Below are 1,153,433 nucleotides of genomic sequence, written 5' to 3' on the forward strand. Positions count from 1 at the left end.
GAGTGACCTGGACTTTTTGGGTGGACTTTGGAAACCCAATTTCCATTATATTTAGTGGGACCTGGAGTCCAGGTTCCCTGGGTGGCTTTGAAAAGGTCTGCCCGTTTGCTTTTCTAATGACCTGTCCTGCACAAAGTCACCCATGCTGCCACAAACAACTGTTAGGAAAGAGTATCCCTGCAGCCTCCTACAAGGGCTTTAGCCCCCCCCCCCCCCCCCCCTTCCCCTTGCAAAATTCAAGCACTGGACCATGGGTTTTGTCCATCTCTGGATATTTGTATTTTAATAGAACCTCTGCCAGAGCTCTGTTCTCCAGAGAAACCTACCTCTCCAAATTCTAATCCAAATGATTAATAAAGTCCATTGCGCCTGGGTATAATCTGGCTCCGAGTCACCCCGAGGGAAGAATCTTTGGCTTCAGAGGGCTAAATGGATTCTGATAACCCGCATACCGCTCAGGACAATAGGACTACTGCTTCTTCACAGGCAGGTCCCCAACCCTCTCCTCCCCAACCAGAGAGCCAAAAACAACTGATGCATGTAGCAGGTCACAGGACAGCTCACAGGAGTTGGTTCTTTGTCAGAAGGGGAACACGAAAGGCATTGAGGTGAAGGAGTCTGCAATGCTGGATTTCTAATTAGTCCTGAGGCAAGGAAGCCCCTTGAGTTGGCAAGAGCAGCTCTTTTAAGGGACTGCCTTATTTTCCTCCCTCTTTTAAGTTTTGGTTGTGTCCTGCAATGCTCAGGGATTCAAACACAAGAACTCACAGTACGGGGAGCAGTGGTGACAATTCAGATATTTCTTGGACAGGGCAAATTCCAGTCCCTGCCCTCCCAGCATGGACCACCCCCATCCCTACAGGCACCTCAGGTCAACCTTGGCCATGGAGTCTCCCTTCTTTCTACCCACACAGCGCATGAGCTGGTACCATCAGGAGTTGAGTTCTTGGTGTACAGGAACAGACTCCCCGTGCACCAGCTGGACGGAGGGGCAGCCAGGCCGCACTTGACTGGCTATGTGCCACTAGCTGAAATCTGGCTGGCTTGTAAACTCCCTCACTTGAATATTCAGAGAAAGTGAAGCAGATACCAAGACGAAGGGTGCTGAGAAGACCCGAAACACGCACATGCACATGAAGAAGTATAGGCAGCACGGCCACCTGCCTAGGAGACTGGGCTGAGATGCACTACACAGTGTGATATGCCAGTGTTCTCTGCCCATCATCTTGCTTACTGCTAAACATCAACTCAGAGAAACACACAGAGACAGGCCACGGACAGATGAACCGGGAGCGCAGCAGAGAACAATCAGACAGGCACAGGAAAGTGACAGCTGCTTGACAGACTAGAGGAAATGGCGGAGGCTGGCAGCGGCTCTGGCTTGCTTGATTTCTGAGACAATTCTGCCCTCTGCTGGTCCATGGCATTAGCTGGCGTGGAGGGCAGAGATACAGCTGTGGGGCTTTCCTCTGGGCATGTTACCTGCTGTAACTCTGCCAGGTTCCGTGCCTGGGGTCTAGATGGTATGCCACGAGCAGATGCTGTGATGCTACATAGAATGCTCATAGGTTCTGAGGCCAGAAAAGGACCCCTGTGATCATCGAGTTTGACCTGCTGCCTAACCCAGGCCAAAGAACTTTGCCTGAATTATTCCTTTTTGAACTATAGTTTCCTCCCTCAGTGTCTGGGGGGGTGGGCAGCTGCTTCAGTTGTTCTGTCTCTGCAGCGTCTGGACCACAACTCGGGTGAGTTTTCAGAGGAAAGGGGTATGCGTTTCTGCCTCGTGAAGCAAGGAATACTGGAGTATACTGCTGGGGAGCAGTCAGCCAGCTCTGAATGTTAACATGGGCATTTTAAAGGAAAGAGAGAGAGAGAGACTTGGAACATTTTCACATTTCAGGTTTGCACAGCGATTTGAAAGTGTCCGGTATCATTGGGCTGGATGCTGCAGTCCTTGATCAGACAAAACCTCCCCCTGAAGTCATGAAGTGATATTATACATGCTATTAACTAGGCAAATGAGGCACAAGATAGACATGCTGCCAAACAAGAACTGCCATGAAATTATTTTGTGCTCCTGGGTTTTAAATAACCCCTCTTCTAGTCTCTTTATCTTGATACCATTAGGGCTACTGGGAATTTACCATGTCTGGGTTCCTTTCATATAACTTTTCTCCTACTTCTCTCTCCAACACAGTCCCCATCCCCACCCTCATCCCCAGTTTCACCAGCTCAAACATAATATTAAGTGATGCCAGGGTACATGGCACTATTCTAATCCGGTCTTTCTGCCCCCTTTATGCTGGAGAGATTGTGCCCTTTGATATTTCCAAGACACCTCTGAGCTTCATAGCTGAGCTCACGTTGCAATGCTGAGCACTTTTTATTTTAGATTTCCAAGTGCCTTTACAACCGAGGAAAATGACGCAACTAGAGGTTAAGTGACTTGCTGAAGATTAGAGTGTGAGCCAATGGCAGAGCTAGGAACAGAAGCCAGGGCTCCGACTTCCTTAATCATATGCCCTGGCTACTGAAAGACAGCTGCCTTCGTAATGCTTTGTATTCTCCAAAGAGGGAAGATGAATTTGCTTCCAGTACGCTAACACTAATCTGGGGTTTATTAGTCATAAACTGTCAGTTAAACAGCACAGGAAGATGACTCAAGTTTCCTCTCACTTAATTTTTTACTTCACATGTTACAAGATCTCGCTCAATTTACAGGGAACAGCTCCCAGCAGAGGAAGTGAAATGTTATTCAGAGGAACAGAACCTTTAAAAATCAACAGGATGCCAGTTAACCATTGACTGCTGGCATTTTCCAAGGATGTATGTCTGTGTATATTTCCAAGCGTCTACTTGCAAGGTTGTCTTTCCCCACTGAGCTCCTGATAAGACTGTGCTTCATAGCGATAAGGAAACTATGTAAAACGGTTAGGAAGACAGCTTCCTTGTCTGCCTCTTAAAGCAACAATCTGCAGATGACTGGGTTGAAGTTGCTAGTGGGCACAGATCTCAGGGCTGACTCTACAGACAACCCCCACTTGTGCTGACTTGGTCTCAATTGTTAACCAAGGGTGAAGTAAAGGTTAATTCTCTTTTGTTCTTTGTGCCTCTGAAAAAAATAATTAAAAACAGTGTGATTTTATGGATGAAGGGTTATACACAGAAGAGTCGTGAAAGTCAAAGTTACCCACAGCAACTATACTCAGGCCCCTTGCACGGTGTTTTCTAAAGTTATATATAGTAAGGAATAAAAGTTGGGTGCAGTGTGGCAAAGTTACAGTTACTGTAGGAACCATAACCAGTGTGTAAAAATTCTATACCAATTGTTTGCATCAAAACAGTCTCTTGCATTTAAAACAACAGTAGTGAATGACCATCCACCAAAACTAATGCACTCCAGGCCTCACCCTGCAAGGGGCTGATTTGCCTAAGGCCACACCAGAAGTCAGTGGCAGAGCTGGGAGTTGAACCCAGGAAACAGATTTCACTAGCCCTATGTTTTAACCACTAAGACATGCTTAAGAACATAAAAATGGCCATACCTGGTCAGGCCAATGGTCCATCTAGCCTAGTATCCTATCTTCCAGTAGTGGCCAATGCCAGGTGCTTCAGAGGAAATGGACAGAACAGGACAATTTCAAGTGATCCATCCCCTGTTGACAGTTTCTGGCAGTGAGATTCCAGAACACCCAGAGCATGGGATTGGGTCCCTGACAATCTTGGCTAATAGTCATAGATGGACCTATCATCTGTAAACTTATCTAATTCTTTTTTGAACCCAGTTATAATTCTGGCCTTCAAACATCCCCTGGCAATGAGTTCCACAGATTGACTGTGTGCTGTGTGAAGAAGTACTTCCCGTTGTTTGTTTCAGAACTGCTGCCTACTGATTTCATTGGGTGACCCCTAGTCCTGTGTTGTGTGAAGACCCTGGTTCCTGTGTTATGGGAAGTTGAGAGTCTCTTCATTTTCCACCGAAATCAGAAGTTTTCTAGGTGCAGAAAAGCAGCCAAATATTTTTTAAAGCATGAATGAAATCACCCTTTCCCTCTGCATACTCCCTCCCCCACAAAACACTGAGAACTCAGCCTCCCCCCTCCCCCTTGCTGATCTACCTGGGGAAAATATTTTCTTTGGGTTTAGATTAAGCAAGAAAAAAATCCAGCCTGAAGATTAATCTTTGTGGATACTTATAAAAAAAGGGGACAATGCCTCCTTAGGTTTGCCAACTTTGTCTGAAAACAGGACCCCTCTGCCCCGCCTTCTCCCTCAAGGCCCCACCCCTACTCTGCCTGTACCTGCCCAGCCCCTACCCCTGCTTCACCTCTACCACCCCAGGCTCCTCCCCCCAACTTGCTCTTCTCCCTCTCTCCCCGTCAGGTTGTGTTGTGTCGCTGGTGATGCTCTCTCCTCTCAACTGCAGCAAGCGTGAGCAGCCCCAAGGGACTAAACCCCAGTTCCAGCAGACCACCTGGGACTGGGGTGCAGGTCAGAAAGAGCATTGCAACTGCACGGGAGCAGTCAAGCAGCCCTGCTGGCGAGCTAGGACGTAGGCAGCCTTCCTGCACGACAGCTTTCTGCCTCCATCTGTGCTGCCTGCCCAGCAGCTCCCTTCTCTGCCCACGCGCCCTCCCCACCCCGGAGCTGCTTGAGAGCGCAGCTGGGGGCAGTGCTGGCTGGCAGGGCAGCTGGTGTTCCTTCCCTCCAGGGGAACATTCCATGCATGCTGGAAGCCCCGTACCCCGCGTGCCATGGGCCCCCGCACTCTGTCCTCGGCCACAGCCTTGCAAACCATGCTCCTCAAAGTGGCTCCCCGGGCCAGTGATGCACACATGCTGCCACGCTAGCCAACGCTTCAGGGCCGGGCAAGTGCCACTTCCCCCCGCTGCCCGTGGTGACAGGACACGGCCAGGTCCCCTTTTCGATCCTTTTCAACCACAACTCTCTGGCTCTTCCCCCTTTACTAGGGCTCCACTTGTAGACTCAGGAGTGGACTGAGCCCAGAGAGAGAAATAAAGAAGCAAAGAAACTGAATGAGATCCTGGGCAGCATCCAGCAGTCGGTATTGTAACATATACAAACTGATTCCAGCTTTGTCTAAAGAGTCTCCTCCCTGCACGAAATATTTGGAGCTCACTGCAACAGATGGCAATTTCCAGAAATATCCTGGACAAACCTCACTGAGTCAAGTTAAAGTGTTTTGGGGGCCATTGTATTAAAAATGCAATTGTTTACGTGTTACGGGGAGACTGCAGGCTACTTCTTTAGGAGGAGGGGGGAAATGAAATTCCTCCCATTATCAGCTCTTTGAAGCTTCGCCCTGCAGAATGGGCCCATTGTCTGGCTGATTACCTATTCAAGGTCTCTTCAAAGGTTCAAATTGGATTCTCTAGAGACTAGCAGACAAAGAAAGGATGTTGGGATAAAGAACCTAGGTGGTGAATTGATGCAGAGCTTTTGTTCTTATCTAGCCAGCGGACAGACTCTCTGGTCCGCAGGGAGGGCCCCAATCTTTAGAGAAGGATTAAGACTTTAGCCTACTAACGCCCCATAAAACAGGGTTCTCTTGTTTTGAGCAGAGTGTGAGGAACTTGAAACCACAGGGAAACCCCCGGGGGGGCTTTTGAAGGGCTGCTCCTACCTGAGCCCTTGTTGGAGAGGATATGCTTACTAGCAGGCATGTAGGTTCTTTTATTGTTTTCAATATGTCTTCTTTGTAGTGCTTTTACCTCAAGAATAAAACAGGCTTGGGGCAATTATACTGTGTACTGTCTCTGAAGAGAGAAGCGAAGAAGGGCTGCTTAGGCAGACTGTCTTTTGCTGGGAATTACACAGTGAAGGCAAGGACCCGTTCAGCCCAGAAATACCTTGGTCAGAAGGGAGAGAGACACAGGCCTCTACTCAAGAGAGGTGAAGACTGGGGAGCCGGAAGCCTAGAGTGGGTGCCCTTAAGAACATAAGAAGGGCCATACTGTGTCAGACCAATGGTCCATCTAGCATGGTACCCCGTCTTCCGATACTGGGCCCTTTGCTGGACTTCTATGGGGAAATAAAGGTGCAGTTGCCCTGAACTGACACACTCAGTGTTTAAAAAACAAAAACAAGTCAATTTCCATTTGTTCCTCCAGGCAGAGGATAACATCATCAAACAATCCACACTATTTTTATCAAACTGGATCAATAAAGCAATTACATTTGGCGACTACTCTAGGCTGGAAATTCCCTTCCAATCCCTGTCCTTCCAGAAGTCTTAAGTCTTTAAATGTCTCTTCTAGAAAGAAGATCTTTCAGCATCTACAACTAAGACAAAATGAGAGATGAACCTCAGCCAACATCCCAGCTCCAGAGGCAAACTTTGAAGCTGGAGCTTTGCAATAAAATTTGCAGTTTATCGCTATAAACGGAACGAAAATCTTGTATATATATAAAAAAAGGCAAACTTTCTGAAAGTTCAGAACTGTATGCGAACTTGATGGCCTTTCTCCAAGAGAGAAAAAACTAAGAAATGTAATAAATAAAAACTGGGACACCATTTTGAAGCTGCTTGAATTCATATTCACAGTTGCTGAAGACTGAAGTTCAGCGTTATCTTGATACACATTCACTCTCTCAGATACTAAAATCACGTCTACATTGCTGGGCAAAGGGGATGAAGTTCAAGATGGTTAGCAACGGTTCGGTAGTGCAGTGTGGAGAGGCCTAAACTGTACATTAAGATACATTTCTAATCCATGATGCATCCCTAACACCATAGCTTCTACAGCAGAGGCAGAGCCTAAATGTGCAGACAAGGTGAAATGAATACAGAGCAGAGAGCTATTCGTTGATTTGGAGGTATCAGTGGAGTTACCCCAGTAACTTCCTATTGGCCCACTGTATGGTATACTGTATTCTTTGTCCAGCTACGTGTCACGGTGAGGGCTATTACGACTTGATGCAGTTTGGGGGAATACAAAAAAAGGGTGTAAAACGAGAAAGACGTGTCTTTGGGAGTCTAATGGAAGAGGAGAGACTGAGATCTAAATTCAATATGATTTCAGTTTCAGTATTTTGAGCCAGGGACTGGCTACAGTCTCTGTGTCTGCTTTCTCAAAAAAACTAGGACTTGAATACCTTGCATACCAAATCCACACTTAAGTCCCTGAAAGAAAAAACCTAATCGTGGGCCCTGCAGCCATCTATGGATGTGTTTGGTTTAATGTTTGACTGCTAATGCTGGCTCCATTTCAATAAGGAAAAACACAGACAGGCTTGTAGAGCTGTGGCTGGAGAAACGTGCACTGCACACCCCTGAAAAATACAGCTCTGACTCTCCCACGCCCATTGCAATAACAGTCTGCAGCTTATGGTTACAGAATCTGAACATTTCCAGGGCATCGGTATTTTTATATAGCATGGGATTCATTCAGAGAGGACGTGGAGAAAGTGAAACTCCCTTAGTAGGGAAGTAGAATGAAAGTCTTCATTTGCCAGGGCACTGCAACATACTAATTGCTACCCTGTTTCTGATGCTCCTCTGCTTACAATGAAGTTACTTTGGCTTTGCAATGCGGGTGAAATTCACTCCTGTGCAGAAGGTGAAACCAAGTTTTGTGCATGACCTGTCCAAGGCCCTATTTTGAGCGATTCCCAGGCCTAAATTGTGTTTGCCCTTTGCATAGGCATGAATTTCACCCTATATGAAGTCCCACTGTATCTGGTCAGGGATTTCTGAAATGCTCGTTACCGTGGGATCTGAGTGCTCTGTTACCATGTGTGTGGAAGGCAAAAATACTTATAAAGATGGTCAACCTCAAACCGCAACAAAGAGAATTATGCTAGTGACAAAGCAAGACACACTGATCTAGGATTAACTAAGCCCGTCTCTAATGTTTATGTAGGAAACCGTAGTCTGGTATATCCATGGGGAACACACACCAGGATCGGATGTATTTGTTATTATGGTAGCACCTAGAGGCCTTATCAAGATTGGGGTCTGATTGTGGGAGACACTGGACAAACACACAGAAGATGCCAACATCCCTTGATTGCTAATTAACTCAAGGGAGCTATTGCCTCTGTAAAAGCTAGTCAAGATGCTTCCAAAATGTTTGTTCCAGGCTACAAATGTTTGTGGTTTACTCTAGAGATCAGCCTATCCCAAAGAACTTACAGTCCAAACAGATAAGACAGACAAAGGTTGTGAGACATACCCAAGGTCTCGCACATAGCTCGCTAGTCGCTGGCCTGATTTTTTCTTTTAATAGTTTTCTGTGCCATTTTCATTCCTATCAAAGGTGCTGGGTTAAACAACAGCCCCTTCCAGCCCATCCCCTACTTGGATTTGAAACTTGCAGAGAAGTTTCAAGATTGGCCTGTGACCTCCCAGCAATTGCTACACCAGCAGAGCGGTGTCACAGCCACTGAGCTTATTGCACACCATTGGGCTGGAGGAGAAACTGGGCTGTCAGAGGGAACTGTCTGATTCAAACCTGGGTGAGAAATGCCCAGACTGCTGGCAGAGAAAATCCCTTTTTGTAGAACGGCTCTTCACTTCCAAAGTCTGAAAGTCCCATCGATCTCTGATAAAGCAATAACCATTTCAACTGCTGGTTGTCTCTGTGACCCCCATCACCAATTCCTCAGCTTCTGGGCAGTATATTTTGGCAAACTCCGACCCAGATTAAATTAATTATTTAACTTCCATGCTTTTTCCTTTTTGCCTGCCCTTGGATCCCTGCTCTTACTCTTAAAAAGCACAAGCCTTGATGCTATTTAAGATGCCATATGCTTTCTTAATGTTTCCTCTTGCACATCTGCACTACATACTTATGTTGGTAGAACGATGTCACTCGGGGGTGTGGAAAATCCACACTCCTGAACAACAAACCAAACCCTAACCCCCAATGTAGACAGCGCTATGTTGATGGACGGGCTTCTCCCATCTACAGCTACTGCCTCTTGGGAAGGTGGAGTACCTTCACTGAGGAGGAGAAGCTCTGCTGTCGGCATAGGTAGAGTCTTCAGTAAGTGCTAAGCCGTGCAAGTTGTACAGGGCAGCTGCACCACTGCACCACTGGAAGGGTAGACAAGCCCTACGTGTTTATCCATCTAGCTGTAACCCTGTTTTTTAACAGCCCTCTTGATTTTCCTGTCCCCCCCCCCCCGTCTTTTATACTTTGGAAACACACAACCCGAGCCCTGCTTCACTCCCTGCTGAACATCATGTTGGCTGCTGGGGTTATTTTGACGCATTTGTTTTATTGGCTCTTCTCTATTCCCAGAGTCACTCCCATTTTTCCACAGAGAACTGTCCAGGGTCCAAACAAAACAAGACTCTTTTCCAATCTCATTTTCTTGCATCCATTTTGAATTCCTGTGACACAGAGAAATAAACACTGAAACTAAAGTTTCTTTGCTGCAAAAAGCAGCTCTCTAAGACTGCGTTATCCATCGGCATGGCGAGTAAAAAAAACAAGTCAAGCCCCTGAACTGTGACTCTGGGCAAATGTCCTTCTAGTTTGTCAAGCATTCCAGTCTGACTTGGGGTGAAGAGGATGCCGGCATGTTTCTAATTCCCTGTCCTGTGCTTTCACAGCTAAACCATGGTCCTTCTCAGACAGCTCTGTCCTGCGTGGTGTCAAGCTCTCCAAATTCCCACTGAGCTCAAGGACTGGGGCTAGACACAACCACCACTGGAATAACTGGGGGGGAGGAGGGGAGGATTTAGGATTCAGCACTGAGATGATTTCACAGTGGTGATCAGCGAGGCACAAAAACCTAATGTGTCTCTGCACTGCACCAGGGACTGAGCCTCCAAGCCTGGGTCCACAGACCCATGCTAGTGGGACTCACACCAGTGCACTAAAAAGAGCTGTGCAGACAGTGCTTTGACGTTCCAGCTCCGGTTCTGAAGCCCAGCCCCCCAAGCCGCTGGAACGTCTACACAGCTGTTTCTAGCACACTAGTGCAAGCCTGTGAAGCCAGGGTGAGAGGTTTGGTCCCAGATGCAGTGTACATGTACCCCTTGAGACCTACAGGTGGACAAACCGCATGTCCACATCAGGAATTTCTGGGCCTGTACATAGCTGTGTTTGCACCAGCAGCTTCTGCAGAACACTGCAACATCACTGTCGCACTCTGCCAACTAAGCCTTGGCTCAGCTCCCCGCTCTCAAACGCAAAGCTCCCCACGTGCGTCAATAAGGAAGAGGGCTGGTGAGAGCGTATACAGAGAGTGAAACGAACAGGGTCAGAGATGGATGGGGGAGCAGGAGCGCTCTCGACTACCCAGTCACATACCACCCTCTGATGTAATTCTATCAGACTCTTACATGGGGATGAAACCAACAGGGTTGTACAGAAACTACTCTGTTAAACCCAGAGTGTTTAATAGCGACTTCCTTCCCCTAGGCGTTTTGGAACCATCCTGCTGAATTCTGTAGCAGGGGTGTGATTCTCTACTCCCTCCGATAGGATGGTTCAACCAGCCATCAGGAAGGCTGCCATTCCCTGCTAAGTGCTCTAGGAGCTTTCTTTAGGCAATTCCCCAGCCTCAGCGCACTCACTATCCCGTCCCACACTCCACCTACGGCTCCCCACGAGGACTGTAATTCACAAGAGAACAAATCATTACACCGAGGCGACAGGGTTTATCTTGTGGAAAACAAACCGGCAGCCGCACAAAGCTGGCTTCTCCTCTGCTGACTGCCAGAGCCACTCTCATGCTGGGTCTTTGTCAAACACTCACAGGCCTTAGCTGCAGGAAGCACCTTGGGCATACAGCACCACTCCCAACCCATTTGGAGGTTAGTGGTACCTTTACATTTGGGGGAACTGTGTTCTCTGAGCGCTGATGAGCAGGGCCTTCATAGTGCTGCGGAGTTTTAACCTTCGTAAGTGTACTATTTGTAACCCGGAGAATCCGAGGAAGACCCCTGGCTCCAGGTACCCGGGTTCAGGGTGGAAGGAAGTAGCCCATGGGCAGCCGACTACAGTTTGGCTGAACTTGTGGTCACACCAGTGTCAACATGTTGCGGTCGGAGCCCTGCTGATCCAGTGGCAGAACCCCTCGCCTCTGGTAAGGCCCTGGGCTGGGACGCAGTGGAGACGGGTGAGCCTCCATCCCTCTCCCCCCTTCCCTAGCCACCACGGGAGTGCTCGTCTCCTCTGGGCCTGCCGCTGCAGAGGATATGGAGCATTGTGTTTACAGACTCCTTACCAGCCCTGCCCTGCCTGGGGGCTAAAGACTCTTGCAACCTACTAACTTTCCCCTTGGATTTCTGGCCAAAGACCTTCCCGCACTCCAGACATGCATTTGGCACCTCCCCTTTGTGGATTCTCTGCTGCTTCCCCAAAGATCTCTCCTGGGGAGCAGATTTACCCTGTCTCTTCCCTGCAGGCTTTTGTGGCTGCTTTTCTGAGCTCTGCTGACTCTGGGAAATGTTTGATTTGGATCTTCTTGATGATGTCCCATGAGGCTCCACTTTTTCAGTCTCTTCTGGCTGAGGACTGTCCTCCTTGCTCTCACTTGCAATCCTATCATCTGCTGTGTGGGTGACTTTTGAGAGTTTCCGTTCCCTGAAGTCCTGGAAACCTGGGACCCACAGATTTTGCCATTTGGATGATCACAGCAGAGTCAGCACTTACGCTCCGGTCACTCGCGGGGGGAGCCCCTTGGAGTAAGGCACTGTGGCCTTCCTCGGAGCCTGGGCCCAAGGAAGAGCCACGCCGCCCCTGTTGGGTGGATTTGCCAGCCTACAGTAAGTTTTATCTAGGGAGGAAACATCAAACACTGTTGATATAGGAAATGCCATGCTCTAAAAGGAGACCAGTCTCTACAAAATCCTCCCGACACGCTCAGTGGAATTCTCTCCACGTGCAACCACTTGGAGTGTTCTTTCTTGTAAGTGTGGGGTTTGTTTTTTTTTGTTAAGGCCAGGGGACCAGATTTAACATTTTCCTCACAGCAAAAATCATACAACAGCCTTGATACTTGCATGGTCCTGCCGCTAAGAATGTCCCACTTCCATTTAATACATCGTGGAATAAGGAAAGGAACCTGCTGCAAAAGCAAAGATGAAACAGAAAAGAGCCCCCTTTTCCCCAAGAAAGGATTAATCAAAGGGTCCTGTTAAAACTGGCACTTCCCTTAGCCCTTTGAAAGGTTTCCAGGATAAATCCGGTGTGAGCAGATCATTAAGCCAGGGCCATGGGGCTGGTGTGACATCAGGTCACTATCACAAGCATTGTAACAAAGGAGGCTACCTCACCTAAGGTGTCTGACTGAGCACTTAGGAAGCCTTTTACTTATTAGGAAGGAATGAACATCCAGGAGATTTGGGGGCCTTCAGCTCCTACAGAAATGACCAGGAACCCAGTTCTCAATGACTCCATTCCTGGGAGGCAGAAGATGGGGGGTTAACATAGCTTTAAACCACCATTTCTGCCCCACATTTGGAGCTTTATGGCTGCTTTAATTTATGCTCTGCTTCCGCCTGGTCCTGGGAAACATGCAATAAATAGCCCTAGTGCAGTGTACTCTGAGCCAGCCCTAGACTGGGGGCAGAGGGCAGCCAAGGAACCTTCATACCAGCCAGGAGGCGGTCAGGAGCTTGTTACCACTCTGAGGTTCCATCGATGCTGCCAGAATAGTGTAAGAGGGCCTCAGTGGAATGCTTCATTAGACCTCAGATTTCTAATAACGTTCTTGTGTTGACAAGCCAGACACACACGACAGAGCTCCCTAAGTGACAACGGTAGCTTGGTACAGACATGGTGGCGGGGGAGCAGAGGGGAGCTCTGTGCACAGATCTCCTACCCATTGCGATAAGACTTCTCCTCAAATTTCACTGGTGCCCGTGATGGATGAGACCCTCTTTCCCTTTCATCCTTGAAGGCCAGCTTCAAAGCCCAGCATTAGCTTTGCAGACCTGTGCACAACGCTCCCCCAGTTTCCGGCAGGCCTTTATTGCCCTCTATGGCTTTATGTTAATAGTAACATCTGATAACAGCGGTTGCCCAAACAAAACTCCCCTGAATCTTTCAACCTTAGTTCAAGGCTGAGCTGTGGTTTTGTTGGTAGTTTAGTTACCTTCAGGCTCCTCATTCTGACAGGAGGGGAGGACTGAATTCCCCTGCACTGGGCCCATTCTAGGAGCAGGGACTCAAAGCACAGGTTGGAATGATCAGAGCCAAATGTCACTGAAAGACGATGTGCGAGATGTCCCCATTCAGGGACCCATGCCCAGGGGAAAGCAAAGCTGTGGATCGCTCTCCATGAGAAACAGGACCGAGAGCAGCAAATTCATTGCACATGGGCCATCACCTGCCACTGGCTTTCTATCCCTCCACTCAGACCAAAGGGGAGAGGCTCTGCAGCCACATCCACTGCCCTGAACCACCTACTTCCCTGCTATCAGACTGCAGTTTCTCATTACAAACCCACCAATCCAGCTATAGTCCCAACAGTCTCATACAAAGAAATCTCTTCTGACTGTGCCCAATCCCATCACGCTGTTCTGCTGCCAACCCTTGTACCCCCATAATGTGAACTGCATCCTTAATTTAGACATTGACTTAATTCTCTACGTAGTTACATTAAAAATGTATTGCTCCCTGTCAGATAAACAGGAGCTTGCCCTCTCCTCATCCACCCACGGCTCTCCATTCATTTTTATCCTCAGCTGGAGAGTTTCCTGGAGAAAATCATGTGGACAAGCTTTTAAAGCTAGTCACGTGATCATTTGCCCAGTACTGAACACAACCACTTCCCGGCTTTGTCTTTTAGCTCAGCCGCAGGAGATATTGACAGGGCACTAGACAGCCCTGCTAACTGCTCCAAAGGTTCTGCCTAAGCAAGAAGAACCCCCTCGCGCCCCCCCCCCCCCAACCCTTCGATACTGGCATTCAACCCCGACCGATGCTCATTCTGAACACCACTCTTAGGAATTCAAAGGCACCATCACAACATTGTGTTCTCGCAGGCTCGTTTATTGGCAGATCTGCCCCATATGTTTGTCCACTGCTATCAGGATTGCTACTCTGCCCTCCTCCCCCCTAACTAAACAGCAGGGTAATCTTAAATGGTTAAAGCAGCTGCCAACTGAGATAAGGCCATGCAAAAGGCCCGTGGAGCCCTCAGACGGGTCCCAGTATCGCTGGGAATTATACAGATAAACCCTGTGAGGCAAATGGCTCTACAACTTTACAAACGTGGGTCTAGCCCTGCAGTCCTTACTAAGCAGACGATTTCAATGGGCGCACCAAGTGGGTGAGGACTGCAGGATCAGACTACGTCCATTACACTGCAGCAGTGCATGGCACATCACGGAGCATGCAATCGCACTTACAAAACGGTTGCATGGAACACATCAGCTGAGATGCTAAATTGACACCAGGTGAGGTGTATGGTCTCTGTTACGCACATCTTGGAATTCTTCCATCAGACTGTTCCTTATAAAATCCCTATATGTTCAGCGTCTACTTACACGCTCAGTCCCATGAGAAATGCAGCACAGCTTAGGGCAGGTGTCAAGCCTGGATAAACCTTATACACTGAGTGCATCTGACAGCCAACTTTACACCTACATTTGAATGGGGCTTCTTGAAGGCACACAATATCCCCCAGGAAATTAGTATGGACATTATAGACATTAGACATAGACATTACATCTGTCCCAGGCATTGCTGTCTGCCAAGGTTTTAGCTCCTCTCTTGGTTATAGAATCAGTTCAGGTACTCAGATTTCTTCCCCTACCAATCAGTTTTTTCCCATTTGCTAGGCATTGCTTTCCTTGGGTTTCTAATGGAGCTGAAATTAATATGCCTGGCTTTACTTCCCCCCCGTTTGCGTCATCAGAACAGTCCGAGAAATGCGTGGCTGAAACCTACAGCCACACTCACGCAGCAGGAGGGTCCACATCTCGGCTTCGGGAACACAGTGGTGTCACCACACGATTCTAGGTGCTGTCTATATAATCTCTGGTTTTTTAACCACAAATTCCCCTTTGCTGCTGAGGGAGAGGGAAAACAGCAGCAATGAACAGATATTCTGAAGCTGGAGGCCTTTTCCTGCCAGATGCACGTTCTACAGAAGGTCAAAATGTAAAGCTTTATTGCTCTACACCCTAAACTCCCATTGGTACCAGTGGGTGCTGACACTGCTCAGCACCACACAGGCCTGTGGTTATGTCTACACTACAAGTGAGGGTTGTGATTTGAGCAGGGATTTGGACTAGAAGGTCTCCTGAGGTCCCTTCCAACTCTAATCTTCTATGATTCTGATTCAATGATTCCCAGCTTATCAGCCATACTCAAGCTAGTTCACGTTGAGCTCGCCTGATAAGAGTCGTGTAGCCACTCCAGGCACAAGCTAGCTATGCCGAGTACAAACCTGCCTGAACCCCACGGCTAGCCCACGCCCCCACTACCACGCCTATACTACTGTTTTTAGCGCGCTAGCATGATATGAGTTAGCCTGTCTATGCGAGCTGGGAATTACGCCCCTTGCGCCAAGCGTAGACATAACTGGACAGTCATCCTGCTACTTGGTTTTCCTGCGTCTGAGGAGATTCACATAGTAAAACAGAATTAACCACAGCCACATCCTAGCCTTATGGAGCGGGAGGTGGGGGAATTCTCTCTCCAGCAGGCACAGCACAGAATACACAGCCCAGGGAGTGGTGGGGCAAAGGGGTCTTCATGCCACCCTGGTGTCTTCCTGATTCGGGGCCGCAGTGGGGGCTGATGAGGCCCGTGGCATAAACTGGAGAGCCACATGCTACTCTAATCTGCAGCAGCCTTCCAAGGGTTGCTCCATAGTTTAGGGCAGCACAGAAGCTCCTTAGCACTCAACACTATGGAGACTCCCCTGGCACTCTGCCCTCCTCCTTTCTCCCTTCACAGCTTGAGGAAGGGGTGAAGAGGCAGCGTGGGGATGACTCAGCACCAAGGAAAATCTCCCCTCCAGCTGTCCGGCTTTTACGGTCCTTGTATGGCGCTGGAATGGGACACACAAGCTACAATGGAGGGGAGAACCTCTCCAAATCTCTCTGGGGAAATACCACTTGGCTCTGAGAGCATGATGTTTGCCATTCAAGTCATTGCTGAAGTTTGCAACATGGGGTTTTGTAAGTGTTTCATTACTTCCCTGCCAACTGAGAAACCAGTCCACAGCCCCGAACATGACATCGCACTAACAAAGGCAGCCTCAACAGCTACCCCCTTTCAGCCCATTTCTGCTCTGACTGTATCCAGCAATGTGCCTCTAGTGATCTTAGCTGGGACTCTAGTGGCCTTTTGCCCACATGCTACTCTATGGGGGGAGTAGGAGGAAGCCTGCACAGCAGACGTCTACGGTATGTTTGGTGCTGAGCCTGCATTACGTTACCAGCCTCTCATAGCCACAAATATTAAACACCAGTTAAATTCACCAGGGTAAAAAAAGAATTGCCAAGAAGATGGATGAAAACATCCAAAATGTTATTTTTAAAAAGCCAGGTTGACTGATCCTACCCACCCCACCGCCCTACAGGAATTAAGAAGCCAGGGATCATCAAGAGGCCCTCATTACGATTTTTTAAATGAGATGAGACTCTGAGCCTTTTTCAACTTGGCAGCAATTTGCTAGTGATTGGAAAAATTGACAAGTGATGAAGTCAGACTTCATTTATTTTTTTTAAAAAGCTTGGAAACTATAGCTTCCTTTTGTTTAACCCTTCCTTTTTCCATTCCTTTTGAATTCCATTCCTTTTTCCATTCCCAATTCTGGTTTCCCACTGGCGTATCTACACAGGCGGGATCAGAATCAGACCCTCCGTGTCTAGTGTGGCCACTAGGTATTAACCTTTCACTTGCAGGTGACAAGTTTACTGCGGTGGCGAAGTATTTATCAGGAACTGTATCCAGGACCTCAGCTAGCAGAAAGAAGGGGAGAGGGCAGGCAATAGCAGAGGTCAACAACAGCAGAACATCTGGGAGACAGCAACAGGAAAAGACAAGAACACCTATGGAGGGCTGGAGAGAGTCAGGAGACAGAAGGCGAGATCCATGCCTGCTGATACCATTATTCATTTTCCTTCCAGGGGTAAGAAATAAGGTAAGATCATGAGGCCATGCATGGTGGAAGCATCTGAGGAGCAGAGCAACAGGTAAAAGTTACCAATACCATCTAAAGGCCTGTGAAAGGGTTATTACAGCCCATAAAATGTTCACCAGCCTAGCAGGAGTGCTGGAAGGCCAATTCTTATTTAGTGATAGCAATTAAAGTAAGATTCAGACAATCAAACACTAGAGTATTTCTAAAAACATACATTTCCTTTGGGTACAGCCCACACACCTCTGGCATCGCAAGCAACCGTCATTCTTTGCAGCGGCGTCTATCAGAACAGATCATTAAACCTACATCAATCATTTGGTATAAACAAAGTCAGTAGACTAGAACATCACGGCATGAGCAGTGCCGGCACCTTGCCAACACAGCTCTCTGCTTTGTTTTAACACACAATTGGTGGGAAGAAACCCTTTTCCCTGAGACAAATATCTTCACCCCAGCCCTATTCTCTTAATGAGTTCTGGGCTGTGATTGCATCACATGTCTACAGACTGCCTGAGCTGAATTAGAGGCCGGTGATGGGGTCAAGCGGCCTGTCCCTAAAAGCAAACACCCAGACTCAGATGGATTGATGCTCGGACGTGGCTGGTCTCTGTTTCGTGGCTTTCTATTTGAAACCCAATTGCTGATATCTGGTGACCGCTTCATCCGGGAGCAAGTTCAGCACACAAGCACATAGACAGGTAAGAGAGAGAACTAAGAAACCCTTCCCCACACACTGCCCCTCCTGCTGTTACCACAGAACAGGATGCTGTTAAAGCATTTCTTTCCTCAGCAGTAGCGTGGCAGTTCAGTAAAAGTGCATGCATGGTGCAGCTGCATCATCAATGATCGGGACTTCCTACGCATGCTGTAGGACTGCAGTGATGCAGAGCCCTTCAGCTGGCTCTGTACAGGCCCAGGGATAATTTCTTCCTGAAACAAGGAAGGGCCTTTAACACTTGTTACCAAGCGTCCCTCCCTCTCCTAGACCTGCTCTTTGCCTGACCTGTCTTGGCCAATTCACCAGTCACCTGCTCCAGTCTCCATGCATCAGCCTGTCATTGCTTATATTCCAGCTGTGCAACATCATGCTCAGTCTAACCTACTAGGGGCCAAATTCAGACTTGGCATAAGCGGGCACCGGTGCACTCAGATCAAGGGGGCAGGGCCTGCACACAGCAGCTCTGAGTTTAGCCTGGAGTGTTTGGTAAACCCCAGGCACTCCCGGAAGCGCTGCCCCCATAGCACACAACAGCACTGAGACAACACAACAGGGGCAGCGGTTTTTACTCCACCTCTTCCTTCACCAAAACACAAAATTCGTATTAAATATTAAATATATTATTTTTATAAAAGTATTAATAAAAAGCGACCGAAGGACACGGCCGACAAAGTGAACAAGGATGTCTTCGGATCGCTGTGTGTGTGTGTGTGTGTGTGTGTGTGTGTGTGTGTGTGTGTGTGTGTGTGTGTGTGTGTGTGTGTGTGTGTGTGTGTGTGTGTGTGTGTGTGTGTGTGTGTGTGTGTGTGTGTGTGTGTGTGTGTGTCCCAGTGATGAACAGCTGGCTTGTGTATCCTGGATTCTTGCAATACAACAAATTTGGAAGGGGATGAGTAGAAAAAAATAGATTTAATTTTATCTTCTTGGGGTGGGAGATTAAGAGCAGGCTGGTGGGAGGCTTTGAACATTTTTGGTAATCCCTCCCCCCCGTCCCCAATTTCCAATTGCTTTTAGTCTTTCAGCAGATTTTCTGGCTTGGGGTAACCAAAGAGTACAAAATCAGCCTCGTAAAGTTTGTAGAGCTGCTGCCTCCAGGCAAGTGGGATTTTGGCAAACCAGTCCTCCTCCCAGCTGCTAGCAGTCCTGTTTCGGTAGCTGGGGGGGAAGTGGAGGAGCCTGTCCACCTTGAGAAGCTGCAGCAGACGAGCTGCATCTTCGTTGAGAGTCTCCAGTTTCCCGACAAAGTCATAGTCTATCTGGCACGGGTGGCACAAGCGGTAAACCTGCCTCCAGTGCTCATTGAAAGGGACCATCTTCTCTGTCCGGGGGTCCAGTAAGTACTGGATGAAGTCAGGGAAGGAGACTTTGAGGCCTGCCCTGAAGGCTTCGCTGACAGAGGTGGGGAGGCTGGTGTGGTTGGAATAGAGCTTCAGCATGGGTATGGCAAACCGCCGGTAGAACTCCTCATTCTCCAGCTCAAACTTGCTGCGGAAGGCAGAGATGAGGCGCACAAAGGGGTCGCGCACAAAGAGGAACTTGGTGTATTTCTTCAGCTTGATCTTCATGAGGTGGCGGGAGAACTTCCCATAGCGGCGCCAGAACTTGTTGAAAGTCAGGTGGGTGCTGGAGTTATGGACGTGCTCGCGGGGAATGTCCAGGGGGTCCCGGTAGGGGACCCCCTGATCCAGCAGGCTCTCGCTCAGCACGATCATCACCCGCTTCCAGTTGGTGCAGGCCACCTTGGGGACATAGCAGTAAATGATGCCGTGGCGGTCGTCGACGATCAGATGGTTCAGCTCATAGTTGGGGATGTCGTCGAAGGAACGTTCTTTGGTGGGGAAGGAAAAGCTGGAATTGGCACAGAACTCCCGCAGCGTCCTCCGCCGCTCAGCCTGCAGCTTCTCCTGGTCCAGGCTCAGTCCGGCGATGCGGGTGGACCAGTCATAGCCTCTCACATTCTCCTCCAGGTTGCCCAAGACAGGCCTGCTGGAGCCCTGCAGGGAAGCCTGCTCCACCTTTCTGTTCAAGGGACCCTTCTGCCTCAGGCTAGAACTCAGCAGCCTCTCTAAAAACTCATCCACATCCGACAAGTCTTCGTGGTCTTCTTCCTGAGCAACAGTGGGCAGGGTGTCCAGGTGATGAGGCCTGGAAAAGGATGTATGCAGGTAGAAGTGAGCCGTTCCCACGTTGTCCCAGTACACAATGATCAGCAGGATCATGAAGACGGAACCCAGCACCACTGAGAGGCGGAACAGCCGTGCTTTGGTCATCCTGGCTGTTGCCGTGGTAGCCACTTCCGCCTGAGAGTTCACCTCAGCCTCACACAGTGGTGCTTGGGATACCCCATTGTGCGGCTGACAAGGAGCCTGGAAGAGCATGAAAAACAAAGTTAGTTAGTCTCTTGAGCAATCTGATGCAGAGTGACTTTGCAAGGCAATGGCTTCCATGTGGCCATATGTACTCCTGACCCTAAAGTTTTGTACAACAGATGCTGTATGAAACATCCTGTTCCCACCCAACTACACACAGATCACTGGCCCTCATGGGGTTAAATGCCAGCCTTTCCCCTTGACGTGGCCCAGCATCAGACATACAAGTCGATAGCATAACTGGTTGCTCCTACCCCACTTGCTGGGTTGCAGGTGGCTCGGGATCAGAAACGGAAAGTAACCAGGTTCTTAGGCATGGTGCTGCATGTAGCCAGGCCGATTGGGACAGGCACTACCACAGGAGGGCTCTGGCCACATCAGAGGATTGTTGGATTCAAAATCAGTTATCACCTGCAATTTTATAGTGAGTGTTGCAACAGCTGGTGTTTTTCTTAGGGCTCCAGCTCCTGGAGTCATGTGACTATGTGAGAATCTCCACTTTCATTACAAAAAAATAAAACCAAGATTCCAGCCTTCATGGTCACGGAGAGAACTTGAAAACATGAGCCCAGAAGTCTCAAAAAGCAAAAAAGAAAGCAAAAACTAGCCAGAATTTTTTTAAAAAAATCTAATGATTTTTAAACCAATATTATTAATTTGGGGGGCCTGACTCATGATTTTTGAATACTTGAAATTAGCGATACTACAATGTCATCTCACCTCTTTCATTCAGATGCCCCTAATCTGATGAAAACAGATTCTATCAACTGAAAGGGCATAAAGGTTGTCATTACTGGAGAGATCAGAGGTCAAAATCCACTAACTCCATGGACTGCAAGTTGGCCCAAATGCTGTACTTTATCTAATCTCTGTTTGAATGTATCCCACTGATGATACCTCAATGACCTCCCTTGGTTGCCCTTCCGTTGTCTATTTGCTTTTGCCACAAGGAGTTTTTCCTATGATTTAATCCAAACTTGCCTCTAATTTATGAAGGGACCTGTCCCAGATAAAAATAATATATTTAACTTTTGTCTAGGTTTTACATTGGCTGCGTGACCACTGGGGACATGCAGCTTCAAATCCGCTCCTGCAAATCTACTTTTCTCTAGCCAAGAGAAACCTCTTCTGCTTTTTTGGACTGTGTTGAGTGGGGCCCTCTCATCTGGTCCAATATATTTTGCATTTCTGTAGCACCTTCTATAGCACAAATATCCAAGCCTCTGAGGGCGCGGCCTCTGAGGGCAGCAACAATTCCACATAGTAAAAGGAGAGGAATTAGAAATAAAGAGCATTGGCCAAATCTGAGCAGGGCTTGCCAACAGCAAATCTGATTTAAAATACAACAGTTTAAGCATACTGGGATTCATGGGATAGCCATGAGGGAGTTCTTCATGGAACCTGAAGTTCAGCCCCCCACCCATGGACACGGAGACTGGGGTTAGGGCAAAGTCTGAAATCATCTGTAGCGAATCTTCTCTGCATATAGGAAACTGCAGGCACAGGAAGAATCTATACAAGCCGATAGCGAGGCCAGGGGATTGTTGACGTGCAGAGTTAGCATCTGCTTTGGGACACTGCTCTCCACCCAAATTAACCTGGATAAACAAAACACAGCAATCAAACGCTCCCCAGTTTATAAACAAAACAAAAAAATGGTGCAGAGGGAAAACTCCACAACAAGGTTCAGTATCGCAGCTCTGGGTACATGTGCCGGGGAGATGAGCACACTCCCCTCTTTCCCATATGTAAGCCAAAGCATCAGCTCAGGTTTCTATACCCACAAATGCATTGCAATGCAGACAGGCGACGGACCAGGTCCTCTGCTGCGGCACCGGCCAAGTCGCTTAGTGCCACACCGCTGGCAGACTCTGACTGTAAAGCTGGAGGATGCATACCCAAAGGGAATCCTCTGCTTAGAGACAGAGATGAGGCAGAGCTGAAATGCCCAAGTCGGAACAACCCCAAGCTGTGGGGAAGTTCAGATCCAGGTTCAAATAGGCCTCCGACATCTTTAAGGGCCCAAACTGGCCGCTCAAACACCCACAAACTTGTACCTGCTCTCTGAACTTTGCAGTAATCATCCTAATGATCACTTCTACACCTCCTCCACCCACAGCTCTCACAGTGCTTCTCAAACTAACCAACCCCTCTTTGGGTAGACAAGTGGTACCATTTTAAAGATAGGAAAGAAAAGACACACACAGAACCTGAGCACCTGGATTTTCAGAGAGGTTGAGCACCCGCCGTTCTCACTGACTTTGAGTGGGGTGGTAGGTGCTCAGCACCTCTGAAGTACACACAGGCCAAGGTGGCACAGTGAGTCAGTGATGGGAATGGGATTAGAACGAAGGAATCTCATCATCCAGCCCCTGGATCTAACCGCTAGGGTACCTCACATTAGGACTGGGCTAAATAGTTGCTAATAAACAGAAGAGCAGCGGAAATTTACAGCTTAGTATCAGCGGATTAGCTCAGTTGGTCCCAAAACACTTAAAATGCACAATTTTGGACAGGGTTTTTTTTAATGCATTTGTTTGCACTGACGAGGAATGACAGAGCCAAAAACCAGTAGTGGGTGGTGATCTAACAATCCCTTTGAACTGCAGCACCGAGCACTGAGACAGAAGTATTGGATTCAGCCCCTTATTCTGCAGGCCAGCATGGGTTGGAAGAGCTGCAGATATAAAACACTCTGAAGAGTAAGTAGGCAGATATTACTCAGCAATAATTCTGTAGGCTAGGTCAGGTAAGACATAGGACTGACTGGACCTAAGAGATGCCTAGGAAGATACAAACCGGGGGGGGAGCTAAAGGAAGGGTAAATTGTAGTGTGTGTATATGCAGGTCTCGCAGTCTCAGCCCATTAATGGAAGATTTGGTTCTAATGCTGCTGCTTGGCAAACTACTTTTTTGTTTGTCTGTATTCATCAGCCTGTCTTGTCTGTTCGATTGTAAATTCTTTACAGCAGGGACTGCTTTCTATTCGGTGTATGCACTGTGCCCAGCACAGTGGGTTCCCCCAACCCCAGCTGAGAGATTTAGGCACTACTGGGATACAGTTAAATAATAATAATGTTTCAAATTTGCAAAGAGAATTATCCACTTGCAATCACTACACCAATCTGTCTCCACAACATGATGCAGCTACAGCAGCCTGCCAGCAATGCTGTGAAATCTCCTACTCCAAGGTGTCCTCTCTAGTTACCAGTTACGGAAGTGTCAGCCTTAACAAAAGGCAGTGTGTAGCGTTGTAACAAACACTCACATCCCTCTGGATCACTGGAAGGATGTTTACTTTGAAAGCCACTGAGTTCATGCAGCTTTACCCAGCCCACCCCAAGGGCTCAAGAATACTTTCCAGGATACAGCACACACCTGCCAGCACACAGGCTGATTTTCCAAAAGACATGGCAGTCATCAGCAGAGGATCCAACCAACTCCTCTGCCATTAACTCTACCAGTGCCATAGTCACTGATGGGATTTCTACCAGAGAACAATAATGTGACTTAGTTAAACTAAGCTGACTAATGCAGAAAAAACAATTGCTCTATCAATTATTATTTTCTCTCTTTTCAATGTTAATGTGATTTTAGGACTAATAAAAGATGCCAGGCTGAAAGCATTGGAGACTAAACGTCTCTAAACATATGCACAGAGAACAGGGGTCTGGGACAGGTGCCTGAGCCATACCCTGAAGGGACAAGCTGTACAGATGAGTAGGCAGTTCACACTACATGGCCCATGCAAGCCTTGGTCTCAAAGCTGAGAATGCCAGCGGGAATGCCCTCCAAGGCTAATTAAAGTGGTGGTATCTGTGTCAGGGATGCCTTCCAACTGGGAACTGGGCTGAGAACCAAACTCATTTCATACAGGCTAGTTAACAGCCATCGGATGGTAACTTTTAGCTACGGGCCTGGATTGGAACCAGTGACAGCTCTCCCTCTCATTAATAAGCCTGATTATTTGTCACAGGTAAGAACAGTCACAGATGTGACAGTAACCACTACTAGAGACAGTGGCTCTTAAACCACCCCTGTTGTATGCCAGAGGTTATCATAAGGGTCAGTGTCTACTGACTCCAGTGGTTATTTTGGAATAGATTCCATGACTCCCTCTTTCCCACCCATAAGACTCCTCGGACTTCTTGCAACACTTTCCCCTCCAGAGAAGCTGAAGATGCAGACCAGACCCTCAGCAAGAGGACTTAAGAGCTGTTGCTATGACCCCTTCTCTTCTGTTCCTGGTCCTTTAACATTTGGGGGGTGGGGGAGGGAAACGTGTGTGCACGATATAAACAACAGGACATGGAACTTTAGAAAAATTATGACTTGCAGTTTTTGCCAAGGCTTGTCTCATCTTTCCCCCATGACTGCCAATGAACACTGCTGTCTGTCATCTGAGCCATCCAGCCCCCGACTCATAAATCACATCACCTCTAGTGGGATACGTTTAGTCAAATGCATTTCAGGTTTTTATTTCAATATACGGTATAAAAAAGTTTGAGACCAACTCAGCTCCTATGAAGAGAAACCAGAGGATCTGCTCTCTCTAAAAGGGGAAACTCAGCAGATCCCCTGACATCAGAATCAGACCAGGAGTCTGCAGATTTAGCCATAACAAAGAAAGAGTTTTGCTTATTTTGCCAACATCCAAAATAAACTGCTTCTCCCCCATGCTGCAAAAATCTAAGGGCTTGTCTAGACCAGGAAAATTTATATCAGTGTAACTATATCAGTGTAGTCACACTGATATAAACACTCCATTATAGCCACAAAACAGGGCTTACACTAGTGCATCTTATGCCAGTGCAGGACACATACACTGGGGGTTTGCACCAGCATAGCATCATCAGTGTAGCTACACCAGTGCATTAGACAGAACCTTAGGTCTGCACATCAATAACCAACTAAAGTTAAATCCATTTTCCTTCAAATTCATTCAGGCTTTCCCCCCCTCCCCCCTCCACTTCACTATAACAAAGTCCAATGCATATGGGTTTAGCGGCACCACCCTCCCTTTCTCTAATTATTCACTCTGAAGTGTTAACTCAATAATCAAACATTTCTAGGACTTGTTCTACAAGGGGTTCCCAGAGTACAACAGGTTTTATTTATACATTACATTTGCTGCAAGGCCTAACACTTACCCATCAATTCTGGTCCTTTCAAATACCGTATAGTCTGAGCAAGTCTCAGTTCCCAAAGCGCTAGCCAACAAAAATCTGGAATGTTTCTGTTACATCAACCACCTTTGCTCTCTGGACCAATTCTATATCAGAATGCTGTCATTCATACTGCCTGAGTTTACACTAGAAACCCCTTTTGAGAGGCCAATTTTTAAGTGTTTATAACTTTAATATGTATAGTTCACAGCTGTGATATTTTACTCTGTGCTGAAACTGTCTATTGGGTTTCAGTGGAATTAATAAATTGCTTTATAGATTAGTATTCGAGTGGGCTAGCAAAAGGCAACTTCTGCTAGTCAACACTAACTTGCTACAGTCCACATATTTATCAAACAAAGATTTCCCAGTAGACTGGTAATTTACCAGTTTTCTTTCTTCAGCATCTGAGCAAAGCCTGCTGTTCTCTGATCCTTAGACCCCAGAAGAGGGGGCACAGACCTCAGGCTATTTAATACCCTGTCCCAACTCAAGAGTGAAAACTTTTTAAAATGTCAGATGGGCTATTTAGAAAAAGAAAAGCATAAAAACACCAGAAAAGGCACCTTCCTAATCCATTCACCACACCACAAACCCATGAAGTTAGCACAGACCAACTAGGGACTGCCAGTTTCCAAAGCCCTAGGAATGACCTGGGCTAATATAGGAAACACATGACTGAGTTACAAAACCCATTACACAACGTATTGAAACACACACGTTATTAGACTGTAGCTGAAAGAGCGCCTTTCAACACATCTAAGCCAACCAGGGCTAGGAATATGGAGGAAGATGACGGCATCATTCAAGTATCCTCTAGGAGTTAGCCACAGAACAGCATTACCACAGAACAGCATTACAACTTCAAATGGATATCTCAGCCCGTTTAGGCATAGCATACCTGCTGCTGACCCATTGGTGAAGGGATGGGCTACATAAAGCTCTCATCATCCAGTGCCTAGATGCATGAAAAGAGGGCACATGCCCTCCTGCTAATAGCGGTTGATACAAATTATCTTTTAGCTCAAGTGGGGTAGCTGCGATTTTCAGATAAACAGGCTGTGAATTTTAATTTCCACGCTAAATCCATGCAGTTATCTAAAGACCCGAATATTACAGATCTGCTGTCCCAACGTAGCCAGAACTTGCAAACGTTTCACTTCATCAGCCTGATATAGGGTAGTGAGGCACTGAGATAATCCTTTGATGGTTGCAGTACAAATACAGAGTCCCGTCACACCGGTTTTGAACCAGAGTAACCAGTTGGGTCACCTGATTTACAACAGTCTGAGTGGAGAATCAGGCCCAAGGATTAGACTGGGTTAGAATCAGGTCCATAGATTCCCACGTCATAAGAGTAGGGCCTTTCCCATCAAAGACAAAACAGAAAACTCTTATCTCCACTTCCACTCCTCGCCAGCTATTATTCTGCAGTCTCGCTTCTATTTCTATCTTCCACTGATTTCAGTTCAGATCCAGCAAAAGAAGGAAAAAGGCAAACAGACGAATACACCAGGGGCGGGTGGGGAATAGAGCAGGTACAAACTGATGAAGTACAGCTGGACTACATAAAGGGAGCAATCACCCACCTCACCCCCCTTAGCTGTATCAAGCGAAGTCCTGTCACAAAAGTAAAATTCACTTTAAATGCCTCCAAGTTCTAACACCTGGGTTTGGTAGCGCTCAACAGGGACACCCCTGCCCCAGTCGTATTCGACAGGGAGCCCTGCACACCGTTCTTGGGGCAGCGGGACTCAGGACTTTCAACGTGCCCACCCGCCACCCGGACCCATGTCCTCATCTAGACATGCATGGCAATGGCGCTCTCCCCCTTCTTGACAGCCAGCTGCTTCCAGCACCCTCCCTGTCCACAACACCATCGCCCTCCCGGCTCCCTGTCAGGTAGTAACAGGAACCCTGGCTGCACCCAGTCTTGGATGCTGCCCACCCTGCCGCCCTGGGACTGGGGGCACATTCACGTGAATGGCTCGTAGCCAACTCTCTGCTTTTCCAGGGTCAGCCCGGGTTATGCAGCGTCCTCCGCAAGCCTCAACCACAGCGCCGGGGTGTCTGTCCGGAGTGGGGCTGCAGGCACTGCTCAGCCTGAGCCATCCCTCTGCACACCGGCGGGCCACCAGGATCAGTGACAGGAAGCCGGGCAGCTGGAGGAAGAACCGGTACGTCGGCGCTGCCCCGGCAGCCACATGAACAAAACCAACCCGGCATCGAACGCGTACCGCTAAACCTGGGCTCAGCAGCACCGCTGGCCAGCTGTGCCCGGAAGGAGGGGCCGCTGCACCCCGAGGAGCGAGGGAAACCCAGCACCGCTGGCCAGCTGTGTCCGTAGGGAGGGGGCGCTGCACCCCGAGGAGCGAGGCAAACCCAGCACCGCTGGCCAGCTGTGTCCGTAGGGAGGGGCCGCTGCACCCCGAGGAGCGAGGCAAACCCAGCACCGCTAGCCAGCTGTGCCCGGAGGGAGGGGCCGCTGCACCCTGAGGAGCGAGGCAAACCCAGCACAGCTCGCCAGCGGTGCCCGGAGGGGAGGGGGCGCTGCACCCCGGGGGGGACCCAGTCGCGGCAGACCCCCGGCTAGGGTCACCGCTCCATCCCAGCGCCCGGCCGGAGCCCCCGCCCCCGCTCTCACCTCCGCCCGGAGCCGCTCGCTAGCGGAGCGCAGCCTCCAGCGAGCCCCGCCTCCTCCCTCCTGAGCAGCGGCGCCACCCGCCGCCTCTCGCGAGAAGCCTGCCCGGCTGGGGGGCGGAGGAGTCCGGCCAGCGGGGCCGCAGCGCAGGCGCCGACGCGCGGCTCAGTCCAGCAGCAGCTCTGCAGAGCCCCGCCCCGCCCGCCTAGCTCCTCCCCCCTCGCGGAGACTCGGCCCCCCCCGGAGTCTTTGCCTTGCAGACAGCCCCGCCCTGCTTGGCTCCCCCCCGCCTCCCCCTCGTGCATTATCGGCGGTACAGCACGGCTGGGGGCGAGGCTCAGCGCACGCCGCACGGATAAACTCTTCCACGGCCGGGCAGCATTAGTCGCTCTCCGCGGCCCATCGGCGCGGGAGGCCCGTCTCCACCCACGGAGTTGACGCTCCGGGCCCGGCTCGGGTCAAGTAAAAGTTCTGTGGTTGTGGGGAAGGGGCAGCAGAACTACAGCCTTGCAGTGACTGGACCGCGTGGGGATTCAGTCCATGGGAAGCAGCACCCGCTATAATGATTGTGAGGGCTGGAGTGGCTTCTATTCGGCACTCTGCCACTGAGGTGCACTCCATCCTTGGTCAAGTTGCTTAATTTTTATGTCTCAGTTTCCCTAGCTGTAAGATGTGGGCAATACCAGCCCCTATAAAGCACTTCGTTGCTCATGTGAAAGGCATGCTATGAATGAAGAGTATCAATCCAGGCAGAAGGGCCCAGAGTATTTAGAGTCCATCCATCCAGGCTGAACAGCCTCTCTGTTCAGTCTCATTCACTGACTGATCTATTCATACCTCTGCCCATTCCCTTGCCCATGCATAGCCTACTGGGATAGTACTGCTTCCTTCTCTGGGATATTTCCATGTCTCTTTCAGGGTGGAAATATTTCCTAACAGGACTAACTTGTTTATCCTTGTAGGTGATGCTTTCCTTCACACTCATTTGCATCCTATTAGCAAACAAAACTTCCCCATCTGCACTGGATGGGGGTCAACAGGAGAGTTTGTACCATCTGAACTGAAAGGCTGTCTGTCAGTCAAGCAGCAATGGCAAACCTACAAAAAATGCTACACAGCTTCCCCTCCTCTGTAAACCAGGCCACAGACTGAAGGATTATAGTTGGCATCAGATTAGAAGGCACTTTCCATGAATATGATCTGTTGTGTGTGGCCCAGCTGCCAATAGAAACAGGTACTCAATCTGTGGGAAATCGGAATCAAAGGATTGCTCATATTCTCCCCTCAACCAGACGGAGCTACATTTAAACACATGTAGAAGAATAGGGGTATAAACTTATAAAAATAATTTTAGCTCTCTTAAAAGATTTATGGGAAATCCACTGCATTGTAAAACTATATTCCAATCAGTTACTGGTAGTAGGATAACTAGTTAGTAGTTATATTAACCTAAAAATCATTGTTGAACTGGTTATTGATTTTGTAAAAAAACAGCTCCATCCTGCAGGAGAAAAAAATATTTTTGGCAAGTGTATTTTGTGCAGCTATTTAGTTTTGTGCCAGTCCTGGAATGCAGGGTCCCTGGAGGTGAACTGACAGCAATACCAGTCATGCTACAGAGCCTGTTTCTGTGGCAAGCTGTTGCTTTGGTTCTGTGCATTGAAGAAAGAAGTCCACAACAGCAACACAGAGTTACTGATTCCAAATGTCTGAGATTTTCTCTCTTAAATCTCTACATTCATACTTTTTTAACTTGTGGATTTTAAATTTCAGAAAAGAATTAAAAAAGATTTAAGGGGGGTGGTTGCATACAATGGCTCCAATTCATCTTCATCTCTGTGGTATTCCTGGAAAATTATAGTCAGCCTCCATTTGTTTCCAAATGTGCAACCTCCAGTCTGAGTTACATCCACAAACCAGTGCATTAGTTTCAGAATTCAAAGTATCAGTCCGTGAATAGAATAGGATCCAGCTTCTGAACACTGACTTTTCAGAGTGAATCAGCACCAAGCTATTTAGCAAAGATGTATACATTGGAACATTCATGGGATTCCATCACCCTCAGTCTCTTGCTCCCACCTGGTTCACATGGTGTCCTGTAAATGCAAGACTGGTTCAAGGCCGGCTGGAAAGGGTTTATTTTCACATTGTCTGTGCTTATTTTGTCTAGGGGTGCTTTTTATTTCTTTGCTTATGTGGAGAACAAGTTCTCCTGGCTCCTCGTCTGCAATGTGACTCATCAGACTTTCTGCTGTTTAACAGAGAACTCAGAGGAGTGTCCATCAGACCTTATAGTATACTGAAATAGTGAATAATAATTCATAATACATACTTTGCACATGTATGGCATTCCATTCCAGGATCTCAAAGCACTTTACAAACACCAATCAATTAAGCCTCCCAGCCCAAGGTGAAATAGTGGATTATTGCTATCTCTACTTGACAGATGTAGAAACAGAGGCCCTGAATGGTTAAGGGGCATACCCAAGGTTGCACAGTAAGTTAGTGGCAGAACCAGGAACAGCATCTAGGCATCCTGACTCCATTGTCCTGTGCTTTAGCCACACAAAGATCCTTCATAATTTACCTCCCCTTTGAAACTGCATGAAGCCATAAAGATGACATTTCCTTAGATGCTAGTGCTGAATGCCCTGCAGGTGGCACAGCAGGTGGGGAGAGAAGCTACTATACTCACATTTGGGAAATGAAGGCAACATTTATTCAGCGGACTGGCCTCTGTCATTTTATTTGCAATGTGAAGAAAACAACAGGGACAAGAAAGGAAAAAACCACTAACTGTAAGTCTAGTACTGATTTACAAAACGCATGTCCCTCCAAGAAACCAGGGGGAGAACTGCTGGAAAGACGGGCTTCTTTTTTAAGAAGAAAAACACATGGTCTTTGTTTACTTCCAACCCTGCTCATAACAAAGTCTCTGCCAGCCGCCAAACCTTTTTCAAGCGCCTCAGATCTGAACTGCTCTGCACGTGGCCAAGTGCTGAGAACACCTCTGGCTGCTTCTACTGCCAAACATCTGCTCAACTGAGCAGCATTCCAGACATGCTTCACCTTTTCCAGCTCCAAAGCAACGTGTATAAACCACAGAAAAGAGGGCAAGGACAACTTCAAAAGAGTCTGCAATTTCCTTTAATAATTAAATAGCCCCCCACATGTATGGGTGGTTTCTACATATAAGAGAGGATGTGCCAAGTGCGGAATCCCAGATGGGAGACTCCATGATGCAGTCTCCTGGACTAAGAATGCTGATGGACGTATGGGGTTTCCTTTTCTTTTGCATGTTATTAACAAAAGAGCACAGTGCAGAAAAAAACCTGTAGGGATGATGTGGGGGAAAGCACCAAGCAGTGTGCACAGCCTCCCCTTCTGCTTCCCGGCCTCAGAGCACACTGGCTAAAATGGATCTTAAGAAAAACCCTCCTTCCTTTCCAATACCCCTGTAGTCCTGGTCCCTTTAAAATAGACAGAACCTTGCGCTCCCTGGTGATTTTATTTTGATCTCGGCAGGTGCCTCAAGTTTGTGATTGGCTGTTTCTTCGGCTGGCTGCTGGTACCATCTGCAGGCCCTAAGTGCGAAGGAAGATTGAGATCTTTTTTTTATCAAATTCTCATATTACAGAAGTGTGTTTGGCACCAGGCACGCTCAGCATTGGTCAGAGCTGGAAAGAGATGTAGGGAGTTCTGGGGCCAGATGGAAAGCCAGCTTTTCATTCATTTCCTGAAGCGCTTGAGAGAATCTTAGTGCAATGCATTGAACAGCAGGAGGACATTGTCACACAGCTAGTTCATATTACAGTTGTACTTCCTATACGGATTAGACTGGGATTATGATCACATCTGAAAATGTTCTCTCCTCCTAAGGAGTTAGTTTTGGCCAAAAGAGAGGTGGAATGTAACCAACGTGTTTGGAATGTTGTGAGTCACCTGTTGAAGCGTGTGGCTTAAAGTTTGGCTATAAGAAACATACCCACAGAATCTCTTCTCCAAGCAAGCAGCTTGTGTGGCATCTACAACTCATTCAATTAGGACGACTACAGAGCAAGCGCCGTAAGAAAGAATTTAACAGCAGAACATTGACGTTTTCCATACTGACCTTTGACCCGCTTTCGTAGGACCTGCCCTCTGGTCTGATCTGCGTTGCTCTGCTGAATGATGCATGGAGGGGTGTTGCGTATCTCCAGCACCTGTAATGGATTTTCTTCTTGAGAGTGAGAGAGAGAGAGAGACAGAGACCTTTACTGTAAACAGTGGGAAAGGAATACAGCTTATGTAGCAAGCAAAGACAATTCAGTATAGGATTCACTAATGGACCAGCTGAACTAAATGGAAGGGCTGCAAATGAAATGTTACCAGTATCTATCTTTGGAAAACTAACTTAAAAAGGAAAGAATTTAGCACTGGTGGAAGGAACCAGAATGAGGAGTGAGACTTTGAAAGTCTCATAAGGGATCTAACTGATTCCAGTTCGAATTTAATGGGAATTGGGCATCCAGTTCCCCTAACCAGTTTTGAAAATCCCACCCCAAAGTCCTTTGTGATCAGGCACAGATCAGGTGTTGAGCCAACCCAGTGGTAGTCCGAGCACAACGTGCCTCAATCTTGAGCTGGAGTGACTGGCCCTAGGGCTGCGAGGTGGTTATGCACCCCGTTCATTCCGTCCTTGGCCTCTTTACTGAGCCGGAAATGAAGGCCAGCCAGTTCTAGTTGTGGACATCTGTCTGCTGGGCACTGGAAAGAAATCAATAACTTGTTTCATAAATGACACTGAACAGAAGTGAGATGATAACTTGTGGTCACTACAGTATGGGGACATATTTGAGCCAGCGACTTCAAGAGGAAATGCTTCGGAAATCCCATTACGAGCCATCAAGTCTACCTGAAACACAATTTTTGTGCTCCTTAAATACGTTCATTTTCAGCGTAAAGCTCTGCTGTGGCTTGTTTCTCAAAGACTAAACCACATGTTGCAGCCATACAGATATGGAGTCCCATCAGGAACTTTGGGTCCTACCTGAATGGTGACTGATGGGGAATTTGAGCTTTGTGGCAGCAGGAGTGGCATGGGATAGGTTGCTCATGACCTTCAATGGCTGGAAGAGGTTAGCTCGGGGCAGCTGGTCCTCAGAAACATTGTCCATATCGTGGCTGGAGGGAGACCGAGGCTTTGCTTTCGAGAGCTGAAAGACACCATCAAGGATGCTGTTGATGTAAACCTCACCGTTCATGAGGCTCCATTCTCTGACCGTGAGTCACGTTACACCAAAACAGGTTCCCTCACTCCCTTGTCAGTCTCTGGCTCAGGCAGCCCTTTGGGAAGGGTAGATATGGTGTGGGGGATGTGTGACCTGTCGGTGCGAGTCATTCAAAACATTAGCTGTGTTACAGCTCAGTGCTCTCTCCATCCATGAGCATTGCCTTACCCTCTGGCACAACTGTATGCAGCCTGTTTCCCCACCCACCTATGTCAGCTGCTGCACCCATCCCCATTGGCTTCCTTTCACTGCTGCCCTCACAACCACCCCAGCTAAGTACTCCACCTGGTCCCCACCTGTTGACCTACCAGAAGGAAACATACAAAGACTCTACCCTTTGGGAGGCTGGTTCAAGGGAGCGAGATCTTTTCTTCCTGGCTTTCCTCTCTGCTGACTTCTCTCGCTCTCCTTCCTTCTTCAGTTCTCTCCTGGCTATGTCGTGCAGCTGCTCCTTTCTCTGGGGTGCTGCTGGGAGGTTCTCGATACTCACGGTGTCTTTCACATTTGGCTCTGGAGTGAAGGTGGACTGCAGACATTTCGGCTCCAACGCATCGTCCTCAAAGAAATATCCTGAGGTGAGCCCGCTCCCATGGTCTCTGTGTTGGGCTCTGGAACGCCGGCTGGCTGCAATGCGGGCGATCCTTTTGGTGCTAACAGCAATCTCCGTCAAAGCTTCCAGGCTCAGTGGGGTAACAGAGATCTCTGCAGCTGACTTTCTCCTATTTAAGTCCAGGGAGGTGGGGGAATATAGCTTGGAGGTCATCTTTCTTACAGCAGCACCAGCCAGTTTCTGCTAGAAATCACAGCAGTGGAATCAGACAACTCAGGATTTACTTTTTACTTAAAACTTAAGGTGTTTTTCATCTTCCAAGCATGTTGCAAACAATCAATCAATCATGACAACACTCCAAAGAAGTTGGTAGATGTCACTATATCCATTTTTGCCGATGGGGAAACTGAGGTAGAGTGTGTAAGGGAATTTCCCAAGGTTACAAAAAGAGTCAGCTTTCGGATTGGTCCTGTGCTCAGGCATTAGACCATATCATAGTCTCTCCCAAGTGTCCACAAATTAGCCCCAAAGGAATCGTGTGATTAGATTCTTAAAAGCATTTTACAAGGCCCCATTAAATGAGATGGCTCCAGAAAGTACCAAACTATCCAGCTTCAGTCTCTCTGGGAAACAACCAACATTCGTGGTCTAAGCATTGCAATGTCAACACAAATGTCAGAGGAGCTTGACATCAGGGCGAGAGTCACTTCACCATCTTCCTCCCTCCAGATAGACACATTTAGAAATGTTACTCTGTGCCTTCGATGCGCTGAGTAGAAAATACATTGGTCCAGGGGAACTGGCTTTTGCTCTAGAGGTAAGTGGCATACCACTTCCCTGTTCCATAATTTATATTCTATCTGTCAAGGTATTCATATGACTCACCTCACAACAGTACCCAGGCATCTCACAAACATTCATTTATCCTTCCCACCCGTGTGCTTGGAATTACTACTATCCCTGTTGTACAGATGGACAACTGGGGCCTGTAAAGATCAGGTGATTTGCCTACGTCTATGGTAGAAGTGGGAGTAGAACCCATGGCTCTTGAGTCCCAGACTATGCCTTATTCCTCTGGGAATGGAATGTATTGCACATGGATATTTATCTTCCTCATCTAGAAAACTAGTCTCAGACTCCTCACTACATCATACAACTTGCAGCCATGATGGGTCTGACTGGTACATGCACCCTGTTCTTGCCGGAGGAAAGTGTTCTCTGTGGCGGCTAGACCTTGAACTCTGTGCCTACCAGTACTGACCTGATGCAGTGGGGTTCTTGGCAAGCGAAAGAAAGTAGGGCTGAGATGGCTATCTGGATTCCTCAGTTTCCTAGCAGGTGTTGTTTTAGATGATCTGTAGCTGTCACTGTGAGAAACAAAGAGAGGCATGAATAGATTGAACTTCATGCATAAGAGAGAGGCACTTGGTCATTTAGAGAGAGGGAAAGTGAAAAGCCAGTCAGTCCTTCTGGAATGTTTGGAGACACCTGTTTGGATTAACCTCTCCAAAATGTAGGGGAAACCAGGACTGATTTAAAAGCAGGAGTGGTGGGGGGGAAAATCCAAGGTGAAAGGAGAACTTCAGAACTCAGGGAAACAGAGGGGATCCCCGATTCCTCTTAAAAAGAGCTTCGTTAATATACATTGGTTAAATTCCTGCACACTGATTAGTTCAGAACAGAATCCCCTCCTCCACTGCACCCATTCACTCCTTAGAGAAGGTTCCTACTTCACAGAGCTACCTGGCAATTGCATAATACAGCAGGGGCCTTCGTTCCTATCGGCTCCCTTTTCTGGGAGTTCCTCTCTGGGAACACGGTCACTCATTTGGGGATCTGGTTTCTAGGAACCTAGTCTGGGTTGGGTCTCAGGTTGGAGAGACTTTTATGGGGCCTCTGCATGGTTAGGTGATGTTTGCCTTAGTATGTATGTTGCTGCAACGGTTCAGTTTCCCTTTTCCTCTCCTCTGCCCAGTCCCCATAGAAAGTTCAATGCAGTCAGCCAGCTGTTTGTACCGTCTGTGGAGTTGCCTCTCATTCCTGTTTTATTCTGTCACTGGTTTGATCTCCACACAATAAATTGCAATTTTATATTTTCCGTGTCAGATGATGCCTCCTTGGGCCTCATCCCGCTCATCCTGAAATCAATAGAGAATTTGCCACTGACTTCATTGGGATCAGGATCAGGCCCTCGTGTAACATCTGTGTTCTTGAACCAATAAAGAACTGAATTGGGTGGGGTGGAGGCAGAGGTCTGCTAAAGGCCCACAAGATTTTTCACCGGTATGCTTAGCAATCTGCATGTTTTGAAAGTCCAGGGCGAGGGCAGGACATGAAAAGGTTGCAGAGTTCAAACCGATACAGAACTGTTGTGGCACAGGAGATTCGCATACCTAAACATGTGGCAGATTGATACCTCTTTCAACCCACCGATAACAGCGGAACGTTGCCGCTTTGGCCACATTCAGAATGAAACCCCAGTCTCTCCACAAACCAACTCAGAAAAGATAAGGGGCAAGTTATAGGGTATAAAATGAAAGTATCAACAGCCCCCTAGCCACAGCAGCACAGATAATTAGCTGCTGAGCTGCAAGGCCCGGGAGAATGGGGCTGAGGATGGACACGTGGACAGAACCCCAAGGAAGGATGGAAAAGTATTCATGTTACCTGTCTGACTCCAAGACGATGGACGGAAGCTCAAACTTTGCTCCATAAGGAAGACCCTTCCTGTTGCCAGATAGCTCTTTCCTGTCCTCTTCTTTGTTTAGGTCCAGCTGCGGAGCTACATTCAAAGCAGAGCCACCCTGGGGTCACAGGAAAAAGGGAGGTTGGTGGGATTGTAGGCAGACACAGCACCGACTTTTTCAGTACAACCCCCCCTCTCTACTCAGTCAGCTTCTTTAAACACAGATCTCCTAATGCAATAGAGCCACCTGCCCTCTCTCCTGAATCCCTCATTACCTCCTGTATTTTGTTTTCAGTTGGAGACACAGCTTTGGTCTGGCACTAAAGGAACAAAGAGAAAAATGTGAAAGCGAGGGGCACACAAGAGGATTTCCCCACTTCACCTGCTTTTGTAAACCCTCCAGCCCACAAACATAAAGGGCTTTGGTTTGGTTGGTTTCCCACAGCTTCCCAACACACACAGAGTTACTGATGGAGCCTTTGCAGAACAGCTAGCCTCCTAATCACGTGCAGAGAAGTTGGCTGAGGAAACGTGTAGTTTCCTTCTCCAGGATTCAAATCCGCAACCTGCCATCGCCCATCAACATTACTGAGAGTGTCTGGAATAATTCTGGTTCCTGTATATCACTGTGCCTGACAGCTACTTTATTATTCAGAGTGAAAACTAATTCTGTGTCAGGGTTATTAATGACGAATCATAATAAATGAGAGGAGCTGCCGCTGGGGATTCCCACCTGTTATTACAAGACATTCAGAAGTTGGCAATAAAATACCGTCCTCAGAAAAAATACTCACAAAATCTGCAAAATGAACAGAGACTGGCAATGTATTCTCTTTCCCTCTGACCAGGAGTTCCCAGTGTCTGCAATGCTGGCTCTGCTTTAGGCTACCAGGAAGCCTTCAGAGACAATGAACACTTTCGGCTATCAAGAGAAGTGGGTTTACCCACAGTGACTCTGGGTCTCCAAAGGTATTGTCGTCACAGAGCTCCCTTGTAGGAGTTGCGTGCTTGGACGCAGAATCTTCTTAGCTGTAGTTGTTAGTCTGGGGGCATACACATCCCTTAAACCCAACACGATAGAGACCGAGGGGAAAACTTGCCCCTTCCAACCATCCCCTTGGTTCCTCTCTACCTCCAGAAGCCCAAGGCCTTAAGCTCTGAGTCAAACAAGGGTCTCTCCACAAAACAAGACTATCTTCACCTAAATAACACCCGAAGAGGGGCTGAACAGGGCCATCTGCTGAAGGATGACTGACCTATTATCCTCCCCAAATCAGCAGGTGACGTGGTATTGAGACCCCAATCCAGAAAAGCACTTCAGCAAGGCACTGAATGGAATTTGCTGCGAGTGTGATGGGTTCAGCTCTGCCTTACCCTCAGCGAGCTGGACATCACAGAGTGAAGCTGGAGCAGGCGGGTCAGGGTCCCCTCCTCTAGCTCACGGAAGTACAGTTGATACAGCGTCCCCAGCGTCTCTGGGACGGGGATGTTATGGCCTGGAGTGGGGGATGGGAAGGGAGAACGTTGGGGATCACTGCAAAAGGAACAGCTGGCCTGATTTTTCAAAGATGCTGAGCACCCACAGCTTATGTCAAAGACGAGGGAGGACAGTACAGAATTTGGCCCAGGATGCCTGAGCAGGAAGGGCTCTAGATGGAATTATTTTGGACGTCCTCCATTTGGCAGAAGAGGAGCAGGGCTGGAATTTTACCTTTTATCAGCATTTGCTGCTGCTGAATGATTTCCTCACAGAGCAGCCTGTGCTGCTGGTGCCGCTGGATGACAAAATCCTTCTGGCACAGGAGGTTCTCCTTGTCCAAGACATTCGCCTGCAACTCCGTGTTCCCCACCTCCAGCTCGTGAGCCTGGCAGAGCAGCCTCAGCACCTCTCGCTGGTCCTCACTGGTGATTTGTTTGGGCAACAGCTTCTCCATCTGGGAGGCTTTTTTCTTGGCATTTGCTAAGCGCTGCTCCAGCTCGGACTGAAAAGGAAAATGAGGGTTTGCATGCGCCAGCAGGTCTATACTGAGTTTTGGTAATGTTTGTTTATTAAAGGCTCGAGATACAGCTCAGCTATCTGATCAGGGGCAGCTATCTGCAACAAGAGATTATACTTCCATCTTCCTGGGGAATGTGCGCAGTTTGTTTAGCAATGATCATTCGTATTCTGGTAGTGCCCACGATGTGGCTAGGCAGTGCCCAAACACCCAAGAGGAGACAGCCTCTGGCCTGAAGAACTTAGAAATGTGAAATGCTATCTAAGCATAAAGAATTACTGGAATGCCATGCAAATACTGGCTAATCAATCCACATAGCCCCCCTGTGGAGGAGGTACAGAAATATTATTATCCTGGGGAAAAGGAGATAGAGAGAGTTTGTGACTTGCCGAAGTAAGAAGAAATCAGTGGCAGAAGCAGGATTAGAACTCAGGAGTTCCTAGCACCTAGCCCCCTGGCTGCATATTTAAGTTCCAGTAAACACCCCTGCATGACCATCTCAACTACTGGTGTGATAGTTTCCCAAAGCAACACTCTTCAGTGACTCAACAAATATCCCTCTGCCTGCCAGGGGGAAATCCAGGTACAGTCTCTTCCCCTTGCTTTTATCACAGTAAGTGCAGCAGCATCCCAAAAGCCTGTGTTATGACAGAGCTATCTGTACCGACACCATATTGTCACCCTCTTAGCCTCAACCTGCAGACAGGACTGCCAACATCCATCAGTAGGGTTATATGCTGAGTGGCCAAAGGAAACCTCTGCACAGAACTGACAGCTCGTGTGCATTTTCCATGTCCTCTTTCAGGTCCTCTAGTGTCTAAAGTGCTGGCTCTCCCTCCATGGGATGCCCCACTACTGCTGACTGCTGCTGCTGACATCACACCTACCCTGGGACTCTGGCTGGAGCATGAAATTAGGCTATGGAGTGGTCAGATAAGTGCTTTATACTCATTCTCACCTTTAAAGTTGCTGTTTTTTGCTGCTCTGTCAACAGCATGTTGATTTCCTCTCTTGCTACGGTGACTTCATGAGGTTCAGGGGAATCTGCCCCCTCCACTTCTCTGTCAGCCTCTTCCATGTTTTCATCTTCCTTCCTGTTCACCAGCCTGTCATGACACTTCTGAGCACGTTGAGTCTTCTCGCGTTCCCAGCTGCCAGCAAAAATACAAGAGTGAAAATCATTAACCTCCTGGGACCCAGCAACAGTTACTCAAACACTAGTTAGCCAGTGACCTCTGCCATATTTGCCCAGTCTTTTGGGACTTTCCCCATTTCTTCTTGCATGGGAACAGCAGAACTAACTACGCTAATCCTGACAGCAAAGTGGTCGAGCACATCACCTATAGCAGCCTGCAAACAACTTCCTAATTTCTGGGTGGATACAGAGTCTCCAGGGAGATGTTTAAACTGCAAGGGAGCACTGCCTCTTCCATCACTACAAGTTGCTGCAGCAGCAGCTATAGAGAGAGAGATTTATTGGACATATGTAAATAATGGAGGTTGTTTTATCTGAAACTTACCTGAATTTTATAGTGCTAATCAAATTGACAGAGATAACAAATAAGCACTGTACTCAGAATTTACCACGGCTCACAGTTTGTGCATTAGCAAAGATTGGTTTAGCTCTATTTACAATGGGAATGTGTACAGTATGCAGTACTGAGAGTGGAGGAAACACAGCTTAAGCACAAGGCGAGGTACCCCAGCGTTGAGGATGTTAAGGCCGACAATTAAAATTCATGTCCAGGGTAGAGATCAGACACCAGCTTTTCTTGTGGGGTGCCTACCAGTTGTGGCTCTAAACTTTATGCTGGAGAAAACTGGCAGACCCGTCTGCTCAAGGCAGTATCATTACTTGGTATCGATGTTTTGATCACATGCAGCCTCTATGAATGAAAAACAATTCTAACTCCTTGCTTACATTTCACAAGGGTGGTTAAAAGCCACAGAGCTTCCCATTCTGGAGATCCAGTGCCTCTGGAAAGACACCACGTTAAGTTTCTATATATTAATGTTGCAACTGTAACTGGTAACTGCAGTGTGTTGAAACTTGACCTCAACAGTGCTATTTCACTCCCAGCAGAAGCACTAGGAACGATCTGGTACTAGCCTTCTGATGGCAGGATGCCCGCGCTGTCAGAGGGCAGCACCTCCAATTAAATCACTATGCCCCTATTAGATTATTCTGCCCAGCAGTATGAGGCTCTCCTGCCTCGAGACCATGTTGAACTACCTTGGATGTTTTCTGCATTTTAGAAAAATCTTGCTTTCAAAGAAACTCAGATACAGATTTATATATTTTTAAAGGAGACTCTTCCCCCTGAAGAACCCTGAAATGTCATAGCCACCAAATTATTGCCCCGCTGCACCCCGCCACAAACACCTTGGGGAATGAACATATGCAGGATACGCAGGGAACAGCTGACTTCTTGCTTGATAGGGGACACTGCTTACAGGCTCCATCTTCTACTGTACCAACCCCGTGCTGCAGTAGGAATTGAGGGCACTTTGCTGGAGATGCTTATGTCCGGGCATAATCAGGCTCAAAGGTTGCTTTCTCCTTGTTGGTCCAATCTCTCTTGTGCACAGACTTATTCTAACCACTAGAACAGCTGCCAAAGGGACAGTTATGTGAGCTGTTCTGTATTCACATGTATGAGACTAGTATGTGACATGTAGTGAACCAAGAAACCAGATCTGAAACCCTCCATTTCTTACTGAAAACTTAGGATATGTCTACACTGCAGCTGGGAGGCAGGACTGCAGCATGCATAGACATCCCTGAGCTAGCTTTGATCCAGCTAGCATGCTAAAAATAGCAACGTAGCTGTGGTGGCACAGGTGACGGCACAGGCCCCCTGCCTGAGTATGTACCCAGGGACCCAGGCAGGATTGTACTCGGGTGGCTAACTCATACCGCCGACAGTACACTGCTGTTTTTAACAAGCTAGATTGATCAAAGCTAGTTCGGGTAAGCCTGCAGGTGCTGCCGTCACCCCTCCCCACTGCTGTGTAGACACATCCTAAGTGCCTTCGGCAGGGAGCTGCAGCTCCATGACATTAGGGTTCCTCAGAGCGATGGCAGGGGTCTGCATATTAATTAACTTCTGCTCATCAGTAAGTGCCCAGCTCTGCAGTGGTTGTACTCACTCTCCAATCGTTAGCAAATGCCTGGAGGTATCAATGTGTAGTTCAGTGTTCGTGTTCTCCAGCTCCATGAGGCTGCGTCGCATCTCCAATTGTTCCTTGAAAGCCCTGATCAGCTGCTCCCGTAGCTTGTTCATCTCTTGCCGGCTGTCTGCTTCCGAATCCTGATGGGTCTCCACTGTGGGAGAAAACAATAGCTCTCCTGTTTCCAATCTCCAGCATCTCAGAGTATCCCCATGGGACTGATAAGCCCAGAAGAGATCCCTTGGGGGTAGTCACCCATTCCATATTTGATGAGACATTCTTGAGATGAACCTTTGTTACTCTGCAATCCATTGGATCAGTGGTCGTGTTGTACTTTGAAGCCAATGGAACTACTATTTTTAAGCATGTACTTAAGTGATATGTTGTATCATAGCCAGTCAGCACTAAATAGTTTTCATCAGTGCTGCTTGGGAGGGAGTGGTAAGAAAGCTGCATTGCAGGGGCAAATTTACCTAACTCTCAGGAAGGGAAAATCAGAATCTGCTGCATTGCTTTCCCCTTTCTTGCTACCAGAAAGCTGTTTTCTCTGAAAATGGGCCAAGGTATTTGTGGCTGAGATCCACTGGTCTTTGGGGAAGGCTTGTCTATCAGACACCTTTACTATTTTCTGTTGTTGGAAGGAACATTCCCCACGGCGAGATCAATTGAAAAGTTATTCTGGAAACCAATTACTGCAGGAATTGAAACAAAGCTCTCTGGCCTGACACAGCTAGTATCAGAGTCTGGAAATGCATAGGCAGCAAAATAATAATAATTACACAATAATCATTTGCCCTTATATACAGACTGTCCAGACTGTCATCACAGGACCTCAAAGCATTTTTCAAAGACACACAAACCTCATTTCACAGTTCAGGAAACTGAGACACAAAGAGGTTAAATGTCTGCCCAGCAAGTTAGTTGTAAAGCAAGTTGGTAGTAAAAATTGTAATGGAATCCAGGTTTCCTGACTCCTAGTTCTCTGCTCTGACCACTAGACACTGCTGCCTCTTCTAGCTTTTTAAAAGCACCACATGTCAGCTTTGTAAATGTAAAGAAGAGACAAGGGAAAAGACTTGAAGAAGCCTCTGAAAAGGAGACAAATGTATTTGTCTCCAACTCAGATGTGATAAAGGGAGACTAGAGGGAGAGTATGATAAACCCATAGTAACGTAACTGTATAAAAATGGTTTGCTACAAATATATGATCAGCAGCTGGAGAAGCTAGAGCCCATCTACAGAAAGCCTTTAAAGGACACGTGAAAGGGACACTATGGAGGGTGTCTGATAATCAGTCTGATAAACAAGATGATTACAAAGAGGCCCAATAGACAGAAATGGAACCTTGATGAGAGCAGCATCTGCTCCCAGCTCTACCTGGTACATCTCCGATGTCAGAGCTGCTTGCATTCTTCTCCTTATCCTGACTTTCAATCTTTGCCTTCAGACCCTCAATCTCCCTGCGGAGATCGGAAATGATGCTGGTGTACTGTGCAATGTGATAGGAGACATTCCGCAGGTTGCGTTTTACCTGGTGGGTGAGAACACACACCGTCATAACCTCACGACCCACCTTGTCGCTTTGTAGCACAATGGCTGTAAAATGAAACACCTTCCTACGAGAGGAGCCCTAGATCACAGAAAGGGATCCAGTTACCCTCAGTCTATGGGATAATTGTTTGAAGATCACTGTCTAGTTACCTTCACTCTGCAGGCCTTTCCTTCTGCCACACTTCCATTTTCACTGTCTCCATTGACTCCTTTCTGCTTGTTCATTGCCATCCTGCCCTACGCTCACTTCTTTCTGCTATCCTCTTTGCCATTATGGTATGTACCCACTGCTCCTTGACATACCCATTGCTGTCTTCCTTCCATCACACCCTGTATGTTGCCCTCTCCCTTTCCATTATGCCTACTTCCCTATCCTTTCAGCCACCATGTTACTAACTCCATGCCTCACCGTTACGCCCTCTACCCACTGCTTTCTTCTGTGTTCTTCACCTTCTCTTTTTCATCATGACCTTTCAGCCAGTCTGCCTTTCTTCTCTCCCATCAAGCCCTTTCAACACGCACGCTGAGCACACCACTTGCCCTTTCTTTCCCCTATCGTTCACTTTGTATCCTCCTTTTCCCCCCATCATATCTTCCTTTTCCCTGGCACGCTTTTAGTCTACAAAATTTAGCTCTTGGGTTGCCTGCTTGCTTACCCTCGTCTTGATGTTTTTCGCTCGATAAGCATAGATCAAGGTTGTTCGAGATTCTTCAAAGTAGATGCTGGCAGGACTGATGTGGGCAATCATAACTGTCCTGCTGTTCCCGTCGAGTGAGTCCTTGAGGAATGGAACATTTCCATTGCTTAGTTTTAAAAAAATAGAGGCATGGCATGTTTGAAAGATACAGGAAAGACACACTAAGTGAAAACATGCAGATCTTAAAGAAATACTGACTAAAATGTTCTTTTAGATTCCAAAGGAGGATACTGACTAAGGGCTATAGGTAGAACTGGTCAAAAAATTGTCACTGAAACTTTTTTCCCAACAAAAAGCAGCTTTTTTGACTAATTGGGAATTTTTGCTGGAAAATTTCTGTTTCCATCAAAATACCAAAAATGTTCGACATTTTTTATTTAAAAAGTCTATTCAGTTTTTTAAATGAAAATTTTTGTTTGTTTGATTTTTCAGCATTTTGGTTGAAAAATATATTTAAATACACACACATTTGTAGCACTAGGGTCGACACCAAGTCCTTGGGCTGAGGTTCACACCCAAAGTAATGAAAGCACACTGGGATCCACAAACAAATACAACAAATGGCCATGGGTACTCATGACATCTTTGAAGTTCCCCATCTTGCCAATAACAGTGCACTAGAGCTGCCATCTCAGTTTCGTCCTGTTTAGCACAGTCCAGTATTTCCAAGCCTTGACCTTAGTTTTTGTGGCAATGTGTTCCCAATAAATTACTGAGTGGGTTTGAAATCCCACACAAGATCCTGGAGTGATTTCCTAAACTTGGGAAGGATAAATGGGTGAAGACATGAAGATCAGCTCTCAAGTGCCACCTGATTTATGCACCAATACAAGCCAGCAACGTGTCGATTCCCTTCCTAACCAGTTGCATACTGTACCTTCAACAAGCGTGTGAGTTTGCTGTCTCGGAAGTTGACATACTGGGTCCGACTTCCCCCCTTCTCACTCAAGGCACTGATGCAGTTCCCCAGAGCTAGCAGTGAACGGTTGATATGGGCTCCCTCCTTCATTCTCTTGCCCCGGTTCTGAGTCTGCTTGGAGAGGGAGAAATGGATTCACCCATGCAACATTAACATCAGGATTTGCATTTCAGAGCGTTAGCTTCTCTCACAAATCTATGTGGAAAGGAGGACCAGTCAGCTCTGACATAAGTGAGCTCAGCATCCATTGAAATCCCACAACAGAACTGAATTTGGACCAGGGGCTCCATTAGATGTTTCGGAGAAAACTAAAAATCACCCTCTCATGACTTGTTTTGTGCAAATGGAGTTGCAGAACATAGATCTAACATCTTTCTGTGGAAATGTCTTTCCAACCATTTATTCCAAAATTGGTCTCCTCAACTGGCAATCATTTCTGTGTATCTCTGCTGACATATAATAAAAATGCCTAGCTCTCATTTAATATTTTTCATCAGTAGATCTCAAAGCACTTTACAGCAGAGGTCAGCATCACAATACCCATTTTTCAGACGCAGAAACTAAAGCACAGAGAGGTGAAGTGACTTGCCCAAGGTCACCCAGCAGCCCAGTGGGTGAGCCAGGAATAGAACTAAGGTATCCTGAGTCCAAGTCTAGTGCTCTGATGCTATTCAGCCATCTGCTTCTCCCACCCTTCTTGTCATCAACCCTCCCACTGATTTGTCAATTCTTCCTCCAGCCAGGAGGAGTCCAAGCCATGACCTGATTACTGCACATAGTCCCTGGAGTCTTAAGACAGAATCAGTGCATGACCAGCCTCATCGAACATTTGCAGGGTGAAGACAAAACTAACCATTTGTAGATTTTTACTGCTGATTAATTCAAAGATTTATATTAATCTTTCAGGAAGTTGCAGGCAAATGCCATGGTGTGTCATGTGTTTTGTATATCCTGCCAATTGCACGGCTTGTTATAGGTGTAGTTATTTTCTATTTCAAAATGTCATGTGCATTTATATGTATGTTTAAGGAATTCCTTGGGCTCCTGGCAAATTGTCACGGTGGCCTTTAGTACTGCAAAGTATCAGTACTTTGCTCTTGCCACTGATCTAGTCATCTCTCCTTCCATATCTCCTTCCATCCATCTAAATATCACTTATCCCCATCAAGTGGTAATGAAGAGTTCCAAGACGTGGCGGTCTAAGCCTTCAGTTCTCCTGCCTACTTATCCAGCTGTTTCCCATAAAGTCCCCTATTCAATCAATACATTTTTACTTTCCCTTTTGACATCCATCTACCCTTTCTGAACCCTTTGCCTCAAAGTCCATCCATCCTTTCAGACAGACAGCACACCAGTCTTGTGTATCCATCGTTTCAGTCTGCTAGCATCTGTCCAGCTATGCAGAACTCAACAGGTCTATCCTTACAATAATTCATTGTCTTCTATCCTCTTTTCTATCTTCTCTTCCTTCCTGCAATCCAGTGATCCATGTATCTTCTATTCATTCTGGCTTCCACCTATCCAACCTTCCATCCCTTTGTCCTTCCAGCTACTCTTTTCCATACTCTCTTCATCAATGACATTAATCTACCATTCCTCCTCTTTCCAAACAGCTGCCACTTTCTTATCATTTTCAGATTCTCAAGTTTTGCAGTGAATCATGCACTAAGATGAAACATTCTGGCTCTGATCTCTTGCATTTCTTATCTGTATTTCCTCTATGTCATCCATGAAAAAATATTCCCAACTGTCTTCATAAGGGCCTACAACTTCAACAACACACAAAGAGACAAAGTTTAAACACACTTAGCTAACTCCTGCACTAAAAAATACATGGCCCACATCAACTGAATTGAAATGTTGGATCCTCAATGTTTTTAGAATGTCCAACACTCATGCAGTAATGTTTTCCAGGACAGTAAAACACACTCTCACGCACAGTGTGTGTTAGCTCTTTCATATCATAACTTTCATTTCATTTCACGACATGCCAAAGGATTACAAATTGTCTTGTGAATGGCTGCTGACTACAAGTTGTACCTGAGCTGCTCTTTCAGACCCGGCCAAGTCAACCATGAAAAGCTTTCCAACTCGCACTTCCTCATTAATGTCCTTCACCCGACTCTTCTGTTTCACTGTCACCTGCAGGACTGCATGCGAGCGGGAAGATGTCTTGTTGGCAGCGGTGGGTTCCTGTGTGCGTTCTTTGTTTCCTTTTGTTAACAGCTGCATGATCTAAATAATGCAGAAAAATATGCAGCTGTGTAAATATCTGCTCAGGTAACAGTACAGTGCTCTCCTTCAATGACAGCCTTCTAGAGGCGTGACGATGAATAAGCAAATAAGATAAATCTTCCTACATTGCCAGCATTGGACCATGTTCTGGGTGTTGATGGAAGTTTTGCTTTTGACCTCATTGGGATCACGATCTGGCCCATTGATTAATAATTGTATAATTATTGGGGCTCAACTTTAGTTGGCTTTACAATGGGCTGGCATACATTCTCCTGGATGTATTGTGCCTTGGCAAGTTATCCCACGTCCAATGCAAAACAACATTGCAATAAAGTACAACAACATGATGTTTCCTACCCTGGTAGAATGGCATAACCTTAGCAAAACTGCAAATCAAAAGGCTAAGGCCCAGCATTACTTGCCTTCCAGTACACATCAATGCATTACAAAGCACGTTTCCATTATCTCCTTGTTATCTACAAACAATTTTGTGGAGAGTGCTTGTGAACTAAAGTCCTGGCATTCCTATCCTTCCCAAAAACTGGCAGTCACTTACAGTATGTTGACACAGCAACTGGACACCCGTGGCTGGCCTGTGACAGCTGACTCAGGTTCATGCGGCTTGGGCTGCAGAGCTGTTGCATTGCAGTGTAGACTTCTGGGCTGGGGCTGGAGCCTGGGCTCTAAGACCCTGTGGAGTGGGAGGGTCCCAGAGTTTGGGCACCATTCCGAGTCCAGAAGTCTACTCACCAATGAAACAGCCCCACAGCCCAAGCCCCATGAGCCTGAGTTGGCTGGCACGAGCCAGCCGTGGGTTTTTTTTTTTCCTGTACTTTTAGCCTACTACTGACCCATATAGCTGATCTTTACTGCTTAGCTATGGATTTCATCCTGGTTTCTACTATTCTTGTGCCTGCCTGATTAATCCTGTCCAAACAACTCACTTCATTAAGTAAGTCCCAATAGGATCCTATTACATGAGATGTCTTACACCGAAGAAGGCTGTGAGAGGTGAGAGCCTCTTAAAACATCACTATTCTAATCACCGAATACCTCCCTCCCCATGGAATCTCCCTCAGATTTACCTCCTGCGCATTTGTAGTGCAGACTTCAGTAATTCCTGCTATCTGGATGCTACCCCTAGCATCCTCTCTGAGGTCTAGGAATCCAGAGGGTGGATTCAGAAGGTCACGGATCACTTCATTATAAATCTGAAGGTGGAAGAGAAAGGCAAAGGAAATGTGTGTGTTATTATTGACCTAAGGACAAAGCAGTATAAAGCAGTGTTTCTCAACCTTTTAAGTAGCAAGTACCCCCTAACTTCTGAACATTTTAATAAGTACCCCAACACTCAATTTTCCATGGGATTTTATATTTACAGACTAATGTGAGCCATATGTTGGAAGAAGGGCGGAGTATATAAGGCCGTGATATGACAGATGTCAGATCTAGTGTGGGTAGGGTTATCACCTTTACACCAGGGGTGCACAACTCAAGTATGTACCTGGGCTAGAGGTGATGTTGGCCAAAGCTAGGAGGCTCTGAGCGGCATGCCAATGCTGGGGAATATAAAGCGCGGGGTCAAATATTTTGCCATAGATTTGAGAGGAGAAAGGGGTGAGAGAGAGACCGGGAAGGACGAGAGAGAGATAGACAGGAAAAGAGTTTCCCAGCTGGGAGCTGTGACCAGGCGGGAAGCGGGCAGCTGCCATGCTCCTTCCCAAAAAGCCGGCAGCTACTGCCTGCCTCCCAGCTGGGACCGGGCGGGAAGCGGGGGGCTGCAGCCTGGCTTCCCGGGACTGTAGCAGCTGCCACCTGCCTCCCAGCTGGGAGCTGTGACAGGGTGGGAAGCGGGCAGCTGCAGCTTGGCTTTCTGGAACTATAACAGCTGCCGCCTGCCTCCCAGCTGGGAGTTGTGACTGGTCGGGAAAGCAGGGGGCTGCTGCCCACCTTCCCCAGAAGCCGAGGGCTGCCACATGCCTCCCAGCTGGGAGGCGGGCTGGGTGGGAAGCGGGCTGGCTTTCCCAGAAGTCGGCAGCTGCCGCTCACCTCCCCTTCACTCTATTTTTCCCCGGGTACCCCCTGCCTGTGTCTCACGTACCCCCAGGGGTACGCATACCACAGGTTGAGAAACTATGGTATAAAGGACGGTGTGTTATTTAAAATATATTGCGCACTGCATTGGCTTGGTAATTTTTGTATTTCTGAGGAGAGGAGAGGCTAGCTGAGCCCCACTCCAGTGCATGGGTGATACAGGAGAAAAGAGAGATGACATGAATGGATGATTCAGTAAGCCACTCAAATGCCTGTTACCACTGAGAGGTGTCACAGAAACAACCGCAGATATACCACTTTTGCTTTATACTTTTGTTACAGGGAGTATGACCCAAAAAGCCCGGCCTTCTTTATCACCTCCTTTATGCTATTTTAAATTATACACATGGTGAGTGCATTGAAAACGCATTTGTCGCTGTCCCCAACATGAGTCAGCAGCAGGGAATGAGCCTGGGATTATCAGCACAGGCCTTTTAGCACTTGAGCTAAAGGCGTAACTATTAGCTGGTAAAAGTAGTAGGTTCTTATCCTTTATGTGAACCAGCCTCTCCAGGGAGAAATGTCACATTCAGCCACATACCCAAAAAAAAAAAAAAAGGAGCAAGAATTCGAGACCCAACGTAAGAGTCACCATATGGCAATGATGCAGGAACACTGGGTGTAGACTCCCAGGTTCTAAGGTGATAGCTTCTCCCAGCAGGCATGTCTTAGTCTCTAAGTTTTCCTTTTAAAGCATCTTCTACACAGAATTTGTCCATCTGACAAAACAAAGACACCTCACCTCTAGGTACGACATAGAGACAGTGTAATCCATGTTGTCACTGGTTGCCTCAAGGGCCCCGAAGAGGTCATTTAGGGTGCGGATGTAGATCCCAGGCTCACAGTCCGTCCCTAGCATAGTGTAGGTTTTCCCTGCCCCTGTTAAAGATACAGGGAAGAGCAGCACAGATCAATTTCCAGAGAAAAATTATCTTCTATTATTATCCATGACAGACTCCATCTGCAGCTGGATCTGGCTTTCTGTGATCATCACAAGAATCAGCTTTGCACAGAGAGGCCCTTCTTTCTCCCACCCTTTTTAAAGGACAGCTTTCTCTCCAACGAACTGCACACTAGTTAAGTCTATTTTCAAAGTTAGTACACCTTTGTTGTTGCTTTAACTTTTAAACTAAAGATTCACATCTCACAGCCAGAATGGCATTTTTACTACTTTGGTCTTGGCTCTAAAATGATCAGTGAATTGGACTTGCTACTTCAGATCAAGCCCCTGTAGTTGTAGTTCCCCCACCCTGGCTCCAAATCCCCTCCCTGAAATTGTAGTGCCCCCTGTGGTAAAATATTTTATTCGTGTTACCTGTTGGGCCATATGCAAAAACAGTTGCATTGTATCCAGAAATGACTCCTTCTACCAAGTTTTTAGTTGTGGACACGTACACCTCCTCCTAGTCACAGTCAGAAACAGCATAGGTTTTAGGTCAGGCGTAACAATATTTCCCAGCCAACACAAATACCCAGTATCTAAACTTATCGCAACATTCCTCTCTTGTTCTCCATGGTTTACTCAGCACGTTCATTTTCTCTTTACAAATTCAGTGGGCTCCAAAACCATTTCTGGCTTCACGGCACAAAAAGAATTTTGCCAAATCATCAAAACCACTAACAAGGTAGAGGGACTGCTGAACTACCTAAAGATGCATGTGACACATCAGGGTCCAAAAATAAACTAACTCGAATTTGATTATTTTCTTAGATTTTGAATTGGGAACATTTCATCTGGAGTCTTTGCAGCAGTTGAACAAAGACGAAAATACTGTTTGTGATCATGTCCTCGCTGTTGCCGTCCATGCTTCAGTGGACTCTGTTATGTTCATGGCATTCACACAGAGAAGTTAGATAAAAACATAAATATTCTTGCTGGAATGTTGTAATGTAACCCTACTTTATTTCTTAGAATTCAGAACACACAAGAAGTTGACAGCATTAACATTACCACAGATGTTACATACCACAGAATAGAGGACACACACACACACACACACACACACACACTGCATTCTCTCTCTCACACATACACATATATGCATAAATATAAAAATTAAAATATCATATAAAGGAATATTCTGTGGGGAAGTATAAAGGGTCTGTCACCATTTATCTGAGATGGTTGCATTACTCAAAAGAAGTGAGGCCATGTATCACACCATCACGAATGTGCCAAATACGACATGACACACTGTTATGTACATGTTAAATATGTTAAGGGAAAATTATTTATAAAAATGTACTGAAGCTATTTCTTGTATCCCTCTGCCTGTAAAGCCAGGCATCTCAGCAGGAATTGGCCGTGCAAGACTCAGAAAGAGATAAATGTAAAATCCTCAAAAAATGACCTAACATCGTTTTGCTTTACCTAAATATTGCTGCTTTAAAGTCCAATACCTCAGGCTCTTCCAGGGCTAGAAGCAGGGGCTATGTCCAACTGGAAAGCTGGAATTTCCCCCTCCCAATGTTATAAAGCTCCCATTCTCTCATTTCTCTCCCCACGGGATGGTGAGCCAGTGGAATTTAATGCAGTGACAACTTTAGTTTAAAGCTGCTTCTGGCCAAGGACTGAATCTTGTCCATCCTGGACTTCAGACAGAGGTAATATCCCACATGCAGGGGAAATCCTTCTCTGGCAGGTTGTTCTAAAAGGAACGAAGATGGACTCCAACAGAGCCAGGACTGTTTATACCAGCTGTGGATCTCCCCGGAAGTGTCTGTTTGAAGCTGCTAACGGGTTTGGAATGTTAAAATAAGTCCCAGGGAGATGGGTGGACAGGCATTGCAGTCATAGACCTGTGATACATTGCACCAGGCATGTCACCTCACACACACATGTAGTATTCTCAAGGGGCTGTCAGTCTGGAATGAGCTATCCGAAGATAGACAAGTAAGCCAGACCCTGCAGTCTTCAGAACATGCTGTGACCAAAGCCTTCCAAGGCATATCATGTGCCAAGGACACACTAACTGGGGCGGGATTAAAGAAATACTCTAGAAGACTTCCTAGAACATCCACTGTGCAGTCAATTCTGGACAACATATTATGGAGCTTAAATACTTGTTGGTTGCTTAGCAGATATGATGATAACAGACACTACAGTAAATCCATAGATAAATAAATTGTGATGTCTTGATGTCACTGCGATAGACATGTTAGACATTTGCAGACAGGCAGGACAAATAACTTCCCTAGAGTGAACTATTTCATACATTAATCAGTTTCTCAGATCATCTGATCCCTTCTACTGCAGCACCAGCTGTGTGCATCAGTCCTGCCTAACTGAAGGAACAAGCCTCTTTTACAGAGGCTTGTCCATAAAACACAAGAGAGAATGATGAGAGAAGCACACACAATAGAAGGACCCAAACTAAGGTAATGATGACCTCATTCACCAGAGGTCCCAGGAGTCCTGGCTCTCAGCTCCAGAACTTTGCTCAGTTGAGTTGCAGAGCTGGGTGATGCTGTCCCTAGGGAGGGAGAGATAAAGAGCAGGTTGTATGCTGCAGATCACAGTACAGAGAAGAGAGACTTTGCAGCCTGACTCTCCTTAGCGCTACCGCCTTTTCACTGGACACCAAGTGGATTCTGGGATGTGCAGTATTATGGTCAAACCAAACATCCATGGAAAGGAAAGATTCCTACTCGTAAACCACACCACAAACCTATCGGAAAGGGAGGGAATGTTACCTGGGTTGCTTTGTGATCAAAAACTACATCAAATATGAATGTCTTCTCTCGAGATCGATTGGCTCGCAATATGTCATCTGGATCTTCACTGGGGTCCATCAAAACAACCACCTGTTACAAAATAAAGATGGAGAGAAAATCTTTACATCCTTAATTGCATCTGTAACGTAAACCAAATGGAAGCTGCAATCAAGAAAAGCCAGTGGTTCTAACAGCTATCTTAGGATCTTTCTATAGTGTCAATCACTAGTATTTATAAACCACCAGAGGAGAGATGCATTATGTGAAAAAACACACACACATGCCTAATACCAAGTCTGAGATGTTTTGGGACTAATTTAGTCACACTGAAGTGGGGTGACCAGACAGCCCAATAAAATTGGGACTGTCCCGATATTTAACCCTTTGTCCCACGTCCCAATTGATGTACGATCGGGATGCTGTTTGTCCTGATATTCAGGTAAAAATTCAGTTCCTAGCTGCTGCAGGGGGACCTAGACCTCCCAGCCACGGGCAGCCCCACAGCTCTGAGCCCCCACAGCGGCAGGGAGTTCCAGATTCCCCCCTGCGGTGGCTGGGAGCTCCGGTCCCCACCCCCACGTATCCTGATATTTTACTGTTGCAATCTGGTCACCCTACACTGAAGCCCTACAGGTTATTTGATCACCAGCTGAGGTCACATGGGTAACTAGCCATTATTGCAGAAGACCACCCCCTAGTGTGAATAAGAGGAGAATTGGCCCCTTCCATTTTTATTTTTAGGCAACAGGCTGGGAATTGTAACATTCCCAACTGACAAGGGAACCAGAAAATAAACAAATTAAGTTCACTGGGAGCAAAAATGCATGAGAAAATCCCCCAAAACCTTTCCTATGTAGGGATCAGTGGAAGTACCACCTCTGCTCAAGTCCAGAAACTTGCTCCTTTTGTGACTTTTGTTAAAAAAAAAAAAAAAAAAAAGAGGGTGGGGGGAAAGGAGAGAGAAAAGAAATATTTTATGGCAGGTTAGAAAACAGGTTTTGTTTCTCCTGACTCCCTTGGGCCAATTTTGCTCACTGATACAAATACATAATTACGGTGGAAAAGAACATATTCTTTCCCCTCTGCCGGAACACTCATAAGGAGGCGTTCTGGCCTCAAAGGGGATTACATACTTAAGGGAAGGGGAGACGGGAAATCATGCACCGTATCCTCCAGAGAAGCTTTTGCCGTCTCTCAGATAAATACATAATTAGGTAAGTGTTTACAGTGCAGATCACTAACCACCTGATCTACAAAATAGTTACAGCATTTAGATGCTAATCTGTAGTACAATCATGTAACTAGATAAGAAAGATGTAGGGCAAATCCCCAGTAGCTGGTCTGGAAACTTCAAGATCTCGGCTGGGTTTTCTATTTATCCGCACCCTGCTATAAAATTCCAAAAGGGTTCAGTTACAGTAAACATCCCAAGCTAATTACAGTCAAGATTTCACCGGCTAGAGAAAAATCATTTTTTCTGAGCTATGCAGATGAAAAAGAATTGAAAATGATAAATATATAGGGGGAAATGCCCCAAAGAACCTCCTGATTTGTGCCCACAATCTGTATCTGTAAATCCAAAGTGGATACATGCATAAGTGTCCACCCATGCAACTGAATTCACTTTGGGTATTTTCTTTGGAAATGTGGGCTGTAAAACTTTTAGGCCCTGATCTTACTGATTTCATGTGGGTGGGGTTGGGATCAGTGCATCAGTGGGACCTTATATTCCACATCACTTTACTATTTTATTTTTAATTAGATAGCAAAAACAAAGTTAGTTTCATTCCTCCAGGGTTAATGCCTTGTTTGATTGTCAGGCATTGTGCAAACATACACAACATTATAAACCATTCACTAGTGGACTGAACTGCTGCTGCTGCAGCATAAGACTGTCAAGTTTCATTTTAGGCATCAGTGAATGAGTGGAAATTGCTCCAAGTAAACTATGCTTTGGGTCTGAATAGTAACGTAACTAAGAAACCACCAAGGAACCCAAGAAGATACTCAAATGCCAGAGAATCTGTGTTCACTTCATTTATTACAGTCATTTTCATGGCTAAGAGAAACACATTCTCCAGGGTAAAAATTATTCTTAAACCAATGCAATATCTGTATCCTTTCCAGGTTTCCACTGGAGGAAAATAGTTCTCAGGGCTGGTGAGTGCTCTCAAAATAAGCTCTACAAAAATAAAGTTTGTGATCTAGCCATCTTGATGGCCATTAAAGAATGATGTTCCACAAATAACTCAGTAAATGGAAACCAGACTTGTAAAATGATCTGTACAGGGAAAAATAGGTTTGTGCCCTTTTCACTTCTTTATGATGTAAAAGGCAGCCTGAATGTTTCATATCAGTTCATCATTCCCATATGAGACAGAGGCTGTCTACTCATCTGGAATACTGTGTGTAGTACTGGTCACCCCATTTCAGCAAAGGGATTGCAGAATTAGAGGGGGTTCAGAGAAAGCTGATGAAACTGATTAGGGACCTGGAGAAAATCTCATATGAAGAGAGTTTGAAAAGAATGGTACTGTTTGCCTTAGAAAGCTGATGAATAAGAGGGGACACGATGAAAATCTATATAATAACAAATAATCCAGAGAAGGTAGATGGGGAGCTTCTGTTCTCCCTCTCTCATAACACATGAACAATGGGGCATTCCATGAAATTAAAAGGCAGCAAATTGAAAACGGATAAAAGGAAATATTTTTTCATGCAACATGTACTGAAGCTATGAAACTCATTGCCACAGGATGTTGTTGAGGCAAAGAATTTAACAAGATTCAGAAAGATTTCTATGGGTATCAAGAACATCCAGGGTTATAATAGTTAATGCTAACATACATTTTAGAAGGAATATTAAAGCGCATGCTTCATGGTTTAAACCAATCTCTAATTACTAGGGATTGGGAGACCTGATGCAGGAGGGAGATTATCCCTCATCTGCCTAATGTGAGGTTTCTTGTATCTTTTTCTGACCATTGATGGAAACTAAATTGATCTTGGGTCTGATCCAATCTGCTAATTCCTACATTCATAAAGTTTCTAAAAGTTGTCTTTAGACGCAGCGTCTTTCAAGCAGCCCTGATGAATCCTCCATGGTTTAGTTCCTGGGTAATTTCATGAACCTAGCCCTGCAGTCCAGTTCACAGACTGAGAATGAACCAGTTCCTGTAGGAGCATTCTCAAGGGTAACACCCTCTTCTTCCCTCCCAAACAAACCCAGGGAGAGATTCCCTATTCACTAGATAGGGTCAAAAGAATTTGGCCAGCATTTTTTTCCCTTGAAATTTTCAGCTAAAACAATTCTATTTGATGAAATCTTCAATTTTTGCAACCAAAAGATTTGAAACAAAAATGCGTTTCATTTCTAATTGAAATTTTCATTTTATTTTGGTTTTAAAAAAACCAAAAGGAAAAGGTTTGTTCTGAATTTTTTCATTAAAAGAAAAATCTAAGAATTTTCCGTGAAAACCAAGTTTTGAACAAAATAGTGTTGTTGAAAAATTTTCACTGAAAAACAATTAGATTTTTCTACCAGCTTGAGCTACTATGGACTTTAAATGTCATGAAAGCAGCTCAGTCTCCTGTCTACCTTCCTCCTGGTTCCCAGCCCTGGGAATCTGGGGATGTCTATGGGGTCTGTACATTTTTAGCTGCCCTAACAACCATTGCCCAGGCTTACAGAACTTTTAACACCTCATAACCCTGTCCATGTTCTAGTGGGTCACTGTATTTGTTCTTCATCATGACAGGGGAACCAGCACTAAAGCCCCCTGGTTCTCCTTCCAAGAAGTCAACTACCAGCTCAGCTGTAAACTCACCCTGCTGCTCTGCTCCAACCTTACCTGGTTACCCACTCTGTGGGCTATGAGAGCAGCATTTTCTTCCAGCTCAGCTTCATTGATTGGACGAATTCGAAGAGCCACCTGCATACAGACACAGGAGTTGGGCAGGTTATAAATACTCCTCCAGCCAGCTGAGTTCACATCATTTTCTCTGTTCAAGTGACATGATCACCAACTATTTCTTAGAATAACTTTATATTGATTTTTTTATTCTCCAGGATTTTTAAACACAATTAAAACATTTAATTCCCCAATGATTTCTATTTTTTCATTTGACAAATGCTAATTCCCTATTATCCCTTCTGTTTCTAATGGAACAAAACCCAAGATGGTTCCATTTTGCTTACTTCTCTGCCCACAAACACCACTGCTGATGTCAGTAGGAAAGTTCACAAATATGGGAGTGTTACTAGATGCTGCAGAGCTGTTAGATGCATTGTTTCTATATGTTGTTTACTTCCTGGTGACAGAGTAGGGGAATTTAAAGTTGAGTGAGCACTCATATTAGAACATTTTGGTCTTAGAATCTGAACATAATGAAAGAATTCTCATTGCCTTATATATTTAAAAGGGCTAAAACAAATATTAGCTGAAGAAACTAAAGAGGAGTCTTCAAATCTCTTATTTGCTTAATTTCACTACTGTGTGAAATTAGCCATTTTGCAGGAGCTACAAAATCACAATAGTTTGTGCTCTTTCGCGTTCTCATCTGGAGTTATAAAGAGCAATAGGCTTACAAATCCTTTTCCTAGAACACTACTGGTAACATCATGATGCTGCCACACAAAACAGCAGCAGCCACACTCATTTTAACTATCCAAAGCTCAGGGAGAAGAAAATCAAAGAACAAAGAAGACACACTTAGGAAAGATATTTTGTTTTCAAACTGCTGGAGAAAGCGCTACCCAACATGCGATTGACACAACATCTGTGACACAGCAAACATTTGACAAAGTTTAAGTTTACGTCATGTTGTGCTTGGTGCCACGTAAAGAGATGGGGCAAAACCAAAATCCCAGATCTAAGCACACCTGAACTTCAGAAATATTCTAGATCTGAACTCCGCAGAGTAGGTCTGTAGTGAAGTGTTAATGCCCATAAAATAGGGTGTATAATTATAGTATGAAAGAGCACTAGAGCTCTGTATATGTAAACAGTTCATAGATAAGGTACCAAAAGACAGTGTCTAATAATGTGTAAAATAATTCTTGGATTTTGTAAGTCTCATTGGTTTGTTGTTGTGGTCTGCAAATGGCTTCCTATGTGCAGCTCTTTACACCAGCTCTTAAACTGTATTGCACAAAATATATTTATTGTACCAAGTTTACTCCCAGAACACAATACCCAGTTGCTTATCCCTGCATAACAATCACTATGACCCTGATCCTAGGTTGAGCTCAGTGTAGGTTGACCCCTAATCTGTACAGAACCCCACTGGAGCCAATGGGGTTCCACCCATATGTGGAGTTCAGGATTGGAGCCATTATGAAGTGCCAGTTACATGCATGTTCTTCTAATCTAGCCATAAGTACTTCAGGCAACCAGAAATAGGTAACTAACTACATTTTCAAATGTAGACATTATAATAAATATGGGTAATAAAAATATGTAAAGGGACAGGAATCCTTTCAGTTACAACATCTATTACTCCTGATAGCACACCGTTGACTGTAGTTCATTGCACTGGAATTTTTGAATTTACAGTAATAGAGTATTTAAAGTATTAGAGAAGCAATATGGCACAGTGGGTCAGGCATGAGCCTGGAAAACAGAAACAACGAAGTTCTCTTCTATTCTACATTAGGCCCAGCTCTGCCACCAACTCACCGTGGAACCTCCAGCCCAATTAGCCCAACGTTTTCAAATGTGGAGGGTTCCTCAATTTTTGGGCAGCCAACCTGACACCTGAGAACTAGTAGTTCCCAGTGATTTCAGCTGGAGTTGTGAGTGAGCATTCAGTATGTCTAAAAGCCAGTCCTTTGTTATCTAAAGATGGACAGCCAACTTCAGAGGACACTTAAGTGTTGGCCTTAACAGCTATGTGTACATTTCCCATCAGTAAAATGGAATAATAATATGTTTAACGGCTGAGAGGATACATTAGTTAATGCGAGTGAAACACTATATAAAATACTTGGCTAACTTGTCATATCTGAAGGGTGACCAATTTTTAAAACAGTCTTGCTATAAGGCCTCAGTAGGTCACATCTAGTTTCCATAGAAACCAAATCTATTTCTACAATAACAAGTCTAGTCAAGTGTTGATTTAATGAGTTTCCAGAGTCAGCTCCAGGTACCATCCAGAATCATCTGGTACACAACACATTAAACTCTAGCAACAAGAAAGTACGGCTGACTTTTGGAGGAGTATTAACAAGATACAGGGAGTAGCTTGTGGGATCTTTAATATTTATAAGGGGCCTGGAATAGATTGTTGCTTTATCATCAAGTCTAAAAGACTTTGGGTGAAATGTTAGGTGCTCCTATGTGACTTTGGAGCTTAAGTCTCATGGGACTGAGGTACTTTTGAAAATGTTACCCTATCTATAGCAGTCCCTCTCCATGCAGAGCAGGCAATGGTGTAAGACTGACAAGCCTCTCTTGCATGTCTGTAACTGCTGACATCCCAAAGCAAGTGAATTAAAAGAATTTTTTGTAGCCACCGAGGGAAGCCAAGAAAGCATGCGGCAAAGGATCAGACTCAGTATTAAGGATTTACTGGCATTATAAGGGAACTCAAAATATTTTATATGCTATTAGACATTATTATAAGAGAGCTCTTTTATGTTCAATAGTTACTATGGGGTTTAGAGCTCAAAACAGAGATTTCTGCAGATGCAGTCTTGTTTCTGATACAAGGTCATGCCCAAAAATTAGTGAGAGAGATTTTTTTAAATAATAAAAAACAACCACAGGAATCTTGGGAGAGGGATTAATTAAAGAACTGTGTGCAAAATCATTACTGAAACTCCCCACCCCCCAGCAAATTCCCATGATGGACACAGAGAAACGCCAAAATCTTGGGACTCAATAGCTTCTGATGGGGAAGGACTTTGATGAGTGAAACCTACCTGCTTTCTAATCAGCGAGTATTAATCACGACATACAATTACAATTCAGATCGAAAAGCTGAGACACTCAGTTGCCTTGGAAAAGCCTTATCCCAGAAGCATAACCTGCCAGCGTTATGTTTCTTGTTATCCCACCCTCTGCCGCTCCAGGCCCGGCCCCTGCAGGATGTTGTTTTCTTTGTCATGTCCAGTCCTGCTTTCAGTCCCCCCTTGTGGACAGGCAGCAGGGCTGGAGTTTGTTCCGCAGCGGGGCGGCACGGAAGGGGACGGGGTCCGCGGGTGCCGCGGAGGGTTCGCCGAGTGGGCTGGACGGGCACCGTGCCTCGCTCGACCCAAAGCAGCCCGAGGGCCCCCGGCTGGCCGGACTCACCGTGATCTGCTGCTCCACGCTCGGATCCGGATCCTTCGTTGCCGAGCTCGGGCTCGCAGCCAGGCCTGCTGTCCACCTCTGCCCCGCGCCGGGCGAGCTGCTCGGGGGGGAGCCCATGGGGCTGGGCTGCAGGAGACGGGCAGAGCGGCGGGCAGCGACAGCCCCGGGGCCGGGAGAGCGGCGGTCCCCAGCGGGCAGGTGACATCAGCGCGCTGCAGCAGCGGCAGCGCCCCCGGGGGGACCCAGCGGTGGGGGGCAGGACGCGGAGAGGGGCGAGCTGCACCAGCCGCCAGGGAGCCGGCGAGCGGGGCAGAGGCGCTGACTGCTCCGGGCGGCGGAGGGTGCACGGCTCCCGCACGCACCGTCGAGGCCCTCCCCTGGCGAGGCAGGGTAGGGACCGAACCGCGCCAGAGGCTCAGCACGTGGGAGCGGCCCGCCCGCCTGCGGGCTCCGGCGCCTCCGGGGTGCAGCAGGGAGGGCGGGGGGAGCCTGCGGCTCCAGCGCCGCCTGCTTTGAGCGCCGTCCCACCAGCACACAACCCCCCGGCCGCCTCCGGCAGCGCAAGCAAGGCCGGCCGGCCGCTCCTCCCCGCGCCCCAGCCCCCGGAGCACAGCGGGACCCCGCAGCTGCCCCGTCCCCAGCGCGCCCTGCTGGCCCCTGCGATCAGGCGAGGTGCAGTTCATGGCCCTGGAGGAGGGAAAATAAACCCAGGCGCTAGCAGCACGTGTCCTTCAGCACGAGGGAGCCTTACCCAACGTGGTTGAAGATGTCTGTTCTCCCACGCCGCCACCCCCATCCCCGCCTTAAGCACCAATCCCTCACCTCTAACCCTTTTCTCCTAGGGGGAGGTGTCGCTCTTGGATTTCCCTCGCCCCTGCAGTTTAGGTGAAACGTGGAAAACAAGGCCTGTGTGTTCTATTTTAATGAGGGTAGTAGTGGATTGGTCTTAGAAAGGCTGAAGCTTGACAGCAATTAACAGAAAATTATACCAAGCAAGGCTCAACTGGAGAAAACCCTAGACCCCAGCTTTAGTTCATAAGCTAGAGGGCTCAAATCTATGCCTAGGGGGAAGAGGACAAGTGACGTTCATGTACAAATCAACAAAACTTAGTCCCACTACTTCTATTCATGACAGAGAGAAGTTTCTGGAGACATTTGTCCCCTGAAAGAAAACATTTCAGGAGAAATTTTTTTAAAAAATAAATAGAATGACTAACACTTATTAGAGCTAAACAAAGAACTGCCCCTGTTCAGGTTGTTCATCTTATTTTAATGGTGAGGACAGTGAAGGTATTCAGAAGTCAGAAATAAACTATTGATAGTGGTTGAGGCATACACACTTCAAACACAAAACAAGATATTGCCTAGTAGTTGCACTAGGAGATATTATCAGAAGTTTCAAAGAAAAGGAAATACAGAAAAAGACATCTCCTTCCAAGTACAACTACTCCAGTAGTCTAGTTCACTGTCACATGTGCAGTAAATCCCCTAATACTTTCCATTAAGCCCACTGGACCAGACCACTCCTGAAAGACAGGCAGGAACTATGGAAACGTAGATAAGTTTCCCTAAAACACAAAGTTTTGTAAACACGTTAGCATCACTGTTCTGAGTAAAAAGCTTAGAATTTGCTGTAGTCAAGTCACGGTGCTCTACCACATTGCTGAACAGCTGCATATCAGGGGCAGGTAGAGAGATTCCTATACCAGACAGTGCTACAGAAAAAGAAACTCATCTAGAGCAGCACCCTGAATCACATATTAGTAGTCAATAGTTGAGGTTAAAAAAAATATAGATGCACAACTAGTTGTGTTGAAAGAGTAGTGATTGGACTTCCAAAGCGCCTCATACAACATGAGCATAAGTAACAGATTTAGTACTTACAAAAAAGCATTTAAAAAAATTCACTGGTGAGAAACGTCTTGGAGAGATAAGGAGTTTATTAATATCCTACAGCATGAAGGAGCCCAACTTTCTTCACAGCTTATACAAGCTGTTGTACATAAAGGACTTACTTCATGAATCAGTTGTGTGTCGCATTGCTATGCTCTGAGAAGGACAAGGAGTAAAGCATAATAAATCTATTTAAAACTAGAGAGGAAAGACAATAAGCAAGATTTCTTGGCTTGGGATAGCAAATGGGATTTTAAGCTACAAAATGACATTTGATATTAATGATTTGTATTACTCCAGTGCCCAGGATCTTATGAAGTGAAATTAAATGATTCAGGTTCAGCAGAAGTGGAATCCTCTCCAGACAGAAAGAACTTTTTACCCCCTCCTCCCTCAGGTTTTCAAGTAGTTCCTCTGTTTAGTTTTGGGAGAGGAGCTTAGTCTACAAGACAGATGAGATCCATATTTTAAATAAAAAATATTGTATTTATTATTCTAGGTTTTGGTAATTGGCAGTAACTGAACTGGGTTGTAACTAAGCATAATGCTGCCTAGAAAACAATTTTTATAAGGTCTTTCTTTGATAAAAGTGTAATGTTTCAAGGCAGGGGAAAACACCTATAGTACAACCACCATTGAATAGATCCTTAGAGCTAGGAAGAGAATTATTAGGCAAAAATATCTGCCCCCCCCTCCAAACACACAAAAGCATGACCAGGATCATGATGCTTAAGAACATAAGAATGGCCATAGTGGGTCAAACCAATGGTCCATCAAGCCTAGTATCCTGTCTTTCAACAGTGGCCTTTGCCAGGTGCTTCAGAGGGAATGAACAAAACATGTCATCATCAAGTGATCCATCCCCCATCACCCATTCCCAGCTTCTGGCAAACAGCAATCACTGCCCATCTGGCTAATAGCCATTGATAGACCTATCCTCCATGAATTTAATCTAGTTCTTTTTTGAACCCTGGCTTTCATAACATCCTCTGGCAAGGAGGAGTTCCACAGGTTGAGACTGCATTGTGTGAAGAAATACTTCCTTTTTTTGTTTTAAACTTGCTGCCTATTAATTTCATTTGGTGACCCCTTGTTCTTGTGTTATGAGTAAATAGCACTTATTTTCTCCACACCAGTCATGATTTTATAGAACTCTATCATATTCTCGCCCCCCGCCCCCCCTACCATTTCTTTTCCAAGCTAAAAAGTCCCAATCTTATTAATCTCTCCTCACATAGCAGCTTTTCCATACCCCTAATTATTTTAGTTGCCCTTTTCTGTATGCAGCATTCAAGATGTGGGCATACCATGGATCTATAAAGTGGCAATATGATATTTTTGGTCTTTCCTAACCTTTCCTAACAATTCCCAACATTCTGTTAGCTTTTTTTTTTTTTTTTTTAAACTGCTGCTGCACACTTGGATGTTTTTGGAGAACTATCCACAATGACTCCAAGATCTCTTTCTTGAGTGGTACCAGCTGATTTAGATCAGATCATGCTTAAGTGACTATATCCAAACAAACATACATTTATCCAGTGGGTCTTGCTCTCTAGTAGTTTAACTAGCCATTACTCCAAAGAAGTATAGGGTATCCAGTTCCAAAAGGCACATGGGCCCTTGATCACCTATAAGACATAGTGGACAAGATTAAGCTTATTCTCCAAACCCCAACAATCAAGTAGGAATTTGAATCATGTTATGAATATTTCCCTCTTCAGAAACAGTTAGAAAATATGACTAACACTCATCTAGCTTTCAAAAATGGTAGACAGTTTGACTTTTAGCATTAATGCACCTCACAAGCTGAGTGCTGGGACTGTTGATAGGTAGAGGACAGATCACCACCATATATAAGTAAGTCTAATAGTAAATCCTATACACTAACCATGAACATACACTTATTGGTAACTGATCTTTGGACTTCCTACAAGACTGTTCTTCACAACTGAAGTGATATTAAAACTACTTCCCTTATTTAAAAAGATTACAGTATTCCTCAGTAATGATTCAAAGTTATATTTTCAGCAGTGATTCTGCAATATTTTGGGAGATTATAAAAAGTTTTTTTTAAAATAAGGCTAAGGGGTAAATGAGTAATGGATTATCTAGAAAATTTTAATTAACTACATTCAGTGTGGGTATCCGGAATTCCGCTTACCTCACCCATATAAATATTAATTTCATATTTTTCTGAAGAAAAGAAGTTGGTGGCATAAGAAATTGACACTATTGACTTGTATTTTCACCATAAAACATGCTCATTTAAGAGCTCTTGTCTGCAGAAGAACTAGATTCTTGAGGATTTTTTGTTTTGCTGCTGGTGCTGCAGGAAAGTTTGCTCAAGAGGAGTTGCTCCAGTTAAGTACTTGTACTTTCTTCCCCACAAAGCATGGGGCTCCAGGCATCAGAATATAGGCTCCCTTGTATATCCAAAAGGCACGTGAAGAGTGTTCCTTTGAACAGATTTTCAGCCAAAGCTTGCAAATAAAACCCATGAAATTTCCAATAATCCTGCTGTTGCTAGTAGCTACACCTTGTAAGGAGGTCTCAGAAATTCATCCACTGATCTTCAAATCATTCCACTATAGTTATTAAACACGTGTGCTGGTCTGCCACCTAATGGATTACACCATGGACTAAATAAAAATCAATGCAGCCATGAAGGAACTGGGATAAAAAAATCAAATGCCATTGCAAATTTCGAACCTTGAGACTCATTCAGATAATGCTCAACTCTGGCCATTCAAGGGAAGATTTCTACAGATAAACACACGGACAGCTATTTTTTAGTATAGGTCTGCTTTTATTTCCATGTTCAACTTGTTGAATCCTGTCACAATCTGAATGGAGGAGGGTACAGCCCACTGTAGTGCTGCTTCAGCACACTAACATACATCATATGAAAAATGGTTTTCCTGTTGATCTTTCCCCGTACAAAACAAACACCTGTCCATGCACTTAGGACAGAAAAAGAGTCCTCAGCAAACAGAAGCATCATGAGTGTGCAAGACTCTGAAAGGTGCCCTGATGATGCTCACTTAAGGGCAACAGTTGAAAATTGCCAACTGGTAAGCACTGCACAGGAGTCAGACAGCAAATACTGGTCGTGGACTTAAAAAGAAAAACAACCCGCCCCAAAAAATGGATAAAAATTTAAAAGCAGTGCCTTTCCAATATCCCCACTGCTGACAGTAGGTTTAAAGGCACTACAATATGTCAGAATGGAGAGAACCTGGTGCATTCACTGTCCAGAGTGAGAGAATATGGATTAAAAATTCCAAAGATGGTGTAGGCTTTCTGAAAATAAATGAACCCCTTTTCAGTACAAGGTATGGAGGAGCTGCAAAGAAGGGAAAAAAGGAAAGTCAGTACTGTGCCTCTCACAAAAACTCAGAACTCTCATCTGCTAACAAAGGAAAGGCAGTTCTACAACTGAATTCCACTTACCATTTGCTGTTGTGCTTCCCAAGTAACTCATTAGCTGAAGCCTATTTAATCCAGAAGACTGCTTCTCCCCCTCTCTTACCTCCACTCTCACACATCTCCCAGATATTGGCAAGAGGATATCCCTGGTCACTGGAGCTAAACACATTTTTAGAGGGTTTAAGTCCCATTTGTGAATTTTTAGATGGGTGAGTTTTTAGTGTTATCCCTTACACTCATGAGGTTGCTGGGTGCAAAATTGCTGCTGCTGTCTTAAATCAGTCACTAAGAGGGTAAGTGACTTGCCCATGGTCACACAGAAGTCTGAGGTGGTACAGGGAATTGAATCTAGATCCCTGGAGTCCTAGGCTACTGCCCTAACCACTGAACAATACTTCCTCTCTAACACAATACACATTTCTCAGATCCAACAGCTAGGACTATTCTCTTGTGATGACTTTGGGAATCTGTGAGATTATGAACTCTGTATCTTTATCAATCTGTAAACTCCATTCTGAATGGGCTGCCCTTTGACTTCTGTCATCTTTTTATTACCTCCATGCTGGGCTGAAATTCCAAGATATCGTGGCCCAGGTCTAACAATACTGACAGTCCTCTATTAAAAAACCCAGCATCTTGAGACAAAAGGCTGGCTCCTACCCAGGAGAACTGGGTTGCTGGGGGAGATGTCGCCTGGCAACAAAGTGCAGGGGTCTGTGATCACCTGAGGCAGCTGATCAGAGGTCACTTGACAGAGGAGACTAAAAAGTTAGAGGGCAGGAGCTGCTATATTCAGGGACTTTGACCATTTTCACCAGCTCAAACTGAGGAAAGCTGTCGCAGAAGCCAAATGAGGCAAGAGTGAAATCTGCCTACCTGAACACAGATGGCCCTCAAGGTAAGGGTACTGCGAAGGGTACTGCATTCAGGGTGTTATCTTCTAAGTGATCTGTGCTTTTTCGCTGAAGTAAAAAGCAGCTGTGTTTTTGACTCATGTGCAAAGTCTATATGTTATGTGCTACACCTCCTGATCCCCTGAAGAGTTAACCTGCAAAATTAGAGCACCCACTATGGCTGGAATTCAGGGAGAGGTGCGTTTAAGTTACAGGGAAGCCTGAAAGGTCAGCATTGGTCCCCAGGGCTAGGCTCTCAGGAGGGGGTGCTCAAAAGAGGAACTGCATCCTGACAATGTGCCTAGAGACACCAAGCCAGACATAGAGTCTGAACAGAGCACTGGATGCTTACAGTGCGAGTCAGAGTTTATATCCCCTTCACAGTAGTCTGGCAAGTGTCCAAGAGGGAAAGTTCAACTAGATCTGCAACACCTATTGCCAATATTTGGGGGATATATGAGTATGCAGCAAAGCAAACAGCCTTCTAGATTAAACAGGCTTCAAACAGTGCTTGTTCATTATAAGAATTTTCAGTAACACTAAGTACAAGTGTGTTACGTATTGAAATTTAGTGGCATTTCTCAGAAGAGGTAGCAGAGTGCATGGGGACCTTTGGTCTATTAAAGAGTTAAAAGTAATAAGTGACTTGAGAGTATGCAACAAATGTGTTCAGTAATTAAACCTCCTTACACAGTGCATCAGAACATTGTTTACATCAGTTCAAGGTTACAGTTCTTCCAGTAAACAGAACATAAAATTTACCTTTCCACTAGCATACCTATAAACATTTTTCATGCTGCATAGGCAGTTTTATCAAGTGCCTGCAATGCACCATGTTCAAGATTGGCTCAGATTCTCAGTCTTTGACAGGATCACGCTGGCAAAAAAGAGAAGGACATAATACTCTGCAAAGTGTTAGATTCACAAGCTGACCTAACCATTCACTTTGAAGAAAGCCCTTGTCTGTCATTTCTGGCCACTGGCACCGTAAGTGGCCATTCAGATTTCGACTGACAGCAAAGTACAAAAACCAAGTCAAAGAAATTGAAACATTCATTTTTGCACTCTATAAGCCTTTAGCTTTCCCAGAAAGTGCTTTTAGGAGGGTTGGAGATGTGCTATCTGCAACAGCTGATAGGAAAGATATTTCTCCACTGAAAAGCAGATTGTCTTACCCCGGCTTTATTGGACTACTCTGGTTCTGCAATGGTAATAATTTCTTCATTGATAAAAAATTCAATTGTCTCCTCTTCCCAGTCATCTACATTGCTATCCAGCTCATCTGTATCCACCCCTGGAGAAAGAGAGGAGGCGTTAGTCATGAATATCTACCTACACCAAGGAGACAAAAATGCCTAATGTATATATTAACAAGGAAAATACTCAGTAGAGAAGCATCTTTAAAATAAAAAGGCATTTTAGCGTCATCACTGGCTTCCAGCACAGTACATACAAAGCAGTACGACTACACTGGGCAGCAAGTGTAGCCTTCTCCCTATTCACCACCTCAAGATAACAGATAGAAAAAAAAACAGAGGATGGGAGAGAAAATAGATGGGGAGCGAGCAAACCTGTCAGGACATGGGTCAAGTATTATTTTTGGCAGAAGGGAATAAACGTTGAACAGGGACCCCAACCCATCACAAAGAGGAGGTCTTCAATTCCCAAACACTGAAACACTACCAAAGACTGCTTCTATAGCCTGAGTGATGTTTAGTTGGTGCTTTAAAATTTACTGATAAAGCCACATCTTTGCAAAGGTTTACCTCCTCTCAGTTCTAGACGCTCATTCTTCTGTTCCATATATAGTTCTTGTGCCATCTTGCGGTATTTCTTGAACTCCTCCATCATTGTACGTCTTCTTTCTACGAGCTCCTACAGAAACAAACAAACAAAAAAAAGGTTAATAAACCCATCAATGCAGTAAGTCCTTGTGGAATGCATTTGGAAGTGTTCTAGGACTTTCCTCTTATGAGTGCAGCTTCTGCCAGATAGTCAGTGTTTGAGACTTTTCTCCAGTGTGACAAGCTACGTTTGTGGTTTCTGTGAAATTTTTATACTAAAACTGGCTGCCACCAGGAACCCACCACATGTATCAGCCTAGATTACCCAAGTATCTTTGCTTAACTCAACAAAAGTTCTTCCTGATTCCTCCTCCAATATATACCAGTACCACTATGTCTCAGTTCTGCAAGTGAAGAATCTGCCTTACTGCCTTCCCTACATATATACTTATGCTTGAGTTCATAATGTTCCTGGCTAGGTCATCTGGGGACTGAACCTAGGACACCTGGATCGAAAACACAATGATCTCGAGCAGAAGAGACATGGTCTATTAACTTGGAGGCAACAGCAGACTCAAAACTCTATATGGCCCAGTCAGTAAAGTGAGACAAAGACATGCAAAGATAGCATGGGTTACAAGTTCATCAGCTGCCTTTCACCGATTCATTGTGTCTCAGAAGCTTCTTACCTTTGAGGCTTTGGATTGGCTTAGACGATCCTTCTGTTCAAAAATCTTGGAGTATCTCTTCAGGTCCTTCTTAATTTGCTGTAACAGAGAATGTGTGTCAACCAGGACTAGAGACCACTATATTGTACAAGAAGGTGCCACTTCAGGCAAGCCTAGGCATACACAGCATTTTTGCAAGTTTACTTATGTCTATAAAAAAAAAATCCCCTTTCCCCTGTCATTTATATAGTTTTTCTTCCTTGCTTAGATCTATAGATACCTTCCGTTTTTTCTGTACCTAGACAGCCAATAGAGTTTGGATAGCCAAATTCTGCTCATTACCCAAATTTTCGACAGTCCTCACTGCTCCTATTAACTTTCCTTCTAGTTTCCTCAGAGATACCTCTACCAAAACCAAGTTTGTGATGGGAATAGTGACAACTCAAACTGCCAGCATTGTTAATACACAGAACCATTTCAACATACAGATTCCCCCAATGAATTTGTGAACAGCTCTCAGATTGCCTTGCCACTATGCAGAGAGACAACTTCACAACAGTTTTCCATTCCCCAGTTTCCAAGTCACACCCTCATGACTAGACCACTCGAAGTCTCTACGCTAATGCCCAAACCAGAAGAGTTAAACGGAGATACAATACCTTTATCTGGTCCTGGCTGAGCAGGGTTGGAGGTCGTGGTCTCCACAGCAGCTGGCAGAACCGGTCTTTATTGTTTTTCTGGAGAAGACGACCTTGGAAGGTCCACAGCCAGTAGGCATTGTCCACCTGGAAAACAGTAAGTGAGAAATCTAACTCATGTCGATCTAAGAGCTTTGCAGTACTATGCCACTGCCATAGATCTGAATGCATTCCATAGAAAAATCAATAGCAACAGGAAAGTCCCTAGTGGGACAGTCTCTGGAACATCTATCTTTTCAGGGTGAACACTCTGCTTGGGGTAGGTGTGAGTTTTAAAATTATTTTAACGTTAAGCTGAAGAAACTTTCCTCAAAAAAAGAAAAAGCCACACTACTTCAAATTGAAAGCACCAATAATGTATCTATAGCAGAGGTATCCCATAGCCCCATGAACATGGAACCAAGACATCCACCAGCCCCTCCAAGATATCTGAACTGCAGCAACAAAGCTCCTGAACTAATCCCAAAGACTAAAACGCTTATATTTTTCCCAGAGAATAGAGAGTACACTGATTGGAACTACATGGAAGTAGTTCACTGACAAAGGAGAGCAATGAGTTGGTATGTGAAATAGGCATGTAAGAGATTACACCAGCAGCTATGACCCACTGATAGATTTAAGCAATGCTATGTATCTTTATTTTGTAGTTAACGTAGGAAAAGTCAGATTGACCCTCTTAAATACAGACAACACTTTAGAAACTTTAGTACCTTGTGGCTCCACCAGGATACAGATGTCACAACATATCTGCCTGTAGGATCCCACTCTACATCTGAGGCTGTATAGTGTTCAGCAATATTCATCATGGTGCAGTCTGATGTATCAACAAATGTTAAGGCACCGTTCATACTGCAAAGACAAACAAACAAGGAAAAGTAATTCCTGTCCATGGACACTTCCCTCTTTAGTCTTTCCACCCCTCTTCCCCTCCAAAGATCATTCTAGAGGTGACATTCTTTATGAGCTCACCCCACAAAAGCCCATCTATTCTAACAAGGTAACCCATTTCAAAACAATGAAAAAAAAGTTAATCAAGGGTTTTTAATCACACCTGTTTCTTCATATTTTTGTGGACAAATAATGGAGAATAGTTTTAACCCTTGTATCCCTCTAGGCTTAAAAAGTTCCTTAACATGTTTTTTTCCTTCAAAGTCATAAAGAACCAAGTTATGCATGCACTTGGGGTACAGCCAAATTTCACAATCATGGTGTAAACATGGTAATTTCTGTAGCAAAGACAAAAAAAATAGATTTTTGAATGAGAAGCAGGGCTTTTCCATTAATGTGTAAAGCTCAGTAGTACTCAGAAAGTCTGAGTACTCAAGCCCTGCTTCTCATTCAAAAATCTATTTTTTGTCTTTGCTACGGAAATTACCATGTTTACACCATGATTGTGAAATCTGGCTGTACCCCAAGTGCATGCATAACTTGGTGCCAGCAGCAGCACAGAAGCAAGGGTGGCATGGTATAGCATGGCCACCCTTCTGCACCACCGCCAGCAGCTGCAGAGACGTAAGGGTGGCAATACCATACCATGCCATCCCCACTTCTGTGCTGCTGCTGGCAGCAATGCTGCCTTCAGAGCGGGGCTCCCGCTCTCCAGCTGCCCTGCTCTGAAGACAGCGCAGAACAGTGGCAATACCATGACCCCCGCCCCCGCACACAATACCCTTTCAACCCCCTTTTGGGTCAGGATCCCAATGTTGAGAAACACTGACTTAAGGGTTTAACATTTATATTTTGAAATACATATTCATAGAGCCGTATGCAGATACAACATTTGTATTTGCAGTCCATCCACAAAATTTGTCCGCGCTACCCGCAGATATGGATATCTGCAGATTTGCAGTGGTCTACTACAGGTCACCATCACCACATGTCACCAGGCACCAGTGGGCTGTGCCAAGCCACTGACCCCCAACTGCCTCACACTTCTCCTGAGACCCCTCTGGCTCTGCTGCCCGCTCCACCCCCACTCTGGGCAGGGAGGCTACATCCTGGGCCCTCATGTGCAGTGCCATTCTCCCAGTGGGGAGCTCAAACACCCCATATAGCCACAGCGGCTCTAAGGCACACAGATCCGGCTGGAAGAGACAGCGGTGACAACTACTCTGCTCACTGTGCCTGCTGTTGCCACTTGCTAATTTAAAATAAAGATGCCTCTTTCAAAATGATGCTTGGCTTACTGCACAGGAACACACAGGCGCACTTCCCTTCTACGAGTTGTCCATCAGAGCAAGCTGTGGACTACAACTCCCAGAATGCACAGTGGGCTATTGCCACATATCCCAGCCCACTGCCCAGTGATTCAGAGGCAGAGCTGGAGCCTCAGGGCTGGGTAACAGCCCCTCCCCATTCAGGTGAGTACGTACTGCACAGCCCTACACAGATACAAAAATGTGTATCTGAACCCAAGCCGTGATCCACAAAAATGGTCCGTGGATATCTGAGGATTTGCAGGGCTCTACATATTCATGATTTGTGACAACACTATGAAATTTAAGATTTAAATATCTAACTGTGAAATTCAAGATTTTTAAAATGCTATGACCATGACATTTAACAAACTGAACTATGAATTTGGTAGTGAATTTACTTAAGCCAGAAAAAGCCCCCAGTTATGATTTTACCTGAGATTATGGAAATTCTTGTATTGCTGCCTGGGGGAGAAATCTTAAGGGTTCCCTTGATAAATACATCTTTATATTTAGACTAAGGAAGTAAACAGATAAAATGCATTCTAAACTTAGCCAAGAGAACAACATGGTTGGCGAGATTAGAATAGCCTCATTCCTCATCTGATTGATGGCAGAAGAGATAGCCAATATAAACACATTAATAGTTTTTACAGACACTGTAAAAGTTGGACTTTCTTCTAGCCACAGAACAAGAGGTGTTATCTCCTGAACTGAATACCTTTGCTATAAGGAGACTGGCTACTTCAGGAAATTAAATTTAAGGCAGAAGAGGGCAAGATGCATATGAAAATGCACAGAAGTTACAAACTGAGTTTTTCTTGAAGAGAAATTTACCTATCATTTGCAAACAAATTAAAATCCGTGTAGACCTTGGAGAGGCCAATTGGCAGAGATATTCTTCCAAACAAACAAAGATAATCCTCTTAATACAAGCAGGTTTTCTACCAGAGAATTGACAGATGGATAAGATTTGGGCTATCTGTCTTACAGATGTCTTTACATAGTAAGGTGTGATATAGACCTTTTTTAAAGCTCTTTGAGAGCATTACACTGACTTAAAATGAGTTATCACAGATTGACAAGCAGTGATACCCACCTTCTCAGGCCAGCCAACACTACAAACTGCCCTTGGGGACTCCAGAATATCGTGTTTGCCTGCTGCTTGTCAAACATTTCTGAAAAGAAAGAACTTGCATTTATGCCAATATAAAAGTGATACAAGTCTCCACTCGATAGCATCAAGAAGCTTAGCAGCAATCAATCACACTGACACATTCCACAGAGTCCTCAAAAAGGCACCTCTGAGCTCTGCAACTGACAAGTAACGAGTCTACTATAATAGTATTTTCAGAATGAAACCTAATTTGGATCTACTTTCACTGATCAAACTGAAGACAATGGGATGATCAGAATATTCAAAAAGGTGTATGTGCCGGCAGGAGGAATCAGGAATCCCCAAAGCCTTATCAACACACAAGTTGCACCAATTTAACTAAAATCTGTTTAGAAACACACGTGGTTAAATTGGTGCAACCCCTTGTGTGGATTCTTCTTTTGGCATGAGTGCCTTTTAACAATTCTGTTTAAACTGATTCCTTACTGACTTAAGTTAAAAATCAATAGAAGGTGCTCTTCTACTAAAATGGGGGATGGAGAGAGGGAGAATGCCCAACTGGAGAAAGAGGAAATCCCTAGTGTTGAGCTCAAAGTGTACAAAAGGTGAATTAATGGAGCGAGGAAAGGAAGTTTCAAAAATGTTCTTTTTGCCTTTTCACAGTAATGCTTACTCTACTTTAAATGTGGTATTTAACTTTGCCTGCAAAAGGGGCATGTTCTGCAGTCAGGCAATGCCACAAGATTAATATCTTGCCAATGAACCTTTCATTCCCAATCCACAGAGAGTAAAAGGGTAAAATAGCCCTCACTACAGAATGAGTTGGCACCCCCTCTCTAGGGGCTGGTTCTCCCAACCCAAGACAGCTGGAGTGCAGCATGTTTCAGACATGTTCCCTCCTGTGCCCTCTGCCAGGGCCGAGAAGCGACCTACACTGTCTTCTATGAAAAAGCAACTGTAAAACATCTATGGGGTAAACAAGTTGCTGCCACCACGTAGAGTGCTTAATGCCTAGATTACTACATTTGTACTCCTGCTGTCAACTCCACTTACTGATGAGCTCTATTTTCCCATTGCTTTTGACATGATAAAAGGAAACAGAAATTCGGGGAGGTTCTCCATGCAACACAGCAAACTTGCTTCCATTTGGTTCCCAGGCAAAAGCTATGATACTTTCTGCAACAGATGTAAAGAAATGTCAAAACCCAATAACATTGTACAAAGACAAAATTCTTGACTTAAGTCAGTCACTCTCTACAGTTTCAATTCCAAGCAGTTACTGTATACAGGACTGAAGAAATCTTGGATGCTAAAGAGAACATCCATTATGATGAGCAATTTGGTATCAAGATTTCTACTGCTGCTTTGCTTCTAGTGAGCTAACCAGACAAATGCAGAGGATAAATACTTATGGGGTGATCACAATCACCTACCCCAGCTTTTCTCCAGCCTGGTACAGAATCTCCTCAGACAGAAAGGTAAACATCAAACTTAATCATCAGTCTCCCACTAAGGAAGCTTCTCTTTTGTTGTTAAGCTACAGCACCTGAAGCAGAAAACAGTCTGCCAGACAATCTTTTTAGATTCAGAAATAGCTGGGCCAAGAGAAAAAAAAAGACGAGTCCTTCATCTGTTAAGAGCCATTAGTTGTAGCATTTTACACTAAAGTATTTTGTCAGTTTATTCACTGATAAATACTGTATGTATAAATACACAACATCAGCAAAATAGCTAACACATTTATCTCTAGGGAAGGACATGACACCCCAAAATGCTTCCATAGTGATTGAAATAAGGTATCTAAAAAACTCAGCTACAAGCTTAAAAAGTATCTGAAAAGACAAGACACTAGTTTTCCATGAGAAAAAAAATCCCCACCCAAGTTCCCATTTAAAAAAAAAAGCAAGAACAACCCACTAGGCTAGCATATTTAGAGCCTAGTAAGTGCTGGGCACATAGCACAAGGATGTAAGAAAAACCACTGAAAACGGCCTGTACTGCCAAGTCAGGGACATGTGAAAAGTTGGATTTACCTTTCATTTCTACCACGTCCACAGGGACCTGCTTCTCTCTCATTCGGAAGATCTCAAAGTTGGTCACCACACCCTGTGAAAGTCAACATAGGTCAAGTACTTAGTATAGTAATTGCAGAGCAAGTCACTTTAATATAGGACTATGGGGATGACTATACAACTGGCCTGGTTTAGTACTTTAATATAAGCACCAGAGTATAGATGATCATTTCTTAGAGAGTGGAAGGTAGCATGGACAGAGCACTACTTTTTTCTCATTTCTAAACAGCACCTTTATTAAAATAGGATCTGTTTCAGCAAGTTGTGCGTTAACAAAAAAGGCTTTTTGCAATGCAGAAATTGAGAGCATTTCAACAGGGCAAACATCTGGTAGTTCATGCAGCATGATTTGTGGAACCAAAACCAGCTATAACCATTAAATACAACAAATGTGGAAAGAAGGGGGTCTGTCCCCAGGTGCTTCAGAAATAAGACAAACAGACATACTTTTACCCATCTTGCAGAACCCTGAGGGATATTGATGTCAAGTCCAAGGCTCATTAAATGACCATAGCAGCTCATATATTGCTCTTAAAAACTAACTGGAAAAATGAGAGGGAACCTGGTTTTGACACCAATTCATTTACATATTTCTATCAGTCCATTTTGAAATGCTAAAAGCAAAGCAGGCACAGTTTTATGAACAAATCTAGGAAGCACATACCTGTGTACCTTTAGGAGTCCTGTCTACCTTCACACACAAGTAATCTCCATTTTTTTGCCAATGCAGCTTACAATCCACCACATTGAATAGGTTCCGCACACGGATTTCCTGTCTGGAGGGGAGTTGCATCAGTGTCACTCTGGCTGGGATGTCTTTGTCTTCAGGCACCCAAAACGCAATTATGTTACCACCTGGAGACCATGAGAAATCCCTACAGGATTGAAGAAAAGGACATAGGATGTCATAAAAAGTCCAATTTAGTAGTCAGTGAAATACATGTTGCAAGCAACAAAAGGAACAGTGTTCTGCATTTGATATGTTAGGGTGAATCAATCAATCAGTTACCAGGTAGCTTGATACTGAAGCTAGGGTACAGACAGGAATTCCAATCCTAAATTCAAAGTGCTATGAGAACGATTAAATAACTCTTTACCAGGACCAGTTTGGTGACCCTGAAGTTAATATCCTACACCATACAGAAAACCCAAGTTTTATTTGCCACTCCTAGGTGGACAGGGAGCGATGCAGAAGGAATACACTCACATCTAGGAAAAGGAGAAAGAGTACCTCATCTCATACAGAAGAATCCCAGTGATTTGGGAGATAGGTTGATAATTCGGGCCCAACAAAATTCATGATCCACTTCGGTTAATTTCATGGTCATAGGCTTTTAAAAAAATCGCCAATTTCATGGTTTCAGATATTTAGCATCTGCAATTTCAGGGTGTTATACCATGAGGGTTCCAACCCAAAAAAAGGTTGTGAGAGGGGTTGCAGTATTGCCACCCTTATTTCTGTGCTCTGGTGATGGAGGCGCTGCCTTCAGAGCTGGGCAGCTGGAGAGCAGTAGGCAGTATAAACATGAGGGTAACATGGTATGGCAGGGAGTGTCATCACTTTTTTTTTGGGGGGGGGGGGGGGAGGAGAGGAATAAGGAGGAGGAAGAGGAGAGAGAGAAGGGAAGACAAGGGCCAGCTTTCCGGGTGGGTGACCGCCCATGGCCAGTTGGTATTCCCCAACACACACACAGCCAGCTAAAGTCCTCTTTAACCTCCAAGCACTTGGACTGGAGCCCAAGAGAGGCAGGGCTGGGGGAAAGGATGCCAGTACCTTCATAAAAGTGGAAGGCTGGATCCAGGGGAGTGGCCTCTGCAGGACCAGAGGAAATCCTGCCCCCTTATCAGTTCTGCCAAGACTAGCAGCTGGAGCCCAGCACACTATAGGAGCCCTAGCTGGGGCACCTCCAGCCCTCCCCTCCCCAGTAGATTTCATGGGGGAGATCAGATTTCACGGTTTGTGACTCATTTTTCACAGCTGTGAATTTAGTAGGACCCTACTGATAATATGAGTTACAAAAAGGCAAGCCGTTAAAAGTACAATTCTCTCCTACAATCTGTCACACTTAGATTTCTGGCTCTCTAGTTAAGGAAGGTACTTCAGAGAGATCCCTATTCTCTGAGAAGCCTTTGGAACCTGGAAAGGTGAAAAAGGTCAGTTTTTTTAGGAATCATGACGAGAATCATATAGAAGCATATAGTAAGCCTAGCTACCTCAGTGCCAGCAGGTAATGCATAATGCACTTTTGTGTAAGACTGTTCAAGGCCCAATATAAAACAAAATATCACTGCAAAGTTCACAAACTGTCACCTATAGATCAGTGTACAGAAAGAGAGAAATAGTTACGAAGATGTCTATTTCTTCCCCTATAGGTAGTTTTCTCCACAGCTGCAGAACACACAACAGCATCATCATCAAGCATAAAAATTAAGAAAAACATGCTATCATATTGAAATTTTAAAGTATTAGTTCTATTACTGTACCAAAAGCTTAAGTGTTGAAGAGTAAAATATTCTAGTTGACTGACAGCCAATTAACACTGACACAGGTATCTTCCCCAGTGAAAAACAAGATAACTACTCTTACTGCTGACCACCAATATAGAAAGCAGGTGGTTCTGGATTAGATAGTGATTCTTCATTGTGTAATCACTACACAAATGCAAAGTTTTCAGTCCAAATAGGCTGAAAGGATGATCCATGACTTAAGAAAACAGGATGTTCTGAGAAACAGGATTTAACACTCTCCACCCAAAACTACATCTTATAGTGAGAAAAGCAGATTGAGCTCTTTCAGTCTATCTTTGAGAAACAAGTTGATTACACTATATCTTCATGGGGAGAAAATACTGGGTCCCAACAGGTTTTTTTAATCTAGTGAAGAAGTGCCTAACGAACCCATGGCCTGAAGCTAAAGTCAGAAAGTTTATACTAGAAATAAGGGACATGTGTATGGTTTATTTTAAAGACGGAGAGGATGATTAACTACCGGAACAAACTATCAAGGGAAGTGGATTCTTTTGATGTCTTCAAGTCAAGACTACATGCCTTTCTGGATATGCTTTAGTCAGACCCAAGTTGTTGGCCTCAATACAGGAGTAACTAGGTGAAATGCAATGGCTTGTAATATACAAGAGGTCAGATTAGATGATCTAATGGACTCTTCTGGCCTTAAACTCTACAATACTAGAATCTTAACACAGAACAATATCTCACAAATATAACAAAAGGAAGCAGAGTTTTTTTAAAAAGTGAATAAACTCACTTTATCCCGGTGATTTTCAAACTTTTCTTGTCCAGCAGACCCATAGACTACAAAGAGAAAAATCATGAATTTGTACATTAGAAATATTACATAGATAAGTACTGCTATGCCCTCCTACACCTCCCTCATCTTAAAGCACCAACAAAACACATTTAAATTAACATCCTTAAGGAGGTACAGAAATATCCCCATTTCACCACAACCTGGATGTATAGCACAAAACACTTGCCATCCATCCCCATAATCCTAATTCTGGCATTACCCACCCAGTCACTATAACCCTACAAATGAAAAAATATGCATTAGGATGAAGAGGCATACTGGAAAATAGAGCAGGCTATAAGCAACAGTGTTACAATGATGGATTTAGGAAGGGGGATTTTTGGCACTGATCTGCTGACAAGAGTTGGGAAGTATTAAGCAACTGTTATACTGTAAGGCTGCATTTTCCAGGCTCTTTAAAGAATTTAAATTGCTCTCCTCACCTGCAATTCTTTCTAAGAAAGAAAAAAACTGAACACGGATGTTGGGAGCCCAAGAAAAGAGCAAGACAAGATAGAGTGGGTTTCTTGTCTTTTTTGGCAAATTTTAGCAGTTTAAAAAAACAAATCACTAAAGGTACAGCTGACAATGCACGTTTTATGAAAAAAGCACTTACAGGTGTTTCATAGATGCTGAGGGTATCTGATGTCATTCGGGCAAAAAATTTACCATCATGACTCCACCTGAACAAATAAGAGTCATTAGATCCATCATTTTATTTCTCTAGTAAGAAGAAGCTAGTCATTAGTGTAATCTGTCCTCTATTATTGTTATCCAACTTACTTAAAAATGGGCCAATGGGCAGAACTTTCACAGTGGAACCCTCGCTTCTTCTGTCCAGTTAGGATATCCCAGATTATTATGGCCTGAGGGTCATCTTGTGTGTCCATTAAAGGGCTGAAGGTCACTAAGTACCTACAAAAAAAGAGAGGGAAAATGACTAGCTTCACTTTTCACATGATGTAATCTATCATTTCAACACAAATATGCTTTTATCTAATTTTGATAAGAAGCAGCTAAGCAAAGCTCAAGAGGCATGCATTGAAAAAAGGACACACTGCCAGAATTGGGGAAGGGGTAGAGTACAACCTCCTTTCTCCAACCTACTCCTACACAACCTAGTGAGGGAATGGGCTTGAGTATCAGATATCCACTTGTACACCCCTTAGTAACAGACAGTAGGTTCTCTGGGAGTAGAGTAGTGGAGAGCCTTATTCACCCATCTCATGATCCAGCAGTTCTACTGTGGTACTGACAGCTCCACATCCCCATAGTAACTGAGTGCCTGGAAGTACTAGGACAGAGCCCCTTCTCTTTCAACAGCTAGAGGGGATGAAGTTTTTCAGCATTTGGATAGACTGTCTAATTACATCAGTGTCCCCAAGCAGGAGACAGCACCTTTCCAGTACCTAGACTGATCAGAGGTGGCGTTGGCCATTCAAATTATGGTATTGCCTCTGGATTAATCTGGCCAAAAAGCCACCCAACCCAATTAAGAAACCTACCACACGTGGGTGTTGTAAAGGAGAAACATCATCATTGCTATATGACAACTAATGAGGGATACACAGTATAAAACACAATGGCCTAGAGACAAGACTATCAGATGGGAGCTCCTTTCAGGCAGGAACATTAGACGAATTTACTGCCATATTTTCCTATTAAGAGCCCAAGCACATATCTCAACTACAATAAAAAGCTAAAACCAAATTACTCCCAACAAGTCAGTCTTTCCATTCATAAAAACCAAGACAGAAGCTTAAGCTTCACAAGACATAAAAGTAGGTGAAGCTTTCACAAGACCGTGTGCCTGACAATCTCCATGGATGCTGTCATAAAACAAAAAGCATAAAGAGTTATTCATCTAAAAATTACAACCCTTGAAGATGCAGATAAACTGAATACTCTGTTGAAAGACCATAACCCAATGCGTAGGCATTACTTATTGAGTTCAAAGATACCATCTGTGTACGCGTTAAGGTGCTTGTACCGGACAGACTGCCTTTTAAGTTAATCGGGAAGATTATTAAATAGTCTGGAGTAATGGTCCTACAGTATGTTCTTTAAATACTTTTTCCTACTTAAAAAGCAGCATGCCTTGTCAAATAGAATTAGGATTATATATAAACATTCTAAAAACATGAAATGCAAAAAGGCACCAATTCCAAAGAGCAGAGAAATGAAGACTGAAAACCCATGATACCTAAGCAAAGTAGGTAAGGCAGAACCAACACGCTTCATACTTCTGTTCCCTACGGCATGATCTCAAACTGCTTTTATACCATACCTTTCACATGGTGAGAAGTCGATAAGCTGTACACCCTGGTGACTGAACCTCTGAATCTGTTTGAACTTCTCTCCTCCCCATAGAGCAATGCCTCTCTGATGGAATGTAGCCAGGTAAGTACCTTTCGGGGACCAGCGTACATAGGTTTCTGTCCACCGCTGCAGGAAAAATGTACAGCACACATCAGATCTGAATTCCTGAGAGTCTTCTGAATGTATATGTAATTTACAGCTTCAGACTCTCTGCAAGTCCATTTAAAAACTGAACATTTTAGAATGATAATGGTAAAAGTAATCCAGCAGCCACACACACATGCACTTCAATCATGTTTAAGCTTGTGTAATTCTTATTTCCTTAGTCTGAATGTCTCCTGGAAAATGCCTTGATTGAAACTTCAAATTTCACTCACTAATCAGAAGAATAAAACTAATGAGCCAGAGGCAGATGGTGGTGGTAAGCCTTCAGCAATGCCCAATGCTAGTGAGAAGCTCAGCATGCCACTTGTTCTCTGACTACTGGGAAGGGCGTGTTCTAATCTTCCTAACAAGACATTGCTCCTGAATTTCACCTAGGGTGAGGGGAAAGGGCATCTTCTATATGAACCTTGGCTAATAAGCATCTGGTTATTTGGAATGTTGTTCCTCACCCGCAAATCAATTTTTCTCTATTCCTTGCCTTCCCCTAACTACAACAGATAAGCTCCTTGGCACCAGAAAATCTTGTGACTGTCTCCTTCCCCAGGCTCTACAGCAGATAACACATTGAGCTGCTGGTGATGGATTACCCGCAGCACTGAGCCTACCACAAATCTTCAGTGCTCTTTCTCTCAGCAGAGACACATTAAAGAGGAGCTTGGAAGGAGCATGCACTGGACAGCAGTAAACTCCCACTCACCACTGAGGAGTGGAGAACTCTCAAACTCTGATTTTGCACTTACAGGTCTTTCTATCCAAACAGCTCAGTCTGGGTATTATTCCTAATTTACAGATTGGGAGGCTAATTGAAATCACAGCAAGATAGGAAAGCCAATAGACCAACTCAGATCACATTCAACTTTATTTCCTTTCCTAAACAGCCAACTCTGCCTCTAAATGAATGACATTATCTCTGGTAAAAGGTTAAACAAAAAAAAAAAAGTGCTCTGAACAGCAGAAAATGGAGAAGTTGTTTTCATTAAAGAGAGTGAGTGTTACAACTCTATTCTGCCCCACAGCCTTGCACACAATAACTGAGCAAGATCTTCATCTCATTACTGCCTGTTTCCTGAGTTCACCATTTTTTCTGAGCCTTAATAACCATATTGCATTTGGAATATATATATAGAGCAGTTCTTTCAGGGACACTCACTGGTCTTTCTTCAATTGAGACTGGTTCCTTTGCATCATTCCAATAGATGCAAGTGCGATCTCCTGACTCAAAAATCACACTGTATTGATCCCTACAGTCTGGGTCCTCCAACCAGTAGCGAAGATTCCCCTAAAAGAAAGTCAGGAGTTAAGGAAGCCAATTTCCAGAAATAGGATATTCATGCTCCAGAAGGACAATTCAACTTTATGAGCACATGCAAAAAAGCCAAAGATAACTACAAGCCACAAGTTATTTAACTATAGCTTTCAGAAATTTAATTCTCTAGTTATTTTGTCTTCAACTTTGGAAAAAACACATTCACAAATTTGAAATATCAGGACCCCATTTCCCTTTGCTCAAGAACTATGGCAAGTTCTTTAGATGAACTGTACCTCTTCATGAGGGGAAGATGCCAATTCTTAAATACAGTAAACCCTCACAATAACGAATCCCTGGAGATCCAAACTATTTATTCAGTATAGCCAGGGGTTTGTTATTGTGAGGGGGGCCTTGCGGCCCTAGAGCCAGAGGACCACTCTGCCCCACCTGGCCTTGCAGCTCCAGGGCCAGAAGTGGGATACAGGGACCACGTTCACTATAGCCCGAGGATTGCTATTGCAAAGGGCATTATAGCAGTAGTAGCAGTAGTCATTCTGAAAGCAAAATAGCTTTGTTCTGTATGAATGCCACAGCAATAAGGAGTTTTAGAATAGCAATGTGGAGTATATAAATTCAAAGCTTCACAGAACATATCCCTTTCATTTTTCAAAAACAAAACAAAAAACCCAAAAACAAAACCAAAACAAAAAAACCACACACACACGACATACTTACCAAGTCTTTAAATGGCTGTTTCTCTGGGATGTCCCATTCTTCACTGATTGTCATGTATCTAGAAGAATGATTTGATCAGTTACACATATTGCAGATGCATTTGATCAGAAGTAGACTACAACATGGTCTTTAAGAATAAAGGAGAGAACATGATGGCTGCACTCACTTGTCAAAGTCTGTAAAAAGGTTGACTCTGAAAGTGTGCTGCTTGTCCAACTTGTATCCATCTGCATTTTTCACAGCATCTGCTGCATGTGCTGGGGACATGTACTCCAGGAAAATATACCTAAGATAAATGAGATAAATGTAGTTACCTAACAGGCACCTGTAGTCAGCATCAGCCACACAGTGGGTGAATGAAATGAAAGGCTGGTACTCAGTCCAGAAGTCAAGATTGAAGAAGTGGCCATTTCCACCACTGAATCAGGTACAGGAGAAGGCAATTAATCTTCACTTTGCTCATATAAGTACTTTTCTTAGCCAACCGTACATTACTTGGGTCAAATTTTTCTCTGCCTTCTTGAAACTGGGTGGAACAGATTATGGAGATATAATCTCACAGAGCAGAACTGCAATAAGAGCTACTGTCAGGTGAAGGGTAAGCAGCTCTTCCCAACAGAATGGCACGACATGTCTGAAAAGTGAGCAAACTCAGCATGCTACACAAAAGTTTTCATTCATAGGTTCTGGGCCCTCAAAACACTACCTACTACTCTCCATTTAAATCAGACTCCTCCCCTCCAAGTGGAGTCCAGACCATAACACAGAAGAAGCCTGAATTCATGATACAGAGGACACGAATTCTACTACTATCTCACAAAGTGATTTTCAAGGTACCTGGATTTGTTTCGTAAAGTTGATCCTGACTAAATTGAAGGCCCTCCAGTCAAGGAAATTATTCCACTCTTACAACTACAGGAAGCATATACTGAACAATTTGACAATAAATTATTTGGTCTCTACATTCTCTAATCCCTGCCCACAAAGAGAAATATGCTACTCCCCAGCCACTTTAACAGTCTCATGCATCAGATAACCGGGATAGTGATAATCAGAAGAGAAAAAATAGAAAGTAACTCAGGACTGGGGAAAAAACAAAAACACACACCAAAGCCTGTAATTTCCTTCCTCTAAACCCAAGACGTTTGTTACCCATTTATTCAACATGACAACAACTATTCTTCTGTATAACTGTAGTCTAGGAAACCATTACGCCCTTCAGCGGCCTGAGGATTTTCTGTCTATATCACTGAGATAGCATGCCAGAGTGGCTCTATGTATATCACCCCCTTCTGTTACATTCTGTTATGTCAGCGTCAGAATTTTAGCCCACAAATGTCTATTAGCATTCCAAGATTAACCTGAGCAATGTCTCAATCCCATTTCTAGCAGGAGTTCTCTTTACTCACCCCTTTGTCTTCCCATCTGCTTCTGGGTAAAATTCATTAGTAATTTTCCCAAACTTGGAAAAGATTTTGTGGATAACATTCTTCAGTTTCTCAAGACGGTCTGGTCCAACCTGGGGAACATTATCCACTACAATTACTGAATCAATTCCATCTGCCTCCTGTGGCTGGTCTTTTAGCACATCACCAAGTAATTCTGCAAAGAGAAAGAAGGAAAAAACTCAGCACCAATCTCCGCAGTGAATGGGGAAGGGAGGAAAGAAGAGAATTCAATAGCTAGTTACCCACACCCTTTTCAAACATTTTTAAAAAGTTTGGGAGTAAGTGAAAGCTATGTGGAACACTGAGTTTGACTGACTTTACTAAAATGTGACCCCCCTCCACCCCCATTTTATTACACTGTTGCCATCTACTAGAATTTGCTTGCTATAGGGCACAATTTCCTGAAGATCACAGATGCTAGCTTGACATGAGACACCATGTTCCATTGTCTATTTCCCTAGGAAAGATGTCTTTAAATATAAAGTGTTGACATTTGAAATCGCAGCAGGCTACTACTAGGGGAGTGGAAATTTGGCATACAAAGTCCTCTAAATTGCTCATGAATCAGAGCACTACAAGAATTACCCATGCCCTTGGACGCTTAGTTCAATGTGGGTTTGGTGACAGTATTCAATATCTGCTGACGTCAACAAAGAATTTTAACACCAACCTCTCTCCCACATCAAAGAAGCCTTAGCATGATTCTCCATTGGAAGCTCTATATGTTGTAGCATCACTATAATTATGGTTGGGAAGCCATGCTCTTTCTAAGCCTCTAATTGAACAACTTCACTTTTTGGAAGTGAGGAAGATTTGTTAAGCCATTTTAAGCATGTGGCAACTGAATGTTTCCCCTCAACCCTCTTCACATTCTGACAAGTCATCCATATCTTGCAAGCCCTCCTACCCCCTCACCTACAACACCCTTTATATTGTCTCAGAAAGAACTTAGTTGGTAGGATAATATGATGAGTCTGTGCTTCAAGTTTCTATTTGGAAGAGCAAGTTAAAAGCAAAATAATCTTACTATAATATTATGGTTGAGGTTTCGCATACACACAACTCAGGAAATTCAGGAGTATGGTTCCTCCAGAATTATGGCTTGGACACTACAAATTTAGTTTTCACTAGGTAGACAGTAGTAGTTCAAGCTATAACGGACTTCAATTCCAATCCTCCATTTTCTCACATACATACATATTAAAAGGCATAAACACTATGCATGTGCAACGTACCAGAGCTACAATTCCTCTGGGAGCCATAACTTTTATATGCATATCTCAGAGCCTCAACAACATTGCAATTATGTAAATTTCCATTTCAAATAACCCAGGAATCTGACCTGCATATCTCCAACTCAAGGAGTGTCTAGTAAAAGTCTCCCAATATGAGAAATTGACAGACTTCAAACTAGGCCCCACAGTCAGTACTAAAACATGCATGGACATCAGATCCATTAATTGAAATGACATCACCTGGATATGTGAAGAAACAAGAACTAGAGTGCCAACCTGATATCTGCTGTACCTAGCAAAGCCCCTAGGATTTACAATCAGTGCATCCCATTACCTCTCGTTATACTGTAAGACTGAAACATACCTGCATCAGAAACAGGGGGTGGATCTGCCTGAGTTTTACCAAGGCTTCTTGTTTAGGGTACATGCTAACTGACTGACTGGAACAGAAAATCTATTGATAAAGAGACTAAATAGGGGTAGGAAAAGGAGATCTGGAGACACCAGCAAAGCAGAAATAATTCCGACAGTCCTGGTCCCTTCAGATACTCAGAAGATTATCTGAATTCAATCAATTTATGCCTGTAATTTCCAAAAGAAAAAGAATGGATGAATCATTGCAAAAACACAAATAAAAAAATATAGCTGATACAGAAGAGAGACAGATGTCACTTCACTTTTGAAATGTAATTTAAATACAAAGGCTGGAGTCAGATTGTGTAGACAGCGTTCACAGATCAGGAAGATTTATTAAGCACTATGAAAACACTTAAATACCAGAAAATGTTACCAGGTGATGGAAGTGCTTATACCTTTAATCACCAGTTTTTGCCAGCTGTCTAGTAACTGATGTGATCAGAATTTTCTAATTCTTTACCCAGAGGTTGAAACTGGGAAAGAAAAGAGGACAGCGTTGGAAAATACCTGTCATTGATAAATGCTTACTCAATGTCAACCCATCAGAAAACAGAAAATTAGGTCTTGTGTTATTTTTAACTCAGTGAATATAAAATAAAGTTGTTTATTAACCCTATTAAGTTTACTCCAAACTGTTCAGGTTTATGCATAACATTACCAAGATCACACAGAACTGACAGTTACTATACAGTTTTTGGCATACTGTTTGAGCACCACAGTATTACTACAATGGTTAGATAAATGCAAGTTATTTTTTTGCTTCCTTATGATGCAAGAAGTCTATAGACTCAGATTCCAAGGCCAGAAGAGACCATTGATCGTCTAGTCTGACCTCCTGTATAATACAGGACACAGACCTTCCTCAAACTAATTCCTAGAGCATATATTTTAGAAAAACATCCAATTTGGATTAAAAAATTGTCAGTGATGGAGAATACACCATGATCCTTGGCTACAACATGGTCTTTAAGAATAAAGAAAAGAGAACATGATTAAATTGTTCCAATGGTAAATTACCCTGTCAAAATTTTACATTCTATTTTCATTCTGAATGTATCTAGCTTCAATTTACAATCACTGGATGCTGTTATACCTTTCTCTGTTAAATTGAAGAGCCCATTATTAAATATTTGTTCCACATCTAGATACGTATAGACTAACCAAGTCACCTCTTAACCTTCCCTTTGTAAGGCTAAATAGACTGAACTCCTTGAGTCTATCACTATAAGACATGTTTTCTAACCCTTTAATTATTCTAATGGCTCTTCTCAGAACCCTTGCCAGTTTATTAATCCCCTTTTTGAATTGTGGACACCAGAACTGGACAGTATCCCTGCAGCCATCACACCAGTGACCAATGCAGAGGTAAAATAACCTCTTTACTCCTGCTTGATATTCCAGTTCATGCATCGCAGGATCACATTAACTTTTGGCCATAGTGTCACATTGACAGCTCATGTTCAGTTGATTATCCCAATGGCCCTCAAATCCTTTTCAGAGTCACTGCTTCCCAGGACACAGTCCCCCATTCTGTAAGGATGGCTTATATTCTTTGTTCCTAGCTGTCTACCATTTACATGTAGCTGTATTAAAACATGTATTGTTTGCTTGCCCCCAGCCTACCAAGTGATCCAGATCGCTCTGAATCAGGTGACCTGTCCTCTTCATTATTTACTATTCCCCAATTTGTGAGTATTCTGCACACCTGATCAGTGACGATTTTGTATTTTCTTTCACATCATTGAGAAAAATGTTAAATAGCTCAATGCCAAAACCGATCCCTGTGGGACCCCACTGGAAGCACACCCACTCGATCAGGGCTCAACAAACCCCGGGCGCCAGGTTGCCATGGCGCCTAGGAATTTAATTCTGGCGCCTAGTATTTCTCCCAGTGAAAGACTGGGTCCCCGGGGGAGCAGCTGCTACGCTCTGGCCAGGGCGCTACTGTGTCCATGTGGCGGGGCCGGGAGGGGGGAGCACTGTGGCTACCGCACCCCAGCCAGGGTGCCCCACTGCTGGGCCCACGTTGTGGGAGAGGGGCGGGAAGCTGCCACAGCCGGCCCACCAGTCCTTGAATGAATACTGGAGAATTATCCTTGAAACTAGATGGGTAGACAATTATGAAAATGCAAAAAGTTTCAAGTGTCTGAGTTTCAGAATCCAGGAAAATGGGGAAATGGAAGATAAAATTAGAGATAGGATAATAAACTGCCCGATGGCCAAATTCACCCACGCTTTCTCCTCCCTGACACAAAACAATACAAATATGAATTGAGAGTTTCACGTAGAAGTTATCAAGCAACAATTCAGCGATAACGCATTCCAATTACTACTCATCTCTGGCAGGGCATCTGAGTGCCGAATTCTTTGTTTAGTGATCATTTGCGATCGTGTGTATCGCAGTGTATGGTTGGTGGACATTTTGTTGGCACATAGCACAAAGCAAGTAGCACAGTGATTGGCTTGTGTGCTCATCCGTGTTGAACGCACAATAGACGGGGAACGAACGACGCTTTGTAGTCTCGTGGTGCATACAGGTGTATACACGTGTGTCTCGTCCATAACTTGTTTACCATTCAATACTGGAACGTGACTTTTTTTTGGTAGTCGTTAAAACATAAAACCCTGAAAGATGAAAAATTCATCTGGCTCCTTAATTTTTGGGCTGGCTCCTAGATACAAAGCAAATCTGTCGAGCCCTGCACTCGATGGTGATTCCCCATTTTCAATAACATTTTGAGACCTACCAGTCAGTTTTAAATCCATTTAATGTGTGCCATGGTAATTTTATATCATTCTAGTTTTTTAAAAACCAAAAATGTTTCATGGTAACAAGTGAAATCCCTCACAGAAGTTTAAGTACTTTACATTAACACTATTACCTTTACCTACCAACCAACCAACCGTGGGGAGGGAAAGATGTGTTCTCAGGTCTTCCCTCTCCTCCCAATCAAAAATCCATGTATTGTCTTAACTGGAAAACTATGCTATTTGACAGCTGGAAAAGAGGGGACATCACAAGATGTAATAGAATAAAAGTTTGGTAGCTGATTCCTTATCAACACTGGGTTGCCCTGATTATAGCTACCAGTGGAAGATGAGAGATGAATGAAATTCAGTTCCAGCTGAATTTTTTTTAAACAACTAATTTTGGATAAAGAGAGCACTTGGTTAGACAGCTATGATCCCTTCAATTAAGATGTTTGAGCACAAACAACCCTGAGACCCTGCAGAGGTCCTCCAGTGGAACCTGGGCAGATCTACTATACAAGTAACTAGATAAGTGAGGAACGGTTAAAGAGAAAATCCCCACTCCCCATTTTCATTTTGTTGACCTTGCACACTTGACAGCAGTACTATTTCACTGTTTCTGCTGCATAATCAGTCTCTCCTATTTGTGTTGGTATTTTAAAAACAGAGGAAAGAAACATTCAAAATACATATGTGACTGTAAAACCACAAACTGTCAGGAGGAATCACAGCATAGATTAAATAAATTAAAATTACTTCTAAATAATTGTTGAAGCCAACTACAATCAAGTTAATAGTACCTGTTTAAAAATACTAAGACCAAATTTTCCAAATTTCATGATCTATCAAACCTGTGTACTACCCATACTGCTATGCAGGTCAGAAACCTGGATCCTCCTACAAGCAGACTTTTAGCAGAAAGCAGCATTCTATATGTGCTGTCAGCACCAAATCCTGAGTAAAAAGGGGTTTGATTATATGGAAAATGCCACAATCTCACAAAAATCCAGCCTCCCTTCAGTCGCTCTTCATATCCAAAAGTGGTGTTGCATACTCTTCAGCCATGCTGCCAGGATGGACAAAAGCACCCCAGCAGACTGCTCTTAAATTTCCACTGACATGCAAAGGGGTGCACCCTCTGACCTATCTGGCATCACCTGCAGGGCCACCCCAAAGACAACGGTCCTTAGTACGCTGTGGGTTGTGTCAGTCTGAATGACCATGAGTGATGGCATCATACCAGGCCATTGGGTAGAAATGTTCCCAAATCTCTCTCAATCCTACAAATCCATGAATCTCTGCGGCAGCATGTAAGAGGAAAGGACAAGTGAACATGAGGCTAATAAGACCTGTGAAGTCGTTGCTCTTCTTACTACATGGTAGATCCTTAGGATCTTTTAATTTCACTTGATCTTCACTCAGTAAGTTATTTATATGGGCTGTCTTGCTTATAGCCAACAGCTGACACAGAAGCATGTTTAGCAGTTAACTCCACCTCACAGAGGCCTGGAGCAGTGACCATCTTTTTGTTGTGTTTGTGCAATGCATAGCACAGTGGGTTCCTGATCCATCACTAGTGCTCCTAACTGCCGCCACCACCAGTTTGGATACTACTTCCTTTTAAAGTAGCATCTACATTAAGAAAATGACCTTCTGTATTGCTGACAATGGCTATCAACAACAGGTCCCCTATGAGGTGCCTATTGCCAAAACTGGTTTAATTTCTATTAAGTGCAATCAAGACCATCATCCACTGACTCTCAATCACATTTTCTGCAATGGCATTGAAAATAATCCACTTAGTTTACATTACTTGGTCAGTGGTTCAGGAAAACTGATGAAGATGACTAATGTCAGAAAAATTAATTTCTTGGTGAATACAGGACTCTCAGGATGCACATCCAGAGTCCGCAACACCATTCCCCTAGTAGCCAAGATAGCAAAATATATTAAAGACTTGGATGTGTAATCACTCATCTGGGATTTAGGTGTTGATAGTTTAATTTGTATATGCAATAGACACTTCAGGCCCCAAAGAAAGAATTTTGAAATCTCTGGAGGGACTGGACACCTAACCAGATAGGATGCATTTTAATCAAACACCACTGTTTTTAAATATTAATATTTAAAAGTATTTTTCCTTACCCTAGCAAGAATTAAAAAGATTTGCATATAATAGATTGAAATGAATGCATTCCCCAACAAGAAGTGACAGACGAAAGGCTGAAGAGAGAAGAGAAATTCTGTTGAGAAGAAATGCAAGACATGTTTAAGGTCAGATAGAACCACTGACTGCACGAGGGTAACTCTCAGTTAAGATTCTTGAAGGTCTTAAAGTCTTTTGACTTTTTAACTAATTTTTAACTTTTGACTAATTAATTTCCCAGACATCTAGACAGACTGAGTAATGCAAATGTAAACTTGTTTTCTGTAGGTTCTCCCTGTTGTATCATATATACATGAACACAACTTACTTTATCTGCACTGAATTAAGGTTGTACTGCAGGAAAGACATACTAGACCAGGTTCTCCTTGGCCTGCTCCCCTCCCCTTATGCTGCTCCTAGCAGCCAATAGCTCTGGAATGGGGGAGTCCCATGACAGCATATATACTCCACCTTCAAATGCAGAGGATCATGTCCGGGGCCAGGAGGGGTGTGGCCAGAGCAGGCTCTGCTCCTGGTATCTTCAACTAGCAAATGTTCCTTTGGGAAACATTACCAGCTGATCTGAACTAGGAAGAGCATCCAGAGTGCAGACATTAGGAAGCCATAACTGGTTCTTCCCCCTCCCCCAGATACTTGACATAGCAGAGGATTTGGTCCACTGCAAAGTAAAAGGAAGTAACTTAACTCACCAGCACAGTCAATCAATGAAGGGTCAGTGGATCACAGTGGGCAGGAAAGGCACTAAAGATGTTATAGAAAAAAAACTAACCTTTCCAATGGCTATCCACAAGTACAAGATTAGTCTTAGTTCAATGACAGATGGACATATTACTTCCTTTTTCCTTTAAAAACAAGTTCTCAAGAGAAAGGGAGAACAGTTCAAGAAGCAGTGAGCAAAAATGAAAAAGACTAGCTGGCCAACCAGCAATAATGATTAGATTAAAAACCTGTTATGAGGTCACATATGACATCTAAACCTAAACACTAGAAAAAATTTAACCCTTAACAATGAAATGGGACAGGAGAGCCTGCCTGGTTCTGGAATGAAGATAAAAATTCACACAGTAAATTCCAAATTCAGCATATAGACACAAAGGGTACATATACTCTGCAATTAAAAACCCACAGCTGGCCCATACTAGCTAAGTGGGGCTCATGGAGGCTTGGGCTAAGGGGCTGTTTAACTACCTCACAGGCTCCTCCCCAAGCCTGAATGACTACACCCCAATTAAAAAAGCCCTTTAGCTTGAGTCAGCTGGCATACACCAGCCAAGGGTGTAGTGTGGACATCACAGTGGTAGACATACTCAGTGGGCCTCTCCTAAAATGGGGGAAAAAATCTGACCCAGCAGCTTTAAATTTAGGAAAAAATACATACAAATAAGTTGCTTAGCCTAAAGCAATTTTTGTAAAGTTTAAGAGTTTAATTGTTCTAACATAGTAAAGGTAGAAGAAGAAAACTACTGGAAGAGACATCTCCCTGCCCTGCCCTGCCCTGCCCCTCCCCGTGTACATGTATAATTTACCAGTGGAAATAACTGATTTTATTAAATTAATATGCAAATCAGGTTTTAAAATCAGTGGATTTTTTCAGTTCTGACACTGTACTTAGACATTACAGCAGCCTATGATTACTGTCTGTGTCAATATAGAAAATATTAGTACAGCACAACATCGCTTACAATGACCATGATTCCACTGTGTACACGCTTAACTGGTTTAACAAGGTCTCACTAAATTAAAGAAATGGTTTTTTAGTTGTTTCTCAACACCCCAAACACAAATTATATGCAACTCTAGATAATTACATATAGTGATAGCATTCAGCTATATTTTTCACATAGCCTCACACCTCTGATTCACTAGTAGTAAATAAAACTCTTCAGCTATTGCATTCTGAAGATCACATCATAAATTCAATCCTATCCACTCACTGATACAATGACCGTTCCTACACCCCTATTGTTTCTCTGTGGGCCTTGAGAAGAGCTCCACCAATCACTGGTGTTTGACAGGCTAGTCTAAAATTCCCTGTGCTAGATAATCCCAAAGAGCTACAAGATGAGATCCGGGAACTATCAAGTGAACTACTTCATTGTCTTAGGCTAGGCAAATATGTAGATACTTACAAATGTTAGTAGGTTTAATAATAAAAAGCAATTAAGTCTGCCAAGTATTTTATGATGTATTAATATGAAAGGTACTTATAAGGTCTGGTTTTATATTATAATCAAAACACTGCTCTTAACATACATAACATATAAATCAAGTGCACTTGGAATATGTGAATACAGAAGAGGGATTTCCACTGCTCACACATGTACACCTGCTAACATTGTGAGCCCTTCAGGCAGAGGCTCTCTCCCCACTGTGCATTTGTATGATGTGTAACAAAGTGGAGGCCCTATCCTGAAGGAGACTCTGAATATGCTGCTGTAGTAGAAACAGCCCCACATACTAACAGCCTGACTGGCATGTGCTGGATGTAAGAGAGGCCTGCTCTGGGACGGACCCGTGATACGAATGCCAAGTAACACTACACTACACACCGCGCAGCGGGTCATGGTGGCGTGTACCCGAGATGTACAGCTTCCCCCGATGCAATCGGACCGGCTGCGGCGCTGCGGGGTGGCACCGCCTAACAGGAGGCTAGGCGAGGACATGAGCCTCCCCGCACCCCGGCGGCTCACCAGCTATTCCGCAAGAGGACCAGGATACACGGCCCCCATGGACCCGCTTCGGTGTTGTGCTACCCTTGCTCCTCTCGGCAAACGGGAGTCTCCGGGCCCGGCCAGCTCCGTCAGGCCGCCCACGAGAGACACCGGGCGCTCGCTTCCCTCACCCGGGAGAGGAGAGGCCGGGAGTGCAGGGGCCAACGTAGCGCGGCCTAGTCGGGCCTAAACCACGGACTCTACGCCCCCCGCACCACGAGGCCCAGGCGGGCACTCCAGGCTCCGGTCTCTGACGGCTCCACAGGCCCATGCGCCCTGCAGTTCGCCCCCTCCTGCCCGCCAAGCTCCGCGCTGCCTCTCGCTCGTCCGTCCCCCCACCCCCGCCTGGCGGCCCGGTCTGACCAGGCCTAGGCCCCCGGCGGCCCCGCCACGCCGCCCCGGCCCGGCCTCCGCACCTTCCTCGCTGATGTCGTCCACGAAGTCCTCGGGGTCGCTGAAGGAGAGGTCGTCCTCGGGCTCCTCCACGGGCTCGGTTTCCTCCCGCTCCTCGGCCCCCTCCTTCTCTTCGGGGCTCTGCCGGCCGGGCGGCTCCTCCGGGCTGACAGCCTCCTCGGCAACGGCCGGCGCCTCCTCCTCCTGCGAGACGGGCGATGGCGGCGCCTCCTGCGAGACGGGCGATGGCGGCGCCTCCTCCTCCTCCGAACCGGGCGATGGCGGCGCCGCCTCCTCCTCCGAACCGGGCGATGGCGGCGCCGCCTCCTCCTCCTCCGAACCGGGCGATGGCGGCGCCTCCTCCTCCTCCTGGGGACCGGGCGGCGGCGGCGAAGACTCTTCCTCCCGCTGGGGCGGCCCGTCCGGCTGTTCGGGCTCGGGCTCGTCCCCGGACGCCTCGGCACTGGCCGCCACCGCGGCGGCCTGGCTCTCCTCCGTCTCAATCATGGGAAGGGGGTCGCGCCGCGGCTGGGCCGAGCGGCCAAGCTCAGTCAGACTCTCCGGGGAAAGGCCAGGCGGGGGGGGAGGGGAGTCTCCTACTGCCGGGCCATGTGCGCGAGTCCCGGCGGGCATGGCGAAGCAGAACACACCAATTCCTAGTGGGGGGAGGGAATAATGTTTCACCCAGTACCTTTCTCTCTCTAGACGCTCTAAAATCACTGGCCTGACCCGGGCCTTCTCTCCCTGCCGCTCCGTACAGAGCCGATAGCGACTTCAGTCCTTAACCCTGACTCCCCTCACGATCAATTCTCCCTATTTCACACACCCACTTGGTTTAGTCCAACATGGCAGCCCTCTTCAGCGGCTCTAGGCGAGGTCTGACTGAACCATCTTGGAAAGGTGGAGATATCAATACACTTCTCTGTATAGATTAAAAATAAAATGCACCCTGGGCATCTGATCCCGCAGTGTATTTAAATACAGGGGTGTAAAGTGAGAAAGTACAATAATAGGCTAATCTATCCCTGGTACCCCTACAAATGTACTGCAATGGACTTGGCTGCACCTTGGACGCTACCAACTTCACTCGAAGGGAGGATAACACCTGAGGATCTACCGCAGAGAGATACACAGCGAACACTAGGAAGTAAGAAAGGGTCACTTTCAGGATGGTACGGTCCAACCAGGGCCGCCACATCAGCGCTATCTCATCCCTCCTGCACGTGGTAGGAAGAGCCCCTCCTCCTAGTAAGGCGCCAGGCGGAGGGGACAGGGTCCTGCGACCGCCATGACACTAGAGGCAAAGCACGAGCCTGAAGTGACGCTAGTGTAGTAGGGTGCCGATGAGACGTTTTCTGTCTGGGTCAGGGGGGATGGGAAAAGGGGTGCCGATGCGGAGCCGCTCACCTCTAGGGAGCCCTCGTCCCAGTGTAGCACTGAAAGGGGTTAGGGCGTGGGATACAGAGCAATTAAGGTTCAGGGCACCAGCTCCAATCTGGACATAGCCTAAAGGGGTTAAGGTAAAGGATGATGAGTCATTCACAAATGGTGCGGCCCTTGTCTCCAGTAGAGCTCGAAGTGGATGGGCCTGAATACTGGAGAAGGGGCATGAGGAGTCACTGGCAATAGAAAAGGGACACAGAACTGTTTGTCTCTCAGTTACCGGTGCCTGGATAAGGGGAGGCTGAAAGGTACCATTTGCTGATGCACTGAGAGATAATGAGCACCTCAAAACTGTTTATTTATTTAAAAGCACACCATCCACTTGAAATCTAGTCATTTTGTTAATACGAGTTATTTCCAGTGACTGCATCTGACGCGCTGCCAATATTTTGTGATTTTATAATCAATCACATTTTCCCCCTTTTAAAAATGTTTCAGTCTCCCCCACCAACAAGGAAACTCCCGGATGAAATGACTATTCAGGAGAAACACTGAAACTGATTCTATGTAAAATGCAGTCAGAGTCATAAAGTAAAACTGGAAAACTAAAGAGAATGGTTTTTTAAGCTCTTTCCATGCTCTTTAAATATTACTTGTAACAATATTAGATTTTAAATTTCAGTGTGTTGTCCCTTTAATTCCCATGCTTCCTACAAAGATGATCCGCAAATGATTTTCTGAGCAAGCCCATGTATAATTTATGGGTACATTACCTGCCAAGAAGCCATGTAAATTGTGGTAGGAACACTCAGACCTAAGGTCAAAGGAAAAACGTGTGAAGTACCATGTTAAGTTTGTGACAGAATCTGAGTATGATGTATTCAGAGCAGTATATATAAGGCAGGATATGAAGGTGGGTCTTAGAGTTGATTATGGGTATTTTTTCCATTTTAAAATGACATTTAGGAGAAGAAAGATAAGGGAAAAAAGCCGGGAAAATCAAATTTGTTATTTTGCAAACTAGTCACAAGATGTCACTCTAACTCCTCTCAAATCTAGCTGACTCAGTGTATTTATCTGGCAGTTACATATTCTTCTGGACTCAGATCTTCAATGGTATTTAGGCACCTAAATAACTTTGAGGATTTAGGCCCTGCAGCTGGTAAAGAAGGAAATTTAGAATGGTCTTTTTTGTGCATTTGGAAATCCAATAACAGATTTTTTTCAGTTAAATTATTGTACTTGATTTGCATATCAGGTTCTTGATTTTAGTTTGCAGCAATGTTAAATGTAGGTGCTGGAGATGGAGCAGAGCAACCTTCATACTAACCCGTCTTCCTTTTGTTACCATTCAGTTTAAACACAGGACCTTTCCCCCCTTGTTTGCCTCTGCAGCTGGCTCTCTGTAGTCCCCCTTCATTTGCAATAATTGTGATTCCAGGCTAAGACTGGGAGTGAGTTGGAGTCACCCTACAGTAAACGAAGGCTGGTAAGAGCCAAGGTATGGTTGACTGGCTGCAGCACACACAGAGACATAGCTGGGAGGAACTTATATGCTGGAAGCTGTTTCTGAGCAGTCCAAACTGGAGGCTACAGCAGCAAAGCAATGTAAAAGGCACTCCAGGTTAGAAGGCAGGGGTGACACAGCTACTCAGTAGTCTGGATTGTATCCTGTTATGCCATAGTGGGGCAGTTTCTAGTGCCCAAGTACTGACAGTTGGGGCTGATTTTGTAAACTCTCTACATACAGAACAATGTAGGTAAACAGTCATGATGTTGGCAGCACTAAGCTCACCGACCCTTGCCATCTCCTTGGTGCAAATGACCCAAATGTTTTTTTCTCTTTTTCGTAATCATTATTATTTGTATTACACTGGTGCCTAGAGGTGTCTTATCCACCAGACCATGTTGCCTCTTCCTGTGTTTATAGTAAAAATGAACAGTTGCAATAGCTTATGCTAAAAAAGATCTTTTAGACCTGTTGACCCTAGTCAAATACCATTTCTGCAGTTGGATTAAGTTGTTCCACAATATTTTTCTGCATGACTGGAGACCTGTAGTGTGCAAGAGCAATTCTAAATGAAGAATGTCATATTTGTATTAGAGTATAACAACACCTTACAAGCATCAGTACAGTCCAATCCAAGACTTATGGCTAAATGAGGACATGTAGATTCCACTGTACATTTTGTTTACAAATCATATATCTATACAGAAAAGAACACCCGGCCTGATTAATAGAAGGCCTGAGCACTCACAACTCCCTGTTCCCCTCCTCTCTACAAACATAGTACAAATGTCCAAGCAGCTCAGATATCCCCATCCCATTCTTATCACCCTTTACAGAAAAGGGCTGATCAGCTTTAAGATGCTTCATCTTCTTAACAAACTGATAGGACTATTTGTGCTGTATTCTTTTAATGGAATAGTCAGTTTTACTCTGATTCCTATTCTTTTATGGGGAGCACAGAATAAGAACTGCTAGGACGAGAAGGAAAAGGAGAATCTTTTGGTCATTCAGATCTTTGTGGATGGGGAAGCAGCATGAAAAAATTCAGGGGAGAATGACATGCTCATGATTACCAAGGTCTACAAGTTTCATTTTGTAAAGTTCCTTTCTATGTCTCAGTTTCCCTATGTTACAATGGGGATACTAATTACTTATCTTGCAAGGGTAAAATGAAGATTAATTAGTGAATGTATGTATAGTGCTTTGTAAATTAAAAGTGCTAAGTATTACTGTAGGTCAGTAGCACTGTAATCAGTAGATTAAGAATTCATAAACATGTTAAATTTTACATTCCCTCTGCTTTCTTGGCTGTGTTTTTAGAAAGACCATTATGCAACATGTCTTATTTATTTATTTATTTATGCTAGAATCAGTCCTGTAGTTAGAGCCCTGCATGGATACAGAATTTGTATATGCAACTGATCTGTGATCCACAGAAATGGTCTGTGGATATATGTGGTTTTGTACATATAGTTCCAGATTAAGAAAGGTTTATTGGTAAAATAAAATGGGAGTTATATGTGTCTGAAATTCTCATCTGATGTACTTTTAGAAAATACATCTGTATGACAAGTTCTCTTATTTTTTTATGCTTTATGATGCATAAAGGAAACAGCATTGGTTCCTACTGTATTTATATCTCATGCCTCCTTTTGAACGTAAATTATAAATATCGACACAATATTTTTTCCAGTACCTTTGGAAAAGTCTTTAGATACTGATTTCAGTTTGTTGTTTATAGTGATGTTGCATAGAAATTGACACACATCATAGCTCTATATTGTCTAGAAATCAAAATATTTGACTGAAAACGTTGAATTTTAGGGACATTGAGGAACTTTCTGATTGTGTTATCAGATAGCAACAAAACCTCTGTGCCATTAACAAAAATTTAGATTCTGCAACAACAAAAACCAAAAGTTTTTCTGCAGTCTCTCAGAGAGCAGGGCTATTGAGATAAGAAATGTAACCCCTCTTCTATCAATTACAGGTACCTATAGCATTGAAGGGCCTGAACTTTTCAATTCATTATCGATACCATCTTCTTTGACTGCTTATTTTGTTTTTCATAGTATGTGCCATGATATCTACAAGGAAGTTTACATCTGCAGTAGCCGTTCTGGAGCGACCACTTTAAAGAACTCCCTTCCAGTTTCTAGTACAATTTTGGTTCTACCTTCAAGCAAAGGCTGTCTCTGTCAGGTCCTTGGATTGCTCACTTATGTAATGTTTTTCTACATTTTATGATGTCTTAGTTATTTATTATGAATCAGTATTACAATTTAACTGCTTTTGCAGTGCTCTAAGAACCTCAATCAGCAGGCAGAGGACCACCTGTTCAAGTATTTCTGAATTTAACAGGGTTGAGTGAGAAACCTGATGGGTCCTAATCCTCAGGTCATGGAACATAAATATGTGTTTAAGTGCCTTGCTAAATCAGGGCCATTGTCAGGAGGTGATGTTGCGATATGATGGCATTCAGATGGGATACAATGGTATCTAATGTGATGTACTCTAGCTGGAACATCACAATGTTGTGTTGTGGCATGACCACTCAGCATGATGGTAGTGCATCAGAATGCTGCGGTATCAACACTGGATCAGAACCGTCCATAGCAGTGAAACGGCACAATAGGGTGGGCATCGGAACGTCCCTGTGCCTTGTTGGAGTGCGACGGTGACGTGCAACACCCTGTCACTCACAGGGGATGTCGTGAAGTCCCCTAAGCGGGGGAGCACGGAAGGTAACCTCCCTGGAGTACAGCAAATACAATGACTGTGGTGGTGATGGAAAGAAAATGGCCATGAATGCTAACCTTAAAGCGACCCCCTTCACCTCCCTCATGTCCCCCATCTCTTCCTATAAGGCCCAGCCCCGGAGGGCTCCACTCCCTCAGCCCGCCCCATGGCAGGCGGACTCTCTCCAGCCCGGCGCGGCTACGGGCCGACTCTGCCCGCCCCGTCCCGCCCCCTTTGAGAGGCGGGCGCTGGGGATGGGTCGGAGAGGCAGGAAGGGGAGGGAGCGGGAGGCCGCTGGGGTCCCGGGCTCACATGACCCTGGCCGCTGCCGAGATGGACGGGGAGGTGCCCGCAGGCGCTGGGGGAGCTGGCACAGGTACGGCAGAGGGGGTGAGGGCTGCTTTGCCCCGGGAGCCGGGCGCAAGAGGAGAGGGTGTCGGGGCTGTCTCTCTCTCTCCCCCCCCCCCCAAGGGAGCCGGGGGCAGGAGGAGGGGGTCTTGGGGGTGTCTCCCCCGGAGGGAGTGTGGGGGCTGTCTCTTCCTTCTCTACCCCAGCTGGGAGATGAACATAGGAGGAGGTGGGTTTCAGAGCTGTCTCTTTCCCTTCCAGTTGAACTGGGGGTGTCAGGGATGCCTTGCTCTTCTTTGCCTCCCCAAATGAGTGAGGCAGGGGAGGGTGTTTATCAGGGCTGTCTTCTCCCCTGCCCTCACCCCCCCCCCCAAAAAAAAAAAAGCTGAGAAGGGGGCATATTAGAGCTGCCTTTCCCTCAGGAGAGTTGGGCAGGGTGTGTGTGCAGGTGTGTACCAGGGCTATCCGCTCCCCCTGTTTCCAAAGAGTTGGTCTAGATCTGCAGAGATGCCCCAGCCAGTCCCAGTCCCCAGAGGGACTTGGGCCGAGGGGTAGCAATGTGTCTTCCCCATATCTTGGGGATGACCAAGCCACAGAGAGGCAAACTGACTTGCCCAGTGATTCTGTTGATCCTGGGCTCTATTTATACTAGGCTTACTAGCCTAGTCTTTCCAAGGTTTGATCTCAGGCATGAGTTGAGTCTGTTCTCATCCTGTGCCTAGCCTGCCTTCTTGAGTAGGGAGAGAGCTGGTAGTGAACTCATGTATCTTGGGAGATCATGGTGCCTGCCTGCCAGAGAAGCCCTATTACCGCTGGAGGGTAAAGAGGGCTAATGAATTGAGAAGTCAAGTGGTTTTATCCTGGATGAAATGTGAACAAGACCACAGTATGTTCAGGGCCCCATTTGTATTTGTTAAAGACGTGGATATATATACACACACACACACATATAATTATTTTTTTTAATGGTCCCCTTCTTCATAATTTAACATGAAAACTGAATAGTCCAGCAAACTGTGAAGCACTCTTAATGGGAGTTATATAGCTGGACACTATCACAGCTGCTAGAATGACTTTAGTTGAGTTTGTTTTGTTTTACTGTAGCTATCTAAGTGGATTCAGTGACACTTTAAACACATGGGGAAATTTATGATGTTGTTTGCTATGTATTGTCATCATAGACAGCCTGGACAGACTGTCCAGGATGTGGAACACTTCTCCTTTCCCAATAAACACAAGCCAAAAATAAATCCCAGCTTGAAAAAGACATTCAGCTGCATTCTCTTATAACTTCAGCATTGGGAGCTGCTCTCAAGATTGTGATGTTGGGTGAAACTTACGGCATGTTCTGCCAATGGTGGTTATGCAACGAGAAAGGAAGGGAGCTTCTGATGTCGCTTATTTTTTTATTTGTTTTTAGTATGTTTTTTAATTCACTATACTTTTGGTAGTTAAAGAGGGGAGGAGGGAGGGACAGCTGTATTACCACCTCTAGCCTTCTGCAAGGCATGATACAGCCCCCAGAAAGATGATCTATTGGATATTAATCAGATATCAAGCGCAGAAGGACACTATTTTTTTTGCCAATTTTCTTGTTGAGGGAGGAGAGAGGGATTCCGTTCACTAGAGCAGCTTCAGACAGCTGATCGCTATTGTTCTGTGGATAGTGTTTTGTGTCTGCTTGGAAACACAGAAAAGTAGAGTTAACAAAAAGTAAGCAGGTTTTATGCATGAAAGAAATAAGAAGTTTGGTAGGATTGCTTCCAGCATCAGGTATGTGCGTCCTTTTGTTAATTCTACAGAAACAGGATTACTGCATTTCCCCCCCCTTGGTCATGTTTGTAAAATAAATCTGGGATGTTGCTACCCAGGACCAGTGTAAGAGCTTGGAACAAGTGTCTTTGTGTCCTGTAGTGCCAGAGAGAGGCTTGCTTAGGTGTCTGTTATGAAAAGTTGTGATCCAGCTACTTTAGGAGGCTTATAATGATGAAACCGTGATGGTGTCTTGGCATAGGCTGCCCGCCTGCTTCTAATCTGATTTTCTGTCATGCGAACTTCTGTAACTGACTGACCTGCTCATCTTCATTTGGCTTCCTTTGACAAATATTGTATTGTAAACAGTGGGAGTGAATCTGTACTGGGTTTTAGTGAAGGAAGCTTTGGCTGTGGAAGGGAGGATAGATTGCACCATTATTTTTCTCTCTAGCATCGTGGCGTGGGTTTGATGGTCCCAATTTAGTCTGGCCTGTGATGGTTAAGCTCCTCTTATGTAAACTACCATAGTTTGGTTATGTATGCTCTAGGAAGGCCAAAGACCTTTCCTCTTCTCTGCAATAGTGAGGCTTCAGCGAGGCTGTTGATGGATTTTACTGTGAAGGGACAGGGAAACTACTAATCCATGTGCCTTTCTTTGTCTATAAAATGAAAGGTACTTTTTAACAGAATCTAGTTATAGAAGTTTAAAAAGTAACTTATGTTACTGGTGCAAGCCACTCTTTCAGAAGATATCTGGCACTGGTAAGTTAATTTTGTTGTTGTTTTTGCCTGTATTGTAGTTTGTGCGGAACTGATGATTTATTATGGCTGGTCCTGAAAGTCAAATGCACTGCTAAATTCAGATGTTTGTTTCTCTAGTGGTTAATCTTCAACTGTGGAGAGAATTGTACCAGTGGCAGGCAAGTGGAATTTGCACAGAATCCCCCCCCCGCCCCTTCTGAAGCTTTTCAGTTCTAGAATCTGGTCTACACACAGTGGCTGGGAACCCTACTCTTCAATAATATTTGGAATGGGGGGTGAGAGATTGTTTTAATTGGTATTGTCTCCAAACTGGTCTTTTGCCAATGCACTTATTTTACTGCATGATAAAGCTATAGTTAAAATACTTTGCCCTTAGTCTTCCCCTTAGATAACTGCTGCATGTGCAAGGGAAGAAGAAATGATAGCGGAGCAGGATAGTTGCTTCCTTTGGATGGGGTTCTCCTGGCCTGAGTAAAGGGGTGAGGGTACTGCGGAAGCTTGACAGTTTCTTTAGTTACAATCCATGAGAAGTTCTAAAGGCAGTTTCATATTGCTGGGGGATTCTAGCAAAGCTGCTGTGGCTGGTGACTTCCTGAAAGCCATCTTCAAACAGGGAAGTCTCTTGGACAGCAGTTACGTGCCTAGTCATTAAAATCAGGTTATCTTGTTGAGTTTAGGGGGCTAATCTTTGTTTCAGTTCCTCTTTGTGTGCTTTTTACCTTCTGTCATATCCATATGTTAGGAGCAATGGTTTACTGATCTTGAATTGAGGACCGAAGTCTGCACTGGCCAGGACTTTGCTCTTAATGGATTTTCTACTGTAATCCTATTATTTCTCCAATTTGTAGCTGTATCTCACTTAATTATTATTTATTTGTATTCTTGTAGCTGCAAATTGAGACTGGGATCTTCTGCCTTGCTTCTGGGTGGAATGTGCTCTGTATACAGTATAAGGACTCCTTATTTTATCCAGATTTGGAAAATCACTTCATCACTAAGAGAACTAGCAGCATGGTGGTTGAGCAGAGAGGGCACAGGGCTGGGACTCAGAAGACTTGGGATCAATTCCTTGTTCTGACCCAGAATCACTGTGTGACGTTGGACAAGTGATTTAATTTGGCCATAGGTTTCCCTTCTGTAAAACGCTTCTTTGTAAAGCATTTTGAGATCTGTGATGGGAAGATGTTTTAGAAATGCAAAGTGTCATTTTATTAAACAGTGCTCAGGTAACATAGTACCCAAATGTTTTGAGTGGTGCCATCAACTAACTCCCTGCCCGATCCACAGAATCAGAAATGGAGGCTGGAGCAGCCCCTTGCAAGGGCTGAAGTTCTAGGACACATGTTTGAGACTGAAAAGGCTTCACCAGAAACGCTCAGGTTGGAGAGTAATGAAAAGTGATGATCAAGATCGTGCTAATCCCCATGTCGTAATTCTTTGTGAATTATCTATTGTGGAATTGAATAGGTAGCCTTTTGGGGTGTGTGTGGTGGATGGGGTGACAGTTGCATGCAGCTGTGTGTTGGAGAGAAGGGAGTAGCAAAGATATATAATTCACAAGCCCTCAGCTAACAGAAGTTACAGCTGAAGGGAAACCTAATGGATAGTTCTTTGAACCTGGTCAGAAGAATGCCTTTTCTTCCATGTTGAACTCAGACCTGCATAGCAAATAGGAGATTCTACTGGACAAAGTGGACTGGGTTCTCCTGGGTCTCTCCCTGCTAGATCAGATGAGTTTATAGGAGACCTAAAAACAAGAATAACTTATGACAGTTGAGTGTCAAAAGCATGCCAGGCCCCTTGATGGGGAAAGGCTTCCTTACAACATGTTTTTTGAGTTGCTGTTTTCTCTTTGAGATTTCATATTTCAAGTCTAAGTAAGACTTTTCAACATAAAATAAATGAGGGAAAACACATCGAACTTTCAGCTGAGAGATATGGCAGGTTCAAGGAAGGTTGGTGTGGACAATGGGGAATTAAAAGGGAGGGGAGAGAGAGTTTAACTGACAGTGTAAGTAGATTGGTATGTTTTATCTGTAACTCTTGTGGCTTTTGTGGAAATGCAGAAGGGGAAGGGGAAATGCTGATGAATGATGCTTATATTATTGTTTCAATTCTCCTGGCTCAAAAGTGTGAGTGAAACAACTGTGTTTGCCAAGGGGAAATCTGAAGTCTCCACGTGCATAAATGTACAGTTCTGGCTTCCCTCTGTTGAGATGAGAAGCCACCTCTTCTCCCTGAGGCTGTGACCTGTGATAATGATGAGGAAATTTCAGCTTCTCTTCTTGAAGGGTTTGCTGTGTTGCTTCCAGAACATTTTTTTCTCTTCTTGTAAGAAAGCTGCAGTTGCTAATATAATAAGTGCTTCTGTGACACCTTCCACTTGAGGATGCCTGATCCATTTAAAAACATGAATTAATTCATCCTCAAAACACCCTACTGATGTAAGGAGCTGTTAGTTTACCCATCTGTAAAATGGGAATAACAAAGTTTGGAGAGTTTGACTTGACAGAGCTTGCCCAGGAGTAAAACCCCTAACCCTTGATTCTGCATCCAGAGATTTAACCTCCAGACCATAGTTTCTCAATCTGTGGTATGTGTAGCCCTGGGGGTATTCGAGACACAGGCAGGGGGTATGCGGCGAGAAACCCAGTGAAGGGAGCTGGCCGGCAGCCCGTGGCTTCTGGTGGCTGCCGGGCGGCAGCTGCTGGCTTCCACCCAGTCACAGCTCCCAGGTGGGAGCCCGGCAGCACCTCCTGCGTCTTGTGAGCTGGGCTCGCAGCTGGGTGGCTGCCACCCATGCCCCAGCTCTGAGGTGAGAGACAGCCTCCTGCATCCTGCCTTGAAGGTGGGCAGTAGTTGCCTGCCGCCTGCCCACATCCCCAGGTCCCAGCCTGCGTGGAAGCCTCCTCCACCCCAGCTCGGATTGGGTGGCAGTTGCCCACCTCCCGGGCTGACAGCCAGGTGGCAGCTGCCTGCAACTTGCCCAGGTGGCAGCTCTCCTCCCCGGCTCTAAGCCCGGTGCCCAGGAAGCCAGGCAGAGAGCCCAGCAGCTTGCCCAGTCCTGGAGCTGGGCTCTACCCACAGGTTTACTTGTCAATTTCACTGCTGTAGCTGGGCAGTGAAATTGACAACTATGACAGCCCCAGATTTTACCAGTATAAAAATCTGGAGGGGCCCACACAGTGTGATTTGCCCCAGGCCCGCACCTCCCTAGGGATGGCCATGGGGAGCGCTGCTATCCACTCTGGTGGGCCGCTAGTGCCTGCTCATAGCTCACAAGTTCCCACTTGTGTGAGGAGAACACCACATGACCCTGCCCTCAGGCCACAGTGATTGGCTGGCATTGATCTTTGCTCCTATATGGAGGAAGGGGAGGAAGAAGGAGGGGAGAAACAGCAGGGGATTTTGTGATCTGCCATCGCCACACAGCATTGCAGAACCCAGAACTCTCCTGCTTTATGAGAAATACAGTCGTCCAGCAGTAAAGGGGAGAAAGATTGTATTTCTCAGAGTGGAAAATTGAGTGTTGGGGTACTTATTAAAATTTTCAGAAGTTAGGGAGTACTTGCTACTTAAAGGTTGAGAAACACTGGACTAGACCACTACTTTTTTAAAGTAAATTGCATTCATGCATACAGAACTGGTGTAGTATAGCAAAGAGACCTGTATTTGCCAGTGGAATCTGCACAATATGGACTTGCAAGATCTTGTGATCCTAGGGATGACCAATGGCAGAGAGTGCAAATTGGGAGTCTTCCTTTCTTGTTGTACTAGGTGCATGCACACAGAAATGTATCAGTGAGCTGCCATTACTGCAAGCGAAGGATGGTATCAGTGACTACTTTTGCCCAGATTTGTGTACGCTGACATAAGGGTGCAAAAAGAGCAGTTTCCTTTGTGTTATTCTCTAGGTAAAGAGATGGGTTGCAGAAGGCAGCTAAATTCCTTGTTTGTTACTGACACTCTCTTATGCTGTCATGGAGCACTTCATATTTGATATCTCTGGCATGTATATGTTCGTGTATATGTAAACCTTACTATATGGTCTGGTGAAATCAAAGGGAATGTTTCCACAGGTGTAGGTATGCAATTCTTTACAGGGCATGGATGACAAGAAGGGTTCAATATTTTATTACTTCAATGGGGGGGGATGTGCTTTTAACTTTCATCAGTTGGCTGAATGCAGCTACTCATACCAATGAATTCACACAATTATCCACTACTCCTGGCCAAGAATCTTGGGTCTGTTCCTGGTTTCTTTGACAGTAGAGTGAAAAATGGGCTGCAGAACAGCTTTAGAGTATGTTGTTCTGTGGGGTTAATATTAATTCCCTGTTTTTTCCCAAAATACTGACAGCTGTTCTGCAGTCCTCCTGTTATGTTCTCTGACTGTTGGTCTGCAAACACAGCCAATACAAGTGCAAGCTTAACCTGCTTGGTCACCCAGGTTGTATTACGCACACTGATGGTTTTAACAATTATTGTTAATACACATTGACGTTTGTGGAATCATAATTTACATGGTGCTTCACATGCATAGACAGTCTTGCAATTTAAATAAACTACAAAACATTTCAGGAGAGATTGGGTATCACTAATGAGAAGAAGGGATTCATTGAAGAGGTGGATGTGAGGCAGAGGACTAGGAGAATAAGGGGGTGCTTGATAATAGATGAGGACAGAAAGAGTATTGCAGGTTTTAGGAGTAGCATGATTCAAATTGTGATGGGCAAAGCATGTCTTGCAGAAATCGTCAAGATGGGGTTTCATTCTGCATTTGCTTCCCAGTGCGAGGTCTAAACCCCATGAGGAATCTAGGTGCCAGCCACATTATTAACCATTTGGAGGCTGAATACTTTTCTAGGGTTGCTCTGAACCTGAATTGGGCTGGATTTATGTCAGCGTTCCAAGGGTTACAGACCAAACATCAGAAGAGTCAGGATTTCTCCTGCAGGTTCTTTCCCCCGTGGTCCTCCTCAAATGTTGGATGCCCATCTTTCCCCTCCTGTCTGTTTTTAAGGATTGCCATTTCTTGCTGAAGCTCTGGTTTGGAGAACAGTGCAAGTGTCTTGTTGTGGAATTCCTACTTTATTTTATACGTCGACAAGCAGGATGATGAAGAGGTGAATACTGGCATGGAGGGGGGTTGTACATTAGTGTTGGTTGACCCTGTGCTCCCAGGAAATGGATGGGTCACATTTTATCCAGTCCCTGTTTAGAAGATTGTTTTCCTGTCATTCTTCCTCTGAACATGAGTTACTCACATGACATCACAGAAAACCATGGAGTTCTGTTTGTGTGAGACGCTCAGATAGCGATGAGTCTATGCATGAAATAAGTCCTTAAATAACCGTAAGGTGGGAAAGGGTGCTTTCAGCGAATTGGGTTCAGGCGTGGGGTGGGGATGAGATAAGCCCTCTCTACAATGGTATATTCAATTGTACGGTTTATAGATTCTTAAGGACCATTAGATCATCTAGTTTGATCTCCTATGTATCACAGGTCACCCAGTTATCCATGTCTTAACAAACTTGTGTTTGCCTGAAGGATATCTTCTAGAAAGGCATGCAGTCTTCCATCAAGAAATGGAGAATCCACTTAGCATTTCAACCCCTGCCCTGGAGTGTATTCTGGATCTGGAGGCAGGTTACCTGAAAGCATACCATGTGCACCAGGCCTCTTTAATCTGCAATTTGGAACAATCACTGGGGTATTTGTTGTTTAGATGGTGCTGTTTGTGTACACGGCACTGGGAGAACTGTGCCAAATAGAAAACAAGTCCCTGTCCCAATGAGCTAAAGGCATGAGAGGGTACAGATCAAGAGAACAAATTCAAGCTGTCTTAGTGTGGTCACTATTGCTAGAATGCTTCATGGGAATAGGTGGGTATTAAGAAGCTTTTTAAGGGGGAGGGTGGAGTTTGATATGCTTCAGAAGGCTGCCCCAGATGTATGAGGCAGCATAGAAAAAGGCCTGAAGTCAGAAATGGGTGAAGTTGCTGAGGAATGATTAGGAGAGAAACTTAGATGGCTCATAGGACCTGTGGGGTTGGAAAGAGATGAAATAGAGGTGGAAAAAAATGGATAAGAGCTTCTGAAGCTGATCTAACTAGTAATTAATCTCCTTGATGAGACAGCAACCCTGAAAGAAGCTGTGGCCCCAAACTGTACACCTTCTAAAAAGGCAACCAAGTAATTAAAAAACCCTCTTGGTGTTGGATTAGGAAAGCAGGAATCGTCTCTTACAGGGGCTTTTCTGGTTGTAGGAATGTGAATTAATTCTGTGGATTGATTTTAATATTATGGGATGATTTGTGTCTGAGTATTGTTGACTGAAGGCATTTAATGTCACTGCCAAGCTGAAGGGGTACTGCCTTTGATAAAAGATTTACTTATCGAAGTGAAATATCAAGTGCTGCCCTATCAAAGATGAAACGGGGGAGGATTCTTCCACTGCATTAGAGAACCCGCCTCTTACCTCACTACCTTTATCCTGACTTCACTGTCTTCCACCTCTCCTTTCCTATTTCCTAGTCCCTAGAAACCTTTGCAGCATCTATCTCATGGCTGGAAGGACAGATATATTGCAGTGTCATCCAGCAGTAAACCACATTAACAGTGAATCAGGCTATACTGATCTCTTGCAAGTTATTGGCACGTAAATCTTTTAGAAGCTATTATATAGGTGGTTGCCAGGTGATTTGTTATCCTGTGCAATGCTGAGGTTTCAAGGCTTCCTTCTTTGAGTCACATTAGCAGGAATCTGAAGACTAACTAGACTTGTGGGATAAGGTCACTTGTCCTGGATTTTGTTTGCTTTACTTAAAAAAAGTCCAATATCTGAGGAAAACAGAACAAACTTCCTGATCTCAATGTCTTGACGTAGTGTGTCGGTGGACTTGCAGATGGACTAGTTTTCTCCTTTATCAGGACTTACAGCAAACAGGATGTTAAACCTTATCATAAGGACAGGGATTTCGAGTCCAGAAAAAGAGCCTTTTATTCTGCCTTCTGTGAATTAATTTCCATTTCCATACCCCAGTGTTCTACAGTTACCTGCTGTTGAGCCGTTGCTTGAAGCCCCTTTGTTAAGTCACTGGAGGACGTTAACACTTTTTAATCCTAAAGCAGCCAGATATTTTCTGCTCACAGATGTTTAGCCCAGTTGAGCAAGGTGGTTCAGCTCCTGCCTCCTTGGAAAGGGAGCATGGTTACAGCTTCCCTTTGCAGCGGGATTGGAAACAGGAAAATCTTTATTTCCCACAACCCATGAAGCACTTATATGAATTTATCTGTTGCATATTATGTGTAATTATGCAGTAAAGTCAAGCTGTGTAGCTGAGCTGCAGTATGTCATCTAGTAAGGGAGCACCCCAGATTATCACCCCCTTTGTATTTCAGAGCCACTCTTAGTTCACTGATGATGTGTTGCTTAGAATTATTGGGGACCTGTCAGTCCAAGCTGCCCAGCTGAGGTGCTTGACTTCATTGTAAAAAGCTGCGCTGTCTCGGATGTATGACCCTTGGCGTGTGAAGTTGGAATCTTATCCAGAACTTGCTGAGAGTGAAAATTTGCCCAGTTAGCTGCCCTAATCAAGAAGCCTCTTGTCTGGAGTGTTAGTGTACTGCGATGCTAAAATTGTTAATTGGGCTAATTAATTCCCACATACCACAATATGCTATCATAGAGATTAATTAAGTTCTGTCAGGTGAAGTGTCTCCTTTCTTTCTAATGACATGTGAAAGTAATAGCTTAATTCCTACTCTGCTGTTTAAAATAAGTTTCCTTCCTTCCACAAGTTGTTCTAGGCAGGATCTCAGAGTGCTGAGTTAGGTATTCACTTAGTTTGGCAGATTCTGCGGTGGTGGGAGCTGCACAGACAGGAAATGCAGGCCTCATAGCTGGTTCACAGAACAAATCTGGCCTTTAACAGAGAAGCAGCGCTGGCTTCATGACTAGGTATAATTGGTGATTGCTCATGGGTGCTGTGGAGAGGGAGGTACTGAATGTGTTAAGAGTGGAGGAGGTAGTTAAATGAGCACAGCCTCTTGTGGAAGGAGTGGCTTGGTTGCTCTTCTGACTGGTGTTGAGGTGCTGTGAGAGGACATAGCAGAGGAACAGGATATTTTAAGGCTCCTTCTTTCCACTCAGTTTTTCCTCTCAAAAACTGCGATTTTTCTCTTCCTTCTTCAGACTTGGCAAAGTCTCCAGTAAGTGAGCCGAGCGAACAGGAACAGCTGCTAATGCAGACGCCCCAGGGAAACCCGCTGCTGCTCTCCCACACCCTACAAGAGCTGTTGAGCAAGGACACGGTGCAGGTGGAGCTTATACCTGAGAAGAAGGGCCTTTTTCTGAAACATGTGGAGTATGAAGTTTCCAGCAAGGTAACATGGGAGAACACGGGTCTGTGGGAAAATGTGTTCTCTAGTCTCAGGAGCTTCCATACGATTGTTTAACTTGTATTCAAAAGCCAGATAATTGTTTTTAATCTGTTTGATGTATTCGTGATGGTGGTTTGAGTCAGGCATTCATATAGGTGTCTTTTGCACAATTTCATCCCTGCAGCTTAATCCTAATCTCTGCCTTTCTAATACTGGGCATCTCCAAAGCTGGGACTGACAAATACTGTTGTCATTTAGTAAGGTGAATGGACATCCTCTGAGGACTAGCGCATAACTACCAAGCTCACTTGAAGGCTAGACTGTACATGGATGCAGGTGTCTAGAGCTGGAAGTCTGGTATAACAACTAATAGTCTGCATCAGTCTGGTATTTCCAATTTGCTAGTTCATGAAGTTGACAGCACTTGACTCTGAAGTCCTGTCCTTTATATGTGGAACTGATATGGCATAGCCAGCAGCAGTGCTGCAAGTTCTCCCACACCACTCCCAAGTCACTTATCCAATCCTGACTGTAAGGACAACCTTTGGAGTGAGAGGGGAGCTCAGTTTCTATGTCCCATTCAATTTTTGTCCCCTTTGTGAGATTGCTCATTAGTGTCTTCTGTGATGGTTTGTCCCATTCTATCTGTCCCCTAAGAACTGGCCCAAGAGTACCAACTCACTCCACACAGGTCACTAAAGAAGCAATTGTCCGACGGCAGTTGTAGCAATTTTCAGTCATTACTGTCCTTAGCTAGCATCACCTTCAAGACACAGGTTTGACAGGCTTCTTATCCCATTACCAATTCCCTGAGCCATCGTTCTTCCCACAGTTCTCTTTCTGCGTAATGAGATTCTTCATAAAAAGGCAGTAGCTGTGCCTTGGGCACCAGCTGAAATCTGCAAGAACAAATCAGACTGCTGATTGCAGAGCAGATACGAGGAGGCCTTAAGAGCTGTTTCCATTGTGCTCCAGTTATTTGTCTCGTTGGGTTATTTCTGAAATTGCACAGCCCTGCAATAAGAACTAGCAGCATATGATGCAAATGTAATGTGGATGGATGTGATGACAGTTAGTCTTTTCAACTTGCCATTCCATCAGCCAAATGTGGTTTTTAAATTACTTGCCAACGTGCTTCTTAAGTGTCCCTCTTTATGTGCTGCATCACTCATTTTGGACCCAAATTAATCTCCAAACCCTGGGTTTTCACGTTGTTCATTCCTGCAACCTGGCATCAGAAATGCAAAAATCCTGAAACTAAGGTTATAAGGAACTTTAACACGGTCTTAGGGATCCCACAGCAATTCCCACTTGCTCCTCATTCTGCTGCATGACTCACTAAAATAGGTCAAACAGCTGGGTTTTGGAGCTGAGAACTATGCTTGCTTAAAGCTATTTTGCTGGGTTGGTGGCTGCTACCGGGAACTGGAATTGTGATTTAAGGAGCATTTTGATGCTGGTGTATTCTATAGTGTTAGGGTGCTCATTGCATTGTTACTTTGTGTGGAGGAATTATGTGGAATCACAGCAAGGTTAGGGACTTCTATTACTTCCTTCTAGTGACCCAGAGAAAACACTTCTCTGTATGGAATTTGAAATGTGCTTTTTGCTGAAACTCTTGTTCCCAAAGGGACCTACCCCACCAGTAAGCTATCCAATTACACACTCGAATGGCTTAATATAAATGGAGAGGTGGCTGGAGGGTTCTGAGAGACTTTTTTTTTTCCTGTTTGCTTAAAGAAGTGGTCCCCAAACTCTTTTAGTCTACGCCCCCTGTTATCTGGTCTGCGCCTCCCCGGGAGCAGGGCTGCAGCTGGGGCCAGAGGCTGGGGGCCAAGACTGGGGGTGGGGTGGGGCTGAAGTGGAGCTGGGGGCAGAGCGGGGCTAGATGGTGCTCCCTCTCCGCCCCCCATGGGGGCTGGCCTGGGCCCTGCCATACCCCTTGAACATTCTTCCGTGCCCACCTAGGGGGGGTGCACCCCATAGTTTAGGGACCACTGGCTTAAAACAAATTCAAGAAACGTACCAGTCATTCTCTTGAAGTCCTACATGTGGCTTTAGCACAACCTGGTTGCAAGGAAATCACTGAAATGCTGCTGTTGTCCTCCCTGAGTGATGTGTGGTTTCTCTTTCTGTTTCAGCGCTTCAAGTGCTCTGTGTACAGGCGATACAATGACTTTGTGGTGTTCCATGAGATGCTCCTTCAGAAGTTCCCTTATCGCATGGTGCCTGCGCTTCCACCAAAGAGAATGCTGGGAGGTAAATTTGGGTCTTCCTAGTGACTGGATGGACTCTGGTGCGAGTGCGCTCATGAGAATACAGTTGAGAATGCACGTGTCTCAAGAGTCCATAGCATTTGTTTTTCTCTGGTTCAAAAAGCAGTGTTGTCATTGTAGTGCAGACCTTGTGGGAGGCACAGTACTGCACTGCTAGAAGTCCTTTTCAGATGAGATTAATTTAAAGTTCCACTGGTGACTCTTCAGGTGCAAGTTGACATTCCTGTGGCATTCATGAAAAGAGTAAGGCTAGTCCTAGATAAAGGATAGGCCTAGGAGTAGGATAGAGTTTCAGCTATTTCTTCCTCAGTAAAGTAGGTTATAATGTCCCTCGTCCTGATGCACATTGGCGAGTGTAGAATGACTACTGTACCATTAAGCAGTTGCAGTATGTGCTATAGCGCATCACTTTGAAGTGCCCTGAGTACAAAAGATGCTCTGGACATCCCATCTCTTCTCCGTGGTGGGAGAACCATAGAGATGGAAAGTGGGGAAGGGGAATCCTTTGCATATTAAAAGGTTTAAACACTCCCTTTAGTGAGTGTGGCTTACTCCCACTTTTCTTTGTTCAAGCTTATGGCCTTTCATTTACAAGCAGAGTATTTAGCGTCTCTGGGCAGTGTCATCTCCCATGAAAATCTTTCTATACCAATACTGATCACATGAATTAAGTAGCTGTCTATATATAAAAGGTATCTTCCTATCAGAGACATCTTTGTTCTTCTCTAAGGGAAGATCAGCCTGTCAATTCCTTCATGTTACAATGTACTTGTGGATAGTGAAATAATACTCCAAGCCAGACTACACATCAAAGCTACTTTGGATATATTTTTCTCTAGTCTGAAATCTTGACATTGTTTTCAAATTTTATTTTTATTATTTAATATGTGACATCAGTCTCTTATACAGATTTGTTTTGTTTCTGGTTTATCTGCTAAAGAACAAGCCTTTTACTGTCTTGTCTTCTGCCCATATTGCCAAGTTTAACATTTCACAATAAATTATTCATTTAATTTAAGGAGTCCACATTATGCCCTAGCAAAGAAGAATCCAAAATCGGTGAAGTGTTCTGGAGCAGGGTTTAAAGTGAACCAGAACAGGCCAGAATGATATTCTGGAGCTACTCTGGTAGTGTTGTCAACTTCTGTAGAATGTTAGGGGTGTGGGGTTTTTTTGTTTTTAAGTCTAGCTCTTGAGGTTTCAAGGATTAATGCTTGAATGTGACCTGATTCAGAGTGGTCTGTGAGAATTTGCAGCCTGAAACAATACCTGTGAGAGGAGTGACGTGCTCCTGTTAATATTGGTGGAGAGTTAACTCTTAAACCTAACAATAACCCATGGCAACAATACTGAATGTCAACACTATTTCACTGCTGATCATTTTATTGAAGATCAGTCAGATCAGATATCATGGAAATTAGAGATGCAAAACATCTATTAGGTTATCTTTTTTCATCCCCATATTAGTACTGGATTATTCTCTACTATATATCTTACACACAGAATAAAGCAGTGGATCTAAATGGTCCAAATGTTGGAGCTTCTATCACTCCCCATGGGCCTCAATTCTGTAGTCCAACAGATCTCACATTTAGGAAGTTATTTGCCTGCTAATTTTTTTTCCATCTTAAATTTTCCTTTTTAAAAATTTCTTGTTGCTAGTTCTAGCCAGGGTTGTGAATGACCCATAAAGAAAGGAGGTGACAACAATCACTAGATGAAGAGTGTGTAGCAATTGGAATGGAGCAGAGTTTCACCACTCTCTTCTACCCTTCCATGCACTTTGACTTGAGTTTGTCTTTCCTCCATTGGAGAGTGGATGGTAGTGAGTACTGGTGACCTAGAAAACTTTACAAGAAACAAACAAACAAACAAAACCCACAAAAAACCCACAAAATGTACAGATAAAATTCTTCCTGGTAATTGCTATTTCACTTCATGTTATCGTGGGTCGATGTCTAGTTAGATTAATAAAACAGGGAAGCAGAATTGCAGAGCACAAGGTTTTAGGGAGTCTGAGTGAACTTGTGACTCGAGCAAATCACTTGGTGGGTGAGGATCATTTTGGGACCTGTGGAGGCCAACCAACTCTCAAGTTAAAGGTCAACTGGGAATCAAAAAGATACGATGCCCCTCACTGCCCCCTTACAATGTGAAAACGTTGTCAGGGACCCTTCTAATAAGTGGGGCAATGGGTCACTAGGCTATTTGTGTGCTTAGAAGGCTGCATCATTTTCCTTGCAATCCTTTCGCCTTCCTTTAAAAAACAAAAACAAAAAAAGTGGTTGGTGGTTTTTGTTTAACTTTATAAATATAAGATCTAGACTTTGGCATGATGTTTGAATTACGTGCATAGGGACATGACAGTAGTCCAAGGGTTCTCAAACTGGAGGCTGGGACCCCTGAAGGGGTCACAGGGTTATTATGGGGGGGTCACGAACTGTCAGCCCCCACGCATGTCGGGGCTGCGTCTGTCAGCCCTGTGCACGGCTGACAGCCAGAGCCCTTCAGAGCTGGGTGGCCAGAGAACAGCAGCTGCTGACTGGGTGCTCTGAGGCAGTACCACCCCCAGCAGCAGTGCAGAAGTAAGAGTAACATGACATTGAGGGGGGGGTGGTATGGCATAGGGGGGCTGCTGCTTTTTTCAGTGTGGGTCATCACAGCCTGAAATTTTCAAAGGGGGTCCCAGCAAAAAAAGTTTGAGAACCCCTGCAGAAATCTGACCCCCTCCCATTTCAGGGAGGATGGGTTGCTGAACTTGTAACTTGACAATTAGGAGCTAGGGGAGCTGCACTTTAGGGTTTAGTTTGTTTAGAATTGCCTTCCAGATCCTCCAAAGGTCTCACCACTGTCTTCCATGAAAAGAGGAATACCAGTCTTAACAAAACAAATTAACAACAACAAAACACACCACAGCTAACAAAAATTCCAACCCAAACAAGAACGTCTGAGGAAAATATTTTGAAGCCATATTTCCACAATGGAAAGGAGCTAAAAAGGGCACAGATGATAATTATGCTTCCTAGATCATCTTTTTAAGATATGGGATGGTTCACTTTGTAGTTGGGATGGTGTTTGCAGCTGCTACTTATAATCATCTGGTTTGCAGTAATCTCCAGAGGCCCCCCGCAGGATAAGGGTCCCGTTGTTCCAGATGCAGCATAATCATAACGGAAGAGAAACTCCCTGTACCCAAGAGCTTGCAATCTAAGGCTCCAATCCTGCAAATTGACACATGCTTAATTTGGCTCACCTGATTAGTCCTGTTGAGGTCAACAGGTGCTGAAGTGTTTGCAGAGCTGGAGCATTAGCTAAGACTTGCTGTAACAGGCCCTTTGAGGGGATTTACAGTGTTCTGATAGTTAATGGCTAGACCAGTGAACCCAGCAGATCTTTGCATGGAGTTGACTGAAGGCGCACCGATGGTGCAGTGGTTTTGCTGCAGATGTCAGTGCAAAGGAGCAGTTGGACGTGGTGCTGCCTTTCCCTCTTTCTGAACCTGCTGCAATGTCTAATTCATTAAAGCTAATATAGTGTTCCCTCCTGTAGCTGACCGCGAATTTATAGAGTCTAGGCGACGGGCTCTGAAGCGTTTCATTAATCTGATGGCTCGGCATCCCCCGTTCTCGGAAGATGTGCTCCTGAAGCTCTTTCTCTCCTTCAGTGGGTCGGTGAGTACTTATTAGTGATGCCAAGGATTTGCGCAACTTCCTGTGCACTGGGAAACAGTTACCAAGTTTATAGCTGCTTATTGCTTGCATGTTTGTCATCCCCCCAATTATATCCTGGCTACAAGGGGCGAGTGGAGCATTTCCTCTGCACAAGATATCTCTGCCACTGGCCAGTGGGATGTGTTGTCATCTCTGCAATGCTGTAGGCATGATCTTTTGAAAATAATGCTCTTTCCTGTGGCAATATGTCGGACCATTCCTTATCTCTGATACTCCCCAGAAATATATTTGACCAGGGGAGAGCTAAGAAACAATGTTTGTTTTTTCAGTCTCTTAATTCAGGCTTCTTAGCACAGAACTTCCTCCTCAGATGAATGTGGCATTTGAGGAGGACGGTTAACATTCGCATGTCGAAATTTTAGGGGAAGGAGGTGATACGGGAGTTGGAAATTCATAGAGAGAAGTGAGTCGGGGGCCTATAAATGCGATCAGTACGTGGAATCACTTTTTTCAGTGCCTCTTTGGCATAAAAGGTTGGGTTTTTGTTTTTAGTTTTTTTTTGTTTTTCTCCCCCCTGCAAGGAGGAAGAGTTAAATGCCACAACATGGCGGACCCTTTTAGAATGTAATAAAAGCAACCGTTTGTGGTTTGTTGCTTTAGTGCATGAAGAGGCCCAAGCTTTAAGGGGATTGAAATGGCCGTTTGTTGTCACTGTGTGACTTGCCTGATGGGTTTAATTTATTGGCTGGTTGGTGGTGGTTTCTTTTGTTTTTCCAGGATGTGCAGCACAAGCTGAGGGAGTTGGTCCAAGGAGTTGGAGACGAGTTCATGACTTGCCCACTAGCCCCCCGGGCCAAGGTATTTTTCTTTATGATGCATAATTGCAATCTTAATACCCGTTGCCCATGTGCACAAGGTCTTGTATCTGTTGGGTAAAAGAGAGGGGCTGTATTTGAAGAAGAAAGGAGAAATTTCCACAGAGTTGTAAGGGACCCTCTTTTGACTTGATCTTCTGTCTTCTTCATAACAAAGCATATATAGTTAGTTATTTCTAGACCCAGTATGCCCAACCTGGGCCTAGCAATGGTGGTAGTAAAATAGCACAGAAATAGTGTGAGAGAATTCTTTGTCCAAATGCACATTCTTTCATTAACTATAAATAACCTGCACACTTGGAAAGTTCAGCCTGTAGGTTGCTGTTCTATTGTGTCATTAACCTTCTCTGTCAATGAGAGATGCTATGAATTTCACCATTTTTAGTTTAGTTTTTGTTTGTTTGGGTAAGGCTGCTGTAACCTGATTGCATCTCTTTCTTGCTGAACCTGACATCATTTCTCCCAGGAGTTGCTTGCTTTTGCAGAAGTTCAGCCTGGGGTAAGGGGAAAATAAAGCAACCAGTGAAGGGTTAAATGTTGCATAGGGGTTTTTTAAAAAAAATGTATACCGCACCTACCATAATGGGGCTCTGGTCCATGACTGGGGCTCCTAGGTGCTATTGCAATACCATCATCATTATTTATTTGCACCTTTATTACTCAGCAGTCCTGCCTCCTATGTGTGTATTATTCACAGTGCTTGACACTAGGGACTATTCAAACTTTTACTGATGTGAGCTCAGCAGAGCAAACGGCTATGGGAGACTGAGATGGATCCTATTGTGGCCCGTGCATCACCAATGGAATTGTTAACTAAGCTCTGGCCGCACAATCTTCTGCTGATGAGGCACAAGCCAGAAGCAGCTCAACTGAGCATTTAATACCTGCTGGAGTTTGCAGGGCTGCAGTTAGAATTCTGACCTGGAACCACTGATAGGCCTGGAACACCATAATGCCATTTTTAATGGCTCCTCTCAGAACATAACTATTTTAGATATCACCAGGCTAATACTCCTAACCTCTCTATTCGTGACTTATTGTGTAACTGAGTCTATTACTGAGCTCTCTTTTGCTGCCTCAGGACTTCCTCCCAGCCGACATCCAGGTCCAGTTTGCTGCCAGTAGAGAGCTTATCCGAAACATCTACAATAGCTTCTACAAACTGCGGGATCGTGCGGAAAGAATAGCTTCCCGAGCCATTGATAATGCCTCAGATCTTCTCATATTTGGAAAGGAACTAAGGTAGGTTAGGGTGTGAGGACGAGAGCACATTTCTTTGAACAGCCTTGAGCAAAGAGAGCAGTAGGTGTACCCAGTGTCTGTGGGGATAAGGCATGTATGTCTGAAGACACATGGCACAAACCAGGATCACTTTTTCCTGTTGCAGAGAGAAGAAAACCTAGTTGGTGTGTTCCTCATGATGAGGGAGGGAAAATGGCAATACATTGATTGATATTCTGGATCTAATTTACACTTGCATGAAATGGTACAGTCCCCAAGTACATGGGCGTGTGGTTGTGCATATTCCTAGACCCTTCTACATGCTGTATTTGTTCACACACTCCTCATTTTTGTTTTAAATTGAAAACACTAACATGTGCTTGGCAGTGCACAGTTCCCTTCATTCTCTTTCTCGTGTGTGCATACACTCACCCACATACCAAACTGCTATCACTGCACTTTGCTGCTAACTTGACTCTTCCCGGAGAATAGATATAAACTTATTGCAGCCTGATTCCTAGGGGATTCTATTTACCTAGAGCCCCCTAGTGATTTTTGAGAGGGAATTTCCAATAGCTGCTGGGAGGGGTAAATCGTCAGACAAACCTAGCTGCTTACTGGGATCTGACTCTGCTTCTTCTTTCCTCTCCCAGTGCTTTGGGCTCAGACACTACACCACTTCCCTCCTGGGCTGCTCTGAACAATAGCACGTGGGGGACTCTGAAACAGGCCTTGAAAGGCCTGTCTGTCGAATTTGCGCTCCTGGCTGATAAGGCTGCACAGCAGGTCAGTTCCTCTGCTATTTGCTTCTCCTGTATAATTGCAGTTGATACACTGAGAGGTATGTTTTGTCTTGTCACCTCTTGATTCAAAAGCCTTCTAAGCATGGGTGCCCCACAAATTACTCCCCCTTTCTTTGCAGCTATACAGGCTTTAGTCCAAAGCCATGTCCAGCTGGTCAGGTATACTACTGGGCACCTTGTTCTGACTGATGGAATTAACAAACTCATGCAGGGAAAGCATAATACGGAGGGGAAAAGGGGAAACCTTTTAAAAGGTTTAAAGAATAAAGAAAATAGTGACTGTCCCAAATGGTCCAAGAATTCTGCATTCCGCCTGATTAAGATCATGTGATGGATATAGTCCAGCAGGACCTGTTTCTGTGTTAAGTTTTGACCTTTGCCACTTGTTAAACACTACATGAAACTCATTCAGACAGAACACGAGGTCTTGCTGCTGTAGAAACAGTACATTGTGGTGTTGACCATTGGAATAATATGAGCATATGACAGTCCAGAAAGGTGAGTGATAGTTTCCCTTCACTACAACCATCATTCCATGGTGCTAAAGATGTTCTGGGTGCTTTATAGATAAATAAGACCAGGTTCCTGCACCAATGAGCCTACATAACACAGACACAGGAAGGGAGATGGGACACAAGAAGCAAGTGCTGAAGTTTAGCTCCTGTCTAGTCAGCTCTGCTTTTTGTTTCGTTAAGTCTTTTAAGGGGGCAGTGTTGGTGTTTATAGGTCACCTGGAATAGGTGTGTCTTAAAGAGGGAAGATGGTGGGTTCTGTGAGTGCAGGGGTTCCAGACAGAACTGCATGGAAAACCTCACAGGACTCATGATGCCAGCCTCTTGTTGCAGTGACCAGGCAATCAGAATGCTTGTTTGTGCTCCAGTTAGTTCTGTGTTCATCCTGGTTTCCAAGGCTAAAGTTTCAAGCCCCATTGTGAGAACTGCTTGATGTAGCTATGTGTAATAGCTTGTGCACCTGGGGGAATATGGTGGAGAGTAAACAGACTGGGTGGGTTTGAAGAGCTGTGTTGTGAGCTTGTGCCAGGCTTATATGAAATGTACTTGTCTCTTGTTTTCTAGGGAAAACAGGAAGAGAGTGATGTGGTGGAGAAGCTGAACCTTTTCCTGGATTTACTCCAGTCCTATAAAGTGAGTGTTGCTGTTTCTCTGCCAGTGAGAAAGTTGTTTAGAACGGTTCTATGCTTTTTCGAGGGTGTAACACCAAGTGAATGGAAAATTGGCTGGAAAGTCAGTTCAGAGGCAAACTGGCATCATGTAGAATGAGGGGAGTGGTTCTTACCCTTGGTGAGCTCTGAAGTGTTACTGATCTGCTCTTGGCTCCTAAAAAATCTTGCTGGACACCAGAACTTGCAAGGAGCTGAAGATACCCATCTGCTTCACTTGTAGGAATCAGCTAATCTTTTTCATAAGTAAGCTATTTGGGGGACAGGGGAAGAGAATGAATTAATGGGCCAGCCCTTTGCATGTGAAGACCTGAGTTCAGTTACAAGTGAAATGAATTTTACAATCTCAGCCTACTCCTTCAGGGACACTGTGCAAAAAAGTATCTAAATACAGTTTAACGCAGTTGGCGGCAGCCTTCCTGAAGAGGCTCCCAGTCCAGGACTGGAATAGCAGGGCGCTGCAAGCTAACACTGATGTTAATTAGCAATGTTTTATATTGAAAAGGGATACACAGATAGGAAGCTTGGTGTTGATAAAGTTCAAGGTACATTGGCAGAGATGCAGCTTCAGATCACCTGCTGTACCTCCTTTTTTGGCTCTGAGCAGTTCAGTTTCTCATTTAAAAAAAAAAAAGACTTTGATATGTCACATGCAATTTCTAAACTGTGGACTCTTACATGCCCTCAGCTGTGTACCTCCCAGACGTATACAGTCTCTCCTGCACGAGGCCCCACCATCCCCCATGGCTCCTTGCCTTACATCTAAATTCGGGTGTGCGGTGAATATCAATTGTTTCCTTTCTTCCTGAAGGATCTGTGTGAGAGGCATGAGAAGGGAGTACTGCACAAACACCAGCGAGCTTTGCACAAGTACAGCATGATGAAGAAGCAGATGATGAGTGCCACTGTGCAGAACAAGGAGCCAGAGTCCATGGAACAGCTGGAGTCACGAATTGTGGAGGTAGGGCAGCGGTTTCTCTGTGTGTGGGATGGAAACCTCTTCTTAATATTGCCATAATGTGGCTTATCAGTGTTTTTGGAACAGGCAGAAAGGTTCACTCACAGACTTCAGTTTTATTCAAATTAACTGCTGTGCAGCAAGGAAAGTGCATTTGTTCTGCAGAACACTTACTGCTGGTGTTTGGTGTCAAAAACAAGGAGGTCCTATATAGCTGCCATTAGAAGGTGCAGAAATGCACAGTCTGTATGGTGGAAAGTGCTTGCTTTATGATCTCACCAGTTGCTGCAAAATGGGCATTTTGATAAGTGCTTGAGTTACAGGGATAGAGAGAACTCCTTGCACTCTGGTGGTATGAGTGGACACTGAGGAATGATGCATTCCGGCCCACCCCCTTGGCACTTCCCTCCTGGACAATGAGGTTAACTGGGTTTTTCATATCTCAGCAGGAGAATGCTATCCTGACCATGGAGTTGCGGAATTACTTTTCTCTCTACTGCCTGCACCAGGAGACACAGCTGATCCATATCTACCTGCCTCTCACTTCCCACATCTTGGGGGCTTTTGTCAATTCCCAGATCCAGGGGCATAAAGAGGTAAGTTCTTAATTTTGTCTCCCTTCCCCCAAATGAAAACACGTATTTGCATTTTGTTTTGCTCTTTCTCAAATTGGGGCTGTCCTTTTGAAGATAGCGCAGATAAACTCAGGGTGTGCCTGCACGCGTTCATTCATTTTAGTCCCCTCACCCCCATTCCCCAATGTGACTTTTGCTTTGGAGCTGGCTGACAGTCACATGTGGAACGCTGGTTATTGAGTTGTGGATGCTGTGTATTTGCTAGCTGGATCTGCTTTTTGTTTCGTATTAAACAGCAATTATATAGAAATAAAAAGAACCTAACAGGCTGCCTTGTTTATGTTTAAATAAATCATTCAGCATTTCCTAGGTTCAGACTTCTTTCCATTCATTGCTTTATGAAAGCGTTTGTTAGGGGAGACAATCTCAGTGGAGGGCTCTGATCAAGCCTTTGAAACTCTCTTCCCTCCCTGTGTATTTTGGTAAGGATGACAGGATCTTCAGAGAGCTGCACCAGTTTGATGGAAGGGTGCTCTGGACTCACTGGTTTTCCATGTAACATTTCTGCAAATGCATTGGCTTTTGACCAACTTCCAACACAGCTTAGCGCTGCTGGGTGATGAGGTGATGACCCATCAAGCTGTTTTGCTTTCTCTCCTCCAGATGAGTAAAGTTTGGAATGAACTGAAGCCAAAGTTGAACTGCCTCTTTGTGGGACCCAACAACATGCCAACACCATCGTTGTCACCCCCGGAGGGCAACTTCTTTTCCAATTAAATGCTTTGATATCTGACACTGACCAAGTCGAACTGCAGTCAAGAGAGGGGTGTGACCTCTATCTCCAGTTATTAAAATGAATCCTCCAAACAGCTATTTTTATACTGCTGCTTTGAGCTGCTCTCTGACTTATGGACAGACTGGAAACAGGGCAGCACATACAGAAAGACAATCTCTTAATTTTTGTTCTTTATTTTGAAGTGCCATGGGGCATGACTGAGATTCATTGCCCCCGTGGCCCTCTTGCCTAAGGACTGAAAGTGGCCTGGGGCATCAAGTTTCGCAGTTCAGCTGTTGCTGAAGCCCCATGCTGCTCATGCTAACTGCACATAACAAGCTATTTACACGCATCTATCTGCACACGTACCGGCCAAGGTCTAAAGTGCAGAGACGCACAGGATGTCTGAAGCATTCCTTGCTATTTAAGCTTGGGGCCTAACCTAGACCCATATGTGAGTAAGGAGAGCTGAAGGCTAGCCTCCCTTTCCCCCCAGGCCAACTGGTAGGTGTTTAATTTCTTATTGCTAGATCCACGTGCAAAACAGGTGAAAACTCCTGATTGGCTGTCTAGTCCTGCTAGGTGGGTCAGTGCTGGGTGTGATGATGTTTTCCCAGTGTGAGAGTTGAACTCATGTGTTGCGGGGGAGCGCAGGGCAATACTTGCTCATGTGTAGTAATGTGTGACCAAAGATGAACTTGCTGAATAGCATTTCTTAAGGGAGTCTGCCTGCCCCATGAGTAGAAAATAGTTGGTTGGAACTATGTCACACTCCTTATAATGGGATAACTTTTCATACTGTTGAAGCAGGACAGCTGTGGGGTGATTAACTTTCCTGGGAAGGGCTGGAATCTCCATTCATGAGGGCCTGTGTTACACATTGGGATCCTCAGAGGACTGCTGCCCATAAGAACCCAAATTGGCTCAGGCTGATCTGATCTGCTATCAATTGTTACATAACCAGGCCAGGCCCCAAAGGTGGTTTAGTTTATCAGCAAGAGTCAGTATTTATCACAGTGGTGGTGCCACTCTTTTCTGGCACCCTATATATTGAAGACTAAGGCAAATGCCTTGAGGCAAAAGAGGCAATAAGTTTCAAGTGGGTAAAAAGGAAACAAAATAACTAGAAAAAATGTGTCAAATTTGGAGGATAATTATTTCCCTATGCCAGGTAGCTTCCCCATTAAGATGTATATTCAACTTCTCTAATTTAAGAATTCTGATTCTTACTATATAGTATTTTTGTGCTTCAAGACGAGCTATGATTGAAATAACCAAAGTTACGTGACCTATGTCAACAAGCTAATCAGTGTTCTGGTGTCTGGGCCAGCCAGGGCCCTTCCATCTTTGAGAAACCACCATTGTGGGACAGGGTCTAAATGAGATTATCCTACATAAAACACTGTGGGTGTCTACACTGCAATCATGAGATGTGACTACAGCAGGTGTAGACATATCCAAGCTTGCTTTTCTCTAGCTAATTCAGATATTGGTAGCAGTGAAGCTAGCGCAGCACATAGTTCAGCGCTGGCTGTACAAATGTGTCCTGACCCCTGGGTTAATTACGTGGGGGGGGCTAGCCCATGCTGTTCTTGCTTCACTCCTACTCACAAGCAAGATAGACATACCTGAGCTAGTTTAATCTAGTTATCTACACGGTGATTTCAGTGTAGACGTACCCTGTGTGTGTCAATTTCTTGGGGCTGGGGCCCTAGAGAGCTGTGACTCTTGAAATTCTAAAAGGGATGAGTGTAAAAACAGGTCTTACACAGAAAGCACTGCTTACTATGCTGTGTGTTCGCAGCTTAGGTGCTATCTCTTTCTAACGCTTCCTCAAAATGGTTCCCTTGCAACTAATCTATCTTGCCACGCAAGTGCCTGAGACAAGTGCTGGGAACTCTTCGGAAGAAAATACAAAGCAATACAGGAGAGATTCTATTCACAAACCAGAACAACTTGCTGAGACCATGGATCCATACCTGTATGTACAGTATAATAATGAACCACCCTCTCGAGAGGTAGCCATGGAACGTTTCTCCATTTGAGCTTGTTTAGACTTGGAAGATAAGTTGTTTTAAAAACATGTTAGCTTACCCCTTTTAATGTTCTTAAACACTAGTGCAGACAGGCTCAATGCTTTTAAAAATATGTTGACTGGTTGTGGTCAACCCCAGCTCCCTTGGTGGCCTCTCTCTCCCCCCCTCCCCCCCCGTCTTTTTATTTGGTAATCAGAGTAGTTTGCCTACTGTTAAATTAAACAATCAAACTAAGAAAATACTGCACAGTGTCTTGAAAAAGCTTGGATCTCCCATATAGTCAAATGGGGAGATGCATTGCTCGTATCAGTTGTCTGACGGAGGCGGATTATCAGCAAAGCAAAGAGTTGGCTCTAATAGAAAGAAACACTGCCCTTTTCAGTGTCATAAAAACCCTGAAAATGTAACAGCTATTTCTAAAAACTCTTACGCTCATATTAAATATTTAGATAATATTTAGCGGTCCAAAGGATAACTGCTCATTGCTGTTCTTTAAACAGAGCCCTTACAGGCTCTGCATGTGGAATTCAGTAGGATAATCAGATTTATACAGTGACATATCTTAAAGAAATGTTTAATTGGAGTGGCTCTGAGTGAGAATACATCAAGTCATGCACAGGTGCCTTGTCCTAGCCCCTGAATCCCTGTATGAAGATAGGGATGAGAACACAGTGCTTCATTGAGGGCTGCAGTTCAATAACATCTACTAGGTTTTGAGCGAATGAAGGCCTAGTGTTGATATACCTGATACAGGCCTGGGGGACTGCCCTGGTTACTGCTCTCTATGGAACACCTTCCCCTCACACTGTGGTTCATACAAGCATTAACTTGAAACCTTATTGTTATAGACTTAGCCATTCTGGTCTGAAGTCCAAAGGGTGATGGCCTGGCTACTTCCAACAGCAGAGTAGGGACTTCTGCACCTGTATTCTCCTTAGTTTAGGGGTCAATGCAGTTTGCAGAGACAGCGTCTATTATAACTTCTCCGCTGTGGAAGAGTGCAGGGTAGAAAAGTCAAACTGACTTCACTTCTCTGTGTGCCCCATACACAATGCTATAATCAGACTAAGAAACTAAAGCAGTGAAAACAAAACAAAACATAATGCATTAAATAAGCAATTCCTAACACCAGAGCCGATGGGGGAGCAGCTTGCCAAATTTTTCTCCAATGGACTGGAATTAGTTTCAATTAATATTAAGTACAACAGGAAATGAGTTCAACAAGGTGTGCCAGTTAGAACTAACAGCAGTAGTAGGTCTTGGCTATCACCAAAGAGTTAATGTGCCTTACTGAATGGAAGCTTTCTCTGCACATATTGACTCTATGGGGGCTTCCATCCATTTGTGGTGTGACTTTAGCATTCAGGCTTATCATTTTCAGTGCCAGTGTCTGCACCAGAATGTCTTGAAGAAGCCAGGTCTGTAGATAAGCATAAACCTGACTCTTCAGTACAGAAATTGGTCTCCTTTTCCCCCAAAACTGCCACATAGCAATGCCATTCCTATGGTCACTTCTGCTTCGAATGGGGAAGGGACAACAGGTGGTGACCACTCTGACCACATTCACAGAAGGGCTTATAGATGGGGAAACTTACCAAAATATCAGACTTGAAACAGCTATTTGTATCTTTCTCTCTCCCACCCCTCCTCCTGTGACTTATTGATGAGATAATTATGTTTAAACAGTGCCTTGCTCGCCTCTTGTTCATCTGCTTTTGCTCTTTGATCACCCAGGAAAGTCACTGCTGAATTTGTAACAGGCTAGCTGCACAAGTTCAGGACTGTGACTTTACTGAAAGATGAAACAGCAGCTCAGGTGAGGACAGAATTCAAAATATTGGTCTCTGCAATAGAAGCAGAGGCAAAAGAGAGCCAAGGAATATTGGCTGACTAAATTGCTTTTTGTATAAAAGTTAAGAGGTGTAAATTCAGTGCTGGGAAAGGTACCGATGTGAGAGGACTGTAGTTCACACGACAAAGATGGCAGCGACAGCAGCAGTAGCGCAAGTTTCCTCCACGGCCCTGAGTTGGGGAGGAGAACTAAGATGATAATTCCATCTCCATGACTGTTCAGTCTTTGGCCTCCTTGATGAGAATGGCATGGATAATGATCCACCAGAATCTCCACTGAAACCATTAAGCAGCCATCATCTGGTTAATACCTTAATGTCACTACTCATCCAGTTCACGATGGCAATAGCAAATGGTTTTAGATCCTGTTATCAAGCTGCTGAGCTGTTCAGTTCTCGTGTGCAAGCCTATTTCTTTTTACTTACCCTCAAGCCGCTCTCTGTGGAGACAGCCACAGACCTCTGCATGTGTAAGAAGCTGAGCTTGGTGTTCTAAGACTCCATATATAACTCAGTGTTGTAATACAGAATGAATGGCAGGGGTACAAAGCATTTACTTTTTATCTTTTGCCTTCAAGCCATGGCTTGCCACGTGGATGAGGAAGGACTAGTACAGACCATTCAGAGCAGCTGGAGGGAGATAGAAAGAGGCAGGCTTGCTTGGAGGATGTGAATTTTGCCTGCCTGGGAAAATCCTGTATCTTTGCTTTGCTGAAATAGTCGTATGTATGAAGCACTTTATCAAACTGCAGGAATTAGAGAACTATTACTACAGCTGATAAACTGGAAATGTTTACAGATTATATTACATTCCAAGATTCTATCTCCACCTGTGTTTAAAAATATGTATTTGTAAGACAAAAAAAACTTGTATAAGAAGTTAAGAGTGGCTTTATTATTTCTGGTATGGACTGATTAAACTCCATGCCCTGTGTGCTGCGTGGGAAGCAGACCCAAGCACTGTACAGCTCATCTGCACCTTTTCTGAGGGAAAACCTATTAGGAAGCACCTGCTGAAGGTTCTGAGCGTTATAGCACATTTTCACTTGTCAGCATGAAAAGCGAGATGGATAATTAATAACCATTTAAACAGCAAATTAATAGTTCACGTTCACAGCAGGAGCTCCCAAGAGAAATGAGGGCCTACGCAATGCTATACAACCACCCTGCTTTATTTTACCAATTGCTACAACCTCCTCCTACTTTGAGAGGAAAACTAGAGCCAGGCATGGTTCCATGTCCAGCCTCCCCAAAATGCTGCAGCAGCACTGATAAGCCTCAGCTGGCCCTGAATAAGAGGAAGCTACACTCTGTCCCAGTCTGGGGGGAATAACCTCTGGCACAGATGCGTGGGGAAGAGAAGTATAGGGAGCACTAGTTCCCGGGCTGTTGGCTGTGAAGCAAGTTAACTATTGCGCTCCATTCTCTGTGCTGCTTGTGGGCAGGTCTCCTGCTTCTGGCCTATTTTTAAGGGCCTTTCAGAGATCATCTTGTCTCTTCCCTGGAACATGAAACAGACCATGACATATTCATTTTAGTAGTTTTAATGTAAAAAACAGAAGGAACAGAGTGTTGAGCTGTTAGCGGAGAAGGGATGCCCTTGAATTATTGAAGTTGTTACTAAGCCATAAGTGAAACACACCACATGTTGGGACTGCACCAGCACCAGAAATGCTGTAGTTTGTTCTCCCTCAAGAAAAAAAAACATTGTTTTCTCCTCCACCCATCCAGTAGATAAGTTTTCTCTGCTGAGAAAGGAGAACATTGCAAAAAGTGGCCACACCTATGGCAGGTTCATACTTAATAGATGGGTCCTTGCCCAATATGGGGAGTGATTTATTCCATTGGGTGATGGTGGAATGCTGCTGTTCCCTATACCTCCTCCACCTGTCTCAGTGTGTACTCCAGGATAGTATCTAGCCCCTGGAACTTAAAATAGCCACGGAACAATTTCTTTTGGAGCAGTAGGGGAAACCAGTAGACATCATCGGGCCACATATGACTGAAAGGCACCTGATCCAGCTGAAACCACTGTGGCTGCATTTCTAAAATAGGAAGAATAAAGAGGTTTGAATAAACTTATTTCACTGCTGTCATGTTTCAATTCTGGGTGTCCTAGGAGAGAAGGGAAGCACCTCCAATAACTCTGATCCATAGGTCAGCATAGTTAGCTATTTTCCTTACAGGGTGATTGAAGGGGAAAATTGTCCAGAGGAAGAAGCCGGACACAGGGAGGCAATGGGCTGATGAGGTTGCTCAGACAACATATTCCTATGCAGCCACTACTCCCTTTCTAGTAAACACAGGCAGGAAGCTCCTTCTGAGGGCTGAGAGTCCAAAACTAATAATGAGAGAGTGGGGAAGACGACAAATTCAATGTGCATCAGAAAGGTCCATATAAGCATAGGACCAGCATCACCCTTTCTCAACATATGCTTTTAAGTAGTAGGAAACGGGCAAACAAATCCTCTGTGCTGCCACTTGATCTCTGCACTTACCATCACTTTCTGTGGGCTCTCCATAAAAGCTGTCTGTGCGGAAAATGTGGACTTCCATGAGTTCAGAGTTACCTACAAACTCAAAGGTGATCTGACCCATCTTCTGTAAGTTATCTACTGTCAGTCCGCTCTCTTCCAGCAGCTCCCTGCAAGAGGGACAGATATCTTGGTATGAGAATGAGCAGTGGGAAAAGCACAAACTCAACAGTCAAAGTTTGCATGCACACCACTCTGGGGTGAAGGCAGAGAGACAGCCTGCATCTTTTGCACCAACATGGACAGAGAAATGGGGGGGGGGGGGGGAGTTGACAACTAGGAAAGGAGGAAACTTTAAAGCAGGAATGCCTAAAACTTCCTCAGCTTAGGGTCAAATGGGCAACTTGTCAGGAGTGTGGGCGCTGTACCTGCCAGTGTAAGAACAGAGCAGAGTGCACAGATCCCCACAAGTAATGCTCCAGCTTGATCCAAAGTGCTAGCTTACTTGGACTGAGATGGCCTACAGCATGCTGGAACCTGCAATCTGCTGGGGCCATGCATCTGTGTTAGATGAGAATGATTACAAATGGCTCGTTAGCCCTTGCTCTAAATGATGCATCATGAAATGCACAAAGCAGGGAATTGTTAAAATATTCTGTTCTTGATTTTCGCTGTTTTGAAAATGATGGCATATTCCAGAAACTACAAGGAAGAAAATGGCATCCTGTGAGTAGAAAACAGTGGATATAAGACAAGCCTAATGCCTATTGCCAGAAGCAGGCTTATTACAAAAGTCATATATACTTTCTATAGGAAAAATTCAAGTTATGATAAAAACTGGCCTGGGAGACATTCTGGAGAAAGGAGTTAGCAAAAGATTAGGTTTAGCCTTTTACAGTTGCTGTTGAATTCTGTACTTTTGTACTAAATCAAATTATTCAGACATATGGATTAGCTACTCATCTTGCAATGGGCAGATTTAAGATACGCTAGAGCTGGGTGAAAACTCTCACCACCTCTCACCTCAGTCTCACTTTTAATTCTTAGTGGCTCAATGGGCTCCTTCACCAAGGCAGCTCAAAGTGCTTTGCAAGCATCCATTTAGTTAAGCCTTGTGACGTTTTGGTGAGGAACGTGGGAGACATAGGGATGTCTGCATTTACCAGTGAAATTCAGCTACTGCTGAGGCTAAATGAAACTGTTGTTTAATGGCACAACACACTAGGTCAGTGTTTCTCAATTAAATTTGGCCGCGGAACCCTTTTTAACTTCTGCGGGGCCATGCGATACCCTCCGCTGAAAAATCCGGGACATCTTCCCCTTTTCGGCGGCGTGTGCTGTCGGCTGTTTTCGGCAGCGCGATTTCAATTTTTCACAGAACCCTGAAATTGGGTTCCACGGAACACCAATTGAGAAACACTGCACTAGGTAATGTTTCAAGACAGGAAATCAAAACCATATCCAGCTGAAATGTAGGGAGGATTTTGGAAGATAGGATATAATGATCAAAACTGAAATTTGTCCAGAACTGTTGGGTTAGTACATCTATTGTTATGAAAAGTATCAAGTTCTCCTCTGATGAGCACAAATAACCAGGACCTTAGGTTTACATCTCACCTGAAAACACCGTGCTGGGACCCATGGCAATGACCCAGAGAAGAGAGTGTTACTAATTTGACTTGCCATCACTGCTTCCAATGCACACCTAGGTGCCACAAAAGGTCTCCCATTTAAGTATTGATCTGGCTCACCCTTTAATTCAGATAGTATGAAACTTCAGCAGTATTTTACTGGTCAAATAAGTAACCGCTTTCATTTGTAGATCTGGAGTGCTATTACAAAAACCTGTATCAAACTATGTTCAGAGGAAGGAACTGGTGGGCTTCGTTCCAATACTGATGCAGGATATCATCACAATCCATCTGAGATCAAATATTTTATCTCTTATTTGGACCTGTGTAAATAATATGTCAGCCCTTATGAAAAAGCAGTGACTAAAGTGAACTTTCTGTGTACGCACTAAGTGAAAGCTTACTTAGCATATGAGAGACTAGAGGATACACTTAAAATCCTATGTCTTCTCTGAAGTTGCCAGCCAGCCAGTTCCCCACTTCATCACACAGGGCTTGGGCCACTTGGAAAAATAAATAGATCAACTACTTTATTTACATGAATGCACTTTGGGCAATTTTTTGCCTGTCCCTAGCAGACTGGGTATGGGGTGGAACTGTGAGATTAGTGCATGGCTCTTCCAATGTACAGCAATAACTAATATTTTGAAAGCCAGTATATATTCAGATGTGGTATTTAATTAAAGTTAGTCCTGGCTTTAAAATGAATGTGCAGTTGGATTTTTTAAAATTTTTAAACATTTTTTGGGAGGGCAGTAACTCTGCAGTTAAATCTAATGGAAGCCCTCTGTAAGGGATCAATCACTCTCTGGCATCAATGTGATCGATCCCATTTTTTAGAGTTACACACTGATTTAGTGGTTTGACTAATTTTAGTTCATCTTCCTGGAATACATGGTGTTACCTAAAATAGATATTTTCTCAGCAATAGATCTTAAAGCTTTATTTTAAGAGGCTGTGATAAAAAGACAGCTGGGTGTGACACTGCTGTGGTTTTCTAAGCAGTTTGATACATCTCTGTATGGTCCAGTTCCCTACACAGTGGCTGGAAACATAATAGGTAATAAATTAAATTAGAAATAATGAACCAGTTGAATGTTCCCTTAATAAAATGATGTGACATGGTGAACAACGGTGGGCATTTGGATGCTCTAGGGCAGGAGTTTTCAAACTTTTTAGGCTGCGTACCCCTTTCCAAATAATGTAGTGTACCACATAGCCGGATCTGAGATAGGGTCATAATATACCTATGAGAACAGTCGAAAAAGGTCTGTACGGGATAACACAATGCCTTGGCTGCCATTACAGGATTTTTCTCACGTACCCCCGGGGGAAAGCTTGTGTACCACAGTTTGAAAACCTCAGCTCTAGGGGATTCTGTGTATCCAGTGAGTTACAGAAACTCTTCTGTTGAAGCAAGAAACATAATTTGATACATGTCTCAGATTAACATTTAGTCATTATGTATGCTAAGCCCTACCCAGGAATGGATGCCATCACAATCCCAGGGGAGAGAGCCAGATCCAACAGGCTACTGCAATTGGTGGCTGAGGTAGTTCCCCAGTGATGCTGCTGTCGGCTCTGATGAGCTGCCGCAAGAGGGCTCCAGCTCCAACTGCTACACACACAATCCAGGGTATTTCTATACTGATGGCGGCAAAGCCGCTGCCGCCAGATTGATCTTTCTGGATTGATTGAGTGGTCAGTGTAGACCCGCTCAATCGATCATGAAGTCGACTGAGTAAAACCACCCCCTCAAGTAATGTAGCGCTGTGTTGATGTGAACGCGGTTCCCCTCGGCGCAGTGCAGTGAAGACAGCACGCAGAAGAGAAGCACAGCAGTCGACGGGAGTTACGCAAGCTACTCTGCGTAGTTTGCATAACTCCCGTCGACTGCCGCCGAATTGCCAGGTAAGTGTAGACCAGGGCCCAGACTCCAGAGCAACATCCCTTGTGAGTGTGCTGACCACACTGCCTCAGGTAGCTGAAACATTGCAAATATGGCTAAAAACTCTTACATGTTAAAGCAACAGCTTCTAAGGCTATGTCTACACTACCACTTATGTCAGTATAGTTTCTCTCACTCAAGGGTGTGAATAAGCGACCCCTTGAGTGACATAAGTCACACTGACATAAGCGCCAGTGTAGACAGCGCTATGTTGGTGCGGCTTCTCCCGCCAACATAGCTACCGCTGCTCATGGAGGTAGTTTTATTATGCCGCCAGCATAGAGCATCTTCACTAGATGTGCTGCATCAGTGCAGCTGCAGTGCTGTATGTGTAGACGAGCCCTGCAAGATGGTGCCAGTGTACACCTGTGAAATACCATGTGTTGTTCCAGTAACTTTAGAACCTCAATGCTGGTGTGCGGCTTAGTGCGTGCAGTGCTTTGAGAACTTTACAAGTACTTCTTTATAAATGCTAAACTATTCAAAGCATCACATCTACCCTATTTTCAGCCACAGCAAGAGCCTAACAAACCAAGAGCAGACTCAAGAAAGGAGGCTCATCTCCCTCCCTCCATACACAGGCAGTAACTTATCTGAAAGGCTATTCCATAAAACGCAGCCAACATAATGCTGTGAGGGGCCAGTTCTCTGCAAAGTAAACTACTCTGTGCAGAAGGGACCTTTGGCTTACCCAGAAATAAGCAGAGGTAGCCAATGTGACAGAGCCAGAGATTTACTGTAGCAATGCTGAACTCCCTGGCATTCTGAAGGGAAATTCAGGCAGTTGGGAAAGGGCCTGGAGGCCTGGTCGTATGTCAGCAGAACTCGTATATGAAATTATTGCGTATGAAATTACTGATTTTAGGGGTGATCTGCCATGTGATTTTCTGCCGCAGTCCCAACAGATCTCATAAAATAAATAGGAGGGGGCTGGTTCAATCAATAATTGGACATAGTCTCAAGCGCCGCAGGAAGGCAGTACTGGTGACTCAGGAGCTGGTACTCTTCCTTTGAGCCCTTACTGAACACAATCACCCAGCACAGCCCAAGGCAGCTCCTGCCTCCCACACCCCCAGAGCTCTGGCCATGCAGCCCCCGCCCCTCTCACCTGCGGGCCGCTTCCTCGATGGTCTCCCCCGCCTGCACTTTGCCTCCGAAGCCGTTCCACCGCCCAGCCCCGAATCCACGTTTCTTCATGCCCAGCAGCACCCGCTGGGGCTGCAGCACCAGCACCAGCGTGAAGAGCTTGCAGGTGAACATCGCTCCGGTCTGGGCACAGGGGAGACAGGCGGGTCTGAACCAGGCACCCCTGGGCGGGCGGGCTCAGACACCGCGGGGCACGCAGAGTGAGGGGAAGGGGCTCCAGCCGCTAGGCTGTGCTGCTCCGCTCGGCTTAGCCCCAGAGGCTGCTGATTAAAGCCAACCCACCCCCACCTTCAGCACGGCCCCGCTTCCCCTCACTGACCTCGCAGCGCCCGGCCCGGCCCCCCTCCCATCACTAACCTGGGCCGGCCAGGCTCCGCCCTTCCCCCATCACTAACCTGGCCCCCCTCGCTGACCCGAGCCGGCCTGGCCAATCCTTCCCCCCATCAGTAACCTGGCCTCGGCCCGACGGCCCCATCGTTGAGCCGGCCGGGCCTGGCCCGCTCCCCCCCTTATCACTCACCTGGGCCGGCCCGCTTCGCCCCCACTCGCTAATCCGGCTCGCCCCGCCCCGCCCCGCCCCGCCCCGCACTAACCAGCCCCGGCCGGCTCCGAGACCTCCCCCATCACTAACCCGGCCCCGGCCGCACGGGGAGAGGGCGCGGGCTGCCCAGCACCGCCGGTTGCTTCAGTGAAAACGGCCCGACTGGGAAACAGGAGTCGCCGCCTGGCGGGAGCCCGGGCCCAGCTCACGAGAGAGGCGGCGGCGCCCTGGCAGAGCTGGAAAGCCGCGTTCCCCCCCTAGTCCCCGCTCCGCTCCCCCGTCTCCGCCCGGCCGGGCCTCGCCTCCCCAGCGCTGTCCCAGGGCGGCCGCGGAAGTCGCGGCGCCGAGCGTGTTTCTGGGCCGGGAGAGCTCGGAGAGCAGAGAGCGGGAGCTGGCCGGGGCCATGATCCGGTGAGGAGCGGTCCGGCTACATCTGCTAGTGGGAAATGGGGCTTTAGACGGAGCAATGCCACCTAACCTTCTTTCTTTGGGGATTTAGTGCTGTATGTGTAGACGAGCCCCCCCCCCCCCCCCCCCCCCCAAATAACTGATTTGATTTTAAGCTATTAATAAATAGTTTTTTAAATAAAAATAAAAAATGATATATAAAAATTTGTTTTCATAGGCCCTGAAAGTTTCGTAGGCCCTAGGCACTGCGCCCGTTGTGCCTAATGGATAATACGGCCCTGGGGGTGAGGGTCCTTGATGACAGCTGTGGTGACTGAATGCCTCTCTTTATCCAAGCAACAGCTCCAGTATAGTGTCCCTGCATGATGTGTGAAGAATTACTTGAAGGCGAGAAAGGGCCATCCAGACTCATTTGTTCCTTAGTGCCTTCGACACTAGCAACAAAGGTGCCCAGTAGTACTAACAGTGATGGGGTGTGTTGCAAAGTAGACACCTATTCCCTAGAAACTGGACCGAGAAGCACCATGGAGCTTCACATAGGCTATCAGATTGCTGTGAGATGGTCGTGGTGTTCAATATCTATCTTGCAGAGTTGTTCTGAGGATTGGATAATGTTGATAAACTATTCTTAGCATACGAAAATCTCACTATAAATGCTGAGTTCTTTTGGGGGCCGGGACCATCCTTTTGTTCTGTGTTTGTACAGTGCCATCACAGAATAGGATCCTGATCCATAATTGGGACTCCTGGGTGCTACCACAATACAAACAACAAAGAGTTATAATTATCAACTTCAGGTGCCCAGTAGTCTCTAAAATGAGACAGTAAATTTCAGGAGTCCCATCTGGAGAAGAGGCTAGTGATTGATTGGAAGGAAAGAGGTTACAATTGGAGTCTGTTACTTTAGAGACCTATCGTTGTCAAGTGCACAGTGGTTATGCAGAAACAGATTACCTTACCTTGCTTTTTTATAGTTATCAGAGGTTGGTGAGCACTTCACTTCAGTGCCAAAGGATCCACACTGCAGCAGGATGTCTGAAGAGCAAAACAGGGGCAGAGCACCTCTGGCTGGAGCGGCATCTGAAGGATCCATTTGTGAAGGCAAGAAAACAGCATAATTATCGTTGCCGGAGCGCCTTCAAACTGCTGGAGATAGATGACAAACATCAGGTTCTTCGTCCAGGGCTCTCTGTGATAGACTGTGGAGCAGCTCCTGGAGCTTGGAGTCAAGTTGCTGTACAGCGAGTCAATGCTTTGGATGTGGGTGAGTTCATATGCTTATCCAGAAGAAGAACTAGACAGTGCTGACTCAGTCGGAAATCTGTGGGGAGTCTCCTCTACTAATAGATTTAAGGAAAGCTGAACTTTGATGTGTGCTTACATTCAGCACAATCATTAATAACTGTATAAAGCTTAAAGCATGTAGGATTTTTTGTAGCCATCATGGTAATAAAGAGGAGCAGTTCCTATGGGGTGGAGAAGCCATCTTTAGGGAGTACCTAGAAGGAGATAGCTGATGTATTGCAGAAGTGGCTAAAGCACTTACATTGAACTACTCTATGGGGTATTATATAAAGGCTAAAGAAAAGGGATGGGTGTGGGGGAAGAGGGGTCTGTCCCATCTCTGCCACTACCTTAGGATATGTCTACACATAGAAACAAGCTGTAGTGTAGATACTTAATAAAGCGATGGAAGGGGTTGTTCGATCGCTGTAATAAATCCACTTCTCCCAGAGCAGCCCCTTAATGGGTAAGAAACAACTTCTGAGGCAAGAAACAACTTCTCTGTATCTCAGTTTGCCTTTCTGAAAAATTGTGGTAGCATTGACCTCCTAGGGGTTTTGTGTTTTAATTAATTAATGTTTGTAAGGTGCTATATAATAGGGCAACGTATTGTTGTTATAGGTTGACTCCAGCACAGCCCTACTGTTGATACACTGGGTAGAGATGGATGAAGAGGCTTTCTGGAATATCGATCTTTAAAGAAAGCTTTGCTTTAAAAAAAAAAAAAAAAAAATTTGCTTGTTCCAAGCTTGCTAAAAATAACTAAGTTGAGATGAGCATAACAGATGAGCATTCTGATTATAGGAAGGTTAGACAGCACTTTTGTCGATGTGTGATGTAGGTTTGTGTATTGAACTCTGGGGAAACTCATGAATATGACTCGAATTGTTAGCTGCTCTTGTAATAAGAATGATTAATTTGGAGGAGGGAGGTGTCTTGCATTAACTCTTTGTTTCCTTTAGATCCCAATGCCCCTGTTGGTTTTGTCCTTGGAGTTGACCTTCTTCAAATTTCCCCTCTGGAAGGAGCAGTCTTCCTGGCCAATACTGATATTACAGATCCAGTCACGCTTAAGAAGATCCAGGAGCTACTCCCTACAGAGAAGGCAGATGTTATTTTGAGCGACATGGCACCTAATGCCACAGGGATCCGAGAGCTAGATCATCAGAAGCTGATTAACTTGTGCTTGTCTCTTTTGGAACTGTCCCAAAGTATCTTGCGGCCAAGGGGAACCATCCTCTGTAAATTCTGGAATGGGCGGGAAGCCAGTCTCCTCAAAAACAGACTAATGGAGCACTTCCAGGATGTGAGAACTATAAAGCCTCAGTCCAGCCGGAAAGAGTCTGCGGAGACTTATTTCTTGGCAAAACTGTACAGGGTGGAGTGAAATATCAGAAACATTGATAATTGTGTCTGTCCATATTGCAGGAGTTGTCAGTCACTGACTAGATACCTTGATTTGGGTATACTTTAAAAAAAAAAAAAAAAAAAAAAAAGTCCCACCATTGAGACTCTGAAATTGAATTGCTTTATTGTTAAGCCTAATTTGGTGAAATCCGTCATTTATATAACATGATAGGTGTTCCTCATGCTTTACAGATACAAAATAAAACAAGGTTGCTGCCCCACTGAGTTTACAATCTAATTATGCAAGTAAGGACATCCCGTCTAACTCCCCACCTGGGGAAGAAGCTGTTGGGAATGGTATAAAACCTGTCTGTGGGTGATGGTTACAAAAATAAAACACTAGTTATAGATTAGTTTACATGTGTATGTTTATTTAAAATTGCAATGTGATCTCTGTAGTCATACTTTGAAGAAAACAAAGGCGGTTGTCATAATGAGAGTGAAGAAAAGAGAACTAAAAGTCAGTTTTATTTCTTCTGCATTTTTCCTAAAAGATTGTTGCAATTTATTAGTGCACTCTTTGCCTGATAATCAGTTGGGCTGAAATTTTCCATGCGAGCTGTCTGCCTCAGGCTGAAGTTTTCCAGAAAACTTGAGCCAAAATGGTCAAGCTGTTTTTAAGAAAGAGTCTAGGAAAAATACACATTTTGCCTCTATTAAAAACTTCAGGTGCCTTATTCATTGAGAAGGTCTGTTGCCCCTCCTGTTTGGAGCAGGGCCTTGAAATGTGGAAGAGGAGTGGCCTTTTTGACAGGGATGTGCCTTTTTTGTCCTCAGGAAAATCCAACCACATTTGACCAAGTTTCAAACCTCTGAAAAATCAGTTTGCATATGCTCAAGTTGAGTCCTGTTAGAGCTTAGTTAGTAGCTAAATACCCCAAAGAGTGTGTTTTCTCTTGGCATGCTGCAGCCCTGCCCTGAGCAGGTCTTTCCCTGCAATTACAATTCTAGACTGCTGAGCCCCAAGGTCACTTGAGCTCATGGAAAGCAGAGTGCTTGGGGCATTTTCATGCAGCCTCAAGAAAGAGCTGGTCAGAGTCACTTGTGGGCATAGTGGAAGCATAGCTGGAATCCCAAATTAGCAACATAAGAAGGTTTACACAGTACACACTTACTATGATTTATCTTGGATTTCTGTTTAAACATTTGGTTTGATTAAACTGCACCCTCTTCCTCTACAATAGGATAAGGGTGTGAATGGCTGAAGCTAACAGTGAGCATCCTTAGTGCTGCTGCTGAAGAGAGAAGATTGGAGTGTGAATTGCTGAGTTTCCAAGCCTTGTATCCATCAGTTCTAGACAGAGGAGGGCAAAGATGCAATTGCATACCATAAAAGAGTGAGGAAGGAAAGTGGGAGTGAAAATTCAATAATTCTTTATCTACTTGCTGAGGGACAACAACAGGATCTTAAAAAGGGACATGGCTCTTCATTCCCCTTGGGTCTCTTCATTTTCCAGTGCCCACAGTGCACCTGGGGAATATTCTCCTACTCCTGCCAACACCAAGGCTGCTCACTGATATGAGTGCAAATCCAGTGCATGCACAGTTATATTGCTACTAGAGTCATTGCCCAAGTTAGAACTTTGCTAATTTTCTAAGATCATCTCTTTTAGGAAGGTAGCAAATAAAAAGTGCTCAGCAGAGGACAGAATCCGATCAGGTCTAGTTGCCCCTAGGTGGGCTCTGGTCTGTATCTTCCTAGGAGCCCTCCTGATGCTTCTGTCTGTGAAGAAGTGGCAGGCAAAGGATCCTTGCAGGTGTCCTCATCCAATCCGGTGGCAGATCTGCAAGATTCAAAGGATGGAATCTAGGCGTTGTCACTGTGGTCAGAAGTTGTGAAGATGTGGGTAGACCGGGTGGGTTACGTGCTCTCCCTGCAGCATGTTAGAGGTGCAATTCCTGTTGTGTGGTGCCTCCTTAGTTGGAGGAGGGGTGATCATTTGTGGTGGGGCCTCATGCCTTTTCTGTAAAGCAGGGTGTTTTCTAGTAGATTAACTATTATTGCTAAACATCGGTACTGCAGCAGAGCTCAGAGGCCCTAAAAGAAGTCCAGGTCCCGTTGTGGTAGTATACCCTGTAGGTATACATAGTGAGTGAGAGACACTCTAAATAGACAAGACAGACAAAGGAAGGGAGAAAGGAAATATACTGAAGCACAGAGGGAGCAAGGTCATACAGGAAATCTGGCAGAGCTAAGACTGGAACCCAGGGTCCTGAGTCCCGGTCCAGGGTCTGGATCACAAAAGTGTCCTTCCTCTCCGCAAAAAAGTGGTAGATCTCCGCTCTTTACAACGGTGCCAGGACGCTGACTGGTCTACTATACCGCTGTAGAGAAATAAGTGTTTCACGCCTGCTCCCACTATTGCGGTAATAGGAGAGCGGAGCTACAGTTAGGGTGCAGGTATAATCCCAGCATTACGGTAAGGGGAGCTGGTCTCGCGGGAGCTGGGCACGAGTTCTCGTGAGATCTCCGCACTGGGTGGGGACTAGGAGGAGGGAGATCCAAGCAGGCAGGAGCAGCGAGTGAGCCGGCAGCGGCGGGTGAGTGTGAGAGGCGCGCCGCGCCCCCCACCCCCGCCCCCAGAGTGGTCGAGCCCTTGCGCCCCGCAGCCCGGGGCCCCGCCTCCCCCAACTGAACCCCCGAGGCAGCAGCAGAGGGCCCCGCTCCCCGACACCAACGTACCTCCTCGGGGGCAGTCATACGGGGCCCCGCCTCCCCCAACTGAACCCCCGAGGCAGCAGCAGAGGGCCCCGCTCCTCGACACCAACGTACCTCCTCGGGGGCAGTCACACGGGGGCCCCGCCCCCCCAACTGAACCCCCCCCGGGGGGGGTAACATGAGGCCCTGCCCCCTTAACTGTATCGCGGGGGGTGGAAACATAGGGCCCTGCTCCCCGTAACTCAAGCCCCCCAGGGCAGTAGTACAGGGCCCTGACACTGACCTTCCCCCCCCCCCAGCCTGTAGCACAAGGCCCTGTTCCTGAACCCTCTTTCCCCCCGCTGGGGCAGTAGCACAGGGATCCACCCCCTGGCACTGAAGCCCTCCCTGCCTTGCCTCTCCCCCGGGGCAGTACTCAGGGCCCCGTCCCTGCCCTTTAACTCCTGGGGCAGTAACACAGGCCCTGCCCCTCACCCCATAACCACTGGGACAGTAGCACAGGGCCCCACTATGGATGTGCCCGTCCCCCTGGGGCAGCAGCATGGGGGCTCTGACTTCTCCCACTTTTACATAGTTCTCTCCCATACGAGTCCTTGCAGTCATGGGAATGAGGCTTATGCACAAGTGTGTGGGGACTGCAGCCACCGTAGAGCCTGCTACTCCCATGGAGTGAGCCCTGGAAAGCCTGGAGCAGGTAGAAGTTCTGTAGGAGTTAAGGGCCAGCACTGGTTTAATTTCACTCTGGACATTATCAGAATCTCAGCAACATTAATGATCTATCCTTATGTCCCTGCTTCTTTCCCATCTGGGATGTGCTCAGGGTCTATGGCCTCACCTGTACCTCAGTGCATTCCTTTCTCTGCTTAAATGGGGTATGTCAGGTGCTGCCCAAGGAATGAGAGCTGTGGGACTTTGGAAAACTGGTAAACTTGAGTATTTTTTACATGGGGTGGGATCTTAAAAAGTGCTCCACTCTCACCTAACTCCATTCCCATAGAAATCATTGGACTCCCATTGGCTTTAGTGGGTGCAGAACTAGGGCAATGCTGAATGCTTTGGAAACTACAGTGCCACCCAGAGTTGTTTTGTGCAGGGTTCAGGCCTGAGTAGTGACACCTGTGCTAGAGGCCATCTGCCTAATGGCCAGTAAAATAATCCCATCAAGAGATCATCCCTGTTATCTGCACTTCATTGTTTTGCTACCCCCACCCCTATTATAGTGAGCTGCTGGCCTTCTGGTGCCTATGATTAACTAGTTTCATTTTACCTTCTTTGGGTTGTAAGTACAAAGCATTTGCTAAAAGTTGAGGAAGCTGAAGAAGTTTGTATTCTGTTTGTGTTTTGTGGGTGAGTTTGTTTTTATTTTATAGGGCAATAAAATCAAGAGCGTGAAATATATTTTGTCTGGGTTGTTTATATTGTTGTTTTCTCTATTTGTTGAAACCTTATTGTCTTTTGGAAATGTGCTCAGTTGAATTTATTTTTATGCAGTGTGTGTGGCACTTTAAAAGAAATGTAGCATGTTTACTCTGGATTTTGCTGATTTGTAGCTGACACATTTTTTCTCTTATCTCTTTGCCCCTGCCTGTCCCGCCACATAAAATATTTTTTAAAATATAAGGAATGACAGTTGTGTTCAACTAAAATTAGCCCAAACTGGAACCTCTAATACAAATCCTTTTGAATTTTTAGGTTGGTGGGTGACATCAAGGAAGAGGACTTGGATTAAAATTGGTAGTTCTGAACCTACTTCTGAAGTTCTGGGTCTGTGTTAGGCACATGTCCCAAAGAGGGTCATTTTCTGGATCTACTCTGGACTCTGCTGAAGTCTTGTGAGAACAGCTGGCAAGATTTGGGCACTTTGGAACTCCATCCCTGATCTGCTTTTGAACACTTAACCTTACCCTAGAACTAGAGTAAAATTTTCAAGATTGCCTAAGTGATTTAGGATCCCAAATCCATTTACAAAAGTGACTTGAGAGCCTATCTAGATGAGTCAATGAGAGTTAGGCTCCTAAATCCCTTCTGAAAATGGGACTTGGTCTTCTAAGTAATTTAGGTGATTAATTTTACCACTAATCTGGATCCAAATCATACGCTTCCTCTTTGCTCTGTCTGTAGTTAAAATATGTGAGAGGAAGAGTCAGAACACTTTCTGTTTGCCTAAGTTCCATACTGCAAGTTTCCTTGTCACCTGACCTCCAGAAACTAATTCCTGTCCTAATTCCTTGTTGTGTAGGTTGAATATTTGTGTAAATAGATGCTGTGATTGATCAGCAGGTCACCTCAAGTGAAGGGAAAGGTGAAGGTACACAAATGAAGACCCTTAACTCAGTACTGATTAAATAAAAGGAGAGTTTTGAATCTCGCAGAGCTTGTGGCAACCTTGAATAATACTGGGTTGAGATTCTGAGGAAAGACATTGAAGTAAAGCTTACAAACTCAGGCTGAGAACTAAGATGTGGAGGGAGATGTTTTTGCAGTGGTGCCTGAGCTGAAGTTGCAGGGCTGTGACCTTTCTCCCTGTAGTGCTTTCAGAGTCATCAAGGATTCTGGCAGTGACTATCAGCTGCAGCTGACAGTTTTGGTTTTGCATGCTGTATGTGGGAAGAACTTGGACTCCAGAGTGACTCCAAGAAAGGGATATGCTTTTCCTGAGCTACGGCAGTAAATAGGCTGTAAGATGCCCTGGATGTTTCACTTTTGGCTTTGTGTGTGTATATGTTTACAGCAGAGAGCTCACCATGGAGGGCCTGGAGGATAATACAACTGTGATCTCCACCCTGAGATCGCTCAACAACTTCATTTCGCAGCATGTGGAGGGGTCATTTGGTCCAGCTACACCAGGATCATCTCAGAATACTTTGCATATGCAGTACCAGCAGAGGGTGCAGGTGAGACATCCCTGGCTCATGGACAGCTGCAGTATCCAGTACAGTCAAGGGTTTAGATTTCATTTGATTTTAGGCATGGGAATTTGTTCAGTTAGGAGATGTGGGCTGTCTCTTCTGACATTGCTATCCCTCCACTGTCGATGGCGATAATTTGCACCTAAAATAACTCTTAAATCCTTTCTTTAAAAAAAAAAAAAAAAAAAAAAAGTTATGGACCTGACTCTTTGTCCCTGGTTAATATTCGGGGCTCCCTTGTATTCTCCCCCTTTAACTTATCTGAAAGCCAACTCATGCAGCTGTATTGTGATTTCCTTTCATCCTGCCCCACCACTGAGCTTAATTGATGGTTTACTTGGGGTGATGGACAATTTTTCCTGTCTTGCCTCATTCTCTCTTGAAAACATACGGTCAACTGGGCTAAACTCTCTGTGGTGTGTTTATGATATTGACTCTGTCTCTGAGGACTGAATTGAGATCACCAAACTCATTCCATTGAGGACCTCGATCTGGACCAGAATTGTAGCCTTGGAAATGTAAATGTTTAATTTACTAAACTGCTCTTCATGGATACTATGGTGATAGGCACGTCAGCAGTACCTAAGATATCTTAGACAACTCTCCCTTAAAGTTCTTGTGTTCTGTAGCTTTATTATATATCTATAATATATTAATTATTATAATTATTTATTATATTATTATGTCTGAGTGTAAAGTAAGGGTTTGCCGTCTTTATTTTAATTTCCATTGCATGGAGGAAATATTCAATATATTCATATTCAATTTCATAAAGACAAAGTGCTTTGTTAGTTCCGTCAGTGCTGCTACGTTGCACAGGAGTCCTGGCAGTAGTTTTACACAAAAAATGCATTCATATATAAAAATTAGGTTGTACCAGGTATGTCTAATTGCAGTGGAAAAACCTGCTACTTCATTCAGCACTTAGTTTCCGAAATGTAGGCATAGGGCCTGATCTCTGATCCTTGGTTAGGTTCTGTTTCTTCTTTGAGAAGGCCAAAGAAATCTGTAATTGGAATCTTTTTAGTTTTGTGTGTGGCAAATGTATTCTAGAAGAGAGCTTCTCTAATGATTGGTGTGGGAAATTTGGAGTCAAGACACCAAAATTCACGCATACTCCCATTTCCAGCTATCATTGACTCACTGTGTGACCTTGTGACGGTAACTTTTGTTCCTCAGTTTCCCCATCTGCTAAATGGGTATGATGATGATATTTAACCCATGTAAGACCCATGTAAGATTTAACCCATGTAAGAGGTTAAATATATCAAGGTTTGTAAAGTAATTTGAAAGCCAAAGTTGGAGGGCATTGTAGAAAGGCAAAATATTGCTGTTCTGCTGATTGTGTGTTTTTATGTCACTCTTCCCATGGAAACCAATCAGCTGGTGGAACAAGCTGGGCAGATCCGATCCAAGTCTCAGCTCCTGCAAATGGAACGTGAGAAGATGCAGATGGAACTGAGCCACAAAAGAGCTCGCATTGAACTGGAGAAGGCAGCTAATACTAATGCCAGGAGCTACGAGGTAGGTATAGCATTCGTGCTGTTTGACAGCCAAAGATCCAGTCAGAGCATTTGAGATCATTAAAACTTTGTTGCATGGTTGATAAATAGTCTGATACTGATCTGACCACTGGATAGTCTATACATTTATTTATTTAGCACTCTGTTGCTCATCAGCATATAACAAAAGGAGATTCAGGTCTGCCATGTTAAACCTTGTTTCTTCCAGAAGTATTTAAACTTCTTTTGGCACAATTGCAACCATTTAGTATGTTTGACTGTAAATGAACTGGAATGATAACAACACCAGTCATGCGACTGCCATACAAGAGAAGCTGCACCGATAAGACGCTGAGCTCTAGTCAGTGACTAATAGCTTTCGTTGCCTTCTGGTTGTATGCCCAAATGTGTTTGCTTAGCTATGTCGCTGAAAGAAGCAGCAGAATTAGTGGGCTTTTTCATCCTATAAAGCTCTTAGCATCTCTTCAAAGTTCAGCTGCTAAAAAGAAAAAAAATCAATCTGGCAAAATATCATAAGGATGCTGGGAGACAGATTTACTCTGTAGCTGTGAAATGGTGGGTCACTGAGTAAATTTCTAGTTCTGCCTCAAGTCAGGTGATCTTGGGATTAAGCCAAAAACAGTTCAAACCTGAATCTAGCTGAGTCAGTCACAGAAACTCCATAAAATACTGGTACAAAAAGGGAACAGTACTAATCCAGCAGTGTGGTAATTACCCTGCTTAAATTTGGTGTTGCATGAGTCATGTGGATAAAGGTTTCAGGAATCTTGTGCAGCTTTGCATAATCCTTGCTTAGAATGTAAATCTGTGGCCTGATTTACTTTGATTAGCAGAGCAATTTGCTTTACATTTTTCAATAAGTGCTAATCAATTTGAGTTAGAAATGAACTTGAAATGTTATGTGAAGTGCTGTCAGAGTGCCAATAAAATAAAGAATCTGGCTGAAAAAAACTAAATCTGCCCCCTCCTTGTTGGTGGTTTTGTTGCACAGGTTTATGCTGTGTGTTTAAAGTTGACTTATTTATGATTAAAATATTTTAGACTTAAAATGCTCTCATGCAAATAGAAATTTCAAAGAATCTTGTTTCTCCAGATATTAAGGTCCCAGGCTCAGTGAAATAAACTTGTTGTGCATGGGTAATTGGTGTATCCAAGGTTTTCACGTTTGAGCTGATGTAAATTATGCTGTGCAAACCTTGAAGCCAACTCTGTGTTCTAACATCAGTTCACGATCTGCTTGGAATCTGTCCAGTAATTCTCTGGCTCTATTTCCCTATTTTTCATTTCCCTGCCATTGAGCAATTGCCGGTAAGATACTAGCTTTGCCAGTGAGAGGGAGTAAAGAGCTTGGCTCTGAAAAGATTGGTTGATGGAGATGCTTGTGGGACCATAGAGAGGATGGGGGTGAGGAGGAAAGGACAGTGTCTTCATAAGAAGAAAGAACCAGAATGGTGAAGTCCCTTTGCATTTTCCCTTCTCTAGCGAGAGGCTGACCGTAATCAGGAGCTCCTCACACGCATAAAGCACTATCAGGAAAAGGAAGTGGAGGCCGAGGCTAAGCTGAAGGAACAAATGGAGATGAATAAAACCTATAAGAAGAGCATGGAGACTGTGAGCAAGAAGCTGCAGGAGAAGGAGAGCAAACTGACTGAAGCTAATGAAGTAAGAGCAGAGCATTTCTTATTTCACCCAGTGCTCTAGGTGACTTGAGGATCATCTGGAATCAGAGCAATGAACTCTTGTTACAACAATTAGAACCACAGTGTATACTGTGATTAACAAACATAGATGAGATATGTCCTCTATCCCAAAGAGTTTACAGTGCAAACAGGACAGGAGACAGGATAACAGTTCTGGAAAGGCGGATGTTGGGATTAATAATCAGATGACATTGCTTGGAGAGGTGGATTTGGAGGAGAAAGACAGTTGGAAGGCAAGGGCAGGAGAGTGTTCTGAGCATGGGGGAAATCAGGATAGAAGACATGAAGTGGAGAGTGGAGAAAAGCAATGAAGGGAGTAGTAGGGTGAGAAGGAGCCTAGTGCGTGAAGAAAATGAGCAGGAGAGTTGGAGGAGCTGAGATGTAGGTGGGAACAAAACTACCTGGAGGGGAGCTCTTCCAAATATATTTTAAATGGAAACTTCCTTTACTAACATTTGTTAGTTAAGCACCCAAAAGGCCAAGGATTTAAGAACCAGGAGGAGAGCTTCAAGTGAGTAGATTTAACTTACCAATTGGAATTTGTGGCAATAAAAGTAGGAAAACTTCGTTGGAGGTTGGATAAAAACTAAACCAATAATTTGGAGTCCCTACAACTGACCTATTTCTATGCCACTTTTATTACCACATCTCTCAAATTTGGGGCAGGGATCTTGTCTCTTTAAAGCACCTAACACATTTTGGGTGCTATATGATGAGTTTCAGAATGCTAAAGGTGGGTGTGAGGCATGAGGGTCCGGTAAATAATGGTTATTCCAACCGATGTGGCTTGTTCTTCAAACTTAAGTCCCTTCCTCTGCTTTGCTTGCTATATTTGCTATAAGAGATTTGTCAGTCAACTAGTTTATTTCAGACTTGGCAGTACTAATGTTTGTCCTTCTGTTTGTGTATCCTGAGTGAGTCTGGGAGAGTGAGAGCTGAGCTAATAGCTTAGTAAAGGTGTAATGACAAATGCTGCTGTGGTGTTGATATTGTCTTAGCCACATCTGTTCCTTGTGCCAATCACCATGGTAGCTACACCTCTACTGAGGATTTGTCTCTGCTATTGCCTGATTGAAAATTTTTGGGTCTCTATTTTGAAACCCCACTGGTTAGGAATGTGCGGATGGTGGGATAATTGTCAACTGTAAGACAGATCCTCTTGTGAGCATAGGTTTTGGCTTTGAAGCTTTCTTTTTGCATTCCATTTTGAGGTCACACAATGGATAATGGAAATGACAATTTCAGGGGAAGATGAAAGCAAGCAAAAAATTTTCTTTGCCTTTGTTCTGAGGTGGGTTTGCAGGTTTTATTGTAGATTATTTCTAGATTCACTATTTCACATTCATCAGTTATTTGATTTCAGCAGTGTGCATTCCATAATGTTCAGCTTGGAGGGCCATTGGTCTATTCGTGTGTTGTTTATTCTTTCCCTTCTTTCTGTGGCTCCAGATGATCAGCGTATTGAAGGGAAAAATATCTGAGTTGCAGTGGAGTTTAATGAATCAGGAGATGCAAATGACAAGCCAGGAATCTCAGAAACAGGAGCTGATGGAACAGCTGGATGTGCAACGCAAGTGAGTAAGGGATCAGCCACTGCCAGGAAAACACAAACCTTCAGTCTTCTGCAGCTGCTGTCATTCAGAAAATTTAACAGCTTTTTATTTTTGCTGTTCAAAGTGCTTCTTTGATCTGGATGTGCAGGTTATAAAATTTGCTGGAAACTAGCTCTGAGCAGCAATTTAATTCTACTTTAGAAAAGAAACACTTAAACCTCCCTTACTTCTCATATTCATGTTGATAACTTGATTTTGTACTATGTGTAGTTGAGGGGTGACTAGAAGATCTGACGAGGTGTGTGTGTCTGCCTGCTACATTCTCCTCTTTCAGCTCCATGCTCTAACACTCCTTTTTAGGACCAAGGTTTAAATGACTCTTTATGTAAAACACTCATGTATTTGTTGGTGTGGGCTTGGGGATAACTTGATCACGAGTGTCTCTATGAATATAAGGAATCAGTATTTTTTTATAAGAAAAATATTCCTGCTTTCCTAAATAGAGGTAATCTGTCTCCACACTGGATATCCCAGTTGCCCCAGAACCGAGGTCCTGGGTGCAGTTCTACAGCACAACAGTTTGTGGTCATGGTGGTTACCGATGCTTGACTAAATCTGTGCCTCTAATATACCTCTGTGTAGATTGTTCCCATTAAGCGATTCTTGTATGTAAATTAATCTCTTGTGTCTGCATAAAATAGAAAATGTCAGGAGGCCAGCCAGCAAATCCAGTTGCTGCAAGGAAGCCAGTCCCTGCTGGCAGAACAAGAGCAGAAGATTAAGGTGAGAGAGTTTGTGACCCATGCTGAGGGTCTGCTTTTCATTTTTACATGGAAAAACATCTGAAAAAGATATCCTTACAGAAACAGAGAGCCATTCTGTCATATAAGTGGCTTGCCTGTTAGCTGGGTAGAGATGAAGTTGGCTAAATTCAGATTTCAAGGCATGGAAATTAGAAGAGTGGATTATACAGTTTATAATATTCAGCACTTACCTAACGCTCTTCATTTTTCTGTATCAGAGAGTCCAACTGGTCAGAAGCTGTACAGATCCCTTCTGTGTAGATAACTGCTTTATACCCTTATAGAGCAGACTATTTGGATGTAAGCTTCGCCTGGGCTTGTCTGGTCACTCAGGGATCTGGCACAATGCTAATAGACATGTTTGTTTTTTCATAGCAGCTGGTGAGCCTTACAACTCTGAGCTCAGTTCCTGCTCCTGGGGAAATCCTTTCACTGGAGTCAGAGTATTATTTTTAATATGTAGATGAAGTACAGTTAGCTGCAATACTTTTGCTTGCCGGTTGACTTGTTAGGGGAAGTATGGAGATGCCCTCTGTCCTGGCAAATTAACTTGTAGGCCACTTAGGAGTGATTCTCTTCTGTGGAGATGGGCAGGAGAGAAAAAACCAGATGGAGAAAATTAAACTTGCCTTTGAGGGACTGCTGATTGTGGAATTTCCTGTGGTTGGCACTGAGTCGAATGAGACTGTAGGGCAGCAGCATTACCAGTTGTGCTGGGATGCATCAAAATAAACTTCTACAGCAGACAGAGTGACTGGAAGGAGAGATGGGGAAAGAGGAAAACAAACTGCAGTACTGCTCTAAATAAATTCTTAGCTTGCTGGAAAAAACAATGGGGTTGGGGGTATGCCAACATGAAGAAAGCGTGGGCTGCTTGTTGCTCTCTGTCTCCATTGTGTGTCGTTTCTGTCCACTCCTAATAAGTCCATCAGAGTACTAATTTCTCATATATCTTACCTTATGGTGGGTGAGAAGAGCCGACCTTTGGCTTATTACTCCTTGGCTAATAGGGAATTCATGTGTAAGATGGAGGGCAGATGTCCTTTTAAATGTAACAGAGCCAATTTCTGATATATGTTGGAGTTAATGTAAGGGTGGAGAGAGTGCTAGAAGAGGCTTTGGACAGGCTTAGCAGTCCAGTGTAGAGGTAACTCAGAGCCTTCCTGAGCTAAACTCAATTGTCTTCTTGTGTCATCACTTGCCTTCCAGGATCTGGAACAGAAGCTCTCCCTGCAAGAGCAAGATGCTGCAATTGTGAAGAACATGAAAGCAGAGCTGGCCCGATTCCCAAAGATGGAGCAGGAGCTGCTGCAGCTCAGGGAGGATAATGCCTACTTCAGGTGAGAAGGAAAGATCTGCCTTCAATACAGGGGCATATGTCAAGAATGGCTATCTTCTGCTCCAGTCCATCCCCCAATGGCTATCATTTTCTGTCCCTGGTTCTTTGCAGCATAGTGTGTTATACAGAATGGAAATTTCCAGATAGGATGCTGTGGAAGGAAGTTTAAAGGTCTTCTGTATCTACTGTGTATGAGATTGAGCCAGTGTTGTAATGGTTACTAGTTATTGTGATTTGGAGGGTTCTGGATAATCTCCTTTTGCACAAAGTAAGGACATCATGAAATGATGATTTGTCATGGAAAGATGAGACATATTTACCTTCTAGCTTGGATCAAAGGGAAGGTTGTGGATAGTAAAGAGGAGATAGTAGAGGGATCTGATACTAAACATACTTGCTGATAATAAATCCTTTTTGTATGGATTTGTGATGGGCTATCTCTTCAATCTCAAGACATTTCTAACATGCCTATCCCTGTAATATCTTGGCAAGGCTTTTAAATTCTTATTTTGTGATCAGCCAGTCAGCATTTCCATTAATGTAAAGGGTTTTTGTGCCAATATATCATTTTGAAAGGTTGGCTGCTGAAGTTTATGAACTGCTCTGGTGCTGCCTCTTTTGGAATTTGCTTTATGGGTTTCCAAAGTGGTTTTTTTGAAACTCTCTGTTGTCCTGTGCTATGGTGTAACCTTGCACAAAAGTAATTTTCATATGCTGTAATCAGGAGAGAGTTTAATTTCAATCTCTATGTAAACAAACAAAAAGTCTGAAGTACATGAGCATCTGATCTTGCCAACTTCCCATTACCCCAATTTAGAAGACTAGAGTCTAAGCAGTCTCCTTTATCTTTGCTCTTGATGTATGTGGACCACCTCCATTCAATGACCATTTGTCATGGAAACTCTCCAAGTGCCGCCATGCACTCCTCTTTGCAACTGGAAATGTATCGTAATTGAGTGGAAACAGAAACACGTTGAAAGATTAGCTGTCTTATTTTTGACACAATTGGGCTGACTAATGCACCTCCACAAAACTTATAGTAAGATAAACTCAGGGCTGAAGAAATCTTACTATCTGAAAATGGATAAGAGCACGAACTCTTGCCAGTTTCCCTACTTGCTGCATCCTAGACCTGCATTATATTGACTTTGGATCATAATGTCAAGGCTGTTGTGTTACTTTAAATTCTATTTTTGTGCAATCGGTGAAGGTGGTATGAAACTTTAATATGTTTGGACACAACTCAGGGAATTTTGGAGTGGAAAAACTCAGTCTAGTGAACACTGCCTCTTCATAGACTCTAAGGTCAGAAGGGACCAATAAGATCATCTAGTCTGACCTCCTGCACAATGCAGGCCACAGAACCTCACCCATCCACTCCTGTAATAGACCCCTGACCTATGACTGAGTTATTAAAGTCCTCAAATCATGGTTTAAAGACTTTAAGGTACAGAGAATCCACCACCAAGTGAGCTGTGCCCCATGCTACAGAGGAAGGTGAAAAACCCTCAGAGCCTTTCCCTGGGGAAAATTCCTTCCCAAACCCAAATATGGTGATCAGTTAAACCCTGAGCATGTGGACAAGACTCACCAGCCAGACACCCAAGAAAGAATTCTCTGTAATAATTCAGAACCCACCACATCTAACATCCCTTCACAGGCAATTGGCATATGTACCACCAGTAGTCAAAGATCAGTCAACTGCCCAATTAGACTGTCCCATCGTACCATCCCCTCCATAAATTTATCAAGCTTAGTTTTGAAGCCAGCTAGGTTTTTTGCCCCCACAGCACCCCTTGGAAGGCTATTCCAGAACATCACTCCTCTGATGGTTAGAAGCCTGCATCTAATTTCAAGTCTAAACTTCCTGATGGCCACTTTATATCCATTAGTTCTTGTGTGCACATTGGCGCTGAACTTAAATAATTCCTCTCCCTTCCTGGTATTTATCACTCTGATGTTTTTATAGAGAGCAATCATATCTCCACTCAACCTTCTTTTGGTTAGACTAAACAAGTCAAGCTCTTTGAGTCTCATCTCATAAAGCAGGTTTTCCATTCCTCGGATCATCCTAGTAGTCCTTCGCTGCACCTATTCCAGTTTGGGTTAATCTTTCTTAAACTTGGGGGACAGAACTGCACACAATTTTTCAGATGAGGTCTCACCAGCGCATTGTATAACAGAACTAACACCTCCCTATCTCTACTGGAAATACCTCATCTGATACATCCAAGGACTGCATTACCTTTTTTCACGGTCACATCACATTGGTGACTCATAGTCATCCTATGATCAACCAATACGCCAAGGTCCTTCTCCTCCTCTGTCACTTCCAACTGATGCATCGCCAGCTTATAGCAGAAATTCTTATTAGTCCCTAAATGCATGACTTTGCACTTTCCACTATTAAATTTCATCCTATTTCTATTACTCCAGTTTACAAGGTCATCCAGATCTTCCTGTATGATATTCCGATCCTTCTCTGTATTGGCAATACTTTCAAAATTTGTGTCATCTGCAAACTTTATTAGCTCGTTCCCTCTTTTTGTGCCAAGGTCAGTAATAAAAAGGTTAAATAGGATCGGTCCCAAGACCTATCACTGAGGAACTCCATTAGTAACCTCACTCCAGCCTGACAGTTCACCTTTCAGTATCACCCTGTTGTAGTCTCCCTTTCAACCAGTTCCTTATCCACCTTTCAATTTTCATATTAATCCCCATCTTTTCCAATTTAACTAATAATTCCCCATGTGAAACCGTATCAAATTCCTTACTGAAATATGGGTAAATTAGATCCACTGCATTCCCTTTGTCTAAAAAGTCTGTTATCTTCTCAAAAAAGGAGATCAGGTTGATCTGGCATGATCTACCTTTTGTAAAGCCATGTTGTATTTTATCCCAATTACTGTTAACCTCTATGTCCTTAACTACTTTCTCTCTCAAAATTTTTCCAAGACTGCATGCTACTAAGGTCAAACTAACAGGCCTCTAGTTACCCAGAGCACTTTTTTCCCTTTCTTAAAAATAGGAACTATGTTAGCAATTCTCCAGTTATACAGATTAATTAAAAATCCTTGCTAATGGGCTTGCAATTTCATGTGCTAGTTCCTTTAATATTCTTGGATGGAGATTATCTGGTCCCCCCGATTTAGTCCCATTAAACTATTCGAGTTTGGCTTCTACTTTGGATGTGGTAACTTCTGCCTCCATATCTTCATTCCTATTAGCCACCCTACCACTAACCCCAAGCTCATCATTAACCACATTAAAAATGGAGGCAAAGTATTTGTTTAGATATTTGGCCATGCCTAGATTATCCTTAACCTCCACCCCATCCTCAGTGCTTAGTGGTCCCACTACTTCTTTCTTTGCTTTCTTCCTATTTATATGGCTTTAGAACCTTTTACTATTGGTTTCTATTCCCTTTGCAAGGTCCAACTCTACTTGGCTTTTGTCCTTTCTCACTTTATCTCTATATGTTCTGACCTACAAGACGTAGCTTTCCTTGCTGACCCCCCCCAGTTCCCCAATCTTCCACTCCTTGTTGCCTTTCTGCTTTCTCTTAATCACCTGTCTGCGATACTTACTCATCCAGTTTTGTCTACAACTCTTGCCTATGAATTTTTTCCCCTTCCTTGGGATGCAGGCTTCAGATAGCACTATCCCAGGGGAAGCTCTTGTAGCTTTCTTCCACAATGTGATTTTCGCCCAGACGGATTCTGTCTTATCAATTCCATCACTTCTAATTTCTTTACAGTCTATCTCATCATGGATATACAATGCTACTCTATCACCTTTGCCTTTATATCTGTCTTTCCTAAACAGCACATACACTTCAATGCTTGTACACCAGTCATGACTACTATTCCACCATGTTTCTGTTATCCCTATAATATCTGGTTTCACTTCCTCTACCAGTTGCTCTAGTTCCTCCATTTTGTTACCTCAGGCTCCTTGCATTGGTATACAAACATCTTAATTTTTGCTGTTTGGCTTTGCTGACGTTTTTCACCTGATTTGGCACAATCATTCTACTGCCAATATCGTCTATTAGACTGGTATCTACACTACCCTTCCTCTTAATGTCCATTCTGCTCCCCATTTTTGTGTCCTTTCTTACTTCATTTTCCTCCCTCTCAATGCTAAAATCAGGTGTGGAGATTATCGGGGCATCTCCCAACCATCTCCCCCAGCTCCCTAGTTTTAAAGCTCCTTAATCAGTTTTGCCAGCCTCCATCTTAGAAGTGTATTTCCCTCCCTACTCAGGTGAAGTCCATCCCAAGAGAACAGTCCTCTGTCCATGAATGCATCCCAGTGACCATACATCCCAAAGCCCTCCTTATAGCACCATTGCCTGAGCCATCTGTTGATCATCAGAATCTTGTCACACCTTTGTTGTCCTCCTCTAGGGACAGGCAGAATCCCACTGAAGATCACCTGAGCCTCGATTTCCTTAAGAGTCTTCCCCAGCCTGGCATGGTCTCTTTTGATACGTTCCAGCAAGAATCTAGCTATATCATTTGTACCCACATGAAGGACAATCAGTGGATTCTTTTCCACTCCCCTTAGGATCCTCTTCAGCCTCAAGTCCACATCCTGTATCATAGCACCTGGCAGACAGCACACTCTTCTGTTCTCTGGATCAGCTCTGGTTACAGGCCTGTCTGTTCTCCTTGGTAGGGAGTCCCCAATCACATAGACCTGCCTTTTCCTGGTAACAGTGCGATTCTCCGGCCTATCCTTTTCTTTCTGGCTGCAAGTTCTCTCATCTACTATTCTCCTCCTCAACCGTTCCTGTATCCTCCTGGGGCTCTTATTTGGTGGTATCTCCATTGGCTCATGCACTTTTTGTATAGGACTAGCTGCTCTTATCTTCTTCCTTGCCTTCCCACCTTCAGCAAGCACCTGCTGTGCCCCGTCCTCATTTTCGAACTCCACAGACCTTTCTGAGCTCTATTTCTCCTTCTTTAGCCTGTCTTTTCCTCTGCTGGGTTCTCACAGCCACATGCTTCCATTGGCCACTTTCCTCACCCAGCATTCTCCATTCAGGCTGCATTGGTCCTGCTTCCATCTGCAGATCTGGGGTTTTCCCTTCAGCCTCCTCATTCCTTTGCTCCATCATCTGCTTGAACCCCCTTCTATATTCAACTAGAGTTTTGACCTGCATCTCCAACTCTTGAATCTTATTTTCCATTTGCTCTATGAGGTGGCACTTCATACAAATGAAGCTCTTCTGAGGTACTCCCTCCAGGATGATGTACATCCCGCAGCTTCCACATCCAGTCATCTTCATGGTCTTTTCCACTGTTTGGGTGAATACCACTACCGCCTCTGTGTCTGTCATAGCCTTTCCTCCTAGTTCCCATCAGTGAGAGACACAAAAACAAAAAACCCACCAAAACAACCCCCAACGAGCACCTCAACAATACCAGAACATCCCACACCCCTTCCTCAAACTCCCCTTGCAAACTCTTCTGTTTTCAGCTCTGTTTGCTGGCTCCTGTGCCGCTGCAGCTGTGCTGCTGCCTGCTTGTGTGGCTGCCTTTATAGGGCCCCTAATTAGGGTCAGCTGATCTCAGTACACCACCCAGTACCAGCTCCTGCATACTGCAGGGGAAGAAAACAACAGCCAAAAACAAACCGAAACAAACACACACAACTCCACAAAACTCACCCACTGCCCATAAAGGCAACTCAAACTCCCCTATCAAAGATTATAGAAAGTTACCAGTTTGGCACAGTGTCATAATGGCTTGTTCAATGTATTATGCTTCCCTGTAATTGTGTGTATATCCAGGAGTTTGCACAAGGGTTTTGAGTTATTGTGTGGCTTTTTAATGGCTTTGCCCTTTTTGTTTTTCTCAGGGAAATGAAGGAAAACAATGGGTTACTCAGAGAGGAGGTGGAAGGTCTCCAGAAAAAGCTGGAGCGTTGTGAGAAGGTTCAGGCAGAGGTAGTGACCCTCGAATTGGAGAATGAGGTGAGGAGCCAAGAACTCTTGCTGTACAAGTGGAGTTGGGTCTACTGCTCTTGCTTGTGTGGGCTTTTAGGGATCTTTAGTTCCTCTAGACAGAATAAGGGTGTCGACAGTGACTGCTGTGGTTCCTGGGTACAAACTGGTCAAACCCCAAGATATATCCTAAGATGTAGAGTACCAATGTGAGGGGAATGTTCATAATGAGAGAAACACAAAACTCTATCTTAAAGACTTCTTTAAGAAACAGCCCCTCTTCATTGTGGCATCTTCTTTTCACCTTCCCCCACCCATGAATGTCCTTTTGGTTCCTAAGTGCTTCCCAGAGGTGATAGTATATGACAGACACATAATGGGAGCCTGTGTCATACCCTCAGATCACAGCTGCTGGTAGAAGGGGCCGCACACAGTCTTGTATCAATACAATTGATTTCTTTGTCTTGCTGTTGTCAGCAGCATCCCTTCCAATCCACCCTCAATCAAAGGTAAAGTGATTTTTCAAGATAATTATGTGGTCATGAAAAATTTTGGGGTGCAGAGCTAGTGTAAGGGCTAGATCTGACTTGGGAGATCCTGTCTGATACTGGAATTGAAAGCATAGAGAGTTGTGATGCTTATCCCTTTGGGAGGAGAAGTGAGCACAGCAGCTGGTATGGAATTGAGATGTTTGGAATACCGCTTTAATTTCTTTGGTCTCTATAGTAACAGAGTACAGTGGAGGTTAATTCACAAGGATAGATAATGGATGGCACAGAAATGGTGCATGGATGAAATGTGCATTGGTGCAATGTAACTGTGGTGGTTGGGAGGATTAATGTTCCAGTTAATAGTGTCTTGGGGACACACAATGATGCTCCAACAGTGGTGGGCCATGCATACATGATAAAGTCAATAGGAAGAAAGTGGGAAAGGCTGAGTTGGAAGGAATGGAAAATGCAGCCATAGGAGTTGAGATGTAAGAACGCTCATTTGGGTTTCTTTAATGACTTCTTTTGGCCTCCTCCCTAGAAACTTTTGGGAAAGTTGAAAAGCTGGGAAAAACTGGACCAGAGCACTGGCTTAAATATCAGGTAGGTGCCGAGAGCTGATGGAGTTTAACCATCTGTTCCACTTGCTTTACTACTTAGTGATCTTGATGGCGTACGCTTGTCAGGCTGTCTACCTTATCTGTGCTCCCATAGCAAATTTGTATGTTGGCTCTCCTCTCTCTCACTGTTATAAAGTATATATGATTATACCTTAGTAAATACAAACAGTTATACAGTACCTTTGTTGGGATTAATTTGTGAACTGGTGACTAACAGCCTGACCCAATCCCTTTGAGATATATGCAGGCGGCGAGCTGGTTCGGCCCTTAGTTCTCTAAACTTCTTGCATATAACTACATTCATATTTGGAATGAATTGACTTAGTGTGACCATATTAAGCTTATAGAGTTCTGTGAGATATATGGCAAGTCATTTATATGAGCCTGTGATGCATTATTGTAAATATTCCTGTAATGAAATCTCAGGAATACTGAATTAGGTTGGCTTGACATGTTATTTTCTAAAGTCGTAACTTAACTTAACAGCCCTTTCTCTTACTATCTTGTGTTTTATATGCTGGTAGAGGTGCAATAAACATTTTCTGGTGCAGTGACAATGTCTTTAGTGACAGTGAAATGATTGTAGCACTAGTTAAAGAGAGGGCTGATGTGTAACACTGTAGATACAGAGATCGACATCTTTTAGCATCGAACTAGATCACAGTTCTGGCTCTTCTAATTTATATGTGACATAACCAAAGAGTGGGACATGCTGCATCTTCTTCCCAGGAATAGCTGTTTCTTTGCAAGAAGGGTCCTCTGTGAAATTAGGGCCATACTTATGTGTCACTCTTGCAAGGAATGTAGTTCTCTAAATGTTTCAGGTCTGATTGTGCTTATTGGTGGGAAGAGGGGTTTTGCCCAAAATAACTGCTTTCCTGTCAGCATCCTTGTATGGAGATCTAAGCTTTGTACAAGAATTAGGCTTGACCTGCAACTTTTACCCCAGATCCAAACTTCCCCTACCAGGCCCTTGCTTTGATCCCATCAATTGCATCTGCACAACAAACAAAAACAGTGAAAGTTGTGCATGCAAAATTGTGGGATAATTTGGGCCTAGGCGTGTTTGGATTTGGGATTCTATATTGGGTACACTGCTATTTTAGGTAAAAGTGTCTCCAACAAAAATGTCCCCTTGGTTTTCTTATAATTCTCTGTGGTGGTGTTCAGTATGTGTGATTGATCAGTTACCTGTTCCTTAATGTACATAGGTAGATAGCACTGCTGAGACTCTCTCCTGCCTCTGCTCAGGATGCATATGTTCAGATTTGCATCATGTCTCCAGTGGCAGGAGAGTGAAGTACTGAGTTCTTCCCACCAAACTTTCTCTCTGTCAGGCAATGGCATTGAAGCTTTTACTTACATCAAGCTGTTAAAGGTTTAATGAGGTAATTTCACAGTACGAAGGAAATGGAACCAAGTGACTCTTCCTGCTGAAGTCTGATAACCTCTCCATTTGAAATCAGAATATTTGATGCAAAGTGTTAGTGAGGATTTTGATTGTGCCGCATTGTTTAGTACTATTAAGGGTGTTTCTTTGTACAGAAGAACAAATGGCTCTCAAGAAAATCACCTTTTGCATGTGATTGTATCCAGTGAAATTGGGGCAAGATTTTTATCCAAGATTCTTTCAGGATGAATTATGTTCATTTTCAGCCAGGAATACGAGAACAAGTATAAAGGGAGATCATTGTCCCTGTCATATTCCTGGAGCGTACCTCTTGTGAAAGCTTGAGGAGAGTTAATTGCTAGACAGTGAGTAGGAGAGAATGGGAACAGCTGGATGGTTATCCCAAAGAGCAATGCAATGTGCTTGTCTGTCTGCTAATAACTATATAAGCAGGAAGAAAGGGAATGCATTATGTCCCTGTATCTCTTCTTATTACTTCCTCCATTTATACATGGAATGCAGGGGAAGAGTGCACAGCCTCTGGCTTTCTGGGGGAGGATGGTTTCTCATTTCCTCCAGCTGTCCTAAAGGGCTTCTGTTCTATGTCTGCTTGCAATTACTTCTGTTCACTGATTGTCTGGTCCCCACAGGTTACCTGTCTTATTAGTTTATGAGCGGGACTTTTGGTGTGTAATTTTATCTAATAATATTTGGAAGGGAGGGGGCATGAGTGTTAAGCCAAACATCTCTGTGCCTATCTTTTTTGGGGAGTTTTTGGGAGATTTGGGGGTTATCTTCCAGTCCTTCCCCTTTAGGGGAAATACCGTATTTCCCCATGTATAAGATGCACCTTTTTTCGAAAAATTTGGGGTCTAAAAACTGGGTGCGTCTTATACAGTGGCACTTACCCCAGGGCCGGGTGGTACGCGCGCCGCCGCCGAATGGGCCCTTCCTCCCACCCCTGCGAAGCTTTGCCGGTGATGTACCGTAATACATTTTTTTTTCAAATTTTGGGCCTCAAAATTAAGGTGCATCTTATACATGGGGAAATACGGGTAAACTATAAAGTGCAAAAACTAGATACCTTACTCAAAGGTAGCTTTCCCTATACTGTAGTCCATGACCACGAGTTCCGAATTGTTGCCATCTCAAACAGGTGATTGGAGTCAGTTCCGTTCTTTTTGAAACCTGTGATTTCCTCCTCGCCTAAGCATTAGAAATTATAGAAGACTGGCTGATATTGTCTCTAGCTCTAAATTGTTTTGTGTTGTCCTTCCACTGTTCCTTTTCATCTGTTTCTTAAGAGTAGTGTAGTTTGAGTTTGCAGGAAATCCCTCAGTATTTTGTTTGTTCCCTTTTATTTACATTGCCATGGACGGCCAGGGACTCTTAAGCTAAGCCTTCAGTTATCCCAAATCTACAGTTCTGCAACATCAGTTTTCATCTGCAGAAGGCAAAGTGTTTTAAAATTTGAAAGCTGAAATCTGCTTGCTCTGTATGAGAGAGCCTCTTTATTTGCTTTACAGGTTGCTCTCTTCAGAAGGGGCACTGCTGGCTGATACAAACTATTGTAACTCTTCATTGCTAGGAATGAGCTTGTGATTCTGTTGTTCTGTGTTAAACTGTGTTTGTCTTATTCTGTATCTCTCTCTTTCTCTCCCTGGTGCATTGATGACAGTATATTTTTACAGAACACTGGGGATTGGGTGACCAGGTGGTTGGTTATTTTCAGAGAAGGACTTAGAGAGGGGCACCAGTACAAAACTTTCATACACTTCAATGAACTTTTGCTTCACCAGTGGGCATTATAGCCTTAGAGACACCTTCTAAAATCTTTGCAAATGTCAGGCAAGAAATTATTTTAGTTGAACAATAGTGTTTCTAGAAGGGTGTGGGCTTTCTGGGTGTGTAAAAAGAAATGCAGTTAATTTTGATGTCAGTGTGAGGCTGCCCACTAGATGGCAAACTTTCTCTTGTATCAGAAGAAAATAGATTTCACTCCATTCTGGCCTGCTTTGACTCCTCCTGTACAAACATCAGTTGGGCACCTTAAAAAGGTCAGGCATTAGTCTAATTAAAGTTGTTGTCTTGTTAAAATTAAATGTTTTAAAATCTGTTTTAAAACCACACTAATGTGATCATTCTCTGTGTGTGTGTCTAGCAAGTTCCTGTTGGTTGCAGCTATTTTGAACGTGATCAGAGATTCACACAGTCTTTCCAGTGACAGAGTGCAGTACACACCTCAGTTTCTCACCTGTCTCAGCAGCCCTCATTTTTCTCCCTGACTCCCTGTCCTTTGTCTCTTACCAGACTTGTTCAAAGTCTAGTTCTCTTCTTCTTCACTGTTAAGCTCCCAGAATCATCCTTAAGAGGGAAATGGTTTTTTAAATCTAATCATCCCCCCATTCTTTCCTTCCCATTGCTCTTTGTTTATATAATGCTCAAAGCATACGCAGCACTTGACAGATGCACAGACAAGGTCTCTGCCCTGTAAATCTACTAATCTAAATAAGTTTATAGCTCATCTGGCAGCTCACTCTGGCACTAGCCTCTTGTCTGTGTTCAGCTGCTGTTGTCTTCAGCTACCTGTAACCACTCACAGCTTAGTGCTTTCCACTGCCAGCTCCATCCCAGAATGTTGGTTGCAATTGCTCGGCACTAGCATAAGGGTGATGTGCTTTAGGTGGCTTGTTTTAAAAAGCAGGTACATCCCAAGACAGGCTGGCTACAAAACTGTTCCCATCTGTTTGTTGCTTGTACGGTTAGTGAAGTGACCTCATGTCTGTTCTCAAAGACAGGAGACTACACTGTCTGGAAAAACTGCTGGAAGTTTATGCACATTCCTACAGTCAGATGGGGGAACACAAATGAGAAGCCACAGGAAGTCTGGGGTTCTGCTCACTCCAGAAATCTCTCTCTTTGAAGAGAACTGGTGCAGGGAGGGAAGAGCAGGCAGTTGTGTTCTCTCTTATTTCTGAATCTGAGCACCACAAGTAGGATAATTCTACAGATCTGTGTCTGTGCAGTAGAATGAATCTCTTAAAGCTGTGGAAGATTATGACACTGAAGGACTGACTGGAGCGATGAAGTGGGGACAGCTTAGGCTTATCCAAACTTCTCTCTAGTTAACTAGCTTTCAGAGCTGTGGGTGACCCAGCTCTCGGCACTGCCAAGTGGTTTGTTGGTTCCTCCTTTCATGGGCTTCGCTGTCCGATGAAAGAAGTCTGCCTGCTTAGCCCTGGAATCGGAGGGCAATGGAGTGTTTTGCATTGCTCTCCAGGATTCTTTTCCTTCTTTCTGTTCCCATGCCTACCTGACCCTGGAGAGAGCAGTGTCCATCTTTCTTCATAGGAGAAAAGGTCGTAGCCTGTTTGTGTAGTCAAGTGGGGGTGAGAGAGAAACTGTGGGAACGGAAGTCTGAGGGAAGCCTATATAGTTATATCAAATGAGAAGTGTTGTGTTATTTAATATACTTAGTACTTAGACGTTCCTATCAGGGTTTGGGCCCCATTGATCTAGGTCCTGTACAAACATACAGGAAGGCAGGTCTTTGCTGAAAATATTTACAGTATAAGACAAGTATCACATGAAGGGTGGCAGGGAGAGGAATGCAAGTGAGTTGAAGAACTAATTTTTAAAAACTGTTTCAGTACTAAAAATTGAAAGCCAGGAAGAAGAGGAGGAGGCGGCGGCCTGCTCAATCAACATCAGATCATGATGTTCCATGAGTTCTAGGGATTGATTATCCCCATCACTTCTAATCTTTACATTTGCTTAGGGCTGAAGCTATCTCATCTCGGTGCCCAGAGTTTAATTCAGCAGCGATACTCTCTGCAAGAGACATTTAGGATTGGAATGTCCCTTTCTGTGGGGATGGACCCTGTGAGTGTGCTGAGGGTGCCCTCTGAGCTAAATGAAATGGGTGCCAGTGGACCTGTTCTTGTACTGAAGGGATTCTGAGATTAACTGAGTAAATGAGGTAATTCGAAATGATCCAGTGATCTTTAAATCAGAGGACTAAGGTTGGCAAGCTTCAGCAGTGATAGCGCATTATGGCTGGTGTAGCTGCTTTGCCTGCTTGGTGTCCAAGTGTATAAAGAGAAGTGCAGATTTGACAGGAATTCAGGCCAGCGCTTAAGGAGCATTTTCACTTTCTGTGGAGCCTGCCAGCAGCAGACACCAAACTGCTGACCTGTCACCTAGAGCCAAAGAAGTGAAGCGATTAGACCTGACCTGGTTTTCTTTCCGAAACATCTGTGTGCTGGCTGGCTGACAAGTCTTGGGGTCTAGTTTTCTACAATGTCTGAAACCAATTAAGGAAAGGAGCAAGTGGGTGGGTGTGTGCATTTTCCTCTAAGAAAGGATCTAATTAAGTGGCAGGCATCTCTATTTAGTATGCTGGTTAGCACAGTTGTAATTTGTAATTACACAGGTGCAGTACTCAGTACAGGAATTCCTTCTAGCCAGGTTCCCCTTTTGGAACTGGGGGAAATAGAAAATAAAATCTCTTGATTTCTGCATTTAATTGTGGATTAGAGTTTCTTTTGCAGTGTAGGGAAGGGAGGAGACCATTGGAGTCCTGGATCTTTCACTTTAAATGCTGGTAATTACATACTAAATGTTCTTCCGTCCAAAGCTCTGAATGTGCTTTGCAACCACGAATGAAGTCTCATAATCTCCTCCTCTCCCACAAAGTAGTAATCTACCTTTCTATGAACGTCCATCTAAAATAAGTGTCTGCCGATAAAAATAAACACATTTCTGTATAATTATGCTCATTTGATGCCCTTGTTAAAGCTGAACGCCATCATGTTCTGCCTAGCAGATCAAGATTGTAGCAGCTGCCACCAGAGCTACAGAGGCTAGGGTAACTCAGAGCATGGGGTTGCATCTCTGACTATTTAGGGATAATCAAGATAAAAAGATAGAGGAATTCCACACAGACCTAATAAAGCTAGAACAAGAGGAAGTTCAGTGAAACTGAAGCACTAAATTGACAATTGATAAGCGGAAATGTGTAATTATCCTGTGAAACTCATTGCCACAAAATATTGAGACCCAGAGTTTTGCATGATTCAAAATAATTAGATGTTTATGTGGAGAATGAGACCACCTGCAGTTTAGTTAGCCAAACTAACAAAAGTGCTATAATCTCTCATGTTTAATCCAACCCTAACTGCTTGGCATTAGGAAGAAACTTGCCCTCTGAGCTGATCATTCCATAATTATGCATTTAGGGGTTAACGCACTTCTCTCTGAAACATCTGATGCTGGCCACAGTCAGACAGTAGACCACTGCTTTGATCTTGAATGGCAATGTCTGTGTTGCTTTGACCTCTTTCTTTGGCTGGGGTCATCATGACCACTCTGTTTTAGAGCTAAGTGGCTCTAATTGGGGAAGAAGATGGGTTACTACCATTCTGGCATGTGGAAACTTCATATAATGCATGTAATATTTCTGTAATTAATTGTAATTTACGATCTGTGAACATATTGTGACTTGCCTGGCTGCTGTTGACAAGGCTCCCCATGTACAACAAGCTGTTTTATCACAGTGGGAATTCCCTGGGTACAGAAAGGAAAAACAAATACAGAATGTATGGGAACAATTAAAAAACTATCACTATTATTTGTAAGTTACCTCTTCACATTTTGAAAGTCTCAGCTGAAAACCCATGGAATGAGCATTTTTTGCTCTCTCCTCCCTTGAACACATACTTTTGGTCAACTATGAAATATGCTGGTGGGATGAAGTACCTGCACTTAAAAAATCAGGACTGCACCCTGCTCTTAAGCAGCTTGGGGTCAGGAGGAGACTGACGAGTTGGAGTTGAACTGGAGGAGCTGAAAATCTGTTTGAGACAGAAGTGTTTGGACAGCTCTAAGGTAGAGCGTTATCTCTAGATCTATCACACAGAATTAATTCCCTCCTGAAACTTGTGGGTTTTTTGCTGTGGTTTTGCTCTTTTTACTGAGGCCACCATTCTACATACGGAGAGATCTTGGAGGTAGCCATTGTGCGCAGGATGTGACATGTTGCATCTGCTGAGGGTTGCTCCAAGCCTTTTTCATCTTAGCCAGCCTGTCATCTCATGCTACAAGTCACGTCATTCTTCTCTTTGTCACTGTTAGCCTGGACTTTAGCTCTTCTTTGTGGGATGCCTTCAGCTTTTGGAGAAAAAATTGTTACTCGGGCAGCTCAGTGCATAAAGTCTCTTGTTTTCATAGTGGTCAGAATGCAATTTTGGAAAGCATTAGGCCAAAGGGGGATTTAGGTGGCTTAGTGGATTCATTCATTAGCAATTCACCTCTGGAGGTCTGGCTTCCCATTTTTGCTGTAGTACACAAATGATATAGTTTGGTCTCATTCTAGTCCCTAATGGGTATTGGTCCACAGTATAAAATGTATCACAGTTTGACCCCAGTGAATGTTGTAGATCAGGTCTGAAGAACTTTTGCAGTTCCTTATTCAGGTGTTGGATAAACTTTTTCTCTGTTTAGAACAGAAACGTGTGCGCATGTTGTCTCTTTTATAGCAGATCCTCTGTGAGTAGCCACAATCCCCATTTTCCACCCGTGGAGGGAACCACTGCATCAGATACATCCTTGCCCATTGCTGCTGTATTTCTTGAAAGTGGTGTTGAGAGGCTGTAGAAAAGCAGTTGGGTGAAAGTAGCTTTTTCTCTTTTGAGTGTGTTGTGACCCTTGTATTATGTAAATGGCTTGAACTCTGGCGCTAACTCTGCTGTGACGGGAAAGATTTCCAAGGCGCAGACCTTTTTATAAAGAGCCACTTCAACGCAAACAGGACTGGCTTAATGTAACTAAAGTGAAATTATCATTTAAATAGCAGAGGCTAATCAGCAAGGGGATGGTGTGCTGCTGTCAGAAGGCTCAAATGCTCACATTTTATTTTTATGCAGCCTTTCATTGTGACATTTCCACAAACACAATAACTGCTAAAATCACTAGCTCATGTATAATTTTAACTTTCTATTTCCATGTAAGTGTGTCTTAATATTTCACTTTTGAACATACTACATACACTGCCCATGTGCTTTCCCCTCCCCGTGCTATAATGTGCAGCACATTAACCCCTTTCTACACTAAAAGTTTTCTTCATGATAGAGAACTGTTTTTAACATAGGTGTAAAAAATGGCTCCTGCAAATGCAGGTTGGACCTGGTTTTATGCTGGATGGAGTTGGTGGGACATAACATAATCCATTCTTTGAACCCACTCACAAGATAGAAATGTGAACATGTTTTAAAAACCACCCATTAATTAATTTATATTTCATCAAAAAATGTGCCACCACCTTTCAGAGTCTATAGGCATAGTTTCTGCCCCAAAGACCTTGTTATCTATCTTTTAATCATGATCTGATTAAAGAACAATTTACAAAGGATTGTGGTGGATTCTCCATCACTGACAATTTGACAGAGATTTGATATCTTTCTAAAATATGCGCTTTAGGAATTATTTTGGGTAAATTCTATGGCATGTATTGTACAGGACTAGATTATCACAATGGTCCCTTCATAGATTTCATAGATTCCAAGGCCAGAAGGAGTATATGGGTAACACACAGTATGGAAGGGAATGGGCAGGACAAGGGTTGCAGTAATAAGATCATGTAATAATGATATTTAAACATATGCACTTCTTGATGGCTAATTAAATGTGATTTAAAAAAAGAAAACCACTTATACCCCCGTGATACCATCTGGCATAAACATGACCAGCTTGAATGCAGAATGCATTTTATACCAAGGCTTAAAAATGTTTCCCTAACATGGGAGAGGGCGGGAGAGAGTCTTTAGTGGAGGAGAGAGTATCTTAGACTCCTGGCTAGCAGAACTCTATTACTGTAGCTGCAGTTAACACTTTCTCTGCCCACTGTGGACAGGGACTTTCACCGTGAGAGCTGTTAAAGCCTTGATCATGCTATGAAATGTGCCTGTTGCTGCAAGTCAGTTTAGCTAACTTACTGTTGAAAAGAGTTTAGTGCAAGTGTACACAAGGCCATACCATGCTCCACATTTCAGCAACCTTGATAAGAGCCTACTTGGAGTAGACCATCTTGCTGATGTGGTGTTGAAAACATCTCAGACCTGATTAATGCTTAAACCTTGTCAGTGCTGGTATAGTGGCATTTGTTGCTGACAATGGGTAGGGCAGTGCTATTTTCCCTAATCATCCTTGGTCAATCATCAGTATAGGTCCAATGGTGGGAGCGTTATACTGAATCAATCATTGGTGTTTTAACAACCTGTTTTAACTGTTCCCAGTACAGTGTCTCAGTATAGCTTCTGGAAGGGGAAACAGCAGTTAGAAAGACTATAAACATAAATAAAAAAACTTACAACCATCTCAGTTTTTCAGAATATGTAAAAGGCTATATGAATTTACTCCAAAGTGGGTTGTCTGTATTTTAAGTGTGGTAGACTGACAGAGCTAACCTAAGTGCTATGTGATATTAGTTAAGCTCTTTGTTTAACAACTGAAATTTTTCCTCCTGGAGCCCCCTTATCTGTGAATATTTTTGAATTAAGCTCATATGTTTGAGAGAGATCCCCTTCCACCAAACCTCCCCTCCCACCAACCCAAATTATAAAAAGGTGTGTGTGCACAGTTTCTTTTTGGGAAGAAATGAGTATTTCCTTTAGTAGGAAAGACATGATACTTTCAAATATATCTTTAAAGACACATAGTGGACTTGAAAACTTAAGTCAATTTAAAAATTTTTAGAATGAGCACAAATTAATTTGATTTCTGTCCAAGAACCCCCTGCCAGTTTCTGTGATTATACAATTGCGTTTTCCTGTTTTGAAAGAAGTAGAACATAGGAATTACCATACTGGGTCAGACCAATAGTCCATCTGTTCCAGTATTCAGTCTCTGATACTGGCTGTATGACGTGCTTCTGAGCATCATGCAAGAAATCTGTAGTAGACAATTATTATGGAAGTTTGTTCCTAACTCCTTTCAGGATGGTTTATGTTGTGGAGCATGAAAGCTGCTTAAATTCTTTTCTCTTTTTCCTCTCTCCTGTGCTGTGTGGGTCACCCAGGCAAATGGGAAACTGATTATACACTAGGTACTGTTAGATGCACAAAATTAACAAACGGAATAGAGAGAAATACTTTCACTTCTCTAATCTTTCAGTTCTTTGACTATTTGTCTGTTTGTATTCCACTTCTGGCATGCAAGTGCTCCATGTGCTCGTTATAGGACTCTTCTGACCAGCAGTGTAGGTTGAACTGCATCTGTGTCCTGGATATTCTTGTGCCCTCACGTCCCATTCAAGGGCATGAAGGGTAGAATGAGGCCAACTGACCCTCAGCTCCTTCTTCCTTTTTCTGTGTGATAGCACTGTGTCCCTGTGTCTTGCACTTATGATTTAGTTATGGATTTTGTATAAAGTTACCTTTAGTGTAGTTAGATGGGTTCTTAGTTAGTATTTGGGGTAACTATTATAAGCTGTAGTATGGGTGAATGTCTTTTTCATCACCTGTTATTGGCTTGTCAGCTTTAATTACCGACCAGAAATCCTGTGGGTTTAAGTAGTATTCGTTATGTGAGGCAATTACTTCTCTAAATGACAAAACATTCCAAAAGCTTTTGTCTTTGTAAGGGACATGCCACCAAGAAATGTTTATTTGGTCATTCGTTCTCCAAACAAACTCCAAAAGTGACTTGTTTAACAGAAAATGAGACCTTTCTCAGACCCAGGGAAACAGGATCTGACTGGTTCAGAAAAAGAGCTCTGTATGACTTGAAAGCTTGTCTCTTTCACCAGCTGTAATTGGTCCAATAAAAGATATTACCTCACCTACCTTGATTCTGAAAAGTCATCTTCTAAAACACTGCAGCAGGAACTACTTCTTCCTCAACCTCCAAAGCTCCAGCATCCTCATTGAAGCAATCCTCTGCTGCTCTGTCGCCCTAGCCTTGTTTCTTGTCAGAAAGGGGTAGGTCACAGTACTGTTCTTCTAAGAAGCACAAATTTGAGTCTGTGTCCCGAAGAACTTCTAAAAGAGTGAGGGATAAATCCCCTCTCGACTTCTAAAAAGCATAGCACAAGGCCTCATCTGGATCCCTCTGGCACCTGGAGAAACCTTGATACTAAAACTTCGGTACCATCTAAACCTGAGTCTTAATTTGACTTTGGTGTGGAGTCCATGGTTCCATCCAATGAGCTTCCAGTACCAACAATTGGAGTTTTCTGCCCCAGTGCCAACATTTCAGGTACCAGAAACCTCGAGCCTACTGCTCTTGGTACAGATGACTCTGACACTGAGGTTTGCACTGCTGGTGGATTTGACTGTCTTGGCAGAGCCCCGGCTGTGATCTTCTTTGATGGGTAATACCCCCCACCGTAGCCACCTGCTCATTACCCTTATGGTTCTAATTCCTGGCCACACTGGCAGCCTGGAACATGCATCATGACAGAAAACCGGGCTCTTCTATACCATCTATAGTTAGGTTGCCCTCCCCACAGGAATCCTTGAGGTTTCACCAGCAACAACCTGCTCAGCTCTCCTGTGCAGAAACGTCTCAGTTGCAAATTTCAGAAGAGGAACACAGGCAAACTTCTGATGTAATCTCTGCACACATTTCTTCCTTGGTGCTGGACAAGGCCATTGCACCAACAGACTTTCTTCTTCTAGTGACTACAGAGTTTTCCAAGACCATCTGTGCAGGATGGCTGAGGTATTGGAAATTCCTGTACATCTTCACCTGAAGAACTTGCTGTGCTGATAAATGATGGACTTTTAGAACCTGCACAATTGCGGTGGCAAATGTCAGCATCAATCTCACCAACTTTGAAAAAAGCAGATAAGAGATACTGACGCCTCTCTGGGATTTGAGTATTTTCACTCTCACTAGACTTCTATTAATAGTTACTGCTGATCAAGAAAGAATGAGGCAGCAGACTTCAAAATCTACTTTAAAGGAAAAGGAGCTGAAAAGTTTTGGAAGAAAAAGCTATTTCTCAGCTAGTTTACAACTTAGAATAAGCAATTATCAGTCTCTTTTTTCCAGGTACAAGGATCTCAATTGGCATAAGAGGTCAGATTTTTGTGGACAGTGTTCCACAAGATACCAAAGAAGACCTTAAGGTGGTTGTCACAGAAGGTTAGTTCACTGCATGGACCTCTTTAGAAGCTGCTATTGATGAGTCGTGCACCATGGCTAGATCTATGGCACCAGCATTAACTGGGTGCTGGTCCTGGCTTCCACCTTCTGGGATTCCTAGAGAAGTCCAAAACACCATTGAAACATCTTTCTTTGAAGAGGAATGAACTTTTTCAATACCAAGACTAACTTTGCACTACATTCTTTAAAGGATTCTCAGACTATTGTTAGATTTCTGCGCACTTAGATCACATCTTAAATTTCTCCTTGAAGGTTGTATTGGATTTTAATTTAACTAATACTTATTTTTCCCCAAAGCCACATTCTTCCGAAGGAGAAGCTGCACTCCATACTTGAGATATTCTTAGAGCCCTATCTTTTTATTTTTATAGAACAAAACCATTTAGGGTCTCCCCAAGGCTATTTGTTACCTTTGCTGAAAGATCAAAGGGTCAAGCATTGTCAACCCGAAGATTATCCAGATGGGTTGCAGACTGAATCAAACTTTGGTATAAGATAGATATCTTAGATCCACCTGGTCAAGATGGGGCTCATTGCACCAGAGCACAAGCAACTTCTGTGGCTTCTTTTGCAAGTGTCTTATAGTTGACATGTAAGGCAGCTACTTGGAAAACTATACATACATACTTTTACTAGTCTTTATTCTTTAGTAGAGACATGATCTGATGCATGATTTGGCAGAGCTGTTTTACAGGTCTTAATTAGATTCTCTCTATCAGGTTTCTGTTTGCGAGCTACCAGAAGTAAATTACACAATATAGACAAGCCCTCAAAAGAAGAAAGTTTCTTATCTTTGCAGTGGAGTTCTTTGAAACGTGTTGTCTATGTATTCCATGACCCATCCTCCTTCCCTGCTATTATGGAGACTTACAATACCTGGACTCTGTATTGGTGGAGGAACTGAGCATCAATTGGCCTTGCTTTGTCCTTTATGCTCTCAGGGAGTGTAAGGGCATGCAGGGTGCACATGTGGCTCAACGGATGCTGCTGACCAAATAATTCCAATCTCGTACATGTGGTGCACCAGAAGTGGAATACGTAGACACAACCTACCTTAAAAAACTTCAGTTAAAGTACAGGTAAGTAACTTCCTTTATAAATAATCTTTACTTGTAACAATAATAGTAGGGTTGTTGAATTTGAGCAACGGTCTCAAATTGCAGTGGGGTAGGTCTAGGTTGGACATTAGGAAACAGTTTTTCACTAGTAGGGTTTTGAAGCACTGGAATGGGTTACCTAGGGAGGTAGTGGAATCTCCATCTTTGGAGGTTTTTAAGCTGCGGCTTGACAAAGCCCTGGCTGGGATTATTTAGCTGAGGTTAGTCCTGCTTTGAGGAGGGGTTGGACTAGATGACCTCCTGAGGTCCCTTCCAACTCTATGATTCTATGATGGTATCTCTTTAAATTAAGCCTTTTCTTCTTGCACTTTTAGTTGAAGAGACAAAATAGAACACACAAACCTGGTTCTAAACTTGTGATCTGATTTCTTTCTTGCTGCTTTCCCATCCCTTTCCCTTGCTTTTTGATGCTTCATTTGATATGCTGTTAAGTACAATATTGTGAGTTTGCTGGCTTACATATCTGTTCTCCCAGAACTGATGGGGAAGAATTGCAGACTAGAAAGAACTGCCTGAAACGAGCAGGCTGAATGAAAGCAGAACACTGAACTGGATCATCCAGGGAATTGTGCCTGTGAAATTTGCAAAGATTTATGTTTTGAAAGCAAAGATGGGAGGTGATGATGAGGCCCCAGTGAATGTGTGTTTAGAAAACACCTGAAATCAATTAGTTTCTGATGGTAATTTTGAAAGCGCTGACCTGGACTGTTGAAATGAAATGTTCAGGGCTCCTGTTTTAAATGAGGATTTCAGAGGGACTAGAATGTTAAGTGTGTAGAAAATGGAGCCCAGCCTTCTCAGCAGGAGGCAAATAAAACCTGCCCAGAAGTCAGTGCAGACTAATCAGTTATCATAGGAGGAAAGGGCAGGAATACCTGCTGTTTCTTATGCAGTCAGGGATCTAGGGAGCATACTGAGAAACTTTTTTTTGCAAGTTTAGTGGTTTTTGCCTAATGGCTGCTGATGTACTGAAACACGTTTTGCAAACTTTCCTGGTATAGTCATTTGACAGTGCAACAGTCTCATAATTAAGTCATGTTCTATACAGAGCAGCTTTGCTATAAGACACTCACGAGCTATGGAATGGCAGGTTGCAAACGGTCTAACATTGAAACAGTTCTACATTTTTATTATTCCTTGTTATAAAGGGAGTTTGAAGCTATAGAGTTGACTGTGAGAACCTTCCAGTGTATGTGCCGTTTTGGCCTTTCCAGAAATGTCTTCATTGTTCTTGAATCTATCTTCTCTCCTTTTCTGGATCCTGCCTCATTCTTGGTTCTCATCCGTCCCCATCCTTACCCTGTCCTAAAGTCTGCTGACGTCAGCCTGGCTTACAAAAGTGCTGTGTCTTCTGATCAGTGTAATGGTTTTCATGATTATTGCCTAACTTAAGGGATCCTTGCTGGAGTTTGTAGGCTGCCGCTGGAGTTGAACTCTGTTTACCAATTCATTTCTATTCCAGAAAACCTGTTCATATCAGTGATGTTACGTGTGAGAGGTCAGGATCCCTGGGAGAGTGAAGGTAGCAGGAAAGACTTTCCTCCATGACAATGGAATATTTGGGGTAGGGAGACATCTGAAATTCCAGATTCTCTTTCAAGACATATCCTGCTGAGAGGAGAGCTGGACGGTTTCTCCTGCAATGAGATCTTTTCAGCCATTTTTCTGTCATAGACGAAAAGTTGTTAAGGGAGATCTTGGTATCCTGATGGCTTCTCTTTGGGAGGGCAAGTGCAGGGCATCTTGCTCACTATCTTCGATTAGAGGTGTTAGTACTTCATGAAGATGTCCTGAGATGGGTCTGCTGGTCTTTTCATCTATTGACTTGTGTAGTTTCCTGTGATTCCTCACAGATCTGCTATTGATTCGAGTTGGAAGCCAATAGTTTACTCCAGTTATGAGTTCCCTTTTCCATTTTGGCCAGTGCATGTCCAATTGGCCAAATTACATTTTGCAGTTGGTCACTGATTTCTATGTGCCATTTGTATTCCCAGACTCAATACTTTGTGGCAGCTCATGGTTGCCTGCAAATTTAGCACCCACAGAGTTCAGGTCAGTGCTGATGACATGAAGCTTTGCTGGTGACTAGGATCTCATTTAGTCCGAATGATTTCCAGTGGGATTTTGGCAAGAACTCCCCTGCCTTCTGCAGAGCTGGACCATTTGTCTTGGTGACCGAGTACCTATCATTTTGTCTGTTTAGAAGTGTCTGGCACTAGGAAATGCAGTTGGTAGTGCCCACAACTGGTATATCTTAAAATTTGTTAGTAGGAATAGTTACTTGGAAAATGGTCTAACATGGTATTGTATTTCCACATCTTACCACAGTGGTGGAGGTGATAGGATTGGGGGCCGCGTGTACTCTTGTCCCTCTCATATACCTTATAATAATCTTTAATGATATAACACCACTCTATTTCTCAACCAACACATTATAGCATAATCCAATTTTTCTTTAACCATAGATGTGAAATAGCATATTGTGATATATTGACATTCTTTTATATACTCACTGTTTTAATTGCAGGGGTCCAATATATTCTTACAAATTTATATTCTTCCATAAATTCTCTTCTCTCTAAGATATGTATCTTAATTTTTGTTCCCATGTTCTGTACGTTTTTTTTTAGCCATGATGCAGCCTTACTGAAGCAGAATTCAGGGGATGTGGCAGTTACTTGTGAAGCTAATGTAGCTGCAAAATAGATGGCTTATGGATGACATGCTTTCCTTATAATTTTACATTGTTGTACTTAATCTAGAGCAGTGTTTCTCAATTAAATTTGGCCACTGAACCCTTTTGAACTTGATAAATAATTGCGGAACCCCCCCAAACTCTTAACAGTATTTTTACATATGGGGCAAAAAAAAAGACAAAATAAGCAAATTATATAACAAATTTCAAACAACTGGGTCAGCATTTCTCACTTACATTTTCCTTACACTCGATACTCTCCGCCAAAAAATCCAGGACATCATCCCTTTTTCGGCGGCGCGGAGAACAGCTGATCGGCGGCGCGGAGAACAGCTGCTGGCGGAACCCTAATGGTGTTCCCGCGGAACCCTGGGGTTCCGCGGAACACCAATTGAGAAACACTGATCTAGAGTATATGTTGTGTAAACGCTTATCATAGATGATGTTAATTGACTGTCCCCAACATAGAGTACGCTTTAATATAAAGTGCCATATATGTGTATCTAAGGCTGTAAAAAAATATGATATGTTTGAGAAATTGTATGGTCTCATAAGTAAACCGTTTTTAGGCCCTGAATCAGGGAACTATTCCTACTTAAGAAGGGAACTTCAGCACATACCCTAAGCATATGCTTAAATCCCATTTAAAGTTAAGCATGTGTTTAAATGTCTTGCTGAATCAGGACCTTACTGTGCACATTGTATGGGCAGAGCTAAGGTTGTGCACTCAACCTTAACTTTGCAATTTATTGACTTTTGGGAGCTTAACCATGCAACTTTAATATTTTCTTAAGGTATTTTTATGTGGATTTGTAGAGCACTGCAATTTTGTGATAATTTGCAAGAAAAAGAAAAGATCCTCGCACTAAAGAGCTTATACGAACATGACAGGAGATAAAAGTAAGGTAAATGAGATATGAAGAGATTATTGGTGACAAGAAAGGAAGTTGCTGATTAAGAAATGAGTCTGAAGGGGAGAAAGAAAGTGATTGGTGGATTGGAACTCTTTTGTTTCAAGGGGAAGGAGCATTATGAAAAGAGGGATAGACCTGAAAGGGGGAGAAGTAGGAGAAGGAACAGGGAATAGAGAGGAAGAGGAAATGAGTAGAAATGTGTTAGCGATTGTATAGCATTTTGACTTCTGCTGGTATCTTCCCTGCCTCTAAACAATGTTCATGTTTCTTTACAAAATGGAAAACTTCTGGCAGCTGATGGGTGCGTATTAGATTTGCATGTTTACATTCCTCCTACTAATTGTGCAAAGTCCACTTGTCTCTCTAACTGGGTTGGGCAGGGGAGGATGGTCTACATTTGATGTCAGGTTGGGATTTAGACATGTTGTATGGAGCTAAATTCATCTTCCATTGACTTTGATGTAATTACACCTGGTATGAATTTTGCCCGTGATCTCTTAAAAACATCTGTATTTTTCTTTCCCTAGGAAGAGGCCCCTGCAGTCAGATTTTCTCAACGTTCTCAACATTTTCTCTTTATGATCGTTTGAATTTCTTGCATCTGTGTGTGGTGTTGCTTGCATTTTTCATTTCTTGCTCTCTCCTGAGTTTAAGGGCTTAGTTGAAGAAGGTATGAAACACTGACCCTCTTTGTCGCTTGTTTCTCTTCTGTACCCTGCTGCATTTGTCAGCGGCAGCTTGAGAGCCTAGGTCATCTTGCTGTTGTAGAAGAGCTGCAGTTCCCTTCTGTCTGAACAATAAGCTTTGTGTCTGTTTGTACAGTAATGAACTGCTTTTGTTTCCTTCAGAAACGTGCTCTGCTGACTGGAGTGTTTCCATTTACAGGCAACCCTTGCCAAATTAATTTTATTTAATTATCTCCCAGGGCTAAGCTTGAATACATTTTGTGTTACGTTTGCCATTTCTCCCTCTTCTGAACGAAATGGACCTAATATCCTTGTTAAAATCTGATTAAAACTAAAATTGAGTTTTTTGAAGTCTGATTATCCCATGAAATGGAATTTTTAAACCTAATTACGAATGGATTTGCATACATTTCTCAGCACCATTGAAAAGAAAGTTGAAATAAATTTATTAATGAAATCCTCTTCAGACGTCTCCTTGGGGCATGACATGATTACAGGCGAGTGAGGGTGTGAAGGGGGAAGGAGGAGGAGAAAACCCCTCCTTCATCTGAAAATTCTCTTTTCCCCAAGAAATTAGTTCCAGAGCACCCTGACCCAATCTCATTTTTATTCCTCTTTCTGTCACACAACCAATTTGGGTAATTGATGGCTTTTCTGAGGGTGACTACACAGCTGAGCTGTTTTCATGTATTCAAAGCTTTTATGCTTTTTGAGGGGAGGACATAAGAGGGAGGGGGACTTGACTCATGTTCTCCTCACCCTCTTCTCTGAAGTAGCCCTGATGTGAAATCAATAAGCAGCTCCTTCTTTTTCTCTGTGGGTAGCTGTATATTTAAACTTTTCCTTTTAAATTGGATAAACTAGATGGCTTTACACAAGTGCTGATAAATGTGCACGTGGGATTTCTGATTCTTTACATACTGGCCAGGATTGGAAGATGGAGCTTCCCTTAAGGAAGTATTTGAATCGCTTGTGGCACTGGTCATGCTTGCTGTCCTAGGAGTTAGAGCACGGTCCCCGCAGTGCTAGTGGAGAACACATCTGGTTCTAACCTTCAAGCATAGCTGTAGTTGGGAGACAAATATACAGGATAATGTTGGTTTTATTTTAGAGACTAATACTGCTAGCCTCTTCCATATTCTTTTTATTCCTTGGAGGGATTGTCCTCTTAGATGAGAGAGAGAACCCCAGAAAAGACTTGACATCTTCTTGGTCAATTTCCTTTGTTCTGAGAGACAGATCCAGTCCTAGGAATGATATCTGTGATTAGGTCTTTTATAACTCATGCTAATCCAGTGCAAAGAGAGGGCATTGTCTCTCTTCAGTATGCTGTAGATTTTATTCATCAGTGGTATGATGAGTCTCTTAAGGATAATTCGTTATCTGAGTCCAATAATCCTGGATATGTTACATGACTGTCCACTGAATAAAGCACTAACACTTATGCAAAGTGACTCTTGAGCAAAGGAACTTGGCTTTCTTATGCCTTTGGTTTTTTATCCTGTTGTTGGCAGTTCTGTTAATTATGAAAGATAATGGGGATGTAAATTGCAACAGGAAATATGCAGTTCTGGTATTTCCATTCCTGAGAGAGAGTGCTGAAATCAGTGGGTTTCATGAGGGAAAGCATAGTTCAGCGGAAGAGGGATGACTGAGTGGAGACTGGAGTGGGCCTTTCCACTAACAGAGGATCAAGTTGGAATCCCAGCGCTGCTGTGGTGGTTTGAAACTCTTAGTAAAATAACAAAGCTTGGGATCCAAAGGAAGGGAGGAAGCCAAAGAAAGCAGCTGTGTACTGGTGACTCAAATCAGCCTACTGGTTTCATGGCTGCCTTATTTATTCATTTGTATGTGTTCTCTGCACCCATCCTAGGGTCTACATCTGTTACAACGTTTTTGGTCTATATCCCAAAATACAGATGATCTACAATATCTTACTGTAGTGAGTTTGCTCAGGGTGCCATCCCCCACCGCTGGTGCGTTGCAGGAGCTGCTGCTGCGTGCTGGCCTGCAGGCTTTTCTGCTCTTCTGCCTGCCAGGTGAGCAAGGCCTGTCTCTCTGCCTGATGAGCATCTGCTCCTGCTGCTTCATGAGCCATTGCAGGGTCTCTTGCATCCCCGAGCTGCCAACCTTGTTCTAGATCCCAGACAAGCCCCCACGTGTAACGGATTTACACACAGCCCTCCTGTCATTTGGGTCAGTGTGCTCACAATCCAGTCAGAGACCTTGGCGTGGTGCACCGACCAGTGATGTTTATTTACAGTTTACTTCTATCTACAGACAGTTCAGCTTAACAGCCTCAAGGGCCTCACGGTCTCCGCCACCTGCAGAGAAGAGCTCGCCCTCACTCTGTGGCTTCTCCCTTTCTTTCTCCCCCCCTTCACTTCCTTTCTGTAAGCCTTTTGTAGCCCCTGGCTGACAAGGCCGACAGCTGCTCCTTGTGTGCCCCTTAAGTACAGGCTTATTCAGCCGGCTCCAATTCTCCTTCCTTAATTGGGGCTCATGTGACAGAGGGCTGGCTCAGCTTTCCTTCGCCTAGCACCCTGTCACACTTACCAACCTCAGACAACCTCTCCCAACCGTGACCTGCCTCAGCTGGACTCTGAGGACCTGGGCATCCCTGATGCAGCGTGGCTTCACTCATGAAGGTCTTTTATACGCCGTTGGTAGCCACGCTACCAATTTGTAGGAGCAGCAAGCCCCAAGTCTGAGGAAGGGCTTGGTCTCTGTGAGTAGGAAACGGACAGCTAGCTGAAGTTCAGAGTCTGAGGCTCAAAATCTCTTCATTGTTGAAGCTACAGTGGCTGGCTCAGGAATGGCCTAACTGCTCCCCCAAAAAAGAATAGCAGATTATAGGTCCCTTTTTTCTGTGTGACTTACAGTACGCAGAAATCAAATGTGAATGCAGAACTTGTGCGTCTAGAAAGGAAGAGCAGAGAAGCAGCAATATAAAATATAAAGCAGGACAGTGATTTCTCTTCCTCTACTGGGGAGAATGTGCAACTCTTCTCCATTCCATAACTACATTTCAAATTTTATAGGCTGTAGATCTGTTAAGTTTATTAGTGCCTCCCATAGTAGCTTCAGGCACTGAAAGTGACTGAAACTTAAAGCAGTAAGCCAAGATGGTGTCAGAGTGCTCGTGACACCAATCCAACCCTTATCTTAATCCCAGTCACAGAAGCCTGTGGCAGAGACGCAGGAAAGTTGTAATTGCTTTTGGCTGATCTGAACCCTGCGCTTGATGCAGGCAGCTGAGCTGACATACCGGTTTGTTGGAGAGTGAGCTGGCACAAGGAGAACAGTTATTGCTGAAATGCTGCTGTTTACATCTTTAATGCGATTACACTCCAGCAGTTGCACTTTCTATGAATGAGTCTTTAAGTCTGTTTGTTTCCTTCTGAAATGAAATATTCATTATTTATGGATGATGGTGATGGGGGTTTGGCTTCCACCGGAGGATTTATTATATCCACTTAGCACTGAATACCGTTGGCACACTCCAGGACTCAGTTAGTTCCTCATCATCTGTACTTATGCCCATCACTCTTTTTGATGGCGAAACTTTCAGAGTACATAATACAAACTTTTTTATTTTTTGGGAACAGAACGCTGGTGTGTGTTTTTGCTTGTTCTGTAGTGCTAGGCATAAAATGATGCAAGGATTTCATTTAAACTGATGCATGCTGATGAGATGGGGTAAAGTCTCTATTGACATGTTGGGTCAGAGGATTTGGCACCATGAGGCTTGGAATTGGGGTTCTGTGGAAGCGCAATTTTGGGGTTGCCATTTAGTGGTTGCTCTGGAGATAAGGCAGAGGTTTCAAACTAGATGGGTCTCCTGCCAATAGGGCGGGTGAGATTTTTGTGATTTGTAACACTGGATTGGGAATTGCTCCTGCCTTGTCCTGCGGGTCATGCTGGGTGTTCCAGCACCGCTATTAAAACTGATGCTTCTCTGGTTCTGTTTTCTTGTCTAGTGATTTGACCCAGCTTGGTATTACTGGAACTCCTAAATTAGGTCTTGCTGAGTCATTTCACATTCACTGGTGGATTTGTACTGTTGATGTACTAGTGGGCTTGCATAAAACTTTTGGTTTGAGCCATTATTTGTCCTTCACTTTGAATATTCAATATTTTGTAAACTTTCCAAAAAAAAAAAGAGAAAAAAGTCAAGCGAGAGAATTACTTCATTTGTTTAAAATTCTGAAAGCTTTTTTTTAGCTAAACAGTTCAAAGAACGCATCTTACTAATCAGAGGAATGTTCTTACATCCCTGGGGTGGTCACACTGCTTTAATTGGAACGCAGGCTTCTTTGAAGTCCTTTTAATCCTGCCTGAGCTGGGGGAGAAGGTTTGAAGGCAGCTACTGTAAATCTGAAATTTCTTCATTTTATTTACATGTGTCTGGGGATGTGTGTAATTCATTTTCCTGAAATTGTTCAGCTGAGTTGCCGGCTTGTGGACAGCTGAGTGAGAAAGGTACTTTAATTAAGTAAGAGGCCTGAGACTGATGGTGGGGGGCTGTTCATTGTGAGAGATTGCGCGTACTGTGTTTATTAAAATCAGTACCTGACTAATGGGCTGCGCATGGCAAATGAACAGAGTGGGGAGCAGTAGGGAAACCATGTAATAGTTGAACAGGAGGTTAAGGGTATGCAAAAATTTCCAAGGGGATAGGGGGAAACATAAATCCATTCTTACAATAGAGTTTAATAGTCAGATTTGCACTCACGTAAGCTAGGAATGTGTGTTGATGTCTGACTGAGTCTCTGTCAATGGGGGCTCGGTTAAAAAAGGGGAATAGTTTGACTGCAACACTCAGCACTGTGGAGTTGGCTGACGGAAGGATAGAATAAAGATAACTGTCTTTGGAAGTCTATTCTCTCCTGGTGTACGAGTTTCAAGTTGAGGCAGGCTAAAACGGTAGACACCCGAATGCATTTGAAGGGAGGATCTTGTGGTTAAGGCACTGGTCTGAGACGTCAGAGACTTGAGTTCAGTTTATGGATTCTGACACAGGCTTCTAGAGTGATCTTTGGAAAGTCACATAATCTCTCTCTGCCTTAGAGGGTCCCCAGCTGTAAAATAATAAGTAGGGCTGTCAAACGATTAAAAAAAATGCAATTAATAACGAGATTAAAACAAACGGTCACAATTAATCACTGTTTTAATCACACTATTAAACAATAATAGAATACCAATTTAAATTTATTATATATTTTTGGATGTTTTTCTGCATTTCCAAATAAATTTGAATTACAACACAGAATACACAGTGTACACTGCTCACGTTATATTATTTTTTATTACAAATATTTGCACTATTAAAAAGATAAAAGAAATGGTATTTTTCAGTTCACCTCATACAAGTACTGTAGTGCACTCTCTTTATTGTGAAAGTCAACTTACAAATGTAGAATTTTTTTTTTTACTTAACAGTACTCAAAACCAAAACAATGTAAAACTTCATGCTTCAACTTGATGGCTCTAAAGGAGTATATCTGGCACATAAATACCTTGCAAAGCTGGCTACAATAGTGCCAGATATTGTAAATAAAAAGTGGGCAGCATTATCTCCTGTAAATGTAAACAAACTTGTTTGTCTTAGCGATTGACTGACCAAGCAGTAGGACTGAGTGGACTAGTATGAGGTGAAAAATACTATTTATAATAAATTTAAATTGGTATTCTATTATTGTTTAACAGTGCAATGAAAACTGCAATTAATCGTGACTATTTTTTAAAATCTAGTTAATTTGTTTTGCATTAATTGCATGCATTAACTGAGATTGACAGCTCTAATAATGACTTCCTTCTCCCACCCTTTCTCTGTCTTGTCTATTTAGATGGTAAATTCTTTAGGTGTGGGGCAGTCTTAACTAGATGTGTGTGTTGTACCTAGTATATGGGACCCCAATCTCAGCTGGAGCTTCTAGGTCACTGGTTCTCAATCTATTTACCCTTGTGATATTCTGTGTCTGAAATCAACCCCCAGGACCCTCATATTCACCAAAGTCTTATGATATCTTCTATACAAAGTATGCCTTGTGAGGTATCATTTAAAAAGTCTTAATCTGCTAAACATTAATATCCTATTGAATTGTATATGCTATTGTAGTATGTGAAGATACAAAATATTGCTGTATATGTTACTAGAGCATGTTTTGAGGTGGGAAACACCCAAACCAGCTTTTCAGGTAAAACAGTGAAGTAGCCATATGTGCTGATGGGCCGTTAAGGAGAATCTGCTCTCCCATCCCACATCCCTTGAGATTTCATCTAGGAAGCACATACACAATGGGATAATGCTTGACCAGTGTAGGACGGCCCCCACGTCACATGCATGGACCTTTAACTATAAAAGGCAGGGAGTGACATCACTTGTCTTCACTCCCCCCTAACTCAACACCTGAAGGAATGCTTGGAAGACACAAGGATTTTTGAACGGGGAAAGGGAAGACAGGCTGCAAAGCAGATGTAACCTGTGCATCAAGAATCTGTAAGCCTGTTTGTATCATCAGTCAAGGTGAGACATGGCTGATGCAAATCTTGTTAGTGTATAAGAACTTAGATTGCAAAGTTATTTTTATTTCTTTGGTGACTATCTTTGATCTTTTAATCACTTCAAATCTATCTTTCTGTAGTTAATAAATCTGTTTTATAATTTTACCTAAAACAGTGTGTCTTGAATTGAAGTGTTTGAGAAGTCTTAGCTCAGTTAACAAGAGCTGATATGTCCTCCCCAAATTTGGGGTGGGTGGGTGTGGGGGCTAGATAATAAACTTATTCTGGTCAGGCTTTTGACGAGGGCAGGACAGGGCAACTTCAGGGTGCAAAGCAGGGAGTTGGAGTGAACTGGCTGGTGCCTTTCTATCCATTGCTGGTTTGTTGAATGGCTGGAAAGCAGCCAGGTAACTCAGATGTGTGGCTCCACCTGTTGTCATGTTGAGCGATGATAGGATCCGGACTGGCTTGCTGTTTGTCACCAACAGGGCATTGTGGAAGACCAACCAAGCTGGATAATTAAGGGGGGCATAACAGTTCCACAGCTTCCAGGCTGCACCCTGGGAATGCATCCCCTAACCACCACTGTGGGCTACACATGCATCTCTCTATGTGTTATGTTGGCCGTATCCACACAATATATATACTACCTGTATGGCCCTGAGGATGTCACATGGGCTGCAGCTGTGTACTGATTGGCTCGCAAGTTGAGACCCACTGCTCTAGGTGTTACCATAATAAAAATAACTTTGCAACAAATTTGCTACTGACCTATGCCAACAACTCCCTTAACTGTTGTCTATTTGTTATTTTGTTCCTCTGTTGATAAATAACAAACATTGGCACTTTCAACTCATTGATTCTTCACATTCCAGTGAAGAGTCTTATGTCTGTGTTTGCATGATTTACTTTCTGCCTCTGCCAGTGGTGAGACATCTGTTGTTACAATCCTTGAAGTAGTCTTTGCTTGAGTTGAGACAGCTTTTAATTCATAGAATCAGTGGACTTAGCCCTACCTAAAAATAGGCTAGCACCCCATTTAAACCCATCTAAACACTGTTCTCATTCTAATTTCACCTGTGACTAAAATAATCATTGGGTGAGTTAGAAATTTTTTTCCAAGTTAATGTAGCTTTAACTGAAACTGTAGCTTCAACTCCAGTTGAAAATGGCAGTTCTAGCTGTGAGACAGAAGAGGTGTGTGATTATAATCAAGTGTAAATAAAATAATAAGGGGGATGCCAAATAATTTCGTATGAAATGACTAAAAATATAGTGTAGACCAGGGGTTCCCAACCCGTGGCCTGTGGGCCAAAAGTGGCCCATGGGGTCTTACAAAGTGGCCTGCCGCTCCCCTCCTGCTGGCTGCAGAAGGGAGCTGCTGCCTAAGGACCCAGGCGGAGCACGTTACCACGGGGCTACAAGACCAGTGCAGGCCCCTTGCCGCAGCCAAGGGGATGGGAGATCAGTGCTCCCCTCCTCCATGCTGTAGCAGAGAGCAAAGTGCTCCACCTGGGTCCCTAAGCTCTGGAGTTCCTGCTGGAGCCAGAGGGAGGGGAGTACTAGTCTCCCCTCCCCCTGGCTGCATAAGGGAGCCACTGCCTAGGGACCCAAGTGGAGCGCATGGGGCTACAGGATGCATGCGGTTTCTCTGCTGCAGCCAGAGGGTCTGGAGATCAGCGAGGAGTTCCATCTGGTGGGGGGCGGGGGGAATGGGCGGGAGCTGCTGGTGGAGATTGGCGGCCCTTCAGGGTTGTAAAAATTATCTGTGGCCATCGAGCCAAAAAGGTTGAGAACCATTGGTGTAGACTCTCACAAGGACTTGCAGATAGTCATTAATAATAGTTCTTTGTGCTCAATATCAGGGATTTTGTGCTACTGTTTGCTAATATACAGGTCTGATAGGAATCTAGGAAAACATTGTGATCAATAAAAACAATGAGAAGAATGAAAAATTTAAGTAAATGAGTTTATTCTACAAGGATTGTCTCAGGCAAATATTAGCAAAACCAAATAATAAATTCTGTGAAATCCATAAAGTGGACAATCAAATACATGTTGCATGTCAGTTCCTGGTTTTAGTTACAGTAGTTAACTCCCTTTGCTATCGGAGAGCAGCTCTTAGAAGAATTATACCCTGGTAATCTATAAAATGAGGTCTTTCTGCTGTGATAATTTTCTATGGGGAAAAGTTGTGGTAGAAAGATGTATGTCTGATACTTGAGTTTTATCTTAGAGCAAATAGGATTCTTTTTATCTTGCCCTTCTGAGTTGGTCCAAATAGCAAGGTCTTATCGATGGTATTCTGGAATTTAACAAAAGTCAGGTCCTAATGCACTAATACTTGATCTTTAGGCCTTCCCCAGAAAATTCCGGTTGCTTCTTGAACAATAGTTTCTATGTGAACTAACTGATGTTAAATTCCAACAATATCTCGTGCACCTGTCAGATCACTCAGATGATCTACTTTCAAGGATAAGTTGTCCTTCTGTATCGTAAGAGGCAAGTATTGCTAAATGTCTTGGAAAGTAGCTTAGCACAATAGCACCATCAGAGGTTCCATAGAGTTGATTGAGGAGCTTTAAGAGAATCTAGTTCATTGGAGCTGTTTGTTGTTGTCTTTCCTTTGGTTAATTTGGAAGTCGATGAGTTAAATTTCCCATCATAAATCCCTCCACAGAATCTTGTAATCCCATAACGGTCCTCAGGCTAGTGGGAGTAGGGTCTGTTTTACTGACTTCTGTCCATTGGCTTGGGGTCTAGAGAGAGTGACTTTCATGAATGATTCCAATTCAGCAGCATAACCTGATTGATGGTTTTGAAGAATCACTGATTCACCATATTCTCACTGTCAGGAGGTTTTCCTGGGTTTCTCATTTAAGACCAGTTCGTGGCCAAGGATCTTCCTCAGGTGTTCTAATAAACCGCCTGTTCTCTGAATGGCTGGACTCCTTTGCATATGTATGCTCAGAATTCACTTCCAACTGACATCTTCAAATTCATTTGAGTTTGGGATTTTCATATGTTTTTTGCTCACAATTATCCAAATGTCCTTTGCCAGGCTCTCAATGTGGGTAGTTTTAATAGTTCTGCTGATTCTAGGTCTATTTTTTAGATTTTTCTTATGGAGCTCTCTCTAATAATTCTTTAGGATTTACCTCTGGCATATCTCTGAATTGTCACAAAGATTGTTCTGAGCCCACAATTTAAAATTTAGAATTGTATGAGTAACTTCCATAGTAACTTCACCATAAAATAATATACACGAGAGACTGGACACTCTTTTTCTTTGGCTGTTTCTTTTAATAAATGAACAAAATCTGAGCTCACATAAAAGATATGAAGTGGTATTGACTGCTGCTACAATACATTTTAAAAAGAAATATAATTGAATTCAACAATAGAGCATTGCATTATTAATAATGTTTACATTTCACGTTGGAATCTTAAGGACAATAGGTGGAAGATCCCACAGTACAAGAATATCCTTTCAGCATCAACATTAATATATAATTAGGTTTGCTAAATTAAATTGCAAGTTCAGGAAAACATTTACTCCTTTTATTGTAAAACTTTGATAATATCTCTTACTCCATGAGTGGCAGTGACCACTCTAGATAATATTGTATGATGTTTGTCACTCTAATCCCCTGGAATCAGGCACTAATAACTTGTTGAAACTTCTAGATTTTGATCTGAAAATTTCCACACGTGATTTATAACAGGAAATTTGAACAAAAATAATTGTCACCCACAGAGTTCATTATAAAGCTTTTGGAAACAATATAGGCCAAAGCTTATAGTTTCAAACTTACTAAGACCTAGGATTGTCCTTAATACTGAAAGATCCCCTCTGGACCTTGCTATAGATTTTTTTCATACAAAACAAAGTTGTGATATATCCTGGTCAGCGACAAATGGAAAAAACTGATAGTACCAACAGGCATCATTGTTTTATATCTGCCGGTGGGAGGAGTTCTGCTATATATGCTATGGGAATGCTCTGTGGTTAAAGGTGTATCCCAGGATTTCCTTCACCCTTCCACACCCATCAGAGCTGTTCATACTGAGAACATTTCCAAGGATTTTGGCTCACATTGGACCCCCAAATACACTAGTTTCTTCCTGCTTCTCTAATAGTTAAATTAAAAAAGCTGTAGAGATATAAGGCCTCAAACATCCTTATGCAGAAAATAGTGGAATTAAGAATTGTTTGATCTGGCAGATTCAGAAAAGATGGCATATAAAAGACTTGAACTGTTTGAAAACATAAAATAATCTTTATTCCTTAACATGATTGATCAGTGAACCATTGTTTACACTATGAACCATGTATCTATCACATTTGCACTTTATAGGACTGATCCATAGACCATTGTCTATTGAAGTCAGGTTCTTTTGCATCACAGTCTGTTGTGTGATTGGCTTAATACAAAGTCCTATTTAAATCCATAATGTAACTCTCTTATTTGTGTGTCTGGAACAAAGAGTGATATTACATCCTGCCACCAGGAATCATTGTCAGATGTTTCATGATATTTTAAAATTCCAATCTTCTTTTGATGGTTTGAGGGGTAGGAGAGGGAAGCATCAGGAATCTAGGAAACTATATTTCTGGATGCTTTATAAATACCAGGGAGAAGATGCCAAGGATTTAGATTCAGTAGTATTTTTTTGAATTATTTATGTAACATCATTAGCTTCTGTGCTGAAAATCAAAACCCGTTCAGCTAAACAGAGAGCAAAGAAAGGTTGCCCCCTGTCACACTTACTAGTCAACCCTGTGCTGGAACCCTTGGTAATGTGAAATAGCAGAGCAATTAAAGGGCACTTCTGTGGGTTTACAGTACTACAAATTGAGCCTGCATGTGGATGTGCTTGTCATTAAAAGCTGGAGTCTATTTCTTGCTTCCAGCAAACTTATCTGCGTAGTGACTTACTATACAGATTTTATTCCAGTTGATTTAATTGGAATAAATCTAATCTTCTGAACATTTCCATAAAGTTGGATAAGCGACCTGTTCACACATTCTCATCTCAGAAGATACAGAAAACATACCATTTTTCTGGGTTTAAAGCTTCAAGTTAGCTTTGATTGTTACTAAAGTCCAGTCTTGATATTACTAAAGAACATCCTTATAAGAGACAAATATCAATGACTCTCTTTTCTCTAAAGTTGAGAGTGACAATGCATATAGCCTCTGGCATTATGTAGCTCCTGGGAATTCTTCTTGAACTTGAAAGTAGACTTCCCAGGAGGTACATAATGCCCGAGGCAATATTCACTACTTAGCAGAGAAAGGACAATGGATATCTGGCAAAATAGGCAATTTTAGACCTTTCAGCAAGTTCTTAAGAGCCAGGCTTACAGTTCTTATGGGTCTCCTGGATTTGTGCTTGTATCATCTGCCATGTTCTCTCTGCTATCTGTCTGGATGATTCCAGCTATTAGAATACATCACTCCCAGTTTGGCTGCAGAGAGATCTAGAAGCCCATAGTGATCATTTGGCTGGGCTACATCTCCTTTGAAGGATAAACCTCTTAGTCATTGCTGCCTGAAGAGAATTGTCATCCTGCCTAAATGTTTTCGAATCAAACTACAGCAGCTTTGCTTTTGTTTTCCTGCGAGGCATCTCAAAACTGAAGATTAGATGTCATGTTATGTGGAGTGCTGAGACTTCTGTGGTGAAGGCAACTACCATTAACTTCATTATTCTTGAGAATAAACAGAAAACTTTGCCATCTTATCAGTTATGTTCTGTAGTACACAACAAAATATAGCATTGTCCCTCCTTGAGGACTCTAAAGCGTTTCACTTGTAGGGTATGTTGAAGTATACAATGTGTATTCTAGCTGAGAACACAAATGACCAAAAAATAGGATGCTACAATAAAATGCAAATAGCGTGTAGCTTCAGATTTTTTCTTCAGACGTTTTCCAAAATAAAAGACTAAGTAGATCCTGTTGAACCCTTAAGTGTATGTTTAAGGCAGGACTGAAACACAGGAGATGAATTGTTGGGATGCCCATACTGATCTAACTTGTGGGATGTGAGGAAAAACTAAAATATCTGATGTTGAGTGGAATCTATTTTAGCCACTTGTCTCACCCTTGTTCTCTTATTATGCATATTTAGATTCACTGGTGAATGAATTCATTGGTCCAGCAGAAAGTTAGCAGTTAATTGCCCTTATGTTTTCCAAGAGTCCAGCTAAAACACTTGCATATAAGTGAGATCCTTTCCTGCTCCAAATGGTCAGCCAGACTTTCAAATGCTGGATTTATAGGTGAATTCATGATTCACTTTTGCCAGAAGGAACTGAACTTGCTCATCCTGTTGTCCAAATACGGAGACCATTTCCTAGAAGTTGAGATTGCTTAGTGCTCCCTCTTTCTTTCAGACACTAGTACTACTCTATTCATTGCTCTGTTCTCCTCTCCCCCATTTTTTTAAAATACAGAAATATTAAGCATGTGAAGCATGGCCATCTTTGATTGTGGTGGAGGACCAGTAGGAGGTATACATTTAGTTTTTTTGAGAGTTCTTAAAAGCTTAGATTTGAATGCGTGAAGTTTTCCCATATTCAAAATGTAATTAGTCAACCATTAGAAGCTAAACAGGTGTTAAAAAGCACCAGAATAGGTGTTAAATCACACACGCAAAAAAAGTTTTAAACAGACTGATTAAAAATCCCTTCCTAGCTCAATTTCCAGTTCACTCTTCTTATTAGATCGCCATGTTACTGTTGTTGTTCAGACATCATAGACCTGGTCTACACTTAGACATTTTGGAATGTTGATCTACACTTAAAAGTTAGATTGACCTAGCTACTACCTAGCTAGTTACTCAGGGCTGTGAAAATTTCCATGCCCAGAGCACCATAGGTAGGTCGACCACACCCCTCTCCTCTCCCCCAGTATAGACACAGCTAGGTCGACTGAAGGATTCTTCTGACAGCCTAGCTACTGTCATTCAGAGAAGCAGATTAATACACTGACAGAAAAAAAGTTCTATCTGTGTAGGGCACATACACTATGGTGCTGCAGTGGCATAGCTTCGGCGTGCAGATGTGTATAGTGTAGATATGGTCATCATTTTTCAGCCTGGGAAGAACCTGTATTTCTAATCTAAAATCAAAAGAGAAAACTTTTTTTGAGAGGGTTGGAAATCCTTTCATGCTGCATTCACATCCAAAAGAAGCAGAAAAGGGCACAAGTCAAACCTTTTTCTTTCGCAAGTGTCTTTAAGGAGTAAGAGCGTTAGCAGGGTTTGGGGATTTGGCAAAGAGAAGCAGTAGTGGCTGGTTGTCTGTTTCCAACATTTTGATTTTTGTTAACAAGCGTTCAGGGACTATCTTTGTTAGAAACTGTGCTTCAGCCTGTTGAATAGTTACTGTTTTATACTGTCTTATGCAACTGGTTTCTTGAATTTAAAAAAAAAAGTTTTGTGTGAAAAATTTGAGCATGCCTTGCTTTTCAATTGAACATGACTTTTAATTAGCTAAGTTGCAGAACCCAGAGTGTCTGTCTTTCTATTCCTGCAGAGTTAAAGCTATGTAGAAATGGTGCAGAAAGAGACTTCAAAATGGTTATACATGAGCAAAAATAACTCCTGAGGGCATGTTAGTATTACGCAAATATAAATACCTGGGTAGCTTCAATACAGTTTATTTCAAAGATGAAAAATCTGAAAGGTCTCAGTCCTCAAAACACAGTAGCCCAAATTCTTTTTTTTAAATACAATTTTTTTTGTTTTGCACATCCATAGCTAAGAAGTAACTTCAAAGATCTAACGCAAATAAAATCTTTTCCTTTTGTTGTATGACTTTGAAACACTTTATATAAGCAATAAGATGTTTATGTTCTAATAAATTATAAATAAACTTTATCCAATTTTTACTTTTTTTTTTTAATACCAAAAATAAAGTTAGTGTCTAGGCTGTTTACTGAGTCTCAGCTCGGTGCTTTTAAAAACAGCTAGTTCTAAATGCCAAAGTACTGGAGTTTATAATGGAAATGCTAATTTAGCCTCTTAACTGAGACAGCACAACAGAGAAACTTTCTGGCAATTTTCTACAAAATTCCAGTTGAATGGATAAAGAAAATCTTGGCATTAAAGTTTGCCAATGGAAGCCTGAAAGATCATTGACTAAAGCAGAGTTACTTGGATGGGCATCCCATTAAGTTAATTTTTCACTTCATTTGAGCAGTTGTGGATTTTTTATCATTATTGAATTGCTCCTTTTCAAATTATCTGTACTTCAAAGAAAATCGGCTAGCTTTGGTAAAGAGTTATTTTGTCTCTTGACTGCCTTACTCCAGCTCTTAAGTCTTTCTGGACTAATTTGTTTCTAAATTGATATCTGATGCTCCTAACTGTTTTGGTTATTGCTTCCCAGATACTGGAAAGGAGGGTTTTGCTTTAAGGTTTATTGTGGAAGGAGATTAGATCTCCGAGGAGGGAAAGCAGCTTCTAGATCTTTGTATTTTGCTCAGGAGAGGCAGATGGGAGTTGAATGACTGGAATCCAAGTACAGAAGCTGGTTGGTGTCTTTTCATTTGCCCTTCTGTCCATTCTTTATAGTACTTGAGTGGATGAGTAAGTACTAATAACCTTTCACCCCAAAATCGGGTTACTAAGTCTGTGTGTATAGTTGTATAATTCAATCAAACTTGCATTGTGGAAACACAGACCTGTGTTCTCCCTTATACTGTGAAAAATTCTTGTCCATGAGTTTGCACTAGGTACATGTTGCACAATGTGAGGAATGGCCTGTTCCATAGGGGATCTGGTTTTGCACACCTGGGGAACATTGGGGATAAGGTGGAGAGAGACACTAGATGCTTTAACTTCTTTGAAGTAGCACTGGGTGCTGGGAAGACATGGATATGAGGTTGGTTGCTAGTTTTATGAGGCAGATCCTTTCACAATGAACTGGTTGATAATCATTGGTATGAACTGTGTTATAGTTACTGGGTAGTGGAATGTTCACTGAGGCTGATGGAAAGGCTTGAGGCAAGCCAGTGCACAAGACTTCATTGTTTACTGGGATGCTGACAAGTAGTTATTATCTTTTCATTCATCACTGTTTCCATAAACTTCTGAAGAGAGAGGACCATTTATACCAGTGAAGGTCTGTTGCTATTAGCGTGAAATGTGGGATCTGACCTGCTGTGTTCAGTACCAAAGCTGGGCTGGCTTAGTTTACCTGTCTGTAATGTTTAAAAAGTAAAGTGGGAGGAATTTGACTTTGATGACCTAGAAGGCATCTTATGTGACATGGGTGGGATTTTGATATGAATAGTTTTTTGGAATCTGTAAAAAAGATGTGACACAGAGGAGTTCTTGCAAGAGACTGGTTTTCTTTCCTGGACCCAGTCATATAGTTTATAGAAAGCTAATACATGTTACATGGCAGAAGGTAATATCTGTTACTTCACTGTCTGTTACATCTGCACAGTCCTTCTTTTAAATCAAATGCAGGTAAAACATGTCAACAAAAAATAACCACAAACCTCAAAGGAGCCAATTAATAAAACTAGGTTGGAGATTAGATTGTTGACCTGAACCCCAGAACAGAGGAGGATGATTTTGCCTTTTATTGGAAATCTGTTGGCAGCTGCTATCTCTGAACATCATTGTTTTTCTGATCACTTTCCATTATAAGACTCTGTTTTTCAGATGCTTATAAGTTTACCAAACTTCAACTAAAATTTTCCATGCTGGGAGTCTGCCTCCAGCTGAATGTTTTTAAGTTTCAGCAAAAATATTTCAGCCATTTTTTCAGAATGAAATTAGAGAACTTCTGATTTGTTCACGTTAAAAAATTCTTACAACTGTTTCATTGAGAAGTTCTAGTGATTCGCAGCAGGGACTCAAAATTTGGAAGCAGTGGTCACTCTGGTGTCAGGGATTTGCCTTTTGCCATTCTTGTGAAAATCTGTCTAAATTTGAATGAGTTATAGGCCTCTGAGAATTGCAGTTCACACATACCACAGACACCTGTTAGCATTTGTCAGCTAAATTCTCTAAAGATTCTGCCTGCACTGAGAGTGATCCATCCACCTACAGCTCTGAGTTGACCAGACTGAGCATGCACCTTCCTTCAGAGCATGCTCCATCCCAGGACTGAGCAGAATTTTCCCTACAATTGCTCCTTTTAGCTGTTGGGGGCTGCTCTAATGCAGGGGAACCAGAACTAAGAGCCAGGAGATGATCTCTGCTATTCTTTCAGTGCTCCTTCTGCTGGAACCAAGGCAGCACAGAAAAAGATGCAGCCTGACTGAAATGCTGAAGGGTGAGGAGCTGGTGGGGTGACTGAGGCAGGAGCTGTGCTATAGATCTAAAGGTTTCAGTGTTTCTGTGCTTGATACAGGAGTAACTGGATGAAATTCTATGCCCCGTGTTATACAGGAGGTTAGATTATAGGATCTAATGGTCCCTCCTTGCCTTAAAATCTATGAATGAATAAATCCTGCTGATGACCCATGTGGGAGAGGAGGGGTCAGTATGGCTCCACATGATAAAATTTCTGATTTTCAATTAGCTTTTTAAAAAACAGTAAATTACAACACACACACACATTGATTGTCTATAATTACTTGATCACAAACTATCTATTTTTCACATAGTTTTTTTATGTAACACAACAAATCATTTAGCCTCTAATTATTCCATCTTTTTAATTGTTTAAATTTGAATGTCTTCACTTTAATACAAAGATCCATAATGATCAGTAATCTCACTTTACACCTGGTTGCTTGAAACTGTGCCTTTCCCAGGTGACATTTTTGCATGTTTTATATCTTTCCTGTTTATTTCCACCTCAGCCCAGGACTTTTCAGGTAGGCAGTGGGGAAAGAGAATCAGCATTTCTTGTGAGTTAAATCGGAGTCCCAGAGGCTGAAGCCTGGTTTCTGCAGATGGGAAATTAGGGAGCTGAATTGCAGATGAACCCATCAAGCTAGAGGAATAGTAGCCTTTGCTATTAAATCTGGTTTCCTTCAGATTATCTGAGCAAGTGAAGCTGGCTGTCCACCATTTACTCACATCTGTCGCCCTGTGACTCTCCTGTATTCAGCACTGGAAATAGGTGTGAAGCCTTTAACTCCAAAAACAATAGCTTACTTGATGTGTTAAACTATGGTCTCTCTTCTGTTCAAACTCAGCTACATGAGCTCGCCTGACATGTTCCATCCAGGAGAGGGCAATGCCGCTCAGCGTATCAAAACCTTCTGGGTGTGCAGGCTCAAAGATTCATTTTCTGTCTCCTGTAGTCAGGAATTGAAATTCATTTACTTTCCTGAGTTCTAAAAAGTAACCCAAGTAGAATCTGCAGCCTTTAGCTATCTTGAATGTTTAGTCAGTTTGGCAACACTATAAAGCAAATTCTGGATGTTAAGACTATTTCTGGTATAAAATCACTGTACACCATCTACTTCCACTGAACTATAAGAAGACCCTCTTTACAGCATGCACTTTCCTATACCATACATGCTCACTGGCCATCTAAACGGAAGGAGCTCTGTCTTTAGGATCCGTTTTGTGACATTTGGTACTGGCAGAGATCATTGCAATGTGCTTTTTGGCAAATGCTCTTCTCAAGCAGGGAAACTTGATTAGCTTAGGATAGGAAATGTGGTTTCACAGACCCTAAGGCGTGATTCTGTGTGAAGTGATGGGACAGGTTGGAGTGCAGCTAGGGCTTGATGTCCTAATGAATACAACTGGCGGTGTGTGCTTGACAATACTGAAACCTGTGATAGTTCAGCTGTTGTAATGGACTGTGGCAGCCTTAGCAACAGCAACAGTTTTGTCTGCCCCTCTGTGTGATCCTTTTTATACAGTCATATTTGGGACTTAATTGTTCAGCCACTGGCATATCTATGTTCGTTAACTGTTTCCATTTTTGTTTTAATTGTTTAGGACTCCTGATGATCTCTCGAGGCAGATTGTTGCTCTGCAACAGAGGGAGCTTGTGCTGACAGAGCAGAACTCTACCATCACAAACAGGTAGGTGCTGCCAACAAAGAATGTTGTGTTGCAGGAATTTGTTACTTTGAATACAAGTAAATAGAAAATGAAAGGCTGCAGTCCAAGCGCCAAGAAATTTTCTGTATCATCATCACCTCTACTATGCTAATGGTGAAGGTTACATTTGTGACACTGACTTTTAGGAAGAAAGGAACACCAAGGATTGTGGAAGGTTCTTGGGGATTGGAGATACAGAAATGTATGTAGCACTTTATCTATGCTTGCTTCCTACGCTGAAATGCTTTCAGGGTGCAAATGGAATGTGAACTGCTTTCCCAATCCTGCTCACCTTTAAAAGGGATATTAAAGCTAAACAGACAAAGCAGTCACCTGGATGTAGAAGAGGATTAAGAATCCTTTTGTCCATGTGACTGTGATTAGGCTCGTATAAAAGACCATTTCAAAGACTTTAAAATGTGTCTTGACAGGTGATGGGAGAAGACACTGAATTTCTGGCTTCAGCTAGTGGCATTCTGAAACGACTCTAAGACATTTGAAGGAGCAGTATGCCTGGGTTACTGCAGCTTTGGCCCTTTTCCTGAATTTGGGGTTGGGAGTGTTTTTTGCAAGCTGGTTTGTTGCCATGCTGGTATAAAATTATCCAAACTTTGCCATCATAACTGGACTGTCTGGGCACTGAAGTATTTTACACTGGTGCAGGAGCCAGGGAGATATAGTCAGTGCGTCTGTTGAATTCTGTATCAAGTTGCCTTGCATACTAATCATGGTTAGGCCCCAGGTTTGAGTTTGGTTCAGTCCAGTTCTGAGTGACAGAGTTCAGATGTTGGCATCACACCTTGAGCTATAGAGCTCCTGAAGATCCAACACTAGTACGTTGGACTGGTTTGAGAGGAACATGTCAGTTCTCCTTCTTGGTTACTGAGTCTGGTCGAACCAGGCTGCCCGGCAGACCAGTATCCTGGGATTTCTGCAGGAAATACTTAAAGATCTGTTTCCTTGAAGTAACTCTCAATTTGACTCCCTAGCTGGACAGACCATTACATCAAAAGATACGAATTGTATGTTTTGCTTCTGACATCCTGAGAAGGTAGAGGCTGTGGTTTTTGTTTTGTTTAACCCGTCCTAGAGATACAACATGAAGGGAAAGGATTTGTTTTAACTTTGGCATTATAGAAGATGTTGTCTTGATCCTGGCATCCCATGCAGACCTAACCAGTGAGAAATATATCCGTAGCGGGCCTGGGATGACTTCTTATCATTGATTGATCTTTTCCATTGGGATTATTACTTATTTTGTAAGGAGTCACAGTCATTGACCAGGACCCAATTGTTCTCGACACTGTAAAAACACAGAATAAAAAGACAATCCATTTTCCCAAGAACTTACCAATGGATTGAGTCCTTTGTTTTTGGACCCTCTCCAGAGACCTGCTGAATATACCTTTACGCTAACAGCTAAGAGTAAAAAAGTATTTTTTCATTAAATACAACCATTAATGTTACTATACCTAGGTATTTCATAAGGGGACAGGGTTTGTCAGCCATAGTGTATCCCAGTGCATCCTAGGCTGAGATGATTACAGGTGGCAATATTTTTAAACATGGCTGTTCATTGTGAAAGGAAATGTGATTCTGCTGTAGAGTGTGCTCCCACCCTCCCTCAACCCACGTGCTCTCTCTCTCCTGTTAGCCAAACCATTTTGTTTCCTTGAATCCATATGTCTGTTCTTGTTAGAAACAATATCACAACATACATCAAAAAGGCTTTTGGGTTTGTGGCTTTTTTTGTTGACAGGTTGTTAGCTGACATGTCCAAGCAACAGCAAAGTATAGAATTTCCACTTTCAGCATAAATACACACAAAGCAGTCAAATATTCTGAAGATCAGCAGTGGTTAAACACCCTCTGTTCATCTCAGGCTGCTTTCACTAACATGCCTCCTGAGGTGTGTGGTATATTCTGGTTCCAGGGGATGATCATTGTCTTTCTTTGCCCTCCCTTGCTAATGACCAGCAGGATTCAAACAGGGCAATAAAAATTTAGCATAAATACTGCATCTGTTTAGCCACTAGTTAAAATTGTTAGCCAAGGATAAAAAATATCCCCCCCCCCCCCCCCCGGATGTAGCCAGCTAAATTGGTTCATGGTTTGTTGTCAAGAGGCTTAAAGGGGAAAAACAGTTTATCTTTTAAAAAAACAAATGATCAAATGACCAAAGTAAAAATAAGAGTGGTGGCAGTATTTAACAGTTATTGATTTTGGAGGCTGCTGCTCTCAGACTGTCAGAGAAAATGATTTTGTCTAATTTATTAATGGCCAGGAGGAATCTTTTTGTTGAGAAAACAGCCCTTTGGAAGTGTCTGTTCGGGCTGGTAACAATTGCATCAATTTAACTTAAAAACAAAAACATGAACAAAATTACTTCTTGGTTTTCAAAGATGCCTTCAAATGAAACAGGCAGTAAAAACTGACTCAAATTAAAACTTTTAAAATCTTCTAAGATACAGTCCTGTGTGTTCAGTTTCTAAAACTGTGACAAGTTCTCTTTTCATCTGTCTAATATTTTATTCTGTTTTAAAATAGAGGCAATCAGGTACTTTCTAAAACCTTCCATTACAGATTACTTGGAAGTTCACAGGAGAGGTTCTTGAGCCTCTGACAATAAAGTACTTTTTAAGAAAGCAAATCTGATTTTTCTCTTTCCTTGAGCCATATCCAGAATATGCTGATGATCTGTTTTTATTATTTATTTCCTGTAATGTCCAAAATGTGCCGATGTAATGCAATGGCCTAGTGTGTGTGATCATGATTCCCTCTAGTGGTTGGTCTCAACAATTATACAGTCTTTTACTATCTCACCACTAAAGGAGTTTCCTCCTTTAGCTTTAGAGCTAGGGTCCTGGGTGTTTGGTACTGAAAGTCTTAGGCTCGATACTACTGATGAATGTGGTACCTGCATATGTATGGGCCTATTCACTGTACAAACATAAAGGAAGGCAGGGTCCCTGCGCCAAAGAGCTTAGATGAGTTTTCTCAGTAGTTGCTAAGAGAATGATTTTAGGATCTTGGCTACTTGGATACTTAGGAAAATCATGACAAGAAGTCAGCATCATAATCTCTTTTGGGTAGTGGAGCAGGAAATCACTTATAAACCCAATTTACTTATTGTTATGGTGAGAGACCTGATAGCTAACAGAAGAGGGTTGAGTGTGAGGTGTGGTTAGTGATGCTATTACATACTCATGGATTTATTTCTTATTAGTGTGTCTAACTTATGCTTCTTAGTACCAGTCATATAAGAAAGGGCTTTAATAGCTAAATGATCAGCAACATCCCACTTGTAATATGGTAGCACTCTAAAAACATCGTTTACTCATTGGTCATGTGACTCCCTGTTTACGTATTCATCGTATGCATTGTGTCTGGATGTGTTTGATGAAGATGTTATTGGCGGTGGTTGAGTTTTATCGAATGGTGGAGGGATGCAGGGAATGGCTTGTATGAACTTTTACAATATTAATAACATTTTCATGATCCTCATACTTGTATAATTTATAGTAATATTTTATTTTGATTTGGGGGAACCGCCTCCCACCTTCCCGGTATACTGATTTTTTTATAGACATTTTTCTATCTGCTATTCATCCTGCAGCCTGATGAACAGCCCCCCGCTTCCTTTTAATGTGTAGGATCTGATTGCTAATGTAGCAGAGTATGAGCAGGACTGGGCTTCAGAAAACAAACCAGGCATGGCAATGATGGCCCGGGGGTCAATTTGCTACATATGAGGATATATTTCCTGCAAAGCTGGAGAGCAGTTTTAGCTCTGTATGGAGCCTGTTTCTGTTCAGTTTGCCCTAGGTGATCTACGAAGAGGAGTGTGGAGAGGAGGAGAGAAGACATGGGTAAAATGTGTATACAACAATATATTGCATCACTGAGGAATAAACAGACAAAACTGATTTCATTTAGCACTTCCCTTGAATTTCTATTCCTCTAGTTCTATAGTGCTCTTGCAGTGCCAGTAGTTCCATTCTTAAAAATATAAAAGAAAAGAAAAAATAAAAGGTCATTGTACCATAAATCACATTGTAGTAACATTATAGCTCTGGCTTAGTGTTGATTTGTCTGGCTTTTGGGAGTGTAAGCACAACCTGTGCTGTGTATAACCTGTTGTATGTCAGTATTTTAGGGAACTGCAGAGAACATGTGATGATGCAAAACATATGTACTACAGTGCTTAAGCAAATTGGGGCAGTTTAGATACACAGAACGATAGGCCAGAATTTCCTGATCTGTGGGTTTGTCAGTTTCTTTGTTACCATAAGAGTGGGTTGTTTTTTTTGTTTGTTTGGGTTATATGGAGCCTCTCTCAGAGGTTGCTAACATTTGCTAGGTAGGAGAGGATAATTCCTTCTGTAGTGCTGGTGAGGAGGGGAGGGTCGTTGCCACTCTTCCATTGGGCACATTAACTGCAGCAAAAAAATGACTTCAGCATTGCTGAGAAATGTAGCAGAAAGTGCCATTAATAGTGCATGATGAAATCTCACCGCTGTTTTGGAGTGTGTTGCTCTGAGTTGTGTAAATAGAGTAAATTATACTTTCGGCGGCAGCGGCAGGAGATATTGTGGAGCCTGGGTTACTGTAGAATGAAGATAACAATCCAAAGGCTTAGAGGAACAGAGGATAATGAAGACTGTTTTGGGATCACTTTGCTAGCATGATGCAATGTAGCCTATGAGAAATCGGCCTTACTTAGGCAGAGCACTGTAAAGGTAATGAAAGAAACAAGTTTAATTACCAGGCCAATTTAGCTACTGTGATTTGCTCCTTCATGCCTTCTGAGTACAAGTTAATGTCCTATAAATGTGTCAGCCATGTCTGCCTTCCGCCATAAGTGTGTGCTGTGATGACCTCCCATGCAAGTCATCTTCAGGAAACAAAGGAGATGCAGGGGGAGAGTTTTTCTAAAATCCAGTTCTTAGACTTAATTCTTCCTTCTGTTTGTACCTTACTCTTCTCTTTGTGAGTTCAGCTATCTCTTAAACCTTTTCCATTCTGCTCTTCCCCAACCATATTTTTATAAACTCAATTGGTTGCTCAGATGCTATGGTGATGAGTGCCAGAGAAGTGCCTATAAATCCCCTCTTCATATATTGTACAGCAATCTTGTGTCTTTGTAAACAAATGCCAGGGCACATGTTGCTGCAAGCTGGGCACAAAGAAAGAACTAGAAAGGAAGGTAGCTTCCAAGTAAGTGCTATGGAGGTGAGTTGCTTTGGAGAAAAGGTCAGTACTCAAAAACTCTGGACATAAAGATTTGTAGACTGAATTGTCCTCTTTGAATAGATCTCTGGTCATTGGCATGTCTTAAGCCACAGTCTCCAAACATTTTGCTGCAGGTTTGCCTCAGTCTTTTCTTTTCCTAGAACTGAAGGGATCAGCAAGGCATGCTGGTATTGAGATTAGAGAAACCTTCCATTAAGAGGTAGGTCTAACTCTCGTCCTGTTTTGAGACCTACTTCTTGATGAAATGACTTCTGCATATCTTTGCTATAAGAGACTCATGAAGTACTTTGAGGTCTGGGAACAATTCTAAAACAGTTCAGTCAGAAGGATCTATGTGAACACTGACAAATGCGTCAAATGTTTTTCTTTGAGTAGAAGCAGCTGTGTATTCCATGTAGGTGTGTGCACGTCCAGTGCACCGAAGCAAGAGAACTTTGCCTAGCACTACATGTAGGGGCAATGCTTGCCCCTTACCAGGCCATATAAGGGAAATGTCATCCTGACCCCTTCAGTTCCTTCTCTCCGGCTGTAGATAGAGTCAGAGCTCTGTGTTGTGTCTTCACCTCACATTTTTGGTCTGAGTTTTCTGAGAATTTTTCTTCTCTGTAGTAGTAGTAGTACTTTAGGTTTGGTTTAGTGTTAGTTTAATGTTAGAGTAGTTTGCTGCCCTATGTGATGCACTCATCAGGGTTCAAGCATTGTCTGTCGTGGAAGGGGACTGTCCCCAATGGTGACCTCCCCACATGAGATGTTTGCTGTGTCTTGGCAAGGGACACATTAAAGAGCAGTGCTCCATCAGCAAGTCGTTCACAAAGGAGGCTCAGGAGGTGAGAAACGTGTGGTTAAAGCAGCACCGTCTAGAGCAGGCCACGAGACCCGTTTTGGCATTGAGGCCTTTGTCGGATCTGTAATCATCTTTGGATCCGGTAAGTTAACCTGTTCCATACTTGCGCTTTGGCATTTCCCCCAAGATGAAGAGGGGTTGTTCCCTTCCTGGTCTGGTGACAAAAAGGTCTCATAAAATGAGTCGGTACATTCCAGGGCTCAGAGAGACTCCTCATCTTCTGAGAGAAGTGCTGACTCGCATAATATTCCCTCCAACGTGTGGGATGGTGCGCATCTGTCCTACTAGTCCATGTTACCGTGCTGAGACCAGTGAGAGCCCATACCATTGACTTCAGTTCCTGCCATGGGGCATCTGTTGAATCCGATACTGATGACATCGGCACTGGCACCAGCACCAACCATCTCCATGCCAACAATTACTACCTGTAACTGTTGTTTTTTGAGATGTGATACAGATGTGTATTCTACCACCTACCCTCTGTCCCTTCTGCATCAGTCTGTACTTCTGACATTCGATGGGAAGAAACTAAGGAGGGTAGGGTGGCGCCACCCTTTTATGGCCAGGAGAGGGGCTAGGGCCTCAGGGCGTGAGTGTCACCCCTCTGGGTACTGCTAGGCAAAGTTCTCTGGCTCTAGTGCCCTGGGTGCACACACATCTACATGGAATACATGTCTGCATTACATCTCGAAGAACAAGGGTTAGAGGTGGGTAACCTTGTTTTCCAACTTTGACTATAAAAGCTCACCACCCTAAGTAATTGTCCTCAGTTATTTTTTTTTCCATTGGTGCAAGAGGTCTTAGAACTATTCCTTGGTCTTTGGTTTTGTAGTTAATTTGTTTAGCTACATTTTCTATAGTTTGTTCTGCCTGTGCGTGTAGATTAAGGTTAAGAGCAAGTCACTATCAGAAGAGTGCGAGATTAGGGCTTTTGCTGTTGTGGAAATGTCATAAATATCACGCCACCCCGCAGCTGACATTGCTTTACTAGCAAAAGTTTCTGGTGTAGACCTGTCCTTAATGTACTAATTGGACACAGCAGATCCAAAGAAGGTTTTGGCTTTTCGGTGCTGTATCTGCTGTGAGCATGGGCTACAGATTTGTAAAATGTTTGGTGATCCCCAGAATGGGTCCAAGTCCCGCCCCCATATCTGTCTTGTAAGCCCGGGGGCGGGCGGAAAGCGTGTCAGCCAGGCCCATGTGGGAGGGGTGAGGCTGGGAGGCGGGGGCGGCCACCGCACTGCTTGGGGCAGGAACAGCTCCTGGCCAGGATGCTGGGCCCATGTAGGAAAGTGGTGGGGGGGAAGTTGGCAGGGCCGGGAGAGGGGAGCGGCTTTCGTGCTCCTGGCCAGCTGCTGTCAGTGTGTCCGTGTGGTGGAGGGGGACAGAACGGCCAGGCTGCCTTGGGCGCTGGGGGCCATTGCGCTGTGCTCCTACATGGCCGAGCGCCACTGGAGGCTCCACGGCCAGTCCCCCACCAGCACAGAGATATTGGTGGAGCTGGGCCCATGTTCCTGAATATTGGTGGAGCACGGGCACCAAGGACCCATATAACTTGCTACCTATGATTGTGAGAACAAAAAAGTTCCTTATCAACCAGCACATTAGATGCTAAAAAGGTTTAAGAGAAAAGAATTCCTTTAGGAAAGGTGTCTGATTTGTACATCTTTTATTTTTAAGGCAAGAAATGTGTGGAAATACACCTTGCAGTCCTCTTGGAGGACAGTGCCTGCTTTTTCTGTATCTAGGCACGTAGAATCTTCATATCCATTTCCAAAGAAAGAAGAAAACACAGGAAAGTTCAGATCACTGGAATTCTTGGTAAATCTAAAGGGAAGCACTACTCAAAAGCAGAAGTCTTAGAAGTCCTTCATAACAGTGTTGGAAGTCCTTCATAACAAGATGGGCCTAGCCAGCCAGCTGTGTTACAGAGTGTCTCGGAAAGAGGAAAGCGTAAACACACATGGATTCAGAGCACTACAGTTAAACAAGGAGATTGGAGGACAGGTGCAAAGGGAACAAACTCTCCAGGCATGGTGTTCAATCCTCACTGGGCTGAGGAAACAGGCCAGCAGCCCTACAGACTCTGAGCCATTGACTGTAGAAACCCATTGTTACAGATTGAATTCAGTTCAATAACAAGAGATGTCAAATAGCTAGGCTTATGAACTTTATGAATTCTAGTTTATTAGGCAAAGATTAGAGCAGCATACCAGAGAAAAGCAGATCAGTAGATCACCACCCATCTGAGAGATAGTAGTACAGCTGGCCAACTCACTCAGAATCTGAGCTGAACTCTACCCCTCTGTTGTAACCCTAGGGTTGAGGGTTTTCACTGTTTCTGAGCATTACTTCTTATCTATTATCTTTGACATGTTTTTGAAGACTCTTTTCTTGGCTTTCACAGACCTTCAGTAACATGACAAAGTTTGTAACTAGCTGATTATCTTGTTTGGACTATTCCAGAAGTCACCAAAACCTTAGAGACCTATTTCACCAGCTATAGCGTGGTGCAAGAGGCATGGTAGCTATATGTCAACAAAATCTTGTCTTGTCGTTGTTCTGTGGAATGTGTCTGTACCTAACATTGAGATTATAGTACTTCATATCTCCCCGTCATTAAACAGCTTAACGTCAGTAAAAAGCATGTGAGGAAAAGCTGAACATGAATAAAATTCGTAGTTACAGAAAAACATGTGATATTATATATAATATGTATATGATATTGACTAACACTGTAAACCTTACAGAATTCCGCTTACTTGGCTCCATACATACTGGCAGTAGCAGAATATCTAAAGGCTGGTGGGTTGAGTGTATTTCTCAAAATTGTTGTATTTTCTTGCTCTGTCCAGAGCAATCATCACATAGAGGTTACAGCACCTAACTGTAGTATAGTTTCAGAGTTACATAATTCAGCATTCTAAATATAATATACTATACTTATTCACCATTGGCTACTTTTTTATACTGGTCACATAACTTTTCATTTTTAATCACACTTATAGCTACAACAGCAAACCAATTCCATGATTTGATTGATACATTTTGCTTGTGAGCTGAATGCCTCTATTTTCTATTAGTTAGCAAAAAGCAATTTACATTCGTGGTTAATAATTCTGTCTGTGAGAGCTATTTTCCTAATACATTCTGTTTACAAGAGCCAGCTCCACAAACCTTGATAAAGCCCATTCCTTACCCATTCCATTACCCCTTACAGCATTTAGCAATGTATGTAACTAAACGTTTGCAAGTTGGTTTTTTTTTTCTATTTTGCTTTTGGCCTGGCTGCCAACACCATGGTGCCTTGGCTTAGTTCAGTCAACACAGGTGTGACTGTCTGGAAGAGTTCAGATATGACTTTTTAAGCATGGCTAGAGCCTTAGGTCTCTGCCTCACTCCTCCTCCAGGTGAAGCCCAGACTCTTCACACGATGGATTTTTCTTCTTGGCTCATGCTTTCCATTGTGTTGGTTCTTTCATCTCTTCTCCTGGAAGTTCCCAGCAACATCAGGAACAGAAATATCAAGCAAGGGACCCTGTTACAGCCCATTAAATCCATATGGTGGTTCTGGTTTCATTTTAAACTTCCTTAGGACGAAGGAACGTCAGAAGGAAGAATTGCTATATTATTTAGTATATAGACATCCTAAATCTGAAGTTGAGAGACCATCACATTCTGGAAGTTCATCTTAGCTAGTCCACTTAAGACAGATCTTGGATTCAGAAGAGGAACAGGATTCTTTTTTTTCAACATTTGTGTCACTTGAAGATTCCATCTTTGACTCTTCATCTTCTTTCTGGTTTCAGTGAGGACTTCCAAGAGATAGTGATGTATTTAGCTCAGGCCTTGGACTTTCTAGGTCCTGCATTCCAGGAAAAGCTTCACAAACTCTTGTCATCTTGGAGACATGGTATGGACCCTGCAATAGATATGTATGTTTTTTTTGTTTTATTTTTTATTTTAATTTCCAGCATCCTACCCTGATATCTTTGGTCTTTGCTCAGGCAGCCAAATCTATGGGTAGAAGATCTCTTAAAACAAATTTTTGGACAAAGTATCCAAGAATCTGAAATGCTGGGGAAGGTCTTTCTTCCCATCTGTTCTTTCCTGTGGGAATTGCCAGTTGGTCCAGCAGTGAAAGCATGACACAACTTACATTTTTGGAATGGAATTTTACATTTTCTCTATTGTGGATTTTCACTCTGATCCTTACAGACATGCTATGAAAGTGGACTTTTAGGGATCTTTAGTCAGACACACATGGCATGCAGACTACAATACCTCTGAAGCAACAGTGTGTGTATTGTCTCTGCTCTTCTGATCAGGAAGCATTCTTAACTTGGAACCTTCAGGATGTCTCAAAAGAACCAAAGTAAGGTGCTAAGAAGTCCATCAGTCAGAATGATGATAACTTGAGCTGATAGAAACCAGAACCAGTTTTTGTGTGGAAAAGTAGGATGTCTTTTGTTTCATATATTTCCTGTTCTTCTCTCGCCTTTTTTTTTTCCCTCCCAAAGAACAAATCAAATAGTGATTTTATTTCAAGAAATCTGTTTTAAATGGAAAGTTCCTTTTAGGGTCATTGAGCAAAGGATCCCTACATGCTTAAACATACAGCTTCCTGGGAGGAAGATGATTCTGAAAATATGGCTGATTAACTGTTTTCCTTCCTAGAGTGCTTAGGAGATTTCTGTTAGCTCTATGGCATCACATTTCTTTGTCCTTCACGGGCTCCATTGTGTAAATCAAAACGTGTAATGCCTTCCCATTGATCCCTATTAGAAAATAAGGAGGCAAAAAAGAACTGTTAAGTCCAATATAAAACCACTAATCTCCTTCCACCTCAGTGGGTTTCCTCTGTCCTAGAATCACAGACAACAGCCCCAGACCGTGGCTTCTTCCTTATCGTCCCCCGCTCCCATTCGAGCTTGGTGAAGAGAATGTTTAGAAATCCTAAAGAAAACAGCAGGAGTGGTGTGATAATAGGGCCTTTAAATTTACCTTAATGGTGAGTTTAAGTGTAAGAAGTTAGTGAAAGTTCATAAAATGTCACAATAACTTATAACGACACATGTTGAAGGGAAAAGGTATGAAAGAGAGACAGACAGAATTAGTCCAAACAGAAAGGCCTACTGATATAATGCAAGGACTGTATTAAGATCATGTCTCGTTAACAAGAACTGTGTGAGCCTGAAAAATCAATGAATCATAATTGGTGTGTCGGAAATTAGGTCTAACTAGTGGACAAAATAATGAGGGGATTGCCCATCACTCCCTTTTGAGAAAGAGACTTTGGGAAGAAAAATTGGCTACTGGAGTGAATTTCACCATCATGGCTGCCACCCCGCACCGTCTTCTGGACCTCAGGACTACTTCAACCTGAGAGATGTTCTGACTAGACTGGGCCAGAAAGAGGGATCCAGATCACCTTCATCATCTCTACTAACTTCAGCTGAATCCCAAACATCACCCCGTATGTGAGAGTTTGTCTCCTCTGCTGCCTCTTTTTCCTTTTCCTACCTTATTTCTTCTCTTTCCAATTTCACTCCTTATTTTGTTCACTAATTTTGGTCCATTAATTTCTGCTCTCAGGCTTCTCTTGTTAACTAGACATGATGTTAACACTGTTCTTGACTTATATCAGTAAGCCTTTTTGTTTGGACTAATTCAGTCTTTGTCTCCTTTTGCACCTTTTCCCATCAATGTTTGTCATCATAGTTTATTGTGACATTTTATGAACTTTCACTCACTTTCCACAATGGAGCTTACGGTAGAGTAAATTTGTAGGCCCTATTATTACAATCGGGAGTCCTCTGGATGTTACTATGGCCTAAATATTAAATAATAAAAGGGGCTAGATCTGATTTTACAGTCTTTTGCATTGTGCCAACCACAGGGAAGTGGGAAGAGGGTGATAATAAATGATCTATATTAAGATCTTCCCACAGGGACCAATTCTCTTTTCTCTTCCAATTCCCTACACACTAATACGGAATATGATCACATTTACTATTAGGAAAAGGATTTTTCTCATGTTACGTTCTCTCTGAGGCTCATCTCCTTTTATTAATTTTCTGCTTGTCTAACTATAGAGACCATTGTCCTTTATTCCCGTTTGGTCTCAGAAATGTCCATGGAAATCTTCAAATGCAAAACCAATAGAATCAATAAGGTTGGCACATACTTCCTCCATTTTATGTTTCTTACGCAATGATTTTTTCAGAGGTCAGAGCATGGAAGGGAATTGGTGTCAATCTGCAGCTCTTTACTCTGGTTACTTGTGATCTCCTAGCAAAGTTCTTTGTTAGAGCTGATTTTTTTCACTGTATCTCTCACATTTTGTTCTTAATTATTCATGTTTTGTTGATTGAAATGTTAATGGGTCCACTGAACCTTTATTCTAGCTTTTTATGGCTCTTATTTTGTTGGAACTAGAGTGACTGATAGCTTTTGTGAGCTGATGCACTTCTAGAGATCTGGGTTAAAATCTTAACTTTGGTCACCAAGTGATAATGAATTTGATGGTTTTAATCCTTGGCTTTATTTGTCTATATCACAAAATGACTGATTTGGTCTGACTTGCAAACTTTCCATGGGAAGTGTCCCACTAATGTAATGGCAGGGGTGCTGTTTGTCAACATTAAGTTGTGTTGGCAGAGTTGTATGAGAGAAAACCTGCCCAGCATTTATCTGTGCCATGCCTGGATCAAGCCAGCCTTGAAATCTCTTGCCTTTGTGAAAACAAAATTGACTAGGCCCTAGATGAAATACATTGTTAAAATTGGTCTGGAGTTCCCAAAAACTAGAAATGATATTTAGAGTGAAATCCTCCTCCTTTAAATTACCTTTCTCTTCCTTTTATTCATTGCTTATTACCCCATCTTGGTCATTACCATTGTTTTCGAACAGCTATGCTATGATTAACTCTGAGTTGGTGGGGGAGAGGAAAATGTCCCATGTTCAAATTATCTTTTGATGTGTGAATGCAAAAGGAGAAATTAAAATCCCCTGCTACACAGCAGGCAACAGCATGCAAAAATTCAACTCTGAAACCGGTTCTAAAATGTAAAGTCTTGATTTCAACCGTCACAAAGCTTTGCGTAGAGCTCTTAGAGTTGCAGAGCCTTAACTTTCAAACTCCTGACGGGTTTCTTTTTTATTTCTCCAGTGAAGTTGCAAAGTAAATGCTGGGGGAGTTTTATGTGAACTGCAAATGAAGAGGCCCTTAGGTTTGGTTACTGCTTGAAAGTTAGACTTGGAAGAATGGATGTGAGGATAGGGCAGTGGACTGGGATCAAAGAGATTTCCTGGCTAAGCCAAAGTTCTGTGCACCCTTGAGCAACTCACTCAATCTACACTGCCTCAGTTCCCCATATAGGAGGGAAGTAGAATCGTCATATCTCACAGGATGCTGTGATGATAAATTCATTAATGATTGTGGGACACTCAGATATGATGGTTGTGAGAGCCATATAAATTAAAACAAACAAAATCACCACTCATCTGTGTCTTATCTAGTCCAAGCATTGCTACTTAATTTAAAAAAAAAAGTAAATGAAATAATTTAATTTATATCTATCTTCAGTGACTTATATAACTGAGTAAATTAAGACTAATGTAGTAGCCATAATTCTCAAACTGTTTTTCCTTCAATTTGAGGCAGCACACTTAAGCAGTCACAACTATATTGTGTTACCGTTTGTTTGCTAATTTGTATTGATATAAGTGTGTTGTTGCTTTCTTAATTTGTCAAGAGATTCTGAAGTGGGACAGTTGAGAGACTGCAAAGCGTCTGTGTTGGCGTTATGGTTGCACATACCTGGATGTCATGCTGTAGTTGCTGTAATGTTAGTATTATGGACTTTCAGAAGTTTTTCAAGATAATGTGCATTTTAAATAGGAGAATGATGGCTTCCTAATGGGTTGTGAAGAAGGGGGAAGGAGGAAAGTAATAAAGTAATTCCAGAATGTGCTGAGTTACTTTTCAGAGGTAAATATCTGTGTCCTGAAGGTTTTTAGAACTACTGTAAAGCAGCCATCCATGCCAAGGACTGGCTTCGAAATACTTATTGTGTCTTAATTTTTTTTTTTTTTTTGGTCTTAGCTAGGATGTCTCAAAGTATTTAACAGTAACTGTGTAAACTTTGTTCTGCTCCAAACCTAATCAATATCGTAACCAATTCCCATCTAAATTGTACTCATTTCAGATTCCTGGGTTAAGACTTTCAGCCTGATATTAGGAATGCTTGGAATAGTATACCTCATTATATACACATGTATATAGTATTTGGAGATCATAGTGTAATGTGTAGTGTGGATCAAATATGGTAAAACATAGATGATGTGCAGTGGCATTTTTAGTCAATTGTAAACTTTGGCATTAGAAAATTTATTTACCAGTTTATACAAAAGACTTATTGCCTGAGAAGTTTCATTACAAAAAAAAAAAGTAGGCTGCCTAGTTTTTAGCTGTTCATGGCAAAAAAACAAATTCTCATAAATTGCAAAAAATCAAAACAACAAAAAACCCAAAAGCTGCTTTTTTGCTGCTCTGAAACTTAAATGACTAAATTAATGTGCATACTTTATTTGAGCATCTGGGCTGAAAACTTGCATACCAAGTTTCAGTTCAGTTTGATCAACAATGGCTGAAAATTGGGATTTATCATGGAAATGCTGACAGATCTGAACATGTGTAAGCTAAACTGGTGCCTGACAAACCTTTTTATTGTGCAGTGCTGATTGTTAAATACAATTTTTTCTGCTTTAATTGCATTTTTCCACTCTGCTTAATCTAGGCCTTTTCAAGTCCACTTGTTTTAGTTACACTTCAGATTTGAACTCTGTTTTTCTTGAATCTGCATAAAACTTGTCAACTGACTAATGATACTTCTAAGCAGGAAGATTGGCCTGAAGATGTCTCATGCCTTACCCCGGTAGTGGTGGAAAGAGCAGCAGCTGGAATTGAACTGTTCTATTGCAGTAACATGCTCTTAACAGAAGATGGTGCTGTCAGCCTTTGCAGCTGTTTTCTCCCCTCCCCCACCCCCCCTTTTTTTTTTTTTGGCCTAGCACAGCCAGAATGCTGTCACTAGGATTATAAATTCTGGAGCCAATTAAATGAAAAATGTTACAAATGAAAGGACAGAAACTAAAAACTGGAGAATATCTTGATGTGAATATGCCTGTCTCCGAGAGAGATCTTCCTGGAGAGTGCTCAGATGTGGCCTTCCACCACAGCTCTAAAGCAACTTCCATTGAAGCATCAGGCGCTCTTAAGGCACCTGTTGAATTTTGCGAGGAATTAGCTGGAGGGAGTCTGGAGTAAGGGGAGGAAGAGCAAGAAAATTGCACCATAATAGCTGAATGTGTGAAGTGGGCTTTATGTATAGGGTCTTTGATTATGAGTTTTGAAGAACCTGACGGGTGTTTTGGTGCCTTCAAGATATTTCCTCCCTCTCTCACTTATGAGATCCAATACTATGGCAACTTTAAAGAGGAGGACAGGGTGGGTCACACGTGAAATCCCATATTTTCTCCTAGTTTATGCACAGGCATCACAGAGGAGCAATATGGTGACTTGTCGTCAGTTCCTCCTTTTTTTCTTAGTACAATAGAAGGAATGTTTAGGAGGTGGGAGTACTCTCATACTAGTTCTTTGCTGCTAGACCCTCTGGTAGGTTATTGCTTGGATGGGGCCCTACTGCTCTCATACTTCTGCATACATTTGGCATTTCCTGGATTGTGTGCTGCCTTGCCTGCAAGATAGTTTACTGGTGGCAGAGCTTGTCACCTTACCAGTTTTCCAAGACGCGTGCTCAGGGCTACAGTTCTTCATCTCTAGTCTTTCATTTGTTATTTTTTGTGCTGCTTCTATGGACTCCCTGGGGGATTTGCTGCCCTTTTTTTGTGGTTTGACTTTGGCAACAGGGGAATGGCTTTATAAAGTTAAGCTGGAGATTCAGTGCAGTGATCAGCTTCTGTATGCATTTCTTCTTCAGTCTTCTAGAATGGTTGGCTGGCCATCTTGGGAACCTGTCCTATGTTTCTGCCATGAATATTTTAACCCAAAGTTCAATACTCACTCAGCCATAAATCTCATTGCCTGCAGATTAAGGAGGAATTGCTGGCAACTGGTCAATTTATTTTGCTGCAGATGGATTGTAAACTCTTTCCTCTTAGTGTCTATATCAGAAAGACTGCATCTCTTTTTCAGTATTGTAGTGGGACCTGGCATTTCAATTCCCTTTTAAGTGTGGATGGCTGGTCAGAGTTCAGAGACCTCATATGTTATTAGAGCTTGGAATAACATTCTTGCAAAATGTAATTCCATTCCATTAATATTTATGTACGGTGTTTATACACATTTTCTATGTTAATATTTAAAACATTATTTACATATTCATGGATCTTTTAAAATAAGTTACTATTATTAAAAGAGGTGTAAATGGGTAAAAATATGAAACTCCTTTTATTCAAGCAAACAAAACTCAAATCCCCATGAGTAAAATGAACTTTGGAGAGCTTTTCTGTTTCTTAGCCAGGAACAGGATTTTGAAATACTTAGGGAAATGTTCTGGTTTATTTCTGTTTCTGGCATCTGTGTATGAGGAAGTGTCAGACCCAATCCGTAGCAGTTGCAAGGCATATATTAAAAGGAGAGAGAGACTGTACACATTTTAAGAAGACATTGTCAGCGTATTTTAATAACTAATTTTTAAAAGGCTCAGTTGTCAAAGATGTCACAAATCCATGTGATAACCTTCATAAAATCCCCTCTCCTTACTTCTGCCCCTTCTGAGCATGCCAAGGGGCATTGTATTAATTGACTCCTGGAAATCAGAATGATTATCTTATAAAAACTTGTCTTCACCAACCCCAAAAGTCAGAGTCCATGAAGTCCTCCCATAACCCTGCATCTTGTGTATGGCAATGCAGTGCTGCTTGGTCCCTTTCCTGCTGAAAGAATGTGTTGAAGCTGACCTATGTGCCATTGAATTGCAATACAGATTGTCTGATTGGATCACCCCTCCAAATATAATGGTTAAAATCTGCTCAACTGTCTCTCATGCCTTGTTTATCTAGCACTCTCTGGTTTTTATCACAATTATGCACCAGTGTTTGTTAGAGCTGGTTGACCCTAATGGACTTGGATTTCATTCAGAAAGGAATCTTTCTGTCTAGCAGAGCTGCGGTGAGGCAGGTACAACATGTATCATGGTTACACTGGGGCCATCCGCACGCACACACCTTAATTCACTCGCTCAGAACTGATTGGGAGAGCTGTAATTTAAGGGCCTGGAACTTCAATTTTGTATTAACTAAAAATATTCTTTTCTTTTATTGTCAGTGAAATCATTTTTTTATCATATTGTTTGACTTATCTCCTCTGGGCATGCTGCTGCAGCGCCAGCCTGAACCTGCCATCACAATGACTGTTGAGTGAGTCTTGCTTCATTTGGCTGAATGTGTTCTAGGATAAATGTGTTTTCTAAGAGAAACTATTTCTGCCTCTGGGAGTTGTGAAAATAGTACCATAGGCTAAGCTGACACTGGGAAAGGTCTGTTGTGGATACCGAGCAGGGGAGTTCTAGCAAAATCAATTGTAAATTTGAATCATCTTTTTAAATTGGTGGTATGGTCTAAAGAGTTTGTACATTAAAGAGGACACTATCAATTAAAAAAATTATACTTGTGCTTGTAAATGTTTTATCTACATTTGTTACATGGAATACCTAAGATGACTAAGTTGAAAATGCAGGTAAAAAAGAAATGCCTTTTTCCCAGTTTAACTTGTCCATTTGGTAGCACTGTGTATAGTCAGGTTCACTGTTTCCTCTTTCAAGTCAATGCGTCAGGTTCCTCTTTTGTTTGTGGCTCTATTGTGATTATAAAACCACAAAAAATATAAAGGGGAATTGGGGCCGGAATAGTACCTAAAACTACATTTTGAAAAACCTTATTACATTTCATGTTGATGGTGTTCCTGTAAAATTTTTTTGTTTTGCATGGATTGTGGGAGTTCCACTAGGAAATGCATGTGGTGCAAGAGAAAGCAAAGTATAAGTTCAAGTTGTGTCCCTATGGGTGCTCCACTGCAGGTGTGTCTGCATCCCTGCGCTGCTGATCAAAGAACTTTGGTAGCAGTGTCTGTTCAGTCCATGCATATGCTGCTCCTCCTGCTATGAGGCTAGCCAGCATGCGTGGGCGAACCTTCCTCAGTTCCTTCTCAACTGCCCCTGGCAAGAATCAGACCAATAGCTGTCCGTTCACGGATTGTTAACTTTTAGAACGGTTAATTTTAGCTTCCCTTGAAGCCTTTTTTTCTTTGTTACTTCATTAGTATTCTATTTGGCCATGCCAAAAAAAAAAAAAAAAGAAGAAGAGAAGAGGAAAGAAGAAAGGACATGTCTTCTGCCAACCCTGGTGGAAGGGTACCCCCGTGGGCAAGAGTGTCTGGCTCCCCAGGCCTCAGTTTCAAGAAATCTATGCCAGTGACTGATGGACACTTGCAGTACATTCGCTGCCTGGGAGAAAAGCACGTTCCACAAAAGTGTGGCTTGTGTCAGCAATTGAAACCCAGATCCAGGAAAGACCAAGAGCTAAGACTCAAATTCCTACTCAAGGAGTCAGCCCTTCATCCCCCAGAGTCCCAATGGGAACTCTCACCGCGACCCTCTACTTCTAAAGGAGGTGAGCCCAGAGAAATGAGCCGATCACACAAGGCCTCAAAGAAAAAGGCTAAGTGTCCCAATAGTGAGCCCTGATCAAGCCGAAAGCAATCTCTGGCTCAGACAGTATCATTGGTACCGATGGCACCAAAAGCCATCTAAATTGGGTATACAGGACAAGCGTGTACTGAGCTGACAGGACAATTTGGGCTGTCCAAAGACCCAATGAGCATGGGCAAAGAAGCATCGGTACCGTGGGGAGGTGAAAAACAGAAGGCCTGTCCAGGGCGGTGCGGACATCGGTGCCACCTTCAGTCCTGACACGATCCGCACCACTGGATTTCCGGTGTGCAACAGATCTTTCGGTATCCGATGCACCAGACTCTCCCCTACTCAGTACTGGGGTCCCGGTACCAAGTTCACCCAGAGCCATGGACTTGATGATGACTTAGTGCCAAGCACCTCTTTTCCCATCGGAGTCAGAAAGTGAGCAAGAAGACGTGGGCTCCCTCCTCTCTTCTCACCTGCTATGTGGGACTCAATTTCACTATGGACATCAGGTGTATCATCCACCTGATCCACAGCCCTCCTGGTTTGGTCAACCACAGCACCCATCACCAGGCCCCTACTCACCAGTGTGGTCATGCTGGGACCCTTGGCAGGCAGAGTCAACAAACCTCTCATGTCTCTAGTGTGGTATATCAGCAAACAAGGAGACACCCTCCTTCAGCAGTGGCTTTGAGGGCTTCTGAACCCCCTGAACAGGCAGGGGGAGAAGGTAGAGGCGGAAGTCACTCCTCAAGCCCACTTCTTATCATCCTCACTAGACAAGATGGTGATGCCCCCTTCGCTGTTGTTGATTTCAAATTATTCCAGGACCTGGCACAGAGGGTGGCAGAAGCCCTGCAAATACCATTACAGGAGGTGACTGAGTCTTGCCATAGGCTGGTGGACATTTTACATTCCTCCATCTCCTCCAGAGTGACCCTCCCTATTAATGCGGCACTCTGGGACCCAGCCAAAATCACATGGCAGACCCCTGTGTCTGTTCCACCAACATGTAAGTGAGCAGACAAAAAGTATTATGTGCCAGCAAAGGACACAGAATTCTTCTTTTCCCATCCACTTCCCAATTCCATCACTGTGGATGCGATTAACTGTAAGGGCTGCCATCAGCAGTTCAAATCCACTCCGTATGACTGGGACTGGAAATGTTTGCATCTGTTCGGCAGGAAAGCATATTCATCAGCCACTCTCCAGTTCCATGTAACTAACTACCATGCCTTGTTGGCAAAGTGACTACCAAATCTATATGAAACTCTGTTCCTTTATTGAGCAGCTTCCTAACTCTCACAAGTCCAATTCAAGGCCATAGTCAATGAGGACCAAGTGATGGCTAAAACATCCTTCCAGCCACTAGATGTGGCTGACACAGTGGCATGTTTGATTTCCATGGCATTGTGATGAAATGGGCTTTGTGACTTCATTTATCCTGCTTTACTGCCATCAGCCATTCAAGCATTGCTCATCACAATACCCTCAATATTCATCCCATTACTCGTCTCAGAGATTGTATGAGCCATTGAAGAAACAGTATAGGTTCCCCAAGCGAAACAGTCAGGATTTCAGCCAACTTCCTCCCAGCCTAGAACCTCGAAGAAGCAGTTTTGATGGTTTTGTGGAGGTGCCCATAGAACGTTCTTGTCATCTCATGCTGTTAAACCCCACCCATCCCTTTGGAGACCGTCTTACCCCATTCCGCAGCACTTGGGCACGGTTATCCTCCAACAAATGGATGCTGGAGATTATCCAAGGTGGATATGCCACCCATTTCTCCTTTTTCTCCTCCCAAACAACCATTCCCATCCCTATTCAGGGACCCTTCTAACGAGTTTGCTACGTCAGAAGATAGAACACCTCCTCAGAGTAGAAGCTATAGAACCTGTGTCCACACCATCTAAGAGGCAAAAGGCATCTACTCTTGTTACTTCCTAATACCAAAGAAAAAGGGAAGTTGGAGATCCATATTGGACCTTAGGATGCTCAATAGATATATCAAGTTGCAGAAGTTCAACACGGCACTCTATCAACAATTATTCCAGAATTAGTGAAAGGAGATAGGTTCTCAGCTTTTGATCTACAAGATACATACTTCAACATTTCCATCATACTGAGTCACAGACGATACTTCTGGTTAACGCTAGGCCACTACCAGTAATGAGTACTCCCTTTTGGTTTCTCATCAGCCCCCAGGATATTCTCCAAGGTCCTCTCGGTGGTGGCAGCCCCCTTACGCTGTTAGGTTATCATGATTTATCCCTATCTGGACATCTGCCTTCTCAGGGTCCATTCCTTTGCTGAAACCTAGAGAGTTACCTGGACTACACTGAACCTGTTCTAGAATCTGGGCCTGCAAATCAATACACAAAAATCGACATTAAAACCAGTAGAAAGACTAGAATTCATAGGCGCTGACCTCAGTTCCATTTAGGCAAAGGTGCTTCTTCCACCTCAGATTTCTCAGCCTCTCCACGCTGGCAGAGACAGTACAATCAAGTCCTCAGTTTCAGCCAGACACTGCCTCCAGCTCCTGGGGCTTAGGGTTAGGGGTACATCTGTTAGAGCTCATGCCAGACTACTCATCAGATGTTTCCAGACCTGGTTTGGTTCAGTTTACAGGCTGAACAGAGACAGCATAAACAAACTACTATCAATGCCCACTAAGGTCAAGCAATTCTTGACTTGATGGAAAGACCCAGTAAAATGTACGTACGGGAATCCCATTTATTCAGCCTTCCCCCTCGTTACTCCTGACATTGATGCATCCCTCATAAGTTGGGGCATGCATCTAAATGGTCTCATGGTGCAGGGCAAATGGTCATCATCCAAGATGTGCCTTCACATCAATCTGCTTGAACTCAGAGCAGTCAGAAATGTATGTGCTCATTTCTTCCCGCTGATCAAAGACACACACACACATACAGGTCATGACAGACAATGTGACCTGCATCTATTACATAAATCATCAGGGAGAGGCCAGATCACACTTCCTGTGCATGGAGGCACTAAAACTATGGGATTGGTGCATTTTCTACAATGTCATAATTTCAGCAATATAATTGCCGTGAGTGCACAACACAACTGTGGCCAAACTCAGCTGCAAATTCCCGCTTGATCACGAATGGGAAATAAATTTAGTGGTCCGACAAGACATGTTCTGGCAATGGGGATTATCAAGAGTAGACCTGTTTGCTACATACCAGAATAAGAAATGTCCTCAGTACTGCTCCTGAACAGGAATCGGACAATACTCCATGGGGGACACTCTCCTCCTTCCATGGAACAAAGGTCATCTTTATGTCATTCCCCCATTCCCTCTAATTCTGAAAGTCGTGTTGAAAGTGAAAAAAGAGAGAGAAAACATACTGATTGCTCCCACCTGGCCCAGACAGACATAGTATCCTTTCTTGTCACTGCTAACACTGTGTCTACTGATGACTCTTCTAATCACTCCGTGTCTATCACAGAATGAGAGATGCACTCTCCATCCCAACCTGTGGATTCTGAGACTCAAAGCCTGGTTCCCTCATGGTTCCAGCACATAGAGGCATCCTGCTCTGAAGAGGTGCAGGAGGTGTTATTACACAGTAAGAAAGGAACTATTCGTCCTACCTACCTACAAAGATGACAAAGATTTCAAATCTGGTGCCAGCCTAAAAGTGTTACTCAGAATGTAGCCACCCTACCAGTAGTCCTCTTGACTCTCAAGAAATCGGGTCTTTCTATCAGTTCACTAAAGGTTCACCTACCAGCAACTGCAACTTCCCACCACCAGGGGGTAGAAGGATATTCAATTTTCTCCCATTTGACCACGAAGAAGTTTCTCAAAGGCATAAACGAACCTCTTTCCCTAACCTAGACTTCTCACTCCTCAGTGGGATCTCAATCTAGTGTGACTTGAAAAGATTGCCATTTGAACCCATAGCAACTTGTTCACTAACTCACCGTTCAATGAAGACAATGTTCCAGATTGCCATTACCTCAGCAGGAAGGACGGGAGATAGTACCCCTGATGGTGCATCCCCCTTTCACTATGTTTTTCCCCAACAAAGTCACTTTTAGAACACATCCGAAGTTCACTCCCAAGATGACTTCTGCTTTTCATATAAACCAGCTTATTCAACTTACAACCTTTTATCCTAAACTTCCATACACTTGATATAAGGAGAGCCTGGGCCTTCCATTTGGACAGAACAAGAGCTTTCAGAAAATCTGAGGCTCTTCCTCTGTGTTGCAGATAAGTCAAAGGGTACAAGGATTTCAGCTGAAAGACTCTCCAGATGGGTCTCAAACTGCATCAAGCACAGTTACTTAGATGTGTAATGCAGCACCCCATCTTCAATATGCATGCACTCTACAAGATCAGTCTACTCTTCTGTCGCCTTCTCCAAGGGTATCCCTATATTGGAAATCTACCCGAGCATCTGCACATACCTTTGCAGTACATTATGCTGTCCTTGGGGATTCGGTTGCAGATGCCAGATTTAGTGCCATGGTGCTGTCATCTATAACAGACTCGACTCCAAAGCCCCAACCTCCAGTGGTGGGCATTGCTCTGAAGTCACCTACAGTGAATCACTCATAGGGACACTACTCAAAGAAGAAGATGAAGTTATTCTCTTTGTGCAATAATGATGGTTCTTCTAGATGTGTATCCCTATGGGTGCCCCACTACTCACCCTCCTTCCCTCTACTTCAAAGTTCTTGTCATTGACTCTGCAGTACAGAAGGAACTGAGGAGGGTTCGCCCACACTAGCTAGCTTTGTGGCAGAAGAGGAGCAGCGCGTGCATGGGCTGAACGGATTCTGCTACCAAAGTTCTCCGATCAGCAGCACAGGGATGCAGACACACCTACAGTGGAGCATCCATAGGGGGACACATCTCGAAGATCCATCGTTACTGCACAAGGTGAGTAACTTCATCATATGCACTTGTCTCATTAAACTGAAGTGCTGTTTTCTCCATTGGTTACTCTGCCTATAGAATGGTGCACTCAGAGGCTCATTTTTTCAGAATGTTATTAAAATGTTTGTTCTGATAACTGTAAGGAGAAGCATTGACCTATGGAGGAAGGGGATTAGGTTGTATTATTCTGTAATGGGGGTGGGGGGAAAGCTGATAAACAGTAACAGAGGACACAGCTGAATTTGTTGGGCAACCACACATGAATACTAAAAGCCAGGGTAGGTGTGAAATTATTCCAGCCCTACTGTGAAATGTATATCTTAATGCCAACCTTTCATTACTATGGAATGAGAAAACACAAATATTGGTTCAAGTGTCTTTGTATGTTTAAAGCAGACATTCTTTAGCTCTTGTAGGACCATAGCTAAGGGGTGTTTCCTCTCATATCTTCCACCCTCTGAGGCCCTTCTTTCAGTTCTGAGTGAGAACTTGACTAAAGACAGAGCTGTGAGAGGAGCTCATGAATAGTGAAACTGTCATCCAGACTGACAGGAGTTGTATCTACTCCCTGTAAAACTGGCAGTGCTGATCCAGACGACATCTGACTCCATTGGTATTGATATTATAAAGGGAGCGGCTTTCTTTGTGTGACTTGTTTGTTAACTTGTATAGACTTCCGAAAGAATTCTTCATGTGCTTGAAGAATTTTTCAATTCTAGAGGTCCAGAACTTTACCATCTACTTTGATTTACCCTTGGGTTGCCTGATGAGTATTGCACCTAGATCAAACCAAAGAGTTAATATAGAGCTCACCTCTTCTGATCTGGAAGCAAGTGACCAAGCTAAGTTTTTAATTTTGTTCCCTGCATGGTAGCACATACCAGGCCATTCTACATGCTCTTTAAAAAGTACAGGTTCCTTCCTTCCCAGTGGTCCCTACTATGTGAAATTTAAGGCAACCTGTGTTTCCTATACAGGGTAGGCAGTGTCGTCTCAGAAGCATGTCCTGTCTGGAATGCTACCTTGGGTTTGAGAGTCTGACATCTTTAATTGAGAAGCCTGTACTCCGAACTAAGCTACCTGTGATCAAATACAAGAAAGGCTTTCACTCCATTGTTATTGTAGAGATGGCAGTTGAGCACAATCATGATTCTACTCTCATTCAGTAACTATGCCTATTGGTGGTTTCAAACTGAAACAAACTATTCAACTAACCGCCAAAAAACTCCATATACCCAAAGCAGTGTTTTTATTCAAAAAGGGAGAAAAGCCAGAGACCCCATGAAGTCCACGAGAGATTTCACTGTTGCTATTCATTTTATGTGGAAGGCATTCAGATACTTTAATAATAGGGTTTTATGCCACCAACTAACTTAAATAGCTGCATTGATAAAGTGCAGAAAGCAGCATGCTTCATTTGGCTAGGATGGAGGGCAAATATGGTGACTCAAACCTTTTATCATAGAGAAGGTTATGTGCAACAAAGCAGGTGCCATATACAGCAGATGTTATGGAGAGATGGGAGGAGGGTATAGTAGATCACTTACAAAATTTGTTTGAGGGGGAGATGACAACATTTCAGAATGTCGTGTACACACTGTGCACTCTTGACTGGCCCAACAAATCTCTGTGTAGTACAGTCACTATTGTACAGTTCCTTCGTCAAGGACTCAGTAGTGAGAGCCTTTATCATTGCTGTCTGTCTCATCTAATACAGTGTCTTTGAAGAGCGTGAAAGGTCTCCCTATGTGGTTACAGGGAGGAGGAAGATGTTGGGATGGAAATTCAGAGGTTGATGTAAGAATGGGGTAAAAAATATCCAAAACTTAAGGGCTATACCAGATAAAAATTTTGGATTTTCTTTTTTAGTTGTAGCTCCCCTATACCTTCAGTGGGGAATTCTGGTTAAAAATTGATGGCATGATGTAAGCAAGGGTTTTTGCATCAAATACAGTGTGTCCTCTGCATTATTTTACCAAATGTTTCCAGCTGCTGTCATTGTTAAGGAAGTTTGCATGATCTATTGATTACAGAAGTGGTTTTCATCCTGGGGTCCACAGACTATGTCTGAGATTTCCAAAGAGGTCCACACGTCCATTCAAAATTTTTTAGGGGTCTGCAAATGAAAAAAGGTTGAAAATCACTGGGTTAGAGCAAGGAGACCTGGGTTTCTAGTCCCAGCTCTGACAGACTTGCTGTGTGACCAAATCAACTAATCTCTGTGCCTTAGTTTTCCAGTGTGTAAAACGGGATAATATGCATCTCTCTGTAAAGCAATTGAGTGCTTTAGATTGAAAAGTACTATAAAAATGAAAAGAACTAATTTTTATTTGATTATTCATTAAAGAATAGTTCAGGATAGGGCATAGGAGGCATCTATCTATCTAATATATTCTTCTATAGTAGCCCAGTGGAATACTACGAGACGCCACTATACCATACTGCTTTGTATCCTGTGCAGTTTTTGGAGTGGTGATAGAAGGAGTAGGAATGGTTGTAGTGGTAGCTTTGTCTTGGCATAGTGACACAATTGGTTACTACTAAGATCTATATCTGTTTACATCTATGGGAACTTGCTGATTCAATTTGCATTATGGAGCTTCTTAGTGTTGTGTATTCAATGACTATGAGCATGGGTAAGTCTGGGTGCAAATAGAGAAGAAATAGAAATGGGGAGGGGAGCTGAAGTAATTTTCTCCAGCTCTGTCTTATAAGGGAAATTGGGTGGAGCGTGAAGTGCAGAGAAAATGTGCATTCCATTATCACAGAAACTGCCTATGTTGAACACAGGGATGAAGATGACAAGTGATTCATAAATATTTCAGATAATCATTTCATAAACAAATTTGAGAAAACAAGCATGAAAAGCTGTAGAAGTGATGTTGGTTGGGGGTGGGGAGGGAAAAGTGGGGGGGAGGCAGAGAGAGAGAGAGTGTGTGTGTGTCCCCTGGGGCTGCGCTAGGCAGAAGATGGAGAAATGGTAGTTTGAATTTTAAATTGGCTTAAAGTCCCTTCGATTTTGCAATCTCTGCCTGCTCTGTATATATTGCTACTGGAAGACAAGCAAAGGAAGTTTAAGATTCTCTCATTTCTATGCTTGGCTAATTTTATTGTCCTGTCATTTTCTAGATGTAAAGCTTGCAGACTTTCTTACATTTAAACCAGTTTTAATATAGTTGGTCATAATAATTTTAGAAACAGGAGGTAGCGCCCAGTGCAGCAATGTGCTGTGTGCAGGGCCAGGGCTCTCTAGTTATAGAAAAGCTTGCTCTAAAACCTAAAGGATCAGCACCTCGCTGTTGTAGGTCATTCAGTAAAAAACAGGAGTCTACTGCAGTCAGAATCAAGTTTTATTTTATTATTTAAAAAAATGCCTCTTCCTCCTCCTGCCAGTTACTCTATTACCTTCTACCACACACAGATTTGGGGTTTGCACTCTGTGCATAAACACAACTGTGAAGGGAAGGAGGTAGGATGGAAGAGCAACTCAATTTCTTTTGTTACCATATCAAAATGCTCAGGAAAGTTGTTATAAATGGGGTGAATGAAGCTGGGGCCCTTCACAGCTGATGGCTTATTTTTGCTCAAGAATTATGAATGGTTTCCCTTGGTATTTGGATTTGTTTTCCCTTTGGATTTTTTTCTCCTCTTAGAAGAAGTGGTGAGTCACAAGAGACCACTGCTTAAATCAGGCACAATATGGGTGCTATGCCTATGAACTGAAAGTAGACAGTGTGGAGTTTCTGCTTTCTAACGTAATGAACTGGCTTTGATCAGCGCCAAGTGCCATGCATCTGGCAGCTCTGTGATAGCTTCCCACATAGCAGCTAAAATATCATATATTGAGGGGGACGGAATAGATCAAGGGAGAGACCCTTTTCATACAATACACTGTATGAGGAATGTATACTGAGCTACAAGCCAAGAGACCATAAGATGCAGCCCCAGCTTTTTCAACTGGCTGCTGTCAATATGTCCCCAGACTTCACAATCCATATTAACTAAGGCTCATGCACCTTTTCTAGGGGAAATAACTATCATTGACCCATTTGAAGGCTAAGATAACTGAGGAGTCTGAGTAGAACTTTAATAGATTACCTTAATTATGGCATTTCCTAACTTTTAGTGCTTGGCTTTGCAACCTTACTATTTTTTAAAGTATAGATTTAAAAAAAAAAATCGTATGTATCTATGGGCTGTAGGAGCCCATCTTAAGTTAGTGTGAGGACCCAGTAATAGCTATAGTTGCAGAAATTACATTACATTGGAAGACATATTTAGAAGTGAATGTTAGATTTTTATTGTTTGTATTTTGGTTAATGGCAGCTGGCTTTTTAAAAGCAGGTTGTGGTACTTGATTGTAAGATATGTTTGCAGAATATTCAGAATAGGGTGTGAGAAATTTTGCCTGTGTCCTGAGAATGGAAGAACCCTGCCTGTGTGAGTTTCAAACGAGTTGGAACTTGATTTAATAAACTTACTTTACCAGAAAGGAAGCTTCATTCTTGAAAGTGAAACATTAGCCCTAACTGGGGACTAGATGCTGCAGAGCATGGCTAATGAGCTGCGGAGCCTTTCAGCTGTAGTTCAGCAGTTTGACTTCAGGCCAGCTCAGCAGAAATTTAAAACTTGTTCCTATAATGGCCCATTGATGAGATGAGTTTGGTGGGTCTTGCTTTCAGCTCCCACATTACAAACTTTCATCCATCATCAACCACTTTACACTAATTGGCACACTTGGAACAGAGGCCAATAAATGCCCATTCCATGGAGATTAGCCTAGCCTTAGTCTGGCCCTTGAGGAAGTTTCTCTGCCCTGCCCCAGATCAATGTGAGGCCTGCTTGCAGGGTACTGTGTTTGGAAAATGTGACTTGGCACTTCCTTGTAGATAAACAGAGGACTTAATTAATCAAGTCTGTTAGGATGACACCTTTCATGACACAATTAGAACCACACAGTTTTTGAAAACTGAAGTTTGATTATATGCATGTTATTTGCAAATTAGCAAATTAATACGTTTTGCATAAAATGTCACATGGAGCGGCACAAAATTTGGTAGTTACAAAATTGGTGGTGGGGTGACATTCAAAACTGTTATTCCCAACTCCTTGGTGATGGGCTGGGATTACAAACTCTGTCCACGGTGAGCACAAATGTCTGACCATTTTTTGCCAGTGGTTTAACATAGCTTCAGCTATATAACTGTGTTAAGTTAAATTATTTTAACAACTGGCTGAGGGCATCCACACTGTCCTTCTGGGAGCCAGTTCAGGTTGGCTTTGGAATGTATGAAACATATCTCCTGATTCATCAGATCATATCCCCATTTGACCAAGTAGTTGAGTGGTTAACACTTTCCTTCCATTTTTAGACTTGCATTTTGTTCTGGATTACTCTAAATGTCCCAGTCTCCTCTTTGTTAATTTCTTGATGTGAGAATGATCATCGTGTTTGATCCTGTGTGCATCTTCTTGGATTTTGAAGATTTTTTTCCTATTTTAAAGGTTACCTGAAAGGAGAAAACAAATAGTGTACTGTTTGCTGCTTTATAAAGTCTCAAAGTATCTTTTACAACATTTTTTTTTTTTTTAAAAGAAATTCAGATTTTGTGTACCCTGTTTTTCCTGGAAGATTCTTTATGGCTGGAAAACTAGTAGGATTGTTAGATCACATGTAGGAAGGAAGTGAACCTTTTAACAATTGGGAGAAGAATGGGGTTTAGACAGACTATTTAAAACAATTTAATTTTGTTTAACACTCTCTAACTGACTGGCAGTTAGGAGGAAATATAATATTCTTGCTCTTTCTATTAAAGACTAGGAAAGTTGCTCCAGCTTCCTGATCCTCCAAGGAGACACTGTCAAAACAAGAAGGAAAAGACTTGTTATTTCTGATATTTCTGAAGTATCCAGACATCTTTTTTCTTTTTTGGGGAGGAGGTGGAGGTGGTGGGGAAAGAGGAAAATCTTCCCAGCCTCCTTTATACGTACTTGGGAAACAAAAAAGGGCCCAAACCAAATTTCTTTTCCTTGTGGGGTGACATTCTGCTGAGAGTTGTGGGAGTACTTGGAGGACCAGTTAACATGATTTTGTTGCCGATCCTGTTGCAACAAAACTAATCTATAATTTATGCTGAACTGTGTTTGAGACTCTTCCACTTCCCAGAGCCTATATGAACATAATTTGTTTTGTAAAATATATAATATGTATAGATAATAGGAGAGATGAGCTACATTTGTCACCTTTAACCTGTTACTTTCCTTCTACATCTGCGTACTTCCAGTGCCAGTGTTGGCACACAGGGCTGAAACTAGTCTTTCCATTCTTCCCCTTCATTGTTTGCTGCTGCTTCCATATGCTCTGTGGTGTTGAGATCGACTGTTCTTCCCTCCCTGCTAAGGGTTCTTCTGAAGGTTTCTCTTGGGGGCTCTCATTTCCTCTTATGCAGTCGATTTCCACTTGACATCTTTATGTGGGAGTCTGTATATTGGCAGCTGGCATGTATGGCCCAAGAATGTTTAGTATTTCTCATAGACTTTAAGGCAGAAGAGACCATCATGATCAGATAGTATGACTTCCTTCACATTGCAGGCCAAAGAACCTCTTCCCCCACCTGTAATAGACCTATAACTTCTGGCAGAGTTACTGAAGTCCTCAAATCATTATTTAAAGACTTCAAGTTACAGAGAATCCACCATTTACAAACTAGTTTAAATTTGCAAGTGACCCATGTCCCATGCTGCAGAGAAAAGCGAACCCTCCCCCTCCCAGGGTCTCTGCCAATCTGATAGGGGGAAAATTCCTTCCTGACCCTAAATATGGTGGTCAATAGACTCTGAGCATCTAGGAAGACCCACCAACCAGACACCTGGGAAAGAATTCTGTGTAGTAAGTCAGAGCCCTCCCCATTTAGTATCAAGTCACCAGCATTTGGGGGATATTTGCTATTAACAGTCACAGATCGGCTACATGCCATTGTAGGCAGCTTCATCATACCATTCCCTCCATAAACTTACCAAGCTCAGTCTTGAAGCCAGTTGGGTATTTGCCCTCATTGCTCCCCTTGGAAGGCTGTTCCAGAACTTCACTCCTCTGATGGTTATAAACTTTGTCTAATTGCAGGCCTAAACTACTCCTTCTGGTGGAAATGAACTGCTGGTTGATGGCTTCTCTGATTTTTCTTTGTTAAAGAAGACTTTTCAGCCAGTGCCCAGAATTTTGGGTAGGCACTTTATTTTTGAAGGCATCTGTTTTTTGGTCTAATGTTTTGGTAGATCTTCAGCTTTCACAGCTGTATGTTAGCACTGGGCTTTTGTTTGAATTGAAAATTCTCAGGTTTGTTCTGAAGCTATATCTCTTTGACTTCCATACATTAAATTCCATACTGTGGATGGCTTTCCTATCCTTGATATCACTTCCTTTTTTGAGGTCTCTATTGACCAATATGGTGCTGCTCAGGTAGGTGATCTGTTCTACCATATTTTCCCATGTATAAGACGCTCCCATGTATAAGACACACCTTAATTTTGGGGCCCGAAATTTGAAAATAAATGTATTACGGTACATCACCGGTAAGTACCACTGTATAAGATGCACCCAGTTTTTAGACCCCAAATTTTTCGAAAAAAGGTGCGTCTTATACATGGGGAAATACGGTACTTCCTTGATATTTTTGCCTTCTAATGTGATGTTACTACTTGATGTCTGGGTTTCAAGGATGTTTGTTTTAGCATTACTAATTTTGGGCCCTGCTTGGCCTGCAGTTGTTGCCACGTTGTCTTTCTTTGTATATTTTAGGGGGTGCCATTCAGTTATGGAATATCATCAATAATGTTTAGGTCTATTAGACTTTTGCCATCTGCCCATTCTTTGTGTTGCTAATACACTTTGTTCTTCTTCAAGTGCTTGCTCATGTCCATTCCCAGTTCAGGTGTGTGTGCACGCCAAGTGGGTCAGGACAGCGTCAGACCGGGCTCCTGCCACCAGTCTCCGGAGGACCGCACCAAATGGAACACTGCTGTGTAACTGAGGAATGATGCAGGTCGCTGGATTCACTGCATGTTTCCCTGGCCCCACGACCCCGCTCGCCTAGTCCATATAAGAAGCCGAGAGACAAGAGTCTATCCCGTCACTCCCATCATTCGGGTTCTTCGTATTGCTCACCAGCACCGGTGCATCAGTGAGCTTCACAAAGCACCACCCTGGCTATTGGACAGAGAATCCTCTTCGGACAGTAAGGAGGTTGTTCATACCAGGCAAGCCCTGGCCCCGGTGCCCAGCTTCCCTACGGTGTCGTCAGTGGGAGCGTGGTCTTATTGGTGGGGATTTCCCTCAGGGATGCTGCAAACCAACTCCATGAGAGGAGCATCAGTACCATACTTCTCCATCCCCTAGAGTTTGGCACCACACCTGGACTCAGACTCTGACCGGGCCAGTTCACATGCTTCGAGCCCGGGGGGAACCACCACACCCAGAAGAGAGGCCCTTCCCCCAGCTCAAGTGCCAGCTTCATTCTTGTTGTCACCGGATGAGGAGGTCATGGGATCCTCATCTGCGGTGCTGATGGATGACTTTAAGGAGCACCAAAATCTGTTGAAAAGGGTTGCCTCCAACTTGGGCCTTAAGATAGAGGAGCTGGATGAGCCAGTTGACGAGCTCTTTGGAATACTGGGCTCAGCAGCTCCTAGTAGAGTGGCCCTTCCAGTCCATGAGTGCCTCCGAAGGAGAGGGGTGCAGGTGTTCCCTTACCTGGACAATTGGCTAATCAGGGGCAGGTCAAGGTCTCAGGTTCGGGTTCACGGTTACCTGAAATGTTTGCCAAGTGCTGGGTCTCCTAATAAATGAGCAAAAATCAACATTAGACAATAGAATTAATATTCTGGCACCGGTGCACGTGGTGCCTACACACACGTAAATTGGGAATGAACATGAGCAACACATCTTGAAGAACATCAGTTACAAGGTAAGTAATCATTCTTTATCTAGTCTATGTCAATGCCAAACAACAGTAGAGACAAATTGCAGCCCTGTTTCACGCCAGTGTCCATGCTGAACCACTCAGCTGTTTGGTGGTTCACTGTTACAGAGCACTTCACATCTCTGTATGTGGCCTTCATGATGACAACTTCAGCTGGGATTCCATAGGACTGAAGAATATTCCATAGCATGTGTCTGTCCAGGCTGTCAAATGCCTTTGGAAAATCAGTGAAATTGCTGATGAGAGGAGCTTACCTTTCTGTACATTCTTCTATGGTGGTCCTTAGTGTGAATATCTGATCTACACTGGATCTCTTAGGCCTGAATCCAGCCCATTCTTCTCTTAGCTTTGCATCCACTGCCTCTTTCATCTTGTGTATGCTGCAGAAGGGTTTCCTTACATCAGAGTATAATGCTGAGGTCCCCAAACTGTGGATGTCCCCCCTAGGGGGTGTGGAGGAACATTCAGGAGGGGGTGGCAGAGTCCAGGCCAGCCCCCACAGGAGGAAGCGCCATCCAGCCCGGCTCTGCCTTGAGCTCTGCTCCAATACTACCCTCCTTCCCCCCCAGCTGCGGCCCCACCTGTTGGCCCATGGCCACAGCACCTGGCTATGACCTCTGGTCCCGGCTGCAGCCCCAGCCCAGCCTCAGTTCCTGGTCCCCCAGCTGTGGCCTCAGTGCCCAGCCTCAGCTCCCAGCCGTGGTCCCAGCACCTGGCTGCTTGGCTCCCGGCCCAGCCCTCCTGCCACAGCCCTTAGCCTGGCCCCGGCTCCCCGCCCGGCTGCAGTGCCCGTTCATGGCCTTGGCCTTGGTGCTCAGCCTCAGCCCCCAGCCTAGCTGTGGCACCCGGGCTGAGCGCGGCCTCCGCTCCCAGCCTCAGCCACCAGCCCCGATCAGGGCTCTGTTCCCAGCCCAAGCTGGGGGTGGGAGAAGGCAAACGGGTAAAGGGGAGCATGATGTAAAAAGTTTGGGGACCACTGGTATAGTGTAACCCCCTCCAGTTGTTACATGCAGTAAGATCACTCTCTTGGGGTATTTTTCTGACAATGATTCCATGTTTCCACTGGTCAGGAGGGGTTTCTTTTTCCTGAACTTCCTTGAACAGTTCAGCCAGTTTCATTAGGATGATGGGCTGAAGAGCTTTTAGCGTTTTTGATCATCTCCCACCACTATATTTTTACCTTCTTCGTTGTAGCCTGTATCTTGAGTGTCAAGTTACTTTCCTTGAAATGGTCTAAAAGCTGTAATGTAGGCAGTGTTTAAAGTACTCTGTGGGGAAGAGGGGTTCTGTTGGCTGGTGGACAAGGAGAGATTGACTTAAGTTAGAGCTCTGTGTGACTCTGTGGAGGTTGTCTGTCTGTCATTGTGATGAGCTGCCTAATACCAGACTTGAAGGTTGCATGCAATGTCCCAAAGAGGCAAATATCGTTCTGGAGAACATAGATTGAATATCAGATCCCTGGAATCTTGTCATGGGAGTAGATTTTATGAGTGGAAGAAGGAAGATGATGTGACCAAAAGTTCAGGCCATTTGAAGAAAGGTTGGGCAGGCAGAAGAAAGTGAGGATGGCAGTGTTTGGGCCTAGGGTTAGAATTTGATTTTATGCTGTAGTGTGGGTGGGTGGGTGTATGTTGGTGTCCATATCTCACTATTTAACCCTTTAATGGTTGTTAATTTTCTATTGACTAGGCCAGTGAAACTGACTATTCAGTAGCTGTTACCATCATACTGCTTGATAAGAGAGAGAGGAGACCCTTGTATGTTGCTGATTCAGCAGAATCTCCTGGAGATAATGTATTCAAAATGGGTAATCCCCTGTTGGCTGCTTTAAAATCTTTCCTTTTGAAGAATGATTTCAGGTACTTTGCTAATTTGTATTTAAAATAAGTTTAATTATGGAGACAGATGTGAATAGACTTTCCTTCACCTCCTAGCTCTTCTGAACTCTCAGATCCATTAGTGGAGCATGGTATTCAATAAATGTGGAAACTGTATATAAGAATGGCCATACTGGGTCAGACCAGTGGTCCATCTAACTCAGTATTCTGTCTTCTGACAGTGGCCAATGCCAGGTGCTTCAGTGGGAATGAGCAGAACAGGTAATGATCAAGTGATCCATCCTGTCGCCCTTTCCCAGCTTCAGCAAACAGAGGCTTGGGACATTTCCGAGCGTGGTTTTGCATCCCTGTCCATCCTGGCTATAATAGCCATTGATGGGACCTATCCTCCATGAACTTATCTAGTTCTTTTTTAACCCTGTTAAAGTCTTGGCTTTCACAAAATCCTCTGGCAAAGAGTTCCACAGGTTGGCTGTGCGTCGTGTGAAGAAATACTTTTTTGTTCATTTTAAACCTGCTGTCTATTAATTTCACTTTGGTGACCCCTAGCTCTTGTGTTATGAGAAGGTGTAAATAACACTTCCTTATTTACTTTCTCCACACCAAGCATGACTGTATAGAGACCTCTGTTATATCCCCCCTTAGTCGTCTCTTTTCCAAGCTGAAAAGTCCCAGTTTTATGAATCTCTCCTCATATAGAAGCTGTTCCATACCTCTAATAATTTTTGTTGCCCTTTTCTGTACCTTTTCCAATTCCAATATATCTTTTTTAAGATGGGGCAACCAGATCTTCATGCAGTATTCAGGACGTTGGGCGTACCGTGGATTTATAAAGAGGCAATATATTTTCTGTTTTATTATCTATCTATTTTTATCTAACTGAACAGTCCCTTTCACCCCAGAAAAGTAAGATCCCTTCAGAAGAAGGTTGAACAGTGTGTCTTGTATCCCAATGCTTACATTCTCTGAGATACAGTTGGGGAGATCTTTTTGGCATGTGATTGATTGAATCATTTTCCAAAAGCCCAGACTTGCATACTAATTTGTCAGAAGTGATTGGAACATGCAGCATAAAGTATTTTGAAACAGAGGAAGTATAGTGAACTTTGGAGTAATCATTTCTTCTGGCTATAGCATCTTGCTAATGATTCTACTCAATGTTGCTAGGAGTGAAGTTTGCTTCTTAGTGTAACAATGACCCCTCAGTACAAGTCCGAGTCCCAGGTAAGAGGATCTTTTAGATGTCAGGGATTTCATCATGGTAGCATGCTGGATGTTTCTGTGCAGGGGTCCTGGGTTCTGTTCCAAAACCTACCATAGATGTCCCATAATTACCTTGGGCAGGTCCCTTCACTTGTCCATGCCTCAGTTCCATCATCTATGTGACCTCCCTCACAGAGATATGAACGCATTACGTACAGTGCTTTGACATCGTCCAGATGGAAGGTGCTGCAGAAATGCAAGGATGAATGCATTTTGGAGGTGGGTGAAGAAATCCCATATCCCTTACTTGCCTCTGTGGGGTGTTTGCGAATCTTGTATTTGAAAATATTTGTCTGAAAAATGTGAAGAACAAGTACAAAATATTGTCCATCTAACTGAACGAGATACCACTGGAGTCTGAAATCCTCTTTAGAATATCTATCTCCATGAGAAATTTGTTGAGTGAGGCTGACTCCTTGGGTACCAGTACTGTATTGTTCCTTCTGTCTGCTTCAAGTAGGTGCCATGCAATTTGGAACGTGTATTTTCATGTGTGTTCTTTTGATCTGAGTGACCAGTTGAGCTCAGCAGCTCCTTAGTGCTACCTCCCTCCATATACTGAGAGTAGTGATCAGACAAACACAGAAGTAAACTAAGCAGCTAGTTGACTTAAGGCTAGCTGGAAATAAAAGGAAATGCTGCTTTTACTGTGGCGGTCTGACCTGACAAATTGATTGAAACTTAAAGTATGTATGGCACCCTTCCCTGTACAGAAAGAGTGTGAGGGAGGGACAAAACCCTTTATCATTATCATTATTATTTATTATTTTTATTACTGTAGTGCCTAGGCGCCTTAGTTATGGACCAGGACCCTGTGTGTTAGGCACTGTACTCCGTCAACAAGAGTAGTTAACATTGTCAATCTCAAGAGTTCAAAAATCCTGTCAGGCTCCAAAAAATTGACTTAAAAAAATTGGGGGTTCTTTTTATTTGCTTTTTGGTTTTTGAGTCTTTAGGTTCACATTTGGGTGACATTTTCAGATGTTTCTCTGCAACCACAAGGGTTAGAAACTCTTATTTGAAATGAAAGTTGAAATGTTCATGTCATCACTTGCCTCCAGGAGCTGGGGCTATAAAATAAAACCAAATTTTTCAAGACTTTATACTAAAACCACGAGTGCTGGGGAGAAGCCAGATACAGTACACTTTCTCAAAATGGGCTTTCAGCATATTTTATAGCACCCTGAGCCACTTCTGTGAGTACTCTCTTGAGAGAAATGATTATTAAAATTCCTAATCCTCTATTTCAATCAGGAATCTCCTGTTTGAATAGAGGATGGAAGTGTGATGAAACTATTGTTAGTCCTGTTTCTAAGTGCCTCTCTAATTAGGGGAGATTTTTCTCTGTAGCCTTTTGCAAAAATTGAATCATACATTCAAATTTGAAGACATTGCTGACTTCCATGACAAAATTCACTGCCTTCCCTTTTGGAGTCACAGGTTTGGGATGATTTTGGGAAGGGGCGGGGGTTGTTAAACTGAGTCACCCAGGAACAGAAGGTCTGGAGGGGTTTCTGTATGTATTAATTATTGTTTCCTCCACACACAGCTGAACTTCTAGATTACTTGTATTAGGCTGTTCTGCAAAAAGAATATGTAAGCAAGTAGAATGACTGAGCAAAAACCAAGCACCGCAATAGGCAGCAAGTTCTGTTCAGCAGAAGAGGCACTTATAAACACAAATTGAAGAAAAGTCACAATTTTTCCGAATCTGGAAATCAACCCTGCCCTCAGGGACCTGCCTTTCCCCAGGCATTCTCCCCCTTCTCTCTCTAGCAGCCTTTGCCTTGAACAGTGAATACTTGTGAAAGGGGAGGAAAAACTGGAGGTAACTCCTTGTGTACTAGGTTCTAAATAGTGCCTCTACCTTTGTACAGTACATGTCTTAGGAAGCTCTTTAGGGGGTGACTATTTCACTACTCAACTTACAGAGGTCATTTTTATAAAGGTTATTTAAATTTACCTTCGTTTCCTTTAATTTCTGTCATTACTTTGAACATTTATTATCTTTAATTTTTTGTTTTTTTCCCCTTTTTCCCCTTTCCTTCATGTCTGTTTTTTCTTGCTTTTCCTTTGTACCAGATCAGTCTATTGATTTTTGTCCTTTGCTTTTTTAGCTCTGTATTAGTCAACCACTACTTAAAATGGTCAGCAACTTCCACAACAACTTTTTTGTTTTTTTAAAAAGTTTCCAGTATCAGGTTTAAAATGACCAGTTTGAACTGGCCACTGGGTGACATGTAATGTTCATTTCTCTACTGCATTCATTAAGTATTTCTCTGGGCTAGAGGAGCAGAAGATTAAAGCGCTCTGGTTAGTGGATTCATCCTCGTCCTCACTCAGCATGGCCCCTTGTATAAATCTCAATCACTGGCTTCTTCTAGCAGCAGGAACAGAGAATCGTATGATGCTGTGGTCATTCAATCAGAGTTGGAAGTGCTTTAATCTTTTCCATTCCATTCCATAAATGCTTTCTTCCTTGTTCTGAATTGTAGATCTCTGGTGTCCCCATTGTCATAAGGGTAGGGGAAGAAGAGAGATCATCCCATCCAGTTAGGTGTTAGTTGTTCAGTGATGATGCACGCTGTTCTTCCCAGAGCTTCTGTAAGACATTCTGTACGTGACCCTAGTGGGGAGGTGTAAATTTGGGGCCCTTGACTACAGTTGGGGAAAATGAAGTATAGGATGGAAGAGGGGAGCATCTGGATATTGGCTGGTTACAAATTGTGATCTTCTGGCTAAAAAACGGAGAGCTTTTATTTAGCAGTTTATTTTTTAAATTTATTTTTACCCCTGATGCAACAGAAATTGAAGCTGGCTGTTTACTGTAGCCTGCAGTTTTGTGTTCTGCTGACTGCAGGGCAATTGCAGAGCCCTGCATCCCTATATGAAAGGCGATCTTTTGACCTCTGCAGCCATTTTGTACATCTCATACAACAGCAGCAGCTAGCTACTTGATGGACAAGGGAAGGTAAGGGCACCTCTAATACAAAGAGTTACTAAGCATGACTGAGGGTTGGGGCAGAAATCTTGCATTCTGTGAGGCTGTGGATATTTAACCTTTTTTAGTTCCTCTGCATAGCAGCCACACAGTATGTAATGTATAAGCATCTACTTGATTGCTTTATTTTGCTCCCTTTGCTGTATTGACATGACTTAATAAGGCAGAAGAGAGGCTGAGCTCAAAGCAGAAAGATTTTATGACAAAAGGTATTGTAAAATAAGAACTACAGCACAAAGGGTGAGCATGCACGGGACCTAAAGCCAGACCACATCATAGGCTGCAGTAGAGAGAAGTAAACTTGGGGCCATAGTGGCCTAAAGCCATAAACTCCTTTTTGAATGAAATATTTTTTTTCATTGTTCTTAACAAATCAACATATGAATGTCATATAACATTAGCCATTAAATACCTTTGCTTTTATCCATTACTATCTGATTAGTTATTACGATAGCGTAGTTTTGATGGAGTTCAGGGTGCAATCCAGACGAATAATGGGTTATGTCACTACTTGCTCTGCAACCTGGGTGCCTTACAATGATTTGCTGCTGTAGCTCCAAGCATAAGATGCTCACAACCAGCCTGTAAACATGCAGGTCGCACCCTGAGTGTCTGTGCTAGACAGACATGGTTCAGCAGCTGTGACCCAGCAGTCTGGTTGCAGCTCCACTCCACCAGCCTTGGTTACAACCAGGAAAGTGACCCCAACACACTTCTGGTCACAAATTTCCCCAAAACTGTGCGCTCTCCAGTGTTCAGCCCTCTCCTGGGCAGTTCAGAGAAATAATATGGTTGGTTTGTTCCCCTAAAGACACAAAAACACATCACAACTTATTAACTGGGGTAAATACACCCTTCTGCTTAAACACAGCCCTGAGATGGTGTATAGTAAGAATTAAACAAATTTATTAACAGTAGACCATAGGTTAAGTGATGCCAAGTAAAAGGAATAAAGTTAGGGTTACAAGCAAATGAACGTGAAAATATGCGTCTAAAAGTCTAAAGCTTAATCAAGCAAGGTACAGTCTTTGCTTATGTAGGTTTCTCACCTGTATTCAGCTCCCAGAGACGTCAACCCCCCACCCTTTGGTTGAAGGATCTATTTTTCTCAGCCTGCAAGAGCCCTGTTCCCTTTTGTCTATCTAGTGATGTATGCCAAAGGTGGCTTCTCTCTTTGATTATATCTTCCAAAGTTCAATGACTTTGTTTCAAGAGGCAGGATGTTGTTCTTCCCTTCCTGTGGGCATTCCATCCCCCTGTATGTAAAGAGAGCTTCCATTGTTTTGATTTCCACCATGCTTAATTGACATAGGAGAGGGTAAATAGCTGCCTTCTCTTCTGTCTGTGAGGAAAACTATTTCTCCCTGTTTGGCCACAGACTTTAAAATATAACATTAAGTATCCATATTTCCTCATATGGTGTTAGTAGATATATTTCCCAGTGATATTAATCACCAGTGTGTCATTAGCTTTCTGAAAAGACCTCACTATGTAGACTTTTATTATGAAGTAATATTGTATGCAATCAGTTGATTAAATTACTTATCTATTAAGGTTCAACCTCCCTCCCTTTTCTTTATAGACCAGGAAACCTTTGAAATGGATTCTTCTTAAAGTTACCCCTCAACGTAAAGTTTAATCAAGCTGTGAGGAAGGCGACATAGACTCCTGTGGTGAAGAAAAGCTCCATGCTCTTTTTTCTCTCACTTGTATTCAGTGAAATGCAAATTGTTCTGTTTCTTGCCATCTCTTCCCTTGATAATCCTCTTTACCGCTTATATGGAAATTGACGTTTAGGCTTGACCTTTTTAACAACTCCCCCTGACATGCCTGGATCACACTTTAGTAATAATTTTAGTGTATATCCATAACTCTTAATACCCACCTCATACATACATCACACAAAAATATGAATGATCAGTGGGTTATTAGTTTCCAAATGATACCTCACAAGGCATATTTTGTACAAAGATTATTACAGTAGTGTGTAGGGCATGGATGTATGCGTGTTAGTGTTACAAGATTGGTTCTTTTTAATGCTTGTTGTCACAAAGCCATTTTCATATAGTTGTTTTTTGAGTTATTGTTTGATAGGTGAATCATTTTATTAAAGCAGTGAGCCTTCATTTTTAATGACTTTAGGCCAAATATTCCCTTGGTTTGGCAATATATGGTATCTTAAATGGAAATGAGTGTTTTAAACAAGATCTCTAAATCTGCAGATGATAGGAAGTTGAAAGCAGGTCAAATTCTGATTAACGGTAGAGTAAGTTCTGAAAGGATTTAGATGATTGACTAGTTGGCATATGCAATGCAAAATAGAAAAGTTTAAAAACAAATAGTTTGGGAGCAAGGAACTAATTTAAAAAACAGGAGCTTGTGATACACCCTGATAAAGGGGAGAATTTGGGGTTCTTGTGTTCAGTTATTAAAACATCATCCCAGTGCGTAGCAGTAGTGTGAAAGGCAAGTAAAATATTTTGTTGCATTAGCAATTGGTTTGAACATCAAACAAGTTGATAGTGCTACTGTACAAGGCATTGTTGGATCCTCTTTTAGAACGTCAGTGAATTATAGAAAGGATATTGATATTGCCTTGCGCAGACAGCAGCCTTGGGGAACACATTAGAGCAAGTGTAAAGAACCCAAGCTATTGGGGCAATTTTTGAAAGTTGGTCTGGTGCTCACCGAAAAAGAGATTAAGAGACCTATGATATCTTTTTAATTATAAAAAGAATGAGTTTAGATGATAGATTATTTAGATGGTGTAACAAAGTGCTGGGAATCAGCAACTGAACCAGCACTCTGGGCACTGTGTAACCAGTTATGCCCCTGAGAGGGCCTGATTAAGGAGAGGAGTTCCTGATTACCAGATAAGGTTGGGGCTGGGAAGTTAATGAGCTAATTAGCCCATTAACAATGAGACTGGATAAAAGGGTGGGGGGCAGAGTTGGGGGAAAAGAGACGAGAGAGAGTGAAAGAGAATAGTAGGGCCTGATAAAAGGCAGTTTCAGTTCAAAGGAGATTTTCTCCCTTCACCTTTGGAAAAGATATAGTAAAATTGGAAAATATTGTAACTACTATGTCTGCACAGTGTTGAAGCTGATGGAGTGAAACACTGTAAATAAGCTGCATGGTGATATCTACCCAAGTGAAGATCTCTGAGCGGTCTGTGTGAAGCAAAGAGGATGGGAACAGTATGTGCCCCGTCACAGATGGATTGGGAATTAAAAAAAACTAGAGCTTCTATTAAACACTAGGAAGCTAGGAGTGAATGGGATGCTCAAGCAGAACTACTTGATATAAAGGATGAAAAATGCATGGCATAGTTTATAGAGGAAGGAGACTAAAGCACAGGGTAGGTACAGGCTAAGATCTATTTATTTGGCCAGTCTTTTGATTAATTTTATGACTGGGTGTGAGGTTTTTGGTAGCAAGAGGTTAGCAGATGGTTCTGTTATATTCAGGTGTTTGGTAATTGATTGTTTTTATTTATGTCAGGTGCCTAGGCAATGGGCACCAATGTTATGTGACCAATGGGGATCTGATATTAGTGCATCCAGGAATTGACACAACACTCATTCGATAATGACAGAGAAAGGCCTTAATTACTACACTTATAAAATGAGCCCCCAAACCAAAAGTCAAGTATATACTAGCTGCAAAAGCAATTTTCCTCACCAATAAAGGCAAGAGGCGGTGGTTTCAATTCTTGACAGCTCCTCCGAGACCTTGGATCCGTAGTCTCAGAAGAAAGTTGGGCAAGATGATAGTTCTGTGTCTGGAATGATTTCTCAGTGTTGAAGCGCACTTGCTAGTGGAATTACTTCCCTCTTTATACTCTTAAGTTTAGTGTTTTCAAATCATTTTTGGTAATTACATGAGAGAACAAAGAAAATCCGAACAAAAACAACAGAGGAAAGGCCTACATGTTTTTGCTCAGTTAAAAAGGTGTTAGCTGCCTGGATTTTGTTTAGTCAACACTCCAGCACTTGTTTGTCACAAACTTCCACCCTTTCCTAACAAAAGACTACACATTTAATTTCTGCAGGCATAAGCTTTTGTGGGCTGTAACCCACTTCGTCAGATGTAAGGAATAGAAGTCACAGAGGAGGCATATATATATACATATATATATATATATATATATATATATCCAAGAGAAGAAACAACAATGGGGAAGGTGGATAAAAGCAAAGTCCATTCAGTTAGAGTAGTTGAGGCCTATTCACAACCATTGATTAGGAGGTGAGAATGTGTGATCAGTGGCAATTACTTCTTGTAATGAAATAACATTCCAAGTCCCAATTCAGACCCAGTTTGATTGTATCAAGTTTGCAGATGATTTCAAGCTCAGCAGTTTCTCTTTGAAGTCTGTTTGTTTTTGAAGTTTTTTTGTAGGAGTATGGCAACTTTCAAGTCAGTGACAGTGTCTCCTGGGAGATTGATGGTTCTCCAACTGGTTTATGGATGTTGTTATTTTTTATGTCTGATTTGTGTCCATTTATTCTTTTGCGTAGTTAGTCCAGTTTGTCCAATGTACATGGCAGAGGGGCATTGCTGGCACATGATGGCATATATTACATTAGTAGATGTGCAGGTGAATGAGCACCTTATGGTGTGGCTGATGTGGTTAGGACCTGTGATGGTGTCACTAGAGTCGATGTGTGGGCAGAGTTGGCAATGGGGTTTGTTGCAGGGATAGGTTTCTGGGTTAGTGTACTTGTTGTAGGGTGTGTGGTTGCTGGTGAGTATTTGCTTCAGGTTGTGGGGGCTGTTTGTAAGCAAGGATTCTTGTAGGAATTTGAACTACTGGGAGGTGGCTTGAAAATGGGCATTGGACACCTCACTGTAATAACTATCAAGATGTCGCCTAGTGTATATGTTACTTTATTTTTTGGTCATGTAAAGGATAGCAATTGAATGAATAATAGTAAATTTTATGGTGCCTATCAGCTGTAGCATTTTAGGCATCTAGATAAAATCCATTAAAACACTAAAATATATGAAGATAAAATCACATAAACTCAGATTAAATCATAGTAATCATCATGGTAAATGCTTTTCTAAATAGTCTCCAAATTTGTAAAAAGTTCCTGAATCTGTGGTGTTTCTCACTTACAAAAGAGAGGGCATGACACAGACTCTGGGCTAGTGGTACTCAGATATGCAGTGTACCTGAACTGTCTTTGAAAATCTTACAGTTTCTGACAATACAGGTGAGATAGTAGGTGTCAGAAGCTCAGAAAGAGATTTGGAACACAGTACATCTCAGGCTTTAAATGTTTTAGTACCTCAGGCTGGGGTTTTCAAAGGGCCTTGAGAGATTTGCATGCCTAAATCTCACTGAATTTCACAGAGATTTGGTCACTTAACTCACTTTGGCTCTTTTGAAAATTTCACCCTGAAACTGTTCAGTCACCAATAGGCAGTGCAAAAGAATGACAATAAGTAGGCCTAATCTCTCTTCCCAGTCTCCTCTAGACAACTGTTCAAATGCTGAATTTCTGTCCCAGATGCAGGTGATGGATCCATTTCTTTCAGACATTACTGTATCCAAAACGCATTGCATTTTTTTCCATAGTGTGAAGAAATGCATTGTGACTGCAAGGTCAGTATAAAAAGAAGGGCTGCAGTCTGGTAACATTTATAAGATAAAAAACAATCCTGTCCCTCCTGCCTCAAGCTGGCTTTTGATTTTTCAAAAGACCGTGCTTGGTTGAGGGTCACACCTAAAGCACACAGCAGCTCAGTCTGCTGAAGCTTCTTCCCATCAAAATCAGGAGGCCTGGGGAAAATGTTGCTCTTTTCACGCCACCTGCCTGAACCAATTAACATAATTTGAATTCTTTTGAGATTCAGTCTGTGCAAGTTGTCAGCTACTGCTGAATTTCAGTAATGTAATTCCTTAGACCTCATAGGCCTCCTCTCAAAGTTGGACAGTAAAGGAAAGCTAGATGGCTGTGGGTTGCATAACAATGATTATCCAAGCCATATCTTTCAGATATCTCACTCAAAGGTGGCAGAGATGCAAAAAAGTAATGGAGCCTGAACTGTTTCTGGGAGCACACCTTTTACAGTTTCAACCAAGCTTGACAAGAATCCCCCCTCCATCAGTGGCTGGGGCCACTTTGTCTCTTAACCAAAACCAGTTCAGTACTGTCTCACTCATATGCCTCAGATGATCAAGCAGAATACAGTGATCAGCCATATTGAAAGCTGCAAGTAGATGATGTAATGTAACCATCTCCCTCCTTTTTGTGCTAGCCAGACCACTTAGACTGATAAAGGCAGTCTTGCTACTATCTCCACATTTTGATTTAAAAGATTTTTATACTTTAGAATTTGATTTGGGAAAACATGTGTGTCCTTAAGCCTCTGGGCACGTTTACACTAGTAGAACATAATTGAACAAAATTTTGCTACCCACTATTGGCTGCAACAAGAACAAACCTCAAATTTACAACTACCCTCTGTCATCACAAAATGAACACACAAAATATGTAACAACTGCAGCTTGTAATATGAGCAGTCCAACAAACAATTCATCCATTATAGTTAATCTGCCTCTGTAAAAACCAAAGCTGTTGTGAGCAGATTGGATTTGCATTGTGGCCTGAAGGTTAACAAACTCAAGCTGCTTTTGGACCAATAGGAGAAGGAAGTTCCAGAGTAAAAGTCTGTCAATCTGGACTGGAATTTCATAGGTTATTACTTTCCAGATGTTCTTGTGGCTTTATTGACGCAGTCTTTTTCTAGTTCTGCATCTTAACCAAATGCTATGTGGCAAGTTACAAACTAATTGATAATCATAATGATTTCCAGCCCATCTGGATAAAGAAAGTCCTCTATTTTTTTGGAGGGAGGGGGAAAGAGCAAACATATCCTAAACTGGTCAGAACTTGCTCTAGTAAATCAAGAAATGTGTAATATCCCAAACTGTAAATAATCCTTTAGATTGCATGACAGAGTCCTTAACCATCTATGGTCACCTTGTTGTCTTACTAAGTAACTGATTGCACTGTGCTCCAAAGGCAACTAAACTGTTCTGGATTATCCCTGAAGTTTCTAAACCCTGAAGCTACCCAAAGCAAGTCGTTCTAATTTACTTTGTTCTTTGTTTGAAACTTTTGGAACACCAAACCATGGATGTCTGAGATACCAAGATGGTGTTAGTTAACTGCTGTCAAGATGTTAATGGCAATAGTCAGTACAGTATTGTAAAATTTCTCTGCTTTGTTAGCACCTCCAATGAAAAAGAAGGAAAATGCAGATTTTCAGTTTCTCACCACGTATTATAGGGTTTAGTTAATAAATACCTTGTTTGGAACCAGAGAGGCATTTTTGGAGAAAATAAGTTTAGGGTCCATAGTCCGAAAGTTGGAAGGAAGAGCATTATCATCAGATTTCCTTTTTCAGGATTGACTCTGTAAACTCTTTTGAGTCTGACCAAGACCACCAGCAAAGTCTACAATGTGGCCCTCTCACAGTTGCTACACAGTCATGCTAAATCAGTTCCAGCAACTCCATTACTTGGTAGAACTTGATAGGTAATTAACTGGAATTCTGCTCCTGTTGGACACTTACAAACAGGGACTCTTATAGTTTCATGACTGAGATGAGCTCTGGGAATGCCATGCTGACATGTTGATCAATCGATCAGGAGAATCCTAAAGCTTTGTTCTGTTATGCATGTAAAGGCCAGATGCTCAATATATTTGGTCTTACACATGAGTCATATTCCACATTCATTATGAAACCACCAAGTAAGATAGGTCACTGAATAACCAGTTGGATGGTAACAGTTTTGTCGCTGTTTGACCATGGCTGGATTTGGAGCAGTCATTTAGTAATGAAAACCTTTCTATCCCATTGTTAATCACTAGAGCCTTCCAGTTCTTCCAGAAACCCACCTGAGGATAAAAATGTAAGTGATGCATCTTCTTGTTTATAAAACACAGTGCCTTTTTGGGTACACATAAAAGTATCTCATCTGGGGCCTGACTTAGCCATTTTATGTTTCAGGAATTTGTGTCTAGGAATTGAAGGATGAGCTGAATCTCAGATTAGAATGATAGCTAGAAATTGTGCGTGATGTGTAAATGCTTTCATCTGTAGATGCACACCTGTACGCTCAGAGCATTTGCCTGTGGTTCTGAATTTTAGTCTCGCCTCCATCTTCCTATATATTAATGAGGTGTTTGCCTGTGTATTTAAGTTAGGCCTTTGGGAAACTTATTCTGTCCTGACATTGCCTGTGTTGTAACTGCGCTTCATTTTCTGGGACTGTCAATCTAGCCTCTTCGCTTTAAGAAAAACAAAACCTATTTGAAATTGTATTGCGCTGGTTGTATGCATAGAATAATTGCACATAGGCAAGGTGAGCCACATCTAAGGGTTTTGCCTAATGACTGCTTTTTTAATTGCAATATTTGTCTCTGGAGAGACTTTTTCTGCTTTGAACATGTTCAGGCCATAGTTGATTTTCTTAAACCTTTTTTTCTGTTGACTTTTCAAACTGGCCTGTGATATCTTAATAGCTGCATTTCAGTTTAAATAATTTCGTGCTGTATCTTCCTAGGATGTTCCCATTAATTTTCAAGGCTTGGCAGGCTTAATGTTTTGCTAATTTTAAAGGGGTTTGTGGTTTAAAAAAAAAATGTAGGGCAAAGAATTCCTAAAGTTGATGGGTTCCTTCTGAAATATACTTTTTTGTATGTGAATTAAATTCCTTTAGCTTTTACTTTTTCATCATAAACCTTGGCTTCCTATTTTTGCTGTATAATTGCATAACAAGTTGCTTGCACTGCTGCTTTTATTACATCCAGGTCTTGTGGGCCTTTGGGAAATGTAAACAGTTACTGTTTGCAAAGTGAAAACCTAAGGAATTTCAGGAATGGATTGACTCATATGGGTAGAAATGAGGTTTATGCTTAGCAGATGGGAAAGGAGGAGGGAGTACTGGTTTCTTTTAGGTTCCAGTTACAATACAATAAAATACACCCACACCCCTCTCACCCCACTCACTGGGATTGCCAAATGTCATTTTATTGTCAAAAATTTCTGAATAGCTTACAAAGCTTATGATTCCCCCAAAATACAGTTCAGAGACAAATATGTCTCTGAAATTAATTTGTGCACTTTTATAGAGCAAGAACACCGTAAAATATCCTAATATATAAAACAGCACTACAAATATTTTGGGATTATTATATTGGAAAATTTCAGTGAGAATATATACTCTTCTGTATATAAATCACTTACCCACAAAATACCAATTTACCAATACCACCGAACGTGCAATTAGATCTTTCTAAAATTGTCCCTAAAATGGTCACTCATTTATATTTCTTGGTAAATTGGTGACCAGAGCAAACATTGAGACTTCAAATACAGAAAAGACAAATGCCATCTACACAGATTTTCCTTTGGAGCCTGTTACTGGAAGATGCTCTTGTGCTCACTCTCACAGATTTTTCACACTGGGCTAAGGTGCCAATCTAACAACGTCACTTTAATAAAAATAGGCTAACTATTTACACAATGTTTTTTCACAGGGGTGGATGGGAATATGATTGTACTCATACTCTACTCAAGCTCTGCTCGCAATACCAGAGTAGCTGGACATTTCTGATCAATTTTAGCAGAAGCATAGTAGTGAAGTGGCACTTAACTCAGAAGTCTAGTGATAATTTAATAGTCCTTTGGAAGAATGAGGTATTCCACATCTCTGTGTTTTGTCGGGTTTTCTGTTTGAAGGTGTATTAAGAGAGCAGTGTATCATTTTTGGAAGGTTTTCTTTGGAACCTATAAATGCTATTCACTAAACAAAAATAAGAGACTGTGTTTGTCTCAGAAGAGTTTACAATCTAATTTAATACAAGATGTAACAATAGTGTAACAAACAAATGGAAGCAATGGGATGGGAAGAGTGAGGGTAAGAGTGATAGGAAATGTAGCTACATAAACTAGCTGTATGCACAACTAGATGGTTTCAAGCCTGTTAAGAGTTTTAAGATAACAGAAATCCCGGGTGGACACTTAACATTTTACAGATGAGGAAGCTGAGACAAAGGATAAATCTACACTGCAATAAAAGACCACCAGCATGGGTGAGTCAGACTTGTGGGATTTGGATTATGAGACTATAAAATCGCAGTGTAGACATTTGAGTTTAGGCTGAAGCCAGGGCTCTGACACCCCGTGAACAGGGAGGGTCTCAGAGCCTGTGCTCCAATCAGAGTCTGGACGTCTACATTACTGTTCTTAGTCCCGTAGCCTGAGTCTGCTGACCTGGGCTCTGAGACTTGGTGCCTTGGATTTTTATCACAGTGTAGATATATACAGAGAAGTTAAATGACTTGTCTAAGGATAACCAAAGGAGTCATTGAAGCTGGGATTAGGACTAAAGCATCCTGACTCCTAGACATATTCTTACACCATTGAACTATGCAGTTCTCAATAAAACACTTGGAAGATTGACATTTTTGGTATGTAAGGAAAACTGTTTCCCTTGGATTGAGGAGGTAGCCTGCCGTGGGCACTAATACCTGAATCAACAAGTAGATCCAGATTCAATATTCCTTCTCCAGGGAGTCTTTCTGGGTATTGTGTTTTGCGACTCTTTGCTTTATAATAGTCGTATTTGCACATTGGTATTTGAGTTGGTCTTTTATTTGCAATACCTGTCCCACTTGTAAAACTTCTTCCCAAAAAGCCCTTGGGTTTCTCTAATCCTTTTATGCTCACTGGGTTAAGTTTTTTTAAATGCTTTTTGAATCTCTTCTTGAGTGATTGAAGGGGAACTCCAGGACTGTCACCAATGCAGTCTTGAAACTCATTTAGCCTACTAGATAGGGCACTGGACTGGGACTCGGGAGACCTGGGTACTGTTCCTGGCTCTGCTACTGATTTCCTGGGTGATGTTGAGCAAGTCACATTCCCTTTCTGTGCCCCAGTTTCCCATCTGTAAGATGGACATGATGATACCGACCTTCCTTGTAAAGTGTTTTGAGATCTACTAATAAAAAGCGCTGTATAAGAGAGAGGTGGTGATGATATTATTGGGTTGGTGGTTTGTAAGAGAAAGGGCAAGTTAGTATTTTTCTCCTGCCTTTTGCCTTCTCAGAAGCTCACATGTCTAAGTTCCACCAGCATAGGAAGGAAAGTGTGGGTGCTCTCCAAATCTGGTATCATTCCTGTGACCTGTTTAACTGCATAAAGAGCTGTGTTGAGACCATTCTGAGCTTGGGCATTCATTGGCTAAATGCCAATATCAGCATGGGGATTTCACATGCGTTTTAGCTACCACAGGATGTCTTATCTTTCCCATCCCTATTCATGAGAGTTGGCTGTGGTACATAGGTCACTAAAATATGGTTTATTCTGGATGAACCCTTGGAAGGTCTCCAACACTTTAAGCTTGTAAAGCAGACAGTAATGACTGTCACCCCTCTCTCCCTAGTTGTTGAGACCAAATTGTTCCACATGCATAAACATTGGGCACGGTATTATCTGGATAAGATGTGGTTCCAGCTACAGTGAGACACAGTTGAAAAGCTTCTGGTGAAGATAGGACAGGCACAAGTAGAATTCATACTGAAGAACAAGGATGCATGCATCTCTGCATCTTTATTTATCATATAGTAATTTTCACTTAATATATTTAATTTCATTTGAGACTCTCAAAATCTTTTCCAAACATTGTGTTTCTTTCCTTTGAGGTAGATACTATCTCCATTTTAATGGTGAATAAAGTAAGGTCTTGTCTACCCTGGGATTTTGCCCTGATTATAGTTCAGTGGCCATCCAATGATGTGGCTGCACCAGTGCAAATCCATGGTGTAGGAAGTCGGAACTACTATTCACATTAGTGCAGCTTTAACCATTTAACACACTTTTCCCCTAGCCATATATATGTTAGAAAATATTAATTTTTATGATGTTTTTATATTAGACACTCATAATTCTTTTATATTCTATTCCAAAGCCTTTGTTATCTATATATTTATTGTCTTATATATATTTAAACTAAAAAGTTATTTGTCCTTCAGTTGAACCTAATGGGTGAAGAGAAAATGAACTCAATAATGGAATGTGTGTAATCTTTTAACCTTGCATTTTACCCTGACATTACTAATATAGCCCAGGTGTCCAGGGAAAAAATCCCTCAAACTAATGAAAGTGTCTATAAATGTATAATATAAACAAAACAGGGTGATTGATAAGGATTACTTGTTACTGCAGATGGGTTATGTAATGGAGGAAATAATGACCCACTGAAAGATGTTTTTAACTTATTGAGAACTATTGGTTGTGTCAGCTGTTAGTAATTAATGACTGAGTTTGAGATTCCTTTTTATTCAATCAGGTAAACTGAGAATCATAAAATAAATTCTATCAGTAATTAGTAAAACTGAACACATGATAAAAGTAATCACGGAAAAGGATTTTCCCTTCAAAAAAGGAGTTTAATTGTGTCTCATCCTATAAAAGGTAAGAACGTTGGAAAGTTAAATTGGAGTGTTGAATACCATCAGCGTTCCACCAGATGTAGAGTAAGTGACCAAACTACCTTCCTTTCACCATCTACAGGGGGTGAGAAAGCATCTTTTCTTTTTGCATAGTGTTGTGTTAATCTTTCATTAATAATATTTGATTAAAAAATTCCATTTGAGCCTGTTTGACAATCTCGAATAGTTAAGTTCAAACATGCAGTACATTGTGTCCATGCTTTGTTAACTATATTAGAGTGAGTCTTCCAGTTCATTAGTAGCATGTGGAGCAGGTTGGCAACAGCTACTTTCTCTCCATTGCTGAACTATTCTGTATAAAATCTGTGGTAAAGCATAGGATGATCAATATTGCTATTGCTGTGTTCCTCTATTCCTCTGAGTAGTGTGTGGACAGTTTGTTTATATCTGGTATTTCCCTGTTGGTGCTCAGTGCTGGCATATTACTGCTACAGGACGACATCAGACTCTTACATTTATCTTTTAGTGAAGTGCAAGTGCAATGCTTTCTGTTCAGCCCTGTGCTGCTAATAGCATAGACCATGGAAACAAAAGGGTGCTGCCTAATTCTGAGTTTTTATTTATTATTTTTGTTTGTTCCTGAATTGTAAACAGATTTGCTTCCTGTGTGGGAGTAGAGCAAGGCACTTGCCTGATTGATTCATTACTTGCAGGGACATAGAACCAGGGGGATCTATTGATTCCCCACAGCCGGCTGAATTCAGTCTTTAATGCACTTATTTGCCCTTTAAAAGACTTCACTTTATGTACTCAATTCCAAGTTCAGAAAGAAAGTTCTTTGAATTTGCAGTTTTATTTAAGATGTGGTTCTGCATATTATGGTAAGATCTCTAGTGAGGGAAGGACTGCTGGGAGTGGCTGTTCCCAGGTTTAGCATGAGCCAGTGCTGTGTGGCTTTTCCATACAATTCATCCAGTCTTTCTGATCTCTTGACATTTCAGTCTTTGATTCCAAATAGCTCTGTCACTACCCTTCTGTTCTGAGTTGCCCCATATCTCCTGTTCCAATGATTGGCCTTTTCTGAAGAGATTGCCAATCATTCTGAATCTGTGGTGGTGCTCTTTAGTTGTGTAGACTGATCTGTTGGAGGCTTCGGCCACAAATCTCAAATAACTTATGGCTAAGTTCCAGAGTCAAATTCTGTCCTGACTGTCGTTGACAATGTCTTTGGGATAACACCTTTTCCTGTCTCACAGGGAGTTAGGATTCATCATATAATCCTCAAGTAGATTTATTATGCTTCAAAATTGAGTAAACTCCTATTGTGCTTAACTGTCCTCTTAATTTCTTCAAAGTTGTGAGTATGTTTAAAGGTGTCTTGGAAAGGATTGTAAGAAATGGGGTTGTGCCCTTTTTTTCTGTTTTATGAGGTATATGTAGAAGGCCTGAAAGAAGTTAACCTTTTTCTTGTTTTTTTTTATCTTAGAAATATTTGAAATGTAAGTCAAGGTGTTTCCTGGTTTTCCTGGAAAACTTTCATGGAGTCTCGTGTCTTTTGAGCTCTTACACCTTAACTGTGGTGAGGGGTTGTTTGAATTTTTAACGAAGGCGTTGTTTCCCCAGTGTTCCATTAGTTCCTTGAGTCAAATATGTTAACAGAAGCTAGAGTTTTAAGTAGTCTGACTGAAAATTCCTTCCCCTCTCAGTTACACAGTCTCTGACTCTTTGATGTCATTTCACTAGTTCTCCAATCACCAATCTTCCAGCATAGCAAAAGACCTACATTGCTAAGGTGGATACAAAACCACAAACCTTTCAATCTGCCTTTATCATAAAGAGGAAGGAACCCCCCCACCACCCAGTTTTGATTTCCTTTTCAGGACATCTTTAAAAATCAAATGGCCGTTATCAGAGCACCGCTGAGTGGGCTGTGATGTTTGATGGGAGTGTACGCTGCCTCTCCCTTCTCCCCCCACGTCCCCATGTGCTGTGTGACCTTGATGCATATTATCTCATTCTTGGCTGTGTGCAGCCTTTGTGTCAGAGCTAGTGATGGAAAGAATAATAGTAGCTTGTTAGATAAACTTCCAACATTTTATCTTCTAAATACAGTCCAGCCCTGGGCGTTGTGGATAAAATAGCTTGGAAAACAGGAAGATGAGCTTTTTCAAAGGCTCTTGCTGATGCTGGTAAAGGGACATTCTTTCTAAGAAAAATCTATTTTGTGGCAGTTGAGTTTACATAGAGCCATCTGTATTTTAGCTGAGAGGAATAGGGTTGAATGGGCATAACACTAAAATGCATTTTAGAAAGATGCCTTGTGGTTTGAAATATCCTGTGGTTCTTTGAAGTACACAGCATCTGCCATGAAGGCTGGGGTGGAGACCAACAAATGGTTGCAGTTTCTCACCCTATCATTTAAAATGGGGAAAACAGTGCTTTGGAACCCTCTGAATTTCTTCCCTGGAAAATCGGCAATTCCATCAGTGTCCTACCTAGAACGCTAACTCCCCGCCCTTCCACACACCTCTAGCTTGAGTTGTAATCCTTGAGGAGGCAGGAGAAATTGTCAGAAATGAATACATTTGCTAATGAGCTTTCCTCCTGTAACAATGAAGCAATGCCAAGCAACACATTAGGAAGTGCCAAGCAGGCACGTAGCAGCTCTTGTGTACAGTCTATCGTAAACGGGATATAGTTGGTTTACAGATCCTATCTGATTTTTGTAGTCTGTCAGAGCTGTGCAGAGATGGCTCCCACTATGGCCCAGAGGAGTGTGAGGTTTGTGAGCCAATATCGAATATCTAGTCAGAGGAAAATGTGGCTCCAGGCTTAGGAGCAAACAAAATTAAGTTGTGTATCTTGGGCTCTTCCATATTGTCCTGGGGTATTTATCATTCTGACTGCACAGCTCGTTGTAGTTGACTGCAGTGCAGAGGGAGTTTATTAAACTGTGGGAATAGCTAGTCCTTCGGTGACTAACTTTGAGATTAACTGAAAAATGGTGGTGCGTGGAGATGGGCTGGGAGCAATGGCTTTTTCTTCCCCAGAGAGATACATTAAACTTTGAAGAAACACTTTTGTGTAAACTGCAAAAAGTCAGTTCTTCCCCTACAGTGTAAGTTGGTCAGTAATTTAGCTCATTAGCCTTCACTTTATGGAGATCTGGGTAGAAATGTTGCTTTAGTTCCTAGAGAAACTAACATAGTTTCCTCTTAATTATGAGTGGATATAGCTGCCCATTTAAAAAAAAGGTTGGTATATCTGGCAGTCTTTGCCCACCCGTAGCCCAGGACTGGTGTTACAAGATATATTATTAGAGCTGTGTGAAGGAAAATCATGTAACTCCTGACTCTAGTCAACGAGATAAGTTTTTCATTTTCATGAGTGCTGAACTGACTCATAATAAAATAAACTACATTTTATAACCGGGTGATATAATCTTCTGTTAATCCACCCTGTGATCAGATGATGGAGCTCTGCATGAAAATATAAGGGGAGGTGGTAGTGGACAGAAGGGTATAGGTTCTGGGGCATGTAGATCCTAGAAGGAAAATCCCTGGAGCTGTCTCACTTAGGTTGAGCTTTATATTCTTATTTCAACTGTCAATAATAGAACCTCCTTGGGAAGAGATGTGAATTCAGGCTTTAGCTCTAAGTTGTATGTTCTCATTTGAGCAGGCGAAGGATTTAAGGCAAAATTTTTAGAAGTGTCTGTGGCTTGGGAGTCTGTCCCATTTTTAAAAGTGACTTAGGCACCTGGGAGCCCAAGTCTCATAGAAAGTCAATTGGATGTAGGCCTTTAAATTGCTTTGGCACTTGTGAAAATTTTGTCCTTAGTCCATTCATGCAGCCGGACTTCCTTGATAAGTACCTTGATAAGGAGGGGCTCTTACTGGAATTCAGCAGACCCAGTATTGTTTCTACGTGTTGTATGGGGTCTCCTAACTCTGTATGTTCTAATTCACCATGTATATTTCAGCATTTCTGTGCAACAGGTTGGGGCAAGGATGGAGCCAGCAGAATGAAATGAAGATCTATCAGTTCATATTGATGTATTTTATTTTTTGAGGTTTCATAGATGCATGCAGAAAATCTATAGTGCTCCTTATATCAAATATATACTTATTTGTGTCTTCTCTTTTGGAACTTCCATCACCTTTTAAAATCTGTTCCTTGATTCCTAGGCATTGTGTTACCAGTTTGGATCTATCCAGGATTTGGTGTAACACAGTCAGATTTTTTTTTTCTGGATTACACAGACTGTTAACTGTTCCTCTGTAAACAGAACTCTTCTTTCTGATGACTTGTCACTCTTGCTATTTTTGATAGTATGCTAGTAATCCTGTGTGTTCTCTTTGTCACCTATAATACTGAAAACTGAATGTATTAATTAGGGCATGGAGTGGAGAGAAAGAGAGGAAAAATATGAAAATCCAGATATATGGGAAATACACTTGTTTTATGTATGAATTATGTTCTGTGAGCTAAGGCGATCTGCTTGTATAGTATTTCTCAATCAGAAATTGAGGAAGAATTTACCTTAGAATATGAAAAAATCGTTCATGTAGGTTCCACCTAAGACCTTTGTATTTGCAGATCTTTTAAAGGGCTATCGGTGAATTCAGGAGATCTCAGGCCTGGTTTGTCAGGAAAGTTTCTCTTGTGTCCTATTCTGAATTCATTCTGACAGAAGAGAAGAGGTAGAAGTATTGTGGGTAGGTGGTATTTATATGCGTGTCTTTCTTTTCTTCCCCAATAGTTAAGAATAAGAAAAAATAGACTGAAGGACCGCTCCCCAAATTATCAGTAAGAATTAAAAAAAGCAAGGTTCATGCAGTAGCTATAATGCAACAGTGGCAAATGCTTTAAGAAGCAATTTCTCACATGACTTTTAAGTATGAAGAGATGCTAAGGATTTTTTAATTTTTTGAAAGAGAAGGCCTCAGTTGAGATTACAGAAAGCTAATAGCACTCATCCCACAAGAACATGGTAGGTGCTGTTCTTAACCCTTAGAAAGTATTTGTGCTTCTGATTGAATTTGACCACCGTGCTTCCCTGCAGAACCCTGGAGGAAAAATTGTGGTTTGGCAAGAGAAAAAGTCTTCATGGGTAAATTAAACACTGCAAAAATGAAACTATTGGCCCAGCATGGGATAATCTTGTTTTGCGAAAACACCACTTAGCCATAAGAAATGTCAGATTTCCTATCTCAGTATAGGAAATATATATGTTTACCTGTCAACCAGTTAGCAATCTGTGGAGGAAGATACAAACCTGACTATTAGTAGTAGTATGATTATTATCTGTCCTTGATTGTAGGTTGTTGATAGCTAAGAGAAGCAGCCGGGCCGTAGGGTCTGAGTATGGTGTTCTGAGGAATTCTGAAATGCATCTTGCCCCATTAAATTACAAGAGGAAGGAGAAATGTGAAAAAAATAAACAAAGAAAAAACAAAAAGGAGTGATATATTCTGCCAGCAGTGAAGGAAGTTAGATGTTAATGCTGGGTTTTGAGAGTTTGTTTTACCCATTAATATTTTCAGTGGTTTCTGATTACATTCATTTAACTTGTGAGTTGTTGTTATAATGGGAAGGATTTGAGGAGAGCCAGTTTATCAAAGGTTGTTTGGGTTGCCTGAAGAATAAGAGTGGCTTTTTTGCACTTCATATGTCCTATAGTGCGGTACCATAGATTTGTTTAAAAAAACAGACAGTTCTGTTAAGATATCCAGAAGATAATGAAGTTTTGAATGATGGTGTTCAGCCTGTGTTGTGTGCTTCTCAGGCAAGGGCTAGTATGTATGTGTCACTGCTTTCGTTTAGAAACACAAGAATGCTATACATTAATTCAGTAATGCAGTAACTTTTGAGATATCCCTGACTGATTACACATGAGCTTCGTACTGGAATAGGCCAGTTGTCTGTCTAATCTGGTGGAGTCCTGTCCTGTCTCTGTCAGTTATCTAAAGCAATAAATGCTTCAGTAGCATTTGAAAAACACTGTAGTGCATCTGTTCAAATATGTAGTACTACCTAGCCAAGGACTGGCATGCTGGTAATATTTTAATGACCTTGGAATTTTTTTCTTAGATAGTGTAAATATAGATGTTGTTTAGTCATAGAAATGTGTACCCTTTCTGATGCTTACTAGTCTATTTGCATCAATGTCCTGTACTACTGAACCCCTCTAATACGTATGTTGCTAAAATGTTTCCCCTTTTCATTTTAAAATGTGTTGCTTTTTAACTGAATGAGTATGTTCCCCTTTTCCATTGTCATGTTGTATGACATGGAGACCTGAACAGAACTGAAGGTACATTTTGGACTTTGGAGCTGTTGTGGGACCCTGTTAACCTCCATTCAGTTATGACATGTCACTTTAAAAAAAGAAAAGCGATGATACTTTGTTGTTTGAATGCAATGCTTTCTGTATATCTGACCTTTTCCTAACATTTTATGTTATCTACCTCCTGTTGTCCTTGGAAAATTGATTACCAGCATAAGCAGTATTCCACAGTCTATTCTTATACAGATAGAAACAGAGTACCTGTACCTATTTAATAAAAATAATTTTTGTCCTTGGTAAAACTCTTGATTTAAATGACACAATTGTTTCTTTTATCCTTTTTCTCTATACCCTGTGTATTGGAAATTATGCTATTTCAGGCACTTTTTGAAGTTTACTGTTAATCCTTTTTTTTTTCTTCTGACTTTTTTAACTTTACCAATTTTCTCTTTCCAGATTCTTTGTATATTTTTTAAAAAATGCTCTTTCTTGTACTGTTATTTACCTCCCTACTTAGTCACATTGATTTATGTTGCCCTTTTAGCTTTTTCGATTTTACAAGGAAGAAGCTTGAGTTGTAGCCTCCCCAACTGTATATTAAATACTTTTCACTTACCCACTGTTGATTTCCCATACATATTATTATTGAATTCCAGGCAATTTCCTTTAAAGCTTTAGAACTTTAAAAACAGACTTAAATTTCATATTATTTTGGAGTCTCATATTTACTTGCCCTTTCTATGCATCCTCATTGACATTTTACATCTTATGATCTCTAGAGCCTAGGTGATCGCTTATCTAAATCTTCTTTACACCTGGTACTAATTCTTTAGCAGTGGTACTCCATGACTCGTGATATGCATGTTGATCTTCATAGGGGCCATGCTATTGTCTAGGATTTGCCATCTGTATTGTCAATAGCTGCCCTGCTTCCCCTGGGTATCGTCTCTGGTCCATGCTTTAGGTCTCCTTTGAACTATTTTCAGCTTTCTCATTGGGATTTCTCTTACCCTGGAGCAGCCCACATAGTTCTGCATTATGTCCCATGGCATAGGATCATTATAAGTCCCCTTTTCAGCATTTTGTTGTTATAACTTTGCATAGCACTTACCAGTGAGAAGGAAAACTTAGTCTCTTAGTCCTATTGTACATTTTGTAGCTTGAACTGTAAAAATTTGCCTGGAATTTTTTTCCATCTCCTTAACAAAATCTAGAATTTAGCAAAATTTGGTCATTTTTTACTTTCATTAAAGTGTATGTGTGGGGAACAAAACCAAGATTTCTATAATTTGCTTATTTTGTAATTTGAATAGATGTACTGTGTGTGGGAGGGAGTTTACATCATGGATTTCCAGCTGCCTATGCTATTTTGATAAAGCAGCTTTAAGTGTCAGCTATTTTCTTTTGAAAAACATTGACTGTTAATGTTTAGGAAAACTCTTTCTCTCCAATATAACTGATCCAAAGGAGCAATCAGATCAGGGAATTAAATAGAAATGTCTTCAAACATCACTGATGCAGCAGACCATAGTGCCTATTGACTCATTACAAATGGCTTAAGTGAGCATGAAAACCGTAAAATTGAGACACAATTAAAAGTTTAATGAAGAAATTTTGACATCAGAGAGTTTACCTTAATTTACTCCTTGATTGGCCACAGCCATTTTAATGATCTCTTAGGTCAGGCTTTGAGCCAATGGTCCAAGTGGGTCTGGATTTTAAAGTTTTCATGCTCACTTAAGACTCATCTGTAATGAGACAATAGCCATCATGACAGCCACTGTGCTGCATCCTTGATGTTTTGAAGATATGTTTAATCTTTTATCTGATTGCTCCTTTGGGTCAATTATTGTCTGAGCATATTGTGAATAATACACTCATTTTAATAATTCCCTAATTACACATTTACTTGATAGTCTAATTTCTCTTATTATGGGTGCCATATAATTATGGAATTATAAAATTATATAATTGTTTTGCTTTTTTAAAGCTTTCTTCTGTGGATAACACAGAAGGAAATACAAATTCAAAATCTATATAAACTCACAAAATATTTTTTCTTCAGTAGTCACCCAGGAAAGATGCACTGAGGTTAAAAAACAAACAAAAACTCCCCCATTTTTGTACAGCTCTTGTACGGAAATGAACACAGTTCCATTATACATATGACACTGCAATGGGTGTTGAAGTTGAAGGTTTGCGCAGACATTTGGGCCCTTAATTGACCCCAGTGGACCTTTTATCTTAATGCACTATGACGTTTTGTTAAAGAGTCCTCCTTAAGTGAGCCTTAACTCTGGCATTCTTGGCTTCTGTGGGTTTGTTGGATCTAAAAATTCACTAAGTAATATGTGTCACGGTTCAGGGCAAACACACCTCTTTTTCCCCTCTATGGTCCAGCAAGTTCACCCACCCTTACACTTCTGCCTCCCCGGTCATTGCCTTTCTTGAATGGAGACATTTTTCCCTCTCCCTTCTCATCAGGGTATTTCCAGGTAGCACAGCTCCTTGCCAACTCTCTGAATCTCATGAATCTGAGAGTCCCTTCTTTATACAGTTTGTGGTTTTTTGATCTCTCCTGATGTAACAAGTGAGCAGATGATAGTTCCCCCGTTCAGGATGAAGCTTCAAAAGGCTGAGTTCTTGCATAACTGGGGTAGGTGTATTTGCATACCCCTCCTCCTAAAGATTTCCTGGGAAACCAATTTCACTTTAAAAGTTCATTCATGTCTTGGCCCATTTTTGAAATTGTCTTTTGAAGCTCATAACACTTCCCAAGGTTTTCATTAGTCAAGATATATACAATCCCACAATAACCCATAAACATTTGCAAGTTCCTAAGATACTGAATCTTAATTCAGTAAGTTTTAACTTAATAAGTTTGTCTAGGATATTGCAGGAAATCGCCATACCTGTCCCAATATGTTTTACACCTGAATATTCTGTTCATCTAATTACTGTCCATATTAATAGTGACTTTATCTGCTTACAAACAATTCAAGAATGGAAGAATTTGCTGAAGGCTAATGTTATGTCTATTAGCTGTCATTTGCATTTGTAAGGGTTCATTTACATTGCTGGTAGAGGGGGAAAATCATTTGCAAGCGGTTATATTGGAAAATCCTCTTGTATTTTTCTTCATTTACCTTGAATACAAAAAGTCCGTGCAATTAGTAAAATGGTTGTTGCTTTTGTTGTTTAACATCTGAAGAGTGATGCAAGTTTTTTCTTTTCAAAAGAGAACCTAGAGCAAAAAACCCTAGATTACTTTGAAAAACAGGCCTTTCCTGGTAATCAAGTGTTTACAGAAAGATGTTTTGTTCAAACTCTTTCTGAGCTCTGTATGTTTAAACAAAGAGCTTTTAGACTTAAACACAGCTGTTCATTTGAAAATGAAAAATCAAATTAAGCAGAACCCGCTTTTGAAAGCTAATGCTGTATAGCATCTGAAACAAAGGAAGAAAATACTGTGTTGTACATTTCACTTAAATAACTTTTTTTAAAATAAAGTTTTCAACTAAAAAGTGTGGTTTCAAAGCCCCTCATCTCTTGCTGCATCCCGCAATAGAACATCTGCGCTCATTCTGATGCGGATGAATGACATGAATTAAACTAAAACTGTTGAAGTGCTCTTTTTAACATAATTACACCTTGTTCATTTTGGAGACACAATGCAGGGATGAAATGCCAATTAAGCCTGGTATGTTAATGAGATTGAGACTGAATAGCGGATTAGAGCGGACACAAATCCCATTGGAATTGATTTGATATAATCCCTCAAGTTTGTTCTGTTTTAATAGAAATGTTATCGTACATGTGAAAATCTCAAGGCACAGTTTAAAAAAAAAAAATCTTGATCCATTTTGTGCAGGTTTTAGTCAGGAAAATGTAAAATACCTGGTGCAGTCTAGGTAAAAGTTGGTTGGTTTTGTTGATGATATTCTCATTAATACTGAGAAGTTTTTCCTGAGTGGTTAACTTCTTGCCTTGTCTGTTGGCTCAAATTTTCCTCTTGCATGCACATCTTATAGAAGATACAGCATGGAGTGCCAAGCGAAGTAACTGTTATTTTGCTACATAGTTCTCAGTTTATGAAGGCCTGAATATGTGACTCCAAATAAGGGAAGTAATGAAAACAGATGCATTTCTTCAATAAGGATAATGCTTTCTAAGTATCAAGATTCATCTTCTTTTTAAAGTTATTTTGCTAAATAAAAACATACAGAAGAGAAAATCTACAGACAAGAATGCTTTCTAGTGTAAATTAAAAGCCAGGGATTGGTGCATGCATATGCTACAATGTTTTTGAAATTTTCGCATACTGTAAATATAAAACTAAGTGTTTAATTACCTCATTAAAATTAAAGTAATTATTCATTGGTCCCTATATTCTAAGGAAAGACTTGTTATATTTTGAAGCACATGTCCTCTCTGATGTTTACACTTATAAAGGTGGAGTGTATCCAGTGGTGAGGTGGATGGACAGTTTGATGGACTGAGAGTAATTGCTGATGTAATAGGCAGCATACAACACTGTATCTAGTTTCCTTTAGATTCGTGAGGTAAGAAATAGGACAGACGATCTAGCTTTTCTGCTATGAGCAATGTAAAGTAACAGCTGCTTGTGACGGAAGTAAATTTCAATCCATAAGAGACTAGATATGAGTGATAAAGTTCTTTGGCTGTCATGAACACCTAACATTACAGAACCAGTCACGCTGTCCAAAAACACACCCAGTTTCTTGAACCACATGGACAGAGTGTTTGAAAAACATCCTCAATAACAGATGTAGGAAACACCTCTGCTTTATCTTCAAGAATCTTCTCTTTGTCCATAAGCATCATATTATACTAGTAAGGATGAAGTTTCAACTAGTTGTTTCCTCTACACCTGGTTTGTGAGTAGCTGTAACCTCTCTTAAATAGGTATCCATCTCAACCAACAATGGACCCAGTACCCCTTTACTTGATTTTAGAAGCCATGAAGAACACAAATCTATGTCTAGATTGTAGGCTGGTGTTCACCCTCTCTACAGTCTCATCCAAACTGGTTGAACTTCAGCCAGATGAGGCATTGCATTTAGTCTCTCCAGACATTGATCTGTCACCATGAAGATGTCCAACTCGGTCTGAATCAGATTTCCCTGCTCTGCAAAACAGATAGAATAACAAATCCTGGTTAATTGGCCATTGAAGTAAATTTTTCATGCGGCAGAAATTTTCTGTCAGCCACCCAGGGCAGTTTTATAAAGAGGAGATTTTGCAGACATGTTGGCAGAGAGAGAATTACTTTCGATACCTCCCATAAGTTGATCCAAACTGTCTAGGCTCTTTTGATTTTTCCTGTGCACTATGGGCATATTCAAGTCCATGCCAGATTGACGAGTCACTTACAAGTTAGAGTGAAGCATTCAAACTGTCTAACCAAAGGTGATAATTCTTGCCTCTCAGGGTTATTGTGAAGATTATTTATATATGTTGTAAGAGAACTTTGAGATATTAAGCTCTATAGGAATCATTGCTGTTCCTGGCACTAAGTGTGCTCATCCTGTTCTATTTGTAGGACTCAGTTAAAGGGGCAAATAAACACACATAGCTAAATGTTGCCCTTTAGTGGTGAATAATGGGTCAGATTTCTTAGAGAAGTAGCCATCTTCCTTGGTGGGTGTTTTTTTTTTTTAAACTATTTCCTTTGCTACTACACAGCTCTATCTATTCTTCATAACGTATGACAACATGACTGTCATCAGGCTAGCCTCATGTTTGCCTAAAACCGGCTCCTGGGTGAACAGCTTATTGGTGTTGAAACTGTAAAAGTCATGATGGTTGGCAGAAGAATTCACTCCGAGGAGTTTGCAGCTACTGTGCAGTCTCCTTTGGTTGAAGATATACACCCACACCAGGTCAGATTGATCCACAGCTTTGCGCTTCTCCTGGATTCCTTGCTGAGGCTAAGCTCTCACCTTGCAGCATCCATGAGTAATGCATTCTACCATCCACCTCTGGCTTCTGGTGGATGATGGCCTCAGAATGCATTCGTTCCTTACTACTTGACTGGGCTAGAACAATGCCGTTTATCTGACCATGAAACCATCAGCCGTCAGGAAGCTATAACTTGTACAATATGCAGTAACATGTCTGCTCATTAATGTGGTCTATGAAGAGCAGGTCAAACCTGCTATCCACTCAGTATGCTGGGTTCCCCTCTGAATATCAAATAAAATTCAAAGTCTGGGTCCTTATCTTCAAGAAGCTTAATTATCTGGACCTGAGATGTCTAAAGGATTGCTTACAGTGACAACTGAGCTCCTGGGCACAATGAAAATTTCTAGTGTCAAAGCAAAGATCATTTGTATGAGATACAATTGTCTTAGCGCCTGGCCCAAGACTAGAACAAACTTTCTGCAACTAAGAACCACCACAACTTTGCTACCTTCCACTCCAAGTGCAAGGTGCATTCTTTCAACTTTGCCTTCACTAATAGAACGACACACTATGTTGGAAAAAGATTAAAATATAAATTTTAAAAAATTGCATGAATTGTTTTCCCCTGGGGCAAGGAAGAGAGAAGGAAAGAATCATGTGCATTGTGCACTAATCACATCATTTGATGCAATACTGGAAGGCATTAGGATACGCCAGTGATGGTCATTGTATAAGACCCTGACTAGAGTAGAATACATTTATGAAAGAGAGAAAATCAGTTCTGTAACTCATTGTATCATGCACCTGTGATTTACTTAAAAGATGCTGGTTTTGACTTTGCTCTTTACAGATTGACTTAATCTTTTTAATTTGAAAAGTGAGGCATTGTAGTGTCCCAGTTCAAGGTGCTGCCTGTGCCTGAGAGGGAGGAGTCTCAGGTCTGGAATTCTAATTTTCCATAGTGCTTTAGCGTAACGCTGTGTACTTGGGAAGCTGTGACATCCTAGCATCCGTATCATTTAAAAAATAATAGCCTGCCTGACTGCTGTCTGCTGAGTGGAACAACAATGATTGATGTGTCTAGCATGAATCAGGTTCACCTGTGTGCTGATAATTAAAATGGGATTTGGAACTGATGCCTTTAATATAAAAAACATTAGGAAAGTCGAAATGAGGCATGTAAGTATAAAACTGTTATGTTTTCAGGCTAAGAACTTAACAAGGAATAAATTCATTTACCAAGAGAGATGGCTTAACAGAGCTGATATAAAATGTGTAACTGGAGCTCTCTCCCCCTGACATTTATAATTTTTTCTCATTTTTATTTCAGTCTATTACAACTAAGGGAGGTTAAGACTGGAATGCTTATGAACTACAGGATAGCCTGATGCTCTTATGTTGCCCCTAGAGTTACTTATGCTGGCAGAAGTTGGGTCTGGAGTTCATTGAGCCATATGCTTTCAGGTGCTCTCATTTTGGATATTCAGCCCAGCTTGTGTTGAAACTGTGCTTATTTTCTGCTCTTTTCCGGGAATGCTTCAATGCATTATTTTTTAAACAGAAGTCAGGGAAAATGAGCAACATTTTATTCCCATGTTGAATCTTCCAAGGTTTGTTTTGTCTCTATTGAATGTAAGACATATAATTTACACCCAGAGCTAGAATCTGCCACCGAACAGCTGGGGTTAAATTGCTGTGCTGTTGAGCAGTCAGACACTATTATCTGTGGTGCCTTTGTCCCCACTCACTTAAAATGGGGAGATGATCTTTATTTGTTTCAACACAGGTTTCTTGTAATCAAACCTCAGTGACTTTAATAACAGATATTGCCTGTCATGCAAGCTGGGCTGTGAAGCTCTGATCATTACTTATCTGACTGTAGATGTTTCGCTCCAGGCAGCTGGTTAGATAAATTCCTATCTTTATCTTTAGGTTTCTAGACACTAGCTACATATTCCCTTCTCCATGATTCTTTTCTTGAGTGTTTCGCAGTGAAGGTTCCCCATGTTCTTTCCTCAGTCTTGGAAATTAACAGAGTCTGAATACAGTATTAAAGGGGCCTGTGAGTTTTGAGGCCCAGTTTTCTCAAGTTTGCAGCTAGTTAGCATTTCAGCTTTGGTGTGTGTTACTGAGATATTATCTGTATTTCTGAAGTACAGGGCAAACAGAACTAACATTAAAATGAATTGCACTCTTAACCTATTATTATCCCAAGTGGGTAGTGGAATTTTCTGTTCTGAGGCATTCTTTGGTAGCTCTCACTCTTCAGTAGAATTTGTTTATTACGAATAGTTCTTCTTTGAGTGTGGTTTTGAGTGATCCCTGTATGGATTCCAGACATGGATGTGCATGAGCCAGAGCCGGAACTGTTCATAGTAGTGTCCATCGACCCACACATGCGTCAGCCTCATGGCGTCTCTGAGACTTTTAAGAGACTGGAGGAGGCCATGCGCCCTCATGCACAATTGAACCTGGGACCGACGGATATGCTGGAACGATGACCTGTCACTGTTGGTGAGCACCTTCCCTCCCATGCGCCGGCGCCCATGGTACTGCTGTAACTGTAAAAGCACCACCGTGCGCATAAGAAGCACGGCCTTGGGCATAAGGGCAGCTCCCCGATGGGGACCTCCCCTTCCCTAAATACAGCATTGCCTCCTCCTGCCAGGTCAGGCGAGAAGTTTGTGTCGATCCAGCCACTCTATCTTCAAAAAAACCTCGCATGGAGCATAAATTGAGTGGATCTCCCACTTCATCAAGGAATGCTATGCCTTCTCTCATGTTCCTCCATCCCCAGGAGTCCACGTCGGCCTTCCTCACGGACATACCGTGGCAGGGCATTTGTAAAGCATGTGATCCTCTGTCCACACCTACCACTCACTACGCCATCGTCCCTGCTGTGGCAGATGTGGCAGTCAGCCGCGCTGTCGTACAGACTGTGATTTCTTGCGAGTCCTTGTATCCACCTCCACGCTGAGCACTGCTTGCTACTCACCCTCATCTGGAATCCATATAAGGACCATCACTCGAAGAGTGAGGTTACTTACTGCAACTGGAAGTTCTTCAAGATGTGTGGTCCCTATTTGGATTCCAGTATCCACCCACCATCCCTTCTGCTGCGGGCTCCATTGCTTGCTGGGAAGAGGGACCTGGAGTGGCGTCGACCCTCACAGCCTCTTAAAGCTTTGGATGCACCACACAGTCGACATATGACGCAAGTGTGGGTCAACGGACCCTATTACAAAAAGTTCCAGCTCTGACATATGGTGCATATGCACACCCATGTCTGTAATCCAAATAGGGACCAAACATCTCGAAGAACCTCCAGTTACAGTAAGTAATCTCCTCTTTATCATGTAGACAACTGCTAAAGCAGCTTGTTATATATACTCACTCAACTACCATTTATGACTCTGTTCCTGAAACATTTGTGCATTTTCAATTATGGTTTAGATTTTGCGGTACAGGTTCGCTGCTGTCTTTAGGTTAGGTTTTGTAATGGCACAGTGGTTTAAAGAAGAGGGTAGTGAAGTTCTGGTCTAACTGTAGCCATAATGCTGTGCTTCCTGGGCTTGTGAGTTTGAAGCTTTCTCAGAATCAGATGTGTTGAAAGTACTAAGCATGTAGGGCCAAATCCTGCTCCCCCTGAAGTCAGTGGCATAGTTTCAGTTCACTGTGGTGAGACCATGATTTGGCCAGATATTTTGGACTAGAGACACTGGTGTGATGGCAGTTAATGGAACAATAGTAGTGATATTCAACTTGTTCATGCTAATCTGAGTGCTCAGCTGTGTGGCAATGCAATTCTGAAAGGACAGCATATGACTTTATAATAAATTATATGCAAATGACGTTTCTAAGACAGTGTGTTTTAACCAGGGAAGGAAAAATATATTCATAATATAATAATTTTACCAAACCTGGATCTTTTAAAAAATTCCTTCAGATTAGAAATGTAAAAATATACCTGGCAAAATAAAGAGCGAAAGTTGGTCCCAAGTGTAAGTAAAATTAAAAAGCCTTTTCCAAATGTTTTGTTCTGATTGTTAAGTTATTGAAATGAGTCTGTTTACTTGCCTTCTTTGGCCATGTTCTTTTGGTTTAGTTATTAATAATGTATGATCAATATCAGTTAAAAACTGAGCAGAAATTCAAACTTTTGTTAGAGCCCATTGAAAATGAAACATTGTTTCAATGGAGTCTTTCCCTAATTTAAATGGAAAAGAACCTAACAATTCAAAGTCGGTATGTGAGAAATCCTGGTAATTAGAAAATGATTCTTCCAGCTTACATCTGACAGGAAATGGTAAATCGCATACATTTACAAAAGGGGAAGAGAGAGGAGTGGAGTACAAATTGGCACCCCCTCTCCCCCTTTTCCTTCGCTGATGGGAGAAGCAGTTAATTAGGTGATTTTTCTCTTCCTCTGACATGTGTAAATGAGAATCTGTTAATAACGGAGCTGTAACATAAATGATAAAAATTAAAACAAAAAAGTCAACTTGTCAAGTATGCTCAGGGAGTGAAGGTATATCTCTGGGGGATGCTCTGAGTGGAGTATTCTGAGATTACCGTGCTTGAAATGCTAGACCCAAGTCAGTATCATATTTCTCGAAATCTGTCCCATATATCACTGGGGTTTAGTGCTCTGGTGATAGTAGTGAGAAATCTGTAATTTGGTGTAGTCCTTCTGAGCTCCTCCTGGGTTGGAATAATTATTTTTAAAAACGTGTGTGGCCAAGACGAAGTTAAAATAAGAGTTTGGTAGTGGTGATTCTTGGAATACTTGGTGTGCTAATAAGAGGAAGTCCTATTACAGTGGCAGTATCACCAGTAGTGTAAAAACAATACTGTGCCATAGTTGTGTTGGCCCCATGGATGGCATCAACTATTCAAATACATTTGGGGCACATCTGACCCTAATACTGCCTCCTCTTATTGTGACTGGTGTTGCAGGAGGACATTCAGAAGGGGAGATAGAAGTTGTAATGGCCTGTTCTTGAGGCCATACTATTGATATGGCTTGTTCTCTCCTGCTTCTGAGTTCAGTTTTAGGGTTTGGGCCCAACTCGAATATCTGTTTTTTAGGTGGGGGAGGTATCCTCTCAATCTTTTTGCCTGTTCGGTGTATTCACAATACAAATCCCACCGTTCTATGCTAATTTTGTTCCTGACCTAAAACTTGAAAGCCACATGGGAATCAAGGACCTGGATTTTGTGGGTTCCAAAAGCTATTTTGCTTCACTCTTTTTCATCCCTTTTGTCATAAGGAACAGGAGACTCTTATGGAATCTAATGATTCTGCCTAGCCTTCCATGACTGATGCTAGACAGCAGCATGCTGGTGCTAGGATGTTCATAGATACCAGCTTCACTTGCCATGTGGAATACTAGCGTTTTATTGCAAATTTCAACTAACATTTCATTTCCCTCCCTCCTCCCACCAAAAAATAGTTTGAATATCTGAAGATGGAGTTAACATTCCTAGTGTTGGTTATCTGCCCAGCCTACAGAAGAAGAAAAAAGAGAAATAGATGCTGAATATGAACAAGGAAAAGCCAGCAACAGCCATGATGGGAATGTTTGCACTTGCTCAAGGTTTGAATTAAATCTTTCCAGGAATTCTGCTGGCAGAAAACCACAGCCCTCTCTCCTTCAATCCATATTTCATACCGTGAGAGAGAGAAGTTGGCTGTTGATTCTTTATATTAGAGGAGAATTATCAAGGCTTACCAAACAGTGAGTCTCACGTGATGAGAGAGACAGTAAGTGAGTTAGAGGGTACTTACGTTACGTTAGTTCTTTCCAGAGATGCACCAGCACGCTCCTAGTGAGGTCACTGTGAGACTTTTGGGGAATTCAGAAGTCAGGTCTCTTTCTTGCACTTTCTTCTGATGGTTTTGGTTTCCGTTATCCATACAATAGGATTCATGACTCAACAGGTAGAGAACTTGCTTTGTTTTTTGAAAGAAGAGGCAAGCAGGTGGCAGATTGGCTTATCAGGATAGTGAGCTCTCTGAGGATAAAAAAGCTTTCCTCGTTGCCTCTAGTTCAGCTTAATCTATACTCTTGGGTCTGAAATGTCATTATGGGTGGTAAAGAAGAACATGGAACACCACTGGGTTTGCTGTCCTCTGAACTCAGCATGTGTTTTGTTTTAGTGGCAGAGCTATTGTCAGCTCAGTGACCAGTGGGTTTTTAATCAGCCCTTTCTTTTTTGCGTTTGCACTCTGCCCTACTTTCCCATTAAATGGTGATCGTGCATTGTTGAAGAAAGCAGTCAAGTGTAAATTTCATTTTTTGCTTCAGCTAATGCTGCCATTAGAGGTGGATTTACACATCTGCGAATATTCCCTGACACCAGGCAGAAGGCATAAAATCGATAGTTAACATGTTTTTTTTAAAAAAATTATATATATAAATGGGGGTCGTGGTCTATAGGAGTGATTGAGAGAATACTGCCTGTGTTGATTACAGAACCTTTCCAATTTCACCTACTAATGATGGTTTCTGGTAACTGTAGTAGTCATTCCAAGTTTAGATAAAATAAATGATACATGTTTTCCCTCTGCATGAATTTAAGAATGCAAAGGACATTAAGGTGTGGGTGTATTGGCAGCAGTGGAGGATATTGCTATGGAGCTTTCTTTCTTAGCCAAGTGTTTGATTCTTTTGCTGTGAAAGTAAAAGGGATAAGAGGGAGACTGACTGCCTCGATTGGATCCTTTATAAATTTTGTTAAATCAGGGAGAACTGATTCACTTTTGATTGACTTAGACCTCTGGGAAAAAGTGTTGTTAAGGTGCTTTCCTCACATCTTGCAAATTGGCAATGTCCTGAGTTCTCTGTTAGGTGCTGTATGTGAGAGAATGAGCCAGAGGCTGAATCATAGAAATTAGAGATGAAAAAGAATGTTCAACTATCCAGTCTCTTCCATTCAGTGTAGGATTGTTTCTCAACAGCACATTTCCTAGTCTTTCTTGTCCAGCCTAGTTATACAAATACAAATCCTGGGGCTTCTGTCACTTCTCCAGGGAGACTGTTATACAACTCAACAGCTAAGGACACAGTGGTAAGCCCACCCCTCCTGGATCCAGAAAGAACCTCCCAGCCCAGCAGCTTTTTCTCCCATCCTCTGTATGAAGAGCCATATTAGCGGCTGGGAGAAACTTGCATTTGAGGGGGAAACTTTCAGAATCTCTGAGCTCATTCACCAAAGCAGGGAGTACCACTTACAGATAAAGACACAGGAACTATGTAGGCGCTTCCCAGTTCCTTGAATCTCCTCTTGCCTTGCCTCCCCTCCCCTCAGTGCATGCTCCCTGGACTCAGTGATACCCAATGGAACACCAGTCTCACAGGGACCTTCATAGCCTCCTAAGAGAAGCATATTCACTTGATTCCGAGACATGAGCACTGAGCACTTTTTTTCTCATTTGCTGTGTTCCCATTGGCTGTTGGTCCCCCTTCATCCTCACACTCCTCCTATTAATGCAGTCTTCAGCTGCTCAAGCTTTCTCTACCAACTGCTTCTCCCCCTCCAATTCTTCTCTCTCCTTACCAGCTCTCTCTCTCTTACTCCTCCTTAATCTCGTCTTCTTCCCTGCTTCAATCCCAAATGCTCAATAACATAAATAAAAGAAGCTACAAATATATTATGGGGATGAAGCCCTTCACAAATAAAACGTCCATTAAGCTGCAGGCATGCATAACTAAAAGGTGGGAGTGTTTCCTTTCATCTTCCCTTTAACCTCTGTTTTTCTTGTATTCATTTGTTATGTCTTTTAGATTGAAAGCTCTTTGGGACTGGATATGTCCCTTCCCTCTGTCCTATTAAGCACCTGTGACTCTTCTCGGAGCTGTAAAACAATACTACTGATCACATATTTGATTGGATAAAGGTTGGTCCTATTCCTTTGCTGCCCAGATGCTCCCAGTAAAAGCTGTGCAGAAGCAATGCAATTTCTAGATTGCCTTCCTTTAGTGGGAGCCAGGTTGGTGTGTCTGCACTGGATCATATATGCATGTTGTAAATGCAGTTAGAGCATTCTGCTGCTAAGTAGATCCTCTACATATTCCCTTCTGTTGGAGATACTCATCCTCATTGCCTGCCTGCCTTCTTCATGTGACGGGTCCATTGGGGTGCCACCTGGGACTGGGGTACCGCTGCGCCCCCTTAACTCCCTGGACTGGGTTGTCTCTTACACTACTTTGCTAGTGACAAGCAGCAAACCCCTTCAGTGGCTGTTATCCCTCAAACCAACAGTAGGTGGAGCCCTATACCCAGCTAGATTGAATGAATGCTCCTAGACATGCTCCTGAATTTCACAGAGAAAGGCCCCTTCAGCCAGTCTGCCCCAGTTCCCTCCTCCCCTGCACCCCGAAGTGCCCTGTCCTAGTCAAAAGTCTGACCAGTAAGTTTATCACCTGGTTCTCCTCTCCCTCAGTGTGGAGCAGACACATCAGCTTTTGTTAACTGAATGGTTTGGTTTTTTTCAAATACTTCACCGAAACACACTGTTTTAGTTAAGACTATAAAACAGGTTTATTAAGTACAGAAAGATAGACCTTTAAGTGAGTATAAGTGTCAGGCATAAGAAATTAGAGACAGGTACCAAAGGAAATAAAGATAAACACACAAACTAAATCTTAAACCTGTAACATCAGGCAGTGTCTAGATTTAAACAGTTTTCTCACCCCACTTGGATGATTCAGGTCTCGGTATACAGGCTTCTCTCAAGCGTGGATCCAGTCTCTTAATGTTCCAGCATTCTTGTTGCTTTCAGTGTGGATGGGGAAGGAGAAAGGACCAGGCATTCAGGCAGGCAGCCTCTCTTCCTTCTTTTATATCTTTTTGACCATGTGGCATTAGATTAGACATGTCCTCTGAGTCTCCAGGTTGTTTAATCCCTCCCAGGCAAGTGAATCATAGAGTTGAGCAATCTCTATTGTATAGTCTTGTGCAGTGGTCACTTTATTGTAAATCCTTTGTTTACAACTCCTTTGCTGATTGATGGCTGCTGAGTCCCTCCTGGGTGGGTTCCTTCTCTGCTACAAGCAAGTTTATAACATATTGTAATAACAGCAAAATCTTATAACCAGGTACATGCTAATGATACGCATATTTTGATGGCACAATGGGTTTTAACAGATTATGACTTTTCATTAGATATTTTATGTGGCATGCTTAATATAAATTATTACAACTATACAGAAATTATGAATAAGGGGTTTTACAGTGTGCTGCTTTGGGGTACAATGTGTCACTTATCATAACTTGCTTTTTGATCATTTGTGCTCTCTTCACTCTGGAGGTATATTTTGTGTTATCTTCATGTTGTATGTCTATCTAGTACAGTTTGAATGCTTTTCCGGGAAGGGACTGTTTCTTTAAAGAATAAATAAATAAACATTTGTAAATCTCCATGCTAAGTGTTGACAATATATAACTGGTTAATGATCCAATCCAGTAATCAAGGCTCCATCTTCTCTTTAGGAGAGAGTTAAGCAAGTGTCCATTTTTCAGAAATTTTCAAATGAATTATTGACAGGGAAAATTAATTTTACTTCAGAACTAGCTGGGATTAAAACTTCCATACGTCAAGATACAGCTACACTTATGGTTGCATGTAGAGAGTACAGGTATTGCACCCCAACTAGAGGTTATATATACGCCAGTGTAAATAGTGAGACGCTGCTTAGGCGTTTAGAGTAGAGTGCCCCACGTGACTAAATCCCCAGGGTGTATACCCTACATGGGCTCTCTATATGCCGAAGCAGTCCCTCTCATGCTATTTTTAGCAGTGCAGTGTCTTGCTGCCTCTCCTCTGCAAGAGCTTTTTTCTCTCTGCAGTGGAAGGCTCTGGCAGCAGGGAAAGGCTCTCTGGAGACAACAGGGAAATGCTCTGGCAGCTTCCCCCTGCCAGAACCTTTTCCCACTACCTCCCCCTGCCAGAGTCTTTAACTGCAGTGCATAGCTACACACCACAGTAATGAGTGTTAGACACTCCTGGCTTTCTCTGCAGCATGTAGCTACATGTATAGCGCCTTTACTGTACGCTCTGTCATAAGTGTAGACACAGCCTCAGTGTGTTATCCTCCAAGTCACCAGCTACTTAGAGCCTGACTGTGTGTTTAATTCACAAACCATTTAAATGATCTGTCGTCCTTCACAAAAGAACCCCAGCACTTACAGCCCTTGCTCATGTTAAAATTTAATGAAATGTCTTCAATTAAAATGAAGCTTTTGGAGCTCACACTGTTTATATGCAAAAAATGGTTATCGCCATAAAAATCCCAGGAGGGGAGCTGAAAAATGCAATAAAATTTCACACTGTTTAATGCTTATCACCTGTGGGTATCTAGTAAGTTTCGACTAACCAAATGTGAATGTGAATTCCATTTTCTTTAGCAGCTGAATCTGCTTTATCAGCCAGTCTGCTTGTGTTGCTGCCCACAGAGGACTGTTATGAGTATCTCTCTTTGAAATGGATTGCATTTGTTCAGATTCCCTCTGTCCTCACTTACTGAGCTACATTTATTTAAACTGGTTTATTTCCAGTGACATGACTGAGCATCATCTTTTGGCTCATTTGGTCAATTCTTAGCTGCTTTTGGACAGAACTTTCTTTGTGAAAAGTCTATAAGGAAAATGGAAGCTGGTTATCCTCTTTGCTCCCGCAGGACAACCTGCATTATCGGCATCAGAACTGGATGTTCCAAATTTATTATTAGGACCCAAAATAGGACCTCCTGTTTCAGCTTCTGACAGAATATGCTTTAAATACTTTGCTGAAAGGCAGTGTAGTGAAAGTTGTGAAGTTTTGAGCAAGCTGACGATTCTCTGGTTCTATCTCCTTCACCCAATGCCCCAAACCTCTCCTTCACCCAGAGTCCTACGGGAGATTGCAAGAAGAGTGTTCAGGCTTCCTCCGTCTTCTGTAATTCATCCTCAAGTGTGCTGTGTGCACCATCCTGCTGGACAGAAGCAGCAAAATACTTCTCATCATGAAGAAATCACTGTGTTATTTGCGTCACCTGATGCCACCATTACTGCCTTTTCCCTCCCTACCATAAATCATAATTACTGTGTGTTCTCTCTAGCTTGACTTCCACTGTGACAACAGGGAATACCCAGTTTCTCATCCATAACCTTGGAACAGCACTAACCAGATTTGTCTGCTCTCATTTCTTTTCCTTTATCTGAAATTAAGGTGATTTCCCCCCCAGCTGTCTGTCCACATCTCAGGCATGTATCTCTTTTATTTATTGTATTTCTGCATTGCCCCTACTGATACTGAAAGAAGATTTTACCATGTCTTTCTTTTGACTCTTACTTTATAGTGACTTCAGTGCTTTATGAGATTTTTGCCTTTCACAAGAAGGTATTATTATTCCTGCCTTAAATAAGATCACAACAGATGTGTGGCATTTATATGCCTGTCTATTTTAGGTACTGATATTGTTTCCATTACAATAATACCTGTGCACTTCATAATATTTATAATGCATTTATCCTCATCCATCCCTAGGAGGTAGGGAAATCCTGTTATCTCCATTGTGTACACACTGTTATACAGATAGGAGAACTGGAGCACCAAGAGTCTTAAGCAGCTTGGCCAAGATCAGACAGGAAGATTGAGGTGGAGCACAGCCTTGAACCCAGGTTTCCTAAATCCTAGGCAAATGCTCTAAGCACTGGACCATCCTTTTTCTTGCCAATGTAATTTCTGCAGTTAACTTTTATGACTGATACAAATGCAAAATTTAAAAGCATGTGACTGGGAAAGCAGAAATGCAGGAGCTACTGCCCCATCAGTTACAGATGGAGGCTACTGTCAAGGACTGGAGATTAATTCCTACTTTTTGAAGTAAAATATGACAGATGCAAAAGAAATTGTCATTAGGGTCCTAAGTCTGGCTTCAGTCTAAATAAGTCCCAGTTTGCTAGGCTCTTTATTAAGTCATCTCAGATGTTGGTAACACATTTTGATTCTTTCATACTACAGGAAGTATTTAGCTGAGGGCTTTCATGCATGCTAAACTTTTTTTAAAACCTGTTCGATCATTAACTTCAGTTTCAGCCAAAGTGTGTGATAAAATCCTTCTAAAATGTGCTAAGCTGGCAATGGTATCAGTTGTCCAAAGGAACGGTCACTTTAGAGAAGGTTTTTTGCTTTCAGAATTAGTCATTTTTAGCCATATGGGGAGATATGACCATCTTAAATATGTGTATTCCTTTTAAAAATTAAAATGACCTTTTGGTAACTCCAAAACCTAATAGATTGACCATGTTAACTTAGCTCCCATGCTGAGAGCTTGTATAATGGCACAACTTTTATTGTAGAGGCACACTGTTTCATATGTATAGACAAGTGTATGTATAGTATACAGTTAGGAGTACACTTTGTAATTACATTGCGTATGGTGCTAGTAGCCTCTACCTCAGTGGTTTTCAACTTCTTCCATGCTGGGCTCTCCCGTCTTTTTAGCCATTTGAAAAAAGTAGTAGTCACACATCCCTTAAGCCTATTTGCATCCCCCATATTGAGAGCTCATGCTCTATTTGTTTCCTCAGTATAGGCAGAGACAGATTGACTGTTGAGGAAGCTGTTTTTTCTTCTCACAGAAATGTGGCTAGGTGGGAAAACGCAAGGATAATAATATCTGACTCTTGCATAGCACTGTTCATCCATAGATCTCAAAGTGCTTTAACAAAGTAGGTCAAGTATCATATCCCCATTTTCCATTTGGGGAAACCGAGGCACAGGCTTTGTTTATACAAGGCTTGGATCATGAGTCAGAATAGTTTGTGTGAAGACTGTATTTTGGGAATGTTATTTCTAACACCAGTTATGTATAAGTGCATTAGGGGTTTGGGACCCTCGGGATGAAGAATGATAGAATAATTTTATTTGTTGTTGCTGGCAGATTGGTCTGAAGTGTTTTGGTACTGAGGGTTAAGGTTCATCTTAGTTGAGATGTGATAACATGAATGACAACACTGTAATTAATTGGTTGGTTATACATGTTGAATTCATCCAACATATTTTTTTAATAAATACCTGCTTTATGTCAAATATATACTATTTGAAAGTGCAGCATGAAAGATCCTTTTGGGATATGTATGGATATTACCAGCAGCTGTTGCACCTAAAATAAGACCTCAGGAGTGGGAACCTAAGTTAGACTATGCAGTGGTGTTCTTTTTATACCACTCACCTGCCAGTTTTCCCCAATCTAGGGCAATTCTAATGGAAACTTTGACCTTGTTACTGTATGTCCTAGCAGATTGGAAAACTCCTGGTCTTTGTACTACTGTGCTGTTCAATGAAGGCGACTTCAGAGTAGTTGTGGTCTTGACTTGGAGTAAGAGCTTTGCAGTTGAGTTTTAGATGATTGCTGGCTGACCGGGTGTTTAAATGACTCTGCTATTTGGGTTTTAATGCTCATGTAGTGTGAAGTGTATGCATGGAGAAATAGTGTGCTGTTTCACAAAGACAAAAGAAAAAGGGTGTTTAACACTCTGCATGGGGATATTTGCAATGGAAAGTGAGATGAAAGTAGAGAAACACAACACACTAAATTAACCCGTTTCAGCACAGAATGGGTTTCTCATCTCATTTTAGGGGGTTAGGCTGCTTACCTCTCTACTACCATGAAAAATGCGAGAGGAGGAATCCATTTAGATCTGTAGATTTTACTGTTTTGTTTCATACTGGATCCTGTGTTCACTTAGATAGTGTGAATGTATCGACTAAGTACCGCTTTTGGTTTACATCTCTCTGATTAACCACCACATTACAAGAACCTAAGAAATACACATTTTTTTATTTCAGTCCTATAAAGAAGCAAAAGGCACCAAGTTTAAAGATGTTTTCCATTTAACTGGCCAAGATAGGAGAGGGCAAATTTGTTTCACTCGTATTCCCATCCCACTGTCATGGCATTTTTAAACCCCCAGTACCATTGGTACCACAAATTGTACTTTCATCTTGATCACTTCAGTGACTTTCTCATAGTTAATTTGATTCCCTTTGGGGGAAATACACATTTAGATGGTTTCTTTTCAGATTGTCTACTTTATCTGGCATTGCAGAAAGCTGCTTCTTTAAATTTGTGGGAAAAATGAAACGGACTAAATTGGTGTTTTTTGCTAGGTTTGGTAAAGCATTTAGTCATTACTTGTAGAACTTTTGAAACACAGTGCTCTTGAGAGAGAGACTCCAGACTTTTTGAATCAGTCTCAAAACTTGTCCATTTGCGAGAGAAATTGTCCATTTCGAGAGAGGAATTATCTCAGAATCCAGGATGAAACAGACCACCAAAGACAAGGGAACATGATTTTCCTCAGCTATACATTTTTCCATTACTGTTGCACCTTAAAATATGACTATGCATATGATTGAGTGAGTTGTCTTGCGTATCTACAACTATGTAGTCAACTAAAATGTCGTCTTTAGCTGGTATAATTTCTGACTTGATAAACCAGATGTCTTTAAAGTATCTGTGGAGGTATAATAAGTCTAATAGGCTACCTTTCGATTGTTTTGGAGTAGATTTTACTATGACAGCAGATGATTAGACCTTGTAACATATGTTGCCTTCCTATGAATGTAGCTTGACTAGTTTTAGAATCACTTCCCCTCTTCATCCCCCCCAGCCCCAGTTTAAGGGGAGTGGCTCTCAAGCATTTTGATCCCTCACCTTTCCATGGCTAGTTTGAGTGTGTTTGGTTTATTGCACTTGGTGAGAGTTCAGCTATCCAATACAAAGGTCAAATTTTAGGGGTCAGAGGGAGTGATGTTGCCAATGAAATTGCAGTTCCACTGTCCATGCCAGGCCCCAACCACAATCAGAGAAGCTGTATTTTTCAACTAAAATGATCAGCTCTGAAATTTACACTTTAATATAATTATCATTACTATTCTTCAGAGTTAACTCTCTAGATTAATGGGGAATTTCACATTTATCTTTGAGCCATGTCTGCAGACTTTAAGACTGTACTGATTATATATCTGTCCCTGTTACCTTCCCAACCATATGGTCTATAAATTAAACATGCTTTAAAATCCTGGAGAAATTGATGGGGTCAACAGAGATATTCTGCTATGGTGTATCACTGAGTACCATCTTAGTCTGAATCCTGATCTAAAATGCTCTGGATGAAAGCCCACCAACCACATACCTTGTCTTGTGTGTGCACAATGCAAAAACAGTAGGAGAGGATGAATTTAAACATAAAACCTATTTACTTTTAAGATTAGACTAGATGGTGAGCAATCTGAGCTGTTCTCTAAACGTAAACAGGTTGAGATAACATGGCCACAGATTACAGTACCAACTGGTGAAACCAAGATAGTCAGTACATATTTTAAAAATCTTAAACTCAGTTGTGCAAAAACCCAAGGCAACTGAAGCTATTATTTGCTCTGAACCCTTGTTTTGCTCCCTTAATGTTTAAAACTACAGCCACATTTTTCAAAAGTAGCCACTAGGTCTTTGTTCCTTGGTTTCTAGGTATCAAACCTGGGGCCTGAATTTCAGAGGTGCTGAGCACTCACAGCTCCTATTGACTTCAACTGGATTTGTGGGTGCCCAGCACTTTTGAAAAACTGGGGCCAAAATAACTTAACCTGAGCTCCCAAAAACAAAGGCATCCAAAACTGGCTATTTTCATCTACTGAAAATGTAGAGACCCTCAAGGACTCGCACTCTTTACCTTTCATTCAATTCAGATGTTACTTTCTGAGCCCAGTGATCCACCTTACACAGCTTTGCAGGTCCTGGCTTCCCTATTTCTGTACCACCATTCACTTATGAAACAGGTGAGAATAACAGCAATTAAATAATGGGAAACTGATCTCTGTTTGCAAGATTCAGCAGGGAGTCTCATGAAAGCAAGCACAGATTGGTCGTGCTGCTGTATGGATTAGTTTGCTTATCTCTCTTCAGGCTGCTGTTTACTGGTATCTTGAGATACCAATTAAAAATGCACTGTTAACTAGTTTTATAAAAATAGGATTGACTGTATTTAACACCATTGCTTGCAGTGCTCTTACAGAAGCTTGAAAATGAAATATTTCCAGACTAATTTGTTCAGTTTCTACATGACAAATAACTCTGTCTCATCCCCCCACTTTTTCTTGATGCTTCTAATGGTGTGAAAGCCAACATGGCTACTGTCATTACTTCTGCAATGCCATCTACAATGTCAGGAGGAATGTGCACAGTGCTGAGTGTAGTATTTGCTATTTAATGGCTTGTTGTGGGACCTCATGGGGAGCTTATAATTGTATTTGCTGTTTCAAACCAAATTGCTGGCACTTTTCTTGGTTGAGTGGTGGATTAAAAAACATTTTAAAACCAAGTAGAATCTGAGGACATTCTGGACTAGCGTATAACAGTTCTTAAATGTGCATAAGAGTTGTAGAATAAATGAGAGCATCCTATTTTTAAGAAAGATGCTGAAAACATTGATTTAGTTACACTTTCCATCTTCAATTTGTGGAAGGGAGAAAGAAAACTTCTTGAGTGTATCTGTCCTAGGAGAAGATATTGAATCTTATACTTGGCATCAATAGGTCTTTTTGGATAAAAGAACTGTGGACTACAAGGAGCCAAGCAATAGCGTGTGCTGAACCAGATTTTGAGTTGTAAAATGGGAGATGACAAGGTGAGATTGTTATCTAACTGGTGATTGAGAGAAGGTTTTTCCTACAGGGAAGCTAGCAATAGCTTTCTAGTGTAGAGTTGTCCATGGGGTATTACTATTTCACTGACTTTTTTCCTTCATTTCTGTGCATGGGGATGTTAGCTGTTAAAAGTACTGGATACCATCACCAAGTTTTATTTTAATTGTTTTTGTTGTGTCAACTGCACTAGAACTCTGAGGGCCATTTATCTCTCTTTAATTTGTATCATGTGGTTAACTTGGGCGTAAGTATTTCTTGCATTCTAGAGACAATATTCAGCTTCAGGTTGCCCAAATTAGTTCAACCTTGCAATATTGCCATGCAAATTTACTGAGGACAAAATCTACTTGTGTATCCTTATCCTGTTGGAGATAATGAAAAAGCTTAACGACACATTATTTGTCTGTTTTAAAAAAATAAAATACAGTGCGTTGCCTCATGTGAGCAAAATTTTGCAAGGATCCTTTAGTTAGGTATTTAATTGTACTGCACTTTGAAAACATAGGGCTATGTAAATGTTAAGGATTATTATTCATAGGGGAATCTGCATTCTCTTATTTCAAGGTAGTGTTTTCTATGTAGCATATATATATCACTCTGATGGATGAAATGAGCTATTTTAGAAATCTGTTTAAAGAACTGATGCATTCATGAAAGTATTCAGAAAACATTAAAGGAAAAGTGTCAACTTGAAATTTGACTCAAAATAAAATTCTTTTCAAAAATAAGCTTTTCAGTGACCTACAGCTAATAGAAATATTTCCACGTACTTTAAAAAAAATGAAAGCAGTTGTTTTGAAACAATTTCCCCATCCATATTAAAAACACAGATATTACAGCACTAAGATCCTGAAAGTGAAAGATGACAAACAAAAGTGAAGCTGACTTAATTGATTTTTCATTGCTGAGGGAAGTGTAAAATATAGCATCAATAAAGATAAGTAGATTGGGTTTTTTAAATTTATTTAATATAATCCAAAGTTTTATGAACAACATATGTAAAGCTTGTAACATACAAGTTTAAAGTTTATAGCACCTCTTTAAAGTGATTCTCACACTTTTAAAAAAATGTAACCAATAATGTTTTTATTGGAGCCATGAAATCAGTAGCCTTTAATTGGATTTATGAATTTGGTAGAAATAGGGCTATTTTGTAAAACTGGTTAAAATAATTCTGTGTGGGACTTTTGTTCGTTGAAGGTATTTAACGGTTTCATTAAACTGACTACATTCCTGTGAAATTGTTTGACTTTTGACTTATCTGACCATTATGTCAAGCAGGTATGCATTACACTAAAACATCTATTTGTGGAATATGTTGAAAACTGTGACAAGTATAGAACGTCTTGTGATTTTGACTTGACTGGTAGATAACCTTTGTAAATGGCACTAACCTACCACAGGAAAAAACTTTGACTGTCTGGTTGTAGGAGTTGACTGACTGGCAACACCAGTAGCTTCTTTCCAAAACTGATTTCAGAACAATGAAAAGCTATATGCATAATTTCTGTTTGTCAGCTCAATTGTGGTTTTGACTTGACCAATAGTGATGGCATGCAGAGCTGCTTTTCAAGTTACCTTTAATACTGGAGCATTTTTATGTAGACACAAATATAAACATCTCACAAATCCTTCGCTACTTTCAGCACAGAGCTCATGTAGAGTTTCCCAGCTGCAGAGCTCTCAGTTTGGAGCATCGTTTACTTCTAGTAACTTTTAGCTGAAGTTTAGCCATAACCAAAATTCAGTCCGTGAACAACTTCACGTGTGTTCCAGCGTGAGATTAGTAGAATGACATCTTTTTCCATAGTTTTGTAATTGTCTCATGAAATCATTAACGTTATATTTGCAATAAACCAGCCATAGTTCAGCTTGGAATTGACTTCATTGTTTTCACACAATGGCTAGTCCTTTATTTCACTGGCCTGATGAATTTGATAAGATGGCTGGTTTAATGTATTTGTGCCAGATTGAGAAGAATTTTAATTATTTCAAAAATTGATGATAGTTCAGTGGTTTCATGAAATCATTCATTCTTACATCAGTTTCATGAATCTGTTAATTCATCCATTTGTCCTAATACACACATTTTAAAGTTTGAAGTAGAGACACGTAGTCTAGCATATTTGCTGTAACAGATATCTGTCTATAATGTATGAATCCAGATTCTGAGAGTGGTAATCTTACAGACAGATGGCAATACTTTAAAGGTATTTCTAACAAAGAAATTGTGTTGATAGAAGCTTTCTCCTTTTTAACTAGCCTGCTTTGCCTGCCTGATTTCTTTGATGATTTGTTGTTTGTTTGGGCTCCAGTGATAGTGATATCACAATTTGCTACTGTGGCAGTAACTATATAAATGCATAAACGACTGATACTGGTGCATTCCACAGCCCCTCCAGTGAAAGCACTGTTGAATCTCTGTATGCTGTCAGTAGTGAAAGAGACAGAAAATGATTTTACTCATTGTGCGTAACCTGGACCTCTGGGAGCTATTTGTCCTTTGCTGAACTTGTTTTCTGTCTTGTCCGTTATGTAAAAGATCAGGAGAGTCCCATATCCCTGTTTTGAGTCACTAAGGCCCCTCTGAAATATCTGGAGTAACTCTAACCGATTACAATTGGATATACTCCTGCCATTCTACAAAGTGAATGGAGAGGATATGAAGTGCAGAATGCTAAGCTGCTGAATACTTTTCCCTACCTTCCTCCTGCACCTTCCTCTTAAAGGGGACCCCCCCCCCCCCAAACAAAAACAAAAACGCCCCGTCTCCCTCCAAGAACAATCAACTTTATCTCATTTAAGAAGAGCAGCAAGGATGGACTGTTTTCTTCTTTGAAAACCGTACTCGGGAAATTGCATGCCGGAATTATTTAAAGAACAATGACCCAAACCCAGCAGACTTTTTAAAAAAAAAGCAACAACATTTTACCCACATGTACCAGCCACTGTACTTTTTCTGCCTTTCTTTCTCTTTTCAGGGTCCAGATTCTTGTGGATAAAATAAAATAGAATCTCTCTCCTCTGCCCCCCAAATTTATTTTTTCCTCTTCCTCAGGAGAATTGAGCTGGAGAGAGAGCTTGCTAAAGGAAAATCGCACTGTTTATTAATCACCTTCTTTTCCATCTCCAGTTAGAAAGAAGAAATCTTTAAACACATTCTATAATAAGATGGCAGTTTCCTATTGCCTGTCAGCATAACACGGCTACACGACCTCTTACAGTGGCACAGCTGTATCGGTAGAGCTGTAAGCTTGTAAGCGTAGACATGGCCTTAGTCTGTCGTCTTGTTACCACAAAATTCCTGACTTGTCTTTAGTTGAACATCTCTTGGGATTAACTAATTTATGGTGGCCTTGGAGAGGGCAGTGTTCTGGCTCTAAGTGTAGCAAAAAACATTATCTATTATTTGATTCGCACGTCCATAGTGCCTTTCTTCCAAGAACATGAATGAGTTTTACAAAATGTTTAAACCTTATAGAATACGGTCACTTCCTTTTTACATATGGGCAAACTGAGTCACAGAAATTGTGACTTGGCCAAGGTCACATTAAGCCAATTAACTCTCAAAAAATACAGTCAGAGCCCTAACTCCTGGTGACCTGCCCTACCTTAAACTAACAATCATACTTGTCTTATTTTGTTTTCTGGTTGCTGTGGTTTGGTTCCAGATTCTAGGGTATAATGTCTTATGGGCTAACCTACCATTTGTGATGGTCAGTCTTTCCTGAGGTTATGACTGCTGTCTATAGCGTTTACTCATTTTAAATTGGGTCATAGGATTATCATCATTGCACATTTCATCATCTTCTCTCAAGCCTTACAAGTTAGGTCACCAGGTCTCCAGCCTAGTGTTCCATAACTGATCGAACATTGGTGGAGCATTGTGTTCTGCTTACCTGTGGTGGGAAGGAGGTGTTTGCATAGGAGATTTGCTTAGTTCCTCTCCCTGCTGTGTAAGCAGAGAACACTTCTATCAATTCCTACAGGAACTAACCCTGCCTTTTGAAAGGTCACTCCTGTCTCAGCCAGCTCTTAAAGTTCAAGAGGAAATAAACTGCTTAGGGTTGGCATTTTTCAAGTCAAGTGTCAACTTTCCAGGCCCCCCAGGCAGGGAACACGGAGGAGGGAGAGATTAATAACCAAACTGCTTGGCTGATACTAAGATTGTGCAAGAGCATTCCCTTTTTCTTCTTGTTTCTTTATGGGGGTGGGGAACCAAATGGAAACATTGCTGAAATAGCTCACTTTCTCCTTTTCACTTTGCAATGCAAAGGTATCAGAAGCTATTTAAAAGTTTTCTTTTTTCATTAGCCCACTGACAGTGAGTGGAGGATTTGTCAGCTGCAGTGAAGTAGGACACAAGAAACATTTTATGACAATGCCAATACCTGGGAGTGCCTTCAACCACCGAGCCCTATTATGCAGTGGGGGGAAAAATGAAGTTTCAGGAGGCATTTGTAAGGTGAGGTCTCCAAGCAAGTGCCACCCTCGCTGCACTGACTTCTCTTGCTTATTCAGGGGACAGCAAAATCAATAAGGAAATAAACAGGGAGAATGGGCTTTATTAATCAGGTACAGTGGAGGCAGCAGGGGAGATTATAATGGAACACAGGTGACGATCGAAGGGAGCGCTGAGCATAGACAATCTACTGTTGGCTGCCAAAGTGTCTCTATTGATTGTGGGAGATGTAGGGTACAGAAACATCAGAGCTGCTAATTGGGATGTTGGATAGCTCCAGAGAGCGAGCAGTGTGGATTCCTGTTGTCATTTTTTATCACATTTTGTAACAATTTTTTCCTCTTGTACACATGCTCTGCTGGCCGCATGCACACACCCTGCAAGGCACACATATACCCTTCTTTATAGGTGGAGACCTGGATATTCCCACCTTCACACACTTCCATGATGTGAGTGAGGGAAAATAACTCTTCTTCCTTGTAATATGGTTTTATTACAGTGATAAGGTTGGCAACAGAATTATGTTTCTTCTCTGCTTTGCCTCCAGAAAGATGCAGTACGGTGAGAACTATTTTTAAAGATATTGTAAAGGGGCCTTAACGTTTTCCAAGCCAGGCATTGGGATCTACTCTTAGTCTTAGTGTGTAGGTGGAGACAAAGTATTGTGATAATGAAACAGCTATCAGTACCTTGGGCAAGTAGAATGTTGTTAGTTAAGCTCTGTCTGAAAATTTTCCGTGGCTTCTTTCCTTTCCTTCTTTTAATTGTTCATAATGATGTCTTAAAAAGAACATTGTCCATCTACACAAAATTTCATGGAGAGAAGTGGATCTTGAGTAAATCAGGGGCAGGTATATTGAAAAAAAAATTGAATTCAGAGTCCTTTTTGGCCATTAATCCTGTTATAATAGAATATCTGTGCTGTGTACACAAACCTGATTGGGGACTGGGTACAGATTAGCATGATTGATTTGGGGACAGAATTTCTACTTCATCCATCCATCTACCCTTATCCTAAGTACTGTATGCAACAGACCAGGCACCGTAATCTTAGCTCTGTCTCCTAGGGATGCCAGCCTCTATCACCCCTTTACCTGACTTTCTGCATGTATCCATTTACTTAATTAACCTCTCCCAATACAACCAATTGTTATATCGTCATCCAAAACTTCTAAATTTGGATAGGAATGATCTAATAAAGGGGTGTGTGCAGACAAAAGGAGAGAATTAACAGTAATGGTGTATGTGGTCTGTGGTGTCTGGTAGTCTTAGGCTTGGTCTACACTTACCCAGCGATTCGGCGGCAATCAACAGGAGCTCTGCGTAGCTTGCGTAACTCCCATCGACTACTGTGCTTCTCTTCTGCACACCGTCTTCACTGCCCTGCACCGACGGGATGCAGCACTATGCCACTTGAGGGGGAAGATTAACAGCGTCGACTTCTGGATCGACTGAGCTGGGTCTTCACTTACTGCTTAATCAATCCAGATAAGTCGATCTGACGGCGGCGACTTTGCCACTGTCAGTGTAGATGTACCCTTAGTAATGGTAAGAAGTGTTCTTGTGGGTGGAGAAGTAGAGGGTACATAATATTTTCATTTCCTGGCTTTTGTGGGCTGTCAGGTACATGGTGTGATGCAAACTGGATTGCAAACATGACTTTTAACAATTTTTAAAAATTTTTGGTAATAATAAATATACGTATGTGTTTCTGCAGTAGACAAAACCACAGCATTTTACTGTAGGGGAGATTTGCATCCAGGATGCCCTGTGCTTTCATCTGCCTTCAATGTTTTGGTTGCCAAATCTCTGAAGTTCTTCTGTGACCTTCTGTCACAGCTTCACCGAAAAATAAAAAGCTGACCTTTCTGCCCATGCAGTAGAGATCTTGAAACATAAAACCTCAGCATAATGGCCATTTACTCCTCTGCCTGACTGATTTCTATCTGAAATATTCATGGTATGTAGTGTTGTTTTATTCGTCATTTAGAAATAGTGATGCAGTAGAATTGATGTAACTGAGCTCTGAATTTAATTGCTCTGACTGTTCATTCTTCCATACATGATAGTTTATTCCTGTTGCCTGGTGTTGGTTTAAACACCAGCTTTAGGCCAGTTGTGTGGGATGAAGCTGGCAGTGGGAAGGTCTTTGTGCCCTGTGGGTAATTTGCAAGAAGTGTCAATCCAGTGAAAGATCCAAGTAACACAGTGACCTTGGGCTTCTATTTTCTGGGCCATATAAGACATGCTATGCATTTGGAGCTCCTTTAGAAGTAGGGTGGGTACGGTAGGATTCTATTAACTATTCTTTAATTTAGCATCTTATAACATTGGATCCTATCCTTCCACGCAAGGAGGAATTACCACTATAATATGTGGTGGCTTTGAGAAAGGGTTTGTCTGTGCTTAGCTGTCTGGTGCATAATTGGCAAGCTGAGCGAGGGATTGGAGTTGCACTGTATACCCAAGATTTGTGAAAAGTGGGCTTGTAGAAGTGCGAGTCATTTCAAATTGACCCAGCCACAGGCAATCGGTTTAATACTCATTCAGATTGTTTTCCTTTGGACAGATTCCAGGTCTCTTTAACTGGATGGCTGGAACCAGGCACTTAAGGCTTGATTTTCAACTTTGCAACTCTTAGCCATTTATAGCCACACAAAGTGGATGTGAACAGTGGTTAAAGTAGATTGCAACAGGTGAGATAGCGCTTGCGGCACCAGCTAAGGAGATGAGCGAACTCTTCACTCTACCTCCTTTATTTTAACCATGGGTGTAAACTGCTTCCATTCTGACCTGGTAATGTGTTACATTCACTTTGCACTGCTACGAATGCTGATGCGAGGTGCAAGGCAATGTTAAATTTACTGGAGGCCCCAAAGAGTTCTGGAGTGACTTCCCTGGGAGTGGGATGTATGTTGTCAAATCCAGAGTTGCCCAGTGGTTGACAAAGCAGACTTTTAGAGGGCAATTGTTGAAGATGGATTGGTTTTAATTTTTTTTAATATTCTTCATTCGTAATATTTAAATAGCACAACATCCTGCCGTGCTGCTATATTTAGTGCAGTTACAGTTACTCTGGACTGCTTTGCTATAAAGTTCAGGAAGTGGCTTCAATCACTGCTGTGCAATTAAGTGAAAGCCTTTTTTGATGTTCTGGAGAAAGATGAAGGGATTGGGGAGATTTGTAGTGAAATGAATTTGGTGCTATGAAAGTAAAGAACAGAAAACACTGACTACAAGCATTTGCAGTAGTTAGCTGGATGCTTTTCCAACCATCTCTCACTTTGATCTTGACCATCTATTCTGGACAGATACTGTCGATGATGCATAATTGTGCAGTGGTTATCTGTTGGGGACAAGTATCTATTAGGTACTCTGTTGTGATTGTGATCAGCATATTTATTGCACCTTGAGCCAGACTTTTAGACGCAAAAGGCCAGTGTTTAGTTCCTGAGCAACAGCCTTGTATTTTACTCAGAATTATGGTTGGCGTCCTGTCCCTCACTGAATAATTTTTCAAGCTTTCTTTTAGAGAATTCTGTTTTAGAAATGCATTCAGTAGTCTAAGAAAAGCATTCAGTTAAAAATGTGAGTGAATAGCAGTGTATGATGCTCATTTCATGCTGGAATACTATAATACGCATTGGAAATGAAGTCTGATTGGAAAAGGTCATCACAGACAGTCGTGTGGAGCCTTCACAAAGCAGTAATGAGTCACGAGTCTGTAAGGGCTCCTTGTCATTAGATTGCAATGGAGGGTTTAAGTTTTTGTTTTTATCATCCAAACACTTTCTGACCCTCTCTTTCTTTTATTGAAATAAGCTATTATCCGACTGTCAAGAGTGTAGAATTTCAACAGGTTAGTTTACTGATGAGTCAGTTCTGCTTTCCCATTTCCCTCCTCCTTTCATTCCCAACCTCCAGGCAGATTTTCTTTCTTCGCTCCTCTCTCTGTCAGTCCCCTCCCTCTTTATGTTCTGCAGCCTCAACTCTCAGGCTGCCTTTTCTAGAATGCTGTTCCCCCAATTTCTGTTGGTATTACTTTGACTCTTTAAGAGAACCCTAGAACATTTTGTGTTGCTCTTGATCTTTGAGCCCCAGCTGTCTGCCCTATGCATCTCCTCTTTCCATGGACATTGTGGAGTTGAGTTCTGTGACAGACAGCTGAAGGGAAAGGAGAGTGTTCATCAGATTTGGAGCAGTACAGGGGAATTCCCAGCTAATATTATTACTCCTAATCATGTTTATTACAGTAGAGCCTAATGGCCAGCCAAGGGTGAGGCCCCACTGTGCTATGCACTGTAGAATAGTAGATGTCTATCTTTGGGCAGAGACTAAGACCCACAGAACACGTAAACAGGATGAACAAAGTGATGGCAGCAAATGTCATGTTAGTTCCACTTTTTTGGGGTGGAGGGTGAATTTATTTAGGAGGGGATCAGCTAAGAGGAAAGAGAAGGGAAGGAGGGGTGAATGGGACAGGGAATGGAGAAGAGGGGTAAGAGAGGCAAGTGTGGGGTGAAACTGAGGTGAGGAGACAGGGAGGCAGAGGGTGGAACAAAGAATCAGTCATCACAGGGTAAAAGAGAGTCTGTGAAACGTAGAAACTTCTCTGATTGTGTAGACCTTTCTGCTTTTGCTCCTAGCAGCTCAAATCTCTGGCTTGCTCCACTCTGCAGTTTTTCCCCATGGAAGAAAGCACCACTGGGTCCTAGTGCCTCTAGAGTGGGGGAATCCCCCTCTATAGTTTTGAGTCCAAAGAGATGGCCATGGCTGGGCCCCATTTTACCTCCTCTCTCTAGTGCTGTTAATAGGGAATTGTAAATGGGGTGAGAAAATAACCTCTCTATGGGACATATCCCTCTTAGTCCCCACTTTCTGAACATGCAATGAGACCCTGCAGGCCTAATGTTGCCTCTCTCTCGGGGCATTATCCCTATGAGCAGACAGTTGGCTGGAACAATACAGGTGGGGCTGGTACAACAGGGCTGGTGAGAACTAAGGACAAAAAGTGTAAGGCATTGGCTTGCTTCATCTCCTGTCTAGCATGAAAGAGTGTTCCTCCAGCATACAAGCGTGTGATTACAGGTTGGTAACTGATGGGGCAAATTGCATTATTCATTATGGTTGGGATCGAATTGAAATTGTGAGGGCAATTTTCTCTCTCACACTTCAAGGTCAGATGAGAGTATTTACCGTTCTCTCTGTTTATCTGTGAATGTAAATTGAATTTGATGATGCAAATTGATGAAATGTTAGAAATATAAAACTCATCAGAGGTGACATGGAGAAAAATTACTGGGCAGAGCTGGCCGGTGGCTTTGTCATTCCATAAATGGGCTTCTCCTTTGATTAGTAATTATTTCAGTCTTTGCTTTTTTTCATTCTCAGCTTGGTTTTAGTTGTTTGTTTTCAGAGGAAAAACCTAGTGACACTTTGAAGTGTTTAGAATCAGATTTATATGGTGTAAATAAAACCAGCTGCAGAAAGGCTGCTTCCCTTACGACTGGGGAGGACAGGTTCTCTCTTCAACTTCCCCTTCGTTCTTTGTTTGGATTTTTTTTCAGTTCACTTTCCTTTCTCAGGAATTTTGCTTTCACATGCCCAGGCTCCCTAGGCCTTCACAGAATACTTCATCCTCTAATATCTGGAGTGGTAACTGAAAGAGAAGATACTGGCAGTTCTCACTTTTAAGCCTGGCAAACTCTCTGAAGACTCGTTTTTCCTTATTGCTACCCAGCTATTGGGAAGAGGTGGAGAGAATTTGGTCAGCATTCCCCTCCAATCAGTACTTCCCATGGGAGTTAAGTACTCAGGGCCAAAAGGATAGTCAAAGGGACCCGGTTCAGCTTGGCTCAAGCAAAAGAACAGGACTAGGAACCAAGAGAGCTGGGTTCTGTTTCTGGCCCGCCCACCATCGTAAATCTCCCTGAAATTAATTTGAAAATGTTGGTCAGTATGCTGCTTAGTACGGATTGTTTACTGCTACTAATAGTAATGCTTGACAACCATAAAGGGCAGCTTATTTTTAAAGAACTTCACAAGCATTGACTGATTAAACCTCACAATTCCCACTCAGAGGTAAGTATTATCCCCATTTTAACATTAGGCCTCAGGCTCAGTTTCCCTCTGTGGCATGGCTAGCAGTGCAGAAATAGGTGTTCCTGTTTCCCAGTCATGTGATCAGGCCAATTGACTACACTTCTCTGGTATAGCAAAAGCCCATAATGGTTTATACTGGTTTATATAGACAAATAAACTCTTTCTCATGGTCATTACACCTTCAACCATCAGCTTCATTTTCCCTGTGGCCAGTTCCATTTTGGGAAGCAGTACGAGGTGGGTAAACATACTCAATTTTGGATGGTGCTGTATTGGTTCAAGAAACTAATATGGTAATGAGTTCTAGAAAGTAAGATGTTCTAGAGAAGATTCAGACCATTGTTGAGATAGGGCCACTATGACTGTCAAATTGTGAAAGTGCCTTTTAATCTATTCCACTAAGTTGCTGTAGGATCTGATGTTGGGACACAAAAACGGTTTGTTTCATCTGTTTCCGTGGGAACAGTTCCATTGTAGCAGTCAGATTGACCTTATTGTGTAGGGAGGTGGGAAGGTTCCTGATGTAAATTGGACTTTGATTCCATGAATCATTATAATTGGTCAGTTAGGGGGCAGAAGTAAGGCTTTAGCACATGGGGGTACATAGGATTTCTGTGTTCATTCCTATTCTTTCCTGTGCACTTAGCTCACTTGGAGGGGTGCTGAACCCTCAAAGATGAAATATACTTTCTGTGCAACCGTACAGCTCTAAATGCCTGGCTGCTGTTTATCCACTGCATCTATCAATGCCAATAAAAGAGCTGTCCTGAAAAGGTTCCTTTATTCCTAATTCTAGTGTGATTCAAGACTTCTTTGTGTGTAGGACAGTGGAGTGACGTGAATTATTTCTTTTCAGGTAATTTGGGGTTTATGGAAGGCCGAATGGTAGGTGATGACTAGACTTTGATTGCTTAGGAAAGTAGAGTTAGTATAGAGTGGGCAGGTCGGGTGGTGTTTTTCCTGAAGTTGTATAATACAGTGGTTCTCAACCAAGGGTACACGTACCCCTGGGGTTATGCAGAGGTCTTCCAGAGGGTACATCAAATCACCTAGATATTTGCCTAGTTTTATAGCAGGCTACATAAAAAGCACTAGCGAAGTCAGTACAAACGAAAATTTCATACAGACAATGACTTGTTTATACTACTCTAAATACTATACATCAAAATGTAAATACAATATTTATATTTCAATTGGTTATTTTATAATTATATGGTTAAAAATGAGAAAGAAATCAATTTTTTAGTAAGCATGTGCTGTGACACTTATATTTTTATGTCTGATTTTGTAAGCAAGTAGTTTTTAAGTGAGGTGAAACTTGGGGGTACACAAGAGAAATCCTCCTTAAAGGAGTACAATAGTCTGGAAAGGGCTTTCTTCCTACTTCTTTGCTGGTTCTACATAATGTACCATGTATTATACAGTGCAGGTGGTATTTTCTCTAGTGCTAAAGCTGGTGTATCCAAACCTGGTATACATTATGACCCACACAGTGATTTTAGCGTAAGATACTATGTTGAAGCTATTAATATTAGCTATTGTTACTTCTCCTTACAGAAGTAAGCTAACTGCGTTCTAGATGGGGTGGAGTTATGGGTCTCACCACTCTCCACTGGTGTGCAAGTGCAGTGATAACTCCCAGGTGGAGAACCGTGGATGGGCACCAACATTGACAATTGTGTGGAGAAGAGGGGAAGCAGAATAATGCCAACAGAAGAAGCTGGATTTGGAAGCCCACCTTTGAGTTTGTAGGAAATAAGAAATCTGGAATGATTTTTATACCAAATAAAGTCTCCTTCTTTTAAATGTATGTTTTCCAGTTGGCCTGCCTTAGATGTGTTGATTCTGGCAACCTTGTTGCTTCTGCAATATCCTGAAACTGGCATTGTCTCATTTAGAAAAAAGCATCACTTAGGGCAGGTCTACACTAGAAACGCTATGTCGATGCAGGTGCACTGGTGTAGTACGTCTGGTGAAGACAGTTTGCCGACGGGAGAGCAGTCTCCCGTTGCCATGATTACTCTACCTCCACGAGAGGCGGAAGCTACGACGGTGGGAGGCGGTGTGGACAACGCCTAGATCACTGTAACTGGCAGCACTCAGTGGTTTCTTTCATACCCCTGAACAATATAAGTTAGTTCTTCTCAGAGTGAGGTGCCTGTGGGTGCTCCACTTTAGGTGTTGTAGCATCCCATGTCCTTGATTGGAGATCTTCACAGCAGTACTCCTGCCTCGAGGGGCCATTGGCGCCTTTTCTGGCCTGTGCGTGACCCGACCCCCTCAGTTCCTTCTCAACTGTCCACAGTCCGAGATGGAGCAAAACAGCAGTTAACTCATATTTTTAAAATTAGTTAATAGTTTATTTAATAGCTTAGTTTTAGTCATAGTTTAGTCAGTTTTAGTTGGTTAGTTACTTACCATAAAAAAATAAAAATAAAAAAAATGTATTTTATTCTTCTCCAGTTAGAGGAGCACATAGGGATTAAAACATGCCAGGCTCCCCTGGTTTCAAGAGATGCACCTCTTGTAGAGAAGCTATGCCAATGTCAGATGGACACTCACTTTGTGTGCGGTGCCTGGACAAGATGCATGTGCCACAGAAGGGCACCCACTGCAAAAATCTCAAGGCATGGGCCAGGAGAGATAGGGACCTGAGGTTAAAACTAATATTGATGGAAAAACCTCTCAGACCCTCCTCTGACCCAGGACTCAACAAGCCAGCCTCAGAACACACACCAGAGAAAAAAAATTCATCTACTACTCCTACTGCTGCGACAAAAAGAAAGCATTTGCCTGAGGGGCTGTCTCCCACATGTATCAAAAAGGCTAAAGGATCCTCAGGTACAACATGGGTTGTAACACCTAAGACCCGAAACGTCCAGGTCAGGAGTTGTGACTCACAAAAACCATCCTCCTCCAACGTGGCACCACAGAAAAATACGGTGCGGAAAACGCCAGACCAATGGTAGCTATGGTACCGTTAGACTCTGTGGCACCAAAGAACAGTACAGTACCAAGAGAAAACACAGTGCCTACCTCAGCACAGGTGGTAGACAAAATGCCAGCCATGGTGCTGACAGAGTGCCAGCAGCGGCACTAGCTACAAATGATATACCACATGTGGCACCGCTACTGATAGGTCACTGATCTCGGCACCTACCACTATTACTGACCCGACAGGAAGCGCAGCACCGGCACCGTCGGGAAAAAGAAAGTACAAGCAACATCATACACAGGCTTCATCCCCACGATCAGAAGGGAATGCCGACTCTCCTGTACATTTTGCATATGACAAAGCATTTTTATCAATACGCTCACTCAGTGATGCGGATATTGATGCAGAGGAAGCTCAATTCTCATCTGAGCACTTCTCCCCCACCAGATCTTCATTACAGCCATTTGAATATGGCCCTTATAGAAGACACAAGCCGTATCCTTATTATGGTCCACCATGGCTTGCTCCTCCCATGCCATATCATATGCAGTGGCAGAACTGGGATACTTGGTCCTCCTACTCCAGGGCATATGATAGATCTTCCTACTCCCTTATGAGTAGGGTGAAATCTGTGAGGTCCTTGCCCTCGACTATATTGGTTGAGGCGAGGAAGGAAATTCAGGTAGAGAACTCCACGGCAGAGCAAGATACATCTCCTCCCACAAATGAATCATCTTCTTCACCTGATGAAGCCCTAATTCCTTTTGCACCTACTGTCATAGATGACCCCAAACAGTTTAACGACCTCTTCAAGAGGGTAGCACGAGATCTAGAGATTCCGTTAGAAGAGATCACGGAGTCACACCACAAGCTGCTCAAAATATTACATACAGCAACTTCTTCAAAAATTGCTCTCCGAATGGACGAGGTTTTGATGGAATCTGCAAATAACATATGGCAGACACCAGCAACCATCCCTCCTACCAACAAGAGAAACGACAAGAAATACTATATTCCAGCCAAGGGGATGGAATTTTTATTCACCCATCCACCTCCAAACTTGCTAGTTGTTGATTCAGCAAATCAAAGGGGCAAACAGGCAAACTATAAAGTTACACCACAAGGGAAGGACTGGAAGAGGCTTGAGCTACTGGACAGAAAGGTCTACTCATCTTCCACTTTACTAATGAGAGTATTTAATTTCTAGTTTCTACTTTCAAATTATGACCACAATATCTATGATAAATTACATTTTATCAATGATATACCAGAAAGCAAGAGGGATCAATACAAGACTTTGATCAATGAGGGACAACTTGTACCCAGGACGTCCCTGTAGGCTTCTTTAGATGTTACCGATACTGTGGCTAGGACAACAGCCATCGCTATAGTTATGTGTAGATCTTCCTGGCTCCATTTCGCCAGTCTTCCTAGGGAATTGCAGACTAAGATAGAAGACCTTCCATTCGATAAATTCCAACTCTTTGCAGAGAAGACAGATGAGGTTCTTCACTCAATGAAGGATTCTGGGGCTACTCTTAGGACTCTAGGCATATATACACCTGGAACAAAAAGGAAACCGCACAGGTTCCAATCGTATGATTGCAGATATCCCTTCCAATCACAGTACAGACATTACGAACCACAAAGAGAGAAACAGAGATCACAGAGATGTAGACAACCACAACAGTCATCTCCCACTATCTAAACAACAGTTTTGAGAAGTTGGTCGAGGGTCTGAGAAACCCCAATCAACAAACAGTGCCAGCAAAGAAAAATTTTGAATTTTGCCTATGACAGTTCCACCTCCATTGATCAGCAATAACAATGGACAAATGGGTTTTAGAAATAACCAGTTCAGGATACACTATCCCATTCATGTCCATCCCCCCATCCACAACCCCTCCCCGTACCTTTTCAGGGACCCATCTCATGCACAAATACTGCTCCAGGAAATAGATAATCTCCTACAACTAGGAGCAATAGAGCATGTACCTCCTCATCACAGAGAGAAGGGATTCTATTCCCACTACTTTCTGGTGCAGAAAAAAAGCAGAGGATGGAGACCCATACTAGACCTCAGGGCACTAAACAAATTCATGAAGTGACAGAAATTCAAAATGGCCACATTAACAACCATAATACTGGCACTGCAGAGAGGGGGCTGGTTCTCAGCCCTTCACCTTTAAGACACATATTTCCATATTACTATGCACCCTGCACACAGACGTTTCCTAAGGTTTATTGTCTCTGGCAATCACTACCAGTACAAAGCTCTACCATTTCGCCTTTCAGCAGCACCGAGGGTTTTCTCCAAAGTGCTCACCGTGGTGGCAGCATATCTAAGGAGACACATATTCCCATACTTAGGTGATTGTCTAATAAAGGCACCCACTCAAAACCTTGCTAGACAAGATACCGCTCAAACCATAATTCTTTTTCAGAATCTGGGATTAAGGATAAACACCGAAAATTCCACTTTGAACCCAATACAACGATTGGAGTTCATAGGTGCAGACTTGAACTCCACAATAGTCAGAGCATCATTACCAATGCCAAGATTCAAGGCTATTTTGGACCTGATATCAATGATAAGGAGCAGCCCAACAATAACAGCATGCATTGTGTTACAACTCCTGTGACACGTGGCAACTACAATGTTCGTGATACAGCACGCTCGACTACATATGTGATGCCTCCAAGGATGACTCGCTTCTGTTTACAGACCAAACAGGCATAGTCTGAGCAAGGCACTGATAGTACCAAGAGAAGTAAGAGACTCCCTTCTATGGTGGACCCAAAAAAACAATATGTTGATGGGAAACCAGTTTTCCCAGACTCTGCCTTCAATCATGATCACCACAGGTGCATCATTCCTCAGATGGGGAGCACACATGCAAGATCACACAATATAGAGCAGATGGTCAGAAACCGAAACCAATCTACACATCTTTTCTGCTCGAGGGTGGGACTAGGACCAGGACAGATGGGTGATGCCTTCCTATTCAACTGGGGCAAGGGACTGCTGTATGCGTTCCCTCCCATACCAATGATACTCAAGACCCTACACAAATAAGGGCCGACAAAGCTATTGTGATAATGATAACACCAGCTTGGCCTAGGCAAACTTGGTTTTCAGATCTTCTGAATAAATCATTGCACAACCCTATAATGCTTCCCGTGAGACACGATCTCCTTTACCAGAATGCAGGTCAGATTTATCACCCAGAGATACAGAAACTTCATCTCACAACTTGGTTGATAAGTGGTTCTGCCCCGACCAAGTTAGAAAGTTCAGAACAGGCTAGACAAATATTATTAAACTCTGGAAAGCCAACAATGAGAGAAACTTACCGGCAGAAGTGGCACAGGTTCGAATCCTGGTGGAAAGACAGACAAATCAAGGCAACATCTTTAATCCTGATAATCCTCGACTATATACTGAAACTAAAGAAATCAGGTTTATCAATTAGTTCTTTAAAGATACACCTGTCAGCAATCACTGTCTTTCACGACCAGACAAATGATACAACCATATTCACTCGCCCAATGGTAAAACGATTCCTAACCGGTTTACAGAGCTTTTCCTTATCATATGTGCCCTCACACCATCATGGAACCTAAATGTAGTACTTAGAGCTATTACCAGGGCATCATTCGAGCCGCTAGCAGCATGCTTACTCCTCCTCACAGTGCCACATGCAAAAGAGGAGAGTATTGCTATATTTGTACTTGAAGACTAAGCTATTTCAACACAAAATCATTGGCTCATTGGAGAGGATCTGATGGGGGCTGGGCAGGTGGGCTACAGGCAAGTATATTCTACCGTTGTGAAGTCAGCAACATGAAATCTAGATGGGGTACACTTTGGCCCCTCATACTCTAGTGTTGATTTATAAAACTGGGGAGAAACAGGAAAGGGAATGGGACATCTCTGCTTACTCAAACCTTCTTATTTACCAGTCTCTTATTTAGTTTCTTTCTTTGTTTTCTCCTGTTATTGATAGATGGACAGATACTTTGGCAATGATGTATATACTCTGGATCCTGATTTGGGGAATAACTTTCCACTAACAAATGTATTGCTGCAGCACATCTGGCTTTTCTTTCATCTCCCCTGTTAGTGTGTGACATGTGACTTATTTCCCTTTGCTGATGTAGTTCTTGTAGTGCCTTTGTCTCCTACATTTTCCTTTGTCAATATCCCTGGCATCTTCTTTCCCTCTGTTTTTTACAGTACTTTTAACATCCATAGTATCCTTTGTGGTTGTCCCTGTGATCTTCTCCCTGGTTAGCTGTGCAGAATAATATTTCTAGCTTCTTGTTTATCCACTGTGGTGGTTTTTGCAGTATTCGTTGGGTGTTAGGTTGGTTACTGAAAAGAGTCAATGATAGAAAAAATGATAGTTTTATGGATCATTGAAGGAGAACTCAGCTGCTTCTGGAATTTTTTTTAAGGTAGTTATTAAAATGTATCTTTGCTGTATTAATTGTCTGCCTTCGTTCTTTGAAAGCCTAAGTACGTTCTTGAAGATGAAGTTTTATCATTAAGAATATATTTAAATAGACTGCAGAAAGGAAGAGCAAAGTATGAGGAGAGATTCTCAGCAGTTCAGGACTCTCGGATCCTGGCAATTCATTCAATGGGCTGGGGCAAGAAGCATTAAGGGTCTGATAAACAGGAACAGATTTTCCACTTTGAGGCCAAGAAGATTTACTTTCAACTTGCCAAGGTTTTTGAAAATGCCAGCATGCCCAGCATTCAACTGAACTATGGAACTTTGGGAATTTTAATTTTTTTTTGTTAAAGTTTGGTTTGAGTGAGTGGCATTAAAGAGCCAGAAGTGTCGTCAGCCCAGAACAATGTCTGGGGTAGTGACATAACGGAGTTTGTTGCCAGAAACCTGGTTTTGAATTCTGTTTGTGTCACTGAGGAGGATAAGCTTGATATTATCCAACTGTTTTATAGAAGACATTTGTTCCTATTACAATCACTGTACTACTTGGTAGAATTACCCGTCTATTCTTAATGACTCAATCTTTGCATTGGTAAGTCCAGATTGCAGTGTGTTGGAAGACTTCTAAGAAGTTTGAATATTGGATTTCCTATTGTGTGGTAGCCCATGAAAATTAAAATTCAGTCCAGAGAAATGAAATAGTATTACTTATTTTCCCTTGGACAGTCATCTTACCAGCACTTAAATTTCAACTGACCAGCACAATTGACCCGAGACTGAAATTATCTCTAAGACTAAGACCTGCCTCAGTTTCCCTCTTAACACCATCAAACGGCAGAAGAAATGGAAAATCTATCCACATGGTCATTTACTTTGCTGTAGTTTTCCTGTGCTCTCACTCACTCATTTGGGTTCCGCACTGCAACTGAGGAAGGGCACACATGGCTAGATGTGTGTGCTCTCCCTCAAGTGCTACTGGTATGTGGATTGCAAATAGTTTTTTTATTAGTGCTAAAACGAAACTGAGCAGGAATCTAGTTTTCATTCTGAGCATCAAGTCAGAAAATATGACAATCAGTCAATGTGCTCAGGATTTATAAAAGCAGGTCAAAACTTTGAGGGATATACATATAGTTTAATTTAAAAAATTAAAACCACAAAAACCCTTCATTGGGCTACAGAAAGATTTTGCAAGAAAATGAGATCTTGATTGTGTTTGGATCTTTCATCCTGTGTTTTTCCTCTAGTTTGGCTGTAAATCAGGGCTGGAGTTTTTTGATATAGCTGTGGAGGGCTCAGGTCTGGAACAGTAGATTATTTATTAAACTACCCAGTGAATTTAGGGGGAAAGAGAGGATTTCTGTATCATGAAAACAGTGGGTGGGGTCTTGCATTGTTATTTACCCTGGATCGAACCTAACTTGAAATGTGCAGAGGAGGATTTTATTATTTAACTTTTGTCTTTCTTCATGAAAGTGGTTTTTATATTAACCTTTAGAAAAGTAGTACTTCCCAGATTGACATAAATGTTTAAGAGGTATGTGTCTAGTCTCCAAAGGGTTACAATTGTTTTATTAATGTGGTACACATCATAGGTTAATAGCCTGATGTGTTCTCTAGTTTTTGGGTTTACATATCTCCTTGTGACATCTTACTGGGACTTTGTTTTCCCACAGGATTCTTGACGATTTTTCCAGTATTAGAAGACTGGAATCTGCTTTTGGGCTTTTTAGATGTTGATTGCTGTGGAAATATCTTTTTGATAGAGATTGATTTCTGTACGCTTTGCAGAGGGCTATCAGGTAATGGTGGATTTATCCAAAAAGTGAACACAATGAAATTGGATTCTCTATTTACCCTCTGAATTCCTTATATTGCTGACTAGGAAAAATACTGGTTTTTCTATTAAGACCCCATGCAATTTGGGACATTGGCACTGAGCTTGTGATGGAGATGGAATCAGCCAATTAGTGAAAGGCAGACCACACTCCATGTCCCATCAACTTTAACTACCTGAAATTGGTTCCAGGGAGGATGGAACTAGGCTGTTGTCAGTGGTGGTAGATGATAGAACTAGGAGCAATGGTCTCAAGTTGCAGTGGGGGGGAGTCTAGGTTGGATATTAGGAAAAACGTTTTCACTAGGAGGGTAGTGAAGCACTGGAATGGGTTACCGAGAGAGGTGGTGGAATCTCCATCCTTAAGGGTTTTTAAGGTGCGGCTTGACAAAGCTCTGTCTGGGATGGTTTTGTTGGGGTTGGTCTTGGATTAGATGATCTCCTGAGGTCCCTATGAATTCTATGAATCTATGAACTTAGATGATACTGCTTAGCACCAATTATTTTTTGTGTAAGAGAACCAGAGAAATAGTGGTACTCTGGTAATTAAATTATCCATTTTCAAATGCAGATTTAAAGCCCTCTTCATGAACTACCCACTGAATACACAAATGAAGAATCTGTTTCACACTGCTGGATTATCAAATTGGTCTGTGAATGGTTCCAAATTGAACTGGAACTTTAAATAGCCTTTTAATTCAGCTAGAGTTTTAATATGCATATTTGTCATTAGAGGGAAGGATCAGAGGTGGGGAAATACTGATCAGGGATTTTTGCTCAATTCCCCAGTAAAATGTCCCAATAAGCACAAAATGTTGTTCTGGCAATTCCGGATGTAGGAGGGCCACTTTTCTGACAAATCTAAATAATGCCTGAAGTAATGGTGATATTTTATTTTTTCAAGGTTTTCTTTTTATTTATAATGAAAAAGCACACCCGTCCTGAGGCTCCTACTACATTTTCTAATGCTGCTGCTGCTTTCCTGTCCATATGGAGAAAGGCAAAGCTCTGCTATGTCTGCTGGTGCCTTTGGTCTTGGTGCTTTTAGTCTGCCTGGAGGTTTGTGGTTAGTGCACTTTCAGGGCCTATTCAGACTGAAAATACAACTGTTTTTGTACTCTGGTTTGTGAAACTCTCATCTGAGTTAGTCTATCAGGTTTGTTGCCCACATCTACTGTACTGCCTAACTGTTTGTACCAGTGCATTATGGGTAAATCTAGACACCTATGCCATAGTGCCCTAGCAAGGAATAGGGTGCCCAAAGGATATGCACACAGAGCATCTCCAAAAGCATGGAGGTCAATGCTTTTTGAGGTGTCTGGCTACACACAGAGCTAAGAGGAGGGGGAAATTGGTTACACAGGCATGGTTGGGAGTCCTATCCATGTTGCAAAATAAGTGCTGTTACCCAGTCACAGGAAGACAAACTATGTGGCAGCCGAGGCTGCTGTCAAGAACAAAACATGGATCCTGGCTCCAGTTACTAACCAAATATTAGCTGTGCTTGGATGCAAACTATGTTTAATGGCAATAACTCCTCTAACTAATTAATACTTAAAAGGTGTAGTGATATCTAAGATCCATTGTTACACTGATGCTGGAGAGTAAATATCTACCTAAAGGTAAAATGATTGTAAGTGTAACCTACATGTAATGTTTGATGACTTGTATATGTAAAGCAATGTTATTGTTTTGGGGCTAAGCAATAAGGTTAGTTATTGGACATCTCTAATATCTCTTTGAAAGAAATGCTGATTGTATGTTCCATTGCTATTAGTACTTCCCCTAAGTTTTTCTGACTTACATGGTTAAGAGGTAATGTTAAGATCTGACGGGTATGTTCTGTCTTTTAGTGCCAGGATATTAGAGAAGGCTCGGCAGCAGCTACAGGAAGAGGTATTACGGATCCAGAGCCAGTTATTGGATGAGAAGAAAAAACGTGAGCAGCATGAAGCTCTCGTCAGACGCTTGCAGAAACGAGTACTGCTGCTTACCAAGGTATGGCTTCTAGACAGAATTGAGAAAGGCAAACCATTCTCCCCACCCTTTGATACTGTTGCTACATCCCTCTTATTTCTCAACTTGTCTGCTTAGTAGTTGATGATTCAGTGCCACTTGGCCTCAGTGTAGTGGATGCTGTAACAATTACTTGAATCTTATTTTTGGGGCTGCTCAGAGTACATGCACTGGTGTCTGTTCTGGCCTGCTGGTGTGTGTTGATTGTGTAGGCTGCTATTATAAAGATGACACATCACTTAATGTCATCCTTGGCATCTCTGGTGGAAGAGAGTTAAGTCATGTTACTGTGGGTTTATTTCTGTGTCTGAGCCACTGAATGGAGACACTGAATAGAGTGGCCTGGATAGCTGCCTCGCTCACTTCCCCAACTAGAAGAAATGTGTTATACCGTCTGCATGTCTCCTGTAGAGAAATGAAACTAGGGAAAGATGAGATGGTCACATCACCTGTGTGTTAAAGTTCTTTCAAATGTAATGGTAGGAGTTAAACCAATAGCGTTTTACAGAAATTAGTTTAGTATCCTTTCTACTGATTTTTTTTTTTTTAACTATTCTATAGAATTCTGTAGCAGGACTGTAATTTTTTATTAAATTCTATATAATGGTTTAAAAACCTGTAGAACGCTGATTGTTTTATATTAAATTCTATAGTACTCTTGCTTAAGGACAGATGATGATTATTGATTACTTCTCTCTAGCCACAAAAATACGAGTTGTACCTTCCAAAGTTACCCATGCATAACTTCTCTTATTTTAGCAATCTCATTGAAGTCAATAGGGCTGGTTGTGTGAATAAACATACACGTGTGTGTTTACCGGATCAGGCTCTAAACTAGATTTGACAATAGCTGGGGGAAGCAAGACAGTAGGAAGGAGAGATGAGGGTAATAAGATTATGTGGTAGCTCAGCTCAATGAGAGCTAGTGCACAACAAGATATAATGAGGATGGTGGTGATGCAGCTTTACTAAATTAGATGCGTTATTTAGATTCAAGGTTGAAATTGAGCAGAGTAACTCTTCTCAGCATAGTGGGAGGGATGTGGCCCACCAAAAAAGAGAAGGATGATGTTGTGGTGCTACTGCTTCAGGCTTGAAATCTGAGTGTTGACTATGGGATCTTGATTTGCTTTAATTGTTCTGTGCTCAGTTCTGTAATTCTGTGTCAGTGCTGAGCCAAAGAGGCTGTGATGTATGGTGTGCTAAGCAGGCTTTCTGGAGTGTGGAGCAGCTGTTTCACAAGAGGGTATTAGTTAAATCTCTTTCTGTCTGCACTGTTTGATACCATGGAGAGTCCAGTAAGTGAGAAAGAGACAAAATTGCTGTTGCTTTTCTTGACACATTGCAGCAGGCATTGCATTCTGAGTGGCTGGCAAATAGGAGAGAAACCTTTGCTCCCCTTGGCTCACTGAAACTAAGAACAGCATAGACAGGATTTTCCCAGCCCTATACACTTGTAGGCATAGCTGGGTAATTCCAGGTATTTTGAAAAAAAAATACAGCACTTGATAAGACGTTGGCAGCCTTTAGATACCTGTATTTTATATATAATCTCCTTTGCTGTTTGAGGTTTTTCAAAGCAGTGTCAGACGTGAGCAAGCAGCTATAAACCAATTGCCCAATAGACTACTAAAATATTTCTTTTGTTAGCCTATTTCCACCCTTCAGCTGACAAATACGTTTTGTTGTAGAGCAATAGGATACCAGGTTGATTTTTAAAGTTCTGTGTTGAAAGATCGCAGACTGCAACATACCATGTGGTGGTCCATATCTTAATATCTATATTGAAGACATGAAGTTCCTTTGAATTGTTCATGTCTGTAGTTTTATTTCTCACAGAAGAGGACAAATCGCTGGAAATGTCCTACCTGGATTCATAGCAATTAAACTTTCTTTTTGGAAGTGGAAGCTTTCAATGTGCTGTATAATATTTCATCTGAGCTACTTCACTGGAGAAAATCTGTTTTGTCTAAGACTATATGGGAACTTTTGTGAAGAACCGCACGTATGGTGAGAGCTAGGGCAGGAATTTAGACATTGTTTCAGCACTGTTTCTTTTAATGGTTGTTCTGCTCATGCAAAATTAGGAGAAGGAATTTAATTTAATTAAAAAGAAATCATGATCTTGTGGTTTGAATGAGATTGAAAAAATAGATTACCTTTAAAAATAATAATTTTATAGTGAAAGCATCTCACCTAGAGTGGTATTTAAATTTAATCATCTAATTAGTGGCATCAGTAGTAGACTGTGCTGCTGTCTGTGTCATTGAGAATAGAAAGGAGGAGGGAAGGAAGGGGAGTTCACTTATCCAGCTTGCTGGTTTATCTAGTGTGTTTTGTTAAATAGGACTATAAAAATCACATTTTGGGAGAAGCAATGTTATGTATGGCAGGGTCCTTGCTGTTTCTTGGTAGTATGTTTGTTGTGGTTGTGACCGTCTGCTCCTCTGTATAGGCAAAGAGTTGGTTACGCTGTCCTAGCAAATAAGAAGACCCAGCTGGTTTGATAGTAAAAATTTCATGCAATGGCTTTATCTTCCTTGCTTTGTGGATCAAGGCAGACCTAACGTCACAATTCTGTGTTTAGCAATTATTTAAAATCAACCAACAAGGAGAATAATTCTTCCCTTCCACAGCGGTAGTACTTCGTATTAATGTATCCATTCCTGCTTCATGACACTGCTCTAGGGGCAACTTGCTTTGCTGCTCTGGTCCCTCCTCAACCTTCCTTTGTCGTTCTTTAATTCTTCCTGAAGTTGCAGTCATTTTTTGACTATTCTCGAGTCCCGGCTTCATGGGGTCTCTATCCTTCATTCCCCGCCTGCCACGGTGTCTCAGCCTCAACTGGCAGCTCTGATATCCTTGTTTAAGTGTCTCTAACCTCTCCTCCCTTTGCTCTGGGCCTCCTGCCTCATTTGCCCAGTGCTTCCTTGCTCTTTCCCATGCACTATTCATGCTTCTCCTCGACTTAGTCAATATTCAAGATCAGCATAATTCTCTGCCAGCTATCACTACGTGAAATGTTCATGAATCACTTCTGACTTCTCTGGGCTGCCCCTGCTACATTGGAACACAAGTGTCTTGGGTCTTTAATACAGCAGCATGCAGAATGCTACTGTTAAACCACCAGTCTGGCCCTAGCATTTCTGCCTCTGCCAGTGGAATAGGTTCTAACAGGTGAGCCTGACTAGGCTGTCGGTGCAGAGAAGCAATCATTTAGGACATGTGAGTTAATCGGTCTGTATTGTGCCCCTGGCAATGGGAGCAGCGCTTTCCTGGACTGGAGTGCAATTACAATTTTTTATGTACATGTTTTAAATTAAGTATAAAGACTAGTTTGCTCGCCCCAGGGTTTTTCAGATATCACTGTTGGTTTGAAGAGCCTCCCTGGAAGCCACTATCCTTGCTTGTACAAGTAGACAAGAAATTGTTTGAAGGGGTATGTTCATTCATTTTCTCTCTGCCACGGTTCTGCTCGGCTTAATCCTGCTGTCTGTTCTGGTGAAGTTTCTGTGGCTTTTTTATGCTCAGAATTTTAGAGAAATCGCTCACTATGGCTCTAGTTCTGGCGCAGCTCCGCTAGTGGTAGCAATTATGGGAGATTTTCCTGAAATTCTAAGTGTAGACATAGACTGCCTCTCTTGTCTCTCCCTCCCTTGTTTGATTTGATGCCAAAATGGCTTTGAATGCCATATTTACTAAGATAGCTTTTTGTTTGACTTGTGTGTTGTCCTTAAGCTTGTGTGCATTTCTTTCTCCTTTTCAGAGAGTTTTGCAGAGAGTTTATAGTCTTTGCTTATTTTGTAGGAAATAAAAGGTAAAGCTGCCACAGCTGGAGTTAAGTCTTCTAGATATTTTGTATGACATTTAGGTCTCTCAAAATTGTCTCTTTTTGAGATCTGTGGTCTATAAGCAGCCAACTGAGTCAGGTTTGATAAAAGCAAAGCCTTGATATGCTTGTTTATTGCGTGATGTGAAGACAGCTTTTGATGTTAGTAGGGATGTATGAGGGCAAATTGAAGCAGAAGTCAGGTTGGAAAAAAGAAGTGGTGGTATACTGGCTTCCCAGGGTCTGCTCAGTTGGGGTGGGGGGATGCCACTCACAATAGTTTGGGTGGAGCTCATACTGTGATTGTACCTCTCCTTTCTTGCATGTTTTAAGCCGTAGTAAAACATCAGTTAACTATGTTGGCATTTAATGTGCCATTGAGCTTCAGGGTTAACACTCTCTTGAGATGAATACGGGCAGTTTGCACATTCCTTAGAACTATTATTTCTGCTGCGTGCAGATTTGGGCAGACACTACTGCATCATTTTACACCTGGTTCCCTTTAAAGTTAGGGCTAAAGAAGTAGGACAGTTCTTCAGTGCGTTTGGCCCTGGCACCACCAGCACAAAGGAGCAAGATAGCAGCTGCATGTAGTCATCTGAGAATTCCCTTGATGTTGGGGAGTTCTCAGCTGGTTACCTTTGGGTACTCTACTCTCAGCGAGAGAGACTGTAAACTTCCATTCTCCTTCCACTGTGTTCAACCAGTTCACGTGTTCTGGTTGTAAATCTGCTTTTAGTGAGACATACTCTTTATGGTGATGGTTTGAGTTTAGGATTAAGTAAGTATTGATTAACTAACACACTGGCTGATTATTTACACAGATTGTCCCTGGAAGGTATCTTCTCAAAAGTCAATACTAACTGTGTAAGTGAGTCTCAGATCCTAGAACTGCAGAGGTCCATCAGAAATTGAGCTGTGTGATTAAACTGTTTGTAACCATGGCAGATTCAGATTCAGAATGCATGACTTGATTTACCACCTGATTTGTTTTGTAACTGCATAGAGGATTCAGAATAAGAAACACTGTTGGTTTCTTTGCCACATTGGACTCTGTGTCCAGCTGTTCCTTGTGATAGTGAATGCTTCTTTCTTGGGGCTCCTCCTAAAGAGTCAAAAAGGTTCTTTGCACTCTAGGAGTTCAAGGGAGAGAGTGAGTTAACCCTTTGCATACTGATCAATAATTTTATCTGGGCTATGAACATATTTAACCCTAACCAACCCAGCCATTATATGGAAAACAATCAAGTTGGCAAACAAAAGCTCTGCAATTTTCCTCTGGGTCTCCCAGTGCATTTTGTGGTGCAGTTCTGTTTAGACTTTAAGCTCCCTGGGGCAGGGATCATGCCTGCTCTTGTGTGTCTTGAATAGTACCAAGCTCTCCATGGCTCCTTAATGAAATAAGTAGTAATGATTTTTAAGCTGGTTCCCACCTCTGATTCAGTCTATGCCCTGTTATATATCATCTGGTTAGTGTCTTGAACTCTGGCTTATGTTTTTCTGAGTCTCAACTCTTGCCCCATGCTGAAACTCTTGCCCCATGCTTTTTTCTTCTCTCATCTTGACCCTTGTCCTCCCTTCTCTATGACCACCACAAGTCTGGGCTCTGTGGATTCTACCACCCACACAAAGCTGTCGCCTAACTTTTTTGTACATGCAAAGAGGCATGACCACATCAGCCATATTTTTCAGACAACTCAACTGCCTCCCCTTCCCTTTATGACTGAGTACAAAATTCCACTCCTTATTTTGAAAACACTTTCTGGACATGCCCCATGTACTTCACAGACCCCAGACCAGGCACACTGCAGGGGCATGGATTACCCCTTCTGTGTTTGGGTGGCAGCTGAGTTTAGATGTCTTCACCCCTAAGATGGCAGTTAGTGCTACTGGCACCACCCTGTCCAGGAGAATTTCCCTGGGGAGATGGCTTTAATTTCCATCTGAGGTTCCTTAGGAAAAGTACTGAATGAGATTGGCCCCATCTCTTCTTTAATACATAATCTGTACTCATCATGGAATCTGAAAATAATATACAAAGGAAAGTACACATTATTATCCTTATTTTACTGATGGGGAAACTGAGGCATACAATTGAAGTGATTTGCCCGAAAGTCATACAGCATGGCAGTGGTGCAGTTGAGAATAGAACCCATAACTCCTGTCTCCTAGTCCAGTGCACTATTTACTGGACCATGCTCCCTTCCTTGGCCCACCAACTCTGCCAACTGGCTCCCAAGTGGAATGGGGTTGTGGGTGCATCCTCACCCTAAGGACTTTCTGCTGTGAGGGCTCACAGAAACCTGATCTATCATTTCTCTTCCTCGCTTTACTCCCTTTTCATGTGTGAGACTCGCCGATTCCATTTCTCCCAACTATTTTGCCATGCTTAGTGCAAGAGCTTTTCCTCTGAAGCTCCTGCCATTTGGAACAGCTTTTCTGTATCTATATTGTTGTTTCCAATTCCAAATCTCTCTTCAGAGCTCCCGTTTTGATACTGTCTTTCTTGCGTGTATCTTTTAATTTCTGTCTGCCTCTCTGTTTTATTTAACTCAAAAAATATATAATCGAATCCAAGGGTAAAGCATTTGGGGATATAGTTTACATGGAGAATGCTGTAGAAAGAAAAGTTGTATTTTATTGATTTGCATCAGTGTAATCTTTGCTCTTTTGGAATCATATATACCACTCTTCTCAATGGCCTGTGGAATTGTGTTTGTTAAACAAAGCAGTAGAAACCAAGTAGGACTGATCTTTCTGCACCCCATTTCCCTCACAAACAACATACAACAGTCCCTGGAATCATTTTTGGTTGCTTCTCAGTGCCCCTTTATAGGAAGGATAATGCAGAGATTGTAATATGGTGATGAGAATTTTGCAATACTCTTAATGTAATCTTAGCATAGTTTTATATAGTGTCAGAATAAGTTATGCTGATTTGTACTTTGTGCTTCGTCATATTCATTGCAAGTTCTTATTTGCATGCTTGACATTTAAATATACTGTATTTTGAATGGGTGATTTATTAAGCAGCTCCAGTCTAAGGGCTTAATTGTTACTGATAGCTAAGAGTATAATTACCTTGGTAAAATATCATGACTATATTAAGCTAATGGAAATTGGCTTCCAGAATTGGATGAACACAAACCATTTTCTCCTTTGAAATAGGCTGTTTCAAGAGAGTCACTAATATCATTAATCAATACATTTGCAGAATCTCTTTATTTTAGAGAACGAACAGCAGAGATGAAAAGGATGTGTTCTGAGAGGAAGCTGTTTGCAATAATTTAGAGGTAGCATGCAAGAACAAGTATAATTGGAAGGAGGAGGCATCTTCAAACTAAAAAGAAAATATTGTAATGGATACCTAGTCTGAGACCTGTAGAGCTTTGAATGGACAAGAGAAATTGATAATCTCTGACCCTGGCTCCCTGACACAGACATGCTTTTCTCCTGCTTCATTTTTTCTTTGTAAACCTAATCTATTTGTCTGATTCCATGGTGTGTGTACATTGCTCTGACTTTAGTTCGTTCCTGTACTTTCCAGCTAAGGAAGTGACAGTGCTATGTAGTTCTGTTAGGCTGTTGTTAGTTTGCCACATAATTATTCTTAAGGGCTTCAAGACTCCCTCGCTTACTGACTTCTCGGACTGGCATTCTGGTTCATGTCTACATCTTCTTGCAGTTCTAGAGCCAAAAGTGGTCTCCGGGCCAGAAATGATTCCTCCTGCCTCTGCTTCACTTACTATAACCACTCCACATCTCTGTGTAAACTCGAAAGCTTATGTCTCTCTCGAACAGAAGTTGGTTAAATAAAAGATATTATCTCACCCACTTTATCTCTCTCATATCCTGGGATTAACATGGCTACAACAACAGTGCATATAACTAACTGCTAGAGCAGTTTGAAAGCTTGGGAGGTCCTTGTGTTGCTGCTTTTAAAGCAATGCTTTTGTTCTTCTGGACCGATATTTCTCAGACTCATCTTGGTAATATCTCACATAGTTGATTCATTTTATTGTCCTAATTTTCACAGCTAGAGGGTAAATCCTGCTCTGACTCTGACCTTGGAGGTTTCCTCATGTAGGTTCTGATGTGATTCTGCAGCACTGTGGAGGGCAGGATTTGGGGGAAGCATCCAGGGAGGGGTCAGAGTCAGAGGATTTACTGCTACCCAGGTCTTCCCTGCCTTCCACAGTGAGTGGAGAGTTGGGAAAGGGCCCACAGAGGTGACTTCAGCCATTTGCTCTGGGATTCTTTCCCTTGGCTTCTGTGCATCTACCAGAGCTTAGCTCCAGCAGCTTGGGCTGGGTTCTGGATTTGCATCGAAGTGTGCAAAAGTACTTAAAGCAAATATCAGAGATGCTTTCTGTGCAGAGAGAAGCTAAGTGACCTTCTCTGTTCTCTGCTTTTTAAACACAGGCTAGTCCCTTTTCTCCTGTTGATGGTGTATCTGACCGTATTTTTTTAAATTACAACAAAGGTGTTTAGAGCCTTTTTAATGTGCTATAAATCATAATAAGCAACTAAAAGAAATGCTTTGCCCCACCTTATGGGGCCTGTTCTCAGGGGTTTGGGAGTATGATTCCTTCTCCCTGAATAATGAGTAGGTTCTCTTTTCTCCCTGGCAGAGGAACATTAATATCTAGTGCATTTCCAAGGGGTTAGATTATGAAAATTAGAAATACACTCATAAAAGAGGAACTTATTTGACCTTCAATCTGCACATTTCCCCTGAAAATAGGTCTTTGTGGCCTCAAAAGCTAAAATATTTTATAGTCAATAAAAGAAAACTAGGTTAATCCAATGATATGGCTGAGAATGTAAACACACCAAAGTTAAGTAATTCAAAATTATGGTTCTTTCAGCAACCAGCCTTTTTATGCATCTCCTATGCTTCCTTGCTGCATGTTCTGTACAGTTTATGCTTTAAGCCCCCCAGTCTTGAATTATGAAAGCTGGTGAGTGGGGATAGAAGAGAGGTCTTCTGGGAAGTAGATTGGGGAGGAGGAGTTGCAGTTGAGGGAAGTATGGCAGGCAGGAGAGACATCTGTGAGCAAGGTGAAGGATGGGGGTGAACTGGTAATTACAGTAGCTGAGTGAGATGGGTGGGGAAGAGGCATGGACAGTGTCTAAGGATGAGTGTGGGGGAAGGAATGATTTTTGGAGGGCAGACTCAATAAACATTTGGAGCATGGTCATTGGGTCTAGGAGGGGTGATCAGCTGTGTGAGGGGTTTACACAGTTCTAACATCAGTTTGAAGGTGTTTATATCTGTGTGTCATTTAGAGAGTTACCATTGCCGTGAAGGCTACAACTTTGAATTTCCCTGATTTATGTGCTTTTAAATCCTCAGATGTAAAACTGGATTAGCAGAGTTTTCTCCTTTTCTTTTAAAAAAAGAAAAGAAGTGGAGAGAGACAATCAAATGATTGCACAATTGGCTTATTCTGTGTGTGATATGAGATTCTTGTACAGCTATACCACACATTCTCCATCACCAGCCAGTTAGAGTATCTTTCTTCAAACAATGTCCAAGTGGCTCTAAAATATCTGAAGTGCTCACTGCTGAATTAACAGGTTTTAGAATTGCTCTCCACGTAATATTGTTCAATAATAACTTTCTTGTTCAGTGCTTGTTTGCAGCACCTGTCTTCAAGTGTTGTGAATATTTGAATAGTATTTTAGATGGCAAATGATTCATCTTCGAGTGATTGCACATGCACCTTCTACATCTGCAGTACCTCGATGACCTGAGACCATCTTGGTACTGACCATGCAGGGGGTTTGTGGCAGCAAAAGATCTGCTTGGCCTATCAGTACTGGTATTCCTGGCAGTGCAGGAGAGCGTGCTTTTGGTACCAGCAGACTGAGGGGTGCCAATATCATTAGTGCAGCACACAGTACCGTGACAATCTCCAATGCCTCAGACTTCACACCCATGGTACTGTCAAAGGAGAAGCCCAAATGTGGGCCACTCTTCACTGACTCTGCACCAGACTCTGGCACTGCCTGGAACAGCCTCTCCTTGGGCAACAGAGGGTGATTCTTTGTCTTCAGAATTGGAAATTGGCTCCTACATTTCCCAGCCTCAGAGCCGGTCATGCAACTCTCCACTGAGGTGTTGCTACCCTGGGCTGCCTAAGACTCCTCCAGCTGGAACAGGATCGGCTATGTGGCCAGGAAATCATTGGAGCCCACCACTGGTCCAGTGCCCCTTTTGTAACCCATGTGGATTTCACCTGGTTTCTAGGTCATGTGTGAGCGTTCCTTCTCTGTGTGCTTGGATAGGTGTGAGGAGTCTACTCTCCAGAGGCGCTTGTTCCTGAACTCAGTATCAGGCCCAGTGCCGAGCAGGAAAAGGCAATTCAGGAGGACCCTGCTGGAGCTACTGGAGGAGCAGCAGTCTCAGCCTGTGCTGCCTTCTTCATCCTCCTCTTCTGCTTAGGCAGTTTCCTCAGAAGGCATCTCACCCCTTCCAATGCTTATAAAAGAACTATTGAAAATGGTGGCTTTAAGTCGGAGGATTGGTTAAGGAGTTCTTATTGATATTTTGTCCACCACAGGGCCTTCATGGGTGGCTTTATTTATGAATGAGGCAATTTTGGAGCCTAAGTGTCTCTAGAAGACTCCTTTGTCCCTTCCTCCCATCTCAGAAAGGGCTGAACATAAATATTATGCTCCCTCTTAGGGATTTGAAGATCAATACTGTCATTCCCCATCCGCTGTTTCTCTGATAGTGTTAGCAGCCAATGAACAGGAACGGCAGGGCCAACAGGTAGCAACCCCCAAATCAAAGGACGCAAAAACCCTAGATTTTCTTGGTAGAAAAGTTTATTTTACTGGTGGGTTACAACTCAGAGTTACCAACCAACAAGCTCTTTTGGGACATTATGATTTTAATGTTTGGGACTTCATGTTAAAGTTTAGAGACACGTTGCCAGAAGGCGCTAGACAGGAGTTCTCCACGTTAGTTGATGAGGAGAAATCTGTAGTGAGAACTTCACTGCAGGCTGCATCAGATATTACATACTCAGCTACTAGGACCCTGGCTTCTGTGGTTTCCATGTGCAGGAGATAAAGATCAAACAGGACCATGCCTGGGTTATATTAATAGCTCCAACATGGCTCCAGTAGCACTGGTTCTTTACTTTCCTGGATCCCATAGTGGAAGCTCTGATTTTGCTTCCGTTGGACTCAGACTTAAGTTTGATCATGGTCGGCTGCTTTACCCAAACCTGCAGGAAGTTCATTTAATAGCAAACGTTGGCATTTTTTCTTTCACAATCCACTTGGCAGCAGTATCAACTTTGCATCCTTACATCAACAAATGTTCTATATTTTCTAATGATATGACAATCTAATTTTTGAAGGGCTTGCAAAAATTATACCCTCAGATAAGGGAACCTGTTCCCTCCTGGGGCTTAAACATAGTTTTGTCAAGACTTACGGGGTTTCCATTTGAGTTGCTAGCAACGTGCTCCTTGCTGCACCCGTCACTGAAGATGGCATTTTTAGAAGCCGTCACTTCGGCCAGGAGGGTGGCTGAGCTGCAGGTTTTGATGCCTTGAGCCACCTTATACAATTTTCTTTAAGGACAAAGTATATCTGCACCGTAATCCAAGATTTCTCTCTAAAGTGGTATGTAATTTTCATATTAACCAGTCAGTTTGCTCACCTATGTTTCACCCCAAACCACATGCTGACAGAGAATAGCAACACCTGCACACTGTAGATGTTAGAAAATCTTTGGCATTCTACAGAGACAGAACTAAGCAGTTCCATTGTCAACCTATATTTGCAGACATTGCGGAGAGGATGAAGTGTCTCCCAATCTCATCACAAAGAATTTCATCATGGATAGTCTCCTGTATTTGAGCATGTTAGGATTAGGCAGGCATATATATATCCCCCCAGTAAAGTGACTTTGTGTTCCACAAGATCACCAGTGGCCTCAGCGGCATTGCTTATGCAAATCCCTATCCAGGAAACTTGTAGAGCAGCAACCTGGTCTTCATGCTACACCTTTGCGTCCCCTTATGCCAGCACTCTAGGCACAATGCTAAATTTGGATGAATTGTACTCCAGTCTGTGCTCATAGACTCCATTCCTTCCTCTTACTTGGCAGCTTGTGAGTCACCAAGAGTGGAAAGCACATATGTTATCACTCAAAGAATTAAAAACAATTACTAACCTTTGGCGGCTGCTGTTCTTTGAGATGTGTTGCACATGTCCATTCCATGACCCGCTGTCCTACCTCTCTGCATTGGAGTTGTCAGGCAAGAAAGAACTGAGGGGGCTCTGGGGAGGCTGGGCCTTTTACACTGGTATGCAGCAGCATGCAACAGCAGAGGGTGCTGCAGCTGCCCCAGCAGGTACCACTCAGGGAAGAATTTCCGACATGAAGAGTGGAATGGACATCTCAAAGAAGAGTTGTGAAAGGTTAGTAACTTTTTAAAAACAAAACACAAGATAAATTATCTTTGACCCTGACTTCTTATATAAAAGAGAAATAATTGTTCCCTATTTCATGAGCATTTGCCATGCTAATATTTCAAACAGAGATGGCAGCATTGTTAGTATGCACTGAGCTGCGTGGGGCACTACTTGCTGGTGGTCTGTGGAAAGCTGTCATAAAATTCTAGCTGCCACTCCTTATTTTCAGCAGACACTCAGATGGCTAAGAATAAATTGTGTAAATACTTTCCTAAAATTACTTCTCTGTGTAAGGAATTGCTGTAGTTGCCACAAAGCTAAAAGATATGATAGTGAATTGTGGAGAAGGTGATCAGTTATTGGAGGAGGAGTGTCTATTAAGTTGTGAGCTATACAGTGAAAATGTTTGAGAAACATTGGTGTACTGGACTGAGCACAGGTCTGGGAACCAGCAATGCTAAATTATAATCCTGTCTTTGACACTGATTGTTGTGTGGCCTTAGGGGAAGGTCATGCATAGTCTGACTGCAACCATGAATGTATAGAACACCAGTGCTGTTCAACATATTCATAAATGATCTGGAAAAGGAGGTGAACAGTGAGGTGACAAAGTTTGCAAATGATATAAAATTACTCAAGATAGTTAAGTCTAAGGCTGACTGCAAAGAGTTACAAAGAGATCTCACAAAACTGCCTGCCTGGGCAACAAAATGGCAGATGAAATTCAATGTTGATAAGTGCAAACTAATGCACATTGGAAAAAAAAAATCCCATCTATACATTCAAAATGACGGGGATCTAAATTAGCAGTTACAATTCAAGAAAGAGATCGTGGAGTCATTGAGGATAGTTCTATGAAAACATCTGCTTAGTGGGCAGCAGCAAGCAGTCAAAAGAAAAAGCTATAATGTTAGAAACCATTAGGAAAGGGATAGATAATAAAACAGAAAATATGATCATGCCACTATAAAAATGCATATATGCCCACACCTTGAATACTGCATGCAGTTCTGGTCTCCCCATCTCAAAAAAGTTACATTAGAAACAAAAAAGGTACAGAGAAGGGGATCAAAAGCGATTAGCAGTATAGATCAACTTCCATACGAGGAGAGATTAAAAAGACTTGGGACTGTCAGTTTAGAAAATAAACTAATGGAGGATATAATAGAGGTCTATAAAATCATAAATTGTGTGGGGAAAGTAAATAGGGACGTGCTATTGACTCCTTCACATAACACAAGAACTAGGGATCACCCAATGAAATTAATAGGCAGCTAGTTTAAAACAAACAGAAGTATTTCTCCACACAGCATACAGTCAGCCTATGGAACTTGTTGCCAGCGGATGTTGTGAAGACCAAATGTATAACTGGATTTGAAGAAGAATTATATACATTCATGTAGGAAAGGTCAATCAAAGGCTATTAGCCAAGATGGTTAGGGACACAACCCCATGCTAAGGGTATCCCTGTTCCTCCAACTGCCAGAAGCCGGGACTGTATGACAAGGGATGGATCGTTTGAAATTGCTGTGTTCCGTACAGGGCTGCAGGTGTTGGTTAGAACTCTGTGTGAGCAGCAGCATGAGCCTCGTCCTCTTGGGAAAAGCAGGTACTAAAGCAGTGTGGGGGTCCCCTTTTCTCCTCCTGTCCCTCTCTGTGGAGAAGTATGGGCATCAACAGGGCAGATGGCCCAGTACTTACTCCAGCAGTTGGGTGGATCTGTTTGGAAGGCTGGGTAGAAATTCGGAGGATTAATTCTATGTGCTAAATGTGAGGATTAATTTAAAAAACTGCATGAATATGAATTAGTTTACTCCAATATATGCTATATAATGTGTGCATCTACAGAGTGCATGCTGAAAGGACTAGTGATCCGTTAATTGTGTAAATACCAAAGTCATCTTAGCTCTAATTTAACATATCCCATTTTAGCTTGGAAAAAAAAGTGCATAGCTGCTTCTCCTGCTTTTTGGGAAGCTCAACAGTGGAACAGACTGCAGACATTGCTGCCTGTTACTAGCTTAGCAGTTGCTCTGCTTTGTAGGATTGTCCTCTCAATTTCACAGATGAGGAAAAGCTCCTTTTGACTTTAAAATTTAATTTTCATGTGTTAATATATCGTCCTTTGAGGCTGCCTTCCTGGGCTGACATTTCTATTACAGTCATTTAAAAAAAAAAAAAAGCAAAAGTCCTACCTGTTTTGTTATTGGGAAATACCATTTGTAGTGTTTTATTAAAAAGCTGACTTTTTCAGAAATATTGTTGCATTATCCCTCTGGAGGGCAGCTGCAACTTAGCGTTGAGGAAAAAAATACAGAAAGAGAAAAGCAATTTCAGGAAATATAATGAAATCAAAACAAAATGCTTTTATCCCTCTCTGATGTGAAGGTGTTTATTAAGATAGGATTTGAGGGAGTTTTGGTGCTAGGAAGAGAGGTGCTTGTGAGCTGCCTCAGGCAGTAGTTTAAAAATTAAAAAGGGGGGTGGAAGGGAGGAATTGTGACCTTTCGAATGAAGTGAATGTGAAAGCACAAATGGCACTGCTTACTACAGTGGCATCTCTCCTCCTCCCTCTCCTAATCCACCCCATGATTTCTGCTTTTTTCTTTTTTCCAACTAACGTGTGAACATGTGCCGGAGAGAGTGAGAATGATCAAAGCCCCTTATTTAAGGCTATGTGGCATCATTTGACAGAATTTTTGTTGCTCAGAGAAGTCCTCTGGGAGCAATTCATTCTGCAGTCCCTTTAAGTAAAACCTTACCTTCATTTCTCTCATTTGCTTCCAGAACAAATGCCAAGCTTGTCATCCTTTTTTCCTTCCTCTTTATCCCCAGTTTGGCACAACTGTGTCTCTCATTCTCCCTGTGGCGATGCTTTTCCTGTTAAGAGCATCTTCTTGGGCAACAGTGCAAATCCCCTGGCAGCATTGTGCTTTGGGTAAGTGCCCCATTCGTGCTGCCTGAGGTCTTGTCTACAGTACAGAGTTTTGTTGACACAAGTTATCTGGCGTACAGCCACCATTGTAATTAAACCTCTGTTGCATGTCCACACTGTGCTCCTTGTGTTAGTGGAGTGCATCCACAGTAGCAGCCCTTGCATCAACTGAGGGAGCAGTGCACTATGGGTAGTTATCCCACTGTGCAGCTGCACACAGGGTGCTTTGGGAAGGGTTTGCAATGCCTCACGGGGCAGGCACAATGTCACATGATGGTTTCTGAATCCCATCATTCCATGGGCATTTTACTAGATTGACAGCTGCTTTTCAACTGCCCTGTCAGCCAACCTGAACACAAACACAAGAAGCCCACAGTTGTGTGTGAGTGGGCGGGGAGGGAGAGTGTGTGTGACAGGGAGTGAGTGAGTGTGTGAGAGAGAGACACTGTGTGTATTGGGGGACAGTGAGTGTGTCCTCCACACGCTGTCTTTTTAAGTTCAGACAGCAGCCGGAAGCAGCCAACCATGAGGCAGAAGCTGGTGCACAGATAGCTGGTGTCCCACTGTCCCACCCAGCCCAGCTCTGTGGAGACTGGTACATCGGCAGGGGGAGGGAGGACATCCTGATATCAGCCTCTGCCTCCCTCCCTGGCTTTGTGCAGCACATTAAAGAGTTTTCCCCCTTCTCCCCCCAGCAGCAGCCCATCCTGCCTGCCGGTATAGAACAGGATTAATTCCCTCCGAGTTCTCCCACAGCCTCCTCTCCCCACAGACCCAGGATATGCGCCCCCTCACCTGTAGTCCAGGCTGGAGTGCTTTGCTGCCAGGTGTGGGCATGCTTAGTTGTGTGGGCTCTCCATAGTGAGCAATTTCAAAACTTCCTGGGGCTTTGAAAGGGGAGGGGCACATGTCTGTGTAGCTGGAATGCAAGGCAGTGCAGCGGAGTTCAAAACAGTGAGCAGAGCAGTCAGGGTGGGCATTGTGGAATAGCTCCTGGAGCCCAATTAAGGCACACAGCGTCTATACTGATGCTTTGTCGCTCTAACTTTGGTGCAAAAAACTCTACGCCTTCCATCGAGAGGGTTTTATTTTGTCACCAAACCAGGGGAGTTTTGTTGGTGGAGGGGAACATTGTAATGTGTACACCAGAGTTTTGACGACAAAACTCTGTAGTGTAGACCAGGCCTTAGTCAATGGAGCTTTAATTACTATCTGCTACAAGGAAACTCAGATGCTTTCAAACCCATTTAAATCATTTTGTATATTCCCAAGCAAAACTATGACATATACTGGCCATCTCTCTGTGGAATGCATCTGCTTTGACAAGAGGCAGCGGTTGTCTGATGCCGCTAGATGGTGTGCCCTCTCCATATGTAATTGCCCCAGTAGCACAGCTCACAAGTAGGTCAGCAAGAACAGAAGACGGGGCATAATGAGGCAGCTTTCTCATATTAGAGGCTATAACTTCAGCCTCTTCTACTGCTCAAAAGAAACCATTATAAAAAGAAAAGTCGTTTTAAAATAAAAGCAATATTTGTCATCAGCCATCGAACCTCTTTGCACGTCAGTTTCCCCATGAGAGGTTGGTCTCTCTGGCCACCTGCCTCCATCCCTCTTTCTACTCTCATAATTGAAAGGTAGGAAGTTGAGAGGATTGGAATTGCTGAATGTCTCCTAAGTGGAATGCTGGACAATTGTAAATAATAGCTGCCATATCCTGTAACTTGCAAGAGGTTGTCAAAAAACCAGGTCAATCTATATCTATATAACAAGAAGGTGACAAATATAGAAGCTGACTATTTTTTACTTGATACAAAGGTAAAATTATCATATGGAAGATAGAGTTAATTAGTGTGAACTCACTGGCATGGAGTGTTCGTAGTAAAACTCAGAGGAAAGTACATTCCATTGAAATCCACTTTGTCACGGTGACACCAGGATGGTGGAGGGAAATCTTTTCACTTGCAAAGCGAATGGAGATATCTTTTGGACTCTTTCACTATTTATACTTTTCATCCTCTTCTGTCAGAATCAAGTCCAATCCTGCTTGCTTCCAGAGCTTATTCAGTCCCTACCTCATTTCAAAACTCACTAAAGCCTCCCCAGGTTCTGTGTTCTTTATTCAGACTCTATTATGTTCACTAACTTCTAAGAAATATAAATTATGACAATACTCAAGCACTGAAGAAAAGAAAGTTATATGAACATTGATTATGGCATTCAGAAAGCTCACAGAGGACACTGCTTCCAAAGGTTATCTGTTAAAATAGGTTTGCATTTTTTAAAATCTCGAAACAATTTGAGAGATTGTCTAAAATATGATAAAATGCAGTACTGGGTTAATTGGTTTCCAGCAACTATTCAACAGCAGCCCTAGCTTATTAGAATTGCATCTATATGGAACATGCCAATAGAGTCAGAAATTAAGGCCTATGATATAAAGTGAAGAAAGTAGTTTGGGTTTGTTTGTAGGGGTGGGTGGTATGGGGGAGTTGGATCAGGATTCTGAGGTTCCTCCACTTTATTGCCACTATTTCTGGGCTCTCTGTTTTTATGACTCTTCTGTATCTGAGTTGTTCAACATACTTAAAATGATAAAAATGTGTGTTTCTGGTCCAACTTACTTGAGCCAGCTCTTGTATAAAGTGAAGTTAGTTTTGGATTTAAAAATGCAGGTCTTTATATGTATGTATCATCTTCTTGAAAGACAGCATTTCTCAATTTACTAACTAATCTACCAAATAGGCCTCAGAGTTATCCCCAAGCTATGGCATATACATTTATAGTAATGAAAAAAGTTGTGAAGTCCACGTATTGCTAATTGTACCTTTCTGTCGCACATGGCTGATGTTTCTTTCCCATTCTTCATGTGCTTTGCATTAGGGATCATATTGGACATATTTACCCATTAATTGTGCTGCTGTCTTATCCCTATCTTTTTTTATTAACTGACTTTTTTTCTTTTCTGAAGTTTTAACAGCTTAACAAATCTATGCCATGTAAATATCAAAACAATAGTCATTATAATAGTGAGCTTTTGTTTAAAGAGACATTCTACAGGAATATACTCATCAGATCTCTCTCTAATAAGGTATTACAATATTACACAGTGAGCATCATTACAACATCCATGACATGTCGTTTCTACTGAGTGAAATCTCTGATTACATATATTTAACACACCGGGCATGTCTGACAATTGTTAATATTCAAAAAAATTGGACAGGCATGCTGGTTTTTCTGCAGGTGAATGTACTTTAAGAAATGAGCATTGAATAAATGGTTACCAAATACCTAAGTATCTATTTATCGTTGGTCTGTTTTGTTTGGTATGTAATTGGTGCATTAATATTTCCATAACAATTTTCTATATTTTTCTGAACCATTCCTCTAGAGTTGGACTATTTTTTTTTTCCAATGGAAGGATATCAGCAGCCTATCACCTATTAGCAGATGAGAGATTAATTTTTCATTTTTTTGTGGTGACCATTTCTGCTAGGACGCCTCCAGAGGATTGTCAAGGATCATTTGTAATAAACATTCAACAGTTTGTGATATTTGTTTATAAATTGCATTTCAGTATTGTCTAATCAGTGGACCATGTCTACTATATGCATAACATCTCCTATTTTTCTAGTTTCGCCAGCATTTATCCCCATTCAGTCTCTATATATCTATATCTATAGCTATATTAAGCTGACTGGTTTGAGGTAGCACTGAAATAATATCTTAAAGAAATTTTCTTTTACCATGCTACATATTGAGATTGCTGGTTCTCTACTTGTTTCTCTGGGATAATGAGTCTATCCCAATGGTTCTCAATCCAAGGCCCATGGGCTGCTTGTGGCCCAGTCAGCACACAGTTGTGGTCCATGTGACGTTCTCAGGGCCATATATGTTGTGTTTGTGTGTATATACACACACGCATGATGTGTATATACAGACACACACCCACACACACATATATATATTATGTGGCTGAGGCCCCTATGACACACAACAGAGCTGCATATGTGGCCCACAATAGTAAATAGGTTGAGAACCACTTGTCTATCTAGATCCTTTCCCAGCATGTCAGATACAGACTTTTTTTTGTTAGGAAAGTGGTCTGAAAAGATTGATATAAATTATTTATAATTTTTTAATTTTCTAATTGGCAAGATGCTATCTCATCAGTTAAAATTAGCTTTCTGTATATAATAACTTTTCTAGAAAGTTGAGAAACATAATGCCTACTTTGAAAGTACTGGTACAATGGGAGAGTGGGCCAGTTAAAGTTAGTTTTGAACTCTAAATGAACTAGAAAAGTTTCTTTACTGAATAGCTGGCCAACTATTTGTATTCTGTGGCTCTTCCAATCTTTAAACTGCTCTGGGTCATGATTTTATATGAAATATGAAAAGACCACGAGTGATGGAAGATACTTTGTAGAGACCCATTAAACATCATTTGTGGTCTTTTCGTATTTCATATAAATTCTAACAACATCCTCTGTATTCCTGCTAGGATTTTATCTGCGATGATTACAGAAAGATTTTGAAACAAGAAAGATAACCTTGGCAAAATGTTCGTTTTGACTGTGCTATTTCCTAAACCAAGAATTTGCTTACTTCCCTGAGCACTCCAGATCTTTTTCCATTTGCTGAAGCAGTGGTTTCATGTTTAAATCATAGAACTCTTCTAGGTTGTTTGAGATTTGAATTCCCAGGTATCTTATGAAATTTGTTGTCCATTTGTATCCAAATGTTTTCTGGAAGAATGCCTTCTTTGAATCTGTCAAATTTATAGTTAGGCTTTCAGAGTTGGCATAATGTACTTTAAATCCAGATGTTTTTCCAAAGTCATGGATTTCTTTAGATATGAATTTTAGGGAAACTTTTGATTTAGATAAATATAATATTACATCATCTGCATATAAAGCTATTTTCAAGATTTGTTCCTGTGATAGATTCATTGTTCATTATCCTCTCTGCAAAAGGCTCCACTCATCCCCATCTTTCTAATATGTAATGGGGGAAGGAGAAGAAATTTTGTTCCCTATTTCAAGATGGCTCATTGGCATGCAGCTACTTCCAAAAATGTTCATTAGTTGTTAAACAAAGCAGAAGAGACAGGAATGTATAGGAGATAAAACTGTAGATGGCATTCAGTGTAGCAACACTTTCAAAGAGCAGTCTTGTATGTGTGTGATGTGAACTAAGATAATTTTACTGTCAGTCAAATAAATACATTCTTCCCAATGAGAGAGTTCACACCTGTGCAAAGGGTCTGCATGAGGTCTGCACCCCACTTATGTCCCATTTAAGTACTCAGAATAGGATGTAAGTGGCACATAGTCCTTGAGATGACCTTCTGCACTGAATTTCATTCAGTGTGAATAAATCAGCTTATAGCATAGTAGAACAGAAAGCTGCCACCAAATTGTGATACATTTTTCAGATGAATAGGTCTGTTCTACTTCAGAAATCACTCATATTGTGTGTAACATTGTTAAAATTAGCAAGATTACTACTTTATTCATGGAAAACTTCCAGAATTGCTAGGTGTATTGATTCAGCATACCTAATTCCTTTTTCACACGGCTTTTTTTTTTTTTTTTGGTCTCCAGGAAGTTTTTTCTTTCCAGATGTTGTGAATAAGTCTTGGAAGAGAAATTTTCCTTGTTACTTATAATCTGTCCCTTCTGCTTTGCTCCTGTGCTAGAGTTGAGATTTTTCCATGTGATATCTCTAATGGAGGGAAGTTCTACCTATTACTTTTAGGTACATATATGGCCCCAATTACTGTAGTCACTGAGTGCCTCACAATCTGCTCAAAAGTCACGCAGGAAGGTTGTGGTAGAGTTAAATCAAAGTTGTTAAATCTTTGGCCAAAACAAAAGGTTGGGTTGCTCCCATTAATTATCTCATGGAGCCTTGTGATGCTGAGATCATCTGACTCCAGTTTTTTCCTTTACCTGCTCTTTTCTTCAGAAAAATCACCTTTCTTCAAGGCTTGACTCTTTTTTTTACTGAATCACATACATGCAGCTTTCCATCCATGATATCGCCTCTTGCACCATATTAATATTAGTGCCTCTTCTGCTTTGAGCCCTGTCACATCTTGGGGGAGATCCTGTGTCATTTTGGGGAACCTATATTGCCATGGGAGTCTTGTTTTGTAATGGGAAGATGTTATTGAACTTGGTTTGTATTTGGAGATGGTGGTTTTTGATTTATTTAGAGTGGCTGGAGTTCTGTATTTGCAGTGATCAAATCCCTACTTTTGGGCTATAGGATTATTGACCAATTATCTTCACAGGACATTGTGTCCCACAGGGAGGCCTACGTTACTTATCAGAGAGATTGCACTTAGTGTAAAAGCTGTATATGTGCACATGTTTTTTCCAGTTTGTATTGACTTGCACTTGTCTATGTTCAGTTTGTTTGCCTTTGCTTGTTTCCCAATTATTAGTTTTGTTAGGTCCTTCTGGAATTCCTCATAATCCTCTCTAGATTCAGTTAACATTATTAACATTTTGTGTTGTCAACACGTTTTGCCATCTTGCTTTTCACCTTCTCTTCCATAGAAATAAATATACTGAATTAAACTACAAATACTAATCCTTACTGCAACCTGCCATTAATTGCTTTCTATGCTAAGAAATAATCCTATAGTCCTACTTTAACTAGCTCCTACCCAGTGACAGCTGTTTAACTTTCAAACTCTGGTTATCAAATCAGCAATGTTTATTAGTTTATTTAGACTTCAAAAACCCGTGGCCACCAGTTTTCCTTTTTGTTAGCGCTTCCAAAGAATTCTAACTAGCTAGGGGCCTACATTACTCTTAACAAAAGTTCATACTTATCTGTCTCTTTTATCCTATTACGCTCAACTGTAGCAGATGCTCTGTAATTCTCTGAGCTGTCTCAACTAATTTTCCTGGTACTCAGGTAAAGTTTGCTGGCTTATAACTGTAATTTCCCAGATCATCCTTAACTCATTTTTAAAATAACAGATAGATAGGATGTTTTCCCACCATAGTAGCTGCTGTGTTTAATAACAAATTACATTTTTTAGCACCTCAGCAACTCTTGTCTTGGGTCTCTTTACAGCTCTTGGTTTATTACATCTGTTCTGTACTGCAGTTTAATTTCTTGAGAAGTTTGGCTATCTCTATATCCAGTAATACTTTTCTTTCACTTTTTGTAAAGAGTAATTATGGGGATAGGAATTTCATCCCCTACACCACTCCTCTGGTAAAAAACATAGTGGAAAAATAATTTAGCTTCTCTGCAATCTCCTTATCTTTGATGGGTAACCTTTTATAACCTGATGGTCTGGCAACTACAAAGTTACTCACATGGTTCTTATATCTGATATACTTGGAGAATTTTTCTTTATTTAGTTTTTAGCCATTCATTTTAGCTCTCTTACTTTAGTGTTTTGTGTCTACATTGTGGTAAATTTGGATGCCTTTTAAATTAAGATGGAAACCTCATTTCTTCATATTCATTTTATTTAAAAAAAACCAAAAACCCTCCTTTGCTTGCTTTTTCTGTGCTCAACCAGGCACTGAGATTCTTTGAATCCCTCAAAACAGATGGTCCTCCATATGAAACTGATAACATTTTAAAAGAAATACTGTCAGTCTTGTGGACTTGTGACTTCTTTCTAACTGAGATGTAGGTTCCAGGATCTCTTGCAATATCCATCACAGTTACTGATGTGTATCATGATCACAGTCATGTAGAGATAGCAGAAAATGAACTGAACAGCCTTGCAATCAGTAGGCAAATTATGGTTCTCCTGGTCAAAGCAAACATAGCTAGATTACAGTGACTGCTTTACCACTACTGCCTATCTTTCATGAATGAAGTGATGTTGGGCACTCAGCAGCAACTGTAGGCAGCACTAGTGGAAGACTAGACTTGTGCTTTTCTATGTAATCATAATTAGATTTCAAATACTGTCCGTGATACTATTGAAATAAATGTCTTTGGACAAATCACATCAACAATACTGCTTTTAATTTTACTTGTGAGAATCAGACCACAGTTTTAAAAAAAAAAAAAAAAAAAAATGAGAACCCCATGTTCTCTTATCAGAAAACCAGATTATACATTTTAGCTACTCATGGAGAATCAGTCAAATACCCCCTTTCCAGCCTCCACTCCAAACAACCTGGTTGTTTCAACTGCTTGGTTATGTTGGGGTTCACCATCCTGAAATTCACAGTTATTGCCTCATTAGAGGACTTGTTCCTCTGAGCCTTTTTGGTCACAAAAGGATCTGATTCCACTGTGCTGTTAATCCCCCTATGCTTTCTGTACAGAAAACTGGTGTGGTGGATACAGTGAAAAAGCAGCATATAAAAGAAGAAAAGAGCTCCACAAACTCTATGGCATTTGGTCTTTCTACTTATTGCTGATAGAACGACAGATAAATATGAAATGGTGATCAGACTGAGGAGCTTGGCCCATGGGCTTTGTGAAGCAGTGCTTGAGACCATTACAGACTGCTGCTCTGTAACTGTTTCCTGACTCGGAATGTTGTTTCTTCTCTCGGACATACTGTTGTGTGTCATCTTTCTCTTGTTTCCTGTTGGTTTCTTCTTTTCTCTTTGCATCTTTGAGTGTAAAACAGACCAAGTGACATTCCAGGTGTACTGGCTGGCTCAGGGGATTGGGAATGACAGATAGAGCCTTCCATTTCTAACAAAATTGCTCCCTTTCGATGGCTCTTTGGTGACTTCTGGGTCCTAGTGGGCATGTGTCCACATCATAAAAACTACTAACACCACTGGCATCACTAGCACCCTTACTGGGCTCCTATTAAATGGTCCAAAGAGATTTAACTACTCATCCAGACCTAGAGTTGACCTCTTCAGCTCTGAGTTGTGACATGTCAGCTGGGTAGTGTGGAGAAGCCTGCTGTTTCCACTTCCAAAGGCTAGTCTGACCTGCTAAATGTAAGTCACTTGGTCTTTGGAAACAGGCACAGACCTCCCAAGAGACTTATATTTAGCTGGTCAGATTAGTTTTGGAAGTTGAATCCTGCTGACTTATGGGAGTTAGCACAAATCTCTCTCACTGATCAGTGGGTTTTAGCTATTTAAGAGTGTCCACTTTAAAAAGATTTGCTGAGCAGAGAGCTGCCCTCCATTTCTGTTTGGTCTTCTGCTTTTCCCTCTCTCAAAATTTGCTTTATATTTCCTGTAGTACAGAGTAGCATGAATAATGCTTGCCTCTTAGATCTGACGAGCAATTCCAGTTTATGGGTTTTTAGCTATACTGTCATAGTTGTTTCTTACCAAGTCCAGAAGGACTGTCTAGCGTGTCACTCTTATCTGGCAGCATAAGAATTAAGATGCCTTACTCTTCTATGTCTAGGAATTTCCCTTTCCTACAGGCTGAGGATGTGGGATGGATATGTAGTACAGGCAACTTGGAATCAAAGGCTGGTTGGCTGGCTGGTATGTGCTTGCATGCATGTTTGTGTGAAAGGGATCTGCTTCTTGGTGCCAGAGGAGGATTGGATGGCCGATTGGTATGAAGAGAATTGTCATCCTGCTTATGCCATCTTTGCTTCCCATCCAGACTTGGACTAATGACAGGTTTGATAATAGCAGATGGCAGTCAACAGGGCAACATTTAACAGCAGAAAAATGTCCAAATATTGTTTCCAAAATTGCCTTTTTTGTTCTCTCCCCTCATTCTGGTCTGGCAAGGATCCACAGACAGCACTGAGGGACCTCCTAAGAAGATCCTGTGTAGAAAACTGTCAGAACAGATTGCTGTACGGATTTGCAGAGGATTAAAGTTAATTAAAGAGCTCTTCCTTGCTTTCATTTCCTCGTATCTGCCAGCTATTTACATGCTAATGTGTAGGGCCTGCCAGGGAGAATAGGAGAGGTGTCAGCGTTGGGCATATTATCATATATGGGAAAAAATAATGAGATGAGCAATTTATTTTTATATATATAAAGACTCCACAATTGAAAGTCTGTAGCTCTGTACTTTTGCATATTTTTGGGAGTGTGTGATCCAACTGAATATAATTCACTCCATTAAGGTTACATCTTGCACTGCATAATTTAATACATTAAACATTGTAATATTTCACCATAAGCAATTTTATAAATAAAGAGAATGAAGTGGGTAAAAAAAAAATCCCCAAGTTCTAAAGGAGAAGCTGTTTTCTGCAGCGATAATAAGTGATTCTATCAGGAAAGTTCACTTCATTTCGTGGTGGGATTGCTGGAAGTGGTTGCCTTCCATTGGAATGATCAGGCTGAGTGCGTGGGGAGGAAATGAAGAAAGAGGAGGTGGTAGTTTTCTGCTCCCTTATGCATCCCACGTTTGCCATCATTTCTGGGGTTTTTACTAAGGCTATGTCTACACTACAAAGATAGATTGACCTATGTTAGGTTGACTTACAGCAACTGCATTAATTACTGCGGTGGCTAATGTCTACACTACCCTTCTTGGGTCGGTTGTGCACGTACATACCAGGAACGCTTCCACCAACCTAAGAGGGGCAGTGAGGGGAGCTGAGAGCCTGGTCTCTCAGCTCTGTTGGCAGCTCCCTGCCAGGAGTCCAGCTGCCCCACAGGCTCCTGGTGGCCTGCCCCCCACTTTGCCTCCCCATTTTCTGCTCCTTGCCTCCCCGTTTCCAGCTGGGAGCGGGGTCCAGCTGCCCAGCTCTCTAGGAGTGTGTGGGGCATCTGGGCTCTAGCTGCCCTTGCTGGAGCTGCCTAGCTCCTCAAGGGAGTGGGGAGCATCTGGGTTGTAGCTGCCCTTGCAGGAGCCATGAAATTGCCAAGGATGACAGCCAATGGCCCACGTAAGGAATGCACTGTCGACACTGAAACTGCATTGCTTTAACTGCACCAATATAAGCTCTACGCCTCTCATTGAGGTGGTTCTGTTATGTCGGCATAGCAGGGGAGTTACATTGGTGGGAGGAGCATTTCAGTGTGTATACTTCTGTTTTGTCCACAAGCTGACTTTTGTTGACAAAACGCTGTAGTATAGACTAGGCTTAACAAGCGAGTTTTTCTGTAAGTTGCATTTAAATGCTGTGCAGAAAGATCAGAAGTCATGCCTGCTGCAGAAGAGGCTGAACAGTATTGATCCACATCAACAATTCATCCTGCTGCAGTAGAAAGAAAATGATTTTTTTTTAACTTAAAAATCAGCCCCTTTTTCCCATCACCCCAACTCACAGGAAGAAATTGATGCTTGAGGAAAAATATAAACCTTATTGATTACATTTTAAAACAAAACAATCAAAAATCTATACCGCTGGTCATAGAGAAGGAGGACTTCCAGTTGCCCAAGGCAATCCAGATAGTTTCGGGTATATTATATAAATAAGGTTCTAAGGAACAGGAGCAGTCAAATACAGAACGGTTTCCTGCAGCTTGTTTTCCATTGTGCAAATGAAATATGAAGTGACTTGCGTAGCAGAATAAAAGCTACAGTTGTGGTGAGATAACACTTACTTAACTGTGATTAAGGCGGGTATCTCCCTTGTTACATGTGATCCTTTGATATGAAGCCTCTTTTGGAACATGCCTCTCCCTCTTTGATTTCTGTTAAGAGCGGGAAAGAAGATGGTTTTGCTGTAACATGCCAAATGATTCTAGGGATTTCTCAGGACTTGAAAGTCAATGTGACATTTTGTGAAAGAGAGAGAGAGTCTCCCTAGTTGGAAGAACTGCAGTCCTCACCAAAAAGTTGCAAGTCATTCTCCGCAGCTTTCAAAAAAGTCTTAATGCATTTTTCTAAGTAGATGCGGAGAGAAGGATGCTAGAAGAAGGATGCACTGGGATTCTAGAGTTTGAGTTCATTTCTTGTACTTAATCTGCCCAATCCTGAACTAGCCTAAGGGGCTGAACAAGATGAGATGGTCCCATGCAATAGAGTATGGCCAAATTCCTCCCTATTGTAATACCACCAGTCGTCTGAATTATACCAGGGGAAAAAATTGGTCTCTGGTATCTGGAATTTGCTAACGTCTAGTTACTCAGACCTGTGGACCTCTGAGTAAATCAGAGGGCAACATGTTGCAATCTATTTTTCAGAACAGGGGAAAATAGTATTGTTTCAGTATCTCTGCTGACTAAATCCTATGGTTAAGCTGAATTCAGTGGGAGAGCTTTTAACTGCAAATGGGAAAGAAATGAGTGTTATATTACTGATCAAGGGGAGTAGAGAGACAAAAGGGAGAGATGGTCAGTGTGAAAGAAGGAAATAAGTGGAACCAGATAACCCTAAATGATTCAATGGGCTATACCTCAAGTGGGGGTGGTGATAAAGAAAATATAGGGCCCATACCTGAGATTTTCAAAAGATTTTGGGTGCTTAACCTGAGAAACTTGAACCTGATTTTCAGAAACTCCTGAGCTACAAGCCTCTGATGAAAAATCAGCCCCTTACAAGGTGTGGCTCAAGTTAGACACCCAAATATTCACCACTATATTGTGCATGTCGCACCTGAGAGCAGTAGCCCATTGCAGCTTATAGAACTAGCCTGCTTGCTTGCGTATAGATATCTTTCCTTATAAATTTAAGTGTTGTTTTATTATAATAAAGTCATAAATTTATATTAAAGTATTTCAGCTGTAATGCAAGGTACCCTACAGGCCACATCCTGTATAAAAGCTAAGGCAGTATGTTCGGGACCTAAATAAGTAATAATGAGTTAAAGGAAAAGACATCTATGGTTATAACCTTTACCCTAAATAAGTCAGGAATCATCAAAACGGGGGGGTGGGGGGCGGTCACAGGTTATGCCCCAAGTAAACTTCACAGGTACACCACAAAACCCACAAAAGAGCCAAAAATAACAAAGGTAAAATAAACAAACTATTTGAAACCGTCTGAAAAAAATGAAAATATGTCATTTATACGCACAAACCTGCCAACCTATAAAATAAATGTACCCTAACAATTTGGGGGTGAAAAATCCAAATTTAAACTGAGAAGGAGGACCCCTACTGCTCAGGGTATAAGAAGGGGCAAATCGTGTCAATTGGGGCAATTGTCAGCTGTTCCTTCTTGAAGCTTCTTCAGTTAGTGTTAAAATTTTGTTCTTCATTTATACTTAGTATTATTTGTAGTGTTAGTCTTATAGTTCTTAGCCCTCAAGCATTGCCTAAGCTCTCCACCGCTCTACTCAAAAGTTGAGAAACCAAACATCTCTCTCAAGCAGGTCATCAAAAAAGGGTGTAAGTATATTAATCCAAAGCATACAGTAAATATATATATATATCCCATAAGTCTCTAAAATAAATCTGTAATCCCATCCATTATCCATTTAATTATTCATTTGCTTTTAATCACTTATTTTTCTATCATTTTATGTTATCTTAATCAAAGTTTATAAAATTATAAAAATTTGGCTATCACTGTAAACCTTTCTGTTGTGCACCCCGGGGTCCCTATAAAACTCTTCTAAAGCCTGATTCTGGAACAAAATCCTCATTATCTTCTGGTCAAATCAATTGGCAAGTCTATAACCCCATTCAAATTACTTAAAACACCCAAAATCAGGCTACACCATGGGTTCGTTGGGCTGGGCAGGGAGAATGTGCAGAGGTATCGCCAAGCAAGGGTGACTGCATTAAACTGCTAAAATCTTAGAAGATACAGGTTTTAAATATTGCTTATTTTTAAAACAATTTTTCACAATTCTTCTGTGCTTAGCACTGCACAGTTCTTGCATGGCTGTATCCTCATGCTAAGGATTAGGCTTCAGCCATTTCTGTGTAGCCCTCATTTTATTTTTTTTACAGTGCAGTTACATTTTTTACAAGGGGTAGGGGACAGGGAAGCACGTTTTCATTCACCCATAACTCAAAAGTGACTGAAAGTTTTTTGCTGAAATTTAAAACAAAAAACAAACAGCACTTTTAAGCAGAGATCCAATCTGGTCTATTTGAGCCCAAAAGGGAACTGTTTAAGTAGCAGTTGAATAAAAATAAATTGAAAAAAAAAATCAGATTAAAAAAAAAGATATTTCAATTATATTTTTTTCTTTTTAAAAACAAACCTGTTTAAAATGAAATCTGAATTTAATACAAAATATATTAAGGCCTAAATTTAATATAATCTCTTAAAACATTTAAATAAAAAGTAAAGATGCTAAATCCATGAGCCTGTATCAAAAACGAGCTAAAGGCTGCTTTTCTTTATAAAGAAAGAATTGGGGAAAACATCTAACTTTTGAGGTCAAGACTTATGAATATGGCACAATAATCAGCCTAAGTACCTTTGCAGACTCTCATTTTGAAGAGACTTAGGCACATGGGAACTTAAGCTCCAGTCACTTTCACGTATACATATTTGAAAGTTTTCCCAGACTGACCTGAAATGACCTGGAGAAGAGCTCTTTGTAGCTCAAAAGCTTGTCTCTTTCACCAACAGAAGCTGGTCCAATAAAAGATATTACCTCATCCATCTTGTCTGTTTCAAATAATTAGTTCAATTCACTGACTAGAGTTAATTCCTCTGTTTAATAAATCATTTACTTGTAAATGTGAAACATGTTTTGATAAGAGAAGCTTATGCATCCAAAACATTGAAGGTAGTTTTGTTTAATAAAAATAAATTTTGTATGCAGTTTTGTGTGTTTAATTAAATTCTAATTACCATCCTAATGCAGTTTGACAGTAGTCATGAGCAAAAAGTTAATTATCTGGTAAATAAGATAATTCACCATTTTATAACATACTAAAATGTGCAATTAATAAAAATCTGAAAATATGAAGCTATATCTTTTCTTAAAGAAATGTAAATAGTTATAGCAGATTCTGCTAGGTAGCCAAAAAGATGTATCAAATCTAGTGTAAAGTACCATGTTTTAGTGGTTATATCAACCAATGAAATGCACCTTGCTGTAGAAAATAACTGAAGTACAAATGGAGAAGTTGAGTAAAATTGCTGATTTAAACTGAGGCTTTCCATTTGGTAATTTAAATCGCTGTTATTTAAATCAGTCCACCCTGAAGTTACGTGAACCTGAAACTGAGCGTGTTTTCAGCCTTCACTAGTGATTACAGCTGATCACTGCTATAATAGCCAATGAAAGGTTTGTCAGAGTATCCAGTAACCTGAAGTCTAGCAGAAAAACCCATCTGACTCCACAAATGTTAAATGCATACTTTGCCTCTACTTTCTGCAACATTTCAATCTTTGTGGAATGTCAGGTCCTGACAAGGTGAATGTTTTTCCCATTGGGAAAAAAGCATAAACAAACCTTAGTAGAGCATCTTGTCAGAGAACTAATAATCCATCAAGCACCTTTGTGTCTCATTTGTGAGACACTAGTTTTTCACTCTCCCTCCCCTACCTCCGATATTTCTAATTGGTTCCGTTGTATGTAGGCATTGAAGGCAGTATATGGTCTTCAGAACAGAGGTGGATGGAACACTTGCATCTACTCAGAGTATTTTCCATTGGCAGGTTGATCTTCTGATGGGTTTTTCATTATTTTGATTTCTGGAATTTAGGATCAGGGGAAATGGAGAAGAGAGAGCACTTATTCACATACTGTCTGGCTGATCCTCTTCAGCTGTCAGAAGAATCCTAATAAGAATATGCTTATTTAAGATTTTAATGCTTGATTGTGTTGGAGGCCTTCCTTCCATTCTCATTTATCCTTTTATGGGGGTGTAGTATTATGGCTGATGGAGTTCAGCTATTGGATAGGAATGCAGCTTGGTCCTTCATATAGTATTATGATTTTATCATGGATTTTCTAAAATAACCAGATTTGGTGAGTCTGATGGTTTTTGGTTTTTTAATAGTCCTTGAATATGTCAGTGTTTCACATGTAGAAGTGGTCAAAATTGGAGTACACTACGAGTGAGTGGCTTCCCACTTTGTGGTTCATTGTAGCTCTCAGAATTGTACTGTTCCAGTTGCCAGAGTAGAATGGTGCTGTTATCAGAGTGTCTCATTGGGTGTGGAGTCAAGAGTTAGGATTCGTCTGTTTGCTGCCTTTGCTACCTCTTTCATATTACCCTGATTCTTCAAAGGGATCAAGCTAGTGCAGGGCCCATTGAGGCACTATGCTACACAGGTGTAAATTTCTATTCTAGTGGATTCCACTGAAGGCTCAGGGCAGAAGTCAACATTAACACATTCTTTTACCATCTCCCTCTGGGGTTCACGTCTAAAACTACCTAGCTTTCCTTCTGTTGACCTAAGGAACAATGGAAACCCCTGCCCACCATTCATCCCATATGTTGGAAGTCTCCTTGTTCATCTGATTTCTTTTTATAAAGGTTTCCAGAAGTTATCACCTCATTTTTAGAGGGAACATGTATTATTACAGCCCCCTCCCATGTCCCCTGGATAGAGCATTTATACAATAAACATACCAATACCTGTTGGTAAGTCTTTTAATCCAGCACATTGTGTAACCATTGGTCTCTATCATTTCCCATCTTGACTGTTGCAGCCTTTGCCTCTCTAGCGTTCCTGACACTCAGCTTGCTTCCTCAGGTCTATTCAAAATACTGCTGCTAAGAGTATCTTTCTGATCTATTGATCTGATCATACACCTCCCTTGTTTGGGTTACTCTGCATGCTGCTTCTTCTTCACTGCCTCAAATACAAGTTTCTGATTATTAACTTAAAGATTCTTCACAGCTTAGTCCCTTCCTAGTTAACTTCTCATGTTGCTCCACTGCATCAGCAATGTCAATAGTATCCACCCATTTTTTCTAATTTGCCCATAAGAACTTTTGTGCCATGCTGCCCTGTGTGCATGAAACACCTTCCCTGTACTAGTTCATAGGGCTGCACATTGCCCTCCATAAGATCCTTTCTCAAGACCTACTTCTACTGTGATGCCTATGGGAAACACCCTCTGATAAGGCAGTAGAACTTTGGATAGTTTTTATTTTGTGTTTCTTATAAGAAATTGACTGACTCAAAACCAGTTAGCTGTGTGCATATCTTGCCTAGGAAGTCATATACTTAATATTTATTATTTGAATTATTCTTTTTCATATCCTCCCATCCCGATTTCTGTGTCGTCGTGTCGGTCCGTCGTCCCATCCCGTCCCCCCGTCGTGTGTCCCCCCCCCCCCAACCACACACACACACAGAATTTAATATTATATATATATAAGCCTGTGACAGACACCTGCCATGGAAAATTTCAGTCCAAACAATTAAAGTTTGGCAAAGTCATAAGCAACAAAAAATAGGGTTTTATAATGGGAAGTGTTGGGCACTCTTCATAGTGGATGCTACCAGTCTTTCCTGCAACATTGAGCTAAGACTCAATGGCTGCTGTTGCAAAAGCCACTTAAAAATATTATTTATATAAAAATAAATAAAAATAGCTAGCTGCATGCTGGATATACAGTAGGTATCCTTTTCTTTGACAGCACTTTGATACCTGTTGATAGCAGGCTGACAGCTTGTTTGGTGTCAAGATCTGTGAGATTCCCTCATGGATTCCTTGATGTAAGAGGTATAGGGGAACATGTGTGTCCATTTAATTTGAAGAGATGTGATAACCAGTGTAGTGTGTCTGTGATTTGTAGGTGGCCTGGATGTTGGTGGAAACTTGTTTCCTTTGACCACCAAGCATAGGTGTGTGGATTTCAGGGTAGGTTTGTGGAGGAGATGCTTTCTGGGAATTCAAGAATTGGCAGACAATAAGAATTCACGTAGAGTGGTCCAATGGAAAGCAATTGCATCTATTATTTTGTTCATTGGTTGATTTTAAGTAATGAAGGTCTTTCATTTTTTTTACTCCCCCTGCAAATTTTAATTTTTAATAAACTTTGCCCAAGCAGGATTTAAAGCTTATCTCACAAGACATATTTAGAGCAGTGCCATGGTGAAGTGATTTGGGAAAAAAATACATACAGCTGAAAATAGGATATTTCTGCATGCCTGCTTCAAACTCTAGCAAGAGTTTTCATTATGGGGATAACTCGTCGTCAGACTAGTCACTGTGCAAGACCGGAATTATTAATTAACAGGCAGAATTTGTGCCTTTTGGACGTGCCACAGATGGATTTTGCTGTAGCCAAGAGTTCTGTAGCTTGCTTCAGTGATGCGGGCAGGCAAAGGATGGTGTACAGGGAGGGAAGAGCAGGCGGATTCTGTTTCAGTTCTATAGATGAGCTGGATAGGCTAGTCTGTTGATAGCAGGCTGTGTGTTGACTAAGCAAGCGCCTTTCAGAGCCATGAGCAGCCTTTGCTGAGGAGGAGGGAGACCAGAGTTGGTGAAAAGTGTAGACACTGGAGACTGTAACATTTTGTAGAGTAGTCTGGGACGCTTGTCTGTCAAATGGGCCAGGGAATAAGGAGATGAAATTTTGCCATAATCTGACTGGAGAGAATTTAAAAACAAGAGTTGCCATTTCTGGGTGATAAACAGAGCTTGTCACAAATCTGCCAGTCCTCAGCACTTGAGAGACTTTGTCACTAATTCAAAATAGTTAAGCTTAATTGTGTACATGGCAGAGGAAGAATTCAGTGTATATATGTTTTAAAACTTATTGAAAAAGCTCTTATAAATAATAACCTTGCAGTCCAGAGTTTTATTCTGCCAGGAGTTAATTATGGAAGATATGGCTTCAAAACATATTAAATGCTCTCAGAGATCTGTGGGCCATTCATGCTGGAGACAGGAGCAGAACCTCTTACCAAGGCGGGTGGTCTGAGCCTCTGAGTATTATCTGCAACACATGGCAAAAATGTACAAATGTTCTGACCTTTCTCTTCAGAGCGTATTCACAACTATTCAAAACACTGACTGCCAGGAAAAGCTCTCCTGTTTAACCAGTCCCTCCCAGGGTTTATCTTGGTGCTTTTATTTGTTTTTTTATACATGTTTTAGACTAACCTCACCGTGTGCCAAATTTTTCAGTGTTATTACACTTATGTCTGATCATTTTGACCTCTGCTTTGATGCTCCCAAATAATGATAGGCACTTACAGGAAACTGGAGAGGTTTTTCACAGGTGAGAGTTTAGTGTGCTGCTTTATGGATTTCCCATATTGCACCACCAGTGAAACATGATCCCCTGAGTTGGTAGGGTTGACCTTTTCTGGGTTTAGAGAGGAATAAAACTTTAGTGTAGCCAGTGAGCTGTAGGCTTTCCAGCTTCTCCAGTAAACTAGTCCAATCCCAGTGGTGACTAGAGGAGACATAATGTGAAAGGGAAGAGTTGTCGAATCATCATTGCGGTATTTAGCATATTAAAACTGTGTTTTGCAGTGTCACCTGTTCTATGTTGCTCCTTAGATAAGTATCCTGAGATTTTTTTTATTTTTTTTCTGAACTAGGAGCCATGCTGCAGATGAATTCCCTGTAATTAGAGCAGGCTTGCTAATTGGGCAGGTTAGACTTGACCTTTGCCCTGTGCCTGACTCTCTATCTCATCAAGCACTTCGATTTCGGTGTGTAACTTAGTCATTATGGAGCAAATAACCATTAAGTGGAACCTCCCTTAATCTGTATGTTTAAAATGGCATCTGGGCCTCTTACACCCAAAGTGACTGAAAAGGGTTTATCTTTGCTGCATAGTTAGCCTGCACTCTTATCGAGCTGTTGTCCCTAACTTTCCCACTGTCCACACGCAAAAATCTCTCACTTGAGTTTAGTGGTGCTTTCAGCCCAGGCTAGCTGCCATGGCTGGGGATATAGGATAGAGTCCAGGTTCCACTTTCACTTGTGCTGGCAACCCCTCACTTGGCAGTGAGGACACAGCCTAAATCACGTAAGTTATGGTAGTCCTCCAGGGCCATCCCACAATTTCCTGTATGCCTAGAAGGACAGATATGTTCTTCCACAATTCACTGGGAAAGAATCTTTGAGCCGCTTAGCTTACTGCAGCAGAAAGAATCATGGCACCTGCCTCTGGAAGTCCTAGAGATGCACACAGGGGGACGTACTAACTTGGGTAGGGCTTTGCAGAGTGGCTGCTCACAATTGGGTTAGGTTAACTTGGGTGCTTAGACCCAGGTGCCAGTCACCTGGGCTAACTCTGCAGTGAAGGACATACCTTTCGGGTATTTCTACACTGGAGCTGGAAATATAATTTCTAGCTCTTGTAGACATACACATGCTAGCTCTGATTGAATTAGTGAGCTAAAAACAGACTGTAGCCATGGTGGTGTGAGTGGCGGGATGGGATTGCTAGCACACTAGGTGAATCAGCACTAGTGGGGGTATGTCTACTGGAGCTGGAAATTACATAAGAACATAGGAATGGCTGCACTGGATCAAACCAGTGGTCCATCTAGCCCAGTATCCTGTCTTCTGAGACTGGCCAATGCCAGGTGCTTCAGAGGAAATGAAGAGAACAGGGCAATTATTGAGTGACTCTGCCATTTACTTCTCTGCATTATGAAAAATGTTCATTTATTTCTACCCTTAGTTTCCTATCTTTTAACCAGTTGCTGATTTATGAGGGGGCTTTCCCTCTTCTCCCATGACTGCTTACTTTGCTTGGGAGCCATTCGTGTGGAACCTTGTCAAAGACTTTCTGAAAATCCAAGTACACTATATCAAGGAGATCACCTTTGTCCAAATGCATGTGGGACCTCCTCACAGAATTATGGTAGATTGGTGAGGCATGATTTCACTTTACAAAAGCCCTGTTGACTCTTCCCCAACAAATCGTGTTCATCTATGTGTCTGGTAATTCTGTTCTTTACTATAATTTCAACCAATTTGCCTGGTACTGAAGTTAGGTTAGCGGCCTGTAATTGCCAGAGTCACCCCTGAAGCCTTTAAAAAAAATTGGCGTTGCATTATCTATTCTTCAGTCATCTGGTACAGAGGATGATTTAAGCGATAGGTTACATACCACAGTTAGTGGTTCTGCAGTTTCATATTTGAGTTCCTTCAAAACTCCTGCGTAAATGCCATCTGGTCCTGGTGATTTATTCCTGTATAATTTATCAATATGTTCCAAAACTAGAACACTTCAATCTGGGACAGCTAACCCTAACCGAACACCTCAATCTGGGACAGTTTCTCAGATTTGTCACCTAAAAGGAAAGGCTCAGGTGTGGGACTGTCTCACCTCCCTCTGCATTGTACAACAATGCAAAGAATTCATCTAGCTTCTCCACAACAGCCTTGTCTTCCTTCAGCACCTCGATTGTCCAGTGGCCTCACTGATTGTTAGTCAGGCTTCCTGCTTCTGACGTACTTTAAAACATTTTTACTGCTAGTTTTTGAGTCTTTTGCTAGTTGCCCTTCAAATTTTTATTCACCTGCCTAATTATATTTTTATACTCGATTTGCCAGAGTTTATGCTCCTTTCTTTTTTCCTCAGTAGGATTTGACTTCCAATTTTTAAAGGATGACTTTTTGCCTCAAACCACCTCTTTTACTCTGATTAGCTCTGGTGGCATTTTTTTTTTGTTCTCATACTTTATTTCTCGTTTGGGTGTATACATTTATTCTGAGCCTTGTTATGGTGTTTTAAAATAGCTTCCATGCAGCTTGCAGGCATTTCTCTCTTGGCTGTTCCTTTTCATTTCTGTTTAACCAGCTACACAAAAATGAGGAAATTCCTCTTTTTGAAGTTAAATGCTACTGTGGTGCGTTTCTTTGATATCCTTCCCCTTACATTGATGTTAAATTTAATTACATTTTGTTGCTATTACTGAGCTGTTCAGCTATATTTACCTCATATCCGGTGCTCCATTTAGGACTAAATCGAAAATTGCCTCTCCCCTTGTGGGTTCCAGGACTAGTTGCTCTAAGAAGCATTCATTAATTGTGTCTAGAAACATTATCTCTGCATCTTGTCCTGAGGTGATTTCAGTAGCTGAAATCCTCTATTATTGGGTTTTCTGTTTTTGTAGCCTGTCCAATCTCCCTGAGCATTTCACAATCATCATCACCGTCCTGCTCGGTTGGTTGGTAGTATATGCCTACTGCTGTACTCTTATTATTCAAGCATAGAATTTTTATCCATAGAGATTCTATGGTAGTTTGATTCATTTAAGATTTTTACAGTGTTTGACTCCATGCTTTCTTTCACATATCATGCCACTCCCCACCAGCACAAACTACTCTGTCATTCGTATATATTTTGTACCCTGATATAACCATTTCTTATTGATTAACTCCAGTCCATCAATTTTCTGTGATGCACCTATTATATCAATATCCTCATTTACAACTCTGGTTCCAGTGTAGACATACCCCTAGTGGGAAGGGAGCTGCAGTGGGTTTTGTGAAGAAGTTGCAAGACATGGATTAACATGCAGGTGCCTCTTGCTGGGAGTTCTTGCTTCTGGTCTTCTCTACCAGTGGAGGCAGGAACAGCATGGATCTGGTCATTCTCCTCACTCTCAGTAGGCAGAGTCACGGCTCTGGGCATCTACTGTTGCTAATTGAGTCTTGGATCTCAAAGGGATGGTAAAAGGGGTGCCTCTTTGTAGGGTGGGCAGAGTAAGGCTGTAGCTGAAGGGGGAGGAATTACGGTGGTGAACGGAGAGCTATCGCTTATGTGGTTATTGGCCCAACTGAAATTTGTATATATATTTTGAGTGGCTTAATTATATGCCTCAAGCTTTGGAGAGGCTCACTATAAACACCAAAACAAATACATCTGGGATCTTCTTTCAGGTGTCAGTTGAAAGGCAACATTTCAAGTCGATGTTTAGGTTTGTCATCCACTCTGTCGTTCCATTCTGTGACATAGAATTAATAAAGATGTCTCTTTGGAAAAGGATTTTAGAGGGCAGGGATTCACTAGATGTCCCATGGTTTGGATGTCTTTACTACAATCACGTATCTGGCTGTCCTTCATTTTCCATTTGCGTAATGGGTAACTGCAACATCCGTGTGAGGTTCTGATGTGGTTTGCTATGATCCATATCTTATGTGGCATGGTGAAGTCAGGTGGTTGGTCTATAGGAACTGTAATCAGTTCTTGGGTCTTGACCCAATACGCAAATAGTAGGTGCTTGTCTTGATCTGAGACCATTCAAGAAGTCGTTCACCCATGATATCATTGTCATCATACCCTGAGGCTGTATGACTGCTATTGACGTCTGCGTCCCATATTGAAGGTTGGCTGTGATTTGGTAAGTCTGGTTTGGCCAGACAACATTAGGTGGCTTATAGATGTTGGTTACCGTAAGCTCACCCATTTTTTTTTTGTGATGTGTATGGCGTTGAAGAGCTTGAGTCCATGGAGTAGAAGTGCCTGAGCTTTTGTCTCATAAATGTTGCCAGTCCATGAGTGGTGTTGGCTTGATGCTAAGTGGTGTCCTGGAATGCGACATTTTGATGTTTTTCCTTTATCTGATAAGTGAGTCTCTTGTAACACGAGGACATTGATCTTCTGTTTGTGTAATAGCTTGGTCAGGTAATGGCATTTTACAAGAGAAAGGGCTTCTGCATTGAGGTTGCATACATATAAGTAGGAGCCTATGTTTTTCTTTTGATATATGCCCTGAAAAGGGCCATTTCACTTGAAGTTGTTGCATGAATTGCTTTCTGGACTGCAAGATCTTTGATCAGTGTTTGATTGCCATGTTGATGGCATTGGTCGGGTGAGAAGGCTTAATGTAGGGAACCCTAGATAGAGCAGTAAATCCTAGAGAAACCCAGGACAGCAGAGAGAGGATGTATCTTCCCTTTTTTGTTAGGCTGCAGGTTATCTTCAAGAGCCTTGCAGCATTTAATCTGTTGTGATTTTCTTAAATATCTCACTTTCTCCTATCTTCACCTTCCCCAGAGCTGAAAGTCACCCGCACATGTCTTTCTGTGTTAATTTGCCCTAGTTTGCAGTGATAGCATCATTAGTGGAATAATGCGGCTGCTGTAATTACTGTGGGATTTGTACACAGCAGTGTGCTATTTCATTGTGGCGTCCCAACTCTCTAATCTACGCAGGCCATCTGCTTTATTTCTTAACTAAAAGTTGTTTCATTTCTGATTTGGAAGAGAGTCTGTTGCTCATAATCTCCACTCTTTAGAAAAACAATGCAGCAAGAGTAAATAAAATTGTACACTGTTACTCAAGTGGAAAAGAAAATCCCTCTTTGATAGGTCATGTTCATTTTCTGAGACTTTTTTCAGTTCATGCCATATATTTTTGTTGTTTGTAAATTTAGCTCTTCTCTATGGCTTCAGTGACATTAAGTTCAGAATATTACTGAGCCCAGACCACAATGTGGATAGCAAGACTATATTTAAGCCTGACACACACAACCGTATTATTAAACCCATCCATTGACTCTGTAGTGGAAATGGTCTGTACCCCAGTTAAAACAAACAAACCAACATGTAGGGGAAGTTCTGCTGAAACACTGCGAGCAACAACTATGTTTTAAACCTGGTCCTCGCTAACGGTTTACAGTTGTAGTGCAGCCAGAGTCTTAGATTTCCGCATGGATAAGAGATCTGCTTGTTTCTTTAAATGGGATTGGCCACTGTCAGAGAGTGAATACTGAACTATACAGAGCTTGAATCTGGTGCAGTCTATAATTCCTATGTTCTTCAGTCAGAATGATTGGAGTGCATTGGGCTCCAGCCATTTCACCCCTGGTACATCCCTGGCCTTTCCCAGAACTACCCCTATGCACAGGACTGGCTATGCCCTAAAGGAAATTCTCAGGGACTTCTTTAAGATGCTTGCTCCCCTTTGTGCCATACTTAAGAGGGGCCTGGCTTCTGGTGTTCAATGGAATGTTGTTACCTGAATTTTGTTAGTCTTCCTTTTATTTTAGGGTACAACCAGACCACATGATAGTGATTTTTGAGTGATAATCCTTGGTGTATGGTCGAACGAAAGGTTTCATGTGTTTGGGAAGAGTTGAAAATACAGTTGCGGAGTAGCTGGTAAAGTGTTTGAGAGTGTTGGGGAACTGGAATCCCAAGCTGTTTACTAGCATCCTGAAAGGCATGCTGTGTCTCTGAATTTTGCCTTTGCCATCTAATATGCTTGTTAGAGTTTACCTGTTAGTCACTAAAATGAAATTAAGAATATGGCGACCCATGTCTGTAAATAATACGGAATGTGTGTGAGGAATAGTTTTGTGTCTATAACAATTTATTTCTCTCCTAACAAGGAAATAGCCTGAAGTCTAGCCTAAACACTGGAAGCTGTCACAATCTGAGACAGTAGACTAGCGACATTAAACCTCTACGTTACGCATTTATTAAAAAAAAAAAAGACATTTTTTCTTATGTGCAAGTTTAGAGTGGAGCAATAATTCATAAAATCAAAACCTCTTTGTTTTGGACTCTTTTCTGTTTCCCTTTTTAATTGACGCAGCTGTCTTTCCCCTTCTCTGTGCGAAGTCATAGAGGGTAAATAACATGGAAATGTATTTGAAGATGGAGACGTTAGAAGTTGGCATGGACAATTCATTGTTAGACAGAATTAATTTTATTTGATCCCTACATGCTGCTGCTGTTGCAAATAAATGAGTTAGCCCACAAATGAGATCACTGATCAGCCTATTGAAGGATGGGAGTTCTGTGATGGAGGCTGCAGAAATCTTCCTCCCTTAGCTTTTAGAGTCAGGCACAGATCACCTTAAAGTAATTAGCGTCACCCACTGGGGGAGACAGTAAATGTTAGCTGTCATCTCCTGGAGGTGTGTGATCTAAAACCTGCCCTCTTCTGCTGGGCAGTTGACCAATTGATACTCACTTTCCTCTTTGTTTATCATCCAAATAAGTCTACTATTGACCAGTTTAACAGACCTTAGTTTAGCTAGATCCATTAGTAATAACTAGTGACTTCAATGGAAATACTGGAAAGGACAACCTTCCTCTCTAATCTCCTGAGCATGTCAAGAGATTGGGGATGGTAGAACAAAAAGCATTTTGGAAAGATTTATAGTCCTCAGATATGGCTACCCTTGGGTAATTGCCTGATTCTGACTGCCTTTCACCAATAGCCACCTCAAGAAAGTTAGCATCTCAGACCTGGCCAGACTGTGGCAATCAGCTTGTTCCTAAATAGCCACATTTTCACCAGTACATCAAAATTTGTTTTATTATTGCTGAGGTCTGTTCCTGGCTTTGCCACTGGCTTGCTGACTGACCTTGGTCAGGTCACTTCATCGCCCTATGCTTCATTTTCTCCATCTGTGAAATGGAGGTGGTGATACTGACCTCCTTTGTAAAATGTTTAGCAATCTATTGATGAAAAGCACAATAAAGAGCTAGGTGGTGGCATTGTTTTGTATAGAAGTTGTTATTTAGACCAAGAAGTTGCTGGGAATTCTCTTTAAATACCATTCTCTTTACATGTTCATCTTTCCCCACTTTCTTACTCCTTGTATTTCTCCTGTTTGCTACTGCCCATTTCTCTCTAATCCTGCCTGTTCTCTCTACATCTCCTGCCTGTGGTGAGTTGTGGTAGCAAAGATGAAAGGTTTTGAAAATGAGATCTGTGGGACGAGATCAGAACACTAAAGATGGTCAGCTCAGAGAGAGCTCTGTGGGAAGACTCAAACAAGTATGTGAGGAGATGTTATAAAGGGGGACAGGATTAATTATTTTCATTAGGCAGTGGGATCAGAAGAGGAAACAATGGGTTTAATCTATAGTTGGGAAAATGAGTGTTATATAGTCCTAAAATATTTAGGCAATGGGACAAATCAAGGTGTGGAAGAAACCAGGGTGTGTGGAGAAATTCAAGGCTGGACTGAGCATCCATTTGTCAGGGATGCTTTAGGGGTAGTGAAATCAATTCTGCAAGGACCAGGTGAGAAGACTGTAGAGAGGAGGAAGTGAAAGAGAGCCAAGTACCTCCTGGTGTTACATACCATTAGCTGGAGGCGGAAGAGTGGTGTGAAAGGAAGCATTAGTGGTCAGTAGCTGTCCTCCCACTTGTCAGTGAGCTAGAGTTATGCACTATTTAAGTCTGTAATGATTGCCTTAACCACCTATTACAGACAGGCAATCATTTCTTGGTCAGTAGCCTTGTGATTGTATAATGCATTTTGGTAACAAATTCAATAGAAGCCACATGGATTTTTCTTAACCCTGAGATGAGCCAATTTTACATCTGCTTCCCATCTCCCTCTCTGATGTGTGACATTCTGATCTTTATTTGTGTACTTAACTATATAAGTGACCATACTTATAACACACCAGTGGATGTGGGTGCAGATATTTTGTGTATAATTTCTACACAGAAATTAATGCCAAGCTGAAAACAATCACTAACACAAATAACCGTTCACATAAACATTGCAGACAAACATTTATCAGAACTATCCTTTGCTGTGCAACATGATGCCTTCTTTCAGATGCACACACTTGTGCAAAAATAAGTGGAATAGTTTATGTAAAACCCATTACCTGTATATTAATAACTGAAACACCTGAACTTGAACTAGTAAATGTAGTGTGTGTTCAAGGGTGCCCATTTCTTGCTGCGGGTGGTAGAAGGGAGGGAGTTGAGATTGGGAAAGGGAAGTGATGGTTGGAGTGTAGATAGAGTGGTGCTTTTCCATGCTTTTTGCTGTTTGCATTGGGGAATAAATAGTTTAACAACTTTAACTCAAAGTTTTACAAGGTTCTTCTTCGAGTGCTTGCTTATGTTCATTCCATGCTACGTGTGTGTACATGCACTGGTGCCAGAGATTTTTCCCTCAGTGATATCCCTAGGGATGGCTCTAGCACCATCTGCAGTGGTACACGTTTACACCAGTTATAAAGATGTTGCCCTCCCCCCCACCCACCAAACTCAACACAGTTCCTTCTTACCACCAGTGTCGGTGCTGGAATGTCCTTGCCTCTGCAAACCCTTATCAGTGTTTTTTGTCTGTAGTTAGAAATAGCAGTTGGTTAAGTTTATTAGTTAGAATTAGTACTTAGGTGTAACTGTAGTTGGTTTGCGGGGTGTGCCCCGGGCTTCGAACCATGTCCTGCCTGTAAAAAGCCCATGCCTGTGAACAATCCTCAACATAGCTGCTTAAACTGCCTGGGAGAGACCCATATTCAGGACAAGTGCAGATCTGCAAAATCTTTAGACCCCGCACAAAAAAGGACTGGGATATCAGGCTAAGAGCATTCCTGATGGAGTCAGCCCTCAGACCGGTCTTCAAGCCAGGCCACTCGGATTCAGTGCCCAGTACATCGGCGTCTACCCAAAGCCACGCCCCCAGTACCGAGTTCATCCCGGCACTGGTCACCTTCCCCGGTGCCAAAGAAGCGGCACAAGAGGTTGCACGCCGGGAGAGGGCGCTCCCCAGCACCTAAAAAGGAGAAGCAGAGAGCGGGGGACGAGCCAAGATCTGCACCACCAGAACTTGGGTTGGCTGCAGCCTCACCCCTCAGAGCTCCCTGTCCACCCCGTGACCCCCACCTCGAACTCTGGGCAGCATCAGGGGCCCCCACCACTTCGCAGTGCCATCTACACACGAGGCCTTTCAAGTGACCAAGGACCTGCTCTCGCTCCTCGTCCCACCTACTCCTCAAGGGGATAGACTCTCGCGCCAAGACCCTGTGCCGAGGCAGTCAGCCATGAGTGGGTCCAGGGGCAACCCCATTATGGGAGCCCCGCAAGGGTCCCCAACACCTTGACACTGCTCCCTGACCTCTCATTGTTCACTGACACCCTGACAGCGGTTTCCAACCCTCTGCCTGTCCCTGGAGTGCCACCGACAACCGGACTCCCAGTACCGGTCACTGGAGCCTTGACAAAGGGCACCAGGGTCCCGGCACCAATCCGAATAGCCATGGCATCAGTCTCCGGAGCGCTTCTATCAGTTGCCAGAGCACCAGCAACCAAGAGGTACCTGGCATTGGAGTGCTGCTCCCACCGGTTCATTATGGAGCCGGAATCAAGGTCAGCACCGTCGTGGACCCCAGAGAAGGACCCCTCAGATTTGGAGGGAAAGGAGGTCGCCTTGCCCAGGGGCCATGAGTACCCCACCACAACTGTGGGCTTCCCCCCTGCCATACCGCTGGGCTTGTGGCCACCGCTGCAATGGCCCAGACCTTAGCAGTTCTGGAACCCATGAGGATCCCCTACTGTCCCAGAGTCACAGCAATAGGAATCTGCCACAGGAAGATCTGAGAGACACTTTGTGACAGTGTTGTGCCGCACTTGGCTCCTTATGGCTTCTAGGAAGCATTTCAGGCTCAGTCAACAACACTAGTTCCTGGGCTAGGCTAAGAGCGAGCCCTGTAAAAGGAAAAACAAGAGCTGTAAGTGCCATCAGGGTCAACCCACCACCAGTGCTTCCCAGTTGAGTTCAGGCCACTATCCACCAAGGGCTTTTGAGCGCCTTGGGGCGACCTAACAGTCTGGACCCATGATCCAGCCCCCTCTTTCTTTTCAAACCAACCTTCTTCTTTCCTCCTTGCCTGAGCGACTATAACATCAAACGACTGGGTTCTAAACACAGTTGCAGTCCGTTTTGATTCTTCCTTCCCACCCCCCATCCCTGTCCCTCTTCAGGAACCCTTCTCAGGAGCAACTCCTCATCCAGAAGGTACAAACTCTCCTGTGGGTCGGGGCCATAGAGGAAGTTCTCCTGCATCTGAAAGGAAAGGGGTTTTACTCATGTTACTTTCTAATTCTGAAGGCAGAGGGAGGCCTGCGACCCATACTGTATCTGTGCAGCCTCAACAAATATCTCAAGAATCCGAGGTTCCGTATGGTCTCACTAGCCTCCATCATCCCCTCCATGGATCCAGTAGACTGGTACACCACCCTCAACCTGAAGGATGCATTCTTCCACATCTCCATATTCCACAGGTGCTTTTTACATTTTGTAGTGGGGGACCACCACAACCAATTCACAGCCCTCCCATTTGGCCTATCAGCCGTGCCAAGGGTGTTCACAAAATGAATGGTGGTAGTTGCGGACTACTTCAGACATTGAGGGATACCCTTACCTCGATGACTGGCTCATCAAGGGCTGCTTGGAAGCCCAGGTCCAGAACAATATCACAGTACTGCAGGCGACCTGCCAAAATCTATACTGTATTCTACAAAGATAAAGTTCAGCTGTGGTCCCAACCGGCTTTTCTACCAAAGGTGGTGTGACTGTTTCATGTCAACTAGGACATCTTTCTGCCAGTTCTCTTCCCAAAGCCTCACAGCTCTAGTGAGGAAAGATGCCTGCACTCCCTGGCCGTCAGCTGAGCACTGGCTTTCTACATCAAGAGAACTGAGCCCTTCCAGAAATCCACACAGCTCTTTGTAGCAGTGGTCAAGCAAATAAAAGGTCTGCTGGTCTCATCGCAGAGGAATTCCTCTTGGATCACCTCCTGCATCCGTACTTGCTACGAGCAGGCAAAGGTCTCATCTCCTGCCATTCTGACAGCCCATTCCACAAGAGCGCAGGCCTCATCAGCGGCGCTCCTGGCCCAGGTTCCAATACTGGGCATTTGCACAGCTGCAACTTGGTCTTCGGTTCACACCTTCCTGGCCCACTATGCCATTATGTAACAAACCTGGGACAATGCGGGGTCTGTCAGGGCGATATTGCAATTGACATGTCTGTGAACTCTGGGCCCACCTCCAGAGATAATGCTTGTGAGTCACCTACCATGGAATGGAGTAAGCACTTGAAGAAGAAAAGATGGTTACTAACCGTCTGTAACTGTTGTTCTTCGACATGTGTTGCTCATGTCCATTCCATGACCCATTCTCCTTCCCCTCTGTCGGAGTTCTAGCAACAAGGAACTGGGGGGATGGGGCGGAAGTGCTCTTATTTATACTGGTGCATACATGCGCCACTGCAGAGAACACTAGAGCCAGCCCCACGGATACCACTGAGGAAAAAGTCTCTGGCACCAGAGCATGTGGCGCACACACACACACCTAGCATGGAATGGACATGAGCAACACATCTCGAAGAACAACAATTGCCGAAGGTTAGTAACTGTCTTTTATGTTTTGGGTTTTTTTTAATGGGGATATATACCTATATCTATAATAGTCTTTGAAGCACTAGAACATTGAAAGTAAAGAAGAATCACGTTTGCAACTCAATACAGTTGCTGATATTAAAAAGGCAATTACATATGATTTACAAAGTAAAAAGAGCCCAGTCGCCTTAGCACATGATACCTGCAGGGTTTAACAGCACACTCTCATCTAATCTTAGCTAATAAGAGTGGTATATAATATTAGAGTTCCCCTTGTCAGAGAGTCCATTAGTATAACAGTGTGAGAGCTATGTGCGAGCTGCAAAATGAGAGCAGCTGCTTGCTGCTTGTTGCCACAGGAGGAGGTGTAGAGGCTGTTTCTAAAAGGTTGGTTCCCCTGCAGGGTTTTTTATTTATAGTATTCAACTGTTAAGAAGCAAAATTCGTATGTGTAAGTAAAAACTTAAAAAAAAATACCGATAGTGTTCATGTGAATTTTACAAACTGCAAATGGATATGGTATTCTTTTTCCTTTTGTTCCTCTCAAGAGTATTGAGTTTTGTAAAAAGTTTGACTTTTCTTTTGAAATGAAAAAAGGAATTGCCAAGAAGTTCAGACTCCTTACATTCCTGACTCTTACCAGCTACAGGTTCTGTTCATGTACCTTATTCATACCCACTGAACTGATATTCTTCTTCCTCCACAACTCAGAATTTAAAAACTCAAAACAATTGTAGTCTGCATAGTATGTCCTACAAAGAAAGATGTCCGCACACAATCCACAATCAAAGCTTTAATTGTGAGGGGGTTACAATTAAGATAGCATTTGTATTAAGTTCAAAGCTGTAATGATCAATATTAAAACCAGATGGGTGTACCTGTAACCAGTCGGATGTGCAGCTTTAAAAGCTCTGTAAAATTTGGGGCCTGAACTACTCTTTAGAATAATAGAAGCTGACAGTTTTGTTCCATTTTGATTTGTAGTGTATCTCCCTGTGGTTCCTATATTTTTCTTTGTCAGCTATGGTAGTCTATTCTGTGATGTGCTCTGAGTTTTCAATTACTCAGTGTGTTTGTTATTAATCCCCTTCCCGTTCATTCCTGACTCCTCTTGTTCACAGGGTTGGATGCCTATGTATTTGAGATACTGCAATGATTGCTCTTGGTTCCTGGAGCCAAACTAATACATTGTTGATCATTTAAGGTGGTGCACAAGCCAGTCAAAGGTGATAGTGTGGGTAGCTGCTGTTTGACTCGTAGTTTGGAAGAGAAGTATACCATACCATTAAAATATATGGGGTGTAATTTACAAGAGATCAGTGAGAAATTCAAAAGGAATCTGTTTGTTCCTCCTACCTGTAAATTTTGCAAACTTTTACTATAAGGTACAAATTGCACAAACATGCCTATTAAAAACCATGTAGTACTTCTGTATAATCGTCCCAGCCCTTTCAGACACAGAAATGGGGCTACATCAATAATGGTGAGAAATACACAGCAACATTGCACCATCTCCCAATTGCGACCTAAAAGGTAGTATGGACATACAACTGAAGATACATCCTTGTTTTGAGAAAGAAAGATCAATAATCAATTTAGTAACAGAGAAATGTCTGAAAAAGACCTTGTCCTTGAGGAACAGAAACCAAGGCAGAAGTTGAGCTCTTCAGATTGGTAGGGGAAGAGGAGGCAATAGAAATTTGATCATACTGCAGCTATTAATGGGAGACATGAGTTACCTTTTGAGCTGCTGCTGTTGTAGTTCTGTAAAAGAAATGTTTTTAAACCTGGTCCTTCCCCACAGATAATTACTTTTATGTCTAGAGAGATTTGTCATGCATAATATATTCAACTACTGTGTGCTCAAGTGACTGGTAGACATTTCAGCAACGGTGATAGTGAGACAGCTGGAATTGGGCACACAGTTGTCCAATACTGCACCAGGACAGCCCTTCAGAAGGAGGGCCAGCCCTCATTTAAAAAGAGATGCGCCGTTCCACAATAAGTGTCCCAAACATTTCAGAAACCTGATGATAAGTTAGTGATTTGGGGCTATTCCTGTGGAGTTCTGGAGAATATCTTTTTACGAAACAATGATAATTCCTCTGTGTAGAATGCAAATAAAACTGGCTTAATTTGTGAGAGCGCTGCATTTGTATTAAAGTGCTGAGTAGGCTGTTTCTGAAGTTTGGTGTGTGTACCTTGACACTGTGGGAGATTAGTTTTAATAACTTCCAGAATGGGATTCAACCCATTTCTGGGGATGCTACCAGATCTAAGGATCCAGTGTTGGCACCTGCCCAGTATTATGTTGCAGGCTTGAGATGACCTTTATCTGGCTTTAGTTGGTATTCTTTCCCACCTCCCCCCGCCTACCCCCTGGTCCCTCTGTGTGAACTTCTTCTAGGGCACTGCCATCAGCAGGTGCAGAATAGACTGATAAGAACATCACCTACAGCCCCAAGGGTCCTCTCCTCTTCTCCCTCCCAAGTATCTCCTAGGATTCCTGCTATCTTAAATCCAGATGACAGATCCTATGAACTAGTCTGTCCATCCCAGTGAGTCTGAAATGGGCAGGATCAATATTTCTCTAAATGTCAGAGCTCCAAATGTGTGGTCAATGTCAGACCAGTTAGTCTGATACCTATCTGTGTGTCTTGCCTCATTTATATTCAGTCTTGAACTTGCCTGTACCTTTCGCAGTATGTTTCAAAACTGTCACGGGAAATGTTATGCAAGAAGAGCAAGCCCAGCATATCTTCAGATATTGTACAGTTTCAAAGAAATAAACATATACAATTTTGGTATATACATGGGAGAGGAGATGCAAAGGGGGTACTTACCTTTAGTTACTAGGGTTCAATAATGGCTATTATCTAATATATTTCTCAGTTTAAGTGGATGCTAATTATAAACTATTTTTCAGTAAAGCATTACATTCAGAAAATAACTCTAAAAGGCTTAACACATCATTGGGCAAAATAGTATGTTTTCACATGTGGTAGCTTTGAAACAGATGTTTTGCAATTGGTGTGTTGTCCCAGTGCTTTCACATGGTACTGGTTGAGTTTGTCATGCTCTGCCTGGATAGTGTGATGTGCATGCAAAGATCAAAGCTGAAATTGCTCTCTGCTGCTTTTTATGCATTCCTTTTCTTGTGTACTCCATCAGTTGTGTGGAGAATTCTAATGCACTGGTAATTTTGAATGCTCTCTTCTAGTGTGTGGTGATGGTGGTAGAACAATGTATTAAGGAATAATGCCAAAGTGATGCCTTTTTTGTATGCTAGTGATTTTAAGTGTTGAGTTCACATGTGTTGGGGTGGGAATTCAGATCCAGAATCTAAAAAATAATGGTGGCCTGTGAAATAGAAAGAGTTTGCTTTGAGGTGGGTGAAGGGAGCTTTGATGTGGTCATAAATTCTCCCAAAGTGATTTGGTCTTATCTCCCTTTGTCATCTCATTGTCTCTGAACTGACCCTTTTATACTTGTGGCCTTAAATGATTTTGTGTTGATTGTGGAGGCTTTATGAACCATGTACGGTGGATGTTAAGGAATCCTGATAGAGGTGTAGACTATTGGTGAACTTAAACGCAAAAAAGAAGCTTACAAGAAGTGGAAGCTTGGTCAGATGACTAGGGAGGATTATATAAACACTGCTCGAACGTGCAGGAATGAAATGAGGAAGGCCAAAGCACAATTGGAGTTGCAGCTAGCAAGGGACGTGAAGGGGAACAAAAAGGGTTTCTACAGGCATGTTGCCAACAAGAGGAAGATTCGGGAAAGTGTAGGCCCCTTAAAGAAAGAGGGAGGCGACCTAGTGACGGAGGATGTGGAGAAAGCTGAGGTACTCAATGCCTTTTTTGCCTCTGTCTTCACAGACAAGATCAGCTCCCAGACTGCTGTACTGGGTGGCACAGAATGGGAAGGAGGCGAACATCCCGCAGTGCTGAAGGAACAGGTTCAAGACTATTTAGAAGGATTGGACATTCACAAGTCCATGGGGCCGGATGCAATGCACCCGAGGGTGCTGAGGGAGTTGGCTGAGGTGATTTCAGAGCCATTGGCTATTATCTTTGAAAGCTCGTGGCAACAGGGGGAGGTCCCTGAGGACTGGAAAAAAGCAAATATAGTGCCCATCTTCAAAAAAGGGAGGAAAGAGGATCCGGGGAACTACAGACCGGTCAGCCTCACCTCAATCCCTGGAAAGATCATGGAGCAGGTCCTTAAGGAATCCATTTTAAGGCACTTGGAAGAGAGGAAGGTGATCAGGAACAGTCAACACGGATTCACCAAGGGAAAGTCATGCCTGACCAACCTGATTGCTTTCTATGATGAGGTGACTGGCTCTGTGGATGTGGGGAAGGCGGTGGATGTGATATACCTTGACTTTAGCAAAGCTTTTGATACGGTTTCTCACAGTATTCTTATCAGCAAGTTAAAGAAGTATGGGTTGGATGAATGGACTATAAAATGGATAGTGAACTGGCTAGAGCATAGGGCTCAACGAGTAGTGATCAATGGCTCCATGTCTAGCTGGCAACCGGTCACAAGCGGAGTTCCCCAGGGGTCGGTCCTGGGGCCAGTTTTGTTCAACATCTTTATTAATGATCTGGAGGATGGGGTAGATTGCACCCTCAGCAAGTTTGCGGACGACACTAAGCTGGGGGGAGTGGTAGATACCCTGCAAGGTAGGGATAGGATACAGAGTGACCTAAACAAACTGGAGGATTGGGCCAAAAGAAATCTAATGAGGTTCAACAAGGACAAGTGCAGAGTCCTCCACTTAGGAAGGAAGAATCCCATGCACAGCTATAGACTGGGGACCGACGAGCTGGGCAGCAGCTCTGCAGAAAAGGACCTGGGGGTAACGGTGGATAAAAAGCTGGATATGAGTCAGCAGTGTGCCCTGGTTGTCAAGAAGGCTAATGGAATATTGGGCTGCATTAGGAGGGGCATTGCCAGCAGGTCACGGGAAGTGATTATTCCCCTCTATTCGGCATTGGTGAGGCCGCATTTAGAATACTGTGTCCAGTTTTGGGCCCCCCACTACAAAAAAGATGTGGACAATTTGGAGAGAGTGCAGCGGAGGGCAACCAAAATGATTAGGGGGCTGGAGCACAGGACGTATGAGGAGAGGCTGAGGGAACTGGGCTTGTTTAGTCTGCAAAAGAGAAGAGTGAGGGGGGATTTGATAGCGGCTTTTAACTACCTGAAAGGGGGTTCTAGGGAGGATGGGGCTAGGCTGTTCTCGGTGGTGGCAGATGACAGAACAAGGAGCAACGGTCTCAAGTTGCAGGGGGAGGTCTAGGTTGGACATTAGGAAAAAGTTTTTTACTAGGAGGGTGGTGAAGCATTGGAATGGGTTACCTAGGGAGGTGGTGGAATCTCCATCCTTACAGGTTTTTAAGCTGAGGCTTGACAAAGCCCTGGTTGGGATGATATAGCTGAGGTTAGTCCTGCTTTGAGCAGGGGGTTGGACTAGATGACCTCCTGAGGTCCCTTCCAACTCTAATATTCTATGATTCTATGATTCTATGATTCTATTGTTAGCACTTGGTCTTTCGAAGTCCCTCCATCTCTTGGAACATTGGTAGGATGAAGTTGTATTAGCACGTCACTGATATTACTATGTCACTGAATAGTTGGCTAGGTTAGATTATCCTAGGGCACTTGGAGAGAAAATGCATTTTATTAAGTTATATTGATGGCATTTTGTAAATGGAAGTAGAGGAGCCAAAAATATCATCAGGTATGTGACTTCATTTTAAAGTTGAATTTCCTTTGAGCTGGGAATAACAACAAAAAATGAGCTCTGATATAAATGACAACACAAACGGCTCTGGAATCCTCTGCAGATTTGAACGTATAGCATTGTGAAGGGTTTTGTGTGTTCAGGGATTGTTCTGTTGACCCTTTTATTTGTCCTCATGCCATCTCAGGTTGTTGGAATCTGGAAGATTCTCTAATCTTGGCAAATGGTAAATGAACTATTCTCTGCATTGTCCTCCTGGTGGATTTAGTGTTGGAAGCTAGATTTCAGCATGATCTCTTGGGTGCTAAGAAAGTTTTGTTTCACCTGCCTGTTTTGTTGTTGTGTGGAAAAGAGGAGTTCACTCTCACTGTTAATTCAGTTCTGGCATTTACCAGTTTTCTCCATCATGTCACTCATGGGACAGGAAGGTATTTTGCTCTCTGGTGCAGTGGTGGTCCTTTCCTTTTATAAATTCTAGTTTTAATAAAACCTTCCTCATTCAGTGATTACACCATATTTAACTCATTTTGCTTTTCCACTCCTGGGCACAATTTGAGCCGACATCCCAAGTTATTCTAGAGTACATGGTGGATGCTTTGATGTGTACTGACTTCAGCTAGGTATGAGAGCAAGACCGACAAATTCATTTTAACTTGTGACAAAATAAGCTTTTGAACAGTCCCCATTGTTGTCTAAATCTGATGAAAGCAAAACACCAGTAAACTGTTAGTAAGAGTGTTCATGAGTTTACAGTAAGATGTTAATTTAAAGAAGACTCCCATAAGCTTTGTTTTTGCATGTTTAATCATAAAAACCTCTCCGACATCTAAAAACAATGCATTTCTCAACTAATGTTTCCCCTTTTTCCTTCTGGTAAACTGCCTTTTTTCCTGCTTGTTTTTTAATGAAGCTTGACCATAGTATTGTTTTGCTTTTTGTCTCATGGTTTAGCTCAACATGCTTGATGTCCGCACAATTTTGAGGAAAGATTTTGTTGGCTTATAACTGCAGAACCAGTGGAGGGAGAACAAAAGAAAATATTGTCTTTTGCCTGGATGAATTAGCTAGTGCTCGCATGCCTTTTTGACAATTGAACGTGCTCTCTAAATGCTGAGTGATATTATTGTTAGGTTCTGCATATACTAGCTTGTGGGGTTTAATGATAGTGGATTCTTTTATGCAGTATTTAAAATCTGGAGGACTATGTAGTGGCTTTTTAATGAAGGTTGAAGATTCTCGCATTTGTGTGGAATGGTGGGAGAAGTTCCAATGACCTTTAGGACATGCTCATTGTTTTTCCTGATTTACACCTGGTCACCCCATCTCATAAAGGATATGGCAGAGTTAGAGGGGTGTTGAGCAAAGGGCAGTGATAATCATTAAGGGCCTAGAAAAAATCATGAAGAGAGATTGCAAAAATTGGGATTGTTTGCTTTATTAAGGAGTTGAATAAGAGAGGACATGATGAAAGTATATAAAAATACTGACATGTCTCAAAGCACACAAACAAGGGGAACATTCAGTGAAACTAATGGGTGGCAAATTCAAAACTGATGAAAGGAAATACTTTTTCACTCAGTGTGTAATTAGATGATGAAACTCATTGCCATAGGAAGTGTGGAAGGTCAAGAATTTATCAAGATTAAAAAAGTATTTGGACATTTATATGGATAAAAAGAATATTCAGAGTTGTTGATGATAAAAAATTTGGAAGGACTGTTAAACCTCCTTCTTTAGGGGTTAAGCCAGTCTTTAACTATTACAGATCAGGATGAACCTATGTGAGTGGCAGATAATCCCACATCTGCCTATTGTGGGATTCTTACCCCTTCCTCTGAAGCATCTGGTACTGGCCATTGTCAGAGACAGGATACTAGACTAGGTGTACCACATGTCTGATTTCAGTATGGCAGTTCCATTGTCCCTAGTTAGTGGCCCACAATTAAGTTTATTACTGGAATAGAATGCCTATATACTGACAGATTTCTGTCATACACAGCTGTAACTTCAAAACTGGCAGGCCAGTTTTGATTACATTTCAGGAGTGCTACTTTAGGGAGCAGGGGCCCAGAATAGTCATGCTTCATACCTTTCACTTCACTGTCTGTTTGAAAGCAAACCCTGAGGTTCACTATTGATTAATTTAATAAGATGCGTGGTGCTGGTGCTGAACAAACTCTGCTGTAGGGTGAAGCAAAAGGAAACTGCTCTTTAAAGAAGTTGAGAAGGAGAATATTCAGACTTGCTCAAAGTCCTGTTTGTTTTTTATCCTTTTTCAGTGGCTGCAGTTGATTATTTATTCAAAAGCTGACTTTGGATAATCATTTACAGATTCAAAATGTACACTTTTAAACATTTATCCTACTAACGTAGTGTGGAGTTATATGTCATAATATTTTAGTTGTAACTGAATTTTAAATTTAAAACAATAGCTCTTGGGTTACCCTCAATACCATTCTTAGACTGGTCCTGATAGGTCTTTGGGGTGCATATGAAGTTAAGCACCACAATGTTACTGTCATTTTGGGGAGAGTACATTTGGATCAATTTCTTTAGTCATGTAGATGGTATGTGTGCTTTATAGTGATGATGCATTGATCTTTCAGGCTTCACTGCCCCCTCTTACTTATAATAGCACTTTGCATTTTTCTAGGCAATGACGGAAGCACTAGTGTAGATCAGCTACTGGCATTTTTACCACCTTGCCATCTAACCCTGCTCAGACTAGATCTACAGACGACCATGGTTTTAAAACAGAAGCACTGGTGGAGCTGCTACAATAATGTAGGAAAACTTTCACAAGGCTGTGTAGGCAGGTAAACACAGTTAAAAACCAATGCACTGAGGGTAGGAAAAGCAGCTGTGTGGGTGCACTGGACCACCAGTCAGCTAAGTGAGTCAAAAGTCACTTACACTAAATGTCTGTAGTGTAGATGGGGCTCTTCCTGCTACAGATGAATACTTTCCTAATCTGCTGTCCCCTTGTGGCGATCACATTCTAGAACACAGCCTGTTTTCCTAGTCTAGATACCACCTTGTATCCCATTGCTATGACTGGAAGCCGTAGTCACCCAGTAGGAAAATGCCAAACCCCTCCCAGACATTTTCCTGCCTAATATTCCATTTAGAGAACGTTAGCCCAGCGGAGGTGAACTGCATTTGCTGAAAAAACTAGTGTAGGGTCAGGGAGCAAAGTGTCATTTCCTAATTAGAATTATTTAAGGATAATGTAGATGTGTTGTGTGCAGTAACCTGAGAGATAATGTGTCAAAATTCAGGTCTTTATTCAAATTACTTTGCATCTGTACAATGGGAAAGAATGTGGGAGAGTCTTAGAGTGTATTCTGAGGAATGTGATATAATATTGTGACTTACATAATGGCATATCATTTAGTAGGTTGAATGTTTTTAAAATGTACAATTTGAATTAGGGAATGAGTGACTAACCTTAACTTTTTAACAAGAAACCATTCTATTGCTTAGTAGTTTTTGTATCCTGCCCACTTGAGATGTGGTGACTTCCCAGCTAATGCTGAGTGGGATCCAATCTGTAGTGAAATGGAGAGCTTGGCAAGCCGAAGGCAGGGTTGATCCATTTACGTGGCGTCCAGGTAAATTATTTAATATTTGTATTATGGTAGCGCCTAGAAGCTAGGGCTCCCTTGTGCTAGGTGCTGTATAAATTTATAGCAAAAAGACAGTCCCTGACCCGAAGAGTCCCCTCCAAACTAATGTTATGGGGATTTTGCCCTCCACCCTAGCCTTTCGACTGCAGTCAGTTTCTAGTCCAGGATTCTAGTCCCAAAACATTGTGTGAGGATATTTCATAATTGCCTTCTGCCCTTACCCACTTAATTTCAACAATTCCCCGGCTCTTTGCGACAATTAATTCTTAAGGGTAGAGGTAGGGAATTTTCCCCACCTTATGGCTCTTCAGTTTCCCTTAAGCACCTTTCAGCTGCATTTCAAAAAGCAAATGGCACCTTCTGAAGTTTGCTAAAGGAACCTGTGATACTGTCATTCTAGAACTAAAGGATCCAGGTCTGCTTATATGCACATGCCTTTGCTCAGAGGCTTCATGTTCTACTAGAGTATTTAGTGCCATCAATTTTACAGGAAATGTTGTTGATTATTTCATATTTTTACTTTTAAAAAACATCTCCTACAGGGTAAATGGAAAAATAAAGTTTCTGTATGTTTGTTTGGAGAGCATGGGAGAATTGTAATGATAGTTATGGCAGAGCATTGTCTGTGGTAGGCTAGGGGCTGTAATCTGTTGGGATAAATAGCTGGTCTTGAGATGTACTCCTGGCTGGTGGTGATGTTTGAAGTATCAACTCAAAACTGTTATTTCCTTTGTCCTTTTCAAAAAGCTGCTGCTGTAGTATTTCTAGAATTGTTGAGACTTGGAAAAGGAATGGTAAGTCATTTTAAAGACCCCACTTAATATTCCGTATTGAGCTGAAGGGATAAACTTGTTCATCTGATTCACCAGTGCACTCAAAATTTCCGCTCTAAGACACTCAGTCTGGTGTTTCAAGTCTGCCTGCGTACATAAGGGCAAACATACAAGCATAAGAAAGGCCATACTGGGTCAGACCAGTGGTCCCTCTAGCCTAGTATCCTGTCTTCTGACAGTGGCCAGTGCCAGATGCTTCAAAGGGAACGAACAGAACAGGGCAATTATCAAGTGATCCATCTGAGTTCCACAGGTTGACTGTGCGTTGTGTGAAGAAGTATTTCCTTTTGTTTGTTTTAAACCTGTTGCCTATTAATTTTATTGGGTGACCCGTGGTTCTTGTGTTATGTGAAGGGGTAAATAACACTTCCTTAGTCACTTTCTCCTATCATTCATGATTTTTTAGAGCTCTGTCATATCCCTCCTTAGTCGACTCTTTTCCCAGCTGAACAGTCCCAGTCTTTTCAATCTCTCCTCATACAGCAGCTGTTCTATACTCTTGTTTTTGTTGCCCTTCTTTGTACCTTTTCTATGTCTAATGCATCTCTTTTGAGATGAAGTGACCAGAATTGCATGCAGTATTCAAGGTGTGGGCGTACCATGAGTTTATATAGTGACACTAAGATATTTTCTGTCTTATTATCTATCCCTTTCCTAATGATTCCTAACATTCTGTTAGTTTTTTTTGTTTAATGCTGCACATTGAGCGGATGTTTTCAGAAAACTATCCACAGTGATTTCAAGGTGGCTTTCTTGAGTGGTAGCAGCGAATATATACCCCATCATTTTGTATGTATAGCTGGGATTATGTTTTCCAATATGCATTATTTTGCTTTTATTAACATTGAATTTCATCTGCTATTTTGTTGCCGACTCATCCAGTTTTGTGAGATCCCTTTGTAAGTGGTTGCAGTTGGCTTCAGACTTAACTATCTTGAGTAATTTTGTATCATCTGCAAACTTTACCACCTCACTGTTTACCCCTTTTTCCAGGTCATTTATGAATACGTTGAATGGCACTGGTCTGAGTACAGCTCCCTAGGGGACTCCACTATTTATCTCTTTCCATTCTGAAAACTCCTGTCTTTTGACCAATTACTGATTCATGAGAGACCTTCCCTCTTCTCTCATGAGTGCTTACTTTGCTTAAAAGCCTTTAGTGAGGCACCTTGTCAAAGGCTTTCTGGAAGTCCAAGTGTATTATGTCCACTGGCCTCCCCTTGTTCTTTGTCTCACATGTTCTTTGACTCACTCAAAGCATTTTAATAGATTGACTGTGCATGATTTTTCTATACAAAAGCCATGTTGACTCTTCCCCAACAAATCATGTTCAGGTATATATGTGATAATTCTGTTCTGATCAATTCAGCTATATTCACGTCTTGGACCAGATCCTGTGCTCCACTTTGGACTAAATCAAGAATTGCTTCTTCCCTTGTGGGTTCCAGAACTAGCTGCTCCAAGAATAAGTTATTAATGGTGTCTGGAAACTTTCTCTCTGCATCCTGTCCTGAGGTTACATGTACCAGTCATTATGGGGATAGTTGAAATTCTGTATTATTATTGTTGAGTTTTCTATTTTTATAGCCTCTCTAATTTCCCTGCGCATTTCACAGTCACCATCACCATCCTGGTGAGGTGATTGGGAGTATATTCTTATTCCTCCTGCTTTACTCTTATTATTCAAGCATGGAATTTCAGTCCATAGAGATTCTGTGGTACAGCTTGAGTCATTTAAGATTTTTGCTGTATTTGACTATATGCTCTTTCATGTATAGTACTGCTCCCCCACCAGTACGACCTACTCTGTCATTCCTGTATATTTTGTAACCTGGTATCACCATGTCCCATTGATTGTTATCATTCCCTCAAGTTTCTGTGATGCCTATTATATCAATATCCTCATTTAATACCAGGCACTCAAATTCACCCATCTTAGTATTCAGACTTTCAGCATTTGTATAACAGCACTTATAAAATTTGTCACTTTTTAGTTGTCTGCTTTCATATGATGTAATTGAATGGGACTCTTTTTCATTTGACTGTTACTCTTCAGTTCATACCCTGTACTTGATCTCCTCTTTATTAGGGTACAGAGAATTCCTGTTAATAGATCCTTCCCTGTGGGTTGTCTGTCTGAACTATGTGCTTCTCCATACCTGTGAGTTTTCCCCCAGCCCTTAGTTTAGAAACTCCTCTGTGGCCTTTTTAATTTTACTTGCCAGCAATCTGATTCCATTTTGGGTTAAGTGGAGCCTATCATTCCTGTATAGGCTCCTCCTCCCCAAAAAGTTCCCCAATTCCTAATAAATGTAAAACCCCCCTCCCTACACCATTCTCATCCATGAATTGAGACCCTGCAGTTCTGCCTGTCTAACTGGCCTTGAGTTTGGAACTGGAAGCATTTCAGAAAATGTTACTATGAATGAGTTTTGGAATTCCCTTCTTCTCCAGTGTTGATACAATCTTTAGCATGGAGCGTTGTAGGTCTTTAGCTCACGCTTGTCCCCATCCACTTTTTATAGTAGCACCTGTTCAGAATACAGCTTAGTTCATTTTCTTGATCTTCTGCCACAGAAGATTGGTTAATGATACTTAACCACTTAAAACTATATGAAACTGGCTATTACATGAGAGATTTAGAAGCCATCATAGAGGGAGGTTACTTGCTAGGCAAGAGTAAAAGCCAGGAAAAGAGGGAATATGTAAGCATGGATTTACCCTGTAGAAGCAGATAGGGATGCAGAATTTAATGCAGCCTTGCAGAAAAGTACTTGTGTGGGCTGAGTAAGATATTTTTTGAATGAACAAATAAAATATTAGTTTCCTCCTTGTTGTCCATAAATATGGATGAACAGATTTTGTGCCTAGGTAGGTAATTTTTTTTATGTGATTCTGCTCCAGTTCAATGGGAATCCAGTAAGGAGCTTTGCCCCTAGGCTGGAAAGCTCGTGTTAATCCTTCCTTAACTATATGGTAGGTTTCTTAGCTAGAAAACTTCTTCATTCTGAGACAGGCAGAAATGGCGCAGGGTCAGAGAGAGGCAAGAATGTCAGTTGTGGGGTGGGAAGAGAACTTGCTGGTGGTATATAAATTGTGGGAAAGGTTAGTTATCATGAGAATCTTCAGTTCACAGCTTGTTGGTAGAGACAGTGAACTGTTGAAGAACCCATCTACTTGTCTTGCCACCTGTCTTTCCCATCCAAGTTACAAATGGGTGAAGTGGACATGTGATGATAGAAGCACGTTCATTTGATTCTGAGAGAAGCATTGGGTTGAATGAGGCAGTATGTTTGAGTTTCCATGTCAGGTTATACCATAGCCCCAGCTCCCGAGAATAAGGCTTCATTTGTCCAGGATATAAAATACAAGCAGAGTGTGTATATGTGAAAGGATACATTTGGGAAGTTAGAGTAATTTGGAAAAAATAAGCCCTCTGAGCTCCTTGGTGTCAGTGCCAGGTAGATATTTGATGCTTGATATTTTTATTTTTATGGCATTAGTCTTGCTTCTTTTAAAATGCTATTTTAATTGAGGCCTCAACCAGAAGGTCAATCATGTGTATACATGTTCTAATTTACAAAGTTATGTGAAAATAGGTCAGCCTCAGAGGGAACTATTGAGAGGTGACTGGCGTCTGAGGAGGAAATTATTTGGTGGTTTGTGCATAGATCCCTTTGTTTTTTATCATCACCTACTAATGTACTACTGGAAGGTGCTCAGATACTACAGTGCTGAGTGCAGTACAAGAACTTATATAGAAAAGATTAGAATGGAATAGCATCTCGAAGATGTCTGTCTGACCGAAATAAAAGGTGGGTTTTGTGCTTGTTTTTACTGCAAAAACAACAGCTTGTGTTTTTACTGCAAAAACAGCAGCATTCATCACCTATGACTTTGGCAATTTTTGAAAAACCAGAGCGGTATGTCATAGGAGTCTGAAGCTGTCCCTGCTAATAGGGGAGATATGTTGAGATTTTTAGGCCTTTTCTGCACTGGACTTATTTTCCTAAAATTCATTATTTTAATTTCTCACAAAAGTTTGAAAATTTTGGCCAGTGTGTTGAATTGTTTTCCTCCAACAGAACTAAGCACTTTACAGTCACATTAAATACAATGAGTAATGTATTAAACCCTTTCCTAATATAATATTTTAAGGAATTGATGTGGTTGCCACAGGGATGCTGTGTGATCACAAATGGGATGAATATGGTGAGGTAGTATGTGAGATGATCTGTCTATTAAGATGCAGTCTGACCTACAAAACGGTTTGAGAACCCCAACCTAGCAGAAGTCTTTCACCTCCTTCTCACCTTATGTAGCCTGCTGGGCCTTTTGCAAGTTAATTGTTGTCTCCTCCCACTTCTCCCAGGAGGGAGTTTTGCTTGTTCTTTTATCCAAGATCTTTTTCCAGAAGGGTGAGTTCTCAGATTTCTCTGAGAACACACATTTAGCAGTATATTTGTATATATTCCAGAATGAAATTTGTTGTGTATTTATATTAAATAGTCTTTTTGCATGGTAACTCAAGTTGTCTTGCATGTGCATATGCTGCAGTAGTCAAATGACATCTATTATGGTCTGGTCCAGTCTGTCACTGTATGGGTCACCAATCTGTTGTGAGAGGATCCAGTTGCTCAGTCCTATGTGCTTCTAAGCCAGCTGTGTCAAGATAGTCTTATCACTGTTTCTAGCTGTGGAACTCAAAGGCACACTCTCAAGCTCAGACACTTGTCTGATACCCTTCTTTGGGACATGGGATGCCTCCATCCAGCTTCCACAGACCCTGAAAACCAGTGTTTGAGACCTTCTAACCCTCCTACCCCCAGTTTCTTACATATGCTTCCTCAGAGATCCATCTAGTTTGTGGACAGTCTGGATACAGAGTGGTAGGAAAACAAGGAATGCAGGCTTAGAAAAGGAGTTTGTCAATCAGAGTGATTTTACTCTTAAAACACTTGAGAGTTACAGATCTTTGAAATAACAAAAGTCCTGGGATGCACCACTGAGAAGCTCCAGGGCTTCCTCCCCCTTGTCATGCTTTCCCCTCTGTGGGGCTCCTTATAGAAGAAACTTTGTTCCATGGGGTGGGCCAACCAGAAGTTGAGAGACTATCAAAGTTGATGGCTCCTGATTTCATTCTTGATGGCTTTTCAGTGGCAGTCTTTCTTTAATGGGCGGGGCAGCTGTCTGGAATGCGGTACAATAGGCTGCCCTCAGGTAAATGTAGAGATGTGTTCAACTCAATAAAAAATAGAGTTCATAATTTAATACAGATGTATCCCACTCTGTCATATCATCTAGTCCTGAAGAATTGATGAGCTAAACTTTGCTTATTATTATTGTACCATTACTTCTTCACATTTATATTAGAAAGCATCTTACCTAAAGATTTAAGGTAAACCCCAGTTATCTGAAAAGTATGCCATATATGAAGCCATCCCTTTATATAAATATATATCCATCAAATATGTTGAAAAGGATTCTGTTTACTTGACATTCTACCCAAATTACTTGTTTTGTTTGGGGGCTTAAACTGGCTGGTTTAAGCCCAATTGTGAATGGTGTCTGTTGAGGCCTCATTTCTTGTTTTGAAATTTCCTCTTGTTTTCACTAATTGGATTTAGGAATCTGAAGGGCGGGGAGTGGGGAGAACTTCAGTTGATTCCCTCATAATGAAATAGTCTATTAACATTCTCTTTAAATCACCGTTAATTAAGCAAAAGGCGAGTTTACTGCTAGGAACGGGAACGTTTCCATCAAAAAGGCACCCAGTAGAAAATATCACAATTTTACTTTCCAAAGCGACTCTTCCAGGCTCCAATCCGCACAGAAGCGATAGAGCAAGCGAACTGTGTATTTGTTTTGGGATTAATATTTGAAGTTAACTCATGTGGAAATAAAGCGGATTTTACAGTGACTAGAATCTGTCATTAAAAAGCCATTATCAAAGCAGACCAGTACAATTCCTGCTCTTTTATTGCTAACAACAAAACAATCTCTTCTTAAAAAAACAAAACAAAACCAAACAACGCCCCCCTAAACCACCAAACCTCCCATATTTTCTCTTAGAGAATGGTTGAGAAGACTAAATAGAAAAGAATCTTGGTGAAGTCAGGCAGTTGAGAGATTTATTGATCAATAAAGCAGACAATTACAGCTTGTTTATAAAGGGAAAAACCCCCCTCGGCCCTGTGAGCAACACTGAAACTGTAATAATGATAGCTCTGGCATCCAGCTTGAAACTATAAAAGTCAATAGGAAGATATAGGATTTCAATAAAATTATGACACTAGATAAACTTTACCCCAGGAACAAATTTTCCCTAGGTATGTGACTGTCTCCAGTTAGATTTGTAACTTTAATTTCTTTCTTATTGATTTTTTTTCCCCTACAACTAATTAGAAAGTCAGTGGTGTATTCTGTATGTGTGTTTAGGGAGGGGTTAATAAGCACCAACTGGAATAGGGGAACACTCCAAAAACGAGTGGGTCAAATTGCTTTTTAAAAACATTTGCCAGCTATGTTTTACTTTTTCCTTAGGTCCCTCTCCTGTTCAACCAGGAGTCACCTCTCTTGCTCCTTGAAGCCATGGGTTGGGTACTCAATATTACTATATCAGTGATATGAGATTTGTTAATAGAGAATACTGTAGCTATGTTGTTTATATGTTAGCAGCATCTTTTTCCCTAGAATCAGCCGTAGGAGGCAGAAGGACCTACTATTAGTATTGCAACTCCTGGAACAGTACTCTCTGGTTTCTACAGTCTAGTGGAAAGTAACCTTCCTTATCTTGAAGCCATTCTTCCTGGCAGCCAAGTTATGGATTCATGTATGGAAAGAATTAAATGGGAGGAGCATGGAGAGAAATTTAATCCCGAAGAGAGTACTTTGTGAAGATGTGAACCTGTAGGTCAGTGTAACTGGTTTCCAAGGGATTGGATCCAGTTCATGGCTGTGATTACAACACAACTTTGCCTCCCATTTATTCTGCATGCAGCAATGACAGGACAAAAGTCTCTTGGGTGAATGTTATAATTAATCATTTTCTTTCCTTCTGCTGATCCCAGAAATCTCCTCTTTCAAACTTATTCCCCAAGATGTTTGCAGAGGAGAATGAAGAGGGACATAGAAACAGCAGTTGCAGAGGTACAGGCTGAATTCAGACCAGGATGAAGTAGAACAAATGAGCATTTGTGATGAGACAGATATCAGAAAAGTACATAGAACGTAACGAAACCTGACTTCAAATAGACTTCAAACAGACTTTTGATAGCATTTGGCAGAAGGGATTATGGCAAGTTTTGAGAATATATGGCATCCCCAAGAAATAGATCAAGCTGATAGAAAATATTTACAAGAAGTCAATGAGTTCAATGAGAGTAGATAAGAAACTGATGGAATGATTCAGGAAAACCACAGGAGTGAGTCAATGCATGCTATCATCAGTTTGTTCAACTTGGCACTGGAAGCAGTAATGGCTAAAGCACTGGGAGATGAAGTGGGAAGGAGTCATGTTATGTGGGAGGATAGCGAATAACCTTAGATTTGATACTGAATCATTGCACTGACGAAGGAGGATTTACAGAGAATAGCTGACAAGGTAGACCAGGAAAGCGGAAAATTTGGATTGAAGATCAGTACGGAGAAGATAGAAATTATGGCAATTAGAAGACAAGTGGAAAAATGTGTGTACCTTGGAGGACTAGTATTCGAAGAATAGGAATTGTGAAGATGATGTAAAAAGAATCTGATTAGCCATTACTGTATTAAGAAAACGGCAAGATCTGGAATGTTAAGGACATTTTGATAAAAATGAAAATCCGCGTATATGAGACAATTGTCGTGACAATACTGCTGCACGAGTCAGAATGTTGGAGTATGAGGAAAGCTGGTAAATGAAAGATATTGATTGTAGAAATGAACTGCCTGAGGAGAATACTAAGTTTCAAAACTGGAGAAAAAAAATGAAGTAATAAGAAAATGACACAAGCAAAAATGGTGCTGTTATAGAAGATTCAAGAAAGATGACTGGGATGTTTTTTGGCAGATGTCAGGAATGGACCTGGAAAGGATACCATACATGATGAGTCACATTAGAGTGTGAGGAACTAGAAATAGATGAAGACTGAGGATGTGTTGAATAGACATAGTGAAGAATCACATTGAACAAAAAGGTTTAAATGAAATGAAACTGTGAAGCTAGCATAAGACAGAAAGTGTTGGAACAGACTTAATTCAGCCATTTTGTCACTGCCGAGCTGATGGACAGGAATCAAAGAAGAATATGATGTTTTAGAATCCTGTGCAAAGTCTGTGTGTTACATCTATTACATGCCCTTCAGGAGGTAAAGTGTAAATCTATAGGGCTCTCATGGCTGGAGTTCTGGGAAAGCGTGTGTTTAAGCTAGTGAACAGTTTGCAGAGTGGGATGTGGTGTGGTGTGAGGGTGGTGTCAGCACTGGTCCCAGAGGCTGGGCAATTGAACAGTGAGATCTCAACTCTCAGGAACAGGTGCTAGATAGAGGATTTGCACCCCAAGTGTGTGCCTAGAGACCCTAAGCCAGTGACAGTGCCTGGACATTTTTCAGATTCCAGAGGCTTAAAGCACATAAGAATTCAGTATTTGGATCCACTCCCAGCAGTCTGGTGAATGTCCAATAGGAGGAGCCAACTAGATATGTGATTAGGAATCATTGCATTGTAACACACACACACACACACACACACACACACCCTCCCTGGCAGGGGAAAGGATAGTGCATGTTTCCCTGCATACTTGTTAGGGCTGGGAAATCAGTTTAGAGAGCAGAGCCAAAAAATGAGTACAGTCCACCAGAATAAACCAAATACTTGTGGTACTGGTGGGGGCTAAACATTTTTTATATGAGTGAGGTTATTGGCTTCTCAGCTGAGACTACCAACAATCCCTCTACAGCAAAACTGGACACTTGGTTTTATTATCCAACTATTCCTTGAACACATGGAAAGGAGGGAGCTGGAGAAAGGAGCAGAGTGGGCCAACCAGGGCTAGAACCGAGCAACAGGTTGGCTGGAAGTGCTCTGCTGTAGGACATACCTGAGCTGTTGGCAGTGGAATGTTTAGCAGGAATGCTTGTAGAACAAAATGATCTAACCAAAGGGCGATTCCTATGTACCACTTCCTGGTGAGCTAAAATCTCTGTTTAGTTACATCCCAGAGATGTGAATTGTGATGATGTGTTTTGTGATGTGGCCCTGTCCTCTCAGAACTGGACTAACAGCAAGGGTTTATTTCATTCTGTCCAACAATGGCTTGATGGCCATTTTTGGCAACACTCAGCCAGGCAAGACTTGAACCTGTGACTTAGATGACAGGATCCCTCTCTCTTTATCTTTGGTCTGAGAAACCCAGTCTTCTTTAGAGAGAAGTAAACAGCCTGTAAGATATTTTAGTGAGTAGATTTTCTTAATCTAAACATTCAGTGTCACTTTAAAGTGTTTCCTGCCACAGAGTTCAAAAACAAAACTGGAACACACAGGCCTCAGGGAAGGTGTGACTCTTCCCAACTGAGAGGCAGTGAGCCCAGGATAAGGCTAAAGTTGCCACCCAAATTGGAATAATTTCAGCTTCTTTCTTTAGTGATGAGCTAAGGTGGGTGGTCCTCTGAATGCTTGTTAGAATTCTGATATGAAATAGGAGGATTGGGGTGATTTACCTAACTGATGGAGTCACCACCTTCTTTGCTACTGGTATCCCATCCTTGCAGATGGGACTCACAAAAATACGCAGAGCACCTATTTTTCTGTTTTTGGAATGGACTACATTGCTCTAAATGTCAAGTATTTTAAACACTCTCCTGACCGAGAATATCCTGTAGAAGGCCTCTGAGACTCCACCCCATGTAAAATGATACAAGTTAAATGCTAAGATATTCTGTTATGTTATTCAGGAACAAAACATCTCCAATGAAAGATTGCTCATGTAAAATTGTGTTTGCCCAGTGTTGCTGTCTCCCTCATGATAAACAGGATTTATCATATGCTAAGCATGGAGCCTTCTGGGGGGGAGCGGGAACAGAACATGTTAAATATTAGGCATGCATCGCCAACTTCAGTCAGTATAAACTGCCTGCCTCTAAGACACTAATGGAGAAAATAAATGGGGGCAGTGGGTTGAATGGCAATTTAAAAGTTCAGATATGTTTAACATTCAATTCCTGTTTAGAGAGTGATATGCATATAGAGATTAGATGGTTAATAAGGTATTTGATCTCCTTTTAATTGCACTGGAGAACTTTGATGTTGGTCAAGTCTGAGAATTCAAGTAATACAGGAGAGCCAAGCAAATATGTGTGGTCCTCTGAAATAAACCAGAGAGCAAAAATTCCTAGGAAATCTTCTGCACTGCCTGTTTTGTGTTTGCCAGTTCACCCTGATGTATAAATGCATGAAATCATCTTGGCATAGCAGCAGGTATGGGCAAATTCTGCTATCGTAAAAATGCCTAAACAGTATTAGAAAATCATTTAGCTTTACATTTGAGCAGCTCAGACTCCACATCTGGCCACTTATAGCTCCAGACCTGGCCACTGCTGCGATTTTTAGTCTGAAGTACTATATAAACAGTGCCGTCACAGACATCGGCAATGTGAGCAGTGTCTCCCATCAGTGCCGCTGGCAGCAAAAGCTTCCTCAGGGTTGAAAAGTACCAAACAGGACCTCTGTGATGTGAACTCTCTCTCACAACGCCCTATAAATAATTGAGATAAATCTGCCAGTGTTTGCCAGTTTAACAGTGCTGAAATGCTTCTTCTGTAACCTGCTCTCTGGGGAGGCAGCCAGTCAGGAGTTATCAGCGTATTTTACTTAAACGACAGAATTACAGAAGTGGGTTTTTTTCCCAAAATGAAAAGGGCTACATTTCAGAAATCGTATTTGTGATGCTAACAGTTCAACCCAGCAAGTCTGGATACCGGGACTATCTCCTGCTTCACTGTCTAAATGTCAAACACTTAAATATAGTGTGTCTCTCTGCGTACGGGGAGAGGGAGGAATGTACAAACTCAAGGTGTGAAAGGCACTTGAGGGGGATGCCTACTGGAGATGCTGCAAAAATGTGTTCAAAATATTTAACATACTGAAAGGTCAACTGAGAAGGTTGGCGTTAGTTCAGCTTTGGGAAGGAGCCTTTGGAGCAGACAATAGCCTGGGGCTGGAGGAACTGAGTTAATGAAGGAAAACAGGTTTTAACATAAATAATATCTGATTATTGAGCTTTGTTCAAACCTGCCTAAAGGCAAACACTTTTCTGGGGAAAGGGAATTCTTGCCGTAAGCTACAGAAACAGAATTATTGACCTTCTCCTGAGGACAGCCCAGCCCACAAACATGCAAACCTATTTCTTCTCAAGGCAAACTGTCTTCACTCAAGGGAAAGTGTTGATGAAAAAGCTCTTCCTCGCCCTGCTATTCCAGAGTCAAGGGCTAGAACACATCAGAGAATTTATTGGGATGTGCAGATTTGATCTTTGGGTATGCTTGCAGCTAAAGATACAATTGCAACACCCTCGTCCTCTCTCCTTTCACTAGTGCTCTTGCCCTTGTTTTCCCCTGCACATCTTTCATCAGTGCCCTAGTTGAGCAGAACAGTGTTCTGTCTCCATTATATCAAGGACTTCCCAAAAGCCTTAGCACTGTTTCAACTGCAAAATCAAACAGAACCCAATCAAATGTAACATCAAAGATATCAGCTGGTTGGATCCTTTCCCAGAGGTCCAAATCCATCTGTGCATCAAGAAAGCATCCACATTTACAGATGACTCATAACTAGGACAAACAGTGGTTCTTAAAATACAAGACTGGGCTCCCAATCCACTGCTGAATGATGTGCACTTCAGAACAGATTCGCAGGCATGCTTTAGCAGCCTCCTCCATTGCTCAGCTACCAAAGTGAGGGACAGAGAGTTTCTATGGGATCAAGAGACCTCTTTGAGGGTACCACTTCTTTGCCTGTAAAGGAACAGGAGACAAGAGGATGGGTTTATTGCCTATCAAGGCTCGGCTCTGACTTGAAGAGCAAACAAGCTATGAGGGAATGTATAATTAAAATCACAGTGCAAGCTTTATTCAGTAGTTCTGCTGATAATAAATCAAAACAGATGGAAGTTACAATTGAAAACACTCACTCCTGGTGTTTAGCTCTGGTCTTCATTTCTGAACACAAATACTGTAATGAAATCTATTCTCAGACTCTCAGCAAGTGATCCCCAGCCCTGTTTTCTCAATTCCACCAGCACAATCCACTCAAAAATTTCCCCTATTTTCTTAAAAGGAGAAATATACAGATCTATACAAAACATCCTATATGCATTTCCCCGCTTCAATTTCCTCACCACTCAAGCATTTTTTGGGCTGGGGTCATGTTCCCCTGGGATTGTTCAAGATCCTTCTGCTGCAGCTCATGGCTTCATTTCTGAACCATCGTCTCTCTCTTCCTAGACCTTGCTTGGTCCCATAGCTAAACTGAGTCCCCTGGTACAAAAACATGCATGTCTCTTCCCTTCTCCTGCGCCAAGCTTCCTGTGTCTCTCCTAAGAGTCCTTTTTAAACCCCCTACTTTGTCACCTCCATCTCTTGGTGCTGTTTGGGAATTTTCCACTCTCCAAATGCTCAACCACTATTTGCGAGGTGGAAAAAACTGGTTCTCTTAGTTTTAGCAAACCTCTTTAGCATACCGGTTCTGTTGTTAGAGTATGGTTTTAGTTAACTACTCTCCAGTTTTCCCTAGTCTGATGGATACTTGCTACAGGACCTGACAGCCATGTTGGAGTCTACATTTACATAAAGACATTCAGTGATGCAACAATTTTTATAATAACTTCATAATATCAACTAGAATTAATAAATTGTACATATGCTTCCCCAAACAATCATAATCCCCACTGTGGGTCTGCATGGGTTTGAACCCAGGTTCTTCAGTATTAGAAAGCACATGTATCTAACATATGAACTGCAAGAACAACTCTCTTAGCTGGGAGCAGTACTAGTGAAAATAAAATTGAGAACTTCCATCTCTGTGTCCATTTTAAGTTTTTAGGGGCATAGACCACGTCTAACTTTGTTTGCCTTGTGCATTGTGGGTGCTAATGGAAACAAATACATAATGTTTTCATAGGTCAATGCTTTCTACTAGGGCCCTTCCAGTATCCATTCGTTTTTTTCTTCTGCCGTGGATGAGCCTACATTTTTAATGGCCACATTATTGAGAAACCCTTCATAAAATGAGAAATTAATCCCTCCACTTGGAAGGTAAAGTATTTTTCTCCATGTAATCCTATCCAAATCCTGTTTGGTGTGGTTGATTATACTAAATGCATCTGTGCTGTGAGAATAAAGTACTTTGTTTATATTTAAGGGCTCTTCATTAGAAGACTTCTGCACTTGTATTCAACTTCACTGATGGCAGAGTAAGATTCCGTGATTTAGCTCCAGTAACTCATTGCTGTTTTCCCTAAACAGCCATGTTGAGGTGTCTCCAAGAAGCATCTTCTACTTGAGGGCCCTAATTTCACTTGCTCTTGCTATATATATGTAAAATGGCAGATAGTGTGTGCATATTGCCCTCTAAAAGGGATGTATGGTTTAGGTACATTTTCAAAATTCAGTGCAATAGATTTTTATGTCTCTCAGTTTGTGTGTGATGTGTATACCGAAGACTAATGGGACAACTGGAAATAACTTTCCGATAGAAATAATGCTCTCCACCACGTAGGCGAACTATAGTAAAAAATGTTAAATTTAATTGGATGTGATCAGTTTGAAGATATAGACTGAATGTGTCCAGTGCAAACTGTAACCAGTCCGTTTCTTTCCTTACAACAGGAGCGTGATGGAATGAGAGCAATTCTGGAGTCATATGACAATGAGCTGACCCCATCGGAGCACTCTCCCCAGCTGAGCCGGCGTATGCGTGAGGCAGAAGAAATGGTGCAGAAGGTGCATGCGCACAATGCTGAGATGGAGGTAATGTGGAGGCACCGTTTTCTAACCCCAGTATAGACATAATCCATACAGCAGTGAACCATAGACTGTGATCAGGAGCTGCAGCAGTTGTTCCTTCCCATCTGGTTTCCCTGGTTGTGTATACAGCATATACACTATACATATAGTGGACTTGGAGGATGAAGCCACCTGTTGTGTTCACATGCTGAGTTCACATGGTTAAGATGCCTGTTGGGACAATTCACAAATCCTTTATTTACTTAGAATTCAGAGAAAACAATGAAGTCAAAGATAGAGTTTTGTAAAATATCTTTTGAAACAACTTTTTAATTAAAGGTTTTTAAGAGCGGGGGGAGTTGGGCATGGACTCAAAACACGACTTGCAAAATCTGCACCAATATTTATTCATTGATCCGAATATGTATTTATACACACGTAATAGAACTGTATTCTCTCCTACCATTATTACTATGAGATATTACCTGGTGCTTTATTGAGAGCTAAGATAGAGAGTGTGTTCCAGAGCAGGAGACAATGGTTCCCATAAAAGGCCAACTAGGGTACAGTGGCTTTCATTAGGGCGCAAAGAGGAAAACGTAGTAGAGTAAAAGAAGAGTTGAAATACTACAAGGAGGGAGTCACAGGTATAAGGGGCCACATAGAAAAAGGCAGAACACACTTAAATGAGGGCACAGATGTAATTTATCTGAACATGGATGGGAATGGTAAGAGATGGTAACAAAGATGCAGACAAAAAAGGCAGAGCTATTAGAGACTTGACAGAAGGGTAAGAGAAAGTAAAGGGAGATGTAGTGTTTGGATGCCCATAGAAATAGAAGAAGTGAGGGCTCCATGTATTTGGTGGTTCCGTGGCAGCGGAATTTGCTGCAGAATTCACCCCTTGGTGAAGACTTCTGTTCCAGAATCTTAACTCTCATGTAAAAAAAAAATTCTTGCCATCATGACTGTAAAGATTACCTTGAAATGAGAACCAAATGTAAAGCAATGCAGTGGTATCTTCCTGAGTTTGCAGCCAGCCCAAAACCATTGCTGAGAGGTGTGCTATTTGCCTAATTCAGCTTAATGTGCTGTTGACTCTGGAACTTAAAGATGAAGAATATAGAAAACATAAACTGTGAGGACAGCATACAATTGAATTTAATACCAGAATATCACGGGCTACTGTACTGTATTGATCATATTATTCATTTTCATATTTAATTAAATATAAACTTACACTTAAAATCTATCTAAAACTGCTGCAGAATTTCTACTAGGTTGCTGTAAAATCTAGAGACTTGACCATGTAATTTTGGGTCTTTGCAGTGAATAACTGGTGAAGCTAGCAATGATGCCCTGCCTAAGTATTTGTACAGTCCCTAGCATAATGGTGCTCCAGCACTAAATGGGATCTCTGGGTATTAATGAAGTACAAATATTTATTAAGAATGATAGAACGTATGTAGACAACAGAAAATGACGGTTAAGGATGGAGTCCTGGAAGCATTCTATTGGGAAGGAGTGAGAGGTAAAGCCTTCATCAGAAATAAAACTCAGGGATAGAATTGTAACCAAAACAGTTTGGTGACTCATACTTCTTAGAGTAGTGTCCCGATGAGCGCTCCCGCTGCGCCTTTGATTGGAGATTTCTCATTGCAGTTTCTCTTTGGCTTGCACATGTGTGTTAGTCCGTCTCGTGCCCCATGCTGTTGTTATATAGCACTGCGTGGGCGAACCTTCCTCAGTTTCTTCTCAGCTGCCTCGGCAGAGTTCTGGCAATTGTCTGCGTTGTTTTACCTTAACTGTTTCTGAGTTGTCATTTTAGTAATTAGTTTTTACAGTAGCTCTTAGCATTAGCAAGTAATTAGTAAATAATAGGAGTCTTTAGCTTCCTAATTAAAAAAAATTCAAATATTTTTTAAAAACTAAAAAATACTCATGTCAAGCCAGGCCTGCATTCCACTGATTTTGTTTTTCTCTTCTATATTTGCATATGTTTTATTTGCATTATATTTTTGATTTGTTGTGCTTTTTATAAGTTTATTACTTATCAATATATTTTTAAAGCTACAGTAGTTATAATTAGTTGAACCACTATTAATACTAGACTTAAAGTATGAATCAGTGGGTGCAAGCTTACTTTTGATGATATAGCCCATTGGTTCTCAACCTTTTTTCATTTGTGGACCCCTAAAAAATTTCGAATGGAGGTGAGGACCACTTTGGAAATCTTAGATATTGTCTGTGGACCACAGGTTGAAAACCACTGATCTAGTCCACCAGGGTGTAGTTTCTGCATTGCCCTTTAAAGCATTTTTGTGTAATTTTAATTTTGCTTTAGTTATATTATAAAAAACTGGTACAATATATATATTTTTTCATTTATTACCACATGAAATTTAAGTGCGAAACAGAACATAGACCAATTAAAATAACATTTCCTGGGTTTATACCAGAAGTGGGGTTTTTGTGGCCCCCACATTGTAGCTATGTCTTTAAGCTTTGAAGGGCTGTAAAGATTTCAGTGGCTTAAAGGTGAACTCTACAAGAAAAAATGGGTGCTCTTTGCTGTTTTTATTGTGTTTGAATTCCATCCAACTCCCCCCCCAGTGTGTTCATTCTTGTTGCGTGTCAGGAAACCTATCTTTCCTCTTTTTACTGGAGACCCCTTGCAAAATCTTCAGAGGACTTAACTGGTGACATCATATAAGGCTGAAACCTGAGATGTTGCTGTCAATCCTTATGGCTACATCTACATGAAGAACTTTAGGGAATTCACTAACCCAGTGTGCTAGCATGAGTGCAGTTCCACTCATGATATAGAGTGGTATACAGTCCCTGTCATGTGGTGGAAGAAGGAATGCAGGGGGGGCACACAGAGTCCTGCCATGGAGAGGAAAAAAGGAATAGGGGGCACACAGTCTCTGGCAGAGGAAACCCTGGAATGGAGGGCATGGAGGGAAAGGGAGAAAGGATGGCTTAGGATGGTGTACAGAGCTCCTGATATGTGAAGGAAGGGGGAAATAGGGGTCACACAGGACAGCTGGCATGGGGGATTGGGAATAGAGGAGGGGCACACAGAGCCCCTCCCATGAGGGTGGGAGTGGGGGCAGATTGCAGAGAGTTCTGAAGTAGGGAGGATGTGACAGCACATATGGAACTTGTATGGGAAATAGAAGAATGTAAGGTGCCACTGGTTTGTGCACTTCCAGTGTGCTTGGCCTACAGAAGCCATGAAATATGTAACCTAGTAATTCTAATGCTTAAATATAGGCAGAAAAACACTTTAAGGGGAAAAAGTTTGAGTCAGTCTCTTTACATCATATAAAGGCAATGAGCATTACTATATGCATTATAGTTTACCTTTAAAACAAAATAATTTGTCCTATTTTCCCCATAAAAAGAATAAAACCCCCAACTACCTGTCATGTCTTATCCCAGAGTTTTTCATGTATTTAAATCCATTCACACATTCCCAGCAGGTGGATTCCTTTGTTAGCCCTACAGCTATCTGACAGCTTTTTGTTTATGCACTGTAGAGAAAGAACTGTTTTATGATCAAACTCATTTGTTACCAGCAGTCGTGCCTCCTCCAAAGAAGTCATACAGGAAGAAATCGATTTTTTATACAGGCATTTTCGTGTATGTGTGCGTTCCCCCGCCATGGATTGTATCAGCAGTTCTGTATGAGAAAGGAGGACATCCAGTGAAGATGAAGCGGTGGTTGATGATGATATAGTGAACAAGGGAAGGGAGGAAGGTGGAGACAGGAAGGGTGGAGTATTATCTGCTGAGGGAACTGCTTTTTGCTCATGAAGGAGATGAAGTCTGGATAGTCCTTTGTGTGATGTTGGAAGTTAAGTTTAAGAGGAGGTGGCAGCAATCTTCTGTCAGTATAAATAGAGATAGGGAATGAGAGAGAAATGTTGAGTTCTGGGTGTTTGAGTGAGAAGCTCTGTGCCTGGAACATGCACTCTGAGGCTATGTCTGCACATTGAGTGAGGAGTGTAAATCCCCTGTTCACATACACACACCCGCATTAGCTCTCATCCAGCTCATGCAAATACAAAGAGCAGTGCAGCTGCTGAAACTGCTGGGTATGTACTTGGCACAGTTCAGCCCTGTCTGCGCTACCACTATCTGTGCTCTCACAACTGCACTGCTCATTATATTCACACTATGTGTATGTGAGCTGGGGACTCACATCCCGAGCTATTAGTCTAGACATAGCCTAAGTTACTAATACTGAAAAGAGTTAGGGGTGTGTGCACGCGCAAACACACAGCCCGTTCTGGGACAAGAATGATTGTTGTTGCCCTCCCCAAGATCGTCCAGTTTTTCTCTCTCTTTATCTCCTTCCTATGTGCTCCCATATGGTTTGCCCAATGAAATGTTGTTTGGTGGTGGTGAGAATATGACATCCAGATGTAAATTGGAGAATATTTTCCAGGCACTAGGCACATTGCAACATTGATATCAAACAGTTGCAAGAAAGCAGGAAAGAAGGACACCCAGACTGGCCTACATCAATCAATCACACAAGGAGAACACTGCAGATGATCTGCAGTACTTTCCCAATCCCCAAATGCCACCCAGAACAACTTACTTAAGCCTCTTAATTGGTATCTCCTCTCCCCCAGAATGAGTCTGGGAGAACAGGTGGACCTGGCAAGAATATCTTTGAAGATCATCAAATACATGATTTGGCAAACCAAGGGGTATGAAAAGTCCCAGGTTTTCAGTGAGGGTTCTCTCTTTGTACCAAGAGGACACTGTCAGGTTGAGATGATCTGAGCTGCTGAGATAATGCATGGAGAGAGAGGCATGTGTCATAGCCAGAACCCGAACCAATTAGGGCTTTATAAATCAAAAAAACACTTTAAGCTGTACAGAGAAGTTGATCAGTAGTCTAGGTTTATATGGTAGCACAGAGCTTTTGGAGCAAAACCACACTTAGCAGGTGGGTCCCAGCAGTCTGCATTAGCCATCATTTCCACATATCTGGCACATGTAGCCCCAATGGCTTATAGTGTGAAGCACACATATGCTATGATAAATGCAGTTTGGGCACCACCTTTAATCCAAATTGGATCAGGACTGTAGAAACAAACCTTCACAGACAGCTAAGTCTTAACTAGGACCTATCTGTATTTATACACATCTGCACACACAAGCACATACATGCATGCTTTGTTCTGTATTTTTCTGTGTCTTATTTTCTTAAACACACAGATTCAAGAACAGGCTTTTCCAAAGCATTGAAAATAAAGCAGGTACAAGAAGAATGCCATGTGGAATTGTGGGCAAAGAAACCAGCAGGATATGTCTGTCTACTTTGAGCGGTTAACAACGTCTTGTCATGTGTACAAGTCTGTGTCATGGAGAGTACTGAGGACTGAGATGGGATGATTTTGCCCCTAGATACCATGCCAATTGGAGCTCTATGAATACCTAAAATAAACAGAATCCAAGCTGTGTCTGTAGCTTGAAATGGATTTTCATTTTAACACTGCGACATCAGTGTCAGTGACAGCCACTAACTTGATGAATTTTTACTTGCCTACCACTCACTAAACCTAACCTCTATGTGAATGGGACAAATCAAAAGACCCTCTGACTAGGGGTTTCCATGCCGGCAGTGATGATTATTGTGAGAGATTTAGGGTTTGAAAGGTTAACTCCAGATGCATAAAAGAGAAATCATCATAAATATAACTCCATTAATAACCATTTTATTACAACACATTTGGCTCCATATGAAACATTAATGAAGAGAGATTTGCAGGGAAGACTCACGCTGACACCTTCAATAGTCCCCAGCATTTTTTACATTGAGAGATTTATACTGTCTGTGAGCTCCATATGTACTCTAATCAGTTAATTATGAGCCTGACAGTTTCAGCACATTGAATGCCATATGTTCTGATTTTGTTCACCAGGGAGATTGGGAGCTGTGCTGGTAACCTCAGAACTCATTGACCAAATATTATCATCTTATCCGTACCTAATGGCTGTGGCACATCTGCTGGTCGTGTAGTCTGGGCATTGTCAATGCTTGTAATGTCAGTCATAAAACTGCTCTTTGCAAAGAGAGTTACTTAGCAGTCACCCTGTGTTTAAAGTGCTTAAAATTTACATGCAGATGCAATAAAATGTTTATCTGGGTAATTAACAGCTTCTCCTTGTCTCTCAACCAGCCTCCCTCTTATTGTTTCTCCTCTTTATATTACCTCCTTTCTCTCTTGCTCTCCCCTTCCATTTAACTCGCCCTTTATCATCTTCTCAGTATTGATCTTCCTTCTCTCCCTGCTATGCTGAATTTTTCTGTCCCTCTTGCCCGCATGGTACATGCATCTTTACTTAGAAGAAAGGAGTTTCTGTGAAGATGGAAACCTGCTGGAGAAATTTACTTCCTTCTGTGCAAGGAAGAGAGAAGTTTGTTTTAATTCTCAGATCTCTTCTGCCTTCTTTTCCACCCCACCACTACCACCCCACTTTACTGCACTATTTTCCTCAATGAAAACTGTAATTGGCAGACGAACACATCAGAGAAGTCTTCTCTGGTCTCTCTGGATGTCCATAAAAAGCAAGTCCCAGCCTCTAGAGATTCCTTGCCATTCCAGTGTGGCACCATCTTTACTCCCCCAGTTCACTGCTGTCGCAGAAGCATCTCATATGCAGCTCATAAGGGAGAAAACTGACTCCTCTGGAGACTATGTTAATATGCTCCATGCATCAGCTACCACTGAGTACTGAAGCAATCACAGAGCTGGCTATCTTCCACTGACAGAACAAATACTTCGCCTAAGCAGCCCTCCTTTCGTGATCACTTTGGCATCTTCTGGTAAACTTGAGCCAATGCAATGCTTTATGTTTCTTTCCTCTTTTGAGGGAGTGCAATTTGGATCTCTGTCCTTCAGTGGTCTGCGGAATGGATCTGCTTCTATTTGCTCCCCACTTCCACGTACTGCATCTTTCCTCAGCCTGGCTGTATCCTTGTCAGATCTATAATTTGTTAGCTTCCATGCCATCCCTCCTCTTCTCCCCATTACGCATCACTGGATGTTGTTTTTTGGGCTGAAATGGTAAGGCCTAATACAGCACCTTTTACTGAGAATCCCAAAACACCTTACTTCAGTTATGCTTCACAAACTGTGCAATAGTTACCAGTGTTGTTCCCATTATGTAGATGGGGAAATTGAGGCACAAAGAGAGATAATGATTTGCAGGGAAATTTTCCCTCCACACTAAAATGGATTTTAAAACTGGTTGGTGCTGCAGTGTTGATAGGTTCCAGGCAGCCCTGGATTATTTTGGCTAAACTAGTCACTGTCAGATCTGGAGAAAGAGCCCAAGGCACTGTTTACTTTGAAGCCTTATCTCCACACAGACCAGCCCTGTTTTAACTAAAGGTGGGTTTTTTAAACTGATTTAGCTGGTTGTGTATACACTCTTTTTTATTACAGTTTGAGAGGCTTATATTGATTTAGTTTAACTCAATTTCTTACCAACGTAAACCAAAATAAGGCTACAAACACAAATCAGAATGTCAACGCACAAACTTTCATTGGTCTAGCAACACATTTTTAATTAGGCCAGTGCAGTTTAATTGTGTGTAGACAAGCCCTAGGAAAATTACCTGTCACACACTATCTGGTATCAGTGGGCAACCTCTGGTGCCACTGATTTGGTGATAAAAATGGGCTAGCTGCTAATATAGGTAGGACAAAACCATTTTCCAGAACTGCTGTTTTGTCCCACATCTATTTTGTGCTTTCTTAAGCAGTGCTAAAAATGATTTGGTTCTGTTGATGTTGGTAGTCAACACCACTCTGTGTCTTCTACAAACTTTATCTGCAGTGAAAATGTTGAATAATGTAGGGCCTAATACTGATCCCTTTGGAAATCCACTAGAAATACCTCCATTCAACAATAATTCCCCATCAATATCTACTTTCTGAGATCTGTCTCTTAGTCAGTTCTTCACCCATTTAATGTGCGCTCTATTGATATTATATAATATGCTCTTTTTCATCAGAATGCCATGCAATACTAAGGCAAATGCCTTACAAAAGTCTTCTACATCTACACAGTTACCTTAATCAACCAAACTTGTAACTTCATTGAAGAAGTTAATTCAGTGTTAACAAGAACTGTTTTCCATAAAAATCTTATTAACTAACATTAAATTATAGTCCTATCATTTAATTCTTTATCAATTGAATCCTGTACCAGCTTTTCAATTATTTTGCCTGGGATTGATGTTGGGCTAACTGGTTTATAGTTACTCAAGTCATCCTGCTTGCCTTTTTTGAGTATTGGTACAACATGAGCACTCTTCCAGTCTTCTGGAATTTCCCCAGCATTCCAAGATTAAAAATGAATACTAGCAGGGCAGGCATCTCCTCAGCCAGCTCTTGTAGGACTCTTGGTTGCAAGTTATCCAAGCCTGTGGGCTTAAAAATGTTTATCCCTGGTAGATGTTGTCTAACATCCTATTCGTTTATTAATAGGCTGGAAAGTTCCTCATGATCTGAGTACATCCTCCTCCTTTTTTCTAAATATAGAACAGAAATATTTATTGAACACTTCTGTCTTTTCTGCATCATTATTAACAATTTTATAGTCTTCATCTAGTAATGGGCCTTTCCCATTGCTAAGATTTCTTACATTTCTAATATAATTTTAAAAAATCTGCTTATTGTCCTTACACCTACCGGCTTTTGCTTTTTGCATATCTTTAGCTTTCCTTATCTATGTTTTGCACTTCATAACTTCAAGCTTATATCAATTGCTATCTTTTGCCCCCTTTTTCCATGTATTATATATTGCTTTTTATTTCTTATTGCTGCCTTTGCTTCAGCACTGAACAAAGATGGGCTTTTAGCCAAAATTGTCCTCTTTCTTAATTGTTACTTTTTGGCCATCTAATAGACTCTTTTTAAAGAGCTCCCAATTTTCATTCACATTTTTCTGTCTAAATGCTGAGGCTGCTGTCTGTCATACCCTTGAGGCAGAACTTCCCATGGTCTGTGTCCAAAGCAGGTAATGGGAAGTGGCGTGCAAGCTGGTGACAGCTTCTGCTGGGTGATAGCCTGGAGATGTCAGCTGCCTAGTATCTCTGCAGGTCTGGGTTCTAGACTTTGGGGCCTTACAGGCCCTAGGCAACCACCAATTTTCAGTCCAGTGTTTAATTCATCTGTATCCATCATAATGAAGTCCAAAAGAGTTACCTCATGTTGGATGCAATATCTGTAGTTGTTGGAAAAACCATCGTCTCTACAATTTTTAGAAACCCTAATGATGTTTGCTACAGATTGCATGAGACCTCCAGCACATGTCTCCGAAACTGAAGTTCCCCATAGCACAGTTCTTCTTTTGGCACATTATACGAGAGGTTAAGGAGTAGTCCTGTTCTCTGGTTTGATTTGGTGGTCTGTAACTGACCTCCACCAGTACCCTCTCTCCGGGCTACATTCAAGATCCTGCACTTCTGATTTCTCAGTAATTCTATAACAGGTATTGTTGTCTTTAGTGTAGAGTGCCAATGCAACCCTTCTTTCCCCCTCCTTCCCCCCACCCTCCAAAATATTTTACCTACTCTATCCTGCCTGAATAGGTTATACTCAGTGATTTAAAAGTTCCAGCCATGCAAATCATCCCACTAGGTTTTAGTAATGCCAATTATATCAAATTTCTTCTCATCAGTGAGAATTTCCAGTGCTTCTTGCATGTTACCCAGACTCCTAGCATAGGTACCTAAGCAATTGAAAAATCTCTTCTCTTCACATTCTTTGTCATGGTTTAATTTATTCACAACATGCTGAGTTTAAATCTGTATCTCATTTGCCTTTGAGTCTTCTAGCATTCCCTTATGTTAGTTTAATGCCCTCCTGGTTGCTCAAGATGCTCTTGAGCTGAGCAGATTAGCCCCCCGCTACATGTGAGATTAGAACAGTCCTCTTTTCCTCTGGAATGTAGCCCAGGGCTCCACAACATCAAAATCTTCAGCTTCACACCAGTCTCATAGTCAGTGGTTCACCTCCACTATTTTCTGCCCTCTCTCGTCTCACTCAGAGAAGATCACTTGGATTTTCCTCCTCTTCAGATTTTTTTCCAAGGACCCTGAAGACCTCTATAATTTGTGTAATTCCATGTGATACAGAGTGATTGATTCCAATGTCATCACCAGTGGAAATTTGCCAGTTTACTTCATAAACCCATCCAGTCTTCTGCTTACATCTTGTGTTTTCTCTCTGGGGAGAAAGTATACCATCCTGTTATTCCTATGTATCTTGTTGAATTCTCAGTCCGCTTTTCTTAATATGGAGTTGCTGATAAAGATAGCTTGCCTTCTTAAAATAGTTAAGAGCTTCTCTTGGTAGTGGAAAAGGAATAAGAACCAGTGGTTGGAAAGCTAAAGCCAGACACATTCAAATTTAGAAATTAGACACACATTTTCAATAGTTTGGGTTGTTAATTGGAGCAAACTATCAAGAGAAGTTGTGGAGTCTCCATCTTTTGAGGTCTTCAAGACTGTGACTGTCTTTCTGGAATATATACTTTAGTCAAAGACATGTTATTGGGCTTATTAAAGAGATAACTAGGTGAAATTTAACAGCCTATGATATACAGGTGGTCAGACTAGATGATCGTAATGGTCCCTTTTGGCCTTAAACTCTGAGTTGATGAACAATTTTCAGCATCAGTTAAGGGGAGAATGACACCAGGGGAGACCTTTTGCTGGCAACCAGTGTGGTGGTGCTTATGGATTAAATTACCTTTGGAGGTCCTTTCCAGTCCTGCATTACTGATTCTACTAGTGTAGATGGATCCCAGGACACTCTATCCTAGTTCTCTGTGTTATTGTGTAGACCACATGCCCTGACCTTGCCTGTATTGGGAATATTTTCCCAACATTTCTTTCTGTTGCTAATAACTCTTCATTTCTTCCTATGTTGCAGTGCTGGGAATATAGACAGGGCTCCTTCTTCTGCCAGTTTACAAAATACATTGTATTCTGATCCTGTTCAGAATAAGTCTAATCAACACTGTGCTTTGTATGTTGGTGGCAGCAAGAGTCTTGTCTACACTAGGCTTCTCATCAGTGTTGTTGTAATCCACTGGTCAACATGTGTTCCTCTCTCGGCCTGGTCCACAACTCTTGGCCAGAGAGTTGGGTTCTTTGGTTCAAACTGTAGAGACACCTATGCTTTTAGCTCTGGAGGTCCCTGGTTCAATTCCTAATGTTGGCCAAAATGGTGGCCGTTATGCTAACACTAATGAAGTTGAAATGGTATTAGCAACAGTTTTTAAAAAAAAAATGTCCCTGGTGTCACCCCACTCTCCTATAGTTGTGTTGTGTCTAGTGATCGTTGTCATCGATCCCTTTGGATCGAGGATAATCTCTTTCACAGGTTTTATTTTATATAGGTCCTTTGGTGATTGAGGAGTCTGATCCTTGAGCCCAGACTCATTGTCAGACATTGCAGGTGGTGTTGGAAGGCAGGGTTAGGCCATGATTGCTGCTTGACAGTTGTCTGTCCTTTTTTTTTCTGGTGTTTTTCTGCAACCAGGTGAGGCAATTTTCCTTGAATGTGGTCTTTCCTTCTCTGACAAGTCTTTGCCAGTTAGACCTGTCTTGGGCTACTGTCTCAAGTGTGTGGTGTTGATGCCACATCTCTTGATGTTTGTCTTGAGGGTGTCACTGAAGCATTTATTTTGTCCTCTCTGTTTCCTTTCTCCTTTGAGTTTGAGCATACAGCAATTGTTTTGGTAGGCATGCATCAGTCATGTGCACGCAGTGCCCGCTTCACCTCAGCTGGTGCTGAATAATCAGGGCCTCAGCACTAAAGATATTGGCCTCTGTGAGGATACATACGGCGATCCTCCCACTGTATCTGACGGTCTTTTGGAGAAAATGCTGGTGCTAGTGTTCCAGATTTTTCAGGTGTTTTCTGTAGGTCACCCAAATCTCGTAGCCAGAGAAGAGAATTGGAATTACCACCGCTTTGTAAACAAAAAGTGTGTTCTGATGTTGTGGTTGTTGAACACCCGGTGAGATTGTGGACAATCGGATTGTGTGCTGAATCTCAACATCTATGTTTGCCCTCTGTGAGAGATGGCTGCCAAGGTTGGCAAAGTGTTCTACATATTCCAATTCCTCTCTGTCAATGTAGGTTTTCCTTGCTAGGTCTGATGATTGACCAGGCTGGTGGAGAACTTTTGTTTTGCCGATGTTCGGGGTTAGCCCTAGGCTTTTGTAAGCTTCAGAGAAGCAGTTAAAGGCTGTTTGTAGGTCCTCCTTTGACTGTGAAACTGCAGCACAGTCATCTGCATACTGGAGTTCGGTTATTGTTGCTGATGTTACTTTAGTTCTGGCACGGAGGCAAGAGAGTGATAAGATTCCTGTAGCATCAGAAGCTGCTGCTCACTGAACTCAGTCTTCCATGATTCACTTAACCTTTTGTTTTTAAAATAGTTGTTCCACACTTTTTGCTGTCCAATCCTGAATTCCTCTGGGTATCTCTTTTGAAATTATTTAATATATAGTCTGCCGGGAGTGGTCTTGTCAGCGATAATAGTGGCATTTGTCAGCATTTGTTGACATTATGAGCAACCAAATTCAAATGAGGCTCAATCTGGGAAGCCTGGATCAGCCCTTAAATTCACCTGGCCTTGGAAGACCATAAAACCAAATGAAGAACTAGGTCTGACTTTCTATAGAGGATTTTAAATGGTCTGCTTTTTAGTGAAGGTTTGGAAGGAAGAGATAACTAATATACATTTATGATTCATTCACATTTATCATAATGGAAGAAAAAATTATTCATGTCAGGCTGAGAGTTTTGATGAGCTCTGTGTTGGAAAGTTTGTTTGCCTGTTTGTGGAGATACAGCATTTACAATTAGATGCCTAGGTGAGGGTAGGGTGGAGAATATATTCTGAGTAAAAACATTCTCCCAGTCCCCACCAGATGGCAGCAGACAAAGGCTTCACCATAGAAGAGCTTCATTTATGCAAGGTGGTGCATACCTATTGCTATAAATGGGTAGGTGTAGGAGCAGAAAAAGGAGCAGGGATGGGGTGGCTTTATGCAAATAGCTCTGTAATAATAAGGCCCCCCACAGGCATAGGTTGAAGGAGAAAAACTCAAATTAGTGAAAGGGGCTAGGGAGAGGGCAAGATAGTTTCCAGTTTTAAATAGGTGAAACTTGAAAATGTGTAGGCGTGGGTGTATGTTTGTTTCTTGTCTCCAGTTTCTGTTTAAAGCCAGCCAACCAGCATTCTCTTGTGTAGTCTGTAGACTCCGGAGTCAGGCAGTTGAAAGCCTGTTGCCCAGTTCCTCATGGAGTTACAAGTTTTCCGTGTTCTCTCCCATCATCAAGGGACTGGAGTTTCACAGTTAGGGAGACACTACATAGTTACGCTTGAGTTCCATTTTGTGCTTAAAGCAGGGATTCAGTCTTTTTTGAACGTTTTAAAGCTAGAAACATTGTGACTCAGGGACTGGGACTCTCTTCATCCCCCTTCATATAGTGCTTTCTCACTAACACAGGGCCTTGAAACTAGAAAATCAATTACAAACTAAGAGTCAGATACATCAATACATTTCAGCTGTGCTGCTAGCTAACTGGCTGGGTGCTACTCTGGCTGTTTTGTGCTCTTCTGGCAAACTAGTGAATCATTCCTTAAAGTATAAAATAAAACATAAAACAACGAACTTGATACTATGGTACGTGTCTTCAAATCATTGGAAGTGTTGCATGGTGCGATTGTTCTCTCTTGGTTTCTTTGTTAGTATATCTGTATGAAACTTTTAATTTACAGAAATCAGGAAATTCCCAGGGGGCGTGGGAATAGACTGTTAAAATGGAATTAAGGTTGAAAGTACATATCAGTATACCTTAACAATTAACTACGACATCCCTATTTTTATTTAGTTATTATTTATTTTTCATCTCTTAGCTCTGCCTTGTGATGAAGCTAGGAAGTGCGAGGGTGGGAAGAGAGATTAAAAGATTTTAGAAGTCAGTTTTAAGTTTTTTGGTAGCAGAAACACTAAAATGCCTTGATTCTAATAGTATTGCCATTACACATGACTGCAAGGTAGAGGTAGAGTTATTTGGGTGTTTTAACTGTGCATTTCCATACTTCAACATGTTTAGATTTCTTTTAAGCGTAGTATGTTTATGTTTCTTTTGTGTATTTTTAACTCTGAATTTCCCTGAGATGTTTTTTACCAATACATTTAACTCAGTTTTTATGTAGTTTTTTTGTTTTGGGATTAGAAAAGGTCTCCCTTTCTATAGCTCCTAACTATTCTGGCATATCATCTGAAAGTTACAAGAATAATTAAAACTGTACTGGGCTACTTCCCCCACTTTGTCTCTCTTATTTCCCAGACAGACAGATTAACAATGGTGGGAGGAGGGAAAAGTGGTGTGCACACTGTCACTGGCATATGGGGAATAATGGGAGACCCTGCTATGGTGGAAATGGGGCACACGGAACCTTTCGGGGGATTATAGGACCCCCTGGTATGGGGGAGGTGGGAAGGGGTGAACACGGAGCTCCTAGTATAGTCGGAATGAGGGGCACAGAGAGCTGTTTGCATGGTAGGGAGCATGGGGGACCTTGGTATGGCAGGAAGGGGGATTGGTGGGCACACGGGGCCCGTTGCCTGTTGGAGGGGAGAGAATAGGGGACCCTGGTATAGGTTGAGAGGGGAATGGGGGGGACAGATCCCTTGGCAAGGGGGGAGATTTGGGGGCCTTCCTTTGAGGCAAAGGAAAGAATGGGAGGCATTGGGGAAGGGGCTGAATGAGGGGCACCCAGAGCCCCTGGCATGGGGAAAAGGTGGGAATTGGGTGGGATGGAGGTCACACTGTTCCTGCCATAGGGGAGGATGGATGGGACAATGGGAATGTGCAGAGAGCCCCTGGCTTGGGGTGGAGAATGGGAGAGCTGGTGTGGGGGAATGGAGGAATGGGAGACACACACAGCCTCTGGCATTGGGGCCTGAGGGAGAAATAAGGTTCACTGAACCCCAAGTATGAGAAGTGCAGGGTGTCTCTGAAGTAGAGAGGGTTGGGAGGGTAGCACACAGAGCTGCTGGTGGGAATAGAGGAGTACAAGGAGCCCTTGGTGTGTTTAATGGGCTCAGTTTACAGAAGCTATGAAGTATGCAACCCCCATTTGGACTAGAAGGCCCTGATTCAGCAAAGCACTTAAATATCTGCTTAAGTTCATAACTATTCAACAAAACATTTAAGAATATCCTTAGATGCTTTGCTGAATTGGGGCCCAGGAGTGGGGATCTATTGCAATTGGTGTGTTTTGGACAAGGCCTAATTATCTACTTGTAATAATTGATCTCCATAGGTAAAATTTGCAGTAGTTTCCATGCTCATTCATCTTTCCTTCAGAACTGGGGTTATCTATACCCTCAGCTTGCTATTTCCCTCTCATTAAGGAAGAACTGGTAATTGGGGGCATTAGGAATATGTTCCCTTCAGCAGGGGCACACTTCCCATTGTGCGATGGACCGCACACCTCTAACTTGGAAGTTCTAGCCTGGTTTCACGTTGAGATCATGGACCAGAATGTAGATTTATTGCAACTTGTACTTTGGAGAAAAAACACAGGTAAGTAATGAAAAGTGTGTCTCTTTTTTTCCCCTTTGGCGTGGGGTGGTTTACTCAAATTTGAAAAAGCCTGACTGGGAGCAGAGAAAACAGAAATGCTAGCTGATCGTGGTTGGCACCATGCCATGAACAAAAACTTAACTAAGCTGTAGATAAATATCTGCCCTGTTATAGAAAACCTAGTGGTCCCAGTGAATTGTAAGGAACTATTCAGTCTTTCAGAGGCTTTGCAGTTTATCCAGTTGATTTAATCAGTGTTTATGTCAAACATGTCTTGATTCTGGTGAAAGCTTTTCAACAAACAAGCTGAAAGCACTGAGTTTTGGAGAAAACCAGCAGTCATTCCATAGTTTAAGCTATAATTTTTTTCTTTTGAATTTTATTTATGCTGTTTAATAAAATAAGCAGTAACACAGAACAGTACATGTGTCATGAGTCCAACTGTGATGACAATAACTGATATGCAGGGCATGATGTTTGTTTGGCATATTGATCTGATTTATGTTTTTAATTTATTTAAATGAGTGTAATAGTTAGAGTGAGCTTAGCTTTGACAGATGTCGATTCAAATCTCAGCTCTTTTCAAGTCTGCACTAAAATACCGATTTATTTTTTTAATCAATTATTTTTATCCACCCTGCATTCCCTTGTCTATACCCCAATACTCCCATTCACAAACATTGAACCTTGCCAAGTTACTACACTCAAAAAAAAAAAAAAAAAAAAAAAAAAAGACCCATTTTTTTTAATTGTAGATTCTTGAAAAAAATGACTAAACTTCTATTAATTTTAATTTTTAAAGAAAGCCAGTATGTTGGAGGACATGTTACATTAGAATGGTGACTATATATAAAATTCATTTAGGAGGATGTACAATGACTGATTGTAGACAGAATGACTAGACTGAATGTGAAGAGAATTCATTATATGCAATATATGCATAAAGAGAGTGATTCTTACAGGTATGTTCTTACAAATGGGGGATGCGAAGACTGCCATTATTCATTATGTATATGAATAAAATACAAATGCCTGCAGCCTTATCAGTTTGTACTGCTGTCCTGTCAGCGCCCACAAGCTAAACAGGGTTAGAGAGACCCCTCAGGGTCGCCTAGAATAGGTACTGACTTCTCTCAGTACTAAATGAAATCCTCAGCAGACAGTTTGGGAGATATTGTGATGAAGAGCATCAGCCTGGGTCATTGAAAATCACATGGTACACAGGGTTGTTAAGTCTGGTGTTTTGGGGACTGAGACTTTAAGGCCAGAACGGACCCTCGTGATCATCTAGTTTGACCTTCGACACATTGCAGGCCAAAGAACCTTGCCCACCCATGCCTAGAGAACACTAATGAAAAAATGTTCATGTTTATTCAAGGAGTGCTAAGGCTATAAAATGTTCTCAGATTAGACAGAGAAAATAGATCTATAATAGACCTATAACCACTGACTGAGTTACTGAAGTTCTCAAATAATGATTTACAGACTTCAAGTTACAGAGAATCCACCATGTACACTAGTTTAAAGGTTCAAGTGACCCAAGCCCCATAGGAAAATGCAATCATGCCCAGAGCATGTTGGCAAAACCTAGCATCCGGATACCTGGGAAAGAATTATCTGTAGTAACTCAGAAGCCTCCCCCTCTAGTGTCTCATCACCAGTCGTTGGAGCTATTTGCTACCAGGAGTCACAGATTGGCTACTTGCTACTGTAGGCAGTCTCATCATACCCTACCCTCCATAAACTTACCAGGCTCAATGTTGAACCCAGTTAGATTTGTTTGCCCACACTATTCCCCTTGAAAGGTGTTCCAGAACTTCAGTCCTCAGATGGTTAAAAACATTTGTCTAATTCCAAGCCAAAATTTATTGATGACCAGTTTATATTGCGTTCTTCCCTGCAGTTTTACATGGCTGCAGCACTCCTTCTCACTTTCTAAACAGCTATTTCATTTTACCTCAGAGATGCCTATACATCAGTGGTGGACAAGATGATCCATATATATAACCTACACAGCTGTCTGTACACTCAGACAGTGCCTCCCATGTCTACACTACTATTTTTAGCAGTGCAGTGCCCTGCTGTCTCTCCTCTTCCAGAGTCTTTCCCTGCCATTACTGAAAGGCTTTGGTGCCGGGAGGCAGCAGTAAAAGACTTCTGCAGCTTCCCACTGCTGCAGCTTTTTCCTCGCTTCCTTTTTCTTGCTGGAGCCTTTCATTGATACACGTAGCTACACACTGCAGTAACATGTGGATGCAGATGCCTTTTGCTGAAGCATGTAGCTACCCGTGTAATGCCTGTACTGTACATTCCACTGTAAGTAGGCATAGCCATAGTGACAACGGATTTTACACACAGGCTGATATCACTGGTTCCATATTTTTTTAAACCACTGGTTGTAATGATCCCAGTGTTATTGAATTGCTAATTGTATTTCTGGTTTCATTCACTAACATATTTCTCTGAGTGGGTCTCCTAATTTGTATACCTGCTGTAGACTGAAAGCATGTGTGTCTGACCTAGAGATGTTGAAAGTGGAAGGAGGCATTATCTGGAGGTGTTATGTCATCAAGTGTTAACTTCTCACTTCAGGATGAGAGTAGTAAGTGTGTTGAAATTTCAGCCCCAGAATTTGTGTGCTTTGAATATCTATTTAATTTATAGATATTCATTTTATCATATACTATATACATGCGTGTGTGTCTATGTATGCATATAATTTGTGTATTTTGCTGTGTAAAGTATATAGTTAGTAATGTAAATTTGAAAAAGTTTATTACTGTGTCTGATGGGACAGAGTTAAGGTTGTCGGAATGTGTACGGTGAATTTTTTCACGTCAGTATTGTCAGTAGCCAAATGTAAGTGTAATACAGTTACATAACTGGTGTATGCATATACGTCTGTGTATACTGTGTGTGTGTAGAAAATTAGTATTTCTTGTACACTAATGTATGCACTTTACTTTATGCCTTTAAAGTAACAAAGAATACATGGAATAATTCTGCAGTCATTTTATTCTTTTATTGTATATAGTACATTTCTGTAAAAGGCAGAAGGAGTGTTCCTAACTGTACCGACAAATGGCATTTATCTTCACAGTGCAGGCATGACCTTATGACACACAAGTGGCATATCCCTTTTTTTGAGATAATAAGGGCCCTGCTTTTCAGTCTAGACAAAGCTAAAGTTCCTTAGTATCTGATTTTTACAACTCAGTATCAGCTTCTTGATTTTAAATCCACATTATATTGTTGTATTTTCTACTGATGCTAGTTTCTGTTGTTAGGGAGTTGAATGACACTTACACTTCAGGTCAAACTCTCTTCATGACAGTGGAGGGATCATGAATGGAGAAAAGATCACTCAAGAAGGAGAATTTCACTAACCTGTACTTTCATGGTCTCCAACATACTGAGAGCTGCTTCCTGGCACACCTCCAGCCAGCTGACTGTACATTTATACATACTTCCCAGATTACCTCTTCTATAATTCGCATGAGCAGTTTTGGCCTCTGTCAAGCCAACATTGTCAAGTAAAGTGGTTCTTTCCTAAAGTCATGAGTGTGAATGAGGCAACTTCCCATTCAGACCGAGGTAAAACGTTGCAGCTATTTAGATGTGTTTTTATAAAGAGAGACAATTTAAACATAAAACTGAAGATTAGCAAAATATATGTTCAAATACCCTTTCCTCCTCCCTGTAAACATCACCACATGAAACTAATGCAAGAACTATTTGCTTTTAGTTTGCATGCTGTATGAAGTGCCTGCTGTGTAGTTACATCCGTTGTAGCGCCTAGCCACCAGTTGACAGAACTTTGTCAAGGATGATGTAATTGTCAGTTTCAGAAAACTGCCATGCAGGAGAAAAAACAGTGCAATACTACTTTGTGACTTTGTGTCATGTCCTAAGGATTAAAATTGCCATGTGGTGGTGCATTTCCCCCCCTTTTCCCCTTTGTCACATCAGGTTGCAGGACATGGGACAGATTTGTCAAAATTTAGAGACTGGATGGCTCAGAGGATTGGTAATTGGACAGACAATAGAACCATTTTCTCCATTGCATTCCTAATTAAATCTAACGGGTCAATAGTGATTTTAAGTTGTTACTATCTGGTGGCTATTTGATTGCTGCTTTGAAATGAGTTGTTCAGACCACTTCAGAGAATACAAGTGTTCATATCACAAAATCTTCACTCCAGTGTATACTGCGTACCTATATTAGCAGTCTCAGCAGATGGGCCAAGGATTGAATGGACAACATCTAAGACTAAAATACCACTGTTCTCCTTAGAGGTAGTTCCTCCCCATGAAAATTGAGAGAGAATGGATGGGCAATAGGGAGAAGCTTGTACTTTTGTTCCTCCTGCTAAATCTATTTTGTGGATAAAAAGAGGACTTCAATCTTGAGAGCTATCAGTCTAACACTTTTCCTTAGAGTTAAGCTCACCCACAACTTTTTACAAAGGAAATTAAACTGTCAGGTGAATTCATTATGGTTGGCAATCCAAGAATGTGCACTACCAATGGCCAGCCGTTAGAACTGAAAAAGGATGGCTTGTTTATCTGTTTTCTGTTCAGGGCATCAGAGGCTGTACACGTTCCTTACTCTTTCAACCCTTTCCCTAATTAAGGCAAATAAATAAATGGTGGATTGTAGAGGTTAATGCATGTCCGTAGTTGGATAGACAACTCTGTTAGCTCCACTGTCTTCTCCTTCCCAGGTGTTCTAGGTGAGATAATTTTGCTCATTCTTTCAATTACAAATATGTATGGTACCATGATCTCAATAAACATCACACAGGTATTTAAAAATAAAGCTTTTCCGCACTATAAACTTACATTTATTTGTTGTTGGAAAATTTCCTACATATATACTTTTTTAAATGTTCCTGCCTGTGGATAACTTATGTTCTGTTATCTTTGCTACTGATTTGAGTATTCACTGTTCTAACAGTGTGGGTGGCATGTAAGTCACAAAGTTTTATTTCTACTCCTTGTTTGGATGAATCCCAGCCCACAAAGGCCTGCCAAGATGGCTGCATGAATTCTTCCAGCACAATACTTGAATAACTATGCCTGTAGTGTCCATAAGGTTCTGAGTTAAGACTAGAAATTAATGCAGAGTGGTTTGGAGCCTTCACTATAAAAGCTTAAGCTCCCATAGGGGATGATATAAGAAATAAAGGACAGTTTAAACAGAAGGCATACAAGGTTCTCAGACTCTCCAGTCACTAGCGCATTGTTCTCTATATGGTAGTGGTTTAAATACCCGTCTGTATGTGTCCACAGAATACAATTCAATTATAGTACTAGTACTAGGGCGGGGAGTACTCCTGTGAACAAAGGTGTGGAATCACAGCTGTGTTAACCTCTGCCTCACAGAGCACTGTACCAGGGCAGAGTGCCATCTACCCAGGCAACAAGGTATTGTGTTATATCAGATATGTCATGGTTTCTGGACTGAGAGGTTCCCTATTTCTCAGGATATAGCAACTAGCTGGCCTTTGTGCACTGTCTCTGGCATGGTTTCTCTTCTCCTACTCCCCATCTCCCAGTCTTTTGCCAAACACTGCACCTTCCTCCCTCCGCAAGTGTTAAGGACTCTTTATGCACCTGAACTCTGTCACTTTCTCTGACTCTCCACCTTTCAGTCCTCTTCTGTGGCTTAGTCTTTTCCTTTTTTTGTTCAGCCTCTCCGATCCCTCTCCCCAACAAACTAATTTTAAAAAAACCTGCTTACTTCTCTCAAATGCCCACTTTGCCAGTGCTGCTTGTTTATAGACTAATTCCTTTCAGCAATAAGAAAGGTGGTGAATCCTTTTTCAGGTGTGTGCCGAGAGAGGATCTTTTTATTCGTTCTCTTGTTCCTGAGGACGCAAAATGAGTATTTTAAATTTAAATGAGAGTATTTAAAATTCCTTGAGCTTTGCTTATTTTAAATATGTTCTCAGATAAGTGAGGGGTTTCCGCTTCTCTTCAAGGAGGTACAAGATGGAGGCGCTTGAACACAGGGAGGGAGGGGTACTTGACTTCCTTGAAAATAAGAAGAGGAATTTTGCATAGTTTTTAAAAGGAACTTCAGGTTTTCCTCTTAGATTTCCTGAAAAATTTGAGGCCAACTTTGGGCAAATGTAATGCTAATGGCTCAGTTTCTTCCATTCATCGCATCCTTGATATGCAAGCCTGCCCATGAGTTTGTCTGTTCAAGAGGGTATGTCTGTACTGCAGTTTGGTGGTACAACTGTGGTACGTGTAGACATACCTGAGCTAGCTTATTCTAGTTAGCTCACATACCAATAGCAATGAAGCCTCTGCAGCGCAGTCTCAGCGCAGGCTGGCTCTGAGTAAGTATCCAAGACCCCAGGAAGACTCGTACAGCTTTCATTGAAGCCCATGTTACTGTGGCTGCACTGTCATCAGAACATGAGGTAACCAAGCTAGCTTTGATCTAGCTGTCTACATATGCTGCAATCACCGCTCCTTCTCCCTTTGCTTGCAGTGTAGATGCACCCTTAGTGTGAAACGAGGTAAGAGTGGTAGTGTAGTCTAATGTTCAGAGTAGGGGACTACAAACTCCTGCATTCTAATCCTGACTCTTCCTCTGACTGTCCATGTGGCCTTGGGAAAGAGAGAGAGCCTCTCTTGCTTCAGGGTTCAGCTGGCTACTGGCAGGGATCAGGAAAGGATCCCACCAGTGAATTCTGGGAAGGTTTTTTAATCTTCCTTTGAAGCATCAAGGATGGCCATGGCTAGAGATGGGACATTGGGCACAGTGGGCCAGGGCTCTGAGTTGGCACCAAACATTCTCTGTCTCTCTCAGGTACTGGGCAGTATGGCTGGTTCTTACTCACATGCTCAGGGTTTAACTGATCGCTGTATGTGGGCTCGGGAAGGAATTTTTCCCCAGCTGAGATTGGCAGTGACCTTGGGGATTTTTCGCCTTCCTCTGCAGCATGTGGGTATGGGTCACTTGTCAGGATTATCTGGGTATAACTCACTAAATAATTTCCCTGCCGTTGTGGAGGTCTTGAGCACTGGTGCATCTCAGTCCCACCTGTTCCCTGCATGTGGCAGATAATAGTCTAGTCTCCTGTGGGCTGTGATACTTTCGTTTAATTTTGGTTGTTGGGTTGAATGTGCAGATGCTGGGTAGTGTGGATGGCCTGTGATATACAAGAGGTCAGAAGGGATGACCTACTGGTCCCTTCTGGCCTTAAACTCTCTCTATACCTTGTTTTCCCCTTTGGTTGAGTGGGGTTGATGATGATTATCTCTAGCGCCTCATTGGGGTACTGTGAGGAGCAATTAGTTTATGCAATGCTTTGAAAACGTAAGCATTAGTATTATTCTTTATCATTCTTTTGGAGGAGATGTGTATCCAGGGAACAGGTGCTTCATAATGATTTTCTCAGATGTAGAGAATTACTGATAAGCAATAAGCTTGTTCACTGCTTTATTTTTATTTGGAAATCAAATATTGTTTTAAATGAACAGTTGGGCCACAGAATGGCATAAAATGGCAAGCATTTTACAGATGCTGCTGTGTATAGCAGATGCTGCTGTATATAGCACTGCTATCTTCCTTATTGCTTCCCATCAACATTTGTTTTTTTCCCTCTGTTATTCAGTCCTTGGCACCTTTGTTGAGATTGTCAATCAGGGGATGGCAATTAGCATCGATTGCAGAGTTGGCTTTTGTGATGATGGGAATGTTTGGACACTAAAACATGGACTGAAATCCTTTCACACTGACCACTGAAGAGCCATCAGTTGGTAATGACTTTTGGTCGATGCTGACCTAGGTTGGTTTTGACTCTGTTACAAGGCGTAAGACTCTATATCTCATTAGCAATCTGCTAAGCCGTCCAGCATCTGATGTAGTTTCAAACCTAAAATAGGAAACCTGTATCTGTTAAACTTTCATCGACATCACAGGGTAGAGATAGAAATAAAAAGCAAGGAACATGACAAGAGCGGAGAACTTTCCTATTATTTTTACCCTTCTGCCACATGTATTGGTATGATTTGGTTCTCAATTTTATGTTCCGGTAGGTCACTTGAAGTTAGAACAGCTGTCAATGCAGATCAACTGTACCAAACCCGCTGCCACTTTTGTAATCTCTTCCATTGGTGGCAAACTGCTAACTACCAAGACTATGTGTGGTTGGGGATATCACCCTGATAATGCAAATTAGATCTGAACATGATCATTGGATACAGAGTGCTTTGTGGTTTCAGGAAAACATCCTTATCCTTTTCCTGCCGTTTGTATCTCCGTCTCATCTCTTTCCTGCTCTTTTATAAAGCGTATTTCATCCTAAAAGAAACTCAAGAGCTTAGAAATTGAAATTGGTTCACAAAGTGGGTCATTTCACCTGCTAGTGACAGTTGTTTTACAGTGCATCACAACACTACCCACTTTTTCAGGACAAGAATAGGAGAAGAATCTACTTCTGCTACTAATAATAAAGGCTGTATCTGAAGAAGAATGTTTGCTATATAAAGTAAATTCAACTACACAACTAGGCTAGAGATCAGTGGGAGAGACCAGTTCTAAACTAGTTCTGTCTACACTTTAGAACCAGCAAGAGTTATAGTTACAAGCATTACCTCATCATAACTGTTATTGGCTAATAATATCCTGAAGGCAGGGCACTGTTACCTAGCAACTTCTGAGAGGTGATTAATTCTTGTGAATCAGATTCAGCATAGCTACCTTAAGGGGGTTCAAGTTGGAAAGGACATTTTAGGTAGATATGTGATTCCACTATATTTTGAATGAATAAATAAACACTAGAGTTAAAATGTTTGCCATGGAAGTTGCAAATAAAGATCAGCAAATAAACTTTTTCTTTTCCTCCAGCCATCTAGCCTAGTTGGAGCCGACTGGTGCAGAGGGAGAACGTCTCTCCAGGAATGGAGAGGTACAAGTATCTGCCCAGTAGGAGGGTGTTACAGATAAGATCCCAGAGTGACGGAAAAGGGTAGTCATCCTATGGTAGCTGCTGTTTTTCGTGTCTGAAGTTCATGTTTTTTTTCTTCAGTATGCCTATGAAAATGGCAGTATTGGTAAAGCTGCAGATTTCAGCCCTGGTTTCATCCTGTCACTAATCTTAAGGAGGCAGAATGAAATTCCTTGAACTGGAATTTGTTCAGAACATCACTGCCTAGGGAGCTGATGGAATCTCCACCGTTGGAGTTTTTTAAGGCCTGGCTTAACAAAGCTCTGGCTGGGATGATATAGCTGAAGTTAGTCCTGCTTTGAGCAGGGGGTTGGACTAGATGACTTCCTGAGGTCCCTTCCATCCCTAATCTTCTATGATTCTATTGTTCTTTATTGCAGCAAAGCCTGAGGGGTCGTTGTAACCACAAACTGCCAGGGCTCCTGTTTTATTGTTCATCCCAAAGATCGTGCCTCCTGTGACTGGGATGGTTTAGTACACAATGAGGGAAGAATCTCAGTTACTGCATCACCAAATACCACTTCCTGCAGTATATACCTAGAAGATCATTTGAGGATTCCCATCTGAATAATGACCCAGGTCTCTTTAGTTTAGTTTTTGAGATTTGATCATGACACAGGTAGATCGGTAACTTTCTCTATAGTATCTTGATCTAAACGATTTGTGTTTCTCTCTGTTTTAGCGCTTAGTGCACCAGGAGCTGGGACTTGGCTATTGTACTATCGCATTCCTTGGCATAAAGACAAGCCTATTTTGGTTCTGGCCTGATAAGACTGGTTGTTTGTGGCAGACCATCCTTCAACTGAAGGGTTAAAAACGTAGCTAGCTGAGCAGTAGTAGAGAAGGGACCCCCTTCAGTGTACCTGCTGCCTGTTAAGATTGTGCATTTAGCAGCTGGTTTGAGATACGAATGTTTCTGTGCCCAGGAGGGTTGCATTAGCTGCAGAGTTTCTCTTATGGTGTTCCAGTGATGTGGAATGACTCCTTTGGAGTCCATCACCATTGGGAATTCACTCGTGTGTGACCGTGAGCTGCTGTCCTGGCCTGCTGCGTAACTCTAGCAGCAAGAGGCTTGGCAAAGTTTCATCAGTCAGGCTGCCTTTCGGTGTTGAGGAAGCAGCTGCAAACTCACATTTTGTTTGGCAGCGTATTCCTTCCCCAGGGCTGCAGCACCATTTGATTAGAATGGAAGACAACAGATCTACAGAAGAAGTATAGTATTCTCAGGAGATCTTTGCTAATTCTCTGGTCTCCATACTCCTCCTTCCCATACAGCCGACATCTGGAAGGAAAACATCAATGAAAAATAGGAGGAAATGAGTTTCTCTGTTGCTGGGTCTCTCCCTCCCTTCTCAAAATTGCACCTTAGTACAGAATGCAAAATCAACAGATGCTTTCTCTGGTTCTGAGCTGTTCTTATAAATCAGGCACTTTTTGCAGACATGAAAAATCCAGGAACACCTGAGCCTCTCTGTCCATCAGGAGCTGCAGCTATGTGCCTTCTACTGAAAACTGCTCTAGGCTAGATCCATTGGAGCCTGATCCCCAGAGATTGCTTCTTGAACATGTTTTATTAATCAGTCTACCGCCTACCATCTTGTTTCCTCTTAGTGCGGAGCTCCTTAGCATCTCTGAATAAATGCTGACAATAGGAAATGGGGACTGTTGTCCTTTTAGATTTTGGGAAATTCAAAATCTTCCCCATTAGCCGCCAACACCCCCCCTCCCCCCCCGTACACCTCCCCCATGACCAGTTGTCATCTTGAGCTTTGTATTTTATGTCAGAGTTGGAGGTGGACTTGGCCTTTGGGATACAAAGAGTGGGAGAGAGGGCAGAAAGGTGGTTCATTTGAACACAGAGGGATGTCATCCATGAACCTAAAATTAAGTGTTTGCCGTTTTTACTGACTGAGTCAGCTGTGCTGTGTTGCACTGCATGCATTTTGTGTCAGTGGCAATAGTATCTTACACTTAAATATCTCATTTCATCCAAAAATCCCAAATCACATTACCGAATGGATGTTATCATTTTACAGATGGAGAGACTGAGTTTCAGAGAAATTAAATAACTTGCCCAAAGCTTCACAGCAATTGTTTGGCAGAGCTGGGAATAAAAACTAGATATCCTGACTCTGTTACAGAGCCATGCAGCTGATTTTGGGCCAAGATTAAGTGCTTTCCTGAGTAGTTTAAAAATACTCTCTTGTTTGAAGTCGTCATATTCCACTTTGTGATATGAACACGGGGGTCTATTAAATGGTCTCTTCTGATTCTGGCTGAACCCCTTCACAAAGCAGTAGCACTGAGAACTTAGGATGACCTGTAATGTTATAGTAAATTTTCTATCTGTAATTTTTGACATCACCACCTAGTGAATGTGTCACTTAAAACAAAACAGAGCAAGAAAGATTGGTCTATTCTTGAAACTTGAGAGCAAGGGAAAGATTTGGCCATTATCTCTGTCCAGTAAATCTTGATAGTGACTTTGACAGGAGCCTATAGGTCACAGATGCTTTCCCTGTGTCTTTAGTAATTATAACTGTGACTCCAGCAATTTTCCAGTTTCAGATATAATTTTTGTGTGTGAACAACTGAGTTCCTTTTCTTTATTCATGCATCTCACGCCCCCCTGAGTTAACCAGCTGCCTCTGTGTCTCACACTTGGGGGCGGCATTTCACTACTACGCATCGAGTCCAATAGGAAGTCATTTCTCTACAACATCCAGCAGCTTTTGCTTATATGAGAGAAATAGACTTTATTGCTCTGCACAAAACAGTGTCATTCCTCCCTTAGGTGGTTGAATTGCCATTGGAGGCACAGGGAGTACGGGTGCTTTCCAGCCCATGGGTGACTTTTTTTTTTTACACAGATTTGAATTTCTTTTGGTTTAAGTTGCTTCAGTTTCTCAAGGGACTGGGGAGGATGGTTAAGACCAAATTCCATTAAAACCCATATAAGCAGTTATCTGCAAAACATATTTTAATTACGTTATTCAAACTCTCCACATGTAGCAAGTCATGACAATAAGAACATGATCCCTGTTTTGCCTGTTAACAACGTTCCTATAACTCAGAATGAGCTTTGCTTCTACGGCAACTGTGTATAAACTTATGATATATTTGAAAGTTAGTAGGGAATTTTCCCCCTCTTCTGGATGGTTATTGCAGAGAAGTTGATTTCTCCCCTCCTCCTGAACTCCTCCCCAACTGCAGTGAAATTACATTGGATACATTTTTGTGTTTGACACTTCGGGGATTCTATTAGAATTTATTTGTAGTTGTTATTTCCTACTTACGTTGTGTGAGTGCACCTAATTTAATAACCAGAATAACTTTCCTGCGAGCAGTAAAATTACTTGAATCTTTAAAGCAGTATGGAAATTATTTAACAGTCGCTGATATTGAGCTTCTTCACTTTCAGTTTCCCAAATAATACTGCTGCACAAAAGATTAGCAGTCACCAATGGAAGGCATCAAAGTAACATTTAAAACTGGCATCAGCCATTAAATCCTGTGTAAATTTGGAGGACACTGTAGAGTTACTGAAACAGCTCCAAATCTTTAATAATTTGCAGCCATACTGGGCTAAATGGTTGATGAGAAGAAGATGTTATAGCATGGTATGAATGGGCTGTATAACTTCAAATGACTAAGCAGGCAAAGGGATTTTTTAGCTGTTTAAAGTTGCATCTCATGGCTGCGATGTCATAAATTGGCATGTTTCACTAGTGAAAATTTCTTTTCATTTCAGCTTTCACAATATTTTAATACATAGGATTGCAGTATGCAAATAAACTGAAGTCTAGCTGTAACTGGCTGAGTTACTTCTGTCACAACTCCTATCACCCACACAAATGAGCTGTTCATAGCTGTCTTGAAATAAAAGTTTTCCTCTTGTTTTCTTTCATAGAACAGAATCTTTCAAAAAATCTACATGCAGGGCACCGGGGACAATTTGTATGTGATTTTAACCCTTTCTTCAGTACAATCTCATGATACTGTTCAAGCATTCTATATAAAATATAAACTCAGAGAATATATACATCATGAGATTCTTAATACGGTACAAAATAGTCAAATAGCACTTTCATGATCCCAGTGCCTCAGGATCAGTTGAATGCATGCATGCATTTTATAACCCCCGCCACCCTTTAGTGTCATCCTGTATTTGGACTGGATCCTCAGATGTGCAGAATTCTGCTTGGCTCACCTGGGGAGTACGGGGGAAGAAGTGATGTGGGGAAGACACCATCTTCTGCTCCCTCTTTCTCCCCACCAAATCATAGGGTAGGGCTAGTTTGACCAATGTTGCCAGTTAAAGCAGCCAAAGAACACAGTATGTGCCAACCACAAACTCAGGGCAACTAAGCCCCATCAGAAGATCTGGCCCCATAGTTTGTTTTTTATATATTACACATGTAAATATGGGAGGTATTTACCAGGGCAAACACCAGAGTAACAATAAAGTGGTTTGTGATATCTAAGCCCAAAAAACTGAGCCTTGTTTAAGTTTCCTTATTTCATGTATTCGAAACAAGATGTTAAAATAGCACATATTTATGGTCCTTACAAAATATTCCTCTGTGTTTATATTTTTAAGATAATCTGCCAAGAAGCAGACCAGACCCTTTTGTATGGTGGGAATTTGGGGCTTCCTAAGTAAATTAGCCAATCACCACAATTGATTTCCTCAATTTGCATGCAACATTTCTTTAAAATACCATACAGTCATCTTAGGCTTTGTCACATTGTGAAAAATGTTACATTTTGCAGCAATGTCACTACCCCTCTAGGCTTGACTTCCTCTTGTTAGTTCAGGAGGCAGCTACCTTTGATAGGAAATTCACCACCCCCTTCCAACTCTTTTACTAGGGGAGAGCATATCTAAGGTGTGACTGGGGCTCCACAGGAATCCTGGGAGAAGAGGCGGTACAAAAAGTGTGCTGCGTCATTGTCTCCTCCGTGTCTGGTTCAGTAAATGCTGCACACCTAGGGGTTGCATACTATCTCACTGAAACCCCTGCACTACCAAGGAGTGGCTTGTGTTCCCCTTGAGACCTGCAGTCTGGATTTCTGACTAGGAAAGTTGGCACAACCCAGGAATAAATAGAGCCGCGTATGTACCTATGTATGTTACTCCGATGACGGTGCTATGACTCCTCCTTTTTCTCCATGGCAGTGAGATTTCTGCATATCTCCATTCATCATAAAGTACAAACGTTTATATTGTGACTGTACTGAGTTTCTTCATATTTCCTAATAAAAACACAAGACTTGAAAGTGTTATGTCACCAAATCAAGGTTGTTTTGACTTGCGTCCTGTGTGTAACACACACAATTTTTAATTCTCTCTCTCTCTTTGGCCGCCGCTGCTAGTGTGCTTGTACCTACATGCTCCTGAATGTGAGACACTGATGAGTAAATTACTGCGGGTTCACAAAGGGAGCACTTCAGTTTGCAAATTGCTCATAAAATGAAGGGGTTTTGTTTTTTTGTTGTTGAGGAAGTTTGTTTGTTAGAGGTTGAGGAGCTTAATTTCCCCTGCAGGTGACTGTCTCACTTGAGCAGCTTGTCCATAATATAGGGCAGTTGGCTCACATTCAGGCTCCAGAGGAGAGACTGGGGCCATTGATGTGGCCAGTTTAACCACGTGGGTTGTAGTGAACAGATTGTTTTGGGCTTGATTCATTAATCCTCAAAGCTCTGACCAAACTCTTCCTGTTCCGGAGCTGGCATTAATGGCTGTTTGACAGACACAAGGAGCAGATATGAGGAGAGCAGTGGCCTTGACCTTTTTGATTCACTCCTGTGTGTCTGGTATTTTTCCCGTGTTGTGTTTACTCTTGACGGTTTGAAATATGGCTGATGTAGCTACAATTGCTGTTTGGGAAGGTATTTGAGAAGAGCCATTAACTGAAAGAGCACAGGGAAGTAAAATGAACAATTCGGAAATGTCTCTGTGGTATTTGAATTGGTTCCTGTGCTCACAAACCATTTATATTACTGCTTCAGATACTGGATAGCATATTCAGAATATGGCTACTTACAATTGATCATACCTCCTAGGAAGAGGATGCAATAGGACTAGGAATGGGGTTACATTAGGCAATGTTGTCCCATTGGACGAACACTTTAAATTGACAGGTGATTTTTTTTTCCTCAGGGCTTTTTAAAGTAATTTGTTAAATGTTGAGCAAGAAATGTTTCTGGCATATTCTACTTAACTGATTTTGTTTGCTCTGACCTCACAGTGTGGTTGATTGGCAAATTGTTGGTTGGCAACTTATTTGCTTATCCAATTCTTTAACCCAGTACCTATTTACTTATCAGATTCCTTAAAGCTTGAGCACCGTGGTCCACGTGAATTGAATATGTATATTAAGTAATGGAAATGTCTTGGGAGCTGAAATAGAACGTATTTCCATTTTTGTCTGAAAATTCAGTGTGTATGTCTTTGCTACTGAGAGAAATCCCTCAGACACCAGAGAGATGGGTACAGCATAAAAACTTGGATAGAATAGACTCAAATCACTTAAATGTGGGGATGTTGCTTTTAGGGAAAAGCTGTGAGATTACAATGGCAAACTTTGCTCCAGCTTCTGCTGCATGTTTTATTCTTCTGGCCTGAATGGCAAATCTGAGAGTGCACCTTGTGAAAGGGATGTGGTTGCTCCCATACGTTTTGATTAATAAGGTGGAGAATGGGCATGATACATTGCAGGGTCGTAAGTGACATGATACCATGAGGCATAAATTCATCTTGAGTGTAGGGCTGAAAATGTATGACTTGAGAAACTCAGCTGTTCTATACCTGAAAAGCAAGCTACAGGAAACAATACAATAAAATTCCTCTAAGCTCCTTCTGTGGTGGCCCTGTAAATAGACTGTCTAATTTGTGAAATCCAGACACTGAGCACCAGAACCTCCCATGCTCTACCTCTTCCTCCTAAGGCCTCGCCCCTGCTCTGCCTCTCCCTTCGAGGCCCTGCCTCCTCCTCTTCTATCCCTCCCTCCACCATGGCTTGATGCTCTCTCCACCTCCCTCCCCCTGCCAGCTGAGCAGGCGTGGGAGGGATAACTGTGGCAGGATGGGGCAGGGAGAGTTCTGCTCCAGGGGTGAAAGGGGTGACAGGGGCAGGGAGAGCTCTGCTCTAGGAGTGAAGGGGTGACTGGGGCAGGATGGGGCAGGGAGAGCTCTGCTCCAGGGGTGACTGGGGCAGGACGGCGGAGGGAGAGCTGCACTCTTGGGGGGGAGAGGTGACTGGGGCAGGATGGGGGCAGCACCTGGGGGCGGGTCACAAAGGAGGCTGAGAAGGGGCCCAGGCAGTGAGCCCAGCCTCTGGCCCTGCTCCTCAAACACCGTGTGATTCAGGATCCCAGCCCTGAGGCACTGTTGGCCTCCAGTACCTCTTTCTTCTGGGGCTGGGTGGTTCCTGAGTGCTCCTCCAGCTCCAGCAGCAGCTGCTTTTCCTACCTTCCTAGCGATGGAACGGAAGCTGATTGTGGACGGTTACAGTTGGGTAACTGGACTTTTGTAGTACTGACTGGACACTGTCCGGTTCCCTTTTTGACCAGACTTTCCAGTTGAAAACCAGACACCTGGCAACCCTATGTAAATACCCTACATGTGCCTGGATCAAGGGGTGCAACAGGCTGTTATGTGCCACTGTAAGTCTCTCTCCAGCTGCTTCCTTACGCTGTTGCAGTGGCTGGCAGCTTTTCTGAAGCACTCTGATAAAGTGAGATGTTGGGGAAGTTCAAAGCCTGATTTCTTCTTCATAATTAAAGTGTGTGTGTATGTCAGTCATGCTGCTGCTGCTTAGTTTGTATTTTCTTGTGGCCTAGGAGGAATATGGCAGTGAATGATGTTGCAAGCATCTTTCCTGTAAAAGCTGAGCTAGGTTCAATATTTGATTTGGGCTAATGAAAGGGCTTGGGGGTTAGGGCTAATGTTTTGGGCGGTTGTGATAAAACATACAGATCAGCTACTTCACTGCCGTGTAGGTCTACTCCTTTCTAGAACCCTAAATAATTCCTCTCCATTTGAATGTTCGTTTATGGTGGTTATGCATTTTGCACAGTCCCATACTTCACCTAGGTCTTAGATTAAAAAGATTAAAATGTATAGCTTGGCTTTTTTCATAAATTGTTTCCTCCAGCTGCTTAATCATGTTTGGTTGCTATTCTCTGAATTCCCTGTAGTCCATCTACCCTTCTGGGCACTGAGCTGTCCAGAAACAAATGCAATAGAGAGAGCCTATTTTGGCATATGATGCTTCTGTGATTACAGCCCAAAATCATATTGGCCTGCCATATCACGCTGCAAATTTGTATTTAATTTGCTGTCCATTTTTGCCTCTAGGTCTCTCTTGGCATAACAGTTTGAGAGGTCTGTTCCACCCATATGTAATAGGTTTTTTTAAAAGCTAAATCTTATTTCCTGTCCATGTTTTTAATTTCTCTCGATCCCTTCTTTGACCTCTTCAAAAGGTTTTTTGCAGCCCCTGCCAACCTTAGCATCTGTGAATTATATAAATGTGTGTTGTGCATCCCCTTTTCCAAATTCCAATGAAGATGTTAAATGACACCACACCTTAACTCCCATTCTTGTGGCATTCCATTAGACAGTTCCTCTAATTGGTATATTGCAATGATGGCATGTTGTATGCTGCTCAAACAGCAGATTAAGTCTTCAAGTAAATTAATTTAAAATGTTTGAGCAGCAAGACACATGGATGCTTCTTGTTTTAAGAACAGATTTGTTTCCTCACTGTTTAATTGTACCAAGGTTTAAGGATTTGGTAATGGAACATGAGATGAGGTCTTTTAACTCTAGGTCACAGGTTCAAATCTCAGTGTCATGGTCCTCCCAGGTCAGGGCTAAGGCAGCAGGTGGGGCAGAGAGGGGACACTTGACCCTGCTGTATTTATTCTTTGGATAAATAGACGACTTCACTTTTCTGAGTTTCCAGTATGGAACTCTTCACCAGTGCTCATTTCTCATTATGGAAATTTATGTCAATAAATCAAAGTTTAGAGAAAGTACTTTGCACAGGTACTATACTCAAGTACTTGGAAGGGATGGATGGCTCATATACACAGCAAATTACTGCACAGCAAGTCAGGGTGTGAATTTACAGTGCACCAGCTTGACATACAGTAATGTCCCAGGTGGACACTGCTACAGCACAGTGAAAGTACGTGGCAGGCTGAAGCTGGTGCCCTATAGATTCACAGCTTGGTGCGCTGCACAGTAACTCGCCTTGTAGACAAGAATTTGGATCCTATTAAATCTTTTTGTTTCTATCGAAACTGTGCATGTACGTCGTAATTTCTGGTGAATCGGGGATTTTGTATGCTGTTCTTTGCTTCAGGGACCACACTCTGCCCTGCATCTTAGTTTTGGAAGGTGTATAGGTCTCACCTTTTGCATCTTGGATAGCTCCTCCTCCCCTGGCCAGATTGCAGGAGCTTAATATTAGCCTCAGCAATTGTGTACATCAAATTTGAAACTTGAAAGAAATGGGGAAAAGGATATGTATTTGTTGTGGTAGGGGAGAGTTACAGTGCGAATGCTAAGTAAAAGGCAGTTTGTAAATGTGCTAAGCACCTATAGCTTGTTCTCCTCTATTACTAATTCTACTTTGGGGTGGGGACAAATTCCTTATTTTGAAAATATAGGGATGGTTGAAAGTATCCTGTGAAACACACACTTGTTAAAATGTTTAGCAGGGTTTGTGGTAAATATAGTTAACTTTCCTAATATGCTTCTCCAAGTTAGATTTAGAGTTCTCTTGGGTTAGCAACTTTCAACATCACACCCCTGTCTCAATCAGTGTAAGGTCACACTAGCCTTAGTGAAGTTCCCTTGCATCTGGGCATTTCAGTCTGTTCATGGATTACTTTTTAGCACTCTCTGGTCTATTTGACTTTTCCTTAGTCCAAGATAGACCCTCACCAGAACCAGTATTAGATGTAATTGTAGAGTAAACTAATATGTAACCTTAATCATTTTTTTGTGTCTAGCTCAGAATGGTCAAATAGTCCTCGCCTGATGGTTAAAACCCTCTTCATGCAGATCTGAGTCCATCAGAGATGTTGGAAAGTTGATTTATTTTCTATTCAGTGTGTTCATTCCATCCAACTGGGTATTGCAAAGGCTATTCCAGCATCTGAAAAATGTCTTTGCAAATGCAATTGCTGGGAATATTTTTTCTCTTATTCTTCTCAATGTGACTTCTTTTGTGGCCCCAACCTGGTGATATAATTCTACCTGATTAAATATTTGTGGAGAAAAAATCTGTCCCAGGTGTCTGTGAATTTACAAACAGTTTCCTGACATTTCAGTATTCTTGTGGTAATTTCATTTTTGCTTCCCTCTTGCTTGTGCTTGCTCTCTATATCTACACAGGGCTGGCATCTCCTGTAGTGTTTAATGAGTGTATTTCATTTTCCCACACCAGGTCCCAGGTTTATGTTAAAACCACATTCATCTTGTATGAGTGTCTCTTCCTTTAGTAACATGGCATCATTACAGGGTTTGCACAGCCAGAACCTGTAACTTTCTTGGAGCTTCCACTGAGTTCCGGGCTGAGGCAGACTTGGGCTTTATCTAATTGCAATGTATGTTTGTTTGTTTGTGGAATTGAACTACACATTTTATGTCGAACTTTGAGACTGTAATTTTTTTGTTTGCTTTTATTTCAGTGTGATGAGATTTTTGTAGCTTAATATTTTTCACTTTATTGTCATGAACTGCTTCCTGTTCATCTCTTTTGGATATAGTGCTCATAAAACCCATATTATGTGGTGTAGAGAGGTCATTATAGAGACTCTGGAAGGTTTAATTAATATCTGCCTGAAATTAGATGAATTAGCTTGTATGAAAAATTTTAGTTCACATTGGGTTGTTTAGACTGTTTAAATATGTTTTGCTTTCCTCCATTGAGACTATCTGATTGGAGGCTAGCACGGTGTCATGGAACAGAAGAGGCTGATAGAACTGACGACAAAGTATTGCATGTGATCTAATTCTACAATACCAGTTTCCTCTAGCATTTTCTTTCATAAAGGCCCATCATCACCCAAGAATCACAAGATCCTACTAAAGGTCCTCCTCTGGGATGGGTTCACTATTTCTACAAAACTGTGCAAGTGTATCTCTAACTCAGAAAAGATGCCAGCTGCGAACCAAGATTGGCTTACAACTTTCTTCTGCGGGAACCCATTCCTCTGTGATGGCACCAGTTTAGGGTTTCTTTGAGAGAGCTTCTCCCAGGAAAACTGTAAGCCTGCTTTGCAACAAGAATTCATTAGCCCCAAAATATTCACCATGCTACCGTCTCTTTGAGAGAACCCAAGCCACCTCCACGACTGTACCAGAGCATTTTTCCATGGGGGTTTTTATACAGGAGTTTCTGAACATACCTCTGTTTAGTCCCAAATTCCACTTGAGGAAGGCAGGAGCTTTTGAATTCCTCTGCCTGCAGACTGGAAAAAAATCTTTGAATAGTCTTCAATATATGCATTGCCATGAGAGGCAATATGGCAACATGGTCCAGGGCTTAGGAGAGCTGGGTCTGTCCCCAGTTTTGCCAGTGACCTCCTGTGTGACCATGGGCAAGTCACTTCCTGTCTCTTTGATTCCATGTGCCTTTGTTTCCCCACCTACCCTTTGTCTTCTATGTGCCTGGAGATTGTAAGCTTTTTGGGGCATGGACTTTTTCTCATAATGAGGCACTGATTTTGATTGTAGCCTTTATTTACTACATTAATACAAATAAATAATAACAGTCCTGTATGTCACAATACATCCTGTGCCTGTATTATGGGAGGCACTCTACAGTATAATATAATTAGATATGTTCATGCTGTTTTTAGGCATTTCTAACTTTTTTCTTATGGGGAGTTTCATTCATTACATGATGATGATTACCTCTGGTCCCTCTCTGGCTAGATTCTTGGTGTTTGAACTACAGTTGGTACCATCTTTGGCAGTCTTGTTAGAGAAGTCAAAGATAGAATGGGCCCGGAAACTGACCAGCTGCACATCTCTAGAAGCAGATAATTTTGGATTAGAGGCATATTACCAGGGTGGAAGGGGGAAGCTAGCTCAGATGCAGACAGTTTTGTATTTGTTTTATATATAGCTAACGACATTTCATCTTTAAGGCTATAAATCCAACATCTTTCACCAGCATCAGAAAAACAGAGAAAAAAGTGCATAAATATGGGGGGTTAATCAAATAAAAGAGAGAGACTGAAAACCTCAAACTTTTAATACATCATCCAAGCAGAAGCAATCAGATGGGCCCTGTGGTGTTTAGGTGCTACTTATCTCAGTCCACATTTCCCAAAACTGGAGTGCTGGGCACTCAGTGGTGGCAAGCCGTAATAATTAATGGTATTACTGTACAAAGATCATAGTGGCTAAAAACATTGTTCTGATTTTTATTGTCTTGAAGGCTCAGCTATCCCAAGTTTTGGAAGAAGTGGGGACCCAGAAGCAAAGAGCAGATATGGTATGTGTTGTTCCTTTTTTACTCCTTGTTTTACAGTGGTGAAAAAGTGATGTGCAACTTTGAATGCCTTTTAACAATGTGCATCCCAAATTCCAGATGTGAACAGGCCATGAATCTTGCAAAGGGGAGAGTGTGTCCATCCCATTAATGAATATCACAAGTCTGGTCCCTTATTAGTCTCCATATCTACTGGGTACAAACCCTGCACTCTCTGAGATTACTCGATGGTGCTTTTCCTTTGAAATCCTGTACTCTTCTTGGCAATTTGCCTTCTATTCATTAGCAGTTCTAGAAGGAAAATAAGAATTTTACTTCATAATGAATCAGATACTTTCCTTGGGTGGCTAAAGTTAGTCTGAGGTATGACAGAATACTCTGCAAACTTTTTTTTATTATTTGTTTTTTGGCTGTACTTGTCTATTCTGTTGACTCTAACCTACAGGAAACAACACATGGGCCAGAAAACTGGGGGAAGTGGGCTAGTACACAATTCAGTTGCTTTAAAATATATGATCCTTCATATTCAGGAATGGATAAGACATCACATTTAACCATTCAAGTCCTTGTGGTATGCAAATGAACAAGTCACAAAGCTTCAGACATATCCTTTTTTTTATCACAGAGAAACCCCATAGTCCAGAACAAAAAGATAAAACGATATAGTATTGTTTTATGTTAAATGGAGTGAATTTTATCACTCATGAAAATGAACATGTAGCACTGGCAACATTAAGCAGATGCTGACGAAACCTGTAGTCTGAAACCCAACTCTTAACCCACACTTCTGTTATCTTCCTTTGGGCCTCCACACAACTCTGCTAATGCACATTGGTTCTGATCTTCAACACTCCTGCTATTCTCAGAATGAGTTGCTACATCTCTGTCAATGCCTCTGGCTGTATTGCTGTTCCAGCATTGGGCTTTCCATAAACAGACCGTCAGTTGTGTCAAACTGTGTAGCGGCTGTGTGATGTAGACAGATCTTTTTGAAGGTTTAGTCAATTTCACAGTGACTTGAATCAGATTTGAGCTGAGATCTCCAGAGAAGACGGTATTCATCCGTTTATCATCTAGTCTCTAAATTACATGGTCTCTCAGTTTTAAATTCCATGCACTTAGCGCTGGGGCTGTGCTCGCTGGACATACGAGTAGAAAATTGTTGCATCTTCAAAGTTTGGTGTGGTTTTCATAAGCATTTCAGAAATTACTCTGATGGCTCCAATTTTCAGTGGTGTATCTCCCATAGACAGTTTGGAGCACTAAGGGTGCTAGCAGATGAGGTTGGTAATGTTTAATTTCTGGTGTTTACGTTTGAAAAGCTGTTGTGTACTATTGTTGAGGAAGGGTATACAGGAGTAAGCACTGCCCAGTGTATACTCCTGGGAGCTTTAATTTAACAGAACGCTGGAGGTCTTGTGGTTGTCTTCACAGAGCCTATGCCAGACTAGTACAAAGAAGCTCCTGACTTCTGGCTTAGTCTAGACTGTGGTAGTTTGGAGTACGGTTTGCAAAGTGCTGAAATAAGGACTTGATTTAGATTGGTGAGTTTCATTCAGTAGACCTAAGAAAATTGTTCCATAGCATGGCATGCAGACTGTTTTCTCTCTCTCATCCTCATATCCCATTTGAGAGAAACTGACTTATTGTAGCTTCTTCCCTTCAGCACTGGAAGTTGGCTTTCATGATGCTTTCCTTCATTTCACTTATACAAGGAGAGGGATGTATCCCTCTTGGAGAGGGATGTATCACTCCTTTTATTTCTTTACGGGTAACGTGGTAATGTTCCCTTTGGATGCTGCCATTCCACTTCAAATCACCTGAAGGCTCTAAGGATTGTAGCATCACCCCCATTGCACTCCCTCATACTGAACAAATGTTCTTTCCTGGCATGTTTCTCCAAATTAATGGCTCACCTGGGTGGCTTTGTTTTCAGACTCATTTTAAATTTGACACTTCAGCAATTGTTTCCCTGATTTGGATTCCTTATGTCTCCACTTCCCTTTTGTCCCCCTCCCCGTTATTTACCTGTAATCTACTTCTTCTTAGTTTGATGCTAAGCTTCTGTGGCTGGGAAGATACAAAAAAGCTGCTTCTTACCCTGTGTTCTCACAGATGTGGATATTGCTTTTCACCAACTAGTCTGTGCATGGGCTTAATCTATAGCTGTAAGTAAAATGGCATAAACACCTGTCAAGTACTATCACACAGTCCAGTGGGTCTTTGGGCTGCTGATTGGGATAAGTTGCTGTGCACATGACATTTCTGCAACCACCTTAATGAGTGCTGATAGTTCTCCCATCCTCCCTGCAGTGGTGGAGATGAAATGATGTGATCTGAGTTCAGTGGTATAACAGATTTTATCTCACCAATGGGTTTGAGTGGGTGTTTGCAGTTATGCTACTGTGGGCCCATGGTAAATAACTCATTCTGGACATACTGATATTTAAAATGAAAGCCTCTGCAGCATTAGTGCACTGGGAGAGTGGGCTGGACTAGATGACTGCATGCTCTACCCTGCCAGGAGGAGAGGGGCCCTGTTTCAGGGAGTCACATGGGCCCAGGGACTTCTAGAAGAGTGGTGGCATGTGCAGTTCACTGACAGTGTGCTAGCTTGATCCAAAATACACTGTATCAGAAACAGTAATAGACATGCTGAGCTAACTGGCATAGTGTATTGCAGCACATGATTCAATTATTTCTCTGCTAAAAATCAGTTTACTACTGGAAAGAAAGAAATGAAACACCTTCAGCTAATTGCAGTTGACAAGACAAAGGCAGTTTGACTTTCCAGTATTAATTAGCAAATGCATACTAATTAGCTTGTATAAGCACAATTCACGCTTCTTTCCCTAAATGCAATTAATATTGCAACTGAAGACGTCTCTGGGCTGTGTTGCTGTATCATTAACATACTTCACCTTAATTAGACATGGCCAGTAGTGGCTGGAGAAATGCGTTTATGATTAAGCCATAAAAAATGCTCTAATATTTTATATCCTTCAGGGAAATTGAACCTAGAATTTATTTTCTGATTTAAGAGAAATTACCCCCATCATTGAGTTGTATAATTATAATGGAACTTGGATTTTTTTCTCCCACTTCCTTTCAGTTATTTATTTTTCTTTATTTGCTTTTTGTGTGTGTTTGTGTTCCCATTATGGGTGTTTGACTTTCTGAAGAGGAGTTGCATGGCATGTGGTGCAGGATGGTCAGCAGTTTATATGTCAGGATTAAGAAACTTTTATTTTTTTAAACGCATTTTTCTGCAAGTTTTGTTTTGTTTTGTTTTGATTATATCAACGCAGGAGTTTTGAAATAAATTAGTACCCTGATATCTTGAATAGCTTTCTCTAGGACTTGCTCGTATATAAGGTGATCATTCAGTGTGTTCATCAGGATCTATAGCTCCCTAAATTTGTAGTTCCAGCTCAGAACCTTCATATGTGTGGCGATTTAGTTTAATGCTGTTGGTGGGCATATTGGGTTGACAGTTAGTTGCATGGTCTGATTGCCTTTTTTCCTTGCTGAGACATAAACCCAAGTATTTTTTGCAGGAAGTTTTTTTTTTTAAAATTCCTGACTTTGTTTCCCCTTCCTCGTATCCTCTTGTTCTCATCACAGAATTATCTGGCTCAGGGATGTTATCCAAATAGTGGCTGTGATCCTTGATCTCCAGCTCACTTTGGCTCTTTTTATAGCAGGTGGCATTTGAGTCTAGACTTTTTCCACCATTTAATCTCTGAGGGAAGTGATGTTGGTGTTTGGGTATCAAACAAGTGTGCCCGTGTTTTCATTTTCCAGAAGCTCTCTGGGCATTTCTGGCTTTTCTCTTCAAAAGGCAGCATGGCTTCCAGGGCTTCCAGACTGCTGATTTGGATAGGATTCTTTTTTACCCTCTGGAAGATTAAAGGGAACAAGTAGGGGAGTCAGAATTGTTGCTTAGCAGGGTGGGAAGCAAAGCATATTTGGAAATGTAACTAACAAAATAAAAATTAGAACCACTGGGTGCCACAACAGAAGGAATTAAGAAAATGATGGGAGAGGGATAGAGAGAGAACACAGAAAGATGAATGGGTATGATGAGGGTGTAACAATGTGAAGTGCCTTAAATGTCAAAATGGTGACCGTATTTGTATCTTTAGGGGTAACTTGGACAGTTAACTAAGGAAGAAACATAAAAGAAACGGGAATAGAGAAACTGAAGTGAACAGTTTTCTATAACAATTCTGAACTGAAAGACACACAAAAGACCATTACAGAAACTGAGCTGAGAAAGAACCAGTGCGCACTAGGGTTATGGCAGCAGAAATCCATAGATTAGAAACATTTAGTAAATGGAGGAGCCCACAAGCCTTATCTTGAATTTGATATTTCAGTGAAATACCATTTGAGACCTAAAAGAAAGATACTTCCACGTTTTAGTCTGTGGGTAGTACGAGATCCATGGTGGGTAGTTGGGCATTAGGGTTAAGATATAAAATATCCATATTTAATAATGAAATTTGATCAAATATGCAGTTAAGAATATCACCAGGATAACAAGAGTGATAAAGGTGAAGGTTCAAAGAGACAGATAAAGTCTCCAGATCATCTACAAATAGCTGGCAGCTAAATCGATAAGAATTAGAGCACTAAGCTGCTGCAGATATAAATAAAACTGAAGCTAGTATAGAACCCTGTAGATCACTCGTGAGGGAGATGGCTGTAGAAGGACAGGGTTTTTTTATTTTTCAGCCACAAGGTGCAGAAAAGGGAATGATCAGTGAGGCAGGTCAACATCCATGCGAATGCAAGGCTTTGGTTTTAAAACTAATTTAGATGACAGCAAATCTCCATAATATCTTATACAAGTCCTAGTTGCTTATACAATTCTAGCAAAATCAAGACAGATGACTATCTGGGTATTCAACTTAGAAACAATGTGATCTTAACAGACTTGTAGTAAGGCAGTTTAGTGAACTATCAGTGCTAAAATTGAATTGAAAAGGATGAATGTGGTTATAAAGATACAGTAAAAATTGATCTCAGATCAGATAATATACCAATTTGGATAAAAGGGGAAAGAGTGGATGGAAATTTGAAAAAGTTCCTCATGGTTTAAATATTTAACTTGTCTTCTTTATACCTGGAATATCCAACACATATTTAATTTTAGATGGGCAAATTCAAGAAGTCAAGGAAGAATTAACAATATCTGTAACAGTGCCTATGACACAAATAAAGGTCTACATGAGTAGAGCAAAAATGATAGGATTGATCAGTTAAGCAAGTTGTTTGTTGTGCTGTAGAAATCCAATACAAGAATATTGTAATTTGAAACAGGGGGAATGAACAGCATGAGTCAGAAGACAAGGGAGAATGGTAAAGAGAGGAGGATCCAATATCACCATTACCACTAGAACAGCGTCATGAACGCTGATCACCTTAAGAGAAAAGTTAACTCTTCAATCATGTGCATTGGATCTGAAACAGAGTGTTGTTTATGATACCCTGGTGTACCATTACCTAAATGCCATGCTGATTAGTGGACTAGAAACATGTATCTAGAGAGAGAGATACTTAAAGGAAAATGTAAAGAAGGAATCTTTACCCTGCACACACTTTCTCCTGTCTTTATCCTTTGATTTAGGGGTATGATTTTGTACTTTCCCTTGGATTTCTGTTCCTTCAGGAAGTTGGATTCATGGGAAGTGGAAAAAGCTATGTCTTGTAGGAAGGGTGACTGTTTTTCCTCTCTTCTCTCTCCCCTTCCTACCTCCCCGCTTACATCGTACCTAGATGTGGAGCATAGCTCTTAGGGTAAATTCTTTTTTAGGGGAAGGGAAAGAAATACAACGATTCTGAGAATATATCTACCCTAGTGCTATTCCTAGATGAGAGCTCTGCTTCTGTACCCCTCTCTATTCCCTGTGGAGCTGGTGTACACTAATCTCAAAGGAACGGAAACAACATCTATTTCTGACTCCTCTTTTAGCAGATTAAATGAATAGTCCCTTGCAGAATTCCCTCTGCTGGCTTTGTTGCATCTGCTTCATATTCCATCTCTGGAAATTCATGCTCAGTATACAAGACACTGGCAAAATCAAAAACATATGTTGTATATTACTGAGGGTGGAACAAATAGAGACATGGAAACATTGGAACCTTAAATAGGTGAATATTAATAAATCACGTATGACACGGAGAGGATCAGCATGCTGCACTTTCACATGCTGGTGTATCAGCACTACTTTAATTAGGTTAAAAGAGGAGGCTCTGTAATTCGATTGTACTGGTTTATTTCTGTTTTAAAAAATCCATCCAAGCACATGGGATCAAACAGTACATTCTTCTCAAATTAAAAAGAAATAAACTGTCTGTTTAAAAGTCCCATTACACAAATGAACCTGCTGTTGGGACCATTAACATTAAAGTTTTATGGAACTTGGCAGTACCATTTGATTTCAGCAGGACAGTTTACATTTTCTCATTGAAGACAATCACAACTGACATGGGGTTAAGGATTTTCATGCAGCAATGCAAAGCACTTGAGTAGTTTCCAAAGCAGAGAGAGCCTTTCTGTTTCTTCTTATGCTGGGCTCCTGGTTCCCCATAGGAATGGCAGCTATGACATGTGGAAAGGGTAACTTTGTCCCAGAGCTGTATGGTGGTTCTAGCTCAGATGATGCTCCTGAAGGTCAACCTTGTAAAAATATGGCCATGATCATTCAGTCTTGCCTAGTGCTTCATGTCCACCCTTAGACGCTTCACTATAATGCAACAGAGTTGTTGCATTGTTGTCTTAGTACTATGTTTCCATCAGGAATCTGGCTGTAGTATAGTAGAGTTGATAGTTATAATTTAGTATTTACATTCTCGGATCCCAGTGGCATTGTTGGGAAGTCTGCTGCTCTAGAGTAATGAAGTAGTACTTGCTTTATTCAAGATTCTTCTGGTTGCTTCAGAGCTCTTAGAATCTCTGGTCAGTTGTGTGGAGGTATAATTGTAGGATCCTGGTGATGCATGATTCCTCACTGGGTTTTTGAAGTGACGGCTCTTGTAATTCATGAGGACTTTCCTTGCTTTACCAGATAGATATTTCCCTAATCACATCTCGCCTGCACTTTGGGGGTTCAGTCTTTTCTGTCAAAACCTAAAAGTTTGAAGATACTCTTCTGTCTTTCTGATGTCTGAGTTGGTAAGTTACTGAGCTAATGACCCCAGGTTCCCCCATTATGGGTGAAATTCACTTCATCCAATGGACCAATACCACTGAAGTCTCCTTAGGCCCTGCTTTGAAGGCTCGAGTGGTGCACAGGCCTTGTGCTTTGCACAGGGGTGAGTGCCATCCTTGAATCGCAATAGCTCAAAGTACAAGGTTAAACAGGAATGTTGAGAATACTCCTGGCTGTGTGGTTTCAGTATGGGCTCTTCACCCATTCCTCCCTACTTGCTGAACGTGCTGTTTCTGAAAGGTTTGTTCAGTAATAGTCTCTCTGTAAGCAAACCCCCAGAGGAGTAAGAGGCTTTAATAATAAAATCCACTTTCTTTAAATAGCTGATATTTCTGCCGTTTGGGAGTTTGTTAGCTAGCGAAACCAGTGAACTGATTGGAGCCTGTTTTGTGTTCTGTCTAATGGACTTTCAGAAACAAGGCAAACTTGATCATTAGCAATAACAAAAAGGGGGATGTATCATTAATTGGACTGAATGAAAAACCTACAGACTTGAAATTCTGTTAACTTGGCCTTCCAGCCTAGCACCAGCACCTATAAGAGCATCTGTAGGAATTTGGCAAGGACACTGAGGTTAGGACCCTTCCCACCCTCTTTGATGATCACAAATGATCAGGATCTCAATTTTACCTCTTCTTTGAAAGACATCTCCTACAGCATAGTATCCACTATGATTATTCTGGAATATTAGATTAGTGCTGTTTGAAAAGTGCCACCTACTCATTCACCAACACCACTTCCTTCAGCACCTGGGTTTTCCTAGATCTCTTATTCAGGTTCTGACCTAAGGTTCTGCTGAGCTTGTGAGTTCTAAAAAGAACACAGCTCAGTAGGGCTGAACTGCTGGAAGAGGAAGGATGTACTTGTGATTGTGGGGTTAGAATTGACATCTTGGCACTGTGGTCAGATGCTGCTGATGTGATTAATTCAGTTTCAGATCATGATTTTTCCATTGTCGTGTAATGACCCTCTCATCAAGGATTGTCAGTGGGGACCGAACCCTTAACCTTCAGGGCAAAATCACAGACAGACCACTGCCGCCTATGACAACGGCACAACTCAAATAGTTTGTTGCAGTAGTAAACTGTTATCCTCTATGTAACCCTTCTCCCAGGTGTTGGCAGCAACAAGAGCTGGGTTCAGAGAGCTTTGAGAGGAACACTTAGGTAACAAACAAAGACTGGCTCCTGCCCATACCCAGAATTTCTCAGATCATTAAATACCTTCCTTGGCAGCCCTTAATAGGCACTATTTTCCCATTCACAAGCACTGAGTCTGGGTATGGAACAAGGGCAAATGCATTGGGGGAAAAGGGAACACAGCATCATCTTGGGAAAACACAACAGCATAATTATAGGAATGATAAATAAAACACTCCCCCATGATAATTTTGACAATAGTCCAATAACTCTGTTCCCTGCCTGCTGCTTTGAACATCCAATGGGCAACTGTCCCCTTACCATGTCACTTTACCCTTTGCCATCTGTTAAACCCTGCTCATGGTTTGGATCAGTGGGTAGTGTAGTCTGATTCGTGAGGTGCACTCAGACCTGTCTCCGCTCCCTTGGGAAGTGCTGCCTGGTTTGCCCTGAGGTGGCTCCACCTAACCCAGCTGTAATGATTTCAGCTTTATTTAATGGCTGGGTTGGAGTGGCTTCTCCAGAGTTCACTCTGCTCTGCTGCTGTCCTCTGCAGCTTCAGACAAGATTCCTCTCCACCTTGCACTGCACTGAAGAGCTGTCTGTTATCTACCATCAAAAAGAGTCTTCTCCAACAGCACAGGATTCTCAGTGGGATGGAAATATGGGACCCTTCTGCCACTGGCAACGGACTCCTTCTCATGACATAAGTAATTTTTTCCCCTGTTCTGTCAGTTGCACTACACAACTCTGAGTTTGCATACAGTGACTGTGACTCCCGAATTGTCACTGGAGGAATTCTGGGTAGAAAGCATATGCAAATGAAGCTCTACATAGCCATACTTCTCTCTCTTCATTAATACATTGGGAGTTAGGCGGGGAGGGGGAGAGCCCCTTCCTCTCTGGAGCTTTCCTGCGTCTGGGGTTCTGTGTAGAAAAGCAGCTCTGTGGCTGTTCTTCTCCCTGCTCATCATGAGAAAGGGCAGAGAGCTCCTTACCATAGAGTTTCGGGCCACAGGGCTTATATATATGTAGATTAACCAGTAGAGGGAGGCATGATGCTTCTGTAACAACCTGGTAAAGAGTATTTCTGTTACTCACGCACATTGATTCTGTGAGGAATATTGTGTTCCTTGTTAAGGGCAGGTGAATGTGGTCTAAAGGGTATTTCCTGCAGTGCTGAAATAGATGATTCGTAACAGATCTTGCTTTCCATTAAAAGGATCACATTTGAAAGCCTTGTTTATTCAGAAACTGGGTGATGGTTCACATCACTCTCTGACCTTTACAGTACAGGATTACTGCTGAAATGATGCCTGACCAGAAACATCAGGACTTTCCTCCTTTGTGGGGCAGAAGAGTAAGGGTGGAGAGCTTTATCAGATGTTCTCTCTTCTTCAGGATTTGAAAAGCAAAATCAATGCTCTTTAAATACTGAGCTTTTCCATTCTTCATGCACTCTCATTGAGTTTGTGATGAATCATTTGCTATCCCAGGGTGACAGAGTTTGATTGTATTAGTTGAGTTAAAGCTTCCTCCAGAGGGGAGTGAGGACTTTCTGTTCTATTAGGTTGTATCTGAGAGGGACAGGAATTAGGTGTGAGTTCCTTGATACTTCTGGGATTTCAGTTCTGTCTGATCTGGAAGAGAGAAGGAGCACAGAGAGAAAGTGGTGATAGTTCTGCACAGAGATCCTATATGTAAACGGTGCATGTCTTGAATTCCTCTGACCAATGGTCATTGGGGGAGGGGCAATGATCCTTAAACTCCTCCTTGTGTCACACTGAGGGGAGGAGAAGCAGCTCTCAGATCAGTCTCCCTCCCATTCCAACAACACTTATGAGCTATACTGGGGAAGGGCGTTTTGCTTTCTTCAGTGCGTGGAAGGAATGCCTGTTGGATCTCTTTCCCCATCTTTGGCCCCTCCAGGAAAGGAAAGAGCACCTGTTTCACCCTGGGACTGACATGAGGATCTGACTTTCTGGAAGGCAGTTTTGCAAACATTTTTGAGCATAAATGAAGACATGTAGACCGTGAGCAATCTGATTTTATGGGGGTGTATGAAGTAACATGCAGTAGATGTGTCCAGAGATCAGACTGCTGACTAGGAGCCTTTGTTTGTGCGCGTATAAAAAGAAGGGAGGCTAAAGTCTAAAAATTAGGCGACAAGAATGTGTCAGCCTTTGCACCTGTGATGGGGCATTGGCCCCCACATTGGCAGAGAAAGGGGTTAATAGAGACCTAGGGAGGCTGCACAGAAAGCAGTCAATAGGAGAGGGGCTGTGAGGAGTGGCCAGTTAGGGCCCAGCAGGTCCATATAAGAAGAGCCGCAGGGCAGAGCAGAGTCAGTAGCTGCCTGGAACTCGAGGAGGGAGAACTGTGACCAGGCTGCCACCTTGTGGCACCTTGGACACAGCAATGCAGGCAGGATCGCAGGGAGAAGAGAAGGAGCTCCGGACGGGCTGCTGAGACTGAGGAGGGTGCTGTGGCCATTGGGAAATGGCTCAGGGAAGATGCAGCGATAGTAGAGGTAGAGGGGTGCAGAGGTGGGGGGGACACAGACAGTGACATGGCCAGAGGGCCAAGCCACGAAGAGAACATTGCAGTTCCTGAGGCTGCAAGAGGGGCTGCTGGCAGAAGGCGGAGATGCAGTGACCGTCTGGGTGCCGGGGACAAGGGGCGCCAGCCTCTAGCTAATCCGCAAGATGGCCAGTAGGAGGTGCCAGTCTGACGGCATCGGTGATGCGCACTGTGACAGCACCCATAGAAGAGTGCAGGACATGTCAGCTGCCCCGTTATTTATTTTGCTTTCCATCTGCACTGTGTCTCTGTGGCATTAGAATAGATTGTCACCAGTGTTTGTGTTTTTGGCTGCCAGAAGTTTGGAGGTGGCAGTATTCTATCAGGGCACCAAACTCCTCTGAAAGAAGATGCAAAACTTCATTTATCCACAGAGACTGGAAGATCATACATCAGAACTTTCCCTGCGACCTCTTGGTAAATAATGAATGGGTTCGTCCTACCATTTTGGAGTCACTTAATTGAGGCTGACAACTCTTTGTTGTATTACAGGCTCTGGCTTGTCAAGAGAATTTTTACTTATTTATGAATATTTCATTAACCTCTAAAGACTAGCTGTATAAAATCAAGCTCTTGCCAGGCCCTGTCCCGTTGATGCTACTTTCAGTGTTAATGTTTTCTACTGCAGATCATTTTACATTTTTCCTTCTCCTTTGTACTGAGCCTACGACGTTATTGTTGATGGTTGTCATTGCATGTGTCCTAAAGGCTGGTGAAGCAGGTTTCTGTTTTGCCGCCAGTGCTAAGCAATGGTTTTCAATGGTGGTGCTTTCTTAGGGTGACCATACATCCTGTTTTGGCCGGGAGAGTCCCCTTTGTAAGCCCTGTCCCTGACAACCTGATTGTTTTGGCAAAGCTGGGCAATGATCAGTTGGCAAGAGCAAACGGGACAAATGTCCAATTTTCTCCAAAAAAAAAAGTGGGGCGTGCCCCACAGGGGGTTGCGGAGGAATGTTCAGGGGGGCAAGTGGCGATGTTTGGAGGGGAGGAATAGGAGCCTGGTGATGTGTCTCCATTATGCACTGCCCCTCCAAATCAGGGAGCGATGGGGTGTCGTGCTCACTCTGCAGCCCAATCAGAGGGCAGCACAGTCAAGGCTGTAATTCAAACTCTTCTCTATCTGGACCATGGAGCCGCCACTCGTGGCCCCGAGCCCTACAGGGCAACTCAGCTGGCAAGTGCCTGACCGGATCCTGCAGCATCTGCTTGTGCTGGGGCACCGAGTGTGGCATGGCCTCTCCTGAATCCCCCTGAGCAGTCCCTGGAGCCCCAGCCTTGTGTCGTCCTCACCCACCGTCCTTCGGGGCCAGTCCCCTGAGCTCTTCAGCCCCCCCTCCTGCCCCAACTAGCTTCTCTCTCTCCCCAGTCTGCCTCCTGTTGCCTGCTTCTGCCACCTCCCAGCAGTGGCGCCGTTTAAGAAGGGTGGGGGAACTTGCTCCCCTACTCCCCTGAGTTTTTTGTACCTGCCGGGAGTGACCCATTCCCTGTCGCTTGTTCCTGTCCCCCTCCCCTCACCAACTGGGAGAAACCCCCATCCTGTCCCCTGCTTCTCTCCCCCTCCCCTATGGGGGAGTTGCCCCCTCATACCAAAATCTGAAATGGCAGCCCTGCATGCTGGTCTTCCCCATCTCCCCAGAGCTGGTCTCTGGAGTCTCCTTGGGTCCCTCCCGCGACCCAGAGCCGCCTTCCTTCTCCTTCTCTGCTATCCTAACCCCGAAAGTGGCATCACACTGCTAACTGGATCATAGTCCACTAGCTTTACCTCCTGGCTCTGAGCCCAAAAGTTCTCTCACGCTCACCATGTTTTGCTGCCCAGATCCCAGCCCATCCCCCTCCCTCTTCCACCCTGCCCCCATCTCTGCTACTTGGCTCAGTTGGGAGCACAGAGGAACGTTTGGGGGGGAAGTGGCGACGCCAGCCCCCTGCATCCTGTTTTCAGTTTAGGGAAATATGGTCACCTTGTGCTTTCTAGTTGTCTTTTTGTGACCACTTGCTCTGGTGGGGTTTAGTGTTGATTGAAGAGGGCCATAGGGACATGCTAAATGGGCTAAAATGTGAACATCTGATCTTAAAGTGTCTGCTTTACTCTTTGCATTGTGCTTCCTCTCCTTGCTGTAGCAAGAGGGTTTTGTGACGGCTCATTTAGTTGGAAAACTTGAGTGCTTCTAAATCAACTCTTCCACAAGCTGTTCTTGGGAAGGGTTTGAGGAACAACAGTGACGAATTCAAGCAGCTGCCACTAATTCTTGGAGGCAATTGGAAGCCTCTGTTAAGAGAACTGCTTCTTTCACATAATGCTAATTGGCTTTCCTGCACCATTCTCTGACTTCCTGTAATTGGGAATTCAGAAAACAGGTTGAGTATGAGATCCTGATGGCCCCAGATCTCCCTCCCTCTTCCATCCAAGACTGGAGTTAGAAGAGTGCCTCCAGCATAGAGAACAGCTGCAAAATTGTGGTTGCTATGTTTGCAAGAATATGAAAGAGCTTTGCTCAAATTGGCTCCCGTTCTAAAGGGGCTGTATTTCTGTTCAGAGAACCACCTCAGGATGAGATTGGTTCAGGTTTCAATCACCGCATGCAATCTGCTAACAAGGGTTCCTTAGCTTCCTATGGAATCAGGCAGGTACTGACTCCATCATGCATCTGTCCTGGGAAAGCACAGAACTGGATTTTAGACTCCTTTCTTCAATCCACTTTCTCCAGGTTGATTAGTTGAAATACATATGCTCATTTACAGTTTTCTTTGATCACTTGTTATTTGATGACTTCCTGGCAAGAAAGCTGGTATGAAAAAAAACTAAAATAAGTGAACTTGTAAGCCACCATCAAACCACAGTTCTTTGGTGGGATGCATTGGCAAATCTTCTGTAGTTTATTGCCAGGATAGGGAACAAAATCTATTGGGAGTGAGCAAACTTTGTACATAAGGAAGTGGAATATCTCTGCAACATCATTGGTGGTTTTGGTTCTGAATCAGTTAGTAGGAGGCCCAGTTTTAGCAAATGTCCCTGCTCCTTTCAGGGGTTATCCTATTCTTTTGGAAAAAGGGCCCTTTTGCTGCTTTGTCTGAAGCCGGAAGACTTACAATGCCTTGGTGCTCCTGACTGCATTAGATGGGATTCTGGCTTACTGACTGAAGAAGCTTTGTCAGGTTCCCCGCAGAGATTGTTATTCAATGTTACGCTGTTCCTAACCAGGGGTAATGGGAAGGAGGTGTCAGCCATTTAAGTCTAATTACTCGGGAGCTTCTTTGCTCTCAGTGGACACCAGCTGTTTTACTCTCCCAGGCGGGAGGAGCTTTCTGTAATAATTAAAGAAAACAGTCATCTAAAAGCTGGTGAAAGTGGTGGAGCAGGTCTGATAACAGCTGAGAGGCTCTGAGTTGATGAACATGGAAATAAGATGATCCCTTTTCAGAATGAGCTGTTAGAGGCTGGAAAGGGGGCACGGTTTTGAACATGGGTTGTTTCACGAGCTTTTGCTGACATGTGCACTGCTACTGCAGATAAGCTGCATGGTTGGTACTGGAGGGCACAGAACAGGCAGTAGGAGATGGGAGTGCCGCTAAGTAAAGAGGAGAAAGAGGATCCACATTTGCTCCAGTCTCTAGACGTGAGAGCAGGAGGGTAAGAAAGAGCATGTAATTACAACAAGCACTCTGGTCTTACGAATTTCCTTGTGCCCACAGTGGCCTAGACCAGCTCCATTAGGAGGGCGCCCCCTGTAGTTCCTTTGCTCACTTCTCCCCTGACTTGGCCTTCCTGAATTTCTGAAGTCAGCTTCATTCCCTTGGAAGCATCCAGTTGTGCTTATCACCAACCAGTCATCTTTAACATCGGTCTCAGAGACTTTGAATAAAACAAAGTGCATTTGGGAAGGGATTGAAACTACTAAAAACTTAGCAGGTTAAAATCATAGCTGGAGTGACATTATAGTAAGTACAGCTGGTTAGTTGTTAGGCCTGAATCTCTAATTCTAACTTATTGGTTAATGAGGGGGGAAGGGTACGTTACATCTTAGGGAAGTCCTTTGGTCTCATCTCTCTTTCCCAACTCTGTCTAAAAAGTTATTCCATTAAGTTGTAGCCAGTGTCAGTGTGGGTTGGTTGGTTTTTTTTGCATAACTTCTAAAAGACTCTGCTTATAATAGTGCTCTGAGGTTTTGTGCCCAGGTATTAAAACTCTTGGACAACTAGTTTTATGTAACGCACATGACTCCCGAGGCAATTCTGCACCAAAAAAAATTCTGCGCCAAAAACATAAAAAATTCTGTGCTCAGTATTATAAAATTTGCAAAATTCTGCATATTTTATTTGTCAAAATAACACAATATAATCATGCCAGTTTCAATTATTTTGGTAATTTATTTCAAAATACTTGTCAACAAGTATATCTGTAACAATATACACAATAAAAAAGATTCAGGAAATTTTTTTGAGAAATAGATTCCTTACTAGGCATATTAATACGGAACTTTGAGTAATAATTCATTTAAACTATAATACAGAAACTTATTTCCCGCATCCTCAGAAGCAGTGCAAAGCCTTGGAGTAGTCAGGGGTAATGGAGGAGCTGACGGAGAGGGAAGTAATTGCTGGGAAGGACCCTGGGAGTGAACCTGGAGGGTTGCTGGATGTGGGTGGGAGAAGTATGGAACAGTTTTTTGGGGCGGTAGAGGGTAGAAGGGATTGTTAGGGAGGTGGGGAGCCTCCCCCATACAGACCCTTAGCTAATCCCAAGCCTTTCCCATTCAGTCAGCTACATCTGACCCTGTCCCCATATGTCCCTATACCACCTCCTACCTGTCCCCATGTGGCCCTGAACCCCCATTCCCATTCAGCCCCTGCCCCAGTCTGTTCCCCCACTAGCTCTTCAGAACCCCAGTCTGTGACCCCCCCCCAGCAACCCTATGTGCCCCTCCATATGTGCCACCTCCACCTAGCCCCCGGGCAGGATGCTATGAGGAACGTAGCCTCTACCCTCTGCTTATCGACTGCTGGCTGCTACCATGACCCAGCTGCCCTCTGTTCTGGTGCCACAGCAGCCCCTGGTGGGTGAAAGGCATAACTGCAGGGCCTCTCCAGCAGAATGTATTTTCTGTGGAGAAGAAAATAATCTGCAGGGAACATGCATTGGGCACGAGCGCAGTTGCGCAGAATTTCTCCAGGAGTAACATATGCGAGTCTGTATGCCCACACACTCATATTGTTCCCAGTGGAACTGCATCTCATCGCACCTGGACTGAATTTGGGCCTATGAATTCTGTTTGCAACTTCCCCAGTATGTACCTGTGAGATCACAGCATGGAAGGCTGTGTTTGGGGGGAAAAACCATGAACTGCCTTGCAGATCAGAAGCAAAGAAGGGGAGTGGGTGAAAGCTCATGAGGGGCTCTCTTGGATTAGATCAGTTATTGGTTTATGTACTGCTGTCTTTAAAATTGTGAAGTGAATTGATTGAATATCAGGTGCAAGCACCACAGTTTGGGAGCCTCTGGATTAGATGAACTAGGCTATGTCTACACTACCATCTATGTCAGAAAATGTATGTCGCTCAGGAGAGTGAATATTCCATCCCCCGAGTGACATAAGTTACACCAACATAAGCACTAGTGTGCACATCACTGTGTCAGCGGGAGAGCTTCTTTCGCCGACATAGTTTATGCCGCTTGCGGGAGCGGGTTTTTTATGCCGACGGGAGAGTTGCAGAGCTGTACATATAGACATGGCCTTAATTAAAGACTGTGTTGTGTTTTGAAAATACAAATGCTGTTTCAGTGCTAAGTCTGATTATTATTATAATCTTTCCTTTTGTGAACTTGCTGGGGGAGGGAGGAGTGGTAGTGGAGAAGATTGAGAAGAGTGAGCTTGGGGCCAAGTTTTTAGATCACAAAGCTGTGTTTCATTGCTGGCAGTAACAAAACCCGGTGCTGTCTGTTCAGGAAAGCAAGGCACAGAGGCAAGATGCATCTTGGGGGGAATGACGTTCACAATCGGTAGCTGTTCCTTGACAGCTTGTTTTTTAAGACTGTCCTGGCGGGAGAGGAGGAGTTGCCTCCTGCAAGTGAACAAGTCCTGCTCATAGGAGGCAGTTTATATCTATCCCAAGTAAGATCCTGGGGGTGGGGATGACATGACAGGGAGGGGAGGGGAAGGTGGCTGTTGCAGGCGTCCGGCAGTGACAGCTCCTTCTCCCTTGGCACTTTGTTCGCTTGTAGCAAGCGCTCCTAGTAATTACGCCTCTTAATTTAGGAGAGCGAGTGGGAGAAAGGAATATAAATTTGTGTATTAGCTTTAGAGATTGGAAATAGGGCAAGCGAACCTTCTCTCCGGGAGATTATATTTGGAAATGAAATAGAGTGACATTCAGTATAAACTTGAAAAATTGCTCTCTTTAACAGCAACAGAAGGAAAAAAAACACAGTCCATATTGCATTGTAGAGAAGCTAAAGTCAGCACGTGTGTGTATTCACATGTCCATCTGTCTGTGTGTATATATACAATTGTATAGACATACATACATTTTTAGGAGCCTATCTGTTGGAAGAATATTTAACCGTAGCCTTCTCTTCCCACTAGTAAAGGACATTGACTTTGTTGTTATAGACCAATTAGCCTGTACAGACAGTGGGATTCTGGGCATGTCTGATCCAGTTATCTCTTGTGTTTTTAAAACATTTATAAATGCTTTTTTGTTGTTTTTGCTTTGTTTCAGTCAAGTGTGAAATAGCTCTAAAGCACCATTATTTGGTATCCAAGTGGGAAAGAAGTATTTCCTTTGTACAGAAAGGCTGATCAGAAGGGATTCAATATGGAGTTCAGAGCCCTGGTAGTATTGACATGTACCCAAATGCCTACGGCCAAGGGAGAAGGAACTGTCACCAACATGCCTGAAGCAGCCACCCTTCCTTCCCCTCCCTATCATGTTGTCCCCACCCCCAGGATTCTCCTTTTGAGGCAGTTTCTATCTATCTCATCAGCAGGACTCGTTCACTTTCAGGAGGCAATGCCTCCCCCATACTGGGTCAGACCAGTGATCCATCTAGCTCAGTATGCTGTCTTCCAACAGTGGCCGGTGCCAGATGCTTCAGAAGGAATGAACTGGACAGAGCAGTTATCGCATGATTCCATCCCCTGTTATCCAGTCCCAACATCTGGCAGTCGGAGGATTAGGGACACCCAGAACATGGACTTGCATCCCTGACCCTCTTGGTCAATAGCCATTGATGGATCTATCCTCCATGAATTTATTTAATTCTTTTTTGAACTGATTATACTTGTGGACTTCACAACATCCCCTGGAGTTTCATAGGTTGACTGTGTATTGTGTGAAGAAATAATTCCTTTTGTTTGTTTTAAATCTGCTGTCTATTAATTTCTTTGGGTGACCCCTGGTTCTGGTGTTATGTGAAGGCTAAACAGCACTTCCTTATTCACTTTCTCCACACCATTCATGATTGTGTAGACCTCAATCATATTCCCCCTTAGTCATCTCTTTTCCAAGCTGAACAGTCCCAGTCTTTTTAATCTCTCCTCATATGGAAGCTGTTCCAGATCCCTAATAATTTTTGTTGTCCTTATCTGTATTTTTCCATTTCTAATATATTTTTTGAGAATGGGCTACCCGAATTGCATGCAGTATTCAAGGTGTGGACATACCATGGATTTATATAGTGCATTATGATATTTTCTGTCTCACTATCATTCCTTTTTCTAATGGTTCCTAACATGGTTAGCTCTTTTGACTGCCACTGCACATTGAGCAGATGTTTTCAAAGAACTATCCACAATGGCTCCCAAGATCTTGTCTTGAGTGGTAACAGCTAATTTAGACCCCCTCATTTTGCATGTACAGCTGGGATTATGTTTTCAAATGCTCATTACTTTGCATTTTTCAACACTGAATTTCATCTGCCATTTTGTTGCCTCTAGTCGCCCAGTTTTGTGACATCCCTTTGTAAGCCTTCACAGTCTGCTTTGGACTTAACTATCTTGAGTAATTTTGTATCACCTTCAGACTTTGCCACCTCACTGTTTACCCCTTTTTCCAGATCATTTATGAATATGTTGAACAGCACTGGTCCAATTACAGATCCCTGTAGGACCCCACTATTTACGTCTCCACTCTGAATATTGACCACTACCTTTTGTTTCCTGTCTTTTAACTAGATACTGATCCATGAGAGGACCTTCCCTGTTATCCATAACTACCTACTTTGCTTAAGAGCCTTTGGTGGGGGATCCTGTCAAAGGCTTTCTGAAAGTCCAAGTACACTATATCCATGGGATCGCTCTGGTCCACATGTTTGTTGACCTCAAAGGATTTTAATAGATTGGTGAGGCATGATTTGACTCTCCCTCAACAAATCATGTTCATCTATGTGTCTGATAATTCTGTTCTTTGCTATAGTTTCAACTATTTTATCTGGTACTGAAGTTAAAACTAGTGGCATGTAATTCCCAGGATTGCCTCTGGAGCCTTTTTTAAAAAAAGGTATCATATTAGCTATCTACCAGTCATCTGGTACAGAAGCTGATTTAAGCGATAGCTTACATACTATAGTTAGTAGTTCCACAGTTTCATATTTGGGTTCCTTCAGAAGTCTTAGGTGAATATCATCTGGTCCTGGTGACTTATTACTGTTTAATTTATCAGTTTGTTCCAAAACCACCTCTAGTGACACCTCAATCCAGGGCAGTTCCTCAGATTTGTTACCTAAAAAGAATGATTTAGGTGTGGGAATCTCCCCTTTGTTTCATTCTAGTCTTCAGGCACAGATTCCTCCCTTCCAAGCCTACTTAAGTTTCATAAATTTAAATATTTATGTATTTAAATAGCTTATTGAATTGTGTTGAGACTTGTGGCAAACACAGCTTCTCAATTCACCTTTCCATGCTGTCTTCATAAAAATTCACTTCTTATTTATCTCTGCCTTTTAAATTCAGTTCTTTTGCTGAAGAAGGCCTTTCAAAGGATGGTGCATCAGCCCATTGTTAAACTTTAGACATTTATAATGGATTCACCACTTCCCACTTTTTTACGGTTCCCGAAATACTGAATTATAGGCAGAGAAACTTCATCTTCAGTATAAGGTTGCTGAATCACTGTAGTAACTCATTCATTTAGAGCTCATTGGTTATTCTAACAGTAACAGTATGTCTCCAGGGATGTGTTCTTGTATGAAATCTGTGTACATGAAGAGGGCAAATAAACCTCTGACCCTTGGTTTTCATCATCCAAACAAATGCTTATCTGAACACTGAGCTGAAATACTTTTTTAAACAAAATGCAAAACACAAAGCCTGCTTTGAAATCTGGGTGCTTAAAGCTGGGCACATAAATCCATATTTTGGTGTGTATAACTATGTGGCCTGACCTTTGGAGGCAAGTTAGTTTTCAAAAATGTCCCATTTTCAAAAGTGACTGGGAAAGTTAGGTGCTCGAAGTCTCATGGGAATTCCAGAGTTTGTACGTCACTTTTGAAAATGGGATTTGGACCTGGTATCCACTTAAAACTTATGTTGACCTAGTTACATCGGTAGGAGAGTGAAAATTTAAATTAAACTAAACTAAGCCCTGGTCAAGGGAAGCTACTGCCTCTCAAGGGGGTGGATTTACTATAGTGTCGGAAAACCCTTCCATCATGGTAGCAAGTGTGTGTGTATCACAGTGGCATAGCTGCATCTGTGCTGCTGTAGCATTTGTAGTGTAGATGTAGCCTTAGATTCCTAAGTCACTTAGATGCTTTTGAAAAAGATAACCAGTATGAGCAACCACAGTCCCAGTGGGGGCTGTCGGGGCTTAGCACCTTGAGAATCGGGAATTAACTCGTTAGCACAATACTGGGGGGAGGGAGCTTAAAAATTAACAAATGCCACAAGTGCAATTTGAAACCAAATATCTGAATGAAGGATAGATTTTCCTTCCGTGCTAGTACCCCAGTTCAGAGTTGCATGTTTTTCCTCCACCTCTAAGGACCTCAGACACTTAAAGCAGAACAGGGAAGCAGAAGAGGCTTCATTCCTTATTTTGCTGTTGGTGTTTGTAATGCCATTAACACTTGCAGGAGAATCATCTTTCACTCTTGTCTCCTGGCAAGATTAAAGTGGGGGAGTGGGAGGAGCGGAGAAAGCCATTCCACTTAATTCTAAAATGTATTAGTAATTTCCCCTCTATTCTGTGAATGATAAGGACCTAGACATGTTTTCTGTTATTGAAAACACCACTGCAGTTTACCTTTCGGGCTTGTGCACACCCGTATACATAATGGCACTTTCAATGATAATGAGTTATTTTAGATGTTGGATGTGCTGGGATCTCATCCAATTGATAGCTCTAAAGTTTGCCAGAAATTGGGGATTATAGCCATCAAGAAAGCTGAAAAGGAGCAGGATAAAATGAGGTGGAAGGAGGGGGAGGAAAAGAGATTCTGACACATTCTGGAAAAAAAGGACATTGCATGGTCAAACTGTTCAATACCAGTTTATTTTTTCTCACCATTCATGCACTCTGACATTACTCAAGGTTCTGCCCTTTCTAGTGTCATAAAGACCTTGGCTAACTTAAAAAATAGCCTGGCTCCTTTTGGAGTCAGTAGTATCGTCTATGGAATGGAGGCAAATTAATTAGAGGGCCTTATCCTGATCAGTTTGAGCTCCTGAAGCTCTCTTGGGAATGATGAGTGCTTAGCATCTTTCTGGATCTGGCCTGTTGTCATGACAGGAGATGCAGTAACATAGTGATGCATAAGAGCCCTGAGGTTCCCACCCCTGCTTTGGTCTCCCTGTATGCCGGGTAAAAGGGCTGGAGCAGCATAAAGGAGCTCCAAGAATACATCTACACTGCAGAAAAAAACACCGTGGCAGCGAATCTCAGAACCAGAGTCTACAGGCTTGGGCTTCCTCTGTGGCGCCAGCAGTGTAGACGTTCTTGCTTGGGCTCAGAGACCCCCTACCAGGTTTACGAGCCCAGGCTCCAGCCGGAGTGGGAACAGCTACATTGCTATTTTTAGCCCCGTAGCTCGAGCCCAAGTCATCTGTTGAAGTGGGTTCTGAGCTGCCACGTTCTGTTTTGGGTTTTTTGAGGTTTTTTTGTGGGTTTGTTTGTTTTTTGTTTTGATGGAGACTAGAGGTTTTCAAACTGTGGGGTGCGCTCCCTGGGGGTGTGTGGAGGAACGTTTGGGAGGGTGAGCAAATGCCAGGCAGCTTATGTCAGCCCTGTGCGGTAGGGCATGGGCCAGCCCCAACAGGGGGAGGGGAGGGAGCACCACCTCCACCCTCTGACTCACCTCAGTGGGCCACCCAGCCTGTGAGTCAGTGTCAACACCTGCCGTGCCCACACCGATATCCATTCCTGGTAGCTTCTCTGCCCAGTGCTGGCTATGCCCCCAGACACCATTGCATGCACCTTCCCCCAATCTGAAAATAGGGGGATGGGAAGGGCAGAGGGGCAGGTATTGGCCCTGCAGCCTGAGTGCAAGATAGAAGCAGTCGGCTGCTGGGGAAACCTTGGCTGTGCCATTGCATTTGAAACTTCCAGGTGTAGGTAATGTAATTACAGTTGTGGGAAGGTCTCGGTTAGGGTTATGAGCAGGCTATCAAGTGTACTTCTGCATGTGTCTTCTTTTTGTCTGGGCTGGGGACAGGAGGGGGGGCCGGCGCAACCAAAAATTGTAACTCAAATGGGGGCCCAGCTCCAAAAGTTTGTAATCCCTAATGTAGACGTACCCAAGAAGCCCCAGATCTAGCTGGAGGAGAATTCCAGCCAAAAGCTGTCTTCCAAGGACCCTCTCGCAAGCACTGGCGCAAGGGGATGAAGAGCATTTTGGGGGTGGGAAGGCAGCACGTAGCACGGCGGAGTTTACAAAGCATGGCGGAGTTTCTGGCAGCATCATGGCCCCCAGGATGCCAGAGACAGATGCTGGAATTTAGGCAGCATCCCCCTGCCCACTTCTGTCTAATTTATACGGTGGGTTGCTCTGGCTCCTGGAGCAGTTCAGAATTGGGAGGGCACAAAAGTTATTTATTCCCCCTCCACCACCACACACACAACCCTGGGTTTCTTGGAGAGGTACAGCACAGAATCTCACCCCTGGGTTCTAACAGAGCTGCCTACCAGGTAGTCGCTACACAGTTACTAGAAGTCTGAAACTAACTCCTTATCGGGGGATGTCGAATAAGACTTGCACTGACACTGCCTGCCAGCACAGATATGAGCGCAGGTATATACACAGACACATCTCCCCTCTCCTCTTCCCATTAGACACTCAAACTTTTTCCCTCTGCATACAACAAACGCATGCAACCCCAAAGCACAGAAACAGATTACTAACCCCCCGTCTTCTCCAAAGGAGCCTGCAGTGATTTATCGGTTCATGTCAGCAAGCAGGTAGCAGTTGGATTCAAGGCTGAGGCTGCTTAGCCTATGATAAATAGCATATTTACCAGTGCTCCATCTTCAAATGCTGTCCACATGTAGCCCAGAAAGCAGCACAAAACTATAATAACAAACCTCATCGCAGCCTTCTGCAGAGATGGGAAGCAGGGTGTGTAATGAATGTATTCTTGCTAGAAGTAGGTTGAAATTGAAGTTTGCTACCAGTACTAGTTCCTTGATTCTCGTCCCTGGAATTATCTAGAGCGCTTGCTTTATCCCAGACATCTGTAATGGACTGAACTGGGATAGATAAGCTCAGTAATCAGAAAATTGAGAGAAGCATTTCTCGATGTGATAATCTTGTCAGCCAGCTAATATACACAAATATTTTTACAGCATGCTGATGCAGGTGGGCTTTTTGCATCTTTCCCTTGGCTTGAAAGGGTTTTGCAAATAGTGGGAGTATACCAAAATCTAGTGTTCCAAAGAAGATTTTGGCTAGAACCTCTTCCCTGTCTCTCTCCTTGCTCTAACCCCTGATTTATCCATAGGGTGGGGTGGGGGAAAGGGTGGAGAACTGGCCATTCCTGTCCTGCCTCTTCTGTTCCTAGCTATAATGCTGCCATGTTTTTCATGCTTTTCCTGCGGCACATAGGTGTGCAAAGATACATCACACTAGAACTTCATTGCTGGCTGAGCAATGGGACTAGGCATAGCTCTGCCGTTGAAATCATGATCTTCTTACCCACCCACTGTCCCTTTATTGTAAAAGCAGGAAATTGGTACCAGCTGGCTGCATTTGGACCCAGTATGCCAGTACAGAATTATGATGCTCTACATGTCTAGTTGAAGGGTACTGTATGTTAATGCATTATCTTCCTGATGCTGAATAGTGAGCCCTCTGTATTCATATGGTTTGCATCTCTAATTAGGGTTGTGTTGCTTATTGTTTCCCCTGTAAGTGTAAAGCACAGCATCTGGCCATAGATTTATGAGAAGGAATTAGCGATCAGGAGGTACAGGACAGATGCTGAAGGAAAAGCCAAAGTCTGAGGAGGGGAACAGATGTACAGGAATAGACAATGAAGAATGAGTGGGGAGGGCATCCAGGCTGGGCGGAGCTGTAATAGGGCTGCAGGATGTCTGAAAGTTATGCTCGGAACTGGTTGTCTGCTTAGAATGCCTGAGACTTTTAGGATAGTTTAATAGCAGGTAAAATATACCATTTCCCCCTCTCCTATGCATGGACAAATTTTGGGTGCTGGATGAAGGATACAAATTTGCATAGCCAGAGGAGACCAAAATTATTTCTACACATTCATTCCTCTGCCCCCAACCTGAAAATTATAGGGCCTGGCTAAGAGGGGTACCCATGTGCTCAGATTGTGGCTTGGTTTCACAGCTTGAAGAGGGATGATGCAAACTGCTTTCTTAATTCTTCATCTGCTGTTTCTCCCCCACCCTATCTGAGCAACTTGTATTAGAAAGTGTTGGAAATTTCCCCCTGTCTGATGGATGCAATGTAGAAGCCTCAGAGTTGGACTGGACAGGGCAGCCTAATCAACTTATTTACGTTGGGAGGAGTCGGTGCTAAATGAGGTTGCATTGCCAGTATAGAACTTCAGGTGCTAGGCAACTCCTCGTTTCATGCAGAGAGTTCTCTGCCTTGGATTATTCACAGGGCAATGTTTGGGGAAATCAGAAGAGGAGCAGCGGCTCCACTTGAACAATATCAGTTCTCTCTCCGTCCCTCAGCTGCCCCAGGCAGCTTTAGAGCAGATGTTGGGGGAGATAATTGGAGGAATGGCAAAGGAGGGTGTATTAATTGGGGGAGCTGGCGCTTGGCCCATGTAAAACTGTTGTATTTCAGGAAGTAAACTGGAATGATTTTTATACCTAGAGGAAGCTTGCTGTGGAGTGCGAAATGGCTGTCTCCCTGATGTTTCTCGACATAGTATTATGGACTGAATTTGGTTTCCATTTCTGTTGTCTGTAAGCTGAAGAACCACGTGAAACTAGACACGGGTGTCTGATGGAAATAGAGATATTTATGTGCCAGTAGGAACATAAAATTTGCTGTAGTGGGACAGATTATGGGTAGGCCCGATCAATGTCATGAACTGTGAAAAACATATTACAGACAGAAATCCGATCTCCCCCATGCTGCTGGCAGTGCCCCAGCCAGGGGCTGCTAGCTGCTAGTCGTGGCTGGGCTGGGGAGGGACAGGACTTGCTTTTCTCTTGCATGGCCACTCTTGGTGGGAAGATCAGACCCACCTCTGGAGGCAGCGCAGAAGTGAGGGTGTCTCAATTCTGCGCTGCAGCAGCCCCAGAGCTTCCTGCGGCTGGGGTGGTACCTGGAGGTGGATCTGGCTTCCCCTGAGAGCAGCCGTGCAGGGGAAGCACAAGTCCTGTCCCTCCCCAGCCTGGCCAGGGCTTGGGCTCAGGGCTTCCGCTCCTGCTGGGGCTCGGGGCATCCATTTTTCTGGGGGGAGGAGGCAGAGGAGCAAATTGGCTGGCGCCCCTGGGCATGGACCCTGTGGGTCCGTATGTTAATTCGCCACTGGTCAGGACTAGCAGCAGGGAGCCCCCAGCTGGGGCACTCCCAGCAGCCTGGGGGAGATCAGACCCACCTCTGGGAGATTCCTTCCTGCACAGAAGTGAGGGTGACAATCCCATCCGCCCATCCCATCCCACACACTCAACAACTTTGCAATCTCCCCATGACCTCCTTTTGGGTCGGTACCCTATGGTCACAACACCATGAAATTTCATATGTAAACATCTGAAAACGTGAAACTGACTAATTTTCAAGTCCTGTGGTTGTGAAAAGACCAGAATGGACTGTGAATTTGGTAGGGCCCTAATTATGGGCCATCAAGTCCAGCATCCTGCTTAATGGAGTTGTTGTAATGCCTGATGCTTCAGGGGAAGGAGAAAAAACCCATAATGTATCTGGCCAATTGTGCCTCCATGGGGAGTACTAACAATAAATTCCTTATTGAAAACTTATATTAGAAAAACCCAGGAGCCATGGTTCATGCTTCTAAATATTGAACATATTGAAGTCCCAGGACTCCTTACTTCCTGAGAGTGCTGGGTATACAGCAGTGTGATTCAGAAGTGTGCCCATATGTCTGTAATATCTCTGATGGATGAACTAACCTCCTGTTCTATTCCTGCAGTTGGAGGTGGAGCTAAAGATTCTGAAGTCTCAGGCATGCACAGCAGCTCAAAGCACCTTCATCACTACTGAGGAAGTGAATGCACTCAGGTGAGCATATGCTGGGAGCTGTTCCTTCTATTTGTTACACAACGGGGGAGAAGGAAAAGGACCAAGTTGGTGTTATAAAAGGAAACAAATGCTGCAGCATCATCATTTATTATTTCTTTTGTGGTGGTACCTAGAAGCCCTGGTCATAGACCAGGACCCCATTGTGTGAAGCTCTGTACAAACATATAACAAAGAGAGAGTCTTAGGGAGCTTACAGTGTAAGTAACTAAGCTTTAGGGCTGGTCATTACACTGACGCTTTCCCTGTTGGATCTTTTCATAGTAGAATCCTTCTTTGTCCACCTACCTTCACCTCATCCTCATTTCACCCCCCCCCCCCCCCCCTCCCCCCAAAACCCTTACAAACGTAAGAAACTCCAGGATTTTCATGGAAAAGTCCTGGGACCTCTAGCCTATCCTACAATTTTCAAACCTTTTTTCCACCTTGGGTTTCTCCATGTTCTGTTTTTGGAATCTGCTTGAGTCTCTTACACTCTGTTAATTCATGTTGCAGTGGGTCCTTCATCACCTCATTTACTTCCCTCCCTGTGGAACAGCTTTGCTATTTGTTTTTGATTTTTATTGGATCTGGACCTTAGGTACAGAACCTGTTGGCATCCATGGAGGCTTAGAAACAGCCTTTTGTAATAGTGATATGCTTCCAGCACTGGAAAGAAAAGAAAAATGGTTCACCTAGTGTGCAGTTGCAGATGGCAGAGGAATACATGTGGTGATTCAATGAGAGAGAAGTTACAAAACAGCATTTCAGCAGAGGATACATAAGCACTTACAAAAGCTACAGTGAAACTAGACAACCTTTCAGTGTATTTATTAACGTATTTACAGCTCCCATTCCAAGGTAGGTGAAACAATAAATACCAAGTGCAGAAAGTTCATCTCTATCCAGAGTGTTTTAATAAAGTTCCTTCTTTTTAAACTGAGCCAATCTGTTAGATCTTGACAACTTGCATTTGTGGTTGTGAGCTGATGTGAGACTGGCTGGATTTCCTTCTCTTAATTCTTTTATATTTTCAGTTCCTTCATTGTAAAAGTATTGCTGCCTCTCAGGAGTCAGAGCAGGATTTTGCAGGAAGCACAAATTATTGGCCTGCATCTTAAGGATTTGCTGAATTTTCTGCTCTCTGCCAAGTATGTTTTACAGCTGTAGAAGTGTTGTTCAGTGTTAGAATGGAATGGATTTGAAAATGGCCAGTGTTCAGCTAAGCTGTTTTGATACAATAGAGAGCTCTAAAACTGACCTTCACGATGTATTTCTCAGGTGCAGCTCCCAAAAGATGGAGTGGCAGAGTTTTGGAGGACCCCCCTCCACCAAATCATCTTTTAAGGAGATGGTATTGCAGGTCACACTGTGGCTTTGTTCCCTCCTCCCATGAGGATAAATCAGTCTCCCTAAATTTTTATTCCTGATGTGCGTGTTTTTTTGACTCTTGATCTCATTCTGCTTTTGCCTTCTCCAGGGGACATATAGGACTATCGTGAAGCACTGTATTTCTAGTGCAACAAGGGTGTTTATAATCTCTCCAGCAGCAAGAAAACTCATCCCTTATTCTGATTAATAATATGCTTCTCTATCAGTAAAGCCAGCATCCTGTTTGCTGTCTTCTGGGAGTTGGAGGCTTTCAGAATGTTTCTACAGTAACTCCCCAGTCTCCCCTTCTCTCCTGGTTAGTATGGACTGCAGCACCCTTTCCATTTAGGAGAAGTTCTAGTCTCTCTATTTTCACCTCCAGGATTCATTATTTAGTGTTTATCTTCATTAAGCAGCATTTGCCATCTATTAGCTGAGCAACTTCAAGGACAGCAGAAAACAAAACTAAACAGCTGGATTTCCACGTATTTTCTGTGCTTCATGATATTGCTGATGGCTTCTCTACAATGGAAATGAATCTCATTTGTCACTTTGTCCATCTTTTCCCTGATTTGCAAACCTTGCATACTGGGGCAGATTTCACAAATGGCACTCGCAACTCCCTTGTAGTTATTTTATTACTGAGCACCAGCAGTGTGCTAGGTGCTGTGCAAACAGAGGCTGCCCCTATCCTGCTCTTAAAGGCATGCCAGTATAAATAAAACTCTAAACTGTGTGTTTCTGTTAAAAGCGACTCCTTTAACTGTCAGGCCCATAACTCTGCTTCTTTCAGTTAAATTGTGCCACAGAATTCAAAGAGAGTGTCCCAGAAGTGGACTCCTCCCCAGCAAAGCCATTTATATTTTGGAGCAGTGGGGGTGGGGAGCAATCAATTGAAGGCAGAACTGAAAGTCGTGTCTAAGTTAAGAGGCTATGTTTCTGGGGCTGCCTTTCATGGCAGCACTGTCAATCTCCCCACCCCCACTTTCAGGATCACACACTCCTGCAGCTAGGGTCATCTGAGATATTTGACCCTTCAGATCTACTACAAGATTATTTTTGGTAGATTCCCAGTGTAGCTAAACCTTTGTTCAGATGGAAGTCTATCACTGAACAATTTTTTATTGCAAGGGTGGTGCTGGTGTATTTAGTAGCAAACAGAACATGTCCCAAACCCTAATGTTGGTGATTTAGCTGCTGAGCAGGCCTACGTGGAGTTGGCTTCTGTATGCAAGGATGTGAACCTGGGTTGTTTTCCTTTTCCCTTCACAATTTCATGGCACTTTCTGCAAGGTGGATGGAAATGGATATAACCAAGTGAGCAACTTTATACTGTTACCTTCTTGCTGCTCAGCATGTGCAAGTTTTGTGGGCCATAGGTTTCTAACACAAAACAAATTGCAGGAAGTGTTTTCTTTCTGCTGGAGGCTTCTTCAGTCTGGAGCTAGGGAGCAACTTCTCATCCTCTTCTCCACACAAGTAGATGGACTACTCTGTTGCTGTAGTCTTTTCTTCTCAGGAGCAGCCTACTCCAAATACTCTTGTCTTCCTTCTACTTCTTCTGTCCAACAACACATGGACTTAGGTAAGGAGAAAGCACCTGGTTTGTGGCTCCAGTGTTCCCAATCTAAGAATTTGGTGGTGGTCCACCTCTCCTGCTTCTGGCATTCCCCATGCGCTGGGGCTGGGAATCAACCAAGATCACTCTTACTGTAACACAGATAAATCCTTGTTGTCAGGGAATCATGAGAGACTTTCATAGGCCTCTCCCTTGCATGGGGACCAAGAATAGTTTGTTGTGGTTGTCACTGTTCCCGAGGCAGCTGCACCTCTGACCACTTCTGGTCCTCCTTGTGATCACCTCACTTAGTCTCAGGCCTCTAGTCATTTTTTTTTTAGATGGGACCTTGCTATCCTCTCCCTCCGGACTGGGGTCTTAGGCTGCTAGCTCCTGCAAATCACTTGGATGATCTCAGCAGGTCTGACTTTAGTTCCGCAGCCATAGCTCTGTTCTCTCAGGGGCAGTGACAGAGTAACTGGTGACCAGCCAGGTCTCCTGAAACGAAGAACTATACATTCAGAACAGAAGCATTATAGAGAAAAGATATCTTACAATCAGTGAACATTTAGCTTATCAGGTATCACCCATCTTCCACATGGAAACCTTGGCAGTTTCCAAAGTACTTCAGGGCCTGACCCTCTTGGTCACAGTCTGGTGTCCATTCTTGGATTGAGGGTGAGTGGTCCTGCTCCAAGGTCAGGGCTGTTCTTTGTTTACCAGGCCTCTTGAACCAGGTCAGACCTATACATGCTATTTCCCCCAGAAGATGAAACTTCCACAGAGTTGTTACCTGCATTAGGAATGTGCTCTAATTGTACCCTGCCATCCTGGTATTAGTGCCTGCAGAAAGCCCTTTGGCTCCTCCCATTTAGCCTGTGTGATATAGCTAGGGCAGAAGGCAGTAGGAGAGTGCTCAAAGGGAGGTATGTAAGCCCCAGAATGCTCAGGGCTCTGTTTCCTGCAGACTAACTAAGAGTTAGGGGGCAATTAGGAGCAGCTGAGGCCAATTAAGGACCAGCCAGGTGCTTCATAAAAACCCTCTGCTCCAAACAGACAGTGCACTAGCTGGAGGAATAGGAGTGCTGTGCTGTGGGTAGGAGTGCAGAGTCGTGTGGAGGAGCAGACAGGAGTCTGGAGGAAGGTAGTGGGCTCAAGAAGCCAGGAGGACAGAAGGAGGGGGAAATTAGTCCAGGGGAAAAAGACTGCAGCTGTGAACACGGTGCCAGCAGCACATAACTGCTACTCATAGGGCCCCTAGGCTGGGACCTAGAGGAGTGGGTGGGCTCGGGTCCTTACCCCCTCCTCAGGGGAAACGGGGTGACTGGAGACGCCCTGACCCACTAGAAGAGGCAAGAGCGTGAGACCCAGTAGGGTGAAGCTGGCCGTTTGCCGCACCAGGAATACAACCACTAGCCAGTCCATAAAGATACATATAACATTTGTGAAATCAATACAATAGTCTTTAAATATTCCATTTGCCCATAGCTTCTCTCATAGTGGATCATGGCAGAACCGTTCACATGGCCGACTGTAGGTGGCTCCCTTCAGCAAAGATGAGTTGGGTGGGCGTGATAAGTAAGGAAAGGAAGAAGGAGTTTCTGGTGTGGAAAGAGGAATCTGGTGGGGCAGATCACTGTGTCCTCTCTCCTTCTTCATTACAGTATGGGAAGAGCTGTTCTTGTGGGGTTTCACACCACCAGTTCACACTGCTGCTTCTTGTTTGTGATGTCTCTGTAGTCATTGGAGTCTATTGCCTGCTGCTAATGGGGTTGCAGAAACTAGGAACACAACTGTACTTACATTCCCTGTACAATTTGCCATCACAAATTCACTCTGGCAGAAAACAGGTGGAAGAAGAATACAAACTCTCCAAATTGGAAGGTGGGAAAAGAAATTTCCAGACCTCCTGAGAGAATTCTTTTCACTACTAATGTTTATCATGGGCCTCAACATATCATTAACCTACAGTATCATGCGCCTCCTCTCCTGGACTAAGCCCAACCCCAGCAGTTAGCTGCTTTCTTGAAGGAACCTGAAAAATTGCAGGAAACCATCGGAAGCCAGGGAGAAGACCGGGAAAGGACTGTATGCCCACAGGCATTTCTATATAAACTTCACAGTTAAAAGCTAACATCTGAAAACAAATGCAGGATAGTCACAAAGGACAAAGAAATCCACATTAATCCCCTAAATCTGTATTCACATCCTGTGAGCGAACGAAGGCTTAAAAAAAAATCTTTTGTCTCCTTTTTCTTTAGTATGGAAAGTAAATTTTCAGTGAGAATCTTGAAAGACTTTATCAGTTTTTCTCCTTCTCCTCTTGAGAACAAAGTGCTCTTTCGTCAGACCTTTTATAGCTCTAAATGTAAAATTCTATCCCAACTTTATTACTTCTGAAGAGACAATAAAAGCCAATATTAATGCTGCCATTCCTCACGCCCTTGTCCCCTGTAAATCATATTTGCCACATTCTGTAGATCTCATAATGGGAAAGGGTGGTCGAACAGTTTAGTTTGTTGACCGCGGGGTACAACAAAGACAGTGTTCAGGCAGTAACACGTTTTACTCAGATGGTGATAAATCTGCAAAGGCTGCTGTTTTATAACAAATAAATAAAAGTAATACCTTAAAAAGTAACTTTAGTAAAGACTTAAGTGGCAACAGCTGAAGGACCTTTTCAGCTGAAACAAATCTGAACTTTTTCTTTCTGCTGTCAAAGAGAATCTCCAGTAAATCCTGTGTGTTGTCTATGGATTTTGTGACTGGGTAGAGTTACAGTAATCCAAAAGAAATTCATGTCCTTGCCAATGCCTATTAGTCACACTTGCTGGAAATCTCTCTGCTCTGCTCCTAACATCATCTCATTGCCATCTGGATCCCTTAATAGTGTCTTCTCCACACACACATACATTTTCTGCTCCATTCCCAGTTCAGAAGTAGCTTTTCTACATGGCAGTACCCTCTTCACAGATGGGGCATACTGCAAAAGATGCCCCCATCAGTGGCATCCTCAGTACTATGCAGCCAGTCGCATCTGCTAACATTTTAATCTTATAAATAAGGACATCAAGGAGAAAAATAGGAGCACCTGTTAACTCCATTGGACTCTGAGAGTTTTCTCGAGGGAGAGAATTGGAGAAATACTTCATTTTTTCTGCTTAACAATAGGAATGGTCTGTTTGTGTCTGCCTCAGGTTTTACTATAGCACCCAATCACCACAGCATCTAAGCATTCTCAGATAACTGAGATTTGCATGGCGACGTCTCTTGTGGACTTCATGGATCAGTCTTTCCTGGTAGAAGAGGCTGTGTTGGAGATGTAGGGGTTTTTTTTCTTTGATGTTTTGTCCTTCTGAATTGAGACAGTGGTTCACATGCTGTTTGCCTAACACCAGAATGATTCCAACTCTCTGGAATTGGAGACACATGCAAGATCAAGATACATAGGTCAGAGCAACTTTTTGGAACTTTTTGGTGATCTCTCACTGACCAGATCTCCCCCTCTGAGCTTGGGAGGCAGCTTCAAAAAATGCTGTACCTTTTGAGTCTTCTCTTTTGGGTTATTTTAAGTTTCACTGCATTTGTTGCAGGAAAGCTCTTTAAGAGATTTGAAGCAATCTTGTCAAGGGTTTTAACAATTTCATGTTTTCAAACCTCTTTGTAAAGAACAAATTGGTAAATACTCAGCAGTGAATTTTGATGATGCTTCCTGCACCAGTAAAACTCATCATTCTATAGTATCAGTGTTTTAGAGGTTAACTGACATTTCTTTCCTCCTCCCACTGACAAGTTGCCTTTGTATTCAGTCTAGGTCAAATGTTAAATTGACAGGTGACTGTACCAAGCTGTGACTTCTCTGTAGTTTACTTTTTGCTGTTCCTCATCTGAGTCTGGCCTGGATTGTTCTCCTTCCTTGCAAACATCTGTAGAACAACCTACAACTGAGGAAAAGTAAACTGAGACGTGAGAATTAGCAATAAATTGGATGCCACATTTCTCATTGTTGGCAGCTAGATGGGTCGAGCACAAGGTTGCATGCAGGTTAAAACTGCCCTTACGCCTGTTGGAGAATCCAAATACAACACCAACTGGGCCCTCTGTCTGAGTTCACTCAAATGAAAAATCACAATGATAAGCAAGTAAGTATCTTCTCTGGTAGTTTAACTGCCAATTACAAGTGCTCTGCTGTGTTTATATACTGAGCGGATCTCCCTGCCTCTTTCTCTCTCTCTGCCACTGGAAGTGCTCCCATGGGCTGTTTAGGAAAGACCGAGTAGCACAGACTGTTTGCCTGTGGTTCTTAGTATTCCCCAGTGGAGGTTCAGGGCACTTATAATGTCAAACATAGGCTAATAGAGGAGTGTTCTATAAATAGATACAGTACTAATGAGTCTTTCAAAATCTCTCTGGCACTGAGAACAGCAATGCTGGCCCCAGCTGCCAGCACAGGCGACAGACCATTGCTCCGGTGTGGGGCAGTGGTGCCAAGTCAGTAAAGGAGAGATATTGCACTCTGGTTCTCCATTACAATGGGGACTCAGACTCACAGGGCTCAGGCTAAGGGGCTGTTTAATTACAGTACAGTGGCTTGGGCTCGGGATGGAGTCCGGGTTCTAGGATCCTGCGAGGCAGGAGATTCCCAGAGCTCAGGCCGCGGCCTGACCCAGAACATCTACATTGCAATTAAATAGCCCTTTAGCCCGAGAGCCAGCTAGCATGGGCCAGCTGCAGGTGTCTTTAACTGCAGCATCGTCATACACTTGGAGGCTCCCTTGCACGAGGTGACATCTCACTCTTTGCAGAAGGAGGCAGAGTGAAAATTTAAACAATTGAATAGTTCAAGTGGCTGAATTTTCATAAGAAAACAAGCAGAAAATCTCACTCAGTGACCAGTGGGGGACAACACTAGACAAACTGTTCTGCAAAACAGCAGGCATGTCAGACTAGACCATAAACATTCTGAACACACGTTCTCTTCCCACTAGAACAGCACCAGTGTATAAAGCACCGTCTCTTCCTGGGCATGAGATTAAGGACAGGGACTGTTTATTAAACCTTAAAAGTACATTGGAAATACCATATAAACAACATGGCTCAACCATAATCCGGTTTCAGCTTGATCCTTTTTTAAACCATGCTTTCTCTGGAGACTCTGACATCTGATATAGGAGGGCAACAGGAGTCCTCAGCTGCTACCACAATGCAGAGTGAACGTTCTGTAGGAGGCAAGAGATGAACTCACCCCTTCGTTTGGGAGAGTGGGTGATGGTGATAGATTTGTCGGAGGTTTTGAGCCAAAATGCAGCATATTGTATGTGGGGATGTCATTGACTCTGAACACCCTGGGTGTATGATGCTGACTCTCAGTAGCTGCTATGTTTTGTTCCCTTACAGAAAACATTCTCTCTTCCTCTGGTATGTCCCGAAGGATTAAATGGACTTTTAATTTTTCTAGCTTCTTCCCCTTCCATACCCCCTGTAAAACGTGCATTCCATGTCTTTCTGAAATTATCAAGAGCTCTCCTTAGCTGCTTGGGCAATTCCAATAGCTTCATATGTACAGTGAGCAGCATTTCGTATGACTGAAACAACTCACAAGACCACTTTCTCATCCATGTAGAGGACCTGTGCAGGGGTGTCATTACAAATATACTTTAAACACTGAAACAACTAAAGATATGTAATTGTAAAGCAGATTTATCTGGAGTAAAGAAGTTTAACAGTTATCAGCTTCACTGGAAAAGATTTGCAATTTTTCCAACATGCTCACACAGGGTGAGGAGTAACCCTAAGTTACATCTGAACATGCTGTCAGACGGCCACGTTTTGGGAAAAGTAGGTGCCTAGGATGTTGGTGATTTATATGTAATGACAGACGAGAGTGCCTTTCACCCTTTTCTCCAACCGCTTTTTACCTGAGTGATGTGTGAGTTTTCAAAGCTAGAACATTATTAAATAGCTTGATTTGTTTTCTCTCTTTAAAAAACAACCCCACACACACTACCCAAAAAAAAAAAAACCCAAAAAAAACGTCCCCACCTCGAAAATTAAGCATTTAGCAAGAACAAAGAGAAATAGGAGATTGTACATGTGATATGGACAAAGTAACATTGCTGGAGAAACTGTGAATATTGAATTTCCTGACTAGTTGTGTCTTTTACATGTGCATTCTTAATGGTGCGATAATGTGGTTTTATTCTTTTAACATAATGTGGTGTCTTACCGTTGGAAGAATATTTGATAACAGATGTGTGATTTTTGTCTGGGGGTCCTCGTCATTTGATTGGGACTAAAGCAAGGATAGAGCATTGGGGGTTTCAGTGCATTTCCCTCCCTCTTTACAGGTTAAAAATTGAGGAGCTGGAGGCTGAGCGAGGGCAGCTAGAAGTACAGAACAAGTCTCTGGAAATGAAATTGGAGAAGCTCACTCTCAAGGTAAGAGGTGGGACAGAGCCAGAAGGGTTGAATAGCTTGGCACAGTCTAGCCTTGATGGATGGGAACTTCCAGAAGTTCCTTTCACGATCTACAGATCCTTCCCCTTCAGTCTGGGGAAGGATCCCAGGAAGCCCAAACCACACCCGTATCTGTGTACGATGTTGTCACATTGAAATTTTGGTGTTGTATCTAGTCATGCAAGAACAGGTACCTTTTCCACTATCCTCGGGTAGAACTTCTTCTGGTTTAGAAGCCTTTGCATCTTTGTCTGTGCTAGCAGACTTCCTAGCCATAACTAACCATTGCTGCAGCTCTAGCAGTACTGGGAACTGCAGTACAGACTGTATTTTTCACTATAATGACAGGTTAGTAAAAATGTCTGAGCGTTGTTTACACTACAGCTTCCACCATCATTACCATTAATGCTGAGCAAAGCTCAGTAGCTTGCAGCCTTATCTGATAGCAGCTATCAAGTCCAAAATATGATCATGGGGTTTGGAAGGAACAAGTTGTGGTGGCAGCGATCCAGACTCTCTTCCTAAGAGGAGGAAGGTATGAAATAAGAAATCTGACTGAAAGAAAAGCTGGCGTGCTGATGTCACCATGGCACTGCAACTTTTTTGTTCTGGATACAGCAGTGAATCCTTCCTCTCCCTGAAGGCGGGCGAGGGAGGCCAGCAGAAATACAAGCCACTGTTTACTTGGACTGCTCTCATTTCTGTAACACTTTTACTCTGTGCATAGGGAAGGTGGGAGTGTTGCATTTAAAGCATCTTCTGTTTGAAAGAAACCGGAGTGAGCGAGAAGCTGAGCCTGCTTTGTGTTTAATCAAAGGGCGTCCTGCTCTGAGCAGTGTTATCTCTCCTCACCATTCTCTCTGATGTGCTGAACAACCCAGCCTTGTAACATTTCATTCTTTTAATTTTTCTTTCCTTCTTTCTCTCTTTTCCCTTTTTTGTGTAAATTGCTTTATGGTAGAAAATCTGCAGGTTTGAAATTACCCAGATTTCAGACAGACCATTGATTTTATCTTGACACCTATTAGAGGCAAATCAAATCTCTTTTTTTATTACCAATTCCTGGAGACGGGGGAAGTGACAGCTTTGATAAAGCGAGAAGCTGAGAGCTGCTGAGCGCCTCTGCCGAGTTGTGGTTAGTGTGAAACCTGTCACCCAGCTCTCCCTTAATTGGGTTTCTGTCATCAGAAGGAGATGAAAACACTGGGTTTGGTGTTCTGGTGCTCCGGTCTCCAAACATACACAACAGCAGCTTTGGTTCCAGAGTAGGTTACAACTCATTCAAATCATATTTAATCTGTCCTCACTGCTTCAGGGTAACTGCCAGCTCACAGCACTGGGGTATCACCATCCTAGTAAGAGTAATTCCCTGTCTTGTTTGGGATTCTTAGAGAGACCTGCAGTGTTTATAATCAGTGCCAGCAATGCCAGTAGCCTGTCCCTTGAGATGCTAAAAGCACCAAGCTTCTAAGGTCTGTCTGCAGCAGGAAAGGTTCAAAGCATTCCATATAGTTTTGCTAATTATCTTATTTTAGACAGAAGTGGATGGGTGGGGTCTAGTCATTTTGGGAGCTGGGAACATGATGTAATGCTAAAGGCTGGGATCAGGTCATCAAAGACAAAGCAGAGAGAGAGCCTTCATGTTATAATAAAACCACTAGCCCATGACTTGGGTGGCATAGTGACTTGTATTCTTCGCAAGCTAGAGATCTAGGTTCAAATTCAAACAAAAGTCATTTGAACTTGTCCCAGACTCTAGCAGTGCATATGATAATGAGACAGTTCAGTGGCAGTGCTTAGAACCCCAGAGTTTAATGATGGGGTAGTGCAGATCAGGGTTATGGAAGGGGATTGGACAGAGAAGAAAAGACCTGGGGATGCAGGGAAAGGGAAAAGATGTGAAGAAGACAAGAAGATAGACAGGCTCAGAGAAGGGGAGGAGATCATCTGTCTGAGCTGGTTCAAGAAGGAGAAACTCCCCAGTAGAGGTTAGTTGGAGAACCCACCTGAGGAGAACTGGACAAAGTTAACAACATTCTTGATTCAGGTGTGGGAGGGCTAAGGCCTGGGCTTAGTTATTTGTTTAACTTCTCCTGACCTTTTGCATGTTTTATAAGCTTGGCGTTCTGGTTCCTTTGAATCAGGAAGTGCGTAATAAGGAAAGGAGAGCACTATAGATTAACTCCTTGGGCAGCTGAGATTTCTCCATATGGAGATGGATCTGTGCAAGTATGCATGAGGAAAACATATGAATAACTGGTCAGTACCCATCCAGTTGAGTGGTCAAGAATTCAGAACTGCCTATGAGGAACAAAACAGCACTGCTAACAGGAGCGCTGGTCCTGGGGGTGTGGCAGCCCCACCTTGATTTCAAGTAGTAATAGCAAATGAATGCACCGCTTCCACCATATTCTAGATTTATGGTTTTGTTCAAGACTTTCAGCACCCTCAGTATAAAAATTGTTCAGTGCCCCTGCCTGCTAATGAAGATTCATTATTCATCACTTGAGTGCTAAGTCCCCACCAGGCCCAGGCCCAGGCCCAGAATTAAATCCTGTATAAACACTTCTGTTGACTCTAGGTGCTGCTGTCGACTGGGTTCTCTGATGCTGAATCCCATTAAAAATGGGTTACCCAGCTATTAATCTCTTCAGTCAGATAACACAAGGAGAATATACTCATATGGAATCAATGGGACATGCCCGAGTCAGTTTATTATTTGTTTCCACCTCAGGAGTGAGCAACTGGGGAGGTGATGGGTTAAAGTAATGTCTTTGTCAGAAAGAAAAGCAAGAAAGCAGAACAAATGGTAATGTTACAAAAATAACTTTTTAATATTTACTGAAGAAAAAGACCCCTAGTGAAATTACGGAAATGGGAAAAACAAAGGATCATAGAAAAAAAAGAAGTAAAAGAGATAGAAAGATGACAATGAAGAGATTAAGAAAAAAAATCTGCCAAATCTTAATCTGTAGCGCTTCCTTTAAAAATAAATCAATAAACCATTGTTGGAATAAATGATCAGACTGTAATAAATAAAAGCTACTTACAAGAGGGTGTATAAAATTTGTTGATGAGTTGGGGAGAGGGGTGTGAGAGAGAGTAAGTAAAATCAGGCATAAGGATTTAAGTGCACAAATCTTCGTGTACTGAAGTCTGACCAGTTCATAAAGCCACATGCAGTGAATTAAAACCTGAAAGGACATGTCCACCCTTTAGTAACCAAGAGTTCAGGATCACTGAGATTTGACTGTATTGACACATGGAAAAAGTTACCTTAAAAAATATTCTCACACCATGTCACATTCCTGTGTGTCTGAGTACGTTCGTTTTGCCGTTGCCTCTCCCTGATTTGGCTGCTGGTACTGATTCTGTCATTCAGTGAACTATATCAGTGGCTCTCAACCTTTCCAGAATACTGTACACCTTTCAAGAGTCAGAGTTTTCTTGCGTACCCCCAAGTTTCACCTCACTTAAAAACTACTTGCTTACAAACTCAGACATAAAAATTACAAATATCACAGCACACTGTTACTGAAAAATTGCTTACAAGTCATTGCCCGTATGGAATTTTAGTTTGTACTGATTTTGTTAGTGCTTTTAATGCAGCCTGTTGTAAAACTAGGTAAATATCTAGATGAGTTGATGTATCCCCTGGAAGACCTCTGCATTCCCCCAGGGGTACAGAACTACTGAACTATATGACACTCACTGACTGGGCCAGAGGGAAGGTATGTGCTTTGAAAGCTACTGTTGTGTTAGGAGGTATGTGATTTATACTCCCTAAGCCAGTATTAGCAAGTGAAGAAATTGAGATATTGATGATTATCTGCAGCAGTGCATCTGATGTTTCTTTGTATTCTCTGCTTGCATGGGGACATCTTTAATTGTGGCAAGAAGCTTCATCAACCATCACACCCCTCTGTTTCCAACACCTCTTTGGCTCTTGATACCTAGCTGCAGGCTGCATTGATTTTCCTTCACTGGTATAAAGACTGTAGCATGGATATTACTTGCTGTTCAGCTCTTTACTGCTAATAAAAACCTCAAATTACAAAAAAAAACCAAGAAGAAATGTTCGGATTGTAGGGAAACATCACTTCTTTTCCCCTTCCCATGACACATCAAACTGAAATCTTTTGAACTTGAGGTAGGGGAGAAATCAGCTGGTATGAAGGCTGGAGGAGGAGCTAGTCACATAGGTTAATTGTTCACTCATCTGCATCCATTTCAGCTCTAGCGACCCCTGCAGGATTGGGGGAGCGTATCAGCTGCTTTGATTTGCCTTTGTGTATTATGGACAGACTTGCTGCCATCTCAGAAAATGGATTAGTTTGTTAAACAGTCTAGAACACTTTAGGCAATCTGCCCTCTACTCATAAGGGGAAACTGCAACTTGAAGCCAGGAACAAAAGGGACTGATCAAATCAGTGCTTTTTGGATAAAATGGAAGGAAAGATTTCTGAAGAGTGCTCAATTAGCATTTATTACTGCTAGGAAGCTTGTGTTTACAGGCAATGGAGCGGATGGTGAAGTGTTCCTTATGCAAATACCACTCCTGCTTTTCCTGCTCTCCTCAGCTCTTCCAGTTGAAGGAGAAGAGATTCTACAAGTTTGGCTGTTTCAAGGAAGATTGATTAAAATCAGCTGCAGTTTGACTTAATTGGATCCATATGTTTGGAGAGGGAGCTTGACTAGTTAGAACTTCTTGTAATTAGTTCACAGCTGGTTGGTGAGAAAAACAAAACTCCGGTTACAGTTCAGAGAAGTGGATCTGTAGAGATAAAGAACATTTCCCTGTCTTTATGCTCATACATTTTCAGGCTCTGAAAATTTCCTAGTTCTGTAACGAGGCTAGCAGTTTTATTCCTGTGTGAGAGACAAACTGGGGTAAGCAATTTGTTGTTTTTTGTTTCTGAAGAGGAATCAGATGAAGTTGGAATAGAAATAGACGCTGATAGGCAAGGAAATGTAACTAAGCTCTACAAGGAAGACAGGAGAGACTCCATGTTGTATAGGGCAGAACCAGGAGTACTTTTGGTTTTCTGTCAGCCTTTAGAGTAGGTCAAGAGGTTCTGAAAAGGATGATTTTGGAACCAGATACTCTCAGATTGAGAACTCCCAAGTAGTAAGAATACGAACTGAATTTAATTTTCTACCTTCCTCATTAAAGTGTAATAGAACAACAACAAATTGTAAATCGTACTAATATCCTGACAGATATTTAAAAAACAAGAGAGGGTGCAAATTAACCAGGGAGGAGAGATTGGAAAAGAAGGTACAAACTAAAAGGCCATTGGGGGGGGATTGTGAAACCACTTTTTAGGGAGAAATACTGACATTCAAGGTGCTTTTTAAAAGTGAGGAGTGATAATATGAGTGGTTTCAGAGGGGCCAGTTCCATACAATAGGATCCTCGTCAGCGAAAGTACCATCACCTGCTAGCATCACTAGGAGTTAAGCCTTGTCTACATGGGGAAATTGACCAAAATAGCTATTATGGAATGGCTCCCCATGTGAACACAATATTCCAGAATTCTGTAAAGCTGTCCACATGGGAAGCTATTCCAAATAGCATATTCTGAAATAACTATTCCAGTCAGTTTCCGAACATAGACAAGATCTATTAGATTTGTTTTTATGTTAGCTAAAAGATGCTAATCACTGCATTCGGCATTGGTGAAGCCAATATTCAGCACTGATGAGGCCACATTTGAAGTATTATGTCCAGTTTGGGGGCCCCCAAAAGGATGTGGACAAATTGGAGAGAATCCAGCAGAGTGCAATGAAAATAATTGGGGGCTGGAGCACATGACTTATGAGCAGACTAAGGGAACTGGACTTGTTTAGTCTGCAGAAGAGAAGAGTGAGGAGGGATTTGATAGCAGCCTTCAACTACCTGAAGGGGGGTTCCAGGAAGGATGAAGCTAAGCTGTTTTCAGTGGTGGCAGATGACAGAACAAGAAGCAATGGTCTCACGTTGCAGTGGGGGAGGTCTAGGCTGGATATTTGGAAAAACGTTTTCACTACGGGGGTGGTGAAGCACTAGAATGGGTTACCTATGGAGGTGGTGGAATCTCCATTGTTATTGATTTTCAAGGCATGGCTTGACAAAGCCCTAGCTGGGATAATTTAGGATATGTCTTCACTGACGGTGGCAAATTCGCCACTGTCAGATCCATCTATCTGGATCGATTGAGCAGTCAGTGAAGACCTGCTCACTTGCTCCGGAAGTCGACGTATTAAAACCACCCCCTCAATTGGCGTAGCGCTGCGTTTCTCATCGGCGCAGAGCAGTGAAGATGCTGCATAGAAGAGGAGTTACGAAGCTGACGGGAGTTACGCAAGCTACTGCTGCTGAATTTCCAGGTAAGTGTAGACCTGGCCTGAGTTGGGGTTGGTCCTGCTTTGAGCAGGGGGTTGGATTAGATGACCTTCTGGGGTCCCTTCCAACTTTATTCTTCTATGATTCTATGCATTCTAGAAGTCTGGTGTCGATAAGGAAGATTAGATTTTAATACAGACTAAGCTGGTCAATTTCAAGCCTGGAAGGAGCTTAAATTTTAATTTGACTATTTTAGCACACATGAAATAGTAAACTGCCATGTCTGATTGAGACTGTTAGCACATGTGTGTTAGCACATATTAGCTAACAGTTTCTAACATGCCTTTACACCAACCTGTCTGGTTGGTGTTGGGAGAGCACATGCTAACTTATTGTCCTCAGGAAGGACACAGAAGCAGCAGGGGATGTTTTTCCTCTTTTAAACATTAATGACTCATTATATAGTTAGGTTGTCACCCTCTGGGCAGTAACTAATTGGGAATTAAGGGCCTGAGGCAAAGTTGAGGTCACTTAATAGTCTAACAGTTCCATTATGTGAAGAATGAATGAATCATTTACATTGTTATAAAACTTAAAGGGACACTGTCAACCTCCTAATTGGCCTATCAAACATGCATGAGTCTCATTCCCAGCCTAGTTTGTCTTGATGCCTTCTCTTTCTCAAACCACCTCTCTCCTTTGTCCTTTCTTACATGCCCCCAGTCCACATGAACCTCCATAGCACAACTTGACCTCAGTGGAAACCTTCCCTGTACCCATGCTTTGAGACACATTCCCTCCCAGCCCCAGACACACTTTCTTAGGTGAGGGCTGCTTGGATGCAGGAGGATTTGTGCAAACTGCATACATCTGTTCAACCTGGCATGGCTTTTTGGATGGTGTGTCATTGATGGAGCTGATTGTGTGAACAGTTGCCTTAGCCACATATCTTCACAAGATTTTAATTACAAGATGGAACAGGTTTAAACCATACATTGGGGAGACAGTAAAAATAAAATCAACTAAGCAGAAAAGAAAAATGCAGGTACTTCTCTGGAACTCAGGCTCACTTTGCTGGAGTGTTTGATTACAGATGTAATCCCCCTAACGTCCAATAGGTTATGAATCTGTGGTGAAGTTGCACAATGCTCTAACGCAGTAGGTTCTCAATCTTCTATGTTCCCTCCCCAGCTCCTATTTGGAGTTTTGTCACATTTCTTACATGTCAGTTATAGGCAAAAACTCTCTTTGGAGCATGACATATTGCACCACATCTTTCACTGTTGTACATGGAGTTATGTCTATTGACGTCAGTGGAGCTGCACCCACTGACATCAAGCTATGGGTCTGGGCCTCTGTTTGTGGGACACAATAAGTTGCTCAAAATACTAAGTCACATACGATTTACACAGCTATCATCTCCTTGATCAAACTTTGGGTGTTTGCCATTAAATAGTGACCTAATCTGTTACTTATGGTGCAGGCACTTATCTGGAAGCTTTGTATTTTTAGTTCACAGTCTCCTTGACAGTGTATTTTCAGGCATTTGCAGCTACCTTAATCCTGTTTAAAAGTCTCCCTTTGTGACCCATTTGCCACTCAAGCTTTCTATAGAACTATGATCTGGGTTTTATTGACAGCTGTGAATGACAAATCTGAAAAGGTGTGATGCGTCCACATTTTTTTTTTTTTTAAATGAAAAGGTCTTTAAACATGATTTTATTAAAACTCGCTTTACTTCCCGGATGATCCACATGAAGGAAAAACTATGGCCACGCTAGCATCTTTTGGGTGTGTATCACACCAATATCTTTAGGAGAAGAAGGCCTCACTCCTGGTTCTGCACTAGGCCTTATTCCACTTGAAGATCCCATTGTCTCAGTGAATATTTGTGGTGGACTGCTGATAATGTTTAGAGCCCTCCACAGCCAGGAGGGAGGAGCCCAGCAGATTCACTTATAGTTTGTGTGGCCTGAAAGTGATGACTGCGCATGAAGGGGAGAAGGCAAGGCTGTTGGATAGGAAGGTCTAGAACTTGTTTTTCTGGGTGCCAGGAGAAGGAAGGGAGAGGGGTGTTGCTTTGTTACAGATCCAAGCTTTTGGGAATCATCATGGGTTATTAAATTAGCTTGGGCTATGCAAGTGTGTGCTCCCATTACATCTGAATGCACTGGGGCTGTGAGAGTTGAGGGGAAATGGAAACTTACTCTGGGAAGAGGAGGTCCTGAGGGGTGGCGGAGAGTTCAAGTATTAGTCATAGGGACTACTGTGATAATCCTCCTAGTCTGACCTGCATAACATAGGTTGTAGAATTTCACCAAGCGATTCCTGCATCAACTCCCTAATTTCTGGGTGAGCTTTTAGAAATATATTCAGTCTTGACTTACACTTCATGTGGTGGGGTATCCTCACTTCCCTAAGTAAGTAGACCCATTAATTATCCACATTAAATAATTAGACCATTAATTATCCACATTATTTTTTTCACAGTCACCTTCGTATTTTATTTCCACATTAATCCTGTATATACAAAACATCCTTCTTTGTATGGTCCACAAAACACTCAAAGGTAAGCGGAGGTAGTGATCAAGTAGATCTGCCATTTGAAATACAAGTTGTTTCTTGTTTTGATATTGGCCTCACTGAATGTGATGTGCAAACCGGGTGTCTAATAAAAGAGGGACACCCGCAGTACAGACTTGCTAATGTTTATTAACATTAGGGACTAAAACAAAGTACAGAGATGCACATTTGTGCAGTGAAGTATTAACATGCACTGACTTTTTTTTAGAAATGTGGACATAGAATATTAAACCCCTGAAGTTCCCAGTTGCATTGCCAGAACCGTCACTGCATTGCTTATTACATATAGTGCCTTTCTGGAATTTCTGCAGGCACTGATTAACATTCACATAATACATTTAACATAACATAACAAAAATACATAATAAATTTATTAACATTCTTCTAGTGTCTCTGAAGACATCAGCAGTTCTGCTACATCACACAGCTCATTTAATGAGTGGAAGAGAAAAGAGTGAACATTGGTTTCCTGAACAGCTTGCAGACATGAAAAGGTCACTGTATTAAGTGAACCTACCTGAGCAGAAAGCACTGGCATGGAGAAGTCACCACATTGCACTAGTGCTGCGTGCATGTGAGCAGAAAGCAAAGAGCATCTCCAGATCACCGTGTCTAGTGCACTCTAACAAGAGGCATGACTATGGAGAAGAGGTGGTTGCACTAGTGCGTACAAATGGAACACAGGCACAAAGAAAAGGTCTCTCCAGTAGTGCACGTGAGGAGGAGGTTGACTTGCAGGAATAGTGGTTTGAAACTGCTCTTTATTTTCTGATGCCTAATCACAGGGCATAGATAGGGCTACAAAATGTATAGCCTGTCACATGGCAAAGATCCGTATCCACTAACTCCAGTGGCTACTGTGTGCACAAGTGCACTTGTCACTAACAGAAAGCATGGTTATAGAAAGGAACCCTAGTGCATTTGTACGGGGAGAAGAACCAGGATATAAGTAGATAAGAACTGAATACGTTCAGTAAGGCAAGTTACAAATGGATATAGTTAGATTTGTAAAATACCCCCAATACACAATCTTCAGGTGCGATTACAGTGATTGTGATATATGTAATTAATTAAGAAATATCAACTGCAAAAGACTCCTCCTATGCAAGAAGAAAGATATACTCATGCCCCACAATCACCTCCTCAGGCTAAAACCAAGCCGGAGTTAAACAAAATATAGACACAAAACCATTTTGAAAAGAGACTTCACTTTTAAGGGTCTCTAACCTTAGTTGTAGCACAGCTAAGAACAAGCAAAGTTTTAGAAAATGATTTAAAGGTTAACAGTAACTATCCCTCTATGTTTTTTCTGGTTATATAGTCATTTGATTGTAAGAATTACTTTTCAATTGTTCATCCTTTATTATCTATTCTTATGCTGCTGCTTTAAATTCCATTGTGATGTCACAAGCACAAAAAAGAATGTCATTTGGAACCTTAGGGAAAGTAACATTTAGAAAGGTTTTGTTTACTGAGGCTTTTCATTTTTTTCTTGGTTTCAATGAATAAACACCGCGTCCAGAGGAAGCTATAGCTCTCTCCAAACTTGGCTCTTAGTTTTCAGTTCCTTTGATGTAATTTCAGCCTTTGTTTGATGACCCAATTACTTTAAGTATTTTTATCAAATAATTCAAAAGATATCACAGTTCCTTCCTGTCTTTGTCTGTGCTGCTGCTTCTATTAGCTTCTGGTTTGATCACTTTTTTTAAGCCTTTGGTCTATATGAAGTCAGAGGCTTACAGTGATGTTCTCTAACTTGTGTTGCTCTGAAAGAAGAGCAGCCAGGACATGCACCATGGTTAGAGGAGAGGAGTTGGAATCTGTCAGGTGGTTTTTAGTGATTGAAAAGGAAGAAAGTCACTGGGTTCCAGTTTCACAGTGAGGGTGGAGAGTTGAGTGGTCTCAGAAGACGGTGCATAAGAAAATGGGGAGGCACTTTGAACCACATTCCCGTATACTGAGTTATTAAAGTTTTCAACGTTGCATGGTTGGAAGTGAACCATTGGCTACGTAGGTGATGGAGGGTTTGGATTTTGTGGACATTGGTCCACCTTCTATGGGGAGAGCGGGCTGTGTAGTTTAGATGGCCTCCATCTCAGTGGAGGCGGAACTATTCTTCTAGGGGACAGGCTGGCCAGATTAGTCAAGACGACATTAAACTAATAACAAATGGGGAGGGTAAAAAGAGGGAAGAAATGAACACTCTTTTAGCCCAAAATTGAGATGTTGAGAATATAATTATTCAAGGAATCAAAGGACACGACGAAGAAGAAATTCTTTACTTGCCTATCCGCCAGTGTTAGAAGTCTGGGTAACAAACAGGAATAGGAATTGTTAATTTCTGAGCATAAACCTGATCTGGTTGGTGGTATTGAAAGCTGGTGGTTGATTTGCGTGATTGGAAAGTCAATGGTTATAACCTACCTAGGAGGGACTGAGGGCTCGTCTGCACTTACAGCGCTGCAACCACACAGCTGTGCCACTGTAATGCTTAGTGCACATGCTACCTACACTGATGGGAGCACTTCTGTCAGCACTGGTACTCCACTTCCCCAAAAGGCGGTAGCTATGTAGATTGGAGAAGTCCTCCCATCGTCGACACAGTGCAGTCTGCAACGAGGGATAGGTCAGGATAACTACATCACTCGGGTGTGGATTTATATAAGTTTATAATGTGGACCAGGGCTGAGTGGGCAACAGGGGAGGAGGAGTAGCACTTCGTCAAAAATGGCATTACCGGTTTCAGTGTCACTGACAGCTCAGAAGAAAATGATCTCAAATGCTGATGTTCTAACAGATAAAGCGTAAGATATAGTATCAGTTTGTGTGTGCTACAGACCACCAAATCACACTAGGGAACAGGATAATTGGCTCCTTAAGCACCTAATTATCATACGTAGGGGTGAAAAGCTGCACGATCCCAGGGGACTTCAATTTGAGTGACATGCTGGAGGTCACATGCTGCCAGTACTAAAACATCCTTGGAATTTCTAAATATTATAGACGATAATTTCCTGATTCAAAAAGTGTTCCATCTGACACAAGGAAATTCTATATTTCACCTTGTTTTGATAGAGGATTTGATCACAGAAACTAAAAATTAGTGGTAGCTTACGTAAAAGTGATCATAAATTGATCACATTTGTAATGTGCAGAGAGAATAACGTTTAAACCAGTAATATATATACTTGATGCTTTAAAAGGGCCATTTTCACAAAGCTGAAAGCAATTGAGCCAAATTAGCTGAAAGCGAGAGTTTAACCAAAAAAAAATTGAATGACCATTTGGAATTGTTTAAGAACACTGTACTAGATACCCCACAATCCTACAGTCAGGAACGAGGCTGTACAGGTTAAAAATAAAAAAACAGCCTAACTTTGAGAGTTAGTGCAGGCAGCTATAAAACACAATATGTAACAAATGGAAGAAAGGAGGAGTTAGTATTAATGAATCTAAATCAGAAGCTCAGAACCATAGAAAATTAATAAGTGACATAAAGTAAAATCTATGGTCAGCAAATTTAAGGATAATGTAGAATCTTTTAAATATTTAAGAACAAAAAAGAAACCTACCAATTACATTTCTCTTTTACTAGATTAAAATGGTAGAATTATTAATAATAATGTAGAAAAGGCAGAATAAATATTTCAATTCTGTATTTGGGAAAAAGTCAGATGATATTGTATTATATGATGATTATGACATTTTTCCATTCCAATGGTAACTCATGAGGATGTTAAATAGCAGCTACTAACTTTACACTTTTTTAAATCAGCAGGTCTAGAGATCTTGCATCCAAGAGTTCTACAAGAGTTGACTAAGGAGATTGCTGAAGCTTTAATGTTGATTTTTCCATAAGTCTTTTAGCACTGGGGAAGTTCCAGAAGATTGGAAGAAAGATAGTTGTGCCAATATTTAAAAAGGGTTAAACGGGATGACCCTGGTAATTCTAGTGTGGTCAGTCTGACATAGATCCTGGGCTACATAATGGAACAGCTAATAAGGGACTTGATTACCCTCCTTTAATTCTTTAATTTCATTAATGCCAATCAATATGGGTTTATGGAAAATCATCATGTCTTGATATCTTTTTTTGGTGAAAATACAAGTTTAGTTGAAAAAGGCAATGATGTTGATGCAATAGACTTCTGTAAGGCATTTAACTTCATACCACAAGACTTTTGATTTAAAATAACCCCTAAAATGACACAAAATTAATGTGATGCACATTAAATGGATTACAATTTAGCTAGGTATATAAAAATATAATTGTAAAAGGGGAATCATCATTGAATGAGTGTGTTTCTGGCGGTGTCCTGCAGGAATTAGTTCTTGGCTCTATGCTATTTAACATTTTTATTAGTGACCTGGAAAATAACATAAAATCATCACTGATAACGTCTGCAGATCACTCAGACCAGGGAGTGGTAAATAAAGAGGACAGATCACTGAAACAGAACAATCTGGATTGCATGGCAAACTGGGTGAGGTAAACGTTATGTGCTTTAATATGGCTAAGTGCATACGTCTAGGAACAAAGAATGTAGGCCATACTTACAAGATGAGTGACTCTATCCTGGAAAGCAGTGACACTGAAAAAATTTTGGAGGTTGTGGTGGATAATCAACTGAACATGAGTCTGTGTGACATGGTTGCCAAAAAGGCTCATGCAATCTTTGGATACATAAACAGGAGACTCTCGAGTCGGAGTAATTTATATCTGTATTTGACAATCATGTGACTGCTGCTGGAATATTATGTCCAGTTCTGGTGTCCACTGTTTAAGAAGGATGTTGATGAATTGGGGAGGGTTCAGAGAAGAGCCACAAGAATGATTAAAGGACTAGAAAACATGCTTGATAGTGATAGACTCAAGGGGCTCAGTCTATTTAGCTTAATAAAGAGAAGGTTAAGGGGTGACTTTATCATAGTCTATAAGAACCTCCCTGGGAAATAAATATTTGTTAACGGTCTCTTCAGTCTAGCAACAAAGATATAACACAACACAATCCAATGGGTGGAAGTTGAAGTTAGACAAATTCAGACTGGAAATAAGACGTACATTTTAATAGTGAGGTAATTAACTGTTGAAACAATTTACCAAGGATTGCAGTGGTTCTTCCATCACTGACAATTTTTAAATCAAAATTGTTTTTTCTTTTTAAAAGATATGCTTAAATTTGAAAAGGATTATTTTAGGGGAATTTTGTGGCCTGTGTTACACGTGGGGTCAGATTAGATGATCACAGTGGTTCCTTCTGGCCTTGGAATCTATGGTGGGAGTAGTTTGCAATTTGGTTGGAACAGTGGTTCACAATTTGGTTGGAGGCTGTTAAAATGCTGTTATTGGGATATGAAAAATTCTGATCTGAGTAAAAACAGCAAAGTTTTAATGTCATCATTTATGGTAGATGGTAACATTCTTAATAACTAAGGGAACAGACTGGTCTCTTACCTGCCTGAATCCCATTGGCAGAGAATTCCGTAAAGAATTCTATGTAAATTAAATATGGGGCAATGAAGTTGCCTCATTCGGTTGAGCAATTGGACTCTATACCGCAGATCTGCTAAGTAAATGGAGTTAAGTTCAAGAATGTATCCAAAACAAATGATGTAGCCAGGCAGTCAATACTAAGCCAAAACACAGACTAATGCCACATTGATTACATTCACTCCCACGTTGGAAGAACTGCTCTATTACAAGATTGGAATAAAATGTCCATTCAGCATAAACGGCGTACTATGGGCCTGCTTTACCTTTGAGGCTTTAGAAAAGCAAAAAGCGGGACCCAATGCCCCCTCACCCAAAAATTTACATATTTGCAGTCTGAAAGACTGCCCATTCCCCTGATCCTGCCCCTACTATCTCTGTAGCAAATGGTGATGATGAACAGAAGTTCTGGAATTATTCGCTTACAATGGAGGACTTAAATGATGAAAATATTTAGATGTCTGATCAGTTTGATTCTATTTTTATTTAAATTTAAGGGGTTAAATATCCACACAGACATAAAGTAGGTTGTCAGGCTTTGATAGACGGTCTACCCAGATTTGATTGTCATTGAGAGAGACGGGAGCAGCAGAATGGTCATTGATGCTCAGAATCTAAGTAGAAGGAAATGATCCCTTTGAATCAGGATGGACACTCAGGACAGCTGGACGGGGAGCTGCTGTCCAAAGGTTGTCTTTTTCTCAGGATGTAATGAAACATGGTGCCAAGTATTGAAAAGAGAGCTGGTGTCTTTATAAAATTGTTTCCTTAAACATGTATTGGAGGCTGCTAGGTGATCTGACATGTCCGTGCAAGTTCACCCAGGCATGGCCTTTGCACATCAAATTCACCATTTCTCACTGCCAATTAATGTTTGGGGCAATACGTAATGCAGAAGCTGTGTCTCCATGGATTTTTGGCAGTACACACACAACAGAATAAATGAAAACTACCTGAAAAATAGCGCCTGTGTATTGGACACAAAGGAGAATGCTCTCTCAAGGTCGCCCTTCAAAGCAAAGTCGGTATTTCAAACATCAGGTTCATCATGCTGCAGACTTTAGACAGATCAAAAACGGACTTGAGAGAACCACAGTGTTAAGGCTTCATATTGCAGATGGTCTCCACAAAGATCCTAATTTTAAAGAGGTTTGGAGTGCTGCTGGCAGGGCATTCTTCAGGAGGGGTGTTCGACTCTGGAACTGCTTCCCCCCGATTCGCCACAGCTGCCATTTATTGATGGGAGTGCAGCGTATTATGTGAGAAAGCGATGGTTAGCTATGTGGCAGCCGTTATGATTGTGATTATAGTGGTAAACATAAATATTTAAACAACATGTTTTAGATATATCATCAGTGTGTTTAGTGTGTGCCTGAGAGAGAGAGAGAATATTTTCTTGTTTTAATCTTTTTCAAAGCACTCAGTACAGTCTGGCTGCTAGAAGTAAGTCTAAATAAATAAACAAAGTTAGGGGCTTGTGAGCCAAACATATGAGTTGTCAGGAGGACTGAATTTATCATACTAACCCTTCCCATCTCTAAGAGTTGGATTTTCTGGGTCTAAGTGATTCTCACTGACAAGAAGAGCTCTTTAGACCATTAGACCAACGTAAAGAGGCTTCAGCATAAATCAGAATCAGACCTTCCGTTTTTTGCTATGTGTTATGATGAGCAGAGTTTCTGCTATGGCTTAATCTCTCAAGAAGGATGCTACTTAAGGTTCTTGGGTACTGAAATGATGGAATTAATGTCATCTCACAAATTTTATCTGTTCTCTCTTCCGAAGGGTGGGGGGAATTGGTGATATACAAACAGAAGAAACATTTCCCCTCTCTAGTTGTTGTTGTTCAGCATTTATATCATAATAGTTTCTAAAGACCAATTTCTCGTTCTGTATAATTTTAATGGATGGAAGGTCTTATGAGTTTCCCAGGCCTTTGGATCACTCCTGAGCAATATGGTGCGTCTGGCGCTAACCACTAGCTGGATCCACCTCCCTAGCTGGAGTGAAGATTTCTATGTGGAGACCTGTTACCTCTAGTATAATGCCTACTGTCTGTCAAAAGAGTTGAGCTCTCAGGACTAGAGCTGGCTTGAAATTTTCCAGTGAAACTTAGTCAGGATGTGGGGGTACCCATGTCCAGGGTCCACAGCTCCAAGGCAGTTCTACCATGCAGTCTGCCTGGGGACCATTGGGCTGCTAGGCCTCCCACTCTGCTACACACAGGTGTTGATACTGGATACTTGGTGATCAGTTTGAATACCAGTGAGACACGGTACACCTGATTTGCAGATCAATACGGTTTAATGTGCAAGGTTTTCTATAGATATACTAGTTCAATACAAAACCTAGAATTAACTACAATATATCGTACTCACTAAAGCCTGGAGAGCTAAGCATTTACTCAAAAGGCTGTATTCAGGAATGGCTTTCTTCAGGGGCACCGCCAGGGAGTCAGTGGCCTCTGGTCCAACTGGCAGGACCTCCCGCGGAGTCCGGTGTTGATGGAGCGTGCCCCTTTATCTAAATAGTGACTTCTTATACCATTCCATAAACAGCTTTCACCTTATTACCTCTCTACTCATTATGATATATGTTAATTACCTACACTGGGTTTTCACTCTTAATATATTCTATTCTCCCATGATAATTGGGGTCATCAAAACAACATCTGGTGATCGGAGGGGCGGTGTAAAAGTATCCCCCTTGGCAATGAAACAGTGTACCCCCACACATTCAAGGATAAGTTGTTGTTCGCATCACCATTATCTATGTGCGGCTGCAAGCATACATGTTGTGTATTTTGTCTTATGTGCTATGGTATGTGGAAACGGAGAGATCTGCAAGGTTACACAGTAGTCCTATTCTACAGGGGTCAGAATAGCCAAGCAAGCACTGAAGCTATGCTATGCTCAGCCTGTAGAACTGTGGTCAAGCAACTCAAATCATACTGGGCCTCCAACAACAGGCAGCCCCATCTTGATGAAACTAAATCCATGAACTCAGAGCCTGAGTTTCAACCAGCTGTCCTCAGGATTTATAAGTCCCATGCACCCGCAGCTGGATCCCTTCTCCACCAGAGCTTCTGACCACATCCCTTCAGCCCCTCCTGTTCTCACCCCCATCTCCACTCAGTTCAATTCAGTAAAACTTTGTTGGCATGAGAAGTTGTCCAAGTGCTTTCAAAGGATAAAAAGGAGACAGATCCCTCAGGTATGAATGAGAGGTGCACTAGGTGTCCTCCTGCCTGGCCACATGCCCTGTGTGGAACCCTAGCGTGACACAGAAGCTGCTATGGAACAATTGGTTATGTTTGTAGTTTGTCAGATTCACTGCTGCTAGCTTGGAACAGTTTACACAACATCCACAGAAACTTAGGTTGCCTTGCTGTGCCCCGGAGCCATTGTTCTTAGTGTTTCGGTTTATCTGTAAATCTCTCATTCTTTTCAATTCTAAATAAAGATATGACTCTTACAATTTGGAAAGGCTTCCGTGCTGCTTGGAGTTCTCCTTGCAACGGCAGGAAGAAAAACAATTGAGCTTAGAGTTTGAACAGGGAGGCAGATAAGATCGCCATTAGATTTTCACGGTGCATGCAGAATACAATCCTCACTAATGGGTTTCTACCACCATCTGACAAGTCATTGAATTGCTGGATGAAAAGGAGGGAAGGGGGAGGGAGAAGATGTTTTTTGTAGAAGTCCCAAATTCTTCAAGAGAGTAAGAAGTGAAAGGCTGTTTCAGTGTGTGAGATCCAGGGAGATGTTTGTCAGAGATACCGGGAGCTAATTAAAATGTCACTGTGTGTACATGAGGGTGACGAGGCGGAAAAGGCTGCTTGCCTCTTTGGTCCAAGGGGCTCGTCTGTGTCTTTGCTCCTATCTACAAATTGTGTAATCTGCTGCAGCAAGTAATTTACGCTTTGGGGGTAGGAATGAGGGCACTGAGAGAGTCTGGCCTGTTCCTCTCTCCTGGGTACAGCAGAAAATAAATTAATTTTTTTCTTGCTCCACTGCAATTAATAGGGCAGTTTACTCGAGCCGGGCAGTGGCAAGGAGGAGTTTTCCTGGTGTCCCTTTGCAGTAAGTACAGCTGCACTATGCCTTGCCAGGAACAAGTGCCGGCAGAGATTGGGACTGGCTTGTCTGGGGGCTTTCCACAGCTTGCCACTTGTACACTGTATGTACTGCGGCGGATAAGCACATGGATGTAATGAAAGCAAAACAGCATCCTTCTCCTCATATCTTTATTTAATAGCACTTGACTTAGCAATGGTGTGACTAAAGGTGATAAAATCATGTACCCTTCAGTAAGTTCTTGTACAAACAGCGGAGGAGTTGTTTAAGGTGGCAAAAGGAGTATAGTTAACGGTATGGAATCAAATTGAGGGAAAAAAAGAATTTAAGTTGATCATCAGGGAAGTTGCCTTGGGGTGAGATTAATTAGAATGCAGAATGATTGAAATTGGACTAGACAAAGCACTAGACAGTGCACTGACTCATAGACTTTAAGGTCAGAAGGGACCATCATGATCATCCACTCTGACCTCCTGCACATTGCAGGCCACAGAACTTCACCCACCCACTCCTGTAATAAACCCATAACCTCTGGCTGAGTTACTGAGTCCTCAAATCATGGTTTAAATACTTCAAGTTCTAGAGAATCCACCATTTACACTTGTTTAAACCTACAAGTGACCCATGCCCCTTGCTGTAAAGAAGGCGAAAACCCCCCAGGGTCTCTGCCAATTTGACCCATGGAAAATTCCTTCCCAACCCCAAATATGACAAACAGACCTTGAGCATGTGGGGAACACCCACCAGCCAGACACCTGGAAAAGAATTCTCGGTAGTAACTCAGAACTCTCTGAATTCTCTGTAGTATCTCCCCGTCTAGTGTCCCATCACCGGCCGTTAGAGATACTTGCTGCTAGCAGTTGCAGTTGAGCTACATGCCATTGTAGGCCGTCTCATCGTACCATCCCCTCCATAAACTTATCAAGCTCAGCCTTGAAGCCAGTTAGGTTTTTTACTTCTACTGCTGCCCTTGGAAGGCTGCAATGAATGATCCTGCATTCACAGGGACTGTGCAGGACAGTATATAGGTCTCTTCCATATCAAATATCTGTTATTTCTGGCATTCAGATTAACATTTTATTGTGATCCTTTGTAGGGATTTTGCAATAGAAACAGACATATGGTACTTTTATAACACAGCACTTTCCTCCATTTAGATTGGCTGGCAGAAGGGTCCTGTAGCATCAACCCATAATCTTCCCCTTTTGTGCCACGTAGCCTTCGGGCCCTTCATTATAATGAATCTCCTGCTTGAGGAGGAATAGGTGTTGCTTTATCTTGGGGTCCTTTCATGCTGTTCTGAGTGCTAGGCGAATGCTAACCCAAGAGGGTTTTCTTTCCTTCCGAAGGACGCAGCTGTTACTGGGTATGTTAGTAACACCTTCCCGGTTGATTCTGTGATAGCTCATTTGTACTTTTTTCTTAATGAGAAAATTTTGGGCTAGGGGAAGCCCAAGACTGACTGACTTCTAAAGTGAAACCTTGTGTCACGCCTTGCACCTGACCACTTTATTTAGTTTCTGGATGTCTAATGTACAGAAATCGAGATCCTGTATATAAATGCATTAGGAGATGGGTTATTACACTTTCAGCCCTTCTCCAGACACCTCACTAAGCATTTTGAATTTCTCAAGACTAAGGGCTAGTCTACAGTAGAATTGCTACAGTGCAAGAGGTGGTAGCTATGACAGCGGGAGAAGCTCTTCCTCCAACATAACGCTGTCCATACTGACGCTTAGGTTGGTGTAACTTACATTGCTCAGGGAGATGCTTATTCATACCTCGAGAGACGTATGTTGTACTGCCCTGAGTGGTAGTGTGTACAAGCCCTAAGATGATCTAAGGAGCTAGATTTCAGGAGTAAGTTTAATTGCTCCTGTTCAGCACATGGCTGGGGTTAGGAAGCAGATCTTCAGATCCCAAATGACCATTGCAATAACCTTCCTGAGCCTCTCTGCCACTCGCAGCTGACCAGGAACAGTTCATTTCCCTTCACTGCCAACAGCATCTCTTTCCTATAGGTAATCTTCCCTATTTTGTCCTCTAAGCGTCTGTCCATTTTCATGGTTTGCTTCTGGCTAGGGCTATGTTGTTCCTCCAGGGACTGCTGGCTATTGTTTGCCATATATGATGGGAGATCATGTTAGCACAGGCAGTTTACATTTCTATGGCTATTGCCCAGCTGCTGAGTGCTGCAGAGAGGCAGGTCACCTGATTGGCAGGTCCTGACAGCAGAGTGGAGTAAGGCTGATGAGTACTTTATGGCAAAAAGTTCTCTGACCTCAGCAGTGCTTCCTCCATCCCCCACCTCTCTTCTGAGTAAATAACCATTTATTTTTCTTTCAAAGAGGTGGGGAGGGCATTGTGCCCATTTTCCCTTTTGTTTGTGACTCCAGACTCTGGTAAGCGAGCGGGAAGTTGGGCCATCCGTTCTCTGTAACAAAAGGATGAGCTTGTTATAAAAGAATTACAGTCACGCAGCTGTGCAGTGAATATGTAAAGATTGTTCTGTGTGGTTTGTATTTCCTGGATTATTTTCTCTCTCCTCCCAGCCTGACCTCAAATGAAATTCCTCCACTTCATCTGTTTCTTTGGGCTGGGCAATCAGCAGATACAATCTGGGTCTGTAGGGAGTCGCAGTGGCCTGGCATACAAAACAGTCATGCGGAAATGAGGAGCCAGGAGTAATGGAGAACAATACCAGTAATGGAGGAGTGAGTGAAATGACAGGGAAATATGACTGAATAAGATGAATGGAGATCAGATCCAATAACTGTTAAAATGATGTGACGTTTACGATCAAAGATTTACCTCAAACATTTTAATGATAACCATGTAATCCCTTTAAAGCAGATAGATAAGGAGTTAAGTAAAATCTACAGCACCCTTCCTCCCTCTGAACTGTTTATGAACCTGTTATTGGACATAGATCACTGTGAAAGGCTCTGGATAGGTGTCACCTCTGATAATTATTGAATTCTGCAGAATGGGCTACCGGTCCTTATGTACTGATTAACCTACAAGGTCAGCAAAATGTAATGCAAAGGCTGAGCTGTTATGGGCCTAGGGTATATCTTGGAACAATACATGAAGTTGCTCAGAGGTTTTAAATGTGCACATTACAAGCAAGAGATAGTGTGTGAAAGGCTGTTTGAGATGGGGGGACGTTATCAATATTTTAGGTTGTTGTCTACAATAGGGTGTTGTGTAATTTCCAAGGGGTGGAGCTTCTCCAGCAGTAGCACCAGTGTAAAGCGGTAGCGTGGACAAGGGTCAGTTGGGCTCAGGCATTAAAACTACCATGTCATCTAAGCCTGACTGAGCCCACCTGAGCCTTGTCCTCCTAGAGCTTCCATTGGTGGAACTGCACTTGTTGGGAATTAGAGATCTGGAAAATCATAGTGTAGAGACAAAGCACACCAGTCCCCTGGCACTTTCTTCATTCATTGCTGCCCTTGCTTTACCCCCCTTCATCATCTTCCTTCTGGATTCCACCAGGTTTGGTGAACCGCCTTCCTGTCTTTTTCCAGCAGAACTCGGAAAGGGAGGGGTGCGTGCTTTAGTGGTCGGTAGGTCAACTGCTCGGTGGAGCTGCTTGTGCCGAGATCTCTCTTTGTCTTTCAGCCACCTGGCCACTTCTGTCTGAGTTACTTGGAGCCAATCGTTCACTCACAGCTGGAGTCCTCCTGAGTGTGTGGGGTTTTGTACTTTTATATTTTGGAAGTATTTATTCCTGCCCCCCTCCTTCCCCGCGCACACACACTCTGCTCATTATGCAAATATGAACAATACGGATGAGTCATCAGGCCCCTCTCCCCCCTCCACTTCCTCTGAAAACAGCCACTTTCCTCTCTCATTAAACACTTAGTCTATGTACACATATTTTTTGCAGCTGTAGAGAAACAAGCAGAGGGGGCTCTTTCTCTACTCACTGCTCTAGGCTTGTTGAGCTGCTGGAAGCAAAAGAGTTGCTGCTGCTGCATTGTTTAAGGCAGTGTTACAGCATTGTCAGCATGTGATTCAGACATACTGGCAGAGTTAGTATCAAGCTGGTAGAGAACAGGCAGAATTGCCCAGGGGCTGTGGGACATCTTGTTTTCCTCTTCCACTGAGCACTGCTGTACTGTAGTGGTATTGATCAGTTTTGAAATAGGTAGGTGATAAATGGAGATTTCAAGTTATTTTGATAGTTGTCACTGCGATGGATGGAACTGTTTAAATCTAGCCTAGAATATTTCACCGTTACATCTCTGTGTTCTCTCTCACTGTGGGAGGAGTCTGCTTCCTTACTACTAACACACAGCTATGTAGAGGGTCTTACTCCTCACCTCTAGTTCCTAGTATCCCCTCTTACATTCTATAATGGGCTGTCTCCTAGCCTTTCACCTCTGCCTCATGATCTAATGTGAAGGACTTTTGCCTGTCTCTATAGAAAGGGATTCTCTAGAGAGCATTTCACATCTGCTAAGAATTGTGCAAATACATGTTTGAGGAGAGACCTTATGAGAAGCTGCTATATCCACAAGAGTTCTACAGCAGTGCTGAACAAGCTACCTGTCCTGTCGTACACAGGCTGTTGCAGCTAACCTCCTATGATATAGTGGAAAGTATTTTTTTTTCCAGCTTCTGAAGAGTCTCTCTCTTTAAAATATTAGCACCAGAAGTCCGTATCTCATCTTACCTCAGTTCCTTGTCATTCATTATTGTCCCATCATTTTCCTAGTGGCTGTTCTGTGCTGAGAGCTCAGATGTTGACCACTTGAAATCTGACTTGTGGTAAATAGTGCGTAAAAGATGAAGAACAGATTGAAAGCCAAGTTTCTGACTCTTTGGGGTGCATATTACAGTCACTCACTGTTCCATTTCAGGAAGCAGAGAGTGAGCAGCTACCGATGCTGGGATTGATAGTACAGCACTGTGACACACAACTTGGGATAGTTTTCCATTTCCAAACCCTTACCATTGGCAAGGATGAACAAATTGGTAATCCAATAGCCTGATTCAGAGATTACCCTGTTGGAGCCACTTCAGCTAGGAGCTTTAGAATCTTAGAGTCCTGGTCCTGTTAGGTCACATGGTAATGTACACTGATGTCACCCCATTCACATGATTGCAAAGATGTCTTCAGATCTGGTTATGGACAGTCTATGCCCCAAACAGGAACTCCTTGGATAAGAAGATATCTCTTCCGCAGGACATCTGACATCACTAACCTAGGGGTAGAAGAAAGACACAATATGTGTGGGGGATCCCCTTTATTCATGTCCCATGTACAAAAACACTTATCACGGACACTTCCCTACTAGAATGGGGAGCGTATCTCGATGACAAGACAGTCCAAGGTTTCTGGTCCCCTCACAAATCCAAGATGCATAGCAATTTATTCAATCTTCAAGCAGTTTTCAAAGCTTGCAAGACGTTCCTGCCCATCATGTCATCCACAGACATTCAGGTCAGGTCAGAGGTATGACCACTGTCTACTATATAAATAAGCATGGATGAATGAGATTCCCCCACTCTGCAGAGAAGTGATCCTTCTTTGAAACTGGTGCATCCGGCGTCGGAGCACCATCTCATCCGTACACATCGCTGGGTAATGAATTCACCCGCAGTCAGCCTCAGCAGGCATTTCCACACAGACTATGGATGGGAACTTTACCCATCAATCGCACAGCACATCTTCTAGTAATGAGGCGTTCCATGTTGGGACCTCTTTGCATTTAACACAACAAAAAGTGCCCCGCTTACTGTTCCTGAACTGTCCAAGGCCTCAACTCCAGAGGGGATGCCTTCCTAGTACAGTGGTCACACACACTGATTCTTGCCTTTCCTCCCATTCCTCTGCTTCCTCAGGTACTCAGAAAGATCATACTCAACAGAGCAACAGTGATCCTCATAGCTCCCTGGTGGTCATGGCAGTTTTGGTTCACTGACATACTACAACTAGCCTCTTGCCCATGCATCACGTGCCGCCATTCTGAGGACTTCTGTACCAGAACAAGGACAGGGTGAACCACCTCAGTCCAACATCCTGCATCTGACACCATGGCTTTTGGATGGATAGTGAGCATAGAGCGAGCCTGCTCTCAGAGAATTCAAGCCATCCTCCAGGACATCAGGAGACCCATTATGTGAAAACTGTAGTCCACTAAATGGAAACAATTCTTCATTTGGTGTCGGTACCATCACTTACTTGTAGAGTGGTCATGTATTCCTTTAATTCTGGAGTATCTTCTCTCCCTAAAGACATCCATCTTACTGATTAGCTCCCTATGTGTACGTTTGGCAGCTATTATAATTTTCCACCCCCCAATGGAAGGCTATTCCAGTTTTATTCATTCCATACCTGCAAAGTTCCTCAAGGGCATCATAAGGACATTTCCTCTGGTTTCTAAACCAGTCTGTGTCTGGGAACTGAACATCATCCTCTGTGTCCTCAGGGGACCTCTTGTGAACCATTAGCCTCTTGTTTCCTCCTGCACCTGTCATTCAAAGTCACATTTCTGATAGCTATTATCTCTGTCCTTACAGGGAATTCCCCTCTCAGAGATTGCAGAGCAGTGACCTGGGGCTCCATGCGCACTTTCACCAGGCATTATGCTCTGGTCCAAGTTTCAGCTGTAGATGCCTCCTTTGGCTCAGAGATTCTCCACTCTGCAGTACAGCGTCCTTCCTCTCATCCTCCTCCTCAGTGAGTACTGCTTTGGAGTCATCCACAGTGAATACCGATAGGAAAGAGTACTCAAAGAAGAAAGGAAGGTTACCTACCTTATAGTAACTGGAGTTCTTTGGTATATGTGGTTGCTGTGGATATTCATGTTTCGCCCTCCTTTTCCTCTGTTCAGGTCAGCCTGATTTGCGGTAGAGTCCGAGCTGGGGGGAGGCTAGTGCTGACAGATGAGAGCACTGCGAGACACAGGGCACAGGCATAGACCAACAGATACTGTCATTGCAGACTTTCTGGTTCTGGGGGCACAGAGCACATGCATACTTGCAATGAAAACTCAGAGGGACCACACATCGTGAAGAACTCCAGTTACTATAAGGTTAAATAACTTTTCTTTTCCGGAACACAAATCTTTCTCATAGTTCTTATCTAAACCACCTTTGATTTTTCAACATCCTTTTTAAAGTATATGTATCAAAACTGGACACATTACTGTAGTGGCCTCATCAATGCCATATACAGAGGTAATATCACCTCCCTGCTTCTGCTTGACATTCGGCAAAGATACACGTGAAGTTCATGTCATCCTTTTTTGCCACAGCATCCAACTGGGAGCTTATGTTCAGATGGTTATCAGTAAGGGACTCTAAGTCCTTTTCACTGTCACTGCTTTCCAGAATACAGTCCCTCATCCTCTAACTGTGGGCTTATGTTCTCTGTTTCTAGATGTATTTTAACTCATGCTGTTTGATGGTACCCAGCCTGCCAAGCAGTGCCAATTACTATGTAACAGTGATCTGTCCTTATGCTATTTACCATCACACCAGTCTTTGTATCATCTGCATAATTATTTTATATTTTCTTCCAGATCATTGATACACGTTGAAGTGTTAGCCTGAAAACTGATCCCTAGAAGAACCCCCGACACTTGCTAGTTGGTTATTTTCCATTAAAAATGATATTTTGATGTATATCAGTCCGCCAGGTTTTAATCCATTTAATATGTGCTATACTGTTTTTTGTACTGTGCTAATTTTGAAACAGAATGTCTTGTGGTATTAAGTCAAATGCTTTACAGAACTCTAAGGATATTTTGTCAACACTATTACTTTTATCAACAACATTTGAAATCTTGTCAAAGAACAATATCAGTTTTCTTTGCCAAGATCTATTTTCCATGAAACCATGTTCATCAGTATTAATTATATTCCAGATCTTTTAATTCTTTATTGATATTCATATATCAGTTCAGATTTGTGAGCTGGAAAGTGGACAAGACACTTGATAATTTGATTCTTTATAAAGCTGGCTAGCTCATTTTTCACTCTTCACAGTGTTGAATTCACTAGATATAGTGGTTTCTCATTTTAACTATAGTAAATGTGAAATGTGCTGATCAATACTGCAAATGGGTGATTACCGATTACCCAAACACTGTGTGAATTTATCTGACTCAACATGTCTAAAGTTAGAGGAGGTGGAAGAAAAGGAGTAATTGAATGGACTGAAGTAGTGAAAATAGATAATTCTTCTAAAGCAACATGTAAACATTGTCAAGAGTTGTTAAGCAGGAAGATAGTAAGGATTTATGCTCCTTTCAGAATGGTTAAAACATAGTTTTCTCTGAATTCTCCAAGATGAAGTCTTTTACTTTTTTGGAACACTTTTTCTGACCAAATGAATCTTTGCCTGGTGAAGTGGAAGAGCAGAACATAGATGGGTTTGATTGCGCAAGTAAGACATTTTTATGCCATTATTTTGTCACGCTGTCTGGAGGGGCTCATGACCATGAGTGCCAACCTCAGGGCAGAGTGTCAAGAAGCAGGGCAGGGATCCCAAATTAGTTATATGCTGTATAAATAGATTTCACCAAGCCCGTAACGAAGGTGAACTCCTAAAGTACTATAACAGTCTTACAGTGGAATTACAGACAGTCCCCTGGGGCATTCCAATTTATCTTGCCACCCTGGCAAGCTGGATTTAGTGATAAATGGTTGCTAATATTTGGTTGCTATACACCAAAGATCACAACATATTCAGATTGCTCCCAGTTCCAAGAGACCAGTCACTTGCCCCAGGTTAATTTGTACCTTAGATTTCTCACCAAAGACAATGCTTGTAGCCAGTCCTGTAATAAAGTAACTATAGATGTATTAACTAGGAAAAAGAAATGAGTCCTTAGAATGTTAAAATAGGCAAACGTATATACAAATGAGTTACAGTCTGTGGTTTTGTAAGGTGTCAGGAGGAGTTGTAATCTGTCAGCTATGAGTGTTTTTTAGGGCTGACCCAGGTTGACCCTGGGGATCTCTGCTCTGTTTCATAGTTTTGGCCCTCTCCGAGTCCAAACAGCCAGAGGACATGAAAAATGTTCTTGTCAGCTATTTTTATTTCCTTCTTCCAGAATTTAAACCGATGGGATGACTCTTTTTGCATGTAACCTCTTCATGGGTTTGAAGGGGCGATTTAACGAAGTCTGTGTATTGTAATGTCCCATAATGGCCCATTTAATAGAATCATAGAATATTAGAGTTGGAAGGGACCTCAGGAGGTCATCTAGCCAACCCCCTGCTCAAAGCAGAACTAACCTCAGCTATATCATCCCAGCCAGGGCTTTGTCAAGCCTCAGCTTAAAAACCTCTAAAGATGGAGATTCCACCACCTCCTTAGGTAACCCATGCCAGTGCTTCACCACCCTCCTAGTGAAAAACTTTTCCTAATGTCCAACCTAGACCTCCCCAACTGCAACTTGAGACCGTTGCTCCCTGTTCTGTCATCTGCCACCACCGAGAACAGCCTAGCTCCATCCTCCCTGGAACCCCCTTTCAGGTAGTTAAAGGCTGCTATCAAATCCCCCCTCATTCTTCTCTTTTGCAAACTAAACAAGCCCAGTTCCCTTAGCCTCTCTTCATAAGTCCTGTGCTCCAGCCCCCTAATCATTTTTGTTGCCCTCCACTGTACTCTCTCCAACTTGTCTACATCCTTTTTGTAGTGGGGGGCCCAAAACTGGACACAATACTCCAAATGCGGCCTGACCAATGCCGAATAGAGGGGAATAATCACTTCCCGCGTCCTGCTGGCAATGCCCCTCCTAATGCAGCCCAATATGCTATTAGCCTTCTTGACAACCAGGGCACACTCATATCCAGCTTTTTATCCACTGTTACCCCCAGGTCCTTTTCTGCAGAACTGCTGCCTAGCTCATCAGTCCCCAGTCTATAGCTGTGCATGGGATTCTTCCTTCCTAAGTGGAGGACTCTGCACTTTTCTTTGTTGAACCTCATTAGATTTCTTTTGGCCCAATCCTCCAGTTTGTTTAGGTCCTTCTGTATCCTATCCCTACCTTCCAGGGTATCTATCACTCCCCCCAGCTTAGTGTCATCCGCAAACTTGCTGAGGGTGCAGTCTACCCCATCCTCCAGATCATTAATGAAGATGTTGAACAAAACCGGCCCCAGGACCGACCCCTGAGGCACTCCGCTTGTGACCGGTTGCCAGCTAGACATGGAGCCATTGATCGCTACTCGTTGAGCCCTATGCTGTAGCCAGTTCTCTATCCATTTTATAGTCCATTCATCCAACCCATACTTCTTTAACTTGCTGATTAGTTTTGATAGGCTTTCTTGATGGGCAGGAGATGAGCCCTCCTGATTGGTTCATAATTTCAAAGCAAACATCTTTTACAGTCATAAAAAAAATAAATTACCTTATAGCGTGTGATAAATATATTATACATGAGATTAATTCATGCAACCATTTACGAGCATTTCATAAAGATTAAACACATTGTTACAAATTTAATATCTATCTTAACCATACTAACACATAGGTGAAATAAACTGGTTTCCAGCAATGAATTTGTCAGTACTTGGCTGAGGCCTAAAGCCTTGGCAAGAGCTGGCACCTGATCTGTCAGCATCACAGTTCTCATCATAGCAACATTTCAACTATGGTTTTTAAGTTACTATGTTCAGGGATGCTCAGCAGTCATTCAACTTCGGTTTTGTTTAGGAGTTGTCTTTGTTATCAAAACCCAAAAAATGTCAAAAATCAGTTAGTGGTTATTCCATTGAAAACAATTGAAAGGCGGCGACTTGAACTGATAAAAAAAGATGCAACCTTCTTTTATGCCAATGCCACCACTTTTAATGTACCACAGAATTAATAAATAAAAGAAACGATTGAAGGACTTTTGACTAGATATACTTCAAAAAGATTTAAATTCTGCAAATGAAGAAGTGGAAGAAAAATTAAAGACCCGAGAGATTGAACATTGACATGAAGACAAGACGGTTGGTCAGACTTGAGCAATGACTGTGTAATGGTTACAAGAATTCACACAGGCAAAAATGATTTGATTCTGCATCTGAAAACAATATCGCAGAGCAGTATGTCCATGTACCTGAAGATGGCCTCCAAGAATGCACAGTAGAATATGATGAGAAGATCTTGCCTTTTGTGCAGACAACAGAAAGAAAATGGAAAATATGAGAGAACTTAAGTGCAGCAGCTTGAATTTCTGATTTGTGGGTGTGCATGTTGTTTAAATCTTCTTGGGAAAGAGGTGTTATTTCACACAGTCCAAAAGCATGTTGTGGTAGTTCAGAAACTTTTGCACAACAATCATCTACCTCATGGTTGGTTAGCTATACAAGGATTAATGCCCCTTTGTCATATGCATCACAAGTCGATATTTAGATTGGTCAGCCATCTAACTGCTGCATCATCGAGGGAGAAAGGCGTTGCAGTCCAACTTCCAATCTTCTAAATTGTGTTCTCCTCAACCTCATATTTGACCACGTGTGTTGCTGCCCTGAAGTCACACTGTGAAGATAGGGCTGAGTCAAATTTCTGCATTGTGGCAGCCACTTTGGCCGTTCCAGTCAGTCACCTGTTAAGCCTAGTCCAGGATTTGCATCCCAGGTGCAAACAGGTGGATGTAAGTTAGAGCTTCTGGAGTTTCATCAGCATTCCTGTCTCTCTATCCCAGAGTTGCTGCCACTCTGCGAGGACATAGCTGTCAGCATTGATATGCCATTGTTCATCGGAGATTGGCACTGGGCCAGCAGCACTGGACATGAGTGCATGAACAGATGCTGCCAAAGGACATTGCGAAGTCAGCTGTGGCAAGTCAGCAGGAGCTGTAGATTGTATGGTGTTTTCTTCTGGAGGCAGGCAGATCTTTTTATAGGAAACGTCTTGCTTATTTGCACCTGTTGGAATCATTGTCAGTTTTGTGTGCAGCAGGTTGTTTTCATCCGTCATCACATCCATGCTGTTTTAAGGGTAATGGCCACTTGTCAAAGTTTTGAGGGAGCTATATAAGCCAACATACATAAATTAGTTGTTAGTGTGGCTAAGGCATCCACTAATGATGTGGGTGGCTGTATTCCACTCTGTATCTACAAGATGCGTATTCTGACTTCTGCCCTAAACTGTTGCATAATATTCTGCTGGTATTCTCTGAATACCAGAGCCAGGACTGAGGTTTGTAAAACCTTTGCCTCTGCTCCACAGGAGGTTCCTGCTAACTTCTGAATCAAGGCAGCGTGAGAGGTGATTTTTTTTCTTGAAATATTCTAGATGAGACCAGGAAGTCCTAAGTGAGTGACAACTGGCTGGAAAGGGAATGGACTATGCTCAACACGACTGTAAGGTGTGAATGGCCAGGCAATTGTTAGATGGTGGTTGTGGCCACCGTCTTAGACTCACTTAATGTAAGTCTCCACTGACAACGGTATATAGCCAGAGCATTCATGTCCTAGCAGAGTGATCCTTAGATATCATGTAGACTTTTACCCACTTCAGTGAGATAGATGTCATCTGTACATATGTATTTATCAGCCTTAGTTATTGGCAGGTCATAAGTATATATGTTGAAAAGGATTGGAGCTAGAGCAGATCTTTATGGGAGTCAGTTTCAGAGACACCTAAGCTGGCTTATTTGTCTCCAGTTTGCTAGAGGAAGCTCTCATTTGTTATTTCCGTAGTGAACTGCACCGGGCTTGCAATGAATAGTCTGCAACAATGTGGCATCAGCCCCACATGCCAGACAGTATGATATGCAGTTGACAGATCCACCAGGACTGTACTGTTCTGGTTGAATGATGCCCCATGAAGACTGTCTGTGTATTTGAATCCCCTTATCATAAAGTAAGGTAAACTTTAGTCTGAAAAGGAAACTTGATGAAATCGTAGCCTGCATTTTATACTCTTCAGAGAGGCCCTATATTTTGAACAAGGTTTTGGAGGGACTTGATAGATTACAGGTTGACACTACTTTCATGGACTCACTGGAAGCCTGGCTTAATAACAACAAAACTGGAACTACTAAAGGACAAAATGGAAAAATGATTCAGAGAAGCTATGGAATCTTTCCTTTAATTTGCCAGTGTGACTGATCCAAAAGATAAAGCTCATGGACTGATCCCAGAAAAAACAGAGGTTTAAAAATAATGGCTGCTGAATGTAATCCTGAATTCAGTTATTCATGTCTAGCATTTAAAATAATAGACTTTCTAGATTTCTATTACAAACCTGTGTTGTGAAGATAATTGTTTCACTGTTCACTGCATTCAACGCAGTGGAAAATTGTGGAAGTAAAATCATGGACTGTTGGAATCAGAATTTTGTCAGTTTTTAAAAAAATGCATTCCTGTGCAGACAATTTAGCATCCATAGAGCATGTTTTTAAGCACATTCAGATTCATTTGGTCTAAACTTTGTAACATGCTAGGTGCTGAAAAATCAGATACGCTCTTAAAGATGTATTGATATCAAAGAACAGGTACAGGAAAAGTAAAGCTCTAATTAGTAAACTGGGGACTCCATTATTGTATTTTACTTAAGCTTTTCATTTTGGATAATGTTTGCCTTTTTATATTCGAGAAATAAATATGCTTATACAATGAATCACATAATGTGTGTTTGTTGCGTTTCTTTTCATACGACCTTTGTGTGTGTTCAATGGTTTTTTTTCCCCCAGGGTTTTTCCAGTGTCCTGTCAATCTAGGTAAATAAAGTACAATTACTCATTGGAACAGAGGATTAGGTAGCTAAGGCCTTATCTACATGGGAAAATTGTTTTCTGTATAAGCTGAGATGTGAATGTAAACTAAAAATATTATATTGATACAACCCTCGTGTGGACACTCTTATTTTGATACAAGATTGAGTTTCTTTGATTTAGTTTGTCACTTGCATAGGGAGGTTTAAGTTAAACCAAAAATGTCACTTTTGCAGCAAACTAAGTATAACCCCAGTTTATACTGGTATAATAATATTAGCTTAGCTGTTAAAACTTTCCCATGTAGACAAGGCCCAAGTCTTTTCCCTTTCACGCTCACTTTTTACATCCTCGTACATTACAGTTGAAATTCCCTTTGTAGCTGCCCAGGATTTTTCTTATGTGCTGAGGTTTTCCAGGGTCTCATCAAGATTGCAGGTAAAGCAAAAGTAAGTTACCAGCTCTTACTTTCTCAAGCTGTACATCACTAGTAAGGAGGAGTATTGATTTAGTTTTGATGCATATAGTTTATAAATATGCATGAGGATTTGGGGTTATTTAACTGTGCTTTTTAATTCTCCTTGCATTGCTGACTCTTTCAGTCAAAGGTTTCTTTGTATGCACGGCAAGCTGCTGTGTGACAGCCCTGTTCTCACTGGTTGGGACCTTTCCAGTGTTTGTTAATCCCAAATCTGCAGAAACTTTAGTGTTCAAAGAATAAAAGGATGAAGCATCTCCCTTCTGTGTGAGAAACAGAGGAACAGAACTTGTCACTGTCAGGAGACTGGAACAAAAAGGTCTGGGACCAAGTGGCACCTACCTCCATCCTGGAGGAAGGAAGAACAGAAAAGGCACCTGATTCCTTTCTTCCAGGAAGAGCAGAGATGTTCGTTTAGCTGAGGGTTCTTAGAGTGCTTAAATGAAAGACATAAGCTAATGAAGTGGAGAAAAGGATAGAAATTCTTCAGGGAAGGCAGGAAAATGCAGCAGCATCCATTTCAATTGAGAAAGTGGAAGTAGTAGAAGCCTCTGGTCTATATTTGGAGTGGAGATGCACAGCTCCCTTGCTCTGGGAGGAAAAGAGCAGAGGTATCTGTATCTTCAACACAGTTGTTCAGTGAAACAAGAATGAGCAATTCTAGTAATAGCTACATGGATAATTACTAAGAACCTGTGCTTAAATTGTGTATATGCCATGTGTGTCTAGTGTGTGTGTGTGTATGTGTGTGCACTCTTACAATAACAAGGTGTTTGGAGCGTCCCTCCTTGCTTATCCCTTCCTCCTGCCTTTCCCAGACAAAACAATTCATTAGAAGGGGAGTTTGCGCTCCTTCTTAGGAATGGGTGTGTGGTGAGGGGGAGGGGATGGTGGCTGTGGAAGAACTTATCTTCCCACATAGAAAATCTGTAACAAGACTAGTGGTGCTTCTTTGACCACAGAAAATGGTTGCAGCAAAAAAAGAGAAATTAGGGATTCCTCTTCTTCTTTCTCTCCCCCTCCCCACATAAGTAACCATTTCTTTTTCTCCCACCTCCCCTCCCCCCCTCTTTCTGTTCAACCAAAGCAGAGGAGAGGGAGGTGATAATCCCTTGGCAATGCATCATTTAGCACCTGTCTGGTTGGTGATAGTGGCTTCATTACAAAAGATTAGCTCCATGGAACCAGTTTATATGGAGTGAATATTTGCTATAAAGCTCAATAGGAAATTGTTCCATTGCTGACAGCAGTTGTCAGAAGTAGGCCTGCCAAACCATTCATAGTCTGTTGCATTTTCTGCAATGATGTTGAAAACAGATTTCTTTTCTACACTAGAAGTTAAACCATTTCTAACACTAGTTCAGAGAGCCTATTGCTGACAACCACTGTCAGCAGAGGGTCAGGTTCCTAGTATAAATATGACTTAAGGGAATGAAAGTCCATTGAAAGCTACTGAAACAATTCAGGACTTTCACGGTACTTCACTGGGAGTTTTTACACAAGGATTTTTAATGGTGTTTTTAATCATGTTAGTTGACACATATTAAACGTTTTAGCGTAGATGAAACCTCCGAGGAGTTTCACTCTTATTTTTAATGGTATAATGATTAATTTCAGCAACTAATATATGGAATGAATGTTTCCTGTGCAATAAACAGCACATTTAAAACTCCTTTTAAAGTCACTAGCTTCTCATGCTTTCATACCCTGAGTTGAGCTTCCTATGACATAAACTTCCATCAGCCTGTCAAGATGGTGGCTTCTTGCATCATTACTAATGTTTTATTTTATTTATATGGAAGACCCCATTTTAAAAATGGTGATTTTGCTCTTTTTTTAATTTGATGTGTTTACTTGAAAATCTTATTATTTGCAGTTGTGCTTTCCTTTAAGAGACGCAGGATCTTGAAAGAGGAAGCGCCTGTGCCTTATGGCTATGCAGGCTAGCTCAGCAGATGAATGCTGCTTTTCTCCTCTGGGATCTCCCCTTGAAATCCCATCTGAATTCATTCCAGAAATGAGCATTATGGGAAAACGCAGAATTACTCAACCATGAAAGCAGGAATTATAGTGCCCTGTTGGGAACTGGATCTTTGGCTGAACATATGGACTTGAGTCAACACTAGAAAAAACCTCACTTAAATATTTTCTGTTTTGCTGAAATATTTTTGCTGTCCTTTATATATGTTACATGTACTATAAGATAATATCATGCTAGTGATTGTGCACTGCTTTGAAATCTATTGATAGAAAAATACAAAGAGCTAGGAGGTGGTATTTATTATTATTTATTATTAGTGATGCAGTAGTTAAGGTTGAGAATGCATTTTAATTATAAAGCCCTATTTTCAAGTTCAGATCGTGCAGCTGGCTTGGTGCGTGGGGAGAGGGTGGCCCGGGGGGGCTCGCGGGGCTGGGGCCCAATGGAAAGCGCTGGAGGGCTGGGCTGAAGGGGTGGGGGCAGGGAGCACCCTCTTGCAAGACCCACTCGAGGTAGACCCGAGCAGGGAGGGGGGCCAGGCTGCCTTCATCTCCTGGAGTATGTGCTGGTGGGGTTCAAAGGGTAGAGAGCCCCGTGCGCCGAGCCAGCGCCTGGTGATCCACCCAGTTCCCCTGGTCATAGTCCAGGAGATCTCCGATCTTGGTGACTCCTGCCAGGACCAACCTCCGTTGCACCGAGGGGGACTCCGCCACCTGCACACGGAGTTGGGGGTTGTGTAGCAGGAGCTCCACGAGGAGATCCTCCTCCTCGGTGACCGCAATGGGCCTGGAGGCCGAGACCAGCCTCTAGGTCTGGAGGAGGTCCTGGTAGAAGACCAGCAGCTCGCGGAAGACCTCTTGGATGGAGATAAAAGGGCCGGTATGTGAGCCCTAGACTGCTGAAGGCCCTTTTCCCTGCAGGCAGAGCAGAGGTTACTGCAGGTCAATTAGAGACACCTGGATCCAATTAAGGGCTACTACAGGTCTACTTAAACCCCGCCTCCCCTAAAGGGGAGGGGGAAAAAGAGAAGGAAGCTGCCAGAAGGCTTGTGGCTGCAGGAGGAGAGAATCTCCCCAGACTAGGATATAGTGCTTGTCTGTGGCCAAGTTTGTACAAACCACAATTTGTACATTTTTCATGGACTTTGTCCTCAGTTAGGACAACAGCCTTTGACTTCTTTGAAGAAACTTAGGCTTGGTTGACACTACCAAATTATGTTGACATAACTACATTGCTTTTCCACACCCCTGAGTGATGTAGTTATACTGACCTAACTCCCACTGTAGACAGCATTGTGTCAACAAGAGGGCTTCTCCCGTCAACGTAGCTACTGCCTCTCTGGCTGGTGGAGTACCTATGCCGACAGGAGAAGCTCTTCCATCGGCATAGGTAGCATCGTCACTAAGCACTACAGTGGTGTATGTGTAGACAAACCCTGAGTTTAGAACTTCCAGAGTTCCAAGCACTACACACTAACCTACTGCACCTGGGCACTATGTGATTTTCCTGTGTCGTTTAAAACAATGAATCAAGCAGTGATCAAGATGGAGCATCAGGTGTTTATATATTCAAACTATCTCAGCAACATGCCCAGCCATCCCCACTCTGAATCCTCTTGTCACGTTGATTTGAACATGGCAACAGGTGAACCCGTTAGACAGCATAACACGTTCAGATTCCTTTCTCTATCAAGTTTGTACAAAGTACATTGCCTTCTATAGAGCATATCCAATTTGGCACAGGGTACAGAAAAAAGACCTGTATTGAATCTGGCATCTGAAGGGCTTCAGCACCTCTGATATTATTTAATTTATCATTAACATTACAACAGTGCTCAAAATGTGGTAAATGCTGTACAGCCACACAGGAAGATCTAGTCTGGGGTTAGAGAGATGATAGTCACAGGGTGATGGGTGGTTTGTTTGTGATACATCTAGCTCCAACGGCCTCTTACCTACTTGCTAATTTGCTGTAGGCACTGCAGTAAGAGAGAGGAATTTCAATGAGGAGACTGTAGTGTGGCCTTGCAGCTCAGTTCGGGAAGGTGATGCAGAAATGGTTGCAGAAAAAGCGGATGAATAGGGAGTTGATGGTGGCATCACTGATAGGGCTGAGGGAAAGATAGGGTTGGATAAATAAGCAGGGAGGAATTATGTCAGTCTATGAATATGCGGGCAAGAACCTTAAACCTGTTGTGCTGGAAAAGAGAACTATGAGAGGAGTTGAAGAAGCTATGAGACACGCAAGTCAGATCAACAAGAACATCTTAGAACATAGAACGTCTTAGCAGCTGTGGTTTTTAGGGACTGGAGGGGAGTGATGTGGTAGGATGACCAGACAGTAAGTGTGAAAAATCGGGACGGGGTGGGAGGTAATAGGTGCTTATATAAGACAAAGCCCCGAATATTGGGACTGTCCCTATAAAAGCAGGACATCTGGTCACCCTAGATGTTAATGTTGGGAGGCCAAAGAAGAGGAGACTGTAGTAATCAAGGTAGCAGGGACGAGTCGTCAAGATTTTATGTTGTCTGAACAGAAATAAAAATTTGGATCGCAATGTTGTGGAGGGAGAAGCAACAGGATTTTAATACAGCCTGGACAAGGGGAGAGAGGAGTGAAAGACGACCTACTCAAATTCTGCTGCCAGTTTCCAGTCTTGTGACCCGCTGTCGAGGGCATTCACCTAAGGGTGATGGGGAGTGGAATTTGAGGAAGAGGGAGGGACAGGTATGAAATATGACTTGAAATAGCAAACCCTTTCACAACATTCCAGCTGCTGCCTTTTCTCAATTCTTTCTATTCCAAGTGTGTGCGCTTCCGGCAGGGCTGTAGGAAGCAGGTGGCATGTGTTAGTTATTGGTTAGTTTCCTTTGTCTCATCTTTGCAATTCATCTCTGTGAATACAGTTCCTGTTCTGAGGGCTTTAAAGATCCCATGGTGTGGTTATCTTCTGCAACAGAGGGAGCTGGGGTTTGGTTAGTGTGTTGTGCTTTTGTACGTTGGGTCTGGACGGAATTCTTGGATACTGTTTTAACAAGCTTGAGCATTGAAACAAAAGCAAGAAACTGAAAGTCCATTACAATGACATTTTCTGGGATAGGATAACACTTTATTTTGCAGCTGCCATGTGCTAATATAAAGTGGGTGAACAGGCTTCTTTGTCCTTGCAGCAGAGAGCTAAACAAAGATGCTGCCAGAGTAACCACAAGTGGAGACCAAATGCACAGAAAGTTAGAGGACAACCATTTTAAGGCAAAACTGCTCAGCCACACTGACTCGACTCAATGCAAGAATGTGGGATAACCTACAACAATGGAAATCAAGGCTCCAGATATAAGCATGAGAGTGCTGCTGCGAAGAAGAGACCATATGTAGGGCAGGTTGTTCAGGAACCCTTTCACCCCTTTCCTCTTCAAAGGCCATCCAAGCTTTGTTTTGCCTTTTAGCTCTCCATTTAGTGGTGGTTTTCCCAACCATCCCCTACAAGTGGGTGCAGAGATCATTTGGGGAGTCATTGCTAAGGGGGGTTATTAAACCATCTTTCCTATAAAGTTGATAGAATTTACTAAGCAACTTAGATTCTCCTTATTCCTGCTTAAGTTCCTTTGACGCTGTCCATAGACTTCATACACATCTAATTCCAGAAGCCTTATAGATTTCTCTGTTAAGAAATCAGTGTATGAACAGACTCTTCAGTTGGGAAGAAATGTTGCATATTGTTGTTTGTATTCTGGGAGCACCCACGGTGTGCTAGGAACTGTCCATTCAGTGGAATAGACAGTCCCTTCCTCAAAAGCTTACCGGTCATGAGCCCTTTTTCAATTGGGGATACCGCCATATGCTCCGGTGCAAGGCAGGAAAGATTAAACTCTGCTGTCCATATGTCACACCAGAATCTATTGTACTCCCCAGAAAGTCTATTTTTTTTTTAGTTTTATCGACATCAAGGATATAAAAAGTATATGCACTACATTGTGCCACTTATGATAAGGGCATATCAGACTAATCTGTGGGTGTTGACCTGTTTTCTGTCTAATGCAATGAAACATGGTTACAGTATATGGGAGAGTAAAATCAGTAATCAAAAATCCTTGATGGCTATTGCCAATGTTGCTTCAAGCCAGTCAGAGCCTTGTTGAGATGCCTGCGCCCTCTGCATTTTAGTTTCATTAATGAATATCAGACAGACTTATTCGCAGTAGTTGAGACCACTTCCTTTGTTTGCAAATGTCTCTTCTCAGAATATCTGCAGCATACTTGTAAGACTAAATGCATGTGGTGGGCATTCAGGGCATGATATAAAAATGAGTTACATTCCTTTGAGCACTTCATTCTCACCTCTATACCCTTCACAATAATTTGTGAATAGATATCTTTTTGATAAAAGCTTTTATGGTTTTAGGAGAAGGGCCTACCTGAATCAGGAGTATGTAGCTTCCAAACAAATGTTTGGAACAACACATATCCAAACAAAACACAGAAATGCCAGAACCATCTTCAAGTACAAACACGGTCAAGATGATGATGTCACTGGGAGCTCTCTCTCACCCATGCTCATTCTATAGAAGGAATTTCTGTTTTTCATAGATTTTAAGGATTCTTGACCTCAATCATTATTTCATCAATGGACTTTTAAAGCTAAGATTTTTCCTTTGCTCTGGGATTTTAATACACAGACATTCATACAAAAGTCTGTTATCAAGATTTTATTTCTTTAAGAAAGGCACTAATCATGTAAGCACAATAGTTTTCTCTAGGCCCAGTTTTCAATTGGGGCAAGGAAGTGAGGGAAGGGCACTGGAGTTATAGCTGCGCTAAGATTTGAACTTACAATATCTTAGCTTTAGACTGCAAACCAATCCTATTCCAATTTCTGTTTTAATGTTTCTCCTAATCCTTTTGTCACTAAGACAGTTGCAAGCCAGAGCCTCACTGAATAGCTCACCCATGCTGCACCAGGGTTTCCCTATGACATTTCAGAAGATAGAACCTGTCACTGTTCTTTCCATGGTTGTTGTTTAAGATGTCTGTGTGGATCAGGAATCAGGTGATATGGTGATTGTAGAGACTCTCTCAGCATTCAGTGGGAAAATGACTGTGGGAGTCGCACTTGCCCTAGATAAACTCCCAAGCAGGCCTGTTTGGAAAGCTAAAGGCAGCACATCAAAACAACATGTTATTTAATGAGTTGTCGAATATATGAACTTAAGAGGCATCAAGTCATCTCTATGGAATGGCCTGAGTATTGTTAAGGCTACCAGAACTGAGCCATTAGTAGAAATGGAGAAAAGACATAGATCCATTTTTGCACAGATATGGTTTTGCTTCCTCAAGCACCAAATCAATTAGTTAGCATCTTACTTTCCACGAATGAATAATTCACTGTACTGCTTAAGTGTCAACCACACCTGGTGGCAATCAATCAAGTCATTTATCACTTCCCTCTAAAACTGACGCTCTTTGTACTTATTTCTGTCAGATCTGAATTACCAGTACAACATTATTCCATGGAGGAAGAACCAGTGAAGGTCATGACTGTGTTTAAGGCCATGTCTACACTAGAGAGCTTACAGTCACGCAGCTGTACCGATGCAGCTACACTGCTGTAAGATTTCTCATGTAGCTGCTCAATGTTGACTGGAGAGAGCTCTCCTGTCAACATAATTAAACCACCTCCGACAAGTGGCCGTAGCTATGTTGGCAGGAGAAGCCCTCCCACTAACATCGCACTGTGTGCACCAGCGCTTCTGTTGGTGTAACTTATATCACTCTGGGGGTGTTTTTTCACACCTCTGAGCGACATGTTATACCAACATAAGTGGTAGTGTAGACATAGCCTAATTCTTGAAGTTACTTTCTCTTCATCATCCCTATACTTCTCAAATTTTGAGGGCACTGAATGAAACAGAGGTAGAAGAAATGTTCCTTGCTGGGGATCCTAGCACTAAATGCATTGCCCCTTTCACCAAGTTGATTGTACTTATTAGCAAAATGTACAGTCCACCTCCCCAATTTGAGTGAGTCTCAAAATAATGTACTATTGAGGAGAACAGATCTTCTGCTTACACAAATGGCAGAACACAAATGTTCTTCCACCAAGAGGATTGTCTGCAGGTCTCATGAAGGATCTCTCTCCAAAGGCAAGTCTCACATTTTCTTATACGAAAGTCGCTGAGCCTGGGAAGAACCAGTTGCTTCTGCACATTAATCCCAGCTATCCAAACGCCGAACAAGCTTTTCACAGTTCTCTGGAGACCACAGAATACATTTTACATCAAACTGCAACTCTTTTTGCTACATGTAATAAAAAAGGATGCCTCTTACTCTGCTTCGCTTCAGTAGAGAAGCGACATCCACAACAGATGGCTCCTGAGTTGCTTGGAATTCCCATCTCTTGTTCAAAGAATCCTGTGTATTGTACATCTTCTTCTGTGTCTCTTCTCTCTCTGTGGACTAAGATTAGGTGTGATTTGCCATATGTGCAACCACCCAACATTTTGTGTCCCCTACGTCAAAGACAAAAGGATGAAAAACAGGGTCAGCAATATTTGATAGTATGTTTCAGGGGGAAGAAATCAGCAAATTGCATTCTGTAGAGATGCCGAGATTCTAGTAGGTTGATTGCCTTTTTCCAGGTTCTTGCTCCTGAAACGTGGGGCTCCAGGCTTCATTTTCCCATCAAATGGTGGTGGGATTTTGATGCTGTCTTGCAGTCTGCTGTCCTTAGCAGCTGCCTACCATGTCTATGCATTCCTAGGCTTCTGAAATTTAGAAGAAAACTTGGAATCATGGTATCATTTTTGCTGTCTAATATTAATGAACCCCCTAAAACTGAGTTTGCATAATTTGCATTGGAAAGTTCCCCCATTTGTCTGAAACCATGGTAATGTAAATAAATTCTACATTTCCCAAAGGAGTTTCCACTGGGTGCTTTACATTATTATATTTTTTATGAGCGGCAATGTAGTCCAGTAGCCAGGACTAGGATGATGATTCAGAAGACTGGGTTTATTTCCAGCTCTGTCACTGCTCTGTGATTTCATCTTGGGCAAGATAACTCATCTATCTGTATCTTGTTCTCCTCCCGCCCTTAGTCTGTCTCATCTATTTAGATTGTAAGCTCTTTGAGGGAGGGGCTGTCTCCTACTATATGTATGTACAGCTCCTAGCACAATGGGACTCCATCTTACTTGGTGCCTCTAGGTGCTACCCTTACATAAAACATATACAGTAACATTTTAGCCCTAAAGGAAAATAGTGATCCACACTGTATAGAATAAAGAGGAAGCCACTATACTTGTCCTGATACTGGAAGGAACATAACAAACATGATAGGGATCTTTCCCAGAAATTTAAAATGAGATTGATTCTCTCATGGCCATAAGAAACTGTTTTCATACCACACAGGTTTTTAAAATGTGTGCCTGTCTGTACATGAAGTGTAAGGTCAGACTAATGAATTCACCAACAATGTCAGGAGAGCCCCTAAAACTGAGATTGCATACTTCCAGTGCTGATTTAAAAGTATATTTTAGCAAGGGTATGTGTTATAAAAGGGAGGGAATATACTGGGCCAGTAGAGAGATAAGAGCCATAGTACAGTAGATTTGTACCAGTGCTTTAGAAAAGATGGACTGTTTTACAGAAAGAGATTGGAGTGAACAGACTAGTGCCTAGCAGGTCACAGTGGTCTTGACAGAGAAGCTGTTGATAATCTCCAGTATTGTTTGATTTTTCTTAGTACAGGGATCAGTTTAGTATCCAACATGTGCCCGTTGTGTGTGAGGAGCTAGGTGAAGGTGCTCAGATACTGGAGGGGGGTGGATGTAGTATAAAGTCCCAGGTGACGAAAATAAGAGCCACACCTTGAATCTTGTAAACATTTTCATGGGATGTGTGTGTCTGAGGACGGGGATAACCAGCATCTTTTCAGCAGGCAACCTAAGCACCGCTAAACGTGATTTTGAACTTTCTGTACTCCCTGGAAAGCAAAGTGAGGGAGGAAACCAGGGAGAGAGCTCCCTGACCCAGGACCTGCCAGTTAGCCTGCCTGTGTAATGTGGGAGGAGAAGGAGAGTCCTGTGTTCAAGACTAGCATATGATCCTGGGTAGGTCGCTGCCTGAGGGAACAGTCCACATTCATAGATGCCAATACGCGGCATGTTTGCCAGCGACAACTTGCCTGATGAGCTGGGGAGGTCTGGGGTTCTAGCTGCTGGGGGGCAAGGGCACATGGTGTAGATTTGGAAGGCTATTTTCTTCTTCAAGGGTAGGGGACGGCAGGGAATAGTCTAATTCTCACCAGTGTGCGTGCCTTCCCATGTATGCTCCTCATTCTATTCCTCCCCCCAGCTCTGAATGATCTTTACTCTTTGTCTACATGATCACAGGCATCCCAGCCAACTCTCAGCACTGGCTGCCTCTCATTCTCATTAGGAGGCAGCTGCAGGAGATGATGCTGGGAGATGACTGCATGTTAGTTACAGATGAGACAGCCAACAGGGGGCCACTGAGGAGCTGTAGGGCACGACTGCGCTCTGAGTGCAGCAGCATTCCAGCTAGCTGCCTGCCAGCTACAGTGTACGCCCACGCGCATGCATCACTCACAAACACCCCTGCTGTCACGCACACCCACTTGCATAGGTATTCTCCCCTTCCTTCCCTGCCAGGACAAAAACTTGCAGCCAGGGTTCAGTAAGGAAGTTGCAACTGATTCCTGGAGGGAAAGGAGAGCCATGGAGCAGAGTGGTTTGAACTGCTGGTTCTTTTCCTTGTGGGAAGGGAGCTTCAGAGAGTGAGGAGAAGGAGTGGACCCAGGTCAGCCTGGGATGGATGTTCAGAACTCGGGCACTTATATACCCTTTCACTTTGTCTGCAGAGTCCCTGCCCCCAAACATGTTCTCCATGGGAATATTGCTAAATTAGGGAAGGTGAACAGCAGTAAGAGCCGCTAGAGGGCACTAAAACAACCGAAGATATTTAACCTTTAAAGTTCTGTTTCCCTCACTGAAATTCTCTCTAAAAGGAAAGAGAGAAAATTTGTCTTTTATTTTCTGTTTTCCCCTAACTGAGCGAATGTGAGATCAAGGGGAAGTGTGAATTCTAGCGGATACGGGGTGACAGGAAAATGTCAGGCAACAGGTTGTAGCCAGACCAGTTATTGCAATTATAATATCATTTATTGAGGTGCAACATGCACTAATTACAAATAACAGGTTCTTTATTCAGATGGCTATTTAGAGTTAATGCATAAGATGAAATTGCTGGAGCGCACACAGAGAACCTTTATGACATTTAGTTAATACAGACAAATGTAACTGAAATGATAGAACAATCAATGTACGTAAGTATAAGTACAGTAAAGTGGATTCTTGCATTGTTCATACTTAGTCTTACACTGTGCATATTTACAACCTTATGGAAACCATTAGTAACAAAGATAGAAGAAAAAAGGGAGTAGACATTCCCCCAAGAGGAGCGTGGTGGGCCAGGCTTCCTACCCACTTGTCCCGTGTCGCCGTCCTAGGGATGGGGCAGACACCTTTTATATACCTTTCCCTGTTCCTCTCACATACATCCAGGACCATATCAGATCAATTCTCATCCATATTTGGTATTCTGGGAGACCCATTTTAGTGTTCCAATTGTCCATAAATACATTTCTGACAGTTAACCATTTGAGTCAGTCTCTTTCCCAATAATTTGGATACATCAGTGCACGTAGCTTTTATTGCAAAAATCCCCTAAGATGCTACCCTGTTTGAGTTATACCTATTTATCACCAAATGCATTATTAAACTATCACAAGAGACATATTGCTAAATTTTATAATCTTCAGTCAAGCACGTAATACTCATGCTATCTTATACCAACTGTCAGCTTCTACTAGGCATCTCTCTAAGCCCTCAACATTTAATGCTTAAGACCTATAGCCAAGCTATTGTCAATATATATATATTGCTTCATCTGCATGTTGTTACAGCTTTGGTAACTTCCATTATTATTTTAACCAAAACTATAGACGCTCCAATATAGGTCAGGTCAATGGTCAACATGGTTAGTAGGTTGAACAGTGTTTTTGACTAACAGGACCATGTAAGAAGAGTTTCCTCCTTTTCCAAAATGCATACATTGGCCACGTTAGTTCCTGTTGTTTTATTGAGCGAGCCTACAACATAACGTCAGTCAAAATACGCAACAGAATCTATAGGAAGTGTTTCTAGTGGAGAGAAAAAGTGACTGAGTGTTAGGACTCTTTGGTTTTCTGCCTGTCTTAGCCAGTGAATTGTTGTACTATAGTAATCAAGTCATTTAGCCTCTCTGTCCCTCAGTTTGCCTGTCTGTAAATTGTTTAAATATCTAGCATATTTTAGTGCTAAATAAAACATGAAATTGGGATAATACCTATCACATGCTTGGTTTAAGATTAATTACTGTTTGTAAAATCACTTTTGAGCCTCAGATTTAATGGAAGCACAAACTATTATCATGTTAAATGCCTTTTTATGTATGCCACATTACTGGACTTCAGTTGAGCAGGATGCAATGGAGAGCCAGGGTTAGTGGAGAGGTTTTGCTCATTTTAGGGTTATGAAGCTTTCTGCAGTCCAGATGAAGATCATGTCTTTTGAAACCAAAAGTATAATGTCAGTGTTGCCCTCTCACTTTGAAGGGATATTAATCCATTATTTTAGGATTTGGCTTGCCGGTTAAATTGCTATAAATCTAATTCATTTCCAAGTAAAGAGTAAAATGAAATATCTCTGTTTGCTTGGAACAGACTACAACTCACTAATGACTCCAGCACTGGAGTCCCATGGACATCACTGACTTCTACTAATAAATTAGGCTGGCATTGTGTGTCCTGCTGTGGTTTAAGGCTTCATTGGCATGTTCATTACAAACTCCTGCTATCAGGGGATTTAAAATGCAACCATAAAACTTCATTTCTGTAGTTAAACTTAACAATGAAGGTGTCATCCAGGGAGCAAATTCTGTTCAGTTAAAAGGGTGGGGGGTTGGGAGGATGGGGAGAAGCAGCCCCTTCTTTGGCTGGCTTTCATTGCTGGAATAGTGACATTAATGCTCTATAAGTGGACAATTTGTCATGTGTGTGTCTGTTGAGTTTTGCCTCCTTGTGTGGTGTGTGGAGACTTGGACCAGTTACACAGCTTGCGTACCTTGTTTGGATTTTTCAGGGTGACTATGACTGCAGTAAAACCAAAGTGCTTCACTTCAGCATGAATCCAGCAAGTCTGGCCAAGCAGCAGCGAAAGGAGGAACAGCACCAGCTCCAGGAGGAGTGTGAGAGGCTGAGAGATCTGGTCAGGGTCCTGGAAGGAGGAGGTGCCATCCCTGGGAATCTGGAGATGGTCGGAAGTTTGCAGTCATCCCAAGAAGTTGCAGGTACTTTGCTGGCCTCTAGCCATGTGTCTGTCTATCACAGTGTTGCTATTCAGACTGATATACTGCCAGAGCAACCGATTGGAGGAGTGGATCAGGGACATTGCAGGCAGTGTGGCTGTTGGGATGATCTGAAGGAAATTGGGAAGGCTACAGGGGCACTGGAGGCTTTGAGCCTGTGGTAGCATTTCTCTGGCAATATCAGGCAGAGGATGCTGATGAGATTATAAATACATAGTACTTACATACAGTAAATTAAGTGACCTTGGCTGGGCAGTGTTGATAATGGGCAGAGAGGAAATATCTCCCTCCTTTCATGGCTGGGCTTAGCTCTGGAGGTCTCAGGGACAGCAGGAAATAATTCAGCTGTGGGGAAACAAGTGGCTGAAATCTTTTCTGACCTGGTTTAAAGCAAACTAATATTGTTTATCAGCATATATGTGCCCCATTAATCACAGCAAAATGTACTACTCCATGAAAACAGAGTACATCTTTCCTTGGGCTAAATACACTTCACAGAATCCAAGACTCTCCTGAGGTACAGACTCCTTCTTCCATTCAGATATGTGACTGAGACCTTTTAATACAGTAACTGTGAGGTTCAGCACCTTGCCATACACAGTTGAAAACTCTGTAAATCAAGGTAACCGTATGAGTAAAGTGTGACGTGTCACCTAAAGCACTGAGAGGTGACCGAGCAGAGTTGATTCACACTGCAGAACCCAAGAGATCCAACATTGAAACTCAGACCTGCATGTCCTTTCCCTCAAAACTGTATAGCTATAGCTGGAGAGACAAATAAACCAATCTACACAAAGAAAGGAAGGGCTGTGGGGAGCTAACGTGATGCTGGCAGTGCACGGAAGGCTAGTGCCTGCAGATAACAACACTCTTTAAGGTGTGTTGCCCAGAAGACAGTGCTTTTATCTAAGGCGGTAGGTGCAAGAAATTTGTGATCCATGAAACTTCTCCACCTTTAAAGAAATCCCTGGTGGAAGTGGCTCTCATTGTTATGGCACTGAAGTATTCTGAAAGTAGTTTGCTAGCTTTTCATTAGCTCAAATGATAGTGTTTCATTATTGCTAAGAATGTGTTTATCCCAACATCTTGTGGATTATGGCACTACATAAGTACAAATAATTACACAGAAAATCTAGGGCATGTCTGAGTGAGGTATGGTGTTAACTGCTTCTCTGTGGGGAGGGAGGATTAAGAGGTTACTGGCGGTTAGATGTACAGACCCAGTCCATCCCCATTGTTGTTAGGGGATGCTCCCATAAAGAGATAACAAACTGCCAGGTGCTTTCCAAACACTTAAGGGGGACAGTTCCCACTCCAAGGAGTTTCCAGTCTAAGATCCCAGAGGGAATTCTCAGGGATGGTGTTGCACTGCAATTCAAATCTGAATTTTACTATTTAAATCACAATAAACGTGGTTGTTTAGTGCCTGCCTTCTATGATACCTCTGCACAGTCTAGTGTGTCTAATGCTGCAGATACATGTGTGGGTGTCACTGACCCCCAAACCCAAAGAGTAGAGTTACCATCCATGTCAGAGAGGATGCAGAGGTGAGGTCATATATTTTGCACTGCCACTGCTAAATGAATCTCTGGGGTATAATATACAGTAATTAGACCATTTCTTTTGGGAGGAGTGTATTTCTTGGATATGCCCCCTGTGATTTGCTGTTCATTATTAATCTACATCCTGTCCCTCAGTTTACTTGTAACTGTTCATCAGGCATTTCCGTGCCAGAATGTTCCCAAGTTTGTCTCTAGCTCACAGGGGATACATCTGTAAGTTGTTTTCTCCTCTTTCTTTGGTTCTAACAGTAAAACAAACAGCTCTCTGGGTTTCAGTTTATTTTCAGCTTGTCATGTCTAGTGTGTTTGTGTCCCTTCTCTCTCTAGCCCTCTGCTACCTCATTCTGACTTTTGTTTGCTGAGTTGTATGGAAGAGAGAACATCAGTTGCAGTGTCTAGCTGGGGTTGGGTATGCTTTTGGCTGCAGTCTCTAGCAGTCATTTATCATAGTCACAGGAGGGACCTCTGCAGTCTCCAAGTGCGTCTCAATGCATATGGATGTAGTCATGTAAAGAAAATGGAAAAAATAGCTAAGAGCAATGCACAGAGGGGACCCCTGGATGAACTGTCTGTGTGATCAGGAAACAGGCATGCTATTGGTTTGTATAAAGAAGAAAAAGAAGAGCCCCCTTTTCTCATGTTTCATGAACATACGTGAATCATTCTCATATACAGACACTGCTGAGACAGTGCAGCAATCAGTTTAACACCTTAATTTTTCTGCAGAATCAAGCTTGTTTTCAATGGCATAGTCTTGTAGGAAGGCCCCTTCAAAAGAATGTGACTATTGGGATGTGCCAGGTGTATTGGGCCATATAGATGGAGCGCTATTCAAAGGCATGCATGGTACTATTACATCATTTAGCACTGAAGGGGTTAGTTACACCTGCTTCTCACTCTCCTAAGGATGCTTAGAAAACGTAGATGAATGTCACCAAAAAACCAAGCCCAGGTTTTCCCCAGGTAAGGGATGAGAGATCCTGCTCTGTCTCTTTTCATGGGGTTGAAGTCATAAGAACATTGCTTACAGGAAATGATGGTGGGGCAGTGCTGCCGTGTGCCTTCCAGTGTAGCTAATAATAAAGTGCAACTCAGGGCTTGCTGCGGAAACTCTCTTTGTTCAGATTGACTATGTGATGGACAACCTTTGTTACTAGAGCTTATGGTGAAGAGAAAGGGGCTGATTTTCACTGAAGCCACAGGGAGCCAATGTTTCCATGCAAAATGTCATGAACTGGGTCTTCATTTACATCACTTTTTGGGCCAGTTGCAGTAGCTACCTGTGTAAGGAGATGGGCAGATTCAGCACTCTAAATTTTGGAGGTGGGCAAACCCTGCCGGTCAGGGCTGAACTTCATTGGTGAAGTTGGATGGGGGAACATCTAGGACTGATTTCTTCTACTTCTAGAGGAAAAAAGTGTCTGTGTGTAGGTCAGGGTCAAAAAGACAATGAGGGGCCATGTATAACTTTGCACTCTAGCTCTTTGCAGGTGGGTAAATATAAAGTTTGATTGTCACATTCTGCTAAGCCTTGTCTTTTAGCAGCTACAATACACATTGAACGACTCACTATCAGAGATGAGAAATTTGGGTGGCCTTTAGCCAATCAGCTTTGCTATGTTCAGCAAGCTTGTCTGATCTGCAATTATGCTTAAGGTTTGAAGGATTATAATTACAAACAACCAAAAAAGACATTAAGGACAATGATGTTGATGGTTTTGATGATAATGTATTGGCTATTATTAAATTTTCTCATTGGGCTGGAATACAGCACGTTTTCTCTGACCATGGTTCTACCTGGATAGGTAATAAGGAAATTATTATGGTGGACGCTAAAGCTCATTAAATATGACTTTATTAGAAATCAAGGTTATATTGGACTTTAAATCTGTTTGAGCATAACCACTGGAGGCTGCAGCACAACTTGGCAACTTGCCACAGAGTTCAGTGGCCCTTTTCTCTCATTTATGCCCTAACAGTCTCTATTAAAATGGATAATGTGGCTATTGAAAAGGAGGATTTTGGACAGTATGAGCTATAACCACTTATTGTCCTCTCTCCTGCAGTATAAAAATGGCACACAGAACTGTGTACTATTAATGGGGCAGAGCTGTGGCAGTCCCATTATTGGAATGGTCTACGACTTTATGGCTGGTTTGTTTCTCTCTTGGTGCCATCTCAGATCTGGACTGTGTAACAGTGAAGTGTGGACCAAGGTCAGGCTGCCATCTGGGGAGCTCTTCCTAATTTTCCTGTCCCTCAAACAGGCACACAAACTGTAATAGCTTTGAGAAGGTCAGGGAAGGGAATCTGTTCCCAGGCTTGGAGTAAACTCCAATCCTTTTGCCTTCTCTGTTTTCTAAATTCCTTTTCATTCCTTTTCTGCTGTTCATGTTCCATACTGTTTCTTCCATTCCTTTCCTTCCTCTCCTTCATTTTTTCCCTCTCTCCCTCCTGCTCTCCTTTTTTGGTTCTTTTGTGTGTTCATGGTTGGCCTCTGATTTTATTTTCTGGCACTTCCAGAGCTACCCTTGCTAGAGGTGGAGTTTAATCTTAGCTACTAGTAAATAGATCAGTGGCAATACTAGCCAGCTGAGTCAATTTGTTTGAGTCAGTTGTCAGGTGTGGGAAAGGAAGAGAATACTCAGGGGCGCTGAATGTCCCTGTTAGGTGTCTGCTCTCTCACCATAATCCCTACTTCAAAGCAGTACTGTGTTTGTTTGAAGGTGGGTATTTGTCATGAGGAATCCAAGGACTCTCTTTCTTGTTTTAAACATGGAGTTTTAATACTAATCTGGTAATAGCCTCCCAAAATGTTCTATTCACATCTGATTAGATATAATGGGAAGTCCTTCGTTCCTTTCTGAAACCTACTTCAAAGATAAGACCTGGATGTCTTTTCTGATTTGGGCCATGAGCTGCATGCAGTCCAGGCTGTCACTACCACCTGCAAAGATGAGCATACAAGTAGGACATCTACCTACATTTAGGCGAAATACAGAGCCCTCTGGAATAAGGACCAAGGTTTCCCATTAACACAGTCACACTGAAAAGGGAAGCTACAAGTCCATTTGATAGCTACAATGTTCTATTTGAGTATTGTCAATGAGATTTTGATAAAACGGGGAGACAAAAGTCCTTTGTTTGCAAAAGGACGGGAAGATCTCATTATAAAACAGGTGATTGATCTGAATGGAGCTACTGTGTCAGCTGCATGACAGAGGCTTTCCCCATCATCAGTGCCATGGCAGGGCCTTGTAATGGAGATTATTTATTGGAATTAAATTGGATAATGAATTAATACTGAAATAATCTAATTTTGTTCAAGAGATAAGCTAGAGTTGGTAAAATTTGTCACTGTCCAGCATTCCTGTGCTGGTGATGAACGTGTGTCTGACTGCAAAGGAAGCCAGAAAGGGATTGGATGGCATTTAAAAGTTGCAGTTGTCTGCCCATTGTTGATCCTCTTGTAAGCCCTGGTGTTTCCTGCTACCTGTTTTGAGGAAGTCCATGAATTAAACACAGAATCTGCTTGACAGATGATAGTTAGTGGATTTTTCTGGGCTTAAATTTCTTTTGCCTGCCTTTGTACCATGCTGTGCTGTGTTTTCCTCAGAGCTTGCTAGCTAGCTAAGCAAGGTTGGGCCAGGTGAATTGCTTGCAGGGGGGAGACTCTCCACCTCCACCCAGGAGGCAGCATTACATGTTTCAGGAAGTGATGTTAGTGCTTCAGTAGGTGGCACTCTTCCCTTTGAGACAGCAACAAGCCAATTCCCCATTATGATGATAGGGAGCACTATGGTGTTGCAGCTGCTTTCTTTCTAATGAGGCCTAAAATCAAGGTCTAGGCCGCTTGCTGTCACTAAAGATGTCGTGTCACTTTTTGCAAGAGTAGATTGTTAAACTTGGTGTCCTGGCCAAATTCCAACCTAAATCTGCTTATCCTAAATCCCTCTGCAGTTTAAAGAAAACATTGTCACTTTTTGTCTTAAGCTGTTTGTACGCCGATAATCAGCTGCTTTCTTCCACTGCAGAGGTGGCTGCCTTTCAGTGTTGGTTGAAATTATCCCTAGCCCGTATCTGTCTCCCAGACATGATGCGAAACCTTAATATCCAAAGCATTTGGAGAACCCCAAATGGAAGATTCTATAGAAAGTCAGAATATTGTTAGAATTATTGGGAGGCAGTGTTTCCTAGTGGATAGAGTACTGGACTGAGACTCAGGAGACGTGGCTGTGCCACCGACCTGCTGGATGACCTTGGACAAATCACATCACCTCTCTGTGCCTGAGCCTCCCAATCTGTAAAATGGAGGTAATGATTCTGTCCTTCTTTGAATAGTGCTTTGAGATCTACAGATGAATCGTGCTATACAAGAGCTAAGTGTTATGATTCTATTATTTCTTGTGGTGTTAATTTCTCCATTTCAAGCCACATAGCTCCCGTGTTGGTCTGAATGATACATTAGGGCTGTGAATGAGCCAATAATGGACTATTCATGAGAGAAAAAATTATCCTGGTTTCCCTCCCTGTCATAACCTTGTCCCATCATTCCAACCCAGTGCTATATATGGCTAGTTGGTATTGCTATGTGTAACTTGATGTGCCTGAGGTGGTGGTTCCTGCATTTCGGTATTGACTGGGTGACAGCAGTTGGTATCTATAAATTATCTGTTAAATGCCCTTCACATTATACTGAATGATAATATAATATTATAATGAAATTGGACAGCTCAGAAATAGAGAGAAAACATCTTGCAAAATGAAACCTTAACTCTTTGAGTGCCTTGTGTATTCCGAGAACTAGCAGCTCTATGTTCTTTTCATTGCAAGTGCTCTGTTCTTCTTTTGTGAGGCCACTATAGTTACTGCAGGTGCTTATAAGAGCCATGTCCCCAGGTGTGCATGGAAGCATGCTACACAGAAGAGGGTAAAAGCCATGCATGCTTATGGAAACCTTCCCAGATAAAGAATATATTACCTTTACTGTATATAAGTCCTCTCATCCAGATGGATACCATAGCCATTTATAGACAGCACAGGGATGAAGTCACCCACCACTGAAATACATCTACCTCTCGAGTGGAAACAACACACCCATTCTCTGGCAGCACACCGCAGGTCAATGGAAGAATGAAAGAGACAGGACCCAGAGCCTTACTTAGTCTGTGTGCATTGAAAAACTAGAACCTAGGCGGTCCAGTGGTAGCTACTGACAGAATAAATCCCAGAGGATGTCTCGGTCTTGCAGGTTGTTGAAACTGTATGAATAATGTGAGGCTCTAGTAAGACACTGAAGGGACTTTAAACATCCAACAGCTGTCGGGGGAGTCAGAGGTTTGTAAAAAAACCCTGTAACTTAGTCCTTTTTTATCCATTGAATCTGTAATACTTGGCATCAATCAAAGGTTACCCCATGGAGTGCACTTATCTTTCCATGAAGAGCAAAGGAGCTGCAAGTTTTCTTCCTTCCCCCTCTTTTCAGTAGGATTCACTTGTGGATTTTTAAAAAGCCAGCAGTCTTTCTGCTCATATGTGCGGGGACATGCCGTGCTGTGTTTATAGAGCTCTAGAGATCCCTCAAACCATATACAGTGTGTTTCTATTTTATATACTTCATTTGTTTTAAAAGCACCTGTCACCATCTCTCTGGGCGCTGTATAAAAGTTAAAAACAATAATTAAAATAAAACTGGAGCTGGTGGCCCAGAGAAAAACAGCCACTTTGCCAAGAAAAAAAGGAAGCAAACTAGCCCCAAAGGAAGAGGTGATGAAAAAGGAAATATAAAATGGGCGGAGATGAAGTGACCCAAATAACAAGAACGTGTACTGAAGCTTGGAGCCATTTACAAAGGGACTGATGGGCAGGGAAGGAGTTCTATAGATAGGGGTCCCTGAACCTGGAAGGCCTTGCTTCTGATCTAGAGGAAACCTCAGAATGGAGAACTTAAAACATCCATCAGTCTTTCAGGAACATGCTACAGGGGTGAAATAGTCACTCATTCCCTATGTAGATACCATTTTAATCACAATAGACTTATAAGGCATAGCTTTGGTATTGATTCTGAAAGGGAAGGGATGATGTTTGCCTTGGGTAGGGGGTAGAGGGAGAAGGAACTTGTCTGGCTTCTGGGATCATATAAGTCAAGGGACAGTGGGTGGATATTGCTGGAGAAGCATACCCTGGGATAGGCCATTCTTTGACCTACACCTTGATATCTGTATTGAGGTAGAAGAGACATAGTGATAGAAACTTTGCATTTTTACATCTCTGCTCTGTGGGGGCTCAAAATCTGGGACTGGTTGTGGTTCCTTCCTCCCAGGCTAGCAGTAGCTGAGAAAAATGTGTAGAGGAACAAGTAACCCTAGTCCTTGCTTTCAAACATATCCTTTCAAGTTTCAGCAGTAGCCTCATCGCTGTCCTTCACTGGAGGAAGCAATGCCAAAGGGAAGGGGAAAGGAGCCATTTAGCAATGAAGGGTCCCTTTCTTCATGTTCAAATCCCCCCTTGCATCTGGCACCAAATGGAATCTATCATACTGCAGACAGGACCCATGATGTCCAGGGTTCTTGTCTGTCACTCTCTGGCGATGGTTTCTTTATAATCCATATTCAAGATGTCAAGTGTCAGTGTGTTTAGCCTATAGGCCTCAGTAACTTGGCAGTTCTATTTGCTTAAGAGCTTTGCCTTGTGTGTGTTTGAGACCAGATCCAAATATGGTGGGTGTACAGCTGCCTTCTTGATGTCATTGTTAAATGTCTGAATGTTTCTACTGGATTCCTCTCTGCAGCCCTGCAGATCTCCTTAAGAAACAGAAATTCATTGTGATCTCAAGCTGCTCTTTGGATCCTGTGGGGTTGTGATATAAGCTGCCTGATAAAGCAGTTTACATCACAGAGCAGCCTTTGATTTGGAACCATGTGCCATAAGGCCTCTGGTTGTACACAATTGAAAATGCTCTTTCATTCATCAGCAGGAATGAGAAGAAAGGTTTGTGCTGATGTCTCAAATTTGGGCCTACACAAATTCCCTGACATTAGAAAAACCAGCCTGCCAGTGTGGCAGAATGCTCCAGCAGGGGTGTCTTTGATCTTTGCTCTGCATGTTGTCAATGTATTGTTTCTCCTGGAAATCAAAGCTTGTGAACAGCACAGAGTGGTGGAAATCTGTTAGACAGAGAGTTTGCTGTGAGTGTCAAAGTTACAGAAAAATGTACTGAGACACATAGTATCACTGAGGTGATGGTTCTTGGCTGGGAAAATTCAGATTTTTTTAGGGTGAGTGAGGAAAAACAGATAGGAAAGAAAAAATAGTTGGTTTATTGAATGTATACAAAAAGTTTACAGCTTAACAAAATCCAAGATGGTAGTGCTCCGGTGCAGCAGAAAAATTTGCTTAATTCAATTGTTTTCTCCAGAATTCTGAAATTTTATTTCCAGGTAAGCATTCATATATAGGAGCTGAGATCTGGCTACATTCACAAAATAGAGGAAATCTATAAGCCTGTAATTCTAGATGAGTGGGGGTTGGGGGTGAAAAAATAGAGCGGTTCTGCTTGCTCCAAAATTGTAGAGGGGATTGAGGTTCAAATAAACTGCATAACCCAAAGGAAAACTAGCCATATGGGCTCACTTTCTGCTGGGTTTCTTGTGCCTGCCTGTCTGTAAGCCACTTCCCCTGGGAAAGGTAGCCTCCGTTTGTACTTCCAGCATTTTAAAATTCTTGCTCCGATGCTTCAGGAGCTGCACATGAAGTGAAATATAGCTGGGTTTCAGTGTTCTGGAGGAGCGGCTATAGATATGAAGTTTATTTTTGACAAGTAAATTGATGACACTGCATTAGGTGAATGTGATGTGCAAACTTGTCACTAAAGTGTAAACATGGTGACAGCAGGACCAGCAATTCCCAGCCTAATCAAGTCAACTGAGTAACACGTTCTTTGAGCTATGAAGTACTAGAGACTGATTTCCATATTAAATGAGAGAAACACCATAAATTCAACAATTAAGTTCATATTTTAATCACGCAAAAGGCAGGAGATTCAAAGCTCTGATTCCCATAGCAATTAGATTGTCCCGCATAAGGATGTGTAGCATTTTCAATTACTTTATTTATTGTGAACTTAATGTGCCTTAAAACACATGCAATGTCAGCCAACCTACAGTCGTCATAGGAAATATTACTTTGAATATCCTGACTTTGAAACTGGACTGAGACTTTGAGGCAAGGTCACAGTTTCTAGTTCTGTTTAAAAATAAAGAGAAATATAAACAAGACACAGACAATCTTACCCTTAATGTTTCATTAAGCATGTTTTTCTGCAGGTAAAGCCTGATCAAAACCCCACTGTAGACAGTGGAAATTTTTCCCATTTATATTGATAGGCTTTGAATCTGGCCCTTAATCTCCTCTTCTTTTAAAGGAATAAACTTTATTTAATTGCAAGGTCACACAAACACACTTGCACCATGAAGAAATACATCAGTATATGGATTCAATCCTTGCTGTATATATTGATTGCAGCATTGATCATGTATTCAGGTAAACACTCATATATGCAGCTATGATTATATCTGCATGCTGGTGTGCTGATAGATCCGTGCTTATTCCCTATAGTCACTGAAAACTGTTCATGTGCCACATCTGAGGCATTTGTTTGAATTAGATTACAAAAAGGATATGTCTGAAAAGTTTAACTGATAGATACACTTTTCTTCCTGATGATGAATAATAATTCAGGACTGAAAAATGGTCAAGCAGAGTTTTGTTGAGACTTCCCAGATCAAACCTCTTCTGGGCTGAGAACAAAGGGGTAGAATTTTAGCTTAAAAGAGAATCTATTGGGATAGTAATCAGTGTCTGTAAATAGAAGCTTATAATTATTGTGCCATCTTAACCATGAAACTATCATCAGTACTGTGATGCTGTATATGCTCATCGTCTTTTGAATCTAGTGCTGAGAGAAAAATGTATCTATGAAGGGAACGCGTTCTTCACTTAATATATTCAGACCTACACTACCTCCAGTGCTAATGCCAAGATGGGCTTGGCAGCTTGTTCAGAAGTTAAATGAATGAGGGCTCTAGAGAAGCACTGGAAGTGGAAGTTAGTTCCAAAGTTACGGACCTTTCCTGGAGAACATCCAGACCGCATCCTCCTTTCTTTTAAACAGAGGGTGTGTGCTCTAACTCAAGTGCCACTGTTGATAGCATCTGTGGCAGCCTCAAACAAGAAAGAAGGCAGTCTCAGCCCTAGTCTACGTTGCAAACTCATGTCGGTATAACTGTCAGTTGTGGCTGTGAAAAATCCTCACCCGTGAGCGACGCAGTTATGCTGACCAAACGCCCGGTGTAGACAGCGCTATGTCAATGGGAAGTCTTCTCCCATTGACATAGCTGCTGCCTCTTGGGGAGGTGGTGTACCCATGCTTATAGGAGAGGCTCTCCCTTTGGCATAGTTAGTGTCTTCACTAAACACTACAGCGGCACAACTGCAGTGCTGTAAGTGTAGACAAGCCTTCAGAGATAAAGAGGTCTAATACCATCTCAACATCTTTAAGTGAAAAGCAGCAACATGAATTTCCTCTGGAAATGCACTGGCAACCAATGCAGAGTATAGAGCACTTCTGTTATATGCTCTTTGTCTGCAACAACCTAATACATGGACGGCTGATTGTGCACTAGCTTTGCCTTCCATGTGGTCTCAGCCATACGCAAATCACATTACAATAGTCTAACCCCAAGATGACAAAGGTATGGCTAGCTGTGGCAAGGTTCAGATCAGAGAGCAAAGTCACACCCATCTCTGTCCAATTGATAAAAAGGCTCTTGACCACAGCCTCCATCTGAGCATTTAAGAGATGCCCAGCATATTTAAAACAAAACCAAGCCCTCCTAGTATGTTGCATGCACTCCCTCGGTCATCAAATACTAATACAATCTTCAACAACTCCTCTAGCTGCTTCCCCCAGCCTCTCCACATTACTTCAGTGCTGTCTGGACTGAACCTCAGTTTGCTAGGCCTCAGCCAGCCCAGATTCCGGCTATTGGTCATTCCTTCCACTGCACAAGCCAGATCAGACATGATGGAGACACAGAGCTGGATGAAATAAACCTGCAGAATAACAGCAGCTGACTGCAGAATAGCCTCTCGCTGATTCTCCTAATAGCCTCATATATAAGTTGAATAAAGGGAGTGGCTGAATGCATCCCTGCAATACCAAGTATAACAGGTTCCCCGAGCAGGTAACTGCCCAAAATTACCTTCTGAGATGATCAGATAATATCACGATGGGTGCACAGTATAAAAACTTAAATAAAATAGAATAGAGACCTCCATAAAGAAAGGATCAGAGGCACTCAAGCAAGTTCATCCATCCTGGCAAGAGACCACAGATGTGTCATAAAAACTTCATGATTAGTGGCATCAAAGGCAGCTGACAGATCTAAAAGAATCGGCCCAGACACTTTGAATATTGTTGATGATGTGTAATTCCCTTATTAGACTTTCTTGTGTTGTTATCTTTGACTATGATGAAATGAGATAGTATTTGAAAAATTTGTTTTTAAAGGAGCAAATTTTAGCCGAGCAAGGTTTGGAAAGTGGATCTTAAACTGGCAGTATTGATCCCTAGGTTCTCTCCCACATAATGGGTATGCCAAGGTGGCATCATCATTGGAGTCCATTTTAGCCAAAACCTGTGGTGGATGGGATTGTTTCCCTCAGAACTTGACTCACGTGTCATCACCTCCCCAGCACATAGAGCTTGTGCCTCAGGGGTTTGTCAGCTCCCCAAAGCCTGGGTCGGATACCTGTGGTGTTCCTAGGTTTGGAAATGCTGCATACCTTCATCTCAAGCCACTGTTTTCTGCTTTAGAATCCTTCCCTTTCCACAACCCCAAAATAAAGCATTGGATTTGGGGCAGTGCTAAGTTGGAACTGACAGCATCAACTCTTTCTGTGAGTCTCATTAGTTTCTAGTCAGACAGAAAGTTTGCCAGGTCCCACGGTTTGGTTTTGGCTGGTGACATTCTCAGCCAAATGCAGAAAACTTCTGCAGTAGCTGGAAATGGATTCAAAATGGCAACTACAGTATCTTGGCCAAGCTTTGGATGGATAGATGGCCATGAGTCCCAGTTCTCTAATCCCATATTTGTTAAAAATTGAGAACCATCCATGTACCAGTCCCATTAGTATTGTAACCATATCAGCAGTTGCCCCCTTTATTATAAGTATTGTAAGCAAGGGCGTTCCTTAATGGTAGGACAAATAGACAGTTAGCAAAGAGTAAGAGAAAAGTGTTTAGAAATGTATTCCTTTGCATTGAGGGCTTATAAAAATTCTCTCTCTGCTGTGTGCATGGTTTAAAATTGGAATGTATGACACTTAACAGAATCTGGATAATTCTTTGTTGTTTTCCTTTAATGTTCAAAATGCAAGGGAAGGGTTTCTGTGACAAGTTGGAGAAGCGTTGCAATAGAGTTGAGGCTTTTTCTAATTAGAGTGTCCCTTGGATGATTTACTTTCCAGTGATTTGAGTGCTGGCTGGTTTGAATGTGTCAGCAGTGCTGACCAGTACAGTGGAGTCCTGTCAGTTCAGAATCTATTTTTGCCCTTCAGAAATCAAGAGGTGAAGCTTGTTTGTTCTAACAAGAAGAGTCTGTGATGAGAGAAATTATAACTGCAGCCAGCCGTGCTAGCGGCTTCACCATCTGTTGTGAAGGCTGTGGTTTGAACTCCAGCACTCTCGGTAGCAAGCATAGTGATGACGATATTTTGTGCTTCTGTGGCGCCATCCATCCGAGGGTCTCGAAGCACTTTCCAGACATTAATTAAATGCCTCACAACATTCTTGGGAGGTAGATAAGGGTCTCCACGCTATCCTTTCTTTGCTTGCAGAGTGCAAAGAGAATGTGTCACTGATGTTTGGGAAGCAAGTCCTTCCAGCCTTCCATTATCCAGCTGGCTCAGGGAACAATAAAGCCTCTTACACTTGGGTTAGTGCAAGTGAATTTAAGTCAGTGATGCAGTTAGACGGAATAGCCTGGCAGCGCTTAACCGCATGTTGGAACCTGGTAGTGGGAATGATCTTGACATTCCTGCTGTTTGTGCTGGCTCAAACTGGAAGCATCATAAACTCCTAAGCCCGAAGACAGATTCAGGTATGACTTTGGGAGGGACTCTTCCTCTTGGCATCTGCCTCCATGGAAGTACCATGGAAATGTTTGTCAGCAGAGGGAACTGTGTGCCTCATTGTCTAACAGTGGTGACTTGTTTTGCAGAGCTGTTACTGCCTCTGAGGAGAAAGTCTCCTCTTCCAATAATAGGGGCCAATAGCATAGTGAAGATGAACGATACAGCCTTCTCTGAGCCAGTTTCTGGGGAACTGAGTATCCCTTTTATATATACTGCAGTTTGTTGGACTTGGGGGGGAAATTCACTACGGTTGGAAATTCCACTCGGAATTCAAAAGATACAGAATTGAACCTTCTGGCTGAGGATATTTAAAGAAGTACGTTCTTTCCAGCAGCTCCAAAAGGAAATGCACAATTGTCAAATGACGTTATGTGGTTGGTGGGCATGTTGGGCGGGGAGGAGGGCGAAAGATAGTTCTCCTCAAAAGTTGATGGATAGACTGAAATGAGGGGGGGAAACCCATGTTGTGCTCAATTATTCATAGAATCATACAACTAGAAGGGACCTTGAGAGGTCTTCTAGTCCAGTCTCCTGCACTGAAGGCAGGACCAAGTATTATCTAGACCAGTGGTTCCCAACCTTTTTGACTCGAGGGCCACAGATATAATTTTTACGACCCTAAAGTGCCCTCCTTCCCCCCACCCTGCAGCCAGACAGAAGGAATTCTGCCTCCTCGCTGATCTCCTGTCTCCCTGGCTGCAGCATCCTTGATCCCTAGGCAATGGCTCCCTTCTGCAGCCAGGGGGACAGGAGATCAGTGCTCCCCTCCCTCTGGCTCCAGCAGGGACCCCGGCGCTTAGGGACCCAGGCAAAGCACTTTGTTCTCTGCTGGATCTGGGGGCGCAGAGGGGAGTGCTGGTCTCCCCTCTCTCTGGCTCCAGCAGGGACCCCAGCATCTATGAACCAAGGCAGAGTGCTTTGCTGTGCTCCCTGCTACAGCCGGAGGGAGGGGAGCGCTGATCTCCTATCCCTTTGGCTGCAGCAAGGAACCTGCACTGGTCTTGTAGCCCCGTGGAAACATGCTCCGCCTAGTCCTTAAGCAGGGCTCCCTTCTGCAGCCAGCAGGAGGGGAGCTGCGGGCCACTTTGAAAGTCTCCGGACCACAGGTTGGGAACCACTGATCTAGACCATTCCTGATGGGTGTATGTCTAACTTGCTCTTAAAAGCATCCAGGGATGGAGATTCCACAATCTATTGCTGGGTACTCTGTGTGCTTCTGTCTGTTGTTTACTTAATCTTAAATGCCAGGTACTAAAGGGCAACAGCATCAATTAACTGTTTAATTGAACTTGCAAAGAAATCATGTAATTGAGTTATCTGGTTACAGACACATACTGAAAAGAGGGAGGGGCGTGACCCCTCTTTTCAGTCATTACATTCAATACTCTTTGTCCATTATTTGCTTTTACTGTACACTAATGTCTCTCAGAAGCAATGTCTATGTACCATATCTCTCTCAAATGAAGGAATGCTCTTTTTAGCATCCCACTACATGCTGCTTCTGTTGCTCTTTGTTCTTGTTGATTTAGCTACGCTTTCTTCTTTTTCCTCTAAATTCTTTTAATTGAGTTGGGATCAGATACCTATGTTAGTCACGGTGCTAGGACTTGGGTGCCGATTGACCGGGACTAAGGGCAGAATCCAGCCCATATTCTTCCTCTTCCCAGTCTGCACACCTTTTGATGCATGCTCTGGATGTTTATTCTCTTGAAAATCCTTTAGTACATTGCTACAGTGATATAAATAATAACCAGTCAAACACACCTTACCAACACATTTAGCAGACAGAGACCTGCTGCCTTCACCAGTGACTAACAGTAGGAAGTAGTCTTTCTTTAGATCTTCAGGGCTTGTCTCCCTTCTTTTGTATATAAAGATTTCTCCAAAAGTGTTCATTTTTGTTTAATCACATCTTAAAATGTTGTTCTCAAACTTTCAAGTTGCCTTAAGCTAATAATAGTCACAGTGCTTTGTACTTCTGTGTCCGGTGTGGGTTTGTTTTCTTCACTTCTTTTTTGACCCTCACTTCTTATCACTGTTCTCACATTGGTATCAACAACGTAATGTCACTTAAGTGCTTTTGCAGCTTCCCATGTTTTACACCTCCTGCTTTCTTCATATTTAGGTGTTTGACGCTGTTGACATATTTTTCTCAGACGTTCCAGTACCTTTCTCAAAACAGGATGTTATTCTGTTTCTGAGCTCAGAGCTCATTTCTTCATGCTCATGCTGTCCTGGCACTGCTCTTTGTCCTCTCTGGTAATACTTATCCCTTGTGTAGTACTTTACATCTCAAAGCACTGTATAAACATTAGCTAATCAAGTATATATGGCATGCCCTAAAATACAGTAAAGGAAAACTGCAGTGGAATATAAAATAGTTTTCAGTCACTTGATCCAATATAAAACTTGATTGGATCACTAATTCTTTCTTGAAAATGCTGTGCCTAATTACATGTATCCAGACAGGAAGATCAGGGCAGCAACCAGAAGCACAGGAAGCTGCAGACAGTCACGTAAATTCTGTATTATTTCTAAGGTTGTTTTGGATGTATACACTAAAGAAATAAACAAAAAGCCCTCTCCTGTATGGCTGCAGCTTTTTGAACTTTCCTTTTTTAATACATATAATCAAGTGTACATTTCCTATTGGAATTCTCATTAAAGTTGCTGCCCTAGTGATTACACAGCTGTCTAATTCAGATCAGTGGGGCTTCCGAAACATTTTCAGATATTTTTAAATACTGCTGTATAACTTCCTTGTTTATACTGTTATGATTAAATGACATTTTCAGAAGTCATCTAAGTAAAAATCTCTGTGGTTCTACTTTAATAAATCTTTGTCTCATTAAACAGCTGCAAAAAGTACAAACCGTAATTCACCTTTTTCTCATCTTTTACTTCTCAGTATGACCTGTTTGTAAATTTTTGTGGATAATTAAAAATATCCATCCGATTACATGATTTCTTTACAATTTCTGTTAAGCCATTGATTGACTTTCGGTTTCAGAACCTTAGTACAAATAAATAAGTTGGAGAGAAAGCATGATAAAAAGTACTAATAAAGTACAGCAGATGTCCTATGTTTTCAGCCCACTGTACACTTTTGGAGGCAACTGTTGATAATGTACATCAGCCAAAATACGTGGAGTATTTACTCAATATTTACTGGCATATGCATAGCGAGAGGAAAGATCAGAACACCCGAAAGATAAAAATGCATTAAGATATCTCCACGTGATGGTGAGGGTATCACCTGTTGCACTGGAAAAAAGATATGGATTAAAATATTTCAAACTATTTTGGTTTAGAACTTTCATGTGTAGTATTCAAGTCTGCACACGTTATTTTGTTCAATGACTGGTCTGTTAACTTTAGTTTCTTTAATATTTCAAATCCCCTTTACTTGCTGTTTCAAAGGCACTGGCACAATTATGCAGGTTTTAAGTTGCAAACTCTACAGGAAAATATCTAAAATCAAAACATTTTGGGCGGGAGTCTGGATGAAGTAGCAGATGTCTTCCATCTCGAAGTGCTATGATTCTGTAAAAAAGCTAACAAAAATAAAAAGGTTTCTATAAATACTAGATATGATAAAAGCCTAACTTACCTGATAATATTCCTTTAATCTTATTTTTCATTAAAATCTCATTTTAGTTCTATTTTTTAACAATCTCGTTTTCCTGGTATTGGTTTTCCTGGCATCTAGATACCCAAGGTCTGTACCTAACTCTGCACTGGCTCCTCCATCCCTTTGACTCTCTATGTATTTCACTTTGCTCATTCATAAATTGGGATAACAAAATATGTAAAGCCCTTTAACCTCCACAGATAAAAACTGCTAAATAAAGACTGAGTGTTATTAATTATATTATTTTATTAACATTAGAATAACACCTCACTCATCCAAATCTGAGTAGAGCTGTAGAAGTAGCTTAGTACATAGAGGCAGACAACTTAATATTATTATGTAGATATTGTTTTCTCGGTACCTCGGAACTTAAGCAATTATGGAAAATTAAAATGAGTGCTTTGAATCTGCCATGAAAAGGGAATAGGACAGGAGAAGATGGAAAAGTCCAAGAGCTACTGAGGCTTGCCCCCTTTATTACAGGAAACTGATCATATGGGACTGCCCATTGCATCTCAGAGAAAGAGGAGGACAAATGTGCAGGGCTAGGGATGGAGTTAGAGGATTTTTGCAAAGATTTCTCTTATATATGAGCAGGCCAGCAGGTGCATGGCCTTCAGTGGTAATTTTTCTGTGTGTACAGATTTACTGTTCTACATCATCATGTAAATGTAGCTGAGCAATTCTATTGGCAGTTATCTACAGATCCCATGTTCAGAGAATTTTTGTGTGTGTCATTCTCCTTCTTCTCTTTGCCCCATCAGTGTAATTTTATCTAAAACACCCAGCAGATCTGTTCCAGTCTTTGGCTCCATTAAGAGTGAGCAGTACTTTGTCCATGATACTCAATTCCATTGACCCCATCTGGAAGAATTAATGGGAGAGCAGAATAAAAATATTTTTTTAAAAATAACCCACATAACACAAGGGGAAACCAGAAGGTCATCCAAACCAAAGACTTGCACAGCAGAGAGGAAGGAAGGAGGAATCAGTGGGATGAACATGGGAAATGTGAGTGCAGTTTGGAAAAAAAACCCAAATATTCCGGAGTAGGCTATCTTTGGAGCCTTCTATAACAGCTGATGTTAGCAGAGCTCACTGTGATATGCATGTGAGACTCCCAAGGTGTTCTGTAAACTTCACAGCTATGCAAACTCTGCACGGGGCTTGCTTCATCCATCACTGAAATACATTCACTCCTGGGGTGAAATTTAATACCACACAGCAATACTGCACCTTGCGGAAGGCAGAAATTGAGGCATGCCTTTGTTGAGTTGAAACTGCAGGGGGAATTTAAGAAGCCAGAATGTTGTTACCTTAGTTGGAATTTGTTTAGGATGTTGTAGTTAACATCCCATCACTTACCAAAAAGAAGAAAAAATGCTAAGGACTGTTTAAAGATCAGGACCTACGTTATACATCCCCTCTGAACTGCCACCAGCACAGTGGTCTCTAATATGATGCTGGGGCCTTTTGGTTCAGTGCTGATTTGGAGTCAGAGTGCCATCAATTGAATCACAGGATTGAGACTTTGTTAAAAAGCCAGAATTGTGTCTGCTTACATGAAGGCAAGTGATCTAGTCTCTTCTCTGAAAGTGCTTATACCCAGACATCTAAAAACTCATGCACCTGGGAATCCTGAGAGCACAGCTGTAAGGACTGGGAAGCCAAATAGGCTAGTAGGAAAGCACAGCTTCCCAGTTTGGAAGAAAGACACCAAGATGGTTGGCAGAGTGGATGGTGCTGGTGATAGGATGAAAGCTACATCTGTGCTCTAGGGTATGGGGGGGAAAAGAATATTTTCATGACAGCAAGAGGAGAAAAGAAGGTCTGACTCCCTTGTTCTGCTGGCCCCAGGTATAACAAAAATGAGGAGCTGTTTATTCCTTGTTCTGTGAGGTTTTGCATGTGTCTAGCATCCCAGTGTAATGATTTCCCACCAGCACTTTCCTGATTTTTCACTCATCTTCCCTGTTCTCTGTGGCCTTCAGCAGTTTTTGAGCTAAGTTTGCAATCCTTTGAATTTTTCTCTTCTACAGTTTGGCTTCTGTGATATAGAAGAGGATTAAATGCCTCATATCTGTAGGGAAAGACGAACTTTCCCTTCAAGACATTCATTGGCTTTCATAGCTATTCTGCGTTGAGAGATTTGAAATGGTACGTTGAATGATTCTGAGTCTGCTGTTTGGGATTTCTCCATTGTTGCCAAATTCCATCACTTGTCATTAGCAAAGGGATGTTACATTGATACGATCCATTTTTGTAGGCCCCATCTTACTCATTTGCATCTGAATTATGCTAAGCATAAGTTTAATTATAATCAACTGGATTGCCTGTGCTCCTTCAAACTATATCTATTGTGTTTGCTTATCTCCAAGGTTTTCCTGCTTTAGAACTCTGCCGTAGATGTGATTTTAAAGTTGTCAAATTCAGGGCAAAGATATGAGTTTTACCAGTAAGCAGAGAGAGAGAGATGTGTAGTCATAGTCTGAACACTGTCTGTGAGCCAGAAGTTCCTGAGTTAGCCCAACTTGATTACTGCTGTAGAATTCAGCCACCTATTTGATTTTTCTTCCTCTGTAAAATGGGGATAGTACTTACCTCAGATTTTTGTACCGTATAATTGTTTGTCCAACACTTCAAAGATGAAAGGCACAACATGATAGTTAGGTATCTTTTTAATTTATTTAAAGGATTTATGATCTGTGCATAAATGCTTACTGTCGCCCCTAAAACAAATTCACCTGGGAGACATTGCAGCTGAAACCAACCAAAGAAAAGAGAGAGAAGAAAAGGGTTCCACATGGGATCTTGTGTGTTGTTACATAACAACAAAACTAGCTGTTTCGGGACATTGGCAAGGGAAGCCCTGTGTCAAGAGTTTAGGATAAAATGGCATATTTATCTGCATGGAGGTAATGTCCGTTAAGTTATTCATTTCACTTAGGGAATTCCCTAATCTTATGAGAGAGAATAGGAGGAATGAATCATTTATTCTTTGTCTCATTCAGCCCCAGGCAAGTCTGAAGGTTCCCTGCCTCTTACAGTTCTACTTTTTTATCTGATTCCATAAATGGAGTTTAAGGATTTTCTTCTCCTACCATGGAAAGGGTTAAGAATTCTCTCTCTCTTTTCCATCCTCCTCAGCCCCTCCTGTCCTCTTTACATGGAGAGGTTTTTTTTTTTTTTTTTTTTTTCCTTTTGGCATCTCCGGCTGTTTCTACAGTCTTTTCTCCTCCTAATCTGCCACTATCTGAGGAATTCATTACGTTTCAAATCAGAAGCCTTGCTGAATACATTAGCAGGTTTTAATAGACTTGCCATGACTCAAAAAGGAGGGAAAAAAAAGAGAGCAGATTTAAAACTCTTGTCTTGCCGAAAACAGACAGATTGACTAAAAAATGACTCAGTCAATAAAAGATGAGTTTTGAAAAGGCTTTCCTCTGCTCAAAGGGAGCTCGTATTCCAGGGAATTAGGTTTTCTAAGCCCACTGTCAGAAATTAATAATACATACAGCATGTAAAATGGATTTAGCCCTCTACAGCCTTATACAAACATATCTTTGACTTGCTAAATGTGGCATGACTACCAGGATTTCCCAGCCTTTATCCCAGGAGTTTGTCATCTCTCCAGAATAGTGACCTCAGTAGAATTTTTAAGCATATCAAAAAAACTAGTAAATGCGCTTTTCATTAAGAATGTATTCCTGCTCTCCCCACTGCACTCTCTTGGAGCGGCTTTTATTTTCAGTCAAAATTACGCCAAAAGCCCTACTTAAATTCTCAGGCTGTAGAGTCCCCTTTAGCCTAGTGCCTTTCAGCACCTTTACATCTAAGTAGGAGATACAGAGCCTTCTGTAGTATAACCAAAACCCCCAAGTCTGTGCATTTTTTACACTGCGGGAAAAGGCCCATAAGCCATTACAATGTTTCTTTCTTGCAGAGGTTGAAGGAAGCTGACCTGTCCTAGTTGATTTGCCCATAGTACCCTCCTTGGTTACAAATGCATAGGGTCTTCCCTGGCACAAGCTTTTGCCTGAGCTTGTTTGAACACACACAGGTCTGATATTCTCTTCCGCATCTTGCTCTTCACCCTCCCACCCCCACTTGACACCAGTTGGAATTGGTACCAATCTTAAAATACTTAATGTGTTGCTGTTTGAGAGAGGCTATGACTACACAGTGAAAGCTGGGCATGGGCTAGCCTGCCTGAGGTAGCTAGTTAGCGCGGGTAACAATAGCAGGGAAAACAGTGCAGACTGGCCAGCCAAGTATGTCTGAGGGTCCATGCTGGGATTGTTACTCGTGACAAAGCCCACGCTGCACTGCATTCATTGCTGTGTCACCCAGGCTACCTGGATTCTGGATTCAAACTAGCTCGGGAGGCTAGCCTCTCTGCAGCTTTTGTTATGTACGCATATCCTAAGTGCTTAACCTAGATTATCCTTTGCGACAGCATTGGGAATGGCCCAGGTGAGCTCTGAGCACCTTCCAAGCGTGCTACCTGGTGGGAAGGGAAATTCATAGAGTGGGGCTGTGGCAGACGCTTGCAGTTAGTCAGATGCATTTCATTTTGTGAATACTGGGCACTGAGTGTGTGTTTTTTCTGTTTTCCCTCAATTTTCATTCTTTGCAAATCCCAGAACCCTCCTTTTCACCATTCCAGAGCACTCTCCCCAGTCCTGCAGTCTCTTCTGCATACTGTTAGCACAAATCTTCTCCCTGCCCTCTCTCATATATTCTAAATTTCCCACTGCCTGTCTCTGTAATCTGTTTCCAACATTCTCTCCTCCTGTCATGCCCTTTCTTTCATCTGTCTGTATCCTGCTAAATATTTGCATCGTTGTCCTATGCTCACAAAAGGAACTGTATGAAATGCATTGCAATGACATGACATCTCTGTAAAAACGCCACAGTTCCTCAAACACTTGAAATACGCCCTCCAGACTATGTGGAGCAACATTTTAAAAGAAGAAACTAATATTATGAATGGCTCCATTTTAACTATTATGCACTGTACAGATGTTTCCTGGATTGGAAATGGGCAAAGCCGGGCATTATCTTCTAAAGGTGTTCACACATTCCATATAAATTAAACTTGTTAGAAGTGTAGAAATGCATCAAAAGATTGAAGTGACAGTTCTGTCTCCCACCCTCTTTTCCCATCAGCACAAACAGCTGGTCGGAATTTCCTTGTGTTTCTCTGTGCTCCTCAGCAGAGATTTCTGAATATGGTGTTGGGGTGTCAGTTCATAAGGGATCTATATCCAGAGTACAGTATAAAAAAGAATTTTTCAAGAACACTCTTCCTGTAAGCTGCTAGAAAGGACTGGCTGGTTCAGCAACCACAAAACACTTTAGTCAGCAAGGGCTCCTGCTCAAGATTTTGTTCCTGAGGTTTGAGAGTGCATTGGTTAGAATAAAGAAAAGAAAGAAATGGTTACACTTAACTGGAAAACAAGCCTTCTCTGAGGTCTTCTCCATAACATCACCACGTTCCCTTCTAAGAAAAAAGCCTCTGAAGTTAATGTTAGATATCATTATCTCCTTCCCACCATATAGCCTCCCTTAGTTCTGGTGCAGTCATGAGGGTCAGATTTCCCACTATCGACATATTCTTTGTGAATTTACAGAGGTGATCAAGGGCAAAAGAAGCAGCCTCATTATTTCTTTTGTTTTGTGTGTGTGTTTGCATTTCAGTTCCTTTTTGCTTTAATTTGTTCCATGTTCCATGTTACTTGGGAAGGGAGTTTTCCCAGTGAATATTATGTCATTTTAGCCTCCAGCTGTTGTGCTGGGACATATACACCCAATAATCTCTTTGGGGATAATTGCTGGTGTCTTTTCAGATCATTTTTGTGAAAGGTGACAAATTGCTTGCCAGAGTGAGATGTTAATAACACAGAGGTGCCCCTCGTTTGAAAGCCGGCGCGGAAATTACCCAATGCAGTTGTTTAAGAGTCAGAATTGTAATCGTAAAATGTGAAGAACGGATCTGTTCATTTCCATATAATTCCAGGGGTTACGTGTCATCTTTTGTGTAAACCATACAATTTCCAGGACAGTAGGGATTGTGTGCTCATAATATAGAGAGACAGGAAGATGGGCTCTCCCTCTACATGGATCATGGTTAAAGAGCTGTGTCATCTGTTAAAGGAAAATAGAAGGCAGGAGCTGCTAGAGAGGAAACAGAGAGCAGTATGTACTGCTTTTTTGTCCAGTTTTGTCCCATCTGAACACTATATTAGGGAAAAGGGAAGACCCTGCTTCTGCTTTGTTTCTATTGCAAATCAGGCATGATATTTACTCTGAATTCTATCACAGGCCATTGGGTTGTTTTTCTTGTTCATCTGGTGGACAAAGACCTATCAGCTGTCTTTAAACTTAGATTGAGCTCTGTGGGAGACATCTAGATCAGACCCACAAACCCCTTTAAACTGAAGGATAGAGATTTTTCAACCTGTTGCAACTATATAACATTCTTCCATCCTTTTGTAAGAAGGAGAGAGGGTTTTTGGAAAGTGTGTATGGCCCAGTCAGATGGGGTTGATGTATGATATGGAGTCAGAGTTCATTGAGTATTTGGTTTTTATTTCTCTCTCTCTTTAACAAACTAGAAAGCCGCTCTGCATAGCCAATCAGTTGCCAATGATAAACTTAACAATTAGAGCCTTAGTGCCCAACTTCCAACATTTCTAATAAAATTATATGAATATTTAATGCCCAATTATTAAATATTTAAAAATTGAAAACTGAAATAGTTTGGAAGTTAGCATGTGATGAATAATTCAAAAGTCTGAAAATGAGACTCAGCTTTTGGGATGAACATGATGCTATTTTATCTCCCAGCTAGCAATTAGTCTGGGTCCTACTGCCCGTCTTGGGACAGTTGTTGCAGGATCTGTGGAGACTTCAATCCTGCATTTCTAAGTGAAGCAGCATTAGTGCAGTGTGTACGTATGGGATTAACTCTTTGCAATCGCAATAACACTTCAGGATCATGTGATGAAATACAAGATTCAAAGACACAATAATATGACTGAAAGTCTGCGTATCCAGAAGATGGCTCTGTTACCAAGCATCTTGTCAGCCTCTGGGGAAAACATGATTGCTCACCTTATGTTTTTGTCACATTCTTGCAGTTTTGTTACTTGAAAGTATTTTCCCCTGTTGCTGCTTTGCTGCTCCATGGTGAACCATCATTTTGTTCCTCCTCAGCAGTATTCTCTTTAAAGAATTGTTGTCATAAAGTGGACTCCGGGAAGTGAAGTAGAATATGAAAAATGGACCAATAACGGTGGGTCAGCACCTGCTTTTCTGTGAGCTTGAGAGAAGAGGGCAAGGGCATTTTAAAGTGTGCACAAAGGAAATGTCTAGTGTAGTTAATTAGCAGATGGTTCCCTATAGGGCCTGGTTACCAGAGCATGAGGAACAAAGGTGGGTTGGGGGGAAATTGAATTGGTTGGTGAAGAGAGTCAGTGCTTCCTTGTGTGAAATGTTTTGAGGTGGTGTTACTACTTGTAAGTATAATCAAGGAGTTAAATATAAATAGAGGGATCGTATGGAGGTTACACCTTCTCATCTGGAAAGCTAAGCAATACATGAGAAAATCTCCGTTTAAAAATAAAACAAACAAAAAAGAAGTGTGCAGTGGTATTTGTTTCCTGCTGGGAAGGTAAAATGCTGTACATTTTTTCCCTCTCGATCTTCTAGGAACCACTGGCTTGCCTCCTTGCTGCTCACAGCAGAAGCAGTTCCATTAGTCTGGGGGCATGAATACAAATGAAATGCCAGTCTGACCTTTTGGCCAAACTGGCTTATCTGGGGAGTAGAGGGAGCTGTACTGGCTCTGTGAAATGAATGCTGGAACTAGAACTATACATAAAGTCCATCAGGAAGTTCTCCAGGATCAGAAGGGGGAAAAGTCTAATGTGTAGTGTAGCACACTTGTGTATGTCTTCAAAATCTTAATTTTACTCTGGCATGTCAAGTGTAAAAGTATAATTAGTCGGGTCAAAAAAAGGTTAAGAGCAACTAGCAAAAGATACAGAAACTAACAGCAAAATAATTAAGTACATCAGAAACAGGAGGCCTGACAAATAATCATTGGGGCCACTGTACGATCGAGGTGCTAAAGGCGCATTCAAGGAAGACAAGAACATTGTGGAGAAGCTAAATGAATTCTTTGCATCAGTCTTCACTGCAGAGGATGTGAGGGAAATTCCCACACCTGAGCCATGCTGAGGAAGTGTCCCAGATTGAGGTGTCAATAGAGGAGGTTTTGGAACAAATTGATAAATTAAACAGTCACCGGGACCAGATGGAATTCACCCGAGAGTTCTGAAGGAGTTCAAATGTGAAATTGCAGAACTACTAATTGTGGTTTGTAACCTATCCCTTAAATCAGCTTCTGTACCAGATGACTGAAGGATTGCTAACGTGACACCATTTTTAAAAAAGGACTGTAGAGATGATCATGGGAATTACAGGCAAGTAAGCCTAGCTTAAGCACCAGGTAAATTGGTTGAAACTGTAGTAAAGAACCAGAATTATCAGACACATAGATGAACACAATTTATTTTGGGGGAAGAGTCAACATGGCTTTTGTAAAGGGAAATCATGCTTCACCAATCTATTAGAATTATTTGAGGGGAGTCAACAAATATGTGGACAAGGATGATTCAGTGAATATAGTGTACTTGAATTTTTGGAAAGGCTTTTACATGGTCCCTCACCAAAGACTCTTTAGCAAACTAAACAATCATGGGATAAGAGGGAAGATCCTCTGAAGAATCAATAACTGGTTAAGAGACAGGAAACAAAAGAATAGGAATAAATGGTCAATTTTCAGAGACGAGAGACAACTGGGGGGGCGGATATGATTGAGGTCTATGCAGTCATGACTGGTGTGGAGAAGGTGACTAAGAAAATGTTGTTTACCTCTTCACAAAATACAAGAACCAGAGTTCACCCAATGAAATTAATAGGCAGCAGGTTTAAAACAAACGTAAGGAAGTACTTCTTCACACACTGCACAGTCAACCTGTGGAACTCATTGCCAGGGAATGTTGTGAAGGTCAAAGGTATAATGGCATTCAAAGAAGAATTAGGTAAGTTCATGGAGGATAGGTCCATTAATGGCTATTAACCAAGATGGTCAGCATGGATGGCAGGGGAAGCTTCTCCTGGGTGAGGCTATCTCCCTGTCCCACTTCTTCCACCCACGGCCCGCCTACACTACGGGCCGCCTCCTCCCCCCACCAGAGGGACATGGTGAGTGGCGGGTGGTGGGTCTCACGGGGGGTGAAGAGGTACACGGAGGGTAGGGGGTGGAGCATGGAGAGGAGGGACGTGGTTGGTGGGGGTGTCTTGCAGGGGTGGAGGGTGAGGAGGGATGCAGCGCGCGCGCGGGGGGGGGGTCTCGCTAGGGAGGGGGAGGAGGGATGCATGGGGTGAGCGGTGGGGATCTCCGGAGAGGAAGGGTGGATAGGAGGGGAGGAGTGGAGTAGAGCAGAGCAGTCGGTTTGTGGGGGTCTCTGGGAAGAGGCGGAGCAGGGATGGGAAGAGTCAAGGCCACCACAGCCCAGGTGTCAGGCGACAGGTCAGCGGCAGCTGCACCAGGCGAGGCTTAGCTTCCCCTGGCCTATTATCCCCACTGCCCATGATGGTCGGGATGCAACCCTATGCTCTGGGTGGCCCTGAATCCTGGTCTACACTACGAACTTATACTGACCTAACCCCCAGTGTAGACAGCATTACGTTGACAGGAAGGCTTCTTCTGTTGACATAGCTACTGCCAGTTGGCAAAGATAGTGTCTTCGCTAAGCCTCTGACTGCCTGATGCTTGGACTGGATGATGGGATGGATCACTTGATAATTGCCCTGTTCTGTTCAACTTTTGCTTTAACTCCAGAAAGTTCCCTAGATACTGGACATTAAAATTCTCCATTGCTACTTATGGAAAGGCTATTTTAGATCATTTTTATAGATTTCTAAATTGTGTAAGTTATAATGTCTCCCTTTCTCTCAATCCCCCTTGCCCCACTCCAGTCATTATGGTTGGACTCTGTGTTACTAAAATAGCCAGTCTGTATATGCAGAGGGATATAAAAATAATACCAATAACAAACATTTAAAACTCTCTAACTCATTTCTAAAATACCTTTTCTGGAAAACGTGCGGCATATACAGAATACATAATGGGGTGGGGTGAAATAAAGGTGTCACTGGCTCTCCCTTGGGATGCAGCTAGCAAAACACTCAGGCTGATTAAACTTTTAACCCCACCTTCACCCGGGATGTTTGTTATTTTAGAACATACGAATGGCCATACTGGGCCAGACCAATGGTCCCCCTAACTCAGTATCCTGTCTTCCGGGAAGTCAGTGGAAGGGATTCTAGAATGTTTTGCGACATGCAGAAGCTACCAGGGGAAGCAGAGACTTCATACATTAGACTTTGCAGGGACGCTGTTTACTCTGCACAGTCCAAGAGCTTGCAAGGACTCTCCCCTTTGCAACCAGAAGGGGGAGAGAAGGGCTGCCTAGCCTCCACTATTGCTTATCTCCTCTGCAGTACTCAGTAGGCTGCTGACTCCTCCATTGCTCCTATATGGAGCCATGTCAGTGCAATGGTAATTTTGGAGAGGAGGGTGGGCCTGAATTTGCTCCCACCCTCAGAGCTTCATGAGTTAGCTGACAAGCTGAGCAATCTCCCTTCTCTGCACGTCTCTGTACTGACCCCAGTAGCCTACTGGTTTGCATGGTGTTCCATACCATGAGACGCTGTGCCCCTTCCCAGCTACCAATATGGGAAGGGCAGGATGATCACAATCCTCAAGCTGAGAATCCTTGCAGTAGTTATTCGATCCGGTGTAATTCTTCTGTGTAAATAGAACTCCATATGCAAAGAGTCTTTATACCTGTGTGATCTCTGCAACTGGAGTTTGAAGTTCTCATATATATTGGTAGGGAAAACACACACAAACTCATTGGACATCAGAAGGTCAGTATTCAGGTAACTCATGGCAGTAGCGGTAGTTAGTTAGTAAATGCCATCTTTGAAAATTCTTCCCTAAGTTATGTGAAGGGCTTGGTAGTGGATGGAGGTAGTGGGGGCAGTACACAAAGGGAGGTGGAGCTGAGCCATATAGCATATGCAGTTTAAAAATAAGCTGAGGTTGATGGATAAAATAAATACCATTTAGGACTCAATAGCTGCTCTGGTGGAAGCGAGCAGCCAGCGCCGTCTGTTTATTTGAAAACTTTTTTTATCTTTAAGAAAAGTTATAATTCACGGTTGTAATGTCACAAATTGCAAGTTTTCCAAAGCCTAAATCAAATCCTTTAGACCATGCAGTTGTAGAGAGATACAAGCTTGGTATGGAACTGCTATGCTGGTCAGATTGCTGGTCTCACTTCACCCTACCCCTGTGTACAAACATTCCATAAAATCCAGAAAATTTTATTTCAAGAGAACAGTGATCATAAACTTGCCTGGATCAGAAAATACCCTGCTCCTATTAGCCTTTATTTAATACAATGCAATTTATTTTTATATGGTGTCCTTCACATCGTATAACAAACTCTTTACAGAGCGTGTCCATCATAAACCAAAGCTGAAAAAGGTTTCAGCCCAAGGTTTAAACAAGGGGAATGACTCCAGGGGTTCCAGGTACATATGGAGCGCAAGAGAGTGGCAGAGAGTTAAAAGGAGGGGCAGAGTGTGAGGAATATTGGGGTAACTCACCGGCAGCTTTGCAAGCCCAGCAGGTTATATGGGAACTGCATTAGAGGCAAACTGGGTAAGTGGTAGAAGAAAAGACTGGTACAGTTTTGCTTCTTGGAGCCAAGAGGATAGTGTCTCCACATCTGATTCTAGACTCTGTGAAACTGAGGAAGTGCTGACTTTCATTTCTCTATTTCTAGAAATATGAAATTAAGCAGTCTCTTAATACAGAATAGGATTGGTAAGAACTAGGCATCATCATAGTGACATCACCAGCACATTCCTAATGCAATCTTGCAAATGGAATGGCTTAATGGGCTAGAGAGGGCGAGGGTTATGGTGTTGAATAAGATGCATTTTGTAGTTAGCCTGTTAGAATGAGTGACCCCATACACTCAGAGTCAGTGTGTGGAGTTCATGCATTTCTAAACAATCGGGTGGGGCCTTGCTTGCTGTTGTCCAGGATACCTGTGTGCATTTTAGGGTGGGGTCTATAGACATCTCTGCAGCAGATCCTAAGTGAAGGAGATCTTGATAGCTTAGCCTAATGCCAAATTTAGCCTGTAGAGATAGTCACGTTGTGTTACATTGCCTCTCCAATTAAGGTTTGTTTTTTACATTGGTGCCCAGAATCCCTATTGACTGACCTAATTGAACTCCTCTAATTTGGGTCTACTGCCAAAGCCTAAGTATTTCCATGTTGAATCTGTGACATATTTTCAGACTTTGTGAGCATAAAGAGCAATGGAATAAAAAGCAGTGACATTTTCAATATGAAAAACAAAAAACACCCACTCCATAATTTATTTATTTACCCAAAATAGTATGAATTATTCATTACATTTGATGTGAGTGTTTGAAAATACAAGAAGTTGGAAGAGGAAGTATTATTAAGAGGAAGTTAATAATTCGGAGATATTGATTTCTTAACAAATGAATGTGATTTTTCACAGAGGGTTTTTTCTATGGCCCTCTTCGGCATAGGCTGGATTTTGTCCAGAATGCAAAGCACTCCTGGCAGTATAATTTTATAACTCATTCTCAAGTTCTTTACTCTTCCTCCCTCCTTAGTCTTCTCCAACCAAAATAAACCGTAATTACTGTCCCTGAATGAAGAAAGAAGCAAGGCTTAGTTTTATCAAATACCCTTCCTTGTGTCTTGGTATCTTCTTGTCTCAGGAGCATTTCTGCACAGGATGGCCTGCTGTCCCCTCTCTGGGACATGAAGGGCATCCACACAAAGTGCCATCTCCATTCAAGAGCTCTGCAGAGCGCACCTGCAACTCTTCCTGGCCGTTTTGTGCAAAAATGCAGCAGAGTCAAACACGGTGACTGTAATGAGTGCTGCAAACATAGGGGTTTGAATTTTCAAACGCTCTTTTAAAGATATAATTAAATGTAATTCTCCAAATGTTATGAAAGAACTAGAGAATCAAGCCATTCACTGTTCTGTATGTGGTGAATAGAGTGGGTGGCAGCAGTAATGCTGTCATCAGAAACCTGTTCTTCTAATACACCTCCACCCTGCCCTGAAGGCATCCTCCAGTCAAACTGTCTTGAGCCTTTTTGCTGAAAAAAGTCAGTTTGCACCCTGCACCAATTGTTTAAAGCAATTTTGCCTCCCTATGCTAGGGGTTTGGCTGGATATCAGTGGCTGAAATCCCTAGTATAGGCGAGGCCTAAGATTTGTGTGTGCACCATCTTCTTAAACGCAGGAGCAAAGCATACAATGAGCTGTGTTTTAGGTAAACACCTTAACTTGGGGCAGAAAACATTAGAAAAGGTTAATTTGCCTCCTAAAATCTGTTGTTTATTATTTGTGTTACCATAGCTCCAAGGAGCCTTAGACCAGACTCCATTTTGCTAGGCGCTGTGCAAACACAGAACAAAATGACAGTTATTGCCCCAAAGAATTTACAATCTCAGTAATCTATTCTAGGGGCTTAGATGGCCCCTGTTACCCAGAGCACCTGAGAATGTTTAATGAATTTATTGCATTTCTCTTCCCTTCCTCACAACGCTGCTGTGAAGTGCTGTTTTCCCCATTTTAGTGATGGAGAACTGAGACAGAGAGAGGCTAAGTGATTTGCCCAGGGTCACACAAGAAGTTTGTGGCATAGCAGAGAATTGAACCTGGGTCTCCCAAGTCCCAGGCCGGTACCCTAACCACTGTATCGTCCTTCCAAAAGGAAGTCTTGTACCAACTGGAGGGTGGAGCTATTGCAAATGTGGTTTGGAAGCCCCTTTGGGACATCCCTTCAAAGGAATATTTTTATTAGTCTAAGATGCAAAGGTGGGAGAGGGAAGCAGTAGCTGAAAGTGTTTAGCCACAACACTGAACACAATCCTAAATGAATTTGGGAATCACCCAAGAGAGAGGCACCACTTTGGAAAGCAAGTCATTGCTGACATTAGTTAGCAGTAGTGGATGCAGCTGAACTGATGCTGAACGTGATTTAGCTGCAAGTGTAGAAAAAGGCAAACAGGTTTTAACCTCAGTTTCCGAAACAGTGCTGAACACATTTTGTCTTTGTCTACACTATAAGCTAAACCACATTCAGCTGCTGTACCAATTGCTGACACCATTTATCAGCAACATGTCATTTTCCCAGTATAGACAAAACCCCTTGGCAGCCGGGGGGGAGAAGGGTCATGATGCTAAGCCAAACCCAACAAAGAAACCTGAAAAGTATAACAAGGCTGTAAAGAATAGCAGCAGGGAGAGGTATCTCTGACGAGGGGGAAGAAAATTGCTCTCTAGAAATGTAAGGCTGTTACTGTACTCCAATGAAACCTCAGATGTACCTACCTAGCTCAAGTCTTGCTGTGTATGAGACTACCACACTACGTAAAATGCTTCCTTTGTTTTAAACTCAAAGGCAGCAGAGAAATGGTGTCTGAAGACCACCCCACTCAAGACTTCTGGTCAAAAGTTCTGGACTAAGAAGTCCTGTCCCATAAGGTGTGCTGCTTGCAGAGCTGCAGACAGTGAGCACGTGGGACATGCATAATGACCATCATGAGAAACGAGCTTAAAGGACAAAAAGGGGCCGAGACCCTAACCGTACATTAATTCAGGGAGTAGCAAGAGACCTGAGTTGTGTACAGAGCCATTTCTCTAGTTCATGAATTAGGACTCCATCCATCTCCTGAGTTTATAAAATTCAGGAAAGGCATATTTTTAAGAGCTGTAGGAAAGAAATATATTTACTTCTCCAAGGCTGTCCTGTGTTTGTTTGAAATTTTTAATTTCACCCACGTTGGGTATCTGAGATATATGAAAGCCAATGCCGTCTCTGACAGTGGTGAAATATTACCACTGAAATGTGGTCAGTGAATTTTTACTTTCATATGTAGGTTTTTTCTTTAACAGTTCTGTCTTAGGAATGCATAGCTGAATGAAGACTGGGAGAATATTGAGGTCAGAGCTGCCAATTAACCTCTTGATTTCAGAGGCTGATTACTCCATTAATCAAGGGGCCAGAAGCAACAGAGATGATGGGAAGGGTTGTAGCTGCAGAATAACAATCCCAGGAAGGATTTACAGTGATGAATTTGGAAGAAAGGGAAAAGTGGGTGGTCAGGGGATGCATCGACTTCTCAAGCTCACAAGCAGGTACAGTGCATCAGTAAGAGGGCCTCTTGTGAATAGGGTTTTATAGTACTTCACCTGCTTTATCTACCTCCAGTGATCAATAGTTTCTGTTTATAGCGATGCTTCAGTGAATCAGTTTTCACAATAAATTCCCTTTCAGGGCAGTTAGATACCTTGGAAGTAGGGTTGGGGCATAGGAGTGCTGGAAACCCATAATTAAATAATGTGGAATCTGAGGTCTTGTCTATATAGGGACATGCGGGAAAGTTAAGACAAGCTTAACAAAAGGTGTGAAGTTAAAGTGCATTAGTGAAAGCACATTACTTCTGACAGCATCCACACAGAATTTAAAGTGGCATTAGGCTAAGGGCTGGTCTACATTAGAGAGTTTTGTTGACAAAAGTCAGCTTTTGTCGACAAAACAGTGGAGGTGTACTGACTAAAATGCTCCTCCCACCGATGTAACTCCCCTGCTATGCCGATATAATAAAACCACCTCAACGAGAGGTGTAGGGCTTATGTTGGCTTAGTTAGGGTGATTCAGTGTCAATATAGACACTGCGACTCTTACTTCGGCTGTGGGGCTGTCATTCTTGTCAGTTTCACCGCTGTGCTGGATTCTTCCATCTATCTAGCACTGTCTACACCAGGACTTAGGTTGGCATAGCTACGTCTCTTAGGGATGTGAAAAATGCACACCCTGAGAGACGTAGCTATGCTGATGTAAGTTTTCAGTGTAGATCAGCCCTTAGTTTGCTTTAGCTTAAGTCACTTCTAAAGTGACTTAAGCTAAACTGAAGTAACGCCTTTTTAATTCTGAATAAGTGTGTCCACCCAGGAATTTAATGTAATTAATTCCATCTAATCCATTTTAAAAATTAGTTTGTCTTAATTTTCCTGAGTTGTCCTAATGTAGACAAGCTGTTACCCAGCTCACCCACGATGCTTTAGTGAAACTAAAAGGGGAAACTGAAGCCACACAAGGTGTCTGCATATGATCTGATGGGAACCTCATTAGCACAGACCTCAGATATATCTTGGTCCTTCCCAACCCATGCTCCCGCAGTTATGATTTCTGAACCTCAGTGTCAAAGAGAAGGAGTGAGATTTCTGAATGAGTCTACTGGTTTGTTGTTAAAAAGAATGGAGTCTTTTCTTAACCCTGAATTGTAATGTTGATAAAACAGGCTGACTTGGAAAGAGTCTCCAGTGTATATTTAAGTAAAGCCAGTCTCTGTAATTAATGGGGGATAAATCGAGGTTTAATTACTCAGAAGGCACCTTGGGTGAAAGATTCTTGGTAATTGTTATCTATGCTCTTGAAGGATTCAGAGCACTGGCAGCTCCCTTTGGAGTATTAAAATACAGGGGTGAGTGGCAGACAGCCCCTACGGGCCTCTTTTCCAGACACTAGTCCAGTTAAGGCAGCAAACTTAACAGTTTGACAATTTGAGATCATAGCACTTAGTCAAATCAGGTGTGCACTGGAGAAGATTTCCCCTGTTACTGGCTTCCTCCAGACACATTTCTGTACAGTTATATCTGCAACTGACTAAAGAATAACAGTTTTTCTACTGTCCTGTCTCCCAGAAGCTTAAACCGTTTTCTTGGGATCTGTAAAGGAAATAGAACCAGAGGAGGGGAGAGGATAACTCTGAATGTTTGTAAATCATTTCAAAAAGGTAAACCAAGCAAAAGACACTCTTCCCCTCCTCCCATGAAAAACTCTGTTTCTCAGATCCCAGTTTAACTTCTAGTGACCCTAAAGTACGTAGCTCAGCCCACATCATCCTTCCTGAGCTGAGGGAGGGCCTCTCAGCTCCGGACTCCTCATAGCTTGCTTGCTTGTTCCTTAACTAATTAACCCTTTTATCTCACTTGGCTTGGCTAACCTCTAAATACCATTCAATGTCTATTTGGTGCTAATGTAACTTTTAATAAGATACCCTTTTTTTCCCTCTCGTCCCCTTTCTAGAGCTGAAGAAGCAAGTGGAAAGTGCAGAACTGAAAAACCAACGGCTGAAAGAGGTTTTCCAGACCAAGATCCAGGAGTTTCGCAAGGTGTGCTACACACTGACAGGATACCAGATTGACATTACTACTGAGAACCAGTACCGGCTCACCTCCATTTATGCTGAGCACCAAGGAGACTGCCTGCTCTTTAAGGTAGGGCTATATTCCCCCCCACAACCCCCACCTAGCTCTTCGGGGGTAATTGTGATCAGCATGCCACGATGCTCTTTCCATTCTAATCGCTGGGAAATACCAAGTCAATAGCTCCTGCTCCATGACTGTTTTCCCCTTTGACTGCATTCTGCATTTGAATACAATGACAGTGGAGGTGCTGCCTCCTTTTAAAGAATTCTGTTAGAAGACATTGGGTCTAATTCTTCCTCTCACTTATACCAGAGTAATTTGGGAGTAATTTAGGGTACATCTGCACTTCAAATGCTACAGCAGCACGGCTGCAGCTCTGTAGCACTTCAGGGCAGACATTCATTAGAGTGACAGAAGATCCCCTCCTGGGCTGTAGTAAATCCGCCTTCCCAGGAGGTGGTAGCTAGGTCATGGAAGAATTCTTCCCCCAGTTTAGTGCTGTCTGTGACAGGGGTTAGGTCAGCAAAGCTTTGTCTCTCGAGTGTGGATTTTTCACACCCCTGAGAGACATAGCTATGCTGATGTATATTTTTCAATGTAGACCAACCCTCAGTTAAAGTCAGTGCACTGATTTAAGGGGAAGGAGAATATGCACGTACAAGGCTCCAGGAACTTAGCTTTAGAACTCATCATTTTCTACCATCAGAGAGATGTGCTGCAGCAGTTTCTTTATACCTTCCAGCCTGGCCGAAGGATGTGTGTTTAGCAGGCTACTCTTTATACTTGATCCTGCTTTATACTTGATCCAGTGTGGGGGGTGGACTAGATGACCTCTGACCATCCCTTCCAACCCTACAATTCTGTGATTCTATACCTAGGACATGGCCTCATCCAGTCAGATAAGGGTCCAGTGGTTTCATCTGCTCGAACATTTCAGGCTGTTCTTTCAAGTTGAGCTTTCTCCTGGGTTTAGTTGCAATATCCAGTGCTCGAGGGACATCCTGACAATACGGAATTAAAAGCACTGAATGTGTCAGAGCTCAACAAAAGAAAATCTTCATTACAAAAGACGGGAGAGAGGGCTGTTAGTTCAGAAATCAACAAGCCATTTGCGTATAATTTATTTACCCAAGATTAGTTGGAATGTCAAACCAGCTGCCAAAGCCAGCTACAGAAGTAAGTTTCTGTATACGTTGTTCCCCTTTTGCAAATTTTTCTAAACTGCTTTAGTACTGAGGGTTTCTTTAATTAGCAGGTTTTAGGTTTGAGCTGGCTGAGCAGTTTTCTGGCAAGAAGGGAGTGGTGGGGAATAGACATAGGAACTGAGGGCTATTTATACATTCTAGGTTAATAGAAGGTTATTTTGTTGTGCTTTCCAGTGGACATTGTTTATGACGTGGTCTTCAACCACATTACACTCTTCATCTCATTGTTTTCCCCTTACACTCCTAAAAGTCACTTCTTTAAGGAGTATTATAAACTGTAGCCTTGTGACAGAGGAGCTGGCTAATGAAATGAAACTGGGCTCAGCTCTCCTGTTCCAGTCCAAGTACTCCCAAGTGGGCCACTTAAGAGAGTGGGGCAGCTCCTGAGGCTATAAAAGGTCCGTCAGAAGTCAGAAAGGAGAAGGGCAGGAAATGAGAGCTGCCAGAGACAGACAGTGGTTCTGGGAGAAGGCTGTAGGCAGGAGAGCAGCAAGAGGGATCTGCTGGCTGGTGTCTGCTGGGGCCAGAGGACTGGAGAAGGCTGAAGGCAGGAGGATCAGCACAGGGAAATGCCTGCTGGCTCCAAGTTGGAGAACTAGAGCCAAGCAACAGAGAGGACTGAAGGAAGGGAGAGCATCAGAGGAGGCTTACCCATAGCCATCTTCTTGCTGGAGAGCTGGACCTAAGAACCAGTCAGAGGGCCAGAGGGAGACAGGGATGTTCTCCTGGCAGTTATTCTCCTAGCACAGAGGCTGTGGGATTTCCTGCTGGGAAGAGGGGACTGCACCCCAGAAAGAATGTCTGAGGTGGTTGCAGTCCTGGCAGAGGGACAGAAGCGGACGTATAAGGAGCCTAGTCATGAAAGAAGACACTAGGGCATTGTGAGAACAAGGACTGTATGCACTGGGTCGATATGTACTTTGTTTTGGGACTTTTGTTGTACAAGGTTTTTGTAATAAACTGGACCCCCGAGGACTATTGTTTAAGTAAGACCCAGTGCAGTCCATTTGGTTACCCAAGAGGGAAACTGAGCTGAGAGTCCACTTGCAGGCTGCCCTGAAGCCACGAGAGGGTTCCTGGAAGGAGGCCAATCATTTGTGAGACTAGATAAATTTATTTTAAGAAAACTCAATGCCATGTAACACACAAGGTGCACGCAGCACTCTGCCATGCAGAGGCATGGCCTTCTTATCCTATTCATCCTCCTGCTTGCCCCAGTGTTGTCATCTCTTGTCTTGTCTTGTCTTAGATTAAAATCTCTGGGGTAGGGACTCATCTCTGTTTTTTTTTTTTTTTTTTCTTTTTTGAAGTGCCATGACGTCTGTAGTACAAAATAAGTAATGATAACATTCTGATGCCCTGCGATGGGAAGTGCTGTAGTGATCTAGCTATATGGCCACGCTTTGGGTACAGATTTCATGGGCACCATCTTCCATATGAGACTGTTATCTCATGGGCAGCACTGTTGGGTCACTACATTAGATAGCTGAGGTGTGACATCAGCAGCATCAAACAGTTTAGTTACGCCATTACACTGATTTCATGCCGTGGGTTTTATTTCCACATACAGTAAAACGCCTGTGCCCTAATCTGCATACTCCTCCTATCATGATGCTTAAGACTTTTATTCCTTTTTGTGTCGTGTTCTAAATCATAAAGTAATATAATTAAAAATGAGTCATGGAAAGCAGCCCTCATCTCCGGCCTGGTTTCCCCCCTCAGTGGCAACTGCAATTAGCACATGAAGTCCTATCTGTTTCCAGTTTGTCCCCACAAGGGCGTGTCTTGTTGACAGGAAGGAGGACAATGCTGGAGGAGTTCATTAAGGGAGGAGGAGGTGCAAGCAGAAGTTGCAGGGATCCGGCTTTAGCAGACTTAAGGCCAGTGTGTGCCGGGCCCAAGTCTTATTTTGTTAGGTAGTGAGATTAATGTTTTCCTGTCACAATCCATTGGAGCCCCAAAACAAAACCCACCAATTACAAGGCATTAACAGTGAAAATAAGACAGAAACAAGGAACCTAGGTAGGAACTAGGGTAAGGCCTAGCAACAGAAAGACCAGCTGGGAAAGAGAAGCTGAAGAAGGAGCACTCTCTGCCTCTAGGGAGAAGAAGCATCTTGTATCACTTTGGAGAAACCATCCTTGGACAGCTAAGGAGCAACCATGTCCAGCCCTCCTTGGCTGGAAGGCACTTTACATGCAGCAGATCCCTGAGGACACCTTCCATAAAACAGTTAGCAGCTAAAAGAAAGCAATGAATTAGTGTGGTAACCGTAACACCTCTGGAATCCTGTGTTCAAACATGCCTTTTCATAAGTTAAACGAATATGGCTCCTCCCAGCTCTTAATAGTCTTTTGCCCACATTACATCCAGCACCATATAATCTGGTACAGCTAACAGCATTTTCTGTAAAGAGGGCAGTGGGTTACTAGCAGAACTGTTACAGGCAGGTCAGGGCTGAATGCATTAGCAAAGCTGTGTATGGTTAGATTGCACACCGCCCACCTGAATGATAGAAACCCAGTGTTCTCATTTCTTTGCCTCCAAATTCTCCTTCACACCATACCAAAATAAACAGGCCAGCTGTTGGAAAATAGTAACTGAGCAAAGACTCTCAACTCTAAATACTGATCTTGCTTTACTTTCTTCACTTAAGGCATCATTCCCAAGCGTGTCCATAGAACTAAATTGGATGTCACCAGACATGGCAGGAGGAGTTTCAGGAGGCACCCTTCAAGAACAGTCTCCAGTAGTGGGTTGATTGATTAATAGGATTCCCTTACATGTTATCCCTCACCTCCCAAAGGTGAGGAATGGGTTTCCTTTGTATAAAAGGGCAGATTTGAAATTCCTTTGACAACACAAGCCCCAACAACAAAATCTTGGAACCTTTCTCATGTCTTAACTGGTTGCATCCTCAAAGTCTATTGTTCAGATTAAGAGCTAAATATATACATCGATTCATGTCCTAGTTGAGTACAGACTTCTGATGCCCATGTATACAATAAGGTTTGGATCCTGATTATGGCTTCTCAGTGGGGTTGTATGTTTATGCTGTAGAATCTCTGAGCTGCAATTGACTGTGGGTGTTTGTGTGCATTGCATTAAGCTGGAGAGGTCACAAAGCAGGAAACACTGTATTTATTTCATTCATGCAATTTATGGAACAGGTTCTATGTAATTAGACCAAACAAGCCCCTTCACACTTTACAAGCTTCTGCAGCTTGTCTGTAAACTTTAGGGCACGTTTCAGTAATACAGCTGGTGGCATTTAATTTTCACTGAAACTTGAAGAGTCAGCTATGCAAGAGTAGCTACTGTAATGGATGTAACCCCTTCATAGCAGAATGATGTGTGAGGTATTTCCAGGCAGTGTGTTCCTCCGTTGTGGTTGGCCACACTGCCTTGTATGCTGTAACTTTCCAATCAATTCATATGATGTAGAAAGTGGCTGCTGAGACGTGTTACAGTAGCAGTGGAAGGGTTATCAGAACGATACGCTATGAGAATAAGAGACTGCCTGAATATGAACACTGAATTCCAATGCATTTTTATCAGTGCATATTGGAGATCCCTGTGGACACAACAGATGAGCTCATCAAGATGAAGGATGTTACAGTGGTTTTCAGAAACCTTGCATGTGTGCGCACATAGGCTGAAGCTCCTCAGACTTCACAGCCCCTCTATCTTTCTCTCTCTCTCTTTCTAATTAAATGCTGTGGAAAGTCATGTACAGACTCCTTACCAAGAGTTTAGTTTCAGATGATTTTGCAGAAGGCAATACATTACAATTACTGGGTTACTTGGCAGTTTCACATTCTATCACTGTTACTGGTTCATTAGATGCTTTAGTTTGTAATACATATTCTTTGCTTTCTGCATAAGTGCCTGTAATGTAGCTCTAGTCCAGGCAGCCCAACGAGATACATGGGCTGCACTTCCTTTACTTACTGCCTCCATTTTTCCTGCACTAATCAATTTCTTTATAACAAATCTGTTAGACGCCTATTTCTAAACAAACAAATATTAAATGACCAAGAGAACTACCAAGAGTAAGCTTAGTTGACTTTTTATCGAGCTGGAGGGTGGATCGGTATAGCTTATTTGAGCGCATATATCTATCGTGCTGTTTGCCCCGTTCACTGGGTGGATTCTAAACAAACTGCAGGAAAAGGGAGAGATTGGCAATGGAAATTGTTAGAGGCAAAAAAAAGTCTTTGATATGAGGAGAGATTGAAAAGATTTTCAGATTGTTTAGAGAAATGATGAGTGAGAATGGTATGAGAGGCACTAAAGCTAATGAATGGCACAGAGAAGGTAAATCGGGTGCCTTTATTTATCCTTGTTGTATTCGATAAGAGCATGGGGCTATCAAAAGAAGCTGAAAGGCAATACGTTTAAAACGGATGAAGGGAAATCCTTTCTTCTGCAGTGTGAATTTAACTTTTGGAATGCGTTGCTGTAAGGTGCTGTTGGGACCAAGAGCTCAGTGGAAGTTAGAAAAGCACAAGACATTTATGTGGATCAAATGAGAACATTGGCCTTTACGTCAGGTAGGAAAAAGGGATATATGAACACTTTTGCTTCAGGGCATAATAAAGCCAACCTCTAACTGAGGAGGTTAGGAAAAACTTCCCCCGTGGGCAGGTTATTCCAGAATTGTCTGCTACACCATTTTTAGCACCTGCTTCTGAAGCGTCTGGCCGTAGCTAATGTTGTTGACCAGGGTACTGGTCTGATCCAGTATGACAATTTCCATATTCCTATGTGAAATCTGACAAAACCTTGCTGGTTTCAAGTTCTCTGCTCGCTCAAGAAAGGAGGGACCAAATCACCTAGTAATCCTTGTATTTATTATTTGGGCTCTGTTTGTTTGACAAGCAAGTTAAAAATCTGTCTAATTTTTTTCATTATCATAGTGAGGTTACATTCCTGAGCTAGTAAATAGTCATGGCTGAAAGGCTGAATTTAGGCTGCCTATCAACTTCTCATTCTCCTTGATTGTCCATGTCCTCAGAGTCTCTAGGGTTGGGAGCTCTTAGTTATGATATTCTTTTCTGCCAAACGTATAAGCGATCACAGCTCCCCTCATTGGGAAGCATCCTCGAGATGGAGCTTTTACGGTTTAGAAGGAGACTCCCCAAGACTGTAGAGAGAAAATAAAAATGGAATCATCGTGACTTTGTATGAGAAGAATGCTAGACCGCATGGGGCTGGAATTGCTTCCCTGCAAATAAAACCTTTATTGGAGTCCAGGTGGAGTTGGTTTCATGGAGTAATATAAAACCAACAGCTTCTTTGTGACGTGCTAAATTAACAGCCACAGCACCCAGACAGGCTTTGAATCACATTTGTTTAAGTTGTTATTTAAGAATTGAAGATGCATAAAAAGCAGCCATCCCTATGAAACTTCAAGGCAATCTGAAGAGCTAAAGCTGGCTTCTTGTGGTTTACGTTTGTTTACAGAAGCAGAATGAACGGGGGTGGAAAGAATAAAATTAATTTCAATTTGGGGGCTCTTTGATGGAAGAGGGGTTCGCAGAAAGGACAGACACAAGATATATATTAATTGTAAATGTGAAATGTTGAAGGAAAGTGGCTATACGATGCTGCTAACAACTGAGGGGGACAGAGAACAGCTGTGGTATCTTAACAGAAACTTTTATTTTGCTGACCCTTACTTCTCTCTGTGGTAATCCTTGCCCATCTGACTCCCTTCTCTGAGAGTTTCACCTCCTTTGCTTACTGCTTATAGCATTTGATTGGTTGATTTATTTAGAGATTTGACAACTCTAAGCAGGGTCAGTCCCCCTTCCCAATACTGCCTAATTCTAAATTCTCTTCCCTTTTCCTCTCTCAGAATGTATGTGAATTCTGGTGTGCATGTAATAACGGGATTTTCCCATATGTGATGAACATTTCCATCAGGAGGATGCGCAGTTTTGATGTCCTGACCTAGGTAATTCACATAAAGTCTTATTGGTTGTTTTAGTTTCTATTTCCTTCACAAGGGCTACATTTTATGCAAATGGAAATAATCCCTTTGCAAGTAGCCTAATCACAACAAAAGTGTTACAAAGCCAAGATATAACACAGTGTAACAGTATTAAAATGTATGTGTATTGAATGGAGAAGCCATGAGTGAGTGGTGCATCCCAAAAGAGCACTAATGAAACCTTTACATCACACCATCGTGCATCCTGTATACAATACTACGTAGATATGCCATGTTACAGAACAGAGGGCAGCATAAAAACCTGAATAGATGACCTAAATTAGCTTTTCTGGGTCTAAAATTGATATGATGGCTAGTTCCTGCCACTTTGCCACCACTCCCAGCACACTCGCCCCATGATAGCCTAGCTTCTCTCCCTGAACCCGCAGAGTCTCACTCACCACCTGCTGGCATAGCCTGCCTTTTTGAAGTCCCCAGAGTTAGGGATGGTGCGGTGCACCTATAGGGCTGATCTGAGGACTAAGGGAGGCAGCCTGAGAACCCTCAGTGAGCAGTAGTAGCAATGTCGTCTTTGGAACTAACTGAGTTTATAAAGAATTAGAAGAATGACGTTGCGGTTAAGTTTCATACTGTGAAAAGCTGCCCTATGTCTGAGCTGCTGCCGTAATGTGTTTGGAGTCTGTGTGACTCTCATGGGTTAGCTAGAGGGATTCAGAAAAAATTAGAATTCAGGGGAAGTTTCAAAAAGGGCTCCTTTTAAAATGTTTCCTCTGGCAAAGTTATTTAGTCTTTGACCTAGAAATTATAATAGAAATTTCAACTAGCCTATGAAAATGTAGTGGGTTAAAGTGGGAGACAAAATGCAACCATTTGTGTGTGAAATATACAGTTTTAATCCTTCTTTAAGTACAAATCTCAATGCAACCCTATCTATAGAGTTGCTAGGGACCCTCCTTAATTACTGTATATGTCTCAGGATAAGCAGTGTAATAAGTGGATTGTTTTTCCCCATCTGCCCTCCCTGTCTGAGTGTTTTGCTTCCTCGTTATATATGGATGTGGATGATGTGAGCTGTCAGTGGGACGGAAGCTCCAGAGCTGTGTACATGTGCTTAGCATGCTTGCAAGATCAATTACCTCCACTTTGAATTCACCAATAAGTATCCTTCAATAGCATGTCCCCAGCTGTTTGTTTCTTTTTGTAGCTCTCTCTTCCCCCTCCTCTTGTCTCCTGGGTGAGTTTCCAGTGAAAAGAAGTCACAGTTTTGACAGAGTGCTGTTCTTCCAGCAGCCGTCTCGCATTCTTGCACACAATCAAAAATAGCAGTGGTGCTCATCGGAGGAGCAGGCCAGGCAGAGCGAGATTGATTAGAGATTGCAGGCCTCTATTAACTCCTCATTCTTGTTAATTACACATTATTTTATTTTTATATTTTGTTTTTCAATTTCCCTGTTTGGTTTCTGAGGATTTCGTTTCTGCTCAGCTCCAGGAGGTGCTTGCCATTTGTGTGTGAGCGTGATGCCTTAATGCCAAATGTGCTGCATTAGAATTGCAGCAAAGGTCAGCAAGGAATTTTTGTGGTCTCTGAAACCAGCCGCTCTACAATCGGATCTAGCAATCAATCTGTTGGGGTTATATGAATAAGTACTGTTTTTAAACCCATGCTTCATCCCCCATACCTGCTTCCACTGCACATTGGTGTATATTGCTTTAATTCTTGCCCCTGTTTTCATCTCGTTCCAGGTATTGCATGCTGTATTTCCTGCCCCAGTCTTTATCTGACTATATGTGTTTCTTCCTGAAATAATCTCTCTTCCTCCTGGTGGAGTCTTAAGTGTGTGTGATTTTTTTTCCCTTTAAACTAGTTTGATTGCCTCAAGAATAGCAGAATCCAAAGGAGAAACCAACAGAAAGATAGCCCTAGCTCTTAGGGGTTCGGTGCTGGGGAACACAAGCCCCAGTCGCCTTTCAGTCTGGTATAGTATCTGGTCTAAGGGAGTCAGTGCAGAATACCCTCCCCACCACTCACCACTCCTTACCATGGCAGAGGGTAGAGAGAAACCCACCCCCAGGCTGGTAGTCAATGATAGTTGACATTGAATTCTTCCAGGCCTCAGTGTCTGAGTCTGTGCCTAAGGAGAAGAGAAGAGAAGGGGATGAGTGAGGTTTTCTGAAGGACCTGAAATTTGCTTTAATGGTGTAATCCAGGGGAGAAGGGAGACAAATTCAGGTTTGTCTCTCCATGTAGGAGATGGCTGTCATGCTTAAATACTGATCCAGTTACACAGCTTTTGGCTTTAAAAGCTGAAAGCCATTTTCAGGGGCAGATGTGAAAACTAGATCGTTAATGTGGGGTCAGTCAGTGTGCTTTGTCTCTGTTTTTGCTCTGTAATCTTTGCTGTTAACCATAGAGCTGCTTTCCCGGGTGGCCTGCCCCATGCTTATTCAGGCCATGCTGGTAGGAGCTCACAGATGGGATTGTCGATGCCTCATGGATTTCCTTGGGCATTCAGAGACCTCTCCAAGCAGCTCTGCCAAGTGGTTAACATGTTCTCGTCCCCTCCCTCCATGCTTTCCTCAGGCTGGATTTTCTCTCTCGACAGAGGAACCATTTTAAAAAGTACGCAGCCTTCAGGTTGTCCCTGTATATTCTCTGCTCAGCCTGACTGCAGCCATCGAAGCACAGCTGATGACATACCCATTGGCCTTATCTGTACGAGTGGGCACTGCAAACATCAGCTGGCCCTGCTGAAGGACCCTGCCTTGTCCAGCATCTCTCTCCTCCACTCCTAGCATAACAATAATTAACCTAATTACTGACTTGCCGGTTTAGTGCACAAGTTCCCCCATCTCTTTTTTCTCATTAAAATGTCTCTTATTTAGTTAAATGGTCTACGATTTCAAGGGGGGGAGGGGGAGTCATTCTGACTAGGGAGCATCACAGGCAACTACGGCTGTTGTTCGCAGGGTGGAAGGTTATACTGAATTGAGGGGCATTGGGAGAACGTCACACCAGAGCAGCTGGGACTGGCACAGTGGCCTGCACAGGTGCAGGGTTATTTGAGACTTTTAGGCCACGTCTACACTTCGGGCTGGGTGTGTGATCAAACTAGCATGCTAAAAACAGAGTGTAGCCTCAACGGCGAGAACTGCAGGAGGGGCTAGCTGCCCTGAGTATGTGCCCATCTGAGACTCTCGCCATATACTTAGGGTGGCTCTGCAGCAACCCTCTGTTTGTTGTGTGCTAACTCTGTCAGGGGTATGTCTCCTTGCGCTGGGACTTTCACCCCCAGCTCGAAGTGAGACGTACCCTTTGTGATCCTGCGACAACGAATATGGCAGGCCAGGCCAAGGAGTCCCATGAGCTGAGCTGCCATTATGCCAAGTATAAACTTGAAAGGAGCATAGTCTGTCCTGATGAGTGTTCAAAACAAAACTCTTTTCTTGCCAAACTTTCTTTATTCCTGTATGAAAATGTGGTCACAGTCTAGTTCGCCACATGCAAGCCACCACCATAACTGTACCTACCTGGTACCCTGGCTAGCTGTCTCGGCAAAGAATGGTGTCTGTATCTATTTGAGTGGGGTGTTCTGTAAAACTCTGTGACCTTCCAGGCTTGCGTGTGTTTGTGCAGCATACTTTCTATAAAGGAGAAAGTGTCATGTAGTGCTTAGAGCAGAGGTCTAGGGGGCAAGATTTATGGTTTCTATTCCCATCTCTGCCACTGACTTGCTTTGTGACTTTGGACTAGTCACTTAACCTACCTATCTTTCTCCTCGGCAAAATGGGTACAGAGCAATACCATTCACTTACTTCGTGGGGGATTGAGAAACTTAATTAAATGTACAGTATTTGGGGCTTTTTGCATGAAAGTGTCAAGATACCAAGTGTAAAGTGCTTTTATTAGCAGTGACAAACAGCTTCTTGGAGTTGCCTTCAACCCAGATTGGGGTTAAGGCTCATTGGTGGAATAGAGTGAGGAAACCTGCCCAGGCTGCTCTCTCTGTTCTGTGGATACATAACGCTTCAGCAGCACTAAAATTCACTGCAATTTCATTTTTTTAAATCCTTGGTCGTTTGCAAATAAAGTTAGTTTCCAGTTAGAGTTTGTGTGATTGGCTCACTTCAGAGGAAAAGAGATGACTCCGCGACAGAGAGTTTGGGGAATACAAAGAGCTCATTACAGAACACATGAAGTGGTTGTTTTATAAAAACAGCTTTTGATGCCTGCTTCTCGTTTTCCCTGGTGCTGTTGCGAATTTGCAGAACATGCCGAGCCGTGTCACCAAACCATAACCCCACTGTCTCACTCACAGTTCTTTATGTACAAAGCCAAAAATGAAAAGAAGGAAACTTTGATTTAGGAATCTTGGTGTTCTCTGATACCAGTGTATCTCAGCAGAATGTCAACTAAGCTGCAAATTCCTTGACTATTTCTCATTTCATTAAGGACTCCTTTGGGGAAAACATTAAATTGGAGCTGTGTTGGTAGCCCTTCAAGTCCCGGGCTGAAGGTAGTGAGCAAGTGTTTGCTATTAACATACAGGGGAGGAAGCCAAGGTCTATATGGAAGCTTTAACTTAGTTTCTTCCTTTTGTTGATTTGTCACGACCTTGATATTACTCCATTATTACCTTGTTTATTCCAACCTCACTTAACTCCACAGCTCTAGCTGAACATATGGTGTTTTAGGAATATTCTTATTCACAAGAATAAAGAGAATAAATAAAGAATAAAAATAAAGACCAAAGAAAAATTGCATGTTGTCTGCACAGAAAGAATCTCCTGTAAGTGGAGTTAGAAGGAATAAGTTCCGACATGTCCCAGCAACAATGTATTGGAAATAATATGCCAAGACCTCAAAACAGGACGGGCCCGTGGAAAGAACAGGTATTTAGACTTCATTATGCATTGATCCCTGCCTGAAATAGGGAGCGGGAGAAGGCCAGATTCTCTCCTGTCTTACTGTAGGATAGCAGCAAGCCACTCTGCTGGTGCCAAGCAGGCCTAAAGTCAGCTGGAGCAGGATAACCTCAAGGTAATGGCTCCTGCACCGTCCTGTCCTCCCTGCTGCTGATAAAGAATAAATGAGGATTGGATGGAAAGGCTTCTGGCCAGTTTCCCGAAGGCCAGCCAGCTCAGCCGGGGTGAATACAAGCAGGGGAACTTGAGGAGTGGAATCAGATTGAGTTTAGGTTCTGGGGAGTTCCTAAGCACCAGAAGAAAGGTGCTTTATGGTCACCATCCTTTTAGACCTTTGGCAGCCCTTCCTTTACTTAGAGAAGGCCATACCACTCAAAGGAACAAGAATAGGGCAGAGAGGCCCAGAACTGCTGAGTTTGTTGGACACAGTGATACTGCTGCATTGACACAGGGTTTCTAAGGATCTAGAGCACATTGCATAAACCACAGTAGTCTTTGGAGTCTGCATTTGGGAGAAGGGACCCATTTAACCCATGCGTCAAAGCTTGTTAGATAGCGCATTGTTTATATGAACTCGTTCGTATCGGAAAGGTGGTGTCCTCTAAGGCCTTTCAGTGGTCAGGATTACCCTGCATTTCCTTTTTCTGAACCCCTGTGAGGGGAAGCAAAAATCCCAAATAGTTGCTCTCCTCTGTTACATCATTGCATCTTCTGCTTTGCTTCCAGGCATCTCCAGTGTTTTCCTTGCCTATGATTGCTGAGAACGATTGGAAGCACACCAAGCATTCATTCATGGCATGCCTCAAGATTTGATGCACTCCACAGCATGGGGATCAAAGGCACTATGTGCCAAACTACCTCTTCAGATTCATTTATAGTATGCTGTGTCCCAGTGTAGTATGGACCTATTAATCTTTGTATCTTTGACACAATGCTGCATATGTTTTACATATATAGCTACAGAATGCAGATGTGGACTGGAAACCATTCTGAAGGGGTTGTGGATGTGGACTGTGGCTGCTGTAATAGTAACATGAGTCCTAGGCTATGTTACTGACCAACAGTCTGTGAAATGTCATTGTTACAAATATTTGAAAGGATCTCAGTAAATAACTTGGGGTGAGTTGGAACAGTAATACATGTCAGAATGTAATACGATTTAAGTTGACTTGATACATGTTCTTTGGAATTGTGGAAAAACTAACCCTTTCCCATATTTCTTTCTTTTCTCTGACTCATACATGAATCAATCCAAAATGCATCTACAAAGGATCTGTATTCAGTAATTCTTTTGGTCTATCTGAGTGTGATTAGTGATAGGAATAGCGGATTGTTCTGTTGACACTATAGCATGAGAGCATCTTTAGGACAGGTAATTCGGGGGGCTTATTTTTTGTCAAATCTGTTTGTATAACCATCTTAACTAAAACATGTGCTTCCTTCCACCTCCTTTGGGAAAGTAGGAAAGCTGAGAGCTGAGAAAGGCCTCAGACTTTAATAACTCTCAGGACTATCGTTTAGGGATGTCCCCCATTACTAGTTAAAGAAGAGGAGCCTGCCTGTGTTTTGGAAGGAATAAGTTGGTATGTACCGAACAATGGTTTGCACAGCATAATGTGCTCCTAATCTATATTAAACTTCAGTGGAAATGAATCATTTGAGTAGTAGAGGTAACACTTCCATGTTTAACTGGTGAGCTTGGGTCTATTTGAACCTGTTCAGAGGAACAGCCATAAACATCAACTTCAGAGTGAGGGGTTTGCCTCTCTTTGTGGTAGAGCCTGCGTTAGTGATTTGTTTTATAGCTGTCACTTTATGTAGTCAGGAAAGATACATCTGGATCTGGAGAGGGAACCTCTGTGTGGATGATATTTACATGGAGGCAGAAAGTGGAATTACTGTGTGCAGAATGGAAGCTCAATGACCCGGCTCTTATGTAATCCATACCTGACGTGGTGAATTATTATGGTGCGGTTATGTTTAATGAGCATTTCTACTCACACCTTCGTCAGCATATGGTCTTTTTCCTGCAGCTGTAATGAACCTTCAGCAGAGGCAGGCTGCAGAGGTCAGAGGAAGTTTTTGCCACTGTTAAAGCATTGATGCTTTTGCGGCTCAAGCGTAAGACGCCAGTTTACAGGCGCTGTGGGACGCAAGACAGCTGTCCTTTGTTGTACTTCACATAAGGTTGTTACATCTCCTTTTATTTCTCTGATGGGGGAAATTTTATCACACTGCACTGGAAAAGCAGGGGAGATGTCCTTGGCTTTTGGCAGCAGAGTTGCTGAAGCCCAAAGATGTTTTTCTTTGTGTAATTCCATTAGTGTGATGACAGTTTGGTGTTGGAACAGAAAAAGATCTGATGAAAGGACCACTCTGTAAGAGCGAATGATGGACAGAATGAAAAAAATAACTAGCAAGGTAATAGACTGTGATGGATCTATAATCTCTGAAGCTGCTGTAAGCAATAAATTCCTAAATAGTGTCCTTTCAGCCTTAACCTATTTATTTGCAAAGTGCTAAATTTAATTTTCCTTAGTCTGCAGGAAAGCAGCATCCCAGGAATAAACCTTTGGCCCAGCCAAGATACTGTGCCAACTTGCTTGTTCCAGCATTTCCATTTCCTCTTGCATCTGCGCAAAGCAGCACGTCTGTTTCCCTTTTAATGCGCCACATTTTAAGGTGTGTTTGAGTAGCATGTAATTGAAGTTAACCTTGATATAAGCTAGAGGATCTCCTACTCTGGGGTTCCTTCAGAAGAGTGGGGGATTTAATAGCCCTCAACACAATGGATATTCTCAGTAGAGACGCCTGACCTGAATGAGAGTGGCGAATGACTCATCCTGTCCTGGTGGTGGCAGGGTTGGCCATGCTTGGTAGTATGTGGGGAAGCCATTACTGGTTCTGCGCCTGTTCTGTGGCTGGAAGGCCACACTGCTGAGAGTGGTCAGCCCAGAATCCCTTGAGTACTAACCATCACATAAAGGCCACCTACTCTGACATTTTTAAAAAGCCAGCAACTTGAGGGAAAAAATGGTGAGAGTTCCAAGCTGAGCAACCTGCACCCTGCACATTTACACCTTCCAGCATTGCTAGGTGGGGTCCAGACCTGCTGTGTGTTCCCCTTGCTCCATGGTGCTGCAGCATGTGCTGTGCTGGTGATGTCACATACAGCACCTAACCCAGCTGGAGCAGCGGGCGCAGACAGGTCCCTCTTTTCTCCAGAAATGCACAGTTTGGTAGAGCTTTTAAATACACATTTACCAAATTCTCCATTGTCTTGGAAGCTGGCTCCAGCGAACTATTTGGGTGTTGCCATACCAATCTAGGGCTTGTCTACATGGAGACTTAGCGCGTGGCAAGCAGGAGTATGAACTTGCAATACACTAGCTTGCTGCAGAGTAAATGGCCATTTGGAGTCTGCTGTTCAGCAGTACATCAGGGAACACTAGTGACTTTTAGTGCACGGTAGCATGGTCCATACAGCATCCAAACCTGGCTGTAGGAGGTAAGTTTTAAGTTGTGTGGAGTGCTGCTCTTCTCCTGCGTATGAGGGGAATTCAGCTCTTACTCATACAGTCATCTGAGTGCTTCAGATATCTTTTCAGCCCATCTAAAAATAATAATAAAAACAAAAACATCTACACCACCACCTAACCTTGTGTTGGATGAGGGAATGTCCTGCCATTGGACTCATTGAGCCCCAGGGTTCCTCCCAGTCCCTAGCACAGGCTGACACTGATGTCTGAATGGAGGTATTCCACACTTCCCAGGATTGGATTAGTTGGCAGCCTTCTCTCTGTTTTGAACCGTTGTAGGGTTTTCACTCGAACAGTATTTCTGTCTTTGCAGAGGACTATGGGAAAGACAGTCTTTTTGGTTGTTTTGTTTTTGTCACTTTTTAGCATCGTAAGAAAGAAAACTGAGTCTCAGAAAAGTCCAGTTACTCCTCTGCCTAAATCCGGAAAACTATTCTGAGCTTCTAGGTTCTACAGGGCTCTGGGAGCTTTGATTTTTCTCTCTCTCAAGTTTGTTTTAAAATAAACAAAAGTAACAATGTTGATTATTAGGGTGTCCACTGCAGATGACCAAGCATAATTCCTTAATCTGCTCATTCCTCTGAAACGGGGTTAGACAGGATAGAGAACGGCATGCCCTGTCACAACTCCTCCAGATCTCGGGGAAAGTCCACTTGAGTTGATACTGAATTCCCACCAGGGCCTCTGCTTTTCTGGGATGGAGAAAAGTTGCCAGCCTAAACAATGAATGCTATGTGATCCTTGCCTCTTCTCCTAGAAATCCTCTGTGCTTTGGTTGTCACTATGGCCATTGATGGACCCATTGGCCAGTGAGAAGATAGTCTATTTGAGACTACAGGCCACTTCTCTCTCATGGCACCATCCGATGCTCTCATTAGTTTCAAAATATAGGGTCATAGAAAATTTCACTTGTTGCACTGAAATTTGCTAGGCCTAAAATCAGATTGAAAATGGATCAGAGAGAGACATAATTTACTAATATTAATTTTCACATTGGGATTCTCCCTCGTCTATTGCACTGTGTAAACAGCCACAAGCATTCAAGCCTGCGAAGACCGAAAATTATTCCTCTCTGTGGAAAATCAAGGTTTGATGGGGAAGCACAATGAAATAGTTTCTCCCACAAAAATAAACTTGATTAACTTAAAAAACCCATTTCCTCTCCCAGCTTTTCCCCCATTGAGTTAGATCTATAAGGGAATCTCTTCCTGCAAGCAGCTAATTGGGCAGCATGCCAGCGACCCTCAGATTGCAAAGGGGCATCCACAGTTTGCCTGAGTGTCTACCTTCTCTTTGGGACTGAAATTTTAATCGTTTAATTAATTTTGTAGAAACCGGTGTGTAAATTTGTACCACCAGCTGGCATTAACAAGGAATACAGGGAAGAGAGACCTTAGAAGAAGAAAGAAGGGCTTGGGAAAATTTGGTTTGGGAGGCATAATTCTTTTAACTTTTAAAGAGATAATGTATGTCGTGAAATTCATCATCCCTCTGCTTTTCAGCCTCCAGATCTGCCCAAGTCTCTCCCATGCTCTGTCTAGTAAAGAGTCAGTTTTATTTCTGTCCAGGGCAACTTTCAATTCTATTTTTTCTCTTGTCTCTTCCTGGATTTATTTTTTCCCCAGGGTAAATAGGTGAGATTTGAGTAGGCTGGCATGGCTCTTTTGTGTACACACAGTCCCAGCTCTCATCTCCAAAGCATCCCTTGGAGTGTTGTGGGGACTTCGGTGCATGTGTCAGATCTGTGCTGACAAACCGATCTCAGTGCCTATTGAAAAATGGCAGGCTGCTTCTTCACCTACTCCATCAGCTTTAAAGGGGACAAGTCCTGAAATGCAGCCAAGATTCCTAGTCTTTCTGCTCCATTGCTGGCTGCTTCCCTCCTCTCACAAAGCGGGTGTGGGATTTTTTTTTAATGAAAAGTATTATATACCAGCAGATTAATTAGAAATTAAAGTGATTTTTCTGCCGTATCAGTGGAACAGGCCTGTGCCAGGCTGCTGCTGAGGAGAGCTGGGAGTTCTTCCTTTAACGGATGGCAGGCAATTTGCCTGTGGACAGCTAGCTTATAAATAATGGATGTTCTCACAGATTTCCCCAATTCTCAATTGTGCAGGTGGTCTTTATTTTACCATCCGGAACAAATCAGGAATAGCCAGGCTTTTCCAGCCACAGCTGATGAGCAAAGAGGGGCAATTCCTCATCCTACTCCCTAGCTGGATATTTAAGACTTTCTGTAGTTATGGATTATGGATTTTTTTCCACTTTAAGCTCTTCAGAAATCCTGTCAGGGAGACAGGATCATTCTCTACCGCCTTGTGGTTGCTGTTGCCTAGTCCTGCCTGCAAAGTGTAAACACAGACATTCAAAGATGGGTAGACACGTTTGCACAAGCAGGAGACCTTCTAAAAGCTATACAGATGTGCTGGTATTCTGTATAGGCCATATGCTCACCAGCGGCAAAATGGGACAGGCATAGGCAGGCACATACACATGGTGACAGAAAATCACCAAGGCCTTCATTCTGTCCAGTAAGTAGCATAGTAAGTGGACGATCCTTTGCCATTATACTAATCTAAGGATATTGTTCAGTGGACTCTCCTTGCTCCACAGTGACTATATTAGAAGAGAAATCCTCCCCCAGAAGAAAGCTACCTTGTGTTACAAGCCCAGGAGTGGTGCAGAGGCCTTGTACCGGCTCTGTGCACAGGGTGGAATTTTCACCCTGGATGCAGATGGAAATAGCTTCGATTTGCCCTGTGGAACAGTGCCACTTGCCCATCTCATCTTCTCTCCCTTAGAATTGAAAGCTTGACTGCAAAAAGACCCAGTTGAAATTTCCCAGCTACAGGGAGTTCCTGTGGCTATTAACCACCAGGTTCAGATGGAGGATGAGGATTGGTCCAAGAATCCTTTCCAGAGGTCTAAATATAGCAGCTAAAGACACCTTCCACTCAGCAAAAAGAAAACACAATTACTAAACTAGTAATTTGGCTCAATGGGGGTGTGAGCTTGTCCTACCAGTTTCTTGCTGCTATCTATTTCCAAGAGCTTTTCCAGGCTGGTGAAATCTAAACTAGGGCTTTTCATTTTAATGACTCCAAATAAACATACACTACTCCATGGAAGGCAGAGACCAAAAACACATAAACTAAAGGGTGGACATTAACTCTCCAGTATAAAGAGGAGAATGTGCTGGCTCTTTGAGAAGTGCTGTGTGCCATACCTTCTCAGCTGGGTACTTGCTGTGAGTAATCTGTAGGAGTGGCCTGTTCTCTTGGAAATTGTGTTCCCACTTCAGTGCTGATGGAGGTATATGTGTTTTCATATTGTTTATTAGCACTTTTGTTTTATAACTTAGCTCTATGCTCCACAGACTGCACAGAGATTTCAGAAGAATATTATTTTATATGATTTGGAGGACAAAGACAGGAAGGGAATTGAAGGCATGGTTAGAAATAGCTGGATGTTTATTTCCAGTTCAGCAAGTTTTACAGTTGTGTGCTGTGATAATTGAAGGTTTGCTGTTAAATCCTACAAGTCTGTGCTGGAGGAGAAAACGTGGTCTGCCTGTCTCCAGTCATGGACTTGCGCAAAGTCTCTTGCTGCCAGTGTAAGAAGGGGAGCTACTGTTTGATCTTAAGGCAAGGAAGGCCATTTCAAATGAAATGAGAGGAATATTAATGACAGCTTATCAAGACCTGAATGTTTCCAGGGTAATACATGTTTTGCAAGGCAGAGGTGCTGCTCTCTGATGCCATGGAGGACATGGATCCTGACGGTTCTGGACTTGTATGACAGTTCCCAGATGTAGTTCAGTAGCAAAGGTTGAACTGGACCTGTTGAGCTGTACATGCCCAGGTGATTTCTTTGTATAGGTAGGAAAAAAACTGCTCAAGACAGTTTTGCAAAGAAAAAATCTCTCTCTCCTAACGTACCCCGGCCAAGCTTCATTGTGACCATGTCCAAAACCCACTCAGTGGAACTGAAAAACAAACCAACAGTTCAAAAATAGCGAGGTCTATCCAATCACAGTTTCTGTAGCAAGAGAAAGCAGGCTAGGAGTAAAAGAATATTCATCTACCAGAGCTGCCGTTGCCCAACGTTTCTTATGAACTATTTAAAAATGTCCCAGTCTTCATCAGTGGGGCTCATAATTCTTAGGAGTTAGGTGCCCTTGGGTAAGTACTTCTTGGCCAGGGCATTTACAGTCAGACAGTACCATGCCTTCTCATTGGGGATGAAATGCCTATTTCTGCAGAGAATCAGCACAAGACCTGGGCACCATATAAGTCTTATTTTAAATAGCTTAAGCAAAGGATGAATTAAGGACCAAATCTCTTCTGGATGCAATGCAGGGTGTTAGTGACAATTTGATCTCCCCAATGAACTGAGGCCCAGTTATTTGAAAAGTTGCTTCTCACCCTATTCTCTCTTGTAACAGTTGGGGAGAGTCTGGGCTGCCTGCTGTTACGCTCTAGATCTTGAAAGCTTTTCTCCGTAAAAGGCCTTTGTCTTTGGACCTTGCAGCCCTAGAGATCCAGTAGAACCAGATTTCAGCAAGCCTCAGAAGTGATGCAAGGGATTTTTACTTAATTTAGCACATGGTTAACTTCACCTTTTCCTTAGTTCACATTGACAGTAGCCGTGCTTGTGCTGCTACTTATGGGGGGCTCTGTTCTTGTGTTTTATATAAGATTGCTTAGATAAATGCTGAATAAACTGTAGAAAACGAGGAAGGAAGAGGGAGACAATTGAGTGCAGTCAGTGGAAGGGTGAAAGAAAGAGAAGAAGGGGGACGCTTTGATGTGGATGCAGAAGAGCTAAGAGGAGAAAGTGAGAGACGGCAAACAGGCAGAGTAAGAGAGAAAATCTGAAGAAGAAGGAAAAATGGAAATGCGAGACGATGAAGAGAAATAAGGGAAGGTCTGACACAATATATAGGTTAATGAAATGTGTTTTTATTCACATTCTTTTGTACATTGGATTGTATCTCTCTGACAAGCACCTCACTGCTGAGTTAATGAGGTGGTGGCGGCGGGCAGTGATAGCAAGAATGATGTTGCTGATGGGGGTCTTGAATCAAATTGCTGTTGTCACTGTTGGACACATGACTAAATAAACAGTACAATATATTACTTTGCATCCAGACTTGTTGCAGTCGCTTGATTAGAGGGTCTTACGGCACATTCAGCTAGCTCTCAGGCATTATCTGTGGAAGGCTTACAGTGTCTGTCACTGATATCTGTAAAGCTGCTAATTGTTGCTCTTTTTACGTTTTCATACAGTCCTTCTCTTAGCCTGCGGGTTGGGTCAGATGTCTATTTGGGACAGCAGTCCTAAAGCCCTTATTTAATTCTTTCCTCCAAAAGGTTTGTTACTGCTAGCTCATCTTCCAGGAATGGGGATCAGCAGAGGCAATTCTCAAAGGGAAAAGAAAAGTTACTTACCTGTAATTGGAGCACATTTTCTCCTCAGATCTACTCTCCTTCTTTCTCCACTTCATGGGAGTCTGGGAGCTTTTGCTTCACCTTTAACCGTAAGCATATGCTGTCCATCTATGATGGAAATGCAAAAATCTCACTGCAGAGGTGGACTCTTCTATTCCTGAAGATGTTTCCAGCTTGGTAGGGTTCACTGAAGCATTGCAGTGAGATGGATGTGTCTTAACCTAACCACAAACCAGTTTTCCTTGCCATCCACAGTGCTGGAGAATATCCCTTTAACAAGACTTGTTGCATTTCATGGTCTCCTTATTCATTTCCTCTTTCTTTTCCAAGCGACTTGAACAGTAATTTTCATTTTTCAACAGTGTGGCTTGCATGAGTGTCCTCAGGTTGCTGAACTTGACCCTTCAGAATCCCTGTCCTGCTTTCACTAGAGAAAGCAGAAGGGAGGAGAAGTTCACAAAGCCCACCAAAAGCTACCATTCTCTGGAGTATGAGTCAGAGAAGCAGGATGCTGAGATGCCTATACCTGTGAACTTTCTGATTTATTATTATAGGCAGAGGAAAAGCTCAGTGGAATTACACATACTGGCTACTGGCAGGAGTTTGAAGTCTGGTGGATTATCCACTGAGCTAGTGACAAGGTGAACAATAAAGGTTTCATTTAAGGAATGTTTCTCCTGCCTTCAAGCACGTCTCTCCCAGCTCACATCCCCTTCCTTGATTGCAGTGTAATCTCACTCATTACTCTGTGACTGTAACCTCCTCTCCCTGTCTCCATGGATAGACAGTAGAGAACCAGCAGCCAATTTGTGTCCAGAATGAAGGTTCTGACTCTCTCAGCTTCCTTTTGCTCTGATTGGCTGCTGGAAGTCAAAGGAAATAGACAGGAGGCTTTGCACTAGTTGTTAGAAACAAAATATTTCTGATCTCCAAATTGCCTGCTTAGATGTTTTGTTGTTTGGTTTTCCTGTGGGTATAGACAGTGTTTAACAAGGACGGAAAGGGGTTTGAAGTCTGTTGGAGCTGTCTGCCTTTAAGGAAGCGGTGGGGGAAGGATGAAGGTGTTTTCATACATGTTTTAGAAGTGAGACTAGAGCAATTCTGTACTCTCTCTCTAGTTTGAGTGAGGTAACTATACCTAGTGGTTTCACCTGCTCTTTCGCAAGAGTGAGAGGCACCCAATGGTGGTTGTGAGTAAAGGACAATGTTGCAAGTTGTTACTAGCAAATAAGTGTTAATACTTTCAGTTGCAGGGCTCACTAGGGAAGCTAGAATTGTATTTTTTCTTTCCAAGAGGAGGCCGGGAATTTCATGCTGTTGGGCAACAAGGGATCCAGTCACACCCTACAAATGTCCAGATGCAGTTTTGGAGGAAGCGGAGGCTGTTGTGAGGTGCGTTTTTCTAGATGTCACTTTGGACTCTCAGTTTAAAGGGAAGCTGCAAAGATTCCTTGATGGTGAAAAGACTTGCTTAAGATGCCAAATCAGTAATGGCATATAAATGTAAAAGACATTGATCTGCTTACCCAGTGCTACCTTGTGGAAACCAGAACTGGTTTCAGCAGGAACTGGAATGGCACATTCATCAACAAGAGAGTTCCTCACCTGGCTTCAAAGCAACCCCCACCATAGTCAGTAACAGAGTGGTGTTGCTTGTCTCTGTCTGAAGGATGGTAGCTGCAACATGGAGTCTTAAAGATTGAAACATAAGGCATAATAATTTGGAGTGCCCAAGGCTTTAACAAGGACACCCAAGACTACTCTCATAGTCTTGGTAGTAATACGAATCTGTTACATTTGAGGAGTGCAAAATTGCGGGTAATTCTATTTTACAATGAAATACATGAATATCTGTTCCTCTTCCACTCACCTGCAAAGTCCTGAATTCAGGATTCTGTGTCGTTTCAAATAACACAGTCAAATAATGCAGTTGTCACCTAAGATAGTGGATAGATTGCAGGTAGGAAGAAAACATCTCTTGGGGAAAGTACTTTTGATCTAAAAACGTGTAACGACATCTGTAAGAGGAAGAGGAACGGGGTGAATATGAGAAGAAATCATGATCAAACTTCTGACTTCAGTGAAAACTGCTGGTGCTCTGCCCCTATGAAATTCAGGGCATCCATACACATAGAGTTGGAGCATTTAATTCATTGTACTGCACCAAGTGAAGAGAAGTTGGATGCCGTAGTAATTTTCCCCTTCATTGAACTAAGGGAAGATTTCATCCAGTTCTACTCCAGTTTACTGTACAGTAGCCCTCGCTTCTGCCCATTTTCCTCATTTGCCACATGTACATCGTCAGCATCATCAGCATCATCATGTTTTCTCTGATAGCTGCAAGGTATAAAGCTGCAGCTGCTGTTTGGGAGCTTTCATGATGGGCAAAGCCAGGACAAACAAAAGTTTTAAGAGGCCAAAGCACCTGCCTCTCCTTGGTCTCATCTGCTGCAGTAACTCATCAGAACAATTTAGAATTGCCCAGCAAAAGGGACATTGGCTGACTAAAATTGTATTCAGTTGGGTAGCAACTTTATTGGGATTGTGGGTGTTCACACCCTGCCAAGTCCCTCTCCCCTCCCACCCCAGTCCATCCCTGCATCTCTAGCCTGGAGGGGTTTGTTTGTTTATTTATATTTTAGCATAAATCTGAAAGTATGGAGTAAGTATTTGAAATCTGAAAGTATGGAGAAGCCCTGAGCTATAAATATTTTCCTTAATATTTATCTTTTGTTTATCCCATTGGGAAGACTCTTGGGTGACGGCAGAGATCCTGTAGCAGCTGCAGCCTTTCTTCTCTTACCAGTCACTGAGAAACTCTAATGATAGTTTAGCATGTTGCAGATAAGAAGAATGTACTCCATTTAGGCTAGACTTGCACAGAGTAAATTGAAGTAAAAATAAATTAAATCTTTCCAGAGTTCAATAGCAAAAAAATCACCCATCATTTGTCTCCTCTCTCCTAGATGCATTACAAGAGAGAAATGCTCAATCTCAAAACTCCTTCATTCTTAGATGGGCTTTATCCCTCTTCTCTCCCCGCTGATTCTTTTAATTCATTCTTCAATGCAGTGCTTTGCAAGGGGAATGCAGAATCCTGACCACAGGGACTGATGGTCTCTTTCTAGCTCTCCTTCACCTCCACCCCCTATTTCAGTTCTGCCTTTTGCATGGGCTTTTGCAGCATCCTTTTAAAAAAAAAAAAAGGCAGTGGGAAACACAAATCAGAGACATGAACAATTGTTTCTACTCTCTCTGTAGCCCTGTCCTAGACTGTAGAAGTCCCATTGTGGAGGGGGCGGGGAAGATCTCTGAACCAGACAGTGGCATGGAGGCTTTGAAACAATGAGATCAACAGTGATATGGCTGGGAGAGGCTTTAGAATTGGCCTGAGTGCTGGAAATCCTGACCTCTCCGGAGATGTTCTCAGTATGGGCGTTGGGATTAAGCAATATTAAAGATGCTTTCATTTGGAAGCCAGGCCCGTCTTCCTTCCATTAACAGGCTTCAGGTTTATTGCTCTCCTGGGGAGCTCAGACTAGTTGATTAACTCGTAACTCACTGGTTCTCGACACATTGTGCAGAAAATCCCACACCAGTTAACAATTTTCATTCACCTTCCCTCAGCCCCCTTTTTCACTCTAGAGTTTTAAATTTAAATTCATTTTTAATTTTATTTTTTTCATTGTGAGCGCTAATATGTGCAAACTTCGGGCTGTGTGGGTCAGTGGGAGGATGTGTATCTGACAAAGAATTTGGAAAGCAAGCGTGATCACCTAGAGAGAAGAGAGGCGCTGGCTCATGGAGGAAGCCAAAGGCTAGCAGAATGGTCTGCATGACGCAGAAAGGAAGCAAATAAAGGCCAGACTTCACATGTTTGTCCAATACAGTGAATGCACTCTTGCAAAAAGGAGCTGAAATTCACTGCAACTCACTTGGCTGACAGAGGATGTGTTCAGCCTCCCAAAAAACCTCTTATGTGTCATTCATTGGGGGGGGAGCCAAGTCTTCACAATACTTGTTGCCAGTTGTGCAGTACAAATGGGAGGATGTCAGATCTGCCCCTCTTGGGCCGACTGGCCATACAGCACTGTAAATATTCGTGTTAAAGTGAAAGTCCCTAGTAGATGAGCTTAACTGACAAAATCATTGTGTCAGTTGTGCTGCCGCTTGTAAAGCCATCGTGTATAGCCCAGGGCGCTAGGGGTGCAGGAGGCAGACCTCCTGTTCTTAATATGGGTTTGTTCTGTGTGTATTTGTATTACCATCATAGGCTTCCACTGCCTTCTCTGCCAAAGCCCCAGCAAAGTCTCGGTGCACTTTATCTGGTGAGCAAAGCTGGCTTTAGGACTGTCTTGGTCCAGCAGTTAAAACTGGCGCATGGGACACTTTGGGTATGTCTACACTGCCACTGGGAGTGAGACCCCCAGCCTGGGTAGACAGACTCTCACTAGCAGGGCATGAGCTAGTGTGCTAAAAATAGCAGTGTGGGCCTTGCGGCTCCAGCAGAGACTCAGGCTGGCCACCTGAGCTCAGACCCATGGGGACAGGTGGGCTTAAAAACCTGAGCTACCACCCAAGCACCGTAATTGTTAGTTTGCTAGCTCGAGCCAAGCTAACATTAGTCTGTGTGACCTGGCTGGGGGGTTCGTTCCCAGCCTCAGTGTAGACATATCCTACGGTGCAGTGCCTGGTGTTGGAGAGCTTGGACCAGCAGGGCTGTAGAATTGGTGCTCCCAGCCTTTAGGGCAGAGGCGACGGGTGTGGGTGGGTTACATCCCTCTTCAGCAAACCTTGAGACTGGGCAAGCAGATGGGGGTGGGCTCTAAAGCATGTTCTGTCCAGCTCTCCATGGTGAGTTGTGGTGTTGGATGTAGATAGTTGTGGTGGATCACAACTCGGCATGAGTCAGCAATGCGATGCTGTTGCAAAAAAACCAAATGCAATTTTAGGTTACATTAACAAAGGCATAGCATGCAATTCATGAGAGGCGATAGTACCTCTCTACTTGGAACTGGTTAGGCCTCAGCTGGAGTACTGCGCCCAACTTTGGTCATCGATGTATACAAAGGATGTAGAGAAATGAAAGGATCCATAAACGAGCAACAAAGACGATCAGAGGGATGGAATGCAAACCATATGAGCAAAGGCTGAAAGAACTGGGTCTGTTTAGTTTGGGAAAGAGGAGATCAAGGAGGGGACATGATAGAGGTCTTCAAATGCTGGAAAGGCTGCCATAAAAAGATGGAGAAAAGTTGTTCTCTCTTGCCAGAGAGGGCAGGACAAGAGGCGATGAGTTCAAACTACAGCATAGCAGATTTAGATTAAATCGAAGGAAAAACTTCCTAACGGTAAGAATAGTAGGACAATGGAACAGACTGCCTTGGGAGGATCTGGAAGCTACTTCGCTGGAGTTTTTCAAAAGGAGTCTGGATAGCCATCTGTCCTGCATGGTTCACACACCAAATCCTGCATCTTGGAAGGGGGTTAGACTAGATAATCCTTGCAGTCTCTTTTAATGCTATGGTTCTGTAATTCTGGGAAGGGAAGCTGCAGTGATTTGGGGCTGTGAATACAGTGGGGAGGGTGAGAGAGAGAGAGCTTTTGAGGACAACTATAAAAAGCGTTGCTTTTAGCTTTGGAGTTAGCACTGCTTCACTCTGCATGGCCATCAGAGCTGGCCAATTAGTTGATGAAAACACTTCTTCTATTTCTGTCCTTCCAGCAGGCTGCCAGTTGTGTTTTCTTTGGGTGTTTAAGTATTAGCCACTTTACCCTGCCTCTCTGAAATATGTATTCAAAGCGTGTTCAACTGACCTGAGCACAGAACAAGAATTCAAAAATTCCTGGATTCTAGTCCCAGTTCTGTCACTGATTGTGTGGCCTTGAGCAAGTCACTTAACCTATTTGCCTCCATTTCCCCATCTGTAAAATGAAAATAATATTTACTTACCCCACAGATACATTATGGGACTCTGGGCTTGTTTACACAGTGCCAACAAAGTGCATTAGAAGGGACTGTTAACATGAACTAGGTACCATTGAAAGCTTGTCTTATGACGGCAAAACTTTTGTCACTTGAGTGTGAAAAAAAACACCCTGCGGAGCAACATACGTTTTGCCGGCATAAGCACGAGTGCAGACAGCACTGCTACGTTATGTCTCTCCCACCAACATCATAAAACCAGCTAAACGAGCAGTGCTGTCTACATTTGTGCTTATGCCGGCCAAACTTACATTGCTCAGCGGGGTGATTTTTTTTTTCACACCCCGACCCACAAAAGTTTTGTCAGCACAAGCGCGAGTGTAGACAAACCATGAAAGTGTGACTGCAGGGTCTACACTGGACAGTTAGGGTGAAACTCATTAGAGCGCTTTACAAGTCACACTCCTCTGGTTGCTGCCATGCCAGGTAGACAAGCCCTTAATGTGTGTTAAGTGCTTTGAACTTGTCATATGCTATTTAAGTGCTAAGTATTGTTGCTAGCAGGATACACCGTATTACACAGCAACATACACAACAAAGTGGTTTAATCTCTGCTTAAAATGCAAATCTCAGTACAACCTAAATTATGGAGCCACTATGTAACTTCATAATTAATTTTTTCTTAGGCTTTGGTAAACCTAGTTAAACAATAGAACCCCTTGTGAATGTGTACTCCTTCTTTTGACTCTTTCTAAACTCTTGATTTCAATGCTACCTTGAGGCAGTGAGTTCCACTGGTTAATTATATGTTATGAAAAAAAGGTTTGGTTTTGTCTCCTTTTATGAGTTTTTAATGTATCGAGTTTCAGTTTCATGAAGTACCCGCTTGTTCTCATGTTGTGAAAGAGGGTAAATACCATAGCTACAGCATTCATTATTTCATGTTCCCATTTAGGTCTTCTCTTCGCTGCTGTTTTTACCTGGAGGTAACTGATATATATGAGTTATCCTAAGGTAAAAACACAGTGAATACAAGGTACTGGGTGAGATCAGCACTATCCCTGTCTGGTAAGGTCATCTGCAAATCTTGCCACTTCTCTGTTTGCTCTTTTATCCATACAGTTAATGAATATTTTAAACAAAACTGGTCCCTGGGCATTGATCCCACTGCAAGCTTTTGCTGGGTAGAAAGTTGACTATATATTACACCTACTCTTTACTTTGTCAAATAATTTAGAACTCATGGTTAGATTAACTTCTATTAACTTCGCCACAGCCTCATTGGCTGAAGATACCTATCCTCAACAAAAGGGTCATTTTACTTTACAGGACCAAGGTCTTTCTAAACTATATTATGAAGATCTGAACATTTTGTATGGTACCACCACTCCCCCACATCTGCCCCATAACACCATAAGGCAGGAGGGGGAAGGAGCAGAGCCCAGATTCAATAATCAGTAGATTTGATCTCAGAAGCACATCTGTACCTGTGATTACTCAGAGGTGTGTTTTAGGCAAACCCTCTAGTTGCCAGGAGGGTTAGATATTTCAGAGTTCATTTCAGATATCTACTATGTCTTGGCTTCAGTGTTTAGCACTACTGTGTTGGAAACGTCTGAGCCCTCCCGTCACATTCAAAGAGCCAGTGATGTTTTGACACTCAGTGACTCATATCACAGTGATTACATTTCACTGAAGTGTGGAGGAACAGCTTGGGCAAGACCATATCACTTGAACCCACTGGGAACCAGGTTTTCTATTCCCTGAGAGGTTTCCAAAAGACATTTACTATATATTGATCCTGCCAGAGATTCCTGGGAACACATTAGAGGCTGATGTAAATCAGGAGGGGTGGGGGAGGGAAGAGAAGATATGCATCTGATGAGAACATGCAGATTTGGGGATTGCATGATGAGACGTGGCTATTCCAGTCCTGAGCTTTAGTGTGAGCAGTCCGTGGAGAAGTCTGTAATTACTGGCTTGGAGTTACTGCAGTACTATCTTCTCCCAGCAGGAAGCACTATAGGCTATTATACTGGAATTGCAGCCTTTTTCTCTCCTTACAGGAACAGTGGGTTCTGTACATTGAGATGACTCTTCTTGTTGTGATGAGGATGGGAGGTGTTTGTTGTTTTCCTAAGTCCTCGGAAATAATGGCAGCCGTAAAACCCAGTCAGGAAAATGACCCACCTCAGTCAGAACTAGAGAAATATCCTTTTAATTTGTAAAAAAAAAAACCTTTGCAAATGTGCTTACTGCTGCTTGAAATCCTGTCTCTTAATTATAAAGCCTGCTGGTATCCATGAGCGCAGTGAAAACAGTCAGCACAGACACAAAGCTGACCCCAGGCAGTGAGCATCTTGATGTTCCTCTGATGTGAAATAAGAAGAAAAGAGGGAATGAAAGCGCTACCAATCTGGCCAGGAACCATTAGAGAAGCAAGAAAGGGTATTCATAAAAGTGCTCCTGTGTGTGAAAAGCATAAGGGAGAATTAGAAACCCCAGAGGAGACCCTGGGAGGGATTGATGAGTAATGAAGTGGATGATAATGTGCCTGTGTAACCTCCAGACCCGTGGGAGTCATTTGCGTTTCAGAAAACTGATCTATAGATGTAGCTACAGCTCACTATTGCAAACTTGTTCCTCGCAGGTGCCAGTACAGTGTGAGTGCGCTGACCTGCCTCGCTGTTCAGATTGTTCAGCTCTTTGCTTGGCTCCATTTTGAAATAAATCACCAAACAATGTATTGATTGTGTGTCTCTTCCAGTGTTTTCCATACATTAGTTTCTGTGCATTTACTGTTTAATTATGCTGCAGGTTTGACAAGTCACTAAATACCACATGGCTTTATAGGCAGCATTACTAATATTTCAAGGGACAAAGGTTAGCTGTGATTATTGTAATTCACTGTAATATTTACATTTATGTTACAATTGAGCCTAAAGGCCCCAGTCAGAACTGAGACTGCATTGTGCTCTGGAGAGCACACAGTATAAAAAATAAGAACAAATGAATGGTCGGGGATGGAGAATAACATACAAGCAAGTGAACAAGGTGGTGACTGGCGCAGTTTTGTTAGTTACGTGTCTTGTGGGTGTTGGTTTGTTTGGTTTGTTAAATGGGGTAGAAGTAGGCCGAATGGGACAGTTAATAAGGAGAAAGAAAGGGGACTGGGGGCAGGCCCGGCTCATCACCTGCCAGCCTTTGATCGGAAGCCAAGGATTTGTGGGATTCATGTCCATGGTGGGTCTTAGAGGGATTTGAATGAGGACAGGGCAGGGGCTGTATGGATTATATCAGGGTTTTTCCTTTGCATAAGGGATAAGCTTGGGAGGAAGTGCAGGAGTGTTTAAGAGCAAAGCTGCCCAGGAGCCAGTAAGGGCTGGAAACTTTGGCAGAGCGAAGGTGGCTGTTGGTGTCATGGCAAATTAGTAGGCGGCTAGGTAGGGCAGGACGAAATGCGGAGAGCCTGGATGGTAACAAGAAAATTGTGTTTGATGTGAAGAGGGGACACCAATGGAGCAACTCAAAGAGGGAGTTGAAGTGCATAGTGCAACAAGCCACAACCGTGATCCAGGTCGGGGGGTGAGGCTGCCCCATCTGAGCAGGTGCTGGGCTGTGGGGCTGGAGCGGTGGGTAAGCGGTGGGTAAGTCCCCTGCGCATTGTGAAGAGCCAGCCTGGCACCTGCCCAGGGGCCTGGCCCTCCCGCCCCACTCCCCCCCTCAGTACGCCACTGCACCCTAGTCCCTCATGGGTGTTGTTCTATTGATATGTTTAGTTCACATAATAACCACCGTTGCGCATTTGTAAAACTGGCAGGAGGGGGGCACTATTTGCTTTGGTAGGTGGAAGGTGAGAGAGGGCAAAGGGGTGTGGTTTGGTGATGACTCTCAGATTGTAGAAATAAATTGTGTTCTCCATCCTTCTGCCACTTTCCTGAGGGTCTGGGACATGTATCTTATTCTCAAAATCTTTCCACATGACTCTCATTTCCCTGTAGAAAGGGCAATACGGAGCATAAATTCTCAGGGTGGGAGGGAGATTATCTTTGGGTGACATTCTATCTGTGAATTCATGCCGTGCTCATCACTATCATTTTTCAGCACGTAGATTTTGTATCTCAAGTTGCTGAAGATTGGTGTCAGTGTCTTTCCTGATGGATTATTAATACATCCCAAAACCCTTGGAGCCTATCTAATAAAAGCAATAAGTGTCCTGGTACCTAGCTGTATGACCAGAAGATTTGTGGCTACGAGCAGCAAAAGAGCAACTGGGGAAGTAGAGGTGTTGCTCAAAGAAACTTTAATATCTCCAGCCCCAACCTTCCATCTTTTCTATCTCATCTATACCAAGGAATGTATCAAATTAGGGAGCCCAATGGGAACAGAAAGGGGATGTTATATCAGTGCTGCTGTGGTTAGGGTTGTGTCAGCACTTCTCATTAGAAACCTCTGTTTTCAGAGGAATATAACTAGTCTGCAAAATCCACTCCAGATAGAAACTTAACATAAATGGTCCCTGCCTGGGATTAAAGTATTTAAATTTGAAATGTAAAAATGTTGTATATAGATGTTAACATATATGAAATTAAAGGGAGGGACAGTAGCATTGCCAACCTCAGGCATTCAAAAATCATGAGAAGAATCATGAGATTAGTTTAAATATTAGATTAAAAAAAAATGTAAGGGTTCGTTTTATTTGTCTTCTGGTTTCTGAGGGTATGTCTACACCTAAACCCCTACAGCAGCAGTGCTGCAGTTGTGCCGCTGTAGTACTTCAGTGTAGACACTACCTACATCAATGGAGGAGATCTCCCATCAGCGTAGGTAATGCACTTCCCTGAGAGGTGGTAGCTTGGTCGACAGAAGAATTCTTCTGTTGACCTAGTGCTATGTACACCAGGGGTTAACATTTTTCACACCTCTGAGAGACATAGCTAAGTTGATGTAAATTCCCAGTCTAGGACAGTCCTTAGCCTTTATAGTAAATGCAGGTCACATTTTGAAGGTTTCCTCTGCAACCAGGAAGCCTAGCAACTTTCTTTTTAAATCAGAGCTGAGATTCTCACTTAACCACTTGATTCCAGGAGCTGAAGCCTTAAGAAAAACACCAAATATTTCAAAACTCAAAATAAAACGATGAGAGTTGGCAACACTTGGAGAGTTGAGTGATTTAGGCCAGTAGTTCTTAACCAGGGATACACAGAGGTCTTCCAGGGAATATATCAACTCATCTAAATATATGCTTAGTTTTACAACAGGCTACATAAAAAGCACTAGTGAAGTCAATACAAACTAAAATTTCATGCAGACAATGACTTCTTTAGTCTGCCCTATGTACTATACATTGAAATGTGATTTACATTTAATGCACTAATTTGTTTTATTTTATAATTTATGGTAAAAATGAGAAAGTAAGCAATTTTTCAGTAATATTGTTCTGTGCTACTTTTGTATTTTTATGTCTGATTTTGTAAGCAAGTAGTTATTAAGTGAGGTGAAACTTGGAGGCATACAAGACAAATCAGACAACTGATTGAGAGCCACTGATTTAGGTATCCATTTCAGGGTTTTTTTTAAAGTAGATTTATCAAAAAATTTTATTAATGCAGGGAAAATATCTGCCTGAATGCTCATTGAGATTGTGTGGCCCAGTCCTCAGAAGTTAGAAAGTTCTAACTAAACTAAGCTATAGCTAAGGCACTCTGTCTCCAATAACACAGTAGAACATCATACTGTTTTTTCTGCATCCTCACATACACATGGCTAAAATGAGCTGTGATTGTAAATTTTTAATATTGAATTTCCTTGGCTTCTTAATAAGGAGAAAAAGAAAGTTTCCCCCAGTCTTTAATTAAAAAAACCAATCAGCAAAGAGAAATCGGTGTGTCTATATATCGCAATCCCTAGGGGCCTTCAGGTCGATTACAGCATAGTTTCTCAACCTGTGGTACGCATACCCCTGGGGTACGTGGTGAAAAACCCAGTAAAGAGAGCCAGGTGGCTGCCGCTGGCTTCTGGTGGCCGCCGGGCGGCAGCCGCCCACATCTCACCTGGTCCCAGCTCCCATGTCGGAGCCCGGCAGCAGCCTCCTGCATCTTGCGAGCTGGGCTTGCAGCTGGGTGGCTGCCACCCATGCCCTGGCTCTGAGCTGAGAGACAGCCTCTTGCACCCTGCCTTGAAGATGGGCAGCAGTTGCCTGCCGCCTGCCCACCTACCGGGCTGACAGACGCCTGCAACTTGCCCAGGTGGCAGCTCTCCTCCCCGGCTCTAAGCCTGGTGCCCAGAAAGCCAGGCAGAGAGTCCAGCAGCTTGCCCAGTCCTGGAGCTGGGCTCTACCCACAGGTTTACTTGTCAATTTCACTGTTGTACTGAGCAGTGAAATTGACAACTATGACAGCCCCAGATTTTACCAGGATAAAAATCTCGAGGGGCCCACACAGTGTGATTTGCCCCAGGCCTGCACCTCCCTAGGGAGGGCCATGGGGAGCGCTGCTGTCCACTCTGGTTGGCCGCTAGTGCCTGCTCATAGCTCACAAGTTCCCACCTGTGTGAGGAGAACACCACGTGACCCTGCCGCCAGGCCATAGTGATTGGCTGGCATTGATCTTTGCTCCTATATGGAGGAAGGGGAGGAGGAAGGAGGGAAGAAACAGCAGGGGATTTTGTGATCTGCCATCGCCACACAGCATTGCAGAACCAGAACTCTCCTGCTTTATGAGAAATACAGTCGTCCAGCAGTAAAGGGGAGAAAGATTGTATTTCTCAGAGTGGAAAATTGAGTGTCGGGGTACTTATTAAAATTTTCAGAAGTTAGGGAGTACTTGCCACTTAAAAGGTTGAGAAACACTGGACTACAGTCTGTTAGAATTGCAAGCTGAAAGGTGAAGACCCTCTCTGCTGCAGCTGCATCATTATGCAGATATACTGGAACAGCGGCACTTCCACTGCCCATATTGGGCAGGATTTATTATTTGTGTTACCATAACACCTAGGAGCTCAAGTCATGGACCAGGACCACATAGCGCTAGGTGTTGTACAAACACAGAACGAAAAAAACAGCCGCTACCCCAGAGAGCTTAAAACCTTAGGCTGTGTTTACACTTAAACCACTACTGCAGCACAGCTGCACTGCTTCAATGTAGTAACTCACTACGGCAATGGGAGGGGTTCTTCTGTTGCTGTAGTTAATCCATCTGCCCGAGAGGTGGTAACTAGGTCAATGGAAGAATTCTTTCAGTGACCTAGCATTGTCTGTATCAGGGGTTAGCCCAGTGTAACTACATCACTCAGGTGTCAATTTTTCACACCTCTGAGCAACGTAGCTGGGTCGACGTAACATTTATTTTAGAATAGATGTGGCCTAAGACAAACAACATCGGATGGATAGACAGGCAGATGGGAAATCGTCATCATAGCTTTTCACTGCAGAACTGCAGCCAAGACCTGGTATTGTCACTTACCTTAAATAGTTCCTTGGGAGTACAGGATGGTGGCAGGGGGGCACTGCACCCAGGCAGTAGATGATGGGAAGTACAAGGAAATAGTGAGACAGTATTGGTCAGCATGATAGGCAGTGGTATCTGTACACCAGTGGCCGAATTGTTCTCAAGTTTATTGTAGGCCTCACAGTAAAAGAGAATTTTAAGGAGGATAATGAATTAATTTTGCAGGGAAGAGTTGCAAGCACTTTGAAGGACAGTATTAGAATCCAAAAGTACCTTGGCAAATTGGAGATCTGGTCCGAAATCAACAAGATGAAATTCTGTACAAACAGGTGCAAAATACTACACTTAGGAAGGAAAAATCAAATGCACAAATACAAAATGTAGAATAACTGGCTGCGGAGGATCTGGGGGTAATAATGGATCACAAAGGGAAGAGGAGCCAACAAGAGGATGCAGCTGTGAAGGAAGCTAATATCATTGAGGGGTGTAGTAACAGGAGTGACATGTAAGACATAGGAGATAATTGTCCCACTCTGCTTAGCACTGGTGAGGTCTCACCTGGAGTGCTATGTCCAGTTTTGAGTGCCACACTTTAAGAAAAATGTGGACAAACTGAGGAGCACAACAACAATGATAAAAGGTTTAGAAAACTGAACCTGTGTGGAAAGGATTAAATATGGAGCAAGTTTAGTCTTGAGAAAAGAAGACTGAAGTGCTGGGCCTGATAACAGTCCTCAAATGTATTAATGGCTGTTCCAAAGAGAACAGAGATCAGTTGTTCTCGATGTTCACCAAGGGTAGGACAGGAAGTAATCAGCTTAATCTGCAGCATGGGAGATTTAGGTTAGATATTAGGAAAAACTTTCTCACTCTAAGAATAGTTAAGTACAGGAATGGGTTACCAAGGGAGGTTGTGAAATCGCTGTCATGGGAGGTTAGACGAACACCTGTCGGGGATGGTCTAAATATACTTGGTCTTGCCTCAGCGTGGGGAGGTGGACTAGATGACCTCTTTAGATCCCATCCAGCACTGCACTTCTATGATTCTATGTTTACAGAGAGCTTCTCATAAGTGTGAGGGGCAACATGGGAGAAAGCACGAAAGTGTTTGTTCGAAAGTTAACAAAAGGGTGATGGAGACTGGCATCATGGGCCAATTGAAAGCTGGGGTTGACATTTTGATGGTGAGTGAGAGATGAGAGGTAGGATGGGGAAAGGTCATTAAGGGCTTTGAACATGAAGACAAGCATCCTGTGTTTGATGCAGTAGAGAAGGGAGAGCCAGTGGAAGGAGTGACATGGCAAAGTAACAGACATGGAGAATGATCTTTCCAGCAGCATTCTGAATGGATATGAGCAGTGCGGAAAGATTGTATTTTTAAAGGCCAGAGAAAAGGATGATGCAGTAAAAGAGACTCAAGATGATTAGGACTTGAATGAGAGATTTAGCTGTGTGAAATCTTAAAGATGAAGGTATTGCTTGAATGTGAGGATCTAGAGAGAAGTCTGAGCTGAAGATGATGCCCAGGCTATAGGCTTGAGTGGCAGGCAGGATGGTGGTTGTGTTCATGGTGATTAAGAAAGGAGATAGGATGGGGGCTTGGAAGGCAACATTAAGAGCTCTGTTTTAGCAGTTTTGAGCTTGAGCTGGTGACTAGAAAACCATGAGAATATGTCAGAGACAGGTGGAGATTTTAATTTGGACAGAGGGTGACAGCTCTGGAGTAGAGAGAGAGAACTGTGAGTCATCAACACACATCTTGTAGTTGGATTGTGTTTGCAGATGAGATTACTGAGAGAGAGGTGGAGAAGGAGAGAAGGGGACCAAGGACAAACCCTGTGGAAGCCCCTTAGAAATTTGGAGGGTGGATGAAGAGGATCCTCCAAAGGACACCCTGAAACAGTGATTAGATAGTCGGAGAGAACCAAGAGAGAACAGAGTCCTGGAAGCCAAGATTTCGAGAAGATGAGCATGGTCGATGGTGTTGACGGTAGCTGACAGGTCAAGGAGGATGAGGATGGAGTGCTGCTTCTGAGCTTTGGTTAGGGAGAGGTAATTAGAGACTTTGGCAAGAGCGGTTTCGGTGGAATGCAAAGGGCAGAAGCCAGATTGGAGAAGGTGTAAGAAGGAATTGGAGGAGAGGAACTCCAGACAGTGACTATAGACCACATGTGCAATAAGCTTGTTAGAGAGGAAAGGAAAAAAGGAGAAGAGGCAAGTGGGGTCTAGTGTGGGTTTTTTTAAAAGATGGTTGAGACTAAAGCCTGCTTGTGAAGGGAAAGGAGCCAGGGGAGCGAGATGTTGAGAAGCAGAATAAAAGGGGATGAGAGTGTGTGCAAGGGAGATCAGGAGATGGAAAGGGATCACTAGAGCAAATGGAGAGATTGGAGGAGAAGAACAGACAAGAAACTTCTGTGTCTGAGTAATAGGAGGGGAAGGGGAAAGGGAAGATGAGCCAAGGGGGGAGAGAGGGTCGGTCACGTTTTATTTTATCTGTTTTCTTTTGGAAGAAATTGCCTAGATCCTGTGTGGGCAGAGGAGGGGTGGGTGAAAGGTGGCTGGGATTGTGAGGGTGGGATTCTGTTAAGTTGGAGAAGTAGAGTTGTTTAGATAGGAAGATGGGAGGATTGATGGTTCTGTGTTGGTTTTTTTTAAATTTGGGCAGCAGCTGCAAGACTCCTTATATGAGGAACGCAAGGCTGCCCTTTAAGCCTCCAAGTTGATCTCCCAATTCCAGGTGACATATTATTTCAGAGTGATGCTGAGTGAATGGTGTTCTTCATCTTAAATGAGATTGTGGGTAGTCCTTCCACCTACCTAGGTCTGTAGGGTTGGCAATAAAACCTGGGTCTCTGCCGCAGCCGGGGCTTTGCATTCCATTACAGAGAAGCCAAAAAGAGAGTCTCCTACCCTGAAGAGCTTACAGTCTAAATATAGAGCAAGAGCCAACAGATGGCTACAAGGAGACAGTGAGACAATATTGGTCATCAGCAAAGGCGTTTGTGTAGCCCTCAGAGGGCTCCTGCACCCCTGCATGATGATATGAAGGGGCCAAGCAAGATTTGGATGGATCATAACCTCCAGTGCAGGACTTCAGAAGCTACCAAAGCCTCAGGGCTGCAGAGTGGTTCTGCTGCAGCTTCGTTGCCTGAGGGAATGAAGGCAGAGGTCTCTGCCCTTGGGGGAGGAGAGTCTCTGTACTCTGTCTTGACCAATCAGGCTGTGTGCTGACATCCAGGATTCAGAACTGTATGCGTAGCTGTTACCTACACAGAGAACACTTTGGTTTGTTCACCTACTGTAACAACCTCTGCTACCTTCCTCCCAGAGCTAATCACTTTGCAGAGCCTCCGAGGTACACCAGCTTCATGTGCAGCTAACAGAGCTTTGCTGGAAGAACTCATCAGCTTTCTTCTCCCGAGCTAATCAGCTTATCCTTACTTCAAAGGTAATGGACCTCTGGGTTGTAGCTGTGCGTTTAACCACTTGTGCACACGTGCTCACAACATCCGTCTTTAATTGCACGGCTAATGGCCTAACTGAATTTTCTAATCCATGTGCTGACTCACATTCAAATATCCATAATTTATTATTTTGAAACCAATTTTTCTAAACATAGCGAAGTACTTACAGCTCATTAAGGACAATTTGATGGCAATACTGACATTTCAAGTCAGCTGTTTTCTAGTTATCCCCACCAAAAATTGGCTGATGGTCAGAACTTTTGCTTTCAATAGGAAAATTATACTTTGCCCTCCTGCCTCTGATTAAAAAAAAAAATATTGCCTTCCAGCAGAGACCATGCATGAAAAATGTCAGTTCCCAAAAGTGAAAATTTTAGAAAGTTAAAACCATGAAAATTATGGGGGAAGGAGTGGTTACAATGGGAGCAGTTTTGCAACCTTCATGTGACGCTGGCAACCCAAAGAAGAGCTCTGTGTAGCTCGAAAGTGTCTCTCTTTTACCATCAAAAGATGGTCCAATAAAAGATATTACCTCTCCCACCTTGTCTATCTAATATCTTGGGACCACCCTGGCTTCAACAGCACTGCAAACACACTGGCAACTTGTAATCTAGTCAGTTTCAGGTGCTACGTCTGAAATCTACATCTGCCTGTGAATCCCCCTACTTATTTTAAGTGGTTTTACAATTACATTTTCCTATTTTTTCTCTCTTCTGCTGTTGTGTGAAAACAGACAGAGGAAAGTGACTAACACAGAAACAGTGATACTTCCTGTCCACAAAGTTCTGTCTTTGCACACAGTAAGCAACTTGAAAAAATAGAGAAATAGATTTTCTTCTTTAATACCTTTCAGGTCTAGTGAAGTTAGGGGTTGTCCCTTTATTTATAGTAGTTGTAGTCTGTAAGATCAATATAGTCTAAAGATTTTCATTAAATAAAAAATACATGTATTTACACATTTCCCTGCAGTGCCGTAAACCCAAAAAACAGGATTGTATTTGTGCATGACAACCAAAAAAGTAATTTTTTTGTTTGCATTGTTGTTTTAGCTGTGTTGGTTCCAGGATATGAAAGAGACAAGGGAGGTGAGGTAATATCATTTATTGGACCAACTTCTATCGTTGAAAGGTACAAGCTTTTGAGCTACGCAGAGTTCTTCTTCAGGTGTGGGGAAGGCAGCAGAGCTTGCTATAATGAGCTATAAAATCAGTGTCCTTATTAAGTTCATGGGTTTTGGTGTCTGGAAGATTTATGAATTTAAGTTCCCAGGCTCACTTTTTGAAGGTGCTGTGCAGGTTTCCTTTGAGGACATGTATTGAAAGATCAGACAGAGTGATCATTTGTAAAAGACCCATGGATCTTGAAAGGTGTGTTGTGAGGGGGTAATGATCATCATAGCAGTGGAAATATGTCTGCAAGTTTTGCATCTGTTGTTCTGGCACGGTCTGATGCTGCTTTAAGTTGGTGTCTGTGGGGAGCTTGCTTAAGTTGATACGGTTGGGGTTTGTTTAAAGGCGAAAAGATGGATTTTGGGAAAGACTTTTCAGGATGTCATCCCCATCAAACATGGGTTGCAATTGTTTGATAAATAATTATCTATAAACATAGGTCCCACACCTGGTCTGCACTTGGTGCTGGGCAGTGGTAAAACAGCTGGCTTTTTGGCACCTTTGTGTCTCCCCAGTCCTGAGTCCAATGTGGGACCAGTCCAATCCCCAGTGTAAGTCAGAGCAGTCTTGAAGCCTCCTGGCTGCTCTAATCTAAACCTAGCTGCCCTTGGTCCCAAGTGTCTGTTCTGCCATCTACAGTTCACCACAATACAGACACACGCTGGCTATGCTTATGAACTCTTGTTCCCAGCCACTGCTCTCTGCTGGGGGCTATGGGAAATAGTAGTATAGGTGCTGCAATGGTGGCTCTATGCCCCTGGGATTCCCCCATACTGGGAGAATCCTCCACCAGTTGAATAGCCAGCACTGTAGCTGCTTTTCACTACTGGAGTTGCTCAAAGGAGCCGTATTGAACCAAAAATCAAGCCCAAGAAGTGTAACTCACCACTGTAGTTTCACTGTCGAAGCTGAATGAACTGAAAACGTAAATATAATTATTGAAAAGTAAATCTAAGTTTACAAAAACTTCATTCAGTGTTTATAATCTCTAGTGTAGTTGGTGACACCATTGTGGAATTAAAATTGGGAGTTTTATCTTGGCAATCTATTTTAAAAGCAAAACAGAAATGTCTCAGATACCTTTACTTGCCCACAAACTCAGAAACTTTAAATTTACAAAGTTGAAATGTGGCCACTAGAGAGCACAGAAAAGGTAACACATTGCCCTAATGGTATAAATCCATGGCCCGCATAATTAATTTTCGTGGTCTGTGCACTCAAGCGCCACCAGCCCGAGTGTCTCCTGCCCCTGGAGCATCACCAGCCTGGTCCAGCCCGCCCCTGGAGCGCTGCCGGCCCGAGCGTTCTCAGCCCCTGGAGCGCCGGTCTGCCCTGCCCCTGGAGCGCCGGTCTGCCCTGCCCACAGGCTGGTTAATCCGCCCCAGCCTCCAGAGCACTGCTGGCCTGTGTGGCGCCCCAGCACTGACCCACACTGCCCCAGGCTGGCCAGTCCGCATCAGCTCCCAGAGCGCCACCGGCCTGAGCGCTCCACTCCCAGCGGGTATGGAAAGTGAGTAAGAAGTACATCACAATTGCTCACTCTCTGTGTTCTAAAACAGCTTCTAGCTATGCATATTCATCGAGTCATATTTAGATTGAAATTATTGACTGAAACGGTTTTTGTATACATTTTATGTTTATTTGAATAATGTAATGCAGAGTAATGTATTATTTGAACTAGTATATTGACCTAATTTTTATTCACTCTCTCACTCTCCATACCCGGCTTATTCCTCATTCAGGGTTATGGGGCACTGGCGCCTATCTTGGCTGTTAATGGGCGAAAGGCATTGTACACCCTGGATAGGTCTCCAGTACATTGCAGGGCGCGCACGTGCGTGCACACACACACACACACACACACACACTCAGAGGCACACATATAATCACACAAGGGACAGTTTACAGGAGCCATTTAACCTAACTAGCATGAAGGTGGGGGAAAAAACCAGAGTGCTTGGAAAAACTCTTGTAGACCTGGGAAGAACATCATGCAAACTCCACACAGCCAGAGCCGGGATCAGGGTTTGAATCCCGGACGCTGGAGCTGTGAGGACAGATTGCTACCCACTGCACCATTGTGCTGCCCCTTTACATTTTTTTTTTTTTTTTTAAACAGTGTGGCCTTCCAAGTGAACAATTTTGTCTTAAATGGCCCTTGTGGCCAGATAACTTTGATACCCCTGCTCTCTCCCAATAGTCTGTTGCCAACATTGGGCAGTGCCTGGTTTTTCCAATGGGAAGCATTAAAACAACACATTGCTTCCACAGGTGAAATAATATTTCATGGGGAGAAGTTTCTCTCTGACCACCTTTGTTAATCTGTTTATGCCCTGGAATGTTGAAATGCCTTGTTCATCTTGCACTTACCTTGCTTGAATTCTACGTGCCATCGTGATACCCAGTTTCCTAATTCAGTGAGAGGATTTTGTAGTTCCACACAGTTCTCCCTAACCTTGATTAGCCCAAAAAGTTTAGCATTGGTAGCCACTTTTGCTGCTGAGCCCCTCTTATGAGTAATTAGAGATATACCAGTCCTAGTGCTGATCTCTGAGTGCATCATTGCTAACCTCAAACCACACAGGGGACTAGCTCTTTATTCCTGCTCTATGTTTCCTGTTGTTACCCAGTTTTAAATCCACAACAGGACTTTACCTCCCTCTCTGTGATTACTAAGCCTCTTTTGAGGCACTTTATCAAAAAGCTTTTTGAAAGTCTAAATAAAGTGTCTCCAGCAGTTTTCCTTTATCCACTATTTTGTTAACTCTTCAAAAGAATTCTAACAGATTACAGAGGCACAATTAAACTACACCCAAAGCCATGCTGGTTTTTCTTGATTGTATTAGAGTGCTTTATACATTTATTTAATAATTTTCTCCACTATCTTTACTGGCACTTGAGCATGGCTTACTAGTCGAAATTGTTAAGCTCTCCCGTAGCGCCTTATTTTAAAAAGCCATTAGCCACTCTGTCTTCCTCCGGCATAGTTAGTTGTTGCGTGCTTTAATGATGAATTCCATGTGTGCGCGATGTCTGTTTATGATGTAGCCATTTATGACGTCTAGATACCATGGTGGAAAGGTGCACTAAAAATGCCATTCTCCTCTTCCCCCCCTCCCCCCACCTTGTGCCTTTCCTAAACAGAATGTTTGCCTATTATGCAAATATGACAATAATATTGTCATCTATCTCATAACAGACCAGCACAGGAGCTGACTGACAGCAAACTTTTGCTTTAGTAACCACTGGCACCGCACTGTAAAGCTAGATTTAGGGGTTGCAATGCAAACTGTTCTCCATTCACTAACCAATGAATGCTCTTGGTGTTCTTTGGTCTGCCTGCTAGATGCTTACATTGAGTCAGACATTCACAGTCAATAGAAAGCTTTACAAGATAAAATAAGACAAATTACTTGTGTATATCTGTATTTTCCTGATTACTTCAGTTTTGAGGCATTTGCATTTGACACCTGCTTCAAAAAGGTCCCGTAGCAGTGCGTTGCTTGTCAGTAATTTAGATAGTGATGTTTGCAGAAGAAGCCCAGTATGTAAAGTCTCAGATGTGATGTTCCTGTATTTATAAACCCAGCAGTAAAAGACTTGGAAGTGGGGTAGGGGAAGGTTTACATGGTGTGTCTGTAATTAACAAGATCAACTGTGCTGCTTTACAGACTTCCCTCAGCTCCTGTTAGAAGTGATGGTGCTAATTGATTATTGTAATTCATTGCAAATGCACCTTAATTAAATTACCCATTGGTGGCTGTGAGATTAATGATGATAATCTAGGTGAGAACACGATTAAATTTAGGCCTGTAAACTTTATCAGTTATTATAAAAAATTCATTGGGGGTAAAGAAAGGAGAGAGTGAGGAAAAGGATCAGACTGGTTTTCTGAAACACAGCTAGTCCAGCTGTAGGCTGTGTTTAGCAGGTGCCCTCAATGTAGAACAGAGCTCGGACCTTGTGAATAAAGGAACCCCTGTTAGGTTTGTCCCACAGCTATCAATCGTACTTGTATTTTCCCCTTCCCCCTTTACCGTAGCACTTCACAGTCTCTAATGTATTTATCCTCACAGCACTCCTGTGAGGTAGGCAAATGCTGTTATTCCATGTTATAGATGGGAACTGAGGCATAGGGAGGTTAAGTGCCTTTCCCAAGATCTCACAGGAAATCTGTGGTGAAGCAGGTGCTTAAACCCAAGTCTCACCTGGTCCAGGCTAACTCCCTAAATGCTCCCTAACCTTCCTCTCCCCAACCATGTAAGAGCTACTTTGAAGCAGTTTAGCCCCCAAATGTTTGGGGTTTACAAAAGTGGGAACATAGGAAACCAAACAGAACAGGAATGCAAATGCTTTGGGGATTTTTCTGTTACTTAATAAAAAGTGAGAGGGGGGATGACATTTTGTTCACTGGCACATATGAGGTGGGGAAGGTGCTGGAATGGGGTTGAATTTAAACAATCCCTGCAATGGTAGAAGTCGCAATTCAACATTGGGAACTGGAGAGGGAAAGCTGTAAATGGAAAGTGAAACTGGTCAATCTAGTTTCACTGCCTAAACTGAGTTCAGGGCAGAAATTAAACAATCCCCACAAATAGTGAAGAGAGAACTAGATGTTTCAGCTTCTTTCACTCCTTTCTAAGGTGGCAACAGTAATGCAGAGAAGTACATTTTTCTAAATATATTATTTTTATCTAGACAATATCTCTTTTCAATAAATTGTGTGTACTAAGGTGGCATTGCTATGAAACCTCTCCAAGGGGAAGCCAATGCCTGCTGCTAACCACTTACTGATCCCTTGAAAGAGTGACTCTCCTTTACTCCTCATATTTTGCATGGATCATTACTTGATGTTTCTGCAGAAATAGGATACAGAAATATTTCCTCATCTACTTCTAATGTGTTCATCACATTAGTATCACTGGTATCACCTCACTGGTATTGAGGCATCCGGAATACACAAACTGAAAGCTGCCCTGTTGCTCACGTAGGATTATCTTCTCTATTCTTCCCTGGAGACGTTTTATTCCAGGAGTGGTCTTCAGAGGATAATATTTGCAGGAGAAAGAAAACTCACCAATCAATTCATAAATTCTAAGGCCAAAAGGGACTACTGTGATCATCTAGTCTGATCACCTGCGTAATAATAAACTCACCTGAAATAATTCCCATTTGAACTAGAGCAGCAATACTCAGACTGGGGCTCGTGAGCTGCAAGTGGCTCTTTTATGTGTCTCCTGCAGCTCTTTGCAGCGCATGATATTAAAACATTGAGTGATTTAATTATTAATCAGTCGAAGTTATTAACCAATCAGGATGCTTTTATTATGTTATTAACCAATTGTAGTTGATAAAATAATACTATATATAATCCTCACAGCAAAATGACTGACCAAGTATTATTATTTGTAAATAGTAAATGACTCCATGAGTTTACACTACTGTGCCTCAATGGTGTAACATTGATCACTAATTTGGCTCCTGAACCACTGAGGTCTGAGATTCTATCACTGAATTAGAGCATATCTTTTAGAAAAAACATCCAGCCTTGATTTAAAAATTGTCAGTGATAAATCTACTATGACCCTTGATAATTGTTCCAATGATTAATTACCCTCACGGTTAAAAACGTAGGCCTTACTAGTTACTAGTCTGAATTTGTTGAGCTTCAACTTCCAGCCATTGGATCGTGTTATACTTTTGTCTGCTAGACTGAAGAGTCCATTATCAAATATATATTCTCTGTGTTGATACTTTTAGGCTCCGATCAAATCAACCCTTAACCTTCTCTTTGTTAAGCTAAAAGATTGAGTTCCTTGAGTCTATCACTGTAAGGCATGTTTCCTAATCCTTTAATTATTCTAGTGGTTCTCCTCTGAACTCTCTCCAATTTATCAATTTCCTTGTATTGCGGACACCAGAACTGGGCACAGTATTCCACCAGCAGTCACAACAGTACCAAATACATAGGTAAAATAACCTTTCTACTTCTATTTGAGATTCCCTTGTTTATACATCTATGGATTAGCCCTTTTGACCAAGGCATCACACTGGGAGCTCATGTTCAGCTGATTATCCACCACAATCCCTCAAACCTTTTTCAGTCACTGCTTCCCAGGATACAGTCCCCCATCCTGTAAGTATGGCCTGAATTCTTTGTTCCAACATGTATAACTTTACATTTAGCTGTATTAAATATGTCACTCTTCTAATGAGGTGAAAGCCTTTGCAAAATGGCATGTTTTGAATTCATAGACTCATAGAAGTGTAGGACTGGAAGGGACTTCAGTAGATCATCTAGTCCAGTCCCTTGCACTCAAGGCAGGACTAGATAATATCTAGACCATTCCTGACAGATGTTTGTCTAACCTGTTCTTAAAAACCTCCTATGCTGGGGATTCCACAACCTCCCTAGGCAATTTGTTCCAGTGCTTAACTACCCTGTGTGACAGGGTCAGGCCAGATGGCTGCAGGAGAGTGGTCCTATTGGGTTCTGGGAAAGGTCCTCAGCCCTATTTGTTTAGCTTGTGCCTGTCCACAGCTAAAGGCCCCTCCCAGAGCCTAGGGGAAGGAGCTACTGAGCCCCAGACTCAACTGAATTCATGGGGCAACAAATGAAAAAACAGGAACAGGTTTGGAGGTCAAAGGGTCAAACATAGGAAACCTGAAGGGGACACTGAGCAGAGAATCCCGGACAGAACTATTTGTGTACTGGGACGTGCACCTGCCCATGGCTGAAAGCTCCTCCCCCAGCCTAAGGGGAGGAGCTACTGAGCCTGGGACTCAACTAAATTCAGGGGACAACAAATGAAAAAACAGGAACAGGTGTGAAGGTCAAAGGGTTAAACAGAGGGAACCTGAAGGAGGTATATCAGTCCCAGGATCAGCAGATCCCTTTTCCTTTGGTAGCTGAACAGGGGTTATTCCAGGTTAATTAGGACAGCTGGGACCAATCAAGGACCTGCCTGGAACCTGTTAAAAACCTCCCTTCCAGCCAGACAGGTGTGGGCATGAGCTAGCTGCTGGAGAGGTGGGCGGAGCAGATGCTGGCAAGGGCCAGGAGAGAACCCCTGCCCAAACAGGGCTGAGGACCTTTCCAGGCCTGGGGACCCAAGGGAAAAGACTCTGCCAGAGGGGGAAGACTGAACTGGGTGTTTGGTTTGATGCTGCCACATCCAGAGAGGCTATCAGAGACTAAGATGCTCCGGGCAAGGAAGCCGGGAAGGGCCATGCTCAAGCAGGGTGTGGATGGTGAGGCAAGGGGCTGTGGGGAGGTAACCCAAGGAAGCTAGTGGCTTTCTTGAGGCCGGCAGCATGAGGCTGCCACTTGTAGGATCCCTGGGTTGGGGCCCAGAGTAGAGGGTGGAACCAGGCCGCGCCCCCCCCCCCCCCCCTGGACGTTCACCAGGGTGATCAGAGCCCCAGCAAAGAGGCGAGTACCTAGCAGACCCAGAGATGGGACTGGAAGCCAGAAGGGAGTGGCCTTTTTGGGAGAGATAGATACCCTCCCCCACCACTAGTGGGGGAAAATTCTGAGGGGCAAAGGATACCCTGGCTCTCCACTAGGGGAAAGCACTGGACCTCCTGAGGTGGAGAAAACACTCTGCCACACCTGACAGTAAGGAAGTTTTCCCTAATGTCCAACCTAAACCTCCCTTGCTGCATTTTAAGCCCATTGCTTCTTGTCCTATCTCAGCAGTTAAGGAGAACAATTTTTCACCCTCCTCCTTGTAACTATGACGTACTTGAAAACTGTTACCGTGTCCTCCTTCAGTCTTCTCTTCATCCTGATTTCATTTCACTGGGAATTCCACAGCTTTTATGCTGAACAGGGCATCAGATGCTGGGTTGTGTGATGCTTTTTCCTCCATGTGATTTTTGGAGAAGGCACAGCCCTATATTGTGGGCCATGTTAAGGTGCATGATTGTAGTGTGAGGAATGCCTCAGAAAGCACATACGTGCTATTGTGAGTGGCTCTCTGTAGCTATCTAAAATTATCTTTAACTTCCTTGGCATAGCCTTATTCTAACATCATCTAGCAAGTAAATGAGGAGGGATATTTGCAAAGCAGTTTCATTTTTTAAAATACTGTGTATACTGTCTCAAACACCTTTGCTTTCTGGATTGTTGAAGCCAGTCCAGGAATGTGCATTATATTTCAATTGGAGCAGTGTTCTGCTAATCTTAATATCTCTTCTGAGACCTCTGACAAGCAGATTTTGGACACTCCAAGATTAAGTGAATTAGAGCACCAAGGAACAGTTCAGTGCATTTCAATGGGAATGAACCCAGTACATGGTCATCAAAAAGAGATAATGTTCCCATGAAGGATAAGAAGATGGGGCTCACATACTAGTCAGCCTTTGGTGGGAGATGCCAGAAAGTAGAGGAATGTTCCAGGAATTTTATTCCTGACCAAATAGGCTAACTGATGACAATTGTGCCTTAAAAAAAGTTGGAGGGGGGTGTCTGGAGTGTGCTAAGGGATTCAAGATAGGAAGGCTATTACCACATCAGTGCTAACACATTCCAGATTCATGGATTCCGAGGCTGTGTTGTGACAGGCAGGCAGCTCTTATTAGCTGTGCAAACTTAATTCATTCACATCAAAGTTTGTGGAAGACATTTCTCTAGGGAGCCTGTGGTTACCAAGAGGCTTAAACTCTGCTCGGAGGTGATGATATTAATATTGAAAGTACCCATCTCAGGCTTTGATTACCTTGCTTGTGTTGCTAAAAAGATGCGTTTTCCAGCTGGAGCTGGTTCTTTTCAGCAGTATTATATATAATACTGAAGTGATTTTTCCGGAGGGGGGACAGAGATTTGCTACGTAAACTAGTCCACTGAAGGCATCCATCCCTGCAATAGGGTTTCAAAGTTTATGTTATCGAAAGCAAAGAGAAATAGGCAAGCAATAAGCATTTATACCAGTGGTATCAATGGATCTAGGGAAAGTAGGAGGGGGTGGGGGTTGACTTTTTCCAGATTCAGTGCAAATCAGTGAAGGGATCGTCTCCAGTTCAGCAGCCTGATGTCGGCTGTCAAATCAATCGGCTCCTCTTGCATGCAGGCAGCACAGTCTGTCGACTCTGCACAGTGTAGAGGTAGCAGGGTAGCCTGCAGTGCACAATGTACTGGTCACGTGTCATTTTTCTCTCAGCTGCTTCCCACAACCCAAGAAAATGTAAATGTAAATAGCTGTACAAAGCACTGCTCAACAAAGGATAGCAACTAGTCAGCTCACCAATCACAGGGAGCCTCACCCACAAATGTTGGGTCACTGCAGGCAGATTCCGTCGGCTAATATCAGAGCACTGTGCTTGGCCCACTTCTTTCTCTTTGGAGAGCCAGCTGACCCTGCTGTACAACCTTGCTGCTGCACATTGATCTGGCTTGTTACTGACTTAGAAAACTAAAGATTTTTAATCAGTTTCCCCTTTTTTTTCATTGTGTGTGTGGAGGGGGGATCGTTAAGTTTCTGGGGAGGAGCTGGCTCACGTGGGCAGTCACGGAGCTGCTGAGGAGATCAATGCATTTGGCATGAATAGACACAACTTGATTTGAACAGGCCATAAAGACTGGACTGCCTGGTCAGTCAAGGGCAGGGTGGAGGCACGCCGTTGGTTTGTTGTGGGAAAGCTTGCACTGCTGCTTGCACCTATTCTGTGGGCTTCTGTCTCGAGAACTGCCCGTTTGATGCCTTTTGTACACACCCAAACCAGAATGGATTGGGGGTGAAGAAGGCACCAGCTTTGATGATTCCACTGGGGCCACTACAGAAGAGGAAAGGAACCAGACATGTAAGCAGGAGCCAGATTCTGGGGAGAAGAGCTGCCATTTCCCTTTTTTTAGAGCAGGGTTTTGGCTGTTATTTCCCCCTCCCTGCTCCCAAGGACACTGTGCCCAACTTTGGAGTAAATTAAAGATGGTTTCTGGCTGTTTGTCTATAGAAATATCTCCAGTTTTGCCCCCTCCTCCTGTCTCCTGGATGGTTCCTTTTCATTCTGTGTGTTGGCCCCATCAGAATAGCTGTGGGACCGGTGAAAGCCTAATCTCCCTGCCCCTTTTCCATCTCAGCAGCAAACAATGGGGAGAAGAAGCAGCAGATGTGATAAGTAGTCCTGTCTCAGGTCTTAGTCAGTGTCCAGAATGAGATGTTTCTACCCACATGGGCCTGCAGGCAGTGTGATACCCCACGCACTGGCTCCATCCCCACCGCCCCTCCAAACCCTGCCGGAGTAAACTGAAGTACACATTTACAAGGCAACTCAGTACTCTAAACACCATATGCTACTGGAAGTGAGGGTGTCTGCCATCAAAATGACACAGCTCTGTGCATGCAGTGCTTGACAGCCCCCAGATTGCGTAGAAGAACCTTGTGAGGACCGAGTCTGTCAAACTCTCTATTCAAAGTCTAAGTGTTTACATCAAAATAAAGAAAGAAATCTCGGCCTCAAATGATCCGTATTTCAAGGTGATTAGCAATCTGAAACAATAACAGACCCTGGCATTTGCTTTCACATTGCTGGAGATGGTACTCCCTGTAGGGCAGAGCTGAAGTGTTTTGGTTTAGGGCAAAGATCCCCAAACTGTGAGGTGTGCACGGAGGAACGTTCGGGGTGGGGATTAGGAGGGGGCGCCACCCAGCCCTGCTCTGCCCTGAGTTCTGTAGCACTTTTCCTTCTGATTCAGAACTGGGCCCTAGCATGGTGTTGAGAGATGCGGTGGTGTTGAAGGTTTTGCACTGTACAAGAGAGAGAGAGTCCCATGGCACTTTTCAAAAGAAATGAGGTGCTAGCCCCAGCATTGCACCAAAATTGAATGTAATTACATTCTGCCTACCTAAATTCCACTTGCATGTTCATCTGGACATAGATGGTATTCTTTGCTTCCTGTTCTAAATTGTTTTAGTCTTGATGTATGCTGTTAAGCAGGGGCTGTATGGTAAATAATATCAGTGATATTTCAAAGCACTTTACAGACAATAACTAATTAACCCAGCTTGATGCTTATGTGGGTGAAGTGATCCCACAGTGCTATTTCTACATCAGTTTAAGTTTGTACATTGCTCTGAGATCATTTGGGATGAAAGTTCCTGGCACGTGATCATTATTATTATTAAAATGTGCAGGGTGCCACCCACTCTTCTTGGATGCCTATTGCGTGTGTGTTCAGCACAGCTGCCTCCCACATTCCAGATTTTCTGGTTAAAAGTGACAAAGAAAAGGCATAAGGTCACTGGAGGAGCCTCCTTGAATTTTGTGAGAAGTATATCAGGAAATGATCAGACCCTTCATAGCATGAAGCTTCTCAAACAGCAGGTGTGAGGCCAGCGAGTACCGTAGGTTATTTGAAGCAGCTGGAAACATCTGGTTTGGATTTCTGACTGAGGATTACACGGATGACTCAGCTAGCACAAAAGATTCTGACTGGTGCAATAGCTCACTCCTGCATAAGCATGCACGTAGACTAGCCACACAAGAAGAGACATTTTGGTCACATTTTGCTACCATGCTTAACCTTGTGTGTGTTGGGAAGGATCACTCCATTTTGCTCTTGAGAGCTGCAGCGTAAATGGGAGACCGAGTCTGTCATCCTCCCACCTTTTAATTCTGGGTGAGCCAAAAGAAAAAGACAACACTTCTGATGAGTTTAATTTACTCATTGTCACACTTTTGATTGCCCCTTAGGTTGGCTTAAATTGTACCTGCTCTGTTTTTTATTCCTCCAGGGGCTTATGTTATCTATCGGAGAAAGTGTATGGGGATCAGGAACAGGAGGAGGAAAAAGGAATTTATGGTTCATATGCTTTTATTTACAACAGTCTTTTCTGATTTTGTACATCATTTTGCCAAGACAGTGTCATTGCTTCCTGAGTGATCCCCCAGGTGTGTTGTGTCACTCTTAGTGGGTCCATCCAGACATGTCTATCTTACTACTTGGGGTGAGATCTCTTCTTCTCTCAAACCCATGGCAGGTCTGCATTTTAACTGTGGCATGACATAAGAGTGCCCTCCATTGACTTTTCCTTCCCTCTCGAGTGTGTGCAAAGCAAGCAAGCAACAGTGAAAGGTTTCTCCCTTATTGCAAGTTTAAAGACCCTGCAAGCTCTGCTCTCCATCATTGCATCATCTCTTCTGAGCCGTTTGAACAGTCACTGAGCTGTGGATAAATCCACTGTGGTAGGTGAAGGCAGCCAAAACAATGCAGTGTCAGAGTTTGGAGGGGAATGCTGCTGAACGGGGGGTTGTGATTAAAGAGTAGCAAAGGAGGAGATTAAAATCCAGGAGTTGTTGACAGAATGGGACATAAATTTTGTGGGCAAAAAGAAAGAGTCAGAGTGAAGAAACAGCCAACTTATGTGTTTTTAACAAGTGCCTCTAATTTGTTCTATTCCTGTTATTCTCCCCAGCACTGATGGTTTAGTTGAGGCCCACAATTTGAAAATAAACTTAACTTTTGTTTTTCAACAGCTCAGTGCCCAGGAAAGCATCAAATAGCTTCAGTTTCAAATCAAAATGAGATTGCTGTGGTTGTGCTGTCGTCCTACCCGTTCCGCTGCTGTGGTCTCTGTGAGCAGGAGGCATCTTTGGGGAGCAGGTCCAGCTAGGCTTGGTTGCTATGGTAAAATCTCTGCCGAAGCTGTTCTCTATCTGTAATTGCTATTCAGCAGCTGTTTCCAGTAGTTGTCTCAAGGAGCTCATGCAGGTTAGGGGCATGAAGTCCCTCACAGTATCTCTGCCTTCGCCAGAGCTCACCTCTGACAAGTGACATGCATTAACTTCTAAACTCTCCCGTAATTAAGCTGGTTTGAGATGCATTTTGCTGAAAGTTAAAGCTGCGGGACTGGGGGGAAGTGGCAACTTTAAAAATCAATATTGGAAATGCAGTGCAAAAGAGTGTAATTAGCATGTTTTTCAGGGCCTATTAATTCCTCTGAAATGCTGTTTATTAGGCAGAAGAACTCAGGAGCCCATCAGTGGATTAAACAGGTTCTGTAATGAAATGTAAATGGTGTAATTGGGCTTGTTCCGAAAGTATTTATTCTTCACCTGCGACCTGCTTGATTGCGGTTTGACAACACGAAGGAGTGTGCATCTCTTTGTTAATGACAGCTAATTCCCCAGAGCTAATGGAGTAGGACGCCCAGGCGCCTGGTGCTGGGAACGGCAGGTCGTGTCTGGAGCTCTGCAGTGATTGGCACCAATCCGAACACAATGTAACTTTAATTACAGTAATTCCAAATCCAAAGCAAGCATTTAGCTGCCGGAGAGAGGCTCTTAATTTTGCAAATAGATGCTGTCTAACAGGCTGACCTTTTATTAGACAAATATTGGTTTAGGTAAGAATGCTGTCCTCCAAGAGGCAGGTAATGTTGCTGGCTCCCATTAGCTCAGTGAAAATGACAGGAGTACAGTCTCAGTGCCAGGTTAAGCATATGGATTTGCTCATAAGTGTGACGTACAGAAGCCATCAGGGAAATGTGGTGCTGTACAGTATTTAAACTGAGGCATATAATTCCTTTTCCTGGAATAACTGGTCCTTGTGAATGTGTTTGTGTGTTTCTGTAACTACAAGATTGTGTTTCCTTCCAGCAGACCATCTTATCTGAGCTGAAAGATGCTGGATACCTCCAAATAGAAAAGAAAGTTCCCTCTGGTCTTGACTCTCTCGGGTAGTGTGTGGAAACTTGAGTAAGGACACACTGCACTCTTTCATCTTACATTACTGCAGTTTCTCTGTACTTACCAACATTTGTGCTTACTACGGTCTATGTCCCACTCACTTCAGCTCATGTGTGTATGCATATCTATGGACAAACACAAAGTCTCCCTCTTACCTTATCAGTGAGAACACAGCTGTGTCCTTCCAGGCTGATGTGGAGGTGAGCTCCCCTCCAAGAAGGAACAGGTAGAGATAATGAAAGATTGATGTGGAATAAGGAAAAAATGGGCCTCCTCTGAGCTGATGAATCAGTAGGGGGAACCATTCTCCCAACCTCTCTTCCCTACCTTCATCAAGCCAGGCCGTGTCCAACCTTATCTGCTACTATGCTATTAACCTGCCTTCGAGCAGCAGCTTTTTTAGAGTAGAAATGAACCCAAGCAGTGGAAATGATATCTAAACACTCCCGAAATGAAGAAGGTGGTATGTGGAACCACGGGTAGGACATTGGATTAGGCCCATTTCTACCTAAGAAGTTCAGGGTTGTGTAACCTTTAATGATTGAGAGTGGAAGCCGTACAATGTTATCAATAAGTTGCCTTCTTTTTTTCTCCTCTGATCTTTCTCCTTTGCCACCTTCTATCGATGAGCAGTGGAGGAAAAAGTGGGAGTGAAGCTGCATTAGTAGATCTGTTTTCACTGAGGACCTCTGAATCAGCTGGTGCTGCAGGGAATAGATATGTCAAGGACAGAGTGGGGAGGGAAGGTTGGAATGCAGTTGCACTCAAGGTAGAGTCCAGTGGAAGAAGCTGTGATTGTTAGCTATATGGCTACCTGAACAAGTGCAGGCAGGAAGGATTTAATGAATGTCGGAGAGAACTGGAAGTTGCGGGATCAGATGTCATTAGGCAATGGCATCTAATACCTACTAATTGGCTGAAACTTGGCCCGCAAAGAGGGAGAGAGCTGAAGGCAGAATGGTGAGGACAAGAGGAGGTAGCATAACAGGCAAAGCTTATCACCTTTTACCAGCCGTTGGCTTCCCTTCCGGACTAATTAATCTTGATGCAGAGACCACCTTCCCTGGATGAGGTCACATTCCTGTTCATGTGTATAAAGTTCCCTGTGCCTCTGAGGGCTAATTCTGTGCTTTGCAGAGAGTAATTCTATAGGCACACGCTCCTGATGGCCTTGGGCTGTTACAGTCGCACAGCCTCTGACGGCATTGTAATAGCCATGGAACAGAATTCCACCATGAGCAAACACAACTCGATGGCTGCTACACTAGTCCCTCAAGTGTGGAAGATGCAGCTGCTGAGCCCTGGGAAAAAGAAGTCGTCGTCTGACAGGAAGGCAGTGGATTAACATTGCAAAAAGCAGACTTCCATGGCGAGTGGAGCAGTAGCATGTCCGTGGGTCATCATTAGAAAGGTCTTAGTCTCCAGGTTTATTGATCTCCTTTGCAGGACCACCCACTAAATTGCCAGCCTGTACCTTCATAATTCTTTTCTCTTTTGTCTAGTCCCTTGAGGTGACTCGATGGCCTATTGTCCCTTCCTTTGCTGGATAGTCTCGAGCAAGGCTTCCAGTGTGCTAAACCTTTTAAAAAAAATGTCTCTAACACGCAGACTTAGATCATAGGCAAAAACTAACCAGGACTGCATGTGGCCTGTCATGCCAACAATAAACCCACAAATGAGATGGATGTTATTTATCTGAAGAAGCCAAATCTTCGGTTTGGTTGTTTAAACTTGCAGCTTCCAAGCATGCTTCTTGCCATCCTACAAAACTTTTTGACTCTCCAAATTCAGACACTGTTTTGTACACACCAGGATTATAATTACCTGAACCAGTTGTGAGAATGTTTGAAGTGTTCAGGTCCTGTCTGCGTATTTGGGGTTGCCTGAAAGAGAGTCATAGGTCTTGATTTTCACTATAACGTAGGATCAAACCCTTATGTGCCTGAATTTGGGCCAAGGTGCAAAACCCAGAAGCATGGGAAAGTTACTCAAGTGTTTTGCATGCAGAAATCAGAGGAAGCAGCATTATCCAGTGATTAGACCTGAATTCCGTTTCTGACTTGCTGTGTAAACTGGGCAAGACACTTGACATAATCTGTCTGTGCCTCAAAGCCATATGTAGAAAACTAGATAATAAAAATGCCCTGCCTCTAAAGGAGATAATGATACTTGCTTGTCTTTTTAAAACACTTTGCAATCATCAAATGAAAAGAGATATATAACTTCAAAGTATCATCCTTGTACCTGCAGAGTGCCGGACCTGAATGTTGAAAAGCCAGGACCCTTGCCTCCTGGGAATACTATACCTTGTTAGTAGCTGTCTGGCTGCCCTTCCTGTCCATTTATTTTTATGATTTAGGAAGAAGGAAGATTAGGACAGTCCCTCTAGGAGTTTAAGATCAGCCAGTCCAAAGTGAGTTGTGGCAGGTTGAGTGAGGCCAAGACAGCATGAGGGTCTAATGTCCATATTATGACTCCACCCAGGGAGCCTTGGCTCTTGATGTTTGGTCATAGTTGTGGCTAGTCAACATTTGTACGGCTGAATGATGACACCTCATCTTGCCCCTCTCCCTTCTTATCCCCTTTTCTAATTTCTCTCTTCAACCCCCGCACAAACACCACCTCTTCTTCCCCTTCTGTAGCTCACCCCACAAAAAACAAACCAACCACTTCATGGCATGCTTTAAGACCATGTACTAAGCTGATTAAAATACCCCCGCAGCCTTGTAGAAGTACAGAGCCGTGGGGAGCAATGAAATGCTTTATCTGTATACACTCGTTCTGCCAGCGACTACCCTCTACCCCTTGTACTGGTCTACCTTCATGCATTTTGTCTATTCTTAGACTGAAAGCTCTTCAGGGAAGGGACTCTGCCTCTCTTATATTCTCACAAGCATGCATTGCAATTTGGGCATTAAACAGAAAATAAATAATGGTAACAGAGAGCCATCAACTGGATTAACTGCTGCTCCAATAAATAAATGAGACTTTTGAGACAGAGCAAGTTTCTCAGCCTGTCTGCACTCAGGGCGAGCAGCAGTTTCTGGTCATTAATGTGGAACTTTGATCTCTGAAGTAAGAGAGTGTTCCCTCGTGTCCCTTTGGCATGAGGCACCAATGACAGACTGACAGAAATAAAGCATGGCCATTTGAGAGGCTCCTCCAGCATTTTACTGAAATTAGAACTCCGACAGGAACCGTTAGAAAGCAAGAAGTGATGGAATGGCAGGTTATGTGACCGCTGTGACTCGTTAGTATAACAAAATTTATATCCAGAGTACTGAGTAGTACTGGTGGGAACCAACTCTTAAGAGTTGATTTCTTTCCCTTCCCCATGCTGCTGTTGCCTAAAGGCCTCCATGGGAAACACACTACTTTCTTTAACTGCCTCCTGCTTTTACAGTGAGCATCCTGGATCCATTCTCAGAGCTCTGGCTAGGAAGTTGAGAGTGGAGTTAGTTTTGCCCTTCTGTACCTGGAATGTTGTGCCTGTTTGCACCCGCATTTGTGAATGGCAGCCTCATGTTAAACTAGTATATTAAAAAAGCAATCACAGACATAGGTATCTTGGAGTCTCTAATCTGTGAGCTTCTTTGTTTGTTTCCAAAGTCCCCTTTGTCAGGGTACCACGGGGGCAAGAGAAAACCACAGAGGGGTGATGAGGGAAGGCTGTTCCTTAGTGAGTTCCAGTCCACTTCCAGAAAACTCACAAACAACAATTCTAAAGTGAAGGGGGAAAAAATGAGCTTTCACTGTTGTTAGCATGGCAGTAGCACTGGTCAAGAGAGACTAGATCAGGGGTGTCAAACTCGCTGATGGTGACAGGCCAAATTTACATAAATTGCACTTCACAGGGGCCATGCAATGCCCTCCGCCAAAAGATTCGGGCCCTTTTCGACGGCGCGGCATCAGCCCTTTTCAGCGGCGGGATTTTGCAGGGGGCCCTGGCTGCATTGCCGCTTTAAGGGATTTCTAGGAGCAATACCCGCCGCCGAAAAATTCAGGGCGTCTTCCACTTTTCGGTGTCTGGGTTCTGCGGAGGAAGGTATTGCCACTTTAAGACTTCCTTAAAGTGGCAATACCCTCCGCCGACAAATCTCTTAAAGCGGCAATGCCATACGCGGAGAAATGTCTAAAAGTGGCACTTTCGGCGGCAGCACGACTCACTTAAGCTAGTCGAACGCGGGCCAGGTCTAAAAGGTTCGCGGGCCAGATGCGGCCCGCGGCCCGTATGTTTGACACCCCTGGACTAGATCCTTTCAGCTGCAGGTCATCGGGTCAAATCAGTCCCAGGTCATTAGTGACAGAAAATCCTTCCAATTGGACAACAGTTTCTCTCTGTGAAAGAAGTTTTTCTCCCAATCTAATTCCTAGTAAGCAGGAGCGTACTCAAAACAGAAACCGCCACACCACTGGCATGCAGGCTGGCAGCACACCACAGCCCGCCATGATAGTGTTGGCGGAAAGGTTGGGGATTTGACTGACGTATCCTTGCTCAGAGCAGGGTTCAGGAATGTTGGCAAGGCGCACTGAGAAAGCAGGCGCTGCTGCCACTTCACTGCACTTGTTCTGTGGATAATTAGAATATAGTTTCCACTGTTCAAATCAGCTCCTTCCCACCAGCACTAAATTCACTTTAAATTAAACAAGCCAGCCGCTGCTTGGAAAGGTGCCTCATGTGCTGAGCTTTGTTTGTCACTGCTGCTGGGGAGAAAAATCTCTGTTTTTTATAACTGGGGAGAAATCCAGAGAAAATGAGCTTCTGAATCCTGCTCTTTAAACAGACCAAGATAGTGTTTTACACCCCCCATCTCCTGAGCTCTATTAAGTCCTGTTGTGCTAAGTGTCAGTTCAACATTTACAGAAGAACATCTGAAAGACAGAGGAGAGGAAGAAAAACAGCAGCAGAATTAAACAAATACAAAATTCTATTCTCTTTGGTGTCATTTTTTCCATTTTATTTACACCATGGTGTGACCTCTGTCCTCCCTCCCAGCTCCACATCCTTCACATAAAGCAGATTAAAATGATAGGTAAAGAGCATGGTCCACCCATAGCATCTTCAGCATGTTTGCTGCTTCCCAGTTGTGTCCCTCTTTGCTGCTATAAAGTTGGATCCTTTTCCTCTTTATCCTGAACGCCATTAATCTGAGCTCTGATGCTCATTAGTTGATCAGTACTTCCTAATTTGAATGTATAAACTTGCATTGCTAGTTGTTGGACTGGCCTTCCTGCCTCTCTCCCCCCGAGCTAGTATCAACCCTGGGACCCCTCTCCCTTTCTCACTCTGCTGTCATAACCATCACATGACTGCACAGCACTGACACAGACGTAATTACAATCATTTCTGATGTCTGGAACCACCATTACCAGTCAATTTAGAGCAAATCAAAATATGCCTGCGACTGCACTCCAGTTCACAGAGAGAAGAGAGATGATTAATGACAAATGGAGCCTGCTAGTGCCGAGCGTGAGTTAAAGGGAGCAGCTTCTTGAAAAGACACAGTTTTGCTATCTTGAAGCAGTGCAGATGTGGGAGGAATCAAAAAAAATCAAGGTGACAGCACGGCTGTTCCCACCCTGCTTTCCCTATCCCCTCAAGTGAATAACGGAAGGATGTCATCAGAAATCCCATCAGTGAAGAGGCAGTCGTACCAAGGAGTTGTGCTGCTGTGTGTGCTACTTACTCCGTCACTTGTAAACAGGATGTTTCCCCAATAAAAAGGTTGGAAAAACCTAGCAATATTGAGCAGCTAACGTTGGTGCTATCAGGCCTGGTGGGAAGAATGGAAGAGGAAGAGAGCAGTGTTGAGATGAGGTCAGAGAAAGCATGGGTTCCACATACTGCAGCACGAGGGAGAGAGCATGTGCTTACGGTGAGCTAGCAGCAGCAGTGAGAGAAGAGAGGACATGGTTAGTTCGGCATTGAGTGGAGGGGAAAGATCAGCCCTTGTTAAGAGCAGCATTGGAGAAAAGCTGTCCCATGGATAAAGAGCAGCACTGAGCGGCAGGGAGCACAGAGCAATAGCCCTACAGAGGAGAGAGAGAAGCAGTGGGCAGGGAGAGGACATGCTCTAAAAGTAGCATGTCACGGAGAGCAAGGGCTTGTCTACACGGTCAGTTAGCACGTGGCAAGCCAGAGTGTGAATGTAAAGTGCTCTAGTTAACCAGTGATTTACATTTGAAGCTTGGCTCCAGGCCCAGACGCAGCATCTTTTCAAAAGAGCTTCAGCCCCTCCGTGGGTAGGATGGGATGGAGGGCAATCACTGACACACTGGGGAGAATGCTGTTTATTACTGAAAATCCAGCAGTGGGCTTATTGCTTTTGCTCTTTAAGAGGCTGCTTGCTAGCTCAACACCTGTCTCCCTCTCTCAAGGCCCTTTGCCAGCTGTTCTCTCCTCTAAGCCTGTTTTGCTTTTTTCTGCCCATCATGCTGATTACCTAGATGTAATCATCTCTTCCCCTTATGCTAACTGGGCTGCTGCTTCTTCCCAGATCTCTTAGACCAGTTCTCTTGTCTTCTCCCAGTTCTCTATTACATGCACTTTCCAATGTTCCTAGGCCCCAGAGTTTGCTCTCATCTTTGAACAAATTCTCTGCTTTCAGGGCTTGTCTACACTGTCAGTTAGTGTGCTGCAAGCTGGGGTGTAAATCTACAGCACTTCAGCCTGCCACATGCTGACTGACTGCATGGACCCTGTGATCTATGATCATGACATCACAGTGCACTACGGAGCTTTTAGTGTGGAGTAGCAGGGGCCACATGGCTAGTATCTCTTTTAGAAACAGACACCTAACATTGATTTAAAGACCTCAATATGACCTAAAGAGGGGAGACAGAATAATACAGCGAACTGAAGAGTGATGCGGCGTACACAGCACAACAGTTGGCATTTTGTCGTCTTACCATTTTTAACCTGGTTTATTATGAAAACAATGGAACTTCTTGTTGGGTGGCATCCATTTCTACTGCCTGCGGCTTCAGTCCTAAAAGCAGTGAGAGACTAAAGAAACTCAATTTATATAGCTTTAAAAAGAGAAGGTTAAGAGGTGACTTGATCACAAGTTATAAGTACTTACATCAGGAGATTTCTGATAGTGAAGGGTCTTTAATACCCCCAACAAAGGTATAACAAGATACATGTGGCTGGAAGCTGAAGCTAGGCTAATTTTGAATAGAAATAAGGGGCAATTTTTTTTACCATGAAGGTTATTAACCACTGGAACAACTTACCTGGGAATGTGGCAAATTCTCTATTGCTTGAAGTCTGTAAATCAAGCTTAGTTGTCTCTTTCCAAAAGAGTGCAACCAGAAATTATGGGCTTGATGCAGGAATTACAGAGTATATTTCAGTGGCCTGTGTTATGCAGGAGGTCAGATGGGATGGTCATAATGGTTTCTTCTGGCCTTAAATCTATGAATCTTTAAAAGTACAGGAATATCGCTGGCAGATGCTGCACCGAGTGCGTGACAATGAAAATATAAGTAATGGGAGTGGGAAAATGAGGGAGAAGCATATTCAGGCCCTTTTATAAAGAATGACTATACAGATAAGCACACTGGACTGTAGCCTTTATTAACAGCTAGATAATTCTGCTGGGATGAATGTGGCTTTGCTCTGCTGTCACAGTGACTAGGCTGTGCGCTTGCCTTCATTGGTGGCCACCAGAGAAAAAGCCTAGCCTAGCCTTAACATAAAAGGGAAAATATTTCTTTTTGTTCTCAACAGAACCCTATACAGTAGCTTTCATCTTCCAAGCAGTTTCCAAACTGAATTAATCTTCACAAAACTCAAGTGAGATCAGTTAGTATTATTACCCCAGTTTTACAGATGGGGAAAATAAGGCCCAGGGAAGTGAAATGACTTGCTACAGGCCATAGGAAGAGAAGTTGTCAGAGCTGGGATTCAAAGCCTGAAGTGTTTGGCTCCCAGTCCTGGGATCAGTCCACCAAGCAACATGTCTCTTAATAAAAAAGTAAAACTGGGAAAAAATGTGCTGATGGCGTAGATTGACTTTTTTCTTCACTAATGATAATGCAAAAGTGGGTGCACGTGGGGAGGAAGTAGAAATCTTACGTCACAACTCTAAAAAGCTTGTTAGTGAATCCTGGCAGCTCCCATGTGATTTGTGTCCCCGTCCGTCTGACCCAGTGATAAGGAAAATCTCATGAGGAAAATCAAGTTGAAAATTAAATTTCAGATGTTAAACCAACCTATTAAAAAAACAATCACATAGAAACATGCATTTTTTAAAAGTTGTTGTTTACTCTGTCATCATTAATTTATTCAGCAAGGAAACTTTTGTTTGTGCAAAATGGTTGTTAAATTGATCATGAGCAGCTGAGGTGATAGAGATGCACTTCCACCCACAGAGGCATATGGCACCATCATTTTCTTTTTGGGAAAGTAACAGACCCCTGCAGTCAAGCTTAAGATCTGAAATCAGGATTCTCTTACAAAGGCTTTTAACACATCCTGGGTACGTTAACCTACTGCAGACCAAATACAATGTGGTTTCATGGTAAGAGCATGTGACTTGGAGTCTGTACTCCTAGGTTCTATTCCTGGCTCAGCAACTAACATATTGTGCTACCTAAGTTGAGTAATTTAACTTCTCTTTGCCTCAGTTCAGCTATTTATAAAATGGATGTAATAGTACTTACCTCACAGGGGTATTGAGACTTATTTCATTTGTTTGCCTCATCTGCTGAGTTGGTTGGATAAAGTAACCTTCAGAAGTGATTATCATTTAATCATGGGTATTTAGCATTAGCAGAGGGAAAATAAGCAATGATTTCCCGTGTTTTCCTGAAGCACATATCTACATTTTTGTAACTTTTGTGGGGTTTTTCGCTTGGAGCAGATTCCACAAGTCAGTTTTCCTTCTCTTCAGCCATAAACGTGAGCCTTTTTTTGGTATTCAGTTGTGTCAAATTCCTTTGGAGTTCAGTGGATTTTACTGTTTGATCAATCACATTTTCTTAATGAAACGATAGGTTCCATGTCTGTCTTTTATTCCTTTTGCATTGTAATGCATGAAGTGCAAAAGCATGAAATTTATTTTAGCAGGGAATTTCTGAAAGGTGCTTGGCTCTTCTTCCTTCCCACTCTCACCACCTCCATGCCCTTCCTCCTTCACTGCCATCCTCCCTATCCCCTCAAAAAAGTAAATTCTAGTAAAAATTTGAAAATAGTGGCCATCATCTGCTTTGGAGATTAACAAAGTGATTGTGGAGTGTGACGCTTCCGTGACTATTATTGCTGCATTACATACGATCCCAGCAGCAAGATGGCTGGGCTGGACAAGACTAACACATGGATATTGGGTTTTGAGCCACTCTTGAGATCCCTGTACAGTAAAAAATGACAAGTACAAATTTCTAAAATTAAAGCAAGGAGGAGGAAGTAGCTGCTCAAACAGCCTTACAGAATGTTTTGTCCAACAGGATATAAGAGGGCTTGAAAAATATATAGATACTCAGTAGCCAGCGTCTTAGACCTACCAGCCTGAAGCCAACAGGAAAAATGAATATCGTGGGTCACCTGTGAAGTCCAGGGGCATCATCTAACACCTTAGTTACTGTGTATTGTTTTCCCAAGCAGCAGCAATATGAAACTCACATAATTCTTGTCCACTGCTCCCCATAGAGTTCTAAATAACAGCAGTGAAACTGACCAGAAAAAAGCCTCTGAAGTTGCTTATTCAAGGTTTGAGGTTAGTGGAATAGCCAGATTGAGTGTAACAAGAAGCTGAATCATATTTCTGAAATCTGGGTAGAAAGAGTTAGTATTAACTTCTTAACATCTTAAGAAATGAGGAGCAGTTTGTATGATGGGGAAGTGTAGGAATTTGTGGTTCATAGACTTGAGCTTGCACCTGATATTTCTCTCCACACACCATGTTTGCTTAGCAGAGTATGGGGACTGGAAGCAGCCACAGTAAATTTGCAGTTGGCTGAACTTTTCTTTATGAATTAATCCTATCTTTATTCATACAGTGCTTTCTTTGCTACAGACAATGGGTAATAAACACAGATCAAGCAGGCAGCAGTGATAAATTATCTATTTAATAATTAATAAATTAGCCCTGACAGATGGAACCAAAACATAATCTTCTGTACATACACACTGCACAAGGCTTGTCTTTCCTGGCTCATCAGCCATGCAGTATTCCCATGGATTTCAGAATAACTGTGATTGCAGGTCTGACTCCTTCACTTTCCATGCTTGGAGTTTATCTTCAGGTCAGCTATGGCTATTTCAGGATCTAGAGTTCTCAGTATGTTGGGTGAGAAGGGATGATGTAGGATTTTTTTTGGGGGGAGGGGGAGAGACAATGGAAATGTCTAGTGGAGGGAGCAGTGATGGAGGGAAGATGAGATTTGAGAGATTTGCTCTAATTTTGAGATGTTGTGCACATAAAGGGATCACCTATCCATTGTGGTCAGTTACTTTAGAATAGTAGAAATTTTTGTTCTTCGTAGCTCTTCTAACATTATCCTGCAAAGAATAAAAAGCCAACACACAATCAACTTAAATAAATAAAAGGCACTGCAGTCATTTGAGCACAGTATCCTGTGGGCTACCTCCCCATAAATTATTTAGCTCCACTTATTATTCATGATCCTTCCCTAAAACCATCATGGCTCCATCACTTGTGAATTTATAAGGTCATCAATAATGAGTAGAAATTAATAATGTATCTTTAGTAAGTCCACTGGATATATTTACAGCTTTCATAATGCATGCAAATAACTGGTTTCAGGTGTAAAAATAAAATCATTGCTCTTCTGTGGGCCTTCACCTTTGTTATTTTAAAGTGTTGTTATTTTAGTTGATACTTCCTCCTGCTACCACTTCAGTGTGGCCGTAGTGTGTAATAGCACACCACCTGCCACCATAATGCTTATAAAGGACTATCTCAGAACAGTAAATGCCATTTTTATGTGAAATCTAAAGGTAGATGATCCACAAATAGTTAATTATCAAAAACAGCACCAAGGGTTATGCTGTGGGAGGAAAGAGTAAAGAGACAACACTCCTTTCCAGACTCCTCTATTGGTGGTGTTTGTTGGATACTAAAAGCTGACTGATCTGGAAGACAGAGGACGGGATAAAAGCAACAGTTTGTCTTATTTTTCCTTTTCCTTTTAATTGGTAAGGGTATGTGGAACAGTCATCAATGGAAGCTGGAGGAGGGCTGTCTAAAGTCATCTGGAATTTATGTCGGGACCTGAGACTCATTATTGCAATGCTGTTCTCCTTTAATTGCTCCAGGGTAGCAGCAAACGGGTTAAATGTTTTAAAACCGTCATTCATGATCAGCGATGAGAAGGCATACATGGTAAGCAAAGACTATTGAGTAGATCTTTGCTGACTGCCATACTGTCCCCAGATCTGATGGCAAAGATTCTTCTCCAGATGCTCAGGGAAGGAATCAGTTCATTATGAGGTAACTCATTTTAATTTGGTACCATTCTGACATTGAATGTAAAGTAAATAATAATCCTTATTTAATATTAAAGGGGCTGGGTTCCCATGGGGCTGCTGTGGTTTTTTTAGAAAGAAAGAAAGAGTCTCTGGATTTGGCCACAGTGTGAGCATGGTAGATGGACAAAATCTTCTAAGCACACTGCCTTATATTCAGAGGGATGGCATTTAGATCTGGGGAGTTTAAAATACTTAAAATAAAAACCAGTTTGGTGGCAGTGGGGATTTACATTTTATTCCCCTAATAATAAGCCCTAACTCTAATGTGTGATTGACTGACTTGATTGGAACCAGAGTTCACAACCCGAATGGCTGTTCAGGTTCCTCCAGGTGGGAAAGCACTGAAGCAGCCATTGGGGTCCCAACATGCTGCATGCGTGTTCAGGGAGAGTTTAAAATGACTGTGAAGAGGTAGGCGAGGACGGGGCTCAAACAGGTGAAGAGAACATTTTTCCATTGGCTATAACCAAGGTGTGATGATGAGAAGTAAAACTAGGGAGAGCTCTTGTCCTGGTGGGCTAATTTCCAGCCTGAGGGAGGGAGCCCTACATTTCACACTGTCCCTGAGGATTGCTTTCTAATCCCTTTGTCTTCCCTAGCCACACACCCCACTGTTCCCAATCATTGCTCTTTCTTTGGGATTTAAATTAACAGACTGTGTTAAGATAAATTTTCTCTCTCTTCCATGCTCTCTTGTTCATTTGTTGTGTCCACATTCAAAGCCTGCATCTGTTGGCTGCTCTACTTAAGTGGCCTAAATTAGATGGGAGCTTTTGCAACCGCTTTTTCCATTGGACGACGTTGTCAGATCAGGCCTGCCAGTGACTGATGTAGTCTAGAGCCAGCAAGTGTATAGGGTGGATAAATGTGCCTGACGCTTTGTGATAGAGCTGGTAATTACATTTCACAATGAGTGATATTAATAGTGAAAGGAGGCTTTGGCACGCTGCATGGGAGTTGGTAATATGAGAGACTGTAGGGGGAGAGGGAGTCATTTTTTAAGCTGACAAATTACGGAAAAGTGGACTTTCATCAGAATGCAGAGCAGCTCTCTTGGACCTTCTGAAGAGCTGCATGGGCTCTGATGAGTACTCCTGACATTGAAAATTGCCTGTTTATCCCAGCCCAGTATCCCTGACACAGATCACCTGCTACTCTCCCCTCTTGACCTATCACCCTATGAATGTCATGTTTTTTATAGTTAACCAGACAGTGTTGAGACGAGGTTGGCTAGTGACCACAGACTTCAGAAGATCTGATGATGTCCTAATGCTTTAAAACCAAGACTTGATGGTAAGGGAGAGAAGGGGATGTTTTCCAGGAAGGTTTTGATGTTGGCCCAGTGTGGGCTCTTGTTAAATGATGGGCAGATTTGTGGAAGCCAGCACTCTGCTGATCATGGCTGTATCTCAACAGGACTTGGGAACAGGTGTCTTCTTGTGTGAAGGATAGTCTGTAATTCCAGTGGGCTCACTGGAAAGCTTTAGTGATTTTTATAGGCAGTACAGACTTGGTTGTCACTGCGACTTCCATAAAAATAGGTTTTAAATGGAAAAAATATTTTTTCTCCAAATTCCCTTCTACATGCTGCTTTCCTCAATCCCTCCTCCGTCTACTCTCTTCCTCCCATCTCTATTTCCCTCCTTTACTCCCAAGCAGCATTCTTTAATTTCCTAAAGTCTTTGTCAGTGTTTATTGTGCACTCCAACAGTGCTTCCACTCTAGGGGCTCTGTCTCTGTTTCTTCTACAGCATCCCAGCAGCAGCAATATGGAGGTGGCGATCTAATGCCAAATTTTCCTGTTAGCTCTAGGAAGGAATCTAACACGCCTTAGAGCAAAGGGCTAACTGCTGACATATTCAACCTACAAAGCCCCCAGGCTGCCTCACTCTCTCCCATGTTGTACAGTCTCTCTTGCGGTTCTTGAAAGGAACAATCTGCCAACCCCAAAAGGGAAGACAACAGAACAATGGAAATGAGCCTTAGCCTGAGAGAATTGCCAAGATTTGAAGTTATTAGGAGTGCTCCAGAACTAGAATGATTTAAGGGCATGATTACTTCTTAATGCAACACTTCAAGGGGCTTTTTATTAGATTTTTTTCCCTTTCTTTCCTTCCAAATGCTGTAGAAGCATGCTAGCTTGAAGCAAACACCTGGGGCTGTTATACTTTATATCATTCAGTTTAATTAACTTTTAAATCATATAATGTCACCAAGATACCTTTTTAAATTCCAAATTCTTTGAGCTTAGGAGAAAGCATCAGTGGCTGCAGCTCTATTCAGGATGCTGATCCTGATTAATTTACCTACTGGAGACTACAGTGTTAGTCTCCCTCACTTCCTAGTTGCCACCAGTGCACTTATTTAAAGAACAGGCTCTAAAAAAAGGAGCAATGGCTTAAGGACTTGAAAATCTGACTTCACAGGGTCAGTATTTGGTTGGTATCCTTTGACAATGAGCTAACAGGACAGCTCAGTGGAGCCTGACACCAACTTTTATAGTGAATATTTCATGATTTCTAATTGTATTGGTTTTTATGCTTTGCGATTACTAGAAGACCATGCCCAGAAGGCAGGCACTCTGGATCAAACACGGTTGGGAGAGACCGCTCAAGGGTTTCATTGTGGGCAAAACTGGTAACAGGAGAGACTGTTCCTGGAATTTTTTGTCTGAAGTTGAAACATTTTTTAGATTCATCTGTTTTTCTTGGTCATAAAAGATCCTCTGGCACTATTCTTTGATTTGCTAATGTTCATCCTATCACCTACCCTAAGAAAGGACAAAATATATACTCCCTTCCCCTCCCACCTTCCGAGCAATTAGACCCAGGAAATATATACAGTAATATCCATCCCTTGTATATTTTCCAGCTATTTGATAAGAATAAGGAGGGGTAATCCATGTCCAACAATTAAACCATGAACACATGGCTAAGTCTCTGTCCTTCCTCATAGACAAGTCATAAAATAACCGTTAGGAATAACTCTTTGGAATAGAGTTAATAATCCAGAAGGAGGATTGTCAGTAGCGTGGAACGATTAGGAGGCAAGATGGTGGTGGTAGTGGGATTTACACAGCACTTCATGTTTTCAAAGTGCAGTAAAAACACTATCATTTAGGAGAAAATGAGTTTGATATGGCAGTGAGACCTCTAAAAAGAGAGGCCAGGGAGGCAGCAGGGGAGGTAGGGAAGAAATTTGGAAATAATTTGTAGGGAGATAAATAGTAAGGATTAATAGGATGGAGATCCCAGAACAAAGTGCTAGGATGAAGGAGAGAGCATGCAATGCTGAAAAATAGAATTGTGGTGGGGAAAGCAGGGTTTAGTAATGGAGATTGGAAAGGTCTTGTTTCCAGTAACCTCTCACCTCATGTCAGTTGAGGTACTGAGCTGATCAACCTTGCACAAGTTTAACTTCATTCTCTTCATCTTCATTTAAAGTTCCCTGTTTTCTATATCGATTCATTTTACTGACTCAGCACTGGCTGTTAAGGAGAATGTGGTTTCATGTCAGCCAAACACACTGCTGCAGCTGTTCTGGCCTTCCCTTTGACATTACATTTCTTTGAAGGGCAGAATTAAAGATCTGGACGTAGAATCTCAGCCTATACTAATTCCCAGGGAACCCAAACACAGCTCTAACTAGTTTATCCCGTGCTCTGCATTGCCCAGACTTTACATATAAGGATTTTCCCTTCCTTAGAAGTCAGAAATCTTCACACAACCTAGTGTGCCAGTCAAACCAAAACATTTCCAAGGCTGCTAGTGTGTAGCGTCTTCCCTCCATGTGATAGTGAGTGGGATGCTTGTTATAAGGCTCTTGACAGAGCTAAGTGGTGATAATGAATTGTGGGATATTAAGCTCCCAGAACTTTATCAGTGTGCAAGTTAAAAAACCCCCAATATCTCTGTGGGATAGTGAGAGAGGTGGGTGTTTGTGAAGCAAGTATTTGTGGTGAGCTGCAGTTCAGTGATGAGGGAGGATACCATAGACTCAAAGCCAGGCAGGATCATTAAACTAGAGCACTGTATTTTGATCCCTCACCTTTCATGCTTTTCAGACCATCTTTTTCTCTCTGTCTGAAGTAGCAGTGAGTTGATATGGCTGTTCTCATCTCTGTGTCGTCGAATACACTGACTGTCCCTTTAGGTCATTAATGGGAAGGTCAGAGGCAGGGCTTGGGGGAGCAGCGAGCAGGAGCTCCAAGCAGACAATAGGGGGAACGAGCAGGAAAGTGCAATAACATCCAGCCGATGTTTACTATGAAGGGGAAACAGGCACAGAAGTGGGGGTGGGGAAGCCAAGTCAGGGTGATTCTGTGCATGATAATGAGAGTAGGTGATAGCAAAATGATAAGTCAGCAGAACTGGACTACTTGGTAAAGTCCAGCTTTTCAATTCCGGGCAGGTACTGCTGCGTTTGCAGCTATGACTCCACAGGAGCAGGAGGCATGCATCTGTGAATACCAAAACTAGGAGGAGAGGACAAGATGAAGTGAGGAGGCTGGGAAATGGTATGTTATCTCTCCGCTGTTTTTAGCTCAGGATAAGCATGGACACAGCAGAGCCCCTTGAACTGGGTCCAGACAGAATGCAGGGAAAGAAGACTTCCATATATGCTGGTCTAGCCATTTTGTTCTGATTGCAGGCCAACAGGACCTGCAGAAGCAACAACAGAGTATTGCTGCAGAGTAACTTCTAAAACTTTGTGCAATTAGCCTGTGTTTTCAGTGTGCACTGCCTGGCTATCTTACAAGCATTCTGCAGGCTGGTTATGAATAGGACTGTGATGGAACTGTACAGTTTTAGTGCCAAAAATTAATAGTCTTCTAACAGAGTGTTACAGAAAAAGCTGAATCAGTTAAACACACATCTTGTCAGGCAGCAGAAGAGAGAGAGAGGTGAAATGATGACTGTATATTTTATGTTGACTCCAGAATTCTCCTTGAATGGCTTCTGGATCAGTAATCTGGTGGTAAAGTGTCAGTATGATGTAGGATTTTCCTGAAAATATCAATGAAATAAAATGATATTCCACACTGATTGGTTGATTAAATAGCCAATTTCATTAATGTGATTTAGGATGCCTTTAAAGAAAAGCTGCCGAGATATATCCAATTGTCTACTGAATAATCTTTCTGACTGGGCTTTATTCTGATATTCCAAAACCTCTGTGTAATATCAAACAGAACCTGTTTTTAAAAAAAATCAATCTCTTTCCATAGAATGTGTAACAGCCCCATTTCTCTTCCCCCTCCCCCCCCCAAATTATACCTACCCAAGCATCAATACAGGCAAGACTGATATTTCAAGGTTTTAAAATCTATTATCTTGCAGTTAATGTGAACAGATAGCAAGTGTGAAAAATCGGGATGGGGGTGGGTGGAGGTAATAGGCACCTATATAAGAAAAAGCCCCAAATATAGGGAACTGTCCCTATAAAATCAGGACGTCTGGTCACCTTGCCTTCAGTCATGCATTCTAGAAACAGACGCTTCAACCCATCAGAAAGGGTAGATGCCCAGCTTTCTAATGGGACTAAGAACTCATGTCCATCCCTGGAAGCGCCCAGTATTGTGACGTATATATCCCTGTATAGAAACGCTATTTTAGGTCATTTTTAGAGCTCGTTCTCTCTCAGCCCTGTGCAGTTGGGATCATAGCAACTTCGAGAGCTTGGCTTTTTCAAATGGAGGGATGTGAAAAGTAGTTTGAATAAAATTCTGTTGCATTTTAAAACATCCCTAAAGTGGACTTTAGGAATACCTAATGTTTTATGGCTCGTTTCCGTGTGTTTTAGACATTGGATGGCCTATTAAATTCAGAGGAAGCACAGTTTGTAGTTCAGCGTGAGTGAGAGTTACATATTGTTTATAAAACCTTCCTTGATCATACATTTGGGATAGAGGAGGGAGTTGTAACTTGTGAAGCATGATTGGAAAGGATTCCCTCAAATAGGAAAGAGAGAGCGAGAGCGCTATTCTTTTGAGGTACTTCCTGCTGTTATTTTGCTGCAAATATGTCAACAGAGGGGGAAGATACTTGACAGCAACATGACCATTTTGGGGTTTTATTAAGGATTGGTTCTGCATATGTGTCTACACTGCTAAATTCACTTCACAATTTATTAACGAGATTCTCCTATTTCTTCCAGTGCTGTGCACTAATGGCATGTCCATTCTGAGAGGGCTTGTTAGTATCTGATTAAACTCTTAATCTTTGGAGAAACAGCTATCCCCAGATTTTAGACAGACACCTGTCTGTTAGAGAGGAGAAATGTCACAAGTCAATGTGTCAATAGAAGGCACACAATCTGCACTTTCCATGATGTGCATCATTTCAGTGAACATCTGACAGGTACTGCACAAGGGCTGCTTCCTTTGCAGCCGGTTAGCGAGGTCTATGCATGTCAGTCACACACACTTCTGGTCCGGTATCCTATAACTAAGAGGAAGATTCGGTCGCTTTGCCTTTTTCTCTTCCTCCTGCCTCTCCCATTATATTCTTTGCTCATTTGTTCCACAAACTTCTTCATGTCAGTCTCTGAGAATGATGAACAGTAAAATGAAGTATCCAGTAAAGGTGACTGTCATTCCATTAATGCACACAGGGATTCTGTGATGGTCTCAGTATTTTCCCTCCTTCCCTCTCTTACTCCGTGGAATATTCCTGTAAAACCAGGCCTACCTCTTTGATTGAAATGTCATGATTACATCTCCAGTACTCATAAAGAGGTGTCTGCTCTTTTACAAATGTGGAGTCGCTGTGCTTTTCAATGTAAACCTTGGCTATTCTTTCTATCCACTCTGTTCTTTATGTGAAATCTCATTAGGGCCAACTAATTATAGATGAAAAAGACCTAGATCATCTAGCCCATCCTTGGCCTATTCAGGATTGTTCTGAACAGTGTATTTGCAGATGTTCTGTTCAGTTTCAAGCATTCTAGTAACAGTCTAGCCTGTGATGAGATAGACCATAATGTTAAGATATATCTCCAGTATTCACCTATTTTTTTCCTGCTTAATTTAAATTCCTTAGAAGTAGTCATATTCCCTTTGACTAACTTCCATAATTCCCCTCTGTCCTTGGTGCTTAACCCTTGAAATAGTGATAAGGAAACAGCCTAACTCCCACACAAAATGCTGAAAGACATGGTTAGCCACCAGCATTCCGACTGGCAACATTCAGCATTTCTGTGTGTTGCACTACTAGAAGTGAACTCGGGTCAGGGTAATGCAGTCCAGATGAACCGGATCCCATTTCTTTGGGGAAGGAGATTAAATGGGTCCAGTCTTTAAAGCATGGTATAAATTACAAAAATATCAACTGACACCAATTACATTTTTAAACCTAAAATTTGACAAACTTTCAAAATTATTTCCATTCAGAAGAGTGGATTTCCATTCCTTATAAACATTTTTAAAAAGTCAGCAAGAAATCAGAAAGCAAGGTTATTTGTGCAGGACCTATACAAAATTCTTGATGTTTGCCTTTGCCATCCTCTTAATGTTCATTGTGATGATGCACTTCTGGTTGATGACATTGATTCATAAGTAAAATAAATCTTTTTAGTTTCAAACTCGGTCAAAAACATATATGGGGAAAAAACTAGAAAAGGACAAAATCAGCAGGAAAAGAGGGAGATTATTTTCAAAGGTGTCCTTTTAATTAGAGCAATAATTAATTCTCCTTCTGTGACACATACATATAGATTATCCTTTTAAAATATTCCTAGTTGAAATATTATGACTTAAATGTACATACAGTAGGAGATGAGGGAATAGAATACAAACCACAAGGCTGAAGGAGGAAATCCAGGGCCAGATATATTTTGAAAATTCTATTTAAAGTGGTCATTAGAAAACAGTCCTACTGACATGACGAAAAAATCTCATTACAGAGTAAAGAAAATCCCATAATATAATTCAAGATCCATGTAAGTGTTGAGAACAAATAGTGGCTCCAAGCAGGCACATGGGGCTGATGAAGCAGAAAATGCAGTTAACGCATTTTGCGCACACAAATTTCAACAACTGTACTGATTTCACAGGGGATGCAGCGCTTCCTGGTTTTGTTTGAGGCGGAGTTTTTGTATCTTCACCGCTGTTGTGGATTTCAGAGGCATGTGCAATCAAAGTTGGATATCACAACAATCCAGGGGCCAGTGTCAGTGGGATTACCATCCCAGTTTTTGAGGCTGCAGTTTGGTGATGGAAGTGCTGGTTTAAGATGCACTCCCAGTTTACATCGAGATGGCGCTGTTCATATAAGCATCCTGGGAACATGGCTCGAGTAGTAAGGTTGGATTGAGACATTCTTGTTCAGCAAATCCCTCCTCAAACCAGAATGGGCCAAAGGGGCCAGAGCAGGGCTATGGAGCTTGCCCAATAATACCAGTTGTTTGAAAGGTGTGTTCTTGATTTAATAGCAGTGTAAGGCATGCCAGGTTCCAGCAGTAGTCAAGGGGGGCCATGATCGCCAGGCCAGTTCAGAAAGGAGGATGAAGGTGGGAGGATGGCCCCGCTTCACACAGGCTTGGATGGAGAGGAGAGCTGAGGCTTCCCAATTCAGAAACCAGGAGCTCAGAGTAAGGACAGCTTCAGTTCAGGCAATGGAGATTGGCTGGTAGGGCAGGGAGGCACAGTCATCAGGGGCTAGCAGCATCGGGGGGAATCTAGAGCAGCCCCGTTCTGGTTGTGTGGGTTGGTAGGTCCGTGGGGTCTGGGAGAGGAACAGATTCTGGTTCAGGTAAGGTAAGGTTGGCAAGTCGGAGGCCGTTGTGGCCCCAGTACTGGTGGCAGGGTCAGTCCAGTGTGAGGGCAGGGGGAATGAAGTAGGGGCCAGAGTTGATGAAGAGGGGAGGAATGGCTGGGAGGGGGTTGAGGTTGCGTGGAGGGGAGTATACGTGGTAGATTTTGGGTGAATCCAAGTACCCGTTTCCATTTTGATGAAACTCTCTAACAGTTTCTTTTTAATTCTCTTAGCCACGTACTTGCAAGTCCCTGTGTATTGCTCTGTGTGCGAGACCTCTGCCCGCAGCAGTTTGATCCACATTAATTTTATCATAATCCTTCACCAGTGTTTGAAGTTCAGTTTCCTGTTGTCTCGTAAAGCCAGCAGAATGGATTCAGAACTTCAGGGAGGCATCTAATGGTGTCCCTGTAATTAGAAGGGTGAGGACACTTCTGAAGGGAAGATGGGCCTGTAGGAGAGGATTTTCCTGAGGGCAGATCCTGCGTGCAGGTGAGGCTGGCACTTTAGAGAGGGACTTTGCTGTGACAGTTGCATCTCTGAATTCTGCTACCCAAACATCCTTTGATTTCTTGTGATGGTGATTAAAATTGCTTATTTTGGGACGTAAAAGGAATTGAGTGCTAATTGCAAATACAGATATTTCCAGGCGTAACCTGAAATAGGAGCAGGAAGATACGATGCGTAACTCTGCAGCTCTGTGCAAAGAGGCCATGGAGCTGAGCATGGGGAGAGAGGAAGGCAAGAAGTGAAAGAAGGCTTAAAGAGTTTCTCTTCTCCTCTAAACGAAATAATAGCGAGGAATGGCTACTGAGGCTGAGCCAGAACTGCTCACAAAATAATCTGCCCTCTTGAAGGGAAGTAGTCATAAACGCTAAACATGCAGGAGTGGATAAAGAGCTCATGTTGTGCTTGATATTTCATGTATTTTGTCTGCTCTGCACAGACTCCCAAGCCCCGGGAAATACAGTCAGCACACCAGCCATGGAAGCTTCACCAGCTCCAGTGGCATTAAGGGAGAGAAAGAGGGGCTTTCTTTCCCCCTTCGTCACAGAGAATTCTGCACACTGCTTTAGTCAGTTGTTTTTCCTGGAGGCAAGCAAGCCAGGGCAATTCTGTTTTGCTTTGTTCGGTTAATTAAACTGGACCTGAGAGAGTTTTGCCAACCAGTAGGTGCCACTGAATTTGCAGAGAGCTTTGTGGCACTGAGACAAACTGCTTTAGACCTAGCAAAGTATTTGAGGTAAGACCCTGTAATCCGTGAAAACCTCATTTAGAGGAGACAGGAGAATTCTCACTGATTCAGACTCAGTCCAGATGTGCGAAGCAGAAATATTTCCCATTCTGCTCACTAGAATGGTATAAAAATTACCCCCCCCCCTTTTTTTTTTTTAATTAGACTTTTTGTGAAAATTTGGTGTAGGGATTATCCTAGAATCATGTAAAAATGCAAGAAAACCTTTTTTTTCATGAAATATTGAGAAAAAGTAAGCAGCCAGCTTTGAAATGTTTCTGTTGTGTGGAGGAAGGGGGGGAATATGAGATTATTTACATTATATATACACACACCTTTTATTGATGGGAGGTGGGGGAGAAGAGTGAAAAGGAAAGTGTGGGCACAGCTGATGGTGGAGAGCAGAGGTGTGGAGTCTCCAAAGTTTGGGAATACTTTTCCTTAGAAAAGAAATGACACTTGCAGTGTTAAACTAAATACACAGAAGTGTAGTGCAATAGTGTATTCCTTAGGAGCTCCCATGCACCAATTTATTGCACACCCATTCCTCTCCCTTGTTGCCAGCACAGAGAAAACCCTTGTGGTGTTAGTGAATTCCTCTTGATCAAGGGATCCTGCAAACTGTGCCTACTCAAGGGTCCCATTGACAACCTGCCAGAAGGAGGAGGGATGCATGGAGTTGGTGGCCACCACACATGTATTTAAATGATGTCACTCAGCATACAGTGCTCCATCCTGATGGGAATGCATCAGATCAAGATGGAGCATTGCGTGCTCCTATCTATAGTCTCTGCAAGCTGTACCACTGCATAAAGAGCTATCTATGGGCCTCAGTGTAGAGTTCCCTGGGTTGTAATTTGCCCTCCACCCAAAGCTTGATAAATATGCCTCCTCCTTATTGATACTTGTTAGATTTATTTATACCTTCAGTCCTGGAGTTTCTTCTCCCAAGTGACATAGGCAGAGATGAATAATGTGTGTGCCACTCCCTCATAATAATCTTTCTCCTTTTTCTGAATGCAGTTTGCATTTCTGATGCGTTCTCCTTCAGCACGTGGTACTGAATCAGACTAGATTTGACTTTTCTAGGGTGGTAACTGTTTTCTGTTAGACAGTCCTTGCCTTTTCCTGGTCTAGAGGGATTTTATCTGTAAAGGAAATATCCCTGCAGATTCTGTCAGGGATATAAATGGTTAAACCTGTCCTGGCCTGACCTCAGAACAATTATTTTTGTTTAATGGTACTTGCAAGTTTTCAGGACAGCTGAAGATGATGGAGATGGTGGCTTAATTGAAGAGGGTCAGAGAGCTGCTTGTCTTCTTTGCATTAATATTCTGTGCATGTTCCTCACTAAACCCAAAGGCTCTGTCCATTGTTCCTCCTTGGCCTTCAAAAAGAGAGCTCCTGGTAAAATGCTTAACACCAGATACTAAAGGGGGGAAAGAGAGCTGAAAGGGAAATTATAAACCCAATGCAAATTGTTATCGAGTGGAAGTAATTAGTTGCTCGGGGGCTGAGATTGAGTATGTGGCCAGTTGTGAGGTACCTCAGCCATGGAAAGTCTCGAGTGCAGCTCTTTGCTTAGTTAATCATCAAAGACAGGCAGAGGACACTCCGCTTCTTGAAAGCATGAAGTCAGAGACCTCCTGATATGTACTGCAGTGGTTCTGTCTCTAGTTAGTTTTGGGATATTTGTGGAACGACATCCGTGGGAAAAACTCCTGGTGCTTGTTCTGCAACTGTCCATGGTTCTGGAAAAAGGATGTTTTTGCAGAAAAGGAGACTGGCTGGCTGATTTGCAGTTAGCTCTCCTAGTGTTGTGTAAGGATCCCACAGGACCGACTCATTCACTTGTGGCTCTGGGATTCAGAGAGAGGGTGTTTTGGGGTCTCAGGTTATCTGTTAGGTTCGGAGAGCTGGGGATGTTAAGTGAATTTAGGAGTTTTGAAAGATACTGGATTGATAGCAATGGGTGGCCCTGTGAGACTTCCCATAGACCTCAATCCTCTTCTAGAGTGCCAGAATTTGTGGGGGTAAAAGGTAGTTCAGTTGTTATGGCTTCTTCTAGGGGTATCAGAAAGGTAGCTAATAGTCATGGTACTACTTGCAATGTGAACACGTGTCCTGGAAGAATTGAATATAGACCACCAACTTGTCACCCTGAGATCACCAAACAATGATTTTTCATCACTGCACTGGATTTGACCCCATGCTATGGGAGTGAAATGCTCCAATCTCCTCACCACCCCGCTGACCAGCCAATGGATGTAACGTGTAATTCTGCCTGCACTTCTTTCCTTAAACTCGCCGGTGTTATGGGCAGAAATGCCTTAGTTTAAACACATTCTTTCTGTGATGTTCTGTATGTCTGTATCTTTCATCTAAGCAGTGGAATGGGTGGCTTGGAAAAGGCAGGATGCTGTTGCAACCCCCCTCCATGCCATGGATATGAAGTGGCTTGTGTGGACTTTGTTGAAGCTTTTCTAAGACCATCTGCCTCTGGTTGGGGTAACTGCTAGTCTCAGGCTCTAGTAGTGAGTATCTCGTTGATGGAATATAAAAGTGAACGAAATGTCAGTTTGGCGCTGCATGGAGGCCTCACTGACACACAGGCTGCTTCTGAAATTGCTGGCATTTTTTTCAGTTAATTGCCTTTTTAATCATAGTGAAATTGCTCCTATTTGCATGAATATTCCAGCAGCAGGATCAGTTTGCTGTTGTCACAGATTCTCGCAACATATCATATTCATAGTTTTGTTTAATATGCCTCATTTCAGAGAATCAAACTTTTCTCTAGTTCATTTTGCCTGCCAGAGGATAAGAAGTGCAAATGCTCTTTTAAATATTATAATAAATTGTTCTTTTTCCCCTGGTGCCTGGTGCCAGCATGCCTATGGGCGCCTCGCAAATTGGAAAACAAAATACATCTTAAAAGAAAAGCACAGACAACTTCACCTAATAAATAAATACCAACACCAGCACAGAAACAGAACACAGGCATGCATGCACGCCAGTCCCAGCCAGGCAATAAATAAAAAAACCTCCCTTTAAACAGTATAAATCTAAGAAGTGCACAAACACAACTGGAGTGTCACGCCAAAGGATGCCAGAGATGTTCTCTGATGTATTGTCTCGTGTTAACAGAAGACAGGGGGTGGGTGATTTGTGGTTGTGACATGGCCCTAATGCAGTGAAAAGCACCTTCCGCCCCAGTGGAATACCCACTGCTTAGGAAGCCTGCCCAGCAGGCACAGAGCTTGTGTAGACAGCTCTGCATGTTCCCAGCAGCGCCCCTGGTGCAAGAGGCAGACATGGCTGGGGAGTTCCTATGCCCTGCCGGTTTCCCGGAGCCATTGCTCTCTGGCCAAAAGTTAAGACAGCCCTTGTGGCTATTGTGACCTGCAGTGGAGATCAAAATGGTCCCCGCAGATTGAGAAAAGGGGAGTCCAAGCTGTTTCCCTTTTGGTCCCTGTGTCAGTTTAGTTCACTGGAGAATGGATTTTAAAAGTGTGGGAATAGGCAAGTCTCTGTGACAGACACACACATCCCAATCTACCTTGGAGTGTTCCAGGTGTCTCAGATGGAAGCTGTAGAGTTTTTGGGGGGTTACAATGAAAAATGTTAATATGAAGATTGCTATGAATGAACAACACACTGGTACTGACGAATCCAATTACAAGGGCTTAAAGTACTCCAACCAGGCAGGGACTCATATTGGGCTGTCAGTTTTCAAGGAGGAAATCTCAATGATTTCCATGCTTAAAAACTGACGGTCCAATAAAATCCGAACTTGGATGCTTCAGTGCCAGCAAATTTTAATACAAAGCCATTGTCTTGATATAATTTAAAAATGAATTTGGCTTGCGGAATCAAACGCTCCTGTTGAACCCCCCCGATCCTAATTAACATTGCCAAAATAGCTACTTTGCAAACCTACCGTTAGAGCACTTGCTGCCATGGTACTTTCCTGGCACTACATTCAGCACCAGGAAGAATAACATCACATTCCCCTATGTGAATTCTAGGGTCCCAGAGCGATGGTGAGAGAGAGATTAATTGAGGAAAATAAATCAAATGCAATCACATGGTTTGCTGAAAGTGAGTCTTTGAGGTTCAAGCATATGAATGAGGAAAGAACATTCTCCCACAAGGAGCAGAAACTAAAATTAACTGAACCATTCAGACCGCCAATAGACGAATGATGATTCCCTATGTGTTTGTCTCACTGACAGAGCTATAAATCCATCTGTAGTGGACTTGGATGTAATCTGCTCTATGCTCTGAATGCATCGTGTGATAAATTCCTGGAATTTGGTGGTTTTTTGTGCGAGTGATATTGTGGGCTGAGCTGTGATGTGGGGCATGAATGGAGACTCTTCTTCTGAAATGTAAAATTTGCTGTTTCTTACTTAATTACAGTCATGGCTGTTGCTATGTCGAAATGCTACTTAAAAAGCCTTTGTGAGTAATTAGTGTCAAAAATATAAGATCTACAAAGCCATAAACTCACAGCTTGGTAATATTACCAAGTACTAATTAAAAAAAGAAGAAAGAAGTGTCTCTCTTTCATGATCAGATTCCCAGCATAGCGAAAGATAAAAACGATGCAATTTGCAGAAGATAAAGAACCAGAGGGGACAAGGGTGAAGAGGAAGAAAACAGTCAATACAAACATGGCTATGGAATTTAGAATGACTTGGTTAGATGAGGAATTGGTAGTGGGGAGAGGGATGTATGGGTTAGAGGCTAAAGACAAAATAATAGAATGGAATATTCCCTGCAACGGTCCTACACTATAAAACAATGATAAACTGGAAGATCTGGTATTGTGGGGGTAGTCGGATACAAACACTTATATTTGGGACTAAACACCCTGGCACAACTCTCAGCAGCAGCAAAATATCACATGAACATTTGACCGGCATGAATGGGGGTACCGAACACAAATCAGATGAAATTATTCTGACATTTTATGTGGGATGGACGAGATCAGATTTGGATTCCTCTGAGCAGTTCTGGACACTTTATTATAAGGATATTATAGAAGTGGAGGTAGTTCAGCAGAGGGCAACCAGAATGATATACATGGACTTGGAGAATTTAGTTATATGGAGATGAGGTGTTTATACCTTAATGAGGTCTCTTCTTAATCTCCTATTTTCCAGAGGATAAAAAAAACCTCTGCTGGGAATAAAGGATCGAGGCTGTTTGTTTTAGTGTCAGATATCTGTGTGTCAAGGGTCATAAAGCTGATTTAAAGAAGGGCCAGAATCCTATGAAATGTAAGCAAAATTATTTTTGTATATATAGCATATAATAATGCATTACAGTTATAATGTTTTGTATTTCTATGGTGCCTTCCAACATAAGATCTGCAAGCACTTTATAAACGTGACTGAATTAAGCCTCCCAACATCCCTTTGAGGGAAGGCAAGTATTAAGTCTATTTTACAGATTGAAAAACTGAGGCACAGAGTTTAGGTGAGTTGTATAACGAGACACAGTAAGTCATGGTTGTGTTTTGTTTTAGGTTGAACTTTGCCTCTCTGCTTGTTGATCAGTTGAACATAAGAATGGCCATACTGGGTCAGAGCAATGGTCCATCTAGCCCAGTATCCTTTCTTCCAACAGTGGCCAATGTCAGATGCTTCAAAGGGAATGAACAGAACAGGGCAGTTATCAAGTGATCCATCCCCTGTTGTCCAGGCCCAGCATCTGGCAGTCAGAGGTTTAGGGACACCCAGAACATGGGTTTGCATCCCTGACCAACTTGGCTAATAGCCGTTGATGGACCTATCTTCCATGAATATTTTAAAAATATTTTTAATAATAATAATAATATTTTAACCCAGTTATACTTTTGACTTTCACAACATCTCCTGGTAACGAATTCCGTAGGCTGACTATGTGGTGTGTAAATCTTTTGTTTGTTTTAAACCTGCTGCTGCCTGCTAATTTCATTGGGTGACCCCTGGTTCTCATGTTATATGAAAGAGTAAATAACACTTCCTATTCACTTTCTCCACACCATTCATGATTTAATAGGTCTTGATCATATCCCTCCTTAGTCTTATCTTTTCCCAACTGAACAATCCTAGTCTTTTTAATTTTCCCTCATATGGAAGCTGTTTCATACCCTTAATCATTTTTGTTGCCCTTCTCTGTACCTTTTCCATTTCTATTGTATTGAGATGGGGCGACCAGAACTGCACACAGTATTTAAGGTGTGGGCATACCATGGATTTATATAGTGGCACTATGATATTTTTCTATCTTAATATCTATCCCTTTCCTAATGGTTCCTACCATTCTGTTAGCTTTTTTGACAGCCGTTGCATGTTGAGTGGATGTTTTCAGAGAACTATCAATAATGACTCCAAGATCTCTTTCTTAAGTGGTAACAGCTAATTTAGACCCCATTATTTTATATGTAAAGTTGTGATTATGTTTTCCAATGCACATTACTTTGCTTTTATCAATATTGAATTTCATCTGTCATTTTGTTGCCCAGTCACCCAGTTTTGTGAGATTCCTTTGTAACTCTTCGCAATCTGCTTTTGACTTAACTATCTTGTATTGTCTGCAAACTTTGCCACCTCACTGTTTACCCATTTTTCCTGATCATTTATGAATATATTGATCAGCACTGGTCCCAGTACAGATCCCTGGAGGACACCATTATTTACCTCTCTCCGTTCTGAAAACTGACCATGTATTTCTCTCCTTTGTTTCCTGCCTTTTAACTAGTTATTGATCCACGAGAGGACCTTCCCTCTTATCTCATGCTGCTTACTTTGCTTACAAGCCTTTATTGAGGGACCTTGTCAAAGGCTTTCTGAAAATCCAAGCACACTATGTCAACTGAATCACTCTTATCCACATGTTTGTTGAACCCCTTCAGAGAATTCTAGTAGGTTGGTGTGGCATGATTTCTTTTTACAAAAGCCATGTTGACTCTTCCCCAACGAATCGTGTTCATCTATGTGTCTAATGATTCTGTTCTTTACTATTGTTTCAACCAGTTTGCCTGGTACTGAAGTTAGGCTTACTGGCCTGAAATTGCCAGGACTGCTTCTGGAGCCTTTTTTTTTTTTTTTTTTTTTTTAAATGGTGTCTCATTAACTATCCTCCAGTCACCTGATACAGCAGCTGATTTAAGCAGTAGGTCACATACCACAATCAGGGGTTCTGCAATTTCATATCTGAGTTCCTTCAGAACTCGTGGGTGAATACCATCTGTTCCTGGAGACTTACTACTGTTTAATTTATCAATCTGTTCTAAAACTTCCTCTATTGACACTTCAATCTTGGAGAGTTCCTCAGATTTTTCACCTAAAAAGAATGGCTCAGGCATGGAAGTCTTCCTCACTTTCTCTGAATCAGTTAGCTTCTCCGCAATGGCCTTGTCTTCCTTGAGTGCTCTTTTAGCATCTCGATGGTCCAGTGGCTCCACTGACTGTTTGGCAGGCTTCCTGCTTCTGATGTACTTAAAATTTTTTTTTTTTTTTTGCTCTTTGTTTTTGTGTCTTTTGCTAGTTGCTCTTCAAATTCTTTTCCCCCCTGCCTAATTATACTTTTACAATTGACTTGCCAGAGTTTATGCTCTTTTCTGTTTTCATCAGTAAGGGTATACAATTGTGTCTGGTGCAGAAATTATCTCCAGCTTTCACTATACACATTTTTTCATGGCAAACCTTTATAATTTTCTGACATTTTGACTTTGGATGATCCTGTCATTATGGCAGTTAGCAGTTAGTGAAGAGCAGTCCAGAGTCTTTGAGTCAAGCAGGTATAGAAGGGAAAGGGAGAAGTAGAGGACAGCCATCCAATGGAGAGCCACGTCATTTGGCAGAAAGACTCTTTACCTGATGTTCATACATGCTGCTTTTAGTACCTGATGCACTTTCAGATTTTAAATTTGTTTCCTGCTCCCTTGACTCTAGCAGGTATAGTTGTATCTCTCTCGCAGTTCTCAGTTCCAGTGGAATGTGCATTAACAGCATCAGAGGAACCTGAGATAAAGGGAAAGTTTTCAGGTCAGGGACTCCTCCAGAAAGGGAAGAATGCTGTCAGTGTTGGCTTAAGAGCATTTGATGATCTCAAAGCACTTCCACGGCAAGGAAAGCCCTATCCCTTTTGTCTCCGCCTGATTCCATATGAGTGGCTCAGGGAAGGGGGCAGTTTTCACTGCTGTGATATCTAAAGCCTATGTCTTGGTCTGTTTTTCGATTTCCAAACTGCAGCAAATGTAACTGAAGAATGGGAGGTGCAGCCATGTTGCAAACATGACAGTTACCCAGAATGAAGATGCTGGTTTTTCATGCAGAGCAGGCTGACCTGTGCTCTGAATTCAGAGGTGTGTGCTGCTGCTTTCTCCTTGACAGTGGTCTTGCAAGGGGACCATTAGTATGGGTGGAAAGTCAGCATGAAGCAGAATTTTCCTACCAGTTAACAAGCCAGACCTGCCCGACCTTGAAGACGTTATGTTTCCCTGGCATAGCAAATTAAGTAATATTTGGACTGAGGTGGTTCAGGAGGGCAGCTGGACCCCTGTAAATTGGTCAGGGTAGTGCTTAAGTCAGTAAGTTGGAACATATCCAGTAAGCACTATTATTATACACTCTTTGGTGCTGCAGACTCCCTATGTTCTTGCCTTATTCCCTTGTTTTAAAAGCAAATGAGGCTCTTAATGTTTCTTTGAGATGTTACAGTTTCCCTCTGTTTGCTTTTACTCACCTGCTACCCCACACTGGGTTATTAAAATACAGCTCAGCTGTGCTTCAACAGGTGAGTCTTTAGGCTCCCATGAAGCAGCTCAGGTGCTTGGGAAATAGCTTTTGTTGTATGCTGTCAGTACATGAGCAGGTAGGTTCTAGGCAAGGGACATGGAAGAGAAGGCTGCATTTATGGAGATTTCCCTGAAGGAGAGCGAGAGCCCTAAAGCTGTCAAGTCAGAATCAAAGCAATTCAGTTGAGAGGAGAGGGTGCTGACATGGTCTAAACCCTCTGGACCCCCGCCCATGTGGGTGTGAGCTTCTCTTGCTAGTGGTGGGGAGCAAGTGTTTGTTACAAGACCATCGTGGAACCACAAGAAGACACAATGGTTATTTTTTTCTGTGCATTGACTTCATCTTTCCTGGAAATGGCTTCAGCTTTTCTGCTGGGCTTCACACACCCTATGACAGCTGCTACAAAGAAACACTTCATGGATTCTTCTCCTCTTCTGAGAGGAGCAACTGTCTTCAGCGGTGCTATGGCCTGGTAATTTCCTATTGAAGATGCTGTTTTGTGGCTTCACTCCTATGCCACTGCATATACTGGTGAGGCACATCTCTGCATCCTTGCTCACTTGTTCTCAGGGGCCTACCTGGATGTTTTGATTATTAATGTGTTTTCATAAGCAAACACAACACTTATTATCAGAGCCCCCTTGACAGCACACATGCAGTTCAACATACAGCTAATTGGAGAACTGAGAGAAACACAGTCCTGTCACACGCACACATGTGCGCCTGCATGTGAGTGTGTTTTGTGCATATATAAGAATATTCCTTGTCTACCTGTATATGTGCTGTAATTTACACTCAGATCCTAAGCAGTAAACATGAATGACACAGAATCCACCAATTCAAATCTATATTTACTATTGTGCATTCTTAGAAAGAGCAAAATTATAACTTACACTTACACTACTGTGAATCTACAATCATACCATTTCGGCCCAAAGTGTTGGTGGGAGGATGTGATATTTAATGGGAAGCCAATACAATGTGGAGCGCTAGTGTGTCACCTGCCTGTGTGCTCAGTAGGCAGGAAGATCCATCTGAAGCTTCTGTGTGTTGCTACACATTCATTTCCAGGGAGGGTGCATTGAAGGAGGCACAGATTACACTGGCTAGGTCCATTTCCATGCTGCTCTGTGAGTGTCTAGTAGCAGCTGTGCTTGCAAAAGAAACCTGAGACTCTACACCTCTTGAGTAGACAAGGGAGCGTGTTGTTTCAGTGGAAGATCAGGGCAAATTTTCTGCCAGTTCCTTTCCATGTCTGCAGCATCTCTGTCTTATTCAGACTGAGCTTGAGTCGGGTGCTTTCCATTCCAGGTTCTTATCTCAGTCACTGGGACATCTGACTGAGAGCATTGCTTGTGTTTAATGATAGCAGGAGATATAGCTGGGTGTCAGCATATTGACAGTGAAGCCGTTGGCACCTCACATTCTTCCATAATGGTTTGACCTAAATGTTGAATTGGGAAGGTGGGAGAGGATAAAAGTCTGTAGGGATCCAACAAGTGAGAGCTCTTGGGGTAGAGGAACAGCTGCCATCACAACCTGTGGTGATCTGTCTGAAAGCAATGAGTGGAGCCAGCTTAATGCAGTTTTGGTCACTGCTGCCAGGTTTTGTAGGCCAGCCAACAGTGTTTCATGGTCAATGGTGCCAAAAGCTGCTGCGAGATATAATCATGTCAGTATTGATGCAGTACGAACCTCAGTGGCTATGATGTGATCATCTACTAGTGCCATCTCCATATGCTGTCTTGGTCAGATGCCTCACTAGAAGGGCTTTTGGATAATAGCTGTGGTCAGGTGCATCTTGCTGCCTTCTCAAGAACATTGTTTGGTAAAGATGAGACATAGGGAACTAGCTAGCAAGAATGTTTGTGATGGGAGTTTGCTTCTTGAGCACTGGCAAGTCTATGCAGTGACTCAGGGTTGCTGGTAGGCAGCTTCTTTGTGAAATCACTGACTGTTTCATTCAGCAGGTGGACACAGATGCTTCTTTGTGGAAAAGGGTTCAATACATATGTGGTAGCTCATTTCACCCAGTGCTTTTGGGAAATCTGCTTGCTAAGTGGAGTCAAATTCCATTAAGGCAGATGTTGTTTGTCATCAGCATATTTGACTCTTTCCTTGGAGCCTGAGAAAATGTCCTGGATTTGGCTGGTGTTTTCTGTGAAATATGCTGGGAAGTCTTCGCAATAAGAAGTACCTGGGTCCAGGATGAACTAAAATCAGTCTGGTTTGACTAGTAGACTCACTGTCTTGACTAGTTTCACTGGTTGGGATTTTACAGACTTTATGGTAGCAAAGAGAAGGATCTCTAGGACTGACACACATGGTGCAGGATAGTACGAGTTCTTTGTGCTGCAGCCATTAGTATTCAGCATGAGTCTTGCAAGATCAGAATTCTTAGCTCTCATTTCCGTGATTCAACTGACGTAGGTTATCTGTGAACCAAGGTGACTTTTGAAGGGAAGGGGCCCCTAGGACTCTGTGTAACTGTGGATGTGGATAGCAATTGATTGTTATTAGTCCATCAACTCCACTTCTGCACCTGCACACCATTCAGTGACCGTGTTCTGGGAGCTCACTGGGTCTTTGAGTCTCTGGGAAAAGGGGCCCAACACCATCATCCCCTCCTCCTCGTGGGAGAAAGGGAAAGCCCTGACCTCTCTGTGGAGGAGGTAGTCATCAGACTTGAATAAGGGTCCCATCTCTATTCTCCCAGTGTCTGGGACTGGTGCGTTTCTGTGCTATGATCAGTATGTTCTATTTGAGGATTCTGAGGGAGCTCTGGCATTTTAGTCATGCCTAGTAGCACCTCAATAATATTACATGGTTACCTCTTGGTTGCTGTTATTACAGTACTGCTGTCATTATTATTACTAGTATAATTTTTCTGTCATTATTTCTGGATTTCTCATGGAGGGACCCCAGAAGTGTAATGCTATTATTTAACCCAACAACGGGCAGGGCTGTGTGCATCCACATAGTTTCCAATAGCTAAGAAAGGATAGTGACTTCTTCCTGGAACCTGCCTTCATCAAAGTCTCCAGCTCAGTTTGAGCTGCATGTTTGTCTGATCCTTTTAAGAGTTGGGAATGGCTGTTTTGAAGTCTCACAGCTATGAACATGAAAGACTTCCTTCCTACTAACTGTGCAAAGGGCAGGGCCATTCCTGTCTCTCTTAATCAAAAGTGTAATCTAGGATCTCACTTCTCGTAAAAAATTTATTAAAAAGAAGAAAAAAAAAAGATGTAGCATTTTTCTATTGCTTTCACTGCTGGTTTGCTGTCATTTCTGCTTTTATGCCGCTTTCACCCCTGCCTTCACCAAAAGAGGCCCCACCTTTACTCTCCATATATCTCTGAAACAGACATTAGAAGTTTAATTGCAAACTGTAGAGCTTTGAGAACAAAAATGATTGTGTTTGATTCAAGTGAAATATTGATCGTCCTTGAGCTCCAGCACAGCAGATATTGGCAGTGTTTTGTCAGCTCGGGGATCAAGCTGCACGATCACAGCAAGGAAATAAATACTCCAACTGAAAAGAAAGGTGCTTAGCCAGGAAAATAATTGCCCCTCTTTCACTCTCCCACAGCTGGTTTCACAAGAAACCGTCTGTTGACCTGATGTTAATGTTGCCAGTTTACAGTAGGCAGCACTTCCGTTATATAAGCAACTGATGCCGTGAAACTAGGGAATCGAGAGGATGGAGAGCGGATTTGCAAAACATATTGGAGTGAGAAAATAAGAACATACCTTGTGTGTTCTGAGGAGTTGGAACGTGCCTCAGTGTGTGAATAACTCTGTGACATATAGACATATACTCTCTATTCTCAAGGACTGAGTGTCTTGAATCACACTTAATTATGGTGTCTTTAATAATATGGTATGTGCACCTACATGGAGACCACTGCATCTGATTACTATGATGGGTTCCTACAGAGCACCTTCCTTTGACAAAGAGAAGATGAGTCCATTAAATACTGTGATTCAGGTATTTATTGAGCCTGTATGCAGAGGACAAATGGTTTAATGAACAGAAATAATGCAGTTGGCTTTGCCCATCTCCAAGCCACAGGAGAAGATTAATTCTTAATTAGCAGAGATCGTATTTTTATATTACTACAGGTAGGAAGAAAGACCAAGGTAAGATAAATCCAGAAAGTGTGAGCACTGAATTGTTTTTGTCATTGGATTTTTCTTTGTCTTCCATGCGACCCATTCAAACTTTCCTCCTCCTCGCTTTTCTTCCCTTTACACCATGGGTTCCCTTCTTCCTTCTCCCGTTCAGGCCAGGAAAAGACCCAAAGAACCAGGTTAGCATTAACAGAGAGCAGCAGCAGTAGTGACTTCAACGTTTGAATGGATTTCATATGTAGGAATAGTTGGGAGTTTTATAAATAGAATATGAACTACCAGTAATTAATAATGTGAATAAGTTTCACATACACCTTGTGCTTTACAAACATCAATTAATCCTCACAACACCTCTGCTAGGGGGATAAGTATTATTGTCCCTATTTTGCAGGTGAGAGCACTGAGAAAGAGAGAGAGGTGTAGTGACTTGTTCAGGGCTATCCTAGAGAGTCAGAGAAAGGACTTAAAACTCAGGAACTCCTGACTCACGGTGCCTAGATCATGTTGTAATTCTTCAGACCATTCTGTAATATACATCCATAATCTAGCTACAAAATCCTGGCTGTAAACACACACACACTGAATAAGAGGGTGGTTTGAATCCAGATTTTTACTTTGTGACCCTCACCATCTCAGCCTAGTACAGTTAATAACTTCTGATTAGCTGAAACTTAGGAATGAACACTTCACACATGGAGTTAATGAGATGACAACACCTACTTCTTTGAGTGCTTGCTCATGTCCATTTTCTATTTAGGTGGGTGTGCACAATACATGCACTGGTGCTGGAAAACCTTTACTCCTAGTGGTACCCCAGACAAGCCGGCTCTAGCGCCCTCTACAGCGGTGTGCACATGCGCCTGCAATAGGCACCGTCAGCTCCCCCTCCATCTCAGTTCCTTCTTGCCACCAGCGATGGTGTTGGAACAGCTCTTGCCTTCGCAAGTTTTCTTGGTTAAACCTAGTGATTTATTCATCATTTTGTAATTTAGTAATCATATAGTTATTTGTTAGGTTACAGTTAGTTCTAGTTTGTTAGTTGTTAGAATCCCAGGGTTGGGACATGCCCCATTCCTGGAGTTTAAACTGTGCTTCATGTAAGAAGCCTATGCCGATGTGTGATCCTCATCAAAGCTGTCTAAAGTGTCTGAGGGAAGCACACAACCGCGAGAGGTGTAAGATCTGTAAAAGTTTTCGCCTGTGGACTAAGAGAGACCGAGATATCCATCTCAGGACCATTCTGATGGAGTCGGGCTCTTAGACCAGTCTCGGAGCTTCGCAGGTCGGACTTGGCACTGAGCATGACGGCCTCGGTGTGCAGTGCCCCTCCGGCGTCCTCTTCCTCCACTTGGCACTGATCTGCCTTCCCGGTTCCGAAGAAGAGGTCGACACAGGTCACCGGACTCACAGCGTGTTTCCCTGGCACTGCTACCCCGCTCGCCTAGCTCATACAGGAAGCCCAAGGACAAGAGCCAGTCCTGTCACAACCATCGTTCAGGCTACTCATGCCGCTTGCCAGTGCCGGTGATCAACAAAGCACTTCACACGGCACCGCACGGTATTCAGAGACAGCACTACCCTGGCTGTTGGACAGCAAGGAAATTGTCCAGGCTACACAAGCCCGGGTTCCGATGCCCGGTTTCCCCATGGTGGCCGCAAGGTCAGTGGCCTGGACCGGGGCCTTACTGGTGGGGGTTTCCCTCTGGGATTCTGCAGGTCAGTTCTGTGAAAGGAACGTCAATACTGCAGTCTTCCATTCCCCAGAGCGCGAACACACCTGGACACGGACACGGACACGGACCATGAAGGTTCGCGTGCCTCAGGCCCCAGAGTTCCACCCCACCCAGAGCAGAGACCTGTCCCCAAGCTCAGATACCAGACGAGGCGGTTGCGGGACCCTCATCTGCGGTGCCGATGGATGATTTTAAGGTGCACCAGGACTTATTGAAAAGGGTCGCCTCCAACTTGAGCCTGAAAGTAGAGGAGCTGGATGAGCCAGTCGACAAGCTATTTGGAATATTGGCCTCAGCAGTTCCTAGTAGAGTGGCCCTCCCAGTCCATTAGGGGGTTGTTAAATTGGCCAAGGCCCTGTGGCAAACCCCGGCTTCCCTGCTCCCGACAGGGGAGGACAGAAAGAAAATATTATGTATCGGCAAAGGGGATTGAATATCTCTATACCCACCCTGCACCGGGATCACTGGTGGTCACTGCCGCCAACGAAAGGGATAGACGGGAATGTCAGCTCGACCCCTAAACATAAAGATGCAAAAAGACTTGACTTGTTCAGTCGAAAAATTTATTCCATGGCCAGCCTGCAGCTACGAGTGGCGAACCAACAGCTGCTGCTTGGTAGCTATCACTTTAATATCTGGCAGTCGCTGGACAAGTTTGCAAACTCTTTGCCCCCCTCCTCCAAACAGGAATTTGAGGCCATCTTAGAAGAGGGGCGATTGGTAGCCAGGGCATCTCTGCAAGCGGTTTCCGATGCAGCGGACTCTGCAGCCAGGACGATGACCTTGGTGATATTGATGAAGCAGGCACCATGGCTACAGTCCTCGGGTCTCCCATCAGAGGTCCAGTAGTCTATTCAGGACCTCCCTTTCGATGGCATGACTCTCTTTGCCGAGTAGACAGATTCCAGGTTGCATGGCATGAAGGACTCGAGGGCTACTTTGAGGTCCCTCAGCCTTTATATACCTTCTTCTAGGAGGCACTTCAAGCCCCAGCAAGAACAGAGGTCTGGGGGATCACCCCTGAAGAGACTCCTATAGGAAGGAGAACAAAGGTTACAAAAGGCATCAGGGCCACTTGTCATCTGCCAGCCCTCACCCGGGCTCTAACCGCCAAAATTGGGGCGGAAAGCAGGCCTTTTGAAAGTGCTTCCAAGAGCGACCTACCAGTTCTAGCCAGGGATCTAACCCCTCTTCTGTTTTCTTCTCATTTAGCCCGTTTCCTCCAAGCCTGGGCTACCGTAACATCAGACAGATGGGTGTTCAGCATGGTGGCTATTGGTTACATCCTCTAGTTTGCCTCACTTCCGTTTCCCACCCACTCTCCCTGTCCCTCTTCAGGGACCCTTCTCATGAGGAACTCTTTGAACAGGAGGTGCGAGCACTCTTGTAGGTGAGTGCAGTGGAAGAGGTTCCCAAAGGCCTACAGGATGGAGGTTTCTACTCCCATTGTTTCTTGATTCCAAAGGCAAAGGGAGGGCTGAGACCCATTCTGGACTTAAAATACCACAACAAGTACCTCAGAAAGCTGAAATTTTGCATGGTCTTCCTAGCCACCATCATGCCCTCTCTGGATCCCAGCAACCGGTATGCCGCTCTCGATCTAAAGCACACCTACTTTCATATTGTGATCTTCCCTGGGCACAGAGGTTCCTGAGGTTTATGGTAGGAGACCACCATTACCAGTTTGCGGTGCTTCCTTTTGGCCTCTCGACCACCCCAAGAGTTTTCACCAAGTACATGTCCTACCTCAGGAGGAGAGAAGTGCAGGTGTTCCCCTACCTGGCTCGTCAGGGCAGGTCAAGGTCTCAGGTTCAGGCCAGCATCACAATCACCTGAAGTGTTTGTCAGGTGCTGGGCCTTCTAATAAACTAACAGAAATCGGTGTTAGTCCCTGTACAAAGACTGGAATTTATCGGAGCAATGCTGGACTCATGCAGGGCCAGAGCATTCCTTCCAAAGGAAAGATTCCAGGCAATGAAAGATGTTATAACCTGCATTTCGACTCGTCCCCTCACAACAGCGAGGGTGTGCCTCAGCTTCCTGGGCCACATGGCGGCCTATATCTACATAGTTCCCCAGGCCAGAGTGCACCTCAGACCCCTCTTGAGGTGGTTGGTGTTAGTGTGTTCTCCGGTCCGGCAACACCAGGACAGGATACTCACGGTCTGTCCAAAAATACTTACCTCTCTGGTATGGTGATCGAGTCTGGGTCACGTCCTCTCAGGAATGCCCTACAAAGTGCCTCAGCCATTGGTAACACTGATTTCCGATGCCTCAGACCTGGGATGGGGAGCTCACATTGGTTCCCTGAAAACCCAGGGCACGTGGGCCTCAGGGGAATTGTGGTTACACATCAATAGCAGATAACTCAGGGCAATTTGTCTAGCCTGTGCAGTTTTTCTACCACATTTTGCCAACAAGGTAGTACAGATTCTCAGACAATATGGCCCCTGTGTATTTTATCAACAGAGAAGGGGGTGAGGGGACCTGATCCCCTGCCCCATGCGAAGAGGCCATGCACTTCTGGGACTTTTGCATCTGTCACAATATTCACCCAATAGCAGTTCATCTCCAGGGGTCAACAGCTCTTTGGCAGACCATCTCAGCAGGTCCTTCTGCTCTCACCACTAGTGGTCCCTCCATCCAGAGGTAGTGGCTTGCATCTTCCAAAGGTGGGGCAATCCCCAAGTGGATCTCTTTGCCACCAGGGCCAGCAGGAAGTGCCATCACTTCTGTTCCTGTCAAGGCCTCAGTATGGGCTCCATCACCAATGCCTTTCTCCTCTCCTGGTTGAGGAGCCTCCTGTATGCCTTCCTGCCGATGCCTTTGATCCACAAAGTCCTCCTAAAGGTGAAGAGAGGCAAGGTGCAGGTCATTCTTGTAGCACCAGCGTAGTCCTGATGACATTGGTTCGGAAAGCTTGTAGAGCTGGTGGGACCCAGACATTGGACCCTGACATTGCGCCTGGACCTCCAGTCCCAAGATCAAGGTCGCCTGCTCCACCTGGAACTGTCCTCCCTCCATCTGACGGCATGGATGCTCCATGGCTGAGCATTCCCTAAATTGGGAATGGACATGAGCAAGCACTTGAAGAAGAAAGAACGGTTACTTACCTCATAACTGTTGTTCTTCGAGATGTGTTGCTCATGTCCATTTCACATCCTCTCTCCTTCCCCTCAGGGGGAGTTCCAGCAAGAAGGAACTGAGAGGGGAGGGAGGGGCAGTGCCTATATACAGGCGCTTGTGTGCACCACTGTAGGGGGTGCTAGAGCCAGCTTGTACAGGTACCACTAGGGGAAAATGTTTTCCAGCACTTGTGCATGTGGCATGCACAAACACCTAAATTGGGAACGGACATGAGCAACACATCTCCAAGAACAACAGTTACAAGGTAACTAACCGTTCTTGCTCAAATCCATCAGCCAAATGAAATAAGATTCCCCATAGAAATGTATAAAACTAGTCTCATGAGTGTGAATTGAAGAATTGTAATAAAGGAGGAGACCAATCGTCCCTCTAACCTAATATCCTGCCCCTGACAGTGATCTATGTTAGATGCTTCAGAGAAGGCATAATAGAACTTTGGGGAAATTTCTTCTGGAAAACAGCTGGTAACCAATTTATACCCTAAATTACAAAGATAAATGATGCTTATACTTTTTATTTGAGCTATTAGTGATTTTCTTATCCATGCACGTTTCTATCCTTGTCTTAAATCCTGCTGAATTATGTACCTTAATAGGAGTGAGTTCCCCAGATTAATTATTAGAGCTAGTTGGAAAGATTCAGATGAAACAATGTTTCACAGAGATGGTTTGATTTCACCTGAGTTCCAACAGAGCCCTGCATGGTTTGTTGCCAGCTTGCCCACCTGGGCTTTCAGAGGCCACAGTTCCAGGACCACCCAAAGGACTGCCTCAGAGCCAGGGCTCCGTTCCTTTGTGTGGAGAAATTCAAAATGTTGGGGTCATAATCAGAATGAAAAAAAATTCAAAATATCAAAATCTTCTGTGATATGGAATTAACTTTTCTCTGCCCAGCTCTATTATACATTGTGCAAAAATAAACAATTCTCATCTTGCATTGGTAGATAGTAGTGTCTGACTGTCCTTAATGGTTGTTATTTCACGTACCTCTGCTTTATCTCCTTTCATTCTTCTCCATTCCACAGTAAATAATCCCAATCACTAATCGATATTTTTGGAGAGAATCCCATCTGATCTCAGCCTATACTCATTTTTGTATGCTTTCTGTAACCCTTTTCTGTTATCATTCTGCATATTTATGATGAGGTCACCCAAGTTTTCAAGGAGAGGATACATTATCAATTTCTATAATGATTTGATAATATTTTTCACATTATCCTCCTGTCCTTTTTTTTAATACACAGTGGCTGACATCATTTTTGCTGTTTTGAATGCCACTGTCCATTGAGCACTTGTCATCTTTAAACTGGCCCCAGTGACTCCTGGTTCTTGTTCCTGATAGATTACATTCATTTAAAAATGCATCAGCATATTGAAAGTCCTTTAAATTTGGCATAACAATGTGCATAACATTGCATTTGTTTGTATTGAATTTACCTGCCATTGTGTTGCCCAGTGACCTACTTGTTAGCTCCTTCTGGAGTTCTTTAGAATCCTCCAGTCTTGACTAACTTAAGTAATATTTCTATTTCATAATTCTCCTTCTCTTCCAAGTCATTAATAGTACTTTGAAGACCAACAGTCCTAGCTCTCAGATAACGTGTCCTCCCCAAAACCTGAAAAAATTTAGCAATAGGCCCAATCTAGAACAATAGTCCTTACACATCTGATATAGGAAAGGGAAAGAGGAGTTTGAAATCCAGATCTAAACATTTCTCAATTTAGAGTCTGTCTCTAATGCAGTGAGCTAGAACCCCAGTTCAGAGCTTTCCCATGTTCTGTCCTGGTGAGAAAAGGGATGTTAGGAGGAAAATCTAGACTTGGAGTCCTGATGCAAATTTTGCAGCTTGAACCTATGTCTAATGAAAACAGGATGTGCATTACTCATGGCAGCCTTAGAGATCCGAACTTTAACTCACAAACTTAGAGAACTTGTTCTGTGAGGCACCCCACTGTGGATTTATTTCCATGCTGAAAATTGGCCATCTATTTTTAATCTTTGTTCCCCATCTTTTTACCAACTTTTAATTCAAGACGGAACTGTACTTCTCACTGTGCAGTTACCAGGTTTCCTTAATAAGCTCTTGTGAGGGACTTTGTCGAAAGCCCTTTGATCATCTAAATAATTTATATCCACTATTTCATTAACTCTTTCAGCTGTGCTGTTCCATCCTTATGTTATATTTATCTAGGTGCTAACTGTGTACTGATTCTTTTCCTCAGGATTTTTTTTCCCTATATGCTGAACTTGACCAATCAGATTCAGGAATAGATTTTTTTTTTAAAGGAAAACATAGCAACGACAGCATGGCAACAGCAGCTGCTGCACAAAAGCAAAACAGAGAAACAGACTTTCGAAACATGAATTCTCTGTTAAGTTATTTTTGTTGATTGGTGAGTATGTGGGAGGATTGTAACTAAATAAGTGAGAAAATAGTTTACAAATAATTCAGAATTGAGAACATACCTTAAGGATTATAGCTGCCTCCTGGCTAGCCCTTGTGATGTATTAGTGTCCTCACTCGTGAAGATAAAGGTCACATCAGATCTAAGCTCTTGTACATCAGCATGTATATAGTATTCCATCCTCGAAATAGCATTAATGAAGCATTAAAGTTGAGTAATCAAGCACTTAAAAGTCAAGAAACGTACAGTTGTGGTTGAAAGCACAACAATAATTTTGCTCCCCTGTGCTAGTATCTGGAAGAAAAGGCTTTTCCAAACTCTTGGACGCAGCATGGTGCACATTGAACTAGGAGTTAGGTGATCTGGGTTTAATTCTTGGCTCTGCCACTGACCTGCTGTGTGACGTTGAGCAAGTCACATCACCTCTCTGTGCCTCTGTTTCGCCTCTCACCCTTTCTTTGTCTTGGTCATGTAGGCTATAAGTGCTTCAGGGCAGGGGCTGTCTCTTATTGTGTGTTTGTGCAGTGCCTAGCTCCAAGGTGCTCCAGTTTCAGCTGGGGCCACGAGGCAGAACTGTAATACAAAAATAATTATTTGGGACCTACTGCCAGCCTCTTGTCCAGACTGAAAAGTATTTTACCAACGGCTCCCTGTAGACTCCTAATTCTAACCATGAGCAGGAGAATTTTTCTAACCTTAACCTTACCAGAAATAACTACTGATGAAGCTTTGAAAATTAGCTTTAAGTGTAAGGGTGGTTCAGTATTTTAAACACTCACAATTCATTGTGCCGAAAGAGTCTGTCTTCCTGGTGGGAGATGTTGCACATGGGGCTGAACAGGAGAAGTACAGAGTCTTAAGCCTTTTCTGATTGACAGGCAATTGTCATGCTTTGTTTCTCTTGCCACTATCCAAGGGAAAGCCAACTCTCAGATACAAGGACAAAAATGGAATAAGGGCTTGCCGCAATTAAAGCTGGATTCACCCCATTCAGAGACTGCCACAATCTGTCTGTCGGCTTGTCTAGCAATGGAACAGTCAGTGGTGACAAGACAACAGCTTCTGGATGAATAGGCTGGTTGTACATGTTCACGTCATTTGCTAATCTATACTGAACCAATAGCTAGGATCTCTGGTTAAAACAATTACGATGGCATTTATAAGGACACATCATGTCCCCCTATGTGTTGCACTCTACATAGAACCACTACTAAGAGCTGAAGTTACAACAGGCCACCCCATGACAGGGCTTATATTGTATAGTTGTTTAAAATCTATTAAACATTACTGTATGCAAAAAATTACATATTATACAGTTTGCACAATCTTCTCCAACCCTGCCACCCCATAGTTTAGGAAAACTCTGGTCTAGAAAGTAATTCAGGCAACTGGGAGCAAGGATTTATGAGTTGTTTTCATTTTTCTACCACTGACTTGCCTCTGTTTCCCTGTCTATAGAATAGGACTAATGCTTACTTAACATACAGAAGTGTTATGGGGATAAGTAACTAACAGTTATGAAGAGTTTGAGATCTTCAGCTTACAAATACTGTAGAAAGCAAATTACCGCTATCATAGTTATACTTACAGTTGTGTGTTTGTTTATTGTTGCAATTTTGGATATGCAAAATGTAGTGAGAGAAGTTATTGGTGTTCTCCAGAGAACATAGAAATGAAGAAGCAACCACTAAAGTGTTTTGGTTGCCTCTAAGGCTTTCAGAAATGATGTTTAAAGCAAGGAAGCGAAACATTGGGCTTAAAACAACTTCACTTTTGTCTGTAGTACAATTTCTGTTTTAAAATTACTTCCTCTTAACATCTTTGTTTACAAGCTTCAGAGATAGTCCATGCTTTTGTTTTCTCATGTGTGTTTGTCTTTCACTTGGTGTGCATGAGAGATTGAGGGGTGAGATAAGGCATCTATTCGTACACATACGTGCACACCCAACTCGAGTTGTAAAATACAATCCAGTTGGTCAGGATGGGGTCATGCGATCTAAAACTCTACTACCTCTTAACTGATCAGGATTTTTCTGCACCAAAAACTGAGCTGTTTGCTAAATCGGGTTAGGTGACCCTCTGACCTTCTAGAGAATATCAGCACGTTAGCTCTGTGTCTACAGTAGATTTAGAGCAAATACATGCTGAATTTGAGACAATTACACTTATAACAGAATTTGGCTCTTCTCTTTCCTTGTGGTTTTTTTTTTTTTTTTTTTTAATGTGTACAAACAGGCATCAAGATTGTGAGGTGTATAATGACAGGAACACTTATTGGTGCCTTTTGGGGCATGCAAAGGCATTTTTGTTAGCTTTGAGTTTTACGTAGTGTTTCAGTCCTTTAGTTATAAATATTTTCTGGTGCTGATGGTTGTACAGTAAAACTATTGCACCACTGTTGATCTTATTTTTTGGTCTGAAAAAAAAAATTATCATGGAACATTTGTTTGTAATAGGGTTATGGGGCTCTATTAGCCAATAATGAAGACTGGTCAGTGGTGTAGCAACTAGTGAAAAGTGGAAAACTATTTTTAATCTCAGCCATTTGATAGTGTTAAGCCATCCAAGGCAGATAGACTTTGTATAGTATATATAACAGAGAGAAAGGGTATTATGCAGGTAACTGCCAAAGCATCAAAGAAATTAGAGTTGGAAGAGGCCTTTTAGGTCATTAAGATCCCCCTCTGGCAATGCAGGATTTTGTAACCATAGGGATTGGTCCTAGTGGGGTTGACCAAAATTTCTCACCCACACTGTTGTGCTCTATGCTGTGTGTTAGTTAGTTACCATCTCTCACATTAGTAGTGGTTGCATATGAATGCTGTTGAACACATACAGTTTGTAGAGCGCAATTTGGAATCCCTTGGGAGCAGAGATGCTATATAACTGTAAAATGCTCAATTCAGTGCAGTGCTGTCACTTTAAAAGTAAATTTAAAACATGAAGTGTCATGATGTTTCTTGCGGGTAGCATTTTGGATTCATTCTTCAGATAGAACAAATTCATCCAGGCTCTTTCCAAGTTTAAAAGCTCCATTTTGGGTTATAGGCCCAGTGCTCAAATACTGCATGCTATTGCAATTGCAAACACAGCCTGAAGAGCATCCCATGGGGGGAAAACATGCAAGACTTTTGCTGGGCCCTACCAAACACTGTGCTTTGCTTTTCTGGGTCATACCCACAAACTTCCCTCTGTGTATGTGTACATGAAAAGTTTTGAATGGGAATTGCTCTTAGCCATAAAGTTCACATCCAGATTAGAACTTCTCCAAAGACAAGGAGAGTTTGGATCTAAGGTTTTGACTTAGTTTCTTAAGTTTAAAATCAAGAGTGGGGGCGGGGGTAGAGCTTCTTTTATTTGTATCACCTTTGTACTGCTCAGAAGCTGTACTCCAGTACTATGGTGTTGGGGACTGTGTATATACATAGGTGGATATCATAGTACTGTCCTTAAATGCCAGAGAATCTTTTAGTACATTCAAATGGCACATAACGAGCAAGGCAACATACAAGGCCTTTAGCCGGTGGATGAAAAATGTTTGGGAAATGTTATACTTTCCTCCTGTCTACAGCTGATTTGCTGCCAAAAGCAGATCTGGTCTACAGTTAATTTTAGAAAGGTTAACTCTATTTACAAAAATAAACTCAAGCATGGAGAGATGAAAACCAGATGGATGGGGAATAATGGGGCTCCTGGTCTGCAGAAGTCATTGTGGGAGCTGATTTGACAGATAAACATGCAAAATATATAGTTTTTTCCATTTAACATTATGCGAAGGTGGGGGATGTGCTTTGGAGAAGACGTAAAGCTCCAGTTCTCCTTAAATGACCTTGCCACCTTTACAGTATATGCCACCCTTTCCTCCAAAAGGCAATAGACTGTATATATGTATATTTGTAGCTTGCTATTGGGTTTTCGGGAAGATTACTGAAAGACTTGGCATAGGGAAAGGGCAGATTTTAAAGAGCTCCGAGGGTTGGAGAGATTGCTGTTTGAACGGCTTGGCTGCCTCGAGGTCATTGCTAATTAGTTGCATGTTGCCTAAAGAACTGAACATTAAATTTTAATGCTGCTATGAAAACAGCCACCAATCATGCTGTCTCCCCTTTGTGTCCGTGCTGCTGCTTGCTTTGCTGTGGCATCTGGAACAGAGAATAAAGTCACACCAGGGAAGAGAGCAGAGAGCTACCTTAAAGTGTGTTTAAGAACGCCGAGGTTGTATTGGAGCTTCAGATGACAGAGGCTGGAGCATGACAGCTGTTACTGAATCGTGCATACAGGCCTGCTGGCAAAACGCATCAATTTGTATGATATCTGGGTGTCTTTTCTTTTGTTTTCATAATTGCAGAGATGATGTCTGCATAAATCTTCTCCTCACTGCACCTCCAGCTACAGGAGCTGAGTGGAGGATGGCAGACTGTCAGTGGAGAAACACCAGCATCGAGGAAAAGTTAGTCAAATGTACGTCAGCCAAAAAGGCTTACTACCGAAGAGGGTGCAGACCACAGGCAGATACCTCAGAGGCTGCTGTGACCACATGAATGCTTGAGAACCAGCAGTGCTCTCCTCCTAAGTCCTTCATTAGTGAGGTACCAAGGACAGTACAAGGAGCCTCCTTGGATATGTCGACGCTTCAAGCTGGGGGTGTGATTTCCAGCTCAAGAAGTCATACCCATGCTAGTTTTGATCAAGCTAGTGTACTAACAATACAATGTAACCATGGCAACGCGAGCCGTGGGAGGGGCTAGCTGTTTCAGGTACATGTGCATGGTCTGACATGGGCAGTTAGCGCCGCACACTGCTGTGGCTACGCTCTAATTTTAACACACTAGCTGGATCAGAGCTAGTGCGAGTATGTCTCTCCGAGCTGACAATCACATCCCCAGCTCGAAGAATAGACATACTCTTTAAGAGAACATCAATAAATCTACCTCAGCCCTAACCTCGTTCAACTTTGGGCTTCCCCTGCTATTCCTTCACAGATTTAACTACAACACTTGTGGGGTGGGAAGGGGATGAGATGGGAATTCAACTGCTGTTCATTCAGCCATGGGCTTCCTTCCATACGTAACTGATCTTAGGTATATGCTGGAGGAGCCACTGCCTATGGGAGTGAGAAGGGAATTCTTTCTCTGATTGTATCACAGATCCACAGAATCTGTGCCATGTCACAGCTAGTAAACAGTCTCTTGGAGGACTTCCTTCAGTCTGCCAGACCTCCGAGGGGCTCACTCTTCAGTCAGCCTCTTCAGCCTCTTCAGTCTTCACTCACTCTGCAGCCTCACCATCTCCGAGACAGCCTCTGTCCTCCAGCACTCCTGCCTCATGCCATGAGTTCTTCCCAGCAAGTCCAAGTGAGAGAGACTGCTGGTTAGAGGCTTGTTCCTCAGCAGGTATTTGCAGACACCAGACAGCCTTTTCAAAACAGTAGGTTTATTAGTCAACTGGAACACAACCTCAGAAGTCCTTAGCACAGAGACATGAAGGTCAAAATAATAGTCCATGTGGCCAAGCCAAAACAATCTACCAGCCAAGCTGTAATGGATTCCACTTCAGACTCTGTCTCTCTCTGAACCCTTAGTTCCAGATAAAAGAAGCCAGCTTCTTCTAGAAGTCCAGTCTTTATCCCCTCCTGGTCACCTCCCAGTCTCCAGGCAGGGCTGTGCTGAATTCACAACCCCACCTGCTGGAGTTTACTGCTGCTGAGTGTCAATTGTTCAGTTGTTGGGGTTTCAGTCATCCATCTGGACCCTCTGTTGATCTGGGTCAGTTTCAACCAGTTCCTTAGTGACCCATTCATTGTGACCCAGACAGCAAGGTGACACACTTCACGTATTGCGCTACCCGCAAGAGCAGACTTTTTCCTCCACTGGGTAGCAATGCAAAATATAGAAGGAAACTGAGGCACACACGAGATTCATAAAAATATTACAGAAAATTCCCACTTCCTCACAGTTTAACTCTAGGCTTTCCAGTAGAAGATTATTCACTTCAGGTCTGACTTTGAGAAAACACATGCTGTATTTTGGGTGGCAAGTTAATTGGTCTGCCTAGTGTCCCAGTCTCCAGTTTTTGCTGTGCTTGGATTTGCCAGTCTTGGTGAATCACGTCATGAGTAGAGTCACTACTAACACGCACCCCATGTGCTCAAAAATCATGAGATTGGATTAAAAGTACTGAAAGTGTGTGTGGGAGGGAGGAGTAATTTGCGTTCTGATTTTTGAAGTTTTAGGAAAAAGCCACCTGCCCCCAAAGTGTACAGACTTTTCAGGGTCAAAATCCAGCTTCAAATACACATGTAAAACTTATGTTCTCACTGGCTGCTCAGACGGCATTCCCCTTCCCTTCTGCTACCCCCAGATGGAGGAGCTGCTATTCTGTGCCTCTCTGTCTTCATGCCACTATCTTCTTCACTCCCTCAGTCTCCTGCTGCACCCCAATGGTTTCCCTCCGGCTCCTCACATTACATCATTCCCTTCAGTCTCCTCCTGCCTCCCCATTCTCCTGTAGCAGCCCCTAAATCTACCTCCTGTTCCCTCCTCAGTCTCCCCATCCGATGACGTCCCCATCTGATGACATCAATCCCATAGACAGTAATTGGAGAGGGTGAATGTTTTGAATAAGGGACAGTTTGGGAGTTGGTGGCCTTTCGTTGCATTTTCATGAAACGGGTAAAAAAAAAAAAACCACCCCAGAATTTCTAAACTCACAATAAAATTATGATAGTTGACAGCACTGAGTCTGATGTCAAAATGAAAACTTAGCAATGGCAGACAGCAATTACATGGGAGTCGTAAAGCACCAAGATTCAATTCTATGCAAGGACAGCTGGTGACAGGTGGGAGTCTGATATTTCACGCCCGGCGCCTCCGAAAGGGTCAGACTGCAGAGCCTTTTTTATATCTTCATGTGGCTGTATTTTGGGTTTAAGCCTGAATTTTGTGCAAGGTGCCAGACTACAACTAAATAAGAACTAGAGCAGGATGATGAATACACTTGATGTGAAGTACTGGTATAATCTACCATCAGGCCCATATGTTACTTCATCCCGCACAAACCCTATACTGCTTGGATGGATAGGAGCCAGGCATACTTTTTACACACCACCCAATCCCATGATCGAACTCCTAAAGTCTGTCTGATTGTAGGTAAGTTCATCACAAGGTTCCGTAAGTGAGTGGTGGTCAGAGGATCTCTTTGTTCAGTCCTCTATCCTTTCCCCTTCCCTGCTCATGACAACACATCCATGAGGCTACCAAGGAGATGAGAAAGATAAACGTATTAATCACACACTGGTGTCTGCTGGATAGTAAAGTAACAATCGCTCCAGTGAGACATGCCTCACAGGCATCTCATATAATCTGCTCATTTAACCACTCCCAGCCCCTTTCTCTCCCCTGATGTGCAGTCACCCACTGTTTCTTGCAAAGAGAAAAGCCCATCTCATGAAACAAGGGATTTGTTTTTCAGCTGGTAACTGGAGAAGTCTGCACAGCCCACTTGCACCCTGAGCGACATGAATCACTTCAGCCATAGGCTTGTGTCTGTTTTTCTGCCTATTTGATATAATTTGGAGAAGGGAAAATAGGGAAACTACAAGTCCCTGGCAGGAACACAGTACAGAGAGAGTGAGCAGAAGAGTGGTGAGTGTCTGTGGAATCAGTGATATCACTCAGTGAGTAGTGAAGGGTCAGGACAGATCTTTCTCATTTGAGACAGTTGTATATGCCTGTCTCTTGAGACCCAGGGGTTTATTGCACCAGCAGCTAGTCGTTTGTGAAATGTTGCCATCCAGATTCACCTTAATGTCACTTGGGTCTCTAGCACTCAGTATTTTGCAAGCTTTGTTATACATGTTCTCTTGTTTTACCATTCAGGATTACAATTCAGAACTGAGTTAAATAGCTCCCCATTACAGGAAGCAGCAAGCACAGAGAGCTGTTAATCAGAATCTGTACGGATAATCCTAGTCCATCCTCTTCCTTCTCAGTCATTGATCTCCATGTTCCTGGAAGCACATATCTTCTGTCCTCCATTCCTTTTTCTGTTCTGAGGGTCCACGAGGGGAGAGCGTCTCAGAGCCTGGGCTCCAGCCCAAGCTCAAACATCTACACTGCAATTTTTAGCCCTGCAACGTGAGCCCAAGTCAGCTGACCTGGTCTCTGAGACTTAGTGCAGTGTACTATGCTACAAAGAGTATCTTGTTTAGTGGATTTCCTATGGATGTATTTTGAACTCATTAGGATGCAGACTGAGTTTTCTGATTTACTCTTACTAATGTGGTTCTACCTTATAGGGGACAGAGATCTGTGTTAGTGTCCCCACTCATACCATTTTTGGCTATCATCTCAGCAGGTTGGGTCTCTTTGGTACTTGGTTTGGAGACCTCCAGAAACACAGGATGTTCCAGTAGGCAATCATCTTTGACAGTATCAAACTTGTTTGTTTGCAGCATGGTGATAGGAAGCACTGTGCTGCTAGAGGAGCCATCTTTCAGACAAGACATTAAACTGAGGTATTGGACACATGCGGTCATTAAAGATCCCATCACACTTTTTGTGAGGATGTGAGTATTAACTCCTGTGTCCTGGACAAATTCCAGCTTGAGTAATTATCCTCCAAGTTACAATTTAAGTCAGACATGGTATTTGTCTCTTCCTATCCTAAACTGTTGTGCAGTGTTTCCATCTGTTATTAAATAATTGCCAAATTCCACCCCAGAGGTGGCTGCCTCAGTGGTAGGGTAAGGTCATGAAAATAATAGTTTGTAAGTACATCCTTCATGATCAAAGGTGCTATCTGAATACACAAATGCAAGACATCAGTAGTCCTAGTCAAATAGTATAAATATTTATAAATTCTTCCCTTTAGTTAAAGCCTGAGACTTTTGCTCTCATTTTTAGGGTATCACTTTTCACTATCTAAAGAGCAGCAATCTGTAGAAGAGACCCCATGACAGAAGAAAAGTCATCCATCAGACACTTCTGCTCTCCCCAGGACTAACATCCACTGGTTTACTCCCCAAGAGAAAAGTGAATACAGTTCAACAAGTGTTGGTGCCCGTGTTTAAATTTTCCATTTTGCCATCTCCTGTGGCCTCTGCAGACATGCGCACATAAGTCAAAGCGTGTGGTTGTGTAAAGGAACTTGCCCATGTGCAGTGTTCTACTTATTGGTTTCCTTTGACATTGAGTTAGTGTAATAGCTGGTACTCAGTCAGTTTTATCACTTGTGTATATAATATGTGGGTCATGTTCCTGATTAAAGGTGGAAGTGCGTGAGCTAAACTCCTGTACTAAATAGACAGGAGTTGTGGTTCATATCAGTATTGAATAATAAGCAAGAGGGAGGAAGTGTGTGTCATAAATCTTGATGTGTGCATGGGGTTGTTCCTCCCATACCCTATCCCAGTATTTAGTTTTCATCCTGGCATTGCCCGTCACCCATTCCTCTTCACTCAGCACTTGAGTGGCTTTTTCATTACATTCCCTGGAAGGCACTTTATATAGACGTCTGTCCCCCTGTGCCTCATAAATTCACTTTATATATCAAACTTGCAACATGGGGTCAGAGGTCTTGGCAAGAAGCAATTATTATAAAGAACCTATTCTCCCTCTTTTAGGTTACAAAGAAAATATTGTGGGGAAAGGAAATTTAGCTGGAGACGAGGAGAGGTCATTTTGTGAAAGGCAGTGTTCCCAGATTGATGGACAGCCACACAGCCTTATTAGTGCTTAGTCGTTAAGCTGTCTCATAGGGTATAGGAACGTGATGTCACAAGCTAGCAAAACCTGCTGGTTACTACAAAAATAAACAAATAAAAGCAACAGACTGTGAGTTCAATAAACTCATAAATATTTCCAGCCATAGCCATATCTTGTGGGCAAATTTGGTTGTTTTTTTTTTTTAATATTCCTATCATTTTAAATGAACAGCCTCTAATTACAGTGATTTGCTAGCTACCTGGGGACCTGATATTTGAGCAGGGTGTAATGCTTAGGAGAGATTGATTGGTGAGGCATAATTCAATTGGGGGATTTTGATAATGATATCGCCACCCAAGAGAGTCAAGTCTGAGCAATTATACAGATCCTCAGAACTCTCTTGATTGAATTGTATAACTTCAGCAGTCAGTCTCCCCATCGTATCCCTCCCCCCACCTCTGTGTCGCTCCATCCTTTAAGCTTTGAAGAGATCTTCTAGAGGGCTGTTGAAAAGGAAAAAGATCTTTCGCTAGAATTACCCTCTTTAATGAATAATTCCATGGTGTGGACAGTAAAGAGAAGGCTGTAGTACACCAACCCCACTGAGAAAAATTTGGTCATCAAATCCTATCTCCTCCACATCTCACCCTGCCCCTGGCCTGAATTTATGACCTCAGCCCTAGCTTTGAAGGAGAAATTGATTCTGGTTTTTTTAGCTGAGCATTCAGACTTTACAAATACTTTTTTGTGTTTGTTTCTTTGGAAGTATGCGTGTGCACACACATACACACAGACTCTTATACGTGAGCTTTGTTTTCCAATGTGTAATATTTGCTGGGCAGGGGAGCCTGAGAACAGGCTTAGGGCCCTCTCTGAGGCTGTACTGCCTCTCTCTCTCTCTCTCTCTGACAGCTGCGTGTGGACAGTAGGCCTTTGACATTTAGAAAAATCTCAGAATCTAAAGCAAGCGGCAGAAACAAAAATATTTTCTTGTTTAAAGGTCAGAGCAGGCTGCTTTAAAAAATGGTTTTAAAATTGGTTTGTTGGACTGTGACAAGATGTAACCATACTAATGGATGGAGAGAGCATGTGATCTGGACAAGGCAGAAAAAGAGAAATCCTGCAGTAGACTGGCTGAGGAAACCATAAAAAGTAAGTGAGGCGAACTAAAGAATTTGAATTAGGGGTTTTTTTGGCAGACAGGAGGGCAGGTGTTGTGTCCAGCTAGGGAGCTGGCATGCAGGTTTTGTGCAGTGGGCTGTGATAACACTGCTGAGTGATGTGGTGTTAGGTCCGATAAGACTGTTGCAGCCTTTCAAAGAGATGCCCAGGTCGATGCCAGAGGGGTTTTATAAAGTGAAAAGAGTGGCACATAGCCCTCCTTAAAGAGGGGTAGGTAGGGTGGGTCTCCACGGCTTAGAGACAGCAGAGCTGGGGTCTTGACTTTTGGAAAGGCAATGCAGCAGGAGGTTCCATCTTGTGAGGAGAGTGGTGCAGGAGCCATAGGGTCACTGCATGCATGCAGCCAGCATGGCAAAGTTCATACAGTGGAAAAAAAAATGCCATTGGAACAAGGAGGCATCAGCAGATGAGTAGAAGTATCAGGGGGTGAGGAGAGCAGTGCAGGTATCTTGGTAGATGAGCCCAGTGCACAAAAGGGAAAGTATCATGGACTGAAGAAAACAGTGTGGAAATCTTCACAGAGCCATAGATATTGGGGCACACAGTCCTTCGCCCTGCCACATACAGGATTGTTCCCTGCGGTGTGTTAGGAAGTTGCACAGCAAGTGGTTCCGCAGAGTGAGAAGAGCAATGCAGACGTCTTAGCAGATGAGATGGAGCCGCACCATTAGCTTCCCTGAGAAAATATCACTGGGGCAACAGATTACTTGTTCATTAAAACACCTAATAAAACGCAGCCTTGAAAATAAAGGCGCCTCATTCGCTTTGGAGTATTGCAGAGTTTCATCTGCACAGTAATAAAATTCCTCACAAGGGGGTGGAGAATCACTCTGCCAATCCAGTTACAGCAGCACATTCTTGTAGACCGTAATCCTTTGTATGAAAACTATCACCATGCGTGGACTCTGAAGCACGCACTGCATGTGTGCGTCTGAGTGCTCAAAAGTGTATTCCTCCTACATTGGGCATCTGTTTCATACAGCACCTAGGAATAGAGCCGTGGATTTTCATATGAAAAGGAGGAGATTGCCCCACTTTGTGGTGAAATCCTGAATTGTATCCAATATCACGATGTGATTTTCTCCTCTTCTCCCTTTCCCCCGTACCCTTGTTCTCCCAGGCTGCCTCTTCTTCCTGCCAATCTTCTTCTGGGACTGACTGCAGCCCAGCTTCCCTCTCCCCTTCTTCCCTCTCTTCACAGCACTCCAGGGTGCAGTGGCGGCAGAAGGGAGTGAGGTGTTAATGGGACACTCATTTGTCAGGCTTTCCCACTGCACGGTGGGAAACTGAGGCAAAGGACACTGCCCACCTCACTGTGGGGTCGCGTTTGCTTATGGTTGCATGCTTTTGAATGTAGTCGTGACGTTTACCCTAACAATGCTTGATCCCCTTTCCAGTGTGTGTTGGCCAGCATTCTTTCATTGTGTCTGACCCGAGTACTGTGTGACCTCTTGCAGCCAGCTGGTTGGTCTACAAAGAACCAGTGACAGTCCAGGCCAAGTTTCAGTTTATAGATTTTATACGTTTTCTAGTTGCAAAAGTGTTCCTGGAGAGGTGAGGGGTGGGGAAGTGTGAATTGCTGCCCCCGTCCCACGCATCCTTCCAAACAATGTGAGTGTCTTGTAAACAGCCAAGCAAAATTTTATCAAATCTTTAACATCATCATCATTTCCAGGCTGGAGAGGGAAATTTCATCCCAGAAGATTGCTTTTTTGGAAAGTTTATAAGCAATAAAGGCTGAGACAGAAAGTGTAATCTCGACCATATCAATAGCAACACTAGCATGGTCTGAACCCTCATATATGTCCTGCTGAAGAGACAACGACGCGTGATCCCCCTTTGTACTTCACTCATCACTTACAAACACCAGCATGGTCCTGCCAACTGCCAGAGATGCTCTCTTAACAAGGAGACTCTCTACACTTTGCAGCATCTAGTATCCGTAGGTGGTGTGAGCATAGTCTGCTTTAAATCCTTATTGTGCCATGGGTGAGAGTGATCACTGCAGGATGTAAAAAGAGCTAATGTTTTCTTTCCTGTGATGCTCACTGTTACTGAGAGATTCTCAGCCTCTCTGTAAGTGCAGCAATTGAATGCATACAGCAAAAACCACGAGAGTCCTGTAGCACCTTAAAGACTAACACATTTCTGCAGGCATAAACTTTCGTGGACTGCAACCCACTTCATCAGATGCATGAAGTGGAAATCACAAATAGGAGGTATATATATATATATATATATATATACATCCAAGTGTAAGAAACAACTTTTTTCATGAAGTTGGTATATTTCCATTTCATACGGCTAAATTCAGTGCATACAGGTATGGCTCTCTTTCCAGGCCTGCAGCAAGACTGATCATCCTGGCATTCAAGAGTGCTCTACTCCTTCCCTTCTCCACTCTCTGTGCCTTTGCTCACCTCAGAATAAATCTGCGGCTAGAAACACAGATATTGACTGAAGTGTTTGGCTGCAGATGGAATGAGCAGAGTGCAAGACAAATAGAAAGTTTATCCTTTGACTGAAAAGGAACCAGCAGCTCTTTCGCTGGGCTGCTCACCTCTCTCGGGCATTCACTTTCCATGATTAGCTTTAGATCCCACTCAAGCCTTCATCTCCTGCACAGACAGATAAATAGAGTGGAACAAATGGAACGGGCACACAAGTTCCAAGGTATCTAGCTCTCTTAAAGGACTGAGTGCTGACACAAGGCTTTATCTGTAATGCAAGTCTCTGCCTTCAAAAAATATATAAAAAATTATAAAGCCTTGAATAATTTACCAATTTCCAGGGTTAAAAGGAAGATTTATGATGTTTTCTTCTGTCTGAGAACAGCTAATCTTGTCTCTCATGGAAAAGCAATTGTACCGAAGGCTCCTTTCTCAGAGGAGGTTGAAAAGCGACTGCTGGAAGTTCATGTCATCATATGGCAGACGGATCCAACTTGTCCCGTTCATACAACATGGCCAAAAAGCTGCTTCTGATTTTGTGATCACTCAATAGGGCAATGCAGCCTAGAAGAACAAAGCACGGTGGTGTTCTTGCAACCTACAGCCTGGCTCATGCACACGCAGACTCATGCATGTACATAGTATTTAGTGGAGAGTGTTTTATCCCATTTAAATTGCTTTCCTGATAAAGATCCTTTGTATTTCTGAAAGCAGAATGGATTGATAATTGAGACAGTCCAAAACTGGAATGTCTCTTCTCCAAAATGTTGGTGGGCTGGATAAAATTGAAACTGGATCTGAAACATCCTGGCTTTGGTTTTGCAAACCCCAATCAAACCACCTTGATTTGCCTATTAACCAGAAGGGACAAAACTAAGCCCTTAACTAGATATCATCTTTGACTAGGCCCTTTCAGTGAACCCACCTATTCAGTCAAACTCTAAATCTTGCTGCTTTTTCTTACATGTCTATAAAAGTAACAACATATAATAACCATGTGACTGTGAATGAGACATTTTTGTGGGTTTGATCCCAGATTAGACTGAACTGACTTTTAAAGACACATTAGATTTTTTTTTTCCCTCCCACATGCCATCACTACAGAGCAGATATAAAGTTCTTTAGGTGCCCTAACTATGCACTTTCTTACCTGAACATATTTGGATTTGTGTTTTTTTAAGTTTGGCCTTAGCTCTGAATTTCCTGGGTTTATAATATTTGGTTTGATGATAATTACAATCCTGTACTGTACTTTACCTTAAACTACTGACTTGCACAGTACTCTCAATCCTAACTCCTCTTGAACATTGGTTTTGTCTGGCAATTTCCTTATTTGTTTGGGGTTTTTTTTAAATATACAGTAGTGTACAAGAACCCTAAATAAGAAATGCACAGAGAATGTCATGTGATATTGCTTATGCTTTGACTATATGACGTATCAGCTTTAATTCCTTTTTCATTTGAACTTTTATGATTCATTGGTATGCTCTGGCTCACTTATGCCACCCTAGAGCAGTACAGAAGCAACCAAAGTGTACTGGCAAATTAAGCCAGTGAGTAAGCTGCTTTGATTCACCAGAAGGACCAGAGCACCACAAAGAAGCCAGAGTGTTCACCCCAATTTCTTCTTTCCTCTTGTTCTCCAAATTCCTGCTGCCTTTTGCATCTCCCCACATGGTCCTATGCACGTCCCAAATTTTCTCTCCCTCCTGCCCTGCACAATCCCCTGCACATATATACACCAGTTTCTCCACGCCCTACATTTTCCAAGATGCACACCCTGGCTTTTTCCTCCTTTCTGTACTGTGTGGAGTAGATTTGGTGCAAAGAGTAGCTGTTGAAAAGAAATATTTAGGATTAATATGGTCGCTTTTTGCCATTATTTTTCATAAATGAAAGTTAGTGTCAGCTGAGGTTAGTAGGTAAAATGTTCTCCTTCTCCTTTTCTCCAGTTGTACTCATTAGGACTGAAGTCATAAGCTGAGTTTAGTTAAGTTGCCCTCTTTCAAAGTGGATACCACCTCCTATTGTTTCCAATGAGAGTGAAGCCAAGCTACCATCAGAGAAGATGGCGTCCTTCTATGCAGTCAGGAGGCCGAGAAACCCTCAGTCCTGTTGAAAGCAATTGGAGATAACAGCCATTTTGAAAGAGCATTCCAGCTCTTCATGGAATTTTCTGTGGTAGAACATTATTCTTCAGCCACTTCTGAACCAAAAACGTTCAGAATAATGAGGGGCAAATGATAATTAATCCTAAATAAATAAATGAATATTCCAGTGTAGCCTATGCACAAGTTTTCACTGAGTTCTAACTATTCCGGCGTTGTGAAGCATTTGTGTAATTCTGTTGCTGAGATCATAAGGAACAAATAAACGGTCTGACAGTGGGTGCTAAACTTCTTAAAGAACTCCATTTTAATTAATTTAAACTCCTAAACCGGTTAATGGATTTACTTATAAATTCTCAGAACATTAATTCTGTGCCCAAAGAATAAGTACAATAATTTGGAGGAGGAGATGCTATATTTTTCAAACACAGCAAAGAGAGTTGAATTCGTGTCTGCCGGGGAAAATTCAACTCATCCTTAACTATGAAGACACAATTGGTGCTTGCATAATATTTGGACCTTCCTCTCCCCCGGCCTAAGCTTTAGTGTTTCAGGCCACATAGAACCAGATACAACACCCATGGGCTTTGACGTGCAAAACCAAAATCTGGCCGCCTTGGCACATTTCTGATTGATAGCATCTGGCCTATGGTCGAATTCAAGGCCGTGTAAAAGCTCCACTCTGTGCCTGGGCTTGTGCATAGATTGCGAATGCATATCCCTCGCTGACCTAGTTCCCTTTCTCTCTCTCATTTGCCACTTTTATGTCTTTCCCAGTCAGTCTCTTCAGTTGTCCCTATCTGACCCAGTTTCACATTGGATGTTCGGAAAGCAAGTAGGGTGGCTCCACTAACCAAAGGATTAAGGCTCTAAACTTCACCATCTGGAGTAGTTCATAAAGAGAGATGAACATTAAACTGAATTGAAGTGGAAGAGCTTTAAACAAACTCTTAATTTACTTCTCCACTATAAAATCTTGTTTAAATCCCCTCCCCGGCATTGGTGTGACAGGGGCTTCTTCTGTGCCTTGCACTCTTCACAATCAGAAGTGACATTTACATGAGAAGTTCATAATGTAATTAATCCTGACTCCCGAAAACATGAAATTGGAAACAAACAGATCCCCAGGGCCTTTGGTGCTTCCCTGATATTAATGCTGCCCTTCTCGTCTGGCAGGTGAAGACATGCTGAGTGCACGCACAAACACCCACAGCTCAAGCCACTGATATCCCTTTTGGGAGAGGGTGACTCCACCAGACCTTCTTCAGAGTTTCCCTTCTGCTGCATAGATTGTGGACCTGGAATATTCTGATACTGAGGCAGGCTGGACTCACTCTCTGTTAGGCAGTGCTTGTGTTGCCTCTAGTTCCGCTTCATTAAGAAGGTGTGTTAAGCAGCAGATGAGGAGCAGCGATCATTCCCAAAAGGAGAAAAGTCTGGGGAGAAAAATTCCAATTTTTTTCCAGCTATTTTTGCTGTCTTCTTAATAAACAAGCAGACTTCATGCTGCCCATGGCACGAGGGGCTCAGAGCATCCTTTGGCTCCTCTTGCATTTTGCTTCTTTACCCTGTGTGTGTCTCTGGAATAATTTCTCCATCAGCAAAGCCCCTGCACATGTGACGCAGGGCTGGTAAAACGCATCCGGTATGTTTACACTGTGATAAATAACCCATGGCACCAAGTCTCAGAGCCCAGGTGCTTGGGCTACGGAGCTATAAAATTGCAGTGTAAACCTTTGGGCTCAGGCTGGAGCCCAGGATCTGAGACCCCACTAGTTGGGGGAGAATCTCAGAGCTGGACTCCAGCCCGAGTCCAAATGTCTGCACTGCAATTTTATAGGTCCATAGCCTGAGCCAACTGACCCAAGCTAGCTACATCCGTGCTCTGGGTCTTTTATTGCAGGGTAGACATACCCAAACTAAGGGGGCTGGGTAAGGGTAGATCATTGGCTCATATAAAGGGAATGTTCATTGAAAACATATCTCCATAGTCTCTAAGAGAGGAGGGGTTCAAGGACCTTGATCCTTAATGGAGAAAGACCTTTTTGTATGTTTCCTGCCTCCCAAGACCAGGTTATTCAATGATTTTTCTCCTAAAGCATCCATTCTGCATTTTCTGCAGTGACTGCATGTGTTAGTTATACAGACCCTTTAAAGTTTGTTTTCAAGATGTTTTAAACATTCTCCCTACTGCCTTATAATTCATTATTCATTTGAGGCTCACATAGGGGGTATTGTTCAGAGATTTTGGAAATGCAGAACTTAATAATGGTCCAATTAAATCGTGTGTTGAACACCTGCTCGGCAGTAGATAAGATTGCCTTGATTAGAATAAGATACACAGTGAAGGAGACGCCGTAGCAAGAGTGCTAGAATTCTTCAGCATTTGGAGTGAATTAAAACCCTACTGTATTAACAATTTCTTTTCCCTTTCCTCCCCTCCCCTCATTTTCCCCCCTCCTCCTCCTCTTTCTCCCCTCAGGCCTCCAGCTCCTCTGGTGGGAAGATGCAACTTCTGGAGACTGACTTCTCTCTCACAATCCGTGAGCTCATTGACCTCCATCTGCTGCACCAGGACAGCATACCAGCATTCCTCAGCGCCGTAACTCTCGAACTCTTCAGCCGCCAGACCTGTGCTTAACTCTGACTGAATCCTAGCCTCACATCTTCTGGGCATGGATTGTGAATGGATACGTGACTATTATTGTTTCTCCACTGACCAGCCTACTGCAGAGGAAAGGAGATCCGTGAGCTAGGCATGCCAAATTCGTTTTGTTCCTTCTGTTGCATTTAGTTGCTTCTCCATTTCTTTTGAAGTCCCCTCCCTCCTTTTCTCGCTAAACCTTTCATGGCTGTTTGAAGAAGCAACCAAGGAGTCTGAATAAAGAAAGCCTTTCCTGCTTCCTCCTAAGATGGAGTCACATTCCTCTGGTCCCCAGCTTTCATCCCATCACACACACACACACACACACACACAGATTCCCACAGTAATATTTCCCGGTGAAAGCAAGTGTAACTCCAGGTCAAAGTTTCCTTTTGCCAACTCCCCACCTCCTCCTGATGAACACTGAGATCTTTTTATTAAATTGCCAACCTCTTATGTAGCCAATCTCAACAAGAGTCTCTGTCGGGAAGAGCCTGAGAAGGCTGGTTTTGGGGAGCTGACAGCTGCTCAACTCCCGGCTTCTTGCAGGAGAAACTCACTGAATTGGGTCTCAACCTCTCCCACTAGAAAGCTCTTTAAAGTAGACAGCCAACAGCTGTAAGGGAGATGATAGCTCCCTGCTCTCACAATTAAAGAGCTGCCACCAACTAAAGAGGACTAAGCATTGGCTGCTGGGAGTGCAGGACGTTTGTGGAAGACTGGAGTCATGGCTAGTGGGGCCCTTTGGATACAGCCTGCTGTCATCAACAACTCACTGCTCAATGAGAGCTGACAATCTTTCAAGACATACAACTTCGCGAGATCTAGTCCTTTGTCGTTCCAGATCCTGGTTCGTCAGAACTCAGCGCCTGTGTAGACCTTTCCCTCTTTCTCCTCCTTGTGCTATACACCCAGTGCTTAAACGTAATTTTGAGTGCTTTTCCTTCCTGGCCCAAGACTCTGAAGGGGGATGCCTGGCTATCTCAGGAGCACAGGGAAAGGAGCAGAGAGTGGAGGGCCTCTTTGTGGTGTTAATGCTATCCAAATAACATTTGTGGTATATTCATTGTATTGCTGTTTTGTGGCCTAGTGCCTATAACCAGGGTTGCCACCTTGTATTACTGGGTGAAACCCTTTTACCACCACCTCCCTTACACATACTGTCCTGACTCTGCTGAAGGATCATTCTGGCAGCGCTGAAATATTGTGCTATGATGGAGGGATTTGCTTGGTTTGTTTTTCAGAATAAAGTGTCACTTCCCCATCTGGGTGTATGCTTCTTTTATCAGGTGTTTACGCCATCGTCTCCTCTTCCTGTAGCGTCACAGGTATCCTTATGATAACGAATGGTCAATCAGTGGTGCTTGAGCTGACTTTACCACAGTAAGGGAGGGCCTATTTACACAGCCCTTCAGTTTTCCAGGCACATCTCATTAGTGCCAGAAACGATACTTGTCTTGACTAACCCATTATACAAAAGAGATTCCTGCCAATACAATGGCTTCCCCTTGAAATCCCATTATCCTTTAGTCCATCACCCTGTGGGAAGGCAGTAGCTCTTCCATTCTCAGCAGGAATCCTATAGGGAAGTTAGTTTTGAGGACACTCGCAGAAACTCTAGGCCCAATCTTTCCCAGCTGGAATGACTGTAGCAAACAAAGTTAGAGCTACGAGCACAATAGGAAGAAAACAGTTGCTCCAGACTCAGCTTATCATAAGTGACGAAAGGAGCAGCTACTCTGAAGGGATCACAGCTCCCCCATTCTCTCCCTGTGGTTACAGGGAGTTTAGCATAGCCATTGGAGTGAAAACCAATAGCAACAGTTTGCCATTTTCTCTGCTCGTCGGAGAAGTCCTGGCTGAAGACGGATTGCCTGGCGTTCTGTGCCAGGGGAATGCTGTCTGATTCGTATGCGTGCCATAGAACTGAGAGTTGCCTTCATCAGTCATGGTGAAAATGAATCATGACATCAGCCGCCCTCGACTTCTCGGCCAACACAATAACGGAGGCTGGCTGCGTCTGGAAATCTTTCTCCTGGCTCCTTGCAGGAGAAATGAAGTAATTAATAAGTTTACAGTAAGCCCACTTATCTTAGCAAAACAGGTGATGTGAGAAGCAGCGCTGGAAACTGGCAAGGGAAGGGAGCCTCTTGCCCATTAGAAAGTTGCCTCCCTAGGGTGAATAGACTGAGTTAGAAGAAATATCTATCGTCAGAGACTCCTTTCGTCTGAGGGAGAGATGCTGAGATATGAATGGCTACTTTGAGCCATGTGTTTCCAATGAAGCTGGTTTGTTCAACAAGGTTTAATAAACAACACTCCAGTGAATTATAGCCTCTGCCCCTTATAAAACAGGGCTTCTACCCTGGCATCCAGGAGGTACTCTGGTGCATGAGTCAGCTCTCTGCAGACAAGAGCTCCTGGCCAGAGGGCGCTTCATTTGTATGTACACTGACCCTGCAGATGGCATGCCTGGCTTCAGAGAGCACATGCCAGTGTATTAGCTCTCCTGTGCTTTTCAAACAGCAGCCCTTCCCCTGGCATCCAAGAGGTGCTCTGTTTGGATGCTCACTGTAGAGAGGGACCTTGCAAGTGAGTAGCAATTAGCTCTGCCTCAAACAATGACCTTTTGGAAGCTCAGTTCCTGTGTGGTTTGCTCACTGGTGCGGGAGTGTTCAACTGAACATGTCAACTGCAAACAGCTCTAAACTAAATGAGAGAGAAGCATAGTCTAGCGGTTAAAGGTCAGGGATGGGAGTTAAAAATTCCTGCAGCTTAATCTTGGCTCTGATACTTATCTGATGTGGTGCCTTGGACAAATCACTTAACCCCATTGACTTAATTTCCCCCTTGTGTAAAGTGAGAATTATAATGCATACCTATCTCACAAGAGAGTTGGGAGGAATAATTCTGATGCTAAGAATTTCAGGGATTATTGATTTACATGATGAGCCTTTTGGAGCTAAACTCATCATCTAAGAAGCCCCAGTGCTGCCTCTCACACTGCACTGCTCCTTCTGAAAGGAAAGGCAAAATAAACTCGTAGGCAATTAAAACAGAGGCATGGAGTGTGACCTGTTGTACTGTAGCTTTAAACCACTCCTGGATCTGTCTTTACAAGTGGCATGTGTGTCCAGGTCATCACCAGTGAAACTCGGGTCCCGTGTGGAAAGCAAGCTCAAAAACCTTGGCCGATCAGTACAGTCAGAGGAGCGTGGAGGCAGTTTTAACGAGTATATGTATCCTAGTTGGGTTTAGGTGCCATCATCTGTAAAATATGACTTAATACATGGCTATGGGGACTCGTGTTCAGAGCACTCTTTTATTGGCAGCATTGCCTAAAACTTCTCTCTCTCTTGAACTGCTTGCGAGACCCTGTGTTCCTCCACTGATCGACTCTTTCATCCACATATGTGTACAAATATCTGACAGGGAAAAGAACCTGGAAGTTCTGTCATAAAGTCCCTGAAAGGCAGGAATCTCCTAGGTAAGCAGCCACTCCAAACTTCCTGACTCTCTGAAGAGGACAAGTTGCCCATGCGGAACTTCAGCCTTAGACTCTGGCTTTGTTTTTTCTGATTCTTTGTTGGCTTGGGAGTTTTTACTTGGTTTGTGCATTGGGCAGTTGGTTTTGATGAAAGCGTATGCTGGAGAAAAGAGGAGTCTAAAAACCAGTGCTGAAACGCTCCAGGAAAAGCCTACTGCTCGGATCACTGGCTCGTGAAACCAAATTTTACAGATCACGTTTGTGTGTGTGATACAGGAGAATATAGGGCTACGAGAGAGGGGGCAGAAAAAGTGGGGGAAGAGGGCAATGATGAGGATCCAAGGGAATGGAGAAGCTGAGGGAGGCAGCAGTGGGGGAGGTGGTGAAGGGAAAGGTGGGGTAGCGGAGCTGGTGAGGACGACTTGTGGTGAAGGGGAAGGTGAGGGGTGATGAGGGGATGACAGGATGGGGATGGTAAGGAGCAGGAGAATGGGACAAGCAGAGAGGGTGATGGCGAGGAGTGGGAGAAGCTAAGAGGGGTGATGATGAAGGGCAGGAGAACCTGGGGGGCACAGCAGATGGGTAAGAGAAGCTGATGAGGGGAGGGTGAGGAGGAGTGGGAGAAGGTGAGGCGGATAGTGAGGGGAGGGGGAAGATGGGGATGATATTGGGGCAGCAAGGCAGGATTGGTGAGGAATGGGAGAAGCTAAGGGGTGGTAAATGGAGGGGTTGGTGCTGAGCAGGGGATGGTGAGAAGGTGATGAAGTGGGCAGGTGGGACTGGGATGGTGAGGTGGATGGGATGGTTGAAGGGGAAGCTGGGAGGTGATGGGGGGCATCAGGTCAGGGATTGTGAGGAAGGGGGGAAGTGATGAGGCAAAGGTGGAGGAGGGCGATGGGGCTAGCAGGCTACAGATGGTGAGGAGCAGGAGAATGTGAGAAGCTGAGAGGGGATCCATGATTTGTAAATTAAGAGGAGAAAAACAAACTTAAGGCTACGTCTACACTTAAAATGCTACAGCTGTGCTACTGTAGCTGTTGTGCTTCAGCACAGGTGCTTACAACAGCGAGAGGAGGGCTCGCCCGTCACTGTAGTTAATCCACCTCCCCGAGAGACGGTAGCTAGGTCAGTGGAAGAATTCTTCCATTGACCGAGCACTGACTATGCTAGGGGTTATGTTGGCTTAACTGTATTGCTCAAGAGTGTGGATTTTTCACGCCTAAGGGATTTTTTAGGCCTGTGAGAGGTGTAGCTATGCCGAGGTAACTTTTCAGAACAGAGCAGCCTTAAGTGATCTCTGTCGTGCTGCTGAATGTCTGTCCTGGAAGATCTGGGGAAATCAGATATTCCAGGCTTAGCCTCTCCCAACAGGAGGCAGATCTGTTTAGGGAGTCGTGGCTGAGGGGGGCTCACTGACTAACTCTTGCCCAATCCTCTCACCCCACTGCTTTTAGCGTAGGGAAGAGTTCAGGAGTTCCTGGGGAGCTCCCAGCTACTCCCAGCCCAGCCCCTCTCAGCAGAAGTCTCTGGAGAGAAGTGAGGTGAAATGCACGAGTGGATACCAGTCTCCAGCTGCATTCGTTGCTGTAGAGATCGAGATGAGGAATGCTATTTCCTGTGCAGTGGTTGAAACAGCCTGAATCTCTCTCTCATTTTACCTCCTGTCTCATTGCCCACCCTAAGAATTTGAAAATCTCTCTCTGTGTCCCTGGTTGGACTAATTCTGCAAAGGGCTTACCACAGAGTGGGGTGGAGAAGACCATGCGGCAGTCACTTTATGTTCAGAAGTCAGGAGAGGAGGAAAAAGCTCCCTATTCCACTTTTATTCTTATCATACAATACTTGGGAAGGGAGAGAAGGCAGAGCGATGAAAACCTTTCATTCTGGGGGGGGTTTCTTTCTTCTCATCTTGGGTCAGGGCAGTGAAAGATCTTTTTCAGGCTCCAGTGCTGTATGTGGTAGCAAGTAGCTTTGTTTTCCTGCCTCTTTCCTCCTCACATGCAGATTAAAGACCTGCTTTCTGTTGTAAGAGTGCTGTTCTGATACTCAGGCAATAGGAGCCTAGCCTATGGCTACAGTTGGGCAGATGTGTTGCCTGCCTTGGAAGCAGGGCGCATTTCTGAAGGACATGATCTGATCCAACATGGCAGGTTGGCGTGTTCCTACATGTTCCCAAGAGACAGACTCATCACCTTCTGACACAGCATTGAGAAGCTCCCGGTGATTCAGACGGAGAGGAGCAAAGTCTCTTCAGCTGCTCCTCCATGTAGCGACTAGAGAGATGCTGCACACCCCACACCTCCATTGAACACTCCTGTCTCTTTCATTAGACACGTGAGCTTTGAATGCTGAGCTCTTTGAGAACTCCCAGCCTGTGTGCTTGCTGAAGTCTAACATGTCGTTGGCTTTTGTTTGTGATATTTAAGCGTGGATTCTTACATCTTTGATAGCAGGGCAGGAGCCACCCCTCTGAACTCTGACTCTGTTGCAGTTCGGCCAGTCTTGTTATCTGAGCAAATTTGATTTGGAAATCATCGAAGGATAGTGCCTACCACCCGGGGTACCCGGGTGATAGTTGTTCAGTTACATGTTTCTGATTGTAGCTGCATTTTTAAAGGGAGGGCTGGCCTTACGCACAAACAGGGATGTAAGAATATTCAAACGGGCTCCTGAGTGCAAATTCAACGTGCACCTCTCTGCAAGCAAAGTACAAAGAGCCCCTTTTGCCAGTCACCCAAAATGTGTCTTAACTCCTGCCACCTTCTTCGTATGCCTCCTGGCCCTTGGACAGTCTGTGGTGGCACTGTCTGCACCCCACCTCCTTACTGCTACAGACCATGGTAGTTTTCCTGACCCCCTAAGGCCAGGAGAGTCTAACCCCCTGGTGTCTTTACCCCTGTCCTCACCATTGTGGATATCATTGTGAGCTGACATTGCCCTGGGCTAGGTCAGACAGCATCGGGAGGAGCAGCAGCCTCTGATGACTCCAGGGTCCCATGGATTTCTTGGAGCTCCAAGCACCACTGGGGTGGGATTAACACCCACAGTTGGGACCACTCTCAGAGTCGTGGTCTGGCCCAGCCTCTACTCTGTCCAGCAGAGGGCCTGAAGGAGAAGCCTTACCCCATCAGTTACATAAGAAAGAAGGTCTTGTGGTTAACCCGGAGATAGGAGACCAGGGTTTTTACTTCTGGCTCTGGCACAGCCTTGGACAAATCACTTAACCTCTCTCTGTCTAGGTCTCTGTAAAATGGAAATAAGACTTCCCTATCTCACAGGAGTGTTGTAAGGCTTAATTAACCGATGTTTTTAGAGCACTGCGCGCTTCTCAGACTGCAGCTGAGTTGTTTATTAGCATCATCTCATTGTTCCGCTAGTGAGATTGAAGAGGAAGGCAATTTGTGGCCAGATTTCTCCAGCTCCATCAGACTGGGCCCTGACATACTGTAAGAGCTAGCCTCATTTAAAGGGGGGTGACAAAATATTGCAGCCAGACTTGGGCACAGGTGGTGGCGTTACAGCTCTCGAATCCCTTGGTGGCTCCAGGAAGAGGGACTCTGCGTCCTCTGCTGTGGTGTGACTTTCGTTTCAGGAGGGCTTGGGTTTTTAGCGCCTTAGCTAGTTCCAGGATGTCAGAGAAAGAGGAAGAGGAGATGCAACCATAGTCCTTTTCACTTCATGACCCCCTGCTGAAGGCTTAGAGACCAAAGAAAATGGTGTGTGACTTTGGCTGACAGGAGAATGTGTTGAAGCAAGACATGGGGTGAGGGACAAGGCACTACTTTCTTAGGACATCACGAAGGTAATGACGCAATACAGGCACGTTTGGTTCTGTTACAGTTTTTCACTATTAAAACATGTTAGGATAAGTGACTATTATGTCGGATGTGAAGCAATCATAGCTAATAGCTGTAAGTCTCCAGCAAGGGAGCCCGGTGGATTTGAGAGGACAGGAAAAATGTGCTCAGTTTTGGTGCAAATCAATTTTGTGCTGTCTGCCATGACGGTGGATTTAAATTGAATAGCGACAATGCTAAAAATTGCATGATATTTAAAAGCTACAAAATGCACCCACTCTGACCAGGAAAGGGACATTAAAAAAAAAACAAAAAAACGCTTTCTCACCAAATCATTTTAAAAAATTAAAATCTCCTCCTTTCCAACGGAAAAGCTTTTTCAGGCTGAGAGGAGCGACTGAACGGTGTATGATGACATTGCATTGACACGAATGTCTAGAAAAATAGGGTACGAACATATGATCTGTTCTGAAAAAGAATCCTAGCTAATAGGAAATGTGCTGATTCTACTTTTAGCTTAGTGGCTAAAGTTTGTTACAAAATTAATGGAAATCCGTATTTGAACTATGGTTGCATTATGGGTTTTTTTGTCCTCTTTTACATTTTTGTCAAAAGATTTTTGATTACGCTGGAGAATGTCAGGCGTTAGTCTGAAGGGGACAGAGAGTCGCTTTAATTTGTTTTGCTCTAAAAACTCTAGCATCCAAAAGAACTGAGGCAGATTTATTTCCAGAAATAGACTCTGATGGGAAATCATTGGAAGAAACCTTCCGCTAATCTGGGCAGCTGTGTCCTGGGTGGTGGAATGTTGATCTGATGACCTTTTATGAGTCACAGGCTCTTCAGAGAGATAGGAAGAAAATGGTGGCGCTTCCCTTGTGGGCTAGCCATTCAGTATTGTCACTTCTAGGCCACAGTACAAGACTTGCCTGTTTGTATGACCTTTCCCTCAATGTTGCATGGCAGCCTGTTGGTGTAGACCCTGAAAGACAACCCCATGAATGATTCAATTTAGGAAAGCAGCTTAAAACAAGGGGCAGAATGCAGACCATGGTCTATTTCTAGACAGAAAGAATGCTGCTCTATATTTTGTATGTGGTACTTAGATGCTGCGGCAATGGGAAATGCAAGGCATCATTATATTAAATAGAGCTGTGGAAGAAGAGGTCTGGATGCTTTCCCCGCCCTCTCATTCCCCATGGTGGTAGAGTGCAGGCACATGGCAGAGCACCTAGTGGAGCTGAGGAGGAGGAATGGGATATAAAATTGATTCCTGCTGGTTGATCTTGTTGATTGACCCTTCTGGGGAGACGAGAGAACCATGATGGCAGATGGTTCCAAAAGGAGAATCTGAACATAAAGTAAGCAACGTAAGTTGGAGAGCCTGAAGACACCACATACTCAGATGACTGGCAGGACAACCATCACCAAAACCTAGGACACAGTTGTGGTGGAGTTTCCGTCTGGCCCTATTTCCATACACAATATCACACTTGCTGAGGCATGTGTCTGTTCAGCTCTACGCTTCCTCACCCTCTTTTGTGGCCCAGGCTCCATCCCTCATAGTTATTAGTGTTACTAATTATATCTGATACTGCTTCCATCTCTCTTTGACAGTCTGCCTTTTTGAAGTCTCTGGCTGATTGATTGATTTCTCTTTAATATTTTTTGTTATAATTGATTCCTCTTTCTTTGTTTGATTTGTTTGTTGTTGAGTTGTGGGGTTTTTTGACTTCTCCCACCCCCGTCTGTTCTCTCTGATATCTGTCTCCTCTCTTTCCTCCCCAAATCTGGAATGAGGCCAGAGCCCATCAGGAGGTCATCAAGACATCGCTGGTAGCGGGATTTAAATAAGGACTGGATAATTTTATGACCATTAGCAACATTTACTGCTATGCAAGCTAAAATAATAAGGGCAATTATATCTTATGCTTCAGGTACCAAGCTGATTGCCTGCAGGGATTGAGAAAGCAATTCTCCACCCCTCATTCCCCCCAAACATTACACAATTAGCTAGATGCACTAGATGGGCCAGAGGAGAGAGGATCTTGGGGAAGCATCAGACATTGGCCACTAATGGAGGCAGGAAAGAAGCCCACGGGGGCTTCTCTGCTGCAAAGCTGAATCCTCATGTCTAGGAACTTAATGGGAGCATCTCCACCCCCCCAATGCTCCCATCTAAACTTCTGGCAGATGAATTTTCCCCCCTCTCAGTGATTCTCTTTCTCTCTGTCCTCCATCTCGACTCTCCCTCAATGTGCTTCTCAGTATCTCTTCTCTGGTGTGTGCGCCTCTCTCCTCCTTGGGCTTGTTATAGGAGTCACGCTCCAGCCCTTTGTGATGTACTTGATCAGCTCTCACTCTGATCGCACTGTTGCCAAACAGAGCCGCATTTGATTGGCACGCTCTGAAGTGACAGCTCCTCTGCTGCGATTATTGCAATTTTTCTTTCTTGAAAAGAGGGAGAGGGCAGGGGGGAAAAAAAACAACGGAAAACCTGACAGACATGTTGAAGCGAGAAGGGTTGATAAAAGGTCCCCAGATAACATCTCTCTCTGGGGTTGATTTAATAAACCTGCAGTTATAGTATGTCAAATCCTCCTCATGCCAGCTGCAAGGTGGGACTGAAATAAAATAATATAAAGAGGGGAGGGCTAGGAGTTCTCCTTCGGGTAACAACAGCTCCATTTAAATGCCAAGAGTCACCTGATATCACAGACACTGGCTTCTGGCCTTTCTGAAATTGACACAGTACCTTTCGTATATTACTTAGCCGAGTGTCTGGCTCTGCGATTCATTCCCCCATAAAGATACCAGTCTGGATCGGCAGATGGCTCCATCACATGCTGCCCTTTTTTTTTTGTGAACACCCCTCAGATGATGTTGAGAAGCTTACAGCTCTAACAAATCACTCATTAACTACACTAACTCATTAGAATATGCCAAATGCAGAATAGTTCTTAAGCAGGCGAATGACTGATTTGACGGGATTATTGCTGTGGTAAACCATAATTAACGGTTTATAACCGCAGTTCTTCTATAATTATATTCAGGCAGAGCTGCAAGGTTGTGTAAAGTTGGTGAGTGACTTAAGAGCCACGCACCAGGAGACACATGCCATGTTCACGCTCCCAGCCTGTGAGTGCAACGTCCTCTTGCTGTGACACTGCTATGAATCAGGAGTTAATCCACTGGGGCCGGGCTAGGACCCTTCTGAGCACCATACTGATTTCTAAGCACCGTAGATTATCTAGATAGCACCTCGCTAGTTTCACAATTAAAACTCTTGGGCCACATGCCCACACTGGCACAGGGAGGTGTGATTTACAAGCTGGCAGCTGCTTGATCTGCCTGCATCCCAGGACAGAGTAACCCGCATGGAGGGCAGGCGCTGATGCCTCCACTTGCCTTCTTTCTGGGTTTCCATTGAGGCAGGGCAAGTCAAAGGCAAGCCCACAGAAGCTGCTGAGGGGCTGTATTAATCCAGTGCATATCACTGCCCCGGCCACAGACCTCCAGCCAGCCCCACCGACATTTAGGAGGATGCTGGATCTCAGCCAGTCACTCACCTTTTGCTGTAGTAGTTACTAGTGGGGCAGCCAGCTCAGATGTTTTGTACCTGGAGGTTCTGCTGATGGAAATCCTGGCTGACCATGGCTCTTAGGGTATCTCTATGCTGCAGTCAGAGGTGTGATTGCAGCAAGCGCAGACATGCATGAGCTAGCTGTGATCTAGCTAGGCCCAGTAACAATGGCAGTGAAGCCACAACGGCTTGGGCTAGTCACTCAAGTAATTATCGCGGGTCCTGGGTGGGCTTGCAGAGCATGTTCTGCCCTGTCTTCATTGCAACTGTTGTTTGAGCTAGCAAGACCAAAACTAGCGTGGGGAGCGCTACAGGAGCTGCATTCCTGCCTCTGACTGCTGTGTGGACATGCCCTATGTGTGGGAGAAACCTCACGCCATCACATTCATTCCAGGATCACAGATTCCCAACCTTTGCTGCCCAGAATACCCAGGCACCCACACACCGGGGCCAGGAGCTGCGTGAGTGCCGGTTTTTCCTGACTTTACTCTGGACTAAGACAATCGCTGTAACCAGTGTTCAATGTAATGAATGATCTTGTCCTCCTTGTTTGTCTCCTCTTCAGTGTAACATTGTAATTAGCTTAATTACCAACAGATTCATTTTTTGTAACTTAAAATGGAAATTAAATTTTGCACCAGGTTTACAGGCTGTTAACTGGAATCGAATAATCAAGCCCAACTCCAAGTCCTTGAAAATGAGAATTAAAAAAGGTCTGAATTTGCATATTCATGTTTTTAATAGGGTTCAGAAGGTATATTTGCAACTGATGAAAAGGATTAATTAAATCTAATTTGCATGGGAAGAGTGGTTTAACCCTTGGGATCCCAGCAAGACTGACATATTGGTATGAACAATGCTGCTGTAGGCTGAAGAGGTGTGACTGAACTGCAATGTATCTCATTATAAAAATAGCAGTGATTGTCTCTGATCATCATGGTAGCGTAGCAATGCTGCAGCTTGTTTTCAGAATCAAGCGATGTGTTAGTCTGGAGTTAGCTGCTGTTTGGGAAATTCGGAACTGTGGGAAGTTCTTCCTGTCTTTATCCATTAGTATCCAACGCCAGCCCTGGTCTAAGGTCACAGGGCAACCCGGCAAACCTCAAAACAGGGACCCTCGCAATTTCTGATAGTGAACACAAACTACATACCCGTCTTGGCAATCCATTGCAGTCATGAGATCAGCAGGTGCTAACCTTGCCAAACTCTGTCCAATCATGACTCTTCTGTGAAAACTCAGATATATATTTGCTCACACATGCACAGAGACTGCTGCACAGAGTGAGAATATGTCACCTCCCAGGGTGCAATATATGTTATATCTGCATGAGTTCTGGTGACTGCATCACGAGTCCCAGTAGAGAACAGAGCCCTGAGTCAGACACTGGGTCATACTAGTAAGTGAAAATAAGGTATGCATCTCACTGTAGTGAGCAGGGTGTTGCATTTTCCTTGTAACGTCTTAGCTGCTAATTTGTTGGGTGGTAGTTGCTGTGCACAGTGCACTGGCTTCATTAAACAGATATGGCTTTGAAGTGGAGTTCGGAATTGATGTCGGCATATGTAAATGTATCTGGTGCTATGAAGAGGATAGGTATAAATGATGCATGAGGTCCAGGGAATGAATAGCTTTTTGTTTATACACACCCTTTGGGCTTCAATGTACCAGAAATCTGCTGAGAAAAATTAGCTGCATATTGTATAGCGCACGTATGTGTTACGCTGGGGTAATACATGAGCCTTTGGCAGAAGTTTGCACAAATCCATTACATCTCACCCCAAATGTCCATGGCTCCTGGAACACTTGTTTGGGATCCACCACATCTCCTTAACTTACTAGTTCGTAACATCTTTCCACAAGCACCCTCACACACAGAAGAGAGCACCATGTACAGTAAATCCTGTCCACACTCTGCAACCCTCACAAAGGCAAAATTTCCATCAGTTGGAGTTTTGTTTGAATGAACTGTGTAGGATTTGCTTGTAAAATTTGCTCATGGTGCTAAATATAATGTAGGTAGCCATCATATAGTCGCTGTGTGTGCTTTTACTACAATTAAAGAGTTCAGGAAAGGTTGGAGATTTTAAATACACACATCAGCAAAATCAAATTTAAGGTCACAAAGACCTGATCTTTATCCCCTTTTGGATCACTGAGAGTGTTTTTTCTTACATAGCACTGGGCAATGTAGCATGTGACAGCACTCGGCAGATATTTTAATTCTAAATATGGACAGAATGTGTGGATGCATAGTAATGGGCCATTGATTAGAAAAATGAGGCATTCATCAAGGGACATTAGAGGGAATGTGTTGTTACAAAGGGAGAAATACATTCAAAAAGTGTACATGATTCATCAACATTAATTGTAAAATGTCTGACATTATTATTGAAATGAAATCTTCCAATAATGATTTTATCCTGTTGTAAACTGGCTGGTTTGTATGTGAGGCTCTGTCCTCTACTGGATGGAATCTGCACTGCTCAACTGGGTATTCTAGGCTTCAGGCTGCTAATGGCTAACTGTCTCGGACTCAAGTGGGAAGGGCCTGTGATTTTGGAGTGGGAGGAGCTGGTTCCATCCTGCTGCCTCCAGATTGTTGGTGTGATTGTGGCGTAGTGACAATCTATGTTTTTAGGCAAAACAGAGAGGTCACCTCTCTGTGACTTGCCTAGGCAAAGTGAATCAGTTGCAGGACAAAGACTGGAACTGTGGGTTTTCTGACTCTCACATTCATTCCTTCAGGTCACACAGTTTCCCTTACCCAAACTGTATATTACCAGGAAGCATTACATTCCAGGGATCACCGTGATACCTGTTTTGAAAAGCATTCTGTCCCCGTGGCTGCCATTTTGGAAAGTAATTCATCCCAGCGACTGCCATTTTGAATTAACATGTAAGTTCTTGGTTCTTAGCTATTTCTTAGGAGTAATATGCACCACGAGCGACCTCAGAGCTGGGTGTTGGGTGATGGGCAGTATTGGCAGGGTGTGGTGGTTTTGGGTTGGTGTGCTACAGGGAATAAAGTCGAGATGAGTTGGTGGGAAGGCTGTTGATCTGGGGGAATGAATGTGGGGTAGAAAGCAGAGTTATACAAGGTATTCAGAAGGAATGGCTGCTTACCTGAGACGTGATGGAGGGACTCTACCAGAGTGCATGTAGTATCATAGGCAATAAGGAGGGAATAACGTCTCTTATTCACATCTGGATTTAAATGGTCTGGTCTCACTAGAACCTTTTGATTGACATCAGGACCAGCATTAGCCCTGTGCATTGGTCACTTCCATTAACCAAGCCTGAGCTACTGGCAGATGTCCTAGGAACTCACATTCCTAAACCCTTCAGGTTCTTATCTCCTGCTCCTCTGCTGCTGCGACTGAGAAAATAGGCTGGAAATTACTGCGGTGAAACTTTGTAGTCCATTTTCTTGGCAACGTTTATGAACTCGCTTGCTCATCAAACACTGAGAGCTGTTTACTTTTTCAATAATACAGACACAAAACACCTCAATATTTATTGCAGTTTGAAAAGCTGCTTGGTACCTCCAGTTCTAGTGTTTGCCAAGCAAGGGAGAGAATAGGGCTGCTTACTCAATCCACATCGCTAGAGGCTGAATCACTCGTTCCATCCATCCAATGGGGATGTAAATGCATTTGGACCAGTACACACTGGACTGCCTAGGAATCCAGCCAGCCATCCGCTGTAGCCCACAACCTGCCAATAGCATTCAATTGCCTGTCCTTTCCCTATTGTCTTGTCACCCTTACCCCTGACTGAACAGCACCTTCTTGCTGAAGAAGTGACCCAGCAGGGTCCTGCTGTCTTCTCCCTTCCTTTCCCCTTTTTAAAAACAGTGGCTTAGATCCTCAGCTGGGGTGAATTTGTGTAGTTCCATTGACTACACCGATATACAGCAACTGAGGATCTAGCCCTTTCTGTGACTGTTCCTTGAAGCCAGGGTATTGCAGGAACAAGTATGAGATAACTCCCAATGAGGCATGCATAGACCTCACTCTGTGTATAATTTTGTACCATAAAAAACAGTCACAAGGAGCACTCTTGTGTAGGGCTCCTGAGAAAACACCACAGTGTGGAAACATGGAAACTTCAGTTGGGTTCCAGAATAAGACTCCCTGAACGTTGGGTGTGTTTGAAACCTGGATCTGAAGTTGGCAACTTAGTCCTGTCTCAGGTCTCTAATAAGGTTAAGGCATCAGATCCACCATAGGCTTCTGTGTAGTTGACTAGGTCAGGACGGATACTGGGCCTGGTCTGGACGTTGCTGTTCTGGAGGGTGTGCTACAACGTGCCAGACTTTCTTCATTTTTTTCTTCAAAATGTTTATTAGCAAACACTCTTCTTCTCCTTACAATAACCCTCTCTTTCATTAACTTTTTGGGCAAGCTGAAAAGCAATTAGTTAATGGCTGTCCAGGATCTGAAGTTGTAAAGCACTCAATAAGTGCTAAGTATTATTATTTTCCCTGAAAACGTTTTTCCAAGTATTTAATTTCGATAACCCCTTCAATTACATTAACTGTTTCCATAAATTCCACCCCAATGCAATGCAATGCCATGCCATTCGCGGTTCTGCCATTCGACTTGATTTCTGACTCTCTTTGCTCCTGCCCAGACCTTTTACCTGGAATCTTAGGCTGAAGGGATGATGGTTCGGGGTCTAGGGTCCGCTCACTCTCTGCTTTTGCTTCTTAAAATCAACCTCCTCCACATCACAGGTACAGGCTGTACTTTGACTCCTTTTTGCTCTTACATAAATTACTCCCTAGTTAAGCGGTCTCCACACACTGGCATCTCAACCCTGTACCTACCTTACATTGTTTTGATTGCCTCTTTTCTGAAAAGGACGACACGGCAGCCACCAAAAGGATGACAGCATTCATCTGCCCTTCATCACCTTGGAATCCCACTCCATGTAGCTCAGTAGATCGGCCACTGAGGCCAAAACCCCTGGAGTTGAAGACAGGGCAGCATTGGCTCATCTCTCCGCTCAAGAGTGGATGGAGAGTGAATCCTATAACCACCCATTCTGCTGGCTGGTGGGAGCCGTACACTGTTGATTTTGTAAAGGGGAAGCCAGGAGGATTGTTCCTTGGCTCTAACCCATCAATAACAGGGCATGTGTATTCCCTTTCGGTGTATGTTCTGTGATTCACGCTGCCATTTGATAAATGGATCATGGCGTGTTGTTTCCCTGGGAAGCTGCTCCCAGACCTTTGTGTGGGCTCTCCCAACCCCCACACCAAAGAACTGCTCTGATGGCTCTATGAAAGGCTGGACATTACCTACTGAATGGTACTTAAATGTATTCTGCCTGTTCCCTGCCCGGTACATTGCATTCTACCATCTCCAGTCTCTTTGTTAACATCTTACTCAGCACTTTGGAATCTGCATGTAAAAGTGGTGGTTGGTCTTCTTGGTGCTCTGACCTCCCCACAGAGCTGGGATGGCCTCTGTCAAGCAGCTCAGGCGGCTTGTCAGCTGGCAGCACTTGAAGTATCTCCTAATACACATTTGGGAGAGGGGAGATTGGTCAAGTTTGAAGTCCCCATCTACCTGTCATGCTAAATTTCCTGTAATCCCTTACGTCCATTCTACCAGGCACTCTCACCCTGACTGGGGAGATGCTGATGTGAAATGGCCAGGACAAAAGCCCACTACTCCAGCTCACACAGTTGTGTTAGAACAATAGTCCCTGATCAAGATTGACTGGCCCCTGGTAGTCTGCCTGTCCCCTGTTGTCTGTAGGGATGGGGGCAGAGTTTGCGCCTCTCCATTATGATACACCGTCTCCTGCAGCAGATTCTGTGCTGCGTCATCTAGATGCACTTTTCACCTGCCTTCACTGGGCAGATGTGGGTAGGATGTCTATCCATGCATGTCTGTGTGTCCGTGTGTGTAGCAGGGCGGCTAGCGGGCTCCCGGTACCAGCCAGGAAAGATGAGTTTGGTACATATTGGCTCTGACTAAGTAAAGAGTCACTACAGACGTGAAGATGCCCTCTTCCTGACCCCACCCCCCACTCTGCTGCCCCCTGCCACTCTGTGTGGGCCGGCTGTGGCTGGTCCCTGAGCACCAGCAGGGGGCTGTGGAGTGTAAGGCTGCATTCAGAGAAGCAGCGTGGGCTCCCGCAGAGGCGTGTAGAGACGATGGGGCTGTTTTCCCTACGTTGTCATTCCTCACTCTGATGAGTGCTCAGAAATGTAAATAAATTCTGACTCGAGTTTCCGAACTCCGGCTCTGCCGGCTGCACTAAAAATAGACCAACGCAGTGCGCACTGTCTTCAGTCACCCTCCCTGATCTGCCTGCTCGTGAGACCGGTCCAGCATCACCGCGCTCTGCGCCAGGACCTGCACTCCCCTGCCTCCCCTCCGCCGCTTTGTGCGATTGGGCCAGAAATCTCTCTCCCTCTGTCCCCTCCTCCAGTGCTAACCTGCTTCTCATTCACACCCGGTGATTCATTGCTAAGCACACAGCGAACGCAACGTGGAGCCAGGCTGGAGTACAGTGGATTACTTCCACCACAGCACTCGGTTTGTCACTGAGATCAGTTTGGAAGCCTCATGCAAAGTGGGTGCCAGCTCCTCACTTGGCAGTCTCTGCCTCTGGAAACCCAGCCCTCGTACAGTGCGGACATGGCGGGGTCCAGGAGGCTAGAGCAGAGGTGTCTTGGCAGAGCTGTAAGAAGACTCGGAGCTGGAACAGCAGAGTTTGCAAGAGGGGACTGCAGGTCAGGGTTGATGTGAGTGAGAGGAATGCTGGTTCCATGGTCAGGGCACTTGCCTGGGATTCAGATGACTCAGGTTTAATTCCCTGCTCTGCCACAGACTTCCTGTGTGACCTGGAGCAAATCACTTAGCACTTCAGTGCTCCATTTGTAAAACTCAGGCTGTGTACATTAAAGATTGTGAGGTGCTCAGATACTAGGGTAATGGGGGCCATGTACGTATCTAAGCCAGCTAGCTAGAGGTGCATTGCAGAGCTGTCTGAACTGCAGGCTAGGAACAGCAGCCTGCTTCAGGTTAAGAATCTGATGCATTGACAGAGCTATTTTGGGGAAGCCTGCTACCCACCCTGTTTTTACCCCCGGTGCATCTACTCCGAGGGAACGAACAGTGGAAGTGCAGGGGGTGCTGCAGACTGTCCAAAGGCACTTGGCTGTCACTGTGATGGGTGCCGTCAAAATACCCAGGGAGTTACTCCCCTAACTGAGATGGGGACTTGCTGGAGAGTTACAGTTTGGAGCTGTCCCCTGACTCCCAGTCACTGGCTTGATTTGATGCAAGTTAACTGAGTCCAAATATTGCTGGTGTCTGCCTCTTCACGCTGCAGCAGCTCTCCGTGTGTGCAATGAGTTAGTGACCTCCCTCCATTTCTAATGTCCCTGGCCACTGCCACCATTGTCATCTGCAGACTCCGTCCGCTGAGGGCTCAAGGCCATACTTGGAGACTCAACTATTCCCTCCCCCTCATCCTCTTCCTCCAGGAAAGAGCTGGGGAAAGACACTCGTGCTGCTGCTCGCCCTGCTATATCATCTGTGCATAAAGAACGGACTTCCCTCTCCAGAGCAACCAAATTCCCATAGCGAAATGCAATGAGAGCAACAGTTGCTAGCTGTGTTTCCTTGGGGACCATGGGTAACTCCCTCGGGTCCTCTCTGTTTGCGCTGTGGAGTTTGAGGAGAATTCTCACAAGATAGCATCTGCTTGGTAACTCAAACCTCCTAGCCATGTGCACGTTGCTTGCTACTCCCCCTGCCGGCCAGCCTGTAGTTTCTGCCAGTCAATTTTGCTTCAGTAACATCCAATAGGAGTCATGGGGCCCAAACCTCCGGCGAGCCGTCACAACCCACGGTTTGCGTGTGTGCGAGGGGGGAATGGTTTTGCACGTGTGTGTATGGGTGGGGAAGCATGCCTACACGGGCTGTGCAAACCAGATAGGCATGCACCCTTTGGAAAATCTGGCCCTAAATGTATCTCTGTAGATTGATATTCATTTTGTCAAATTTAGATCTCGCTTGAAAGTTGTGGATTCCAGATTTCGAACAGACCTTGCAGCCTATGAGGTTTGAGTTCCTTTTGTCTCTGATGACGTGAGTCCTGAGCTGTTGGTAGATAGGCACAAATTGCTTTCAAACAAGAATCTTTGTTGTTTGCATAGTATGGGCTGTCTTGCCAGTAGAATGGGGGGCTTTCTGTTTGTTTCCCTTGAGGAACGATGCTTTAAATCGATGTTGTGAACATTTTTTGAAAAAGCTTCACCAGAAGCGAAAACTCTGTGATCCCCAATCACTGCCAGGTTCCGTGGTCCCTCCTTTTAATCTTATGGAAACAGAGCAATTTTAGAAAAGCAAAAGACCTCTCGGAGATTGGAAACCGGGGACTGGGTTTGGACTAATTTGGGTTAAATAGCAAGATTCAGGCCAGAGTCGTGGGACTGTCTGTTTCGGCCTTGTGGCATCAGGTGCACTAGTGACCCAGCCAGAGCCCAGATTTGTCAATGGTTCTCTCTCTCCAGCATTTCCTGGCTCTTCTTTCTGGACCATCCTCTGAAGAGACCTAAAGAATTAGGACTAGTTTTCCCCTCCTCTTACTTTTCTTCTGGCCTCCCTCATCCCATTCTCTCAAACACACATTTCATCCCTTGCCTCCCAAATGCTCCCCTCTTCCAGCAGAGGGCTTGATTTTCACAGACCACACAGTTGTCAGATGTTCCCCTTTACCAGATCCAGTGGAATATCCATTGCCGAACTCCAGAGGTTATTCTGCGTTGAAGACGTGGGGCCTTGCCACTTGATCTAAAGACTGTGAGCTTTGGAAGTATTAGGTACTTCTATTCTCTGTGAACCTCAGCCGTTCGAGCAGAGATTCCCAGTCTGTGCCCTGGAGATCACTTTCTCATAGTTCATGGACAGAATGCTTGGTCTGATCCCAGAAAGGAAAAACCACTGATCATGCTAATGACAGCTGAAAAGGCGTTTAATAGTTTCCTCGTGTTACTTTTCCATCAGACCTATTGCTGTGGTTTCACAGGGTGCAATGAGCTCACCAGTTGGAATGGGGTGTCTGTATAGTGGTGAGTGGGGGTAGAAGCAGCCCCATATTGGGGAGGCATGGCCAGGTGATGGCAAGTGCGAGAGCAGAGATGGGGAGAGGGGCCAGGAGTTAGCAAATAGGAGGAAAGGTGGGTTCACAAGACAGCCTCTTTGCTCCAAAAAAGAGGGTAATCTCACCCTGGAGTCCACGTCTGACATCCTATCCAGCAGAAGGTTGGGTACAGAGAGGGCTATTGGAATGGAGACATCCTGCAGGAATAGGTTTGCTAAGGTGTCGGCTTAGCAGCGCCCCCTGCAGGCAGCCCAGTACCAGAGCCCCTCAGCGTTGGTGCCTCTGCCACCACAAGTCCTGTCCCTTGCGGCCAGCAGCACATCTGGCGGAAGAGCCCCCTTCCCAGGCTCAGCGATGGCTGAAGGCAATGCCCTTCAAGGAGTCAGTATTTCTAAAGAGCAGGCGAGAGTCTCTGTCTCTCTCTCTCCGCCTACCTAAGCAGGTCAGGAAATTTCACAGGGTAGTTCAAGAAGAGCCGGTGATGGGTCCCTCTGCTCCTTTTCTCTCTTTCCTCGCCTTAGGGAAACAACTGCTCACACACAAAATCTCTCTTTTGACAGCTTTACTCTGTGCCTTCCCTACCCTCTCAGGAGACAGCCTCCTGTCCAACATGCAGGGCATGTTCTCTCTCGCTTCCTCTGTCTCTGCCAGCCTCGCTCTCTATCTCTCATCTCCCTGTCCCTTTCATCTCGCTCCCTTTCTCTCTCCAAGTCTTTCTTTGCTCTTTTCCTCTCTCCAGCAGCACGATTGTGACTACGGGTGTGCACAGTAGCATTGTCCAGCTCTCCCCATAGACAGGGAGGTCACTGTCAATCGGGGGCATCTCTGTTGATATTTATGCTGGTGTAGCTGGCAGCAGGATCCAACCCACTCTGGTTCTGTTTTGATTCCATTGCTTCCCCAGGCCCCCTTCAGGAGAAGGCCAAGCCTGAAGGAGATAGGCCTGGGCCTGTCAAATCGTCCGCATCGAGTGGCTGAGACCTGCAAATGGGCCTTATGGCTGCAGATCCCTTAGTAGATCTAGATCTACTCCTGAAGCTCCGCTGCCTTTGCTGCTTCTCTCTCCTCTCATTTATTTGTGAGTTTGTTTATTTTTAATGTAAAGTACTATGGACGTAGCGTGGATTGGGTGTGGGCAGAAGTTACTGTCTATGCCAGAGTCCTTTATTTGTCCACATAACAGCAGTTCTGGGACAGCCCTGTAAACTTTGCACACAGACCATTGGTTGCTTGTGTGCCTCAACCCTGCTCTGGAAGGACAACATCCAGCCGTAAGAAGGAGCATTCAGCCTCCTTTCTGCTGAGGCAGAATAAGATGGTGGGTTTTTGTGTGCTAGGCATTATACCAGTGAGAACTGGATTTCTCTCTCTGCTTCTCAGCTTTGTGCATCCTGGGTCATCTCAGGCCCAGGGATGTGACACACGACCACACTCCGGGGTCCCTCTATAGCAAGTTAGAAAGAGGATCAATAGTGGGTGTTGCACAGGGAGCAGCGGCAGCTCCCCACTACGGTTCGAGATCTCTGTAATGAAGACTCGCATTGCTTTGAATGGGTATCTGCGTATAGTCACCTCTCCCTGACATGTAAGCTGCTTAGAATTCTTCCGATCCCCGTTTTGTCTGAAGAGCTGCTGACCCTTTGCTGACAAGCATTTAATGACCAGTGCTTCTGTATCACACGCTCCCTGTGTTTCCTTGCTGGTTTCTTACTCATAAAATAGTGGCATGAAAACAGGCTCTCCCTTTCATTTCATTTGCTCTGCTCCCGCTATTTTATGATACGAACTTGTCACTTCTTCCATATTGCGTCTTTCATCCTAGCAACTAAAAGGGCACAAACAGGTAATTAATTAATTAAGCCTCACCAGCTGCCCCCATGCAATGAGGTGAGGATGCATTATTAGCATCTTGCAAATAAGGAAAATGAGGCACAGAGCGATGAAGTGACTTGCCCACATTCCTACGGTGAAAAGAACCTAGTTTCCTTTATTAATTGTGCTAATTAGACAATGCTTCCTGTTCTACTCCCTTGGCATAACAAGTTAGAACATAAGAATGGCTCAACTGGGTCAGACCAATGGTCCATCTAGCCCAGTGTCCTGTCTTCCGACAGTGGCCAATGCCAGGTGCTCCAGAAGGAATGAATAGAGCAGGTAATCATCAAGTGAGCCATCCCATCGGCCGTTCCCAGCTTCTGGCAGACAGCAATCCCTGCCTGTTCTGGCTAATTGCCATTGATGGACGTATCCTCCAGGAACTTACCTAGTTCTTTTTTGAACCTCATTATAGTCTTTGCCTTCACAACATCCTCTGGCAAGGAGTTCTACAGGTTGACTGTGTGTTGTGTGAAGAAATGCTTCCTTTTTTTTTGTTTTAAACCTGCTGCCTATCAATTTCATTGGGTGACCCCTAGTTTTTGTGTTATGAGAAGGAGTAAATACCACTTCCTTATTTGCTTTCTCCACACCAGTCATGATTTTATAGACATGACCTCTTTCGTGTTCCCCCCTTAGTTGTGTCTTTTCCAAGCTGAAAAGTCCCAGTCTTATTAATCTTCCCCAGATGGAAACTTTTCCATATCCCTAGTCATTTTAGTTACCCTTTTCTGTACCTTTTCCAATTCTAATATATCTTTTTTGAGATGGGGTGACCAGATCTGCACTCTGTATTCAAAATGTGGGGGTACCATGGATTTATAAAGAGGCAATATGATATTTTTGGTCTTACTATCTATCACTTTCTTAATGATTCCCAACATTCTGTTAGCTTTTTTGACCGCTGCTGCACATTGAATAGATGTTTTCAGAAAACTATCCACAGTGACTTCAGATCTCTTTCTTGAGTGGCAGCAGTTAATTTAAACCCCATTATTTTGTACGTATAGCTGAGATTATGTTTTCCAATATGCATTTCTTTGCTTTTATCAACATTGAATTCCATCTGCCATTTTGTTGCCCAGTTACCCACTTTTGTAAGATCCCTTTGTAACTCTTCACAGTCTGCTTTGGACTTAACTATCTTGAGTAGTTTTGTATCATCTGCAAATTTTGCCACCTCAGTGTTTACCCCTTTTTCCAAATCATTTATGAATATGTTGAACAGTACTGGTCCCAATATAGACCTCTTGCAGATAACACTATTTATCTCTCTCTATTCTGAAAACTGGCCATTTATTCCTACTCTTTGTTTCCTATCTTTCAACTAGTTATTGATCCAGAGGAGACCTTCCCTCTTATTCCATGACTGCTTACTTTGCTTAAGAGCCTTTGGTGAGAGACCTTGCCAAAGACTTTCTGAAAATCTAAGTACACTATATCCACTGGATCACCCTTGCCCACGTGCTTGTTGACCCCCCACAAAGAATTCTAGTAGATTGGTGAGGCACGATTTCCTTTTACAAAAACCATGTTATCACTCTTCCCCAACAAATTGTATTCGTCTATGTGTCTGATCATTCTGTTCTTTACTATAGTTTCAACCAATTTGCCTGGTCCTGAAGTTAGGCTTACCTGCCTGTAATTGCCAGCATCACTTCTGGAGCCTTTCTAAAAAATGGGCATCACATGAGCTATCCTCTGGTCACCTGGTACAGAAGATGATTTAAATGATAGGTCACATACCACAGTTAGTAGTTCAGCAGTTTCATATTTGAGATCCTTCAGAACTCTTGAGTGGATACCATCTGGTCCTGGTGTTTAATTTATCAGTTTGTTCCAAAACCTCCTCCAGTGACACCTCAATTTGGGACAGTTCCTCAGATTTGTCACCTCAAAAGAATGGCTCAGGTTTGGGAATCTCCATCACATCCTCAACCATGAAGACCAATGCAAAGAATTAATTTAGTTTCTCCGCAATCACCTTCTCTTCCTTGAGTGCTCCTTTAGCATCTCAATCATCCAGTGGCTCCCCTGGTTGTTTAGTAGGCTTCCTGCTGCTGATGTATTTAAAAAAAATTGCTGTTACTTTTTGAGTCTTTGGCTAGCTGTTCTTCAAATTCTTTTTTGGCCTTCCTAATTATATTTTTACACTTCATTTGCCAGAGTTTATGCTCCTTTCTATTTTCCTCAATAGGATTTAACTTCCACTTTTTAAAGGATGCCCTTTTGCCTCTAACTGCTTCTTTTGCTTTGTCATTGTGCTATGCTACTCTATTTATGACATCGCTGATGTCACAGAGGATTATGATTTCAGTTTGGGATGATATCTCAGATATCTAGAAACCAATCTTACTGCATTAGACCTCTTAGTAGCCAAGAGGCTGGTGATACACTACAAACCTTTGGATAATCAGGGGTTCACATGACTGGGGGAATCATCACATTTCTATCATTTTGTATGGCTCCTATCATTTTTGAATCTGATTACACTGAATTCACAAGATTGGATTTGTGTTCCCTATAGGTCCTCGCTCCATTTTACAGAGAGGGAACGGAGGCACACTGGTCCAGATCCACACAGGTATTTAGGCGCTTATCTCCCATCAGTTTCAATGGGAGGGGCCTGTATGTCTTTGAGAATCTGGGCCACAGGGACTAGCAGAGGATTCATTAATTCTGAGGCCAGAGGGGAGCACCCGGGGCTCCCAGTGATTTCAGCTGGATTTGTGGGTGGCCAGCACTTCTGAAAATCAGGCCCGTGAGTGATTTGCCTTGGGTCACACAGGAATTGTTCTATGATAGAGCTGCAAACAGAACCCAGATCTCCTGGGTCCCAGCCCAGTGCCTTTATCACAAGGCCATCCTTGCTTCTATTCTTGTTCTCTGGGACTGAGCAGAGGACCAGACAGATCTGCCTCCTCATTGGTCCATGGAGGGATCTTGACATCTCTCTCCACTCTAGAAATGGGCTGGGGCCTGGGCTTTCTGTGGCTGGGGAAGTACAGTTATGCAGAGTTTTCCTGTGCGCATTTGGACACTAGGATGCTTGTCGTCTGGCTGGTTTAAGTTGTCTATCCTCTCTGTGAATCCCTCGTACTTCTCGCACCAGGTCTTGGTCCCTGAAGGCCGCGTGATTCTCTGGGTGACTGACAGGAGGGATTGCTCACAGGTCCACAAAACCTGGGCGGGTTTTATCCCATAACATCCTCTGCTGCATGGAGGCACCAAACTCTGTGTTCCCTTGTAAAATGCAGGGTTGCTCAGGAAAAGCCCCCATGGGAGATTCCAGGACCAGGGGCGGGCCTTCATACATGTGTGTGCTCTGAAAGCTCAAGCTCTGGCATGGCTGTGTTATTGAAGGTGCAAGAGAACTAGCTGGGTTACTACCCGGGGCACTGCTATTTCACTCTGAACCTCCCCACTGCCCCCGTGGAGGAGGAAGGTCAGGCACTAAGAGGTGAGGCGCAGGGGACTTTTAACTGGAGTCCCTGTTTCCAGTTGGGTCAGTCTGTCTCTAAGGCTTCTTGTGCTTTGGAGTGAAAGGAAAGTAAGTAAAATGAACGATAGCAAGGGCCATGGAGCAGGCTTGCACCACACCACAGGCAAGGATCTAGCATGTTGCAGGATGGGGGGGGGCTGGCTTATGGAGAGCCCACCTGCGAGACGGGTGGGGAATGGGATGTTGCAAGTGCACCTTCATGTGCACCAGGGTCTGAGGAAAGCATTTCTGCTAGTGAGGTCTCATCTCTGCACAGAACCAGGATATGGTGTGTGCATATTCTCTGCCGCTGGAAATAAGAGTATGGCTAGCACCCATGCTAGTGGCCAGGGAGCAGAGTATGGAGCCAGGGACTGGAATTTGGGACATAGGTCTTTGTGCTGAGGACTGGGCTCTGGGGTTGGAGGGAATGCACCAATGCTTGTGAAATGGCCCCTTTATTTGTAACAGAGCTACGCTATAGGGAGCTGGGGACAGGGCAAGGTGGGGCTTTCTCCTTGACCTCAGAGTCTTTGAGCCCCCGAACTCATCAGTGAGAACTGAAGACTGGGCTTTGAGGAGCCTTTGGACTGTGCCCAGGCCTGCTATACGCGGAGTGCCAGGGTGCGGGACACCAGGGTGCTCTCACTGGCATCCGACATACAGTGACTACACACTGGCCGCCATAGAGCCTTGGCTTCATATAACTCCTTGCCTTGTGCTGAGGCCTGGATAGTTGTTGCTCCTTGACTAGGGCTGTGGAGTGATGAAAGCACATACCCTCAGGTACAGCTCTCTTCCTTGCCCCATCGTCACAGTGACCTTGAGCACCTGGTGCCGTCTGAGTCTGTTGTAAACTCCCCCATGACTGAATGTCCCAAATCCATGCAGGTCAGGAGCCACTGTAAGCAGGCCCGCGGTGCCCTGCCGTCAATCAGTGTCTCTCTCTTGATGCGTGCATCCTTGTTGATGCACCCCTCTGCAGTCCCTGTTCTCCAGGAGGCCCTCAGTAGCTGTGAAAAGGGAGGGAATTCAGGTGAAGAACTCGTTTTGTCATCAGTATTAAACCGAGGGACGGCGACATAGCACATTGGGGTTTTGATTCCCATGGGGAAAAGGGATGGAGCCAGGGATGGGTGTCAGAGGGTGGGTGCATTTCCTTGCCCTACCCCCCAGGGCTCACCTCTGTGACAGGTGAATAAGATGCAGGCCCAGGAAGCTGTGGGCCTGGGAAAGGCCCTGAGGCACTTGGAGGAGCTAATGAAACCTGCCTTTATTTATGCTGAGTGAATATTTTCCTGGGGAAATTGTCTGTCTTTTATAATGAAACCACGTTAATGGCTTGTTGTCTGCACAAATAACCACGGGGAATGAACTCATGCACTTCCCAGCCTGCTCCGTGTCTCCCTCACTCAGCTCCCGTTCTGAACAAACATAACCTTTTGCAAGAACGCCTGTCAAAATCACTCTGAAATATTGGAATAAGATGATAGGACGCAGCCTGTTCCTGGGCCCTAGTGCCTGCCACGTTGGGCTAAATGTCCCCCTCAGAGGAGACTCGAAAGAGGTATCCAGACACACGCTGGGCGTAGAACACGCTGGGCTTTGCTTTGGAGTCAATGTGCAGGCCTTCCCAAAGCACTGTGTTGCATGGCAGCAGGGCCGTGACGGTCAGCAAATGGGATGGCCATTGTAGTCTTAGGCCTGGTCTATACTTAAAATTTAGGTTGACATAGCTACGTCGGTCAGGGGTTTGAAATGGCCACCCACCACCCTACCAATGTAGCTAACACCAAGTGTAGGCATAGGTAAGGCAATGGAAGAATGCTTCAGTCAGCTTACCTACTGCCATTTGGGGAGGTGGTGGTCTTACACTCGTCCATCGGTATAGGCTGTGTCTACACTATGGGGTGATGCCGGCATGGCTACAGTGGTGTAGCTATGTTACTATGGGCCCTGTAGTATAGACATACCTTCAGAAAGAGCTCACCACACAATCACAGTCTGTGGAAGCTGTTGTATTGACAGAGGGCTCCTTGGATAGAGTTCCAGGATTACTGCCTCATGGATGCCCAACAGATGGCAAGCTTGTGTTAGTGTCTCATTTGAAGCCTGGTGCCCCCATGCAGTACCATCATGTTCTCCGCTGAAGTGTCAGGTATGAACCCCATGCTTGATGTGGGACTTGAACTCAGAGGAGGAGCAGAGAGCGAGTACTAGCCATGTTTTGTATCATGCACGTGCTGCATTCTGTCCCCATGCTTGTCACCATGAAAGACCCTGAGATTATCCACCAGACTTATCCTGTTAAGGGCAGAACTCATTCCCCATGAGTTAAAGAGGGTCTGAATTTTACACTCGGTTGCTACTTTTCCCTTCCAACTCACCCCCTTCCTCACAACCGTGACATCTCCATCAGCCCTGTATTTGCACTTAATCCTCATCAGTGGTGCCCATGGCAATGTCCCGCGGTCCAAGCCAGCAGTGGTAAGCTATGTCTCTTGAAGGTCTGCTTGGGACTGAAGAGGTATTTCTAACATAGGTCTTTGCTTGTTTGACACACTCTGGAGTTAGCTACTGGCCCTGCAACGAATGTGCAGAGAAGCCCTGATACACTCACTCGGGCCCTTGGCACCTGTTTTAGGTTAGCCTGTGTCTCCCGGACATTGTCTCAGTGCTATTTTGTCCTTCTACAATTCATTCCAGCCGAGATTCTCAAAGGGTTTTACAGCCATTTATGAACTGGGCCTCAAAACATGTGCCTCGCTAAGTAGGGAATAGCGTGTCCTCCTTTTACAGCTAGGGAAACTGAGGCTTGGAGATGGTTAGGCCCGCATTTTCAAAACTGACTGCTGATCTGGAGTGACTCACTATTTGCGTGCTCAACCTGCGACCGTGAGATCCCGACTTTTCAGGGATGCGATGCACCTATGGCCGCCCATTTTATCTTTGGTGCTCCAGGGGGCTCAGCAACTCAAAAATGGGCCCCAAGAGGCCTCAAGTTGGGCCGTGAAAAATGAGTGGCCACTTTTGAAAAGCTGAGCCTAAGGATATGTCTCCACTGCAGCTGGGAGCCAGCCTCCCAGTCCCCCAGAGCCAGACGTGTGCGAGCAAGGCTCAGCGTAGTGCACTAAAAATAGCTGGGTGGATGGTGTGACCTCAGTGGACGCTCAAGCTAGTCACTCTAGCCCATCCTGTGCCTGGATCTGAGCTTGGGAGCCAGCCTGAACCTCTGCCAGCACCACAACATCCACATAGCTGTTCTTAGCGCCCTAGCTCAAGCCCTGCTACCATGAGTTGGTTTCCCCAGGCTGGGAGGCTCGATCCCAGCTGCAGTGTAGACATAGCCTAAGTGATTTCCCCCAGGTCAGTGTCACAGCTAGGAGCAGCCCCCGGTTGTCTTGCCACCAGACACTGTACTGCCCACACTTCTTCTTGCTAATGCAATTGATGTCCATTGTGCTGAAGCTGCCACATTCAGCTGCTGTTCAGAGGATGATATTGACCTTCCAAAGCCCTTGCCTCTGCCACTGCTGCCCCAGGAGCTCCAGAGACGCCACCGAGAGGCTTTTCACTCTGCTCTCTCCTGGGGACACTGCCCCTCTCCATGCGACACAGAGTTCTGGAGACGAGGTGTCTGTCTGTTGCCCTCAAATAGCCAGTGCTGCTTCCTGGAGGGGCGGGGGGGAGGGAACGTCCCATATACGGCCCTTCACATTCGTGTCCTTTCAGTTTATCTGCCCAGGCTAGACAGAGACACCAATATCCACTGGAGCAACATGATGCATCTGGAATGGCACAAAATGGAAGGAGCAGGGTTGATGGGTGAAGGGGAGCAGGATCTGAGGTCCTGATCCTGGGAATTTTATTGTCATGTTCACTAGACACAGGAGCAGATCTAAATGTTTTGCAAGTTTTCATTCATTTACTGGGGGAAAAACTGCCACCTGCCTGCATCTCTCTCGGATGTGGAGATGGGGAAGCCATTCAATTCCACCCCCAGGACCACTGATGACTACACTACCAACTGAGGAGCGAGGCAGGTTGAGTCATTTATAATAATCTCTGCCATCCATTAACTACGCAGTACACTCTAACTGGGGAACAGCAGATAAGTCATTCCTGCCACCGCATCCTCCTCTACTGTAGAGATGCAGGAGTATTTCACCTCCCCCCAGGGCAGGATCATTCCCCCCCCAACTCACAGGCTGCAGGAGGGTCCATAGCAGGGGGAGGGCCCATATCTCTGGGATGGGCCAGTATCTGGTGATGCTAAAACGTGCTCTAGTTCCATCGAGCTAAGGTGGCTGCAGGAATTACTGAATAAGATCCTCTGGCCTGTGTATTATGCAGGAGGTCAGGCTAGATGACATAATGGTTCCTTCTGGCTTTAAAACTCAATTAATTTATACTCTAGTACCAATGACTGAGCCCCACCCTAAGCCCAGGTGCCTTCCCACAGAGATGGATTCCCTTTTATCTTCAGAATTTCCACCGCCTTCTAAATATAGCTGGATAAAGCGAGAGAGACTGATGTGTTTATTTGGCAATCAAATGGTGACTGGTCAGTGGCACCAACTGGGCGAAGCGAGAGCCTTCCACTCCAGTCCCCTTTCCAGCGCCCAGAGGAGACAGGCTCCCGCTGACCTTTGAACGGAATAACGAGAGGAACCCTGGCTTTCTAGCAGCATGTGCCTTTTTTCGTAGTGCACTTGGACTCAATCAGAACTTGGACACAGACATTCACAGGAAGAAAAAAAACCAAAACAAACAAAAAAAAACCTAAAAACCCACCCAAAGAATCCCACACCAGCTTAAGAAAAACCCCAACAAGCAAACAAACAACACCCTACACACCAAACCCAACCTCCTCTAAAATCCATGATTAAAACCTGGTACAAACAGGTGAATATATATATATATATATTTAGTAGATGTAATATTATTTTTTCTCTCTCTTTCTTGTTATACAGCAAACATTGCAAATATAGAAATTTTCTCTGTACAGTAGGACAACTTCGGTTTACAATGCAACATGTGGTAAAACCTCCCAGTGAATAAACACATGACCGAGCCTTCGACCGGATGAAAGTCTAAGCTGGAAGACTCCGTTTGCAAAAAGCCCAAAGGAACTTTCTCCTTCTGGTCTCTTTTTGGTTATTTGTTGTTTTGTTTGGAAGGGAAGGAGGAAGAAGACAAACTGTACACAAAGAATCCACAAAATCACGGAATAGGGAATCATGCGATGCAACATTGGAATATTCCAGCCCTCAGAGCTCTGCCCCCCCCCCCCCCCATCACTTTTTATATTCATTTTTTTCTTTTTCTTTTTTTCTCTTTTTTTTTAAAAAAAAAACAAAAACAAAACTTTTTTTCACTCCACAGTTTTTTGTGTTTTTTGTTTTTTTTGTAGCGTCTTTGTGTTCAAATTTGGTACATATCTCTCAAACACGAGATCTTTTGTAACCTCGCGCTCTCTCTCACACATATTATATAGACTAATTATAGATTTTGCTCATAACTTATGGGTTTTTTTTGTTGGTTTTGTTTTAAAGACAGTCTGGATAAAAATAGCTGCTGCAGGTTTCTTTTGGTCCAGTTAGTGTTAAGTCACGAGTTGTGTGAGGACTCAGGACTTGTGCTGGGCAGACACACCTTTCCAGTAGTCTAGGATGTCGTGAAGATCCTCGTCTTTGGCAAACTGGACCTTTTTGCGCAGGGCATGGCCGGCCGCCATATACTCCTCCTCATCTTTGTGCCGCTTCCGGTTGAGTTTGAAGCGCTCCCAGATGCTGTGCGATGGTTTGCACGTGTACTCTGGGCTAGAGCTGTAGCTCAGGTTGTGATACTGGGGAGAGAGCTGGGAGTAGGCCAGGTCTCTGGGGCGAGGTCTGGTCAAAGGTTCCAGAATGGAAGGCTTACGCCCGCCCATGCTGTCATGTTGCTCCCCCTGGTGTGAGCCTGGGTAAGAGTGCCGATGTTCGCTGTACTGTCTGATCTTCTCTGCCTCCGCCCGCAGGATGGCAGCAGCCGGGGTCACAGTGAGGATGGTGTCTGCGGTTGGGGATGTCTTCTCAATGTACTTGGCTTCTGACTTGTGGCCGGAGCCCTCCGAGCGGAAGGATCTGGGGCTCCGTATGGAGCCGCTGGAGGAAGTGCTGGAGCGTTTGGGAGGTGCCTCCATGCTGTGATGTCTCTGCAGCGGGTGGCTGTAACTTTCCTTGTACATAGGGGACAGGAAGCCATGTTTGCCAGAGATCTGTTCCGATAAGAGTACTAGCTGAGGCTCAGCGGTGGAAATCGCCCCCGATTTCACCCCCTGGAAGGAGGTGGACTCTGATTTCAAGGCATCAATGCAGTTGTTGATGATCTGGTTCACCTTGTCCACCTCCTTAGTGATGGTGGAGATCTCAGCCACGGAGCTCTGGCTGTCAGGTGCCAGGGACAGCTCGCACTCACGTCTCTCAGGCTGCTCCCCTGTCCGCACTTCCATGTAGTTTCCCTTAGTGGCCTTGGGGGTCTCACTGCTGTCTATCAACTTGTACTGCTCGACTTCCCCAGCAGAGGGCAGGTAGGGGATGCACGTCACTGTCTCCCCACTCAGCATCTGCCCCGAGGACAGCTGGGTGATACTGGTTGTCTCCATCTCTGGCCCATACTTCAGCTCAATGATGGTCTTCTTCATGCTGCCAGCTGCCTTCTTGTGCTTCTCCTCCTGCTGCCGCCTCTTACGGAGGCAGTAGTACACCACGCCCAGGACAATCACCATGCCGAAGAGGCAGCCCAGGATCGTCATGATATAGTGGGTGGCAGTGGAGGGAGTGGGCACTGGGTCCTGTGTGCTCATTTTGGTTGGGGTGATGGTGAGGCAAGTGTGGTTGTACCTTAAGACGTGGTGGAGGGAGACCACACAGTAGGTGTAGTCTCGTTGTGCTACCAGGTTAGTCAGCTCAATGTCCTCCTTCTGTTTCTTCAGCTTGGAGATGACGGAAGAGAAGCCGTTCTCGTACTGCGCCAGGATGTACATCTTGCTGAACGGGTACGGGATCTGCACTGTCAGCGTGGCCGAGTTGTGGGTGAGATGAGTCACTCGGATTTTGGGGCGCATCTCCGTCTCTTCCACTGGGGTGTGGATGGAGACCTGGGGTGTCGTGCCATCCCCGGAGAAACACTCTTCCTCAGAGCATGGGCTTTCTGACGGAGCTGTGGTCACTTGGTACCTGGGTGGGATAAAGCGAGGTATCATGGTGTAGGAGCTGCCAGTGCAGAGGGAGGAGAGCATGCCCAGCGCATTGCGGTAACCGGTCCGGCCTTGGCCTAGTAGGAAGTAGCCAGCATAGTCTGGCGGGGAGTCGCACTGCATGCGGTCATACGTGCGTGTCATGTTGGTGAAGCCTTCCAGCCATTGCAGGAAGCCTAGGAGTTCACAGGAGCAATAGAAGGGGTTGCTATAGAGTTCACAGACCGAGAGTTTGTTCAGGCCCCTAAAGGTGTTGCTGTCCAGTCTCTGGATCCTATTCATGGACAGGTCAATGTTCACTATGTTGGGGCACTCCCAGAAGGCATTGGGGGTGACTGCCTCAATGAGGTTAGCCTGGAGGTAGAGATACTCCAGCTTTCCTAGGCCCCGGAGGATTCCCTCGGTCAGGTTCCTCAGGCGGTTGTAACCAAGCTGCAGCACCTGCAGGTTAAACTGTCCTGAGAAGGCACCATCCTCGATATAAGAGATTTCGTTCTTCGTCAGGTTGAGGTATGTCAGGTTACCGAAGCGGCTGAGCGAGGAGTACTGCACGCTTTTGATCTTGTTGTCGTTCAGTCGCAAATCCACAATGGTGCTGTTGATTTGCTGAGGGATGGACTCATAGGGGGGCTGGTTCTGGCTGCAGATAGCCAGCCACACGAAGCCCTTGTCACCCTCGATCAGCCAGCAGTCTGCCCGCACCCCGCTTGTGTGCAGCAGAGAGACAGCCGCCACGCACACACACAGCGCCGACGTCACTGCCCACCGACGACCTGCCATCTGGAAGGGCAACCGCGGAGAAGGAGTTCCCTTATCTGCTGGAAGTGGGGTGGGGTGCTGGGCCAGAGAGCAGGGAAGTCTTGGGTTAATGTTCCTTGGGCAGCTTTGCTTTTCTCTCCCTTCTCCTCATGGTTTGAATCCAGTGGGAAGCATCCAAGGGAAAAGGAGAACCTCGTTGTCCAAGCTGCCACACGGTGCCAGCACCACTGGCTTTGTGAGGGGGTGATCCTATGTCGTTGGCCCTTCTGGCATCTTCTCAGGCTTCCGCTGAAGTCCCGCAGGTCTGGGAAGGTACTGGGAAGGGGACTCGCTCTGGTTTAGAGATGAGCTTTTCTTTCACTTTCTACAGGACCTCTTCTTGTTTTCTTTTTGCTGCCCATCTCCAGGTTGGCACTGGGCTTCTTCTCCATCTGCCTCTCCGTGCATCTGTCTGTCCGTCCCTCTCAGCACCCTTGTCTGGTCGATGGGCTCACCTGCAAAAAACCCAAATGAAACCAAAAACACAAAAGCGAGACAAAAGAATGTTTACTGGCATTTGTCACAAGGCAGCAGCTTCTGGGGCAGCAATGCTGGCTTTCCAGGCCCTGCTTTTCCATTAGCACTAGGGGCCAGATTTTTTAACATGGCCTCTGTTATTGATTAATTTGAGATGGAGGCACACTTACTTGAGCCTGTAGTTAATTTTGGGCACAGAGGCTGGCGTGTAGAGGTCTAATGATGTGATGTCGGTATGCACGAAGCTGCTAGTCAGCCAGCTACATTCTAGCATTTGTGACTTCGGTTGTGGCAGCATTGCACCCACTAATGGGATGCAGGGTGAGGCTTCTTTCAAACTCTCTAACTGCTCCTGTAGCTGCTGGGAACCTAGGGATAAAAACCAGCCCTGGAATCCTAAGTGGGGTGTCCTGGGCCTTAATAGGGGTGGTTGTTTGTGAATTTATCTCCTGTGAGTCTTCTTCTGTCATGTTTGCAGAATTTAGCACATCTGGAACCCGGGGCTCAGGCTGGGTGGGCTCAGAGTGGGGTCAAGGCTGGCGGTGAATATTTGCCAGCTAGAACGCTAGTTCTCACACTGCTGTCTGGGACCCCCCCAGTGGCCCATCTTGGAACTCTACACAGTGAAATATTTTGAGAATCGGGTGAGAGACAAGATGAGTCCGGGAGAGGATCTCTCTCTTTCACCAAGGGCTCTGCAGAACACACAGGTTGCTGACCCTATGAACAGACACGCTCCCCGGATTTGAAATGCTCACTTATTAGACTTGCCCCCAGCACTCCAGTAGAGCTCTCATCAAAGCTAGCCTGGGCTTGGCCAGGTCCTCTGCTCCTGGATGTTAGGAAATGACCCCTAGGCCATTCGGAAGCAACCAACAAACTGGTTCATAACTCACAGGTGGAACAGAACCCAGCAAGTTGCCTGACTTTCAGACACCAACCCAATCCTCCCATGTAGAACCTGGTTGCAGGAGAGCGCACACAAAAGCTGCCGCCTTCAGCTACACCCTGCTTGGGCCAATTCTTTTCCCAGATCCTAGTAAATAAGAGCTTGAAAAATTAACATGCTATTACTTCCAAGGACTTTTCTGGCAGTGTCGCTATCGCCCATTAAGGTGCACTTCTAACTAATCCAGTCTCTTTTCCCACCTCCCACCCAGCACTGGGGAAGCTGAGTGGCTCCATGCTGGGTGGGGCAGGTCGATGAGTCATGTGAAACATGGCAACAGTTGCCCCCTCCCGTTGACTAGGACCTCACTCTGCAAGCAGGCCTGCTGAAATCTGGCTCTTATTTTCCATCTCAGACTAACGGAATATGAAACAGACCGTTTTTCAAAGTTATGAACCCTGTTAACCAGTCACACACTCTGGCCTGGTAAATAGGCCAGTAATAATGAGCAGTGAAACAGTTTATTTGTCCTTACTGAATAGCGAGCAATGAATATCCCAGGATGGAAGAGTTTGTTTTACGTTACATGAATAACAAAATCTGCTCTAACTTCAGCTGTTTGTGGCTGGGGAATATGCAGCCACTTCCTCCACAAGTGCCCCAGCTGGGGAGAGATGCTGATAATGTCTTTGAAGGAAGCCAAAAGTTACTGAGCCTAGTGTCCCACACATAGGCCAAGTCTACCATAGAAACTTTTGCCCAACCAGTAATGTCAGTTAGGGGACTTTTTAATGACATTTCTATGCCAGCAAAAGCCCTAGAGCCGACGCTGTTAAACGAGCAAAAAAGGTGTGTTTTCTGATTTAGCTTATTTTGTTTGGAGAACCGGCAAAAGCATAAGCTGCATCTCCACTGGGAGAGTTTGCCAGTGTAACTAGACCGGCAAACTTCTTTTAGTGTAGACTAGACCTTGGACGCAGCCTGGAATGGAAAAGGAATTCAGTGATTAGCCTCCTACACCTTACATCCTCCCTTAGCTAATGGATGGAGCCAGGGGCTAATGACTACAGCACAGCTTTGAGAATCACATAGATGATACTCTCAGATATGCCACCGAATCCCTTGTGGCCTTGGGCAAGTCAATTAACCTTTCTGTGCCTCAGTTTCTTCTTCAATTAAATGAGGGCAATGAAACTACTTCCCTCATTCACAGGGGTGGTGGGAGGCTGAATTAAAGCACTTGGAATGCTTCTGAAGTGTGAGGAGAGATGGGGAGCTCTCATCTGTCGCTTGCTTTGTAAACACGTGTCACTGAATTTAATCTTTGGTCAGCCGCTCTGGGCTGCCTCTCGGAATCCATCTCCTTCCCTGTAAGCAATACTCAGCCATTTTGCAGCCTCTCCGAATACAAAGCCAACTGGACAGAAAAGCTCACAGCGTGTCCTCTGTAGGGCAGGCTGATGGTTAGGGTTGGAAGTCACGACGGATGGTTTTTGCGCTGTATGTGGCACCTTTCCCCTAAAAGCTCTCGGCGTGCTTTACAAGCTGATTGGCAGACTAGGGTTCGATTTTTCTTTTTTGCTTAGCCGTGTGGTTAGATTTCTGCTGGCCTCCGAGCCTTCCCTGCTCCTTCTGTGCCTTGTGGACAGATGCCAGCCACAACTGCAGCCCCTCACTCTCCCCTGTCCAGGGATTGCTCCCTGTGTGCAACCCGTGGGGAGCGAGTTACCCCAAAAACAGTGTGAGAAGAGTATGCCCCCCTCCAGCCATGGAGGGCAGTGCATGCCACACCCTACTAAGGGGTGACGCAGTGGGCTCTCCCCCCCTCCCCCCGTGTGCTGGGAGCTCCCTGATACCCAATACCTCCTGGAGCGCCTGCTGCCTCGGTGCAGCACAACACTGCCCCCACATGGGCCTGTGCGTTAAAGGCACAACCTGCCCCTACACACCCTGTATAGGAATCACTTCACTCCCTAGTGTTTTTCCCATGGCACAGCAACACAACATGGGAGATCAGGGCAAGGAATGAAGAATCATGGCTACTTCTTTCCTTCTCTTTGGTGGGCAGAGTCGCTGCCTCCCCTATCTTCAAGCTCCCACTTTAGCCTAAACCAGCGCTTCTGCTCTGACCCCTCAAACTCTGGCCTTGGATCTATCCCCCACAATGGATCTGAACCCAGCCTTGGAGAGGTTCTGCCCTGGATCTTAGTGTTGGCTTACCTCTCAGCCTTGGGGCGTGCGGCCCATGGAGCAGTACTTTGGCTAAGGAGCAGGAGCCTCCAGGGAAGAAGAAAGTGGAGATAAAACCACAGCTAGGATAGCACAGCTGATCTCAAGGAGGCTGCTCATGCAGACTGTGCTCCTCCCAATCTAATTGGGGCGGGGGGGGGGGGGGAGAAGGCTAACTGTAAATGATTTGAACAGGTTCAGTAATGCTCACGCTGTGTGTTTTCTTTTGCTGCTTGCGTGCTGCATATCAGTTGATTTCGCTCCAACAACAGAAACTAAAAAAGGCATTCTATCAGCAGCAGAGTTTAATTCCAGCTCATTAAAGCAAGCAATTTGCTGGTTTATTTGCTTTGCAAAGTGTGAATAAAATGACGGCATTAAGGAGATGTAACAGAGGAAAGAGGGGCTAATCTCCCTCTTTATTAGATTGCCGGGACATGACTGGGGAGCTGAGATGCAGGCCTGGTTGTTTTGCACCAAGAAGATAATTGCTCATCTTGTTGGCACTTGGAAGCGTGCTTCCCGGAACGGTCTTTGAGGCAGGTTCCAATGTAAGGTTCTGGGCACCTTGCAGTGCAGGGGAAGTGGTTAAAGGAGACCTGCAAAGGGTTATTAATTTTGCTTTATAATGGATAAAGGAGGCATAGAGGTGTTCTGTTTCTGCTCTGCGCTGTTCTTCCCACAAAAAGCTTTTCCTTCTGTTTGCTCTTCCTTTAGAGAGTCTCAGCTGGCATAAAACAGTGTAGCTCATAGTCTCTGAGGCCCCACCAATTTCCACCAGCTGGTGATCAGGACTATTGTAGCTCACCTGCCCTGTTTCGCTGGAGGTCTCCTGGGAGGGCTGGGGAAGCAATGAAAGGGTACAGGGTGTAGCATCTCACTCGGGCTGACCTTTGCTCCCAGCTCTTTGACTTGGTGTTGAGAAAAACCAACAAAAAACCCCAAGGGTTTAACCAGCCTGACTAATAAGCCTGCCCCCTTGACTCCTCCTCCTTCGCTCTCTTCGTACTTGTAAGGTCATGATTCTGCAGTCATCCCTAGAGTGTTCCAGAAAAAACGGGAGAAAAAACCTACATTTCTAATGTAAAAACCAGCCCGAAAAATAAAACATTTCAGATCTTTTTTGCCCATCATAAAGAAACACAAAGAGATCAAAGACACCTCCTCTCTAGGGTTGGGATAACAATACCCATTAATTTGACATGATTGATTTAATCTAAACCAGAGATGGCTTGCACTCTGGTTTAATATAGCTTCATTCTATCAGGTGTATTTTGTCAGTGACATCTTGCTGTCTGCTAATTGATGGTCAGCCAATGGAGCACACTTAATACAGTTCCTCAGCATGCGGGTGGACTCTGTGACTGGGTCCTGTACATTACTCTAACCAGTAGGCACCAGCTGTTAAAGCAGTTGAAGCTCTGCTAAGTTTCTCTCAGGAGGAAGTTACTCATTGCAGAGCTCACCTGTGTAACAAAGCTGTATTTCCCTTCCTTTTTATATTTATGAGGGAATATGTTTAATTTTGTTGCTTGAGAAAATGGGATGCTAACATCGGTCACTACAGCCAGGAAACAAACTCTGTACCTCACACCATTCTACTGATGCGCCTCACTCCTGACTTTGATCCACACACACAGCTTTGCTGAACCTCCGTCCTGATCTGCAACACGCCTGTTATTCCATTCCTGAGCCTTTACACATCCCTGTCAATGGAACCTCCCACAAACAGGGACTGCTGTGGTTTGTGGTGCAGACAAGTATCCAGAAGAGACTGGACCGAGAGCATCAAACTCAGCTGCAAGGAGAGCCACCATTGAAATAAACAAAGGAGCAGAGTGAGGGATGGTGGGGAGAGGAATCTGGGCAGCAGATCTAATAACACACAGTCTCTGGCACTTGATTCTTAATTTTATTATTCTACTGAATGAGTTATTTCAAGTTATGGATTAGATTTCCTGACTAGGGGCAAAAAGCCAGAGTGACACACACCCTATCTTTGACGTATTCTTTCTTCCATACCTCCGTTTGTCTCCCTACCTTCTGACTCCATCTGGCCATATGTCAGTTTCTCTTAGCTCCTCTTTCACAATCACCCAGGTCAGGTTATCAATAAATGAAGCAGCTGTACTACAAAGAGAGCAATAGCGAAACGGCAGTGATACATTACAAATGATAAATGTTTAATCATGCAAAGAGGTGGAGAGGGAAAATTTGGCTAACGGGCACCAAATGTTAAAATGAACCCAGGCTATTCATTATATGTAAAATAATACGAGGAGACAGGTCTAAGATGGCAGAGAAAACATTTATTAATGATGAAGTTTCCCCTAAATGGCTTAATGTCCGTTCAGTATATGTCAGGTGCAGAACGAGCGCCCCCAGGCAGGGTTTCTTCTCATTCATATTCCTGGCATCACTTTACACTCCTCTTGCCTGATGATCTCGGTTAGAATTGCCACAACGTCGACTAATAAAGGTGCCCAGGTCACTCACATCCAAGTTCCTCTTCAGTGCAAAGTTAGCATTTGGATTTCTCGCCAGTTCAATACTGCACGGCTTGGATTTGCATGGTGGCCTACCTACCATCTATATTTGAGCCCCAGCGCTAAATTTGTGCCAGGGTGCCTCTGGGCTTGCTGCATCAGTTGTGAAAATAAAAAATATTGCTTGAGCCCCGGCACCTCTTTCATTACAAATTAAGTACTGTTGATCCCCAAATGCTTCACGGAGTCAGATAATAGAGTTCCCCAGTCAATTTCACTCTCTCTCTCTACTATTATTTATTATTTAAGAGGCAGAGGCAAGATACGTTTTCAGCTGAGGTTTGAAGGGAGATGAAGAGGCAATGAAGCAGAGAGATGCAGAGAGACTGGAAATGCATGAGAGTAGGCTTTTAGTGAGACTGTGAGGAGGGGCACAAAAGAGATAGGGGCTAGAGAGGTAGAGGCAGCAGAGAGGTGGAAAGCGACAGGCCACTTCTGTTTCTCTTGGTCTGTATGCAAAAGTGCCATGGACCCAACTGGGTGCTCAGTATGTAGATTGAGGGCAAGATACAGCCCAGAGAGCCAAATTCTTCTCTCAATGAGTTATTCCCATGCAGTGGATGTTCAGAGGAGCAGACATCTTGTGCTGTCATTGACGTGTGAAATGAGCGCTGTGTGGAGGTCAAACGCTGCCAGTCTGATCTGGTATGTTTCACACTCACTTTGCTCTGGGGTCAATGACTTCACTCTGTCCAGGGCAGTGGGGAATGAGGCCAAGCGAATGCTGGTTTCTGGCACTCAAAACTTGTCCCTTTCCAGGAAGGAAGTCGAGTCTGCAGAAGTTTCCATAAAATCAAAATTTTCAGCAGAAAATCTTGATTTTGCTGAAGTTTTTCTAAACAAAATACTTCGTTGTGGGTCAGCTCAACATTAAACTGCATCTGCCCAAAGTGCTGCAGTGCCTGATGGGAGTTGGAGTTCAGGTGCTTCATGCCCCCATTCTCTCCAATGGGCCAGAATCCTTAGCTGGACTACAACTCCCATGAGGCACAACGCACCGAAACAAACTATTTCCATTTAGAAATGTGTGAATGAAATGGCTAAGCATTTCTACATGGACATTTTTCAGAACTTTTCCTTCCATGTAAAAAAATCAATATTTCAACTTTTCATCCCAAATCAGGATGAAAACACGTCAAAATATTGGAATTTCCTGGAGGACAGAAATTCCAATTTTCACTCAACTCTAGTCTGCAGTCATTGACACTGCTATGTTCCACCCCACGCTGCTTAGCATTCCAGGTCTAACAAGCTTGCAACCCTAGCTAGTACAGCTGCAGATCACTGCATAGAATAATATGCAGTGTTCAAGAAATGGGTAGAATATCTTCCTGGGTAACTGACCTTCTAAAACCGGCTGGTTACCTGTGCATTAAACCAACCTGAAATATCACCGTGGGCAGAGTAAATGTCATATTGAGCAGGCAGCAATCAAAGAAGCAACAAGCATGCATGAGTATTAGAAGAAAAGAATTAGAGGATGGTGCAAAGTTTTTAGCGGATGAGGAGAAGCCAAGACCTCTAATCAGTGAGATGTAGGTATAACATATACAGAAAGGAAAAATATGTTTCAGTAGGGGAGAATTCCCCTAAAATTGACCAGACATGTCTTGTCTTTAGAAATAATGGACATGATTTGCCGCTTCATTACTCTAGAGTTACGCTGGGTTACACAGGCATAGAAGTGGAGTAATGGAGTGGTGAACTAGCCCCAATATTTTTTCCAGAATAACACAATGATAAAGATCAAGGCTTTTTTACATAAGGCTCCTCCAATGCCTCAGCACAATGGAGTGAGCTAAGAGGTAAACAAGGGAACAAATGCCTTATTGTTCTTTGATGGGGAAAAAAGCTAAACTGTGCCTTTTCTGTGGGCTGTAGTCTTCTCTCAAACCTTTCCTGTTACTTGAATAGTGTTTTTACTGCTTGAATTTTTAAATCTATTGTCTTGTAAAAGGCCCATATGAATCATTCACACTCCTGACAGTAAAGTCTGCTTTTGTTCAGAAGAACAGCTCTGCGTAAGCTCAGAAGCTCGTCTCTCTCACCAACAGAAGTTGGTCCAATAAAAGATATTACTTCTCCCACCTTGTCGCTGTTCAGAATAAAATTGGGCAATGGATCCAAAATATTAAAAGGGCAAGTCAGTTTTTTTTTAATGAATTTAAAGCAGTTTTAGGTACTATACCTGCCCCTGAGTTGTCCTGCAAATTTGTGTGGCTTTTACAATCCCATTTTCATAGTATTTTACAACATGAGTCTATCTCCCCTTTTTTGCTGTGTGAAAGACCCATATGACCAGGTGAAACTGACACAGGTTGTAATCCTGCAATTGGCTCCATAGGTATGGATCCTTATGACTGTACAGGGGAAACAGTTAAACTGATTATACAGGAAGTGTTAACAAATGCATAAAGGAAGCAATCTGAAATATATTAAAGCTTCTAATCTTTTTCAGTTCTAGCATTATCAAGGGTTACCTGTAACAACGCTAGGTCCAAAATTGCCAGACAGAAAACTGATTTCTAAATTTTGTGTCCTTTTATTGTTCCACTTTAAAAGAAAAAACAATATCTTGCATCACAAACAGACCTATAAATCCTGCACAGCATCTGATACCACGTTTCAAACTCAGGAAGAACTGGGGAAACTAAATTAATTCCTTAAAGGGACATGGTCAAGATAAAAAATAATATTTAAGAAACTTCTTTCCTGTGTTACTAATACCTGTGGCGCTTATTATAACTGAAAGACCTGCAGATAGCTAGTTTATTTGTCTCGCTGTTGCTTTCTTTTTTTGCATTTCATTCAGCGTGTGTTTGTCTAGTTCACTTTAGAATAAGCTAAAGTTTCACTTTCCAGGTTTTGTTTGTTAGCACAATGCTGGTCTGTTTGTGTTTGACCCAAAGCTGCAGAGGAAGATATATAAAAAAAAGCAACAACAATTATTTTTGTCTTCTTTTCACATCTCCCCAAATATTCCTGTTCTGTTTGATAATCCCACCCACCATCATATTTATCATTTTATGAAAACCTACCTTCGGGATCTGACCCAAATTGCTAGCATTAGGTAGAGGAAGTGAAGAAAAAAAGAATTCCCTTGTGTTAAATATTTACTACTCAAGTCCTGACCTCAATCCTTCCACCCTCTCCCTGGAAAAAGACATGATTGTGCGTGCTAAGGCACGGATGCAAATTATGGGCTCAGTTATGAGCCCCCTTTTGTCCCTACATGGGGGGATAACAAAGTGTAAGGTGGTCCCTTACCCCCCTATACAGGTTACCTGCATCACAGGTCATAGCATGGAGGAGAGCAGGCAACTGGTGGTGGGGAGTAGACAGGCTGGGGCAGGGAGTGGGTGGCACCTTGACGTACCATCACAGAAGGGGAAGTGAATGGTACTGGGAAGAGGGCTGGCTCAGCTTACGTCCCCTTTTGGAGCAAGTGTGAGCAGGGACCCAATTGTGACTTTCTGCTGCTGAAGTGTGACTCTGTCCTGTTCCTAAGGTTGCACAACTGTGCCCTTCCCCCTTACACGGGGCTTGTGGTAGCCCTGTGATCCTGCCCTATGTTGCAGCTGCTGTGCAATTGCATGCCTAGCTTGTATGATGGTCGCTTAGTTGCACTGGATTGCTGTATACCTGGCCTGTTCCGTGTGCATACAGGATTAATAAGGCGGCCAGGAGTGAGAGTTGATGATATGCTGATGAGTTGGGTATGCTGATGATACCCAACTGGGTGTGTCTCTCTCTCTTGTCTGATTTGGATGTTGCAGTTCAGCGCTTCTGCCAGTGTCCAGTCGAGATTGGGGTGCTAGGCCTGCATGAGAGCAAGGTGGCTGAGGGTCAACATAGCTAATTGTGTATGTGGGGGGACAGCTCAACTTTGCCCATTCAGCTTAGTTAGCTGTGAATGCAGGTGCTGAATCGTATCCCCAGCGTGGCAGCCAATTCCTCATCTCAAGGGTGCAAAACCAACATGTCTGCAAAACTTCAGGTTGGAAGCAGTGGCCTGCTGAAAGTGCGGTCATTTGTGTGCTGGATTCCAACCCGGGGGATACTGGTCTGTTGGGATTTTAAAATGCTGAAAAATGGGGTTGTCTAGGAAATGCTCACGATACTTCAACCAGAGAAGGGCATGCTGCTACAGGAAGTCAATGTGGGCCGATGGGCCATTGGGACGGGCTTCAGTTGACTTGTGCTCTATTCCCACCTCCAACAGACGGTCTTACACACGTCACTTCACCTCGCTGTACCTGTGTTTCCCCTCCCACACGTCATCTGTCTTTTCTATTTAGTTTGTAATCTCTTGAGCGACACATACTTTCTCGTACTGTGTGTGTATGTACTGTGCTTAGCACAACAGCACCCTGGTCTGTGTTGGAACTCTAAACTGTATTGTACTACAAAAAATATATAACAAATGAGAGTGAGAATCATACTCTATGCATCTTTGTATCCCTTTTGGGTAACCCAATAGCTTCCAAAGGACGTGGAAAGCTAAAGGACAAGGTGCTGGGATATGCCATTGTGCCGATCATTTTCATAAGCATGTCATATGGAGGTTACCCAAGATGAAAAAAACAAGCTAACCCAGAACACCCACCCTCTCTGGAGGAATGGAGTTTATCGTTAATAATCTACTGCTAAAAGGGTAACATCTGTTTTGGACAAACTGTAATGAGATTTCAACCCCAGGTGGAAGGAGGACTCCACAGTAATAAATGACTTGCTGTATGTCTAAATAGTTTTAATTTTTTTTCTGGCAGGAAGAGCTGCTTTTCACCTCGGGCTTCCTTTCGCCAGCTCTTTTTGTTTAATGATTGCTATTAATTTCCAGGGTGGCAGATGGATTCTAGTCTAGTGAAGTTTGCAATGAGAACAGCAGCCCATGACGGTGTGTGCGTGTCATGCGTCTGTCCCTGCACGCTGGGTGGCATGTGTGCATGCCATGCATGTGTATTTGGGCATGCCAGATGTGTGCTTGCTTTTGGGGACAGGTACCACTTCCTGAGTGATGCTCCCTGGATCGGGCACACTTGAGTCTCCATCTCTCTTGCCTTTGAATGGGAAGGAGAATTGAATTCTGTGCTCCTGTTACTGGGTCTGCTGCTGTACGGCCTGATTCAGCAAAGCACATCCAGGTCATTGGGCCTTCAGGGTGTGCTTAAAGTTAAGCACTTACTTAATTGTTTTGCTGAACTGGAGTTTTAGTGGCCTGAAGACAGTCTCACCAGAGGGGGGGGGGGGATGTTACCAATATACAGAACCTGGTTTTGTGTTGTCAGGTAGGGTGGTCATGCTGAAAAGACTTTTCCTGTTGGGCAGAAGATGCGGTGTTTGCAACACCATTTCTGCAGCTCCAGGTTTTTCGTGTCCGACATTTCATAAAACAAACAAAGGAAATGGTTTGTTGTGACAGGCTGTAATCGTCATGACGCGCACAGAAAGGAGTTTCAGACCGAAGCTGGGGTTTTTACGTTGAATGTAACAATGTCTTTAGGGCTAGTGTCAGACTGACTGCCCCGATGATCCCTAGTGCAGGTACAACAAGGCAGTATGTGGGCCGCATCCCCTCCTGCCCGGCCGCAGTGCCACAACCCTGGCCTGGAGTGAGGGGAAATCACAGGCCATGTCCCTTTGTCTCCTTCCTGAGGCTGTGCTGATTAGTGCCAACCGTGTGAGAAGTGGACTGGGCTCAGCCACTCAGACACCTGCCTGTCTGTTTTTAGTGTGCCCATGGGTGTCTCGGCACCAAAGACAGGCCAATATAAGCGGCCCAATAGCTGTCAGTCACAGCTTTCCACCACAGTCAGCCGGAGCTGGAGTTGAATTGGTGACCGAGAGCGAAAAGGCTCTGTGTGCTGTCCTCAATCCCCTGAGCTGCCCAGCCTGCCGGAGCTTGTAGGGCATGGGACAGGCCCATCAAACAGGCTCTGGACACCTCTGTGGAATACAGCAAGAATGGCAAGCCCTGTCGTGGTGAATCAGGTGTCTCCCCGTGCCAAGACTTACATGGCCTGGGGGTGAGCTTCCCACTGACCAGAGGGGGTGAGGGGAAAAAGCCTAAGAATGGAGACGTCTGCCCCAGCCCCTCTGCTGCCACTGGCTCTTTCCCGAGAGTTGTTGGAGAGAGATAATCCTGATCAATGCCAAGATGTGACAGCTGGGTCCTCCCTCATTTCCCATCCCTCCCTCCCCCGGAACCATTGCACAAGCACTGTGTCACGTCAGGCCCGGCATAAAGTGCCTGGTGGTGGAAGGATGCCAAGGGCCGTGTTATGTACTGGAGGTGGTATGGCAAGGAGCCTGGCCTGGAATTTAGGGCTTTTCACTGACTGACTGGTGCTAGCGTCAGACAGTCAGACACACGACTACGCTAGGACGTCAGTGCCTAAAGAGGCGGCAGAGGGAGGGGGCGAGACGGTTTCTATGCGCTGGTGAGCCAGGCCCTTGGGAATTGATGACAGGGGGCAGAGATAGAAAGTGCAGCATCTCAGGTGATGCAGATAATCTCCTTTAATCTCCTGCTCAAAATAACCCAAAGTCAAGTAAAGGAGGGATTATATGGCCTAAACCACTGTTATCGCTAGTGTGTAACTGACTTAGACTGCCTCTGAAGGCTTGCGGCGGGGGGAGAGGAGGAGCAGTATTACTGGCCTTTTGGAAGGGCTATGTCTGTGAATAGCCGCTGTTCTGAGCCGCTCCCTCAGCTGGCTGTAACTGAGTCCAGTGAAATCCCCGGGGGCCTGTTCCGGTAGAACTCACAGGAATCACCCTTCACAGACGGCCGCAGAGGAACCAGAGTCCGCGGTCAGGTGGCAGAATCACAGCGCGTGCAATCAGAGCCTGCGTCCCTCACTCCCTGGGTCTGCTGAGACTGCTTGGCCCAATGTCAGCAGTGCCTCCCCTTGCCTTGGAGAGACCCCCCCTCCCCCTCAGCTGGCCAAGCCGGGGTAGCGTTATGAGATCAGGGTCAAGAACAACCTGTGCAGCGGGAGAGAGGAACAGCTGGGTATGAACGCATGTAATTGTGCAGGGAGGAAAGAGATACCGGATAGACAGGGATTTCAAACCAGCAGCAACATCTGATTGTACATGCCAGGGCCTGCCCATTGCTACTTACATTATTTTGTTCTGATTTCCTTAACGTGCAGCAATATAGCCCAACGCTACACTAGAGCTGGGTGTGAATTTTCACTGGAAAATGCTGATTTGTCGAAAGCGACACTTTCCATGGGAATGGACCAGTTTTGTGAAATCGATGTCGGAGAAGGTGTCTCAAGGCCAGGATGGAATTGCTGAGCAAGAGACAGACAGGCGCCCCCCATCCCAGAGTGGCCATTAGCATGGTGGTTGGGGCACGCACCTGATTCAGCGCAGGACCTTGAACCTCGGTCTTCCATATCCCAGGGGAGAGCCCTAGCCACCAAAAACTACAAAAGGCCCTGCTTGTGTCCCAGTGTGGGATGGGATTTTTCTGACATCGTAATAAACTTTACAGGATGGGGAAACTACTTCCCACCCAGCCATACATTACACACATTAATCAACACCCCTGAGGAGCGAGAACTGTCATCACCTCCATTTTACAGCTGGGGAAACTGAGGCACAAAGCGGTTGACTGACTCAGTGAGTTATGGGCAGTCAGGAACAGAGCCCTGGCTCCTGACTGCTAATCTCCTGCTCCAGCCACTAGCCCACGCTTCTTCCCTGCTCTCTGCCTCCTCTTATCTGTCATGGGCCCTTCTCCTGGCACTGTCTTTCTCAGTCACTCCCCTGCTAGGTCTGCAATGGGAAAGCACAGAGAGTGAGAAGTACATGCATGTCAAGGTTCCTCTCTTCTCTCTGCATCTTAATCAGGAGCTGGCTGGTGAATTCCTGACCCCCCCAATCCCTCGGGAGCACAACCAGCAATATCCACCTTGGTGTCAATCACCTCTGCCCTCAAGCTACTGGGAAAAACACAACTGCGCAGGCTCATTCATAAGCTTTCAGTACCTCTCAATAATGTCTGCAAGGCAATGGCAGCATGGAGCTGGCATTAAGCAGGTACTGGGAGAGGCCGGGGGGAGACTGTGTTCATTTTAATGAGACTGTCCCTGCCTAAAAGAGAGAGTACGAGAGAGGCCGTGCCAGTTTAATAAACTACGGCATACAGATTTAATCAGCCAGCTCATCGTTCCTCTGCACTGGGATGAATATATTAAAAACCATTCAAACTTTCCCTTTTTGTTTTTCATTTGTATTATGCGCTTCGGTGCGATAAAACATCCTGGGGCTAAGGCGCGAGACAATAAAGGAGAGATATTAAAGGGAAGGATAACATTCATCTATTGCAATGCTGCCTTCTCCTCCTCGGGCAGGAGGCTGCTCGCGGGGCTCAGATGCTGAATTAGAGGGCATGGCCCTACCAAAGCCAGCACCGAGAGCAATGTTCAACGTGGAGACACGCCCAGGGGCTGGTGGAAGGCACTGGCCTACTCTGCTTCCGAGGAGTCGGTGGCTCCCTTTTGGGGCTACACCCCTAAGCCTCAGAGGAGGGGAAGGGCCACAAAGACCCAAAGGGCATCTTGGGACAACTGAAAATATAACTGGGTTGGAGCTACGGTGCTGAAGATATCCATGGACAGTCCGGGAGGCGGAAGGCTTGTGTCGAGCTACAGACAGCTTGGTAGGAGTGAAGGGCTCTCTGCGCTGCCCCACACTACAGCTGGGAGAAATGTTTTGGCCAAAACTTGTGGGTTTTTTTGGTCAAAGAATTCAGGTCCTGTACCATCAGATTGTTGTGTGAATCCAGCTTGGTTTTGCCTTCCCAGAGAGCAAATTGTTTAAAAAAAAAATTCAAACCAATCATAATGTTTCCTTGCACCACTTTTTGATTTTTTGTTTGTTTGTTTGAAATTACTTTTGGTTTCAAACGTTTTTTTAGTTTTAAAAAGAAAAAGAAAAGCAGTTTAAAGTGGTCAAAAGTGAAATGAAATGTTTTGATCTTTGGCAAAAGAAAACATTTTGTTCAACTGAAACCAATTTTTTTTTAACTTTTTGATTCACTGAAAATTTCAAAAATTTTCATTTTTTGGGTCTGAGTTTTCCCACCCCCCTGACTTTTTGAAATTGCCCATGAACTGAAAAAAACCCATGTTGTTCACTCAGCTCTGTGCCACACTCCGGACCTGGAGAGGCCCCTCTAGATGTGTCAGGGGAGAGAGTTGTCTACGCCGTTGTTGGCCCCTCTGCTGAGTCCGCCAGCACCAGAGCCAATGTGAGAGTTTTTTAGCTAGAGGGGCACCTGCCATCTAGGAAATGAAGCACAGCTGTGAGCTCATTGCCTATGGGCCTCCACACAGCCAGCATATGGTGCCAGCCAGGGACTTCATGAAGATGGAGGAGCTGGCCATGATTTATGCTTATCTGCTAATCAAATCTATGTTGCAGTGACCTTTCTATTAGCCAGGAGTGGAAGCTGCACTCAGGAAAGACACGCACATCCTCTTTTTAATCCTGATCTGTACAGGCTCCCATCTCTCTGCATGCCTTGGCTTCCTCGGCATCTCTTCTCTGTATCTTCCTCCTTCCCTTCTTTCATGATCTTGCTTGCTGAATAACCAGCTTCCCATCTGTTCGCAGCTCTCTTGCCTATTGCTTTTCCCTTCAGTTCAATTTTCATTTGCTATTTCTCCTCCACTCAATGTCTTTCTCTCCCTCCCTTTCACCGGGCACCTCTCCTCTCCTGACAGCAGTCCCTCCTGATCTCGCTCGCCGGTAACGCTCTCATTCTGCCCTCTCTCCTCTGACCCTTTCTCCTTCCCATCCGTCTCGCCAACACACACACACACACTTTCACTTCCTGCTCTGATGTCAGGCTCTGACTTTGAGCTGGAGCTAGCAATTGGATCCCAGGTGCTGTTTGTTCCTAATTAAGCAGAAATAAATGACGGCGTTTGCAAACTGGAGCTTTATACAACCCAAACATTCCAGTGAACACTGAGCGTGGGCGTTCGGAACGGGGGAAGCTCTTCCGTGCCGCAGCTCTTGCTGCCTGGATGCCACACCGTTCTGGGCCTTTCATCTTCTGAGGGATGCAGGGGGTTGATGCTCACTTGGGAGGGGGAAAGGGCGTGGCATTTGGTCTCAGTTCGTCATTGTGAAGAGAAAAATGGACTAAAACTGACCCTCTGGTGTGTGTGCATGAGCTCTCTGTGTGCGTAGCTGTATGTGTGCAGTTCGTCATGATGTTTGTGTGGTTGAGTCCATGGCTGTGTGTATACATACAGCTGCCCATGTGTTTGTGTATGTACATATGTGTGCAAACATAGCTGGTTATGGCTGGTTGTATGCATGAGTCTGTGTGTGTGTGGGGGGGGGGGGTCATATGTGTGAGTGCATACGTGTGTATGTGTATCCATGGATGGGTGTGTGTGTGTGTGTGTGTGTGTGTTCATACATATTTGTGTATGCATAAATAGTTGTGTGTTAAGTTGCATGTGTGCATATGGTCATGTGAGGGTGTCAATGGCATGTCATCATGCACACGTTTGTGTTCATGCATTTGTGCAGGTGTGCGATTAAAGCCTGTTTAACGAACAACACTTTTGTGCCGAATCCTGTGCACATCACTTGTGCCAAACCGCAGCAAGCTGCTGGCGCAATTTCCAGAGCAAGCCCCCCCCCCCCCCCCCCCCTTCGCTTTCTCCGGGGCCTTAATGGAAAACACACCTTCTTTCCCCCTCCGCAGAGAACCATGACTCACCGTGATCACCATGCAGCTAGGAGGGTTTGTTTTAAGACACCGCAGCTCTGTACCTGTTTTCGCTCTTTTCTGCTTACCCGCCAGGATAGGGCCCCCCCCCCCCAAGCAATTGTATTGAATTTAAGTCATTTTTTTTGGCTGTACCATTTCTTACTCAGCGCCTGTAAATGTTTTTATAGTAAGGATACTCCTCCTACTCCCTCCCCACCAGCCTGCTGCTGTTCTGTATGGGCTGGCTGTGCTTATCGTGTTTAATGGAACTTTTCCTGTGGGTATACATGTCAAAAGTTGTTCCTACATGAAGAAATAACGGATGATTTCTGGCTCAGCTATTTGGCTGCTAGGGCGTGGTTTTAATAGGCCAGGACAAGGCATTCCGAGGTTGGCCTAATTTTAAACAATGTCCTAAAAATGAAAGCTGCACCCCAAGTCAGCTGCCAGGGGCATTAGCTCCTGGGAGAAGCTGGTATATGGTCTCTCCAAAGTGCTATGGATGGGAAGGCTGCATGCCTGGGGTAGCTCTGAAATCAGAATTTTGGCAGGCTGCTACAATCTTTCCCCCGGCTCAAAAAAGTAGTGACAGGCTTCCCTTATTGTGGCGGAAGGCAGGATGGGCTTATGGCTAACACATGGCATTGGGAGTCAGGAGATCTCACTTTTATTCCTGGCACTGGCACTGGTTTCCTCTGTGACCCTGAGAAAATCACTAAACCTCTTAGTGTCTGAAGGTAGGTCTACACTGTGTTTGAAAACCCCTAGCAGTGAGTCTCAGAACCTGGGACTATAGACTCGTGGCTCCAGCCCTGTCTTGCAGGGCTCGTGTGATGGTGCTAAAAACAGCTGTGTAGATATTCAGGCTTGGGATCTGAATTCCAACACTCTCCCTGGCCTGAGAAGGAAAGTGAGTGAGAGGGGTTCTTTCTTTGGAAACAGAGCCTGAGCCGGTCTGTTTTTTGTACTGTAGCGTGAGCCCAAATCTGTAGACCTGGACTCTAAGACTTGCTGCCACTGGGTTTGAAAACGCAATGTAGATGTGGCCTCAGTAGTTTCATCTGTAAAATGGGCTGAATGATGACACTGCTTTAAGAAGTGCTATAAAAATTCAAAGGAAGTCTTTTATTTAAATTGAAACGGTGCTTCTAACCTGAGTCATACATTGTCCACTATACGAGCTGTTGCTAGCGTCCATTGGCAGTTAAACAATATTGGAAAGTTTGGCCTCTAACACTCACATATGTTGTTGCTTCATAATTTCTTTGTGTATCTGTTTCAATAATTAATCATGCTTCTATTCCTATTATTATTTAACTGAGTTGTTAATTGTGTTTTTATCTTTCTGTGCTTATGCATGATAGCATCTTCATGATTCCTTTCTTAATTGTGATTGATTATGTATTTTAAAATCAATTAAAAGTTTGAACACTAATAAAAGGTACGATATTCTTCAGTAATGTTCTCCCACATTACCATTTATGAGAGTTCCTACCGCATTGTGGCTCATTACCGTAGAATGCTGCAGTATTTCTTATAAAGGTCTTTGTAAATCTAGATGCATATATGTGTCTCTGTGCATGTGGTTTTTTTGTTTGCTTGCACGTGTATGCATAGGATATTGGTGTGTGTTAGGGGAAGAAGTGTCAGTGTGTTGGTAAAATGCTGGTGAGTATTTTTCCCCAAGTACAGGAAGTTGTTAATGGCTTACTTTCATATTTCAAGAGACCACATTTCCTAGATCTCAGTGCAGGGGGACTGGCATTCAGGACTCCTGCATTCTATTTCTGACTTGCCTACTGACTTGTTGTGAGGCCGTCTCTTTAACCTCTGAAGACAGGACAAGACGCAATGGGCTAAAATTGCAGCAAGGGCGGTCTAGGTTGGACTTTAGGAAAAACTTCCTAACTGTCAGGGTAGTTAAGCACTGGAACAAATTGCCAAGGGAGGTTGTGGAATCTCCATCATTGGAGGTTGTTAAGAAGAGGTTAAACAACCTCCTATCAGGAATGGGCTAGTTACTATCTAGTCCTGCCTTGACCCAGGTCCTGCCTTTATTGAGGTCTCTTCCAGTCCTACACTTCTATGATTCTATGAAACCACAGAAGAGTTCTGTGCCTCAGTTTCCCCATATGTAAAATGGAGATATCTTTCAGGAGTGTTGCGAAGCTGATGTTTGCATGATGCTTTGAGATCTTCAGATGAAAAGTACTGCAGAATTGCAAAGTATGGCATATATTCTATTATCTCTATGCATGCCTGGGTGTGTGTGTGCCTCTGTGGAAGCATTGGTGTGTGTAGTTAGAGATATATGTCCGTGCATGTACAGGTGAGGATGTGTGTGTGTGTGTGTGTGTGTACGCACACACCTGTGCAAGTACTGATGTGTGGAGGATTGGTTTGTAAAAGTCTCTGGGTTTTTGTGGTAGGTGTGTTCCTGTGGCAGCACCTGACATATTTGTCCGGGGCAGTGTGTATAACCGGTAGCATGTGTGTGCAGGTACAAAAACCACGTTTGTTTGTGCAGCTGCTGTGTATGAGGGGAGATGGTGTCAGTAAAACAGCTCAGGGGGGTGCTGGGAGACTGGGCCCCTGTGATGGTTCCATCTCCCACACCCTGCTGCTCTGGATCACTGCCTGCTGCCACGCCCATGGCCTTCCGAGCTGCCTGTTGGCAAAGGCTGAGGATTCCTGCAGGCTCATCTGTTTGGAGATATTTGTCACTCACCACCCCCCTTTCCTATCCGCTCCATGCAACATAAAAAGCCTCAGTGCCCCAGTACAGCTGTTGTGAGCACTCATTAGGGGAAATCACCAATCTTGTTAAATGATAGAGGGACTGTTCGTATAAGCACCGGAATGGGTTCATATTAACTCTCCCACTTGCACTGATGTTAATGAAATAAAGAAATATGATGGTTCCAGACTTTTAAACTTCTTATGGCTTGATTTGCATAATGGCCACCGCTACCCTGAGTAGGAACTGATCTGTCTAAAAATATTGTTTCACTCCTCTATCATTCAGCTCGAATGGAAGGCGCAGATTGGCCCACGGGGTCTGTTTTCTTGCTGATGGAATAGAGTTTGCCAAGCGCTGAACATAAAAAGCTAAAATTAGGACTCAATCCAACATTGTCAAAAATAAATTGGTTAAAAGTTATAGATCAATAACTGTTAACGTGACTATATTTTAAAGATAGATCACGTTTACTGCTAATGGTTTAGACATTCGCTTACTTATTACATACAAGAGGATTCTTTCGTGCTGGCTGAAGCAGTGGGATGTTATTTCTACAAAGAGGTATTAGCCCTGCCAGTTTGCGTGTGATACTGGACGCAAAGGGCTCGGAGTAAACAAAGTCTTCGCTCTGAGGGAAGGGAGGCAAGAAAAAGAGATCTGGCCAGATTTAATAATGGCAATCCAATGAGTCACTTTAATTTTGTAGGGCTGGGGTAAAATTCCATACAGAGTATTAGGAAAGATTCGACAGATGTTGTGGCAAAGGCATTAAACTAGGACTCCAGGGACATGGGTTCAGTCTCACCCATGCTTCAGGCTCCCTCTGTGATTCTTGTCAAATCACTTAATCTTTCTGTGCCTCAGTCTCCCATCTCTGAAATGAGGATTATAACACTTCCTTGGTCTGTCTTGTCTGTGTAGACTGTGAGCTCTTTGGCTCAGGGACTGACTTGTATTACATGTATGTATAGCATCTAGCACAGCGGGGCCTCGATCCTGACTGGGGTTTTTAAGCTCGACTGTAATACAGTCAGGAGGGTTTAAGGTATGGAACAGCTTCTGTATGAGAAGAGATTAAAAAGACGGGGACTGTTTAGCTTAGAAAAGAGGCGACTGAGGGGGGATATAATAAAGGTCTGTAAAATTATGACTGGTGTGATGAAAGTGAACAGGGAAGAGTTATTTATCCCTTCACATAACACAAAAACTAGGGGTCACCAAATGAAGTTAATAGGCAGCAGTTTGAAACAAACAAAGGGAAGTACTTCTCCACACAGCACACAGTCAACTGTGGAACTAGTTCCGAGGGGATGTTGTGGAGACCAAAAGTGTAACTGGATTGAAAAAAGAATTAGATCTATTCATGGAAGGTAGGTCTATCAATTGCTATTAGCCAAGATGGTCAGGAACGCAACCTGATGCTCCAGACATCCCTAAATCTTCAACAGCCAGAAGCTGGGATTGGACAATGGGATGGATCACTCAAAATTGCCCTGTTCTGTTCATTCCCTCCAAAGCACCTGGCATTGGCCACTGTCAGAAGACAGGATACTGGGCTAGGTGGACCATAGGTCTGACCCAGTATGGCCATTCTTATGTACAATAATATCAGGATGCTCTCGTGCTGGGTGGTGGCTTAACTTTTTAAACTGTTTGTTAACATTAGATTTTCAGTTCTGCACTCAATGTTCCACTCAAAAGCCTTCTTTTGCCCTTTAAAAAAAATAATATTCCTCTTTCTTTCTTCACCCTCCTCCCCCTTTCCTGGCGGAGGTGCTGCGGCTGCTTCCTGCCCAATAGAACCAGAAGGGGAATTTTTATTCCCAAAATATACTATTGAGCTAGAGCTCTGAAACATGAGAGCAGCAGTCTGTAAAAACAGGAGAATCCCTGGGCCCAGTCCTGAACCCTCTGAGATCAATAACAAAACGCTCATTGACTTCATTTGGAGCAGGATTGCTTCCGAGAGAAGCGCACACCTCAGTGGGTATTAACCAAACTGTTGTTCTTCACCATATAGAAAATGCCTGATGTGAAAATGGCTCCAATTCACATGCTTAAGTGCTTTGCTGGATTGGGAACAACATGGGCACAGCCTCAGTGATGGGAAAAATAGCAACATGGAAACCCTTCTCTATGTAACATCCAGCTGAGTGAATTGCTGAAGATCTAGCTATTACCCACAAAACTGACCATGACTTAACTGGCTCTGATGCCAGCTTTATGGCAAATTCTCCCCAGAGACCTGGGAATAATTTGTCATGCTAGAAGGATGCTGGAATGGGCCGTGCACATCTGCTATTGTAAATAGACTCGTCTCTATCTGGGACAATGTAACACACATCCATGATACATAACTGACCATGTTTATGTCCTGTATTCGTGTATCCATTTATAGCACTTACTGTGCTGTTGCCCACTAGAAGTGAGACAGTAATAATAATTCTCATGAACAGCCCTCTTAATTGAAGCCCTCCAATGTACAGTTGCCTCGCTGGAGTATCAGCCCCATCATACTGCTCATCTGCCTTCCCCCTGCATCTTCCATCCTGTTTGTTATCCCTGTTTGTTGCATCATGGCTCAGACAGTGCTGTAAGCCCTTTTGGGTAGGGGTGCTGTCTTTCTGTTTGTGCTGTAACGCACCCATCACATGTAAGCCCCATAAAAATAACCAGTGATCATATTCACATAGAAATGTATGCCGATGCCAACACTAAATATGAGGGCGCATTAGATCCACTGTTCCACTGGAAAACATTTGAGTAGCTCTAATGAATATTGTCTGTAGGGAGCCCAAAGAAATAGGCTCTTTCAACACTGATCATGCCTGGATTTGGCACGGTCGGGGAGCTGTGCCACTGACCATGCCTAGATTTGGCCGCGCCTGCATTTGGCAGGATCTGGGTGCCGTGCTGCTGATTGCGCATAGTTGCGTTAGTGGATATTAAGAGAGTCTGCAATCTCAAGATAAATTATTACTTCTCCTGGATTCCAAAAACAATTCTTTATTTTAAAACCTGCCTCCTAATTCATTTGATATTTATACATAAAATCTTGGCTTGCGTTTCCGAGAGCTGCAGTCTTTGGAAGGGCCAAGTTCCAAATAGAGCTGACTCAGCAGAACACGCTCGACTGAACCTGTGCCTGAGTGAGTTTACACCACTCCTGGGCATGGATTAAAACTGAGAAGCTGAAAACAGACTGACCACTGGCCTTGCATTCTTAATGGCGTCCCAGATCAGGGCAGCCGATCCCAAGGGATGGGAGAGGGGCAGGGAGAGGAAGGGACGGAGAGATGGCTGGAGAGAGCAGAGGTGGAGGTCCCAGTATGTGCCGTTTTTTCTCTTTTGTGCATTCCACACACAGTTGATTTAAAGTTCAGTAAATCTATGATGGGAAGAAAAAAAAAGCAAAAAATCCCCAAAATAAACCCTGTAAGCGATTAATTTTCAGCTTCGCTGCTCAGCATCAGACTCACGGAGTAGGAGAGGAGGCTACTAAAACACAGCTTATTAAAGTATCATCCTTTCTCCCTCCAGGACAGGTGCAGTTCCCCCCACATCAGACCAGAGACGCTTCAGAACTTAGACTAAGTTTATCGTAGCCCTTGGTGCCTCTGTCCTGCTTTTTCAGGGCTGCCTGCAGCAGTGGTTCACAGCCATAGAATCATAGAATATTAGAGTTGGAAGGGACCTCAGAGGTCATCTAGTCCAACCCCCTGCTCAAAGCAGGACTAACCTCAGCTATATCATCCCAGCCAGGGCTTTGTCAAGCCTCAGCTTAAAAACCTCTAAAGATGGAGATTCCACCACCTCCCTAGGTAACCCATTCCAGTGCTTCACCACCCTCCTAGTGAAAAACTTTTTCCTAATATCCAACCTAGACCTCCCCAACTGCAACTTGAGACCGTTGCTCCTTGTTCTGTCATCTGCCACCACCGAGAACAGCCTAGCTCCATCCTCCCTGGAGCCCCCTTTCAGGTAGTTAAAGGCTGCTATCAAATCCCCCCTCGTTCTTCTCTTTTGCAGATTAAACAAGCCCAGTTTCCTCAGCCTCTCTTCATACGTCCTGTGCTCCAGCCCCCTAATCATTTTTGTTGCCCTCCGCTGGACTCTCTCCAACTTGTCCACATCTTTGTTGTAATGGGGGGCCCAAAACTGGACACAATACTCTAAATGTGGCCTCGCCAATGCCAAATAGAGGGGAATAATCACTTCCCATGACCTGCTGGCAATGCCCCTCCTAATGCAGCCCAATATGCTATTAGCCTTCTTGACAACCAGGGCACACTGCTGACTCATATCCAGCTTTTTATCCACTGTTACCCCCAGGTCCTTTTCTGCAGAGCTGCTGTCCAGCTCGTCGGTCCCCAATCTATAGCTGTGTATGGGATTCTTCCTTCCTAAGTGGAGAACTCTGCACTTTTCTTTGTTGAACCTCATTAGATTTCTTTTGGCCCAATTCTCCAGTTTGTTTAGGTCCTTCTGTATCCTATCCCTACCTTCCAAGGTATCTACCACTCCCCCCAGCTTAGTGTCATCCGCAAACTTGCTGAGGATGCAGTCTACCCCATCCTCCAGATCATTAATGAAGATGTTGAACAAAACTGGCCCCAGGTGGTGAATGCAGTGTACCTTAGCTTCTGCGCATTGCTACGTCAGGCCTCAGAGGTTGTGTTCATGGTACAGCTCTGCCTTGAGTGTCTGTCATTCCAGAGGCCACTTTCCACTGCCCATTGTGAATTTAGTACCTGATTTAAAGTCCACTGAAGCTACTGAGAATCTTTCCCTTGACTCCAATTGGCTTTTAATCAGACCCTTATTGCTTGGTCCTCCATGAGTGTCTGAGCAGGACTTTTAATTTCATCTTCCAGTTTGGAAGCCCAAGGCTGCTCATTGCTGATTGGTTTATGTGGGATGCTGAGCACACTCCATCTCAATGAGACTGGGCCCTTGGGGGAAACTCAGCACCTCTCAGGATCAGGCCCATAAGAGAGCCCTCTCAGGATCTGACCCTGTTTGCAGATCTGTCTTGTGCTCCTCACCATATAGAGCTCAGCATCTGGATCCCCCGTTAAAGTCTCAGATGCAGCAAGGTTTGCAAAAATGCTCCGGAATGACATGATATTTGCTATGGTGATAGGTGAGAGTCTGGAGGGCCCAGATGAAACCCCTGCTGATGTAGATGGAACAGTGTGGGACAGCCTAGGCTGAATTCCCCTCTTTTCACCAGGGGAATTTGGTCCTTTCTTCTAGGACAAGGTTATTGTCAGAATCAATGGGGGGAAAGAGGGGAGCTGAAAGAACCTCACCAGGACTCGGCTAGACATTCTCTTGCTATGTAGATAACTTTTGTTCAGGTTTCACTGTAAAACAGAGGATCCATGGATCACCTCTAGCCAGCAAAGATCTTGCTGGTGAGCTGCGGAGAGCTGGCGGGTCACAAAGTACTGGCTGCTCCCTATTTTCCACCTACTCTAAGTGCACGGACAAATAGCAAAAGAAACTCTCCTAATATGAATTTTCCAGCTAAGCAATTGCTGCAGTTGCCATAGGGTTGCCGTGTGGTGTGAATGAGGGAGGTGTTCTGTGCAGTCAGAAACGGGAGGTCAAGCTATGAAAAAGCAAATCTGATGGGAACATCAGCAACTCCCACAGGCAAAGCAATACAAGAGGTGAGTCCATTTACATACCTCGGCAGGAACGAGCAAGCCAATGGGGATGTCCAGAAGGAAATAATGTCATGCATTGGCAAGGTGCCAGCTGCATTCACCAGCTTAAACGAGATTATTTGGCCATTACATGCCAAACTATGAATCTTCAACTCAGATGTTATCTCCACCTCATCATATGGTTGTGAACACTGGAAACCCACCAAAGGCACAGACAGACATCTAACTGCTTTCCAATGCAAATGCTTCTGGAAAGTACTAGACATTAAATGGAATGAATTTATAACAAATGCCGAGGTTGTCAGAAAGTTCAACAACCCCTTATCTCTGAAGTGATCCAGAAAAGAAGATGGAAATATCTGGGACACATGGTCAGAATGACGCCAGCATTTCAGCCATAGTAGGGACGCCAGAGGCAGCTGAAAGAACACCTCAGGAGGGCTGAATGAAAGAATCCCTCCATTGCACCGTGGTTAGAGCGGGAAAACTAATGCGACTGAGCACCACAGAGGATATGCAGCGTGGCCCAGGATAGACGGGGATGATGGAGCCTTTTTTGTGCCCTACGTGAAGTTTGACAGCACAAGAAGGATTCAGATCCAAGGCTGAGCATCTGCCCTCTGAAAACCGGGACCCTGGAAGGCATCTCAAGTTGAGCATCCAAAACTGGCGGCACCCCAGATCTCGGCCAAAGAATATAAGAAACTCATGCCAAGCAGAGCTTGAGCGAGATTGCAGGCAAGGCCCTCCACTCAGACAACGAGTGAGACGTGTGGAGTCACACAGTCGCTAGCACTCTCAGAAATGCGCCTTGGAGTGGCTGTGGCAGGTCGGACTGTGATGCTGTGCCATGGCAATGAGACAAAACCTGTTCTTGTAACACGGGAACAACAATCCCGCAACTCTTGCAGCTCCAGCTTAAATCTCAGCCTGCCCTTTCCCCCGTGTAGCAGACCTTCCCCTCACATGGCACCAGCATAAATCAGAAGACAAATTGCTTTCTCTCTGTCCTTTTTTTGGGGTGGGGGAGGGATCTCATGCGGCAAACGTGCCGTGAGTTCCCAAACAAGTCTTGTTCTCTTCCTCCTCGTTTTAAAGATGGCTGTATCAGTTGCTTCTCTTCCATGCTGATGGGAGTTTCTTTGTCATTACTCCGATACTTGTGAGAGATCGCAAGGGGCACATTAGCTTTGTCTTGCTATTCGTCCCACTGGCTGAGAAAAGCTGTTACTTTATTTACATGTAGCGATTTGTTGTGGGAGAGAATATACAGGTTCTTATCCTGTCCTCCTCTGGGTGCTTTCCAGTCGTGCATTAAGTGACATGACTCACCTCTATCGTGTGTGTGTGTGTGTCTCTCTCTCTCTGTCATCCTCTCCCCAGCGGCAGAATTGTGTGCGCTGTGTAGTGTTTTGTTTTGATAGGGTTTTGTTTTTATACACATTGCTGCAGTTGGGTGAGAATATGGCCCAGAATCCTCAGCTCAGCTCCTGGGAAAGAAGTGTGGGCGAGAAGCGGCCCTTCCCAACAGAAACCCTTCCCCCAGCTAGAACATTCTGAACAGAAACCAGCCCGCATTAACCTGGTGGAAATCGGAGCAGCGTGGAGGTATTATTCAGGTAGCAGCTAATGGAGCTCGCTCAATCCCTAAAGATTTTAAGTCAGGGGTTGATGTTAATTACAGATCCAAACATTTAATAGCCTGTTACGCTTCCACCAGGCATTTTTTAAATTAAAAAAATGATATATTGTTTGAGGGAGGAAAAACAGATAGAAATAATTGGATATTGTTTTATTCATAAGTGCCGGCAATGGGTGCAACGCAAGGCAGGGAAGACATTGAGGCGATAGCACAGGGGCAAAGATAATGCCAGTGCCGAGAGCTTCCTCACAGGAGTGTCCTAGCAACAAGTGACTCTGAGTCCATATGTGCACAGACACAGAGACATTAGGGTTGGGAACATCTGTTAGGCCATCAGGCCCATCCCCAGTGAATGCAAGAATTTCCCCTACAGAATATTCATGAGAGCTTGCTCCAGTCCAGTTTTAAATGAGCCGAGCTCTGGGGCTTCCTTCGCTTCCAAGGGAGGGTAGTTTAAGTGTCACAGGCGGCGAGGAGCATCTATAAAAGAAAACCCCGCAGCAGTTTTTGGTGGGGTGAGACGAGCATCTTGGCACCACATCCCTTTGGCTGGTTAAAAGTGGTTTAAGCACTTAAAGGACCAGCATTTATTTCCTTCAGGCACATGTCTTTGTTCTGCAGAGCTGCACTGTCTCACAGGACAGACTGAGCCTCTCTGACGTAATGCTGGGGCAGAGGATTCAACCCCTGTGTCCGGGGAGTCATCGAAGAGGCAACGTCTAACTCTGATTTCACCTACACCAGTTTTACCCTGGTGTAATTCCATTGGAACTGTTCACAATTTTTGCTCCTGTTTTTTAAGCTAATGCCGCAATTTTCCTGGAAGGCAGGAAGGATTGGCTAGTGGTTGCAGGGATAACCTGGCCTGGAGGAAACCAGGGGTCAACTCCCCCTCTGACATCGTGCGTGACACTGGGCAATCACCTCGTCTCTTGGTGCTTCACTTCCCCATCTCTAGAACGGGGAGGATCGTATTTCCCTGCCTCACAGGGGTGTTGCAAGGTGCTCAGTTCCTATGGTGATAGTAGCCAGAACAATACAAATACCGGGCACGGTGAGGGCCAAATAACTTTGCTGACAGAGTACACCCAAAATGCAAACACAGTGAATACCATGAGAGGGCTCACAGACTATTTAAAGGGGTATACCCAATTCCTATACCCTGCGTGCACCCAAGTGTAAAAGAGAGGAGAATCAGGCCCAAGCGCTAGGACTGCATGAGCAAACACTCCTCATTTGCACACCAGTGGGCAAAAGGCCCATTGCCAGTACCAGAAAGCAAATGTTCCGAACAACATTGTAACACAAAGTCCCCGCAGATGTTTCGCCGATCACATTGTTTGACCAGCTGAACGTTCTGATGCTCAGAAGAGAGAGCCAGCCTCGCTGGTGACGGATTGCTCCTTTGTCTGCAGAATGTGCAGCTTGTCTCATTATTTTTTTTAATTTAGGGTGTTTTAATTGAAAAATGTATAACATCTGTGGCTGCTTAATAACACCTGTGCACGACACGGTTGCTTTTCATAGTCGATTGTCATAGCGTTCTCCAGTTGGACAGGACTGAGCTTGCTTTGTTGGCTTCTCTGAACTACTCGGGCAGGGAGGATACGCAGAGGCACATAATTAACAGGCAACACAAAACAAAATACAGCTTAAAAAAAAAAAAGAAATGGTATGAGAGGCAGCTGTTCTAACAAGGAGGAGCCTGGGGCCACTTTGTGATATTTCTTCCTAAGAAAAGCAGGTTTATATAAATATTTAGGGCCTGGCTCTGTCACTCTTAGTGGCACTGGTGTAATTGCACATGCCTGAGACCAGCGTCTAGCCCATAATCTTTAAGGTACCATCCAATAGCATGGCCGGAGAGTTACCATTTCTCCTTTACACCGATCTGTTGTGGGACCACCAATAGCAGCGTTACCACTCTGGCATTTGCAGCAGAGCTGTCTGAGATCACTGGTTACATGGACACAACTCCCTTTCTGTCATTGACACACAATCTCCATGGTAACCATCTGCAACTCCGAATCCCCTCTCTAGCATTTGCACAAGATCTCTGTGGTATCCCCACCAGCTGCAGGAAGTTACCATGGTGGGCAAGGTACACCAATGGACTGCAGGAACCACCATGGCAGCTAGCATGGCTGAAGGCAAAGTGGAACAAGCCCATTTGCTGTGGGTGACTGACACAATTATTAGCTAAATCCCAGGCAGTCCTGAATAGCAAAGAGCTAGAACCTTGATCTTTCACTTCCCAAAACTACAGCCTTCCAGCACCTGCACTAAGGGGAAGCTGGGTAGTTACTACGAGTAGTAGGAGGGCCCTTACTCTCATCATGGGCCCAGGCACCAGACGGCACTGACATTCACTCACCCACGTCTCTAGTCAGTGACAAGAGGCGGCTGCAAACACCCATCAGCCCTGCCATGTGGTGAAACATTGAGGAGCGGGTCTCAGTTCCCAGTTCTGCATCGCCCAGGTTGGTGTTTAGTGAGGGGGTGCTAGACGCTCATCAGCCATTGACGTTCACCGGCAGGCCAAGGCAGGAGCCTAACTACCCACTGGGTCTTTGAATCCCTCCCCCCAACAAAAGCTGCCTCCTGCCAGTCAGTTTCGGCCAGGGCTCGTCTCAGCATCGCTGTCTAAAGGCAGGCCTCCTGAACGCCGGCTAGCTTTCCGCACCTATGCTTTCCTCTGACACTTACACATGATCAGAATGATACAGCGTGCAGCAGCCCAGGCGATCGCACGTATTTGCATATGGCTTTGCCAGGGGCATCCATGAGCAAGAAGTACATGGAGCAACTAATCCTCTGTCTAGCCCGTACACAAAGTGCGCAGTTGGTTAGCTGAGCGGTTCGTTGCTGTCAGCGTCCACCTTGCATACAGCGCTGTAGGTGTTGCATGACAGCTCGACCCTATAGCCTAAACCAGGAATCCTGTTCGGGTTAGATTGACATCCCTGTTGTCGCTGTATCTAGACGCTGCCATGTCTCCCGTTCACTGCCCTTACATAAGATCAGAATCCTACACTCCACTGTAACCAGAACCGCACGGCTGGCGCTACTAATGACCCATCCGTTGCCGCTCGTGGCATGTCCTGTGAGAGCAGGGAGGCTGCAGGCATTTGAAAAGACCCAGGCACCAACCCAACAGTGCACCAGGCAGACACGCAGCGACAGGAAGTGATGTTCCCAGTCTGTCCCCCACCTTCTATGGTGCAGAGCGGCACTGGCGCTTTACTCCTTCCCTAGCTCAGTGATGCTGACCAGCTTGCCTCAGTTCATTTGCTGCAGCTGGAGCCCATGGTCTCATCCAGGTTATACCGCCTATGGGCTGACCACTGAGGGATCGCAGCAAGGAAACCCCACTGCTCCCTCTGACAGCAACTATGGGTGCATCACACACACCTCTCCACTGTATCTGGGCCACAGTGACCACACTACACTACCAGCCCTCACCCAGGCTTCCAACCAGCCTTCCCCACCCTGATGGAGCTGGACTAGCTGCAGCCTCGTTTCTCTCCCCACACCAGTTTCCACATCCCGCCTGGACCCCATTCCTCTCAATCTCCACAGCAACCCCCCCCCCACCAAAACGTGCTCAGGCTGTGACTTCCCCTCTCCTCACAGAATATATTAAAAAAATCAATCTAGTTATACAGCAACCATTAATTATAGCTGAAAGACTATTGAAAGGGATTGATCTGCTGGAGAGAGAGCCCTCAGCCTCAGAGAGCCACAGAAATTGACTAAATACCAAGCAGCCAGGGCTAGGCCAATGAAGAAGCTGGCGTGGTGGCGAATGAGTCTCCCACACAGCAAGTAGTTGGCTGGGCGAGCGCACAGCTTTCATGACCCGTGGACTCATTCAGGAACAGATTGTTGCAGGGACGCGTCACTTCAAAGTGCGCGAGTATATAGGACTGCATCACTTCAGTGTGCACCTGCGTTTGGCTAGGCGTGAGTGTGTAGGACTGCATCACTCGGGCAGGCAGCTGCTGAATGTGGGTCTAAAAATGCACCACTTCCCCGTGTGTGTGTGTGGGGGGGGGGGGGCCCTCTGTGAGAGGGAGCGTGTTTCTAGGAATGCTTCACTGTGCATGTGGAGCTGTGAGGAGCTGTGTAGGAATACATTACTGGGCGTGTGGGTGTGGGAATGCATTGCCTCCGAGTGTGTTTGTGCATAGGGGTGGGGGAGGTGCATGACAGTATGTCTGCGTGTGGGTGTAGCAATACAGGCTTTACCCTGTGTGCGTGTCAGACGCTGCGGTGATGGTTGCTGCATTCTGCAGGTTTTAAAACAGCAACCGCGTCGCGCTGTCCACTCTCCCGCCTGCTTTTGGAGCGCTGGCGCCTCATGGATCAGGGCCCCGGGTGCGTTATTGATTTACAGCTTTGCTCCCTGGAATAACCGCATGAGAGTTGCTTCTTGTTTGTGGGGGGATTTCAGGGGACCCCTCCCCCCCCAAGCAACTGACTGTCTCTAATCACTCACTCTAAGAGCAGCCATGTCGCTCGGCTTTCCTGGGGAGCACTGGATGAGGAGTTGGGAAAAGGGCTTGCCGAGGACATGAAAAGCCCCTTGCAACAAGCAAGCTGGAGCCACCTGAGCTTAAAGTGCTGTGCACCCTGAGCTTTCACTGACTACAATGAGGTTGGGGGGTGTGTGCCCTGCACCTTGCAGGATCAGGCCTTAAATTTGGAGTTTTACCAGGTGCAATGCAGCCACGCAGGCCAGTTACTCAGCACAAGAGGCATCCCTTGCTTGGCTCCTGCCTGAACCTGGTGCCCAGGGTCATAACAATTGAGTCTGACAGGTTTCTGGAGGTAGTGGCATGAGCTGTTTAGAACCAGTTGTGAGTGTTGGGCCGGGGGGAGGGGGGGGGGAGGGAGGAGGGCATGGGTTTGCCCTAGATCCTGGTCTGGCAGGAGAACGCAGGCTGGCTAGATTCATTGTGTCCACGGTAGTGCTACACTTCGCCCTCCCTGACCCAAAACCGGCTTTGCTGGAGCTCTGCAGTAAGACAGGACACAGGGGAACGAAGCCTCAGCTGGAATGCTGCAGTCCCTAGCAATCACAGGGACCTTGGGGAGGAAAGCCAGGCGAGACCCTCCGGTGAACAGGGTGGTTTGGGTCATCAGAAATGGGACAGGCAACATTTCTGCTCTAGGCCACCAGCATGAATCGAAGTTGGGTTGGCAAGGACCCTCCCGTAGGTGTTCAGGAACTAGCCTGAAACAATGAGCTGGTCTCAGCCCGGATCCCAGTGGACAGGAATACACCCACGTCCCAAATGCCATCAGCTCCTGGGGCCCCTTTACTGGGAGTGCTGGAGGTGGCTTCTCTGAATCGGGTCTGGACTGGCATACCGGCAGGAACCGTCCCTCTCACTGATCGGTGCCTTAGCTGCTGTGTTGACAAAAGTCCCTGCGTGACCACAGCTGTCAATCCAGCAACTTGCAGCCGCCCTTCCCAAATGGGAAGTGCAAAGCCAGCGGTGGTTTGCTGGCAGGCTAGCACTGACAGATATGGACTTTCATTAGCGACTCTGCCACACCAGCCAGCAGAGCATCGAGACCAACCTCAGATGAAAGGACAGGGAGCATGAGGGCAATGTTAGTCTGCAAAAGAGAAGAGTGAGGGGGGATTTGATAGCGGCCTTTAACTACCTGAAAGGGGGTTCCTTAGGCTGTTCTCGGTGGTGGCAGATGACAGAACAAGGAGCAACGGTCTCAAGTTGCAGGGGGAGGTCTAGGTTGGACATTAGGAAAAAGTTTTTTACTAGGAGGGTGGTGAAGCACTGGAATGGGTTACCTAGGGAGGTGGTGGAATCTCCATCCTTACAGGTTTTTAAGCTGAGGCTTGACAAAGCCCTGGTTGGGATGATATAGCTGAGGTTAGTCCTGCTTTGAGCATCGGGGTTGGACTAGATGACCTCCTGAGGTCCCTTCCAACTCTAATATTCTATGATTCTATGATGCTAATGTTAACGGGGCCCAGCGGTGCTGAAGTGTATTAACTGCTGTGGTGCGCTGGTAGGGCCGGGTGGCTTGGGCTTTTTAAAGCCTTCACCCTTGACAAAAGCTGAGCTACTGATCTGCAAATAGAGCCCCTCCCTCCCCCTGCCAGATTGCGTCTTTACACAAATCAGAGTGAGGGAATCCAGGGCCTCGTGTATTCCTCTCTTCCCATTTGTCTCAGGTTATCCTTTCCCTGAGAGCTGTGCTGATAGACTATTTATGTGGCTGGGGGGTAGCAACGTACCAGTGGAAGGGGGCTGCCATGAGATTCCCCGGGCAATGGGCCTGCATAGCCCAGTGGGCGTGCAGGGCGGAGGGGTGAAATGCTCCTTCGACTGGATGTCCCCCAGACACACATGAGGGCTGGGTGAATAGGGCAGTGATGAGGACAGATGTGACTCGAAGGGCTGTGATTGTCTGCAAAGTTGCTACCAAGCCCATTTCAGCACCCATTTGGTTCAGTTGCTTGTTGGCCTGTGGAGCGTTTGAACCAAGCCAGGCCCTCTTCCATGGCCCAGCGAGGTGGTGGGTAGCCCCATTTCAAATAGAGAAAAGCCAACAACTCCCCAGCTGTGCATCTCTTCTGCTTTTGGGGGGGGGCATGACAAGTCCACTGACTAGAATCTGCCATGACTTGGACGGGCAAGCCGCCTACACAGAGAGGGGAGAGGCAGGCGGGACTTCAAGTCCTGATCACTGCTGTCACAGCACAGCCCTGATGTCAGAGAGCTCCATTATTTATAAAGGCTGTAGCTGAGGAAGATGCAGCTCCGGCCCCAGCCGTTCTCTGGTGTAGAGCTCTCCTCCTGATACCTCCGTGCAGGCCTGCGTATGGAACATGCTAGCCTCCAACAGGCAGCTGACTTCAGGGGATAATTACAGGCATATGGTCCCTCCCCATGCCTTCCTTTCTCCTGACAGCTCGACAACAGCCCTGGGGTGAGCTCTGATTCAGGGAACAATTACCCAGGTGTGGGCCAGGGAAGCACGACCTTGAAAACTTCACAAACTCCACCTGGGGAAGGGGAGCGTGAGCAGCTTCCACTGCTTTCACGCGGAGAGGCAAAACCAACCCAGACTCCGTGGGAAGGAGGCTCAGTAAAGCCATTGTGTCATGGCCTGGATGTCTAAGCAGGGTGCCCGGCCCTCAAAAATGATGAGCTGCTGAGACTCAGCCTGAAAGGGCCAGCATGGGATAGAGCTTTCTTCCTGCCGTAGAAACCCACGGGGCAGAGAGTAGGGCAAAGGGAAGATGAAGGGAAGGTCTCAACAGGCCATACAAGGCTCACCCTGGCTCTTGCCATTCCAGTGGCGCAGAGACAGACCTCAGCTAAGCCCTGCTCTGCATACGCTTTACAATCTAAGTTGTTTATGAATAAATTATAATCCCTTATTCCCAGTGCCATAATCTATATTTAATTAAGAAAATGACTAAACAGTGCGAGCAGGGGCGGGGCAGCGAGAAACACTGTGAGAGAAGATACAATACCTTCTGTAACAAAAGGCCCACTCCCCGTGGAGGTTCCCGCTGTGGCCAACAGCCACGGGGACCTTCAAGGAACCCACTGCCGCCAAGCCTACAGCATTGACGTGCCCAGCAAGGTCTGGCACAAAAAGCCTCTTCAAAGGGCAGGCATGCTGGGACTTCGATTTGGGATGGGTACGTGGTGTGGGAAGGTTTGCAGATAAAGGGGATCCCATTTTAACTGGCGGGCAAATTACCTCCCACTGGTTCACAGGCGCCGACTGGGATTGTTTTCCAATGTATCAGTGCCCCCAAAGTGTTCTATGCCAGCGCAGCAACAAACCAGAGCAGTCCATGCCACCCCCAACAGGACGTTCTGTGCCACCGCCAGCAGCGTGTGCAGGCCCAGAGCACGCTGGACCACGTACCACGCCAACGTGCCGGAGCAGTGCGTGTCAGGACACCAACCGCTTTTGCTCCAGCAAGCGAGGCTGTTCCTTGCCAAGAGTGAGTGGTGTACCATTGGGCCTGAGCACTCCAGGCCATCCCACTGACACACACGCCATGCCCAAAAGCCAGTGTTCTGTGCCAATGCCCATGTCAACAAAGGAGGCCGCCCGTGTTAACATGCCGGCCAATTCCATGCCAATGCAGCAGTGCACGCTCTGCCATCGCACTGCTAAGGTTGATGCCAGCACACCAGACTGGTCTGTATTCCCAAATAACATTCCTGAGCGCCTATGCACACTACACTACACACACTACAGCCCCCAGCTGGTTGCCCACCTAGTGATACAGTTCTGTAGGGGCAGGAACGAGACAAACGTTTGATTCCTATCTGAACTCCACTCTCCTGAATGCACAGGGCTGAGCGTGCTGGGCATGGTGCACACTCCAGCTCTGGGCAGGAGAGCATCTCTTACTCCATAGAAGAACAAACCTTTAGAGAAACAAGGGTGGAGGGAACCTTAAAACCTTTCCAAGTAGTTTGCATCTATGCCCTGCAGTGCTTCCCACCTACATTCCTGGACTGTCCCCACCTGGGCCCGGTAATGCTCCCCACGTATGCCACTGGACCATTCCCACCGACACCCTGGAGAGCTACCCACCTCACCATGTGTTTTTGTGAACAGTCCAAAGCCTTCCTCTCTGAGCATCCCAAAGCACTTCCTGCCCCTGGCCAGAGCATGCATGGGACATTCAGGTTGGCAGCTGGAGGGTTAAACACTTGGGCCTGCTTGGCTCTTTGCAGGCGGAGTAGGATGACAGGATTTGGCCTCTGCTTCCCCCGATTGTCAATAGTGGAATTCAGAGCATATCTTAAACGTTTGGTTACGGGGGGGGGAAGGGATCAATCCATATGCCATACATTATAAATAGGATGTCTGGTTTTAGGTTGAAAAACAACAATAGTCACTGCTAAAAGCCGGCTGAACAAAAGCAGCCGTGTTGCTGCTGGGCTGGAGTCATTTTTACCTAAAGAAACCCAAACATTTTTCCAACTGTTCCTGGACGCCGCAAGCTGCCAGCAGCTTGCTGCTTTTCAGCACTTTCTGAATGGGGAGCTGCATGAGTCTGACATGTGGGGCGGGGGCACCAGGAAAGTTGGGGGAGCCAGTGATTGAACACAGGCGGGGCAGCTCTCACTGCACAAGCCAAGGGAGGAGGGGGATCGATGCACTGCTTACCCAAGCTGGGAAGGGAATGGGAGGCGAGGGGCCTCTGCTTTTAGCTGCACTCCTTATTGTGACTCCAGGTTAGGCCATAGCTACATCCTGACTGGAGCAGTTACACGGCTTGTGGAGCTGGTGGCATGGGTGCATGAATACTGGGAGTGATACCAAACTGGTGGTTGGGTTGGGTCAGCTCCCTGAGGGAGTGGTGGGGGACCCAAGTTGGCTGAGTGACCCTGGAAGTAGCCATATAGTTCCACTCTGAATAATTGTTTTCATTTGGATTGAGGGGAAAGAAAACAAATCAAGAAAGAACAAAAGTAAAGTTTCCATGAGAGAGCACAGTGTGTGTGAGATGGTCTCCTCTGTAACATGCGCATACAATGGCAGCTGCCCCCTTAAAACAGCAGACTCCTAGAAGTTGAAAGGGGCAGTTCAGAGCAAATTGATTCATCACAGTTATATAGTTAAAATAAAACATATACAAGGTCTTGGCCTTGCTATAGGTGTAACTGGATGAAATTCTCTGGCCTGTGTAATAAAGTGTACATGATCTAATGTTCTCGTCTGGCCTTAAAAGCCACGAATAGCTACATATACAAGGTCCAGCAGATACAGAGCTGTCCAGGCACAGGCAATGCAAATGATCAGAGGCCTGGAACGACGTCTGTATGCAGAAGGATCGAAGACTAAGGATGTTTAGTTTAGAGAGGAAATGAATAGGAGGGGACATGACAGCGCTTAGTACAAGAATGAATAGTACTGCAGAGCGAAGGTAAATCACAATGAGAGCAGCGTAGGATGCTGAATGGGACAGGTGCTTGTGCATTGGGCCCGTGGAAAGCTGGTAACCTGGCTGAGTGCATGCAGACTGGGAGAGACAGGAACACGGCTCATCTCTGAAGCCAAGCCAATGACGCAAGCAGATTGGATGCAGGAGCCAGTGGAGCTAATGTTGTTTTATCAAACTCTGAGGCTGGGAGTTTTAGTCCCCGAGTCAAAGGGCTGCCCAGTGTTAGACAAAACTAATCTGGAGCCAGAATCTGAATTACTGCAGAAGCAGCTCGTGCTGCTGGATTTCTGCCCGGGTGCTGTTTCAGGAACTGCTGCAAGAAAGCTCATGCTCTCAGCCTTCATCAAAAGCAGATTTTCATGACGTGGTGCTGAAAATGTCCTGCACCCCTATCCCTACCAGCATTGTGAGCACTGGATTCCTGCTGTGAGCACAGATGCATCTTTGGCGTTCTGACTGACACTGGCTGGGCACTGCTGGGAGAAAAGTCACACCAGTGAGCTTTTACCCAGCCCAGAGCGCTGAATAGTCCAGGCTGGTATTCATCTTTCCCACTGATTCCAATTGTTATGGAGCAATAACAAAGGACGAGCGTTGGCGGAGGGGAAGGGAAAGAAACTAAACCAATTTAATAATGAATGTATTATGTAGACCTGTCATGCCACTTGCCTGCTGGCATGGATTAATATCCATAAATCAAAGAAGAAGGGATTGTTCTTAATGCTGGAGATGGAGGCTGGTCCTCAGAAGATTGCTAAGGGGGTATTAATAAGGAGAGACATCTGGGAACAGCTTCAGGTGCATTGACTTACATGCATGGGAAATTCTGCAGAACTGCTGTCAGCTAAAATTTATTCCCATGCTATGAAGTACACATGGTTGGAAGAACTAGAGCTGTGGAATCAAGGATCCAGATTTAAAGGACCTGATCAGGATCAAATGTGCCCCCAAGGAGAAGGAACTGAATTGTTTATTCTCTGCTACAGAAGGACGTTCTAGCCTTCCATGACCAGGGCAGTTGCTGTTGAGTTGGTAGGACAATTCATGAGAGTGAAAGGTGGCTCGTCCTATTGGCTTTTTCCAGGTCCTCAGTTGTGGGAACATTCTGGGTAAGTGGCAGGAGAGGCTAAACCTCATCCTTAGAAGGATGCTAGTTGGATGCAAGTGCAATACTCTACTGACTTTTTCTCTTTAACGAAAAGGCCATGCAGCAAATATGGATCAAATTACGGATAACCTCAGTCTCCTAACCCCAGCTAGTCATTATACCCACAGTTGGGAAACAGAGAACCAACATTATTCCCACTCAGAGTCATAGACTTTAAGGTCAGAAGGGACCATCATGATCATTGCGCATTGCAGGCCACAGAACCTCACCCACTCCTGTAACAGACCCTAACCTCTGGCTGATATCTCACCTCATTGCTCTGTGCAGTTTACAAATGCTGGTTTTCATGTACTAGCCAAAAGGTGGTGGTTGTGTTTCTAACAATGCAGGAGACTGAATTCTAGTTTGCTCAGGGCTGACTAGAATTCAACAACATCAGGGTCTGGATACTTGCTCTACAAATCAACACATGGTTGCTCCACAAGACACAGCACTTTATGTACAGTCCCTCCCAGGTAGCTGGCTGCACTGTTCCCGTTTTCTTTGAAGTCCCTAGGTTGCTGCACCAGAAGATTCAAAGGACAGCATGAAGCCATGTCGGCCCCAAAGCCAAGTTTTGTTTAACAGGGGATATTGGGGGAGGTAGAGGCTGCAAAACCCAGTGTGAACGTGGTGGCTGTGATAGTGTGAAGAGACTGCAGTAATCATTGCATTGCTAAAGAGCTGTAGCCTGGAACCTGGCAGACAGTACATTGAAATAAAAAAATGCTCATTTACACAGCACAGGGTCAACGGGCTGATTTTACTGCCGCTAAGGTGCACTGGGACAAACTATATGGCAGGCTTTTTTTCTTCAGGGCTAGATAATTTGATGAATGGTATTAACATCTGCCACTGTCACTGATAATCAAACCTCATGCTTCAGGGAGTGAGCTGGTTTGTCAGGAAGGAATGTCCTCCTTCCCAGCAGCATTCTGGGCTTTTTTCAGTTTCGGGTACCGGCCACTGATCGGTCAATGGGCTGATCCACTACAACTTCTCCTGTATTCCAATTCTGGCCCAAGATTTTCAAAAGCCACTAGTAATTTTACATATCTCATTTTTGGCGGGTGTCCAGCTTGTAACACCATGAAAGGGAGACCAGTTTTCAAAGGAGGGCGGGTTGGGCAGCCAGAAACAGAAGCACCCAAAATGCCGTGTCAGTTTAGTCCCTACATGACTGGGCTCTGCATCTCAAGGCCCACGATGCCCGTGCTGACACACAAGCATTCCATAGCTGTGTCTGGTACAGACAGACAGACAGATTCCTTATATGACATCTGCTGCGTAGCTGCATACAAACTGCATCCATAACTGCTACAGACTGTAATGTCATTTTCTTTCTCTGTAAATACTTGTCACTAGAAAGGAGATATCCAGGCCAACTTCTCCTAAACCGCTGTTACTAGCAACAGAGAACAGGAGCACCGACAAGGGAGAAATAAAAGTTCAATTGTCCCACCATGAAGATGCTGGATATCAGCCATACAGGCTGATACCATACTAAAGTCTTTAGATTAATTCATCTTCCATTAGAGGCCAATGTCAGTGCGTTACGGTTCTAGGTGCATTCGAAATAAAGTAGGCTGGGTTCTCAAGACTTTTGATAACATGGATCACATCTGAACAGCAGCCCTGTCGCCTGAATTATCTCCCCTCCCTTTCACGCAGACAAGGTCCTCTCTCATTCCAGGTGTGACTCATGGGGAAGTCACGTGCCCCCCAGATTGAATGCTTGGCTTGTACTGAGCATGCTTACACAGACTGAGCATGCTCAATAACACTGCTGAAGTCGGCTGCCCTCACTTTGCCCCCCTACTGTTGGCAGGTGTGTGTCATCTCTGTCTCATTCACTATCACAAAGACTACCTCCTCTACCATCAGCACCGGTCACCTTCCCCTTCTTTTCACAATCATGCCCTCCCACTTGCAGTTACCTAACCTCCCAGTGGATAGTGCAGCAACTGCTTGCATGCAAAAGTAACATTAGAAACACGATTTAGCAGCTGGGTCTGGGAACAAGGAGGAGGAGCCAGTACCATGTTCTCAGCTCGCTTTCCACAGTCTCGCAGCACGTGAGATCAGCCCAGACAAACTCTAGAATTCCATAGTGGATCACAATCAGACATTGTTCACTTGGGATAGCTGGAGTGGCCTGGTACCCGACAGATCTCCTTACCACAGCAATGCCTGCTCCAGGCACATTTCCCTGGGGCCCTCCTCACTCCGCCCCGTATTTCAGACAGGGCTCAGCCAGCTATAGTCTGCAAATCTTGTAAGCTCTGGCCTTGTGAGATGAGGGCTGCCATGCATTTTGGCCTGTCTCCAACCATAGGGGAATGCGAAGTTTGGAACAGAGCATCTGCCCTGATCCCAGCAGAGAGTAGGAAACCTGGAAGCCCTGGACAGGATGACAACAAAGGCAGGGAGTTGGTTGGGTAGGGGAGACGGAGTCAAGGCAAGTGCCTGTGTAAAATTAGGAAGAGGAAGGGCAAAGGAAACCAGTTAGGTGTCTGGAAAAGGAATCTTGGGGGAGGGGAAGGCCTGTTGGGAGCTGAAAAGAACGATCTGTAGGTGAGAAGAGGGAAAGGCTCTGGATGGTGCCATATGTGGAGAAGGGAAGGATGAAGAGAGAGACATGGTATGATTAATGAGAGCATCCAAACATCTTAGGGGCTCGCCTGAATGAAACCACAGAACTATTTGAGGTTTGCCATCACTAGATGGAACAGCCAGAGATTCAGGCAGTAAAACTGGCAGGAAAGGGAACTACTGTACCAGGGTCCCAGTGGAATGAGCTCAATCCAATCAAGAGATCCAGAAGATTCGTAATAGCAAACCGTGCACTGCAAGCAGGCTGTGCTGGGGCTGCTAGAGACAGACTGAGGGTTGGAGAGCAGGGAATTGCTGCTTGTCTGTGTCTCTTCCTGGTTTCCCTGGTTTTATTGTGTTTTGTTTAATTAAGTCACATAAACGTGGTGTAAATTCTATAAGGAAATGTGACAGCAAATTAACATTCCAGAGGCGGCAATGCCACTGATGCTGAAACAGCGAAGGACTGGAGGAGGGAGGCAGAGAAGAAGCAAAGAGAGAACATGGAAAGAGGGAGCAAAGAACGGGGAAAGGGAGAAGAAACCTGCGGGGCGGGCATAGAAAGATAAAAATCAGGAACGGAGAGAGAGGAAGATTGAGCAAGGGAAAAGGGGAAGAGAAAACAAAGAGAGAGAGAAAGACAGAGAGAGGCAAGGGGAGGAGGAAAGGCTGAGGGGGAAGTGAAAGAGTCTGGGGAGAGAGAAAGCAGCAGGACTGTTATTGTTATTTATACAACACTCGTGACCAAACTGTCCAGGGCACTTTCCAAATGGATCCAGGGCCACAGTCCCTGCCACGAAAAGCTCCCATTCCAGCAGCAGCCATAGCACAAGAAGTGAGAGCTACACTAGATGTGGGGCAATGGGGTGGGGGTGGATGGATGAAGAGATATCAACACGAAGTCACTGGGTCATTTAGCTGTTACCCAACGTCCAGTTACAACAGATGTTCCCTGAGACATACAAATCTCCCCCCCTCACTCACCCACTGAAGTCCTTTTCCAGGGCACAATGCCCCCTTAGCTAATCCACCCTACCCTTCTTCATTATCGAACCATCTTCTGTACCCCCGGCATGGCAACTCAGGCCTAGTCCTTCACCCCTGCCCTTAGCAAGCCGTCCTCCTTTCGGTTATGTTCACAGCATATACAGACAAGTTAAATAAAAACAGAAAATACTCTGGGCTGGAAGGTGGCAAAGTAACCCTACTTTATTTCTGAGACTTCAGAACGACCACACACACGCACTCCAAAACAGAGAGAGACAAAGCAGACTGCTTCCTACAGATGCACACAATTCACCCACTTTGCGTTAGGCTAGCTCTCTGCAGACCAATGGCTCTAGCAATGCCCAGATTATTTTCTTCCCCACAGAGCCCCCTAGACTGCAAGCAGGCCCAGGGAAGCCCTGACAACGGAAAATGATCGTTTGTAATTTTGACACACTTTTGGCTATTCTAGTCTCCCCTGTGCCGCATGGGGGCAGCTACTGTGGCTGGTGCTATTTCTGGCTCTCAGGAGACTATTCCCCTCTCCATCTGCAGAGAAGTCCTTTCTCCCTCAGGCAGAGGACGTTAGACACGCAGCCAAGAGATATACATGTGTGATTTGGGGTTGCCAATTTTGGTTGGATGTATTCCTGGGGGTTTTATCATAGGGCCTAATCTTTAATTAAAGATTCATCTTTAATTCCTGGAAACTCCCGGACAATCCTGGAGGGTTGGCAATGTCCATTGGACATTTAAGAATGTTCCTCGGTGACAATGGGAAATAGACGGTGACCAGCACTTGCCAGGCAGGGTCAGTTGGAGTGGCTTGCAGAAGCAGAGCCGCATCTGGGATTTCCTTCCCAAGGACTTCATTCCCAGCAGCCACAGGCTGTGATAGAGGAAATATCCCTGCCTAGTCTTCAGGCTTCTCTTCCCTTGTTTACACACAATGCTGGTCTGCTCCAATAGACTCCACCGGGCCCTTTTGGGGTCCAACCTTCACCTTAACCAGATACTTTGGCCTGGATTCTCTCCCGTGCCTCAACTCTACTTGGGGCAGGGTGGGCAGGAGAGCTGGTTCCAACTCTCTTATTCTCACACCCTTATGGGAGCCGCATCCTAGCAGCTTTGACTTGCTTCACATATGTCGGGGCTTCCATATACTCTGCACCTGTGGAGGATAGCATGCCAACATGCTCCTTCATGCCTCTTCTTATGCCAAGGGGAGGGCAGTAGGTGTAGGATCTTGACCTGGCACACTGTACTGCCAGAGTTCCCCTGTGACAGGAGAATTCTCTGCTGGCTAATTGCATCCAGTTTCTGGGTGACACAAAGACAATGGCTCTGAGTAGAAAGCACGCTCCTTAATCTCGTGGTGACAACGGATGGGTCTTCCAGAAAATTGATTTTTACAAGCCCAGTTTACCCCACTCTAGATGTAGACAAGGCATAGAGCTGGGGGGAGGGGAGGTACGGAAATCAATGCTGCGAATATTCCTTCTTGCTTTTGTTGTTCAATTAATTTACTTCTGCCATGTCCCTGCTCGTGTGCACTCACTTTCGAGTAATGGCGTTTCACTAGCATCAGTGTTCCTGGGCACCCAACTTTAAATTTGCATGTGCCTGTAGGCTCATTCAGGCAGGGAACAGAAATGTTACCATGTGACTTGTCTGATCAATCACAGACAAACAGTGCTGCTGGCGTTTTGGATGCTGAGTATCCTATGTGCCTTGAGAATGGTTTGTCAGCCATCCACAGAGCGAAACAATTTAGGGGAGGGAAAAGTATCCAATGAACGTGACCAATGAAATCTTCGGATGATCTCACAATCTGCTCCTGGAGCTCCCAAAAGATGCTAGGCACCAGCAGCTGTCACTAAAGTCAGAGAGGTACCGCCTGAGGTCCTCACTCAGGAAAACACCCAGGGCTCAGCACCGCTCTGGATCAGGCCCTCAGTGACTATTCTTTTCCTAACTATGGGAAGCACAATTATAAACCTCAGCCATTGGCATGCAAAGAGGAAGGCTGAAGTAGCACGTTGCCCAAGTGGCTAGAACAGTAGAGATGAAGGAAGGGAGAAGACAGGGGTTCCAAAGGAATATCTTGTGTATATTCATGGAAAAGCAGAGCAGGTGACATTCAAGGCAGATGGCCGGCTCATTTCAAAGAGGAAGGCTTGGATCCATGTGAAGAGCTTGACTGAAGCTCTTGGCCCCCCCCCCCAGATCAGAGTCCCTGTTGAGAAGGTTGGTCAGGAAGCTTTGTCAAGATAGAGTATTGCCGAGACACGACAGCATCTGTTTGAGGGATTAACCAAATGCTCCAGGTTGGTTTGTGAACAAAGCGAAGGTGAATTCTGATCAGCGGTTTGTAAAATTAAATCCCCATTAATGCTGGTAAGTGAGAGGTTATAGAACATTTGTATCCAGGACGGGCTGCCTTTTCCAGGGCTTACGAATGCTGAGTCACATCTAGCTATGACGCCACTTTGGTAACCAAGACAGTTACTAAAGTAAGCATGAGACTCGCACACACATCAGGCTGTGTGAAGGAGAACTTCAAAAGGGTTGACAGTCAGGGAGCCCGGCAGTAACCTTTTGCTAATTAGCTGTCTTGATTTTCCTGCAGTTTATTTTTATACATCGCAGGCTCCAAAACGTATCTACTGTAATGTCAGAAAGGTCACGGTAAATAAAAAGCTTCCGAGCAATTATCACCACCGATCCCCTAGTCCTTTCAGGAATGATGCGGCCATGGTTAGCTCAGGACAGGAGGTGGGATGACATCTTTGTCCTGCAAGAGGATTTGCTGACGACCGTGATGGCAAAGAATGACTATTTCCATCAAGCAGCAGAGTCATTGAGGAAGATGGGCAAGAGGATTTGCTGACGACCGTGATGGCAAAGAATGACTATTTCCATCAAGCAGCAGAGTCATTGAGGAAGATGGGAACTTCTTAAGGGAGCAGTGAAGTCAGAGGAGGAGACATCAGGTCACGGAAAGAATGACAGCACAAGGCAAGTGTAAAGTTGTGAGATGCAGGAGAGTTGATGGTCAGAGAAAGGAAAGGATGGGAAAAGATAAACTTACTAACAATAGACTTGAGTCCTGAGAGAGAGAGAGAGGCGGGAAGGACAGGGCAATAGACGGAGAAGACCCATCATTACAACCCAATGAGGAAGGACATAAGTAAAAGACATCACATGGGAAAGGAAGAACATACATGGAGATTGATTTTGTGGCTCCAAGTACATGGGGGAGCATGGAAGAAACCAAGGAAGAAGTGATGGGAGGGGGAAAGGGAGGAGAGGCGGGAAGGCTTTTGGAGGAGTTTAAGGAAGAGATGATGGCAGGGGCCCAGTTCTGGAGCTCCTTAAGCTATGTTTACGCTACACACGAAGTTCAGGCTCTGGCTCAGGTTTGAGCCCAAGGCCTGCTTCTGTCCACACACAAATCAGCCTGACTCGGGTCAGCAAGCTCTCAGGACCCGGATCTTAGGATCCTGCTGGGGGAATAGGTCACAGCCTGAGTTCCACAATGACTCAGGTCCAAGCCCTGTCATTTTGCAGTGTGGACGAAGCTTAAGCTGCAGACCCAAGTCAGAAGGTCTATGTAGTGCGTGGATGCATTAGCACACCTGTGAGACCTGGACCTAGCAACTGGAAACCCAGGGTTACAATGCAGTGTGAATGCTAAGCATGGGTTTGGAAACATTGAGTCCACAAGGCCGGGTCCCACAGACCTGGGGCTTAATGTGCTGTGCAGACATACCCATACTCAGAGGCTCAGGGTTGATGCTGAATCTTTATACAGGAAAAGCTAGAACTCCAGGTGGTGGAGCCACTTGTGAAGTTGCCTGTGGGGTCTGATTGTCTCTACAGTGCCTAGCCACCACGCGTCACTGTGCTTTTCTCACTAATCGAAGCAGTCTGGGTTTGCATCCTCTTTGAGCCAACACTACTCTTCATTCTACCCACTGTTATCACTGAGATCCTAGACCATGGCTCCCAGTTCTCTCATTATGTTCATGGACCATGACTTACTAGAGTAACCCGGTATGGGACACAAGGGATGTTGTGGTTGGTTTGCTGTAATGTCTTCATAATCAGCTCCAGTCAGTGCCAGGCTGTCCCAGTGCCTCAAGGGCCTTTTGCTCTCAGAGTACCCTCTGTGCCTGTCCTCATCACAGTGCCTGCTTTTGTCTCGGCAGATGCTTCAGTGTAGTGCAAAAGGCGTACTGCAGAACTACCTGAGCTGCTTCTCATTATGCCTCCCTTGCTCTCTTTGGTTCTGAGAGTTGCTGGGGGAGCACGTAGGACTTCTCCATTCGGCCTAGCCTCACCTCCTTTTCCTGACATTTTACTACTTTACTGATGGGCCGTGTTGCCTGTACCCATCACTACTGCTCTGGAATTTGCTCAGCGTTGCACTAGGGGGAACTTTCACTGGGATTGGTGGCTGCAGACATGCAGAGACACATCGGGTCATCTGGAGAACAAAACAGGGAGAAACAGAAAGAGTGAAAGGGAGGAGAAGATGTGTTTAACAGTGTAAGGAGCAGACAATGTTCCCTGCTATCTGAATCTATTTCTGGATTGTTCTCTGAGATGCAGCATTAACTGGTGCCAGGCCAACCCCAGACCAGACAGTTAAAGACATTGGGACTGACTTTGATCTCATTTACGCCACCGAACTCCACTGACTTCAGTGCTGTTACTCCTGATTTACACTGGTGAGAGTGGCAGCCGCTTCAGGCCCTTTATCTGTGAGAAGGCTTGTCATCTGAGGAGTCTAATGACTCATGGTCATGGGCTCAGATAACTGCGGCCCACGGGTGAGAGAGTCATTGCACAGAAATGGGGCATGCACTTTTGAGAATTTTTTTTAATTGAGCCCGGAGTCTTTAGCCGCCGTGCATTATAGCAGCTAGAATTAAATACGAATAGAAAAGGAGGTGGCTGAAAATGTTGCCTTTTCCATCCTATATGTTATTTGAAATCCTAGAAAAGTTCGGGATATCAGCAGGGTGGAAGATGGCTGTGGAAATTGAATGGGCTTCCCTCATTGTTCTCCCCATCCAGGCCCTGGGGTCATGACTAAGCCCGGAGGGAGGACATGGATTCTTTTACTGCCCCCACTTCAGACTGTGCAAGTGGATGGCTGCTAGTGTGGCCAACACCAGGGATGGAACTGGAGACTTCTGGAACTAAAAGCATTCGCTGCTGTACTACAGCTTGAGCAAAGGGCAAAGCTTTCCCCCTCTGGCTGTGGCTCAGGGAGGCATACACCCATAGCCCAGTGGATTACATGAGCTCATACAGATTGTTCTCTTCTCTTTGTCTCCTTTCTCACACCAGCCCAGCAGCACAAAGAGCCATTTGTATCTACTCTGATCTAGGCAGCTGCTAGGGCCAGGATAGAGAAGTGAAGATGGGCTGTGCAGTTACCACTAGAAAATACAAAGGGTAAGAAAACAACTTCATTATTACTGCGCTGTTTTCTCAAGAACAAACCACTCAATATTTGGTCCCAGTGGATCCTGAGCACAGAAGATCAGTTGATGAGAATTCATAGTTGAAAGGAGAGCTGTGCTTGTTGCATTAAGGATAAGAACCTGAGCAATAGTCATCTGCCCCCAGGAACACTAATGTTTTATTCAGGATGGCTCCAAATAGCTGTCAATGGCTGGCAAGCACCTGATGTGTGCCCCAAAACACTTCCAACAGAACTCTCCCTCCTTTGCTTCTGCTCTCCATGCCTGTCTTTCTTGGTATCAGTGTGAAGGGCTGCCCATGTACTTGTCACAGAACTCAATGCCAACTAAACTCCGGGCTGTTGTTTTCTTTGAACTGGAGTGAAACAAAGCCCTTGAATTTGATCTTTGACTCTTTTTTCAAAACAAGCGACTTGAATTGAAGAGACAGATCAGCATTACGTGCAATTTCAGTAGCAGAGCTTTCGACTGCTTCGTTGTCCTGCTTTGGTTCTGCTGGCAGCATCTGGGTCTTGGAGTTCTGAATCCCAGCTGTTCAGCGCTAGACCCCTAGTTCTAAGGTTCACATCATGACTCCTTATTCAAGCAATGTCAGTAGGAGTTTTACCTGTCATGGGGCTGAGTACACAGGAGAGAGGCTTCCTAATTGACTCTATAGTGCTAAACCTTCCAATTTTGCTTTCAAAATACCCATTCCTAAAAGAATAGATCGTGATTTTTTAGTTCTCAGTCCCATTCTTCTAATTAAAGGTCACTGTGCTTTGGAGTATGGAGTTATTGCTCTTAGATTTTATTTGATTATGAACTGGATGTCTCAAAGGATTAATAATGAGATACAGGGCCTGGTTTCCAGCATGACCATAAATAGACCTCTGATTTTACTCTCATAATTTTGCTGGTAGAATCATAGAAGATTAGAGTTGGAAGGGACCTCAGGAGGTCATCTGGTCCAACCCCCTGCTCAAAGCAGGACTAACCTCAGCTAAATCATCCCAGCCAAGGCTTTGCCAAGCCACAGCTTAAAAACCTCTAAAGATAGGTCTTTTAGGGACCAATTTTCTGAAGCAACCTGCAATTATGCTCATGCATCTTTGCACCTGCAAATAACTGCAGGTGCATTTTATAGCACTTAGGTACCCAACTGATTGCATCTGGATTATACCAGAAAATGAGCTATACTGACACCCAAGTGTTATAAAATGTATCTGCAGGATTTGTGCCCACCAAACTGCAGCAACAGAAGAATCACATGCCTATAATGTAGCCATGGCATGGCATAGAATGGACTACCATCTCAAATGGTCCCTTGCAAGTCTTCTTACTTCAGCATGAGTCAGTATAAGAGGATTTAGGCTTCTTAAATCTCACCAAACTGCACCCATTTTTATTTGGAGGAGTAGTGTCTCCAGACACTGGATTTATGGCTTATTACAACAATCTATATCGCACTAACAACTCCCCCAGCTGCCTTTCCACCTTCCTTTCCCCCTAAGACCGGAGGGGTTTTAATGGGCCACTTCACCTTGAATATGTGTTAACTACTTATGCTAAATAATCTGTTCCACCTTACATTTAGCTATGACACTCTGAGTGTGTTTCCCAGATCTGAAGAAGAACTCTGTGTAAGCTTGAAGGCTTGTCTCTCTCACCAACAGAAGTTGGTCCAATAAAAGATATTACCTCACCCACCTCGTCTGTCTAATAGCCTGGGACCGACACAGCTGCAACAACCGTATTGCCATCTCATGGCTGTTAGTTGTCTCACTTCAGATCCCAGCAATTAAGTATACACCTCACAAAACATACCATCCCAGTTGGCTCTCTTGTTGGCATGCTCGATATGACCAGACACGGAGACTGCACAGGTTCAAGGCTGCGGGGTCTTTCTAAAAGATGTGCTCCATCAAAGCCTAAACTTACAGGCTTGAGACAGAAATCATTGGCTAGATTCCATGGCCTGGTACCATTCAGGAAAGGCTGTTTCTGAGGTCCAAGGTCATATGTACAGTATTACTAAGCACCTAACGGCTGCTGCATACATCTACACAATCTCTGCACTGCCACCTGTATCTGAGTCATTACTATGTGAAGATCTTTGGTACACCTGAAGTATAAGAGACAGTATCAAATCCCAAACTCCATTCTATGTTAATAATCAGAGGAGAGTGGTTATCAGACAAAGAACAGTTGTTTCCATTGAATTTCAGGGTGCGGAAGATAACCGATGCTTTCTTTCTAGGGTGCAATAGAGATACAAGCAACACACACAGAGTCTATTACCTTTGTGTCTGTGTGCCTGCATCACTTAAACAATGAATGAGCTTGATTTGCTGCCTGAGCACCACTAAGAGTTAACTTGCACGGCAATGGCAGCCTCTGCTTCAGATCAGACAGGTGTATTGCGGGCAGTTCTCTGCGTAGCTCCAGATAAACTGTAGTGCTTCAGTGGAGAGCTGGTGGGTGGCCGAGAGTGGGATTTTCTGTCTGCACTGAGAGCTGTGACAATTCTTCACACATGCCTGACTGCATAACTCACTCTTAATTTGGCTGACATGCCCCCCTATCCCCCCCCAAAAAAAAGCCTCCTGTGAGAGGTTTGGAGGATGTCGCATCTAAATGATGTGAATTTGGCCTCACGTATCCAAAGGGGCTGGCCGTATTGAATCTGACACCATGACACAGCGCTGTGGAAAGCAAAGAAGGCTCAATGGGAAAGTGTCAGCATGGTGCACCTCCATCACACTTCCCCTTTCCTGACAGGTTCCCCTCTCGCATTACCGCCTCCGTTATTTTCTGCAGGACTGACTTTCACCTGCTCTGAAGTTTCTGCTGCATTGGGCATCCAAAGATACGCGAGTGAAACAGGAACACCCCAACGGCTACAATACAACCATCATGACTGAGAATGGAGGATTAATGAGGCATGAGCATTCGACCTGCTGCTCTGACTTCAATTCCCCTCTCTGAGCATGTCCCACTCCTTTATCCTTGCCATCCAGGAGGGCAGCAAACACCCTCAATTAAGGGCAGGTTCTAGTCTCTACCTCACTGTTTTGACTAGTGATCTAGACTGGATGGGGCTTCCCCCAGGTGAAATAATGACCTATCCTTCAACTTCTCCTTTGGAAGGAGACAGCATACTGGTAGCATGGTGGCATGCCCTGCCCAGCCGGCATTCAGTACAGCCTGAAACTTCCATGGAGCATCACCTGCTGGCTAACATGTAAGATAGCACTGGCAGAACTCAGAGAGAGAGCTGCTTTTCACTTTCCCCCACCTCTTCATTTCAGGGTCAGATACTGTGCCTCCGAATCTTTCTTGCATTTTTGGCAATAGAGAACTTTAGGGACTTGTTTATCATCCAGCAGTCACGACTCAAAGCAGTCAGTGCCCCAAACCCCCCTTTACATCCAGGCAACACTGCCGGTGATCTCAGTCCTTGGGTGCATCGGCTTTTTGGGGGCATCCCTCTCCATTTGCTCATGCGCAGGCCGTGACCTGCCTCCGGTGGTATGGAATTGACGCATTTCATACAGAGCTCATCGGTTGCGCTGGGTGGGGACAGGGGAGGGGAGGAACGCCATTCAGTATCAATTTCATGGTGCAGCACATGGGACCTTGCCATGAACTAGATGGCTGGAGGACAAATCTGCTCCGTCCAATCCCCTTTTCTCCCCCTCTAGGCCACAAAGCACAGCCTTCTGTTCCCACCCATTCCATTTTGTTCTGTTCAGCCATTAGCCTGAGGCCATCCTGTCAGGGAGGGGACACAACCACAGACAAAAAGAATGATCACCATTCACCTTTATATAATCCCTTCCCCATAGAGTTAATTAGCATTATCACAGTATTGCAGGTACTCTTAGACTCAGGCCTTGTCTACACTGAAGAGATAAGTCAACCTATGACTTACAGCCACTGCATTAGGTACTGCGCTGGTTGATGTCCGCACTATCCTACTTGGGTCGGTGGTGCACTTACACACTAGGAGCGCTGCCACTGACCTAAGGGGGCAGTGTAGGGAGCTGAGAGCCCAGTCCACTGGTTCCCACCCCCGGCTCCCTGTTCCCCACTGGGAGCGGGGTATAGCCACCCAGGGCTTCTCACCCCGGCTCCTAGCTGGGAATGGGGTCCAGTTGCCCAGCTCTCCAGGGAAGTGGGGGGCAGCTGGACTCTAGCTGCCCAGCTTTCTTATGAATTTGGAGCCGTGAAATCGACAAGAACAGCCAACAGCCGATGTAAGGAACGCATTGCCCACACAGACACTGCGGCGCCCTAACTACACCGACATGAGCCCTGCACCTCTCGTGGAGGTGGTTTTATTATGTCAGCATAGCAGGGGAGTTACGTCAGTGGGAGGAGCATTTCAGTGTGTACACCTCCGCTGTTTTGTCGACAAAAGCTGACTTTTGTCGACAAAACTGTGTAGTGTAGACCAGGCCTCAGTAAAGGGAATACTCTGTAATGTCTTGTTAAGCACATCATTTCCACCTTTTCTATTATTTCTATAGTTTTATAAGTGCCAGGCACTTTACAGATAAATAAAAGACATCATCCCTGCCTGACAGACCTAAATTTCAAAACAGAGGGCAGCGTTTTACGTTCAGGTATTAAGGCTGAGCATTCCAAAGCTATGTAAGGGATTGCCAATAAAAGTTAATCGGGACTGGGTATCTGCATCTCCACAGTGGCTCTGCAAAATCTCAGCCTCAAAGCCAGCCTAAATGTTTTAATGGCCTTCACTGTGCATATGTAGAGATCATCCACGCAACACTGATGTGTGGCCACCTCTAGGTGGAACACGGCAGCTGTTTTAACAGCCACACCATACTTAGAATACTATGTCCTATTCAAATGGGAGGGGAATAAAAATATATATATATATTTAATAATTACAAGAAGTAATTTACTAACTGCCCAAGCTCTGATGGGGGGCCAAAACTATATTGCCATGGTTACTTTAATGCCTACAAGTGATAAAGATCTCCTAGATTTTGTGTCATCCAACACATAGCACTTCCTGCAGCACAGTGCACCTAACCCCAATGCTGGAGCATTAGTTCAATCCAGACACAGAGGAGAGACTGCCACTTCCACCCACATCACTTCCTGCAGCATCTGATTTTCTCTTGGCATTCTCCCATCCAAGCCCTGCCCAGGCCACATTCTGCTGAGCTGATGGATGGGATTTTTTAAGAGCTCCTAGATACCGAACTCCCACAGGAAGCTTCAAAATATCATTCTAATGGGTGTAAGGTGGGAGGGAAGAACGGAGATAGGTGGAAATAAAGAAGGGATGAGACAGGAAAAAACAAAAAAAGAGAGGGAGGAATTGGAGAGGAAGACTGACTACTAAGGCTTATTTACTTCCCCCAAAGAGAGAACAGTGGGGTAAAAATAGTACCATTTAAAGGCAAACTAGCAATAATAATAATCATGGTTATAATCATAATCTCAAACTGTTCGCTCTTTATGTACAAATGAGCTTAATGGAAAATGTTTTCCACCCGTCAAACCATTTTGCATTAACTGAGTGCAAATGTGTCTCTTTAATATCACTTCATCGTTAGCACCAATTTCTTCTTTTAAAAACAAAAGACAACAAAAAAAACAATTTTGAGACAAAATTTTCCAAAGGGACTAGTGATTTTGGATGCCTGATGTGACGCATCCTAAAAAGGTCTGGTTTTCAGAAAGCGCAGGCTACCCACAAGCGCAAAATGAGACCCCTTGAAAGTGTCAAGTTCGGCATCCCGACTCACTCTTTAAGGCAATGTGCTGTGTAGAATGATGGGGTAACGCATATGGAATTTAATACCAACTAGAAACCACGATAGCCTGGCCCCCAATCAACGTGTAGATTTTCAGCCTGGCCCCACCTAAGCACTAGATCTTCTGGTCAAGTGAAGTTGCACTTGGTGCAGGACAAGTGACTTTATGGCATGTTTGCAGCTCCCTGGTCCTGAGCCCAGCTTGGGGCTGGTTCAGTCCCTAGCACAAGTAAGGACAGCCTCAACTGCTCAACCATGAGACGTCTTTAGGAGGTGTATCTCTCTTAAAAGGGGGTAAATCTGTGGCACTGTGCTCTCGGAAGAGGAGAGCACATGACAAGCCTGTCTCTGCAGAAGCCAAGAAACGAATGCTCTCTACAAGCCCTTTGAACAAGACGCTTCATTCCCCCCAACCCAAGCAGGCAAGATAGAACACAGGGTAGCAAGAGGGTAGAAAAGCAGGGTCGGACCCTGCAGCCTCTACTCATCCCAATCAATGAGTGTGGGAGACTCCTGTAGGAAAGCTAACAGGATCTCGTCTGGGCCAGGAGCATGTTTACCTCTTATATCTCTGGACAGTCTCAGAAGAGGTTTCAACATCATCAATCCTGGTGCTACACGATTGTAAGGTACTGCATCGGGCTGTAAATAAATAAATATCCTCTTCTGCCTGGGGACACCTTTTAATCTTCCTGTTATATTTTATACACTATCCCTGCATCTCAGCTGGGTTACACTGTATCTAATTTGAACATCTGACATATGGGGCTGTATTCAACCAAGGCCTTCCTTTTATATTAATCATCAAATACAAAAATACTGCTCACAAAATCCCACTTCTCAGGCTCCAGGCCAGATCTGCTCTTGCTGCTTCCATCTCCCTATGCCAGCCTGAGCCCTGCACCATAGGGGAGAGTCTCCCCCTAGGAGAGGGCAGCCGTGTTTCCCCTCTCCAGCCACTCTTGGGGTGTATGCATCATCTGGGGGTTCCACAGCAGCTCAGATGGCAGAGATTAGCCGAATCAATGCACGCCCCCATTCGTGGCCAGCACCACTCTTTTCATGGGCCTTCCTGGAAGGACAGATTTGCAGATTTGTGCCACTACAAACTTTCCCCAGTAGACTTTCTGCCACCAAGATCTACAGAGGGAGAAGCCACCATAAACCCTCAAGTGAATCTGGCTCTGTGTGTCCACAGTCTGGATGTTAGACTCAGGTAGACACTCAAATGTGAGCATGACAGGGGAGAGGACAGATTAGATAGAGGAGATAGACTATTTCTCTGTCCCTCGGTCTATCTGGCAGGCAGACCAATGTAGATGTTTTATAGCCAGGTTTCCATGAGGCTAATTTGCAGCTGCTGCATGCTGCATTTCACATTGGTTTATTAATGTAGTCCTGCATGGGGTTATCCAAATCCAGTCAAATGCAATGCTAGTCTTCTGGTGCTAATGCCAATGGCTGAGAGGCACAGAGGATGGGGGTGGCAGGGAAAGGTGCTTTGATGCCTCATTTCCAAACAGGATGGTTTAACAAAACCCTAAAAAACCTCAGCTGATGATTCAGGCTTGGGGAAGAGCTGACCTATGGACGGACCCCTTGTGGGTCACCGTGCTGAGCCGAATCCCTACAAATTCCCCGTTTTGTTGCAGGTCTCGGTGAAAGACCATGCTCTTCTCCTTCTCACACTGCTGGGAGGTGGGAGCCACAGTTTAGTCCCGTCAGCCAAACCATTCGATCTGAATTTGACTTGACAGCATTTATTCCTTGCTGTTTGTTTCGGAGGCACTTTAGCAGGCAGGCTGAGGCTCTCTGAGTTTGCTGGAGAGGTTGGCTCCGGTGTGATGGTTATACACAGGAACAGGACCGATGGTGTCCTTCTGGTCCAGGCTTGATTCGCAGGACCAGAGCAGCAGGAGGGATTGGGTTACTGCAATGAGAAGCTTCCCATCACAGACATTTAAGATTTCAAACATCTCCTCATTTACTGGTGCAGGGAGGTAAACACACTGCGTATTCTCTTTGGGGAATGGACTTTGTCTACTGGTGTGTCTGTACAGGGGGCCCTGACTGGCAGCTCTAGGAGCCGGGTCATGATAACAAAGGCAGCCTGTGGAATTTGTTCATGTGGGAGATCAGTGAGTCCAGCAGAGCGGCTGGATTTTGAAAAGGTCTGGGCAGTTTTAGGACCTCTGCGTAGTTACCATTAGGCAGGCTAGGATAAAAGTAATCAGAGCTTCAGGCTGTAAGCCGATTCCTTGTGAGTAGCATGAAGGAATTATCCCCCTCTCCCATGTACACGATTTGAATATTTGGCTACATGCAGTGTGGGAGATTTCATGTTCCTATTTGGCAAAGCCTACCTGCTAGAGGCAGGGAAACAAGAGTCTGATCCAGATAGCGCAGACAGTCTGATTGCAGAATACGAAGTGTGTGCATCAGAATCCGAAACGCTAATGCTCAGTGAGTGGCTGTGGAGCAGCGAGTCCAGTTTCTGCCATGCTGCCTATGATGCCACAGTGGCCGATATCTGCCCTAACACTTTAAACATGAATGTCAGAGCACAGACTCATCCAAGTGATAGAGGAGAAAACCTAGTTCGTCTCCTTCCCCACCCCTGGCAATGCAGGGTTGTCCCCTTCAGCACATCTTTATCCAGGTTGGTTTTAAACGTCTCTAACAGTGGAGTTTCCACTTTTTTGTCAGAGATTAATCCCGCACGCTAATAGATCTCTGGAACTGGACGTTTTCCTGGTGTATACTATGCATACAATAGCGGCCTAATTTCATACTAGGGAAATGCATGGGATACAATTAGGCATATTTTGTATATGTGGCATGCAGGACTTAAATAATATGAATTTAGTATTTGTCATTTCATAGACTTTTAGGCTAGAAGGGACCCTTATGATCATCTAGTCTGATTTCCTGCATAACACAGGCCAGAGAATGCCATCCAGCAATTTAAAGCGTATTTGAATGCAAATTCCATATTTCCATTCTATAACACTAGCCCAGTACTTAAGTGGGATAGCACATCACTGAGTGGATGCCAGTTGCAGAATGACCACAGGTCACTGGTACATTTGACGCCGAAGGCCAAATGCGCTCCACCACCTAGGAAATATAGTCCATCCAAACGGACATTCCTTCTGTACATGCCTTTAGATGTGCCTCAGTTATAGCCCATGCTAGTGCCATGTTAACAGCCCTGGAGATGGAGTGGTGGAACAGGTACAGCAAGGGCAATAATAGTACAAGCTTCTACGCCCTTCCTCCAGTCCCCAATGCATTTCAATTAATAACTGGAGAGAGATTTCAGGAGGTGAGAAGGGAATTTTGTCTCCATGGCCTCCCTCATGAAACAACAAGAGCATCAAGTTGTGTCATCTGTGGAGGGGGTGGCAGCAGTTTTGACATGGGGCCATCTGGACTGAGACCACCATCTCATTTCACACGCCAGGCTACCAGCAGCTGTCAGAGGGCAATGATTTTTAACCAGTCCTTTTTATTCCTCTAATAAAAATGAAGATAACGAGGCTGACCGCTCTCCAGGACACCTGTGTGGTTCAGCTCCTCCATCAGCCAATCACATGGCTCCTTCCTTCCAGCCCATTAGATAAAGAGGTTATATTCTGAGGGCACAGCAATAACGCGAACATCACTTAGCAGATGGAGTTACTGAGAGATCCTTCAGTTCAAATGAACAAACTTGCACCGAAAGGACCAGAGTCTGGGCTCCTGGCAGGATTGTCACAGCTGATGGCCTGGGGAAGAAGAGGATGGCAGAGAGATTTCATGGATGGGGCAAAACTGTTCACAGCCAACAAATTAATCGATGAATGTAGCAAATTCCTCACAAGAAGGCTTCGACTTTTACTAATCTGTTCATTGCATGAAGTCATTTGGCAAATGGTTTATGCAGACACGTCAGGAGTTTCTCCTTCGCTTCCTCTACTCGCTGTCCAGAATTCACCTGCTTGTGCTGTGTAAGTCACGTGTTATTCCTGCTGTTCCCTGGTGCGATGACTCCCAAGCCCCTGACTGCTTTCAGGGTGGCTGCACTAATGCTTGTGTAAATGCTTCTCTGCGCAAGCATTCGTGGCATTTTCCTTTCCTGCAAAGAGTCCGTGAATACTTGTGCGAAAGTTTGTGGGAAGCAGAAAGAGAGATGGCAACTGCTGTCAAAGCTGATGGGTGGCTTTCACTGGAAGGAATGCTCATGGACACTGGTTTGGCAGCATTCGGCCAGCTCTCCTTGCAGTAGATGCTGCCAAGGCTGGGGTAGAGAGGAGGTGGAACAGAGAGAGGGGGAGGAAGGCCGTTCATCATAATGAACCATTCTGCAGTGAGCAAAATCCATCTCTCGCGCCCTGTGTCCAAAGAGGCCCATCCCAACCTGTTCAGCTTAGTAATTCTCCAAGAGCTCGCTTTCTCCTATTTTGGGGCAGGAATAAAGCCCTTCCCCTGCACTTGCCACAAGTTCCATTTTACATCCTTGATAACTCAACGTTAGACTTTAGAACAGTCAGTCGAGAAAGCCCTGTGGGAGTCTTTGATATAAGTGCCTTCAAGTTGCAGGGCTTATAAACTGAGATAACAAAACTACCTTTTGTCCTTCCTGTCCCAGGCCTGCTATCTTAGCACTGGTGTGATTCACTGCCTGGGTCTGTCTCCGTCAATATACAGATTGCTGTCTGTCTGTCCATCCTGCCTAGCCAGTTGCCATGTGTTTGTGACCCAGGGTAAATTTTCAAAAGCACCTAAGGGTATTTCCACACTACCGCGGGATAGCGCTGTAGTGTAGAGATTTGCAATGGCAATGGAAGGACTTTTCTTCGTCACTGTAATAAAGGCATTCCCTTGAGAGGCGGCAGCTAGGTCAACGGAAGACTTCTTCCATCGATCTGGTGGTGTCTGTATTGGGGCTTAGTCAGCTTAACTATGTCTCTCAGGGATGTGCATTTTTCACAGCTCTGAGCATTTTTGCTAGGTTGACCTAAGTTTTAGGTGTAGACGAGGCCTGTCTCCAGGGCTGTCAATGCAACACCTTTCACCAGTGCTACATTTATTTAAAAAAATAAAAAAGTGGAGTCTGGTAAAATCAGGTAGTTGTCATAAGCCTGACTCTACCGGAAATGGAAGCTTTAAGCAGAGCTAATTCTTGAAGTTGTTATTCTCAACAAACCATTTAAGTAATGTTTAAGCTCACTTTTTAACTCCATCCCTGCTCAAATTCACCTGTCTTCCCAAGCAATAATGGAAAAAATATTTGTATCCAGCTGTGCATTTTCTTATACAAATTTGTTTCCATTAAATTGTTCCCTTTTGTCCTCTTAAAAAGCATATTTTAAATAATAACAGTGCAAAAAAATTACACACTGCAAAAAGAGAGTACTTTACTGTGCGCCTTTATACAATGGTTATCTCTCTTGAAGCATGGATGAAAACCCTTAAAATGGTATTGAGGTGGAGACAAGAGACACAAAAATTCCTAGAACTCTATGCAGCCAGACATTTCAACAGCCAACACATGGCAAAGACTAAGCTTAGAAAACTAAATTATATAGGTGAGGTGAACCTAATGTTCTCTTTCTGCTTTGTAAAAAAACCAGTTTTGTGCAAGCTGGAGTTAAGGCACACTCTGTACTTCGGTTTTGGAAAAATCATTTTTCTGTAATCCCTAAATTCAATGAAAGAATGTAAACTCAATCTTAAGAAAAGCCCACCCAACGTTCTCCCCAAAAGGTATATTTTAGATAGCAGGGTTGTCATTCACCAGTCAAGATGTACCCACAGTTACTGCACATCAGAGCTCTTTGAATAGTGTGTGTGTGAGGGGGAAGATGAATGAGCATTTCAAGAATTCACTTTGATCTGTCCATTTCCTACCCTCTTTGTACTCAGCAAATACACAGTTTGTGGTCAAGCATAATGTATGTATCGTAGGGCAGGTGTAGCTATCTATTAACAAATTGGAATGATTAGTTAGGAAACTTCAAGACTGGCCACCTTCATGTATAATGCATAGGCTGCTGCTTCTTCACTTGTGATTTCCTGTAAGTGCAGTCCAATACCAAAGAGAATTGCAAATAACAAAGACAAAATTTGCCAAATGTGTTTCTCAACTGCTATTTCGGCTAGCTGCATCTTATGGTGGTGGGGAAGGGAGGGGAGAAGTCTGCAGTGCTGCAGCCTTTCCCACAACTCATCAGAGACAATAATTTTGAGATCTCCGCTACGCTTGTGTTAACTATGGGGATTGCGGACTGTAAAAGTGGCCATTGTACCTGGCCTTAAATTGACGATTGCCTCTGAGTTTGAATTTTGAACACCCTCAGACTTGTGGGGTGTGTGGGCTGAGGTTTGGGCCATATCTGATACTCTGTGGATGTGGTTCCCTTGGTGAGCACAGATGGATGAAGCAACTATGATGGGGCGGGGGGTGGGGGACAGTGTGGCATACAGCATGCTTTTGAAAGTGCTTTGTTTAATTCTCCTTGAGGTTCCAGACTGGGCTAGCCCAGTAGATGCCACCTGTTCTCTGAGTTCTCAGCCAATGGAGCCAAGTCCATTGGTTGCAAGTGTAGGAGATTGTCACCATGACACTTTGCACTCCTAGCATGCCCAAGAAGAGTGCACAGCTGACAATCTCACTCTTTCATTGCTTCCCTGTGGATGTGAGCAAGGTCCATAGGTAGACAGCACTCAGAGAAGAGGCCTTCTGGGAGCAATCCCAGGCTCCAAGGTTTTCAGAAAGGAGTGGGAGAGAAACGTTTCTGGATTGCTGCCTACATCTGTGCCAAGATGCAAACTGGCTGAGGGTTTCTCTTTTGGAATCTAAAGATGTAAAATCACCCTCAGACATTATTTCCAGGCACGGTTTCCATGTACCTGAACTCTACCAAAAATGAGTTTGATCAGGGACCGTGCCCAGAAGTTTAACTTTGACCCCTTTTGGAGGGGACACTTCTGTGCCCCCCCCCCCCCCGCACCCTGGGAGGTACTCGCTTTTCCCCTCCCTTCCCCTGAGGAGCTCACTTTCCCCCCACCCCACTGTGGTCCCAGGAGGAGATTGCTCTTCCCTCCCCATCCCTGCCCTAGCAGGAGCTCGGTCTCCCCCCCTCCCTTCCTCCCTCCCACACTCGTGGGGCCAGAGGAGTCCTGCGCCCCCAACGATTACTGGGGAATCCATGCCTCTGCTTGCTCCCCCCTTGTGCACGCCCCTAGGTTTGATCTTTCTGGTTTGTTATATCTGCACGATCCCTCTACACTGCTTATCCTTCTTCCCCAGAGGTCCCACATCTGCCTGTTCGTTGCAGTGGACTCCTTTTCTCCTTTGGTTTGATTGAAAAAGTCACCTCTTACCTTTGTGCCTGTGTCTCACTGCTGGTTCCTGACATCAGAAAGCTGTGGTTCAATGGATTTTTCCTGGCTGACGTCATGAATGTTGCCTAAACATCATGTGCATTTGCTGACAGGTGCAGGGGACCCAACATTAGGGATCCTTGAGGATGGGTCATCAAGTCCAATATTTGAACTGCAAGAAAAATATGAGAGGGAAATACGTCAGGGACATACAGGAGTGTCAATGAAAACAATGGATCAGTCACCACAGAAAGATCAAAGCTATCAAACAGTGGATCAGACACAATGGCAAAGACCTCAGACATGAAGACAGAGGGGACATCAATCAGGACCAAGATCGGCTGTTGGACCCAGTAAATCAACAGGAAAGCAAGCCAGCTATTAGAAGAGGAAGAAATATGAAAGAGACTTTTGTAGCTAAACGGAGACCTGGGATAGACATAAAACCAGAAATATTTCAGAAAGAAAAACAAATTCAGAGCAGGTTTTAGGAAAACAGGGCAGTGAATTAAACATCACAGCCACAGATAGACCTGGGGCAGATCGACAGAGAGATCAACGGAGATAGAAAAAATATCAGAGAGATGGACAACCTGAGACAGGCAGAGAAAGAGAGACAGATCTGGGACAAGTACTAGGCCAGAAGCATGCCGGTTACAAGCATGTTTAAATACAGCTGTTGCTCACACAGTTCTGGCTCAGTTTCTCTGCCCACTCTGGATGGGGATTTTTTCTGTGAACTCTGCCTGCCAAACCATGCTACTGACCAGATCAGTCTGCAGTATGATTTTATCACATGCAGCCATAAAACCCACATCCATACTTGTCAGAGAAATTGGGCTCGAGTCCTGTTAGAAACAGCTGTGTTTTAAACCTGGTTTTAACAAGAACATTCCTGCTCCCATTGTGGAGATTGAGGATTGCATTGTGACTTTAGAGAGATAACATACCTCCCCTCCTTCCAAAGTAGACATCAGAGATTGACAGACAAAAGAAAAGCATCTGTGAGACGAACGGACCTGTGTCCGAGATCAGGGATATGGGACAGAAGCTGGAGAAACACCAGTGACTTGTGAAAGACCAAGAACAAATATTACGGAGCAGAAGGCCAGGGACGTATACCAGGCAAACTGCAAGTCATCAGAACAATGGACCACACAATTGGATAATCAATCAGAAAGACAAGGTTGAGAGGCATCACGAAAGGCATGGAGGTCAGTTATGAAGTCTAATACCTAAACTGGAAATAGAAGGACAATAACTCAAAAACACTGTCTGCTTTTTAACAGTGGAACCAATATTGGAGCGGCGAGGCAGGTATTTGAATGCTGGATCAGCGTTTAGAGTATAGCAAATGTCCGAGCAGAAAATCATAGAAGAAATGAGAACAATGCTGGAATAATGAATCTAGTATCTGAGAGACAGATTCACCGTATATGGAAAAAAGGCTGAATAAGAGAAACTTTAAAGAGCAGCTCCATTTTGGAAACAGACCATAAAAATGACATGGGGGAATTCCACGTTCATTACCTCGCAGGGACTCCATACCAAGTTTGCTTAGGAGAAAGGCACAAAGATTTTTTCCTCCTGAAGTGCAGGCCCTGCAAATTCCACCAGGGTCTGAAAGCAAAGCTGGGTAATTTCTGACTCGTACTTCGTCTCCAGTAACCCTGACTCAAGAGAGGCCTAATCTAGGTGTGATTAAGTTGCGATGGAAGTGCATACCCCTCTCTGCACCTCAAAATCTAGATTCTCCGAGTGGAACTTAGTAAATAAGAAGTGCAAGTCAGGATAGGATTCCCACTCACCCCCACAGTGGTATGGATGCAACAGAGACAACAGGAGTTAAAAGTAGTACAATTTATCACTGGTACTAAACTAAGTAGAATACACCCAGGGAGCAGAACTGTTGAGCACAAAGTCATTGGCATGGTCTCTATACTGAACTTAACTGCACTTTACAAAGAGATCACATAGTCTTTTTGACAATGGTTAGATCTTGGCAACTGGAGCTGAATGATGTCAGTTTTCCCCTCCTTTTCCAACCACGGCGTGTTCACACACAGATTGCAAAGTCTGCATATGTATTTGTTTTAGAATGAATCTGCCATTTGCCCCCCTGTGCAAATATTGCCCTAGCAGTTCACTGGAAATATTCTTTATTCGACATTCACGCCCCGTTGGCTAGTTACATAATCCAAGTGGTACTGTTTCTGTTCCCTCAGCTATCAAACTGACTGACGCAGCACTGAGAATTTCAGATCTGGCAATCGAATTTGAAATTTGCTTTTGGAGAGCATCTGAGCTTCACGTTTGTTTTTCCAGCACAGCCGTGCTGGTAAAGCGTGGCAGCTGGACCATGCATGCAAGGCAAAGCTGAGGCGGCCACCAGCGTGACGGAAATTAAATTCATTTTCAAGTTTGAATGAACATCCACAGATCATTGCCCACCCCGCTGCCCCACTCCACGATTTGCTTAGCTTGGTTACCGACGTGGCAAGAATAGACAGCAAAACAACGGGCTTAACAATGGATTCAACTAAAATGATAGGCACGTTAACAGTGGGAGCCATCCCCTCTTCTCAAGAGTCACTGGGAGAGGGGCTTTTGCCGGGATGATGCTGGAGGTCTGGATGGGCGCGTCCCCTTCTGGCCTTAAACTCTTCATAGTTCGGTGGGATAATCTAGGTCCAGGTTCACCCCAGGGTCTATCACACACAGCGCCTGCTGCAGGGCCGCTGTGGTAACTCCACCTACCCTCCCTAATCCTCACTGGGGTACAAGGCACCAGGCTGGCCCAGGGAAGTGTGGTTTACCTCTCACTGCATCAGCTTCAGGGATCTGCCCTTAGGAATACAGCAACACCAGATTTGACAAATGGTGCCCTGCCTCCGGCAGTGGCCTATGCTAGATTCTTCAGAGGAAGGTGAACTGCCACCCCTCAGATACTGCACTTCTTCCCTTGTACAGTGCCGTACACGGGACAGGGAGAACTTCCTGCCTGAATGCTGATGGAGACCAAAAGAATGGGTTATAGAACAGAAGGAGACACAAGGCATAAGGCAGAGATAAGAAACCCAAAGGTTGAGAGAAGCACCAGGACAATACATCAGGCAAAATAAGAATTCGATGGAACGGACATCAGCCTAAGGGAACAGACAGCAAAGATCCAGGAAGAAGCCTTTCCATTCCTCTCTCTATCTGTTCTGTACAGTGGTAAAGAATGGTTTTTTTCCCCCCATTTAATAACACCTCATTGTTTTTACATGATCAACCAAGCTATTCGAGTCAACTCGGCATTAGCGACGTGTTTGTGAAAGGAAACGCCGGTGCTGAAGACTGACTCCTAGTAGGATTTTATAAAAGCCTCTCCAAGCTCCCAGTGATTTGCAGCTGTGGAAAACAAACAAGGAGAAAGGCAGAAAAAGCACACTCTCTCTCTCTCTCACACACACGCGTACACGCACGCGTACACACTCTCTTACAATTCATCAGACCATGTGAACTTGAAAGGCCTGTCAAACTCTACATGGATTCAATTCTTTTTAAAAAGTCTTTGGATGAATAATACTCCGTGGCACTGAGAGAACCAGACTAATTTTGTGATTCTCCAGTTTCAGGCTGAGGAGGATGGGAGTTGTTGCCTTGAATATACTAGTGGGAGAAGGGCTGAGGGAGAGGAAGCCAACCGAATAGCTCTTGCTCTTTAAATGTGACCTGAAAAAGGAAAACAAATTGGTCTTGTGTCTCCTTTTATTCCTGTATGATGTATAAAGGAGGCCTGAAGGGTTTTCTTTTTCTTCCTTCTTTACAGGTTTTTTTTTTTTTTTCCTATTTGTTTTTTTTTTTTTTTAAGATTAGAAATTCACTCTTTGCTGCCCTGGAAAACTCTAGGGCTGTTTTGACACTAGCATTTTTGATAATATCTCCCACCAGTGCCACACCAGCAGTGCAGCTCCACCCGTGGGAGATGACTTGGCAGCTAAAACATTAGTGGCTGGTGCACGCTAGCGCTTTCGACGATGCTGTTGGTGCTGGAGTGGTAGTGTATTGATGGGAGAATGTAAGGGAAACCCTCGTGTAAACAAGAGCTGTGGAAGCTGGATAACTAGTGAAACGAGAACATCATGAGAGGGGAGGGAGAGAGCTCGGCCGGTGAGACACTGCTGAAAACAATCTGTTGCTTGTTTTTGTTAAAACCTATTTCACTTCAATGCCTAATTAACATTTTGGAGAAATGGTGTCTTTGTTAAAGATTGAAGACAACCCCCCCAACGCCTTTCACTGAGATCTGACAGCTCCCAATACATGTGCTGTGAGACATCCAGAAAGACCAGGAAAGAGCGTCCTTGACATTCCAGATATTTCTGAGGTGAAAAACCTGCAGAGAAGAAACCTTACTCCCATTCCCCCCATTTCAAAATACACACACAAGCACACAAAGACCTTTTATGCCTTCTTTATCCATTAGAAAGAATCCAAAGGGCACACACCCAGTTTTTCAAAACCTCTTAGCAGGTCACTATTGCTGCACTGAATGCTGTTAGCAGACTGGTCTGGAAGGAGCACAGACTTCAGTTCCTAGAAGGGATTATCCTGTCTCCTTTTCTACCTTGTTTATCTTCTGGAGGGCCTGGGACTGCAAAGGGATGGAGGTGCCAGCCTCATGCTGGAACACTTCAGTTCAGCATCAGGAAGAGCCGCTTCAGTCATCAATTGCCTTTCAATGTGCATGAATTATACATGCCCCAAAGACTCAGTACGCTGACACGGTCTCCATCTCTTTGTATGCTTGCTGGAAGGAGAATTGAACCCTTAGCTCCTGCCCGGATGCTTGTCTCTCTCAGCTGCTGCCTTAGGCCTCCTCCAACGAAGGCAGGAATTGCTTACATGCACACAGAGAGAGCCACAAGGCTGACTCCGAACCATTTAAAAGCACAGCAGGAATTTTAATTATTCACGTGCAGTGGGCCCTGATCTCTACATACTCCACGGAGGTGTAGTAACTGCCTTGCGGTTGATGAGAGCCCCGTGACGTACACCCGGTTGGTCAGGAATGGTTTGTGCTCTAGGGGTTAAGGCCAAGGCCTGAGAAATTAGAAAATTAAAACTAAACGTCATCATTCAAGAATCGAAGGGCAAAATCAGCATTTAGATTCTCTGGTGATGGGCACTAAAGACAACAGATAGATAGATAGATATTCACCCCCTGGGTCTCTACAGAAACCACCCTTTGAATACAAGGCTACCCTGGGCTCCTGTGATGATGTTTCTATTATACATGCCTTCTCCTGCGGTTTCAGGCCTGAAGTATCTGTCTAATGTTTGTGTAATGCTGAGCAGCTCCACTACCCCATGCAGTTAGATTAGCTATCATTTTGTCTTGAGGGCACTGGAATTACCAAGTTGCAAAGTAATAGATTGGTACTTATAAGGCACAGCTGGACAGCTTCAGATTAAGTAAAAAATTAGGATTTCTTGTTCTTAGCTGCCTTGAGCTGCCCTGATCTTGACATATGAACAGCGGATTGTGAAACTGAGCCCTGTCCCTACATCAGTAGAACATCCCCTTCACACATCTTCTCCCCTCCCTACCCCCAATGCCCCAGCAATTGCTTCCATCCTATTACCGTCACCTAAACTCTTCTGGAACATAACTAGATGACTCCAAAAACAACCAACCTCCCCAAGAGACAAATGCATCCTGCTGGCTGACACCAGGCAGTAACTGGGCCCAAGATAACTAGCTCACTTTCTGAGGGAAGAAATCACTAACAAAAAAAAAAAAAAAAAAAAAAAAAAAAAAAAGCAACAGAAATGCTTGGAAACCTGAAAGCTCATCTTTAATTGAGCCTCGCTTATGTCAGGCAGAATGAGCCAAGCCCACTGCCGTTTCTGTTATTCAGCATCTCTCCAAGTGCAATTGTGAGTCAGAATAGAAAATTCCACATGGCTGAGAGATCAATGGGTTTTGGCTGTTTTCACCTTGACATAAGCAAGGCTCCGTTACATAGGCGCTCTCTTTTTGAAAGCATCACAGCGCTTTTGATTTTCTTTCCGAGGTGGTTCTTTCCCTTTGCAAGGCTACTGTTGGTTATTATTTGTTTATTTCTGACACTTATTAAATAGCTGTTCTGCCATCCTCTTTGACTCTGGCTCTGCTATCAGTCGCACTATATGGAGCTGGAGTCGTTCCAGCTAAATCAACAGCGACACCAACAGTGAGACTAAGAGCAGAATCTGGCCCAGCAGCCTGAAGAATATTAAGGACCAAATCCTGCTCCTGTTGAAGTCAAGGGGAGATTTCCATAGACCTACTGAAATCAAATGCTTGGTGCTTAGACCCCTTGACTCCTGAGCCTATGCAGATCCCCATCAAAGGTGCATTGCATAGGCACAAATTGCAGTATTGGGGCCTTAAATTACTACTTGGTTGGAGGAGTGGCAGGTGCTTTGAGCCAGCCTCTGTCTTTATAGGATTGTATATTTTCCAGTACTGATTTCCATTGCATGCCTGACTTGAAACTGTAATAATAAACAATTGCTTTCTCCCTTTCCTTCTGACCTCAGATTCGTGGAGTCAGGGTTCGCTGGCACTAAACGCAAATGCAAAACGGAAATCACTGCACAGTGTCATGTCTGTGTAGCTTTGCTGTCCATTTATTTGCCTTTTCAAAGAGCTGCTGTGTTAAGCAAACGTCTTTCCCTGGATCCTATCTGGAGGAGTTTGTCTGGTACAGCATGGCTCCTGTTAGGGTGGGGGGAATGACTGAGCGTATGTGTGAGATGGTGTGTGTGTGTGTGTGTGTGTGTGTGTGTGTGTGTGTGTACCATAACTCTGCTGGTGCTTCAGGCTGGTTTTTCGTGCAATAGCCAGAACTAGGAGAATACCTCGACCTTTTCTTGAATATTTGCTTGAATTCCAGCAGGATGGGTACATGTGGTGACTGCCATCTTGGCTGCCATGCCAGCAATTGAAAGGGGGACTAAAAGTACAAAGAATCAAAATTAGGGCTATAACAGACTCAGATCTCTGCGAACCGGACACAGAGGGGCACCTGTAATACAGTCACCAGTGACTTATGTTCACTGTTGTGTTGGCTTTCTGCAAATCCTTGAACATCTTTGCCAGTGAACTCATTTGCTAGAGTAAAGAACAAATTTGAAGGGAATAATTTCAGACCATGAAATATGAATTGAGGGAACAGAAGCATTTCAGGGAACAGAAGCATTTCACTCAAAACTATAATTTTTGATAACAATATATATTTGAGACCATCGTAAACTGTTCCTGGACAATTCCCAAATGGGAAAGAAGCTAAATCTGTCAGTGTATCTATCTATATTTGCTAGCAGTTAGCCACTGAGAGTAATATTTTCAAAAGCACCCCAGTGATTTAGGGCCAGATTTTGAAAGGGAGGTAGGCACCCAAATATGCCTAGCAGGATTTTCAAAAGTCCCCGGGCCCATGGGAGATTGGCAGCTAGGTGCTTTTGAAAATCCCACTAGGCAGCTCGCTGCATCTCTAGGTATCTAAACACCTTGAAAATCTGGCCCTTAGAACAGGGGTTCCCAAACTTTCCGCCGGCATAACACCATTTTAATGAAGTCTTTCCTGCCGGGACCCCAGACAGCATGGAGAATGCCCTTGTGAAGAGAAATATGTCCTCCTCCACACACTATGACTTTGCATGCCCCCTACGTGTGAGGTCACAGCGCATGGAGGATGCCATTTTGCTCTACAAAATGGTGTCCTCTGCGCACCGTGACCTCATACGTATGGTGTGTGTGAGGTCATGCTGTACAGAGAATGCCAGTTAGTAGGGCAAAATGCATCGTGACCTCCCATGCATTGCGCATGCCAGGTCATGCTCTGCAAGCAAAATGATGTCCTCCACACAGCAGGGATTACCACGACTCCATCCGCTGAGAGCATGACCCCAACTTGGGTCGCGACCCACCCTTTGGGAACTGCTGCCTTAGAGCCTAAATCTCATTTCAAAAGGGACAGACTCCTAAGTGCCTAAGTCACTTTTGAAAATAGGACTTTGGTTCCTGCGTCATTTTCAGAACGTCTACCTTTAGCGCTAGTGAAACCCCCCCATCTTTCAAGAGCATCCTAGGATATGGCAATACAATGCCAGAACTGTTTCCAATCCTCCCCAGCATGCTAGAGAACTTTGGCCAGTTTCTCCAGTGAACTGGCACAAGACAGGCAGGATAGAATTTAAAATCTCTATCAGACAAGAGACAGAGCTACAGAAATTCTTTCCCCTCATCTCCCCTCTTCTCACACACACACACACACGCATGCTCACAGTTGCGGCCTGAGATCTGACTGAGAACTAGGAACTCCTGGCACCTGATTATCTCATCTGATCCACAGCATTCTCATCCCACACAAACGGTGCAAGTTGCCTCCTATCCTCTCCAAAAGAAAGTAAATTATACCAAAATAGTTGCCACTTCACAATCCCAGGGGAGAAAGGGAAGAAATCATGCCATGCACAGGTCTTGCCTGTTTTTCAAGTGTGCTCTAGGGAAAGTGGGCACATAAATTAGGCACAAAACCCCTATGTTAAAATAATGTTATTAAGGTTTCAAACACTTGAAAGTTAGGAAATACCAGAATTCAGATTGCTTGTGCAACCTTAATTTGGCCCTCTTGCATGTATAGATTATGATAGTCTTTAATTACATGATCACATACTGTATCTTCCAAAGAACCCACAGGCAACCTTAATTCTAGCATTTCCTAACTTCTGAGTGCTTGACTTTGCAACCTGAGTAAATATTTTTTTAACCTGGTTGTTTTGTGTGTGTGTGTGTAGTTTTAGTATTATTTAATCATCGTTTGCGAGTGATCGCCGATGAGTAAGATTGTCTTTCAGGGATCTCAGTAGTGGGTCCGTAGGCGGCTCCATAACCCAATCCTAGATCCACATGTCTTGTCACAATAAGGACACGTTTCCAAAAGGGGATAGGTACAGTGTTCCTGCATTGAATGTTCTAATGTTCCTTCCGCCTGTTCCTCGTTTCCTCTTCTACCTGTCGATGAGCTGTTTCAAAGTGTTGAGATCCCTCCGACAGAGCCTTCCTCCATTTTGAACAGTCCTGAGTGAGGGTCTCCCAAGTATTGATGTCAAAGTTGCATCTCTTCATGTTTGCCTTCAAGGTGTCTTTGAAGCGCTTTCTTTGCCCTCCACGACTTCCCTGACCTTCTTTTAGCTGTGAGAAAAGGATTCTCTTGGGGAGGCGGGAATCAGGCATGCGAACAACATGACCTATCCAGAGAAGTTGGCTTTGGATAATCATGGCCTCAGTGCTGGTAGAATTTGTTTCATTCAGGACGCTGATGTTTGTCTATCCTCCCAACTAATCCGAAGGATCTTTTAATCCTACCCACTAACTAAAAAACAAAAAAATATCCAAACCCACTCTTAAACAAGAAAATTATTTTATAGCTAGGCAACTAGCCAGATCCATTTGTTCACCACCAGGGATATTCTAACTTTGGCAAGAACCCAACTATTCCATCCCAGTAGCGTGATCTCAGGATGGATGGATAGATGTTGCTTCTATATAATGCCGTTTCCAACGACGAACACTTATTTCGGAAAAGATATTCTTTCTAGCCACTTGGCCTGATATCTGTTATTTAAAGGCACACAATTCTGGTGTTAGCGACTCATAATATTGACTCTCCTATACATATATATATTAGAGACCAAGAATACTTAGGAGATAGTCTCTTGGCATGCTAATGGACTGAATTAATAGAGGCAATATTGCTTAGCGGATAGACCGCTGGACTGGGACAGAGAAGACCTGAGTTCTATTCTTGGCTCTCTCATTGGCTTGCTGTGTGACTTTGGACAAGTCACTATACCGCTCTGTGCTTCAGTTTCTTATCTGTAAAATGGGGATGATACTGACCTCCTTTGTAAAGCTCCTTGAAATCTATTGAGGAAAAACAGTATATAAGAGTGGGGGACTCTTATTATTTTGAAACAGAATGAGCACTAGTCAAAAGGAAGTTCTGAAATGCAGCTGGTGAATATATGGACAGAATTAAATTCTGGAGAAAGAATTTCATGGAATATCCAATATTAATCTTCCATAACAGAGCTTAAGTTTGTTGATTGAAAACATTAATATAAAAGTGTATAAATCTAACAAAGACAACATTATTGTTTCAGACCATCCCCTATGTGGGCTATTAAACACAATATAAAGGAGGAAAAGCAAGGAATGCACTGGATATTAAATGGTGCCCTGCTACAGAGTACAAAGCTACTGTCACAGATTTATAAAGATATTCTGGAATATACGAAATTAAATGATTCAGAGTTACTAGTGATTCTACCCTATAGGAAGCACTGAATTACAGGGAGATTTCTAGGCGTTAAGAAAAAACAATTGTAGAGGATTGTCTTCCTTGAGAAAGAAATAAAAAGAGTGAAAGCTCTACATGAGAGCACAGGAAAACAAAAGAAACACAGAACACTAATAAGTGGAAAGGGAGATTTTAATATATTGCTGAGTAAAATGGCAAAGTTGCAAATAAAACTAGTCAAAAGAGATTTCTATGAAAAGGACATTAAGATAAAAGAGGTTGGCTTACCTTCTAAGAAGGATGCACCAAGGAAAGTTATCTGTCAAATTAAACTCAAGTGGATATGACAAAAAATCTGAGAACTGTGAAATCAGGTTTTGAGGATTCTATGCTAATGTATATATATCACAATATGTAAATTCTTCAAACGAGATCCATTATTTAGAAAAGAAGATGCAATTAGGTCAGAGGAAATTCTATTCCAAACTCAAATTGAAAGGGCTACAAATAACTTTAAACTAGGCAAAAGCCTGAGACCAGATGGCTTCTCTGATAAGTAGAGCTGGTCAAAGAATTTTCAAAGAGAACGTTTTTCTGGTCAGAAAATACCGTTTGGTCAAAACCAACTTTCTGTGAGAACACGTTAATTTTGATGAAGTTCCATTTTGAAAAAAATAGAAAAAATAGTGTTTAGATACAGTCAAAACATCTCTGACATATTTAGAACAGAATATTTAATTTTTTGTTTCTATTTTTTTCTTTACATTACATGTACTTTTTAAATTAAATGTCATAACCAAAATGAAACATTTTGTTTGATCCCAAACAATATTTTAAAAATAAATTCTGATTCATGGGAAATTTTGAAATCCTTTATTTTCATTCCAATTCACAATGAAGACAAAATTTGAAATCATGGAATTTCCTGCAAAATGGAAGTTCTGGTTCCTGCACAGTTCTAGTGCTATGTTTTTTTTTAAATGTTTCCTAGGAATAGATCCCCTGATTGAATAGTGTTTGTACAGAAATACAAGAAAAGGGCAGACTCCTGGATACTTAGAAGCATGCTACCATTTCTCTCCTACATAAAAAAGGAAAACCAACAAGCAAGCATAATTTCTATTGGCCGATTTCACTTCTAAATGTTAAAATTTAGGACAAAATATGGGCAAAAAGATTGGAGACCATAAACAAACAATTAATACATAAAGACAGGTTATATTTTTGGAACACAGCCTTCAGACAATTTACAATGCATAGTGATTTGCATGCACTCTGCCTGGATGACGAAACAGCAACTTGTCAGTGTCTCCAGATACACAGAAAGCTTTTGACTGTGTTGAGTGGCCTTTCCTAATGAGCTCTCAAATTATATGGATTTGGTTTCAAATTTAGAAACTAAATAAATTCCATATACTTTATCCAAAGAACTAATGTGTTGTTAGATAGTTCCCTTACCAAATAATTACTTCCCAAGAGGACACTTCTATTTGCCCTTGCAATGTGCTACTTGCAAAGAAAATCAGAGCTAATGAGAATATTACAGAACTTGTATTTCAAACCAGAGAGCAGAAAACAGACTTTATATACAGATGATATACTTCTGTATCCTGCACAATCCCTGTCATCAATTCTTATAGTTTTCCAAGAATTAGACAGTGTTAGGCAGATAGATAGAATAAGCAAATATTCAAAAGACAGAATTATTGCTTATGCTGATGACACGGAGGAGTTCAAAGCCGCATCTGTTCTTTTGCACATCTACAAAATAAAACTTTAACAGACATATTTAACTCATTCAACAGATTAATTCCATAAACCTCTCTCACAAAAAATGTTGGGATGAACTGGATTATAACCCAGAATCAAATGTACATAATCTGTCTTGGTGGACAATGTGTCATTTTAGCTTCTGCCTGTTTTCTACTAGTTTTATATGCTACCTATAAAAATACCTAAGATTTTCTTCAACAAGTTAGAAAAAAACTACAAGTAGAATTTTACAGGCCTTTAAAATACAAAATCTTTGAGTCAAAAAGAATGTATATAGCTGCCTTTGGAAAAGGCTGGTATTGGGTGTCCTAAACTTAAATATTAGTATTGGGCAGCAAATTTAAGAACAATAGCTGACTGTCATAAAGATGAAAAAGGATTCATGTTGATCCAAATGGAGAATCTCCACATCTCCCTGGGCCTTACCATAACCAAGTATAAGCAATCTAGTCATGAGAAGCATCCTTTATGTCTGAGAACACTAGAGATCTGAGACTTGATTGCCCCTGTGCAGTCAATTACACCCGTACAGAGTGGGAATAAAATGCCACCAGATCAAAATGGTAGTGTGTTACACCCACCCTGCACTGGTGTAAATGACTTCACAAGGTGTAGGGCAATGGAGAATCAGGCACTTGAACTCGTATACAAATTAAACTGGCGATTAAAACACAGAAAGACAGACCAGTTACCACAATTAGAAAGCCTCCAATTTTTGTCCCAGAAGGCCTCAAGAATTGGGAAAGTAGCTCAGCTAAGAACAGTTAATTATTATTTGTATTGTGAGAGAGTCTGGGAGTCATAGTCATAGACCAAGGGCTCATTGTGCTAGGTGCTGTCCAAACACAGAACAAAAAGTCAGTCCCTGCCTCAAGCAGTTTACAATCTAAGTATAAGACAAGCAACAACAGGAGAACAAAGACAGACAGGCGAGTACAAGGAAACAATGAGACGATATTGGTCAGCATGATAGGCACTTGTCACAGCACACCAGCAGCCTGACCATTGTCAAGATATTTGTGGGCATCACAAAAATATTTTAAAAATGAGAAGACTCTTCACAACTTCCTTTTGCACCTCTATTTCTAGCTGTGTAGTTTGGAACAGAAAAAAAAAATGGAAATAACTCAAAACCTAGCCGATTTGGAGACAATTTTATTCCAGGATTCTCAGTGGAAAGGACCTACAGATAGAATTTATAAACGGGTAGAGAGTTTGAGCAGAATTAACAGAATAAACCATCAAGTTAAATGGGAAAAAAGCAATTGTCTTCCAAATGGAAAAGGAAGAATGGAGTGAGACAATAACATGTGCCAACAGCAGTGCTATTGCATGTAATTTGATAGCAATACAGAATAAACCTTAATATAGCTTCTATTATACTCTTTCAGATTATGGGCCTTGATGTTACTGACTCATAAGTAGTGCTGGAGAAACTGCAATGGAGAAGGGAGCTTAGAACATGTAATTTGGTTCTGTCCTAAAATACAGATGTATTGTCAGAAAATAGGAACTGTTACAAAAAATATTACTGGAATGAAAAGTATTCAGTTCTCTCCACTGGAAATAATTGTAAGAATAAGTGATACTGAAATAGCACATTCTAAAACACAAAGTCTTTTAAAGATGTTGCCCTTGTCAGGGGAACATGCCCTGACTCAGAAAAATACTTAAGCACTTACCTAAATTTAAGCACATGCCTATTCAGTAAACCACTTAAGCACATGCTTAAACTTAAGCATGTGCTTATACTCCAGTGAAGTCAATGGGACTATTGTGTGTGTGTGTGTGTGTGTAAAAGAGTTCTGCTGACTCAGGTCCATGGTAAGGACGTGGAAGTCTTTGCCCTCCTGTATTGATTTATTAAACACTGTGCAGCGTGCTGTAAAACTCGAGCACTGGACTAATTGCAAAACAAACTGAAGAACACTCATATGCTATGGTCTCCTTTCTTTGGTTATGTGACGAAATATCCTCACACCCTTTGGCACAGATGGAGAGAGAAGTGGATGAATGGACAGTTTAAGATTAAATTGGGCTGACTCAAAAAGTCTGCCAGTGTGCAGTTTTAGAGATTCCTGGGGTGCCTTTCTGTCCATGGAGTAAGGTCATTCTTTTGTACACAGGTAAGGATATTAAAAGCCATATAGGGTGAAAGCCCTCGATATGTGTCAGGTCCACGTATTCAGACTTTGTGTGGGTGGAGCATGGGGAGGCAGCTGCAATTCCAGTCTGTGGACAGCTGGAGTATTGGGGACATGGAATCTGAGTACACATGGATCTGTTGCCCCTCCTTAGGCCCTTTCCCAGAGTGGCCTTTCTCGCTGGCCCTTGTGGGACTATCATGTCTGGAGACTATTTCTGTGATGTACAGCTGCTCAGCCAGCACATCCTCTTACATGTCCTCTCAGCAATGCTGAAGTGATGCAGGGGGCCTTGCCCCGGCCCTCCACACGAGAGGGGACTTGCACTCAATTGAATCTCAGCTATTAAGATGGACCATCGACTATTTACACTATCTGGGTTCAATTCACATCGTTTGATCTTTCTTCACCGTACCTCTTTAGTTTTTAGTTCCATCTCATAGCTGTTGTGTAGATGTGTTAAAAAGAAAACAACAGGAGCTTCGGGTGGGATTTTCTAAAGCACTCATTGTCTCTGACGCTATCATCTTTGAAGTCAATGGGAATTTTATTATTGACTTCTAGGGGAGCTGTTAGGCCAACACAGAGCAAATGTACATATTCACACAGCTAGCCAGGTTTGCTAACAATACAAGAATGGGATGTATTGAAAAGACTTCAGTGAAAAAGTTACATGAAAAAAAATCTAGCTTTGAGAGAAAGAAAGAAGTTGGCTTCAAACCAGTTAAGCAGCCAGAGAGCATGAGACTGTCTGCTCTGGAATTCTGAAGTTCTCGGAATCATAAAGAAAAGAGGGATTGGCAAGGCAAGAGGATGAAGCAAGGGATCCTCTGCGGGAGAAGACACTGGAAAATTGACAGATTTATTAATGTACCAGGTCAGTCTTAGAAAGTAGAGATTTTCAAAAGCGACTAGTGATTTTGGGAGCCTGTTTTGGGGGGACCAACTTGACACACTTCCAAGGGAGCTAACTTCCAGAGAGTGGATGCTCAGCACCTTCCAAAAATCGGGCCCTCTTGAAGTGTCTGAAGTTGGATGCATCCAAAATTACTAAGTCACTTTTGAAAATCTTGTCCTCCTGGTACCATACCAGCAGAAGCAGCATAGTGGGAGGATATGGGAAGCAGGATATGCTCATCGAACTCCTTTTACTGGTACATTGATACCTCCCCAGAAGGAGTCAGCTTTCCTGTCATGTGCTTAAACACAATGGCACCACTGGGCTTCAGAGGCAGGCAGACAGCAGGATCATTTCTCTTTTCCATGTCCCGGTTTCCACATCACTGACAACACAGAAAACAATTTAAGAGGGAATTCAGAGGATCTGCTGAAATTTACACAAAGGAGAAAGCACGTCTAGGTGAGTGAATGTATGTAAATAGAAAGAACGAGCAGCACATAATCACTGCAAATTGTTACTTAGCAAGGGATGTAAACAACCAAAAATACGTGGAGAGGAAAAAATGGTGATAAATTAGTACTAATTACTTAAACCTAATTAAAATAAGAATGGCTGAAATTGAAATATGTTAATAGCACTGAACCTGCCGCTTATGAGGGAATTTAAATACAGATAGGTAGAATACTAATGTAGCTTCAGCCCTCACTAGATGGGGGTAGAAAGTTAGGATTTAGAGCTCCGTGTTTTCATGTGGATATTGACTGCAACAATGTATTATTTATGATTTCTCCTGGAGATGGAATTTCCTAGCAGGCTCAGGTCTCCTGGTCACAGGTAGAAAGAGATGGTCTTAGATAATGGACATGAAGTGGAGACAATAATGAAACAAACAACTATATCCCACACAGCCAGATGGATCCTGAGACCCTTCCTCAGAGTGGAAAGCACCTGATCTGGGAGAGGGGGAAAGACAGAGGGCGTAGAGTCAGGCTCAGCCATACCAAAAGCATGAGCAAGAAAAGGGAGAAATGAAAATGAGAACAAGAGCAAGAAAGGGGAAAGAGATGAAATGAAATAGAAAGAGATGGAGAGATAAAGAGGGCCTGTGGCTTTGACAATTCATCATTGGCTCCAGATGGGCTATGAAATCTGCCAAAGATCCCTGGATTGCTGTCTTTACCATTGAGATAAGAGCAGACCCCGAGTTCCGATCCAGAACCTGGTCTTCCAGAGCAAGTGTATCAAGAGCCAGCAGTGAGGCTAGTGACTATAACTGCTCCAATTCAGCACCTGAACGTAGAACGAGGCACTGACTAATAAGTCCCTGTAGTGGGACGAGGACACAAACACGCAGGTTCTCAGTATGTGACCCCCCACTAATTCCCAGTGTCTGGCCAGCCTCCCAGGACACTGCAATTCATAAATGTCAGAATCCACTCTCATGAGTTCCAGTGCTCAACAGTGACCAATTCCCAAGTGTCGGGAGCTTGTATTTTTCCTGGTACACCAACAATCAACCATCTCCTCAGTATATCATAAATTATACCTCACAGCCACTCCATAAACAACTATGCATCACTTCACAAGGGTCACAGCTCCAACTCACAGATGCAGACTGCACACCTGATTGTCAGCTCAGTGGAACTGCTACTACGTGGTACCAATTTTGGAGACATTGCCTTTATATATGACAGGTTGTGTACACTGGAGTTGTGGATGCTCAGCACATCTGGAAATCAGGTCCAAAGTGTCTCGAGTTGGGTCCATGAAAACTAAGCCAACCAGATTGAGTAGCCCCATTGGACAGTATTTGCCTAATGCAATGAGGTTTTTCCATGACATGGTTTTTGTACCCGTATAATTATGCTGATTAGGTGGTGGGACTTGCTGCTAGTAATGACAGGACTCGCTGAGTTTTTCTCTCTGCATTTCCCAGGGTCTCCGCTGAATGGGATGTGAACGCATTCTGCTGGGACTGAGGGAAGAGAAGCCGTTAATTGTGTTTAGTTCCTCTTTCCGCCTGGTCCCCGGGCGCACACTGCTGTGGGTGATAATCCCTGCTACTGTCTTTCAAAGCCCGAGATCCCAACCCTAGAAAGCACATTAAGAGGAGAGACGTTGCTCAGGAGACACCGGGTACAGCATAACTGGATAGAAGCCTGAATAACAACTTTCCACTATCACTTAATTGTAATCCATTGAGGCTAGTCAGACCCACACAGCAGGGTGCTAGTGCCAGGTCCCAGATGGCATGCTTGCAGCCTCTGGATCCAGCAGATTTGTGAAGTGCTTTGTCACCTGAAACCTACTCTGAGCAGGGTTAATGACACAGTGGTAAAAGTGCTGGAAGTTGCAGGAGCCTTGTCTACGCTACAGCAGCACGCCCACTACTGCCATTGGGAAGGTGCAGCTGCTAGTAGCTTCAGTGGGAAATTTTAGGCAAGAAGCTCTAGGGTAAGAGACTACGCATGGCATATTCCAAAAGACTGACTGAACTCCCCAATCCCCATGTCCTGCCCCAGTGGGCACTGGGCACAGGAGAAAGAAAACCTGGAATGGATTTCCTGGGATAGGGGCTGTGCTATGGTGATGATAGATAGATTAGATGGTTCTTGGGTTGTTCAAAAATCTTGGCCAGAGGCATGGATGGAGGATCCTTGGCGTATAACCACCAACACACCAAAGTACTGCTACAGGGACTCACACGCCCTGCACAACCCCCAGATCAGCGTACCTACCAGTAACATGATTCTAAGTCTCAACCCTCCCGCACAGAAACAGTCACCTTCCAGTGAACTAGTGCTTGATTTAAAGCTTTCTGCCTTTCCCCTGCACATTGGAGCTGTAAGTGACAAGTCCCTGTGAACTCATTACATGGGTCCCAGCACTATCAGTTCCGCTCTACCTGACCCCGTGACTCCTAATGAGGGGAATCCCTGAGCATGGCTGTGAAGGAGATTCCCTCAACAGACATAAAGCAGTCAAGTGAAAAACATTTCCTCTTTGTTTTCCTGCTGCAGTGTAATGAATCCTTCCTCCCACACAGGTCGGCTAAGTAAGAGAAGTTCCTGTGTATAATCCCTTTCCAGCATCTCTTGCTGTATTTGCAAAGAAATCACATTATCTTTTTTTTCTGGGACAAGAAGGAACTCATCAAATTGCAAACAGTAGGGGGAAAAAAACCCCAACAAAACGACCAAGAAATTCACAACAAAAAAAACCCCCAACTTGACATTTGCATTTCAAATGCTTATATCAGCTAAACAAATAACAGTAATTATACTATTTGCATATTTTGTTAAATAATTGTCTAAGTTAGGTGACGAGTGTGTGTGTGGAAGAGGAAAGAGCTGACGCTAGCAGCCTGATGAAGCAAACAGCTGTTTCTTCTCTCCCCAGCTTGTTTCACAAAATGGTGATGAAATTAAAAAAAAAAGTCCTTCCTGCGTAGTAAGTGACATGAGAGAGTGCGGAGTCAGCTGGGAAGTCTGGGGGATGAGGAGTGCATGGCTGTGGCTGGGCATCAATTGCACCTCGAGGTTCAGAGGTGATTTAATAAACCGTTACACTCTCAGCTGTTTATTCAATTTATCAATGGAAATCAAATGTAAGAAGTAGCAAATTCAGAGTAGGTGGGAGGCCTTTTGACATGTCTCCTTCTATCAGGAGCTACTGGGGTGAACGTAATTCCCCTTCCTCCTCACACTCCAGAGGCTCAGGGCCTGGTTGTGAGCTCACACCAGCTACACTGGTAATGGAAATCTTTCCCTGATGGGTTGGTCAAATATTGCACGGAGAATAGCAAATGTTTAGCAATTTCCATTACACAGAACCTTTGTAATGGGCAAAGCGTATTGTAAAAGTGGGCCTGGGAGATGGCAATTCCTGCTGGGAACACAGACCCACACATACTCATAGGTGACTCATCCAATTGTGTGTTCACCTGTACTCCATGCGCACGTACACACATGCAAAAACAGATTTACCTTTCCATTAATTCTATCCTTACTCAAGGTAACTTCAGAACATCAGCTCAAACACTTCCTTAAAAAGCCAGGGCCAGATTCTGCTGGGTGGCTCCACAGACATCAGTCAGTGCAGACTTTGGCCATGGGCCCCTGTAACACCTCTTGCACAAAACGTATTCTACAGCCAAGGTCCACAACTCACCAGTGCCCCTATTGCAAACTGTGGTGTTTTGCCCCATTGCTGAAGAACTCAGTGGTTCTTTATAGTGTGAAGCTCAGCGTCTGAAACCAATAGGTAAGGGAAACACCATCATTTTGGGGATCCCTTCTTAAAAGAAAAATCCTTCCTGGGACGCCCCACTCCTCAAAACATTCCAATCCTCTTAGTTCCCAAAATATTTCATCTTGTGAGTCACCAGGAAGGAGGGCATAGACCCCTCGTGGCCCACGGACCACAGCTGGAGCAGCACGATGAGAGAAAGGGTTGACTGGAATATTTGCATTTGTCCAGGCTGTAAGAAATCCGCTGTCATGGCATGTTGTGCCAGATTTGGAAATACTCATCGTAACCTTTATGTCCCTGTTCTCTGGCTTTATACTATGTCCCATGATGTTCTGTGAATTCATGGGAAGGGGACATGACAATCTCGGCTGAGAAGAAAAATGATTCCACCTGGTATCTACTGAAGAGGTCTAGTTGCCTTCTGGGACTGGGCAATTAATAAAACTCTGGGCCCAAAGCAGCATTGGTTCCCAGTTGCCTGTTAACCATTACAGAACCACAAGGTCTTGCTCGGGCAAACTTCTATTGATGAGACGTTATTAAGGACTTCAGGATCTGGTCCACAGCGAGATTAAACCAGGAGACAATAGGAAGGTGAAAGGATTGGGGTGTCGGGGGGGATCATGATTCCTACCATCCCCACAGCAAAGCCCTTTGTCTCTCTGGAACGTCACACTCAGTGTATCCAAGTAGCCCAGGGGATTTTTGTTTTCAGCCAGACACACTCTTTTCTATGTCTATACGATGATGCTGTCTGGAACCAGAGCCCTTGAGTCCCTTTGACACCCGTTATTTTCCCATCTTCATATCCCCCGGAACTATGCAAAGCCCACTCAGCTGTCATCCACCTTCCTGCTCAAGTCAACAGGCAGATGGCTAATGGGAGGGGTTTTCTCTAGTTCCTCGGACAGAATGCCCTGTAAATGCTTTTAAGCTGCAGCGCTGTCCTCCTAACAGGCTCTCTTCTACCCTCTCTCTCCTGACACCCTCTTTTTTTTTTTTTTTTAAATCGATGGACATGAATTAAGTGAACTGGTGGAGAGGTGAAGAACCTTCTGCCTCTCCTCACAGGGTTTTAAAAGGTGGAATTGAGCCAGAGCCAATGAATCTTTTCACACCTGGCTGGAACCAGGTCAGGCAGTTAATGTGTTTCTCAAGCTCCGCGGCTACTTGCTGGAAACACACAAACACTGCTCAGCTATTTAAACGCTGGAGGCAGGGAGAAGAAATTCCAACAAGAGACATATGTGTAGGAAGGCAGAAAGGGATATGATGCATGGAAAACTAAAAGCAATGCAAGTGTGGAAAGCTATAAGAGCCAGGCAGAGCAATAAAAGGAGCTGCAGATTAACAGAAGAGCCCAGGAGAATATCACCGACTTTCAAACTGTCACTCATAGCCCCAGACAGGGTGAGTGGTTTTATTAACCGCAGGGGTGAGCATTTGTGCCCTTTGGAAATAAGAAATTACAAATCTGAAGACTAAAAAGATCCACATGCGTCCAGTGCATTGGGAGGGAAACCAACACCAACCCAAACTCCAGTTGCATATCACCCCTGACCCTCAACCACCTGAAATCACGTTTGTTTCCAGAGCACAAAGCAGACTGCCCCAGGGAACCTATGAGACTCCCAAATATTCTGTGGCTGAGAACTCTTTCATGTCATACATTTTTATTATGAAATGAAGGAGGGGAGGGGCGGCTATCCCACTTGAAAATTAATAGAACTGGCCAAAAAGTAATTTTTGCTCTGGGCAATTTTCACAGGAAATGAAATAATTTTTGCTTCATTCAAAATGTTTCACACAATTTATTTTTCATTGAAATGATTTTTTTTTTTTTTTGGTTTAATTTCAATTTGAGTCTAATGGAAATTATAAGTTATCAGGTTGTTTTTTGGGGGAGAGTGATTCCCCATCTTTTCCTTCTTTCTCTCCCTTCCTCACTCCCTTTTTTTCCCCAATGCAAAGAAAAAGGGAAGAAATGAAACCAATTAATTTAGATTCAAATCTAAACAAAACCTTTCATTTTGACAAAAATTACTGAATGATTAAGGATAAAACCCAGGTAAGAGCCTGGATTAGCTATGCAGTGTAAACATGCCCTGAGAGTTGAAACAGCGGATATGAGGAGTACACGTAATGCAGAGCATGAGTGTAAACTGAGTTGTCATCAAGCGTAGAGGGGCAGGGTGAGCATCTGTGATCAGTGCATCGTGAGTAGCTAGGCTGGGCACTGCGTGTGTGAAATGTGAAGCGCCAGAGAGAGCGAGGGGCAGTGGCATGTACAGAACACATGGTAAATGCAGCGCCTGTAGCATGAAGTGCAGTGAACTCAGCCTGCATGAGTTCAGTGCTTGTGTAATGAGCAGCTCTGCTGGGCAGAGCAAGTGGCCGAGCGACTGGCCATGATGACTACCCGGCACGTCTGATAACTGCAATGAGCAAGTGACAGCTGTGTTGACAAGCATGAGTAAGGCTGGCTCAGTTTGCGACAGCAGAACGAACGGCCGTGGAGACGGGAGCGATCCCTGACGTTGCAGATGCAGCGAGCAGTGCGAGCATAGGGACTCTCAGTGATAGCAGGGTAAACTGGGAAGGACGTCATTAGAGTTAATGGGGTTACACCCGTGTGAAAGAGGCACGAGGTCAGAGTCATGCCGCAGGCACCAAGTGAACAGAGGAACCGAAGTGCTCAGGCTGTAGTGGTGGCAAGCAATGTGTGCGCAGATTTAGGGGCAGGCAACCCAGGCGACCACCTGGAGGCCAGGCTTGGGGGCTGTTTTTTGTTGCTAGCGACAAAAGGGAAAATAGAACGTGTGAAGTAAAATGTTCCAGGTATTCCATGTGCGGATTCATTTTTCACCAACCTCCTTGAATGTGCTGGACCTTCACAGAATCTCATGGAAACGTCCAGACTTTCCGAGAACTACACTTGCCTCACACCACCTAGAATATTGTCTGCCATGCCCTAGTGGGTATAAAAGGGACGGGGCGCCGCTAGTCAGTCAGCGAGATATAAGAACAAAGTGAAGTGGGAGCCCAGCTGCGATATTGTGAACCTTGTTTTATTGTGTAATTGTGAAAGTGTACTTGTGTTTTAAGACTTGAAGAGTGTAAGTAGTGACTAGTAAAGGACATGTTTAAGCAGATGCCAGAGATATCTATCGAACCCCATCTATGCAACAATATAAAAGAAATATTGTTACTTTTTTTACCATGCTAGATGTTTGATGACTTTCTGCAGAACATAGACTTTTGATCTCCTGAATGCTATCTGTTTACCTCTGTAGAAAATAAAAGATGCCCCTGAAGAAGCTCAATTACGATCTAGTTTGCAGCAAGGGGCAAATTCAATAGGAAAATATCTGAAACAGAACAACATAGACCAGGCTTTAGGCAATAGTGATTGTCCCATTTTATCTCATCAGTCTTTGGATCCCTCTGATGCTGTGCTTCAGTTCAGGAGGGCAAAGGCAAGAAAAGCGACCTTTCGAACAAAAAGACTAGATTAACATTGTAAGGCTGTCACCGACTGTAGCACTATTTAATACTGGTCCACCCAATGTGGGTGCTCAGTTCAATTTCTTGCTGTTCGTACATTTCAGTTATTCTTAAAAATTAAAAAGTTTTTATGAGCTTAGAGGAAACAGTTTTTTTATTTGCTTATATGTGGCAGAAATAAATACAGATTTACAGATCCTACTGTGCTAATTTATTGTCTTATGTGACAAGGGTAAATCATGCATGCAAATTGTGCATCAAAGTCGTGAAAAGGCTACAAATGCAATAAAAAATAAAGTATTTAAAAGTTTAACAAATGGAGAGGGTAGGGTGACCGGATGTCCTGATTTTGTAGGGCCAAGTCCCATTATTCGGCGCTTTTGCTTATATAGCTGTCTATTACCCCCCACCCCATCCTGATTTTTCACATTTTGGGGGGAGGGGGCGGGGGGTGCCAAAGACAGTCCTCACCTGGAGGAGCTGCCATTTGGTCTAGGGTCAGCCCTTTGTGTGTATGTGTCCTGTGTGTAGTACACAGTAGCATAACTTTGGCTTCAAGCACGTTGGTCTCCTGAGGTTCATAATAAAGTCAGTCCTTTTGGGGGGTCAGGATGAACCTAGCTGTCTGGGGGTGGGCTAACACAGCTATGTTCTAGGGACGGGATGCAGGGAAGGTATATTTGAGGTTTTCCTGATGCCTCGAATAGAAACAATGAAATTGTTACAATGAAAGGTTTATTCCCAGGTACCTGGGAGCTGTCATTTCCATGGAAGATGAGCAATTTGAGACGATCTAATATCTTTGGAAATAATTCAGGAAGTTGGATTTCATTCAACAACCCCTGTGAATAATGAATAAAATATGTGACTCTTGAACACTGACCTCAACAAAATGATTCAAAGGGGAAAAGAAAAGAGGGTAATAGAACAGGTGACCCCATCACCAGTGGTTCTTCAGATAGATGAGTTTGTTGCAGTGACAGAGGGTTTTGTGCTGGCAGCGAAGGGCTGTGGGAATGAACTGATGTCAAAGGGTCCCTAACACAGGAACAGCTCCGCAAACTTAGCAGTGGAGTAGCAGAAATGCAGTCTAGCTTGGGTAACATGTCCAGCTGGGTGTCTCTCCAGTGAGTTCTTAGTTTAACTGAGCTGTCCTGTTACCCCCCCTGGCAGGGAGGAGAATGAGGAGAAAAGAAAGGCACAGCGACAGAGAAAATGAGACAGATAGAGAAAGAAAACTAGAAGGAGAGAAAGGCAGCATTAGAATTAGGTCAGGGTCTTAGAGGGCTGAGTCCACGTACTTCTGATGATTGGGGAGCAGCAGACATGAAAGTGTGCACATTAGTTATGACAGCTGAAACCTCGCACTGGCAAGAGAGTGAGAGATGGGGCTATTAGCTGAACGAGGTGTAATTGTTCTGTTCCACCAGGCCAAATGCTGCTCTCAGTTACAGTTAGCAAAGTTAATGAAGTTACTCCAGATTTACACTGGATTCACAGAGAGCAGACTTTTGCCCGGTTTCTTTAAATCAAGAAGAACTTTTTTCTTCTCCTAATTAAGTTTTGATAGAAGAGGGAGGCAATCTCCTAAATTTCATCTAGTCAGGATCAGCCTGTGCAAACTCAGCTTCTAGAAAAACACGCAAACACCTTTTGATAGAACGGGCTATTCAAAACCCACCCTTGCCACACAACCAACCATTGACTGACATACAGAGAGGGAGGCATCGAAGCGAGACTTAAGTGAGCAGAGGCTTGGTAGCATCATCAGGAAGGCAGGAAAACACACCAGGAATGAAGCTCTCATGTGATCCTAGATGCTGACGGACACAAAGATCTGTACTTACAGGGCCTGCGTGCAATGGGGGGCCTGAACATATAAAATCTCCCAAGTCATATCACTGACTTGTGTTCAACTCCACACTAATCAAGGTGCCTTTTTCAACTACACATGCGATGCGTCTCTCTTTCATACATATAGGAAAATGTGTGTGGACAGAAAAATGTGGAGGGGGCAGGAGTTGGACTAGATGGCCTCCTGAGGTCCCTTCCAACCCTCATCTTCTATGGTTCTATGAAAAGTGTGGCTATTTTGACATGTACATGGTGCTCACTCTTTCACAAATCCCAACATCTTTTCCTTCCTGCTCAACCAAGAGTTACCCAGCTCGAAACGAATCCTATTCAGTTCAGCCTGTCAATCTCTTTTCAAGGAGCCATTCTATCTTGTGATGGGATTAATCCTGACAGATACCCAGGAAAACGTTATTGCATCTGGGAGAGGGGAATAGTTGCCTGTGGAAATGTAGGATTGGCAGACTGAGTGAAGTGCAGGTGTGCTGGAGAATACAAATGTTCTTCTGTGTCAGGACCTAGCTCAACAGTACGAAGAGCTGTGTGTACATGGGGTTGTGTGTTTGGGACTACGCATGGGTATGCATGCAAGTGCATATGTGTGTGTTGAAGGTATGCAAGTGTGCAAACGTGTGCACGCATACCTGTTTGTGTGCACATCTGTGAATTTATGAATGTCTGAGCACAAATGTACACTTCTGAATGAAGCTGTTTGCCCACCTGTGTGTTTAAGTGTGTGCATCTTTGTGTGTGTGTGTGTTTTAGTGGGTGCAAATGCTGCACTGTCTCTTAAGGAGGACTGGAAATCAGATGTCAGGAGTGAGTGCACCTTGCCTGGAACGTGTCTAGACAGCAAAATGCACTGAGAGAGGAGACAACGGAGGAAGGACTTGAAGAAATTCATTTGGGATGGATAGGCTAATCTGACCCGACCTGACCCTCTATACTTTCACAGTCCCCATGCACAAACCCTGATAATCTTTCTGTCATAATTCCCTTCGTAAATCCATTCATATCTTTTCTCCTTTAATTCTTAATAAGGTCTAAATGGCTGAACACCTGCCCTAGCAGGGAAGAGGCAGGAGTTTTTCTGAGTGATGAGATTAAAAGAACTGAGCTGGAATAGCCAAGGACTGTTAGTACTAGAGGCAAAGCCACGCTCTGTCCTGCTTCCGGGAGTCGGCTGTGGTTTCACACTGAAAACAGATTATCTGGAAAGGGCATTCAGTGAAAGGAGGAGTTCTTGTCAGCTAGAACATCTCATGACAATGGGGAGGGCTACAGTTCAGAAAGAGACATGCTGGATGCAATGGACTCCATAGGGCATTGAATGGATGAGATGGAAGAACACAATTCAAGGGCAGACGCAGACTTCTCCGAGCTTAGTCTGGAGATTGCAGCATGATGTAGAGATGACATTTTGGCTGCATTTCTTTTTCTTCACTGCTGACTGCCCCATTTATGTTCTAGGGACAGAGCTAACTCCGCAGGGAGCTGTGTGCTCTGTGGGCCAGCAGCCGTCGTGGAGTTGCGGAGAGGGCTAACATGAGAGGCAGAATGCAGAAGTGAAGAGGCCCAGAAGACACTGTGGTCAGGGTGGCTACCGAATCAATATCCCTCTTGGATCACCACCACAGACGGAGCAATCCTGCAGGCCTTACGGGGTGAAATTCTTCTTTGAGCTCATTGAATATTTAAAAAATTGATTTGGGACTATTTTGTGTTTAGAGTGCTGAGTTCAGCTAGCTTTTATTGATGGGACCATAAAATTTGTCATTCATGCATATTTAGATAATCACCTGGCATGTGGCAAAATGATTGTGGATAATCTTAAATGTTTCACAGCTTCTCGCTGTGATGAATGAATCCCCTGATCACCGGGTCTGGAAAGAGGGGTGGGGGGAAGGTATTTGCTTTTCCACTCTTGTGTGTCATTTGGTCTTCATTTAGCCCTAGTTTTAAAAGTTTCAGTGTCCAATCAGGGATCAGAAACAATACCACATGGCTTGCATTCTCTATCACATGCCACAAATAATGGGCAAAGAAGTGCTGCAGTGAACAGATCTCTGCAGGCTGCAAATGGCACCAATTGTTCTGCAAACGCCTGGGAAGAAAAAAGAGCTAAGTTGGTGACAAGTATCATTGACCATGCGACTTCAATGAGTTTTGAGAGCCAGGTCCTGCACTACTGAAACCAATGGGAGCTTTGCCACTCACTTCAATGGAAAGCAGGCCCTCCAGGAGTTAAGATTACAAGATTGCTTTCCCTGTTCATGTCCCTTGCTCTCCAGTGTAGATACTGGGCCCAAAGGATACAGAAAATAAAGAAAATGTAGGAACATTCACTCTCCTCTAAAACAATCTGTGGCAAAGTCTTCCTTGCTGCTTTGGGCTTTTAAGTGAATGAGGTTAATTAACTAAATTGCTTAAATTATTAAGACTGGGTTTACCTTGGCATGAGAGGTTGGCATTGTTGCTAATTTCTTAAGACTCAGCGACAAACTCTTGCTTTCAGAAAATTAGTGAGTCAAACTCATTGAAGAGAGAAAATGCAAATGGGAGAGACAGTTGACGTCAGACTGGAGATGCAGTGCAGGGGAGGGGATCTTCGTTAGAAGGACGGCCAAGAGCCTCTCTGACTGAAGGATCTGTGTTTGGTTTTTGCCACCCATCGGTCACTTGCTACCTGCAGGTGTGCCAGTGCGGAATCCCCTTTGAACCGAATCTGCCCACAGATTAACTAGAAGAACCCTATAGAACGGATATCAGCGACTGATCGCTAACATGTGCATTGTCTACTGGATCACCATTACCAGGCACCTAAGCAGTGTCCCCAACAATCCCACGCTGTGCACACTGCTGGCCAGTTGGGGGTCTCAGCTGGTTTCCTGGGGTCCTACACAAAACATGGTGTGCAGGGCTCCATCCAGCTTCCTCTCCACCTATGACTCCCCCCTTCTTTGGATATGCACAAATGCTCCTCCTCTCCAGACTACCTCCTGCCTGGTTGCAGTCCTCCTTGGACTGTGATACCGCCTGGTGGCCCAGGAGCAGACTGAGCATCCATCCTGCTTCCCTGATGGTAGACACTGACCTGGGATAGAGGCTGATTTGGGAGAAAGGGTGAATAGTGGGGCACAAGAGGACAAAGGCTAACGGCTCTGTCAATTTTCCAAGCTCAGATCTCTTGAACCAACATCAATAAAAGAAGAGTGCGAACCCTCTCCTCCTCCTTCAGATGGAGATATGTCCTGCATACCTAGACACAGCAAAGGCTGTAAACACTGCATCAGACCATGAAAACAACCCATTTTCAAGCCTTGTTTCCCTGTCTTTGCCTTGGGGAGTGAAATAACTGCAAGCTCAGTCCTGTGTGTGCTGCTTCCAGAACTAATTGGCGTTTGCTGTGCTACAAACGCTCAGTCTTGTGTGAAAGTGAACCAGAACCTAACTAACCAAAACATGATAGCCCTCATTATCACACCAGTGAGCTAAAGGAAGCACATGGTCAGGAACAGAGGATATCCAGGACCCAGACACTGACCTGACTGTGGCTATATTTATTGCAATGCGCCCATCAGAGACTCACTGGATTCATGTGTAATATAGACAACCATACACACACACACACACACACACACACACACACACACACACAAATAGAACTTGTCAGCCCAAACAATCTCCCCTGAATGACAGCCTCAATTTGACCTCAAGAGTCAGAGCAAACAGATGAGCCTCGCATGGACCCTCTAGGCCAGTACAATTGTTTTGTTTTGCTAGACCAACAGAGTGTCATCCCCGCACTGAGTGTCAGGAGATCTGGAGTCTGTTCCCAACTCTGCCACTGCCTCATCGTGTGATTTGGGCGAGCCACATTATCCTTGTGTCCCAGAGTTTTCCACTTGGTACAATGGAAATAGCAATATTCTCCTGTTATGCAAAAGTGCTGGGCAACTTACTTAAATTTATGTAAGGTGCTTTGAGATTCTTTACTCCATCAGGACTGTTCTTACTGTTTCTGAAACTGGTGACCGAGCAAATAAATTCTAGTTCAGTTCTGATCTGCCCAGCCAAAAGGGCTGTGAGACAAGCCTACCTAGTCAATGCCATCTTCTACCACAGCACTCACAGCGAAGATGACTGCACTGCCAGGTATGCCACCCGGGCTGCTCACTGCTGTTGCACTCAATGCAAAAGCAAGGAAACTGCATTGCCAAGGCGACTCCACCCTTTGCCCTTAGAGCAAAGACCCTGCACACGCTACCCCCTATTGCCTGCTCTGCATGCATTTGGTGATCCTGCAGAGAAATAAGCCCCACAGTGGGGCTTTTAAGACCATGTGAGCAGCATCTTATCACCAGACATTGTAACCCTGCATGCTGCGTGCCTGTGACGTATACAGGAACAGAAACTGCAGCATCTTTTAAAAGGGTGCAGCTTGCTCTCCTCCAGAGTGACAGCCCTAGCCATCATCTGGTGTAGAAAGGGTGCAGGGCTATACGCCCACCTCTGCCCCCCGTGATATGGCTATTGGCTCTAGCACCCCAGAACTGTACTGAAAGAGTGGGAGCAATGTAATTTCTGATGCCCTTCCATAGAGCTCTCTGAATACTTACAGACCTCCCCAAGGGAGCCAGGATCTACCCCAACAGCTGTACGGTCAGAGCTTTTCCTTCGCACCTGCAGTTGGGTGGCATAGAGGCTGTAGAGGTATTGGTGTCACCAAGAAGAGAAGATGCCAGGAAGGACTGTCCCTGTTTGATGTTAATGGGGACTATTGCCCACCCTGCTCCCACCCTGCAGCAGGAACATGCATGGCCACTCCCTTCGGGAGCTGATTGTCATTTGCATGCGTTTCCCGGCAGTAAGCCCAGCGCAGTGTCACTGGGTAGGGAGGGAAGATGATTCGGATTCAATTTACCAACTGCCACTCTCCAGTGCCATTGCAAGTCAGAATCAATTTCCCAGAGCTGCCTTTTGCATATTTTATCCAGAGGCAGATTTACATATAATACAAATCCACCCAGTCACCGGCAGAAGAGGCTGAGCATGCCTCTCTTTTTCTTAGTGAATTTAATCCTCATGCAAGATGACAGGGCAGGAGCAGAGGAGAGGACTGCTTATCCACAGCCCGGATCCAGGCCAGGCAGGGACAATGCATGCATCCCCCACACTGCCCCACCAGCATGCCTGAACTTTGACCTGGCAGCTCCATGGGTTGTGCTGGTATTGCGCTATACACAGGCACAATCCTTCCAGGAGCTGGGCAACCACACCACCCTTGGAAAGGGTGGAGCATACACTCCCCCTCCCTCTCCAGGGAGGCTAGCACCATTGTAGGCAGCAACTCAGCAGTTCTCGCACTCACAGATATGCAAGGCCTGCACACGGCTGGGACTGCATTGTCTTCAAAGCAGCCGGCGCACCTATGGTATTGCGGGAAAAGGATTGAATAGATCAGATGGCAGCCTACTGCTGACTGAGAAACCAGAACGTCTGCTCAAATCCAGCCACAAAGTGCCTCAAGAGTGGGAAAATCCCTTAGACTTTGCAGAGGTTTCATGGGAATACCCTGCTTGGTAAAAAATAGGGCATTGTCAGGGAGATCCCTATGCAGATACAGAAGAATAATGCAACTCTTTCAAACACACACTTGACAAAAAGGAGCACCGTGTTGGATGATTAAATCCCCCATGTACCTGCAGGGAGTGGGAAATACATCCTGCTCATCAGAGCTCTACCACGTATTCACCTGTTGAAGGAATTAATCCTTTTTGTGCTAACAGAGTGGCAGAGCTGTGCACAAGGAAATCCTGTCAGAAATGAATCCCTGATAAAGAGGAAACCAAGTTAAAAGGAGAGTTTTACTGCCCGCCAAGGCTTTAGGTTTTTAAAAGGACTCCAGTAGAATTACTGTATTAGCCAGCTATTGTGAGCCAGGATTTCAGAGAAACCGCTACTCATGGCAGCGGCTGCAACTGAGAGCGCAAGACCAAACTGACCTGTATCTAGAAAATGCGGAGGAGGAAGAGGAAGAGGACAGGTGAGAAGGAAAGGAGAAGGAGACAGAGAGAGATGCAGCAGGAGTAAAAGGCAGAGGGCAAGAGATGCAGACGAGGAAAGCAGCACAGAGGGGGAGGGAGAAGATGGGAATTGAAAGATTAAAGGAGGAAAAAAGGAGAAGAATGCAGCAAGAAACCACCTCGCTGGTTAGTAATTGCATCACAGAGAAGGGTAAGGTTGATTTCTGGAGCTTTTATGGATGAACGGTGACTATCGCCCAATCGATGGATAGCCCTAAAACGCAGCACCCTTTGACACATCCAAAAAGCACACAAGAGGAGGGCAAAAGGAACGTAGTGGAAGGCAGCTACCAAGCAGAGAACAGGCCCTGCCAGGTATCCAGTCACACAGAGGGCAGGCCAGCCAATGGAGCACAGCAAAGGGAGAGGAAAACCTGGGCACATGGCTGTGGTAAACCTGTCTGGATTGGGAGCACCTGGGAGAACAGGCAGACACTTTGCTTCTCTCTAGCAGATACCACTGCTAAAGAATACCCTCCCCCAAGGTCCCCTCCCCCCAGCATGTCCTCCTGATTTCTCTTCCTATTGCTTTTCAGGCCCTGAATGCCATTTATTTTTGCTTGCTTGATTCACTCATTCATTGAATAAAGGCATCATCACTATTATTATTATTATTATTATCCTTGTCATCGTCCTCCTCATCACACATTATATTATTTGCATTGCAGAGCTGGAAGATTTCAGGTTGAGGCAGGAAATTTGTGCAAGTTGTTATTACCGCAATCAGATGAAGTGAGAATTGGATCTGCGAGGGGCTGCCAGAAAGCCTCTCTCCCAGCGGGATGTGGAGGCTCTGTCCAATCATGGGAGGCCGCAGCTACACCGTGCGGGGCCTGTCGTCAGTCTCAGACATGTCTTAGGCGTCCCTCTCTCCTCCCCTCTTCCCCCTCCACCCCCAACAAAAGCTCCCAGCAGAGAATGGAGAATGTGTAAATGGGGCGAAGCTTCAGAAAAGGCTTGGCGAGATTGCACATTTTCTGCCTTGCTGATGGTATTTATTAGGCAACGGAAAATAGCTATTTTACCATCTGCCATGTAAAAAAAAAGAAAAAAAGAAAAAAAGAAAAAGAAAAAAAGCCACCCTCATTAAATTAATGGAATGTGCAGCTGCTGTATGCAGTGTTCCTCTTTCTGCCGTTGCTCCTGAGAATCCCTGCTCTTGGGACCACACAGATTAGAGCCCCTGGTAGCTGAGGGCTGCATGATGGGACACAGGAGCTGAATGGCTCTGAGTCCAGCTCACACACACTCGGGGAGCTGGAACCAGCACACTGGTCCACTCCAAGACCACAGGCCTCTATCACATCAGCTAAAGGAGAACTCTATTAGCTCTCTGTAGCAAAAGGCCTCATCTTCTCTCTAAGTCCAGCCACTTGATGGTAACATCGCTCCCCCACAGATACACACTAAGGGCCAGATTCCCTTAGAGGCTCCCACTGCTTTCTGCCACTCCAGCAACATGATGCAGGAGTAAAGTAATGCACAGCGACACTGCACTCACTTTAATTGGCCAGCTAACCTGGGTGTACAATCTTTTTGCATCACCAGAACGTACAAAGCAACTGGAGCATGATGTTACTGAGGTTGTAATTCTTTGGGGCAGGGACTATCTTTCTCTTCTGTATTTGTACAGCACCTAGCACAGCGGGGTCCTGGTTTGTGGCTGGGGCTCCTAGGTGCTACAGCAATGCAAATTATAACTAACAACGTTACACATTGAACACTCTCGCCTCCCTCAAACCCCACCCCCTCAACACAAGTTTCAAGTTCTTTCGCCTGTGACTGGACCTGGATCTGTTTGTATTTTCACTAGGCCAAAAGAAGTCTAGAGAAGTCTGGTTTCAGTGGTTTTCCACTTCAAATCTGATCCTTTGAGGAGCTGAGCACCCTCAACCTTTCTCAGAAGACGAGGGGAGTTAAGGGTGCTCACCAGCTCCCCTGGGAATCGATCAGCACCTCCCATGACTTCATCCACCAAAGTGGCTGTGCCTCTGCTCCATGCACCCAGGAGGTTGTGTGTACTCCCAGGTGGCACGCACTGTATACATCACTTTGGAAGGAATAATCAGCTGTGTGTGCAAAAATGAGCCTGCAACTTTGGAGGCTGGCTGACAAACAGATGTCCCTCACAGATGAGCCTTCCCTCAGCGAGCTGTGTCTGGGACAGTTACCATTCATCCAAAGGATCTGAGCCACCTTCTCTCTTGCCTCCTCAAGCCCAGGAAGATAGGACTAGCCTAAGACAGCGCGCCTGGAGAGCTTGTTTTTCATGGCACTGAGTACTGTGCTTCCAGGAGTTAGGGCTACCACTAAGCCCTTTTCTAATACAAAATGGCTTGATGTGTCAAGAGCTGCACCACTTTGTCACAAGAGGCACAGCTGGAGGTTAACACTTCCTGAGCCTTATTTGGTTCCCAGCATTCATTCAGCACCACGTACAGTGGCCAACTGGTTATTCTTCATCTGAAGAAATCAATCCAGCTCAACAGGCTACCTCAGTGATGACATAGCATATTCCTCATGTGCTTAAAATCTTTTGCTTCCCCCCCAAATGTGCTGGGCATTTAGGTTCTTCCTCTGAAGCGGTGATCAATCCTCCTTAGTCCTCCCCGAAAACTTGTAGGTGACGGTCTTTTGCTTCCTGTAGGTAACTCCTTGACCAATGTGACCCTTTCTGTGCCTTCCTTAGTGTGATGATTTGGGGGAGGGGGTCTTGTCTGTATCACTTCTGAATTGTAAATGATTTTAAGAAATTGTATCATGAAATTATCGTGCCATGGAAAGTCTATACCCATGTGGATCGATGCTCAGTTAACAGGGTTGTTTCATGTCTCTGCCAGTTCAGAGACAATGGCGAGGGATCAGCACTCAGTGATGGTCTATTCAAAAGTTTGAACAATAGGTTTACTCTAGCTGGGAGAAAACACTTCCTCCTCTGGTTTGAAGGGAGAGGGGGTTGTAGGTAATGGAACATTACCAGAAGGAGAACAGTAGAAACTTGTGACCCCAGCAGGAGTCCATAAAGTTACTCAAAGGGGGAACTAACTGCGGGGGAAAGGACAGGGGAGCCATTTTGCATCAAAAAAGATAAGGAAAGTTGCTGCAGGGGTAGGCTAGGCAAGGGGGTGGGAGGTGGCTGGAAGGTGGGACCTACTGGTGCAGATTTTTAAAATTAATGAGGCTGTGTCCATGAAGATGCCTGGCAATGTGTGTGTGTTTAAGTGTTGGAGAGTTTGAAGGGTCATCAATGGGCCCAGAGGGGCTAAGTGGCTGGAAGGTGGGTTCTGGTCAGAATATAAAGGCTGTGTCCTGAGTGTGTGCCTAGGGACGCTGAGATCGGGGGAGTGGCTGGACTTCTCACAGTCCAGGTGCTTGAAACACCCTGGGATCCTGAGCAGAGACGCCTGCAGTCCTGGTGGGTTGCCAGGAAGGGGCGCTCACTAGGATCTGTGACACAGAGACGTAGTTAAGCCAACCTAAGCCCTCGTGTAGAGGGGATGGATTTATTACAGTGCTGGAAAAACCCCTTCCATGGCTGTAGTGTCTGCATTACAATGGCACAGCTGCAGCTGTGTCACCGTGGCGCTTGTAGCGCAAACACACCCTGAGGAGCCTCCTGCTCCTAAACCTGCTTTTGCAACATCTGTGCGGGAACCTGTGAAAATCTGTTTGGAAGATCTAGCCCCGAGTCAGTGCAAGAACAGAGGCCATCTTGGTAGGCTTGGCCTGTTGGAGAGACGCTGCCTCAGAATCAGCAGCAGAGAAAACTGAAAGGGAAATGGCCTCTTGTATTTCACTTTAACAGAATGAAATGTTGCCAGTTATATGCCTGCAATGTAGTCCAATTACTTTGTGCCTAAATAAATCCTGACATAATAAACCCTAATACCGCCAAAGAAGCTATTACTGTCCATCATAAAAATAATCCACATTGAAAAGCAGAGATAAACACCTCTCCCCAGTCGCATAACATGGCTCTAGAGGATCAGTTCCAGTCAAGGACCATAATTTCATGTTTACCCAATAGAGGAAGGCAGCTCCAAAAGGCAACTCTCTAGTTCCAGGCAACTTGCTTGTTTCAGCTTCTTTTTCTCCCTTTCCTTTATGTAGTTTCCTTAGAAAACAATGATTGGGAAAGAGAGAAAGAAAGACCCTAAAAACCAGAGATCAAACTGAAAATCCAGTAGGATGCACTCTTGTCTTGATTTACACCCATGCATCATTTCACACTCCACCCCTTAAATGGCATCTCAGCTATGCTCTCCCTGTGCTGTTGTGGTTAACGGCAGAGCTTCATTGTGACTTTCCTATCACTGGTGATGTAGGCTTTTGATACAATTGTGTATAGGTTTTGTAATGGCATATGTATGCGCACGTGGGTATATATATGTAATGCACAAGCACACATGCATGTGTGTGCAAATGCACATATGTAGGTGTCTAGAAGAGCTGAACAACATTTTTTGTTGAAAAGTAATTTAGAACCCCTCCCCCCAAAATGGCTTTTCAGTGGGAAAAAACCAAAAACTGATTTTTTTCAAAAAATTTTCAGGTTTTGGTTAAAAAATTCAGTTGGTGGCAGTTTTTGAAAAACTAAACATTTTTCATTTTTTTCCCCCACTGAAAAACCAAAAAATGTAAGTGGGAAATTTAGAAGACTCCCACCAAATAAATAAAATGAATACATTTATACATTTTTAAAAACTTTTTTAAATGGCATCTTGTGTGCAAGTACATTTGTATGCATTTTTTGTGCATGCGCCCACACGTGCATTTTGGATATTGTGCATGTAGAAAGGGATGTGTTTCATGGACCTGCATGCAGGTGCATGTTGGCAACTGTATAGACAGTTTTTCGTGTCTGCATTTGAATAGGGTGCATGTTCATATGTTTTGTATGCATATCATTACTGTGCACATATATGGTTGTGACTGTATGCATGACAGCTGTAGCTGTGTGTATATATGTATGTGTTATCCATTATGGATGCGGATGCATTTTGTTCACGTATCTAATGTTTTCAGAAGCACCTGAATTATTAAAGTCCTCACATCGTGGTTTAAAGACTTTAAGGTGCAGAGAATCCACCAACAAGTGAGCAGTGCCCCATGCTACAGAGGAAGGTGAAAAACCCCCAGGGCCTTTGCCAATCTGCCCTGGGGGAAGATTCCTTCCCAAACCCAAATATGGCAATTAGTTAAACCCTGAGCATGTGGGCAAGACTCACCAGCCAGATACCCAAGAAAGAATTCTCTGTAAGAACTCAGAACCCAGCCCATCTAACATCCCTTCACAGGCCATTGGCATATGTACCACCAGTAGTCAAAGATCAGTCAATTGCCAAACTAGGCTGTCCCATCATACCATCCCCTCCATAAATTTATCAAGCTCAGTTTTGAAGCCAGCTAGGTTTTTTGCCCCCACAGCACCCCTTGGAAGGCTATTCCAGAACATCACTCCTCTGATGGTTAGAAACCTGCATTTAAATTTCAAGTCTAAACTTCCTAATGGTCAGTTTATATCCATTAGTTCTTGTGTGCACATTGGCACTGAACTTTGAATAATTCCTCTCTCTCCCTGGTATTTATCCCTCTGATGTATTTATAGAGAGCAATCATATCTCCACTCAACCTTCTTTTGGTTAAGCTAAACAAGCCAAGCTCTTTGAGTCTCCTCTCATAAGGCAAGTTTTCCATTCTGTGGATCATCGTAGTAGCCCTTCTCTGCACCTATTCCAGTTTGAATTCATCTTTGTTAAACATGGGGGACCAGAACTACACACAGTATTCCAGATGAGATCTCACCAGTGCCTTGTATAACGGTACTAATACCTCCCTCTCTCTAATGGAAATACCTCGTCTGATGCATCCTAGGACCACATTAGCTTTTTTCACGGCGTATCACATTGGTGGCTCATAGTCATCATGTGGTCAATCAATACGCCTAGGTCCTTCTCCTCCTCTGTCATTTCCAACTGACACATCCCCAGTTTATAGCAAAAATTCTTATTATTAGTCCTTAAATGCATGACCTTGCACGTTCCACTATTAAATTTCATCCTATTTCTATTTCTCCAGTTTACAAGGTCATCCAGATCTTCCTGTATGATATCCCGATCCTTCTCTTTATTGGCAATACCTCCCAAATTTGTGTCATCCTCAAACTTTATTAGCACATTCCCACTTTTTGTGTCAAGATCAGTAATAAAAAGGTTAAATAAGATTGGTCCCAAGATCGATCGCTGAGGAACTCCACTAGTAACCTCCCTCCAGCGTGACAGTTCACCTTTCAGCATGACCCATTGTAGTCTCGCCTTTAACCAGTTCCTTATCCACCTTTCAATTTTCATATTAATCCCCATCTTTTCCAATTTAACTAATAATTCCCCATGTGGAACCGTAACTGAAAACACCTTCTCAAGTAATCAGGTCGTACTTATGGGCTTCCTCTCCTCAGAAGAGTGCTGTAGAAAGCAGCAGCTTCTTAATCTTCTGTGGGCTCTGTCTAACCAGGCATGATCCTGTGTCCATCCACTTTCATCTGAAGTGGATAAATGGGAAGAGACAAACTAATGCCCCATTCTTCACATCCGCCCGTAGGCTGAGCCATGCTAAGGGTGATGAACCATGGAGCGAAGAGTAATGGCCACGCTGAAAGCAAACAACACAAAGGGCTAAGGAGCTATTTCATTTCATTACTATGGTCTGATTAAGCTTCCTTTCCCATCGAGATGGTGTATGTGCACAGGGATGTGTGTGATTCTCTACAGATTTGGCACCGCTTTGAATGCCTGCCGATGATTAAAGGAAACTTTCCCTTTCAAATTGCTTTGATTGGGGTTGATGGCTTTGTGAAGTCGGACACTCAGCTCTAATGATCTGTGAAAGTCTCCCCGCTGCGACCGCTGCTTCTTGGCTGCAGTGAGAAAAATTCCACAGAGAGGGACCCAGATCAGAGAGAGAGGCACGTCATTTGCAATGAGAACTCACATGCTCAAGAGTTTGTCTGTCTGTCTGAAAGACGAAGCCCTTGGTCTGTAATACTAATAGGGGGGAAAAGATCATTTTCTGTTTGCTTTTGTCTCTGTGCTGGGGGATGAAAGGATCAGGCTTGTTTCTTCAGTTGGTTGGCTTGGTTACTGGAGGCTCAAAGGGACAGAGTGATGGCAGACAGTCTGCAGCCAAGGAGGTAGCAGTTGCAGACGTCATGCATGGCACCTGTCTATCCTCCAGGTGCATCCCCCGCCTGCTCCTTGTGGCATATCCTCTCCTAACACAGCCTTTTTAAATGCAGGGCTTATTTGTATGATGATTTCTTACTGCAGTGCCATAGCTGTGCATGGCCTTTTGCAATACAGACATATATAAATATAGTTGTATTGCAGTAGCTCCCCTAAACTACATTCAGAAGTGAGCCTCTGTTGAACTAAGCACTGTGAAAACTTGTGTAAACACAGTTCTTACCCAGAGGAGCTTACAGCTGGAGCAGAGATGAAAATATTAGGGTTGGTCTGGGTGAGAGCGGAGCACAAAGAGGTAAAGGACTGGTCTGGAGTCCCTTCATTCACATGGAGAAAGAAACAAGATGACATGTATTGAAACAAACAAAATCATCGACACTCACATGCATGGGAGTTGCTTCCCATCAAATATTTGCAGAGCCACCAGACTGTCCTCCTCTCAGATCCCTCCCCTCCTCAGCTCTGCCGTAATGCCGCCAAACAACTCACTGATGGTTAGGTGTCTGGTTTGCTGTGACCACTGCTTGATCGAGATCACTGATCTTGTAGGTGTCTTGTGCCTCCACGTCTCTTGTTGTAATTAGCCTTGTACTGTAAGCTCTTTAGGGCTGTGAGGGGATGCCTTACTCACCAGTGGACAGTACCATCTCCTGGCAGTTCTGGGGATTAGCCCAGCCAATCTGATGCCCCTCCTGGCAGTCACACTCCATCTCTTCCTCTCTCTCTGGCCCCCCTCTCTCATTCCAGGAACTGCAACCTCCTCTTCCTGACTTGGCCCTCAAGCCAGGTCACTATGCGGTTTCCCCTACCAGGGGTACCAAAGTCTTTCTGCATGAATGGTCTCAGGCAGTCTTCTCTGGCACTGCCCTGATGGTGCCACTTTCCCAGCGGCCGGTAGGGGAAACACAGACCAGTCCACTACTCCAGGTTCTAGTCCAGGGACCTTATACCTGAGACCCTGTCGTTCCTTCACTGCACTTTTTCCTACAGCTTCTGGTTCCTCCCCCTCTCTGCGTGTACCAGCTCAAACTCCCTCCCCCCAGGGAGTAACTACGGACTACCAAACCCTGCAGACTCAAACAAACTTTTCTACTCCCAGAGAGTAACTGCAGACGACTTCCCTGCAGCCCCCTTCTGTTGCCAACTTCCTGGCTTTATAAACCTGGCCCAGCTCCTCCCCCAGCTGGACTTCATCAGCCAATTAGGCCTTAGCATGCCCTGGCTGTCCTCCAGGTGTAGCCTATAGGTTAAATTGGCCTGATTTACGCCTTCAGGTCTTGTGTGTGGTGAGGTGGACACACCATCACAGAGGCAAGGATTGCCACTTTATTATATGATTGTACAACAGCTGAGCTGGGTCCTCTAAGCACTACAGCAAAACAAAATAGCTAATAGTAAAATTTGGATGCCTCCTTTCTCAGAACAGACTTTGTACACCTTCCAAGTCACATGATGTTATTGATACACACTTCTTTAGAGATTTGTTTCCATCACTTTTGCTGATAATCTGTTCTTACTGGCAGGCCGACAGCAACACCCACCTTCTGGTATGAATGAGTCTCAAACTGAAGCAGCTGAGTTACATTTATTGACTCCTTTATTCACCACCTTCTCTCTGTCATTAAGTTTCCAAGGATGCCTGAATTCAAAGCAAATGTGAAACACACACCCACAGTTCAATTCCTCCCCTCAGGCCAATGATCTTCTCTGGGCTCCAGTTTCTGGGGTCTGGAATTTGTCTTAGCAGCAGAAGAGTGAAAGATCCATTGCACAAAGACAGATTGGCTTTCACTGGAGTCATGGTTCTTCCTCCCCAAAGGGGTCTAAAATGGGATGACCAAACAGCATTGGCACAAAGCTCTGGACAGAGGGCCTGTGAGGTATCCTATGGAGAATGACCCTCAATATGACATTGTTGGCTCTTAATTCTTAAGCCTGCTTTGGAAGGATTTCAGCAGATCCTATTTAATCACTGCAGTCCCTTCAACGACGTTGTCTCTGTGGTATGTAATGTTATGAGTTTTCCTCAGCCCTCTCATCAGCTGGTGTAGGGCACCCAGGTATCTCCCGCTAAGAACGGGAATGCTGTCATGGGTTCTATTCTTCTACAGTGCCCGCTAAGCAATAGAACGTGTGTGCTTGCTCCTTCTAGTTCAAACCAGCAGCAGTATAGACACAGATCGAGACATATGAATCCACGCTGGCTCTGCTGTTTAAACTACAGAAGTGGGCTGAAGGGATGCACTTTCAGTTCTCGGTGCTTTTAACTCACAGGGCCTGGAGCACTTGTTTACTAACGAGTAGTTCAAATATCATTTGCTTAATTTTCACCCTGTGTACACAAGGGGACTCTATTTCTTCTTAACAAAGGGCACAGCTTCCTGCAGGTGTGCCCTGAACTCCCCGCCATTGGGTTTTGCTGTGCAGAGCATTAAATATTTAGAGCGCTTGTCAAAATGTTGTAACAATTTTTTTTAGTTTCGTTCCATTAGCCCTGTTTCCAAAAACCACCGCTGGAACTACTGAACATTTATTTCTTTGAATCCAGCTTAGAAGTTATGATCTGAGAATCTGTGAGACAGGACAGTATGTTCTGTTGTGGTGCCTGTTTTTCCCCGTTACTGCTTGGCAGAGATGCTGCTGGCTTTGAAATATCGTTTTTATTCGTAACTTAGAAAAATAAAATGATAGGATTGATTCTGCTGTCTGCTTGATTCTCTATTGCCTGCTAAAGACGGCAATACACAGGGAAACCAACTAACTGATATTTATGTAAGTTTGGGGCTTGTCATTTTAGATGTCTCACTTAATTTGTGTTAGTCAGTTGCTAGATCTATTGTTTCTCTCCTGATTTGTCCTGAAGTGTGAAATGAGGTATTGTTCTAAAGTTATTTACATGTCAGCTGGGAACGTGTATATGGTTTTTCATTATTTTGAATGTTGCAAACATAAGACAACAAACACTAAAGAAAGCAAGGAATGAATATATTCTTTCACATTAAGAGTTGGGACAGAGGGTGAATAAGTGGCTAGACTGGGGAAACACAGATTGGAACTCCTGGATTCTTGTGTTTATTATTAATATTACAGCACTCCCAAGCAATATTGGAGCCACATCATGCTAGGCACGGTAAAAACACATAGTAAGAGTTTCTGCCCCAAAGGCCTCACCATCTAACTACACAACAAGGGGGACAAGGAACAGAGAGGGTAAGTGACTTCCCCTAGGTCACACAGCAGGTCATGGGCAGACAGAACCTAGATCTCCTGAGTGACAGTTCAGTGCCCTACCCACTGGACCATGGCTGCCTCTACAGCAGGCTGCTGTGTCACTCTAGGTATGTTTCCACTGCAATAAAACACCCACGGCTGGCCCATGTCAGCTGCGTCGGCCTCACGGCTTGATAGCCCTGCAGCTCAAGCCCTCTGAGCCCAAGTCAGCTGACATGGGCCAACCGTGGGTGTTTTATTGCAGGGGAGACATATCATCCTGAGGTCAGTCTGGGTAAGAGCCAAGGGCAGCTTTTCAAAGGCACCAATAGCAACAGGGGGCTTGACTCCCATTCACTGCTACTCTGCCACTTCATTCTTTGCTATGCACTTATCTTAAATCTATAGGACATGCCAGGATAACACAGTGACTGGAGACCTAAAAATACCAAAGACAGAGATAAACCTCAGGAAAGTCACTTCACCGTCCTATGCCTCAGTTTACCTCCTCTGTAAAGCAGAAGCCATGTTGCTTATCCACAGGCTTGGAAAAATTAGATTTTTACTGGCAAGTGTCAAACGTCAATTTCACAACCCCCTTCCCCCCCCACACACACGGAAATTTTTTTCCAATCGATAATAATAAAAATTTAAAGATAGGCAAAGTAAGAAAAATCCTGCTTGAGAACTTGCTATAGTTTGATTTAAGGGTATTTATGTGATATTGACAATTTGTGTTTTAACAGTTATAGGATTTTAACTTTTTGAATCTCAATGTCCATTGTAATTAAATAATTATTGTAACACCCCTATTGACTGACCAGCCCCATATTTTTTTGCAACTGTGACAATTTAAATGGATAAAAATAAAAAAAATGCTATCATTTTGTACAACTGTGAAAACTAATAAAAACAAAAAGTGCTTAAAAACCAACATCATTATCCACCTAAATTATAAAAGCCTAAAAATCGAATTCTGCCGAGTCTGTTTATGCACCATGCAGGGTTATTAGGAGGTGTAATGATAATGTTTTCAAAAGTGCTCAGAGATGCTCAGACCAAAAGGGTCTATGAGCCTGATTCTGCAGCCCTGAGCCACAGGAATCCAGGAGACCTTATCATCTGCATTCAGGAAAAACTCTGACTAGCCCTCAGTTGACAAGAGATCTAGACTGATTCCTCCACCTGATGAAACTAGCAGCTGGTTAGAATGGAATATAAGTTCTTTTCCCGGGCCTTACATAGAACCATATATAGGACTAATTTAGGGGAAAGGAGAATGTTAAAAGATCGATTTATTTTCCCAGGAACTTTCAAAGTTCTCTCTCTCTCTCACTCCTTATTTAACTATATCTGTATGAGAATAAGTGTTTCATCCGCACAGCCCTCTTGCTTTTACTTTGATCCTCTGGCAAAGTTGTAATCCCCTATTTGTGACATCACAGTCAGTTGCCATGGGAATGTCACAAACTCAGCATTGTGACTTCACAGCTGGATTATCTAAGAGAGAATGGATTGTGAGGGAGACAGCACTTGTTTAAACAAGTATCTTGGGTAATTAGCAAAACTGGCAAGGAAAATGATGATAAAACACAAAGATAGGAGCATAAATCCATTTTATAAGTATGATCCATTTGAAAGTGATCCCGAGTGCGAAAGAGCTCTTTAATGGCTCTTACATTCTTAAATAAACTGAAAAAGTCAGGGAATACAAGTATAAAATTATAGTCATTTGTTTTATTGGGCTTTTCACAGGATAATTAAGGAGAGGATTATAAATTGGAACATTAAAGGGCACTGGAATTCTCATCCCTCGTCTCCATTTTAGGGATTCCACTTTTGGATATGAAACTGATTGCACCTAATTAGTGTATGCAAACAAGAGGTTTCCATGCGCAAGTTTGATGCATGCCTATGCTTGTAGATACTAGCTGGTGCACACATGAATCAGAATGTGCAAAGACAGGTCTGCAGGGGCTGAAAATGTGCCCTTGTGTCAGTGTACAAAGACAGCAAAAATGTTTTTTTCAAGGCCCTTCTAAAAAATGTAACTAATGGAAGGTGAAATCTGGAGGGGGTGGCGGCAATTGGGGGTGGTTGGAACCACATCACAATATATCTCCTGGCATACAAACTGTCCTATTCCTTTTTGTCACTGCCATTTCATCATGCTGCATTAATTAAATAGGTTTTCTATGCTGTACTACGGCTCATGAACGGGTTGGGTGGAGAAACCTAAAACCAGCTCTGGCTGTCTAAGGGTATATCTACTCTGCAAATAAATAAATAAATGAAATAAAATAAAACAAAAAACCTACAGCAGAGAGTCTCAGACCTTAGGTCAACTGACTTGGGTTCATGGATCTTGTGCTACAAGGCTAAAAATAGCAGTGTAGATGTTCAGGCTCAGGCTGGAGCCTGGGACCCTCCTACCTCATCAGTTTCACAGCCTGGGCTCCAGCCCAAGCAGACATGTTTACACTCCTATTTTTACCCTATTGTGAACTTGAGTCAGTTGACCTGGTCTCTGAGACTTGCTGCCACTGATCTTTCTTTGCAGTGTAGACGTACCCTATTAAAGTATAAAGGGAAAAAGTGCTGTCAGGAGAACACGTCATGGATGAAATGTTTGTTGATGGAACTTTGCTGCCACAATAACCACATGCCTTTCCCTGTGGCTCCTATAGAGGGGAACGGCAGATCTGCTGATCTGAAGAGCAGATCAAAACCAGATGCCGTAGACACGCCCATTCTCTAGTGGGGAACAATGGAATTATTGCTCACTATTCCAGCTGTAATTCCCCCTTCTTGCACTCTCAGAAATTATGCACATACATATCCATAAACAGGAAATAAACATCCGCCTAGACAGTCATCCCCATGCGCATTGAAGACATTAATAAATAATATATTTCAGAACTTAGCTATCGCTAGTGAGGAGATTACTTTCTCTAGTTGCTGTGTGGAAAGCTCCATCCCCAAGTTGGGAGGGGGGAGGGGGAATTGCATCTGAACACAGCTAACATGCTCTCCTTCCAAATCACACTAAAATAAAACATGGTAGGATGAGCCACACATGCTAACCAAGATGCAATCGGAAGGATACAGGCCAGGGTAAGGGGTAAACAAAAATAGATTTTTAACTAGGGTCCTTGATTTCAAAAGGGCAGACTTAAAAAAATTCAGGGAATTAGTCAGGGAAGTGGACTGGATTGAAGAACTCAAGGACCTGAATGTGGAGGAGCCTTGAAATTATTATAAATCAAAGTTGCAGAAGCTCTCTGAAGCCACCATCTCAAGCAAGGGGAAAATATTCGTAGGGAAGAGTTGCAGACCAAACTGGATGAAGAAACAATTTTGCAAAGGAAATTAAAACTAGTTGTAAAAGGCTTTGTAGCCATATACATACAAAGAAAACAAGGAAAGAAGAAGTGAGATCGCTACGCACTCGGGATGGGATGGCGATTAAAGATAATCTAGGCATGGCCCAACACCTCATCCACCAGTTTTTAATAAGTGTATTGAGGAGTTTAGGGATAGTGGCAGGATGGGTAATGGAAATGAGGCAATGAAAGTAGAAATTACCACATGTGAGGTACAAGACGGGTGAGATAATATCTTTTACTGGACCAACTTCTACTTGTGAAAGAGACACGCTTTTGAGCCACATAGAGCTCTTCTTCAGGTCTGGGAAAGGAACTCCCAGCAGCACAGCAAAATGCAAGGTGGAATAGATTGTATAGCATCAGTAGTTAGCACATATTACAAGAGGCCATTTAGTGCAGAATGGCCTGTTAATATCTCTGCAGTCATAGGACAAAAGAGAAGGTCACAGGTTGTTGTAATAAGCCATAAATCCAGGGTCTCTGTTCAGTCCATAATTTTTGGTGTCTAGCAGAGTAATGAATTTAAGCTCCCAGGCTCGTCTTTGGAAAGTATTATGCAGGTTTCCTTTGAGATACACTGCACACATCCAAGGTGGAAATCAAACTCACACAGCTTAATGGGACCGAAGTGGGGGCACAGATAATCTCCATCCATAATTAAAGGAACTGGCACATGAAATTGCAAGCCCGATAGTAAGAGTATTTAATGAATCCATGAACTCTGGGGTTGAACCCTATGACTGGAGAATTGCTAATATAATATCTATTTTTTTAAAAAGAGAAATAGGTGATAAGGGAAACCCCAGGCCTATTAGTTTGACCTCAATTGTATGCAAGCTCTTGGAACAAGTTTTGAAAGAGAAAGTAGTTAAGGACTTAGAGGTAAACAGTAATTGGGATAAAATACAACAACATGGTTTTACAAAAGGTAGACCATGCCAGACCATGATTCTGATCTCTTTCTCTGAGAAGATAACTGATTTTTAGGCAAAGGAAATGCAGTAGATCTTATCTGGATTTCAGTAAGGCATCTACTACAGGTCCTCATGGGAAATTATTAGTTACATCGGAGATGGGGATTAATATGAAAAATGAAAGATGGATGAGGAAATGGCTAAAGGGGAAACTACAATGGGTGCTACTGAAAGGTGAATAAGGAATTGGTTAAAGGGTAGACTACAATGGGTCATACTGAAAGGTGACTGGCTAGCTGGAGGGAAGTTACTAGTGGAGTTCCTCAGGGATCTGTCTTGGGACCGATCTTATTTAATATTTTCATTAATGATGTTGGCAGAAAAAATGTGAATGTGCTAATAAAATTTGCAGATGACACGAAGTTGGGAGGTATTGCCCATACGGAGGAGGACCAGAAAATATTATATAAGAAGATATGGATGACCTTAAACTGGAGCAATAGAAATGGGATGAAATTTAATACTGCAAATTCATGCACTTAGGGACTAAGACCAAGAATTTTTGCTATTAACTGGGGACTTACCAGTTGGAGGCAACAACAGAAGAGAAAGACCTGGGTGTATTGGCTGATCACAGGATGACTATGAACTGCCAATGTGATATGGACATGAAAAAGGCTAATGCAATCCTAGGATGCATCAGGCGAGGTATTTTCAGTAGACATAGGGAAATCTTAGTACTATTTGTGACGCTATCTGGATTTGGGGTGACCGTTTATAGTATTATTTAATACCAATATGACAAAATTGCAATGACTCTTACAAGAGATGCCATGTCAGGTACCATTGGAAAAGTTACAATTTGCTAAGTATGATCATATTGTTTATGTACATGTATTAGCTTTGTACTGTAAATTATTGATGTGTGATATAATCTGTATCCAAAAACTTGTGCTGTGCTACTGTGTTACACCCCCCAGGTAGATTAGAGTCAGCATTGATGGTTCATCGAGGGCCAACACCTATACAATGAATCCAGGGAGAGAAGCCAGGGCTGCGCCTATGAGTCATCAGTACATGTAGGTTCATGCCTGTGATCAGGGAGATTGGAATTGCTTTTCCCTGCCCAGTGCCCATGTACTATGAGCTTGTGTTTGAAACAAGCCACATGGCAGACCAGAGACTATAAAATGCAGCTGCTCCATCTCATCTTCATTCTGGCTTCTTACCTCTGGGTCAACTCATCTACAACTGAAGCTGCGAAACAAAGGACTGAGACCCATCCAGGTACTGGATGTACACCAGTCATTTGTATGCATTTGATTGCTTTGATCATTTAACATCTTTCTTCTTGTTTGTTTCTTTCCTTTTATAATAAACCTTTAGTTTTAGTTACTAACCAAAGGATTGGCTGGCAGTGTGGTATTTTGGGTAATACCCAAACTTACATTGGTCTGGTAATGTGGCTGACCCTTTGGGGATCAGGAGAATATTTTGGTAAAAGGAACAGAGTTTTAAATAACTTATCTCTTTACTGGACCCAGTTGCTGATTGGGAGCCAGAGGCTGAAATGCAATAAATGGGGCTGTGTATTTCTTGCTGTAGCTTCTTGATAACCAGTGTGGGACATCAGGAGCACCATTTATGACTGGTCAGGGAATCGAACTTCAGTGTTACCCACCAGTTCTGGGAAAATCGGCTCTCCTCCTTTTGCAGCCTGCCTTAACCTTGGTATTTTCAAGTGGGCTACCCTAGGCATGGATGGGTCACACCATTATACGAGCACTAGTGAGACCTCATCTGGAATAGCATGTGCAATTCTGGTCTCCCATGTTTAAGAAAGATGCAGTAGCCTCTCTCTGGAACAGGTGCAGAAAAGGGCTACTATGATAAAAGAAAGAGAAAACCTACCTTATGAGAGGAGGCTCAGAGAGCTTGGCTTGTTTAGCCTAAATAACCAAAAGAAGGCTGAGGAGAGATATGATTGCTCTCTATAAATACATTGGGGGATAAATAACTTAAATAACTCCTCTTCCTCCTGGGTAAGTGCCAATATTGACACAAGAACAAATGGATATAAACTGTTTAGGCTTGAAACTAGATGAAGGTTTCAAACCATCAGAGTAGTGAAGTTCTGGAACAGCCTTCCAAGGGGAGTAGTGGGGGCAAAAAAACCCATAACTGGCTTCAAGACTGAGCTTGATAAATTTATGGAGGGCATGGTATGATGAGATTGCCTACAATGACATGTAGGATTGCTAGTACCAAATATCCCCAGTGACTGGAGATGAGACACTAGATGGGGAGAGCTCTGAGTTATTACAGAGAATTATTTCCCAAGTGTTTGGTTGATGGGTCTTGCCAACATGCTCAGGATTCAGCTGATCACCATGTTTGGGGTTAGGAAAGATTCCCCCCCCTCCGCCCCCCAATCAAATTGGCAGAGACCCAGGGGATTTTTCACCTTCCTCTGCAGCATGGTGTATGGGTCACTTGGAGGTTTAAAGTAGAGTAAATGGCAGATTCTTTGTAAATTGAAGTCTTTAAATCATGATTTGAGGACTTCAGTAACTCAGCCAGAAGTTCTGGGTCTATTTCAGGTGTGGATGGGTGAGGTTGTGCGGCCTGCAATGTGCAGGAGGTCAGAATAGATGATTACAATGGTCCTTTTTGGCCTGAAAAATCTACGAGTGGCATGACCAAGCCTAGCCCACTTATGGCTTCACCCATTTCCTTTCAAGTTCTGCCAACAGCCCCAACTCACCAAAACAAAGAGCCTGTTTCACTGCTCTCCATCATGAATTCTTCATGCATCTGGGGGTATCTATGGGACAGGTGTCTGAGCTGATCTCAAGCAGCTCAATCCACAGCCGGATTTCAAACCCCCAAAGTTTTCCTGAACTGATTTACAGATTTGGTTCAGAGCCATCTATTACACTTTACGCACACCCACGGTCTCTTCCACCAATTATCAAACCTGGACATCTTACTAGGATATTCAAATCTCACATTTGGATGCTGGAATTCAGCACTCGGGGAAGAAAGAGCACTTTACTCACCTGGGTGTTGATCTGGGCATCTATATGTGGGATTTACATGTCCTACTTAACAGCCTCATTTTGAAAATTGAACCTACCGGTGGAACCTACTTAGAGTAGAGTCAGCTATAACTTTGTTTATAGAAAGTCCAAGAATGTTTCAATGCATTGCATTGAATGCAATCAATCACAATTCCAGTCAGTCCGTGACAGCGATCTGCTGTTTAGAGTGAGGTTGCTTGGTGAAAATGACTTTCAGAGATGGAGTTCCACTGCATGTGTGTTTACACAGACAGACCAACAGAGAAGCCTGAAGGAAACAAACTAGAGCATTACATATGACCTACAAACCATTTGTCCAAGAGATAAAAAACAAACACACATAAAACCAGGTAAAAGTTTGTCTACAAAAACCCGATTCTCTTTGACATTTCAGTTAGCAGTTCTGACCATCATCAGGGAATAAAGCACTTTGAAGCTGTTCAGTAAATGATGTGGGCCGCACATTAAACTGGGAAGAGAGAGTAAAGCATTCGAGAAGACAGAGTCATGATCAATACAAAAATATGTTTGTTTGTTTTAAGCAAACTGATATGACTGTATTATAAGGCTAAGGAGACACCATCCCTAGCTTGTGATATTTGCTCCTGTGCCAGTTGGCCTTACTTTTCCTATCTCTGAGAGAAGAGGCTGATCACAGGCATCATCCAAATATCATTGTGGGGGTTTCTTGCAAGAGTTAATGGCCAAAAGAATTCAAAGCTAGAACCTTAAAGCTGCACTCCTAAATCCACATTTCGGTACCTACAGGAAAGTGGCATGGTTTTGAAAGGTTGCTACAACTCCCAGTGAAGCTGAATGCTCAGTGCTTCTGAAGAAATAGGATGCTTTTATTTACGTGCCTCCACATGAATCTAGCCTGTGATTTTAGAGGGCCTACAGGAGTCCGTGGGAGTTTCAATGCATCTAACTCATTTAGGTCTCTTTTGAAAATGTCAGCTTTAGACACCTATGTTTGAAAATGTAGTTCAATGAGTGTGGCATGCCTAGCTTTGTCCATTCAATTTTACCAGAAGCTGCAAGTGGTTTCTAGGTCAGAGAGGGCAGCAATTTTAGATGGGATGTTCCATTTCACCTCAAGAAGGTGGTAATGGCAGGGGATCTGCATTGTTTTATATTGGTGCTGCAGGGAGTAAAGGTAAAGCTGCATCAGGCATTGGTTTAGAATGGAATTTTCAGAAACACTCAGCCTTCGTTTACCTCAGTCCCTTCTGGCCTTATAGTCTAAGAAAATCGGCCTCCACGGATATCAAGGGGTGTTTTACCATAAATTCACTTGGAACAGATTAGGCCAATATTGAATGCTTGTGAAAATGTTGTCATTAGTTTATATTTTGTTCAGAAATGACAGGTACAGAAGGAAGAGCAGCTCTGTTCTCCTCAGCGCATTACTTGTTATGGTCAGAGTGCTCCCAAGGGATTTACAATGGCCCATTGTCTTCCCCGTGAAGAGTGACCACATTTACTTAGTCTCTCTCTTCAGCATTTGTTTGTGCTGCTATGAACCACTTCTTTTTTTTGTCGTTGCAGCTAACAGGCTTTGTTCCTCAGAGATGAGGAATGTAAGGTTGAATGCCACATAACAGTTTGTACCTGAAGCCATATCTTTCCTTTCACACCCGCTGGTTGTGAGTGTTTGGATGTAACTTTCAAACATCACGATAGATTTATGCACTGATCATGGTTGGAGCAGCTGACCAAAATTGTTGAGAGAACAGGGTTTTAATGGTGACTTTTGGATGTTTCTTATCCTGGTTTTGCTTTCTGTCTTTTTTAATTTTCTTTTACATTTATATAAATTTGGCTCTTTCCCCATCTGCTGATCCTGAATATATTATAGACAAAATAGTCTAATCCCATACAAATGTCAGGAGGATTCCTGAACTTTGCAACACTCAGGGCTGCACTGGCAGTTTGCTGGGAGTCAGAGGGCCATACCCAATTTCCAAACAAATTTACATGCTACTAAAAAATAAACTGCAGTGAACCATTTTTCTCCTGCTCCATAAAAGTGAAGGCACGGGATACGTTAGCACCTCAATACTAGGGTGATTGGCACTGTAGAAGCATTCAAGATAGGAATAGATCAGCCTGTCTGCCTCGCATCACATTTTAGAACTCAGTGGGCTGTGTTCATTTGTTGGGCCATGCTTTGGCCACCTGGTGTTTAGAAGGGCGAAAAGATGCCTTTTTCCCTTTAGCATCTTGAATTCTTTCCCCAGTGAAAATGAAGCTGAAAGTCTGCAGCGTTGCATCTTTACAGTGAGCTGTCTGCTGATGATTTTGTGTCTAATGTATACACTGAGAAACAGAGGAGCTAATATAATGCAATTTTCCATGTTTAGTGCATTATTACAGTGGCTGCCTCTGCTGATTAGTTCCTATTTTTCTTGCTATCTCTTCCTGTACAGCCCTTTTATTTTGGCCTGTTTATCTGCATAGCAAGCCACCTAACAGTATGATGGGTGTAGCAGCAAGCAGGCTCAGAACTGTAATTTCTCTTTCCTTTGGAACTTAATCTTGCAGACCTCAATCACTCTGGAATCACTATTATTTTGACTGTATCTGATTTAACAGGAACCAGCCATTGTTTTTGTCAAATGCTTGGTCTCAAAAAAAAGACAGAAAACTAATCTGACTGGAGGATAATGATGGCTCTTGCACTAATGTTTCTCGTCATATTTTCTTGTAATGAAGCCAGTGTTAAAGCAAGGACCTTTTGTTTACCTGATTCTCTATGTAATTGCAAAACCCTGACCCTTCGGCGCATGAGGCTCCCCGCCAGTAAACAATATTGTACTGATCTCTTTGGGGATTCATTTCACTGCCAAATAGCTCAACAGGGTTCCTCGTTGTCTTAACTTATTACCCAAGCAGCGAATAAACAGCCAGAGAAGAGTCAGTGGTTCTCCAGTAACATGACTTTAAATGATTCTTGCATTCAATGCACCCCTATAAATCAGGAACATACTCTCCCATTCATAATTATTATTAACTGGAAGGCTTCCAGGAAAGAAATGACCTATCTCATATGTATATATATATAATGTTTCTAATCATCCTAAAATATAAGAATGCAACAAATATTTCTTACTGTGCTGTTCTCTTAATACTGTGACAAGATATTTTCCCATCTCTAACATCTATCATTTTCATTTTAACTCCCACTTTCCTGCCTTTGAGTGAGCTATTTCACCAGACAGAAATCATTCACGAAAGCACCAAGCAAAATATGCAGACCAGCAAGCAGTGATTTATTTGTAGGAGTTGGGGGGAGATGAGCCTAGGAAATCCTCCCCCTCTCTAAGCTATGTCTTTTCTGGTTCTAAATCTCCAACAGTTTCACAGGCAGGGAATGTATTTTTCCTTCCTCCTCTCTATATTTTCCTGCGGTTTGCATTATCATCATTTGTTTAACATATTATGACGTGCTATTTACCTTGATCTGTGGCTCGGAGACCTTTGAATGCCTTCGTCCAATCTCTAGGAATTTCATAAATAAATTACCAGGCCAAATTCTGCTCTCAGTTGTACCAGTGTAAATTCAGAGTAATTGTACTGAAGTCCATGGAGCTGCTCCATATGAATACCACTGCATCTGGGAACAGAATCTGATTCACTCTTTTAAAGATCTGAAAAGACATGTTCAGACACTCCGATATTCTCTTTTTCTATGTTTTTGGTTTTTTTTTTTGGTCCAGTACAAAACATATCCCCACATTTCAAAGCTCATGCATCATTGCCCTGGTTATAGGCACTTACACAGAAGAGACTCATAGAAATCTAAACAAAATACTATTGAGGATATGGAGAGTGTGCTTCTTTGGGATTAATGGAGACAACAGTCGTAGCTTTGATCAATAGGGTTGAGCGGTATTTGTAGAGCCTCTGAATTCATCGCCCTCCCGTATCTGTGCACTGTTCCCATTCAATCCAGCATGAGCTGCATGCAAGTTCCCAAGGTCGGAATTTGGACTGTGGGCACCAAATAGACTAGGTGGAAGAGACATTTGGTACCTTTTGTACCAATGAACATTCCACGAGGTAGTCCACACTCAAAGCCAAGATATTTAGAGTTAGGGATGGAGTGACCATTTATTTATGGGGTTTCAGAGCGGGGTGGGGGAAGGGGGAAGGTCTTCAGAGAAGGGACGAAAGGACTGTCTACTACTCTGTTTTTGTACAGTGCTTAGCACCCCATTCTTGGTTGGCCTGAAGGTGCTACTGTCATAAATACAATTAATACATAAAATAATAATCTGTCCCCAACTCCACTCAGTAGGCTGGGTTCTTGCAGTGTTTTTAAAGAAAAGGCCTGACACAAAATCCTGGATGTGAGCGCCTCAAAACTTTGGATGTGCTCAATCCCAGAACCAAGCTCTTGGCCATGTTCTGTTGTCAGAGAAGATCTCCTGTTCCAGTTTCTTAATACATGATTAGCTGTAGGTAGGCAGGGCAGGGCTGGAATAAAAATGACCCTCTGTCATGAGCTTCCCTGAAAAAAGGGATCAGCTCTATATGTATGTCCATTTTTAATGATTTATCACGTGTATTGGTCAGCAGCTCTATTACTGGGCTTTCGCAATGGCCTACATTTTCAAAAGTAGTTTTGGGTGTCCAGCCCGAGACAGCGACAGAAGCCGGATTTTCAGAAAATGCTGAGCACTGGTCCCCTGAAAATCAGTCTCAAGATGGACACCCTAACAACTGAGGCTCCCAAAATCACTAGCCACTTTTGAAAACGTAGGTCGCTAGTATCACCGGTGCAATGTGACAGAGTCGGCAAAAGTGGATTTAAATGAATAAAGAGGGTGTCCGTTCTCTTCAGTGGGATTTTACAAGGTTAAAACGACACTGTTATTAGCAGTAGTGGAGAGATAGGTGGCTGAGATACCATCTTGTCTTTCTCACCAACAGAAGTTGGTCCAGTAAAAGATATTCCCTCACCCACCTTGTCTCTCTAATATCTTGGGACTGACACAGCACCACCACCAACTGCTACCAAAAGTAGTATTCCAGTAGCACCAGTCAAGACTGGGGGCCCATTGTGCTAGGCACTGGCCATACTCATAGTGAGAGAGTGTTCCTGCCCAGAATATTTTACAATCTAGATAGACTCAAGAGAGACAAAGGAAGAGCTCCTATCCCCATTTTACAGATGAGAATTTGAACCCCAGCTCTTCCAGGGAGCCAGTTGCAAACTAGGAACTGCCTCAGAGCTCCCCAGTCTCCAGCCAATAGACAGCCCAGCCTATCTCATAACAAACACCAACACTTTTACAAATGATGCAAAATAGGCAAAAGCCCATAAACACAGAGTAAAACCAAACCCTGTGTAATGCTGCAGCGGCATTGCAAAGCAAGAAGCTGACAAGTAGCACTATGCTTCCATGCACATTTTCTTCCCAAATACCCCAAGACCTGACCTTACATCTAAGCGCCAATTCTTTTGGCCCAGTGTTCAGAGAGAGAAATCTGAACCACGGTGAATTGTGCTCATTTGTGCTGCTTTCTATGAATCCAGAATAAAAGTAAGCAGTTAGAACAACGGTCAGTGCAGAAATTATATGCCAAATTTCAGCTCGATGGGATTTGAAATGGCGAAACCCTTAAGCCCAGAAAGTTAAGTTTTAAGAACGCTTAGTAAAAGGGAAAAAACAGAATAGAACCCACTGACAGCTGTTCTTCAGCTGTCAATAGCTTTGCATTCGTGTAATATTTTGGTTTTCATTATAACCAGGGAAGAACTCATACTGAGAATCACCATTAACTAACACACACGCACACTCTCTACCACTCCATATCAAACACTGCAGAGGTAACCTCATCCTGCCCCATCACCTCTGCCCCATGCAGAGGTACCATGGAGTGGTAGGAATTCACTGTATCACACCAGTCCTAATGCTGGAATCATGTGTCACACCTGGCCAAGGACAGGGTCATGGTGGCACACAGGCTGACCACCATCGCCCCTGCATGGTATGGCAAGCGGCACGTCTGAATGCTGGGTGCCATGGTGATTTTTCTGATCCTGGACACTGCCATATATTTACAGTGTTCAGGGCTCGCAAATTCCAACCAAGGGTGGTTTTGAATCACTCCTGAGAACTGGCAGTTCAAAGAGAAATCAGAAAAAGTGAGAAATGGAAAATGCCTATTCAGCAAGGGGAGGGACTGGGAAAATAGCTGGTCCCTCTCCTTGCCAGGGCAGGAGTGCTCTGCATTGTGTGTTTTCTAGTATGGGGGCCAGTCTCAATTTTAAGAAGGTCCACCATTTTCCTGTTACACAGACAACAAAATTCACTATCAGGAATTATATTCAGCCTTAGTATGCCCTTTTGGAATCCCACGCCATTCCACTCCACTCAGGTATTACCTCCCACCCACCATGCTAAGTGAGTCCTTCCAATCCTTGGCATTTATAGCCTTCAGATATTTCTAGACTGTTGTCACATCCCCCTATGTTGGCCAAACTACAGCCATTTAGCACTTTTGGTCTTCCTTCAAAACTCAGCGCCATCAGCCTCCTGATCCTTTCTCCAGCTCTTTGATCTCTAGCTCTGTTCATGTGGTGCCAGAACTGAATGCGGTGGGCCAAATTCAACCTCCATGTACAAACGTGGCCCCAAACGTGGACAAACGGGGCCCCACTATTCCAGGAATGTATGCATCAGAGTGAAATCCTATGTGCATCAGGACAAAACTCCCATTGACTTCAATGGTACCAGGATTTTGCCCCAGACCTGACAGAGAAAAGTTATTACCTCCCTGCTCCATGAAATGATACCTTCTGATTATGCAGTCCCACGTTACATGGGCCTTTTCTGCTTCCAAGTCAACCTGCAAACTCAGGTCTAATATGCTGTATGCTATCACCTAGAGGTCTTTCCCAGAACTGCGGCTTCCCATGTACCTCCCTACTATTAAAGGCATGTCCACAGGTTTTAGCCTCAACCCCCTCTAGCATTCACCCAGAAGAACCTCTGACCTATGTTTGCAGGTGCTATAAGCCCAGGCTAGTTTGAGAGGCTGGGAGGGGTGTTGCTAAAACCCAGGCTTCATTTTAACTCAGGCTGGAACCCACCCACTTTGCAGTGAGGATGCAGGCTAAATCACTCAAATGCTGATAGTCCTCCAATACCTTCCCACAATTCCTCCTGAATGACAGACAAGTTCTCTGGCAAATGACACAATTGACTAGGAAAGAATCCTAGAGCGTTTCAGCACAAACCATCATGGAATACGTCCCTAGACATACGTGAGTGAGTGCAGAAACAGTAAGGACACAGTAACGTGGGTAGGGCATTGAAGGAGGTGCTCACGCCCAGGCTAAACTAAGCCAGGTGTCAGTCACGCGGGCTAGCTATGCAGTGTAGACTTAACCTAAGTAACCGTGTCTCAGATTATTTCTCCACAGATTCGCTACCTTCATTTCTGTAGCTCTCTCTCATTTTGTTATTTTCTCTCGTTTCTAATCTCTCAAAATTCCTTCGCATCATTTCTCTGTCCAAACTGGTATTTGCAACTCACCCCAGCGTTGCATCATCTGCAAATTCCATTCAGTGTCTTATTTACTTCCTTTCATCCATAATGAAAATGTTCAGTCACAACTACCTGACAATGAGCCTATATTGGCCTCCACTCCAAACACTTCCCTACCGTTCAGTACACTGGCATTCATCATTAGTCTTTATTTAGGGTCATTTAGCCAGTTTTCAATCCACACAACAGTGCTTCTACACAAGCCAATTTAATTGATTTTTCATGCAAGATTTCATGAGAGACAGTTTCAAATGCTTTACTAAAATCCATATATATTGTGACAGACCTCACTGTACCAGTGCCACAGAGCGCTAATATAACGACAACTTAAATAGTGCTTGTTTCTGCTATTCGATCTAGGCTGAGACAACAGATGTGACACGGCTGAGAAAATATTCTCCCAGGTGTGGACATCTAGATGATCACGGTCAGGTGTCTGCTATTGGAGAAGTACTTAGAAGTGAAAGAGCCCTTCTGGGAAGATGTTTGATCATGGAGATTCGGTTAGGCCACATTAAAAACAAATGCTAGGAAAACTTCATTTCCCTGACAAAACTCATTCCATTCGTGTCTCCACAAAGAGGAAGTGCATCTTAGTCTCCTGATAAGGCCATCTTTTATCCTATTCAGATGGAAATCTCCTGGGATTAACTGTTCACGAAATATTTCAGCTCCCTCAAGACCAGGCAACAACCAACTCTGAAGCAGTCAGCAGCAAGCCGAAGAGCATGGAAGATACAAGCAAATCACTCCAGTCATTTCTGCTGTGCTTGCCGTAGACCGGCAGCCTTTTTCTGCCTGCATAGCTGCTGAATTGTACATGTTCAAAATTACTACATCCCATAACCAGGTGCCAGCTAGGAAGCATCTCTCGCCAAAAGCTATTGCATGACAACACATGCCTTGAGGTCAAGCACCATTCAGATTGTACATATAGCCACAGATATAGAGGAGCGACAGACACTGCCCAGTAGATACCACTTGTCATTTCTGTACCTTCCCCAACCCCGGGTATTTCGCTACTGGAGTCTCCCAGACCTTTCAGAAATGTGATTATCATTATTGCTAATTATTTTTATGGGATCACAGCCCCCATCCAGCTAGGCTCTGTGCACGCACGCACGCACACATACGCACGCACACAGCAAGAGACAAGCTGAGAAGCTTGCAGTCTAACAGAGTGGCAAGAGAAACAAAGTTTGGGAAAGTAATTTGCCCAAGACCACTCAGCAGGTCAGTGGCAGAGTTGGGAATGTCTAAACAGTGCTGATGATGCCTCAATAGTCTGTACCTCACACCAGTCCCTTGTCCCTCAGAAGCCAAAAAGCTAGCTTTCATTCTGCTGCTCTCTCTCTCCCCCTCTTCAATTCTCCCCTCTGACTATCCTTTTGATCCTGCTCTCTTCCTGGAATAACATTCCCCTGCATTCTTGGGGTTTCAAAAACCTTCCCTAAAAAGACTGGAGGCCTCTGATACTGCTTGGATGGGCTGTGAATCCAACACCCAAAGCAAGAGCAGCTTTGTACATACAAAACCAAAGCAGAGAGATTGAGATGTTATTGTAAAAGCAAGAGCCTCTCCGCTCATCCCATCTCTAATAATAAACCATAGAACTAGAATCAATTATTTTTGAAGTTACAGAATGATTATCAAGAGATGGGGGTAGAGGAGGAGAGAGATGGTCTATAGGGAACCTGTAATTATAAAATGGAATGATAAATGATCATTTTATTGCACGACTCAAGGAGTAGTGTTTCCCCCGATAATGCTGTCACAAAAAGGAGGAATGGGGGATTTATTTTGTTTATCTATTTAGATTTAAAATAATGAAAAGAGACCTACTGGAGTCTCTAGGCACCCTAACACATCATTATTGATCCAATAAAATACCAGCAGCATTAAAAAATCATTTTACATCTACAGAAATTCTTTTCCATCCCTTCATTGTCAGGGGAAGCATTGCCGCAGCCCTCTCCAAAACCCCGATAGAACAGATAGTTTTTGCATTGTGCCTAGCAGATCGTCAAATCTAGGCCATTTTAGACCAAGTGGTGGAGCAAGTCCCATAGTTCTGGAGTTCTCACAGAAAATGCCTTTCCTGCCACCCAGTTTCTTTTGCAACATGGGGGTGGGGCAGGAAATCGCTGACCATCACCCCCTGCTGGTCACATCTTTGATAGGGCAGCAGCTCTGTTCACGGTATCGCCAGCAGAGATATCTAGCGATCAGAGGAACAGCTATACTTCGAATGTTGAAATTATCAAGCCTTTTAAACTGAAAGTCCAGTGAGAGACTTCACTGCTAATTTAAGGGATGTTATCTTCATTTCCTCGGTCTAAGAGGAGCCCATGTGACAGGCATCTCCTTATTCCCCATAGTCTCCAGCTCAACCTCAGGAAAGCCGCTAATCCTGGAATCCCAGAATCTTGTTTTAAAACTAACAGGTATAATTAGTATAGTTGATGTGCAGAGGAGCCTAAGGGAGTTAGGAGAGGGAGGATGGTCTAGTGGTTAGGACTATAGCCTAGGACTCAGGTTCAATTCCCTGCTTAGCAGCAGACTCCCTGTGTGTCCTTGGATGAGTCACTTAATCTCTTGGTGCCTCAGTTCCCCATCTGTACAATGGGGATCATAGCATTTCCGTACGCCGCAGGGTGTTGTGAGGAGAAATACATTAAAGATTGTGAGGGGCTCGGATACTACAGTAATGGGACCATAGCAGCAGTTCCATAGCTAGTTAGCTAGGTACCCAAATCCCACTGAATTTCAATATTTGGGCATCTAACTCCCATAGGATCCTTTGTGGTTCTTAAAAATATCCTTTCTTGAAAATTGGTTTCCAAGGCGAGTGAATGGAACCCATGGAAATCACAGGGTTCGCTCAGGCACACAAACCAGGAGAATCTTTTCTTCTTCCTTCCACCATAAGTGCCAAACTCTCTAAAGACAACACTTGGTGCAGAAATTGTAGCTTCTGTAAAAATGTACCTGCTGCAGTAGAGCAAAACCAATGAACAGAAGGTGACAAATAGACTCCTCGGGTGTCTATGGGCAGGAGATGTTGTAGCCCTTAGTACTTCATTATTTTATGGCTTATAGGGAAAGTATTGGCATTTCACCACTCTGGACAGCTCCATAAAATATGAGCATAGAGGCTAAAGCGACCCTGGAGAATAAGTGAAAAACATTCCTACCCTCTCTTGATTTACTTGCATGTCTGCTGGTGTTCATTGCTGGGTGTATATTTCTCCTGGTGAGATGTTGTTGAACATATTAACACGTAAGAACAGATCTGCCTCTGAGAAGGCTTTCAGTGTCTCTGTACTTTCCTATGGATCACCAGTGTGATCACAGGGAAACAACTACTTTCATTGTTATTATTATTATTATTACTTACCTGTATTGTGGTAGTCCCAATCATGGACTGGGATTCCACTATGCTAGGCACTGCATGAATACTGATAAAAAAAAAAGATGGCCTCTGCCCCAAAGACCTTACAATTCAAGTAATCTTAATTGGCTACCTCTCCATTCCTTATGTTCCCAGGGTGGATTGCAGCAGGAATCCAAAGAGATTTCAGTGTTTTTTCATGGATCATTACAGTGCTTATACCACGTTGGCATATTTTCCCTAAGATTTTAGAAAGACATCCTTGCAAAATGATTTTTCTCCTAGACACTAACTAAACATTTTTTAATTGCAAAAGTAATGTACAATGGCCATTTCAAAAGCAAATTGATTTAATCCATAGCATTATACATCTTTCTTAGTGCATCAAAAATATCACAGGCCAGATGTTCAGCCCTCACTAAATGCTTTGTGTGCCATTTCATGGTGCAATGGGCACTTAAAGCTGCCTTTAGCAATCAACTGAATATACCCCAGCACAAGGTACCTGGAGGATGTGGCCATGAGTGGCAGGGACAAAACCAGAGTGCACAGTGCTGTGCACAATTCTCAGCCAGTAGAGAGGTTCCTAGGGAACTGCGCTAACCAGTTCAACTTGGAGCAGTCTTTAGGCTGCTCTAAGCTATGCTGAAGATTGTGTTGGTATCCAGTAAGGCCAAAAATAAGGGGAGATATAAATGTGGCTTAGAACAGTGGTTCTCAACCTTTCCAGACTACTGGACCCCTTTCTGGAGTCTGATTTGTCTTGAGTACCCCAAGTTCCACCTCACTTAAAATCTACTTGCTTACAAAATCAGACATAAAATACGAAAAAGTGTCAGCACACAATTACTGAAAAATGGCATAACTTTCTCATTGTCATATTTCTCTATAGGTTACTTACTAAATGAACCCCTGGTTGAGAACCACTGGCTTAGAACACAAGTATGCATTTCATAGAATCATAGAAGATTAGAGTTGGAAGAGATCTCAGGAGGTCATCTAGTCCAACCCCCTACTCAAAGCAGGACTAACCTCAGCTAAATCACCCCAGCCAGGGCTTTGTCAAGCTGCAGCTTAAAAACCCCTAAAGATGGGTTACCCTAGGTAACCCATTCCAGTGCTTCACCACCCTCCTAGTGAAAAACCTTTTCCTAATATCCAACCTAGGACCTCCCCCACCTCAACTTGAGACCATTGCTCCTTGTTCTGTCATCTATCACCATTTAGAACAGCCTAGCTCTATCCTCCCTGGAACCCCCTTTCAGGTAGTTAAAGGCTGCTATCAAATCCCCCCTCATTCTTCTCTTTTGTGGACTAAACAAGCCTAGTTCCCTCAGCCTCTCCTCATAAGTCTTGTGCTCCAGCCCCCTAATCATTTTTGTTGCCCTCTGCTGGACTCTCTCCAACTTGTCCACATCCTTTTTGTAATGGGGGGTCCAAAACTGGACACAATACTCCAAATGCGGCCTTACCAATGCCGAATAGTGGGGAATAATCACTTCCCTCGATCTGCTGGTAATGCTCCTACTAATGCAGCCCAATATGTTATTAGCCTTCTTGGCAACCAGGACACACTGCTGACGCATATCCAGATTCTTATCCATTGTAACTCCCATGTCCTTTTCTGCAGAACTGCTGCCTGGCCCGTTGGTCCCCAGTCTGTAGCTGTGCATGGGATTCTTCCGTCCTAAGTGCAGGACTCTGCACTGGTCCTTGTTGAACCTCATCAGATTTCTTTTGGCCCAATCCTCCAATTTGTCTAGGTCACTCTCTATCCTATCCCTACCTTCCAGGATATCTGCCACTCTCCCAGCTTAGTGTCATCTGCAAACTTGCTGAAGGTGCAATCTACCCCATCCTCCAGATCATTAATGAAGATGTTGAACAAAACCGGCCCCAGGACCGACCCCTGGGGCACTCCCTCTTGTTACCGGCTGCCAGCTAGACATGGAGCCATTGATCACTACCCATTGAGCCCGATGATCTAGCCAGCTCTCTATCCATTTTATAGTCTATTCATCCAATCCATACTTCAACTTGCTGATGAAAATACTGCAGGAGACTGTATCAAAAGCTTTGCTAAAGTCAAGGTATATCACGTCCACCGCTTTCCCCACATCCACAGAGCCAGTCACCTCTTGATAGAAGGCAACCAGGTTGGTCATTAGGCCACTGAGATCCACATATTGTCTAATATTCATCGTATTGGCCCCGATTCTGCAAGGTACTCAATCACATGCCTAAGTGCCAACCTGAATCAGGGCCTTAGGCTCTCTGCTAATCCTAGCCACGGCTCTCAAAACATTTTTCCTACATTTTCAAATCCCAGTTTCCCCCTTTCTTTTTTGCCATGACAAACTGCCAGAATTTATCATCATGTCATATTGGACATCCTGTGATAGTCAGTTAATGCAACTGATGGGACATCATGTCCTTTTCAACCACTTTTATATAGCAAGGACAGCTGTATTATGATGCACATGTTCTCACTCATCACCGTCTTCCAACTAGGGATATGTCTACACTGATGGCAGCAAAGTCGCCGCCGTCAGATCGACCTTTCTGGATCAATTGAGTGGTCAGTGAAGACCCGCTCAATCGATCCAGAAGTCGACGCTGTAAAACCTTCTCCTCAAGTGGCATAGCGCTGCATCACCGGGAACACGGTTCCCATCGGCGCAGTGCAGTGAAGACGCCATGCAGCAGGGAAGCACAGCAGTCGATGGGGGTTACGCAAGCTACTCTGTGTAGCTTGTGTAACTCCCATCGACTGCCTCCGAATCGCCAGGTAAGTGTAGACCAGGCCTATGTTACAAGTGTGTACCCATGAGGTTTGGAATTTGAGACAATAATGGCCATTTTTAAAGAACCGTTGATGATCACATTTAGCATCTTTGTTGGAATCACTTGCAAAACAAAAACCGACACTGATCTAGACAACTTTACAGAAGAGATATTTAATCCTAGTGGTGCACGTTATATGATGAATAAACTAGAAATCCTAGACCATGTATCATGTGCTTCACGGAGATTAAATATCGCTTCAATCAATGCTGCTATTCGCTATACAATGTATTAGGTGGTTTTACTAAATAATGCTGGAGTATATTTTACCGTTAATCATTAGCTATATGCAGGGCATCTGAATTCTATGGCAATTTCTGAGGTGAGAGGTAGAGAATTTTGTGGCTGATACATATAGTAAATATAGTATTTTTTGTAATGGCAATACTGACCACAGAACCCACGGTGAGGCAGAGAATTGCAGCGATCCTAGACGTTCACAGTATGCACAAAGGATATGATATTACACAGTGATGGGCTGGAAATACCAATAAACTATAGACAGACACCTTCCTGCCATGATGCTATGTATTGGTTGAAGGAAACCATATATTTATATAGCAATAGAGGTATAAATGGTGCTTTACAAAAATGTCGGAAGAAAAGATGCCTGCCTAGAGGAGCTAACAAACTAAGTGAGACTGATTATGTGATTTAAGAGTGAAACACTCCCCTTATTGAAGTTAATGGGAGCTTTGCCATTGACCTCAGTGGGGCCAAGATTTCACCCCAAGTGTTTTAACCCCACGGCAGCAGTTGACTGATGCTGCCCTCAGAACCAGGTAGTGTGTTGTTGATTGACCTGAGAGATAAGGGGTGAGGGCTGTGTCGGGAACCAGCAGAAATGATGCACAGAGGGATATGGGGGAGAGTGTTGCCTTCTGCATGGGCACTATTGACCAGTTACAGTGTAGAGCACTGGCACCAGAGTGCAAACTGGAGTATGGAGCGAGACTATTTATGACAGCAATGGGGCCAGCCCTCTCTCTCTAGAACACACGCACACACACACTCACAAAGAGTAATGGGGTCCCCCTCTCTCATTAGCCGGGTGGCAGGTTTGAGGGAGAGGCTGAAGGAACAGGACTGAACCAGTGTGTTCTTTTGGTGGATGATGATGCTGGTGAACAACCCTAGGAGAGGCAGGTGCTGCTGGGGCAGGCCTCTGTCTCCAGTCAGAGTTTGGAGTTTTAGACACCGTGCTCTCACCTCATTCCACTGATGTTCCAGTGTATATTTAATAACGGGGCACTGGCCACAACCCACTGTATTTAAGGTGCATGTATGGAAAAGAGGTGAACACATGGGCATGCGTGCATGTGCATGGTTAATAAGAGTGAGAAAGTGTGATGCTCTAGTGAGCAGACCAAGAACTGGGAGCCCAAGAACTCTCATTCTAGCTAGTAGCCAAACCACTCAGTTTCTCTGTTTCTTTAAGAGTGCCGAGAAAATTAAATTGAAATGAAAACGGCATTGTGGAACTCTGTGCCGAGTGTTGGACAATGAGCTTCAGCTCAAACATAACCTCTTTTGACTTGTAAACTGAGTTTTTCCTCACCATCGCCCCTGCAAACTGAATCTGGGCTCTGCCAGCCACGCTGGCTTCTTTTGAGTGAGAGAGGACTATTCTGCAAGCCAGATCTTGTCCTTGTCTTATAGATGGGTGTCCCCCCAAAGTTCTCCAGAGGGTCGCTCAAGTGTAAGCAAGGACAGGATGTAGCCTGCAGTTGGAGCATCGGTAAAGTTTCTGTTGCTGATGTGCGAACCAGAGGAGAATTCAGTTCTCCCTCCCAAAGCGGCATTTACTGGGCAGGGTTAACGGTCATAAAAAGCACTAAGAACTTATTTTTGTCACCAGACTAAGCAATTTAGACTGTACATGCAGAAAGCAGATCTGTTGAGTAAGGAGGTGTCATTTTTAGACAGCCCCTCATCAGAATAGAATCACACTTTAAATGAGTTTGTATCTGTAACATGTTATAAAGGTGCTAAATGTTATTATTAAGCAAGCTGTGCCGCTATCTGGTTTCTTATAACAAAGAAACCTTAAAGACAACAAACAATAGGTTAGTCTTATCTATTTTCTTTACATTTCCTTCAACATGTACCCACTACCAGCACTAAATTTGGAGGGTATTCTCTAACTTTATCTATCTGCCCTGACATATAGTCAATCTTTCTTAAGAGTGTGTGTGTGTGTATATATATATATAGCCACTGTTGCCATAGTATCTAACTGCCTGACAATCGTTAAAGCATTTATCCTCATAACACGCCTGTGAGGTAGGGAACTGCTGCTATCCCCATTGTACAGATGGAGAACAGAGGCACAGAGCGGTTAAGTGACTTGCCCAAGGTCACACAAAGTCTGTGGCAGATCAGGGAACCCTAGTCTACAAGTTTCATAGACTGGACCATCCTTCTGCTCATATATAGAGTATATGGCTGTGACAGTTTGGGGGAATGTCTATGTCCAATTATGGATTCCATGTGGTTTTATCAATACCATTTGTACTTGTAACAGTCATTCTGAATTAGATCATCCATTTGGTAGTCGGAACTTGGCACAGAGTGAGGAGCTATGTCTGAAAAGGTGTGTCAAAGCAATCACGGGCCCATCAGCCTTGAATAGCTCTCACCTGCTTGAACAAGGAGATTTCTGCTAGCAGGGCCTTTGTGTAGACTAGCTTTTCACAGAAACCTGCTTGGAGAGAAGCTGTTGGGGGAGAAGGTTTGGAATTCTTCTATGCCTGAGCACATGCCCTGGAAGACCTGGTGCAGTTTTTCTACGGCTGACAAGATATCAGAACCTGCTTTAAAAAGAGACATGTGCTGTAAGCCAGGAGAGTCATGCTGAAACACAAGACACACCTGGAGGAGTGGGGGCAGGAGGGACTTGGCCTTCCCCCCAAAGACACTGACCAAACCCAAGGACTCAGAGGAGTGGTGAAGACTCTGAGGAGAGAGAACTCTCCTGGGTGGTTTCCAAGTAAAGTATGTGGGCTTAAGAAGTTCCTTTGCAAAGTCTGTGTTCACTTCTTTACCTGACATGTCCCCAGAGAGTTAAACTATAAAGCAGAAGGCCCACAAGGGTGGAGCTCTGGAGAGAATGTGCATAAGCTACTGGAGAGGCTTAGGACATTCAGCACTGGTCTTGGGGCTTAAGGCAGTTGGACTGTGGAGAATCATGTCCCAAGGAAGGCCAGACAGAGAATCTGCATGCCAGGAGTTTGCCTGAGAGGCCAGGCCTAGCAGCAGAATCTGGACCCGGCCCAGACCCAGCTGGCTTGGAAGCACATGGGACCCAATGATTGAGTCCAATGTAGCAAATGATGACTGTCCACACACTGAACTTAGCCGAGGCTGTACCTGACTATATGGGAAAAGTCATTAGACCTATACATATAGCATCTATTTAATCAAACCAAACTTAGTGTCTAGCTATGCAGTCAGTTATGAGACTAAATGCTTGAAACCAAAGCCTCCGTTTATGTAAATCAACATAGCTCTATTGACTGCAATGGAACTACTCTTATTTATACCCACTAAGGATCAGAACCCCCCCTTGATTTGAAATCATAGCACACAAAAATAGCATGTTCACTGAGTGAACTTTCTTCTTTATCGTGGCTTCCCTTCCACTTTCTGTTGATTGGCAGAGCGCCTCTAGCTAATTTATACTGCAGATATGGACTTCTGCAGCATTTTCCCCTGTGGTAGGTTTTGGGGGCAAGATAATTTACTCAAGAGAACAATTTAAATACCCCCCTCACGTATGTTTGCCAGAAAGCCTGGGCAGGATTGCACAGGGAATGTATCCTTGTATACAGGCAGCATTCTGAAGCATTAAATCCATATTTAAATTTTGCATGTGAGTTTCTGACTTCTTAAAGCTCTTAGTAAGAGCCGTATCTCAGTATTTGCAGCTGGAGACACCTTTAACAAAAAAATCTTCAGGTCCTATTGATCTGGAAAAATTCATGCATTTCTACTCATGTAAGTATAGGCCTGGTATTCACCGCACTTCCGACTAAAGTGCAAGACAGTGTGTGATAAGCCCTGATTCACTTATTGCTAGGAGCCTTACACTTCAGTAAGAATGGACAGAATTAGAATAAAAAATACCCTTAGACCCTAACTAAACACTTTAGCTGCTGAAGATTACAGAATCCCATTTTAGTGATATCAGAGTACATTTTCCACAGCAGAAATGGGAAACATCTATTTAAACCTGACTATAGAAAGCCAGTGAAACTAAGTATTTTAGGAGTGAGAAGGAATCTGTGCAGTTTGTGTCCATTTTGTTTTACACTTATAAGTGTGTTTTATACAAATAGATTCTGTTATCTAATTTTGTACACACACATTCTCTCACAGTGCTAGGCCAAATTCTCTCCCCATTTATACCAGAGTGACCTTATTAATCTCCATGGGGTTACACTGGTGTGACAGAGAGAATTTGGCCTATTTAGTGTACCTTGGTGGTTCACTTCTGAATCCATGAGTTTGCTTAATTTAAAAGTTTTCTCTGCCATAAAATTTGCATCTCATCAGCCTTCATCACCAACTGCTCCCCAGAAACAAATCATCATAATTAAGTGCCAATGGAACGCTTAGTGCTGTAGTGAACACAGCAGATGACTCAGCCCCCCCTCCCTCGCCCCCACTGAAGGGACAGTTGCAGGACCCAATCCTGTGAGGTGCTAAATGCCTCCAGCAAGGTGGTGAGCAACATCAACCCCTACACACTTCAGGGTGCCCAGCACCGCTCAGAATTGGGCACAAAGGGCCTCATCCTTTAAGGGAGCTCAGTTCCTAATGAGAAGCTGCAACTCCCATTGCAATCAATCATCATTTTTTGAGTGGTGGCCAAACACCCTCATCTCCCACTGAACTCCGTGGGAGCTGAGGCCACTCAGCATTTCCATCAGCGTTGCTCAGGAGGATACGCCGGTTAGTCCAACAAACCATTTCAGACACAAAATGACGGGGGGAAAAGGTGGGAGGGACGGTGACCTCTTAGAGCACAACAAGTTGCTTTGTTTGTCTATTAGGTCCATCAGAGCCTGTTTACTGAGGCAGGCATGCAGTGATGGGCTCTGTAGAAGACCTGAATTTTAAGGAGGAGGGATCTGAATGCAGAGAGCCATGCAGGCCAGCAGTGAGAGGAAGCTCCAGGCACAAATTGCAGCACAGAAGGAGAACACAAAGAAAAGGATCTGGGCAAAGCAAAAAGGGCAAGAAGGGGAGGTGAGAGATACAAAGGCCGAGATATAGGGTCTGACTACACTGAAAAAAAAAAAAGAAAGGTATGTTCTGAATTCAGGTTAGCAGCATGAGTTGAAGCCTATATCAATAGCCCAGTTGCTATATCTTCACTGCTCTTTAAACTCCAGTTAGCTAGTAGAGGGTAGCTAATCCCAGTTAGAATGCACTCCCCCCCCCCCCCTTTTTTTTTTTTTTTTTGCAGTCTAGACATACCTATAAGCCACAGAGTAGTGCAAGGATTGAACAGGAAGATGAGAAGCTGGAACTGGATGATGTGGAAAAAGAGGAGAAACCAGTGGAGAGATTTGAAGAGGAGACAGACATGTCCTGGCCAAGGAACCAGTCATTCAGCTGATCACCCAGCTTTTATTCTTCGCTATGAATACAGTGAATCAGATTAAAACAAAAGGTTAAAAAGGTTATTTTGCAAGTCTGTAGTGCGCACCATATCCACAGAACTCTTTGCTATTTGCTCATCACATAGACATTCATATTATGATCTTCATTCTGGGCTCCCCCACAGATGAAATATTTGAATGGATGGGAGGGAGCTGAGGAAGATTCCCAAACTGAGCCATTCTTTTTAGGTGACAAATTTGAGGAACTGTACCAGATTCAGGTGTTATTAGAGGAGGTTTTGGGACAAATTGATAAAATAAATAGTAATAAGTTACCAGGACCAGATGGTATCCACCCAAGAGTTTGAAGGAACTCAAATATGAAATTGCAGAACTACTAACTGTGGTATAACCTATCATTTAAATAAGCTTCTGTACCAGATGACCGGAGGATAGCTAACGTGACACCAATTTTTTAAAGACCCCAGAGGTGATCCTCGCAGTTACAGGCTGGTAAGCCTAACTTCAGTACCAGGCAAATTGGTTGAAACTATAGTCAAGAAAAGAATTATCAGATACATAGATGAATACAATTTGCTGGGGGAAGAGTCAGCAGCAAAGTAATGCACATTGGAAAACATAATCCCAACTATACATGTAAAATGATGGGGTCTAAGTTAGCTGTTACCACGCAAGAAAGAGGAGTTGGACTCACTGTGGATAATTCTCTGAACACATCCACTCAATGTGCAGCGGCAGTCAAAAAAGCTAACAAGGTTGGGACTCATTAGGAAAGGGATAGATAATAAGACAGAAAATATCATATTGCCTCTTTATAAAATCCATGGTACTCCCACATATTGAATTCTGCATGAAGATCTGGTCACCCTAGCTCAAAAAAGATATATTGGAATTGGAAAAGGTACAGCAAAGGGCAACTAAAACCATTAGGGTAAGGAAAAGCTTCCATCTGAGGAGAGATTAAGACGACTGGGACTTTTCAGCTTGGAAAAGACATGACTAAGGGAGGGACATGAGAGAAGTCAGGTCTATAAAATCATGACTGGTGTGGAGAAAGTAAATAAGGAAGTGTTATTTACTTCTTCTCATAACATTAAAAAATAGGGATCACCAAATGACATTAATAGGCAACATGTTTAAAATGAACAAAAGGACACACAGAACACACAGTCAACCTGTGGAACTCCTTGCCAGAGGCTGTTTTGAAGGCCAAGACCATAACGGGGTTCAAAAAAGAACTAGATAAATTCATGGAGGATAGGTCCTCAATGGCTAGTAATCAAAGATTGCTGTTTGCCAGAGGCTGGGAATGGCTGACAGGACGGATCACTAGATGATTACCTGTTCTATTCATTCCCTCTGAAGCACCACTGTCGGAAGACAGGATACTAGGCTGATGGACCATTGAGCTGACTCAGTATGGCCATTCTTACATTTATTCATAACTATCCACTCTTTTAAATGTCATAGTGACACATAAATCTGACTTCATATTGTTTTCTCTCTCCCCCCCCCCTTTTTTTTAATTACTTTTCTGTCCTACAGTGTCACCACCATGGGCTGTGATGAGATCTCATAGGCTAAGCAGCATGGCCCAGTCAGTACATGGATGGGAGACCTCAGAGGAAAACCCAGGTGCAGCGGAATAATTAAATGGCTGTCTCCTCTCAGAGTCAGTATTGAACCAATGTCCAGTCCTGATGTTTAGGAGCACTGTGTGGTTGGAGGTCCTATCATCTGGACGGGATGTAATACCAGGAGTAGTCATTTAAGAGCCCAGAACAATTTTAGCAAAAGCAACCTGACTAAATTTCAGTGTAGGGAACTATATTTTCCATGCCTAAAAATTACCCTGCTATTTCAAATCAATAAAGTATTCTTCACCACATGCCCTGATCCACTGGTATTGTCACTGAGCAATGTTGTGCAGCTGTTACATTCCACCCCACAAGAGAATAGCTACATTTTAGTGGTTAGTGACATTGATATAAGAGCAAGTGCAGGAGAAAGCCAGTTTGTAAAGTGCTTTGGGAAGTGAGGTGCTATATAAGCGTCAATTGTTTTCCTTGGCTAGATGTCATTAACTAATATGAGGGGGAGAGGAGATGGGATCATACTAGAGTCATGGACTACAAGGAATCACACAGATCATTTTGTCCAAACACCCTGCATCTAATGGGAAGGGCCCTGCACAATTTCCACACCCCATCATCACCATGATGCTGAGCCCTAGATGTTGCAATGAAGTGCTACGGTGAGCTCATTACACGTACCCTGATCTGATACAATCCTGGCTAAGAAACAGGTTATTATCTGTTCAGCAGCCCTGGATGAGGCCCACCATAGCAAACTATTCCACAGAAATGTTACTGCCTTGCAAGTGTTTTTATTGCTATGGTTTCAGTGATGCATTTATGGGCATAAAGCCCAACTGTATACAACTTAGGGTTTTGAATGGAGAAAGCCCACTATCTCTGAATAGCTCCTTATGTCAATAGCTCCTTATGTCAGCAGAAAGAAAGTTCTTTACCTATTGCTAACCTTCTGCCTTAAAAACCTGGGGACTTCTTTACTGGACTTCTTATTTCATGGCTTCGTTTTCTAAACCTTCTTCAAAATGCATAGCAGATTAAATGAGTGCAGCAATGCAGTGAGCACGTATACATCACTTGAGTCAGTTAGAAGTGACCTGAGCAAAACACCGGAGAACGTCTTGTAGGAAATCATCATCAGTTGGTAAAAGGATTAATCAGAGGACGGAGCGGGTCCATTCAACTCTAATTTCTGTGATTCTGTATTGCACCGCTGTGGTTCTGACATGGATGACCAAAGCAGACCATGGATGACCAAAGCGGACTGAGAATGATTTGGGATATGTGGAGTACCTGGTGGGGAAGGGAAAAAATCTCTTGCTCACTGGTCTATAGAATCATACAGCTGAAGACCCACTATAATAGTGCCCACGTTGATAGGTATACACACAGGCTATGTTTACATGGCTCATGGTGCCGAGCCTCCCTGTCTGGATTGACAAGCTCCTGCTGGTGGTCTAAAAATAACTGTGTAGACAGTGCTTTGAAGTTGTGCCTTCATCTGGTGCTCAGACCCTGAAGCTCACCTCCTTCCCGAGGCTTCAGAACCAGAGCCGCAACTTCAAACCGTTGTCTACACAGCTATTTTTAGAGTGCTAACGTGAGCTCTGCAGTCTGTCACCCTGAACTGGAAGGCTCCCACAGACTGGGTAGACAGAGCCATATAGGCCTCAGTTTAATGCGTGCTTAAATCCCATTGAAGTCAATGCAGTGTTCTGCAGAACCAGGGACAAAGAAAGGAAACATATTTGGTGGTTAAAGCACGGAAGTGGGAGTCGTGAGATCTGGGGTCTAGCCCCACCTCTGTTACTGGTTCACTGCTTAACACTGGGCATGTAACTGCACCACTCAGTTTCCTGTCTGTAAAATGGGAACAGCTGTACGTACATCACATGGGCAAGGAGGCTCAATTCACAATTGTGAACCACTTTGAGATCCTCAGATAAGGTACGCTAGAACTTAAAGGCTACATCAAAACTCTTCCCTGTAGCAGGCCATTTGTGCACCACTTGCAGTGAATGAGCAGGCTAACCAGTACATGACGGCCTACTCCACATGCAGCATTGGGTGGCATTTGAATATCTGCCTTCATTTTATTCTGTGGCAAATGATCAGGCTTTACTACAGTACACAGGATTTTCCCCTACAGAAAATAGAAGGGCCAACACTGAAATGTCAGAGAGGCAAAGAGTGTGCTTGATTCCAACTCATCTTGAATTAATTAAAATGAAAAGTGTATTCATCTGCTCATCCTAGCAAGTTAGATTTACAGTGCACCAGAGGGTGTGCTCTCAGAGCAGCTATGTAAACATTTTTGTATTCTTATAGCTATTCCTGTTATTAAGAGAATGGCTGGGGGGAGAAAGGGAGGCGGGAATTAAAAAACAGGATGGGACAGAACCAGTAAATCTTCACAGGGAAAAAAAAAAAAATCTTCAACAACTCCCCCCCCCCACTTTTTTAAAAGCGGTGGGGGTGGGGGAGGTTAACAAGTTACAAATGATTTTGCAACTAAACAGGGAGAACAGAGGTTAATGCAGGTGACCTTCCTTAGAAAACTATTAGCAAAATTCAGTCTTAGCAAACCCATCCTCATAGCAGGCAATGTTAAAAACACCTCCAGTGTTTGATCTCTCTAGTGTTATTGATTTTGCTTATGAATGCTTTGCTTGGAAGTTTTAAGAATTTCTTCCCACTCTGATTTCTTTTAATGTGAATCACTTATGCAAACTCTGTGTTCTCATTTTGGTTACTTGGTGAATTAGGAAAGCTTTCAAAATGTGATGATTTATTGATGTTTCCTTTTATTTCTCACTCTCCAGACTTATTAACACTAATCTCTGTGGCTCATGAAAAATGCTAAAACAAGGGAATCGTAATTAGGAACCAGCTCAGGCACCCTAAATTCTCCACCCCACTTCAGCAAGAAGAGGGGATCAAACTGACAGATCCAGGGGCAAGGAGAACAGAAAGGGGAAGCATTGCTAGGCTGGTATCTTAGTATCCCAGTCCCCCTAACTCCAGGGAAGCCCTTCGGTGGGCATCAGATTGCAGGGCAGGTATAAAAACAACCAGTGAAATATACTCATCCTATCACGTGACAGTGGGTATTAACTTTTGGAACCCAACTCTCTATCATGCGTCGGGGGCCAGGATATCAAGTTTCAGGGTCAGCTATTCAGCTGATGTGATAGGGTGCAACCCCATTTTGTATTGCGATTACATCTATACAGACCAACGTGCTTTATTTGACTAAGTACTTTAACCATCCAACGGTCAAGACATGAGCCCGGTGCCAGCCCATGAGGAAACCAGGCAGCCCTTGCCCATGGCTGCAGCCTGCAATACGTGGCCTGCATTTTCTAACAGACCACAGTGGCAAAGGGGGATGACCCAAAGGCCCCACTTATATAGTCATTGGATGACCCAAAGGCCCCACTTCCAAACCTGGCATGGAAGGTCAAAGCCGGGGGGATGAACTGTTGGATCTGTCACGTGATAGGCAGTGACTAGAACACCACCTCGAGGTGAGAGTGAGGTTCCTTGGGGGAATTGTCTTAGCCTGCGTGAGCTAAGAGGGTGGCTTGGTGGATTAAACATCTTTAAACAGAGCTAGATGGGGCATGTCTTGCAGCTTAAGGAGCAAATGCTGCACAGTGACTTGTCACTTAATGGCAGGCGGAGGGATGTTGGACAGAACTGGCAGCCCGGCCAGGTTGATGGGTCAGTACCTGTTACAGGCATAGTTTCATTCAGTTGCGTCTACCAGTCCTGGGTAAAAGAGCAGAAGCATAATGGGGAGCAGTACGCTGCTACAGCATAGCAAGAGGCCAGATCAGAATTTCTTAGTGCCTGTGCCTTGCCCACCCACGTAGAACCACCTAGTTGGTTTTTGCCTTTATTTTCAGCCAGGGCTTGGTGAGGGATCCTTGAAAGGAAAGGTACAGTCCAGTGTAACACCCCACTACACAGGCTTGAAGCTATGATCCAGTCCATGTCCCTTCAGGAAGATGTCAAGCTGTTTGTTGATATAATGCAGCTACGTTCCCCTTGGACACACCATGAGTATCAAAGCTGCAACGAGCAGGCCACATCTTTCAGCTCCTGGCCAGCACACACTCTCAAGCAACCATAGAGCAGAATCCATTTACATCAACTAAGGAGCTGGCCCCCAGTTTTTTGCCTGCACATCAGATGCATATTACAAGTGGGGCTGGATAGAGGAGGAGAGGACAGAGATGGATGCTTTCTGTAGTATCATTTCCAACCCTACAAGCAGATTCTAGGGGAATGTTAATGCTGACCCTGTCTGTATTTCAATCTGTTGGTTCCCCTGCCACAGTGGGCAACCCACCCCCCACCCGGGAGCATTGGCAGACTGACTCCCATGGCCTCTGTTGACAGCACTGTAAGTCTGTGGCCTTAGCACACTAATTCAGGCAGTGTTAAAAGTTCTAGCGGTGGAGTTACATAAAAAGGCAAGAGGTTATATTTTATTTATTGGTTTTAAACAGAAGCTGTAATGCTACTTTCTAGGAGCCGAGAGGCATCTCCTCTCCTCTCCGACTGCCTGCTGGATCCAGGATTTGTTCTTCTGCATAGCTTCCCTGAGAGAAGATGAAGCTCAAAGCAGTATTATCCCACTACCTTCCCCCTCATTTTTTGCAGCAGTTAATCTGATCAGTGACAGCAGCATTAGCAGCTCTGTTCCTTTAACCTTTGATGGATACACTACCTGCTTTCCATGCCACAGCTGGCTATGATTTTATAGGAGATGTCTTGCCTTGACTTAAAAAAATCCACTAACATCCAACAAGTATCACTTGGGTTTAAAGTGAAGCTGTAACAGACACTCTAACCCAGATGATCTGTTCAAAAATGCCAGTGGTAGCCAACAGAGCCGCTCTATTTTGTATCAAAGTATTTCTTGCAATGAACAGCCCTGCCTAGATTAGACATTTTAGCAGATTTTGGGGACTGCTCCAGGAAGAATAGCTACATTTGCTTCGGAACGGACTTTGAATTCTCTCCTTGGGTGTTCACTAATTTATTTTTCTTAACCAGTGCAGCCAAACAAACTTATCTACCTGGTGTCAAGTGAACAATAACTACTCTAAACATAGCCAAACCCTGGGTCCATGGGCGCACACACAGAAAAAAGGTTGGCATGTTGAGGAAACAGACGGAGCCGGCTGCCTTGTTTGGAGATAGACTAGCTCCGTAGTGATGTCACTGGACTAGAACATGGCTCACAGGATTACAGTTGCCTGCTAAACATCTTGGCAAACCCGTGGCATTTAACAGGAACTAGCTCTGAGGTGAAGCCAAGACATTTATCCTGTGACAATATTGTATTGCAGTGACTTTACTTTGAGGATCCCAGATGATTGATGATTACAGCCACTGTCATTCGGTTTGATGGATTTTTGGTGTTGTCGAGTGACATTTGCTCACTGTAGCATTCTTGGAAAGCTGTATTCTGATTGGCTGACACAAAGAGCAAGTCTCTTCTGTATGCTAATCAGACACTAGCTTATGCATAAAATGTACACAAGCAGGAAAGTTTCTAGGACTTTGAGGAATATAGGGTTATGAGCCCCATTCTCTTTGTGGAAACTTTTTTAATGGTAAAGATGGGTGAATAAAGACTATTATACTAATAGCACATGACGTATGGAATTGCATCAGTTTATATTTACTGACAGGAAATTAGATTGTTGGTTAAAGCACAGCACTGGGACTCCAGAGACCTTGGTTCTATTTTTGGCCCTGCCACAGATTTACTGTGAGAACTTGGTCAACTCCCTTAGTGGAGACCTTTGAAGATTTATGCCTACTTTTGGGCACTCTGTTTGGGTTCCCCACTTGAAACAATTTGGGCCGACTTTTGCACATGCTGAGCACCCACAACTACTGAGGTCAGCACACTTCTTTTTAAAAAAAAAAAAAAAAAAAAAAAGGCAAGCCCCAGTCAAGTATCTTAAATTTGGGCACTGAAATGTTTTGCCTTAACCTCTATGCATCTAAGCTTGCCCCATCTGTAAAATGATGATATCAACAATTATCTACCTCACAGGGGTGTTGTAAGGCTTTCTTTACATTAATTAGGGAGTTGATTAATTAAAGTGGTTTCAGATCTTCAGATAGAAGGCTGTATAAACTGGGAAGTGTTATTCTAGACAAGGACTTGGTAAATCACTCCTGCCCCAATAGGGACTATCATCAGTTTACTGGGGGGGGGGGGCCTTTCTGTCATCCCATACATAGAGGAAGCTGTCCAGTAGTACATCACAGAGCAATCCGTATCTTCATGAGAAAGGGGCATCACAACATTAGCATCTAGTGTCATCCCCAAGAGGGATGAGTGTTGGGCAGATCCAACTCTTCACTCTGCTGTATTTATTAGAGATTTGAATTTCATCTCCCCGTATTTGAAAGCGGTCTCTCGAGTTTAATGATTTGAAATCCACTCACCACTGCAGTCGAGTCACTAGTTTCTACCAGATGGATATGGCCTTTCTATCCTGACACCTAATTGAAGGAAGATGCGTGGGGAAGAAAATGAGAGAAAGGAAGTGAAAAGGAGGAGATGGGAGAGAATACAAGAGACGATGGGGAAGAGAGGAACTGAATTGTGAGAGTGCAGAGTGAGTATTTATACGGCTAGGTTGCATCTATGCCAGATATATAGCTCTCTCAACCTCTTTTTCCCCTCACAGGAGGGATAGATAGAGCAAAAAAATATAATAGCCAGTCTCTGGAGGACATTTTTTCTTCAGGAACAAGTGGGTAAGGGATAATTCCTGAGTTATGTAGGTACTTGTGAGTTATCCCTCCTCTCCTTCCAAGTGGAGACAAATATCACAACAGAAATGAGCTACAGTGTATTACTTATGCACAATGCACTGTTCTTTTCTCCCACTCTTTTTCAGGACTCAAAAAGCATTAGGTGACAGTTGAGAGAGAGAGACAGACATTTCTGGATGATGGAGGAATGAAAGGTTGTGATAAACTGAAAGCAAAGCAAATCTCTTCAAGAGGCCTTTGTGGGACAGGTGGGTGAATGCTGGCGTCAGGAGAGTCAGAGTTAGTGACATTGCACAAGGCTTTTCTTTTAAGGGAGCAACAACTAGCCTGATTTTCAATGGGTCTCCAAACCTGCACCTGCGAGTCACAAACATCCCTCCTGCACATGCAAAATGGGCACTTACAAGCGCAGAACTGGCAGTTGCAGCCGAAAATTTGGCCCAAGCTCATAACTTGCAAGTGATTTTCAATCAACAGAGGAGTGTGTTACACTAGAGAAAAGAAATAGCACATGAAAAAGCTCTCTGGCCGAGGATCCGGCCCACCGGGTTTCATCTCTCTGTGCCTCATGCTCTGAGCCCAATCCTGCAAGCTGTTGAGTGGCTCCTGGGAGCTGCAGAGCACCCTCATCTCACACAGAGCTCCGTGGGAGTTAGGGACACTAAGTAGGAGACATTCAAAAATCTTGGAGGACTGGGCTGTCTCTCTAATTATTGGCTTTGCTTCATGCTGTATAGCGTGCTAGCATAGAAATATTCATAATGCATAACTCAGATATCAAAGAAACGCAGTTCATGTTTTGCACATCACAGCTGTGTATTACGAGGCTCACTCAGCAAGGAGAAAAACTGGAAACAAGATCCACAAACCAAGCAAAATATAAAAAGGCAGTGAAAGTAAGTTGATGGTGTTGCTCTAATTTGAACAAACAATTAAAAGTGTAATTGAATTAATGCATTATTTAAAAAAAAAAAAACAAACAAAAAAAACAGCAAATCCTGAACATGCATATAAATACATTGTAGGGTTCCTTTGATATCACATCTCTCTCATGATTTACTACTCACAATTTTAATGTTACTAGAATCCCTAGATATATTTATGTCCTTGTCACTCACCACTGTTTTTTATTTATCCTCTAGATCTATACTTTCTCTCCACAATTATACACACCCACACACCCCATATGGAAATCCATGTAATAACGTACCAAGCTGTGTAATAAATTAATTTAGTATGTGCCTTCGACAGCCTTACTACATTATGCCAACTAACTCAGCTCCACGAAGACTGATTCTTAGAATCTAGGATGTCTGAACAACTTCAGAGGCTTTGTTTTTAAAATAAATCATGCAACCACATATTCATTTCCCTTCACCACCCCCTCACTGCAAAAAATGTGAATTGCACCCCACTCCTCCCCAGAGCTCTGGCACTGGGCCCAGACCAGGTAATATCCAAGCCTGAATATCCAGTTTGAGGACTAGTGTCTTGGGACTCTACTGCCCTAGAAATATGAACTTTAAACCACTGGAATAGGAAATTTCCAGCTATCCAATGGACCACACAAGAGTTGCTTCTACCCCTGGAAGGTCCAGAGACAGCAGTCTTTACATTTGTATGTCTAGAAAAACTACTTCAAGCTATTTAAGGCTTCACGTGTATTACCTTTCTCCATCCCTATATTGAATTTGGATTCCTGGTAACTAATAGACCATGCTCCGTAGGAGGGGAGTCCAAATTAAAATTGTTTAACACTTGCAAAGTAATGTATTATTTATAGATGCGCACACCCACATGCAATGTATATGACAGAATACAGAGACCGTGCCAATGCACCCTACCGTTATGTATATTAATATATGCAGATACTATACCAATTTATTAACAGTTTATAAATGTATATTGGGAACCTTTGCCATGAAAGATGCCACAACGTGTAAAGTTTTATTATTGCCACCTGTCCCTTTTACAAAGGTATAGATAGAAGCAAGTTGCCAAATATGGCCATGGTTTAACTCAATTGAATTGAATGAATGATTTTGGCTCAAGAAATCTATGCATTTACTGTAATAAAGCTAAAAGCTGATAGAAGCTGAATAAGTACATCACATACATTTCCATATACTTATTGCCATTGATTTTTAAAATGACATCACTACAGAAGATTATACTTGTCCAACTCTATAATAGAACACAAACTCTGAAAATGTTTTTCAAATGTATTGGGTCATAGCTGATCCTCAGCATGTGTAAATTGGCATTATTGCATTGTATTCAACAGCGCTACGATGATTTATACTTGCTGCAGCTTTGCCCACTAACTGTTATGAACACTGGACAAATCTATAGTGTATTTAAAAATGTTGCATGTGCGTATTGTGTTTTGTGAAGCATTGGTTATAGGTTTTACAGCCCTTATTTGTGGCATAGTAACATGAGTAAAGATTGCAAGATTTGGACCTATCAAATTCATATTCTTCAGAGTAATCCTGGTCTGTACCAAGACTTCTCCTCCCCCTGTCACCAGTACTGCAGATTGTCCATCTCTTTTTACACCTGTCTTCAGTTTTTCCCGGATGACATCCAAAACTGGAGATACAATTCAGCCTTGTCGTAGTGAGGAGCAATTCCTGCCAAATGTGGGACACCACGATTTCATTTCCATGAAGGGCTTTCATAATGTTTTTTCAGGCTGCTGTATCATCTTCAATTTTACGTTTTAACTCTCCTGTTGGAGATTGTGCCAGAAGGATATTACAGAAGGTGCTGTCTTAGCCAGACTGAATAGAGGCTAAACTGAAATGACAGATCGAAAACTTCTGGCTGATTTGATAAAGTTTTTTTATATGCAGATTGACACTGATACTCTACCTCCAGCTCCTTCACCTGCCTCTATTTTCTCCTGACTTTATTTTCCACTCTCACTCCTACTTGCCCCTTACCCTCTCACTCCCTTGTGGCTCCTTCCCCTCACCATGTCATGCCTATTCCAGTTTCCCCACCTCAAAAAGCTAACGCTTGATTTCCCACCCACCCCAACCTTCCTTCCAACTACCACTCACTTCCTCTCTTCTTATTTATTTGTGTTACAGTAGCATGGGGCCCCAGTCATGGATGAGGACGCCATTGTGCTAGGTGCTGTACTCACATTCACCTCTAAACTCACCCAATGAGTTCTCATCTTCCCTCTTTGCTCTGTCCTAACTTGCACCCTCTCCACTCCTATGTTACAAACCTTGGTGAGAGCAATCTCTTCCTGGCTAAATCTCTGCCTCAGTGCTCCATCCTCATTCCCCTTGATTCCTAGCCGTTAACACGGTTAGTCATGCTTGACCTCTTGCCCTCCCTTAGTTTCCCACAGCTCTGCCCTGTCTCTTCCTTTCCTTTCCTCCAGGCCCCTTCACAGTCTTTGTGGTGGGTCATTCTCTTCTTTCTCCTTCTGCTTTCTGGGTCAGTCCTGCCATGCTCTGCTTTTGGACTTCTCCTTTTCCCCTCCACACCTTTCTCTGGGTGAGCTCATCCGTTCACACACACCTAGCGACCATCCCAAACCGGATGACTCCCATGTCTACCTCTCTCTTTCATTCTCTCATTGACATCTCCTTTTGGACATTCACCATCAGTTCAAACTTGTTGTAGCCAACCCTGAACTCCCAGTGTTTTCCCCTCCCCACCCCTCTGTGTGCTTTGTCACTGTTGACTACAACTCCTTCTCCCTGCCACTCAGGTTCTTGGCCCAGTGGTCAGCTCAGACTCCTCCCTCTAATTCACTCCTCCCAACTGGGCAGTGTGCAAGTCCTGCTGCTCCTTCCATCAAAACCTCTTCATTCTGTCCAGATAGTTAAAATGCTCAGCTCCTGTTTCCTCTCTCTGGCCCCCTGGTCACCCACATTGCACATTGTGCAGACTGGAAGCAGGCAGTCACCAGGATGATGTACCTGGCTTCTCAATCTGTCCCCCTGCTCTCTACCTTTGAATCCCTACACTGGCTTCTCCTTCTGCATTGCAAATTCAACCTTCTGGTCCTTGCCCTCAAAGCCCTACCTACCCCCACCTCTCCCCACTTCTCCGACAGCACAGTGCACTCATTCCCTATACTCCACCAATGACACCCTACGTGGGCTGCTTGTCACACAGGCACAGTCAGTGGGATTGTCTTCCCTTCGCTCCACATGGAGCAGCCTGCCTGAGCTGACACATGAGACCGTTATCCTCTCATTTCAATCCCCCCACTGCCCAGACTCCTACAAGAAATGGCTAAGACATTTATTTATCTTAATATTTTAAGTTTCTTTGCTCCAGCATGTCATAGAGTAGCCTTTGCTGGGTAACCACAGAGCGGGCAGGAGGCATAAGCAGACTAAACAATTTATTAGGGCACTGAGCAGCTCAAGGGGCCTCCACTTTGTGGAAATACCCATCCCCTGAGATGTTAACTGTCAGGGCCATCCCAGCACACTATTCCTTTGTAGGGCTCCCACGGGGCGAACACCAGCTCTGGGTCACCACGTAATCTCAGGCCCTGGCTATCCTGGGGATCAGCCTCAATTCAGTAACTGGTGGCCAGCAAAGACTAGTGCACAATACGGTGGAGCAAAGAGACTTAAAGACACCCTAGGAGCTTGCAGGGGTGCAGCCGCACTCATCACTGGCCACTCAAGGCTGCAGCCCCACGCCCAGCAAAACTGTATCCATGTAAACCGGGGCTGCTTGCTTACCCTCCTCCCCCTCTGCAGCATCACCCCCTCACTAGGTTATACAAATCTTTGGAGCGGTGACCATGGTTTTTTGTTTCCACTGGGAGCACAGAAGGGCTGAAATAAATAATCCCTAACATTCATACTAATGCACCTCACACATCAAAGGAACACGAAATCTGACCTTTCATAGCTAATCCTTCCCGGTGAGGCGTTAGTTCTTGTGCTGCCTGATGATCAAATCGGATTGCATTAACCAGCTCTTATCTAGATACCCTGTCTCTCCCCTCCAGGGGCTCCTGTTCGCCCTCTGCCACTCCGGCCTCCCACCCACCCAGCTGCATGAAATCAGCCAAATCCATAATCTAATCTGGCTGGGACTCAAAGGTGGAAAAAATCAAGTCCTGATGCAGTGACTCTTCTGCATGGAGAATGAAGCCAATCAGGAGAGCGTTAGCAGCCCCTTCTCGGGGCGCCTCGTTCAGAGAGGGAGGAGATGGAGCGACCGCTGGGCTCCTGCCCTGCGAGCAGCGGGGCTCCCTGATTGCCACAGTCTGCACCCCGCGGCTTCGGCTGCAAAAGTGGCCGCTGGCGAGGCCTGCACTGGGGTCTCCCCTGGGCCGGGGAGGTGTTACTGGAAGGAGAAAGCAAGCCCTTCTCGCGCGTGTTAGCTCAGGGTGTGTTGTGTGTTACTTTAAGAGGCTTCCTGCTTACAGAAACGTGTGTCGCGGTGTGTCAGAGAGTCGGGGTGTGTGTGTGTGTCGCGGTGTGTCAGAGAGTCGGGGTGTGTGTGTGTGTCGCGGTGTGTCAGAGAGTCGGGGTGTGTGTGTGTGTGTGTGTGTGTGTCAATGCCCCGGGGAGTCTGAGTGTGGGACAGTCACTGAGTGTGGCAGAGGCACAGCTGCTCTCCGGGGCGACAGGCCCCAGGCCGCGCCAACCAAACCCCGCGCCTGGCACAGGTGGATGCAAAGAAGAGGAGAGAAGCCGAGGGAGCCCGGAGGACGCAGGGCAAAGGCGGCAGCTAAGGAAGCGCTGCCCGCCTGCGGGACTTGTGGCTGACGCTGGCCCCGGACGGGCTGGAGACAGCGCCTTGGCCCCCCCGGTGCCGGGCTGGGTTACAGCCCCCCCGGGCTCCGTGCGTTCTTCAGACGTGCAGCGAGGGGAGCGAAAGGCGCGGCCCGGGCCAGCTCCGCCCGACCCTGTCCCTACGGCTGCTGCTGGCGAGATCCCAGTCCAGGCCATTGCTGCGTCCCCTGCACACGCGTCTTCCTGCTGCGAGCACGGGCGGGCCGCGGCCGCCAAGCGGGGTGGGAGGTGCGAGAACGCAGGGCTCGGGCTCGGCGCTGCACAGGGCCGGGGCTGGGGGGGGGGAGTCGGGGAGAAATCGCAAAGCCGGGGCCCGACGCAACCCAGCTGCGGGGCCAGGGGCAGCGCTGTCCCGCCCGCACCGGCCCCCCCAAGAAGGCAGCGCAGCCCCCGCCTGGGGTTAGGGAGAGCTCCCTTTCCATCCAGCTAACCCGAGCCGCCAGGCAGCTGGGGCCAGTCCCTGCTGGGATCTCCCCCTTCCTCCCAGCCCAGCAGCCGCTGGGGCCACGTCTCCATCAGTCGCCAAACTCAGCCGGGCAGGAAGCGGCTGGCTCGCTAGCCTCCTCCAGGGTCCGCTCTCCAGCAGGGGTCTGGCAGGAGCAGGTCCCCATGGCTCCGTCTGCCTCCGACCCTCCTCCCAGCCCCCTCGCCCTACGGATCAGCGTTACCCCGCCCGCAGAAAGGAGGCGGCCCGGGGCCCTGCTTCCAGGCGCCGGCCTGCATCAATGCGGGGAGTAAGCTTCAAGCCCGGGGACACACAACTCTGCGCCCGGGAGTGTAATGAAGATGCAGCGAGCGACAAGCCAAAAAATCAATGCCTTTGGGGAGCCTTAGGAGCTGCTTTCTTCGATGTAGCCTGGTAATGAGATTTTTGCATGTAAGATCAGTACAAATGGTTCCCCTTCAGAAGAAGGGAAAGAGCCGCCTGGCTCAGGGCTTCGTGGGAAAGCTCAAGTGACTTGTCCCTTCGGCTTTACGGAGCCAAGGATGGAAAAGAAGCAAACGAGCGAATACATCACCAAGAAGCCTCCTCCCTATAGCTTCCCCCCCGGATTATACCTGAGAATTAATCGGGCCCCATCCCAGTACCAGGAGGAGGGAAGAGAGAGACTCGATCTCAGCGCCGCGGGCGAAATCAGCACCAGCTCCCAAGCAAGACTTGCACCCTTGTGGAAACTACCTGTGTGAGTGAGGACAGCCCTGCACATTTGCGCTCCGTCCTTCGCAGGGAGAGCTGGGCGTCCCTCTGCCGGTGCTGTCCCTGGCCAGGAAAGGGGAGACTTTCTGCCCTGACAATGCCCACCTGCCTGAAAGGTTATGCCGCTGAGACGGGCTCTGTCTGCGCCCGGCCCATAGCACTGACACACACACACACACACACCCCCGTGCAACGCACACACACCCCGTGCAACGCAGAGCTCACCGACTGCGAAGTCACTTCAGTGCAGCGCGCGCGGAGAGGCTCGTGCCCCCCCGGGAGAGTTAAAGCCACGCGACTCCCGGCTCGCCCGCTGCTTCCCCCGCTTTGCGCTTCACCAAAGGCCGGGAGGGAGCGGGGGAAGGCGCCAGGGAGCAAGCCAATGGCGAAAGTTCCTGGGAAGTTTTCGCACTCCCACATTTTGAAGGGAAAACCCGCCCAGCCCCTCCCACCCCGCACCTCCATCGGGCCTGGCTTTGCACGGAGCCCCGCAGCGCCTGTCGGCAGCAACACAACCTGCAGCCTGCTCCAGGCTTTGGGAGGTCAGACCAATGCCCACCCTTCTGCAGACAAGAGCCCTAGATGGAGACAGACAGACAGACACACAGGCTGCCTTCGCCTCCCTTCCCCCCGGGTTTGTGCAAAGGAGCTGCCCCGAGGTGCAACGGGGGCCTGCGCTGGAAGCCCGGAGTTACCTCGTGGCGTCTCCTTACCTGCGCTCCCGGTCAGCCCGGCTTTGCTGCCGGCTCTTCTTCCTCCTCCTCCTCCTCCTCCGCTCGCTCGCTCCGGCTCGGGGCTCTTTATGGAGATTCGTTCATTCATGGCGTTCCCATGGAGCCCTCGGCCGGTCCCTGCCTCTCGGAGGCAGAGCGAGCGAGGCCTCGCCCATTCCGAGCTACTTTCTCATTAGAATGAAGAGCGCGCTCACCGCCCCACGCCGGAGAGGTGGGGACACGACGCGGGCCAGGGAGCAGCAGCGATTAGCGCCCCCCCCCCTCCCACGCCCCCGTGGGATCCCCCGGAGATGCAATGGGGGCAGAGAGCCGGATGCCGGCTGGGAATTGTCTCTATAGACCTAGATGCTCAGGTCTGGGGGAGAAGGAGGGTGGGGGTGTCTCTGCAGCACAAGGGCCAGCTATGGAGAAGATTCTCTGCCCGGCTGATAAACCCCTGTCCTGGTCTCCTCCTTCGCTAGTTTCTTTATACCGCGCTCATCACCCTAGCCCGGACTTGCCCCTGCACCAGCCGGGCTGCTAGCTGCGTCTTCCCCGTGTCATTGCTCGGCTATACCCTCCGTCCGGCCTTGCCCCCAATTCTCCTCCCACCCCCGAAAGGCGCACGCCCCTGGGGCTGTGAATCCAGCTCCGCACAGCCCCGATCCCCCTGCCAGGGAGCCCCTAGCACTGGCCATGGAGACGGGGCTGCTCCTGGGGGCTTAGTTGCACTCGCCTTTCCAGGGCCAGTGGGTCTGTCAGTCTGTCCGACCCTGGGCTGGGGCGGGAGCCCCTCTTTCTGCGCCGGGAGCCATCTGGCCGGCTCGGCAGCCAGCTCCCCAGAGAGCTCCCCTCCCTTTGCTCTCTCTTTACTCTTTGTTTCCCCCGAGCTCCTGCTTCCTGTCCCATTTCCAGCCCCGGCTTTGATTTGTGTCTGTCTCTGTATCCACAGCACGATCTCAGCCTCTCTCCACAAAGCAGCTGGCCAATTCAAGCGGCGCACAAAAGCGCTGACTCAATCCCAGAGACAGCGAATCGAGATAAATCCTGATGCACTGGGGAGGGGGGGACAGCCGGAGAAAGAACAGCCCCCAGAAGAAATGCAACTGGAAACAGGGGGGCCCGACAGGAGTGGGGAGCCCAGAGAGCAACGCTCACTCGCCTGGTACAGGAGACGCACGCAGAGACAGCGGTGCGTTCCCGGCCCTGGTCCCGCTTTCCAGGCGCAGAGGACCCGCCGCTGAGCGCTCCTCGGCCCCTCCGGCCACAGCGCTCAGTGTCCGCAACCACTTTCCGCCGGGCTTTGAGGGGCCGGGCAGAGAGCGGAGGGTTCAAGCAAGGAGAGGGGAGCCATGCGTGAGCGTGGAGGGGGATGGAGGAGGAGATGGGGGGAAGGTGCCTGGGGAAACGGGCTGCGCGGCCCGTCCCATACAGCGAGCGCAGCATCTCCACCGAGCCGGCGAGGGTCATTAAAGTGTGTGAGAGCCCAGCCTGCCTGGCGGTACCCGGGGCCGTTTCCACCGGGCTCCCTTGCTTACTAGCCTCGGGCCTCTCACTCCGAAGTCTGGAACGCGGTGTTTCCCGACCCATGCCCAATAAACTCCGGGATTTGTGGACAGTGCCGCGGCGCCTCGTTTATGTTACGCCTCTTGGCTGCCTTTGGAAATCCACCGGCTGAGGCGATAAAGATTTTAAGAGCAGCCGACATGACAGGCCTGTCCCACTAATCTGTGCTTTGCTCTGCTTTCTACCATCACTTTCTGATGCAGGCTCCCCCGGTGTTAGATGAACCCCCTCTCTTGTTCTGGGCGGGTGGCTGGCGGGCAGGTGGACTTGCTTTACAACCGGCAGTGCTACATCTCCGCTTTCTCTGCCAAGCCAGCCCTGAGATCAGCAAACCCGGAGTCCCCTCTGCTACCACTCACTCCACTTCGCTCACAGACTGGCAGCGTCCTCTTGAGATTGTGGGAGCGAGCTAAAAACCTGCCTGCTCATTTACATCGTAACTCGGAGGCACCTCGAAAACAAGACGGGAGCTGCAATCCCTTCAAGGCCTCTTGATGTGTCCTCCCTCCCTCCCCCCGTCCCTATTTACAGCGTCGGTATTTTGGCGCTGCCGGAGACTTCAAAGCGACAGACCATTAATTTGGGAACATGCTGAAATCATTGGAAATTCACCTCAACAGGCGCCACTCCACGGCTTCCTTAATAGATGTCCTTTATATCTCCCCCCCCCCTTTGAAACCCGGGAACCCACTTAGACTACTGATCTCTTTGTTCACCACTGCAAACTTTTCAATATTTCATAGCGCGCAAACTGGCAACGAAATGGATCAAACGCACGGAAGGAGGCTGGTCCTAGCGCAGGCGAAAATGTGTCTGCTGTTGAATCGCGAGGACCGTAATTACGGAAAGGGCAAGTAAAGTGCACTCTAATGGAGAGTGAGCTAAAAGGTCACTGTCCTCCGAGCTGCTGTTTGTACCTTCCCCCCACTGGGCGAGCCTGGTGATAGCAGAAATTGAAAATCTGAGAAAAGCACCTTTTCATGAGCGGAAACCAAGAGATGGAAAGCAGTCCAGCTGCGAGCAACACAGCTGAACCCATTGGCTGGGTGTTCTCATGCTACTCGAATATACGTATTAGGCAAAGCGATAGCTAGTTAGGTTGAACTGGTGTCTTCAATGCATTAGCGATCAGCTCAGAACCCGAATGAGACAGAGTAATTGGTACAGAGTTCAATCACCAGCAAAATAGCAAGCAGCGCTGGAGAGAGACGGAAGGAGATGGTAATCCAAATCTGGATGCTGTTTACCCCTCCTAGGAGAGTGGATTCAGTGACATCACCGCAACAGCAGAGCCTGTGTATTCAGTGACATCACTGTATGCCATTACCAGACCTTTGGCTCCATTCTGCAGGAAGCTGGCCATGTCTGACAGGCTTAAAACTTTTGGGTGAGGTTGATCCGTGAGAGGGGCCCTAGGCTTTGAGAAAGTGGGGAGGGGGAACCTCTGGCAATTGGACACTGGAAATCAGCACCAAACAAGAGAAAAAATAGACTGATTCATCTTGGACCCTCGGAATCCAAAGCTCCCTGCCAGGGAGCAATGATTTAGGAGCAGAGATTCTCTCTTAGGGGCCTCTGGGATATTTGGATTGTTGTTGGTAAGGGGAGAAAGGCCCGGCTGGCAGTAGCTGGGGTAAGGAGCAGTGATGTGCTTTGGAAGCTTAGTGGTAGTAAGTGGTAGCAACATCTCTGACAGCTCAGAACGGGAGCAGAGGGCCCGAGTGGATGAGTGCCTTTCGAACTGCGTCTCGGAACAGGAATCTGGGGAATCGTTCCTTGTCATTAACTCCTGAGTCCCAAAGACTCCTGCTCTCACCCAATGTACGTGGCACTTGTCCCCGCTGTGCGATACCCTCCTTCAGCGGGGCTTAAATAACAAACGCTTTGCCCCTACACCAGCCACCTCGCAGGGAGACAGGAGCAGCTGGGTCATGTAAACAAACACGTAAATGACAAGCCTGGAGCTCATGTGTTTGACTCTGCCCCCACGCAGCATGCAAGCGAAGCACGTTCCAACGTTTGGAGAATCCCTTCCGAACCCCTAGGCCTGCTGATAACTCAGGCTGCTGGAAGAAGAAGGAGAGCAAGGCCCTGACAAGCCAGGGAAGATGTATGCGGCGTGCGCATCATGCTAAGTATGTTGGAAAGCAGCAAAAGCTGCTCTTCCTGCGATTCCTTCCGGACTGAGGCTGGGGACACAGCGGTGTGTCAGCTGCCAGAAGGAACACCACGGCAGCTCCTGCTGCAATGGGGGGCGGAAATGTCCTTCGCCAGAGCAGGCAGAGGCCAGAGGCCTAGCCACCGGAGCTAGAGCAGGGGAGGATGCGGCCTCCCTTTAGGGTTGGAATTAATTGGACATGGGTAGGGCCAGGGAGAGAAGGGCTACATTCAAGGAATGGATTTGGCCCCATGCAGAGATGTAGCTTCCTTGCTCCTTATGGGAGCAGATCGCAAGTTGTTAGAAGAGAAGCTGACATTTCCAGAGGGAGGAAAACAGCCACCTGTGAGCCAACCTGAGTAGTACCAGGGGCCCACCATCAATCAAATGTTATCCCTGCCCACCTGTCACCGAAAGTCCAGCCCCATCAGGTCACCTAATGTCCTCCCCGCCCCAGAGGCTCCGCCCCTTGACCCTTAGGCCCTGCACCTGTCATCAGAAATCCCGCCCAACCGGTCACCTGACATTTGGTCCTGCCCCAGGTTATGACTTCCGGGTCAATATGGGCACCTGATCAGAAGCGGGTGGTGCGACCCCTCTGAGAACACCTCCCGCCCACTCCCCACCAACGGGAGAGGTTTTCGTCCCGTGGGACCGCACCGAGAGCAGGATTGGACCCAGATAGGCACCTGACTGGAAGCGGGTGCTGCGATCCCTCCGCCAATTGGCGTGCATTTCATGCTGAGAGTGGGATTGGCCCACAAAGGGCATGGGGAGGAGCGGGGCGCCCCCTCCACCAATCAGAGTGGACTTAGGCCATCCCAGAAGAGAAAGGTGTACCAATTGGGGATGGGGCGGAATCTCTGGGGCCTGACGGTTGGTCGGGCAGTGGTGCCGCCCCCGAAAGTCTCGGGGCCTTTAAAGCATCTCATTTTCGAGACCGCATGGTTCACAGCTCGTGGAAAAACGCCGAGAGGAGAACATGGACGCCTTCACCATTCCCGTGAGGCCTTCGGAATTTGTTTTGGCTCCTAAGGCCTTAGGCCCCCTACCTAGAAAGCGCTACATCACCGACAGTTCTGAGGACAGCCCTTTGGCTCAGCCTTTGTTTGACACGCTGGAACCTGAAACCCGAGCAACCGTGAGCCAGCCCGACGAGCCTGACAGCCTCACGTTGTCCATCCCCATGGAGGAAGGCGGCTCGTGGGAGTCGCTGGTGGGCCAGACCGAAGGAAAAGATGTGGCGCAGGTCTTCATGTTGTCCGGGGGTGTCTCTGAAAAACAGGCCGGCGGAAAATTGCGTGGCGAGGGTGTCGTCGCTGTAATTGAGCACCGCTTCTATAAAGGTCCTGTAAAGATAACAGTTGTTGCTTTGACTTATGAGGCGGTCTCCCAGCGTGACATCCAGCTGGCTGAAAATAGACACCATGGGGTAATTCACCAGGCCCACCGCGGCGTCCCAGGCGAGGGCGATTCCGTAAAGATCTGTTTACGATCTTGCAACAAAGGTACAGAAGCGTGTTGTTTAAATCCATATAATCTATGCCGTTCCCAGCTATAAAGAAGTTGAGGGCGGAGGCCTCCGTAATGGCCAATAGCGGCGGCACCTTGATGTAGATGCTTTTCTCGATGCTGGTCTGGGTGGGGGCTATTAGGAACAAGTCTAGTTTGGATTTGGCACACTCTTCAGACCCGCAGTGAATGAAAGCCATGTTGATTAAAATATGTCTTTTTTACCTGGTGATAAGTGTCTCCTATGCTTTCCCTTGGTCTTTCGCTATTGGCCGGCCCCACGCGTCACAGCCTTTCTTTTAAAGGGCTTCGGGGGACCTGTGCGTCGCGGGTATGACGCATTCCTCTTTCTCCTTTTAATGTACATCAGCCCCGACTCTTCCTGCACAGGCAGTTTCCCCATCTTCTCCAGAACAGCCTGGGAGATGTTGCCTACCATGTCTCTAGCTATGTTTTGAGCGGCGGTTTTGACATGGGGTTTAATAATCTCTAGCCTCCTCCTCAAAAACTGTATGGCTTTTCTGAAAAGGCTATGGAATATTCCGCCCACTCCAGTACCATACATCATGGGGGACCCGTGATAACTGGGAAGGGTGTATTCAGCCTGGGCTCTGTAATAGTTGCTGTAGATGGCGGGGTCGCCGTAATTTTTTAGGATCACCGTAATGTTTTGTTTTGTTTTTTAGAAGCCTCACTCTCTCTGGAAATGCAGCTTGACGATCACCTTGCTGGAGCGAAATGAGATGTGTCTGTTCTGGTCTGTCTTTATTTCAACGGTGATGGGGTCGAGGTGGTGTTTGCTGACAGGGATGTAATGCAGTTTATTGTAGGTGATGGAGACAAACTCGTTGTTCGTTCCTTGGACAGGAACGCAGTGTAACAGTGGAACGGAAAATCCCCCCACTAACTGGTGTTCCACGATGTCCGTGTACAGATACAAAGAGTTGAAATCCCCTGTGATGTCTGCCGAGAAGGAGATTTTATGGACGCTGCTCTTGGGGTACAAACTCAGAATATTAGCCAGCTCTCTGACCATAGAAAATGTATAAGCTACATCAGAGGTCTTAAGTCTAACTTTTCTACCCACGGGATCATAGTTCATGACCACCTGAGGTGCCCCGGGGTGACAAACCATGGTGCTGTTCCTATGATCCTGTAATTCGGGCATTGACGAGTAATAACCTTGTCCTAGGACGAAACTCCATTTCTTATCTCCAAATGTGATTTCGAAAGGGGTGTCTTCGTTGATGTTGTTCCAGCTGTACGGGTACTGTATTTCCACTAACCCGACCTCCCAGGCTCCCGGGAGATCCAAGTGTTTAATTAGCTGCCCGGTAAAGTTCGAGTTGGTGTTTTGGGGAAAAACCCCAAAGCGGCATTGCTGGGCAAAGTGACGTAAAAGCCCCCATCGCTCATTTTCTTTTCCCTCTCTTTACAGTAGTAATCGTTTTCTTCTGTGTCTAAACATCTCAGAGTTGAGAACCTTCCACCCAGCTGTTAAACTTCTTGGGTCACTATTTCACCAACATCTGCTTTTTTCTCCCTTTTCCTTTCTCCTTTAGAACTTTTTCAATCTTGTAAACTCTGTCCTCTTAGGGGTTCACTTTTTGTAATTCTTTGAGGTAAAAAGATCCAGCAACTGTCTCGCCCGCATAATCTTTTAATCGATATACAGGTCTCTGTCCCTTCGTTAAGGCTTCACCCACTATGAATATCTCATCAGTAAACTTTTGTTCATAACCTTTTTCAAAAGCTCCTTTTGTTTTAGATAGTCTCACGTGGTCACCCTTTCTAAAAGGGACAACAGCTGGTTTTACTTCTAAACCGTCTCCGGATACCCTTTTCACACCTTCAGAGAATTTGAGGGGTTAACATCGATGGGTCTGGCGCGTATGGTTCTGTGAAAGCTCTGATTGTAACTCTTTATAAACTCGGGTAATGCGTCGATGTAGCAAAAGGTGTTGTGGGAGGTAAAATATCTCCACATCCTGCTTTGACTTTGTTATTAGTAACAAAATGGTGAATGCCATGCCGCTTTAACAACCCGCTTAAAGGTTTGTTTAAAAATTCTTTTCCCCGATCGGTTTGTAATTTCTGAGGCACGCGACCTTCGCTGAAAATAGCTGTAAAGGCCTTGGCTAGTTCTCTGCCCATCTTGTTTTTGAGGCCCCAGGCCCAGATATATTTGGATAGAATGTCTATCACTGTTAAGATGTACTTAAAACTGCTGTTGTGTTTGGTGAACCTTTGCATATCCACCAAATCTGCCTGCCATTACGCATCCACATCTGAAACAACCATCTTGTTTCTTTTAAAACGTATTCAAGCCAGTTTGTGTAAAGTGTAAGCGTCCTGATCCGAAAGCCAGGCTGTTACCGCTCCCCTGTTCAAAGTTTCACTATGCTTTTTGGCTGCTTCAAAAAGAGAGTTCACCCCTCCGAAGCTCCCAATTTCCCCAGGGATGTAATTTTTTTTTTTTAAAGAGCCACCTGAGTTGACATGGCTGTCACTCGTAACACCTGTTTATTAACACAAGTATGGAGGAACATGGTCATGCTGACAAATTTAAACGATTTTTATTAACCACCTGATTTAACACGCCCTTTTACAGCGTCCCATGATCTGGTTCATTCTTCCATTTTGCTGTTTCCCTTTCAGATTGGTGTTTCACACACGAGCAAAAACAGCTAACGCATGATTGATTTACTCCCACAGGGCTACCGATGTGTAGGTTCTCAAAGGCCCGTAGAAAAGCATCGTCAACCTGTCGAGAGATTTTCAGAAAAGAAATAGCTGTAAGTCTCTACAGCTTGGCTTTTGTTTTTGTTTTGCTTTTGTTTTGTATCGGTTACTAACCCCATCATGCTCCCCACCCATGCTCGTTCCTTTAACTGCGTGGCGTCTTTTCCTTTGGTCTGGCTTGCTGGCGACTCCCGTGAGCCGCCTTCCTCCATGGGGACGGACAACATGAGGCTGTCAGACTCATCGGGCTGGTTCACGGTCACTCAGGTTTCCGGTTACGGCATGTCGAACAAAGGCTGAGCCAAAGGGCTGTCCTCAGAACTGTTGCTGTGTGCACTTTCTACGCAGGGGGGCCAAAGCCTTAGGAGCCAAAACAAATTCCGAAGGCCTCACGGGAGTGGTGAAGGTGTCCATGTTCTCCTCTCAGCATTTTTCCATGAGCTGTGAACCACGCGGTCTCGAAAACAAGACGCTTTAAAGGCCCCGAGACTTCCGGGGGTGGCGCTGCCGCCTGACCAACCGTTGAGCCCTAGAGATTCCACCCCATCGCCGATAGGCCGTCCCAGAAGGGAAAGGTGCTCCAAAGCCTGCTCTGATTGGCAGTGTGGGCGCCCCGCTCCCCTCCGTGCCCTTTGTGGGCCAATCCTGCTCTCGGCATGAAACGCATGCCAATTGGCGGAGGGATCGCACCACCCGCTTCTGGTCAGGTGCCCATCTGGTGTCCAATCCCGCTCTCGGGGCAGTCCCACAGGGCAAAACCCTCTCCCATTGGTGGGGAGCGGCAGGAGGCGTTCTCGGAGGGGTCACACCACCCGCTTCTGGTCAGGTGCCCATCTTGACCCAGAAGTCATAACCTGGGCAAGACCGGATGTCAGGTGACTGGTTGGGTGGGACTTCTGGTGACAGGTGCGGGGCTTAAGGGTTGGGGGCGGGGCCTAAAGGTCTGGGGGCGGGGCCTCCATGGCAGTGGCGGAAGTCAGGTGACTGAATGGGGCTGGATTTCTGGTGACAGGTGGGCGGATGGGGCAGGACTTCCGGTAACAGGTGGGGGAGGATAACTGATTGACGGTAGACCCCTTGTATTACTAACCTGTTCTATTTTTGCAAAGGACTGAAGGCTTATTGAATCAAAGGCTTCCCGGAAGTAAGGACTCATAGGATTTTATTCCAATTAAACTGAGGGTTTGAAGGAGGGTAACAGCCCAGCGCTCCCTCCCTCCTTTGCCCCCCTCCTCCGAAGAACAGCTAGACCTACCAGGGAAGAACGGCCTTCATAGAACAACAAGGAAACCCCAACTTTAAATACGTAAAAAGCAGGACCAAAATGACTCATTTATTGCATCCAGCACAGCAACCCTGGCTCTAGCTGTAAAGCAACAGAGATTTTAAAAGGACTGGAAGAGATTTCAACGGGTCACCGTGTGCATCGCCTGTCCAATATTCTCCTACAGCCCAGACTAAGCAGGGGGATCAAGGCCCAGTTTAAAGACCCTTCATGCTGATGTGGGTTCTGGGCATTGGACTAGAGGGTTACTGGCTTCGCTCCATTCAAATACATCAAGGAAATGATTTGGCAACTCTGCTGAGGCCTCCCTGATTGGCAAGCTACTCTGTTCTCTGTGTTTATCATTAATTCTGTTACTGAGATGGAACTTTGCAGCAACAGCTGTCATTATAATTAAAACCGCAATACATTCATCGGATAGTAACGAAATCTCTTTTACAACCTACAACTGTACAAACTAATAGAGGAGAAAAGGCACTGGAGACCAATCAAAGAGATGAACCGTGCATCTGTCCAGCCTGGCTTTTATTATTCTCTTAAAACTTAGCCAATCCAGGGGAATCTTTTGGGGGAGAAGACGAGATGCAGAAGAGAAGGGCATTTAGATTCAATAGTCATTTTTTTCTTTAAGAGGGTTAGAAACCTCTGCGGTCCTCATTTCAATTAGAGTCACACATAGTTGGACCGGGGATAAGAGGAGATTAAAATCCAAGCCCACATTTGTGAGAGAGGGTTTTTTTTTTCTCTCTCTCTCTCTCCTGCTTGTTCGTTTAATTAAAACTATATGTGCGGCACGTTTTTGGCTGCAAAAATAGAATTCCTATTAAAGAGGACATGTGGAGTGTTAGGGCAGAGCGCCGCCAACTCAGAAGCAAATTAGCAACGTGCGAATTTCAAAATCTATTGATAAACCACACACACACACACACACACACACACAGCCCGAGCAAGCGGAATTTTAAAGACGGAGCAAAGCCATCCTGATCTGCAGGACTAACAAGCGCGGCGCTGCATTCTCTCCGGAATCGTTTACCAGTCAGGTCATTAGTCATTTTCGACAAGTTCCAAAGCGATCAGTAAACAGCTTTATCTGAGCACAAGTTAACCTGTCAGGAAGATTTCAATCTGCTGTTAAGAAACGTTTGGGCATCTCGCGCTATTCTCCACCCACCCCCAAGGCGGCCCCTCCCGCCCCATACACTTTAGTGAGGGTGGCAAAACTCTTTCCTCCCCTGCCTGCCCGCAGACAGAGAGTGAGCCCCGCTCGCTGCCCCCCTCCAAAGCGCTCCCAAGTTCCCCACAGCGCTGGACGCGGATCGCCAGCCCTTCCCGAAGGCAACAGTTGCATTCAAACCTTCCCCGTGGCGAGGCACCAGAAAGCGACTTTTAAGGCTGACTTAAAGCGCAGGCGGAACCACGAGCTTCAGCCAGGCTGGGGAGAAACCTAACTCCGGAGCCCAGGGCAGCCGGGGTGAGGAAGAGGAGGGCGGCAGGCAGCGGCTTGCCCAGTTGTTCACAGACTCCGGCAACCGGCAGAGCCCTGGTGGCTGCTGGGGGAGGGAGGGAGAGCGATGCCCTCGTCCTCTCCTGCGCTCCTGGTTTCGGCCGGGGCGCTGGGGCTCCGGGCGTGGCGCGCAGCTGAGACGCGCGGGGCTGGAGGCCAGGTTGCCGGCGCTGCTCGGCGCTCCGGAGGCCAGGTAGCCACCAGGGACGCCGCAGAGCCGGCGGGGACTCCTGGCGGGCAGGGCAAAGCGAGCATCCCGGGCTGGGCCGCTCAAAGTTTGGGGCTCCCGGGCGGTTCGCGGCGCCCCAGCCGGGGTTGCCGGCCACGAGGGGCGAGCTCGGGAGCCAGCCGGTCCCGGCTGCTGGGCGCCTCTCTCGGGCGTGGGAGCGGCTCAGGCGGGCCGGCTGCGAGCTCGCCCGGCCCCGGGTGGCAAGGCTGATCTGCGGGAGCATCTACCACGGGGGAGCGGCAGCGCTGGCCACCAAAGGGGGGGTCGAGCTGCAAAGGGAGCGGGGCTGGCTGCGCCCGGCACGGCGCCGCTCAGAGCTCCGGCTGCCCGGTGCCGCCGGGGGAAGGCGAGCTAGCGCCGGCTACTGCGGCAGGGACACGGCGTCGGCGGCTGGCCCGGCTCCCTGCCCTGGTAATCCCACCCAGCCCGGCTTCACCTACCTGCCTGTCAGATGGGGGGAGGGCCCCCGCTCCGCTCCGGATGGTCCTTGATCTCCGCCCGGTGGGGGGCGGCGTGGCGGGGGGGGACACAGGTTCTCCGGGCCGATCCACACACACACACACACACACGCACCGCCCCCCCCGGCGCCGGCAGCTCCCCACTCCAGCCGGCCGATTTCAAAGAGACAAAATCCCGGGGGCTGGACTCGGCCTGAGGACGGGAGACCGGCCGGGGCTGCGGCTCCTCACTGCGTCAAGCGCGGAAAGCTCCACCATCCAGCGGGAAGGGAAGGGAAGACAAGGCGGGATGAACGCCAGGCGAGCGGCGGCCGCCAGCGCCGGGGGCCCCCCGCGGATCCGGATCTATTCCAAGGCGGCGCGGGGCGCGGGAGGGGCCGTGCGGCGCCGGCGATGCCCCGCGCCGAGGTAGCCGCACATTCTCGCCGAGCGTGATCCAAGGTTTAATGTAGGAGTCCGAGCGGGGGTGGGGGTGGGGGTGGGGGGAGGGACTGGGAGCAGGCGGGGGAGGAAGAGGAGGAGGAGGAGGAAGAGGGGGGGGGGTGTAACTTCAGCGCGGGTTGATCCAATGGGGCGTTAGAGTGAAGTTGAAGCCTCACAGCTCCGAAGCGGATTGTTTGGCCCAGGCGGTCTGTGCAGGGGACTGGAGCGCTCCCCGCTGGGAAAGCCCCTTCCCCAGCCCTGCAGCGCCGATCACTTCTCCGCCCCCAGGGGGAGGCCGGCGGGGCGGGTGGAGTCGGTTCTCTAACCCGGGCCTCCCCCCCGTGCATCTGGCTCTCAGACAAAATCCCACCGTAGGCGGGAGCGGGGTGGAGCGCAGCGCAGGGCCGGGCCGGGGCCAGGCACAGACACGGGGCTCCCTGCAAACTTCCCGGGTAACTTTGTAGGGCCGCTGTTTCCCTTTCCATCCCGAACCGGGCTAGGTCCCGGGGCGATGGGCTGCCCAGCCCCGTCCCCCCGCCGGGAGCGGTCCCCGCGGAGCCGGCAGGAATCCAGGCCAGGCGGGAGCAGGTGCTAATTAATTCTACTGGAGCGAACCGAATTAGCTGACGCCGGATGAGACGGTTCAGCAGCCTCACGCGGCTGGGCATTGGCCGGGCAGGGGGGGGGGGGCAGATCCGGCCTGGCCTGGCCTGGCCAAGCGTGGGGGGGGGGGTGTCAGGAAGGGGCAGCGCTGGCGAGCGAGGCGCCTCTCGGGCTGCAAAGCCAGAGTCTTGGGCCAGCCGGGCCGGGAGCGGCTGCAGCCTCTGCGAGGCATCAGCGGGGAACACCCCTTGCCGGAGTCCCAGAGCCGCCCCGGGGGCCCGGAGCAGGGCAGGCGGGTCCCTCTGGCAGAGCTCCCGGGCACAGCCTCGCCCAGGCGGGGAGGGGGGGGGGATGCCCTGCGTGGCTCGGCTCTCTAGTGCTCGGCGCGCTGGCGGAAGTTTCACCGCAGGACACTGCACCAATGCCCAGTCCGGTGCCTGCCGGGCAGCCCCTAGCACCCGCGCGGGGCCGGAGCGGAGACACCCTTAGCGCTCCCTGCACGGGTCTGGCCGGGGCACGGGACAGCGGGGATTCCTCGGCCGGGGATGGGCCAAGAGCTGGAGCAGGAGCAAGGTGATTTATTCCCAGCCCCCGTGTCTCTAATAACTCCTGGGCGGCGGGGAATAGATCCATATCCCCCCTCCGCCCCCCATGAAGATGGAAGTGCCCCGAGGAGTTTCTGGTTACACCCCAAATCCCATCAGGGCCCGTTTCATCACAGGAGAGAAAATCCCCAGCGGCTCTGGCTGCAGCACCTTCTGTCGCAGCCCCCCCGGGAGTCCTTGCACGAGCTGTGCCGCCTGCCAGCCCTGGGCGGAATCCTTGCCCTCCACCCTGCGCTTCCTGCTGGAAATGCTTCTACCCCAGGGCGCTTCAACACATGCTGGGCTCGGACCGCCGCTTTTCCAGCTCGGGGCAGATCTCCCGGTGAAGCTCTCGACCTCTCCCAGCCCCTCCTTTCTCTCTGTCCCCTCCTCTCCCTCCCTGTGCAATGCAAAGTGAATGGGCCACTTCCCTCTTCTCTGTGTTGTGAAGTGACAAGGGGGGGGGGGGGCTCTTTAATAACCAATGGCCGAAATAAAGCCGAGATTAGCCGAGATCCCAAGAATAATTCACCCCCTGGCCGCGGATCAAACCCAGACTTCTTTGTTGTAAGAAATAAAAAATACACAAAAATAAAAAATAGAACTTTAGCTGAGATAAAATGCATCCCTTATTGAAAGGGGCTCTTGGCTTGCCTGGGAATGAAAGCGAGCTTTCCTCTCCATCGCGCCTATCATTTTAGGAAAGTAATGATCTGGAGAAGTTATGTATATCGCAGAGAGGCCTCCAAACACATCCAGAAGGCTCAAATCATTTTGCCACAAGCTTTCAGTCAGGCATGTTGCAGCATTAGCTGAAGCTGCGTGGAAGGAGGGGATGCGAAGGGGTAGGTGAGGTAGTGGAAAGCTGGGCTTTTCGTTTCTTCCAGCTCAATAATAAAATAATAATCATAATAATAATAATACAGGCAAGAAATGAAGCAAAATGTAATAAAGCTGGGAGACAGCTTGGGCACAAACTAGATGGTGGCGCTTCTCCAAATGACAGCTGGCAACCTGGATTTATACTTAGTAATGTTAAAAACACAGGCTTCTAAAGGAAGCATCCAAACAAGCCAAGCACATTAAATGGAAGGGGTGGGGGGGGGGGGAAGGAAGAGTGATGGACAGGGGCAAGGCTGGGTCTGTCCATAGAGATGCGCCCTGTGCTATACTACTTGAGAAAGCTTCTCTGCTCTAGGGCCCTGACTTGACCTTCTGACCCTGTTGGGAGCCTGCTCTTGTATTTTTATTTGATATCTTTGGTATTTCTTCTCTCTAATTCATGTTATCTAAACCACTAGAGGAATTTTCTTAATAATTATTTTTTATACTGCAGCAGCGTCTGCAGGTCCAGGGTTCCACTGGGCTGAGCATTGTACAGACTTGCCGTTATAGGCCCTATTTCAGTTCCCAACATTTTACAAAGCTGGGCAGCTACAATTATCCCCCTTTTTTGCAGTGTGGGGGACAGAGGATAAGTGACTTGCCCAAGGTCTCACATCTTGTCCATGGCAAAGGCAAGAGTAGCGCTCAGCTCATACCCATTGGATCATGCTTCCTAGCATTGTTCATCCGGAGGTCTGAAAGCACCTTACAGATGGCATGCCCTCCCTCCTTTTTATCTGTTAGCCTCATTTTACAGAGGAAGAAACCAAGGCCCAGAGATGTTCAGGGTTCTGCCTTTTCCCCAGTTAAGTCAGTAGAACCCCCCCCCAATCAACTCAATGAGAGAAGGATCCAGCCCCTAAGTGACTTGCCCACAACCTTGCTTCAGGGCGACATAATCATGAGGTAAGCTATTTTTGGCCGTTTGCTTGGATCCACAGATCTCTGAGGTATTTGATAAATGTCTCGGTCAGAGTCTGGGGGGAGGTTAAATGAAGTAGAGCAGTGTTTCTCAATTGGTGTTCCGTGGAACCCTGGGGTTCCGCGGGAACACTGTTAGGGTTCCGCGAGCAGCTGTTCTCCATGCTGCCGAGAGCAGCTGTTCTCCGCCCCGTCGAGAGCAGCTGTTCTCCGCGCCGCCGAAAAAGGGAAGATGTCCCGGATTTTCCAGCGGAGGGTATCCAGTGTAAGTGTAATTTAACTGAGAAATGCTGACCTTTGCTTATTTCGACATTTGAACACTGTTAAGAGTTTGGGGGGTTCCGCAATTATATATGGTGTTCAAAAGGGTTCCATGGCCAAATTTAATTGAGAAACACTGAAGTAGAGTGAACCCTGTTAATAATGGCTACCACTGGGATTCCATCTGGATTGGCCATCAAAAGATGGCTGCATAATCCACTGTTCGCCAGCTACCCTTTCTGAGTCAAGTACATGACTCAGCCTTTAAGGCTTTCCAGGTTTGTAAGCAGTGTGTCCACTGGGGCATAGAAGGCTGGTTTTAGTCTGCAGAGGGGAAGTGGGAATAGACAAGGGTAGATGGAGCCCTGCGTTCTGGGCCCTATGTTCTAAGGAAGTGCACAGATACCTGTGTCGTTTTTAGCAGGCCAGCCTGCTGCTAAATGCGATGTCCTGTGCCTCTCTTGCTTTGCCTGCTCTTAAACAGAGAGGTGTGTGGATCCTGGCCTCCTCTGAGTCATGTCCTACCTCTTGCTACAGCATTATGTGAACTCATGTAGTAATGTTATAGCATGTGCACTCCCAGGCTCAGCACTTTTTTTTTGACATCTTCATCCTTCAGTGACCCCATCTCACCGTGATACAGTACTGGCTAATCAAAGCCTGGTTTGGTACAGCGACTTCCTTTCCAACAGCTTCAGCGGGTTGGATAACACACCAGCGCCACTTATGGGACTACTCAGGTGAGTAAAGGCAGCCAGGATTGGGCTCTCAAAATGGGAGATCAGAGAAACCCCATGGGAGACTGCCACTGGGAGGTGACAGTAAGCACAAATATTACTTTATTGCCATGCTGGAGATCAACAGGTTGCAAGGCCCGTCTTTTCTCCCAGCCATTTGCAGAAGTAGGTAGGCTGGGGAGTTTCAGCCAAGCTCAGTGTTTACATGGACACGATCAGTTCGTTGGGGGTGGAATTTTCAAAAGGTCAGGTTGGTACCTAGCTCCTGTTGGCTTTCAATGCCACTTCCCCTTAGGCATTTTTGAAAAACCTACCTCTTGCTCCCCTAGACAAATGAAAATGTTTTACAAGGACATCATTTGTAAGTGTTGCCAGGTTGGCAGGTGCATGGAACAGGACCTATTAGTAGAAAAACAGCTTTACAAATCAAGATAAATGAAAAAAAAAAAAAGAACTTTTAAATAAGCTGCTCTAAATGCATTCATCCAAAAGGAACTGACTACTGTGGAGCCTCTAGCCCTATATTTAGTACAATCTAAACCAGACATTGATAATATTATTAAAGACAGGAAGAAGTAAAATAAGATATAGTCTGGTTCAGATGACTGATCTATTTACACTCGCAGAGGGGAGGAAAGAGATGGTACAATGAAGATATTAGGGATCAGAAAAACCTGGATTAACAGTTTCCCTTTAACAGCAGAATAGACACGCTGTTGACACAGCAGGTTCTAAAAAGTCCTAGCCCAATTTAACAAGCAATAACCAATAGAAAGTGATTAATAAAACATTTGCTGTTTCACCCAATTATGTGGAGGTGGAGTAGGAATGATAGAGCTGCTTGTCACAGCTCTCAATGCTCTCCCCTGCACATCAATTGGTCCACGTGAGATGGACAAAGTAATTGGCAAAAGATGTACATGATAGACTGGTGGCTCGTCAGTGGCCCATTTAACTGTGCAAAGTGGGTTGTATAATTAAGTGCGTAGAATAACAAAATTGATCTATAGCATGACCTTGGGCAAGTCATTGAACTTCTCTGTGCTTCTGTCTCTTTTCCCATTCTTTATTTGTCTTGTCTGTTTAGACTGAAGGCTCTTCAGGGCAGGAACTGTCTATTACGCTGTGCTTATGTTGCACCCTGCACAGTGCCCCTCCCACTCCTGATCAAGATTGGTTGGGGTCAAGGTGCTACCACAACAACAAAAGCTGTGCTCAAACAAAAATTGAAATGGTTAAAAGCTGACATAGTCAAGACTAAAAAGGTGACATTTCTATTCCTTATATTTTTGTCTGCAGTGTTCAATCTCTTGTACTCCCCAGTTGGAACTAACCAAGGTAAATCAGCAGAATAGCTGTGTACCTTCGAGTTGGGTCCTAGAACCTCACACTCTATTACGGTGGAGTTTTCCCCCAAAAGCAAATGCTTCAAATAATTTAAAATACCATATGTCAGAAGCCAGCACTGATGGGATCCATCACAATAGCAAACCATTATACAATCCCAGCAGAGGGAAGTCAAATTGACCTGAACGCAGATTTTAATTTCAAGAGCTAATGCATAAAGCTACTGATAGAGTGTGTGTGCGCACAAATAATAAAATATCTTGACAATGTGCTTTCATCAAAAATGGAAAACACTGCTTGGGACAGTATAGTATATAACAGCTCTAGAGCAAATAAAAATACAGTGGGCTAGAACCTCAGCTGGTGTAAATGGACATAGCTCCAATGATGGATGTTGATGGAGCTATGTCTATTTACACTAGTTGAAGATCTGGCCTTGCATCTTGAATCTCCACCAGCCACTTCCCTCTAAGAAAAATGGGGAATAGAAACGCTCCTTTTTCAGTAGAAAGAGTGAATGAGCCCATGTTCTGGAGCTAATTCTCTGCCAACAGGAAGTGCTGTTACAGCATGAATGGGTCCAAGGGTATTCTTCAGCAACACATCAAGGAGACGGTGAGTTATGCAACATAAAAAAGATGGGTTTTTTTTCAACTTTAGCTGCTTTGTGTGTGCACGTGTGTTAGGCGCTATCTTAAAATCGTCAGATTAATTAGACAACAAAAGATACCATTTTACAGGCTGTCTAGTCCTAGTGGATTAGGGCCTTACGGTATTTTAAAAAGTGTTTTGAGAATGGCCAAGATATTTACGTTGGGGAAAAAAACGTTACCACGTTTGTGCAAAAACTTCAGAAAACTGTATTTTAATATGCTCAGTCTTCGTGATGATAAATATTACTGCATATCATTACTCCAATTTTTCAGGATGCTAATATCTCACCCATTGCAAATCACATCTGCTGGAAGCTTGGCAGCCTGGATGCATTTTTATAGATTTTAATTTGTTTTGATTTTATTTTCCATTGTGTCTTTAAAAACTTTTTAAAATGTCAGTTTGGTGCCAGTGAAAGATGCCAGGTGTGGCGACTGAGCATCTCTGTTTAAGCACGCCTTGGGCAAAGATAGGGCATGCTTTACCACACTGGCCTGCTGATGTGCCCAACCCTGACCTGGAGGGAGGGTTAGAGGATGATTCAATCTCTCACAGTCTATCTGACCTAGCTGAGTTGCTAAGGGGTGTGAATAATGCACACCCCTGAGAGAGGTATTAAGCAGACCTAAGTCACAGTCTGAACAGTGCTTGGTCAATGGAAGAATTCTTCTGTCAATCTAGTTACCACCTTTCAGAGAGGTGGATAAACTTCAGCATAGAAGAACCCCTTTCATCACTGCAGTAAGTGTCTGTGCTATGGCTGCAGAGCTGTTTTGCTGTTTTGCTGTAGTGTAGACGTACCCTGAGGCTGCCAGCAAGAGTGGCAGTTGGTGCCAATTGCAGTAGCAGTTGAGAGCTGGTCTCCACTGGGAACTTACATTGGCATCGGTACATCTTTCAGGGGTATGAAATCCACAGCCCTGAGTGACATGTCTGTGCTGACCCAGCTCCCGGTGTAGCCAGTGCTAGGTCGAAAAAAGAATTCTTCCATTGACCTAACTACCGCCTCTTGTGGAGGTGGATTTAGAGACAGGAAAACCTCTCTCTGTCAGTCAGGTAGTCTCTGCTCTAACGCATTCCAGTATCCAGTTATGATGGTAAAAACTGTCTGTAGCTACCCACCCAGACTCTAGAGGTGGAAGACTCTTACCAATGCCTTGAGCTACCCCAGTCCCCTCTCTTCCACTGTTTGTAATGCACTCTTTAAAGTCCGGGAATAGCATGTCAATAGCTTGATTCAGTTTTGTTCAGTTTGGAAGGTGCTGATTGCCCTCTCCCTGCCATACCCGTATTTGTAGGGAGCACAAGCCAATGTTTCACTATTGCCTTACTTCAGATTTTGGGCAACAGAATGGTCAGTTATGTCACCCACAATGTTAGCATGGTTTTAGGGGTGATTTATCCCATGCCCATTGAAATCAATGCAACGGCTTCCATTGGCTTCAGTGGATTACGTGTTATGAGGCCCTAGGATGGAAGTTTATTAGCTGATAAAGCCACTACTGGATTGGCTCTACAATGGCACAGAACTGTAATCATGTACTGTAGAAACCATAGCTTTAAGCCTGGGTTTTTCTAAGGTTTCTGAGTGACAAAATAATGAATTAAAAACGATTCTGAGTCTAGGGCACGAGAGTCACATAATGCATTATACTATGGGCCTGAACAACATATTCATATTACACAGACAGTAAAGCACCTGCCACCTGAGGATACATCAAGCAAGTAGCTGAGTGAATAATTCACAATGAATAATTTAATCAATGAATTTTGCCTTTTTTCCTGTTTGCAAATTGTCTGTGAAGAGAATGCAACGCTCTTGAATGTATTTGTTGTTCAGAATTATTCACAAATTTCTTCAGTGAATAATTTTGGTTCGCAAGATCCTTCAAACTGTGAATATTACAAGCAAACACACAGTTCAAAATTCGTGCTGTAACTAATCAACATGGCACAAATTTCAAATGGTATATTTGGTTGCAATGCTCACAAGTTACCAGGCTGGTTTGTTATGGACTGTAAATCAGCCAATCTGGGAACACGAACAATATCAGCGCCCCATTTGACAGCTGAAGACACTGAGGCATGGCGAGATTAAGGCCTACATTTTCCAAAGTGGCCATGATTTTGGGTGCCCAATCTGAGACACCTAGGACCTGTTTGTCTGAAGTCTTGAGGACATGCTACTGAGTACCTATAACTTGTCCCTATGTGGAGTTCTAGACAGACGTGATGGGGGGCACATGGGGTCACCTGCCCTCCCAGTTTCTGCCAGGGTGGGAGTTGGTCTGAGGGGGAAGTGTTGGGGAAAGGCACCGGCACCTAGTGCTCCAGCTGAACTTTGCTAAGAGACGCCTGGAGCAGGGAAGACAGGGCTGGCAGTATGGCTCTGCTAGCGCCGGTGTGGGGAAGAACTCTTGAGTCTTGTCCCTTCCTTGCCCTCAGCTGTAGTTACCAGCTTGATAGGAGGTACCCGCGGCCTGCTCCCACCTGTGCCATGTCCACAGTGGCGAGGCAATGGGAGAACTAAGTGGGGAAGGAGCTGTAAGAGGAGTGGGGGCAAGGGGGTGCCAGCTTGGAGCAGGTGTGGGAGGCACAGGGGGAGTGGGAAACGGGCCCGAGGTGATGTGTGGGGAAGTCACATGTCCCCCCTGAACCTTAAATTGTGCCCCCCCATCACCAATAGTTCTGGATGCTCACCACCTCTGAAAATTAGACTCTAAGGATCTCAAACTGGGGACACAGACATTGCGGCTCCCAATTGTAGTGGCTGCTTTTGAAAATCTAGGAAAATCTAGATGTCATGCAGCAAGTCAGTGTCGGGGATGGAATCCCCCCTCCTGTGCTTTCACCATACAAACCAGACTGCCTTCCATAATAAAGTCCCTTTGCCATCTCAGTTGTCACCCATTATAGCAGGCAGAACCCTTTCTGGAGGCCTGCCAGACAAGAACCACATTTTTCATTACAGAAATGCATGTGTAAAATGATTTTGTATTTACACAGCATTAAATCATACATTTCTTAAGAGCCCAGATTCACTCCTTCCCAAACCTCAGAACAAATAATAAAAAAAAATCAGCCTACAGGCCTCGCAGGGTATTAAAAGAGAGCAGGTAAAGCCATTACCCTCACTTTGCATAGTAAAAACGATATGCATAAAACGGCACAGAACAACCTTGCAAAGCTCCAATGAAACAAATGGGTGACTTATGCCATGAATTTCAATGGGCCTTTGTGCAGTTAGAATAATAGCCAGTAAGACAGTGAAGTATTGCACAGAAAGATACTGAGCAGTTACACATATCTGTATGTGTGTGTGTGTCTACGCCCCCCCTCCCCCAACTAATGCAGTGTAATATTGCGTAGAAAGAGATTGCACAGAAAATATGCAGTGGAAGCTGGAGCACCCTGTTAGATAAGGCTCTCTCTATGGAATTGGCTTGGGCATGTTCTAGTAATAATTTGTTTTTGAAATAGACGAAATTACCCTATAACTTCCCATTAAAGTTGGCTTTGCCATCTATTTATCCAGGACGTTTGGCTCTGATGAAGCATCTGGTTTGCAGTAAATTTCCTGCTCTCTACCCAATTTGTCAGCAGGGTTGGCTAAAGCGCAAGGAGGCCCCATGACTTGCCTGAAGCCAAACAATGAGTCAGTAGCTCGACTGGGATTAGAACTTGGGGCTTGAGTGAATACTGTAACCAAGTTTCTGTTTAGTCCTAATAGCTGCCCTCCCATTGCACGCATGGCTACAAAACCGGGCAAAAGTCAATCTTGCTGCAGGTTCTTATTGGATAATGGTCACAGCTTAAGGATAAAAGCAATCAATTGGCTATCACTGCCTTATCAGGAGACAGGTCTTAAGGTGACTCCCCTTCATATACACACTTTCCAATCCCTAGCCGCTAGCTCAATCTCAGTCAGATCCTCATTTCTTCCTATATCCAGTTCTAAATAAACCCAGACCTACACCTTTTACCCTACTCCAACTTACATCTACGCAGAGCTGGCCTCAAACCTAGCATCCCATTTCCCACCAACACCTGCTTGCCCCTAAAGCCTTGTCCCCCAACCGGCTTCAAAGTGAAATAAAAACATTGACTACTCCTACACAGTCCTACAAATCCTTCCTCCAATGATACAACCTGAATCCTCCACATGTCCTCCCACTCATTGCCACCTTCCTTGCAGAGCAATACCTCACTGCCATAACCCTCAAATCCTCCTGAAACATGCACTCCCCCTCCTCCCACCCACACAATTACACTATCATATACCAGGTAAGAATCTCAGCTCATGGCAAGTTGTTACAAGGAAGACGGATTGCATACAGTGCTTAGATGGTACATGATAGGCACTACAGAAGACACTATGAAAAATAGATATTACAAGTATATGAAACGTGCACCTGGCTCTTTTGGGTACATTTTGCAATACAAATTCAAGCTCTTTGCAGTTACTTGTCTTGACTTTTTTGTGTATTTTCATGAAACCCTAATGTGAAATGGAAAGATTATTTGTAAACAGTCAACACCGGCCTTAAATGTCACCTCCAAGGATATGGCTGGAGGACAAGTGTCATTCTGACGGTGAGGGATGGGATACTAACCTTCTGAGTATTCATTCTCTGTCATGTTATCTGGTAACCTGGTTGATAAAATGGAAATCAGGGGGTCGCAGAAGGAAGTATAAATGCTCCGTGTCCCAGGGATGGCTGGTGTTTTCCAGAGAGGATTGTTTGGAGAATATCTGCTTTACTAAAAACTTCATAGTGAGAGAAAGAGCTAAATAAATATCTGTTTCCCCCCTCCTTTTTCTGAGCAATTCTATTCACAGGGCACAACCGACATGAACTGGTCCCAAATCTGCATCAATAGTTTCTGACAAATTGCTTTTATCTCTTCCTGGACTTGAATGACCCAAATGTATGGTCTCCCTGTGCAGGTAATGGTTCTAGCTAAACTTTGCTGCCCAAAATTGAGCATATTCTCAAGAAACTGACTGTAGAAGCTTGGCAGGTGGTGATACCAATGTAGGTCCAACTTTCAGACTTGGGCGCCTACACAGGACAGCCAAATTCAGGTGCTAAAATGAACACCTTGGTGGAAAACTCCTCTTGTTTATGCCTAGGTACCCAGCTGAACATGCTAAGGTAGGGTTTGAATGTCCAGTTCAGGAGCCTGAGTGTGAAAACTGGCTTCCCCATATGCAGGTCTCAGCTCCTCCTTCTCCTCCTCCACCCCTTTGCATTTGCCAGTCTGCAATGCGATGGCTTTTCTGACTGATGCAGCAGACCCTAGCACCATCCCAGACCTGCAACTGAATGGATAGCCCAGCTCTGGAAGGTTGGAGTGAGATGAGGGTAAAAGTGTGGCTGTTTGAGAGGTGTGACAAAGCGAGTGTTAACACACAAGGGAGGTCCCAGGAGGAGGCACTACCTGCCTCCCATCTAACAGGGGAATGTCCAGAGGTTTCCTCTCTCCCCTGGCTCATCGTTACCCAGCTCTTCTCTAGGAAGCTCTACACAACCTTGAATTCCAACCTGTGGCGACGTCAGTATAATCACTGTTAAAGAATGGAATGCCTGCTGGCAAGGTTAGAGAGAATCATCTCACCCTATCCATGCTAAATGAAGACTCTCTAAAGCTCAGAAATACCACCCAGCACTGAAGATGCATTTTAACAGCTGAATTAAAGGGAAGAATAGAATTCGTTAACGTGTTAATGCTTCTTGTATAGGGGAGAAGCTTTGACATTGGCAATTGGCAAACACTATCAAAGGCATATAGTGAAAGACTTGTTACCATTGTAAAGGCTTAACACACTAGCAGGATGGGGAGTGGGAGGGAGGGGACTAGCAGAGACACTGGCCCCAAGAAAGTTGGGGGGATAACTGTGTGCGAGGCTGGATGGCAGGTGGTATAGCAGTGTGGCATGCTGAGGTGGAGTGGGGGTTATGGCAGGTTTTGGAATGGACCAAGGTAGGAGCTGGGCCATGGTAGACTGGATCCAGATGGTAGCAGTGGTGGGGTGGTCCAGAGGTCACGGCAAAGTGCTAGGGCAATAAGCAATTGTAGAAGTTTGTGATGAGATTCTCATTTAGCGCCTATATTCTGAAACATCTTGCTTCTTCTATGCCCTGCGCTTCCCCCTTCTGATGTGGTGGAGGGTGACATTAATGCTGCTACATGGATTTGAAGTCAGGTGATAAAGCCACCTTCTTTATCACCTTGTCCGAGCAAGCCCGCCAAAATCCTTATCAACATCTGTCCTAGGTGCCTTCCTTTCTCAGTCCCTTGGACTTTCATTATCTTCAGGCAGGGTCAAGACCTTTCAGGGAAATAAATACCAGATATTGGGAAGAAAAATCAGTATTTAAAAAAATATATATTTGGCTTATTTTTTTGTTAAAAAACATCCTTCCCTTTGCCTTTACCAAGAGGTCTATGAACTATTCCCCTAGACCTCTGAGCCTGCCCCAAATCAGAGCAGCTCAGGTTCTTGTCCTACATGTGAACCATCAGCCCAGGTCTACAAACCTGCCACAGACCTGAGCTGATGCTGTTGGCACAGCCTTGCACAAGCCAGAGCTGGACAAGATCTGTTAGGTCATCAGCTCCCTCTCCCTGCCCCTGCAGGATTGTTTTCTGTGACACGTTTTCTAGTATCTTGACCAGTGTGGTGTTAAAATCCCCATGCAAAAGGGGCTTCTAGCACTGCTTCTCTGGGATGATTATTCCAGAGATGTTGAGTTGCTAGAACTCCTATGTTCTTAACTCCTGGATTCCATACTTGGCTACCCTCATTTGACTTGCTGCATGACCTCAGGTAAGCCACAACTTTCTGGGCTCACTTTACTCATATATAGTATGCTATAATAATGATATGTACCAGCATGAATTAATTCATGGTAGTAAAAGGCTGAGAGATCCTTGGAAGAAAGGGGCTATTGAAAAACAATGTATAATAAGAATAGAAATACTTTGCAACTATACAGAATTTTTTGTCTTCAAAAGGCCTTTATAAATACTAACTGATGAATCCTCAGCAATCTGTAAATCAGCACTCCTTTAAGCATTATTAGACCCATTCACAGATAGGAAAAGTGGAGGTACTGAATGTTTAAATAACTTGCACAAAGCCACAGTGGGAATCAAGTAAGAGCTGGGTTTAGGATTAAGGAGCTGCTTCCCAACTCTGGGTTCAAAGCAACACCTCTCCAAGAATAATAATTATTATATTCAGTTCAATGCATACATGAACCGTTTGTCAACAGCTGGGGGGAGGATGAAAGACGAAGGTAAAGCCACCCAGCTAAAAGGGTATTGCTTTAAGATAAGGAAAAAACAAGGCAGCTGATGCACATTGGCAATGGGAACAGTGATTCCACGACACATGCAAACTCTTCAGAGCGAGCAATCCTCTTGGGTGCACTGAACATTTATAGATTGCTGATTATAAAAGCAGTAAATGAAAGGACACCTTTGAGTGAGCATTCCTGAATTAAACTGTCTCTGGGTTTGTCTGCATAGAAAATAAAGTAGCACAATACCAACTAAGACCATGTAACTCTACAGCTAATAAACCAGAGATGCCAACTCCTGGATGATAAGCACCAATGGGGCCTTTAGACTTGATTTTCAAAGCATTTGAAAGCCAAGAGCCCCTTGGAAAAATGCACCTGCAATGACACTCAATTTTCCTGTCTGATTACCAATTGTGCATACAGGTTGGATATTTGTGTTTGCAAATGGACAACTGGACCTGTAATCTCCATTTGTGCACAAAGTGCTGGACATTTTGCACAAAGATTGCTTGCAATTGCACGCTCAGACTTTTGCCCATAGTCTTGGATTTAGCCTCCATTATTTTGAAAAAATCAGGCCCTTTGAGTCTGCAAAGCAGGAGACTGCGACGGCAGTAAACACCATGAGCAGAGTACAGATCTTAACTGGAGATGGGCCCATGCCAGAAATTCAGACAGGAATCCAGACTTCCAACACCCCAAATTTTGCATTAAGGGGCTTGGGTCAGGCCCAGCTCTTATTGTAACATTGACTAGAGAAATAGTCTAATCATTAGTACATCCAGAAGGGTTAGGAGGAAACGCGGTAGTGACCTTTATCCACAAAACAGGCGGTTTTCCCCCTCTCCCTTCCCCCAAGAACCGTGGAGGGGAAGCCTCCAGAACGTTAATCTTTTGAATCATACTTCAATCAATCTGACTGCAGCTTTTAAATAAGAGTACAGGAAGTAACTCTCATTCATCGACACAAAAACAAAGTATTAGGCCTCTGAGTGTGTCGTGCTGGTAATTTTCTTTTCATTGACACGGTGTTCAAAACAGTGCAGTACAATGTGGTGCAACGTGCTACTGTCGAGAGAAAACACATCCAGTTAATTCCAATAAAAGAGAGTTGACACAGACTCATTTGGTGTTGTTGAGAAAATTGAATACATCTGCTGAGTTCGTATAATACTATATGACCAAAGCAAACCAGCAAGAGCAACAAACCAACCAAACAAAAACAGCAGCTTCTCTGCTTAGACCGGTAAATCCGTCATTAGAAGCAGAGTCATTGTGGCTCTCACGGTTAGCATTGGAGGTGCCTTCATCTGCCATTGCAAACAGACCCTTGCAGAACATGGCTCAGATCGGGGGCAGGACTTGAGGAATTCTGTATCCTCAATTCCAAAACTTGATTTACCTGCCCAAAGTAGGACTGGCATGCAGGGAAAGCTAGGGGAAGAGCAAAAAGTGAAGAGAGAAATCACTCAGAAACCATTCCTCTTGGTAAATAAGATGCAGGATTGTTACTAAGGATGGCTAAAGTCATTTCATCTGTAGCCTTCCATTTCCTGGGGGATAATGTGACAAGAATCATTGATAGGGCAATATAACTATTATGCTATAAAATGGTTGTTTGCTACCGAGGATCTGCATGAGCTGTTCCTAGTGACATAATGGGGAGTCCCACCAGGAGGCCAAGTGTTGTATAGGCAGAAGTGCCGATACCATGGGACATTGGGCAGCCCTGATTTGCATGGTCTAATCTGTCTGTCCAAGGTATTTATAGGACTGTAAGCACCTGGTAAACTTGTGAGATGTGGGATCAGGGAGCATCCACATGTAGTAAAATTTATCTTTTAAACCTTGGTGACCACATGTAGCTGGAGCCAGAGTGATAATTGGTGGTTGAGGCTCCTCCAGCCAAACCAGTAAAATTGATCTTCAAGCCAAGAACAGACTCTTGTGAATTCACAGTCTGTGCTCTCTTGGTACGGTCTCACCTAGACACAGCTGGGGCTGCTGTCATTGTTATTAGCCTCCTGGGAATCCACACCCCTTACTCTGTGCCACAGCTTATTTACTTCATCACCTTCCCAAATCACTGGGAGCAACTGTCTTAAGACCCATCAGGATCCTGACTAGAAGCATCTCAGTCTATTGACTTGGAGCCATACACAAGAGAAATGCCTGAGAAGATAGCAGTCTGGAAGAAAAGGACAAGTGGTTCGTGCCAGAGACTGCCTATGAAGGGCAGGTAGGTCCCACACTGACAACGAGAGTGTTAATAAGAGAATGTAGATCCAATTGGCCCTCCTCTGTTTACCTGTAGCAAAGGTCAGGCCTGGAGGGGGAGTTAAAAGGAGGAGACCTAGCTCAGGTCTGAGCAGAGCTCTGCTTCTCTTGATGGGAGGGAAGCCCGATTGCAGCCCAGCAGCTGGGCTAGCTTACCAGCAGGATGAACCCCTGCTAGAGGGGACGATCAGATCCTGGGGGATGCCCAGAGTGTTTGGAGACAAGCCCTGGATAGAAAGGCAGGATCCCATTGGAGGTTCGTCAGATGACCCTGTTCTGAGTTGTGGGTATTTTGTTCCTCATTTCCTTTGGACCTTAACACCTGGAACGGGTAGGACAGAAGTGTGCGTTTGCCAGAAGGCAAAAGCACTGCTGCCTCAGACCTCACAGAGATGGTGACCTACCAGCGGAGACCCACAGCTGGGTGAGTCATGCCCTGTGGGGCCACAAGGGAGCAGCACAGAGGCAACCAGGTTACACTGCCAGAAGGCATGTTCCATCTCATTATCTCACTCAAACCCGATCCCTTTACTGGGGTACCCCTCTGCCTGCAGGAGGAAGGGATACGCATTTCAAACACGCCCAGAAAAGACTACAGCACCTTTCTGTCTGGAGTCTGGGTGGTGTCAGATCTTGCAAAAGAAACCCCATCTTATGGATCCCAGTTTTATTATCTAGTAGAGAAGCCAATGACTGAATGGCCCATAGAGGCAGTTACCTTCCATGGTGGTCCCTCTGGGTAAGGTCTGAGACAAGTTCGCAGGGCATTGTGGGAAATGCTTGTGTACCTGTTCTGGGGATAAAGAGAAGACTTCAGTTTCCAGGGATGCTAGTCTAACAACCATCAGTAGCATGACAATTCTCCTACAGAACCATGCGCCTGATTTGCCACTCTCAGCAGTGTCAAGTCAGAAGTAATTCCACTGAAAGGCAACTGAGGTACCTTAATGTAGGAAGAGAATCAGGCCCCACGAGTCACTTCTGTCAAATGGAGAGTATGTAATTGGTGGTGGTGAGGAAAAGAGGAAGGGAAGAGGTAACTGAATCAATTTTAATCCATAGGCTGAGAGACCTCTAAAGTGATCCAATTTTGGCATAGCTGCCAATGAAGGCTCAAGTTCACTGATCACGTAGGGAAATCTCTTTGGAATCAAATTAAATGTTCTTAATTTCATTCTCTCAGAGGAAGAAACAAAAGGTTTATGATCAGCTGTCAAATGGTCTGCAGCTAAAATACCAACAAAGTATGACAGAAGCAAGATATAAAAAGCCTCTGAGGTTTCCTTTTATTGACTGGAAATTCTGTGTTTCATCTCTTATTATCTTTCAAACTAGTCAGCTACAAACCATAGAATAAGGGAATTGAATATAATCATTGGCAAAGAGCATCTACTCACTAAGTGAATGACAGTCGCAGACCCATTGCTGACAGAAAATGGGATTTAACAAAACAAAACACCTGATGTCAGACCTCCTAACCCACTTGACTAGAGGTGAGTGAGATTCAGATTTCCTGCGTTGCTAAATGAATTATCTTTCTATAATCCAGCATTTAGGTCACATGGAGTCAGGCCTCTGATTTATCATCACATACTTGAGGAGCACAGGCTATGAAAATTATTGCTGTGTTGGCAAGAATAAATTATGCAAAGCAATGAGTTATCTGGAAGCCCACAACACGCACACACCTCGGTGATCTATCGCTCTCAGTGCAGATGTTCTGCTGCAAAGACATTTTAATTAATACATCGAAAATACATTTCCTGGCTTGTCTGAGATGGAGATGAGCAGGGAAATGACACTGAGGGGGAAAAAATGTCCCTCCAAGAAAAATCAAGGGGAAATGTAATGACTCACAACTGGTCTGAACCAAGTGAGAGACCTTCATCCCCTGCTATTGCACTTGCACTGAACTACATGCAGTAATTAGAATTTTGGGAGGCGGTGAATGAAAATGGTTTCGCTTTCCCACAAACATGGCAAAGTACTTACACTTGGTTTGTTCCACTCTAGGAGGGGGTGTCTCTCGAATCGTCTGGCTAGCCTCTCCACACTGTCATGGAAGTGTGCGTGTGTGTGGGATAGAGATGAGCACAAAGTTTACCTCAGGATCCCAATGTCCTCGACATCAAGGACATTTGGATCCAGGGGTTTGGTCCTGGCCCACCTCAGTTTTGGGAAAAACAAGAGGGAAGATCCTTAGCTGGCGCAGATTGTCACAGCTCCATTGAAATGCTCTAGTATTCCCTCTGCTTCATCCCAGGAATAAAGGGAGCAGCTTCCTGCCCAACAAACTGTTATTTGAAGCAGAAAGTAAAACTTCACTCCTGAAGATTTATTTGGGCAGATCTTCTGGAAGTTACAAGATATAGCAGAAAGGCTGTCTACTTGGACGACATCTGGATGACACTTTTTTCCCCCTTTTCTTCTGAGAAAGTTAATTTAAAGAAAACAATCTTTAGGCCTCAAAGCAGACTAGAAGGAACAGGGCATTCAGCTTAATTAAGAGAGGTTTTCTTCCCCCCCTTCACTCCCCCGAATAGCTGAAACTGATGCTTGCATGAGGAGAGTCTCCCATATGGACCAAATCAAAGACTGTAGAGGCAGTAATTAATAACAATGGGTAATGATCGACCATCTGTCCGCAGTGTTTGTTCTTTAGCACAGGACCAGCGTTGAGTCCTCATTAGGTATTCATTCTCTGAGCCGCTACAGATGTTGGAGGTGGCATAGCCCATTGGATCACAAAGCAAAGGATGAAATTACCCCAGCAGAAGGTAGTTTAATGGACCTGGAGGGTGGGAGGGATGATGGTGAGGGGGGGGGTCATATACCAAAATACTGGTGCTAATTGAAGTTTACAGTATAAATGTTCAGGTCAGTTATGTGGAAAGGGCAGGGTGGAGGGAGGAAGGGGAAGGGAGACAGGAGAGACAAAGGGAAAGCAGGGGGGAGAAAAGACACAAGTCAGAGCAAGGACAGGCTCCCAACGGGTTACAAGGAGCTCCAGACGACTGACTCCGGGCCTGATTCCACTTTCACCACTTGTTTACGTGGAGTAACTCCACTGAAGCCATGGCTGCGGCTTTGGTGTGAGCACGACTGAGAATCAGGCCCACAGAGCCAGACGTTTCCTTTCCCTTCACTGAGTCACTCCATGGTAGCCTGGTAGGAGGAATCTGCCTCTCTTTGCCTCTTGAGAGGGGCAGGGTCACGTTTTCCAACCGAGACACGGATCTCTTTCCTTTTCCAAACCCAAGGGAGATGCATTGTTGGGAAGGAAAGATTCTGGGTCCTGCACGGGCCTTTTAAACCAAAACACCTTCTTGTCGTCAGCACTAAGGGCAGAAGGCTGGGCTAATGCTGTGGCCCCTCAGCCCAGAGAACAGCCTGGGACATAAGTTCAGCCTGTCATCGTAGGCATTTGTAATGCTTCATCTCTGAGCCAGGCACCAAGACACTAAGGAAATGAGGCTTGTGTTAAGTGCGTCCCTGAAAGCTTCGGTCCCTGATCACGCCTAGCTTCCACCCGTCACACACAGAACGTTGCTTGTCCCCTTCCTGCCACACCCCCATGTGAGGGAGAGGAGTTTGGCTTCATTCTTAGTGGATAATTGTCACGGCAGAAAACCACAAAAGTAATTCGGCCCCATTTTGCACGACGGGGGATTTCTGGTACGCACACACCCGCACCCACTCAGATTCGGTACTGAAATAGCGAGGGGGGGGGGGGCGGGGGGATCTGCAAGCAGGATTACAGTGCATAAAGAAAGCAATGCGGAGACCCCAGCAGTGGAATAGCACAGGGTGTTGCAGGCCAGAACAAGAGCTGCTTGGACCAGGGCAACTGGTGCTACTTCAGGTCAGGATCGAGTTACACTGTCAAAACTGTGTCCTTAGAAGTGATAGGTAAAGATTAAAGACAAGAGAGGGGTTTAATGTGTCTGAGGCCCTTGTGTATGTTGGTCAGGCCCTAGCCCCTGTCACACTGATTCTGGTGAGCATTGGCACATTGCATCTGGCCAGGAGCCCAGTCAATGCCCCACAGACACCAGAAGGAAAAAGGAAACCTTTCCGATTAGGTAGCAAGAACGCAGGCTCCTTCTACTGGCACGCTCTGGAGAACCTCAGGCAGAAGGAGCTAAAAGATGGTGGGATTTCAAACAGAAAAGTTCTCAGCAGGAACCCTAATTCAAACCATGCCTCATTCTCTCAGGGACTGAACCAGTTTTATTCATTTCTAGTTGCCGCCCTAGCTGGAAAGAGAAAGGATGATGTGCCTTGAGAAAGCTAGGTTTTCCTTTCAAGCTGGAAGAGATGGTGTAAACTTCAGATCAGAAATGCTCAGATTCCCTGGAGCCCCACATTCAAATCCTATGAGGGTCAACTCATCTCTTCCTCATTCCAAGGTAGATATACTGAGCTCAGTTTACTGTATGTGAGTCTTTTGGGTAAGACCATAAACAAAACCCCCAAGGTCATAATTGTGGGGACATGACAGATCCTAGGGCACTTTCTGTGGGAACCTGTTTCCCTGGTCAAACCCAGTTATCTGAAACCTCCCGAGATCTCCCACTCATGAGATTCCCAGCCCAATGTTGCAGACTCATGATGCGATCACCAAACCCAGGCTCAGAACCTTGGGAAGTTCACCCTTTAGTTACAAACCAAACCAAGCCTTCTAATGCAGACGGGACAGCCCAGAGTTCCCAGCTCCCATCCAATCGGAAGACCTGCTCCTCTGTTGCAGGTTGAGGAAGGCCGACACTGCCACATGTGCAGAATGATTTCATGCAGTTGCAAATGAGGATACCAATGCCCAAATCAGGATGATTTTTCAGAGTCCCAATTGGAATGTGTTGGCAAGTGCATGGACAGTGTCTAGTTAACACAGGGGAATGAGACAGCAGGAAAACATCCTGACCTTGGACCTGATGTTCAAGAAGCAGCATAGTCACTGGTGGATATGGACTGTTTCTATTCTGATTAAGGAACTAGTGACTCACACAACTTCATTCAAAAAGCATTTACTATAAAATGTTTAAATTATATTGTTCAGCAGCAATTACCAAGACAAGTGTGATCTGTCCGTGCCTAGGGTAGCCACCTGAAAATGCCAAGGTCAGGGCAAGCTGTAAAAGAAAAGCGGATTCTCCCAGCACTGGTGGGTGACACTGAAGTCAGACTTCCCAACCAGCCACAAACAGTGCTTCTGATTCCCCACATTGGTTATCAAGAAGCCAAAATACAAATATACACAGCCCCCTTTACTGCATTTCAGTCTCTGGCTCCCAATCAGCCACTAGGTACAGTAAAGAGACCAGTTATTTGAACTCTATGCTCTTTACCAAAAAGGTTTCTCCTGACCCCAAAGGGTCAGCACAGTACCAGATCAATACAAGTTTGGATCTTCCTCAAATACCACACTACCAGCCAATCCTTTAGCAACTAAAACTAAAGGTTTATTATAAAAAGAAAGAAACAAACTATAAGAAATGTTAAAGGATTAAAGCAATCAGATACATACAAATTGATTTGAAAGTCCATATATATCAGGTTTCTAATAGAATTGTGGAGTTTGCAGGCTTGTATAGTCCCTCTGGTGTACATCCAGTATCTGGATGGGTCTCAGTCCTTTGTTTCACAGCTTCAGTTCAGTTGTAGATGAGTTGATCCAGAGGTAGGCTGAAGACTGAAGACAAAATGGATGTCGTGCAGCTGCCTTTTATATTCTTTGGTCTTTGCCATGCTGCTCGTGGAATATTACAGGAAAAAGATGGAGTCCAGGGTCACTTGAGTAAGTCCTGGTGACTCATCAGGTACACCCCTGGCTTCTCCCCCTGGGCCCATTGTACCTGTGAATTTCCTTAATGGGACATTAAGCAGGCTAGTGCTGCAGCCGTCCTGTCTGGGGTGTCGCCCAGAAACACAGTACAAATTGAAATACAGATAAAAACATATCCATAACTTCCATTACACACATAACACATGAACATAAACATTGTCATCTTACTTAGCACATTATAGCCTTTCTAACAGTACCTGGCATGGCATATCTCACATGAATTACTATGATTCTGACGTATTGATGTTAAAAAATATAATAAATGGCCCCCTCCCCCCAATCCAGCCACATCACAACAAGTACTGCCTGCTTGGAGATGGTGGGTGAGCTGATCCCTGACGTGTCCTTCAGAGCCACTCGGTATGTGGAGGAGGTAGAGGGAAGTTGCAACATATGATTCACTGCTAGTTGGTATCTGCAGGACTGCGCTGGTGTCAACCTCCTTTTGGCAGTAGCTGGCATTTGCTCACTAGGGAGGATATTATGAAAACGGAGTCCGTTTGGGTGGCATTGCATAAAATACAAGATGCCACTCCTTGACCGTGACCAGCAGCTAAACTGAGCTGGGTGCAGTTAGGCATCCGGGACTCGGCCCTGTGAGAAGCAATTCTGTAACATAATTGTTACCTGCAAGATCCCTGGAACGAGAGAACGGAGCAATGAGCTGTAGGCCAGGCTCACGATCTCAACAAGTGCTCAGAAGTTACCATGGTGCAGGCTCCCTCGTGATAGAGGAGGCACAACCTATGATCTAGCAGAAGCAGGACACAGGCTGAGCTGCCACAAAGAAAGGCACCATAGTAATGCCCCTGGTTCGACAGATGATATCCAGTATCCCTCCATCCCACTACAGGCCTTTCCTTTCATGTCATGGCTGACACCTGGGCCTGGCAGCAGCTCACCATGTCCATCCAGTCGTGTGATATTTGGCCAGGGACACATCATTCCCAGGATTTATCATGGGCCTGAGTTAGGGACTGTAAACCCAGACCTCTGTTTCTTTCATCCTGGGGATGACGTCATGCCCACAGAGGAAAGGCGCGCCACAAGAGGAGTGCGATAAGATGAAATGAGACAAGCTGCCACCACACCCACATGTCTGCAGGGAAATGTCCTTGACAAGGTGATATGTACCCAGGTATCCCTGGAGAATGCATTACAACTCAATCCCTTTAATAAAAAAATCACACAGTGCTTTACAGAGGGCTTCAACATAGCCCAGATGAACCTAACCAGCCACTGCAACACCCCTAAGTAGGAAACAGGGCCTGTGCTAGCCACCCAGATATATCCATGGTGGGAATAGACCTGGGATTAACCTAACTAGCTAAGGTACCACTTCTGAATTGTATCAGAAGAGCTGGAGAGATAGCCCCGCTTGCCACAGGAAATTCTCCTATCCTTGGGAGTAGCCCCACTACTCACCTTTCAAACCAAAGGATTCCCAAAATGACTTATGACCACTTCCTGACAGAATCACTGAAATGCAGCCTCCCCTGGAGGGGAGGGGGGGGCGGTTGGTGAGGGGAAGGAGGCAAGAAACCAACAAACATCATACTTCATCATCCTGGGGGAAGGGTAGATTTGACCAGGGAAATGGGTTCTGCAGAAAGTGCCCTAGGATCTGTCATGTCCCCATAAAGTATGTCTTTGGGGTTTTTTTTAAATGGTCTTACCCAAAGGATTCACATACAGTAAACTGAGCTCAGTTTATCTATCTTGGAAAGAGGTAGAGATGAGTTGACCCTGGTAGGATTTGAACTGGTGGCTCTCGGGAAACTGGGCATTTCTGATCTGTAGTTTACACCATCTCTTCCAGCTTGAAAGGGTAACTCTGGGCTGTCTGCAGCGAATACAAGCTAAATTCACCCCAGTACCTCCGGAGGTCACCACTGCTCACACAGTGACAACTGGAAATGCACCACAACTGGAGTCTTGCAGAAAGCTGCTCCAGGAACAAAGCTCAGAGGCATGTCCATAATCTCCATTCAAAAACCTGTCTTCCCTGCCAGTATCCCAGAGCGTGGGGAAAGCTATGTTCGAGATAACAGGTAAGGAGACTGATGGGAAGGAAGGGACGAGACGAGGAGAGTGGAAAAGAGGAGGAAAGAGTTACATTTGGTGAATAAAGGACAAGAAGGCTGCTGAGAGGCCAGTAACTCATTTCACCCTGCCACCAGTGGAGAGTATATTGGAGTAGGCCAGGGCTGGAGCAGGGCTGTTGAAGAATGAGTGTGGTGCATATCTCCCAGGGGATCTTTTTCCCTGTCAAAGCTGTAGTCTAGCTACCTAGCTGCTGATAGCAGCTATAGTAGGATAAAATGAAATGAAAGCCCCTCAGCCAGCTGGAGAAATTTCTGTGTTTCTCGCTGAAATTGACTCCGAGAGGCTCAGGTGTTTGTATGCGTTCTCCTGCTCCTGGCTCAGAAAGAGAAGATTAATCAGAGTAAAGGTCTCTTTGTTTCCTGTGATGAAAAGCAGGATATCATTATGGTGTTTAGACACGAGATTGATCAGCCTTCTTATGGAGTAATTGATGGCGCAATGGCCAGGGGATTTGGAGGTGAGAAGGGGTGAGTGGAGGAGGGATTTACAGTCACTAGAAAAAGGAACAAAGTCCCTGCTGGAAAACATAGGGTGACTGAAGATTGGAAGACTTGTTTGCATTACAATAGAATGCTCCCCAAACCCTTCAACACCCAAATTATACACACCAGGGAGACACGATAGAAATCAGCTGGAAAGAAAGACGTCTCCATTTCAATCAGGAGCCTACCCCAGGGACATGGTTCCCACTCCTGCAAACATTTTAGGCTATGTCTTCACTGCAGAGTTAACTTTGGCTCTTACCTGGGTCTTACTCCAGTTGCCCTTAACCTCTCTCCAGTCTATACACAAAACCTTCTCACTTGAGTACAGGTGGAACAAATCCAGGCTAACTAGCCTGGCTGGGGGTAGGGGCTTCAGCTGGGGGCTCCTTTCACCTCAGGATGAGAACCTGCCCACTTTGTGCTAAATAAGCTGAGGGCTGGTAGTCCTTCAGTGCCTTCCCACAATTCCCTCTGTGTGCTTAGAAGGACAAGTCCTCTCACAATTCACTGGGGAAGAATCATAGAGTGGCTTAACTTACTGCAGCACAAAGGATCATGGGACATGGCCCCAGAATCCTAGTGATACATGGGGGGGGGCAGCACCAGGGAGGACACAATAACTTGGGTACTGCATTGCTAGGCTAAACTGGGTGCTCAGACTTGGGTGCCAAATACCTGAGCTAACTAACTCCACAGTGAAGTCACGCCGTTAAGCATGAGTCTGACTTTCCTCACACAAGAAGTATTGAAATCAATGGTGACTATTTGCATCAGCAAAGTGATGAACATTCCTACATTACTGAGGGATGGGGCCATGAGGGGTGGGAGTTACATGTGGACAGGGGCACGGGGCGCAGTGGAGGCTGATGACATTGGAGATTGAGTTTGCAAAACTGATACGCCAAAAGGTTTGTTCAGAGCGAGTTTGCAGCAGCGGGTAGCGCTCACACTGCAGCTGACTCAAAACAGGGTAGGCAAAGGCAGTCTGAAGAACCCACCAATGAGGCACTGAAATCAGCTTGCAGGTGTTGGGTGCGTAGATAGAAGATTGCAGGCAAATATGGAGACAGATTGCATGGGGAGGTCAGGGTGACGAAACAAAAGACTATGAATTCCAGCTCGAACGCACCGGACAGGGAAGATCAAGGATGTATTTCTGTGGCTGCTACTGGGCAGCTGTGTACTCAGCTCTGACGATGTGTTACTACTTGTGTGGATGTGACCGTTTGGCCATGGGGCGTGATTAATTCCTCTCTCTTTGCCTCTTAATTCGCTCTCTCAAATTACTTCTGACAAAGCTTACTCCTGCATACACAGAGGGGTGGGAGAGAGCTCTTATTTGAATGTTGGGAGAGAAAGAAAGAAAGAAAGAAAAAACTTTGTAGAGCTATTTTCTTCCATAAAAATAAACTTGTGGGTGCTCTGCCCAATTCTTCTCTCTCTGGCTACTTTGTGATCCAATCCACTGGGAATTCACACAGACCTTAAGAAATGTTGCGCAGAGGAGGGACCTCGGAGCTCCATGCTGGGAATATCAGTGGGGAGCAAAGTGATTTTATTTGCAGCTATCTTATCTGTTGATTGACACACTGTATTAAAGAGGCTTGCCACATAATTACTATGCCTCTGGGATACAGTCCCACTATTTTTTTTTAACCCAGTGACAGCTTTAAACAGCAATGGAGATATGTGTTTCTGTTAATGCCATTAGTTATTTTTATGCATTTTGCTGAAAAGGCTTTTCCATAAAATGATGATACTACACACAGCAGCTAGGGCATCTATTAGAGATGGTTCTGTCTGTACTTTTAGTACGAATGATGTAAGTGGATAGGCGAAGGCTGAGTAGCTGATCCTGCCTCAGACAAGTAGTCCCGCTGGCTTCATTGCGGCGGCTGATGGGAGTAAGAGATGCAGGATCAGGTACCACAATCTTAGATATTACCCACCTCTTCAAATGGCAGCGGGACAGAGCCCATCAGTGGAAGGGAAGCTGGAAGGTGTGAGGTCCCTAAGTGGATACTGATTTGCTCATCTGTAGCTTTTCTAATCACCATGGGATGAGTTTTCGTGTTTGCAAAGGGGAGGGACTGAAAGAGCTGGAAAGCTTCTGCCATGCAGCTCTGCCAATGCAGCTCAGCTTGAACCAGCCCAGCTATTCCTGTCCTGGAGTCCTCATGCAGCTCCACGAAGGCATCTCAGTCCTGACCTACGACACTCTCCGCCGTTGGTGTAATAGGCAACCCAATCCCTCGGGAAACAGGAATGCATCTTCCCTTCTCTCACTCAGTGGCACCATCACCAAGGTGATTGCTGTGGATGGGAGAGAGGGTTGACTGGTCCAGATGTTGGGATGCGCTGGAGGTGTGTACAACATAAATGGCCACAGAGGGTCCCGTTCTTGCAGCAACCCTATAGTGTGTGCACACACCCACACCCACACACACGCAGTCCACCAGCCAAAGCACTATCCGTCCATCCTCAGTCCTGCCTGGCAGCAGGATGCAATTGTATTCCCTCACTGCCCTCTCTACTTGGACTGTTGCACTTTGCCTCCACCTCCTGACTCCTCAGTCGAGTGGGAGGCAAGAGATGTCAGAGCTTCACGAACAGGCCTCTGGGGTTAGGAGCTGGCAGTGCTGCCTGAGAGGCAGGTAACAGAGGGAACCCCGTTGGCGGGAAGGAGTCCAGAAAAGCCTCTCAAGACGAAGGGCCAGGTTGGTTTCAGACTTAGAGGTAGAATAGGGCTATCAAGAGCACAAGTATCTACAGTGTCAGGGACAATCCACCTCGGGCCAGAGGTGCACTAGCTCCCCTAAGAGAGATTTTCCATCTCCAGTCCAATATTCTGGGAGCATGATGGGAGCAAGGAGCTGGGAACTCCCCCGGTCCCTGGTTGACTCTGCAACAGTCCACATGGCAGGGAGTCTGTAAGCCAAGGCCTCGCCTCAGAAAGCACGCACAAATACAATCTCAGCCAGCGTTGGCACAGTCCCTCTCATATTCAAATCCCAGCCCAGAGAAGGCACTAAATTCGATTTATAACAAAAAAGACGAGGGGGCTGACATTTAGTAGCAAAGAAAAATAATCATAAATGATGTTTTTTTTATTAAAAAATATTACCAGGAAAGTTTATACTTATTCCAAAAGCCCCCCCTCCCCTCGCCCCCCAAAAGAGAGGTAGAAATGCAATAAGGGAGACAGGGACATGAAAATTAAAATAAAGAAATAGATCAAATAACTAAATATAAATATGTGCCTCGAGTCAATAACATCCAGGCTTCATGCTTGGTTTTGTTTTTCTGAATGCTCGCATATCATAAACTGATACACATTATCCTGGAATCAAAATGAAAATGGGAGATGGAGAAGATGAGGTGAAATATGATCAGCCAAGTATGGCAAAATGGGCCATTCCATCACTGTCACGAGAAGCTGCCTGGGCCCTGAGACTGAGACGAATTCATCTCCTCAGACGTGAGGGAGCCTTCTCTTTTAGCAGGTCCCAGGAGAAACAGGCTATTGGGTGACTGGCAGGACCCACCAGCATCCACCTCCTTTCTTCACTAGGCTTTGAATCATTTTCGAGAAACAAAAGAGTGAAGTGCGACCATTGTGATCTCAAAAGGGAGTTGAACTGTGAGATGAAATCTTCCCCTCAGACGCACAGGACAACCTTTCTGGACTCCCTGCCCGCCTGAGGGCAGAATGTGCGCCAGGGTTTGGCTGGCCAGCGTAGTCTGAAAACATTACAAACAAGATGTTCAGGCCTAGGTTGGTCACTAGACTGGAAGGTGGTTGTAGAAACAGGGCTTCCTACCCTGGCCCCCAAAACTGGGTCTGAAAGTGATTTCACTGGATCCGAGTTTCATCAGAGCATGAAGCTCCTCCCAACACCAAAGCATGGTTCGGAGTCCAACGTACACAGAGCCAAAGGCTGAGAGGAACAAGGCTGAAGAGTGACAGAGGCAAGACCACATGTACGCTGCTGCCATAACTGCATCTGAGCTCAATGGGAAGCCTTACTGCACAGTTCTTGGAAACTCTGCCTACTCGCACCAGCCCCTCCACCAAATCCATCCTCTCTGAGCTGCTGAGTCATGCAGGACAAACAGGCTCACTGAGGCAAGAGAAGGAGTTCAGAATCCTAGCTAGCTCTTTGCTGTAAGGCCAGCCTTTGATGTATGCCTGCTGCAATGATCTTTTCCCCCTGCACTGTCTCTCTGGCTGCTCTGCAGTGTTTGAGACCTCTGTCCCCCTTTGCCGTCTAAGGAGGGAGTGAATCTGCTGGTTCTCCAAGGGGATTGACAGCAGTTAATTATAGAAATTCCTGCAGAAGTTTGAAGATCAAGTTTCTGCAAAAAGAGACCGATGAGAACCAAGGAAGAGATTGTCTTCACGGGGAACGGGGAGTTTGTTCTGTTGCACTGCCTCAGAGTGACATGCATAGAAAGGGAAATAGCGAGCAGACGGCAGGGCTGTTTCCTTGTGCAGAGGAAGCAAAAAAGAAATCAAATAAATAAATAAAAGAGGCTAAAAGAACCAGAGAAACAAAAGAATAGATTTAACTGGATTCTTTCCGGCTCACCTCCAGGCAGGGGAAACAGGCAAGGGGATTATTGCACAAAAGTTCACAGCTTCAGCCTGTCTGAACAGTATTATAAAATGCTGGAAAATGCAAAGAAGCAAATTGAGCTGTGGTTAAAATCACTGATGTGTTAGGCAGTGGCAGCCGAAGGGGTTGTTGAGAAAAGGAGCATGCCCAGGGTTTGAATAGCAGCCTCTCCCTGAGATCAGAACTCCCCCTGTTTCCCAGTTCCCCAGTGTCAGTTCTATGGGCTTGGGAAATAAGGTTATGGAAAGAATCACACGTGCTCCCTGTCCACAGACAGAGCAACTCCAAGCTTCCCCTTCCTTTCAGTCCTATTAGAATGTGTGCCCCTCTGCAGGAGGGAAAAAACACAGCAGCAGCTGAGCCTCCAAAGCCCAACCTGCACTGTGACTGGACTGCAGCCTCTGGGTGGATCGACACAGCTGGTGAACCGTGAGGAGATCAGTGAGAACTCTTGCAGCTACATAGGACAAGTCAGTTCATTTCCTGCCCCAGGCCATGCGCCACAATGTAGTGTGTGTATGTGTGTGTAACAGAGAGAGAGAGAGTGAGAGATCTGTCACCTGGTATGTACTGACGCAATAACATGGAGATTGGTGTCAACCAATGTCTTTGTTCAATTAGCTTCCAGGTCCGTGCTCTTAAAAAGTTCAAGATCAAGCTGCAAGACAGCCAGACTTTCCCTTCTGAGATGTTGCCAGCCTTGCTATTTATTACTTAATTGTATAGTGGTGGTAGCCTAGACCCCAACCGGGACCAGGGCCCCACTTTGCTAGGCTCTGTACAGAGGTAAACATGGTCCCTGTCCGAAATTGCTTACACGCAGGTACAGGAGATGAGGGGAAGGAAAGTCAATCTGTGGTTTTTCATAACGACTGATGCAAAAATAGACCAGGCCATGCATTCCATTTGGGCTCATTTATTTCCAAAGAGACTGCATTTTCTCTATCACTGCATTGCATAAAAAACACTGCAGCACAGATATCTTAATCTTGTCTCTCTTTACCACAAAGCGCATCATTTGCATGGCTCCTTCATCAACAAAAACCCCACACACAACCTCTATGCTTCCTATTTATACCTGCCAGCTTCCCAATAAGCACTCCATTAAGCAGCTCATCTGCAGTGGCTTCATCCTCAGACAACTGCATTCTCGCTCGATTTTAACCCTTTGATGCATCCATATACCACATGTTGTCAAGTAGCAAGCTGCAATATGATCCGCTGGAGCTAGCCAGGAGCAAGTGGCAGCCTTCTTACTGCTCAGCCTAGGTGGTAGTGCGATAAATTCTATTTCTTAACATGAAGCATTTTAAAGCTGCATTGGAAAGTTATTTATTGTGCTTCCTTGGAAATGCAGCCACTGGCTTTCTCTAAGGACTTCTGTGCTTCCCCAGAAACACTTACCATTCAAAATGAGCTGTTATAAATGAGAAATGGCATTTCCTTTCTTTGAAAAACCTGAGCACATCTCAGGCAAACCTGGTCTGCACACACAAGTTGTACAGGTCTAGTTAAAGCAGTCCCTAATATGGACGCAGTTACAGCTGTGTAAAAGTGCTTTATATCAGTGGTTCCCAACCTTTCTGAGTGAAAGACTCACTAGTTAACACTCGGTAAAACACACGCCCCCCTAACCCCCCGACTCGCCCCCTCACTGGCCATAAACACATATAACCCCTATAAACACATGTAATGATAATAATAATACTAAATTACATTAATAAATAATAACAATACATTTCTCTTACCTGAGTAAGAAGCTACGTCTTCCCTGGCACAGCCGCCATTGCACGCCCGTGTGGCCCCGCCGCTTCCCATCCCTTGTGGACTGAGGGTAGTGGAGGCAGTGGGTGCTGGTGGGGCTGGCAAGGGCTGCTCCAGCCCCCACCGGTGCAGGGCTGCTCCGCTCCAGCCGGGCGCCTGGTCAGTGTGGAGCTGGGGGAGGGTTGCTCCTCTGCTCTGGCTGGCCCGGAGCTTGGGGATGCTGCTCCCTCAGGGGGGGCTGCTTCTCTGCTCTGGCCAACGCGGAGCTTGGGGTGGTTGTGCCCGCTGATGCAGGGCTCGGGGGACTAAATGACCTCAATATTACCGAAGCCTCACGGACTCCCTATAATCTTTGGCGTCCCCCCCATTGCTTTATACCACTAGAGCTATTCTCATAAAGGAAGAGGAATAAACTATACCAGGTCTAGAGCATCTTTATACTGGCATAATTACATGCACACTAAAGCTTTTACTGGTCCAGTTGTTTCTGTAAAATATCGCCCTCCCCAACCCTGTTATACTTTTACAAACACTGTGTAAGCCTGGGACAACTCTTGCCTCTGAAAACCGAATCACTACGACACCCACCACACAGCCCAGCTGGGCAGGTGTGATTGCAAGCAGAGGATGGGGCTCGCAAATATTCACTGGGGTCTTCCATCCACGGGTCTTGGCTCTGCTTCCCCAGTATTTCATCTCCTGTTTTACCTGCCATATCTAGCCACATCTTCTGCAGAAGTTTGAAAGGATCCTTTCTAAAAGACCCACCTCAGGCATAAACCATCAGCCAAAATGCCCCAGAAAGCCCTTGGCAAGGGACATGTAAAACGGGGGTCAAACGAGAGCACACCACTGGAAATTACCCACCAGTGCTCTATTTCACTGCAGGACATAAGGAGACCTGTAGGAAGCATGTAATTAAGAGGATGAGGACAGGAGCTTAGATCTCCTTTAGGTAAGTATCCTTTTAAATCATTTGTGAGCCCTCTGGTGGTGCTCACCATCTTCTGTGCCTTAGAAGCTGCCAGAAACCAGTCAGAGCGGCTGTACACATGTAGCTAGGTCTTGCACGTTTGCGTATCTTTATTTATTTGGGACATAACTGTGCCCTTCCCATTGTTTTTGTGGAACAAAAAGACAACACTCTCTTGTTCTTTCTAATGCAATCTTATGACAGCCTGGAAGTAGCTCAAATGCAGTGTTTCTACAGCAACCCAAAAAGCTCATATTATCCTATGGGCTGTTTGCCAGGCAGCAGCAAAGTTGCTAGGCAGGGAGGGTGAACATGTGGAATGTCCTGTGTGTAATACACAATAAACCAGGGGGACATTTTTGTCTCCCTCTAGTGGTTTGTTTGTCAAGCCAGCTTAAAACAAGCGACTCTGGTTGGGGGCTGATTGCGGCCCAAGGGTTCTTTCTGCTTATTTTAAATGGGCTGCTTTAGGGAGTTTTTTTTTCTTTTAGGATGCAGGTGCCATGCCCCACCCCCTCATTCATCATGATGACGTTTACTAAGCCCTCCCCCACCCCAGAGCAGCCTATGCTACTCTTCAGGAGAGCTAATAGACTTGGGATTTTAGACTTGGGACTTGGCTTTAGATCCAGGAGTCGCATAAGCCGTCCTTGCAGATGATCCATTTAGAGACTTGAGCTAAAGCACAGGATCCAGCCACTAGCCTAGAAAGGGACGAAAACCCATACTGGATTGATGAGTATTACACATGCATGGGTCAAACTTCCATTGCTAATACACACACCAATAAATAATACACATTTGGATTAAGAGAAAAAAAGAGTTACCAGCATGGGACTCAGGGGTGGAGGGGGACGGGACAGTTCCTAAATGATTCAGTACTTACTGCAGCTCCAATCTGCACTAACTAGTGAAAAATGGCCAGCAAGTGGCAGAGAAGTGCTAGGTGATACTGCAGAACTAACGGAGGAGCTCATCAATGGATGCGGCAGATTCTCCATCAATGAGAGTCTTTCCGTGGGAAATTGAGGTCTTTCTACAACTGATGCTCTAGCACCACCAAAGCCCTTGGGCTTAATGTAGGAATTACAGGGTGAGGCTCTCTGGTTTGTGTTGTGCAGGAGGTCAGACGAGATGATCACAATGGTCCCCTTAAAAATCTATGACTCTAATATAGCCACACATATGCGTGGCAGATATTAGTGACATGTCTCCAGTACCTGTGGTGGTGTGTCCAACATGTCTGATTGCTACTTTGTCAAGCAGAGGTTGCTTCCCATGGTATGACAGGGTGGACTTTTTCTGAACCCGGTCCCAAAAATCTTACAGTCTAAGCAGCCTCCTCCATTGAGGGAAGGCCTGCACACAGAGTGTTGTTCATTGCCTGCTGAATGGGCAAGCCTGCCCTCCTCCCGGAGTGACATGAAAGCCCACATCTGGTCATGTCCTGCTGCTGGCACCAGGGTCTCAGTTCCAACAGCTTCACAATTCTTGCTGATTGTGCTATTCTCAAGAGGGGGGATAGAGGGCTCTGAAGATAGGATCAGTGTCTGACCATCTTTAGGAAATGCTGCAAAACCTTCCTCTTTCAAAAAGCCTTTTTGTCATCTGAATGACAATCACCATCATCCTCTTCTATCCACCAAGCCTACCAAAACCCCAGTGCCTACCCTATGCAGATTTTTACCCTGGAAAATGAGAAATGCCAGAAGGCCATTAATTAAGTCACTTTGGAACTTCATTATTACTATTGATTTTACATGGAAGGAGCTCAGACACTATGGTGATGGGTGGCAGTAAGAAAAGAAAAGAAAGATCATGACCACAAAGTGGATACAGAACTGAACAGAACAATAATAACCAGTCACATTGTACATGAGTAGCCACAGAGAGGCAAAGAGGTAAGATGGTCAACGCGCATGCCCAAGTGGCTAACTCTTCCCTGAAGTCAAGTGACATTCAAGCCATGTGAGATGTTAATTCAGTCACTGCTCCTTCTTTTGCATTTCTTTGTGTGACTATGTGACCCCCTCTAAAACTTTCAGCATCAGATAAACAACCCCCAAGGGTCAATTAAGATGTCTTGAGATGATTAGAGCCTGACACTGATGAAACCCAGCCGTAATTCACAAATTAAAAAAAAAAAAAAAACAACTTTTGATTAGTACTCAGCATAATTCCCTCCAATTATTCAAAGTTCATGACTACAGGGGGTGGAATATCTCCAGGAATATTTATTTATATCCCTATTTTTTTCCAATCAACTTTGTGAATCTACTTAATCATCAGCGCTTGAACTTGTTAACTTGGAGAGTTTTGCAGAGCTGTCACTCTGCCTGATTGCTAGTGGCAGCTCAAAGAGGCTGGGGAGGAAAGAGAATTCAGATTTGGGCCTCACACATCCCTCCCCCTGCCAAAATATCCTGGAAAGGAAAAGAAACCCAGTTGTTTTCCCCATCTTAGTTCAGAACCGAATCACAGCTTGGTTGCCCACATGTTTTACATCAATCTTTCAGGCAGGGCTTTGCAAAGACACGAGTACTGACTATCTACTGTACGGGGAATGAAATCATTTGTTCCAGAAAAGAAACTTGTGTCTATAAGTTCCAATTACCTGGGCAGAAACAACCAAGACAACACAGATTGATCTGAAAACATGCCCCAAAATAATGCGAGCAATGAGTGGCCTTGAGGAAGCAAGCAAGCTCTCTCACTGGCCGCTGGAGCAGTTACGCCACCCCCCCCAGCCTGTCTCCAGGCTCCATCCGGCTCCTGTTGTGTCCAGAATGACCCTGCCTGAGAAATTTATGGCCTCTATGGTACTGCAAGCAGAAGCAAATCAAAAAGCCGTGAGTAGCTCTGCAAACCACTGTTGCATGTAGGTAAGGTTTGCTAAAATATTTTGTCCAAATGCACAGATAGTATGAGAACAACTTTACTCCTCTAAGTCGTCCTGGGTCCTATTAGCCTGAGGATTAGAATCCGGAGTCACTTTTGCTATCACATTATTCACCCAGCCACTCAACACGTACCTACCTTCAGCTGCTTAAAAAGAGAGCACAACCTGCTTTAAAAGCTGTCTGAAATGAGAAGCCATCTGGGCGTCTGACACCAACATTTATAATAACCCATCCAAGGTGTTTCACATTAGCCACTCCTGTCTAACGTCCACATCTTCAGTGGCGGAAGGTTGGACCAGCTACGTTTGCCTCATAGGACTTAGCCACCACCGTATCACGTCTTGCTTCCACCTCGCTGCCCCTTGATTTTGAGTGGGCCTAATTACTTAGCAATGAAGGGTACAGTTCTGTAACAGAGATCAGTGGGAGCTGAGGGTGTTCAGCTGTGGGCCTAATCCTGAAGTCCTTACTCAGGCCCAATTCCCACCGAAGACAATGCAATTTTTTCCTGAGTAAAGACAAAGGTAAAAGTGGAGAAACGTCTCAGGATTTGGCCCCGTATTATTAATGACTAACCACAAGTGGTTTTAGGGATGCACCCACTGTGTTGCTCAGAGGACTGCACTGTTGTTTCCTCACACACTTTAAGGGTCTGCACTGGTGTCATTTTGTCCCATAAAAGCTGCATTGCTGGAGATCCCTGCAGTTCCGATGAAGGTGGTGGAGTGTCATTATCTCCCCGCTGATTAAAGAGAAACGTTGAGGCGTTCCCTACTTGAGAGAGAGGATTTGGTAGGTTATGAGCCACAGATCAACAACGGACTCTCCTGCTTCTACTTCATTAAAATGTTCTTCCCTGCTGGAAAGAGCCCTTGGGGATGGAGGAGTCAATCCCAGCTCAAAAGATGCATGCTTAAACCTTTCAAAGCCATTTTTCATTGGACTTTTCTAAATTCATCACTGCAGACTATCAGAGAATTTCCCTCTAGTTTTGATTTTTTTTTTTTTTTAATTTAATCCTTCCCAGCTAGAGCCCTCTAGGAAGCTCCTAACCCTGCTTTAATAACATGCTCATTAGCAAGGTTATTTGGGGAGTGGTTTCTATTTGACACTCCAGCATCTTTCCAATTAATGTTGCCTTAAAACAAGCAAACCTTAAAAAAAAAAAAGAGAGAATATCAAACAGCTCAGATTCAGCACTGCGGGAAGCCAGCGATTTCCCCTGGATTTTCATCTGCTTTCTCGCTGAAATTTGATTCTTATTTCTCGCTGAGACAAAGCTAAATTAAAAGAATATGGGACTCTGGGGTCCTGGAAATTTAGAGACCCCAAAATACCACTGATAGCATCCAGTGGCTAAGGAGACAGCTTGGTGATTCTATTTGGTATTTATTGTTACAAGGGCCACCAGAACAGAGCACTATTAGAGAAGTTCTGCTTCTCAGCCTCTTAGGGTGTGTCTGTACTGCAGCAGGAAAAAAGCCTCCCAGCCCAGGAGGTTGGATGGGCTTGAGAGCCAGAGCAGCTGTCCGAGTCACAATGAACACATTGCTGTTTTTAGCGCGCTAGCTCAAACCAAACTAGTGTGGGTCTGTCTACTCTGGCTGGGAGGAGACAAGGAGGCTGGGAGAGAACCACCCACACTCACAGGGGATAGAGGGAGACCAGACCCCTCTGTACCTTCTCAGAAAGAGGATCCATCCCTCCTACTTTCCATGGACCGCCCCATGGATCTCTGGGAAAAGGAGTACTTTCCACCTGGCTGCAGAAAGGGAGGGGAAAAGACCCACAAACTGAAGGGACCCTGGGGAGGAGCAATGGAAGGCTTCTTGCCTGTCATTCTATTAGGATACTGGCTCCTGATTGGTTAAAAGCTGTGGGATTATCCTGGTTCCTTCCTCTCTGTAAGCCAGATCTATTTTTTAACGTCAATTTTTTTCCGAACTGCATCAAACAGAATCGGTGCACTTCCATTAGCAACAGCCTATTGCCTCCTAAGTAGGCAGGATGCGGTTTTATCCTTTGGGACACTTTTGGAACAAGATGTTACTGTTATTCGCACACTAGGACATCCCACCTTTGCCCCAAACTGTAGGGCTCAAAGCATGACCCAGTTAAGGCACCCCTACCCTTTCCCAATCTGTAGGACTTGGGGGAAAGGCACCTACCCTTACCCAGTTCACATTCTGGGGTTCCGAGGCACCCATTCTCAGTTCATAGTGCTTTTGCGTAACCTGGTTAATTTAAGTACCCATCCTTTCCCAATTCATAAGGCTCCAGGCTTAATTTTCTGCAGGCTTGTGGGTCTGTTACCAGTGAAGGAGCCTTACACAGTAATATCCTTATTCTCTATTTATTAACAATTACCAAAACAGAATACACAGGCTAAGCATACAATGCTCACCGCTTCCAATAAGGCAGACGAACTTCTTCTGGTGGCCAATCAGGATTAGATCATTTGGGGACTCCAGCTTCTGTAAATACAGCTGGCAGTGTGTTGAGGTCTGGCAGCTCTGGTTCTTGGGCTATGTCCCGGAGTTAGGTTCCAAAGAACTTCCTTTTGGATCTCAGTTTATATGGTTAAAACTTGGGTCCTGCTTAGCTGTACCTTAACCAAGCATTTTAAATGGAAGTACTACAAAACACCAATTCTAGCCCATTACGAAACAGTTCTTTAACCAATCCTATCCCACCTCCTTAGGTGATTTAAATATTGCACACTTAGTTATGCAACAGGCAGAAACAAAGAACCAGATATAAATCATTCAGATAAACAATAGAGAAGTGGGTACCATAAAGACAAAACAATAAGAAATGTAGATTTTACAATCACAACTGTTGATAAGTGGTTTCTTGCCGGACAGAATGCTATCAAATAAAGTTCCCTTTAAACATCTTAAGATCTGTTTCTTTATCTGGCCGTGGTAGGGACTATTAGACAGTAGCACCTTCTTAACAGCCCAATATTACAGGAATTTCAGGAATGTGAAGCTGTGACTACAAGTTTCTTAGCTCATGGCTACTGTCTCTCCTACTACTACTACTTTGGCTGCTACTGCTTAGCCAAAAAAACAAGGCCTCAGACCTCACATTACTGTAAAGCATTGTGTGTACCCTTAATGGGCCACGTTCATGGCTAGTGTAACCCCATTGTCTTCCTTCAATGGACTGGCTCCAAGAAGGGATTGGTCTCAGTATTTTAAATTCAAACGGACCTCATTTATCCTTTCTATCCATGGTTCCCCCTCCCCTCCTCACTCTGTAGATGGAGTTTGGTAATTAATATCATGTAGGATTTTTTATATATAATGCAAATAACTGTAAATGTAGCCCTGCTCTCAGGTGTTGTCAGCACTGGGTTCAAACAGCTAGAGGTCCCATTGATAGGTAACTAAATGACTCGATTCCCTACCCATAATTTCTGGAATCACTAACCTTTCCTGAGCACCTTGAATCATGGAATCACAGACCTGTCATTGGTAGGTAGGACTCTCGAGCAGATTCTTTGCCACTGGAGATGCACTTTTTTTGCAAGGTAGGAGCCCTTTCCCCCTCTTTGAGTTTAGCTCCACTAGCCAACCAGTTCTGAGTTTGTGAACATTTACAATGGTTCCCATAGTAATGATGGAGGAATTTTGGGTAGAAAGCTTATGTAAAGGAAGCTGTCTTTGTAACCAGCCTTCCCCCTGCTCACCAACAGATGGGAGCAGAGAGCTTCTTACCTTCTAGCAGTTCAGGCCACACAGATCCATATACTTACTGTTCCCTTCCCTTCTGTACTATAGTTTATTGTTTTATGGGGTGGTTCAGAGGCTGAAATATCTGGAGAGTGGGGTTCTTTTCCCACCTCCATCACAGTCATGTCCCTCCATGTGCCTTAGTTTCCCCATCAGTAAAACTGGGATAATGATATTGACCTCCCAGGGAAGTGTCAAGGCTTCATTCATTTGTGTTTGGGAAGCACTTTAGGATGCTCAGTTGAAAGGTATTTATATTATTACACTGCGGAAACTAGTTACTGAAAAACAGTTTAGAAACATGGTTAATTTCCCAGCATGGATAGGACCAAGATGCTTCACTGCCTCCCATTTCTCCTGCTGCAGTAATGAGCCTGTTAATTTCATTTTAGACTTAGAAAAAATCCAAATTGGAAGCAGAGAAGGAGGAGGCACTTGAAATACTTGGTCCTAATGAAAAGAAATATTATTGTTGACAAGTGGTGAGCTGCAGGAGGAGGACTGGTGGGCCCAATTCTGCCTTGATGTAGGCAGACACCACTTAACCACCACTTTAATTGGAATAAACAGATCTACAGCCACTTATAGCAGGTCTGAATTTGGCCCTACGCATCCAATAGAAAATGTTGCATTTCTATCTGGGCCATAAATAAATTGACGCTGATAAAACAGCAGGAGGGAAAGTTAAACGGCAGAGAATTTTTAATACGGGTAACAATATTGAGAGGCAAATTGTACAGGTGTTTCCTCTGTGTTCCCCTCAAGTAGTCCCCACCATTTGGGCTGAAATCAGTGGAAAATTGTGTTGCCTACCCCTGCTTGCCTCGCACCTGGTAGTGCTTGTGAGGTTGACCTCAGTGTCTGCCTAGCCCTTTGTATGAATAGTGAAAGCCTGAATAAATCTTTAGTTGTAGTCATCTTTTATTATCACACATCTCCCTTAAGCTCCGTTCTTTTCCTCTCTCGTGCAGAAACTTTGGCTCCTTCCTTGTTAATTAAATGACAACTCTCTGCAGCCAACGACTGAATTATCCAATATCACCTGCTGAAAGTGATTGCCGTTGAGTGGAATAGTGGTATCATTTCGAATGCAAAGATTGCTGGCCAAGTTGAAATGAGCAGAGTGAAGGCATGTGATAAATGTTATTACCAGCACGGGGAAATTTTGTTCTCGGATGTTTACCCCATCCCTCCCACCAACAGCTCCCTGTTGGCAGGGCTTGAGAATGAGGCTGGAGCAGAACAAGCTCTTTCTGAAGCAGTTACATTTCAGTGTTGCAAAATGACATGGCTTTGGAATGTGTGCAGAGGGAGACCCTGGCCTCGTTGTGGAACCCCGCTAGCGCTGGGAGGGAGCCACAGCTTGCTCAAACCCAGCCCTGCCAGGTGGTGATTATTTTTTTTTTTTTACATTAAGATCTCAGTCCCACTCCTTTCCCCCCTTGCTTTACTGCTGTGCTGGAATAATGGAAAATAATGACAGAGATTAACAAAAATAGTGTAATTTGCACATAAGATGAAAGAGAGAAAAGCAGTGAGGTTTTATTGATGGTCTCCTCGGCAAGATTCCTGCTGGAATTTCCCATGTGTTCTCTGATCCATTCTGCTCTGTCCAATGCTGCACTGTTAATGAGTTTCTGCCATTCTCCCCCTTTCTCTGTCGCACAAAACTCAACCAGCCACATCCTTTCTGTTTCTCTTTGAAGATCATGCCCAGGTGAAGTCCCAACCCTGTGTGAACCATAACACGGGAAGTGAAACATGAATTCCCCCAGTGTTTGGGAGCCTCCGTTCTAAGAAAGCTGAAACTTCACAACCACACGGGAGAGTCTTGGGACAGGGCCAGCAAAGCAGGATGGGAAGAAAGGGGTCTACACCACGGATCACCAGAGTCCAAGGAAATCCCCCCAAGTTCCTTCCATCATAGTTGACAGTAGACTAAAAGGAACCTTTCCTCCCCAGCTCCAATGGCTCTCCAGTCTTTCAGCAGCATGTGCATGGCACAACATGTGTTAGAAAGGTTCCCTCCTTGTGCCTGCTCCTGCAACAATTCTATAGTTACAGAACCCCTTTTTGTGGCCACAGAAAAAGCTGTGATGCCATCAGTGCAGGACTAGGAAGTAGCTGCAGGAGCCAGGGGGAAGAGCAGGCAGCTCATAAGGAAACAAACCCTCATTCAAAACCAAAAAACCAAAAAAACCAAACCAACAACTTTTCCCCACCCCCAAAATAAGATAAAGTTGCAAAGGGGAACAACCTGAGGGGAGCCAAACCCATTTGTGCCCCCCAGGAGTTACATTTCAAGCTTTCCTCCCAGTGAACATTGAAAAGTTACCTTGTTTTGAGGCCAGATAGAGACTCTCAGGTGTATTTGTTTGGCACAACACTGACATCCAGTGGGCGGTTAGCTCATTCCCAGGTTAGCTCCAATCCCATTCTTTCGGGATTTCCCAGGCGATCTAGGGCAGGTCCTGTTTCCTATTTAATGGTGCTAAAGTGGATGGGACTAATTGCTGGTGTACACTCAGTTGTGGGGAAATGCCTGGCCTTGTTTCATATTTTGGAAATAATCCAACAGCGGGGTAGGGTTAGCCCAGATCAGATGCCAATAGCCATATCTAAAGGATCCATACCTAAAGGATTTAATATACTGGGAATCTCTCTTAAAGGCCTGCTCATGCTCCTATTGAAGTAAACGGCCAAACTCCCATTGACTTCAAGGGCCTCAGAATCAGCCCCCAAGGCTTCCCCAGGAGCACGTACTATTACACACCTGCAGATGCATGAGTCACAATGTTTATTCACACACACTGAAGTTAAGTTTGTGGCATAAAGTGACAGAAGCCAGGAGGCTCAGGGGCCAGGGAACTGCTCCAGCCTTCGCTCACCGTTGTGCCCAGACTGTTTGGCACATGTGGAAGCCATGTTTATCACTGCATGTGTCAGGGATCTGCTTGTCCTCGGCTATTGAGACAGAGCAGGGCACGCTAGGCCTGGGCCTGGAGGTCATTTGAACTTCCAGCCACATCCAGCCTCTCACTGTAGGAAAGTGACGGCTCCTGATATTGACGAGCATCTGGGGCCCACCAACACGCCAGCACAGCCCAGCTGCCGGGGGTTCACTGCTTGCAGACCTGAGGAGGATGCTTTGGAGACAGCAGGACTGATTCTTCTCTCATGCTGGGGTAAATGGAGGCCCAACTCAGTGAAGTACCACTGGGTAAAAGCTGGCACAAGCGAGGTTGAACTAGGGCCACACCAAGTCTCAAGATGATTTTATTTGCTCCCCTGCCGAGGAACTTTTCCACTTGCCTCACAACCAAATGAAGAGGAAGGAGAAAGAATTAACCACTCCAGAGCAGAGAGGGTTAGCGGGCTGGCTCTGCGGAAACTAAGGTAGTTTTATCCCAGCACCATCGTCAGCCCTGCCTTTCACATTCCTCACCACAGTCTTCTTGTCCCCTCCCTTGAGGTCTCTCTCAGCAGCAGCTACCACTGTCTGAAGTAAAGACAACCAGGAGGTAGAGAAGACTGGCTGCTACCCTGGAGCGCTAAGGTCCCATGAAACGCTGACAGTTACAGAGCCTGGATCCAGCTGCCCTCATTTTATTTTAGTAAATAAGTGGAAGTTGGACACTTTTCTACCCTGTGAGGGCCCGTTCTTTAATCTCATCCCACAATGGAGACACTCCAACAGGCCTGCTGCTCAGCCTACAGCGGATGCAGTAGCTAAAGGGACAGGAGAGAAAGATCACCTTGCTGGAGACGTCTCTCTGACACCCTCGAGGGGCTTGTCCATTCCTAAGGGGCCTGAGCAGAACTCCCTTTCCCCACGAGAGCGAAATGCTGCTCTCGGGGGCGGAACAGGGGTAAACGAGAGCAAAATTTGGCCCACTGATTCTACCGGCTCTGATTGTATAAACATATTCCTGAGCATTGGCATGATTTAGGCTGTAGTCACTCTGCTGGTACAAATGCTTTGTCAAGAATCGGGGACAGGATGTACACACATCCTCCTGTGAGCTGCATGCAGAACCATGTGTCATAGCTCTCATGCTACTAACTGCTAGTGGAGATTCTCCTTCTGCAGAGGCGGCAGGGATCTGTGCTGATAGGCCGGAGGACCTGGGATCCAACCCTGCTGCTGCTGCTGGGAAGTTTTAAGTGGCCTCAGACTTCAGCACTGGGACAGAGAGGAGAGCCCAGGGCAGGTGGGTTTGTTCCAGTAGCTGGGAAGTAGGCTGCCCCTGATGGGAAGGTGGCAGCGTATCTGTGACAAACGAATTGCCTTCATTTCCGAAAGTGGTGAAAAGCAACCCTCTGGGGCCCATCCCTGAGACCCCTTTGAATGCTGTGGGAGCTCTGAGCATGCCTTGGGTATAGGGCTGGGTGCACAGAGTGCATTGCACAGCGGCCACTTTACCTGGGGCTGCTGCTGGGAAGTAGCCACAGAGTCTCCTGTGGAATTCCCTCCCTGCCTGGGACGTCCATGGCAACAGTCCCCACTGGATGATAGGGCAGGATGTGACCAAGGTCTTCCTGCGCCCCAGCATGTAGAGCTGCCCAGACTTTCAGCCCTCAAGAATGCTATAACCCTCTGTGGGACACATCTAGCCTTGGCAGCTTCAATACAGAGGAGATACAAAGCCACCTGCACGTATTCACTCCCTGAGACTTCACACGCAGCTCTGCTCAGGGGCGGGAATGAACTGGCTCTATGATGTCTCAACCACCTGCCTGCCCCAGCCATCAGCTGCAGACAGATTGTGTGGCCTTTGCAGAGGGAGGCGGCTGTCTGCTTCCCCGCCTCCTGCCACGGCATCAGGTGCATGCCGTGGAGAAAGCTGATCCACACACACCCCTAGCAGTGCTCCAGGGACATTTGCAATGGACGTGGGCTGGATACCGATCTCATTTACACCCAATGGATCTGCTACAGCCAACGGTACACACTGGCGTAAATCTCAAGGAGCCTGAGACAAGGATCTGCCCTTTGCTTTGAAACCACCTCCGGTATCAGGAATGGGTTATTTCCAACAAATGGTGTGGCATATCTTATTACCCCGCTATTCAGTCAGTATCAGAGGAAATTGAAGACATGTTATTTGGTATCTGACAAATCCAAAAAAACCAGTGGATACATCACGCCCTAATTAAAAGGGACAGAGTAAAAACAACTAACATAAAACGATGATTCAGCTGTTGGTCAGGTCCCTGCAAGGTCTCTGACCCCACCCCCTCCTACTCGGGGTGGTTATCAGAGACACTCACAAGTGGAGGCTCCTGCTCCCCCCTGCCGCTGGTTACTGGGTCAGGCAGAGGTTTCACTGTGGAACTGATGGATTTTCATGCATGGATTTCCCTTCTTTCCCTCAGGACCCCTGTTGCAAACGAGGTTAAGTTTATGTAGGCTTGCTGGCAACAGGAAAAACCTCAGACCCCATAAACAAATCGCCGACATGTGAAGAATGTGATTATGCAACAAGAGCAGTGGGAATTTGGGCTTGTCTTGTTGGCTTGGAAGAGGAGGGCCCTGATCGGGGAGTGAAGAGTGGAGTGACTTCTCTAATGCCTCCTCCACTGCTTGGTTAGGAGAAAGCCTTCCAGGTGGACCGCACTTCCCACTGATAACTGGAGGAAGGAAGAGCAAGAGAGGGGTCGCTAAAGCTACTCCAGTACATGGTCCTCTATTATTATAGCATTCTACAGAAATGCCCCCAAATCCTGCTCGACACCGTTGTGAGCTGGAGTATTTAGAACCAATCCTGTAGTTTGTGGAAGAAGGGATAGGAAATGGAACTGGTCCTGCATGCCTTGTGCATCCCAGGCTCCCTGTGCAGGCTTTGCAAGATTGACAGGAAAACCAGTGAGAGCTAAGAACACAGAGATTGAGAGGCTCCGGTTTCAATGTAACTTTAAAAGGGATTTTTCTATTCCTCTCCTCTTTGTGTGCTGCCACCATCAAAGGTCCTCAAGGTCACGTGAAAAAGAATAAGGTTCATTTAGTATCAGCTTCTGGACTGCTCAGCTATCCCCTACATGACAGCATCTGATCAGCAGCTCTCTCTTTCCTCTCCACTGGACCAGCAACTGGACTTATGCAGTTGGTACATGAGGTTGATAATGAAATAGAGCAAATGTACTAACTGTACAGGATCAAAATGCCCCTCCCTGCCCTGGGAAGTGTGTAAAGGGCTTTGAACTGGGCAGGTGGCCCTGTAAGAACAGCCAATTTAGGGAACTGGCGGTTAAATCAACAACTGCCCTGTAAACACTGTCACACACTTAGCCCCAAAATGAGGTCAACTGCCGTATCAGTCGATCTGTGTACTTGCTGTCAGCCTGCATTTCCCATGGGCCTGATTGTAAAGGTTTCTATTTGAGTTCACAAGGCTTTGAGCAATCACACACCTTCATATTTCAAGGAGCCAATTACCCCCTGATGCCCTTGTTCACACTCACTCTTCAGAGGCAGGATTGCTGCAGGTGCATTGGATCCAATTAATATTGCACGGAGAAAGTGCATTCTGCCATTACACAGGCGGATGAAGTCCATGGGTTAGCAATTGTATCAGAGCTCAAATCTTCATTAGTTTCCTCAGCTCACCTGGGGAAATCAGTTTGTCGATATGGCGGCTTTTACACTATGCGTTTCATGGTGTTTCTTCTGATTGATTAATGGGTTTTTTGTTGAATTTTTTGTTACATTAACATGAAGTGCTCAGAGATGGGTCTCTGCAAAAGGAGCCCTGTAGAGTTAAACGAGACTTGCTCTTGCTGTGTTTTAGCAGGTCTTCAATATTTTAGCACTCTGAAGCCTTCAAAGGCCACGGTCCTTTGAGCTGGTATTTACAGGGGAGAAGTGTGGGAAAACCCATGCAGACGTGAGGCAGGAAGTTAGAGTAACATTCTCTACCCTCTCCCTCCAGGATTCTGGTCTATCCTAGTTCAGGGAGTCTTCAGAGATGACCCCTCACATTAGACTATTCTGTTAACTCAACGGGCCTACGTTGACACGGAGAAACCTCTTGCCCAGACCTTTGAGTGGCCCAGGCAGTGGGGACTCCTTGTGTCTGGCATTCTCAGCCAGTTCCGTTGGGACTGGCTTTGGTGAATGGAAGGTTGGAGACTCTGCCAACATGGTACCATGGAGCTAGATCACCTCTTCAGCGAGGAGCAGAACTCAGTCCATCGCGCTGCAGAGTTTTCTGGGAAACATTCTCTGTGAGGCTTGCAGGCCTGTGTAGTTTTTTTTTTGGCGGGGGAGCACTCCCAAACACTATGGCTTACTGGACAGAGCACAGAATTGGGAGCTTTGGATCCAGCCCTAACCCAACCACGTAGGGTAAGTCTACACTGCAGCTGGGATGGGGCTTCCCAGCATGGGTAGACAGACATGAGCTAGCTATATTCGAGCTAGCATGCTAAAAACAGCAGCACCGCCACAGCAGCATGGGCAGCGGTTCAGGCTAGCTACCCATGTAGCAACCGAGGCAGGTTTGTACTTGGGCGTGTGCTGCTATTTTTAGTGTGCTACCTGGAGCGGAGCTAGCACATGTCTCTCTAGCCCTGGTAGGAAGCATGATCCCAGCTGCAGGGTAGACATAACCTAACTGACTGTGTGCTTTCAGGCAAGTCCCTCCTGTGCCTCCATTTCCCAGTTTTTACAGTCTGATTTCATGCAGAAACCTTTCCAAGCCTCTAATCATTTTTGTTGCTCCGATCTTCACCTCCGACAAGCCATTACAAAAACAGAAGGACCCCTTGGAGAACGAAGTGTGCTCCAAGTTAGTCCGTATATAGTGGTGTCTTAGAGTACACTTACATAGCTTTACCAGACACATTATTGCATCCTTGAAGATTCAGGGAGTAACAATATCCTGCACTTGAACTTTAATTGTCACTGTGCCGTTGGACATGCTAGCTTTTGGATAAGCCATAAGACGACAGTCCTGACCATTTGTGGTCCCTGCAGATCTCATGGTAATTTTTTGAAAGAATTAAGGATGGAAAGGCCAACTTCCTGGCCAAATTCCAAGTATTCTGCCCACTTAAATTCTTTCAGTAACAAACCAGCAGACGAAAGGGGTGCCATAATTGCTGTCAACTGTGATGACTACAGTAACAAGGCCAACCGACAACTCTCCAACACCAGCTATTCTAAAGAACTCAGAGAAGACCCCACACCACCTTTAACCCAGGGATTTAAGGATATCATCAAATCCTTCCCCAAACAACTCCAACCTTTACCTTTGTGACGCTGTCTGGCATATGAGTAATATACTGATATCAATATTACCAAATTGCAATAAATATGGTATAAAATATGCTATGCAAGGTACCGACGGAAAAGTCAGGATTCACTAAGACTGACAAGCATGTTTATTTGTTTGTATCAGTTTTGTATTATAAGTTCTAAATATGTATGGTATATTTGTGTTTCAAACTTGTGCTGTGTTTCTGGGTGACACTCCCAGACAGGATGGTAGCAGCACTAAGCCTACTTAATGGCCCATCAAGGGAACTCAAATGGACAATGAATCCAGTGGAAGAACCCAGTGGTTACACCTTATTTGTCACCACGACATGTAGGAACATGCTTATGGACAGGGAACGCTAAGGCTTTTCCATGCCATGTGCAGTGGGGCTGTGTTTGGGACAAAGGAAGTACAAGCCTCATGGCAGAAACTATAAAATGCAGCTGCACCATCTCCATGTTGTCTTCATTCCTGCGTCCTACCTCTGGATCAACTCATCTACAACTGAAGCTTTGAAACAAAGGACTGAGACCCATCCAGAGACTGGATGTACACCAGAGGAACTGTACAAGCCTGCAAACTCCACAGTTCTGCTGAGAATCTGATATATATGGACTTCAAAGTAATTTATAATATTTCTGATCACTTTAATCATTTAACCTCTCTCTTCTTATTTGTTTCTTTCCTTTATAATAAACCTTTAGTTTAGTTACTAAAGGATTGGCTGGCAGTGTGGTATTTTGGGTAAGATCCAAACTTACATTGGTCTGGTAATGTGGCTGACCCTTTGGGGATCAGGAGAACATTTTTGTAAAGGGAAGAGAGTTTTAATAACTTATCTCTTTACTGGACCTCGTTGCTAACTGAGGGCCAGAGACTGAAATGCAATAAAGGCGGCTGTGTAACTTCTTGTTTCTACTTCTTGATAACCAGTGTGGGGGTAGCACTGTTTGTGACTGGTTGGTGAATCTTACTGCAGTGTTAGCCACCAGTTCTGGGAGAATTGGCTCTCCTTTTGCAGCCTGCCCTAACCTTGGCATTTTCAGGTAGGCTACCTTAGGCATGGATGGGTCACATCCTTATCCCCCACAAACCCTAGGGTCCTTAAATATGCTTCCCAAGATACACAGACAAGCAGACCCAACATCTTTGGCCATGGCACTCGTTACTGAAGGAATATCAGGACTCATGGAAACCATCCTCAAACCACACACCACACAAAGGGACAGCTTCCTCCAGGACATATCCCAATTCCTCCAGAAACTCCACACATTAACAGCCTCCCTCAGAGCACCATCCTCATGATTGTCACCTCATTGTACATGAACATCCCTCACAATGATGGCATAGCTGCCTGCCTCAAATATCTACACGACAATGGACAACACACAGATATTCACCCATAACACATGGCCACACACATTCATTTCATCCTCATCCATAACAATTTTACATTCAACAACAAACATTTTGTCCAACCCATGGGAGCAGCCATGGGTATTCGGATGGCACCCCAACATGCCAACCTTTTCATGGGCCATCTCGAGGAAGAATTTCTAACTGAGGGCCAGAGACTGAATTACAAAAAATGCAATGCACCACAAAACCAATGACACTCCTGAGCTACCTCAATATTTTCATCCTCTGCACAAATGACAAACTCCTTCATAGAATTCCACCACAACTTCAGCAACCACAACCCTTCCATCAAACTCTCTCTAGAACACTCCTTCACTGGCATGAACTTCCTGGACACCACAATCAACTTCAACAATGGAACCCTAAAGTAATAATATACAAGAAACAACAGATCACCACACTTACCTTCACAAATCCAGTAAGCCACCCCAAACCCAACAAGAAATTGGTTAGCTATAGCCAGGCACTCGGATACCACTGAATATGCGCCAAGGAGAAAGTCCAGGACACACACCTTAACACACTTTCAACCACCTTAACCAAACAAGGACACTCCACCAGAGAAGTAAATCGCATCATGGAACGGGCCACCCAAATACCCTAAGAGAACCTGCTTCAAGACAGGACACCCCTCATTGTCACCTACGATCTCACACTGGAACCCATTTGATGTATCATTAAGCGATACAACCCATACTCGATGGGGACCACATTCTGAAAGAAATCTTTCCCGAACCACCTCGTTTGGCCTTCAGACAACCCCACAACTTCAGCAAGCTCATCATCAGATGCAAGCTTCCCACAGACCAGGACCCACCAAGTCAAAGATCCTGCCATTACAACAATGAATTAAAAACCTGCAGATATATCTCCACTGCTATAATGATCAATATACGCACACACATATCCCACGACACACATTTCAAGATCCATGTGTCCTACACACATCCATCACAACATGTGGTATACCTCATCCAGTGCACTAAATGCTCCAACAACTGTTGGACACTCAACCAGACAGCCACCATGCTCTTGAATGAACTCACACAGAAAAATAACAAAAGACATCTCACACACCACCGAACACTTTTCACACAATAGTCACTCTATATAGGACCTCTCAGGATATGCCTATGCTGCGGCTGGCACAGGTCAGCTGATTTGGGCTTGCAGGACTTGGACGGAGAGGTTATAAAATTTCAGTGTAGACTTTCAAGAGGGGCTGGAGCCTAGGCTCTGAGACCCCATGAGTGTGGAGGGTTCCAAAGCCCAGGCTCCAACCAAAGTGTCTACACTGCATTTTTGTAGCCCGGCAGTTTGAGCCTTGGGCCTGATGCAGGTGTTTTATTGCTGCGTAGACATCCCCTCAGTCCTCTACCTCAAAGGAACCCTGCACAAAACCTTCAAAAGACGAGCCTGGGATCTTAAATTTATAATTTTACTAGACACTAAAAATCATAGTCCCAATAAAGACAGTGGATTTAAGGTTTATTACAACAGTCTGTAACCCACTAACCCCCCTTTTACTGCACTACAAATCTACATCTTCGCAGTTGCATTCCTGTAGCGTTTCTGGTGAAGACGCTCTAAGCCGACGGCTTAATAACTCCACCTCCGTAAGAGGTGGAAGCTATATCAGTGGGAGAAGCTCTTCCGCCGATATACCACTGTCTAAGTGGGGGCTTAAGGTGAGTATAACTACGTCGCTAAGGATATGGATTTTTCTTACTGAAGTAAGTTATATTGAAGTAAATATGTGGTGTAGACCAAGCTGACAGCTCGAAAGCTTGTCTCTTTCACCCACAGAAGTTGGTCTAATAAAAGATATCACCTCCCCCACCTTGTCTCTTTAATGAAATTCACTTGGATGAGATAGTCACCTTCATTTTACCTCCTGAAGGGCCGTGTAGTATTGCAGCTGCTGATGTACAGCTGCCACTTCAACCACAGAGATAGCTGCAGAGAAGTGCTGAAGAAGTTAAACCCTATGAATAATTTGTAAAGTGCTTTGGGAGCATTGTATGAAAATACAAAAGCAATGCCAGGCATTTATCAGTATCAGCTTTTGACCATCACCACTACATGCTGAACAAGCCATAAGTCAAGTGGTGCATTTCCAGTGATTTTGATTCCACTGCTTATTTCTAATGCTGGCTCCAATCCCTAGTTGATCTTACCATTAAAAAGGGCTTTTCTGTTATTTAAATTGAATTTTTCCTCTGCCAGTTTATGTCTATTATCTCTATCCTTATCAGTTGCTAATTAATTAGAACAACTTCTCTCTCTTCTCTCTGCAGCATCCTTTTATATACATATATCTCAGGATTGTATCCCCGTGTCTCCATGTTTCCAGGCTACACATATTTCATTCTCTTGAATCTCCGTCCAGTAGCTCTTCATTGCAACGTCTCCATTTTCACTCTATTCTGTCTGTAGTACAGGGCCCCAAACTGTATGCAGTTCCGCAATGATCTGTCGAATGCTGTGTTAGAGGAAAAAGTTATCTCCTGATTCTTACATGCAATATTGCTAGTTGTATAACCCATGACTGACCTTGCCTTTTTACCCACATCATTGCATTGAATACTCTAAGCTGTTACATCCATGACGTTTTCTGTATTGCTGCCATCTGTGACTGGTTGCCTAGTTCGTGCTTGCTTTCTTTTTTCCCCTCCCCAGCATTATATTTCACTCGATTCCTCTCGTTTGCCCAGATCAACTTATATTGGTGAGAGGACAGATATGCTTGTGGCTAAGGCGCTGTTCTCAGGAGCTACAGGTTTAATTCCTGGCACCGCCATATTGACAGTTGGTACAATGAGGTGCTTAGAGTCCATAGCTATGAATGCCATAGAAAAACCTTCAGGGACTTATTTATAGAACTGACAGATAGCATGGAGCATATGAGATCAGGGGCATGCGATATTTAATGCCTGCAGGTGCAGAAATCATAAATCCTGTATTCTCTTAGGTCCTGTGGCTCTCTCTTCTCTTTGTAGCTTATGAACTCTTCATATTTGCCAGCCCTGGCATAGCCAAGCTCCTACTGTAAATACTAAGACAATTATTACCTTCCATAAATATTCATGAGAATATTACCAAACATGTGCTACAGGATTTTAAAAAATGGATTTTAAATTCCATTATCTCTTACATGTGTGTATTTGATCCAAACAACTGGAGAAGGCTAACAGAGGGGGGTCAGACGCTGAGATGTGTCAGCTGGGTGATGTAGTAGTACATATGCCAATCAACTTATACATGAGTACAGATGAAGAAATTGGCTAGAGGAGGAATATTTACAAGAGCCCGTTCTCCAGCTTTGGCAATAGAGAAACTAATCCTGCTAAATTAAACAGCAGTGGTAATATTATAACAGTCACTGCTTCTGTTACACATAGGAACTTTCTCTTGCCAAAAATATATAACAGAATATGTTTTAAAAATGTATAATGCCTGGGTTAATGGGAACAGCAGGAGGTGTGGTTCCAGCACCTGATGTGGGATTGTAAGAAGGGAAATCATTCTGGAAGGGTAGACAACACACACCATGCTCAGCATGCAACTTCCACTAAATTCCCGGGCATTAGAACATCAATACCATTATCGCCCTGCACCATGGACATCTTATTGCTATTAATTATGTTAGCAAAATAAAGAATCCTTTCTGGATGAACTGGATGGACAATGCTAAGCCATGCTGGAAAAGCTGGATAAACCTCTTTAGAGAGACTTTGGCAGGGGGACAGATAACAGTTTACCACTTGCAGAATTCAGACAATTTCAGAAGAAAAAAAATGGTCCGCAGCAACTGACTTCTCAAGCATCAGAATGTGACTTTGTATCTTCCTTGTACTATGGGCCAAATGATATTGTCATAGGATGAGGTGCAGTGCACTCACCTAGGGGGAAGGGGTCTGGAAACCAGCTTGCGCCCTTATTAGCTAGGCTGTATTAACCACTGTACTGAAGCCAAGATGCTTCTTACATCAACCTAATGGTCTGCACATTTTGTTGGGTTATTGTGTTGGATCTCTGTTCTGAATAGCAAAGGGCAATGTTCTAGGGCTTGTCTACACTTACAGTGCAGCTGCACCACTGTAGCACTTAGTGAAGATGCTACCCACGCTGACAGGAGAGCTTCTCTCATCAGCGTAGGTACTTTACCTCCCCCAGAGGCATTAGTTCCTAGAATCATAGAAGATTAGGGTTGAAAGGGACTTCAGGAGGTCATCTAGTCCAACCCCCTGCTCAAAGCAGGACCAACCCCAATTAAACCATCCCAGCCAGGGCTTTGTCAAGCTGGGCCTTAAAAACTTCTAAGGATGGAGATTCCACCACCTCCCTAGGTAACCCATTCCAGTGCTTCACCATCCTCCTAGGGAAAAATTTTTCCTAATGTCCAACCTAGACCTCCCTCCACCACAACTTGAGACCATTGCTCCTTGTTCTGTCATCTACTACCATTGAGACCAGCCTAGCACCATCTACCCTGGAACCCCCTTCCAGGTAGTTAAAGGCTGCTATCAAATCCCCCTCATTTTTCTCTTCTGCAGGCTAAACAAGCCTAGTTTCCTCAGCATCTCCTCATAAGTCTTGTGTTCCAGCCCCCTAATCATTTTTGTTGCCCTCCTTTGGACTCTTCAATTTGTCCACATCCTTTCTGTAGTGGGGGGCCTAAAACTGGACACAGTACTCCAAATGAGGCCTCCCCAGTGCCGGATAGAGGGGATTAATCACTTCCCTCGATCTGCTGGCAACGCTCCTACTAATGCAGCCCAATATGCCATTTGCCTTTGTGGCAATAAGGGCACACTGTTGACTCATATCCATTGGAGAAGCCCTCCCAGTGACATAACCCCTAGTGTAGAGAGCGCTAAGTCAGTATAACTATGTCACTCAGGGGTATGGATTTTCCACACCCTGGAGCGACATAGTTATACCGACATAAGTTGGTAGTGTAGACCCAGCCTTAGCTTCAGACCACATGGTAGGCCTCATGCTGCACCCATTAAAGGAGGTGGCAGATCTCTCAGTTGGGACGGGACTGGACCGGTTGGAGGATCCCAGTTTCTTGACAGGAATGAGGACTGCTCACAGCCTTTGTCACCTTGCTGCGTGGTACCTGCGGCACTGAAGCCCTGCCAACCTATCCAGAAGAGGCAGCCCGGGAAAGGTGCACAGGAGAGACTGGATGTTTACCCTAGAGATAGGGCCAAACACACATTCCGGATCTGAACATCTCCAAACTCTAGGAAGGTCAGATCCAGACCCGCATGTGAAGTTGGCACCTCACACGCATTTTAGTTTCGTTTTCCAGAATATTAGATAAGTCACTGCAGCACCAAATCAGTGACACCCCGGCTCCTGTGGCAATCGGCACAGTCTGTGCAGCTGAGAGAGATGCAGATAGAAACCGTCCCCTCTTGCTTGCTCGTTCTTTTATGGGGGCCTTAAACCTGCAGCAAGAGGCTGGGTTCAGCAGAGTGGTTACTCCCCAATCCTTGAGCTTCTCCTTTTGAGAGTCTTTTGCCTAGCGACTGTGCAGAGCTGGCTCCTGCTTCAGTGTAACTAGCACTGCTCTGAATGCTGGAAAGATGTAATTGAGGTTATTTTTTAATAAAGTAGTGAACATAAATAGAGGTGGCGAAGTTCCAGTTTCAAAAATAACTGTTTCTATAGTGCAGGGAGAGGCATTCAAAGAGTCTTTTGAAAAGTCCATTAAGGCTCCTATCAAAACAAGGAGCTTTTCATGATTACACGGATCTAGCAGCCTCTTTAAGCTCATTCATAGTAGCAAGAGAGTCAAGTGTTTTCCTCCTCATTTCCTCCATTCAGATTCAGCCCTTCCAGAAAATCATTAAAGATTCCACAGCCTCACAGGTTCAGAAGAATGTAGCGATTTTTAAAGTTTAACAAATTCCCCATTGATGAGCCTCAAATCCACTGTCCATTCTATTCAGTCATTTCCAGCTCAGAAACTACACTGCTGCTATCAGCTGCATTTAACATTCAGGAGAGGAGCTTTTCAGCCCTGTGGCCCTCATTCACGCCTTCCAGATCTTGAATGTCTAGAAGCCACTGAGCCTTCTCAGTGATTAAGAGGTCTGTGCTTTTTGCCTTTCTCTGCCTGTAGTCCTTAAACACCTCTGGGTCTTTTGTAACAGCAGCTTCTGCTCCAGATCTTTAATTGCAATTTCTGCATGAGTTACAGCTTCCCGGGTATACTTCCTCTTACCGCTCTGCCTTGCAGGCAAGATTTCATAGTATCCCACAGCACAGATTGAAAAACCTCAGGCAGCAGAGTCACATCCAGAAAATATTGAATCTTATCCCTGACAGAGGGAAACAAGAAAAGAGCTGGGCTCTGTAATAACAGAGTTGTTAAGAGACCAGACTCAGGGTACTAGAGGAAGCCAGATTAAAATCCCATAGTTTTTGCCAGAATTCCCTGAAGAAAGCTTTTTGGATCTTAAATCTGGTGACTACTTCAAACCTGGGCATGTGAGTCAGAATTCAGAGTTAATTAACACACATTTTGCACATCTAGAATGCTTTAATCTGAGGATCTCGAAGTACTTTACAAATGTTGGTTACGTAATCCCCACAATGCCTTCTGCAAGGTAGGTTTTTTAATCCTCATTTCACTGATCTGATGACATGCACAGAGGTTATGGGCTGAATTTTCAAAAGACTGCATCTCTGAGGCACCAAAGTAAGTGTTCCAACTTCCAGAAGAGCTCCGCATGTTGAGTGATGAACTCTTGAATATCTGGCTGTCCATGTCGCAATGGAAGTTGCTGGGTTCTGAGCATTTCTGAAAGTCAGCCCCTTATTTAAGGATCTAAATGAGAGCTGAGCCATTTTGAGAATGTGGCCCCAGAATTTTGCATAGTGAGAATTGAAAAATCTGGCCTTAAGAGTCTTACTTAAGATCACACAGCAAAGGTAGCTGCCAGAGAGCCCTTGTTCTAACATGCTACAGCTTTGTACCCAATGCAATTTGTGCACAGATGTTCTGGACAAATCAGATTGATTTGCAGTGTCTTCTATACTTACTGCAGTAGTCCAATCAAATCTGTCACATGGGAACAGGAGCTTGGTTGTTGTTGTCAGATCCTGGAGAAAGGCTGGACTTACTCAATTAGAAGAGGTGCATGAGTATTGATTACTGTCTCTCTCACCTATGTGATACAGTAGTAGATTTTCACCTCCTCTGGGTTATTCTTAATTTCAAACAAACATGATCCTTGTTGTTCGAGATGTCCAATACAAATTGGCAATATAACAGAGCTTGTATTTCCTGGCAGAGCCACGGCTCCTACTACCCTTTGATAAGTTAGTAATTCATACATTCAGCTTGCTCATTTTATTTTCTTAGCACTTGCAGATTCTCTCCTATCTGCCCCCAAATTTATTTTCTTGTTGGTGTTTGAAGCAAATCTCTCCCTCTGCAGCTGTCTGCAATATGGACTTTTATTGCCATGAGGTGACAGGTTCTGCTCCAAAGATCCCCTTCTGCATACACAGTCCTCAGGTATGTGGCATTCCTCCACGTGATTTGCTGGCCGCTCTGCGCTCGATGTTGAGGGCAGCACAGAAATCCATCACCCCAGGAGTGTGCTGGGAAGGACAGTATCTCAGGGACGTGGCCTAGCTTATGTCTTGCCCTTCCATGCTCCTTTGGAGCAGATTTGTGCCCTGGGAGAGCTAGTCGGAAGTAATTGTGCAGGGACTACAGGTATGCCCGTGTCTTGCATGGGGTAGTGTCCTTACATGCCCCCTTCTCCACGTACCTTCCTGTACAAGGACCAAGCACAAACAGCTCTGCAAAAGAACGGATGCCTACTTGGAGTTCTGGGTGCCCACCACCCCTGGAAGTCAGCCCATTCATCCAGGTACCTAGTTACAGACATGAGTAACTACAGTCACCCAACGGTGAAAATGCTGACCTAGAAGTCCAGAGATCCTGCTGCTGAGCAGGAACCCCCAGAACTCATCAACTGGATAAGGACTACATTGATCCCTTGGCAGCTTTCCACTCAGAGCAAACCGCCTTCCCTTTCCCACTGCCAGTTCAGACTGGGATTCTCTCCACGTCCATATCTGTGGTCTCCCCTTTGAATATGCAAATGCTTGCATACTCACTGGCTGTGTAGGATACGATTTGGGACACCAAAGCCCCCTTCTATCATGAAAAGGATAGGAAAAATCCTCCATCTTCCTCCTGACCGATGGAGGAGAACTGAACTGATTTCATGCAACAGCTAAAAATTAAACAATTTCAAATCTGGAGTGTCTGTCGAGCTCTTGGGGGGAAAGCTGGCATGAAGCAAGGTATATATTTTCTTCTGATACATGGTGTGTGACTCTCATGGGATTGTGCAAGAGAATTTGGTCTTATATTTATGGTGCCATTAAAATATTTTTTATTGAAAAGATACTTTGCATCCCTTTCCAGGGAGGATTTGACTAAATTCCACAGTTTAGTCACGTTCTCTTTTTTTAATGAATGCAAGATTTTCCCATGAGATACAAGATTCCATTTTAATGATATTTAATTCTTTATCTAATTGAAAAATGTGGAGAAGATTATGGCAAAACTACTACTGGAAGTGGGGGGGAAACAAGAGGGAAATATTTCTCATGTCACACAATTGACCCAGACAGAAATATACCAATATAGGAAAACAAGAAAGCTCCCAAGTACTTTTAAAAATGGATTCCGGTCCCTAAAGTGCCCATGAATTCTGCTTTAGCCAAGCACGCTCTGTGTGACATCATCATCTCAGCTGTATCTGGAAGCTGGAGCAGCTTTGTTGCCTGATACCCTGTGATATGCCCACAGTCAGTGGAATGACAGCGCTTTAATCTTTCCTGCTCTAAACGGCTGCTCTTTTTCTTATTCAGTGTGTCTGCATCACCGATTTTCTGAGTTCTGGGCTCAATGATTGACGAGCATTTTTATACCTTACAGACACATTCCTCAAACCAGCTCAGCCATCCATCATTAAAGAGCAGGAATCGTAACCCAAAGCTCGGAGCAGAATCTCATTGTTTCTGCCTATGCAGACAGGGCTACCTGCCAGTATCACCTGCTTTCTTTACCTTGAGGGCTTTTTGCCATTCCATTCCTTGGACAGCTACCTATCCGTTGTTCCCGCTTCTCTTCCTTGGAGGACTACCATCCAGATGTGCTGTCCTCCCTTCCTCTCAGGAAGACCTTCAGAGGCCTTTCCCTTCCCAACAGCTGCCTGCTATGATGAATTAACACTGAAAAGGGACTAGCTCCCTAGTTAAGACTAGAGAAAGCCAGAAGAGCATAGAACAGGGCATGTAACAATCTACTCTTGTCTCCTAAAGCCAGGTAGGTAGCTGGGAAGTCCCAGGGAACCCAATACCCTGGGAATGGGATCCAAGCAGCTGTGGTTATTCTGCCCCTACTAATGACTTTTGCTTCCCTTCTCTAAAGGGAAATTGCAGAGCACTTGCATTCCATAAAGGCCACCCGCTAAGAATGATTTCCTTGGAGGCTACCTATCAAATACAGCTTCTTTGTCCCTTTAAGCTACCTGTGAAGGACACCAGCCCTGCCTTCCCTGGGGGTTACAAGTTGTGAGCTTCCCCTAAGGTTAAATGCCAAACTCTTCTGCTTCTTATATGGTCCCTGCCAAGAATTCGTACTTTTCTGAGAGTACAAGGGTGGCAGCATGCTTTCCCCTAAGGGCCACCTGCCAAGGACTTTTGCATGTCTTTGTACAGAGAACTGACTCCAGGCTGTGCTGGTTAGATAGCTGTGAACGCATGGCAGTAAAAGACACCCCTCTCTGTCCATATGTATAAGGAAGAGCTTCTGAGCCAGACCCTTGGGTACAGTGCTACCATTTTGCATTGCATCACCAGGGCCATTTAACTAGCCTTGGGAGAACAGCAAGAATGCTTTTTCAGCAACACAGAGCAAAACAGGGGCATATATGCCACACACCCTCCCTGCAAATACTGGGACATCCCACCCATGCCCCTATGCCTGGACTAGGTAAGTTTCACAGCAGCCTGCAGGCTGCTCTAACACTGGACAAGGGAAAGGACACATACACAGTAACACATAGATCAGAGCTGTCCCAGGAAGGCTTTAAGCCAACTTTACCTCCACCACTCACTGATTTGCACTCTGCCTTTTGGCTGTAATCGAGGCTCTGGCCCTCCACATATAAGATGGAACACATGGGCGTAGCGGATATTGATGTGTGTTGGCATATGCCTGTAGATATTTGTGTTTGTATGTGAGAGGCTACTGCATGTATTCATGCACAGTGCATGTGATCCTGTGTGATGATACCATACATGCTGTACATAGCAGAAGGTGTATGTGAAAGGATGATTCAGTATAGCTGTATGATATACCTTTGCAGACATGGATTGTGCACAAGTATGTAAGCACATACGAGGCGTGTAAAAATAATACTAAGCCTGCACAGAACCTGCTTAATTCTGCTCTTAGTTACACAGTACAGCTTCCACCAATTCATCATGGACATAACTGATTGCAAATTTCAGCGTGCTGTCTGTGTGTGCAGCACAAGTAGGCCACACTCATCCTTGGTGTATTTCCACTGGAGCTACATGAGGAATGAATTTAGCCCATTGTGCCTGATGCAGATTATGTCTGTGTAGTAATATGTCTGAGCCTCTATGTGAGTCCATCTGTCTCCCCCCAGATAAAAGCATGTGATCATTTCCATGTTTGCTGCTTTTTAAAAATCCAGAATTCTAAAATAACTCCACAACGGAAGAGAAAAAGGTGAAAGTTGTTTATTTAAAAGTTAACCAGTCAGAATAAAGTTAGGTGAAGCTTCAAGAATCCCAGGTGCAGCTTAACCTATAAATGAAAAATTATGAAGACAGAGAAGGGGAATATTAAATGAAGTGAATTCTTAGGGGAATCAAAATTTGGCTTCTATACAAGTCAGAGCTGCTGCAGAAAAGGAGAGGATCAGTGGCTCCCACAGTAAAAGGAGAAAAATCTAGGAAGTGTCTAGGTCAAAATAGGAGGGGTAACAGCTTGATTTATTAGACAGCATGGGCCAAATTCATCTGTAATGCAACTGCAATGAAATCAGTGGGGTTTCAGCAGCACTGGATTTTGTTCTCTATTTCAGAGATGAGCAGCAAAATACATTTTATTAACAAGTTCCTTGATGTGGCTTCATAAATAGGTCAGGGATGTGGGGGTGCTTCTTAATAAGCATCCCCCTGCATAAAACATAAATACCCTCCTAGTTATCCCAGATCTCTATCTTGCATTCCTGCTGCTCTCTCATGGTCAGGGATGTTCTAGTTCCTAAGAGAAGAGCTGAGTTCAGAGCTGCAGATCGGTTCCTGCACTGGCCTTTCACCTATGGAGACCTAGTTTCAGATCAGGATGCAGGTTGGATAGTCTCAGCCTAGAAGTGGTCACATCACAGCTCACATCACATGCAGGTGTGATTAGTGGAGGTGGTTTAGTGCTTGGAGCCTCTTCCTATTCAAGTCAATGGCAAAACCACACTTTTCTATAACTAGGAAGATTTAAGTCAGGGTTGTGTAGGGGACAAAGAGTAAAACAGCAGGGTGTGGCAGGGATCAGAGCCGAGATGCCTTCACAGTGTGTGAAGGTTGTCAGAGCACTTATTTCCAGGGGTTTCTTCAAAAAAAATGATTCAGGACTGATAATGAAAATGAAGCTTTGCACCTTTAGCTCACCATATCCCTTCCAGCACAGCTAGTGGTAAGTTGTTTGTCTGGGGTGATCTCTGTGAAATAAATTAGAGGTCTCAGTCCAATAGCTCACAAAAGTCTCCATAATGAAATCCATCCCCCTAGTTAGTAGCCTGATTACAGCCTCACCAGAGAGGCCAGCACACAGTGGTGATTGTAGCAGGGACTTGCCTTGATTGGCTTAATACCTGGCCACTGCATCTGCCTCCTTCCAGCCACAATCACAATCATTTTCAAGGCTACCAAAGCTAGGGCTTCTACCAAGGAACTTCAGCAAGTCCTCAGCTGCCTTCCTCCTTCCCAGCAGGCACTTTCTCAACTCCAGCTTCCTAGCTAATGCCTCAGACTCCCTAACTAGAGCTAAGGAAAAACACCCCCAGGCTGCCCTTTGTAACTCCCAGCAGACCTGGTTCTGAGTCATCTGCTCCCATCATGTGACCCCAACACCGGGACCCATTCCTTTCACCTGGGAAGGTGCACTAAATATGGCAGAGGTGCAGCTGACTCCCAACCCCTCCTATTAAAGGGCCAGTTTATTTTGTGCAAAGATGGACATTGCACTATGCTCTTCCCTCCTGCTCAGGGAAGCTTGCACTGGAGACGCCCAAGATATACTGGTCCTGGAGACAAGCAGCAGTCTCCTTTCATAAGCACTAACTTGGTTTCCAAAGCAGTAACAAACTTTCTAAAAAGCATGCTTAGGTGTAATGTGGGTCCCAGCTGCTTTCTAGAGCATTGTTCTGTTTGAAAACATATTTCATGGTGTGTAATTGTGACAGTGTTATCTGAAGGAGGCTAAACGTGTGGGAACATTTCTCACTCCTTGGAAGCTAATGACTGATCCTCAGCACAGGTTTACAATTTAATTGAAAAATAGAGAGCAAGAGAAGATATAATGATTAATACTGCCATTAATCATCAGGACTGCTCACAGCAGCATCTGGGGCCTGCACTAATGCAGGATGGTGTCATTGTGACCAGCCAATAACACAGATACTTGAGGATTGATAGGAAAAAGACATTGAAAAAAAAATAGGAGGCCAAATTGTGTTTTCATTTACATTGGGGTAATTCTGGAGTCACTCCACTGCCATCAATAGAATTACTCCACATTTCTGCTACTGTAAATGAGAGCAGAATCTGACCCAGGACTTTCTCTATAATGAAACTTATTCCACCAGTTGATCCCTAAGCCCTTCTCCCACAAATTACATAAAAGTGAATTTGTAGGCCTTTACTTGAGATGTTTGCATTGTAGGATTGGGAGACATAATCACAATATTTTCTGAAGCACTAAGAGCTAATCAGGGAGATGCTTTTCTTTTCTGCAGGTTCTGTCAGTGATTCAAGAGATAGCACTCTTTCCTCTAAAGATCTGACTCTGGTACGCTGAAGTTAATGGCAAAATTTCCTGAGTCATCTCTGAACTAATGCCCCATTATGATACTGGAGTGTTTGCTTCTGGATAAAACCTACATCCACGGTTATCCAAACATTTATAACTGAGTGGCACAATTTGCAAGAGCTAATCCAATTCCAATTTGAGCAACAACATTCCACCAACCTGAATTCCTCCAGCAGTTTCAGCTAGCTGCAATATTCTCCTTCAGTTTTGTCCTAAATGTGTGTGTAGTGTATTGCTGTGCACTGTTAAACAGTTACTATGTTCCACCCCAGAAGTGACTGCATTTCACTGGTGGATAAAGTTATCCCTAAGGCACTGTGGCAGTCTTTGAGATGAAAGGTGCTATACAAGCCTAAGTTATTAATAAATTGCTTTTATATTTGTTTTTTCTTTTTTAAACTATACTATCAGTTTCAAATGTAGAGCTAGAAAATTACTGAGGTTTCTCAGACAGACTATTGGTGAAACTTTCCCAGCCAATCAGCATGCAGAAGAGTGTTTTCTTCTATAATCAATGCACAACAACCAACAGCCTCCATTTATGATACAAATGAAAGGGGAAAGCTGTAAAGATTCCTCCCAGTGGAGAGAGCCCTGACAGCCAGACACTGGACCGAAAGGAAGAAGTGATCCAGATGGAATCTCTGTCACACTAATGAAGCTGTCTCATAACTGTAATGGAGACCTCATGTATCTAATGTGACACTTAGCAAATCCGGGCATGAATAAATAACTGAAGTCCAATTGAATTAACCTCCAGATGATCAGCACAACTAAACAAATTATCCTAAACTCTGAAGAAGATTAAAAGGACTGGAACAGGCCACAATCATTTGGTGGGAGGCTTAATTCAGTTTAACAAGTTTAAACCTAATGCCCTAGTGTTCTTCTCTGATCTCAGGGTTTTAGGTGCAAACCTCTTCTAAAGTGCTTCTGTGGAACCTGGAAAGGAGCATCACATTGTATTAGTAACAACAGCTGCAGTTCACCCCAGACTCGCCTGGAGAAACAAAGCAAGACACATAAGCAGAAAGTAGGGGTTAGGGGTCACTTTTTACAGGCACAGAAGAGAAAATAAAAACATACTATTGATTTCCTGGTGGGGAATTCAAATCTGATTTCCAAGAAAATATTCAACAAGATGGCAACACATCGATCTTCTTTTCTCCAGTGAGCACAGAGACACTCTCCAATTCACATGTGCACACAAGGTCATGGTTAGACTAGGGCCTGGATACCTCAATGTTCTTAAACTGCAATCTTGGCCCCATGGAGGTCAGCTGTATTTAAAAGGAAGAAGGGGGCCTCCAGGCTTCATTTTTGCTCCCAGATCAGGAAAATACCATACCCTTAACATGGACTAACTGCTGGAGAATGAATCTACTTGGAAATATCATTGGGCCAGCTCCTTGGCTCCCCCTCTGGCTGCTTTGCAGTGTTCAGACAGCATGGGGTAACCGGAAAGCTTCCCTAAAGGGACAGCTGGAGATTCCCCTGGCATAAGGGAATCTCTGAGTGACATAAAGCTGATGAACTGAGCATTCCTTGGCCAGCACAATGGTACTCACAGGAGCGTTCCACTTCTACCCACAGTAACTTATTTATGCCAGGGGTCAAAACCACCACGCAAACAGCCTCAGGATCATGGGGGCAGAGCAATTCCTCTCCCCACTCTTCTGTTTTGTAGAGCAGGGCTCAGTCACAGCTATGGTGCTAGCCCACAGTCTATATTCTGCAGCACAGGAAAACAAGACAGAAATCTAAACCATAGAAGTAATAACCTGTAAACTAATAACCTGTAAACTAATAAACCAACCTGATATTTTGATAGCAAGGCTCTCCCAAGAGCAGAGATTATTAATGGTTATCCTGAAACATCAGGTGCGCGGTTCTCTAGTGAAGGGGGAAAAACATTAAGCTTGGGTGTCTGCTCCAGGAGAACGCATACCCCTCCGTATAAATAGAGAAATGATCATCAAGGGCTCCGAGGCACTACAATAATACAAACAATAAATAATAATCAAAAACAGCCCTCTTCCAATCTAAGAGCACCCAGACACTTAATTGTTTTAAAAAGAGCTACCCAAAGAAATGATTCAAATAAATAATAACGAATATGTAAAACTGCAATATTGTGGGCAGTTTTCCCTGGGGGAGTACAGGGCAGCAGTGTCACCGACTCTGTACAATCCCTGAGACGGTGCCATGCCCATAGTGCATGTTTCTAGAGTCATTAGAGCATGGAACTGGGAGGTTTGGGGAGGAAATGGATTCTATCTTAGTCTCTACAAATTGCTTAGGTGGCCGTATGTGAATTGCTGAATGTCTCTGTAAAATGGGGGTACTCATTTCTTAGCTCATAGGGGTGCTTCTGAAGGTTAATTGACTAACGTTCATGAAGTGGTTGGAAATCTTTGGATGAAAAGTGCTATACAAGTGCAAAGTATTATCTGTGGAAACAGGTGTCCCTATCAGCACCAGAGTTATCCAAGTACAGGCGGAATGACAGGCAAAGGGCGAGAGAAAGCTCACAATTGCCTTCCAACATGGGCTTGGGGCATGTTATCATGTCCCCCTGTAGTGGCTGGCTCACATCAAGTTTAAGAGCCAGCTACTTATCGACAGGTACTTCTTTAGGACACACAACAAAGGACTATGGGGTTTTGGTGCTGAAGATGCAAGGTTCAAACACCTGCTGGTGTCTGCCTATATGTGGTGACAGGTTGTTGCACTCTGAGACTTTCCACAGGCCCATGACAGGGTGGCATTAGCATTTGATTCAAGGGGTAAAAGACTCCCTACTTCCTAAAGTAATGCCTGTCACTCAGGTGTAGATAGGAGAGCTGTTTCCCTATGACCTGAGACCAAAGGAAGCCCCCTGTCCTCCAGTCGTCTACAAAGGAGAGTGGAGATTAGCAGGGACACAGCAAAAAAAAGGATTCTAAGAAGGATCTGGCCCTTTATTTTCATAAGATGAATTTCTCCTCCAAAGAAGGTATAGTGGATATAAACTTCATTCTTGAGGTGGCAGGAGGGCTTACTGACAGCGACTGCCATTATCTCAGTCACACAGGCAACCCCTTGAATGCTTGTAGTAAGGAGGAGAGAGAAATGTCGGTTCTTCATGGGGTGGAAAACAGAGGATTTGCCAGATGACAAGGAGCAATGATGATAAGGTACCAAGTCTCCCCATTCTGTGTGTCAAGCAAAGGCAGCAACTTTACAGGAGACTTTCCATGGAACTCTGTTGCCCTCTGGAGGTTTATTGCGGCACTCTCAGCACTATCTCTAGCAGTTAACTTCATTTAAAGTTTCATTTAAACTTTTAATGCAAAAACAATTCAGAACAATAGGCCCTTAAAAATAAGATGTTTGGACAGATGATCTGAAATTCAGAATTCTTGTTACTGGAGTCAAGACTGGTGTGTGTGGTGGCAGAGTGGGATGCGAGGGGGGAAATGGAAATAAAGGTTGGGGGACGTTTATTTTAGTATTATACATAGAATTATATAATACATAGTATTATAGACAGCTGTGCTGAAGGTTGCACTGCATAGTCTTTAAGAAATCCTAATTTTTAGGGATGTGTATCTAGGCCAAAATGTTACTCTGGGCTGAGCAAAGGTCAGGATTTTTGGGACCACGAAAAGAAACTGATGGTTTTAAGATGTTTATTATATATGTATTACATTTTTAGGGTTGGGTTTTTTTTGTGCTGTCAAATGGATGTCTTTGTTTTCTATCATGAAATTTGCACGCTACAGCTGTCGATCAATAACATTATCCCACTCTTATATAGTACTTTTCATCAGTAAATGTCAAAGCCCTTTACAAAGGAGGTTAACATCATAGCTCTCCATTTTATATATGGGGAAACTGAGGCACAGAGTGGCAAAGTAAGTTGCCCAAAGTTATCTATCAGGCCTGGGAATAGAATAAGTCTAGTGCTCTACCCACTAAGCCATGCTGCTACTCTAGACAAGCTACTTTAAGTTTTTTGTTTTAAAAAATGAATTAGGGGACATGAAGAATGTGGAACTGCCGAAAAGGATGTAACTGTTTGCATTATGGAATCATACACTGAAACCCCTACGTGCTACAATAATTCAAATAATAAACAACAATAATATATCACTCACGCACATCAGCAACACTGCAAAAAGAAATCATGACCAGCCAAAAGGCAAGGCTTACCCAGTTTGTGGTCTGATCCTTTACTCTGCCCAGCATCATACATCTGAGAAATATTCTGAAAGAGTTCAATGGCCAAAAGAGAGAGACTGCCACCCAGAATGATCTCAATGACTCATTCAAATCTGCAGGAAACAGCCATTATAATCTACATTGTTGAGGATGAAAACACTTGAGCATTGTACCTACAACCAAGAAAAGTCCCTTCCACTCAATGTGCAGGCCTGGTTTTGAGTTCTCTCTTGCTTGCCAATTTCAGTGAGATCTTTAATTTTTGGGTGCTAACATGCTGAGAGAAGAGCGTTTATTGAAGAGGTTTTGAAACAAGCCAGGGATGCTCAGAACCCCATATGGAAACAGGGAGCCAAGCCATTTCCAAATTGCTATTCTCTGCTTTAGGGCTAAGATTCACCTTATTCCAACCTCCATCTATCCACACAGACCTTCACATTCTGGTCACAGATGGGAAGCTGCTATTCTTTGGAGAGAGCAGAGGACTTTTTTGCAGCATGAGCTTTGCTCTAACTGGTGAATAGATAGAAACCTCCCAAGAGAGCAATTAAAGAATTTAGAACAGGCAGAAGGTAGTTCAAAAGGAAGTCAAGGCCATTTCAGAAGGTCCTTGGAGTATATACAGCTAATGCCTTAGAGATGTTTAATGACTGGGTACATCAGCATTTCAACAGAAGGGGTCAGGGCGGCTACTAAACCAGGCTAGAAAGCAGGATCTGAGGGCCCCCAACACACACCTGCTTTCCATACTAAACCGGGAGAAGCTGTTGTGCCTGTTTTCGGAGGGATTGAATCTGTTGGCTAGGACACCTTTTCCTTCCCACTACCACCCCCCCCCCCTCCCATCCTCCTAGGGACTGGGCAAGGAGAGCCAGAGCTGGGCTGTTGGCTTCTGGGGAGGGGGGTATGAGGTGAGCTGGGTGTGGAGGGTCTCCCCTGCTCACTGAGGCCAGGGGGGATGGGGTGAGCAGGGTTCGGGGGGCCTACCCCAATGTGTGGGGCTGGGGGGGGGAGCACGTGAGGAGGGGACTCCCACTCTGTGGGGACAGTGGGGTCCAATGTGAGGCTGGGGGGAGCGGGGTGCATGGAGGTCTTCCCCGCTCTGTGGGATGGGAGGAGCAGAGGGCAGGGGAGTCTCCTCCGCTGTGGTGGGGGAGCAGGGAGGGATGCGACGCGGTCTTGGCTCGGTGGGAGGAGGAGGAGGCGGGTTGCCTGCGGGGCGGGCTCGGCGTGACTCAGCGCACGGCAGCGGCCGGAGGTGGCGGTGCCCGGCGTGGAGACGAGGAGCGGGCTCGGCCGGTGACCGAGGGAGCTGCCGGGCAGAGGAAGGGAGGAGGCGCCGCGGCGGAAGGGCCCGGGTGAGGCCGGTGCGGAGCGGGCCCCGCTCTCCCTCGCCTCCCAGCCGGGCACGGCCCAGGCGCGCACTGTGGCGCCCGGCTTCCTGGGCCTGGAGGCGGGGCGGCTCCGGCCGGGGAGAGGCCTGGTGGGGCTCGTGGCTCGATCCCGGGAGCCTGCCACGGCCCCGCCGGGCGGTGGGATGGAGGCGTGACCCTGCCTCAGGCCCCAGGGGAGGGATCGGCTCGTGGCGCGATCCTGCCCTGGGCTGCATGGATCGTCCTGGGGGTGCGATCGTGGGGTGACCCTGCCTCTGTCCTGAGCCTCATGGCCTCGTCTGGGGTGATGCTGAGCCGGTCCCAGGGCCCTATCTGGGGGGGAGCAATTAGTGTTAGGAGGATAGAGGGACACTGGGGGAATGGTGGCACTGAGGAATCAGCCCAAATCCTCCCCCTGGATTTTGATTTTCAAAGTAAAACAAATTTTGGGCTACAAAATGGGAATCACTGGCCTGGAGACACCAGTCTCCAACTAAGGGGTGCCCGGAAGCACAAGACGGGTGGTTATATTAGCCCCATTTTATGCCAAGCCACAACATTTGGGCAGGGAAGTTTGGCAAAGTGGTTCTGGATTTGATCCAGCCTGAGAGAAAACATGGTTTAGTGGGGACCAGGAGACTTGGAGTCAGGACCCAAGGCTGGTAGGACTCTATGATCTGCTGAATGTGACACAAAAGCAGCTGCAATCAGTATCAAAGTATGAACAGCGTGAAAGTCTATAAATAGCAAGTTGTATGTATAGCCTAAGTGTAGATCTCTAATGAGGGGCAGTTAAAATTCACTTCTGAGTCACCCAGGCATCAGATTTTCATGATTATTTATAAACAGCTGCACCAGTTGCTTACCTCTCTGGGCATATTTATGTCATTAAAACAACTTAACATCGATATTTTAAATGGAATGAAAATATTCAGGGCTTTTTACGTCCCTTAGTTAATGTTTTTCTATCTAACACTAATATATTATTTTACTCAGCAATTAAGACCTTTGCTATGGCAGCAAAACCTATTGTGACTTCGAAGCAGAGAGAGGAGGTGGTGAGGGGCGTCCCTACAGAGGTGGTGTGCACGGCCTTTTCCAACTCCATTCTTGTGGTGGTGACGCAGTATGGGAAGATGGGAACGCTCGTCTCTGTGGATCCCAGCACGATAGCCAGTGACATCGGCAAACCTTCACTCACCACAAAAGTGCTGCTGGGCAAGGATGAGGTACAAAGTAGAGCATGTGGTCCTGAAGATGGAGGGGGAATCTCTCACTAGCTCAAAATTTGAGCCTATTTAGGCTGCCAAGAGGCGTAGTTGTGCGGTGTGTGGTGGTCAGATTAAATAACCCCGTACTAGGGGAGGAGCGGTTCATCAGTAAAACTTGGGCACTCAGTGGGCATTTAACATAACAAACGTCTAATTAAATCTACACTGAAGGAATATGTGGGATCTGTCACTTCATACTCCATTTTTCTTATGGCGCTTCTCAGCTCCCATTGACTTTAGTGGTGCAGGAGCAAGTGTAATGGCCTTCACTAGCCTTTCTCAGATTCTTGTCCCAGTCAGTTTTCCCACCCTAGCACTTCTTTTTCTCCCAACCTTTGCCTCTTCCAAAATCGACTTCCCCCCAACTGTGCTTGCCACCAATTGCCCTAGATTTAATTTGGCATAAAATGAGTTCTCTTTGACTATTTTACAGAAACAAGAGAAAACAATAACGTATTTTGGAAAACATCAATTAGACAGAAACTGAATATAAAGTTACAGAATACTGCGAGAGTATCTGGTTCCACAGTGCAGTCAGAACTGTCTTTTGTTGCTGGCTGATCCCAATCAGAAAAAAACAAAACTCAGGAGTGACAGGTTCTTGATCCTCTTAACAGTTCCTCTTTACGTAGTCCTCAACCTTCAATAATAAGCTTTCTTTTCCTTACATGTCTGCCTTTGGATAGGATGGTTACTGCTTTGGTGTGATGTCCACTTGTCAACCTGGAGCAGAAAAGCATATTCAGTTCCTGGTATTACCTTATGTTAATTAGTGGCTCTTCCTGTTACATATGGGAGCAATGGGTGTTAGGAGAACAGAGGAGAAATCATTTCCCCAGGTCTTGCATACATGTCTATTATCTGCTCCTTTGTATTGTTAATTAATTAATGTAAACAACCTTGTAGAAGACTTTGATTAGCATGAAAACCAAGTACTTCCTGCCCAGCCTTTTGGGGTGATGCATGGTGCCAAAACCTCCGGACTAGTGTTCAAACAAAACCAAACAAAAATAAAGGTCAGATAAATATGTACGGCAAGCTGGATGTAAGTAAAACCCGGACATATTGGGTGTACTTGTTAGAGAAAACTTAATTCAGAGGGATTATATCCCTTTTCTCCTCCTAGTGTCCTTAGCCTTGCCTCTTTTTTTTTTTAAATCTACATTATTCTATAAAGATCACCCTGTGGCTATACCTGAAGGCTGTGATACCATTTCAAAATCTGGTGAACGTAAAGACAGGGTTGTGTTTTCCCAGACCTTGTCAGAGTCAAAAATACTCTAGTCAGCTACAGGTTATTAAAGAAAAGTAGGATTTAGTGACTTCTTCAAAAGTTTGGCTAGGATGGAAATGTTCATCTTGCTGCTGCGACTTGATATCATTTGATGTTTGGTGACATGGGAAGTCCTGATGTAATGATTTGGGTGACGGGACCTGCAACAATAAAGACTCCACACTGGGCTTCGGAGTTCTCTGAACTGGTGCAAAACTTGGTTAAAGTGCAGCTCCAGTTAAAATAGTTTACAGAGGGTTGAGTTGACTAATATTTATAGGTTCAAACTGTTCTATTCTAAAATGGTTTCTAGCCAAACCCATAGTTCAGCCTTGAATCATATCTAAATCATTCAGCAAACCCAGTTTCAGTCCAGTGTAGCTAGGTCTTTAATATATTTACTAAAAAGTTACTGCAGGAGCATTCCATTAGTAACAAATGGAATAAGGTGGGAAGATTATCTTAACTGAAGGACTGTGGTTTTTTGCTTTTCAGCCCCTCATCCATGTTTGTGCTAAAAACCTGGTGACATTTGTGTCTCAGGAAGCTGGGAACAAATCTGTTCTCCTGGCTATGGCCTTGAAGGACAAGAGCATGGAAGGAATAAAAGCACTGCAGGAGCTAATTCGAAGTTGCCAAGTGTGGTGAGGCTGTGCTGTCTGGATGCAAAGAAGAGATCCTGGGTCAATGACCCACCGCTTATTTAAAAGAACAAAACATGCCTTTATGCTGGTTTTGGACCCTGTTGAGGATTTCATGAATTTTCTCTACTATGTAGAACATTGTGAGATTTTGCTTTGGTTGTTGGGTTTGGATCCCATGCAGTTAGGAATGAATTTGGAACATTTTTCTCAACACAAAATGAAATTTCATTTCCATCACATTTGGTAACAGTTTTCCAAAAAAACATCCGTCTGGCTTTGCAGCACTGTCTAGAGAAGTGAATGGCTTCAAAAAATGTACTAATGAAACACTGTGTTGTAAAGTGAATGAATAAAAATACACATCAGAGAATGCTTGATGTTAGCTGGTTTTGTTCTCCATGATAACTAGTTTAAATTAAATATTTGGAATTAGAATCAGGTCAGTGGGAATTGTATGCAATATAAAATAGGGAAGAATTTTTATTCTTGACCGGGGTGGGGGGGGGGGGGGTGCGTCTAGGGGAAAGAGTTGTAAGTTTTGACCATGTGAGTGAGTGAATATCATTTTGGGGTACCCTGTTTTCAGTCATTAAAGATAAACTTGAAAATTACACTTGTTTGAAATGTACCTACTGCAGTGACAGGTAACACTTCATATTGCTGTCACTGAAAGAAATGATCAAATCAAAATGTCTCTCTTCAATTTATTTTGTGATGATGAGCTGCACTGAAGAGGTCAAGCCCTGATCATGCAGTTGGATCCTCACTGGTGAATGCTAATGTCTGCCTGAAGCCCCATGGGGTTGGCTCTTGTGCCTGTGAAGAGACCTACTTACACAGACCCATTGGAGGATAGGGACTCTAGTCGGTTTCTTCCTCGCAGAAAGGACCCTTATAAACATCACTAGAGGAATAGGAAAAACTATATACATTTTAAAGATTTTTTTTTTTTCAAATATCAGGACATACTATTGAAAGGATTGTGTATCAGAAAGTATCATTTAAAAAGTTAGGTTCAAAAGCTTCAGGCTTGTCGGGCCCCTTAAAGGAAATTCAATTAATTGCATTTTTCAGAATTCTGCTCTCCAGAGTCAGGTGGTTTGCATCTGTGTCAGACTCCTAAGGGTCTCCTGACTCCCCCATTTTACATTCCCACCTTCATTCCCCTGCTATAGTTCTTCTGGCCAAGAAGAACTGGAAGACCTGCTGAAGTCTGTCAATATTATTTCTCTATCGACTTAGGAATTTCCATTGAAAAACACAAATCACTTCCCAATTCCCGGTGCTGAACATGATGTCTTTACTGGACTGACAGCTCCTATCTGCTCAGGAAATAAGACCTCATGCAAATTGAAGCTGAATCCCCCCCATGCCAATACAGAATATTACCACTGTACCCTGGAGACAAACAGTTCTAATGACCTACACCTCGCAAGGGCCAACCAGCTCAACAGTGAAATGGTGTAAGATGCCTTTTGTCACCACAGCTGCAGGCAGACACGGAAGCTGAAATCCAACTGGCTGGTCCTTAAAGCTGGGGGTCAGCGAGGCTGATATTTTACTGCCTCCCTACGTGTTTTGAGTTAGAGACAGGTGATCGGTGTGAGACACTCCGTTTCCTTAGCGTCCATCGGGGCTTTTTGCACAGCTGTGACTCAAAGGGAGGAGTGAGCCCTAATAATCAGAGCTCCGGACCTAGCCCTTTCTGCAAGACAAGCTACCCGCTTGTTACGAATTGTCTTCGCATTCCCTGCGAGGGCCGAGAACTGGGCTGCTCCCCACCCCGAGCTAATTACAACGTTTCCCAGCCGCCTTGCCACGTCTGCGGAGCGAACCGTGTGTCGAGCCGCTGCCCCCTAGGCCAGGGGCACTTCCGTGTGTAAACCCGAGGAGCCGCTGCAGTGATCGTGCGCTGAGCTGCTCCAAGATCCCCACCTGTTGCAAAAGACGGGCGGCGAGCCTGGGAACTGACGGTGCAGCCCGGGGCTGGGGGGTGTCGGAAGCGCGGGGCTGGGCAGGGAGTCTGAGTTCAGCATCTTGCCCGGGTGCTTCTTGGGGGGCAGCCACGTCCCACGACAGGGAAGCGTGGGACCGGCGGGTAAGTTGTGCAACTCTTCAAACAGCAGCCGGGAGGGCAGAGGGCTGTCCCGGAGAGGGGGCGGTGAGCGCAGCCGGGGGGAGGAGGAGTCTCCGGGGCGGGCAGGTGGCGGTGCCGGAGAGGGAAGTGCTCAGTGGGATGGGGAGGCAGGTGCCAAGGGACCCCGCAGGGCGAGGCCGAAGAGCAGCAGGTCCGGGAGCAAGGCGCTGGGCGGGCGCCGGGCTCGGGCGGGGTAAGTGGGGGCAGCGGCTCGGCTCGGCTGGGCTGGCGCCCTGGGGCGGGAGCAGCAGCTGGCGCGGCGAGTCCCTTTCCCCCTCCCGGATCTAGCGCCTACGGAGGAGGGACGCCATTGAAAGGGGGGAGAGACCGATTCCTTCCCCCCACACTTTACCGTCCTCCCCCCCGCTCCGGACCCCCCTCCTCCTCCAGCAGCCTGGCCCCTGAGCCCCACGCTGAGTGAGGGGCAGGGTGAGCTGGGGCCCAGCACCCCAAAAGGTGGTTGGGCCATACCCCGGGAGGCCCCCCGGGGTCTATAGCGGTCTCTGAGCAGCCTGGCCTGAGCTGGCTGCCGCTAGGGCCGGAAACGAACTCCCTGGGGGATGCATGGGCAGGTAGTCTGCAAGCAGAGACCCTCTGTCCGGACCTGCAGCGCTCTCTGCCAATGCTCCTGGGTCCTGACCTGCCCCACGTCCGGTGCTGGGTCCTCCCACAGCTCTGCCAGAGGCCCTGCCTTGGTTCTGACCTGCAGCAACCTCCCCCCCCCCCAACTCCATTGCAGGGCCCCTCACCCAGCTCTGCCAGGGTCCCTTAGCCTGACCTGCAGTCCCCACCCAGCTCCACGATGCACTGAGTCCCCGGAGCTGGCCTGCTTTTAGATGAGGAGCCCTGTGGCTGAGATGACGCGCTTTGGGAAAGCTCGTCCTAATCCTGTAGCAAACATCGGCTTGAGGTGGGGCACATCTAGTGCCTCACACGTCTTTATTCGAGTTTGTCTGGTAGTAGGTGAGAGGACACTTCCTTCTAGATCACGTGACTGCACTGTAGCAAGATTGAGGCAGGTGAAGGACATTTTTTTGTTCTCATCACTGGAAAGTGTCCGTCTGCTTTATTCTGTGGGAAGTAGGACCCGTTTTCCTCCCTCCAGTGGTAGTATGCTTTGTAAAAAGTCCCTGCTTGCGTGAGGAACAGCTCAGTTGTTTGATTCTTTGTGATGGAAGTTCTGTTACCCTTCCCAGCTAGGAAGGGTACAATTAAGGTGCACATAAGAATGAGTAATATCCTGCCTTAATGTGCTGCATTCCATATAGATTTCATTTCAAGTTACCATGTGGAAGAGACTGACATTTCAAAGCTGAAACTGAGTTGCACTGGCTCATGAGATCCTGAAGGTATCTATGGGGTAGTTTTCAATAATGTGTCCACTTTCTTTTCAAGCATCTCAAACCCTCACTTTGCCACACAGCAGCTTGGGGAGGTAGGTGAAACCTGTATTCTAACCACTTTGTGGATGATCTAAGGGTCATGATCAAGGCCATATGAACTAGAAGCAGAGCTGGGCATGAACCCACAAACCCTGGCTCACAATCACGTGTTCAAGATACTAGACTACACTTCAAGGAGACCCTCCTAGTTAGGATTAAGAGAAAGTCCTGTCCTTGGGTGACCCCTGTAAATGAAGGTATCTGTATTTTGCATTGGTCTGTTCTGGCACAATTTAGCTGCTGTGTGATATTAGCTGTGATTGAACATTGCAGGTATGCAGCGTCATGATCTCCTGCTCTCCATAAAGTGGTGGTCTTAAATTGAAGGAATTTGGGATTCAGCACCACAGTAGCTTGACGTGTCTAAGCTCTGGCCTCTATTAGAGGTGGGCTTTAATATGGTCTAGTCAGGGGTTTGAGTTTCTTAGTTGCTGTATTAATTCTCCTCTTCTCAAACTCTCCCACTGTTCTGTGTTCTGTTTTGGAAGCAAATGGGTCATTAGTTGCTTGGAAATGACCAGTTACCCAACACAGCTGGTATCTAATTACATTCCAGAGCTGGGAATTCTCACTCAGCACCATGCAGAGGTTTTTGTTTTTAATGAGTGTTGTTATAAACTGTTAATTAAGTCCCACCATAGCAGTAATCTCCGCAGGATTGGTGGCTAGTGTAATCATGGCTATTCCTGATTGTAGCTCTTACTCCTTTTCAGCCTGGGCGAGGAAAGCTAATAAAACCTATTGATAACAGCACTTTTCATCAGCTGGCTAAGATCAAAGCCAGAGAGCTGCTGATGTGTCAGTGTGCAGCTGCTAGAAACAGGCTTGGCTCAGCCAAGACCCCCCCTACAAAGCCAATTGATTGGGCTTCTGGCTGTGTGGTACAAGATGTGGTCTATTTGCCTGCCCATGGCTAAAAGCCCCTCCCCCAGCCTAAGGGGAGGAACTATGGGGCCAGGACACAACTAATGTCGGGGGACAACAAATGCGAGAACAGGAACGGGTGTGAAAGTCAGAGGGCTAAATGGAGGGATCCTGAAGGGGACACTGAGCAGAGAACCCTGGGCAGCGCCCGCTGCTCCTCAAAAGTCGCTAAGGAGTCAGCGGACGTGGCCCAGAGGAACTCTGCCTGGATATGGGATCGGATGGAGGAACGGAAATGGGCCCCACAGTCACAGAGCCACCTCCTCAGCCAGCATCCTCTCCCTGGTGTTGTAGATGGCCGCCTTGGCCAAGGCAAGGAGGAGGTTGATGAGGAGGCCCTGCGTCTTTGTGGGGCTGCGGACGGGGTGTGCATAGATCAGAAGGCGTGGGAATAAGTGCAGCCAGACCCTCAGGAGGAGGTTCTGGAGGAGCCGGAATAGAGGCTGCAGCCTGGCGCACTCCAGATATACATGTTCCAGGATCTCCCTCATGCCGCAAAAGGACCAGGCTTCGGGATGGGGGGAGAACCGCATCAGGTACATGCCCATGCTCGTGGCTCCATGAAGGAGTCGCCTGCTAATATCCTGGTGTGCCATGGAACCAAGGTGGAATACAGACTGGTCCACTGGGGTTCCTCACCCTCGCTGGGGTAAAAGGTCCTGCCACTTGGTATCAGGGTGGGACATGAGGGTGAGGAAATGGAGTGTGTGGAGCATGAGCGTGTACAGGTGTGCCCGTGGCGTGGTTTGGAAGCGCACCTGCTGCAGATCCTGCAGCAGGCTTGGAGTGTGCGCATGGGGTGGCCGGGGGACTCGTGGGGGAGGGACCTGATGAAAAGATCCAGAGGGCTCGGGGTGAGGGGTGGGTGGGGAGTGCCCTCTCACAGGACCTGGTTGATGTAGGTCCGAGCAGTGGGTGGTAAGGCTGCCCTCACCTCCTGGAGTATGTGCCAGGGAATTTGAAGGGTGGAGAGCCCCAAGCGCCAACCCAGCACTTAGGGATCCACCCAATCCCCCCCAGTCGTAGTCCAGGAGGTGTCTGATCTTGGTGACGCCTGTCAGGACCAGCCTCTGGCTCACTGGGATGGACCCTGCCACCCGCACACCGAGATGGGGCTTGTATAGCAGGGGCTCTGTGAGGAGATCCACCCCTGGGCCACCACAGACCCGGTTGCCGAGACCAGCCTCCAAGTCCAGAGGAGATCCTGGTAGAAGACCGGCAGCTCAGAGAGGTCTGGCGGAAGACCCCTCATGTGGAGATAAAAGGACTGCCGGTCATATCAGAGCCTTCAGAGGTGGCGGAGCAAGGTGTGCGCCAGCGCGCTCCACGCCAGGCTACCTACACTATAAAGGAGTCTGCAGGGCCTGGAGGCGGTACAAGTTGTGGAGCAGGGAGGAGTCAGACCCTAACTGGTAAAGCAGGCTAGCCAGAGGGGTTCAGTTCAATACAATTTAGGGAGACATGGAGTAAGGAGAGAATAGGGAAAGGGCCCAGAAGTGATGAATGTTTTGTGGTGTGGTAGAGAAACGTTTCCTGTTAAAGAGGGGGAGGAATCAATGGTAGGCTCCAGTGGGGGCTGAATAGAAGGCAGAGTTGGCCTGATGCCACAGCCTCTGGGGCACATATGACTATCTCCACAGAGCTCAGCCAGGTGAGCAACTCATGCTCTGCAGCCGGTGGCTCTGGGGTGGGAGCACTAAACAGCACATTGCCATTTCAGCCTGTGCCCCACGTTTGTCCCAATGGCCGGGACCAGCCTTCAGTTCAGGAAAGAAAAATTAGCGAGTGGCTGACGAAAAGGTCCCAGCACAATGGAGGTAGATGGTGGTGAAGTTGGGACTAGAAGCCTGTCTGCTTTGGAGATTTGCCCTGAATCAAGCAATGGATAGTGAGGCACCAAGTTAGTTGCTTCAATGCAAGCCCCCAGGGTAGATTTGCACTTGCACTGGCTATTTCAGTCCTGAGGAGCAGAGGCTGCTAATTGTGTCCAAACAGCATTGCAGCTGTGGGATGTGTGCAGCTGGCTTCTGGGTAGTGGGATGAGACCAAATACATTTTACTTATAACCTAAACCATCTCTGAAGGGCTGAGAGGCTGCTGCGTTTACCCATGTAGGCCTCAGTTATTTTACTGCTCCTGGGGGCCGGAGCAAATGCTGTATCCTCTTAAAGTGCGATTCTGCTCTAAGCGTCTGTTAAAATAGCAGGCAGGAGGGGCTGTCCCATGTTTGTTGCCAATGTCGATGATTCCAAATAATTTTTTCTCAGTTACAAGTCAAAAGTGCCTCCTTCGCCTCCCCCAGTCACTGCCAGTCCACTGAACCCAGGATCTGACAGTCTTACCCAGCTCACTTTGATAGCTGGCAGGCTGGGTTCGTTCCTTCTCACCTCTCCTTGCCCATAATGCTATAATACAGGCCCAATTCGTTACTCTTTTGCAGCCATGCTTCACCTGTGCACCTGTAATAAATAAAGACTAACTGGGTGGTAGAGGCTGCAAACGTGTGTGAGTGCAGGAAGTGATCTGCAGAATGTTTGTTTGTTAAAGGAGGTGATGCATGAGCAGGAAATAACTCCGCTGGACAGCCTGGTCTTTGGATGAGTTTGTGGTACTGGCTGTTTTTTTAAAAACAAACAAACAAACAAAAAATCTCTCCTGTTATAAAATGATCTGATTTGATTGAGATCTCTATGCCATTTAGAGTGTCGCTTTTCAGAGTAGAACCATCTCTGGAGTTTGGCTCACTTCAATCAGAGCTAATCTCTTTTTTTTTGTGCATGTGTGAATTGAACTCATACCTACAGCTTTGCCTCTCAAATGTTCTTGGTTTACTAGGGGGTGGAGGAGAGCATGTGGTGTTGTGTAGGGGCCTGGCAGCAACATTTTTCTTCCCTGGCTATTTTCTTAGAAACCCTCATTAGGTTTTGTCTTCTCTTCAGGCCACCCATGGTGCTAGTCCTGCCCCGCATGTTGGTGAGATGCGTTTTTCTTGATTAATCATGTTATCAGAGTGAGTCATCGTGGCTTTTAATAAGATGCTTCAGAAGTTCTCCTCGCTCTCTCTCTAGGAATCTGACGAGCAGTGATAGAAGGTGTGTCTGAGCGCTCTTGAGTTGAATTGTAGAACTCTCTTCATTTGTATGGCCCTATATGGGTGCCCTGTAATAGACTCCTCCCCAGACAATTATCCTGAAAGATCTTTGGCCTTGATTCAGAGCCAGTGGGAAGATTCCCACTGACTTCAGTTAGCTCTGGATCAGTAAAAAGCAGAATCCAAGCAAGTTAGTATTTTGGAGAGCAGGCGCGAAAATGGAGGCCCAGATTCTCAAAAGTATTTAGGCTCTGTCCTTCCATTGATTTCAATGGAAGTTAGGGGTCTAAATACCTTCAGGATCTGGGTCAAAGTGCATAAGGTCAGTTGGCCTTAAGGGTGGCATACTGTTCAGTTTCGGAGAGCAGAGGGATTTTCCATCTAAGCGTGACTCAGTGACTAAAGCCAAAACGCTATAGACCAGGTGGAAACGCAACAGCACAATATATCCCTGGTGAAGCAGGAACTCTCTGGGCCTCAAGACTGCTTTTAGCATCCTTAAGTGCCTGGGAAAGCTCTTAGCACCATGCTTAGTGGGACCCAGGCTGTCCATGCAGCTTCCCATCAGGCACTGCTTTGGGAAATGGCTCTGCATTGCACGTGGCTTTCCTGCTTCAGACACATGTCTACACAAAGGGGTGGGAGCTGTTCCTGAGCTGCTCAGGGGAGAGAATCTGTGGCGACAGCTATTCTTGCTCTGTGTTTCTACAGCACTTAGCACGCTGGGGTCCTGGCCCTTGAGCGGGGCTCCTAAGTACTACAAGAATTCAGTTCATAAATCATTATTGCGTTGTCCTTCCCCTGGCACATCCTTAATGGGCGATTCTCTTGGGTCAAGATATCTACAGTGCGTCTCCTCCTCTGACACACTGCGGACAGAAGAAACTGGTCTAGATAGTAACCTGGCCCTCCTGCTTCTCTGTATCGCCATAACCTACTAGACATACCAGTGCTTCGCAGACTGGGCGCTAAGGCTTTTCCTCCCTGCTGTGGAATATTGTCTGTGTCTCGATAGCTTCATAAAACCGCTTCACCCCTTCAAAGAGGAAGCCGGAGGGGCTGGATCCAGCCGGGCTGCCAGCAGCTGTCCAAGCGCTATCACACAGCTACTGTACCAGGCTGTTCCAGGGCTGGTCACAAAGCAAATAAAGAAGGGCATAGCTATTAAAAACCAAACAAAAATCATTATTCCCTCCTCCCCGTTTCCATGAGTCCCACGCTATCTCTGCCATTCTGTTAATGTTTATACGGCAGGGTCTCTGGTGTATCACTCTGTCCAAAGGACAGCTCCCCCTTCCCCCCCGCAGCTCACTGCTTTCCCTTGAATCCTGCTCCCTGGGGACTAGAAATGAGCTGTGCATTTGTTATCAGGAGAAAGCTGGCAGTCAGGTGACTTCTCGGTAACTTGATCTTCTCCTTCACTCCACCTGTCCGTTTCTTTCTCTTCTTTCCCCCTCCTAGTTACAGATGTTCTGGGGGTGAACGCTGAGCCCTTGCCAATGTGAATAGCAACATGAAGTTTGGACATCTTGATTTACATGTGAATTCTTCCCGCCCTTTCCCTGTCAGAGCGGGGGGGAGGGGAGGAGACAGGAAGGGGGGGTGTGGTGTGATATTTTTAGTTACTGGTGCATGTGGCTGTTGACTTGACACCATCTGAATTTCTTCTCCTGCAAGGTAGGAATTGTGTGGGGGGTGGAAAAGATGGTTGCGTGGAGAATTCTTGCTTTTATCGTTATTTAAATAGTTATTAATAGCAGGGATTAACCTCTAACATCGATCTTTCCTCCCACTAGCCCGTGGTTGTTTGGGCAAACAAAACTTCTGAGTTGAAACTTCAGGGAGATGTAATTAGTTAATAGGTAAAATGGAAAAATCATGGAGGAACTTGTTAAAGACTTTTAAAAATGAAATCTAAGTGTTGTTAAACTATTTGGATTCCTGGAATACAGGGTGCTACACAAGCAGTTTAGCTGAAGAAATGAAAAGCTTCCATTTTCAGTCTATCTTGAGGCCTTTGGATATGAGGCCACCCTTTAAATAGACGTGTATTATGAGGTCTCTGTGTCCAGACACATGTTGACTGTCCTTTTCTCTGGAAATATTTTGTTTTTTGCCTTTATGAGATCTGGCTTGGGAAGGGGAACCCTCCCAGACACTGCATTAGCTCTGTTGTGATGATTTGGGGTAGTGGGGTTTTCCCAAAGGGAGATTAGGACCCACCTGGGCTGCAGGACTCTAGTCTTGAGAGATTTCTGCTATGCTCCATGGTTGGCAAAATAGCATTTTTACCTGGATCCCAAAGTGCTTGATGAGCTATGAGGTACAACACCATTGAAATGCAGCTGCCTCTGGACTGGAGGACACTAGACAGTGCATTGTACACTGGCCATGCAGCTAGGTACAATAGCTATTTTAAGTGTTTAAAAGTGAGACTTGGATTCCAGTTCTGATCTCGGATGCATAGACGCAGCTGGCATTGCAGCCAAAGGCATAATCAAGGTGCCCTTTGTGTCTTAGAACCATAATAGAAGGAGAGCAGAGAGCACTTTGCTTTCCCTGAGTTTCAATATGTCTCTCCTGGCCCTGAGGTTGCTGTCTTGAAACCATCGAAGATGGACAGAGATTGGACAGAGAGCTCCTGTAGGCTCCCCGATCTTCTGTGCCCTCTAAATTTTGCACGAAATGGTGGGTAGTTTTCCAGAGATTCCTGTTCTCACATCCTACCATGAAATGGTTTCAGCTTTTATTCTTGCTTGGCTTGTGGCCCTGGGATCCATGAGCAGTGCCAGGCTTCTGGCTTCTAGGGTAGCACCAGTGTTAGCTCCTGGCGCCAGACCACCCAGGAGAACTGGAGCCAAAATTTCAGACAGCCACAAGTCCTTCATGCTGCTAGTGCAATCTGAACACCCGATGACATGGTGGTGTGTGCACAGGATGTCACGGGGAATTTCTGCGTGGGCACTCAGAACCTTGTCAATAAATCAAGGCACCATTTCTGTGTCTGAGGGGGGAAGGGTTTGAGGTTTTACTTTTTAGGGGGAGAGACAAGTGGCTGCTTCCTCCCTTAAATCGCTGATCCTAACTGGCAAGGGAAATGAACCACAAGGGAACCTGAGCAGCAGGTCAGAGATGAATTCCCCAGAGCACAGGTGCAAGGAGACCTCTTTCCTTCACTAATGTGTAACAAGCCCCTGCCAGGGTAGCCAGGGCAAGAGCGGGAGGAAAGACAAGAAAGTGTGTGAGTGAAGAAGCGATGGAGAGACAGGAAACCAAGCTGACTCCTTTACTCCTGAAGGTGGTTCTGCTGAGCTCCTGGGAGTATTGTGGGCATCCTCCACATAGGAGAGGAGAAGCAGATGCGGTAGTGATTGGTTGGTTTTTAAGAGACTCTTAAATGATGGTGGGTGACCCTCTATGTTGGGTAAGAACCCAAAAGCCGCTGCTTCTCTGGGCCAGGTGGGCCTGTACGATGGGCCTGGCAGTCTGATGGGAACCAGTTTTCTTGTAAGAGCCCTGCGCTGCCCATGAGAGTCTGGCTGGAAATACCCAAGGAACAGCCTTGTGGGCAATATTTAATCCTTCCTGTGGGCACGGCCTAGGAAAGAGGCTCCCAGAGCTCCGTGTGCACTCCAGTACCTCCTTGCTTCGATGAGAAGGCTCCAGGGAAAAGGTTTTAATGATAACCAAGCCCGTCTGCCCATGGCTGCTCCTACAGCTAAATCCTGAGGCCTTGCTCTGACAAAGGATGTCGGGGATAAATGCATCTATTCATCTGCCCCATCTGCTGAGGATTTCCCTTTGCGCTTCCCCTGCCGTTTTCCTCTTCCCTGCCTCTCCGAGCTCAGCTCATACTGACTCCTGGAATTCCTCCTCCTTGCTTTATCTTTGCTCATTGCCTCCCCTCTCTCTGCTGCTCTGTTCTCTCACCGCCTCCCTTGCTGTGTTCACCTTTGCTCTCTCCTCTCTGCCAGATGAATAATACCACGCACACCAGCATGTCCTCTCCCACCGAGGGCGGTGTGGAAGTGACCAGCATGGTTGGCAGCACGCTGCAGGCCGTCTTCCCTCTGACAGACTCCAGCCTTCTCTCCTCTGAAGACAGCTCCCAGCTGAGGGCCATCCAGAATGACTCCCAAGATGGCCAGCAAATTTTCCTGACCACTACGGCAGCACAGGTGATCTCTGGGATCTTTGTGTGGTCGGCGCTGATCCTCACCTTCCACCAGGTAAGAGCCGGGCTCTCCAGAGAGAGGGGTGTTCCCCTGGATCTGTACGTGCGCTGCGACTTGTGTTTGTGCACACACGTGGGTGGGGGAGGTGGGGCAAGGGGAGCTGCTGAGCGCTGCCCAGGGCCTCAACTGAATCTCAGGATGAAGACTATCAAATACCTCCATGCTTGAAATAGTCTGTAACTAGCTCCTTGTCCCTCAACCACAGGCAGCATCTCAGTCTCCTGGCTCTGGCCTTCCAGGGCACGGGGGCAGATATTGAGAGTAGCTACGGCAGATGCCTCTGCCAGTTGCAGACCAGCATGTTACAGGGAGGGATGTGTCCAGCCTTCGCACACCTGCTGCCAATAGCTTGGTAGAGCAGACTTTGCCCTTCAGCTCCCCTGAGCAGCTGCCTGCTCGCCTTTCTTCATGGTGTTTATTGGAAGCGCTCGCCCCAGAGGGGCGCTGGAACAGCTTCTAGAGGGCCGGCAGTTCTGAGTTAAGGGAGTGTCCTCCAATCTCCTTTCGGGGGAGTCTGAATTTCCTGGCTAATGTCCCCATTTCCCCATCTAACAACACGTCAGACCTGTTGTCTCGGGACATGTCCTCTGGGTTTAACTGAAACGTTTGTCCCCAGAGCCCAATTTTAGGTATGCTGGTGTTAATCTGGAGTAACTTCACTGAAATCAGTAGAATTACTCCAGATTTACACTGATGTGGCTGAAAGCAGAATGTGGCCCAATGTTAGTATTCACGTGGCAGTTAATTCTTGGGGCAGGTGGTGCAGTGGGGTAGATATGCTGACTTTTTACCCGGTAGACCCACATTTTAAAATTGGTTTGAGTCACAAATGAAATGAGTTGTTTGATCTCAGCCCACTCATTTGGTTGTGGGGGGGTTTCCAGCCCCACCTTTCCTCGTAACAGCAAAGTTCTTGCACTCTGGGCAATTGTTGCTTAGAGTCCCAAGCAGAACTAGTAGGAGATGTGACAGGTCTGGACTGAAATGCATTGGCAAAGACCTGGGACCGGACTAGCAGGGTGCTTGGTGGTAGGACTGAGGTGGTGGGCAGTACTTTGTGGAGATTTTCTGGCTCTAGCCAATGGGATTAATCCTCCCATGCTTACACTTGCTCCCTGCAGGAATGCTACAGTCTCTGATTTCCTTGGCACAGTGTCTTGGCAGCATGTGTGGTGTGCTTCCTGCAGCTTGCAAGGACCATGTGGTGATGGGTGGAATCTGGCAGAGTATTGGGTTGGATTTTGATTCAGGTGTCGGGGGATCTGGCTCCCCGGAACTGATCTACAGTGAGAAGTGGGCAGGAGGGAGATGAAGACTGGAAATCCTCCTGGGGCTGCTTCTTTCTGCCCGCGCAAAGCGGCGGTCTGTTGCCAGGTCTGCTTCTAGGCTTCTCTTTGGCAGGTATCCCTTATGGTCTTAGTGTCGCTATGTTGCCTAGATGCTCTCTCTTTCCCCAGATCTACATGCACCTGAGGAACTACACCATGCCTAATGAGCAGCGTTACATCATCCGCATCCTCTTCATCGTGCCCATCTACGCCTTCGACTCCTGGCTCAGCCTCCTCCTCATTGGAAGTCACCAGTATTATGTGTACTTCAACTCTGTGCGTGACTGCTACGAAGGTGAGCAATGCAGGGAGGGATCTTTGGTGCCGGAGGAACCTGTGATGGGGCGGGGGGTCTGTACCTGTGGGGGGACACGCCGCTTACCTCCTCCTGCTTGGGGGACTTTCTGTGGCTCATTGCAGCAGTGCACTGTCCTCCCGCTGCTCTCCCCCACTTACTCGCCACGTGGCACCTGCCTCTCGTGCTCCAGCCTGGCGCTGGCTCAGGTGGGGCACCCTCACCCCCTGCATACACCACTGGTCAGTGACTGGTTTTAACAGGGCTATGCTGCGCAGTCCCAGACTGGCTGATTAGATGAGCTACTATGGTCTTTCTCATCTGCACTTCCGGAGATCCCCAGAACCAATGCATATGCTTGTTAGCTGGCTGGCCCTGCTAGTGGAGGGGCTTTGAGTTTTTAAGTTGCCTGGCTCACTCTGAGTTGGTTGTGCTAAATCATACTTCTGGGTTTTGTGTGTGATGCCGTAACTTGAATACAGCAGCACCCGGCGTGTATGAATAGCCACAGTCTTTTTAGCATTTGCGTGAATCTAAATAAAATACAATCCCAAGTGGAGGGAGCCCAGTGAAAGTCAGGATGGGGAGGGAAAAGGTTCACGAACGAGGACCGTTCACACCTCTCAGAACTATGCTTTGTCTGCAGGGTCAGGAACACAGCACTGTCTGTCCGCATTGTATTGGGAAGAGGGGTTTTTTTTATGCAACCCCTTGTGGCAGAAATGCAATTTTTTAAAGAGAAGATCTGAATTGTTTAGAAACTGATGGACCCAGCCAAAAAGTAGCTAATGCTGGGTCATTTTGAGCCATAAACTCACTGGAGTTTGTCGTTGATTGGTTGACCCTATTGCATTTTATATCGTTTGGAGTAAGAGTTGGAAGGTGAATTGGGGAAAAATAATAAACTGGGTTTGTTCATAAAACTTACTTCAACTAGATGATCAAGCTGTGGCGGAAATGAGCTAATTACAGGTCAGACCTGTTTGGGAAGTTCCACCCACACAGCTCTCCCATTGCGATTGTTACATCGTCAGAACAAACCCTCCCTGACTCCTCCCCAGAAGGCAGGGCATTGTTATGTACCAGAAAGCAGCTAATAATACTAATGTATAGTATGTGTGTGTATATATAGAGCCCTTCTACCAGTACCTCCCTTGTCCCATCAATCCACTGCTCATGTGCCCATCTTTGTTTTGACAGCATTTGTAATCTACAGTTTTCTGAGCCTCTGCTTTGAGTACCTGGGAGGGGAGAGCACCATCATGTCTGAGATCCGGGGGAAGCACATTGCGTAAGTCCGAGTCCCTGTCAAGTTCTTTGGCCCCCTTCACTGGCTTTCCCCCTAGGCCTGACGCTCACCACTTCTCATTGTATTCTGATTCCAGCTCCAGCTGCCTTTATGGGACCTGCTGCCTGCAGGGAATGTCCTATTCCATTGGGTTCCTCAGATTCTGCAAACAGGTTGGTCTCTGGCCTGGACTCTTTAGCTCATGTTGCACAGATTAAGGCTGACTGAGAGGCCTGGTCCATCAAATTGCAAAGGTCTTTCTGGACAGGCTGTTCCTTCCTGCTGCCTTTTGGAGGTGTCCATGCTTCCTTCCTGCTCCTGAGTTCTTCATCTTCCTCCGAAGTGAGGCTGAACATCCAGCCCAGCAGGCGCTTAGCCAGCAGCAATCAGCTGTGCTTGGTGTCATGTGCTCTGCCTCTTGACTCATTGCTGAGTCGAGGTCCCCTCCCACTGTGGTGCCTAGATCCTGTTTTAGTCCTCCCAGTCTCCTTTAGGTGCCTTGGGTAAGTTCTGGCACGTCTCTGTGAGGGTGCTGTCCTGGGCGGCAGGGAGGATAACTTCAGTTATGTCTCCTAAATGGGTTTGCTGCTTTTCATGCCAATCCGACAGGGCTAGAGCTCTGCTTCCTTACTGCACCTCTCACAAAGGAGCCCAGGGGGTAGCCCCTTAAGAACATTTAGCATCGGGGCTAGGGGCCCTGTGCAAAATACAGCACATACAGCCTCAGACGGACTTGCCAAAGCTGCATAGCACCTGGAGGGTTGGTGCTGGAGGTGGGGGTGAACCAGGGGCAGGCTTTAGCTGACAAGATTGGATTTCTTGGTGCAGGAAGGCAGCAGAGAGACCTGGAAGGTGGGGGAGATGATGGGTTGAAGCGCTTGACTGGGATGCCAGGGAAGGTTGGAGACTGGGGGGGAAGGATCCCACCATTAAGGTGCTCCGTGGTTGCAGATATGCCACTTGCCTCGTGCTGGCCTATTTCACACCATATCGCTGGCCACCATTGCCAGTCGCATAAGTGCCTGCTCCAGATGGGAAGAGAGGGAGGAATCTTTTTTTTTTTTTTTTTTTTCTCCCAGGATGCCATAGCTCCCTGCCCTCCACCCCAGTGGTGGAGGGAGCTGGCTCTCACGCTGTTCCTTTCTCTGGAGGCTAGGGGGAGTGGGAATGTGGCTTGCTTATTACAGCCCATGGGAGTGTGATGGAATCTCTCTGTCTCTCCCCCCCCCAGCATTTGCAATAGCGCGGTGCCTTTTCCTCTCTTGCTGCAGGCGACGCTGCAGTTCTGCATCGTGAAGCCCCTCATGGCGGTCATCACCATTGTCCTGCAGGCTTTCGGGAAATATCATGATGGTGACTTCAAGTGAGAAGGCTACAACGATGGGTTAGCCCATCTTCCCCCCCACCGCCCCAGGCTGAGATGGCTGCATCACGCCTCTCTTCTAAGAACAGGCAGAGGCATTCCCCTCCCCAAACCCCAGGGCCCTCTTCTCCAAAGGGAGCCGCTCTGGGAATGGTGGGGACAGGAAAACCATATGGGGAAATGAAGCGCTCTTCCTCAGGGCTGCTGAGTCAACACCGTGCTCTACAGGGATCCTCCCCAACCCTTCCATTGTGCTCTTCCGAGCACAGCGAATGTTCAAGGGGGTTGCAATCTATGCTACTCTTAACTCCCAAGGGCCCAGACCAGCCTTCAATGGAGAGAGGTGCGCTGTGTGTGAATCTGAAATGGTCTGAATAACTGTTCTAAGTCCCAGGGCTGCAGCCAGGGCCATGGGGGGTGTGGAGGGCATTGCATGCCTTCCACAGATCTGTAGTAGGGGGAGAGGTCTCTGAATCAAGACTTTTTTTTTTTTAATTTTAATTTAATTTTTTAAAATTCTGTTAATCCAGATACTTGAACTTGGACATCTCCCTCCCTTCCTCTAACTCCATGGCTAGATTGTGGCTGGTTTCTACGCACTGTTTGTTCTAGCTGTGCACTTTAATCTTTGGACCAAGATCTTTCTGGATCTCTAACCTCCCATCCTACTACCAAGGGGCCCTTAGTCTAGTGAGCCACCATGGTAGCAATTTCCTCTGTGTTTCTGTATGGTACTTGTCACCCAGCCAAACGCAGCCCCTTACAATAGGGCTGCAACTGCCTTTATCTTAAGTGTGGAGGAGATGCTGCAGCTGGAGAGAACAAATCCCAGCATCTGGGTCTCTGTAGGCTCCATGTAGCCTCCCTGTTGCAGATGAAGAGTGGCTGCAACCTGCTCCGTTTAGGTTCCTGGCAACCAACCAGCATGGTCTCTGGTTGGACTCAGGCTGGTAATTCCCTCTCTTCAGCATTCACAGTGGGTACCTCTACATCACCATCATCTACAACTTCTCTGTCAGCGTGGCCCTCTACGCCCTCTTCCTCTTCTACTTTGCCACCGTGGAGCTCCTACGTCCCTTCGAGCCGGTCCTCAAGTTCCTCACCATCAAGGCCATCATCTTCCTCTCCTTCTGGCAAGGTGGGTCCTAGGGCTCGGGGTTTTCGGAATGACGGACCATCTTCTTGCCCAGCACCTGAGTTGGGAGGCGACAGAAGGACCCGTGAGAGCAGTGCAACCCACTGGATGCACTAAGCCAGAATTGCCCCCCTTTCTGCATTTCTGTACAGGGATGCTGCTGGCCATCCTGGAGAAGTGTGGGGTGATTCCTGAGGTCCAGATCATTGATGGGAAGGAGGTGGGAGCTGGGACAGTAGCTGCCGGCTACCAGAACTTCATAATCTGCATTGAGATGCTATTCGCTGCCATTGCTCTGCGCTATGCCTTTACCTGCCAGGTATACAGAGAGAAGAAGGAAAACTCAACAGGTAACCGCCCTCTGAAGCCATCCTCTCTCCATCCCAGGGTCCCCTGGCACATAAGGGATGAGGGGTATCCTGTTGTCAGTCGAACAGCACAGAACTTTAGAGGTCACTTGTGTCTCTTCTGTTAAATCCTCCCTTTAGGTTCTTTTTCCCATGATGCCTTCAGCCAGCTGCTAAATGGCTGGGAAGAGCGCGCTCAGGAGTTGGGGAAAGGGGTTAGTTTGGCCCCTTGTGCCTCTCCCCCGGGCATGGCAGTGAAAGAAACAAAAACCTTAACCTAAATGGTGACATGGTATGTGCATGCAGGTTATGTGCGTGTGCATGGTAGGTGCATCCCAGCAGGGATGGCCTCCCATCTGCCTAGGGAAACCTGGAGAAAGTTTTACTCTGCTCAGTGTAGCCTCTTCTTTAACTGGCTATTGCCATGCCTGTGATCTCTGGGCTTCTGAGTCTGAGCAGTTGGCTTGGTGTGGGCAGCGTGCTAGGAGATGAGTTTTATCCTTTTCTTGGAAAAGGTGTTCCTTCCTTCATAGCTGTACTTGCTCGTGGCTTGAAGAAAAGCACCAAGCTTTTATTTTTTTTGCTGGGATTGGAGTATAGAGCAGGGGTGGATTCAAGTTTCTAGCTATCCATCTAACAGATTCATCTGTGGCTGGATTGAGATGCCCATGGATTTAACCCTTTTTCTTGCTCTGGAACCAAACTGTTACCCACTTGCCCATCTCAAACTCTACTGTGACCAAGAGGAGGATGTCACCCCCCCCCCCCAATCCTGCAGTTAACCACTGTAGTGAGAATGCTTTGCATGTGATGTCAAAGTGGCCAACCATCCCGCACCCAGCTAAACAAATTACAAGGGCATGTCAAAAAGTAACCACTCAAAAGTCAAATGTGTCCAGTGAGCTTTGATTGCTGCACTTGGGGACTTGTTTCCTGTTGGCTAGGGGTTTTATTACATGCTAGGCTCAGGACATCTATGTCCTGTCCTGCCTGCCCTCCCATTGCCTTTGTTTAGGGACTCGCTTCCATTTAAAAGTGGATCACTCATAACAATTCTCTCTGCTTTCAGCAAACCTGGCCCCAATGCAGAGCATCTCTAGTGGGCTGAAGGAGACCATTAGCCCACAGGACATTGTCCAGGATGCCATCCACAACTTCTCCCCCACATACCAGCAGTACACCCAGCAGTCCATGCAGGAGGCGGAGACGAAAGAGCCTGGGCAGAATGGGCACATGCCCCCCAAAGCTAATGGGCAAAATAGCAAAAGAAGCAAAAACATTGAGAAAAAAGTGCTGATGCTCTCAGACGACGAACTATAGGCGAGAACTGAGAGGACAGTGGCATGGGAGATGTTTGAAAATTCATTGTCTGTTAGTCTCCTTCAACTTTGCAGCCGTCTCAGAGCCCAGAGTAAGCAATGTGACTGAAACCAAGAGAGCAGCATAGCTGGGCCAGAGAAGCAAAGACCAGTTCTTGCCTTGGAAAGAAAGAAGCAAGAACCAGAGAGGGGTGGGATGTTGAATTGTGCTTGGCTTCTGATGGGGATTGGTGGTTCTTTATTCCCATTACTGTGTCTAGGCCCCAGCCCTTTGTCACTCAGGGGTTCCTGTCCACCAAGCTGCTCCACTGCCAGTGTCCTGATGCCCATCTAGCAGCAGTATCTGTGCTGTGGGAATGGGGTGACAGGTAGCAACCAGCACTCCTACCAGTTCTACCAGTGCTGCAAGATGGACTAGCTGGTCTCCCACCGCCTCTTGCCTATGAACAAGGGGAAAAAGGGGAAGAGAACTGCTCTGCACATCATGACTCTGCGCGAAGTAAAAAGATGACCAGCTCTCAATCCTCTGGGGAGCAGAGTGGGAGGAAAACCATAGTACAGCTCCTGCTCTGACCTTTTAAAAATTACCAACATTTATTTTGGTTAAAACTTTAAAAAAAAAAGTCTCAGGAATCTTACAGAAAATATTTACGGGGGAGAGAGAATTAATGAGCTATTTTCTAGTACCTAGGTGCCTAAAATTTAATAATCTCCAAGGAAGGGTTAAAATGAAATTAAACGGCTTCTGCCTGTACTACTTGTGGGAGGAGAAACCTCTTTGTGTCTTAAAAGGACTGATTCACCTCAGAGTGGATCAAAAATTGAAATGGATTCCAATTAACTTATCAAATTGCTTTTCAGGGAATTGAACTGTCATGACTGTGACTAGCAGGATTAGGAATTCATTTACTGGAAACTCCTGAAAACTTTGTTACTACGATGCCTTCCTTAAGTTTAGGAAACAACTTTATTTGAATGCATAGGACTTGGCTTCATCTAGACTGGAGAGAACCAGAATTTAAAAAAATTAAAAACCACAAACCCAAGTGCCTATGTGGGAAGTATGTGTGTAAACCCTGGCATAGATCTGCCCTGCTGGGGCTACCCTGATCACATACCGATCTGTTGCTAGGGTCACATGTGCATATCCCCTATGTGAACAGAGGGGGGAACCTAAAATGGCACAGTGGTTCTGTTCTAAGATCACTGGGGAGTGAAACATGAATAAGGCTGTGTCCTTTTGCTGTTGACCTGCATGATGACATTTGAGAGAGACAAATGCCATACTATGGGATCACCTGGCTTAGTTCCCCTTTGTTGAACAGCACCCGATAGTGCACCTCATTCTGTGAAACTTCCTATAGCATCCCCCCCAGAAGTGTATTGTAGATCTTTGAAGAGAACCGTATTGATTTCTGCTGATTTAACACCCCCTCCCTCCCTCCGCTTTCCCCTACAAGAATGCCTACTGGAAATGCATTTGCATCACTTTCTTAGTTCATGGGGAGGGGTAAGGCAGTTTCAGTGTGTCTTAAAAGGAGCCTATAGTGCCTCATAGTTGCTGCTATGTAATACATGTACAGTTAACTCTTATGGTTCTGGTTAGAAGTGGACTCTGAAAAAATCTAGCAGTTTGCCCAGCTCTCTGATCCCTTGAGTCTGACAAGTGGGAATTGTAACCAACAATCCTGCATTTTACTATTTATAAGGTGTGTTTTGGGCTTTTTTCTAGTAAATTGATGTTTCTATTACTGCTCCAATGAGTGTTTTATTTGGCAAAGCATTGTTACCTATCCAGCCATGAAGGTAGATGATGTGATTCAGCAGCTCTCTGCCATCTAACACAGATACTTATAAATTCAGAAGCATCACATTGGCCGCTCGATACTATGGCAACTGGGGCATCAGAAATGCCTGCACAGACAATGTACCATGATACCTTGATGTTGGTGGGGACTCCTCCTATCTCCTTGGTTTTCACACCACTTCTTTCAGGCTGGAAGAATATCATGCATCCTCTGCATGCCTTCTACTGCCTTTCTTTTGCTCTGGAGTTCTCAGAGAGGTTATGCCCACCTCAAGGCTATACTCAACGTGGGCTGACTCATGTTTTACAGCAGTATGAGAATAGTAGTAAATAGACTTCATGGGAGAAGCTTCCCAATCTTACTGAAAGACTGTGATAGCAATACTCTAAGAGCAGCAGGTAACAGAGTCAGTGTTGCAGTCCCTCTGATGATCTTTAGCACTGCTCCTGCCTGGCCACTAGGAGAAGCAGCTTCCTGCAGGTTGCCTGTTTTGAGGTATAACTAGATCCATATGCAGGATTCATACATGCAGCCAATCTAGTCTTGGAATAGGTGGGGGGATTCTGGTGCCTGTCTAGGTCTCTCAGGGACAAGAGAGCAGCTGCCAGGTATAACTAGGTATCCTGGGCAGATACCAAAGATGTTCAGGTTTACAACACAGACATCAAAGCAACATGAGCAAAGAAGTCACTCTAGCTGAACATGTTGGTCTTCCTTCTCCTAGTTGCCTAGGGCATACTCCTGCCATTGCTGGGACAGAGGTTGCTTCAGCTATTGGGGTGAGGACAGATAGCAAAGGTAGCTACAGCACACCTTAAAAGACTTGCCTGAGAATATAGTACTAGATGTAACTTACATCACTGAATGGAGTATGAACTCCAGTACAGTCATCTCTATGGGCAGCAGGGGCAAGTCCCACTGCTGCCACTGACAACTGTCTACATTGGTCAAGCCCTCCTTTATTAGATGTAGGCCAGCTCTTGTTCTCAAAATCAATCAGCTGTCCCCCCAAAGTCAAGAGTGGGCCAGCAGCCCTGGGTGTAAGGCTGACTATGAGGTAGCTGCTGTACCATGGAAGAGCAGGTATGACCCAATACTTACACTGGGTGCGGTCAGTCTGGGCACGCTGCTGCTCTTTCAGGGGAATGAGATCTTTTATAAGATGCCTATGCTACTCCATGCTGTTTAAAGAGTGATGAGTGTGCCTGGAGAACCAAAACACAGGAAATGTCTTAAACCGAAGGATGCCTCTGCCAGCAGTGGAGTCCCAGACTCTTATGCTAAAAAAATACCCCCCTCACTTATCACTAAATGAATCTAGAGATGAACCAAAGGCTTGCCTCCTGTGTAAGTCTGTCTCGGTAATTGGAAGAGTGCTAGGGCAGCTTCCAGCTAGGTGGATCCTTCGAGGAGGGCACCTTGCTGCTGCCAGTGAGCTGAGAGACTGGTTTCCTCCTAACTTTTGGGGTGCCTTCCTGTCTCTTCCAAAAGAAGGGATGGACCACAGCTTACTCCACTCGTGCTTTATACACCAGGGCTAGGTATCATCAGCCATGTATGGCTATTCTCTATGGCAGACCTCTTGGGGTATTAGCCTATCACTTTAAACATCACACTTTTGGTACAGGACCTCCCGAGAGCATATTGCTAAATCTAGTTAGTTACCGCTCCAGCACATCCAAAACCCTTATGCTCTCCCCGCTGTTGTCTCATCTTCTCTATTTAGAGTGTAAGCTCTTTGGGAGCAGGCACATAGTTTTGCTCTTTGTACGGGGCCTAGCACCCAGGAGCCTCGGGTCTTATGACTATACTAACAGAATTAAGGGTTGGAGTTTTGAAGCTTAAAGTTGGTGTAGCTTTGTAAGGCTTGGCCTACCCCAGCAGAGCAGAGAGAGCTACGCCTCCACTAAGAGCCCACCTGGTCCCTGCAGATCCATGCTGCTGCCTTTCATCCCAGTTCTACTGAAGTTTCTCTCTCGCAGGTTGTAGCATTTTCCCTGCAATGCTCAGGGAATGGGTTACTCTGTCTATAGCAGGAGCTGGACTTCTGACTGCTACTCCAGCAGCAAGTTAGGGTACCTGAAGTCTAACTCCTTCAATGCTACCTGCTTCTGCAGCAAGCAGCAGCACCCCAAACCTACGCCTTGCTCATTCAGGCTGTATCACGTCTCTCAATCACTCCACTGCAGTGCCTTTGTTCACGAGCACCTTTAACCTGCTTATCCTAGCCTTAAGCCCCTATACAGCTTTACTCTGCTGCTATCCCTCTAACCAAGTCTGCCTCAACTGCTTGTTTCCTTTTAACTCCCTCTCTTTAATTAATGCCGCATCTATTAAATGACTGCTCAACCTCCCTTCAACTCTCTCTAACGACACCTAAAAATTATGAAGTCAGGGACTAAATGTATTGCCTCAGTCACCCTCTGTCTTCTGTAACTGCAGTTCCTAAAATGTGGTCTGTGACCCCCCCGGCCCGGTAGGGCCTAGGGTACTGGCTCTGTTTCAAGCTGCAAGAAACAGATGGGAAAGGGGAAAATAAAGAACACACACAACATTGTATTGAACCGTTGACAACATTCATCAATATTTTCCCCATGTGCAATTGCTGCCATAACATGATCACAAACAAAAAGAGAAGGTGGGACATACTCAACACGTTTGAGGAAAAAAAACTGTTCTACAGGGTAAGCTCTCCAGGACAGGAACTGTCTTGTAGAGTAGGTAACATACAGTTGGCACTTTAATTGGGTCCCTGTGGACTGAGAAAGATTACAACCTACTGCAGTGTTAGCACCTGCTGGGTCCTGAGGGGCTTCCCATCAAAGTACAAACAATGCCTATTGATTATAGGGAAGAGACTGCATGGCTAGAGCCCCCTGTGAATATGCAAAAAGTGCAGCTTGCTGTAGAGAAATACATATTCACTTTAAGCACAGACCGTTCCAGATGAATCATGAAAGTAGAAGCAAGTGGGCCAGGGAAGATGCTGAACCACTAAACAAGCAGATGCCCCTTCAAAATGACCAGGACACCAAGAATCGTCAGTGGCGAAGCCTGTCGTGAAGGCAGTGGAGTACACGCTAGCTCCCTGCAGCGCTCAAATCAAGGCTTTGAGATAGGGTGACTTGGCTACCCATGTGCTAAGCTGCTGTTTTACCAGTTTACTACTACATAGCCAAGAAACCTGGCTCTCCAGCAACTCCTCACCAGGCCTTGTGGAAGTAACACCTGTACATGCACAGCCTACCTTTTAAAGACTTTTTTTTTTTTTTTTTTTTAAACAACATATAATGTACAGGCTGAAACAACAGATTAGGATAAGGAAAGCACTCCATTGACTCTTAATTCAGGCTCCAAAATGCTGACCATACACCAGCACAAATCTGAAACCAGAAAAAGGTTTATTGGAAAGGTACAAAAAACCAGTCACTGCAGCTAAATTTACAGCAATAAATTACGTTGTGGCTGTCAAGAGAAAGTGATGGGCACATACACAGGGCTATACGCCTTACAAACAGGAATCCACATTACTTGGTATATCAATAATTTATTTTATAATAAAAAAGCAGCACAAAAATAAATATTGAAATGAAATTACTGAATAACCACAGAGGACAGAATGAGTTGGTGATAAAAACTTAAACAGAAGATCTATCATTAAAAAAAAAAAAATGAAAGCAAAAGATCGACCATCTATGGAAACACCCCAGCAGACTGAAGTACAGATGACAAAGGAAAACAAACCCACATTACAAAAGTTGGTTTTTTTTGTTTTTAAATAAAAACAATCATGACAAAGTTTAAATGATCTGAGAGAGAAAAAATGCCTCCTCCTCGGGCTTTGAGCCGCACAGTAGCCTGTATGCACCGCTATGCCAGCAATACAGAAACCTTGGCAATCACTCGTCCCTCCCACCCATTATTCATTTTGCAGTACTGCCTTCCTTCACTTGTCCCAGAAAGACATGGCATTACACAACACTCCAACCTTCTGCATGTTGTACGTTGTTTCCTCAGGCAGAAGATATAACTGGGCAAGAGCAGAGACAGTAACTTGCTTCAAAGGGCTCTGAAGCTTCCTTAGTTGGAAATTATTCCCAGTCCCAGTAAAGAGCACATCAAATGCATACACAGGAGCACAGAGAAGCCCCTGATCAGAAGGATCTGTTATTGCCCAATGTAAACATCCCACAATGCACCAGTTGTGGGTCAGGGGACATATCACAAGCTGCTTCTGATGTCCCCACCTCCATACTGTGGTTCCTATGCACAGGGTGGGTATCAGAGGGAAATGCTAGCTTGGGGTGCAGAAGTGGATCCTAATCCTCATGAAATTAAGACTCACTGCTTCCCTCTAACGGTGGTGTGACAAGTTAAGAGGAGCAGAGAAGGGAGCCCTGGGACTGAAGTTACTGCAGTAAAGAGAGACAAAGCAGGAAGTGGAAGGAGGGGTGGGGGAGCAATAAGCACTCCTTTTCAACAAGGCTCGCCTAGAGATTCTGCAGGCAGTGGCCCAATTCCCCTCATGTGGCTTTTGCCCTGGGCATCAGTCTTGCAAGTGCAGGACGGAACAGAAACGAACCCCAGAGGAATGCGTTTTGACAGCCTCAAGCTTGAATGCCATTCAAGGAAGAAGGGAGAGAGAGTTGTCTCCAATGTGGTGAGCAGCTTTCAGATTATTCCTCCCGCCGCATTACCTTGCAATTCTGATCCATCTGTTGAAGTTAGCCAGCGTGCCTCATTTCCCCCAAATCGCCACCCAAGGAGCCCTGGACTGGCAATTTCTTTTAATAAAGATTTACAGTATCAAACTTGGAAAAAAATTTACGAAAAATCTGTACGATAAAATGTATATAATTATATATTTATATATATATATATATTTCTCTTTTTAAATATTTCCACGTGGTCCTTATTGATATCCAATATGGATTACCTACCATGGTTATGGTATCAACAGCTTTAACACCACCCAGGCCTCATTCTTTATTGAGTGATCGGAGACTACGCGCCTACTTGCACTAAACTGGCAATCACTTGGACAAGCCTTTGGCACCCTTCCGAGAACTGGAAAATACTCACGTCACAATGGAAGTACTACTAACGAACTCAGATATATTCCTCATCTCATTCCAACAGCAAGAGAACCCCACAGAAAGATATATTCCTCACCTCATTCCAACAGCAAGAGAACCCCACAGAAAGATATATTCCTCACCTCATTCCAACAACAAGAGAACCTCACAGAATTATATTTAACTCCCCATTACACTCTTGTCTAGTTGATCTCATTTCCTTGGTGCAGTGAGGGAGGTCCCAGATGGGGTGGTCTTATCTGTTCAGGAATGTCAAGATTTTCAAGGAGCTATTCTAGAAACTGGGAACATTCAGTCATTTCCAAGTCCACTGGATATTTTTCTGTTTTTCTCTTTTAAAGTCCCAACGATGCTAGGAATCTAGATGTTGCTTGTGTTAACGGAGGCACCTTAAAGATGTGGTAAGATTTCCAAATACTTTTGAGTTACAGAACATGAAAAGGGACTAGGGAACTGTGTAACATCCTTCTCTTCCTCAGCTTCTGCTGGGGGAGTCAATAAATGGTACTGATACGCAGGACATCAATCTGCCTTTTAGGAGATAGAAGAGAAGTGGAGCTAAATACCATCCAAACTCTATATGTCGGTAATTTCCTGCTCGCCTCGGGAAGGAGATGAATCTGGTGGGGATAAAACCATCAATTCTCTTACACACTCTATGGCTCAGTAAAGTTATCAGTGTAGATATTTAGACCTGAAGGAGGTTCTGTCTCTCAAACTACTGGACTCAAGTACCTTCTTGGGAAACCCAGAGACACCAGTGACTGGGTAAAAAGTGAGCCAACAACAAGTGTGTTTGTCTTTAGAAGACAGACAGGGCTTGATTAAACTGGCGCATTCTTGCTACTCCAGACACAAGATGACTTCACAGACAACATCCTACACTGGCCTGGGATGTTAATTTTCTGTCCTGTTCAATGACAGGAGTATCTTTCTTTATCCTTTTCAGTTAATCTAGAATACCAGACATTTTTCTCTATCTTCTCCTTTGTACCTTACTCTGGAACATTAGTCTACCAAACTCTTCTGAATATGAATATTAGCCTTCTCCTCCAGTCATCTTAAACTTCAGGATTCTCAACCTTTTCTCACCTGCTTTAGAACAGGCATCTTACACCCCACTAGTCTTTGACCGAATCTGGAACATCAGGCAATCCCTTTTCTTTCCTACTTCAAACACACAAACATCAACATAGCTATTTTTACACTGACCTGACACCCTTTCAGTCCTGTTAAAGAAGAGCAGACTCTTCTCCCTTTGGCTGCCCACTGCTGAGCCATAGGTACTGCTTCCCAACTACCCTTCAGAATCATAAGCCCAATTTATTGAGCCCAATTTTAACATTCCCCAAAAGCCACCAATTCCATTCCGTCCCTGCATGCATCTCTTGGGATAATTCACATCTCCAAGAAATGTTGAGTTTCAGGGTTGTCTTTATACAGGTATCTCAACCCTCTCAACACAAAACACGGTAGGGTTTTCTACTCTTTGGAAGCCAGCTTTAATGACTGAGATGTAGTTAAGAATCTTTCTTCCTCCTTTCAGCTTCCACCCAGCATCCCACACCCCATCTCTTGTTGGCAAAGACCAGTGTACATGGCCCGAGACCGGGATGGCCCGTTCTAACAGGCAAAGGTTCTAACCATCACTGCCTTTGTCATCAGGAGTCTCTGCTGGTTTTGATCTTCTTGAACATATGCTACTGGCCCTCTGGTTACTTCAGTGCTTTTAATGCATCTGTCTAGCATGCTCTACAGAAACACCTTTTCACAATGCTGATTCCCAGCAGAATAACTCCCCACACAGAAATCAATTCTGCCTCAGTCCATTAATACTTCCAGTATTTCTCTCTATGCCCACAACGGACCATCCTTCTTACATTTTACTGTGCCTTCTTCCCTTGAGCTTCAGGGAACCCTGAATAAGTCACTATTACACACCTGTGGATCATCTGGAAGAAATAAACTGCATAAATATACCCAATTTTCAGGCACACCTCGGGGAAGGAGCTATTGGTAGACTTGGGTTTGTATAAGGGAGGCTGCAATTTAGTTTTATAGGCCGCATGGGGTGTATTAAAACATGTCACCTGGCAACCAGTATGGGCTGAAGACAGAAAGGTTTTTCCTACCTGGTGTGGTCTGATCCAAACATATTACCCTCTGTATAACCAACCCTCTTTTCCTCCCCCAGTGCATGACGGAATGGACTCTGCTTCGGAGTTTATTTCTCTGCCACTGCTATGACAGATGGAGGTGGTGGTGGTGGGGTGAGGCAGCTTCTTAATGGGAGTTGGATGCCACTGAAGGAAACTCTTTTCTATACATTCATCTCACATGATTTCTACAATCCATCTGTTACCTGGCTCTTGAACACCATTCACGAAGGCTCCGGAGGCTCCTCCGGTATCTTCGCCCAATTGGGAAGCTGCCCACAGGCTAAAAGGGGTTGGGGAGGCAGGGAAGGGAGGAAGAGAGAGCTCATGCTAGGAACAGAGCTCAAATCCCAGCCACAAGAGCTTCATGGAACCACTAAGTTCACAGAGGAGCAGCCAGTTACATTCCCTTTGTAGATTTTTTTTTTTTTTTTTTTTGCACTTTTGAAGAAGTGAATTGTTAAAATGCCAATTCTTGAAGTGACCAAGGACTCTGGAATGGTGCATAAGAGCCCTTTTCCCCTCCCCTCAGAAAGGCTGCTAGTCCCCCCACCTAGGCCACTAGGATGCTGCTGAAAATGGCACAGAACTGGATGAGATTTCAGCTGATTTCACAATGGTGATGACACTAGTGGTGGCGACTTTGGTCGGGGTAATAGGCCCCCGCGCAACGGTACGAGCAAAGGTCTGCAGCGCCTCGTACTTGGAGCGCAGGGCGTCCAGCTCTAGCTTCATGCTGCTGTTTTCTCGGGCCAGCTTCTCCACCTCTTGCTGCAGCTCAACCCGCTGCCTCTCCAGCTCCTCCTTCTGTGTCACACGCTTGATGCGGCAGCTGGCAGCATAGCCCCGGTTCTTGAGTGTGCGCCTCCGCTGCTTCAGGCGGATGACCTCTTCTTTGGTGAGACCCCGCAGATGCTGGTTCAGCTCCCGGACGGACATTGACACGAGTTCATCGTCGCTCAGCACTGGGGCGTTCTCTCCCGACTCCTCCTTTACCTGCAAGTATCAATTTCACAGAGATAACAGTCAGCAGCAAGCTACATGAACAGACATTTAACAGCCATCCTGGCTAAAGCAAGAAAGCCACTATGCTCCCCTGCAGTAATATAACTATATTTATATAGCACCTCTCAAACAGAAAGATCCCAAAGCACTTTACAGGCTATGTACACCAGGGAAATGCAGCTGCCTCTTGGTGGCACATGGCAGGTATTTCAGCACAGTATCTTCAGGGCCTAGAAACCGTGATGGGTGTTGGCAGAAAATATCTAGAACATTACACAGCCATTGTCAGGGGGTTACAGCAATGTATACCTTATTTAGATAAAATCATGAGGAGAATTTTAGGGAGACTGGAGTAAAATTGCTTCAGCTGAAACATGCCCCGCGATCTTTATCGCAAGGGGTCAAGACCATAGTTTTACAGCTTATCTACAGCAGCACAGTGCCTTCCAGGATTATGCTGAGGCCTAGGTTTAATACCGGCCCAAAAGAAAGAGTGCCACTTGCTAAATCACTGCCACCACTTCCCGTGCCTTCTGCATTTCTTTTCTGACAGCCTCCCATCCAAGTGCTGGCCAAACCCAACCCTACTTAGCTCATAAGACCACATCCTGAAGCAGTAAGGTTGCAAACCCATTTATTGGGCCACTGTACAGAGAGGGTAGAGGAGACAGACAGAGGAACTCTCCCTCGGTCTCTCAGCTGTTGTTATTTGTTTGGTTTCTTTCCACAGTTATTTGCAGAACTCTGAAGGAGTAAAAAGAACATCTGAAGAGAACACAGGACATCTGGAGGAGAGATTCAAGACACTAGAAGGGATTTCTGCAGGCTCATCAGCAAAATGTGCAATCAAAGCCATGAGGCAACTGTGACTATGAGGAATTCACTGTCTAAACAGGTCTATAGGTGAAACATCTGCAAATCTGTGTCTTCCATATCCAATGCATATGCCCCTAGTATCAGCAATCTCTCACCCGCAGGTCTGTATAAAATATTTTTCACAATGCTGTCAACACACCTCAACCCCCACCTGACTAAAAGTGTTTCTGTAGTACCAATAGGGATACTCTAGTCTACACACAATTCCCCCATTATGTCATCAGTGCCCCGCTACCCTTTCTTCACAAGAGCTCCCCTGCTGGTACCAGAGACATATTTTGATATTCTAATTTGCAAACAGAATCCCTCAGAGAGAAGTGGCTTTTGGCACTATTGGTATCTGTAGCACAGCTCCTTGCCCCATCCTATTCACCCAGAATCACCCCAGTCAGCCTCCCACAGCCTTACCTTTAATGCCTTGTTCGGTTTGGGATTAGTCGTCATAACCTGGGCACAGTCTCCGGGACAGAACTGCTCAGAAATTGCAACTGGAAAAAACAACAAAACAAGATTTTCAGGGAGAATGGGGAAGGAAACAGACCCAATATTTAGGACACAGTGACTCTTTCTCTAAAGCGCCATGCGAGCTTATGGGGCTATATAACTGCTCTCTAACAAAATCATCATCAACCTTTAGGACCACCGAAAGGATTCAGAGATGAGTGTCTTCTTTGTCTTGCCAACAAGTGCTACACGTGAATACAGCTTGTTTTGGCTTTTTGAAGTTAAATGGGGCTAGTCTTAAATTCTTGGTACTATTTTTGCTTAGAAAAAGTGCCAGGAAGAGAATGGAATCCAGGGTTGATCCACAAGTAGAAATTGTGCTGGCTACCATATACTATATTGCCAACGTGCTACCTCACCTTTAAGGGCTAGAGGGGAGTTCCATCTCCATGGGCCCGTCAGTCCTTCATCTGCCCTGTGGAGGATTTTCAGACCTACAGATTTAGCTGTTAGGAACTGGACTAAGACCATCAACTCATTTCACAAAAGCCACTACACAGTAACACCACTGCTCCCTCCCATTTTGGTCATTACTGACCTGGACTGGCTTTGAACCAGCAGCCCGGGGATGAAAGCTCCATATTCCATTACCCACTCACACTCCAAAACCATCACTTGAAAAAAAAGCAAGCAAAACCGATTAAGAAGACAAGGGATGAATTTCTCTGCCTCCCGGTAGATCAGGACTGTTGCTTCACAATTCTCTCACCCCAAGGCTGCAAGAAGTCACCCGTCTGATATTCCTATGGGCGTGTCCATTGACAAAGAGTGTCCTCTGCTGAGAAGCTGCCCTTCACTCTCACCTTAGCTGCTAACTACTCCCCTTCAATCAGCACTTTAGAAAATCCGCCCAGCTGGACCTTGTTCCAGTACCTTCAGACCCACCAAGTTGGAGAGATGACACTGCCAGAGTGATTGTTCGTGATGTACCTACCACAGAAGAGGGCACTGCAGCTGTGACATCACAGCATCTTCCTATACTTTCCCCAGCATCTTGGCTATACAAGCTGGGGAGGGTGCGAGGGCTCCAGCTCTGACACAGAGTCTGTCCCTCCCAAGGAGCGGCTGTAGCGGATTTCAAAGGCTGCAGTGGTGCGGGGTGTACAGAACACACAGACTGTCTGGCGGGAGTTCTGCTCCCCCTCTCCCCCCCCCCCATTTCCACGTCTGCATCGTGTCACACATTCTAATCATTCATGAAAAATACAGCCAAAGCATCCCAAGCATGATTCCCTTCTGATAGTTGCCATGGTGACCTTGGGAAAGTAGCCAACCCTGAGACAGTAACCATGGAAACAGAGAAGCCCAAAAGCAATAATGACTTCAGGTCATGTCTGTGCAAAGACATCATGAGGTCGTCAGTGAGTAAACAAACTCATTCATATTTGCAAACCACCCTGGGGGTGGGAGGTCCAAGGGCATATGAAGGTGGGGTGCAGGGGTGACAGGGAATCATGTGGGTAAAGGGGTTTGGTTCAGCTCAGGCGGCTCTTGCTTGAATTGTACTAGTCAAGACACTTCATCATGTGACATGCACATAATCGAGGTAGAGGAAAGACAAAGAAAACAGAACCACAAAGTAAAGGCATTTCCGAATGTCTTCAGTACAGCACCTCGTCTCTTTTCCAGCCTGAAACGGACATAGCAGCTTTCCATCTCTCCATCTGCATGTCTCGCCCCCACCCGACTGCCTCCTGTCACGCAGTACGCGAGCCAGACCAGCGGAGAGACGCTTCATGATGAATGGGCCACTTAAAGCGACTGGTACGCAGCGTCTTTTGTGTGGCACCACACACAGGGTGGTGCACTGTGTCGTACGACACCCCATCCTGACAGCAGTGAGAGCAACCCTCACCTCCGCCAGGGCAGCAGGAGCAGACGCGGCTGAGAGCGTTCAAAATGCCATGGACAAATCACGATTATTCACCACAGTCTGAGTGGCACAAACCCACTGGGGAGGGCAGCTCACGTACTGAAGTGAAAAAGGGATGGGTGGGGAGCTGGAGCCTGATCTCTCTTCTGTGTGAAATACAAAACTTGCAGCAAACTAAGAAGCTTAAGGGAGGGTTGGGTATTCTCTCACACCTCCAGACATCTTTCCAGACACCACTTCTCCCCCCTTTGCAGTTCTCCCCTCCCTCACATCCCCCTCACACTTGGTATTCGTTAACTACACCTAGCACACCCCTGCTCTAGCCAGAAGCACCAACACACATAATAAGCACAGAAAAGCGGAAGGAAGGGCTCCTAGCCCTGGCCAAACGGTCCCAATGAGTAACCAGGAGAGCAGCTGAGTTGCCTGGGTAGAAAGGAAACAGGCAGCAGCCCCCTCCTTTCACACACAGAGAGCTTCAGGCCTCGCAGTCAGTTGGTGCCATAGCTATGCAGTGAGTCACCAGCTGTTTACAGAGTTGGAGAGCTCACATTCCTGCAGACCCAGAATCCCTTCTTCCCTCTGCGCACCCCCCCCCCAGCCCTACAAGGAAAGGGGCACACCAGAGTCCTGTGTCGAGTGAAAACGGAAAAGGGAAGTCAAGAAGGGAGGGGGGAGGAGGACATGACTCGGTCACACCCACCGATTACACAAAAGGGCTTTAGATCCTCACCCAGTGACTCTTCAAAGCACTTTCTACACCAGCCCATGGAAAAACTGAACACGCTGCTGGCTTGCCAGAAAGGGAAAGAAATGTGGCATATTGTGGAAAGCAAGTGCAGAGGGTGGAGAATCCCACAGGCCAAGGATCACTGTCTGGGGTAGTTTGCCACCCACAGTAACTCTGCTTATTTTTAAAAGCTTCCTGTGAGGAGCCCCCCTTCTAATCACCTGTTGCTTTATGCTCTGCTGTCTGCCCAGACCATGTCTATTTACATTCCACACTGCTCCAGGGAAGGTCCTAGACTCCTCCATGTTTGCTACAAGCCCAGGCACACCATTACACACAACAAATTAACGAGGGTCTGAGAGGTTCCAAGTGTTCTAGAGATTAGAGATGCAGAGGCTCTAACAAGCCATACTTCACAGCTGGAGGCCAGTATTAGCATAGGATGCCTCCTTTATGCCCCTTGTTCTTTAAATAAATGGCAGCGTTGCTTATAAATTGGTATCTTCTAAGAGAAACCAACATGTCCTCTGAAGGATCAACTCCCATTACAGGGGTTCAGGCATGAAGACAGGCAGAACACCAGAGTCAATATTGGGACTAAAATGAAGGGGTGTGGATGGGGAGAACTCAATACACAGGTTGTGCTCACTAGATTAGCTGTAAAGAATGGGCAATATCAGCATCTGGAAGAAGACCCCCTTCCGCCCCCACAGGAATTTTGTTCTTGCATAGCAGCAATTCTCAGATACGGGTTCACATACACTGACATTGGAGTCAAGGTCCACTGCTATTTGAGAACAGACTCTTACTTGAGAGTTTAATATAGTAGTCAAAAGAACCAACGTAAGAGCACTTAAGTGATTGAACATCTCATGATACATTTGTTTTATGCAGTGGATCCATCATGCTGGTGTGGTCTGAACAAAACACTTGGAACCAAGAATTCGGTTGTAATCCTGACAGATGACCATGCACTCTATGGCCTTGAGAAAGTTTCTTAACTTCTGACTCAGTTTCCCTATCTGTAAAGTGGGCATAAAAATACACTGTTGGTGCTGTTTTTGACTGTCCACTTACCACCTACAAATGGTTAAATATACTGCAGTTTGTGGCATTTCCTGTACATAGACTACAAAAAATAGAAAACCCCATAGTAAAAAGGTACACAGTGCTGCAAACATTCAATTTTTAATGGTGCCCAGTTTACATACCTTACAGGGTGTTTGCAAGGCTCTATATAAATGTGTGATCTTATTACTATAAACATTTTTTTTCCCTATTCCTTCCTTTTTTGTTAACTGTATTTGCAGCCTCATGTCTAAAGTTAGACTGCAAGCTTTTTGGAGCAGGGACTATGTTACAACTTTATTCTGTAAGCAGCATGGCACATTTCTAAGTGCTACATAAATATGTACGAAGCATTATTATGCCCCAGTATAGGGACAAGTGTTTATAGAAGGTTGTGTTTCTCATTTATATTTAAAACAAGTGTTTTTATGGGAATTATACAAAGAAACCCCGTGTCAGTGTTTTTATTATCAGGTTATCCAACACCACTGCTGTCAATACCCTTGCAGTAGACATCCCCCTTCTCCCATGGCTCCTATCTCACTTACAGCATCTTTGTGAGAACTTGAAGCGCTCTGCTTTTTGAAACCGGGATCTCAAGTTTGATGGTCTCAGTCTGGTACATAAAGCAATACCCACTATTTTTCTTCAGGTCTCTCCTCTTCCCTACCCACTCCACCAACACAGCCCTTACTAGTAGGATGAGATGGGGCAGCACTGCTGCGTGAGAACACTGGCAGTAAAAAAAGAGCACAGCAGATGTGATCAGAATTTGATTTTAATAGCACTTTCCACACTCCAGTGATCCCAAAGCACTTTACAAAGGTAGCTAATCACTGTGTAGTTAATTGCAGCCATGGATGCACTGGATTGTAGTCCACACACAGCCTTGGATGTTTAAACTCATTTTAACACAAAAGGGAACACTGGCGAAGACATAAATTATCCAGCAGGAAGCACCATAGTTCTTTAGCTTCCATTCATACATGAAGCAGCATGTACAGTAACCTGAGACTATATGACCCTCACCCCAAGCAAGCCAGCAATAACTTTTCCCCTCCTAAGAAGGAGGCAGACAGTGAAGTTTAAGCAGAAAGGAATTCTCAATTTTATCTGACGATTAACCATCAATAGTCTCAATTCAGCACAGAGATTATGCTAGGAATACACTCTGTCCAGCCATTCCAGAATCCAGCTAGTTCATTTCCAATGCAACTGTTCTGTGACTTACCCTATAGTTTATCCACAAGCTATTTTCAGCTCTTGGTACCCTTCTTCCCGGTTCTGCCTTTAAGTCTCCTTTAAGTTTTAAAAGGCTGTCTACCTGGAGCTGGAGTGTGGCTGGTTACCATAAATGAATAGTCCATAGCCAGTGGTCTGCCTTTATACCAGAGGCCAGGCAGACTGCCCTGGCTGCTGCTGCTGTGAGAAGCTGAATAGCCACGCTATTCCTGGCCCCTGCAGAGCATTTCAATTTGACAACTGTTCTCATCCAGTGAGAAGCGTACACTCAACCAATCCCTACCGTCGCACCTCCACATGCCACACGAGACACCTGCAAGACGGTCACGTCCGTTAACCATGCCTACAAAGCTGGCCACATCAACATATCCACCACGGAGGACATCAGGTCTGACAGGTGAGGGGAACGGCAGGTGCTTAAAACCTAGGCTCTGTACCTCTGTCCCTTGGAGACATAGCATGGATTCCCAAGACACTGCAGTGTGGAATGCAGAGGGAATCTTCCCTTCCATCATTCACAAGTCCTACTCCTGCTCTAACAATCCTCACACACAGCGAGGCAGACTGATACCTGTCATTCATCTGTAACAGAGGGGGGAAGGCTATGCTGATGATGTGAATCACCCAGAAAGCAAGCATATGCAAGGCAATAACTTCTACATGAACGGAGAGAAGACACAGAGGAGGGGTGAGTCATTGTGTTTACTGCTCTACAGAGAAGCTACACACAGACCACTCACCCAGCTAGCCAGATTTCCATTTCTCTTATGGATCAGAACTAGCATCCAGCAGCAAAGAACAGATGCGGGAATCTTCAGACTGAATCAGAATGCGGCCAGAACATGACTCTGAGGCTCTCTCAGGGGAAGCCTGGACAGGGATCAAACAGTCTTCAGTGGTTTAGTAAACAACTGAGTCAGATGCTGCAGAGCCCTTGTGGTTACACAGCAGAGGATTCAGGGTATCATGAGGGCATGCCTGTGTCACATTACAGAGACCTTGGAGTTTCAGGAAGGGGAGAGTGGGAACTACAGAGGAGGTCAGATATACTGCAGATAGCTTCTGATATAAAGAGGGCACAGAGCTCTTATCCCGTGTGCATTTATAAAATATAGTGATAAACAATGTTTTATTAATATTAGTTAAATCTCACACCAGCTCCAGGAGGCAAGGAAATATTCCATTTTACAGTCAGGGAAACTGAGGCCCAGGCTAGTGAAGTGATTTGCTCATGGCCATAGTGGGATTTAGTGGCAGAACTGCAAATAGGATTTATGGCTCTTTGTCTCTTTCTCAGCCTCTAAAGTTATAGTTATTAATGAAAGATAACAGTACTGCTATGCAGGGTCCCCATATGTTGCAAGCCTGTTGAATTTGCTGCAGGATCTACCCCTTGCTTCAGAACCAAGCAGCGGGACCACTGCTTTCACTAAGAAGAATTTCTAGGCCTTGCAGTCATGGAGAATATCTTCCAAACATGAATCAATGCAGCACTATCTTGCCTGAGTCTGTAGATATCCTGAAACAATAGCTCAGCAAAAATGCGTGAGAAGCTGTTCATCTCAATAGGGTGCTGAGCCTACGCTGATAATGTAGAGTGTTAGCACTGTATATTTCACAGCTGTATGTTTGTTTAAATTAAGTGTGTGTTTGTGAGATACAAAAACCACATGCCATGCCACCTCAGGGGGCCAAAAGCCACCAGCATCCCACCTTCAGTTCTTAAACCTCCAGTATAGTTACACTTTTTCAATAGAGCACGCCAAAAACTGACCGACAATGTATACTGAACTAATGGTTTACAGTTAATTCAATAAAGACATTAATGTCTAAGACTGCCAATCTGTTGTTACAGAAACAATGGAGGCTAAAGGCACAGACTTTGGGTGAAACTTGAAATGCGCATGGCCTTCATGTACTAGAGATGGAGTTTGTGGACTTCTGCCTCCATATTCTTGAGATACTTTTGAGGTGGGGTATGAGTTAACCCTAAACGTTCTTTGAAATGTTAACACAGTTAAGCCAAAGTGTGAGTGCAAAGCCCCCACAAACTTTGCCAGTTGTCTTGGATTTTACCAAGTGTCCTGCTAATGGGAACCAGCACAGCCCCTGCACTCTGGTAACCATATCCTTCTAAATAATTATCTTCCACATGCTCACTGAGTCTCTTTTTGGTACAAACAGGGTTAATTCCTCCTCCCCTTCAGTCCTGCCAATACTATGCACTGCCATTGGATAATAAAAGTGTCCATCATGTTTAGGAAGTGACTAGAGGAGGAAGGCTTCTCTGCACAGTTTACACACGGAAGACGAGAGAAAGAGAACAGGCGAGCAAGCACGGGCTCCCTCAGTGCGAAAGCAGCAAGGTAAATGAATTAAATACTAAATCACGGCAGCAGTGTAATGGAACATACTGGCTGGACTGGGAGCAGGGCTGCACCTTTTCCACAGACGCAAGGCTCAAAATCCCATAAAATGGGATGCAGTTTTCCACTGTGTGGGACAGGAGCATTTGCTCACTACCTCTCTGCCTTCTTCGCTCTAGTGAGGAGCTAACCACAGAGCAGATCGGTCAAGACAGTTAAGGGAGCCATTTCCATTTTCTGCAAAGTCATTTTGCCTGAAGGGATAACTTGAGACCTCATGGCCTATTTTCTGATGGGATCCATAGAACTAGTCCCCTCCTCCATTGAGCAACACAGCAAGGAACAGGGTTGGGGGGGAAGAGGGAGATAGAGAAACAGCCTTTGGCAGCAGGAAGAGGAGGAAGGAGGTCTCTAAAGTTGACTATGAAATGCTTTTAAGGTTCAAAGATGCCTCCATTCCCTCTCCTTTGTCCCCCCAGTGGGGATGTTTCTCTTGCTTGTGCCACCTCCCTCCCTGTCCGAAGATGCTAGAGAAATAAGGTTTCCCCACCCCATCTCAGTCAAAAAATCCAAACTGATCAGTATCCTTCACACAGTCACCAGGCAAACCTACCAGTAGAACAGATTTTCAGAAGGTTAAATTCCCCTTCCCTCTCAGTCTCCATCAAGGGTGTGGTATCTGAACTGTTGGTGGAGACCCTTCTAACATCCATTTTCAGATGTTTCCCCTTTCCAGGTGCAGCCCTCCTCACAGAGCCATATTAGTCAGGCCAAAGGCACACCTCTCTGACTCTGAAGAAGGGTTGTGGGGTTTCTTTGCAAAGTGTCCCCTTCCCCCCCGAGGCAGAACATTTTGCCTCCTCAGAACTTCCATTCTCAGCCAGTCTAGTAAGAGTGGAACAGGAAACCACATCTGCAGTTCTCATGGCAGCACAGAATATTACTGTTAGTCCAGAACAACTTTTTTTCTAAGCAAACCAATGTATTTTTTGTAGAGAGGATAAAGGCCACTGAGATGCAAACTGCCATCAGTAGGGATGCCTGCTTATTGGTGTTTCCAGATCCCTGGTGCTCCACTCAGAACTGTGGACCCATACTGATCTTATCCAGAATTCTCAAGGCCTTCTTTACACTTCAAAGTCCATCATAGTTAGAACTCAGGGTCACAAGGCACAGCTGTGCTAGAACTGTTTCCATTCAAAACTAGACACAATCTGGATGCTTGTTCTATGGCACAAGCACAGCAGAAACATCACTAAGATATAGGTTCAGTCCCCCTTCATCCACTAGCTCAAGCTTCTGGCATTTTTTTTAATCACTGGGAAGGCCAGTGTCTGTGGCAAGGTCTGCTGGCCATTATGGTTCAAAATGAAAGGTATCCAGTGTTACCAGGCCACATCTAAACCAGGAGGATCTTTTAGTCTCATGGATGGCCATGTGGGAGCAGGTGATTAAGCAACACGTGCCTCACCTAGGGTTTCAACATCCCAGGATATCGTATGAAGGCGTGTCCATTTGTCACAGCTAACACAATCCAAAGAATTACAAGAGCTAGGGATATGCAGTTCCCTTTAATTCTGTAGTAGTATGGTTCGCAGCAGCAGTGTCTGAATTGTAGCAGTTGCCCTTCCTCAGAGACTTGCTCTGTGCCACCCACATGCATGCATGCATAAAGATTCTTTTGCATGTCATTCGAATGCACTGTGATGGGACTGGATGGGTTCTTTAAGGTGGCAGAATGGAATCATCCTGAGATGAGCTATGCATGCATGCTACATTCAGGAAAGTATAAAAAGCACCACGACTCAGAGGCGTTACACCACGAGTGCTATCTAAATACAGGATTTAACTGAAGAGTTGCTTTGCTGAATCACATAGCCTGCTAACACTACAGCCTGCTCTAGCACGTGCAATCCCGGACCCAAACATTAACTCCCTTCAGGCTATCAATGTTCACTCACTCCCCTACCACCATCCCTCTCTCCTCTGCTTCCTGCCTGCCCAACAGGGGTGCTGGAACAATCTTTACCGTGGGAATGCTGAGAGCCATTGAACCAAACTATAAACCCCGTAATATAATGGAAACCGCTTGAAGCCAAGGGGTGTAGCAGCACCCCTAGTTCCAGCACCCATGCTGCCCAGACCTTCTCTCACTCTCCTCCATTCCATATCCCTATCCTCCACCTATCCTCTCCAGTCTGACCTAGTTAATGCCCATACCTCCTCTCTACCCAAGTTTCCTGTCCCAATACCCCTTTTGCCAGGCAACCACGCTGCAGTTAAGAAGCTATTCCAGACTCCATTATTCATCTTTCCTAAAACAGTGGGCCTAAGACCCTCCCAGCTTGGCTGATCCATTCCATGTAGCTCTCCTCTCTTCCCTGCTCAGATTTCCTGCTCCGATGCCCCGTAAACACCCCCACCTCCCCCCAAGTGCTACTCTCATAGACTTCTGCATTGGATTCTTCTTATGCCATCTGCAGCCTCTGAGCCACCAGTGGTCCTTGTACCTCTCCACCATCACTCAACTTATTCTCTAGCCTTCCCTTCTGACCTCCTGTTCCCCTGGGGATCTAGGCAGGGGCGTCCCCTGCTCCTCTCCCTCACACTCGGCTCCAAGCCCCACAGCCTCCTGCGGAGTTGCCCAGCCCCTGCTTCTCATTCTCATGCCCCACTTCAGCACCCAGCCCCTCTCGCTCCTGCTCCTCACCCCCATGCCAAGCCTGCCAGCCCCTGCTTCTCACCCCGAGCCCCACTGCCCCCTGATCACCCGGCCCCTGCCCCGGAGCGCGTGCCGGCCCCTCCGGGATCCGCTGCTTCCCTAGCCCGGCCCAGCTGAGCGCATGGGGCCCCCGGCCGGGGCAGCCAGCCACGTGTGTGAGCGGCAGCGCCACTCCGCGCTCCCCCCCGCCCCGCGCGGAGCCGGCCGCGGCATCACCCCTCGGCCCGGCCCGGCCCGGCCCGGCTCGGGAGTGGGCCCGGGAGGGGGCGGACACCACGTGTCCCACACGATGATGACTCAGCGGTTTTCCAGCCCTCGCTACAAACTCCCCGCCCCCAGCTCGGCCCGGCCCGGCCTGGCCCCTCCTGGGGGCTCCCGCGCGGCCCGGGCCCCTGCCCCACCCCGCCCTGCCAAACTGGACCCGGCTGCCGCCACCGCACCCCCGGGGGGGCGCTGCTTACCTGATCCTGTCGGGAGCGCGCGGGGGGGGGGGGAGGCGGCGGTGGAGACGGGGACGCGCGCGGCGCGGGGGAATAGTGGCGGGGACGCGCTTCTCAACCTCCCTCCTTGTGTGCGAGTCCCGGGCCGGGAACAACAACAAGCGCGGCCCCCCCCCGCCCTGGAGCCGACCAACCAGGAGCCGGGCCGCTTCCGGGATCGCGCGTCACTCCTCGCGTCACATGGCCACGCCTACTCATTACGACGCGTCATCCGGCCACGCCCACCCTGTTCATTCATGTAGAATGGATAGGACCGGGGGCGAAGGGACAAGAGGGAGCAGCGGGAGGAGGGGCATCATTTGCATAGTAATGTGGGGGCGTCACGTGCGTGGTGTGAGACAGGTAATACCCAGTATCTCGTCTATGTTGCTATGAGCAACCTCACTACTCCTTCAGCCCCTGAGGTGCAGCTACCTCTGGGGTGGAGGGTGGCACCGGTACATGCTTCAAACTCTGTCTCGTGCAGAAATGCCCTGGGCCGGGCACTCTAGCGTCCTGGCAGAACCGGGCCGGATAAGGCCTTGTCTGAAAGCCCCACATGCAGTAAACGGCTGGGTGCATGATGCACCTGTTTTCTTCCAGAGCTGGGGCGGTTTCAGAGGCCATATTGAGAGTTCTGAGCTGTCATCCCCTCTCCCAGCCCGGCTGCCTGCACGAAAGCTGTATCGGCTTGACCAGGTAGGTATGTGGTGCCAGATGGAGGCTAGACCAGGGGTGGCCAACCAGTCAGAGACAACGAGTCAAAAAATAGATGTAGATATCGCAAAGAGCCACACCTCTCTTACCCTCCATAGAAAATTCACCCTGCTGCATCAATTTTGGGGGCAGCGGGTCAATTTCACTTCTCTTACCCACTGTTATAGTCTAGATGCTAGACTATAGTTAAGAATCTAGGCTACAGCTGCACAGCCGTGGTGGGCATCCACAGACTATTCAGGAACACTGTTCATTTCTAACCTGGGGCAGACCGTCACTTCTTGTGAAGCTGTTTTCACCCTCTTTTCTTCCACAATACAAATAAGTAAGTTTATCTTCAAATGGTGAAAGGGTTATCTTTAAATTATTCTCATCTGGGCTTTCCAGTGCCTCTCAGTACCTGTGTGTGTGTGTCTTTTAGCGTGTAAAGTCCTCAGGGAACAGACTCTTTATTTCTGTGTATTGTACAGCACCAAGCACCTATGGTCAAATAATAATCTTTCACCTTTTCCATAATTAAGCAATTTTTTCCCCTTGCTTTTTAAAGGAGAATCTCCCGTTTCTGATATTTTGTGATGTATCCTTGTTCTTTATATTTTTGGTAATGGAGTAGAAAGTGGCTTTCAGTTTCAATTTTTTCTCAGTCACATTGATTTCAAAGTACTTCCTCCTTGAGTTCCCATGTGACTGATGTAATACTGAAGTCAACCAGACGAGAATGCAAGTGTCTAATTACCATATATCACTATATTTAGGCTTGGAAGGATTAGATTTTTATCAGGAAGTGTGGGTAAACGTTGATTTTTACAGTACAAACAAATTCCATCAGTAATCAGAATTTAGAGACAGGTGAGTAAGAAAAATGCTTCTTGAGAACTTAGAGTTTGATTTAAGGATATTTATTTTAAATAGTTTGACATGTTGTTGACAATTTGTGTTTTAACAGTTATAAAGCTTTAATTTTCTGAATTTCAGTGCCTATTGTCAAATAATTGTCTTACCCCCCCTCTAATGTCCCACAACTGAAAATTTAAGTTGATAAAATTGGTGGGGGAAGGGGGCAAGCAAGAAACCCATAATTTTGTGCTACTGTGAAAATTTAAATGAATAAAACATTTTAAAATGCTTAAAAATAAACATTGATATTATCAATTGAAGTGATATAAAAAGAAATTGAATTCTGCCAAGCCTAACTATATATCAGACTGGAGTCTGGTAAGAGAAAATGAGATCTCTACACAGTGCTTAGAAAACTAAGTCCCTTCCTCTTACGAAGAATCATTGGAGCACAGACAGACAAGCTACAAACTGGGACAGCAATACTAGAAAGAGGTGAAATTTTACAATAGATTGTTTTGTTTGCTGGAGTCAAGAAACTCTGAAATGCAAATGGTGGCCAGTTGGGTTAATCTAGTTATCTAGTGTTGCCAACTCCAAGTTTATAAATCAAGTCTCACATCATGAGATTTTTAGATGAATAATAAATTGAGCTCTTTTGATTTGCCTTCTGCTTTTTGAGCATTTAGGGTTCATGTTCTTCTCTGTAACCACGAGGGCTAGAAATTTAGCTTTCCTTTTAAAGAACTGAGTCTCATGGACTCAATGGACTTAATGACTTTTCAACCTGAGGGCCAAACATTATTTCAAAAAAGGATCAAGGGGCTGTAACCAATATTTTAAGACAGATTCTTTGCCTTGCACCACTCCCTTTGCATTGCCCAGGTGGTGTAAAGGAGTAGACACCAACTGCAAGTTCCCTGTTGGGGATTCCTCTTGAATAAGGAGAATATCCAGCAGGTGCAGAGTCAACATAACCAGCTCCTACATTCCTCTACCCATAGCCCTCTGTAGGGGACATATTGAGAGCAGGGAGAGGAAATGGCTGGAGCACACAATGCTCTGGCTATCCCCTGCTAGTATATGGTCCCGATGGAGCCAGTCAGGTAGTATATGTTAGAGCATCTGTAGGGATGCTCTAACCTTTGCTGATGCAGAGAATCAGGGAGCTGGTTCTCAGCTTCTTCTCCTCTTTCCCTGTCCTGGGTATCCCAGGACTTTAGGTCAGTTCAAAAGGGATGTGATTCGTAGCTAGGCTGGCTAAAGCTTCAGTACTGCTAAAACAGAACTACTGCCTAACACAGGTGCCGTGCAGCTTGCCATCACACTTCACAAGCTGTGTTAAAAATTGCAGTAGACTACCCTCTTACAGACTGTGATCCAAGGCCTGGAGTATGCATGAAGACCACACATACAGCTCAAGATGGAGGTTCAAAGGCAGTTTTTTAGTCATCTTTGTGCTTCCCCCATCATGGGGTCACTGAGCGTTGGCACAGCATGGCTGCTATAAATTACGCAGACTTCCAAAGGCCGTTGGGGGTGTTCTGGCAACTAGGGAACATTGGCCTACATGGATGCCCTAAGCACACTCCGGTTTCCCCAATCATGCCCCTCCCTCCATGTCAGAAGGCAGGATGTCATATGAGCTGTTGTGGTAGTTCTACATCACCTGAGGATCCTCCTAGTAAGGTGATATCCTCATGGGTTGGATCTGCTGCCTATAGGGCATTTGGTGCCTCACATAGGGCAGGCTTTGCCCTAGGGGCCTGACTCTCCACTACCTTTACACAGATGTAAATGGCAGTGGAGAATTAGCCTTTATATAGAGAAAAGCAGCCTATAGCATGGGTTTGGCTAGCTACAGCTGTGTCGGAAAATGATTGCCCAGTCTGGTTTGAGATTGGATCTCCAAATACAGGAATAAGCAGCACAGCTAAAGCCATAGGGCCAGATCTTCAGCTGTGCTAAGGCTGCTTTGCATTAGTGCAGCAGCCCATAGCTGCCTTTGACCTGCTCAGCTGTCCAGCCGAGGATTCTCCTTCTTGTGGCCAGTCTACACCTGGATAAAGGGGGGTTTAAACCTGAAATTCCACTTCCAGGTGAAGTGATCTATTTGCTGCAGCCACTGCTTTATGGCTTGTTTGTTCAGATATTCAGTGCACAGGAAAATCCATAGTTAATCTGAAGGGCTGTCACATTTTCATGGTGAACTTTAGACTCTAATGGCTTTTGTTAACGGACAGAAAGAAGCTCTCCAATCTCTATTCTGTAGTGAATATAGCCGAGAGAAGAACCTTGGTGGAGATGTAAGATTATGTACTTGCTTTCAGCAAGTGAGCATATGTATGTGTGTATTGGAAAGGGGCCCCAGTCAGAAATCTGAACCTGAATGCACCCACGCTTCAGAGAAGGTTGGATCTGGACTTTGTGACTCAGGCCCATCTGTGGTACCTACAGTATGTATTAGCTATGTATGTCTATGTGATGTACCAGGGTACAATCCAGACTAATAAAGAGCTGTGTCACTCCTGCTCTCTAACCTGAGGTGCCTTTTACAATGCTTTGCTGCTGCAGCCTCCAGCCTGGACTTCTTAAACAGCTTCCAGCATGCAAGTCACTCCCAGCTATATCTGGGTGTGTGTTACAGCCAGTCAGCCACACCTTGGCTCTTACCAGCCGTGGTTGTACTGCAGGGTGACCCCAACTCATGCCCAGTCTTAGATTCCCCCCCAGAAATGCATGTCCTGTACTGCCTAGCCCTCTCCTGGACAATACAACTTTATATATAGTCTCTTATTGCTTTTATAGAAATAATATGCACATAATTTGCTATCCTAAAGGGAGTTTTGCAAACCAACACACTAGATAAAGCAAAACAAGTTTCTCCACTACAAAGAGTGAGATTTTAAGTGAGTATAAGTAATGAGGCATAAAAGGCAGAAATGGTTACAAGAAAATAGATAAAAATGGTACCAGTGCTTAACTTAACAAACTGTGTTAAATTCAAAGCAAAGTTTTCTCACCACATGCTGTCAGCAGTCTTACTGAGCAAACAGACCCCTTCTCTAATTCAACAAATGCTCTCTTTTTTTTTTTTTTTTTTAAAACTTCTGGTGTCATGAATGCAATTGGGGTGGAGTAGTTTAGGGTGTTAATCTCTCCTTTTTATAGTGCCAGTCCCCTTCTTGAAAAACATTTCCAGCTGAGATTCAGGAGGCAAAGAATCAATCGAGAAGGATGTTCCCTGCCGCTTTTCCTCACCTGTTTGATGACTCTGTTTACGGCTTAAATGCAAATGAGCATGCCTTCATTTGAGACAGATCTGTTTGCCAACCTCAGTCTGGAACATGTGTTATTAACACCATACTGTGGCATCTCAACTTCACAAATAATGTTGCCCCACACATTTTTCAAGACAATAATGGCCAGCAAATTATGAGTTTTGAAATGATACCTCACAATGTTCTATACAAAGATGATTACAGTAGTGTGTGGGTTGTGGACACGGGTACATTCTGTCACAGTTTGTATCTATCTCATTGATAGAGGGAAGACAGCAGGATCTTATGGATAAGATGTTGGACTAAGTGCAGAAGACCTGGATTCTATTCCTGGTATTGCCAGTCACTAACTATGTGGCCTTGGGCAAGACCCTGACTTCTCTATGTATCTGTGAAATGGAATAATAATGCCTCTCCACTTTTGTCATGGGTTTGAAATCCTTTCTAGAAACTTCCATTGCACTCAGACAAGGGAAAAGGTCCCAATAAACATTGATATAATATAATTGATAAGAATTAGAATAAAATATTAGAACTTTGAATATAAACAAAAAGCATTCAAGTAGAAATAATCTAACCTTACGTAGCCAAGAAATGCACATGTGGTAGGATGTGCTGCTAATAGACTGAAGTAGTAGAGACCATGGGAAGGGCTTATCTTAGGAGGTTTATGGTACAGCCAGCATGAAATGCTGCTAGCTGGGAGTCTGGGAGACCTCACTGTCTTCCTGAAACCACAATGTCAAGAGGAGACAGGTGTATGTAAGTGTCTTAGCTCTTTGGGTATCAGAGCCAAGGGAGAGCAAAATAGCTCAGTATATTCAGCAGGAATTTCCAGGGAAAGAAATGGTGGCCCAGTTTTGGCTGAATACCATCTCTCACTGTGCATTGGCAGAGGTAATTTTTAATACCAAATGGTCATAGTGATCCATTCAAATAACAATTTGGGATCCCCAGCCTCTAAAGAGGTGGCAGCCAAAGTCCATTTGCATCTGTGAACCCCTGCATTTATGGGTGCCGAGGGGCATTTGGTGCGTGGGTCAGGTTACTGCGTCTTTAGCGACCTGTTTGCTCATGCAAATGTCTGCACGTGCAGCTGCAGAGCTTTGCATTGGCATATGGATGTACCAATGGAGTCAACAGACAAAGTGGTCCTGAGTGTCGTGGGTCATATGCATTTAATAAAGCTGCTTAGCTATATGCAGGAGAGACTGTCTTTTCTTATATGGCTGTACAGCACCTAGCACAATGGGTCCCAGCTTGATTGAGGCATCTTGGTGCCACTGCAATGTATATATTAAGTAAAATATTTGATTTTACATCAAGAAAAGTAATTTTTCTGTGCTGTTGTTTTGCCTGCAGAATGCAGATTTGATGTGAAAAGTGTTTGAATTAGTATATATGCATATATATATTTTAGAGAAATAATGGTTGTAGTTTATGGTATTGGGAGATCTCTCCCTTTTCCTGCAGTGGCAGTAGCAGCTCAGAAAGGAAGGGGGCCTGTGCCCTTTGTTTGCAAGAGGGCTCCAGAGAAGATGTTTGTATGAGAGATTTCCAAAATAGTTCTTTAGTCGTTTATAATGGCATGGAGGCTAAGGCACATTCCCTGCCCCAAAGATTTTACCATTCAAAGGTCCAGTGCTCCAGGGAGCTGAAGATCTCCAACACCAGTTGTTTTCAATGAGAGCTGAGCGTCATCAGCACCTCACAAGGATTTCATGTGGCTCAATAAGCCACTGCTATGGTAGGGTGGGTGGAGGAGGGCTCAGTCCATATAACAGGCCCTGGAAACATTATGGCTCCCTAAACTTACAAATAGCCAGAACACCCCAGGGAAGCACACGTTGGAGTGGCAATTACACACCAGTAGAAAGGCTTCAGTTGATGTTCTCCCTCCATGTCTCTGGCTTTGATCTCACGGCTTGTGCCTGAGGCTAGCTACCTCTGCTGGTAGTGCTCTGCCGTCCTCTAGGTGCTCAGTGAGCATGCAGACTGAAACAGCAGCTGTTCCTTGTGCAATGTGTATGGGAGAGCTTTTGGCAGGTTCTCCCAACCCTTGTGAACCTGTGCAGGGCCTGGCCTACATTAGGCAGAGTACTGAGCAGCAGATCAAGTATGGCAGGGTCCCGTTTTCCACCTTCAAATCCGTCTCCAGAGTCAAGAGTTATTCTGTAATTTCAGCACAATGTAAATATTAGGCCAAAGGGGCCAATGACCAGAGCTGCAGGGATTGCATGTTGTGCTAACATTATTGTGAAAAGTAGTGAGCAGGCAGCAAGACCAGACAGGGAAATTCCACCTCAAGGCTGTGGCATGGTCTGATATTGCTTCATCCTCATGGTGATTATTCTCCTGTAGAAGAATCTCCTCATCAATAGAATGGGATTTTCTCTGCCAGTTCCTTCATTTGCTGCTTTATTCCCTCCCTCATTCTAGCACATGGAAGATGAAGTCCTACCAAAAGCTGGCAACAGATATTTCCCAGCCTACAGAGTCCCATGCTGATGAAGAGGGCATGGACAGGAAGCCCACCTGCCTTCGGAAGTTGTCCACTTGGTGGCTGGGTGTCGCCCTGCTGATGGTAGCTGTCCTCCTGAGTGGCGTCACCATGTGGATGCTCAGACAGGCATCTTGGGGCCAGCATGGACAGACACCCCCGGAGAAATGCAGCGCTGTTCCTGAGCCTCTCCGCTTTGACTGCTACCCTGAAAGGAGTGTGGTGGTGACGAAAGAGCTCTGTGAGAGCCGAGGGTGCTGCTTTATTGAATGTGATCAGCCTTTGGGGAGCAGGAGAGGAGTGCCCTGGTGCTTTTACCCCCCGGACTTCCCCAGCTACACTCTGGAGAGCCTGAACCACACTGAGCTGGGAATGGTGGGTTTGCTGAGGAGGAAGGTGAAGGCCTATTATCCCAGAGACATTGAGAGGCTGCAGCTGAGTGTGGAGTTTGAAACGGACACTCGGTTACACATCAAGGTGAGCTGGCTTCTCTGGGCTGTGGCCCTTCCTGTCAAGGCCTCCATGTCTAGGGAAGACTGGGCCAGGCTCCCATGTGGATCCCATCAGTCCCCCTAACTAAATCCCCTGGTCTCTGCTGGCTGACACCAGACCCTGACCAGCAATAGAACCCATCTCATCATGTCAAGCCAGACATGGCAGCCATATGCCCCTGGCACCAGCTGTTGCTGTCATGTTGTTGAGTTTAGCTTGCTGCCAGGTTGCCTGTTGGAGCCAATCAAACACTCCTTTGTCTCCTGCTTTGCTGTTTTCAAGGCATGTTTTCTCCCTTTTGTAGATCACTGATTCCACAAGCCCTCGGTACGAAGTCCCCCTCGAGGTTCCTCGGGTGACGAAGAGAGCAGAGAATCCCATATACAGCCTGGAGTTCTCCAAGGAGCCTTTTGGCCTGCTGCTGAGGCGCAGAGCTTCTGGCACTGTGCTGTAAGAGTCCATCCTCCTCTTCTCTCTCTCCAGCCTCAGCAGCTGACCCACTCATTAGCTCCATCTGTGGGGGCACCACAGATCTGACATTGGAGTGGAGGAGGGAACCGTATCTCCACTCTCCTAAGCCCAAGTCCACCACCTGCTTGGCTTATTTACCTGGGTTTGGGTGGGAAGAGCATGAACTTTGCTGTGGGCTCTGGGTCAGCATGCCCTCTGGGCTGGAGGAGACAGCTATTCTGTCTCTTCCTCCTTCCCCAAGAACCAAGGTTTCAGATACCATGGGGATAGGCACTGCATAAGAACTAGAGAGGAGCACATCGCTTCCTGGGCCTGGGTAGAAAGAATGTGGACTTGACTTTGGGAACTTGCTCACCGTGGTCTTGGTGTGGCTGGGCATGGAGAGAACAGTCTGTCCTTGTGCAAGGACAATGCACTTATTTATGTAATGTTTTAATGACTTAATGATTATATGGTGCCTTCAAAATGTAAAGCATTGTGTAAGTGCGCTAAGTGGTGTTGTGATTATGCTGCACACCAGAGTGATGGCCTGGGGTGCAAGTTTGGACTGGGGGGCCAGTTACTCTGGGGAAAAAATCTGTGTGAGGGCTGTAAATTTGGCTCTTTTCACACACACTGTGGATTTCCCATTGCTGAAGGTTTCCCTCCACCTCTTCTACAAGGCTGTCAAGCTGCCTAGGTGACCTGTGGAAATACTCTTGCAGGCACTGAGTGCTGAGACTTCTCTGGTTCTGAGGAAAGGACCAAATGCTGGCCTGGTGTAAGTGTGCACAGCTCTATTCAGTGGCATTGTGCCCACATCCTTAAGCATGTGGCCAGTTCTAGCAGGACGGGGCATGCTATAGAACAGCTCTTTTCTTTGCTCGCCACTTCAAATGCACCAACCCTTCCTTATTTTACTTTTGTATTAAAACTTTGGGCGTTTGCTAACCCGTCCTCTGGGGAGTATTTGCTGGTGGCTAGACAATCAGTAAACCTCACTCCTGGGTTGCTTCTGTTACTTAGATGGTTAAATATAATCTTTGAGGAAACTTTCACTGGCACCGTGACTTGAAACCTAAACTCTGGGTCAGACTGAGTCATGCTGACCTTTGGGTCAGGTCGTGCCCTGGTTCTGCATTCAGCTGGGATATGAGAGTTCACGCAAATCGCTGAGCCATGGGATTCGTAACACAATCTAGGTGTCTGTGCTCTAGGGATGGGCGAGATCTAGTTTGTGGAATATGCTGATACACTGGAAGAAAGGTGACTTGGTTGCTATTAGCCGCAGCAGAGGCGCATTGTTTTAATATTTGTCCTCTCTTGCTCTGTCCTTCCCTTGCTCCTGCTCTGTCCCTTCCCTCTTTCTTGCCCACTTTTGTATCTTCTCTCACTCCCCTCCCGCCGCCCATCCAGGTTAAACACGACCGTGGCTCCCTTGATCTTCGCTGATCAGTTTCTCCAGATTTCAACCGTCCTCCCTTCCAAATTCCTCTACGGTCTCGGGGAGCATCGGAGCAGCTTCCTGCACAGCCTGGACTGGAGCACCCTGACGCTGTGGGCCCGGGATGTCCCTCCCATGGTACCATTGTCCCCTCGGTGACGCGTGCAGGGCCAGAGTCTTGCTCTTTCAGCTCTGCTGTTGCTTGTCAGAGGTTCCCCTCAATGTAACAGGCCCAACCTGCACAACTGCCTTAGCCTCAAACTGTGCTCGCTTACTTCCATAGCCCTGCTCAGAGTCCGGCATCAGGCTACTTCTGAGCAGACACATGGATGCCTCTGACCCCTCTGCGCTCTGGTGCAGCAAGTCCCCTCCTGTGCTGGTATGGCAGCCCATCCTCTCCCACTCTAATGTAGATAACTCCCCTCCTCTGGGGACAGCTGCCTACCACTCTGGTGCACAGATGTTTTACTGCTTCCCAGTTCCTTAGGGAGTCTGATGGGTGGAGTCTGAGTACTGGCAACTCCCTCAGCAGAGCTGGGTGAATCTCTGAGGAAGACAGAGCTCTGAGGAGTTTGTTAGACCCTGAATAATTGTGAAATGTGGGCAGGCGAAGAACGTTGTGGTGTCTGCTAAGTTTAGCATCCAAAGGAAGCCCTCGGTGCATGGGCTTCCCCCTGCCCCTTTCTTTGGTTAACATGAAGGGTTACAGGAAAGCCATTCTGGGGTATGAAATCTTCCTTACCTCTGACCAGGTTCAAAGCCAGCCTCTCCACTCAGCAACAGAAGATTGTCAAATCCCCAGAGGCTATTGAAACGCCTCACCAGCTCGGTCTGGGGTCTGTGTTAATGGAGACTCACAGCTGAGCAGAGTTCCTTTTGGTGTGGGACATGGGCCATTGGGCATGGAGCTGAGACCCAGCAAACTTGGATCACCTAGGAAGGAAACGTCTTTTCCCTTTCGGTTTCTCTCTCCCCATTTTACCCTTGTGTCCTTCATTCCCCTCTGTCCCTATATAAAGAGGACTATGTCCCATACCTGGATTTGTTTAATCTGTTCCCATGGGCTCACATGGCAGCCACTTGGAGAGAAGTATAGTAGTTGTGCCTGGCAGCCCTACTTATGCCCTTGATTTTAGAGGCCTTGTAGACGGCCCTTTGTAGCTCTTCCTATCCCACTCCAGCACCAAACCCTTCTGTTACAGTAGCTTGCATTTTTTCCCCTCTTCTTTGCTGATAATACGCCAAGTCCTTTTGGCCTTCACATGCAAACTCTGAAATGATCCTGGCTGCCCATTGCCACCCCCCTCTCCAGGTTGATCGTGACTGTCCTACATATTGGTGACGAGAGCTGACGTGCCTCACTCAACATCTAACTCAGGATGAGCCAAGAGGGTGCTGAAAGCATCTGTCAACTGCTTCTCATGGTTCATAACTGTCCTTCCTTAGACACTTCCCTTGTTATCCATTCCACCTTCCTTTGGGTGACCCTGAGTATTGAAAGCAGGTCTCTTATCAGACAACTTCTGTTTGCAGGAGTCATTCAACCTCTATGGAGCTCACCCATTTTACCTGATGATGGAGGAAGGGGGAGCTGCTCATGGTGTTTTCCTTCTGAACAGCAATGCAATGGGTACGTGCTTCATTATGCTGCATTAGGGTGGTGCAGGCATTTGAGATCTGATGAGAGAAGCCCCCTGCTTCACCAGCCTGCGTGTCCTGACGTTGGAGTCTCATAGATTTAGGTGCTGAGCCTGCTGGCTCTGGGAGCTGGCACTGGCTGGATGGGGGCTGACCTGCACTAGCAACTCAGTAACTCAGGACAAAGAGAAGGAGTAAAAGAGAGAGATGTGGTTTTGTAGCCCCTTTATTGAGCTCAGACATCTGTTTCCTGGCTAAACTTCGGCTCTTTAGCAACTGTCGAGCAGTTTAACCACACACGCAGCTGCTGAATTGTAGTCTGAAAAGTCAGCTTCTTTCATGCCCCTTGTCCAGCCCTGTTCTCTGGTCTCCTCTTATATTTGCACCTTAACTACATGTAGAGGGCAACTTCTGGTGCAGACAGGGTTATAAATCTGCTGGCTGCTTTGCTCACAGTTGTGCCCGGCTGATGCTTGCTGTGGCTTCCACAGGGAGCTTCTCTAAAGCAGCAGCCTGTCAGTGCCTGCTGGGACTCCAGAACTGTGAGCGTTCTCTCTCTAATGGCATATTGGTACCAGCCAGGACCCCAGCATGGTGAGCTTCTTGATGGTAGCGCCATGCCAATGTCAGCAAGGACACAGACACTGTAAGGTGCTTTGCGCCAGTGCCCTGCTAGTGTCATCTGGGACCCTGATGTTATGAGGCTGTTCCCACCAGTGCCGTGTTAGTTCCAGCTGTGTACGTTTTATTGCAATAGAACTTTGCAGGGAAGTGCTGTGAAAATGGCCAGCTGTATCGGAGGTTTGAGAACTCACACATACAATGTGCCCTTTCCAGCAAAGTCCTTAGTCCCACAGACACTAGCTCCCACATTCAGCTCTTAATTTAGCATTCAAGTCTGTGAACTCTGGAATGGGTTTGACGATACACAGACAAAAAGCGCTAATGAGCTTAGATTTTGTAATAATCCTTTGCACTTCTGTTGCACCTGAAATCCAATGATATCAAAGCACACTGTAGACTTTAAGCCTTCAGAACCCCCTGTGCAATATAGAGGAACTATTACCCCCACTTTACAGATGGGGAACCGAGGCACAGAGATATAGATATATATTTTTGCCTACAGTCACATTTGTCTGTGGAAAAGTCAGGATTTGAATTCAGGACTTCTGACACACACCCCCCACCCCCGTTTGGACCACTGTTTCATTGTCTCTATTCTGTCACTTTCTAAAGAGGTGGCTCTGCAGCCAGCTCCTGCCTTGACATGGAGAACCATTGGAGGAGTTCTGGATTTTTACATCTTCTTGGGTCCTGATCCCAACATGGTCATCCAGCAGTACCAGCAGGTGATAGGTAAATATCAATACCACGGCCGTTCTCTGTGCATCTCACCCCCAAGACTGCCCTTTGAATAATGGTTCCTTTTTATGCTTAGGCACCCCCTTCATCTCGATCCTTTGCTTTCACTGTCACATTTATACATTAGTTCCTGTCTCACCAGATTTAGTTATTCTCATTGTGACGTCCTCCACCTCTGTCACCAGGGGCATTGCCTCTTCCTCCTCTCCACCAAAGCCTCCCTCTCGCTCAGAATTGTCCTAGCCATTTCCACCTCCGTCAGGGTTGCCCAGTTCATTGCTGTCTCCATTCCAATTGTGTTGTTCCAGGTTTCCCTGCCATGCCACCTTTCTGGGGGCTGGGGTTCCATCTGTGCCGCTGGGGCTATGAGACAAGCAATGAAACCTGGCGGATTGTGAAAGCCATGAGGAATTATCAGATCCCACAGGTAAAATAAATACCTGCTGTCCAGAGGAGGCTAGGCAGCTCCGCAGAAGCTTTTCCATTCCATGCAGTTCTGCATCTCTTCTTTGCAGGATGCTCAGTGGAATGATATTGATTACATGGAAGGGTTCCGGGACTTCACCTTTGACCCTGAGAAGTTTGACACCCTTCCCCAGTTGGTGGAAGACCTTCACAAGCATGGCCAGTACTACGTCATGATCCTGGTATACTGACTTCCTCAATCATACGATTGGAGCTGTTTTCATTTCTAAAACTTCAGGCAGATGCAGCCAGAGTCGAGACGAGAGAGATGTGTTAACCTTGCAAATAAAAACAAGAGCAGGAGGCTGCTAGCTGCTCCATGAGGTGCCAGGCTCCCCACATTATGAGTTGTTTCTGTTTATTTCAATGCTAAACATTTTTGCATAGAGCCTCAGCTGGTGTTGGAGCCAACAGAGCTATGCTGATTTACACCAACTGAGGATCTAGCCCTTTGTTTTTTAGCATATGCCTCACCCTCCTGGCAAGCATGATGCTCGGCTTTGAACAATAGCCTGAAAGAGCATCAGGTACTTTTGTTACCTCTTTTTTAACCCCTTTATCCCTCTCCGCTCTGGCCTCACACAGGCCTCTGCTTGGGAGGAGTGGCTAGGACCCTGGCTGGAATCCATGAACACAGCCTTTGGAATTTCCACCTTTTCTAAAGACAGATCCGGTGTTATCCCACTGCCTTTTTGTCTGCTTTGCGTGTAAACCTCCCACTGTCTCGATCACGCAAAGTGAAACTGATAGATGTAGTTGTCTGCCAATTAATCTGATTCATGGGTTCTCAGCCTTGGGGTAGTGACGAGGCCATTGCCTTTCTGCCCTTCCTATGCTGGGCAATGGGAGGTAGGTTCCATCTAAACCCCAGCTTGATGGAAGCAGGGGTTCTGGTATGGAAAAGGTTGAGACTCCCTGGTCTAACGGAGTGATTCCATCAATTACTGTTCCATTGGTCATATACTGAGCATTGTTGTGAGATGATGCTTCTTGTCCTGGGACTTTTGGGCCCTTCCCCCTCTTTTCCTCCCTTCCCCCCACCAAAAATCTATCTATAACCCAACCCTTGGTCCTTGGAGAAGTGACATTTTATACAACATTCTTTCTCACAAGTGGAAATGTTGCAGCAAGTTTCTGTTCCTCTTGGTCAATTTGGCAGTAACGTGCGAGCTTTAGTCAATCCTAGTGTGGAGGGCCAGGGCTCCCAGGACCAGTCATCTGTTCTCTGAGTTACACTGGGGTATATTGTTGAGGCTTCCTGGACATGGGTGGGAGACTGTAATCTTCTGTTCCATGTGTTTCCAGGATCCGGGGATCAGCAGCACTAATCCTCCTGGCTCTTACTGGCCTTATGATGAAGGCTTGAGACGTGGAATATTCATAAATACTACCCAGGGGCAAACATTGATTGGACAGGTACAAGGGGGACCTGATCCCATAGAATTCTGTGGGAGTTTTGCCATTGGTGTCAGTGAGATCAGGATTTCACCCCTAGTATTGGTAAGGGGCGGGGGGAATAAAAATAATAATAAGAAGGCGATCTTTCTGTCCTGTGTGCTCTGGGTGTGATTCTGTCCTTGTTCTCTTAAGTGCAGTTCCCACTGACATTTCTGGGAATTTCATTTATGTAACAGAGGGCTGAATAGTCTGTGCAGGGAAAATAGCGAGGGTCCAGTTCTGATCCCACTCCCATTCTGATCCAGAGTGACCCCGTAGAAATCAGTGGAGCCACATGCACACAGATAGGGAGAAATTCAGAGAATCAGATGGACAGGTCAAAGTGACGCAACAGATTCTGACCTATTTCCAGAATGATGAGGAATTGCCCATGGCAGACAAATCTATGGAGTTGCTCCATTTATTATCCACAATCCATTGTGACTTCTCATCCAACTCATGCCAGGCTTATAAGTTATGGGCTCCTATTTGCATACCTTTCGCACTCTCAAGTTTTTTAAGGAAGTTTGAAAGGCACTGGAAAAAACAGATGATTGTCAAGCAAAAAATTACGGGCCTGGTTCTCTGGGGGCATAAAGTGCTGTGAAATCCAGACCCTTCACACACGCCGAGCCTGGTAGCACTTTACACCTGGTTTGTGTTTGCTCTGTGCATATGTAAACAATTACACAGGGTGCAAGGCCAGGGAAGGATCAGGCCCCATATTTGCAAAACCATCCGTGCTATTGTTACTATGGCACCTTAGAAGATTCAAGTTGAACTTGAAAGATCAAATGGGCATTTCAGCAGCTGGGCTGACAGTTCCTCACCTGCATTTTAAATTCTACCTTCTCTACAGGGGAATAGGATAGGAAGGCCAGTGGCAGAAAGGAAGGTCAGTGGTGTGTTAACAGGTGGAGGGTGGCTGGACTGTCCTCTTTGCAGGTGTACAGGAGGCTGTGAGTCCCTGAACACGCTCTGTTTCCTGGTGCTGATGGCCAATGAGAGGTTCTCAGAACGTGTTATTTTCTGGCTTTTCCATAGGTGTGGCCTGGACTCACTGCTTTCCCTGACTTCTCCAACCTGGACACCTACCAGTGGTGGCTGGAGAATCTGAACCGTTTCCATGCTCGTGTCCCCTTCGATGGGCTTTGGATTGTAAGTTGCTCCTTACTTCTGCTGGGTCTGAGCTACAAAGTCAGGGACCTCTCTAGGCTCCTCCCTCATGTTGCCTCCAGTATAGTGTGTGTTTCACTTATCCCTGAAGCTTTTGCACCTCTCTGATCTCCTGTTTTTCCACTCTCCTTGTCCTTGACAAGCTCCGTGTCCCTGAAGGCACATACGACACTTGCCACCTAGTGTATGTCTGCAGTGGAAGCTGTCACTACGCTGGGTAAAAGGGAGCTAGGCTGCATGTTTCGGGTACTGAACCTCCTCAAGTTTAGCAGACCAGGACCAACAATGCAGTTAGCTCCCCAAGTCCAGGGTGGATTTAGGACACCAGCTCTGAATGGCTTTAGAAGCAAGGGCAGCCACGGAGCAGTCCCAATGGGTCCTTGTTGCTTTGGCCACATGGTTGGTCCCATGGGGGTGTAGGTGAGCAGCGCCTGATGTCTGAGAAGAGATTAGCTCCCAGGCTGATGATCACCAAAACCCTATGAATGAAATTTCAACTTGACGTTCTCTGTCTAGGACATGAATGAACCATCCGACTTCAAGGACGGGTCAGTGGATGGCTGTTCCCCAGGGGAACTCGATAAACCTCCCTACGTGCCTGGTAAGAAGGGAAATCAAATACAGGCTGTGCTGGTGTAAGCAGGCGTAACTTCCTTTGGTGCCACTGGAAGCTGGGCCGACTTACATCCTGGCTTCCTTTGACCCAGAGTTTTTACGAGCTATAGCCTCTGTATATATGTACATGTGTGTAAGTGCACATACCTAGCTGTTCTGTCTGTTCGCAGACATGCCGTTAGCACTGCATTCCCAGCACTTGGGGTTGTGCACGTGGGTGCAGATTCCAAGCATAGATGCCTGACTCTGTGTTCAGGCACCTACATGGCCAGTTTTAGCACTTAAATCTTGATTAAGGAACCTAACCGTCGATATGCCAGCACAGGGAGGCAGCTGGCACAGGAACCAGCTCTGCTGGCTTTATGCCAGTGCAGGGTTCCTCTCTCATGGGTAATGCATCACTGGCTGCTGATGGCCAGAATGTAGCCCTTTTGTACCATATGAGCAGCCTGGCGATCTGGCCCAGAGGCTACTGAATAGTGGGTGAGGTGCAGGTAGCTGTATCTGGGTGCACGTGTTTTGCTGGCTTCCATGCTGCACGACACGACTTCTTACCACCTCTCTCCCTCCCCATCAGATGTGCTGGGTGGGTCCCTCTTTGCAAAGACCGTGTGCGCCTCAGCGAAGCAGAGTGCCTCCGTACATTACAACCTCCACAACCTCTACGGGCTGATGGAAGCCAAAGCCACAGCTAGGTAATGGCCAGCGCTCGCTGGGCCCGTCGATGCCAGTGAGCAGGTTCAAGCCCCGTATCAATGAACTGCTCCACAGGACTGTCTCCAAGAACCAGCGTGAGGCATCCCGCCCGCAGGGGGCTGTTCCTGACGCACCATCGCCAGGCTGGGATTTGAGCCTGATCTGGGGGGAGGGGAGACACTCCAGCTGCCCATGCTGCATTCACAGCCTGGGGAGAGGGAGATTGTTTGAGTCACAAGCCCCAGGGGTTTGGTGAAGGGGAGAGCATCCCCACCTCACCAGTTCATGGAGTTTGGGGCTAGACAAGGGAAGTACTGGCACTGCCCTGGCCCTTAGCTCTGTGTCCGCGTGGCTTTCAGCAGCTCCCATTGATGAGGCTGGGACAGCTGTTTCCTCAAGGTGGTTCCCTCACCTTGTTGGGCAGCACTGGGTGTGGGGCAGAGGCTGGCTGTTACCCACGGTTGCTGCACAGGTTTGGACTCTCGCAGCTGTCCCCTGCTGTCCTGGGGTGACCGAGTCTCCTTGTCTTTCAGTGCCTTGATCCAGATCCGAGGGAAGCGTCCGTTTGTGATTTCTCGCTCCACCTTCCCCGGCCAGGGCAAGTACTCGGGACACTGGCTCGGTGACAACAGGAGCCAGTGGAAGGACATGAATTGGTCGATCCCAGGTGGGTGGCTCTCCCGGCAACAGACAGGCCAGCTTCCACCCAGTGGGGACAGAGTCACCCTCAGAGAGTTGCCTGCATCTTCACTGGTAGTGATGGCGCCGCCCTTCCCATGTGCTGGGCAACGGCTCCTCCATTAAAGAGCCACAGGAAACTGCCTCTTATTGCTGGACTATCACTGAGATGGGGCCTTTTCCTGTTGCCAACTAGGTGGGTAGCCAGAGATCTGGAGTCAGCTCCCAGCAGCTGCTGCTCCAGGCACAGTGGCAGCTGTTGGGGCCTGTGGAGGGTGAGATGTAGCCCCCCCCAGGCACGTTCCTAGCTGCGTCCGTGTCGCAGTCTGTATCAGGGAACGGCCCAGGGCGTCGGTCTGAGCGTTGTGCCTTGGAGGGGCAGGGGAGATCCCCTCCAGGTGTCCCAGGCTGCATCTGGTTCCAGGCCTCTGTCTCTGTAGGGTTGCTTAGCTTCAATCTCTTTGGGATCCCGCTGGTTGGGGCGGACATCTGTGGCTTCTCAGGTGCCACCTCGGAGGAGCTGTGCTGCCGCTGGATGCAGCTTGGCGCCTTCTACCCCTTCGCCCGAAACCACAACGTCCAGAATGAAAAGGTAACGGGGAGGCCCCCCTCCTGAGGGAAGGCAGCACCCATGGGGGCTCCAGAGCTGACACGCACCTCGGAGGGCTGCATGAGAAGGGGGGAAAGGCCCAGAGCAGTAGGGAGAGGTCACTGCTGGGAGGAGACGGGGAGACGGTTGCCGCTGGGAGGGGACAGGGGTGTTGGTCACCCTTTCTTTACTGCTCCTCGGGACAGACTCTTCGTGGAGCCCATTTGTCTGTCTGTCCTGTTGACACTCTGGTTGTCTGGACTGCCCAGGCCCAGGATCCGGTGGCATTCAGCTCGGTGGTGCGGACGGCCATGAAGGAGGTGCTGCTGACGCGCTACGCCCTGCTGCCCTTCCTCTACACGCTCTTCCACCGGGCGCACCTGCAGGGCCACACCGTCGCTCGACCCTTGTTTTTTGAGTAAGAAACTCGCCCCACTGGAATTGACCGTTTCCTGCCTCTCAGGTGACCCCCCGACCCATAGGTAGACATGCCCGCATCCCTCCCCCCGGTGGGCACAGCCCCCCTCGCAGCCCCCAGGCGGCTGCTCTCCTACCCTCCAAGCCATTTGCTGACCCCCCAGACAGGATCCATGAAAGCTGATGCCATGGCTCTACAAGAAGGCGTGAAGCCACAGCCTCTGACCCCACTCATCTACCACCCCCATTGGTGCTGATGTGCAGGCGGAGAGTGGGGAGTGACTGTGCTATGGCTTGAACGCCAGGTTGGGGGCACTGGCCCAGTTGAGTCTGCGGGGCCCAGAGGTCAGGAGCGTCAGTGGATCAGCTCCGAGGTGCCCTCTTCCCGCTGTAGGTTTTCACAGGACGTGACCACGTACTCGATTGACAAGCAGTTTCTGTGGGGGCGGAGCCTGTTGGTGACGCCTGTGCTGGAGCCCGGAGTGGACTCTGTGATTGGCTACTTCCCCAGAGGGGTGTGGTATGACTACTACACGGTAAGGAGCAGTGCATGCTGGGAGGCGGGACAAGGTGGATTTGTGCATTCCCCTGCCCAAGGGGTACGGAGACCCCCGGCTGCACAGATCCTCACCTGACAGAGCCCTGCAGCCTGTGAAAGCAACTGGGGGGCCGTCTGTGTCAGAAATCAGAACCGTAGTGGGCCCCCAGGGCGGCGGGGATGGGGTGGGCTGTGGGAAGGGAGCGGGGCAGGAGGGGCCGGTGCACCTCTAACCTGCCCCGCCTGTTGATCTGCTCTTCCCTGAGTTGGGAGCTCACAGTAGCCTCCTATCCTGCCCTTTGGTCATGGCCACTGTGGGAGGGCAGGAATCTGAGGGTCTGAGAAGGCCCATCCAGGTAATTCCCAGACAGTCCCCCGCAGACCTGCAGCTGGGCACCACTGCCACCATCAGAGACTGCAGGAAAAGGGTTATGGCCACTGCCTCATTTCTGAGCGTATCCTGTGTGCCTCTGCGCTCCTCCTGCCCTGTGTGTGTATGAGCCCTGGGCTGGTGCCGCCAGATCGGGGCCCGTCGCCCCTGTTCCCCATGTGTGATGTGTGGGAGGCGGCGGGTATAAGAGGTTTGGGGAGGCTAAGCCTCCACAAACAGCTGCTGACAGAAGCTCCTGCTCCGCCTCTCCGCCCTGCCCATGCTCTTCCCCTGCTCCACCCCGGGCCCCCCTCCTGCTTGGCTCCCTCCCCTGAAGTTCCCCCACCCGCCGCTTGCACTTCTCCACCCGCTTCCCCAAAAGGCGCGAGTGGCTGGTGGGAGGGGGCGAAGAGGCACGAGGCCTCGGTGAGGGGGAGGTGGCGGGGCCACAGTCCGAGCACCGGTGCCCCCCGCCCCCGCCTGGCCTCCCCAAAGGCAGGAGTCACATGCTGCCCATGATGGTGCCCGTGGCCTGCCCGGGCCAGTGCCTGTGGCCTGCACGTCCCCTGTGCAGTGTGTGTGGTGGCTATGGGCCTGGCGAGTGCCCGTGGCCTCGGGGGGTTGGGGGTGGTTCTCCAGAGCCATGGGCAGATGGCCTCTCCTTCGTGCCCACCATGCTGCCCACACCCCGGGTGCCTGCTGCTGCTTCCGCAGGGCTCCTCGGTGAACAGCAGCGGCGAGAGCCTGAAGATGGCCGCTCCGCTGGACCACATCAACCTGCACGTCCGGGAGGGCGCCATTCTCCCCACGCAGGTGAGGCTGCTCCCCCTGCCGCCCCCACCAGCGGGAATTGGGCTCCGTGGCCATGACTCACTGAGTGGGCTCTGCTTGGGGATCCCACCGGCTGGCTCCCTCACTGTGAGCTGAGTGGTCCCTTAGCGACATATAGGGTGGCTGGTAGTAACCCGCCCAGGCTGGGGCTTCTGGCTTGGGAAATGTGTTTTAACTCCCCTGCACCTGGGGTAAGGAGTGTGGGGGGCTGAGTGTCCCACACTCCAGATCCTTGCATCGTTGCGCTGCCTGCGGGCCCAGCTCCAGGGCACGTCCGGAGAGTCGCTCGCCCTGCCCAGGAGACATGGACCATCTGCAGCACTGGAAGGACATGACGCTCCGCAGGGGTCTGGGTCAGGAGCTTTCCTAAGCCACCTCCCTCGGCGCAAACTGCTGTAAAATTGGGGGGTGAGGGGGAGGGAAGAAGCAGGATCCATCCTGTCTGGGCCACTCTGTCCAGACTATGGTGTGTTCACTGCCCTGGCCTGACCCCCACTCGGTCCTCTAGCCCTCGAGATCAGGGGGCCCTCTGTGTGGCGCTTGGTCCCAACCGTTGCTCTCTTGAACTCCAGAAACCCGGGAGCACCAGCTGGGTAAGCAGGGGGAACCCCCTGCGCTTGCTCGCGGCCCTGTCGCAGAACGGCAGCGCCTGGGGGGACCTCTTCTGGGACGACGGCGAGAGCCTGGACACCTTTGAGAGGGGCGACTACTCCTACCTGGTGTTCAATGTCACGCAGGTAAGAGCTGGGATCGGGGCCGGTGGCCGGGGCGCTCTGCGGGAGCGTGCTGGGCTCGAGTCGCTGTGCATGGCGCAGTGCTCCAGGGGCCGGGGGGCAGAGCAGCCTGGATTTGAATAGCTCGTGCATGTGGCAGGGAGAGAAGATGACTGGGTGATAGCCAGGGCGCGGCCAGCCGGAGCAGTGGAAGGATGGGACTGTCCTTATTGGTGGGGGCGGGCGTGGGCACCTGGCCGTGGCTACCGGAGCCCAGTAGTCTGGGTGACGGCAGCAGGTCCCACCTCTCTGCATCTTGCCTAGAACGTCTTCACCTCCACTGTCCTTCACGCCAGCGTGGAAGCCACCTACATCACAGTGGGCGTGCTGAGCGTCTACGGCGTGCGGGAGAGGCCCAGCCGAGTCACCGTCAACGGCAAAGAGAACCCCTTCTCCTACCTGGACAACCAGGTAACCCAGCCCCCAGTGCGCCCCCTCCCCCACCCAGTGACGACTGACCCTTCCCCCGCCCAGAGAGGACAGGCTCCTTCCCCCGCCAGGCCCTTCACCCACTGGGCCTGTGCATGGAGCAGAGGGACCTGGGAGAGGGAAGGGTTGTTAGTGGTTAGAGCAGGGCAGTGGGAGGCAGGACACCTGGGTTCCACTCCCAGCTCTGCCTGGCTTGCTGTCCCTCGTGTACAAGGCGGCTAGCACGTGGAGGTGTTGGTGAGTGGGCAGGTGCGGACTGAGACCAGGGGCTGTTCTAGCCCATCGCCCTGCCCTGCCCAATTAGCCAGGAACTTCCCTTAGTGCCGGGTCTGCTGTGCCCCCCAGACCATCGGCCATCACGTCACACGGCAGCACGGAGCGTGCCGCAGCTGCCTGGGTATGACCACCCCGGCCTGGTGCCGCGTGCTACATGGGGCTCTGCAGTGCCCCGGGCAGGCCTCGTGGTCCGGGAGGGCTGAGCTTGAGTTTCTTCCTGTCCCACAGGTTCTCACGGTGAGCAGCCTGAACCTCAGCCTCAGCCAGGGGTTCTCCATCCGCTGGCTGTGACAGCCCCACGCACCTGGGATGGCTGAGCGGGAGCTGGGCCATGGAGGCTTCTCTGCCCGTCTGTGTCTGCGAGGGGGTGGGGGTATGGGTATGCTTCTGTGCATCCATCTATGTGCGCCCGCTAAGGCCGCGGCTGGGGGGCGCTGCGCTGTCGCTCGATGCCATTGCTGGCTGGCTCCGTGTCCCGGCTCATGGCTGCCTCTTGCCCACATCAGTTTGGACCTGGACTCTGGATCCCACAGCTGCTTCGTGCCCAAGCTCCGCAGGGCTACAGAGCCTGCCTTTCCTGGTTCTCCCCCGCCTGCCTTCCCCTTTCCCTTGGGGACAGCTCCTGCAAGGCAGTGAAAGCCAAGACCTTGACTCTGCCAATGCTCTAGTGCCGCCTAGAGATGCTCTCTGCTTTGGCCATTGATGCAGGGTTTGTGTTTAAAGATTTGGCTGTCCCATGCCCTGGACTGTCGCTCGGGGGGCTGATGAGGCTCCAATCAGTGATTCTGTTTGCCTGACACGCTGTGACCCGACTTTCACAACCCACTGGCATGACACATCCCTGAGGGCGTCAGCGTGTTGGGTGCAGGGTGTGTGTTGTACAGCAGGGCGCTTTGCGCCGGGGAACGACCATCTGGCTGTCAGCACTGGGCTTTCTCCAACCACTGTCCATGCATCGCAGACAGTATTGCAGTGCCAGGGGTGGGGGGAACGCTGCTGGCAGGGCCAGGGTAGACAGGGCTCCAGGGGCCCCCCGAGTCTCTGCCCCTTGCCCCAACAGACTCACACGGTACCGTGGGCTGCAGCCTCAGCGCCAGCAACAGGGGGATTTTCAGAAGTAAGTGGCGGGCCGCCCAGAGCTGGGTCTGGCTGTGACGGGGGTGTCGGTGATGAGAAATGCTAGGGAAAGGGCCCTGAATGCTCCTCCCATGCTGCTCTGTTCAAGATGAATAAAGGCGAGGGGAGATGGCTGGTGTCTGGCTGTTGTTTCTGGGGCAGGGTGAGCGTTCCAGCCTTCACCCCACGCACCGCCTTCCTGCAGAGCTCCCTGCAGGCCTGGTTGTGTCCATGCCAGGCTGGTGCCCCACTCACTTCACTTTGGCCGTGGCCTCTCGTCCTGCCCTCTTCCGTGTGTCCCCTCTGCCTGCTGTGTTTAGTGATGCCGCAGAAGATGCGCACCCGCAACCAGAGCTGTCTCTAGTGTAGGGCCGGGTGGTGCCGGCACAACAGGGCCTTGATCCTTGTCAGGGGCCTTGGTACGGCCTTGGTATCAATCCTAAGGAATGGGGTTGCCCTGGTCCGAGGCTGCAGGTGACCTGGAACCAGGAGATGCCAGGATCAAAGCAGGGGAAATGAGTGGAGAAGCCCCGCTTGTGCAGATTCATTCAGCACTGCTGTGCAATGCCCTGTCAGCCCCATTGCAGCAGTGAAAGGCTGGCCCTGAGGGTTCACTTCCCTGCGTGATCCTGGGTCAGTCACTGAGGCTACTGCGCTGCAGCTGCAGCTGGGGGGTGGGGGTAATTCCCAGTGGGGGCAGATGCACACGTGAGCGCGCTGCACGTGCTAGCTGGCTAAAAACAGCCGTGTGCCCAGCACGGCGCTGCTCGCCCTGAGCGCCTGCCCATGGCCTGGCAGGGGATCGCAGGCGTGGGGGGGCTGGCCCAAACCCCCACCCGTCAGCACCTCCCGGTGGGGGGGAGGGGGTGAGGATGAATGCAGGAGAGCCTGTGAGGTGTGCAGCAGGTAACAGGGAGGGCGTGGTGGGGAGTAGCTCTGGCCGTCCTGCCCTAGTTTCATTGGGTCCCTAGAGGGCCCCTAGTGGGTGCTCAGGGAGGGTTCCCCTGTCCAGGTCCTGTGGGCTAGGAGCTGTCCAGCAGCAGGGTGCTGGGGCCGTAGTGGGAGAGGGGCGGTTCCTCCTGTTGCCCAGCAGGTGGCGCTGCAGAGCTGGCGGGTGCGCTCTCCTCCAGGGTTCCACCGCGGATTGACAGGGCTTGGCGAGGGTGTAGTTCACCTCTCCGACCACCAGGTGGCGCAGCAGTAGCGCGTCGCCTCCCGCGGGCAGCCAGTGTGAGTGACGGGGGAGCGGCGCGGTTGCAGTTCCCGCTGCTGGACACGTGGCGGCGACGCAGAGCCGGCGCGCGCGGATGCGGCTCCCCCCCCCCCCCCTGTCGCGGCGCGCGGTCGGCCCCGGAGCCGTCGAGTCGTGGCACAGGCGCAGTCGGAGTTTTGGTGCCGGGTCACAGGGCGGCAGCAGCAGTTTCCGGTTCCGGTGTAAGCGAGCCGGGAAGGTGAGGGCAGCGCGGGTCTCCTCCTCTGGGGAGCAGCGCAGGGCCGGGGGCTGGGGTGAGTGGGGGTCGGGTGAATGGCGGGGGGAGGGGTCGCGGTGAGCGGGGGTCGGGGGGAATGGTGGGGGGAGGGGTCGCGGGGGGGGGGTCGGGTGAATGGTGGGGGAGGGGCCGCGGTGAGCGGGGGGGGGGGGGGGGGACCAGGCACATCCCCCCCAGCCTATCTCTGCTCCCTGCAGGTGGCGCTGTGGCGCAGCGGCCCTGCAGGATGAATCGCCCGAAGCCGGCCACGGTTCGCCGCCCCAGCGCCTTGCCCAAGTCCTCGGGTGAGTTGTGGGTCCCCGCGGCGGGGGGGGGGGGGGCTCCACCCGGGTGGGCACCGAGAAGAGTCGGGCCAGCCTCGCTCCCTGGGCAGCCTGGGCGGCGCAGCGGGGCCCCGGCGTGGTGGTTCCTGTCAGTCGCCGAGCCGCCGCGCAGCCTGGGGTGAGCGGGACCCTCGGCCACTAGCTGGAGCGGGAGACGATGAGGGGGCAGCCGTTGCAGCGCCCCGAGCCAGGCCAGGCCAAGGCCCCCAGCAGGGGCTGTCGGGGCCATCTCCCAGGTCCCCATGGCAGGGGATGAGATCAGCTTTGTCTCATGGCCTGTGGTTCCCATGGCGCTGGGCGGGTCTGTGCCTCCCTGAACAGGAGTTTGTGGCTCGGGGGGAGGCGGTGAAGGCTTCTGACTTTGTGGTCTCCTCTCTCTTTTCCTTGTGTAGCTCATCCTCCTCCCGGAGATTTTATCGCCTTGGGTACGAAAGGCCAGGCCAATGACTCCAAAGCTGCAGTCACGCTACTCAAGCCAGCTCCGGCCGGATTGCCCTCCGAGCGTAAACGGGAGGGGTCCACTTCTTTGTCTAGTGCATCCGGGCTGACGGGATTGACCAAACGACCCAAACTCTCCTCCACGCCTCCCTTGAGTGCTCTGGGACGCCTGGCAGAGGCCGCAGTGGCTGAGAAACGGGCCATTTCACCCTCCATAAAGGAACCATCCGTGATTCCAATCGAAGGTAAAGCAACATTCTGGTGTCTGCTTGGGGCTTGTGTGATTGTGGGAGGGGGTAGACTAGCATCCAGCTCTTCTACTGCAGCATTTGAGCTGAGGAGCCTTTCTTCTGGGGTCTGCATGCTGGTCCTTGGGGAATTCTGGGTGCTTCCCCAGGGATGCCAGTGTTGACATCAGGACCATGGAGAGTGTAACACTAGCATTTTCTTGTGTTCAGTGCAAAGCAGGCACACTTTCTCCACGCGCTTCCCACCCTGACATTTTAGTGCCAGGATTCCCCCTCCTGAGCTATCTGTCGTCCTTCTCTCATCTGCTTTTGGCCTTGTTTCTTTTCCCTTCCTTTTTTATACCTACTGCCTCATCTTGTTTTTCACTTCAGTTGGATGTCCACTACCAGCATTCAAAAGGTCTTCTCCTTAGGAAGTCAGTGACACCATGTTATAGCTCCTTGTTTATCTCTGTTGTGTAACATGTATGTTGAGAGGATAGCTGTGCATTTTAATGAAAGCTTTGGGAGCCTGTATGTTGTATGTCGTTTTGCATACTGTCTTTCCTCTTCTTGGTGTTCAATATGGTAACAGGGTTTAATCCTAGCTGAGAGAAAGACAGAGCAAGAGAAATCAAGTAAGAGAGACAAAAAGGGACAGGATTCTTCAGTAGAGCTTGCATGGGTGGTGGAAAAGTGACCAGGGCTCCGTTCAAGCCTCCCAGGGCACGTCTTTGCTGCATGGGGGGCGGGGGGATCAGTATTGACAGCTGTTTGTCTGTGGTCGCAGTTGTCCCCACGGAGCTGGTGGATGAGATTGAGGCAGCTGAGGCGGAGGGCAATGATGACCGCATTGAGGGAGTGCTGTGTGGAGCTGTGAAGCAGCTGAAAATGAACAGAGCCAAGCCTGACCCCATGTTGTACTTGAGTCTGATGTATCTGGCAAAAATCAAACCCAATATATTCGCCACCGAGGGGGTTATTGAGGTGAGAGCTGTGTTTGTTTTGAGTAACAAGTATGATGTGATACATCACCTCGCTGTGCTGCGAGCCTCTGAGCATCCTGGGCTCCCCACCCTGACATGCTAGTGCTGGGATTGGCACTGCCAGCCTCTGAATACAGTGGGCTCCCCTGGGGTTGGCATTGCTAGTGGCACTTGCCCTGGTGCCAGGAATTGGGCTGCATGAATACCGCTGTAAGAGTGAACTGTGTGGAGTTCTGTGTATTCCTTCTCTTGACTTTTTCCCTCCCTTGGCTCCAAATCCCGAGGGCTTGATTCTTGATATCTTGCAGGCACTGTGTAGCCTCCTCCGGAGAGATGCCTCCATCAACTTCAAAGCCAAAGGGAATAGCCTTGTGTCCGTCTTGGCCTGTAACCTTCTCATGGCGGCTTACGAGGAGGATGAGAACTGGCCGGAGATCTTTGTCAAGGTACGTGGTAGCTGAGGGAATAATGGTATGGTGGGTGGGGAAAGAGGAGCAGGCCAAGGTCATTGTGCTTATCACCATGTAGGGGAGGGCAGGATGATGTTGAAGAGGAGCAGGGGGCTTGTTTCTACTACAGAGAGAGGATTGTGGCGCCCTGTGATACTGTAGAGGAGAGGATGTGTTGTTGCTGTAGGGAGATGGGAAATGAGGTTGCTATGTGAAGTGGGGGCAGACATGCATCAGGGCCTTGGGCTGTGTTGGGAGGTTATGGGAGATGAAGACAGTGTTCCTCAAACGAAGGTTTGCAGCTAGGCTTTTATTCAACATTGAGACACTGCTGCCTCCTTTGCCTCTCTCTAGTGTTCCTCTTCTCCCTTCTGAGATATGCTGCCTCCCCTGATTGCCCATCCTTGTGCAGTGGTGTTCCTAGCTTGTTTGTCTGTGGGGCTTGAACCGATATCTCTGGGTCTAAAAGCACAAGACTCTGCTGCTTGAACTACAGCGCCAGCTGTTAGTTCAGAGACTGTAACTGACTTACATATTTTGGTGTGATCTAGTTATGAAAGTGGGAGAGACCCCCAGTTTAAGGGAATTAAGGATTTATAGTAGCCTGGGGTTCAGAAGATGTGTGACCTTGGGCAAGTCTCTCTGTGCTTCAGTTCCCCATCATGCAATGAGGATAATAGCCCTGCCCTACCCCACAAAGGTGTGGAAAGGATAAATATATGAAAGATTGTGAGGCACTCAAATATCTCAGTGATCGGGCCGTATAAGTACCAAAGATTGATAGATTTTAGCATGGCTTACATTTATACTCTGCTTCTTGGTCCCTGGCAGGTTTACATTGAGGACTCACTTGGAGAGCGCATCTGGGTGGACAGCCCTCACTGCAAGACATTTGTGGATAACATCCAGACAGCCTTCAGCACAAAGATGCCCCCGAAGAGCATGCTGCTACATGGGGAAGTTGGACGCAGTGGAGGTGACCTGAGTGCTGGTAAGGAGGTACTTGGGGAGTGTAGCTGGAGTGGTTAAGGAGAGTTTGGGAGCTAGAGATATTTTTAGCCTGATGGTCTAAAACCAGCTCCTCAGAGGGGATCCCACTTAGGGCTTGCATGGATTGGAGTCACTGCTGAGGCAGCACGCTCCTATTTGGTGAAATGGGGCACCTTGCATTGCACTCTGGTGTCCGCCCCTCCCCTGGAGAGATGTGAGGACCACAGGGGCTGACTGGTGTGAAGATCACTTTTGAGGAGGAAATGGATGGGATTTGATGGTCTTCTAAGTACTACAATGCACTGAACAATCCCCCTAGAAGATTGTGAGGGAAGCAGTGACAAGGTCTGGCTGAACACTGGTGGAGGGGCACTGGGAAGAAGACTTCTGGGAAGGAGGCTGTTGTGGGGGAACTGCACAAAGCGAAATCCCTCAGTACTGGTGAAAGGTCTCTTGGAAGGGGCGTTGCCGAGGAGTTGTTACATCCGTTTGTGATTGTGTGTTGGTCTATCTGTAGGGAGCAGCCCCCACCCTGCCATGGCAGAGGAGGAAGACAGCCAGAGCGAGCTGCTGATTGCAGAGGAGAAGATGAGTCCTGAGCAGGAGGGACAGCTTATGCCCAGGTGCAGTGCCCCTTTCCTCCCCAATCACAGAGCCTTTTGGCACTGCTGCTCTCTGTGCTGACTTCTTAACCCGAAACCACTTTCACAAAGCTTATAGCTTGGAGCTTCCTCCAACCAGCTCTTCCATGGTACATCCCAGAGAGACGGTCTCCCCCAAATACTGCTCAGTGATGTCGGAATGATTGTTGTCCATGAGGTTGAGTGGCCTGTACTCTCCAGGCTTTGGTTATGTGAGGGAGGTGTTTCAGGAGATATTGAGTAAAGGAGGAGTGTGGAAGTGAGCAAATGTGGGATTATTGTGCTTTAGATATGATGACCTCGCTGAGAGCGTGGAAGAGTATGTCTTAGACATGCTGCGGGACCAGCTCAACCGGCGCCAGCCAATGGATAACGTCTCCAGGAACCTCCTTCGTCTGCTGACAGCTACTTGTGGCTATAAAGAGGTCCGGCTGATGGCTGTTCAGAGGCTTGAGATGTGGTTGCAGAACCCAAAGGTAAGAGTGTTGGAGTCGTCTTCTCCTGACCATTGGGGTTGTCATTACACTGGAACTAGTGTGGAGGCCAGGCCAGAAGGACCAGGAATTTCTGACTTGGATGTTTGATAGTGGTTGGTTGTTGATTCTTTCTGGGCTTACTTTGTAGCTGACCAGACCAGCCCAGGACTTGCTAATGTCAGTCTGTATGAACTGCAACACTCATGGCTCTGAGGACATGGAAGTCATTTCCAACCTGATCAAAATCCGTCTCAAACCCAAAGTCCTTCTCAACCATTACATGCTGTGTGTCAGGTAAGCAGGTTAATGGGAGCATATGACAGTCTGAATGTGGTACACTATGCATGTTTGCAAAGGGGCCCAGCTTCTGTTTAAAGAACTGGAAGGGAGGGCTGGTTGAATGTAGTCTCTTAGAATCCCCTCTTGAGGGCATGAGGAGTTCTGAGTGTCACCGAGTGATTGATTGGCAGACAATCTTTTCTCGCTGCTGGAGGGACGCAGTGTCTTCCCTTCTTATCATGCTGTGTTTGTTATGTGAACTGTGAGACTAGAACTGTGTGCCCAGCAGTAAGAAAGCCCCGGTCCATGGGATGCTCTGCTAACTCTGGATTCCGCTTGCAGGGAGCTGCTAAATGCTCACAGGGACAACCTGGGCACCATGGTCAAGTTTGTGATTTTCAATGAACTTTCAAATGCGAGAAACCCCAACAACATGCAGATTCTCTACACAGTGCTACAGCACAGCTCTGAGCTAGCGCCAAAGGTAGGGACAGCGGCCTTGCAGGAGTTCTGTGGGTGATCAGTACATGCCTGGGTGAGAGAGTGGCTGAACTGGATCTTTATTTTAATGGAATCTCCCTGACTGCACAGGTATTTCCTTGATGGTTTCCTGTTTGGAACCTGTGTACAGTGTTTGCTGAAAAAAATGTGCACAGGCGTTGTCAGACTCCCAAACCCTTTGGATATGTGGCTTTGTAATCAGTGGTGCTGTTGTCTTCCCTGACTGAGGCTCTCCCATTAGTGCTCCCCAGTGAATTCATTCTGGCCTTGGTATGGTGATAACACCAGCTGGGACTCAGGGTGTCTAGTCTCTGTCAATGGATGTTGGTGCTGAATATTGGGTGCTAAAGGGCTTCTCTCTTGTGGCATTAGTTCCTGGCAATGGTGTTCCAGGATCTGCTGACTAATAAGGACGATTACATACGAGCTTCGCGGGCGCTGCTGCGAGAGATTATCAAACAGACGAAACATGAGATCAACTTCCAGGCTTTCTGCTTGGGGCTCATGCAGGAGCGGAAGGAGGCCCAGTATACAGACATGGAATTCAAGGTACCACCTCATCTTGCCGTACCACCTTTCCTCCCATTCCAGCACTCCAGCTGGTGTCCTGAGGGACTCTGTGACATTCTCCCTTCTATGGTGGCTTGACCCCTCTGTGCAGTGCTCTCTTGCTTTCCCTTCTATTCTACGTGGCTTATCTGCTCTCTTCCTTATTTCCCCTGTGACACTGCTCAGGTGGACATGCGTCATCCCCTTTCCTCCTCGTTCGTATGGCTTGGCTATTGCTCTTTGTAGTTCAGTGGCTATGTTTTCCAGTTGCTATTCCCTGTCCTCACTGTCTGGAGTTATGAGCCCTCCTTCCTGGCTCCTGTCCCATTAACCCCTCACTGGCATCCCTGCATTGCCTCTCCACCCTGCATGATTTTACAGGCATCTCTGGCAGCGGGTGCACATTTGGATGGTGGGCATTCATCCCCAGGGTGCAGCTGGGATATCACTGACCATTGGGATCTGTTCGTAGGAGCGGTTTGTCATCCACATAACTGACCTGCTGGCTGTCTCCATGATGCTCGGCATCACAGCCCAGGTGAAGGAGGCTGGGATTGCATGGGACAAAGGAGAGAAAAAGAGTAAGCCTTCTAACTTGGATTCCTTTGAAGACGGGGGCTGTGGTGTAGAGAACATTCAGAAGTGCTGACATCGGGGGAACGTTGCAGCTGGGAGTAGTGAGGCTGGGTGTAGGAGAGGACCCCTAGATCTTGGCTGGAGGAGTTGGGGGATGGTGGGTAACATCATAGTCAATAAATCTAGCAGCTGGATGCACAGTCACCATTGGGAATCGCCCAGAGCAGAGGTGCTTGTAATAGTCATAGAAAACAGTGGCTGGATGACCTGCACCAGGTGGGGAAAAGGATGACGAAGGGGGATGGGCAGCTCAGAAACCTGGCTTTTGTAGGATGGAGCAGCTATGAAAATTATAAAATTCCTTAGAGCCAACTATTTGGGCTAACAGGAAAGGTGCTGCCTGTGCCTATCCTTGTCACAGCATTGCATTTCCTCTGAAATGTCCCAGGGTTTAGTCTAATCCCCAAGAGCAGTATCCCTCTGCTAGCAGATGCGTGTGCTGTTAGTGGTGGGTGCTGACAGCTAGCTGGGCTAGTGTCCTGGACTTCTCTCCGGGTTAGTTATTGCTGACTCCCTCGTGCCATGTGCTTGTGAAATCGCTGTTCATAACAGCCACACCCCAGCGTCCCGAGGGCTGTGAACTACATGCAGAGCTCCTAACCTGAGTGTGTCTGTTTCAGACTTGGAGGTGCTACGATCCTTCCAGAACCAGATTGCTGCCATCCAGCGAGATGCTGTCTGGTGGCTTCACACGGTTGTTCCATCTATCAGCAAGCTGGCTCCTAAGGACTATGTGCACTGGTATGATGTTCAGTTGAATGGAGGGGTTCCCATCGCTGACTCTACTAAACATGCTACATAGAGACAGTGCATGTGCCCCTGCGGGCGAGTGGAGTGCCTCTCCCATAGCAGCCAAGCAGCAGGAACGCTCTTCCCGTAGTGGTAGGGAGATGGATTTGCTTTCCCTTCAGGATCTCACATGCGCCCCTGTAACACACGTTAATGCAGAAGGCTCCTGACTGTATTTCCATAATATTGCCATTCCAAGTATGCTGTGAAAGAAGCAGCCCCTTAGGATTCTGTTTTTTGATCTGATCTGATGATGGAGGGCAAGGTCCCTAGATAGTGAAGTTCTTGTACAGAATGGAGACCAGCTAGAGCGCTGTCTCAGAGACTTTCTGTCCTTGGAGACAAGAGTATACTACAGGGGATTAGATGGTTTGAGGCGTTGGTAATGAGACCAAAAGATCGGTCAGATCAAGCCGGGGTCAGTAATACCTGAAATCTGTTCCCACCTGATGGCTGTTGATCTCCTTGGAAGTACTGTAGACAGTGCACATCACAGCGCCCATCACCACTGCAATTGGTACTAACTGTTTCCTTGGTTAGTCTTGGTAGAACTTACCTCTTGCTGGAGCAGGGAATCCTTCCAGACCAGGGTTGGGGCATGTTAGCAGTGTGGGGAAGCTCCCCGGACTGCTGCCTGTATCTTAGTCTCTTGAGGATTGTATTGCACTCCAGTCTCCAGGGCTCCCCATCCATCACCTCTCAATTCACACCTCAGTGGGAAGATACACTGGGTTGCAAAGATGGTTCTCCCCTTTTTTATTGTTTCTTTCTGCAGTCTCCACAAGGTGCTGTTCACAGAGCAGCCAGAGACCTACTACAAATGGGACAACTGGCCTCCTGAGAGTGACCGCAAGTAAGTGCTTGTACCCTGCTTCAGATCGGGGTTCCATGGGCAGAGCTGTGGCAGCAAGGAGAGGAGAAATCAGACATTTCTGATGTTTAACTAAACTCTCCATAAGGATGTTTTCTACATTTGTCTTGGAGACATCTGCTCTGCTTAGGTTTTCATTGTCTGTGTCAGTACTCTCAGAAGATGGGATTTCTCCAGTCTCTACCTGCCCTCTTCTCCTTCACCATCCCCAGAGGAGTTGTTGCTGTAACTGCAGAGAGAATGGCCCTGCACTGTGCATAGTGCTGGTGTCCTCTGGGGAGCTGAAGCCTGCCGGCCTGAGTCTGTAAAGTTCAATTTTAGGGGGCAAACCAAACCGTGTTCTGGAAGGGGGCTTGTTTTCATGTGTGCCTAAACGAGGGGCTGCAGCCGTTTTCCTCAGCATTAATGTGGGCTAGCATGGCTCTCCTCTGCCCACACTGGTTCTATGTCCAAGCAATGCTAGCCCAGCTCCAGGCTGCGTTCAGGAAACGTTCCCCTTTCTTTGGGCAGTGGTATCACTGCCTTCTCTTTATTTCTCCTTCCCAGCTTCTTCCTCCGCCTCTGCTCTGAGGTGCCTATCCTTGAAGACACGCTCATGCGGATCCTTGTCATTGGTTTGTCACGGGATCTTCCCCTCGGCCCTGCGGATGCCATGGAGCTTGCTGACCACTTGGTGAAGCGGGCAGCGGCTGTGCAGGCAGACGGTAGGCGTGCTCTGCAGGGTTGTGTGAAAATGGTTTGGTGAGGTAGCACTTCTTGCCCTATTGAGAGCAGGCAGCCTGTTGCACTCCTGTGCCCTCTCCACATGGGTCTTATTACCCGCACAGTCTAGGGCATCCACCCTACCCTTCCGTGGGCTCGGGGCATAACCCTCTGCAGGTTGGCAGGACCTTTTCTCAGTGAAAGAGCCGTTACACAGTAATATCCTTAACTTGAATTTATTAGCAATTGATTAACAGCATACACATGCTAAGCATACAATGCTCTCCACTCCTGATAAAGCAGGCAACCTCTTCCTGATGGTCAGTTGGAATTGGATTGTCTGGAGGTCCAGCTTCGGCTTCTGCATGGAATGGACATTCAGGATATCAAGTTCTGGCAGCTTTGATCTTAGGCCTTCTCTCAGAGTTAGGCTCCAAATAATTTCTTCTTGGACCCCAGTTTATATAGTTAAACTTAGGTCCTGCATATCTATATCTTAACCACTCATTTTAACTAAAGCATTTCTAAAACCATGTGATACGAACAAAGCCTGTGATGCTAGAATCTAGACTTTCAGTACAGCTTATTAGCATGTTTCCTAAAGAACTGTCAGCCAACTACCCATGTCTGTAACCTGTTTGTTCTTTTGCTGCTTCAGATGTAGAGGTCCTGAGGGTGGAAAGAATCCAACTGATTGATGCAGTCTTAAATCTATGCACTTACCACCATCCGGAGAACATCCAGCTGCCCCCAGGGTAAGGCTTGTAGATGTGAAACTCCTAGTTGCAGTGTTCTAGCCCCTGGTCACCTTGTGTCCGAGAGTACTGGCATGCTTCCCTTGAGTAAGCTTATAATAATCTCTTGATCTGATGGGAATTCCTTGGGAGCAGAGGATGAGATCTGTACGCTGGAGCTGATTCCCAGTGAAAGAGCTCGGTAGGGACTTCCCTCTGGAGAAGCTCTGAGCTTTATGCCTGTATTGGTATTTGCTGCTGATCCTTCTAGGTCTCTGTGTGCACTCACCTGATAGATCTGCAGGACTCTGACAATGCTGAATGCAAACAATGAAAACAAGCAGAGAAGCAATGTGTCTAGTGTTTAGAAGAGGGAACTTTGGATACAAATAACATGGTTCTGTCAATGGCTTTTTCAGGTATCAGCCTCCAAATCTAGCCATCTCTACCCTTTACTGGAAGGCTTGGCCTCTCCTCCTTGTAGTGGCCGCATTCAACCCTGAAAACATTGGTGAGTTATGAGCACTTCTCAGAGCACCAGCACAGCTGAAGTGTGTCACAGGAGAGGGCTCTGCTGTAGATGCACACGAAGATGGCTAGATTTTCTTGTTGCATGACTCCACGTTGATGCATAGGCACTGTGTAAGCAGAGCTCTGTGGGCCGGGTGCGGAGGATGTCTAGTAGGAATTTGGACCAGATGGCGAGTGGAGCATAGTGTGAGCAGGGGGACTAGTTGGGACTGTTCTGTTTGTGTGTGTGTGTGGAGGAGTGCACTCTGTATGGGGGGAATGGGGAGGGAGTGTGATATGCTCAGTGCACACACATCTAGGCAAATGTCCTGACTTAGTGTCCAGTCCCATGACTGCCCTTTTCTCCTACTGCAGGGTTGGCTGCCTGGGAGGAGTATCCCACGCTAAAGATGCTCATGGAAATGGTCATGACTAAGTGAGTCTTATTCAGCTTTTTCAGTTTCATCCCACTCCTGAGCCTAGAAAGAGTGGAGACCCCTCCCTCAGCTGTCACTAAATGACAGTGAGGCCAGGCTCTGTGAGAGCAAGGGATGCATGTGACATGGCTTGTTGGAAAGAGCTTGGCTTTCCATGCACGTTTGGAAGGTCCTTTACTATTTTCTTGCTGTCTGACCCCAAAATGCCAAGAACATTGTGGAATTTTGACTTTGCTCAGTGCAGAATTCATAGCACAGAAGGTCAAATAATTTTGTGCCTCTTCTTCCAAGTAATTACTCCTATCCTCCCTGCACCCTGACGGATGAGGAGACCCGCTCAGAAATGATTAACCGTGAGCTCCAAATATCCCAGCGGGAAAAGCAGGAGATTCTCGCATTTGAGGGTCATCTGGCTGCTGCGTCTACAAAACAGACTATTACAGAGAGCAGCAGCCTCTTGCTGTCCCAGCTCACCAGTCTGGACCCCCAGTGAGTAGTCTTCTGCACTCTGCTACGATCAGGGAATCCCACCGCGGTACTGGAACCCTCAGGCAGGGAGAAAGGAGGTTGAAGATCTCCCCGGGAGGAAAAGAGCCCAGGGCAGAGGCTTTCAAGTGGGTGAAGGGCGGGTAGTGGTGACTGGCTGAGGGGAGAGAGGATTCGGTGGCCATGTAGAGCAAATGAGATGTGCCCACTCCATTTGGATTGCTTCCTATCCCTTTTCTGCCATGTGTGGCTTTTATTTACTGTTGAGTCAGTGCATGTCTGTATCTTCGGGAGGGTGGGATTAGCAGTGTGTAAGGCCTTGTTTCTCTGGTAGGGGCCCTCCACGCAGACCTCCACCGCTTGTCCTGGAGCAGGTGAAAAGCCTAAATCAGTCCCTACGCTTAGGACACCTCTTGTGCCGCAGCCGCCACCCAGACTTTCTACTCAACATCATTCAGAGGCAGGTGGGTTTCCTGAGGATCTGGGAGACTGGAATTGGCCTCTCTGTAGGTTGGAGGAAGCATGAGAGCTGCTACAGGGAGGTATCCCAGTAACGCAGAGACCCAAAGCCTGGGTTTATGGGACCTGGGGGGAGAGAGAGCAGGAGGTGAGTCAGATGCAGAGAAAAGTGGCGTATTTCTCTCTTCTGCAGGGGGTTGCCTTCTGCTGCTTGAGAACTAATGGGAGACCCTCACCAGTCAGTGCAATGGTAAACGTGCAGGGGATCTTGGTTCTTCCAGCCCTTCATTGTAGCTGTCCTGTTCCCTAGGCCTCGTCCCAATCAATGCCATGGCTAGCAGACCTGGTTCAGTCCAGTGAGGGCTCCTTGGATGTTCTTCCGGTGCAATGCCTCTGTGAGTTCCTGCTGCATGATGCTGCTGATGAATCTGCCTCGGGTGAGGAAGAGGATGAGGGAGAAAGTAAAGAGCAGCGTGCCAAGAAACGCCAGGTAAGTGGCCGTCTGCGTTGGTTGTTTAGGGTATTTATGTGTGGCCTGGTTGTGATATGATCTCACTGGGGGGACACCTTCTCTCTCCAGAGACAGCAGAAGCAGAGGCAGCTGCTTGGGCGCCTGCAGGACTTGCTCTTGGGCCCCGGAGCTGATGAGCAGACCACATGTGAGGTGCTGGACTATTTCCTGCGGCGCCTCAGTTCCTCTCAGGTGGCCTCCCGAGTGCTGGCTATGAAGGTAAGAACAGAAAGTAACTGACTGGGTTTGCCAGGAATGATGGGCAGGGTGGCTTCAGACAGCACTCGGGCTCGGGGAGGCTTTTTAATGAGGCTTTTGTTCCTCATTTTCTGCATGCTGCCCTTTGGCTAAAGGCAAGAGCCTTGCTCCCTCCTCCTTGTCTGTTTTAACTCTTCCCTCCTGTTTCCTGGATGTCACGAATGACACTTTCTCTTTGCTGTCCCCTTTGCTCGAGCAGGGCTGCAGAGCCCTGTCCTTCCAAGCATGCAGATTGTCTAGGTCGAATTCAGGGAAATGTATTGGAGGCCACCCTTGCTGGGTAGCCTATCTCGAGGTCTCCCTGAATGTGCCAAGTTGTTTGTTGCCCTTTGCTGTTGAGACACCACCTCTGTTTTGCAGTGGACTTCTCTTTTTATGTCCTTTGAGTATGTTCACTTAAGCTGGGTTTAAATTGCAGATCCCATGTGCTCAGAATCTAGATGGCAGATTCTGGGGCTCTCGGGATAATCATCGTCAATTGCTGTCCTTGGGATAAACCCAATGGACTGTAAATAGGGAAACTGCTTTTGGCTGCAGACCTCTCTGAACAAACATAGTGCCATGAGGACAGTAGAGCAAGGCTCTCTCCCTTATGTTGCATGTTGATTGTTATGATTGTATACAATAGTCTGAGATCTCCCCTAGGGTAATTGTTAAGTAGAGCGTTCTTTTGGCTGCTGCTAAAACACAAATGGCCAGTCCCAGTGACCCAGAGTCCACGTGTCTTTCCGCGGTGCATACACATCACCTTCGATTGTTAGTGGATGGAGTTTGAAGCTCTGTTTCCATTGTGGGGTTCTTGGTTTATGGCTCAGTGTGAAAATGCTGACCCATTGTATCTCTCCCTGTAGGGGCTGTCCTTGGTGCTGTCAGAAGGGGGATTGCGTGATGGAGAGGAAAAAGATCACCCTATGGAGGAAGATTCTGGTGACTCTGAACTCCTGCAGGGATACCAATGGCTGCTAAGAGACCTGCCGAGGTTGCCGTTGTTTGACAGTGTTAGGGCAACTACATCTCTTGCCTTGCAACAGGTAAAGGTGACTAAGAGCAGCTGGAGGTATTGCCGGGGAGGGGGCACAGGGGTAGGAATGGCCTGCTCTGAAGGCAGAGTGTTCTCTGCCCTATTGATGCTAAACTGAACCAAAGGCATGTGTGTATATATTGGGATAAGGGGTGTTCCCTGACTTGTTAGAGCTTGTTGCCATTGTCTAATGATCTCTAATGGGAAAACTTCTCGTTCCAGGCCATCCACATGGAGACCGATCCTCAGACCATCAGTGCTTACTTGGTGTACCTTTCCCAGCACGCCCCCGTAGAGGACCAGGGGCAGCACAATGACCTTTCTCTGGTGAGAGAAGGGATTGAGTTCAGCCTTTCTGCCCTGTAATGACCACAGGCTTGTAACTTACAGATCTGTTGTAACTGACCTGGCGACTTGCTGTACAAACTTAGCCACCTGTTAATGAGTTTACAAGCCACCTGCGGAGGTCTCTTATTTCTTTTGTGTCTCTCACATTGGAAGCTAGACAGCACAACTTTTTGATTAGGGATGTGAGTAGCCAGCTTCAATAGGTCAGTGAATTTGAGACTACAGATTGGTTCCAAGATAAAATCCCAGCCCTGATAGAGAGCACAGTCTCTGAATCCAGCTGGAGAGTGTGTGCCATTAATAGTTAAACCTGCAGCCCTAGGTATATCATAAATATTGGGAAGTCGGGAGTGGGCCATAATAACCATGATAAGTCAGCCACATTTTCTAGTAACCAAAGCAGGAGTTCTGAATTCTTTAAAATGTCCTTTGAGCCATCTTGGGTAGTTGGCATCTTTCATTGTTCACAGATTTTACAGGGTGCTTTGCCAGCACTTTCTTGCTTTCCTGGGAGTTCTATGCTACTTTGGTGCTTTAGTGATAGGTACATGGATCCCATGGAGAATCCAGTGAATTGTTCTTTGCATCTGTGCTTGCTAACGGCCTCCTAGGCAGTCATGCGGGCTGGTCTCCATGCTCTCTCTGTGCTAGCCCATGTGTCTTTTAATAACAATCATAACTTCATTTAACAAAACTGATGGGATCTCCGAGTCTTCTAACAACAATAACAAACCTTCCACCTGACTTAAACCTGGTAACCCTCCCTGTGCTTTAGGGTGTATGGAAATTGGGATATGCCATAGCAGAGGGGGCATTGTCAAAGATTGCAGTTCCATTTTTAACATTCCTGTGGCCCTTATGTGATAAGATGGACGAGTGGACTGATCCAGGGCAGGACCAGGTGGACAAATAGCTTTTCCAGCAGAAAAGTTGGAGGAGGCTATGGAGTGAAGCAGGAGTGCCTGTATGAGACAGCATGCACATTTTCACAGGTCTCTTCTCCCTGCAGGATGTGGCCAGGCTCATAGTGGAACGCTCCACCATCATGTCTCACCTCTTCTCCAAACTCTCCTACGGTGCTGAGTCAGAGGCAGTGCTGGTTGCTCTGCTCTCCATCTTTTCTCGCTATGTTAAGCGCATGCGCCAGAGCAAGGAAGGCGAGGAGGTATACAGCTGGGTAAGCATCTTCCTCCATCCTCTCTGGGTCCTTCTCTCCTCCAGCTGTCTGTCTGTCTCTCTCTCATAGCATTCATATTTCTGTGCTCTCTTTCATGGTCACTCATTTTGCTTTCCTCTCCTGCAGTCTGAATCCCAAGATCAGGTGTTCCTTCGCTGGACTAGTGGGGAAACAGCCACTATGCACATCCTTGTGGTCCATGCGATGGTCATTCTGCTGACACTGGGACCCCCTCAAGGTTAGTAATGTGCACTGAAACTGAATCACGAGTCGCTGCTCTGAGTCATGGAGGTAACCACTTCCTCCAGCCTCCACTGTCTTGGAGAAAGAGGCAATTGGGTCCTCACCCTGCACTGCTCAGGAAACCAGGACACTTGAGAAGCTGCCTTCTTATGAGGCATCCCTGATATTGCTTGATACCCTCTGCAGTGTCCTCAGCTCCTAGCTGTCTGTAGCAAAGGCCATAACAAAACACCTCTGTTCAAAATTCTGCTTATGGCGTTTACATCTTTACTAGACACATCTAATACCTGGCTGTGTGACATATGTGGGGAAATAACTTGCATGCCACTCCTTGCAGTGAAATCGAGGAGCATGGACTCAGGAGTGTGACGTAGAGGGTGCCTCTCTTCTTGTTTTTTGCCACTTCCCCTCCACTCTGCCGGTTATGCCAGCTATGATGATCTATTCATTGTCCTCTCCTCCTCCCATCTGGGTGCTTTTAGCCACTCCAAATGTTGTGGGAACTTTGAAAGGCACAGAGGGGGAGGAAGGTGCCCAATTACCATTGACTAACTCCCCCTTTGGGCCTTTGAAAGTTATCTGGGCTTTAGTCCCAGTGCGTCACACCTTTCTCCCCTCCTGTCTCTTTGCCTGTAAGCTTTTTTGGGGCCACGAATGCCTATATTCTTCAGTGTTGCTGTTTGTTATAACTGGAGTGCCCAGCAGTGTGCTAGGTACCTCACAAACAAGGCATGTCTCTGCCACAAAGAGCTTGCATTCTAAATACTAGACTAGACAACAATTCAGAGCCGCAACCAGTGGAGGAGGAGTACGGGGAAGGGAGCGTGGGGCTTACAAATTCATCTTTTGTTGGATATGTTGCGAGCCTGTTAAAGTTACAGAGATGTACATGTTACTTTTCTCTCCAATTGCTTTAAGTACCTTGTCTGTGCTCAACAAATAACACAAAATATCGTAGGAACTGTTGGGAACATTTAAAATCCATTGCTCAGTTCAGCAGGTTATGTTCAAACATTGTTTTTTATCAGTAGCACCCAATTTTAAACAATACTGATGGGAATTCTCTCCCCCAGTGTAGTGTGAGAGTCAGGCCGTTTGGCATGTGGCTCATGTTCCCTCTTATCATTTAAACTTGTCTTCCGTTGCTGAAGCAGAATGGTTGTTCGCAGCTTCTTAGCAAGGAAGTGACCTGGTTTATGCTGAGTAGCGTGGGATATATCAGCGTGTATAAGGTGCATGTGGAATAACTTGTGTAACTGTTCTGGTTTACAGGGGAAGGTGACTTTTGCGCCTTGCTGGACATTTGGTTTCCAGAAAAGAAGCCTCTCCCCACTGCCTTTCTTGTTGACACTTCAGAGGAGGCCCTGCTGCTTCCTGACTGGCTGAAGCTGCGCATGATCCGCTCTGAGGTCCCTCGCCTAGTGGATGCAGGTGAGTGGGGTCCAGGGGACGTGCTGGGGGTTGGATTGTCAAAGCTGATGAAGGATTTGGAAATGCTGCATTGAAAAACTAGCCTGGATCTTTTGAGGTCTCAACCACCTTCATCCCATAGATTCTGTAGATACTGGTGGGGGGCCAAGAGATGAGTGGAACGCTCAGAATTAAAGGGGAGTGTCCTCCAGTTGTTAGCAGATATTGATTTATTTCTTTGCAGCAGTGGGGCTCCAAGCATCCAAGCACAGGCCTCTTGCCTTGCTTCACTAGGCTGTTTTCTAAAGGGCTTCTGTTGCCTTCAAATAGAGACGTAGGGACTTTGGGCTAGTCCAGGTGGGGATGTGTGTGTACTCTTCACTTACCGCTTACTGCTAGTCTGTGTTGCCTATATACAATCTGTTTCTCTTCTGGGGTGGGGTGCACTGGCATATGGGGATTAGTAGAAAGCATTTAAGTACTGTGGCTGACTAGATGATCCATCAGGCCCCAGCAGTTTAATCCAAGTGGAAGGTGAATAAACAGCAACATTCAATGGAGGGCGGAAGGGAGAGCCATCTAAGGCAGCTCTACTCCAACATCAAGCCCCCTGGCACAATGCAGGCTGTTGTTTCTGCTTACCTCTGAGTTCTGTCCATGCCTGTCTTGTGCTGATTGGCATTTGTAACAAACTGGGGAACTGTTCCACCTCTAAAGTCTTAGAAGGACTGTACTACCATCTTGAATATTGAGCCCTACCGTTTACTTTAAAGGCGGCAAGGCATGTGGAATTAGAGGGCGTTCCTTTGATTTAAACCAAATCAATTTCTATTCCTTTGACTGAATTAAGCAGCTGATAACATTATACATATGACCACTCGGGTGAGTGCATAGCACATGATAATGCTTTTAGCTGCAGTCACCTTTTAGCATCACATGGCTCTTCATTGCTGCCTCTTCCTTGCATTCAAAGGTTTTGTCCCTTCCTTACTAATATAATGACAGCTCTCTCTAGCCAGTGATTGAATTATTCAATAATTCCTGCCTACAGCCATCAACAGAGAGGGTGGCAGTTATTTTTAATACAAATGATCTGGTTCCTGAGGCTTTGATCAAATTAAATGGAGGATCAAATTAACCACTGAGTGAATTAACTGGAAGATGCAATAAGAAGGAAAATATGTGCAGATTCTGTACAGGGCAAAGAAAAAGCTGTAAGCAGCTGTCAGTGTTGGCTTGAGGCCCTGGACAGCCCTGTTAGTAAAGGTATCACGGATGGCATGTCCAAAACCACACGGATCTGCTAACGAACATGTCCTCCCATATGGGAATAACTCAGGAACCTGAGGATTCTGATTGGCCATGTCTGCATGTGTGTGTGTTTCAGCACTGCAGGATCTGGAACCGCAGCAATTGCTTCTCTTTGTTCAGTCTTTTGGGATCCCAGTCTCCAGTATGAGTAAACTCCTGCAGTACCTGGATCAGGCAGTATCCCACGACCCACAGACGCTGGAGCAGAACATCATGGATAAGAGTAAGATTTTAGGATTAGGCTGTCTAGGAATCTGTCTCTTTCTAGACCTGCTGTTTAAAACCTCCTTTCTTAGCTTGAATCATCCGGCAGCTTCCTTGAGGATCTAAGATAGCGCAGCCCGACCTGGGTCAGGGCCATCTTGGCAGCCATTGCTATCCTTGAGCACCTGTCTGGGTCCCCTTGGGGTGTGTTTCCCAAGGGGGGAGCATTTTCTAGCTTGGCTTTTGAGAGATTGGGGCTTGTTTGGGGTGATTCCTGGCTGTCTCAGAAACAGGGTTTGTTCCTGCTGGGGTTTTTCTGCTTACTCACAATGCATTGGGGGTGTAAATTCCCTCCAGAATGGGAGCTGTGCAAATGGTAGCATCTTATAGTCAGCTTCATGTTTTGTCCTTTTTCAGATTACATGGCTCATCTCGTAGAGGTTCAGCATGAGAGAGGAGCTACGGGGGGGCAGACCTTCCACTCCCTGCTCACCACCTCCCTACCAACACGCAGAGGTATTGCACAACATACACTAATCACTCACAGCAAAAAACTGATGAATCTTCCATTTCAGCCTGGCTCAGGCCCAGGTCCAGTCTGTCTTTCCAAGTGTGAATTGCTTTGTTGTCTTTCAGCCTGCTCCCAGGGTGAAAGAGGAAATCAGTCCCTTTCCTGCACACAGCTCCAGCAGTGGACACCAGCCCCAGCTAGAACTCCTGCCGCTTCACTCCTGGGCTAGGAAAAGAATTCTGGTTTCTCTGGAGGATTTTATTACAACAAATTCTGCCCTCAATTTCTTCTTCATGTTGTTTAGCTCCTCTTGTTTGGTCTAAGGAGAAAAAGCTGCTATTTACTTTTCTGTTGGTTTGGGGTCTGTAAAATGGCCAAATCTCTTCATTTGGGCCCTAACTGGAGACACTTGCCTATAACAGTGTTTCTTTTATCTCTCTGCAGACAGTGCAGACACTCCAAGGCCAAAAACTAGTCCTGAGACCCCACAAGGACAGGGTAGGATCCGGGCCTTGACTCAGATCCGGGTCCTGGGTCCTGAGGATGACCTGGCAGGCATGTTTCTTCAGGTATTGGTACTTCATCTGTTATTTAGAGAATAGGTTTGTCTGCAGCTGCTCCCTTCTATATCCCTGGTCCCCGCAGCTGCAGTGCCTTTTCCAGACCCAACATCTACACTCAAATGCTTGGCTTGATGAACACCTGCTTTCACAGTGCATCAAGGAAGTGAGCCATAAGCCTTGGATGGTGGGGGCCATGCTGTTCTAAAGATAATGGGGTTAATGGTGGAAAACTCTTATGGTTAGAGTGTGAGGTTGAGATCCAGTTTTGCCACTGTTAGTAGTTTTATGGGCAAGTCACTTAACTGCTCTGTGCCTCGGTTTCCCTATCTCTGTGACCCTACCTCTGAGGCTTAATTGTAAATATTTGTGAAGTGCTTGTGGGTCCTTGGACAATAGTGGCTGTGTAAATGCAGGGTATTAGCATCAGTAGTCTTATTTGATCTATATAGACACTGCTTTGCCTGTTCCTCCCTAGGTCCCTAAAGTATTTGGAAAGCAGGTACTTTTCGGTCCCCTCTAGTGTGTGCTGTCAGAGCCAAGTGTGGATTCTCCATGTCAGGGAACAACCATATGTAACTAGTCCCCTGATGCAATAGCTGTTACTGTGCAAATGGTCCTTTTCTTTGTTAGTTCTCATACAAGCATGTGGTCTTTCAATATTCTGTCAGCTGTTCCCACTGAATCCGGATCCCCGGTGGCAGAATTCGAACCCACGCCCGATCTCCCTGGCGTTACAGCAGGCCCTGGGTCAGGAATTGGCTTGCATCCGCCAAGGGAACACACAGGTGACAGGGGTTACAGTGCATCTGCTCCAGGCAGTGGCAGCGTTGATGAACTCTCCGCATAGCGGATCTCTGGTGATGGCCATGCACCGAAACCACTTTATTTCCTGTCCACTGATGCGTCAACTGTACCAGTACCAGGTGAGCCGCGTGGGAGGAGGCTCCTGTCTAGCATGGAGTTGGGGGCAGAGGGGAAGGGAGCAGTTAAGCTCAGACCACTTAGAAAACCAAGAGCCTTTAGCACTGGCAGCCTTGTTCTTGGGGACTGGTAACTGCAGTACAGCCACACCCTAGAATAGCCTTCAGAGCAGGGAGAGGTTTACCTTATGAGATATGCTGAAAACAACGAGGGTCCTGTAGCACTTCAAAGATTAACAAATTTCTGCAGGCATAAGCTTTCGTGGGCTGCAACCCACTTCGTCAGATACAAGAAATAAAAATCAGATAGGAGGTATATATATACATCCAAGGGTAAGAAACAACAATGGGGAGGGTAGGTGTAAACAAAGTCCATTCATTTAGAGTAGATGAGGCCTATACATAATCATTGATTGAAGGAAGGCATTGGACTAGATCTGTGCAGTTGTTCTGCATTCTTGTGAGTGAGTCCTTCCAGACCTGCACTGGGGTGATATAGGCCACAGAGCTGACATTGAGTGAGCTGGGGTTCCAGTAGCCTGTCTGTTGTATGTGTCCATACATGCCGTGGTTGGAGGAGAGGGGATATTGCCTTGTCATCTTCCTACAGACACTCACCACCATGTGGCCACTCAGCTACTCCTTCCCTAGCTTCACACCTGTCACTTTTGGTGTTCTCTCCCCAGCGCTGCGTACCTCAGGACACAGCCTTCTCCTCGCTCTTCTTTAAAGTCCTCATGCAGATGCTGCAGTGGCTGGAGAATCCTGCTGTGGAAGATGGACCTCTGCGTGCTCAGCTCAAGTCCTTTGCTGTGCAGTACTCTTCAAGGCATAGGATCAATGATGGTAAGCAGAGTCTGCAGCCCAGAGTAGACATAGTAGGACAGAGAAGGGTCAAAATCAGAACCTGATCCTGAGTTCAATGTAGCTGTTTTTCCACCCCCTTTCTGAGACTGAAATGGGGTGGGTTGTCATTGTTTGTGTGTGATGAGCCATATAGAAATGCTCAAGACTGATAAAGAAAGGAGGAGGTTAGATTGGCCTCATGTCCATGTGTTGTTAGAGTGGCATTAATAGGGACAGGACACAGCCAAATGTTTAATCATTAGGAGGATTTGCGATGAAGACTCATTACCTGATGGCTTCTTAGAGAGCAGGGTAAAGGGTTGGGCAGATCTCAGGACTGTGGAAATCAGAGATGATGATGTGTAGGTAGTGTCCTGGATTTAACACAGGCAAGAGACGGCAAGGTGAAACAATCCCACACCATTGTTTATTTTGCTGTCCATCATCTGGTCAATATTCCAAGGCAGAGGGATCTGGAGAGCATAGCCAAAAACTCAAGCTTAAGGTTTGGACTTAAGTGCCTTTGGGATGACCATAAGGTCTTCTAGCCATATGTGCGTGTGATACTGGCACCAGCACTCTCAGTTGGGGAGTTTGGATGGGAATGAAAGTGCTAGAGTGTGCAGGTTTCCAGTGTTAAGCTCTTGGAGAGAGGAGTCATGTGAAGTGTTTGTATGAAAGAAGCCACAGCAAGGCTGGCTGAATGACAGAAGGAGATGACTGGTGCGCCTTCGTGGTACTGATGCTGAGATTCCCTACAGTTCGAGGTGGGTTCCTGCACCTAGCAGAAGCCCTGGCATTTCGTCGGGATCCTGATATGATCAGCTCCACTGTACGGGCCATCATTGCAACCCTGAAATCTGGAGAGAAGTGTAACGTGGAGCCAGAACTCATCAACAAAGGTACATCCATCCTTCTGCCCTGCCTTGGGGAACTGCCATTGGTATTGATGACTTAACAGAGATGTGCATGCTTGCTCCACTGCTTGGTGGGAGTGCAGAGCTGGGGAGACTGCCTTTGCTCTCCTGGATCAAGGATTCTGACACGTAAGGTTGCTGTCTCCTTGTATTGCATTCTGTCATATTGGTTTATACGCTGGTTGGGGCAGGAACTGAGGTGCACAGCATGCTGCTGGGTGCTGCCCCCATAGTAAATAATAGCGTGCCTATAACTTGTGTATAAAGAAGGCAGTTCCAAGACTGCCCTCTCCCTTACTGAGATTCACTCTAAGAGAGTAAAATACTAAGCGGCTTCATGAAAGACAATCATCTGGTTCACCAACTCCTCGCTGCCTCCCAAAGCCTCTGAGAGAAGTCTCTTTCTCCCTCTTCTAGTCCTTCAAGGTCTGATTGAAACACGCTCTCCTTACCTGGAGGAGCTTCTGACTGTTCTCTTCTCGGTTACCATTGAGACCACAGCCAGGTTTCCTGCCATGAGACCAATTGCTGTGGTGAGCTCCCTGCTGCTCCAGGAGAAAGAGGAGGCGCCGGTGAAGAAGGAGCTGGATAGCAGCAGGTGAGTCTTGGGCTGGTTGGTATTGGTTGCTCTGTCTGGTTTTGTGGCACCGTTACTGATGTTTGCTTTGTGCTCTCCTTAGTGATGAAGCTGCTCGTCTAGGGCCCACCTCAGGCCTTCTCAATGACTGGCTGGAGATGCTGGACCCTGAAGTAATCAGCAGTTGCCCAGACCTCCAGCAAAAATTGCTGTTCTCTTGGAACAAGGTAAGAATCTCTTAGCCAGGAATGAATCTTAAATGGAAGCCCCTTTCTTGAGCCCCAGCCTTCAAGTGTGAATTCTCCAGTCTGTTCACTGGACTAGCTGGTGGGTGAAGGGGGTTATTCTGGTCTACTGATAAGGGCACACAATACATAGTGATGCCAGTTCCAGAGCGGGACAGTCTGGCCAGGTCTACACTTACCTGAAAATTCAGTGGCAGTTGACAGGAGTTACACAAGCTACGCAGAGTAGCTTAGATAACTCCCGTTGACTTCTGAAGTTCCATGGTGCGCGGCATCTTCACTGCGCTGCGCCAATGGGAAATGTGTTCCCATCGATGCAGTGCTATACCACTTGAGGGGGTGCTTTTAGTGCGTCGACTTCCGGATCGATTGAGCGGCTCTTCACTGACTGATCAATGAATCCAGAAAGATCAATCTGAAGTCAGTGTGTACATGGCCTCTGTCTCTAAGGAGGACCCACAGTGAATTCTCTGGGTGGGATTTTGCACTCCATATCATTGCCATACTGGAATCCTTGCGTTTCTGTAGCCCTTCATCCCAGGCTGTCCCAGCATTGTACAGATATCAGTTACTGAGTCCCCAGCAGAACTGGGGGCTAGGTTTTCTGACCATGTTACAGATGGGCAAACAGGTTTGGAGTGGGTAAGCGACTTGCCCAGGAACACACAGGGCCAGAGCCAAAGCCAAGACTGGAACCGAGGAGTCTTGGCTTCTGATAACTAACTGTTAGCTTCACTGCTCCTCTAATCCTATGTCCTCGTTTTTCATGATCCATGCACAATCTATATCCTCTGTTCTGGTGTATCTGAGCCCTCCTGTACTACTACTGCCCCTTCCACCTCAGTGTCCTATAATGGATTTATATTTTCATCTCTCCCTGTTCTCTCCAGACTAAAGGTTATTCTGGGTCCCAGGTGCCCTCTTTTCGCCCATATCTGTTGGCTCTCCTAACTCACCAGTCCAGCTGGACCACGCTGCACCAGTGCATCCGGATTCTACTATGCAAAAACCGGGAGCAAAGGTGAGTCTTTCAGGTACCAATATTATATCTGCAGACATTCCCGTCTTCCAAAACACTAGTGATCTTTAGAATCATCAGCAAGTGTGTGTGTCTACATCGACTCCGGGCTATGGTGTCTCTAATCTCAAACTTGCTCTTAAACCTATTGAAATTTTTCTGTCTTCTGGCAGGTTTGACCCGACTGCATCCTTGGATTTCTTGTGGGCCTGCATTCACATCCCTCGAATCTGGCAGGGAAGGGACCAGAGAACTCCTCAGGTAGTGGTTTAAATCCTGCACAGTCCCTCTCAGGATGGAAGAATGGTTTTCACATTGCCTGGTTTTCCATGGTGTCTAGGGGGATCAAGGCGTATAATAGCAGACTCGCTGCCTGCAGCTCAGCAGGTTTGTAATCTGCTGTGCTACAATTACACATGGAGATGGTGGGTCGCAGTTTTGGTTCAAAACTGGTGCAAATGTAAATTTGCCCAGCTGTAAACCTTTCACTGCAGCAAAATAAGTGTCTGGTTGTAGCTCCTGCGGAGACCGTTGTAGTGAAAATGTAGCTACATAGCTACTCCTTTGCAGAACTAGCTGCACAGTAGGCAACTACTGATAGAATGAAAGAATAATTCCTTCTTTGGGTTGGGAAGTGCAAGCCACCCCCAATGGAGAGCTCTTTGTCCCAGTTTGTGTTAGTGGATGAATTGTAAGTTCCTTTCTAGCCAGATGCCAAGGGATGGAAGTAGATGCATTGTGAGAAATTGGGGCACAGGAGGGAGGTGTGAAGCCCCTCATCTTTGGGGGGTGAGGGATTATGTCTTACCTGGTTTCCTCACCTGGGCATAGTGCAATTTTTAAGCCAGGCACAAAGGGAGTTTTTGTCATGTAAAAGCTTCTCTTCCTGTTTGAGAGCATGTGGCTAAGGTTATGGGCCAGACCTTGCCCCTGGACTCACCTTGAGAGAGTCTGTTCTGTGTTACAGAAACGTCGAGAGGAGTTTGTGCTCCAGTTAAAGGCGCCGGAGTTGATCAGTTTGGTGGAGCTGATCTTGGCCGAGTCGGAAACCAGAAGCCAGAATACAGAAGAAGCCTCCTGCACGCTCATTCAATCACGGCTACCCCTGTTGCTCAGTTGTTGTCATGGAGACCTAGAGAGCATTAAAAAAGTAACAGAATATCTGACGGACTGTGTCCAGCAGTGGGGCAACAGGTGAGGATGTAGAAATGAATGGCAGCTCAGCGTGCACTCAGCACAGTTATTTAGGTGGCTGTTTGGGCAACCAAGTGACTCAAATGAGGCTTGCCAGGGCTGCTTTGTTAGGATTTCAGAATGCAGCTAGAAACTGCCCAGTACGTTTCCAAGCTAACACAAATTAACATTTTAACCCTGAAGCGCTGTTGTGATCACGAAGGTGACTGAATGTGACACAATGGGCATCTATATTTCTCTCTCCTATAATTCAGGATCAGATTGCTCCATTTTACAGGCTGCCAGCCCTGCAGCCCACCACCTGGACCGGGAAGTAAAGTGTTGTTCTCTCTACCTGTTAAATCATCACTAGTAATCCATTCTGTAGCTGGAACTGAGCTGTTTTGATGATTGTGCTGAAGGCAGAACGTTCTCTCTAGCTATATGGGCTCTGCAGTGCTAACAGGAAGAGAGCACATATATGTCAGTAAATCAAGTCGATCTAAATCCTAGACTCATCCATGGTAGAGCTGGAAAAGACTTTCTAGGTTATCTGGTCTGTCCCCCTGCTGATGCAGGATATGACTCAACCACGTGGAGCGCAGGTGTGCTAAGTCAGAATGGGCCATTTTATATAATCACTTTTGACAATTACTTTTTAAATGAGGAATTCTCTTTTTGATGGTGGGACTTGCCTTTTAAAGACTCGTGTCGTGCAGCAACTCATCTTTCTGGGACTTTAAGAGGGCTTGCTGGTTGCCATATGCCCAGTGGCAGCTTTGAAATTGCACTACTTTCTGCTAGAGAATCGGAGGCTGTCTCACTGGAAAGCCCTATAGAACTGCTCTGAAAAGGCAAGCAGATCAAGTGAGGCTATCTAAGAGTGAAGTGCTATTAAGACAGCAACACGGTGGTAGTTATAGTCATTTGCCTCTAGCTGTTTAGTATGTGCAGCTGGGGAAGAGCTGAATTTGGATATTAATAAGGCCTCTGTTACACACCAGACACTCTCTCCCTGGCCTAGAGATGTAACCATGCATTGTCATCTCTTTTCTCTTTCAGCTCAGTGGGAAAACGCTGCCAGGACCTTCTCCTGCAGATCTACCTGCAGCTGCCAGATCTCCTCGTGCCCGTGCCTGAGACCCTGCTGACCAGGGAAGGGGCCGCAGACAGCAGCACCTGCAAGGTTAGGAGTAAAGGGACATGAAAGCAATAGAGTAACCTTCTCCGTTCTTTAAATCCACGTGACGAGCATGGGAGCTGAGTTGACATGCAGGTTGCAAAGAGAACAGACACACTTGCCTTGGACTATAACCCCCTTCAACTTGATCCCATGTGGAGCTCCCACCCTCTGCTTGTCTCATCTCCAAAACACACTGGACTTGAACATTTTGTCTGGTGTAAACCAAGGCAGTATAAAGACTGCAGGTTTTTTTTCTATGTGATAAAGGCTTAATTAACACTCCTGCATTCTCCCAGGTTGTGTTAGGCCCTTATTATTATCTGAGTAGAAGAAATGTGCAGCCTTCAGTTCCTGCTTTGATGCTGTTAGTGACGTGGGACTGTAGATCCCTTGCTAGTTGGAACATTGATAGCTTATCCCAAATCTTACCTGAAAATCCAATTTAATTTTCTCTCCCTAGTTAAAAGGAAATTTGAAACCCCCATTGATAGGCTGAAGACTTGCTCCTCCAGCTTTAAGCCACTGAACTTTGTTCTATTAACTGTGATTCTTTCTAGCTCGATGCCCTGGTTCACAGATTCATCACCCTCCTCGCAGAGGCCAGCGATTCCAAGTCAGCTGAGAGCCGCGTGTGGGATGCAAACATGGCATGCAGGAAGCTAGCTGTGGCTCACCCCATCCTTCTGCTTAGGTAATGCCCTTCTCCCCCTTCTCTTCACCGGGCCTGTGGCTGGAGCCTTTTCAGCTGGACCTCTATGTCACTGTTATAGCACCTGATTATAGCACTGGAACATGCCCACGCATAGAAGAAATTATATGGGCAGTAGACCCACCTTAGCAATTTGCTGACTGTCTTTTCTGATGAGGCAATGCCTCTGCTCGTAAAGGATTCTCTTGGAAGTGGGCATCAGAGAAGAGAAATGGGGTGGAAAGGGGATTTTTCTGGTCGTGGACATCAGGAGCCGAGCATGAAATCTTGCTGAGTAAGGAGAGGAGTATCTTCCTAGGGATAAGCTGAATATTTTATGGTTGATTCTGTTCCCCAGTTGCTCTGGGAAGGCATTGGAATTGAATGCTCTACTTCTGCATTTCAGGCACTTGCCAATGATCGCAGCTCTGCTTCATGGGCGGGTTCATCTCAATTTCCAGGAGTTTCGACAACAGAACCACCTAACTTTCTTCATCCATGTCTTGGGGATCCTGGAGCTACTTCAGCCACAGGTGTTCCAGAGTGAGCACCAGGGGGCGCTATGGGACTGTCTTCTCTCCTTCATTCGCCTGCTGCTGGTAGGAGAAAGTTACCTTTTATAGACTACATACAGCCAGCCATCCACTAGGGAGGGAAGTTGGTATCTGACCATCTCAGGGTTCTCTGTATCATACTTTACACACGTGTATACTGTGTGTGCACGTACAAGTACATGGCAGTGTTCATGAATGGGACGGACAGCACATGGACTTTCACAGTCTTCACCTGCGTGTCAGTGCTTCCGGTTAAGTGTGGTCTCCCTCCCTCCTTCCCTGCAGAATTACAGGAAGTCCTCCCGTCACCTGGCCGCCTTCATCACCAAGTTCGTCCAGTTTATTCACAAGTACATCACGTGCAATGCGCAGGCAGCTGTGTCTTTCCTGCAGAAACATTCTGATCCGCTCCAGTAAGTGTTCTCTTCCGAGCTCACTCCTGTTGCTCTGGTGTCTCCCAGCTATGACTGCTCAGCTACCTGGCATGAATTGGCTGCCAGCAAATTCAGGCGTTTCTGCAGACGCCCAGACAAAGGGCCATTTGTTGGGATTGCTGTCCACCTTAAAAGTAAATAAATTGCTGAAGTCACGGTGATCTAACCAGATACAAGACAACAAGGGCAAAGTTACTATTTGGCTTTTATTGCAGTGCTTTTCACTTAGTGCTTTAAAAAGTTACATTAGCAATAGTATCCCTTTTACAGATGGGAAACGAGGGACAGGACAGTTAAGTGACTGTCTGCAGTTCACACAGAAGCCAGTAATAGAACCCAGGTTTCCTAACTCACATGCGTGGGACACTGCATGGATCACTGCATGTTTCCAGGCAGGCAGCAGCAGCAGCAGAGTTCTGCAAGTACAGGGCCCCACTTGGCGGGAGGGAGCTAGAGTTGCCATAGCTGCATCAGTAGTTCTGGCTACTGTCTGTTTTCTGTCTTGTCTGCTGACACCTCTTTGTCTGCTACTTGATTCCTTCTTCTCTACCCTTTATTCTCCTTCCCCCACAGTTACTGAAACTAATCTCTGCTCCTCTGCCCCATATGTTCACATTCATACATGCACTTAGCTGTTCCTTCTCCTCAAATCCCTATGTTGAGCTGATTATTACTGTTTTATGCCAGAGATGCCTTTTCTTTCACCATAGTGACCTGTCATCAGATAACAGTGACCTAGTGATGTTGAAATCTCTCCTGGCTGGGCTGAGCTTGCCCAGTAAGAGTGGGGTCTTGGACAGAGGCTCTGAAGAAGAAAAGGATGGTGAGTGTGTGTAACTCTGGGTTAGACTGGTGATCCCTACCCCACCTGTGGTATGTTTAGGAACTCTGTGGACTGCATCCTGTGCTATGCACTCCCAGCCCTAATAGGTCAGTGAAGGGGGGAAGGAAAGGTGCTGAGAGTGCAGGTTGTGTCCTCCTAGACATTCCTGTGAGGAACTGGTCAGCAGTGGTGAAACCAATGCCTGGGAAGGCTTAAATGCTGACTTCTCACTTGTCATAACTCTCTCAGAGCTTCCCAGTGTGGTGGAACAGCACCAACGTATATATTGCTAGGGAGTCTTCTCTCCTCTACTTCTCTTCAGGCCAGTCCATCAGAAAGATCTCCTAAGGATATATCGGATCCATCCCCGTTCATAGACATCACCCCGACTTCTTATAGGATTGTACCTTAGGAAATGTTTTGGGTGTTACAGGTGCCAAGGATAGTTATACCTCTCCCTTCCCTCTCTCTGGTCAGGAGCAGATGCCCTAGGAAGGTTAAAGAAGGCATTGGGGACTATGGGCAGTGATGTAATCCATTGGCTGAGAATGCCAGACTTGCCTTCATTTTAAATGTGCAGAGAATGCCTGTGAGTTAACTACTTCTCTCTGTCCCAGATGAAGCAGCCGCGGGCTCTCTGCCCCTGGTCAGTGTGTCCCTCTTCACTCCCCTCACTCCAGCGGAAATGGCCCCATACACAAAGAGACTTTCCAGGGGCCAGACTGTGGAAGGTAAGTGGGGACAGCTTTCCCAGAGCACCTCATGGACTTCACAGACAGGAATCACTCTACCCACCTCCTCTTGGTTAGCACATGGTAGCTGCTCCCGGCATCACTTCCTGAGAACATAAGACAAAAACTACAGGGAGCATACAGAAAAAAAAATCAACTGAACTGGTTTTTGGCTGGGCGTCCAGCAGCTGGACAAGTTCATCTAGAATTGAAACCATAGCCTGTGGTCTTCTAAACCATGTTGGGGTCTGAGGCCTTATATATAGATCACTCACTGTTACAGTAGAAATGGATCCAGAACTTAAATTTTCCACAGACAGCAATGCTAGCAGCTAATGCAGCCTCTCCTGTGGCAGTTGTGAAAGGGTTGATCCATACTAGGGACTGGAGCACCCTTCTGAGGTCCTCTTTGAAGCATCATCGCTGTCCTTTAGCTTTGCATGCCAAGTTGAAAGACTTTAGAGCTCAGCAGAGGACTCTTGTGTTTAGAGACAGATGTTTTGAGGCTTTGATGGCTGCACGGGGTTGGATCAGTGAAGTTAGGTTACCCTTTTCAATCTGTGACTTCCCCCCCAGATATCCTGGAAGTGCTGAGTGACGTTGATGAGATGTCCAGACGGAGACCAGAAATTCTCTCCTTTTTTGCTGTGAGTATAAGTAGCTCAGAAGTTGACAGTGGAAGTTCATTTGTTGGAATGCTGTCGCGGGGAATTCCTTGCAGCAGAGTCTTACCTTGCACAGCTTATGTAGGTTTTACTTTCCCTCTGCTTTATCAGGTCATTATCTGAGAAATTTATCAGGCCAGTTCTGAGGAATTACCTTCTCAGTTAGGTTAGGCCTTCAACTGCCATATGAGTGTGTGCACTAAGCCATTTACACATTACACACACACACACCCCCCTTCTGTCCATTATACTGGGTCCCTGTCAGTCACTGTATCTACCACCTTAGAGATTAACATCTCTCAACTCAAAGGAGCAGCTTCCAGTAGCACCAAACAACCACCCCTAATATCAGCCTAGAGAGAAAGGGGAACAGTTCTGCAGGAAACACTTAGATGAAGGGCCAGGGAAATGGTTATAGATCCAATTGCCCTGTATAGAGCAAGATAATTTTTGTGCGAAGAGATCCAGGCAAACCACTTTGGGTGCTTAAATCATCCAGAACTGACTGATCCTTCTTACAGATCAAAATCCCTGCATGTCTCCCGAGCTCAGCATTAACCTGCTGGATATATGGTTAGCAGGCTGGAGCAGTGCCACACGGGTGTAATGTGAGTCTGAAGGGTTTGTTCTCTGTGTCACCATGTGATCTCTTGCTGATCAGTATTGTCTCCTCTCAGACTAACCTGCAAAGATTGATGAGCTCTTCAGAAGAGTCCTGCCGGAATCTGGCCTTCAGCCTGGCTCTGCGCTCAATTCAGAACAACCCCAGGTGAGAAATGGCATGCTTCTGAGTCACTTCCTCCTCTGTCAGCGATGTGCCCTGCATTGTCCTACACACGGCTCTGACTCTTGCTCCTTAAGGGTGGGAATTGTAGTGACATTGCTATGTTTTGTTCCCAGCATTGCAGCTGATTTCCTCCCCACTTTCATGTACTGCCTTGGCAGCCGAGACTTCGAGGTGGTGCAGACAGCCCTGAGAAATCTGCCTGAATATACCCTTCTCTGCCAAGGTAGGGCTAGGCTTCTGCATTTACTACTGCACACTCACCTCTCAGGGGCTGAAACCGGTTTCCCAGAGGACCTACTTCAGCTGCTTTCAGTGTCTGATTTATTTTGTCTGTGTTGGAAACTGGAATTTCCTGGGAAGTTCTTGCTAGACATCAGTGCTTGGTTTGGTGCTATTTGCTGGCCTTCCTGGTGTCAGTAGCAGCTTTGCTCTGAACTCCATGAAAGGGATTTATTTCAGGGACCCGTGTTGCCAGCATTGGCTTCTCTCTCAAATAGTTCTGATCGTACAGTGATTTTCCTCTTTGAGGTTAAGGTGCCTTGTATCCATCAGATACTTGTCTGGACGTCAATTGTATGCATGAGGTGATGGTTTGTGGTTCCTGCTTTCCCCCTCAGAAGCGTTTAAAGCTTAGCGCCACTGCACTGGTGTGTCTCTTGCAGGACGAGTCCTAGCACTTGCTCTGTGCCATATGATTAAGGTTAAGATTCTGTCACAAGTATTTTTAGTATAAGTTAGGGACAGGTCACGGGCAATAAACAAAAATCCACGGAAGCCTGTGACCTGCCCCTGTGAGCGGGGGGGACAAACAGAGCGCTGCTGGGGCTTGCAGCTGACCCAATGGCAGGCTGGGCCCACTGCTTCGGTGGCCTCAGGGGCTGGCCACTGATCAGCTGTTTGGCAGGGGGGGCTGGCTGGTCAGCTGTTCAGGGTGCTCCCAGGGCTGACAGCTGCTCCAACCCTGCCCCAGAAGAAGTCCCGAAGGTCCCGGGAAGTCACAGAATCATATCCTTAACTATGATTGTTACTGGTAAATTAAGGCTGGTTAGACCAGTTCTCTTACACTTCTCTTTTCCTGTTCGCAGAGCATGCAGCAGTGTTACTGCACAGGGCCTTTCTGGTTGGGATGTATGGACAGATAGATACCAGCTCCCAGATTTCAGAGGCCTTGAAGGTTCTGCATATGGAAGCCATGATGTGAACATCGATGTCATGAGAACTGATTTGTCCAGCTGGGTTGAATCCCTGGGAGGAAGGACTTGTATTTGAGCCCACATGCTGGAGGGGACGAAATAAAGACACCATGGAAGGCCAGCGTAAACAGAAGGAGGAGAGCTCATGCCCGGGGTCTGTTTGAAGGAATACAGGGATAGAGCCTACTTAAGACGTCACTTCGGTGGGAGCCAAAGGTCATCTGTACACTGCGTATTACAGGGGACCACTTCCTTCTTGGGATTTCGGATAGCATTTACCACTTCCTGTTTTGGTGGTGGTTATGACTTCAATCACCACCTCACGTCCAGGAGGTCACGGCATCTGGATTGTCCTTTGCACGTTGGAGGGAACACAGAAATCTGTCAGAACAATGTTACCGTTTGTGATTCCTTTTTAAATTAAAATTCTTCTGGTTTCTATTATGCTCCATTTCTCTGCTCCCTGCTGGCATTACTGCTTCCACAGAAAACTTATTTACAGCCCTCTCCAGCCGAAGCTGACTCTTCCTCTTTGCCAGAAAGGTTTGTTTGCTCCTTGTTCCTTCTGCTGCACAAGCAGAAAACCGTTCTGGAGGATATGGAGGTGGGCCCAGTATCTGCTGGATTGGTCTTCCATGCTTGGTCCATGGCAGCTGGAGCTGCCACCTTAGGGATTTCTGCTAATTATTACTTTTGTATGGCAACAAAGGATCACTTGCTGCGCCCACAGAAATGCCAGAGATTACACAGAAAGCATCTTTGATGACCCATCAGCCATTTCTCCATGGACTCTGCTATTTACTCAGTGCACCAGTTTCCCTACCGACAGACTCCTTATTTCCGGGTGGGAGGGAAGGCCTGTGGTTTGGTTCTTTGGTGTGGCTACTCAGGGCTGCAGGAGTGTGGGAGGAGCAGAGACGAGTAGGTTCCTCCCTCCTCTTAAAATTAAACACATCCCCTTAGTCCCTGCTTAAGATGCTGGCTGTCCTATTTCCTTTCCCCCTTGGTCTCTTGCTGTACTCTACGAATAGTGTCAGTACCTTTTGGTTTAATACAGTGTAATCTGTAAATCAGTGTTCACTACGGTATGGATCCTTTCACTTCTAGGTCTGCAGGTGGTAGAGACAGTCGTGCCGTGGTTGCTGTTGGGTAGCCTAAGTGAAATATGCTAGTGGGAGAATTGACAAGGATGCACATTGCAATTGGCTACTTCGTCAGTGTTCAGAGAAGCTGAGATCTGAATGGACGTGGAGCCTAAGGGTATGTCTACACCGCAGAAAAAAGTGTGTTACTAACCCAAGTTAGCTAACCAGAGTTAAGAACCCTTTTTTGCAGTGTAGACATCCCCCCAAATTCCTCTGCCTCTGTCAGGGCTGAGGCAGTGGTGGGGGAGCCTGTATTGTCACTGCCTTTTTCTACCTGTTCTGGGGATAAGTGGAAGACTTCGCTCTCCACTGTTAGTCTGACATCTTTTCATGTGCCTGGGGAAAAAATGTGAGCCACCTTTTGGTGTCTTCCCCCCAGCTCTCTTCACTGGTTGCAGTTCACAGGGGAGGGGAAACCCACTAAGAGAAGGATAAGGGGGGGGTGTAATCTAAAACTCCAAACAACTCTAACCACAGCCCCTCATTCTCTTATCTGGCCTTGAAATAAAGAGATTAGAGACATCAGTTAATGTGCTCCTATCTTCTAGAGAATCTGCCTTACAACCAGTGAAGGTGCTGTAACAATTAGCTAGAAATAAATTAAGTGAAGAAACAGCTGAAGAGGATCAAATCAATGAAATAGTTTGGTTGGTTGGTTGGTTTTTTTTTCCTGAGGGTCTCAGTGACAGTGGGATTAATGCCCTGGGTTCACATCTGAAAGGTTACAAATGAAATCTGCTGGATAGTCTGAATTTAGTCCCGTTATTGGACATCATTAAAACCTCTACACAGTTCATCACACTAAGCAGGTGTCTCTCCTAGTGGTACCTGTCTCTGGAATAGCCAAGAGGCTGCAGGGCAGGATTTGAGGAGCCTTTGCAGAGTGGTTAGTGTCAGGTGGAGTGGGAATGGGTGGGGACTGATGGCAAGGAAGAGGGGGTTAGTATGAAGTGCACTGGCCGAGCTCCTCTGGGGCAGCTTATAGCCCACCCCTGAACCCCCTACAGAAAGGGTTCACTGGAAATCCCAGATGCAGAGTTGGAGCTGGAAGTCTGGTTTGGTTTTGAATTCACTTGAACAAAAACACCATGTTGGTCGCAATTGTGAGTTTGCTGCTGTTCAAGAAACAAGGTGTCTCCCAGGTGTGTTTGGCCAACAGCCATGTTGCAGGCGTCCCAGTCTGGAATAGCAGAGGGTGTTCCTGCCTGAACTCTGGGTATGTTGACAGAGGTGGGTGCATGGACTAGGTGCTGTGGACAAGCCAGATTTCTGGCAGAGGGCAGTGAGGGACTGGCGCACGGCATGGGCCTGGCTTTGAACCATTCCCTTTCAAGACCAGCAACTTAATTCAAAGGTGGAGGGAGTGTGTGAGAAGAAACATGGATGGCAATGATGTACCTGGTGCAGTCACTTGATCAGGCAAGACAGTGGCAGGCCTTTTAGCCTCACTGGAGTTCATGTTTATCTCACCGAATAAAAGGCATCACTTACGACTTGCTGCCTTCGATGCATTCCATTGAATCAACCTCTCCCATGCCTAAATCCTAGGGTGCTTGGCGCCTACTAGTATGACTGAGTTAGAGGTTCCAGCTGCACTCTGTCGTCGAGGCTGGGAATGCAGCGCGGCTGCTGCGGCAGGAGACTAATAGGATCACTAATGCATGCCAGTATTAATTTTCAGGTTGAGTTCCCCGTGCTTTTAATTTGGGGGCTTTTGTGTGAGAGGTTTGAAGGCGAGGCACCTTGAAGTGCTGAGACAGCTCTAGGCGGGGAGTATGTTGCTGCTGGAGTGGAATGCAGGGATGATGGGTCCGGAGCCCAACCCCTCTTATCGGGGAAGGGGGAAGTGACAGTTCTAAAATGGGTTAGTGACGGCGTTACAGATGCAATGACACCGGCCCGCCTTTTAATCAGTGCTTGTTTATAGCTGTCTTTCATCTCCATCTGGCTGAGCTGGTTCTCTCCTCCCCTCCTCCAAGAGGGAGTAGCACAACTGAGCTAAATTGACAGCACTATCCACTGCAGGCCTTGTAAACCCCGCCTCTACTTTGGAGGAGAGTGATCTAAAAGCTCCCTTGGTGGAGAAGTTCTATAAATGGCTTTGTTTGTTGGGAAGGGGGTAGATCAGTGGTCACTGGAGGAGCCCAGGGTGGCCACAGTGGAAATCACCACCATTGTTCATCTGCCTTGGGCCAAGGTTCTCTTTGAGCAGAGACACTAGAGAGAGGCACAGGTGCAAAATCAGCATCCTTGAGCCTTTACCCTGTGGTGTTGAACTAGTATGGAGGCCCTGCCCCGGAGGATGGGATGGCTCCCTTGGTGCTGTTTCTCAAGGCTCTGTGGCATAGAAACACTTGCCCCAAAGGCTGCGTTTGCTGCCTCCTAAGCATTCAATGACTTATAGACCACTAGTCTTTTACCTGGTGTATCCCAGCTCTGGACACACTAACTGCTCTAGAAACTGCGTCTGAACCATGCGTTCGTGCAGTAGATAAATCCTTTCCTGAGCCTGTCCACTGAGAGGCGATCAAAGTTGGATTTCTTGGCCTGGGAAAGCAGGGCTGCTTGGTGCATGGCCACGTCCATCATGTCCAGCCTGTCGCTAGGACTGTGGTATCAGTGACATGTAAACTGCTGCTCAACAGGTGATTAGGAGGTGTTTAACTGTCCCCGTTGCTTAATGGGTGATTCTGAGCAAACCAGCTGCCTCCTGACGGGGGACAGGTTGCTGGGGGTGCTAAGTGTGTCCTGCTCACCTGCCTGCTTTGCCGCATGCTGCCTTGGTTCTTCCCATCAGGTGCAAGCTGCTCTGGGCAAGCGCTGCTGGAGGTGAACTTCCTTTGCTGGCTGTGTTTCCTGCTTCGAAGTCTAAAGCATGAGTGATTTGGGCTTCCTCCTCCCCCTCAGCACCTGGACCCTTTTTTGAAGGGATGTCTCAGGTTTACTCTGCAAATGATCCGGGACTGAATGCAGTCAGCCCGGCGGAGGGGGATCCAGTTACAGACAGTCTGAGAACGCACAACTGGGCGTGCTTCCCTGTCTCCAAGAGCCATGACTTACCCAGAGACCTGTCAAGAAGAGCCCCATGCTGGATCTGATATGGAAGTGGATAAGGATCTTTCCTAGGGCTCCTTGTTGCAGTGAATTAATGCATTCAACTTCTGTGCTATCGGGTCTGGGTTTAACTGCAGAACTTGTAAAAACCTAATGAGTTTGGTGGTGCAAATGCTCTGCAGAGCTGGCAAGGTCCTAAGGAGAGACCATGGACTGGAACAGCAGGGGGTGAAGCAGATCAGGCTTGAGGAGCAGCAGTATAGCTGGGAGTCACTAGCAGAGCGGAGGTGCTGCACGTCAGGGCTGAGATGCATTGGCAGGGATGGGGATACTTGTCTCGGGGGCCAATAGGACTAGCTTCCAAGAAACACCTCAGACTCCTTCCCACCCTGGAGCCGTCTGCTTCCCTGGGTATTGTCCCACCAGTTTGTAGTACAGTAAAAATCCAGCCAGCTCCCCTGGCAGTCCCCACCCAGCCTGCTGCTCCTGTTTGCTTGAAAACCACACTGCGCTGTGTGCTAGGGGAGTTACAATCTGCTGCCCGACCCCGCCAACGTCACTGCTGGGCCTCCCCGGCGGGAGCCTAGGTACCATGGCAGGAACTCAAACCAGGGTGCAGATCTCCATTCCCCTCCCCCACCGCCAAAAGGTAGCAGAAGGAGCAAGAGCGTCACTCTCTTGCCTCCCAGCAGTGGGGGGAGCTGCTGCTGCTGCTCAGCTCTTGCTCTGCCTTGGAGCTGGAGCTTGGTTCTTGCATTAGCCCTGGGGAAGGACTCAATTCCCGCTCCCTCCCTGACAGCACATGCATGGCCCTCGGGGTTCAGGGTTCTCAGGCCAGGGACCAGAGTTGCTAGGCTTGCATGTTGCCTATAGGATTTCCAGGTGCATTTGAGAGGAGGTGGTCAGTCGAGACCACAGGGCGATGGTGGGATGCAGGTCCAGACATCACGTGGGTCTTTCCTGTCTGAGGAGGGAGATTTTGTTGAGACAGCACTCTCCCATCTTCCCTCCTGTGCCCTGCAGGGTTCCCACTGCACATCCTACCCCAGCCTCCTTTCTGTCCTGTGGCTTCTGGTCCTTGCACCCATGCCTGTGATTTCGGGCCACCAGCCCCATCCTTCACGCTGTCACTCTGGGCTGAGCAGCCCGCACCTCCCCTTGGCAGCGCTCCAGTTTGCTTGCGCACCTGGACTAGGTTGTGTGTCTGCTCCAGAACACAGGTGTCAGTGTGTGGTCCCGTAACCTCCTTGTCTGCAGTCAGCAGAAATCCCATAACAGTCTGCAGGCCTTTAGCTTTCACAGAGTGAGTGGGGAGAGGCAGTCTAGCATAGCCATTAATCGGAGAGGGTGACCGCTTTCTTAGTGTCCTCTTGTCCGTTTCCATGCAAGCCGCTTTCCCTCTGGGGAAAGGTAATGTTACAGAAATCTGCCCCATCCTTGTTCTGCCAGCAGCCCTTTGTTGGGGGCAGGGACAATCTGTAGTTGTTGTTACACCTCATTGTACCTGAGCAGGCCCGGACGCTCTTGGCCATTTGCCTAGAGAGGTGGAGTCACACTGGTCTCCACGGAAACCTTACATGGGCATAGGTACGATGTCAAAAATCCACACCCCGGAGAGCCCCCGTTACGCTGATCCAACCCTCCCAGGTAGACAGCGGTAGGTGGATGGAAGAATTCTTCTGTTGACCTAGCTGCAGCCGCCGGGGAGGTGAATTAACTGCAGGGAGGGGAGACCCCCTCTGGTCGCTGTAGTGAGTGTCTAGCTGAAGCTGTGCCGCTGCAGCCGTTTAAGGGCAGACGTAGCCTCAGGAAGGAGAATGTGAGAGAAACGGCAGCAGGTTTGATGATAAAGTCTGAGGCAGGCACAGCCAGGGCTGGGTCTGGCCCGCTCCTCTCACCTGCCTCTGGCCCAGCATGTCAAGTTCTGCCCGTTCTCTGCTTGTGCACCTCAGTCCTGTCCTGCAGCGCACACCCGCCTCTCACCCCCACCCCCACCCCATCCCTGCCCCTCTCATCCGTTTTCTGCCCTCCCGCCCTGTTCTGTGGCACATGGAGGGCGAAGGGGTTTGAAAGAGCAGCGGGTGTGAGATGCAGCCCCTCACACATTCTCACAGGGCCAGTGAAGCCTGGGGCTTGGCCCCGAGAGGCAATGGGAGGGCCCAGGGACCCTGCCCGTGCTGGAGGAGGAGAGGCAGGATCACTGCTGCACTTTCTGCAGTAGCCACACTAACAAACCAGACTCCTGCCGTGGCTCTGGGCTCTGCCATAGCAGAGATTGCCGGGGGGAGGCTGGTGGTGGCTGGCTCTTCTCATGCAGAGGGAGCAGCTGGGAGACCCTGCCGGGGAGCCTGCTCCCTCCTCAATGTGAGACACTCACTTCCCCCATGCCCTCCCAGGAGACGAGAGGCTGACTGCTAAGAGCATTGCTAGGCCCACCGGCCAGTGCCACTCCATGCGCACACTCCCCTCAGTCTCCGTCTCTTGCACAGGCTCTGTCTCACACGCACACACTCCTCCCGCTGCTCTGCTCCTTTTCTTTCCCTTCCCCACCCATTCCTCCTAGCTCTGTCCTTTCCTGTCTGTCATGGCCTCCTTCCTGCTCTAGCTCCCTTCCAGTGTCTTGTCCCTCCCTTCCCGCTCCCTCTCCCCAGTGTTTCTAAAGCCCCACCGATTAGCCAGACTCCCTGTTGCCCAGCTCAGCTTTACGCCTGTGTCCTTTCAAAGCAAGGCAAATTCCTTCTCAAGACCAGGTGTCGCTCCTTCACTGTTACAGCAATGGCCGGGTTACAAATCCTCCTCCAAACACCAGGCAGCAGCAGCAGCAAAGGTTTCCCATGATGGAGATTATTTCTCTCTTGCGAGAAAACTAACGGTAGTTTTTATTAGACCGTTCACTCCTACTGCAGCTTCAGAGTGAGACGTTAGTGCCCACAATAGGATCCAAACAAAATCAAGGGCTAATCATTCAGGTGTTGCCCTGGACAGCTTTAATCATGATAAATCTGCCTGGGCTGCCTCGGACAGCATTAGTGCTGGAGGCTGATCATTGGTACGAGCACGCGCCCAACTATTGCCTTCCGGCCGGTTCCAAGGCCCAGTGAGGGGAATGTGGTCCCTGGGGCTATAACGATTTACGTGCATCAAAGCAGAGCTTTTTCTGCAGCTTCCCTGTGCTTTCAGCTGACTGCAAGCACCCAGGCAGAGTGAGGGTGTCACAATATGATGCACGCTCAGCCCTGGTGTCCATGGCAGTGTTGTTGTAGCCATGTTGGTCCCAGGACATGAGAGAGAGACGAGGTTATATCTTCTGTTGGACCAACTTCTGTTGGTGGAAGAGACCGAAGCTCGTGTCTCCCACCCATTTGTGTCCCCGTCATTCAGGGCCATCACTGTGGGAGGCCGTTACTTTCTGCTCTGGTGTTCTCTCACACCTGCAAGGCCTTTGCTTTGCCTTCCGAGCTCTGCACTTCCACATTCAGGACACGTTTCTGCTAGAGATGGGGTCCACACCTGCTTGAAGAAGGCACCTGTCCTAGTGGAAAGGAGGCTCGTGAGGGGAAACAAGGAGCTAAATTACAATCAGTCCAGTGTCCTCTCCTACAGGCTGCAGAGAACATAGCATGTAATGTATTCCCCGCATCAGTGCGTTGTTATGGATCAGGAGGATAACCTCTCCTCCCTGCTCCAGGCTGCACTGGCTTCTGGGCTTTGCTCATAGAAGGGAAGAAGAAATCCTCCATTGTTCTTATTTTACAAGTGAAATCTCAAAGTTCTCCACCTCCTAGCAATGGGAAATGGCACCAAGCCATTAGGTTGCCTGGCCCCGCCTCTTCCTGCTCCTGCACCATCCTTTGCTACAGAAGATGCACAAGTTCAGTCTCTAACCTGCTTGGAAATGTCCCACTGCAGACGGTTCGGTTCTAATTATACCAGGAGTGGTATCCAACTTTCCTGCCCCCATCCTGTACGTGGTACAGGTAAAATCACCCCCTGGCCAGAAGTGGATTGTTTAGACCTACTGGGAGGCTGATAGCACAGCCACGTGCCTCTGGTGTCTAGGACAACTGATGCGGCTCTGAATACAGTGGGAGATGTGGGGGAGCCAAGTGGGGTGAACAACAGCCACGAGTAATGGGCCAAGAGATGGGGAGATCTCTGTAAGTGAGAGCTCTTGGATTAACAGCCTGGCTTTGTGCCTACACTCAGGCCACCACACACGCTTCCTCTGGTCAGGTGGGATGGGCCAATTGTTCCCTGGCTGTAAAACATCTCGCACGTTTTGAGCCCGGCAGCTGTGCTCAGAGTGGGCAAGTGAGCAGGTTCCTTGGGCCAGCGAAGGGCTGTCATTCATTCCTTGGCAACTGGACAACGGGGGGAGTGGGGGGAGGAGGCACTCTAAGCAGGGACTGTATTGTACTGCTCTTGGGTGGCCTGGAGTTAGTAGGACAGAGACAGGCCCTCCATCTGGCAGCAGTGGGGTGTCCAGGCTGGGGGGGGAGGGGAGGAGGCAGCCATTTGGTAATGGAAGCAATTGAATTAGTTGCTGTCATCTGTGCGCTGCTTGGGATGCGGTTACGGTTCAAACGCCATCCCCGGGAGGGGGCACTCCAGGGACGGGCCCTACCTGCTTTCAGTGACAGGCAGGACGGCATCCTGTAGTGGGGATGGAGGTGGCAGGTCAGAAAGGGAAAGCTGCGAGAGACAGACGGGACCTTGGGCCTCCCTGGGGCTAGAGGACTTTCTGGGGAAAGACTCAGAAGGTCTCACTGGCTCTGGTCCCCGTGTTCAGTTCTAGGGGGGATCTCTAGCCCAGCGTAGCCAGCTGAGAGAAGTAAGCCTGAGTCACGGCAGCCCTCCCCATGAAAGGGAGCAGGGGAGTCTTTGTGAGCAATCAAATCTCAAACGCTGGCCCTTGGACCCAGCCCTGCCGAGCGTGCTGTGAGCCCCAGAAGCCCAGGCAGCTCTGGCACCTCATCATAGCAGCACAAAGATTGACCCCAGACAGCCCCCGTGGCTCTCATGTTGTATAGCCAATGTGCTCCCAGAGGGGCTGGAGCAATGGAGCTTGGCGACACCAAGAATTTAAGCTGCACTGTCCAAATGGTACAAAGACCCTCGCTCCTCAGACGCAAGAAGGTGTGTTCCTTAGCTGTAGCCAGCCCAACATTTTGATGCACGTTTCCACAGGCTTTGTTCTGCTCAAGTTCCCAGTCCTTTGTCTCCAGATGTCCTTGCACCATAGACTTCAGCTGCATCTGGGTCTTCGGCCCTAGTCAGCCCAAACCACGTCCTTTACTGCTTTCTGTTGTTTGTTCTCCCATCTCTAATCACAAGCACCTCTGGGGCTGTAGCTACACCCAAGAGCCATGTCCTCTAACTGCTCCCAGGCCTTTGCCCCTGTTAAAACCAGTGACCTCTGTCCTTAGCTTCTGGTTCCTTTGGCCAACCAAGCTCTCAGTTCTCTCGTCATACTCCCAGGTTTCTTCTACCCCTGCTCCAATGAGCACTGGGCTCCACTATCTCTTGCTCTTCGTTTATAGTCACTGACAGTTCCTTCTTGTTGTTGTTGGACACTGTCATTAGTTGTTCTTTATTCTTCCTGCAAATTCACAACAGCAATATTAATACTGTAGCTGTTGGAGAAGCTGAGCAAAATCCAACTGGAAATAAACAGTAGGAGAAATGCCCAGGGGTTTTAGGCAGGGGATAATTCTGGAGGGCAGAATATCCTGGCTTTGTTCCCAATGGAGAGAAATCTGTGTAAATGGAGAGACAGTGATGGAGGCAGGACAGGAGCAGGAGAATCTGTTCTTGACTGGAAAGCGTAGGGCTCCCTCCACAGTGAATATGATACCATGTAAAGTGCAGGTAGCTTCAAATATGTCTCATTTGGCTCAGCCGAAATCTTGGTGGTCGTTCTTCCTGTCTCCTGTTTAGAGCTCTGAGAACTCCTGCAGGTGAGACAGCTTTTCTGGGTCACTGCTAGGGAGCCATTAGTGGGCATATTTACTAGGAAATTCAATCCCCGCTCACGCTTCCCTCTAATTGATTGAGGAGTTTCTTTGAAGTGAAGAAATCAATTTAGTGTCTGAAGGGGCATGTGAGGGAGGGGAAAGGAGGGCCTTAGAGAAGAGGCTTCAGGTAAAAAGTTTCTTTATTTCACACCTGCTGGAGACGGGTGATCAGAGACTCAATCTGCAGTTTGCCTCTTAAATGGACACACCTGGGCAAGTACAGACCATCTCTATATTTCACTGGACACATATGGAAACCTCCATCCTGACCACCACAGTCATTTAATTGGAACCTCACGTCAGTTTTTGGTGAGGGCCAGTCTCCACTTTGTTCCTGGACGTACCTGGATTATTGCAGACAGCACCCCAAATCCTCCAGTACACCTGAACTCACCTGTCCAAGACTCAGCTCCGCAGATCTCAGTGCTGGTAAGATGGGGAGGACCTCAGTGGGGAAGAGATGCTCTGAGCGTGGGGCTGATGCCGGGGGTCATGCCCAGTGTCATCCTGCCTATTGAAATACATCTTCCTCTTCAGCTTCTGTGACCTCACACCCACCTGGAGCAGAGTCTGGCTCAAGATTGCCATGTTCCTAGGGGCAGTTCCCTCCTTTTGGGCTGACTTAGCCTCTTCAGAAGAGGATGTTCTGGGCAGTGCTAATCGGAGAAGGAATCCTGTTAGTGCCAGGGTGGGACTTTCCTCTCCTCAATGTCCTATTAATGCTGAGGAGTGAAGGGGTGAAATTAGCTTTGGGGTGGGGCATTTCCTCTCCCCTCCTGGGCAGATGAACTCATTTCTCTCTTTCTCTCCCCCACTTCTCAGCTGGTAACTTATCCTCCCGAAATTTCATGTCTCTGTGGTTTGCTGGAGGGTGGAAGTTGGGCTCCCTCATGGTCACAGTGTTGGCATTGAGTGAATATTGTAGATTGCCCAGCACGCTGCAGATGCTATATAAGTAACGAACAAAAATTGGCATGGTTTTCTTTAGGGGATGGGCAAGGTGGTTTGGCTCGAGAACCGTCCTGTCTCTCTCTCCCTGCTAGAAACCTTGAACTGACCCCAGACGCGCTTGGCGGTTGAAGAGATCTCTGTTCAGCTTTGATATTCCACGTGTACTGGCCTTGGCTAGGACCTGAAACACCCCAGTGTCGCGAGTCTATTCCGATGTTGCCTCCGAGCTGACAAACGAGCAGGATGCAGTACAGCCACGATTATCTGCCAGCCGTGAACTGAAACCGGATTATGCTCCCTCCACAGGAGTGTCAGAGGAGCAAGGTCTGGATCATTGTGGCTGCATCTGGCCATCTGCCTTTGAAGTCTGGTTGTCCCAACTATCAGGACCCAGCAGAGCCAGCCAGCTCGCCAGGACATCCGTATGTGACACAGGCTGCAGTCTCAATCCTTCCCTCAAGTCTTGGGTGCTGGGATCCTGCCCAGCACCCAGGCCATGCTGAAAGTGGCTGCCACTCTCACCAGGGGGAGAGGGAGATCAGATGGCAGGCTCTGAAGTCTCCTTCAGGAGCAAGCAACTCTGTAGTCTTCAGGCTTCTAAGCCAGCTCCCCCCATTATCCAAAATCCTCCAATCAGAGAACCCATCCCCTCCTGCTTCGGAGCATGGCCCAACCTCTAGCTGCTGGGGGCAGGAAGATATATGGGCAAGTCATTCCAGAGTGTCTCTGTTCGGGGCTTCTCACTCCTTGCTCTGCACCATCTGGGTCCTGGCCTGTGTCAGAGATGGGCAGCCTGGTCAGATGCAGCAGTCTGTTGATCTGACCCTTGCACACCAATTCCTATACTAGTTCTCCCCAGACCGCTGGCTGACTGAGCTTGATAGTGTCCTGGCAACCTCCCCAGAGAGCTTCCCAGCCCCTGGAGGATCGGATCCTCATGTTTGATCACCAGATTATTTAACCCAACAGGAGGGTCTCCCAGATCCTGGAGTTCCACTTTCTTCAATCTTGAGTTGTTTGTTCCTCATTGTCCATGAAACAAAGCCCTGGCATCAGGTGCTGGGGTGCTCATGGCAGGGGCAAAGGGTGGATGGTGCGGTCTGCCCCGGCTTGATCAACTCTCTGATCTCATTGCTATGTGATTTCATGTGAGATGCAACCAGCTGCAGGCCGCCTAAGCACCAACCCCCCAAAGGAATTTGCATTTACCCTGCTTTGATTTTCCTCCTGCATCGTAAGATCTGTTGCAGCTTGTTACGGGCAGCATTTTCCACACCCATCTGTCCGCTTTCAAGCTGTCTGGATGCGTGCGTGCTAACGGGCACGGACAGGGAGGCTGTTTCCCAGAGGCACCTGTGCAATGATACTGAGAGCAGCAGCTCCAAGTGAAAGGAGACCTGATGGCTCCTTGCTTTATAATAGGGACAAATGTGCAGCAATGGGAGGCTGAAACTGCCAGGCTTGATTCAGTTTTCAGCACAACCTGGATCTCAGCGCTCAGGTCTGGCTAGTTTTCACCCACTCCCCTCTATCCCCCCACCACGTGTACAAAAGCCCCTTTCTTTACTGCAGTCTGCCCCTGCTCTACCTCCTGCCTCGCTGTTGAAATCAGTGGGGCTGGACCTGCTGACCACCCCAGGGTCTGAAACAGAGACGATGACTGGGAAGGGCCAAACTATGGAGCCATCTGAACCTTGGAAACCTGCTCCATTGTTTTGCCTGGTTACAGTCTGTTGCAGTTCCGAGTGTACCATTCCACTGTCTAGCAGATTGCCCAAGGCAGCTGAGGTGCCACCTGTGACTCCCTTTCCCAGTGTTTTGATCCAGCAGGGACTCTGGGGTCAGCCAATGGCTTGCTTGCATGAGCAGTGTCTCCTTGGTTAATCTGGACTACAGTGTAACCGGAGTCAGGTCTCCCCAGGGGGCAAGGCTCTTTCACATTTCCCCTCCCCCTGGTGGATGCAGTGGGATTCTCATGGGCCAGAAAGGCAGGAATCCTCCACCTCCATCAACATCTCCTTTCCACCCAGGTGCAGCAGCTCTGCTCGTGTCCCTAGTGGAGGATGTTCGGGCCAGAATACATGGTGTCTTCGCTCCCAGCTGCATCTCACTTTTATAGCCCTGCTTTCTCGGCCCAGCTTGCATCCGCTCCTGTCTGCAGCCTTGTCCTCCCAGCTCCTCTTTTCAGCTACCCGCTCTTCCAGCCCTGCAGCCCCCCGGAGCCCTGCAAACAAGCACTGCTGCTGGCGAGCCAAGGTGCAGGTTTGGGGATGCTGGACGACTTTTCAGGTAAGCTAGACGAAGGGACCCCAGTGGACAGAGGTAAATGCCCCAGTTTCCAGCAAAGTCCTTGCTTTGAGCCCCGCCCTGGGAAAGTCCGGAGATACGGGAATTTAAAATCAATGCAACACGATTGTGTAGGAGAGAGGTTCAGTTCAGAGGCTTTGAAAATGTCTTGGTTTGTCATTGTCCTCTCTCTCTGGACCCTGCCCAGCTGGACTCCAGCTACTGTGGCCAGTGAAAGGATACAAAAGGTAGTGCTAATAAAAAACCAAAATAAACCTCACCCTGCCTTAAAAGATTTCTGCGCTATCATGTATCGTATGCAAAGCCCTTGACAGAGCAGGGCTGTGTGACTGGCCCCAGAGACCTGCTGTGCTCATTGGTGGCTTTGCCTCTTCTGTGTTACGTGCCCAGCCCCCAAAGCGCGCGCGGCCATGCCCAGGCTTTTCAAGCAGGTTTATTTTCTGAACAGAGGGTAGTGAAAAACCAGAAAACAGCCTTTTAACTTCTTTCTTGGCCTCCGGGCCACGCTTCCCCGCGACCTCTGGCTCTGTTGCCCCTGGCAGTTTCCCCAGTTTCAGTCAGTTTTGCTCCCTTCCTGGAGCAACTGCCCCAGGGTTGCTTCCATGAGCCCCTTGCCCCGGGTACCCAGCACTGGAGTTAGCTCCACTCCGGTGTGGCTTTCCCTCCCCAAAGTGCAGCCTGTCTCTGTCCAGCTGCCACTAGCAGCCCTTGATAAGCCTAGGTGAAGCTAAGCCTCTTTAATTGGCTGGATCGGGCACATCTGCTCTGGTCCAGGGGAGCTGGGCTTAGTTCACCCACAGGGACCAACTACCCTGTGACAGCATCCCAAGTGCAAGCTGATTGTCTTTTTGTTCTGTGTTTGTACAGCACCTAGCACAATGGGGTCTTGGTCCCTGGCTGGGGCTCCAGGGCACTAGTACTATACAGATGATAACCTTACTGCCACCCAACCCACCGAAATATGTTCGAGCTCAGGAAGCCCTCAGACTCTACAGGGATGGGGGCTGCAGAGGTACCCCAGATAGACGGAGGGAAGGCATGAGGCAGAAGTGCATGTGTATATTTACAGACACAGACAGGGAGAGGGGTCAGCAAGGGAACCTATTATTCATTGTCACCTGAAGATGCTGGCATGGCTGCTGTTACTGTTTCTGGTATTTCTCTCAGGAGGTTACGTATGAACACCCCATAAAGCATTTCAGTTTGGATGGTGAGGGCGAGTCGTGTCTGGTGGCACCGGGAAATGGCCCAGGTGCAATCAGCTGAATGAAATATGGATGCTGAGGGGTGAAGGCTTTTTAGACTTAAAATCTCTTGAGGGGTCGCCTCGTGTGTTTGATGGAAAGGTCTCGGTCTCAATGACGAGAGACAGACGCCCTGATAAGGGGGCAGGCGGTGCATGAGAGGGCACGGGGCTAATTCTTCGTCAGTGGGGAAAGGAGGGGTGGACAGTGCCCAGGGGAGGGGGCAGGGCTAGCACGGTGCCCAGGGGAGGCTACGGTGAGTAGCAGTCGCTCATTTGCGGCCACCGTGGCTGACTTCGTTTTCCTCCAGAGGAAACTCGGCCTCTGAAGCAGAGAAGAACCCGAGCCAATTACAGCAGCTGGCAGCTGGAGGAGCTGGAATCGGCCTTTGAGACCACACACTACCCTGACGTCTTCATGAGGGAGGCCCTAGCTCTCCGGCTAGACCTGCTAGAGGCCAGGGTTCAGGTACCGGGCGCTCGCGGGGCACTGAGCTCCAGGCTAATCCTTGCCAATGGCACTGGTGACGGAGGAGCCCACCTCGGGCAGGGGAAGGTAAGAGGCGGGAGGCAGCCTTTAGATGACAGGATCAGCTCTGCTGTCCACTGGCTCCGGTGGCAGGAACTCTGCAGCCACAGGTCAGGACAGGTGGGAGAGAGTCTGTCATGGGGGAGAGCTGGGATAAGGATCAGATCTCCTCTTAGGATTGGGAAATGGTTCAAGTGGGGAATGTCTCCCAGCTGCATGGTGGGGGCAGTGTGAGCCTGTCGGATCTACCCAGCACGGCCCCTGCTCTCTAGCCTGCGTTTTCCCTCATCTCACCTCGGCTTTGACAGCTGCCCTACCCAGAGCTTGGCTGCCATTCGCCATGGCTCTGCAGAACCAGGGCAACGGATCCCTCCCATTTCTGGAGTGACCAGTGTGGGGAAATGAGGCTTGAGGCTCTCATCCGGCTTGGAGTAAGAGAGGTGCTTGTGTCCCCCAGCTTTTTCTGGAGCCCCAGATCATGAGGCAGGGAGTGGTGAGCAGGGCCCCCGTGTGAAAGTGTCCAGTTCCCTGGCTCGGGGTGCAAAGGGGAGTGGGGATTCTCCCTCTCGCACTGACTGGGGGGCTCAAGAATCTGCTGTGGGCAAAATGAGATTCCCCCCCCACCCCCCCATTATGTGACGTGATCTGAAATTTCTGTTTTGGTTTAAAAAAAACCCGTTACTTGTGTACCCATCTCTGTCCGGATTCTTGCAGCCCGTGGAGACAGATGCAGGATGGATGCTTTATAAACCCCATGGTTTATAAACCCTATGTGAAAGTGAAGGCAGGAAAAATGGCCCTGTCCAGTGCCTATGAAATGGTTTGTTAATGCCTGTTTTCCTTTGGTTTTCCCTAGGTTTGGTTCCAGAACCGCAGGGCGAAGATGAGGAGACAACTGAAACTGCAGGGACGAGCTCCAGATGGACCCCTCACTAGGGACTCGTCTTCCTCGGGAGACAAGAAGCCCCAAGTCTCCCAGGAAATCAAAGGTTCAAGTAAGAGCTCTGGAGCAGGAAAAATGGAAGGAGACACAGATCACTGGCCAAGCACTGGCCCCAAAGCACAGACCCCTCCTGGGCCTCCCCTGTACAGGGGAGCTGAGGCCACCGGGAGGCCAAAGCCAGAGGAAATTTGCTCTTGCAGCACTGCCAACTTGCAGGTCGAGGCACGAGACCATGAGGCTGAAATCGAGCCCCCTGCAGCTCACGAGCAGCCTGACTCAGACCCAGACCCAGCTGGGTGTTGGACCACACATAAGAACATAGGAAGGCCATACTGGGTCAGACCAATGGTCCATCTAGCCCAGTGTCCTGTCTTCCGACAGTGGCCAATGCCAGGTGCTCCAGAAGGAATGACTAGAGCAGGTAATCATCAAGTGAGCCATCCCATCGGCCATTCCCAGCCTCTGGCAAACAGCAATCCCTGCCTGTTCTGGCTAATAGCCATTGATGGACGTATCCTCCAAGAACTTACCTAGTTCTTTTTTGAACCCCGTTATAGTCTTTGCCTTCACAACATCCTCTGGCAAGGAGTTCCACAGGTTGATTGTGCATTGTGTGAAGAAATACTTCATTTTGTTCCTTTTAAGCCTGCTGCCTATTAATTAATTTAGTGACCCCTAGTTTTTGTATTATGAGAGTAAATAACACTTCCTCATTTACTTTCCTCCACACCAGTCATGATTTTATAGACCTCTATCATATCTCCCCACTTAGTTGTCTCTTTTCCAAGTTGAAAAGTCCCAGTATTATTAATCTTTCCTCATTTGGAAGCTTTTCCATACCCTTAATCATTTTAGTTGCCCTTTCCTGTACCTTTTCCAATTTCAATATATCTTTCCTGAGATGGTGTGACCGGATCTGTATGCTGTATTCAAGATGTGGGCATACCATAGATTTCTAAGGAGACAATACACAATATTTTATGTCTTATCTATCCCTTTCCTATGGATTCCCAACGTTCTGTTAGCTTTTTTGACAGCTGCTGCACATTGAACAGATGTTTTCTGAGAACTATCCTCATTGACGCCAAAATCTCTTTCTTGAGTGGTAACAGCTAATTTAGACCCAATCATTTTATATGTATAGTTGAGATGATGTTTCCAATGTTTTCCAAAACATTGAATTTCATCTGCCATTTGTTGTCCAGTCACCAGTTTTGTGACATCCCTTTGTAACTCTTCAGAGTCTGCTTTGGACTTAACTATCTTGAGTAGTTTTGTATTATCTGCAAATTTTGCAAACTCACTGTTTACTCCTTTTTCCAGATCATTTATGAATACGTTGAACAGTACTGGTCCCAGTACAGACCCCTGGGGGACATCATTATTTATCTTTCTCCATTCTGAAAACGCACCATTTATTCCTACCCTCTGTGTCCTATCTTTTAACCAGTTACTGAGCCAGGAAAAGACCTTCCCTCTTACCCCATGACCGCCTACTTTGCTTAAGAAACTTTGGTGAGGGACCTTGTCAAAGGCTTGCTGAAAATCTAAGTACAGTACACTATAGTCACTGGATCACCCTTGTCCACATGATTGTTGAACCCCCTCAAAGAATTCTAGTAGATTGGTGAGGCATGATTTCCCTTTACAAAAACCATGTTGACTCTTCCCCAACAAATTGTATTCATCTATGTGTCTGATCATTCTGTTCTTTACTATAGTTTCAACCAATTTGCCTGGTACTGAAGTTAGGCTTACCGGCCTGTAATTGCCAGCATCGCCTCTGGAGCCTTTCTAAAAAATTGGCGTCACATTAGCTAGTACAGTCATCTGGTGCAGAAGCTGATTTAAATGATAGGTTACATACCACAGTTAGTAGTTCTGCAATTTCACATTTGAGTACCTTCAGAACTCTTGGGTGGATACCATCTGGTCCTGGTGACTTGTTACCATTTAATTTATCTATTTGTTCCAAAACCTCCTCTAATGACACCTCAATCTGGGACAATTTCTCAGATTTGTCATCTAAAAAGAATGGCTCAGCTTTGGAAATCTCCCTCACCTCCTCAGCCGTGAAGACCAATGCAAGGAATTCATTTAGTTTCTCCGCAATAGCCTCATGTTCCTTGAGTGCTCCTTTAGCATCTCGATTGTCCAGTTGCCCCACTGCTTATTTAGCAGGCTTCCTGCTGCTGATGTACTTCAAAAGTGTTTTTGCTGTTACTTTTTGAGTCTTGGCTAGTTGTTCTTCAAATTCTTTTTTTTGCCTTCCTAATTGTATTTTTACACTTCGCTTGCCAGTGTATGCTCCATTCTATTTCCTCAATAGGATTTAACTTCCACTTTTTAAAAAATGCCTTTTTGCCTTTAACTGCTTCTTTTACTTTGTTTTGCCATGATGGCACTTTTTTGGTCTGTTTTTTAATTAGGTGTATACATTTAAATTGAGCCTCTATTATGGCGTCTTTTTAAAAAATTCCATGCAGCTTGCAGGGATTTCACTTTTGGCACTATACCTTTTAATTTCTGTTTAACTAACTTCCTCATTTTTGTTTGGTTTCCCTTTCTGAAACTTTGCTACTTTGGTGTCATCCCCTTCCCTCCCCCTCAGGGCTGTTACATTTTATTATGTTATGGTCACTATTACCAAGCAGTTCAGCTATGTTCACCTCTTGGACCAGATCCTGTGCTCCATTTAGGACTAAATCAAGAATTGCCTCTCCTCTTGTGGGTTCTGGGACTAGCGGCTTCAAGAAGCAGTTATTTAAGGTGTCAAGAAACTTTATCCGTCCTGAGGTGACATGTACCCAGTCAATATGGGGATAGTTGAAATACTCCATTATGATTTAGTTTTTTAATTTGTATAGCCTATCTAAACTCCCTGAGCATTTCACAATCACTATCACCATCCTGGTTAGATGGTTGTATATCCCTACTGCTACATTTTTATTATTCAAGCATGGAATTACTACCCATAGAGGTTCTATGGCACAGTTTGATTCATTTAAGATTTTTATTTCATTTGACTTATGCTTTCTTTCACATATAGTGCCACTCCCCCACCAGGATGACCTATTCTGTCCTTCTGATATCTTTTGTACTCTGGTATTACTGTGTCCCATTGACTATCCTCATTCCACCAAGTGTCTGTGTTGCCTATTATATAAATATCCTCATTTAATAGGAGGCACTCAGGTTCACCCATCTTTGTATTTAGACTTCTAGCATTTGCACATAAGCACTTAAAAATTGTTACTTTTTAACTGTCTGCCATTATGTGATGTGATTGATAGTGCCTGAAAATGATGCTGATGTCAGTCTCTTCCCTCCTCCCCCTTACCTCTCCAACCTCTAGGCCTTGGACCTTTGCTCCCAAACAAAGACGGTAACCCAGGGGTCAGGAACCTGTGGCATGCGTGCCAAAAGTGGCACACATGCTAACTTTGAGTGGCATGTGGTGCCCTGGCCGGAGCCACGCTACTTCGTACTCACCGCTGACACAGCTGCTGGAACGGGGGCTGCAAACCTGCCTCCAGCGCGGATACAGCCTCCAGAACGGGGGCTGCAGACCTGGCGCAGACACTGCCGCCAGCACTGGGAGAGGGGCAGGGTAAAGATTGGGCATGGCCCTTTGTTAAGGTTGCCAACCCTGCGCTAACCATTTCTTCAGGGGGTTATAGTCTCTGTGAATGGAGCAAGGGAGCATCAGAGGCACTAAAGGGGCTTCCCAAGCCAGCTGAGGGCCATTGTCCAGCCTTGTCATTTGTCCATCTCTGAGCGCACTTGGTGTTTGGTAGCTGATGCCTGAACTCCCTTCTCTCTGGTTGGCGTCTACATTACACTGCCCAGCAGCTGCACTGAACTGCGACAGCAGCGTGTGCTGAGACTTTGGGTCTAAGACACCCTGGTTAAAATCCTTCCATATCTGAGCAGGGGCAGACCCATTCATTTCCTGTCCCATGTTTATTTCTCAAGATCCCTTCCCTAGAACACTCGCATTAGCATATTGGTAGCAGCGGGATCATCATCGCCTCTCTGCTCTGGGTCAGGGACACTTCTTCAGGTCAGGCTATTTCTGTCACGTGCTCTGATGCAATGAGCCTGCGTTTGATGCATATCTGAGGCCTGGGAGCCCTCAGGGGAGTCCAGGCAGTAGAATGGGGACCCTCCGCTGTGTGCTGACAGTGTAGAAGTATAAAGCAGGCAGACTCCTGAGCTTCACACTATTATAGCATGGCTCTTGGGGCCCATGTGGAGTTCTCATCCGCTGCCCAGAGCCAGGGTCTCCGTCCATGGTTTCAACACAGGGCCTTGTGTTATTCCCTTCACGAACACCAGAGGGTGTCCAGGTTCTGCGGGTGTCACAGCTCCTTGGCAGGTGCCTGGCCTGGGTGAGGTGAGAAATTGTGAAATGCCCAAATTCACCAGTGGCTGGACATTTGCTTCTAGGCAAACACTGTGAGGTGCTGAGGTGCGGGAGATTCCACAGCAGTGTCATTTGGGGGAGCAGGGGCCTGGCAGTAACCAGAGCTGACTGCTTTACAGAGGGCATAACATCTGTCCTTCAGTCATCCCATTGTCTGTGTGGGGGAGTATCTGGCTCAGCCTTTCCCTTCCTCACCCCAGAAGCTGACTCAATGTCAATGGTCCTAGCATAGGGCTAGTGGGGGTGCAGGGGAGCCTTTTTTCCTCATCAGTTCTTGTCTGACCAAAATGCTCCAGCATAGCCATAGACAGATGAGACAGACTGTACGGTGAGGCCCAATTCTGCACGTGCTGTGGGGACCAGGTGCCCGATCCTTCCACCTCCTAAAAGCCTTTGCATTTCTGATACTCATGAATGATCCTGTGATGAATGAAAGGGGGGGAAGTAAAGTAAGATGAAAGGGGAAGCACAATGCACACTCAACCAGACCCGATGAGCTGGCACGCCTCCACATTCATGGTCTGTACCACGTCTTTTTGATGTCAGATGCTGAGCAGAAGTATTGGATGATTAGCAATGCCGCTGCCTTTAAAGTGATTAGCTTTTTCTTCCTGTTGGATGATGATCAAATAAGTCCTAGACAAGAAATTGGTCCATAGACATGTTCTAGAGTCACACCCTGTATAGTGGAAACTCCCTCTCTGTCCCCTACTGATCAGAGAGCAAAGAAACCAGGCCAGGAATCTGAGTCAGACGTGGGCTAAGAATCATGTGTTTCCTTCTTGAGTTGCCCAATGCACAGAAGTGAAGAAAAGCGTTTCCAAAGGCAGAATTTGTGGGCGAGAGGAAATTTCTGAGCTGACCAATGAGAACAGAGCAGCCAGCAACGCTAGTTGCAGAATACATGAATGCCACTCATGCAGCATGTGGAAAATCCCAATGCTGAAGAGCCAGGTGGCTGAATGATAACAGAGATCATTATCTGTGCACATGTAAATGCCTGGGTGTGCAGGTATATGGGAGTGTGTCAGCATGCATGCACTTGTATGTTTGCAGGCGGGCACACGCATGTAAGCATACACGCATGCTTGTCCTTTCAGGGCCTGCAAGTGTGGGAGAATCTGTGCGAAAGAGAAAGAAGCCACAACAGCTCTTACTGCTATTATAAGTTACGGCAGCCCTGCCTGTGTGAATCTCTTCCCAGCCCTGTGCCTAGATCGCCAGTCCAAAGGCTACTCTCTGACAATCAGCAGGGCAAGTACGGTTTCTTGGTTGCATGTTTGTACAGTGCCTAGCGCGGTGGCATCCTGCGGGGGGCATTATCTCAAAACAGCCAATAAATAATAGGAAACTCTGTCCCTTTTCTTTTAGAAAATAAATGAAAAAAAAAAATTAATCCTCGGTTTCTGTCCTTTTATTTGACATCTCACCTCCCCCATCTCTTCCTGCCCTCTGCTTCCCAATGCTGCTCTGTGTCTGTTCTGGTGCATTCGAATCTTCATGCTCTGGCTAGCCGCCTTTGCTGCTCTGTTACTTCAGGGGAGAGCGCATCGGCACCTTTGTCTCCTGACTGTTTGAATGGCGTTTCAGTCTGCTCAGTTGTCCGCGGGCCGCATTTTCAAACCGTGGCCTCCCCTTGTGCCCACACTGTCTCTTGCCCATGTGTTTTTGGAAGGAGAGGGCAGGCAAATCCCCACTAGTGAATATTCACCCAGTGCAGATGAGTTTTGCGAATGTCAATTCTGCTGCTTGTGTGTGTGTGAGAGAGCTAATACATTCCCAACATGCTCACGTCAGTGCTGACATGCGCAAAATTAGAGACCCGCCTGAGGCTCCTTTGAAAACTGCGCTCATACAAGCTTGTTCCATAGCAGGCTCTAATAGATGCAGGGGAAGGATATACCTGGTGTGTGGGTGTGTGTTGTTGCCAATTCTCTTGATTTTATTGCAAATCTCATGATGTTTGCTGTTTTTCCTAAAGCTCCAGCTCCTAGGCTCACGGGTTTACATGAGAAAAATGTAGTGTTGCCAGCTCCTGCGATTTGTGCTACTTGATATTTTTCTTAAAGCCCCAGCTCTTGGAGTCATGTTATTACATGAGGGTCTCAGCTTTTCTTTTTTTTAACGTCTCTAGCCCCGCCCTCATTGTGGAGAAAAGATTGAAAACATGACCCCTAAAGGCTCAAACACCAAGAAGAAAACACAACAAACCTCAGATTTATTTTTTTATTTATTTAAAATCTCTCTCTTTTTTGTGGGGGAGGAGGGAAGCGTGGATCTCAGTTTTGTAATCCTTGGGGTTGGCAATACTGACATGGTGTCTTTTGTAGAGTATATGTGTTGTGCCCTTCTCAGCTTTGTGTATGTCGGGGTGACTCTTGTGTACATGGGGGGGTGTGCTGTTTGCACGGTTCTCAGCATGTGTGTGTGGCATGGGTTGTCTCTTGTGTTCACGCTCTGAGGTGTGTATTTGGGATTTGTCTCTGCACAGCAAGTAGCCGCTTAGGGGAATCGTTTCCTGATGTACCAGAACTTGTTGCTGTGCACTGGGGGGACTGGAGGGGAAGTGCCGATGGTGGAACCATGGCGAGGGTGTGACTAACTCAGGAGCTGTGTCTGTGTCTTTGTGACTCAGAGTGCAGCTGTCTCTGAAGCATATGGAGAACTAGAACAAAAGTGACTTTCCTTTGTCTCATCACACAGTGCTATCAGTGCCGGCTAGAGATGCCATGTGATGAGGCGGAAAGTAAAGGCTGTTCTTGGAACCTGGCACTGGTAATAGCCAGCAAACTGGGATTTCATGTTTAAAGGCATCGTTATTTTCATTCTAACCCTAAGGAAGAAAAAAAGAGACCTTTTTTCTGTGCGTGTGGAGAGGGGGTGAGCGAGCCCCTCTCTTTCACTTCCTGGCCTCTGCCCCAGATATCGAGAGAAATCTATTCCCAGTGACTCCTCACCAGGGGTCTGTTCCCCTCCTTCCATAGCCTGGTGTGGTGGTATCAAAGCTCAGAGCAGCGTGGCTGGCACTGTGAATGAAATCTGTTCACCGTGGGCTGCCGTTGTAAATACCTGGGCACATGAAAACCAGCCGAAGCCTCCTCCTCACCTGACAGTAATATTTGCCTAGGATGATGCCATTTGAAAGTCACAACATGACGATGGATTTTGAGATGGGGTTGGGAGAGGTTAAGTGGATCCTTAAAGCAGCAAAGGCCAAAGGTTTCATTCCTCCCTTTTAAGTAAAAAAAGAGCTTTTTATAAGAACTCCCTTCTGCCTCTTCACAGTAGCTGCTCGCCTCTCCACTTTATCCTCGCCTTGTTCGTGTGAACAGTGTCTCTAATGGAAAAAGAGATTGGACAAAAGAACCTTGGGACCCCCAGCAACAATTAAGAATTTCATTAAAATACAATAGACCAGTTATTGCTGGCTCATTATTAAGCTATAATAATTGCTAATTGTCTTATTAGCATTTAGCAATTATGCAAATGATGAAAAACATACCATAAAAGTAATACAATTACCCCTTTTTATATCAATAGTTTTAAAATCTAAAGTGGCGATGATTTTGCTCTCCAGGGTTTATTGGAAATGTCTTTAAAGCGGAGATAAACCTCTAACGATACTATTCACAGAGCAGGATTCAGATGGGGTAGGGCACGCAGACACAGTCCATCCTACAGACCTATATCGGTATAACTATGTCGCTCAGGGGGTGAAAAATCCACGCACCCCTGAGTTGATGGAATTAAACTGACCTAACCCCTTGTGTAGACAGCGCTCCTGCTGACGTAACTACCACTTCTCGGGGAGGTGGATTAACTATGCTGACAGGAGAGCGCTCTCCCGTCAGCTTAGAGCGTCTTCATTAAAGCGTGACCGCGGCACAGCTCCATCGGTGAATTTTTGCTCTCAGTGCAAGGGCTCAGACAGTTCCTTTGCGAGTGGAAGGGAAACAATCTGGCTAATGGCACATTCTTCATGTTGTTAAGATGTCATTTTTCCTTTCAGATCAAGAGGAAGGATTAGGGCACTAGCCTAAGATTTGGGACAATGGGTCTCAAGTCCCTGCTCTATCACAGGCTTCCCATGTCACATTGGGCCTTCTCTAAGAAAAAAAAAGATGTGTTCTTAACTCACGTTAGCTAACTTGAGGTGAGAGCTTAGTGAAGACAAAAGAGTTTGTAGTTCCCACATGAGTTAGCAGGTTGATTTAAACACACACAGCCAGATATTACAAGGTAATTAGGTGCCTGGGATCCAGAACTTTACCTTGGGCTATGAACACACCTTTCTTTTCTAGTGAATATGATGCTTGAGGCCCAGACCATCAAAGGTATTTAGATGCCTAACTCCTATTGATTTCAATGGGAGTTAGGTGCCTAGATACCCTTGAGGATCAGGGCCGAAGGGTCTCTGTGCCTCTGTTCTCCAGCTGTACACTGGGGATAATAACACTTCCCCACATCATACGGGTGTCATGAGGATAACTACCTTACAAAAGGTGAGGTACTCAGAGGTAATGGAGCCATATAAGTAGATAGATGTCCCTTGGGTTTTTCCCTGCCAGGAAAGACATGACTTCCCTAGGAAGTTCAGGAAATGTAGTTTAGAGCCAGGGCTGATACAAGGTACTGGCTATGACCTCTTGCTAAATATGTGTGGTGGGGATTTACCCATTTATTAAATGCAACAGACTGAAAGAGGTCAATAGAAAAAGGCTTACTGAACAGACCTCAACTCCAGGGCTGTCTATTATATTGTCTTTCTAAAAGGTAGACTCTAGCTTGACAGAAGTTATGGGCTGGAAGCAGAAGCCACTTGGTGACATCCTATGACCTGGCAGGAGGTCATACTGGAGGACTGTAATGGGCCTTTCTGGCCTTAAACATCCATTACTCTATGATTAGTCATCATTGTTTTGTGGTTTTGTGGTCTGGCTATTTTTGGCTTGGATTTGCTGATGTTTTGAAGTGATGTATTTTTCATTAGGTCCCTAGCTGGTGCCTGGATGTTTAAATCTGAATAAAAATGTCAAAATAATGCTTATTTGCAGTGCTGTTGTAGCTGTGTTGGTCCCAGGATATTGGCGAGACAAGGTGCATGAGGTGATAATTTGATTGGACCAACTTCTGTTGGTGGAAGAGACAAACTTTGGAGCTTCATGGGGCTGAAGAAGGCCTGAAGAAGAGCTCATTGGAGCTCAAAAGCTTGTCTCTTCCACCAACAGGAATCGGGCCAATAAAAGATAAGACCTCACCCACCTTGTCTCTCTAAATTCATGCTTGGCATTGGACAGGCCCCAGGATGATGGCAGTCCCTGCCCTGAGGAGTTTACAATTGAATATCTAGTAAATGAAATTTAACTTGAATGTCTCTGCACTTGGCTCCTTTTCCTTCCACAGATCTATTTCCACAACACAGAGCTCCCATATTTGGCACTGCTCCATTCGCCTTCCAGCTGGAAAAGCAAAATGGATAATTCATTCTAAAGCTGGCGTTAATGCTTCTAGATTAATGCATCAGGGCCACGTGGTATTTGTATAGAGGTGAGTTTTGCTAGTTCTCCTAGAGGTTGCCAATCCACTCTCCCTAGCACAGTGTTAGATTTAGAAATATTTAGTTTCATACTTTGCATTCCAACTTGGAGGTTTGTGGAGAAAATGTGGAAAAAATTGCTAACACGGGTATTGTGCGGATTACATGACGGTCTCCTAAGCAGCCACAGACTGGAGACCAGGAAATCCTGATCTCTAACTATGGCTCTGCAGCTGACGTGCTGGGAGAGAGACCAGGTGGGTGAGGTTATATCTTGTATTGGATCGAGGTCTGTGGGTGAGAGAGCCAAGGTTTCGAGCCACACAGAGTCTTCTTCGGGTCTGGGAAATGTGGTGCGAGCGAGCGTCACAGGGAAATGCAAGGTGGCACAGATTGTTTAGCATCAGTAGTTAGCACATATTCTAAGGGCCCATTCAAGGTCAAATGGCTTGTTAACACTTGCTGCTCAGTGGGGGTGGATTAATGAAGGCAATGGGAGAGTTCTTTCCCATTGGCTTAGCGTGGCTACACTAGAGTTTATAGCAGCGCAGGTGCAGCGGTGCCACTGTAAACTCTCTTGTGTAGCCATAGCTTTAGTTTTCCAGTATGTAAAGCTAGGATAACACCCATTTACCCACATTGCCTGGGGTTGGGAGGGTTAATTTATTAATGTCTAGCATGTTTTGAAGAGGGAAAGTGCTATATAATCGCTAACAAACATGTCAGCTCAGTTCACCAGGTTTTTATCTCTGCTCCACTGATAACAGGCAGAAAAAAAATCAAAGAAAGGCAAATCAATTTGAAGGAAAGGGTAAGATGGGAGGGGTATGTGTCCATGGTGATACCATGACAAGGATTCACCTAATCTGGTGAAATAATCATGTTCTGGTTTGAAAAGTCAGGCTTCGGTTTTGGTTTCAGCGATACGCAGAGTCAGCTTGTGTAACTAGCGTGTTATTTCTTTTTATGATAGTGCAAAGATCACGGTCTGTTTATTTCAGTTGGCTCTGTCGGAGGGGGGCCCTAATGCCTTTGGTCTGGGCTTGTCACCTTTTAAAATAAATTGTCTGGTGTGTCAAACTTGTTGCATTGAGTCATGACCCCACATGATCTTGTGGTAGCATCAAAATATATTTTGGGGCCCTTTTAATGTCCTGCTTGCTTCATTTGCAGGAAATCTGATACTTTAGGACTCTCCCATCCCTAGAGAATCGGAATGGGTGACTCTGTCCCATCCCTAACCTCACTGCAACAGCTGAAGTTTCTTGACCTTGTGTGTGGGAAAAGAGGCGCTGCTATTAGAGAAGTGGAGACAGACCCCTTCACCATGAAGGATTGAGGGAGCTCTGGGGGGTGAGGGTCAGAGACCTCCCTCCCACATTGTGAGATTCTTTTATTTATTTCCTGGAAATCACTTTATGTAACAGGATAACTGGATGTCACTTGCTTCCGATGCTCAAGATTCTTTACTCCAAGGCTTGGAGCAGGGAGATTTTTTCCTTTTGAGAAGTCTCCTGGATGCATCCAATGTAGGGATCTGCAGGTTGACACAAGTGCATCCTGTGGTTGTAACCTCATGTTTTACTTTCAGCTTCTTTCAATGTCAAGTCATGTTTGAACTTGAATTTTATATTTTTCTCCAGGTACTTCACAGGTAAAACCGCAGACTAGCTCAGGATACCTCAGTCAGTAGTGATTGGTTTGGTACAGTTTGGAAGCATTTCCTAATGGAACGGGTAGCTATGAAATCATTCTTTGTTTTCTCTGACCTGGGCCTTTTAAATTTCTGAGGAATCAGCCTGGCTGCATTTTGGTAAGGAAGAGTTGAGGCAGCATGTGACAGAGGAGACACGCATACTCGGTTCTCTCATGGATCCTTCCTTTCTGTTTTAAGTCCCTTAATTTAAAATAAGTCATTCATTTTAAATGTATATGGGTGTTCTGTCAGAATATGGGTATCTCCAGTATATGGGTCTCTACAGAAAAACATGCCCCTGCTAGTGTTGGGAGAAATAACAGCCATATATAGAAACCAACTGAGAGAAGACCAAGTTTTGTTAAATGCCAAGTAATTTCACAACATGGGTGAGATAAGATTTTCGTGTCCTTGAGATGTGAGCAAACTGTAATATTCACCCCTGGGTCCAAAGCTCTGGAGATGTATCGGGATATCAGTATTGCCAATCCTAAGTGTTCAAAAATAAGGACTTGGGACACTGCCAAAACCATGAGATGGGCCGGCCTATGTTAGCTGACTCAGTCTGCGGGGCTGTAAAATTGTAGTGTGGACGTTCGGGCCCAGGTCTGAGGTCGCAGGGCTCAATTCGGAGTCACTCTCATTTTCTCATTCCCAGCACTGCAATAGCTAGGCAGTAAACACTGCAGGGGAATGTTTATCTCCCAAAAAACCTGTTTTCATTGAATTAAAAAAAGAAATCCCACAAATGAATTTTGTAAATCTGCCACGGCTTCCTTATTTCTACAGAACCTGCAGTTCCCAAACTCCCTGGAGGGGACTGAGTGTGGTGCCCTTATGTCCACAGTAATGAGAGCATTGGCTTTTGCAAGTTTGCAAGAAAATAGGGTTTGAGAATTGGTTTGGATAATCTAAATTTGACTGGGCCAAAATTCCCTGCTGTGGAAGTTTCTGTTAACATTTGCCCAGAAACTGCGCCTTTGTTTGCCACACACCTGTCCAATAGGGTGAACAATTCTGGTCTTATGCTGCATTTCTTCTGACTGACCTCATCAAGGGTTGATTAATTTCTAGCGTAGATTAAGCAGAAACAGATGTTTACCTTCTGCTCCTTTGCTGAAGCCAGGCAATGCTAGCAAGCTGGCTTAAAGTGCGATATTTCCTAGCAACACCAACATTTTATTGATTGTTTTAGCTGTAGAGCAACATATGCTAAGGCCTTATTACAAGGGATTCCTATAAATGGCATACAGGATTAATAATGTATTTATAACACAACTTTGGTTTAGTATAAAATGACCTATAAATGTGTAATAAATGTTTTATAATGTTTTTGTAGCCTGTTATAAATGATAAATGGGATACTATAGATGCCACATCAAATATTGATGCTGCATTGTGTGCATCTTTGTGCTGTTACTGTTCAGAAACCATTAATAATAAAGTGAATGGAGATGTAAAAGTTGCTGACATGCCCAGCAAGCCATTTATAATGAAATGTATAATCCTTCCCATAAAGTAAATACATTGGCTGGTGACTGTTGATGAAATGGAAACACACTGTGAATTATTTGTAAGGTATTTATATATTAATGTATATTATCCATATCATGTCATAGAACTGCCATTAATATATTATACGGGGTGTATTAATTCTTTATACCTAATTTATAGGCAGCTCTTAGACGAAAGCATTATTTTGTGTCCTTTGCTGCTGTCAACCATACGAACACATTTCTTGTGAGTTCAGTGCTTTTCCAGCTGCTTCTTTTAAGTTAATAACGTTAATTGATGGTAATGGTCATGATCCTTTCCTCCTGGGGCCGATGCTCAGCTGAAGGTGTGCCCTTCTGATCTGACCGAGGCCCAGATCCACAAAAGGATTTAGGGGTTGCCATGCTGGGCGGTGTGGTGCCTAACTTTTAGGCATCTAGAAAATCATGGGAACACCACAACTATCCACAAAGCCTGAATTAGGTGCCTAGGCTTCTGTACAATGAGGTGGGGGAGAGAGGTGCCTCGGAATGTGATCCACAAAAACCGGCATGCTGCAGGGAGATGTCAATGACGGGAATGTACTAAGCCCTGCCCTCTCACAGAGCTAGGCGCCTAAGTCTGGGCTGCAGGGAGGTGCCTCTCTCTGCTTGGAGATCCACAGCCAGGAACTCGTCTATTGGAGGCCAGTTCCTAAGGCGTTTCTTGTGGCAAAGAGGTAGGCACTTGCCTTGGGCCACACAAAATGGCCGGAGGAGGAAGGGGTCGGGGTGGTTATAACTTTTAGCCCATTGGTTATAGAGCACACTGCTGGGCTTGGGACACCTGACTTCACGTCCCCCCTTTGCCAGCGGGGGAGAAAGGATTTGAACAGATATCAGCCCCCTCTCAGCAAGGTGCTGTAACCACTGAGCTACAGGATGTTCTGATGTAGGGGGGTCCCTCAGTCTCTCCTGGTGAAGCTGTTCCCTGTGAATAGATCATGAAAGAGTGATTGGAGCAGGGGGACCAGATCTGGGATGCCCACTTTCCAGGTGGGTGTCCCAATCACTGGACTATAAAGCCATTCTCCCTCCCTCTCTCACTCTCATCCAGTGACTTAAGTATTTATTTACAGTGGAACAGTCATTGAGAGAGAGAGAGAGAGAGAGAGAGAGAAGGGCGCTGTAGGCTAGTGGTTGGGGCTAACAGTTATAGGGTGGCACCATGACCACTTCCTCCTCCTCGGACCAGGGACAGATCATTACACGGCCTCTGAGAGCTCCCATGACAGCTGATTGGGTTTCACGCATGACATAGGCAGCCAAATGCTTTTCTTCCCCGTTTGTGAATCACTCTGGGACTCTGGCAGGAGTTAAGACATCTGGCCGCCCGCAGGCAGGCAGGCAGGCAGTCATGCATGTGCCCAATGGCAGAAGCACAGGCAGCTAGGGAACTTTTACCCTTTAGGTGCCAGGTGACTTTAGGCACCTCTGGGGGCGGTGGGAGTTTTGTGGATGACAGTGGAGCCAAAACTGGGACTTGGGGATCTAAGTACATTTGTGGAGTGCGGCCCAAGCCCCTAACTGCTGACTGAGAGTAAAAACTGACCTAAATTCAGATGCAACTACCCCTTATAAAATTCTCTTTCTTTCACTGGACTTTACATTCTGGATCTAAGATTCTTAGGAGCTGCTTCCTCCAGCAACTTCTTCTCTCTGCTCAGATTCGGTGTTGGCTGTACTCTGGTGCAGTTGTGTTGAAGCAGCAAACCCACGCTGCCTACTGTCCCACACTCCTTTCATTCAAGCTCCCTGGGCCTGACGGGCTCTGTGTTTGCAGTGAAGGCTTTGCTCATTCCGTTGTGGGGAAGCATGAGCGAGACACAACGTTCTTTAATATGGGGCTGGAGCTGCTGCCTGGCATATGCCTCATTTCCAATTAGGATGGCTGGTTTGAGACCTCCAGGCCCAATTTGCCATTGTCCTGGGCCTTGTGTACTCATTTATTTACGCTAGTGAAAAGCAGATAGAAGCAGCCACTTTACATTCATTCTGCACTGCCAGAAATAACTACACAACGGGCTGGGTAACAATGAATGGACCCTAGCGCTGTTTATCATGGCATGTATTTACTGCTCTCTATTAGCTCCTCCCCCATCTATTTTAGACCTTACCCCATACATCCAATTCTACTGTGCAGTAGAAGCAGGAGCTTCCCCATTTTAAGATAAATTACTTCTGTTTCCTACATCCTCTTCCTTACATTTCCTACACTGATCCTGTATCACCCATGCCACCAGCAGTTTCAATTTACTGGGATTTTGCAGGATGAACAAATAAGACAGGGACATGCATGTAGTGTTTAGAAGAGAGCGCTTGCTCTTCAACTCCTGAAATGCAGGCCGCCTCTACCTGCTGAACTAGCCGCGCCGCTTTGGTAGCTCAGCAAATATGTACATGAACTTCAGTCCGCTAAGGCAACGATAGACATATACCCTAGAGATGGGCTGGAGCGGTTAAGTTTGAGCCAAACATTTCCAAAGGGAAGGAGTGTTCAGATTTGCAGCTTTGGTTATGGCTCCTTTCTAACACCTCCTGGTCATGTTTCTACAGATAAGGGTGTGCATGCTTATATGGAAATGTGACATGTCTTTACATTGGAAACGTGCATGGAGCGAACAGGTGTTGGTCTGTTAAAAGATCAGGTAGTGGTGGATGCATAAATGGGTTATTGTCTGAACAGGGGACAGATGAGGGAAGTGGCTTCAAGATGTTTCTTCACTCAGCTAACTTGTCTTGCCCCTTTTAGCCCCCTAACGTTGTCACCCAACCAGACAAGAGTTCAGTTATGGCAAACAAGAGCAGAGAATGACCCTGTAGCCTGTGTGCTCAGATGCCCACTAGTCAACCACCTACGGCCTGGTGCACATCAGCCCTAGATATATGGCATTTGCCTTAATCAACTCTGCACTGGACTTGGCTGGCCTGGAGACAGGTTGACCAAGTAGGGCTACCCTACCTCCCTGACCCACCAATACCTTTGACTGCTGCAGAAACCCTCAAAATCCTAAGCATCTCCTGTGATGTCAGCTGCTCGAGCACCAATGCTCGGCCAATCAGGTGTGCAGGGAGGTGGTGGGAAGCGGTATGAGGACAGGCCAAGCAGAAGACTCAGCTAATGGACCATCATCTTAATGGGTCCCCACGTCTGCCTCTAGTTGCACAACCATGGCTCGCCCCAGCAGCTTTGCAGCGGAGATGTCCTCTGCGCTCCCCCGGCCGGGCGGAGAGGAGGGTCGCATTGGTGGAAATCAGCCTGGTTCTTAACTCCAGCCCACTGGATCCTTCTACACCTGACCCCCAGCAGGCTAGAAAAAGCCCAGCTCCAGGCAGGAGCGGGTTAGCCAAACCCCTGGCCTGGCCTGCCCACGCCCAGGTGTATGAGTCAGAGGAAAGCGCCTTCCCCTGCCTGGCTGGGTTTACCGGACCCCGAGGGCTGGCTCGGCAGCTCCTCGCTCTCCACCCGGTTGGGGCAGGGCCCGCGCCCAGCGCTCTCGGGGTGTCTCCCCGGGCAGCCAAGCGAGCAGAGCCAGAGCCGGTCCAGCGGGCAGCTCTGCCTCCCCCCCCCGGCAGGGCTCGGCCTGGCCCCTCGCTGGTGTGGAGCGGGGCCGGGGGACCCGGTCCCTGCCCTCGGGAAGGAGCCGGGCCTCTCCTCTCCTCTCCCCCGGCGGGGGGCGCCCGGACCGGTTCGCGGCTGGTCCCTCCCCCCGCTCCTCCCTGCCGCTTTCTCCCCGCCTCTTCCCCACAGATCCGGCCCCGGGGCTGGACTCGGCTCGGCTCGGCTCCTCACCGCCGCACACAGTCCAGCCGCCGGCTGCAGCCGGGACCCGCGGGCTGAGTCGGGCGGCGAGCCGCGGGCAGCGGGACAAGCCGGCGCGGCGCCTTGGGAAGGGCCAGGCGGGGAGCGGGACTCGGCGCCGGCAGCCTGCGGCCGGGGCTGGGAGTCGGGCTCCCTCCGCCAGACACAGGCGGGCTGGGACCAACTTTGCCGGCGGCACCCCCCAGCAGTGACCGGGGGGGCGTGAACCTGCATCGCCTGCACACCCCCCCCCCACCACCACAGCAGTGACCTGGGGGGGATCTTGAACCAGCATCGCCTGCACACAGCCCCCCTTCCCCCCAGCAGTGACTGAGAGGGGGGCTTGAACCAGCATCGCCTGCACCCCCAGCAGTGACGGGGGCTGGTTGCAGCATTCCCTTTCTTGCCTGGGAGGTTGGTAGCAAAAGCACCTGGCAGCAGGAGAAGAAGGATCTGGGTCTGTAAGGGAAGGAAGCTGGTGGGGATTGGGGCGCTTCCTGGCATCTCCAGGTGCTGCTCTGGATGTCAGATTTTCCCCTGGGAGCATCGCTGCAGGGTCTGCCTGGACTAGACCTACCGGCAGCAGCCTCGCCTCACCTGTACTCGTCTGACTGCCCGCCTCTCCAGCATGGCAGCCATCAAAAACTTGCAGCTGTGGTGCAAGCAGCAGTGCGAAGGCTACCGGGATGTCAGCATCACCAACATGACCACCTCTTTTCGGGATGGGCTGGCGTTCTGTGCCATCCTTCATCGGCACAGACCAGAGCTCATGTGAGTAACAGCGAGCGGCCGGTGGCCTCCCCCCCGTGTGTTGTAGCTGGCGGGGCCTTCTATTATCTTGAATTATGAGAAGTTCTCCTATAGCAGATCCACATCTGTCTCCCTCCCGCAGAAATGGGGTACATTTGTAAATTTCTTACACCAGAAACACTGAGGAGTCCTGGAACTGCGGTTCTAGAAATCGTTGCTCATCTTAAAGCAATTAAGAGTCATTTAAAACCTGACAGGAAAAAAAAGCCCCCCAGAAAATCGCAGTAGGGCACTGAATGACTTAATAGCTGCTTCAGGCTTCCCGCACAATTATGTTTCTCAACACTCAGTGCTGGATCTCTCTTCCAGAGCCCTGGGGCTTTGGTTGGCTGGAGTCTGAGTCTTGGACAGGGATGTGTTTCTGTGCTAGTCTTTCACGTGGAACTTCAGTGTATAGAACTCACCTGAGTGGGAAGAAATCAGGCTGTGAATTAATTCTCTGCCCAGCCCTGTCGCCTGGGGGTGAGGGAGACTGGGTTGGCATGTGAGTTGAGTTCTTAGGACCAAGGCAATGGGAGGGGAGTCGAAGAGTGTCCCCAAACATCAATTGTGCATCAGGCAGGCTGTCTTTGAGTAGTGTGGCCTTTCCAGGGTGTGAGCCCTGTCCTCCTAAGCCATCTCCTTACACTCCTCGAGGAACTCTCGGAGTTAGCAGCTTTTCTAGTCCAGTCCAGGTGTGTGGTTAAACTAAATTCCAAGTTTTTCCTACTGCAGGAGTTTGACTGTGTCCAATTAACAGCAGTTCCTGGTCTTGTCCAGCACCGCCTGGTACAGGGCAGAGATCTCGTGTTCCGGGATCCGTGTGGCTGGGGGCTTGCTGAGTTCCTGCTGCATCAGAACAACTGGATGCTCAGGCTGTGTGCTGCATTGGTCCCAGGGTATGAGAGAGGCGGGTGAGGTGATATTTTTTTTATGGGACCATCTTCTCTTGGTGAGAGAGACCAGCTTTTGAGCTTACACTGAGCTCTTCTTCAGACCTGAAGCTTGTCTCTCTCACCAACAGAAGTTGGTCCAGTAAAAGATGCTTCCTCACCCACTTTGTCTGTCTAGAATGCTCAAATGTAATGGGAAGGCCCTGGGCCTCCCTGTCACCTCCCTTCCAGCCCTTGTGCTCCGCTTTGGCAGTCCTTTCCTGAAAGCAGAACACCTCCAAGCCAGTGGCTTGTTTCTCCCCATTCACTCTCCTTTCTTCTCTTCAGCCAGTTGTGAAAGGCTGTGGCTGAGCTATAAACACTTAAAATATGTCCCTTCTGTTGCTAAACAAGTTTAAACACCAGTTGGGGAACGTTTCCTTCTTTGCAGTTAATGTTTGCTTAGGCTCCGCTTTCCATGCTGAGCCAAATGGCAGTTTCATCAGTTATTAGCTGGGCAATAAATGCTAGTTAAATGAAACAAAACAAAACCAAACCCTGGGAATTTCCAGGCAGGCTTCCATGCTGGGAAGCTTAAAGAAGCTGCACTGGAAACATGCTCCTTCCACTGACACTTCTCCCTCCCCCACCCCACTGCCTCTCCCGAAAGCAGACACGCTCTCTATTTCCATGGAAGAGCTTTTTGTTAACCCACAAACCATTCTCAGTTGCTGCCTGGTTGTCATGCCAATTGCTTGTTCACGGATTTAGAGCCCAATCCTGTGAGGGAAGGAGAACCAGTGACTTTATCCTGCACCAGGAGCCCGGTGCGCTTAGCCTCTTGCACAGCTGTCCCATAGGGTTTTAGACTTTGCCTTGCCCTGCTGCTGGGATAGGACCCAGCCGCTGTATTCTGCAAGGAAGTGCTGAATACTGCCCCTGAAGTTGTAGTCTGTGTTCTTTGCACTATTGACTTTAGCTTGAAGGCTAGTAGCAGATGAGGTGTGAGAACAAAGCAGGGGGCAGGGAGAGAATTCCTCTGCCATATTGATTAGAGCACCGGGGTCCCCTCTGGTAGGACATGTCAGGCTGGCAAAGAACTGGGTTATTTTTTCTACTTTGGGGCTTTTCTCCAATTCCTTGGACTGGGCCCTCCTGCTTAGACCGTTCTGTGAGTTCTGTTCTGTGTGGAGTCTCTCTTACAGGTGTCTCACTTCGTGCTTAAACCCCAGGAAGTGGCCATCCATCCCTTCTCACATCTCTCCTGGGACTGTGGGTTTCCTTAAAGTTTGCTTCGGTGCTTTAAGCTGCAGCCAGTGAATGAATAGCTTGTTTGAATGGCAGGAGCAGCCACCCATCCACTGCAGTCTTTCTGAAACTAGTTTCTCCTCCCTCATTTGATCAGGTGCCATTGCATTGCTCCCTTTGCTTCTTGCCACATCACCATGTACACAGTCTTGGAGGCTCTGCAGGACTTCCCTTGCCTGCCTTTAACCCAGAGTCAGTAAGATGGTAAATGCCCAGGGGAAGAGGGGTTTGTGTGACTCCCAGACACTCAGAAAGGACTAGCTAAGTCCTGGCTGGCCTTGTGTTGAAAGTGCGTCACACCACATCAAACCGGACGCTCGTGGGCAGGAGGTTGGCTATCTGAGCTACTGGGAAATGTGGCTGTTGGTCAGTCTAGTGGGTGGGATATAATGTTTAGGCAGCATGTCTAGAACGGGATAGACACACTTTAAATAAATCTCTCTTCAGTAGAGCTGCAAACACTTTTTGTGATTTCTCCCTGGGTTGTTTTTTTTTTTTTTTTTTTTTTTTGGGTTGAATTCTGCATCACATAGTTTCATGTGCAGCCCTGCTCAGATGGACACACAGACACAGGTTAAATTATGACAATTATGACTTTGGCTCAGGTCTCCCTGTTCATGTTAACAGTAGCAGAGTCACACAACAAAGCAACTGGGGTATGATTGGCAGGTCGAGGTGCTGCTGGAGGGAGATGCTCCCTTTATGCGCTTGGTGTTTGAAGTTGCAGGAGGTCATGGATAGCTGTGTTCTTAGTCAGCAGCCTGGATTTTCTTTTAAATTCCTAAAAACCTCAGTAAAATAGTCAAAGTCCATCTGAGAGCTCCCCATAGCTCTGGAACTCCTGGTGCACGAGTGGGGTGTGCGTGTCTGGTTCTCGGGGGGCTTCTGAGCTTCTCTCATATCTGGGAAAAATCCTAGTGGGAGACTAAGAGCATGACATAGGCTGTAAAATTGGAGACCTCTGCTCATGGTAGGGCGGCATAATTAGGGTTTGGTGAGCTCTGTACTTTTGCAACAGAGCTAATTTGTGTCTATAAATCACAGATTAAATGGTGAACTGTACATCTGCTGGGATTGTTTTGCAACATGTTTTCCTGTCTTGGCTTCTGCAGATGACATCTTAGTTAGCTGGGAGAGGGGGTGTTTCTTGCTCCGGGAGGCATGGAGAGTAGCAAGACAGTCAGCAAAACGCCATGTTGTTAATAGTTTTCTATTCTGGGGTTTGCAGTCCATAGGTCAGAGGGGAGGCTGGTGTAATCATCTTTTCCTTCTTCCTGTTTCCTGCCAGAAAACATATGGAGGGAAGGATAATTCCTTCCAAACATAACTGATGTGAGGCAGCCGTGGCGAGAGGCTCTGTGGGCACAGGGCAGGCTGCATACAACTAGAACTGCATTCCCCACTAGCCCTAGAAGTCTAGGGCAGAGTTAGGGAAGAAACCCAGCACTGAATGAATTGGGAATGAATTCCCCTTTCACCCCCAATAGATTAAGATTTCTTAGTGTCTCCCCCCTGCATACACAGCATATACACCATTCCAGGCAGGTTTGAATCCATGATGGGTGGGGAGTGAATACAGAGCATTAATTTATTCTTGTCAGAAGAAGATGAAACTTCCCAGCTTGGGAATCCAAGAGGTAAACTCTGCAGTGTTCTTACCTTGGCATCAGCTGGGGGGTGTGATGTTACTGGGCCGTTAGTTGGGTTTTGAGTCTGTTCTGATAAGTGAGTCTAAAAAAGCAGAGAAACTGTGCTCTGTCACTCGCTCCCTCTGGTATTAATTCCAGATGTTTTAGGGAAGCTTTGGTGGAAAGGTTTTGATTAAGCTCTGTCTTCTTTCTCTCCCTCTTCCCTGCAGCCCATAAGTGATATTCTTTCCCAGGTTGCAAACTGTTAATAGATCAGCACTGTAGAAACATGGAGGAGGTGTGAAATCCTCTGGGAGGCTGGGTAGAGTTGGGTGGCTGGAACTGGTGAGCTGTGAACAGTAGCTGTCTGCTCTTATTCTCCAGGAGACCTTAGCATGATTGTTATCAGCTAGCTGGAATGAGAGCAGGCAGCCAGGCAGGATTCCTCTGATGCGTCTGTAGGGGTCTGGGCCCAGGGACTGCAAGTCTTATATTTGGGCAGACAGGAATGGAGTGGTTAAAGCAAGGGGAGCCCAATCAGACAGTAGCAGCGATTTGCATATAAATGCAGAGCCATAATATTTACATGTCTTCCTGGCTTGTTACCTGAATAGGTGTGTTTCACCAGTGCTAAAATAAATAAACCGAAGCATTCCTGGAGTGGAGCTACTAGAGAGGCCAGCAGATTTTGTCCTCACAGAAGCAGTTTCTCTAGACTGGTTCAATAACAGATATTGCCTCACCCACCTTGTCCCTTTATATATAGCAGACTGGAGGATGGGGATGGGTTGCACTTCAGCGCCTTGCAGGTTGTGCATTGCTCTTTAGTTGCCATTGACCCGAGGCTGTGCAGAGCCCTAAGCAAAGAAACACTTGTAGGGCTGCATCCCTGTCTTTTCCTTTACAGCTGATTCTGCATTACCATATTCGGGGCCTTTGAGCTGGTCTGTGGGTAGCTTTGTGGTTGATAGGTCTGGTCCGTGGGCATGTGCGGATGCCTTGCATGCGTAGGAACAGGCCAGGCTTGTGTGAGGGTCAGTGCTGGCATAGGTCCTTTACGACTTGCAAGGGATCCTTTGCTCAGGGAAGGTTTCACTGTTCCAAAGAAGCCCCATGCAGAGACACCGGGCGCTGTCCGGATCTTTCTGCACAGGCAGCCTTTGAGTTGCTTCCTATTCTCGGTTCCAGAGTGAGCAGCTGTGAAATGCCATTGTGCTGTTGTATCCTCTGTGTGGCTTGCAGGAGCAGACAGGATATTCCCTACAGAAACAGCCATGCTAGGGAGGGAAGCTCACAAACACCGCAAGCTGCAGCTCTGTGCAGGTGGTAGGGCTGGCACAGCGGCGTGCTATTGAGTTCCTTCATCTTGGCCAGCTATCTCCTAAATGAAAACTTTGTTCAGGAGTTCCACACTGTCCTTTTCCCGAGTTTGTTCACTGCGTTCTTCCCCACTGCCCCAGGCCTTCCACCATGGTCTGGTAAATGTGTCTCCTCTTCACTCCCCAATGAACTGAGTTCCTCTTTGCCTTCTCAGTGGAGAAATCTTGGGCTCTGGTTGAGTTCTCCCTTTGTATTAATGTTGTTCCTGCAGGATTATAGATAAATTGATCCAGAGAGCAACTGATACTACAGATTAGAAAGAGCATTAGCAAGATCACCTCCCTAGGGAAAAAGTCGATGTAATCTTCTTAATAAGACCAGCCATTAATATGACTAGCCAATGAGAGAAAGGGTGTTGGGAGTACATGGCATGACTAGGAGTGTCGCTTTTTAGTGAGGATCTCAGGCCAAGCAGCCTGACTGTATACATTCTCTTCAGAGAGAACTAGAAGCAGATTTCTCAATTGCCCTTCATCAGCAAGAAACCCAAATTCTTACCTCCAGGCTCCAACCCCCATAAACTTGATGCTGTCCCCACTTTTACTGTTATAAATGGAGTTCAGAAATGCAGCCTCGTGAGATGGAAGTGACAGGGAATGTGACCGATGCCAAATAAATGAATCCCGTGTTATTTTAAGCCTCTGGCACTGATATTTTTCCTGCGTGTCCCTCATCTGTGCTTTGGCAGGTTGAAAGATACAGAGCTTGCCCTGGGTCTGTGGTGCCTTTCCATTGCCCAGTGCAATCTAGTTGGGTTTGCTGTGAGAGGACATGTTCCTTGAGCTGCTGGTCACTCTCTCCTCAGCGCTATGTCATGCTTTCTTAAAATCAGAGATGCTGGAGATGGAAAACGACCACTAGGTTATCATGTCCAGTTCCTGCCAGGGCTGGATTTTTTGCCTACAGTATATTCTTAAATGCTTAGTCCAGCCTGGCTTTAAATGAATCAAGCGATGAGTCTCCCCTTGGCAGATTATTCCACAGTCTAACAGATTTTGATGCTCATCTTAAATTTATCTTTGCAGTTCCTTGGCTTTGTGCAGCAAACAGCTTGTGGCCAGGGGAGAACTGGCTATGCCTGCAGCTATTCATAGCGCAGAGCGACCTGTTAGTTGTACCGACTGGCGTGATCCAAGCTCTTGTGTGGGGATATGAGGGTGAAAAGAGGGGCTTGTGACTGACTGGCTCCCTGGGCTGGGGGTAGGAGGGACCCATATGGTTTGTTTGAGATGAAGCAGGATGATTGTAATTGTTATCTCAGGGATGCAGTCAGCTTCCTTATTAATGCAAAATAACAAATAAAATACTCCTTTTAAACCACTTCCTCAAGGCAGGAAAATCCACACTCAGGAGCCCACCTGGACAAGGAACAAATGGGATGGTTTTGCAAGCCTTTCTGAATTCTCCAGCCTGCTGGGTGGAGGACTCTGGGCTGGAGTGCTCCTTGTCTTCATGGGACAAGTAAAATTTTGCCATTGACTCCCAGTTCATTCTCCCTCTGCCCAGCTCAGCAATTCCTGTGGGTGAACTCTCAGTTCTGCCAGGGACGTTGGGACTCTGGATCCAGATGTGAGAAGGAGAGAGGAGATGGCAGCTTGTGCCTTAGATGAAAGGAAATGATTTTCAAGACTCTGATCTGATCACTCTGATCACTTTGAAATCTGAAACTAGCAACTGGTATTTTTCAAACCCCTCTGTTGTTGAGGGACAAATCTCACTTTATGTTTGAAGCAGGGTGATTGTCCTACATGTATTTTAAGGGACATCTCTTATTTGGTGCCTAATGCCCGTGTCCTGTACTAAGCCTATAAAGGACACACTTTGTCCCATATTTTCGATAGCGGTCATGCAAATAATCCTATGCATGATATAAACTCATGCATTTTTGCCATGAATAGTACAGTGTGTGGCAGCTTTATCCTGGATTTTTCATATAGTTGTTCATTATTCCCTTTAAAAAGAAATGGTTGCCTGACTTTGGGCTGGTGAACTGGTGTTTATTAAAGGGAGGCTAGCTAAGAAGGAAAGAGAGCCAAGTTTTTGGCTTACATTTTTGTAAAATGTCGTATGAATAAGTCTTTATCTTGTAATTAATGAGAAGTTCCCCTTCATGCTATCAACATTCTGTTGCAGTGCTTCCGGCTCAGAACAGTAGCAGTGTGATAATGCACGGGAACTGGAGAGTGAAAATGACTAGTAATAAAAATGGCCCTGGCTAGTTTGGTGCCACTGTTAAGGTTCAGAAAACCAATAGAATCATTGGTAGAAAACAAGCTAGATTTCTAAAATGATCTCCGCTTTCTTAGAGAGTTGTGCTGCAGTGAAAAATATTTCTTGCTCAGGCCCAGCTCTGGTACATTTATGTAACAACAGAGAAGGGGGGAGGGGAGAGGATCTGAATCCAGAACTTGGACCTGCTGATCCCTGAGATCACAGGAGGTGGCTGTATCACAGAAGTGCATGATATTCACAGCTTTTCTGGAGGAGCGGGAGACTCTTGCTGCCATGGCTGCTGGAGGAAGAGAGCACCATAGCCAAGGCTCTTCCACTGCTGGAAGTCTTGGGGGGTCTGGTAATTCTGAGGGAGGGACAGGGACCAACATGTGCCCATTTGGGGAATGCTATTCCTAAGGGGGGAGTGATGTTGATAGTAGAGTCATGCTCTGTATGATAACAGTGATCTTTGGTGGGGTGGAACAGGAGCAAGGATTTCATGAAGGCATGAGGTGAAAGTCTTCACCTCTCCCCGACTGTGGGAGCCTTGAATCTGTGCAGTATGTTTGATAGAGGTTTCGCGTAGCCTACTCAGTGTGTGAGGGGCCGGCACTGGAAGATGGGGAGCCAAATGGTACTCTAGTCACAGTTGGCAGGAAAGTCCCAGCTGTGCTGGTGGAGTCTCCCACGCTGAGCTCACACCTTTGTCCCCAGGAGGTGCTGCAGAGCCTTTACCAACAGGAGTCTCAGGGCTTGTCTTCATGTACAGTGGGGCAGGTGCTAATCCTGCAGCTACATTGATGGGAGGATGTCTCCGGCGACAGCGCTGTCTATGTTGGGGGTAAGGTTGATATAACTTTGTCACTCAGGGGTGTGGATTTTTCACACCCCTGAGCGATGTGGTTACACCAGTAGAGGTCTATAGTGTGGGCCTGGTCTCAGATGGAATCCACCGTGGTTCCCCTCTCTAGTCTATTTTTGGAGGCACTCAAAGTAGGAAGCAAGCCCCTCTCCTCCTGAAGAGCCAGGCTGCGGGGGGGTCTTGGGTAGCTGGAACTGGAGCAGGGTGCCCTGGATTCCCAATGCCACACTAAAGTCTTTCTCATCTTCTGTGTTTCAGAAACTTCAACATCCTTAGTAAAGAAAACGTTTATGAGAACAACAACTTGGTAAGTGGCGTGTGCATTCTGCTCTCTGCTGTTCACCATGGGAGGCTGTGCCCGGACAGCTGCAGCTCCCCCGGGAGCATGGTGTGCTCTGCATGGTGCATTACTCATCCACACTTGGAGCAGATCACAGTTAACCAGCGGTATCTCCGTGAATGAAGCATGCCCAACTCCCGTTGGCTTATTCTACGTGCATCTGATCTGCTGATTTTAGCAATAGCTTTCAAACCCTGCCACTCAACTTTCTTAACTGGTGGTGCACTGTCCTCTCTGCTTAGACAGGGGGTCCCCATACAGGAGCTTTGATATCTTCTGTGTTTTGTACAGCGCTGTGCACTCTGCCAGGCCAGCTCTCACTTAATTAAATGGGGGCTGGCTTGTGCAGTAGAACGTCCTATGGATTGTTCCAGCCTCACTGGCTTTTTTTTTTTTTTTTTAATGGGAGTTTTTTTATGGAGCAAGCAGAGATGAAAGGCACTTCGGAGGTGTCCTGCGATGTTCAGCTCTCTGGATTTGAAGTGTTCAGAGATGCTATTGCAAGGAGTAGAGGCAGGGACTCGAATGTTAGAGGGAGAGTGAGGCCGGGCTGGTGGTTTGACGGCAGCACGTGTTGCTGCTCCACGAATCAGCACGTTTTAGGATGTGCTCTGTGCCTTGGCCAGCCTGGGCTGAGAGTGCTGCCGTGGGGCCTGTAGGACTTCTCTCTGTAACCCCCACCTGCCCAGCCGGTGCCCAGGCTTCAATTGGAGAGTAGTGGTGCAGGATGTACTCTGGGATGGGGCCTGTGAGCAGAAAACTGAGGGGGTGCCTGAGCTCTCCTCTGCACAGGCTCTTTAGTAAAGGTACTGCAGAAGGGCTGCTTTTCCTGTCATCTCTGGGGCCTTTCTCTCCCCCTCCCCCATCTCGGACAGGCTTTGGGGGCGGTGTGCTCTGTGTAACGAAGGAGCAAGCCCGCATTTCCCCGTTGCCCATGGTTTGCCTGCAGGGCAGGTGTGGACATGGGCTCCCTTGCTGGGTATCAGGATGTAGATTCTCCCTGGCCCTGTGCTTGCCCAAGCAGGGGGACCAGAGACCAGGGCAGAAAGGCTGGGGGTCGAGGGAGGGAGAGAACCTCCAGGAAGGAGGTGCATTAATGTACTGACTGCGTGCTGCTTCCAAGAGATCAGAGTGGGAGTTGAGAAGAGGGTCAGGGGTCTCTTGCCTCCTCCCCTCCTGCCCCCCCACCCCACTCCTGAGTGCTGAGAGAGGTAGGGTGGTTGTTTGTCTCTCCTGCATTTGCTACTCCAGCTTGAGGACAGGTCAGGCTGGGGCTGCTGTTTCCCTCCTTCCTCCATGAAGGGCTAGAGCTCAGGTCACCCACCCACTCTCAGTGCTGGCTCCAAAAGCCGAGCGTGGGATGAGCTGTTAAAGACAGGAATTTTTCCATCTTTCTCCCTGAAAGACGGGCTGCGGATTCAGCTGCTGTTCCCTTCAGGGTGGGCACTGGCCCATGCTTGGCTTGACTGCTGCTTGGAGTGAGTCTGGGATGTGAACAAACCCGCCACTTGTTCTCTCCTGAGTTCAAAAAGCTACCTCGTTTTGGGGTGACGCATGGCCCTGCATCCAGGACAGCAGATGTGGTGTTCCAGTTTGAGTCACTGGCCCCACACAGGGAGTATCTGATCCTACTCCCCTGGAACTGCCCCTGATGTCTTTGCCTCCCTTTGCCCCAGATTTCTCCCAGGTGTGATGCGAGCTGCTGGGCAGGGGACAAGCAGTGTGTGTCTGACTGGCTGACAGACACCGAGAAGCACGGGGCACTGTGGTGGCATGTGGCGAAGGTGTTCATGAGGTGCGGGAATTAGTGAGGGTGTTTAAGTTCTGATTTAGCAGCAACATTGTTCCTGTGACGGCGAGGGCTCTCCTTAAAACTCTGGGATCGTCTTGGGTTGGAAGTCATGTCTGAGTCTTTCGGTTCCACCATCGAAGCCCTTCTCTCCTGCAACTCCCTCCATCAACCCTTCCCCCTCTGTTCCTTTCTGTCTCCCCTCTTGTACTTCCGGATGTCCCATAGGGGAGGGGAGGTAATGCTCTGCTTTCTGAGAGGATGCTATGCAGTGCTGTACCAGGGTTTCCTGGGTATCGGCCGACCGCTTATGGCGGTGCCAGGTTGACAAAATTGTTCCTCCCCATTCAATATTCACGTCACGCTGCGTTGACAGATGGGATTGGAAGGCAGGGGACCGTGGCTGTTTGTTTCCTGTGCATGGCTGATGGTTTCCCTTCCACCGAGAAATGTCCCTGTTTTCTGTCTGTCGTTCTGTGCAATGAACTGTACAGGCTGCCTCCGTTTGGTTTTATGAATGAAAATGTCTGTGCGCTCACCGGGTCCGTGTTGTCTCTTTTCTCCCAGGCCAGCCCATCTCTGTTTCCCGCTCTGTGTCTTTCTCCAGTTCTTCGTCTCTGTCTTCTTCATGTCCTTTATTTTTCAGTCTTTCCTTCCTCCTTCACCTGCTGCTATAAGGTGACCTGTCTGTGTGCTAATGGGACACAGGGGCTGGGAAGGGAAGGACAGCCTATTCCCCTCTCCACCACCAGACTGGCTCTCTTTGTTCCTGTGCTGTTGACTCTAGCCGTTGGGACACGCATGGGACTAACTTTCCCCAGACCCATTTCTTCCGCTACTGTTCAGATCCTGCTGCTGCCACTCTGCTCGCAAGCTTCTTTTCAGAGGTTTTAGGACTCAGCTGGAAAAATCTGTTCCAGGCTGAAACTCGCCAGATAAGGTCTTGAGACGAGGAAGAATGCGTCTTTCGCCAAATGCCAAAAAAACATCTGTGGGGCTGTTTCTGTGGCTAGAAGTGAAAAAATGTAAATAAGGGGAAACTGTTCACTTTCCTTCACTACCACTGGGAGGCGGGGCGGCCTAGTGGGGAGAGAGCACTAGACTGGGACTCAGGAGACCTGTTCCTGGCTCTGCCGCTGGCCTGCTGGGTGACATTGAGCAAGTCACATCACCGCCCTGTGCCTCAGTTTCCTCATCTGTAAAATGATACTTAACTTCTCTGTAAAGCACTTTGAGATCTACTGGTGAAAAGTGCTCTATAAATATTATTACACTCCTCATTTCCCAGGCAGTTAGTTGGAATAGTGGCAACTGACTTTGGGTGGCGAACGTGTTCGATCTCAGTATTAAGACAGGAGATGTCCACGGAACACCGGCACACTGCAGGCAGTGGTGACACTGATTCAGTAGAAGGCCCTTCTTCCCTCTTAGGCCTCATCTACACGAAGCACAGCTGTCTTCGTGTATCTTTGTATTGCTCTGAACAGATCTAGTTCCAACAAACACAGGGGTGTCCCCACAGCATCTTTTTGTTTCACAGCTCCAGTGTGTACCAGCAGTGTTGATGCACCTATCACACTGCCGGTCTGCATCAGTGCATTCTGGGACAAGCTAGGCAGTTACCCCATAGTGCCCCAGCATGGGGACAGAGTATCTGGAGGACATGCATACAGAGGGTCAGTAGAAGCACGTGGGGGATGTCTTGATGCACCAAGACCTAGAGTAAACAGGACTGGCCAAGTCAGTTACACAGCCAGGGATGGTGGGGGCCAGATCAGACAGCATGTTAACAGTGTTGCTACCAGCGCCAGCTTTAGGGGTGGGTGATGTGGGCAAGGGGCAGGGTGCGGCTGGGCTGGGTTGTGAGGCCACAGAAGGGAGCCTGGGGCAATCGGTGGGGGTGGGGAGACAGCGGGGAGCTGAGGGCGATGACGGGGGAGACAGCAGGGGCTAGGGGCGCCAAATACAAGTTCGCCCAGGGCATCATTGTCCCTAAGACCTTGTTACTACCTGGTTACACGGAGACAGCCATGTGCCAGGCTGGGCTGCTGGCCAGAGTGACACTGCCACCGCTACTTGGCTGTAAGCATGCGTTCTGTCCACCCAGCTAAAGGTTTTTGGGAAGCCCCAATATAAAAAGGGTGATTGTCTTGCTAAAACGTCGTGGCTCTTTGTCTCTTCTTAGCAGGGACAGTTGGCTTGTCGCTCAGATGCGTTATATTATCGTGCCCGAGTTCAGACAAGAAGGGCTCTAACAGAGTTCGACTCTGTCTTTAATACTTTCGCCCTTCGTTTCTGCAGTAGCCGTGTGCCTGCGCTCTTTGAAATGCTGATCTCTCACTGGGCTGTTGGCATTATGAATGGGATGTTCCAACCGAGAGGGTAGGTGAGCTCTCTCTGTAAGCCAGGAAGGAGGAGGGATGGAGAAGGTCCTTGGAGAAAGCTCTGCTGTGAAGCAGAGAGAGAGAGAGAGAGTAGCTACAGGGATATTGCTCTTCTCCTTAGTCAATTAAGTTTCTTGTTCAGTGTTGGAAGAAAGTCGCTCGGTATTTCTTTACCTTACTTCTGTCCCCCTATCCCCAGTACGTGGGGCAGCACTGGAAAGCAATTTTTGCCCCAGGTAACTTGTATGTTAGGCAGCACTGAGGTAGTTACTAATGAGCAATGTGTGAGTTGAACAGAGGCTGGGGAATTAGGCGCTCCTTGATTCTAATTTTGCCTCTGATCCCGGCTCCCTCTGCGGCCTTGGCCAAGTGGCTCCATTTTACTTGCCTGTCGGTCGGAGAGGGACCTCATGGGGCCGGGGCGGGGGTGTATGTTGCTTAATGTTTGTAAAGGCTTTGGCGGTGAAAAGCTGTGTATAAACACCAAGGACTCGTTGGCATGGCGAGTTAGTGCGTGGCCGGCCTGGGTGTGAATCTACAACACGGCTTGCCGTGTGCTAACTTGCCATGTAGATAAGACCCAAGTGTCACTACCTACCAAAACCCCACGAAAGGGAGCATTAAGGGTGGGACTGAAACCTGCAAGCCAGGGCTTTAGGTCCGGACCAAGGCATCCAGCTCTGCCTACTCCGCTGGGCCGCAATCCCTCCGTCTACAAAGGGCACACATGCATATAGAGAGATGGACGCAGTCCCAAAAAAGAGCAGGGGAAACCCAGCTGCGTTCCAGTGGAGTGAGCTGGGTCTTTGGCTTTCAGTCTGAATTTCCTAATCTTGTGGCTGGAAGTCGTGATTCTGTCTGAGTTCCTGGTACAGCTGTGTGAGGTAGGAGCTGAACTAACACAGCTGTTTCCCAGTGGAGCTGTACGCAAGGGGGGCCTGTGTGCTGCAGTGCTTCCTTACCTTGAGTCTGTTTCTCATAATGCTTGGCTGACCGCTCCGGTCACTGGGCCGGTACAGACCCCTTCCCTTCTGTTCCCGCTGCAGGCGTTCCGAGTGGCTGAAGAACAGCTGGGCATTCCTGCCTTGCTGGATGCTGAGGATATGGTGGCCCTGAAGGTGCCAGATAGGTTGAGCATCCTCACCTACGTTTCCCAGTATTATAACTACTTCCATGGACGGTCGCCAAGTGAGTAGCCCATCCCCTGGTGTGCCGGGTGCCCTGCTCAGGATGGAATTTCACCTGGTCTCCCACCCACCCCCAGGCCCACAAGTCTGCAACGGGGAAGTAGTCAGCCTTTAATCAAATCAGATTGCCTCTGTTTGTCACTCAGAGCTGTAAGAGCTATCTCCTGTGTGCCTGCACCCTACGCTGCCCTGCACACAGGAAACGGGCTCACCTACAACTTAGAGACTGAAAGGTCTGTTGATGATCCTAGACAAAAAGCTGCTGCTGGAGCTAAGTGTCCGTATGTTTACACAGGTACAGGCTATACTCGTGTAAGCACAGTTATACTGGTATAGTTGTGTCTACACTAGGGCTTTTGCTAACTTAGCTATGTCAGTAAAAAAAATCACACTCCTAGCTGACACAGCTCCACAGTAATACTTTTAAGTGTAGACTAGGCGGAAGGGAATATTCTACTCACGTAACTGAACATATATTAGATGCCATTGAGCAGGATTTACATGCACATTATGATACATCGGGGGTGTATCTGGCTTTAAACTAATAAAAATGAAATAATAAAAGAAGACAAACTTTTGGTTTGGAGAGGTACATTTGGGGGATGAATGGCTAGGCAGCTATTATAGAATCATAGAAGTTTAGGGATAGAAGGGACCTCAGGAGGTCATTTAGTCCAACCCCCTGCTCAAAGCAGAACTAACCCCAACTAAACCATCCCAGCCAGGGCTTTGTCAAGCTGCACCTTAAAAACCTCTAAGGATGGAGATTCCACCACCTCCCTAGGTAACCCATTCCAGTGCTTCACCACCCTCCTAGTGAAAAAGCTTTTCCTAATATCCAACCTAGACCTCCCCCTCTGCAATTTGAGACCATTGCTCCTAGTTCTGCCATCTACTACCACTGAGAACAGCCTAGCTCCATTCTCCCTGGAATCCCCTTTCAGGTGGTTAAAGGCTGCATCAAATCCCCCTCATTCTTCTCTTCTGCAGGCTAAACAAACCTAGTTTCCTCAGCCTCTCCTCTTAAGTCATGTGCTCCAGCCCCCTAATAATTTTCATTGTCCTCCACTGGACTCTTTCCAATTTGTCCACATCCTTTCTGTAGTGGGGGTCTCAAACTCGACACTATTCCAAATGAGGCCTCACCAGTGCTGAATAGAGGAGATTAATCATTTCCCTCGATCTGCTGGCAATGCTGCTACTAACGCAGTCCAATATGCCATTAGCCTTTTTGGCAGTAAGGGCACACTGTTGACTCATATCCAGCTTCTTGTCCATTGTAACCCCCAGGTCCTTTTCTGCTGAACTGCTGCCTAGCCAGTCAGTCCCCAGTCTGTAGCTGTGCATGGGATTCTTCCGTCCTAAGTGCAGGACTCTGCACTTGTCCTTGTTGAACTTCATCAGATTTTTGGCCCAATCCTCTAATTTGTTTAAGTCACTGTGTATCCCATCCCTGCCCTCCAGGATATCTACCACTCCCCCCAGCTTAGTGTCATCTGCAAACTTGCTGAGGGTGCAATCCACCCCATCCTCCAGATCACTAATGAAGATGTTGAACAAAACCAGCCCCAGCACCGACCCCTGGGGCACTCTGCCTGTTACCGGCTGCCAACTAGACATCGAGGTGTTGATCACTATCCATTGAGCCTGATGATCTAGCCAGCTTTCTATCCACCTTATAGTCCATTCATCCAATCCATACTTCTTTAACTGGCTGAGAAGAATACTGTGGGAGACCGTATCAAAAGGTAGAGGTGAGCTCCAGCTGGACAATGCAGATCTGGATTATAAATACAGGGTTTTTTCAAATAACTGAATGTTCCCTCGCCCCTTTTCCTCCCTTCCCTTCGTTCTTTGTCTCATGTTTTTAAATCCATGTTAAAGAGGGAAAGACAGCCAGACTCCAGAGTGCTTGTGCCGAGTGGTGGGATTTGTGCCAGTTTGGGGTCCCCCCCCTCCCATCCCCAGAGGAACTCGCCTACCACATCATTAAACACTCGGCATTTTTTACCCTCCAGTGTCCTACAAAATGTTTCCATTGCGCTGAGAACATTTCAGTCAGTGTGGGTATCCAAACCCACAGCCCTGCAAGGAATGTGACCTCTGACACGCAGCAGACTCTGAATTCCAAGGGCAGCGACCTCTTGCCTTCTACGTCCTGTTTATTGCATATTCCTCACAGACTCCAGTCATTTTTTGTGGTCCCAAGACCAGGGGAAGGCTGATATTTACTGAGGTGGTGCATTGATTAGAGCAGGACTGACGCTTCCTTTGCTTGCGCTGGATTCTGGAAGTGGAAAGCAAGCCTGGAGTTTGAATCTAGACCTTTCGCTGTGACCCCGCCAGTCCCTGCAGTGAAATGGCTCTTGCTGTTTGTTTGGATAGCTTGCCCGAGTCTCCTCTGGAGGAGGCTGCTTTCATACAGCTCCATGAATCGCTTTTCCCCTCTTTTGCCCCATTCTCTCTCCTGGAGTGTTTACAGCTCTCTCAGTAATCGTTTTTTCAGATGGCTAGTCCTTCATTTGGCTGCTAAAACCAAAATTGCCGCTAGAATCATTCTTCGCTGCATCCCACAGAGCTCATGGAGAAACATGGTTCTGAAAGGGATGGAGGGAAAAGAACTCACCTGCAGGATGGACTTGATGACTGAGTAGCCCTACCACTTGGGGTCAGGTTCTGTCATAACCAAACTGGAAAGCTAACTTAGGGAGATTCCCTCCCTGCCCTTCCCGTGGGCTGTCAGGCCGTTGTTCTCTGTTCCTGACTGGAGTTCTGGGTCGTTTAGTGATTCTCTCTTTTTCCCTCCCTGCCTATTGTGACCTTCGGGAGTCCCTCCCACCCCGAAAGGAAGAGAGAGAGGAAACTGCTCTCATATCTATCCCAGTGCATCCCAAGTCTTTGAATATTGAATCCTGTTTGCTTCTGCTTAATTGCTTCCATGGTGACTCCCAGTTCTGTTCATACACTTACGGAAAAACCTGTTGACTTTCTGAAAGAAGAAGCGCTAGTGATTAGGGGTCTACCTTAGGATTTGAGAGACCAAGGTTCAAGTCCCTGCTCTGCCACATTCTTCCTGTGTGACCTTGGGCAGGTCACTTAGCCTCTCTGGGCCTCAGTTCCTTATCTGTACAATAGGGACAATAGCACTGCCCTAACTCACAGGGGTGTTATGAAGGGAATACATTGTGAGGCACTCGAGTAACAGGGGCTATATAAGTACCCAAGACAGATATGTTAAAGGCCACTAACTGGGAGAGGGGTGTTCTATACATTCCCTCCATGAAATTTCCCAAGGGGAGTGGCCCTTTAAGAAGGTCCTAGCCTCTTCCAAGAAGGGGAGGATCTGCAGCTACCACCACCGGATGTACTCCCTTCTCCTCTGTTTACTCATTTGTTGCATCTTGCCCTGAATTCAGGTGCAAACTCCTTGTAGAGAAGCCCATGTGTGTTTTTATACAGTCCTGAGTGGGGTCTGATGGGGACTTCGGTGTAATACAGATAACTTCCAGGCCTGTGGGTTTTTTTGACTTATGTCCCCTCGTCTTTTCTGCCAGTCGGAGGCATGTCTGGAATCAAGCGTTCCACTTCTGAATCCAGCGAGGAGCCACCTGGGAAAAAGGTCATTTCGGAACCAGTCAAGCCAATCCCCGTGAAGCCATCTCCAGCACGTCTGCCGCCTGTAGTCAAGACAAACCCAGCACATGTTGGGCAGGATCTGCCAAAGGAAAATCCTCCAGTGACTACAGTAAGAATTCTCTTCCTCTTAACCATTGGGTAGGAGTTGGAGACACTCATGACACTCGGGGGGGACCGACCTCTACCAGCTGGCAATTGAATCCTGATGCACTGTTTATGATCCACCAACTCTCCCATCATGGGATTAAACACAGAGGCCCTTCTTACTGCTGATGTGCTCCACAAGCTGATGGGAGAACATCTGCATGGTTACGAACAAGCTCATGTTCAATCAGCTGGCAGCTGGACTTGGACCTCTCATTGCTTGTCTAGGGGCTGTGTCACCCAACTGATAGATCCATTGATGTAGATGCTCTTTGTGCGGGTGATTAAATTCAGACCTCCTGCTGACTCCCCCCATTCTGGATCAACACCAGAGTTAGTTGATCTGGATTAGCCCAGAGAGGTGTGTGTGTGTGTGTGCTGTCTGGTGGCAAGAAGGGGGAGCATAAAATACCTTGACACTGGTGTGTTTCTACCGTTAGGGTAATGCTATATGTCCTAATACATTAATTTGTACTGAGAGTCCATGGTAGTGACAAATGCTGCTGTCTATACAAGAGCAAATTTGGTGGAAATCCTAGGGGTTTGCCAAAATGATGGCAAGCCCTAGAATGTGGTTGTATAGAACCTAATCATGCTAATGTTGCCTGCAGCATGGCAATAAGTGTGCTAGTGACAGAGAGATTTATAACGCTGAAGAGAGAATCTGCCTCCTCTTAGCTTTTAACAAGAAAAGCAAAACATATAATAACCAAGTTCTCCATGGTGCATCCAGTCCTCGGTCTTGCTGGTGAGATTGTCAGCCAGGATCCTGCTTAGTACTGGCTGCGGTGTTGCATTAGCAGCTCTAGGAACTTAACTGAGACCACGTACATCGTTTTATATTTGCCGCCAAACAGTGTTCGGGTGGCAATGGCTTCTGGCTGCTGTCGGTCTGGGCTGAATTTGTTCCAGTCGCTTCTTGTCCCATTGCAGGGCTTCTGAGTCATCCAGTCCCCCCGGTAGATATTTTTTTTAAACTCAGTTGCTGCTGTTGACTGTTCCAGTTTAGACAAGACTGTCTGATACATTTTCGGCTTTGTACTGGGCTGATGGCTGCCACCGCTGCTGTTATTTTTCTCTCCCCCAGAAAAGAGTCCTTACCGACAGTGGTAATCTTCGTAGCAACAACTGTGCCATCTGTGGGAGCCACGTGCACCTGGTTCAGCGACACTTGGTTGACGGGAAGCTGTATCACAGGAATTGCTTCAGGTACAGTTCTAAGGAACGGGCGGCAGCCTGGCCTCTTTCTGGACGGAAGATCCTTGAACAGCTGCTGTGCATAGGCAGTGTGTATCAAAGGCCAGGGAAGGTTAAGCCTTCCCTATCGCAGCTGACACCGCCGTGCCACCTGGGCCGTGGTGACCCCGCCTGCTGGGAAGGCAGAAGTTTTTATGAGCCATGCAGGTTCTCTGGGCAGCCGAGGAGGCCGTATCTGCTACTCAGCTTCCGGGTCCCTTCCACTCCCCAGGGAGATGAGTGATGAACCTGGGAAGTGAGTAGTAGATACCACCTCCCCAGCCGCCAGGAAACCTGTATGGTGCATATAAAAGCTCAGAGCAGGCAGGCAGCGTTCTCCTCTGGTCTTCGCCTGTCGCTGCCTGGTCCTCTCCAGCACACCCGGCCACCACCACACCCAGCCCTAATTTCTAACTCTGGAGGTCCTCGTTGGAGCTGCTTGCCAGTTCCTCCTCTCCTCCCCGTTCCCCCCCCCCCCCCCCCGCACCACTTCTCTACTCCCCCACTCGCTCCCCTCCTCGCCGCTGCTCCCCTTGTCCCTCCTGTCGGCTGTCGCTTGCCGCATGCATCCCTCCACTCTTCCTCCCTCCCCCGCTTACCACCCCACCGCTGCTCCCGCTGTGTCCCTCCTCGGCCGGGGACGCTCGCTGCGGGAGCAGGGAAGGGGTCTGGGGCGGAGTGTGGGCGGGGCCTGGGGTGGAAGAGGCATGACGTGGAGCTAGCCTTCTCGAGGGGAAGCCTCACCCGCCACCCGTGCCACTGCGTAATTCTTTCCTTTGTCCTGCCATCTGTTAACCTTGGTGACTTGCTGTGTTTTGCCTGCAGTGAACTTTTGGAGAGTAGGATGGCTGCTTCTTGGACAATAAAATGGCTCTTCAGAGCCGGCTTGGTGGGGTATGCCTGATTTGCAGTCTTAGCGAACGTACATCTCTCCTTGTTCAGTTGTTACTGGCAGCAACAGCCTCCTCTCGGGTCCTAGGCTGTGACACTGACGTGGTAAAACCATCCACATCTAGGGGAAGCCCATTGCACTGGCTCACTGTCATCAGCACCTGTTGGACAGGCGGCGATCTGAGTGGGTCACTCTGATGGGTGTTTAAGGGTGTGTATTTCAGTGCGGCACCCGGGAGGCCACGGGGGCAGCATGGCATGCACGCTGCTCCCTTTGGCAGCGGTAGGGTTTTTACACGGAGCTCCTTACACTGATGGTTTGGCTCTTAGCAGTGCTGTGTGTCCATGTCTCCCCTGTGTTGGCTGTCGTGTTCATCTCAGTGGAACCCAACTCTCTGGAGAATGTTTCCTAGTAGTTATTTTGTTTTTTTGTTTGCGATTGCCCATAGATGCAAACAGTGCTCCAACACTCTTCTGTCTGGGGCCTACAAAGCTGGGACTGAGACTGGTACTTACATCTGCACCAGCCACCAGCAGCCAGCCAGTCTCTGGAATTCTGGACCCCGCAGCACAGAGAATAAACCTGCCAGTACCTCCACAACCTCAGGAGATCCCCAGAAGGTGTCGGTGAAACCAAGTCAGTTAAACAAAGACACCAGTTACCCCTTCAGTCACCCCAGTTCTGCCAGGCCATCTGGGTCATCTGCTGGGAGCAATTCCAGCTCTGGTTCCAAATGCCTAAATGCTGGGAATAAATCAGATCACCGTGAAGGTACCACTTCACCACTTTCTTGGACACCATCAGGAGCAAAAACACAGCAAGCCCGAGAGAAGTTCTTCCAGTCCAATGCGGGTCCTTCAGGGTCTTCAGCTGACAAATCACCAGCTACTAAAGATCAAGTCCTTCCTTCACATCCCTCTCAGCCAGCTGGTAAAACCACCTACGGCAGACGCTTCTTTGAGACAAACTCAGGTGGCACCGAGAAAGATCAAGCACGTCAACATCTCATGCAGGCTCTTCCTGGATCAAATCCCTCTCCAAACAGGCCAGCAGGGGTCAGTTCCGGTGGCTCCCTGCTACCCAGCAGGTAAGAACCTGCGTCTTTCACTCATCTATTCCTTCTAAGGAGGGAGACTGGGAGAAGCAATGGGGATAGCTAGAATAGGTCTCTTTCCAACTTCCTTTCCCTTGACAGGGCATTTGTGTGTGCGGGACACCTAGGAGACCCTCAGGGGCTAATCCAGGGCTTTGGGATGGAGGCCAGTAAAGACTACCTTCTCTGTAAAGGCTCTTAAGACTCTTCCTGTTTGCTTTGGCAGCTTTTCTCCCACCATCTCCCATGAGCAAAGTCCTGATAACAAAATACAGGCCAACAAACCAGGATATGCAGCACAAAGCCCGGTAACCAACGTCAAACATTTCCCCAAAACTCCAGGAAATAAGTTAGGAGTTGGGGCCGCCACACAGAATGGAGAGAAGGGCCAGACCGTCAGCAGGCTTGCCAATACCGGGCGTAAGAATGACTGGAAGGACACCAGAGGTAAGAGTGACTTGTTACCTTTTTATGTGGTTCTGGGGGTTAGGTTATGGTGTGACACATGCTGTGAATTTCACCTCGCTCCAGAAATGTGACTCCAGGGCTCTGTTCTCTGAGACCTAGACAATAAATGTGCCCCCCAGGCTTGGCACTTTCATCTATATTAGTCACCAGTGCGCAATCAACTGTCTGAGCTCTGGGACTGCTAGCACAACACGGATCCATCTGCCCCGGTAGAACAGTATTTGTAATGTCCCTCCAGGGCAGTGGCTCTCATTCAGGAGTCGTGTCTTGGGATTGGAAGTATCCCAGCTGTCCTGCACCATTGGCTTGTGTTTTTGTCAGATCGCACAAGCGAGGTAGGCGCAGGAGACTTCCCAGGAACCCTTGTGATTTTTGGAGCATTCTTTCTTCCGAGTCAGTATTGAACCAACAACTCAGCATGATGTTTTAAACACAGTTCTGCTGCAGGTGTCATCCTATGGATGAAACATAAAATTTGATATCCTGACCATTTAAGATTGCATGTCTCTCTGTAGAAGAGTTAACTGTATTTTGACTCTCATGTCCTGGATAACTATGTACTACCTGCATATACTTTCCCCTGCTGTTTCAGCTGGAATACCATATTTTCCACATTCTGCTTTAAGTGGTCGGTGTTGAATTGCTGTGGGCTGTTAAATAGTTGCCCCAATTAATCTCCAGCATGGCTGCATTTCTGTGTGGATGAAGAGGTTTCTGTATAGGTTTTAAAGGGCTTTGGGATCAAAGGTGCTAGATGCTGTACAGGTTATTTCTCTTCTGTGGGGCACGGGCAGCTGGCATTGAACGAAGTAAGAACAAGAGCACCAAGTTAATTTCCAACTACTTGGTCTTGTCCTGGGCTCATCTCGTTCCAGCAGCCAGCTCAGAGGTTATCTTGTCCTAAGCTTGGAATTACCTTATTCTGGGTCTGCAAAGGGAAGGATGTGGATGGAAGCAGATCAACTGGTTGGATCAATTGTGGGGGTTTTCTTTTAACTAGCTGTTTCTCTTCCAATAGGAAGAGTGAACATCGCTGAAGATAAGTCTGAGAACCCAGCAGACTGGCTATCCAGGTTGAAGCCAGTGGCCAACAAGTGAGTGTACCAGAACCAGCAGCTTCCAGTGGTGAGCGCATGAGGGTGTGTGAACATCTTAGCCCAGCTGCACAGTCTGAGGCCTGCATGTGCGAGGGACCCGATGATTCTGATGTTGCACCCTCACTGTGACAGAACGCGGGAATCAGTGGGAAGAGCTGCTTGGCTTTTGCTTCGAAGGCCAGGGCTAAGGGGAAGGAGAACTCATTCCAGCGCACTGCACTTGGAACGGGCGAATCTTTTGTCGGGCTGGTTTGACGGTTCCAGGCCATGTTTCTGTTGGCAGGCCACAGAGGATGGAGTCAGGAGCTTGGCTGAGCACTGAATCCTGGCAGAGAGATGGCTTTCTAAGTTGTATCTTTCTCCCTTGCAGAGACTCCAACCAGGGTGGTCCAAGGAAACCTATGGACAGCTCCAAGGGGATAAGCAGCCCAGCCCAGGAGAAGGAGAAGTCCGCTTCACCCATTGCCTCACCAGCAAATAAGGATACTGGTAAGATGGTTATAAACATAGTACGGAGGGAGCTTTGCCTGCCGCTTCTCCAGCCGTCCAGGGGAGTGGCATGATCGGTTTGAAACGCAGCAGAAGTGTGGGATATACGAAGGGGAGAATTCAGTCCTGGGCTTCCCCTCCTCCACCCCATGTTGGGTCCTCAGTGGGCCCCAACCTTCAGGTGGAAGGCCCAGTCTCAACTGAGGATGAGGAGCCAGTCTTCATGTCATCCCACTCTCTTCTAGCTGGCTGGGAGGCCAGACTTTGGCTACTCTCTAGCTGTACGCCTGGGATAATGAGGCCACCTCATCTCTTCATTGTCCCATGGCTTCTGTCGTGCTCTGACCCAGGGGCATCTTTGCTGTAGGTGGTGGGTTTTCCTTCCCTCGTGGGGGTTATGCCCTTTGCTTTGGAATCATTTTCATGTTGGCCAGAGAGTCCAGGGTCAGAACGCCCTGACCATCTGCAGTCGTGGCATTAGTGAGAGATAACAGGGCACGGAGCTGGGGAATGGCAGCAGTTCTATTGTAAGCCACCTTGTGCTCTGAAGAAGATTCTCCCGGTGGTGCTGGCATTTCCTTTCATTCCTCAAGAGCCAGGATCTAGCCCTGCTTTTCCCCTGCTGCACTGTTATTCCTTCCCCGGCCCCCATCTTGCTGCGGGGCTTGAAAAAATGGAGGGATGCGTGGATGTGCCTGGAACACAGGAGACCAGGATGCATGGACTCCTTGGAAATGCGTGTGCTGCTCAAAAATCCACCAGCTGAGAGAAGACTGCTACCAAAACACTACCCTCCGGTCTGTAGGGAATTGAACCGTGGGCCCCGTTCTGTAGCTGTGCGAGGTCAGCGCTCCTAGTTCTCGTCACAGTCAGCCCAGCAGAGCAGGGAAGAATGTCCCATGCTGCTGTGACCTCACGTCGTACACTACTAGCCTGCTAGCCCATTCCCTACGCCATAGGCACGGACGGTGCTGGCTTGCCATGTGTCCCACTGCATGTTCCAGGAAAGGGCGTTGCATGTCCTAATTTGTTTGATTAGTTATCGTCTCTGCCCCCACCCTTTGCACATGCCAAGGGATCTGGATTCTAGTGTGACTGGGTTTTCGTTGGGGGGGAAGGAGAGAGTTTTTATGTTGTCGACAATGTGTCCTGTGGTTTTGAAGTGTGTTTTGGGAGAGGGTAGAAGAAGGAATGCTTGTGACCAGTGACACCGTGGGCGTGTCTACGTTGCAATCGAAGATGTTTGCAGCCTGGGTTGCTTTCACCTGGCTTAAACGTAGCAGTGAAAACCAGCAGCACAGACATTAGCGCAGGCGGCAAAAGCCCGCCCAGAAGGCTGGGTAAGCACAATTGTTAGCCCACGCCGGGGTCCATACCACCGCTCCTTCACCGCTAGGTTTAGCCGTGGGAGTTAGACTAAAACTAGCGCAATATGCCTACCTGAGCAGCAATCACACCTCTGAAGGCAGTGTAGACGTACCTGTGTGTGTGAGACTCCGCTGGGTCTGACACACACACACAGGCATATCCTGGCATCATCCTGACCTTTTAAAGTTTGTTACTACTTCCTCTTCATCCTTGAGCACCCTTTTTTCTCCTTTCTCCCCCCACCCACCAGCGTCTGTTGTTTTTCCTCCTTCGATTCTTCTGTTTCTTCAGAAGCAGCCTCCTGTCTGCAGCTGTTGGCACGCAGGGGCTTGTCTTCCTGCTTTCAGCTATAGGCTGTTCTGTACTAGTCAGCAAGCCTGACAAGCAGTGGGCTTGGCTTGACGTGAACTTGGAACGTGGTGGTGGTGGGAACAATTTAAAGCTTTTCCATTTTAAAAAGAAAAGTTCAAATCACTACAAGCAATTGGCAGGGCCTGGGGTGTAGAAAATGTCAGATTTGGAAAATTTTCAAGAGACATTGTTTCTAAAATTCCCGTTTTTTATCAAATCTACTAAGGGCTGTGGGGAGGGGATGTGTTTGGGTTTATTTCCTTCTGGGTTTCTCATTTCACCTGAAGTCTCTCTTTCTCTGTGGGTGGAGAAGGGAGCACTTGTTCTTTGGCTACATTTTTTGTTTTACACCTTTCATAATCTGTCCTCCTCTTAGCTTGTAATGGTGACTTCCTCTTGGGCGGACAGTCTAACTCACAGACTGGATGAGCTACTTGCAATGAGCTACGTTTATCTGGTGATTTGTTGATGTGCCAATCAGTACAGCATCTGGGTCTGGGACATGATTACATCTACCATTATTCCGAAGCAATTCCTGGGTGTGCGGAGCATAGCGGCACAACTCTGACGTTGCCTGGTGGGAATCCAGGTATTTAAGAGAAAAGTTCAGTTGTAGAACCCTGTGTAGCATGGAAACTAGATGGACGGTTGTTTCATGTGTCTGTAGCTCTTCATACTGTGGACTGTGTATCCAGTGCTGCTGTTGATCTGAGATGCAGTGTTAGAGCTAAGAGCAGAAGAGGGGGGTTACCAGTAACGTTTAGTTTGAGGTTAGAGATGGGGATTGAAGGTGACCGGCTCACTTTTTGGAGGGTGAGAGAATTGTTTTGTGGGACAAGGGTTGAAACCTGGTGCCTTTCACACTCACAACCATGTCTGTGCTTTTATAATTTAGCTTCATCTGCTGCGCTGCCTCAAAAGAAGAAACTGGTCCCTAGCAAGGATCTGTGCAGTGATTTGCAAAAGTGGGGAGAGTCTCCCGCCAAGAAGGAGGAGTCAGGCCAGTCGAACCGGGTCTCTGCTCCAGGTAAAAGCCCTTCTTTTACATCTCAGGAAAGCCGTTTTCTCCTCTGACCACGCTCTGGGCAGCCTGTCAGCAGCGCTTGTGGCTAAGATCCCTGCTGTCAAACCTGCCTCCACAGCCTTGTCTTCACTAGAAAAACAAGCTGTGTGTCTAACATGGTAGGGAACACAAGCTAGCTAATGTGTTCAAATCCTTTAGCAGGTGATCGCTGGTTGAGGTAAACACTTGGTTCCAGGGTTGACTTGCATTAGAACTACAACTGCCCTGTCTACATTAGGATTTTAACACGTCAGCTAGCACATGTTGATGTACCTTCTTTGTTTAGTGTAGACGTGGCCTGCTTGTTTCAACTTTCATGGCCCGTACTCCCACTTTCCAAATCCACTTCCCCACACAACGCATTTCAGTCACAGAGCTTAAGCCAAAAGGACCATCAGATCATCTAGTCTGACCTCTGCACATCACAGGCCGCTAAAGCATCCCCAGTTACCACAGGATTGAGCCCAATAACCTGAACTGACCATGCTTCAAGACCCTGATGATGAATAGCTGCCTTTCAATAGTTTCATGACCAGGATCTCTTTTGAGCTTCCAAATAGCTCGGTAGCGAGAGAGCAGACTGTTCACAAATGCTAACCTTACTACCCCTTCACTAACCTTGAGTATCTATCCCGGTATTCTGTGGTTGGTACTAGAGAATACTGGCTCCTTTGTTGTGGGCAGTGTTTTCTCTAATGATTAGAACAAGGGGCTAAGAATCAGAATTCCTGGGTTCTGTTTTTAGCATTGCTGCTAACTCTCTGTGGGCAGTCATTTAACTTGTCTCTGCCTCAGTCTCTCTGTCTGTAATGTGGACGTAAACACTCCATTCAAGTCAGGTTGTGACCGTGAATGAACATGCTTTGGGATCCTCAGCGTGGAAGGTGTCTCAAGCATACCGTATTAGATAGCCAAGCCACCGGTGTTGCCCTATGGCCTCCTCTGGCTCCCAGCACCTTGTGCTGCCCCTAGGCAGAGGTGATTTTGGGGGGACTTTCCACCCCAATGGGAGCCACTGCGGAGACTGCACAAAGGGAGCCCCTGGGGACGGGGGCTGCTTGGGAGATGCAAGCTAGGTCACCTCATCTGTGGAGTGCCACTGACGGCAGGACATTCCCCACAGGAGGAACCTTCATAAAGGGTGAGTCCCAGGCAGTGCACGGGGCCAGACCAGCCATGCCCAGAGGGGAAGGCAGCCGGATATGGGGCTGTCAGTGCTGGGCTGGAGAGGGTGGTGGTGCAGAGGCAGCAGATGATCAGTTACTGCTTCTTTTCACCCTGACTCCGGAGAAGCCGTAAAACCAGGAAACCCGCTACACGGAGGGCTGGACTGTGCTGGGTGCAGCCCTCAAGCCCCTCCCTAGCTTGTGTTCCCAGGCCTGTGTGTCTGGTGCTCCCATAATGGGCTTGGTGGCTGCCAGAGGCTCTTGGGTGGCTCTCCAGGCTATTTTATTGTGTCTCTTCTGTCATCCTCCTTGTGCATACGCCAATCTTGCATGCCTCTCCTGCTTGCGGGCATGGTGTTTTGGTACGTCCCTCTGCCTTTCCACCACCATCGCCCACTTGTGCATACACTGTCTGTGTCCCCACCCCTGGCACCGAAACATCTGAGGGCCTCCCAAACATCGTCCTCCTGTGAGGTGGGCCAGTGCTGTTAACCCCAATTCACAAATGGGGAGCGGAGGCACAGAGAGACTGGCTATGTCGAAAGGGCAAAAAAAACCCCAAACCCCGTGGCAGTGAGTGTCCGAGCCAGGTCTACAGACTCGGCGCTAAATATAGCTGTGTTAGATGTTCGGGCACTGGCTGGAGCCCCGGCTCTGAAGCCTATTCAGACTTTTGCCCGCATGTCTACACAGCTATTTTTAGCACCATGATGCGAGCAGGCGCCTGTGGATCCAGGCTCTGGGACTTGCCGCTGCGGGTGTTTTGCTGCGTTAAACATACCCTGAGTGACTCGTCCGTGGTCATGCAAGGAATTGAATCCAGGTTTGTGCCCTTACCACTGGACCATCTGTCCCCGCTGAGTCTCTGCTGCACCTGCCTTCTGCATGCAAACTTTTATTTTCTTTTTTAAAGGCTAGTAAGATAGTTAAAGTGGAATTTGCGTAGGAGAGATCTCCCATGGCGAGAGTCCATTATTTCTGACATGCCCTTTGATGGGCTGATAATTTTTTGTCACTATAAATATTCTGGGGACTTTTCCAGGCTGAGGGAAAGTGGGGGCTTTTTTGTGTTTGTTTAAAGCTGAGCTTGGCACTCCTTCTAGTTCAGTGCTTCTATAAACTCCCTGGCCAGGACTGTCCTGTGACCCTTTAGAATCACGGCAGGTTCAGATGACTGTGTGTGTGTTTAGTGTCTACCGAGGGATCGTGCTACAGTCTGGGATGATCTGACAGACTGAGAGCAGGGGATCAGTTGTGGGCTTGTGGATTCCAGTGTAGAGAAACGTACGACCCCGTTAGGGTATGGACAATAGCAAGAATAGGCTTGCTGCACTGTCCTGGCTGAAGTGTGTGTGTTGTCACTGCCCTCTGTTGGATGGAACTGGATCTGCTCCAGTCTCTGATCATCTGTAGCTATGTTGGTGCTAGGATAAAAGACACAAGGTGGGTGAGTTAATATCTTTTATTGGACAGACAGAAGTTAGTCCAGTAAAAGAGATTATCTCACCTACCTGGTCTCTCTCTGACTAACTAGTCCTCCCGAGGCTGCTCTGTAGAGATGATATAAGATTTTGTTGTTTTCTTTAACATTTCTAGTTAAACCATTGACTCCAAAAATCTTCCAGAGCCTTGAGGATGGTGACCTGGCATCCCTGAGCAAGGTATGGCTGGAGCGGGGAGCAGAAAAACAAAGCTGTCAGAAAGCCCTTATGGGTCGGGTCCGTCTAGGGAGCCCTCTGACGCTACCTCAGTGCCTCTGCTGCAGAGTTAATCTGAAACCTCCTGAAAGGGGAGCGGAGGGGGGATGTGGGGATTACTAGGTTGGGGTATGGATAGAGTTAACCGAGGGGGAGGGGGAGAAGCAAGGGTGGAGGCTGGAATATAGGACATAGCCCTGAAATAAGTGGTGTCATTCACCTCCACTAAGAGATGGCCCCATTGTGGCAACAGTCCTGTGCTTGCTTTATTGCCCTGATATTACGGCTGAGATCTTCTAGCATAGGCTCTGCTACAGATGTGGGGGGAGCTGCACCATGCCTGGTAGATGCTGCCGCTGATGATGGCTGTGCCATGATGCTCTGTGACTCCCTGGCTCGGCCCATTCTGTTGAGAATTACCAACTCCACATCTTCTCTGACTTTGGTGCCTTCATGGTGTAGCCCCGGGGAGAGATGGTCTGTTCCAGCCTGTCTCCTGTTGCTGTTTCCCAGATCCATCCAGACTGACGGGTAGCACGTGGGAAGCAGGTAATATTTGTTTCTAACCTGTTGTGACTTTGTCCCTCAGCTCCAAACAGACTACATCCCTGAGGAGGAAATCCAGGAGAAGGTGCGAGAGATCGAAAAGCAGCTGGATGAGCTGGAGCTGAAAGGAGTTGATATGGAGCAGCATCTGCGTGACTGTGAGGGAGGTAAGGGAGGCCAGAGGGACCATCTCAGCTAGAGTCGAGAGGGATGAGTCTAGAGTCCCATGGTCAGTATCTGGTCGACAGATGCATTTGGGCTGGTGGCTTTGATTCCAGGAGCTCCCGCAGCGTGTGAGACCCTGGAGATGGCATAGGTGTGAGGCCAGATAAAGCCCTTGGATGAAGAACTTCCCACTGGCTCCGTCCGTTTCCTGACACGCCGTTCCAGGAACTCGCTGCTCTGTTGCCAAGTGGCAAAGGGTCAGTGAAGTTCAGGAACCAAAAGGCTGCTCCTCACCTGTCTGAGGGAACCCAGACTGGACTGTCTCTCATGGACTTTGTCCAAGACCATCTCTGTTGTCAAAATACCTGATGATCTTGTTCAGCCTGGCACAGAAGAGTAGATTGCGTGGAAGGTGACATGAGCAGCCTATGATGAGAAAAGGGTTTGGCCAGTTTAGCTGCATCTGCTCGTGATCCTCGCGGTCCATAGCCCGAGTAACAAGAGCTACCTGTGATGGGAATAATACACAGCCAACTATCTCAGGCTACTTGTGACTAGTATACGCTATCCTGAGCTGTCCTAGGAGGGCAGTCGGTGCCAGCTCTTGTAGTCGGCGCATTGTGACTGGACGTATTCTTTCTTTTGTCTGCAGATGATTCAGAGGATGCTCTCATGGTGGATTGGTTCAAACTCATCCATGAGAAGCAGCTGCTGCTGAGACTGGAGTCGGAGCTGATGTACAAGTGAGTACAACCAGAAATCCAGGCAGCCTCCCCTGCCCGTAGACAGGGAGCTGACCCCTAACGCGTGGGGTGCTGGAGAATGGGAGTCAGACTTGCTGTGGAGAGAGAGGGGCAAGGAAGGCTTGAAGGAATCTCTTGTATATCTGCCAGCAGCCGGGGGTACTAGCTGATGGGGCATCACTGCAGTAGAAGCAATCCAGTACTCTGCTGGGGTGGGACCCTGATGTGGGGAAGGTTGATGACCCCCTCTAGGTCCTTGTCTGGGTGTGGAGAGAGAGAGAGACACAGAGCAGCCTAGGATCCCGGGCTGGGTCCTCTCCCAAGTCTTGCTGGACAGTTTGGAGAGCAGCCCCCAGCTCCAAGGCGCCATGCATGTGTCCTGCTTCAGGGTGTGGCGGGAGACTCACCTATCGCCTCTCTGGGCTCTCGCAGATCGAAGCAGCAGAAGCTAGAGGAGAAGCAGTGGAATATCGAGAGCGAGCTGCGGCGCCTGATGAACAAGCCAGGTCAGTGAGCCAGGCACAGCAACGCTGCCGTCCTCCATCTGTCCACGCCCTGTCTCTGCAGAGACCTTGTGTGCCGGGCATTGCCTCTGCACCTCGACAGCCTTCTGCAGAGCACAATCCCAGCCTGCACTCCTGTCCTCCCCGTCCCCCTGACCCAGCCAGTGGAGGAGAGCGGTGCCTCGCGGGAGGGGGAGCAGGGGGCTTGAGAGGAACTCCTTGCTTTTGTAGGTAGGCCTGTGCAGTGCTTGTAGCACAGAGGCAGGGTATCTGGCATGCAAGTACTGTAGAGTTCGTGGCACGGACGGAGCCAGAGTAGAGTAGCTGTGACCAGTTCCCCTTGCGTTGCACAGAGGAGCAGAAGACCTCCACGGAGAAGAGGCGGGAGAAGGAGCTGCTGGACTCGTACTTGGACACAGTCAACGACAGAAACAATATCGTGGAATGCCTGGATGAGGACAGACTCCGGTACGGGACCCGGGGACGGTGGGGGGAGGGGAAGGTCAGGCCGAGGCTGCTCGTATCCCACGGCTCCCCCATTCCCTGCCCAGTGGGATCTGCAGGTTAGAAAGTGCACGTCGGGTTCGAGGCTGCGTCGTTCTCCCTCCTGCATGGCACGTTTCCTTCAGGGTGGAGTGGGAGGAGAAAGGCCTGGGGCAGTGAACAGAATGGATGCCGGAAATCATTGACAGCTAGGGGTGGAGGAAAGGGAGAGGAGGAAGTAGTGGAGCCATGGAAGGATTTGGGGGGGCAGGGAGATGAGATGGGGGGGCTGAGCTGCTGGGAAGTCTGTACAGGGCTTGAGCCTGGGAATCCTCCATTCACCATAGTGAGCAGAGAGAAGGGCCCCAGATATAAAGTGGAGCTTGAGAGCTGGACCGTCCCAGAGCTTGGGGGGGGCAAAGGGGGGTGGGGGCTGTGGTTTTGGTTTGTGCCCATCTCTACTGAGGGCTTGTCTTCATCTCGGCGGCAGTCGACGGGAGTTACGCAAACTACGCAAACAACTTGTGTAACTCCCGTCGACTTCTCTGCTTCTGTTCTGCGCGCCGTCTTCACTGCACTGCGCCGAGGGGAACCGTGTTCCCGTCGACACAGCGCTACACCGCTTGAGAAGGTGGTCTTAGTACGTCGACTTCTGGATCGACTGAGCGGGTCTTCACTGACCGCTCAGTCGATCCAGGTAAGTCGATCTGATGGCGGCGAATTTGCCGCTGTCAATGAAGACACAGCCTGAGAACAGCCCCAGTGTCTCACTTGGCAATGCCTCCTCTGAGCTTGGGGTCTGGCCTCACCAAGAGCCGCGGTGGAACCCTGTGACCCTGTAACTCAGTCTGTCGTCTCACATTGGTCTGTAATTTATGCCGCTGTCCCCTGACCAATAGGACAAACGGGCCCATGAGTCTCTTCTACAGAGACCTCGAACCCAGAACGTGATGCGCCTGGGTGATATTGTCCCCGCCTCACGCTCACATACCTCCCAGGCCAGGCAGCCCCTTATTGGGGTCTGCTGGATCCTGAATCACCAGTGTTGGGAAACCGTTGTGCTGATGCAGATTTAAAGGGCTGCTGGTGGGATTTGTGAATCAGGGTTTTAGTTGGGAAGATGTCTCTTGGGGTGGAGGGTTGGGGGTCAGACACCCTCACCTCTGTCCCCAACTGGCAGCGGCCTGGGGGCAGAAGGGACTTTTTCTGGAACTTCCGAGCTACAGATTAAAGTGACGTAGCCAGATGGTTTTGCTCTGGCGAGTCCAAAGTGGTTTGGAGCAGGGAGGCGAGCAGCATTGTGGTGGAATGTGCAGGAAACCGTACGTTGTGGGGGCAAGGCGTTCTGTGGGAGGAAGAGCATCTCCCTTGAGCTTTCTGAGCACCCCTCTTGTGAGTGGGTGATGGAAGCTGCGTTGTGGGCAGAGGCTGGAGCTGAGGGGAGCCCTGCTCTGTGTGGAGGGGTGCTCTGTGCAGGTGCGAAGGCCTCATCCCACTCCCCTGTGGCTGGCTGTTGGCTGTGAAGCACTGGCTGTCTGCAGGGGGCGCCTCACTCTCCTACACAGGGGAAGGGCTGGGAGGTTAATTTGGTGCTTTGTTTTACTCCTGGCTTTAATGTTTCTGCATAGACTCCTTTGCAGCCAGGTCTCCTCCTACCCGAGTGCTGCACTCCCCACACAGACTGAAGGCTCTGCCTGTTCGCTGCCCTTCCCTGGCCTGGCCAGGGGCCCCCCGGCATGTGTTACCAGCTTCCCCTGCTCGCATTACCCGTAACATGGCAGATACGCAGGGACCTGGGCAATTACAGAGCTGCCCGTTTCCATCTGCTCACTGCTTCCTGCAAGGGTCTCTCACCCTGTCGAGCTGGGTGCTAGTGCAGAGCGCAGCCTTAGGGGCCCGTGAGGACAGGCGCTGCCCACAGTGCAGAGGTCGCTCATCTGGGACAGTCGCCCCTGGCCTACGATGGCAGGGCAGAGCAGAGGAGCAGCCCCCAGTGGCTTGCTCTGGAGATTCCCCTGTCCCGCTGGGAGCGTGGGGTACTGGCTCACTGCATTCCTGGTGCTAACCCAGTCCTCTTCCTTCACAGAGAGCTAGAGGAGGATCAGATGCTGGCAGACATGCTCCGGAAGCTGGGTAAGGGATGTGTCTGTTGTAACTGACCAGCGCTGTGCTGTGGTGAGGTCAGGGAACTCATGCTCTGTGCTCTCTCCTCACCCGCAGATGGGCCTCATGAGAGCCAGGAGCCCAACAAGAGGAAAAACAAGTTCCGCTGGTCCAAAATATGGAAGCAGAAAAGCAAGAAGAAAGCTGAGCAGTGACATTCCCTGCACAGCAGCGTCCAGGAGATGGTCCCTCCCTCCCCAGCGCCGCTTCCCTAGAGTCGTACAGAGCGCCTTTGCCCTGAGAAAGGGGGATTAAGGGCATGAGGACTGCTGGGGCGGGGTGATTCCCTGCTTCTCCCAGGAGTGGGGTAGAGGGGCTCGAGGTGCTACTCACCCAGCTGAGTGAGAGCTGCAGCCTCGGCCAGGAGACCGGGACTCGGGAAATCTTGTGCTCTGTCGTTCGCTTGAATTCCGCGCCGGGCCGTGCACTGAGCCAGCCCCCGCCTGGCTGCCACTCAACTCAGCAGAGATGATTTGCTCCCCGGCTCTCTGCTCCCGCCAGTTCTGACGCTCATGGACACTAACACGCCAGCTCTTGGGGTAGAACCGTGCTTTCTGAGCACCCCCCCCCCCCCCCCCACTGGCTGGGCTGTACTCCTCACCCAGGACGGGTATGTGAAGGGGCAGCTGTTCCTCAGTTTCCCTTCCAGCACACGCTCGCTCCACGAGCATTTGGAAGCTCGGCGGGCATGTCTACGTTGCAATCAACCACCCACGGCTGGCCCGGGGCGGCTGACTTGGGCTCGCTGGGCTATAAAACTTCAGTGTAGACGTTCAGGCTTGGGCTGCCCGGGACCCCATGATGGGGGAGGGTCCCATGGCCTGAGCCCAAATGCCAACACAGCACTTTTATAGCCCCACAATCCCAAGTTGGCTGCCACGGGCCAGCCGGGGGTGTCTCATTACAGTGTAGACGTGCCCTGAGAGGCGGCAGAGCCAGGAGTCCCTATGGGGCACCAGGGACGGAGGACCTCTCATCCTAACGCTCTCCCCAGTACAGACAGACTAGGAAGGAAAGGCAGGCACGGAGCTGGGGACGGAGGAGAAGGTTAGGATGGAGAGGGCCTCTCTGGGCTTTGAGGAGAGAGGCTGCTGCAGGGATATTCGTCAGCTTTCCAAAGCCCACGGTGCTTGTGTGTCTGGGCCAGGCATCCCCATAACGCGACGCTCCCGGCTGCTCTGCGCAGGTGGGCAGGACGCTGTGCTCGCTGGCCTGGGGCCTGGACTGGCAAGTCAGGCTCTCCCTGCCCGTGGCTGTCACTCCGAAGGTGGCAGCAGCTCGTTAGAAGAGGTTCTGCTAACTCAGGTGCCCACCTGGCCGATGGGGTGAGTCGCCCACTCCTCCTGTGCGGTGGACAGTCAGCGGCTGAGGTTGCTTTGAATGGTGAGCCAGCTGCTCCCGGGTGTCCAAGTGTCTGATGCATTCAGGGGTGGGAGGGAGAAGGCAGCAGAGGGGGGAGTTTCAAGTCAAGGCCTCTCTCCTCCTCTCTGCACATACAGAAAAGGGCAGTAGCCCTGCATCTGATCTGAGGTGCAGCCTCTGTCCCTCTCTGCACTGGGCATGGGGGGTGAAGGCTGGGAGGAGGGGTTGCAAATCTTACTTGATCCCCTCTAGCACGGGCAAGCTGTGGCAACTCCCTGCGTCTGCGCTCTTATCCAAACCAGTGGCTCTCGCTGGATGCTCTCCTCCTGCATGAGGGGAACTTTCTCCTTGGAAAGTGGTCAGGGCCTCACTCTCAGTGGAGAAGAAGGCTGCAGCTTAATTCTGCTGAGCCCAGCAGAAGTGTTGGTGTGACGGTCTCCTTCTCCGCCAGGTGGCAGTATGGTCCTCTGACCAAGTTGCTTTGCCCAGGGCAGCGAACAGCTGTTTTGCTCAGGATGCACTAAAACTGTTCCCGTACAGTATGTACAGTGTCTGTAGAGTCAGCGTGTGCACACGGGGATTCACTTTATATTTGCATGTGTTTCTATTCAATAAGTAATAAAATTGCAAGAGGAAAACCTGGAGCCCTGTGAGACACGAAGGGGATGGAGCTGCTGGCCATGGGGCCCCGTCCTCATCAGCAAGGACTGGACAGCCCGTGATGAGTGAAGCTGGCCCTCCTGGCAGGGCAGGGGTCCGGTGTGGGCTGGCAGGGGATTGCCGAGGGAAAGCTGTTGTCTGTTTGGGGCGCAGAGCAGCTGTGCGCCTTTCACAGGCACGAGGGTAACTTTAAACAGGCGGGAGAAGAGCTGTTTTGATGTGTGGGCTGCACGTGGAACTAAAGCGATTGTCTGACATTCACACTGATCTTCGAAACAAGGTAGCGAGAACGTAGTGCCTGCGAGAAATTCGTTCTTCAGGAATCGGCCTGGGTAATGACAAGAGCCAATCCACTTAGCGAATTCGTACATAGTCCCGGGCAAGCTTTAGCCAAACGAAGGCCTCTCTTCACAACTGGAGTTGATGGTACCTGCTTTTCAATAAAAGGGCGTGAGCATGTCTCTCTAGCCGTCGTTCCTCACTGACTTTCCGTACAAGTCACAGCTTCCCCCTTCCCCAGCCCCCGACTGAAAGCTACATCTGCTCTCTCGCTGCTTCTCACATTAGCCCCAAGCCTACGGGGAAATCAGAATGGAGCTGGCACTTTGGCTGATGGAGAATGAGGCAATATTGGATCCAACTTGTTTTACCAGAGCTGTATTATGGCTGCTATAACCACACTTGCCAAATGATGGTTTTTGTTTTTGTTTTTCAAACGAAGCAGATCTGGTAAGTGCAGCCCTATAAGTTCATTTATAGCCATGCTTTTTGCTGTCTGGCCTGTGCTCCTATGGAAGCAGAGATAAGATGGATCTGCTGGGTCAGCTAATCACAGGGGCTTGAAGGGTTAGTCTAGTGAAGTGCAGTAATTCTCTTTTCTGGAGAACTGAAGGGCGGGCAGGCGGGCGTGCGTGTGTGTAAAAAATCATTGAATATTAGGGTGGAAGGCTGGTCCTTTGGTTTGGAGGCCGCTCTAGGAGTAATGGAAGGCACAGGCATTCCAACAGCTACAATCGGGCAAATAGAGAAAATGGTACAGACAGTGGCTCTGATCCTGCAACAAACTAGGCATGTACTTTACAAGGGTGAGCAGGGCCAGTGTTAATAGTCCTTGAGAGGCTCACAGTGCATAAAATTAAGCTTCTGCCTAAGTCATTGTAGAAGTGAGGCCTGTGCAAGCCGCAGACAGGCAAGCGAGCCAAGGGGAGAGAGGTCGTATCTTTTATTGGCCCAGCTTCTGGGGGTGAGAGAGAGACAAGCTTCAGCCACACCTGGCTGTGCTGGAGGAGAGACATACCGCAGGTGCTGGCATGAGATCACCTGTTCAACTCCTACTTGTGGTCAGCTTTTGCCTTCTGCAAATCAGTTCAAGGCAGAAATCATGAATCCAGCTACAGCCTTGACAAAGCTGAACCCCCTAAAGGGGTTTGCCTGTGGCACTATTACAAGAGCCCTAAGCCCCTACCTCTCGCCTGGGAATGGGAGAGGGTCCATCAGCAGCATCCCTTGGATGCCCGTCACGCTCCTTGCGGCCATGCCTAACTTGCATCATTTTGGGGCCCCTGCAAGCATTGCCAGCTTCTGGCTCTTCCCCCCCTTCTCCAGATCATTCATAAATACGGCAGGCTGGGATTTTCGAAGGAGTTAGTCATCCACCAGGCTTTGAGTGGGACTTGGGTGACTCACTCCGTCAGCTGCCCTCTGAGAATCCCAGCCTTAACCAATGCCTGCTGACGCTCAGACCGTCTAGCCCAGTTGCCGTTGAAAACAGCTGGTCGTTCAGCAGGGGCACCCTGCCCCTGGAGGAGAATGGGGGCATGAGGCAGCTGAACTAGACCCACACGCCCCAGACAAAAGTGTGATGCTGCTGCGGCTCCTACATTTACTGATGTCATATGTTGTGTCACATGCAGCCCTGGTAGCGCTCCCCCCTGGGTGGACTCTCCCCAAGCTCTTGTGGGGGGGGGCCTACCTCCTTGGACCTTGCGTGCTTTAAGTCTCCATACTCTTGACCGGGTCCAGGTACAGACCCTGGTTTGGCACACTTGGGAATGCAGATCCTTTGTCTAGCAACCCTTTCCCCTCGAGCGCTGACAACCTGTGGTCCAATGGCCTAGCTTGTGGGACTAGTGCTGACCTCTCCGGCTTCCCCATAGCCATGTGGGCAATCTGGGCTTACGGGTCACCTCTTTAGGGGAATGTGCTAGTGAAGCAAACAGAGCGACTGTGCACAGGATTCTAAACACAGTTACCCTTTACTGCTCACCAGAAATACATAGAGCCAGATGCACTATTAAAAACCCCTGTCTGCATTTCCCTGCCTCAGTTTCCTCATCACCCTGTAATGTTCTCTGTGTTTAGGTCAGAGCATTCTGGTGTGTCCAGGATTCCCCCACCTTCCCTGAACACATGGTGTCTCCCCAGCATCGCGGAGTCCCTCTCTTGCACTGACAGTTCTAGTCAGTGCCATTTCACTCGCCTGCCTGAAGCTACCTGGACTGGATGCTGTACCGGAGCAGAGACAGGATTCCAAGCTTGATATGCCATTGGTCTGGGAAATGCTATGTGCTGGGATAGGACTCTGGCACCCGAAGTCCCAGGAGTGGTCCTACTCTATCTACACCGCTCCATAACCATAACGTGCCTGGCTAGATGCTGTAGGGCTAGCCGTATAGGGCAGGAGACAATGGCCTGTCCTGTCTGTGTGTCTCTGAAGCACAGTATGGTCGGAGGGATACAAAGAATTCCCCTGGGGCAGTTACAGAAGCCAGTGAAAAGGCTGGCTGGACGGGATTCCAGCTCATCTAATAGTTGGTCGCCAAGCCCAGTTTCTAGAGGGCTGCCGGCACATGTCCATTCTACCCTGTCGGTTTTCTCTGGGGCTAGTGATGGGGCAACAGCCGGAGCGTTTGGCTGGCCGAGATGTAGCTTTCTGCCGATGTTATCCCAAGCCATTCTTCCCTTACAACTCCCAAGTGATGCACGTGGATAATCTCCAGCCATAGGGATTTAGTTTCAGCTCCTAAATCTGGTGCCAGCTCAGGCTGCATGATCACCTCCGGCGAACCTGGATCTCATGCCAGTGTGACCGGTGCCCGTGCTCATAGCTAGCGATGTTGCCTCTGCAGCGTTGGGTCCGAGACTGCGGTGATGAATTCTGTCATTCCTGGGGGCTTTAAACCTGTTCATCCTGTTCCCACCACCACAGAATCATGCCCGTTGTTCCCACATGGGCCCAGGAGACTGGATGAAAGGCGTGACGGTGGAATGGTACGGAAGTGGTATAACCACTGTAAAAACGCTGTCGCGAGAAATGCTGGGTTTGAGGCGTTTTTCCGTTGGGCACAGATGTTCTTTGCTTTCCGGACTGGAGATGCTGATTTGTATTTTTGGTCTGCTCTGAGCCCGTTCCTCCAGCCTGCTGGAGTCCTAGTTTCAATAACAAAGGGGTGGGGGGGGGGTGGGGGAGAGTATGAAGTGTCCCTTCCATGGCTCTGCATCTATCTGCATCTTGGCAGAGCTACAGCAAAGGGTGGTTTCAAAGGACAGGGGGGGAGACCCAGTTGCCAGCCATTGCGCTGATATTTTTGTGTTCTTTGTCTAATGTTTCACGAGTGAATCATTGGGCTGTCCTGCTGAGGAACTGGTCACAACACCTCATGGGGGAGAGGACAATCTCAGGGGGCCTGATCCTGATCCTGCACACACTCTTTTGCACATTTTTAGCTTCAAGCAAGTGCACTGCCTGATGGCGTTCCCCAACGTATAGGAGCAGGGCCCTGTCTGGTCTGGTCAGTATCAGGCATAGTTCTGCTGTGCTAGAACTAACTTTACATCAGACAAAGCTGAGTGGAAAACTTTGCCCGTATTTGAAGTAGTGATTCAGCCAGGTAAGGCTGCAGTAAAACAGATTCACGCAATTCGGCTGTGTATGGTCCTGCCAGAAATGCAGGGGACTGGCCTAGATGTCCTCTCATGGTCCCTTCTTCCAGTCCTACGATTCTAGGAGGCTGTGATCCCCCAGCGGTCACTGGCAGGGCCCTGGTAATGCCCACTCCTGTATTTTTACATCTTAAAAACAAGAGAGTTGCAAACTGATTCCTCTTCCTATCTTGCAGGTCCTGAGTTCAAGGAGTCGAAGTTCCCCTGCTCTGATCAACCAAGGGCTGAGCTCCCTCCCAAGGAAGATCGAACAACCAGCTAAGGTGAAAAAAGGACACAGCTTCATTCCTGTTAGAAGTGTACGCTGAGCAAATCCCAGGGTTGAACTCGGCTGGCCTTTCTGATGGGAGCGGTTCTGTCTGCAATGGCACTGCACACGGGAGTAAAGGGAGCAGGGTTTGGCTTCGGGACCTCTGGGGCGAGGGAGGGGAGGGACATTCCTACCCTCCTGTGATTCCCTGCCCACAACTATCACCCTCTAAATAATTACACAACCCAGCGCGCCTATCATCTGCTGCAAAGCAAGATACCCTTTAGTTCTCCCTTGTGAATCATTAGAAAGATGAGGAGAAATTTCCTGCAAACTCTGCTCCACTTAGTGTCTGTGATACCATCCAGCACAGAGCCCTGAGCTGAGGCATTGGTTTGTAAGGGAGATGGAGAGCGGGTTTGAAATACTCCAGTGTGTGTGTGTGTGTGTGTGTGTGTGTGTGTGTGTGTGTGTGTGTGTGTGTGTGTGTGTGTGTGTGTGTGTGTGTGTGTGTGTGTGTGTGTGTGTGTGTGTGTGTGTACATACATGTACATTTCCTCCCAGAGCCCATGATGGGGCTATGGATGGCGAGGTTAATTATTTTGGAAGTTTTGCTGCTCAGCTTTATTTCAGGAGCTGATGTGAACTAGTTTCCCGTGGCCCCTGCGGCTGCGGTTCGTTTCCGTGTCGGTTCACATGTAACCAGAGCGCAGCAGCTCATTTCCCCCCATCACTAGCTGTAAAGAGGCGCGCTGGCGGTGCTGTTCTCTGCTTTTGAGGGTGTTACTGGCCGGGAGCAGTTTGGTCACGAAGGCTAAACCCAGAGCCCAGCGCGGAGTGTGACAATGGGGGAGTGGGAGGTGCCTGTTGCTGGGGGGATCGGGAGCTGGGAGCTGGATCCATTCCAAATGCTCTTTGGGTGTATTTTGGTGAGCCCCAAGGAGACGGACTCTACCAGGAACTCCCTGCCAGGAGAATCACCCCAACCCCCCTTGCTATGTGAAGGTAACATTTTCACAACGGCCTGGCACAGGTCTCAGGAGAACAGGGCTGAGTTAAGGAGGTAGCTCTGGTGCTAATTCCAGGTTGCCCCCCAGTTTGGTGAAACACACCCATGCACCCCACCCCCCCCTTGCATCTGCTCTCCTTCCATATCACAGCGAAAGTGGCAAGCTCCCCTCACACACAAAGTGGCCCAGGCTGGCACATGCACAGTGTCACAGCATGCATGGTAGCAAACGGTCTAGGGAAGGTTATTGAGATTCATGATGCGGCTCCTTCTAGCCGGGACTCCATTACCCGCCAGGCATGAATATTATTTGAGCACCAAGTTTGTCATGGCTATTCTTCCAAGTTAGACGAAGGGTTTGTTGTCAGTCACCAAGCGTTTCCTTTTCCTGTCTCTTTGGAGACAGCAGCCCAAGGAAGGTGAGACAGTGGACACTTTCCCTCTTGTTAATAGCCATGCCTAATCTCCTCGCGGACGGACCCTTTGTCCTAGACGCTAGCCATGAGGAGTCATTCAGGGACAAATGAGAAGCTGTAATTGGCCCGTGACAAATTAGGAGTCATTTTTCCTCAGGAGCTGAGAGCAGGACTGTGGTGTGGGCCTGGCATACATCATAGGGGTGCTGGGGGGGGTGGTTGGAGTAAGCGCATTGCAAATGATCTCCAGATACATGTTAAAGTCTGAAATTAAACTAGGTTGGCTCACACCGCCTTGGTTGGGGGACTGCTGGTGGGGGGCGGGAGAGGGGAGGTGCTGATCTATACAGCAAAGGGGTGCTGTTTTGCATTAGTCACGACAGCTGCCCGTTCGGGGTTGGCCCATGGGCAGCTGAGGCTCAGGGGAGGGTGAGCAGGGCCAGGCTGAGTGGGTGAGCTGAGGTTCTCTGCAGCCTGGCAGGAAAGGGGCCTGCTGAATCGCTGGGGCTGTGTTTCCATCTTTTTTTCATCATCTAAGCCCCAGGAGTTAGGCACTTAAATACAATTGAAGATCCGACCGCAGATGCCTATTTCTCCTCCTTCTCCTCTGTATCGACGCTGTAAAGGAAAGGTCCCCGCTCCGTGGAACCTGAAACCCCGTGCAGCTGAAGCCTTTGCTTCAGAGACGTCCTCAACCAACCACAGCGTGCAGAGAAACAGCTACCGTGCCAGGAGACGCAGGGGAGGAGCTCAGGAGCGGTGTCTGGATGAATCACCTGGGTTTCACGGATCCCTGCCCCAGGAGCTGACAAACCAATTTTGGACTTGATGGATAACCAGAGAGCAAGGAAGGGCAGAGGAGGGAGGACAGGGGCCCATCCCGAAGCTGATGGGGTTGATTGGTGAGACTCGTGTGCTGTGTGAAGGAGCCCAGGATGGAAAGAAATGGAGCTCAGATCTCATTTGGGAGATGACTGGAGAAGGAATGAGAGGATAATTAATCATCAGGCTTATGGTAGGGCTTATGGAAGAAGAGGGACCTTCAGGAGCGGTTTGCAAGAGGCAAGGGGAGCGGTTCTATGGACAGCTCAGACAGGGTTTTCCGCACATAGGGATCGATGGGGAAGAAGGTACTGAGCTGGTAGGGGGTGAAGCAGATCAACAAGGGGTCAAGGCTGCAGTGGTGTAGCTGAGGGCAAGGGCTGATGCGATGAGGAACGAGATCAGATGCATGGGACTGGAGCACAGTTATGCAAGGCTTTGAAGTTTGAACTTCGAAACAAGAAGGTTCTAGTTGGTGCAATAGAGAAAGAAGGGCTGACGAAGGAGTGACATGGCTGCATCCATGGACTAGGCCCTTGGCCAGCTGCATTTTGTATGGACAGGAGGAGGAGGCTGAAGACATCAAGATGATGAGGGCCATGGTGAAAAATGGACACACACAATTCAGACCTTAGAGATGTTGTGTGGGAAGAAACATAAGAGCCTGGATATGAGGGGGAGACAAGAGACAAAGGTGACAAGGCCTGGATGACAGAAAGGCAATGAGAAGGAATGGAGGGAGTGAGGTGGGCTTGGAAGAAAGATCAGGAGCTCAGGTTTGGCCATTTCAATTTGATGGTGAGAAACTCAGGAAGAGACATCAGAGGGGCAGGTTGGGATGTGGCTTTGGCTGGAGGGTGGTAGGTATGCGCATCACCAGCATCAAGATGGCAGCTAAAGTAGTGATACTGCACTCCCAATATTAGGAAAGCACAATGAAGTCGTGACATTCAGACATGAAAGTGGTGGGGAGATATAAATATTTAGATGTGTTTCCATGCCCTTTATAAAATGATCAGTATAGCAGGTGATCTTTTAACAACAGGAAGGTTTTTAACCGCAAGGGCTTGCTAAAGATAAACTCTGATGGAATAAGCCATTGAGCCAATTTCACCCCGAATGTAATTCTGTTTACTTCAGTGAAGTTCCTGTTAGGTTCTGGGATGTGGGCAGGAATTAGCCCGCCCACAGCTGAAGGCCCCTCCCCCAGTCTAAGGGGAGGAGCTATGGAGCCTAGGATGCAACTAATTACAGGGGACAACTAGTGAAAAAAAACAGGAACAGGTGTGGAAATCAAAGGGTCAAAAGTAGGGAACCCCAGACAGCACCCACTGCTCCTCAAAGGTGTCTAGGGAGCCAGCGGACACAGGCCAGAGGAACTCTGCCCAGATATGTGAACGAATAGAGGAACGGAAATAGGCCCCACAGTCGCAGAGCACCCCCTTAGCCAACATCCTCTCCCTGGTGTTATAAATGGCTACTTTGGCCAGCGCTAGGAGGAGGTTGATGAGGAGGTCTCACGACTTTGTGGGGCCATGGATAGAGTTTCAGTGAAGTCAAGGCTGGCATAATTGGTTCTTTATCAGCTAAGAACCTACAAGTAATAGCCCTTTACATGTGATAGGTGAAACCGGTTAGGCTAGTTGTGAATCTATAGAAACTCAGTGATTATGGTCTGGGAAGCTTATAGGATGCATATCAAAGTCAATATGTGAATTGCGCAAATGTGATGTAGGTCTGGAGCTAAAATGATAAGCGTCATATCAAGGGAATAACTTAATTAACTGGTCTTGATCAAAGAACTATATGAATTCAATAGCCCAGTTTCAAGAGCTAAATGATGAGGTTTAAAGAAACTGTACTTGACTGAATTATCAATTTTCCTGTCTAAGGAGCTTTGAAGTAGCATTAAGAAGGGACAGTCTATTGTTCCAGTGAGGACAATTTCCTCCCTCCTGAAAATGTGCAGAAAGAAGTGGGGCTAGCGTTCTTCTTTCAAATGCTCCTTTCAGGCAGGCTGGGCCAGGAGTCTGATAAAAGTGGTAAACAAAGGATGCCAAGGGCAACTGTTTCTCAGCCCTCCCAAATTAATGGTCTCAAGCGGCGTAACAGGGAGTGAGGAGCTGCCATCTATTGTGTTGGGTGAAATTTGTCAATTTATGTTTTTGTTTGTGTAGCTTCCATTTTGTTTAGGTGCCTGGGTCAGAAATAGTCCTTGGGAAAGTGTCAAGGCCCCAGGACATTCAGGTTTTGATCCCAGCAGAACTGACTACCCAGTTTCACAGTGAAGAATGTCATTACCTTAAACAGAAAGCACAGTACGATCGAGATGGTTGGGTTACTGCAGCAAAAGAGAAAGATGCCACAGAAACAAAGGTTCTTGGAGTCGTTAAAATACAAAATCCTTGTGTGTGAGTGTGCATCTGTGTGTCCGTCCATCCCCTATTCAACTGCATTTATAGCCACCCTCTTGATTTCCATTCCTACTAGCCTTCATTCCAATACAGAATGATTCTCATGGGCACTGTCGGAAAGAAGTGTTCAGACAGCCAAAATAACTGCAATTTGTCTGCTGTCTTCACACTTTCTTCTTGATGGTGACCACCAACGGCTGACTCTGTCATCTGCTGAAGTCAGGGTTTGCATCCATTTTAACCCGTGGTTATGAGCCAATGAAGCACTTTCCAGAATATGAGCAGAGGTGTCCCACTCTAAGACAGAAAAGCCAGGTGAAATCCTACCTTCTACACGACTGGACGTATTCTTGATCACAAAGTAGTAGTTACTGAATGCAACTAGTACAATGAGACAGGAAGAGGGTAGTGTTCTTCATTTTAATCAACAGGGCATCATGGCACCACTTCCAGACCCCAAAATCCTGGATGTTCATTGCTGAAACATCACTGGATCCAATAGCGGGGAGAAATGTCGATGTCTTATGTTCAGAGCCAACCTTCCCTGCAAATCAAGGGGCAAAACACTCAACATTTCCAGCTTGTTGTTCTATTGGTTATCTGATATATTGTTTGTTGTATCATTGTTCCAAAAGAAAATGTATTATAAAAAGAAGAAACCAAATGATCCTAAAGTGGAACCCTGCCTGTTAACCTAAACTGTCTTTATCAGAACCTCATCTGTGAATGCTAATTTCATATTGGTCTAAGGAGCCTGAGCCTTTTAATGTGCATCCATCAATGACTGAGATAGATGAAAGGGCCTGCCATTTCCTCCCTCCCACAGACTAGTATAGGACTGATCTCCGGAGGCGTAGCCGTAACTGATTTTTTGGCAGGTCCTGTGGGTGACATAGGTAGCCACAAGTCTTGTGTCACAAGTGAAACAGAGGCTGATAAAAAGGCGGGATGAATTGCTTAAAATCTGATTGGGGAGGCCTGCTTTCAATGGCTATGCCATTGCTGATCTCTCTCCCCTGCCCGACTCCCCTCCCCCTCTTCAGTGCCTGTTACTTTCCACCAGCCAACACTCAGCAGCAAACTTCTTCTCTTTCCTGCTCCCGCCATAAGGATGATGGAATTAATGAGCATGCTGTGTCCAGCAGACCATGTGTGAAGCTGATATGGAAGCCCAGCCTAGGGCAAAAGATCACTGGGAAAGTTATCCTGGCCCCAGGATTTTCTGCTGTCAGTGATTGTAGGTCAATCTCAAATTCGCTCTGTGAAATTAGAGAGCTCCTTCTTCTGTGCAGAGCCAGGAAATGGTCTCCTAGGTCCACCAGCTGGTAAGTTGTGTGTGTTTTATGACTTCCCCTGGTGTGAGTGAATGTTTAGGTTTGGGTGTATTTACTCTCTGAGCGGCTTCTATGGTTTTTCTCTAGCAGAGGAGGGTGCTACCAGCTGGTAGCCAAAGCTGTGGTTAGTCACGTGGCATCTGGACAACGAGGGCGATCAGAGATCAGAAGGGCTGGGGTGGCTTTCTACAGTCACATTTCCCCACTGCCATTCTGGAGGTGGTAATATAATTCATATCAGAAGAGTTAGTGGGCTGAAAATGAATTGGAGAAATCAATCCAGAGGGTATAAATGAATTAGCATGTAAATGAGGACACTTGCTCTACATAGTTTAATATTGCCTGCAGCTGTAAATAATTCCAGGGATGGAATCAAAAGCCGCAAACAACTTCATTTTTGCGCTCCTCCCCCATGCAGAAGCACCTGCAGCTATGACCAACTGATGCTTCCCTCCCAGAAATGTAGCGTTGCAGGGAATGTGCGTCGCAGGGGATTTAAGGAGGATATTCCCCTACCCGACTGCACATTATTTACAAGGCGTCTGGCTTGTGTCTTCCAGCATCGACACGTTACGTGCATGCATGCCACCGCTGCAGCAGATGTGACGGCTGTGAAAGGGAGGGAGGGGGCTTTGGAACCAGTCCTGGGTGAAGGTGTGTGTGAAATAGGACCTCATCTCTCCCCTGACCTTAGACATGAAAAGGCCTCAGACGGGGGAGAGGGCAAGCAAAGGTTCATCTTCTACCCCCCCCTCCTAATTGCAAGGGCTGCGGCAGGGAATGAGGGAGGGGTTCTACCCAGAACTTCGGGAGGCATCGAGATCACATGTACACAGTGTAGCTAATAAGCCCTGATCCAGCCGTCTATCCCTATTCAGCAAAGCACTTAAGCACGCATCTAAGTTCAATTGATTTCAATTGCATTTAAACATTTCCTCATGTGCTTCGCTGAGTTGAGGGCTAAGGAAGGTTCCAGAAAGATCTGGGGCGTGGGGATAACAGCCATCCTCCCAGGGTGCTTGGGGCGCAGAGGTAAGGGTGTGTGTGCGTGCGTAGTAATTTGGTAAGGACATGGGGAAATGGGGCTGCCCTGGGTGACTGGTGGAGCGCAGCATTAGGGGTGGCTACAGAAAAGCTAGGAGGGCTGATGTTCCACCTACTCCTGGAAGATGACCGTGGAAGCTGGAGGTTCTCCACACCACGCGCAGCAGGGCTGGGAATAGAAAGGCTGCACAATGAAGCGATGACAACAGGGGTGAGAGCCCACCTTGGCCAAGAGGGGATGCAGGGGTTGTGACAGCCACACACACCTCTTTGGAAAGGCTCCGGTTAAGCCTGCGGTTTTAGCTGCCTCTTTCTCTTGTTCACGGCCAACTTTGTAAACTCTCTGAGCATGTTCTTGAAACTCGGGTTCTCTTTACAGCTACCTCTCCCTGGCAACACGCAGGAGTGGACCTGCCGCCTGTTCACCGGGGAACAAGGTGGGGCCACGCTGGTAGAGACTGTCCCATCTGAGACACCAAGGCGTGAAGTGCCTTTGCTTAGCGAGATAGTGATACAGCCTCCCTGTCCCATTGCTGATCGTTAGCACTTTGGGAGGCCTTATTACCCTAAGCCAATGGTTCCCAACCTGGGGTGTATGACCTCCTGGCGGGGGGGCCAAAGATTACAGGGGGTCCTTGAGGCTTCAGTAATATTGAGGTCATTTAAACCCCCCATGCCGGCCGGGCGCAGTCCCCCCACCTCCATTACCCTCAGTCCACGAGGGACGGGAAGCGGCGGGGCCACACGGGGTGTGTGGTGGCGGCTGTGCCAGGGAAGGCTGAGTGTTTTACTCAGGTCTGAGCAATTTATTATAATTATTATTTATGTAATTAAGTGTTATTGTTTTTATCATCATCATCTGTGTTTCTAGGGGTTATGTGTGTTTATGGCCGGTGAGGGGGCAGGGTGGGGTGGGGGTGGGGCTCGTGTTTTAACCTAGTGTTCACTAGGAAGGAAGCTCCCTCAGCCCCGCGCGGAACAGCTCAGGCTCCTTCAGCCCCACATGGCAGGGCTCAGGCTTTCACGGAGCCCCCCGGCACAAGGCAGACCTATATGTGCATTCTATTTTTATTTATTTTTTATCTTATATATGCACCCATCCCACAAAAAGCCCTGAAAAAAAAGGTGTCCCAATTTTTCACACTTGCTATCTGGTCACCCTAGGCCTAGTCCCAAAATGGAAGTCCCTATTCTTTACACTCCGGCTCAGCAGTGGTACTAAAGTCATGCTGGAGACAGCCCTCCATTTTTGTTATCGCTGTAGCACCCGGAGGCCCTAACGTGCCACTAAACAAACACAGAGTAAGGGACAGTCCCCTGCTCTGAAGAGTTTGCAATTCAAGTAGCAAAAAGTAGGGGAGGAAACATGCACAGAGAGGTGAGGTGACTTCACAGCAGGTCAGCGCCAGAGCCAGAAATGGAACCTGGGTCTTCTGGCTCCCACTCTAGGGCCCTATTTATTGCCCCACACCATATCCTCACAGGAGGGGGACACTTCCTACATATATGGTAGGCATAGTGCATACCACATTAATATTGCATTATACCCAGCATGTGGGCAGTTGTGTTAACTGGATTATATTATGTCTTTCTCCCAATGCTGTTCACTTCTGTTCATTCACATCAAGCTACATATCCCACAATACTCTGAAACGCTGTCAGCTTTGGCCCTAGTAAATACGAAACCTGTCAAAGGCAAGATACATTGAGTCTGGGTCCTGGTACAAACTGGGAGGTACTTTCATGGGCAACTGGTTTGGAATGTAGTATCCAAACCAGAGCTATGGAACAGTACACCAGGAAACCAAGGTAAAAGGCTGATTGGTAAATTTTAGGCTGGGGTGATGAACAGAGTAGTTTTAGTTTGTAAACGGCTTTGATATAAATATAGGTCGTTTTGGGGGTATATGTCAAAGCGCATCTTCTCTGGAAGGTGAACTGGTTGTGCAAAAGAGAGAGAGCTACTTCCCAGGAGGATCAATGGTATTAACTTTTTCCTTGTACAGTTTTGTCTTTAGACAATACATTTGGCTAAGCTTGTTTATCTGATGTCTTGAACGCTTTTAATATTGAACCACAAATATAGTTGTGCAATTGGCTATACTGTTAGCAATAAAACACGTCTTCTGATCACCCTCCTTCCCTGAAATGCTAGAAGCCTTGAGGGAGCCCAGCTACAGAGCCCTTGTAGACAAAACACTCTAAAGAGTATCGGGATTTGAAGTCCACTTACCCTCCACTAGTTGCTGCAATACTAGTAATTCCCAGTCAGAAAGTTGGACATGGAATTCCTGTTGCTGTCATGGGCCCTGTAATATTCTAGCACTGGAAAAAGCTTGGATGGGAAATCCCTTCTAGTTCACCAAGGACTTGGCCTTCAGGCATTTCATCACATCATGGAAAGGCAGCCTGGGTTTGGATCTCCTTGGGTGTCTCCAAGAAACTCTGTTGAGAAGTTTTTGAACTGGCAGCGCTGACAAGAACTGAAGGATAGGCCTCCACACTCTTTTATCAGTTGTTTCCTCTTGTTTTTGACACTGATGGATCATTGAGTTCCTCTTTCATCAGGTCGAAATTTCAGGTTTGGCACTAACTAGATCTCCCAGGTGGACTGGAAACACTGATTAAGACAGAGAGAGTGAAAGCAAGTCCATTAAATTGTTAATAAAGAATATTACATACATACCTTAATCTGCAGCTAGCCTGACACTTTATAAAAGTACATTAGGATGTAATCCAATTGAAGCCACAATATCAAGAACATCTTATCTCATCACAAATTGAAATTATATCATATTCCTCATTTCTTAAATTAAAAAGCTAAAACCTTTTAGTTTGCTCTCATATGCTTGTGTAAAACTTAATCAGTGGTTTTAACAACATTATTTTTCAATATGGGCCATTTCTGCTCTCATTTATTTACAAGAGAGAACTTCCTGGTAGGAGAAGTGATTCAATTTGCAGGAGGATACATCAAGCACTTAAGGATTTTGCACGGATTGATTGATTATTTATCATGTTATCTTGCCTGGAGTCGTCTGATATGGCTGTGCTCTCGCTATCTCTCATTCCACCTAATGCTCTTCCTTTTCGTCTCCCTCCCTTTCAACACTTGGGGCCTTCTCTTATGTGTCTGTGTGGGGGGGGGGGGGGGGAGGGTGGAAGCTTTTGCAGCCTTTGCTGGGATGAAGATGTTGGAAGGAATGAAGTGAGATATTAGTTTAACTGGGAGAGATTGTGCGGGTGGGGGCTTTAGACTCTCCAGTGTTACTTGTTAATCATGCTGCTAATGTGTAGTGTTTCGCTATAGTATGCTTTCATCCTCAGCTCTCCAAGCACTAGCAGAAGAGGAAACAGATGCAGAGAGGTTAGATGATGTACTGAAAGTCATATAGTGGGTCCAGGGCACAACTGGGAACAGAAAGCAGGTCTTTGGACTGGCAACTCTGTGCTGAATCCAATAGAGAGCATAACTGCCCCGATCCCTGCCCTCCAGGCCTCGCCTCCATAGAGCGTCACTGCAGCTTTTTTCACGCTACTCCCTGTGCTGTGCTCTGATCCCAGGGGGTTCTCTAGGTGTGAAAGGGCAGATCTGCCTCCACCGGAAAGGAAGCTGTCAATCAGCAATGCCAGTGTTTGAATAAGGGGCTCCCACAAAACTGTCCCCCCATGTCCCAGCAGGCGCTGTGCTGGTAGAGAAAGGAGAGAGACTGTGACATCTCTTCCCGTTTAAAGGGAAACCCTTTCTCCTAACCTTCATCTTACAGGCTGACCCTCCAGGTTGGTAGGTGTCAGAATCCTGCTGGGAAGATGCTAATTGGCTCCTGCTGTCCCCTTGTGGCAGGTGCGGCTCATGAATTCCACCCTGAAGGAAGGCCTTAATGATAGCTAGACGGGAGGTCTATGAGGAAACAAGGGCATGGAACTGAGCATTGCTAAGGGGGGGAGAATCCTAAGAACGATCAGTCCTTGGGAGAAGGCTGGGGCTCACGTTAACCCAGCCAACCCCCAGGAAGGGGCGCAGAGTTTTGACCCTACGCAGTGTGTGGGGGCTAAATTTTGGAACAGGGTGGGAATGTCAGCGTCTCACACCTAGCCAAGGAAGCACCATTGGGCATTATCAGACCTTGGTGAGGATCTGCCGGTTTGGGAGTTCGAAAAACACCTCTTTACTCTGAAAAGTGATTGCCTGGGATGTGGGGTCACTGAGTGACAGTAGCTCTGCGTGCTGTTCCTGGCCACCCCCCCTCCATGCCAATCTGGTGGAACTGCTTTTTGAAGCAGAACTGTGCTATTGCTCAAATGTTCCAGTTAAACGTATCCACTTAATTGCTTGGACCAGCGCCTTTTAGCACAGACCACTTTATGGTCATGTAGTAAGGCACCGGATGGGAATTTGGAGAGCTGAGTTCAATTTGTGTCTGCCATTCTCTACCTGTATGACTTCCGGCAAATCATTTAATCTCTCTGGCTCAGGTCCACATCTATAAAAGGGAGATGATAATCCTTCCTTTCTCTGTATTGGCTATTTAGATTGTAGGTGTTTTGGGGTGAGAGCTCTCTCGGAGATATTTGTACACTACTTAAGACTCTGAGGCCCTGATCTTGGTGAGGTCTTTAGAAGCTACCATGATTCCCCATTTGCTTCTCCTGCTGGTGAATTGTGCACCAGGAATATTGCCAATATACATGATTGCACTGCAGAAAACCTTCTGGTTTAAAAGAAGCCACATATCTTTGATCCCTGGGTCATCCTTAAAGAACTCCTCCCACACCCTTTGCTAGGGACTGTTGTGCTTAGTAGGCAGAGCAAATGATTGGGAATTGGAACACATGGGGTTAATTATTGACACTGCTACTGACTGATGGTGTGACCTGGGGCAAGTCACTTTCTTTGCCTCAGTTTACACTTCTGTAAAATGGAGATAACAGTGCTAGCCTCAGAGAGTTATCCTTACATGCATATTTTACAGACAATATTGCCAACAGCAAGTGTTAAAAAAATCATGAGCCAGGCCCCAAAAATCAGGAAATTGGTCTAAAAATCTAAGATTTTAAAAAATAATAAATTTGGGGATCTTTTTATTTTCTTTTGGTTCCTGAGCCTTTAGGGTTCACATCTTCAGGAATTTCTCTGCAACCATGAAGGCTAGAAACGTTTTTTAATGAAAGCTGAGATTCTCATGTAAATCCCATGAATCCAGGAGCTGGGACTTTAAGAGAAACATCAAACATTGTGCAATTCATGATAAAAATCAGGAGTTTTGGGAACATTAGATGTGACACATGTGTTTAGTTGACATCAATGGGACTAACTCTCATGTCAGACGAAGCGTGTGCATGAATTGCTGAAGGATTGGGACCGATGTTTGCAAAGTATTTTAAGATGCTTGGATGAAAGGGATCCTAGAAGTACAAAGTATTACTTTATGATCATTACTATGATTACTATCGTTGGGACGGTTGAAATGGTTTTGTTCAAAGTAAAAAAATAAACCCACTTTTGCACAATTTAAAAAAAAATTGTGATAAATAGAGAATGCAGAAAAAATAAAAATCCACTTCTAATGGCTGGGGAAGGAAAACAACCCCTGTGCAATTTGTTACATGTCTAGTATGTTTTGGCTGCCAGCTTTAGAGGTTTTTTATAAATACTATTGCGCCTCCCCGGCAAACAGCCTCTAGATTCCAGGCTTTGGTGCCTGGTTCATGCTTGATTGAGCCTTTATTATAGCTTCATGGTTTTCCAACACAGCGTTTGGAGCAGATACTTTGACTTTGAGGCTGCCACTTGCCCAGAGTGGGGTTGAGATGATTAATCTAATTATTTGAATGGAATTCAGCAGATTTGGGAAGTGACCTGTCTTCCTCCTAATCTTCCCACTGAGATGTCAAGCTGGGCCCCAGCACTGAGGCTGAGCACCCAGTAAGTGACCTCTGGTGTTTGGTGGGCGCCGCAGGTAGAACCAAATCTCAGGCAGTGCCCACAGTGGCCACGTTATAACTAGCACGAAAGGTTGCTGGTGGTCAAGGGACTGAGATTATTAACATTAAAAGTCCTGGGCCAGATCCTACGTCCCCATCTGGGCACTTTGCACCATCAGATGGTAAAGTCCTATGTGGGCAATTAAGCATTCCCCCAACATGGGGCAATGCCCAGTTGGCATAGAGTGGGCACAGCTGGTTCTAAATGTACACCACAATCCCTTCCCCCAGCACACTAGGACGGTGAGGGAGGGACGTGACTGGAACGTACTGGGCTCCAGAATCCCCCGGCAGCTGCAGTTAGAACAGCCCTTGTGCTGGGGGTTGGGGAAACACAAAGGTGGTGTAGATCTCCACTGCTCCCGGAGCTCAGCCCGCCCCACGGCTCAGGACTACTGGCTCTGGTTGGTGCTGAGAACATGCCATTCACTAGTGCAGTGCTTAAATATAACTTAATGGTGAGCTTGTAAATGCCCCCAGCAACAAGCCTCCTTCTTATCAATAAAGCACCAGAGGGGGCCTAGACACGCATGAACCTGAGGGGGCCTGATTCTGAACTCTCTTGTACCAGTGAAACTCTATTGTCTTCAGTAGAGTTGCTCCTGATTTACACCAGTCTGAGATCAGGATTGGGGCCACGTTCCCTGCCCCAAAGATCTTACACTCTAAATAGGCAGCATCCCGTCTAGTGAGCGGGAACGGAAACCAAGCGACCGAGTTTAACTCTTGGCTAGATGGTGCCGCAGTTTGTATTAGGAATTTTTATAAATATCATGGCTGGTTTGCCCACACTTCTCTGAAGCAAGGTTTAGGGGTTAAAGGCATCCCCTGAGATGGGTAATTTAAGAAGTGACTTGGAGGAGAGAAAGGGCCTTGGAGAACCAGCTGTCTGCTTTGACTGGAAGGTGGAGCAGAGACGTTGAGGAAAGGAAGGGGTGGATAGTCTTTCTTGCTGTATTTTGGCCCTTCCTTTTCCAGGCCTGGGCAAGGCTGGGGGAAACAGCATGTGCATGTGTGAGAGAGACAGCAAGAGATTTATACAACTAAATAAACCCAGAGAAGTGAACTGAGCCTCTTTGAACCAAACCACTCAACAGCTGGGTCTGCAGTGAAAACGCTGGGTGCCTTGCCAGCCTTTAGTGCTAATGTGACCTGAGTCCGATACGCTGGGTACTATCACGGGCAGGTCAGAACTGTTGGGACTAGGATAAAGTGAACCTAATTTCCATCACAGGCCAGCGTGTTACTATATGTGCCTGTTCTTGGTCGGCAGGCTGTGCCCCGGCTGGCTGTGAAGGCAGCACTACCCACACTCCAGGCCCTGGGAGCCTCTCTGTGCATGTATGTGTGGAGGAAGGCAAATGGCTGCTGGCATCCCATTCCTCTGGTTCCAGTAGCAGAGCTCTTGGAGGGTGGCTGCTGGTAGCTGATTTCTTCCTTTCCCCTCAGCAGCAATGCCATTTAGACACCGTCAGCTCTGACCACAGAGGCTGCCATTGACCCATTCCACTGCTGGCAGAGAATGTCTTCACTGGGAGATGGCTTCTGGCCCATTTTTCTTCCTCCTGTGAAAGGGATCCCAGAGAGGGCGTGGTGGGTGGCTTGCTCTCCCCTGTTTCCAGGGCCCTGACACACTTCCTGATTGGCTTCTCCTTCCACTGGGAAACAGATCTTATTTTCCCATCCAGGAGCCAAGGGACAAGTCCAGCAGTGATGCAAACAAGTTTGTAAATTATTGTTGTGATTGTGTCTCTGTCACTTCCACTACGCTGGCACTTAGCGAGGACCCAATTCACTTGCAAAGCAAGCCCTCTGTAGTAAAGTGGTCAACAAAGGGTTACCTGGATCACTCAAAGATTTATGGGTTGGAACCAGGCTCCACCCCTCCCTTACTGCCTGTGTACACAGTGGGAATTTGCCCCGCTCTCAACAGCTCTGTTCTGATGCAGCTAAAGCAGCAAGTTCCCAGCCTGCAGTCCTGTGAGTAGATGCATTTTTGTTGCACTGAATGGTCCTTTTACAAACCCTCCTCTTTGTCAAGCACTGATCATGAAGCACGATGAGCTTTTATGCAGTCTGTGCGTTGACTGACATTAATCACTGCTCCTTTCATATGTAGGTAGGTATTTAGGGAGGGCTGCTTTTTGCTGAAGCCTTTGTTGCAAAGTTCTTGGGATCTGACGGTAGGCAAAGGGATCCACACAGAAAGGGTCAGTGCTGATAGAGCAAGAATCTGCTTACTGTTGGAGGGCTCAGCTACCTCAAGCAGGTTCATGCTGCAGAGCCGCACCCATACTCTGGATATAGTAGATCTCTTTGGCCACCATGTGGGCTTGTGTCCACTTAACGTGCTCATTTTCACCTTCTGCAACCCTGGTAAGGCTGTTTTGATCTATGCCAAAAATGAAGCTGGTTCAATTAAAAACGCCCCATGTAAAGGAGGAGTCAGAGGAAATTCCAGGTCAGGCTCATTTTGAAATCCAAGGATGCTATACACCTAAGGCTCTGGCATTGCTGGGAAAGGCAGCCAGGCAGTGCGGGGACTGCTCGGGAATGTGAGATGTCTCCGGGCGCTCTGCTGGCCAGAGGGAGCTGGCCCTGTTCCCATGCATGTTGCAGTCCCCGTCCCACAAAAGCAGACTGATTGCAGATGAATGAGCTTCACTTTTGTGAATGGAGATCAAAGTGCTTCCAAGATATTGGCCTATTAGGGATGGTGCCCGACAGCAGCCACTGGAAAACGCCAGCTCCACGCTCCTGTCCTCTGGCTTAGCGGAGAACCCAGGGCCAGCAGTGGTCACTGACTCCAGCATCGTGCTGCAGTCTTTGCTTCTTGTCTCCCTTGGCTTCCTATATGCCTACTCCCTAGCATAATGATGGCTCCAGAAGTCACTAGCTTTACTGCTTGCTATTGCCAGGACTAATAGAGAACATGCAGTAGAGACTACTGCACCTCTGTCTCTCTGCTTTCTGCAGAATGGCTATGGGCTTAGAGGAAGCCAGAGCAGCTGCCCTCCAGGAAGGGACAGTGATATGTTTGTACAGAGTTTAGCACAAGGAGGCTGGGGCCTTTAGGCACTCCTCCACTACAGATAATACTCACTGGCCTCTCTGCTTTGCTGGGCCCACGTTGCTGATCTTCCTGGCCTTGCCCACCAAAGCCTTTGTTTTTTGGTTAAAAGCAAAAACGTGCTGCACTTTCTCCGGCAGCGTTTCAGCTGAGAACCGAGGAACTCGCTCTATGCATGTTTCCTGACTCGGGAGGAATCCTGGATCCGGTTCGGACAGCATTCACCCACCATCTGTGCACGAAGCACTGAGCGGCTGGCTTAGCTGCTTATGCATGTTCGAGGCATCGCGCTGGAGGCTGGCTCGGCTCCAGATGAAGGCAGGTAGATCCGTCGATTCCGTTAACAACCTCGAGACGCTCGCCTATTACCCCGAGCCCTCTGCTTGGAGACGCCGCAGTCACATGACCCGTCAGCTGACAAAAGAGGATGACTCAGCCAGCAGCTGTCAGGCCCCTAAAATAATGACAAAAACAATTAGCAGTCCAAGCAGTAGCCTCTCCTTAATTATCTCCTCCGAGTTTAATTAACTAGCTAAATTATCAGCAGTAATGTAGGCATTAATTATGTCAAATTACAGTGTAAAAATCACAAAGTGTGGAAAATGTCAATTCAGTTGTGCTCACCTGCCGGGCTGAGATGAACATGTGTGTGACAGAGGCGCAGCCAAGCGCCAGGGTAGGGGGCCATTTACTCTTTGCAGGTGAAGAGCGCACCCTTCCGATAGCACTTTAAAGGGGGGAGGGAAGGGACAGTTACACGGCGAACAGTCAGCGGTGGCTGGGGGAGCCAGTGCCATAATTTTGATGCAGAGCCACTGGAGATGCTCTTGATTCGACGAGGATGGACTATTTTGGCTCTGGCAGTGGGAGGGGAAGGCGTGTGGATCCCCAGACCAGATGGCTTGGATGCTGAATTATTAAATTATGAATATTAATACAAATCAGACACGGAAGAGGTAATAATTTTGCTGCCCTACAGAAATAATTAACATAATTTTGATAAATTACATGATAAGAGGATCTCAAAATTGAGGTATATTTATCTTAATTAATATCTTGGACCTGCTCCAAAAGGTAAATTGTTCCATTGGGGACTGGGTAAGGGTGAGGAAGGGGTCCCCTTGTGTCTGAGGTTCAGACCCGTTCCAAGGTTTATCTCACAGTCGGTGTGTGTGTGGCAGGGAGGGGAGATGCAGCCCAACTCTGGAGAGCAAACAATATCTTAGGCCCTCAGGTCAGCTGTGCCTCATGCCCTGTGTGACAGCACACCAGGGTTCAGGCGTGGAAGTGGCTCTCCCTGCCTTTCTAGAGGCATGTGGCTCCCATGGGAACTGCTCCTGGCAAGCAAGGCAAAAGCATCAAATACAGGCCAGGTTGCAGATGTGCAAGCATAGCACTCACTTGGATATACAGCCACTGGGGTGGATTCCTGCAGAAACTCATGCCCATCGAGACAGCCGCTTTTGGGGGCACTGTGGTGTACTGAAACACAAGCGCCTTTGTGCATTGCATGCCTTTGTGTGTGTGTGTATTCACCCCTGTTTGCAAACACATTCCTGTGTCCACACAAACTCCCATGAATACTTGTATAACAAACATCTGTATCCACACATATTCATATGCAGCTAGAGGTGTACTTATTTACACGCAAACAAACACCTGTACCCAGATGCAAACGTGTGTGCATACCCGTGCATACTCCTGACCTAAGTAAACATCTATCTGTCTATCTATCTTGGCACCATTATTGTAGCATCCGAGTACCTCACAATCTTTTCATGTATTCATTCTCCTGGAACCCCTATTAGGTAGACAAGTACTGTTATCCCCATTTTACAGATGCGGAATGGATGTACAGAGATTAAACAACTCGCCCAAGGTCACACAGGAAGCCGGGGGTGGCAGAACTCCCGAGTTCCATATAGACTCATAGAAATGTAGGGAAGCAGTGGACCTTGCGAGGTCATCTAGTCCAGCCCACTGCACTGAAGCAGGACCAAGGACACCTAGACCATTCCTGACAGGTGTTTGTCCCACTTGTTCTTATAAACCGCCAATGATGGGAATTCCACAACCTCCCTCGAAGGTCTATTCCAGAGCTTAACTACGTCAGAGTTCGAACATTTCCCCTAGTATCTAACCTAAATCTCCCTTGCTGCAGTTTAAGCCCATTACTTCTTGTCCTCTCTTCAGTGGAAATGGAGAACAGTTGATCCCCCTCCTCTTTCTAACGGCCCTTAACGTATTAGAAGACTTTAAAAGGTCCCCCCTTAGTCTTCTTTTCTCCAGACTAAACATGGCCAGTTTTTTAACCTGTCCTCATAAGTCAGGTTTCCTAAATCTTTTATCATTTTTGTGGCTCTCCTCTGGACTATCTCCAGTTTAACTCCATCTTTCCTAAAATGTAGCAACCAGAATTGGACACAATACTCCCAGCTGAGGCCTCACCGGTGCCAGGTGGGACAATTGCCTCCCATGTCTTACATAAGACACTCCTGTTAATACACCCCAGAATGATGCTAACCTTTCTCACAGCTGCATCACATTGACTCATATTCCATTTGTGGTCCACTATCTCCCCTAGATCCTTTTCAGCAGTGCTGACACCTAGCCAGTTATTCCCCATTTTGTAGTGTGCATTTGATTTTTCCTTCCTAAGTGAAGTACTTTGCACTTGTCTTCATTGAATTTCTTCTTGTTGATTTCAGATCAATTTTCCAATGATGAAGGTTGTTTTGAATTTTAATCCGATCCTCTATCCTTTCCAGCTTGGTGTCCACAGATTTTATAAACATACACTCCATTCCATTGTCCAAGTCATTAATGACAATATTGAATAGTACCGGACCCAGGACTGACCTCTCCGGACCCCTCTAGATACAGCCCTCCTAGTTTGGCAGTGAACTGTTGATAACAACTCTTTGAGTATGGTCTTTCAACCAGTTGTGCACCCACCTTATAGTAATTTCAACTAGCCCACATTTCCCTAGTTTGTTTATGAGAATGTCACGTGGAAATGTGTCAGAAGCTTTATTAAAATCAAGATATATCATGTCTACTGCTTCCCCTTCATCCACCAGGTCAGTAACCCTGTCAAAGAAGGAAGTGAGGTTGTTTTGGCATGATTTGTTCTTGACAAATCCATGCTGGCTATTCCTCATAACATACAAGATCCCATCCTGCTCCTGAACTTAATGGAAATTTTGCCATTTAGTTCATTGGTAGCAGGATTGGGCACCACACACTTGGACATGCTGCGTGAAATCCTGGCCCTGGTGACATCTATGGCAAAACTTCCATTTGACACCAGTAGGATCAGGATTTCAACCACTGTATATATTCACGTGCATACTCAAATGCCAGTATCCACACACAAACATCTGTGCATAGTTGTATATGCTCACCTGCAAATACACACTTATGTATTTGTGTGCATGCTCACTTTTACCACGTGTGTGCATTCATGCCTGTCTACACTCTCCCACACACTTCGTGTCTTTCCATGTGTATTCACTTCCATCCGAAACATCATTTTTGTGGGTACATCTGTGTATTCTTTGCGTACAGACACACACACACACGAGTGTTGTACCTATTTGTGTATTCTCTCCTATATATGGATAATCACACACATGTCTGACTGTCTGGTGTTCCTCATCTAATCAAATAAAAACATGGCCCTACACATACATTAAAAGACATATGTAAACACACAGCATTCAAAATCATACGAAGATGGGTAGGGTCAAATTTATTCCTGCAGTCAATGGGGTTGCATTGTGTGTGTGAAAATACCAATAGAAGGGGGGGACCCTGTGTGCACATCTGTGCCTGTATATATACCTGAAATGTGTATTTTTTGATGCAGGTGAACATACAAAGAAATACACACAAATGAATGAGCATATGAAGTAAATGGAGTTTATGCCAGGGATGAAGCTAGCTTGTAGCAAGAGGCAATGTACAGGTGTAAACTGGTTTTATTCAATGTCCATCATCCTGGTCTTTAGGCATCATCTGTTCTTGCCCTTGTGCTGCTGCAGCGTATGGTACAGCTGGCTTTCTTCAAACCCATAGCATACCCAGCATGATTCAGTGGATTCCCTAGAGCGTCCTGCTCCGAGTGTACCTGCTTTGAGTGAAGCAGCTTCCTTCTCCTTTTCTAAAGTGTGCTTACTGCCACGTTTTTTGCGTCAACAATGCATTTGCGTTTCAGTTCAGCTTGCAGTATAACAGCCATTAGCCTGGGGTAGCTCTCTTTCCGAGAGCTGTATATATACATACAGTGTATGTCTGTACAGTGTAAATTAGTTGAAATTTAAGAAATCAAGGTGTTGTGCTATTAGGTCAGATTCTGCTCTCAGTACGCTGGAGTACATCTAGTGTAACTTTGCTGAAGCCAGATTCATTGGAGGTGTATCCCAAAGCACAATTTGGACAATTTGGAAAGTCCTGTGTTTGCCAGTATATGCGCATATGGGGATCATTAATAGCTTGTGCCGTCAAAGTCACAGATCAAATCAGAAAACTTATTGCAAAAAAAGAAAATTACTTTGGCAGTGACATATGGCAGGACCTGCCACTCCAACAGTCTAGGAGGAGATGGAGTTTGTGCATTAATACCAACCATTCAGAACGCCCAAGAGATATCCATTACAAATATATTCTGCAACAACATTTGTAAACGGTACATGGAATGTGTGTGCTATGGCTCAGCTGCTTGACCAATCTGAAGCTTGGAAGAACAAGTTATCTCGTGAGAGAGGCTATTCGCGTGAGATTTCCATCTTGGTCTCTAGCTCATAGAGGTTTTGGACAAGAATCCACACTTTGGGTAGGTTAATTGGGAGGTATTTGAAAAACATTCAGAGGTCTAGTTGATGTGTTCCCAGTAATAATAGTTGGCGCCTAAAGCACTTTATACATTCAAAGTGCTGTAGAAACATTAACTAAGACGTCCTCAATTAAGCACGATTCCCATTTTACAGATGGGGAAACTGAGTCAGGGAGGCTAAGTGCCACGAGTGTTAAAGCTAGGATTGAAATCCAGGAATCCCTGGCTCCCAGTCCTGTGCTTAGTTCCCAAAGGTAGAAGGCAGCATGATCAAGTCTGGCTGCTTATGTAACTAGCTGAATCTCCTTGTGCTGCTGCAGTGTATGGTACAGCTGGCTTTTTTTAAACCCATAGCATACCCAGCGTGATTCAGTGGATTCCCTAGAGCGTCCCGCTCCGAGTGTATCTGTCTTGAGCGAAGCAGCTTCCTTCTCCTTTCCTGAAGTGTGGTTATTGCCGCATTTGTGTTTCAGTTCAGCTTGCAGTATATCAGCCATTAGCCCGGGGTTGCTCTCTTTCCGAGAGCTGTATATATTATGTTCACGCCCAAACACTTGGTCTTCAGTCTGCAAAACTCTGCTGGGAGTTCTGTGAGACTAGGTTTTCTCATCGGATTTCTGGTCTTTCTCGTGTCTGGCTAGGCTAGAAACACCAGGGGTGAAAGCCCGACCACAGTGAAATAAATGGCAAATTGTCATCAGTGGAGCCAGAGGAACAGCCTCATCCTGGTATTTCAGTTGGAAGCTGGAGACACGGAGGTGTGTGTGTGAGAGAAAATTAATAGGAAAATAGTCATCGAAACTCCTGGAAAATTCAGTGAAGGCTCAGCTTCCTTCTTGGTTTAGTCATATCGCTTTACCCATGTATCCCTTATGCTTTCTCTGAACCTGTGGCCCTTTACCAATTGCTAACTACAACAAGGACAGATTTCCGGGTAGATTTTTCCATAGTGCGGCAAGTACCAGACCCGGCCTATACTCAGGGCAGGGCAATTGTCTTGACTTGGAGAAATTTCTGTGAAATTAAATCAGGGTTAAATACCCTAATAACCCTAGAGCCCTTCTATTTCTCAGAGGCCTGGAGTAACACAGGAGCAGTGAGGCAAGGGGGGGAGCAGCCCTGACTACTATTAGGTGCACACTTTGCATTTTGGGTGAGTTTTACCAGCATACCCTCTGCTCTGCTGGGATACCGGAGCACTTTAAAGAAGCAGGATGCAAGGACGGCACTTGTAGTATGGTGGATACAACATGGCTCTTTAAGGAGTTGGCATTATGGCCAGTGTGTTATTGCAGAGAGGAGACCCAGCCAGTGTTTGCTCTGGGATGTTAATACTCCATCCTACTGGTGAACTGGGTTTGTTTCCTGTCCTGCTAGCAGTTTCGAAAAGGGGAGGAGAATAGAGGCAGGTGAAAGGAGGGGCTGGTTTTTTGTTGGCTGCCTCCGTTGGGCCACGTCTCCCCTTTGGATCCAGACACAATAAACACGTGACCCATGCTGAGATCTGCTTAACAGTCTGCAAACAGTCTCTGTTGTGTGGAGAAGATCAGGTGGCTGTTTAGACGGATGCGAAACTACATGTCTGGGCGGCGCTGAAAATAACGTTAAAACAAGGGGAACCCCACGGAGGAATAATTAATGTGGCTCCGTTCCACCAGCTTCCCCCAGCTGGGCCCTGCCAGGACTTGTCCAGGTTCATGTGCCTCAGAGTGACCTGCAACAGCCAGCTGTGCACCCCAGCCTCACACGCATACTGATAGGTGCCATGTTCTGGGAGAGGAGACCGGGGGAAGAGCAATGGCGTCCAACTCCCACCCTCCCTGAGCAGCGTGGGGAAGGAGGGAGGGGATTTTCTTTGCAGTTAAGTGTGACAAAAAGTTCGAATACTGGGTCAGTCCGTTTAGGAAATCTCCAGTTTGGATCTCACCAAATAGTCCTGATAGTTGTGCTATCACAGCTGAAAACACACACACACATACAGAAGTACCCTGGTGCGTGTGCCCACATACACACACGTGCACCTGCCCAGTGCCCTGCAGCAGATTCTGCTGCATCTGAGAATGCCATCTGAATTCAGCCTTAACCCCTTCACCACTGCAGCAAGCCCGTTCGCCTCCACGGTGCCCTGTTGCCGCCAAGCGCTTAACCGCGGTCAATAAAAGTGGCTCCTGAGCGCTGACCTCCCAAGCACCTGCAGGCTGGGCATGGGGATGAAGATCGGGTTACTGCACAGCGTTCATTCCCTGAGTTGATCAGTGTTACTCCCAGAATTGAAACACAGCTACCACTGAATGACTAGAACCCAGTGCTTGGTGTGGGTGGAAACCTGGACTTTTTAGCTGGTCATGTTGGCGTCTGCCAGAGCTGAACTGTGTGAGTTTGGTCTGGCAGAGAGGAACCTGCATTGCGGGAACCATCTGCGGCGCACAGGCAGAAGACTGCCCCCCTTACTCCCCCCTCTGTTGCTTCCCCTGCTCCAGGAACCCATCCACAGCAGTCAGGATATGAAACGCACCACAACTACACGCAGTACGCACACAACACGCCAACTGCACAAACAGGGATGAAAGCACCACACCCACAAATAGAGGTAAAAGATATTGTCGCAAACTCCCCCTGTCTGCAGAGGTCCACAGCTGTTTTGTTCTCCGAGCTGCTGCAGCCTGTGACAGAGGAGAGGCACACGCTGAGCTCTCTAGTGGAGGCTTTACATTGGTTCTTTCTGCCGCTTGTTTTCCCTAATCAAAAATGAAAGTCACTTTAGACTGAAGAGACGTGTTTTGTTTTCTGTGATGGAAACATAAATAAGGACAATCTAGACATGCGAGGCATCCTTCGCAATGTGTATATTCAGCGGTAGCATGGATAGGGCACAGGGCTGGGTCTCCCAGCTCTGGTACCGACCTGCTGGATGACCTTGGTCAAGTCATTTCCCCTCTGTGCCTGTTTTTCCCTTACCACCATTTATCTGTCTTGTCTATTTTGATTGTAAGCTCTTCAGGGAAGGGACTGCTTCTCCCCATGTGAATGTCCAGTGTCTAGTGTGGCGGGGCCCCGATCTTAACTGGGGCTATTATAGTAAAAATAATAATACTGGACAACTGCAGTCCGTACAGCTCTGAGCAACACTCCAGAACCCTGAATGTGCACAGATTACCCAGGCCCTACAGAAATACAAAGCACATCCCATGCTACACAAACACCAAGAGACACAATAGAGAAGAGTATACAATCAATACCCCTGCCTACCAGGTGAACAGTACCTATCCACATAGCTGGTATTACCCCTTTTCTTCTCAGCCCTGGGAAAATAGGGTCTGCTAGGTGAGGGCCCATCCTCCTTCCCCATCCCCATTTTCTTAGGCCAGGGGGTGCTTTTTCTCCAGCCTCGTGATGTGATCTGCTTCTGCCTTTTGCAGTGTGTTATTTCCACTTTGTTTCAGTTTCTCCTCTGCTGGGACTCTGGGCCTTTCCATTCCCCAGTAATTATATAATTACTTCACAACATGCTGCAGGAATATTCAGGGAGATGGTTAAGGCTAGCACAACAATGGTGACAAGTAAAACATTAATTTCTGGAGTTCTTTTAATTAATTCATCAGGAATCGTGCTGTGTGGGATGATTACGTTAAAGTGTTTAATTACAAATTTATATGTAATGATGCACTTTAATTACTTTGGACTGGTACAATATTATTGGGCCCTTTTCCCAAGATTCCTGGCACTGGGTCTGGGCTGCACACAAGCATGCCATGGATGCTTGTGCTTCTAAATTATTTACATAGCATGGGAGAAATCTGGTTCTGATTGAGGAGGGAAAATTCCCTCGTAAACTAATGGAAACGTATACCCCAGGGTATATGGAGAAGGAGGGTTGGAGGGAGCTGCGTGGATGTCAAGAGGAGCATCAGGACGTTTGTTGGAAGAATGGAGGTTAATCTGAAGTATTAGAGAGCCAGGCATGATAAATATTTATCAGAGAGACTGGTTTCAGGGTTCTGGTTCTCAGCGAAAACTAGACTAATTCAAAGCTCACAAAAGAAACCATAGTGCAAGCAGCTCTCAGTGGGTGTAGCGAGTCCCCTTCTTTCTTTCTTAGCCTGTACATGTGTGCAGCATCTGTGATTTTTTTCCCTCTTTTTGATACTTTTATCTCAGCTGAGAGGTACTGCGTAGGTGTTTTGACATGTATTATTATAAAGGCCTGTGTGTTAAAGAGCTTGGAATTAGTTTAGGGCGAGGCATGTGCAAAGTCCTTCACTTAGGAAGGAAAAATAAAATGCACAGCTACAAAATGGGGAATAACTGGCTAGGTGTAGTACTGCTGAAAAGATTCTGGAAGTTATAGTGGATCACAGCTTGAACAGGAGTCAACATTGTGACGCAGTTGCAAAAAAGGCTAATATCATTCTGGAGTGTATTAACAGGAGTATTGTATGTCAGAGATGGGAGGTAATTGGCCTGCTCTACTCTGCACTGGTGAGGCCTTAGTTGGAGTACTGTGTCTGATTCTGGTGCCACATTTTAGAAAACATGTGGACATATTGGAGAGAGTCCAGAGAAGAGCAACAAAAATGATAAAGGATTTAGAAAACCTGACCTCTGCGGAAAGGTTAAAAAATGTGGGCATGTGTAGTCTTGAAAAGAAAACTATGGGGAGATCTGATAAACAGTCTTCAGATATGTTAAGGGCTGTTATAAAGAGGACTGGGATCAGTTGTTCCCCATGTCCACTGAAGATAGGACAAGAAGTAATGGGCTTAATCTGCAGGAAGAGAGATTTTGGTTAGATATTAGGAAAGCCTTTTTAACTATGAGGGTAGTTAAATTCTGGAATAGGCTTCTAAGGAAGCTTGTGGAATCCGCATTGCTGGAGGTTTGTAAGAATAGGTTGGACCAACGCCATCAGGGATGGGCTGTCTGCTTGCTCCTACCTCAGTGCAGAGAGCTGGATTTGACAGCCTCTTGAGTTCCTTTCAGCCCTACATTTCTGTGATTCTATGTGTTTGTGCACATGTGCAGGCAAAATAACTGATGGCACATGGTTATATAGTACACAGTGCTATGTATGCTATGGAATATTTTATAGGTACATTAGATACAGCTAACAACCCCATACCAGGCATATACCTGTAATGAAATATTTACATCATCAAGTGTTAACTACGGTTGTACTTAGATTGTTACTTAAATTTTAAGATCTTCAGATCTAGGACTATCTTGTGTTCTGTGTTTGTCCAGTGCTTTGCACAACTGGTCTTGGGTGTCCTAGATGCTACTGCAATATAAATAAGCTTGAAGAATTAGATTTTTATTGATAAATATCAATCAACATCCATTTCATTGCGCACACACAAACCAATGAAAAAATGCTTCCGGTGATGATAATCTAAATACAGAAAGGCAAAGTAAGAACAATGCAGCTTGAGAACTCATTAGAATTTGATTTAAGCATAGTTACTCTGTATATTTTGATATGTGATGGTGGCAATTTGTGTTTTAACAGTTACAAAGATTTACCTTTTTGAATCTCAACATCTCCTGTCTTTTAATAATTATTGTCTAGTTCCCTTCCATAATTTCCCACAACTGTGAAACAGTAAATCAATTAAAATAAAAAAAATGCTTAAAAATAAACATCAATATTATCAGTTGGAATAATAAAAGAATAAAAATTGAATTCTGCCAAGTCTAAATGTAAGTAATAAGGGTTTTGTTTTGCCTAAGTATGAACTGCAAGATTCGGCAAAGAACAAATAGACTAATTTAGTTAGAGAAAAACATCCCAGGAGGAATAAACCAGAGTCTGATCTCCGTTACACTTGTGACAATCTAGAGTAACTCCACTGGGTGTATGCTTTGGACTTATACTAGTGTAACTGAGATCAGGATTTGCTCACACTACAAGGAAACAGACCCTATCTAATGTCATTACGAATGCTTTTCTCACTGCTCTACAGTTTCATGAGAGGTTAATGTGACTAGTATTTAACATGTCAGGTTTCAGGGTCTTGAGGGATCAAGCACTTTGGATGCTTTTGCTCCCCTCCCAGGCACAAGAGTCACCTACAGTAGCTGTTTGTAGCGCTGTCCTGCCACGTGGCTGTGAGTCACCTATTTGGGTTGGACGTGGCTGTGGAGAAAATTTAAGGGTTGGTACACACCGTGGGCTTGTTTACACTAGGCATGGTCCAGTGGCACAGCTGCACTGCTGTAGCACTTAGGTGTGGACACTGCCTACGCCAATGGGGAGGGGTTCTCTCATTGGCGTAAGTAATCCATCTCCCTGGGAAGCAACAGCTCTTCTGTCGACCTAGCACCGTCTGCACCGCCTTAACTACATCACTCAGGGGTGTGGATTTTTCACACCCCTGAGCAGTGTGGCTCGGTCGACCAGGCCTGAAAACTTACATTGGCATAGCTGTGTCTCTCCGGGGTGTAAAAAATCCACACCCAATCTAACTATACCGACCTAACTCCCAGTGTGCACAGCAGTAGGTTGACGAAAGAATTCTTCTGTCAGCTTCGCTAGCGCCTCTCAAGGAGGTGGGTTAACTATAGTGATAGGAGAACCCCTCCCATCACTGGAGCGAGCATCTACACGGAAGCACGGAAGCAGCGCTGTTGTGCTGCTGTAGCGTTTTAAGTGTACACATAGCCTAACGCTCCACACAAACCACTGAGACCGGAGTTATGACCGTCGCCATGTTGACCAGTGCCAGTGACTGAATGAGGGACCCCCAGAGCTAAAAGGCGCAAGTCTCTAAGGCTTGAACTAATGAGCCAGGAGCTCAAGCTGAGAGCTGTAACACTCAGATCCTCTGTGGATCAGTCCCCAAGTAGGGCATGTAACACCCACACTGACGGGGGGTCACATAAGCTTTAAAGGTCCCTCTGGGCTGCCTGGCAGGGCAGTAGATTGGAGCAACTTCATGAGCTGCAGCTTCTCAGTTTGTTGGTGCTATTACAGAAGCCGAATTGAGGGAGGGGTTACATGCCCTGAGATGGAGAGTGAAGGATTACGGACCTCGCCAGCCTGCATTTTCTCAGAGCTTTCTGAATTCACTGCCAGCTGCCATCTATTTCCAAACTCTGTCCGTGTTTCAGAGTTGCTTGCGCCATCTCCGTTTCCTCCCTCTTCTAGTCTCCCATCTTCCCTGCCTCTTCTTACCTGTCTCTTCTGCCCTACTTCATCTGATCACGATCCCATTTTTAACTGGAGCCTCTTCACAAGCTTTTCTGTGCAGGGAGTTTTCTTGCTTCCACTTGCCACCACTGAGCCACCCCCAGTGCCCCGTTCAGCAGAGCTAGCTACGAGGGGGCTGGATGTGGATTGGTAACTCACAGGTGAAGGGAACGCTCTCGATACAGGAGAGGGAAGGTCAGTGTTCTGGGGCCGGGGGGGGGGAAGCCAGTAGCAAAAAGAGGAATGAGATTTTTGCAGAGTGGCGTGGGACTGTGTGTCTTCTCTGGGCTCTGGCAGTAACTGAGTGCAATAGAGAGGTGGTCAGTTAACCTGTGCTCTGGGAGTTACAAGGAAAATGCCTGTAATAGGGGAACCAAGCGAAGGTAATCTTTATTAAGGAGCCCTCCCTCCCTCAGATCCACCCCTTATCCCGTATCTAGTCACCAGGGAGAAGAAAATGTGATAATCACATCAATAAAACAGGATGTAAGTGTGAAAACAGATAACAGTTTGTTAACAAAATGGCAATAATGGCTTGGTGGTTTACCAAAAGACTTGAAGCCAGTGCCCAGCACCGTGTAAACAAACCTGTGGGTACAGGAAGCAAGTGAAAGAAAGTCAATACATCACCATCAGAGAATGGATCAGAATCAACTCAGGGTCAGGTCAGGATCAAGTTGGGATGAGGAACAGGATCAGGAACCAGGAACACCCCCAGGAACAACAGGAAGGATGATGAAGGCACAGGAACAACAGGGACTGGTATAAGCTGTCTTCCTTGAAGAGCGTCCTCTCGCGTTCTGCTGTACGGCTGCCACCATAAAGGACAGCCCTTTGCTCAGGCTCTCCAAAGCCTTAAGTATCTCCTAGATTGTCCAATGGGGTAACTCCATTTTTCCCCACGCCTCTGCACTCAACACTGATGTCTGCACATGGCACTCCAGTGCAGTGCACACAGCACTTCCTGCCTTTGCACCCTGCACCAGCGTTAGTCCCAAGAACCATTCCAAACACTCAGGCAGGGGGCAGATCATCCTGGTGCTGGCACTGTCCCTAGAATTTGACTGATCAAGTTCGAGGTGCACACTTGCACTAATTCTGCAGGCTGAATGCATCCATGTTTTGGTCCCCAGGTTAATCCAGACACCCAGGCGAGGGATGCATTGCATTTGATGCAGGCACTAACCCCGAGTGTTAAGGCCAATAAAAACAGCAGCAATCATGGATAAAGGAGCCATTTATCTGAATGAAATAAAAGGTCTTTTAAAATGCAAAGCAACTGGAAGTCCCTGACAAAAGCCAGGCCTGGTCTCAGGCAAACTCAACTCCAAGGTGAGGAAAGTACCATACCAGGTCCTGCACAGGCTCAGATTTCTACTAGGATCGCAGAGGCAGCTAGGCACAGGCCAACAAGTGGTCAAAATGGCAGCACAAAGCAGAGGACACTGGGAAGTGGAAAAGTGCAGCCTGTTTCTTTTCCAATGATCTATAATACAGCGAATTGTGGGCAGAGGCCATAGGCAAGGGAAAGCTCAGGGCAATGTGGGTTTGCCTGGGCTATCCCAGCAGCCTGTACACACCAGAAGAGCAAGGGTGCTTCTTGACCATTCGTGTAACGACTGGTTTGTTGTGGTGTCCGTTGTCCCCAATGAACAGGGCTCTGAAGGGAAGGCCAAGGGTCCTCTTTTGGATGAGGAATACCCATTCTTCTCCGGCGTGTGCTTTGGAGAGCACTGCAGGTAGCTGGGCCCAGGGGATCGTGGCCTATCGAGGCAGGAGAATGGCTGGATCTTTCTGAATGTCTGATTATTATTTTGCTGTAAATAAATCAGTGTTTGAATTTGATCCCTGAAATCTGTTGGCTAGAAATCAGACTCAGGGACCCAGCTCTGCCTTTGTTTTAACCTGTTGCATTAGAGTCCTGGACCCACCATCCGAAACCTCCTGCTGTTAAAGAAGGTTGTCAGCAGCTGTAAAGACACGTGGTCCAGGAGTCTCTCCTGCTCAAGGGGGGCTGTCCCACCTGGCCCTGGGAGTCCATCTCCTATGAAACTTTCCCAGTGTCTGAGCAGACATTGCGCCTGCTGAAGGGCTGCAGAGGAAACCAGGGAGATCTGCTGTCACCTGTAAATGAGCAGCAGGCTCTGGAATGCAGGGTGGCACCCACCACTGCTGGAAGGAGGGAGGCTGAACTGCATTCCTTAGCCCCAGTGACCTGACATGGATCAGGGTTATGAAAGGTTAATACCCCTGTCAGACAACGGGGGTCAATATTCACTCACTCCAGTGGCTACTGTTGCAGCTGCCTCAAAGCACTGAGTTACTGGAGCCCTGGCAAGGAACGTCTCCTTTGGCTCTCAGCCCAAGTCGGCATTGCAGCATCTTCTGACCGCAGGGAAAACCTACGTTATACTGCTAAGATCAGCCCTGGGGGGTGGCGGGGGAGGGATGGGACTGCTGTATGCAGTTACCGCACTGGGCTGTGAGGCGCTCCCGTTTATTGGGGTAATGGTTCGGCTGGTGCAGGCCTGCCAATGCCAGATGGTGTTTGTGAGCAGCGCCAGGTCCCAGCGGAGTGCTGCCCTGGGAGACACTAACAGAAGCTGGCTCTGCAGCGAACCCTGCCAAACCAGTGGCATATGCTCCACTCTGCCCTGCACCTGCCGATGGGTAGGATTCACACACGGCTCTTGTGGCACTGTCTTGAAAGGAGGAGGAAAATCTCAGCTCCATCTGGAGTGAATTTAATGGATAAAGAACAGTGAAGGAAACAAAGAGATGGAGGGGTTGGTGACCTTCGGTGATAGGATAGAGGCCGGGGAGCAAAGGGACCTAGCAGAGGGAGAGTAGGTTGAGAGGGAGATGGGAGGCATGAAAAGCCAGGAGGAAAAGGAAGGAAAGGAAGGCCCATAGCAGAGAGTGTATGTGTATGTACGAATGGGTGGGCGTGCCCTCATAGCAACTGCACAGCTCCTGCCTGTGAAGGGATTCCTGTATTTTACCCTTGGCAAGAAACTGCTTAGCACACATTTGCATCCACTGTAATGGAGAATAGATCCATTCCTCTGTGATCGGATGTCAACTCCCAGGGAAGGGTGGGATAACTGTGGTGATGCTATAGGAATTGTCCCTTATGGGCTCCTAGTTTTCGCCATAAAATGGGGAAGAGGAACCAACTTGCACGCTGAGTTCACTCATATTTGTTTAGTATTTATTTTTTGAAAGTACAAATGTCGCTGTCTGCTCGGTTCTGTGCCAGTGCCATGCGAAGAAGCCAGACAAAACTGACCAAGAGAAGCACAGACTCGGATCCCCATGAAAGTATTTAATAAAATAACTTAAATGGTTAGGAACAGATCCTCAGGTGGCATAGAGCTGTGTAGTTCCACTCACCTTAGTGGAGCTATGCTGATTTACACCAGCTCAGGATCTTACCCTTTGAGTCATACTTTAAAAGACCTGTTCTGTGTCCATAACTAAACACATTTTGCAGGTCCAAAGGGAATTTGCTCAGGCAAAATACGAAGTCTAATGACCTCATTGTGCACACAAATCCCATTGGTGCATGCAAATGATAGACTTGATCCTGTGACATGCTGATTACCTTGCCAGAGAGTTGCTCTTCACCTCAAAGGATATAGCCCAGTTTTACTGGAGCAGGCAAATGAGTGTGCATGCAGAATTCAAGGACATACTGGCATAGCCTGTTGCACTCTGAAATTGTGCACGTACACCAGTGTGGGCCTGCAAATGGTGTGACCGTCTGTCTAACTACTCAGTTTGCACACACAAATTCTCATTTACATATGCAATTGTGGATTTTGCACACACACAAAGTGGACATACGTTTAATTTTGGAGGCAGTCTGGAAATGCACAGTGGCTTAAAGTAATGAAGGTCTTAAAGTAATAATCTAGAGGCTACAAAAGTTTGACTTTTGTTCCTTTTTTGCCAAAAAAAGCATATATGAGAGAATATACTTTTGGGCTCGTTTTTGGTTAAAATGTAAGTGGAAGTGTTCAGTGCTATAATTTACTGAAATGAAATAGACCGGAAAACAGATTCATATTGTGAATAATTTTTCCCATCACCATAATCTATCATTGAGAGACAGGGTACTTTGTTTTTCTGAAAAATTATTTTTATTGCTCATTTAGTTTCAAAAAGAAGAATTATTATTGTCACTAATAATGACTTTTAGAGCTCATGTCACAAGAGGATCTCAAAGCACTTTACAAAGGTATGTAAGTGTTAGCTGCATCTTACAGCCAAACGTTAATGATGCTTAAGGTTAAGATTTTGGCACAGGTATTTTTAGTAAAAGTACAAGTCAAATTGCAGGTGTGACCCGTATGTGTCTAAGGTAGCAAATGCCAAGGTCAGGGCAGGGTGAAAAAAGGAGAGCAGATTTTCCCAGAACTGGTGGCTAACACTGAAGTTAGATTCACCAACCGGTCACAAACAGCGCTCCTGATTCCACACACTGGTTATCAAGTAGCTTAAAACAAGAAGTTACACAGCCCTCTTTATTACATTTCAGTCTCTGGCTCCCAATCAGCAACTAATCCAGTAAAAAGGTATCTGAAACTCTACTCACTGTATAAAATGTTCTTCTGATCCCCCAAAGGGTCAGCCAAACTTCCAGATCAATATTGGTTTGGATCTTACCCAAAATACCACGCTGCCAGGCAATCCTTTAACAACTAAAACTAAAGGTTTATTATAAAAGAAAAGAAACAAACAAGAAGAGAGATGTTAAATGATCAAAGCAATCAGATACATGCATGTGACTTCATAGTCCCTATATATCAGATTCTCAGCAGTATTGGGGAGTTGGTTGGCTTGTACAGTTCCTTTGGAGTACATCCAGTACCTGGATGGGTCTGTCAGTCCTTTGTTTCAAAGCTTCAATTGTAGAGAAGTTGATCCAGAGGTAAGACGCAGGAATGAAGACCAGATGGAGATGTTGGCAGTTGCCTTTTATATTCTCTGCCATGTGGCTTATACATCCTGTGTTTGAAACATAAGCTCATAGCACATCAGACGGGAAAAGCTCTTGGGCTCCCCCTGTCTACAGGCATGTTCCGACATGTCCTGCTGACTTATAGTCCCTGTCTTCTCTCTCTGAGCCATTGTATATCTGATTGCCCTTGCTGGGCCCTCAAGCAGGCTGGATATGCTGATGCTAATCTGTTGGGGGTGTCACCTAGTAGTATAGCACAAGTTTGAGATACAGATATATCACACATGTTCATAATTTTCAGTACAAAGATGATCCATACATATAGATAAGCATATCAGACTTAGCAAATCATAACTTTCGATTGATACCACAAGTGGCCTCAGTGGCTGCTGTTCCAGCCCCTAGCTGCTACTTCAGCCCCTCCCCTGTTCCTGGGCGGGGGCTGACAGCTGCTCCAGCCCCGCCACTGCGATGGGCAGAAGCCGAAGATGTCTCAGAGCTCCATTGAAGTCACCGACTCTGTGACCGAATTGCATCCTGAATGATGCTAAAGTGGGTCAGAACCAGCCCAATGTGAGAGTAGCAGGTGCTCAGAAACAGACAGGGAAGCTGGACTCCCATATTCATGCTCCCATGGAAAGCCCACTGAATGGGAGATGCCAGAATAAGGAAAGAACATTCCCGTCACCTGCTGTCTGGACAAGGGAGGGTAGGAAATTGCAGGGCAAAGGCAGCATTTCTTTTTGACCTTTATCTGCTTCCCACTGGTTTCTCTTGAGGAAAATTTCACTCCATTTGCTAAGGAAGAGAGACAGCCAAGAGACGGGGCTATGCTGTTTCCTAAAGGAGCCTGTGCTACCACAGGCCAGAGCACATGGTAAATTACAAACATCCCTTTGTGGGATTTTAAAACACTTTATTGTGGGAGATTTCAGCACTGTGTGAACTCTTCCTGTCCCCCATCTGCACAAGTGACTGCCTTTCCTCCTTGCACCTGACCCAAACCAGCTAGAGCCGCCAGACCGATCAAGGGTCCATGAGCGCAGCTGTTCAGGAAGGAGAGCTCAGGCTGTGTTGGTGATGGCAGCTCAGAGTGTGGAAGATCCCCCAGGGAAGGGCTAGTACCCACAAAGGGAATGACATGCATTTCTTTGGCAACCCCTCTGGTGATCATTCGTTCTGGGTAGTCAGAGGTACCTGCTCCGCAATTGCAGGACAGTGATCGCTAACACAGCTGGCACTGGCTTAGACAGCAACTGGCCTTGTGTAAGGGACCTGTGCAGGTGGGGGATGGAATATTTCTGCCCAGCTTGGAGCTGCTCGAGCCCAGTAGAGCAACTCAGACGTTCCCCTTTGCCAGGATAGGCAGGGATTGCTGTTTGCCAGAGGTTGGGAATGGCCAGTGGGATGGCTCACTTGATAATTACCTGCTCTGTTCCCTCTGGAGCACCTGGCAGTGGCCACTGTCGGAAGACAGGATACTGGGCTAGATGGATCATTGGTCCGACCCAGTATAGCCATTCTTACGTTCTTATGACTGAAGCAGGGCCATGGCCTACTACAACAGAGAATTTGCACAGAGAATTTGGCCAGTGGATCAACATAGTTTGGTAGCTTTCTTGCATTTCTGCAAACCCTCCCCCCTGGCAATGGGAAGGAGGCCCCATGGAAAAGCGCAGAGCACCCCCGTGCAGTGTCTCATGGCCTATCCTCTTTCCTCCACTATGCAGAACTGCATCGGTCATACTGCTTCAGGGGCCTTATGCACCCTTGCAAAGAAAGACAGGATGTGAGAATCGGTGTGTGGTTCCACTTGGAATGTTAACTGTTAACACAAAGGGCCACAGTAAAACCATGTTGGGATACAAAGATCTTGCTTCTGTCTGTTCAGGCCTGTCCAATAATAGTGGGAATCAAAAATCAGACTAGAAAAGTTTGCTTCTAATCTGTCCTCCCTAAAATTAAATGCTAACACAGCAACACCCCTGGTGCGGCATCTGCGTCTTCCCAAGAAATCAACTGCAATCAATCACTTACAATCAATCAGTTTGGCAGGAGCCACTGTAGATTCCTGTGGGAAGGCAATCCAATCAGCTGATGGTCATCATCTTCAGCTTGTCGTCAGCCCCAGGGAGCTGTGCTGTACTGCTTTGAGCAATGGGTTTCCGATTCCTAGAGAACAGGGAGAGTTCAGCCAAGGGATGGGGTAAGTCTACAGATGGCTCGTAGATGTTAGAGATAGGAAAGCCTTAATAGCCCATCTAGTCCTTCCCCATCAATGCAGTATTGTTCCTTATTTCACAGGTACTAGTGCTTTGTCTGGCGTAGCATTCAATATTCCAAGAGGGTAGACTGAATAGCACAGCCTGCAGTAATAAGTTGGTGGTGCTTACCAGAATCACATTGGTGTGTTGGATGATTTATCCCCAAATATTGCATTTTTCCAATCTTTCTTTCTTTCTTTCTTTCTTTCTTTCTTTTTCTTTTTCTGAAGTTTTAACAAATGTACAAACCTTTGCCATGTAAATATCAGAAACAAAACAATCATGGCAACAGGTAACTTTTGTTAAAGAGACATAATACAGGAATATAATAATCAGATCTTTCTATTTAACAGGCTGTTACAATATTCCAGAGTGAGCATCATAACAACACCTATGTGGCTTCTAGTGATTTTATTAAATTGAGTGAAATATCGATATACACGTATTGAACAGACTGGGTATGTCTAGCAAATGTTAATGTTCAAAAAAATTGAACATATGTTTTGTTTTGTTTTTTTGCAGGTGAATGGACTTTGTCTGAGTACTGAATAAATGGTAACCAAATATCTATCTGTCCTCTCTATTCTGCTGGATATGTAATTGGTGTATTAATTTTTCCACAACCACAACCTCCCATATTTTTGAACCATTTCTCAATGATTGGTTTTCTGCCCATATTTCTAACTCCTCCAGAACTCTTGGTATTATACCTCTGTCCTTAGTGGTGTGTACAACTTCACCCCATTTAATATCACCTGCAGATTTCCTCACTGTACGGCTTCCCTCTCTTCCTGGCCATTCATGAAGGTGTTAAATATTAAGCGTGGACCTAACTCAGCTCCCTGCGCTGTCCTGCACTTCACATCGCTTCCCCCATTGAACAGCGAGTGGCTCTAGTGGGAAGGACTGGCAAAAGGCAGAATGTGCAAGGGTTCATGCAGAAAGGCTATCTCAACAAAACTGTGACGGTGCTCAGCTGGGGGCTAGCGCTCCTTAAGGGCCAAATGCCAGGTTGATGAGATATACTCCAATATATCAACTGGTTTTCTTACCTTCATTAGTAACCAGTGGGTCTAGTACTGGGTATGGAACATGTGTCTGAGTAGTTAATGGATGGGCAGTGCTGATGCGTACACCTTACTTCTGGTCACAGCTCTGTGTCCATTGTGCATTATATTCTTTCTTCTAGTCCATCTAGCTTTTCATCAGTTTACCCTGATGCTTAGCTTCCTTTCTTTGTTCTATAATCCCTGAGGGCCCCATCCAGCAAATGGGCTCAGAGCATCCCTGGAGGACCTGAGCACCCTCAACTCCTATTGACAGCATTCCCATCTGACACCTCCTTTTAGATTACTAAAGTAAAATTAGGGTAAGTAGCTGCATTAGGATGACCCATATCTTGTCAATCTTAACGACATTCAAAACCAATGTAACCTATTCAATCATAACAGGGTCAAGTCAATTGAATAATTCTGTTTGCTAATGCCACAGTATATCTGTTTTATTTTATCATCATTCATTTTAGTCTCTTTAGTACTTCTATTTTGTCTTGCTGTATTTGCATCTAAAAATAGAGTAAAGTGAATAAAAAAATTCTCAATTAAGCCTTCCAAGATTATTACAAAATAAGGCCTTGTTTTGAATGCATATTTGCAGAAGAAATAGCATAAAGAAGCATGCACGTGTGAATTCTTAGAATTTGCAAGCACAATTTATCTTTGCAGGTCAATAGCTCATATTGTCTGCTCCGCCAAATTGTTCAAACACATATAATGCTCTCAAAACATTGCTTAATTAGATTCTATAGAACATGGACACACAAATAAAAAATATTAATATCAAGCATTCCAGCATTATTTGTAGTTTACATAGATCAAAGACCATTTTTGGTGCAAAGAGGTTATGAATGTGACAGGTTGCTACTCTACAAGTTAAGAATATGAATCACATGACATGACAGAGACGCCATGATCAGAGAACTGAACACAAAGAGGAAGCAATGTAAACTCAGGAGAGATATGGAGAAGATCAAAATGGCATTCAATAGAAATAGAGGAAAAGGAAAGATTACTATGGTTGCAGACTGAGCAGAAGCCAAGAGCTGAAGAGTGAAGTATAGTGAGATGCATGCGAGCTTGGTATAACGTAGCAAGATGTAGCAAGAGAACAGTTGAACAGGTAAAGGGCAAATCAAGGTGAACTCAATACATTCCAGTTCAAATACATATTCATTTAAAAAAAATTAAAAAGGCTGTATTTAATGTCAATATTATTGTGCTAGAATGAGGAATCATGAATAAATAAAACCAGGTGGCAGATTGATAATACAACCTCAAGAAACGCACTTGTAGGGTGTATTTTCTTCTTGATATGTAGAGATTTATATATGTATTTCTCATTAGCTTTAATAGGAATTGTGTTTGTAAATCCCTGTATATCAAGAAATAGGTGTAACTCAGTGGCTGAGGCTTGTTTCAACACAATTATCTCCTTATATTAGTGGAATGTATTAACCTCTGTTTCAAAAGTGCTTTTTCTGTATTACATTATATATCACAGAGACCTGCCCAAACCATTGTAAATAATTCAAAAATATGTAGCCAGAATTGAGGGCCAGTGTTTTAAAATGTGGGTAATTTGTGGCATTGTTTAAGTGGCCTCTGCCTCTCCCCTTCAACTTTTTACCAGTACGTCCAAACAATAGATGCAAATAATAATTCTAGCATTTGACACTGGAAACATTACCAACTTCTAATGCTCAGAGCAGTACGAGCAATAGGTCTTGATTGCTGGTAACATGTCTAGCGTCGACTGCCAGTAAAGCTGATAGGGGCTGATCCCACTGGGTGCTGGATGATCTCAAAGCCCACTGAAGACAATTGGAGTTGAAGGTGCTCAGCATCTCGCAAAATTGAGTTTTTGTTGATTTCCCACATGGGCAGTGTGTCATGTTGTCCCATTAGAAAAAAGGTGGGGAAAGGGGAAATGCATCATAGGAATTAAATACTTCTGATATTGTGTGTTCCGTGTTAAGGCCCCAGATCAGCAAAACATTTATACACGTGCTTCACTTTAAGCACATGTTTAAGGCTTTGTGGAATCAGGGCCTAGGTGTTGAAATTGGCAATTTTTGAAAAATCTAATTTTAAATAGGCCGTTAGTTAAACCACTGTTGTAAAGCTCTCGGTCTCTCTACCCCCAATCACCCCAGTATCTAGCCTCTCTAGGTTGAAATAATCTGTTTAAAATCCACGTGAAAGTACATTATTATTTTTATTCAGTTTTAACTGGTATCATTAAAATAAAAGGGTGATGGTTTCCAAGAGTAAAGACGTGACTGTTGAGTCAAGAAGTCTTTTAAATACATTCAATTGTATGCCATTTTTAGAACAACTTTAGTTTTCTGCACCAAAAGAAAATACCGGAGCTCATGAGTTTCTTCTCATAGTCTTGGAGACAAATTGAAATAGTGCAAAATAAATTAGTGAGTGGCACATAGCTTTGTATTTCTGGAGGTAAGTATATGTGGAATCTGCCTCCTACCATTCCAAGCAGCATACATTTCCCTGACAGCTTCATGGTTTGGTAAGGGGTCCTATGTAAAGCAAGACATATCAAAGAGTAAAACAGAAATTTCCTAGAAACTAACTGCTGAAGGCACAAAAGTGCAGCACAATCAGGAATCACAAGCAGATGTTGACAGGAAAGAAGAAAGTGGGAGGGAGGGTTAGCTGAACATATCCAGTGCTGTTCTTGGGCTGGCCCAAAACATTTTACAGACCCAGCAGTGGAACAGAAAAGTCTTTCTCACATTTTTAAGGGATTTTAAAAAAAAATCTGTTTAAAGAGCTTTTTCCCAGAAAGTTGAATTTTTAAATTAGTCACTTTAAAAATAGTTGACCGTGTCCCTTTGAGTTCATTGTCCACCGTGGAAATAGATTACTTTGGGATCTGTTCACACATGCAGTGGGTTTGTCAGGAAGCCATAGAGGCAAGGAGAAATTTAGTACAGTGTTACATGCATAGTGGCCCCAGTCAAAATTCGGCTTGAGTGGAGTTTCCACTGAGTTATGGTCTAGCTTCCCAATGGGAGACTGTGTTTGCACATGTAGGTGGGTACACATGTGACTGTGTGTGTGTGTGTACATGTCCATTCATAGAACCTATAGAAAACAGCAAGGCAGAAAATGAGGAAAGAGGTTTTCCACTGATGAGAAAAAGGAAAGCTCATCCATGCTGAAATACTGAGATCTAGGCATTCAACAGATGGAGATTTGTAGAACTGATACATACACTACAATGAGTACAGGCATACCGATCTGTAGAGATAGTACCGACGTCAGGTTTGCAGAAATAATAGACAACTCGATATTCAGGATTTATTGTAGCTAAGAGATGGAGCAGCAGTTCTCCAAGGTTCAGTTTTGGCAATCAAGTGTGTGGAATCCAGACCTCAATGCTTTGTCTCTTCATAATCCTCAGCAGCAGTTTTATGGGGCCCGTCTCCAATGTTTTTATCTTCTCTTTATGAGTCCCAGCGATGGCAGTTGCCAAGGGAGTACCTCGCTGTTACTGTGCAAGATGCATGGATCAATTAACTCAGTTGCTGGGTTTCCCTTTTGAATCAATTAACTGGAACTGAAATTAACTAAAAATATCCTTTGCTTATTAACAGACTGAACTAATTGCAATAAAAGGTTAAAAGAAAAAAACCCCACACAGATTCTCTTTGTCACAGTGAATCTCTACCCTCATCTTTATCTCAAATATTCCTTATTTACTAAATGGACCAATGACTAGGAGCTCCAAATCAATACTGTCATTCTTTGATAACGAGGCTACTTTTTTATTGTGCCATCACCAAGGCATTCCAGCAGCGTGGGGACAGAGAGCGGAACCTGGCTAATAAACTGGCCAGAACCGAGTGGGGTTTTCACAGGTGTACCCATTCCAGACTATTGTCCACAGGGTACTGACAAAACCCATGTGCCTCTTTGTGTGTAGATCCTTCCCCCTTTTTTCTTTTCATTCTCCATCTTCTCCTTATCCCTCTTCATCTCTCTCTCTGACTTTCTCCTGGTAATTTTCATCCTCCCCCTTTTTTTTCCCAGTCTGTTCCTACCATTCTCCTCTTCCCTTTTTCTGTCTCCATCACTACCCTGCTCCTTTCCTTGGCTGTGTGTGTCTCTTAATCTGGCTACAATTAGAGCTAATCAGATACCTGAGCTGCTCTGCAAAGCTATTAGCAGCTCCCCCCTCCCATGGGAAATAGCAGTGATGGACAATTAAGCTTTTTAGTTGCAACTCAGATTCTGATGCAAACCATAAATAACCTGAGCCCTGGGTGCTGTTCTCCAGCAAGGTGGGTGCTGCAGGGAGGTGGGTGCTCCTCCTCCAGGAGGAGGCTTAGGTCCATATACACCTGGCTGTACAGGCTGTTGCCACAGCTGGTTCTATCCAGCAAGAGGGCTCCTTGTGGACTAAACAGCTATGGAGCAGCATGAGACTAGCACAGCCTAGCATAGAGGATCAGGAGGGAAGGAGCTGCCTGTGTATTTGCCTTGCTCTGTTCAGGCCCCTTTCCATACTCTGCAGTCCCCCATCCCCTGTTTTGGAGGAGGGGGTCACTGCCCCTCCTGAAGGACTGCAGGGGAAGGTTTGTGTTGTTTGTTTCAGAGACTTCTCCCTCTTGCTCTGGTAGGAGAGCACACCCCTCCTGCTGCTGGATCTATGAGCTGTGTGTGTGTTTTGTAATTAAGCAGTTAATTGCACTGGAGTTCTTGATTAGCTTTGGGGGATGGTGATGTTCTAGCAGAATGAGATGTTGTGTACAGTTCAGAATCATTTACAGAAATTGGAGCTAATTTTGCTGTCTGTGCTTATTACTGCATTAATTTAATTTGGGTTGCTTTTAGCTCATTAACACATCTAATTAATTCGTTGACATCACTATTAAGATGTCTCTTTGAAATTGGCGTCTCCAGATAATCAGGATGGAAGAGGCTGACAGATCAGGCGAGAAGCTGACTGGGAAAATGGGAGGAAAAAAAAAGACGACTAATGAATTTTCCATCAGAATCGCATGGTTTGTCAGAGTTGGTATGAGAGAGGCAGAGACAGCTAGTGAGACAGAGGGAGGGCATCAGAGCAAGACAGGAATGGTAAAGGGAGACTTTAGTTATTTAAAAATATTATATTTGTTATGAAAGCAAGTAAGACACACGTGAGGACAATAAATATTCTTCAGTGAATGCACATCAAGACTTCATATTCCTTAGTTAGTTTTCTAATCTTCTCTCTAGTTTTTCTATTGCACTGCTTTTGGCTGTACCTTTTTTTTTTGTTTTGTTTCTTCATGAATCATTTTATAATAACAACACGTGGTGTTTTCTGTACACAGATTGCATGGAATGCCTTACTAGATCTCCCCCCCCTAAGTCGGCACCGTGATTACAGGTCCTCTGGTTGGTTGACGCTGCTCAGTCCTGTACTATGTTGCTCAGTGAGTTTGATTTAGTTGTAACTACTAAAATAAATAAATGTCTAAAGCAAGATGTGATCTGGCCTAGTAGTCTGGTGGTTGGGTCATGAATGAAGCGTGTTGATAAATGACCATGCACTGAGTTGGCAGTGGGGTTTTGTAGCTGTTGGAGAAGCCCAGATACTACAGTGAGAGGTGCAGGATAAGAATCTAGACATAAATCAGTGTTGGGTCTGCCCTCATGGGGGATTGAACTAGAGAATTAAGCCTCTTGAGCTAGCAGCTATAACCACTTCTATCCTGTGTGGATCAGCACAAAGGAGGACTTGTAACACACGTTCACCAGTGGGCTACAAAAACGTGCTTTAGGAGGCACTTTGCACAGGCCGGAGGATGACCTAGCCAGCCCAATAAAATGTTCCCATCTCAGAGGCCGATGCCTCTGCAGTGCTGAGTAAACGCACCGCCCGCTGATGTCAGTGGAGGTCAACAGAGGCTCAGGGCCCTCAGGACACAGCCCCCAATATCGATCATTCTCTTGTTATTTCATTTGGCTTTTCAAAAAGGTCCCCGTCCGGTGCTCGGCATTGCCATCTTGTGTTCTGTTCCCGGTCCTGCTGCCTGGCTCTCAAGCCAGCCTGGGTCTGGGACAGAGGCAGCAGCAATATGATCAGCTTCCCTTGGCATGATTATAACAGGGTTCAGCTGTAAAAGGTATGTGTGGTCGCGCAGCACAGATTAGCCTGAAATAATAGAAAGAAAATACACCCCTTTCCATCCACATGCTCTGTCACAAGGGGGTGAGATACAGATTTCACAGACCCCATCTAGTCAATTCAATGTAGATGTTTTATTGGCTTTGATGGAGAGAATCTTCATTTCTAGGAATCGTGTTCTGGGCACTTAACTGCATCAAGGATCTAAAATGGGACAGAGCCACGGTGGGGATGGAGAATGGAGAAAACGGGAGAGAATTTTTGCTTGTAGTGACTGAATGGATGTGTCTAAATTGATTCCTAAGATCACTGATTTTTTTTTTTTTTTTTTTTTTTTTAAACCACTTCTCAAGTTGTGACAGGAGAGCTTGTTTTGGAGACAGAGGGTAATTTCATAACAGAGCTGGACAGAACCTGATTCCATGGTTAAACTTGGAGGACAGTGCTTTTGTTCTTGTTTCCTAAGCATCTGATGTAAAAATCAGTGCATTGCCCTGATTGGTGAACCCTGACAGACCCGCCTTCTCTAGGGAAATCCCAGGGCCTCATCAGATTCATTGTCCATTTGCCCTTTCAGAATGCAAAATCCAAACTGAGCAAGCAATTTCCTATCTGGCGCCTTCCTCACAAAAGACTGCAATCCAGCAATTCCTTGCTCATAGTATAGGGCTGCTGTATGGAAACTGGGGAACTGAGAGCTCTGTGCATTTAATGGGAAGGGGATGAATCAGGAAATGGGGGAAGTGAGGGGAGAGATGGCAGCTCCCTGCTCATGATATTTGGTGTGGGGGATGAAACTGTGGAGGTGAGAGGTCACAGCTCAATATACTGGGAGGCGGGTGTGGGGGGAGGATCGCAGCGCAAAGACTGAGGATATGAAATCTCAATGCTTGCATTATTAGTGAGGGACAAGGGCTAGGGAGGTGAGCACTCTTACAGTATTTGGGGGTAGGATGGGGCGGTGGGAAGATGACAGGAGACGCGAGACCTCCAAGCTCCAGAAATGAGGAGGAAGAGGAGATTGAGCACTGCGTATTGGGCAAGATAAGATAGGTACGTGCAGATCAAGCAAGGATGCAATGGCCAGGCTGTGGCCAAGGTTTTCAGTCCTTGGAGCCCAAAGTCAGGCTCCTAAGTCCATATTTGGGTAGCTGTCTGACTTCCAAAGGGCCGAGCACCCACTGAGGTCAGTAGGATTGAGTGGGCACTTGGCACTCTTCAGAATCAGACCAGTGGATAAGTCTGGACTTAGGAGCCTGACTTTAAGCTCCTGGTTTTGATAGTCTTAGCTGTTTGCCTTTAAGAGAGCCAGCAGTGGCAGACACCAGGAAGTCACATCCCTGATCTGGCTGGGGTGTGGGTAGCGTGAACTCAGAGGCTGCAGTGAAGGTCTGTTTGTTCCATTCTCCTGGGTGGTGTTCCAGTGTTTGCTGCTTCACTCTCCCATACCAAACCAGGACCAGCACGCTCTCTGTATATGGGGTATAGAGGGGAGGGGCAATAAACTGAGCTGTGCACTATTGGCATAGGTGGGTGTGGCTTGGGTGTTACATTAAGATGATCAGGGCATGGGGGTAAATTATTATCTGAGTTGGAGGCAGTTAACCTCTACTGAGGTAAAGAAGCTAGTGGCCACCTTTAGGGTATCCAAGGCCCTGTTCACACTGGCCTTACAAATGAGTGACACCATACTTAAACACAGCATGAATCTGGCTGTACTCAAATGGTGTTTGCACACTGGTTAGCCTCATGGACTCTGCCCAGCCACACCATGTTTAAATAGGGCTGGTGGGGAATCTGGGAAGCACTATCTGGGAAAAAATTCAAATGAAATGGAAAAACTAGGTTCTTGTTTTACAGCAACATCTACATAGCCTGTGACTTCAGAAATTCTCCTAATTGCTAGGCTTCCACTTTCACCGCTTCCTGTCAACTTTCCTCCAATAAATATTCTTATTGTTTTCTTTTTATGGGAGCAAGAAAAGAGCAAAGCCAAAATTCTGCTCTCCGTTACAACAGAGTAACCCTACTGGAGGTGGTGGCGTTAATGCAGATTTACACTGGAGTAAAGGAAGACAATTTGACTTGAGAAGTTTAAGAAGGTTGAGCTAGATTCCAGTGTCTGTAAAACTGGTGTAAATTCACTGAACTCACAGGCTGGGTTGTTTGATACTTGAGTGCCGTTCCTCCAGATTTGCACCAGTATGACTGAAAGAAGCATCTGATTCAGTGGTCTCTTAATAGAGCTGGAAGTTTAACATGCATCACCTTTGTCAGTTGCGTATGAAAAAGGGGTTTCAGTCACTGTGGGTGTAGATTAGTCTGAAATAATTATGTATCTCTTCCAGCTGACACCATGGAGATTGGCCCCTTGATTTGCATCCCCACTGTCTTCCATCCAACTTTCCACTCTCTCCTTCTTTTCTCTTTCTTTGGAGAAAGCAGATGTAGATCAAATCCCCCTTTCACTCCCAAAGTGAGTGTTTGCCATAAAGTAATAATGCTGAGTATGTGGTCAATCCATTTGGAGGAGCCACACGGACAAATGGGCTTGGAAGTTGAACTTGCTCTGGGAGAGGATGGTGTCTCCTGCAGATCAGAGATGCAAAGGCAGTGTCTGAGGGACCTTGGGACGGGATAAACACGAAGGGTGAATTACCCTGGTGCTCCTGAAAAGGGTTCTCCCTCATGACTAACTATGTTAAAATGGAGGGGGAGGAGGGGAAATTTCTTGAGAATAGCAATTGGAGAGAAAAATAGGAGTTTCACCAAATCCTCATTGCAATAAAAACAATTAAATGGATCTTTCTTCTTCTGCACCCCTCCTCCTGTCTCACCCCACTCTGAGATTGGGACAGGTTAGCCTAATACTAATCTGAAACTTCCATCCCGGACAGAGAAGTTTGTTCTTTTAATTCAATTTCATTCAAAGGAAGAATATTAGAAACTCTGCTCTTTAGCACTTCATTAAACACTTTAGTTTAATAACATCCTCTGGGGAATTCCAATTCCGATCACATGAGCCGGGACGGGAGTAAACAGCTGCATCAATTAACCCCATAGTCTCTAGGGTGCTATTAGAAGGTGAGTTACCCTTAGAAAGTGCATATGCCTGCAATTAGGGTTAAAATACTTACGTGTCAATAGCTTCACTTATTTGTGTTCTGTCCTATTGATCTTGCTTATGTTTTCCACATTAAATGGTCTTTCTTACTTCATCAATAAATTAGGAGCTGTTTAGATTTATTAACTTTTTTTTCTATTATGCTGCATAAACTGTTGGGCTTCTGACTCAGCTCCTGCCCCTGGTCTCAGCCCCAACTGATGTTTGGGACTTCAATGCTCTTGACTGGCAAATCTGTCTCACTGTTATTACTGGAACAGTGTTAAAAAGCAGTGAGAAGTCAGGGAAATCCAAGGCCTAGATTAATTTTGTTAGCATAAATCCAAAGAGGCAGATATGTGTGCAGAGCTGTGTTTGCTTGATGTGCTGTGTTATAGTTTCATTGTTTTCTTCTTAGTCCAGATGTGAAACAAGTCTTGCAGAGGGCTTGTTTTTGGACCCTGCAGACTTAAAAGAAAGACTGTGTTGTGAAATTCCTGGCTTTGAAAGCATGTCACTCAGTTGAGAAAGTTTGCTTGGGCCCTCATAGGGGGCTGATTCCTCAGGCCTGCAGATGGTGTGCATTAGTGCCGAATTTCGTAACAACCAGTCTTTGACCAGTGCCAGTCCCTGACACAGTTTAGGAAGGCAGCAAGCCGGTCCCTGGTACCAAAAAGGTTGAGAAACATCAATGCGTATCCATTAGAATGACCACTTATTTCTCAACAGGATGCCCCTTATTCACTGCTGTATTGCTCGCATCCCATGTGAAGTCAATACAGGACATGCTTTCTTCCAAAGAATTTAGCAGTAATCATGTAAAGGGTTATGCACTAGATACAAATGTATACTTGTGGACAACACACAAATCTGTGCAGGGAGCTGTCCCTCAGATATAAACTTTGTCCTGTATTTTTCATCATATTGTCCTATATTCTTGGCAAACGGTCACCCTATGATGTTTACTGGAAAATATGGTGATACCATTTCTCAGGGGTTGACATAAAGCTCTGTCTCAACTGAGATACTGTCTGCTCAGAACGAGGCTGTGAGATGACTATGGAAGAATATTGGGGTTTGATGATACAGTGCAGAAGGCTTTTATCTGCCCTCTTTATGTCTCCTGGGAGAGTCTGTAAGACATGAGGTCCCTTTTGAATCATTACAGAAAACTGCTGTTTTCAACTGGAAGCTGTCACTACTTTCGGACGTACGCTGTGGATGAATCCAAAAGGAAAGAGTGGAGATTCACTCACTATGTGTTAGGCTCCCTCCTTTCTATTGTAGAAAGCCATGAAGTTTTGAGAGGAACGTTGGTGCCAAAAACATGAAGACAGAGCTGCTTGGGGGGGGAAAAGGGAGGAAATTTTGGGGGGGAATCTGGGTTTTTCCCCCCCGTGTTTTCAAAATTTTAAATTTCAAATCTTTAAAATCCAAATTATTAGTATTCATTGTGGTAACATCTATGAGCGCCTGTTATGGATCAGAACCCCACTGTGCCAGTTGCTGGACAAACTCAGAACAAAAAGACAGTCCCCACCCACAAAGAACTGGAAAATGTAAACAGCTCTGCTTGAAGCCTTGTTGACACTTCATGTGAAAGTTTTAAAACTCTATTCCATTTAGAAACAATTCAACCAATAATTTGCCTCTATTTTTCATTTCTCAGTCTTGATTTTCCATGCAACATTTAAGGGACCTCCGTGGTATAATTAGGAGTAATAGTTGAAATAAAGTAAAGGAAAACTTAGGATGATTACCATATAAAGTTTCCCCATCACTTCTCAAAGTAGGCTACAGACACACCCCGATTTAGGCTTAATTCAGTTATACAGATAAAGGGTACAACAGCTGATATGAAGTTTCATCTTTAAGCAGGGTCTTCTGACCACTAGGAACACGGCAGGCACATGTCAGTACATTTAAGCAGGTGCTACATCCCATAGCTCATTGACCCTTGAGTTTCTGGATTATTTCAATGTAATATCTATTTGTAACATTATTTGCACAACTCCTAGCAAGCAGTCAGCAGCATCAAAATTGCAACTCTGTGTCTAGGTTTTTGTATATGCAAAAATTGTTATTTGTATACCACAATAATTGCATAGTTAACTGTGTAACTACTTTCCTGCTATTTACAAATACTGTTTGCTCAGGTAACAACATGGTTAAAAAACAAACTGTGCATGCAAAAAACATAGACATGAAAAATTACATGCACAAAGTCTCTTTTTCACTTGCTATAGCTTCCCTCACCCTCACATCTAAAACTACTTTTAAAGGGTACAATTTTCAAAAGGGCCTCCTTTTAGTTTCCAATTTTGTGCCTGCAGATAAATTTGGCAATAATCAGTCACTGGTACAAATGATAGCACATAGATACCTAACCATCTGATTGTGCCTGCAGGTAGATAGACTCCTCTATTATATCATTTGTCTGCCGTGATTTTTTTTTTTCCTGCAATTTTGTGCCTCTGATTGATTGAGGGGGTGCAAAATTGTGGGTCTAGTATTTGAAGTTTGTATAATGGTTAAACCACCCTGAGCCACTCTATCGCTGGCCACAGTATTCAGTGGCCCCATCCTACAACTGGATCCATGCAGCAAGGCTTTGGAACTGGCTTTGATACCCCATTGAAGTCAAGGGGTCTCCACACAGGCACAAGAGTCTGCTTCTATGGATCCGATTATGGGATCAGAGCCTAAAGGCAGGCCAGCGTTAATTCAGACCTTTAATCTGAAACACATAGGAGGTTTCTAAGCAGCAAAAATGGCTCCTTGCCACGAGAACTTTCAGGATGTTGCAGAGCGAAATGGGCGCAGCTCTCTTTTAATGCGCTGAAGTGGAGGCAAATTTCAATCTAATAATGTAAAGCAGCAATAACCATTATAATTAATTTATATAAAAGACATTATAAAATTACACTTGATGCATTCAAATCCCATCCAGGAGCGGTGCTCGTTTTCCAGTTAAGCTATAGACTGTGCTTAGACAGACGGGGGAAGAGGTATTTCAATATTTCTTATAATTTTATATTCTTTCTAATATCTCTCATGCTAATTTCATTATGCAACACAGTCAGTGCTGTGATGTAATTATCGAAAAGTAATTTTGCAATAAATGGATTTAAATGTGTTCAAGTCCATTGTAAATTCAATCTCTTGGTAAAGGTGGATTGAGCAGGCGGGAAGAAGGGAACAGGGACATTGCAGGGTGAAAACTGAGAAGTCCTGTACATCCCATGTCAGGGATCTAATTACACCAACTAATAACATCCACTTCAGATGGAAACTGATCACGGAGCTGTCCTCCCTCCCCCTGAACAACATGCAGAGGAACTTCCTTCAGAGTGCACTGCACCAGCTCAGGGGTAACTGAGCCACATCGGCACAAATATTTTAGTCCTGATCCTGCAGTCAGATCTGCACCTCCAAACCTCACTCCATGGACTTCAGTGGGATTCTGCATGGGCACACGAGTCCCCCCGCCTATCCAGATCCAACTGTAGCCTTTGATGGTGAGCAAATTAGTGAAGGGAATGTGCCATGCTATATATGTGTTCAGTTCCTAGTGTAATGGAGTGTTCATCCTGATTGGGGAGATGGATTCTTAAGCCTAAGACATGGAGCTGAGACCTGGCACATGTGTGCTCTATTGTTGGCTCTGCCAGAGATTTTCTGTTTTGACCTGGGGCAACTCCTGCCTTTTCCTGACTTTCTGCATCTGTACAATAAGGATAAAAATGCTTCCCCAGCTCACCAGCAAAATGAATGCAACGTATATAAAGTGCATTGATCTCCCAACATGCCATTGTAATAATAATATCAAAATTATTAAGGAAAATGTATAAAGCTACTAACCCTACTAAGTGGTCACCCAGCATTTCATCAGGTCCACAAGATTCAAGTAGTTTCCTAAGAAAACATTAGGCTTCAGATGCTTTGGAACTGACCCATTTCACAAGGTAGGCCCTGCAGTGTCCATTAAATGGAGGACAAAATCACTGGAGGGTTCATGACCTAGAAAGCTGCATCTTCTGTACCTGCTTATCAGATGCCACAATCCATCCTGAGGGAGGAGACTGGGAGAAAACAAAAGCTATTTTCTTTTGGTGACTGAGCTTTGCCTAAGAAAGAACCAGCTCAAATGCAAAGAGGAAAAAGAGTCAGAAATGCTCATGTTAGCAAGGAAATCAGAGGTAAAGGAGGAGTGTTTGGTGCATGTGGACATTAACTGGTGCTGAAGATGGCACAAAATAGATGGTGTGTTTTTATGTCTGCTGCAGTGCCCAAAAAACCACTTCTCTTCCTTGATGCCTCTCGTCCATCTACCATTCTAGTCTCGCCAGCTATTTGTTGTAGCTGTCACTTGTGCCACAGCTACCACTGAAACGTGAGTTCTTTGGGGGCAGAGACAGAGGCTTCCTCTGTGTTTGGAAAGACATTAGAACCACTGCCATATAAATAATAACAATAATAATGTTGCCTGACGGTGAGTTTTATGTTTGTGCAGAGGAGATGAATGTTTAGAGACAATGAAATTTACAAGTGCTTTCCATGGCACAGAGACGAATTTGCATCCGAGACCTTCATTTCTTTTGTAGACAGGGTCCCGGTTTAGGCTGAGAAAAAGCGGTGTTTAGATTACTGAAGAACCTGACCTTGCTGGAGACTTGACTCCTAAACTCCACTGCGTAGGTCTCTTCTGGAGCAGTATATTTGCCCAGCATCAAATTCTCAATTATAGACCAAATTGAATTTACAATTTGCTTTTGGGCAATGTGTAAATTGGCACTTCATTGATTATTAATGAAGTGCTAATTGCTCTTTGCAACCAATTTTTATGCAAATGATATTTGTGCAAATAGCACTAGTATCAATCTTGCAATTTACAGTTTTAGGTTTCCAGTGCCCTGGTGGTGTAGGGATGAAAAGAGATGGCAGCTTGTTCAAAATGAAAAGAAAAAAAGAAAAATGTCAAAACTTGCAAGCAAAACAACACTATTTCTTTTTGCCAAACGCTTTTTTTTTTCTATTGATTGCTACCAAGTCAGCGTTGTCAGGGTTTGTTCTGAATTTAACAGAATCCCAGAGCAGATGTAAATGAGACTAGAGGCATTTGCAGCAATTTTCACTGGTGAGGCGAGTGTATAAATTTGCCTGTGAAACCACTGGTGCTAAAGCTGCCTGTATTACCAATTCAAGAAGTGGCTGCTTTTCTTAGTGACAAGTGCTGTGTTGTGAATCAAGAGTGGGCAGCTACTGAACTGTTTTGGCTCAAAGCTCCTCTTTCAAATAACACCTCCTGTAGGGGCACGGGGTTAGGACCTGAACATATGTTCATCTACCTGCAGTTCTTGTGAATCCACAGTGTTTCTACCCTCCTGTGCTAAACTCATGGTAAAATACTGCTTCCTTAATAAGCCCCTGTTAGCCAATACATAAGCATAGTACATGCCACATTAATATTGTATTATACCCAGCATGTGGGCAGTTATGTTAATCAAATTACATTATGTCTTTCCCACAATGCTCTTCACTCACGTCAAGATATATATCCCAAAGAACACTGCAAAAGCTGAAGTCAGCTTTGGCATTGGAATATATGAAAGCTGTCAAAGACAAGATGCATTTGTTCTATGTCCAGGCACAAATTGGGAGGTACCATCACCACAGGCAACTGGTTTGAAATGTAGCATCCAAACCAGAGACACAGAAAGGTACACCATGGTACCAGAAAACCAAGATAAAAACCTGAGGGGTACATTTTGGCTTTGGATGACGTACAGAGTGCTTTTAGCTTGTAAACCAATCTGATATACATATAGGTATGTGCGGGTGTTTCAAAAAGACAACTTCTGTGGCTGGTAAACGGCATGCTATGAGAAACAAGCTTCACAGAGGATTGGTCAAATATTAACTCTTTTCTTTCTGCATTGTACTGCTTTGTCTTTAATTAATGACTATGGCTAAGCTTGGTTATTTGGTCTCTTGAACATCGAGCCACAAGTGTAGTTGAGCAACTGGCTATACATTATACCATATCCCTCAGTGATTGTGTATCACACTGGTGTCACGCCTTCTCCCTTAGTTCTAGCTTGGCAGATGCTTTCAGATAGTTCCACACAGAGAAGTTGAACTGCTGGAAGAGACAACTGGGTGCATGGAAACCCCAAGCTCCCTTCCAGATGTATATCTCTCTCTTATTTATATGGCCCCACTACTATAGTATCGGAGCACCTCATAGCCTTTAATGTATTTACCCCCATGACAGCCGGATGACGTAGGGCAGTGCTAATATCCCCATTTTGCAGATGGGGAACTGAGGCAGAGAGAGACTAAGGGTTTATCTACACTGCAATGTAAGCCCAGGATTAATAGGATTCAAGTTAGTAGACTCTGGGTTTGTTAACCCAGGTCTGGAGCATCTTCACTCATTTGTAACCCCAGGTTAGGAACTGATGAACTCTGGGTTCCAACCTGGGGTGCCAGTATTTACTCTGCATGATGTGGGCCTGAGTCCAACCACCCATATCCCAGACTTCTTAGCGCCCTCCCAAAATGTGGCCTTTCTAGCCCTTTGTTCATGGTGCACTGTGGGAAAACTTGACTGTCCACCACACTGGATTGTCCAGAGGACGAAGAAAGTCAGCGCATGGGATTGTGGAATGCTTTTGGCTCTGGTACTCCCAGAGCATGAGTCCAGCAGGGCTGTGTGTACATTGTAAAACAATAAGGCGTGTGCCTGGGGTCCTGGCTTGAGTCAGGCTCAGACCCTCCATCTCTTTGGGGTCCTGGGACACTAGGTCTAAGCCCTGGGGTCGTATAATTTGTATATAGATGGAAGGGAGGTTAGGTTTGAGCCTGAGTTTGAACTCCGGGCTTACACTGTTGTGTAGAGATACCTTAAGGCCCAGAAATCAATGGACGTGAGGTGTCTAAATAGCTTTGAGAATCAAGGCCTAGGTGATTTCCCCCAGGCCATACAGCGTGTTATATGGGCATTCTGCATGGTCGTGTGTAGAATGACTATCCCACCTCAGCCATCTGCCTTAAAAATGATGGACGGGCAGCCACCAACCTAAGCCTGCCTTTCGGGATGTCTACGCTATGAGCTGGGGGTGTCCTTCCCAGCGCCCACAGGCAGATTTGTACAGTCCTTGCTCTCATTGAGCCAGCATGCTAAAAATAGCAGTGTAGCCATGGTAGCATGGGCTGGCTTGAGCGGCCGCACGGGCTACCCGTATCGCGTACATTCCTATGGTGGGTTTGTTCTCTGCGCGGCTAACCCATGCCATCGCACGAGGCTGCCCTATTCTGTAGGTCTGGCCTGCATTCCTTATTCCTGCATATATGATCTTACATCTGGCTGCACTCATGTTTTATTTGAATGGGCCCAGGTCACCACCCGATCCGGCTTGCCTGGTCCGAATGCCCTGCCCTCAGCATTATTTACCACATCAGCAGTGTTCGTGTCATCCACCAATTTTATCAGTAGTGATTTTATATTTACTTCCAGGTCATTGATAAAATTACTAAATAGCAGCAGGCCTAGTGCTGTTCCAGGTTAACCTAGTAGCAGGGGGGAGAAAGGAATGACTCATGGTCCAAACACACTCAGTGTTATTCATAGTTGTATTGGGTTTATGGGATACAAGCACATGTGACTATGGGGATTGGTGCACAGAGATCTAGTTGATGGGTTTGCTGTTGCAGGGCTGGGCGTGTTTCTCTTGCTGATAAGAGGGAAGCTTTGCCAGATGCCTCTGTTGTTACAGTCACTTTGGCTGTGGTTGCAGCTGCTGGTTCTAAGGTTGCAGGTGTGGGTTTTACAGCTGTTTGTAGGTGACGGTGCTTGGGCAGGTGTCACAGGTGTGCCTAGTGTTGCTGTGATTGCAGCTGTTGTTAAGATGCTCTGGTTGTTGCCGGTATTTCCTCTAGCAATTGTTGCAGGTGCTGCAGAGACAACTGTGCTACTGCTGCAGGGATCGCTGCAGGCTTGTTTTGCTGGTGCTGGGCTCAGTGCAAGTTTTTCTTCCACTCTAAGTTGCTGCATGCAGCACTGTGGTTCCTGCAGCACACAGCTGCTGTTTTTACGTGGGGCTGCCGTCGATGTGGCAGAACGTGCCAGCTCCCTTTCCTACCAAAGATGTCCTGGGAACTCAGAATTGCACGTGTTGGTATCTGTGAATAGAGACTCCTGGGTAAAGCAGGAGAAAAGGACCCTCCAAAGAGGGAGCAGACTAGCCATCAGGTCACTCTAGGGAGGAGCGGAGAAGTGAGGAGGCAAGGGAATCCTGTTTACCCTTTCCCCACACAAGGCAGAAATGAATATGGTCTACCAAGGGTGCTGAACAGTCCAGGAAAGGAAAATGTTGTGAAAGAAACACCAGGGAGAGGTTTTCCCAGGGCATCAGCCGGTGCTGCTATAAGACCTAACACAGCCACAGTGTGGCAGTCTTTTCAAGTGCACTGCACTTCCACTCACAACCATTAAGGGAACCTATCCCCTGGAATATAGTGTCAAGCCCTGAGCGCTGACCCCACAATATGGGGCTGACCCCTAACTCACCCACAATATGGAATATAAACAGAATCTCTGGATCTCAGTCAAACGCACCTGCCACCGAAGCCCTGGTAATTTCATAGCTCATGCCTGGAAATGCGAATGGCAGTATCCTTAGAAAGGAAGGTGACAGCACCACAGCATCCCTCCACCCAGTGCATCCTCTTCCCAGGCTGTAAGCACACCTGTTACCAAACTCCTGGGGAAGAAACCTGACTGCCGGTGCCTGCTGCGGAATTGCCTTCTGTGCACATTGCATTTTTCATACTGTACTTCCCATTACAGGTTTATGATTCTTCCAATCTCAGGGTCCCTCACTGAAGCTCTGCTCTGCTCCCACATCCCTATACGTGTTCTATTTGTAAAGCTTCTCTGCCTGATCCTCAGGCCCTTTGGGTTTTGCCTAGAACCTCTTTCAACTTAGAGCAGCGTTGGCCAGCCAGCAGCGTCCTCTACCTCAGAAACTGGCTCTGTGCTTAGAGCTCATCTGAGCCCCACCCCAAGAGCTTAGACTGAGGCGAGGTTTTCTCTCCTCCCAACTTTTCACAGCTCCGAGCGGATATCAGCACAGTGTTCCTCAGCGTCTTTCCAACGATCCCAAGGGGGCAAAAAGAATAACAAGAATGTTCTCTAGATAGACAGATATTCCTGAAAATAGATTCCAGCAAAATAAATCCTCATTTTTAACTCCAGGAAGACGGATTAGGAGTATTGTCCTCTTACAGCGTTTGACTAACAAAGTGCAGAGTGTCTGAGAAAGAATAAAAAGGGGTAATTGTTAAAGAAAGGAATAGTTTTTTCTAAAGGTTACAACAGGAGCCTGGGAGACAAAGTGTCTGGATTCTGCTCCTGGCCCTGTCACTGGTTTGCTGTGTAACCTTGGACATGTCACCTAACTTATCTGAGTCAGTGCATCCATTTCGCAGGCAAATGTCGATAGATCCATTTTACATTTGTTGGGAGGGGGCAGGATTAGGGGACTGTGAGGTTTAATTAATTTATGCTTCCAAAGTGCTTTGAGCCTCTTGTATGAAAAGGAAAGTATTGGAAAGCATTATTAAAAATTGTATCAGATGTCAGTATCTTATGAAAAGGTTGGTCTTTACCAGCTGGGTTGTTAAATTCTACAAACTAGGGATCTGATTTTGTGTGAAACTCCCACTGCCATGAAGGATGATGTCAAGCACAGAGAGGAAGGATTGTGCAGTGGTTAGAGCAGTAGTCTGGGAGTTGGGAGGCCTGGCTTTCATACCCAGCTCTGCCACAGACATCCTGTCTACACCACAGCTGGGAGCCTACCTCTCAGCCCAATGAGACAGACTTGTGCTACCAGGACTCAAGCTAGCTCTGTAAAAATAGCCATGTGGCTGGGGCTGGAGCTCACCAACAGCTACTTTTAGAGTTCTAACATGACTCCATTGTGCTAGACACTGTACAAACACAGACAGCTCCTCTTCCAAAGAGCTTCCAATCTCATTGGAGAGGATGGACAAAGGGTAAGGGAAAAGGATCTAATACACAAATACAAGACGAGATGGCCCCTTGTCTGATTCAGTGTGGTAATTCCTATCTGACCCTCGGCTTTGGCTCGGAAGATTTGTTTGCTTATCAGCATGTGTCACTAAAGGATTATTTGTCATCTTTATCAGTAAGGTTGTGGGTGCGAAGGGCTGTGGAAACTGATTTCAATGGGACCCTGATCCTAGGACTGTCTGTTCAGTTAGTCATTGGCATTTGCCTGCCTCTTTGGAAGGATTTGGTGTTCCCTGACTTGAGATATTCCCCTCCTGCTCCCCTCCCAAGGGACATCTATAGGGGAGATGTCACCAGGGCTCTTCCTGAACCCTAAACAGGAGGAGTCAAGCTCAGATTTAAATAATTATTGCCTAGGTTTCCAGTGGTGATCTCATTAGTCTCCAAGATAGGAGTCCCTTGGTAGTAGGGCTGATATTCAGGGAATGTTCTCCCCTGCATTGCCAAGGCAAACCAGAGGGAGTCTCTTCCCCTCCTGCTCTTCCTTCCTTGCTGCCTTTTGTTTTTCAAAACACAGGCAGTGTGTGTGCTGGGCCCCTCCAGAACTGGTCCATGCATCCAGGCCCTGTGCACGTGTGTGTGTGTGGGGTGAGGAGAGGAGTGGGGGAGGTCTAGGTTCATCTCTCCAGGCTTGTTCAGTGTCTAGACAGAGATGTTGGCTCTCTGGCCCCCCACCCCCCAGGCCACTGCCATGAGTGGCTGCTTGGCATTGTCGGAGTGGAAGGGCTGTTCGCAGGGCCTGATTTCCCTCTTCTTTGTTTTTGCAGGGCAGAGGGTGGCTCGCCTGCCTGCTCCTTTCCAGTAGCTGATATTCCCCTGGTCTGTTGCGTTTCAGCTGAGTTAAGGGCCAGAGGAAGAAAGTCAGGTTGACCTGAGCATGAATTTCACTTGTTTCCAAGCTGCCCTTCTCCCCTGCGCCAGCTGGTCTCTTTGCTCTGGGCCAGGATGGGGCAACAGGGCATGTGGAGGGTGGGGAGAAGGCTGAGCCTAGAAATTTGTGTGACTGCAAAATATTTCCAGTCATTGCAGTACCAAGTCCTTGGGCTTCCCTGGATGGGGATCCCTGCTGGCATCCTTCCCTCTCTCACAGCCTGGGAAAGGCAAGCTGAGATGGGACTCCCCCGCCAAGGGGGCTGAGGTCATTTCACTGGGGCACAAAGACCTCTTCAAAAGTGTGTTGGGGGTCAGTTAACATCTCTCACCTGCCTCAGAGGGATCCTCCTCTGGTAGTCAGGTATAGGCAGCTGCAGTTTGATGCCAGGGGAGCCATGTTATTGGGGCTTTTTGGATCCCCATGGTAACCTTGGTGATTGGCATGTTATGGGTAGGTGGAGAGGTGGGAAAAGAATAAACCTCCCACCTGTGCCAACTGGGTATGAATGCTCAGGGCCTGCTCCATGGCCCACTGAGGTCAATAGACTCCCAGTGACTTCAGTAGGCTTTGGTTCTGGCCCACATTTCCCTTGGCTTCTGCCCAGTGTCATCAGCACCATTCCATTTTAGCCCCCTGCTCTCCCCACTCCCCGCCTCCCCCCACAAGCACTCAACCATTGGTCTCCTTGGTGTGCTCTGTGACTCCTGACTCCCAGCCAGGGCAATTCCATCCAGACCCTCCCACACTCTCTTTGCATCACTCCTGCTCAGCGTCCTCTGTCCCCTCCCATCTTTTCCCTCCGCCTCTGAGCACTCCACCTACACAGATACAGTGTCATGACCACATCACCTCATATGCACCATCAGCAGCTGGTCCAATGCAGGGCAAAATGCTTGGGTGGAACCTAGTCTTGTTCCCTGGCCTGGCCTGCAGCCATGTGGTGTTGCAGCCTTGGTGCCGGTCCTAGGTTTCTTACTCCTCCTCAGAGTGTGAGGGAGTTCCCATTAATTCAGCTGCATGTTGCCTCCCTCGATGACTACACTGGATGGCATGCAGCATCTGCTCAATGGACCTAGCCCATGTGCGTGGTTAGGGGGGAATGGCTCAACCCATGCTCAGAGCCCAGGAAAAATGCAACGAACACTAAGAAGATGGAGGAGGAAACCTGTTCAACACCCACACAGCCGCTCACAATACAATACCACTCAACCCCACCACCCCATTCTCTAACTGTCTCTTGTAATTCATAACAACATCCCTCCTCACTCAGCTAAACAAACAAAAATAACTCACAGGGTCCATTTTCAGGCCCGCAGTCCGACCAAGAAGCTCATTTTAAATCCTGAAAATTTGCAGAATATGTATTTTAAATACAATACTGTAAAAACGTAATAAATGTTTAATTTTATTTTTATTAAATACTAAATTGATGACGACTGACACTTTATTAAAGTGTCAAAGCGAGTGTTCCTACATTCTAATTACTGATTCTAACAAGGTGGCCAATTCTTTGGGAGCTGTGCAGGCTGGCATGTGTGTGGATGAGGGGCACTCCCGTTAAGTAACACCTATTAAACTATCATTTGCACCTAGAGGCATCTCATTAATATCTCAACTGGTGTGATCGCGCTGCCTGTGCCTACCTGACCTGGGGCGTTGACAGAAGAAATGGGTCCTGGATTCCATTCCGCACTCCAGCCTCCCACGTACAAATAATTCCTATCAAATTAATAACGACTGTTCCACTTAATTGAATTCCCGATAAATGAAGATTCCTCCAGTCCCCTGTTAAATGCATCCCTGTGCTTCAGGGTGTGCTGCACCAATGTCTGGAGAAATCTTTTCTTTCTCTCTCCCTTTGTCTTTTTCTCCATCCCTCCTGGCCTGCTCGCCTCTTTTGCCATCTGGCTTCCCCCATCCATCTCACCCACTGCCACCTTTATATCATTCTCTTCCTCCTCCGTCTCACTCTCCCGCCCACCTGTTTGTTCTCTCCCACTTTGCTCTGTAACCAACTTTCTCATCTGATTCCTTGCTCGCTCTCTCCTGACCCCTCCCCTCTCCCTCTTTCCCTCTGAATCACTCTCCCCTTCATCTCTGTTATTTACTTTCCTCTTTCCCCTTCTTTCCTCCTGTCTCTCCTTCCCCTTCTGCTTCTTCCATCTCTCTCTCTCTCTCTCTCTCTCTCTCTCACACTCTCTTCCCTTCCACCTCCTCCTTTCCTCACTCCCTTTCATGCCTCTCTTTAGATCAACAGTCATGGTGGTGCTTCTAATCTATCGTTTCATCCCCCTTGGCATTACCTGGAGCACCTCCCAGGGAGGATCTGTGGGACTGACCCAGGACCAAAGTCTATCCATTTAGGGTTTAGAACCACAACCTCAGCGTGCTCAGTGAGTGGATCTAAAACAGAAGGTCGGCCCTCCCCCAGAGTGATGGAAGGCCTGCTCCAAAACTTAATGGTACACTGCAACCTTTTCATCACATTCTTCTCCTCCCACCATTCTCATTGCTCCAGCCAGCAACAATGAGAAGTAAGCATAAAGCATCATTGCCTGTTCACCCCCACTCCACCCTCTGCTGCAGCTTCCGCACTGCAGCTGCCTCTGGATGAGGATTGACGTACGGAACATATAACAGTCCATAGGGAGAGCGTTCTGCAGAGAACCGGATTCACTGCAAGATGGTAGGTCACCATTGTCTGTTGGGTGGGTGAAGTATTACTGCAATCTATGGGGTGGACTGTTTTGATATCTATGTAGCGTGGAACTGAGACATTTCAGCTCTCCCTGGGATGAGGGGTAGCTTTGTATGAAGGAAGAAGAGTTTTCAGCGTAGCCTGGATGCTAAGTCATTACCAAGGATAGGGGTGCTTCAAGGGCAGCCAGGAATGTGAATTGCAGGTAGGGTTGTCTTTGATATCAACTCCTGTACACCTTGTGGTGCAAATGCTGCTTTCTTGTCACCATCCTGTGCAATGCAAATTATGGGGCTATGGTTTATTGAACTCCTTTGCATAAAAACACCCATTAAAAATTCCACTCTATTTTTAATTCATTCCAATTAGAAAAACAAACTAGAAACTATAGTAAATATTAAAAACATAAACTCTAGATTCAGTGCAAGCAACTTAAAAATAAATAAATACATAATGGAAAAAATATAAATAACACATGAATAACAAGTAATGGAATTTTAATCTTCTTGTTAGTGGAGGCTACTCCTTCTGCACTAAAGGTGACTTACAAACAAAATCATTCCAGGAGAGTTAAGAGATAATTCAATAAAACTCCAAGCTTGTGGGCCTCAGAGAGGAACAATGGAGCCTCATAGCAGACTCTCTTTTCACTAACGCTTAGCAATGAATGAAACTGAAGAGTGGCAAATTCAAAGCTGATAAAAGAAAACACCTATTGCCCAGGTAGTTTGTGGAACTCATTGCCACAGGATATTTAAAAAGCACAAACAAACAAAACCACCTCCCAAGCATTTTGAAAGGGCTATAATAATCCTCATGCTCTAGGGTTCAGCCAACCTATGACTATCGCAAGTTAAGAGGAAAACTTTCCCTCAGTGGGAGTTACCCCACAGCTGCCTACTGATGCGTTTCTTGTACCACCTTCAGAAGCATGTGGTGCTGGCCAGTGTCGGAGACAGGCTACTGGACTGGATGGGCCATTGGTCTGACCCAGTCTGGCAATTCCTGTGTTTCCTGTGATCACTCCAAGGGGAATTGTCCATGCATTTGAAAATGCTGGGAGAACATTTCTTTGAACAGACATTACCAGGGACTCTTGTGTGAGCTATTGCAGTGTAGTATTCTATCACTAGGCGTTTAGGAGGGTCACAGAGGTTGGGTGACAGACATCTGCTTGTCTATAATATATATATTTTGGTGAAGATACTAGAAAGCCCTGGTATGTCACTGAAGCTTGCCATTGATTAGAAGGGTGCAAATGGACCGTTCTCTTATGTACCATAGCCCCATCACTGCGAAGAAACTCCCTTTGCATGCACAACTACTTGCAACACCGAATGTGCAGTGAAGTGTCACTAGCCATGCCCTCTTCTGTGTTGGAAGCTCAGTACCTTGAGACTCAAGCACAATGACAAGAGAAAGCCACCCACCTCTGCTGTCCTATTCCCACAGGGTCTGTAATAACTAGGCCTGAGTCCAAGGGTCCAGCCTGCTTTGCCTAGCAGCAGATGCTGCTGTTGCTATGCTGAGAGTCACCGAGGGGAGCTGTCCAACAGAGAATAGCTCCTGAAGAAGAAACATGTCCTGTGTATCCGAAAGAACCATCCACACTGAATGGCAAAAGCTCCCCTTAGTTAATGTCTGATAGGTCGGACTTTCCTCATCTTGGTTTGGTTGATGTGTTCAAAGCTTTTTACTCATTAAATGAGTGCTGCATCTCCTGTCAAGCACCATGTAGGGACACGGCATCCATTTCCAATATGCTGGTGGACGCCAGAGGGAGAAAATTCTGTGTCAGCAGAGGGAACTTCTAACAGCATCAAGCTCCTTATAGCCTCTCTTCCTCCTCAGAAAGGATATTAGTGGGAGAGTTTCAAAGGCACAAAAAGCAGCTAGGTGACCAACTTTCCTTGAAAGCCAAAGGGAGTTGACTTGGGGAGAGTATGCCCCCCACCCACCAATGCCTTGAGCAGGGCAATAAAAAGCAGATTATCTAGGGTAATACGGGGCTCAGATACAGGCTTGATGGATGGGGTATAAAATCTGGGTAGGCAGGTGGAGCATTTTAGCTATGATGAAATTGGACTTCATATCAGAATAAAGAAAACTTTGGTATGAGATGAAGAGTGATTTAGAAAATCCTTAAAAGAAGTGATAAAATCATTGGTCAGGGTGTAATTTTCATACTTGTTTCAAAGTAAGTGACATAACCTAAAACTGTGGAAGCTAGAAGACATGCGCACAGGCCAGCCCTTTTCTTCGTGTGCTAAGAAGGAAGAAACATGGCAGAGTCAGTAATTTAATTAGAGAACAATAGACAAATTCTGCTCTCAGTTATCCCATTGCAGCCACATGGGTATAAGTGAAGGCAGAATTTGGCCTATCTTGCACTTTCATTTCCTTCCTTGATTTTAATTGAGCTCATCATGGATCTTTAAATCACTGTGTTTGGCTAAGGGTAACTGTTTTTTACTTTGGTTTGTTAAGGCTCATTTACATTTCTTTGCTTAAAGGAGTGGATTTTTTTTAACTCCCTTTAGATGGGATGGGAACAGTACTGCTGCCCTCTTTAGTTTTGGGGCAGCCCTGTTACCCTCATTTGCTAGAGGGGTGGTGCTCTTACTACTTAATTGAAGTGTGTTGTGTAAGGTTTGTTGGGGTGGGGGCAGTGCTGTGTTGCCCTCTGATGCAGTGATGAATGTTGAGGCTGTTTATTTAAGGGGTGTTTAATTGCTCCTACTCTCTATTAAGGGCAATGCCTGGCCTTCAGAAGATGTGGGTGAGATGAGAGTTTGCACCATGGGGGTCAGAGCTGTTACTCCACTGAGTTAGGGCATGCTGTTATCTGTTCCCTTGGTTGGAGGTCACTACTGCTGCTTTGTCTGCTTTGAGAGCCCTGTTTCTTGCTGTTCTGATGTAGGTGCTTGTGCTATTACTCTTTTGCTAGGACTCAACGGTGTCCGTTCATTTGCTCTGAGTGGCGGTGCCACTGCTGGGTGTGACTTAGGATTCTTCCACTTATTAGGATCTAGGGTTATTAAGTAAATAATATTCCGCTAGCAACTGTGGCATGAGCTGTGTAGTTGGGTGTGTTTTCCCTACTCCAGTTAGGAGGCAGTAGTGTTTCCTCTGTGGCTGTGAATGGGGCAGCGCAGCTGCATTCGGAGAGGTCAGAGGTTAGAAAGCTTGCCTTGCTCCTCTGCCTGGCTCAAGGCTGGTATTTATATCGGAGCCTGAAAGAAAACCTGTGAACCCAAAACCCCTGTGCATTTAGTCCAAAATCTCTAAGTCACTTGCTAGAGATGGCCATGTCAGCATTGTCCCTTTGTCTCTAGTGAGCGATTTGCTTTGAATCTGAAAAGATTGGGTGCAGATTTCAAGGGATGTGCAGACAAAGGCTGTTTGAACAGCACTTGTGTAAATAATCCATGAAAACTCTTTGAATAAACTCAATGAAATTTTCTCTGCATTTGCCTTTATATTTTCCAGAGGCAGGAAGGCGAGAAAGGGAGGGATGATAGAGGAGAGAGAAGTTTTAGTACTTTTTTCTCTCTGCCAACTTCACTGAATGCCAAGAAGTAGCTTGGCTTTAAAAAATCTCTTTGTTATTTTCAGTTTTAGGAACAGTCTCAGATATGGCTTCCTTGCCCCCAAACTTCTCCATACTTTAAATGTAAGGGGACATTTGGCGTATTCAACAGAGCAAGAACATTGTCAAGCCAGTTCATTATTAGCTGTATGTTTTTTCATGTTCACTTGCTGTACATATGTAGAGCAGATGTGAAACAATTCTTCTTTAGCACGTCATTTGGTATGCATTAAAACAGAGCTAATTGTTTTGAATCAAAATGATATTTCCCCAATTTCTCGTGTTTATACAAGTTACATTCTTAACTAAGAGGGATAAAAAGTCCTTTAATTTGATTTCTTTTGGAGATATATAGAATTTAACTCCCTTCCATGGTTTCAGACATCTCAGGCTAGACTGGATGATGGAGAACAATTCTGCCTTGCCTAGTGCAGGGGAAAGAACAAAGTGTGATGTGATACTTCTGTTCCATCTTTACCACCTCTGACCTTTGGGCGCCCTAGGAAGGATCTACACCCTCTTCCTATAAGTGACATCCAGGATTTGAGAGGTAATATATTTTATTGGATCAAATTCTGTTGCTGAGAGGGACAAGCTATCGAGCTTACACAGAGCTCTTCTTCAGACCCAGGGTCTGAGTCAGAAGAACTGAGTTCAGAGGATAGAAATGAAGGGCTCTCTGGAGCAGTTGGGAGATGGTTCCTCTGTTGTCCAGAAGGTGGAGCAGTGCTCCCGCTCTGGCCTCTGCTTCCCCTGCCCCTAACGAGCCAGTCTGTCTGAACTCAGAATGAATTTTGTTCTCTTTTCATCACTCGCTGATGTCCAGCTGCTCCTGTCAACACCTTCTTATAGCATGTAATTCATCGCTCAGACTGACAGCTGGGGCCATGGGCCTGGGACCAGCTTCTCCTGCCATCGGCTGCACCCTGAGAGAGTCCCTGGCTTAAACAAGGGGCTTCCCCCTTTCCTCTCTCTCTTGCACCTGAGGCTAATGAACTCTCTGAAGGATTCTCCAGAAACAAAACCGAGAGCTGTTCTCTCTCACCCTCTCTGGATAAACTTTATGAGCAGTACTGAAATGGTTCTTCTGTGGCCATAGGCTCTTTAAAGCATTCCCTGGAGCAGAGACATGAAACATTTGTGCAGGGGAAAGAAGTGCTTCGTAAGGCACAGATGGGGGTTGGTGAAATGGTTTCATTATTAGGAATAGGCAAAGGACAGGCTCCAGGTTGGGGCTGGAGGGGTGATATGTGGGGCAGGCAGAGAGGCTGCCCCTGGATGTTTAGGGATCGACTCCTCCAGGAAGCACTGTGGACTGGGTTCAGAAGCGTGGGCTTTTTGTTCCAGTGCGCATGCTTACTTTTATTATAATTTATGGGTCAAAGAAGGAGTAAATTTGTCCCAACATTTTTGGCCACATGCCTCCAAGAAAAGAGAACAGAGCATCTGCCCCATCCCCCCTCAGTTGTTTGGAGTCTTATGTGACAGTGTTTGCTAACTTCACCAAAACAAAACTGGGCAGCTACCAACCAGCAGATTGAGTGGGGAGTCTAATTTGCTAGTATCCAGCCTAGACTATGCCATCCCATCAGTTCTCTTTGGTCTACCAGCCAACTTCTGAGAATTATCCTTTTAACTCAGTACTTCTGCCTTCAGTTCTCCTCTGGTACTTTCTTCCCTTCCCATAATTCATTCAATATTTCACTCATTCTTCTTCTTCATTTATAATTCTTTTTTTTATTACTTTGCATAATTTTCCTTTAGGATTTGTCATAAAATAAATTCTACCACCTTTAACTTCCCGTTTATATTACCAAGCGTGAATATTTTCGGCTGCTGCTTCCAGCACCTCTCCTAACTCCTGTTCCATATCCCCCTTTTCTAGCTTCCACCTCAAGCAACTTTTGAGATGCCCCCTGCATTCTCACACTAGCTGGGGTGTAAGATAGAAGGTCCAAACGTTGATGGACAGCCACTGGCTTTGACAGCTGGAATAGGTGGTTAGGTTCAGTAGAATTTGCATCCCCGAGAAATTTGAAGGCTACTGCAGTCCACTGGGAGAGGGGTAATGGTAGTGGCTTGGAAACAGAGACTGGTGAACAAGGCAGTTGGTAGAATTGGTGCGGCACTTTCTTGTTTTGCCTGTGAATGGGGTGAGAAAGCTAGAAGTAGCCAACTCATAGAAGGTTGGACAAGACGTGTATCTGTGCACCAGCCAGCGCAGAGTGTTCTCGATGGTGCTTTGTTCAGTCTGGCTGCGGATGTCTCCAACCAGCTGGGATCCTACCACTTTTCTTGGGCAACTGAAGGCCAATAGCAGAGACTCCAGTGCACAGAGAGGCGTTGTTTACGCTTCCAGCACCCCATGGGGTTTTACCCCAGGTGAGAGGAGGTGGTGACACCATTGTGAGTCTATCTCATGAGTATGGCTGGAAAAAATTCTCTTGTTATCTTGGCATCAGCCCCTTTTCCAAGTACACTGCCAGAAGCTCTCAGGCTGTGATTTCTAGAAGATGGTCCCGTGACATTACAGAGACATCCTGTCTGGCTAATGGACTGTCCCACACATGACACCCATTGGGACTTGGAGAGGAAGGACTGGCAATCCAGATGCCAGAAGAACTATTCAAAGCTAACCATTTGCTCATGCTACATATGGAATGTCGGGTGTATTTGACAGAGTTTTGTAAGCTGACCTACAGTCACATTTTGCCATCTCCACAGGAGGTTTTTACTGGTGGTTTTTTTTTTTTATTTGATGAAATTTTTTCATAGCAAGAACCACGAGTCTTCCCAAACTTGGGCTAAAAGCACCATTTGGGATGTAAAGAGAACCTGGGGAGAAAGGCTATATACACACTTACAGGACTCTCACTGTAATGTTTGAGCACCTTACAATCTTTAAGGTATTTTCCTTCAGAACATCTGGAAGGTTGGCAGTGCTTTTATCCCCCTTGGAGAACTGAGATACAGAGAGACAAAGTGACTTACTATAGGTCACACAGGAAGCCTCTGGGTAGAGCAGGAAATTAAACGTGGACCCTGAGTCTCAAGACAGCACAGTAACCACTAGATCATCCTTCCTCATTTTACAGCGTAGGTTTTGGTGTCAGAGTGGTTTCATTTATGGGTCATATTCCCCCCGTTTTGGGGGATGGGCCAGCCAAATGCCACTATCACGCCAACCGGAGGAAATTTCTCATTATGTGGGGAAAGGATTACTTTGGGATAACTTCTGGTGTAATTCCATCTCTGTGAAGGCCTGTGGTCATCCTTTTGCAATTCCTTTCTCCTCTTCTGGGAAAAAGACTGGTGATGTGATGTTGCCTGACACAAAGCTTGTTCTGTCCATTGCTTTTTGGGCCTATATGGGGACACGCTGGTGGAAAGGTGGTAAAGGGAAACTCCTGGGAAGAGCAGCTGTAAAATGGGGTAGGATTATTTTCCTCTTAGCTCAGAGTGGCGCAGGGTGAGGCAGAGCTGAAGTCCAAGAGGTGCTTGCCTGAGTCTGGCTACACCTCCGCCACTGAGCAAAATAAAAAGAAATTCCACTGGGAGACAATGGCTCTTCAATTACTCTGAAAACGTTATTGCAGGCTATCAAGGCTCCTGCAGGAAAACATAGACCTACTGTCTACATGCAACAGACCAAGGATTCGGAACTCACATTCACATGTATGGAGGAGAAAGTTAAACTTTCCATAGCTACTGCTCTCCAGGAGTGGAATGGCTCAGTGCAGTTACAGACACGCTGAGTAAAGGAAGTACCATGTTGCACAGGCACATGGAAGAGTTGGAAAAACAAATCACGATGCTGCAGCTGACATCCAAGAGAAATTCCTTTTGGGCAGGAAAATATAAAGGGAGGAATCTCACGAGAAGAGGTGGCGGAGCTTTTGTGCAAAGCTGAAATTCTGAGTTGTTGTTTTATCTCCAAGACTGGGTGGGGGAGGCAACCCGCAAATGGGGTAATTTGGGATTCTTTGCCCATGCAGCTAACTCCATCTCCTCTTTGGGAACTGCTTTTTGCCTGTTAGTACTGGGAGAGGCCTTTACAACAGACACTTGGAGCTAAGGCGTAAACTCCTCTTGAGATAGTTCTGAACAGAAGTATTCATGGCCCATTCCATTCTTGAATGAGAGCATCCTGAAAGCAGAAAATGGAAACAAACATGAAAAGCTGTTCTGTGCCAGACGTTGGCAACGAAACCCCAAACTACATAAATCTCACCTGGTTTTTTCTTCCATTACAAATCAGAAACTCAGGCCAGGTTTGCTGAGATTCCTGGACCTGGTGAGGAATCCCAGGCCTAATTCTGAGTGAATGCAAGCCAAGTTAGGGCTTTGTGTCGAAGCCACATGATTTCATCTAAAGTTTCCTTGAACTTTTTTGGCTCTGGTTGAATGTGAAGCTGAAAGCTAAACCTGGGAGATCAGATGCAGATGTTTCAGACCAAAGAAAATGGTCTCCTGGTCCCTGTGTAGCAAAAGCAACTGGCTTGGTACTACAAACATGTTTGTACTTATACAGGGAAATCCTTGTCTGATATGGGTTTGAGAGGCTGATTTTCCCCTCATGTGCTGCCACAACAATTAAGATTAGCTGGGGGACTCGAGTGAACAGAACCTAGGTTTAATGGTCTACAGCCTGGTAGCCAGACTTTCTCAGAAGCGGGTCCTCTAGTCTGGATTTCATGTCCACCTCTTCTCTGACAGAGGCTGGCTCTGTTAACCATTAGAGATCCATGCAAGGCCTGTCATTTCACTATGGCTTTTGCCTGGGGTGGGTGGGGGCTGATGAATTGGAATTTAGTTTGTTCCAGGGGAAGAATGTTTTGGTTCAGTGTTATGCAAACTGAGCATGCTCTGTTGTCACTCCATTGACTCCAAAGGGACATACACTCAGGATGGATTTGGCCCACTTTGGCTTTTTAAGTTTATTTTCCCCCCCTAATTTGGTACTTGTGCTTCAAGTTTTGATCGTTAGGCACATTGAACAATGTAAAACCAAAATGAAATATGTGTGATTCTTCCCCAGCTCAGAGCAGACGACACAAGCCTGACACCATATACGGCATTCTTGTAGATGGAAATGTATTCTGATTGAAGCGGATCTTGGATTATTGCATCCTTGCGAAACCCTGGTTAATTTATGGCAGTGTAAAATCCATTTTTTTTAATGACTGTGATGCTGCCCAAAATCTTTGCAGATGTAGAAACAGCTTCACGGGAGAATTTCAATCTAACATCAACAGGAGATTTGAAAGATGAATTGTGCGAGGATCCTTCTCGTCCAAAGATGTTGCTTTGTTTTCCTGTTTAGCATGTGACTTGGTTCTAATATTGTCTGTTTTATTATGTGTTAATTATTGTTGTTTATTTATTGTAATCATATTTTAATTGTTTGTGCAGCGCGTTGAGTGCTTTGGCAGGGGGCCCATTATAAATTAAATTATTATTAAAAAGTTGTTATTATGTGTACCTGCTCCGAACTCAGACCAAGCAGGGAACACACTCAAGTGCCTGGAATTAATTTCCCCTCTTTTTTTTTCCCCTTTGTTTTTCTCTCTCTCCACGCAGGCACAAAGTTCAGCTGGTTAGGATATGGGAACGAAAGATGGTCTGGTGCTTGCTTTTGCATCTTTGCAATGAGAGTTTGGCTGTTGGATTTGATGGAAGCAGGACCGAGCCCTTTGCAGATCCACAGGGTGCACTTAGTGAAATAGGGTGTTTTGCATTTCCCCACCTGCTCTCCATCCCTCTGAGAAAGGGAGCAGCTTGTGGAGTCCAGTGGATGTTTGATACCGCATAATGTGATCAGTTGAGGATGGGCTCATGTGACGAGTTCTTGAGAGGAAATCCTTAGGCAGGTATTTATTGGTGAGGCTGCTGTGAGGTATGTCCATTGGCTCTTTGGCGCCAGCTGCCTGCTGGGGATTGCTGGAGCACAGCAGCACTCTGGCCATGCCCCTGACGCACTCCCTACATGGGATCTGTAGGGGGTCAAGTAGGAGCCAGCTGTGCCAACTCTCCATCAGCTGCACTCTCTCGGAGACTCCCCAGCTAGGGGAATCCGGTTGCTTTCCAGTACACAGAGGGCTTGACCTTGGGACTCCATTTGCTTCTGCGGAAGGTAGATGGGGTGGCTCCCTGACTTCTGCTTTGACAAACTTGGAGGTCTTCCTGTCCTGGCTGATGGCCACCATGAGCGTCGTGTGGGCCAGTAGCATCCCCTGAGCTCTCACTGTATGTCATTGTGTTGGCATTGGGCCTAGCACAATGGGGTGCTGGCTCATAACCTGGGTGCCTAGGTGCTATGGCAATACAAATAATAATAGTAGTCATCTCCCTGCCACTCAAAGCCATGAGCGACAGTGGGCAAAGTGGGTTGGAAAAATCAGCCCTTTTCCTTTCCAACGTACCTGTGTCCCAGATTCCTACTAAAGCCGAATAGAGAAGAAGAGGGAGGCAACAGTGGTTTCCCTCTTCTCCCTCGCCCCCTTATTTTTCATTTATTCACTGGCAGGTTCTTTCTGAGACTAGAATCAGCAACGCCAAAATACCTTCATTCTCTTGATGTTTTCAGCACCCTGGGAAGTAGGCATCTAAGCATGAAAGCCTGCTCTTGTGAGATTTCCAGTCCAGGTTTCAGATCCAAGACCTGTGGAGAGCCCAAATCAGCATCCAGGCTTTTGGGCATGTGTCTGAATGGAACTGCACTGAACATAAGGACGTTTACCCATCACTGGCCACGAGAATCTCCATTGTGGCATTGTTCTGATGCTAAGGGGATAACAGCACTGCCTGACCTCACAGGAGTGCTGTGAGGATAAATACATTCAAGACTGTGAGGTGCTCAGATACTACAGTGATGGGGCCCTGTAAGTACCTAAAACAGACAGATAGAGCCCTAGAGTCATCACTAACCTAGTTTCCTCAGTCATCTGGTTGCTAGGAATGCATCAAGAGAGAGGTCATATGGGCATCTTTGCAATTCTGAGCTGTGGCAAGCTTCACACCTTCGCCTCTCCTAACAAGACAGACTATTTCATCCTTCAGCCACTCCAAACTGTTATTGGAGCTAAACCTAGAGGGTCATTTCATTCAGATCCACTGCCTTACATAGGCTTCTTTGATTGGATATATGCCGTGGGGCGAAGGGATTACCCAAGCAACAGTGTCATCCAGCAATTCTTAGTCCCGCTGTCTAATAAAGAAGTCCAGGAACTGGGTTTGCAGAGGACAGTTACACTCCAGTAGGGCTTTGCAAACCAGTAGGTACTGGCAGGATAATGACTGTAGATGGCAATGTAGCTGCCATGATGCACTCAAGCTTAGCTTATAGGTACCTTGAACTTTAGGGAATCAATCCCCAAGCCCCTCACTTGGGCAAAATGACCATTGACTTCAGCAAGAGAAAGGAGTTTCGAGTTGGGCTACAGAAGAAATCTTGCATTCCCTCTTCTGTCTGAACTCACCAGGAGACCTTCATTTCCAAGCCGGCCAGCCCCCATTGTATGGCTAATGTCTTGGGGTATGTTCACACAGTACGGGGAGTGTGCTTCCCTGCATAGGTAGCCAGACAGGCACTAGCTCTGCTTGACTAGTGTGCTAAAAATAGCAATGTGGCAGTGGCAGCACAGGCTACAATCCTGCCTGACCTGCTGGATAGGTGCTCGGGTGGCTAGCCCAAGACACAACCCATGCCACTATGGTCACACTGCTGTTTTTGGCATGCTAGCTCAAGCCGAACTAGTGCTTGTCTACCTACCCGCACTGGGAAGCACTCTCCCAGCTACCATACACTGTGCTTTCCCAGCTGCTGTGTGCATGTGCCCTCTGTCTGAACTTTAGGGAGTGAGGCTTGATTATACTGTGGTTGTTTCCTGGAGGTTACTTTTTCCCCATTCTCTATTTAATAGGGGCCGTCGCTCATGCAAATCCTTCTCCAGGCCCATTAGTGCATTACTGCTCATTATTATTAATACTTAGATGGCTGGTTACTGCAATCTTAGGTTGGAATTTGGAATCCTCTGCTCCTCTTATTCTTTATAGATTTTACATTCACCACCTCCTTTCTTGCCTTCCTGCCCGTTAGCCATTGTCCATTTATTGTGTCATCACTTGGACCCCCTTCTCTGCTCCATCCTGTCAGCATGGGCAACTGGGTCACTTTTTCTTCTTATATTCCTCTCTTGGGCCCTTCCTTGCTCTGATTTTAATCAGTGTTGGAGCTGGGCAAAACAGATGTCCATTCTGAGAAATTTCACATTAAAATGTTCACCACTTTGGAGTGCAAGTTCCACTGAAAGGCAGCAGGGTGTATGCTCCTAAATCTCTTAGACAAGTTTTGAAAATCCTGATTTGAAAAATGTGAAAGTCCTGATTCTGATCTCATGTTCGTGTAAAGCAGGAGTTAGTGATGACATCAGTGGAGTTACGCTGATTATCTGTTTACACCAGTTTTACACAGAATGAGGTTCTCCATTTGTTCGGTGAAATGCATCAAAAACACACAAAATTTCAAATTCTTCATATTTTTCAAGACAAGCTGATTTTCCTGTCCAAAGGCAAACTTCCAAAGTTGGAAAATTTTACTTTGAAAGAGGACTGTTCTAGGTGAAAATGGGCTTGTTTTCATAGGAAAATGGGGCTATTTTTCTAGTGGATATATGACAACATTCCACTAAATGGGACCTTTTTGAAAAGCTGAAATGAAATGCACAGACCTAGATTGAGAGAGGGGTTGAATTTTGTTCTGAGTTTTGCTTCCAACCTCCAGACCGATGAGGTGCTGAGGCAGGACCGGATGTTCTCACCCTGGCTGCTATTCCCCACATCCTCTTTTGCTCTCCCCTTTCCTGTTCTGCACTTGTCTGCTCCTTTCCTTTCTACTCCGTCTCTTTTTCTTCCAGTACTCAAGTTGCCCTTACATTTGCCAGGGTTTTCCTAAGCCTGGATGCTCAGTCTCAGTAAGGTCACGGTGACAGCGCAGAGCGGTGCAGAGGGGCGTCAGTGTAACTGAGATTTAGGTTCCTGGTGTTGGACATTTCTATTGCTTCTCCTGAGTTCTCTATTCCTTCTGTTTACCAGGACTGACCATTCACTGCCATTCACCGGCTCCGTCCCTGCTATGTGCATGTTTATTTTACTCCTGCATGGGGGAACTACTGTAGCCTGTGCCTTTTTTTAAAATCTGGATCCTGCCTCTGGGGAAGCTCCATATTATGGCTCAGCTGCTGCCCTGCTCCTTATGCGTTCCCTCCACCTTGGGACCTTTCAGCTTGTGTTTGATTGGAATGGAGTTTGGTACCCCTTAGTATTCCACTGTCCTCCAAACCCCTTCCTAATCCTGCACACAGGGGCTATTAAGTCTTGTCTGCCTGGTTCACAGCCTCTGAGTCTGATGGAGTCTATTTGGTGCAACGCACGTCTTCTTCCTACCCCATCTGCAGCCAAGTTGTCACTAGCATGGACTCCCTTAGGCGCAGGCCCACTTACTGATGTGTAACTTACGCACCCGCACCTCCCAGTCTAATGGAGTCTGTTAGTGTAACTTACGCCCTGAGGATTCTGAAGAGAGAGGACATTAATAGAAGGATGTGAGAAGGGGTACATTAAAGGAGGGCATTGCCCCATCCCTCTGTGCTCCATCTTCTTACAATACTGCTGGGTTTAAGGTTGAAGTTACCTTCACTGATTCAGTTCCTGATCTCAGTCACACTGGGAGAAATCTGATGTAACAACTTCAGCTGAATTACTCTGGGTTGACAATGAAGTAACAGATCATAATTTGGCTCCATTATACTGCCTTGCACTCAATTACACTTCAATATTTTACACCGTCTTTTCCAACACTATTTATTTATGTATTTTATTATTTAGTTCTCACATGTCCTGGAAATCTTCATTCCTTTTCAGGAGGATGCCTGAGTATATTTCATCATCTGCCTTCGGATTTCAGCATAATACATCTTCCCTTATCTACTGACCAGGCCTTCTCCTGATGTCACTTGCACTAGTGTAAATCAGCAATAACCCCTCTGAAACTGGAGTTTTGCCAGTGTAAAACTGGCAGGAGAGAAGCAGGCCCAAAAGACTTTGGTATGTGTACAGTTAGCTACACAGGCCCAAATTCAGACAGGCTCTTTAAGAAAGACTTAATCCCCATCTCTAGTCCACTAGGAAACTGAGTTCTAGTATTTCCACTCCCATTGCTGAGAATATTGCCATAGATTTCTTCCATGGAAGGAATCTGTGTTTTGAATTCTTGGTAGTCAGAAAAAAAGGGGAGTGGAAGTCCAGAATAACCCCAGAGACTGTCTCACCTCAGAGGGGAGCCTGTAGGCTTTTTCTTCACTGTTCTCAAGGGAGTTTAGATAAGAACCTTCAGCTGGACAAATTCTGTCCCCCAGCCCCTTGGATCTAAATGGATGTATCAGAAAGGCCTGGGGTGCTGTCTTGGGCTTTGGGTCAGAAGGCTGTGAGCTTCTAGAAATTCTATGTTATGTGACCTATAGACAGACAGACACGCACCCACATACCCCCTTCCGATACAGTAGGTGGTGGATATCTACACAGTACACATTGCAGCACCATGTAATAAAATGCAGAACCCTGTGCTGAATTACACTCTTATCGCCTCTGCTTTCTATTCACTAATTCATCTCCGGGGGACTTACTCTAACGTTACAAGAGCTTCATAACAGAGTGGCCCTAAAAAAACCCAAATCCACGACAACCTGCCATAAAAAACATTTTCTTCCTTCCACCCACAAATTTCTCCCCAAGCTCATCCAGGCCTGAGCCTCAACATTCTTGTGTATCGATAGCTCTCCCATCGCCTAACTGGACAGGTTCGATATCCCATGACCTGTCAGGGCTAGAAACTGGAGCTTTGTCGCATGAACCCTTTCAGTGGAATTCCTCAAACCCACCAAATGTGATAATCGTTATTAACCTTGATTGTGGAGTAGATTGGAATAGTGTGATTTGAGGAGAGCGCAACTTTGTTGGCCATTGTGTTGGGCCCAAACCAAGTTAGGTTTTGAAAAACATGCTATTGTGTTAACGTGGGTTTTTTTTTTCAAGCTGGTTATTCCATAATCTGGCCATTTTCACATAGCCTGGACCAAACGGGTCTCTCACATAGCTGGGCTTCGTAGTTTTCTGTTGTGTAGATGGACTACAGGACTGACTGAGACTGAGCCCTTTTTGGCTCTCTCCGTGCTACAGCTCTTAACTATGTTTGAAACTGTTTTCCTAAATACGGTAATAGCCGACACAGTTGTAACACGTTTTGATCACACTTCAACATGGTTACATGCTAGACATTTGCTCTTAAGCCTGGTCTATAGCACGCCTTCTGCTTGCACCATTTAAAACAAATCCACATGCACATTGGGTACTGAAGCTGGGTCAACACCACGCCAACTACAGATATGTGGTAGCTAGACTAGTTCATCTGCAGCGTAGACAGGTCCTTGGTGTGCCTCTTCTCAGGCAGGAAACCCCCTTGTGGCCGAGCTGCTGATGCTAACAGGTTTCCTGCCTTTGAGCAGCATGGGCCAGATGTGGGCCTGGCATGGCACTCTAAGGGTTAAGGAGGCCGTGTCCTTGGTGGCATGCAATTTATGATCCTGTGAATCCTTTTTTAATTATTTTTGCTGTGACAGAGGTGGAAATATCCAACTTCAAACGACTGGCTTTATTGATGCGCTGCTATTTGTGCCTCTGTGGAAGAACAATCCCATAAAAGCAATAAATTAGAAAACCCCTTTTCAGAGAGAGACACTTTCTGTCTATGCATGTGAGGCCTGGTGTAAAGACCTTCAGCACCACAGAGGAGCTCTCAGTCTCTCTCTGCGAGCTCTGGTGAAAAGCCATTATTCACTAACCGCAGGGGCACTTTTATTTCTTCCCAAGAACTGCTGGAGAACACCTTCTCACTTCGGCTGATCTTCCTTTCCAGGCTCAGGCCAGATGAGTTGCACTGTTTGGAGGGCTATGTTTTGTCTTCATTCATTAAGGCTGGCTTAGCTGGCATGTTGAGTTTATGTATGTGTCGTTATTAGTATTGTGTAGTTATTTACTGTACGTGTGCCTTGACAATCGGTAGGCGCATTTTTTTAACAAGAACAAAAATCTAAAAATACAATTAAATAATATTTCTGGAGACCAGCAGATTTGGGCCAAAGTGGCAGTGTTTGCCCGCTGTTGCGTATGACCAGTTTTCACCTCCATGGAAATTTACAAATCCATCTCCCATGAATACAGACAAAAATGAGCAATCCATCCATTTTTTTTAAATGTAAATGTTTACTTAGCCACCCGTGACAGAGCTGTACAGAGGTGTTCCTACAAGCACACAAACATGCATGCATAACCACACCATGCATCTGTGCATGCAGCTGAATTCAACTCTTACATGTTTCACATTCAACTCTTACATGAACACATTCAACTCTTACATGTTTGGCCACATTCTGTGCTAATCTGGATCCTGTGCTGCACCACTGAGATGCCACAGAGAGTAAATCTGTGCAGGGTTTGGCTCAGATATGGAACAAAACCACCCATAGGCTCTCACATCCCTGAACTGACATGCTGAGAGAGATCAATATAGCTAAAGCTACAGCATCAGGCTTAGTTTTCAGACGTGCTGCGCACCCACAACTCCAGCTGAAGACAATGGGACTTGTCAGTGCTTAGCACCTAGTCTCATAAACATACAACCACATGAGCTCTCATTCATCTGTGAGTGCTAATACCGCTCACCTATGCAGAGCATGGGCCCAGTCCTATAGCCCTTACTCCTGTGAGTTGTTTCGTTTAATGGGACTACCCATAAAAGCAAGGGCTGTGAGCCCCATAACCTTTCCCTTTTGCCATACAGGTGCCATCCGTTTAATATACATTTGCTATTTCAGTAGCACTCACTTAGTGCGGGATTTCTCCGATTATCTCTTACACACACATGTTAAAACAAAGTTTCGGTTGCGATGGTAATTGATTAAACCAAAGAACTCCAGCCCTAACTCAGCGATATTCAGGGCATTGTCTGTACAGTGCACAAGTTGCTAAATTTCCCTGGGTGATAAGACTGAAGCAGCAAAGGAGAAGTTGTGCTGTTTTGTGTCAGTGTGTAATATGAAACCTTCAATCTGGGGCCTATGTTTACAGTGCAACTAAAGTGTTTTTGGTTTTTTATTTAGTCCTGGCGAAGGTGGCGGCACGGAGAGGTGAAGTCTCCTATCACGTAGACCATAGTTCTCAACCTATCGTACGCGTACCCGAGGGGGTACATGAGACACAGGCAGGGGGTACCTGGGGAAAAACAGAGTGAAGGGGGGTGGGCGGCAGCCCACTTCCCACCCAGTCCCAGCTCCCAGCTGGGAGGCAGGTGGCAGCCCCTGGCTTCTGGAGAAGGCAGGCGGCACCCCCGCTTCCTGCCCTGTCACAGCTCCCAGGTGGGACCCCGGTGGCAATCTCCTGTGTCTCGTGAGGTGGGCTCGCAGCTGAGCAGTGAAATTGACAACTACGACAGTCCCAGATTTTACCAGTTAACCTCCTTCCCTGTCTCTCTCTCGCCCCTTCCTCCTCTCAAACCTATGGCAAAAATTTGGCATGGCGCTTTATATTCCCCAGCATTGGCATGCCACTCAAAACCTCCTAGCTTTGGCCAACATCACCTCTAACCCAGGTACATACTTGAGTTGTGCACCCCTGGTGTAAAGGTGGTGACCCTACCCACACTAGATTTGACATCTGTCATATCATGGCCTTATACACTCAGCCCTTCTTCCAACATATGACTCACATTAGTCTATAAATATAAAATCCCGTGGAAAATTGAGTGTTGGGGTACTTCTTAAAATTTTCAGAAGTTAGGGGGTACTTGCTACTTAAAAAGTTTAGAAACACTGACGTAGACCACAGGCAGGAGGAATGCAGGCTCCCACAATGAATAGGATTCATGAATAGGCCTGTAGGAACCAGCTCTAGATATTTCTATTCTACAGCAAATTTATAAAACTTCCAGGCTTGGCATATGTTACATTGCATCATGGGACGAGGTGGACACAAAGACCATTCTGGATTCATGATGTTCATTCCCTCCTACTGAGGAGGTGGAGAAGAAGGGAGCAAATCAGGAAAATAGCCAGGCTATTTTTGGGAAACTTTCCGGGTCTATTCCCCATGGAGTTGTTAGGATTGAACTTGTGACCTGAACATCTGCCTGGCTAGCTCATCATTTTGAGAGCATATGCAAGGTGGTTTTACTGCAGTATCCAGAAAGTCATTTTTCTAAATCTGTAGCTAAAACATTCGCATTGTTTCACATCCCATTAGGTGACACTCATTGCCTTATGTTTTGCTACAAGGCTCATTCTTGTGTAGCCTACAGAGATATAACCCTTTAAAAAGTGGTACATCTCTCCAGCCCTCTTTTATAGAAAGTGCCGAGGGCCCAAATCAGAGCCCTGGAGCTGAATCCCACCTCCTCCTGGACTTCGGAGAGGTTTGGGGCTGTTCCTTCATGTGGTGCTCAGGACCATCTCCGGGTGCTATCATTTTCAGAAACAGATTCTACATTTAAAGATTTATTGTTGCTGGGGTTTTTTTAGATTCCTTGTATTTGGTTAACACAAAGCAGTGCTTCTTGGAATGAGGACTTCTGTGTGGTCAGTGAACTGGTTATGCTGCGGCAACAGAGCCTGTCACAACACCCGTGCTGTCACTAGTCAAACACGTGACCGCCATCAAACTCAGCGGTGTCCGCTTCATCTACTCATGATACACCCTCAGCCAGGAAACTCTGATGACATCATAAGCTGTCTAAACACAGAGGGTGGTGTCTTCACATTGCTTCTTAGCTTCTCCTTTAGTGAGCTGGATTCCTGCGCTTCCACAATGGCGCTGCTGGAAGGGAAGGGCCTGGCTTTGTTTGCTTGCTGGCATGAGTCGCTGATTGCAGTGGAGCTTTGCTGAACATCTGCATTTGCATGTATTTTTTGAGGTAAAACCCAGGCACTGCAGAAGGCGGAGGGGCAGAATCAGTCCGTGTTTCCCTTTCAACCAGAGAACATTGGTTGTTGGCCCCATCATGTCAGAATGTCCAAGTCTGTGTCATCATTTTGTGCCTCCCGCTATGAAAGACAAAGTAGCGTAGCATTCTGCAGTAATGGTCCAGCACCGCTCACAAGAGCAGCACTGCAGTGTCTTGGGCAATTACTGTAGACTACTGTAGAATTTTTCATAATGGTCTTTTGCTCCTGGCCAGTCAAGTCACTAAAGGTCAAGGTGTCATTGATCAGGTCAGGCCAGGTCACCGAAAGATATAAATGTCCGACATCTCATTGGTCTCCCTAGCACATGTGCACCTCCGACCTTGGGATCCCTACAGGAAATCATCCCACCAGGGGGCACTAAAAGTTGATTTTCCCTCTGATCCCCTTAGTTTCTGCTCTTCATTTGAGTTTCTCCTTGCCTCTTGCTCTCCCTCCTCTTTGCTGGCCGGCTCAGACTGTTTAAATTGGAAATTATTTGTATTACTGTCTGTAAATAATAGATGAGGGAGTGAAGTGGAGTTGCCGTCCCTTCCATAAACTCCTCCTCACTTTAATTAGTGCGAAACAGCCTGGTGAGGATGCGAGCTGCCTTGATGCTGGTAATTAAAATTGAAACCACTGAAAAGCTGCTCTGTTTTTTATCAGAGCTGCTGTTAGGAGCTGAGAGCCTGCGGACGGCTCTGCAGTAAAGAGTGATAATGAAGGTGTGAATTCCCGGAGGGAGGAGGGGCAGCTGCAGCGACGGCTGAACTTACACCAGATGAAAATGCAGGAGCAATTAGAGGTGGCTGTGTACAAACTGGGCATCGGAGATTAGTTGGCACCTTGGGAACATGGCAGGAAGGGACAGGGAGGAGGAGTTTTGGGGTTTATTTTTAATAAAAAAAAAAGGGGGAGGGGGGAACTGTTGGCTGGCAGCTTAAAATAAAAGCAAACATCCAGTTTCCCTGTAGGGCTGCCTCAGGCCTGCAGGAGCAAGGATGGTGGGGGGTCCGTGGTGTGGTGCTGGAGCCTGTGCAGGGAAGAAGAGGGGAGCTTCAGGAGCTGTGGGAACAGTGGAATTGTCCCACATCGGTTTCTAAGCAGAATCTTGGGTTTTGTTGGCTGGGAAACTTCCGCCCACAACCTGTATTCCTGGTTCATTTGTCTGAGGTAGTGGACGCTTCACCTGGCCAGGACCTGGTCTCTTAACTTCTCCTGGCCACATGCACATGCAGCTTTCACACCAGGGTGTGATCCAAAGCCCGCTGAAGTCAACGGGAGTCTTTCCTTTAACTTCAGTGGGCTTTGGATCGGGCCCTATTATTGCTAAATAACAGTAATAACTCAGCTAGCAGAGAGATCACAGAAGTGAAAGTGAAAGGAGGGGGAGAGAGAAGGCTCCGATTACAAGTTGGCCAATAAGGAGTGTGAGAAGAGACATTCAAAGTTATCATGTACATCATTATTAATTGCTTCCTGCCCCGGTGCATTCATCCCAGTGTGGGCTTCGAACAGTACATGATTGTCTCTGTTCTGCAGTAGGGAAAACATAAGCTAATATGCTCTCAGGCAAATCTATGAGAGTGAGCACACCTGTCTGCCTTAGTGTGCTAACACCTTCCAAGAAAAGTAATCCATTGCAGAGAAAGAACAGTTTGTAAATAGGTCCTTTCCAGAATAAGAGAACAAGTCCATTCTCTATACCACTGTTAAATACTTATTGACCTATCTACCAGAAAAAAGCTTTGTTACATGGCTACATATTATACACCATAAGTATAATAGGGCTCCTCCCAGGAAACACTGGGATTGTGAAATTATCTTAATTCAGGTAGAAGAGAAGTTATGGAGAAAGGAGGTGAAAGAGATTATGCAGAAACGGTTAAGCCTGAGGATAGGCTTTTCCCCCACTGTTTTTTGCAGCTTATGAGTAGGTGCCAGTGGTAACTACCTCTGTAGTTAAAATTATAACTAACTTTCTGTTGGAAAATCAGTTTTAGAACTGGGGAAAACACGGAATTTCTATGTTGTGGGAAATTCTCCCACTTCAAAAGTTCCTTTCATCCTGAATGAGAACAAAACGTTGAAATTTTGAAATTTCCTGCGAAACAAAAATGTTGAAATGACTGTTCTGTTATATTTTTAATATAAAAGTTGAAATGGCAGTCAAAACAAAGCACTTTGGCCTTACTGAAATGAAACGTTTCAATAATTTTTCATCGAAAATTTTGACAAAATTGTCAAATTCTTGCAAAACATTTCGATTTCAGCATTTTCCATCAGAAGTTTGTTAACTAGCTCTGTGCAGCTTTAATCCCTTCCCTACAAACATTAATTTCCTTGAAAATAAAGTCTTTGCGCTTTAATTTTCTCACATGATCTCTAGATAAGGAAGAATGTGTGGGGATCGTTGCGAGAGATTTAACAAAATGTTAAGTTATGTTTTTAACATAAAAGTTGAAATTATATTTGGTTTTGTTTTTTAAAATATATTCTCATATGCAGGTAAGTCTAGAAACGTCAAATGTAGTCTATTGTCTGCAGTGATGACTAGCATTTTAGAGCATTATTTGAATCTTAGCTAATCAGATTTTAGCTATTTGCTTTCTTTTTGAGCCCATGAGAAATCTGTGAGCGCTTTGTGAACTTTTTTTTAAAGCTATTGGTCCCTTGGAGAAACTTTATGAGTTCTACAGAGTCCCAGGCAGTTTATAAACTCTGGAGGATCACAGGTTTGGACTCACGTAGAGTCTATACACCTGCAGAATTCTATTCTTCACTTTTTTTTTACAGTTTGTTGTAACACAATCAGTTTTATTGTAACATAAAATGAGTAGGCCTTAAACCGGAGTTAAGCTTTTGTAAAGTATTGTATCTTTTGGTCAACATGGCTTTTCCACATGGAGTGTTCTATTTGTTAAACCATCAGCTATTGGGCATGGTGCGAAAATTTGATGAAGCTGACTTAAAAACTATAAGAAAGATTTGTCAGGACAATGGGACATGCTTATAAAATACTTGCTTTATGAGATGATCAATAATTAATTATTTATTTTTACACCCAAATTAAGGAGGATCAGACTTATTTGTGGATCATTTTATGTGCAAATATTTAGGACAATGGTGTTTATTTCATTCTTTTCAGAAAGAACTTTTTCAAGAAAATTTAACACTCAAAAATGTTAAAAAGCATCATAAATAACTCTTTAGAACTATTTTGTTGGTGATAGACAGTTTAGTCTTCCTGAATAATAGTTTTGTTTGGGAATCCATGGGTGATAACATTGAGTTTTTCACTTGAAGGTTAGATAACAAGGGGCAGAAAACTCTGAAACATAGTAAGTAGAGCTGGTCAGATAATCGGGATCTTTTCCATGGGAAATTTTGACTTTCTGTGGGAAATCTGAAAAAAAATCAGTTTTCAGCTTAGAAAGATTTGCGGGCTTGGATTTTCTGATGAAAAGTCAGACACTTCCAGTGAAAATTTCTGTGTAGTCAAAAATCGCAATTTTTCATTTAAAAAGAAAAGTTTTGATGGAAAATTTTCAGCCAACCCTAACAGTTAAGTCAGTATCATCCATTCATCCATCCTGATTTTTGTATTAACACCTATAACTATAATAGCTGGGCACCTAACACTCGCCTTGTTGCCCTCTTCTAGAGGGAAGAGCATCTCATCGCTAGCCGGGTATCCTCTGGGAGAAATGCCCACTACTCAGCCACTGCCCCCTTGAAGGAGAGTGCAATGCCTCAGCACAACCCCGTCTGCCCAGCGTGTTCCCTCCAGGTGTGCAAGAACCATCTCAGACTTGGAAGAAGGCAATTTGAATTTGATGTGAAGTTGTTACTGATTTAATGTTTATCCAATAACAAGGACTTTTGCAAAAACCCCTTACCTTTTCAGAAGCCTCAGGTAACACTGTCAATTCATAACCATTATGATCCCTTTATCCTGTGATTTAATAAATAATTTACCTAAATTATTAAAATGAAAATTTCAACATTATTAAAAATTAACCAGGTTAAATGAGGAAACAGTAAATAGAGCTGGGTTCTTCCTGCATGACAGGGGTCCGCAGGTTTTATTGTCTTTTTCTCAAGCACAGAAAATACATTTCTCTGTGTGTGTGTCTCTCTCTCCTTTCCGCCCCCTTTTCATCTCTTTCTTTCTCTCATTGTTTTACTTCTTTGTCTTACACAAACTTCATTTCCCTTTTCCCCATTCCTTCATCCTTCTGCTCTCTTTCTGTGTCAGTTTTCTCTCTCATATTCTTTCTCCTTTCACTGTGTTCTTGCTTGTCTCTTTCCATCTCCTCTTTTCTACACCTGCTGTTTCTCTCTTTTTCTCCTCCTGTTTTTGCTGTCACTCCATATTTCCTCCCTCTCTTCCCATATATTAGCCCCTCCCTCCCTGTGCTGTGAGTGTGACATTATCAGAAATGATGCACTTTGCTAGTAATTAATTTGTTCTACTCAACATCAAACCGCATGCATGTGTATCACATGAAGCCTCATAGGATCTTTTAGCGCTTTCTCCCCTTGATTCCATGCGCACCACTCCCATTTGATGTCAATGGGACAAAGATCTAGGGGAGTACATGGTCTCCAAAGAACAGATCATTTGTCAGTACTTCAGGATGTGAACAGCTTCTATTCATACAAAATTCATTAAACTCTGCTGCTCTTAACAGAACATGGCTCTATCATTTTTAATTGAAACATTCAGTTTCACTAAAGTGAGATACTCCATCTTTCCTGGTGTAACTCTTGCTAGATCTTTTTTTCCCCTTACAATTATCTTTAAACTGCTCCTGCTTTTTGGGCAACATTTCCTGTTAACTTAAATTCTGGGGGTTAGTTCCTTTTCTTTTATAAAGAACATGAAATCTCTGTGTAACTAAAGGGTCTCTGTGTCCCTTTCTCCCTTTCAGAATCAATGTGGGCGATGGGAAACATGGTGAGTGATCGATCATCCATATTGTTCTGACATTTTCCTCTGCCTCTGGGCCCAGGTTTCTGACTTAGACCTCAAGGTAAGTGGCTGGGATTTACCAATAGGCCTAAGATAATAGGGCACTCAGCTCCCGCCTAATTTCAGTACGAGTTTGGGCCCTTTGACTATACCACCTGGAATGTCCCTTACCACTCTGGGTGTACAAATCATCATTTAGGTACCTACAATCAGTGTCCAAGTACCTAATTGCCCATTTGGGTTTTTCTGTATATTAATCTAAAGAAGCTCCTCTTCTTTCCTTTGGGTGTTATAATAATATTATTATTGTCTCTTTCCCACCTAAAGGCCTCAAAACGAATGGGACAACTTTTTGTAATTCAGGCAAGCAAGATTTAGTCCTGTAGACAGGAAACATCTCTTCCTATCTGCCCTGGAATGCAGCTTTTGACAGTGCCCAGCAGTGCTACCTCCCTGTTTAGGACAGGAAGTGAAGAAAAATCCTGTATCCAGTTGAAACTGCCTGTGGTACGTAGGTATTTATTCCTGGATAAATTCCAACTGGACGCTGGCACTAGGACTTCTGCTCTTGCATTGTTTGTCCAATGCAACACTTTATTTTGACTGTCTTTTTTCTTAAGATGTTCACTGCTGGTTAAAGCCCACAGGATACAGTCAAAGTAGGTGGAAATGGATAAACTAAGGCAGTGGTGTGATTCAGATCTTATAAAACAAAGGAACTCTGTCCTTGGGAACTTGGTGATTATTGACTTCACTGTCACATGGCAAGATCCCTCTCTAACATGGACAGGGCTGGTATCCGAACGACTTTGGGTTTTAACCACAATTAAAGAACTAATCAAGGTTAGCAGCTCCTTTCAAACACAATTTAGTACAAAATCCTAATGCAGGAATTACACAAATTGATATTGTCAATATAATGGATTCAAGCCAATTGTACTAAACAAGGTTGCATCAGGTCTGTGCGCTGTGTTAGGTGAGGGCTAATTCTGTCCAGCAGCAGTGGAAGTGAACTGAAAAACAGATACATCAAGCCTTCAAGATTTGGATTCATTACTGAGGCGCTTGGTACACATTTCGATTCAAAGAATTCATTAGGAGAAGACCAGTAAACTTCCAGGCGGGTTGTTCAATCAACAGAACAAAAAATGTAGCATAACCCGGCCCCCCAGTGGGTTGGCATAACATATGGGGAATGTGTGGGGAGGGCCAATCCTGAGAGGAGCTGGGCATGGGAATAAATCAGCATGGTAACCCCTGGAAGGGGATGCGTGGTGACAAAAGATCTTTGCTGCTTAGCAGAAGCTAAACTCCGTCACAAAGATCTGCTTTTGTTGCCGAATGAGATCAAGGCGCAAACTTGACTATATGGCAATATTGTAATGATAATACTTTGATCTGCTATAGAGTCTTTCCACTGAGGCTCTTACGGCACCTTATAAGCAACACTAACTGATTAAACTCCCTCCTCCCCCCATGAAGTGGGTGAGTGTTACCATCTCCATTTTACAGATGGAAAACTGAGGCAGAAGGAGATTTAGAGACTTGCCCATGGCTACACAGTCAATCATACTATTTTCCCCCGTGTTTTCATCTCAGCATCTTAATTTCCAACACACTCCACCTCACTGGGGACCCCACGGTGGGTTTTGTTTGTCCGGTTGGTTGGTTTCTAATAGATATTTTAAGGTGGCTGATGAATTTGCAAGAGGGGAAAGCATTATTCAGGGAGTAACGATGAATGATGGGTAGGATCAGGGAGTATGGAGCATCACTTCTCAGAAATAAAAAGCCCGTGTCACACCACACAGTGGTGATATACTTTGGATGAAAAAAAAAAAACCAGCTCTGTTCAGGAAGCTGTCAGATACCTCACTGGGACGCAGGCTTATCCTGCTGGACTATGGAAGCATCCTGATACAATAAGCAAAGTTATTTGTCTGAGGGCAGAGCAAAGACTGTTTCCATCTCCTGTTAGGCCTCTGCTTTCCATAATTATTATTCTTTCATTATTATGGTAGCACCCTAAAGCCCCCATCAAGAGTGAGATCCCATTGTGCTAGGTGCTGTACAAACTCAGAGAAGAGACTCTCTCTGTCATGCTTATCAGCTAAAGGCACAAATAGGCCAAGGATAGGGGTTGGGGAAATCACACACAAGCACATGAGCTCGGTGAAGAATTGTCCCAGCTCTGGTGTTTGAATGTGGTGCCTTTTCCTTGCACACAACAGGTGACAAGGTATTTAGCTCACAGCCACTGAACCTTGTCGCAGAAAGTTTCTTCTCAGCTTTGCATGCGTCAGCTGGTCCCCTCCCTTCCCTCTGCATTTCACCTTTTGACTTCTCTCTCTTCCGGGGAATGTGTGAGACGACCCCCCAGGCTGGCCTCGGAGAGCGGGAAGATGGGAACCCTTTCCGGGGTCTGTGTGAAACAGGAACATTAAGGTGCTAGTGGTGAAGGTGGTAGGGTTGGTGGGGGAAGGGAGAGGTGGAAGCCAAGCAAGGGGAGAGGAAAGCCCCGCTGATTGATTATTAGACACTGTCAGAGTTTCATCAGAGTGGAAAACTTGGAGGTTGGAGTGAGTAGTAACCCATGAAAAATCACCTCTTCCTTTTCCTGTTCCTGGCAGGGCAGCGTGTCCAGATCAAAGCAGCACGTTTCTGCTCAGCCTCAGTCCCACGATTTATGAGGCACTGGGGCCCCAGCCCATTAGCAGCCATGGTAATTCATTCCCGGAGCAGCAGGAGGTGTAAATTTTCTCTCCTCTCAAGCTTCCACATTGACCTAATTGTCTCCAAATTGCTGGGCCTGGAAAGCCCACCTGAGCTGGGTCAGAAGCGCTGTTATTCTAAACGAGGAGCGGCAGAAGAGGTCTGAAACAAAAATGGAGCTGAGGAGACTCACCAGAGAAAGTGGGGAGGGGTGGGAGGTGCGTGTGGTGGTTATTCATGCCTGACCAGAGGCGGTGGGGATTGGCGAAAGGAGTGCCGGGCAGGTAGTTGTGCCTGACCACAGACAGTGGGGATAGTGTGTGGAGGAGGCCGCTGTGCCTGACTCTTTTTAATGTGCTCCCATTTAAGTTGATGGCAAAACTCTCATTGATTTCGACCCTTGAGCTTTCTCATGTTCCTGATCGTCTTGTTTATTTCCCTAGGGATCAAATTTGGTTACAGCCTGTTGAAAATTTCCCATCAAAACCTTTTTTCACTGGAAACTGGCCTTTTAAATGAAAATTTACACTAAAATTGTTTGTTTTGCTGGAAATTTTCTATTTTTTCAATGGAAAACTGAATATGGTTTTGTTCTTGAAAAATGTTTACTGGAAACTGAAAATGATTCATTTTCATATTGAGAAACCAGAACACTTCTGTCAAAAAATAATCAATCTAAATGTTTCATGAAAATATTTATCACTTTCCATCCCGCTCTTCTTATGGTATGTTGGATGCAGGGGTCATGGAAACATACAGACAGGCTGGTGGGCTGATAGGGCAGTGTAAAGAGCTCTAGGCTAGTGAAGAAGAAGAGTACATGCTCTCTGCTCCTTTTTCAAAGACCAAAAACCTGTCCTAAAAGGAATGAGCATCACTGGAGAAACAGGCAGCAACATTTAGTTAAAGGGGTGAAAGGAGAGAGAGAGGAAATTGCAGGTTAGAGGCCGCTGGCCAAGATGGGGGAAAAGTTCATTGTTAGTTAAAGAAATGCAATGAAAGTCAATGGGATTTAGGCTCCTAAGTGACTTTTGAAAATGGGTTTTAGGCTTCTAAATGACCTAGGCCCAGCTGCTCAAAAGTATTTGGTAGTACTGCTGAAAAGGATCCGGGGGTATAGTGGATCACAACTTGAATAGGAGTCACCAATGTGATGCAGTTGCGAAAAAGGCCAGTATCATTCTGGGGCGTATTAACAGGAGTGTCTTATGTAGGATATGGGAGGTAATTGTCCCACGCTACTTGACACTGGTGATTCCTCAGCTGGAGGACTGTGTCCAGTTCTGGGCACCACACTTCAGAAAAGATCTGGGTAAACTGGAGAGAGTCCAGAGGAGAACAACAAAAATGATAAAAGGTTTAGAAAGTCTGACCTATGAGGAAAGGTTAAAAAAACTGGGCATGTTTCATCTTGAGAGAAGAAGACTGAAGGGGACCTGATAACAGTCTTCAGATATGTAAAGGGCTGTTACAAAGAGGAAGGGTGGTGATCAATTGTTCTGCATGTCCGCTGAAGGCAGGACAAGAAGTAATGGGCTTAATCTGCAGCAAGGGAGATTTAGGTTAGGTATTAGGAGCATCCTTCTACTTATGAGGATAGCTCCATTCTGGAACAGGCTTCCAAAGAAGGTTATGGAATTTCCATCATTGCAGCTTTTTAAGAACAGGTTGGACAAAGATCTGTCAGGGATTATCTAGGTTTAATTGGTCTGCCTCAGCACAAGGGGATGGACTTGAGGATCTCTCAAGGTCCCTTCCAGCTCTACATTTCTATGATTCTATTTAGGTACCTAATTCCCATTGATTTGGGAGTTAAGCCCCTAAATACATTTGAAGATCTGGGCCTCAGACACTTTTGAAAATCGTACTCCTGGGTAAGAGAATGAAGCAGAAAGACATTTAAAGAACCCACTAAGTGTTTTCACAAGAAGTGAAAAAATGTCTAAGGTTTAGGGCTCCTAAAACAAAGATCCTAACTGAGTGGAGAAGCAGAATCCACCACCAGAAGCCATGTGCCCTGTCCCATCTCCCCAGTGCCTGACATCCTTGGAAGATGCAACAGGAAGAAGAGGGAAGGATTTAGTTTTTGTTCATAGTTTTAGTTGGGAGCATCTTGCTAAACACCCTTGGACTTTGCTGCTTAAATTGCTCGAGTTCAATTTCAAACGGACACAAAAGCTTGCAAGCATTCGGTTCACGCCCATTTCTCATAGCACATGAATTGACCTATGCAAGTCAGAAGAGAAGCAGTTGGGCAAAGGGAACTCCGGAGTAACACACTAATATACACTTCAAGTGAGAGGAGAAAGCTGAGCCATAATACCCTGAAACGTTTTGCAGAGTACAGAATATAAACCCATTGTGAGATATGGGCTGACTCACCCCAGACCTTCCAACAGATGTGACAATCATGGGGACCGCTATCTGTTTAGCATTAAGTGGTTTGAATCATAACTAGACACAGTTTTGGAGGAGACAGGAAACCAGAGTCTAAGGAAAGCACTATCTAGATTTATTTTTGAGATGTTGGCTGGGAATTAAGATAATACTTTAGAAATGGATGGTTATATTCTGAATTTATATAAGGAAGGGCCTAATGGACAAGATGTTCTTCTCTTGCTCTTTAATGTTCTCCTGCTGAAATACTAAAAATAAAATGTCGTCCCACAACTGCAGGTACCCTGTTGCCCTGATTGACATCCCAGAACAATCCTTAAGGATTGGTAAACACTTCAAAGAGGAGAAGTGCCAAAACAGCAAAATTCATACCCAGTTCCATACCCAGATCCAAACTTTCGCTAGTTTCAAGGATTTTCAGATCAGGATGGGGTTGGTTTGCCCCTTGTAGTGATAGGGCCTGTAGTGAAGTGCAGATACTGATCAGGGCTTTCTCAGAGTTAAGGCACATTCAGATCCAGAACTTGGATTTGGGCTTACATTTATCTAGAAGCTTTCAACTATGAAGCTCAATAAACATCCAAAATCTCCTAATCTCGCTGGAATGGCCCTGAGAGAACAGAAACATTATGAAGGCATCCATTCTCCGAAGATAGGAGAGCCAAGTTCATCTGGGGAATCTATCTCAGTTTCAAAGCACAGCAGGACACCTATTCGGTGCAGTGCTTTTGATACTTCCCATCACTTTCCTGGATGAACTAAAATCATTGTGTGCATAACTCCTAATAAAACGTTTGCTGAGAACCTGCATCTCATTAATGAGTTGGAGGAGGAAGGCTATGACAAAGCCAGGGGGTCAGATCCTAAGCAGAATCTCTTGGGAAATATGATCTCATCCTCTGGACTTCTGGAAACTTCGGTAACTTTTACAGTGAAAATTGAAAGGGATGCAATGGGCTGGTTGCTTTCAGAGTGCTGAGGTGCATTGTGTGAAATCTGCATGCTGAAAAGAGGCAGACATACAACAGAGCAGGAGAACTATCCCATCATGCAAAAAAACACAGGTGCAAATCAGCACACGCCAAACTGTTTCAGCATCACAGCTCTTCTCCAAGAAGAAATATGACTTTAAAATGTATAAGCACCCATCCAAACAATGCCATGGGATGTGTGAAGGAAGCATGCTGTATAATCCAGTCATTCCTCCCGCCCCTATGCTATTCCCTCTAATTTTTTTAGCCAAATATTGTGGACTTTCCTACACCAGCCCAGGTTGGTGGACCTGCTGGTCTGTCCAGCCAAGTAGACTTTTAAAAGCAAGGCCATCAACTCCTATTAGTGGCAGGCTTTCAGGTAAGATCCCTCCATGCCAGAGGAAAAGGAAAAGGGCTAATGGAGCCCAGGATCTTCCTCTGTGTGCTTCATTGTTAATGGTTTTGGTCCTTGTCTGTGATAGAGATTCTCAGCTTAGAAGTCCCTCTGCGTGTGTGTGTGTGTGTGTGTGTGCGTCTGTGTGCGCACGTGTCTTCCCTATGATGATCCCTCTCTTGTCTCCCTGTCTGTCTCTCCCCAGGTCTGTTTATCTTTCTCTCCCTCGGCATGCTATCGTCCTTCCCTGTGGGGAGCCCAGGAGCTATTCGGCCTGGTGGGGGATTCCAGCAGAATGGTGTCCTGACACACATGCACTCACAAGGAACAAAATACAAATAAAGCGCCTGACATGACCTGACTCCCACTTGACTGCTTTCCCTAACGTCGTGTTCCATCGGATCACCTCAGTGGCCCTAAAACAATTAGGAGGTTTGAAGTTTCACACGGCCCAGCAGATACGGACAGGAGAACTCATCTGTTATTGCAGCACCAGTGCACAAAGCTTTGTAATGCCAGGCAAATGATGTGGGGGGATCATGAACTTGGTGACCCCTCCTTGACCTTCTGAGGATGTTGAGACTAGGGTCATCCCCAATATCCGGCAGGGCTGCTGCTTTGGGTCCGGTGAAAGTCTATTTCAATTGGGTTGAGGGAATCCAAACATCCTGACCAAGGCCCCTCCCCTGCCAATTTGAGCATTAAACATTAATCCCAGGACTTTCATTCATCCATCTGTGAGCTGGAGCCAGATTAGGCAGTCACAATTTCAATCCAGTGATGCACAGATCAGGCCCCAAGCCAGCTCTTGTCTCTTGGCCATCTCGCTGGGCTTTGTTTCCCATTAGAAACTTCAGGGATAACTTCCTGTCTATATCCCAGTGTCCCTCTGTACTGGGAGAGTGGCAGGGAGGAGAGTGCATGGCTCTCAGATAGTGCCAGAATCCAGTGGTCTGAGATCCCTACTCATACAGAACCAGTGCCTTTGCCTCCCAGCTGCATTGTCCGTCACTCCCCTCCCTTTAACAAACATCTCTTCGACATTAGCAAGTTCCTTGTCCCTGAGGGAGAATGGCCTCTGGTGCCTGGGGGAATTACTCACAGCCAGCTTGGCAAAGAGGCCTCAGCCTGCCCTCTCCATCTGTGTGGTCATTTTGCAGGCCCCTTTTTAAAACTTTGGCCCAGGATCTGTGACTGTGGACCCCTGTGGGATTTATTCGTATTCTCTCGGCATTGTTCATTACAGTGCACAGCGGTTTCGTTTGGCTCCTGACTCAGCTCTGCCCCTCCTCTCTATATTAGTTGGTGTTTTCTCCTGCCCTCTTCTGTCCCTACATTGTCCTGTCCCCTCTCCTCTCCTGTCCAGGGACTTCCCTGTGCTGCTTCTTCACTGGTCCTCTGCAGTGGCGCGTCTCTTCTGTCTCTTTCCTCGCCCTGCCCTGACATCTCCATTCTTGGGCTCCTGCACGGCCCTGCTTTTGATGTCTCCTCCCTTGCCCCATGATCCCTTGTCCAGTCTCCAC

The 1,153,433-nt window shown here is 44.9% G+C and overlaps 15 protein-coding genes and 1 long non-coding RNA gene across 41 annotated transcripts; 10 read left to right on the plus strand and 6 right to left on the minus strand.

Moving 5' to 3' along the window:
- Positions 1-18,346: 18,346 nt before the first annotated feature.
- CHST12 (carbohydrate sulfotransferase 12) lies at positions 18,347-28,074 on the minus strand. The gene is made up of 2 exons (XM_067551474.1): positions 27,976-28,074; positions 18,347-20,163 (listed from the first exon to the last, which is right to left on the minus strand). Exon 2 carries the CDS (start codon positions 20,065-20,067, stop codon positions 18,808-18,810), a length of 1,260 nt encoding a protein of 419 aa, XP_067407575.1. The 5' UTR covers positions 20,068-20,163; positions 27,976-28,074; the 3' UTR covers positions 18,347-18,807.
- A 3,027-nt stretch (positions 28,075-31,101) lies between these two features.
- LOC137155271 (kinesin-like protein KIF19) lies at positions 31,102-60,406 on the minus strand. Its single transcript, XM_067551475.1, has 20 exons — positions 60,150-60,406; positions 56,709-56,789; positions 52,837-52,947; positions 50,459-50,546; positions 49,886-50,022; positions 48,135-48,260; positions 46,855-47,049; positions 43,854-43,976; positions 43,024-43,177; positions 41,626-41,800; positions 39,434-39,626; positions 38,190-38,460; positions 37,853-37,974; positions 36,754-36,798; positions 36,460-36,596; positions 35,054-35,159; positions 33,577-34,035; positions 33,002-33,167; positions 32,084-32,191; positions 31,102-31,556 (listed from the first exon to the last, which is right to left on the minus strand). Exons 1-20 carry the CDS (start codon positions 60,264-60,266, stop codon positions 31,480-31,482), a joined length of 2,991 nt encoding a protein of 996 aa, XP_067407576.1. The 5' UTR covers positions 60,267-60,406; the 3' UTR covers positions 31,102-31,479.
- A 4,421-nt stretch (positions 60,407-64,827) lies between these two features.
- Positions 64,828-94,595, minus strand: EIF3B (eukaryotic translation initiation factor 3 subunit B). Of its 3 annotated transcripts, none has more exons than XM_067550846.1 (20): positions 94,117-94,595; positions 93,816-94,086; positions 84,080-84,272; positions 82,837-82,956; positions 82,671-82,728; positions 81,837-81,965; positions 80,490-80,647; positions 78,986-79,117; positions 78,819-78,885; positions 78,161-78,207; positions 75,560-75,770; positions 74,857-74,929; positions 73,877-73,999; positions 72,806-72,884; positions 70,222-70,360; positions 69,473-69,598; positions 68,835-68,912; positions 68,128-68,236; positions 67,537-67,655; positions 64,828-65,385 (listed from the first exon to the last, which is right to left on the minus strand). In XM_067550846.1, the coding sequence occupies exons 1-19, from the start codon at positions 94,423-94,425 to the stop codon at positions 67,552-67,554; spliced, it is 2,526 nt and encodes an 841-aa protein (XP_067406947.1). In that variant the 5' UTR covers positions 94,426-94,595; the 3' UTR covers positions 64,828-65,385; positions 67,537-67,551. The 3 variants fall into 3 exon arrangements, with proteins under 3 accessions (XP_067406947.1, XP_067406948.1, XP_067406946.1); XM_067550847.1 differs by having other exon boundaries at positions 93,816-94,050; positions 94,084-94,595; XM_067550845.1 differs by having other exon boundaries at positions 93,816-94,595.
- Positions 94,596-99,675: 5,080 nt separating this feature from the next.
- SNX8 (sorting nexin 8) lies at positions 99,676-123,118 on the plus strand. 3 transcript variants are annotated; one of them, XM_067550848.1, is made up of 11 exons: positions 99,676-99,800; positions 110,486-110,676; positions 112,815-112,932; positions 116,499-116,620; positions 117,398-117,478; positions 118,577-118,737; positions 119,370-119,502; positions 120,596-120,664; positions 121,511-121,660; positions 122,104-122,253; positions 122,896-123,118. In XM_067550848.1, exons 1-11 carry the CDS (start codon positions 99,737-99,739, stop codon positions 123,007-123,009), a joined length of 1,353 nt encoding a protein of 450 aa, XP_067406949.1. In that variant the 5' UTR covers positions 99,676-99,736; the 3' UTR covers positions 123,010-123,118. The 3 variants fall into 3 exon arrangements, with proteins under 3 accessions (XP_067406949.1, XP_067406950.1, XP_067406951.1); XM_067550849.1 differs by having other exon boundaries at positions 122,107-122,253; XM_067550850.1 differs by lacking the exon at positions 99,676-99,800 and adding an exon at positions 110,128-110,251.
- A 5,514-nt stretch (positions 123,119-128,632) lies between these two features.
- Positions 128,633-134,864, minus strand: NUDT1 (nudix hydrolase 1). Of its 4 annotated transcripts, none has more exons than XM_067550853.1 (4): positions 134,724-134,864; positions 134,055-134,215; positions 129,392-129,537; positions 128,633-128,938 (listed from the first exon to the last, which is right to left on the minus strand). In XM_067550853.1, the coding sequence occupies exons 2-4, from the start codon at positions 134,204-134,206 to the stop codon at positions 128,766-128,768; spliced, it is 471 nt and encodes a 156-aa protein (XP_067406954.1). In that variant the 5' UTR covers positions 134,207-134,215; positions 134,724-134,864; the 3' UTR covers positions 128,633-128,765. The 4 variants fall into 4 exon arrangements, with proteins under 4 accessions (XP_067406954.1, XP_067406955.1, XP_067406953.1 ...); XM_067550854.1 differs by lacking the exon at positions 134,724-134,864 and adding an exon at positions 134,686-134,710; XM_067550852.1 differs by lacking the exon at positions 134,724-134,864 and adding an exon at positions 134,613-134,672.
- Positions 134,865-134,934: 70 nt separating this feature from the next.
- MRM2 (mitochondrial rRNA methyltransferase 2) lies at positions 134,935-138,286 on the plus strand. The gene is given in 4 exon segments (XM_067550855.1): positions 134,935-135,044; positions 136,016-136,305; positions 137,288-137,701; positions 137,704-138,286. Coding segments are annotated over 4 exon segments (738 nt in total). The 5' UTR covers positions 134,935-135,036; the 3' UTR covers positions 137,730-138,286.
- A 1,925-nt stretch (positions 138,287-140,211) lies between these two features.
- MAD1L1 (mitotic arrest deficient 1 like 1) lies at positions 140,212-633,757 on the plus strand. Of its 7 annotated transcripts, XM_067550857.1 has the most exons (19): positions 140,224-140,273; positions 142,084-142,125; positions 143,123-143,285; positions 144,684-144,824; positions 146,306-146,485; positions 147,973-148,097; positions 148,778-148,859; positions 150,089-150,219; positions 156,084-156,198; positions 157,201-157,262; positions 193,680-193,766; positions 295,628-295,772; positions 365,898-366,038; positions 403,095-403,151; positions 429,645-429,733; positions 439,007-439,097; positions 484,921-485,128; positions 519,832-520,022; positions 632,332-633,757. In XM_067550857.1, exons 3-19 carry the CDS (start codon positions 143,136-143,138, stop codon positions 632,488-632,490), a joined length of 2,154 nt encoding a protein of 717 aa, XP_067406958.1. In that variant the 5' UTR covers positions 140,224-140,273; positions 142,084-142,125; positions 143,123-143,135; the 3' UTR covers positions 632,491-633,757. The 7 variants fall into 7 exon arrangements, with proteins under 7 accessions (XP_067406959.1, XP_067406957.1, XP_067406962.1 ...); XM_067550858.1 differs by lacking the exon at positions 142,084-142,125 and having other exon boundaries at positions 140,212-140,273; positions 143,126-143,285; XM_067550856.1 differs by lacking the exon at positions 142,084-142,125 and having other exon boundaries at positions 140,215-140,273.
- A 28,992-nt stretch (positions 633,758-662,749) lies between these two features.
- Positions 662,750-726,305, minus strand: ELFN1 (extracellular leucine rich repeat and fibronectin type III domain containing 1). Of its 3 annotated transcripts, none has more exons than XM_067550863.1 (2): positions 726,136-726,305; positions 662,750-666,336 (listed from the first exon to the last, which is right to left on the minus strand). In XM_067550863.1, the coding sequence occupies exon 2, from the start codon at positions 665,861-665,863 to the stop codon at positions 663,473-663,475; it is 2,391 nt and encodes a 796-aa protein (XP_067406964.1). In that variant the 5' UTR covers positions 665,864-666,336; positions 726,136-726,305; the 3' UTR covers positions 662,750-663,472. The 3 variants fall into 3 exon arrangements, 1 of the variants encoding a protein (XP_067406964.1); XR_010920311.1 differs by lacking the exon at positions 662,750-666,336 and adding an exon at positions 673,901-674,931; XR_010920312.1 differs by lacking the exons at positions 662,750-666,336; positions 726,136-726,305 and adding exons at positions 673,901-674,931; positions 677,293-677,409.
- A 162,132-nt stretch (positions 726,306-888,437) lies between these two features.
- On the plus strand, positions 888,438-892,189 carry PSMG3 (proteasome assembly chaperone 3). The gene is made up of 3 exons (XM_067550864.1): positions 888,438-888,616; positions 889,628-889,860; positions 891,671-892,189. Exons 2-3 carry the CDS (start codon positions 889,645-889,647, stop codon positions 891,821-891,823), a joined length of 369 nt encoding a protein of 122 aa, XP_067406965.1. The 5' UTR covers positions 888,438-888,616; positions 889,628-889,644; the 3' UTR covers positions 891,824-892,189.
- A 1,118-nt stretch (positions 892,190-893,307) lies between these two features.
- On the plus strand, positions 893,308-913,252 carry TMEM184A (transmembrane protein 184A). 5 transcript variants are annotated; one of them, XM_067550865.1, is made up of 9 exons: positions 893,308-893,917; positions 903,388-903,642; positions 905,106-905,271; positions 906,472-906,562; positions 906,657-906,732; positions 907,831-907,922; positions 908,891-909,060; positions 909,210-909,407; positions 910,474-913,252. In XM_067550865.1, the coding sequence occupies exons 2-9, from the start codon at positions 903,388-903,390 to the stop codon at positions 910,722-910,724; spliced, it is 1,299 nt and encodes a 432-aa protein (XP_067406966.1). In that variant the 5' UTR covers positions 893,308-893,917; the 3' UTR covers positions 910,725-913,252. The 5 variants fall into 5 exon arrangements, with proteins under 5 accessions (XP_067406966.1, XP_067406968.1, XP_067406967.1 ...); XM_067550867.1 differs by lacking the exon at positions 893,308-893,917 and adding an exon at positions 894,037-894,149; XM_067550866.1 differs by lacking the exon at positions 893,308-893,917 and adding an exon at positions 895,227-895,305.
- A 2,663-nt stretch (positions 913,253-915,915) lies between these two features.
- On the minus strand, positions 915,916-932,730 carry MAFK (MAF bZIP transcription factor K). 5 transcript variants are annotated; one of them, XR_010920313.1, is made up of 4 exons: positions 922,528-923,285; positions 922,073-922,152; positions 919,990-920,779; positions 915,916-918,247 (listed from the first exon to the last, which is right to left on the minus strand). XR_010920313.1 is itself a non-coding variant. In XM_067550873.1 (3 exons), the coding sequence occupies exons 2-3, from the start codon at positions 922,106-922,108 to the stop codon at positions 920,345-920,347; spliced, it is 471 nt and encodes a 156-aa protein (XP_067406974.1). In that variant the 5' UTR covers positions 922,109-922,152; positions 932,631-932,730; the 3' UTR covers positions 915,916-920,344. The 5 variants fall into 5 exon arrangements, 3 of the variants coding, with proteins under 3 accessions (XP_067406974.1, XP_067406975.1, XP_067406973.1); XR_010920314.1 differs by having other exon boundaries at positions 915,916-917,657; positions 917,704-920,779; XM_067550873.1 differs by lacking the exon at positions 922,528-923,285 and adding an exon at positions 932,631-932,730 and having other exon boundaries at positions 915,916-920,779.
- On the plus strand, positions 929,398-956,308 carry LOC137154995 (lysosomal alpha-glucosidase-like). 2 transcript variants are annotated; one of them, XM_067550871.1, is made up of 21 exons: positions 929,406-929,447; positions 933,252-933,347; positions 939,923-940,460; positions 940,780-940,925; positions 942,342-942,507; positions 943,903-943,999; positions 945,244-945,363; positions 945,678-945,796; positions 945,885-946,016; positions 947,140-947,250; positions 948,316-948,429; positions 948,964-949,048; positions 949,640-949,757; positions 950,292-950,425; positions 950,877-951,028; positions 951,295-951,443; positions 951,837-951,978; positions 953,065-953,163; positions 953,754-953,918; positions 954,219-954,365; positions 954,888-956,308. In XM_067550871.1, the coding sequence occupies exons 3-21, from the start codon at positions 939,933-939,935 to the stop codon at positions 954,948-954,950; spliced, it is 2,787 nt and encodes a 928-aa protein (XP_067406972.1). In that variant the 5' UTR covers positions 929,406-929,447; positions 933,252-933,347; positions 939,923-939,932; the 3' UTR covers positions 954,951-956,308. The 2 variants fall into 2 exon arrangements, with proteins under 2 accessions (XP_067406971.1, XP_067406972.1); XM_067550870.1 differs by lacking the exon at positions 933,252-933,347 and having other exon boundaries at positions 929,398-929,447.
- A 1,158-nt stretch (positions 956,309-957,466) lies between these two features.
- Positions 957,467-991,678, plus strand: INTS1 (integrator complex subunit 1). The gene is made up of 47 exons (XM_067550875.1): positions 957,467-957,549; positions 957,981-958,271; positions 959,044-959,240; positions 959,548-959,685; positions 960,520-960,679; positions 961,196-961,301; positions 961,609-961,795; positions 961,944-962,089; positions 962,417-962,558; positions 962,948-963,124; positions 963,597-963,705; positions 964,381-964,501; positions 965,325-965,402; positions 965,967-966,124; positions 966,781-966,877; positions 967,276-967,367; positions 967,742-967,802; positions 968,095-968,292; positions 968,624-968,753; positions 969,059-969,238; positions 969,329-969,478; positions 970,369-970,548; positions 970,761-970,865; positions 971,896-972,063; positions 972,190-972,301; positions 973,579-973,737; positions 975,104-975,250; positions 975,649-975,747; positions 976,187-976,311; positions 976,974-977,228; positions 977,912-978,071; positions 978,833-978,973; positions 979,406-979,586; positions 979,669-979,792; positions 980,701-980,831; positions 981,002-981,089; positions 981,796-982,022; positions 983,064-983,187; positions 983,742-983,875; positions 984,279-984,471; positions 984,712-984,839; positions 985,571-985,683; positions 986,301-986,414; positions 986,991-987,061; positions 987,757-987,848; positions 987,980-988,089; positions 988,952-991,678. The coding sequence occupies exons 1-47, from the start codon at positions 957,492-957,494 to the stop codon at positions 989,065-989,067; spliced, it is 6,573 nt and encodes a 2,190-aa protein (XP_067406976.1). The 5' UTR covers positions 957,467-957,491; the 3' UTR covers positions 989,068-991,678.
- A 3,172-nt stretch (positions 991,679-994,850) lies between these two features.
- LOC137155253 (retina and anterior neural fold homeobox protein 2-like) lies at positions 994,851-1,022,449 on the plus strand. Its single transcript, XM_067551459.1, has 5 exons — positions 994,851-994,915; positions 1,002,412-1,002,512; positions 1,004,085-1,004,242; positions 1,005,159-1,005,297; positions 1,022,187-1,022,449. The coding sequence occupies exons 1-5, from the start codon at positions 994,851-994,853 to the stop codon at positions 1,022,447-1,022,449; spliced, it is 726 nt and encodes a 241-aa protein (XP_067407560.1).
- On the plus strand, positions 1,021,624-1,058,565 carry MICALL2 (MICAL like 2). Of its 2 annotated transcripts, XM_067550876.1 has the most exons (18): positions 1,021,624-1,023,008; positions 1,031,549-1,031,597; positions 1,036,850-1,036,991; positions 1,040,545-1,040,735; positions 1,041,858-1,041,979; positions 1,042,832-1,042,900; positions 1,043,347-1,043,985; positions 1,044,218-1,044,438; positions 1,045,478-1,045,553; positions 1,045,927-1,046,045; positions 1,048,660-1,048,791; positions 1,051,590-1,051,654; positions 1,052,280-1,052,403; positions 1,053,054-1,053,144; positions 1,053,577-1,053,650; positions 1,054,001-1,054,115; positions 1,056,217-1,056,263; positions 1,056,351-1,058,565. In XM_067550876.1, the coding sequence occupies exons 1-18, from the start codon at positions 1,022,866-1,022,868 to the stop codon at positions 1,056,446-1,056,448; spliced, it is 2,517 nt and encodes an 838-aa protein (XP_067406977.1). In that variant the 5' UTR covers positions 1,021,624-1,022,865; the 3' UTR covers positions 1,056,449-1,058,565. The 2 variants fall into 2 exon arrangements, with proteins under 2 accessions (XP_067406977.1, XP_067406978.1); XM_067550877.1 differs by lacking the exon at positions 1,042,832-1,042,900.
- An 18,869-nt stretch (positions 1,058,566-1,077,434) lies between these two features.
- LOC137155272 (uncharacterized) lies at positions 1,077,435-1,098,413 on the plus strand. Its single transcript, XR_010920396.1, has 3 exons — positions 1,077,435-1,077,511; positions 1,078,742-1,078,919; positions 1,098,371-1,098,413. It is a non-coding gene; the product is annotated as an uncharacterized lncRNA (long non-coding RNA).
- Positions 1,098,414-1,153,433: the final 55,020 nt, after the last annotated feature.

The sequence above is a fragment of the Emydura macquarii genome, unplaced genomic scaffold, assembly GCF_026122565.2.
Source record: "Emydura macquarii macquarii isolate MOO-44397 ecotype Brisbane River unplaced genomic scaffold, CSIRO-AGI_Emac_v2 contig_1348, whole genome shotgun sequence".
Taxonomy (NCBI): Eukaryota; Metazoa; Chordata; order Testudines; family Chelidae; genus Emydura; species Emydura macquarii.

Coding starts and splice junctions, on each gene's coding strand:
- LOC137155271 (XM_067551475.1), bottom strand. CDS start 60,266: ATGGGCTCCCCCCCGAGCAGCTCGCCCGGCGCGGGGCAGAGGTGGACA. Junction 43,977..46,854: donor GGTCTGAAAGAGCAGCTCAG/GTACAACTTGTA, acceptor CCATTCCTCAAG/GACTCACTCGACGGGAACAG. Junction 36,597..36,753: donor CTGAAAACAAAATACAGGAG/GTAATGAGGGAT, acceptor CTGTGACCCCAG/GGTGGCTCTGCTTTGAATGT.
- SNX8 (XM_067550848.1), top strand. CDS start 99,737: ATGACCCTGGCCGCTGCCGAGATGGACGGGGAGGTGCCCGCAGGCGCT. Junction 112,933..116,498: donor ACCAAAGAGAATGCTGGGAG/GTAAATTTGGGT, acceptor TCCCTCCTGTAG/CTGACCGCGAATTTATAGAG. Junction 122,254..122,895: donor AGATCCAGGGGCATAAAGAG/GTAAGTTCTTAA, acceptor TCTCTCCTCCAG/ATGAGTAAAGTTTGGAATGA.
- PSMG3 (XM_067550864.1), top strand. CDS start 889,645: ATGGCAGCAAAACCTATTGTGACTTCGAAGCAGAGAGAGGAGGTGGTG. Junction 889,861..891,670: donor TGCTGCTGGGCAAGGATGAG/GTACAAAGTAGA, acceptor TTTGCTTTTCAG/CCCCTCATCCATGTTTGTGC.
- LOC137155253 (XM_067551459.1), top strand. CDS start 994,851: ATGTCAAAAATCCACACCCCGGAGAGCCCCCGTTACGCTGATCCAACC. Junction 1,002,513..1,004,084: donor GATGCTGGACGACTTTTCAG/GTAAGCTAGACG, acceptor GTTTTCCTCCAG/AGGAAACTCGGCCTCTGAAG. Junction 1,005,298..1,022,186: donor CCAGGAAATCAAAGGTTCAA/GTAAGAGCTCTG, acceptor TCTTCCCCACAG/ATCCGGCCCCGGGGCTGGAC.
- TMEM184A (XM_067550865.1), top strand. CDS start 903,388: ATGAATAATACCACGCACACCAGCATGTCCTCTCCCACCGAGGGCGGT. Junction 903,643..905,105: donor TGATCCTCACCTTCCACCAG/GTAAGAGCCGGG, acceptor CTCTTTCCCCAG/ATCTACATGCACCTGAGGAA. Junction 906,563..906,656: donor ATCCGGGGGAAGCACATTGC/GTAAGTCCGAGT, acceptor TTCTGATTCCAG/CTCCAGCTGCCTTTATGGGA.
- MAD1L1 (XM_067550858.1), top strand. CDS start 143,136: ATGGAGGGCCTGGAGGATAATACAACTGTGATCTCCACCCTGAGATCG. Junction 150,220..156,083: donor GAGGATAATGCCTACTTCAG/GTGAGAAGGAAA, acceptor TGTTTTTCTCAG/GGAAATGAAGGAAAACAATG. Junction 295,773..365,897: donor GAGTACTGCTGCTTACCAAG/GTATGGCTTCTA, acceptor TCCTTACAACAG/GAGCGTGATGGAATGAGAGC.
- INTS1 (XM_067550875.1), top strand. CDS start 957,492: ATGAATCGCCCGAAGCCGGCCACGGTTCGCCGCCCCAGCGCCTTGCCC. Junction 961,796..961,943: donor TGTGGTTGCAGAACCCAAAG/GTAAGAGTGTTG, acceptor CTTACTTTGTAG/CTGACCAGACCAGCCCAGGA. Junction 969,239..969,328: donor AGCGTGCCAAGAAACGCCAG/GTAAGTGGCCGT, acceptor TTCTCTCTCCAG/AGACAGCAGAAGCAGAGGCA.
- MICALL2 (XM_067550876.1), top strand. CDS start 1,022,866: ATGGCAGCCATCAAAAACTTGCAGCTGTGGTGCAAGCAGCAGTGCGAA. Junction 1,053,651..1,054,000: donor GCGCCTGATGAACAAGCCAG/GTCAGTGAGCCA, acceptor TGCGTTGCACAG/AGGAGCAGAAGACCTCCACG. Junction 1,054,116..1,056,216: donor CTGGATGAGGACAGACTCCG/GTACGGGACCCG, acceptor CTTCCTTCACAG/AGAGCTAGAGGAGGATCAGA.
- CHST12 (XM_067551474.1), bottom strand. CDS start 20,067: ATGACCAAAGCACGGCTGTTCCGCCTCTCAGTGGTGCTGGGTTCCGTC.
- ELFN1 (XM_067550863.1), bottom strand. CDS start 665,863: ATGGCAGGTCGTCGGTGGGCAGTGACGTCGGCGCTGTGTGTGTGCGTG.
- NUDT1 (XM_067550853.1), bottom strand. CDS start 134,206: ATGTTCACCTGCAAGCTCTTCACGCTGGTGCTGGTGCTGCAGCCCCAG. Junction 129,538..134,054: donor ATCGAGGAAGCGGCCCGCAG/GTGAGAGGGGCG, acceptor TCCCTCTTGCAG/GGAGCTGCTGGAAGAGAGCG. Junction 128,939..129,391: donor AGAGCCCACAGAAAGTGATG/GTAAGTGCAGAG, acceptor TTCCTATTTTAG/AAATGCAGCCACAGTGGTTT.
- LOC137154995 (XM_067550870.1), top strand. CDS start 939,933: ATGAAGTCCTACCAAAAGCTGGCAACAGATATTTCCCAGCCTACAGAG. Junction 949,758..950,291: donor GAAGCCAAAGCCACAGCTAG/GTAATGGCCAGC, acceptor CTTGTCTTTCAG/TGCCTTGATCCAGATCCGAG. Junction 950,426..950,876: donor CATGAATTGGTCGATCCCAG/GTGGGTGGCTCT, acceptor CTGTCTCTGTAG/GGTTGCTTAGCTTCAATCTC.
- EIF3B (XM_067550845.1), bottom strand. CDS start 94,425: ATGCCCGCCGGGACTCGCGCACATGGCCCGGCAGTAGGAGACTCCCCT. Junction 81,966..82,670: donor AACAGCCATTTAAAGACTTG/GTAAGTATGTCG, acceptor ACTTTCTTTTAG/GGGAATCTTCGCTACTGGTT. Junction 78,208..78,818: donor TCAGCATCTATGAAACACCT/GTAAGTGCTTTT, acceptor TTCTCTTTGTAG/TCTATGGGTCTGCTGGACAA.
- MAFK (XM_067550872.1), bottom strand. CDS start 922,639: ATGGTCTTAGTCCAGTTCCTAACAGCTAAATCTGTAGGTCTGAAAATC. Junction 922,153..922,527: donor CTCCCCTCTAGCCCTTAAAG/GTGAGGTAGCAC, acceptor TGTTTTTTCCAG/TTGCAATTTCTGAGCAGTTC. Junction 920,780..922,072: donor AACCGAACAAGGCATTAAAG/GTAAGGCTGTGG, acceptor TGATACTTGCAG/GTAAAGGAGGAGTCGGGAGA.